At 34.8% G+C, this 1,153,433-nt stretch overlaps 3 protein-coding genes, 1 long non-coding RNA gene and 1 pseudogene across 16 annotated transcripts; 2 read left to right on the forward strand and 3 right to left on the reverse strand.

Annotated features, from left to right (window-relative positions):
• Positions 1-204,531: 204,531 nt before the first annotated feature.
• LOC306661883 lies at positions 204,532-397,424 on the forward strand. 3 transcript variants are annotated; one of them, XR_013764000.1, is made up of 4 exons: positions 204,532-204,670; positions 204,805-204,916; positions 306,107-306,224; positions 337,336-337,468. It is a non-coding gene; the product is annotated as an uncharacterized lncRNA (long non-coding RNA). The 3 variants fall into 3 exon arrangements; XR_013764001.1 differs by lacking the exon at positions 337,336-337,468 and adding an exon at positions 397,399-397,424 and having other exon boundaries at positions 204,541-204,916; XR_013764002.1 differs by having other exon boundaries at positions 204,541-204,916.
• A 1,436-nt stretch (positions 397,425-398,860) lies between these two features.
• SYT1 (synaptotagmin 1) lies at positions 398,861-743,208 on the forward strand. 2 transcript variants are annotated; one of them, XM_079141181.1, is made up of 9 exons: positions 398,861-398,942; positions 544,997-545,178; positions 595,807-595,991; positions 601,883-602,005; positions 605,186-605,353; positions 608,642-608,809; positions 650,609-650,726; positions 735,794-735,927; positions 740,100-743,208. In XM_079141181.1, the coding sequence occupies exons 2-9, from the start codon at positions 545,013-545,015 to the stop codon at positions 740,304-740,306; spliced, it is 1,269 nt and encodes a 422-aa protein (XP_078997307.1). In that variant the 5' UTR covers positions 398,861-398,942; positions 544,997-545,012; the 3' UTR covers positions 740,307-743,208. The 2 variants fall into 2 exon arrangements, with proteins under 2 accessions (XP_078997307.1, XP_078997308.1); XM_079141182.1 differs by having other exon boundaries at positions 601,892-602,005.
• Positions 743,209-767,608: 24,400 nt separating this feature from the next.
• Positions 767,609-774,014, reverse strand: LOC306661877 (heterogeneous nuclear ribonucleoprotein F-like; annotated as a pseudogene). The gene has a single exon. The product of its transcript is annotated as a heterogeneous nuclear ribonucleoprotein F-like (transcript).
• Positions 774,015-821,197: 47,183 nt separating this feature from the next.
• PAWR (pro-apoptotic WT1 regulator) lies at positions 821,198-945,190 on the reverse strand. The gene is made up of 7 exons (XM_079141183.1): positions 945,141-945,190; positions 944,328-944,996; positions 858,106-858,237; positions 844,200-844,234; positions 829,463-829,610; positions 828,131-828,235; positions 821,198-825,900 (listed from the first exon to the last, which is right to left on the reverse strand). The coding sequence occupies exons 2-7, from the start codon at positions 944,841-944,843 to the stop codon at positions 825,814-825,816; spliced, it is 1,023 nt and encodes a 340-aa protein (XP_078997309.1). The 5' UTR covers positions 944,844-944,996; positions 945,141-945,190; the 3' UTR covers positions 821,198-825,813.
• Positions 945,191-1,010,783: 65,593 nt separating this feature from the next.
• On the reverse strand, positions 1,010,784-1,149,926 carry PPP1R12A (protein phosphatase 1 regulatory subunit 12A). 9 transcript variants are annotated; one of them, XM_079141172.1, is made up of 27 exons: positions 1,149,424-1,149,806; positions 1,093,100-1,093,230; positions 1,078,172-1,078,290; positions 1,070,359-1,070,518; positions 1,066,323-1,066,467; positions 1,060,556-1,060,630; positions 1,059,800-1,059,888; positions 1,059,494-1,059,651; positions 1,055,184-1,055,308; positions 1,049,160-1,049,276; positions 1,048,581-1,048,796; positions 1,046,588-1,046,682; positions 1,045,737-1,045,841; positions 1,044,442-1,044,609; positions 1,043,884-1,044,060; positions 1,037,883-1,037,973; positions 1,036,674-1,036,874; positions 1,036,263-1,036,431; positions 1,033,232-1,033,353; positions 1,029,881-1,029,946; positions 1,026,209-1,026,225; positions 1,025,073-1,025,208; positions 1,023,206-1,023,310; positions 1,018,623-1,018,670; positions 1,016,547-1,016,577; positions 1,015,752-1,015,802; positions 1,010,784-1,012,963 (listed from the first exon to the last, which is right to left on the reverse strand). In XM_079141172.1, the coding sequence occupies exons 1-26, from the start codon at positions 1,149,658-1,149,660 to the stop codon at positions 1,015,771-1,015,773; spliced, it is 3,135 nt and encodes a 1,044-aa protein (XP_078997298.1). In that variant the 5' UTR covers positions 1,149,661-1,149,806; the 3' UTR covers positions 1,010,784-1,012,963; positions 1,015,752-1,015,770. The 9 variants fall into 9 exon arrangements, with proteins under 9 accessions (XP_078997298.1, XP_078997299.1, XP_078997303.1 ...); XM_079141173.1 differs by lacking the exon at positions 1,016,547-1,016,577 and having other exon boundaries at positions 1,149,424-1,149,926; XM_079141177.1 differs by lacking the exon at positions 1,049,160-1,049,276.
• Positions 1,149,927-1,153,433: the final 3,507 nt, after the last annotated feature.

Raw genomic sequence — 1,153,433 nt, forward strand, 5'->3', positions numbered from 1 at the left:
ATAACTTCATTCTTCACTGAACTGAACATAAAAACAGTTTTCCCTGGGTTTGGGGTCTTCATTCCTGAAGGGTTCCTGTGTCACATAAAATTTTGATGAATAAATTTGTTATGCTTTTCTGTTTTTAACCTGTCTTTTGCAAGTATTGGTTATAATCTTTATGATGAGGAGGAAAGATTTCAGTTTCACATCTTTCTGGTCCTCCAATATTAAATAGTATTCAATGTGAATGAACAACAGCTAAATTAGAGTTAAATATGTCAGCATGAATAGATCTCAGAAGCATAATAATGAACAAAAGAAATGAGTTACAAAATGATTAAGCATAGTGTAACATTTATATAAAAATTGAAAATGTGCCACACATATCTTGCATGCAAATCCTTTCATATGTAAAATAGTATCAAATGCTGAAAAAATTTTAAAAATTTAGATTGGGAGGAAAAGAAATACACCCCAAAGGCTTGAATCAAGGATATTTGCCAATATTATGGGTGGAGCTTCATCCTCTCCCAAATTCATCCCCTCTCAATTCAATCCTCACTCCCATGCTTCAGAATGTGACCTTGTTTAGAAATCAGATCGTGGTAAATGTAATGAGTTAAAATAAGATGAGGTCGTAATGGATAATGTGGCCTATTAATCCATCATAACTGATATCTTTATAAAAAGGAAAAATTTGGACAAGCTACATCCATATTCACAGGGAGAAGGCCATGTGAAGACTGGAGTCATGGCAATACATCAAGGAACTACTAGAAACTAGAAACTAGGAGACAGGTTGAGAGAGGTCACATCCCAGCATCTTCAGAGGGAGAATAGTGCCTCTGACTCTTTCTTTCATACTTGTGGCCTCCAGAACTGTGAGGCAGTGAGCTTCTCTTGGTCAAGTCATTTAGCCTGTGGTAACATTTGAGGAAACTCTAGCACAAAATGCAGCCATATTCTTTTTCACATCTTGAAAAATTATCTATGGCAAGAATTACACAAATTGATAAACTGTTGTTTTCAGACTTTGTCATGTTATTTTCTATGCTTTTCGCTTAACTTGAAAATCTTATAATTTTGAAAACTCAAATTCCCATTTTAAAAAGCATCAGTAAAATGAAAAAGTTGAATTAAAGCATTCAGATAAGGACACTAGAATATGAGTATTAAAAAGTCAGTTTTAAGGAAGGCAAGAGGAAATTTCTAAAAATTAGTAAATATTGAACTAGTAAAGTGAAAAGCAGTGCAATTAAAGAATTATATTTTAATTTTAAGAAGTAAAACACTGAAAATCTAAAAGATTTGTAAACAGAATGTATACAAGGAAAATACTGATTATGTCAAGAGATTTCTAAATTATAATGATTTATAAATTATAATTAACAATGATGCATACTATATATTATATTTAAGTGTCTTAATAAATAAAATGATGCTTTTTTAAAGCTATAAGAGATGTAGAGGATTTTAATATTTGGAAAGTGGTAACATCACTTAGAAAAAGTCTACAGTATATTGTTTTATAAATGTTTCTTTACCTATATCTCACAATAGATTGAGAGCACTTTGAAAACAAGGATTTGGGTTTTTTTCCTTTTATAATCCTGAGTATTTGATTGATAGACAGATAAATAGATGACTGAAATGAATAATGCTGGCCAAGTTGTGGTAAAATTAAGTCTATTACACAGTTGGGAAAATGAACTTTGGGAAACTCTTAGGAAAATAATTTTACAAAATTTAAAACATTATCTTTTTTTTCAATAAATACATTTCTTGGAATTCAGTTAAATCTAAACATACTTTTTTGTCAAATTTGATCATCATTTATAATAGTAGAAGCAAACTAAATATTCAATAACTTAAAAATTATGCAAATTATAGTATGCCATATTCTGCAGTCCTTTAAATAAACTCAACCAAGAACTTTTAATTGTGTACAAAATGGTTATGATACAGTATGACCCAGTTTTCCTTAATTATATATTGAGGATGATATCGATTCTGCGCACAATAGTAAGAGAAAGGGAACATATCAAATATGTAGAGTGCATATATCTTAGAAGTGGTAGATGAATGGTCCATTTCGTTTTCTTTTTATTGGCATGTATTTTCTAAGTGTCCTTGTTATTGTCATGAGACAGAGTTTTTAAAAAATAACCTTTAAATTATTTTCACCAATGTTAACCTTTTTCTTACTATGAAATGCTTTGATTCAGTAAGTCTTATTAAATACCTACATTGCACTAGGCGAAATGTCTTAGGAAAATCAAATAAGCACACTTCAGACAATTTGTTTGCAATCTAGTGAACATAAGGCACAAAGGCATAGAAAGTAATTTTGAGTAAGTCTAATCTCTTGTCTGGGTTTTTATAGCAAACCCTTACTGCATCCTACTTTCTACTATACCATCTTTTAGTTTACTTTTTGCACCACTGCCAGAGTGAGCTTTCTAAAGCACAAATTTGATCATGTCTTTTGCTTCCTAAATTTGTTGGCTCCCCTCTGCCCACAACACTAATTCACAGCCATGACTGCACATTACTATTGCCCTGTGAGCTTTTGAAAGGCTGCACTGCCCAGACGTTTCTTTCCACTACGCTCCCCAGAGCTCCCGATTTAATTAGTCTTAGGTGGCGCCAAGCCATCTATATTTGAAAGCTTCCAGAATTAGGTACCTTAGAAGGACACATAATAATTGTGGCTGCCTTTCCAGTCCTGTTTCTTACCACTTCCTCCAAGTGCATGCTGAATTTTAGGCTATTCTTTGAATGTGTCATACTCTTTCACAACTCTGTGTTTAATTATGATTTTCCTTCTCCCTGAAGTACACTTTCTTCCCTTGTTACCTAAAATTCTGCTAGTCATCCTTTAAAATTCTACACATTACCTAGGTGAGGAAGCCTTCTCTAAGAAGACCAAACACAGGCTTGGAGAGGAGAGATTAGGTTCTGCAGGTTTCTTTTCCAAAGAAAAAGGATGGGTAGAGGATTTTAACATTTCATTGGCAGAATCATCACCCTGATAGAGAACTCTGTTCATTCCTTGGTCAGTGTCCCCTTATCCTACCTTTCTCCTACACCAGTCCTTGAAGGTGATGACCTTATCATGTTGATCTTTACATGTTGTAGCACTTAGTTCAATGGCTATTTGTAGGTACTCTAGCAATATTTCAAATAAATGAAAAAAAAAAAATAACCGCTGTCCAGTGAATGATAAATGCTGAATATAGGGCAAAAACCAAAATAATGGTAGAATTTCAAAAGACAGGCAGATTGTTGGGCAGTTTCCATTTTTTTATAATATAATGAGAAGTTTTGGTTCCTACAGACCAGGATACCACTTGTTAGCTATGTGATCATTAACAAGGCCTTTAATCTTGCTAAGCATCCTCTTCCCAAGTGTTGGAAGCATAGCCATCTTGATTTCCCAGGGTTGTCAGGAAATTTTATGATGTGCCTGGAAGATATATATGTGGTCAATGAAAGTTAGGTCCTGTCCTCTTTCTTCACTGTTTATATCACTATAATTGGTACTTTGTCAACAAGGTAAATGCTCACTGGAGATGGAGACAATATGTTGCTCACCTATGTTATTTTGTAGCATAGACCAGTGCTTAGCATAAATCCCATGTTCAATAAAGAGTTTTTCAAATAAAGGAGAAGTTATATAAGTTTGAAGTTTGGATTATGTTTACACATATGAAAATCTAGCAAAATGATGTGAGAAAATAATACTGAGAATAAAAGGGGGATGAATAAAGTGTGCAGAGTGAAACGATCGAGGAAAAAGACCCAAAAGACAAGGGAACTCTGTGAAATAGATTACTCAAGTAAGAGTTTAACAGAAGAGTCATTAGAAAGGGAGGCTAAGTCCTGACAATGAAACAATGAAAGTATGAGAATTTGGGATTTTTATCCTCTGTGTGATGGAGAATCATAGACATATTTTAAGCAGAAGTGTAACATACTCTTCAGCTCAAGATTGTTCTAAGACTTATGTGGAGTGAAACCAAGGTAAAACAGATGTTAAGCATTTACTTAAGAGAACTATAAATATTATTAATCATTGATTAATGGAATAGAGTAGTGTCAAAAGAAATAAACATGAAGCATTGGATGCAACTAATTTGACATGACAGATCAGTAGAATGTGTAGGGAAGGACACAGCATGAAAATAAACAAAATGAAATGAGCTTGAGAACTAAGAGGAATTTGAAGGTAAGATAAATTCAGTACTGGACAAGTGATAGTAATTGCATGTCCAAATATTAACTCTCAGCAGGCCTTTCGGAAGATGGACTCTGGCCAGACAATGGTCACAGAGGTAATAAGTTACCAAGATTAGAGTAGATGAGGATACTGACTCAAAATCAGAAAAGATAGTGGTTGAGGGCCAAAGATTGTCTTTCAGAACAAACTAGTAGATGCTAGGAACCAAGGGAAAAGCATACATCTTTCGTATATTTTGTCCAATTCTGATGTTTTATTAGCAAGGTAGACTGCTATAGAGAAAATTTGAGTCCTATTTGAATCCACTTAAGCCAATCATTTTAGAAGAATTCAATAAATGGTTTCCCATTATGTGTGCTTGCTGTTAGAATAGAGGACTTTGCTGATTGTCCATGATTTATTTCCCTAAATATGTCATAGGAGAAGAGGTGTCTCTTAGGAAAGGTCTCAAGAGTTTCTAGAGAGAAGGGGCAACTCAACTCAGGACCAATGGGGTCCAGAAAAGAATTTCAGCTCACACCCCTTAAATGCATAGATGGAGGTTTATTTAGAAAAGAAGACATATATTCGAGGAAGAATAAGAGTAATCTCAAGAGATATGCTTTTGTGGTAAAGCAAAGGAGAATGTGGCCATCTTAAGAGTGAGAGATGCTCTTTGGGATCCCTGGTCTTTTTAAAGGAAATTTGGTGAAAGGTGGGTATAGAAAGATGTAGGAATGACATTGTCCTGGTGATCTGAAAATGAGTTCTGGTGGTCTGGTCAATCTCAGGATCCTTAGACTGACATCATCTTCATAATCTATGAAGGATAGTACTGGAAATTCACCTAATTTATAGGCTCTTCAAGATGGTGTGTCTCTCTTTGCTTAATTGGTTTAGTTAGGGAGTTAATTACCAGTGTACAAGTAGATTTACAGATTTCCCAGGAATTTGGGAATAACAGGCCTGGGAAGGAAAACTTAGGGGGTGACAGGCTTTGAAAAGCATGTAGAATTTCTAAATTAAAATCTATTTTTTTCATGTCCTTCCTTTATGTTTCCTTTCTACTTATTTCTTCTAGCCTACCTCAGAACCACTTATTTTATATTTAAGTTGGTAAAAGTTAATGATGATGTTCCTTACATTCATCTTTTATAAAACGGTTAGCATTTGATAGCATATAAATTTCACTAAATAATTCACTGGTAATTCTTGGTAAATTTTATTTGTATATAGATGTAATTGAAAGCCAACTGTTATTATTTTAATATAATTCTGAATTATTTAAAAAATACCATTTTCAGTATTTTCCATCTGTGTCTTTGATCTGAGTGAACTGGTGAGCATTCTATCTTTTATAAATTAATCTTCAATTAAAAGCTGCTCCTGGGAATGTGGGTGCTGATAATTTTAATCAGGAACCATGAAATGGATTATTTCATTTGGTACTTGAATGTAGTAGAATTTCATGGAAACTCAAACATAAAGCTTTAAAATTCAAAGTAACCTAAAACAAATGGATACATTACTTTTAAGTTAACTCAAATGAAAATATCTTTTCTGTGCACATTTTCATGTCAACCCTAAGAATTAAATGCTTAGCTCCTTCTTAGTAGAATACTCTAGTATCTTTCTTTTTTATTCTTTTCTCCAGATTGTATGCTTTTGAAAAATGAAATACGCTGAAAATTAAGTGCAATATCAATTTTATTTTAAAGAATAAAGGCAGTGGAAACTTTCAAGCTTACAAACATAGACTAAAGAAGTCAAATTGGTTCCAAAGTTTCTTATATTAAATAAAATAATGGGAGGAAGAGAGAAATCTTCCTTTGAATTATGCAGTGTGTATATCCCCAGTTGCATGGAAAATTGTCTTAAACTGGAAGCTGCTTTTGACAAACACAGACTCCTGCCAAAGACTCTGCCAATCTCCCCACTGTAGTGCTGTGAGTTGACAGACAGATGTTAAACAAAGCTCCTCACTCTGGATTTCCTGTTGATATGCTCCATAAACATCTTTCTTCCTAAAACAATAGGCAAAGAAAACCCTGAAAACCTTCTTTGCAATTCATATATGGTAATGCTGCAGGCTCTAACCCCAGCTCCTCAAAGGTGTTTGTCCTTCAACTCTTAAACTATAAGGTACAGTTTAAATCACTGTTGTTTTGACTTCCACACAAGTCACTGGTGAATCAGTAAACAAAATAATTTCAATAAATTGAAAGCAAGTAAAACGATGAATTAAAGGCGTCTGTACCAAGATTCCATTTGAAAAATGTTTGAGAACTAAGGTAAAACTAATTTTCCATGAATGGTGTCAATTAAGCCTCTGATCATCTATACATTTTCATTGTTGTTAAGTGAACAAATAGATGCCTAGATACAGAAGCAGTTCTCATAAGTAGCGTGGACACAAGCTTCTTAAGAGTCCAGTCAATGCTAAACTGTTCTTGTATCTCCCACTTCCACTCACAGATGGTCCCTTCCGGAATGTCCAATTCACTCATGTGTATTGAGCCTCTACTTTACAAGTGATGTAACAGGGGACTGAGGAATCATACCCCTCATACCTTACCTAAAGAGGGTACTGTTCTATAACAAATTCTATTTTTAGCCAAGCATAAAGGAAAAATGATTTCTCTCACTTCAAAAGGAAGCCATCTGGATGGAGGATGGAGAGGATGAAGAGGAGTGATGTATCTGTGGCCTTCTCATGGGATGGTGCCGGAGCCCACTGCACTGGGGCCTGCAAGAGAGGGCCTGGTGGGTTAGTTCCCTCTCACACACCCCAAAATGGTTTTCTTCAATTTTCAAGGCAGACATCTTTTATTCCCCCCCCCAAAAAAATATAATTTTAAACTATATTACAGAGAATACAAGGGTTCTTGGGTAGCTGTATTCTGATAGAATAAAATAGTCAATTGATGAATGGATAAAGAAACTGTGGTATATATATACAATGGAATATTACTCAGCCATAAAGAATGATAAAATTATGGCATTTGCAGGCAAATGGATGAAATTGGAGAATATCATGCTAAGTGAGATAAGCCAATCTCAAAAAACCAAAGGTCGAATGATATCGCTAATAAGTGGATGAGGACACATAATGGGGGGAGGGAGGGGTTAGGGTTAGGGTTAGAGTTAGGGTTAGGGAGGGGGGCAAGAATGGAGGAAGGAAGGACTGTATAGAGGGAAAAGAGAGGTGGGAGGGGTGGGAGGGGTGGGGGGAAGGGAAAAATAACAGAATGAATCAAACAACATTATTCTATGTAAATTTATGATTACACAAATGGTATGCCTTTACGCCATGTGCAAACAGAGAAACAACATGTATCCCATTTGTTTACAATAAAAAAAAAAAGAAACTAAAATAAAAAATAGTGAACAAAACTACTCATTTTTCTTAAACCTTTTACTTTTGCATCTGAGAAATGCTTGACTTCTGGACAAACCTAGCACTACTAGAAGCTGAACTAGTTAAACATTGCAATGTGTAGAAGCATTTCTATTTTCTCCATTGCATATTATTGATTTCTTAGTGAATGCCCTAAATTTATAGTAGGAAAAAATAACAATAGGAGAAAGAATCTATAGTAAATCTTCTGCAATTAATTTTATACCATTCTCTTAATGGAGAAGACTGGCTGGTACAATTCCATTCTTGGGGAGAATCAGATTTGTAGAAATAAAGACTTCAGCAGAATCAGAGGTAACCGTCCTATATTCCATAATATGAAGCAAAATTAAAAGGAGAGACTGAAGTTGAGTTTGAAATAATTGATTCATATCCTTCAGATATCACTGTTGAATATTTATCAAATACCTTATCATCTCAAAAAGCATATTGAGGTTGTCAGATAGTTTCATCACCAAAAGACTCAGACCTAAATGACAAGCTAGTAAAAAAATAAAATAAAATAAAATAATAACAATAATAAACAATTCTTTCTCCTTTCATTAACTACCCTCCTGTCATGGTGGTTGCTTTCTCCTTTGCCTCAAGTTGTCCCTAGATCTTTGTAACTTGAACTTCTGTGTCACTGTGAGGACTGCAAGGACACTCCTTTGCAGGAGTGACCAGTGCTTTCCTAACTGCCTATCCAGAAGTCCACCCTGAGAAACCACATCTCTAAGGAACAGAGCAAGTTTGAGATCCTACAAAATAGTTCAGGGAAGTGGATAATCAAGGCAGGTTGGGAGGAGCAGCACTTGAGTCCAATCCCTTTTAGACAGTCTCAAGAAAGAGTGTCAATACTATGAACCAAAGCCTTCGAAATTCAGTGGTCATTATGCCAATAGGTTAAATTTTTTGTGTGACATGGCAAAAATTTCAGTGTATGGGGACGATCTCATTTTTCTCTGATGCAATTGCTAAAAAAAAAAATGAAATAAAATAAATTAAAATAAAAAATAACAAAAGATGGTGGGAAGATGAATTGAGGATGGAAGGAATTGTTTTTCCTTTGAGAAATTTAGATATTTCCTTGTCTATCTTTCCTCTCCTCTCCCCCATGTCTGTCTGTCTGTCTCTTTCTGTCTCTGTGTGTCCTTCCCTCCCTCCTTTCCCTCCTCCTTCTCTTCTTCTCCTCTTTGACTTCTATACTACCTCCAGAATAGAATGGATCTTGGAGGTTGTCTCAAGGACTTGGGAAAGAATGTTCTGTCTAGTTTGAAAACCATCCCTATGCAGTTGTTTGTTTGCTTTTTCTGGAAAGACAAGTTCACTTGAGCAAGGCCATTTCACTAGGGAACTGCCTTAAAATTTGAAGACAGAGGCACAACACACGATATAAAGCATTCTGTGTACAGTTTTCTCCACAATTATTTTTCCTTTGGGAGGCTCATGTACAAGTGTGGTTGACCTAGAACAAGTCTGAAGAGTTTGACTTCTTCATTTTAATTTTAGCTTCCACATGATAATATTTGTACCTGATCCTTGTTTTATCTTTGATTTTTTATTGTTTGTAAACATTATTCTGAGCTAACAACATTTGATTCTTTCATATGAATAAAATAAGGAGCTAGACTCTGAGAGAATATAAAATCATACTAACTATAATGAAATTATAATCTAGGTGGGAAGATTAAACATATACACAAATAAATAAAATAGTATTAATAGTAAGTGGTGTGAGAGAAGAAAGTAAAATTTAAAAACTTCACAGTCTTCTGTGAAGGAAGATTTATTTCCATTTAGTTACTAGAAAATGTATCATAGAAAGGGTAAACTTTGAACAGAAACTTGATGAGTTAGTAGGACATCAGTGAAGTTCACATTAGTTACTCCTTGTGATATAGCAGAAGAGAGGCAAGAAGAATTGAAAAATGATGGGTGTACTAACATAAAAAGTGGGAAATGGTCAAGTTTGTTGGTGAATAAATAGTCAAACAGAAGGAAATATAAGTATAAACTTGAAATGGAATCAGATTTGAAGAACTAGAATACTAATCTGAGGCCTTTTTTTTCAATTCTGAAGGAAATGAGGGTCTACTTATGAGTGAGGAAGAGAGCTTCAGTTCAGTGGGGCAGAATGGTAGAATGTTTCAGCTGAAAGTAGAGTTCACTGCTTCTTTCTGGACCAAAGCTGCACTGTCTCTTTGTTAAGACTTTCTTGATTTGTCCTCAGATGTGTTTTCTTTTAAAAAATTTTTTTAAGTATTTTTTTAACTTTTTTGATAAATGTATTTTTACTACTACTTCTAGAGTGACCTCAATGTAACACAAAATGGACCCAACTCTATCCAAACCCTCCAACGGCACCTAAATACTAAGTGATCTCATGTGACTTCCCAGGAAGACTTTCCATGACTGGGAGCCTGCCTGTTTCAGTTCATTATTTTTCATCACTCTCTCTATTAGGAATAAATAATGTATTTAAAGGGGAGGATAAAGAGATCTTCAAAATGTGAAAACTGATCTAAGTAGATGCAACACAGTCGACTTTATTGCAGGCGACTCAGAAAATGGTGATGATCATTTAAAAAGCTAAACCAGAAGGAAGAAAGCTGGATCAGTCAGGAAAGAGAAATGATCATTTTGCATTTCTACTCATTGGGTATGTGAAACTTGGAAAGTTACCAGGTTAAAATCTTTTCAGATGCCCAGAACTCAGCTATAAGAAAAGAAGATCTAGAAATTTAACACTGATACTCTTCAGCATAATGATGAAAGTAGAAGCCACATAAATTATTAAGCTGGACAAGGAAACTATATAGAAATAAAGATGAGCCAAAGATGGACCACTTTATAATGTGGAAGTAAGAGGTTCCAGGAAGTGAAACTCCTGCTAGACAATATCTCTCTAATAAACCTCTTTCAACTCAAATACTACACAAGTGTGTTGTACACAGGCACACACAAGCCTCACCTCCAAGGACATACTCACTAGCATACACATACTACTCCATTTTCCACCTCCCTACCTGCTTCGTTGTCCATCAGAGTGCTTTCCACCATCACTCACTTATTCTTAATGGGGATAACATGTCTTCTCTGAGGAGAATACAAATGTTGGTTCATGCCCACTGTATACCTGCTTCTGGAGCCATGTGTGACACAGTCAGGGATTTTAATAGATCAATGTGGACATGGCTGAATTACAGAAGAAGAAGAAGAAGAAGAAGAAGAAGAAGAGGAGGAAGAGGAGGAGGAGGAGGAGGAGGAGGAGGAGGAGGAGGAGGAGGAGAAGAGGAGGAGGAAGAGGAGGAGGAGGAGGAGGAGGAGGAGGAGGAGGAGGAGGAGGAGGAGGAGGAGGAGAAGGAGAAGAAGAAGAAGAAGAAAGACCCAAATGCACATGGTACTAAGATATTTTCTAGCAATATCATGTATTTTAGCATTTGGAAATGGATAAAATGAGTGAGTCCCTCAAGATTGTGGATGGAGATATTCTTAGGAGTGAAGAATTTGTGAAAAGATGGGTCATGAAACCCAACTCAGTGAGAAAGCAAATAAGACTAGAAGAGAGTGACAGAATCAGGGAAATAAAAGACTCAGACCACAAGAAAAAGCAAGTAGAATTTTGAAGTATGAAGATGTGAGAGAGGAGACATTATGGAAATTGTAGAAAGAAATAAGAATGATAAATTCATGATACTGCTTTAGCTCATTTTTCTCTCTAGGGATTAATTTTTTAATCTGTTCCTATGTCTTCAACAGTCATCTAAATGAGTGGTTCTAAAATAGAATTCAATACAAAGTAGCCATTATATTTTTTGTACTATTATTTGTTTATAAACCAAAATCTCCTTCACACAATTTCTGACTTCCCTTTAGAGTTCTGAATTTATTCTTGTAAAACTGACCTCAAGAGTCTTTGATTTAACTTGATCAAAATAGAATTCATCAGTCTCCTTCAAGGAAAAGTCTTGTTCTCTTTCCATACCACATTAAACAACATTATACACCCAATCATACTTGTTAAAACATAGGAGCTCTCCATTATCCTTCCCTTTCTGCCACAGTCACCTCAAGCAACATACCCTGCCAGTTCCCAATCAGAAATCCCTCTGAAGTCTGATCTCCTAACATCCTCACTGCTGCCTCTGTAGTCTGGACACCCATCATTCCTCCACTATCAGAGCAAAGTCTTGCTTCTCTCTTCAACTTGTTAGGCATTCAAACTGTTGTTCACACTGTAGTTGTTGTCAGCTTTTTGAAATTGCAATCATGTCACTAATGCTCAATATATCTGATAGTACTGAATTGATTAGGATAAAAGCATGATGAATTGATTGGTCCATAATGCCTATCTTGTTGCCCCCTTCCTTCTTTCTGCTCATACGCCAGAACTTTCTTGCCGGGAACTTTCTTTCCTTCACATTTCTTTATTACCATCCAATTGTATTCTAGGCTTGTTCACAATTTATTGTCTTTGTATATGCTTATCCCACTATGTAAAGAATATTATCCACTAACATTCAAATTTGTGAAATTTTCTCCAATGCCATTCCTTCTGTGAAATGTGTGTATGTCTATAGCCTAGATATTTCTTCTTATCTGTCCTAGGACTCTGCTTTGATTTTATTATAGTATTTAACATGTTTATCTTTTTCTTTTCTCTTTAATCTTCTGCAAAAAGTTATGATCTCCAAAGCATAACGCAATGCCTGACCCATAACATACACTGAATGATTGTGAAGCAGTCCTACGAAGCATACGAGGACTCTGGAGATAGAATAAAGAGAAGGTCCTAAGTACAGATTTTGAAGAGAAACTCAACTAATTTGTATTCTTAGTTCAGTACCTCCTTTTATTTGTTATAATGGAAGAATTCAGGTGTCCACAAAATGAAATATCACTATACTCATCATTACACCCCAAGCATCTGACACAATGACCAGTGCATTGTGGGTTAATCCTTTTATGCTATTTTCGTCCTGTAGTCAATTCAGTGCCATCAGATATGTTGAGTATTATGAACCTTCCCCATGTATAGATCACCTATGGTCACTAATTATCAACATATATCTAATCCTGTTTCATCTATACCCCACATTATCTTTTTCCTCTAATTCTGTTGAAATTTTGTTGAAAATCTCAAACTTAATAAAATTATTTCACAAATACTTTAGTATGTTTCACTAAAATAAGTTCTATTTTTATAAGAATTATCACATCTCAAAATTTAATAATTTCTTTTTGTGGATGCATTATTTATTTGTTGACTATTTTCTTAAAACCATCAAATATCTAATTAGCTCAAACTGTCCAAATTATCTCTAAGTAAGCATTTTTAACAATTCCTGTGATTAAATCAGGATCTTAATAGTTTCCACATTTCATATGTTGATTTGCCTTTTAAATATCTTTTATTTTGTAACTTGTCTCTTATTTCTATTCCTCCTTGTTATTTAGTCATTGAAGGAATTGGACTTGTACATCAATGCATCTCAAATTTTAATGTTTCTATGAATCACTTGTGGTTAGTGTTAAAATTTACATTCTAATTAAAGAAGAGTAGGTTGAGTTCCAAGTCTGCATTTCTAACAACATCCCATGTAACACCAGAGGTGCAGGACGCCACTTTAAGAAACAAGATAGTAGGTGTCTCACGTTCCAAAACTTGCTTCCATCTTCTTGATATTATTTGATGCGTTCCTCTGTATTTCATGGTATCCTATAATAAACTGATAGTTAAATCAAGAGTCTTGGCCATGACTCCACAATAGAATCATCTGAAGAACATCATTATATTCAGGTGACACTCCAGACAGAATATTTAAGATAAAAGTCCTTGATTCTTTACTTAGTTTTTAAAGCAGTGAGTTATTTTCCTAACATCTTTAAAATATTTTACTTAATATAATTATTTAAATATTTTAAAATATTTGTATCTATTCATCTATCTACACACATATAAAATTGCCATGATTCTTGGTAGAAAGGGAATTATGTATTTTGAAATATGTGTATCGAACCATTTAAAATCAAGGTATATTGTCATTGCCATTTTTTTCTCTTTTTTACTCCCCCCAACATGTTTTTGTTTGTTTGTTTTTATTGTTGTATAACTATTTAGGATCCCTAACAGCACAAAAGTCAAGGTGAAGATGTACCACCGTCAGTCAAAAGAATGCCTTATTACTTGGCACTCATATCTCTGCCAACACCTGGCCTGGGCGTCTTCCTTCCAGTCACAAGTGTAGTGGTCTCAGCTCCCTCTTGGGTATCTCAGGGCAGTGCCAGAGAAGGTGTGGTTGGTTCTCTGCTGCCATTGGTAGGAAGAGGGAAGTTCTTTTCCCTGTGGCCAGAATTCCCTTCACTTTTCCTTTTTAGGTTGAATGTACACATTTATCACAAAGCAGATTTTTTTTTTTTACTTCAAACAACTCAATTTTATACTCTAAAGTTCCACTAAGCCAGGAAATGCTTAGTTTCTTGCTCACAATAGAAAGAAGAGGTGAACAAACAGAGAAAAAAATAAACTACAAAATTTTAAAAAGTTCATCCTGCCACAGAGTTGTTATTGATACAAATCTCTTGTCTACTTTCATACTTTCTTAATGTAGACTTAGAGAGTACATTTATAGTAAAATCCCATATTAAAACTTGGCCTTTTAGGAATACAGCTAGAAATTTTATGGATGTGTATGATTAAACATATATGTGGGCCACTGAGAATTTACAGTTAATTTGAAAATGTTCAGAAATATTTCTTTATATATGTTTGTCTTTAGTTGGGTTAAGATTTTGATTTGCAGTCTGTCTTATAATCAAAGAGGTGATATTTAAGCAGTGTTTCAAATGAAAATAATCTACTTGAATTTAATAATCAGTTTTGAGTGTACTTCTTGTTTTTGTAATTTACAGTGTGATTTTAGAAACAAAACATAAGATCAAGGTACTTTAGAACATTTGTGTAAAGTAGTACTGATTTTCAAAGAGGCTTAAAATATGATGGAAACTGAAAATATTATTAGAAAATAAACTATATGCTCTAGCTGATTAGAGAATAATTTTTATTAACTGCTACTTTTAACTTATATTCATTATTCTTTCACCATTATATCATGAAATTTATTGAGAAGTGGATGCTTTATTCAAAGTCTATAACTGGCATTATAATTATTATGATTAGTAGCATACTTCATATTACAAAACATATGTGCTTCACTTCATATTACACTTCATATTACAAAATATGTGTGCTTATGCACCCCCTTGGAAACTTAGTCTTTACATCCTCCCCTGAAAGACAGGTACTCGTTATTATGATAATTTTATTGAAATAGAAACTGATGCTAAGAATCTTAGATTTTTTAAGCACAGATCATGTTTAAGAAGCATATCTATTTAGGGCTAATCATATCTATGACTGTTCAAGGAAAATAATTTATTAAGAACGTGAATATACTAAATATATGTGCATTAGGTATGACATTAAAACTTTAAAGTGCATTTACTGCTTTCACATTGTTTTATCCTTTCAAGAAATCTGGTGGGTTGAGTTAATACTTCAACACCCAGTCAACAGATGACTAAATAGAGAATTGGTGACGCTTCAGAACACATCCAAGATCACTAATTCACATGGCAACAAAGCCAGAAACAGAATCTAGTCCTCTGACTCCCCAAAGTAACTCTTCAGTAAAACCACTTCATTTATAATTATTTATCTACCCTAAAATTGAGCCAAAAAGTTGTGTTTAGTCCCTTGTATCTATTTTAGGACTTTAAAATTATTTAAACCACAGTGGGAGAAATATGCATATGAGAAAGTAGATTTTCTTTTACAGAAAAAAAAAAAACTACATTTTCAGTTTATAATTGTACAAATCTACTAACTTTTTTATATGTACTGCTACTGGCCTTTACCCTACCTCTGGGTTTAATCCTTCAGCCCATTATTAAACCATAAAGTAAATTATAAAATAAACATTTGGTACAAATGAGAACAGACATATTTTGTTTCCAAAGGTAAGGATGTTGACCTGCTTACAAATTGCCCTCTCAGAAGCATCCTATATCATTAAGACTTTGACTATTATCATTATACTTTCAGAATTTTCTCTCAGATGGATCTTGTACAAAGAAACTGAGCATATTGTGTAGTTGTGTCCCCAGGGCTTGGAGAGCCACACAGCTGTGGAAAGTTCTTCTCTTGAAGTGAGTTAGGCAAAAGTAGAAAGGTTTCCTTTAGGCCCTTATATGAGATGATCCAGGAGAGAAGTCATTTTCAGCCCAATTACCACCAGCCGAGCTGGGCAATCTGTCTTGGTACTTCCATCCAAGAGAAAAGTATTTGGATATCTGATGCTCAATAGAAATTGAGGAAGAGGGCTCTGATATATAAATAGCAAAATATTCAACCAAATCTCACATTAAAATTTAAGGTACTTCTGATAGAAGAAGAAAGTAACTCCTTTGCTTATAGTGACACCAAAGACTCAGTGTGAATCAAATCGGTTTTGATGACTCTGAAAGCTTTCTGGAAGCTTCAGACAGCCCATCAGCAAGCTAACCATGTGACTAGCCAGAGGTAACTTCAGAACTGCCAGTTTCCCAACTAGGGAAGCCTTCCAAGAAGGCATATGCCGCTAGAAATATGTCTGTCACAATTTAGCATCTGAATTTAATGCTTGCTTTCCAGCTAAAAGAAATGGTAAAATGCTGGAGCTTCCTACTGAAAGTCTCTCTTGCATTCAATTAAATCATACCATTTAATGCCCAAGGGGTATGATGACTAGGTGAAGATATAAAATACTATAAGCCACTAGGAAACAGGGATCTTAAACTTCAGGAACAAATAACCTTATTGGAATATAGTGGACAATGTTATGATATATACTGCTACCCTAAGCCTTCTGAGTCCCTTTAAGGTTTTAATTCTTGAAACCAGGTGTGAGAAAAGTGCTTGAAAAAATCTTGCAAACCGGTACAGTATAAATATGTCTAGGCTGCCAGAGCTGTTTGCATGTTAACAGGGACCAAGAAACCTTAAGTCAAAATAATGACACTCTAGGGAATTACCTTCAGGCACCAGTGAACAGGAGGGAGATGAATATTTCAGGGCATTGGTCCCTGTTCAGCTTCTCAGAAACCAAACAACATGAATAGAAGACTACTCTAGCCATGTGCAAGTGTGATCCTCAAATTAGAACTGTATTGGTCCAGTTGCCTGCCAAGCAATGTTCTTTTCTTCTTCCCTCAGTAATAATAAATTAAAAACAGCAGTGAAAATATGATTAGCACTATATAGTACTTACACAGATATTATTTTACTTAATTTTCCCAAGAACCATGAGTTATTAAAACCACTGATTTTTATCCTTCTCTTATCCAGAAAGGAAAAGACAGACTCAAGGGATCTAGATTACCCCCTTGCTAATGCATAAGAATTCTTAGGAATTAGAATTTAACTGCTGGGATGCTGAAGCTGAGTGCTCATTGGTTATGGTAGTATATTCTAGAAATAAGCATGCTTGACACACATGCACATTTCTATTGAAGAGAATGTGAGAATTGTAGCTACTGCTACCCAGGAAATTGTTATAAGCATGAGATGCAGAGAAAGTTAAGTACAAAGAACAACACTGAGATTACAGTGAAATTAAGAAAATTAAAAGAAATTACAAAAAGAATTCAAAAATAAATAAAAGGAAATAACAAAAATATCTCAATATCCTAGTAGCATGTTTCTTTTGTTAAAAAGGGAGAGAAAATTGCTTATGATCATCATATTTAAAGATATTTTTTGATCTACTAAAAAGAGGAAATCCTCATCCTCAACCAAAATATCTTATAACCTTGTAAGCTGTTGCCAAATGACTGTAAAAAGACAGAGGCAGAAAGAGAGAACATTTCTGATTACAAAGCAATATTTCCATGCACATGAAGTTTCTGCCTAAGATTCAAGCTTATGGATTTGATTACATTAACTTCATTAATATTCTCTGATAATGACTGCCAATGAGATAATTTGTATATCCAAATAAGACTGGGAGAAAATGAGGAGAGGAATTCAGAACAGCTAGATAAAATAAATAAAACAAGGGTTAGGAGTAGAATACTTAGCAGGGTAAATTGAGACAACTCAAACATCTTTCTACACTTTCTGATATTCCACTTCCTATCTAAGTCTCTACCATATTCTTGAAATGCAAAATAGTATTAGAATTGTGCTATTTTAAATCTTGATAGTGGTATGGCATCATGGAAGAGGGGTTAAGATAATTGAGGTGCCCATGTCACTTTCCCAGTGTGCTTTTAGGAAGCTCAAGTAGGCAACATCATTAGGAATTATGGCAGTATGCTTTCTGATATTTAGACAAAAATTATCTAGACATGAGAAAAAAAGATATACAAAGAAACTGTACCACATTAGCTAAGATGAGATGCTCTAGTTTGCCTTTACACATATCCAAGATCTGGGATAAACTTTAGACCTCCATTAAATGATAGCCTAATTGGTTAATGCAATTATTGACATTGCTCATTTTCTGTTGCTCATTCCAGACTCTTAAGGGAATAATAAGATTCTATGGAGATAGAAGAAAAAAAGGATTTCTGAAGGTTAATGAAACTAGGGGTAGCATGGAAGGAAGATGTTAGTTCTGGCACACCAGCTGCATATTTCAAATACAGAAGCATCTGTCTCCTGTCTGTAGGCTTATTACTATTAAATTTGTCAAAGCAACCACACTGCATGGAACTTTTTTCCCCCCAATGGAAGGACATTTCTTTGACAAAGCTGAAAGAAGTTTCTTGAGTTAATGAATAACTCATACTTTGAAAGTACAGTTTCCTTTATACTTTCTAACTTTAGGCCTTTTTTTTTTTTTTTCTCACCTTCAAGTCAGGTTAGAATGTCCTGAACAAATCTGAGTGCATAGAAATGTCCAAGACAATCCCATTAAGAGTAAGAATCACCTATGAAAGACTGCCAAACAGAGAAGGGTAAAGAAACTAGCATGAAGAGTCTAAGATTACCTAGCACTGATAAAAGACAGCATGACCAAAGGAAGAATCTCAATCACAGTCCATAAGAAGCCAGAGGTGGCTATAGAGGTAGAACTAAGCATTAGACTCCACACTGGAGCATTGTATAATACAGCCCCATTAGCACTGGAGCAGATCATGTCCCTTTCAACCCTGGATCAGACTGCTGGTACAGATCTGCTGCCTTTGATATTATTCACCTCCACGTTGCTAATAAAACTTCCAACATAATCTATATACCATTTAAAGGAAGCAGTTTCTTGGTAACTGATAAATACTGATATTAATGACTTAATCTGATAGCTATGGTGGAATTGGTTCTCTGTCAATCGAAGATGTTAGCTTTACTGTCTTGGAGTAAAGCTGTTGCTGGAAAGAGTCATCCAAGCTTTGGGTTTATTGTATAGTCCCACAGAATGAAGGGCCAGGGGCATCTGACTTAATTCTGATTCATAGTGTAAGTTACCAATTGGTAGAAATGACTTACATCACTACTAGTTCTAATCTGTAAAAATAGACAAATAACCTCACATGTACAGTTCTCTCTATTCTCTCTGCAACAGCTTGTTGACTATGGTGAATGGAAACCATTCGTGGAAGATGGCAAACTTCTTTCAGTTGAGTCTCTGATAGGCAAGTGGAATAGAAATCCCACACCAGTCAACTGCAACATTTTAACTTTATGAAATTTACAAACTGCCAATTCTTGACTAAATAGCTATGTCTTTCACCTAATGATTGCTAAATCCATTCTATAACAACTATTAAGATTATTTAAAATCCTCTTTCCCCAAAATTATAGGCATAGGTTTGTCTGCTTTCCAAATTATTATGTGTGATAATTTAAGCATTTTTGTCACTGTACCTTGTGAAGCAATATCTTTCCAGAAACCAATACCAGATTCCTGTTATGTAGCACTGAACTGATAAGCCATTGCCACTGATTTTTAGGTGTTGTTTTGTTTTGTTTTATACCATACCACTTCTGGTCCCAATTTTTCTATCAGTACGAGGAAACACTAAAAGTCTAGCAGATAAACCCTGAAGAATTAGGCCCAACAGAAAACAATTTCTCACCCAAGTAAATACAAAGTGGCAGCAGAGAAAGAGAGAGAGAGAATTCCACTTTATTCAGTCATTCAGAGACCCAAGATGATCAAGTCTTTATTAACCAAATGGGGTTTCCAAGTCACCCTGGAAGTTAGTATTCTAACTCATTAGATAAGAGAAATAGGAAGAGAGTGCATGTGGAGAATTTATAGAATATTTTTAATGGGCCAGACCTCAAACCCTCACACAACCAGCTCCACTTGTATGCAAGAGACATTTGTGTGGAAAAGAAGACTGTCAAACAGTTCCTGGCTGGGTGACTACTATCCCAAAACAGGAGCATCATAGTCAACATCTAATCATCTCTACCATATTTTATAGCTATGAAAAGCATCTGTCACATGCCAGCCTCTTAAAAAAGATCTCTGATAATCCTCAGACTAATCATTCAATGTATCTTACGCCTCCTCTGTTTAATCAGCAAGGACATGGACCTCAGGCTGTCTGGCAATTTGGCCAGGCTTCTTGTGATATTTACCAGACCTACCTTTTTAACTCAGATTTTCTGAAGGAAAAGCCTATACCTGTCTATATCTAATCTGACAACAATTTGAAAGTTCTGATCAATAGGATGTCCAAAATTGATAATAGAAATAAGAAGCATAACTCTTAGAGATGAAGAAGCAAACATGTTTTATTTTTCATTCATTTTATAAACCTAAAATGTTCAGAAGAAAAATGGCATAAACAAAATTTAATAGCTTACCTATATGCTGGTAGAAAATTTGCTATCTCATTTTTCTAACTAGAATATAAATGAAAAATATTCTGGAATGTAATTCCTTTGACTTGATAATTTTTTTCTAGGAAGTTCTCCTAAGCAAAACAATAAACAGCAACAAAAATAACAACAAAAAACAATAAAACAAGTACATAAAAAAACTTAAGCATGTGATGTTTATCTAGCTTTATGTATACAAGTGAAAGATGAGAGGCAACATAAATATTTGGCAAAATCAAATGGGTAAATACCCTATTAATATAATTTCAAACAACTAAAAATTGATGTTCATATTCTTTCCAAATAAAAAAATGTAAAAACTGTTTATGACATGATGGCAGATTTTAGAAAAGCATACTAAATTCTTTATCTGATTTATCTTTACATAACAAATCAAAAGCAAAACACAATGCATAGAAAAATAGGAGGCCCACCAAGTATGAATTCTATCTCTTGTTATGTGATGAGAAAATAGTTTCTTTTGTCTTATTTCTTTAATTGTCTGTGCATTTTTTTCTTCTAATTTCTTGCATGGATGAATCTTATAATGGAAAATATCTGACCTTTTATTTCAATGAGAGGGGCAGTGAATTATATTTGTAAGAGTGATTAATGCAATTATTGTCTGCAATCAGCACTCTAAGTATAACATCTTCATGACCTGCTCAATAAATGCACACTTATAAAAGTGTGATATTCTAAGTAGCCCCTTAAACCCAATCAAAATATATACCTCATATATATTTCATTTTAAACGGTTCAGTTACTTTTTCCTGTATATACAATTTAAAAAAATCTGTTTTTAAATTTTTATAGTAGAATATCATCATTATCATCATTATCATCCTCACCATTGTCATCATTTCACTTTAGATAATTAACATACCCCAAACATCTTTGTAATATTGTTCCAGACTAGCCCTCTAACAAATACAAAGATTTCTGATGTGTTTTTTATTTGGTGACATAATGTAGGTTATTTTTGCTCTATAGTCTCCTCCAAATCCTCATTGGCTAATTCACTCCAGAGAGAGAGGATAGAATTTCATGTTTCAGAGTAAAATGTCTATCTAGTTGAAAGAATCCAACAACCTCTAGTCATCGGAAAAATCTTTGTCACAAAGGCCAAAATTTATTAACTATGATTGTACAATTTTATAATGAGCAATTACCTTGATATGAGAAGCTATTTTCAAAATATCTTCTGTGACCCACTTGATCCAATTTTGACCATTTTCATTTCCACTATCACTTTAAATAAATCATTATAGATCAAGTTCCTTATTCACATCTTCTTTTAGCGGAAGCTTTTTTTCAATCCTGACATTATCAACAGAAAAACAAGTCATTCTATTTAATAATAATGAAATTAGATTATTTGACATACCCAAAATTGAATTATGGTCCACCCTACTGTCAAATAACATACAATGGTATAATTCACTCTTTGGCTAAAAGTTCACATTTAGTTTTCTTTTATCCAAACCCAATTCCTTTCAAACTAAGTTCAAGTGGCAAATTGGCATAGGATGAAAATTAAGGTCAGCACATTTGGCTTCTACATAAACAATCATTGCCTCAGACATAAGTCACATATAAAGGAAAATGACCGTTACATTAAATTCAGGAAAATACCACCATCTAAGGTCATGTCTGTCTATATGGTTCTCTGAAAAATGTTCTGTGACTAAAACCACACAACCTATTTGTCATGACTGTTCTCATTGGCAAAACTATAAATCCTGAGACCTTTAAGTTTTAAATGGCTGGTGCTCAACAGTGTATTCCCACTATTTCCTCATCAACCTTGTCAAATAGAGCAAACCATCCGCACAGGCATACAGTGAATATCTTGGCTTTAGATCACATAAATTAAACACATAAGATATACACACTATATATTTGTTCAGCATGAGACAGAAACGGTATCTGATGGAATAGAAGAGGTTAAGACTCTAAGGTGAGCTTGATTGGTCCTTTGATTCTTTGTTGTATTTATGGATATTCAGATCTCTAGTGGAATCTTTACCCTATTCAAGGAAAGAGGCCTGCGAGAAGCATGAGTCATGATATGCTTATGATAGAAGCATAAGGACCTCAAATTAGACTCGATTCTGACTTCACACCTCTGAAAAGGCCTCCAGGGGATGCAATGGCCAATGAGAAGAAATGGATAAATACCATCCAACCAGTCTCTTGCAGTCTCTGAAAATGTTAACAATGCAGTGGTCACCATCAAGGGGTGCATTCTCTGGGCTTTTTTAGTTCAATTTTTAATGAAGTAACCCTAGAAAATATCTGTTCAAGAAGGGTAAGAATCCTTTAACAAACAGCGTACCAGAGAATAAAGGGCCGATAGAGTCATCCTGGTGCCCTGAGGAGACCTCCAGTGTGCCCTAATGCATCTCTCTTAGGGAGGAAGCCAGAGCTGCATTTTCTGCAGAATCCCTAACCCACTTAGTACTCTATCTCTGGGCCTGGCCTTTTATTTGTTTGCCTTGAGCCTGTACCTGATTTGGTTAGAAAAGCAGCCTCAGACAGATTCTTGTCATTCACAATCTCTTCCTGAGTCTTTTGAGTTTTTAGTTAATATTATTGCCTGCTCCTGACAACCTAGGAAGACTTTGTCAGTTATCATCTTCTTCACACGTAAACACGTAAATTCCAAGACAAATGCATGAATTTAAATAAGTGACTTTGGGTTGGATTTTATAATATTTAAATCTCACATGACAAGCTTGTAGTCTACAAGAAATGTTTGGGGAATCCTTTTATAAAGTAAAGAATCCTGAAATAAAGCAAGGAGGAATGTGTTCTGGAATGAGGTAGGGACTGTGAGCTGAAGAGTCAGATCTGGGCCCCACTCTCACAAAGGCTTGTTGTGTAATCTCAGGCAAGTAAATCATTTAACATTTCAACTCCAATTTTTTTCCTGGAGTGTTGAACCAAATAACCTCCATGATCCCGCCACTTTTGGATTTTACTAAATTATGTTTCTAGGTACCACATGAATCATGAACTCCAGCTTCTACAAAGCTTATTAACACAAATGACCCATTATATCCAGAAGTCTCCATTCTATCTGTGAACCACTTTCTGCCCTCATATGACACCCACACAAAAGTTGTAGGCTCTTACTCTGAATAGAGACAATTATATTTCATAGCAAATGAGACGTTGGTTGATCTTTCAATCTTCTGCTTTAGGTACATTAACCTTTAGAAGGGAGAATTGTTTTCTTTCCCATATAGTTATTGTAAAGATTAAATAAGATAATATGCGTTCTCGTTCTAGCATATCTGGGGGAGAAAAAGATGAGTTTGATTTTAAAAGTTTAGATAGAATTAGAGTTCGCTATAGATCATGGGCTCTTCTGGTCCTAAACCACATGAGACATTGAAGTGATATGAGATTGTTACTAATCAAATAATATACTGGTCTATCTTCTTGCTTATCCCCTCTATTGTCCCTCAATCACTGCAAGACTATGAATTAATCTGTAGCAGATTTCATGCTAATAATTAAATTCACTATAGCACATACAGTATTTGGCACAGTATTTACCATATTGTAGGATTTCATGTTTGATGCAAGTCAGGGGAGTTTTGGTGATGCTCAAGAAGGCATATGTTCAGAAAAAATCATGGAGACCAGTCAGAAGGCTATTAAAGTAATACATTAGAAATGTTTGCAATTTATAAAGCAGTATTAGCAGTGACCAGTGACATAGATGGTTTTGAGGAACAAAAAGTAGACACAGCAGTACTAGATGATAAGGGGAGAGAGGAGTCAAGATTTCTTCCTGGATTTGAGTAAAAGGAGTTATTTACAAAGAAGAGTAGAGGTTTTGTATATGTTAAGTACAAAACCTGTAAGCCATCCAAATGTCAAACTACTGGTTAGATGTGAGAATCTTGAAATTAAAAGCAAAGTGGGAACTCTAGAGATACAGCATTCAGATTGAAAACTATAAGTAGTCATGAAAGTGAACTTCCTTCCCTAGATGAAAAGATACAGAATGAGTTGTGAACCCAGAAAAGGATCCTGATACTTTCTAACTTTTGTGGTTCTAGTTGAGAAGAAGAAACCAATAATGAGACCAAGATAGAGACTCTAGAGATACAGGAGCAAAGTGTGGAGGCATAGTATTATGAAAGTCAAGGGAAGAAGGTATTTCCTAGTAAATGAAGCTATCAGCTATATCAAATGCAGCTGAATTCTGAGAATGATGAGAATGATGAGTACAGAGAAAAATGTTCAATATTTACACCACTTTTGTATTACACTATTATAAATAATTTGCAAACTACCAAGAACAAAATGGAAGAAAATAAGAAATTCATAATTCCATAATTCTGAGATAACCCTAAATAACTTGCTACTTAGCCTACTGGTGGTTTTTGGCAAACACATCTCTGATATTTTAAATAACACACACATCGCAATATGGTTCTTTTTACTTTTTCTTAAAAATAATGTTACTATAGCTGTATTTGGGGAAAATTTAAGGCACTTATTGAAAGCCTTTTATGGTATGCTTTAGGCACAGAAGAGACTGATAATGTAAAAATTAGTAATGTATGAGTGAAAAATAAGAAAAGAGATATAAATGAAATAATGAAAAGACAAGTGATAAACTAAGGGAAATCACCACAAAAGGAAAAGTAGCCCTTTAACTTTTACCCATATTTAATTTGGGTTGTCATTTTATTTGGTACTGAGTTATAAGTGAGACAGACATATACATTCATACAAATATATAGCACTTATAATACTAGAGTATTCATATAATATGCATTATTGTATATAACATATCTAATGTATATGGAAATTTTTATAAGAATGATTCTATTTGGCCTTTCAACAATTTCATAAAAGACACATAATTTTTTAATTGTATGGATAGAATTAATATGTCTGAATTCACATAGCAAACAAGTAATATTAAACCCAGATGACTGGATGAAGAGCCCATGTTCCTAGCGACCATGTGATGCTGCTTCCTACCATAAACAGGACTTTATTCAGTAGAAACTATGCACAAAGGTAGGTGTGGGGGGCCACCTATGACCTGCAATAAAATCAGGCTTGGTTGAGCTACTAGACAGAGAAATCTGGCTTAAGGATCTGACAATTATTGAAAATTGTTCCAGATTGCCTAGAGTATGTGGTTTCCCTGTGGTTGGTTCACCACTAGAGTTTGAATGCAGGCCCTAGAAGTGGATTGACCCTCTAGAGACAAATGGCTTGCTTAACTCCACCCCACAACCTGTTTTTCATGGAAGAAGCTCCTACCCACCCTTTTGATCTGTGCTGCTATAAATAAACTAAGAGCAGGCTCCTTTCTCTGTTAGAGCCAGTCCCCTGTGGATGGCTCAATGGTCATGCCCCTGCTTCAAAAGACAATTCTGTCTTCCGTCGTTCTTTATGATAAATAAATTTCTTACCTAATATTTCACAGCCTAATATTTCCCTTGCCCACACGGGACATGAGGCAAGAGGCAGGGAGATGGAGACCATGATCTAGGCAAGTTGTCTAGCTAGATATTTTTCTACACCACTCATAGTAGTTGGGTGTAAGATAATGGAAGAGATGAGACTGTGAGAATAGGTTGTCTGTACCGCGGAAATACTCCACCAGCAACTGAATTATCTGTGCCAAGGACTGTATGTCCCTCCAAGTAGACATGGCCTAGGATGACAAGATCATGGGCACATTAAATGCCCGGTATAAAACTCATGCTGTCTGCAGAACCAGTCCTGTGAGTAGATGACTCCGGCCTCTGACAGCACTGTCTCCAAGAACTTTTGATTGGAGAGAATTGGGGGTGTGGGGTATTTGCCATAAATCAATAGTGAGAAGTCAAGAATAAACAAGAAATAACTTGTTAACTTGCTCTTCACAGAATCTATTTTGATTTCTTGTTTTTAGAGGGATAGAGGTACCAACAAATTATTAACAATAATAGTTTAGATGGAAGAAGAAACACATGCCTCATTTCAAGAGGAAGTTAAGGGAATGTTAGGACAGGTACTAGGGCATTCACATGGATATGCATGGTTTCACGCTTTTGTGACTGGTTGTATACCTTGTTTCTTGTGGTCTTCAGGTAGCCTTGATCACACGGTAGAAACTGAAGAGGGTACAGATCAACGAGACCTTATATTAAATTTTAAGCGAATACAACTGAGTAAATGGAGGAATGCAAACTTACTACTGGAGAAAATAGTTTTGATTAATATATATACATATATATATACACACATGTATATACACACATACATATATATATATTTGGTAATTTGTTAGTCATTGCATTGCTTTATGCCTACAGCAAATATATCCTTTATTTTTACTTTTTATTTATTTATTTTGTGCTGGGATGGAATCCAGGACCTTGTACATACCTTCTATCACTGAGCCATATTCCCAGATCCCAACAGACAATATATTCTTTAAATTCATTTTCCTCCTTGAAGAATATCCAATTATTTTACTAGAAATTGTAGAATTTCAAAGATGTGATTTCAAATGTCAATTCCCAGACCCATAAAATATTGTTTATTGACTTGGAAAGTTTTCAGTTTTCCATGACACAAGATGTCTGATAGAGCAAATGTTTTGGAGACATGAATGCCTTCTAATTTCTAAAATCACCATTTTGTTGTTCTCCAACCCTCTTTAAGGAAACCTTTTCCTAGAGTGTAAAAAGACTGGGTAGAAGTGTCAGACCTTGATTTTTCTTTCCTCTTTCCATGAGGGAGTGTCTGAGAAAACCAATATGACCAAAAGATGTGAATTAAAAGAGACAGTAAATGTGGAGAAGACTTGTTTTCAGAGCACTGGTAACAGGATTTGTTCACACTGTATTTTAGCAGATGCATATTCAAGGAATGGACCATGTTTTCTTACTTGGCATATTAGACCATTTCCTTTCTTGGTTTACTATAAACAACCAGTCAGATTTTATGAGCTTCCTTTTGTTTTGCAACTGAAGTTTGTAGAGGTATGGACTCTATTTTGCTTCCTGGAGACCAAAGGTAATAAGTCTTAGTTTGTCGCAAACAGAATATTAAATTAAGGTTAAAAAAAAAAAATCATGCCCCACAGTTAGGAAACTTAAGCAGCATAATAAATAAAAAGGGAAGGAAGTTTTACTCTCCTGGGTAGATTAAAAGCTAGAACTGAGGCTTGAATTACAAGGCTGAAGTTTGCCACTCCCTTCTTGTTTGTTTATGAATAACTGTAAAAGATAGAAAAACCCTAGGCAAAAATTTGATCTTATGTCTTCATTTAGTTCTTCTCCTGCGTCTTTGTTCAACAGACACACTATCCCCAACCCAATACCAGTTGCCTCTTTCTTAATCCAATTCACAGGAGAAAAAGCAAGTTGATATTGGAGGAATAAGCCACGTTTATCACTAAGGAACAAGTCTCCATTAATGTATTGTCTCCATTGGTGCATTGCTGAGGCATGGGAGTCTGGGAAGTTCTTCTAGGTCTCCCTGAATGCCAATGTGACTTTGCCCCTCAGAGTAAAGACACCAGAGCTGGACTTCCTGGACTTGAGTCCTCAACTCACTATACAATACATTCTGATGTGACCATAAGACATCTGGGTGCAGTACTCATCTTTCTGGTTTTAACTTTCTATCTCCAAAACTGAAATAACTGTTCAAAATAACTACAGTTAAGGCTATTGGGAGGATTAAAAGAACTACTACATGTAAACAATTTACTACTGCCGTGGCCACAGCATTCATTTATTTCTGCATTATCTCAACTTTCTAAAGGTAAAAGAAATATTTTGGGTATCGATTTTGGTATGAATCTCAAGGATCATTATTATTAGTAAGAAAATATGACAAAGATTATAATTTGCAGGTTGAGATATTTGTACTTCTCTTTGCCAAATTTGTAGTTTATTGAATTCTCCTTACAAAGACAGTGGTATATGTAGGAGAGACACTGTACAAAGATGTAAATATAAATAAAATAAATAAATGGATACTTAAGACTTGACCTCAAGTCCTTTCTAAGCCACATAAAATCTAGGAGTTTACTAAATATCTCTGTGTCATCTTACCCTAGTCCTCTGTGATAAGAGGAAGCAGTTGCTCATTTTGTTGGTCATGGTGGAATATGGAAGACAGGACATATTCATATGAAGCATATTAAAGGATGCAGAAAGAGGTTTGTGATGGTATACAGGTCCAGATATGGTAAGAGTTAAGTATATCTCCATTTCTACTTCCTGCCAAATGGAGTTCCTACTAAGTGATTCATTAAGGGTTTATATTGGGAGGTAGAAGAAACTTTAGGAGGGGGGACCTAGTAGAAGGAAGTTAGGTCATTGGGGGTGTGTCCTTGCAGAGGATATTGGGACTCTGGTCCCTCCTCTTCCTCTCTCTCTGTTTCCTAGCTACCATGAATGTGAGCAACTTTCCTCCACCATTTGTTCCCCCCTATTATTCTGCCTTACCACAAGCAAAAAGTGACAGGGATAAGTGACTATGAATTGAAATCTCTGAAACTACGAACCAAAAGAAATTTTTCTTCCTTTTAAGTTGTTTTGCTCAAGTATTTTTTCACAGTGATGCAAAGCTGATGAACACAGTTTGAATTTTTAAGAAATTAGTGTTTTTCAAAATAGTCTTTGATTTTACATCTCTACTAGCATTGTAGGAAAGATCCAACTGCTCTACATTTTGACAGTTGGTATTGATGATGTTTATAATTATAATCATCCTAGTGAGTTTCAATTTGTGGTTTTAATTTTACTTTCCCAGTTTACTATTGATGATAAGCATCTTTTTTTTGCCTTATTTAATGCTCATGTCATCTACCCATTTTTTTATTGGGTTGTTACTTTATTATTGAGTTATGAATGAAATAAACAATTATATATACATATACACACATATGTAATATGTATAGCAAACATATTATATATATAAATACAAATGATTACACATACTATATATAAAGTTAGATAATAATTTTTTGCATGGCTTGTGCTTTTATTTAACAATATCTTTGTTATTATTTGTTATTATTTATAATAATTTGTTATTATTTTATTTTACAGATTGGTTATTGCCTTTTTTATTTTATGAAATATTTGTCTACCCTGAATCATAAATATACTCTCCTATTAATTTTAAATTAATATTTGTAGGTAGAGATAGAGATCTATAAGTTAGTGTTTCATGGGACTTAAGTTTCATTTGTTTAATATGGATATCTAGTTGTTCCAGATAATTTGTCAAAAAATGTCCTTTCCCCATTGAGTAGCTTTGTCATTTTGTCAAATATCCACTAACTATATAAGTATTTGTCTATTTCTGGACTAATTTGTCTGTTCTGCTGATCTATCTATTGATTGTTACATCAAACTATATAATTTTGATTGCTTTATGTAGCATAATTATATTAAATTTGTTCCTTTAAGACTATTTTGGATATTTGATGTTCTTTATATTTAATAATTCCATATATGTTTTAGAATCAACTTGTTTCTATAAGAAAAACAAAAGAAGAAGAGAAGAAGGAGGGGGAGAGGGTTGAAGGGACAAAAGGAAAGAGGAAGAAAATAGGCTGGCTGGGATTTTGATTGGGATTGATTAGTTTCAGTGACATTGACATCTTAATGTTGAATCATTCAATAAATTCATTCTTCCATTTCTTTAATTTCTCTCAGCAGTGCCTTTCAGGTTTTTACTGTAGAGATATAAACATTTTATTAAATATATTTCCTTTTTCTTGATATTATGAATGATAGTGCCCTCTAAATTGCATTATTCAACTGTTACTGGTTTCAAAATTTGATCAACTTTTATACATTGTCCCTGTGAATGATAATCTGGGTAGTTTACTAGGGAGTTCAATTCTTTCTCTCTCTCTCTCTCTCTCTCTCTCTCTCTCTCTCTCTCTCTCTCTCTCTGTCTCTCTTCCTCTCTCTCTCTCTCTCTCTCTCTCTCTCGCTCTCTGTCTCACACACACACACACACACACACACACACACACACACACACACACACTTTTTCTGTTTTAATCTTCTCTTTTGGTAGATTTTTTAAAAAAATCATTATGAATACAGCAATGTTGTGTATAGTAAATACATTTCACTTTTTCCTTTTCACTATTTACCTATTATTTTCTTATATTTTCCTTTTTTCCTTCCTTCCCCTCCTCCCTCTATTCCTCCCTCCCTTCCTCCATCCCTCCCACCTTCCTGCCTTCCTTCCCTCTTTTCTTTCTTTCTTTCTTTCTTTCTTTCTTTCTTTCTTTCTTTCTTTCTTTCTTTCTTTCTTTCTTTCTTTCTTTCTTTCTTTCTTTTTCTTTCTTCTTTTCTTCCTTTCTTTCACTTGCCTTATTCCATGTCTTGGTACCTCCAGTACAGTGTTGTTGGAAGTGGTAGTGATAGGGAACAGGTAAGACATGAGCAATGTTTAAACCTGACTGAAGATTAATTCTACAGATTGAACCTGCATGTTCACTCTCAACATGTTTTTAAAAAAACAACTTACACTTGGTTATCATGGTACTGCTCTTACTTAAAATAATAGCCTCTAACAGTATATTGAGTGATGTCTATCTAAGACTCATCCTTTGATAAAAGGACAGATTTTCCTGATCTAAAACTTCCATAAATCCTATAACAAACAAATTCCAGAATGAAGTTAGTCAGCACAAATCAAGATGACTAAAGTTGCCTTTAGGTCCTTGGCAAATTATTTAATCTTATTGTAATTATAAATTTTTACTCCTACAGGTTTCACTTAGGCACTCATAAGTGCAATAGGGATTTAGAAATCTACACAATTCACCTGTCAATCAAGAGCTAGGAGGTAGTGGTTGGGCAGGATCCTCAGGAAACTGCCTCTTAACCCCAATAAAAACTGAGTTTACAAAGTGAGTTGTTGTCAATCTCTTCAAGTCAATCCACTCTCTCCTTTGAGAGTGTCTTACCCCTCTTCTTCATGTTATTATAATAAACTTTGCTATACTTTTTACTATACCTTGTGTCTTGCTCAAAATCTTCTCTCACCAAGACACAGATCTGACAATACAGCACAACTTTTCAGTAACAGTGGGAACAGAACAGCTTACCTGGTTGCCGTAGAAAAGAAAGCATTTTAACATTTAAGTGTGATGCTAGTTGTATTTTTTTAATGGATGAGCCTTATCCAGATTGAAGAATTTCCCTTTTACTAGTGTTTCTTTGAAATTTTTAGCATGAATGGTATGAAATTTTATTAAATGCTATTTTGCACCTCATAAAATGACCGTAAAATTTCTTAAGTGTTTCATAGAATTCACCAGTGAAATTATTTGGGCATGAAATTATAGTAGAATGGTTTTAAATTATAAATTAAAGTTACTTAATTGGAATAGAATTTATATTTACTCTTAATTTTGGCAACTCATATCTCTCAAGGAGTTTGCCCATTTTTGTCTGAGTTTTCAAATTTATAGGCATAAAATGATTAATTACATCCCTTTAATAGTCTTTGTGTGTGTGTGGTACTGGGTTGAACTCAGGAGTGCTCTACCACTGAGCTACATCCCCAGCCCTTTTGATTTTTTATTTTGAGACAGAGTCTCACTAAGTTGTCAAGACTAACCTCTAGTTTGCAATCCTCCTGCCTCAGCCTTTGAAGTAAAGTAACTGTGATTACGGGTGTGTACCACTACAGTCCATTTTCCCTTTATTAGTCTTTGAGTGTTTATAGAAACTGCAGTAATTCTTTATATTTAATCCAGACACTGGCAATTTATATTTTATATTTGTTTTTGTCATTGTGCATTGTAAGTATAATTTTAATGATTTGGTTTCTCTTTCCCCAATTACCACTTTAAGTGTCATTGATTTTATCTCTTTTTTCTTTTCTATTTCATACTGTTCTTTTTTTTTTTTTATTCTGCTTATGTTGGATTTAATTTGATCTTTATCTAGCTTCATTAGGTGGAAATTGGATCAAAGATTTTAAAACTGTCTTCTAATTCCCAGCTTTTCAATATGAGCTTTGTAGAAGCTCTCACTGTACTCTTCTCTGTTCAAGTATGTAACCAATTTCACCCTGGAATTTACTTTATCAGGGTTTCTCCACAAATGCTGCTTTTATAAAATTCCACAAATAAATATGATTTTGAATTTTATACTTGGTTGCTTTTAGAATGGAAGAAAAAAATCTTTTGAAAATTTCTACATCTTATCTGGTAGTGGAAGTTTACTCAGTGGATCTTTAGAGTACATATCCTGAACCCTCCTGGGGTTATGCTAATGTCTATTTTATGAAAACAGTTATAGTTTCTTGGCATCTTTCCCCATTTCCCTAATTTACTCCTAAAGTAAATCTTGATGTATTGATTCTGAATGATTTCAGAAAAATTACTCTATCAAATAGGGTGGTAAGTATTAATCTTTAGTCCTTTCTATTTCTTTCTCTTTCTCTAGCTTCAATAGAAGGATAACGAATAGGATAGAGTGAATATAGTAGGGGAAAGGAAGTAGTGGCAAATGAAATCTACTAACTTATGTTTATGTCCATATATGAATATACCACAATGAATACAATAATTTTATTTTAATAACACATTAATTAAAAATAGTAATAATAAAAGAGATGAGTAGAGTAGAAAAAGAAGGTCAGGGAGCAGATGGAAGTGAAGAAAGGGAAAAGTACTGCAGAATGATGTTGATCAAATTATGTGCTATACAAATATGGCATAATGAACCCCACTATTATGTTAATTATAATTAACCAATAAAAATATTAATTGTTTATCCTTTCCAGGGAAGAAATCAACCAGCACTAGTTTAATTCTTTTCTCTAAATGAGTTACTAATTTTTTTAACTCTCAAGTTAAGGTTATGCAGAGTATCTCTTTCACATATTTATTTCTGCCTTTAGAATTTTGTTTTAAGTAATAAAGTGTGCTGTAATGTGCTTGTTATGCATAAAATATCTTTAAAAGCTGAATGAACATTTTACTTCATCATAAGACTTGTTTATCAGATATTAAACCTTTTTAGGTAATTTTTTTTTTTTTTTGGTCTTTTCAAAAAATGACAGCTATAACTTCTATTTTAGAACATGTACACTTCAATACTCAGAGAAATTGCCATGAGTTCCCAAAGGACCCCCTTTATCATTTGTGGATTAATCATGTCAGTTCACCATACTGTGAGAAGCTAAAACCATGCCCACTTGATGATTCTATTTCAATAGATTTCATTTTCTTCTTCTGACTGCCATTTACTCTCTGGTTGCATTAGAAAAAAGCATGGTTAAAGGAGTCCCATTGTGAAGAGAAAGCAGGAAAAAGCTCTGCTACAAGGCAAGAGCTAATTCACTATTCTGTAGTATTCTGTAGGGACTGATATTCATCTATCCTACAGTGAAAGCTAATGGCTCTACAGGCCCAATGCACTCAGCTAATCTAGAAAGAAGTTGATACCTGGGAACTGGGGTTCAACCAGGTGTATGCATACGTGCTACTACTACATATAAAATATACCTACTTGATGTAAAATGTAACTAATTTTCTGAAATAAATGACCAACTGGGTTCAGTATTCTCAACATCACGTATTTGTTCAAAACTGTGATATTTGTGGGTGGGGTGCTACGGAATATCAATTGTGGTATTATACCAAATGTTAATATCTACTAATAAGAAGGTAAATAATTTCTGACCTGGAAATCAGTCTTGCATTCCTGATGTCCTTTAAGGGTTAGAGTTATATAAGCTATGCCATCTGAAAATAACTCAGTGATTGCTATTTACTATTTAGTATTCAGACATTCTAATAAAAAGAAATAAGCTTTCTCATGAAAGGTATTCTTGTCAAACATTCCCAAGAGTAAGCACAATTTTCTATTTATGTGGGTAATGTAAGGGTTTAAGGTACAACCATGGTATGCATATTAAGTTGCACAAATAGGAATTCATGAGCAGGAAAAGAAGCAAGTAAGAGACATCAGGAGCATAAAATTCAGAAACAAAATCCTGGTATAGGTGAGGAGCAGTATTTTTTATAAGATTAATTGTGTCACTTGGGAATGGTAATGTCTTCAGAGTTGGTAATGGATGATCATTGCAAAATATAAAAAGTCCTCTAAAATACCCTCTCTTTACTTAAATATGTACTATTTCTTCTTATCATTAATTTTAGTTAAAACAAAAAAAATTGTGATGTTAAATTTTTGCAAGATCATGATCTAGAAATTTGAAAATATGAGATTTTCATTTACCAAAATGCCCATAATATGGAAATCATGCTATTGTTTCTAACATTTGAAACACAAAAGCATCAGCTTTCAGTTTTACTTGAGATTTTGTTCTGCATCCAAGAGCAAAAAAAATTGAGTACATAAGAGTTGCACATTGTCTTCATGATGTGTTAAATATAATGGTGTTTATTCACAGATATGTTGGGTTTTATGTAAAGCACATTTTATTTATTTATTGAGTCACTTGGCATGCCACATACAGGTGTTTGAGTTTTCTCTGGCACTTGAGTATTGTTATAATCATTGAATTTTTAGTGGTCTTATGATGAAACAACTTTATTGTTTGTTCAAGCTAGTATGAAGTGTATCATTTTGAGTTTTTTCCTCTTAATATAATAGAAATTATATTAAATCCTAAGAGTTATATTATGTATTGGGCACCTGCTATGAAAGTTCTTTATAAAAACATCCATTTGCCTATGAGAAAAAGGATGAGTGTGAGCTATATGAACTCCTACATCTCTTTAAGTCACAACGCACTGTGATCACATGATCGTAGGTGTGGTCTATTACAAAGGATAGAAGTAGGGGTAGTATCTTTACATAAGAAAGTCCTATGCAAAAATTCTCAGATGGTAGGTTCATCTCAAGATACCTGTGACCTTGACAGATCAAGGAGCATCAGGAAAAATTGATAGTCTTTTATACTGAAGTTCAAAATGCATTACTTATTCCCTGTAAAATTTAAAGAATAAACTCAAGATCAAAAGTTTCTACAAATTTTCTTCACCTGGAAAGGGAGTATAAAATTAGGGTAGTTTGCTAAACAGTAGCTACCTGACTTGTGGGTACATCTTTACTTACTTGAGTCCTAGAATGTAATAATAAAACTTCACAACTGACTAATGATATCTAATAGTTGTTGAATACTAAATATGTATCAATAATATTTCTAAATGCTATAATATATGAATTTATGTAATCTTCAAAACAATGATTTGAGGTATATATTATTATTGTAATGCATAGTTTGTTGATGAAACACAAGCCGTCCCTTAACTTGCACAGAGCACTAGAAAGTGGTCAAACTGAGAATTTAACCTAGAAATTCTGGTTCTATAACTCACACTTATAATTAATATACTATAAACAAATGTTAAATTGAACCCTGTTAACTACAATTATAGATAGCCAGTTTTATTTTATACTACTAAATCGAATAATATGGAGAAACTTGGTAACCCTGTGGAAACTGAGTCCTCCAAACTAGAGAGAAGATTCCCTATGCACAAGCTTTTCAGAGTTTCTCTTGTTTTCCAGACCCTAAATTATTTGTCTATGCATCAACTATTGGCTATCTGCCATGTGTCTCAGTTTACTCAAGCTACTATAACAAAATACCATAGACTGGGAGGCTTAACCAACAGACATGATATTCTTAACTTGCTGGAAGCTGGATGTCTGAGATCAGAGTGCCAGTATGGTCAGGTTCTGGTACAGGCTTTCTTCTTGGCTTGCAGACTCTGCAGCCTCACTGTGTCCTTAGGAGACAAAGAGAGAAAGCCCTGATGTCTATTTCCCTTTTTTAAGAGAACATTAATCATGCTATCTGCAGATAAATGGATGGAATTGGAGAACATCATGCTAAGTGAAATAAGCCAATCCAAAAAAACCAAAACCCAAATGTTTTCCCTGATAAGTGGATGATGATATACAATTGGGTTGGGGAGTGGGGAGTGAAAGAAGAATGGGAGGAACTTTAGATTACATAAAGGGAAATGAGAGGAAGGAGGAGGGTATGAAAAATGGCAGAATGAGACAGACATCATTACCTATGTACATGATGATTACACGAATGGTATGAATCTATGTCATGCACAACCATAGAAGAGAAATGATGTACTGTGTTTGTGCACAATGAATCAAAATGAAGTCTGTAAAAAAAAAAAAAAAAAAAAAGAAAGACCAAATAAATTTAAGTCTATTTCTAGAAAAAAAAAAAAAAAAAAAAGAGGGCCTTAATCTCATCATGGGGATTCCATGACCTCACCTTTTATTAATGAATTTTCAAAGGCTCCACCTTCTAACACTGTGACATTAGAATCTGGGGCTTCAACGTGTGAATTTTAGAGGAACACAAACATTTAATCCCATAACAGGCAGACACTACTCTGGATACTGGGGATGCAGTAGTGAACAAAGCAGACAAAAAGCCTTATTTGCCTGTATTTTACAGTCTCATGGGAAGGTAATAAGCAAGATGTGCAGAATACATAGTCTATCAGAAAGTGATAATTGCAGAGGGAGATAAAAGACCGGAAGTCATTTAGGAAATGTAGGTGGACATTGGAAATTGGGTGATCAGGAAGGGCTTCTGAGAAATTTAGTTGCCTGGTGGACTGAAAGGGCCATGCTGGGAGAAGAGCCAATGCCAAGGACTTGAGGGAAGCATTGCTTGACTGATCAAGACAAGACAGCAGGGTGGCTGGATGGCTGTGAATTAGGAAAAGTTCGAGAGATCAGGTTAGAGAAGTAAAAGAAAGGCCCAGACCATGAAGGCCCTTGCAACTTCCAACAGAAACACCAGAGCTTATTCTGAGCAAAATGGAAGTAATTGAAGGGCTTTGAGCAGAGCAGTGACATGATCTGACTTTAATTTTCACAGAATAATTCCAGCTGCTCTGCTGAAAATAAACTGAAGCGGGGAAGGAGAGCTGAAGCAGAGAGACCAGTTAGGAGGCTAACCTGTCAAATTATAAAAAGAGATTAGGCAAATGAGTGCTAATCACGCCTCCTATGAATTGATCAAATGTTTTATTTGTTACACAAAGAAAATTTGTGATTTTAATGCTAATTCCAGAAGAATTTCAAGGAAATTAGCATAGTACGTACTGTATCAATCTCTTTCAAACTCTTTGAAGGAACAAAACAACCTCAATTTGGATGTAAACTATATATAAATTGAAACTCAACCATGGCAACAAAGCCATACTTGAAATTTTAAAGGTTATCTACTCCACAATATACAATTGAGATCTAGATAAAGTATTCCACAATGCAGTAAACACGACCTGTACTCCTAAATATGATTTTTTAAAATGTAAAAAGTTAGATAGGAGGAGTGCTAACAAATTCTTAAGCCTGGATGTCAACACTGAGAAACATTTGTAGACATGTTATTTTTCCATATAACAGGAAGGAGAGTGAGGCCGAGGAAGAGAGCTGATCATACAAAATAACCAGGCGTTCAAATATAAAAGAAAAGAGGAAGATTGTAGCAATGACTGGATCAGGGAAGAAGCAAGGGAACAATATGTGAGAGTTTTGGGTAAAGAGACACATTCTATGTATAAGTTCAAGGGCAAAATCCTGTGAGCCACAGATAGTAACATTAAATGGAACTTTTTCCAAGGTTGATATTAATTATTTTTATTTATTAATTTTATTTTTTCTAATTAGTTATAATAACAGTAGATGCATTTTTACATATTTTGACAAATCATTCTTCTGGTTGTACATGATATAGAGTTACACTAATCATGCAATCATATATATACATATGATAATAATGTCAGATTCATTCTACATCCTTCCTACCTTCTCTTCAGTCTCCTCTGTCTAATCCAAAGTACCACAATTCTTCCGTGGACACATCTCTTGTTGTGAATTAGCATCTGCATGTCAGAGAAAACATTCAGCCCTTGGTTCTTTAGGATTGGTTTATTTCACTTAGCATGGTAGTCTCCAGTTCCATCCACTTCCCAGAAAATGCCATAATTTCATTCTTTAAGGCTTAGTAATATTCCATTTTGTGTGTGTGTGTGTGTGTGTGTGTGTGTGTGTGTGTGTATCACAACTTCTTTATCCATTCATCTATTGAAGGGCATCTAGGTTGCTTCCACAGTTTAGCTATTGCGAATTGAGCTGCTATAAACATTGATGTGGCTGTATCTCTATAGTATGCTGATTTTAAGTCCTTTGGGTATAAACCAAGGAGTGGGATAGCTGGGTCAAATGGTGGTTCCATTCCAAGTTTTCTGATTAATCACCATACTGCTTTCCAGATTGGTTGCACCAATCTGCAGTCCCACCACTAATGGATGAGTGTACCTTTTTTCCACATCCTTACCAGTATCTGTTGTTGCTTGTATTCTGGATAATTGCCATTCTGACTGAAATGAGATGGAATCTGAGTGTAGTTTTGATTTGAATTTATCTAATTGCTAGAGATATGAAACACTTTTTCATGTATGTGTTGATCTATTGTATTTCTTCTGTGAAATTTCTGTTCAGTTATTTTGCCCATTTATTGATAGGTTTATTTGCTTTTGGAGTTTTTCTTGGTTTTAAGTTTTTCGAGTTCTTTATATATCCTGGAGATTAATGCTCTATCTAAGGTACATGTGGTAAAGATTTTCTCCCATTCTGTAGGCTCTGTCTTCACATTATTGATTGTTTTCTTTGCTGAGAACAACAGTTTTTTAGTTTGAATCCATTCCATTTATTGATTCTCAATTTTACTTCTTGCACTTTAGGAGTCTTGTTAAGGAAGTTGAATCCTAGGCCAATACGGTGAATATTTGGGCCCTCTTTTTCTTCTATTAGGCACAGAGTTTCTGTTCTAATGCCTAAGTCCTTGATCAACTTTGAGTTGATTTTCATGCAGGGTGAGAGATAGGGGTTCAATTTTAGTTTGTGACATATGGATTACCAGTTTCCCCAGCACTATTTGTTGAATAGGATATCTTTCTTCGATGTATATTTTGGCACTTTTGTCTAGTATGAGATAATTGTATTCATGTGGGTTTGTCTGTTTGCCTTCTATTCTGTACCATTTGTCTATGTATCTAATGTATCTATTCGGTGCCAGTGCCATTCTGTTTTTGTTACTATAGCTCCATAGTGTAATTTAAGGTCTGGTATTGTGATGCTTCCTGCTTCACTCTTCTTGCTAATAATTGCTTTGGCTATTCTAAGTCTCTTATTTTTCCAAATGAATGTTATGATTGCTTTTTCTACTTCTATGAAGAATGTCATTGGGATTGTAATAGGAATTGCATTAAATCTGCATAATACTAATGATAGTTTGACTATTTTGACAATATTAATTCTGCCTATTCAAGAGAGTGAAAGATCTTTCCATCTTCTAGAGTCTTCTTCTATTTCTTTCTTTACCGTTCTGTAGTTTTCATTGTAGAGATTTTTTTTTTTTTACCTCTTTTGATAGATTGATTCCCCACCCCCTTTTCTTTGGAGCTATTGTGAATGGGGTAGTTTTTTAAATTTCTCTTGCAGTGGAGTAATCAACAATGTATAGGAATGCACTTGATTTATGGGAGTTAATTTTATATCCTGCTACATTACTGAATTCATTTATGAGTTCTAGAAATTTTCTGGTAGAATTTTTTGGATCTTCTAAATATAGAATCATGTTGTGGGCAAATAGTGATAGTTTGAGTTCTTCTTTTCCTATTCGTACCCCTTTAACTTTTTTTTTTTTTTTTTTTTTTTTTTTTTGTCTAGCTGGAGTTTCAAGGATGATGTTAAATAGAAGTGGTGAAAGAGGGCATCCTTGTCTTATTTCAGTTCTTAGAGGGAATGCTTTCAATTTTTCTCCATTGAGAATGATGTTGGCCTTGGATTTAGCTTATATAACTTTACAATGTTGAGGTATATTCCCACTATTCCTAGTTTTTCTAGTGTTTTGAACATGAAAGGTGCTGTATTTTGTCAAATGTTTTTTTTTTTTTCTGCATCTATTGAGAGGTTTATATGATTCTTGTCTTTATGTCTATTGATGTGATAAATTATGTTTATTGATTTCCATATGTTGAACCAATCTTGCATGCCTGGGATGGACTCCACTTGATTGTGGTGCAATATCTTTGTAATATGTTTTTGTATGTGATTTGCCAGAATTTTACTGAGAATATATGAATGTATGTTCACCAGGGAGATTGTGCTGAAGTTTTCTTTCTTTGATGTGTTTTTGTTTGGTTTTGGTATCAGGTTGGTACTAGCTTCATAGAAAGAGTTTGGAAGTCTTCCTTTTCTATTTCATGGAATAATTTGAGGAATACTGGTGTTAATTCTTCTTTGAAGGTCTTGTAGAACTCGGCTGAGAATCTGTCTGGTCCTGGACTTTTCTTGGTTGGTAGGATTTTGATGGCATTTTCTATTTCATTACTTTAAATTAATGTGGTTAAATTGTATATGTTCTCCTGATTCAGTTTGGGTGAGTCACATGTCTCTAGAAATTTGTTGATGTCTTTGAGATTTTTTATTTTATTTGAGTATAAAATTTCAAAATACTTTCTGATTATCTTCTGTATTTCAATAGTGTTTGTCATGATATTTCCTTTTTCACCACAAATTTTAGTGATTTGAGTTTTCTCTCTTTCTCTTCATTAGTGTAGCTAAGGGTTTATCAGTTTTATTTATTTGGTTTTCAAAGAAAAAAGTTTATGTTTTGTCAATTTTTTTAGTTGTTTCTTTTGTTTCAATTTCATTGATTTCAGCTCTGATTTTAATTATTTCTTGTCTTTTACTGTTTTTGGTGTTGATTTGTTCTTCTTCTGTGGGTTTTGAGATGTAATGTTAGGTCATTTATTTGTTGACTTTTTATTCTTTTAATAAATGAGCTTAATGCAATAAACTTTCCTCTTAGAATTGCCTTCCTAGTGTCCCAGATATTTTGATGTATCATTATTCTCATTTACCTCTAAGTATTTTTTTATGTCCTCTCTGATTTCTTCTGTTATCTATTAATCATTCAATAATACTATTTAGCCTCCAGGTGTTACAGTAGCTTCTATTTTTTATTCTATCACTGATTAATAGTTTCATTCTATTGTGATCTAATTGAATGCAGCATGCCTTTATTTTTTTGTATTTGCTTTGGGTTGTTTTGTGGCATAATAAATGGTCTACTTTAGAGAAGGAGCCGTGTGCTGCTGAGAAGAAGTGTATTTGCTCATGGATGCATAAAATATTCTATAATGTCTGCTAAGTCTAAATTATTGATTGTATTAGTTAGTTCTATCGGTACTTTGTTTAACTTTTGTTTGAATAATCTACCCAGTAGTGAGAGAGGTGTGTTAAAGTCACCCAGTATTATTGTGTTGTGGTCTCTTTCATTCTTGAAATTGACAAGGGTTTGTTTGATGTATGTATATGCTTCATTGTTTTGGGTGTATATATTTACAATTGTTATGTCTTACTGATGTTATGTCTTAATTTCCTTAAGCAATATGAAATGTTCTTCTTTGTCCCTTCTGATTAACTTTGACTTGAAGTCTACTTTGATATGAGGATAGAAACCCCAGCTTGTTTTCACGAATCATGTGAGTGACATGTTTTTTCCCATTCTTTTACCTTCAGTCTGTGAATGTGTTTGCCTATGAGATGAGTCTCTTGGAGACAGCATATTGTTGGGTCTTGTTTTTTAATCCAATTTTCCAGGCTATGTCTTTTGATTAATAAGTTTAGGCCATTAATGTTCAAGGTTACTATTGAGATATAATTTGTATTCTGTTCATTTTGGTTTATTTCTAGTTTTTAATTTGATTTAGTTTCCCCTTTGATTGATTATTCCTTTAGCATAGTTCCTCCTTTTGCTGGATTTCACTTTTTTTTTTTTTTTTCATTTGGTCTTCATGGAATATTTTGTTGAGAATGTTCTGTAGTGCAGGATATTTGACTTTTGTTTATCATAGAAGGTTTTTATTTCATCTTCAAGTCTGAAGCTTAATTTTGCTGGATATAGGATTCTTGGTTGGCATCTGTTTTCTTTCAGAGCTTGGTATATGTTATTCCAGGACCTCCTAGAGTTGAGGGTCTGTGTTGAGAAATCAGCTGAGATCCAAATCGGTTTATCCCTATACACAATCTGATGTTTTTCTCCATAGTGTTTAAAATTTATCCTTATTCTGTATGTTAGGTATTTTCATTATAATATGCCTTGGTGTGTGTCTGTTTTAATTTTGTACATTTGGGGTCCTGTTAGCCTCTTGTATTTGAGTTTCATTTCATTCTTCGGTTTGGGAAATTTTCTGATATTATTTCACTGAAGAGATTGTGCATTTCTTTGGTTTGTATATCGGCTCCTTCATCTATTCTGATCAATCTTAAATTTGGTCTTTTCAAGTTATCTCATAACTCTTGGAAGTTCTGTTCATGGTTTCTCATCACCTCCTCTCTGTAGTCAACTCTGTTTTCAAGATTATATATTTTGTCTTCATTGCCTGAGGTTCTGCCTTCCAAGTAGTCTAGTCTGTTAGTGATGATTTCTATTGAAATTTTAATTTGGCTTATTTTTTCCTTCATTTTAAGGATTTCTCCTCTTTTTTCAGTATCTCTGCTCTTTATTGAAGTGAACTTTCACTTCCTGTATTTTCTGTGTCTCTCTGATTTCATTCCTTATACCATCCTTTACTTTGAAGATCAGTTTAACTATGTGCATTCTGAATTCCTTCTCTGACATTTCTTGTAGTGTGATGTTGATGGATTATTGGACTGTCTTGGTTTGTTTAGGGGACTTGTTCCCTTGATTTTTTGTGTTATTTGTGTGTCTACCTATCTAATAATATGAATCTGAAGTAGTAGAGTTTCCACCCTGTGGACTTATTGTCCCTGAAGAAAGATTTCCAGTATGTTTTGGTTAGAATTTTTGCCACTGTGACTTAAGGATCTGACCAGTATAATTGTAGAGGAGGAAAAGTTGATTTGGGGACTCAGTTTCAGAGGTCTCAATTAACAGAAAGCAGGCTCCATTCTTCTGGACTTGAGGGAAGGTAAAAACATCATGGCAGAAGAGTGTGGCATAGAGGAGTGGTTCACATGTGGATCAGGAAGCAGAGAGAAATTGTTCTCACCAGATATAAATATATACCCCAAAGCCTTGCTCTCAATCCTCACCTCCTCCAGTCATACCCTACCACTTCAGTTACCACTCAGTTAATCCCTATCAGGGGATTAATTCACTGATTAAGACTCTCACAACCCAATCATTTCTCCTCTGAATCTTCTTGCATTGTATCACATGTGAGCTTTTGGGGGACACCTCACATCCAAACCATAATATAGTACTTCACTGTTCAGGGGGAGACAAATAATAACAATAATCAATGCAAACAATATACAGCATTAAACCAAATAGTTCCTACTATGATGTCTACAATGTTAATTATCATAAACAAATGATATGGTCAGTTATTGCCTACAATAAAAACAGCAAGCTTGAAAAAGGGGTGGACAGGGCGAGAACAGAAGTCATATAGGATGTGATGATTATGAGGGAAGAGGAGAGAAGACAGAAGTAAGAAATTAAGTAAAAGTGCATGAGAGAACAATAGAGATTGACTGTCAGCCAAAGAAAATAGAAAATCAAGGAATTGAGTTAGGTAGAAGAAAAATATATGTAGAGAGTAAGAATTTTTAAAAAATACTGAAAGTAAAAATGAAAGAATTCAAAACAAAACTAAAATATACTAATCAAACATCCTAGTTCACAAAAAACTAATCCATGAAAAATAACTGGTTCAAAAATGCTAGAAATATATATGTATAAAAACATATTATTTTCCATGTATCATTAAGGTCACAATTAAACAAAGATAAAGAAGAAAAAGAAGAAAAAAGACTTCGTGAAAAATCACATAATCCTTTCTGTTGAAATTCAGAATCTTCTCAGAAGTTTTAGGTGGGGTTGACTGGAGCCTGATGCTCCACACTTTGGGTTGCTGGAGTGAGAGAGTTGATCCTGTAGGTGGAACTTCTGAAGTCAGGGTTTAGGCTTAGGTGTGCTCCAGGATTTTCATTGAATGACAATTGGTCTGGAGATTTCAAATCAGTGCAACTCCAGTGCTCAATACTTGCTGGACCATGCTGGAAGACTGTACCCCAGGAATCTCCCCTGGGTTCCTCTCATGTGGTGGGGGAGCCTGTTCTTAGTACCCTATGTCACCTGCAGACCCCACGTTTTCCAGTCTTGGGTTCAGTCTACAAACAAACTCTCCCTCTCTCTCCCTTCTGAGTTCCGGGCTAGATGCATCTCTCTCAACAGAGCCTGCAAGCAGTCAGGTTGGAGGGGGAGGGTAGAGCCTGGTGGATTTCCAAGACCAGTTGTCCCCTGTGTAAACCCCTCTCCACATTTAATTTTCTCCTGGTCACTTAAGCACACTTTATGTCATGCAATGTGTGTTTACTGGGACTGTATTTCATGCCAAACTCCGGTTTGTCAGGAATGGGCTCCCTCAGCTGCAAAATCTTTCTTCCCTTTGTCTTCCACATGCCACCTGGAGTGATGGCAGCTTCTTTCCCCCCACACATGGATATTGGGCAGCACATTTTCAGGTTTGGGCAATGTCCTTGATCTCTAAATGCTCTTTACTCAGTCATGCCCCAGGTATCCCAAAAATGGGGAATTCCTTTAATTTCCTTATTCCTCTATTATGCTCATGGAGGGACTGCTCTGGCAGGTGCTTCCAGCCTGGCCACAGCAGTGACAGTGCCACTGGGTATTTTTTCCTTATTTTATTATATCCAACCTCCTGTGTCCCCAGTCTGCTTTGAATGTCCATTTTTTTTTTTTTTTTTTTTTTTTTTTTTTTATTGTTTTTTGGTTCACCCACATTGTGGAGAATTTGCCTGTCTGCTTTCTTGGTTTCACTCTATGGAAGAATCAGGAATGCAACTTCCTCTATTCTACCATCTTGAAAAAAAACCCTTATATTAATTCTTGGAAGCCTAGAAATGGACCTCCCACTCTGACCTCACACCTATTTGATCAGATGTGCCAAGAGGAGTGGAAATTCAATAAACTTATAGGAAAAGTTGGCAAGAAGTTGTCACCTACTCCCCTAATTCCCTTAGAACTCCTCCAAACTGCTAATGAGCTGAACAATTGTACAAAGGCTGCAATCATCTATAACATCAAACAGTCCAATTTAAGACACTGAAGCAGCACTAGAGAGATAGGAAGGAAGGTCAAAGGGAATCTCTGCAGTATTTGGGAACATTATTGACCTCAGCAGGACTGTCTACATTAAAATCAGATTAGATAGCTGCAGTATTAAATTGATGCAAAAGTTTTGGAAAAAAATGAATGAAGATTAAAGTGTGTGCAAAATACAGATAAGTATAGTTTTTTTTGTTTTTTTAATTTAAAAAAAAGTCACCTTACTCTCTCATGCAAATTAAAGGTATAAAAAATAAAATACAAAATATCAAGTGAATTTCCAAATGGAAACAGAGCTATCAGAGCAAATAAGTGAAATTAAAATTGATAATTTTGAAAACATTGAAAAGAACAAAAATGAATTCTTAGTGCCTCTTCAATGGCATGCTAGACAGATCTGAGGACTAACAGAAAACTGCAGAAAAGAGAAAAATAAAAAAAAACCAAATGCCATCAATACAGAAATCACCCCAGATAAAGATAAGGAAGGAAGGGCAGTAGGGAAGACTATGCAAGCCTATTGCAATAGAGAGGAAAGATGACAGTCAGTCTGAACTGAACTCTGAAAAAGGAGTAGGAGAGTTTTCAACATGGCTCTAGGGACCCACAGATTATCTCTCTCTGTGTTAATTTGCCTCACCTAAAGGAAAGATGAACGTTCTCAGGTCCTCAAGATAGGAGATAGTTACACAACTTGGAGAAAGGCGGACTAGGTTCCTACCCTCCTGCAGTGACTCAGATAGGGCAGCTATCTCCTTTGATGAATACATTTCAAAGGGATGACTCCCAGCTCCTTCAGAAAGGCACTCCTGGGTGGTAAAACAGGTAAGAACATTTTGTTAAAGATTTAAATCTCAAAGGAGCAGAGAAAGAATTTATAATGACAAGTATTTTAAAGTAAATGTTCTCAGAAAAGGAAAGGAGGGGCCTGTACAGCTAGGCCATCTGGATTCTGTAATGAATGAGTTGAAAGGGGCATCAGGGGCAGGAAGAAAGCTGCCTGAAGTTTAGTCAAGCTAAGGGAAGTATTAGCCCTCTTGGTCAATATAGATGAGAATATATTTGCTAAAGGAGGCCAATCAATGAAGATTCAATCACAGATATTTGAAGGATGTGATGAAAAAATATTTTCTGAAATAAAAAAAAAAAAAATGACTATGTTCTAGGAGACCTTACCACCAAGACTTACCTTGAAATAACTAAACTTGGAGGAAAAACAAATCCCACAAGTCAAGGGGGAAAACACATAATACATTTCAAATGGGGAGAAATATTTAGCCAGGTCATCTTTAGACCTTACAGAACAGAAGGTATGGTGCAATATCATTATGAATATTATCAGAAACTGATCAGATTGCAGAGAACAATTGATGCCAAATGAAGGAATTTTGTCTCTATTTCATGTCAGTTTTTCCTAAATGGAGATTCTAAAATCAATGCATGCTCCATCCTCTCTTCACTCCAACTTTTAAGATTCACTTCACACATTCACACATTAAAGCCTCTTCATAAGAAGTTCCACGCAAACTTTTGTTAACTTTTTTATGTTACAAAAACTTTCTGGAAATATGTTTGACTACAAAATCTTTCGTGGAGAATAATTTTGAATACTGTCCGAACTTAAGTAACATTTCCCAATAATGTTGCCTAAGGTCACCTGAGCAAAGATTTATTTAAAAGAGGAAACTTTGAGAGAAGTTAACACAATGTTTGTGACTAGAATGGATTAGAAACCAGGAGAGCTCAGAAACTGGAAAGTCATTGGGATGTTTTGGAAGAAGCCAGACGGAAAGCCAATCATAAAGAAAGATGTGATAAAGAATAGCGAACGAGTAGATAAGAGACCTCCCTGACTTCCTCTTTTTTTTTTTTTTTTTTTTTATAATGTGATAATGAAAAAGCTTTTATTTATATAGGATTTAACAAATTGCTGTGAAATTAAATAATAATTTTATTACTCAAAAGCACTCTTCCCTGACTTCCTCTTGATGGATTGTCTTGTTCTCTTCTTTCTAACAGGGATTTTAAAGAATTGCTATTATTTTAATACACACATACACACACACACATACACACACACACACACACACACACACACACAACCCTTACAATGATAGTATTTACTACACTTTTTTTTTTTTTTTTCCTTCTGCAACCTTCTCACATTCTTGGTTTGAATTGACATACAGTTTTTTGATAACAGGCAAGTTAACTCTTATCTCTGAGTTATTTTTGGTATTTATTTACTCTATTACTGTAAAAAATCTGGTCTTAATTTGTGTTTCTTTAAGTCTGTATTATTAAATATTCCATAAAAGGAATCTTTTCTTGCCTCCTCCAGCACCGTCAAGAACCTAAACTACTAGGTACAAAGTAAGCAATAATTGAATAGATTTGCATATTCTACTTTCTTTGACTTTCTATTACTGGATAAAAAGACTGTGAATTTTAATAAAATGTTCTCTGGACATTGGAGAGGAATGAAAGGGAAGAGATTTCTTTCTCACAGATAGAAAAATTCCTGACCTCCAACAATATAAACATTAAAGGGAACATGTATTCACAGTTAATTCAGTGAGAAATTATATTTTTGAACTTTCTATTAGATTCATTGTTTCTCAATGTCAAATAAGATAACCGAGAATATATAGGCAAAACTGTTTGGCTTTAGAGCTTTTTTAGAGAGGAAAGATTTATATTAGTTTTTTTTTTTTTTTTCAAGGCAGGCACTAGCAAATACAAACCAAGCATTGAAGTTATTTACCTTCCCTTTTTATAAAAAATCAATTTCTATAGAAAAACATTACAGACACCAATAGCACTGAGTGATGGACTATAAGTCCGAAGTCAAAGCAGTCAAAAAAACGTACTTTGAATCAAAACCTGACCTGATAAAACCAAGGAAGACGAAGACTTGCCTGCTGAAACCAATAAGGAAGCATCCTTCCACAGGGATTATATCCTGGTCCTATGCACTCTGGTTCATTCCTGCCCCAGTTGTTCTACAAATCAGCTTTGTCTGCTGTTTGTTTACCACACAATTGAACAGTGTTTCTCCCTGGTGTTAGTTAACCTTTGATTTGGTATGAAATAATTGTTTACATAAATGGTGGGTCTGAAGTATATGATGAAATAATTAGTAAATATGTACTGATGTAATCTCAGGGATTCAATTAGTACATAAAACAATGTTAGGGGAAAAAAACAAATAAGCTGTCTGTGATTGACCAGAACAATGAACATGAACAGTGTTCTCCTTTTTTTTTTATTTGCTTTTTTTTTTTTTGGTGGGGGTGATACCAGGGATTGAACCCACAGATGCTTTACCACTGAACTACATCCCCTGCCCATTTCTTATTTCGAGGCAGGGTCTCACTAAGTTGCTTAGGGCCTCACTTAATTGCTCAGACTGGCCTCAAACTTGTGATCCTCCTGCCTCAGTCTCCCAAGTTTGCTGGGATTACAGGCATGAACCACTGTGCCTAGCTAGGATTTCTTATATATTCACTATTTTCCTCCTGAATAATTTTTAGGTCCAAGGTATTACTTGTAAACTTGTCAGTATTTAAGTATTCCACTTACCTGTTAGGGGTATTAAAGGGTGAAGCCATTTTTTTATAAACAAAAGGTATCATTCACATAAAATAGAAAATATGTGAATGAAATATAAGATATTTTATTAATAAATACAACACATAACACGCTCTCCTCCTTTTCTTTTGTAGACACTACCTACTTTGCTTTTTAAATGTCATCCATATTTATCAGACTGCATGGTTCTTGACATTTAAGATTTTTCTTTATCAAATTGTAACTGAAGCTTTGACAACAGGAACTAATTATCAAGGGACTAAAGAATAACTTATTTTTTTCCCAAGCAGTAAACCTTATAAAAAGTGTAAATTATCATCAGTCATTTGTGAAACTCTGTAGGTGAGAATTAACATTCATTATCATAACATAGTTAAATCTTTTTTAAAGAACTTATTAGTTCTTGGAAGATACATAGAAAATTTCAAGAATTAAATTTAATTTATTAGTCAAGTTAGTCTTCCTGTCTTCCTAAAACATCCACATACATCATATTGGGAAATTATTTTGAAAATCTTCCATAAAACAAAAAGTCTTACTTGAAAACAAGTATTTAATGAAGATGATTACTTTCTACATAGAAAGTGCATTAAAACAAAAGTTACAATTTCTATCTTTGATCATTCAAATTAATCTTTTAAAATCTTATTTCAAAGTGTATTAGTGGCAAGTCAACAATTTATGAACTTTAATATTTCCACTAGATCTTAACTTATGTGAGCTTTGTAACTTATTTAGCAGCTGTAAAATTGTGCTTTCCTGCTCTCAAACCAGTTCATTATAATATGTATCATCCAAAATATGTTTAGAAACCTCAGTAACTAATGGGGGAAAATATTTACTTGGAAACTTTAAATTAAAATTATGGACTTATTAAAAAAATTGTGAAGGTTCTGAGATTTGACCCTATTTCAAGGTGTCAAATTAACAGACCACAGTTTTATAAGTACTTAGACAAAACATGAAATTCCTGGATCAGAGATTAATAACAGTTTATTTCTCATAGCCACAGCAGGAAACAGAGTATTGCCCCCTTGCCTTGTTTCTCTGAACTTCAGTTCTCATAGTAACACTAAAGAGAACCGTTGAAACCTGTATATGCAGCAGAGAGAGATGCCCTGAGCTTAGAGAACTTGGATATTTTATAATGTGCAGTAAGTGTGCCTGATCTTTTTTTTTGTTGTTGTTTTTCTGATCTTTGTTCTTAAAGAAAACATTATATTTTTCAAGTTTGCTTGGTTCTCCAGCAAATGAGACTGGGAAAATAGCAGTTAATACCTCTTATCTCAAAGGACATTCTATTTCTGAATAGAAACATGGGGAATCATGGAGTATTGTCCTTCTGTAATATTTTCTTGTTCATATTTCTTCATTTACTCTAGTAACACCCATAATGGGTCTTGATCATCTGAATGACAAGAAAAGTTTTTTCAGTGTCAGTATATCAATGCCTATTGTTTTACTCAGCGTTTTTACTGCTGTGACTAAAAGACCTGGCAAGAACAATTTTAGAGGAGGAAAAGTTTTCTGGAGGCTTGTGATTTCAGGGGTCTCAGTCCATAGACAGCTAGTGTCATTCCTTGGGGTTCAAGGTGAGGCAGAACACCATGGTAGAAGGGTGTGGTGGAAAAGTGGCTCACATGATGAATGGTCAGAAAGCAGAGAAAGACTCCACTTGCCAGACACAAAATATATACCCCAGAAGCACCCCTTCCAATGCTCAACTCCTCCAGCCACATGTAATCTGCCTTCAGTTATTACTGTTGATCCTTATTAAGGGATTAATTCACTGATTGGGTTAATGCTGTCATAATCCAATCATTTACCGCTAAACTTTCTTGGATTGTCTCATAGAGCCTTCTTGGGACACCTAATATCTGAACCATAACACCTATCTCATTATGCTAATTCATTCATTCATTTACCATAATTTAGGTAGAATGTCTAACAATTCTCATATTTCTACATCAGTGGAAAGTTTATGGTTCTGAATTACCCATAAATCAGTCATCTTTCTTTGCTTTAATACTTCTGGTTTCTACTACAAACCATCTTTCTTAAGAAAATCAATTTTTTATTGACAATACATTTTAAATTTATTTTATTGGTGCATTGTAATTATACATAATAATGGTATTAATTATGCCATATTTGTATTTGTACCTAGCATAATTTACTCAATTTCCTTCCTAAAGATGTTATTAATACAAACAATTTTGCCAGAAATATTGAGACCCTAAGATTGAAAGTGATCATCTACAGTTAAAATAATGGATAGAAAAGGAACAATCCAAAATCTACAAACATTTGTCCTTCTATCAATTGACTACACTTTGGAAAATATCTGTTAGAAACCCTGCATGCATACTGGTTAAGCTATCTTAATTGTAAATCTTTAGAAGAATATTTTATTAACTTTAAGATAATGCTTAATAGCAACTAGGTGCTAAGAAAATACATAGCCAAAAACAATTGTAGCAAACCCAAGCATGGTTTAATAAAAATACAAATAAGAAGGTGTGAATAAAAGCTAAAATAGAGAAAGGATAAAAATAATTAAGCCCAATATTTTATATTTGGGGGGCAACCACAGAAAGTAGGATTTAACATTGTACTGAGGATGGCTTTTTGGTTTAGAATGCTTCAGGGTTACCCATTTCTGGTATTATGAATAGATGTGATTCTTATCCTAGGTTTATCTCCAATATTCAGTATTTTCTGCCTTAGTCTTGGCCATGAAAATATGGGATCAACTGTCAATCAGTAGGAACCATCATGAATACAACACTGGACCATGAAGCCATCACCAGGGAGTGGTATTCAAGCCAAGCACACTAAGGCTGGATTCCAGAGAGGACATCTGGCCATGGGATGCTTGCTCAGAACTTCTGCCCAAGAAGTGCAGTGCTTATTGGATGGATTTAAAATGACTCAGATGCTTCCTTATGAAGATTTTCAAAATGAGACACATACAGATGTAAATAGATGGTTCTTCATTCCGAGCAGAATGAAACATGATGAAGTCATTTGAGTCGTTATTTAGTCTGAACAATGGTAAGAACTTTTTCCCTATTCTCCTTGCACCTAATATACATTTAAGTCATGGAACCACAAGTGGGATTCAGTGACGATACAGCTGCTGAGATAGATGTCCAGGATCACCCACTTCTCTCTGCATCATAAGAATAAATTCTTATTACCTAAAATGATCTGAATGCATTTCTTCCTTACAAGGGGGGAAAATTTCCCTGACACACAAACAGGATTAATTATGCAGAGGCATGCTGTCTATCATGGGGTAACTTAAGACAATTACCTAAAACATTGCTTGTGCTATATAATGTGAATCTATTATAATTTTCAATTCCTTCTTTGTAGGAATTAGTGGAATTATTACTTATACATGACTAAGGTAAATGATTTCTATGTTGGCCAAATATAGTCTAGATTTTGTCATCAGTTTCTCTTCTGAAGCTACATCAGCTTTTCTAGAAACACATTTAATATCAGTTATAGAGAATACTGTCCCTAGATCTGAAGCAGTTAGAAATCTTGTATTAAATAACCCTTATGGATTGAATTTATACATCTCTGGGTAACTCTGTTTTCAGTCTAATCTTAATTGCCCAGAAGGAAAAATACGCTTTTCCCTCTTCAATCTAGTTTTCATACTGTCCTGTGAGAGCTGCCTATTTGACCTTCTCCCACTGACAAAGAAGGTATTTTGGATACTCCATGGAACACTATAAATATCTCTTTTTCTCTCTAGGAACACTTTGCCTATACTTGCAATAATGCAAGAGCAACTTATCTTCCTTTATACCACCATATAAATATACCACCATATAATATACCACAATTCATTGTGGGGGATGAAGGGCAGAATTTATCCTTTTCTGAATATTTTTGAGAAGGGAGTTCAACTTGGAAATACTCCACATAGGCATAAAAGTCCAATTTTCTATACAATTTGTTACAATTATAGTTTGAATAATGTCTCTTCAGTTCCATAACTTTAGTTTTATTAATTATTTCAAAATCTCTGGTGTATAGACTTTATATGTATGTATATCTATTAATATATATAGTTATTTATTTATCTAAACACTTCCTATTAGACTTTTAAAATATAATTATACAATATAATATGTAATTATACAAAGTAATGGGATTCATTATGGTATATTCATTCATGTACATAACATAATTTGGCCGATTTCATTCCCCAGTACCTCTCTTCTTCTCCCTACCCCTGGCCCTCATCCTTATTTTACTGGCCTCTCACTTCTATTTTCATAAGATCATTTTTCCCCTTTTTCTCTCTGACTTCTATATATGAGAGAAAATATATGGCCTTTGACTCTCTGAGTTTCGTTTATCTCATTTCATAGGACGGTCTCCAGTTTCATTTATTTTCCTGCAAATGACATAATTTCATTCTTTTTTATAGCTGAGTATAACTCCATTGTGTATAAATACCATATTTGCCTTATTCATTCATCTGTTGAGAAACATCTAGCCTGGTTCCATAACTTGACTATGGTGAATTGTACTGCTATAAACATGGGTGTGCATGTATCACTATAGTACATGTATGTTTTAAAGTTAATACAATAAGGTAAAATTTTAGTTGTAAAACTGCAACGTAAATGTTGATGAAAATAAGGAAATAATTTTTTTTTATTGTAAACAAATGGGATACATGTTGTTTCTCTGTTTGTACATGGCGTAAAGGCATACCATTTGTGTAATCATAAATTTACATACAGTAATGTCGTTTGATTCATTGTTATTTTTTCCCTTCCCCCCACCCCTCCCACTTCTCTTTACCCTCTATACAGTACTTTCTTCCTCCATACTTGCCCCCCTCCCTAACCCTAACTCTAACCCTAACATTAACCCTTCCCTCCCCCCATTATGTGTCATCCTCCACTTATTAGCGATATCATTCGTCCTTTGGCTTTTTGAGATTGGCTTATCTCACTTAGCATAATATTCTCCAATTTCATCCATTTGCCTGCAAATGCCATAATTTTGTCATTCTTTATGGCTGAGTAATATTCCATTGTGATATATACCACAGTTTCTTTATCCACTCATCAATTGAAGGGCATCTAGGTTGGTTCCATAGTCTGGCTATTGTGAATTGAGCAGCTATGAACATTGATGTGGCTGTATCTCTGTAGTATGCTGATTTTAAGTCCTTTGGGTATAGGCCAAGGAGTGGGATAGCTGGGTCAAATGGAGGGTCCATTCCAAGTTTTCTAAGGAATCTCCACACTGCTTTCCAGAGTGGCTGCACTAATTTGCAGCCCCACCAGCAATGTATGAGTGTACCTTTCTCCCCACATCCTCGCCAACACCTGTTGCTTGTATTTTTGATAATCGCCATTCTAATTGGGGTGAGATGGAATCTTAGGGTGGTTTTGATTTGCATTTCTCTTATTACTAGAGATGTTGAACATTTTTTCATATGTTTATTGATTGCTTGTACATCTTCTTCTGTGAAGTGTCCATTCATTTCCTTAGCCCATTTGTCGATTGGATTATTTGTATTCTTGGTGTAGAGTTTTTTGAGTTCTTTATAGATTCTAGAGATTAGTGCTCTATCTGAAGTATGATTGGCAAAGATATTCTCCCACTCTGTAGGCTCTTTCTTCACATTACTGATAGTTTCCTTTGCTGAGAGAAAGCTTTTTAGTTTGAATCTATCCCAGTTATTGATTCTTGCTTTAATTTCTTGTGCTATGGGAGTCCTGTTGAGGAAGTCTGGTCCTAGGCCGACATGTTGAAGATCGGGACATACTTTTTCTTCTCTAATCTGCAGAGTCTCTGGTCTGATTCCAAGGTCCTTAATCCATTTTGAGTTGAGTTTTGTGCAGGGTGAGAGATATGGGTTTAGTTTCATTCTGTTGCATATGGATTTCCAATTCTCCCAGCACCATTTGTTGAAGAGGCTATCTTTTCTCCATTGCATATTTTTGGCGCCTTTGTCTAGTATTAGAAAGTTGTATTTATTTGGGTTTGTGTCCGTGTCCTCTACTCTGTACCATTGATCTACCTGTCTATTTTGGTACCAGTACCATGCCGTCTTTGTTACTATTGCTTTGTAATAAAGTTGAAGTTCGGGTATTGCGATACCCCCTGCTTCATTTTTCCTGCGAAGGATTGCTTTAGCTATTCTGGGTTTCTTATTCTTCCAGATGAATTTCATGATTGCTTGCTCTATTTCTGTAAGGTACGTCATTGGAATTTTAATTGGGATTGCATTGAATCTGTATAGCACTTTTGGTAGTATGACCATTTTGACAATATTAATTCGGCCTATCCAAGAACATGGGAGATCTTTCCATCTTCTAAGGTTTTCTTTAATATCTTTCTTTAGTGTTCTGTAGTTCTCATTGTAGAGGTCTTTCACCTCTTTTGTGAGATTGATTCCCAAGTATTTTATTTTTTTCGATGCTATGGTGAATGGGGTAGTTTTCATAATTTCTCTTTCTGAGGATTCATCACTTATGTATAAAAATGCATTGGATTTATGAGCATTGATCTTGTAACCTGCCACTTTACTGAATTCACTTATGAGTTCTAACAGTTTTCTGGTGGAATTTCCTGGTTCCTCTAAGTATATAATCATATCATCCGCAAATAGGGATAGTTTGAGTTCTTCTTTTCCTATTCATATTCCTTTAATTTCCTTGGTCTGTCTAATTGCTCTGGCTAGTGTCTCAAGAACGATATTGAATAGGAGTGGAGAAAGAGGGCATCCCTGTCTTGTTCCAGTTTTTAGGGGGAATGCTTTCAGTTTTTCACTGTTTAGAATGATATTAGCCATGGGCTTAGCATAGATGACCTTTACAATGTTAAGGAATGTTCCCACTATCCCTATTTTTTCTAGTGTTTTGAGCATGAAGTCGTGTTGTATTTTATCAAATGCTTTTTCCGCATCTATTGAAATAATCATGTGATTCTTGACTTTAAGTCTATTGATATGGTGAATTACATTTATTGATTTCCGGATGTTGAACCAACCTTGCATCCCTGGGATAAAACCCACTTGATCGTGGTGCACTATCTTTTTAATATATTTTTGTATGCGATTTGCTAAAATTTTATTGAGAATTTTTGCGTCAATGTTCATTAATGATATTGGTCTGAAATTTTCTTTCCTCGATTTGTCTCTGTCTGGCTTGGGTATCAGGGTAATATTGGTTTCATAGAATGAGTTTGGGAGGGTACCCTCCTCTTCTATTTCATGGAATATTTTGAGAAGTATTGGAATGAGCTCTTCTTTAAAGGTTTTGTAGAACTCGGCTGAGAACCCATCTGGTCCTGGACTTTTCTTTGTTGGTAGGCTTTTGATGACCTCTTCTACTTCATTACTTGAAATTTAAATTGTGTATGTCCTCCTCGTTCAATTTAGGCAATTCATATGTCTCTAGAAACCTGTTGATGTCTTCAAAATTTTCTATTTTGTTGGAATATAGATTTTCAAAATAGCTTCTAATTATGTTTTGTATTTCAATCGTGTCTGTTGTGATATTTCCTTGTTCATTTCGAATTTTAGTGATTTGGGTTTTCTCTCGTCTTCTCTTTGTTAGAGTGGCTAAGGGTTTATCAATTTTGTTTATTTTTTCAAAGAACCAACTATTTATTTTGTCAATTTTTTGTATTGTTTCTTTTGTTTCAATTTCGTTGATTTCAGCTCTGAGTTTAACTATTTCCTGTCTTCTACTACTTTTGGTGTTGGTCTGTTCTTCTTTTTCTAGGGCTTTGAGCTGTAGTGTTAGGTTGTTTATTTGTTGAGTTTTACTTCTTTTATTGAATGCGCTCCATGAAATAAATTTTCCTCTAAGTACTGCTTTCATAGTGTCCCAAAGATTTTGATATGATGTTTCTTTGTTCTCATTTACCTCTAAGAATTTTTTAATTTCCTTCCTAATATCTTCTGTTATCCATTCATCATGTAATAGCATATTGTTTAATCTCCAGGTGTTGGAGTAGCTTCTGTTTTTTACTCTTTCATTTATTTCTAACTTCAATCCATTATGATCTGATAGAATACAAGGTAGTGTCTCTATCTTCTTGTATTTGTTTACATTAGCTTTGTGGCATAATATATGGTCTATTTTAGAGAAGGATCCATGTGCTGCTGAGAAGAAAGTGTATTCACTCTTGGTTGGATGGTATATTGTATAAATGTCCGTTAAGTCTAAATTATTGATTGTGTTATTGAGATCTAAGGTTTCTTTGTTCAATTTTTGTTTGGAAGATCTGTTCAGTGGTGAGAGAGGCGTGTTAAAATCACCTAGTATTATTGTGTTATGGTCTATTTGGTTTCTGAAATTGAGAAGGATTTGTTTGACATACATGGATGAGCCACTGTTTGGGGCATAGATGTTTATGATTGTTATGTCTTGCTGATTTATGGTTCCCTTAAGCAGTATGTAATGTCCTTCTTTATCCCTTCTGACTAGTTTTGACTTGAAGTCCACATTATCTGAAATGAGGATGGATACCGCAGCTTTTTTGCTGAGTCCATGTGCATGGTATGTTTTCCCCCATCCTTTCACCTTTAGTCTATTGGTATCTCTTTCTACGAGGTGAGTCTCTTGCAGGCAACATATTGTTGGATCTTTCTTTTTGATCCATCTGCCAGTCTATGTCTTTTGATTGATGAGTTCAGGCCATTAATATTCAGGGTTATTATTGAGATATGATTAGTATTCCCGGTCATTTGGTTCATTTTATTTATTTATTTATTTATTTTGAGACGACTTGGTTCTTCCTTTATTTGACAATTCCTTTAGGATAGTTCCTCCCATTGCTGATTTGTTTCTTTGTTTTTCATCTCTTCCTCGTGGAATATTTTGCTGAGAATGTTCTGTAATGCTGGCTTTCTTTTTGTAAATTCTTTTAGCTTTTGTTTATCATGGAAGGATTTTATTTCATCATCAAATTTGAAGGTAAGTTTTGCTGGGTATAAGATTCTTGGTTGGCATCCATTTTCTTTCAGGGCTTGAAAAATGTTGTTCCAGGCCCTTCTAGCTTTTATGGTCTGGATTGAAAAATCTGCTGATATTCGTATTGGTTTCCCCCGAATGTAATTTGATTCCTCTCTCTTGTGGCCTTTAAAATTCTGTCTTTATTTTGTATGTTAGGTATTTTCATTATAATGTGCCTTGGTGTGGGTCTGTTGTAATTTTGTATATTTGGAGTCCTATAAGCCTCTTGTACTTGATCTTCCATTTCATTCTTCAGATTTGGGAAATTTTCTGATAGTATTTCATTGAATAGATTGTTCATTCCTTTGGTCTGTTTCTCTAAGCCTTCCTCAATCCCAATAATTCTTAAATTTGGCCTTTTCATGATATCCCATAGTTCTTGTAGATTCTGTTCATGATTTCTTACCATCTTCTCTGTTTGTTCAACTTTGTTTTCAAGGTTAAATATTTTATCTTCAATTCCTGATGTTCTGTCTTCCAGGTGTTCTATTCTATTGGTTATGCTTTCTATGGAGTTCTTAATTTGGTTTATTGTTTCCTTCATTTCAATGATTTCTGTTTGGTTTTTTTTCAATATCTCTAACTCTTTATTGAAATGATCTTTTGCTTCCTGTATTTGCTCTTTTAACTGTCGATTGGTGCGATCATTCAGTGCCTGCATTTGCTCTTACATCTCATCATTTGCTTCCCTGATCATTTTAATTATGTACATTCTGAACTCCCTTTCTGTCATTTCTTCTGCCATGCTGTTGTTGGGTTTCATTGATGCAACATCTAGATTTGTTTGCAGCATTTTCTTTCCTTGTTTTCTCATATTGTTCAGGTATCAGTTGACCCCTGTGATATTGCAGATTTCCTCTATTGTCTTATAATATCCCTGAAGCTTTCTAGTATATCCCCTCTTAGCCTTCAGTAGCCTGAAGTCTTGGAGGAAGTTGATAATGCGGTGCTCCACAAGGAAGCTGACTCCCTAGGGGAGGTATATTCCGGTGGGGTATATTCCCTGCTAGTGGGCAGAGGTACCTTCACTTGCTGATGAATGGTCATCCAAAGGGGAAGTAGGATGTGGGCTGATGCAAGGCCAGTTTGGGCCTGTGTCTCTGGTTTTACAGTCCTTTTGGGAGAACCTCACCCGACGGGGAGGACTCACCCGGTAGGGAGGACTCACCCAGTGGGGAGGTCTCGCTGGTCGGTTTCCCTCCCAGAGGTTCCGTTCAATTCACAACTACCGCCTGGGCTGGGTGGCCTTCTCTGCAATGTTCCCAGGGACCCGGACCTACCTCCTGGGCCTGGAAGCCTCGCCCTTCGCAGATGAATCTCCTTAGGCTGCCTCTCCTCAGAAAAGCTGCCTGCAGTCCTGGAGCCTTTGCTCCGCCCCTCAGTTTGTCTGTGGGGCTCTTCCACCAAGAAGCCGCCTAGGCCCTGGGACCCTGCTCTGCACTTTTCACCTGGCTATGCGGCCCCTCCTCTGAGCAGGCACCTGGAGCCCCTTACAATCGTTTCGAGTCCCAGTGACCCGCCACACGCCTTTTCCTCCGGCAGCCACCTATTGTTCCGTGCGGTCGCTCTAAGTCCAAGTGACCCACCACGCACCTCCTTCTCCACCAGGCAGTCACCCAGAGATCTGGTGCGTCACGAGTCCCAGGAGCTCACTGTGCACCTTCTCGTCCCGACTGCCACCCGTAGCCCTGGTGCAGTCACTTTGAGCCCAAGCACCCCGCCGCGCTCCTCCTCCTTCTCCAGACAACTCCCCTGTGTTCAGGAGTGGATGCTCTGGGACCAAACCACTCACCACGCTGTTCCACCGGATAGCTGCCCAGAGCCCTGGCGCAGCTGCTCCAATTCCAAGCAACGTGCCGAGCCCGTATTTCTCCTTCTCCTCTGGGCAGCCCCCTGTGTTCAGGGGTGGTCGCTTTCAGTCCAAACAGCTCACCAAGCACCTTCTCCTTTGGGCAGCCTCCCAGAGCCCGGGTGGGTTGCGCCGAGTCCAAGCGCTGTGCCGAGGGGCCTCCTTTATGATGCTCACAGTTGTCCGCGTTCACTGCTCCAGCGGGGGGAGGGGCATCTCGCCGGTAGCTCTACTTCACAAAGTTCCCTGTGTTCGGGGACTACTGCCCCATCTGGGACGTCTGCCCAATGGGGGACACTCACCCGGCTGCTTTGAGTTGGTCCCAGGTCTCTCTATATCTCCTCTTCTTGAGTCCTGATTCCTGGAGCAACACGAAACGCAGCCACCCTCTAGTCCGCCATCTTGAATCCTCAGGAAATAATTTTGAAAAAAATCCAATACTGCTAGAAATTACTTTGCTATTTAATATGAAATAATAATGTGGTTTTAAGGTTAGCTATGCCCTTTAAACTTCTATACCTAGGATCAGTTCATAAAATTTACTTTCATATTTTTACTCTTCACATAGTTTTTAATATTTTTCTACTTATCTCTGTCAAAACTAGAAGAGAAGTAAAGAACTTTGGTGGAAAATGTATGGATTCTGGAATCAAACAAATTTAAACTCACAATTTAGATCTGTCACTCATTAACTCTGCACATTTGAGGAAGTCTTCTTTTGTTTCCAGGCCTTCTTCATCTGCAAAGTAGGACTAACATACATCTCAATAAATGCTTAATGATGAAAAACAGAAACTACCTTCATACTAGAATGGAACTTTTGTCAATCCCATGCATAGTATGCATTGCTTTTCCTCTGACCTTTATTGGTCAGTCTCTTAATACCTCAAGTGAACTTGAATACAAGTGGTTACATGTACCAAGGCTGTTTTTCCTCTGACATGGTTTAATATTGTCCATGCTCTAAGTTTTCACAGTACTTTGTTGTTCTTCCTAAGTGAATGAACTCCTCTATTACTAATAGATTTGCAGGACACTCTTAGGTATTCCATTTAATTAACTAGTCCATAGGAAAGCATTCAGGAAAAAGAAAATCCCCCATTTTCTTCTGTATCACTAATTTTGAGAATGTAAAAAGTTCTGAGAATTTTAAAGTTTATGGATCTTTTAGATTTTCTTATCTCTTTCTCTCTCTCTCTCTCTCTCTCTCTCTCTCTCTCTCTCTCTCTCTCTCTCACACACACACACACACACACACACAATTAAGAATTGAACCCAGGGAATCTTTACAATTGAACTACATCCCCACTCCATTTTTTAATTTTTATTTTGACACAGGGTCTAAGTTGCTGAAACTGACCTCTAACTTGCAATCCTCCTACTTCAGTTTCCTGAGTTGCCAAAATCTAAGATAAGCCAGGCATGTGCCACCATATCTGGCTTATTTTAGATTTTCAAAGAGAATTATTACTTAGTTGGAATATTTTACATGATTGTGAGTAAAGTTGATTAACTCCCTTTAGTTTTCTATCTGTAAATTAAAGTGATAGCTACACAATCATTAAGGTTTCTACTAGTTCTAACATTTTAAATTCATATCCCACTTGTGAGTGTAAGAAAACTAGACCCTTCTATAAAGACCCCCCACATCCCCATTTTAGAATTAAAGGGGAACAAAATATATAATCATACAACTCTATGCATGGCCCTAGTCCATAGATACCTAATGATTATCTCTGAATAAAACATTTATACAAAAAGCTCTTCCTTGAATCCTTATTCCTGTGGCTGAAAAAACTCATCTTTTCAGACTCCATATGATTTGATGAAAGAAAGAGATTATAAGGAAGGGGAGGAAAATGAAAAGTCCAAGACGGATGGTGGATTACATTGTTATCTTAGAGATGCTATCTCCATGTTTTATGTTATTTTTTATCATGTATCCATTTCCTTGTAGAGGGCCAGACATACTAAGAAATGAGCTGAATATTTGTAATGCAAAGCACAATTAACAAAAGCCAACTAAACTTAGGTGCCCTTCAACAACTGAATGGATAAAGAACACACACACACACACACACACACACACACACACAGAGTGGAATATTACTCAGTCACGAAGAAGAATGACATTATGGCATTAGATGGTAAATGGATGGAAATGGAGACTATCTTGCTAAGTGAAATGAGCAAGTCCCCCCAAATCAAAGGTGGAATGTTTTCTCTGATATATGGAAGTTAATCCAAAATAAGGGGTGGGGGATAAATAAATAGAAGAAAGATCAGTGGAGTAGATGAAGGAGAATGAAGGAAGGCAGGAGGGATGGGATAAGGAAAGACAATGGTATAAATCTGACCTAACTTTCCTATTTACATATATGAATATGCCACAGTGAATTTCACTATCATATATATCCACATGACACTAATTTTAAAAAAAGAAACTATAAGTAAAAAGCATAAAGATCAGCAGAGTAGAGGGAAGGGAACAGGGGAATAGTAAGGGGTAGTACTGGGAACTGAATTAGAACAAATTATATTCCATGTTTTATAATTATGTCAAAATGAATCCTAATGTTATGTGTAATTAAGAACAAATAAAAAATCAGATGAAAAAAAGAAACCCCAAAGGTAAAAGTTTAGCCTTTTGTGTAGGTGTTGGATGTGGGGTGAGAAATTCAGGTGGTTGGAGAGGTAATAGGTGCTAGAACATGTTTCTTCACTTACTATAGAGAAGATGCACAAATATCCCTTTTCATTTCTCCATATATATGTTAATAAATGTCCATGACGTATTGCAAAGAAAAACAAAAATGAACAGTAGAGAATTGCACTATTGACTCCTGTGGATTTCAAGTCCAATACAGACATCATTTAGAACCTCTGAGTGGTGATGGTGATTAAATGAGTCTTGAGAAAGAGGATTCCAAGAGAAGAGGAATTGAGTTTGTGGCAAGTATGTCAGCCAGTCGTATGCCTGAAATGTGGTCCTTCCCTTGTCTCCAAAATTTTTAATAAAGCCACAGGCATTTTAAATGCTTAATTGTTATTAATAGTCTAATCATGGCCAATGATGTGAATCATTTTGCAACAATGACCATCACATGGTCTGCTTGAAATTGGGAACAAAGACTGAGGGAAGATTTGAGGAAATAAATTTGGATGTTCACAGGCGTGGCAAATATTCTTACCCAGATGGTGACATTCACTGGTTGAGGTACACGCAAATCTCAGCTCTCGAAAATTTAGGAAAGCTTTTGATCATAAAGGTTTTGTCATGGACTGTCTCCTTTTTTTGTAGGATAAAAGAAGCATGTATAAAATTAAAAGTTAACCAATTCAAAAACTCAAAAACCCACTAAAACGTAGGGGTTACCTTTTAACTCATCCAGTTTAACAATTTCCTTTTACAAATGAAGAAACTGAAGGTTTAAGAGACTCATTCATGGCAAGAAAATGATATAAATCCTAGAAACAAAGTAAACTGACTTCTGGTCCAGTCCTTGTTTCCATTGCCATGTACAAATTGCAGTGTTAAAAGGTGTCTGATGACAACATTAAATTCAGAAGGAAAACAGTGATTTCTGTGTGAGGTTTCAATTGCAAATGGAGGCTCTGAGATAACAAAATTTAGTAACAGCCTGTTTCTGCTACCCTGGACCCTCATGAAGCTTTATTTATTTATTTTTTGCAGCTTTCTCAAAAAAATATTAATGAAAAAACACATGTATGTATGTGTGTGTGTGTGTGTGTGTGTGTACAAATGAAATAACTTTCATAAAATGCACAGCAAATAATAACAGTTACTTTAAGAAATAGCATAATGTTTAAGGTAAGAAGCAGTCATCTTAACTATGTAAAACTTTGTGTTCTATGTATTTTTACAATGGAGAGTATGTCATACTTTACTATTAAGATAATATACTAACACAAAAATTCTAGTTCTACCTTTTATTCCTTGATTTTGAAAACATTACATTTCTTCACTATCTTAGCTATCTTTAAATTCATACAGAGAGATATACGTCTTCGGTCTGCCCCAAAGATCTCTATACCATCTATCTTTCCTTAAATCAGGACACAAAATCATGTTACTTTTTTATTTTATTATTTTATGCTGCTTTATGTTTCAATTGGAATATTTATTTTAAGTCCCTTGCCAGGAAGACTTATTAAAACAGAGAAAAGAACACTTGATACTTAGGCTATTGTGGATACTGAAGTTTATCATAGTAGTAACAAGGTCTGCACAGAAATGATTTTCTTTATTTGGATTGCATGTGGTCATAAACAAAGAATTGATCACACAGAAGCCTACTTATATTTCCTATGAGTCCAGGGAGACATTGTAAAGCAGCTACTACAGTAAAAAAGATTTCAGATGCAGTGTATCTTTCATAACATATTGCAGTTTTGTGTTCTCCAAGGAGCCTTTAAATAATAGATTTTCTTTATGGCAGGCTTACCTATGCAATTCTGTTTTGATTACAGTGTTATTTTCCTCCTCTTTGCCAAATGTTTCAAAAGCAGCAACAACTGAGTTCACAAAACAATGTCATTGTTACTCTATTATGTATAGTAATTTTATGAACAATAAGCTTTTTATCCTCATATTTTTTAACTAAGTGATATATATTCCAAATAGGACTGATATTCAGCCTGTGTGTGCAATTGGCAACCATGCCAGATCTTCCAGAGCTTAGCATATCTGAGCATTTCTGAGCTTGTAGGAAAATAGCTACAATCCCAATCCCCCTCTGAACCTCCCCTAGCATTCTGGTTATCCTGTCAAGACTGCAGCAAGAGATAGGACTAATGAGGCACATTTTAAAACTGGGGTTCCCAAGCACTCTGCTTTAGCTCCTGCTGATTTAACCTTTGTTAAGTATTTTGAATATCAAAGGATACTGGTTAGAATATAAATGTACATTACATAATATATTTTTTATAATTAGTGATAAAGTAGACACAAAAGTTCGTCTAAGAAAACCCTTGCGTTTAAGTCCAATAGCTTCAGCTATGACTTTATCACCCTGACTTACTTGGTTTGATCTGGTTCAGGAATGCTTTCTGGAATAGTTGTTGGAGGCCAGACTGTCCATTTGATGATTCCTTGGCACCATAAATCATTTTATAATCAAAAGTAGGATATGGAGTTGTACTGTCTAGATTCAGATTTGGGTTTTGTCACTCTGCTAGCTGTGAGATCTTAGGTGATTTTATCTCCTCTATGCTCTATGTAATGACAGTCATGTGGAATACTTAGTGCATGGTCCACTTGTTCAATATATATTAGTTGTCACTGTTATGTTGATAGTCAATGTTATTTTTACTGGGTCATATTGTCATCATTCTATAGACTGATTACTAGTGATGCATAAATTTAGACCTAATTTTCAGAAAAGAGCCATTTTTGTACAATCTAGCCTAGCAGAAGCACCCTCAATATAAAAACTATGTTTCAGAATACCAAAGACATATTTCTGTGAAAAGGCATTCATTATCGAATCACCATTAATAAAGTATACTGATATAGGATTATAATAATTTAGTTATAATTCAGTTTACATACTTGCCCCTCCTTCTGCTCCTTAAAAGAAAAGATTCCATGTGTGAAAATTTGCATTGTACATACAGAGGACATAGTAGCAACCAGAATTAATATTTATTATATGCCATATAATATTAAGTATATTTTCTTGATTCCTCACAGCATTCCTACATGTAGCTATTATTCCTCCCATTTTATAGATAGAAAAGGGATATTATAAAGATTAAATAATTTTCTAATTTTACAGACTAATAAGTTGTATAAGTGTATTCCAAAATCCATTCATATAATTATGGCATTTGTATAAGTGTTTGTTGAATAACTAGCAACAATGAGATTTGAATGGAAAGATCTATGATGACCCTACTTAAGTCTATCTTCAAATCTTCAGCTGCACTAAAACATTTAGAAATTGAAGTTGCCCTTTCTACCCCAAAGTGAATTCTAACATGAAAACTATATGCATAATAGCTGAAGAAAAGTTTGTCAATATAAGCATATTTTATATTTTCAAATTTATGTATACTGCTTATAGAATCAATCAATGAGGGGAAAATAGTTGTTTTGAATGAAACAAACTTTTCAACTGGGTTTATAGGCCTCAGTGTGTTTATCAGCCTTGACTTCCACTTCATTTTCCACCTCTTGTTTTGCAATCTATGATTGCATCCTTAATAAGTTTTACTTATGGAGAGTTTTTAAAGTAGATTTTGTAAGTGCAAGTTATTTTTAAATTAAACTGATCCAAGATCCTGAAAGAGAAACCGAATGATATTTTCATATCCAAGTGAAAATACATTTAGCATAGACAACATTACTGCTGTGATAGTTTTCCAAATAGATTATTCATAAATTGCAAAAAATATTTTAGTTAACACCACCTAATAGGTTTAATGTTTATTTGATGTGGAATAACTCATTGATTCATCTAATTCTTACCTGTCATACAATGTCTCTAACACCTATAGTTACCTGCTTTGTTTTATTTCCCACACTCACTCTTTCCTTACTCTGTTCCCTAATTCTCCTTTGCTTCTACCATTTCACAACCCAGGGATTTCTGATGATGCTGATAACAATTCATCTGTCTGTGATAAATATAAAATTTAATTAGAAGAAATTAAGTCCAAAGGGAAAAGATTGTACTCTCAAGGTGAAAATGGAGATTGTTTTCTTCTGATTCTGAGGCTATCTTGTGTTTTCCTTTACTTTCTTAAAAAAAGAGATCCCAAACACAGTACAATGAGAGATTCATTTCATAATGTAAAGGATTCTACCATTTAATTAATTTTTACTTTGCTTCTCAAAGAGTTGACATTGAATTCTAAATCAATCCAGAATGCAAAGTTTGAGCTGATCCACTGATGTTGCATATCTAAAATGAGCATGAGGTATGATTTCTTCTCTAGTGTGAATATTTATTACAGACTCTATGAATGATCATCATTCATGGAAAAGGTCCACCTTCTGAAACTGAGCAGTTTTCCAAATTGGTAACATTTATTGTTGTTTCAGAACAACTCATCTTAGAAAAAAATTATTAAGGAAGCTGCAACTATATAATTTCTCCAATAAAACTTGATGGTGTAACCTCTGAAATTTCTGGAATCTTTTGCTGTTTAAAGATAAACATTCTCTCAGCTGCCAAAGTTCAGCTTTATGCCAAGACAGTAGAGTACTAAAATTAAATGCCATTCTCATTTTAAACAATTGAAAAGAAAAGCCAGCTTTTACTGAGTGAATTAAACAAAAGACTCTGACATCAGAGCATCACTGAGAAAAATCCCCAAACAAAAGCATGTGCAGTGTTAGCCAGTAATCCTTGAACAGCCCTGACCATAGACAAAAACATATTGTAATATTTGAATATGCTATGAAAAATTTTTCAACCTACATAAAATGAATTAAAAAGGGTCTGAACTGTAGGTGTCTTCATTCAAAAGCTTGTCCGTGAAAACAAGATGCGAAAGACTTGTGCATCTAGGTAAAACTTAGCTTTCCATGGACCTTCAAAGCTGTACAAATCTAGGCTACTCAAACAGATTGTAATTGACAAGGACCTTTGATTTGGCTTGGCTCTGTAGTACAGAGGAGACACTGCGGTAGCATGTCTATTCATCAAACAGGTCCCTTTACCTCGACTAGACTAACAACAGTGTGTCCATGGTAATGCAATTAGCACAGAGCCCTTTGAGACTGAGGCATGAGGAAACAGGGTATGGTGTTTCTTCAACATTCTTTGCACTATGTAGTCTCTCTCTGTAATCTTATATCTGAGAATCAATAGGTAGAACTAAATTATCAAAATGATAGCCTCCAAAAATTTATAGTTAAACTAGAATCACTAATCAGTCCTGACAGGAGTTTCATCTCAAGCTGTGTGTTAGCTCAAAGAGAAAGAATAGAATTTCAGAGAAATTGACTAGGAGGCATGTTATCATCTTATTCCCTAAATTCTCAATTTGGCCTCATATAAGGTAAACTTGTTAGACGTTAATTTCTTTTATTTTGATCTTTGCAGGATGTAAGAATCACCCATTATATACATTTTTCATCTTTTTCATCCTTTTCAAATCATCTTTTGAGAACATTGTCCATTAATTTGTTCATTGTCCTTAGAGACAGCATTGAATAGAAGAATTTCAGTAAAATACATAATCAGAAAATTTAGATTCCTGTCCTTGCTCTGATACTTACAAGTGCTGTAACCTTTTACAAGGCGTTTAATCCCTTTGGACCTTAGTTTTCTCATTTGAAAAATAGCAGGTTGGGGCAGTAGTTTTCTAGTTCCAAATCCTCCCAAGTTTCTGCTTATATTCTCTCTGATGCAGTGTGCTTGGATGCATCTGCCATTTGTCTTTGTCAGCTCCAAACCCACCTGTTTATACCATTGCTCTGGGATTATTGGGCTGGTACTTTACAAGCTGCTTGTCCCCTTTGTCACCTGGTTTCCTTTTAGACTGTCAGTAGAAGGTGCTAGAGGGAGACTGCAAGGCTGAAGGATGAAATGGGACTTGTTCCTTCCTGTTCATTTTTTGTTCCACGAACAATGCCTAGCAATCATATGTTGCCCCAGAAGTTGATTTCTGTCTTCGGTTACTTTTAACATTCCTTTTTCTTTCAACCCTGTAACATTTGTTTAACCATTACCCTCTATTATATTCCTCACTGTATTTACTAATCTAGATCTGGATGGGTACTTAGAGCATGATTCAATAAATATAGCCAGGAGGACATGAATCATGTCTGCCTTCTTTACCTTGTTCCCTGCTGTACCTGTGGTCTGAAACAGACCAACTTCACAATACATACTAAGTCAAGAAAGGCTTTTAAAGACAGGTGAAATTGACTCAAGTCCTGTATATATCACTAAAAAGTCCTTTATTACTGGGAAAGTTTCCTAATGCTTCTGGTTTTCATTATATAACCCATCACACACACACACACACACACACACACACACACACACACACACACAAGATAGTGTTTTAATAGCTCCTGATTACTTACAAAAAGGTGACTTTAAGGATTAAGTTTTTTTTTCCTTGTATACCACAGTGTAATCAGTATCCAGCAGGTAATCTGGCTCACAGATGATTTTCAAAAAATCTGTTTTGATGGTTAATGATGAGTGAAGGAAGGATGCATGTAATTTCTTTTAAGAAAGCAATTTTTATAATAGATGTGGTAGAACTTTGACAAATTTGACTATGCCATTTTAATGACTGTTTTTCTGAGTCAGATTTCTCCAAAGACTGGAAAGTATATGGGTAAGGACCACATCTTACATATGTCTCTGATTCAATGATTGGCATAGCAACTGGGTGTTGTCAATCTTTGTCAAAAAATGAAAGACGCATATTGCTGATAGTGTCCACCTACAGTGAGTGCCTCATCTGCTTTTGGTTATAATCATCAACTTTTAAATTCCTTTGTGTATGGGCATGGTAAACTTTTGTAGTTAAGGACTTAGGATTCTTGGTTTCAAAACCCATTTCTATAAATTACTAGCAGTTAGCATGCCTGCTCCACAGTTCTTTCATATGTAAATAAGCAGCATAATAGTTCCTACCTCTTAGAGTAGTTTTGAAGCTTAAATAAATTATTGTATTAAAAGTTTTTAGAGCAATGCCAAATATGGGGTAATCGTTAATAATGCTGCCTATTATTACAGAAACATTCACTTGGAACAGCTAAAATCTTAATTTTGAAATAAAGTCTAGATCATGGACTTAACACTATTATGGAGTGAGAACAAGTAGTTATGGGAACATTCTATTGATCATATAAAAATAAAATTGGTCCTTGTTTTATAAGATTTTTATTTTATGAAGAAATGAAAAATAAAAAAACATTAACCTTAACAATTGCACAAATCTAAGTAAATATACATATATATTTGTGTATATACATATACACACACACATATATATACATATATGTAAATATACAATTATAATTCCCATTTTGCCTTGACTTAAATATGACACATAAAATTTATATTATAATTCTTTTAAAAAATTCTTTCAGCACTTCTCTTTAACTGCTTATCTGTGTAGGTATATTTTTGAGCACCTACTAAGTTCTGTGTATTTTGCCCAGGGATATACAAAGTTGTGTCAGGATGCAACAGAAATTCAAAACAGAAACCTGCCAGTTTTTCTTCCCTCTAACCCAAAACACCTGAGTGTACTATAAAAATAACCAGAGATGACCTCTTCACATTGGCCCCTAAGTTGTTTATTTCTTCACAGCAGGCTGAGACCCTTCAACTCAAAAGCTTATCAGAATCAAGCTCAAAACTTTTACAAATTCAAAATATGCTAAAGCGTATTTTTAGCCTATTAGGACCTGATTACTTCGCAAAGTTCATATAACCTCAACTCTCGTCTTCTGGCCACTGATAAGAAGTGCCTCATAATTAAAAGACTCCAAGACACTGAGACCTTTCAGAGTTCTCTGACCCAGAGACTCCCCACCATGCTGCTATACATATAAGCCCTGTCTCCAGCCCCCCTCTTTCCCAAGTGTTATTGTGCTCTCTTCCCCTTATGTATGGTGGGCCTCTGTGACCCACAATACTCTGGATGGTCTTATACAATAGAGGACCTCACTCTCACATAATGATGTGGAAGCACCTTTGAAAAAAAGTCATGTTACTGAGTCTGACAGGCATCTTTTCCTTTGATCAACCCCCAAATATCTGTTTTTCTTTTCTTTTTTATTTTAACAACTCTAAGATCCATCCTTTATTTTTTCACCCTGAGCACAGTTGCTTTGGTTCAGGACTCAACATCTCTAGCCTCAGCTCCTAGAATAGGCTCATATCTAATCTCCCACCTCCAGTTTTACTTTCCACACATTGTTAGAAACATAATCCTGATCATGTTAAACAGTATTTAATATCTTTCATTAGATTATTGTAACACTGTAGTTTTGTTGAATTAAAGAGGGCAATTGTCTATTACAGCTTTTTAAAGTAAAAAAAGCTATAATAAGTCATAAGTAAGTATGAATAAGAACTAAAAATTCAAATTAAAAACTATGTAAATTGTAAATAAATGTTAATAAAGGCTAAAAAGTCATTTCAAAGGGAAGGACTTCTAGAGAAAGACTTATAAAAAGACTTAAATAAAAAGACTTCTAGAGAAAACTCTCCAAAGATACTTTTGAAAAAATACATTAGATTTAAACTTACATAAAGAATATTAGTGTTATCCTTAAATAGGCCTGTATCATTTCTATGTTCATAGAAAGTATTGTTATTAATACAAAATAATTTAAAAGGTACAGAGTTTTAAAATGTAGGAGAAAAAATAAAATAGCAATATTTTTTCCAATAATGAAAATTCACATGCTCATTCCATCAAATTGTGTTGGAGTTAGATTGTGTTCATTTGTCATTTAAGAATTCATAAATCAGCCAGACTCAGTGGCACATGCTTATAATCCCAGCTACACAGAAGACTGAGGCAGGAGGATTCCAAGCTCCAGGCCAGCCCTAGAACCTTAATGAGATCCTGTCTCAAAGTTAAAAGGGGGCAGGGGAAGGGAATGTGACTCAGTGGTAGAGGATCCATGAGAGCAATCCCTAATACCACATATATTTAAAAAATCATAAATCAATCCTAGAAAAATTATCTTATAAAATTAGCACTCCTTTTTTTATTTTATTTATTTTTTTTATTTTTTAGCAATCCTTTTTATACCACAAAATATTCTAATATCTGAAATGCTTTATGTCTTGCAAAGATTTGGAAGATGTCTTCCAAAGTAGTCCTTGAGTACCTGTTCCTGTATGTAACATCCAATATTTTAGTCTCCATCACATACCAGGCTAAGTGCTTGATGCTAATATTTAGAGAGGTAAAATAGATCCCTGACTAAAGAAGTTTAGAATTTTTACAGGAAAAAGGCAAACAAACAATTCTGTGAGAATGGAAATGACTACACAGAATTTAGTTTATACAAGATTCAGGTATGTTTTCCATTAACTGAGGGAAGGCTGCAAAGAAGTCCTTGGCCTATGTGGAACACAGAAGTTCCATCTCTGTTAAAGGTCTTTTCTCTGAAACAAAGTTCTTTAAGGGGTAGAGAAGTTAGCTAGAAGACCTCAGAGCAAGACTATCCCAAACCAGGACCCAGATTCTTAACCTGGGAGATGACATTTTGAAGCAATAGCTTGTATGTAATAGCATGCCTCTGGCAAGAGCTACCACACTTCGTTAAGTGTATCATTGGAAGTTTGGGGATGTTCAGTAATAAGGAAAAATATCACTTGTTCTTTGTACTACAAATTTGTCTTTGGGAAAATATTCTATTTTTTTTAATTTAAAAAAACTTTGGGCTGGGAATATAACTCAGTTGGTAGAGTGCTTAACTTGCAAGCACAAGGCCCTGGGTTCAATTCCCAGCACCACAAAAATAAACAAACAAACAAACAAACAAACAAATTTTAATTTTGATTCATTGTACTCAAATGCGGCACAACTATCATTTCTCTGGATGTACACAAAGTAGAGTCATACCATTTGCATATTCATACATGTACATAGGGTAATGATGCTTGTCTCTTTCTATTATCTTTTCTCCCCTCCTCCCCACCACTCATTTTCATCTACACAATCCATCCTTCCTCCATTCTTCCCTTAACCACCACCCCCTCATTATGTACCATCAACCACTTATCAGAAAAATCATTTGGCCTTTGGGTTTTTGGAATTGACTTATTTCACTTAACATGTTATTCTCCAACTCCATTCATTTACCTGCAAATGCCAGAATTTTATTCTTCTTTATGGCTGAATAATATTATACCACAGTTTCTTTATCCATTCATCTATTGAAGGGCATCTAAGTTGGTTCCTCAATCTAGCTATTGTGAATTGAGCTGCTATAAACAATTCAATTGGCTGTGTCACTGTAATATGCTGATTTTAAGTCCTTCGGATATAGGCCAAGGAGTGGGATAGCTAGGTCAAATGTTGGTCCCATTCCAAGTTTTCTAAAGAATCTCCATACTGTTTTCCAGAGCGGCTGCACCAATTTGCAATCCCACCAGCAATGTATGAGTGTATCTTTTTCCTCACATCCTCGCCAACACCTATTGTTGCTTATATTCTTGATAATAAGTTACCATTCTAATTCACACAAAATGGCATGTTACATTCTCAGACTAACATTGTGTGGGAAACATATGTGAAGTATCAAGTGAAAAATTTTTATTTTGTTCCCTTGGTGTTAGCTTACAGTTAAAAAAAAATAAGGAAATAGAAACAGAAACACGAACACAGGAAAGATGAAATAAAAATGGTACTTTTTTTCTAGGTCTAAGTAAAGTTAAACATAATTATTCACACTTTGTAATACACAATAAAATAACAATAGTTCAGCCTAATGGAAGTTTCAAATTAAAGCTCATGACTTTTCAGGAAACCGTTTACAGTAAGATAAAAAAATAGACAAATAATAACACTAGCCCTAAATATTAGTTATATTTTCAGCACCACCAAACAAAGATAATGTGATGACATGAAGTAGTTTTATTTAAATTGTTTGATTATGTATTAAATTGTTCTATTTTTTCACCCAAATTAGTCAATAATATACCTATGTTAGCCAATGGCTGAACCATCTATCAGAAGGCTTTTTTATAATGTAGGAAATCATTTCTTCATTTATTTACTCATTCATGTAAAATTTTCAATGTCATGCGTGCTCCAAGCACTGTGATTTTTACCAAGCAAAGAGTGGTAATAAAATCAACTGCTTCAGTTAAGGAATTGATAAAGTAATGGAAGATGGACATTAATCAAATAATTACATGGATAATGATATGGATACACATTAAGATACATACTACGAAAAAAAGTCATTGAGAAAGCATTTCTGAGCATCTGCCTATTTATCTGAAGCAGAAGTGGCAAAGAGAAATTGAAGGACTCTATCACATTAAGGTCATTGTGCCTGAGCTTACTAAGAGAAGAAGTCATTTCAGGGTGGAGAAGGGATTGAAGAGGGGAAAAGTATGAATGAAGAAAGAGTAGTGAGAAGTGAAAATTTTAAGAAGGGTGGAAGATAGACTAGTATCTTGGGTTAGTGACAATGTGCAAATTTAAAAAATTAAAAATTCAAGAAATATTAAGAAGACTAAAATGTAAAAGATTTTATTGATAAAGTGAGTATGGAAGGGGCTCTGAAAGGGAAAGCAGTATCATGAATGATTCTGGAATAAATGAGTCCATTTACTTGGAATGGAAAATACCATGAAGGATGGAATGTGTGGGATGGAAGGATGATATGCAGAAGGAAGGTTATCTACTGAGATTACACTGGGTCATTCCAAGTACCTATTGTCAACACAGCATTTTTCCAAGACTCAAGGCTCTCTGCTGAGCTACAATTACCTCTAATGATAAATAGCCATATAGGCATAAATCACTTAGTAGTGAGCAGTATTTCATCATCTTCACAGATAATTCTATAATAGGACCAAGGGAAGTGTAACAGCACAGATTACATTTTGCTTTTTAATTAGATGACTTCTTCTGCCTCATGTAATTGTTAATTTGGTAGGAGAATGGAAACAGAATATGTAAAAATACATGCCAATACAAAGTTGGCCTTTGGAAAAAATCTATGCTAAATGTGTTCTTCTTTACATTATTCTGAAGAAGCCTTCCTGGAAAATGTAGCCAGTTTACTATAATCTGTTTATTGATTTCATCTCCTAAAATGATATAAATCAGAGTAAGAAATTTTCATTTTAAAACAAAATAAACATCTAGTTAGTTTTCATACTTGGCTGCAAACTGATTATTTCTAAAGAAAACCATGATAAGAAAAATATCCTTGTATATTTCAAACTGTATTTTTACATAATTCTCAATTTTTTCTCTTTGATAATTAACAATATAAATGAAGTAGATGAGAATTACTCACTTGTATTTAATATTTAATGGGGGGGGGTTCAAGATGGCAGACTAGAGGGTGGCTGCATTTCATGTTGCTCCAGGACTCAGGATTCAAAAGAGGAGAGATTGAGAGACTTGGGACCAACGCAAAGCAGCCAGGTGAGTCTCTCCCATTGGGGAGGCATCCAGGATGGGGCGGTAGTCCCGGAACACAGGGAACTTTGTGAAGTAGAGCTGCCCGGCAAGACACCCCTCCCCTTGTTGGAGCAGTGAACTTGGACAACTGGGAGCATCGTAGAGGAGGCCGCTCAGCACAGCGCTTGGACTCGGAGCAGCCACTGGGGCTCCGGTGGCTGCCCAGGGGAGGAGCGGCGAGGAGAGCTGTGTGGACTCAGAACACCGGGGCCTGCCCGGAGGAGGAGGAGGAGGAGGAGGAGGAGTGCGGCGGGTCGCATGGACTTGGAGTGACTGCATCAGAGCTCCAGGTGGCTGCTCAGAGGAGGAGGCGAGTGGTGAGTTGTTTGGACTCAAAGCAACCGCTCCTGAATTCCCGGGGGGGCTACCCGGAGGAGGAGGAGGAGGAACGGGGCGGATCACTTGGACTTGGAGTGACTGCCCAGGGCTACGGGCAGTTGGCAGGAGGAGGAGGCACGCAGTGAGTTGCGGGGAATCCTAGTGACCGCTCCAGAACACCGGGCGGCTGTCTGGAAGAAGAGGCATGCAGCGGGTCGCTGGGATTCGGAGAGATTGTACAGGGCTCCAGGTGGCTGCTCAGAGGAGGGGCCGCATAGCCAGGCGATTAAGTGCAGAGCAGGGTCCCAGGATCTAGGAGGCTTCTTGGTGGAAGAGCCGCAAAGACACACGCTTAGGGGCAGAGTGAAGGTTCCAGGACTGCGGGCAGATTCTCTGAGGAGAGGCAGCCTAAGGAGACTCATCTGCGAAGGGTGAGGCTCCCAGGCCCAGGAGGTAGGGCCAGGCCCCTGGGAACATTGCAGAGGAAGGCAGCCCAGCCCAGGCCATAGTTGTAGATTGAGTGGAACCTCTAGGAGGGGAACTGACCAGCAAGACCTCCCCATCAGGTGAGTCTTCCCTCCCGGATGAAGTTTTCCCACAAGGACGCTAAACCAGAGACACAGGCCCAAACAGGCCTTGCCTCAGCCTGCAGCCTAGTTCCCCTTTGGATGACCATTGGTCAACAAGTGGAGGCACTTCTGCCCACTAACAGGGAATATAGCCCACCTGAGAGCCACCAACCCTAGAGAGGCAGCTTCCTTGTGGAGCACTGCATTATCAACTTCCTCTAAGACTTCAGCCTACTGAAGGCTAAGAGGGGATATACTAGATATCTTCAGGGACATTATAAGTCAATAGAGGAAATCTGCAATATCTCAGCGGTCAACTGATACTTGAACAATATGAGAAAACAAGGGAAGAAAATGCTACAAACAAATCTAGATGTTACATCAATAAAACCCAATGACAGCATGGCAGAAGAAATGACAGAAAAGGAGTTCAGAATGTACATAATTAAAATGATCAGAAAAGCAAATGATGAGATGAAAGAGCAAATGCACGCACTGAATGATGAGATGAAAGAGCAAATGCAGACATTGAACGATTGCACCAATCAACAGTTAAAAGAGCAAATACAGGAAGCAAAAGATCCTTTCAATAAAGAGTTAGAAATATTGAAAAAAAAAAAACAGAAATTCTTGAAATGAAGGAAACAATAAACCAAATTAAGAACTCCATAGAAAGCATATCCAGTAGGATAGAACACCTGGAAGACAGAACCTCAGACATTGAAGACAAAATATTTAACCTTGAAATCAAAGTTGAACAAACAGAGAAGATGGTAAGAAATCATGAACAGAATCTACAAGAACTAGGGGATATCATGAAAAGGCCAAATTTAAGAATTATTGGGATTGAGGAAGGCTTAGAGAAACAAACCAAAGGAATGAACAATCTATTCAATGAAATAATATCAGAAAATTTCCCAAATCTGAAGAATGAAATGGAAAATCAAGTTCAAAAGGCTTATAGGACTCCAAATACACAAAATTACAACAGACCCACACCAAGGCACATTATAATGAAAATACCTAACATACAAAATAAAGACAGAATTTTAAAGGCTGTGAGAGAAAAGAACCAAATTACATTCAGGGGGAAACCAATACGGATATCAGCAGATTTTTCAGTCCAGACCCTAAAAGCTAGAAGGGACTGGAACAACATTTTAGAAGCCCTGAAAGAAAATGGATGCCAACCAAGAATCTTATACCCAGCAAAACTTACCTTCAAACTTGACAATGAAATAAAATCCTTCCATGATAAAAAAAAAAGCTAAAAGAATTTACAAAAAGAAAACCAGCATTACAGAATATTCTCAGCAAAATATTCCATGAGGAAGAGGTGAAAAACAAAGAAGCAAATCACCAAAGGGAGGAATTATCCTAAAGGAATTGTCAAATAAAGGAGGAACCAAGTCATGTCAAATAAATAAATAAATAAATAAATAAATAAAATTTTAAAAAATGAACCAAATGACCTGGAATCCAAGTCATATCTCAATAATAACCCTGAATGTTAATGGCCTGAATTCATCAATCAAAAGACATAGACTGGCAGATTGGATTAAAAAGAAAGATCCAACAATATGTTGCCTACAAGAGACTCACCTCATAGAAAAAGATACCCATAGACTAAAGGTGAAGGAATGGGGAAAAACATACCATGCACATGGACTCAGCAGAGTATCCATCCTCATTTCCGATAATGTGGACTTCAAGCCAAAGTTAGTAAGAAGGGATAAAGAAGGACATTTCATACTGCTTAAGGGAAGCATAAATCAGCAAGATATAACAATCATAAACATCTATGCCCCAAACAGTGGCTCATCCATGTATGTCAAACAAATCCTTCTCAATTTCAGAAACCAAATAGACCATAACACAATAATACTAGGTGATTTTAACACGCCTCTCTCACCACTGGACAGATCTTCCAGACAAAAATTGAACAAAGAAACCATAGCTCTCAATAACACAATCAATAATTTAGACTTAACGGACATTTATACAATATACCATCCAACCAAGAACGAATACACTTTCTTCTCAGCAGCACATGGATCCTTCTCTAAAATAGACCATATATTATGCCACAAAGCTAATGTTAGCAAATACAAGAAGATAGAGACACTACCATGTATTCTATCAGATCATAATGGATTGAAGTTAGAAATAAATGAAAGAGTAAAACACAGAAACTATTCCAACATCTGGAGATTAAACAATATGCAATTATATGATGAATGGATAACAGAAGATATTAGGAAGGAAAGTAAAAAATTCTTAGAGGTAAATGAGAACAAAGAAACATCATATCAAAATCTCTGGGACACTATGAAAGCAGTACTTAGATGGAAATTTATTTCATGGAGCGCATTTAATAAAAGAAGTAAAACTCAACAAATAAACGACCTAACACTACAGCTCAAAGCCCTAGAAAAAGAAGAACAGACCAGCACCAAAAGTAGTAGAAGACAGGAAATAGTTAAACTCAGAGCTGAAATCAATGAAATTGAAACAAAAGAAACAATACAAAAAATTGACAAAATAAATAGTTGGTTCTTTGAAAAAATAAAGAAAATTCATAAAACTTTAGCCACACTAACAAAGAGAAGATGAGAGAAAACCCAAATCACTAAAATTTAGAATGAACAAGGAAATATCACAACAGACACGATTGAAAAAAAGACATAATTAGAAGCTATTTTGAAAATCTATACTCCAACAAAATAGAAAATTTCGAAGACACCAACAGGTTTCTAGAGACATATGAATTGCCTAAACTGAACGAGGAGGACATACACAATTTAAATAGACCAATTTCAAGTACTGAAATAGAAGAAGTCATCAAAAGCCCACCAACAAAGAAAAGTCCGGGACCAGATGGGTTCTCAGCCAAGTTCTACAAAACCTTTAAAGAAGAGCTCATTCCAATACTTCTCAAAGTATTCCATAAAATAGAAGAGGCGGGAACCCTCCCAAACTCATTCTATGAAGCCAATATCACCCTGATACCTAAACCAGACAGAGACAAATTGAGGAAAGAAAATTTCAGACCAATATCCTTAATGAACATCGATGCAAAAATTCTCAACAAAATTTTAGCAAATCGCATACAAAAACATATTAAAAAGATAGTGCACCATGATCAAGTGGATTTCATCCCAGGGATACAAGGTTGGTTCAACATCAGGAAATCAATAAACGCAATTCACCATATTAATAGACTTAAAGTCAAGAATCACATGATTATTTCAATAGATGAAAAAAAAAGCATTTGATAAAATACAGCACCCCTTCATGCTCAAAACACTAGAAAAAATAGGGATAGTGGGAACATTCCTTAACATTGTAAAGGCCATTTATGCTAAGCCCATGGCTAATATCATTCTAAATGGTGAAAAACTGAAAGCATTCCCCCTAAAATCTGGAACAAGGCAGGGATGCCCTTTCACCACTTCTATTCAACATCGTTCTTGAGACTCTGGCCAGAGCAATTAGACAAACCAAAGAAATTAAAGGGATACAAACTGGAAAAGAAGAACTCAAACTATCCCTGTTCGCTGATGACATGATTATATATTCAGAGGAACCTGGAAATTCCACCAGAAAACTCGTAGAACTCATAAGTGAATTTAGTAAAGTAGCAGGTTACAAGATCAATGCCCATAAATCCAATGCATTTTTATACATAAGTGATGAATCTTCAGAAAGAGAAATTAGGAAAACTACCCCATTCACAATAGCCTTGAAAAAAATAAAATACTTGGGAATCAATCTCACAAAAGAGGTGAAAGACCTCTACAATGAGAACTATACAACACTAAAGAAAGAAATTAAAGAACACCTTAGAAGATGGAAAGATCTTCCATGTTCTTGGATAGGAAGAATTAATATTGTCAAAATGGCCATACTACCTAAAGTGCTATACAGATTCAATGCAATTCCAATTAAAATTCCAATGATGTACCTCACAGAAATAGAACAAGCAATTATGAAATTCATCTGGAAGAATAAGAAACCCAGAATAGCTAAAGCAATCCTTAGCAGAAAGAGTGATTGCAATACCAGATCTTCAACTCTACTACAAAGCAATAGTAACAAAAACGGCAAGGTATTGGTACCAAAATAGAAAGGTAGATCAATGGTACAGAATAGAGGACACGGACACAAACCCAAATAAATACAATTTTCTCATACTAGACAAAGGTGCCAAAAATATGCAATGGAGAAAAGATAGCCTCTTCAACAAATGGTGCTGGGAGAATTAGAAATCCATATGCAACAGAATGAAACTAAACCCATATCTCTCACCATGCACGAAACTAAACTCAAAATGGATTAAGGACCTCGGAATCAGACCAGAGACCCTGCAGATTATAGAAGAAAAAGTAGGTCCAAATCTTCACCTTGTTGGTCTAGGATCAGACTTCCTTAACAGGACTCCCATAGCAGAAGAAATAAAAGCTAGAATCAACCACTGGGATAGAGTCAAACTAAAAAGCTTTCTCACAGCAAAGGAAACTATCAGCAATGCGAATAAAGAGCCTACAGAGTGGGAAAATATCTTTGCCAATCATACTTCAGATAGAGCACTAATCTCCAGAATCTATAAAGAACTCAAAAAACTCTACTCCAAGAATACAAATAATGCAATTGACAAATGGGCTAAGGAAATGAACAGACACTTCCCAGAAGAAGATCTACAAGCAATCAACAAACATATGGAAAAATGTTCAACATCTCTAGTAATAAGAGAAATGCAAATAAAATCACCCTAAGATTCCATCTCACCCCAATTAGAATGGCGATTATCAAGAATATGAGCAACAACAGGTGTTGACGAGGATGTGGGGAGAAAGGTACACTCATACATTGCTGGTGGGACTGCAAATTAGTGCAGCCACTCTGTAAAGCAGTGTGGAGATTCCTTAGAAAACTTGGAATGGACCCTCCATTTGACCCAGCTATCCCACTCCTTGGCCTATACCCGAAGGTCTTAAAATCAGCATACTACAGAGATACAGCCACATCAATGTTCATAGCTGCTCAATTCACAATAGCCAGACTGTGGAACCAACCTAGATGCCCTTCAATTGATGAGTGGATAAAGAAACTGTGGTATATATATACAATGGAATATTACTCAGCCATAAAGAATGATAAAATTATGGCATTTGCAGGCAAATGGATGAATTTGGAGAATATTATGCTAAGTGAGATAAGCCAATCTCAAAAAGCGAAAGGACGAAATATATCGCTAATAAGTGGAGGATGACACATAATGGGGGGGAGGGAAGGGTTATTGTTAGGGTTAGATTTAGGGTTAGGGAGGGGGGCAAGTATGGAGTAAGGAAGTACTGTATAGAGGGTAAAGAGGAGTGGGAGGGGTGGGGGGAAGGGAAAAAAATAACAGAATGAATCAAACAACATTACTGTATGTAAATTTATGATTACACAAATGGTATGCCTTTACGCCATGTACAAACAGAGAAACAACATGTATCCCATTTGTTTACAATAAAAAATAAAAATAAAAAAAATCATGTGATTCTTGACTTTAAGTCTATTGGTATGGTGAATGACATTTATTGATTTCCTGATGTTGAACCAACCTTGCATCCCTGGGATGAAACCCAGTTGATCATGGTGCACTATCTTTTTAATATGTTTTTGTATGCGATTTGCTAAAATTTTGTTGAGAATTTTTGCGTCGATGTTCATTAAGGATATTGGTCTGAAATTTTCTTTCCTCAATTTGTCTCTGTCTGGTTTAGGTATCAGGGTGATATTGGCTTCATAGAATGAGTTTGGGAGGGTTCCCGCCTCTTCTATTTTATGGAATACTTTGAGAAGTATTGGAATGAGCTCTTCTTTAAAGGTTTTGTAGAACTTGGCTGAGAACCCATCTGGTCCCGGACTTTTCTTTGTTGGTGGGCTTTTGATGACTTCTTCTATTTCAGTACTTGAAATTGGTCTATTTAAATTGTGTATGTCCTCCTCGTTCAGTTTAGGCAATTCATATGTCTCTAGAAACCTGTTGGTGTCTTCGAAATTTTCTATTTTGTTGGAGTATAGATTTTCAAAATAGCTTCTAATTATGTCTTTTTTTCAATCGTGTCTGTTGTGATATTTCCTTGTTCATTCTAAATTTTAGTGATTTGGGTTTTCTCTCATCTTCTCTTTGTTAGTGTGGCTAAAGTTTTATGAATTTTCTTTATTTTTTCAAAGAACCAACTATTTATTTTGTCAATTTTTTGTATTGTTTCTTTTGTTTCAATTTCATTGATTTCAGCTCTGAGTTTAACTATTTCCTGTCTTCTACTACTTTTGGTGCTGGTCTGTTCTTCTTTTTCTAGGGCTTTGAGCTGTAGTGTTAGGTCGTTTATTTGTTGAGTTTTACTTCTTTTATTAAATTCGCTCCATGAAATAAATTTCCATCTAAGTACTGCTTTCATAGTGTCCCAGAGATTTTGATATGATGTTTCTTTGTTCTCATTTACCTCTAAGAATTTTTTACTTTCCTTCCTAATATCTTCTGTTATCCATTCATCATATAATTGCATATTGTTTAATCTCCAGATGTTGGAATAGTTTCTGTGTTTTACTCTTTCATTTATTTCTAACTTCAATCCATTATGATCTGATAGAATACATGGTAGTGTCTCTATCTTCTTGTATTTGCTAACATTAGCTTTGTGGCATAATATATGGTCTATTTTAGAGAAGGATCCATGTGCTGCTGAGAAGAAAGTGTATTCGTTCTTGGTTGGATGGTATATTGTATAAATGTCCGTTAAGTCTAAATTATTGATTGTGTTATTGAGAGCTATGGTTTCTTTGTTCAATTTTTGCCTGGAAGATCTGTCCAGTGGTGAGAGAGGCGTGTTAAAATCACCTAGTATTATTGTGTTATGGTCTATTTGGTTTCTGAAATTGAGAAGGATTTGTTTGACATACATGGATGAGCCACTGTTTGGGGCATAGATGTTTATGATTGTTATATCTTGCTGATTTATGCTTCCCTTAAGCAGTATGAAATGACCTTCTTTATCCCTTCTTACTAACTTTGGCTTGAAGTCCACATTATCGGAAATGAGGATGGATACTCCAGCTTTTTTGGTGAGTCCATGTGCGTGGTATGTTTTTCCCCATTCTTTCACCTTTGGTCTATGGGTATCTTTTTCTATGAGGTGAGTCTCTTGTAGGCAACATATTGTTGGATCTTTCTTTTTAATCCAATCTGCCAGTCTATGTCTTTTGATTGATGAATTCAGGCCATTAACATTCAGGGTTATTACAGAGATATGATTTGGTTTCCCGTTCATTTGGTTCATTTTTTAAATTTTATTTATTTATTTGTTTGACACGACTTGTTTCCTCCTTTATTTGACAATTCCTTTAGGATAATTCCTCCCTTTGCTGATTTGCTTCTTTGTTTTTCATCTCTTCCTCATGGAATATTTTGCTGAGAATGTTCTGTAATGTTGGCTTTCTTTTTGTAAATTCTTTTAGCTTTTGTTTATCATGGAAGGATTTTATTTCATCGTCAAATTTGAAGGTAAGTTTTGCTGGGTATAAGATTCTTGGTTGGCATCCATTTTCTTTCAGGGCTTGAAAAATGTTGTTCCAGGCCTTTCTAGCTTTTAGGGTCTGGACTGAAAAATCTGCTGATATGCGTATTGGTTTCCCCCTGAATGTAATTTGGTTCTTTTCTCTCACAGCCTTTAAAATTCTGTCTTTATTTTGTATGTTAGGTATTTTCATTATAATGTGCCTTGGTGTGGGTCTGTTGTAATTTTGTGTATTTGGAGTCCTATAAGCCTCTTGAACTTGATTTTCCATTTCATTCTTCAGATTTGGGAAATTTTCTGATATTATTTCATTGAATAAATTGTTCATTTCTTTGGCTTGTTTCCCTAGGCCTTCCTCAATTCCAATAATTCTTAAATTTGGCCTTTTCATGATATCCCATAGTTCTTGTAGATTCTGTTCATGATTTCTTACCATCTTCTCTGTTTGTTCAACTTTGTTTTCAAGGTTAAATATTTTGTCTTCAATGTCCGAGGTTCTGTCTTCCAGGTGTTCTATCCTATTGGATATGCTTTCTATGGAGTTCTTAATTTGGTTTATTGTTTCCTTCATTTCAAGGATTTCTGTTTGGTTTTTTTCAATATCTCTAACTCTTTATTGAAATGATCTTTTGCTTCCTGTATTTGCTCTTTTAACTGTCGATTGGTGCGATCAATCAATGCTTGCATTTGCTCTTTCATCTCATCATTCAGTGCGTGCATTTGCTCTTTCATCTCATCATTTGCTTCTCTGATCATTTTAATTATGTACATTCTGAACTCCTTTTCTGTCATTTCTTCTGCCATGCTGTCATTGGGTTTTATTGATGTAACATCTAGATTTTTTTGTAGCATTTTCTGTCCTTGTTTTCTTATATTGTTCAGGTATCAGTGGACTGCTGAGATATTGCAGATTTCCTCTATTGGCTTACAATGTCCCTGAAGATTTCTATATATATCCCCCCTTAGCTTTCAGTAGGCTGAAGTCTTGGAGGAAGTTGATAACGCGGTGCTCCACAAGAAGCTGCCTCTCTAGGAGTGGTGGCCTTCAGGTGGGGTATAATCCCTGCTAGTGGGCAGAGGTGCCTCCACTTGTTGACCAATGGTCATCCAAAGGGGACCTAGGCTGTGGCCTGAGGCAAGGCCTGTTTGGGCCTGAGTCTCTGGTTTTACCGTCCTTGTGGGGAAACCTCACCCGACAGGGAAGTCTCACCTGGTGGGGAGGTCGCGCTGGTCAGTTCCCTCCTAGAGGTTCCCCTCAATTTATAGCTACCGCCTGGGCGGGGCTGCCTTCCTCTGCAAAGTTCCCAGGGGCCCGGCCCTACCTCCTGGGCCTGGGAGCCTCACCCTTCGCAGATGAGTCTCCTTAGGCTGCCCCTACTCAGCGAATCTGCCCGCAGGCCTGGAACCTTCGCTTTGCCCTAAGCCTGTCTCTGTGCGGCTCTTCCACCAAGAAGCCTCCTAGATCCTGGGACCCTGCTCTGCACCTAATCGCCTGGCTATGCAGCCCCTCCTCTGAGCAGCCACCTGGGGCCCCGTACTATCGCTCTGAGTCCCAGAGACCCACCACACGCCTCTTCCTCCAGACAGCCACCCAGTATTCTGGTGCGGTCACTAGGAGTCCAAGAAACTCACTGCATGTCTCTTCCTCCCACCAACCACCCGTAGCCCTGGGCAATCAATCACTCCGAGTCGAAGTGACCCTCCCCGTTCCTCCTCCTTCTCCAGATAACCCCCGGGTGTTCAGGAGCAGTCGCTCTGAGTGGCTCTGAATCCACGTGACCCGCTGTACGGGTCCTCTGGGCAACCACCCGGAGCTGTGGTATGGCCACTCAAGACCAAGCAACCCACCAAGCTTCTCCTCCAGGCAGCCCCCCTGTGTTCAGGAGCTGTCACTTTAAGTCCAAACAACTCACCACTCGCCTTCTCCTCTGAGCAGCCGCCTGGAGCGCTAATGCAGTCACTGCGAGTCCAAGCGGCCACGCTCCTCTTCCTCCTCCTCGTCCTCATGGCAGTTCCCGGTGTTCAGAAGCAGTCGTTCTGAGTCCAAACAGCTCGCCGTGGAGCTTCTCCTCTGGCAACCGCCTATAGCTCTGGTGCAGTCACTCCGAATGCAAGCGGCCACGTTCCTCCTCCTCCTCCTCAGGGCAGGCCCCGGTGTCCTGAGTCCACACAGCTCTCCTCGCCACTCCTCCCCTGGGCAGCCGCCAGAGCCCCAGTTGTTGCTCCGAGTCCCAGTGCTGTGCTGAGCGGCATCCTTTACGGCACTCCCAGTTGTCCGCGTTCACTGCTCCAGCGGTGGAGGGGTGTCTCGCCGGCAGCTCTACTTCACAAAGTTTCCTGCGTTCCGGGACTACTGTCCCATCAGGGACGCCTCCCCAACGGGAGAGAGTCACCAGGCTGCTTTGAGTTGGTCCCAAGTATCTCAATATCTCCTCTTTTGAATCCTGAGTCCTGGAGCAACATGAAATGCAGCCACCCTCTAGGCCGCCTTCTTGAAACCCCTTCAAAAATCACATGATTATTTCAATAGATGAAAAAAAAGCATTTGATAAAATACAGCACCCCTTCATGCTCAAAACACTAGAAAAAATAGGGATAGTGGGAACATTCCTTAACATTGTAAAGGCCATCTGTGCTAAGCCCATGGCTAATATCATTCTAAATGGTGAAAAAACTGAAAGCATTCCCCCTAAAAACTGGAACAAGGCAGGGATGCCCTCTTTCACCACTTCTATTCAACATCGTTCTTGAGACTCTAGCCAGAGCAATTAGACAGACCAAGTAAATTAAAGGGATCTGAATAGGAAAAGAAGAACTCAAACTATCCCTGTTTGCTGATGATATGATTATATACTTAGAGGAACCAGGAAATTCCACCAGAAAACTTTTAGAAATCATAAGTGAATTCAGTAAAGTATGGGATATAATATCAATGCACATAAATCTAATGCACTTTTATACATAAGTGATGAATCTTTGGAAAGAATAATTAGGAAAACTAACCCATTCACAATAGCCTCGAAAAAAATAAAACACTTGGGAATCAATCTCTCAACAGAGGTGAAAGACCTCTACAATGAGAACTACAGAGCACTAAAGAAAGAAATTAAAGAACACCTTAGAAGATGGAAAGATCTTCCATGTTCTTGGATAGGAAGAATTAATATTGTCAAAATGGCCATACTACCTAAAGTGCTATACAGATTCAATGCAATTCCAATTAAAATCCCAATGATGTACCTCACAGAAATAGAACAAGCAATTATGAAATTCATCTGGAAGAATAAGAAACCCAGAATAGCTAAAGCAATCCTTAGCAGAAAGAGTGATTGCAATACCAGATCTTCAACTCTACTACAAAGCAATAGTAACAAAAACGGCAAGGTATTGGTACCAAAATAGAAAGGTAGATCAATGGTACAGAATAGAGGACACGGACACAAACCCAAATAAATACAATTTTCTCATACTAGACAAAGGTGCCAAAAATATGCAATGGGGAAAAGATAGCCTCTTCAACAAATGGTGCTGGGAGAATTAGAAATCCATATACAACAGAATGAAACTAAACCCATATCTCTCACCATGCACAAAACTAAACTCAAAATGGATCAAGGACCTGGGAATCAGACCAGAGACCCTGCACATTACAGGAGAAAAAGTAGGTCCAGATCTTCAACATGTCGGCTTGGGACCAGACTTCCTCAACAGGACTCCCATAGCACAAGAAATAAAAGCAAGAATCCATAACTGGGATAGATTCAAACTAAAAAGCTTTCTCTCAGCAAAGGAAACTATCAGCAATGCAAAGAAAGAGCCTACAGAGTGGGAGAATATCTTTGCCAATCATACTTCAGATAGAGCACTAATCTCCAGAATCTATAAAGAACTCAAAAAACTCTACTCCAAGAATACAATAATGCAATTGACAAATGGGCTAAGGAAATGAACAGACACTTCACAGAAGAAGATCTACAAGCATCAACAAACATATGGAAAAATGTTCAACATCTCTAGTAATAAGAGAAATGCAAATCAAAACCACCCTAAGATTCCATCTCACTCCAATTAGTATGGCGATTATCAAGAATACAAGGAACAACAGGTGTTGGGCGAGGATGTGGGGAGAAAGTAGTACCACATACAGTTGCTGGTGGGGCTGCAAATTAGTGCAGCCACTCTGGAAAGCGGTGTGGAGATTCCTTAGAAGCTTGGAATGGAACCACCATTTGACCAGCTATCCCACTCCTTGGCCTATACCCAAAGGACTTAAAATCAGCATACTACAAGAGACAACAGCCACATCAATGTTCATAGCTGCTCAAATTGACAATAGCCAGATTGTGGAACCAACCTAGATGTCCTTCAATTGATGTATGGATAAAGAAACTGTGATATATATATATATATAGCTATATATACTAATCTATATATATAGTATAAGGAATATTACTCTGCCATAAAGAATGATAAAATTATGGCATTTGCAGGCAAATGGATGAAATTGGAAAATATCATGCTAAGTGAGATAAGCCAATCTCAAAAAACCATAGGACGAATGATATCGCTAATAATGGATGATGACACATAATGGGGCAGGAAGGGGTTAGTTTTAGGGTTAGATTTGGGGTTAGGTAGGGGGGCAAGAATGGAGGAAGGAAGGACTGTATAGAGGGAAAAGAGGCGTGGGATGGGTGGGGGGAAGGGAAGAATTAACAGAATGAATCAAACAACATTACCCTATGTAAATTTATGATTACACAAATGGTATGTCTTACGCCATGTACAGAGAAACAACATGTATCCCATTTGTTTACAATAAAAAATATATTTAATGGGTTTTAGCTTCCATCAGAAGATAATACCTTCATTAATGTTACCTTGAATATGTTGTAGTTCTATAGCTTTCCAAGTTTTTTTCCAATCTTTAAATGTAGATTCTAAAATAGGTGTTGAACACACATCAGATTTTTATTCATCACCTATTCCCAGTGTTAAAAACCACAGTAACTCATGGAATTTTAAAAGTTAGGATTAATTTCAGGTGAGGTGATCCAGGCTCAGAGAGATGAATCAAGCCTTAGTCACATAGGAAACTCCTAACCAGATCAGAGTTTAAAGCTTCAGTCATGTGAGTCCAGCCAGTGTTGTTCCTGCCTCACTACACCCTGCTTCTCCACTAACACCACTCCCCAGTTATTCACTTAACACTTCTTAGGTGCTATGTCAACTACTTGATAAAATCCTCCAATAATTTGTGACTCTTCTCTTCCCATCTTTATGGATGAGAAATCTGAGACATAAGGAAATTTATTATTTACCCCAGTAAAGGGTAGAACTGCATTCCATGCCAAACTGTCTGTGTTATGCAAGGGTGCGGTATGCCAATACACAGTGCTGCCCTTTAGAAAGGTTCTCAAGAAAGCCAAATCTGAAAAGGTTGCTCCTTTCTAAAGTTTTATTTTATGTAAAGGTATAAAATGTACACTTTTTTTTTCCATTAATGCAAATAATTTCAACATTTTAAGGAAATTTTTCTTGATATAATAGAAGAATTCTCATGAAACTTTAATCAAATAATATCCCATGAATTTGATTTAACACATTTATCTACTCAGAGAACAACGTTCTTTATATTCTTCAGAGGAATTCTCATTAATATGGTTATTGAGTCAAGTGTAGGTGTCAGCACAGAATTCCCAAACAGCCTTCTGAATTAGAATAATTCAATTCAATAAAGTTTCCAGTTCAGTTAGTTTCCTTCTTTTTCATAGTGAGGAAGTGGTAAAATAGATCCAAAATGCCTTCACATTCTCATTTCAAGTTTATCCTTATTAAACGTATTTGAACAAAACCCCACTTTGCTTTTTTAAAGCCTTCTATTTAAACATCATTTTTTATTGCTGCTGGTGCAAACAGAAAAGAATATTGAGAGAAGTAAATTAAACACAGGTAATGGTTTATGAGATTTGCTACTATGTTATTCACATACATTGGAGCTCTCCTGGAGCTGTGGAGTGATGTGCAGAAAGAAGAGTAAGAACATTGTTGAACTAGGACCTAGGCGTTTTCACATACAGTATCGTCCCATTTATTACAGCTTTGAGATATGCATAAGCTTTCTTCATTTTACAAACAAGAACCAAGGTACAAAGATGGAAGATGCTATCTAACAATACAAAAATACCTGTACTACAGACAAAGCAATTCTCTCAACAATTTTTGCCAAATTATGTGCAAGGATATAGGTACCTTCTAAAGAGAAGTTGGAAATTTTCCTTTAAAGGATCAGAAGCATTTCATGATAAGGTATGCAGAAGGGAAAGGTGATTTAGAGAACAGTATGGATATAAGAGGACAGCTTGGGAAAGGGAAAATGAGAGAGAGAGAGAAAAGCTACACAGGGTGGGGAGGAGTCAGAAGAGGGAGGGAGAAGAAAAATATATTTTCCAGAAATTACTACGTGGCATGGGAAAAAGTTCAAGAAGATGTCAAATGTAGTCAATTTTTAAGGGGAAAAAAAAAAGACCTTCAAAACTCATCACCTTTTCAGTATCTTTTTAAAGTTGAAGTAAGGAGTCTATTTTTTTTTTTTTTTTCCTAATAGGACATTGTTACTTATTTACTCTTTTGCCTAAATCTGGCCTCATGAGCCTTAATTTAACTGTGTTACTTATGAATAACTTCTACAGATAATATAAGTAGAAGTTCCATTCATAGTAATTCTTCCATATTACTGTTTATCTTTTCCCCTCTTTCTTATACTGACTGTGTGATAAGGGCAGAGAAAAATATCTAAGACTACCCAGACTTAGCAATGTGATTAAGATACTTTTTGACATTGTAGGAATCGACACAATTGTATCATGTTAGCATTTCAGCTAAATGGAAGAGAGGCTGAGTTCTAGAACATTTTGAATGGTTTAATTTAAGCATTAGTAACTGAAAGTTACTAGCTGCTTCCATACACTCTGATGGAGATGGAAAACATTCTTTACTCATACCCAAACCCCCTTTCAGACATCCATCATAGCTGTGTCCTTTCTCTCAACATTCAGATGCTTATCACTTGTGTACCTTCCAAATGTCCAATATTCTCTGATTTTGTTCACCTGTTCCCTTGACAGAAAGTGATAAATACTTACGATGTACCAAGTTCACCATGAACAGCACCTCTTACTCCCACTGTATTCCCATGCTGCTCTGTGAGCTGGTTGTGTCCTGTATTTACCTGCAGAGTGAATGTAATTACAATGGATTCTGCATCTCTTCCCTCTTTTAATGCAGGACTACCTGCAACATCACCCCAGGGAAGTGGTCCAACAGCTTTAGGCGAAGAAGTTATTTTTAAGCAGAAAATATAAAATAGCTATGAAGAACGTATTCCTTTTCAAATCAGACTGCCTCCCTAAGGTTTGAAAGAAGTTTCAAAATTTGAAGACATATATGCAGTTTAAAAGAAAAATGTAAAAGGTTAAAAAGTCCTCCTCAAATTATGAATGATACAGGGGATTAGAAATATTTGGGTCATGAGTTCCCTGTATGCCCACGGCCTGCTCAGGGCTACTTCCCACTTGGTGAGCCAGGGAGCAGAGTACAAACCCTCCTCCTCACCTCTAGAAAGGACCTCAGGGTACTAGCAAGTCAGCTCCAACAGAGAAACAATTTGGAAACTGTCAATAAATGTGACAGTCATCTAGGAAAGTCTAAGTTATGGCAATCGACTTGAAAAGTTTTAAAGTATGTTTATATTCATTTATCATTGAGAAACACCTAAAATATCTATCAAACCAAATTTTAGGATAGATAATTATTTAGGTATTTGATATACTCGGGGACAGTAACAAAGATTAAATCCACCCAGAATTATTTCTAAAGCTAAAATGGTTAAATATGTAAACTTCGAATGTCACACAATGAACGATTTAAAAGTTTAATATAATTCATAGAAGGAAAATTCCTAAAGATATCTATGAGAATTGTCATATAGCTTAACGAATGCTACAAACAAGTTGTATTTATTCCAAAAAGACAAGGTTCCATAAACATTATAAAAAGAGTTTTATTAGCTCCATTATATGAAGAAATCTAAATAATTTTTAAGTTATAATCAATTCAATATATTTGATGAAATTCAATATATTGTCCCTGTTCTCAAAAGCACCTATACACTAGAGTTTCCTAAAGCATAATTCTTATAACATGAGTAAAATTATCAGTTTGGATCAACAGTAGACATCAGGTTGAGTGGTGAACTCTAACGCAGTACCCATAATAGAACTTACAGCAAGGGTAGCAATGTTTTTAGTACTGTCTGACATGTTGGCACTAGTCAACTGTAGCTATTGATCAGTTGAAACCTGACTAATAACACTAAAGACTGAATTTTTAATTATTTTATATAATTAAAATATAAATGTAAATACCACAAGTAGATAGTGGTTATTCTATTATAAAGTGCAGTCCCTGAAAAATATCAATTTTTTTTAACCATGGGATTTCTTCCATCCACTTTTAAAAAAGACTGTTCTAATTAGTAATACAAAACAATAGAATGTAATTTTGACACATTACACATAAATGGATATAAACTTCCCATTCTTCTGGTTGTACATGATGTAGAAACACACCAGTCATATAATCATATGTGTACATAGATAATAATGTCTGATTCATTCTACTATCCTTCCTACCTCCATTCCCTCTCCCCTTCCTTCACTTCCCTCTGCCTAATTCAAAGTACCTCCCCAGGCCCCTCCCTTATTGTGAATTAGCATCTGCATATCAGAGAAAACATTTGACCTTTGTTTCTTTGGTATTGGCTTATTTTGCTTAGCATGGTATTCTCCAAATCCATCCATTTATCTGCAAATGCCATAATTTTATTCCTCTTTAAGGCTAAGTAATATTCCACTATGTATATATACCACATTTTCTTTATTCATTCATCTGTTAAAGGGAACCTAGGTTGGTTCCATAGCTTGGCTCTTGTGAATTGAGCTGCTATAAACATTGATGTGACTGCATCACTGTAGTATGCTGATTTTAAGTCCTTTGGATAAAAACCAAGGAGTGGGATAACTTGGTCAAGTGGTGATTCTATTCCAAGTTTTCTGAGGAATCTTCATACTGCTTTCCATAATTTTCATACTGCTTTCCATAATGGTTGCACCAATCTACACTTCCACCAGCAATATAGGAGTGTACCTTTTGACCCCACATCCTCACCAATGTTATTGTTGCTTAGAATTCTTGATAATTGCCATTCTGACTGGGAGTGAGATGAAATCTTAAGAGTAGTTTTGATTTGCATTTCTCTGATTGCTAGAGATGTTGAACAAATATCTTAAGTTCATGAATAAAACAAAGATACCTACTATTGTTCCATTTTCTCATAATTTTTCTTATACATTTCAGATAACATAGTAAAACAAGAAAATGAGTTTTAAACATAGGAAGGAAAGAAGGCAGGTTAAAAAGTATGATTCTTGTACAAGACAAAACAGCAAGATGAAATAAATTTAGAAAAGTATAGAAAGATTATGTAATAATGTCATAATACAATAGAGTTTTCAATGTTGGAGAAGCACTAAATAACTCAATAATGGCACTAGCACAAATGATTATCTATTTGGAAAAAGACTATGAAATGTATACCCTACATGAAATTTTATAATGAAAATGTTCATCAGTTTGAGATTGAAAGCTTTCAGTTAAAGCTTAAAATTGATGGAAATAACCAATTTGAAGTATATTTATGGATATCAACCAAGTACCAGGAGCTATGCAATGTTCTGAGGATACAAGCACAGTTGAATAGACCTCACTTCCTCCCTCATGACACTAACATTTGTCTCAAAATCAGCAATATTATTATCATACTTCCCATAAATCTTATTTTGAATGCTTAGAATTTTAACAGGAGTGATCTAAATAAAACCAATTCTGTTTAATATGAATAAATCCAACTAGACTGAAAGCTCCTTGTGAACTAATTTGTTCATAACGTATGTCCTTGCTTTGAACAAGTTGTGGCACACAGTGGATATCCAACAAGTCTTTGAAAAGAAAAAAGAAAGGGGAGGGTGAAAGGATAATGATATGATTTTTCTATCAAACCCTGAAATGTTGGAATATAGCTTTGATATCAAATTATCATTACATTGATAAGACTGATAATGATGTAGGAACAGATTTAACAAGATTTCCTTATCCCTGAGCCATGTATAATGTAAATTATATCTTTTGGCCCACATAAGATTGCTCCAAACATTTAATAAGTATGTTGGAGGGGGCGAAGAAACTTTAACTAAGATTGCTCCAAACATTTACTAAGTACGTTGGAGGGGGCGAAGAAAATTTAAACACTATCACAAAAGCACATATATTCCAGAACTCCCCATCAATATTACCACTTTATGTTATTCTACCTGAAATGACTTGTAAATTGATGGAAATTATAATGCATTTAATATTATTTTCAATTTGAAAGAGTTTTGTTTCAGCAAAATTGTTAAATACTGAATGTGGGGAAAGTCGAGAGCAAAATTAACGTTGTTAAGGGATGGTTCTGAAAAGTGAATCAATCCATGGAGACACAATGATCTAGAAAAGATGGTAGGTCAGACAGGGCAGGATCCATGTTACCTGAGGCTTAGCACAGGGAAAGGGGGATGGTTTCAGTGTCAGATTGCTCTGGATTCCAATTCTTCCTGTTTCCAAGTATTGACTTGTGACTTCTCGGATTCCCTATGCATACTGTCTTGCTGGTAATACTTCACTAGAACAGTATAGCTCGTTAATATGGTATTCATATAAATCACTGGGCACTCTGCACCTGGTGCACAGTGATCACTTCAGAAGTACAGATTTAAATACGGGTACCATTTATCCCTGTCCACTCTCACTTATACTACTTGCAAATGATTTTCCTACACTCAGATCACAATTGTGCATTACGGCACCAGTAGAATTTCAATATACCCCCAAATTTTCTCTTATGCCACACTGAAACAACAGTATCTGTTACCATAGAAATATCGTATTTGTTATCATCTTAGGCTTTTCAGTGTCATAGATTCTTGTCTTATGGAAATGTCATCCTGTTTCTTGAAATTCATACCCAATGAAAGAAGGGATCTTGATCTTTAAAGTCCGGTCCATGGATAATTACAAACAAAGAAATCAGCCCCCGTTTGATAGAACTTTTTCATTCTAAACAGACATCTGTCCATGTATCCCAGGTCCTCTGACTTTCCACAAAATAAGTAAATTGCAACAATTCATAAATGCTATTTTCTCAGCAAATGTGTCTATGCTGAATCCTTTTAAAAGAACTTCCTCCGTATTGACTTTGACTGACTCTTGTACTATTCCTGTCCACGGTGGCTTGATTGATTACTGGGAAAAGTCTGTTGGATAGAAAAAATGAAGATGAAGTAGGAGTAGGAGACATTTGACCCAATTTTTACTTATAACTCATGTCCCAAAATGGAATTAAAGTTTTAAATGTCAAGTATTCATTTTCAAAAAATATATTCTATATAATACATGGAACCTGATATGGTAAATTCTCCCTGAGATGTACAGAAATCAAACTTAAATATTAAGAGTGGTACTGGGGGTGGTCCCATACGGGATCTTGGCTCTCCCCCTCTAAGGATGGTAAGGAGGACAGAGTAGGATATCTTCTATCTGTGATTTTTGAGGTGCTCTGTTTTCATTTTAGTCTAGATTCAGTTTTGTTTTAAGATTGACATATGGCTTAACTTCATAGTGCATTTCTTCCAACCAGTGTACTGAAACAACACTGCAGTATTGATTCATTCTACATGGTTTGATAGTGTGATTGTATAATTAGAAGAACTGCGAAGAAAGCTTTCATCACTTCTATCTCCTCGTTGAAGAAATAAACAGCTCCATGGGATGAATCTTTAAACATTAAAGATTAAAAAATAAGTGTTATGTTTGTGATTCATGAGGCCATAATAATTTGGGTTACATTATCATTTAGTTATGTGAAATGATACTTGAGTGAGCAATGTTTTCCTGAAGAACATCAGGCTTGGATATCTCTTGGCTTATACAGGTGATAGCAAAAACTAATGATGAAGATTTAAGACAGTTGATGCTGCAAGAATCTATGTGTGGGTGTGTGTGTTGTGTGTTGTGTGGTGTGTGTGTGGGTCCGCGCAGCGCGCACCTGTCTTGCTCATATCCCGTGTGGGCGAAGTAAGGGTTCCTGTTGGAAGGATGGGCTGGCTGCAAAATAATAGCTAAGAAATTTATTTATCAGAAATAATAACGGGAGACAGAATTATCTTTAGAATGGGATGTGAGCGTTCAGTCATCCAGAAGGGTCTGTCTCTAACAAAGGATGGAGGCTCTGCTTGGTTTATTTTTAGTGGTACAGATTAAAGGGGGCCAGTAGGAGATGCTTTCTGTGAAAAACAGGATAAAGGATGGAGTTAAACAAGTCATTTGGCTCTAATAGGTCACTCCCACATCCAGGGCCTGTGTTGTGAATTTCCGTTGTGAACTAAAAGGATAATCACTTGACTCAGGTGGTTTCAATCAGTTATGATAGCTGAGAGTTCCTAAGACCGATTTTCCTGGTTAGTAGTCCATCCATATTTGATTCTTATGCAGGCCATGGGGTGGCTTCCCACATGTGTAAATCACCTAAGTATCATGGGACTCATAATCCAAATTCTCACTCTCTGAAGTTCTCTTTTAATAGGCAGAATCTTGGCCTAGGAATCTGCATTCTGAAACAAACCACCAGGTTGTTTTGTTACTGGTGATATTAAAAGCACATTTTGAAAAATCCTGTGTAGAACAAAGCCCTTTGCATGAACCAGCTCAAGGGAAAGATGTGCATCTACAACTCATTTATTGTGTATAAATCTTTGTATTTACTTTATCAGTAAAGCTTTTAAATCTTCCTAGGAGGAATTTACAAAAAGAAATAGTAAACCACAGATTTTTTTTTTTTTTCTTTTGTATTGGAAAAATCTGATGACACAGAGTTTCACAGGGTACATAGAATTTTTTGTCACAGCAACCAGGAGACTTGAGACCTTAAACCAGAAATCTAGAAAAAACTGATCTGATGAAAATCAAAATATAATGCCCTGGAAGGTGTTCCAGCTTCAACAAGTGAGTATTTCAAAGTCATTAACTCTGGCCTTATAAGAATAGAAAGCTGGGCACACAGAAAAGTGGCAACTCCTCTTGGAACCATCAGAGAAAGGAGGTTGCAAGGGTAAACTGACACCCTGAAAGCTATAGGAGACAGAGGCATATGGAGAGTCACATTTGGTTTCTTTGGAGCAGAAAAACTGGAGCAGTAAACAGGAACACTTAAGTAGGCAATTTAGATGAATTGTTTGAGGCAAGTGTGGATAAACCTGAGAATGAGAAACCCCTGGGATTACAATCTCCCAGATTCTCTATTCCATTGTAGGTTTACAGCCAGGAGCCTCTAGGGTTCTCATGCTAGAGATCTGAGAAAAAATTCCCTCTATCTCTGGCAGGGAGAAGGAAGAGTAATGATTGTGTAGTAGAATTTGGAATACAAACTGCCTTCTCTGTAAAAAGACCTGTCCTTCGGGATACAATAATTTGGTGAGCTGTAGCTCAGCTGAAGAAGGACCTTCCTTTCACTCTAGGCCTCCTGTACCCATTTGGGTCTCACCTCAGGGACTAGAGAAAAACTGTCAGAAAGGGACATGGCTTCAAGGAAATAGGATGGGAATACTTCAGTAGGACTTGGGGTCGGGGGTGGGAGGTGGAAGCTACACAACTGTGTAAAACACTTGTGAAGGTCACAGACCACTAAAATGCTCATATAGAATAATAAGATTACAGAAACCTCCCTTCCCCCACAACTCACTGCTATGTTAATAGTGCTCCCGTATACTAGTGGTAATCATCTCTCTGAAGAGGACCTATTTCAGGAAGGCCAAAGTCAGAGGGGAGACAAAAACAGGATACTAGAGGAATTTGAAGACTCTGGCACCTGACTATAACAACATTAATGTACCCAACTCCTAACAGATTACCCAAAATCACTTTATAGGGTTCATTTGTCTCATTTAGTATTGCTAATAGAGCATATCCGACTCTTCTTTTAAATTTTTCTTTCTTTGTGTGTTGGGGTACTGGGGACTCTCGCATGTTCAACTTATAACAAAAAAATTACAAGACACATCAAAAGGCAAGGGGAAAAACAAAATATGAAACAAAGCAATCATCTGAATATTCCCATACATGACACAGATACTGAATCACCCCAAAGGGAATCGAGAATAACTTTAATAAAAATGCTAAGAGTTCCAATGGAATTATTAGGCACCATGCAAGAACAGATGGGTAATGAAAACAGAGATGAGAACACTAAGACAGAATCAAAAGAAAATGCCAGAAATAAAAAGAACAGCAACAGAAATGAAGAATGCCTTCAGTGAACACATTGGTAAACTGGATATGGTCAAAGAAAAAACTCAGTGAGTTTGAAGATAAACTATTAGAAACTCATCAAACTAATGTTTAATGAGAAAAAATAATAATGAAAATACAGAACAAGAACATTTAGGAACTGTGGGGCAGTTTTGAAAAATCAGAATACACATGCTATTAGAGTAAATGGAGAAGAAAGAGATCAAGGAGAAAAGGAAATATTTGATTTAATTTTGTTAAGACCTTTAACAAACTAGTGAGCAACAACGAACCACAGATTAAGGAAGCTCAAAGAATAATGAGCAGGATAAAATAAAAATCACCTATCCATATTATTTCAAACTTCATGAAATTGAGTACAAGAAAGTCTTCAGCAAACTCTGAAAGAAAAACACCTTACCTCTAGAAGAAAAAGATGAGTTACAGTGGATTTCTGGCCAAAAGCCATTTAAAAAGGAAGAAAGTATAGTGAAAGATTTAAAGAACTGAAAGAAGAAAGCTCACCAACCTAGAATCTTATATCCAGAAAACCATCCTTCAAAGGTGAAAGAAGTACTTTCTCACACAATCAGTGGGAATTTATAGACTTTCTCTGCAACACATATTAAAACCAGCTCTCCAGGCAAAAGGAAAATGATGTAGGTCAGAAACTTGGATCCATATAAAGAAGGAAGGAGCGCCAGAGACAAAATACCTAAAGAAAAAAGTAAATATTTTATTTTTATTCATAATGTAATGCACTTATTCTTAATGTGTTCTTAATGTTTCTGAAGTGTAGCTGTGTAATTAAACAACAGCAAAATTGCATTGAATTGGCATAGCATATGAATGTGACTGAAATCAGGAAACTGGGGGTTGGGAAAGAAGATCAGTATTCTGAGTGCCTGTACTATATATGAAATGACAATGAGATTTGAAGGTAGTATTAGACTAGTTGGAATATATTTAATAAATTCTAGGACAACCATTAGAAGAACTTTTAAAGAATCATATTTAATGTGTAAATATGAAGATGAAATGGATCCATATCAAATGCTTAATTAAAACCAAAGCAGAAAAAGAATGAGGGGAAAAAGAAAAATGAAATCATGGTAGAATATAATTCTACATAATAAGTAACCATTTAAAATGTGAATGATCTCTATGCAATAGGCAGAAATTTTACAAATGGATAAAAATACAAGGCCAGATTAAATACCATCTACTTGAAATTACATTAAATATAAATACTCAGGTTAAATAAAGGGAAAGAGGAAATATGCCATCTTAATATTAATCAAATCAAAGCTGAATAACTATTCAGATTTCACAAAGAACAAACAAAATTATCAGAGATAAATAGTGGCATCATATAATGATAAGTCAATTCTCTAAGAAGGTATAAAACTCCTAACCACCTATGCACCTAACCCAGGTGCATCAATGTAAATTTATGATTACACAAATGGTATGCCTTTACGCCATGTACAAACAGAGAAACAACATGTATCCCATTTGTTTACAATAAAAAAAAAAAAAATTTGGAGAAAAATTTACTGACAGAACTTAATGTTAGTAAAAACAGTTGAGTATATACGTCCAAAAATTCTCTTCTTCATAAAAGTAACAACAATCAAAGAAAAAAATTAAAAATATGACAAAATTTGTCAAAGTCCACATCTCCAGAACTCTGAAAAAGACAAAACACAAAGCAAAACAAAACAAAAGAGTCAAATCTTGGTAATAATGGTGAGCTTGATTTCATTTTAACTTTATGTGGTCTCATCTTTTCTCTCCAGATAGGCAATAGTCTTAAAAATGAGCTGTTAAATTTCCCAGTACAATTTGGAAGGCACCTGAAGGAGCAGAATTTATCAATAGATTTTTTTAAAGTCCCATTCCAAAAGAATTGTCATTTTTTTAATTCGTCCGGTGGCTTCTTAGAAGAACCAATTGCAAGGATATTTGTATTTGACCTTGACAAAAAAAAAAAAAAATACCCAGTGCAGAAAGCTGTTTCTCCAGAGGTGTGTGTTGAAAACATTTCAGCAAACATTTTAAACTCATAGCAGTCTGAATTGGTCAATAATATTTAGGGAAAAGAATAGACTAATAGAAAAACTTTAAGGAAAATCTGGAGAATGACATGCCAATGGAGTTTTTGAAAATCTCCCACATATTCCCCAGGAACCTTGAAATTCACATGCATGCTGTTTACATACTGAGGGTCTTACTGAAAAGGTACTAAGCCCTCACCTTCCACTGACCCTCAGCCCAGCAGCTGGAACAGGAAATGAAGGTCAAGATAGATGTGTCAACTGCCTGACTGAAGATTGAAAACATACTTCCTTAGCAAAGATTAGGATATTTATTGGTTCTAGGCATTTAATAAAATATCTTTCCAGTATTAGCTGACCACTAAGATAATCAACCAGAGATTTCCATGACTATTGACAATAAAGAATTGACATTTCACAGGATTAGTTCAGAATAGTCATTAAAACAAACAACAACTAAAATGAGCAGCAACAGTAAACCCTGGGGAGGGAGGAAAAACTGATTTCCAGAGTTATCATGTTATATTATTTTAGATATAGGTTTCAGTACAAAATTATGACATCCAAAGTAAAAAGAGAAAATGGCTCACATACATAAAAAATAAACAATAAATAGAAACTGCTTCTGAGAAGCCCAGATACTTGACAGACTAGACAAAAACTTTAAGTCAACTATTTGAATGTTAAAGAGCTAAAAGAAGCCAGGCCTAATGAACTTGAGGAAAGTATGTGCTTTGTTATGGTTTGGCTCGAGAATGTCTCCAAAGACCATATACTGAGACCCAATGTACAAATGTGTAGAGGTGAGACCTTGGGAAATGATTGGATCATGAGTACTGTGACCTCCTTGGCAGATTAATCCACAGAGGGGTTAATAATTTGGTGACCTTATTGGGAGGTGGTAAAAATAAGAGGCTAAGTTGCAGGAAGTAGGTCACTGGGGGCACGTCCTGGAAGGGTATGTTTTGTCCAGACCCCTTCTCTTTTATTCTCCCCCTTCCTCCCCCTCCTTTCTCCCTCCCCCTCTCCCTGTCCCTCTCCGTCTCTCTCCTTCATGGCTTCCATGAGATAAGCAAAAACTTTCTCCTGCCTTGCCTTTTGGCCATGATGTCCTAGCTCATCTCAGGCCCAAAGCAATGGAGCTAGCTGACATGGACTAAAACCTCTACAATTGTGAGCCAAAACAAATATTTTCTCCTTTAAGTAGTCCATGCAAGATATTTTGGTCACATCCACAGAAAGCTAGCTAACACAGTATAGGAATGATGTCTCATAAAACAGAACATGAATAAAGAGATAGAAATTGAAGAAAGAAATCAAGATAGAAATTCCGGAGCTCAAAATACAATAACTAAAATGAAAAAAAAAAAAATTTACTAAAGGAGCTTAATATCACATTTGAGCAGAGAGAAGTAAGAACCCACATTGAAGTTAAGTGAAAATGTCAATTTGAGAAATAAGAAGAAAAATGAATGAAGAAAAATTAGCAGACCCTAAAAGACCTGTGGGACATACCATCAAACATCCCAACATAGGTTTAATGGGAGTTCTGTGAGGATAAGAGAGAAAGAACTGGGCATGAAGAATACTTGGATAAATAAAGACCAAGGTGTGAGGAAGATGATGGAAGTGCACTAGGCACCGAGTCTCAATCTCCTCACAACGCAGAAAGGAGGTAGCGAAGGAAAAGCAGAATTAAGAGGTGGGAAACAAAATAAATGCTCTAAGACTCAATATTACAAAGTCTGAGACCTGGAGAGACTTGAAGATACGTTACTGGCGTAGAAAATAAACTCCCAGTCCCCTAACCTCAAACCCAAACCATGGCAAGGGAAGATAGAACAACAGAGAGAGAAATAAGGGGGTAGCAAGAAATTTCTAAAACTTACCTTCTTAAAAACATTTGTAAGGACAAACAAAATTTAAAATGTGACAGTAACAGCATGGTCCTTAAAACAGTGCAAACAGTTTAAAACCAAATCATGAAAAGAAAACTGAGCCAGGGCTCTGCAGCCATCTTGTGGAGCCTTCAACCAACTAGTCACCCTCTTAGATGAACTCAGCAACTTCCCACATCCAGACAATTGCAAATTAAACAAGAGGAAATTTCCCTGAAGTGGGGCCAGAAAGAACTTCCAGAAGGATCACTAGTAGCCAAACATCACTGAAAGCCCCTCTCCCCTTCCCTCACTGAGCAAAGTGAGTGGGCTGGCCAGTACTGGGGGCAGGAACTATAACTAACCCTGCTCTGGCAACCCAGACAAGGATGGAAGCTTTATGCAGTATCTTCTCTCTAGACTCAGACAGAGACAGTAATAAAACAGATTTGACCCTGAACAGAGAAAAATGGATTCACCAGGCCTTTACCACTGACATTGCGGGGAGGAATTGTGGGAAGCTGAGGGACTATCCCTGGCATCATTGGGCCAAACCAGAGGGAAGCTGCCTAAATATTCAGTGGCCAAGACCTGTTCCTGGATGGTGGCAGCTGAGTACAGAAGGTTGCTAGGCTAAGTTCCCTGAATACCCCAGGAAACTTAAACTAAAGGCATCTGCAAAGATAGCCAGAAGGAGATCATTTAAGGTGAAAAATTACCAGAGTCAATGCAGGAAGTGGCTGCTCCTAGCCTTAACAGGCACCCAGCCTGACCTGTAATCATAACTGGCAAGTGAAAGAGCATTGTGTGGATACTGGTGGGATCTTTCATCAAATAGAGTAAACAGAGGGAATCAACACCCACCATTTACAACTTGGGGCAGTGGAAACTAGAGCCCAGCTGAACCACCTGAGTCCCTTTACTACAGTACCCCAGAGAGCAGCATCGCCTGGGGAAATACTTCTGCATCATAGAGCACCCATGAAAAAACCCTCAACCAGCGTTCCTGCACCAACAGACAGCCACCAAGATCTTCATCACCACGAAGAGGATCCTACAGAGAGAAGCAGGTACACGGTGACCCACAGCAACCACATGGATACTCCAGAACCTGCATCCTGAACTCCTGCACACAATAGAAACAGTTGAGCCGCAACACTGTATCCTTCAAGCAATCAGCTGCAAGTCCCTGAACTGACAAACCAGAAGTTGCTGGTGGGAGATTCATAGCAGGTAGGGAATTGACTCCTGTGCCCCTGCAACTTGGGAGATATGCACAACCAAAGACTGATGGTCATCAGCTAAATGTTCAAACCCCAGTGAAATCCAAACCAAGATTCAACAAGAATTTTCTTCACCTTGACATGGTTTACTATAAATAATTCTAATGTCAACTTTGATCACATAAATAATTATTTAACTTGAATGATAATTGTTACCCCGAATAACCAACAATGTACCTTCAACCCATTTGAATGTACTTCATCTAAGGATTTAAGGCATTAATTGGAATCAATCTTCCTATTTTTTTCCTAGCTCTGGTTCATACTTGCTCCTCTTACTCCCGATTCATTCTCTTGCATTATCTACTCTTACCTCAAATACCCAGCATTCATTTATTTCTGCTTTCTACCTTGATGTGAGTTATTCTTTTGTATCTTTTCTTTCTTCTCTTTCTTTCTCTTTCTTTCTTTTTTCTTTCTCTCTTTTTTCTTTCTTTCTTTCTTCCCTCCTTCCTTTCTTTCTTCCTTTCTTTCTTTTTCCCTCCTTTGTGCCCAATCTTTCTTTCTTCCAGACGTTTAGCCCTCATTTAAGTTATAGTAAATATATTAAATTTAATAACTTATTTTTTACCTATTCCAGAACTTTATTATAAGTTTATACATGGATTCAAGGGTCCATGGAGAATAGAAGTAACAAGTTTTGTTTCTTACAAGGTTGAATAGAACTAGGTTTTTAGTATAATCTGAAGTGATAGGATTCAGTGGCATGTCGCAAAGTGGTGCTGACATTGGGATCAGCAGATGCTACACATGGATTTAAAATATCATTGTCTGGATATTCACCCAAACCAGAGCTTTTAAGAGGAAGAAGCTCACAAAGTAGTCCTTCATTTAAAAGAAGAAGTAAGAACTATAGCAATAGATGGGTAGACATAAAAACAGTATGAAAAAGCAAGGGAACAGACCATCCCAAACAGCCCATAAGGCTTCAATAATTCACTTCATTGACATTAGTGGAGGAAATATCAGCGAAGGAACTTAGAAAATTCACACCTGGAAATTAACAATACATTTTTGAATGAAGAATGGAGAGCAGAATAAATCAGAGGAGAAATAAAAAAAGTTCTTAGAAGCAAATAAAAATACTGATAAAACATATCAAAATCTCTGGGACAATAGGAAGGCAGTTCTAAGAGGAAAGAAAGTTCATAGCATTGAGCTCATACATTAAAAGAATAGAAAGATACCAAATAAATAATGCATCATTACATCTCACGGTCCTAGAAAAAGAACAAACCAACACCAAAATCATATAAGACAGGAAACAATTAAATTCAGAGCTGAAATTAATGAAATAGAGAATAAAAAAAATAAACATTACAAATGATCAATGAAACAGTTGGATCTTGAAAGGATAAAGAAAACTGATAAACCCTTAGCTAAACAAACCAAAAGAAAGAGGGAAAAATCCAAATTAATAAAATGCAAAATGAAAAGGAAATATTACCACAGAAACTATTGAAATCCAGAGGGTCATAAGAAACTATTTTGAAAATTTTTACTCTAGTAAACAAGAAAATCTCGAAGATATTGACTAATTCCTAGAGACATAAGACCTACCCAAATTGAACCATGAGGATTTAGAAACAGATGAATTTCAAGTAATGAATTTGAAGCAGCTATCAAAAGCCTTTCAATAAAGAAGAAAGTAGGAGTGCATGGATTCTCAGCTAAGTTCTACCAGACCTTTAAAGAAGAACTAATACCAATATTCCTCAAGTTATTCCACAAAATATAAGGAAAGAACATGGCCAAATTCATTCTATGAAGCCAGTATTACTCTGATACCAAAACCAGACAAACATATATCAAGGAAAGAAAACTTCAGACCAATATCCTTGATAAACACAGATGCAAAAATTCTTAATAAAATAGTAGCAAATTACACATAAAAATACATTAAGAAGAAGGTGCACCCTTATCAAGTGGGTTTCATACAGGACTGCAATGTTGGTTCAACATACAGAAATCTATAAATGTAATTCAGCACATAAATAGACTTAAGGTGAAGAACTGAATGATTATCTCATTAGATGCAGAAAAAGCATTTGACCATATACAGCTTTCATTCTGGTTTAAAACACTTGATAAACTAGATACAGAAGAAATGTACCAATGTACCTCAACATTGTAAAGATATATATGACAAACCCCAGGTCAATATTATATTGAATGGAGAAAAAACTGAGAGTATTTCCTCTGAAATCAGAAACAAGACAAGGATACCCACTTTCACCACTCCTAATCAACACAGTCCTAGAAACTCTAGCCAGAGCAATTAAGCAAGAGAAGAAAATTAAAGGAATATGAAGAAGAAAATAAGAGTTCAAATTATCTCTATTTGCTGATAACACAATCCTATATTTAAAAGACCCACTCCCGGGCGGGGCGGCGGGGGGGAACCTATACTAGGAGATGTCTAGATCTCATAAATAAATTCAGCAAAGTAGCAGGACACAGGATCAACAATTATAAATCAATCATGTTCATATACTCCAGTGATGAATCTGCTATAAAAGATATTAGGAAACTATCCCAATCACTATAGCATCAAAAACAAAAACAAAAACAAAAATTTAGGAATCAATCTAACAAAAGAGGTTGTTATGGTTTGGATGTTAATTGTCACCCAAAAGATCAGGTGTGAGACATGCAAGAAGGTTTGGAGGAGAAATGATAGGGCAATAGCCTTAACCTGATCAGTGAATTAATCCCTGATGTGATTACTGAGTGGTAACTGCAAGCAGATAGGGTGTGGTCAGAGGAAGTGGTTCACTGGGAGCATGGCTATGAAATATATAATTTGTATCTGGAGCATGAAGTCTCTCTCCTTCTTCTTCCTGATCATGTTATGAGATGCTTCCCTCTGCCACATTCTTCTGCCATGATGGCCTGTCTCACCTCCAGTCCTGAGAAATGGAGTTGGTCTGCTCTGGACTCTGAAACGAAGCCTCCAAATAAACTTTTCCCCCTCTACAATTGTTCAGGTTGGATCCTTTAGTCGCAGCAGTGATAAAAGCAGACTAAAACAGAGGTAAAGGATCTCTACAATGAAAACTATAAAACATTAAAAAAGAATTTGAAGAAGACTTTAGAAGATGGAAAGAACTTCCATGTTCTTAGACAGACTTAATATTGTCCAAATGATCATACTATCAAAAGCTCTATACAGATTCAATGCAGTTCCCATAAAGATTCCACTGATATTCTTCACAGAACTAGAAAAGGCAGTTATGAAATTCATGTGAAAAAATAAGAGACCTGAAACAGCCAGAGCAATCCTTAGTGAGAAAAACAAAACAGGAGGCATCACAATACCAGAACTCAAATTATACTACAGAGCTATAATAACAAAAACAACATTATATTGACACCAAAAAAGGCATGAAGACCAGTAGAATAGAATAGAAGACACAGAGACAAACCCATATAAATGCAATTATCTGATACTAGACAAAAGTGCCAAAAACATATGCTAGAGGAAGGATAGCCTTTAAACAAATGGTGATGGGAAACTGAAAATCCACATGTTGTAGAATGAAATTTAACCCCTATCTCTCATCCTACACAAAAGGCAACTCCAACTGGATCAAAGACCTAGGAAATAGACCAGAAACCCTGCAACTACTAGAAGAAGAAGATGTAGGCCCAGCACTCCATCATGTTGGTAAAGGAACTGACTTCCTTGACTAGACTCCTACAGCACAAGAAGTAAAATAAAAAATCACTAAATGAGATGTCATCAAATTTGAAAGCTTCTCTATAGCAAAGAAAACAATTAAGAGCATGAAGACATTACTAGCTTACGAGAAACCAAAAACTTTGAGAGAAGCAATTGCTAAACAGACTTGCATAGTGTTCGTGGCAACCTTATTCATAATAGCTGAAAGGTGGAAACAACTTAAATGTCCATCAATTGATGAATGGTGAAGGAAAATGTGTAGATCTCACAATGAAGTGCTGATACATGCCATAAAATGAATAAACCCAGAAAACATTATGCTCAGTGAAAAAGCCAGATCTGAAAGACCATACATTGTATGATTCCACTTATATAAAATGCCCAAATAGATAGATCCATAGAGAGACAATATAGATTAGTGGTTTGCAGGAGCCAGGGTAAGCATGAAGTAGAGAATGGCTGTTATTACATATAGGGCTTGTTATTAGGGTTATTTAAATTAATTAATTTCTGTAGTGTCTAATTCTACAAAAATTTCAGTATAAAGTTCTGCACAATTTTATACTGAAAGTTTCTGAATTGTTTATTTCAAATGGTGAATTTTATGGCAAAATCATATCTCAATTTTGTGGTTTTGACAAAAGTAAAAGGATAAATAGATAAATCCAATGTTATGATTGGAGATTTCCACACCCCTCTGAATATAATTGATAGATACAATAGGGAGACTGTCAGTAAGGTTATAGATGATATGAACAGTTCTATCAAGCAGTTTGATCCAATTAAGATTTACAGAATACTCCAGAAAACATAAGAATGCATATCTTAAATACTGAGATTGAGTACATTTGAGTCATAAAGTACTCCTTAATATATTTAAAACAGTAAAAATAATACAAATATCTTCTCAAATCACACTAGAATTAAACTACAAATCAGTAACAAAAAGGTAACTGGAAAATCCCCAAATATTTCAAACTTAAATAGCAAACTTCTTAAGAACCCATTTATCAAAAAGAAGTGTCAATAGAAAAAGTATTTCAAACTCAATTGAAAAAATACAGTGCATAAACTTATGGCAGTAAAAAGAGTTTACAGGAAAACTTATAGAAATAACTTTATATATTAGAAACTAAAAAAGATCTAAATTCATTATACTGCATTTCTAGTTTAGAATATAGAGAAAGAATAGTAATTTAAGCCTAAATAAGACAGAAGAAAAGAAATTTTTAAATTGGAGCTGGTATCCATGAACATATACAGAGAGAGATTGAATGAAACCAACAGCTAGTCTTTTAAAAGGGTGACTAAAGATAGACCTCTAGACAGACTAATAAAAGCAAAAGAAAGAGGACACAAAAAACTAATCTCAGAAATAAGTTATTACAACTGATCACATGAACATTAAAAGATGATAAAGAAATACTTCATGTGCACAATGAATTAGATGAAATATTTTAATTGCCTGAAACTCATAAACTGATATAAAATTGATATAAATCTACCAATTTATATCAGTTAAAGAAATTGAATCTACAGTTAATAGCCTTCCAAAAAGTGCCAGGTGCAAGTGATTTTATCAATTGATTCCACAAAACTTTTAAAAGAATAATGTTGATATACCATGAACTCTCTCAGAAATTAGAAGCAGATGAAGAACTTCATCAGGAAACCTTTGAGGGCAACTTTACCTAATACCAAAAGTAGATAAAGACAGAGTCAAAAGGAACATTACAACCAATATCACTTATGAACACAGATGTGGAAGTCCTTGACTTTGTATTAGCAAGTCTAATACAATAATGCTTTAAAAGATGTACTGTGATGAAATAGCATTAATTTCTGCAAGTCTGGTTCAACATTCAAAAATCAATCTAAGATGTCATATACTAAAGAAAACTTCACTGTATCATATTAATTAATATTGAAAGACATTTGACAACATCCAACTACTACTAATGATAAAAATTCTGAGGAATCTAGAAATGGAGAACTTTTGAAACTTAATTTTTAATAATGTATTTTAAAAGCCCTAAAACTAGTATAATATTTAGTGGAAAGAGAATGGCTTCTGGGGACTGAAATTGAGGCTCAGTGGTAGATCACTTGCCTGGCATGTGTGAGGCCCTGGATTCACAGTACCACATATAAATAAATAAAATAAAAGATCCATTGACAACTAAAACAATTTAAAAAATTAAAAAAAGAGAATGGCTTCTGAGAAACTTCTGGAATTGGGTACAAGACAACAATATTGCCTCTCAACATTTCTATTCATCATACTTGAATCCTACCTAGTGAAACAATGAATGAATAAATGAATGAATGAACATTAGATACAAAGGAATAAATGCTGTTTTTGTTCCTTGATTGCACAATGGTCAATATAAAAAATCTCAAATATCACACAAAAAAGGAAAGAACTACTTCAATATAAATAGTCTTCTTTGACTTTTTTTTATCAATGTTTTAAAGTTTTACACAGTAGAACATATACATACTCTCACACATAGACTTACACTCACACACACACACGCACTCACACAATCACAATAGAACATGTACATGCATGTTGCATAAAACTTTAAAACACTGATTTAAAAAATCAAAGAAGAGGTAAATAAATGGAAAAATGTTCATCGTTCATGGATTGGAAGACTTTTATTGTTAAATTACTGATTTTCCCCAACTTGATTTGTACATTTCATGCAATCTCAATGAAAATTCTAGAAAATTATTTTGCAGATGTTGACAAACTGATTCACAAGTTTAATGAAGAGACAATGCCTACACTATCCAAAACAACACTGGAGAACACCAAAGTTAAAATCTTGCTGTAAAAATAACACTAATCAAAACATTGTGGTAATGGAGAAAGAATAGGCCATAAATCAGCAGAACAAAATGGAAAACCCAATGTGTGGTCAGTTTTTTTTTTTTTTTTTTTTTTTTTTATTGCTGTGACTGAAAAGCCTGACAAGAACAATGTAGAGGAGGAAACTTGATTTTGACTCATGGTTTCAGAGATTCAGTCCATGGTTTATTGTCCCCATAGCTTCAGGCCCATGATGAAGCAGAACATCATGGCATAAGGGTGTGGCAGAGGAAAGCAGTTTAGGACATAGCAACCAGGAAGTGGAGAATGAGTTCTGCTCATCAGGGACAAAATATAAACCCCAAAGGTATACCTCTGCCCCAGTGATCTACTTCTTTCAGCCACATCCTACTGCTTACAGTTACCACCCAGTTAATCCATACCAGTGGATTAATTCACTGATTAGATTAAGGCTATCATAACTATCATGATCTAATCCTTTCACCTCTGAACATTGTTGCATTGTCTCACACATGAGCTTTGGGGCAGCACCTTATATGTAAACCATTAACAGCTGGAGACAAACTCAAATACAGCAAAATGATTTTGGAAAAATGTACAAAGTCATTTCAATAAAGAAAGTATAAAATTTTCAACAAATGATGCTATAGCACTTAGGCCTTCCTATAGGAACAACCTAGATACTGACCTAGATACTTTTCACAAGTATAACTAAAAATGTATCTCATATACATATATGTATACACACACACACACACACACACACACACATATAATGGATTTCTTTTGTATCATTTTGATCTACCTGCTCATTGGCTTTATTCACACCCAGATTTTAATAGTGGGAAAACTTAAACAAAAGCGTCTATTCAGTCACTTCACCATTCACTCATTTAATAAATATTTACTCTGTGCTCTTTATAAGTGAAGAATATTTCACCTTGGGAATACAAAATCAATAATGTTATTGACTTTGTGACAAATGAGGAAGACCTTCAATAATTCAAATATATAGTACTACTAAAACAAGTAAAAGTAAAATGTTCTTACTGTAAACTGAAATTTCGGAACAGAAAAAGTGTTCAGTTCTTTGATTTGATATTTGACAGCTGCCTACACATTTTTTGCAATGAAGTCTAATGATTGTAGTCTTCATTAATCCAATTTTGCATTTAATTAAATAAATACTTGTTGACATCTAATATGCTGCATATATCCTATGTAGGATTTGGAAATATCCATTCATTTTCTCATTCAACATTTATTGAGGGGCAACTGTAAGCCTAGCTCTAGAAATTTCCAAGATGAATTAAATACATTTCCTGTCCTTAAGTAGGTCAGTACAGAGGGAGAAAAATGCAATAAAAAGCAAGTCAAATGCACTGTAGCAAGATGTATACGCAGCATCATGGAACTCTCAGGCATATCACCTAACCTAGGCTGAAGGGAAAAGAAGATTTCAGTGTGCCTCTTCTGAAGTGTGAGAGTAGAAGTTTGAGCAGGTAGGTAGTTTCCAGACGCATGCAGAAAGAATACATAAGTGAGGACATATGCTACAGGAGAGTGTGAGCATCAAGAAAAGAAACAAAATGGAGGCCACAGGGAACCCCTGACCTGTTAGGGTACCTTTTCAAGGGGAAGGCAGGGATGGAAAAAGAGTTGCCTTAGAGAAACAGGAAGGAAAGATTATGCTATGGTAAGGAATGTGAATTTTATCCTGTGTGATGGGGATAACACCTGAGTTTTTAAGGTGAAGAATGGTATGGTCAGATATAGAAGTGAAACATGAGGTTCCCTGAGTGCTTCTCTTTATAGGAGATCAGTTGTGCTTATTCCTTAAAGAAACCTAGAATTCAGGGAAGAAGAAACAAATTTTTGACAGATAATTAGTGCCAAGGAGAAATACCAGAGACTGAAGGAACAGTAAATACAGTGAGAAGTCTTATTTTACTAAATTTCTTTTTTTTTTTTTTTTTCCCCAAAGAAAATTGGGACTGTGAATTCTGAATTAAGATTGATCTTTAGAAATGTCTATTTCAAGGACTGGAACATTTAAAGAGCAAGAACTCTCTGTGACAAGTTGGCATGTGTAGGAGGAGTGTGTTTTGTATACTCTGTTCTGAGCAGGATCACTCACTCAAGTGGTCATAGAGAAAGATGATCATAATTGAAATTAACCTTTTGGATTCTTGTTAAGCACATGCCTTTTGGTTGGCATTATAAAATGCTTAACACATGAAAACACCTTCTTTTGAAGTAGCTACGGTGATCAGAGAAAAATATAACTTTCCTCTTGGTGACTAAATGAAGCAAATTATAGTGAGGGCTAGAAAGAAGAAAATTACATGTTGTCATCAATTTGGCAATAGACTAATAATTTTAATAAAAACTTTCCCTATTAGTTTTGTCAGTCACTTTTCTACCAGGAATTACTGTTGCATGATTAACTATCCCAATGATCGAGACAGGGTTGTATTAAAAGTTTTCTTCTTTAGCAAAGGTTTTCTAAGAGCTCTCATAGCATTTAATATTCTCACTCATTTACCAAAAAGTATAATGAAAGCGATAGATCATAAACTCAGAGTTGTGGAGAAGAGATGTCATCTAAAAGTAGAATCTGATGGTGCACTGGATCTCTGATTTCAAGTGCCACAGAATCACCTGTGAAGGTTGTTTACCAGTTATGTCATGGTCTCCAAATCTGTTCTCAAAAAGGTAATGTGCACATTTTTAGTATAGCTTTCTGATACAACCCAAAGTGTGAGAGCTAGCAAATAACAACTCTCATATATCAATTTAGGAAACTTCTTTAAGAGTGCATTACAAGAACAAGAATAGTTCTTTGGAGCATGCTTGAAAACACATTTTCTAAATACTACTGAATTCTCTGTTAAAAGTAAGCATATTATGGACAGGATCTGAATTCACAAAGATTAACAGACAGTAACTAATATTTTTGAATGACTCAAAACATAAGAAATTAATGAAAAGTTAAAATTACTGAAGTCTCAAAAGACAATGCCATATGCAAATTAAGTTATACTTGTTAGGGAAATGAGATCATACCTGTAAAATTGCCTTTGAAAGAACAAGTTTATATGAAAAAAGTGAATATGTGCAGAAAAAATATCATTAAATATGCAGATCAAAAAGTTGTCAAATTATTTTAATGGGAAAAATAAAAAATATTCATCTCTAAAATTAGATTTTGTGGAGCTGGGGTTGGTTGTGGCTAAGTGGTACAGCACTTGCCTGACATGTGTAAGGCACTGGGTTTAATCCTCAGCACCACATTAAAAATAAATAAAATAAAATAAAGGTATTGTGTCCATCTACGACTAAAAAAGCAAAAAAAATTTTAAATTAGATTTTGCTTATTTAGAACCATTGACAGTTTTTAAATTTTTTAAAAAACTTATATAACAATGAAAGAAACAAATCTACCGCAAGCATATTCATACTTTGAGATTCCAGATGTTGGCACAGAGAAAACAGTATTAATATGCAGTACATGTTTAATATTAATTATACATGTAACAAAAGTGCTCATTCTCAAAAGGGCTCTTTCAGGGTCTGGGGGTATTCCTCAGGGGTCGAATGAGGCCCTAGGATCCATTCCTAGTACAAAAGGGTGAGGTTTTTCTAAATATTTAAATTTGTCTCAGTGATGCTATGAATTTCCACCTGTTTTCCAGAATTAGTCCATACAACTAAACTGAATTTATTTTAAGGCAAGTACGCTTAACCTGTGGCCCCTCAAAGACCATGGCCCTGTCATTTTAGACTCAAGAGGTTTTTGTAATCTTTGCCATTGGGGCATTGCCAAATAGAAGAGACAAGTAAATTCCACAGTTAACTCCTTCCTGGCTTAAAAAATCACTGGCTCCACAACCAGATCTGCTTAGATATGCCCTTCAAGGACTAGGGAAAACTTCTCGCTTGAGCTCTTTCAAGTCAGTGGTGCAACCCTGAAACAAATAGGTAGATGACTTATAAAAAATAACGTATGAAGTGTAAAACTCTGCAAAAATTTTTAAATGTCAGAAGGATTTCCACTGAGCTTGCAAATCTTATCACTCTGTGAAATACAGCCAGCTCTGTGTTTGTATTGTAGTGACCAGTAGGAAAATACCCTGAATGGTATACTTAATATTGCTTAGGTAAGAAGCCAGGAAGAGTGGAACATTTAGTGTTAGAAAATGGGTTTCCAAATCCTATTACTCTGTGTGTGACTTTATTGCCTCAGCCTTTTTCCTCATCTGAATAACAATATATATCTTGGTAGAGTCTTGTAATGAGAAAATAATGTAATTCATGTGAGGAACTGGAAAAGCTGTCTGGAATAGTGAATACTCAATAACAGCTATGAGAGTAAAAAACATACAGCCTGATCATTTATTCCAAACATCCCTAGTGATCATTTTATTTATATAACGGGGATAGCAGGTTATATCAACAATATTTATAAACACATAGAACACTTTAAAGACCACATTAGGGAGCCCTCTACAGATATTCTGTAGTTTTTATTTAGGCAAAATTAATCATGAAAGAATGGGAAGGGAACCAAACTGTGTCATGTGGAAAGATTTCCACGTAGCCTTGAGGGACTGTGAATTTACAGTGTCCAAAACTAACATTATCTAGTGAATTTCTCACTTGTACTGAGAACCACAGAAAGAGAAGAGAAGATACAAAGTTTTAATTATTCAGGATTTAGAGTACTGTTATTTGTGTGGGTTTTTTTTAGGCAGGTATAAATGATTTATTTTTTTAAAAAGCAAGGTCATTGGGTAGTAAGAGTGTAATTGAAGTCACAAAGATAATATAAAAAGAAGAATAGATGGCTCTTGAGAAAATTCAAAAAATTCCAAGAGAAATCAACAACACTATTTAATCACATGAGCATCAAAGTCACTCAGAATTATTTTGGGATGAAGGGTGGAAAGGTAACCTGGGTCAGCCACTGCAGGCTTCAGTGACTACAAATTTGACCATGTTGGCAGATAATAGTATCAAGGAGAGAGAATAATGCTCTATAATTGGATATCATGAATCTCAGTGGAGAAGCATACTTGACATCAAAATGCAAGTTGTCAATGGGGAACAGGAAATAATTGAATGTGAAATTAATCCTGTCATCATCACCACCAACACAAGACTGATCTGTGATGAGGACAGTAAGTGTATAGAGCCAAAAACAAGAAACTGGAGTAAGCACATTGCAAAAGAGTTTAAGATGTCAGAAAGTTCATTTACCATGAAAAGACCATTCTAAATGTCGGAGTGGGAAGAGGACAAGAAACACTGGGAAAAATGGACCCAGGAGAAGATGCTCAGGAATGTAGAGACAAGGAAAGCAAGAGAAGATGGATGTCAGGAAAGATGGATGTCAGGCATTTGTGATGATGTTGAAGGGTCAGCTAGGCAGTTATCAAAGAATGTCTCGGTCTACCAGTCCCAAAACAAACTCTGATTTATTTATTTATTTTCAGTGTTTTCTTGGATTCAGATGGTTCTGCTGGAAAGCTTTTTGGTACAGAGTACAGTGTATTGATTGGATACATACATGTATTCCGAAGGTACATCATCAAGTTGCCAAACCTTCCTGCTGTGTACTAGTGGTGTGACTTTAGCAAGTTAATTAATCTCCTTGAGACCTAGTTTTTCTTACCTATTAAGTGATCAACAATAGCCCTTATGTCATTGATAGAGTTTATAGTAAGAATTGCATTAGATAATGTGTAAGACTTTGGACATGGTAAAAGTAAGTGTTCACTAAATGGTATATTGCTTTTACTATTATATTTTTATTTGTATAAGAAGATGATAACTTTTTGAGTTTTAAAATAGGCCATTTAAGAGAAAGTTATAATTTATCATTTATAAATAGCAGCCATTTGTTTTAATTAGTTCCAAAATTCTCCCATCGGGATAGAATATGAAAAACAGATTTATATAAGGAGAAGATTCAAGCCCTTTTGGTAAAGAACCAATCTTAGTGTAGACTGGCTACATTTGCAAAGGAAGGTTAATTATCATGGGAGAAGAGTATGAAGGGAACTAGTTTCCAGGACCATTTATTTTATCGATTGTTGCCTAACAAACGACTCTAAATTTAATGGCACAAAAAATGACAATTTAAAAAAATATTATCTCCCATTGTCCTGGGGTCCACTAGATTCAGCTACCTTTTGACCTTCAGGGTTTTGACATGTGATGGAGGTCACAAAGCGACTAGAACTAGAATTGGAGTCACTACAAAAGCTTTTTAAATAAAAATTAAATATATATATATGTTATATATATATATATTTTATATTTACAGAATGATTCCAAAGACAGTAGAATGTCCTTATATATCCCATACTCAGTTTCCACTATTAATATATTACATGACTATGAAACACTTAGCATAGTGAAAGAACAAATATTGGTTATGTTAATAAGTCCATAATTAATTCAAATGCCTCAGTTTTATCTTATTGCCCCATATTCTGTTCCAGGATTTCTTTTCGGGATACTATATTATGTTATATTACATACATAATAACTCCTCAAAATTTTCAAGTTTCTCAGGCTACTTTGGTCTGGATGGCCTTAAAGTTTTTAAGGATTGGCTGGCGAAATCTTCTGTGTAATGTGGCCTTTACTGAGATTTTCCTTACGTTTTTCTGATGAGTACACTGGCCACTGTGGTTTTGGGGAAGACTGCAGAAAGAAGGTTCCTTTCCCATCACACAATGTCAGGGATACCTACAATCCATACAACTTCTCTCTGTGGGGTTTACTTGTATTCATTGTGTTTTGGCTGCTATAACAATTACCACAAATTTAGCAGCTTAAAACAACAAAACCATTATAGTTCTTTAGGTTACAAGTCCAACATGGATCCTTCCAAGCAAAAATCAAGATGTCGCAGAGCTGTGTTCTTTCTAGAGGCACTAAAAGCAGCATTCCCTGCCTTTCTGGTCCCTAGTGGCTGCCCACACACCTCTGACTCTGGCCCCTTCCTCTGTCATTGAAGTCAGCAGTATTGTATCCTCTCTTTGCCTTTCTTCACTAATTACTTCTCCCTCTCAACCTTTCTTCATCTGTCTTCTTTTTTCATTTTAAGTGTCCTAATGATTTCATTGATCCCATCTGAATAACACAAGAAAATCTCCCTATTTCCAGGTCAACTTATTAGCAACTTAAATTTTATCTGCATCCTTCATTCACCTTTCCTAAGAGTTATAACATACATATTCAGATGCTCCAGAAACCAGGACAAAGGTTGTATTTATCAGACTTCTTCACATGAATTTACCCTTTCTACCCTTCCCTTCCTCTACTGAACTCTCTGGAAGAAAGTCACTATGCATAGTTCATATTTTAAAAGTGTTCTGTGGTTTGAACGTGTTTCCTTCCTAAATTCGTGTCAGTGGTTAAACCACCAGGTGATTATTAAGACTGCAGAAAGAAACCCCATAACAGTGGGGTTTCATTGATTTTTTGAACACTTCACCTATTTCAACTCCTGCCCCTTGAATTCCTGGCAACCAATGATATGTTCACTCTCTTTTATAAATTGAGATGACTTTATTTTATCTATTGTTTCTTTATTTTTGATTAACACATATAAATCATGGGTATCAATGAGTTCAATGGGATATTTCCATATGTGTTAATGGAGTTGACTATGATGTTTCCATACATGCATAAGCATGCACTGTGCACATTCAGCCTCTTTTATCTATTCCCTTCCACACTTCAAAAAGCACTATTAGTCACAATTCTATGTTCAGATAGGTGTTTTTTAGCTTCCACATATGATAGAGAACCTCTGGTACTTGTCTTTATGTATCTCACTGATTTCATTTGAGTTAATTTCTTCCAGTTCCATCTATTTTGCTGAAAATGACAGAATTTCAGTCTTCTTTATGGATGAATAATGTTCCATTGTGTATATACAACATATTTTCTTTATCTATTCATCTTTTGACATGCACCTAGGCTGACTCTGTATCTTGACTATTGAGAATAATACTGTAATAAACAGACATGCAGGTATCTCTTTGGCATGCTAATTTCATTTCCTCTTTATACTCGGAAGTGAGAAAGTGGATCACATAGTTGATCTAGTTTCAGTTTTTTAAGGAATTGCCATACTGTTCTCCATGATGACTATACAAATTTACATTCCTGACTTTTTCTCCACATCCTCACCAGCATTTGTTTTGTTTTAATTTTGTTAATATCCATGCAAACTGGGGTGAGATATCTCATTGTAGATTTGATTTACATTGGTCTGATGGGTAATGACATTGAGCACTTTTTCATGTTTGCCGACCTTTTGTAGTTCTGTTGAGAAATGTCTACTCAGATCATTTGCCCATGTTTTAAATGGAATCTCTTCTTTATTTTTGTCATGAAGCATTTTGAGTTCTTTATATCTGCTGGATATTATTCTCTGTCAGATGATTAGTTGGTAAATATTTTCTCTCATTCTGTAGGCTTTCACCACACCCTGTTGATTGTTTCTTTTGCTGTGTAGAAGTTCTTGTTTGTTTCTTTGTTTTATTTTGATGTAATTCCATTGTCAAGTTTAGCTTTTGTTTCCTGTACTATGGGTATAATATCCAGAAAATCATTGCTTGCATCAATGTCTCAATGTTGCCCCTATGTTTCTTCTAGTAGTTTTGGCATTTCAGATCTTATGTTTAGCTCTTTGATCCGTTTTGAGCTGATTTTCATACAGAGTGAGAGAAAGGGGTCAAGTTTCAATCTTCTGCCATTGGATATAGTTTTCTGAGCACCATTTATTGAAGAGTCTGTCCTTTCTCCAATACATGTTTTGTTGAGAGTAAACTGAGTGTAGAATCATGGGCTTTATTTTTGAGATGTCTATTCTGTTTCATTTATGTGTGCATCTGCTTTTACACTAATACCATGCTGATTTGGTTACGATGGCTCTGTATTGTGTCTTAAAATCAGGAAATGTGATGCCTCCAGCTTTGTTCCTTTTGTTCAAGATTGCTTTGACTCTTAAATATCGTTTGTGCTTTCATACAATTTTTTTGTTTTATTCTAGTTCTGTGAGAAATGTCATTGCTATTTTAATGGGGATTGTCTTGAATCTATAAATCACTTCGTGTTAAAATATTTACTCTCCCTAGTTTTGCCATTCCAGAATGTTAAAGAACTGGAATTATACAACACATAGCTTTTCCAGACTGTTTTCCTAGCACTGTACATTTAAGATTCATCTATAGCTCTGTGACTTGATAGTACATTTTTTTTCATTGCTGAATGATATTTCATTCATTATATAGATGTACTATAGTTTATCCAGTCACCTCATTTAGAACATCTAGTTTGCTTCAAGTTTGGGGAAATTGTGAATAAATTTATGATAAATGTTCTTGTGCAGGTTTGTGTGTATACATAAGTTTTCAAAACAATCAAGTAAATAAGTAGGAGCACACTTGTGAGATTACACAGTAAGAGTATGTTCAGCTTCGCAGCCATCTTCTGAAGCCATACCACTTTGTATTTCCACCCACAAGAAATAAGAGTCCCTGTTGCTCTGTATCCCAACAAATATTTTTATTGTCAATGATTTCAGACTTCAGCCATTGTAATACGTACATGTGTAATCTCACTGTTCCTTCAATTTTCAGTTCCCTGATAATAATCCATGTTAAGTCTCTTGCATTATACTTACCAAAGATGTAAATTACCATCTTTCTATCTTCTTTGGAGAAATCTGTCCAGATCTTTTGTTCATTTTTTAAACTGTGTAGATTGCTTTCTTATTTCTGAGTGTCACTAGTTCTTCGTGTATTTTAGATATAAATCCTTTATAAGATATGTGTTTTGCCAATGTTCTTTCCCAGTTTGTGTTACCTTTCCATTCTCTTAATCAAGTCTTGCAAAGGACAGATTTAAATTTTGATTTGAACTAAGTGCGACTTTCCAGTTTTCTCTTTCGTAGACAGTACTATGATAATGTATTTAAAATCTCTTTGACAAGGTCCTATATATTGCATCTTATATTTTCTTCAAAAATTTCATAGTTTCGAACATTAGTTTTAAGTCTGTAATCCACTTTGAGTTAATGCCTATGTTTAGGGTGTTTTGCATATGGATTTCTAATTGCTCTAATGCTACTTGTTGATAAGACCATTATTTCTTCTTGAATTGCATGTGTACTTTTATCAAAGATTAGGTGCTGTGTTTATTTCTGGTCTCTATCTGTTCGATGTGCCTTCCACAACCAAAACTATGCTGTCCTGAATATCACAGTGTTACAGTGGATCTTGAAATAGGGTAGTATGAATCCTCTGACTTTTTTCTTTGGTACTATATCAACTACTTTAGATTCTTTTCCTTTCTGTATAAACTTTAAAATCAATTTGTCACTATCTAAGAAACAGCTTGCTGGGAATTTGACTATGCATTAAATCTACAGATCAAGTTGTTTTAAAAAAGTGATATGTTAACAATCTATGTTGTCTAGTAAAACTGATAATCCAAGGGTGGGAGCAATATTCTTAATTAAATCATCATTAATAAAGATATTCTCCTATAGAGATATATGGGATGGCAAAGATATAATAAGTTGTTCTTAATGGTTAGAACCGACTACAAAAGCAGAACATAAATTTTAAAAATAAAACTGAGGAAACATAGCCTAACTGTGTAATATGTGAAAACATAAAAAGTAGTGTGGGAATTTATAGGAGGAAATCATTTAGGAAGGCTTAGCATGCATGTCATATAGACCCTTGGGAATGATTGTGTTAACAAATAAATTACTTAACTTCTCTGTTCTGCCTATTTTCTAAATTATTGAATGGGCCAATGATAAAAATTACACTATAAAGTTGTGATGATAGTGTGAAGTACCACATGTACACAGCCTACTTTGGTACCTAGCACACAGTGGGTGCTCAATTAATGCAAGCTCCCCTCTTCGTCTTTATCTTTAAACTGGGGAAGTAAGAAGTGTAGTTTCTCTGTAATTTAGGAGAATATGATGGTCTTGGACAATAGTCCAGGACAAAGATTGGTGAACTTCTCTGTAAAGGGGCAAATAATAAATATTTTAAGTTTTGTGGGTCAGATGACCTCTCACAGGTAATGCCTTTATTACTCAAAAACCATAAATAATACTTACATGACTGAGTTCTGATTTGCTCACAAAAACATACAGTGGTCCTTATTTGTCCTGTGAACCTAGGTTGCTGACCGCTGGTTGAGAGCCATAACATCAATAAAGTTGCAGAGGAGGGAACACACAGTTATTTTTGAAACAACTCAACAGAAATATGACTTTGGATAGGGGAATATGTGGAGCAAGACTGAGGGAAAGCTGTGAACAGAGCCATCAGGGAGTTTAAAATTTATTGTGAAAGTGAAATCACAATACTCAAAAATATCTAATTGGTTATTTATTATTAAATAATATGATAACAAGGAAAATAATGATTTAAAAACTAACCATAATCTCATTCCTTCAGTGATGTGGCTCTGTGCATTCCTGCATCATGTTCCCTCTGTGTTCCCACAGCTGTCTGACTTCTTCAGGTTGTCTTACAGCAGTCTGTTCATAGGCCACTTGGTACCACTTGGTCCTAGAATGGAACATCTGGAAGGCAGGAGTTTGACTGTTTTTGTTATTTTTTTAATTTTGTTTTGTTTTGTTTTGTTTTAATCCATGTGGTGGCTGAGCACAGAATCTGCCACTTAGACAAAGAAACAATAACAATAATATATCTATACACATATACATACATACACACATATGTTTGTGTGAATATATATATGTGTATATATATTTATGTATAGGCATGTTGCTGGAGATGTGGTTTAGTAGTAACATGCTTATCTAGAATGCATGAGGCCCTGGGTTCAACTCCAGCTCCATAATACATAAATAACTAAACAAATAAAATATGCACACATTTGTATATATACATAAATATACTTATATATGTATATTTTACAGGACCAATGACTACCTATAAAAAATTAGTAATGAAACAATGTATAAAATTAAAAGTTCTGTATAATCTTACAGCACTAAGATAGTCTTATTAAGAATATGCTATCAGTCCTTTCAAATACTGTCTCTGCTCACACTGAGTGACTTCATGTTCATATATTTTTAAATATGCCAAAATTTTACATACAGTATATATCTTGTTTTAAATTCACTACCACATAGTAAGCACAATTCATATTATGAAATAGTAAGTATAATTATTTTTGTCATGTTTGCATCAAAATGCATTGAACTATAAGTCCTAATTAACTTAATGATTCTTCTATTGTAGGGCATTTAGATTCCTTCCAGTTTTTGCTAAGTATTAATAAAGCTTCAAGAGTCTTTAACAATATAAATTTAAATAAACTGAATTAGTATTTTAAAATATATTCCAAAGAGTTAACATTAGTCTATTATAATCAATGTCACAAATAGCATTATCGCCAATTAGGTGTGGCAGCTTTATGCTATTATCAACCAGTGTGTATATGCACCTATGTTTACACCTTAATTTGTGACTTTATTAATGTAAAATTATGCCTGATTATAATTTTATTCTGGATTATTTGATTAGTAAGGTATACTATTTTCTTCATACTGGATTGATTTCTCATTTGTGTTTTTCATACCATTATTCAATTTCTTTATCACTATTATGATGTTCATACACATGCAAATCCACTCCTTATATACTACGGGTATTAATCCTTTTTGTGTATTTGATTAAACTTTTTATCATTTGATATCCTGTTAAGTGGGTTTTTTTTTATGTCCCCCTAGGAATTTTACATCACATCCTCATTATCCACATTTTCTGAATTCTTATTTGGTATGTCTGAACTTTTCTACTTAATTTGGTGTTGAGAGGTTATAAATTTATTTTCAGTTGAATGAGGTTTTTTTTTTTTTTTCAGTTTAATTCATTTGTGTTACCATCCAAGTTAATTGCTCCTCCACATATTTTGATCTATATTACCATAGATAATATTGCCTGTGATTTCTTTGTGTGATTGTTTATTAGAACACATTAAAGCATTCAATGCCAGTCAGAGTAACTCATAATATTATAAACTGTAGATACATGAATGCCATTGTTCTACTAAATAATTCTAAATCAACATATTTTATTTACTAATTTCCATAATAGTAATACCAAATAAAAACAATAGTAATTACAATTTTGTTTTATTACCCTTATTTTACCTTCTAGTAAAAGAGAATATTCTATAATTTGAGAGCACGTCCTTTTACTTTGAGGCTCATCCATTATAATTCATATTTTTTCTTTAGAAACATTTTAATTGACACACAATGTGCATATTTATGGGATACAGTATACTCAATGCAAGTATACAGTGTGCAATGACCAAATCAGGGTAATGAGTATTTGCCTGTCTTTAAATATTTATCATTTCTTTGGGTTGGAAAGTTTCAAACTCCCATATTCTAGTTCTTTATAAAATATATTAAAAGTTCTGAAATACAGTCACCCTATTATGCAGAACTCTAAATGTATTTTAATACCCAAGATCCAGCCTCATCCTCCCTACTCTTCCTAGTCCCTCTACCGATGCCTATTTTAATCCCTACTTCTTTCAAATAAATGTTATTTTTAAATCTTTTTTACTCACGTGAAAGACATTGCCTGTTCTTGAATTTCATGAGTGATGTCATATAGTATGTATATATACATTCATATCTTGATTCTTTCACTCAGATATGATTTTTGAGATGCATCTATGTTGTTGCATATATCAGTAATTCATTTATTTCTTATTGTCAAGAACTATCATATTAAAATAAACGTGCTTATCCACTATCCCAAAAAAAGATATTTGAGTTGTTGCCAAGTTTTGGCTATTAATATTATTAGTAAAAGTTAGCTTCCAAGTTGTTTTTCACTGCGGTTGAACCAGGTTACCTTTCCATTTGCAGTATTTGGGTGTTCTTGTGTTCCACATCTCCATGGCAACTTTTGGTATTGGTAGTAATTTTAGTTGTAAAAAAATACATTTAGCATAAAATTTACCATTAGTGACATATATTGCATTCACAGTGTTATACAACCATCATCACCATCTAGTTACAGAATATTTTCATCAATACAGAAGGAAACCCCATGCCCATTACCCAATAATACATTAAGCAGCAATTGCCTCTTTTTTTGGTTTCTTTCTGGATCTAAGCAATCATTAACCTGTCTCTGGATTTTTAGCATTCTTTAATTTTATTTCTTTTAATAGTGATATGACATCTCAGTTTGCCTTAAATCTTTATGTTTCTTGGTGAATAATGATGTTGAGCTTCTTTCTTATGCAAATTGGTCATTTTGATATCTATTGATATAAAGTCTGTTGAAGACTTTTGCCCATTTTTTTAATTTGTGTTATAATATTGGTTTGTTAAAGGAATTCATTTAGTTTTGATAAAAGCTACATATCAGTAGCTTTTTTGACCTATTTTCTTGAAGTGTACTTGCATACATTTTTTTAATACTGTCTTCTGATGAACAAAAGTTTTTAATTTTCATAGTCCCATTTTTTATTTTTCAAGATCAGTGGGTTTTTTTTTTTCTTACTAGAACTATTTGCTACCCCATGATTAATGAAGATATTCTACATTTCCTTCTAAAATTACTAAAGTAACACTTTGAGTATAAATTTAAGAATCTTACAATAGAATAATTCCAGGAGCTCCTTTCCCTCCAATGTACCATTGTCATGTATTTTACTTCTATGTAGGTTATAAAAAACCACAAGAATATTATCAATATTCTTTAAAAAGTCAGTTGACTTTTAAAGAAATAAAGAGAAGGAAAAATATATTACTTCATAGTTAGCCAGATACTTACTATCCTGGTACTCTTTCTTCCTTAAGTAGATATGAATTTCCATCTGGTATTGGGTTTCTTTAAATCTAAAATACTTTCTTTAGTACTCCATGATGTATCAATCTACTGGGGATTTATTAACTCATCTTTTGCCTGTTGGAGCATGTTGCTATTTCACCTCATTTTTGACCAATACTTTCATTTAACCAATATAGAATTCAATTCCTTTCTTATTCATTTTTATTTGGATATTTTAAAGGCATCATTCCACAGTGACAGTATCTATTGTCTTCTAGCCTCCGTATTTTTCCCCAATCAAAAGTCTGCTGTCATATTCTTATTTTCTATATTTAATGTTTTCTTTTAATGAAGCGTCTTCAGAATTTGATTACGATATAATAGGTGTGATTTTCTCTGTATTTATTCTTCTCAGAGTTTACAAAGCTTCCTTTTAAGTTGATATGTTTCACTGAATTTAGGGAAATTATAATGTAATTTCTTCAAAAAGGTATATTTTTTTTTTCTTTCTCATCCTCTGTTTTTTTTTTTTTTTTTCTTTCTTGGATCCAAGTAGGCAATGATAAACCAACTGACATTGCCTAGTGGGTCACTGGGGCTGTTATTTATTTTTCAGTCAAATGTTATTAATTTTCTTGGATCTTTTCATAGAATTAATTTTACTAATTGAAGTTCCTTGACTCTTTAGTCTTCAATCTTCTGTTCTTCCCACTTAGTATTTTTTTTAAATTGTCAGATATTTTAACTTTCAGTACTAGACTTTTCATTTGCTTCTTGTTTATATTTCTCTTCTGACATGTTCTATATGTTTATTCATTTGCTCATTCTTTTATGTAAATCCTTAATAGCTAAAATATTTGCCTGCTGAATTCAACTTCTAGGTTATCTTGATGATCTGCAATCTTTGTTTCAGGCATATACTCCTACTTCTTTAAACTCATAATAATAATAATACCTTGAAAATGTATTCTAGACATTATGGTTAATGTGCTATAGGGAATTTTATTGTGTTCTTCCTTTAAGAGTATCACATTTTGTTTAGTTGAGCAGATCAACCACTGCCAGATAATTAAATTTAACTCACTGAGATGCTGTGTCCACAGCATCTAGCCAAGAACCCACGGTAACCTTTATGTAGAGTTCTGTGCTGACCACTTTTGCAGCCCCTTGGTGTCCTCCTTAGTGTATTTCAGCCACTTTAGAAATATCTCTGATATCTGTCTCCCCTGCTTAGCAAGCCTTCTATGCCTGCTCAGGTTCCATCTTCTTGTATGTCCTAGAAAGAGACCACAGGCAGAAAGCAAGCTTAAATGTGCATGTGTCTCAACTTTCCTGAGAGTCAGAGTTTTGTACTATCTACCACTAATGCCTATAAACAGATTTTTCAAATATTCTGTCCAGGTTTATAGTTGCTTGCAACTAAAAGGAAGGGCAAGTGTGTTAGCTCTTACATAATATGTGAGAGAAGTTTTCATTAGGGACCTTTTATCATTTTACAATCGCCCTGTATTGTAAAATGATAATAATTCATATTTATAACAATATTGCTTTATCTTTCCTTGCAATGTTTTCACTCCAGAGTGATCCATATTTTCCCCAATTTTTTAGCCTTGTTCTCTTTTTTTTTTTCTATAAAGAATATTGTTGGTTAAAAATCAATTTAGAAAAGCAATTTAGAAATCCCATAAAGGGCTATAATTATATACTGTAGTAATAAAATGTTAAAAGAAATATTAAATATTGGAGTGGTAACTTAAAAACAATTACAATGATAACAGGGGAAGTAGTGTTAAGGGGATTAATATAAAGAAAACCTATTGAAGGGACCATTAAGTGTGTAGGTTATTGCAAGGTCTAAATAAGATATTGACATGGGAATAGAGAAAATTAAAGGCTGAGAGATGGGAAGGATCTGCTGGCTCAATGTATTTTTTTATACTGCACTGCATTTCAAAGACCTCTTTTACATATAGGTTGCAGAAATGTGAACACTGGCATAGAATAAAAATAGATTACTGAATAAAGGATAAGGAAAAATAAAATTGAGGTAAAAGGTTAAAATCCTAGATCACAGGTGTGTCTATGAGATTACTGTAAAAAGAGGTAAAGAGAACACAGTATGCACAATGCCAAAGCAGAAAGTAGATGTTTAGGAGAACATTATTAATTAGGCAGATCATTAATATACATATCCCAAAATCTAAGAAAGACTTCTCTAGTGGATTCTCACAAAGATACTACATCTCAGTGTGTTTCAGATGGTACCTTTATTTTAAAGTCAAGAATGCAATTTGTTTGAGTAACAAAATTGCATCTTCTGATGTTTGGGGGTAATATTCTTTTCTTTACAGTGGTCATCCACTCCAACAGAAATGCGTTCACAGGAATTGTATTTATTATGGTATGATTGGATGGGCTGGTGTATTTGATCTGCAGTATTTTGTCCTTGATATCATTTGTCAGTGCTCTCAAGGTTTTTTCTCTTTGCATTTCCAACCACATTCATTCTTTTTGTATGTGAAAATCTGTAGACTATGCAGACATATGACCTAATGGTTGACTTATTGACTGACAGAAAAAAATCAATGAATGGACTAAGAACAAGATAAATATCCCAAAATACTAAACATTACCTTTTAACAATGGAAACAGAAATCCATTCCCTGCAATGACAAGCATTTAGTTACTCTTGTGTCACTTGACCAAACGGGAGATTTGGGAGCAGTAATCTCAAAGAAAAATACTGGATCTAAGCTTACAATTGACCTTTTAAATACGTGTTATAGCTCTAGTTTCTCACTTTCTAGCTTTCTTTAGACTCTGAAATGTTGGGACTATGCTAATCTCAACAGGAACTTTGTAGCTTTAACCTTCCCAGACATAAGAGATATTTGCATAGTGTGAACTTTATATTGATTCTTAAGATTCATCAGATAAATGTCATTGATGTATTTTAAAATGAATAGGATCCATCTCATAAAACTGACATGGAAAATTCAAGAATTTTTTATTTTTTATTCTAAACATAGAAGTCACCATTTTGTTAGAGCAAGAACAATTTCAAAACTTCTGGTTCTCATACCTCTTCAGTCATGATCCATGTATGAGTCATTTTTACATTGAGAAATAGTAATGAATGTTGATTTTGCTTATTTGTCCATGTACTTCATCTTTATTTGACTATCACACATGACTATGAGTTATTTTAGTTTATGGAAAACATTTAAATGGTGACCCAAGTTAAACATAATAAAAAAGATCAGGTGAGGAAGATGGAGGATTTTAGTAACTGAAGAAAAGTTTTTACAATCCTTTTCATCTGCACCTTTCTGTTTACAAATGCACTTTCAGATAATCTCCTGCTCATAATTCTAGGAAACAAATGAAACCTTTTTCAAAGTAGATTACAAAACAATTTATGTCATGTTGAAGTGACTTGACAAGAGTTATAATTCAGCATCACAGTTGATATTGTTCCTGGTTGGATTAGATAGATGCGATTGCTGAGCCATTTTTCCTCAATTTGATAGGATGAATTATATGAATGCAATTCATAAAATAAGTAATATGTGAATGTATGATAAATAACCCTACCTTGTCAAGGAATTTTTTTAACTCTGGATATTTTATTTAGAATTGTGTATCTCTAAATGAGATTAGTCTGTAAATTTTATTCTCATGCCCTTTTGATAGATTATTGTATCAGTGATAAGCAAAATTCATGATATTAGCTGAGAAACTATCCATATTTTCTACTTCCTGGACTATCATGTAGACTTTAAAATGATAGAAAAAGCTATTCATCAAAGGATCTAGGGATATTGCCAACCTCGATTGTATTTTGTAAACAACTCTTTATTAATCCAATTATTGGTTCATTTGTTTTGTTTCTTATGTTAATTTTGGTCAGGCATATTTTCCTAGCAAATTACCAATTTGGGTCTGAGGAGTAAATCTCAGTGGTAGAGTACATGCTTAGCATGTGCAAGGCCCTGGGTTCAATCCCAGCACCAAACAAACAACAACAACAAAAAGAAAAGAAAAGAACCAAATTAATACAAGTTTTTTATATGTTAGAATAAAATAATATCCTTGAAAAATGGACTTTCTGTGATATTATATTCAGGAATTTTTAACATATGTGCCCAGATGTTAAGTATTCCTTGGTAAGTAGATTTGCATGCTCTAACAGGCAAATTATAAATCAGCAATGTGCATTAATCTGTTTACTGAAAAATTCTAGCATCAAATACCTCCTCATTTTTGTTTAACAGAGTTACTTCCCTAACATACTTGAACCCTGACAAGTATGATCAAGTATACTACTCCCACAAAATATTCCTGTAAATATACTGTAAAGCAATGCTTTGTGGGTCAAATGTTTAGAAACATCAGTATACAGATAAAAAAGTGTTATCCTACATTCATCTCTTTGTCATATATAATTTCAAAATAGCAAATGAATATTGTAAAATGTATACAAACATAAATGTGAACACAGGTAGTGAAATTCTTTAATATCTTTATTCAGTTTGGGCTTCACTTCATTTACAGAATTTTGAATGGAATATTTTTCACTTTTCTATTCTTGATTATTAAGTAAGATATTGATTATATTAATCAGTTGGTAGTTACAAATTTTACTGTATCATATATATGTGTGTGTGTGTGTGTGTGTGTGTGTGTGTGTGTGTGTGTGTTTGGAGGCAGGTACCAGGGATTGAACTTAGGGGCACTAGACCACTGGGTCACATCTGCAGTCGCTTTTTGTATTTTATTTAGAGACAGGGTCTCACTGAGTTGCTTAGTGCCTCACTGTTGCTGAGGCTGGCATTAAACTTGCAATCCTCCTGCCTCAGCCTCCTGACCTGCTGGGATTACAGGTGTATATGACTGTGCCTGGCTGTATCATTTATATTTTTATTTACAGCTTTTCCAATCCCTTGTTTTGACCTCATTTGAAACAGTAATTATTTGAGACTGTTTCTTTTCTTAATTTAAAAGTGGATTGTTATGGTTTGGATGTGAGGTGTCCCCCAAAAAGGTTATGTGTGAGGCAATGCACAAAGGTTCAGAGGAGAAATGATTGGGTTGTAAGTCTCTTAACCCAATCTGTGAATTAATCCCCTGATAGGGATTAACTGAGTGGTAACTGAAGTGGTAGGATGTGTCTGGAGGAAATGGGAATTGGGGGCGTGGCTTTGGGGCATATGTTTTTAACTGACAAGTGGAGACCTCTCTCTCTCTGCTTCCTGATCACTACATGAGTTGCTTCCCTCTGCCACATTCTTCCACCATGTTGTTCTGCCTCACCTCAAGCCCAAGGGAATGGAGTCAGACTTCTGTGGACTAAGACCCTTGAAACTGTGAGCCCCTAAATAAACCTTTTCTCCACTAAAACTCTTCTGGTCAGGTCCTTTTAGTCACAACAGCAAAAAAGCTGACTAAAATATGGATGAAGATTTCTTCTTTAAACTTTTGCCACTAGAATCCAATTTGGTGCACTCTAATTGGAGATATGCCTGTACAAATGCGACATTAGGAGTTATTAAAGTATTCTGTGTGATATAATCAGGTTTTTAAATGGTTGCAAAAATGTGTAGTCTTTCCTTATAAAATAAAATAATATAAATCAACTTATTAATAATTTATTCACTAAATAATATTCATAAAACCTTCGTTTAAAAAAAACAAAAAAAATACCAAAACTGTAGATGTTCTAGGTGAATATATTTTTTTAAAAGGCATCAAACTACTTAAGGTTTGCAAGGAAATATTATAATTGGTAAAATTTTTAAAAATTTGTCATATTTATTTTTGCTTAATTGTTCTGTGTAAACTGCGAATGGCATTTTGAACAATTCAACTACAGCCACTTGTTCAATTTTTATTGACTTTAAAATGAGATTTTACTTTAGATTGATTTAGTCATTCATTCTTTCAGTAAGTACTCACTAAATATCTATCATATTTCATGTTCATTTCTTGCTACTCCAAAGATATTTGTTAATAAAAATAATCCCCAAAAGTTCCTGTTTTCATGGGGCTCCCTTTCTATAATCATAGTACTATCTTTGATATTGTAATACTGACACTAAAAGATGATGAAAGATATGTATTTTGGCATGTACTTTTTTAAAAAGATACCTATTCAGTGTTAATTTGCAACTTTTAATATTTAACTTGTTCTTCTTTAAGTTTGTATTTACCCAGAATAATTTTACCTCTACTTTGAAGTTTGTTTCCTTCTTTCTTCTTTCTCTTGATTGATTGATTCTTTTAAGAGAATATACCATTATGATATGCTGGATTTCATTTCTTGCTCTACTTTGATATTTAATTAGTCCATTCAGTCACTATGTATTGGCGTATAACCTGAGATTGGCAGTTTCCTAATTCCTAGATATAGAATTGTGTATGACACCACCAAGATTCCTGTTTCCCTAGACTCTACCTTTGGGGGGACAGACAGACTGTATTTTAGATAACTTTTTAGTGCTATGAAGACAATAAAGTTAAATAAGATAAAGGAGGTGTGTGATAGTCTAGATAAGTATGCAAGGAAGAATTCTTTAAGTAGGTGACATGTCGATTGCTAAAGATCCAGTCTTCCAGGATTTAAGAGAATAACGTTAGGGAGAGGAAATGCCTACAAAAATCCATTGTAGCTTGAATGCATGGAGTTAAATGGGAGTGAGAGCAGAAGTATGCAGGGCTTTGAAGTTGTAGAGTGATTTAAGTAGGTGATGAAATGCTAAAATAAGACAACTACCATAAAGTTTGACCTCACATCTGAGAACAATCAGGGAAAAGTCTCCTTTCAACCTGGGTAATAGAACTTCCATGTAGAACACACAAAGAAGGTGTCTGAAACTGAGTCTGTCAACTGTTAACCCATTTCTTGCCACACTATTACCAGAGCAAAAACTAAGAATTCCTTGGACAGCAAGTCCTATGAATAGAATAAGGAATTCTATAAAGAGAGCTCTGGTTTCCTTGTTCATCTCCATAGACACAAACCTGGCACTACCCCTCAGTCAAGAAAAAAAAATCTCCCAAGAGTACATTCAGAAAGACCGACAGATGTTCCAGAATTGGGAAGGTACTACAACTGGTGCCTCTGAAGGCCAGAGGTTGGCTGACTGGTCCTGGCAAGGCAGAGGTGAAAGGTGTGTTGAAAAAGACTGAAGTTTAGAGTCGGGCAGGTAAGGACTCCATGGTTTTCCTGTGGAACACATGTGAGGAGGAGAGGCAGGTGGGAGTCAGCCTGGTTGGAAAGACATCCTGTGATGGTTCAGTGTAGTGAGGACTGCCAGAATGCTGGGCAGAGGGGGTCAGAATTGGCTCCGGAGGAAGCACTGTCACCCTGGGGTGCTACAGGTAAGAAGTGACAAGGCCAGCCTGACTTGAAGGAGGAGGCACACTTAGAACTCATCCTCTTTCCTCCAGCACAGTGTGCCAGGCATCAGTAAGGGAAAGAGGAAGTCGACTTTTGTTTCAGGTCATACTGGACTTTTGTAAATTAGAAAAATTAAGCTTTTAATCAATATTTGATATGAAATTAGCATGGTATTCAGCAACAGGGATACAAAACTAAGCCTGTTTTTATCATTTCATTCCTGTAAGTTCATTTTGTTCAATAAGTTGACTACCAGGACTTCAATATATAGATTCATTTATTTTTGTAAATGACAGATTTGGTCTTAGATTCTGCATATTTAGACTCTGTTTTTGTGGTGTAATATGACAACTGTGTTCTTAATATGTTAAATTACTTACCTTTCTAGCAAGAATAATTTTATATCTTTATAGTATTTTAGTCATAGGAGTTTTTAGACAGAGTTCTTCTATTGCTCAACTTAAATCCTTTAAATTCAATCAATCTCCTTTTCTAAATTCTTTGTTATAGATCTTTCAGTAAATTGGTATATAACCTTGAGTAATTTTTTCAAGAAATAGTATTGGCCTCTAATGTCTGAGAATCACTTTCTATTGTATTTGCATAGGAATGAAAACCTGACTGGATAAATATGTCCTGAATGTATAATCTTTTACTCTTTAATTTTTTCCCCTTTCTACTCAGTATTTCACAGATGCCTACTGAAACTCTGCTTTGGGTTCAAAGGATATTTGCAGAGTGTTTTGTTTTGTTTTGTTTTGACATCATCCTTTTTATTACCAGACTTTGTCTAAGTTTAGGTCTCTTACCCTTATTTAAGTTCTTCAGAAAAATGTTCAAGATTTCTTCAAAAGTTCAAGGTCAAAAATGTTTTGTTTTTATATTTATTTGACCACTTCTTCTGGTCTATCTATTCTGTTTCTTAATCTGTACTATCAGAAATTTATACTACTTATTCTTTGTATAAGCTGGACCCCCATACAACCATCCACGGCTTCGACCCTGAAGTGGCCATGGGACCACTCCCAGACATTTTTTTCTCCAGCATTGGTGCTGTCAAATGAGAATCCCGTTCTGCCTTTACACCAGTGTAAAATTAGTAAATTCCAAACTATGGACAACTCCTTCTAGTCTTCAGAGCTGACTCTGGTTTTCCACCATTTTTTTCTTTTCTTTTAGCTACTTCTAGAGCAATCATGGGGTTGTATTTACCTGTATTCTTGTAAGAAGCTTATGCAGACATTCAAAAGCATTTATTTTAAGCAGGGTTATATCTTGCACTCTCAAGCAGTATGATATCTTGCAGTCTCATAGAAATGTCTACATAACTGAATGTGATGATGATTATTTAAGTAGAATTATTGACATTTATCAATGCACATTACCAAAATACATTCCAGAAATGTCAAATTTTAAATCTTCTGTCAGTACATAGCCTCTGTTATTTTTGGTTTGGGTTTTTTGGTTTGTTTTGTTTTGCTCTGCTTTGTTTTTTGCTTTTATTTTGATAGGCTAAAATCATGTCTCAATGTTTAAGTAAATTTGAATTTTGCTCCAGTGAGGTTACACACGATTTCATAAAATACTTTAGTGTTTTGTCAATCATCTATGCAGATCTTTGGTCTTTTTAAAGTAGTTCTTATTAGATCACTTATAAATTTGAAGGAGATCTTTGTTTATTAAGAATACTAATGCATATGTACTAGTTATAATAGGATTATGTATTAGTTATATGTATTAGTTATAGTAGGATTAATGCTGTAATGAATAGATCCTTAAAAATAGTCTTTTATCCCTGTGTAGATTTTTAATTCACAGTTGAGACAATTTACTGTAAGATTTTTACAATGGTCAAAACAAGACTATGTATAGGTTTTTAAAATAAGTTTGATGTCTACTATATGTCTTTAGAAATCAGATTTCATGGCTCATTATTGTTTTCTATCTTTAAAAAGAAATCTCTAAGTCTAATGATTCAGAATACAAGTGCCTAAATTCCTTCTCAAGGATTTCTTTTTGGAGAGAACAATTTTTTTTCTTAGTTTTTCTGTTCAGCACAATAATTTCAAGTGTTTTTAAAAATATAAGAAAAGGAATTTATATGAGTTATAAGAATGAGATGTGGCTCCAAAAATCATTTTCCTTTACAAAAATTAAGGGTCAAAATCATGCAACTCACATGAGAAGAACTGAGTGAATCAAATGAATTATCAAAAATCCAAAACCAAATTGTATTAATACTTGTAAGGTTCTTATATATGAGTCCTTTTTTTATTTTAGCTACATTTTTTCCTCTACAGTTCTTCCAACACTTGGCAGAATAATTGATGCAAATTATCATATTAAAATATTTATTCACTTATAACAAAAATCATGAAGTTTTGAATTTGACTGTGTGATGTGTGTGTTCGTAGTGTACTGAGTGACACCACACAGGGGATACATTTTCTGAACCTTGGGTATCTGGATTTGCAATGTCTTCTAACATGGAGAGACTTGGTTTTCTCTAGACTTCTTGGGCTCTAAACATGTTTGTTCAATGCCCTTTACTTACTACTCCATTGCCTTTGCCGTTCTATCTTAGGGGCATAAACTCAAGATGGTTTTCTTTTAGCCAGAAGCTGGTACGCTATGGACCTTAGCTCTCTTTGAGACTCAAGACTTTCACCAAGATAAGTCTTGTTATAGATCTTATTTGACTGTTTTTTGCAGGGACACTGTGATCCTTTTGATCTAAATATTGAGTTATTATGTTGATTAAAGCCATCTTGCCAATATCTGGGTGTTTCTGTTTCTTTGTTTTGTTTAATTTGGTTAAATTTTTAATTGTTTCTTTTTAGTTATACATGACAGTAGAATCCATTTTGACATAATTATAAAAGCATAGAATATACTTGTACTAATTCAGACCCCAAGTACCTCTTCATCCCCTTCCCTCTCCCCCTGCTCCCCTTTCCTCTATTGATCTTTTGCCATTTACCCATAGTTATTTTTTTTAAATTACTGTCTTTGGATGTACACAATGGTGGGATTCACTGTGGTATATTCATATATGTACACAGGAAGACTATGTCAAATTCATTCCATTGGTCTTTCCTTTTCCTATCCCCTTCCCTTCATTCCCCTTTGTCTAATCCACTGAATTTCTATTTCTCTTGCCACCCTTATTATGGCTAGTTTCCACATTTCAGATAAAACATCAACCTTTGATTTGGAGAATTTACTTATTTCACTTAGCATGATAGTCTCCAGAATCCAACCATTTACCAGCAAATGTCATAAAGTCATCTTCTTTATGGCTGAATGATATCCCGGTATGTATATATACCACATTTTCTTTACCTATTCATCTGTTGAATGGCACCTAACTTGGCTATTATGAATTGTGCCACTATAAAAATTGATGTGGCTGCGATGACTTTAATATGCTGATTTTAAATTCTTTGATATACACTGAGGAATGGGATATCTGGGTCAAATAGTGGGCTCATTCCTGTTTTGGTGAGGCCTTTACATGCTGCTTTTCCAGAGTGGGTGCACCAGTTTGCAGTCCCACCAACAACATAGTGAGTGTACCCTTTCCCCACATCCTCGCCAACACTTATTGTTACTTGAATTCTTTGACAATTACCATTCTCACTGGAGTGAGATTAAAGTCTCATATTGTTTAGTGTGCCATTTGGTTATATTTACTAATTGTTTTAAGATTGTTTTTTTTCCATCAATACATCAGTCTTCATACATAAGATGAGGGGCTTGTTTTGTTTTAAATTGTACCCTCAATAACCAGGTGGAATTCAATGATATTGCTTTTCCTGTTCTTTGCAACAAACAGGTAATATTTGGATAAACACGTTGTCTAAGATTTGGCAGGTGGATCTTGGAGAACTGTACAGCCCAGTCTTCCTTGTTATTGCTATTTTATGTTTGGTTGGTTGTGTAGAGTAACTTGCCCTGACATAGGTGATTTTCACATTTTTATTTTATTTTCCAGTACAACAGTCTTTTGTTGCCAGAACTACATCTTCTTCCTCTTCCTTCTAATTATCATTTTTATTATTGTTAAAAATAAAGACCCAGTAAAATGGAAATAACAAGGGAGCAGAGATAGTGAATATGAAAGAAGTAAAGAGATTGGTTGAAGAATAAAAGAGAATAAATAAGAAAATAAATGCATATAGAAAAATCGAGGAAATAAAGTAGAGGAACTATTTTTTTAAGTCAGACAGTGCAGTAACTACTCCAATATGTTGTTGTTGTTGTTGTTGTTGTTGTTGTTAGGACTCTTTTGCTGCTGGACTAAGCCAGATATCACTGGAGAAGATAGGGAAAGACATCTCTGCTTTCTTTAAGATGATATATTCTTGCCATTTATAGGTGTAAGTACAATTTTTCAAAATTGGTGAGATGCACTGTGGTATATTCACATATGTACATAGGAAATTTATGTCAGATTCATTCTACTGTCTTTCCTTTTCCTATTCCCCCTCCCTTTCCTTCATTCCCCTTTGTTTAATCCACAGAATTTCTATTCTTTCAATTTGATTTTAATTGAAATGTTATTGACTTTGTGGCTGTTGGAATTTCCTCACACATTAATAAGTTGAAACAAATTGAGAAAACTTTGTAGTATATTGCTCACAAAAAAATTATACACTACATTATAAAAGTGTAGTATTATATCTTTATATTTCTAAGATCTTTCAAGATAAATATTACTTAGCCTCTTTTGGCAAGTGACATGGCTAATCTTCTTTGTTTTATACAAATGATATTCCAAGTCACACCTGAGAATGAATCAAACATTTTTTTATTTGAGAAACTACTTAAAATTGCTTAAACTCATAATTAGTGGTGAAGACTTTGAAGTTTAAATTCTTACTAGACAAGATCATACTATGCCTCTTCAATTATGACTTCCCTTATATACTTTAATATGATTTAATAATTTTAATAATTCTATCATATTTTGTAAAAATACTTTATATTTTGTTATATAAGGTAGTTATTTACTTTGGTATATTTATTTTTAACCCAGACACTTTGATTTCCAATTAGTTCTAATAGATAGAAATGCACATAGTTGGCAAGCATTTATGAGTATGATGCCAAGTTTCCAAAAGTTATAGCTAATATATCTGATTTGTGGTTTATTGACTTAATAAAACACCAGGTTGATATTTCTCCTTTTCTTAATCCAAATTGTAATAAGAATGTTTTCAGAGTTACATTTAAATATGATGCTGACTGTTCTCCATAATACAAGAGAACCTCTCTATTCCTAATTTTTTATTGGGAATTTTCTATGATTTCTTATTCCTTAGGCCTGCTTTAAAAAGTGGGAGTTCTAACACATCTCTTTAGAAGCATAGTACAATAATTAATAACTCTAATTTTCAGGAAACATCTTTACTCCTCAGTTAAATCCATATTGCTTTAATTTAAATTACCTCTTATACTATCCCTCATGAATTAAGGTAGTTTGTTATCAACATTTTTCTCTATAATAACCCATCTGATACAATATTGGAAAGACTTAATTATATCTGACCATATTCTTCTATGTATGTAGATAAAAAATAAATAAAAATGTTTTCACATGGTACTTAAAGGTCTCTGAACCAACACCAGATTTTTCTTGGATCATGTTTCAAAGCAATATAATTTCTCATATTCGTTTCAAATGATTCAGTGAATCTATGTGTGATATGTTACAACTGGGAATTTTTTAAGTGATAAAAATAATAGAAAGCTTGAATAATCTGAAAAGACAATAAGAAAATCAATTCTATTTAAATATGTACATGTATGAGTTAAGTATTAATATAGGTAAAAGAAAACCTAGAGATGCTGAATATGAGTGGTCTTTGTAGTGTGAATAAAACATCTACTAAAAGAAGAGGTTGGATCATTTGTTAGAGTCTTTCAATGCAGATGCATCTAAGTAAAATAAAATGAAAATATACTATGAACAAATAATAATACATATAACTTTTAATGATTAAATAATTACATATCAATATTTTTATACTATATTTCATAGTCTACACTCTGTTTTGAACTTCAAATAACTAAGGACAGTTGAGCATTTACATATGTGGAGAAAAGTTTGTTTTGCTTCATTATGATAAAATCCTAGACAACACTGCTTTCTAAGCAGCTGTATTTCTGTGAAATATCTGCTTGGACTCTTGTAATTGTCATGCATCTGAGAGTAGGCAGTTAGTGGAAATATAAAGATGTCAAGAAAAACTGATTTTTATAACTGAGTTCCAGGTTAATCATATTATATATTTCCGTATTCATTATTTTTCATTTGATAATTATTACTCTTTTTAAAATTATTTTCCTATATACTTTAAAATATTCAATGATGAGTATGTTCATTTGAACAATTACTGTTATTAGATTCAATTCCCCTATACCATACTTCTCACACATGAAAATTTTTTTAACTAGATCCTGGACCTGATGGCATAAATTATTTAGTAGTAATTTTTTACCTTTCCATACAGAGAAAATGCTGATCAAAAGACAATATTCTATTTTTACTTTAAATAATCATTAGGTAAAAGGAAATTCTTAGGAAATTTGGGTTCCAAACTTGAAAGTAAATATGCTTAGAAAATTATAGTAGCAATATAAAATCATTTTTTAAAGCATGTTGCATTGGAGGTTATATGTGCCACCGTCGGTTTCCATGGAGTTTAAATTGCTAAAAATAATATTAGGTGATTAGTCAAAGGTAAGTATGAATACTGCAAAGTATATATGAGTTAGAGTGGATATTATTAAATACTGTCAGTAATTAAATGCACAGCAAGGCAGTAATAACTCTGGTAATATAAAAGAATTTTAAACTTACTTCTAAGACTTTATAGTTAGAGGTTCTTACCTTAGATAATAAAATGAAGCTTTTTGTTTTCAAAGAACATTTTTTTCTAGACAAATATTGGGAAGCTCACAAAACATTAAAAAATGAGATCAACATTGACATTATTTAAATATATATGCCTATATACTTAGGTATAGTAAATTGCTTTCAGAAACAATTCTTGAGATTTGAGACACACATGTACTTTGTTCATTTGCTTGTTTTATCACTAGTTTTACTAATTGTTACAGTAAATTCTATATAAAAGTTTTTTGAATTAGTGAATGAGCACATGTGTTTATTAAAATCAGCTAAAAAAATATGTATTTTTTTTTTTTTTTTTGGATTCTAACACTTTATTAGATAAGAGGTCACAAGCTACAGGACCTTAAAGTGCATGAAATTCCCTGGGGATAAAGCCACATGTACCCCAGCCTTCTCCCCAGTCTCATCACCTCACTCATTCCATTCTTAGGTGTGAGGGGGAGAGGCTGAGACCTGTCATTAAAGGTAGGGAACAGCAGGGACAAAGGATGGGAATGCTGGAGGAATATAAGTATTAGTAGTCTGCAGCTGGGGAAAAAGGGGATCGACCAGTGCTTCTGCTCACTGAGGGAAGGGTGGGGTCAGTCTAACTCAAATACTGGAAACAAATTTTTGTCACCTATTCCTCACGACCAACCCGAAATTTCAGACGGATCTGTCTCTGGATTTCCCCAATAATGAGTAATTCAGAGTCCATAGGACAGCTTGAGGGTATCCCTGATACAATGACTACAACAAACCACAGCAGGTGTAGATTCCGGAAACATGGTGAAGGCTGCCCCAACCAAGTGGGAGAGGCTACCATCAGGAGCTGGCTAGGTGTGTGCTAAGTGCAGTGTATGCCATTGTGGTGAGTGAGATTATATGAGTGAATGAGTGAGTATATGTGTATGTGTGTGTATGTGTGTGTGTGTGTGTGTGTGCATGCACATCCCACGCAAATCCCTAAGAGGCAACATGGCCAGGGAGAGCCCCACTTCTTCCGTGGGACAACTACAGGGTGGGAGTAATATTTTTGAAGACAGCATACTCTGAAACAAACTCTCACAATGAAAGATTTAGGATTATATACATATTTTATTTCCAAATTGGTTAATTGTTCCTTAAAGACCTAGAAATCATGAATTCCTGGATCAAATGATTTATAATTTTTAAATCAATTTAATGGAAAAAATGACTTTTTCTCTTGATAATCTTTCAAATACATGTATTTTTCTTCAGGGTTTAGATAAGCATTTTTTAATGATTCTAGCACAGTCTTCATCAGTCTAAAGAAATGCATTAAATATAAATTCTTATCCTGAGCTAACATGTTGCTCTCTGAGGCCAGTTCTGCAGAGGACAACTATTTGATCTTTACAGATTACTAGTGACCTAAGAAAAGAGGAGGAAGTTCCAGCAATCAAGTAGAAGATTTAAGTTTTGAACTCCTAAACACTGAGTCTACTGTGATCACCCATCATGATTAAAATCGGAAATCCTTCAAGTGTCACTAATTTAAATAGGACTTTTGTTGTTTTATAAAAGCCAATGAACCATTCAGAGTGAATGAATCAATTTTTTCCCTTCCCATTGCATCAGTGATCTAATTCAACCATTATAAAGTAATTCTTTCTGTTTTTCCATGGCCTAAGCAAAACTTAAAATATGGGGACAAAACAGTTACTATTGACAGAAATGAGAAAAGGAATTTTCCTCTTTTGCTTTTCTTCCTTCAGTTCAATGTCGACTTTTCAATGAAGATGAATTGGAGAGCAGTTGTTAGTATGCTTATTATTCAGTGGTATAGGGGAAATGCAGATAGAATTGATAAGGGACTCTAAAAATTTCTATGTAGACGGACCTTTAAATTTGACTAAGATGCATAACCTAAAATAGACAATGCTCTACTACAGAACAAAGAAGTCTGATAATATTTTTTTATACTATAATCATTGGAGAATTATTATAATAAGTACTTGGATAACATAATTCATGAAAAACAAACTGTTGGAAGTTAAGTCAACCAATAGTTTGTAGCAATTGTTTGTAGCAAGTGTTTCATACAGGATTCTAAGCAAATGGAGAAACACACAGGATTCTTAAAAAAGAGAGAGAGAGAGAGAAACCACAGGGACCCAGGCAAAAGCCCTACAAGTCAAGAAGGAGGAGCATAACTTTTAACAGCACTGGGTGACAGACACATATAAAAACTTAAAAGGGTCAGATCTCAGGTGCAGGGAATTAATATCAATACCATTTCTGTTTCACTCTACACATCTGTCAAATTTTGAAACTACAAGCGCACAAGCTTAAGAAGTGAACCACGACAATAATGTGGTGTTACTACAGCCCTGTCATATAATTTGAGGTTCAATATTGTGGTGCCTCTAGCATTGCTCTTCTTGCTCAGGATTGCTTTGGCTATTCAGTGTTTCAGTGTTTCTTATTCTTCCAAATGAACTTTAGAACTGTTCATTTTTTTTTTTTTTTTTTTTAGTTCTGTGAAGAATGTCATTGCTATTTTGATGGTGATTACTTTACTTTGAATCTGGATAACACTTTTGTTAGGATGACCATTTTGGTAACATTAATTGTGCCTATTCAGGAACATGGAGGTATTTTATCTTTTAAGTTGTCCTTCAATTTCCTTTTTCAGTGTTCTGTAGTTTTGATTATAGAAACCTTTTTATCTCCTTGGTTTGATTTATTTCTAAGGCTTTTTGTAGGTTATTATAAATGGGTTAGTTTTCCTAATTTCTTTTCAGCAGATTCACCATTGGAGTATAGGAAAGAGAGTGATTTATGTTATGTTGATCTTGTATCCTGCTACTTTGTTAAATTTGGTTTTGAGAATTAGAGTTCTTCTGCTACAGTTTTTTTGTTTTTGTTTTTAAACCAGGTCTTCTAAATATAGGATCATGTCATCAAAAAACAGATAAAACAGATGACTTTTCCTATTTATATCCATTTAATTTCCTTCTCTTGCCTGATTGCTCTGGTTAGATTTTCAAGGACTAGATTGAATAGAAGTACCAAGAGTGGACATCCTTGTCTTGTTTCTGTGTTTAGAAAATGCTTTCAGTTTTTTTCTCTGTTCAGAATAATGTAGTCTTTCAGATTGACATACACAGCCTTTCCAATGTTGAGGTAAGTTCCTTCTATCCTTAGTTTCTCTAGTGTTAAATATGAAGAAGTGCTGAACTTTGGCAAATGCTTTCTCTGCATCTATTGAGAAAATCACATGAGTCTGTTCTTAACTATATTTGTGGTAAATTACATGTATTGATTTGTGTATGTAGAACCAACCTTGCATTTCTGGGATGAAACACACTTGGTTATGATGCACTATCTTCTTGATGTTTTTGAAATGCAGTTTAACAATATTTTATTAAGCATTTTTGCATTTAAGTTCTTCAGGAATATTTTTCTTTCCTCGATGGGTCTTTTTCTGGTTTTGATATCAGGGTAATACTGGATTCATAAAATGACTTTGGCAGTGTTCCCCCTTTTTCTATTCAATGGAACAATTTGAGACAGTATGACATTAGTTCTACTTTAAAGGTCTGGTAGAACTCAACTGAGAATCCACATGGTTCTGGGCTTTTTATTGTTGGAAGACTTTTAATAGGTGCTTCAAATTCATTGCTTGGTAATTGGTTTAAGTTTTCTATATCTTCACATTTCAATTTGGGTAGATCATATGTCTCTAGGAATTTGTTAATATCTTCAAGATTTTATAGCTTACCAAAACAGACTTAAAGACTAATGTACTAGAATAGAAGCAGAGACAAATCTACATGGATACAGTCATCTGATACTGAACAAAAGGTACCAAAAGCATACATTGAAGAAAACATAACCCTTTTAACAAACGGTGCTGGGAAAACTGGATATCTATATGTAGAAGAGTGAAACTCACTTACCCTGCACAGAAGTCAACTCGAAGTGGATCAAAGACTTAGGAATTAGACCAGATACTACAAGAGCTAGAAGAAAATGGAGGCCCAACACTCCAACACCTTGGCACAGGTACTGACATCCTTAACAAGACTTCTGAAATACAAACAATGAAACCAAGAAACAATAAAAAAGACAAAACCTTCTTTACAGCAAAGGAAACAAGAACATAAAGAGAGAGCATACCGAACTCGAGAAAATCTTTACCAATTGCTCTACAGACAGGGGATTAATATCCACAATATATAAAAAATTTAACACTAAAATGAACTAATAATTGAATTAATAATTGGAAAAAAAATGAAACAGACACTTCTCAAAAGAAGAAATATGCCCAAAATATATTTTAAAAATGTTTAACATCTCTAGCTGTCAGGGAAATGCAAATCAAAACTGCATTGAGTTTTCATCTTATTCCAGTCAGAATGGCAATTATCAAGAATACATATAATAAACACCTTGAGTATGAGGGAAAAGGTACATGCACGTGTTGTTGGTGGGGCTGAGACCACTCTGGAAAGCAGTATGGAGACTCCACAAATACACACACACACAGGAATATGACAGGAATGGAACTGTCATATAACCCAGCTATACCATTCCTTGTTATATATCCAAAAGAACTAAAATCAGCATATATAGTGATACAACCATATCAGTGTTTACAGAAGCACAATTCTCTATAGCTGGTTATTGAACCAGCCAGATGCCCATCAACCAAAGAATGAATAAAGAAAATGTAGACTGTATACACAATGAAATTCTCCTCACCCATAGAGAAGAATGAAATTTTGGCATTTGCTGATCAATGGATGGTCCTGGAAAAGATCATCCTAAGTGAAATAAACCAGATCCCAGAAAGTCAAAGGTTGAATGTTTTCTCTCATATGGAGAAGGTAAGCCAAAATAAAAATAGTAATAATAATAATAAAAGTGTTGGGGAAATCCCATGAAAATAGAAGAATCAGTGGAGTAGAAGGGGATTGGGAGGGAGGGAGGAGGGATGGAAAAAGGGAGGAACAATGGAATGAAACTGACCAAACTATCCTAAGTACATATATGACTACAGCACAATGAATCTCACCTTTATGTATCTCTATAATGCACTAATAAAAAAGTATAAATTAAAAACAAAGGAACTGAAACCTGAGCTAAAGAATCCAAAACAAATTTCATGTGTTAAGGAAACCAAGATTAGGTTTCAAAATTTACAAGCGAGTGCTCCAGATTTAATTGGAGAGCTACGCCCAACATTGTAGATAAGTCAAAAGTAGACAAAACCTTAATAATACTTATTCTTGGGTCTGATTGGATTATATTAGCCAAGCCACATTACAAATCCTTAGCAAGAGAAAAACTAAAAACTTCAATCTTCAATATTTTTGCATATGAGATATCTGAAAAATTTGTAAAAAAGCTAATCCCCTGCCAAACATAAAAGAAAAATAGCTAATATATTAAGACCTACAGATGAAATTGATTTTGATTGGCAGACAGGACTTAAAAACAGTTATGATTAATATGCTCAAGAAAATAAAGGAAATGTTAGAAAAATAGATTTTCCTGAGATACTTGGAATATATAAAAATAAAGTACAATTCTAGAATTGAAAACAGCATGGATTGATACTACCAAGGGAGACATAGGTTCTCCCTTGTCCTTTCAAAAAAGGACCAGGGACTATTCAAGTTGTTTTTTCTGCTTCCACTACAGCACATAAGATTGCATGACTTTATAGATCAGTTTTGCACCATGCAGGAATGTCTGTACAAGTACCTAGACATGTATCCACAGGAGGAAAAGGAGAAAGAGGGCAAACCAGAAGAAGATTGGAAGAAATAAATCCCAAAGAAACTCCAGAAAGAACATAGGAAGGGGCCAAGTGAATGAATGAAGACCACAAGATCTGGGGTCCTCTCTGTATGGTTCAGAGAAAGACCTGTGGAAAAATCCTTTTGGTCACTCCTAAGAGAATTTCTTTTCTTTTGCTAGTTGTACACTGTAGTATATGAAATAGTTTATGATTTGCATACACTGAAAATGATGGTAGTTATGTGTTTATGTGTCTTTGAAGATAGAGCTCTCAGTTACCTAAGAAACATGAAAGAAAAATAAGTCTGTTTTCTTATGCTTCTGAGGTCATGTTACTGTGAGGTACTGACCACAAATGATCTGTCCAAATGTCCACTCTCCACCCTGTGTACTAGTTCAGGCACACTAGACTTGCTGTTCCAGAAAAAATCATATTCATCCTCACCTCAAGATTTTTGAACTGAAACATGCTTGTGTGTGATATCTGCATGGATTAATCCTTCCTATCTCCATGTCTTTTGTCAAAAGTCACATTCTAAGTGAGGCCTCCCACACTGTCCCAGTGACTCCCTCTATACAGTTCCTTTGCCTCTATCTTCCTTGATTATGTATAATTTATCACCATCTAATCTAACAAACAATATATTTGTTTTCTTTATTTTTTTTCTCCTACTACAGCACAACTTCCATCAGACAGGGCTCTCCTTTTTAAAAATTTTGTTGGGCTGGGGCTATAGCTCAGGTGATAGAGTACTTGCCTTGCAAACACAAGGCCCTGGGTTCAATCCCCAGCACCACCAAAAAAAAAAAAAAAAAAATCTCAGAACAAGTGTAGTTTAATAGCAAAATTAAGCAGAAGGTACAGAGATATCCCACATTCCCCTTGGCCCCACAAATGCATAGCCTTCATTATAAACATTCCCCACTGGATTGATATATTTGTTACAATGGATGAATCCAAGCTTATGCATCATAATCACTTAAGATCCATTGTTAAAATTTGGATTTTCTCTTGGTGTTACTGCCCTAAAAGTGTTCTTCCTTTTCATCCCTTCTTGATTGTCAACCTTGGAACTCAGTGCTCTTTTCACTATCTGCATAGTTTTGTCTTTCCAGAAAGTTACATAGTTGAAATCATACAGTATATAGCCTTTCAGACTGACTTCTTTCACTTATTAATATTTAAGTTTCTTTCGTGTCTTTACATAGCATACTGATTTCTTTTTTGTGCTGAATAATGTTCTATTGTAAGGATGTACCAGAGTTTATTTATCTATTCACCTACTGATAAACAGTTTGGCTGCTCACAAGTTTTGGCAGTTATTCATAAAGTTGTAGTAGACATCCATGTGCAGGTTTCTCTGTGGACATAAATTTCAGCTCCTGTGGGTGATCAATGCTGGATCGTATGGCTAAGCATATTTAGTTTTGTAAGAAACTCCTCCAAAGTGTCTGGTACCTCCTTGCATTCCTGTCAGTAATGAATGGATGTCATACCAGCAATGAGCATTTCCTGTTGCTCCACTTTCTCACCTGCATTTGGTAGTGTTAGTGTTGACTTTGGCCTAATAGGTACATAATGGTATCTGATTATCATGCTGATTTGCATTTTTCTGATGATGGGTGATGTGGAACATCTTTTTTATGCTTATTCACCATCTGTATATCTGCTTTGGTGAGATATCCACTAATGTTTTTGACCAGTTTTTAAATCAGATTAGTTGTTTTCTTATTGTTAAGGTTTAAGGGTTTTTGAATAATTTGAACAACAACCCTTTATCAAATGAGTCCTTTGTAAATATTTTCTCCCAGAATCTTTTGTGTTCTCATTTTCTTCACATTGTGTTTTACAGAAGTTTTTAATTTTAATGAGGCCCTGCTTATGAAGTCTATCATTTAGTACACTATTACTGTTGTAGCTAAAATGTCACCATTATATCCCGTCCCCTAGATGTACTTCTGTATTATTTTCTAGTTTTATATTTTTGAATTTTTTCATTTAGACCTATGATTCATTTTTAATGTATTTTAAACTGATACATAAAACCACAAAATTATACATGCTGAGATACCATACAATGTTTCAATAATATACACATTGTTTAATATTTACATCAGGTTAAACCAATTTATCTCTTCAAGCAATTAACATTTCTTTATAATGAAAACTCAAAATCATTTCTTTTAGCTTCCTGAAATGTAAAGTATGTAATTGTTATTTATAGTCACCCTACTGAATAATAACACATTCTGATTCCATCTAATTACAACTTAATGCCAATTGGTCAATCTTTCTTCATCCCTCCCCACCAGCTCCACTCTCCCCAGCCTCTGGTAAACAACATTCTATTTTCAACTTCTATGCAATATTTTTTTTTAAGATTCTACACAAATGTGGGATTAGTCATGTGATATTTGTCTTTTTGTGCCTGACTCATTTCATTGAACATAATGATTTCCAGTTTTATCCCTATTGTCTCAAATGACAAGATTTCATTCTTTTTATGACTGACTAGTATTCCATTGTATATGCATACCACTCTTTCTTTACCCATTCATCAGTCGTTAGACACTGAGGTTGTTTCCATTTCTTGGCTATGATGACTAGTGATACAAAGAACCTGGGGTGTCCTCTACATTCTGATTTATTTACTTAGGCTATAAATCCAGCAATGGGATTGTTAGATGATATGATAGTTCTATTTTTAATGTTTTGAGTACTGCCATCCTACTTTCCATAATGGCAGTACTAATTTACATTCCCACGAACAGAGCACGTCATTTCCTTCACATCCTTGCCAATGCTTGTCATCCTTATTCTTCTAGATAGTAGTCGTTCTTACTTGGGTGAGGTGATATCTCTTTGTGGTTTTAACTTTCATTTTCCTGATGATTAGTACGTTGAGCATTTTTTTTGTACCTGTTGTCCATTTATATGTCTTCTTTTGAGAAATGTTTATGTAGACCCTTTGCTCATTTCTTGATCAGGTTATTTGCTTTTATGCTATTGAGCTTTTGGAGTTTTTTTTAGATATTGTAGATACCAATCCCTGTCAGATGTATAATTTGCAAATATTTCCTCCATCCTGTGTATAGTCTCTGCACTCAGATGATTGGTTCCTTTGCTATGCAGAAGCTTTTTGGTATGATATGATCCCATATGTCTATGATTGCTTTTGTTTCCTATGTTTTGGGCAGGTAGGAATGGTCTTTTCCCAAAACTTCTTCCCCCATTCTAGTGCCCCCTGAAGCTTTTCCTCTGTCTTCTTCCAGTAGTTTCATAATTTCAGGTCTTAAATTTAAGTCTTTTAATTCATTTTGGGTAGATTTTTATAACTGGTGAGAAAAAGGTGTCTCATTTTATTCTTCTGCATGCAGATGTCCAATTGTCCCAGCACCATTAATTGGAAAGATTGTCCTTTCTCCACACATGTTCTTAATACCTGTGTTGAACTTCAGCTGACTGTAGATGCATGGGTTTATTTCTATCTACTCTTTACCATTGGTCTCTGTGTCTGCTTTTATATCAATACCATGCCATTTTGATTCCTGCAGCTTTGTAGTATGTTTAGAATTCAGACTGTGTAATACCTCCTGCTTTGCTCTTTTTGCTCAGAATGACTTTACTGCTCAAGGACTTTTGTGGTTCCATATAATTTTTAGGATTTTGTTTTCTAGTTTTATGAAGAATTTAATTGATATTCTGATGGCAATTGCATTGAATCTGTAAATATCACTGGATTGTACGGGCATTCTGATTATATTGATTCTACTGACCCACAAACATGAGATATCTAGCAACTTTTTTGTGTCCTCTTCAATTTCCTTTTTAAATGTTTTACAGTTTTCATTGTGGAGATATTTCACTTCTTTGATTGAATTTATTTTGAGGTACCTTTTTTTTTTTTTAGTAGCTATCGCATATAGGATTGTTTTCTTGATTTTGTTGAGATACATCTCAACAATGCTTTATTTTATTGTGATATATACCCAATCCCTACAATGTATATTCTTCATTTAAAAAATTTCTGAGGGTTTACATACACAAAAGTGTGGATAGTGCTAATGACTTTTGTATGCTGATTTTGTGTCTTGTAACTTTCTGAATTCATTTATTGGTTCTTATAGGGTTTTTGTGAAGTTTTTTCATTTTTCTATATATGAAATCATGTTATCTGTACACTAACAATTTGGAGGACCTTTATTTCTTCCTCTTGTCTCATTACTCTGGCACAACTTCAGAGCTGTGTTAAATAAAAGTGGTGACAGTAGACATCTTTGTCTTGCTCCTTAGAAGGAACATTTTCAGCTCTTCCCCTTCATTACAATGGGCTCTTGGTTTATTGTAAATGACCTTTAGTATGTTGAGATATGTTCCTCCTAAAATGTCTAATTTTTCAGTGCTATTAACATAAAGGGATGTTGAATTTTATCAAAGGCTATTTCTGCCTCTATTGAAGTGACTTTTTTTTTTCCTTTTTGAGTTAATATTTGTAAAGGCTTTAGGTCTGTATCTAGATTCCTGGTTTTACATGTAAATGTCCACCTGTTCCAACAGGGCAAAGCTTTTGACTTGTTTTTCAACTGTTTAGTCCCCATTGACTTGAAAAATGCCTGGTATGTAATAATATCTCAATTGTATGTCACAATAATATAAAGATAAACTAAAAGTTTGTCATGATTAAGACATGTAATTTTTCAATGCATGAATGCTTAGAAAATTTATTTCATGCCAGAAATTAATTTATTAGTATGAATTTATTTCTTAAGCCTGCTTTTATTCAAGAACTGAAGTCAGGAACTTTGGAGGGGCAGGTCATTCAGGTAATAGATAAGTTTGGAAAGGTTGGAAGAAGGAAAGGAGAAAGAAGTAAAATCTGGCTAGGTAACCAAAGAATCAATCATTTGAGTCTTGAAAGTGTTTATACCAAAATGTATTTAAGGCTCAGCTTTATCTGCTTTCTAGTAAACAAATACTCCTCCAAAAATCTAATAAAACTCTGGTCAGTGAGTTGGATCTCAGAATTATATAGTTCATTGATTTTAGACAAACGAAACATTCATTTCACTCAACTGGTTTTAGAGCAAATTCATATTCATTAGATAAACTTTGTTGAATTCCTTTTTTAAAATTTTATTTGGTACTGGGGATTGAACTCAGGGATTCAATCACTCAACCACTGAGCCACATCCCCAGCCCTATTTTGTATTTTATTTAGAGACAGGGCCTAATTGAATTGCTTAGTGCCTTGCCATTGCTGAGGTTGTCTTTGAACTGGCAATCCTCCTGCCTCAGCCTCCTGAGCCACTGGGATAAAAGGCACATGCCACTGCACCTGGATTGTCAAATTCTTATGTTCCAGAAAAACTACTAGACACTTTTTAACTTTAATTATGTCATTTAATCTTTATAAATTTCTTGAAAGAGACAGAGGCAAGTTGAAATTGATCCCTGCTTCCCCTTAGAGCTGAGTTTTACCAGACTGTATTTTGAGGAGTAATATAAGTGGATACCCCAATAGAACATTAAGGGCTTTTTGGTTACTTAGGAAAATGATGGAGGAAATGCTAGAAAATGTCAAAATATAAGCACAAAACAGCTATAAACATATTATTTTTCCTACTTTTTGTATGAGGAGGATAATATTCCATTGTCCAAGGTCATAGAGTTTTTAAGAAGTGGAACCAGAATTATTATTACTTCTTAAATATTAAAGTGCTTGAAATTCACTGAGCTATATTCTTAAAATTCAGATTTTTATTCCTATAGGTCTAAAGCATTTCCAAGAGTCCTCATTTTTAACAAGCTCCCAGGTGATATCAATACTGCTGGTGATGTATCACACTTTTTGAGTAGCAAGGTCCTAAAAGGAGATGAATGTAGGGATACTGTAAGGGTGACAAACGCATGCCTATTTGCACATTTGGAAACACTATTAATGGAGTAATTATGCTCTCATTTTCCATTTTCTACTATAGAATGGCAAATATTCATAGGCAGCAAGCACCTTTATTACACCGTCACTAATACAGAAAAGCAGTCACTAGGTTCAAAAATAAGACAAAAGGGAAACAATCCAGCAGATGCTATAGATCATATCCATCAGGGCAACAGAATTTGTGGTGGAAAAGACCATGGGCTCACCAGGCTTTCTCTGTCAGTTAGGTTTGGGTTTGGCCACATCTTTATTACCATAGGTCGAGATGTTACACTGATACCTGGGGAGGAAAGTAAAATATTTTCTGCAAAAATGGAGCATGTTAGGTGGGACTGCCTAAATCATCATGCTGAATTATGTTTAAAAGATTTTGAATCCTGGTTAGGTATCATTCCTTACTCCACCTCCAACCCCTGCAACCCCAACATATGTATATCAACCTAGAAGCTGCCTAAGTAAATAAGCAGTATGTAGCCACTCATATGAGAAAGATAAGGGAAAATAAATTATTTGCTTTCTCATACATATCTGAGATGGGTCATGTGTTACATTTTGTGATATTAGTGTATATATTTGCAATATAATATATTCATAACCTATTACCTATGTTTTAGAAGTATTATTAAATTTTATTGAATTATTTTGCTTATGTGGTAGGATATCCATTTGATAATAGCTGATGACACATAATGTGTTAGAGAAAAATTTAAAATAACTTGAAACTGATTTTATGAGCATTTACATTATATTGGCTTTTCATTGATATTTGATTTTCAAAATTGTGCCTTTAATGATTGCTTAACAATAGACATAATCAAGGTTTAAGGAAGCATATATAAAATTAAAAAGCAAAAGTAATTTTTAAATGAAAAAGAAATGAAACAATGTTTGAATTATTTGTAAACTAAGGACTATATTTATAGTCTGAGTTTTTGGCATGCAACTGAAAAATTAAATTTTATTTTCCTGTACTGGTTTTCATATGGTCTAAATCATAAAGTCACTGTTTTATTTTTAATTATGATCTTTTACATTTCGTACATTACCTTTCCTTCAAAGCTTATATTGTTCACTCTGTCAGTTTTTGCCCCAGAGTGACAGTCTCATTTTCTGAAACTTCTGGAAACTCATGAACCATACTTCTTCATGAGTTTTTAAAATACTATTTTCTTTTGACCTGCCATGTGAAAAATATTGGAAGTTGGTAGTAATAATAAGCCCATTTCTATGGAAATGGTGTGGATATTATTTAATCAATCTTGCTGGATACTGAACAATTCATGAACGACTTGTTGAAATTCAATAAGCTATTCATGAATACTTGAATTGAGAGATTCTGCTTTTTAAGAAAAAAACACAAACTGGTAAATATCATTGGTGACAAATTCTACGCCATCAAATTCAAACTGACTATGAAACATCTCGGTTTTTAAACTCATCGTGTATGTGCCTGTAGCAGGGAGAAAGATGAGGTATGACCACAAGGTAAAGAAATTCATTTTCTTAGGTGGTTTACAAAGCCAGCTCTCTGAGTACAATGCAAGACTAGAACTTGCAAAAATGTTTGAGTCCTTAGCAGCATTATTGTCACCAACATACAGTCTCCCGGGCACTTTCTAAGAAGGTCAACACTCATTGTGATATTTGTTCATAATCATTCTTGTTATTTATTGTCACATTTTGTAAGTTGGTGTCAGGCACTTTGAAACTGAAGGAATGCCTCTCAAAGGCCCTTGGAGAACATGGTGCAGGGAGCTTTGTTCATATCTGAAGAGGGCTGGAAAAATAAAATAAACTCATATCCCTTCTACTATCAGTGTACATCCTCATTCTGCCACAGATACATTTTTAATTGCTCTCCTTAAAAGCTTGATCCAAAAGCCTTTGAAGTAAACAGCTCTCTACCATTATCCTATTACCAGTGAACAGCCTCTCAATCCTGCCCTGATTTTCAGAGGAAAAAAAAAAAAAAAGAAAAACATTTTGAAATTGTTCTGAAACACGGTTTCTGCTAACATTTTCCTGTGGGTGATCTTACTGGCCTATTAGACATTTGTAATCACACAGAGCTTGAAATATGGGACTGCAAGCGTGTTCGCACAGTGTGTAGCCTCTGTGCTCAGAAGGTAGCCAGCGTTCACAGTGAGCTTATTTCAGAGCTGGAGCTGCACCAGATCTCCAGGGAGCCAGAGCTGCCAGTCCACCCTCCTATCTCCCTTGGAGGAGAATAGGTGGTAGCAACAATCCACGTGGGCGGAAACTGAAGAAATGGAAGACTCAAGTAAAGGAGGAGGAGGAGGGGAAGGTGGCACACGCTCTGCAGTGGTGGAATGAATGACACAGCTTGAATGCAAGGCTGCTTCTGTTCCGTTTTTAGACTGATGATGTGTATAGCATTTTCCCCTCCTTTTTAAATTAGCAAACCTAATCCTTACCAAGCACCTGGCTGCCTTGCCCCTGGACCGCATCTGTGTCCGTTTCCTTTCATATGTCATTTTTATACAAAATATGAATGCAGTTCCACTGCTTTCAGAGATTCACTGGGAGCCCATGGCTTCCCCCACCCCCTGACCCACCCCAGGACAAGAACCCTTAAAAATGTGTCTTTGATCAGAATTTCAAGCATTGGAATAATGAAGCAGTGATGGTGACAATAAGTAAGTGACTTAGGGGAAAATCACAGTCTACTTTCCAAATGTAACACTTTTGAGAATTCTATTGCTGGCACAATCATGAGTAAAATGAAATACAAGACTATATTAACTAAATGTTCTGTTTTCAGCTATTCTTTCTCTTCCTTCAAAGGGAGGAACAATTCAGGAGGTAGGTGATTTCTTGGGATGTTGTAATTGGTCCAATTATAAAAAATTTATATATATTTTAGTTGGTTTGCTAAATTTTGAAAGTTGTGTTAAATCAATATATCAATGCCCTTTTTTTCCCCAACAACCACAAATGTTTAAAATCCCTCTGACTACTTATGTGAATTTAGTTCCACTACTAGTTCTATGCCTTATTGTAATTAGCTGTAAAAACATTAAATCCCAAGGTAGAATGTTTAAGCCTGTGTGGATAAAGTGTCCTTCATATTTCTTAGACAACCAGGTAGGCCTGTGAACTTTCCCACACAGGACTCTGAATAGCAGTGACTGCTTTTGACAGTAGCTACCTTCTTCCTAGAGATAGTCTGCTATCTGTGCTATCAGCCATTATTTCAGTTCAGTCTCTACACAAAGGAAGTTGTAAAAGCTTTAAGTGCTCCAATTCCTTTAGGATCCTGGAGACATTTAGAGAAGTGGCAGCACAGCCAAGTCTGTGTCACTGATCTATAGATCAGAACCATAGACCTCTTCTCCTATGGTATATTTGAATGCTTGCATACAAAAAAGGGGACAGCAAGTTGTGTGTGGTGACTCACACCTATGATCCCAGCTCCTCAGGAAGATGAGGCAGGAGAATTGCAATTTCAAGGCCAGCCTGGGCGACTTACCAAGATCTTATCTCAATAAAAAATAAAAGGATTGGGGATGTAACTTCATGGTAGAGCACCCCTGGATTCAATCCCCAGCACCAAAAACAGGTGAGGAGGGAAGAACCACATAGGAAAGATGACAGGTAAATATAAACTTAGAAAGGTAGTCAAGTTAAACATTTATCTTAAGCTTCCAGGATACTTTATAATGGAAAAATAATCAGAATGTGAAATTATGCATGAGAGAAAAATATCCAATTATGTGGACATTTTAGAATGCTTTTGGAAATTCTCCAGCACAAGTGTGGGTGTAGACACCACCTTATTGCACTTTCGATAGCATTTTTTTTCAAATTCCACATTTCAAATGCATTCTAAAGCTGTGTTACAGAGCTGATGTGAAAATAGCTTACTTCTAAACGTGCACTCCTGTTGCTGTTATATATCCACTTTTGAAAATAATTAGATTGCTTAGTATCTTGAAAATTTATGTTAAGAAATCTCATGAATAAAATATTCATCAGGATTGCCATTTGACAATGTGTGAAATAATGGATCCTAGTACCACTTTTATGTTATAAAAATGCAATCTCACATTTGATGAGGAATATTCCAAGTACAAACAAAAGATCCTTGATTTATCTCGTTATTTTAGCTGTATTGAGCACTATCGAGCCATCACAGATTCTGGTAAACCTGACTCGGTTAAAGGTCTAGCTCTTTATATAAAAGATTCAAGTTCACTCACTTAAGCTCTTTAAAAAACCAAATGGTTTGCCTTCAGTTCACAGAAAATATAGTTTGGGTTTCAGTGAAGTTATCTATTTCAAGGATGATCTACACACTATTGTAGCTTTAGCCAATGATATGTGTGTGTGTGTGTGTGTGTGTGTGTGTGTGTGTGGTGTGTGTGTGAAAAACATATACTATTAACTAAGATCATGGAATATGGATTCAGACTAACCAGAATTTCACTCTGTGTTCTACCCTTACTTGCTTTGGGGATCTGACAAATCATATAAAATCACAGTCTTGGGTTTTTATACTTTCAAATGAAGATGACAAAATATTATCTCAGGAATTTTTGTGAGGATTTGAATAACATAAATAAATTACTTAGGAAAATACCTGATACATATGAGATGCTATTATTATAAATTAAAAGTAAAGTTTAAATTATAATAGATTAATTGAAATCTCAATAGAGAACATTCGATCGATTACAAACTCAACATAGACTATCATTGTACTATATTGAGAAACCATAATACCTCCTACTAACCAGTGTCCAGATTTTAGGATATCCAGGAATAAACAATACCAATTAAAAATTGAGGGATAGATTACCTGCCAAATTTTTGACTTGAACTAGCTGGACTCTTGTATTAACAGAGAAATTGACCTAAAATCAGGAAGTTGAAATAGTTTATGCTCAAAAGAGATTAAGTCATCCAAAATGTAAGAAAAAATCTAGTTAGTATGAAAAATGATCTTATTTTTTATGAAATGAAAATAAAAATTTCAGAGGTATTTGAGATGAGGTCTTATCCTCCACCATTAGAGAAGGTAAAGGTACTCCTTGATTCAGCAGTTCTTATTGGAAGTTTTCAGTCTTTGGATTAGTAGATCAAATATGATCTCAGAAAGTACAGAAGGCAAATATACCCATTGTTTCTGCTGTGAAAAAGACAGTGTGATTAAACTCTCATCCCCCCAGGTCGACATCAGACTCAGCTCACCCAGCAATGATGACTCACGGCTCTGATGCTGTGATTGCCCTGGGCTGAGCCAAAGCAGTGATTAAATAGCTCAGAGTTTTGGAGCAGGAGGGAACCTCTGCGCTAATTCTCCTTCATGCTTAAATTGAAGCTGATTCTGGAGGATAGCCAGTGATTGCTAGGGATTTAGGAGGATGGTCTTCTGCAAACCATCCATAGGAATCATGCCAACAGACTCTCCACTGAACAGATGAAGTATGGGCTGGGGAGCTCTTGGGCTAATTTGTTTTTCATATATGGCAAATTTGTTTTCAAATATAAGTTATTAATTGTGCTTTAGAAGTTGACCATATATAATATAAAGCAGATTGGTTGGTGGGTTTATGTGCTAATTCATTTGAGAAAGTTATTAAAAATTAAAAATTGTAAAGTTCAGGACACTGCTGTAGTTACTGTTACAGATAAAATGCTGAATAATCAATGTTTGATAGAAAAAAATAGTTGACCATATAAAATGAATTTTTTCACCTACACTCCAAATGCCTTGTGACAAATGAACAATTATAATACAAAACATTTCTCTATTTGACATATGACTACGCTATACTTTTAAATAAAACATTACTTTCCCCCCCCTGGACTCTGCATTGTAATACTTGCCACTAATTTTGTCACATATGAAGATAGTATCGTAATGATCCAAATAGATGCTTTCTGAAGTACTTAATATGTTTTCTAAATTAATTGGCCCAATATGTTAAGGTGGGCTCTGGTCAGTTTCATTGATTGAGGTTTTGATGATGCCATCAGGGTCACTGTCTTAAGTACACTCTGTATTGAATTTTTCCACAGACTTCCATATATTTAAGTTCAAGTTATCCTTGGATATCCGTGCACTGCATACTCAGTTCTACACATAGAAAACTCAGTTTCATAGCCACAATGGTGCAGTTTCATAACTAATATGAATTTTAAAGTATTCAGCACTATATGGTAAACATATGAGAAGACTTTTATTCAACCCATCACCAATGTGAAACATCTCTCAAAATGCATGTATTTTGGGGATTTATGAGCACAAAATGCCTTTGTGCACAAAGGAGCTCAGATACATATGTTGGATCCAGGACTTCTATAGGCTTATAGTCAAGAATAGATTGAACAAGACAACTTTCTATGGCCAGTATATGTAATTGTCCTGATAAATAAAGTCATTAAATGCATTGAACAAGTAGAATTTCATTTTCAGTTATAAGGTTGACAGAAAATGTTCTCCTTCTGGTAGAAAGCGCACTACAGTAAAAGAAATAGATCATCATACTTAAAATCTCCCAGTCTGCTACTGTGTGCCTCTCAGATGTTCATGGTTTCTATTTCTCCAATTTGCTTCATGGGGTTTGTGCGGTGATCTCAAGTGATAGCCATAGAGTTGAATTCAGATCCCAGTTCATTCCTCTGGAATCCACTTCCAGTTATCACTGGAACCAACCATGCAACTCCCCTGAACCTTAGTTTTCTCTTTGGGAAAGCAGTTTGTAAACTGCAAGGTATTTTTTAAAAGAAAGTAGTAGTAGTCCCCAAATCCCTCATGCCTAGCACAATCCCCAGCACCCACTGGGTGAGGGCTGATTGCAATCCAAGTTATTTATCCTTTTAATTTGGATACTTAAATTTTTCTTTTGTATTCTTTTACCTTAAAAGAAATCAAAACTAGATATTATATAACTGTCTAAAATAAATAATACAAGATAGAGTAATATCAGGGAGAAAGCTTAAAGGAAAATTTATTTCAATGATTAATGAAAATTAAAGTTTTAATTTCTTCATCTGCTTATTCATATAAAACCCTCGTAACCACTATTTTACTTTTTGCCATCCAATGTTTTGACAACTACAAAAAAATTAAGAAAAAAATTCAATAAACTTTCCAACAAAATTCATGAACAGATTTTCTTCTTTTCCTGATATCATTCATCACCAGATAATTTCATTTCTATCACATACAGCTGTACCGCAAATCATTTTTATGAGTGAATTTGCATGCTTTAGATCAATTACTGCTTCTGTCCCCTTATGCTGTTCAACAGAAAGGGCAATCTTAATTGGCAGAAATTGATTTATTAAAAGAATTTATAATGATTCTTTCCTAAAATTTTCACTTTTCTATGAGAGCTCCAAAATTGGAAAGAACAGAGACTTTTTTTTTCCTACTCATCTCAAATCACATGGTTTGTAAAAAGCACTATTATCTTACCCATCACATCTGGAATATGATCCAAATTGCATAAGAATATGGAAGATTTATCATTCAAATTAAAATATACTAATAAATGAAAATACAGAAACTATGAACATATGACTTAAACTAAATATATTTATTTTGGGATACATAAAGAATGCAAAAATAAACTAACAACTTAGTAAAACAATATAATTGGAGTGTATTAATGTCTTGGGAACTTTTACATTTGTTTTTTTATAGCTACCTTTGGTTTCTATTCTTTTGTGTGTTTCATGTTTCTTCTTTATTCTCTTATATTTGTTCAGATGTCTGGATCTCCAGGAGAAACCCTGTCTTCCTCCCTGGTTATTCCCAGGTGGCTCACAAGATACTGGAAAAAAAAAAAAAAAAGCTTTTTGTTTTGTTTCATTTTTTACAGAATTGATAGGGAACAAGATAAGATAATATTTTTATTTTATCTCTTACACTTTAATTTGGGCCTTCAATAAGTTCACAGAACTTTTCCAGTTTTTATATGTTCTTCCTTTGTGAAAGTAATAAATGTTGAAAGGTTCTGTAAAGTACAAGTACCGCTTGATACATTGATAAAACAAAGCTACAAAAGAGCATATCACACAGCCAAGACCCAATTGAGCATGAGTTTTTAACTGTAATCTCAGCTGACATTTATCTAAAATTGTCTCCTACTTTGTCATTACACTATTACAGGTACAAGTTTGAGTGGCTCATAAATCAGAGGTTCTCTAATTCTGTCTGAAAAATCAAGGCTGATTTATTTAAATTTATCTGAAATCCCAAGGCCCTTAGAGAATGGATTATTAAATGGAGATGTATGGCTCTCTCAGAGTGGCAGACATTGCCCTGTGTTCTATAAAAGCTCTACACTTGCTCCAGACTTTCAACTTACCAAGGTTCTCTATTTCAGAACAAAAGGCATTTAAAAAAAAAAAAAAAAAAAAAAAAAAAAAACCTCACTTTATTGAAAAACTTCAACCCATCCTGTTTCACTCATACAGAATTTCTTTTAAAATGACCTTGAGAAGCTAAGAGAATACTTTTTTTCTTTTTTTCAAATGTGAAATCTTCCATTCAGAAGTCCACTCTAGAGGTTTAGAGAGGGTTTTATCTTTCTTATGTACATGGAAATTCTGAATGGTTAGGTAAATTTTCCAGTCTTTGTATGGATCTGTGCCAAATCCCTATCTCTCAATTTGCCACTCTAATAGTATTTTCTCATTCAGTATGCATGGTTGTAAGAGGAAAATGACATATATTCACATACATTAAATTACTGCCAACCTTTATTATATTTATATTTCTAAGTGTTTTCATTTTTAAAACAAAGGATGGAGTCCTTTTACATAGCATCTAAAAATAAACCAAAGATTAAAATACTCTAATTTTAACTTGTCAAGAAAAACTACGAAGTAGTATAATTATTTGTTTTCATATCTTCATGGCTTCTCTTTTGCCTGATATATTCCTATCTGAATTTTTAATCCAAATTTAATATTTCTTGTTACACAAGATTTATATACATAGTAATTTCACTTGAGTTACTCTGCAATTCATTTACTATCCCAGTGATAACAAAATTTACTAACTTCAGAGCCTCCAGAAAGCATTGTATTTTCCCCTGCCCCAATGGTATCTTTAAAACATCATAATTATTTTGTTCATATGAAGGAAAATATAATTTAAAACTTATTTTTTAAAATAAGCTGATAAGGGTAATATGTTGATAAACACATTTTTCTAAATGCAAAGGGAAATTCATAAAGCATACAAATTAACATACAAAGAACAAAAACAATTTTTTTTCTTTTTTTATTTATCTTTTAATTTTACAGGCTGCATTTTGATTCATTGTACACAAATGGGGTACATTATTTCATTTCTATGGTTGTACAAGATGTAGATTCATACCATTTGTGTAATCATACATGTACATAGGGTAATGATGTCTGTCTCACTCCAACATTTTTCATACCCCCTCCCTCTCATTTCCCTCTACATAATCCAAAGTTCCCCCATTCTTCTCTCACTTCCCACCCCCCAACCCCATTATATATCGTTTTCCACTTATCAGGGAAAACATTCGGCCTTTGGATTTTTGGGCTTGGCTTATTTCACTTAGCAGTATATTCTCCAATTCCATCCATTTATTTGCAAATGCCATAATATTATTCTTCTTTATGGCTAAATAATATTCCATTGTGTATATATACCACAGTTTCTTTATCCATTCATCTGTTGTAGGGCATCTAGGTTGGTTCCACAATCTAGCTATTGTGAACTGAGCTGCTATAAACATTGATGTGGCTGTGTATGCTGATTTTAAGTCCTTTGGGTATAAACTGAGAAGTGGGATAACTGGGTCAAAAGGTGGGTTCATCAAGTGTTCTGAGGATTCTCCACACTTCTTTCCAGAGCAGCTGCAGCAATTTGCAACTCCACCAGCAATACAAAAGTGTGCCTTTTTCCTCACATCCACATGCCAACATCTATTATTGTTTGTGTTCTAGATAATAGCCATGCTAATTGGAGTAACATGAAATCTTAGAGTTGTTTTAATTTGCACTTCTCTAATTACTAGAGATGTTGAACACTTTTTCATATATTTATTAATTGCCGTATGTCTTCTGTAAGTGTCCTGTCCAGTTCCTTGGCCCATTATATTGATTGTATTGTATTTTTGTATTGATTGTATTGATTGTATTTTGTATAAAGTTTTGTAAGTTCTTCCTAAATTTTGGAGTAAGATGCTCTATCTGTAGTGCACGCTGGAAAAGATTTTCTCCCACTCTGTAGGCTCTCTCTTCACATTCTAGATTGTATCCTTTGCTGAGAAAAAGCTTTTTAGTTTGAGTCCATCCCGTTTATCGATTCTTGCTTTGATTTCTTGTCCTTTGGCAGTCTTGTTGAGGAAGTCTGATCCTAAGTCAACATGATGAAGATTCGGGCCCTACTTTGTCTTCTATTAGGTGCAGGGTCTCTGATCTAATTCCTATGTCCTTGATCCATTTTGAGTTGAGTTTTGTGCGGGTGAGAGATTAGATGTTTAATTTCATTTTACTGCATATGGATTCCAGTTTGTCTGTACCATTGTTGAACAGCTATCTTTGTCTCCATTGTATGTTTTGGCTACTTTATCTAGTATGAGGTGACTGTATTATGTGGTTTTGTCTCTGTCTCTTCTATTCTGTACCATTGGTCTGCCTGTCCTATTTTGGTGCCAATACCATGCTATTTTTGTTTTACTATTGCTCTGTATATAGTTTAATGTCTGGTGTTGTGATAACTCCTGTGTCACTTTGTTCTACTCAGGATTGTTTTGGCTATTTGGGGTCTCTTGTTCTTCCAGATGAAGTAATGATTGCTTTCTCTTATTCTATGAGGAATGTAATTGGAATTTTAATTGAATTGCATTGAATCTGTTATAGCACCTTTGGTAGGATGGCCATTTTGACGTGTTAGTTCTGCCTATCCAAGAACATGGAGATCTTTCATCTTCAAAGGTTTTCATCAATTTCTTTCTTTAATGTTCTGTAGTCTTCATTGTAGAGGTCTTTCACCACTTTTTGTTAGATTAATACCCAAGTATTTTTTTTTTTTTTGACGCTATTGTCAATGGAGTGGTTTTCCTAATTTCTTTTTCAGAGGATTCATCACTTATGAATAGAAATGCGTTAGATTTACACATATTGATTTTATATCCTGCTACTTTGCTGAATTAATTTACTAGTTCTAGAAGTTTTCTAGTGGAGTTTTTTGGATCTTCTAAATATAGGATCATATCATCAGCAAATAGTGACAGCTTTAGTTCTTCTTTTCCTATTTGTATCCCTTTAATTTCTTTCATCTGTCTAATTGCTCTGGCAAGTGTTTCAAGGATTATGTTGAATAGAAGTGTTGAAAGAGAGCATCCCTGCCTTGTTCCAGTTTTTAGAGGGAATGCTTTCAGTTTTTCTCCATTAAGAATGATGTTGGCCATGGGCTTAGCATAGATTGCCTTTACAATGTTGAGGTATGTTCCTACTATTCCTATTTTTCTAGTGTTTTAAGCATGAAGGGGGTGCCTTGTATTTTATCAAATGCTTCTCAGCATCTATTGAAATAATAATGTGATTCTTAACTTAAGTCTATTGATGGTGATGAATTACATTTATGATTTCTGGATTGTTGAACCAACCTTGCATCCCTGGGACTAAACCCCATTTGATCATGGTGCACTAATCTTTTTATATATTTTTGTATGTGATTTGCAGTATTTGTTAAGGATTTTGCATTCTATGTTCATCAGGGATATTGGACTAAAGTTCTCTTTCTTTGATGTGTCTTTGTCTGGTTTTGGTATTAGAGTGATACCAGCCTCATAGAATGAATTTGGAAGGGTTCCCTCCTTTTTCTATTTCCTGGAATACTTTGAGGAGGTTGTGATCAGTCTTCTTTAAAGGTCTTGTAGAATTCAGCTGGAAATCCATCATGGTCTGGGCTTTTTCTTGGTTGATAGGCTTTTGATGACTTCCTACAAAAACAATTTTAATATCTGGATGTTTAGACTTCATTGTAAGTTTAGCAATGGAGCTGCATTTTTAATATAACTCTAATGTTTCTCAATGAGTCATATTGTCATATTTTCATTGAGAAAATTATTGGAGTTAAAATTTAATATATATCTAGTCATTCTGTCATTCATCTCTGGCCATCATGGTAAACTGAAAATATTTTTGTATGAAATAAGGAAAAGGACAAATATGGGAAATATTGCTAGACCAAAAGTAAAGACAAGTGATCAAATATTGCAAATATTGTTGCCTTAAACATATTATAATACTAAATACCTAAAACTCAATCTAAGAGCAGAGTTGGAGTGAATGAGGAAACCAATAAATCAGTGTGTGCTAAAATTCTTATAGGAGTAAAAGTAATAGTGTTGTTTTTAAATATGATAGAATTAAGGCATAACAGAAAGGTAGCACTAACTGAATTACAAAAAATGAAAAGAACAATCTTATATCAATTAAAACTCAATGGAATAATTCAAAAAGAAAATAACTGACACATATTAAGAAAATGAACAAAATCTAGATGCTAGGGTGAATACAAGAGAGAAATCTAATTCAAAAAGAATCACAAGTGAAATAAATGGATGAAAAAAGATATACCAGACAATGCCAATCTAAGAGGAAAAGGATTTGTAGGGATGGACAGTTATAATATATAATATAAAAATTCACCAAATTATTATACCAATTTTAAATATGTAAAGAAAATTAATAAAATAGCGCAAAGTAAATACTATTGACATACCAAAAGAAATAATTTGAAAACCCTTGTCAGCATACCTCAAGATTTTAATAACTCTCTCAATTATTTGACAGGCCACCATAGAAGTGAGGAAGGTGAAATATAGAAGAGCTAGCAACTAATAACACAATTCATAATCTTCGCCTAATGGAATAATGAATTAATAGGTAGAGAACGAGAGATATCCTATAGGTAAGTTATAGGGTTCAAACTTTATTTGAATATTCATCAAACTTTAAATAGAAATAGTTATCAAATACTGAACTATAAAAATGAACAATAGTTTTTAAAATACGGAATATAAAGATCATGATTCCTCAAATATGTGTTGAAGATAAAGTTTCACAATTAAATAAATTTAAATTCCCACATTTTGGAGATAATGAGGAAAGTACATTGATAAGTAACTCTTCAAAGAGTAATAGAAACTATAACACTGAAGCTGAAGAATAATCAAAACATTTCTTATCAACTTGCGATTAGATAAAATGTCATTGTTCAGTACTTTCTAAACATTAGTCATCATTCATGAGTCTATATTGAATTTAAATTAACTAAACTGAAATAGCAGTGTAAAACAATTTTCCTGGTCTCACTAACCATGATTTAGTGCTCATAGCCACATATGAAAGTAAGCTATGACACTGAGAGAAAATTTGAAAATATATATGTAATAATAAAATATATAAAACATATAAAGCACTCTTAACAGCTTGCTAAAAAGAAATCCCATTTGGTTTATACAATAGGAAAAGTTCTAAATATATATTCCACAAAAGAAATATGCAAATGCCCAATAAATACATAAAGAGATGAACTACAATGATATATCACTATAAATAAACTAGAATGGCTAATTAAGAGAGGATGACTATATCAAGTGCTGGCTAGGAGTGAAGACTGAACTTTCATATACTGCTGATATGAATTCCACATTAGAAATATACTTTGACAGTTTCTCATAAAGGTAACACACACCACTCACCATATGACCCAGCCATCCCACTATCCCACTCCTAGATATTTACTGGTTCTCAACAAAAGTGAATATATGCCCACTCAAAGGATCATACATGAACATTCATAAGGTATTATTCATGATGATTCCCAAGCCAAATATCCCTCAGTAGGTGACAGGGTAAGTACATGGTGACATGGTTGCCCAAAAGAAAAAATTGCTTACTCACAACAATAAGGATGACTACTAAAACCATTGTATGCTAATCAGACTGAAACAACAAAGAAAAATCACGTCTTATAATTTCACTTACATGAAATTTTAGAATAAGCAAATTTAACGGTAATTGTCAGTGTTGTAATGCAACAGGATATTAATTGATCTTTTGGGGGTGATATTTTATTTCTTTACTGTAACGGTAATTATATGGCTACACTGTATACATTTGTCTAAAATTAGTCATGAAACTCACTTAAAATGATTTTTACTGCTTCTCAAGTCTACCTCAATTTAGCTGATAATAAAATTCTTAGAAAATAATAATTGTAGAAACAACTTATAAAAAACCTTTAAAATGCAATAAACCAGTACTTTTGGAAGATGTGTAGTCATAAAATCTATATGAAGAAAATAGGAAGCATCATAATTAATGATTTCAATATGTCTAAAATAATTTTTAAAAATACAGAAGAGACCCCAAAAAAGTGGAATGAAAGACATATAAAATATCATAACATTGTGAATGAGTATAATTAAGATAACTATAAAACAATTGAAAACAAAATATAGTCATACCTGGTAAGATGAATTGGGTTTTCAGAGGTGAGTTTACGGTGCTTATTACTTTATTACATTATTAAGACAAATAAAAACAAAAGTGTTATTTGAGTGTTAGCAACCAAATATTAATTTCATTATATGTATTTAAGATAACATAAATATTTGAATTTTTCTATTTAAACTCCCCAACTTTTTCAAATTTTTCAGGAGAAAATTTATTTAAGAAAATATTGAAATTAATATCATATTGCATTTTAACACTATGTCATTAGAATTTTTTAAATATAAGGGAAAAGCCGAAAGTATGTGTGATGTTATTACAAGTGAGCGCTATGAAATCTTCTGTCTTTGGAAGTTCCTCCTACTATGCAAATATGTGAGTACATGTAAGTATTTTATAGGGTGTATTCCAGATGTCAACATAATATTTAGATATTATATGTATTTAATATACCTTCATTGCTCATTTCGCATTATAATAGTAAATAGAAAACCAATTTGTTTACTTACCAATATAAACACTTATCTCGATGACTGTAGAAAAAGCAGCATTTATTCATAGCTTATGAAGAAAAATAGGCTAAAGTATTAATGAAATAAAATTCTTAGAGACATTGATGCTAGCCTATTAACTTTTTCAATATATGTTCTTTCAAAACCAACAATATACACTTACTGCAACCCTCATTCCTTAAGAAAGTAATTGATTCTTCATTTATCAGCAGATTCATAGACAGTTTAATTAAAAGAGTTTACGGAGGTCAAAAATGAAAAAAAAATTAAAATCAAAGTTTTTTAGATCTACACTTGTACTTTTTGTATAAAAATAAGACTTTAAAATGTCTTGGTTATTAGTAATGACACAGTAAATATGTCTACATTCATATCCTCACTTCTGAGATGAAATTTTTGAGACAAGTTTCCTCTTTTCCCTAGTCTTTTTCTCCAAAGCATCTGCATGGTTTTTACTGGAATAATCATTTTGGGTACTTATGCATTCTGATTCTGAGGAGTCTGAGAGAATTCCAAATGAGATATAATGAAAAGCAACAAATCCACCAGAAAATTTTAAAAATCAAGTTCAACAGTAGTTTATTTCTTGCTCACTTATCAGTTCAAGAGATTAATTCTGATCCTCAGTCATCTGTTCCTTAAATAGTAATTAGGAGACCCAGGATGAGCCCAGCCAGGGTCCCACTATACCTTAGAGTCTCATTATAATTTGCATCCAACCACTGGAGAAAGGGCATAGCTGCCCCAAACATCTTTTAATCTGTGTCCTAAATATGGCAGGTATTTAGCACTTCACTTGATTTCATAGGCTAGATTGCAAAGACTTATGCATACCTAACTGCAAAGAAACTGCTATAAACTCTTATTAAACTGTCTATGAATCTGCTGATAAATGAAGAATCAATTACATTTCTCACATTGTGTGTCCCAGAAGAAAAGCAAATAGATTTTAGTAAACAGCAGTTTCTGATAGAGAAGTTAATTATTCTGTATTGTATTTCAACATATGAATACTGTTAAATTTAAAAGCTGAGTTCCCCTTGGTGGAAATTATATAACTGTTTTGCTTGTTTGATTGTTGGTTCTGGGAATTGAATCCAGGGGTGCTTAACTACTGAGTCACATCCCCAGACCCTTTTTTAATTTTTAGGGACTTGCTAAATTGCTGAGTCTGTCTCAAACTTGCAAGCCTCCTGCCTAGCCTCCTGAGTTACTGGGATTACAAGCTTGTGCCATAGCACCCAACTATAACTAATTTTATAAGAGGATGAACTAAGAATCATTATTCCTGAGCCCCAGATTTCTATCTCCACCTTTAACAACAAAGTAACCAGCAAACCATTAAGCCTCCGTGAAATTCCATTTATGAGGAGTTTTGTAACTGGATTATTTTAAGATTAGCAATAGTTTTAAAAGGCTATAATTATACTTCTAATAGGGTTCTGAGGGGTTAGTTGAGTCTTAAATGTACAAAAACTCCAGAAAACTGAACAAGGGTAAAGAATACTTTCCAAAATGAATATTAAGGTTCATATGGATGATTTTTTTATATACAAGCGATCATGTATTCCTTCTACAAAATGAAAGTGAAAGTAACTATATTATATACCAATTATGTTAGTCACAACTTTTTAAATTGCAATTTTTAAAGTTAACATACAATTATACATATTATGGAGCACACTATGATAATTTGATATGTGTATATAGTTTATAAATATCAAATCAGGGTAATTAGCATTTCCAACTCCTTAAACATTTATCACTTCTTTTGTTAGGAAAATTCAAAGTCTTCTAGTTCTTTTTAAAATATGTAATAAATTGTTGTAAACTGTAGTCACCCCACTGTGTTCAGGACACTGGAACTCATTCCTCCTCTCTCACTGTATTTTGGTAGCCGATGTCCCTCTTCCTCTGTCCCCCTTCTGGTCACCCTTTCTTGTCAGTAGTTCTCATTGTCCCTACTTCTTTCTTCATGAAATAAGCATGTTTTAGCTTACACACGTGGCACTTGTCTTTCTGTGTTTGTCTTATTTCACTTAATACAATTCCCTCCAGTTCCATCTAAAAAATTATACATTTTAAAATCACTCTGTGCTGACACCATTCTTTCTGGTTTATATAGGTGCTCAATAAATATATGCTGAATGAATAAATGCATGAAAAATGGATTAAATGAATTAAAATTAATGTAGCTATTATCTGACTTTGTATCAAAGGTATCTATCTTACTTTAGACTTCATGGTTAAATGAAAATACAAATATATATACACACACACATATATATCTTTTATAAAATTTAATACTTAAAAACCAATTCTGAGTTATTTTCTTTTTTTTTTCAGAGAATATTTTAAATGAAATTCAGAATGGGCTAATTGCTACACTAAATCTAACAAAAATATAAAAAGTGTAATTCCACTAGTGGGACTGGTAACGCATGGACATTATGTAGTTCAAATGAAAAAGATTGCATTTTCCACAATGTATTCCATACCAGAATTGATGTTTTGGTGGAATTTCTTAAGGGAAATAAGTAGAGAAGAAAATGTAATATGTATATGTCAGACCTATTTTCATTCATTATTTCATTTAAACCAAAATGTGTAATAGCATTGGAGTGATAAGTGAAGGACCTAGATTCTGAAGCTGGAAGAAAACGTCTAAATAGTATGGGAATGATTGACACATTTCCTACTCTTAAATATATCTATTATCCTGCTCCCCAACCATCATAGAAACTATTTTTTTCTTTCTTCCATGTTTATGAGAGAAAAAAAATTGACTTATATAAGTGCAGGCAAATATTCACTATAAATTTATATAATTTTTACATTTGCTCATTTCTTTACCAAATATTCATCAGTATTCACTGTGGGGCATGCACAACTTGAGATTCAAGTATGTATTGAGATAAAGACAGTTTTGTTTTCATGCAATTTATAATTCTCCAATGCTAAATACCTTATAGAAGTATTAGACTGATAAAAGGAAGAAATGTCTTGGTGTGCACCAATTACAGAAAAGTAAAACATTCAAAAATTAAAATTAATATAAGAGATTATTTTGGGAGCAGTAAATGAAACAAGTAGTGGAGGAATTAAATCCTAATTCCTCTGCTTTTTAGTATTCAGAAATGTGTGAAAATGCTAGAAAAATACTATAGATCTAAAAATAGAAACAAGCTACTTTGGAAGATAGATATTGTGCATTAACTTATTTATTCATTTTGCAAATTCTCAGTTCTTACTCTGGGGCAAATATACAAACATACAAAAATTTTAAATAAAGGCCAAGGGGCCAGTGCATACTAGTTGTTGTGTGATGGTAGTGTTAGGTTCACTTACAGATTTTTAATTTAAAGTAAGAATACTTTTGGTTGTTACAGATAAAGAAAAACACAAATGGCAAAGCCAAAACAACAAAATAACTTTTTATCATATTCATAGGTAACATTTGAGAATCTAGTAGGGGTGAACCAAATGGAGAAAACATTACTAAAGAATGACAACAGGGAGGTAGAATGGTAGAAATTTCATAAATGAGGACATGTATGATACATGGTAAGGGATGATCCCATAATTAGATTTATGTTATAGAAAATTATTCTGAGTGGCAAATAAAGGGTGAACTGGAGATGAAGGAATATTTCAGTTAGACCAAATAGAAAGCATTCAAAAACACACACCCACTCAGGTATGATGATAGGTGTTGTTGAGACACAAATGAAGAGATACTGTGCTTTCAAATCCAGGAGAGAAGTGATGAGGCTTGAAATAAAGTGGAATGAGAGGAAAGGAAGAGTGAGCAATAGATTTGGGAGAAGTCGAGGCAGCATAACCTGCAAGAAAATGTGGCCAAGTGGATATGGGGTATGAGGGTCGGCATGATTGAGATTCTGAGAGTTATTTAAAAACTTAGAAATTAATTTTCCTAGCACCAGTAAATCAAATCATTATGAGGGCTGGATGTTGCCCTGTACCTACCAGAGGTGCAGAGTGGTCTCTATGTATGGCATCTCTCCCACATAGCCAGAACCCCCGTGCCAGGTTTCCAAGCATGGGCTTTAACATGCTTTCCCATGGGAAACCTAATGATCCACTTGATTTTTTAAAATGTAACTGAAACAATATCCACAAATTGAAAGCTAATACTATTGCATGCCTTGGGGCTACCTCCCTAACTGAGGGTAGGAGGGTTATCTTGGATGATGAATTCATTCCAAGAAAACTGAGTTACAGTCCCCTGGCTCTAAGAATTTTTGCCTCTATTCCTTTACCTAGCCCTTCATATTTGTTACCTTTCAACATCATATTGAATTTATTTATTAGTGTCTCACGTCTATTATGCGACACTGCATGCTTAAATGTAAGCAATTCAAGGACAAAGATATCTGTGCTTTTTCCACTAATGTATTCCACTGTATAGATTAGTTCCTGGATGATACTTTTTTAAAAATTTTTTTTCGATCCTGGGGTTTGAACTCAGGGCACTCAACTCCTGAGCCACATCCCCCAGCCCTATTTTGTATTTTATTTAGAGACAGGGTCTCACTGAGTTGCTTTCCTGAGGCTGACTTTGAACTCTTGATCTTCCTCCTGCCTCTGCCTTCCAAGCCGCTGAGATTCAGGCGTGTACCACCACACCCAGCTCTGGATGATACTTTTAAAAACAATTATTCATTGAGTTGAAGTGAAGATTGTATGGTACCAGAGACTCCCTTGATGGTCCCTATTTAATATGAAGGATTATTGCTATCCAACACAAGTTGAATCACCAGAGCTTAGCTCCCACAAAAATACTGCCGGTCATCCTTCCAAGTTGAAAGAAACAAAACAAGACAAAAATGATACCAGTCGATTCCTGGTTAAAGAAGTGAACTAGTTTAAATTAATTAGTGAATTAAATGAATTAGCAAATTAATTAAAATAGCAAATTGGTAATAGAATTAAGAAGTCATAAATACCAACTGTGGCCCCATGACAAAAGGAATTTTGACTACAAAAACAGAACCATTACCTCAATCTTTGTTTTCTCCTTCTTTTACTTTTCTTCTGCTAGTACTTATAGAGCATTTTTATTGTGATGAAATAATAATACATTGAAGGAAGTAAGATACGCCACTTAGAAGTCTTGAGCTTATGTCTGGTTGAAATAGCTGAAGAGATTTTGGAGTGACAACAATGTAGCGTTTTCACCCCGCCAACTCATAATGAACACATACCAAAAAGTGTCTTTATTTTAATGTTGATGAGATTTGGGCAGTTGTAACCAGAGCACGGTCTTTCCTAACCTATGCAGCCTGACACAAACCTCTGAGGTAGGTACTGTTATTATTCCTATTTTACAGATAAGGAAAAGGACCACAGAGGGTTAAGTATATTAAGCAAGGTCTCATAGTAGTAAGTTGCATACCTAGGATTCAGACTCAGATGCTGGTTGCAGAGTCCATTCTCCTAACTGCTATGCTAGGCTGCCTTTCTAGACTACTATCTATAAAGGATGGTGTTTTGTGCTTCCAGAATTCCCCTGCTCCTATACATCTTTTCCATGAGCTCCCCATTTTCAGTGTTATCACTCCCATAAGTTCAACTTTCCTTTCTTAAAATAGATAGACTTGTTTTGGTACTTACATCCAAAAGCTCTGAAAGAAACATGTATATGAACATATGACTTTCTCTCTAAAGAGCAACTGGGATCCACTGAGCAAATTTAAGGTGAATGGCATAATCTAATTGTATTAAAATAAGTAAGCCAAATATACTTTGTAGTGATAGTGTATTTCTAATTTTTTAAATTTTTTATGTGTTCTAATTAGTTATACATGACAATAGAATGCACTTTGATACATCATATACAGATGAAATATAATTTCCCATTCTTCTGATTGTATATGATGTTGAATCCCACTGATCATATAGTTATATATGTAGATAGGTAGATATGTAGATATGTAGAATGAATAATGTCTGATTCATTCTACTATCCTTCGTACTCCCATACCCCCTCCCCTCCTTCACTCTCCTCTACCTAAAGTAACTCTACTCTTCCCTAGTCGCCCCTACACTTATTGTGAATTGGCATCCACATTATCAGAGAAAACATTCCACATTTGGGTTTTTGGGATTGGCTTATTTCACTTAGCTTGATATTCTCCAACTCCATCCATGTACCAGCAAACACCATGATTTAATTCTTCTTATGGCTGAGTAATATTCCATTGTGTATATATACCTCATTTTTTAAATTCATCCATCTTTTGAAGGGCATCTAGGTTGGTTCCATAGTTTAGCTATTGTGCGTTGAGCTGCTATAAACATTGATGTGGCTGTTCACTGTAGCATGATGATTTTTAAGTCCTTTGGTATAAACTGAGGAATGGAATAGCTGGGTCAAATTCTAAGTTTTCTGAGGAATCTCCATAATACTTTCCACACTGGTTGCATCAGTTTGCAGTCCCACCAGCAATGCATGAGTGTACCTTTTTCCCTGCATCCTCACCAACATTTATTGTTACTTGTATTCTTGATAATTGCCATTCGGACTGGAGTGAGATGAAACCTCAGTATAGTTTTAATTTGCATTTCTCTAATTACTAGAGATGTTGAACTTTTTTCATATATTTGTTAATCAATTATATTTCTTCTATAAGTATCTGTTCAGTTCCTTAGCCCATTTATTAATTGAGTTGTTACTATGTTTTTTGTTTGTTTGTTTTGTGTGTGTTCAGTTTTTTGAGTTCTATGTATATCCTGGAGATTAATGCTCTATCTGAGGGGCATGTGGTAAAGATTTTCTCCCGTTCTGTAGGCTTTCTTTTCACCTTATCAATTGTTTCTTTTGCTGAGAAGACACTTTTTAGTTAGAATCCATCCCATTTATTGATTCTTGATTTTACTTCTTCTGCTTTAGGAGTCTTGTTAAGGAAGTCAAATCCTAGGCCAACAAGGTGAAGATTTGGGCCTACATTTTTTTTCTATTAGGTGCAGGGTCTCTAATTTTATAAATGAGAAATGTAATAAAGCACGTATATTAAAATTAGGATAATCATAAAATATCTTCAGGTTCCTAATGAATTGAGTCATAATCTCAGAATTCCACATATTAAAGACTCATATACTCATTATGATGCTGATCTCCAAATAAACCCCAACTCATATACAATCCTCCATCCAATTCTTAGTAACTAGTTTCTATAATGGTTGATGAAGGAAATATACTCTGAAAGTTCCACAGAAAGGCTTTTCTTTTCATTATTGACTTTAAAGTGTTTTCAAAAATTCTGGTGAGACATGTAGAACTCAATTTCAAAGGTAACAAAAGAAGCTTTGAAAAACTAAGACTGGGTTATTTTACATTTGATAAAACTCCAATACTATTCATCTTGTTAGTTGAAAAATACTTGGACAGTAAATTGAGAATTTTATACCTAGCATTAAAAAGTTGCATTTGCCTCCAGAATTTCTGAGAGAAATATGTAATCATGCAGAGACCTAAGAAAATTTTCACTTATTCTGGCTAACTCCTAGAACTGAAGCAGTACACATTGTCAACTTTACCTTTCACTGTTTCCATAATTATCTCCCTCTTTATGTCAGATTTTGAAATCTGAAAATAATGAAAACAAAATAACAGTTTCACTCATTATACTTGATTATTGCCGAGAGATTTCCTTATATTTGTACATATTACACCCTTCCTAGTGACTATAGTGCTAGATATTATTACACAAAACCAACTATAATTTCCAGTTTTTAGGGTTCCCAAGATAATAAAATAATAATAATAATAGAACACAACAAAGGTAATTTTATTTTAGGTCATAGAAAAGACAAGGTACACCTATATAGCTTTTCTTCTATTTATTTTTCTATTTCAATGGAAGAGTTGGTATATCTGTTATGACATGTGTCTGTTGACTGTGATTTGGTATTATGGTTAGGATTTTTTTCCCCTCTTCTCCCAATTTTTATGACTTCTTACTGTATGCAAAGAAAATATTACATTTAAGGTCTTTCTTTCTAGGTAAGATTTGCCAAAAGGTCAATGCATTCTTTTTCAGTAAAAATATATTTGCATACTTACTTTCTGGAAAAATGAATTAACATATGCAAATCATATGGCATTTTTATCACAGATCTTGCTGTATGATCCTATTGTCTTAATCTATGTAAGTGAGGTCTTCCCCTTTGTTTAAGGTCTAATTAGATTGCTAAGCAAGACCTTTGCCTAGTAAGTTCTATTGGGAATAAATCTCAGGGATATTGTGAATGATTTTTTGTCATTAGCTTTGCCAAACTGTGCTGTAAATTTTCTTCACAACCTCTTCCAGCCCTGGAGTAGAATGATATGGAATTCCTTGCCAAGCTAAAACTATTAGCTAGGTATTATCTAAATTCCTCTTGGTAAATTCCAGCTGTGGGCAGGCCTGAGAGTTTAGAAACCCAGATGTTGAAAATGTTAACTATTAGCAGAGGGTGAAAAACTAATCATGATCTGGATATTACTTTTTGCAAAATATATACTGGGCATGCATGACTCAGCAGTATCCCCGTATTTAGAGAACCTCCTACCAAAATGGGTTAATGGTATTTATTTAGAATTCAGGAATATCTGCAATGTAAAGATTAAGATGATTTTTATATTTGTGTACTATATTTCTCCAATAGAAAATATAAAATAGTAAGACTTTTATTGCTTGTTTTGGCAGTTTTTCTGTTCTCTTATTATCTCATCCTTCATCTAAATGCTTGCTATGAGACCATTATATGGACATGTATGTAAAAATGAAAAGCGTAGGCATTAATTCCAAACTAAAGTTATCTTTAAAGTCTCTCAATGGTATGGTTTCTTTGTCCCCTAATGAAAAAAGAATGTGACATAATAATAATTGTCATTTATTGAAAGAACAGGAATCTATGTTAGCTAAACCTAAGGTTCAAAGTCACAATTAGGGGGTGCCGCTAGGGCCAGAAAGATGGCGGTCCTGGCACCTTTAATTGCTCTGTTGTATTCGGTGCCGAGGCTTTCACGATGGCTGGCTCGACCTTACTGCCTTCTGTCTGCTCTGCTCTCTGCCGCTTTCCTACTTGTGAGAAAACTACCACCGCTTTGCCACGGTTTGCCCACCCAACGCGAAGACGGTAATCCGTGTGATTTTGACTGGGTGAGCGCCCCCTGTGTCAGTAGCCCACGACCTTGACTGTCCATGCTCCTGCGAGGTGCTCCTGGGAGCCCCGGTGTTCACCTTTCTGAGAACGCTTGAGTGAGCCGGTAGCGGGCTTATCGACAGAAGAGTGTAGAGTCGTCGTTGAGTCTTAACCTGTGTGTCTAAGATAGGAAAATGGAGCTGTCTAGTTGTAGCCCCGGCACAACAGCAGCCCCGTGTTTGTTATACCATTCATACTAGTCAACAGCTTACCAAAACTGTGCACATGTATAGCATTTTACAGTGCTGGTTGTTCTGTAAAGCCCTCCGAGGAGCCAGTAGTACAAGACGAGCAGTAGGAGTTCCGTTTTTTTTAAATTTTATTTTTGCGGTGCTGGAGATGGAACCCAGGGCCTCCTGCATGCTAGACAAGTGCTCTACCACTGAGCTACATCCCATCCCTCCATTGATCTCGACATGGTTAGGCCAAGGTCACACAACTACTCAGTGCCTGAGAAACTACCCTGATGGCCACAGTACTGCACACACGATCAGTCATTTCTAAATTCGGTAAACATTTGCGGAGTGAACACTCTGAAACACTATGCAGGATGCTGAGGATGCAAAATTGAATAAGAATGTGACGTTTATTGAAAAGAAATTGTAAAAGTTGCATTGTAAAGAAATCTATCCGAGCCCCTTGCTGTGCTTCCTAGGTAGGAGTGGAAGGACCTCTTAAAAAAGAAGTTGAAGCTGTATGCTCACTGCTAAAGAGCAGCACTGGTTGAGGAGGACGATCTACAATTTTTGTCTTTTTTTTTTTTTTTTTTTCCAGCTTCCAGAGTGAATCTTGACTTTCACCAGAACCCACTCCCTTACTTTCTCCCTCCCTTGTTTATTCTTTCCTTTTTCCAGACAGCATTATTGTTTTGAATGTAGCCATGTGATTTCAAAAGATCTTTTAAAAAATCTGATATTCTCTACCACTTTAAAGATAATGGGTCTCAAAAGTGTATGTGGATAGTAAAAGGATTTTAATAAATGTAGGCTTTTTATAAAAAAAAAAAAAAAAAAAAAAGTCACAATTAGATGATTCTTGCAGTGAGTTCAGTAATCCATAACAGTTTGATGCAAACTGGCATTTGGATAATCCTATGACAAGGTGGGAAAAAACACATTTTCACTGGAAAATAAGTAATTTCCAAGGATCTTGAAATACAGGCTAAAATGTGAGGGTTTCTGGATGATAATAAGCTCATCTTACGAACTTTCCTTTGAATTTTCAGCAAGCCCACAATCTAAAATGGTCCCCAGTAGCTGTTTCTTTCCGTCCTATGAACTTGCTTATTTTTCTAGAAAACTCCCCAGTGACTGCAGACATTTTTCTTAACAGGTGATTTTTCAATGAAATGTCATTTTGGCTTTGTGAGTATCCTTAGTGGCATGTACCAAATGACTCATTTCATTTGTGACCAGAGCCAAATTCAAATTTAATTTTCCAGAGGGGACAAGTTAATGTATAACCTATTGTGCCACCTGGCATCCTAAATTAAATTTCCTGCACTGTTTTCACTGAGAACAGAATCAGGTATATTGTTTTGTAAAGGCATTTCCCAGTGTCAGCTGTGACTTCAGTCACTTTTAGAGTTACATAATTAAGCCATCGATTTTAACTAACAAAAGATAAATACCAGAATTCTTAGTTTTGAAAATGACAATTGTCTTACTTGGTCCTATGAAATAATGACCCTCTACTCTGAACATTACAGAAATAATAAAACCTCTCATCTGAACTTTCATCATAAATCATACACCTAGATGATATGCCTCATTCATACTATTAACAGCAAAATATTACTTTGAGATAAATGAAAACCAAATTTAATTCCAATGATTCCAAAACTCATGTTCTCTCTACCACATAACGGTAGGTATTATGTTAATTTTTTAGTGTGAACATCATTAAGTTAATTATACAGAAGAGTTTTAAAACAAATCAAAATGGCAACTAGACACAAAACCCTAGTTTTATTGTATACATATGTAAAAACATGAAAAGAGACTCATTAAGGCTTCTATATGGAATTCTGATCTATTAAGGCTGCTGACTTATTGTCCAGAGGAGCCTGACATGTCACCAGAACACAGTAATTATTTCCAGCATAATGTGTAACCTATAACTAACCAATTTATATCCCAATACAACTTGCTTATTTTTGTCCAAATATTTCATTTTTCTCTATACATTTGATTAAAACCAAAATGAGCCATTTCGAATAGCTAACAATCCATTTAATTCTGTTTTGTTTTTAAAACTTAACTAAATAAGATATGAATTTATAAACAAACGACATCTCCATTCTTATTTTGGAAGCCACTCCTTTCTTTTTTCTTAAATGCAACTGAAGACTATGACCCTAAGTCAGACAAGAATTCGAACTCCGGGTCTTCCACTGAGTTGGGTCACCTTGGAAAATAGTGACCTATCTGGGTTATGTCTATAATACGGAGATCACTATCATTGTGATCATCACCATCATCATCCCCATTTCCATAAGCAATTATGAAAATTAGGTGAATTCATTGTTTGTACTACAAACAATACCTTCATAGAGTGAGTACTTAATATAAAGCACTATTATTAGTTGTTAAAGATTTCATATTTACAGTGCTTTAGCATAGCAGCTGGTCTATGTATAATACTGAGTCACTTCTATACTTTTTTCCTTTCGTCTTTTGCTTCATTTCATCTGATGACAAATGCAGAATAACAATAGGTCAAAAAAATTAGGAAAGAGAAAACAAGGACACCCCATGATGTCTCTATCAAAGTATAGGTACTATACATATTTTGAGGTGTTTCTTCTAAATCTTCCCCCACCTTGGGTATACAGATACACATTGTTATGATATGTTGCAATATAATTCTAGGTCTTGTTTTATTCACCTAATGTCATAACAATAACAATCTCTACTTACTAAAAATATGTAGACATCATTCTAAACATCTACATAACTACTCAAGACATAAGTATGTACTAAGCTATTCAACTGCCTCATAATTGAGGATCCTTTTCTTCCATCTTTTTTTTTTTATCATTATAGTCAATGTAGTGATTCATTCATTTACCAAATTAGTCTCCTCTGGCCAGGAAATACAGTAGGGAAGAAAAAAGGTGGAACTCCTGCCCTTGAGAAACTAATGCTTTAGTTGGTGAAAGCGTAACAAATACACAGATAAAATCCTCTATGTAAGTATAAAGGAATAGCAGTTGCTACTAAGAACATGAGGGCAAGATATAGGTTCAGAAGGCAATGAACAAGATGCCTTTTAAACAGGGTGAATTTGGAAAACCTTCAGTGGAAGATAACTAAACAGACACTTGAATGAGATTATGAATGAATCATAAACATTTTAATGTATAATACTTTTATTATAAACTGATATGAAATATTTATGTACCTATACATAGAAGAAAAATCAATAAATGCAAAAATTCCAAATAATTTCATGATATACGTTCAAGTGATTTCCAGCAAGCATTTAAAATAAAAAAAAAATGATAACATGATACTTTCTAATCAATTACAAAATAAGTATGTTCAATCACTGGTTGATCAATAAAATGTTCAAACTATGACTCAGAATATTACACAATTGCTCAGACCAATTTTCTTGTCTGGTAGGTTACAAGTCTTGTTTCTGAAAAGAAACTTTGGTTTTATATTTACCAGCAATATCTTCATCATCAGTTCATAAAAGAAAATGTAATCAACATCCTGGTTATGATTCTAACAGGCCAATCTCTTTGGATCCAAATATTGGCAGTGGAATACCTACCTATTTTTATTCTTATAAAACAATTCAAAATTCCCCTGTGAAATCCCAGTAGACAGAAAGCTGTTACATCCTGCAATATGCAACCTACTGAAGATCTCTGGTAGTCTGGGTGCATAATGGAGGTTGCCTTTGCTCAGAAGTTTACATAATCACAGTCAGCCTTCCTGCAAACGTTCCCACATTCAGCATTACAGCTCTTTGATCATAATGCAATAGGACAAATGTCAGGAAAAATATTCTCATAAAGTGAAATAAATCTTGTTCTTTAACCCAGAAATGACTATAAACATTACTTTCATGAAAATTTCACTCATATGCATATTTTTAGCTTCTGCAAGGAGAACACTGAATGACAATTATGAAGTGGTGCTTTTAATTAAGGACAAGATTAAACCGTACTTATCATATTCTCATGTAGTACAAGCTGATAATTTTCATCGGTACACTACAGTAAAAACATGATGATTTGACCTCAAAGCATTTGAGCTTTTTCAAATTTTCTTTGACTGGAAAAAATAAGAAAGAAAGAAAAAAAGAAACCAAAGACACTGTGTAAATTCTCTTGATCAGAAAAATTCATACACATCCATATATGTCCTTCAGTAGTATATTTATATATTTAGAGATAAAACCCAGCATTTCTCCTAAGTTTTCCTAATTTTTATAATGCAGCATCATAGGTTGCCATATCACATAGATGAGAATTTGCAGAGCTCCCAAAACCCAAACAGAGCTGTAAGGACACATAGTCTCAAACTTGACACACATTGGATTCAAGAGTGAAAAATGGTAGTCCATGGAGGACAAGAATGAAACAAGACCAGGCATGAAAACACGGGAAGAGAGTGTGGTAAGAATAGGCAGATAAGGGCCAGAAATGCCCTGAGAAGGAGGAAGTAGAACAAAACAGACATGAAGGGGGCACAGAAGCAAGAGGAAGAGTAAAGAGGACACAGGATGAACAGAGACGATGATATCAGGCTCCAAACACCATCAACATAAAGATGTCAGAAAGGACAAAGGGGAAATAGAAGACAACTAGAGAAAGAGGCAAAGGAAAGAGAAATTTCAAGCTGAGATGCTTTTAAACGGAAAGAAACAGAATCTCACCACAACTAGGTTAAAAGAAATGAAGAGGGTAGAAAGTAGATAAATATACAAAAACCTGTCTCACAAGGGTGCACAAATATAATACAAAATGAGGGTATTTGGGCAGGTTTTCCCAAGCACTAGCACCTGGCACTGGAAGGTTAACAACGCCAGCATCTCTCTTTCTAGACTTACATTTTCGTATTTGCTCCATTCTTCTTTAGTTGCATGTTGGCTTCTGGTTGAAGTTTGGTTTTTCTCACAGTTGTCAGTCTTTTCATTCATTCACTATCATAAACATTATTGACTTTCTGCTTTTCAGCCTCTTAAAGGCAATGTATTTGATTCAGTTGGTACCTAGGATCTACCCCTGGTATAATCTTTTTAACCACTCTAAACCAGGGAATGAGAATTAAGTAGATATTAGTTAGTCTCCCACCTATAATTGAGGGACAGTTCTCCTGGAAGGGAGTCATAGAATAGGTCAAAAAGTTTAAATAGACATAAACTTTATATAGAGGTAAAGATAAGTAAGGAAAACATGGGAGAATGCCTATAAATTCATAAAATGTTGGGGGTGTGGGGGATGAAGAATAAAATGAAAGAGTAATTTTCCCAATTTCAACCACATGACTTCATATTGACATCTGTATTGTAAAGACTCCAAACACCACAAAAATTAGTTTCTAGCTCTACAAATTTAGGGAGAACAGAATGACTGCTCATGAATTCAGATATTTTATTGTTCTATGAAAAACACCTCCTGCCAGCACTTTGCAGAGTGCCAGGCATTTAATCAATACGTATGGAACAGATATCTCTCATAGTCAAGGTTCAGGTAAAAGGAAACCTGGAGGTGTGGTTATGTTGTACTTATGCATAAATAAATTAAGAAAGCAGTATAAGATATTTCTAGAAAACAGGAAGATAGATTATAGAAAATCATTTTCAAGAACTTTGTACTTTTCCTTGATTCACTGAATGATGTCATTAAAAATCGCATGTCTTCTGTTTACTAAGTATCACTTTCCACACATGAAAGACTTTGGGAAAGATGATGATAGAATTGCCCACTTAACACACCCAAAGCACAGAAACCTGTAGGTTAGGGCTTTGGGGGAGCCCAATGTAGAGTTTCCTTTTTTCTTTTTTTTTTTTTTTTGCAGTGCTGGGGTGTGAACCCAGGGCCTTGTGCTCTTGTGCTTACAAGGCAAGCACTCTACCAACTGAGCTATATCCCCAGCCCTAGAGTTTCCTTTTTTATGTGGATCCTGAACAAAGTGAATAGCAAGATACAAGTCCAGAATAAGAAGAAAGAACTTTATTGTTCTTTATGAACTTTATTGTTCATAAAGGTTAAGAGGATAATATGATGTGAAAATTAAAACTACATTGATAACTGGACCCACAGAAATAGACCTGAAATGTCCTAAATGGGCATCTGGGCATTGGGTCAGCCACCCTTGTGGAAGAACCTGCCATCAGAGGAAGAAGGGAAAAGATGGTGTCCATGAGAACTCTCAGAAGTGGAGTAACAGGAATGACTTCCCCTCAACACTCTGAATTAGTTCATGCAATTATACGTGAGTTTCATTGATTAATACTGAGACTAGATATCAATACATTATAAGAAAAATGAATGAAATTAAAAGTTTTACTAAATTTTCTGTTTTAGTTAAGTTCCTTCATAAATTATGTCATTGATGTCTGCTTGTAATTAATGTATCTTCACAGTTTCTGTTTATTTCTTAATGACAGCAAGTAAGGCTTTGATTATAATTGTCCTACATTAATTTAATGGAAGCTATCCAATAGCAATCTATTAGGTTTTTCCTGTTAAATTAGCATGATGGACTTTTAATGAATCTTTTAATAAACACTATGATGATCAAGAATATTGTGAAATCAAAATCACTCTCAGTGACATTTCTGACATTGTGTATTAACAGTCCTCAAAGTCATTGATTCTAGTCTTCTGAGAAATAACTCAAATGCAATATTAATTTATTTCTGTACTGTTAGCAATAAAAATGATACAGACTAGTTCACATGTAACAAGATTTTCAAAAACAGCCTCTTTAATTAGCTAATATAAAGTTTGATTTTCCAATTCTATTATCTTTCCCAATAAAATACATATGGAAGAGGTGATATTTGACTTTCAATTAAAAGTGCATAGAGATAGACCATTTATTTCTAATTATAAGCTTCACTTGCTGCCATCAATGATTTGGATCAGACACAAAGATAAATCTTGAGGAGTTTAACTTGATTTCAAAATGGCGTTTCCTCTGAGATAAGGATTCTTAAGACCTTCATGGACAGGTAGGGGCTGCTTCCCTTTGCTTCTATGGAACTACATAAGTAGATTCCGTGAAGTGGTAAAAGCAGAAGAGTTTCAATAATTTAACCTAGTTTGTGTTGTGAGGGAAAACTGCTAAGCCGCATGCTTGGAGTCTCCTAGGACATATTTTAAAGAAATTTCTGCAGGTGGTTGAGAGCTGTCCTTTATGCAGCTGCAGTAATGGAATGAAATTTGCTTACTCTGGGAACAATGACTATATCATCCTCAAATTATCTATGCACTACTTCAGTAGTTTATATGGCTGTAGGCGTAGGAAGGCTCATTGTTGTTTTCCTCCTGCCACCATCATTGCCTGCGAGCACCGAGTATTCAATGCAGGAAAAGCAAAATGTATCAGGTTTTTCATGTAAAACTTTCATTGCAATTTTATTACTCATGAAACATATTGTTGTTAAATTAAAAATGTAATATACATATAAAGACAAGAAGGGTTTTAGGAAAATTTTTTCTTAATTTGATATTTAAATATAAACATTGATAATATTTTAGTGTGTGACCATTCAGACATTTATACGAGCATCTGATTTTTGCATTGTTTTAGTTTTCCCCACAAAGTCACTCAGTGTGCAAATGTATGACAATGTTTTTTTGCATTAATTTTATACTTCCTAGTTAAATACAAAAATTATAGAAAAATTAGAACAAAAGGAAGAAAAATGTAATAATTTAGAATTACTGTAAATGTCACTCTCAATGATGACTACTGAAAACATTTTAAGATGTAGCGATGTATTTTATTTTCCTGATTTAGATCCTGGAAAATTAGGATAACTAAATAATATATTACTCCATGACAATAAATGTGAAGAGACATCAAGAGCATGGTGGCTGAGAACATTGTCTCTAGAGCCAGATTTTCTGGCTTTTTCAACCAGGACTGCCATTTAGTTGTACAACACAGATCAAATTGCTTAAATCTACAGAAACTCATCAGTTCATTGGAGAACAGCACTCTCTCACATGGCTGTTATAGTCACAGGACATAGTATTTCACATAACTAATATATAATGTTTTATATAATGCTATGTAATTTCATGTAATATTATATAGCTAGTATATATTATTTTATGTAATATAAAATCTTATAAATTTATTTTTGTTGCTACTGCTATATAGTTTATCAAATTAGTATATACACCATAAATTATATAACCAGTTCTATCTTGGTGGACTTTCATAGAGTTTCCAATTCATTAAAATGAATTCAGTGCAGGAATTTTCATTAAAATGAATTCCTGCAATGAAAATCATCCTTGTTCCTTTATCAAACTATTTTCTTAGAACACATTCTTGAAATGGGAAGCCAAAGAATATGGATTTGAAAGAATTTTAGGAAACAGGCATTTTTCTACTTAACTTTTTAACTGCATATGAATATAATGAAAACTATGACAAGCACAAAATGTATCAGAACCCTTCTTAATAGCAACAGAAGCCATTGCTTATCATTTGCACAGAGGAACAAAAGGAATTACAATCCTTTAGAACTTGCCTACTCATAAGATGTGGGGGAAAAGGAACACTCATATATTGCTGGTGGGAATGCAAATGGTGCAACCTTTATGGAAAGCAGTGTGGAGATTCCTCAGAAAACTTGAAATGAAACTACCATTTGACCCAGTTATCCCACTCCTTGGTTTATACCCAAAGGACTTAAATCAATATACTACAGTAATGTAGCCACATCAATGTTTATAGCAACTCAATTCACCATAGCTAAAATATGGAACCAACTTAGGTGCCCTTCAACAAATGAATAGATAAAGAAAATGTGGTGTGTATATCTATATATATATATATATATATATATATTTATATATATTACATATATATATACACATATATATATACCATATATATAAATAGGAAAAATACTCAGTTTTAAAGAAGAATGAAATTATGGCATTTGTTGGTAAATGGATGGAATTAGAGAATATTACGCTAAGCAAAGTAAGCCAAACCTCCCAAACCAAAGGCTGAATGTTTTCTCTGATATGCAGATGCTAATTCACAATAAGGGGGGATAGGGAAGGATAGAGTTACTTTATATTATGTAGAGTGGAGGGAAGGGAGGGGAAGGGGTATGGGGGTAGGAATGATAGTAGAGTGGAACAGACATAAATTTTCATGCATTTAATAATATATTATTATACATGGTTTATATTTTTACCTAGCCTGAAAATGTAAACGTGCAAAATCAAACTGAATTGCAGTTAAATATGAGTAAACAAATGTTCAAAGCTATGGAAGAAGGTTTTGATGCGCCACACTCAGAAATGGATATATCAAGAAATGGGGCATGGGGTAGTGGGGATGGAGGCGGGTCTCAGTGGAGAAAATTTGAACAGCAAAATTAGAATGTTTGATCTAATGCAGTTAAGTTAGAAATAAGTAACAAATAATTTTGCAAACAACATACATTTAGGAATTAGAACAGTGCTTCTAAATTACTCTGTGTAATTCAATAAACCATAATTGGATTTGAAAATGTATATGGCTGAATGTTAAGGGAAACACCAGCAAAAATTGAAGGATTGATCTAATGTGGTTACTCACAGGAAAATATACAATCTCAAATGTTTATATAAGGAAAAAGTAAAGACTATAAATTGAAAACCTGAACCTTTTATTTAAAAAGTTTGAAAACAAAAACTTCAGTGCAAAATGAAAAAATAAAATAATGAGGATAAAACCAGAGATTATTGAAGTACAAAAAGAGGATATGAATAAAGGACATTTTTCTAAGAAGTGAAGATAAAAGACAAAATTTGTGGGGAGACTGCTGAAGAAAAATAAGAAAACTCAGTAACCAATGTTAAAAGATAAAGGGGACTGTCTATAACAAGAATTTTATCTGAAATTAAATGTACATTCATAATAAAGCTATCTCTATCCTGAAATTTTCCATGAACTGATATCCTTTAAGGTGCCCTTCAGGCAACATTGTGTTTATGGTAAAATGTTGAAAGCACTGCCAGTAAGAAGAAGAATAAGAAGAGTGTCATCACTTTTAACAGTATTCTGAAGTCCCAGGTCATGCAAAAAAGATTGGGGGTGTGAAGAGATGAACTAGAGGATACAAGGATTGAAAAGGTAAAGAAGAAGTCATCATAATTTATATAGGAGATGACTGCATGCATAGAAATCAAAGAAAATATGAAGATCAATCACTGGAATTGATGAGAGTTTACAAGATGGCATGATTCAAAATGAATTGCCCTTCTCTGGCAACAAACAGATAAAACAATTTTAAGAAGAAATTATTTACAAAAGCATAACATATATAACATTTGTAACAAATTCAACAGGCAGTCAGTATTGCTGGGGAAAATAATGTTTATATTAACTTATTGAAATACTAATAAATCTTTATTAATCATTTGTTCAGTACTATCTCACTTGACCCAGAACATAGTAAAAGCTCAATAAATAGTTTTAGTGAATAACAAAAGACATGAAAAGCTTAAATAAATGGATATGTATTCATATATATGTAAATATGTACACACACATATACATCCATACACATACAAACAATATACATAGATCATGTTCATGGATTCTAGGATGGACTCCACATCAAAAGTATTTTAATTTTTTTCCTGATCTATGAAATCACTGCACTTATGTTTTAACATGCTTTGTGGAACTTGGCAAGCTCTTCTAAAATGTACTAGCAAGAGAAAAGGGTAAAATACAAGATAGAAAGGGCTACTTGCTATTAATATATGATGAAGTATTATAAAGCCTCAGCAACAAAGATAAAATAGTCATTGTCAGTGATAGATATATTTAACAATGATTGAACAAAGATCTCAAGCCCAGATATATAACTTGTGATGAGTACTGATTTATGATAGAAATGCACTGGGGAAAATATTCATGGAAAATGTATTAGTATTTTACAGATGAAATTGGATTTCTACCACATATCTCACAAAGAATACAATAAATGGATTACCTACCTAAATAAGAATAGAAACATTGTTACACTTTCAAAATACAGTATAGGAAAATATTTTGTTTACCTCGGGGCAGGGAAGCATGTCAACCGTTTGTCTGTTGGTGCTCAGATCTACCCCCCACACTTCCTGTGCTCTGACACTCTCCACTGAGAGCCATCTTCCATCTGGAACTGACCAATGGTAAACAAAAATGAAGGTTAAAATGGAAGTGAGAAAAGAAAAGCACATCAGCAAAGAGCTTGCCTCCTTTCTCTCCACTCTTCCTTGCCCACCCCCGACATTGGGGTGGCATCTTTGACCACAGATGTATCTTTCATTGTTCTTCAGAGGTCTCAGCTCTCACACCACGAGGGTCAGAGAGCTTATTTCTTTCTGGATAACAGCTGTTTTCTGATGCTGTTGAACTTTAGGCTTCCTCTCTTTTCTGTTTAGCCTTCCAAGACCATCAAAATCTGTGCAACTACCTGACTCTTTGATATATGTATTATTGAATTACTTGGCATAATCTTTAGTTTGTTGATAAGAACCTTGCTGATGCTGGAAGGAATTTTCACAACTATACCCCCCCAAAAAAGAAAATCAATCACAAATTATTTTAAAATTCACAATATTAAAATCTAGATATTCTGTTTCTCAAAAATTGAAAGTAGCCAGGTGTGGTGGTGCATGCCTGTAATGCCAGCGACGGGAGGCTGAGGCAGAGGCAAGTTTGAGGCCTGCCTTAGCAATTTAGGGATACTCTGTCTCAAAATAAAAAATATGAAGGTCAGGGGATGTAGCTCAGTAGTTAAGCACCCCTTGGTTTCGATCCCTGGTACAAAAAGAAAAGAAAAGATAAAAAGAAAAACAAATGAGAAGATATTTGCAAAAATATAAATGATTCATACCCAACATATGTATAAACATTTTATAGTAAGCCAAATCAATAACAACATAAGCAAATGCCATAGACAGAACAATCCTAACAGAAAATTTTAATGACCCACATACATAAAAACACATGCTTAACTTTATTTGTCATCAGGAAAATGCAAATTAAAATAATGAGTTATTTCATACTCATCAGATAGGAAAAAAAAAGTAAATATAACAATATTAACTCTTGGCAAGAATAAGGGACAACCTGAAATAATTATATGATCCTGAAGGGAGAACAAATTAGTTAAACCAATTTGGAAAACAATTTAACATTACTTTGTAAACCTGAGATGGCATATACCTTATGCCTAGTATTTCCTCATTTTTAGAGGTACACATTAAAAAATCCTCTAAGTATGCAATAGAAAATATGTACAAGATTATATTAATAATAGTACAACAACAGAAGAAAGAATCATTTGAGAATGGCTTAGTAAATCAGGGCATATTGTGTGATGGAATAATACACAGCAGGAAAAATAACTGATTTCCTGATACAACAGCGTGAATGAATCTCAGGGAGGTAATGTTGAGAAAAAAAGTAAATAATAAAGTAATGTAAGAGAAACATATAAGGTTGCATAAAATCTTTAAATGTGAATTAAATAATATATTGTTTTAGAATTCAAAGATGAAGTAAAAGTATAAAGAAAAGGAGGGGAATATTGAGTAGCTACTTGTAGCAGAGGTCATCTCTAAGAGGGGAAGGATCTGTCTTGGGCCAAGGAGGGCTAATATCCTGTTTTCTGAGTTACCACTTTTAAAGAACTATCAAACTCAATTTTAAAAGGCACATTAAAAGATTCCAGCGCTCCACCCCTGAATTTATTCACTTGTTTTTATTGATACGATACAGCCTAAAAGCTTTGTTGATATTCAAGAGTCTAAGTTTATTTCCTTGAAGAAATGTTCTCATGACCACGTTTTCATCATGGGCAAGTAAATTGTTCTTCTTAACACATAAAGAAAAAAAGAAAAAAGTCATGTTTTCAGGAGTAACATTTTACCATATTGTTTAATGATTTTACCATATTGTTTAATAATTTCTGAATTTTTTTTAAAAAATACAGTGTTTTACTGAAATATCTAAAGTTCTATATGGCTGAAAAAACCTTCAAATTGTATTTTTGTAGTTGACTCAAATGTTTCCTCTCTTGCTTTTCTTTCTGAAAAGTTTTTCTCCTTTCCTCCCTTTTCCCCTTCTGTGGTCCTTCCCCAATCTTGCATGAAACTTATCCAGTATTTCTTCTCAAATTCTAAATAGAATATAGTATTTATTACAGGGTTTTTATTTTCATATTTCAGATTATGACAATTTATATCCATTCCCTAGCTTTATATTATTCAATTGTAAGCGAATACTTTTCTAAGTCTGAGTGAAACACCCATTCTAAACTTGTGCTTCTTTATTCTTTTCATATCATTCTTCAATGATTTATGAGTATTGGTATCTTCCACTTTAGGTTACTAACTGAAATAGAGAAAAAATTATATATATATACGTTTATATACATACATATATACACACACACAATTATTGCTGGATGCTGTCAGATATATTTATCCTTTTATTAATGCTTCCAGATATTAACATTTGTTTATTTGAAAAATATATGCAAAAATATAAAGTATATAGCAACAACTATCATTGTCATGCAGAATTTCATATATTATGGGATGAGAAATCTAAGTTAATTATATCATTTGCATCACTCTTAAAACTCTGAAACACTTAGGAGAGACAGTTATAGAATGAATATGTACAGTGAGGAAATGAAAATTTGGTACTTTTTAACAAGATTAATTTCTTATTTATATATATATATATACATATATATCCTTGTTTTGTATATGTCTACTGTTCTGTGTGTGTGTGTGTGTGTGCATGTGCACACATATCCTTGTTAAAGAATACAGCTGAAGATCTTGCACTTGAAAAATTCTTTCATAATCATTTCAAATTATGAAACTTCTCATAGTGCAATGGAATGAAAGTGAAAGAAGTAAACTCAGCAATGAAATCTCTTTGTAGTAGCATTAATATGCATTTTAAAAAACTTTATGATTGTACAGTATTGGCATGCTTTCAGAATGAGTTTCTGGATACACTGGAAAATGGGATGCATATATTTTTCCATCTTTCCCTGAATTACATCAAATACAAAATATCCATCTGTAAAATCTCCTACAGCTAAAAGTTGTAAATTCAGGGAGTTTACAATTGTTTGAGTCAAAAATGACTTTAAAATGGCTTGAAAGTGAATGATTTTGACCCTCAGATTTAAGAGCTGCTTAACCAGGAGTCAGCTTGCACAGGGGCTGGACAGCAGTTTTGAAAGCTCATAGAAAACTCAGAGGACTCAGAAATGATTAAGGGCTTGAAAAATACTTCTTGTAAAAGCAAGCTAAAGAAACACCTTGTAATGTAAAAAAACAAAAGAAAAGATCTCGTCATTTTCGTCAACTTTAATTTGTCTAATTTTCTAGAGACTGAAGGGATATACGATTCTTTATTGAACAGGAGCACCTGTGCTGTGATATCCAAAGAATGTATCACACATAAGCAGAAGGTAAGAGGAAAGACTTTTCTATTTCCTACATAGACGCCAGACTGCAAAGAGCTCCCTCAAAGAAGAAATTCAGTCTACCACCTTACTAATATTTGGTGGGAATATGTATTTGAAGCGCTCACTACCGTTCCTTCAAACTCTTTTCAATCACACTACCCACAAATATCAGTAGTAATATTCTTAACACATAAAAATGTATAAAGTCATTTTGTTGTTCCACTCTCTATTGGGTATAGAATGAGGAGTGGGAGAGCTAGGTCAAATGATGGTTCCATTCCAAGTTTTCTGAAGTATTTCCGTACTGTTTTCTACAGTGGTTGCACCATTTTGCCCTTCCACCAGCAAGGTATGAGTGTACCTTTTCCCCCATATCCTCACCAACACTCATTATTGCTTGTATTCTTGATAATTGCCATTCTGGAGTGAGATGAAATCTTAGAGCAGTCTTGATTTGCATTTCTCTAATTGCAAGAGATGTTAAACATTTTTTCAGGTATTTGTTGAACAATTGCATTTCTTCTTCTGTGAAGTGTCTGTTCAGTTCTTTTGCCCATTTATTGATTGGGTCATTTGTACTTTTTGTGTGTGTAGGATTTTTTTGAGTTCTTTATATATCCTGGAGATTAATGCTGTATCTGTGGTAAAGATTTTTTCCCATTCTGTAGATTCTCTCTTCATGTTATTGATTGTCTCTTTTGCTGAGATGAAGCTTTTTAGTTTGAATCCATCCCATTTATTGATTCTTGATTTTACTTCTTGTACTTTAGGAGTCTTGTTAAGGAAATCAGGTCCTAAGTTGACATGGTAGAGATTTGAGCCTATTTTTTCTTCTGTTAAGCACAGAGTCTCTGTTCTAGGGCCTAAGTCTTGATTCACTTTGAGTTGATTTTTGTGCAGGGCAAGAAATAAAAGCTTAGTTTCATTTTGCTACACACGGATTTCCAGTTTTCCCTGCATCATTTGTTGAATAGGCTATCTTTTCTCCAATATATGTGTTTGGAACCCTTGTCTAGCATCAGATAACTGTATTTATGTGGGTTTGTCTCTGTGTTTTCTATTCTGCACCTTTAGTCTATGTGTATATTTTGGTGCCAATACCATGCCATTTTTGTTACTATTGCCCTGTAGTATCATTTAAGTTTTGGTATTGTGATGCTCCTGTTTCACTTTTCTTGCTAAGGATGGCTTTGGCTATTCTGGGTCTCTTAGTTTTTCAAATGAATTTCATGATTGCTTTTTCTAGTTCTATGAAGAATGTCATTGGGATTTTAATAGGAATGGCATTAAATCTGTATAACACTTTTGGTAGTATGACCATTTTGACAATATTAATTCTGCCTATCCAAGAGTATAGGAGATCTTTCCACTTTCTAAGGTCTCCTTCAATTCCTTTCTTTAGTGTTCTGTAGTTCTCATTGTAGACGTCTTTAACCTCTTGTTAGACTGATTCCAAAGGTTTTTGGTTTTTTTTTTTTTTTGAGCTATTGTGAATGGGGTAGTTTTTTAAATTTCTCTTGTAGTGGATTCATCACTGATGTATAGAAATGCATTTGATTTATGGGTGTTGATTGTATATCCTGCTACTTTACTGAATTCATTTGTTAATTCTAGAAGTTTTCTGGTGGAATATTTTGGATCTTCTAAATATAGAATCATGTCATCAGCAAATAGTGATAGTTTAAGTTCTTCTTTTTCTATTCATTTCCCTTTAATTTCTTTCGTCTGTCTGATTCCGCTAGAGTTTCAAAGACTATGTTGAATAGAAGTGATGAAAGAGGGCATCCCCATCTTGTTTCAGTTTTTAGAGGGAATGTTTTCAATTTTCTTCATTTAGAATGATGTTGACTTTGAGTTTAGCATGCATAGCTTTTATAATGTTGAGGTATAGTACTACTATCCTGAGTTTTTCTAACATTTTGAACATGAAGGGGTGCTATAGTTTGTCAAATAATTTTTTGGCATCTATTGAGATGATTTTATGATTCTTGTATTTAAGTCTATTGATGTGATGAAGTACATTCATGATTTCCATATGCTGAACCAACCTTTCATCCCTGGGATGAACCACAGATGATCATGGTGCACTATCCTTTTAATATGTTTTCGTATGTGATTTGCCAGAATTTTATTGAGAATTTTTGCATCTATGTTCATCAGGGATATTGGTCTGAAGTGTTCTTTCCTTGATATGTCTTCCTCAGGTTTTGGTATTAGGGTGGTACTAGGTTCATAGGATGAGCTTGTATTTCATGGAATAATTTGAGGAGTTTTGTATTAATTCTTCTTTGAAAGTCTTGTAGAACTCGGCTGAGAATCTGTCTGGTTCTGGGCTTTTCTTGGTTGGTGGGCTTTTGATGGTGTCCTCTATTTCATTGCATGAAATTGATGTGCTTAAGTTGTATATGTCCTCCTGATTCAGTTTGGGTAGATCATATAGCTCTAGAAATTTGTCAATGTCTTCAAGATTTTCTATTTTATTGGAGTATAAATTTTCAAAGTAGTTTCTAATTATCTTCTGTGTTTTAGTAGTGTACATCATGATATTTCCTTTTTCATCATGAATTTTAGTAATTTGAGTTTTCTCTCTCTTTTCTCTTCATTAGCATGGCCAAAGGTTTATCAATTTCATGTATTTTTTCCAAGAACCAATTTTTGTTTTTCAAGACTTTCAATTATTTCTTTTGTTTCAATTTCATTGATTTCAGCTCTGATTTTAATTATTTCCTGGCTTCTAATCCTTTTAGTATTGATTTCTTCTTCTTTATTCATGGCTTTGAGACATAATGTTAGGTCATTTTTTATTGACTTTTTATTCTTTTAATGAATGAGCTCAATGCAATGAACTTTCCTCTTACTACTGTCTTCACAGTGTCCCAGAGATTTTGATATGTTGTATCCATATTCTCATTTACCTCTAAGTAATTTTTATTTTCTCCCTGATTTCTTCTTTTATTCATTTATCATTCAATAGCATGCTACTTAGTCTCCAGGTGTCGGAGTAACTTCTATTTTTTATTTTATTGTTGATTTCTAGTTTCATTCTGTTATGATCTGATAGAATACAGGGTAGTTTTTCTGATTTGTATTTGCTGAGAGTTGCTTTGGGCATGACAAACAGTCTATTTTAAAGAAGGATCCATGTGCTGCTGAGAAGAAAGTATATTCATTCATCAATGGTGAAATACTCTATATATGTCAATTAAGTCTAAATTATTGATTGTATTATTTAGTTCTGTAGTTTCTTTGTTTAGTTTTTGTTTGGCAGATCTATCCTGTGGTGAGAGAGGTATGTTAAAGTTACCTGGTATTATTGTGTTGTGGTCTATTTGATTCTTAAAATCGAGAAAGGTTTGTTTGATGTACATATGCTTCATTGTTTGGGTTGTATATATTTACGATTATTATTTCTTGTTGGTGTATGATTCCCTTAAGCAGTATGAAAAGACTTCTTTGTTCCTTCTGATTAACTTTGGCTTGAAGTCCACTTTATCTGATCAGAGGATGGAAAACCCTGCTTGTTTATGCAGTCCATGTAAGTGATGTTTCTTCCCAACCTTTCAACTTCATCTGTGGATGTCTTTTCCCAGGAGGTAAGTCTCTTGAAGACAGCATTCCTTTGGATGTTTTTGTAAAATACTATCTGCCAGTTTATGTCTTTTGATTAATGAGTTTAAGCCATTAACATTCAGGGTTATTATTGAAATATGATTTGTATTCCTGGTCATTTTGGTTTATTTTTGGTTTTTAAGTTGACTTAGTTTCTCCTTTGATTAACTATTCCTTTAGCGTAGTTCCTCCCTTTGCTAGTTTTCTTTTTTTTTTTCATTTCCTTCTCATGGAATATTTTGCTGAGAATGTTTTATTGTCCAGGCTTTGTCATTGTAAATTATTTTATCTTTTGTTTTTCACAGAGGCTTTTATTTCATTTTCAAACCTGACTTAATTTCACTGGTTATAAAATTCTTGTTTGAAATTCGTTTTCTTTCAAAGCTTGATATATATTATTCCAGGACCTCCTGGCATTGAGGGTTGTATTGAGGAATCAGCTGAAATCTGAATTGGTTTCTCCCTGTATGTAATTTGATTTTATTCTCTAGCAGCCTTTAAAATTCTATTCTAATTCTTTATGTTAGTAATTCTCATTATAATGTGCCTTGATTTGGGTCTGCTGTAATTTTGTATATTTGGGGTCCTGTAAGCCTCAAATTTTCTGATAATATGTCATTGAAAAGATTATGTATTCCCTTGTTTTTTATCTCTACACCATCATCTATCCTGATAAATCTTAAATTTGGTCTTTTCATGTTATCCCATATTTCTTGGAAGTTCTGTTCATGGCTTCTTGTAATCTTCTCTGTACAGTTGACTTTATTTTCAAGAGTATATAATTTGTCTCCATTGTCTGAGATTCTGTCTTCCAAGGAGTCTAGTTTATTGGTGATACTTTTCTTTGAGTTTTTAATTTGATTTATTGTTTCCTTCATTTCAAGGATTTCTGCTTGATTTCTTTTTAAAATCTCTGCCTCCTTATTAAAGTGATCTTTCATATCCTGTATTTTCTCTCTAATATCATCTTTCATTCTTAAAATAAATCTCACTATGTACTTTCTAAACCCCTTCTCTGACAGTTCTTCTACTGTGTTGTCTATGCATTATGTTGTTGAAACATCTTGGTTTGTTAGAGACACTTCGTTCCTTGTTTTTTTCATGTTGTTTATGCGTCTTCCCATCTAGCAGTGTAGATCTGAGGTAGTACAGTCTCTGCTCTGTAGTCATAATGTACCTAAAGCCATCCAGTACTCACCTTTAAGGGGGAGACCAATATTAACAGCACCCAATGAAAACAAAACACAACCTTAAACCAAATAGCTCTTATTAAGGCATCTCCCATTTTGTTGCAATAAATAGAAATGATGTGTTCAGTTATTGTCTACAATATAAATAGTAAGTTTGCTAAAAGGGTTTACCATTTCAAATGATGGACTAAGAGGGAACAGAAATAGTGTAGGATGTGATGTGTATGAGGGAGGTGAGATAGAGGTGAAAATTTATAGTAAGAGTGAAGAGGAATTAATAGAGGTTGGCTGTTAGCATGAGAGAAGTGCGAAAGAGAATCCAGGGAGACAGAAAAGTAAGAGAAAAAATATATACAATTTTTTAACAAGTAAAAATAAAGAATATACAACAAAACTGTAATATACTAGTCAGACATCCTATTCCTCAATAAATTAATGCATGAAAATATTTGGATTCAAAAATGGGAGAGGTGTGGGAGAGAGGGCAAAAAACAGAAAGGAAAGTCTTAATGGAAAATTGAAGGATTGACTTTCAAAAAAATTTTCAGCTTCCCTTCTCCCCCCATAGGTGGAGTTATATGAATTTTGATGGTAGCTCCAGTACAGTGGATGCCAGATCAGTTGGCTGGGCGAGCCAATAGCAAGATGTCCTTACTCCCTCTTCCAGTCTTCCCACTTGTTGTAGCTAGCCCCTTCTGTCCCCATGGCACTTCAGGACTCACTGAGTTGGAGAGACAGTACCCTCCAGTTTCTCCAACCTGTGTTCCCCCTGGGGAACTGCCCCCAGTCTCCAGCCTTCCACAAGCTTGCCAGGCCCAGACTGGCCCATGCAGACCCAGCTGCAATCTGACAGATCTGGGTTTCAGATTCCCCAGGCTCAGCCTTGCTGTAGTCCCCAGATCTCCATGCTGTTTCAACTTGCAGAGGGACCACTAGGGATGCACTCACACAAAGGAGCAGGCAGCCAGATGGCGGCAACTAGCACACCTAGCAGGAAGACCTCAGGTACAACCAGACCTGCAGGTACCCCGACAATGCAATATATCTCCAGGCTCTGACTGGTGTCCCTAGACTGAGGCAGCTATGCCCCAATTTGGTGGTAGTGGTGCTAGCAAACCTGCAGGCCCCTTGGTCCCGGACTCCCAGGCCCTGGCCAGTGTGCCAAGATGGCATTGACCATGTGTAACTAAACCTGCGGTATCCTGACAATGCATTTCCAAGTAGCAGTGGGTCATCCATGGGTGATCTGCGGGTGAACATCGGGTGAATTTCAGACAATGGACAATGGGAGGGCAAATGTGGGTAAACGGACAAACTTCAGGTGATTAGACATGGTCAGCAAGGGAGCGATCTGTGCTCTTTTAATTTTTATTGTGATAAAATTCGACACCAAAGTCCCCACCTTAATTTAGTGTACATTTCAGTGGCCTTTAGCATCTTCTCAATATGGTTCAACAATCCTCACTATCTAGTTTCAGGTTTTTATCACCCCAAATGGAAAAGCATACATAAACTATTATTCTCTGTTTGTCCCTCCTCACCCAACTCCTGGCAACCATTAATATGCATATGTCTCTATGAATTTAACTTCTGAAATTTCATATAAGCAGTTATATAACCATTTTGTCTTGCTTCTTTCACATAGCATAACATTTTTAAGGTTCATTCATGTTATAATATGTACCAGTGCTTCGCTACTTTCTATAAATAGCAATCTCTATTTTATATTTGTACCACGTTGTGTTTATCCATTCATAAGTCAATGGATATTTTAGTGGTATTCACATTTTGGCCATTGTGATAGTGCTGCTATGAGTATCTGTGCACAGGTTTCTGCTTGAAAGTTTGTGTTCAGTTCTTTTGCATGGGAATCTGGAAGTGGAATTTCTTGATCATATACTAATTCTACAATTCACTTATGGATGAACTATTTTTCATGTAGCTGCACCATTTATATTCCCACAGGCATTGCATTAAGGTTACCATTTCTTCACATCCTTACCATCGCTTATTTTTAAAAACTATTATATCCATTCTAGTAGGTAAGAAGTGGCATATGTCATTGTGGTTTTTATTTTCATTTCCCTAATGACCAGTGATATTAAACCTTTTTCATGTGTCTATTGTTCATTTGCATATTTTCTTTGGAAGAATATTCACTGAGTTCCTTTGTCCATTTATTAATTCAGTGTTTTTTTCCTGTTTTGTTCCTTTTTACATTCTGAATATATGACTCAGATTAGATATATGATCCACAAATATTTTCTATCAATATGTGGGTTTAACTCTTTGAATAGTGTCCTTTGATGCACAAAAGTTTTTAATTTTGATGAAGTTTATCTTCCTTTGTTGTTTGTATTTTTAGTTTCATGTCAAAGAAACCATTACAAGATACAGTCAGGAAAATTTATTTCATTTCCTTTTAAGAGTTTTACAGTTTTAGTTTTCATCTTTAGGATAAAATAGATACATTTTTAGTTATTTTTTTTATATATGGTATGAGATCAGAATTCATCAGATTCTTTTGCCTACGGAAACCCAGTTATCCTAGCACCATTTATTTAGAAACCTGTCTTTTACCCATTGAATGGTCTTGTCACCTGTACCAAATGTAAATTGGTCATAGATGCTTGCTTGGTTTATTTCTGTACTTTTAAGTCTATTTCATTGCTGCATATATCTATTTTTATTCTTGGGCCACACTGAATTCTACAACACCTTCAAAGAAGAATTAACACCAAAACTCCTCAAATTATTCCATGAAACAGAGCAGGAGGGAACCCTTTCAAACTCATTCTGTGAAGCTAGTACCACCCTGATAGCAAAACCCGACAAAGACATATCAAGGAATGAAAACTTCAGACCAATATCCCTGATGAACATAGATGCAAAAGTTCTCTTAGAACATGTAGAAACAAATCCAACAAAAATGGAATTTGATTTCTGAACCTTAGAAATGTAACATCAAATTAAGTACTGGAAAATGAATTTAACCACATATTAGGTGGAGAAGATGATTTATTATTATACAGAAATAAATTGCAAGACAAAGCATAGAGAAAAAAAGAAATTACAGAAAACATAACACGCAGGTGGAACACAGCAAAAATGGTCTGTGGGGTTTAACTCAGTGATAGAACATGCACTTAGCATAAGAGAGGCCCTTGGAACCACAGAAAATGAATAAGCAACATTACCATTTAATACAGGAGTTGAGGTGCACCTCAATGGTAGAGCATGTGTTTATCAGATACAAGGTCCTGGGTTCTACACTCCGCACTAAAAACATAAAAAAGATCTAAATTACATGTAACTGGAAACCCTAAAGAAGAAAAAGTAAGAGGAAAAAAGCAATATATGAAGAGATAGTAAGCACAGTGCCTACACTGTATTTAATAGGATGTGGGCAAAAGATTTGTCAAAAAACATTTTACAGCAAAGGAAACATGAATGGCCAATGAACATTATTCTCAAATTTCTCAGCATTCAGAACAATACAAATAAATAGTTCAAAAATGTATCACTGACATTCATCAAATAAATAACAATTATTAATGTTTGTTGTGATTTCTTTTCTTCAAATACACAAATACCTGATTTACAACACCTAATTTAGTGCTATTTTGTTTATTAAAAGGTCTCTCAACTATGAAAACTTCAGGTCTACAAAACGAACTCTTACCCTGAGGTAGACCCCAGAGAGGCTTGAGCACAGGAAGCAGGTATGAGGATGTTCACAGTAGCACTGCATACAGTTGAAGACTGAATGATAGGTAAAAATAATGTTAGATTCATACAATTTGTGAGAAATAACAGATAAACTTCAGCTACAGTAACAAAGCTTAAGCCCTATTCTTCAACTAAGAAAGTTGCAGAAAGATGTATTACATGATTCTATTTACACAGACTTCCAAACCAAATACAACTAAAACCAGTATTCTTAGATAATTATGTGTGTATGTGTGTGTCTGTGTGCATGCATGCACATGTGTGTATGATCGAACTTTAAAGAATAGCAAAAACACGGTAAACAAAAATTACAGGACAATGGTTCACTTGTGGTACAAGGAAAAAGGATATCAGATGGGGAGAGAAGTGGGTGATAGCAAAGGCAATTTTTGAAGCTGGAAGGTAGATATGCTGGTGGCTTTATCATTAACCTTTAAACCATTCACATTATTCCATAGTGAAAATTTCTAAGACTTCTCAGGACCACAGTTTGAACTCAGTAACCTCATTGATTAAGCAGGGTGGTTGGCAAAATATCCCTGTTCCAGCTTCATGGAATGGTAATAATTGTACTAATGGTAATAGTAACGGTAGATAATTGTACTAATAAATGTTGTTCAAACTGCTCCTGCATAATTCTTTCAAGTTTCTTTGTGTTTCTGGAATCCACTAGACTAAGGTTTGCAGCCTTCAAAGTAATCAGTTATTTTTGGTACACCATAAATTTCAATTAACATTGTCAAGTCTTTGCTGTTTGGATGTGAAAGGTGAACCAGTTACCAGTTGTGTGATCTGTATCTTAGTTTTTGTAGAAATGTTTGTTATTGTTTATAATATTGATCTCCTGATACCTTAATCTTTTGCTCTGGTTTTACTTAGAATAGTCCTGGGAACACACATACAGGAGATAATGCCTCAAGAGATGCCATTATCACTGCATCCACAGTAGGCACAAGAACCTGGAGTGAAAGCATGTGTACAGATGGTGAGACCATTTACTTAGTGTCCCATCACTTCTGTCATGTCTTGGATATCCAAAAGGAAACTTGCCCAGAGGGATGAGAGTCTTTTAAGTTGGGGTTGGTATCCCTTTTTCCTTTCCTTGTGTTCATTATCCAGTAAATGAATGCCATTTCTTTAAGAGTCTACCAATCTATGGTTCTTCATTGAGTATTAAGTGAACTTCATTGAGTATTAAGTAGACAAAGTTATATATAAATATTAAAGCAAACCTGTATGATCCATTCTGCAAAAGGCCTTCCAAAACCGTCCCAGAATTAATCAGACCTATCTATGTCTTCCCTGGTCTTTATCAGAAAATGAATCATTTCAGAATCAAGTCTTGAAGCAGAGTCCTTGATTGTCTGCTGTCCTTCTCTCCCAAATGCTATGATTTAGACAATTTAGTTTGTTGAAGACACAGAATCTGCTCTCACCCTGTGTGGCCCTCTGTAGCTTTGAATAGGTTAGTTGCTCTCTGGACATACTTTTCCCCTAAGTTGAATGAAGCAGTTGAACTATGCTTATTGACATAGAAATATAGAGATCCTTCCTCTGTTTTTGTTGGGATTATTATAAACTTTAATGTTGCTCTTGCTTTATTAGCTAACTAGTGTTCACCATAATATACTCTTTACATGATGGAGTATTTGAAAAATATATCACTTGTTTTCTTTCTAAGCCCTTTGGCTAACATTAGCTCAAACTACTTTTATTTTGCCCTTGAGATAGATTCCCCTAAATAATATTTTCCTTGCTAACCTCAACAGCCTGACACAGTATATTACTTTTTGAGTCACTGTCCTCCTTTTCATTTCCAATATTTTCCTAGCCATATCTTTAAGAAAAAGGCTTTTATAAAGCCACATTGAATACTGCTAGCTCTTTATTTTCTTTTCTTTGGAAATTGTAAAGTACTGTAGTTGAATTATGAGGTTCTAACTCTCTGCTGCAAAGACTCAACTTCCATCTGTATTTGTTTTCTTTTTTTCTTTTTCCTGATTCTAGATTTTTTTAAATTAAACACCATGGGTTATCAGTCTAAAAAGCCATGTGGTTAATTTCTTTTTATCTAATTCTGATACAGAAAGCACTGATGTTTTTTCCTTACCAATTCACTATAAAATCATTAGCAGTAATGCCAGGCCAAATGATCTTGAGAGAGATAAGTAGAAAAGAAATCAAAATGGATAGCTACCATTACCTTTAAGGACATTTTCTAGAAAGGAAGGAAAAAAACATCTGTGTTCACCAACTTTTTACCATTGTAATTGGATGTTTTTTAATTTTAAAAAATAACAAAAACTAATTTTTAATGAAAAAATCCTTAAACGTATGTTTCCTAACAATTAAATCATTTATTATATTGAACATTGCAGTCTAAGAACAGCACGTGGAAAACAGATAACACTGGTATCTCATGTATTAATAATTTCTTATGAAAAGAATTAAATAAATCCCTTTTGAATTTAATGCTCATAAGTAAAGAGTCTATTCTCACTATTGTGTTAAATGGATGAAATGGGGAAATACAATTTCCCAGAATTCTGGGGGAAAAAAAAAGAAAATGAAAAATAGCAGCAGTAGTAGTAGGAACAGTGATGATAATGCTAAAATTTTTAAAATGGTGAGTAGTCCTTAAATCTTTACTGTGTGCTTGAAACTATCATGTTATCTTCACCGATTTTCTTAATCCTCACAAAACCCTAAAGATACATGATGTGCATCTTATGAAATCTTATGTACATCTTAGAAATAAGAAAATGGAGGCCTGGAGGGTTTTTTTGTTTTGTTTTGTTTTGTTTTTCTTAACATTTTTCAAGGACACATAGCCAGTTAGTGGGGAAGTTAGTATTTTACTTAAGATTCTCATACCACAAAATATTTAGTTAATCTTCTGTATAAGAAATAGAAAAGAAAGAAAAAAGACAGTATCTTGAAAGGCAATGGCCAAAAAATACATAGATCTGAAATGAAAAGAATATGCATCTGTACAAACAATGGACAAAAATAGAAAATAGTTAGAGAAGTGGGTTATTTTTCATTTTTTACAACCATGGGTAATGATACTTATGGATAGGTTTAATCAGATAACTAGTGTGGCTATCAAGGATATAAAGTTTAATTACATATGAAAATCTTGATTAAATGGAACTCTTTAATACCATTGATCACTTCGAATATGTTAGCCTTTCCACGAACAGATTTTTCTTGATTTCTACCTCCCCCTCTCCCTGACCCCCATTCCTCATCTAAGTATTCTTTCTGTGCTCCATAGAAAACCTTGACTAAGTTTATACTTAATGAATTTCTAGTTTCTAAAATCCCTAATTCCCACTCTTGCCATAAGACACAATTTTTCCTCAATGCCCCAATTCAATTTAGTTTCTATTCTAATCCTGTAGCCTGAAATAGATGGCAAAGGAAGCACTAAAGTAGTAAATAAATGAATTCAGTGGAAAAAGGAATAAAGAAAATGATGATAATGGAATCTTGACCAAAGCAAAAATAACATGGAAAATAATAATAACAGTTTTTTAGCCAATAGGAAGTAAAATATTTTAAAAAGTAGAAATAGTTCTGAAAACAATGAATAATTTTAAAAAATAAGTACAACCAAGTATGATGAGTTAAGGCTTAGTAGCAAAAGATACACGGCTTCTTTGTATAAAAACACCTGAGAATTGGGTTAATAAGAGTGAACGAAGAAAGAAAGGATGTGATCTTTGTTTAATGAAGAGGAATTTACTTTACAGGGTAAAGAGGTGATGTACACTGTGTGAAATAGAAAAGTAAAGTATGATGTCATGTCAACCTGGTAACACTAGGCAGAATACTTAGCTCATTTCCAGAAGTTGGAGAGAACATGAGAATAGAAGGAAGAATAAAAATTTTATTCCTGAAAAAAAAAAAAATACTAGTTTATATCCACAGCCAGTAGATGAAAACAGTCCATGTAAGGTACATTTCTTTTTTTTAATCAGTGTTCTCCTTCTAGAAACTCAGGGATACCAACATCTAACACTCTTCATGTTGTCTGGGATTCTGGTCAGAGAGAGAGAGAGAGAGAGAGAGAGAGAGAGAGAGAGAGAGAGAGAGAGAGAGAGAGAGAGAGAGATTGTGGGGTAGTAGGTGAGATAGACAGAAAGAGAAATTGGTTAAAATGTTGATCAAGTTCTAGAACAGAGATTCAAACATATGTACTCACTAATTTGTTCTAAAATAAGTGTACTTGCTTCTACATGTAGTTAATGGTAAACAGGACAAACATGCAGAATCTAGAAAGTGTGCAAGGTATATTTTTAGAATAAAGATCTTTATTAGGTGGATATTATAATCCTCTCATTGAAAGAGGTTTATTGGACAACAAAATTAAAGAGGTAATTAGGTAATTGATTCTTTTTCTTCCTTTTTCTTCTCCTCCACCCTTTTCCAGCAAATACTTAAGATCAGTTTTAAAGTAGCTTCTATTATTTTCTTACTCCAAGTATTAAATTATTTTCAAACAAGGTTTGGGTAATATTTTTCAAAATGAGATGTGGATAGTTACATAAAGTTATAATTTGGGGTGCATTCTTTTCAAACTTCTACCTCTAATACAAAACTCCATACAATGCAAACAGCCTACAAGGGTTTGTCACTCAGAAGCATAAGTTTATATCAAGGTTGTCTTCTTTTCCCTTATTTAAAATAAGGATCTTAAACATTACATAAATAGGAGATATTTAATTAAAAACTTGAAGAAATGTGTTACTGTTAATTGAATTCTTGCTACAGTTACCTTTGCACACCAATGTTAATAAAACTCCAGTTCAAAGTGGATGAGTTTGGGGAATTGAGAGAGCTATTTATTTCCTTACCTGAGATGCCAAGATAATCTCAGGAAAATAAAGAGTCCAATTAGGAGAGCTCTCATTTGTAGCTATTGATCAAGTTTATGCAAACTGCTAGAATTTCTAAGCAAAACAAATAAGAGGTTCAAAGGCCATTAAACAAGGTCAAGTGAGTGAGAACGGGAAATACTTCTATGCATTTTGAAAGCCTTTCACCTGTGGAGTAGATAATGGACTTGCTCCTTTCTGGAGCTGGGTCGGCTCCCGCCCCTTGACTGCCTCGCCCTCCCTTCCCCCACCCTGAACCTCAGTGTTCGGCATCTCACGGCATTACCAAGCTATAAATTGCCTGAGAGCTTAGAGACAATCAGGTCACCACCGCTCTCACAAGGGAAAAGCTTCTTACTTCCGAGCAGAACGGCAGGGCTGGGAAGAGAGGAAGGAGGGAGGAAACCTACGCTTTAGTCGTCACTGCACTGCTGCTGGCAGGGGTGGAGAGAGATGGGGGAGGGGGCTGGCGCGCGCGCGCGCACACACACACACACACACACACACACATACACACACGCACGCACACAAAAAAGGGGTGGGGGAAAAGCGTGTCCAACACTGTCGCACTTGACCCAAGTCTCCAAACTTATTGGTCGCCGCAGTGGAAACTCCCAGTGCACTCTCCGCTGCTTGGCAGGCGCTGCTGCTGGGTGGAGTCGCGCTCCTCCGCCCCACCTATGGGACCGAGCTTCCCCTGCATCTCTGGTCCACCGCACCCTTCACAGGAAGTCTCCGAGCCTCTACCAGCGCTTAGATTATTCTAATTCCGCTCCTAGCCCCGAACCCTAGCAGAATAGTATTATTAACTTCCGACAGCCCAGAGGGCTACCTTCCTGTGGCTCAGTTTAGGACACTTGTGCGGAATCCTTCCATTGCTTCACCCAGTCCTGCTTTCACAACTCCTCCGGGTCAAGCCGCCAAAGACAAACTTCTGCCTCTCCCTTCCCGCTCCCACCTTTTCAAAAACCCACAACCTGGAAACCCACACACATCTAAACTCCTAGGGTGCTGTGGCAGTCTGGGCATGCTCAGTATCAGGGCAGATTTTGATTGAAAGTAAAAAAAAAAAAAAAAAAAAAAAAAAAAAAAAGCTTTGTATTATGCTGTCTCCTTATCCTGTGCATATGGCTTGCTGAACAGGTTGTGGGCATCCCTGAGCCTGCCCACAAGGTTTAGAAAATGCCCTTGTGTGTGTCTCCTTGGGATCTGTTCCCCTCTTAGTTCACCCCCCTCCCCCAACCCTCCTCAACCCCCCTCCTCGGTCCCAGTCCGCTGTGGGGATGGAGAGACACTAACAGAACTGGGATGGGCGATGCTGGCTGAGCGGATCCACCTATTATTAGTGCTCCCGGATTGGCTCCTTGGCGCAGCGTACCCGTGGTGGAACCAATCAGGATGTCGGGGCTGGGAGATGATGGGCGGCCGCCTCCTCACTGGAGGGATTCCTGGAGAAGCTGCAGTGTGGGGATGCTCTAGCTCGAGTACTGCCCCCAGTGTCTTTCCACCTCCTCCTTCTGCAGCGGCGGCGGCAGCAGCAGTTAGCAGCGGCAACTTGAGGCTGCACCCTGTGCAAGCCCCCAGGGTAGTGCTTAGCTGAGAAGGGGGCTCAGCGCCCCGAAGGGGTGTGTGTAGGGTGGGGGCGGCCAGCTGGGACCAGCTGGTGGCCCTGGAAATCCTCCCACACACCCACACCCACACACCCCTTTTGTGTTGCAGGCTGCCCCTCTGAGAGCCGAGGCAGCGAGAGTACGCTTGTGGCTGGCATCAGTCAGCGCAGAGAGAGCAGCGGGAACCGAGACCCGGCACCACCTCCTGGTCCTGCCCCCAGGTAAGGCAGTGCGACTGGCAGCGCAGCCACCTCGTTGCTGCCTATACGCTTGAATCACTCTGAAAGATTTTCTTCTTGGAGCAGTTGGGCTTTGGTGGTAGGAGACCTAGGGAGGGATCCCCGGGTGGCCTATTGTGAGAAATGTGAGACCACATGTGCATACCCTGGAACAGCACTTTGCATAGCGCTGGTGTGTTAGAGCCTGGAGTTGATGTGGGGCATCCCCCATCTTCTTGCTTCCTCTTTCCTTCTCTCATTCTCCCTCCTCCGTTCTCCATCCCCAATCTCAATCTTCTCTCCTTTTCTCTCCCTCACCCTTACCCTCCTCCCATCCCTAAGTACGCACTGGGTTTCTTTCTCCTCCTAGAGAGGATTGCCTTTCATAGAGCAAAGAGTCACAGTAAGGGAAAGAGAAATATTTCTTTTTGTTCAGGGGTAAAGGCTTAGAATGAAATCCGTGTGAAAATTGGAGTACAGAAAGCAATTAAACTGAATAAGGAATTAAACTGAATGAGAGTGTATACAAACCATCCAGCTCCTGCTGTCAGAGAGGAAGCATCAAGTTTGACTTGATCTCTTCCTTGCAAGAGGCTATGTCTCTCACTTCATCCCTTCAAATGGAACAAAAATAAACCGACAATTCAACCCACTTTCAACTGCTTAATTGCTGTTGCTTTTAAGTGCCAGCCTTCTGACTTTTTCCTGTTTCCATCTGTCCTGCGGGGCTGACAATTTGATATTGCATATCAGTGTTAATGTATGAACTTTAAGGGGTTCTTGAGTCTAAAAAACAATGAGAAAAAGATTACTTTCCTGAGGTTCTTTGATATGGCCATTCTGTCGGGAGGTGAAAAAAAATGTAAACTTTCAAAACATTTGTAAGTGACACTGGTATTATCAGGAGGTTTCAAATTCTACTTTGAGGAAACTAATCTTCCTGTTAGCTTTGTGTACATGTTGATATTCACTTATCGAATATTAACCCCTTTGTGAAATAAAGCAACTTTAACTTTTGCGTCAAAACTACATTTGTGTATGAATTTTCATTGTTTTTACCTTTATATTTACTTGCATTTTGTTGCTTAAATATCAAATCATGGCTTGCCTTATTTTCTTTAAATATGATAATATTTAATGGATGTAAAATGATGTTTATGCAATTTCAACACTCTCTGGAAGGCACATGGAGGCTCAGTTGATCAAGAATCCTCTTCTACTGGAACAAAGTTTGGAGAGTAATGGTAGGAAGATAGTCTCAAATTTTAAAAATCTTTAAGGGGAAAACATTTTGGGTCTTATATCTTGTTAAAAGAAAGAGAAAGACAACGGAACAGCAACATGTCCCTGGATGCCTGCATAACAGGTCAAGTAAATGGTACTTGTTGGACAGAGCTTTGACAACAGCTGAGCATCTCCAATTCCATCATCTCTGATATAAGCTTCCTTTTTCCAATTATTCATCAGAGACAGCTAAGTGATTACTGTCGGATGGGAGGAGGGGAAGGAGAAGTGTCTAGTTAGATGAAACAGGAAAGCATTCCAAGTGGGTCCTGTGTGAGCACACAGAAACTGGAGGATGTTAGGATCCAGATAAATCCTTTCCTTTGATTTATCAGGGAAAATACCCAGTCTTCCCCCTGCCCACCCTCCAGATGTCCACTTGGAATAAGAAAAGGGATTCTTCTTTTACTTTGCTTTTTTCCCCACGTTTATCTGTGTGCACCAGAAAGTGTTTTTCACCACGTTATCTTTAATGTGTAAGTTTATATGCAAACTTAGAGGACAGCTAGCTTAATGTGCCATCAATATATTTATGTTATATTTAAAACCATGTTACATTTGAGACAACTATGTCTTCTACTTAAATAGAATTACACACACACACGCACACTTTCTAGGACTCTGTAATTTAAAAGACTTCTTAAAAAATATAGTGTCTCTTTCATGAACTAATTTTTGGAGGTGCCACCTTTTGGTTACAAGGACAAAAGGACGATTAATTACCTCATGTGTATATACCACTGAATTAACAAGTTTAGACATGGAAAGATGTGTAAAAAGGAAACCAGCTGCTTTCCATGTGAGCAAATGAGATTGTTTACTTGTTTCTCCACTGTCTTAAGAAAATGTGTAAGTTTGGACTTGCTTTGTGACATTTATTTCCATGACTCTTTAGCAGTGTGATTTATAACAGTAACATGTAAAAAAGGTGTATATGAATATTTAGTTTTTCACATTCACATTTAGTTTTTCACTTCAAAAAAATTAAGTCTTTCTATGCTGGAAGGTTAAGCTATTTCCAATATATACTTGAGTGGACTGAGGAGAGAGATTAAATGATATAGGAAAATTTTACCCTGTCGCCCACAAAATATTTTTAGTGTCATGATTTCAAACAGTCCTCAAGATTTTCTCTTTTAAAGTAATGTTTTAGTAAGCTTTACTAATGTTTCAGAATAAATATGTTAATTATATTTTAAAGCATTTTTATCAGAAAGAATATTGCAGCTATCCAGGTGAAATCCTTAAATACTACTTTCAATAAACTTCTACATGATAAAGAGCTATTAAGGAATACTTCTGAATCTCACTTCATAATGAAGGATATTAGTTATTCTATCTGGTCAAATTATCAGATTGTTCTCATCAATAAATATGAAAATGGAAAACATGATACTGACATTATAATATTTGCATATTAAACTTGATGCTGAAAATAAAACTAGAAACTGGTAACTTATCTTAATTATATTTGCAAAATGAGCTATAAGATTAATAAATAAAATACAAAATGTGTTACAAATCTGAAAGTTAATTTCAGCTTCCCATTAGCCTAGTAAAAAATGGAAATAATATAAATTTATCTCTTTTGATGTCAATATATTAAACCAATTTAAAGTGAATTCTCAAAACAGGTTTTCAGACCTGTTTTAGAGTCATATAATCTTAAAGAATTCACATTTAACAGAGACATTTATATGAGCCCGAGGTACTTATAGGTCCTGTGATTTCCAGTTTATGCAACAGTCACAAAGATTTCTCATTAATTCCAAAATTGAAACATGATATTTATTTTCCTAGTAGTAATGATTAAATGATTTGAGAGGGTGGAATAGCAAGAGTAAAACAATTAGATTATATAATGGAGAATTTTGGTCCAATATTATAGAAAACCCAGAGCAAAGTTAGACTTTCTTCCATTAATGTAGTTGTGGGTCTTGTAAACATTTCACTAAAAGATAATGGTTTTTAATTAAATATCTGATCCAGTTGTGATTTTTGAAAATTTTTAATGATTTACTGGACAAAAATGTGTCTGTACTGAAAATTTAGTATGTAGGAGATGCTTTCTAGCTGAATTTATTTTCATTAAATTTGACCAAAGTCATTTAAACAGGGACAAAGTTTATGACATTTTAAATAAATAATTTCAATTTGGATTTAAGGATATGTACACATATGTATGTATATATTTAATGTGTTTAATGTATATATTCTAAAATTATGTAACTTTAAAAAAGGGATTAAGTGTTAATATACAGTAGGACATGATTGACTGAGACTAGTGGATACTGGTATAAAAACTACTAGTTAAAGAAAAGATGTCAATGTTTTGGAAATGCCTTTAATAGCTCTTTGGTAGAAAAGCTAATAATACCCAGAGACATGATCCATGAGTACCTAGATCATTGTTTTTAGAGAAACCTCTTGTTTTACAAAGAACCAATTTTTTAATGTGTTATGTTTGAAAAAACTCAAGATGTCCCTCCTATATACAACTAGCAAATATGTTGAAGTTATATTTTTACATAATTTGGATATGACATGGGATGAAATCTCTTTCTAAGACTTTGGCTTGTCTTTCTTTCAACATAGACGTTACTTAAGGTAAACTTGTTCATCTTTTGTGTAATTGATATTATCATCATTACCTTTTTGGATGAATTGATATCTTTAATTCTTCAAGAAATGATCAGGAACTTTTATAGAATTTTTGTAAATTTGATTCAAACCTCTTCAGTAAGTATGTCCATTTTCTTAAGAAGGAATTGAATTTTTCCAAACTGAAGAAAACAGCAGTTTTTCCTTCAGGTTCTCCTAGAATTCTTGAGGATCTACTTTTATATTGACTATAAGATAAACTATTATAGCAGCCCATATGAATGTCACTGTACTTTTATGTATTAGCAATAGGAAAATAAACTTATTTTAAATTATATTGCAAATTTATAAGTACCTGCTACAAGTAAGAAAGTTCTTTCTTTCCTATTTATACGAATAAAACTGTAATCTTTGCTATTTTATTAAAAAATAAAAACTTTCCCTTTAAAGTGTACAATCAAATATATTTCTCTGTTGTAGAAATAGTAGGTGCTAGAAAAGCTATTTCCATAGTTTTATTCTTTTTCACATTTATTTATTTGGTTATTTTTGTGGTGCTGGGCATTGAACCCAGGGCCTTATATGTTAGGCAAGCTCTCTACCAACTGAGCTATATTCCCAAGCCCTTCCATAGTTTTAAATTCATCTTTTAAAGTGTGCAATAAAATATATTGCTATGTTGTAAAAACTATAGGCACAAGAAAAGCCATTTCTAAAGTTTTAAATATAATCTTAAGGTCCTATTGCAAAGAATCTCTTTTTAAAATGACATCCAGTTTTTTAAAAACAATAGTAAAGAGATTCTGAAAGAAATTAAAGCCTAATTTAACATAAAAGCATAATGTTTGTAATAGGGTTAGAAATGAATTTTTCTGCCATGTCTTTGAAAATAAAAAGAAATTCTATAGAATTATTTCTCTAATTTCTATAATTTTTATATTTATTCTAACATCAAGTTCTAATTGTTAAGAACTAGTTCTAATTCTCTATGAGTTTATTTTGTCTCTCCAAATACACTCAATGCTAAGAAGAGATGTTGGTGAAATAGTTTCTGCTATTTAATAGTAATATAAATGATAGAAGTCTAAGTTCATCTTTTGGGGTTATTGCTATTGTGGAAAAACAAAACATTCTGGTCAGTTCTATAAATGTCTCACATATAACATAGCTAGTACATTAATTATATATGTTGGGAGGCATTTTCTTAAAGAGGACCTCTGAAAAAGCATAAAGCTGATGAAGATATATAAATGCCTTCTATTTCTTAGCTGTTTATACAGAATGAGAGCTGGAGAATTCCCACATAGAATGAGAATGGTCTTTAAGCTAGTATATAAACCTGGTGTAATTATTTAGTCTTGTTGGGCAACATTTCTTCCCATGTACTGGATTACAAACATGTAATAGCACCCACAAATACTATGCAGTGGACATTGCAATGTCTCAGTCAGAAATCAAATTTGGGTATGGTGCTGAAACTTGGTCTTACCTTGTCACAGCCAACTGTTGCTCTGTTTGTGAAATGTGGATTAGTTAATGATAGTGAAATGGCTAGAATTTGTGTAATTATATTTTTTGCCTAAAGATATCATATCAGGAAAAATAGTTAAGTATTCTCTGTGAGAGATAAACATTTTTTCCTTTCTAAATAATTCAACTACTTAAGGATAAAATGCACATATGCACTCAAACACAAATATGATTAAAGAATTTTAAATGTAAAACATTCTTACCCTGCAATTGCTTAGATGACTGTCTCTTGTCCTCCTTTCTTGCTCTCCCTGATCAAAGTCATCAAGGGAAGAGCAGGCTAACCAACCTCAAAGCTCTGGTGAAAGTCCTGTAGTGTGGACTCCAGTGTACAGCCTCTAGTTTTGCCTGAGATTCAGTTCCTTTCTGGGCCAACCTCCTTGCCTGTCATTCCTGGATAGGAAGCAGGTAATTGGATTTACTAATTGCTACTTTGAGATTCCTTGGCATATTTTATATCAACATGAAGGCAAAAGCATATGAAAATACTCATTCACGACATAAACAGCTGTACCAAACTTATATTAGCACTTTTCACATGCAGTGTCACATACGTACATTTTAGGGTCATTGATAAAATAGCTTTTCTTTCATGGAATGTCCTGTGATTACTCACAAGTGATAAAAGATGAAACTGTTAACCATGAGTCAGTGTGGTATTTTTTATTAAAATCAGAGGACAAAATGGGAATAATAGTAAGAAGGAGTTTCAAAATCATGCTTCCAGAATCCATAATCCATCTGTGTCTTGTGATAAAGATCCTTACACACACACACACACACACACACACACACACACACACACACACACACTTCATCCTCATGGTCACGGATAATAATTAGTTTGTTTCTCTACAGAATCTCTGTTATGTTATGGTGAAACATCACACACAGGGTTGCTTTTAGGATAGATTATTAATAAAGTATTTTCAGACATAATTGTATGTGAGATTTACTGCACCTCTAACAACTATCTCGCATACACTAGCAGGTTTCAATCACTAAGATGTCAATTTAGAGTTATTTTCTCTCTCCTTGAGAAGGAGAAAGATCCAACTGAGTGTCATTTCCCCTGATAATGTACTTGTCTCCAATGGTCTACGCAACACAAATAGTAAATAAATCTTTGTTTACCACCTGTGAAATATGGGGAGTGTTTATTTGCTTATTTTTGAGGAAAAAAAAGTCTAGAAATGCTCATTAGATGAAAGACTTCATGGCCTTTAAGGCAAGGACCCGTGAGATAATGACATGACTGGACTCCTCTAGCATTCAGGTTTTAAGTTAGCAAGGTTGTTGGAAAGAAAAGTTGACACAATTTCTCAGGCAAAAGACAAGGTAGCAGAGCACTGAAATTTGTTTTTGACTTGGAATACCTGCCAGATCCTAGCTTACATGGCTGGCCTTCTGCCTAATCCCTAGCATTTCATCAGATCTGAAGAATTAATGAAGTGAAGCTTTGGCCCATTAGACCATATTTCTAGAGCATCAGGACCTCTTCTATAAATAGAATAACATTCTATTTTAACCAATGTCCAGAATTCAAGGCTTTATACAGATTTTTAAATATACATATATAAACAGGACCCATGTGGGGCCAAAAATGCTTGGGATTCAACTGTCTGTATACAGGAAATTCTTATGTTAAAAGCTAAGTTAATAACATGACATTACAAGAAATGTATCTAATTTTGGTGGTTTTGTTAAATTTAAAAAGCTGAGCAGTCACACCTTGAGCTACATCTCAGCCTAATAATTCAAGAAGGTGAGATTTTAAAAGGAAGCCAACATACCCTTAAACCAAGAGTGCCTGCTTTTAATTCCTTTTTCTTTTAAAAAGCACTTGCTATGCCAGTTTCCAGTGACTTTTTTCCAGGGGAATAGGTACTTTCTGAACGACTTCTAGACAACATAAAGATGAATATTGATGATCCAAGAGTGCAGGCTCCTTCAGGAAAAGTGGAGGAGACAAGTTGTTAGGCTTTTGAGAATCTGTTTCATCATTTATATATTGAACACATAGCAACAGTTTTATTTCTCTTGATTTCTGAACTGTTAGACATGTACTTAGGCATTGAAGCATTTTACTACTTGCTGTCTGAGTAGAAGAGATTTGTTCAGCTCTCCAGCTATGAAAATAAGATAGTAATTTCCTTTCTTCCCATTTATTGTCTTCCTTTCCCATCACATCCCTTCCTAGTTCTCCTGTTATTTCCTTTTTGCATTTCATTCTTCTTCTTTTTCTTTTATCCTAGTGAATTTTCTTCCTGTACTTCCTCACTAAATGGAGGCTTGGTAGTCTTGGCTCCATAAAGGTCTACCAGTTGGATTCAGTTTTTTTTTTCTTTCTTTTTTTTTTTTTTTTTTTTTTTGTTAATAACCATGAAATTTAATTCTTAATTTGTATACAATTTAGGTTAGCTTCAGAAAACATATGTACAGATAAATAAAAGAGCAGCTTCTTAATTGGTTCATGTAATTGACACACTTGAATGGAATGTTCCCTGACTCGAATGTTTTCAAGATCTTGCACATAAAGGCCTCTTGCTGATAGTTTCTAGACCCAATCAGTGCACAGAAACAGAATAATCATGTTTTAAATTCAAGAAATTAGTATGCACTATTTGTCGCTCTTTTTTTTCTATCTTGTTTTTGCAATGGTATGAGTAATAGTTTTCATAGTAGGTGTATAGCACTGTATTTTTGTACAAATTTATGTAGCCTTATTTGATCTTGAGAATAGATTCTCCCCTTTACAAATGCAATAAGGAAGACTCAGACGTTAAGTTAGCTGCCTAAACTTACACCCCTTAGAAAGCCTTTTTTTTGGCTTGTTGAAATATACTGTCTTAGCACTTCATAAATAAAAAAGTATGTATTGTAATTATTTTAAAAATGAGAACTAGTTAACTCTTGCTTATCCAAAACAAAAACTATCATCATTGAATATTGGATACACAATCCTTACTTACCTTATTAAAATATAAGAAAATTTTAATATGCTGTTATTTCTTATGTAACTCTTTTGAAATAGATTGTTTGTATTTAAAAATTATTCAAAGGACCCTCTCCTTAGCTATATGAAATTTCACTAAGCCTAAGTCACTAACTCAGTTGGCTTTTAGTCATTGCTATATCACTGTGATGTTAGGTAAGTCATTGTTTTCATATTTCTAAACTACATAGGTCTAAGCTATCTGCTAGGGTGCCAAAGAAATGTGACTTAAATAAATGTTGTAGTTTTCCCACTATCCAATCCCATCTGTCATTATTCTTCTCATTGGTACTCACAAATACAACTTCTCACTGGTCCTTCACCTAACATTAATGGAAGTTATCTAGTCTGTTGATTCTTTTTTCCTTTTCTATTCCATGGGAGAGACAGTTAAACATTCTACTCTAAGGAAACATATACAGACCCTAACTATAATTCAACCTAAATATGAAGTCCATCAGTTGGCAATCTGTCTTAAGAATCAAATGCATTAGGGGGGAATGGATAATAACCATATGGAGTGCCATGGACAATGGTTAATATCATTGACTTTGTAGTTGATCTTGTATAAGGAAACAAGTATTTAATTAGGAAAGGGCTATAGAAAGAATGAAAGATTATTTGGAGCGTAGGCTAGGAATTTACAAGGACCTTTGGATGAAGACAAGGTAATCATATTCTTCTTTTTTCCTACATATGAAGCACTCTTCTCTGTGCTTTTGATTCTCCATCCCATTCAAAATTATTGCTAATACTAACATCTTAATGAATGTTAACAAACTTATCCAGAGTCTCAGTAGTAAGAGGTGTAAACACACCCAAGTCATCTATTTACAGAGGCAATACTCAATGATAAGCAAGCATATTGTCATTCAACACATAAATGACAGAAGAGGAAGGATAGATGGTGGCCCTTAGAGGTGAAAAAAAAAAGAGAGAGAGAGATTGAAGAGTAATAGGTTAATTAATCCATTTCATAGTTGGGGCCAATGTCATCACCATGGCAATATGATAAAAGCATAAAACATGGAGTCTTGCTGACCTGTAGTGATAAATTTCAATAAGATATTTCACAACTAAAAGTTTTGTTTATTCAGGAATAGATATATAAGAATACCCATTGTCTGGTACTCAGTTAATACACAGCAGATCTGACCATCCTTGCCTACCTACCTATATAAACAGAATTAATTTTTACAAATATACATTGCCTTTTTGTTAAAATCCAAATTGAAAAGAAAATATTTTAGAATAATGTATTTCAATAAGTACAACCATGTACCTATTATATGCCAGACACTGTTTGGATGCTGAGGATACAGAAGTAAACATAACAAAATTCTCTACTTTTATAGAGCTCCATTCTAGGGGAAAGGACAGACGTAGAAGTTTCAAATAGTAATAACTAAAATAAAATCATAAAATACCCTAATAAATAAAACAAAGCAATATTAGGTAATTTAGTTAACCAAAAATACAACTATCGAGACTTAACAGGGACAGGGGGCCTGCCCCATAATCATCAGAGAAGGCACTGTTCTCAAAGGGAAGAGTACAGAAGGTCTGCAGTGGGAACTGCTTGATCTACTTAAGTATTAAGACTGGTTTCATAAGTTCTACTCTGCCTTAGTATTTTAATTTAAAACAGTACAGATATTATGAAAGAAAATTTCAAAGTATAGTCACATGTAACCTCACCATCCTCTAAAAATATGTTTATTTCTGCATAATATTTTTTCAGTCCGTTTTTATATACACACACATATACACACACACACATACACACACACGTTTTTATAGTTCTAAACATGCATCATGTATTATTTCTATCATGTATCCTATTTCTATCTTGACTTTTAAATGCATTCTCAGGTGTGTTATAGGTATGTATTTTCATTCTCTATTTTTATCTTTAGAAGAGGAACAGCTTTTCTTTTATGGTAGATACTCTCTAGATACTTTCTACATATCTTTTGTTAAATCTTAATAACATTTCTCCTTTTTTCCTTATTTCTAAGGGAATTAAATTCATGGTTTAACCCCAATTTTATTATTTCTATGAATTTAAGGTGAACATCTTGGTTTTTTATCACAGTAATGACTTTTTTTCAATGTAATTTCCTTTCATGTATAGTTTTCATTATATCCTACAGAACTCTAATTTAGATTTTCAAACAAAAGTAAATAAACATGAAGAACATAATAAAACAAATCATTTTGTGTCGATTATCATTTAGACAACACAGGTCTTGAAGCATTAACCGGAAATTATTTTTCTTCTATCTAGTTTCATATCCTGGTTTCAAGAACTTAATAACCTAAGCCTACCTGGGTCACTCTGATAGTAAACCAGGTGCTTACAAAGGCATATAACCTTGTGTGAGACCTCAGTACTACTCAATCTGCTACAGCAATAATGAAGTAATAATTAAAGTGTCAATCTTAAGTGGACTCTTTTCCTCTTAAGGGTCTCAATAAACATGATAATGACATGTTTTTAAAATGGGGTCTTCTTTGCTAAACTACTCTGATTCATGATAGCTCTCTCTCTCTCTCTCTCTCTCTCTTTCTATATATATATATATATATACACATACTATATGTATGTAGCTATATATAAATATATATATTGATAGCTATATATATTCATATTCCTTATCCATAGAACCAAGATTGTTTGTATCCTAAATATTTTATGTTATAGTAATCTATGCATATAAATATATGAATATATACTATATTTTGATTTTTTAGTGTATCTGGTCCCTCCAGTAAATGTAAGTTTTTTAGAATTTTGCAATGATATTTTTATCATCTCTGACTCTCTGGTCTCTAGCAGACAATAAGAAGAAAACCTTTTATGGAAAATGTATTTAATGAATGAATACACTAGCTTGATATTTATTAAGATTTTTGACATCCAAACTCAGTACATAGTTAAACACACATACAAAAAATATGAACAACAAACAGTTTTTGAAATAACACAGGTTATACAGTGTACTACAGTGTACATTCTGATACTTCCCTCTTTTTTTTTCTATTTCATTTAAAAAATCCTGGTCATAACCAACTAAGATGATGTTAAAACTTATCAGTGGATAACAACCTATAGTTTTAAAAATACTTCCTTAAGTGAATTATCAGTTTTCAAAGAATTGTAATGAATTTCAGATATAATTAACATATAAAAGTATAATTTAATAGATATATAGCAACTTGCAGTGACTTATTTTTAAATATGCTACTATCATACCATAAATGCATGAAGTGTATTAGATTTCCCTCACCAAATTATAATATTCTTGCTATATTCACATATCATCAATTTTATGTGAATAATACTGCTGTTTGTTTCTAAAGTCCTCAATATATCTGGCACCAAGGGTATTATTGGCCACCAGCAGAGGAATGTGGGTCTTCTACCTTCTGAGGAATTAAGCTAATATCTTTTAAGCTTTCTTCATATTGAAACAGGGCCAATACATTGTACTCCTTATTTCAATTATAGATATACTTTCTTGTACAGTAGAGAAAGATACACAAACATAGTAGATTATTTTCATCTATGAAATAGTGAAGAGTGAGCATAAATATTTAGAAATTTGCATTAAATAAAAGTTAAAATACAAATGGAAATGACTAACATGATCTACAAGGCCCATTAGGATTTACTGTACTTGACAAGTCACATTATTTATCATCCCCAAATTCTTCCCTCCTGTCCCTTCTCCATGACCAATTTCTACCCCAACCATGTCCATTTTATATAGTTTCTGTCATTCATAATTCAGTTTATATTTCTGCTACTCAAGGAAATTTCCCTAACCTACCTCCTTAGTCCAATGATTACATAGTATTCTTGAATATTTCTGGTATTACATTTGTCATTTTATAGGGTTATCAATTTGTGTGGTCACCAACCTGTTGGCTATGAGCTCATTAGGTTCAAAAGTCTGTTGTATTCTTCTTTGTATTCCCATCAGTCAAAGAGAGCTTGGCACCTAATACACACTATAAAACTTTGTTAGAAAGAGAATGAGTATGCTTAATCTTGGGGGGCAGGGTGCATGGGGAGCTTCCAAACTAAGCACAAAAATCAAGCAATTTCTAACTTTGTTTGCAAAGTAATGTGATCCTATCATCAATCAGTCTTTGATGCTACATGAAGTCTGGAACCCCAGAAAATGCCAAGTAGCTTTAACTTGGCGATTTCCTGCAAAAGAAGAGAAGAGCAGAGCAGTGGAGGGAAGAGCAGGGAAGAGGAGGGCAGGGAAAGGAAGTCCATAAAAAGAGAGGAGACTTACTAAGGAAGTAGATCCCTGTTAAGAGAGTTGACCTTGTTTTCTCTAGTAGTTGCAAAGTTTCTGGTCTAATTCCTAAGTCTTTGATCCACTACGAGTTGACTTTTGTGTAGGGTGAGAATTTCACTTTTCTAGATATTGATATCCAGTTTTGTCAGCACCAGTTGCTAAAAGACTGTCTTTTCTCTAATATATGTTTTGGCACTTTTGTCAAGCATCAGGTAACTGTACCTGTGTGGACTTTTCTTTCTGTCTTCTATTCTCTTGGCCTTCATATCTGTGTTTATGCTAAAACCATGCTGGTTTTGTTACTATGGCTCTGTAGTATAATTTGAGATCAGGTATTGTGATACCCAGCATTACTCTTATTGCTCTAAGAAGGAAGAAAGAAATAGAAAAAAATAAAGAGAGAGAGAGAGAGAGAGAGAGAGAGAGAGAGAGAGAGAGAGAGAGAGAAGAGGAGAGGAGAGGAAAGGAAGGAAGGAAGGAAGGAAGGAAGGAAGGAAGGAAGGAAGGAAGGAAGGAAGGAAGGAAGGAAGGAAGGAAGGAAGGAAGGAGAAATGGGAAGGAGAGGAGAGTAAAGACAATGAGCTACCTTGAAAAAGCTTATTCTGGAGCTCATCTTTACCAAAAGACAATTTTAAGATGATTTTTTTTGGGGGGGGGGGAACTGAACTTGACTCATCTCTCAGGCATCAATTTAACTGAGAAAAGTCTGTTTCTAATCTCAGTGAAAATCTTTTCTTCTATCATTTTTTTCATAGCATATTCCACTTTATAATGCTTGCACAATGTATTTATTTGGGATTATTAAATGCCATGAGAAGCCATTAAGACCATAAACTGCCAGAGGCCAGAGGCCATGTCTACCCTGTAGTGGCATCTGCAGTACAAGTGGCAACACCTGACACATAGTAGATGTTTAAAAATGGTTTATTGAGTGAATGGGGTAATGCACAGAAGTGTGGGGATTGTATGTACTTTGAGTGGAGGTTTTCTATATTCCTCAATATTAGGAAGATATTAATTTGTCTATTTTGGAGATGAAACAAAAGTAATATTGTAGTTTGATATATTTGGTGGAGAAAGGCAGATGTGGTTAATACAGAGAGCTTCACTTCCCATAGGGACTGAACTGATCAGAATACAAGTTTAATAGCTCTATGAATGTCTCTACTATTGGCAAACACTACTATTGGCAAAATGGTAACTTCAGAAATATAATGTGGCTCTTTAAATTGTTTTATTATTTATATCTGAGAGTAATTGTATAGTTTTTCCATATTACAAAACATGAATATTTTACTTTTCAAAATTCCTCTAGAACTGTCAAGAGTTGGCAAACCTCAGGTGGTAGTGAGGATTTTGAACAGTCATTGAAACTTTTCTGTATATTTTGATAAATCCTAAGTAGAACTTAAGTTTAGAGATGTAGGATACTTAACTGATTTAAAAGAAGTGCATTTATAGATTCATATCCATAGATGATGATACTTACAAGATTAAATTTAGCTGAGGGAAATTTGAAGTAGGATGTACAGAAGCACTTTCAATATATGTTGTTAAAATTTTTAACTTAAGATATTTTCCAATTATTTTGATAAAAAAAAGTTTTCTCAAATCATAGCATCACAGATTTCTTTTTCTTGTTTGTTTCTTTTCTTTGTGATGGGAAGTCTGTGATCTTATATCCTCTGGGTGTGAAAACACATTTTTGGAGAATATCTGAAAAAAATGCAGTGAAAAATAAATCTCCTAGCTAAAGATAAAATAATGAGATTATTACAGAAATACAGACAGGTGTTGTTTTAGGTATCTCTGATTACTTGATTTCTCACTTAAGAATAACTATGTCAGAGCTCCCTGGTATTATGTGTATATATTTCTATATTTTCTTCAAATAATAATGCATTAAATTATAAAATCATAAATTATAGCAACAAAGAATATTGATCACCACAACACAAAAACTTACATTGCATTCAAGTGCAGGAACCTTTTTATATCATTTCCAATTTCATTCCTGGTACCATCCTAGCAGTATATAGCACTTACTAAGTAAGCACTTAAAAGTCTTTGGTGGCTGATGCTTACTGAAACATTCTTGGTGGTGTTTTCTTCTTTTGTCTCTCACCCATTTCTATTTTCCTTTAAACCCATATATTAACTTCACGTGTAGTTTTGGCATTAACAACATTTCATGAACTGGTATTAGTTATAGTCAGATCTCATTTTCATCCACAGTAAAATATGACTTTTTTTCCTTTGTTAGTCTTGGCTTGGTGCCAGCTAGGGGAATGAAAGCAGGATCCATTTTTAAATAGAGTGGTCCATGGAATGACATTTGAGCACAGATCTGAAGGAACCACAGAATTGAGAAGGGACCTTGCCTGACAGTTGGAAGAAAAGAAAAGAGGTCTTTCGGATCAAGAAAGGTGGGCTGAGGAAGCACTAGCAGCTTTTCAAGAGGTATCATGAGGCCGATAGTGGAAAATACATTGGCTATTATCCTGAATGAGTTGGAAAAACCACTGGAGAATTTTTGAGCAGACAGTGCTTTCCAATTTGGGAGTTTCTCAGGATCATTTTAAATAAACTTTTCTTGCTAGAATAGACTGTGGCAAGAATGGAAACTAGGAGAGAATATGTTCTTTGTATGATTGTGTTTGAAGCAAAATTGCTTCATATTTTTTCTTTCTGTGTATCCTAGATTTTGTGTCCAAGTACATTAACAGAATATGTTACCACAGAATTTTTACTAAAAGTGGAGTTAAAATCCCCTCACACAAGGTAGAATTTTTCATAATACTGATTTTATTCTATTACTTTAGCCTATCATATATGCTTTTCCCACTTATCTTGCCAGCAAAATTTATAGGCTCCAGATAACTAAATAAAAGTTGGGCTAACTTCAAGGCATCTGAAAAACTTTTTTTTTTTTTTTTTCTGTGATTGAAAGACTTACTAATGCCCTTACAAACATGTAAAGAAAAAGAAACATTAGGGTTCATGAATGTAGAGTGGGCCCAATTAGCTCTAAAAGTTAACTTCTCTAAAATGCTTAGATTGTTATTGCTTTTCAATACAATTATATTAACAAAAATGGTACATTTAACTTAATTTTAAACCAAATTTCGTCAATTTTAACATTTCAAGTGATACCCATTCTACTGAATAAAGACTGATTTTGAAAGTTGTAAGACAAGTAATGTCATATCTTAAAATTAACTATCATCTACATGTTATTTACTATAGTCAAAATCATGGATTAGAATTAAAATATATTTATAATTGGTATGCCTATGAAGATGTTTTAATCCATACACACGCCCAATGTCTCTGCTACAAAATCAGCAGGAATTTATCTGTTGCCTACTATGCATTGAACATTTAGGTCAATATTCTAGAAATTTCCTTCAAAAGTCTTCATTTTGGGACTCAGAGAGAATATAATATAGTTCAAGAGTTAAGAAAGACTCACAAAACACTTTCAGAAAAAAGGTATAGGATGGTGTATTATTTGTTGCCACAGTAAAGAAAATGGATGCTGAAGAGACATGGTGGGAAAGTAGACACATACTATTTGAGGTAAAGTCATTCAACAGTCTTCATGATTCATATATACTCTTATGTTACCTGATCTGGGAGCCTATATTTAGTGTAAGCTAGAATGCCGATTGTTACATGAGGTTTAGGAGAAATGATTTTGTTTGGAACTGAAGCAATAATGGTCTCCTGTGACACTTGCCCTTTCTACCTCACATCATAGTTGTGTATATTGTTTATCTTCCCTATCAGAACATGGACTTCTCCCCTAGAAGGAGGAAGTCATAATTATCTTCATATCCCAAACAATATATTATCAATTTGATATTCAATAAATATTTATTGATTGGAAAAAGTATAGGTTTTCTCCTGAAATGCTAACACATAGCTTCAATATCCAGCCCTTTCTTGAAGAAAACTGTATGACTAATGCTTGCATAAGAAAGTTAATTGTGTTTCTCAAATGTAATCTTTACTTTTTGAAGCAAGGCTGAACATTTTTAAGATGAAAATATTTGAAACAAACTAACTGAATTTTATTTCTAAAGAGGATTGCTCAAGTTTTGTACCCAAAATCTATTAGTGGAGCACGGAAACAAAATTATGTTTAGAATCCAGTTCATAATCAAATTATATTAGAAAATTAAAATGTTAATTTCTGTTATTAGAAATTAGAAAATGTATAGATTTTTAGAATCTTAGACATAAGGGTATTTAAAAATATTTTTTAGAAATAATTTTTAAAAATTTCTTATTTGGGAGGACTGAATATTGGTCTTGTTTGCAGAAGACTGCACATGTGTCTCTGTGATGTTGATGTATTTAGGTTGTTCATGTGTTAACTCATAATCCCTGTCCTGGTTCACTCTCCTCCGGATATCTTGTGTATAGACAAATGTTCTTGGTGGATTGGTAGACCCATCTCCATTTTTAAAACTTTAATGTAACTATTCAAGTTTCTGAGATACTCAATCTACTGAGAAATAACACATAAATAGTAGTCAGTATGTGCTGGACACAGAGAAGTTTTCCCGAAATGATAATTATCTTCACAATAGTTACTTTATTTACCAGTCTTACTGAAGTTGTTTTCCTTTTTGGTGTGCTTCAAGGATCACTACTTCCAGTCATCTATTTGTCACCTCCTTAGGTCTCACAATTCAGCCAGTGCTGGGGATTGAACCCAGGGCTTGTGCTTGCAAGGCAAGCACTCTACTGACTGAGCTATCTCCCTAGCCCAATTCAGAATATCTCTAACTGGCTGGTTCAGATCTTTGATGACTGCTGAGTCCAGGCTCCTCAGGAAATTAAGGATGGAATTTGTATTTTAGCATATCCTCTTCCTTCCTCCTGCTCACTATCAATTCCATTTTCACTTTGTAGCACAAAGTTCTTAAAGACATCTTGTATCTGAATTTTTCCACAATCAGATTTTACTACCTGCTTGTCCTTAAGCAATGTGTTCTTGGTAACAAATCTGTACTACAAAAAGATAGTTGTTATTAGTTTTATACCTAAGGCCAAAGATTTTCTTTTCTCCTAAATCCCCTACTCTTTCCTCTCCTTGGACTTTTATTAATTTTCTGTCCCAGTTCTCCCAGAGTGTCTGGTCAAGTTAATTTTGTTAAAACAATAAAAAAATTATTTCAATATCTATAGTTAATCCATTGACAAGTATGTGCTGAAGTCCTGCTTTGTCCGGGGATGTTTGTTAAGCACAAATTCAGGATTTCTTTATCTAGATGTGTTCATGTTTCCTAAAGAGTTTCACAATATTTTCTTAGAAGTTATATGCTAAATCTCCTGTGTATGTTTGCATAAGCATTTTTTTTTCAGGGAATAAACTCATAGCTTTCATCATATTATCAAAGGATTAAGACTCCAAAGTGGTTAATGTTTCCCTATTAACTGGGGAAAATGCACATGACACATTTCTGTAGCTGAGCTTACAAGATAAGTGCAGCTGACACTGTAAATGACAGTATGAAAATAAGGGTAAGTGGTGTACAAAATGTGAAGAGCAAAGGCATTTAGTAATAATCAAGGAAAGGAAGAATCAAGACCTGGTCTGAAATTAGAAAAGTTACTGATGAATGTTCCATGGCACTCCTATCCTGTGGGAAAAAGATACAAGCAAAACTGGAAATTAGTACTGATTAGAGTGGAAAAAGAATGAAGAAACTGTGTCTCAGGGAATCTTTTTTTTTTTTTTTTAATTATTTATTTATTTTTAAATTTTTTTACAGATTGCATTTTGATTCATTGTACACAAATGGGGTACATCATTTGGTTCCTATGGTTGTACACAATGTATCTTGTTCACAAAGCAATGTTGAGTTTTTGATAATAAGAGATACTAACAATTTCTGTGCTTTAAAATACGGAGTAATAAAATGATACATTATATATCACCTTTAAGCTAATCTTCCTTAGACTTAGAAGCATTCTGAATTTGAAATCTTTTATTTTTCAGAATTTTTTGTGAAGTAATTCCTACATAGCAATGGTCATCATGATGTATAACTAAGAAAGTCACTGTTGTCTGGTTACCAGGGACAAGCACCATTCTCTAAGAGCAAATTATATTAATGATAGCAATTTACACTGATCACTAATGTTTTATTTAGATTTCAATTTTCTCAAGTATATCCAATGCATTTTCTCTCTGAGTTTCAGTTTCTCTGATTAGGAGGGAGAGATGATGAAATTTTATGAATTAAGAGCAATATATTCACTGATTATCTCTGTGTCACCTCAAAATATATCTTAAATTAGACATCTCATGACCCTCTTCCTTCTACTCACATCATTTCCTTTTCTGTCCCTTCCTTTCCGGACTTCATTGCTTCTATCAAGTGTGAGGTCTTTCATTCTTCAGCTCATTCGTCCTTCCCCAAATTGACCCCCTCCTTCCCAGAAAACCTTCTTGACCTTCCTTTGCAATCTTTCTTTCTCACTTGCTGCTTACCAGCATTTCCATGACTTCTGATCTCCTATCCAGAGTCAACCTCTCTTTCATTTTAAATATTGCCTTATCTTTGAGGTTTGGATGAAAAGTATCCATTAGACTGTTTCTGTGGAACTCCATTATAGTAATCATGCCTTCAAATTAAAATATATATAGATAATTAATGGTTTTCTTTACATTTAACCTTACAGATTTTTTTAGACATATCTTACTTATCTTCCCACCTGAATGATAATATTGGAAGCAGGATCAGTTTGTTCTTATTTTAAGTTCTTTGTTTGTTTTGCTTTGCTTTGTTTTCATCAACCAGATCATTAGGCAAAAAAATGGGCTCTTGATATGTAGTTATTTGTGAAGACATTTGTAAGATTTTAGGAGGAAAATAACCACTAACATACATTGTAATTTACAGTGTAGAAAACACTTCCACATATTCTTTCTCATTTACTAATTCAAACAACACTATTACGTATCATCTCCATTTTATAGATAACAAATCAGGCTAGAGAAACTCACTGATTTGAATTAGTAAATGATGGATCCATGCAATAAAAATACTTCACTCTATACCCAGCTTTCCAGGTTACCATAGATGTCCTCTGATATCACATTTTATATAAGAAAACTTAAAAACTGAAGAGATTCTAATGCCTGTTTATCAAAGGGAAATAGATCTGGAACAAATTTGTCAAGATAGCTAACAGAAGTTCTAGATGTTACTGAATTTTGAAGTACCCATAGTGAAATGACAGTTCATTGGTATTTACTTATATATAGAAGAAGGTAATTAGGCAGCTTTCTGAGGTGTTGGATGAAAGGAAACTGTCAGAAGTGTCTCTAAAAGTCTGTTTGGGGGAAAGTTCTCAAGTCATGACTTCAGTGATATCTGGTAAGCAGTCTTTCCTCTAGATCCCCTCTTTAAAGACCAATCAATGGCTACAAAATAAACCAAAACCAGACCGAAATGCATGCCATCTCAGGCGTGTCTTCTTAAATCTGCAAAGCCAGTCATGTGAAACTTTAGTACTGATAAATATTCAAATAAATCCTTCCATTTGCAAAATTATTCAGGAGATACTATAACATATAAGAAAACTATGAATGAGTTAGTAGTTGTATCATAATTTTACCTTCTGGTAGTTTTTAAATTCTGTTCTTGATGTATATCATTTTGGTCTTAATGCTTATAGATCAAGGGTCAAGGTCTGCCTGATTTTCCTTCTGTACCCTTTTATGATCTAATTGAACTCCAGGTTTGGTGAATCTTTGCTGACCTTGAACCACGCTAAGTGATTTCAATGGGATGACATTTTACTTGGTTTGAAATACCTTGGTTTGGTGGATCAACAGTTCACTTCTTGGATTCATTAATATGGACAATACCATACTGTAATGTTTTTAACTTGGAAACAATTTACCTCCTGCCCACAAATAATTTAAAAAATAACTGTATCATTACTCATATAATAATGGGTTTTGAATTTTTCAAAAATTAGCTTTGTCACACATACCCAAATAATCAGCCACCACAAGTTAAAAGATAAAAAAAAAAAAAAAAAAAAAATCTTACCATTCTTCAATAATATAACCACATGGGAAATATTTTAGCAATATGAAAAAAATCACCAGCATAGGCTCCAAATAATTGGTTTACATCCCCTCTCCCATTCCCTGCACACATGCTTTAAAATAGGACCCCCAAAATAGGTACCAAGCCAAGCGTGGTACCAAATGCCTGTAATCCCAGTGGCTTGGAGGCTGAGGCAGGAGGAAAGCCAGCCTCAGCAATTTAGCAAGGCCCTAAGCAACTTAGCTAGAACCTGTCTCTAAATAAAATATAAAAAAGGCTGGAAATGTGGCCCAGTGGTTGAGACCCTCTGGGTTCAATCCCCGGTAAAAAACAATAAACAAGAAGCAACCCAGGAGCCCCCAAACTTCAGATTTTGAGAATTAAATTGAAGACATAGTTTTGTCACAGAAAATAAAACTTCTCTTTCTCATCTGATTTAACATTAAATGAAAGAAGAAATGTGTACTAGGAAATTGGGACCAAAGAAAGTCAAAATTTTGACTTTTTATAGAATAGAAATATATATATATATGTATATATATATATATATATATATATGATTCAGCAACACACTTGATCACTAAAAACTATCTCAAGGAAAAATGTTCTGTGACAAACAACAATGAAGGGAAATTATTTTTGAGAATTTCATAAAATATTTTAGATAACTGGATCTGAATTATAATTTGAAATGAGTCACTTTAACAGAAAACTTAAGTCAAAGCTTTGAAGGAAAAATAGAATGTATAAATATTATACATATTATATGATGTTCTCATGATGGTTTGTGTTCTTTAGTACCTAAATTCCTCTAAGTTGAGAACTTTGCCACCAAGAGTACTTACCGACCCTCATTAGGATAGTTCTAGTAAACAGATGACTGACTAGCTTCATGGCAATCAGTGTGCACACACCCAGATGATCACACAAATGAAAACAATTCCAGAACATTTGTAAGTAATGTACAAAAAAAAGTGACTAGTAGTAAATGATAGGTTACTTCTTCAAATCTGCAGGTCATGTTTCTTGCCTTGTTCTTGTTTATTTATTTGCTTTTCATTGACCAATTATGAGACTACATAGACAACACAAAAAATAAGGTTATTGAGCATCTAACCAATCGTATTTTTGGATATAGTAGCATACTTTTTAAAAATGTTTGGTGTTTTTTGTTTTGTTTTGTTTTGTTTTGCTGTGGTGTGCTAGAGATCAAAACCAGGGCTTTGCATATGCTAGGCAAGTGCTCTACACTGAATTTCACCTCCAGCCCTAACATACATGTTTTTAAGTTGAACTCTTTAGAAATTCTGTGTGGTTTGCAAAATTTCACTCAAATTTAACATAACTTGAAAGTCAGATCATTTGTCCACTGTCTGTATTGAAGCAAAAAGTCTAAGTTAACAACTTTCAATGAATACTCAAAAAATAAAAAGTCTGCAAACTTACATCTCATGAAGTCCAAACGATAAGGATCTATTTTGGAGACAAAGACATTAAGCCTTCTATCTGAATAATGTTTAATGTACTATGAGTTCTGCTAAAACTTGACCAAATAATGTTAATGTGAAAATGAACTTCTCTTAAGTGAAGCTACAATGCAACCCTATAGGTAGATATATTTAAGACTAAAATTTATCTCAAGTTATATAAATAACCAAGACAAATAACACAGGGGGCATGAAGCTAATAAATTAGCAATGAATTTGATGCATACTTTTATAGATTCTCCTGTCATAACCAAGGCAATGATATAAAACATAGTAAAGTTGCCCTCTGGTTTCTACTCAAGACCTTGGTATTCAGGGTTTCTCTTGCATACAAACTCTTCAAGGGACCTGAGGGTACCAATGGGTACCATTTTGTAAAATTTTCAAAAATAAGGTATTTTAACCACAGGTGATGAGAAAAATATACTTTTTCCATCTAACTTTGTATTCATATTGTTTTACTATTATTTTTCTTCAGAAAAATTTCACATTTACACAGATATCAGGAAACTCAAAACCTGGTCCAACCTCAACACAATTTCCCTCTGCCTAGATTTCTTTCCCTTCATTTGACTTGTCAAAATTCTTCCTAACATTCAAGGTTTACCACAAATACCTCCTCTTCTATGCAGGTGCCTGGTTTGTTTATAGTACTTTGATTTTATTTATTTTCAGCATTAATCTTAGTCTTAATTTAAGACTGAAAAATTGCTTTGCTGCTTCTTTTTTATAATCAGTAAAATCTAGTAGTAAATGTACCCTGCCTAGATTTAAGCTGACAGGAAGACTTGTTCCCAAGTCTCAAGACTCTCCAGGTGTGAGACACAAAGCAACTCATTTACTCTCTTACTTTCTCCCATCTTCAGTTTCTTTATTATCAGATGAGCATCAAAATAATACTATTTTTTTCACAACTTGTTGTTTTATCAGTAAGATAATGCATGTTAAGTGCTTATCAGAAAGCAGACAATAGTAAACACTTTATGAGTTAGTTATTGAAAGTATAGTATTTAATGCCAAGCACAGAAAGATAAATACACCATCATCTCATTTAAATGTAGAAATTTTAAAAAGTTGAACTCAGAAACAGTAAAATGGTGGTTACCAGAGGCTGTGGGTTAAGGACAATCAATGGGAAGGTGTTGGTCAAAGGACACTAAGTTTCAGTTAGATGAGATGAAGTTCAAGAGAACTATTATATATCATGGTGACTACTTTTAAAAACAGTATGTTGTTTATTTTAAAATTGCCAGGAGAGTATATTTTAAGAATTTCATCACAAAAAAGTACGTGAAGTAATGATTAACTAATTTATCCACTCCACAGTATATCCATATATAAAAACATCATCTTGTATTCCATAAATGTGTACAATTTTTGTCAGGCAGTGTGTATGTTAACCAGCTTGATGCAGCCATAAATATTCTTCTATATATATATACACACCACACACACACACACACACACACATCATGTTGTATGCTATTCAATTTTCGACAATTTAAAATAAGTAAAATTAAAAATTAAAAATACAACTAAGCCAGGAATTTTGATATATTTTTCTTTGAGTTTTTCCTCAGCATCCCACAGAATATCTTAAAAATAAATCTTCATTGAAAGTGAGTTATTTTATAATAAAATTGATTATTTCAAGACATGAAATCACTTTGAATACATAATGAGAAAAGAATTTTAAAAATTTCCTCCTAAAACTAATTTAAGACATTTGGGATTATAGGATTAAGTAATCCACATATTAAATAAAACAACCAAAACTTCTTCAAGTATGATGTTTATTCTGTCAATTGCTTAATGTAAAATAATATTTGTTTTATTCATTACTGAAGAGTTAGCATTTGTGTGCTTCCCACATAATAAACAGTCTAAAAACAGTGTTTGATGATTTGAAATACGGCATTTTCATTAAAAAAATGTTATCATGGAAATGTTTTCATTTTTGAATAAGACATTCTTTAAAATACTTTTGAATTTTGTACAAGTATTCAATGTGGTGTTGATAATCTATATTTTTTGCTCTTTTGCAAAATATTTTGAATAAGACCATTCATTTGAGGTCATAGGACCCCAAAATAAATGATTGTTATGTATGAAGGATTCGAAAATGAGAGCTAAATCTAGTCTACTAAGAACAATAAAAATTTCAAAAGTAACAATAACAACCAAAATGTTTTCTCAAGTTTTAGTGCATATGGGATCTATGGACTAAATTGCAATTTATAGCCTTTCTAATATATGGACTTCCAGTCTAGAGAGAGCAGTGTTCCCCCCATACTAGGAAATTAATAAAAATGGTAATGCAGTGGTGTAGGAGAAATTAAGCAGGTAAAAGAAGAACAAGGACAGGAGGCAAGAAGGGGTATTTATATGCCAAACCGTGGGTGGTTATTGTATCTTTGTACCTTTCCCTCATATGTAAGTGGGAATAATTATGTATATTTCAAAGGTGAGTGGTGCATAAAAGCACCCAGATCAATTTCTGACTGCTTGTCATCGCAGACTGTGCTGTAGAAATAAATGAATGAGTTTGTTTCTGGGAGTCCAACTCAACTTATGTCAAAATCCCTTCATCATTCTCTTTTTTCCCCAGACATTTGTGTAAACTTAGGACTATATTATTCTTTTCTACCAACTTAAATTGTTAGTTTTCCTATTTGGATAAAGAACTATTTCCATGGTTGTACTTTATAGTGAATGAGTAGTTTCTTAGTGGGAATCCCTTAGGAAAATGTACTTGCAAGGGAGTAGATATGAAAATATAAGATAAAGAAACAATCAGGAAAATGCCTTAGGGTAACTTATGAAGGAAAACATTTCATTTACCTTTTTCTTTTGAACAAACAACAAAATGAGATCAGCGAATAAGTATTTATTTGTGAACATCCAAATTTTTCTCTAAAACTTGTTCCTAATAAAGAGAACAAATCTATTCTCTAACATAAAGGAGGTAAACTTAATTTCAAATTAACTGCAACCATCCTCTTCAAGGGGAGGATATCTCTAAACCATATATCCTCATGTAAATGGAGATTTTGCAAAATTTAGGAGTTAATGATATTTCCATTCATTGTTTATTATGTACATATCATAAATAATATAATCAAAACCTTTGAATTTGATTATATAATTAAAACCATTGAATTCTTTTTTATTTAAAACACTATAAAATGATATAACAGGTTATTAAAAATTATGTTCAAAGAAGGTAACTTTAATTATTTTCATTCCTCCTTGATGAATATAAAAAGAAAAAACAGACAATAGTTTTAATTCATCATTTCTGTATTTTTAAAAGGATGATAAGGAAGCTTAAAATTCAATAACAAAATATCACTTTCTACAGCAAATTTAGTTTCAATTAATAGAAACTGACTAGAAAAGTTATCTTTCTTAAATCTCAGTATTTCACAATAATGATATTAAGTCCTTTTGACAAATGCACAATAAATTCATGATAATATCAGTCAAAAAAAGGCAGCAAGTTTGGGGTAACATATATCTTAAGCTTTTCTTATTTCTTATACATGAACTATACAAATAGCAGACAATGAATTTAAATATGTAATGCCTTTACCTTAATTAACCTAAAATGTCCATAAAGTAGTTTTTGTACTTTTTCAGTAGTTTTTGTACTTTTTCTTCTTTAAAATAGCATTTGAAAAATATTCAGGTTCATTTATTTTTAACAAATGCCAAATATCAGCATACTATTGATCATTTTTAGCTAAAAAGAAAAGTGACTTTCCTTTCTCTATAATTCAAAATGCCCACATAAACATATTATTTAATAAACTGTCATTAGAGTACTTTGGGTAAGATCAAATGTTCAGTGGCCAGAACTAAACTGTTTTGTTTCATTGTTTTTTATAGTCCAGGCTTGGTTACTGTCCAAATCTAGAAGTAGATTTCGTCATTGTATAATACTCTTCAAGCCTGAAATATGGCAGTCCAAGACAAACACAGTTTATCCTGATCCTTTAAGAGGTGTGTCAGATGATGTCTTAACACTGTTTCAAGTTAAATCCCATGATGTCTTAACACTGTTTCAAGTTAAATCCCATGCATTGGTTGGCTCAGTGATACTCCTGGTGAACTCCATAATTTATTAAGTGCCATGGGCAGCCCCTGTGCTAGTTCTTCATGTTTATGATCACAGACGCAAAAAAACATCATCGACCTATTAATGTGTGTACTTCATATTTAAAACTTGGAGGTATTCCCTTCCACTGGTTTTAAAGTATTATGTTGTTTAGGGAAAACAGTGCTGAGTATAGTGACTTATTTTATGGGGTCACTGTACACAAGACTTCTTCCTGGGTAGAGCTAAAATTCCAAAAGTAGGAAATGAACGAAATATAAAGGACACTTGGAGCTTGTGCAGATGCAACCTTTTTCATGTTTAGATCCTAAAGAGGTGGATTATTTCAAACTGAAAATTCATACTAACTAAAACTCCCAATGTTACTAACCAATTTTGTTAAGGTTTCTGAATGTTTGAATGCCAATGATTATTGCTTATAGATCTTTTCCCCCTGTCTAAATGGTTGGCAAAGCATTCTCTGGAGTCAGAGGTTTACTTAACCTCACTGTCTCACTTTTCTTATCTGTAAAATAGGAATAAGGATAATATTGCTCAAAGACTTATTCTGAGAATTTTATAATTCAAGTAATGCTATTATCCTTGGAACAATGCCTAGCAAAATCATTATTGCTATTGCCCTTATTCTCTTCTCAGATATAGGTCATCCCCATACTATGCTAAAACGAGCCAATTTAAGGGGGAAACAGCAGTTAAAATGCAGGTCAGAGTCTGAATGTTTACTTTCTGGTGTTTTTCTTTTTCTTTTTTTTTTTTTGTAATTCTGTAAAAGAATGACAAACAATATAATCCCTATTCTCAAAACTTCCTTAGCCCTCTGATCTTCCCAGAGTCTCAGAAAGTAGGATTTGAATAGCTTTAATCTAGTTTGTCTTGGTAATAGACCCACAGTCCATCAAGAAACAAATGCCATTCTATGGCTCTAGTTAAACAGAATTCATGATTGTTTTTTCCCTTAGGACTGCATTGCAACCTCAGACGAGAATGGCAGCCAGCCAGCGGGTCCTGCCAGCTGGCTTTCTGCTGTACTCTGGGTTTTGGAGAACAGGAGCACAGATATTTTTGATCCTGCAGGCCAATTTAAGCACAATTTACAATGCAGAGAAAAACCTCTGACAGTGTGATTTCACATGGAGGGAAGCTATGTCTTTAACATAGAAGAACACAACAATTTCTTAGCATCCATCTTTCAAAATGGATATTGGGAAATTATCAACTAAAACCAGACATTTATAATGCTGCATATATTCTAAGAGTTGATTCCAAATCTAGTAAAAGTATAAAATGATAAAATTGTTTATATTGAAATATTTTATTTTTTCCTTATTTTACTTATCTCTAATACTTCTTTAGTGGGTGCCCGTGTGCCTGGCATTAACATGACACTTCATTCTTTGTTGATGTGTTTGGCTTGGCAAAGTCTGCTATAATATTGTTGCTTATACTACACTAAACCTAGAAAACTTGCTCACTAAGTATTACTACTTCTAAATAAAATGATTCAAATTTTTCATTTAATTCTCTTAATAATTGAAATTATTAATAAATTCCTCTTGAGTTGTCTCTAGTAAAGGGGACTTTACCTTGTCCTCATTGTACTCCTGGAGCTAGAACAGTGACGGCAACAAGTTAAAAGTATAAAGCAGCAAATAATTCAGTGACTATGAAAATTTAAGAATACACTATATTGTTCAGAGAAATTAAGCAAAAAATGAAAGACTAGAAGCCCTGGATAAAAATGTTTTCATTCCAAAAAGCTATACGATATTGTCCAGATATAATTTTTCATTATGTTTATAAAGACATAAAATATATGCTAAATGTACATTAATGTATGATGTTAAAATGTCCAGTCTATATTTAAATGTGAGTGTGGAATCTGCTCCATCTAAAAGTTTGAAAAATGTATGTGAAATGGTAATATTTTTCACCTAAAAGAGATTTTTCTTTTTTTCTTATTCAAGAAGATTATTTTATTTGAAATTCAGTATACCTCTTTAAAAAATTCAGTTCTGTGTTTAATATGCAAACTTAAGTATAATTTGATTTTCTGAACCTGTCTCTTAAAACACTGTGTGGAAACTTTCCTTCTAATATACTTAGTTCAATATGCTTTATATTTTTATCTATCAAGGTTTTTTAATGAAACTCCAAAATAATTTTATAGATTATTTTATAGGTAAAATAGAATATTTTCCAACACAAAGGCCCTTTGAAGAGAAGTCATTAATTTTTTTTTGTAGAACTGAATTTAGCTCAGTTTTTTTAATGTAAGATACTTCAGAAGCACAAATTAAGAAAATTGTATGAATAGTCAGACTCGTTATCTAAATTAAAAATAGCATTGACTTGCAATCATAATGTAAGACCAAACACAAATGTGACAAAAATAAGTGGTCATTGAAAGTTGCTAACACATGCATACAGTGGTGACTAAGAGAGGCTGTGGTTTTGAAGAACAGGAGCGCAGATATTTTTTATCCTGAAGGCCAATTTAAGCACAATTTACAATGCAGACAAAAACCTTTGACAGTGATTTCACACGGAAGAAAGCTATTTGACCGAAGTTCCATTGTGTCCTGGAAAGAAATGTCTTGATGGGAAAAAATACTGAAAAGATATTTAGTTTATTGTTTTTCCTTTTTTGTTCAGCAAAAATTAATTTAACGTGGACACATTGCCTGGCACTCCTCTATTTCTAAGATAAGATTTGGAAGCAAACTACATATCTTACCTACTCTCATAAACCTACACTAGGCAGAGAAGACAGGGGTTAATGCCCAGGTAAACATGGTGAAATCAGGTCAATTTAAGTGTGAGAAGGAAATCACGTTAGAGAATGAGGGGATAAGGTCGATTGAAATTGAAGGGTCTGGGGAGTGTCCTTTGAACTGAGAACAGTATGACAGGAAGCACCAGCTACTGGAAGATCTTGTGTCCAGTTCTCTAGGCAAAGAAAGAGCTAAGGTCAGAAGAGAGAGAAAGATCTTGGTGTGTTTGTGGGATGGAAAGAAGGCATATTTGACTGGATCTCGTGTTAATAGGGGATAGGAGTGGAGAGGAGGCTAAACTGTGCCAACTCACACCCCTTAGGTTTCATAGGCTGTAGAACAAGGTGGACTGAACTCCAGGTGCAATGGAGAATTGCAAACAGCATGGCGGAGGACCTTTTTTATAATTTTAGAAAACGCTTTTGTGTGAAAAAAAACTGTTCTGTAGTCCTTATAGTTACCTGAATTTGAATCTCTGTTGGCAATACATTCTTGTTTCTGCATTTAAATATTCAATGCTGTCAAATATGCATGTAATTTTTAATGTGCTTTGTGAGAACACTAGAAGGTAATTAAAGCATTTGACATAATATTTTCTTTTTCATTCTTTTTCATGAATGCACTTTAAGTTCTTTTATGAGATATTTCACTTAAACAATACCCAATCCATTTATTTCACTATAGGCTTCCTACTTAAAACTTCACACACTGTTTTTAAAGGTGTTTGTATATTTTTCTCTATCTGGTTGACTTGATATGAATCTATTGCTCATAGAAAGAATAGTCATGAACAATGTTTTGCCGGATCAACCATTTAATGTATAATGAATTCTTTTTCATGATGATAAAATTACCTGTTTCTAGAAATATTAAGTTTTAATTAAATGTTGACCTTTTAAAAGCATTTTTTTTTCCCAAAAGAGAGATTTTTTTTCCATGATTGATGAAGATTAGTGTTGGTACTGAGTTTGAGATTTTACTTTGGTGTAGTAATTTTCCTTTTCTTTATTTTCCAGACATGAATATCTGCCAAACAAACACTATATTTAAACCCCTGAGAAGTTCAAAAGCAATTGGAGATTAGCAAAGGGAGTTCTTTTATATTTCAGTATCCTCTGTAATTAACATTTCTGTCTCAGTATTAATAAAACTAAGCCTTTGCCTGATTCTGAATTTCATTTTAGTGGTTGAGGCCATTATTATTTTTGTGAAAAGACAATCTAGCTGTTAAAACTAACACAAGTATAAATTGGTGGGTAATTGGAAGAGATAATTTGCTGTTATGAAAACATGTCCAAATATTTGTTCATGTAGTTGTCGACAAAATGGTGATTGTAAGACCAATCCAGTTCTCCTCCTCAGACACCAACTGGTTGTTGTGAGGGCTTGGCCTCCACGGTAGTCATGTGATCAGATTCTATCACACATGCTTGAAACAGCATCTTTTAAAAGTGAAGAGTATTCTTAATGGAACAAATGTGGATGCACCTCTTAATGTCCTTAGAGCCACCATATGCTTTAACTCATCTCTGAAAGATACCTCATCTTAACATTGTGTAATCAATGCCCGTTGATTCTTGAAAAATGAAAGTACATTTGTTTATGTAGATTGTTAAGGATTCCATTGAAAGCAGAACTCAACATGTAATAGTACTAAAAACGTGATTCAGGGATGTACTCTCCACATCAGGCACACATTATGGATTTATATATAGCCAAATCCTGGAGTATGAATTCTTTATAAACAATAAAGTGAAATAGTATAGGTAATATAAACTTTCAAGTAAGTGGAAATTATGGAATAAGAAAAATAAATTTACTAATAATGATAGCTTTCACTTATTGAAATATAGTAATATTATTAATGAATACCAATATTATTTTTCCTCCATGAACTTTTTATTTTTCTAGAAAGTGGAAGACCATGAGTTGGTTCAGGACAAACACTGAATGGATATACACAAAAACAAGAAACTTAAGCTTAGCTTTCTATTTATATAGGAACAGACACATTAATTATAAAACAAAAAAGAAGTGAAGAGTTGGTTATTTCACTGGAAATTGTTTTGTATGGTCTTGATCTTCTAGAGAGACAATGTTCTATCAGATAGTCATGGAATGTGTAGCCTGGTCTGAAAGGCTTATCATCTTGAACTATTAACAATTTGAAGTCTCAAATAAACATATTGAATGCACCATTTTCAAAAGGTCATTTGTGGGATTATATCATACAGCAGGGACTATACATTGAAATCTCACTATTCAAACTCTGTTAACATAATTTCTGGAGGCTTTTACTGAGGTGAAAACATTAAGTCAGTTGGATTTGGAAGCAGTTGTACGGGATGAATTATAAACTCATGTCATTTATGTCATGCCTGGTAGGAAAGTAGTATGATAGCTCAAAACTGAAGTTAAAATTTTAAAATATCAAATGTGAACTCCAACTTCAATGCAAATTCGGATTTTTTTTAAATTTGGTATTAAAAAAGTAGATAAAAAATCTCAAAATACTTCATCTTTCATATGTAACATTATTTGAAGAATGCAGTAGACTTACTCTTTCTGCATTTGTTAAAAATGTTTTGTTTCTTGCTTAAAGGGATATGCATAATATCATGACAATTTCAAAAATTACTGAATGCAATGATGTTTTACAATATTCTGAATGCTTGCATGATATATGTGTATATATATTTAATTCTCATAATTTTGAATGATAAATAGATCCTCATTTTATATAAACAGAAAAAGTTATACATATAATATTTTTATATTTGTAATATTTATAATTAATATATAAAGTTAAGAATATTTTGAGTTCTCACCCATATTCTATAACAAGAATTCTTTGTACCCTTTAAGATAGGAAGCAATAATGTTACCCCAATTCATAGTTTTTACTTCTGAAGAATCATAATAAGGGCAGGGGTAAATGACTGAGTGCTTACCTAGTATGTGTAAGACACTGAGTTTGATCCCAAGCACCACAAAAACAATTGCATAATGTTATATCTCTTGAACCTAATATTAGTGAAACATGATCAGATTAATGGAACCAAATAACTAGTATATTCCACTAAAAACTAATAATAATTTAGATAGCTACATATCATAAGTGTATCAGAATCACAACTAACATTCAGCTATAAACCATATTTGTTAATCTCTATTTTTATATCAAAGTGTTACAATTTGAAAATCAAACTGGAAGTACTAGTGTGTATTAAATTTTAAATAATTCCTTCATAGACAACGTTGACCTGAAAATATTTGTGAGATGTTGAGTCAGTCATGAGCCCCTATAATACTTTGAAGTTGCATGTGATTTATCTATTAGAAAGCTAATGCAAAATTAAGATACACTGAAGAGAACCATTATTACCTTAATAAATATAAAATGTCAATGGTTTAGTAAGTATTTAGTGGGTACCTTTTCTAGTAAAATCACTGTATTGAATCTGTGGAAAAGGATGTACAAAACAATGTAGCCTCAACATTTTGCAATATGTCCACCTAAATAACTGCCCAGGATGAGATTCATAATTCTAACTAGATGATTATAAGGAATCAACATTGAACACAGAGAAGCTGTGTCACTGTAGAAAACTCAATAGGAAAAAGCTGCAAGATAATATTTTTGTTTGACATTTGAGGGGGAAATACCAATATTCCCTTTTATTAAAAACAAATTGTATACATTCTATCTTATTACAGGAGTTATATGAACCACAGTCTATGGAACATAAAAGTACACAGATGGACAAATTTTGTGTTCTTTCTAATAATGTATGCGTTGTTATAACCTAACACATCAAATTTACATGTAATTATCAGTGTATTACTTAGCAACTAGGCATAATTGAGCTAAGTGTTTTAGAAGTAATCTTTTTTTAGAAGATTTTGAAAGTTTGGACTTGACTTTTTTATTTCATGAACTCATTGAATGGGTTTTAACATCTTATAGTTCTTGAGTCTCAATGGAATTCTAGAATCCTAGAATTAGAAGACCAAAGAAGATTAATTAAGCAATTTCCCAATTAAGATGTCTCCTTCAGCCCTAGCAGATGTTTTCTCAGTTCTTTTCCGGGACATATCCAATAGTGGACTGTGTCTACTTTAAAGACAGTATGTTATTTTAGGATGCTCTAATTTTGAGAAATTATCCTCCTTATTTTCTGTGGGCTGGGAAAGTTAACCCCTCTTTCCTCAATAGCACTCCACCATGATCATAAAGAGATCCTATTGGGCCAAGCCATAGTTCCTCTTCAGGAGAAGTAAAAATTCTAAGAAAATAACCGTGACCTATCTATACATTTCCAGTCAATACAAAATGATTCACTGGGTTTTACTATTATTCCCAGCTTTAAGAGTAGGCTCTAACTGATTTCATGGAGAATTGGAAATGCTCCCCATAAAAATTACATACGGTGTCTTATTCAAGTCATGCCATTTTTATGCATTAAGAATTCTTAAAGCACAAATGGTTTGGGAAAAGATAAACTGTACATTCTTATACCTCTGACATTTTGTTATATACCATCTCCAATATGCTAGATTTTCTTTGCACACTATTATTTTTTAATTTTGATTTCAATTTCAATAAACTGTAGATATCTGAACATTGAAATATTATTCTTTTCAAGAGTTATATCCTTGGAAAAGGAAAGGCAGATTTATTGACCTATTTAAACAATTTAAAAAATGATAGCACATTATTGTGCCATTAAAAATGCTGTAAATGATGTAAACCTGCTTAAAATTCTAATATGGAGAAAATATTTCAAATATGTGATGCAGCATGAAGGAAGGTTTTTTTTTTTTGTTTCATTTCTTTTCCAGGGGGGCTGCTCATATTTCACAAACATGAATGAATTTTTTTCTTTCCTGAAGCAAGATAAAAAAGATATTTGTGATTTAGGAGTACTCCTCCTTTCATGTATTTCAAGGAATCTAAAATCAAAGCACTATTTTCAGCACACTCTTAATTACACCAGTGATTAAAGATATAGGTAAATAATTTGTGCATTTAAATACTATGATTACATATGATGTCTCTTCTAATAAGAGATTTATTCATTTTCAAATAATAAGATAGTCTTAAAATTTACAAAACAAAAGAGAATACTAGTTATATAAAGTTCTGGTGACTTTTTATTATGAGTATTTGTATATTCAAAAGAATAGGAAGATTTAATGTAAAAATGTGGGAGTTCACTCAGGCATTAAACAAATGGCTTGGAGTACCTGCTGGGTGCTTGAAAATTTATCAGTGAACACAACAGAGAAGAAAGTCCACCTGCATGGAGTTTATATGCTAATGGGGGTGGGGCAGACCGATGTACCAACGAGTAAAATACTGAGAATTTCAGTCAAAAAAGGCCTATGGAGAAAGGAAAGGGAGAAAAGACAGTACTAGTGGCAGAAGCATGAGTTGTGTGAGGATACCCACCTTAAAAGGTTTAACTTGGGAGGTAAGGGACAACTTGAGAGACCTGGGCTCTTGTGGAAATCAGAGAAATAGAAGATTAGTCCTGCTTGTCTTGATCCAAATCTCGATCAACCTGGGTGTATCATGGCATAGGAGGGCAAGAATCCTGCCCAAAGAAAGTGGCGTTTTGTGCTTTGTCTTTCTTCTGCCAAGAGCACCACTTTCCTAGGTCATATTGATCATTCTGTCATCTCAATTTAACATCTCATCACTAAAACATTGATTCAGAGCCAATTGTGCCATGATTAAGACATCAGAACCACATATGAAAACCTTGAATTCTGGTACCCTGATAATACCTACTGGCATGATGTGTTGTTGGAAGTTATTTAAAGATGAGATTTTTCTCATTTTGATGAATTAAACCATATATTTGTGACAAAGTGTAGTTACAAAGAGAAATTAACGTTTATTGAGGACCTTCTCTTGCTTAGAGGCAGGTGCTTCATGTACATTAAATCAGTAAAATATTCCCATGAGTTGGGTGTTATGAAATCCCATTTTAAGATAAGAAGACACAAGCTATCCAAGTTTGTGGAATAAGTGGTAAGCAGACAACTGAATCCAAAGTCCTCATTTATTCTTTCTGTCAAAATATGATGTGTTTCAAAACTGCCCCATAAAACAGATTTGTTTTGTAGTTGATGATATTATCACAACTTCATGTACAATGTGGGAAAATTAATGAGAGTTTATGGAAATACACCAAACCATAAGATGTTACAAAATATATTTGAGTTCTCTGGAACATCACTTCTCTATGAGTGGTCAAGAGATTGAATTCCTCCAGCAAAGCAAAGTGATCACGGTTTGCTGTGGATGCTAAGAGATTTATGTTCTCAAAGTCATCCTTCTTTCCAAAAGTTGCATATTTACTAGAGCACTAAATACTAAATTTTCCTCTTAGTACTGATGGAGTCTCAAAAGATGAGCTGTCTGAAGCCAAAATACAAAATGCCATGTGCAGTTAGGTCAAACACTCTAATCGGCCTCCTAGTTATTACTGTCACAAAGCTACTTTTTATTTTGTCAAATGAAATAAAAAGTGAGCTTCCCTATCCTTACAACTAGAAAACATCATCAAAACCACAGTCCTTGGGACTTAGTAGAAGCAAAATGATCAAGACAGCTGCTTATACAAATCCAATACTCTGCTTTATGCTTTCAAAGAAGTGAGTTATTTTAAATACTTCTCAGGTATAGAGAAGAGAAATGTTTTTCTCCTACCATGTCCTAGAGTCAGAAATGTGTAGAGTTGCTCAATCAGCACCTGTGTTGTTGCATTAAAATATGCAAATTTTGTTTTCTGTCCTAAAAATGAAAATAATTGCTTTGGTTATTAAGAGAAACTCTCACACCACACAATAGTCCTATTCTATATTTTGTTAATTCTGTTTTTCTTATCCCCCTGTTTACACACACAAAGGCATACCTCCTTTTTGTATAAACAACTCTCTTATATAGACACATAAGCGAATTCTTTGTTTCCTTGGCAAATGACATTAAGAATTTTCAGAAACTTGAGGGAAAGAATCTGTCAAGGATTCTCTGGGTTTAAAATCTGTCCTTCACTAGTTGGCAATTTAGCCTGGGAAAAATAGCTTCATCTTCATTAATTTCTGTTTATACCCACAATCTATAAAATTCTGTGATAATTCTGTTTATTCAAATAATATTTATGGAATTTCTGATTTAAAGGTCTAAGGATCTTTTCTTCATTTTTCTTGTTTAAATAACTATTCTCAAACTTGCAAAAATCTGAGAATTTGTGAACTTTCTTTGAGTACTGGTTGTGTTATTTCTAAATATAATGTAACCCTAAAGGCACATGGTGCAGCTTCAGAGAAACCATATCAGGCCGTGGTCTGTGGCAGTTCTGATAATTGCATATTGCAACAATATAAAACTGAACAGAACTCGACACTTTTCTCTTAGACCAGAATCTGTGTCAATCATTGTGTTTCACTGATCAGAACAGAAAGCCAAGATTTTTTTTTCCTCTAATCATGGAAACACAGTTGTGCCTGCCATGTTCTAATGGTTCTTTGATAATATTTCCAGTTTACTCTGTGCTTCTTCTCTTATTGTTCTTATAAATAAAATAGACTAAAGAAAATATTGCAATTTCAATGTGTAGAAAGCACTCATGAAAATGTAGCAGAAAATCTACTATTTTGGCTCTTACAAAAATCACTAAGGTAGAAGATTGAACTTCTTATCTGTCATTTGCAGGAAATCAGTTTTGTTACTTTACTTGGGATTGGTCAGGTCTATCCACTGGTACAGCACTGAATAAATCTCTTTCTCTTTTTTCTACCCTCCATGAACATCCCATGCTCCCATTCACATTATCAATAACTTACTGTAAATATTTCTAAAGTGTGTAGCCATCTTATATAAATATATGATTGGTTCAGTGACTCTGAGATCAGAGTATGCCATGGTTTCTCATCAGCCATTTATTTACAAAACAGCTCTCAGGGTAAGTTATTTCTAAGTTGCTTTGCCTCATCTATTTGTTTCCTTATGTTCCAAGTGTAATAGATGATTTATATTTTTTCTGATTATATAGATATAGATACATTTAGATACATATAATGACTATAATCAATGTTATATATATTTGTTTTCTTGAACATTGCCATCACCAAGCTGGTACTTCAAAAACTAATACCTACTTCAATATAATTCATTTTACTTTTATAACCCATTTTACTACAATCTGATAATATGTTATTTTAGTTAATTGTGCAGTCAAATGCCACCCACAACAGGTTTAATTTTTAATAAATATGTTCTTTCTTCAAATAATAATTATTAATAAAATTATATAATATTGCTGCTGATGCCCCAGGACCCTCTCCACTGTTTTTTGGTTCCCTGCTCTGTTCACATATAATCCACCTGGCAATATCAGCCTTCAACCCTTATATTTTCTGTTTTAGTCATGTATATCCCAGAGTCATTATAATCCAGACCAGAAATAAATTAGAAGCTCTTTCCTCCCCGTTGGATGGGCCTTGAAACCATTTATGTACTCCTTCATACGCTTCCTAAGGGCAATTGTTGCCTTTTATTTGTAGCCAAATGGCTAGCATAGACCAAGGCACATAGCTGGTACTAAATTTTTTGTAAAGTAAATGGATAAATGGCTGGATGGACCCAAACCCTGACCTCCCTGCTACTGCTTCCCAGTTTCTTTATCACATATTCAGTGTCCCAATTCCAAAATATTCAAGCTCTGCCTGAAGACTTACATTAAGGCTGGGTTAACTTTCTTAGCATCTAGGTGTCAAATAAGAAAAAGACATAAGGAATTTTCCTGCCTTTCATATTGATTCTTCATCTTGGCATAAATCCCTGGATATTAGTACCCATCCAGTTCAGACTACAAACAATCATTTGTTCATTTATTCAACTGGTGTTTATTGATTTCCTATATATGCTGCTCATTTTGGTTACAAAGGGGAATAAAAACAAGCAAAATCCTTGCCTTCATGAAAATTACAGTCTACAAGAAGAAAACGTAATTGGACAATGCTCACAAGAAATGCAAATTTATAGCTCTGAATAATGTTATAAAAGAGGGTAGAATATCAGTGTCCTTAGAGCTCAGAGTAAAGAAATGTGACCTAATGGGGAAGTCAGGCCTTCCTCCATCAGGTGCACATACCCTGATCCCTGAAGAACAAACTGAAATTTAATTAGGTAATGAGCACAAGAGAGAGAATCCAGGGAAATCATGAGAGAGAGAGCAAGCAGAGGACTGAAAAGGCCACTGTGCGCCAAAGTTCAAGGAGTGTGGAAAGGCCGTAAGAAAAGATCAAAAGAGGAGAAATAGTCAGGGCTTGTTGGACTTTTCAGGTTGTGTTGAGGATTTGTTAAGAGTGATGGGAGGCCACTGAAAGGTGTTAAACAAGGGAGGAAATGACCCGATTCCATTTTTAAATTATCACCCCAACTGCAGTGTTGTGAGCAGACTGAAGGGGCATGAAGGTGGATGTGGAGAGATTAGTTTGTTGTCAAGATGAGTTTTCAGGCTTGTACAACTAGATGGATGTGGGTGTTATTCATTGAGATAGAAAACACACTGAGTGTGTGGGAAGACCGTGAATTTGATTTTGGACATGAATGTGTGTTTGGAAATAAATCCTAGCAGAGATGTCTTATAAGAAATTGAATATATTGGCTCAGAGCTTGGAAGAAATAATTTGTGTTTAGATCATAATTCATGCTGTAGGAGGGGAAGAGAGTATAGAATAAGACAGAGAGCCTGAGAAGGAAGCTGGAGCATTCTACCATGTAGTAATCTACACCAGAATAAGACTCCAAGTGACAAGAAAGGAGTAAAATAAGGCAAATGTGTAACAAAAGAGCTGGGGAGACCATGGTGGAAGAGGGAGAGAAGATACTGCCTGTATCGAAAATTGCTGTGAGATCACGTAAAAAATGTCCATTAGATTCAATGACATCTGATCATTGGGAATGTCAGTAAGAGCTGCTTCCAGTGAGCAAAGTGGAAATGAGTACAGACAACTCTAGCCACTCCCAGATTTTGTGAATATGATGTTGGTGACTCTTAGAGGAAGTGAGGTGAGTTAATTCCTGGTAAAGCCCTTTTCAGTGGTCTTATTTTCTTGTTCTCTGTTTATTCCAAACTAGCTAATGATGAAGTCTAAGAGTCCCCCTACCACAGGATTGACTACTTGGTTAAGTTACTAAACAAGGTACTGGCTGTAAATAGGAAAATGACATTAAGAGTAATGTCAAATACACAAAACTTGCTGAAATTGACTATGTCAGAATAAATATGATTGAGAACAGGTGTAATAGATACTTTTAAATGGAAGTTGAAATGTGGATTTGAATAGAGGACAAATGAGAATATTAAATCTAATAGATTATAATTGAATCTCTGTGAATCCAAAAATGAATGAAGGGACATTGTTCATTATAATAATATTGATATCTCTCTCTCTCTCTCTCTTTTTTTTTTTTTTTTTTTTGGTACAAGGGATTGAGCCCAGGGGTTCCTAACCCCTGAGCCACATCCCCAATCCTTTTTATTTTTTATTTTGAGATAGGGCCTCACTGAGTTGCCTAGGGCCTCACTAAGTTGCTGTGGCTAGCTTTGAACTATCCTCCTGCCTCAGGAGGATATCCTCCTGCCTCAGCCTCCCAAGTCACTGGGATTACAGATATGTGACACCACACCCAGCTGGATATCAATTTTTGAGAATGAACATAAAAGAGTCATCATGTAATGGAAGTATTCTCAAGACTCAGTAACCAGTGGGAACACTTCAAAGATGAAGGCAGTGAATTTGGAGTCAACAGAGACTTTAAGTGCAAGACACTTTAAAGAGGAGATATTTTTAATGTGTAAAATTATAATTATTGGCTTATTAGGTATCATGAATTGGTAAGACATTCAGATATCCACATCTTAAGGCAAAAGAAAATACTAATATACTTAGGGCCTCCCTGCAGCTATCTGACCTCATATTCTCGCTGGAAAAAAAAATAACAATCAGTTATCAGCATTTTCTAACATATGCCCAGATTGATAAAGACAAGTGAGAATGTACATTGATTGAAAGCCTGTAACAAATCTACTTACTTCAGACTGGAAGGTTAAATTTTGCTTTCAATTACAGAGTAAAATAATTTTAAGTTTATTGGCTTCTAGTAGGCATTGTTGAATAAAACCTATTCTTATATGATGTGAGTAGAAAATATACACAAAACATTAATTTTCCATGTATAATTCTTATAACAAGCTTATTTTTAAGGAATCAAATTCTAAATTTTATTTCTTTGTCTTTTATGTACACATTTGATTTACTTATTGGCTTTCATTTTGGAATTTTTTAAAAAATAATTTTTGAACATTTCCATTTTGTTAGCAATTTACATTCATGTAAAAATCTAACATTGAAAATTGTTAGGTAATTTTACACTAAGCAAAATACATCCTTTTTTGCTGTATTAATTGAGTAAATAGTTGAAAATAACCTTTAAGTTTGAAAAAATGATATTTCTTCAAAAAACAAGTACTAAATTTCTATTTTATGCAATTTTAGTTTACAGCTAAAGAGCTATATATTTTCTCTCTAGATCTCATGATTTAAAGTTCATATGTACCTAAAATGCTTTATTTGCTCATTTTCCAATTTGTTTCATTTAAAAATCTCCTCTGATGATGACAGGTAATGATTTTTATAAAACACATAATTCTTCATTTTCTTCTCTGAATAAGTCTCTAAGATTTTTTCAGTGTGAATGGTTTGGTTTTCATTGTGTTTGTTTTGTTTTTGCTTTGCTTTATTGATACTCAAATCTTCTGCAATATTTATTTGATCTAGTAAAATATATTATTTACTTAACTCACAATGATGGATACATGAAATGGTTAAGCACAAAGTAATTTAAGTCCATTAATTAGAAACGCAGATGCTGAACAAATTAACCTTATACATCACTAGTCACATACATGGGGAAATTGTATAGGTATAATGATTTCCTTCTATCCAAAATATTGATTGTATCCCTGGGAGTCCCATAAAAAGTTAAGTATCATTGAGGAAATCAGGTATGTTGGAAAGGACACTGAATTGGATATGCTTTGGGAAAATCAATTTTATTTAGAATTTCTTTGTGTGAAAAATACAAAATTTTCACATTGATTTCCAACAAATTTCAAGTCATTTTTGGATAATAATATTTAACTGTCATACGAGGTTATTCCATGAAGTGGATCAAATTGTATTCCATTCTTGTACAATCATATCAAAATGAAACCCAGTATTATGTATAACTATAATGCATTAATAAAAACATATAAAGGAAATGTGATTTAAAAAGATAATGTATGTGACTTTTTTGAACTACAAAAATGGAATTTATTTTCAACTAATTATTATTTTGATCACCTATCAAATCTATGATTTAACAAATCTCAGAGGAAATATAAAATATCTAATTAAGCTTTCAAAGGGATATTTGAAAACTATTTTTGTGGGTGAGAAAATGGAGGTTGCATTAATATTGAAGGATGTGGTACATAACTGGGGATTAAAATCACAAAGAAAAGAAACTTCTGCTTCCTGATTTGTCCCTGGAATTGATAATGGCAATAATCTATGACCTCTGCACCTGCTATTTTCCTATGCCTTAGCCACCAAGCAGTCTGGTGAGTTAAGCCTACTTGAACAGCAACAAATTAGACAGTAATTTGTTTTCTTTTATTGATGCACATGTTATATATATGTTTCTACTTTAATGTCCTCATTTACATAAATGCAAATAGGCATATGAATTACAGCTCTGAGGCTGGTTTGACATAGTTATGGGTCCTTACCCCTTTTGAAGTCTGTTTAAAAATACAGCTCAACTGCAGTATTAGAAACATTCTTGGGACTGTGATGTAGCTCAGTGATAGATGGCATGCTTAGCATTTGCAAGGCCCTGGGTTCAATACCCAGCTCCCTAAACAAAAATCAAAAAAATGTTTCTTAGTTTTCTACTCAAAAATTTTGAATTTGATTCTGAGTTATTTGTCTTTTCATGTGTAAATCTATACAATTGAATATCTGCTTTTGTGAGATAGTACATAGTATACGGAATCCGTGCATGTAAGATAATTATAATGGGATAATGAATATTGTAAATGCCATGTGAGTAATACAGAATGTAAGGGGTTGAATTATATCAAAAAAAGTAAAGTGGACATTGTCTTGAGGGAAGTAGATTTCGAGCTATACTTTTAAAAATGACTTAAAATTCATTGGAAATCCATTATGAGTTCCTGAAGGTTTTAATATGGTAATGTGATGTCAGAGATATGTTTTTGGAAAGATTGAAGAAGTGACTGGAGCAAGGTAGATGAAGGCAGGAGTTGATTCTGCAGGTAAAACATATAGTTCTGGCATTGTTTTACTAACAGGTCAATGGTTCCCAAACACTGAGCCCCCAGCTACAGAAGCATCTGAAGGGACTTTTTTAAGTGCAGTTTTCCAGAACCCTCTTCCAAGACTGATTCAGTGGGTCTAAGATATGACCCCAGAAGCAATATTAAAAATCTACAGAGTGATTTTGATGCATAGCTGAGGTTAGGAATCACACAGACAAAGCTGTCCTCACAGATAAAGGGTGGAAGCAGTATGAGATGTAAAATATGATCAAAAAGAAAGGAAAGTAGCAATGACACAGAAGTTATTTTAGTTGCTGTTGTTTCCCAAAAATTCAAAATGACAATTTTTGCTATCATTTGATTTTAGTGAAATGAGCTCATCAGAAATTTTGTCATCTTTCATTACTATACTTACAGTTGTATTAACTGTCTTTTTCCTGACAATTTTCTCATATTGATACCATAACAAATTTTGTCAAAATAAGTTTAAAATATTTCTTATTCCTATTTACTATGTCTAAAATTTATTTTAAGAGTTTATATTCATTTACAAGTACACTGGTATTTAAAATGACTCTGCTTGCTAGCATAGATATTTTTAAGAAGAAAAATATCAGATGACAAGAAAGATATCAATTGTTTGTGATAGTTTTAAGGGTGTTATTCTCTCCTCTGCATCTCAAATTCCATATATCTTTATTAAGATTCCCAAATGCGTAGGGATAGAAGCTGTTTTATTTTTTAAATGTTCTTTTAAAAAATTGATATTTAATTTTACTATGTTAATAGGGATATTTAATTAATCTTTAATCAGATATTTCTGTACCTCAATGAAATGTAGTTTTATTTTAATTAAATGATAGAACATGCTAAAGATGATGGGGAGAGCTACAAGAAAAGAACCCCAACGGAAGAGTCAGGTTTCAGTTGTTGATTTTGTACATGTAAAGTAGCTCAGCTCTCTAGTTGAGCCTGCCAGCCAAATTTTGATATCATGGTATAGGGCTGATCTGTTGAGCTAGGATTTTCCCTAATTTAATTTTATTGAAATGTCTGAATAAATTACTCAGCTAAATATATGGTTTTCTGTTAAAAATACTAGTATGTCAAAAAACAAAGTTCTAATATGAAGTAAATAATGATGGTAAATGCAAATAGGTCATTCAAAACATTTTTGATTAAAAAATATCAATAGAGGGCTCAGATTTGGTTATTGAAACCAACATTCTTTGGAGGACTTATTTTCTACTTTGATCCCATAGATCAGTTTAACTAAATCCATTTATGTCTATTCTATTCTACCCCTTTGTTTACTGGCAACCAACTATATTTAGTTTATTACTTATTTTATTTATTTCTTCAACTATCCCTTTTGTATTTTGTGCTTTTACATAAAATAACTGATGTACTCTTTATAAGGACCTTATTGAAAAACTATCAAAATTCAGTTTCATTACTTTTAAAACTCCATTCTCTAAGGTCCCATGTTTAATATTTAATGTCAAAACAATAGTGTATTATATCTAATTTCTTTCCTTTTAAAAGATTTTATTGTCTTAGAGAAGTTTTAGATTTGCTGTAAAATTGACAGGAAGTTAGAGATTTCCCGGCTCCCACACATGCATTTCTGTTTAGAAATATTAACTTGAAAACCTTTTCTTTCAATCAGTCTCAGTATAACTTTTCAAAGCATTTACAACTGACAGTGTTTTATTAGAAAGTTCTTTCCTATGTTGAATTGAAATAGTTTCTTATATTTCCACCTATAGTTCAGTCCCCTGAGGCTGTAGAACAAATTTTATTCTACACAAGCGCCTTCAAGAATTTAAAGACGGTTATATTCATCCTCATACTTTGTCCCTGCTTGAGGTAGTTCTTCATGAGTTATGGTTTTGATTCCTTGCCACCTTGTCTTCCCAGTGTTTGCCAATTAGTCTATGCACCTAAAGTTGACTCCAGGACCCCAGGTTTAGCCCGAATATCACAACAGAAAATAGGACCCTCTCTAATTTTGCTCTTAAGATTGTATTTCCATGAACACCCATTCTGCCCTCCCACACATACCCACATACCTGCTGGATCAGATTAACCTTTTAAAAGATGGTTTCATAATCTTGGCTCATCTGAAATTTAAGGTTGATTAGAATTTGGACCTGGGAAAGGACTCAAGCACAATATGTTGCATAAACAAAAAATAAAATGATCAATTCTTAAGAATTTATCTTTTACATGAAAATATCTTTTAGGTATTTTAAAAGCCATACACTGATTAAGAGGTTTGTTAATTTTTTGATAAGTTTTGAGTACTCTTACATCAAAAATAATTTAGTTCAGAAATGTACAAGTAACAGTAACATAAATCTTCTTATTATATTAGTCTCTAATATAGAGCATCTACACAATGATGTCAGGGTTCCTATTACAGGTATTTTAAAGTTTGTCAATTGAAGAAGAGATTAAATTCTTTCAGACTCTGTGTTTTAATGGAAACAACTAATGACATGTTTTATTACAAATAAGTGGATATCTTTGGTGTTGAGGTTTGGAGCAAGTTCATGAACTATATACATGCTCTAAGAGCCTTGATTCCTCCAGGGAAGAGACCAGGAAAGCACTGATGTGAGAATAGCCTTTCCCTTGCTGTTCTCTCCATTCCAGGAAGGTTATCTGCCAAAAAGCTCATCCCTATCTGTAAAACTGCCAGCATCAGTCCAGGCAGTATGCATGTGTAATTTGCTTTTTCTGGAGAGTCATATGAGGGCAGAGTTGGCTGATTGAGGGAATTAAAAGCTACAAGCTCTGGGACAGGAGAGATGCCCAGTGGGCATATGAGCTGGTTACATTTTGGTCCCTTTTCAAGTCAGGAAGATAAAAACTCGGTATATATGGAAAAGGCTGAATTGCCTTGAGAACACTCCTGAACAGTGCAAATGAGGCTCATTATAAGTGCATTATTCAAGCAGTGCCCACAAAGAACCACCTAGACAAAAAACAAAGCAATATCTATAGAGACCAGCTGGGGCCAAATTTTATATAAAAACTAATCCATGTAGACATAGTTATCATGGACATAAAAAAGGATCAGGTCTGAATGACAAAAAAAAACTAGTATTAATTATAGATCATCCATACAAGAAAATATTATGCACCCATACATGATGATGCTAAAGAAAATTCTTTAATATCTTCATGAGAAATGTTTGTATAAATCAGGTTTTGATGCAATATGCATATCTCATTACCTAAATAATGTATTTGGAGAAAGTAGAGAGTAATTGAGATGGAGATGCAGAGACAGTAGGAGAAATGAAAGATTATAAAACACCATTTTAAAAGATTTATTGTTATATAGTGGAGTTGTTGATGATGTATTGGTTTTTAATTTTTGTCATTGTGACAAAATTGTGATATATTTCCTATTTTGTTAATAAATACCCATGTTTAATTTTTTTAAAGTGGCAGATATGAAAGTAAAGTAAAGTTTCTAAGTTACAAACAGTAGAAACCAGCTGTGGAGAATATAAGCTAAAAAAGGAAGTATTAGAAGACTATCAAAGGTCTTAGAATCTGCAGGTGGCTTGATCCAAACTTGGGAAAGATGTCAAAGGAAGGCTGATACCAAGGGAGACCGAGAAGCCATGTGCAGAGCTAGACCAGGCTAAGCAAGGGACTAGTCTGCTTAGATCTCTTCCAGTGGTGCCTTTGACACCTGACAGTCGAACTGTGCCACAGACACTTGACTCCTCTGATCCCATGCCCCGAATAGCTTCCCTTACATCTTTGTTTCTCTTTGCCAAGATTCAGAAGTTTATGGTGAGGTCATATATATTATTAACCCATAGCTCATAGTATCTGCCCATGCTCCCCACCCCCAAATGAATTGGATAGTGTTGGAGATCAGTGGCAAATGTTCTCCACATCAAAGGTTGGAATGGTATTGTAAAATTAGTACTCCTCTGGAGATCCTTAAAATTCTTAAAAATAGATTTTTATCACTACAAGGAAATCTAATTTTTTGTGTTTCACAATTCCTAAGATGCTGGGACATTTCAATGATTTCTATTATGTGGTTCAGGCAAAGTAGAAATGCATTTCCTGGAGACCCTTGCACGTCTGATTTATGCATGCATGGCCAACTCAGACACCATATTTTAGTGTCAATATATTGAAGAGTATCATCAGGGTAATTATTTTTGTTCTAGAAAGCTATGACATTTAGTCTTTTGAAATACCAAGGGAGAGTGAATTATTACACTGACTGCCAAAATCCAAATAGAAAAAAATAAATATTTTCACTTTTGAGTGATATGTAGGGATGTGTCTTCTTTTGCTAATAGATTTGAAAGAAAGATGTAAACTAAATTTGAATTATGTGCTCCATAATTAGGTTAATAATGTAGTGACAGCTTCTTCTTAGAGAAACAGTAACATTTAATAAGGGGATTCTCTTCACTTTTATGAAATGCTTTACAGGATCACAAAGAAAGTCATAGATCTAGTGCTTGCTACTGAGTTGTTTTATGAGCTAGTAGATGATATGCAACAAACGAAAATAAAAAGACAAAAGACAAATGCATGTCATCGACAAATACATGGCTACATCATCTATGGATATGGGCTAAGAGATACTGCATGACTTTTACACATGGAGGTTATTCTACTAATTCAAGAAGCAATTAAAATTTCAATTCATATATTCAAATTTCTTAATCCTACCCCTTCGAATGCATTTTTGTAAACTTTTATAACCAAAAGGTTTCTAAATAGGCACATTTATTTTAAAAATGAACATAATAAAATTGAGAAAAATTTCAATTAAGGAAGAAATCTTTAAATATTGTTATTAATTTAGTATATGTAAATTAATTCTCTATAGGCAATTCAAAGCTGCCTTCTATAATCTGTTCTTTTGAAATTAATTCCTTTCCTTTCCCTTCATGTTTCCACTGAGGCTTTCTTTTACCTATGTTATCTGATTCAAGTGTGCATTATATGATACTGATAATAATGAATTTTTAGTGATTAGGAGATCAAAGCATACACAGATTAGCCAATTTGTTCAAGGTCTTGCAGTTTATAAATAAGGGGCCAAGAGTCAGTTCTGAGCAATCTGACCATGTTTTTGGTACCTAAACCATTGGGAGATTATGTATTTTCTTCCCTGGATCGTTTGTTTGTTGGTTGGGTTTTTTGTTTTGTTTTTTTGAGGTTGGGGCATCTATCTTACTTTGTTGTACAACTTCCAAAATATTTAGGACTATAAGGAATACCAAATAAGTAAAATTGAAAGAATATATGCTAAATTTTTCAATCTAATATATAGTATGATTATACATAATTTGTCTCATCCTTTTACTTCTTTAATATATTTTCTTATTGTTCTATAATGAATTGAAGACAACAGGGGACTAATAAAGAGTAGAATTCTAGTGAAACATTGTTTTCAACTTACTTCTCCCTCACTTTATGACTATTACAGCTCATCATTGCTTCAGTTATCCAATCCATGAAATAGGACTGTTTTATGGAAGCTATATCCAAGATTGTTGTTAAAGGTGCATTTATTGAAGTGCCTAGTAAAAGGAAATCTACAAATACTAGCTATTATTTTAAAACCAAACAAAATATTAAAGGAGAGAATATTAATCATGTTATTGATAAAAGAATACTGAAATCTGGATCATTATGTAGGATCCTACACATGCTTAACGGATTTTTATCTATACAGGAAAGTCTGGTTGCATGTGCCATATAATTCCTAAAAGCTCTGAAACATTTTAATAATATTCCTTTGCAGCCCAGGTTAAGATTCTAATGCTCAGAGTGTATAGCGTAAGAAAAAATTCTATACAAAGATGTTTCTGACCAGACTTTTCATTGATACACTGCCTCAATGCAGTCATTTGATAGTGAGCTTTGTTTGCAGTCAACTTATATGCATGCATGGAGATTCTTTCAGTATTATTACTAATTTAATTTGGTGTTTCTGCTATGGTTTTAGTCACAAAATGTTGCTGGGACATGGGTTGGGGAAAGATAAAATATAGGAATATAATAATTTTTTAAATAATGAAAATAGCAACTTTTGACATGCTTTTTTAATTCATGGAAAGAGCATAAAACAAATTTAGATGTAAAAAGAAGGCAATAGAATATATTGTAAAATCAAATACCTTTTACCATCACTATAGGAATTTTTATATATTTTATCTTGTATCAAAAGGTTGTATCTAAATATTTCATTTAAAAGGTTTTCCTGGTGTTTCACAAACCCAGAGGGATACAAAAATACTTAATTTTTCCATTCTGCAATTCCAAATCAAGTAAGGTTTATGAACCCAGAGATTCTACAATTTGAATAACTGGGACTGCCCTATCCCTTATATTGAACATGGGAGACAGTTCTCCATATTCAGTGTTATTTTTCCAGTGTATACCAACATATTCAGTACATAGTATATATGCTCAACAAATATGTAATGAATATAGTCATGTGGTATAAAGGACTTATAGTTGTAAGACTTCAATCCTAGGCTTTACCACTTGCTGATTAATTTTCTTTGTTAAATATTTTTATTTGTTAAATAAAATGTCACACCTTATATTAGATTATACATAATTATTAATTATTAATAAAGAAAATTAAAAGATCTTTAAGCTTCTAACAAATTTTATTTGTGAAATTAAAAAAATAATTTCTCAGATTGTATTAAGGAGATATATGTAAATGATATTGCCAATTGTACATGATGATTGTTATAAAACCATTTTGAATGTAGAAATGACAAGGGATTCACAGAGACCTTAAAAGTCATCAAGTTCAACCACATCTCTGGTGCTTAATTATCTATCTAAATAGTGACATGATGGACATGAGATATATATTTAATATTAAACTCAAGGGATTATTAACTCTGTTCCCAGCTTGTCTCTGAACATTCCCTTTGAATTATAATGGTGTATTCTTTTCAACATATTTTTTACCCATTTAATCCTCACACGACCTCTTGAGGAAGACACTGTTACTATTCCTATTAAACGAATGAGAAAATCTAAACAAAGAATTTTGAAGTTACTTATCTAAGGACTCACAGTTGGTAAGCTGTGGAACCAGGACTTGAATCCAGGTGATCTCTAGAATCCATTCTCATTACCAGCACAGAGTACTGTCCCCACAAGAAGCACAATGTGATAATTCCCTCTGCTTCCTCCTTTCAGTTGTGAGTGAATGAAAGGAGCATATATTATCACTTTTATAACAGTCTGGTTTCTAGACCAGCATAGGCCAATAGAACTTTCTGAGGTGAAGGAAATATTCCATATTTACACTGTCCAATATGATAGCTGGTCACCATATTTGCCTTTTGAGCACTTGATATGTGGCTAGTATGATTGAGGAACAACGTTTTTATTTTTAATAATTTAAATTTAAATAAGCACATGTGGCCACTTCAGAGCACTTACTGAACCACATAGTTTTAGGCTCTCCATCAAAGCACCTCATTTTTTCCTTGTTAGTATGTCTGACAGCTGGTATTTTTCTGTAAGATGTTCTCCCACAGATCTAGCCTGGCAAGATCAAGCGAAGTAATGGAGTTTACACATTGAGCAGAATTAAGCTCAAATTTGGCTGAAGTGCTTATAATGTGTCTCTGAGTATGGAGTCGACTTACACTTAAATGGGGATAATAATTGAGCTATATCATAAAGCTGTCTTATTAAATTTTTATTTTGACATGATTTCAGAGTTATAGAAAAGAGACAGGAATTGAACTAAGAATTTCTGTATATACATCACTCAACATTTCAAAGGTTAATCTGTGAATCCGTGTGCGTATGTGTGTGTGTGTGTGTGTGTTATCCTTATTTTCTGAACCATTTATAGGTAGGTAGCTCATATGATTCCCCCTTTCTCTACTAAATACTTAGGTGTAAATTTCCTAAAAGTGAAGACATGATCTTACATAAATCAGGCAATTAACATTTGCTAGTCACAATACTATTATCTAATCTACTGATCTTATTCAGGTTTCATCAGTTGTCCCAATAATGTCTTTTATATCCAAAGAAAATACCATGTTATGCTTTGCATTCAATTCCCATGTCTTTTTAAACTTTTTTTATTTCAAAACAGTTCTTCAATCTTGATTTGTGTTTCATGACAGACATTTTAAGAATAAAGTCAGCCAGTTATTTTTTAGACCGTCTCGATTTAGGTTTGTCCAATTATTGCTCATGATTAGATTTATTTTAAGCATACCACAGTAGTGATGGTGTATTCTATGCAGTGAATCCTGTGAGGAGACAAGTGATACCCATTTGCTCCATTAGAGTGAGGTTTACTTTGATTACTTGATCACTTTGTTAACATGTTGTCTGCAGATGGTGTTTTCTAGTTAATGTGATGCTAGTAACCCCAATGTAGCTCTTGTTTTCCCCTTCCCATAGTATTCTTTGAGAAGGTAGTTTGAGAATAACTATGCTTTCGAAGTTCAAATTCCCACCTATTTGTTTTAGCATTTATTGATGATTCTTGTGTGAATTATTCTTGCAATATTTGCTAAATAGATTCTTTTTAATTTTCATATTTTCTTTGCACTATTTGGGTTCTACCTAAAATATATATATTGTTCCTTTCTCCCTTATTATTTATTTATATCAATATAGAGCATACATTATATACACATACACACATATGTATATGTATTTACTTATATATTTATACATATGTCTATATACATATATGTGTATATACATACACATGTGATTGTATATATCATACTACATAATTATTTCTTCTGTTATACCTATCCATCTTAAAAGCCATAAATTCAAACCAGCACCTGCAAAACCAACACCATGGAGTTCATTCTGTCTTCCTCTTTCTTCATATTTATAAATATCTTCTCCAAAAGAGCAAAATCTGACTCCCATTAGCCACAATTTATTTGCTCAACCTAGAATGTGACAATTGTTAATTCATGAATCTGAAGGGGAAAAAATCTACTCATTATAATTAAAAATTTGTTTAGAGGTATTAGCATCATCAGACTGAGGATATATAGTGCAAATATTCAAAGTACAAATAATTCAAAAGTTAAAGGAATTTCCCCCACCTGGTGCTGTTATTTATTTGGAATATGTCTCTATTTATGTTTTTGTTTTGGATATTTAGAATGAGGGCTTTCCCCCCAATGCTTGTTGATTTTATTTTCTTATTTAAGTATGTGAAACTAAAATTGTTTTAGCTAGAATTGTACAAAAGTTATATTTAAGGAAGTTTTATTTTATCCTTCCTTTCTTTACAGAACCATTTTAAAGAGCAAATAAGGTATGAATATTTCAATTTGACACATTGAGCACATATTTAGGTCTCAAAGAGTCTAATCTATTCCTCCAATAATATTACTTTATCTATGTTCAATTACACAGGTATTTTGTACTTCATACCTATTCCTGTCTGTGAAACAAATTCTAATGCAAATTGTGTTTAACTCTCTTCTCAAGCTTTGGTATTTGAACTCTTCTTAGTAACAAATTATTTGGAACCCTTCTCAAAATTGTTCACAAAATGTTCCTGTGTTTGGTTTTCCAGTTAAGAGTCAATGGCCTATTTTATTCTTAAAAATTAGAATGTGATTACTGAATGTGGCATAAGGATAGTTATTGTAGGAATAATGTAGAAAACATATCAGGGTCAGAATTCATTTCAGTGGAGCTTTAAATGAGAATAAAACAGCTGTAATTCTGTCTGAAGGTTATAATTGTTCGACTGGAGTGAAACAAATAAAGAGTCCTGAGGCATGTCTAAAGAAATGAGCGGATTACATGCTTAACTAATTCTGGAAGATAAGGTTTCCAGATTAAGTCATGCTCTGCAAGGGGAACAAAAAAAGAAAGCATTACATCATTAGAATCAATTTTATTTTAATGCATTTCTTTGAAGAAAAAGCTTTGTTTCTAGAACCATCTAATATTGCATTTTCCTCATGAAGTAATTTGGGCATACTAACTAGTGAGTCCAATTTGTATATTTTCCTAGTGGTAGTCAATAAATAAGTCAGGGAGCAGATTTCTTCTCATGGTTAAATGCTTGCATTAAAACTACAGATCAAACAAAGTATTTCTTCCATTAGATGAAGTATATATTGTTAATAAAGTACTCTTTTACTTCCTTTTATGATACATAAAAGTTCCTGAATTTTATAAAAAATTTAAAGCATTTAATTTTACTATGATCTAATAAACTAAGCAATAAAGAAATAGGAAGGAAATGTGTATTTATAGAGAACTCTTAAAATGACAAAAATAGCTTTGAATTTTAATCATGGGAAGCAAATATATCAAGATCAAAAATATAATAAGCAAAATACTATCAATAGGAAAATATCTGTAAGAGATGGTTACTTTCAATACACTTTTTAATTTCTCAGTAGTATTTAGAAAAATATATTATTTTCCATATCTTAATAGTAATGTGAATTTAGAATAGAATTACCAGTTGCACACATTTAAAGTGTTATTTTAACTAATTTTTTGTAAATTTTGCATTTCAGTGTGAAGAGAACATTTAATTCTCTAGCATAGCTAATATTAGAAAATGTTTATTCACATATACAAAGACTTTAATAGGTATCCAGTTTTAGAGAGAATATTCTTTTTTTTTTTTTTTCTTGGTACCAGAAATTGAAGCCAGGGGTGCTTAACACTGAACCACATCCCCAGACTTTTTTTAATTTTAATTTTGATATAGGGTCTCACTAAGCTATTTAGGACCTCACTAAGTTGCCAAAGTTGGCCTTGAACTTGTGATCCTCCAGCCTCAACCTCTCTAGTTGCTGGATTACAGGTGTTGGCCACCATGCCAGACACAAAAGAATATTCTTAAAGCAATACATGGATGCTTACTCATAGGTTAGTACCCAGTTTTCACATTTACTAAGAGTCTTATTTTCCTAATGAGGCAAATAAAACAGCCCTCTTTCAATTGATCCTCTTAAGAAGTAGTAAGTCCTCGTGCCCTGTTGGCCTACATCACCACCCCTCCTTAAGATTTCTTTCTTTTCTGATTTCTCACACAAACTTTTCATTCCACACTCTGTCCTTGCTGATGGAGAGGTAAGTGGACTTTCCAGCCATGGCAATCAGAATGCGTGTGGAGTCCAACTGCACACTGACCCCCAAGATTTCCCTGGACTGCTTTGGACACCCACCCTTTATGTATGATTTTCTCTATGAGAAGATGAGTTCAATGTTCTAAACAATTCAACTATAAGTTTTACTGTGAGATTACTGGGGGTCATGGTTTTGTTTTTAATTTTGTATCTTTCATGAGTTATGAGATACATCCCATTTGTAATCTTTGACCATGGGTCCCTGCCAAAACTCTCCTTGCCCTCTTGAAATTAGTTATAATTTATGAAAGTCCAGAGTTAGTTTTTTTGTTTGTTTGTTTGTTTTACTAGCAAATACTTTCCCTATGAATTAAATCCAGAAACCTCTTCAGATGCAATTGTTAGCATTGAAAGAAGCCACATTTACTGTCCTGTCCACTTTTATTTCAGTAAGGTTTTTAACAAATATCAAGATAACTGGGGCTGAGGTGTAACTCAGTAGTAAAGTGCTTGCCTAGCACATGTGAGGCACTGGGTTCAATTCTCAGCACCAAATAAATAAATAAATAAGTAAATAAATAAATAAATAAATAAAATACAGGTATTGTGTCCATCTACAACTAAAAATATTACTTTAAAAAAAGGATAACTGGAGGCCCCATTATTTATAAGATCTGGCCTTTCTCTCTTCTGGCTTTGAAATTATCATTAGAAATAAAACATGTATATCCTCCATTTAGCCATGCATCTTTAGCACAGTAAACCCTTTAGTAGACACTTCTTTGTCTGTTTCACTCAGAAAAATCTATGTATAACTACACACCTTACTTTTCAGAATTTGTTCTCATTTCATCAGCAGGAATTTGAAAGTATGAACTTGAACATAAAATAAGTAATACTAGTTGACAGAAAGTCAGAAATATTCTACTATTATAAGACTGCAGAGTGATAACTTCAATGTAATTTGCAACAACAATAAAGTAATTTTGGACTTTTTTGTTTCTTGGCTGATCTCATTAGTAAATATTATGAAAACATATGATACTCTGTTATAAAGCATAAATATTTGACTCATTCAGTTGGGAATAGTTTATATAAGATCTCATATAATATATGGATATAAATCATCATCCCACATTTAGTTGTCTATAAAAGATGGTATAATTTAAGTGTAGAGAAAACTTTATGTGTATTTCTGGGCTTACTTCACCTATGGATAATTAGTTTAATAAACCCACCACACAAAATTCCATACATGTTCAGAAGTAGAGAAACACTATGACCTCAGAAAACTTTTTGACTTAAGTAATTCCAAAAAACAGAAGTTGGAAATATAATTTTAAAAAAAATTTGGAGATAGAAATTACTTAAAAATTGGGTAATCTCAGGAAATCTAAGAAGGTCTTAAGATAGTCTCATACTTCTACTGATAGTTGTACTAAAGGAATTCTTTTTTTTCATTTTTTAAAAAATTTGAATTTATTTTAATTAGTTATACATGACAGTAGAATGCACTTTGATGCATCATATATAATGGAGTATAATTTCTCATTCTTCTGGTTGTACATGATGTAGAATCTCACCAGTGGTATACTTATATATGTATACAGGGTAATAATGTCTGATTCATTCTACTATCGGAGATGGTGAATTCTAACACATTTTGAATCATGAATCCAATTTTGCATTGGGTTAACCAATAGGAATTATCCTAACCTAGCACATGTCCATTTTGAGGACAAAGGTTTTGAAAGTTAGTGGTAGTTACTTCTATTATCATCTAGAAATATGATGGATAGATTTAATCCAAAATTTTCTTATAAAAAAGTTAATAGAAATAATGATGATTAAACTGAAGATTGACTAGTATTAGCATAAATCAGGAACTCAACCAAAATTCTCCTCTAGAAACCTTGATCTTAAAAGATGTTATTAAGTTCTGTGATTCAGGAAAAATAAACATACAATGCTAATATTTGGATCCTGTCAAAAAAGTGGTATTATTTTACAAGAACAGTTCCAGTTGATCTTTCTATAATCTGAATCTTTGAATGTGATACTATCCTCCATGCCCATAGAAAGGGCCAGTAAAGAGGGACTACCAGGTACTACATTCAGAAACAACCTCTCTCTAATTCAGTTCTAGTTTAAATATTGTTCAGGGGAGTGTCTGCTAGATTCAGGGTAGTTTAAAGATTAGACTTAGATTATTAACTACAATAAAGCAAGGTTGCATAAAATTACATGTTGTTTTATTGTAGTTCTGAAATAATAATAATGATAATGAAGTCAGAAAATTCAGATAAACATACAAAAATTTATTAGCAGCAATTATTTGGGGAAAATTGGAAAAACACATTATTTGGTAAATTTTACTTTCTAACTTAACAATTTACATAATGGTTGAATAATTTACAATTGGAAGTTATTATATGTATGATTAGGAAAAGAAGGAGTTTTTTAAAAGGCAAATTTTATAGCAAAGTCAAATAATATACTGCAAAGTTGTGGAGCTACAGAACATGACAACTGCCTGACTAGGTGACTTTGTAGATATCATTTCTTCTTTCAGTTTTCTCACCTGTAAAATATGATTAATAATTATCATAACTGCCAGGTTGGTGAGAATGGAACATATGAGAAATATAAACAAAATAGAAAAATATATTTGGTAATTATATATGTACTATTTTATACTGATTTATAGATATTTATATAAAATTCAGAGAGAGCAAGTGGGGGGGGAGAGAGATAGAGAGAGAGAGAGAAGAGAGAAAGAGAGAGAGAGAGAGAGAGAGAGAGAGAGAGAGAGAGAGAGAGAGAGATTGGGTGGACCCATTTGTAAGATCCATGAGAGCAAAATCCAATAAAGAAACCTCTTGTTTCTATGAGATTGACATTTTTAGATTGCATATCTAAGTGATATGCAGAATCTGTGGGAAGGGAAGAGATAGAGGAGAAACTGATCAAAGGGTACAAAGTTTCAGTTGGACTGAAGAAATATATTTTAATGATCTAAGTGTACTCCACAATTAATAATAATATATTGTCTATTTCAAAATTCCTAAAAATATGTATTTTTAATGTTCTCACCACAAAATTAAATTACACTAGTGAGGGGATGGATATGTTAATTATTATGACCAACTCTACAATGTATACATAGATCAAAGCATCATATTTTATAAATATACTGTTATTATTTTTCAATTAAATAGAAATTACTAAAAAACTCAGTTTTGGAAAACTCAAGGCAGAGGTTGAAGGAAAAATGCAATGGAAATATATTGGAATACATTTGCAAAAAAGGTAAAATATTTATTGCTGGAAATAGGGAGAATTGAAGAAAATTTGACATAGAAAATAATAAAATCAAATTTAGGAAAAAAAATACAGAAAATTAATTAGAGACTCTCAAAAACAGCACCAAGCTTGAAGCCTAAGGATGGTCTTTAGATTTAATAAGAATGGTTGAGGCATTTGTCACTCTTGCATACTGATAATGACTAATGGGTTAAAAACATTTTCTAATACTGTCAGTTTAATTATACTGTATAAATGGAGGTTAAAAAGTAGTCAAAACTTAAACATAATTCAATGATGTAAGCAAACTTTGACCTACTGAATGAAATTCATGACCTGTGGCTTCAGATTATTAACAGCAACAGTCAAAGCTAGAACATAAGCATTAGAACAAGACAAATGGACACTCATATCTACTTTTATAGTTATGCCATCTTGTACAAACTACTTTTCTACTTTGAGCCTCATTTTGTTTATTAAGTGAGAATAAAAAATAATATCTCTCCCATAAGGCTTTTGGAAGCAAAAAGCAATACTTGAGACAGAATAGATGCTCATTAAGTGGTGATATTGTAGTTGGAGAATGCCCCAGGCATTGTGCTTCACTGATGCATGGAGTTAAGTATTCAGAGAGCTTCTTTCTACCCAAAGAATTCAGAACTTTTAATCTACATTGTAAGAACTCATATCCATTACTTAGAAATGAGTGAACAAGTGCTTGGGCATGATATAGATTTATTTATTTTTATTTTAGGAATTATTCAAACACTTTGTTTTGAGAAATCAGCAGACTTTCGTAGCTGTCCTTGTTCCCTTGCTGGCAAGTACTGTCTTTGAATAGAGAAGGACCAATTTATCTGATGCTGCCTCCAGAGAAGAGACAGGCCCTTGGATGTAGTGTGCCTGTCATGCAGATGACTTCCCTAATCAAATGAGGTGGAGAGACAATCAGTCAGGAAAGACCTAGCACTAGTAATAGCAGAGTCAGTTTTCTGTACTCACTTATGCCATCCACATATGAATAATTAGTTCAAAAGCCACTTTCTACGAGCATTCCTAGAATGTGAAGCAGTTTGACAGGGATGACACTCCTAGGGATTACCATGTGTGAGTCTGTGCATGGCTGCTCTATGCGTACGGTATGCCTGCACCATCACTTTCCTCTACAGAAGGTGTCTTTCCTTTTTCTTCCATAACAGTTTGGTTTATAAAGTCTTTCTTGTTAGTGAAATCATACAAGACTGAATTTTCTTCTTCCTCCAAATCTGGATCTTTAGAATTTAATCTGAATATCCAAATTTAGATTCATCTGTTTTTATGATTTATGTATATATAAAGCTAAGAAGCTAGCTGTACCCATGCACTCACCTGATAGAGAAGGGAAATGTGCTACTACCTATATCCATTCTGTGCCTCATTTTCCTCAATAATATCTGTGAGAGATATGTCAGTAGTAATCTCTTGTCTCATAGGATTATATTAAATACTAATTATGCTGGTTTTAAAACATCTTTAAAGTTATTTATGCCTTCAGAATTATTTGATGTTAGGTAAAATAAATAAATTTAAAAGACTCATAATACATTGGCAATTTTATTTTATTCTTATATTTTTATTACAAACAGCATAAATGATGTGAAACTGTAAAGCATAATAGTATAAAGAACACTTATGGCTTTTACATTGTATAACAGTTTTATAACATACACATGTGGTTCTATTCTTTTTTAAAATTCTTTTTTAGTTGTAGATGTACACACACCTTTATTTTATTTATTTATTTTTATATGGTGCTGAGGATCAAACCTAGTACCTCACAAGTGCTATGCAAGTACTCTACCACTGAGCTACAACCCCAGCCCTCATATATGGTTCTAAATACTATATTGTTCGGATTTTGTTTGCATTTATTTCCCTTTAGAACATTTGTTTTGAACAATAACATTACCTTTAATAAAGTATATATGTGTTATATCTTAAGTAATACACTGCTTTAATAGACATTAAGTTCTCATAGTTAACCTAGTTAATCTTATTAACTTAGACTCTGAGTATGGCAAGATGAGATATCACAGGGATCCCAAGAGCTTGATTTCTTCTTAAAAAATCTTCTTCAAGAAATTTAAATCAGCATTTAGATTGGGCTTCATTTCTGTTAAAAAGTGAACATATCCTGAATTTCAAAATAATTTCTCTTTGACTCTCTGTTTAGTTTTGCCTGGTTTTGAGCTCTATAAAGAATACCATACATTATGTGGTCTTCTTGGTCTTGCTTTCTTTCGCTCATTCACTCCTAGCACATGCCACTTCATCCATGTCATTGCTCGCAGGCAAATCAGACGGATTAATGGCAGCTGATGATATTCTACAATTCAGTTACCTATTTCCCTGAGCATTTGGGTTGTTTTGGTTTGACATGCCCATCTTTAATTTTGATAGGAAGTTGCCAATTTTAAATGTTTTGATTTGAATTTTATCAGGAAAGCAAAATCATTTCAAAATAAGTATTCTGTATGAAATTTTGGAAATTTGTGTAAATAGTAACATCACATAGAATTCACATTTTGTGCCCTTTTATAGTCATCACTTACTTTTTGCCTGACTCTCCTGGTAATCTTCCATTGTTTCTAGGGACAGCATGCAAACTCTTCAAGAACTTATTTAATTCATATCAACTCTTACATTAAAAAAATCAAAGATTATACAATAGTATATGAACATTTTATTCATTTGGATGAAAAATAATCCATTCTATTTTGCTAAATAATAATTTTTGCTTTAAAATAATTAACATTTTATAACATCACTTCAATTACAGGCCAAGAAACCCTCATAATCTTTCTCAAACACATACTCATATAAAACATTTTAAAGTTCCACAGAATAGCACATCTCTGTGACATTAACATTTCCAAAATTATGAAGGTTATCAGACATCACACCTGATATCCTTGGAAATTCATTTGATTTTGAAGTAAGCCTCGAACAGTCAAGGTGAGTCACCTTTTTAACTTACATCTCTCAATGTAATTTAATAATTTTTATTATATAATAATAATGCCTCAAATATTTAACACATTTTATACTAAGAACATAAGAAATTTACTCTCAACATTTAAATGTACAATACTCAATTGTTAGCTATATTCAGTATGACATTTAATTAACCTAAAAACATTTATACCTTCTATGCAAGTGAGACTTTGTCCCTTTGACTATCATTGCCCTATCCTCCCCAAAACTCTAGTCTCTGGAACCCAACATTCTGCTCTGCTTTTATAAACTCATTTATTTTAGATTCTACATGTAAGTGAGAGTATGTGAAATTTGTATTTATCTTTCTGTGTTTGACTTGTTTCACTTACCATGTTTTCCAATTCCATTCATGTTGTTACAAATGACAGAATTCCCTTTTTAAAGGCTGACTAGTATTTGAGTGTGTGTGTGTGGGGGGTGTGTTTTGCATTTTTCCATATCCATTCATCCTTTGATGGACACCTAGGCTGATTCCATAACTTGACTAGAATTTTATTCATATAGTACTGGAGGTCCTAGCTAGAACCATTAGACAGGATAAAGAAATGAAAGTCATCCAAATTGTAAAGGAAGAAGTGAAATTATCCTTAGATGCAGATGGCATCATTTTATATATAGATAATCCTAAAAATTCCACCAAAAACCTGAGTAACCACGGAGAGCAAGTGGTCTTCTCGTGGTGGCACTGAAGCGTCCCATCCCTTGGGTGGAAATGGTTGCATTGCTCATGAAGTTTGCTTGAAAGTCCAAAGCTGACACACTGCTAAGAAGGTTCTGAGAGAGTAGTTCTGGCTCTTATTCATTCACTAAATTATTCATTTAAGTGATAAATTTTTGAGCCCCTGCTTTCAGTTAGGTGGTATGCTAAGCCCTGGAGTATGAGCATGATTCATATTCTGTGCAACCTAAATTTTATTGCTTTGGTAAAAGTGTTACCATGAGGGGGGAGGTTAAATTATAAATTATAGAACAGAAGTAGGACCCCTATGAAAAGGTAAAGGAACACACAAGAGTGGAAATCAAATGTAGGTTCAGGGTGTGCAAAAAAAAAAAGAAAAGAAAAGAAAGAAAGAAAGAAAAACAAAAAATGGAATTAATTGCTTTGGTCTTTTGTGTTGAGAATTAAGGAAAAAATGTGAAATATGTCATGTTAATCCTTTCTCAGACTCAATCTCTTTTATGTACTGATTTTAATTTGTTGTTTGCCAACAGAAGACTCTTAGATAGCAGTTAAGAGAAATCTATATAAAGCAAAACAAAAAAGAGGTAATCCCTCCTAGGATTCCAAATCATTAGTGCTAAGAATATATATAAACAAATAAATTGGTTATAAAGTCATTTGATAGGGGTGCACTTATCTGTAGCCATCTTAATCTTAAGGCAGAGTGAGCCATCCTTATTACATAACGTAGAGACCAGAATTTTGGTAGCCTCACAAAATATTTCAAAGTATTAAGAGTCAATTTCCTTGGAAGCAATGAAGGAGATATAATAATTAGCCTCCTAATATAAACTAGGTAAATTTGGAAAAAATTCTTTTCATTATTATCAGAATCAGCTTTCAAGAGCTACTGTATTTGTTAACTTCTTTTAGAAATACATAGCTTTGTCTTCAAGAATGTTCAATTCAAAAGAAAAATTCTAGTATCAGAGAACTGAACTGATAAACAAGTCCTATTGTATCTGGGGATGTTGACATAGGTGAGAACATAGACTTGTGCCTCCTCATCTGTAGCATGCAGTGGTAGGACCAATCTTATCCTTAAACTTCCCAGTAATTTGAACACCGTGTTTTCGTGAGCCCTAAGGAGTCATAAGTTCAAATGGTGACATTTATGCTTGGTACTATATAAATTAGAAAATTAGAGTTCGATGATTTAGATTTATTAAACCTTTGGAAACATATTACATCTTTTGAACTGCTTTCACTATGATTCTTGTAGATTGGCTTTGGAGGCATACTTTATACTTTTGCTTTGCTTTTTTTAAAGGGTTATTTATAGGTAATATTAGTAGATATATTTAACTATGGTTTTCCTTAATAAAGAAGCCATTGTTCATGGTTACTAAATGATCAAAAATGCATTTTGGGGGTTGGAGTATAGTTTGGTGGTAGAGCACTTGCCTAGCATATGTGAGGCACTGGATTCAATCCTCAGCACCACATAAAAATAAATAAAATAAAGGTATTGTGTCCATCTACAACTATGTATATAAAAGTTTGTTTAAAAATGCATTCTTTGCTTAGTAGATTATTCCTTTATTTGAGGATAGTTCAATAGGAAAGAAAGACCAACACTCGGTCTGACTACATTACCTGTTAATATAAGCAAGGGGTGTTAAGAGCTAGGGTGGGGCATGTTGAGCCATACATGTTTATTAATTACTCTTACCAAAAGAAAAAAAAGAATCCTCATTATCTTTCTTTAAATTTTTTCTAGTTGTTAATGGATCTTTATTTTTATTTATATGCAGTGCTGAGAATCAAACCCAGTGCATCACACTTGCTAGGCTAGCATTCTACCGCTAAGCTACAACCCCGATCCCAGAATTCTAGTATCTTGAGGACAGGAGATAGCTTCACAACTTGAAGCAAGGTCCTTCCCCTTGATTAGGCTCCTATATTCCATTGGAAATAACAGTGGCATCTTTCTTGATAATTACATTTCAAAGGAATGGCTCAAAGGTCCTTGAAAAAGGCATTTCTGGGTTATAAAACTGGTAAGAAGCTTTCTTAAAGATTTACATTTCAAAGGAGAAAAGACTTTTGCAATTGCACATTTTCTATAGTAAATTCTCTAAGAGAAGAGAGATCAAGGGCCTGAAGTTAGAAGAAGTCTGTCTGAAGTTTAGTCAAGTTGAGGGGAAATTTTAGGCCACCTTTGTCAATACATTCTGTTGTAACTATATTGTATATTGTATATATTGTATATGGTATATTTTATATATTGTATATTATATATATTTTTTCAGAGTCCTTTCATTGTGGACCTTCTGGATGTGTCTCTGGCACACTAAAAAATGAAAAGAAAAATAGAGATAATGTATTTTGTACTCTCTTTTCCTCATTATTTATTTCTTCAGGAACTGCCCTTGTGGCCTTTAAATTCTATTATGTTGAGTAGAAATTAGATATTTATCCTAGTTACAAACATCAGTGAAAACATATCTTAAATTGTTGGAATTGTACAGAAGATTATCATTGAAACACAATTAATGGTAGTATTTTTAGTACTTTCATAGAACATAACAATTATGATGAATAGAAAAGGGATATGGTCATATTACAAAGATAAGTACGTTCAAAGGTGAGTCACAGTGAACCACTTAAACAGAAAAGTGGGGTTTTTTTGTTTGTTTGTTTGTTTTTTTTTTTTTTTTTTTTTTTTTTTTTGCTATCAGCATCTTACCTTCAATCTGAAATTTAAAAACAAAGGAACTTCCTATTTTAGTTTGTTAAGGAGATAGTTAAAATTAAAACTTCTTTTTTTCCTTCAGAATCTTCTAAACCAAAAGCCATGATTTCTGGAAAATTCTGTAGCACTACAATGCTGAAAATGATTCAAAATAAAACTGTTCACAAAAAAAATATCATTGAGAAGAACTAACTAGATAACACTTAGCTCTCTGAAAGCTACAGATTCTAATATCTGTTGTTTGGATGCTGTTTAGGCTAATTAGGTTCCAGTCTTCCTTGGAGGAGAGTAAATGTGACTGGGATTTCTAAGGTCATCATTTTGTGCTGCTAATGTGATGCTGACCATACCATCCAAAGGGACATGAAGGGAAGATAGTTAACAATGCACATAAAGATTTGGAACTGGGAGTCTTTAAATTATATTTAAAGGAATTACAGTGGAGTGGGGCTGCTTTCCTCCTTTTTCCTTTTCCTTTCACCATTGTTGGGATTCCCCACACCTCCCCTCCATCCTTTCCCTTCTATTTCTCCTTTAGCACTGCTTTTCTCTAAAACGTATAGGATTACAGAAAGAATATATAACTTCAGTCAGCCATCAGGGAGCAAGTCCTGATCGGGCAGTACTCAGTAAGCCATGTCTGAAGACTCACCTTTCCCTCTGGGTTTAATAGGATAAAGCTAGTAGTGGAATAGAAATTGAGAAATGTGTCTCTACTGATAAGGAAACCTTGCCATAAAGTCTGAATTAGCAGCAGTTGACCAGATTTACTTCTGGAGTGTTTCATTGCTATTGTAGTACCTGTTTTGTCCTTTGGCTTCTATGGACACATGATCTGAGATAATGACCCTCCATCTATTTGCACAGGTGCAAGGGAAACAAAAGGTCCTGAAACATATACACAGACTCACGCACACATACAAGCATGCCAAGCATACTAAATTCTAGAAAAGAATAATTCATCAGTAAGGCAAATGCTATGAAGTCCTATGACTCATCATTCATGATTTACTCATAACAGAAATTAAAGAATAATTTTGAAATAAATTGACAGATTGGACCAGGGGCATAAATCTACGCTGTCTCGGAAGTGAAACTCTGCACAGCAGCACTATGGGAACAGCTGCTGTCTTTGTATAGCTCACATGTCGGCTGCTTTTGTAGACTCTAATGAGGACAAAACCGATTAGCAGATTAGAAATTGCCAGAAATCAGAGATACTCTGTTTAAGAATTGTTTAAAAAGATAGTATTTTTGGTTAATGATATTTTTTGTTCCTCTAAGGATTTATAAAATAAATGTCTTATGTATTCACACCTGCTTCTCAAGAGAGCATCCACCATACAGTTAGCAAACAACACAGACAGAGGGGAAGTTTGCACATCTGGAAAACCATAAAGTCAGTGCCTTTTTTAATTTCCTACCACAGTTTAAACCTTTTTATCAGGTGTTTTTTCTAAACTAAAGCTAGTTCATAAAATGAACTTTTGAATAGTTTAAAGTGAAAGAGAGTATTTCAAAGGATATTTCATTTAAATGCAAATGTGGACGAAGAGTTATTAAAAGGAAGGCAGCTTTTCATATTCTTGGTTTTCTAGACACCTGGGATCAAAGTCACCTCTTGAACTTGCAAAGTAAGGTTCTAAACTTAAATCTTACTGTTAGGATTTAAGTTCCTTGTTGCCACTGTTAAAAGACAAATGCTACCTAAACCTTTATCTGAAGCATTAATTCTCCCTTAAAGACAAGGGAACTGAATTAACAGGGGAAAGGGTAGGACTCAGGAACATTTGGGTCATGGCTTTGGAATCAGAGCTCTCAGCAGTTGCATGCATTGTGGATAATTAAAATCGATACAAAATAATTACACAGTTACAAGGACCAGATACTTAATCCAGTCTGGGCTCCAGAAAAAACTAACTCTAGTCTAAACTCATCTCTCCACAAGCATTTGGGTTATATGAGAGTAATAAGAGCCCTGAATTTGCTTTCTGCCCTTATCAAGAATTTTAGAAATGTGACTAAATAACAAATGTTCTGAAGGAGGTTATCATAAGCACAACATCAGCATCATACAGTTCTACATGTATCATGATCTACAGTTGCATGACCAGCCGTGGAAGGTACTGATGGCCAAATGACATTCATTTTTTGTCTTACATTTACAGAGATTTTTAGATTTCCCTCATGCTAAATGGTTTTGTCAGTTTTGCTTCCCCATGAATCTTACCAATCTTAATTGTCATCAGGTTATTTTATTTTGGTTTCTTTATTTAGTAAGGCTTTGGGACATATAATAACTCTACAATATAGATGTAGATAACCACATAAAGTAGTATTTGCTATTTCTCCACCTAAATGAGAAGTCCTTCAATGCTATTCTCCAAATCCTGGCCCAGTACTCTGTTCTTAGTCATTATGCAGCAAATGCTAGTTGATCATATTTATTTCTAAATCTAACTGAAACTGATTCTGTTCTTAGGGGTGAGGAGAACATCCATGAGAAATGCAGGTTTCCTAGCTGATTGCAATTTTCTACCAACATTACATTCTCTTTCTTCCATTTTTTAAAGCTCCCTTTTTATTTTATGAGATCAAATATTGTAAGAGCAAATTCCAACAAATATTTCCCAATTCCATTAATTTGTTCCACTTTACTTAAGTAAAATTTAGTGTGACAAAACTACTCTCCAACAATAGATTCTGGATGGTCCCTTGAAGCTCAGTTTTATATTTTAGATACATTTTTTTCCCAAAGAAAAGTGGAATGGTTATTGAAGCTTTTTTATAAATCTGTAGAATTCAAAATCCCTAAAGTAATGTGTCAACTTAAATGAGTGGACTGGTCCAACAATACTTTTACTTTCACAAAAGTCAACATTGAAAACTTATATGCATCTGCATTACTAAATTGAACTGGCAATGTTGAATATTTAATTGTGTGCTCTGTGAGAATAATTGCAGCCAGAACCATACCAAGTAGAACATTCCTTAATAGAATCAAGAGGATCGGGGGAGGGGACACTACTTTAGAAGAAAGAGAGAGATTATTTTCATTGTTAGTTAGTTTTGCAGATTTTCTATATTCCATCCACTACCTACTTTGAAAAGATAGCAAATTTTCTATCAGTATTCAGCCTCCAACCACCACATGGAACTGCACCTGTATTTCCCTTAACATTGCCATCCTTGACTACTGTTCAAAATGAAAGATGCCTATTAGAGGAAATATTTCCCATTGATTGTTGTGTCTACAACCAACTGCCTTCACAAGTACTTTTTTGTATTCTTTGACCTACATTTCTTTACAAAATGCTACTTCTTCCTCCTGGAGTTAATAGAAACTTGATTAGTTCACCTGTCAAGAGACAGAGACAACCAAGGTAAAAGCACTTTATTTCATTCACCAAGAGAAAGGGGGACAGGGAGTTGACAGGGCATGGCATTGTTCTTAATTCCCATTGTCACTCAGGGATCATCACTTTTCTCTCATGCACAGTCCTTCCTCTGCACACACGTCTCAGCAATGGCTTTCAATTGTTGAGAACACTGGAATCTGGCTTACCATCTTCCTTTAGTCCTCAACTCCAAATATCCTTTTGTACAACTCCATTGTCTTTGTGGAGAACCCAACAATTTACCTCAACACTCTTCGCCAACAGTCTACTCAGCAAACATTATCAAAAGTAAAGGATTAAACTTCATTTGGGTCCTTATTGAAATATGCCTCTCTTTTCTCTCCTCCTCCTCCTCCTCCTCCTCTTCTCTCCCTCATCTCCATTCAGCCTCTATGTCCTTTAGCCCTATAATTACCAATTTAATATTCCAAAAGCACCCCATTAATCCAGGTAATCACTGCTTCCCATTACCACATTTTCTTATCCTGTCACTCAACAACCTTCAAACTTGGCCCTCAACCTTTATCTCTGTGAGTTTTATAACTTTCACAAGACTGTAACCAATACAGTGAAATCTCCAAATATACCTAACTTTCGAGACTCCAAGTACTTCTTGTGACCTCTTGTCATCTTTTTTAGCCTCCCAAACAGAAAAAAAAAAAAAAAAAAAATCTCTCCTTCAAAATGCAGAGTACCCGATGTTCCATAACTTCTCTATATGAATGTTCCCACGTCCTTTAGCTGAACTTACATGAAACTGTGTCCCAACTCTCTCAAAGCATTTATTTCTTTGTTCTGTGGTTAACTGCGCTTACCTAAGTCTGCTTAACTACATGAAAGGTGTTATCAGATTACAGTGTTAGTAAAATTGAATATTAGTTCAGTGATTGCCTCTAACTACCTTTTTCTGATTTTTCTCTTCACTTCTCCAAACTATAGTTGTTTAATATGTAATGCAAGAATGTTGATTAAAATGGAATTTTACGTTTTGTATGTGTTCTATGAAATCATTAGTAAAACTAAACAGTTCTTTTCTGTTTATTTTTCCCATGTCAGTCACTTTATAGCGATCCAATAACAGTCTAATAGTCAATAAATATTCATTGAATAAGAAGAATGTATTTACAGAATATTGTGTTGTACAGAGCACAATAACTTTTACCAAGTTTCTAATCAATTGGGGGATATAGCTTTTTAAGTATCTGCCACCTCTTTTATTACATCTCTTAATGGACTTCTCTAAAGTCCCATCTTAACAGGTCACTTCTTTAGCCTGTAGTAAATACTCAAACTAGGAGAAAAAATAAAACCTGGCATGAAATCTCTGGAAAAATAGTCTTTTAAGTCCTAGTGACAAGTTATGAAATATTACAAAACCACCATGACTTTGAAAAGACTGCAAAATTTCTCATCTACAGCTCATCATTATGGTTTTCATACTTGTAAAATTGACATTAACAAGGTCTCATCACACAGTGCATCATGCCTGAACCTCATACTAAGTGAGAAGTTACAACTTCTTCCTGCGGAATTGACTGCCTATTGTCACAATTGTTGCAAAACTACATAGGAGCTTCCTTAAGTGATAATACCATGCACACGTTACAGTTATCTTTCAAAAGCCTGCATTATTTTACCTGTACACACTGACAAATGATATTGAAAATGTTAGTTTATTTTTATAAAGACTTCTGAATTTCAAGAAACTCTATAAAGGATATATGCCCACAGATGCTAATTTTTAGTGTAACCCAAATATACCCTATGCCTAGAGGAAGTTTTTTTTTTTTTTTTCTTTTTTAAACATTTAAATAATGGTAATCTAGGCAAATGTTTTCACTAACCCACTAACCCTTCCATATGTAGTACAGGATTTTTTTTTTTTTTTTTTTTTTTTTTTTTTTTTTAGCTAAGAGATTAAACTCACTTGTATTTATCCTGGAGATGAAGGCTAAATAAAAGATGAAAATATTTTTGATAAATAATTCAGTACAAAAAATTCCTATGTAAAACATGACTGTGAGCTACTAATTCAGCCTCAGGACTTTAATTTTATTTGAGTAACCTCTAATATTTCCAAGTAGACTTCATGTTATTCTTGTTTATCTTGAGAATTCAGAATGCAAATGTAATGACCAAATTCCTGAAGAAAAATGTACCTGATGAAAACTCTCTTAGAATATTATTTTAAAGATAGATTATAATTATTTACAGATATAAATATAAGAAAAGAATATTATAATAAAATCATGAGGGAAAATACCATTAATCTGAATTAAAGTAAAACAAAATTAAGATGTAGTAAATTCAAAACATAAATGTACCTTGTTACCACCTTACCTTACTTATCATAGCATTTGATTTCTTTATCAATATAATTTTTTGAGAAACAATTGTTTAGGTCTAAAATTTAATTTTAATAAACACATAAACAGACACTGATAGATAGCCCTCCATTGTAATAACCAAGATAACACCCACTATGCAAAACTACTTCAGATTCATAGAGAATAATTTTGAAGTGAAAATGTTCATGTCCCTTAGTTTAGGGACATGATTTAGCATTTGAAACTCATAATTTCCTAAAAGATGTTATGGAGACAAATTGTACTCTGATTCAAGGTAAAATTTTCAGGGTTTAGGACAAAATCCGGACAATCTGGTGAGGACGACAACCTTGATCATTTCTTCACCACATTAGTCCTCCCTCCTGTCAGCTTCTTTGTGAAGTAAGCTTAAAAGAATATTCAGTCACATATGATTTGTTACAGGAAAAAATAAGTAAACATTTTATTTTTGTAATTTATTTCCTCTTGGAAATGTAAAAACACTTGGAGTTTTTTCTTTTCTTGCACGAGTATCTGTGAATGGTTAATTAGAAGTTTATAGCCTTATATATTCTTTTACATAAATATTTTCCTTGTAGGCTATACACATACATACACACATATAAATTGCATGCGTATTGCATATATGTATAGATGTACATACTTATACACATATGTATTTGTATTTTTCTATGTAAGATAGCAAATTTCAGGCTCATTATATCAGGCAAATGTTACCAGGTCAAACCTCTCTTTTGTTCAGAAAATGAGATTAGTGGTGCTTATGTGACACATTGAATCATTCATCTTTGGTGCTAATCTTGTGAAATTAGTATAGTTCTTCACTTATAATGTGGGTTTTGACAGTGTTATCAAAGACACCAATCTAATGATATTAGGGAAATTATTTCATTTCCTATAGAGTGAGTAAAAGACTGATCATTGTTCTCACTTTACCTTGGTTCTCTGTCTGCTCCCTATAACCAACATGACTCCCATGTTCTACCTTAAACCTGAGGCCAGCCTCTCTTGGTTTTATTCCTTTGGAAAAGAATAGAACAAGTCTAGTTCAAAATATGTGGTTTGTGCTTTAATGTCACCACTCTATCTGATATTGTTCTAAGAAAAATGTATGTCCCCTTTTTATTTTTAATCAATAATGCCCATAAGAAAAAGTTTAGTCTGTAATGGGTGAATAATATTGCAGCAGATGAAAAACACATACAAGTAAGTTTATAGCAGAGAATTCTAACATAAGCCTTTTTCGGTTTCTCTTTCAATAAAATGTTCTAAAAATGTTTGAAATCTGAAATAAAAGTTTCTAAAAGATTGTCTCTTACAAGAAAAAACAATTTCTTAATTCCATAAGAATGAATTTTGTCTAATGCATGTGAAAGATGTAACTAGAGATACATCAGGAAACAAGGAAGACGAATTTCTTGTCCTTGAGAAGTTAATATTCTAGTAATGCTTAGTGAATAAAAAGCATGTATTTATGAAAACTGAATCTGTTCTTAAGGCCACTAGAGCCGGTGATTCTGTAGTATGCATGACATTATACTAAATAAGTAGTAAATACATTTAAAAAAAATACTTTTTCAATGATATATTTGTTCATGATACTGATGGCCAATGAAGACCCACTTTTAGCTAAAATATCCTAACATTGAAGTGAACAACAAAGACACTGGATTTGATCAGAATGCAGTGTAGAAATATTTATTTTTTATGAGCTTTCCCCTAGTACAAAGAGTATTTTGTATTTCTCTATTTGAAAGAGCAAGTTTTATTTTTTAGTAATGTTTAAAGACATTTATTAACTACTAGTGATATTTTTACTATACTGTGATGGAGTTTCAAATAAGGTTTTGTTGTTTCTATTCATGAAAGGTTTGCAGCCTTCACCCACTAATTTTTTTTTCCTTTATAGAGCTAGTTAGGTTATTTTCATTTGTTTAGAAAAGTGTAAGCCAATTGCAAGAGGGACTGTTTAATAAAATTTAAACAAGTTAAGTCTCCATGTGGATGAGAAATTAATGTCAGTTCTTTAAGTAAACATATCTCTCTAAAATCTTAATAAACATTTTAGCAAATTAAAATGTGTCCATACTGTAGTAGTGTTTTAAAACACCAGCTATAAACTTCCAAGTTTTTTAAAAGACTTTAAAGGATAATAGAAATACTGCATGTAAAAATGGATAAACTTAACAATAGTTAGAGAAAAAGATGCAAATATAATACATAAAGGTCCTGCAAATTATTTTAACCATTTAATTAGGAAAGAAGAGAGGACCATTTCTCAAATAATTTTCTCAGTCAATATTACTATAGCTCACTGTATTAAAGGCTTTCAAAATGAAAGAATTAGTCAGGGAATAACATTTTCTTCAATTAATGACATATTTAATTTTCTTATTCAGTCATATTGCTATCTTTACTTCTAATCAAAATATAATTTAGAGACTGTATTATTTCATCTCGAAATTAACAGCTAGCTTGTAAGAAACACTTAAGTTAGGTTAATTACTGCCTTTTAAACTTTTATAATAAACTGCGACAGAAAATTAATGATGCTTGCAGTATTTAGCATAGTTCATAGCCCATATTTTAATGAAAATATACTATTATTAATGACATACATTCTGCAGATATAATATATGCCAATTGCTTGTCATTTTGTGCCTATTCTATACAATTCTATAAAACTACAACGGATTCATTCTGTTTATTAATTTACACTTCACAGAGTGAAATTTGCACTTATTCTATTCATGTGTATATAGGATTATATGAATTTAATCAACCTACAGTATGGCAAGTGGTGTTTGACTGACAGTTTCTCAAGATTCTAATCTGGTGAAGAGTTCATTTTCCTTTCATCTTATCACAGACATATGAGAATCTTAAATTAGACCAAACAAGTCAGCATTTTAAGTAGTATTCCCTTCCTGTGCACTATGCCAGAAATGAGGTGAGTGCCTGTGTGGTGTCCATGGAGTGAGCCTCCATGGACACTGTAATTTAAGGTACATGACATCTCCAATCATGGCGACTCAAATGAAAGCCCTTAGAGAACCCAAGTTAAAAATCCCTTTTTTCTACAGCAAGGTAAGAAGGATCCCTTACATTACATTATACCAACTGTCAAATTTAAGTTCCTCATGTGTAGTAACCTCTTTCTTTCTTTAGTCCCCTGAAATAAGTGTTTGTCTTCATACCAGTGGCTAGTGATTGGCTTTAGGAAGACATGGCATATCCCTGGATGAATACGGAAAGTTGATTTTGGAACTAGAGATATCAAAGTACTATATGGTGTCTTAGTAGTTTTACTGTAGAAGAAGATTCTGAAACTATAGAATTGCTATGGAATACTTGCAGCAAAGTTGATAAGCACTCTATAATAATAGTCAAATTGTCTATATTAATAATGAATATGAAATAATGTTTTATTGTTTTTTTACTAAATAATACCAGTCAATTTCTGTGCAAGGCTATGATAATAGGTAAAATATGTCCACTGATTTCAAGAGTTGTAAGTGAGTGTAGATGTGAGTTCTCACAAAATAGTAAACCTCGGCTTTTAAAACCCTAAGAAATATCCAGTTGGACAAACTTTAATCACAACATCATTTCATTTATAGATCAACTTCGAGTATCTGTATTATAGAGGTTAGTGGACTATGGCAAGTGTTTCTATATTACCACTTGAGAAAATATCTAAGTGTGTGTGCGTGTGTATGTATGTGTGTGTGTATGTGTGTGTGTGTGTATGTGTGTATATATATATATATATAATTTATATACATACATATATATATATGTATACACACTTAGCATATAATATATATTTATAATGCCTACCATGGCACACATGTTAAATATACATATTTATTTACTATATATATTTATTTACACAATTCTCCAAAAGTTTTTTAAAAACAGTAAGTAAAAGCCTCCCTAAACAAGACTCGGTGGTGCACACCTATAATCCCAGTTGCTCGAGAGGCTAAGGCAAGAGGATAGCAAGTTCAAAGGCAGCCTCAGCAACTTAGTAAAACCTTAACCACTTGGTGAGACCCCATCTCAAAAAATAAAGAAAGAAAAAAGGTCAGGATGTGGCTCAGTGGTTAAGTGCCCCTGAGTTTACTCCCCAATAAAAAGAAAGAAAGAAAGAAAGAAAGAAAGAAAGAAAGAAAGAAAGAAAGAAAGAAAGAAAGAAAGAAAGAAAGTCAGCCTCCCCAAAATTATACCTCCTGAAAGCACTTACACACCTACACTTGCATATAATGTAAGGCACTCTAGTTTTTTTTTCCCTGCTACAGACCAAAGGGTTTTGGGGCTTTTGTTTGTGTTGTTTTAGTAATGTTAGTAATTGAACCCAGAACTTCGTTCATGCTAGGCGAATGCTTTATCATTGAGCTACATCCCCAGTGCAAACCAAAGGGGTTTTATCTTAGACTCCTGAAAGGAACATTTGCTTGAGACAAAATAACTGGAGATATTAGAGTTGGTAAAAATTTGGGAAATTAATTTCTGAATGAGAAAATATAATTGAGGTTCAAAGCTCTTTTTGGCTCATGCCACACATTGAGAAAGAAGTATATAAGACAGACAGATGATCCACAGATATTATCAAGGTAGTTCCTGATCATGAACCTAAAAGGACAGATAGAAAATATGTGAAACACAGAAAATTAAATTATAGTTAATTACCTGTATTATAAAAACTTTTTAGGATATATTTTACCCCTAATTTAATAGGAAAAATAGGGGTAAAGGTGTAGTTCAGTGGTAGAGTGCTTGCCCAGCACATGCAAGGTTTGATGCATCTTAAAAGAGGGAGAAATAGAGGAGATACAAGTGGATATGATTATCAATATTTGTACATAGCACCAGACATTTTATCCAAAAAGTTACAAATGATTTGGCATTTTTATGCTAATTCACAACTTTCCAATTTTTTTCAAAAACACAAAGTAAAAGCCCCCCTGGAATTGCACCCCCTAAAAGTAACTACAGTCATCTGTGGGGTGTGAATCTTTTCAGATTTTTGTTAATAGAAAATAGGTAATTTTATATTAGTGAAATTTTTCTATAATATTGTGCTGCAGACTATCTTTTCATTCAATCATGTAAGCCATAAACATACTGTATCAATACATACAAACCTATTTAATAGTTTTTGACACTTCAGTATTTCATTAAGTGAATGCACCATAATTCATTTAAATACAATAACAACTTTCTAGAATATATTTTAATAAATTATAAGCAAGGGTGTGATATGAATAAAATAAGAAGATAAACAATCATGCATTACACATACTTCCAGTGGAATTTACATTTTGACAGAGTTTCTGATAAGCCCTATTGATGGAAAGGGATTAATTTCAGTAGAGTATATATAAAGTACCAGGCACTTTTTCATTTTTTTATTTCATGTAATGACAGCAACATTTGTTTGTAGAAATGACAAACAACCTTTTACATCAGAGGATAGTATATTTTGGAAAGGTTTAAAAAGTTCATTGTAAGACACTTGGCTAATAGATTCAAAACTGATAGTGTTTAAATGATTCCTTGCTCTTGCCATTAGAAAACCACGAGAAAGGTAATTCAGATGCATATGTATTTATTTGATTAGATTGTGACATTTTATTCAGATGGTTTGAGTCAAATTGTTTTTCTTAATCATAACACCCAAATTTTATTTTTGAAAGGACTTAAAAAAAAAAAAAAAAAACATGCTCTCCTGCTTTCACTTAAGATCCATTTGGGCTGTTGAAACCAAAGTGAATTAGCCATTGCACTGATCATCAAAGGGATCAAGTTACAAATACTTACAGGATGAATGATGGATTTCTCTATTTTAAATTTGTAAGTACAAAGTGATACCACACATAGACATCAAAAGATGTAAGTTTCACATCCAAAGCATGTTTGTACTGTATTGGAGGTAGATGGTTTAAGTGAGGTAATCCACTATGGAAATGGACAGATAGAGTCCCCCCAGAATTAGTTAAATCCAGACTCTGAAGTGGATTACCTCTTTCCCAAATTCTGTAATCCCATTGTCTTCTCAATAAAACTTCACATCTAACGTTTTACAAAACAAACGTTTTTCTTTTGGGTAAAAGTTTTCATCACCCACTGTTTATCTAAATGTCAGTCTTATGAGACCAGAAGCTTCATTCTCTTGTATATTAAACAAAACTTATAAAGCAATTATTATTTACTAGATTTATGTTGAACTCTAGGCTATGAAAGCAAATTAGACATAAAGCTGATATTTTTATGAGGTAGCTACTGATGTAGTAGGTTGAAAGATACATAAGGCAAGAATTGGTACAAAATCAGATATGAATGAAAATGAGAGTTCAGAGATTATTTGGGGTTCTAATATAAAAGACATGAGAACTGGTCTTGCTTAGGTTTTCAGGACAACAATAATATGGGATTTAATAATATGAACATTTTTAAGTAATTGGGACATTCTGAGTCAAGAACCACGAGTTTAAAGTGTATCATGGGATATATGATATTGGTTTGTAGTTGTACAAAGAAATGAAATGTCTAGTTAACATTAAAATAAGACTCCCAGTCCCTATCATGAGTCAGTGCAATGAACAAGATGTGTAACCCACATTTTGGCATCATGTTAAAAGACAGATGAATGACCAGATTTTTTTGTTCACCTGAGTGGTTATTTTACTGTTGTCTAGTTGCAACCGCCAGCAACTCCTAGTGATTTGGCTAGGAGAGGGCTTACTGGAGCTTAGGTGTCATTCAGAATGTCTCTAGCGTCTGCACTTCTGCCTGTCCTAATGACCACACTCAGCAAGCACCAGCTTTTGAAGGAGACTCCACTAATTAGCTTAGTCGATACAGCATCTGGTAACTGGTTGGTGGGATAAACAGAAAAGACTCCTGAAGTGAAGGATGGAAAAACGAATTCTCCAGGCCACAGATACCAAAATGAAATTACAAGCATACAGCCCAAAGCCATAAGAAGCTCAATCATTTACATTAGGTGCATCTTTAACATCGCCTGGCACTAAATGCTGGGCCCCAAATATGCAGATAATTAGAATTGTGCAATACTAAGGACTTCAGTTTGGCATCAGTTTAATAATATAATAAAACTTGTTTGTGAATCTGTCTGCTTTTTCAAAAAAATAAAAAATAAAAAATAAAATAAACCGAGAACAATTTGATCTATCCTGCTCCAGCAGACACTGATGCAGGTGGTTTAAAAACAAAACATTTAATCAGGCAGGATTTTACTTAAACTACATAATGGTTCATCATCCAGTCTCTGTTCCTTGTCAATTGTGCCTCTCTGGGTTATTATTTATAGAATATTTAAAGAGCCTGGACTGCATGTGCCTCTGTCTTGGGTTCTATTGTACTATAAATTATAGCTCCAATTTGTCTCAAATTCAGCATAGACTGTCAGGATGCTGTGACTCATCCTCTATTCAGATGAATACTGTATAGTAGCTATAGTGAAAAGCAGTGTTGTCACTTTTAATTTATTGGTAGTCTGGAATATTCCTAGACTACAGTTTGTCAGGTTTTAAAATCGCTTTTTCCTACATCCCATTATGATTTTGTTTTGTTTTTCCTCCACACAGGGGAAAAAAATAAATCAATGGCTTAATGAACACTGTGGATTTTGGCCTTCTAAAATGGCCATTGCTATACAAAGTTGTTCAGCATGACAACCCTTTCTCCCTCATGTAAAGAGACCTGTGTTTGTTGTGTTTCTGAACCAGGGACTACAGAGTTTGCTTGAATCACATTCTATATCCTGAGGGCTCTTTGTTGTTTCTGAAGTTATTAAGTTATTTTGTTTTTCTTAAGTTATTAAAAAAAAAGCAAATCAGAATTGGATTAAGGAAAGAAAGAATTAATTTTCAAATGACAAGGCCCATGGAGACAGAATTTTAACTTCCATCTTTTAGCACTTGATATTTACAATTAAATATTTAGTTTACTTCATGTCTTTACCCCTGGAAGCAAAACATTCTGTTTTCTTCCTTACTCTCCCCTCAACCTGTGATCACATAGTAGGGACAAAATAAATATTGGACCTTAGATTTAGTTGGTTCATCATTTAATTTCCAGCATAGAGTGTGGCACATTGTAAGTACAGGAAGCACTTTTATGGAGATACTGACCCACACTGCATAATGTCATCATTAATCTTAAAGCCTGGCTCAGGTTACACAGAGTTGAGGTATTGTCTTGAAGTCATGTCATTGGAATAATCCACCAGAAGCAATGACTGAAAGAATTTGAGCATCCAACAAACAGGAATTAAAATGAATTTAAAAAATCCAAACATGGTATGAAGTTAAGAAAGCACAAATATTACTCTGCCAGGGAAAAAGTTCAATTATTTTTCACAAAATAAGTTGGGAAGGAAAGAAGGTGGGGCATGGAGAAGGAGAAGGAGAAGTAAGTAATATGTGGGAGGGAAGGGAAGGGGAGAAGATAGTAACTCCGATTCTTCATTAATGCTAACCTGGTTTGCTTTGGCCTTCTTCCTAGTCAGTGCTGATTTTTAAACCTCCTCAAATGTGAAAAACGATCCTCAATAGTATTTCTATGTCCACTCATTTTAATTAATTATATTTTAGGGTCAGTGATATGTAAGCAGAGTATTCAGATTTACACGGTGAACAGGCATTTAATAGAATTCTTGGACTACTTAGAGAATCAGAGAGGTATTTCTTCTAGCTACTTCATTTGTGGCCTTAGAGAAATAATGCATTAATCTGCAATTAGATCATGTCATCTTTCAGGATGTTTAGCTGAGGTGAAACGTGTAATTAGACATTTTAAATTGCATGTCACCTCCACCCACAGGGTTGACACATGTTGTTTTCTCTGTGGTACAGTTCTGGATATGGATTCACTCAGTATATTCAGAAGTCACCTTGACCATGAAAATAAGGTTGCTGCAAATTACATCTACAGAATTAATTCAAACTACCTTCCATTATTGGTGATCTCAAACTTAAATGAGCATGCATTTGATAAATGAGCTTTTATTTTTATTTTTACTAAGATTAGCATAAATTACATAATTTTTAAATTTGAAGATGTAGTAATTAGTTAAATTATCAAAACGATTAGAAGGTTTAAATTACAGAATTAAAAGTGATCTTACATGGTACCCAGTCCACCTTTCATTATGGTAAGAATACACATGGAACATCAGAGAAAGAGAGAGAGAGAAAACATAAATGTAAAATTTCTTCTTATTATTGAACCCATTTAAGTTTTATCAGTTTGTTTTACCAGTGATTTCTCTGGAGGGTTTTCTTCAATAATGGCATTGTTGTTATTGTGAACAGCTTTAAATATGCATTTTTACTTGGTACTTTCTTAAATATTAGCATATGAGGAAAAATAAATTAACTCATCAATATGTGTAAAATAATCAATACTAAATATTAAAGACCCACTTGCTAAAACATACTTCAGCAGATGCAGTATTGCACGCATTGTATTTCTCTACCCTTTTGTTGCAATGCTAATCAGGAATTTGAGTTCTATTTTTGGGCATGGGATCATCTTGAGTACTATGTGTAAAGGAAGTGATGATGGAATTTTTATTTTAGTGTTAGCAACAGTATTCAAGGGAGCTAATTAAAATCTTTATCTGAACCTTGAAGATGGGAAAACTGTGAATGCAGGCACTCAGTTCATATGCCTTTTGAGATTTTCTTTTCAATTTTATATTTTCACATTTCAAGGGTTTTTTCTTTCTTTCTCACATTAATGCTCTTCATTCTGATGTGACAGTTAAGCAGCATCTCTGAGATAGTTGGAAATACTTAAAAGAAGAAAACAATTCTTTAAATTTTTAACAACAACTCTAGAGTTTTGTGTCATTTTGCCTGGCTGCTAAACAGCTTGTCATATTGAGATGGTATCTAGAAGATCAGCAGGGTCAGAATTCAGAAGTTGAGAGAAGTCTATTCCTTTTTTTAACCTATTTTTATTATTGTTTGTTCTGTTTAGTCATACAGAATGCATTTTCATTCATCGTACACAAATGGAGTACAACTTTTAATTTCTCTGGTTGTACATGATGTAGAGTCACACGATTTCTGTAATCATACATGTACATAAGGAAATGATGTTTGTCTCATTCCATCATCTTTTCTTCTCCCTGCCCCCTCCCCTCCCCTCATTTCCATCTATACAATCCAAAGTGCCTCCATTTTTCCCTTACCCACTCCCTGCCCCCTGTTATGTATCAGTATCCACTTATCAGAGAAAACATTTGGCCTTTGTTTTTTTGGGATTGGCTTATCTTACTTACCATGACTTTCTACAACTCCATCCATTTACCTGCAAATGCCATAACTGATTCTTCTTTATGGCTGAGTAATATCCCATTGTGTATACATACCACAGTTTATTTATCCATTTATCTACTTAAGGGCATCTAGATTAGTTCCACAATGGAGCTATTGTGAATTGAGCAGTTATAAACATTGATGTGGCTGTATCACTATAGTATGCTGATTTTAAGTCCTTTGGGTATAGGCCAAGAAGTGGGATAGCTGGGTCAAATGGTGGTCCCATTCCAAGTTTTCTAAGGCATCTCCATATTGCTTTCCAGAGTGGCTGCACCAATTGTAATCACACCAGCAATGTATAAGTGTACCTTAATCCCCACATCCTTGCCAACACTTATTGTTGCTTGTATTCTTGATAATAGCCATTCCAATTGGAATGAGATGAAATCTTAGGATAGTTTTGATTCGTATTTCTCTAATTAGAGAAGTCTGCTTTTGATGGATCTTCAAATACACCATTGGGTTTTGTTTTTTTTTTTTTTTTTTTTTTTTTTTTTTTGGTAGATCCTGAACAGTAACCAGTAGAACCTCAAAAGAAGTAATTGCTTATTTATCATATATGGTTTTAGTTGGTATCTTACTCCAGTAAAGCTGCTGTAACAACATGCTTTAGACTGAGTAATCTTACAGTTCTGGAGACTGAGGAGTTCAAAATCAGGGCATCAACAAATTTGGTGTCTGGTGAGGACCTGTTCCTCATAGATGCAGAATTCTATGTGTCTTCCCATCACAGAAGGTCCAAAGAAGCCCCCTTGGGCCCCTTATAAGGATATAAATCCCATGCATGAGGGCAGAAACCTTTATAAACCAAAAACCACCTAGAGGCCATACCTCCTTATACCATCACCTTGAGGGTTAGGTTTTAACATATGAATTTCAAGGAGCGTACACAATGAAACCATACTAGTTGAGTAATTGGTGGCCTTACTGTCATTGATCTGCATCTTTGTAATGACCAAGAAGAAAACAATATTTTCTTACCCTCCAACAGTTTTCTGGGGCCATGCATTTTATATCTGCTAAGATATCATGTGTGTGTATAGATAAAGATAGACAATTGAACAGAGAGAGACAGAGAGAGGGGGAGAGGGAAGGAGAGAGAGAGAGAGAGAGAGAGAGAGAGAGAGAGAGAGAGAGACAAACATAATGACTGAATTATAGTCTCTATTTTCACTATAATAATCTAACAAATCAACTGTATTTTCTTGTGTCTTTTGAAATTTCAGGGTCAAACTCATAGTTTAAGATTAATATTTTTATTGAGCTGAAAATAAATGAGTTGATCTTTGTGGAATAAAGTGTTTTAAGAGGTCAGGGTGAGTGGATAACAACATAAATTTCTGTAATAAGAGAAACTATATAAAATAAAGGTACTTTACTCTGTGTTGAGTAAAGTAGAAAATTTTTTTCTGAATGTAATATGTAGTGACTTAGAAGGGAGTGTATTAATAATAATGGAGTGCCAGCATCAATAGGGCTGGTATTGTTTGTGTATATTTAATAAACAGTTCATAAAAATGAAATAACATTCTGAGAGATAGCTGGAACCTTTTAACCTAATATATTAATATAAAGCACACAAAGCGTTTGGAGGCACACTGCTTCCATTTGAACCCTCGCTTCTCCTCCTGTTATTTCTATGTTAAGCAATTTATTTATTCTTCTTAAGCCTCAATTTCCTTATTTATGAATTTGGGAAGATAGTAGCAACTACATAAGTAAATTGAATTGAGAATTACGTGAGCTAATAATCCTCTCCTTTCCCCTGATATAAAGGAGATTTCAGGGGTTTTCAGGTCTTTCAGGGATCTATAACCCAAACACCTAAAACATTAAGATAAACATTTTAATCCTCAAAAATGATAAAGGATTCATTATCAAAATTAATGATTGGCAAGGAAAACATTTATGCATAGGCTCTGTGTTTTAGTAGCAGATTACTATACGCTATTTATTGGTGTTTGATCCCATATGTAAGTGGTTGATCCATAATGAGTAATTATAGAACTCTGAAAAGTATAGATTACCATGCTACCATGTTTTTCCATTATGAAGAGTCCCTTTTTGATTTTCATGCAGAAAATAACAATTTGGAAAATGGAGATGGAACATTATCTTAGCCTCACAATTTATTTATTTTTTGTTCTTCTCTGAGGTACCGGGGATTCGAACCCGGGTACCTAAGCATCCTTCGCAAGTGCTCTACAAGATAAGCTACTTGCTCAATTAGCCTCACGATTTATTAAGAAAGTTAGTTTTTTATTTGTTTTGTTGGTTAATGACAGGCACCTTTAAATATATCAATGGTATTTAGAATCATGAAGTAAAAACCTAATTATTTTTGAGTAATTTTTCAAAATACTTAACATCACTTTAAGTAAACTTGAAAGACAACCTTGAGGTCATAACTTTTGAAGTCACAGCTCCGATGTTAAACCTATATTTATTTGTTACTTTGTAATATCTTGTATGTATTTCTTTAGTTGTACAGTCACACTATCTTTTTTATGTGTCAACTGCCTATAGACTAGGAAGAAATCTCAATGGCTGTATCTTCATAATTAGCACAGGGTCTGACACATAGTTATGCTCAATCAATGGTTGTTGAATAGATCAATAGTATTGATTGAAAATGTGTCAGTTCACTTTAACTTACTTCTTCTTTACTGATATTAGCTAATTTCAGTCAGCAATAAAATTGGCATTAAGACCATGTAATAGAGATACAGAGGTGGGAAACCTGGTAAGTTGAGGTGCAGTTGAAGAGTTACATGGTCAGACCAACATCACTGAGACATGGCTCAGATCTATGAAAACTGGCAGCTACTGTAGATAATTATTCATTTATTGATACTTGCTGTCACACATTTAACACCACTTCAAATTTGTCATCACTCAGGTGTTGATCTTGCTACAACCCCTGCTGATTGACAACTTCATTCATAATTAAAATAAAAAACCAAAACTATAAATGGACTAAAACTTGGTTTAAATCATTCTATTAGCAATAATTAAATAGTTTTAAAAATTAAGTTAAATTGGATGGTCAAAGATACAAGTAAAACAGAACAAATAAAAAATAAATAAAATAAAACCTCACAATTTACAGGGGACTCCTTATGAAATAATTGCTTGCATATATGTGAAAGTTCTGCTAATCATGATACCATCTTTCCTTGATAAGGAAGAGTCTTTTATTGATAACTTTTGGTATTAAGTCATAAGAACCTTGGAATTTTGGAGTTACTAGGGAATTGTTTCTGCCTATTAGATGTTACCCTTCATAATTGTCTTCTTTTCCTACCTGCATAGCCTGCCTGTGTCTTCAATGTATTTGATGATTTTCTGCTGAAATAATTTAAAATCCACATTTTATTATTTTGAAGTATATTTAGCCCATTTTTCAAAATCTGTCTGGGCTACCAAGCATTTTCTGACTTGAAAAAGAAAACCCAAAGAGGAGACCCAGATCGGTATTTTTATGAAAAATAAATGAAACAACAGAATGGCTGTTTAATCAAGGACCAAGGACAATATGTTATAAAAGATGCTGTGGAAAGTTGTATATACTGGATTCCACCAGGTATCTCCTATTTGGCAGAAACTGATGGACAAATACCTGCTTACTTTTTCTATCCATGTATTAGAGAATATGTATGTGCATGCCTTGATTGAGAAGAACGCCTAAAAAGTATTTATGGACCTTTTTGCCTTTCCTGTTTAGATGAAAATTTTTCTAAATATCTTAGAGAAAACTCTCCTACTTTCTCATTCTACTGCTTGCTGAGGCACTTAATCAAGCATTAAGCTTAATACTTAGGCTATTTCAACTAATATAAAAACCCTTTGGAGTTGATTTTATTAATTTTATTGTGCAGTTTATAAACGGGCTCTGAAAGATTTAGTAATTAGCCCATAGTCACACAACCAGTATTTGGTCGAGCTAGAATCAGATCCTGTTTCTATCAAAAGGAAAAGCCTATGTTCTCTGCATTTCTTTGGGAATCAAAATTCTCAACCAGCCCAAAGGACCACATGTTTTCTTTGAGCTCCAAGGTCATATATATATTAGAAAACAATAATAACCTGGAGATCTTAATCTTGTAAGGTATTTTCAAAGAGTACTCACTTAATAAATAAACATTGAAACCCTACAGAATGTAGAAAATCAGTCACATCATACCAAACTGTTTGGTTAAAAGTCATTTAAGATTAATAAATTCAATTTATTCAACCTACATTTTTTTTTGCATTCTAACATTCAGGTGATTTTCAAATGGCATTAGAAACAACTAGAAATTTATGTTCCTTCAATTTCCTCTCTTATTTCCTAAATCATTACATAGCTTCATTTGAGATCATAACCTCTTAGATTCAGGCTTGAACTGCAATTTTCTCTCTCTTTTTTTTGGCGGTATTGAACTGCAATTTTAAAGGAAGAGAAAGGCCAGTTTTGAGCGTACCTGTGAGGGAAGTGTTCCCTGTAAGGGAAGTTATAGTTTGAGATAAAGGTCTATCTCCCTTCCCCAAATAACCGTGAATAAATACATTATGCTTCTGAGGCCTGGGCAGTTCCAAACAACAACCAAAGCACTGCCCACAAGAGCTGTCACTTAGAAACCAAGGAATCAATAAACACTACAGATTTCTCTTTTTAATTTCTTTCTTAAATCAAAACAGACCAGAGGTTTGTCTATCGTTTGCCATTTTTTTTTTCTGTTTATGTAATGCACACCTAGTCCCAACCAGTTATGTTCATGTATATATGAAATTCAGTGAAAATAGTAGGCATTAATGTTTATGGTGATTAAATTCTATTACTTGCAGCTATGATTGCAAATAAGGAAAAGTGCATCATACTTAATTTCATTTTGTATCATCTCTACAGGTGTGAAAAACTTTCAAGATCATTGTAATATCAATTCAAAAGAATATTTATAGGGCCTGAGTTTATAGCGTTTTTATAACATGTGAAATTATTTTATGTGCATTAATTCTGAAAACATGCTAACTTTAAACTTCATTTTGTTATTTTTGAGCAAATTATTCAGTCGATTCACTTACTTTTGTGCAAACTGATATAAAGTCATCTCAGGCAGTGTTCCTAAGTATTGAATGAGCTGGAAAAGAAAGATTTTTTTTCATTAAATATATGTGCTTATATATCTATTGAGTGTAAAATTATATGCAGCATCAAATGCAATAATTTAAGATGTTTGCTTAGAATTGTTGAAATTATACTATTATTTAAAATATTTATAAACAAAAAAGTTACCTTTTATTAAAACACTGGTTTCATTGTGCTTCACATGGTCTTTAATCCTTCCATATGCAATTGATATCCCAAAGGCATTTATGAATTGGAACTACTACTTCAAAATGTAAATGAGCATGTATTTCCCTACAGAGACTTTTTCACATGCAAACAAAAGACAGAAGTTCATGGACACGATATTCTGATGGAGGATACTAGCAAGAGACTGTTAAAAAGAAACAATCAGACATACAGGTTCTAGTTCACATTACACAACAATACAAGGGCTTCTTAAGGACATATGCACCCATCACAGAACCATGAGGTCTACCCTACTACACAATTGCAGTGCCAGCCATGTGAGGAGCTGTGTGGGGAGCAACTCGGTGAAAAACTGAGATAAGGGCTGGAAATGCCTTCATGTCCTTTGGAAGCATAAGTGCATTTGAATGTTGTGTCATGATCAGAGAGGTCCACAGAAGCTATTTTGTTTCTGAGAAATGTTGTATAAAAAGCTTGAACTACAGGATTCAAGAAACAATGATATAATACAAATGATATAACACAAATATTGTTGGGAAGAAAAATATTCCAGAACTGTTTTAAAATTTTGCATGAATGAAAAATAATTGGATTTACATATTTCTAAAAATATTTTGTATTTTGTGAAAGTCTGATAGTTTATTAGTAAAGATATTTAATAAACATAGCAACTTTACCCGTCATATGCTGTGCTTTTTTTGAAAGTTTTGCTTGTTATGAAAGAAAATAAAAGGAGAAAATAAAAGAGGAAGGTACTGCTTTATATTTCAATCCTGTTTGAGTTCATTCTTTTAGATATCTTTTAGATATCCTTAGTTTCTCTAAGAAAAATCTACACAACATTTTAAGTAATGGCATGAATTTTAGGATTTTTTTTTTTTTTTTTTGGTCAGATTTTTTTGGTCACAATTAAATAAAAAAAATATATACCACAATCTGGTACAACATGCAAAATTAATGCTCATTTTTTGATTGAATAGATATGTTTAACATTTGAAAAATAGAAACACTTTCCTGATTCAGGCATTCCCACCTAGTTTATTTCATCTTAAGAAAAAAAAGATAAGAAGAGGAGTAAAATCCTTTTGCAACTAATGAAACTATTTGGTGAGCTATATGTACTGACAAGCTCCCTGCCTCCAGGACATCAGCGCATACTAGAGATGTATGGCAGGTGAAGAAGCTACTATAGAGTAGCACTGTTAATGTCATGTTAAAGAGGAGTCTGGGGATACTCTGGGGTTCAGGAGAGGAAGTCTCACATCAGTTGGGTTAAATATGGCTTCTAAGAGGAGTGAACTGCCATGATAGACTTTTTTTTTTTTCTTTTTTTTCTTTTTTTTGGTACTGGGGATTGAACCCAGGGGTGCTTAACCACAGAGTCACATCCTCAGCCCCCATGATAGATTCTTTTGAAATTTTCAAATGAGAAAAATAGACAAACTAGAAATTGTAAATAAAGAACTATCATGTTTTTCTTGGGAGAACTAAAAATATTAGCTTTTACTTGAACTACGAAAATTTATTTTAGCCTATGGGTCTGTGTCCTCATATTGACAGTAAGGAATATATGAGCGAGGCAGAAAGCAATATGAAACTATTAGAATTCTAATTGTTATAACCCAGAATGTTACCTATTTATTATCTAAAATTTCCTTCAAAAATACTTGGTCTTCATTTTGCTTCTCTAAAGTAGTGTATATCTGTACTCAAATGTTCATGGGTTGGACTGTTTAGTGTTTCATTTGTTGTTGTCTTAAGTTTGCTACTTCAAGCTTGAAGCAGTTCTTATCCTTTTTAAATTCTAGTGATCCAAGATTTCCATGAGGAAATTTTTGATGACTGAATCAGATGGATTTGTTGAAATTGATCGTGTCCCTTTGTCTTTCTAGACAGAGAAAATGTTTTTGTAATCATGTCTTCTATAGTAGGATGGATCGCAAGCTGGGAGCATATACACAGGAGAAGATGGTTGCTTAATAATAGACTTCTTAGGCCATGAGTACACTTAGTACTCATCCTTCCAGAAGATATAAGCAGCTTATTGAACTGAAATAATTGAATACTACATTCTTTACTTTTCTGCTTGATATGCCACTTTTTGGTAACTGAACACAATCATTTACTAAGTACCTGGTATTATACTTTACCAAATTTATAGTAAAATCTATTTGACTTATGTCTCCCAGAACCAAAGACCAAAGGTGATATTGTACCATTCATATAGTTTTTTTTTTTTTTATTGTAAACAAATCGGATGCATCTTGGTTCTCTGTTTGTACATGAAGTAGAAGCACACCATTTGTGTAATCATACATTTACATAGGGTAATGGTGTTTGATTCGTTCTGTTTTTTTCCCTCCCCCAACCCCTCCCACCACTCTTGTCCCTCTATACAGTCCCTCCTTCCTCCATTCTTGCCCCCCTCCCACCCCCCATTATGTGTCATCATCCACTTATCAGTGAGATCATTCGTCCTTTGTTTTTTTTGAGATTGGCTTATCATCACTTAGCATGATATTCTCCAATTTCATCCATTTGCCTGCAAATGCCATAATTTTATTATTTTTTATGGCTGAGTAATATTCCAGTGTGTGTGTGTGTGTGTGTATACATATATATCATAGTTTCTTTATCCATTCATAAATTGAAGGGCATCTAGGTTGGTTCCACAATCTGGCTCTTGCGAATTGAGCAGCTATGAACATTGATGTGGCTGTATCTCTGCGGTATGCTGATTTTGAGTACTTTAAGTATACGCCAAGGATTGGGATAGCTGGGTCAAATAGTGGTTCCATTCCAAGTTTTCTAAGGAATCTCCACACTGCTTTCCAGAGTGGCTACACTAATTTGCAATCCCACCAGCAATGTATGAGTGTACCTTTTCCCCCACATCCTTGCCAACACCTAATGTTGCATGTATTCTTGATAATCACCATTCTAATTGGGGTGAGATGGAATCTTAGGGTAGTTTTGATTTGCATTTCTCTTATTACTAGAGATGTGGAACAATTTTTTCATATATCTGTTGATTGCTTGTACATCTTCTTCTGTGAAGTGTCTGTTTATTTCCTTAGCCCATTTGTTGATTGGATTATTTGTATTCTTGGTGTAGAGTTTTTTGAGTTCTTTATATATTCTGAAATTAGTGCTCTATCTGAAGTATGAGTGGCAAGGATTTTCTCCCACTCTGTAGGCTCTCTCTTCACATTACTGATAGTTTCCTTTGCTGAGAGAAAGCTTTTTAGTTTGAATCTATTCCAGTTGTTGATTCTAGATTTTATTTCTTGTGCTATGGGAGTCCTGTTAAGGAAGTCTGTTCCTAAGCCAACAAGTTGAAGGTTTGGACCTACTTTTTCTTCTTTATGATGCAGGGTCTCTGGTCTGATTTCAAGGTCCTTGATCCATTTGAGTTGAGTTTTGTGCAGAGTGAGATAGGGGTTTAGTTTCATTCTGTTGCATATGGATTTCCAGTTTTCCCAGCACCATTTGTTGAAGAGGCTATCTTTTCTCCATTGCATATTTTTGGCACTTTTGTCTAATATGAAAAAATTGTATTTATTTGAGTTTGTGTCATATAGTTTTTTAATGTCACTAACAACAAAGTGTTTTATAGGTTTCTTTGCTGTGGTTGTTGGTTTTAAGGGTTCTTTTGGTTTTGGTTTGCTATGCAGACGTTTAGATTAGTTTCTAATTTAGGAAATAATCTCAAATAAGGTTGGGTATGTAATGGATCATACATATACAGGAATTATTGTGTATGACTGTTACAAAGATTGAATTACTCAATACAAGTTGAAGTATTTGCAACACTGTCTGGAATGTAGTAATCACTCGACAGCATTCATTGTGTGATATTTTAATTTATATTATAATGACTCCACAGATCAGCTTCTTTTGCTCTTCTCTGTGCAAACTCATTCCATGTAGTTTGCACAATGTAATTTGTAAAATGATAAACACTGAACATACCTATTAGAAAAGTATCTCAAATTTATAACTTTACATCAACCAAGTAACCAAGTGGATCAATTTTGTAAAGGGAATAGGAAAATGTCATGAACACATACACACCCCATCTTAAATGGACTAGAGTAGCAGAGTTTGGCCTGTGTTCTCATTCTTATTCTCTATAAAATAGTCTAAAAGCATGCAATTATGAAAACTTTTTAGTAATATGGCTTATAGAAACAAGTAATTTAACTATTCAGGATTTGAACTAAATAATTGTATAACTTAACTCCAGCATTATTGTACCCCTGAAATTTACTCACCATGCTATAACCAAAACAATGTTTCTAAAATTCAACTCTGACCAAGCCAAATACCCTCACCCCACTTAAAAATCTTTGATGACTTTCTTTTTTATTTTGTTGTGGTAAGACTACTTGACACAGATCTATCCTCTTCACATTTGAACCCAGGGCCTTCCACATGTGAAAGATGCCTTGACCACTGAGCTATACCCATAGTCCCCTCCTAACAGATTTGTAAGTGTACCATATAGTATTGCTATCTATAGGCACAATGCTATACAGCAAATCACTAGAAATAATACAACTTGCATAAACTAAAGCTTCACATCAATTGAATAACTCCCCTTTCACTTCCTCCCAACCTCTGGTAACCACTCTAGTTTTTGATTCTACAAGTTTGAGTATCTTACATATCTCATGTAAGTGAGATCATGTGAATCACACAGTGTTTTTCCTTCTGTGGATGACTTATTTCACATAGCATATTCTCAGTGTCATTCATATTGTTGCTTATTACAGGATTTTTTCCTCTTTTAAGACTGAATAATATTCCATTTCATGTATACACCACATTTTAAAATCTTTTTATCTTTACTTCTAGAAAACACAGAGGGAAACCATTATGACATTGGTCTCTGCAACAATTTAGTGGATATAAAACCAAATGCAGAAGCAACAGGAACAAAAATATGGCATTGCATTGAACTGGATTGCTCTACACAGCAAAGAAAGAAATACAAAGAGAAAACAATGTTTAGCCTAAGAGAAAATATTTGCGAACTATATATAACAAGGTATTAATTTATGAAATACACAAGGAACAACTCTAAGTCAATAGCAAAACAACTAATGACCAGATTTTTAAATGCGCTAAAAGACTTGAACAGAAATTTCTCCAGAGAAGACATAAAAATGGCCAAGAAGTATGTGAAAAAAATACTGACCATGACTAATCACCAGGGAAATGCAAATCAAAACCACAATGATATATGACGTCACTGCAATAAGAATGGCTATTATCAAAAAGACAAAAGATAAAAAGTGCTGTAGAGGATGTGGAGAAATTAGAAGCCTTGAATGCTCTTGGTGAGAATGGTGCAGCTGCCACATAAAACAATATGGAGGCTCCACAAAATTGAAAAATAGAACTATCATAGGATCCAGCAGCACCACCTTTGAGTATTTATCCAAAATAATTGAAATCAGAATCTGAAAAAAATGTTAGTTCTTCCATGTTCCTCACAGCCCTGTTTACCATAAACATGATGTGAAAGCAACCTAAATGCTCATTGACAGATGAGTGGATGAAAATGTAGCCTACACATATGCTAGAACACTATTCAGCTTTCAATACCTTCCTAAAGTGGAAGAAAATGAGTGAAACACTCCTCTGATGTGCCGGGCTCTGGGCGGTGTCCTCTGACCTTCCCAGCCTTATGACTGACACTCCCACTTGGCTTTCTGAGTGTCCATGACCCTAGTCATCCACTCACTCCCTTGAAAACCTTTGCATGTGCTGAACTACCTCCCTGGAGGAACACTCTTCCTCACCCAAATAATATTATAATTTAGATCTCAACACAGTGGCTGGCACATAGTAAACGCCTCTAAATATGAATGAATAAATGAATGAATCGTTAATTGAATGTGTACTTATGAAGAATAATTTAAAATTTTTCATTAGTAGTTTTCCCTCTATTTCGATTATTTTTATGTTAAAATAAAATCCAAATTCAATGCAAAGCTTCCCTCCGTTATATTAATATTCATGTTACCTCAATTTTTAAAATTTCTTAATTAACAGAGAAAAGAAGTCCTTTATCAGCTATTATTGTTATGGGCTGTGTGTGCAGGTGGGTAATACTTTCTTTAAGATTTTGAAAGACTTTAATATGAGGTCAAAAGTGAGCTGATGGACATCAGACTAACTACCTCTGGAAAATCTATACTGAACAGTCACAACTGTAGTAGTGAGTGTGCTGTATATGGAATAAAAATAGTTTTACTGTGTTTGCTCTATGAAACTACAGACAAATGGAGATAATAAAGTAAAAAATCCTTCAAAAGAAAATGTGCAAAATATGTGTCACCACATTCATCTCCTGTGGCTATCCCTGTCCCCTCACAGAAGCCTTGGTTGTTTACACTGTGAGACAAAAAGAATTCCTTTAAGGAAAACACATGTGCATCCCTAATGCTGACCATTTTTCCATTCTTAACATAGCCAAAGAAAGAGAGACATAGTTTGTGTGTTTCATATACACATCAGGGTATTGTAACCAAATGAAGGTGAAGAATCTAGAATTATGTAAATCTCTAAAATACTGATGAGTACTAGCAAAAATTTATTATTTGATAATGAAAGTAAATCCTGATAAGCTACTGGGGAAAATTATATAATTTATACATACTAAATAAAAATGAGACCCAATCTAACAGTTAGAAATTATTTTTAATCTTATTTTAAACTCTAAAACATTACCTATCATTTTAATCAAAATTTTACTTTTACTTTTATCTTCCTCTGTTTGCTAGCTCCACACCATCTTAAAAAACAATATTTGTTTTCTGATTTAATTCATAGAAAATAAGGATTAAATTTTGTGTGATTGTTTTTAAACCTTTAAGAGATGCCTTTTTTTGAAGTGCTAGTTGTTATTTGGTATACACTGCCTAAGCAGATACTATGAGCACAGGATAACACCGAGCAAATGATATGCAACCCCTGCTCTCCTGGAGCATACGGTCTAATCCTCTATTTTAGCTTCCTACAAGATATTTATGCTTGGTTGACCTGATATTTCAAACTTAAATTATTTAAGTCCACATCCAATGCATGTTTCCCTTTTATATATTCTTTTAGTACTTACATTACTTAACATCTTTAAAATGATTGAATGGTAAATAATATTATTGCTCTGTTCTTTACAGGAAGCAACTTCTTTGAGGGTTTTCACAGGTGAGAAATGGGAGGTTTAGTAGGGCTCAGCCACTTAACAGTGATCGCACAGTTAGTAAGTCCTAGAGCTTATACTTGAGGGTCCCATAACCAACATCATGTCATACTCTGTCATCAACGATACAGTTGCCTGGAACTCAACAAATAGTTTTTGAATAGATGACTATAATGGACTCCTATGGGATCAGAGTTCAATTTTGAACAAGTCTATTTTATGTTCTGACGATAAGTTGACAACTTAGTGGGAAAGGACCAACATTGGCTGAGCACTCTATTTATGTACTTGAATCATTCATTCATCATTTTACCTGGTAGCTCTACAACTGGTACCTTTATCACCATTTTAAAGTTGAGAAACAAGAGTTTAGCAATGTTTTCAAGATGTCTCAGCTAGACATCTGGTAAGAGCCGCAAGTCAATTCCAAGTCTGTCTGATTCTAAAGACCTGCAACCTTTCTACTTCACCATCTTGACATTTATTTTGCCTAGCAATCTTTAAAGAGTAGTTTCCTCCTACTCCACATTTTTAGCTTTTCACAAGATGTATGTCAAATATTTCTGTCATATCACCTATGTCAGAAAAGTCAGAATAAAAACCTACTGACAAGGTAAGTCACCTGTGTATTTATTTGCAGGGACATATCCAGAACCCAGAAGTATGATTTAAAAACTCAGGTATGTGAATTAATTCCCCATTATGTCTTTTTAAATATAATGCTGGAGAAAGTTGTTTATTTCTCAAACATATTAAACACATGAAAATTTAATAGTCAAAAGATCATTGATAGTCGAATTACATATAAAGTCAATATATGCTTATAAACACTAAGTTTTCTAGTATGCTACTGAATAATTCCTTATTGAAAAACTAATTACCAAGGATAATGAATAAAATATAGCTATTATATGAGTATAAACTCTTAAGGACAACCATGGAGCTTTATTTTCTTGTGTCAGAGTACAGAATGACATCTCAGCCAGCCTGGCACAATGATGACATATTTTCTGAGATGTTTTTTCTCACCCATCTTATGCTCAATTTAACAAATATTTATTGAGAGTGTATGTGGGCAAGGTGACACTAGGGAGGATATGAGGAAAACTAAGGCATCATTTGTGCCCTTGAGGGATTAATAATCTCATGGCAAAAGTGGACATGTCTGCATTCAGCTGCAGCAGTTGGAAGGATAAAGCGAGTCCTTTAATAGGGGTATAAAGTGTCTGGTAGTACAGAAAGAGCAAGGCTAGAGGGCAGAGCAGTGTGGAGCTTGGATTGAAGTGGCAGGATATTAAAGGCAAGACATCAGTTACAAAGCTGAAGCGCATATAGGCAATAACATGATAAGGTCCTGAATTAGGGAGCTGATGGAACAGAAGGGAAAGCATATCAGGGACATTTCAGGGAAAGAATCAATAATATGTGACACTTAATCAGATGTGGGAGTGGAAATTAGGGGGAGTCGAAGATGAATTCAAGTTTTCTTATCAGATACTGAGCTAAGGAACACAAAATAAGAAAAGTTATGGGGGCTCTTGACAACTTTTCATTTGAGAATTGTGGGTTCAATATACTAGTAGGACATCTGAGTAGATAGCCATCACTTGTAAAGTTGGGTCAATAGTGCAAGTAAGGAGTTCATCCTTAAAGATAGAGTGTTGGGCTAATTGGCATAGCAGTAATATTTGACAGTGTTAGGGTTCACAGGAGGACACAGAAACAGGAACACTGAGGATCAAATGATAGGGGAATCAAACAGAAAGGATAAAGGGGTAGGCAGAACAAGAAACAAATAAAACACAAAAGTAGAAAAACCAAAAAGAGCACACATTGGCACATAACCAAAGATTTGAAACAAAGAATGAAAGGTACTCAACAATGTCAATGATGTAGACAAAAAAGCATTGAGAATTAAGTGTTGGGTTTATAATCAGGATCTTAATAGACACTAAATAGATTGGAATAGGGAAGCCAGATCACTGAAGGTCAATTGACACAAAAAAAAAAATTCATTGTAAGTAGAAAAAATGATGTATGGTTGAAAGAATAGAAAATGTGAAGCTAATATTTTGACTTTTTATGGGAAAAAAATGAGCATGTTTGTAAACTGGTAGGGAACAAAAATAGAGAAGAAACAGAATATGAATTACTTAACCAGTGCTCATAGACCATATTTTTAATGTCCTGAGAGCATAAACGACATATTCAGCATGTGATTTTGTGTGGGACTGGATACCAGGATTGAACCCAGAGGTGCTATACCACTGAGCCACAATCCCAGTCCTTTTTATTTTGAGACAAAAATCTTTCAAAATTGTCACAAATGGCCTTGAACTTCTAATTCTCCTGTTAGGTCTCCTGAGTTGCTGGGATTACAGACATGAGCTACCACACCCAGCTATTAAGCACATGAATGTTTACTGGAAAAGTCATCATATTATTATAAGAAGCCAAACACCACAAGCATACCAGTCTCCTCAAAAATAAGAAAGAAAGAAAAAGAAACTTAGAAATTTCTTAAATACGTAGATAAAATGAATATTTTATGAGCAATGGCTAAGGAAACATGTGGACATTAATTCAAAAGGATGTGTATTCTTCACCATTTCATTGCAAGTTCATGTATAAATCTTGAGGTGTTCCGTATACGTTTATAAAACATTTGAAGCGGTGACTGATGTATCTTAATTTACTCTGAATTTTGAGAAGAAAATAGGCCTACAAGGAACTGTATTCATTACTTCAATAAATGATTGTTAAGCACTTACCTACTCTGTGCCAGGCAGTGCAGGGTGCCCTTGAACTGTTAGGCAGGATACCTAACCCAGACTTGAGGGAGACCTTGCCAATGTAGTAATATCTTACTACAGAAAGTAATATTTTTAGAATGCATAATGTCTAAGCTCAGACATGAAAATCCATTCATTTATTAAATATTTACAGAGTGCTTATATAGGCCAGGCATTGTTCAAGGTGTAGTATAATGGTAATACATATTTTCATAACAATATATTGTTTAAAGCCATTAAAAAGCTTAGATGTATTAAACAGAATAAACTTTAACAAATCATGCTGTATTGAAACACATATCAACGGGGCGTCTTTTGAAACAAGAAACCAAAGAAACTCTAAGGACATGTCTGTGTGCTTTTGGTTCTAGCATTTCATTTCTCTAGATTCTGATCTCAACTGCAAATTATTGGTCTTTCCCTTTCCCCTCTCCACTCACATGAGTGATAAAGTCTGCTGCAATTTGAGCAATCGATTGCTGTGTAAACTTAATTTCTTGGTTTTTTCAATTATGAGAATCGTTGTGCTGCTATAAATATTGATGACTGTATCACTATTGTATGCACTATTTCCACCCCATTGGATAAATGCAAAAGAGTGGGATACCTGGATTAAATGGTGGTTCCATTCTTAGTCTTTTGGAGAATTAACAATATTGCTTTTCAAAGTGGTTACACTAATTTGCAGTCCCATCAACAATGTATGAGTATACCTTTCTTCCCCACATCCTCACCAGAAGTTATTTATTTGCATTCTTGATGATTGCCATTCTAACTGGAGTGTGATAACAATCTAAATGTAGTTTTGATTTGCATTTCCTCCAGGGATGTTGCACATTTATATTAGTCATTTGTATTTCTTCTTTTAAGAAATGTCTGTTCTTTTGCCCAATTATTGATTGGGTTATTTGGGCTTTTTGGTGTTTTTTTTTTTTTTTAATTTCTTTATGTATTCTGAATCTTAATACCCTGAGGAGCAGGTGGCAAAGATTTTCTCCCACTCTGTGGGCTCTCTCTTCACACTAAATTGTTTCCTTTGCTGGGCAAAAGCTTTTAAAGTTGTTATTTTCCACTTATTGATTCTTGGTTTTATTTCTTGAACTTTAGAAGTCTTGTTAAGGAAGTCAGTGCCTGTGTTGGAGTGTTGACCCTATGCTTTCTTTTAGCAGTTGAAGAGTTTCTATCTAATTCTAAGATCTTTGGTGAACTTTGAGTTGACTTTTGTGCAAGGTGAAAGATAAGGATATGGTTTCATTCTTCTACATGTGGCTATCCAGTTTTCTCAGCACCATTTGTTTGGTAGGCTATCTTTTCTCCAACATATATTTTTAACACCTTCATTGAATATTAGATGAATGTATCTATGTAGGTTTGTCTCTGTGTCTTCTATTCTATCACATTTGTTTTCATGTCTGTTTTGATGGCAGTACCATACTGTTTTTGTTATTATAGCTCTGTAGTATAATTTGAGATCAGGTATTGTGATGCTTCCAGCATCACTTTTACTAGGTATTTCTTTGTTGTGTGGGGAGTCTTTCATTCTTCCATATGGATTTTAGGACTGATTTTTCTAGTTCTGTTAAGAATTGTCATTGGGTTATACCAGCACGATTTGTTATAGTCAAGTTATAGGACCAGCCTAGGTCCTATAGATGAATTGATAAAGAAAATGTAGTATATGTGCACAATGGAGAATTACTCAGCCATAAAAAAAATGAAAGTATAACATTTACTGGTAAATGGATGGAACTGAAGGACAACATGATAAATGAAATGAGCCAGACACAGAAAGTAGGTCAAATCTTTTCTCTCATATGCAGAAGTTACAGAGAAATAAGGAAACAAAAAAGGGGATCCCACAAAAATAAAAGGGAGATCAGTGGAGTAGGGAAAAGGGATTAAGGGGGAAGGGCAAGAGATGGAAAAAGGGAGAAACTGTGGAATGAAATTGACCCAATTATGCTATGTACATATTTGAATATACCACAGCAAATTCTACCTTTTTGTACATGTATAAAGCACCAATTAGAAAACAATAAATATCTAAAAGGAAGACCAATAGAGTAGAGGAAGGGAGCAGGGGAAGGGAGAAGGAGAGGAAAAGTGGAAGCCCTGGGCATTGTAATGGAGAAAATTACATTCCATGAATGATGAATTTATCAGAATGAACCCCACTATTTTATAAAAATGTAATGCATACTTTGAAAACAAAAAAATATTGCTAAAATGAGGATTGTGACTGACTCCTATAGTTAATGGCATGAAATTAATTACTTGGACTTCAGTCTCCTAAGATGTGCACACACATGTTTGCAGAGAGAGAACTCCCATGCACTTTGAATCAGAGTTTACCTAAATTCCCACAGTGATCAGCTGTGGCTGGTGCTGCCATTATCAGGTATCTAGTAACAATATACTACTCTCCATTGTTCAATAGATCATGTGCATACAATGTGCCTCTCTCATGATGGCTAGCAAATCTCTAGACAATATTCCTTTTCTCACTAAGTATATCTTATAAAGAAGTCTGAAACCTCTTTGAATAATTTAAAATCAAATTTGAAACTAAATTTACAAAAGAAAAAAGAAATATATTAATTTGTCCTTGCCAAAGAATAGAGAAAGTAAAGGTAATCAGATGAAAAAAAAAAAAATACAGATTGTTAAAATTCACAGCACAGTCTGTGTTAAAAGATTTTGGAAATAAAAAAAAAAAAAAAATTAAAGTACATGCATTGTTTCATGGATTAAATCAGACAAGAGAACCAAGCTTTTCAAAGTCTCTTTTCAGATAATTTCACAAAGAAAAATTATATAAAATTTCTTATGTCTTTTATCTCATATTGAAAAATATATTTTTTCTGAAAATTTTTGTTACACATTCTAACATTCTAATTTTAATAATGAAGAAAAACCATTTTACTGAGTATTGTAGGTTATTTTAACTGTATTTCTGGAGAAAAGGTGTGTGCTATGTTGGTTTGACTTGAACTATATGTAATAGGAGAGTCAATATATAGTCTAGAATGAAAGAGTGATTTTTTACATACTAGATTAAGAATCAAATGATACAAGTGATACTGTAGTTTACTACCAACAAGATGTGAGAGTTTGGCAGGTAAATTTCCACTTTGAAACATTATTTTCAAGGAGGAGACTCATTGAGCCTGCTGAGGATCTGGTGAAAATGAACAAATACCATAAACAGAAATTCTATGTAATATTTAGGGCACTGCAGACTTGAAGTTATAGTTCCCATAAAAAAGGCAATGAAATCAAGAAATAGGTAATTTCTAAAGTATTTTTTGTATTCTATACTTCTATTACAAATTGAAAATATCCAATCTTAAGTTATTTCCTTAAGTAGGAAGAACAGCAATTGAATGGAGCAGGTAGGAAAGCCCCGCTCTGCTACTTTCTCCTTGACTTTTTGCAGGTAAGAGTCTTCTTAGGTAAATATCTTACAGGATATTTTGACAAAAAGAATACTCAAGTGTAATTATTCTTCAAATGTGCACCTTGTGTAATTCGCTGGTATATTGTTTGTCCTTTCCTTATACACAAGATAGAAAACCTGAGATAATGCATCGTAGACTAATCATGTGTGTTTTCTTTGTCAAGTTTCACTGAATCTTTTAACCTCCATTGATTATATAAAGTTAATTTTCCATATTCAAGTAACACACTGATTAACCTTTAAAAAAATAAACTATTGAAAAAAATGAACATATACTTCAAAATCAGGAGCATCGTCAGCAAATAATTTTGGCAGTTTTTTTTTTTTTTTTTTTTCAAAAATTTCCAATCTTAACATTCCTCTAGATTGTGTGTATGGAATACTAAAACAATTTATATAGAATCCAATAAAACGTTTGGTGCATATGTTAATCTGATGGAAATAATTGTTAAATTATGAAATTTCACTCAGGACGTTCTATTAATCTTCCTGATGGGAGTCGGGTGGAGGCAGCAGTTTCTCTCCTCTACCAATGTTCTTCAGTACCTCGTACCCTGCCTGGCATAGCCAAGGCTGTTAGAATGTGATTTCTGAGATAAGTCAAAAATGCATTTCCATCAAGTGTCTTCGATGTCAACATGTGATTTCATGCAACATGTGGCAAAGCAGGTTCTGGTGGAAGTTGGTACTATTCTTTAAACCACCTGACCGTGCAGATGATTCAGGCTTCATCCACGGTTTTAAATCTCTCTTATACCCTGTTCCTGCCACAGACTCTGCTGAAGTCTACTGCTTGCTCATAGGCTCCTCCCAATGACATTGGTTTTCAATCTTTCCTATTTGGCATCCAGAATGGCTGTGTGTTGCTTACTTGTATATTTTTCTCTACCATGTAGAATCTGATTCTGGTAGCTATCCTTTCTGAGAAATCAGATATTTTTTGAGACCTGTAGTGATGAGAGAAAGGTTTTAAAGCTTTTCCGATGGGAAAAGTCACTTTATACTTGGGATCATTGTGGGAAAAGGGCACATCTGCAAATGAGGACAATTGTGTAAGTTATGTAAATTATAAATCTTAGGTACAATATTTCAGGAATTGATTGATTACATCATCATGTCCACTATTTTCAAGGGGACACACATGTGCCCACACACAGTTCTTTTTGAGGGTAGAAAGAATCTTTCTTTGGTGCCTAGTTCATCCTAAATCTCTGCTGTGACACTTACCAATTTATAATAGTTTGCTTTATTGCTATATTAGCCTCCCAATGTTTTCAGAGGAAAGAATCTATTTTTTCTCTTTTTTATTCCTGTGACCTGGCCCAAAACATGACAAAAATTCAGTTCCAAAAAAAATCGACATGCAATTAATGCTCTCTGAATAAATCACAGATTTTAATCAACTACTTAGAAACAGTCTGAGCTTGAGTCAACAAACTCTTGTCTATTTCAGACAGGCAAAATGGAGCTCAGAAGCCACTCAGAGAATAAAACTCTCTCATGTAGCATTAATTCCTTAAATCAAGGACTAAGGTTTTCCCAAGCCCAGTAAACCCTTGAGTTTTTCTATGTGCTATTATGCCAGAATGATCCTGGTTCTTTCGTTGGCAAATAGGACTGCTTAATAACTGCAGAGGCATTATGAAATTCTATGCAGAATATAATGAAAGCTGCAGGAGATTGTGTGTTCATTCTCTTGTAGTAGGAAAACTTGAATCCTCAAATAACAGAGTGTTGCCATGTTAGCTTCCTCCAGAGAATTGAAACACAAACTATAAAGAGAATAGAATTGTGTGATTAGTATCAGAGGCATCGGAATCTGCAAAGTCTTGATTCAATTTTTAAAATTTGTTAACTTATGTTGATTGATAAATGTTACGTTGTGTATATTTATGGTGGGCATACAACATAATGTTCACCATGCAAAGCCTAAATGTTTAACTGGTACAAGAGTCAGGTGAATTCAGTGGAATTCTCCTTACCTGTGTTTTTACATTTCTGAAAAAATGATATACATTGTGGAGTCAACTTTTGAAAATTTATATTAAAAAAATCATTACTTTAAATTCTCAGATATAAGGTAGTAAGTCGATATATAGAAGTCTGAGGTATAATTATTTTTTAGCTTTTAATCAAAAAATTAATGAAATAGGGATTGTATTAAAGAGAAGAGAATGAAAGAATGAAGGAAAGAAAGGTGAAAAGATGAGTAAAAGAAAGGAGAGAGGAGAAGAAGAAGAAGGCATGGAGAAAGCCAGGAAGGAAGGGTCTTATTAAAATATTTGATAGGGCACCTCTGTACAACTCAGATGCTTCTGTATGTGCAGAATTTCAATATCTTTCCTAGGTAAATAGCAATGTCTTTCCTTTTTATTAGCACTGCTGCAGCTGCTGTTGCTTACAAAGAGATTCACAAATCAAAATAGACTTGGTTAGCTTTTCAATAATTCTGAAAAGGTGGGGGAACATTGCCAGGGAAAGATAGCACTCCAGTATCCTAACATGGAGTCTTGTTACCAAAACAAAGTGTGAATTGCTTAGAGATAATTCCCTGCTGTTGGTAATTCCACTGGGTGCCTCTGTGGTGGCACATGCTATTTCTCCTCTCTAGGCCAATGCCATTACACGGGAGATGTCAGAAGGAATATGAAAAACTTGCCTTTTTGAAACGTTTATTCTTCTAGATTTTTTTTTAATGTCAGCATGATTCATACCTATTGGTTCTTAGCCTGGAGCACCCAGCACAAGTAGGAATTGAGGAAGCTGGTGCAGGGTATGAATAATGAATGGTCTGCATAAGCAGAAGTCTATATCCAGTCAATAGTAAAGGCATGTGCAGAATCACAAGCCAGCCTTTTCATGGAATCTTTCTATCATTCTTTCTTCCTCAAGGGGAAACAGGAAAACAAGAACCAGTAAGAGCTTGAATGACCAACACCCCAACTCAGACTGGAAGACTGTTCATCTGCCTGTTCATTCCTGTAAACATCACTGGAACTGTCTAATTAAGGTATTTGGAAATCCCAGACATTTTCAATAGGTTTCATTGATTATTTACCCTCTTTCCCACCCATATCATGTGATAGGAGACAGGGGAGCATTATGCAGAAGTTGAAGAACTGTATCTCTTTACAATTGTTTATATGAAAGAAAAATTAGTATTTGTCCTATATTCTGAAATTGTAACTCATCTTAGTGTTTTTGAAGGGATGGTTTAGTTGGTGGGACACTAGCCCCTGGTATAATATTTTTGTTTTCTCCCACTCTCATTTTGTACTTTATCAAATCCAAAGTTGTCATGGTTCATTATCTGTAGATGATCTTGAGCAGCCTTGCATTCTAAAAGAATATGCCATGGCATCTGCCTCTGTGCTTCTGTGGCCTGCTGTACAGATGATATTTCAGCAAGAGTATTGAGTAGGGGGTGGGAGGGGAGAGCAGAATTTATCTCAGATCGATGTTCCTTTGTGCCATACCATATCTCATTCTTTCATATATGTCTGATTCAACAGTGGATTGAATATATCACATTATGACTATTACATGTGTTTGAGCACAAAATCAGGGTTGTAAAGTATCTGCTTGGATGTCTTAACTAATGAATTCCATCCGATTCAATTATCATTCTTAGACTCTTCATTAACCAATCAAATTACTCCTTTGATCTAAGTCATTTCTAACATACTTTTACTAGGCATAAACACAATCCCATGAAGTAAACTGGAGGTGATTATCTCACTGACATTTATTCAGAGTCCTGGGTTCCTGAAGTTTTAGACGTTTAAAAATTACCTGTCCCGTTAATCAGATCATGTATAGGAGAAATGATGCTACCTCAGGAAACTATGTCTTGAAGACTTATCATGACTTACATCTTATTTTGTTTTCTCCCTGAAGAAGTTCATTACAGTGTGTCATCAATAGTAAAAATGGATAGCAATAAATCTATTATGCATTCCTATAAATTCACCTACTTATTAAATACATATGTGCATAGCTCAAGTTATATCACAAGTTGTTCACTTTGGGGGATGAATTATTTCAATGCTAGATGTTTCTCCAATCTTTTACAATAAGATGCTACAGTGTAAGGTCACAGTTGCTATTGTTTAAACATGTTTCCAAATTTTCATGATTTCTATATGGGGATTATTAAAACAAACAATGTGAGTCTGAAAATGCTTATACCTTATCAATGGTACTTTATTTTTCTAGGAATCAGGACTAAAGTACAATGGGTATTTCAAACATTCCAAAATAAAAGACAAAGGCCTGATGTTCTGGCAGTGTGATTCTTACCATATAGACTTGAAAATATTTCAATATTTCTGTTTTGTTCTCTTCTACTCTGATGTCTTTTTTCATATTCTGTTCTATAAATATTTGGAGAAATCTCTCAAAATGTGGGCTGAAGCTAGTCCATGAACGTATATATTTCTAGGTTCCATGCCAGACTTGAAATCAGAATCCTTGGGAGTGGTCCCTATAACCAGCCTTTAAAAATTTGCTATCAGGTGATCCAAGTACACTGTAAAGTTTAAGACTCACTCCTTTAAAAGAGTAAGAAAAGCAGCTTATATCAAAATATGGACGTGTAATTGATAGCAAAGTAAAACATTGAAATGAAATGAAATTTAGATTTCAATTTTTCTGTGCATTTTCATTTCCCAAGACTGTACAAAACATTTTAGACTGTTTATTTCCCTCTTGATGTTTGATTGCATTTTAAATATTTTGAAATTAAAAATTCAATACAGTTTTAATTAAGGAACTCAAGGATTCAGGTATTTATTAATCTAAAAGCTTCCCAGTGTTGCCAAATAATCAGTGAACTCTATAAGAACAAACAGCATTAAATTCATCATTTGTATAAATATTATTTTTTTACATTTAAATATTTAGTTTTATTAAAGATTGCTAAAATAAGAAGCCTATCCTTTAACATTATATATATCTAATAAACACCATTCTCTAGGAATTCCAACCTGTCCTTTTGTTACAATTTTCATTGAGGCAACTTCTATAGATGTCTTGCTTTCAAAAGATACCTCACTGGTACAATGAAGATGAAACTTTGGAGCTCGGATTCCCTCTTTTTCATAAGTGAACATTTCTGCATTATCTAATCTTAGAGAATTTTCTCACAGTTTTATTTTTAGCACAAACAAGTTAGACTTTACCAACTTCATATGCCAAACTCTAAAGTAAGTATACACTTAAATGAGAGTTAGGGGACAAAGAGCTGTCTTCTGAACCATGAAAAGACAGGATGTTGTGATTACCTCAGGCACTGGAAGAGAGCAAAAAGCATCATTAGTTCTAGTAGGAAAACTACAGAGAATATTTGACCCATAAAATTAATTCTTGCTTCTTCCCATAGCACAGTCCATAGAGACCAGGGTCTAGAAAGGGAAAGTGGTCAGTCTTAGGTTTGCACATTAATTCACTTTGTAAAATAGAATTTCCCTGAAAAGATTGGAATAATTTAAATTGTCTCCCATATTTATAGGAATCTTTTTATAAATGAAGAGTCCCTGGTTTTCAGTTAGTTTTAATGATTTCACTTACAGTAATGGTAGGTACTGTCTTCAATTGGTTTTGTTTCAAAAGTTTCACTTATAAATTAAGTATTTGGGGCTCAAAACACATTCCACACAAGAAATAATGTTATAAATGATGTTTTGTACCTAGACTCAATTTTATAAATCCACAAAATCATATGATTTGTACTACTAGAGATTTGAAGTGAAAAGAGTAGAAAACAATACTATATAATTCTTAAAATTAAACCAATTAGACAAATTGTTTTTGAATAACTTATTTACTTGGACTATCAATGTGAAGGGAAAGCAAATTTGATTGTAAGTAAATGAGCAATTAAAGGAGATGGTGGAATGCTTTTCTAAAACACAGAGAATGTAGGGTTATAACGGAGAGTGCTGTTCTGAGCAGAGGAAGAGAAGATGGGAGAAGAAGAGATGCAGGGTGGAGCTGTAGGAGTGGCAAAAGTCGCTCAAAACAGGTATCTAGGCAGAATTGTTAGTATTATGATCTAGTTATTAGATACAAAGGATGTTCATTAATGATCACGTTTGGAACTCAGAACAAGTATATTCAGTTCTTTTAAAATGAGTCAATGCCTACAACAATAGCACATCCATTTAGAAGGCAGACATGTAGAGGAAACAGGTAGCTAGGCAAGGAGTTGTAGCACGATTCCAATAAGAGGAGTGAATTCAGGGAAGAGAGAACTTAGAGAGCTCCCTCCTTCCATCAGTGTCTTTTCTGTGAATTGCTCAATGCAACAATCAAGGCTTCATGGAACTCCACTAAGGAATTTTACCCTTTTTTGTCTTTCAAAAAATGCAACATAAGGTGATCAAGGGAACCAAATCTATCCATTGTCCCCCTTTCCTCACATAGCTGTTCATTTAATTTTCCAAACATCTACTGAAGACAATGTGTATTATTAGGTACTACGTGAATTTTGTTTCTTTTAACCAACTTGTTAAAACACAAAGAATATTTTGTTCTCTTCTTATTTTAGTACTTTTTATTTAATTATTTCTCTTTATTAAATTTGAATAGTTGGAGAGAGCAGGTGGCATTGTGCCTAGAGATGAAGGGAAAGGAGTGTGAATGTCTCAAGGAATAAGGCAGCAAATAAGGGACTATCTTATTAATCTATTATTTGGACTTCAAGGAGATTTGGAAGTCATAAATACAGTCCCATCCCTTCCATGGAACCTAAAAAAGCAATTTTGAGAAATGGAAAACGAACAGAACTATTTTCTCATGACTAAAATTATCTGGTGAAAAATTAGTAAATTCAAAATAAGGACCTGTAATATATAGCACCTCTTGATTTGATATCAGTCTCACTACTGTGCCAACCTGGTATGAGATGCAAGAACTTAGAAAGCAAGCTAGATGCTGTGGCACACATCTGTAATCCCGGCCTGTAATCCCAGGCTGAGACGGGAGAATCACAAGTTCTGGATCAGCCTCAGCAACTTCGTGAGGTCCTAAGCAACTTAGTAAGACTCTGTCTCAAAAGAAAAAAGAAAAAGAACTGGGTTGCAGCTCAGTGATAAAGTACCCTTGGGTTCAACCACCAATTGCAAAAACAAAACAAAACAAGAACTTATAAATCCATCTTAGAAAAACATCCCATAATTCTTCATCAACCCTAATAGTCAGTCAAATAAAAGTCTAAAATAATCTCTATTACTGTTTAGGTTGTGGCACAACAGAGGTCATCATGTAAGTTTCTAAAATCCCTCTTAACTCTAGAAATTGCACTGCAGAAAAAATGATTCATCTTCTAGTGAAGAAAGTGGCTAAGAGGTACTTATAAATACAAAGCACCTCTCCTTTCTATTCTATTCACAAGAAACATGAGCAAAAGATAAGATGGAGCCTAGACAACATTCCAAACAGTCTTCAGACAGGAATCGTTAAGTCCTGTGTTAGCTCAGCCTCTAGTAGGCAGCTTCAGAAACTACTGTGAAAAGCTGCCTTAATGAAAGGACACTGGTTCCACTTCTCATCCTTGTATGGATTTCCTAAATGACTTTGTCACCCCATTCCTTTGAAGCAATACCTAAAATTGCTTGACTGTGCGATGCCATGAGGTATCGTAACATACAGAATTTTTTTTTTTAAATAGCATTTTTATTTATTTTATTTTATTTTTTTGTGGTGCTGGGGCAGAATTTTTAATAATGTGCCTTTTATTGAGGTATTTGACTTCGTCTTCTATTCTTCTCTGGTCCAACAAATCTTGTTCATGATGGAGCTGGGGTTCACATTTGTTCATTCAATGATGATTCTTTCAAGCACTTACAATGCTGGTCAATCTTCTAATCCTCTTGTCCAGGTCCTACTTCCCATGTAAATTTCAAATCTAATGGAGAAGTAGATTTTTTTAAAAAAAATATTGTTTTAGTTGTCAATGGATCTTTTATTTTATTTGTTTATTTATTTATTTATTTGTATGCCGTGCTGAGGATCGAACCCAGGGCCTCACACATGCCTGGCAAACACTCTACCACTGAGTCACATCTCCAGCCCCAGAAGTAAATTATCAACAAGGAAAAATTACAAGAATAATCAGGCCCATCAAAGATTGTTAATTGAATAAATCTAACCATATTTTTTCAAATTCTTCTCTAATATTTTTTCTGTCCATCAATGATCCTACTCTTCATTTAAGCCTGATTGAGTCTTACTGTTTTCAACTGCACAATAAAGTCATTCTGATTCACTTATTTTAACTCCTCAAGGCTTTCAATCTTCCTAAATGGAAAGGAGAAGGAAATTCATAAATTTACATAATAGGCAAGCTGAACTGTCTGAGGATTTAATCCATATAGCTAGACCTGAGTAATTCCAGGGTGACTGCAGTGTGACTATTTTGGAATCAAATGCCCCATAGCCCAGGCATAAATGGCATCTTTTCTAATCCTTAGCTTTTTCCTAATTACTTTTTGCAGTGATTAAGTGTCCTATTCTGACACATCGGAATAAATCTGCTCTGTACTACCTGTCTGACCAAGTATCTTTGGTATGGATTAAATTGGACTAGTCACTTATAAATTCAGTGAGGGTTGTATGTATCTACTCAACATAAAAAGAAAGACTTCTGAGAATTCATTGCAGTAATAGGAAGTAAAGTTATTAAATTGAGGATACTGAATATAAAGCAGAGACCAGATAATAAGCAAAAAACTCAGAGCAACCTTTAAGGTTTACATTCATGAAGAAGAGATTAACTAGTAACTGGAAAGAACTAAGAAACTGGCATAAATTCTTGATAATGTCCCTTTCACTCATTATCACTGAATTATCAGTTGAAAATAAACTAATTACACTAAAAAGCAACATTTAATCAGAGTAGAACCTCTAATTTAATAATACAAATTATATTTTCATTTCTTTATGCTGATATTTATTTTAGTCATGAAACATTTTATGAACAAGTTAGGTGCTTTCTATTGTAATTTTTAAAAAGTAAAATTTTGTTGTTTTTAATAATTGGTTCATTTAGTGTGGATTTTTTTTTACTTAAATGTATTTATGCCAACTGTTAGCAAGCATTTAAAAGGGCCTTCATTTGTCTTACATTTAATCATCCTTAAGAAGTCTGCAGCTAAACATATCTTGAACATATGCTCAGAAGAATAATAAGGTTCACATGAATATAGAAGAGAACTTGATATAGTTCTATAAAAGAGCAGAAACAAAGAAAGAGAAATATAAGGAAGAATATTTTCAAAAACTCAGTAAGAAGGTGAGACAACAAAGGAATATGTCAAAAGGTATAAGTTTGTTTGAATTGCTATAGCATGAACCCTGAAAAGCTATGTGTTAGCCTCTACTGGCTGCTATAACAGAATACCATAGACTGGGCAACTTATAACAGCAGAAATTCACTTCTCACAGTTCTAGAGCCTGGGATGTCTAAGATCCAGGTACTGGTTGATTCAGTATCTACTGAGGGCCTGTTTCCTAGAGGACTGTCTTTTCACTGAAACTTCACATGAGAGAAGGGGCAAAAGATCTCTCTTGGGCCCTTTTTATAAGGGTATTATTACACAAACATGACCATTACTTACCTAACCACCTTCCAGAAGCTTTACATCCTAATACCATCACTATGGCTAGATTAGGATTTTAATAGTGGAATTTGGAAGCAGGGGGACAAACATTCAGATTATAGCACTGTCCTTTTCCTAACATTGTCCTACTGATTGACAGTCTGTTTCATATCAACAGTCCTTGTGTACTGAAAAGTGATTTTCTGAAAAAAGGAAAAGGCACTAATTAATGGAGTAGTAGTATTACTCCATGTAGTTGGACAGACCTGCCAATTATTGAGTGACTTTTCAAGAGGGTGCCTTTACCTAGAACAAAACCTAAGAACTCCTAGACATAAGCAACTAAGAAGACAAGTTCTATAACATTTACTAAGAAAAATTTAAATAGCTTTATTACTTTTTAAATTAGATAGAAAATTCACAAAACAGTTGCAACAGTCACAACCTATGATGGTCTCTTACATACTGGACTGAATTTATCAAGATAATTAGAAATTCATAACACCTTAGCGGTACCATGGCATATGAACATTATACTATTTTCATTTTATATACTTCTTCAGGCTAATGTGTGTATTAAGATGGTCATAAGTTAGGAAAAATGAAAGATGGAATTTAAAAGAAAATATGAAAATTTATATTCAAGGAATAAGCATATTATATGATGATGTTAAATTAAAATTTGCTATCAAGAACATTGAATATGAGGTGGAGTTTTTTGCTAAAATAAGAAGAAAATAAAAAGAAACATCAAAACATCAATTGTGGGCTAAAAGTAAATATACATCATTATAAGAAGTGATGTACACTGAGGACCAAAAAGAGAGAAAACTGCTTAAATTGTAGAAAAGAATACATGATATAATGAATACATGATATAATGTTCTGCAGAAGAGAAAGTTGAAATCTGTTCTTGAAATTTTTAAAAAAGTTATTCATCTCTTGTGAAACATTTTAATACAATTCTGCCTGACAATGGAGAAGTACATTTTTAATGCTTCCTAACTCTCATATATTTATAGATAAGAAATGAAACTATATTTAGTATGGTAACTGAAGGTTTTATGAAATAAGAGTACAATATCACAGTTTTCTAAATGACAAGTTATTTTATGATTTTTTTATTACATTCTGAATGAGCAAGGGAGAGTCCAAAAAATATCTTTCAGAAAAACAAAATATTCTCTGTCTAAAACTGGTCCCCATCAAAATGGAAACTGAGCACAGAGAATGACCAGATTAATCCTTTGGGGATGGTAATTGTTTTGATCTTATAAAGGAAGAAAAATGATCCCTCTATAATAGATCCAAAAGAACTCTCCTCAGAAATCATCCTGTTGACTATTTCTTACAAACCTCCTTCATCTTACTGAGCACCTTTCAGATAGAAGAAAAGAGAATGGAGTCTTAATGTTGTCCAAGGACTTTTAATTCTAAAAATATTGGAGGTGGTTCAGCTGCTGGTTAACTTCTCAGTATAAATAAAAGAAAATTCTGTTTTAAAATCTAGTTTAATAATTTAGACTATTGAATAAGACATTAAAAACTGATTTATCATTAGTATGTTTCAAATCTATTTGAGATACAGAATGTTCTTCTTATAGGATCTACTGAAATCAACAAAATCATTTCAAAAATTGCTCAACCAATGAAAATATTTGTAGTTAGGAAAATCTATTTTATTTACCAACATTATTGCTCTTTGTTTTAATAAAAACACCTTAGAGGATAAAAAAAGAAAAGAAAACAAAAGGAAGGAAAACATATGTGCAAGTTTTAAAATTATAAGCTATTTGCCTGCTTTCATGTAAGCCTAGTATCCACTACTTACCTGGTCTCTCTGATTTAGTTATGTGTGAACACACAGGATAATATTTTCTCACCAGCTTCTTCTAACTAAGCAAGAACATTTAAATCAAAATTTTAACAGTTTACATTTTTCTGCTGAAAGAAATATCCTTGAGGATAGGAAAGATGACTTATGTGTATAAACCTGACCTTAGTGAAAATAATCTTTTTGTTCCTCATAAAGTTGAATTTATATTGCCATCAAACATTTATTCCAGGTTCTCTTTTTGTCTATTATTCCATTCTTTCTTATAGATCGTTGATGTTTCAGAACATACTGAAGTTTAAAGAAATCCACTGTTTTCCCTAAAATTCTTTCCTTAGAGGTCTTTAAATGAAAAAGTTGTTATTTCTTTCATATTTACCACGATTTCTACAACGTTTTCGCTAACACATTTTGGTAACTGAAAATTATCATTGTGTTAATTTAATGTTCCAAAATTTAAGATTAATTTATTAATGAACAATTATACATATAAAGTAAAGTTTTTGGTTTTCTATACTAGTAAATCTTGTTTACATATAATGAAATTCAGAAGTCTGCCTATGGGGTAAAAATGACTCTTTGACATTAAGAAAGGTTTTCCATTCATGTCCTGAAACTACATTTTTCAGTTTATGGAATGATAACTGGATGATTTCATCCAGTTATTTTCTCTGGATGCTGAAATTTGTTCGTGGAACAGAATATATATCTGTTTTTATATGTCTCTCTGTAATAGGATGCTGGACTGTGGTGAGTGATTTTCCATATATGCATGAAAGATTAGATATATATCTTTCTTCATTCCAAAAAATGCCATCAGTATTGTCAGTCTCAGAAAATAGGTGGAAAACTGCCTCAATGTTTCTGATATTTCTTATTAAAAATAGTCACAATGCAGAATCAAGAAATACTAAGATTTTTATGAAACATGAGCATAAAATAATAAAACATTTTTAAGCTGGCATACTGAAATTTATATTTAAGTGAGTGTGGTTGTCCTTTACTATGGTCACCTTAGATTTTAGAAATGCTGCTATTGTCCAAAACATTTCGATATCAGATTTTATGTTATTTTATTTTTCTGTCTTTCTTCGAGCCAGTTTATGCACCAGGAAGTGTTCTTAAACACATACCAGGAAGGCACTGCATTACTACAGTCAACTCAACATGGATCAGTCCTGAGGGCTATGAACATTTCTATTAACCAGTTTGTGTCCTCTTAAAATGAAATAGGCTGTCACCAACTATATTTTTATTTAAATGATGCTTTTTTTCAAGATAAAAAGAAGCATCCATGAGATAGAAGAAAGGCTCTGAGTTGGATGAGTTCATGAGATCCCATCTGGGGTAAAGAACCTCATAGACTATGTCTTGATCATTTGTTAGACATGTTTTTTAATTGTTGATGGACCTTTCATTCATTTGTTTATATGCGGTGCTGAGAGGCAAGTGCTCTATCACTGAGCTACAACCTCTGTCCCTTGTTAGACATTTTTAAGCTGTGGGGCAGGGTGCGGGGGAAAGGAAGAAAGAAGGGAGGGAAAGATTCAGGCTGAATCTCTGTTTTATTTGCTTCTTCTATCTTTTAGTTATTTCCTTATCCTGGATAGGATATAAGATCATTACTAGAACCCATAGGACTATATGTGACCTGCACCTGCTATGTCTCTTTATTGGGCTGTAGAAGTTACCATTTAATATTCACTTTGTATTAGGAATGTATAAAATCGAGTCATAAAAGACAGCATACATCAGACTCAGATGGGTTTCACTGGTAAATTTTACCAAACATTTATGGAAGAGATTATACCTTAAATAAGTAAACTATAATTCAATTTCTCTTGGGAATAGATGCAAAAATCCTCAACAAAGGTATCATGTCAGGTAAAAATGGTAATGACACTGTGGAAGCATGTTCTACCTTCTATTGGAAACTCTTCCTTTAGTCAACCAACGTTTAATCTTCTGAGAGCTTTTGTTGTTGAACATATATATCATCTTGGCTTTTGACTCTACCTAGGCAGGTGTCAAAAGGTAGTTACCTTGATTAAGGTAGTTATTTGAGAGGCATTTGCTAACTAATAGGCACTGAATTAGATATTACAGTTTTTCAGATTAATAAAATGTGATCAATACATTTGAATGTCTCACAGCCTTGTGAACTACAGATAATGTGTGAGCTGAAATGAACAGAAGCAGGAACCTGAAGCATCCAGGAAAAGTAAAACACAGAGACAGAAAAGACTCCTGAAGAAAAAATAAGAGACTTTAGATAAACATATCTGACCCAAGGACTGTGCCAGAAAATGAATGAAATCAGTAAGAAATAGATATTTTTATTAGCCAAGAAGGGAACAGAAATAATAGAAGAATTTTAAAATTTCACATGAGAGTAAGAAAAGCCTGAATTCCAGAGAATAAGTTTCTGGGTTTGAGATCAGTTTGTAGAGGAATCATTGGACATCATTTGGTTGGGAGTTTGTGCATGGGAAAGTGTTTGGCGTCCTGTGAATGCCGCCATTCACCTGCAACCTCTGAGTGGGGTTAACAGGTATTAACTGCTCATTTGTTTACTGAGAATCTCAGAACACCAGGCACCATGCAAGAAGCAAACAAAAGACAGAGGCCTCTGTCCTTAAAAAGGGCAGGACCTCTGATAAGGGGAGAAGGAAATAAGGAATGTGATAAGGTTTTTGTCACAACTCTCCTATTGCATTTTTTTCCTGATTTTAAAACCTGTAGTCCAATCAATCCATTTACATTTAAATCATGACTACCTGGTTGACACTGTCCTCCCATACAGTCACTAGTTCTATTATAGAAAAGACAATGTGCTTCCATATCTGCATGTATTTTTAAGTACATATTCTTATCTGCGTCTGCCATAGCTCACTATATTGTAAGAAGTCTGAAATTTAGATTCTTTCTTAAATTTAATTATCTGGTACTTTCCTATAACAGTCTGTCTCCTATTGACGTCTTAAATTTCATTTTGTTCACATATCTTTTATGTGTGTCTCCTTGATATTGATAACAATGGCTGGTGTAAGAGCTTATCTCCTTTCCATTCTGAAAATGTAATAATGAAGGGAAATACAAAGCAACAGCCACATCTGTTAGTTATCCAAGCATTCATCCAGCTGCATCAAGCTAACATTGGGGGAATGTGGTATGTGTGTTGCAGCTCAGCCTCACTCACATCAAAGAGAAGCAGCAATGGCAAGGGACAGTGATTTCTTGACAATTCATGAAGGAATGAAGTGCTGGAATAAAGCAAGATAAAGTGGTCTTATGGGAATCTTTGTTTAACTTTCAAGGCACTTTAATTTCTTAAATGTGGCTATGTCTATTTTATTACTCTTTCTAAACTTCAGAAAAAAGAACACCTAACCATTTGTGAATGGAAATGACAGAAAAAATGGGATATATTTTACTTTTATTCCATTTTTATATTATTCTGCTTCCTACTCTTTCGTGTATCTTAAGTAATCATCAAAATTAAGGGAACATTTAAGGGAAAACATCCCTTCTGGAAGGTACTCTTACATCTTATAGAAACTCTTCCTTATACCTAATTCATATTCTTAATTCTGCAAATTCAACTTGTTTTTTTTTTTTTTTTCTTTTTCTTTTTTATATATTTTTTAGAAAATTTGTAATGAGGCATAATATCACTTTGGCCTACAGCCAATGCCCAAAACATTACAGCTAATTAATATAGATGTTTAAAACTTATGGACTCCTAGATAGCTAAGTTTGTTTCTTTTGGATTTTACATATGAAAATAAAATTTAATTCCTGACTAAAAGGAGGAAAGAACTACTCATTTGGAATCATTTTATGTAAATGAGGAATAGATTTGGAGATGTAGCACTATTGGCTTAAAATTAGGGATAAGACATTTTTATTTATGAAAACTCTAGGGAAATAATTCTGAATTTCAGTTATGATTAAGAAAACTTGGACATTCAGCTTTCCCCTTTCTCTGAAATCTTTCATAGGCTAATAATTTTTTGGATGTCCTACTTTTTGATGCAGTTTATTAAATTGATAATTTGATATTGATATATTTTACAAAATATGCTTACTATGTGTGTGTGTATATAATATATTTAGGCCAAGTGATTGGGCTATTTATGGATTACTGTTTAACAAAAAGATATCAGTTCGTAGTGAGAATTATTAGAGGAAGGGACATTCTTTCCTAGAAACTTTATTTGGGGTCCTCTGGGGATAGACCTGGGGCCTATGGCAAGTTGAAGTCCAAGTTTCACACCAAGGCCCTTTGCCTGTTCTTAACCATTGTCCTTTCCCTAACTCAAAGTCACCTACTAGTTAAGAAGATCCACTCATAAAGAAAGAAAAAAAAAAAAAATAGGTCTTTCTCTACTCGCACAAACAACAAATATCACCTGTGAGTCATCTGGAGGATTAGAGTGTTTCAGAGTTTTGTTTTGTTTTTGTTTTTTTCAGACATGGTTATACCCATACTTCAATCTTTTTACCAGATATCTGTGTGACCGTGGGCAAGGTGGATAAGTGGTTCTACATATTATTCTCATATACAATAATTTTAAATGATCCTCATCTCTAAGGCAAGCCATGGTATTACCAAACCTTTATGATTTCTAGTTTATCAGTGGTCTGAGGTTCTATTGAGGTACAATGTACATTGGGCATGGTGGCACATGCCTGTAATCTCAGCAACTCCAGAGACTAAGGTAGGAAGATCAAAAGTTCAAGGCCAGTCCCAGCAACTTAGTAAGACCCTAAGCAACTTAGTGAGACTCTGTCTCAGAATAAAAATTTTTAAATGGACTGGGGATGTGACTCAGTGGTTACGCACCCCTGGGTTTAGTCCCTAGTACCAAAAAAAAAAAAAAAAAAAAGTGTAAAATAAAACTTGTTAAACAATAGATGGTTAGTGAGTCATGGAGTCAAATTTGTTGTTTGTGACTAGCATTCTGAATGAAATAGAATAGGAAATAAACAAAATATAATTTACATTAAGTATAGTGTTAACATTGTTTTGTGAACTTTTGTTTCAGTTATTTTTTTGCACTGTGTTCACTGAACTGTACTGCTAAAATGTACTTCTTACCAAAGCTTTATAAAAATGTTAAAAAGTCATTGGTCCAAGAAAGTGGGCCATCCAGTACAAGTTAAAAAGAAAACCCAAAAAACATGCCACAGAGACCAGCACTCTGAAGCACCAGGAGGAAGCAGAATAGTGATTATCTTCAATGTCTGTGACTTCCTGGGAAAGTTTTAGCTGTCAGGTTGCTACATTAAGTAGCTGAGCTATATGTGTCACATGTATGCAACACATGGAAGCTCGTGTACTCCCACCCAGTTGTATGCTTGTGGGAGAAAGCAAATGGATGTGTGCATCCTTATTTAGTTTATGCAAGAATTGCTTTTAGGGAAATATGCCTAAAACTCACAGTACTATAATGACTGCAGAGAGAATTTGTTTCTTCCACACACTTTCATGTTTCTTCTCTGTCGTTGTGTGTGTGTGTGTGTGTGTGTGTGTGTGTGTGTGTCTGTGTGCGTGTACAACAAAAAATGGCTAGCAAAATCCCCATGCCTCAACCCACAATTCATCCATTCTGATAGTTCTATATCTAATGATATTTCTGTATTTTCTAAAACAGAATATGAAACTGTCAGGCCTAAGTTGTCCTGGACCCCAATTTGTGAAAGGATACATAATGAGAAAAATATATTCCTTATCAGAACAAGCAGGTGTGCTCTAATATTGACTGAGCTGCATAATAATCTGGGCATAGTATATCTTACAAGGAAGGACAGTGATATTCAAATACATATATTTTTATTTTCTATGAGTTTGGTATTTTTCCCTTTAGAATAAGAATTTTTCATGTTATTGAAATCAGTTGGTGCATCAAATAAGCCATCCTTGAACATTTGAAGCTTTTGACATGAGGTCACATAATACCAATTTACATGTTGCTTACTGATGTGGATCCCCAGTCAGAAATTCAGCTCTCCCTGCTTTTGCATTTTTAGGAGGAGTGCACATCCATAACATCCATCTCTGGAAAGAAAAGCAGACACTCTGCTTATTTATATTAATCAGAAAGTGGTATGAGCACCAGGTGTTTGGGAAAGACAAAGATAAAACCAACACAAAGTCTTAAGACTTATATTGCATTTTTTTTTCTGATTGATAACAGACTGGTGACAAAATGAAGAAAGTTATTTTCTTATAAAGTCATAAAACGTAACTCATTCAAATCCATGATTTTCTTAAACAATATTATCCCTTTATTAATTTCTTTCTGAGTGGATAAACCTCACACTCAGCCTGCCCATGTAATTTAGGTTTTTTCTAGGTCTTGTTCCCCAATCATTAATATTAATGATCCACTCTAAGAATTGAGCCACCTGAAGTCTCTCTGTACCTCGAAGCATTAACAAAGCACTAATGCAAGTCTAACATTTAGTTGTACCAGATATAATCAACAAAATATTAGATGTTCATATTTTGTTCCTTCATTTTTGAAGAAAGAATAACAAGTGAGTATTTGTATACTTTGTCCCTTTATAAGACATTCACAGAGTGGCCTGTTGCTCTGTCTGGCTCTTTTACATTTACTTTGGAAGTTCATCATGTTTTGTTTTGTTTTTCTTTCTTTGCTCTGTGGTTGTATTTTTAAAACTATTGTTCCTGACCATTACTACGCAATGCTGCAACGTTTTTGATTTCTTCAGGGAGAAAACCATCTAGCCTGTGCCTGCTGGGCTGCAGCTCACCAGCAGAGTCTGAGTACAGCAGGGCTGTGTGGGTACGCAAGCCGGCAATTCTCAGCCTTCACCGCACATGGGAATCACTGGGCAGTTCATAAAATACTGACACCTGGGCTTCACTCCCAAGATTCTGATTAAATTGGTCTGAACTAAGGCCTGGGCATCAGAATTTTTACTCCTCCCAAAGGGAGCTTAATACTCAGTGAAGTCTGAGAACTCCTGATTGAAGTTTTAACAAAAATCCCCTGGTCTTTGAAGTCAGATCTCAACTCTGGAATAGACTGAAAACAAATGTCTGCATACACTTTTAGTAACCCATTTCGTCAATTTGATGCCTACCATTTATAAAGTTTTTGCCACCTGTCCCAAATTCATCAGAATGGAGTTTAGATGGCAACAGAAGTGAGTAACAATATCCACAATAGACTTTAAGGCACTCTTTGGTACCCACTGCAAGATATCAAATGATTTGGGCAGCTTTCTCCTGAGAGTAATTAACATCTGTGTAAAGATGTAATCACCTGAAGCAGCTATGTAAGCAAGAGAAATCTCAAGAGCTTTCCTTTCTAGCAGCAAAGAAATTGTATTACAGCAGCATTTTGCCAGCATATCTTAGAACATCAGTGTAATCAGTATTAGAATGAAGCATTGTAAGACCAAATAACAGAAAGAGAGTAATTTCTATTAAATATCTACAGCTGTTGGCTCTCCAAAGTAGATTAGGCTGGGAAAAACTACTGGAAGACTTTATCCAGTCTCCTTTTCAGTCTCCTTTGACTCTGTGCCCAGTTCCTGCAGTTGCTGCGGAGGTTCATCAGAAGAGGAGAAAAAGGAGTAAGAAGTAGCTCCAAAGATGTAAGCAATCCCCAAGTTTGCTTGAATGAACTGCAGTGTTATTTGGAATCTGTCTTAATTTACATTGATAACAAAATACTTTAACTTACAAAGATGGTTTTCTTTCTCTATGTAACATTATTCACTGTAAAATAAAAACTTGCCTTAAGTTTCTGAACTGAACTTATTGTTCTCCATAATCTCAGTTTCACTAATAATCCAGGTATATCTCCATCCATGATTGTTAAGAAAGGCCTGGAGAAATTACCTCTCCAGACCCATAATTACCTGGATATAATTTTACCTCTTTCTACCTTCATATAATTGACTTGAAAAGAATTGAAAGATTCTGCAAACTTTTGCTCTAACTTTTATGTTTCAATTCCTCAGTGCACTAGGTAAACTTAAAAAATAACTTAAATGATATTTTTCAATGAGCATAATCTTTTTGTTCCATATAGAACTCCAGTGGTTTCCAAGGGAATCCCTTGATCCCCTATGCAACCATGATTTTGGCTTAGGAAAATGTTATTAAGAATGGGCTTTTAACTAAGGGAAATTTTGTTTGAGGTTTTATAGGGGAATCTTGCAAAGGTAACTTTTCCTTTTGACACAAGCTAGACTATATTGATATCAATTTAATGGAAAGCATGAATTGGGAACTCTGCTCATTTTCTCACTTGTTTTGTTGGAATTTTGTTAAATCCCTGGGGAAAAACTTTAAATTTCCCAAGATGTGTTCTTTTTAATAGCTAGTGGTAAAGGGTATTCTTGAAGGACCCCAAAGTTCAGAAAAGCCACATTGATTCCCTTTGTTGATCAAGAATTAGGTTTATAAATACCACATCAAACAGCCTGTGTGCAATGAAACTTTGGTATGCAGGAGTCCCATGTTACTCCCTAGAACTCCATCCATATGCTTTATTACTTAACTCCAACTTCACAAAATAAGAAAATGGGTCAAATACATCGGAAAGATGAAAAGCAAAGATAAATGAAGAAAAGTAGCCTTGGAAATGCAATGCTTTAAAAGAAATTCAGACGAACAGAGTTTGGATTTTTCACAGGATAAATATAGGCATGGCCACAGTATTAAGAAAACTTGAATGGCAAGCCACAGAAACCATTTAAACTTGAGTCAATCTAAGTGATTTTATCAAAAAGACACTAGGAAGTCTACATAATCCAAAGAAGCATTAAGCTTTAGTATTTTGGAGAGAGTGGAATCCAAAGCATCTGCAAGGATCTCAGCAGCAGGAGCGTTCTCCAGGTTGCTGGAATTCTCCTAGAGGTCCAAGAACTTACGTCTCTCCAACTCTCAGCTCAAATTCCAAATTGAGAAGAAAATAATTTGATTTTTCTCACTTGGGTAGATGGGTCCATCCCATATAAATCGGCAATAATCAGGAAAACTCTTCTTGGAACAAAATCATGCCCCTTGAGAATCCTCTGTGTGGGCAGTTCTCATTTAGGAGGACCCAGATAGTAACCCAGTAGGATGCTATTAGGTAAGCTTATCTTCACAGAACCCTTAAAATACAAAAGAGATAATCAAAATGTAGGGAAACATGTATCATGTTATTCCCAATGCCTCAGGCCTTTCCATTTTGCCTAAATCGTCTCATATTATTTACTATTAAATTATTCTGCATTAAGGGAAGGGAGTAATGTCTTGCTTTTAAAAAAAATGTCTAAACCAGTTCATGAATAATTTTGAGAATGGGCAACTGTGTCTTTTCTCTTGAGTTTTTCAGTGAATGCTAGAGGAACAGAGCACGCAGACAGGATAGCCTTCCCCCCTGGAAGCTGGCTCTTCCCCATTATGTCTCCTTCCACTTGCTTTTTGTCCTTCTCTTTCCCTCTTATGGAAAGAGTTAGAGAAGAACAGAGTGAGGGGTGAATGGGAAAGAGGATAAAGAGAAAGGCAGTGGGGAAGAAGAGACCCATGGAGAAGACTAGAGAGTCTTTCAAAGGACTCTGTTCAAACAAGGTAGTCCCTCACCCAGGAGCCTTTGGAAAAGTCAGAGGCAGCCATCACTTCCAGGAACAATTCTAGGGAATTGAAAGTGATCTTTACAGTCACTTCTGTCCCCTCCTGGTGCCCCTAATGCCTTTCTTACTATAAAAGCTCCAAGCCTTCTGTCCATATTTAGCAAGGAAGGCCCCAGGTGGTTTAAATTCAAAATGAGTTACAAATTGACTCACATGGTATCTTTGCCCCAGAACGGGTTTTCATAGGTCTGAGAAGGAGTAAATCCTCCCAAAGTAGAGGCAGATAGCAGAAATGACCCTTGCTGTCTGCATAGTTGTCCTGGTGCTATCCTTAATTAGAAGAAATTTTATTTTGTTTAGTAATAAAAACAAAAAATATTGAAATTAAGACCAGGCATGGAGACATTTTACAGATATTGATGTTTCAATTAGCTGCATAAAGACTTGGGGGGAAGAGCACAGGAGTCAGGATTTCACCAAGAAATAAATTCATACGTCTTCCTTAGAAGATAACTCTGGATGTGTGAACTCAGTGCAACCCTTATCCAAGATGTCAAAGCAAATGCCACTTGCTCTGCCCAGGCCACCAGGCTGTAAGCTCCCTGAGGGCAGTCACCACATGCTGTTCCAAGTTCCTAGAATAGCACCTACACATGGAGCCACTGAGTGGCACTTACAGAAAGGATACTAAGTCATGAAAGGTATCTAAACAACAATGTGACATGTGGAAAATCTTGGGAAACAGCATAGAGTTAGCAGAGTGTTTAAGAGTGGGGGCCTTTGCGTTAGATGAAATTAATTCAAATCATGACTTGAGTTTTGTGATCTCTGATTTGTTTAACCTTCTGAATCTGGTTTCCTTCTCTGAAAAATTGGGATAATCACATGAGTTTCCTTCCTCAGGGGATTTTTCTTAACAATAAATCAGCTATTGGAACAAAACATTTAGCCCATGTCACAATCAGTCCTTGAAATTACTAAGTACAACAAATTGTCATGCAGCACTATTCACAAAGTCCAATGGAAATTTGGTCAATTCTTTGCATTTTATTGTTAGTAGAAATTTTTAGTCCATCACACTGTACTTAAGGACTGGATGGAATAACAAGAAGTACTGGATAGGTCTCCAGCTTAGCTGGTAACCATTGAAGCTCCAGGCAGCCAACTCAGTGATTGTGACATAGGATGACTTTTAAAGTAGCTCTCTTTTCTATCAACTAACCAATAAATAAATCACAAAATATTCAAATAGGAAGCTCTATTCAAGTATTTTTAGAAATTCTTATGCGCTGTTTTTCTTCTATATGGGCATGTGTCAAGAACATTGAGTGCTCTTGGCTATGATCCCCAGGGTTTCTGAATCTTCATTTGTAACACCCTCGATAGAAGGTGCCACATGATTCAGAGGCAGAGTGATGAGTGATTTATAAATGAGGAGGGTTTTTTGTTGTTGTTGTTGTTGTTTGTTTGTTTTGTTTTTTTGTTTTGTTTCGCCACAATAATGGAGATTGAACCAAGAGCCTCACACAAGTTAGGCAAGTATTCTACCATTGAGCAACATCCTCAGTTCAAAAGTGAAATTCTTTTGTGTACCACTATTTTTACTTTCCAGGGTTATTTTTAAGTACATCTTTCTCATATTTTATTATTTATTTATTTATGTCTAAAAGTAGGAAACTAATGGCGCTGATTAAAACCAGGATAACTGTAGTGTACACTGCTTCCGACAGCCCTTCTAATGACAAGTTCCATTCTGATTCAGATCATCCTTCCTAATCTAATCCCTCCAGTCTGGCAGAAATAGTCTATTTTGGATTAAATTTTATGTCTGCCAGAACACGTGATTAGTAGCAACTAGAATTAAATTAATCCCACACTCAATATTTGACATGTGTCACAGAAAAGGAAGATACTATATATGTAATGCAGGGTTCTGTGTAGCACTGTGTTAGAGATTATTCGGGAATCAGTCACTGCCAGGAGGTAATGTATTCAGCATTGGTGAGGATGGGGGAAGGAATCTTCAGTAAAGCATAGAAGCTGGCTAATATTCCTACAAAGAATTCATTAATTTCAACAAGATGTGATTTGAGAGAAAATGTTCTAATCACCACACATTTTAAACAGCACTTGCACTTAATAGGTGCCAGGGTTATGATTATACAACTGGGTATTTCATACTGAGAGATGCCGATAATTTTAAATATATCAGTGAGCTTTGTGGAAATATGCAAAATGTTTGAAATGTAAAATAAATACAAGCATTACTGATAATACATCAGATTATATTAAATTGTATTGGGGTGTGTTACAATATAAGACTGGATTTCTAAAGTAATTCGAAACTAATTCACCATTACTAAGCTGATTCAGCTGTAAGCAAAATGGAAAGTAGAGTGCTGTATTTCTTTTTCAGGTAAGCAGTGGAAAGATTAAAAATTATAAACTTAACTTTTTGGAAACAAAATATCCCTCTTGTTTCTGAACATAAATGGTGATTTTTTTTTTTAAATCACTTTTTAGAACTCCATGAACCTCTTCATTTTGAATGTATAAAGCCCTCTGTCCTGAAAGGAAGTCACATTTTGTCTCTATAGGCCAAGCTATCATTGCCAATGTTGAATATATTATATATTATCCTCTAGACAAAAACAGTATTGTTTCAGACAGGAATAGGTTTGTCGTATTTTAATGAATTTAATAGTGTTGGACCAAGTGATTTACCCTTCATATTATGTGTATTGGTCAAATATCTATATACTCAGATACTCCAAGAAATGCCACCTAAAATTTCCAAGGATATCTTTATTTAAAAATAATAAGCAGACAGTAAACAAATATCATCTGTGCTGTATTTTCAGTAGAAATCATTTCAAATTCATTAGATAACTGAAAAATACCTTTCCAAGAGTTTTGAATGTTGTGACTGCCAATGTGTTTGCCCATGGGATCTTTTTTTATAAGCAGAGAACCACCGTTATTCATATATTAATATATATTCTTTCCTAGAGTAAGAATTAACAAATGTTTGGGGCTCTAGAACTTCAGTTTAACCTTTCAGTAGCTAAAAACTGCCATTCGATAACCAGCTCAGCTATTTCTAATGTTATTTTTAATAGACTAAAATATTTTGTATATCCTTTATTATAAAGTTCATTTCAACTAAAATAACAAAATAAATAAATAAAAAACGGTCCCCCAATCCCATTTCCTCTAATGAAGCCAATGCCGAAGTACAGTAGAACATACTGGAGTATCATCCTTTCACAGATGATATAGAAGATAACTCTAGATCCTATGATTAATTGAATTCAAAAATCAATGCTTGCCAGCCATTTAGCCCATCTCGTAGGGTGCCTGCCTCTCATGCTGGAGGCCTGGGTTCGAGTCCCCAGCACTCTGGGATTGTGGAAATAACAAACAAACGAAAAATCAATGCTTAGTTATTGTTGTTACTACTTTCCTGTTAGAATACAAATTTTGACTCTAAGGTATTTTATGAAAAAGTATGGTTCAAATGTGTGATTTTTAGGGAGAGAATGTGACAGGGCTGACAAGACTAAAGAGGTTACATTGCCCTCCCCACAATCCAGTCTAGTGGTTGGCAAGATGGTGTGCTATTAGTGACTATATAAAGGCTACACGGAGTCAGCACATCCCCATTATGTGACTAATTGCTTGGTGAAGTGCTTTTAGAAAAATTGGAACTGAAAGGCACTCTATACTACCAATTTATGGTCTATTCTTAGTGTCAATGATGCCTGAGAGAGAGAGAGAAAGAGAGAAAGAGAGGGAACAGCACATTGTAGAGTCTGCTTTTTGGATGATAATAGTTTTGTCAAAGTAATGCAGATTTTGAAGTACTCTCTTACTAAAAGGTACAGAGTTATCATCTGGCTTTTCTGATGTGAAGTTCATCATCTGCCTGTTGATTTCCACTTTGACTTTCTTCAACCAAATAAACCATCTTTTTCTTTCTTTTTTCCTTTTTTTTTTTTTTTTATAATCCTTTGATTTAAACATTAAAATAAAAGAAACTGCATGGATAAAGTAAGTTTCAGGAATAATGACCCACATCAGTGTATCACACTTCCTCCCAAGTCAGAACAACTATAAAATCAAAGTCATCAAGGCATTTGCTTAATGCTAATTGATTACAGTCTTCATTTATAAACTCTGTGTTTGCTCTCAGTTGAAGTTTCTTGGGCAGGAGGAGTGACTGTGTACCTGTGAACTCAAGATGAATTATCCCTTCTTTGACTTTTTCTCCCGTTGTCATTTTGGTTTGGGGATTTTTTTCTTTTGCGGAGGGGGGAATGGGTAGATTTTCGTTTAGAATGATGTTATCTCATCACTTCACATTTTAAGTCTTTTTTCTAATGAATGAAATGTGACTTTAGGATGACAATTTGGGTGTCTAAACAGTGAGCTATACAGAAATATATGTCCTCAAGCTGTGTCTGATGAGATGCTCTGAGCTCTTCTTCTGGAGTTTATTTCATTTCTATTCCAGGTCTACTCTAACTGTGAATCTAGTTTAGCATCACTAAACACATACATTTGCTTAACGACTGTGTATTCCTTGAATCTCAGATTCATAGAGTCACTCCTTTGGGAACCTTCTATTGTTAAACCTAATATGGAGATAAAGTGACAAAGACAAAAAAAAAAAAAAATGAAGAAAGAAAGCTTCAACCCTTATTCATTTTGTTTGGAAAATGATTCCACAAAACCTACAGTATTGAACTTTAAAAATATATCTGTTATATTAAGATTAGTATGTAGCTTCCTTTTAAAACGAACACCAGCATCTCACCTTCGGGCAGCACCTTTCACCCCCTAAGGAGCGTGTTATAAACTACAGAGCACAGAAATCACTTTACCTACGACTGGAGTGGAACACAGCAGTTGTTTAACAGACCACAACAATAGGGCAAAATCATTTAAGAAAGGAATTGAATGAGAGGACAGCATCCAAAAGAAACTACTGGGAGGATTTACGGAAAACAGACGGCAATCTCTCAACTTAGAATTTGGCCAGGATATTCAGGTCAAACACTCCACTCCATTTTTTTTTCCACTTAAAACTCATAGTGCCTTTGACCCGATGATTGGTATCTTGAAATTTTTGTGTTATTATCACATGACCTCTCTTGGACCTAGTCCCTTGACAATTGCAGTCTAAACTGACCCAAAGAGAAAAATTCTACCTAAAGACTTTACAACATTTGCTTTTCTAAAGTATCTCAGTGCCCACTTTTATGTATCTTTACCAAATGCTGCCAGTTCTACTCAATACTGGTTTAAAACATACATACAAACACACATACATACACACCTGGGGATTGAGCCCGGGAATGCTCTACCATAGGGCTACATCCCCCAAATTTTTCATTTTATTTTGAGACAGGGTCTCACTCATTGCTAAGGCTGGCCTCAGACTTGACAGCCTCCTGCTTCAGCATCCTATTACTGGGATTACAGGTGCCCGCCACCATATCCAGCTCAATGTTACTAATACTGCAGTGTGCATGTCATTTAAAACATATGGTGCCAAGTTGAAACTTTAAGATAGATTTTTCAGGGGCTGGGGTTGTAGCTCAGTGGTAGAGCACTTTCCTTGCATGCGTGAAGCACTGAGTTCGATCCTCAGCACCATCTAAAAATAAATAAATAAAAGATATTATGTCCCTCTACAACTAAAAAATATTTTTAAAAAGGTAGATTTTCAATTTCCTGTAAATACAAAAAGGTATGTGTTTAACACACCACTGCAAAATTAGAAAACTTTAGAGAAATTTAATGAAGTAGTGTACCAGTAAAATAGATCTATGTCATTGATAGATTGTTACTTATCTGATCCTGAGTATAGAAGTATATGTAATGTACATTACACTGCAGATTTTTCCAAACTTCAGTGTGATAGAAATCATTCACTAGGTGAATTTACATTAAATAACACCTGTTTTATGCCCCCTTATAAAGAAACATGCATTTTCATAACTGTTTGTGACTTGACCTTTAGTAATATATCCTATTTTCCCAAAGTTTGGGGGGCAATTCCATTGCATTTTATATAATTCTATAGAAACTACTATTTCTGCAAAGAGGAATGTAGGCTTTGAAGTCAGATTAGAGTTATTATTTTTTTTCATCTGGCAGGTTTGAATCATCACTCCCTCTAAAAGGATTAATTTCTTTTGTTCCAATTTTAAAGTAACAATTGCTAGCATCCTGAAAAGCATCAATTATGTGGGAAAACTGCCATGAGCAGAAACCACAGTAAAATAGTTAAACTTCATCTTTAGAATAACTGCAATGCAACCAGAGTCCATTTTCTATCCTTCCGAGTGTCTAATGACCCTGCTTTTTTGAATTTAATAATTCAGGAAAGGCAATCACAAGTAGTTTATATAAGAAATGATCATGAAAAAATATATGTATAGATCATTTGATTTATAACTATTAGTGATAAAATTTGCCAATTGTTTAAAATTCTTAAAGTAACATATTTGTCCATTTAAAAATGCATTAAATATTTTCTGAAAATAAATTAGATCATAAATATAAAGATGACAATACTCATAATTTCTGTGAAAGCAATTATAACACATAATTCAGTTAATTCTCACTGACTACTTTTGCGTGCCTGATAAATTCCATTATTTGACTAGAAAACAGAACTGTGGTGGAAAATATTGAGCTCTTTACAAGTTTTGCCATTATGATATTACTATTTTCTTGAATTAGCATAAGTAATTGTAGTTTAATAAAATTTCTATAGCATCTTATGCTTAAGCTATATTTTGTTGAGTTGGCTTGGGGCTAACAATAATAGAGATCTGATGTTGCTATTGGTTTTGGATAGTTCATTAGTGTAGTAGCAATTATTAGTAAATACAGAGTGAATAATGCAATTTGGATATAGATCTGAGAAAAATCAAGGCCAATATTTTTGAGTGTTTAATATATCTCAGCGTCCTTTAAGTGTGGTATCTTATTTCATTTCACAGCACCATTATCAGCTAAACACTATTTGCATATGTAGATAACACAGATGGGACAGATAGAGATTCATTAAATGCCCTAAGTTACACAGTTATAAATGATAGATCAGTACTGCTGACTCAAAATTTTTTTCTGGTAAACACTGGCACTGGTTTGATGGATAATATTTCATATAACTTTAAACTCTCAAAGCAGAACTTACTCAAAAACATGAAAGTTAATTCTAGTTACATAATATCTCCATTGAACACTAAAACGTAACTTGAAAACTCTGAAAGAGGGCATCTCGTGAGGAACTTGTTACTGTGTGGACACAACAGAAATTTCTGAAAGTGCTCTAAGTCCTAGAAAATAACCAGTCTTCTCTGGCTATGCTAATTTCACTTGTCTATGAAGGAATCAGCAGAATACCTTTTATCAAGAGTCACAGCCAACATCTTGTGCTAGAGGTGAGCAGTGGACCTTAGAAAGGGAGTATGAGTAAATCCATCATATACCTGAACCCATTTAAAATTAATTGACATGACAAAAATTTACTTATGTCATGAAATCTAATTAAACATGTGTTTATTAGTCAAAACAATACCCCCTTGGAGATTAAGAACATGGACTTTGGGAAATATTCATGTGCACATTGCACAGTTTAATCATTTAAATTCTGTTCCTCCCCTTTCCCACTCCTCCTCCCTCCCCTTTGATCCCCTTCCTCTACTCCACTGTTCTATTTTCATGAGATCCTTGCCTTTTTATCCACATTTCTGTAGCTTCCATATATGAAAGAAAACATTTGACCCTTGACTTCCTGAGTCTGGTTTATTTCACTTAGCACAATGTTCTCCAGTTCTATCCATCTAACAGCAAATGACACAATTTTATTCTCATTTATGGCTGAGTAAAACTCCATTTTATGTATATACCACAATTCTTTTATTCATTCACAATGAATCCTACTTTTATGTATAATCATATTGAACCAATTAAAAATAAAAGTAAATAAATAGAAGGAAAACCAGTAGAGTAGATCCAGGGGGTGGAGGAGAGGATAAGAGAAATACTGGGGAATGAAATAGAGCAAATTATGTGCAGCTATGAATTTGTCACAATGAGGCCCACTACTCTGTATAAGTATCATGCACTAATTAAAAACATTAAAAAACAAACATGGACTTTAAGGTCACACAAACTTGGATCACAATCAAACTTTTCCCTTTATGAACCCTAGACCTAGTGTAAATCATTTCAACTCATGAGTTTACAGTTTCCTAATAGGAAATATTGGGCTAATAATTGTGTCTTAGAACTTCTGCACATAATCACGTAACAAATTAGTACATACAAAACACTTAATAGGGCATCTGACCCATAGGAAACACCCAGAAATAATCATTATTATTTTTGTTCATATGGGAGCTTTATGATCAATATATATCAAATACTATACAAAACCCTTAACAAAACAGACATGAGACCTCTCTGGACATGGTTGGGACTCTGACAACACACAGGCAGTTGGCAGTTAAACTAGCATGGGCCATGCAGTTTACTAATGATTATCCCAGTACTACAATCAGCAGAATTTTAGAAGCTTTCAATCAGTTGAAAAGCTATTCAGGCTGAGAACTTATCACATTGAAGGTATATTCTTCATGAAGACCCCAACCCAAACCCACATTTTCAAATTTTCTACCACTGTGGAAACACCATAACACTCAGAGATTAGGATAAGATCCCCAGGGTAGTACAGCACTACGGATGAGTGCTTGGTTTATCTGTTTCTTGTCTCTAACTGATTTACATTAAAATTATAGAAAGCCTTTTAAGATGCTAAGAAACTATAAGTTGTACCTCCTAATAACTGGATGTGAGTGTGGGTATAAAGCCTAGAAAGCTTTCTTATTCAAGGTCCTCTTCCAGGGAGGACCAAAATCTTGAAATTGATTAGAAATTCCAATTTCCATGTTAGCTTGGAGAGGATGTAATGGCATTCATTAATTTCAGGATTTTCTATCTCAGGCAGGTCAACTGTGACCATGTATGAAGACTACTTATTGAAAGCATGGGAATTAAAGTATTAGGTTCTGTGTCATCACGGAAAAACTTGGTTGTTAGGACTAGCCAATGTGGTAGTTTGCCAATGGTTGGCATCTAGATGACTGAAGTTGCCAAGGCCAAGAGGTGGCTATTATGGCAGGAGTGGTTTTCATAAGTTGTAATTGGAGTGTACAACCAGGGTAAAGGGGAGGGCAGAAGTGGAAGTGTCCATGAGTGAATTCCAGGCAACAGATGCTTTGTGTGAGAAACCAGTCAAGTTGCTAAGAATGATGGCATGCCAAACCTGGACGGTTGGCTTTTCCTGGCTCTTGGCAGGTAATAGGTGTGGATATTTGGTGCCATCTTCTGAGAGGTTCTGGAATGACATCTGCCCTATCTTCTTTATTTGTGTGTCTGTGTATTATTTCTGTTTTAATTATCTGAAGTGAATATGAAGATTATTAGATAGTCGCAGAACGATAGTCTCAGGAAACTTCAGAACTTTACTTAATAAGTTTGACATCGTGGAGGACAAGAGGGAAAACCATGCCCCGTAGAACTCACCTTCTTCTAAATAAGCAATGTCAAAGTCTTCAGTGAAATATTATTGTGATTAATTTCTTTGAAGCACAGTCTACTTGCAAGTCATGAAGATGTTTAACATTGATTATTGACTTCCGTTAATATATAGCCACTGATATTTTGTAGCTCTGTCAATGTTTAAAGCCACCAGGAGGGTCTAAAAGATAAAAAGAAATTTGCATACATACACACAAATGTACTCCTAAGCGGCTGTATTCATTAATATTTCACTTTGTGGAAGTTTTTAATGTTTTCAACCTGAAATTATTCACAGTTACCTTGTTGGCCATTTTTCAGCAGAAGGGCTGTTGCTGCTGACAGGGTGGCAGCCTGCCAGGAGAAACTGGGCATCGAAGAGATGCAAAGCTCCCCTCAAAGTTCTGTGAGGAGAACTTGTGTGACTAAATACAGCAACAATTTAAATCTAACTGTGATTCAAGGACCATCTAGGTCTCCCCTGCTCCGTGATGCTTTCTTAATTACTCCAGGCAATGCTGACCTCCTTGTCCTCTGGATTTCATGGCTCATAGATTACTCAGGTAGTCTTCAAATTAAAATTAAGATGTGTTCAGTAAGTTCACTCATAAGTTAGTTGTTTAGATCATTGGAACTATTTTCCCAGGAGGGAGAAAATGTTTTATGTAGTCATATTTTTTGTTGCCAGTTTTATTACTATTATTAGATTATTGCTGGGATCAGTCCACAAAACCTTTTTCCCATTATGCAGTAGTAACAGTACTGCAGGAACTTTAAGCACCTTTGTGTCTGGACTCAGCAGATAGTGGAATCGAAATATTAGGTAACCCTTATGCCTCTTCTAGTTAACATATATCAACCTTAGTCTCCTTCATCAGGAAAGGCTTTGTGATCAGAAGATGCACAGAAGACTTGGGGGCTCAATTGCTATTGGGCAATAAAATAACTTAAGGTTAAAAGATAGAAAAGGAACTACAGGTATAGTTCAGTAGCAGAGTGCTCACCTAGCATGTGTAAAGTCCTGGGTTCAATCCACAGCACTGCCCATTCCCACCCCACCCACCCTCCCCCAAACAAAAGAATTTTAAGAACACATGATTTGGAGACAGGAGATACATCTGTATGAGAGCTGTGGGTAATGGTCCCTTCATCATTCAACTAACAAACATGACTAGGTGTCAGGCACTGGTTTTAGGTGATGCTTGAGGAGTGCAATAATACATAGGTTAACCAAGATTCTTGCCCTCAAATAATTTATATTTAATGGAGTAGAAGGAGAATATACCCATATGCATATAAGTAGTAGTTACTATCATGGGGAATAATGAGTGGTGAAGTGAGGGTCTACAGTCTTTTTTGTGGAATGTGGTCATAGAAGGGCTCTCTGAGACGGTAACCTCTGAGTTCAACCTAAAGAGTAACACCATCCTGAAATATCTAGTAGAGGACTGAGTATACATCATACACTAAGGTCCTGAGGAAGGACCTGGAACTGGAGTTTACTAAAAGTAAGAGAAGCCTATTAGGCGAAATAGGCAGGGCATAGCCTACAGGATCCGATGAGCCATGATAAATGGTTGGATTTAATCCTAATGGTAATAGAATGACACCAAAATATTTCAACCAGAGAAATACTATGAGTCTAGTTTGTATTTGAGAAGTTTGCTTTAGCTATTGGGCAGAATATGGTGGTGAGGAGAAGAGTGGAGCTAAGAGAGGGAAGCATTCACCTAAGGGAGTGAAGACACTGTGGAACAGAATAGCGACTGTGGGAATTGGGAGAGGTGGCAGACTTAGACCACTTGGTGGAGGTAGAATAGGTAGAGAGCAAGGGAAAGAAAGGACTCAGATGATTCCCAGTGTCCTGGCCCAGACAACAGGCTGGATGCTTCAGGTGCCCACACACTTCCCTTGCCATTTCTATTTGTTCACTCCTGGCTTTCACTACCTTGTTGTCCCACCAAATGTCCTTGTGGACGTGCATCCCAGTGTCTCCCGTGCCCCACTGCCTAACACCAGGGAGTGCAACAGGAGTTCAGTAAAACCTCCATCCATTTATTATCTCTACCACCTAAAAAGAAGAAAATATTATTTGAGACCAATTTTCTCTCATAGGAAAAACCGTGGTGAAATTTTTAGAAACTTCAGTTCTGTTCTCAACATATTTATGCTTCCAAGAATACTTGGAACATTATTAGTCCATTTAGAAACTTTGCATCCAATTTAAAATCCAAGTTGTTCACTTTCATTAAATGTTTGTTATCATGTGACAAGTTCTGTTGTGCTGGTTGTGAAATAGAAGCTAGTATTTTAAAAGTCTTCTAAGTTTTTAGTATGTTCCATGAGAAAACAAATCTCTCTGAACACTTGTGGGTTGTATATTCCTATATTAGTTCTTTAAATCTTAGTGACCTTACCTTTAGCATTTAGAACTTCCATTTTCTTTCACTTGCTTGGTTTTGGGCTTCTAAATATTTTTGCCAGGCTGTAAACTCAGTAGATTAACTAAAGCAACCATCCTTTCAGTTTCTGACATCCAGAATCATCTACAAGTTGTCTCCATTCTTCCTTACTAATGAATATTAGGAAAAGGCATCAAAGACTGTCATAGCTTTTAATACTAAATTACATGTATTAAGTTCTCAGTTGCTCCCTGGTACTGTGATAAACACTTTTATATTTTATTTCACTTAATCAAAGTAAATACCCTATAAAGTAAGTAGCATAATTATCCCCACTTTACTGATAAAGACTGAAACTTCAAAGAATCAAGACTGTTCTTAAGACCACCCAGCTGCCCATCAGAAGAACTGAAATAAATTTCAAATCTTTACTTCTATTGTTTATTGGCTTAAGGTCAATCCATTTGATACCTTACTAATTTTAATTATTTACCTTTTCAGAATTTTGAAACTCCATGTGTTTTGAACTTTATCTCTCCTTTGTTTTCCCATCAATAATTTTTTCACTATCCTTAATCAAAAATTTTCTCCCTAATCCAGAGTTGGTGCTTTTCTCCATAGGTACATAGAGCTTAGAGAGAGGCATTCTCTGTTTCCTTACACTTTTCCCTTGTCCCTCTCACCCTCCTTTCTCCTGGATTCACAATGCTGAGCTCTGGTAATATTTCCAAGATTTCTTACTTGCTTTTCAGCATCCATGAATGGAATGCTGCTGGGTAGAGCCTGAGGTTTTATGGGTTTCTTTTTATTGCTAGATGGATACTGTGGCATTCCTATTACTGTAGGTTAATGTTTCCTTATCGTGTTCTTTCAATATTTTCCCAGTATGATGGAGAGAGACGTTAAAAAATCAATAGAATTAGAATTGAAAAGAGACCACGACCACGACGAGATGAAAATTGGTCAGAAATAAATTGAATGCTTTTTTCCCAGTCTAATTTTCAAGATTAAAATAGGTGTTTCTTTCTTCTTTCAAAAAATAAAAGACAGGGAGTGTCTCACACATAGCCCTCTCGTACCCTTCCTCAGTCTGTTGCCTTCTGTGGAACTGCCATTCATTCTGAGCAAACTCTCCTCCAAGCAATGTCCCACGTGTTGATCCCAGGACCTGGTTGCTGTAATGGTGAGCTTCCTAATGCCTGCTCTCATGAAGACCTTTTGCTCCTTCCCTTGAGGCAAGGAGACGCCATCATGACCCTCCCATTCCTCGTGGTCCTATAAACTACTTCATACTCCATGGATTCAACCAACCGCAGCTCGAAACTATTTGGGAAAATATTGTCTGTATGTACTGATATGTACAGACTCTATTTTTTCCTTCTTAATCCCCAAACAATATAGTATAACAACTCTACACAGCATTTACTTTCTGTTAGGTCTTATAAGTATTCTATAGACCATTTCATATAAAGAACATGGACGTCCTCAGATTTTGATATCCTCTTGGGGTCCTAGAACCAATCACCTACAGGACCCAAGGGAGGACATGTCTTTCACATGTCAGCTCAAGAATCACTAGAGAATCACCTTACTTCTTTTAGCAAACCTGTATTCTTGATTAACAACTAGAAAGCCTCCTATGACACCTCCAAAACATCAGATCCCCATGACCATTTTCTTCTCTCTCATTCATTCTTTACCCCCACATAATAGAGTCATAGACTTCTGCTATCAGTTTTTAGACTATACCTGTGGTTTCTCAATTTTTCTCTCAACCACACCCTATGTATTTTATCTTTTTATCAGTATTCATTTTTCATTTCAATCATGAAAACATTTTTTCCCCTGAAATGAAATCCTCCAAATGTCCCTTCGTTTAATACCCACCTAATTCCTGAGCAGTCTTGTTCCCAGGAGGCTCCTTTCATTTTCCAAATATGTTTGACTTTTCCTTCAAGGAAGGGATGGGGATGTTTGGGATTGGGGTCATGGCTGCAGAAAAGATGAGAGGGGACCAGAATTGGGTCATCACACTAATCATTATTGAGAAGTTCCACCAAAATTGAATTTCATTTCTTATTTTTTATTAACACAAATAATTGTCATACTGCTAGGGTAGAGCATGATATTTCAACACATACATACAACATGTACTGATCAAATCAGTAATAATTAGCATTTCCATCTGCATATTTTATTATTTTTAAAGCACAGTGGGTAACTATAGATTAAAATAACCTATTTCATATGAAGATCTATTTCTTAGAAGAAATACTGCCACAACATTTCATTCGATTCTAATATAAAACATTAAATGAAACAATATGCTTTCATTGGTGAAGAGGAGATTAAGGAAGAGATCGGTGTTCTAGTAATGGAAACATTTATTTCACATTTTCTATGTATTTTTTTCATTCCATAAATATTAAGTACCAGATAATCTGATAGATACTAAATATTCCACTGAGCATACAAGCAGGCAAGTTGTCTCTGAGTTACATTCTAGTTTAAAAGAAATATTCAGTTTTCTAGAAACAACTGACAGTTTTCTGTAGACATGTGTTCAGGCCACTGGCAAGCCTGGGGCACCTTGCTCCCTGTGCCTGTTTACAAATCGCCACTGCTCTGCATCAGGGATCATTCTCCTTTTGTGGTTTCTTATATCAATCTCTATGGTGGAGTCATCTCACCAGCGCAGCCTACCCTGCTCTACAGGGCCTGACTCCACCCCACCTCCCCCAGCACCTCCTTTTTCTCTCCTTTCTTTGATGTGCCACACCCATTCCTACTATCGGGCCCTCCTGCATCCCAGGTAGTCCCTTCTACCGGGAGATCTCTGACACCTCAGCTGGCTTCCACAATGACTTACCTAACATTCATCTTTCACATGTCAGCTCAAGAATCACTAAAGAAGCCTGCCATGATTCCCTGTCAAGGTCAGATTTTATTCAACACTATGTCCATCATATAGAGGGCTTTTCCCCCCATTTGTTTCTGTGTACGTGTTTATAAGTTTATTTTCCCAGTATCTCTTTAACTAGACTGAGCAAAGACTCTGCATATGTGTGTGTGTGCACCCATGTGTCTTAAAAATGATAGGTGCTCAATAAATGTTGAAGTAAATGAAGAGTTTAACAAAGTTATATTTATGCTTTCAATCCATTTGGTGGGTTCATCAGATAATTATTCAATACTTGCACTGGGTTCAGTAATAGGCATAAAGAACACAGAAAGGGATTAACTGTGGTTTAGCTGTGAATGCATGCACCCCTCAGTTGTAGCCAACTCTCTTGCAAGTAGATGTGATTGGATCACCTATTTGTGTAAGTGGTACCTTTTCTCACCCTCTCCCCTTCTTATCCACGACAATTTCAGCGTACTTCTGCTCTCCCTCACCATGCCCAGAAGATCTAGACATGTCCTGTCCAGCCCAATTCTAGAAAACAGTGCATCAGATACATTCTTCACTTGGTCTCTTTAAAAAGCCACATGGAATTTAAGGGCTAGGCAAACCTCTTAGGAGGTTAAGGTCATAAAATTTTTCTTCATATGAAACTAAGATTTCATCATTGTCAGTGTTGTTTTAAAAATCTAAGGTATTTTGACAACTATTAGTGAAAAAAAGCATATGTAAATACTTTGGCAACAACCCTCATAACTAGTAAAATTTACCTTTCTTAAATCTGCCCTAAATGATGCAGAAAATTTGATTACAACTTCTTTTCAAATGCTAGACACTATAAAGGATGGTGTAGACTGATTCTTTCCTTCAATCATTCCATTATCATGCCTTATTTAGTGCAAATGTTTTTTTTCTTTTGAAAACGTCCCAAAACTTCTCATGTTAAATGTAAGTTAAAAGGTTCAAAATTAAAGGTGTATTCTAAATAATCTATGTAGCACAGGCCCATCTCCATTTTAACTGTTTGTAATATCATATTTTTGCTTTAAATAACCAACCTCTTCTCATTTTTTTGTCTTTTTAAACTGTGCACATCAGTTTATACCATACATTGTCTCAATTAATTGTGATTAATTAATATTTCTCCTACATCTATCACTCATTACTTTGCTAATGGTTTGGACTGGAAAAGTCACAGCCTAAATAGCCAGAAAAATAAAAGTGTATACAGTAAATATATTTATTTAAATAAGATTGTATCTATGTGATACCAGATTTGTGAAGCCAGAATATGTGTCTAATGAACCAAACAGTATAAAATATATTTGAACAGATATATAAAATATATGTTTGTTTAAATGACTTTTAGGTGGAACAGATATATATACAGATATATATTTGAACAGATATATATAAAATATATCTGTTTGTTTAAATGACTTTTAGGTGCCTACTTGTCAGAAATAGTTCTACAGGAAGGCGATTTGTCCAGAGGCTTATATGACTAACACAGTAATATTCTTATGCCTCATCTTTATCCTTTATATTAATAAATGTCCATTTTCATACCTATTTCCTATATTGTGCTATCACTTATTCTGCCAAGTTAGGTCTGGATTATCTACACCTTACAAATGAAAAATCTGGGGTAAGGAGAGGTTAAATGACTTTGCCAAGGTCATGCAATGAGCCCACAGTAGATCTAAGATGAAAACAAAGAGCAATGAGCCATGGTACCTCCTTTCCTGGGAAGTAATTTATCAAGCCCTTATCCCAAATCAAGATTAATTGGGTCAGATGATAGCTCTTCTACTTCACTGAAGCATGTTGAACTAATATGCCTGAGATGTATTATTTGTATGTTAGCATTTTTATTACGGTGTAATACAACAAAAACATAGTTAAAACAGAAGTTCCTTCTCTGAAATACATCAAATATTTCATGTCGTTTCACGATCACATCTGGGTGAGGTAGAACAAGTGTAGTCAATTTGTTCACATATTTTGTTCAGATAAAAGCTACAAAGAAGAGCAGGTCCATGACTCTTCAGTGCTCTGATCTCATGCTTGTTGTTTCTGGAATTAAGGCTGCATCCAGTGTGTTTCCTTAAGCATTATGTTTTCCTTTGGAGCCACATTGTTCCTATTTAGACAGCTGTCCTCACTATGACTGCTGTCAGACTGCTGTAATTATATTTCAACTGAAAACCATTGTTGCGTTTTTATTTATAACTTGGTGGAGGAGGGCAACTTAAACTACATAGAGGTCAGTTTTTCAGAACTGGAATCAATTAAATTATTTACTAAGGGCACTGATGTCAGAAATATTATCCTTTGGTATATTTATACTCTTAAAGGGAAAAAAAACTCAATTATAAAATCCATGAGTGTTAAATGGATAGCAGTGCTTTCTGCAACCTTAATTTGAAATGGATTTTCAAAATGACTGAAAGTTGTTTATAATGATGTCACAGGGAAAGCAGTGCTTTTATTAAGCTCCTGTATATGCTCTGGATTTAAATATCAGCATTGACTATCCTATTTGATTTGTAACAATTTAACAAATAACTCTTAACTAGGCATACATTTTTTTAAATGGTTTTTATTGGAGAGATAGTGTGGTATGATGAATAAAGGGCACTAGAAATCAATATCACCTGATAGTCATTAAAATAACTACAATGTCTTTGGACATTTGAAAAGGGTGTGGGCATGGCGCTTATCATGTTTACATAAATTATCTTTACATTCATCACCCACTTTTCAAGTTACCAACTGTGAAGATTTGTTGACCTTTTGCAGTCCCTAATGGGGGAAAATACAGTGGCTCTTATGTTTCATAAGAGTTCCAAAAGAAGACAACTAGCAGGAAGCCAGGAAGTTCTCTGCTTTATCATAGGAAGATTTTCAGGAATTATTTAAGGAACATAAAACCTCAGATCAGGGGAAAAGAATATTAGAAATAGCAATAGTATGTGCATTTTATACTGACTTGTCTTAGGCTCTTGCTTTGTGCCAAGCATCATGCTAAATGTTAAGAGCCTAAAATAATCAGGCATGGCCTTGATCTTCAGTGAGTTCACAGTCTACTTAAATATGTAAGCAAATAGCCACATGTACTACTGGAGTCTCTAAGTGAAGTATGTGAACAAAGAAATATTAACTAGGAAATATTAACTGGAAATACAGTTAAATTTCATCAAAAGATAATGGCTTAAGAATTTTTCAAAGTATTTTCGTTATTGCAGAATTGATAGATGAAGGGTCTTGTGAACAATGGGTGTGATACTAAGTTAGGAAATCTAAAACAGCATAACAGAGTGGGTGGGGGACTTCAGCATACTCTGAATATATAAGTCAGAAGCCAATGATGGAAGAAGAGATTGGAAATATAAATAGAGATTAGGTTAATGAGGGCCCTGCTAAGAAGTTTCAGGAAGCAGCTGTTGAAGATCTGTTTTACCAGAAAATTGACATGGTTAGATTGTGCTTTAATAAATATTCTGCCATAAACAGGAAGAATAACATGAGTTATTTGAATCTAATGGCAGAGTCCAGTTAGGAAGCCTGGTGGTGACCCAGGCAGAAGGTGAGGAGGTCCGTGGGGATGATTTAAAAGGAACTGATTTGAAAGAATTTTGTTATTTTTTCTTGTTATTGACATGTAATATGTGTATATTATTATGGAATACAATAATAATTCAGTATGTATATACAATGTATCATGATCAAATCAGGGTAACTAGTACTTTCATCTCTTTAAACATTTATCCTTTCTGTGAGTTGGGAAACTTTGAACTCTTTTAGTCATTTTAAATATATGATAAAATATTGTAGGCTATTAGTTACCTTACTGTGAGAAGCAAGTCTCCTTTATACCATTTTGCTATAAGGAATAGAATATCTGGGTGTTTATGGATAATAAGGGGAAGGGAAACCAAGGTTTCTACTATTAAGAGGGGGGAAGTCAAGGTTTAGGGGGAAAAAAAGACAATAGGTTTTCAGAGTATTTTTTTAAACATTCATTACAGGTAAGTCCTCTCAGATGGCACAAATTCTGGTGAAAACCGAGTGCTGAAAAAATAAAGAGGTACTAAAATGGATTTCAGGTGGTTGGATTGACCAAACTTAAGTCATAAAAGAACTTGGAGAAAAATGTTGGCCCTTTTGTTGGGGGAGTCGAGAACTAGGCATTCCTAGAAGTAAGTTGCTCCTTATGGGAAAAGACCCATGAGTGGGTTCTTTGATAGTGAAATAATGTCTGTAGTTGAATTTGGGAAAGACTTCTGTCATTCCAAATTCTGTGAATTAGTAGGTATAAAACTTTTTGTGTGGGTCACTTAGACTCTCTCTGAGACTCAATTATATTTTGCCTCACAGAATTATTTCTAAGAATAAATGAAATAATACAGGTGTTTTATGTTCTGCTCTGTACTTAATAAGTACTTTGTAAATGGCAGCTGTTCCTCAAATTCCTAGTGAAAGTAAGATACGTGGCTCTTTAATACTCCTTTATAGCTCAATTTTGTATCCTTTATTTTTTTCTTCATTATCCATTCAACAAGTAGTTTTGAGCCCTTTTCCTGTATCAAACTAGAGCTGGGGATTCAGGATTGTTGGTTATGGACTGACAGTCTAATAGGGAGAGAGAGAAATGCAGTCAAATTAAGACAGTACAACATGGTCTCATAGTTTTCCATATATATGCATACTATTTAATTTTTTAATATTCTTTTAATGTCCTTAAAATAACTTAATTTGAGGATTCTTCTCTAAAACAACTGCAGAAATTTGAAGAAAAATTAAGGTACACAAGAGGGTACCTAGTTTTAATTACCATTGAAAGATCCAGAGTTATATTATAAAACCTACAGAGGATTTAACTAATAAACCAGTTTATACAGTGATGATTTTTGTAATAATTTTAACAAATATGACAAAGTTTGAAATGAATGCAGATATTGTCATTCATACAGTCTCCCTTACTCAGTTGCTATCCTTGCAGATGCAGTCAAGAGTAACCAACAAGACTGACATTTTTTCTACGATTTTTCTGTCTGGTTGGTGCTACAAGTTAGTTGTTTTTAACCTCATTAGGCAAAACAAGATCAGAAGAAGGAAGAACATAGAGGTGGAAAAACAACCTATAACATTTTTTCCCCAAAGTCATTTCATGTCAGAAAAACAGAAAATTGCTGGCTAGAGAGACTAGGAGTAGAATTTGTAAGTGAAGTCAAACAAAATGCTGATCAATTCTCATTATATGTATTAAAATGCTTTCATTTCGTAACCCACTTATACAGGTAGATGCTTCTGGTGATACAAAAACACATTAAGTTTTTTTCTTTCCACACCTCCACAAATTGCTTTTGTGTGATGTACTGCACCATAGGACACTTACCCAGAGAGCTGATGCAAAACCTCATTTTGAGAAACAAAAGCAGTGTCAATTTATATGGCAGGAGAATGAATACTACATTCCAAGTTGATATAGGATCTGACACTTCAAATTTAAAATAAATTATTTGGAAGACCCACTATCTTTTCCCTTGACCTCTACATTAACAGTCTATGTGACCTTGAATGCAAATGAAGTACAATACTACGGGTGTTCTTCATCAGTATGAATTAGCAGTTTTTAATGTATGTTTCTGTAATCATGGGTTTATTTTCCAACGTGTAATTTCTATCTCCCTAAATCAATTTAACCAGCAGCATGTTGTGAATGTGACTCATTTCATCTGTGCCTGTGGTTAGCATTATGTTGCTGCAACAAGACCACCTGACAGATTTCTGAGCCTAGGAAATTGTCCATTTCAATTAGCAGGACATCCAGGATATTTCCCTGTCAGGATAATAAAAGCATACACTGATTTGCCTCCTCACTGAAAAGCAAGAAAATATGATGCACTGTTAGTACGAAGTCAACTTCTCTTTTTTTCTTTTAAAACACAAAGTCATAGCAGGAAACCAACATAAATAATGGAAAATAATATATATGTGCTTGAACTTAGAGAAGTTTCATTTCTTTATTTTCTGCCTGATAATATATGTGCAAGGTAGTCTTTTCCTAATTCTTTCTTTTCTATAGAAAAATGTGGACATATCCATGAATTTATATTCCTACTATTGCCTACTGTTCCCTGTCCATAGCAATAGATCTAGGTTTTCTGTACTCTAATGAAAACACTTTGAAGAAAATGTATCTTCCTAATTTTCAAATATTGTTTAATTTATAACCTTTGAAGAAAACCTGTGGTGTTTAATTCCTGGATCAGAGCTAAGAAAGTCAACTTAATGGGTGATAAAGAAAAAACAGTGTAATGATGACTCCAAATGGTTTCATGAATAACTGGTGCAGCTTTTCAAAATATTTTAATGAGATTAGAAACTCTGACATTGCCTCGTACTTAGTCAACTTGTCATGCTAGAATGCTAATATAATTGCATATGTAACCACAGCTCTTTCAGACCAGTTCAATTTCTCTATGTTGTATTCTTGATATATCAATGTTTGTGTTAATGGTTTTTACAAGTCCACCTCAGAAAAGAACAAAAAATGAAACAAACTGAAGCAAAGTTCCTTTTAAGTATAAAATATCCCTGTAAATGTATGCAGGCACTCTTCAGATATAGCATTTTGTATGGTTAAGCTTCACAAACTCATCTCTGCAGCAGGCTGCACATTTATCTGGAAGACAACTGAGTTATAAAATTGGTTTTGGACTATTGAGAAAAGAAATGGAGCTGAAGGGTAGAGATTCAGTCATGAACCCTGTAAAATAGGAGCTATTTCTTTTTCTGGTGAATTCCTCTCTTATACTGGTTTGTTTTCCTTTCCATGGAGAATGTTCATTATTAAGTTACCTCAGCCTGTTCCTCCATGCACAGTGGTCCCCAGTTAAAAGTATGTATATACGTGTCGTGAGCAAATAAGCCTAAAAATACTGCTAATACTTTCTTTCTTTTAAAAAATCCAATTATTGCTTTACAGAAAAAGAATCATAGCATTATACAATTTGTGAGCTTGAAAAATGACCATCTAACCTTCAAAAAAGTCATTTGAAAGATAAAATTGCTGTATAAGGGGTCTTATGTCTCCCAACAAGAAAGTTAGCTACTGATAGACAAACAAATAGAGAACTATCTTATGCACCCTATAAAAGTATTTTATCTTTCTGTGCACTGCATCATTCAACAGTAGAATCAGCATGCCCAAAGCTGTGCTTTTTAATTTTTTATTTATAGTATCCAAACCAATCCTTTTTTAATTTATATTTTTATTGTCTTCCCAAAGAGTTGAATTTTGTCTAAATAGCCAACGACTCATTCATTAACATTTTTATTCTGTTGACAAAGTAAGTGCATTTCTTATATTTTATGTCTCTAAATTTTTCAAATAGTATCTTCAAATCTGTGACTTCATTTTGTCATCATAGCTGTCCTGTAGTGTTGCAATTCATACCTGTGTTTTTCTTTTCTCCAAATAAGAAAAAAAAAGCAAACTATAATATCACCAAGCATGCAAATCAATCCACACAGATGCTGTCCGTATCATTATGAGTACCAGGGGACTTATAGAGGGAAAGAAAGGAAAGCAAACTTTTATTTTCAGAGTATGGACTGATGTGTACTAAACTATAAAGAGAAGTCTTATATATGTTATAAGTCTCTGTGCAAAAGCATTATCTTACTTTTCTAAATGATAGACTGTGTCTCATGGTAAATAATTCCACTGTGTAGAGACAAAGCTTGGATTCAAATTGAAGACTGTCACTCCAAAAGAAGTACTTGGTCTCTGCACCAATGTTTCTCAAAGTGATCTAGGGACCCCTGCAGGCCCTGAGAGCCTTTTCAAAAACACTGTGAGATAAAAGCTGGTTTCATAATAATACCTTTTTAAAATCCTCATTGCCTAGCAATTACACTTGTGTTTTCCAGAGTTTGCATGCAACAAATTGACTGAAAAAGCAGGGTCCTCCTGTCTTCATTAAATTAAACATTTCAAAAAATTTGTGAATGTGCAAACATTGTCACTCTTCTCACTATATTTTTTAGAAAATAATTCATTAATAACATTAATTATGTTAAACTGGCATAGGTTTATTGTATATTATTATTAAAATAATAGTACTTCACATTTCTTTTAAATTCTAGTAGGCTATATGTCTATAGCTGTAGCTCACATACAAAAGCACTTATGGATACTTAATTTTAAGAATAAAAAGGAGTTCTGAGATCAAAAATATTTTGAGAACCACTATGTTAGATCAAGCTTCCTTACTGAGGAAATGAGGAACTACAATATACAGCAAAATAGCCCAAGACTTAGCTTTCAGAAAAAAAGAAAATCTATATGTTCAACAGTCCAGTGCTAGAAATGACCTTTAGATATAATTTTGCTGCCACACTGGTTTTTAATTTAACTTATCCTGGAAAGAAATTGGTAATTATTGTTCTTTGCTTGGAGGTCATGAGTTACATATTGTCACTGTAACCAGATATTTAAAATCTAACACTTTTAACTTAGTTTCAGCAAAGGTTTAAAAGGCCACGAAGGAAACAATCAATGATAAAAACTCAAATTCCAAAGTGAGGGACTAAAATCACCAAAAGGATTTCAAATGCAATTTCTAAAAGTTGGTCTCACAATACCTCTTCTACCTGAACAATGCAGAAGGATAAGAAGTGAGAGAAGCCAGGTGTCGGAAATTAAATTTCTTTGAATATGGCTATTCATGCTGTGAAATCAGTGGAGGAGAGAGATAGAAAGCTTCCTTGACACCTAGAGAAGAGGGCTTTAGAGAAACTATCTGAAGGTCCTCTTCTGTGGACCATGGAGTCTTGAGGGCCCTGCAGGGTGATGCCTGACCCACAACAGGAAAAACCCAAAGTGGAATACTGTGATTCGCCCATCCCTTCTGGGAAGGAGCATGGACTGGAAGCTTCCTTGAGAGCAATGTGTAGCATACAGGTTGTCAGAGTCAAGAATGGAATGGTAAGTGTCTCCTCTGGGGCCAGATACTGAAGAACTAGTCAGGAGTTCTTTTTAATCTTTTATTATTATATATCCTTTAATTAATAATATATTGATTATTACCAAACTGTATTGTGTTATTTCATGCCTACAGAAAAGTTAATAGAATATCACAAAAAATCCCCATATACTCTTTACCAAGATCTATCAATGTTTTTATAATGTCCCTTTTGTTTTATTAATTCCTATCATCAGTCTCTATACACACACACACACACACACACACACACACACACACACACACACACTCCTTTTTTTCTTAGCTGCCTGTAGGTTGGAGACATCATGCTTCCTAAATCTTCAGTGTATATTTTCTAAAACTATAAATGTGGGTGTGTATGCTGAGGACAGAACCCAGGGTCTTATGCATGCTAGGCAAGTGTTCTCCCCACTGAACATACTTTCTTTTGTAATGATAGTCCATACGAGGAAATTTCACGTTGATGTAATATCCAACCTATAGCACAAAATGTTTTACATTCTTTCCAAGAGAACTGCCTGGAAGCCATCCTGACTCCACAGGTGGAGAGAACTGCTGTTTTCTTAAAGGCTCAGGAGGAAATATAAAAGACAAACAGATGACAATGGGTAGGATTCTAACCCACCTTGAGTGTGTAGGGAGGATTGCTGGAAATCAGGGCTGAGAATGGAAAGGACACTAACTGAGGGATACTACAAGGACACATTTGCTGAAAAATGCAGTGGAGAGAGGACCTGGCAAAGAAGCAGCAAGGCAAATTCAAGGTTGGTTTGAGAGCACCTAGCCTGAACTCTTTCTGGGCACAATGCCTCCTGCCAGAATTGATTGTAGCACTGAGCTGCTCAGTGCAATGAGAACATTTATGCCCAGCAGCCAAGATCAATTGTCATATTATAATACACAGTCAAATTTTCTTGACAGTATATTAATGTAATGTGTAAAATGTCTTTACCATTCTAGAGTTGTGGAGGCATTTATTCACTTGAGAATCAAATATTAATTAAATATCCAGATCATAAGTCCTGGACTAGAAACTGATGCCTGAACGTCTGTTTAACATTCATTCACTCATTCAAGAAATACCTACTGATAATGTATCAGACTTTCACATTGCTAAGAAAATCACTTTTGACTAAAATGACAAGATCCCTGCTCTCCCACTAGAAGTTACTCTCAAGGGTACATCCTGCTGTCCTTGCTGAGCCTGGCAACATCAGCTGTATGTGATGTTTCATTGTCTGTGTGGTGCTATGCTTCTTTGCTGTAGTGATTAAGGAAGAATTTGAATCAGAGAATGAAGCTACTGAAAAATTTAGTCCAGCCTTATTCTCCTGAAATGATCTACTGTCATCTTGAAATTTTGTTTGTTGGTTATGTGTTTTGGTTTTTGACAGTTTGGGATTAATAGGTACCTTATTCTGCACTTATTGTGACAATCTGATAGTTAATTGCAAAGCAGAACACCTCTGTTTAAAATATGCTTAGTAAATGGTTCTTTAGATGGATAGAATTCATCCAGTCAGGAGCCACAAGTTTAAGTTAATTATTGTGAATGCAAACTGTGAGTGTTGACAAAAATCAATTGGTTTTTTGTTTGGTTGTTTGTTTATTCAGTTTCCGCTATTAGAATATCTGAAGGCTCATGTATTGTTTGCTCATTTAAAAAGTTATGATTTGTCTAGAAGTATTTTAACATAGTATGTATATTTCAAATTTGGGGACTGGAGATATAACTCAATTGATAGAGTGCTTGCCTGACAAGCACAAGGCCCTGGGTTCAATCCCCAGCATTGCGAATAAATAAATAACTAAAAATAAAAATTTGGACCTGAATTTAGAGTAATTTTTCCCCAGATGTCAAAAAAAATTATTTGAGCCATCATTACTTTTACTTCGGTGGAAATCATGAACCTCATCAGCTTGAATCCTTTTCCTTTCAGTTGACTTAAAGCTCTTAAATTCAAAGTCAAAACTGTAATGATATTTGCTTGTTAAGTTCTTTGGAGGCTTTGGGGGTCCTGGAAATGTTTAAATCATACTGAACCTTCATGTTTCTAATAGCCATTTTTTAGATCATGAGAAATTAAGTTTAATAGCTTGATTTGGGGTTAACACTCTAGACTCAAACATCTAATGAGAAGAACCACTGTCAGATTTCTGGCTATAATACACTGAGAATAAAAATATAATTAATTTCTCAGGCTCACATGTACATAGAACACATATACGCATATGCAGTCTATGTATATGTGTTTTATGTATACCTACATATGTATGTATTATATGCATATAGGCTTTGTATTTTATTCTGCAATGCATGGAATGTATGTACAAATGTATGCTTAGCTATTCGGTGGTAGCAAGTGGTTTAAACCTGTTTGATTTTAAAACTTATTTTTTCTTTTAATTCCTCACATTGTTGCCTGTATAAGGTATTTTTAGAGAATGTTAAGGATAATAACACATACATACATTTTGGGGAAGTTTATTTTGGTTTTCCTTAAAAGAAGTTGCTTATGTCAATATGTGAGCTCATGACTTCTTCAAAAAGGATCTTTCTCTCAGTGCTAGATATGATACTGAAAATCACCATTAAAAAGGGACCTTGAAATGCCTTTGGCATAATGCTATAGAAAGAATAAATTTTTAAAGCTTGGTTTGTTGATTGTATGCATCAAGCATTTATAATCATGTTGTTTTGTAATTTCAAGATTGGCTACTGCTATTTATGCTTCTATTTGAATAGTCTCAAGGAAGAAGAAAATTAGTAACCTATTGAGAATAGGAATTATGTCTGTTCCATAAATATATGCAAAAATATTAATGCTTCTTGATCAAGGAAACTTTAGTGTACTTGTTATAGAAACACAAAATTTAAGACCCACAGAGGTGGCTGCATACTCTGGAGGTGTGATGGTTTTGTATAATGATCACTGGGAAAATAGTCCATTCTTATCTATTTAACATGTTATTTTCTGGTAAGAAATTACCATTCTGCAGTTAGGATAAGCAAAAAGATATATTAAATAAAACACTTATTTTATAGAAATCACTTGGTTTCTTTATTGATTTTTTTTACCTTTAGGATATATTTAAAATTATTTAAAAATCTATGCAATATTGTATATGATACTTTATTGATGTTTTAGTTTTGTAATTGATAGATAACATTACATGCATTCACCATGTACAGCATGATACTTTGAAGTGTACTCATTATGGAATGTTTAGGTCTAGCTAATTAAATATATTACCTCACAGGGTTGTCATTTTTGTGGTGAGAGTATTAAACAATCACCCTCTTTACATTTTCAAGACTAAAATATAACATCGATAACTATAGTCACCTTGTTGTACAGTATTTCTCATATGTTCTTTTTATACTATTACAGACCCTTTGAACTTATTCACACAATAATCTCATCTTGGTATTTGGAATATGCTTTCTACATTCTTTGCATGTTTGATAAATGAAGATTGCATATATTCAATATATAAAATATAATGATTCAATGCATATCATGTAATGATTGCCTTGATCAAATTAGTTAGCCCATTCATTACCACCCATGCTATTCCTTAGATCCACAGAACTTGTTCATCTTATAACTGAATGTCTGTGCCCTTTAATCAACATTTCCCCTTTCCCATACCTCCAGACTCAGGTAACCATTTTTCTATTCTCTGCTTCTATTAGTACATTTTTTTTTTTTGGTTTCACATATAAGTGAGATAACATATTTGTCTTTCTATGCCTGCCTTATTTTACACAGAATAATGTTTACCAGCTGCAAGTGGAAGAATTTCCATCTTTTCAGGTCTGAGTAATATTCCCATTGTGTGTGTTCAAATATATGTGCATATATATAATATGTGTAATATATATAAGCAAATACATATGTGACATTTTCTTTGTTCATTAATTCATCCATGGACACTTAGGTTATTTCCATATCTTGGCTCTTAAGAATAATATTGCAATGAACATGGGAGTATGCATATCTCTTTGAAATGCAGATTTCATTTCCTTTGAATATATCAAAACCACAATGAGATATCACTTTCTACCTATTATCAACAAGCCTTGAAATAACAGGTGTTGGTGAAGGTGTAAAGGGAATCCTGTGCATTCTTGGTAGAAATGCAAATGCGAATACAGGGATTATTCAAAAAATTGAAGATAGAACTACCATATGATCCTGCAATCCCACTTCTGGGTATACTCTATTACAGTAGTGGAAATTATGTTCTTGCTCTTTTTCTGTTTTTTTGAGCACAGCCAATTTCCCCTACCTCAGGCTGTTTTTCTCAACATTCTGACTACCTGGAAGTTTCTAACCTGAATTTTCACATGTATGTCTTTATTTTGTTCTCTGCTCAAATGTCTTCCTTGATAGGACTTTGCTGAACATCATACCTTAAATAGCTTCCCTATTTGCCTCCTGCTTAATTCCTTTAAAACTTGCCTGCCTATATTTTTCTTCATAGCCATTATTATTACTTGGGGGTATACTGATTCGCTTCTCATTGATTCTATGAGAGTAACAACCTGGCTGTTGTATTTGTATTTACCTCTATAAACACTTTCTATCATATGGGAGTTACTCAAAATTTAAAAGATATATACACATGTAAACTTTATTTAATTATAATAGGTAATATGTATTCTCATGTAATAAATATATGAATTATATGAAATAGATTAACTAATATACTGAATATTTCTATAAGTATATATAAATGTTTTAAATTATATACAAATATATAATATTTTAATGTGTTTTTAAAACCTTCTGTGGAATTAATGAATGTCAGGTTGAAAACCAAGAACTTTAAGGCAGGTGACACTATATATATGAAACTAATTTGTAATTAAATAATATCATACCTGAGGTGTCTGAAAACATAAAACATATTTTTCTCAGAAGAAGACAAACTGGAACATAATATTCTACTGATATTTTTAACTTGAAACAATAAGTTAAACTATTAAAAACACAAAGAGGAGACTTTATTGGAAAAAGGTCTAATTGCAACCATTGTCTTTAAGGTATAGCATCACATCAATCATCTTGAATTTTGTTTAAACACATGAACAGCAGGGTCACATGGAGTTCACATCAACCATTGGTCTAGTATTAATGATCAGACAGCCCATCTGTGAATGCTGCGTTTCTTTATATATTCCTAAGTTGCACACACTTGAACTTAATCCATTTCTTTCTTCATATAGCTGTAGCATGGATTGATGAAGATCTCCAAATCTGATTAGAGTAAAAAAGAAAAACAGGCATATTGAAAATGACTAAATCCATAAAAGGAGATTTTCATTTGCTTATTATATAAGTAATTTTGTAGAAATACATGCCAAAGATGTCTCTATGATGAATGTGTTAGAAAACTTCAGAAAATGCAGCTTGTTGAAAGCCACTTAAATTTCCTTTGTCTAGAGTTATTATTTGTATTCTACTAATGCTCTCAAATACTTCTTTATGCCAATGAAAAAACATACTTTTAAATATGATCTTTTCATATTATTGTTCCTCTGAAATTTTGAGTGTTAGACGTTGCATGTTCCTGATCAAACTACTGTAAGAGTTTCAAATTCCAAAAAGAGTAATAAAGTAATATGAATACATTTCATTTCTATTCAGTGTTTTTATTTACATAGTGAAAATTAGAGCACAGAAACTTTAGATATCTTCAAAGTAAAATCCATTCATGCACTGAGAGCCCTTGTAAACAGGGAACCTGGTACTGTATCTGGAACATAGTAGACACTCAGTTCATCTTTCTGAAATAAACACATTTGAGGCTATATTAAAGACCACTCTGTCCCAAAATGAAAAGAATTATATCACAGTATTCAACAGTTAGGTATAACTGGTAAATGACTAAGTAACCTGATCTTATATTTGGTCTAAAAAGCGTGCCTGTTTTTCTAAACAAGGTATTAGGAAATAAGAAAAGCATAAAATATTCAATAAACAATGAAATAAATAATTATGATTATTGTATAATTAGACAAATATTTTATGCTTTTCCTTAAGTAAAAACATTTTACTGATGACCTTATCTCAAGAGCAATAGGGAAGTTGAAATGGGAAAAAAAACTTAATGTTGTGTAGGGATTCCTGGCATTCCAGATGGAATAATAACAGTAATAGATTTTCTAAGAGGATTATTTCAAAGGAGTCCTTTATGTGAGCAATAGTCACACAAATATTTCATTCTTCTGTATTCAGTGGTTTGAACATTACTCTCTTATGCAGGAAGCAGTATAAGATGTATTTGCTGCTGAAGTCCTCTATGGTAGGAGGATACTTTCTCATTTCTGGGTAATTTCTACTAATGCAGATATCAATTATGCTTTCAAACTTTTCGATATTTGCCTTTGTGTGTTATGGGCAGTGCAGATTGTTTTCATTTTATAGCCCTGGTTAATGCATTTGCAGATTGCATTGTAAGAGGCTGAGAAAATTACTCCATACATCAGCATCGACAGTGCAAATTGTTTTCTTCTTTAATCTACACACTGTGCTAGTATGCCACATTGTACAAATCAGTAAGAAAAAAATTCAATGATTGAAGTTGTTCTGGAAAGTTGTAATTCTGGAACAAATATAGTTTTGAATACTCATAAAAACTGAGTAACAAAAAGGTAAATAAAATTGAATATTAAACCAAACATATACTCTGCCTGCTTTAAACCACAGACATCCATGTATTTGCATTTTTTGACTTAGTGATTCATTTAGCGTCACTTGTGAAATTAGTGAAATGAAACTATTTTTTATGCATGGCAAGCTATTCTCTAACTAATGAGCCTTGAATGAAATTTGATTTATATGAATGTGCTAAGTGTGAAAATAGGAGGTTATCAGGTAATTTAATGGTACTCAGTTATAGCTATAATAAAGGTTCCTTTAAGAAAGCCTGCAATAACATTTTGCAAGTAAAGATAATTTTATAGCCAACTGTGTTATCAATATAATGATTTTCTTATTTCTCAATTGTGAAAAGGATAGTAACCTTGAGTATTGTTCCTAGCCACATACATAGCATAAATTCTAATATATTTAAGTATTTAATTTTTACATCAGACATGCTTCACTGTCCTTGCTTGCTTTCCTTTTTCTCTCTTGGGTACATATTGTCAGTACCACATACAGTAAACTTTAGGAAAGTTTGTGATGTTAAGCCAGACTTTGTCCATCTCTTCAATGTGTTAAGAGTTTTAGTGTTTATTCCAGTGTTTGTTGACCAAATATGCTATACATTTCATAATTCACATTTTAAGTTCTGTTTTATAGTATTTTATTTAACTCAAATCTTATACCACAAATTTAAATAAAATTTTGCCTATTCAAATAAATTCTAGTAAATTCTTTTGCTACATATATCTTCTCTTGAAAAACCTGCATTTGCTTCTGTGGGACAGTCTTTTTTTTTTCCAACCTGTTTCTCTTATTTCTCTCCTCTTCCCATACTGACCTCATTCTCCTCCCACACCAATGAATTGTCTAGAATCCACACATACCCAGTGCTTTTTCTTTCTGCATAATTTTGGTCTGACACCTCTAACTGAAACACATATCTGTTAAAATTCAGGGGAAAAAATAATCATCCTCCAAGAACTGTATGCCCTAATGAGCTTTTGCTCTACTGTTGAGTTTTAGTTGGTATGAGTAGAGAACTCATAGTCAAGTAGGGTTGTCAATAGATTTAACTTCTAGTTTCATCTTCTGGATTAAATTTCTTGAAAGCAGAAAAAAATTCCTTGAGACTTCTCATTTTTGTATTTCAAACAGTGCTTGGAGGAAGTACTTTATGCAAAGTGTTTTATCAGTAAAGTATTTTAAATGAATAAATATTATGAATAGATTGAATCAATTATTTTGGTAAGTCTATCACAGAATAAAAGGAACAAAAAGTTATTTTTAAGATTTTTATGATCCTTGCCTTAGTCTTAATTTTTTTTTATTATATGCATGTAGAAACATGTCACAGTGAATCCAACTATTATGTACAGTTATTATGAACCAACAGAATACTCTTTAAAGTGGTTTTGTGTTTAAATTAAGTGGTAAGTAGAGTAATATTATCAGCTCTAATTTTCCTAGTAGTATACCTATATTTTCTTTAAATAATGACTAAATTTAGATAAAACATTTCGAGTTTTTCTTAGTTATACATAATATCATAATAGAGTTTAATATGCTTCAATTCTTATCTCCATAACCACCATCTAAATTCTGGAATTATTTCTCATTTACATAAATTCCAGAAAGAATAAAGCATGTATGCATTAAGTACAGAATAAGCACTTCACCTAAATTTTAAAGATTGATTTATATAATAAAATCTATTAAAAATAGCTTCATAAAATCTGAATAAACCTAAAAAATTAACAAACTAGTGCTGCTTATAATTATATCAACTATTAATGCCAGTTATCACCTGTGTTAAAAGTTTGTTTAAAACATCAATGATAGGAACATTTTCCTGATTTAATAAAAGTAGCATATAAATTTTATACCTCCTGCAAATGCTTGACTTTTGATTTTAAAATAAAAATTTGAAAATTTTAATTTTGTTTGATGTTGAATTTTTATTTGTTTACTTTGAAATTTTCATTGTAAAATTTGAGGCTGCAATAGAATATACCTACTATGTTCACCAGGTCTTCCATGTTAACATAATTTTTGACGTTGTTTCTTTTTAACAAATAAGCATGAATACTGCAACACAGGAACAACTTCTTCGGACTGTGAGTAATCTGTAATATTTTGCCAGAAATAAACAATTTTGTTTTGTGGTTTGTACCTTAAACCACGAATATTTCAGCTTTGACTTCCCAGTCAGGTGATTTTCCTTGTTATTTTAATCATATTATATAACTTTCATGTTAGATATATCACAGAATTAACACAAATCTTTTCATAAAACTTAAGAGAAGTGAATAATTAAAGGCAAAGGTCTAAGATTTGAAGGATAGCAATCAGACTGGGAGAGAGAAAAGGGGGGAAGAGTATAGAAAAAGATATAATACTGTTTATGGATTGCTACTCATGGAAAACCCAAATATATACATACATATGGAAAACTATGTCTCACACTCCTTTTCTTTTCAATTGATGGTCACAAAGCATATTTAATTTTGAAGTTCTGTGTAAGCCTTTATGAAATCATACAGATTGTAAAGATAATAAATATCATAGAAGGTAACTAAAGTGATTTCATGTCCTGCACAATAGCTAAATATCCTTAAAAATCAAATCAAAAGCATGTGTACATAAAAAGAGCATCACTAGTACTCAGTCTAATTGTATCTCCATGATTCCATAATACTACTGAAGGAGAAAAAGAAGTTCATAGTTAGAAGATGCTGTGTAGAGAAAGAGACTGACTGAATCCTTCATAGGTTTAATTCAACACACATTTATTTAAAGTTTCATATATAACCAGCAATGTACTAGGTACTGTGAATTGAAGATTAATTAGATAGGTTCTTTTGGAGAGCTTCCTTTACCATGTATTAAACAACAAAAACAAGTATCAGTATAATGCACCAAGTGATGTTATAGAGATTTGAATTTTATTCACAGGGAATTTGTCTTTTAATTTTTTAAAAAATTTTACAGACTGCATTTTGATTCATTGTACACAAATGGGATACATCATTTCATTTCTATGACTGTACCACACAACTCCTAGAATAGTACCCTAGAAAACTTGTTGGGATTTGCCTGTGTAGACATGGAACTGTGGCTTCACACAAGGCTGCCTCCAGTGTTAAAAATAAGACTGTGATTTGTATTCAACCTGGAAGATAGTTGGAGCATCCCATCAATCTCTGCTGACCAAGTTTACTCTTCTTAACATAGTTAGCATTTAAATGATTTTATTTTAGTGGCATTTTAGTTCATGTGAAAATTATTAGTAAAATTAAAAATCCACATGTGGTTGATGGTATTTCATAGACTTCATTTAAGTTTGTTAAAATGAATCATTATATGATTATTTTCTGATTATCCCTTATTTCAAGGATATGTAATTGATTATAAAAAAATCACTTTCCTATTTTAAAAAAAATGACTCAGCCTTAATGTATGTCTAAAAACAAAATTACCTAGGGTATTCTATGGCAAATACAACACTGAAATATGCAGCAAAGATTCTCTGCTATAGTATGTAATTCTAAAAGAAATTTTAATTTCAAATTGAAGGTTGGTCTACCATCGAATTTTATATCAAAGGAACAAGAACTCAAACCCTTATAATCCTGCCTAGTCTTATCTCTCCAAAAATTTGCCTACTCTGAGGAATTAGTCTAATATTTCTCTGAACATATTCTTTTGTCAGTGAAAATTTAGTTGCCATTCACATTAGATATCAAGAGGATCAAAGAGTGGAAGCTGAGAGAACAGCTCATCCATGTTATTGCCTCACCTGATCTGCTGTTATTCTATTCATTATACCATTTCATGGGTGAAATGAGAATCTTTTCTACACTAACTAAAATAGTGTTGATTTTAAAGTGAAATTGTATTGAACTCTCCCACAAATCTCAAATGCTAGAGCACCCAATTGCTTTTTCTAGTGAAAAATTTAGTATGACTTAACTATACTTCCCTTGTGTGATTTATTAGATGTTCTCCATTTCTCTACAACACATTTAGAGCTTTTTAAAGAATATCTTTGAATTCTTTTCTGAATAAGTCATTGACTTAGAACTTCATATGGTTGTATTAATGGCCTTTGCAAGAAAAAGAAAAACTTTATCATAAATAATTGGTTTGTTCTTATTTGTGGCAACCATTTTTCTTAGCATCCCTCCTACCTTGGGTCCTTTCTTTCTATCAATTGGTTTTCATTGATTGTTTGCTGGACAATCCATTGGATAGTCTACAGTCCAGTGTTCTGAAACTGTAACTTCATATTTACTCAGTTTCAGGGTGAAAAAGTCCATTCCATTCTTTGATTATTTCCAACTCCTCAGATCAAAATCTCAGAACTATTTTTTAAAGTTTGTTTGATCCAAAGTAAATGCTTAAAAGTTTTATTTCTAGGACTTTTGGAATTAAAGAAATGTATTCATTATGTAAGCAACTTCAAACTTTCCACCAAAAGTTTAATATTTGAGTCTGCTGAAATAAACTAGTAATAAATTAACAGGGAAAAAATAAAAATTGATTTGTTCATAGCTTTGTGTGACACTTCAAATGGAAGACACAAAGACTCTGGAGTATAAACTCTCCATTTTCATTCCTATGTCAGATGAAGAATGGATAGCTATGTAAAAATATGGTTGGTCTAATGGTAATTAATCCGGGGGGACCCATCAGGTATGAATCTGAATCTGTCTTCAGATTCTATGTGGCCTCTATTCACAGGGTTTCTTTCAGGTATGGGGCAGGACTCTTTCTGGAATGGGTGTCTCATGACCTGCAATCAAAATACATCAGAGAATGTCTTTGTGGCCAAACTTCACACAGAAAAGCCAGGGAAATTTAGGGAAATATTTTTAGATTTTATGGCTGACTTTGGGAAAAGGTGATGTGCTTTTGATGACCCACCTCAGGGAAGAGGAATTCTAGTTTCTATGATTTGCCTTGGGGGAGAAAAAGGCAGGTATGATATGATTAGAGAACAACTTTGCTTCTGAGGACTTCACTTTAGGATATCATTTTCCAATTTCCAATAATTTAAAGGATTGAATGTGTGGCTCTCTCAGTTAACGTGGACATTTATGATTCCAAGTTGTCACAGAATGTCTTTTACCCATCTAGTACTTTGCAGCATCCCAAATTTTCACTCATATTTTGTAGATTTTAATTAAGAGAAAATTTATCTCTAGATCTCCATGACCATGCAGTTTTATTTCTTCCCTAATATATATGAACTACATAAAAATAGACATCCTGGAGTTAAAAGTACTATAACAAATGTTTTATGTATATTATAATAAACATATACTAAGGGAAATCCTACAATATGAAATAATCACGTATATAGAAGCCTGTTTTATTGATTTTGGAATTGTTTAATATAGAAATCATAATGTTCAGGCAAAGCCTCTGAAGGTCTGATCAATTCAAAGAAGTTTATATATTTGTACATTGTTTGGAAAGTCTTCTTTTTTAAGATTTTTGTTGCTCAGAGATTAGATATTTTCAACTACTTTTAGAAATCTCAGTAAATGAGTTAATAAATGAGATACCTCAATAAATGTGTTACCTTAGCCACTTGCCTGCCAGTAAATGTTGTTATTTTATCCCCATTTTGCAGAAGAAGCAAATAAGTTGAAGAAAATTTATGAAATGCTTCAATGTGATACAATAAGTAGTAGAGGAAGATCTAGAAGATAATTTTCCTACCTTCTCAAAGTTCATTCTAGCTCAACTGAGACCAAGTTGTGAGGGGGAAAATAGGATTCAGATACAGACAGAATTGAATTTAGTACCTGACTCCACCACATACCAACTCCAAGGAAGTTATGAACTGTGTTTGCTAATAAGTAAACAGAGATATTTAACACCTATATTACGATTTTCTTTCAAATATGAATGTGATAAATGTGCAAGCTGCTGAATGTGGCTTATTAAATGCAGTTACAATTTTTAAAAACTGCTTCTATATATAAATGTGTATATATAATATATATATATATAATCTCCAGCAATGCACCCTTGAAGAGGGCAGATTTTTCTGAATATAAAGATCCTGGATATCTGTGAAATAATCTATTGTCTTTTATAGTCATACACCCTTTTGAGTTACCTGAAAGCCAGTGTCTTAAAGAAAACAAATATAATGAAGATGTATGGTGTCCTAAGGGCAAGTTTAACATAAGATACTGCTCATTTCTTACAGTTATTCCCCAATGTACATACAACAGAGGGGACCAAAGACCATTTCCTCAAGGCTACAGGTCTGACCTGCTGGCCTTATGCTTCCAAACTTAGAACCTTCCTACAACTGCCATCAGAGTGTATGGGATTGAGCTAAACTCAGAATTCAGCAAATCACCAAAGACAAGCCCATCAGCACAAAACTATAAAGATCTCATGCCATGTCAGAAAACCCTACTTACCCTTCACTGTCACATTGCTGGGTTTGAATTTGGGACAAACCAAGTTTAGATAAATCATTTTCTCTCCTTTAGCCTCATTGTGTATGGACAATTGCTGTCCAACCCTCAATACCTATCCTCCAATAAGTTAGGAGAAATGAATCAACTTTAATTTTTTATCATGTCACCCATATCTTCTGCCTGTCCTGTCAGAAAATGTGCATAGTTGAAATAACTACCTTGGGGTACTTTGTGAAGATATTTGTTTGGTTCCTTCTTTTATAAAGTCAGCAGCACTGTACTATTTCTTCTCAATATTCTCCACAGTCTCTTGTTTTTAGAGAACTAGAATCCATAGAAAATCAAAACTTTCTGAAAATGGACCAATTCTTTTGAGTTCCCAGTCCCTTGTTTCTTCCTCTTCATTTGTAGCTTCTCTGTTCACCCATCACTCCCTGCCCACAGAGACACCAATTCTGCTGTCACTGTCCCTCCAGTTTCCTTATGGGGGTATTACTACAGAGATCTTTTTTGAACATAAAATCATGACATACTCTTCTTATAAAGCTGAGAAAATATTCTCTATTCATGTCTGCAGTGGATCAAACTCAAATAGCATGCAGATTTCAATTCATATTTTCTGATGCTTCTAATACCATTTAGACTATTTTCATTAAACATCTGAGCACCATTGATGAGTACATGGCCCACTCCATCCTCCCTAAAACATCTAGAAGAATATGACATGGAGAAGAAAGGAAAGACAGATACATCCCAGAAGACCCAGGATCACCAGTCAGACTTGATGGCTGTGAAGTCATTTTTGGCAGCTGTCCATCAGCATTTCTGTCCCTTTTCTGAGATCAGAGTATTTCCTGCCCCTCTCCATCTATTGCTGAGTGCATATTGAGCATCTATTCTTTTTAAATATCACCTTTCTGTTGGAAAACACAAATGTGTGGTATGGGACCATGTCAAATTGAAAAGACAAAACCAAAACCAGCAGAGGTGAAACAGGAAACTGAACTCTCCAGTACATAGTTGGTGAATCATGTGCTACAGAATGTCAGTTCCTGAAAAGTTGTAGGAAAAATAATGTAAGAGGAAGCCAGTGCTGACAAAGACACAGGCAGCAATCATGCCACATGATGCTGAATCTGACATTTCTTTCTGGAATTACATATAGATCCTGAACTCCTTCAGCTCTCTCTCCTCTAACATGGGCATTCCCAATTCCATGACCTTGTAGTCAAAGAACATTGACATAAACTCCTGCCATTTTTATGGCATCTTTTAAATGCTCTCCATTTCTGTTCACTTGAGGACTGTAAATGTGGAGCTGGGAATGTGTCCAGTCACTCTGATTATCATAAAAAGAACAGATAAAAATGGTCTACATCTGCATATCTATACCATTCATACACACAAAAACCACAGGTCGCCTTTTACATCCTCTCTTCTGTATTAAAATATCTTTCAATAGAACTTATTTTCCATTACTTGAAACAGAGCATTGCTCCTTTGTTCATCTTTCCTATTTCCCCCCGGTTCTTTATAGAACTGATACCAGGATATTCTCTTCTACAGAAATGTTCACAATTGCCCCTTTTAATAAACAGAATGTATACAGAAATGTTTAGAGCTGGAGGCACCCAGGACAATCAGCTTTTTCCACTCTCATTTCACAGCAGATAAAATAGAGGTCAGGAAAGATGAAGTGATTCGCCTAGGGTCAAACACTGGATAGAGGCAGAGTCAGAACTACATTATAGGATTCTGAATTTTACTTTGTCAACATACAATATTATTCATTCCATGAATATTTGCTTACATGGCATGCATCATTCTAGGTCCTGGGGGCCCACAGGGGACCCCATTGGCACAATTCTGCTCAAGTCATTCACATTTCTGCCGTTATTCTCTCCTAGGTCTGTGCACAGTGACTTTGCTATATATTTCTTTAAAAAATAGTTTCATTTCTTAATGCTTTAGTGCCCTTATCTTCATTCAGTCCCAATTAACTTCCCCAAGCTTCTCATTTAATTAATTCCCATCCTCCTTTTCAAGGTACATATTGGCTCTCCTGACTTACTGCCATGCCGCCTCATTATCATCCCCCCCATTCTAAAATAATTATTTTAAGTATAATGAAAATGTTAAACATGGCTGAACCCAGTATGTGATTATTGTAACTCCAACTGCCAACAAATGTTTTAGTATTTGTTGACTTGTATAATAAAGTGTCACAACAGAAAAATAAGTAGCTCATTCATCGTAACCCTCCTTCCTTTTTTTTAGTCCTTGTTGGTAAGCATTTTCTTCTATCAGAACAGAACAAGCTTGTAGACATAGCTTCCTAAATGGCTGTCAATGGTTTAGACACAAAGAGAAAAAAGAAAAAAAAAAAAAAACAGAAAATTCCTTTATCTGAAACATCCTCTGGCCTTATACCTTTATCTCAAAGAAAGGCTGTCTTTTGTATCCTTGCTTTTTACATCTACTGGTAACACCATAGGTACCTGTAGTGATTGCACTTATTTATAGAATATTATTTAATAGAACATTTTCTTTCCACTAATACTTTCCAATAGTTACCTAGATAAAGATCATTATTTTTATAATTATAGATGGAATAAAACAATCTTGTGTTTAATGAACAAAACTAAAATGGTCACAGTCCAGTGTAATGTGGTATAGACATTTTGTTTTAATATAATAGTTTTAAACATAGTTTTGTAGACTCTCTTTTTTTAGAATTTTTGTTTCTCTATAATTTCAAACTAACCAAATTTATACTAGCAAAGATAGTACAAATTTCAACATTCCCATTACCTGGATTCACCATTTACATTTTTATTTTCTCTCCCTCTCTCTTGTGTCTTTTCATACATTCATAAACACATTCATATATATGCACACACTGTATGTATATGGTCTATTGCTTTAACAGTGGCTAAAAAAATCATTAACGGTTTGTAATCCTAATCTCAATTTTATTTATAGAATTCTATTTTTAGAATTAAGCAAAATACTGCATGTTTTAGGTATTATAAATAATATAAAAACTTGGGTTTTTTTGATGGGGAGGGTTATACACACACATACTGCACATATATAATGCAATATAATACATATATTGATAATACATTTTTCTCTGCACCATTTTCAACTGAATTGGAGACATGGTGTGCCATATCCTGAATACTTTAGTGTATAAAATGTATCAGTGTATTTCCCAAGGACAGGACATACTCTTACCCTACACAGAATATTTTCTGACATAGGCAATTTAGCCCTGATATAATACCATTCTCTAATTTACAGCCTATATTCAACTTTCCTCCAATGTCCCAATGATGTTCTTAAAAGCTAATTGTGTCCCAATCCCGCTAATTCTGAGTCAGCGATTGCCTTTAGTTGTTGTGCAATACTTTATTTTTGTGTTTGAAAGCTTACCCTCAGTCAGTAATGACCTGGATAATGTCCCTTTTTAAAGTTATCTCTGCTTGCCAACTGTTGTTCCAAGAATAAGAATTTAAGCCAAAAGATATCTAATAAAGTCCCAAGGATTAGTGATAACTGTTCTGAGGATATTGCAAGTCAGCTTCATAACTATGTCTGTACCACAATTTTTGTCATTTTAGTATGAGGGTGTCCAAGAGAGGACACACTGAGTTGATCTGTATTTTACTGTTTGACAATTTAAAACTTTGGTATTGGGATTCTGTTAGCATCCCAGTCTTTAGACTAAAATGGGAATTACAAGTGACCATGGTACAAAGTTTTACAGAGCACTCTTTAAAACCAACTCTAAATAAATATTTACCTTAGTGGTATTAGGGAAGGATCAATTAAAATCAATATTTTCATCAAAATATAATGTTTCAGGTATGTAAAAGCAAAGCTTGCAGGTAAATGTTAGTAATTTGTAGAAAATTGTTATCTTTTTAATTAAACTTCTGTGAAGTTTTGAACATTCAACATTAAAATAAATAGTTCCCTCAAAAAATGACAAGAAAACAAGTGTAATAATATTTATAATGTCTAAATCATGCTGTGTTTTTGTTTAATTCTATAAAAAGCATTATGATTAGGGTCATCAGGTACAAGTGATTTGCTTTCTAGTCACTGTTGAAGTAATTTTCTTTTTTCTCCATATCAAGTATACTTCTGATATTGGATAAAAATAGCACTAAAATCATTAGCTTCATTGATTATGAATACAAATAACGTTTAGGGAAAAATAGACAAACTTAACTAAACAGATTCATGTTATCTCTTTGTTAACACAAAATCATAAAAATACCAAATCTCAACACCAGGAAATTGGGTGAGTAAGACCATTTATTTCATTGAAAGGCCAGATAGATGCTGGAAGGTGCAAAATTATCCTGTGCTATTTTTACTTTGTCCTCGAAAATAAAAAGAAGGAATTTATATACAAAGGAGACAGAAATTAGCTACCAGAAAAACACTGTACACATCCATATTTGAAGCATAAATAAGAAAATAGTTGTTTGTTCCCTACAGTAGAACAGGCTTGTTGTCCATTCATCCTTGTGATAGATATGTATGCAAAACCAAAATGAAATCAAATCCCTGCAGATAGCATAAGTCACAAAAACTGTTTAATCCTTTCACAGCATCCCTTGGGAAGTCAGCTCCATGGTAAGTAGTAATATGCAATATATATATAGTGTCAAGTAGTCTCTTTTATTTTTTAATAGAAAGACTTTGTTTCTCTGACAGGTTTTTTTCATATTTCTTTAAAGAGCTATATGCCACTCTATTTATTTTAATGTGCATACCCGTAGAATCTTGTAGTTTTAGCATACTGACACTTTTTTTATTAAAACAAAAACTATGGAAATCTTATCTAAAATTGATTGTAGCTCAAAATTGTATGTTAAGAGGCACTCAGGCAAACCTAAATGCATTTTAACATTGTTCTTCCTAATGGATTTTACTAGAAAACAGTTGAGTTTCAAGCAAGAAAAAAATGAAAGCAGACCTTGGAGGCTTAATCATTGAACAGATGTAGTAAGTGCAGCTTTGGAAATATAGTTGTCACTTCAGATCTTTCCACACAGTGCCTGTGTAAGCCAGTAATGAGAGCTGCTGGCATTGTAATATTTGTGTAGTTCTGTTGACAACAGATGCTACTAGAACTCTTAAAATCAAAGAAGCAGGTCTATCATGAACCTATCTTTCAAATTTTCATTCTTTCTTGGCTTTTATTCTACTTAAATTTTTTGAAGACTGAAAATGATGAGAACTTTTATCAAGAGGTACTCATCTCTAGAATTGTTAAATTTCTGTTTATGAGTTGCTAATGTCAAACCAAGTTAGAAATTCTTGACATCTTTATTACATTAAAGCAATTCTTGATATTGATTCCTGGAAACGATTTCATTTTCTTATTTTCTAAGCTGAAAGTTGTACTTTTGTGCAATGGTTTGTATTTGTTTTTTCTCCTAACTCCTGATGGGTTTATAGTGTGTTTATATATATATACACACACACACACACCCATGTGTGTGTGTCTGTGTCCATATCAATATATCCTATTAGATTAATGCTAGTTTATATCTACACATTGATTAGGCCCTGAAAATAGGCAAATATATATAATATATTGATGTTTTCCTAATTCCAGTGAAAAATATAAAATTTAAAAGTAACCCAAGATGTATAAAATTGATTTATAGTAAGTATATTAATGCTTGATACAGCACAAAACATTTAATTGACTAAGAGTTTTGTGATTCCTTTTTAATGAATACAATAATGTAATACTCTCTAATATCTGCATATCTGCCTGTTTCACTTTTCAAACAGAAACAGTCTAGTATAGGAAACAGTTTCATGATCTACATTTTATAAAATCAATATATAAATTATCCACAGAATTTTAATCTATAGCTCTCCAAACCAACTTTAATATTCTATTATACTATATATACTAAATATACATGAACATGGTTTTTATTTGGACTATATGTGGCAAGATTTTAGGGAGAAATCTTAAATAATAAAGTGATTGCTAAATTTATGAGAATCTGAATAATTCTGCATTCTGTATAGTCAAGTAATCACAATACATGCTGCTTTTCTTTTAGACAAAAAGAGAACACTGAAGGAAAGAAAACGAAGAACCAAATACACCAAAATTCCTACCAGAACAGTAAGTACTTTAATGACACAATAATTATAACAGAAATTCCTTAAAATTAGAAGTGTGTATGTATTTTATAAAAATACTTGCCTTTCTGTTTTGAAAGATAAATTAGCATAGTAAGCAAGTGGAGCCTTCTGAAACTCAATTTCAATTTACTAGAGTGGACTGGAAATCATTTATCCTATAATCCTCTTAGGTAAGAGGGCAAGGTAATCTTTGTCATACATCTCTGGTCCTGAAAATGTTTATGTTGACTGTCATCTCTTTTGACTAGAATCATATCATTCTTAATTCTAAAGAGGAAAAAATGTGATAAGACAAATTTAATCAAACACCTCACTTTCTTTCACTTTAGAGTATTGACATGAGTCCTTTGTTTGTGGTCATTAAATTGGAATTATTTAAAATAGCAACCATCTGCAGACTTAAAATCTATAGTTTACGCTCATTATTATATTCCTTTCTAATCTGTGCCTTAACTATGAAATGTATTTCCTTACTTAACTATTACTTAATAGTGATAATAGTTTCTGTATATGTTTTTATTAAGCAAAACTGAGTATATCTTGATGTTATCCTTTGCAGAATTGGTATCATTGTAAAGTTTCCCTAGATGCAAACAACTAAGTTTTGAATATGTGACTATCAAAAACAATAAAATGAAGGTAAATAAGCAATATCCAGGCAGATGACCCAAAACTGCATCACTTTTACTACCATGGTGGTTTTGAAAGAAGTTTGATTGAAAATGCAGTTCCCTAAAATTTCAAACAGAAATGTTAAGTGATAGTGATTTAAGAAAATCAAAATCAAAATCTCGCTTTATATCAAAATACAATGAAGTTCAAAGGAAAGAATGTAATTTTGATATTAAAGATGTATAAGTTTTCTAGGCTGTATACAAATTACACTTAAAATTTTCTAATCTCAAATCCTTTATTGTATATGTCATATCTTAATTTGAATAATTACACATAATTGATCATGGTCATGATTATATAAAGGAAATGTCTCTGAAATCTGTTCCATTGTTTTTTGAAGTATGAAAGGAGCAGGGATAACAGGATGTTTGTTTCTTTTACTTACCTATCCACCTATCACTGGTGGTCAGCTTCACTTTTAACAAAGCATGCTACTTCTTAATGTTTGTTGTAGTTAGGAATGAATATACTTTTAAAATTTTTATATCAGAGTTTTTAAAATTCAAAATAGTCACTTTTGGTAAAACTGTTCTTTGATTTAAAATATATGAAAGACAGTTTGGGTTGCAGAATAGGTTATAAACTTGTCTGTATAGATCTGGATATAAGAATAATTTAACAATCAGATTTTTGGTATCATACATATTATTTAAACTGCCAATGTGAAGATGTTACAAGATATGAAATAAATGAGAAATTTGTTTTGGCATTTTTTTTCATCATCTTCTACAGAGAAAGTCAACTAAGTCATTCATTCAAAACAAGCATTTTTCTACACTTTTAAGATTAGACTCTCTTTAGGTGTTTTGTTTACATCTATAATTCCATTTTAATCATAATTTCAATTCTGTGCATTACTAATTAGAAATGAGTTGGATTTTTAAATGATAGAACCAGAGATATTTAAGTTATTTATACAAGAATCAAATTCTATTTAACCCCTCATCATTTCTTAGGCTTCGTATATTTTCACTGGGAAAACCTGTCAATAACAACTGCTTTCTGATGATATTATGTATAAGTGATTTGATCTGTTGTTCAGGTGTGACTTATCTAAGTTCTTTGAACTTTCATGATTGTGTTGAAATAGGATCTAGTGTGGTGTACTTTGGGGGAATCCCACTCAAGAATTTAGGTCTGTTCATTTGGAATAATCCTGAAGAAAAAGTAACCTGTTTCCAAGGAAGAAGTTCTACATCTTCCTGGTGCATGTTGTAGTTGGTTAATTTTATTCTCAGTTTAAGTGTCTACCATTTAACAATGATATGCCAACTCCCCCATAAATAATAGCTTACAAAGAAAAAATGACTTTAATTCAAACCCATAAAATTAAAAATGTGGTTTATTCCTTTAAATTTTCATCAAATACTTATGAAAAATGCTTTGAATTGGAAAAAAAATTGTTTAACATAAATGTCAATACATGTTCAACCTCTGAAGCATTCATGAGTTAACAATGGTCAGAACATGGAAAAAAACATGATATAAGATAAATACAATAGATAACATGCTACTTTTATTGTCTTTATGTTTAGAACGTGTGCCTGTGTGCTAGTCCTTGAATAATGTATGAGTTCTTACAATTTGTATTTGAATCAAACTTTGTAAATGACTTTAACATAAGAAAACCATAAAAAAAAAAAAAACTCCTATAATTTTGCCTTAAAACTCATAGCTTAAGAACCAGTTAGGAATTGATTAAAATATTACTCAAACATTTTATTAGAGTACACTGCATTTATACTTCACAAAACTTTACATGTTTAAGATAAGGAATAAAAGGAAAAGGGACTATTGAAAACCGTGTTTTTACAATAATGATTTTCCTCTCAATTGCTGAACACTCTGGTACTTTCCGGAACTTCATGGGTCTGCTCTCCATAGACTATGATTGCACTGGATAATAATAATAACAAAGAGGAGGCATTTTTAAAAATCATTCAGATGCTCAGGCATCCATCTTGGGAATTATTCATATTATCCTAGATTTGCAAAATCTCTTTAAATACTACTGGGAGTCCATGTTCTCACTCAAAGCATGACTATTATTAACAGTCTAGCTTTCCTGGGACACTAAATAAGTTTCAGTTTCAGTTAGAAAGATTCTAATGCCTAGCAGATTTTAACCAGTAAAACCCTTTGTGATTCATTGGAGAATAAATATGATTTGCAAATGCCGCTCACGAGTTTTATTTAGTCAAATCTTTCTCTATTAGAAGTAACAAGTCCCTATAATAATAAAATATAAGCCTGTGTGTGTGTGTGTGTGTGTGTGTGTGTGTGTGTGTGTGACAGTAGTATAGAGCTAGGAGAAAATTTAGAAGTCATCCAGTCAAATATTCTCATTTTATAGAGATTACCTCCTCTAATATTCTCATTTACAGAGGGTCAAATAGGTCAAGTCATTTACCCAAGTGCCTATATCTAGTGGCAGAATTGAAAAAATATTCTGGCCTAATTAACCATCATTTTTTTTTTTCTATCTGCCAATATGACTAAAAGTATTTATATAAAAAATGAGGATCTCAGAATGAACCTTTTCTCCAAATTTAAACTTTTCTCCAGCCACCACTGTTTGTATAATTATTTACCCAGTCTCTACATATCTAAAATTGTATTTTGATAGACAGACAACCAGACAGGAAGGAATCTTTGTTTGGCTTGATTCAATGATTCCTCTCATAGCAATGCATCCAAAGCGTAAAGAAAGGTGAAGTTATTCAAGAGCACACAGTCAAGACACTACTGGATAAAAATAATACACAACAATAATATTCAATTCATATATGCAGTGGCCTGTTGGCAACAGTTAAGCAAATTATCTTCTTTCATTTTCTATTTTGTCACCTGAATAACTAAATAAATAATAAAAAACATCTGCCCAGGCTGCTTCCAGGTCTCTCTGTATCAAATTAAATGTATGGGGATCTCTGCAGTGGCATTTAATTATAAATTTTGAGTATTCCATTGCTATATAAACCTTATACTGTGTTATTATGAAAAAGAACTTTCTTTTGTGAAAATTTAGCTTAATGTCTCATGTGGTATTGCATGTCATTCTATAGTAGTACTTCTTAGATTTTTACATTACATTACGTAGGCAAAGTAGTAGGCATTTTTTTATAGTTGTTTATTAATGTCTGCTACTTTAGCTGGACTTGTCTTTAAAAACTCCTGTATAATTTTGGAAATTCATTTCTTTGTTGTTGATTATTTAACAATTCTATTGAGTACCTACTGTATATATTGTTCCCTATAACTGGAGATATAGGAGTAAACAAAGCATAATATCTATTATCAGTAGTTTATATTTTGAGTAATTACAAATACTGGATGTTTACTTCATGAAGAAAGCAACAACACTATTGATTTATACTAATAAATTATCTTTTCAAGATTCTTACGGGTTAAGCATGGTAAGATTACTTTATGTTTATATTTACCACCGATTATTAGTCACTTTTCTTGGAATATTGGGTAAAATGAATTTCCCAAATTATTATTATTTGTAATAAAACTAAAGTATATACCAGTAAAGTATATTGGGGTATTTTTTGAAATATTAAAGACATTTTCTTCTATTGTAGTATTGCAGCATGATACTGGCTTTGGAAATTCTCTCTGATTTCACATTCCCAGTTCTATCACTTACCGACTGGGATGCAGGGCAGTTTAGTAGACATCTATATGTATTTTAAACTCTCCCTTAAAATTTATAAATAAAATGAGTTATAGATCTGCTGCCCTTGATATGTCTTTGCTTATGTGTGGAGTTGGTATTAGATTATAGTTACCCATTAAAATTTTTTGAAAGGATTTAATCCATTATTTCAAGAACTCACTTCCAGAAAGCACAAAGTTAATGACAGTAATCCAAATGATTTGGCTATCTGAATGGCTAGTTTTGATCTGCTAAAGGGCATTATTTTGGATTGCATTATTATCTTTTATAACTGAGAATGTTTGCTCTGGACCAAAAAGCCATATTTGACTCCTATTTATTCCATTTACTGGCTGTGTGTCTGCAGGAAGGGAATGTAAACTCTGCTTCCATCTCCTTATCTATAAAAATGAAAGTAAATCCTATTTTATGGTTTTTTATATTAAAATGAGAAGACATGTCTATTAACCACTTATTACAGAAGTTACTACAATAATATAATAGTGATTTTGTTGTTGTAGGTACTATTACAAAAAATCTCCTTTGCTATATCAAAGGGGGATTAAATTTATATAAGCCTGCATAGACTACAGAGGAAGAGAAAGTATGAAGAAAAAGAGAAGCAGAGGCTGATTGGAAATCTTAGACACAATATGAAAATATGGTTTTGATCCCATAGGACAGGCTTACTTCAAGAGGAGACTACCCAGGGCCTCACCTAGGCTTCTTCCTCCTTCAAGCAATCTAAGTATTAGACAGGGATTATAGCATAACGCTCTTTCAGAGAGTTCAAATGTAAAGCTCCAAGCCCTTTGGCAGCCTTTATAGCTGTAACTGAGTTGAATTAACAGGCATTGTACTGTGAAGGGTGCCAAAACGGCTTTCTCCCTTACCAGGAAATTATTTCCTTTGGAGTCATATATGAGGTCATTTTCTCCAGAGAAAATAGATTTAACCCAACTGTAGGCTGAGCCAGTTTCCAAAAATTAGTTATATCCTACACATTAGTACACACATCATTTCAAAGTGAAGGGCAGCTCCATGCCATTGCACAACAGTTCTGCTTTCCAAATAAGTAAAAAAAATTTATATGTGATATCTAAAATTAAAATCATAAATTTTTTCTTTTCATTTCCACCAACAAAATCTCTTAAGTTAGTACATTTTCCCCTTAAAGTATAGAATATTTTACAAGTTTCTCTCCATTTTAGTACCTCAATTAATTATCTCTTATTGAAGATTTTCAGTCTAAGGGCACTGATGTCAGAAATATTATCCTTTGGTATATTCTCTTAAAGGGAAAAAAACTCAATTATAAAATCCATGAGTGTTAAATGGATAGCAGTGCTTTCTGCAACCTTAATTTGAAATGGATTTTCAAAATGACTGAAAGTTGTTTATAATGATGTCACAGGGAAAGCAGTGCTTTTATTAAGCTCCTGTATATGCTCTGGATTTAAATATCAGCATTGACTATCCTATTTGATTTGTAACAATTTAACAAATAACTCTTAACTAGGCATACATTTTTTTAAATGGTTTTTATTGGAGAGATAGTGTGGTATGATGAATAAAGGGCACTAGAAATCAATATCACCTGATAGTCATTAAAATAACTACAATGTCTTTGGACATTTGAAAAGGGTGTGGGCATGGCGCTTATCATGTTTACATAAATTATCTTTACATTCATCACCCACTTTTCAAGTTACCAACTGTGAAGATTTGTTGACCTTTTGCAGTCCCTAATGGGGGAAAATACAGTGGCTCTTATGTTTCATAAGAGTTCCAAAAGAAGACAACTAGCAGGAAGCCAGGAAGTTCTCTGCTTTATCATAGGAAGATTTTCAGGAATTATTTAAGGAACATAAAACCTCAGATCAGGGGAAAAGAATATTAGAAATAGCAATAGTATGTGCATTTTATACTGACTTGTCTTAGGCTCTTGCTTTGTGCCAAGCATCATGCTAAATGTTAAGAGCCTAAAATCAGGCATGGCCTTGATCTTCAGTGAGTTCACAGTCTACTTAAATATGTAAGCAAATAGCCACATGTACTACTGGAGTCTCTAAGTGAAGTATGTGAACAAAGAAATATTAACTAGGAAATATTAACTGGAAATACAGTTAAATTTCATCAAAAGATAATGGCTTAAGAATTTTTCAAAGTATTTTCGTTATTGCAGAATTGATAGATGAAGGGTCTTGTGAACAATGGGTGTGATACTAAGTTAGGAAATCTAAAACAGCATAACAGAGTGGGTGGGGGACTTCAGCATACTCTGAATATATAAGTCAGAAGCCAATGATGGAAGAAGAGATTGGAAATATAAATAGAGATTAGGTTAATGAGGGCCCTGCTAAGAAGTTTCAGGAAGCAGCTGTTGAAGATCTGTTTTACCAGAAAATTGACATGGTTAGATTGTGCTTTAATAAATATTCTGCCATAAACAGGAAGAATAACATGAGTTATTTGAATCTAATGGCAGAGTCCAGTTAGGAAGCCTGGTGGTGACCCAGGCAGAAGGTGAGGAGGTCCGTGGGGATTTTAAAAGGAACTGATTTGAAAGAATTTTGTTATTTTTTTGTTATTGACATGTAATATGTGTATATTATTATGGAATACAATAATAATTCAGTATGTATATACAATGTATCATGATCAAATCAGGGTAACTAGTACTTTCATCTCTTTAAACATTTATCCTTTCTGTGAGTTGGGAAACTTTGAACTCTTTTAGTCATTTTAAATATGATTAAAATATTGTAGGCTATTAGTTACCTTACTGTGAGAAGCAAGTCTCCTTTATACCATTTTGCTATAAGGAATAGAATATCTGGGTGTTTATGGATAATAAGGGGAAGGGAAACCAAGGTTTCTACTATTAAGAGGGGGGAAGTCAAGGTTTAGGGGGAAAAAAAGACAATAGGTTTTCAGAGTATTTTTTTAAACATTCATTACAGGTAAGTCCTCTCAGATGGCACAAATTCTGGTGAAAACCGAGTGCTGAAAAATAAAGAGGTACTAAAATGGATTTCAGGTGGTTGGATTGACCAAACTTAAGTCATAAAAGAACTTGGAGAAAAATGTTGGCCCTTTTGTTGGGGGAGTCGAGAACTAGGCATTCCTAGAAGTAAGTTGCTCCTTATGGGAAAAGACCCATGAGTGGGTTCTTTGATAGTGAAATAATGTCTGTAGTTGAATTTGGGAAAGACTTCTGTCATTCCAAATTCTGTGAATTAGTAGGTATAAAACTTTTTGTGTGGGTCACTTAGACTCTCTCTGAGACTCAATTATATTTTGCCTCACAGAATTATTTCTAAGAATAAATGAAATAATACAGGTGTTTTATGTTCTGCTCTGTACTTAATAAGTACTTTGTAAATGGCAGCTGTTCCTCAAATTCCTAGTGAAAGTAAGATACGTGGCTCTTTAATACTCCTTTATAGCTCAATTTTGTATCCTTTATTTTTTCTTCATTATCCATTCAACAAGTAGTTTTTGAGCCCTTTTCCTGTATCAAACTAGAGCTGGGGATTCAGGATTGTTGGTTATGGACTGACAGTCTAATAGGGAGAGAGAGAAATGCAGTCAAATTAAGACAGTACAACATGGTCTCATAGTTTTCCATATATATGCATACTATTTAATTTTTTAATATTCTTTTAATGTCCTTAAAATAACTTAATTTGAGGATTCTTCTCTAAAACAACTGCAGAAATTTGAAGAAAAATTAAGGTACACAAGAGGGTACCTAGTTTTAATTACCATTGAAAGATCCAGAGTTATATTATAAAACCTACAGAGGATTTAACTAATAAACCAGTTTATACAGTGATGATTTTTGTAATAATTTTAACAAATATGACAAAGTTTGAAATGAATGCAGATATTGTCATTCATACAGTCTCCCTTACTCAGTTGCTATCCTTGCAGATGCAGTCAAGAGTAACCAACAAGACTGACATTTTTTCTACGATTTTTCTGTCTGGTTGGTGCTACAAGTTAGTTGTTTTTAACCTCATTAGGCAAAACAAGATCAGAAGAAGGAAGAACATAGAGGTGGAAAAACAACCTATAACATTTTTTCCCCAAAGTCATTTCATGTCAGAAAAACAGAAAATTGCTGGCTAGAGAGACTAGGAGTAGAATTTGTAAGTGAAGTCAAACAAAATGCTGATCAATTCTCATTATATGTATTAAAATGCTTTCATTTCGTAACCCACTTATACAGGTAGATGCTTCTGGTGATACAAAAACATTAAGTTTTTTTCTTTCCACACCTCCACAAATTGCTTTTGTGATGTACTGCACCATAGGACACTTACCCAGAGAGCTGATGCAAAACCTCATTTTGAGAAACAAAAGCAGTGTCAATTTATATGGCAGGAGAATGAATACTACATTCCAAGTTGATATAGGATCTGACACTTCAAATTTAAAATAAATTATTTGGAAGACCCACTATCTTTTCCCTTGACCTCTACATTAACAGTCTATGTGACCTTGAATGCAAATGAAGTACAATACTACGGGTGTTCTTCATCAGTATGAATTAGCAGTTTTTAATGTATGTTTCTGTAATCATGGGTTTATTTTCCAACGTGTAATTTCTATCTCCCTAAATCAATTTAACCAGCAGCATGTTGTGAATGTGACTCATTTCATCTGTGCCTGTGGTTAGCATTATGTTGCTGCAACAAGACCACCTGACAGATTTCTGAGCCTAGGAAATTGTCCATTTCAATTAGCAGGACATCCAGGATATTTCCCTGTCAGGATAATAAAAGCATACACTGATTTGCCTCCTCACTGAAAAGCAAGAAAATATGATGCACTGTTAGTACGAAGTCAACTTCTCTTTTTTTCTTTTAAAACACAAAGTCATAGCAGGAAACCAACATAAATAATGGAAAATAATATATGTGCTTGAACTTAGAGAAGTTTCATTTCTTTATTTTCTGCCTGATAATATATGCAAGGTAGTCTTTTCCTAATTCTTTCTTTTCTATAGAAAAATGTGGACATATCCATGAATTTATATTCCTACTATTGCCTACTGTTCCCTGTCCATAGCAATAGATCTAGGTTTTCTGTACTCTAATGAAAACACTTTGAAGAAAATGTATCTTCCTAATTTTCAAATATTGTTTAATTTTATAACCTTTGAAGAAAACCTGTGGTGTTTAATTCCTGGATCAGAGCTAAGAAAGTCAACTTAATGGGTGATAAAGAAAAAACAGTGTAATGATGACTCCAAATGGTTTCATGAATAACTGGTGCAGCTTTTCAAAAATATTTTAATGAGATTAGAAACTCTGACATTGCCTCGTACTTAGTCAACTTGTCATGCTAGAATGCTAATATAATTGCATATGTAACCACAGCTCTTTCAGACCAGTTCAATTTCTCTATGTTGTATTCTTGATATATCAATGTTTTGTGTTAATGGTTTTTACAAGTCCACCTCAGAAAAGAACAAAAAATGAAACAAACTGAAGCAAAGTTCCTTTTAAGTATAAAAATATCCCTGTAAATGTATGCAGGCACTCTTCAGATATAGCATTTTGTATGGTTAAGCTTCACAAACTCATCTCTGCAGCAGGCTGCACATTTATCTGGAAGACAACTGAGTTATAAAATTGGTTTTGGACTATTGAGAAAAGAAATGGAGCTGAAGGGTAGAGATTCAGTCATGAACCCTGTAAAATAGGAGCTATTTCTTTTTGGTGAATTCCTCTCTTATACTGGTTTGTTTTCCTTTCCATGGAGAATGTTCATTATTAAGTTACCTCAGCCTGTTCCTCCATGCACAGTGGTCCCCAGTTAAAAGTATGTATATACGTGTCGTGAGCAAATAAGCCTAAAAATACTGCTAATACTTTCTTTCTTTTAAAAAATCCAATTATTGCTTTACAGAAAAAGAATCATAGCATTATACAATTTGTGAGCTTGAAAAATGACCATCTAACCTTCAAAAAAGTCATTTGAAAGATAAAAATTGCTGTATAAGGGGTCTTATGTCTCCCAAACAAGAAAGTTAGCTACTGATAGACAAACAAATAGAGAACTATCTTATGCACCCTATAAAAGTATTTTATCTTTCTGTGCACTGCATCATTCAACAGTAGAATCAGCATGCCCAAAGCTGTGCTTTTTAATTTTTTATTTATAGTATCCAAACCAATCCTTTTTTAATTTATATTTTTATTGTCTTCCCAAAGAGTTGAATTTTGTCTAAATAGCCAACGACTCATTCATTAACATTTTTATTCTGTTGACAAAGTAAGTGCATTTCTTATATTTTATGTCTCTAAATTTTTCAAATAGTATCTTCAAATCTGTGACTTCATTTTGTCATCATAGCTGTCCTGTAGTGTTGCAATTCATACCTGTGTTTTTCTTTTCTCCAAATAAGAAAAAAAAAAGCAAACTATAATATCACCAAGCATGCAAATCAATCCACACAGATGCTGTCCGTATCATTATGAGTACCAGGGGACTTATAGAGGGAAAGAAAGGAAAGCAAACTTTTATTTTCAGAGTATGGACTGATGTGTACTAAACTATAAAGAGAAGTCTTATATATGTTATAAGTCTCTGTGCAAAAGCATTATCTTACTTTTCTAAATGATAGACTGTGTCTTATGGTAAATAATTCCACTGTGTAGAGACAAAGCTTGGATTCAAATTGAAGACTGTCACTCCAAAAGAAGTACTTGGTCTCTGCACCAATGTTTCTCAAAGTGATCTAGGGACCCCTGCAGGCCCTGAGAGCCTTTTCAAAAACACTGTGAGATAAAAGCTGGTTTCATAATAATACCTTTTTAAAATCCTCATTGCCTAGCAATTACACTTGTGTTTTCCAGAGTTTGCATGCAACAAATTGACTGAAAAAGCAGGGTCCTCCTGTCTTCATTAAATTAAACATTTCAAAAAATTTGTGAATGTGCAAACATTGTCACTCTTCTCACTATATTTTTTAGAAAATAATTCATTAATAACATTAATTATGTTAAACTGGCATAGGTTTATTGTATATTATTATTAAAATAATAGTACTTCACATTTCTTTTAAATTCTAGTAGGCTATATGTCTATAGCTGTAGCTCACATACAAAAGCACTTATGGATACTTAATTTTAAGAATAAAAAGGAGTTCTGAGATCAAAAATATTTTGAGAACCACTATGTTAGATCAAGCTTCCTTACTGAGGAAATGAGGAACTACAATATACAGCAAAATAGCCCAAGACTTAGCTTTCAGAAAAAAAGAAAATCTATATGTTCAACAGTCCAGTGCTAGAAATGACCTTTAGATATAATTTTGCTGCCACACTGGTTTTTAATTTAACTTATCCTGGAAAGAAATTGGTAATTATTGTTCTTTGCTTGGAGGTCATGAGTTACATATTGTCACTGTAACCAGATATTTAAAATCTAACACTTTTAACTTAGTTTCAGCAAAGGTTTAAAAGGCCACGAAGGAAACAATCAATGATAAAAACTCAAATTCCAAAGTGAGGGACTAAAATCACCAAAAGGATTTCAAATGCAATTTCTAAAAGTTGGTCTCACAATACCTCTTCTACCTGAACAATGCAGAAGGATAAGAAGTGAGAGAAGCCAGGTGTCGGAAATTAAATTTCTTTGAATATGGCTATTCATGCTGTGAAATCAGTGGAGGAGAGAGATAGAAAGCTTCCTTGACACCTAGAGAAGAGGGCTTTAGAGAAACTATCTGAAGGTCCTCTTCTGTGGACCATGGAGTCTTGAGGGCCCTGCAGGGTGATGCCTGACCCACAACAGGAAAAACCCAAAGTGGAATACTGTGATTCGCCCATCCCTTCTGGGAAGGAGCATGGACTGGAAGCTTCCTTGAGAGCAATGTGTAGCATACAGGTTGTCAGAGTCAAGAATGGAATGGTAAGTGTCTCCTCTGGGGCCAGATACTGAAGAACTAGTCAGGAGTTCTTTTTAATCTTTTATTATTATATATCCTTTAATTAATAATATATTGATTATTACCAAACTGTATTGTGTTATTTCATGCCTACAGAAAAGTTAATAGAATATCACAAAAAATCCCCATATACTCTTTACCAAGATCTATCAATGTTTTTATAATGTCCCTTTTGTTTTATTAATTCCTATCATCAGTCTCTATACACACACACACACACACACACACACACACACACACACACTCCTTTTTTTCTTAGCTGCCTGTAGGTTGGAGACATCATGCTTCCTAAATCTTCAGTGTATATTTTCTAAAACTATAAATGTGGGTGTGTATGCTGAGGACAGAACCCAGGGTCTTATGCATGCTAGGCAAGTGTTCTCCCCACTGAACATACTTTCTTTTGTAATGATAGTCCATACGAGGAAATTTCACGTTGATGTAATATCCAACCTATAGCACAAAATGTTTTACATTCTTTCCAAGAGAACTGCCTGGAAGCCATCCTGACTCCACAGGTGGAGAGAACTGCTGTTTTCTTAAAGGCTCAGGAGGAAATATAAAAGACAAACAGATGACAATGGGTAGGATTCTAACCCACCTTGAGTGTGTAGGGAGGATTGCTGGAAATCAGGGCTGAGAATGGAAAGGACACTAACTGAGGGATACTACAAGGACACATTTGCTGAAAAATGCAGTGGAGAGAGGACCTGGCAAAGAAGCAGCAAGGCAAATTCAAGGTTGGTTTGAGAGCACCTAGCCTGAACTCTTTCTGGGCACAATGCCTCCTGCCAGAATTGATTGTAGCACTGAGCTGCTCAGTGCAATGAGAACATTTATGCCCAGCAGCCAAGATCAATTGTCATATTATAATACACAGTCAAATTTTCTTGACAGTATATTAATGTAATGTGTAAAATGTCTTTACCATTCTAGAGTTGTGGAGGCATTTATTCACTTGAGAATCAAATATTAATTAAATATCCAGATCATAAGTCCTGGACTAGAAACTGATGCCTGAACGTCTGTTTAACATTCATTCACTCATTCAAGAAATACCTACTGATAATGTATCAGACTTTCACATTGCTAAGAAAATCACTTTTGACTAAAATGGACAAGATCCCTGCTCTCCCACTAGAAGTTACTCTCAAGGGTACATCCTGCTGTCCTTGCTGAGCCTGGCAACATCAGCTGTATGTGATGTTTCATTGTCTGTGTGGTGCTATGCTTCTTTGCTGTAGTGATTAAGGAAGAATTTGAATCAGAGAATGAAGCTACTGAAAAATTTAGTCCAGCCTTATTCTCCTGAAATGATCTACTGTCATCTTGAAATTTTGTTTGTTGGTTATGTGTTTTGGTTTTTGACAGTTTGGGATTAATAGGTACCTTATTCTGCACTTATTGTGACAATCTGATAGTTAATTGCAAAGCAGAACACCTCTGTTTAAAATATGCTTAGTAAATGGTTCTTTAGATGGATAGAATTCATCCAGTCAGGAGCCACAAGTTTAAGTTAATTATTGTGAATGCAAACTGTGAGTGTTGACAAAAATCAATTGGTTTTTTTGTTTGGTTGTTTGTTTATTCAGTTTCCGCTATTAGAATATCTGAAGGCTCATGTATTGTTTGCTCATTTAAAAAGTTATGATTTGTCTAGAAGTATTTTAACATAGTATGTATATTTCAAATTTGGGGACTGGAGATATAACTCAATTGATAGAGTGCTTGCCTGACAAGCACAAGGCCCTGGGTTCAATCCCCAGCATTGCGAATAAATAAATAACTAAAAATAAAAATTTGGACCTGAATTTAGAGTAATTTTTCCCCAGATGTCAAAAAAAATTATTTGAGCCATCATTACTTTTACTTCGGTGGAAATCATGAACCTCATCAGCTTGAATCCTTTTCCTTTCAGTTGACTAAAGCTCTAAATCAAAGTCAAAACTGTATGATATTTGCTTGTTAAGTTCTTTGGAGGCTTTGGGGGTCCTGGAAATGTTTAAATCATACTGAACCTTCATGTTTCTAATAGCCAATTTTTTTAGATCATGAGAAATTAAGTTTAATAGCTTGATTTGGGGTTAACACTCTAGACTCAAACATCTAATGAGAAGAACCACTGTCAGATTTCTGGCTATAATACACTGAGAATAAAAATATAATTAATTTCTCAGGCTCACATGTACATAGAACACATATACGCATATGCAGTCTATGTATGTGTTTTATGTATACCTACATATGTATGTATTATATGCATATAGGCTTTGTATTTTATTCTGCAATGCATGGAATGTATGTACAAATGTATGCTTAGCTATTCGGTGTAGCAAGTGGTTTAAACCTGTTTGATTTTAAAACTTATTTTTTCTTTTAATTCCTCACATTGTTGCCTGTATAAGGTATTTTTAGAGAATGTAAGGATAATAACACATACATACATTTTGGGGAAGTTTATTTTGGTTTTCCTTAAAAGAAGTTGCTTATGTCAATATGTGAGCTCATGACTTCTTCAAAAAGGATCTTTCTCTCAGTGCTAGATATGATACTGAAAATCACCATTAAAAGGGACCTTTGAAATGCCTTTGGCATAATGCTATAGAAAGAATAAATTTTTAAAGCTTGGTTTGTTGATTGTATGCATCAAGCATTTATAATCATGTTGTTTGTAATTTCAGATTGGCTACTGCTATTTATGCTTCTATTTGAATAGTCTCAAGGAAGAAGAAAATTAGTAACCTATTGAGAATAGGAATATGTCTGTTCCATAAATATATGCAAAAATATTAATGCTTCTGATCAGGAAACTTTAGTGTACTTGTTATAGAAACACAAAATTAAGACCCACAGAGGTGGCTGCATACTCTGGAGGTGTGATGGTTTTGTATAATGATCACTGGGAAAATAGTCCATTCTTATCTATTTAACATGTTATTTTCTGGTAAGAAATTACCATTCTGCAGTTAGGATAAGCAAAAGATATATTAAATAAAACACTTATTTTATAGAAATCACTTGGTTTCTTTATTGATTTTTTTTACCTTTAGGATATATTTAAAATTATTTAAAAATCTATGCAATATTGTATATGATACTTTATTGATGTTTTAGTTTTGTAATGATAGATAACATTACATGCATTCACCATGTACAGCATGATACTTTGAAGTGTACTCATTATGGAATGTTTAGGTCTAGCTAATTAAATATATTACCTCACAGGGTTGTCATTTTTGTGGTGAGAGTATTAAACAATCACCCTCTTTACATTTTCAAGACTAAAATATAACATCGATAACTATAGTCACCTTGTTGTACAGTATTTCTCATATGTTCTTTTTATACTATTACAGACCCTTTGAACTTATTCACACAATAATCTCATCTGGTATTTGGAATATGCTTCTTACATTCTTTGCATGTTTGATAAATGAAGATTGCATATATTCAATATATAAATATAATGATTCAATGCATATCATGTAATGATTGCCTTGATCAAATTAGTTAGCCCATTCATTACCACCCATGCTATTCCTTAGATCCACAGAACTTGTTCATCTTATAACTGAATGTCTGTGCCCTTTAATCAACATTTCCCCTTTCCCATACCTCCAGACTCAGGTAACCATTTTTCTATTCTCTGCTTCTATTAGTACATTTTTTTTTTTTTGGTTTCACATATAAGTGAGATAACATATTTGTCTTTCTATGCCTGCCTTATTTTACACAGAATAATGTTTACCAGCTGCAAGTGGAAGAATTTCCATCTTTTCAGGTCTGAGTAATATTCCCATTGTGTGTGTTCAAATATATGTGCAGATATATAATATGTGTAATATATTATAAGCAAATACATATGTGACATTTTCTTTGTTCATTAATTCATCCATGGACACTTAGGTTATTTCCATATCTTGGCTCTTAAGAATAATATTGCAATGAACATGGGAGTATGCATATCTCTTTGAAATGCAGATTTCATTTCCTTTGAATATATCAAAACCACAATGAGATATCACTTTCTACCTATTATCAACAAGCCTTGAAATAACAGGTGTTGGTGAAGGTGTAAAGGGAATCCTGTGCATTCTTGGTAGAAATGCAAATGCGAATACAGGGATTATTCAAAAAATTGAAGATAGAACTACCATATGATCTGCAATCCCACTTCTGGGTATACTCTATTACAGTAGTGGAAATTATGTTCTTGCTCTTTTTCTGTTTTTTTGAGCACAGCCAATTTCCCCTACCTCAGGCTGTTTTTCTCAACATTCTGACTACCTGGAAGTTTCTAACCTGAATTTTCACATGTATGTCTTTATTTTGTTCTCTGCTCAAATGTCTTCCTTGATAGGACTTTGCTGAACATCATACCTTAAATAGCTTCCCTATTTGCCTCCTGCTTAATTCCTTTAAAACTTGCCTGCCTATATTTTTCTTCATAGCCATTATTATTACTTGGGGGTATACTGATTCGCTTCTCATTGATTCTATGAGAGTAACAACCTGGCTGTTGTATTTGTATTTACCTCTATAAACACTTTCTATCATATGGGAGTTACTCAAAATTTAAAAGATATATACACATGTAAACTTTATTTAATTATAATAGGTAATATGTATTCTCATGTAATAAATATATGAATTATATGAAATAGATTAACTAATATACTGAATATTTCTATAAGTATATATAAATGTTTTAAATTATATACAAATATATAATATTTTAATGTGTTTTTAAAACCTTCTGTGGAATTAATGAATGTCAGGTTGAAAACCAAGAACTTTAAGGCAGGTGACACTATATATATGAAACTAATTTGTAATTAAATAATATCATACCTGAGGTGTCTGAAAACATAAAACATATTTTTCTCAGAAGAAGACAAACTGGAACATAATATTCTACTGATATTTTTAACTTGAAACAATAAGTTAAACTATTAAAAACACAAAGAGGAGACTTTATTGGAAAAAGGTCTAATTGCAACCATTGTCTTTAAGGTATAGCATTCACATCAATCATCTTGAATTTTGTTTTAAACACATGAACAGCAGGGTCACATGGAGTTCACATCACCATTGGTCTAGTATAATGATCAGACAGCCCATCTGTGAATGCTGCGTTTCTTTATATATTCCTAAGTTGCACACACTTGAACTTAATCCATTTCTTTCTTCATATAGCTGTAGCATGGATTGATGAAGATCTCCAAATCTGATTAGAGTAAAAAGAAAAACAGGCATATTGAAAATGACTAAATCCATAAAAGGAGATTTTCATTTGCTTATTATATAAGTAATTTTGTAGAAATACATGCCAAAGATGTCTCTATGATGAATGTGTTAGAAACTTCAGAAATGCAGCTTGTTGAAAGCCACTTAAATTTCCTTTGTCTAGAGTTATTATTTGTATTCTACTAAGCTCTCAATACTTCTTTATGCCAATGAAAAAACATACTTTTAAATATGATCTTTTCATATTATTGTTCCTCTGAATTTGAGTGTTTAGACGTTGCATGTTCCTGATCAAACTACTGTAAGAGTTCAAATTCCAAAAGAGTAATAAAGTAATATGAATACATTCATTTCTATTCAGTGTTTTTATTTACATAGTGAAAATTAGAGCACAGAAACTTTAGATATCTTCAAAGTAAAATCCATTCATGCACTGAGAGCCCTGTAAACAGGGAACCTGGTACTGTATCTGGAACATAGTAGACACTCAGTTCATCTTTCTGAAATAAACACATTTGAGGCTATATTAAAGACCACTCTGTCCAAAATGAAAAGAATTATATCACAGTATCAACAGTAGGTATAACTGGTAAATGACTAAGTAACCTGATCTTATATTTGGTCTAAAAAGCGTGCCTGTTTTTTCTAAAACAAGGTATTAGGAAATAAGAAAGCATAAAATATTCAATAAACAATGAATAAATAATTATGATTATTGTATAATTAGACAAATATTTTATGCTTTTCCTTAAGTAAAAACATTTTACTGATGACCTTATCTCAAGAGCAATAGGGAAGTTGAAATGGGAAAAAAAACTTAATGTTGTGTAGGGATTCCTGGCATTCCAGATGGAATAATAACAGTAATAGATTTTCTAAGAGGATTATTTCAAGGAGTCCTTTATGTGAGCAATAGTCACACAAATATTTCATTCTTCTGTATTCAGTGGTTTGAACATTACTCTCTTATGCAGGAAGCAGTATAAGATGTATTTGCTGCTGAAGTCCTCTATGGTAGGAGGATACTTTCTCATTTCTGGGTAATTTCTACTAATGCAGATATCAATTATGCTTTCAAACTTTTCGATATTTGCCTTTGTGTGTTATGGGCAGTGCAGATTGTTTTCATTTTATAGCCCTGGTTAATGCATTTGCAGATTGCATTGTAAGAGGCTGAGAAAATTACTCCATACATCAGCATCGACAGTGCAAATTGTTTTCTTCTTTAATCTACACACTGTGCTAGTATGCACATTGTACAAATCAGTAAGAAAAAAATTCAATGATTGAAGTTGTTCTGGAAAGTTGTAATTCTGGAACAAATATAGTTTGAATACTCATAAAACTGAGTAACAAAAAGGTAAATAAAATTGAATATTAAACCAAACATATACTCTGCCTGCTTTAAACCACAGACATCCATGTATTTGCATTTTTTGACTTAGTGATTCATTAGCGTCACTTGTGAAATTAGTGAAATGAAACTATTTTTTATGCATGGCAAGCTATTCTCTAACTAATGAGCCTTGAATGAAATTTGATTTATATGAATGTGCTAAGTGTGAAAATAGGAGGTTATCAGGTAATTTAATGGTACTCAGTTATAGCTATAATAAAGGTTCCTTTAAGAAAGCCTGCAATAACATTTTGCAAGTAAAGATAATTTTATAGCCAACTGTGTTATCAATATAATGATTTTCTTTATTTCTCAATTGTGAAAAGGATAGTAACCTTGAGTATTGTTCCTAGCCACATACATAGCATAAATTCTAATATATTTAAGTATTTAATTTTTACATCAGACATGCTTCACTGTCCTTGCTTGCTTTCCTTTTTCTCTCTTGGGTACATATTGTCAGTACCACATACAGTAAACTTTAGGAAAGTTTGTGATGTTAAGCCAGACTTTGTCCATCTCTTCAATGTGTTAAGAGTTTTAGTGTTTATTCCAGTGTTTGTTGACCAAATATGCTATACATTTCATAATTCACATTTTAAGTTCTGTTTTATAGTATTTTATTTAACTCAAATCTTATACCACAAATTTAAATAAAATTTTGCCTATTCAAATAAATTCTAGTAAATTCTTTTGCTACATATATCTTCTCTTGAAAAACCTGCATTTGCTTCTGTGGGACAGTCTTTTTTTTTTCCAACCTGTTTCTCTTATTTCTCTCCTCTTCCCATACTGACCTCATTCTCCTCCCACACCAATGAATTGTCTAGAATCCACACATACCCAGTGCTTTTTCTTTCTGCATAATTTTGGTCTGACACCTCTAACTGAAACACATATCTGTTAAAATTCAGGGGAAAAAATAATCATCCTCCAAGAACTGTATGCCCTAATGAGCTTTTGCTCTACTGTTGAGTTTTAGTTGGTATGAGTAGAGAACTCATAGTCAAGTAGGGTTGTCAATAGATTTAACTTCTATGTTTCATCTTCTGGATTAAAATTTCTTGAAAGCAGAAAAAAATTCCTTGAGACTTCTCATTTTTGTATTTCAAACAGTGCTTGGAGGAAGTACTTTATGCAAAGTGTTTTATCAGTAAAGTATTTTAAATGAATAAATATTATGAATAGATTGAATCAATTATTTTGGTAAGTCTATCACAGAATAAAAGGAACAAAAAGTTATTTTAAGATTTTATGATCCTTGCCTTAGTCTTAATTTTTTTTTATTATATGCATGTAGAAACATGTCACAGTGAATCCAACTATTATGTACAGTTATTATGAACCAACAGAATACTCTTTAAAGTGGTTTTGTGTTTAAATTAAGTGGTAAGTAGAGTAATATTATCAGCTCTAATTTTCCTAGTAGTATACCTATATTTTCTTTAAATAATGACTAAATTTAGATAAAACATTTCGAGTTTTTCTTAGTTATACATAATATCATAATAGAGTTTAATATGCTTCAATTCTTATCTCCAATAACCACCATCTAAATTCTGGAATTATTTCTCATTTACATAAATTCCAGAAAGAATAAAGCATGTATGCATTAAGTACAGAATAAGCACTCACCTAAATTTTAAAGATTGATTTATATAATAAAATCTATTAAAAATAGCTTCAATAAAATCTGAATAAACTAAAAAATTAACAAACTAGTGCTGCTTATAATTATATCAACTATTAATGCCAGTTATCACCTGTGTTAAAAGTTTGTTTAAAACATCAATGATAGGAACATTTTCCTGATTTAATAAAAGTAGCATATAAATTTTATACCTCCTGCAAATGCTTGACTTTTGATTTTAAATAAAAATTTGAAAATTTTTAATTTTGTTTGATGTGAATTTTTATTTTGTTTACTTTGAAATTTTCAATTGTAAAATTTGAGGCTGCAATAGAATATACCTACTATGTTCACCAGGTCTTCCATGTTAACATAATTTTTTGACGTTTGTTTCTTTTTAACAAATAAGCATGAATACTGCAACACAGGAACAACTTCTTCGGACTGTGAGTAATCTGTAATATTTTGCCAGAAATAAACAATTTTGTTTTTGTGGTTTGTACCTTAAACCACGAATATTTCAGCTTTGACTTCCCATTCAGGTGATTTTCCTTGTTATTTTTAATCATATTATATAACTTTCATGTTAGATATATCACAGAATTAACCACAAATCTTTTTCATAAAACTTAAGAGAAGTGAATAATTAAAGGCAAAGGTCTAAGATTTGAAGGATAGCAATCAGACTGGGAGAGAGAAAAGGGGGAAGAGTATAGAAAAAGATATAATACTGTGTTTATGAGATTGCTACTCATGGAAAACATCAAATATATACATACATATGGAAAACTATTTCTCACACTCCTTTTCTTTTCAATTGATGGTCACAAAGCATATTTTAATTTTGAAGTTCTGTGTAAGCCTTTATGAAATCATACAGATTGTAAATATAAATAAATATCATAGAAGGTAACTAAAAGTGATTTCCATGTCCTGCACAATAGCTAAATATCCTGTAAAAATCAAATCAAAATCATGTGTACATAAAAAAGAGCATCACTAGTACTCAGTCTAATTGTATCTCCATGATTCCATAATACTACTGAAGAGAAAAATAAGTTCATAGTTAGAAGATGCTGTGTAGAGAAGAGAACTGACTGAATCCTTCACTAGTTTAATCAACACACATTTATTTAAAGTTACATATATAACCAGCAATGTACTAGGTACTGTGAATTGAGATATTAGATAGGTTCTTTTGGAGAGCTTCCTTTACCATGTATAACAACAAAAACAAGTATCAGTATAATGCACCAAGTGATGTGTATGAGATTTGAATTTTATTCACAGGGAATTTTGTCTTTTAATTTTTAAAAAATTTTACAGACTGCATTTTGATTCATTGTACACAAATGGGATACATCATTTCATTTCTATGACTGTACCACACAACTCCTAGAATAGTACCCTAGAAAACTTGTTGGGATTTGCCTGTGTAGACATGGAACTGTGGCTTCACACAAGGCTGCCTCCAGTGTTAAAAATAAGACTGTGATTTGTATTCAACCTGGAAGATAGTTGGAGCATCCCATCAATCTCTGCTGACCAAGTTTACTCTTCTTAACATAGTTAGCATTTAAATGATTTTATTTTAGTGGCATTTTAGTTCATGTGAAAATTATTAGTAAAATTAAAAATCCACATGTGGTTGATGGTATTTCATAGACTTCATTTAAGTTTGTTAAAATGAATCATTATATGATTATTTTCTGATTATCCCTTATTTCAAGGATATGTAATTGATTATAAAAAATCACTTTCCTATTTAAAAAAATGACTCAGCCTTAATGTATGTCTAAAAACAAAATTACCTAGGGTATTCTATGGCAAATACAACACTGAAATATGCAGCAAAGATTCTCTGCTATGTATGTAATGCTAAAAGAAATTTTAATTTCAAATTGAAGGTTGGTCTACCATCGAATTTTATATCAAAGGAACAAGAACTCAAACCCTTATAATCCTGCCTAGTCTTATCTCTCCAAAATTTGCCTACTCTGAGGAATTAGTCTAATATTTCTCTGAACATATTCTTTTGTCAGTGAAAATTTAGTTGCCATTCACATTAGATATCAAGAGGATCAAAGAGTGGAAGCTGAGAGAACAGCTCATCCATGTTATTGCCTCACCTGATCTGCTGTTATTCTATTCATTATACCATTTCATGGGGAAATGAGAATCTTTTCTACACTAACTAAAATAGTGTTGATTTTAAAGTGAAATTGTATTGAACTCTCCCACAAATCTCAAATGCTAGAGCACCCAATTGCTTTTTCTAGTGAAAATTTAGTATGACTTAACTATACTTCCCTTGTGTGATTTATTAGATGTTCTCCATTTCTCTACAACACATTTAGAGCTTTTTAAAGAATATCTTTGAATTCTTTTCTGAATAAGTCATTGACTTAGAACTTCATATGGTTGTATTAATGGCCTTTGCAAGAAAAAGAAAAACTTTATCATAAATAATTGGTTTGTTCTTATTTGTGGCAACCATTTTTCTTAGCATCCCTCCTACCTTGGGTCCTTTCTTTCTATCATTGGTTTTCATTGATTGTTTGCCTGGACAATCCATTGGATAGTCTACAGTCCCAGTGTTCTGAAACTGTAACTTCATATTTACTCAGTTTCAGGGTGAAAAGTCCATTCCATTCTTTGATTATTTCCAACTCCTCAGATCAAAATCTCAGAACTATTTTTTAAAGTTGGTTTGATCCAAAGTAAATGCTTAAAAGTTTATTCTAGGACTTTTGGAATTAAGAAATGTATTCATTATGTAAGCAACTTCAAACTTTCCACCAAAAGTTTAATATTTGAGTCTGCTGAAATAAACTAGTAATAAATTAACAGGGAAAAAAATAAAAATTGATTTGTTCATAGCTTTGTGTGACACTTCAAATGGAAGACACAAAGACTCTGGAGTATAAACTTCTCCATTTTCATTCCTATGTCAGATGAAGAATGGATAGCTATGTAAAAATATGGTTGGTCTAATGGTAATTAATCCGGGGGGACCCATCAGGTATGAATCTGAATCTGTCTTCAGATTCTATGTGGCCTCTATTCACAGGGTTTCTTTCAGGTATGGGGCCAGGACTCTTTCTGGAATGGGTGTCTCATGACCTGCAAATCAAAATACATCAGAGAATGTCTTTGTGGCCAAACTTCACACAGAAAAGCCAGGGAAATTTTAGGGGAAATATTTTTAGATTTTATGGCTGACTTTGGGAAAGGTGATGTGCTTTTGATGACCCACCTCAGGGAAGAGGAATTCTAGTTTCTATATTTGCCTTGGGGGAGAAAAAGGCAGGTATGATATGATTAGAGAACAACTTTGCTTCTGAGGACTTCACTTAGGATATCATTTTCCAATTTCCAATAATTTAAAGGATTGAATGTGTGGCTCTCTCAGTTAACGTGGACATTTATGATTCCAAGTTGTCACAGAATGTCTTTTACCCATCTAGTACTTTGCAGCATCCCAAATTTTCACTCATATTTTGTAGATTTTAATTAAGAGAAAATTTATCTCTAGATCTCCATGACCATGCAGTTTTATTTCTTCCCTAATATATATGAACTACATAAAAATAGACATCCTGGAGTTAAAAGTACTATAACAAATGTTTTCTGTATATTATAATAAACATATACTAAGGGAAATCCTACAATATGAAATAATCACGTATATAGAAGCCTGTTTATTGATTTTGGAATTGTTTAATATAGAAATCATAATGTTCAGGCAAAGCCTCTGAAGGTCTGATCAATTCAAAGAAGTTTATATATTTGTACATTGTTTGGAAAGTCTTCTTTTTTAAGATTTTTGTTGCTCAGAGATTAGATATTTTCAACTACTTTTAGAAATCTCAGTAAATGAGTTAATAAATGAGATACCTCAATAAATGTGTTACCTTAGCCACTTGCCTGCCAGTAAATGTTGTTATTTTATCCCCATTTGCAGAAGAAGCAAATAAGTTGAAGAAAATTTATGAAATGCTTCAATGTGATACAATAAGTAGTAGAGGAAGATCTAGAAGATAATTTTCCTACCTTCTCAAAGTTCATTCTAGCTCAACTGAGACCAAGTTGTGAGGGGGAAAATAGGATTCAGATACAGACAGAATTGAATTTAGTACCTGACTCCACACATACCAACTCCAAGGAAGTTATGAACTGTGTTTGCTAATAAGTAAACAGAGATATTTAACACCTATATTACGATTTTCTTTCAAATATGAATGTGATAAATGTGCAAGCTGCTGAATGTGGCTTATTAAATGCAGTTACAATTTTTAAAAACTGCTTCTATATATAAATGTGTATATATAATATATATATATAATCTCCAGCAATGCACCCTTGAAGAGGGCAGATTTTTCTGAATATAAAGATCCTGGATATCTGTGAAATAATCTATTGTCTTTTATAGTCATACACCCTTTTGAGTTACCTGAAAGCCAGTGTCTTAAAGAAAAACAAATATAATGAAGATGTATGGTGTCCTAAGGGCAAGTTTAACATAAGATACTGCTCATTTCTTACAGTTATTCCCCAATGTACATACAACAGAGGGGACCAAAGACCATTTCCTCAAGGCTACAGGTCTGACCTGCTGGCCTTATGCTTCCAAACTTAGAACCTTCCTACAACTGCCATCAGAGTGTATGGGATTGAGCTAAACTCAGAATTCAGCAAATCACCAAAGACAAGCCCATCAGCACAAAACTATAAAGATCTCATGCCATGTCAGAAAACCCTACTTACCCTTCACTGTCACATTGCTGGGTTTGAATTTGGGACAAACCAAGTTTAGATAAATCATTTTCTCTCCTTTAGCCTCATTGTGTATGGACAATTGCTGTCCAACCCTCAATACCTATCCTCCAATAAGTTAGGAGAAATGAATCAACTTTTAATTTTTTATCATGTCACCCATATCTTCTGCCTGTCCTGTCAGAAAATGTGCATAGTTGAAATAACTACCTTGGGGTACTTTGTGAAGATATTTGTTTGGTTCCTTCTTTTATAAAGTCAGCAGCACTGTACTATTTCTTCTCAATATTCTCCACAGTCTCTTGTTTTTAGAGAACTAGAATCCATAGAAAATCAAAACTTTCTGAAAATGGACCAATTCTTTGAGTTCCCAGTCCCTTGTTTCTTCCTCTTCATTGTAGCTTCTCTGTTCACCATCACTCCCTGCCCACAGAGACACCAATTCTGCTGTCACTGTCCCTCCAGTTTCCTTATGGGGGTATACTACAGAGATCTTTTTTGAACATAAAATCATGACATACTCTTCTTATAAAGCTGAGAAAATATTCTCTATTCATGTCTGCAGTGGATCAAACTCAAATAGCATGCAGATTTCAATTCATATTTTCTGATGCTTCTAATACCATTTAGACTATTTTCATTAAACATCTGAGCACCATTGATGAGTACATGGCCCACTCCATCCTCCCTAAAACATCTAGAAGAATATGACATGGAGAAGAAAGGAAAGACAGATACATCCCAGAAGACCCAGGATCACCAGTCAGACTTGATGGCTGTGAAGTCATTTTTGGCAGCTGTCCATCAGCATTTCTGTCCCTTTTCTGAGATCAGAGTATTTCCTGCCCCTCTCCATCTATTGCTGAGTGCATATTGAGCATCTATTCTTTTTAAATATCACCTTTCTGTTGGAAAACACAAATGTGTGGTATGGGACCATGTCAAATTGAAAAGACAAAACCAAAACCAGCAGAGGTGAAACAGGAAAACTGAACTCTCCAGTACATAGTTGGTGAATCATGTGCTACAGAATGTCAGTTCCTGAAAAGTTGTAGGAAAAATAATGTAAGAGGAAGCCAGTGCTGACAAAGACACAGGCAGCAATCATGCCACATGATGCTGAATCTGACATTTCTTTCTGGAATTACATATAGATCCTGAACTCCTTCAGCTCTCTCTCCTCTAACATGGGCATTCCCAATTCCATGACCTTGTAGTCAAAGAACATTGACATAAACTCCTGCCATTTTTATGGCATCTTTTAAATGCTCTCCATTTCTGTTCACTTGAGGACTGTAAATGTGGAGCTGGGAATGTGTCCAGTCACTCTGATTATCATAAAAAGAACAGATAAAAATGGTCTACATCTGCATATCTATACCATTCATACACACAAAAACCACAGGTCGCCTTTTACATCCTCTCTTCTGTATTAAAATATCTTTCAATAGAACTTATTTTCCATTACTTGAAACAGAGCATTGCTCCTTTGTTCATCTTTCCTATTTCCCCCGGTTCTTTATAGAACTGATACCAGGATATTCTCTTCTACAGAAATGTTCACAATTGCCCCTTTTAATAAACAGAATGTATACAGAAATGTTTAGAGCTGGAGGCACCCAGGACAATCAGCTTTTTCCACTCTCATTTCACAGCAGATAAAATAGAGGTCAGGAAAGATGAAGTGATTCGCCTAGGGTCAAACACTGGATAGAGGCAGAGTCAGAACTACATTATAGGATTCTGAATTTTACTTTGTCAACATACAATATTATTCATTCCATGAATATTTGCTTACATGGCATGCATCATTCTAGGTCCTGGGGGCCCACAGGGGACCCCATTGGCACAATTCTGCTCAAGTCATTCACATTTCTGCCGTTATTCTCTCCTAGGTCTGTGCACAGTGACTTTGCTATATATTTCTTTAAAAAAATAGTTTCATTTCTTAATGCTTTAGTGCCCTTATCTTCATTCAGTCCCAATTAACTTCCCCAAGCTTCTCATTTAATTAATTCCCATCCTCCTTTTCAAGGTACATATTGGCTCTCCTGACTTACTGCCATGCCGCCTCATTATCATCCCCCCATTCTAAAATAATTATTTTAAGTATAATGAAAATGTTAAACATGGCTGAACCCAGTATGTGATTATTGTAACTCCAACTGCCAACAAATGTTTTAGTATTTGTTGACTTGTATAATAAAGTGTCACAACAGAAAAATAAGTAGCTCATTCATCGTAACCCTCCTTCCTTTTTTTTAGTCCTTGTTGGTAAGCATTTTCTTCTATCAGAACAGAACAAGCTTGTAGACATAGCTTCCTAAATGGCTGTCAATGGTTTAGACACAAAGAGAAAAAAGAAAAAAAAAAAAAAACAGAAAATTCCTTTATCTGAAACATCCTCTGGCCTTATACCTTTATCTCAAAGAAAGGCTGTCTTTTGTATCCTTGCTTTTTACATCTACTGGTAACACCATAGGTACCTGTAGTGATTGCACTTATTTATAGAATATTATTTAATAGAACATTTTCTTTCCACTAATACTTTCCAATAGTTACCTAGATAAAGATCATTATTTTTATAATTATAGATGGAATAAAACAATCTTGTGTTTAATGAACAAAACTAAAATGGTCACAGTCCAGTGTAATGTGGTATAGACATTTTGTTTTAATATAATAGTTTTAAACATAGTTTTGTAGACTCTCTTTTTTTAGAATTTTTGTTTCTCTATAATTTCAAACTAACCAAATTTATACTAGCAAAGATAGTACAAATTTCAACATTCCCATTACCTGGATTCACCATTTACATTTTTATTTTCTCTCCCTCTCTCTTGTGTCTTTTCATACATTCATAAACACATTCATATATATGCACACACTGTATGTATATGGTCTATTGCTTTAACAGTGGCTAAAAAAATCATTAACGGTTGTAATCCTAATCTCAATTTTATTTATAGAATTCTATTTTTAGAATTAAGCAAAATACTGCATGTTTTAGGTATTATAAATAATATAAAACTTGGGTTTTTTTGATGGGGAGGGTTATACACACACATACTGCACATATATAATGCAATATAATACATATATTGATAATACATTTTTCTCTGCACCATTTTCAACTGAATTGGAGACATGGTGTGCCATATCCTGAATACTTTAGTGTATAAAATGTATCAGTGTATTTCCCAAGGACAGGACATACTCTTACCCTACACAGAATATTTTCTGACATAGGCAATTTAGCCCTGATATAATACCATTCTCTAATTTACAGCCTATATTCAACTTTCCTCCAATGTCCCAATGATGTTCTTAAAAGCTAATTGTGTCCCAATCCCGCTAATTCTGAGTCAGCGATTGCCTTTAGTTGTTGTGCAATACTTTATTTTTGTGTTTGAAAGCTTACCCTCAGTCAGTAATGACCTGGATAATGTCCCTTTTTAAAGTTATCTCTGCTTGCCAACTGTTGTTCCAAGAATAAGAATTTAAGCCAAAAGATATCTAATAAAGTCCCAAGGATTAGTGATAACTGTTCTGAGGATATTGCAAGTCAGCTTCATAACTATGTCTGTACCACAATTTTTGTCATTTTAGTATGAGGGTGTCCAAGAGAGGACACACTGAGTTGATCTGTATTTTACTGTTTGACAATTTAAAACTTTGGTATTGGGATTCTGTTAGCATCCCAGTCTTTAGACTAAAATGGGAATTACAAGTGACCATGGTACAAAGTTTACAGAGCACTCTTTAAAACCAACTCTAAATAATATTTACCTTAGTGGTATTAGGGAAGGATCAATTAAAATCAATATTTTCATCAAAATATAATGTTTCAGGTATGTAAAAGCAAAGCTTGCAGGTAAATGTTAGTAATTTGTAGAAAATTGTTATCTTTTTAATTAAACTTCTGTGAAGTTTTGAACATTCAACATTAAAATAAATAGTTCCCTCAAAAAATGACAAGAAAACAAGTGTAATAATATTTATAATGTCTAAATCATGCTGTGTTTTTGTTTAATTCTATAAAAAGCATTATGATTAGGGTCATCAGGTACAAGTGATTTGCTTTCTAGTCACTGTTGAAGTAATTTTCTTTTTTCTCCATATCAAGTATACTTCTGATATTGGATAAAAATAGCACTAAAATCATTAGCTTCATTGATTATGAATACAAATAACGTTTAGGGAAAAATAGACAAACTTAACTAAACAGATTCATGTTATCTCTTTGTTAACACAAAATCATAAAAATACCAAATCTCAACACCAGGAAATTGGGTGAGTAAGACCATTTATTTCATTGAAAGGCCAGATAGATGCTGGAAGGTGCAAAATTATCCTGTGCTATTTTTACTTTGTCCTCGAAAATAAAAAGAAGGAATTTATATACAAAGGAGACAGAAATTAGCTACCAGAAAAACACTGTACACATCCATATTTGAAGCATAAATAAGAAAATAGTTGTTTGTTCCCTACAGTAGAACAGGCTTGTTGTCCATTCATCCTTGTGATAGATATGTATGCAAAACCAAAATGAAATCAAATCCCTGCAGATAGCATAAGTCACAAAAACTGTTTAATCCTTTCACAGCATCCCTTTGGGAAGTCAGCTCCATGGTAAGTAGTAATATGCAATATATATATAGTGTCAAGTAGTCTCTTTTATTTTTTAATAGAAAGACTTTGTTTTCTCTGACAGGTTTTTTTCATATTTCTTTAAAGAGCTATATGCCACTCTATTTATTTTAATGTGCATACCCGTAGAATCTTGTAGTTTTAGCATACTGACACTTTTTTTATTAAAACAAAAACTATGGAAATCTTATCTAAAATTGATTGTAGCTCAAAATTGTATGTTAAGAGGCACTCAGGCAAACCTAAATGCATTTTAACATTGTTCTTCCTAATGGATTTTACTAGAAAACAGTTGAGTTTCAAGCAAGAAAAAAATGAAAGCAGACCTTGGAGGCTTAATCATTGAACAGATGTAGTAAGTGCAGCTTTGGAAATATAGTTGTCACTTCAGATCTTTTCCACACAGTGCCTGTGTAAGCCAGTAATGAGAGCTGCTGGCATTGTAATATTTGTGTAGTTCTGTTGACAACAGATGCTACTAGAACTCTTAAAATCAAAGAAGCAGGTCTATCATGAACCTATCTTTCAAATTTTCATTCTTTCTTGGCTTTTATTCTACTTAAATTTTTTGAAGACTGAAAATGATGAGAACTTTTATCAAGAGGTACTCATCTCTAGAATTGTTAAATTTCTGTTTATGAGTTGCTAATGTCAAACCAAGTTAGAAATTCTTGACATCTTTATTACATTAAAGCAATTCTTGATATTGATTCCTGGAAACGATTTCATTTTCTTATTTTCTAAGCTGAAAGTTGTACTTTTTGTGCAATGGTTTGTATTTGTTTTTCTCCTAACTCCTGATGGGTTTATAGTGTGTTTATATATATATACACACACACACACACCCATGTGTGTGTGTCTGTGTCCATATCAATATATCCTATTAGATTAATGCTAGTTTATATCTACACATTGATTAGGCCCTGAAAATAGGCAAATATATATAATATATTGATGTTTTCCTAATTCCAGTGAAAAATATAAAATTTAAAAGTAACCCAAGATGTATAAAATTGATTTATAGTAAGTATATTAATGCTTGATACAGCACAAAACATTTAATTGACTAAGAGTTTTGTGATTCCTTTTTAATGAATACAATAATGTAATACTCTCTAATATCTGCATATCTGCCTGTTTCACTTTTCAAACAGAAACAGTCTAGTATAGGAAACAGTTTCATGATCTACATTTTATAAAATCAATATATAAATTATCCACAGAATTTTAATCTATAGCTCTCCAAACCAACTTTAATATTCTATTATACTATATATACTAAATATACATGAACATGGTTTTTATTTGGACTATATGTGGCAAGATTTTAGGGAGAAATCTTAAATAATAAAGTGATTGCTAAATTTATGAGAATCTGAATAATTCTGCATTCTGTATAGTCAAGTAATCACAATACATGCTGCTTTTCTTTTAGACAAAAAGAGAACACTGAAGGAAAGAAAACGAAGAACCAAATACACCAAAATTCCTACCAGAACAGTAAGTACTTTAATGACACAATAATTATAACAGAAATTCCTTAAAATTAGAAGTGTGTATGTATTTTATAAAATACTTGCCTTTCTGTTTTGAAAGATAAATTAGCATAGTAAGCAAGTGGAGCCTTCTGAAACTCAATTTCAATTTACTAGAGTGGACTGGAAATCATTTATCCTATAATCCTCTTAGGTAAGAGGGCAAGGTAATCTTTGTCATACATCTCTGGTCCTGAAAATGTTTATGTTGACTGTCATCTCTTTTGACTAGAATCATATCATTCTTAATTCTAAAGAGGAAAAAATGTGATAAGACAAATTTAATCAAAACACCTCACTTTCTTTCACTTTAGAGTATTGACATGAGTCCTTTGTTTGTGGTCATTAAATTGGAATTATTTAAAATAGCAACCATCTGCAGACTTAAAATCTATAGTTTACGCTCATTATTATATTCCTTTCTAATCTGTGCCTTAACTATGAAATGTATTTCCTTACTTAACTATTACTTAATAGTGATAATAGTTTTCTGTATATGTTTTTATTAAGCAAAACTGAGTATATCTTGATGTTATCCTTTGCAGAATTGGTATCATTGTAAAGTTTCCCTAGATGCAAACAACTAAGTTTTGAATATGTGACTATCAAAAACAATAAATGAAGGTAAATAAGCAATATCCAGGCAGATGACCCAAAACTGCATCACTTTTACTACCATGGTGGTTTTGAAAGAAGTTTGATTGAAAATGCAGTTCCCTAAAATTTCAAACAGAAATGTTAAGTGATAGTGATTTAAGAAAATCAAAATCAAAATCTCGCTTTATATCAAAATACAATGAAGTTCAAAGGAAAGAATGTAATTTTGATATTAAAAGATGTATAAGTTTTCTAGGCTGTATACAAATTACACTTAAAATTTTCTAATCTCAAATCCTTTATTGTATATGTCATATCTTAATTTTGAATAATTACACATAATTGATCATGGTCATGATTATATAAAGGAAATGTCTCTGAAATCTGTTCCATTTGTTTTTGAAGTATGAAAGGAGCAGGGATAACAGGATGTTTGTTTCTTTTACTTACCTATCCACCTATCACTGGTGGTCAGCTTCACTTTTAACAAAGCATGCTACTTCTTAATGTTTGTTGTAGTTAGGAATGAATATACTTTTAAAATTTTTATATCAGAGTTTTTAAAATTCAAAATAGTCACTTTTGGTAAAACTGTTCTTTGATTTAAAATATATGAAAGACAGTTTGGGGTTGCAGAATAGGTTATAAACTTGTCTGTATAGATCTGGATATAAGAATAATTTAACAATCAGATTTTTGGTATCATACATATTATTTAAACTGCCAATGTGAAGATGTTACAAGATATGAAATAAATGAGAAATTTGTTTTGGCATTTTTTTTCATCATCTTCTAACAGAGAAAGTCAACTAAGTCATTCATTCAAAACAAGCATTTTTCTACACTTTTTAAAGATTAGACTCTCTTTAGGTGTTTTGTTTACATCTATAATTCCATTTTAATCATAATTTCAATTCTGTGCATTACTAATTAGAAATGAGTTGGATTTTTAAATGATAGAACCAGAGATATTTAAGTTATTTATACAAGAATCAAATTTCTATTTAACCCCCTCATCATTTCTTAGGCTTCGTATATTTTCACTGGGAAAACCTGTCAATAACAACTGCTTTTCTGATGATATTTATGTATAAGTGATTTGATCTGTTGTTCAGGTGTGACTTATCTAAGTTCTTTGAACTTTCATGATTGTGTTGAAATAGGATCTAGTGTGGTGTACTTTGGGGGAATCCCACTCAAGAATTTAGGTCTGTTCATTTGGAATAATCCTGAAGAAAAAGTAACCTGTTTCCAAGGAAGAAGTTCTACATCTTCCTGGTGCATGTTGTAGTTGGGTTAATTTTATTCTCAGTTTAAGTGTCTACCATTTAACAATGATATGCCAACTCCCCCATAAATAATAGCTTACAAAGAAAAAATGACTTTAATTCAAACCCATAAAATTAAAAATGTGGTTTATTCCTTTAAATTTTCATCAAATACTTATGAAAAATGCTTTGAATTGGAAAAAAAAATTGTTTAACATAAATGTCAATACATGTTCAACCTCTGAAGCATTCATGAGTTAACAATGGTCAGAACATGGAAAAAAACATGATATAAGATAAATACAATAGATAACATGCTACTTTTGTTGTCTTTATGTTTAGAACGTGTGCCTGTGTGCTAGTCCTTGAATAATGTATGAGTTCTTACAATTTGTATTTGAATCAAACTTTGTAAATGACTTTTAACATAAGAAAACCATAAAAAAAAAAAAACTCCTATAATTTTGCCTTAAAACTCATAGCTTAAGAACCAGTTAGGAATTGATTAAAATATTACTCAAAACATTTTATTAGAGTACACTGCATTTATACTTCACAAAACTTTACATGTTTAAGATAAGGAATAAAAGGAAAAGGGACTATTGAAAACCGTGTTTTTACAATAATGATTTTCCTCTCAATTGCTGAACACTCTGGTACTTTCCGGAACTTCATGGGTCTGCTCTCCATAGACTATGATTGCACTGGATAATAATAATAACAAGAGGAGGCATTTTTAAAAATCATTCAGATGCTCAGGCATCCATCTTGGGAATTATTCATATTATCCTAGATTTGCAAAATCTCTTTAAATACTACTGGGAGTCCATGTTCTCACTCAAAGCATGACTATTATTAACAGTCTAGCTTTCCTGGGACACTAAATAAGTTTCAGTTTCAGTTAGAAAGATTCTAATGCCTAGCAGATTTTAACCAGTAAAACCCTTTGTGATTCATTGGAGAATAATATGATTTGCAAATGCCGCTCACGAGTTTTATTTAGTCAAATCTTTCTCTATTAGAAGTAACAAGTCCCTATAATAATAAAATATAAGCCTGTGTGTGTGTGTGTGTGTGTGTGTGTGTGTGTGTGTGTGTGTGACAGTAGTATAGAGCTAGGAGAAAATTTAGAAGTCATCCAGTCAAATATTCTCATTTTATAGAGATTACCTCCTCTAATATTCTCATTTACAGAGGGTCAAATAGGTCAAGTCATTTACCCAAGTTCCTTATATCTAGTGGCAGAATTGAAAAAATATTCTGGCCTAATTAACCATCATTTTTTTTTTCTATCTGCCATATTGACTAAAAGTATTTATATAAAAAAATGAGGATCTCAGAATGAACCTTTTCTCCAAATTTAAACTTTTCTCCAGCCACACTGTTTGTATAATTATTTACCCAGTCTCTACATATCTAAAATTGTATTTTGATAGACAGACAACCAGACAGGAAGGAATCTTTGTTTTGGCTTGATTCAATGATTCCTCTCATAGCAATGCATCCAAAGCGTAAAGAAAGGTGAAGTTATTCAAGAGCACACAGTCAAGACACTACTGGATAAAAATAATACACAACAATAATATTCATTCATATATGCAGTTGGCCTGTGGCAACAGTTAAGCAAATTATCTTCTTTCATTTTCTATTTTGTCACCTGAATAACTAAATAAATAAATAAAAAACATCTGCCCAGGCTGCTTCCAGGTCTCTCTGTATCAAATTAAATGTATGGGGATCTCTGCAGTGGCATTTAATTATAAATTTTGAGTATTCCATTGCTATATTAAACCTTATACTGTGTTATTATGAAAAAGAACTTTCTTTTGTGAAAATTTAGCTTAATGTCTCATGTGGTATTGCATGTCATTCTTATAGTATGTACTTCTTAGATTTTTACATTACATTACGTAGGCAAAGTAGTAGGCATTTTTTATAGTTGTTTATAATGTCTGCTACTTTAGCTGGACTTGTCTTTAAAAACTCCTGTATAATTTTGGAAATTCATTTCTTTGTTGTTGATTATTTAACAATTCTATTGAGTACCTACTGTATATATTGTTCCCTATAACTGGAGATATAGGAGTAAACAAAGCATAATATCTATTATCAGTAGTTTATATTTTGAGTAATTACAAATACTGGAATGTTTACTTCATGAAGAAAGCAACAACACTATTGATTTATACTAATAAATTATCTTTTCAAGATTCTTACGGGTTAAGCATGGTAAGATTACTTTATGTTTATATTTACCACCGATTATTTAGTCACTTTTCTTGGAATATTGGGTAAAATGAATTTCCCAAAATTATTATTATTTGTAATAAAACTAAAGTATATACCAGTAAAGTATATTGGGGTATTTTTTGAAATATTAAAGACATTTTCTTCTATTGTAGTATTGCAGCATGATACTGGCTTTGGAAATTCTCTCTGATTTCACATTCCAGTTCTATCACTTACCGACTGGGATGCAGGGCAGTTTAGTAGACATCTATATGTATTTTAAACTCTCCCTTAAAATTTTATAAATAAAATGAGTTATAGATCTGCTGCCCTTGATATGTCTTTGCTTATGTGTGGAGTTGGTATTAGATTATAGTTACCCATTAAAATTTTTTGAAAGGATTTAATCCATTATTTCCAAGAACTCACTTCCAGAAAGCACAAAGTTAATGACAGTAATCCAAATGATTTGGCTATCTGAATGGCTAGTTTTGATCTGCTAAAGGGCATTATTTTGGATTGCATTATTATCTTTTATAACTGAGAATGTTTGCTCTGGACAAAAAAGCCATATTTGACTCCTATTTATTCCATTTACTGGCTGTGTGTCTGCAGGAAGGGAATGTAAACTCTGCTTCCATCTCCTTATCTATAAAAATGAAAGTAAATCCTATTTTATGGTTTTTTATATTAAAATGAGAAGACATGTCTATTAACCACTTATTACAGAAGTTACTACAATAATATAATAGTGATTTTGTTGTTGTAGGTACTATTACAAAAAATCTCCTTTGCTATATCAAAGGGGGATTAAATTTATATAAGCCTGCATAGACTACAGAGGAAGAGAAAGTATGAAGAAAAAGAGAAGCAGAGGCTGATTGGAAATCTTAGACACAATATGAAAATATGGTTTTGATCCCATAGGACAGGCTTACTTCAAGAGGAGACTACCCAGGGCCTCACCTAGGCTTCTTCCTCCTTCAAGCAATCTAAGTATTAGACAGGGATTATAGCATAACGCTCTTTCAGAGAGTTCAAATGTAAAGCTCCAAGCCCTTTGGCAGCCTTTATAGCTGTAACTGAGTTGAATTAACAGGCATTGTACTGTGAAGGGTGCCAAAACGGCTTTCTCCCTTACCAGGAAATTATTTCCTTTGGAGTCATATATGAGGTCATTTTCTCCAGAGAAAATAGATTTAACCCAACTGTAGGCTGAGCCGGTTTCCAAAAATTAGTTATATCCTACACATTAGTACACACATCATTTCAAAGTGAAGGGCAGCTCCATGCCATTGCACAACAGTTCTGCTTTCCAAATAAGTAAAAAAAAATTTTATATGTGATATCTAAAATTAAAATCATAAATTTTTTCTTTTCATTTCCACCAACAAAATCTCTTAAGTTAGTACATTTTCCCCTTAAAGTATAGAATATTTTACAAGTTTCTCTCCATTTTAGTACCTCAATTAATTATCTCTTATTGAAGATTTTCAGTCACCATTTTAAGTGACTTTATTCTTAGGATTGCTCTTTTGCAAATAGCATAAAAACCTCTTAGTAATACTGTCATGAAATATCAATACTAATGCCACTCCCCACTTTAAACATCGATTTTTTTTAATGCCTCTAAAAATGTGTATACCAACTTTTAAAAATAACAATTCCTACTTCACAAAGACAATTCATGGTAAATATCTTATTTCCCCTTTCACTTTTGCTTTTATTTCTTTCTTATGCTAAAATACAAAAAAAAAAAAAATCTGGTTCAGCATATGCTCCCATTGTATATTTGAACAATTTATGTCCTGTTCTTATGGTTAATGTGAATTTCTTAACCCTGCTATTGTTTTTGTTTTCCATTTTCAAAAGAATCCTGGCAAAGTCTATGTTTATGAATTTGTACAAAATGTTTCAGGCTAAGGAAAAGATGTCTCTGAACAAACATTCAAAATAGCATTGGTTTCTAACTCACATGATCCCCCAAAGTAATAATGTGTGAATTTTCAGTAGCCTGAAATATATTTTAAGAAGTTTAAGTCTTGGCAGCAGACTTGTAAGTTACTAAGGATTTTCACTTAACTATTGTACATGTGCATGTAATATTGACAACAATTAGTTACAACATCTCCTAGGAAATTTTTTATTAGATTTGTCATATTTGAACTATGAATGATTTATTCTTCAACTTTCCTTCTTTTGAACTTTAAATTTTTTTTCTTCTGATGTACTCTTTTTTTTTTGGGGTGGGGGCGGGTGGTGCTGGGGATGGAACCCAGGACCTTGTGGTTGCAAAGCAAGCACTCTACCAACTGAGGTATCTCCCCAGCCCCTTTTTTTTCCTAATTTGAGACAAGGTATTAATTCCTCCAAATTATATCTCTGATCATTAAATATTTCATATTATTTGTGACACCCCTGTATTCTAGAAAACAGATATTTTTATATATCTGAATTATGCCTATTAATAAAACTCTAGGACAAATTTTTATAATTGCATAATTATGAATATATCCATTGTTTCTACTTATGTTAAGAATTGGATGATTATCAGTGTGTTTTATAAAAGGCAAAACCAAATTTGTCATTCAGTGAGATGGCCGAAAAGCAGAGGGGAGAACAGGCAATTAGGAGTTATGTAACAAAATCCATTTTAAGGTGTTGCCTTAAATATCCATAAGATGGATATTTACTCAGGCCGGTTACCCAAACAAACCTGTGAAAACTGAGTTTGTACTGAATCACTATATTTATAGCTTTGGGATGGAGATGGCAGGAGTGAGAGGGAGACAAAGAGCACAGTGTTTCTCCATTTTTCCTGACCCAGCCCCAAATTTGCAAATATTTAAAGCCAGCTTCTCACAAGGCCTTCTCGCTACCTCTAACCTATGCTTTTTTCCCTGAAGTCATTCTGCCTCCCATCTAATATTCTCAACCAGCCTTTTCTTTAAAGTGGCTTTGCCTTCAGATTTTCTGACCACAGTTCAGTACAGCCATTATGGAGGAACTGCTAAGAAAAAAGTAACTGGGTCAAAGTATTCACACCGTCCTTCAGTCTGCATCCTGCCCTTTCGTCCCTTCCCCACATTGTTAATTCAGCGAAACAAGTAACTTGAGGGATTTTAGGCAGTTTTAATGCTAAACTTAAGTAGATTGGTTAAAGATATTTGGGGAAAGGAACTAAGATAAGAGAAGCTCTTGCCTCAGAAGCAGCATCTCTGCACTGCCTTTGAGATGGTGTTACATTTTCTTCTAGCCTTCTACTTAGAAGTCCTTGTTTTAGGACAAATAAGTTATTGGTGGGTCTTGCTAAACTTATGATGGGAGCTGTCAGTGAGGTGCAGAAGTAATCTGTAATGTGAAAAGACACAGTAAAGTACATAATTAAGTCATCTTGTATATCTACATTTTAAAATTCCTTTAAATATCCCAAATATGAAACCATCCATTTATAAAATAAAATATTTCAGTGTCCCCTCTATTTACAGGAAAACATTTTATTTGTATTCTATCTATACCACTCTTTGGATCTAAAACTCAGGTTAAAAAAAAAAAAACTTTTATTTTCATTCGAACTTTACATGTAAATATAATTAATTAATATGGTTTCAGTATCAACCCCACTGTCAATGATCAGAGGAAAATACGCTGTGCTCTTTTTGTGTTGGCTTCAACTGTTATGGAAGTGGCATGGTAAACCCATCTATGCCAGGTGAACATCGACTGGCCTGGTCAGTGTGTGCTTCTACCCTGGGACTTATGACCATAGCACTGGATGCCATTAACTGAGCACTGGCCCCCAGCTGAGCACTTTGGCTGTCATTTCTTTCCTGTGAAGTGCATATTCATGTCCATAATTTACGAATGAGGAAACAGATTTTGAAAAATAAATTAACTTTCTCAAAGTAACATAACTTGTAAATTTAGAGCCAGATGCAGAACCAGCTCTATTTAATGATAAAATCTGTGCTCTTAGACATCATGCACACTGATACAAGGGCTTACCCTGAAATGATAATCTCACAAATTTCTCTTTACATAGAAGTGGGCAGATCATCTTTGCATCTCAGACCCTGCACAGCATAAGTCCTCAGCACTACTTGAACCAGCTACAGTTTTTAACCCAGAACAATCATGGCAATAAATTCATTAAAAGATTTTTGTTCTTGGGTTAGGGGTGTAACTTACTGGTAGAGCACTTGCCTAGCATGTGTAAGTCACCATTTTGATTCCCAACACTGCAAAAAAACCAAAAACCAAAAACAAAGTTATTTGTTCTCTTATTGGTTCTATCTCATTAAAACTTAATTAATCTATGTCCCCAAATACTCCATTTTACAAACATGTAATATATTTTTACTTATTTTGATAAAATATATGTAACATAAAATTTATTATTTTACCCATTTTTAGTATACATCTCAGCGATATTAAATATATTCTCACTGTTGTATAATCATCACTACCATCCATCTCAAGAACATTTTCATTTTGCTAAACCCAAACCCCATGCTTACTTCCCATTCTCTGCCTCTCCCTGTGCCTGGCAACCACTGTCCTACTTTTATGCCTCTATGAATTTAACTACTCTAGGCACCTTCTATCTTTACTATCATGTAGCATCTGTCCTTTTGTGACTAACTTACTTTGTTTAGCATAATTTCAGGGTTCATCCATGGGGTAGCATTTTTGAGAATGTCCTTCCTTTATAAGGCTGAATAATATTCTAATTTGGGGGGTATACATGCATACTTACACACTACACTTTGTTTATCCATTCATCCTATAATGTTGTTGTCTGAAGTAGAATCTTTTTGTCAGTTCCCTAAAGAAAAGACAAGATGCAAATGTCAAAATGCACTGAGTTTATAATTTGTAGGCTATCTATCTATCTTCTTATATCATAAACCCTAGGATTAATCATGGAAAATAGTTTAGGTAATCAACAAAAGAAATACATGAGGTTAATATAATTTAGGGTTTCTAAGTCATATATATGCCACATTTAGACTGGAATTATCTACTATTCATTAGATTGACTTTTTTTTATAGCTTGACTGTACTTTAGATTTATAAATTCAAATACTTTTTAATTGTCATTTTTCTACAAATAAATAGTATGTATAGTAAGGGGACAGTTAATTCAAAATATGTATACTTCAAGTTTTCTAATAATAACATTCAACTTCTAATATGTATTATGGAATATTGTCAGAGAATGACTAGCCAATATTAAATCTACGAGAGAAATAATCTATACTTTCCTTCCCTTCATATTTTTTTTAACATTTAGAACTACTTCTGTTTTATTAAAATAAGTCTGTGTTGACAAAATATGCTCAGCAATGATTCTACTAGGACATAAAATATCAGAACACATGCTCTCAGTTTCTGGCATTTTGGTCTTTCCTTTGTTTTGATAGTCTCACCTAAAATATTCTAATCTTATTTTTGAAAAGTAGGTCCCTAACATGAATCTATATGCTACATTGCTCTTGACAATTATGAGTTCGTGATTGATGATAATCCCTTCATATTTTTAACAAGCATTCCTTATGTGCTTATAAAAATTTCATTGCTAGCATTTATTGGATGTAAGCTACATGCACACAGACATACTTTCTAATGCACAAAGGTTATCCTCTAGCTTCTATACATCAGGGTAGACATTGTCTCAACTTATGAATGAGGAAGCTGAGGAACGGAACGTTGAAGTGACATTCATAGTCAATAACTGGCAAAGTCAGGATGTGAGCACAGGACTTTCTAGATACAAGGCTATTATTGCTTTGTCAGTTTCCCCCTTCATGCCAAGCATGATGCTGGGAGGGGGAAGCATAGGACACAATTCCCACCCTTCCTAATTCATGTTATAGTGGAACAGACATTTTAATTATTTATAACAATGCAATAGTATGAAGATAAGAAGAGCAGGTGGAGATAGCTTTATACTGCCTGGAAAGCTTTCCAAAGGAAAGAGCATTTCATCCTGACCTTACATGACTTACGTATGGTTTTCTATTTTGATCAGTAAAGCATTTAGTTAAGCACATAGTAGGAGTGGATAGAGTTGCATCTGTGATGAGGTCATGCAGGTTAATTTGAAGGGTTCGAAGTTTATGTCTATTTTTTCTGCTTAATCTTCCATTCTGTGGAAACCTTAATAATGAAATACTGGTAAGAAGAAAAAAGATAAATAATAGAAAAATAACCATGTTGTCAGGTTTTTTAATATTCTTGCATTGCAAAGATGATCAAAGATTTAATATACAAATTGTCTTATTTGGGACCCTTATGCCTCTCAGATGACCCTCAGTAACATCATCCATAAAAGCATTTCTTTGTTATTTTGTGACCTGTTAGATGAGGCACTAGAGCTGGCTTCCCAAGATCTATGTTGCTTTAAGTTACTGCAGTGAGGAAATTTCACAGTACTGTCATGCTTTTGGTTAAAACACTTCTGTGTTTTGCTTGGGAAAGAATTCTGATAGTACCCTATTGATTCAGATGTTTTCTGACAGTAGCTGCCTACCAGGTTTGCCTTCATTGACTTTTCAATGTTCTGTTACAAATAACTTGCATGTACAATTTGATATTGAGGAGCAGAGAAGGTTCCCCACTGTGCATGAAGTTGGAGCGGCCCTGAGCCATGGAGTGGTGAGTGCTTATTATCATTCTGAAAATCACCCACTTGTCCTGGGCTGTTGTCAAAAAAGAGTTGTGTTTTCTGTTACTCTTTTTTCTTTTCCTTCTTGTTTTATTCTCACAGACATTCCAATGCACTCGGCTTTTTTAAAGGTTTAAACATCATTGTTAGAATTCACCCATGCTGAGTGAAATTTGAAATATGAAAAGATAGATGTTTCTTATTTTTTGAACACCTGGAATGTAAGATAGCATGAATTGCAAGCATTAGTACAATTCAAAAGAAATCTTTTTTGTGAGACTTTTCTAAAAGTGTAGATGGTTAGAAATGTCTGGTATAATCACAACAAAATAACTACCATTTATTGAATGTCAACCATGGTCAAGATCTGTCCTTTGCAATTTTCATGTGTTATGTATAATTTAGACAACTCTACACCGTAGATATCATTACCCTATTTTACAGATGAGGAAACTAAGGCTCCACGAGAGGCTAAGAGCCTTGCTCAAAATAAGGGTTATCACTTTCTACTCATGGTTGCCTTTTTAATTATCTACAATGATGGTAATATTGTTTGGATTTGCAAACAAATCCTCACAAAACTGACATTTGGTTTCCTTGTATCTTATCTCTGCGAGGACATCTTAAGGCTTTTCATTCCATGGGGATGATGAATTTCCTTGTACTGAAATATGACCTTTTGTTAAGTTAGCATCATTTGTGATCATGGCTTCATTTCTACCCCTTCTAGTTTGTCTGTATTTATCAGGGCAAAAGGCAGCTGGAGGACTTGCCGGTTGGTGCCCTTGAAGAGTTTGTGGGACTATGCTTACTCAGATAATAGTTGCCTGAAGCAAAAGAATAATAACGTTTTTGAGAGCAAACTGCTTTGCCCCTAAAAACTATGTAGGAAATACTTACATAGCTGCTATTTTCTGCTGTCTCCTACCAGGATCCCAGCCTGAAGCATCTCTGCCCTTTAAAGACATTCCAGCCTGTGCATTCTGTCCTCATATGGCCTTAGAAGCCCAAACATACCATTTGTTCACACATACATAAATAAAAGTACAGAAGAGACAAAAGGGGATGGAAGGAGGGAGAAAGAAAGACAGAGAATCTTACAACATTACATAAAGACAAGTTGCAGGGAAGATGGGGAGAAGACACACTTGTGTCATCACCAGTATTTCCAAAACCCAGTGACATCAGATTCTCTGCAATAATTTAGGGGGCTGGAAGTTGCAATTGGGTTAAAAAATGAGCAAAATGTTTGCAAGGTCAAATAAAGGAAAACAATAAAACAGACAAAACAACTCATACTCAACTTTCCACCCTCTCTACAGGAACATAAAATCAACCTGCTCATTCCAGAAAGTACCATGTTCTTTCAAATTTCAGAACTTTGACTTTCAAGTCTGGCCCCACTTGCCCCAGCCTAACCTTCTCAGTGTAACCTTCTCAGCAGAGTGAGTTTCTCCTGCTCTTCTGTCTTCCCAGGGCACCCAGCACGTGCCTCTGCTACAGTGCCCATCTCACCCCCTGGGTATGAGTGAAATGAGCCATTCCTCACCCCATGCTCCAGAGCGCCCCCAAACCTTGAGCACAAAGCTCAGCACAAGGCAGAAGGTTGCTTCGTCATTCAACAGTCCCAAACCCCATGCCAATGCTGAATGCTAAGCTCAAAACCTGACTGAAAAAAGGGAAAAAGAAGAAAAGTAGTGACAAAGACAGACAATGGAGGAATTAGAGAGAGAAGGAAGAAAGACTGGGGTGAGGAAAGGAAGGAAGGCCAAAGATATAGATTAAAAGGTACTGATTAAATCTAACACCAAGTATTCATGTAAAACCTATCTTCTTTCTGAAAAATATTTTTTGAGAGAATATGTCGGTGGACATAAATGAACTAGTTTTAATAAAAGTCTAGAAGTCAAGCATTAAATGTTTTACTTTTCATTCATTTTCACTAATTTTTCTGATTTCTACAATAATTCCACTTTCAAATTTGAGTGGAGACCTTTGCTCACCCCTTAGATAACAAATTTTCAAAAAGACTCATATGTCTTCATAATGTAATAGATGAAGCGCGCAGAAAATATAATTGTATTCCCCAGTCTACAAATTACTACATTAAAACATTCCTAAATAAACCAAACTTGCTGTAACTGTGTACTGAGGGCATTTTTGTTTTTGTTTTTTTTTTTTTTTTTTTTTTTTGTCTTATGAGGCTGATTAGGCTAATTTATTCTCCCAATAATAGTGTTCCTAATAAGAACTAACTACCCCCCCACACACACACACACGCACACCATCTATTGTTCATTTTCCTGCTCAGGTACACTGTAGCTTAATTTCTCCCTCATTTTTTCCCCCTCTCAGCCTCACCTTCTTTACCTGTATGAACTCCCCTGATTTTTCCAGCCCTTTTAGAGCATCAGGGGTTAGCAGGTTACCATTCTCTTGCCCTGCATACAAACCAATTAGAATCCAGACAGTATCAGGCAGATCAGAGGAAGCTGTCTTGTTAGTCATGATCCCAATTCTGGTCATACCTTGTAGGCAAAGGATGTATCAAATAACGCTGATATTCTCTCTTTTTCCCATGTCTCTGCTACCTGAAAATAAATATTACAGTAACACCAGTCAGCAGTCACTGCAGGCAACAAGATAAACAGAAAATTTTTAAAATCTTAAGCAAAAAGAAGTCAAAGATGATTTTGAATATTTATTATAGTAGCTTGAAACCATTATAATCACTTCCAAATTTCTGCATCTAATCTGGTCAACATATCTCCAACTATGTGTTGAGATTTATAGGACAGTCATAATGATACAGTGAGTAAAGAACATTTATTAGTCTTTGTACATTTATGGGTATAAAAGATGCTGTGTGAATTCATTTGAATTTTCCTTTCTTTTCATTATCTTTTGGTTTAATTGATAATGAGCAGAAAATTGAAAAAGATAAAAAAATGAAAGTGGAGAAAGAAGTTAGTGCCCTACATAAAGAATGGCAAAAATTACAAAAGAATAAAATGTTTATTAACAAGATAGAAAAAGAGATATTACACCTAAAAGAATTAGGGGAAAACCATACACACAAAGCCAGGACACTGCACCAGCCACAAGTACACATTCACTCACAAACACCTTCAAACACACCAGAATTGTGCACCCAATTCAATTATATAAGGATACATTTTATCCAAAACAAGGTGATCACACAAAATACTAGTATATCTCAGTGTAGCTTTTCCTTATACCCAGAGGCCTTGAGGGGCTCACAGCTTCTGTGAACTAGATGTGCAGTCAGACCTGCAAGTTTCAATTATTTCTGCCAAACTGCATTTTTATACACCATATGTACAGAAAACCTTGCATTTACAATCTGTCTGCCTCTGATTAACATTAAGCATCATATCTTTTGATTCTCAAGTCAAATTCAGTGACATTAAGGCCATATTATTGTCTGGAGAGAAAGATAGAGAGAGCAGAGTTAGTGCCCAAGAGCTACACAATACTGTATTTCCTTGCAGTAAAAATTATCAATTATATTTAGTTTAATATGAATCTATAAAATGGTAATATGGCTTGGATATGAACTATCTCCCCAAAACTGATAGTTGAATACTTGATCTGGGGTGCAGCAATGCCAGACGTAGAGGACACTTTGGGGAAGTGAACGTTTTATAAGGATTGTAACCTTATTAGTTTATTAATCCATCCAATGGATGGATTAACTACCAGGAGAAGGTATAAAATATAGGCAGGTAAGGAATGATTGGAGGAAGAACTCACTGAGGAGTGACCTTGGGGACTATATGTTGTCCCTGTCCCATTCCTCTCTCCCTCTCTCTGCTTCCTGGCTGCCACACGTCGAGCAATCTTTCTCTGTCATACACTTCCACCATGATATTCTGCCTCACCTCAGGCCCAGAGCAATGGAACTGGCTGGCCATGGAGTGAAACCTCTGAAACCAAGAGCCAAAATAAATCTTTCCTCCTTTAAATTGTATTTGTTAGGTATTTTGGTTACAGCATTGAAAACTACCAAATGGGACTGAATCATTGCCTAATGAGAAATAACTCGAATATGTCTATAACATATCTAATATAATGCCTGTGATGTAAAAGATGCTTTACAAAAAGGAATAAAAGAAAAGTGAAGTAGATTTTCACCTTTTTGTTATAAATGATTTCCAGTTGCTTTTGGTCTGCTTGGTTTCCCTTACATAATCCAAATTGCATTTTCCAATTTGATCACCTTTTAGCATCCTAAGAATTATTAAAATGGGCAACTGGGTCTGCACTAATACAAATTCTGAAGCCTGAATAAAACCTTAAAACTTTTGGAGATAGAAAATATGTGTTACTTCAGTGTTACATACATATTGCTTGATGCACTAAGTAGAATGTCTTTTGGAATCATTTATCCAAACACTGGGGACACCTTGCCATGTTATTTCTTATAAAACTGGATATAGCTTTTCAAAAAACAGATATTTAAAAATTTAAGTGTTAAATAGAGTTTAGTGTTTTAGATATTTTTTAAAGGTAACTTTCTATTATCAGAATTATGGATAGTTAGTGACTATCCATTCTTTCAAATGCCCCTCACAAAAAATATAGTCCTTACATGTATTGAACTCTATCAGGTGACTTTATGGTCTGCTTCTTGTGTCAAGCAGTAATAGTCATGGGGCTGTGGAGTTTGAAGCTATCACCTCAATTCCATTTAAATATAACAAGTGTTAGGAAGTTATATTTTGACACAAGCATTTTTGAGAGTCAGTTCTAGGTCTTCTTTTTTAATAATCTTTGAGATGCTTTACTTGGAATCCCTTGGAGAAAAATTTTGTTATAAAGCTAAGATTATATAAAAGCCACAGCTCTCCAAACAGATTTATATAAACTTTGAAACAAATAACTAGTAAGACATGAATGCCAGAAGTGAGGCTGAGGATGATTCTCACTTGTGGCTGGTTTGTAAGAAGACTTTGTTGTGCAAAATGGTAGGGGTTTCCGGGTAAAACATCAAGTCCCCTGTATTTTCATGTTTAGTAATGTAGAAAGTCAAATGGAGGAAGCCAGGATGTAGCACCACTACCTGGGTTTTGAGGATTCACTTAAAATTCCCCAATTCTTTATCCTATGTCCTCCCCTAGAATCAAATTGCCCTAGGCTACAAGTAGAGATTTAAAATACATAGGGCAAGTAGGAACTTGGTCTCAGGAACCTCATGTTTCAGGGTCAGGCATATTTTCTTGGCAAGTTTGCCTCCACACTTTTATTTCCACAAATACCTGCCCAAGCCTGAATGAAGGAGGCAGAAGACATCCCCAGAGCTGCCACCATGCTTTGCACAACCATCTTACTAATGTGGGTCGGAGTTGCAAAAATTCAGACCAGAAATGACCTTTGATTATTTTATGAAACCCAAACACACTTGTCAAACCCAACTATGCAAAACAGCATAATGAATTCAACTTTCACTATGTTTTTGTGCCAAATGGAATGAAGTCTCTGGTGGGCTGGAAAGCTCTATTTCCTGCTTTCAATTTTGGAGAGTCCAATTAGTAAATCAAACTTTAAAAAGCTGTCAAAAATAATTAATTAGGTCATAATTACTCAGAAGCATATTTTATAGTGTACTCTAATCTAGTATCTGGTCTAAATGCATGAAAAGGATATCAATTGCATTATTAAAGAATTAATCATAATTGGACCTAATCCTTTGGTGACGAAGGTTGAAAAAAGTACTCTGGGGATACACTGTTCACATATGCCAAGTGTATAAATTCTTCCAGAGTTCAAGAGTACTAGTTGTATTCTGGATTTGTTTTCTGTTTATAATGTTATTCTTTTTAAAAACTCTATAGACATCAACCCACAATTGAATGTCTCATAGGACATAAGAGCCTTCTGATTGGATCTGTTTATCACCAATAGGGACAACTGATTTTCTTCCCACTTTATCCCAAACATCTTTGATAATTAGTACATTGCTTTGATAAAAAATGGTGAGTACATATGCTATATCAGGTTCTCTACTAGGGAGTTTTACCCACATCATCCAATTTAGTCTAAATATAATAATTATATAATCTTTTGAGAGATATATTTCATTTATACAGACTGAGGAGTGGGAGTTCAGGGAGATTAAAGATTCTCACAACATAAGTAGGTGTAAGATTTAGAGACCACATTTATGTCTCTGTAATTCCAAATCTCACCCTATTTTTACTATTTCAGTGTTTGTCTCCTTGGGAGTCCTAGAAGTATGTTTTCCTAAGTATTCATGACTTCCATGATATCATTTTTTAAATTTCTCTCTTGTCTTTTCAAAAACAATCTACAAGTATATATACTTTACCATTTAGGAATACAAAACAGCAACATAGTGCCATGCAAGACTGAAAATACTTTTATAGAACTTATCTTCAGTTGTTAAGTCATGGATTCTCCAAGTAGGGTCCTCAAGTCCTGCTGTGGGGAGAGGATGGAGTTGGCTCAAAGAAGGGTTTCTGTGGAAGCCATGCAGGGGACTCAAGACCATCTAATTCCATTCTACACTACCATCGAAAATTCTTTATGGCCTCCTGAGCATTTTTAATTGACTTTTTCAAATTCCAGGTTGTATTTTTCTTGTGTTCACAAGAAACAGTCACCTTCAAGACCCTACATGTAAGATATCAATGGGCCTGAAGAGTAACCTACTCATGGATTCTTGAATTTGAGTCATATCATTGTTCATTATGGACAATTTTATTTGACCAACCATCAGCAGCCAACATGACATCAGAAACAAGAGCAGTTATTTGATAAAATGATTCTTAAAGAAGATAATTCTTCCCGTTTTAAACATTTAATATTATTATTATCTCATTTTAAATGGACGCCACTGGGTTATCTTTTCCGTATTGTTCATTTTCTTGTGGTTTACATACTTTAATGAGTTCTGTGAATCCTCCTATGATAATATCTTGGTCTCTTTCATGTGCTAGTACAGTAAGCTTTTATTTGACAAGGAGCTCTTTTTCAACTGACATTTTAATGCCATATTCACAAGAAATCAAGCAGAAGTGCTAAACACAATTTGTTTTGTCAGTGATGTAGGGTTTTAAAGAGTTTTCTATCACAAAAGCTATATGAAAGAGATAATATATGAAAATGGGAAAATATAATTACTTCACATCCCAATATTTATACAAGACAATGAAACTTCTTACCAGTTGCAAATGGAAAAAAAAAAATCTCTTTTTTAAAGATTCTTACTTTATCCTCTAAAAACTAATTTTCAATTTCATTAAGACTCAATAACAGAAATCCTTTCTACAAATTAACCTGAAGGTTCTGGTTTAAAGCAACAGCTGTGTGTGTGTGTGTGTGTGTGTGTGTGTGTGTGTGTGTGAGAGAGAGAGAGAGAGAGAGAGACAGAGAGAGACAGAGAGACAGAGAGAGAGAGAGAGATTGATTTTATAAAGCTCTTAAGTTACATGAAGATTAATTTTTCACAGGCTTCTCTTTCCAGAGCTATGAGGAAGAAAGCCAAGGGGTTGGGAGGAATCAGGCTATTCTTTTGGCCTCCTTCTCATTTATTCCTAAAGGTCCTTTATGATAGAGTAAACCAAATTTAAAATCTCAATTTACAAACAGTAACGACATCTGTGATCTATAAAACTTACCTTAGCCCATCTTGTCCAAGAAAAGAAATAAATATGAGCCATTTCAATACTCTTCCTGCATGTTTAGTCCTAAGAAAACTGTAAAACCAAAGCTGTAGATTTCAGTGAATGAAAAGCAGTTCATGTAGTTTTAGAGGTAAACTATCGAAATGAATTAATGAACAGAGGTGGCAGACGTTCATCCATAAATGGCAATGAGTGATGTGAAACCAAGAAACCAGGTAGTCTTACTGGTAAAACATGCCAGTATAAAACATTCCAGCTAAAAATTCTTAGGTGTGTAGGTAAACAAGCTAATTATATAAATATTTATGCACAGTTTCTTCTGCTTTTTAGGCTTCACACAGTATATCACATATATAACAAAGACTGGAATGCTGACTTAAGTTCTTATTAAAACATTATTTGTTGAAAATAATTCAAAAACTTTCATTTTTCCACATTTTATTTTTATATTTTTCTATACACATTCTTATTTTTCTACAGTTGTGTTTGGGTACTGATACTCTTCAGTGGTTTTTTTCTTTCTTTCTTATTAACTTTATGGATATTATAATATTAATTTTAATAGTAATTTAAAATTAACTAAATATGAAAAGGAATCTAAAAATGATTTATATAAAATGATGGCTACTAAATACCACTACTATGACACTTGACATTGACCCAGAAATATATATTTGGTGATGAGAGCAAGATAAACATGAGCTATGGGTATTGTCAACTGTTTAAATTTTTTCTGGAATTCAATCTTCTTGGCAAACATTGTTAATCTTTATCTTTTAATGGAAATAAACTACTTAGGTGAAAGAATAATTGTTACTTTTATCTCTCTAAAAAAATCATGCTCTGCTTTTGTGAGATGCAAAATGAAAAAACTGAATAGAATTGAATTAAACGTCTCATTGTCCCACAGATTGAATAAATAATAAATAAGGAAAGTAAATATAAAATTGTTAAAATATAACCTTGAGCATAATGCTGTGTAGGGTTCCAAGAATTTTCATCCTCTTAAATTTTTCAAAAGCTATTTAAGGTGTCATAGATAAATAATAATGCTTCCCTTATAACCAAGATCTATCTTTTGAAGGCTGTTTATCACAGATTCCTGCTCATTTATATAACTGTAATGAACCTACCAATGTACACAATGAGTGACATACTGACCTAGTGAGACCTAGGTATATAGATATGCATCAATGCAAGAATAAAATGTCAGGTATTTTAAGGTTTTTGCCTTTAAAATTCCTTATAATATCAAAAAATTCTAAAAATATTTCCAAGCAGTTGTTTGTTCATATTGACAATGCATGGTCAGAAACTGATGGTTAATTTGCCCAAGGTCAAAGGAAGTCAGGTTAGGGCTTTCATGCTCATTTTTTTTTTGGTCCAACTGATTATTGGCATGGCATTTACTCATTTTTTAACCTCTAAGGTTTTTTTTTTCTTTCAAGTATGTGACATCATTTGTTACTGTGAATCTTTACTGTGGCTATATTTATACTTGAGATTACACTTCTATTTTAAATTCCTATTTCCCTCACTAACAGTTTTTAAAAGCTTGTTCTCCCTCTCTTTCTCTCTGTTTTTCTCTCTCCTTTTTTTTTTTTTTTTTCTCTCTCTCTCTCTTTTTCAAGCTTTCTTTTATTCCAGAAAATTGGACTAGAAAGTTGTACTAAAAAAGCCTGGTCATGTGTAAACTAGCCAATATTTGACATTATTAATAGTCACTAGTGCTTTTTCAAGAATAAATATTTTTTAAGCAGTGTGCACATAAGAATATATCACTCATACCTTGTTTCTTCCCCACAAAGTCTGAATATAGGAAGATGACTTTGCCTTTCAAAAATTAAGATGTATAGTCAATTGAAACAAGTGAATTAAAATCCTGAGCCTCCTCCATTTTGAAGAAGCTATATCTAAATTCAAAACACAACAGAAAAATAGAAAAAATTCAGTCTGTGTTCACCTTATGTTGATGTTCAAGAGCAATGGACCCTTCTTCTTCAGTGCATTTTTGGGTTGCAAATATAGAGAAATCATCATGAATTTCATTAAAGAATAATTTATTACTAGTCCAACAACATTTTATTTGTTCCCATCTGTGCCAGACACTATGTGATCACTGAAGTTATAGTAATAAAAAATATGGATATTTCCCTTAAAATCCTCACAATGTGGGAGAAAAGAGAAGGGAAGTAGAGGATCCCAAATATAATAAATCTGTGCTAAGAAAATTCAAGGGAAGAGGTAATTACTTTTGGAGACAGTAAATATTTTGGTTGGGAAAATTGGAAATCAAAGATGGGAAATTTGCTAAGGACTTACTATATTAGATGGCTAGGATGTGCATAACAAATTGGTTTTAAACCAAAAGAATGTATTCTGTCATGATTCTGGAGACTGAAAGTCTAATATCAAGGTATCTATCAGGAAGTATTCCCTAGGAACTCTCTAGAAAAGATCTTGCCTCAGCCCTATCGACTTTTGGTGGCTCCAGATGTTCTTTGCCTTGTGACAGCCTAAAGGCACCCTCTGTCTTCACCTTCGCATGCAGGGATAGCTTCTCTGTGTCTTCTCAGGACACCAGTCGTACTGGATTTAGGGCCCTCCCTATCTACTATCAGCACAAAGCTCATTAAAACACTGGGTTCCTGGGCCAGGGATGTGGCTCACTGGTAGAGTGCTTGCTTACCGTGCAGGAGACCCTGGGTTCCACCCCCATTCCTGGGTGACGGTGATATCAGGCACTTACCTACCTAGGTTTAAAAGATAATGACTTAATTAAAACAACAGACAATAAAATCATCAATTTTGTTTACAGTTCACAATTCTATATATGGTATTTTGTATATATAATTGTCATTTCTGTATTATATATAACATTTATTTTTCTGTCTTTCAAACCAGAAAGGATTATATTATTTGAATAAGAATGAAGATAAACTAGATTTAATCACCAATTGAAATTGGAGATAAAAAAGAGCAACAACCCTCTAAAACAGACTAACATGGATATTTTAGAGTGACTCTCAGTACTTTGTTTAAATAAGTAAATGATCAAAATGAAATCATAAAATCATGCTCAGAGATAAGAAGGTGTATATGACCTCCTCACATAACTTGAACAATACAAGTATAATAAAATTCAATTTTTTTGAAAATAGCAAGACAGTAGAAATGTTTATATAAGATTGACCAATTTAAAATGTAACAAGTACTTACATTTATATGTACTTTCTACCTAAAAATAGGCTAATTTTAATATCTAAATTTCCTATAGTCTCTGGTAATATATAAATGGCATGCAAAAATACTTTCAAGTCTTCACCTACTATAGTTAAATGTTAGAAACTTATTATATTTAGCAAATTCAAAACATATGCTAGACCCAACAGAGACCAAAAAATTATTTCCCATTACCTCCAAAGAGTTTATTATTATTATAAGTTTTATAATTGTATAAATAGGTGTGAAGAGATTTCACCAAGATAAGAATTGAAGGATGGTGTTGATATTTCAAGAATATAAATGATGAAACAATTCATCCAACTAATTTATATTAAGAGACTAGTACTATACACCAATCCCTGGTCAACACACTGGAAATTCAGCAAAAAACATGATATTCCAAGTTCCTACCCTTAAGTAGATAAAATTCTGGGTGGAAGAAAGGGGATCTAGAAGGAAGGATTGCTAGATAAAATACAGGAAGCACCATTAAATTTGAATTATAAACAATCAAATCTTTAGTATAAGTGTGTTCTGTGCAATGTTTGGACACTTGAATAATTAAACAATGAATAAATATTCTGTAAAAGTAAAACACATAATAATATTTTTAGTGTGTGTCTGATGCAATATTTGGGACATACTTATATAAAAGTTTTCCATTGTTCATCTTAAATTCAAATTTAGCTGAGTGCCCTGTATTTTTATTTACTACATATGACAATTTTAGTAAGGGAAGACAGAACATAAAGGCAAGAAAAGTAGTATGCCATATGGAATAAATGTCATGAAGAAAAAAAAATAAAGCAGAATTAGAAAAACTGGAAGTGTTGGGCTGGGGCCACCATTACATATTTCATAATGAAGACCCACCAATAAAGAGGCATTTGAACAGGAACCTGAAAGAAGTTAGGGTGACCCAAGCCACCATAACTTTCCTGGCTAAGTGTACAACACATGAAAATCTCTAAGATAGGAACATGGTGGGTTTCTCAGGCAGAGGGTCCCAGGAGCTGGAACAGAAGGCACATGAGGAATGGCAAATTTTGTTTGTCCTTTCAGAATGTGGTGTCCCAAATTAATTTTTGTGGCATTAATCTAAACCTGACCGTTAGCTATGTCTGTGTCTCTGTCTGCGTTTCCCCATCTTTCTGTCATTCAGTTTCTGCCACTCTGCACATGCATCTATACATATTCATATATAGCTTCCTTACAAACTGAACACAAAATAATGTCTGCTGCAAGAAAAAATAATGAGCAACTTAATTAATCTGGGCCTTATTTACACTCATGTTGTCAATTTTGATCATTTGCGTCTTTAACTCAAATGTTCTGCTTTCATTCCAGTCATTAGCTTCCATCTATAGATAAAATAGTGTATCCACATTCCATAAGTATGTTAGGATTCCATGCATTTTGCATTTTGCGGCAGAGACCAAGACACAGGGATAATTTTTATTTAATGAAACCTCTAATCAAATCCTATGGATTTACTAGCAATTGGTTAACCTTCAAAATACATCACAGATTAGTAGTCTAATGCCCAAATTTGTTAATCTCGTGCTTTGTTCTGAAAATCACCCTCCATTTAACATTCTGTCACACTGGGTGCTGAAGATCCTGCAGCCCTCATTTGCACACAGCTGCAGTCTACATGACCCCAACATGTGGATTCAGCACTGCCCTGGATTTTATATCAGGGATTTAAACAGTTCCAGATTCAATGCCTGTGCAGCATTGGTATTCAGCTTCTACCTCTGTTCTGTGGCCTCTGTCTCTGACTTAGGAGCCGCCCATTATTGCTGGGTCTCTAGGAGCCTGGAACTCTACCTTTCTCTTGTTGTTAACTCTTCTAAAGCCCCACTTGTTCTATGATCTCTAGTCTGGTTGCTGAGATAATTTTGCCTACTGATAAAATATGCTGAATAAAATGTCAGAATATTAACCATTCTTCATTCCTGAGTTTTGGTTTCTCATGAGCTGGGATGTCCCATATGTGACTCTCAGACTCCTGTTAACTTCTCCCTAAACTTGTGTTCATCTAGTGGATTGCTTCTTGACTTAGATCAAGGCTTGCCTGATAGACTGAACTTTTTCTGAGCATCAGTAGATGGATCTGTTCTAGGGTTCACTCAAGATCAATCAGAATGTGGTTCTAGATCCTGCTGTCCTTGTCCAACCTCATTAGGCTTGACAGGACCAAGATACTTAGGGAGAAGGTGAGCTCTGTCCCACTTCTGAATAATGAGAATGGTTGGGTATTGCTCTTTACGTCATGTTTTCCAAGCGGTGGGAATAAAACCAAAAATATTACATATTTCCCTCTGTAGTTCCCAAACAAAAATACCATCAGTAATATCTTGCCTATCAAAGATCTCTAATTAAATATATCATACATCTGTTGTTTTATACTTCTAGACCCAAGCATTAGATGAACAAGCTCAGTATTTACAAAAACTAAAAACTTCCATAACACATTGCTACTTTCTTTATTTTTACAAACTCTCATAAGAGTGTTAACATGAATTCCTCCCTCTTGATTCATTTGACTTCTTCCTGGCCATAATCACTGAGGCTTTTGAACTTCACAGTGAATTTCTCTTTTTGGTCTATGGATGCATTTTTCACTTTCATTACATCTTCTTTTGAGTATTCCCCTAAAACATCTCTTTTTTGTGTGTGTTAATCCAAACAGGCTTTTCGGTCTGGCTCTGGCAGACATTAAGCTTAGTTTTCCCAGCAAGCGTCAGTCTCCAAAGCCTGACACATAGGTTGCCAAAGAACCCTTTCCTGATGAGAGTAAATAGAACCATGTTTGATGGGTCTCAAGCTAAAATAGGAAATCGTCCCTTTTGCTGTGGGGAAGCATTTCTGATGCTTTGACATTTGTGTTCTACATCTAGCATTTCTACTCTTGGTGTGTGACCTTAAGCCCCATGTCTTGACTTCCTCATTTGCAGAATAAGGACACTGGCTATTTGATCTCCAAGGTCACTTACTCCTCTCCAGTCTGTGATGCGACTATTCTCACATTTGGAAAATGTTTTCTGCTTTCCGATAAGGTCGTCTGTGGAATCAGATAGAGAGGACGAAGAGGATCAGAGTCATGATTTTGCCCTATAAGAATCTCTATCTTCATAGGTGTATACATATTTTCTTAGAAAAAAAAATAAGAAAAGGAAACTATGCATATCAGATGCCATATATTAATATTAATTCTGTAGGGAAGAAAATAATCTCTATTCACCCATAAGTAAGTGGGTTCATGGCTGAAACCCCCAATGACAAAAGTCAGGCAGTACAAGAGAAGGGCATATAGATTTATTTAATATACATTTAACATGCAGAGACCCTTAGGAAATGAAGAACCAAAGAAAGAGGAAGACTGTTTACTTTTATGCCATTTGATGCAGAAATAAATAGTTGTATAGAAGTACAATAGATGGGGGATTAATCCAAAAATAACAAACTGAGGAGAACTGAGAAAGACCTGTTTGTTCAGATTCTTCTCTCCCTGAGGCTTCATTGATGAGCTAAGTTTCCTTTCCTCGGATGAAGGGAGGGCCCCACTGGAATGAAGAGAGATAAAGCAAGAGTGAGAGACTGCCCTCCTACCATTTTTTCAAATACTAAGGTGCTATTTGGGATACTGTGTCTTGAACTCCATCAAAATTAAGAACAGAGAAAATTACAAGGATTTCCTAAATAGAAATAATGTGACATTTCAGATATTATTACTTTTATACTTTATATTCTTTTTTATTGTTTTGTTTAGAGAAGTACATAGTTTCAGAGATTTCAAAATTAAGCCAATTAGATGAAATGTAATTGTTATTCCTGTTCCTCTGTTTTTGCTTTTTGTAATGATGTTATATTTTTTTAAAAATGTAGCATGACCTTAGAGTTCTATAAACTGCAACAGAGCTATAAAGTTAAGGTTGCCCATTTTTATTCACCAGCCACTGTCCAATTCTAATTTAACTTCCTGACCATGATTTGAGTGGCAGGTTAATCTAAGGGAAAAGTCTGTCAACTGCAAAGTCAGACACTGGAAGTTAATTGTGGTTTCTCCACTCACTTCTCACTCTGTTCTTCAATCCTACTCTAGCCCTCAAATTCACTCATCTTTAAGTAGTGAGAATATGGGTATCTTCCTCACTAGAGAGTCATTATAAGAAACTTTCAAGATAGACAATGTACGTACAATACTTAGTTTATGATCTGACATGTAACAGGAGCTTAATAAAAATTATTAAAAATGTCATGTTAATTACATAACTCTGGAGGACTTGAGGCAAATGTGATAATTAAATGCCTGAATCTATTCTAATTATACTCATGTTTTTAAAAAAGCTTTTTGTATTTTCCATTATTTTTTTCTAATACTAATAAATTTTCATTTAAAGGTAGAACCCTGGCTGACTATTTTTGGTTTTTGGTTTTTTCCTTGTACTGGGATTGAACCCAGGGGCATTTAACCACTAAGACACATCCCCTGTCCTTTTTTATATATTTTATTTAGAGACAGTCTTGCTAAGTTTCTTAGGACCTATCTAAATTGCTGAGGCTGGCTTTGAACTTACAATACTCCTGCCTCAGCCTCCTAAACTGCTGGGATTAAAGGCATGCCCCACTCTTTCCAGCTCCCTTACTGTTTTTGTAGGTGTAAATAATCTTCTAAGAGTCTTTGTTGTTGTTTTGTTGTTGTTATTTTAGAACTTACATACACATATGTACATATGCGGGGGGAGGCATGCATTATTTCATAGTTGAGATTTTCATACAGGTCTTGTACAATATTTGCCCCTTCCTGATAATGGGTGTATAAGTCACTTGTGCAACTCCATGGAGAATTAGTTTTTAATCAATGATAAGTGATAAGTATACTTGGTTATATTAAGGGGTAAAATTTAAAGGTCACATGTATTAAAATAAAAGAATACACCAAATCTACTTTAAAATTCTCTTCTGATAGGGTACTGTTAAGGCTACAACCCAGAACAGTAGCACCTTCTAACATAAGGAAAATCTACAAAAGTTTGAAAATAAAGAAGTAATTGAAATGATTTAATTTGAAACCACAGTAAAATAAAAATAAAACGTATATAGAAACTATTTTCACAAGCAATCAAGAGCATGAGAAAGATATTCCAACTGATTTGACTTCTCCTTACAGTAGGAATTAATAATGTCATAATTTTTTCTTTGATGGATAATCCATATTAAAAAACAGAGTGGCTTAAATGGCTTCTCTGCTAGAGCATTAGATATATCAAAGGCCCTAAGATCCAAGCTATAAAAGCCTCAGAAGTTTATGAATTGACTGACGTATATGTTTTTGTGGGATTTTTTTTTTTTTAGAATATTATATAGGAAATTTTACCTAGCTAAATTTAAGTTCTTGCTAATACAGATTATCATCTCATTTCAATTAATAACTGTGTATTTTAACTACCTAAATATTTTATGCATAGATATAGCAAATTAAATTAGTGTATTAGAGTTGATAACAGAAATGACATTTTCTGATATTTGAATTGCTTTTTTCTTAATTATACCAGTGTTCTCTAGCAGCCACAGAAACTATAAAATATGCATATTATATCTTATTCTCTTAAAAGGTCACAATAATTTCAAAGAACTATTTTCATTTGACACACACTAGAATGAAATACACTGAAGTGATAAAATGGACTTTAGGTCTTAAGTTTGCAGTGGCTGCTTTTAACATTGCACAGATCCATAAATGTGAAAAATGGGCCATCTGTTCTTTTTGTCAACTCAAAGAGAATAACTTAAAAACAAATTCAGTATTTTCAGATGACTCCTGATTGTTATGGATAAAGAAAACCTTAACTTGGAAGTACAATATTTTCTATTCCTTATGTGCAAATCACTGTTTTTAAAAAAGAAAAACCTTCATGTCTTCAAAAATCTACTCTTTCAATGAGATCCAGAACTTAACACCCATTTAGTATTAAATTGTCAGGTCCTTTAGGAACACACCTGAAGAATTAGTATATAGACATTTATCCATTTATATAATATTGATATGTTTGGACAAAAAAGAAAGAATTATGCAAATGATGGTTTTTCACATTATAGCAAACATCTGCTTTATCCTGGGACATCTGGATATTTGTCAACCACCAACCTCAATATGATTAACCTAGCATTTCATTTTTTATCTAAATGATTTGGCATCAAGGCAAAACAGACTTAATGATTATTAATTAGCTTTCGGGTCCAAGGAGATCTAGGGAAATTTCTGTTGTGAAACACAAGAAAAGTCATTCACTACATTAAAACTACATTGCCAACATCCAAATCTGAAGAAATCACAATCGATTCTGGGAAATGTCCATTTAAATACATATCTTCAATCTGTAAGACAAATACACTCACACAAGATGATGGGATTGAATATTTAAGTTTTATTGCATAATTGTCACAAAGGAAATTTTGATGAGAAAGATTGATTGGCACCCATATAAATTAACAGCAAACACACCGTGCAATGTTTAGACTCTCTTATTTTCAAGGTATTAGAATCTTAACAAGTCCATTCAGTCTATCCGCTCTAGAGAGGCCTAGCAGCCACAGGATGCTGGTAGGTTGATCAAGTGGGTTACTTCAATACCTTGTCAAAATAATTTAGAATGGGTAGAGACTATAGGAATCTGGACAGTGGAACTGGGTTTGGATGTGTCTACAGAAATGTTGTAGCTTTATAATAAAAGTTGATTATAAGGGAAACCACTGTGACTAGATGGAGGATTTAAATCATGCTATACAGCTATTTAGATGATATGGAGAGCAAGTCATTTGGGCAGTGAGGAGGCTGAAGGTGGGAGGAATGGATGTGTAAAACTACTGATAAGTTTAGGACTGAAAAGATAAACAAAAAAAAAAGCAGATTGGAAGAATTGTATATATGTCAAAAACAATCATGTGCATGCATATGCATCTGTGCAAATTTACACACATAATCTATTGCTTTCTCTTCAACCCCCTTGTTTCTTCTCTTCTAGGGAAGATATATACTTACAAATGTTTTTAAACTTATATATAAAATCTACAAAGAAAGCAAAGTGTATTACTACATTTTTACCTCCACAAAGAAATAAGGGCATCATTGTATCTCACAAATTCAGTTCTTGTTCAAGTTAGAATTGAGGCCTCTTCTCCTGTATCTAGTAATTTGTTCTCATTTCTTTCTCTCTTTCACAGTTTTCTTTCTCTTTAATATTATAAATTGCCTTCTCTACTTTCTTTCTCTGATGTAGCATATTCTCTATCAATCCAAGTACCTCTGCTCAGCTTTTTTTCAGAGCTTCTAAAACCACAAGTGACTGTTTTGCCATCGAATTCATCCCTTTATAAAAAGGAGTGTTTGCATTAAAAGCTTTTTGTTTTTTTTACAAGATGCCGACTGATCATGTGACCTTAAAATCTTATTTATTTGTATCTCAAATTTCTGTACAAAAAGGAAGTAGTATCCACATTGACATTAAAATGTCTCCCACTGAAACTGTTGTGACCAAGATTAATAATGTAGTAATCTGTGCCTCATATGCTTGACCATTGGACAGCTAGCACAGATTCAACACAGATTTTTGGTGGAAATTATAACCCTTTTATAGACACTACCTCAGAGAGGAAGTCAAATAGTCTTTTATTCAGACTTTGTGTCATTTTGAGTTCATCACTTTTCACAAAGACTTATAAAGTTATCTATCACTCAACGGTCTGCAAGCAATTGCTTCAATTAGAGTCACCTAATAGTGACCCTTCAGGTATTGCAAGGAGCTCTAATCATTCAAGTGTCATTTCATTAAACATAAATTGTTTGGGTACCTACTCTAGTCCAGAAAACACCCAAGCAGAGGAGTGTTAACTTGAAGCATATATCGTCTCCATCCTCAAGAAACTGGCAGAATGAAACAGAAGCCAGAAAATAAGTAATATTTAAAAGCAAAAGTTTGATACATACACATACACTTATAAGTGCTATGAAGAGAATGAATTAAACAGTGATACAGACTTCCAGGGAGCTGTGGGGAGAGGAAGGCTTGAATACATCTCTGTGGCCCTTGCTGCTGCTGCATCTGAGCTACAGGGCTGCTGAGGCTTTGGGACCCGCCGGAGTCTTGTAAGAAAGCAAGTGCCAGAATGCATGCTTCAGGAGTCAAGGAAGAGGCTGACAGCCCATAGGCAGAGGCCTGACGGAAAGCACCAAAAGTGATAAAAGCCAGCAAGAGCCTGGCCTGGGGGATAAAGGAGTAGAACTTGCCCACAGGAGGGTCCTTGCCAGGTGGACCAGGCCCTGGGTAGCTTCCAGGTGAAGGGAGGAGTTTTTAATCAAGAAACAAAGGCATAGAAAAAATTTTTAAACATTGTTAAATATCACTAGAATTAAAAAAAAAAAAGCAACCCATATAAGAAATTTTCTAAATGTGAGAGGACAAACCAAGACAAAAGTTATTAAAAAATCAATAATCCACTAGAAAAGTAAGCAAAAGAAAGGAGCAGGTATTTAGTTGAGAAAGAAATTAGAATGCAGGGCTGGGGAGATAGCTCAGTCGGTTGAGTGCTTACCTTGCAAGCACCCCCCCAAATATATATATATATATATTTTAAAATGTTGAAGCTCACTAACAACCTGAAATAGTAAAAATTAAGTAAGGCAGATTGACCAGAATTAATCAATCTCATAATATCAAGGTGGTAAGGAAGAAGTAGAAAAGTAAGTCTTACACTCCTGATTGAAGTATAAATTAGTACCTCCACCAAAGAGAGCTGCTTTGAAATCCCTGGTAAATTTGAACATGTCATGCACTATGACTCAGCGGTTTTACTACTAAAAGAATTCCCTGGTGACTCTTTAGCACATTTCCATAGGGAGTTATATAGAAGGATGCTCAGGTCAGCTCCCTCTGTACTGATGAAGCATAGCAACAACCTAATTATTCTTCAGTAGGGAAGGAGATGAACTATGTTCACACAGAAGGATAATGAACTGAAATGAAAACAAATTAACTGCATTTACATATACTGGCCTGAATAAATTACAAAAACCATGATGATTTTTTAAAAATAAGTTGACAAAAAAAAGGTTTAAATGACTTAAAGCTGTTGGAAAAAAAGCACTAAATGTTAAGAAATGCATTTATAGAAAAACTTTAAACCTAGAAAATATATCATACACATAAATATATTCATATTTTATAAAATATAATATTTTGCCTAGGTGACATGTATGCAAACTTCAGGAAAGTGATTACATTTGAGAAGGAAGAAAGGAAGGGGCAGAGGATCGGAGAAGCTTTGTCTCAGGAGCAACATTGATTCTTAGTATGTCAACAGGTCAGATTCTGTTCATTCTTGGAATTGGACATCCTTTGTACCACCATTTTTGTATTAGATGGAATCAAACTTACAATGGGAGATTTTACACCCAGGCATATCCCATGACAAGAGAGTGTTGAAGAGTGTCACAGAGCTACAGAAGGGGCTGATGGGCTGCTTTCAGACTAGGTGTGGAAGAATCCAGCCACTGACCAGTCCTGAATCTTTGAGTCATTTCACCTCTTAAAGATTCAAATGTTTTCTCTACAAGATGGAGATAATAACAAAATCTACTTCATAGAATTGTTGTGAAGCAAAATGTACGAATATAGCTCACATAAAACAGTTGGCTCTGTGCTCAGAATAAATGTTCCATAAATGTTGAAGAACACAGAGTCCATTCAGTCATCCTGATATTAAAATTTCTAGGCTGAATATATAATTATCATAAAGATATTGTGAGGGCAAATGGAATGATACTGTAATTTAATAGTGAGCATTAGTTGAACACTCACCTGGCTCCAGGCACTTCACATAATTTACCTGTCATCTTCCAAATCACCACGCAGTGGTGACTCTATCCTCCCACATAAGGACATGCAGGCTCTAAGAGACCCAGTGTTTTTCTGGTGAAAGTTCCAAGGTCCAAAAAATCTATATCTGACTGCTGATCTCTTTCACTTATAGTGACATTCAAGCTGGGTTCACACAGGCTGTGTATAGTAGCTTAAAGATGTTCGAGAACCATACCTCGATACCACATTGCCTTTCCAAAGACTAGGAGATGTTTCCTAATGTTCCAAGGAAGGCCCACATAGTTGACTAACACACATCTTTTGTACCAGTATGTTTGAATTATAACATAAGATATAATGCAAGTAAAATTTTAAGAAGAACAAAATTCTTATTTTTAAACTGTTTTCCAATGTGGATTATAAAATTTACAATAAGTAAATTAGCAGACAGGATATTGTTATTGGCTTAATGACAAGAGTATAAGAACAGGACATCGCTATTGGTTTAATAGCAACAGTATAAGTACTGCGTAGGAGAAAATAATACAATAATTAACCATTTGCCTGCAAATCTTAGGCCAGTTTCTTCTGGGTTTTAAGTCATCTGGGGAATTCACATGTAGCAAAAAATGCTGCTTACTATGACCCAGGAGAGAAGCTTTCTCTGGTGCTCATAGTGAAGATTACTGAAGTTTTAAAACCTTGCCCTGTCAGTGATGGGGTCCTTCGTTAGGTGTCAGAAACAGAAAGACCTGACCTAAGCCAGGGAGTCGTGTTCTAGAGTTACAGGTAGCCAGGAGTAGACCCATGGCAGTTGAGACTACAGGGGTCCTGTCCCTAGGCTTCAGTTTTCCCATCTACATAAATAAAAGTTGAATAAGAATAGGAGAATAATTTTCAAATCTGTTTTCAGTCCTGCAGCTCTTTGTTCAGTTGAAATTTTAAGCAAAAGTCAAATATGTAAATCTGAGCCTGAGAAGGGGACTTGAAACACTTTCCCCAAGTCCTTGGAGACATTTTGACGAGCACTTTGGAACTGTTCAGAGAAGTCTGTGGGAAAAAAGTCAGTGGACAAGATGAACTCTAAGATTGAATTAATTAAGGAGAAAATTGTAGGCCCCTGAATATGATCACTGACTTTGAATCCCATGATTTCCACTTACTAATAAGACATTGACTAAATTATTTAACTATTCTAAAACCATTTCCCTATAACACTAAGCTCTACATAATCTATATAGGGTATACCCTATAACTCTATATACATTCTAGGTTTCTTGTGAATATTGAATAATATAATGCATGTGAAATACCTAGAAAAATGACTAAAACATAAAAAAAAGCATTCAGTTAGTCTATGACTAATTTTTACCACCATCAATTATTGTTATGAAATTAACCAAATTTATGCAAAACCCTAGCAGTTGCCTGGCATCAGGGTATATGTATTTTTAACCACCATCATTTTTTACTTTCTTACCCACTCTTCATCCTGCACTGGAAATGTAAAATGCTATTAGGTTAGATTAAAAGCTAATGAAGAATGAAGAGGCAAACTTCAGAACACAGTGATGGGAAATAGTTATTTTCTGCATATTAGAATGAATATTGAGCTAATGGTATTTTTGTCAGACCCAGCAATTTGGTATCCACTTTTCAGGATATTTTAGTGGTTGAATCATTCCAGGTTACACAGGCATGTGAAATGTTCATTAAAAGAAGCTTCATAGCCTCTGCCTCATAAAGATGATTCTGACAGCCTCGTTCTTTATGAACTACTTGTGTGTTGGCTCACCCTGACTTTGCACAAGTTGGCCACTGAAGCAGAAACATCACCGCCAGGGTTGTCAAATATCATTGATGCAATGTGCCTTCTGTGTGCCTGGCTGAGCAGCTTCCAGTGACATCTGACGTGGGTTTTCTCCCAAGGCTGGGCATGCTGTGTGCAGCAAATTCAAGCTGAAAGGCAAGCGCATGGCTAGATATTCTTGGTAGGCCTCTAGGCATTTCACGTTCATTTATAAAGTGCCTTCTCTCTCCTTCAAATTAATCTTATGTTCTTTCCAATCACCATTGTAATATTCTTTTGACTTTATATTCTGACAAGCTTGAAATAGCCTGATGGGATTGAACTGAAGTATAAAAAGTAGAGCCATAACAGAAACAAATGAGAAAGCAAAACCAAGTCTACAGAGTTACCTTTCGCAGCTGTGTTAGTACGCAATTCAGGTCTTGCCGGCTTTATGCTTCTAAATTATGTCTTTGTTTTGAATTAAGTTGTGGGCATTATGTTTGCAGAGCAGTTCATCTATCTCCAAAATTTGTAACACTCCTGCTAGTTCTCTGACTTGCATTGCAAATGGAACTTGAGCGTCTGGTTTATGGGAAAGCTCCTGAAACAACAGGAAGAGAGTTATCACAAATCCCTTATGGATATTGTTAGCATGTGGTAATTAATCAGAGGAGGACATTTGTCTTAATTCCATCCAAACAAATCAAATGAACTTTTCTCTTCCTAGTTATATGATCTAATGCCTACTTAGGTTCAAATATTATATTTTTTAAAGTTGTCAGTCAGTTGTGTTCTTGGATTTTCCATTCATCTAATAGGCATGGATTTGGCATCTCCTATGTACCTGGCTCTTGGAATTCAGAGGTCAATGTCACAATACCCCTGTCCTCAGAGGGTTCCTCAGCTGCTGGAAAAGGAAGCAATCAATGTAAACAAGCAATGAATGAGGGGCTTCAAGCCCTGTGGTAGTCATGTGTGCTGGGCACAGGGGTGACAGAAGAGAATATCCTTAACTCAGCCTGGAGGTTCAAGGAAAGCTTCCTACAGAAAGTAATGTCTGAGATGGATAAAAAAGCGTAAAATAATAACCATCACTGGTGGTTAAGTCAGAGTTTAGTCTTTTGATCCCAGTTCAAAGAGTTGAAATAGGGCATTTGAACAATTTGTGTGGGGTTTTAGCTTTATATAACACTTTCCTGTCACATGATTCCTTCCTTTCATTTATAAAAACCCCTTGAGGTAGGTAAACTGATATTCCATTTATTTTTCAAGTTAGGGCACTGGTTCTCAACGTTTACTCTCAGGAGCTGTTAGTTGAATAAGATAACAACAAATACTTACTGAGGGACTCTGACTCTCTGTACCTTCATTCTATATCTATAAAATTAATATAATAATCATACCTCTTTCTCTGAATTGTTGTGAGGAATAAATGAGATAATAGATGTTATTAACTTGTGATGATATTGGGTTCACAATCAGTGTTATATAAGTGCTCTACAGCTGTCATCCAGACACTGTTTTAAGCTCTGACAGTGAGCAGTGCAGAACAGAGGCTGCTTTTATGGAGTTCATAGCAGAGCTGGAGTGGAGTAACCCAGGGGGGAAATAAAAAGAAATGAAGTTGAAAGATTTGCTGGAAGGAGGGAAAGGCACAGATTGTGTGGGGATTTAGAAGCCATAGCAAGAACTTAGAATTTTTAGCAAAACAGGAAATGATCTAATTTAGGTTTTTTAAAAGAATTACCTGCTCTGAATAGGTTGAAAGAGAACAGGAGTAAAGAGAGAAAAACATAAGATTATTCAGATGCTAGTGGCTTTGGATCAGAGTCGGGGTTGGGGGTGTAATGGGTCAGAGTGAAGTGGACAAAATCTGGATATATCTTGGACACTTACCAAGCAGAATTCACTAATGGATTAGACCTGGTGTATTTTAAGAAAGAGTAGTTCTAGAAGTTTGACCTAATCACACAGAATGAAGCTGCCATTTCTTGAGATGGGAAAAGATTTATGAGGAGGAAAATTGGCCATAGTAGACATGGTAATAATAAATAAATTGGTGAATGTGATATGGTTTTTCCAATGACCAAGGGAGAGACTAAGATTGAGAAAGATTAATCAAAATAAAATTGAAAAGAAAGATTGGGAGGCTGAGGCAGGAGGATCCCGAGTTGAAAGCCAGCCTCAGCAACTTAGCGAGGCCCTAAGCAACTCAGCGAGACTCTGTCTCTAAATAAAATATTTAAAAAGACCTGGAGTGTGGCTTAGTGGTTAAGTGCCCCTGGATTCAATCCCCAGTACCAAAATGTATAATAAGAAGGAATGAAGGAAGATGTTATGAATTTAAAAATCCAAGGTGAGAGCTGAGGGTAAGTAGGGTTCATAAAGAGAAACATTTGCTTGTGTCTGAAGCACAAGGATTATGTGGAACAGTAAAGAGTAATAAAAAAATGAAAATAATGATCAGGCTGTAGAGGATTGAGATGAACAGTTTCAGTTCATTTACTAGTTGATGGGCAACAGTAAAAATTTTAAAACAAAATGATTTGAACTAATGTCTTAGCATTGGTCACATCACACAGTATTGAATCATCATTTTCTATGTTTTTCTCTCTTGATAGACTGTAAGTTCTTTATATTTATTCATCTCTGTACTACCACCAGCTAACATGGTTCCTGGCACATAGTCAGCACTTTAACTGTTTGTGGAAGCAAATTGAAGGAAAAAATGACTTGTGCCCAAACAGGGACCCTAATTGAAATGTAGGCTCCTGAGTCCAACAGCTCACATGCATTCACAGCATTGACTATCACAAGCAATCCCTGCTTACACCCTGAAAATCATTCTAGTACCCAGCTACTGCCTCTTCTTGCTTTGTACCAGAGTTGATAGCAACATTTCAGTTTTTCTCTTTCTCTTACATTTAATTTGCTAAAGTACAAGTCACATTGAATCCTCTGCTCTATTTGAAAAAAATAAAATAAAATAAAGAGACGTAGTTTCTCCTTCCCTATGCAGGTTTGTTTATCAATACCCTAAATCACACAAAACTTAGAGGAAAAATGCATCTGTATTGAAACATTTATATGGCTTTGATGGCTCCCTGTGTGGTTATTCCAAGAATGACTGTGTAACAACATTAGGGTGAAAATAATCTCTGTGGCTTTGTCTTGTGTGAACTAACACCCTAGTGAGATGGACAAATAAACTAAAATGCATCTCTATTTTTCTCTGAGACTTGTCTTTTCAATAAGTTTTTATTTACTATATCTCCTGCTTACTTTTAGTGAGTGGTATGTCTTGAAGGTAGAATAAATTCTGTCTTTTCCAATTGAAAACACAATTTCTTCTTATTGTAGTAAAACTATACCATTAAAAAGCTTTTAAAGATGTGAAAATAGAACTCATTGTAAGTTGGTACAATTGGTTCAAATTCTGATAGCATTAAATCCCACTGAAAGTGAAGGATACAATTTTTTTCTATAGTTCTCCTTACAGTCAAGTGCACATTATTCCAAAATATCTGCCTCCATCTTGCTTTTTGCAAGAGATCTATCAGAGATCCCTTAGTAGCAGGGGCTCATGAACATCATAATTTGCTATGATGAAGAAATTGTCCAGGTGGATAAGGCATTCCTGCTTGCAAAAATCTTTCGGGGTCTTGACAGACAGGCCATATAAACAAACTTTATGAAGAATATTTCAAACTTAAATAGCTGTAGTCCACAGGAGAGGACTCCCAACACTTCCTGGGGCAGCCAAAGAATATTTCACTAAAAGGTGTTGGTTAATTGATCCTAAAAAGTGAAAAGGAGTTTGTCATTGACAGGAGGCATTCTAGGTTTAAAAAAAAAAAAGGATGTTACAAGGGACAGAGAGTAAAAGGATATCTCTCATTTGGAAGAAAGGCATTAGGTGTAACTGGAAGGAAGAGTAGTGAAAGATCAGGGGCTAGATGCTAGCTGGGCAACCACTGAAGGATTTTGAGCAGAAGCATGCCATCATCACATTGGGAGTATGAAAGATGATTTAACTTAGGTACCAAGTGCATATGAAAGTCTGCTGCATATTCACAATGTGGTAGGACAAGATGGAGTCAAGGGAATTAAGAAACTGGAAAGATTCAAGAGATTTTTTTGGAATCTGAGTTCATATCAATCAATGGGAGGGCAGAATGAGAGAGAAGAGGAAGTAAAGAAGGATCCTTCTTAGATGCCATTAACTGAAATATAGAATGAATGAGATATTGTCTAGGTTGAATCAGGATGGGCGGACCTACTTCTAGAGGTATCATATTTAAGGAAACCATGATTTGAGCTGACTTACTTACTTGGAACTCTTTACAAGTGGGAAAGTAGAAGCCATAGTCAAGGATACAGTTACTTAAGGTACGAGAGCTAGAATAAGAAGTGACTTGTGATGAAGCAAAACCAACATTTGAGGTTGTCCTAGGAACATAAGTTTATTCCTTTTACTGCTAAGAGACCATGATCAGCCTAGTCCCTTTAAATTAGTTTAAGGGATACTAGCTGCACTTCTGGGAGATATCAAGCATATGTTCCTTGATTTGAAAATTAAATGTTGAATTCCCATCCTTTCATGATGCAAGAGACCATAAGAACAACCCATTAGCTAGAGATCATTGATATCATTTACCCAAAAAAGTGTTAACCTCTGAGGACTTAGAAAGTAGTTTTTATATGAACTATAGAAGCAAATTTCTCCCTCTTGTTATGACTACCAATAGGAACTGCTATCGCTATAAAATACTGTGTAATCTTTGAAAGTCCCTCTGGTAAACCAACAAGCTCACAACATAAAGCTAAGATCTTGTCAAACAACGCCTTCCCAAGCTGTATTCAAGGAGAAAAGCAGTCCTTTTCACCTCTGAAAATGATCTATTTGTGTTTTCCTCCAAGGAATACCAACTATATATTTAATGATAGAAAAATTTAACTTTTAAGCATCTTGCTTAGAGATAGAAAAGCAGGACTCCCCAAGTGACATTGCTGGCTTCAGGCCAGAGAAGACCTTTCTTCAACACCTTCAGGATGAATTCCCTGTATTCCCATGTGAATATGCATATGACTCACACATACACACACTTACCTGAAATCCAGTACACATTCCTTGTCCTTTTAAAATTTGTTTTTGTTTTCCAAAAATTCTTTTTTTTTTTTTTTCATTTTGTTTTCATTTAACTTCTCTGGGCCTATATTTCCTCTCAGCTACCATTTAATGACTTTCTATGCTGTGCCAAACCATAGTTCAAGTTTCACATTATTTCACTTCAGCTTCCAGTACATATGTGACTGAGATGCTTCGTCACATTGCTTTTATACATGACCTTCCATCTGTGCAAGTCTCAACAATTTGCACAAAGTCAAACATCTACAAAGAGGCAGAGTTATTGTCTGAAACAGTCTTTTTGACAGAAAAGCTCCACTTCTCTCGTTATACCATCATCTCCAAATTAGTGAGACAGAAGATAGTCCCTAATAATTCTAAGTTATCTGAGTCTGTTAATTCCAGAATTCAGCACTTACTAGAAAACATATTTTATCTTTTGGTACTAGGAATTGAACCCAGGGACACTTTACCACTGAGCCACATCCCCAGCCTTTTTTTTTTTTTTTTTTTTTTTTAATTTGATTTCGAGACAGGGTCTCACCAAGTTGCCTAGGTTCTTTCTAAGTTACTGAGGCTGACTGAATTGGAAAGCCTCCTGTCTCAGCCTCCTTAGCCACTGGGATTACAAGCAAGCACCACCACACCAGGTACCAAGAAACATTTTGTGGACCAGTGATAAAACTATAAATATAAAATACTATTTGCAATAAGGGCATAATAAACATAAACACCTAACAATAGGGACTCCATCAGTGTCAGCTGGATCTAAACTTGTCTGTGTCAAACAATAGTATTCATGTTACTATATCCCCAAGGATATACTAGAATTTCAGGTTGTGAGATGTGATTTCAAATAAATATTTTCCATAAACCTCAAAAAGATAGTGTTTTTAAAGTATCCAATGAATCACTAAGTGAAAAATTTTAAGATGCTGCCTAGTGGCAACTCGTGGTTGGCATCTCTGTCCTTGAGCTCTTGGCACCACTGCGGTCTTAACACGCTGTACTCTGCAAACATGCATCAGGAGAGCCACACATTGGCAGGGATACCTAAAAAAACCTGTGGAGGGGCTCTTTGTGAACCGTTCATCAACTCCTAACACAGGTCTGATTTAAGCAGAACTGATCCCCACATGTTATTTCAGGACCTGTGAACAGCACGCTAAACAGCTGGCTGGAGAGCAGCATCAACTGATCCAATGTATGAGTATCGATTTTTTTGTCTTTCTGAGCCTAAGCATAGTCACTCAAGGACAATCAAGGAAATAATTTCAAAAAAATGAAGTCAATGGTAATTTTCTACATCATGAGCACAAGAAAGAGGGAAATGAAAGAATAGATGCCTGGGCTGAGTGGTATCCTCAGTAGCATTATCCAGTCTTGGCAATGACAAACCTATAGGGCATTTACCAAATAGAGTCAACTCAGCCCAGTGGTGAATTTTAGTAGTTGGCTCACAGTTCATTATTATTGATCCTGAGAAAATTAATCCCTCTGTGATTTCATTTCATTCTTCCCACCAATTGAGAAATGAATTAATTCAAAAAATCCATTTTTCCCATAAAAGAAAAGCTTTTGCAAAATAATTTTCCTTTTGCCTAACCGTTATTTATTTATTGTAACTGGGAATCCTAAAATAATGCTATTCAAAATAAACATATGCCTGGTTAATGCTATCCTTTAGAGAGGAATAACAAATTAATAATTTAAAACCATGTGGCTGTAAGGCATCTGGTATGATAGAAATGTACTCTGGAGATAGAACAGTAAAGAATCATTCAAAAATTAGAAATATTGGCAGAATCACAACTTCTTGAATGATTAATAAAATGCTATTAAAAATACAAATTAGGAATTTTAACCTTTATGTGGGTTGTTATTCCTAATAAGGCAAATGTGTTGATAAATTATCTTTTTTGATTATTTAATATATTTAATCAAGGTTTACATTGCTATAATTATTTCATAAATATTTTTAATAGTTGTTTTGTTTAAATCCGCACATTTGTTTGAGAAGTCTCAAGTCCTTTAACCCTAAAGTTTTACATGCCTCTTTTTATTTTTCCTTGCAATACAGTTGTGGGTAGAACTGGGTTATTTGTTCTCCAGTTTTCCCAATGGTGTCCCAGGCTATCAGTTGACTTAGACTTATGTTTCCATTTGTGCTATAAACTGGAGCTCCACCTGGACACTTGATAAGGTCATGTTTGTTTTTTTGGGCACGAATACTTCACGTAAGGTTTTATGTACATCCATACAAAGATTATTTGGTTTCTGTCATGTGGTGCTAACATTTGTAAATTGGTTCTGATGTTGTTGACTTGCTCCATCCCTTTAGCTTTTAGTTGTCATTGTTGTTCTCTTTCTTTATACATGACAGTAGAATGCGTTTTGACACATGATACACGAATGGAGCACAACTTCTCATTCCTCTGGCTGGACGTGCTGCAGAGTCACACCTGTGTGTTGTCATACATGTATATGGGGTAATGATGTCCGTCTCATTCCACCGTCTTTCCCATCCACACACCCCCTTCCCTTCCCTCCCCTCATTCCCCTCTGCACAATCCAAAGTTCTTTCATTCATAAATGATCTCTTAAAAAATGAGATTTTTTTTTGGCAATTCTGCATTTCTCTTAGTAACAAATACCAGTACACTATGAAATAAACTATCAGCTATGTCCTGTGTGATTTCATGTAAATGTTACAGGCACTAATCCCTGATCGTGACAGTGCCTTGCTTACTGGATTCATTTGGAGATGTATTTAGTTCACATTTTTCAAAGAAAACTCTGGAGTCTTCCTTCAGAGTCACCATATCAGACTCTTAAGGGATGAGAGTTATCCATATATATGCTGAAGTTCTACAGAGTAATTCATATGTTGCCATAGAAATATCCCAAGTTTTGTCAAATGATTGCATAATTGAATAATTTTATATAATTACCCAAAATTAAAGTAATAAAATAATATATTATCTGCAGTAGATAATAAAATTTAAAAATAGATTTTGTGTGAAAAATAATGACACTTGGAATGTTTATTTACTATCAAGTACTATTTTAATTAGTAGTCCATTAATGTGAATTTCTTGAGTACTCACAGCAACTACATGAGGTATTATGTTTAACCCCACTTTAAGATGAGGGGAAAAGGCACAAAGAGATTGAATAAATTACCCAAAGTCCCACAGCTAGCCAGTAGCAGAAACAACCTTGACTTGATGCAATCTGATTCCCATACGCTCATCTTAATGATCAGGTGAGACTATGTCTTAAATATTTCCTCATTGAAAACCTGTCTGCATAGAAAGTCATAATGATAGTGATGGGAAAATGTTCCCGACACAATGATAGATAGAAAAAAAGAGAAAAAGAGAGAAAAGATTTTACAAAGCAATACAGACACAAAGCTTTTACAAATATTCGTGAAAATGTTTATAGAGAAAAAGACTGAAAAGGAATAAACCAATACACTTTTCATCTGGTAATGAGTTGGCATTGATTTGCCATGTTTGCCCTATTTTCCAAATTTCCTGTAATAAGGTAATGAATGATCATAAATCACTCTTGTAATCAGAAAACAAAGAAATTATCCAGTTCACAGAATTATTATAATAGTCATAACTAATTCCATAAAAATATGAAGTAATTTAGATTTTTAATTGTATTATTTTAGGACATAGACTCTTTTAGAGCTATACAAATATATCTCTATAAAATAGTTATAGGACTTTTTATTTGAAGATTGAGTTATTCCCTTATATATAAATCCTATGTTTTTATATGAGTAGCTCTGTGAAGAAACAAATGCCAACCACTCTTGGCACTGAAAATAAATATGCAGAACTTGTAGTGTAACTCAGTGGTAGAGCACTTGCCTGGTATGTCTGAAGTCCTGGGTTCAATCCCCATCACCACACACAATTTTTTTTTAAGAAAATGAAATAGAAAAAGAAGAAATGCATTTTCTATACTACTACAATGGTACATTTAAAACAAACGACTGGAGAAGATAAAATTGGATTATGTATACAAAGGAATAATTAAGGCTCTTTGTCAGGAGGTATATACTTTTATGAGAACCAGAATTTATTTTAATGTTAGAATCCAGAAAAATAAACTATATCTCCAAATTAAAGGAAAGAATAAATATTTGTTTACTCATGTTTGTAGCAGCAGTATTCACAAAAACCAAAAGACGAGAATAACCTCAATATTCATTGATGGATCAATAGATAAACAAAGTATGGTTATCCATATTGTGGAGTATCTTTCAGTTTCCAAAAGAAAGAAAGTTCAGACACATGCAACTAAGTAGAAGAATTGTAGAGACAACATGCTAAGTGAAATAAGCCAATCACCAAAGAACTAATATACAATCCCACTTCAGTGAGGTACCTAGCATAATCAAATTCTTAGAGCTAGAACAGTGAGTGATAGTTGCCTGAGGCTGAGGGACAGCGTGGAATCAGGAGAACATGGAGTCAGTGTGAAGGGAACAGAGTTTCTGTGGAGGAAGATAAAAAAGTTCTGGAGACAGACAGTGGTGATGGTTCACAATCATGTGAATGTACTTAATGCCATATAACTATCCATGTAAATATAGCTAAATAGAGAAAAGTGTGTTATGTATGATTTAGCAAACAAATATATAGATACATAAATAAGAAGACATTAATATTTTTCCATTTGTCATTGCCTTCAAGAAAGAACACATTCTGAAAATCTTAAAATGACCCATTGGTAGGGATTATACACATAAAGAGACTTGGATAGACATCTTTTAAGAAATAGTTTTCTTGCAATTTTCTTCTAATTGGTCTTTGTTCCTAATGTTCCTTTTCCTGAACTGTTCCTCCAACTTTCATTCACGTTATGAATAAAATCCAAATTCTATCAAAGACCTTGGTAACCTTGTTCCCTGTACATATAAGGGCAGGTGACCACATCTCCCCATCTCTCTTTGTCTTAGTCTCCTTCAACTGCACAGGTCTCCTGCTATTTTTGGTACATGTGGACTTTCTAACATCCTCAGTTCATGACTCTGGCCACTTTCCCACCTAGACAGCCTTCTGGAGACTTCCATGTTCCTGCTCAGAAGGTCATTCTTACAGGTCCTGACCAGAACTGTGCTGCCTCTAAGATGCAGCAACCTTCCAGCCCATTACCCATCTCTATTTCCCCTCAACACTTACAATCACAAAAATGCTATATGGTTTTCTCCTGTGTTCTTTCCCACTTACTGGAATATCCACCCAGGAGAGAGGGCACCTTGACTATCTCATCACTATTGCATTTTCCGGGTCTCAGCACTTAGCCTGTGTCTGGTTCAAAGTAAATAATCAGTAAATCCTCACTGCCCTAATAACTTTTATATAAATATAGTCATAAGATCTTATCAGTTGTTATTTATATTAGTGGCATTAATAAAATGGGATTGGGGCTTAAAATAGTAAGGATGACCCATTTCTGAGTCAACACACTGTTGAGTAGCAGTCATGTGTTCTCTGGGGTAATATCCTGATCATGGGTAATGGAATTTCATGAAATGAACCTAGACTGTCTCCATTGAGAAAAAAATTGAATGTGGACATTTGTATTTTCTTAAATATTTGATACTCATTGTAGCATTACATCCTCATGATACTATGGGGTAAGTTTTATTATTTTTATCATTCCCCTTTTGCAGATGTAGAAGCTCAGGTACAGAGAGCAATTTACTCAAGATGAAATGAATATCCAAATTATTTTACAGTATTAGTAACCATTCCTAAGCTAATGCTTTTAAGTTTCACTGAACATGGCTTTCACTAAATATAGATAAGAATTTTATTAATTGTGGCATTTATTTTCTTGTTACTCGTTACATTAAAAATGTGTGCTTGTTTAAAAAGAGACATAAAATTTTGAAAATGAAAATAACATAAAATTATCCCTGATCCTTTAAACAGATATCACTCCTAAAAATTGTTCTTGTTTATGTTTTACATAGACAATTTAAAAGTGAAAGAAAGGAATGGAAACAATGAATTTGTAAAATTTCAGAGTAAGAAAAGTTCGGGGTGAAAAGATACTTGATTTTTCTTTTGCAAGTTAATTACTTTCTCTGGTTTTACTCATCTATTCTTTTCCTTACATTGATAATCCATAATTAGGAATGGAAAGTTACTTACTGAAAACCTTCATCTAAAAACAGATTTGGCAGGGTGTGGTGGTGCATGTCTGTAATTACAGCAGCTCAGGAGGCTGAGGCAGGAGGATCTCAAACTCAAAGCCAGCCTCAGCAACTTAGCAAGACCCTAAGCAATATAGCAAGACCCTGTCTCAAATAAAAAATAAAAAGGGATATGAATGTGCTCAGTATTTAGGCGCCCCTGGGTTCAATCTCTGGTACCAAAGTAAATAAATAAATAAAAATTAAATAAGTAAATAAATAACTGATTTGGCAGGCAGTAAGCCTATTGTTGAATATAAGCAAATATTATATAAGAATTATTTGAAGTTGTATTATTTTGTTATAATTACTAACATATTAGTTGTACAAATTAATGGGACTCACTGTGATATTTCCGTATGTGTATGCATCATGCATTGATCAACAATATCCATCCTTCTTTACCTTGCCCTGTCCCCCAGCACCCTTACCAGTTCACAGTAATCACTCTTTATTTGAAGTTTTAATCAAGCAGTATTGTATAACATTGATTTCATAAAATGAAAATTGTTTTCAATAGTTATTAATGATGGGTTCATAGTGGCTTCTAATACCTTTAGCAAAATGAAAATGGTATGATCTATTAGTGTCCACTCGGCTCCTTTGATTTAAATGTATCTGTGATCACTGATGATATTTAGGTTTGTTTTTTTTTTTCTCCAGGCATTTTTCTCATGTGTGAAAATGAGCTATTAAGAGCTTTAACAAGTAATACCAAATGGTGGGAGTCTCTTAAAACAATGTATTTATCCACATTAGTAATATATTTTTCCCTGGACCTATAAATATATCTTAATAGTTATTCTAAATGCATATTTTAAGAACCTAAGGCAGAAAACAGAGAAAATCTAATGCAAGAATGTTCCCACAGTAACAAATAATTAAGTCATATTAAATATAGCTACTTAGAGACTGTTTTAGGATACTCTTAGGGGCTACTGTCACTGGAAAATGGGCTTCATCATAATGTGTTGCAATGTCATATCATAAGCTATTATCAAAATCATTCAATGGGTCAAATTTTTTTGTAATCTACTCCAGTATATAATATGCATACCCAAATGTACTTGAAACTATACATAATTCTTTTTTAAGTTTAATAGATATTTAGTAGAAAACTATGGAAAATATACAAATAAGGAGCTTATAATACTTATAAAACTGAATCGGAGACCACATCTCTCTTCAAAGAATGCACAATGTAGCAGAGAGTTGGATTTACAAAAATATGATACATAGTATATATAATGCAAAAATGGCATATATTCCCCAGTAGTTGTAAAATGCTAAGACAATTCAGGGAAAAGAATGATCATAACCAATAAGATTGAGAGATAATGGTAAAGAAACAGAAATTATGCCCTTTCTTCAACATGTTATCTTTTATTTAGACCTTGAGTTATTAGTGGGTCATTATCAGGTAAAAAAGTCACAATTTATTACATGAGTATTAATTTAGCATGTACTATGCACTTGTCCAAGGGTTAGGCAAAGTGCTGAACAAGACCAACTGGACCCCAACTCTCATGCCTTTTAGTAAAAAAAATGGATGGATTAGGCAAATTCAGCTATTGACAAGTTCTATTGCTATAATAAAATAAAGTAGTATAGTGAATAAGTTGGTTGATAAAGGGAATAAAAGGACCTTTTATAAAATAGGGATTTTCTGGAAACATGGTATTTAATAAATATTAAAATCTAGTATCCAGGTATAATGGCACACACCTGTAATCTCAGCAGCTCAGGAAGCTGAGGCAGGAGGATCACAAGTTCAAAGCCAGCCTCAGCAACTTAGTAAGGCTCTAAGCAACTCAGCAAGACCCTGTGTATAAACTAAATGAAGTATTTTAAAAGGGCTGGGGATGTGACTCAGTGGCTAAGCGCCCCTGGGTTCAGTCCCCAGTACCCAAAACAAAACAAAAATCTAGTCTCAAGTATCCAGGAAATACAGCAGTCAAGAAGGAGAAAATAGCAAGTTCAAACATCCTGATTGAAGCAACATTGGTCCCAAGTTCAAGAAACCAAAAGACCACTGTGGCTAGAGCCAGACAGGAGTAGAGCAGTATGAGGTTGGAGAGAAGCAGACAGAGAGTAGACAGTGAAGGATCAGTAAGAAGAAATATTTAGGTGGAAAGAATAGCAAGAGCCAAGAAAGAATTCATAACACAGAGATCACAATGGATGAACATTGTGTGCATTGAGATCAGCTTGGTTTCAAGATCTAGTTCTGCTTTCTAGTTGTTTAGCACTGATCAAGTTACCTATTTCTTTAAGTCTCAACTTCCTCATCTTTAGCAAAAATAATGATGATGCCTACCTTAACATCTATGATGATTACTCAGTGGTATAATGCATGTGAGGACTTAGTGTAAGTGTCTAACACATAGGAATAGAGCATTTTAGAGCATTTTGGGGAATAGCATTCAGTCCAGTTTGACTGTTACATATGGAGAATAATACAAGATGAGTATATAAATAAAACTAAGACCAGAGTGGCAGAATGTGGACTATTCTGTAAGAAGGAAAGAATCATTGATATTTTGGAGTAGGAAAGTAATGTATCAGCATAGGCTTTGGGGAGATTAGTATAGTAATTATTTACATAATATTTTTATATTAGAGATAGGAAAATAAGCTAGTTAATTTGTTCTACAACAGAAACCAAATAGAGGATATAGACTGGAGGCGTCATACAGATCAGATTGGCAGGACTTTGTGACAAAGTAAATGAGTACAAGCTTCAAAGCTATAGCTTGAAAGAATAACTGAAATACAGATGGTAGAGAAGGAACCAGATTGAGTCAGAAGATGACTCAGCTGTGAACATGCTCATCTGAATTTCCAACAGATACCCAGCAAGCAGTGGAAAATGCAAAACTAGAATAAGGGGGGAAATATCGGTTGGAAATGTAGGTTGACTTATCATCAACATTCAGGTTCCAACGGAAGCCCTGACTGTCAGTGAGATTCCCAGAAAGAATGGAGATAAAAGAGGACAAGCCCTGGGGTCCGTGCATATTCCACTAACACAACCACAAGAGTACGTCTGTGAATGCCCTAGGGAACGGTGTGAGCCATGTGGTCACAGGAAAGTCACACCACAAAACAGATTACACGTGTCAATTGCTGGAGATAAATGATAACTAAACAATGAATTCAAACACTTTAACCCATAAATGTGGCTGACAGGATGCCAAATTATTTAAAAATTGTTGATAGCTTTTCTCTCATAATGGAATGATACAAAAATTCTTGAGCTCTTTTTCCAGTATCTTTTTAATTAATTTAGACATTCATTTTTAAAATGTTCCATTTCTTAAGCTTAGAATAACTTCCTAAGGAAGTTGTGAAATATTCAAACCCAGAATAGCCACCTAGAAAATAGGTCCTGCCAAACAGTATGAAAAAATACTTTGACATAATGGCTAGAGGTGATAAAATTATTTTCTTTATAAATGACTCTGGTCCTGTGGCAGTATTAGGAATACATATTAAATGAGGGTCTATTATAAAATCTTGTTTCTTCTACTGCTATACTTGATCAAAATTAACTCACTGATCAAAGATTATCAAATTTAACTCAAAAAGAATAAACATAAATAGTATAATAAACCAATTTTTTTATTGAAGAATTCTAGGGCCAGAGAGTGCATGAGTTAATCATATCAAAATTCAAGTAATAACATGTTATTTTATTTTGAGTATAATAGAGAAAACATGAAATGGTTATCCATTATTCCTGATAATTACAAAATGTGATCAACAGCATGAATATATACCGTCCAAGAACATAGAAAATCTCAGCTATTAATGAAAAAGAGTATTAAAGTATTTTAAAAGTACTAGCAAAATAATTCCAGTGATACATTAAAAGTGTGAGAATGTAAATTTGTTTCAGAAATGTTGATTAAATCAATGACTTTGGTTTAAAAAATTTAATATTTACATTAAAAGTATTACTATTACAATCAAAACATGGCATACTTATTTTTCTACTTTTCTGAAATAAGAAAAAAAATCATTCTTTCCAGAGCATGTTTATTTATATAGTTATCTGAAGGCATATTAGATATTCTTAAAGACTTTAGCTATATGAACTTTTTTAAAAGATTTCTCATACAGACTTTTTATATTGGCACAGCACAATGATACAGAACGGTGTAGTTCACTGTGTCATAGTCACGCTGTATGAGACACAAATTGATCTCTTTCACTCCCCAAGGTCCCGCCTTATCCCTCTTCCTCCCCCACTTCTCCCTTCCTCTATGTTGATGGTCACCTTTCTACTTTCATGGCATCCCTTTTTTTCCATATTTTTCACTCTATCTTCCACTTATGAGGCAAACCATAGAATACATTTCTCTCTGAGTTCAATTTATTTCACTCAAAAGCATGGTCTCTGGTTCCATCCATTTTCTTGCAAATAACATAATTTTTTATGGCTCCATAAAACTTCAATGTAGATATACCACATTTTATCCATTCACCTGTTGATGGACAGACACCTAGACTGGTTCCATAACTTGGCTATTAATGAATTCTGGAGTAATAAACATGGGTATGCATGTATTTCTAAAGTATGCAGACTTTAATACTTTTGTATAAATACCAAGGAGTGGTATAGCTGGATAGTATGGTTGTTCTATTTTTTTAGCTTTAAGAACTTACATAGAACATAAATGCCTGGAAAACAGTAACTTGATTATATATCACTGATGACTACTTATAAAATAGAAAAAAAATGTATTTAGTTATTAAGAAAAATACTAAAACATACCCAGAAACAATCTTAACCGATTTGTGGAAACTATATCTAGAAAACTGTAAACCTTTATTTTTTAAAAAAATAAATAAATTGAAATACTTAGGTGGATAATGGATAGATACAAATATTGAAAACATGAATTATAAATTTGAAGATTTAATGTGATCTTAAGCAATATGTAATTAGAATACTTTTGAGAACTTAGCATGATTCTAAAGTTCATCTAGGATAATAAAAGTAGACAAAGAGTCAGGCACTGTGTCACACACCTATAATCCCAGTGACTTAGGAGTCTGAGGCAGGAAGATCTCAAGTTCAAAGCCAGTCGGCAATTTAGCAAGACCCTGAGCAACTAGGCAAGACCCCAGCACTAAATAAAAAATAAAACAGCCTGGGGATGTGACTCAGTGGTTAAGCACCCCTGGTTTCAATCCCTAGTATCAAAAATTTTTTTAAAAATAAAAATAAAAAAGAAGGAGAGCTGCAATTAAAGGCCCTTACTTTTTTAACATAAGAAAAAAATAATGATCTCTTACAAGAGCAAAAATAAAGATATGCACCAAGCCTAGAACAATACTTACCTCTTGAGGGGAATTTAAAAGTGTTGATGGAAAAGAGATACTTTTATTTCTTTCTACTTTTTTTTCTTTTTTTTTAGTGACAATAATTTTTAAGTGTATTTTTTGAATTTAAAAAAGTTATCCAGGCAATTAAAAATTAAAATCTGGTGAAAAAAAATTTACAGCTAATATAACAAATGTTTAACACTGCTAATATATAAAGATATATTTTATACCAAGAATAGTGCTAAATTTATTCCAGTGGACAATTTCATAAATATTATCAGGTAGTTGACAAAAGAAATAAGAAATTAAGTGTCCAATGTCAGTAATAACAATATAAATGTAAAAGGACAGTACCATTTTCATCTTTGCAATTTTGTTGTTTAAAATATTAATAACAGTACTAACGACTGATGATGCTTCAGTGATAGAGGCCCAGGCGTGTCCTTCTGACAGGAATGTCAATGAATAAATGGAAATCTATGAATGTGAGATCAGAATGCATGTTCATTTTCCATTTCATAATTTGTGGATTTTTTTAAAATGCAGTATTACGTATTACATTGATAATCAGAAAAACAAAAGATCTTTAAATCAAGAAAGATGTTTTATGTAAATTTAGCAATCTGATTCTTTAAATACAGTATTCCTTAAAAACATCACTTTTCTTAATTTACTTTAGTATCAAACATTGTTACAGCTTCAATTCCTCTCCCCAGTAAGTAAATTCATAACATTTAATAGTTGAAATACAATCTCTTGTCATATAGATGCTAGGTGGCAGGTATAACAATGTTAGAAATAGTTCCAATAGTTCAATACTGAAAATTACCATATGTTAGATACTGTGTTAAACTCTTCAGAGGCATTACCGTATTTAATCATCAAACACGATGGGATCGATATTACTGTTTTTACCATTTTACAAATAAAAACCTAGGGCCAGTGAAATTGAGTAAATGTCCAGGATGGTGCTGGGACTCAGAGGCAGGATAGCAAGTCTTTATGCCTGGCTGCATATTTGCTTGCCATCTTCCCCCAGAGGTTATGTACCTTGCCTGAACTAAAGTTTTCTCAAACTCAGCTAAAGATTTAAAGTAATAACACTTGGAAATGTTGTAAAATCCAAATACTGTCATAGGGGTATAAGTGCTCTGAACAGAAAATTCTGTAAATTTAAGATATCATAGAAACCTGGAGATTAAGTATTGAGATAAAGATTCCTCTCTAGAAAGCATCTTTTCTCATTTAAGCTCTTGTCTTTGCCCTACTTCTTTAAAACCTCTATGAAATTTTGTAAGATTCTTTCTTGATCTTTACTGGGTCCAGTATTGAAGCTTTGTACACCTATTGTTTCTAGTTAGTGACCAATTAATGACCTCATTGGAGGTGAGTTACAACCACAAAGTCTGTCTTCCTGTAAAAGGCTTCACATGCCACAAATAATAACGAATCTATAGAAAATTTTACAGTATACATTAATATTCCCAAAGAATCCCAGGTGAGATGTGAGAGAAATGAAATTGACCATCTATGATTAAACATGTAGTGAACAAAACACAAACAAGCATTTTCTTGCACCTTAAATAAATTTTGACTGATTTATGTTCCATTGGTAATACTTCACCCTAATTTCAGATGGATGTTTTTCCTGTTAACTTCCACTCCATTTCACAAGAGAAGTAACCAAAATTTTTAAACTCTTTCTTTGTTTTCTCATGTATGAACAGAGATGGAAAGAAGAGCCTGCCATGAATCCTATACAAAAAGTAACTAAAGATGTAGGTCAATTTTTCCCAATAGGAAAAAAAGAAAAGAAAAATGAGTTCACCTCTACTGTTTTCTCTTGAGTTTTCACTGTGATGAGCCACAGGAAGGAATAAAAAATAAACTTAAGTCGGGGGGGAAAAAAGGGGTTTTCTTTTTCCAGTTCCTTAGCAACCAATGAATAGGAACTTGGGAAATCTTTTTTCCCCTAAAATAATGATTATATGGAGTAAATTTTATATTTTGAAGAAGAATTGGAGAATCTAATCTGTTTAAGTCAAGGGAAACACAAGAAATCTAGTAAATGTATTATTGTAGGTTCATGAATGGCATAGTTACATTTTCATGCTCAAATTGATTTTTGATATCACAAATTTATATCTCAGCTACATTCTTGGTTAATAAAAAGGTTTTTTACTTTTATAAACCTCAGTACTTCATCTAATAGTTTCAGTTTGATGAACACATTTTGTAAAATTTATCAGCTAATCAAGGCAACACTTTACTGAAACACATATAGACCTAAAAATAAAGCATAAATAGAATTGCCCAGAAAAAAATGTACATATTATTGGTTCTTAGAAAGTTAATAAAAAAGATTAACATGTGTTGAACTCATATCAAGTGCTATATGGCATTTCTTGGTTATGTATTAATTCTTTGAATGTTCACCAAATTTGTAATTTAAGCACCATTATTTCATAATCAAATACTTAAATGGGTTACCCAAGAACAGGCAACAATGAATTGATGAAGCTGGACTATGCACATATTAATCTAACTCTATAAGCAATGTTCCTCCTCTCTCATTTCTTCTGTGAATAACTTTATTTATTTTTCAAAATATTCACTGTATAAAAAGTGGCAATGAAAAATAAAGAACTTTCTGAATCCAAATCCTCCTCACTTAAAATATAAAAAATACAAGCTGCACTGCAGAGAAAAATCCTTATGTATCACATGATCTAGGATATTATTTCTAACAAAGTTTGGGGGCTGGAGATGGTGGAAGGAAGAAGAGAATCCCCATAGCAGAACATATGAGGATCAAAGAGGGTTGAATTACACCATGCTCAGCCCTCCTCCCAACTCCAGAACATCTCCCCCCTCTCTCTTGTTCCTCAGAAGCCTTTTCAAATACTCTTTCTGAAACACCCTTCCTACGTTCACTCCAGTTAGGTGGTAAATTAATCCTGTAAGTCTTTGCCCACATGTGACTTCCCCCAGGAAGGCTCCCTGGCCCATGCTTCCTGGTTAGGTGCCCTTCCTCTTCTTGCTCATAAGCACTGTGCTCATAAGAACTGTGTTGTGTCCTTCCCAACACAGTTCTTAATACACATGCACAGTGTATTATAATTCTCAATTCATATGATAGTATTATAATTCTCAATTCATATGATAGGTTATCAGAATCTTCCGAGCAAGGATAATGAGTTTTTCATTCATCTTAATGTAATAATAAATTGTAATAAACATAATAAATGGTAAGTTGTAAAAATAGAAGACTATTCTTGCCACAGAAGCAGGACTCAAAAAATCTTGAAAGGCAAATATATTTCAAAGTATCTCACAGTTTACAATGCATCGACTCTTATGTTATTTCATTTAATTTTCATGGTAAGCCTCTATAATAAGTATAATGTTCTCATTTTCAAATAATAAGAAACTCAAGACACAGAAGTGTTAAGAAACTTGACCAAGGTCACAAATGCTGCAACAAAAATAACTGAGATTCAGAGTCATGTCTTTGAACTCTGTGTCCAGTACTGTCTCCCTCACAAACTCCCATGAGGAATTTGTTTCCTGGCAAAGTACAAATTTACCAAATTTCATGCTCTAAAAAATTTTACTACACTGAAGTGGTTGCATTCCACTCAAATGTTTTAGCTCTGCATTTCAAGTTAACTATTTATTGCAGAGCAGAGTGGTAGTAAATAATAGATAGAGTCTTTGCCCTTCAGAGAATTTAAAGTTCAGTAGCAAGGACCAAAAAAAACAAAAATAAAAGAATAAAAGTAACTTTAACTCAAGGCAGAAAAGGCATGCTATAAAATCATCAATAATTGAACAAATATTTATTAAATAACTATATGTTCCAAATGTTGCAGCGTGCTAAATAGATGAGGATTCAAAAAATGGGGATTTTGCCAGGTGCAGTGATGCATGCCTGTAATTTCAGTGATTCAAGAGGCAGAAGGCAGGAGGATCCCAAGTCTGAGGCCAATCTCAGCAACTTAGTGAGACCCTGTCTCAAATTAGAAAGGGCTGGTGATGTGTGGCTCAGTGATGGAGCATCCCTGGGTTCCATCCACAAAACATAAAAATAAAGAATAAAAAGTAGGGATTGTGAGCTCCCCTGCTCCATTAAAAAAGAGAGAGAGAAGTCATCCAGGGATTGATGGACAGTAAACTCATAAAAGTGATAGGATCTGAGAGAAGACTTGAAGAGTTGGCTAGTTTTTAAAAGATAGTGGTCATTCTAGGGAAATAATGAGACGTTTAACAAAAGTGACAATGCAGTGTTTTGGAGAGAGCCAGTTTAATTAGAGTGGTAAGTAGGGTGGTGAATAAGAGTAAAATGTTTAAACCCTAAATGCCAGTCTAGGGAATTCATTTATCATTTGATAAGCAGTGGGGAGTCATTTAGAGTTTTGAGCAGGAAAATGACATCATTACAACGATATTTGTAAAGATTGACCTACCAGGTGAATGAATGCAGGATTCCCTGAGAAACTGAAAGCAGGGATACTAGTCAGGTTTTCAAAGGTAAGTATGATAAAGTAGCATCATTTAACCACACCATTATATTACAGAAAATATTTAGGTGATCTCAAATAAACACATTTGTTTCATTTACTCCCTAAAATAGATGAAACCATTTTAAGAGAGTCCTCACTGATGAGTTTTTGTACTAAACAAAATGCCTATTAGGATGAGAGATTGCAACTCAGTACAGCTAAATTAGATTTGTTATTCCTTGGAACTAAAGTCCCTTTGGTAGCTGTAGAGAACTTCTATTGCAGATTAAAAAAGAAGAAGAAGAAGAACATGAAACACACAGCAATTTTTCATAGTTATTACAGGTGACATCTAAACTGGCAGAGTGCAGACAAAGGAAAGGCATATAAATTAGACAAATAAAAGCGTTTCTTTAGACTCCTCCACAAACACAACAGAAGTATATAAAGAGACAATGAACTTATCCAGGGTCACTGCTGCTGAATGAGCAAGCTCAAGTCAATTCCAAACTGTGTACTTAGAAAAAAGTCACTTTTGAGTGCTGTTTCCAAAGAAGCCATTTTTAGAACATTTGTGCATTCAACTACTCAGTCACATCCCCAGCCCTATTTTGTATTTTATTTAGAGACAGGGTCTCACTGAGTTGCTTAGCACCTCACTTTTGCTAAGGCTAGCTTTGAACTCACAATCCTCCTGCCTCAGCCTCCTAAACCGCTGCAATTACAGTCATGTGTCACTGTGCCCAGCTTACTGTGTATATTTTATTGGTGTCAGTATGAAATATATTATAACAATTGACATCCCTAAATACCTTAGAAGATCAACTTCAATAATATGACTTGATATTTTCATCAAGTAGGGAGATTCTTGCCTTTGAGCTGAACCTTGAATGTGCCACTTATAGACAGTGAATAAATTACTTTTCAATGATACATATTTCCTACTGAAGAGATATGGTTTTAGAACTATATTGTATTAGTTAACCAGAAACACTCTCTGGGTTATAAATTCCATGAGATGATATCTGAAAGAAAAATTTCATTATCAATCTTTTGGGAGGTACATACTGAACTTTAGCATATTAAAGTCTGATATGTCCTGCCTAAAAATAAAACCTATTTAACTTTATTTAACCCAGTGTTTTTCAAACTTGTTTGGTCATGGAATCTATTTTCTTTCAATATGTATTCATATTCCATTCTGACTTTAGGAAATACTGAGAGCAAGGAGGGAAACTTACCTACCAAGGAAATGTGAAATTTTAACAAAAGTTATACACATCTCTAACTCCAGATCTCAAAACTCTGCCATACATCCCTAATCCCAGTCCACCTAATGAATACTCAAAATAAATATGGATATTTATGAGATTTCTATATTCCTATCTAGTTTAACTTCAAAAATATAGAAAATCATCTTTAGTCTTTCCATTTCTGCTTCCTCCATCCATCCTTCAATCAATGCTTTCTGTCTTCTGAGTCCATGGCAAGAAGCATGACATGTGCTGGAGACAAATGGTGAGCAGACCCCATGGTCCTTGCTTTCCCTAAACAGGCAGTGTAAGAAGAAGAAAAAAGACAAGTAAGAAGCCTGAAGTGTCTTCACTAAGGAAAATACCATGCACTCTGGGAATTGCCTTAGTGGATTAAAGGTAGTTCTGGGAATAAACTAAAATCTGAAGTATGAGGAGGTGAGAGGTAAGGAAGGGTTTTCAACAAGACCTTTGTATGAGAGAGCACAACTTTGAGGGAAAAGTATAGTGATTTCCTCCAAAAAACATCCTTTCCTTACTGTTGGATTTCCCTTCTCTGGAAGCTTAGAAGAAACACCATGCAAACCTTGGTGCCTATAGGCTAATCTGGAAGTGGGTGAAGGTGATGCCATGCCTCTTAAGAAGTTGACAGATGCTTCTTGATACACTGATGCTCAACCCTCCTCCCACCCCTAGTCCCTCTCATGTAAGTCTAATTGGGTCACAACTCCTCCTTCAGTGTTTCTCCTCTAAGTTTTATCCAACTCTGGAGATGTCCCTTCCTGCAGCATTTGACACTGTGTCATCACTGCTGCCAAACCTAAGACCCAAAACACCTCTTGACTGAAACAGACTATAGCTCTTTGAAGTACGTTCACAAAATACGGACTGTGTTAGGATATTGTGGGCCAGACCTATGTGGAGCTGATTTCCTCTCCTCAAAATATTAATTTGAGGAGAAGATCCAATAGATGGTAAAATCAATAGGTATGCCATGTACAGGCAAAATTAAAGCGTTTCTACTAACGAAAATATCTGCATTATTTTCAAACTCAAAAACCTCAAATTGGCAACATTATAGTGAAATGGAAATTAAAATGTTAAAAACAGCAAAACTGGAATGTTTTCTTATGTGCAACAGTTCTACATTTTTAAAAGGAATAGCTGCTGAATGGTGTGGATCATTTATCACCCTGACCAGACTTCTCTCACTCTTTTTAAAGTTGAAAACGGTGCAATTATTCTGTTATGCCTCATAAAATAGTAAATTATCTCCAATTACTATAAATTCATAGAAGCACTAAAATGCATATGTAGAACAACATGCTCCCCATGGTCATCTTGAAATTTATTACAATATCATAATACTGTAACTCTGAAAGGAATTTCAAAAACACATCTAACTCATTTTCCTTGCCTTTGAGCAGGACTGAATTGCAAATGATTCCAGAAAAATAACCAAAGAGAAGTTTCAGTAATTATTCTTGTTAGCGACATGGTTCAGTTACACTTATATAGTGATAAATATTCTTTCCATATAGTAAGTACATTTTTAATATGGTTTTGTATGTTCATATTCAGCTAAATTCACAAAAATTCAGTCTATCACCTCAACACAAGTCAATGATCTCTGAACAATAAATGAATAAATAAATCTATCATCAACTTCACCTGATGAACTTTTGAAAATCCTTCCATTTTTTGTCTTGGTATTTCTATTTTCATCTAAGAGACAGTACTGCCTAGACAAATTTTTAATGACCTTAGCTAAAATATCAAAAAGGTGTTCTAAGAGCCATAGGGGAATCTAACCTCTGCCCCAAAACATTGTTAGTCCCATAGAAACCATAAAAAATAACAGCTTCCTCTACTACTGATATTGAATATTAGTAATTTTTAAAATAGCAATTATAGTTTTTTGTCAGAAATCTAAGAGCTGCCCTCTGTGAAGTTTTAACACTTTTTTTTATTATTTTATTGTGCAGTTCACCAGCTAAGCTTCCTTCCAGAGCATGGCCTTCCATAATTTAATGTTACCTTAAATGTTTCTAGAACAATTCTAAGTTATCACTCCATTAATCAAATATTTATAAAATTACTATAAAAATTTCTCTCTCCCCTATATTCGGAAAACTACAAGGGTAAAGCGACTAATATCTAAAGAAATGAACAACAGAGCATACAGCCTTTGAAATTAGATCCCTGTTAGCTACATCTGCCACTGATGAGCTTATGTCATTGAAAACATCATTTATCTTCTCTAAATTTCAGGCTCCTTGTCATTAAAATGAGAACAATCATACCTCTTCATAGGTCAGAGTAAGGATCAAGTGAGACAAAGAGTGAAAAACAATGGACAACCAAACAAATTAGCCCTCAGTCCATGTTTATAGTCACCACTGCTAACATTCTTGATGTTCATAGTATTACCGGTCTATTGGGAGTGCCCACGGGTGGTGATTCAAAGAGCCCAGTCAAGGAGGTTAGGATTGTTATTAGTGTTCACGTGAAGAGATGACCAGGTTTTACACTGGCAGGAATGTGCAATTTTCAAAAAGACAAAGTATTTCTTGCATGGTGTGAGGTACTCATGTAGGATTCACACAAAACTCTAGTACAGCAAAACCCTCTTACTCATATCCCACTATATAGATGGGAAGTTCACAACTTACAGCATTAATATCAGGTGCCCAACATGATTAAACTAGGATTCCAACCAGCTTTCAAATCCAAAATCAATGCTTTACCAGTACTTCTTCCCATATTTTTTCCCAACCAGTCAATTACTTAGTCACTGCCTGTTGGAATCCCCATTGTGTAGAATTATTGGCTATATTCTATCTCTTTCAAATAAAACCTGAACACAGGAGGTTAAGGAGAATTTCTTACTCATCGTTGTTATTATTGTAAGGCCTGCCCTGAATCTGAGTTGCACCTCTGAAGTACTGATGGAGATGCTGTTGTTTTCCCACTCCAGAGAGCGAGGCAGCCTGGGGTCTACCTAGGCTCCTGTGCAATCCACAAGCAACTCTGCATATGGAGAAGGGCCCCACGTGGGGAGTGGTGGATGATGAAGACTAAAGAGGAAACTGGGGTACGAAATGTTGAAACATCTTTGTCCTGGACTCAGGATAAACTCTTGACTTAGGAATTTCTTCTTAAAAGTCCTGTTATGGGAGAGATTAGTCTACCAGTAATGTAAAGGATAAATTAGAAATGGAGGGCCCAGTAAAATCATTCATGGGCTAATTAAATTCCCTCTTTACTCAATTTTACTACAATTACAATATAAAAGATCTGTTTACATTGTTGATGCCCTGATATGTGTTGAGAAATGCAATATTCTTGAGTGGGTTTTCCCTTTGCATTTCTCTGCTTTAATATAATGCAGTCATTATCTGTGTGGGCCCACAGTGCTCCGTGCTAAATTCACCAACTGCTGTTCTGCACATTCCCTCAGCCAATTTATTTCAATTTCAGAAGGAGCAACCAACTCCACAGTGGATGACTACTGACTGCAGTTCCACACCATCACTCTTGGAGAGTAAACTCGAATCAAGCAAAAAGCTTCCACATGTGAGCCTGGATGTGATCAGTCCCCTGTTGGTAGCATTGCCTTTGGGGCTGGTAGACCCCAGCTTCTGCACTTGGGCTACAAATCTACCAGCTCTTCTGCCTCTGTCATAGGCCTGGTTTTACACATGTACCATAGAAGGTTTAAGGGGAAAAATAGGTTTCACAGAGATTTTCAAACCAGGCATTACACTTGTCAGAGCTAGGTCTTATTTATGGCATAGTTGGTATTGGCTAGTAATCATAAGTGCTAATATTTACTTTTGGATGAAATTGTTTAAGTCTTAGGGTAACAGTATAAAACTCATAATTTTCAGAGTTAGGGGGTTAGAGTCTAAATGTTCAGAAATTTTCTACAAATGGCTATCATCAACTTAAAAATAACTGTATTTACCAAATAAATTTTGACTGATGTGGACACATGGGTTATAAAATCTATAGCACAGAGCTAGTAGAGGCCCCCTTCATTCCGCCTGACCTCCCTGTTCATGTCTCTCATTTTCTCTATGCACTGATTCCATCAAATCATTTGATCTCTGTAGGTGTGATCCAGCCTGCTATTTGACAGAACCCTTTTATTCTTGGCCTACATTATCACTTACCCCATTACCTTGTTACTTATGAATAGCGTATTTGAACAAGTCATTTGTGCTTCAACATATGTGTTTATGATTATTGTTTATGCATTGCCATACTCCAGCTAAGACTAGGACTTGAAGATAGAAGCTAAGATTTCTAGAAATGTATGTACAATAGTCTACCAAGGAGTTTTTTCAAAATTTGGATTATACATGAGCATAAGTTTAAGCATTTTTCAAGTGTAATATTAGAAAAGGTTTTTCATGTAATTTGAATAGACAAGTCATTCACACAAGTTTTTGTGCAATTTTAATGTGTTAGTATTGGTGTAAAAACTAATGGTACACTGTCTTTCTGCTCCTGTTTAAAATGAAGGTGGTCAATTTTACATTTCTACCATATAACCAAGGAAACACCCCGAGTAGTGTTTAGTGAACCACAATGCTGAGACAACATCACGCATGTATTATCTTATCTAAGTTCTAGAACACAGAAAATGAAGAAGTTATTATCCATGTTTCAGAGGTATTAAGTCGTTTATCAAATGTTCCTTGCTGGCTCTTTAAATGCTGTGCTCCATAGGTCTCTGAGCACTTTGTTTTTTTATGGTACGGAATTTACTTGGGTGATCTCATTTACTTACTTCTACATCTGTTCAACTTCCTAGATACTTACTTGTCTTGTACCTACTTTTGAATTCCCTACTTGTTTTCCCATATTCTTCAAAGGTCACTTGTTCCATCCAGCTAAGATAGAAGGCTGGTCATTGTCTTTTCTCCATTCCCCTAATATCTTCCTCTAATTTTACTTCCTCAACATTGTCCAACTAGGAAATCAATAGTGTCCCTACAGCCTCTCTATCCTTTCCTTCATGTGTCTATTATCACCTCCTGCCTAGACTTCTAATGGTTTCTCCAACTTTCAGTCTTACCCTCCTGAATTCAGACCTCCACACTTCTACAAGAGAAGTCTATATAAATCATGTGAATATGCCATTCCCCATTTTAAAAACTTTTCCATTTTCTGTAGAAACAGAAAACAGGCCCTCTTTGATCTGGTTCATGTTTTGTTCTATAAAACTTCATTCCTCTTCAATCCTTGACTGCTACTTCATTCTCCAGAAACACCAATTCCTTCCATTTTTCTTATGTAACAGGATTTTCTTTTGTTAGTCGTCATATTATTTCTAAGTAGAAAGGCCTTTTTACTTACACTCTCCCTTTTTCTAGCTGATTCTTCACCCTTTAAGAGTCAGTAAATATCCTTACCAGAAATCCTTCTCTGACTCAATCTTACAAAAATTTATGAAGGGTCATGTTTGGGTAGTTGTTAGTTAAGTCTCTGAAGAGTTGACTTGACATCATTGGTGTTACAGCTTAGTGAGCAAAAATGTACATGTACAAATGAATTTGAGAAACCAAGGACTCAAACAAAGAGAAACACTTCAAATCCATTTTGGAAGATTCCTTTACTTCCTAAATTAATTCATAAGTTGTTTTTTTTTTTTCCTTTCCCCTAAGCTAACATACTTAAATAGCTTTATTCTTCCGTCGAGTAAAGACGAAAGCTAATTAGGCATCTTCCAAGGCACAGATGGGAAAAATATCATCTCCCTTCTTTTTTTAATCCCAAATATAGCCAGATGTAGTGAAGGCCCCAGCTGCCTCTTAAAGACTTGCCGTGGAGCAACAGGATCCAAGAGACTAGGCCAGCCAATGGAGCTTAACGTTTGCATCCGAAGGCCTCCCCAGAAGCAATGAATTTAGATCCCCAACTCCCTACCCATCCTACTGCTTATGGGAAATAGCTCCACTCAAAGAAATGGGCCTGTGCTTAGGGAAGAAACCATTTACCCAAGTCAGAACATCCTTCTGTGGTGATGGGAACCCAGTCAATTCAAGAGAATTGTAATTGTAAAAATATTAATTGCAAAATTTAAGTGGAAGAGTATCTTAAAGCAGCTTCACAGATCCCATGTTGCTTGAATTTCTATTTAGCAGTCTGTATTTCAGGCAATTTATAAGTTATTAAAAATAGCACTTGATCAGTAAAATTGCACTTGCATCACCCATGCTTATACACATTGTCTTCCAAGACATTCTTGTTTGTTTTCCCACACATATCTGCTGAGTAAAATATAAGTTTCAAAAAAGGCATCTATGTGAAAAAAAAAAAATGTATGCTTATCAAAAAGTTATGTGATGTTTTTGTGGTTAAATTCTAAGAGAATTTTCTTAAATTTTTTAGTCTTATGGCTGGGAGGTAGGACGGACATCTGATCCAAATTCTTCACTTGTGCAGCTTAAATACAATACATATAACAGCTCAGTTGCTCTCAAGATGGCAGGGCCAAGGTTAACTTCAAACTCCAAGTTCTCTGACCTTAGTGGAAGTTCCTCTGAACTCTGAAAACTCCTCCTTTCTTCAAATAGTAATGATTCAGGAAAGAAGTGACTCAGTGTCAGTGAATGTTTCAAATCATCATAAATCATCTGTGTGTTACCTCTGTCCTTAATAGAATTGTGTGGCCTTGGTCCAGAATATCACATTGTTTCATATATATCTCCAGTGTTGGGATCTTTTCCTTGAAATTACTCTTAGCCGATCTTCTACATTCCTTCTTCTCTGGCGTACTCATTCCCAGTCATGGACATCCATTGACCACATCCACACCTCGGATTGCCCTTCCCATCTCCCAGAATGTGGATATTGAGCTCAGTTACCAAGAAACGCACCTCGAGCCACCTCTTTCCCAGGCATTCCTGGACTTGGCACTTGAATGTTTCTGTCTGCGATTGCAGACAGCCTTCTAGGCTAATTAAGAGTGATGGTTTTCATTGTCTTTTGGGTTTCTCCAACAAGCAATTTTGAATAAAATATACAGAAAACTCTCAGTGGCATCAAATGCAATCAAGAAGAAAGGAAGACTGCTAATCTACACTGCTTGCCTCTTGCCTCCAGCAGGCCTCTGTAATGAAGTATGTGACTTGCATGTTTATCCTGTTTCCACTCAGGGCCTGTTATCTACAGTCATCCTCTAACCCCACTATAACAACAACACATGGCCTCTGAGCCGGTCCCTGGCTTCTGAATGCCCTATCGTCTGTCGGCCTTTAACAAGCAATGAGTCTGACAAACTGGTGTGTTCAGTCACCTGAGGTGTTACTGAAAAGGGAATAAGAGATCTTTAAAAAGCAAACTGAAGTCATCTTAGTGTTGTTAATGCCCCAAGGACAAACTTCTATGCAGAAGTCACACTCTAACAGTGAATAGCATATAACGTAACAGATATAATTTAAGTCAACTAATCTTTATTAAGTTTCTAATATGTTATAGCCAGATATATATTAAAAAGGAAAAGACCTTCTCCCCTAGTAAAGGGGAACTAAAAAAATGTACGCTTAACCATATGTTCATGGAAATGTTCGCCCCTTATTTTTGCTTTTAGCACTTTCTGAAGTAGATGTCTTCCATCTGTCATATTTTCTGGAAAGATTTATGCAATCCTTCGAATTATAGATCTATTATACTCTCCCAAGCATATTCTCATTTCCGCAAACTCATCATCACTCATAAATTTAGATATAAAAGACTGTAAAAAGACATGAAATTCATTTGAAAGAAGGTCAGTACATTCATAACCCAAATAAACGTATGAACTTTTAATTAGTTGTTGAAAGTTTCCTGTCATTTGAGCTCTTAGTGAACTTGAATATATCTAATTCAGATTCTAAATGTGATTAGCAAAACAAATCTTTCTGGTCATATATAAGGTCCATTCATTTTGTTGCCCATAAATTGAGTCTGATAAGTTTGAGGGAGAAACATTTAAAGCATAATGATATTTCAGGTGATGCTTTGTGTCCATCAAGTTCTCAGTAAATGATAAAATCTCAGCTTTCTTAAGAAAGATGTTTTTTTATCTTCCCTGTATTGCCTAAGCCTTCAAGTTATAATTCTATTAATCTGACTTGCTCTATTGTTTCTAATAAATGATGTCACCTCCTAAGATGATTATTAACATCCATCATTTTAACAGATAGTTGCACTGAAAATGAAGAATTATGATGAGAGAAGATTCCAGTTTTATAAGGGAATGTTTTACCCTCCCTTATAGAGACAAGTTCTGTTGCCACCCACAGAGATAGGCATGCTGAATTTAGTTATGATAAAAAAATGGAATATCTTTTAAATTTTTGCTGCTACTTTGCCTCTCAAAAGCTAGTGAATTCCTAGGCAAAACCTCCTTAAGGTCACAGCTATCTAATGTGTCATGTGTTGGTGACCTCAGCAGTGCAGGTCTCATTCATGGGTCCAGTCCTTCAGGCCACCCCACTGCTTCTAGGGTACTCTATCTACAAGTAGCGTTTGTGCACTTGTGTATGTGCAGACACTAGTAATAGAATACAGAAAAGGATAAAGGACTCCTCCGAAAATTAGAAGAACTTCCAAGCATGGTGGCACTTGCTGTCATCTCAGTAGCACAGGAAGCTGAAGCAGAAGGATCACAAGTTCAAAACCAGCCTCAGCAACTTAGCAAGATCCTGTCTGAAAACAAAAAGTAAAATGGGCTAGGGATGTGGCTCATTTGTTAAGCGCCCCTGGTTCAATCCTGGGGACCCCAAAGCAAAACAACACTAGAAAGAACTGATTCTGAGATTCCTTAGCTATCACTGCAGAAATCAGGGAAAGGAATTCTAGAGGAAACAAAATAGGCAACTATTTTAAAAATAATAACATCTAATATTCCTTTCATTGGGACTATAGGCACTGACATCACCTTCTTTCTATAAATAAGGAAACTGAGATTCATAGGAATTGAGTAACTTTCATTAAAGTTCATGCTCTTAACCATAGTGCTACATTATTATGTTAAAAATATTTTGTCACTTGTATTTTAGAAATATGTTTTCAGCATAAAACCAGTTATTTGTGCATATAACCTTACCATATTTTCCCCTCTGGCTAAAATAAAATTGAAGCATTTTACATTTCCTTAATTGCCCACAGGTGTCTAAAGGTTTAGTTTTTCATTTTTGGTGTTAGAACACAATGAGTTCATATTAGTGATTCCTGAATAACCTGGAACAAGTAAAAAGGAATTTTTTAAAGTCATTTCCTATTTGATGGCCATATTCTCTCTCTCTCCCTCTCTTCTCTCTTTCCCTCTCTCTCTGTCTCTCTCCCCTCTTATCAATCAAATGTCCACTCCATAAAGCATTGAGAAATAAGTGTAGCATATTCAAGTGTAAGTAAAGGACTCACTTCATTTCAAATGAGGTAAAAGACAGGAAGGAGAGCTAGTAAGACTGGAGGTTAAGCCAGGAATGAAAGAAAAGAGAGCAGAAATAATTGAGAGATGTGGGGAGAAATGAAAATACATCAACCAGTACTGTGTTTTTTCCTCCATTCTCTGACTTTCTGTGTTAAAAAAAAAAAAAAAAAAAAAAAAAAAAAAGACTAGCACTTTAGCATATAAATCCCTAGACCTTTTTACTTCTGGTGAAGAGTAGCCAATCCATCCATTCTTTGCTTTGAGTCTTGGCTTAGTCAATTGCTCTATCACCAAAGGTTAAATCACTGAGTCCTCAAGAAAGATGGGAGGAAACCATTAAAAACTGTGCACGTGGAAAACAACAAACCAATGTTTATTTCTTCTTCCTAGTTCTGCACTTCATTCTTCAGTAAACATTGTACTGCAACAAAAATGTTCAGAGTTCTCAGCTTATTTATACAAAACCAAAAGTATAAAAAAATTCTTTCAGCTGCTCTGATATCAATAAGTCCTTCATTAATAGGTATTCAGGTAATATCCCTGAGTCTCCAGCAGTCACTCTTTGTAGGACAGGCAGCCCTGGGTTCCTTCTTGTCTCCCCACAAAGCTTTATCAGAGACCTTCTTGACTCCTTCTTTCCCTCCTTAGGCAGATAGTTCCTTGTTCTTTTTAAAGCACTTGCCACCATTGCAGTGTCTGTTTGTTTAATGCCATTCTCACCACATTAGGATGTAAGCTCATTAAACCAAGGACCTCTTTTTGTTTACCACTATATGGCATGGAGGAGGATTTCAATGATTATTTTTTCAATTAATTCAGTGATATTAAATGGGTGAATATTAAAGGCTGTTAACTAGAAGAGCAAAGCCCTGATTAGATATTAAAGACTGGTAAAGATAATATAAGCACATAGCTTATATCTTTATTATATAATATATTTTATAAAAATATATGTGTAAAATATACACACTTAGAATTGTTTTAATAATATACTAGAATTGTCACTTAGGTAACTCCAGTGAAATAGTCACTTTAGAGGTTTTTCATGTGCAGCATCAAATGATCTAATTTAAGGTGTCTCTCTAGACGCCTTACAATGGTGTTGGTAAGAATTATTGCAGACCTGCAATAAGATAGAGCCCCAGATGTCCTGGACTACTGGTAAGCAAGTAGAAAGGGTACTAAAGATTGTCATTAGGGTCAGGTGTACCAATTACATGAATTCTGTGTTTGTCAACCCTCTGATATCTGCACTGAATTGAGTAAAATCTGGTTTTCACCTTGAGGATTAGCATGTATACTACCTAAATACAATTTTGTGTCATTCCCATTCATGGGAGACCCCTGTCTAGGACCACAGCCCACCAAAAGCCAGTAACCATTCTGCTTACTATATTGCCCATTAAAAAGTCTCCCCCAAATTTCATATTATACTCAACAAAATGAAAGTATAGAAATTATCTGGATCTAATTTCCCTTAAAAGAAAAAAAAAAAAAAAAACTAGCATTCATTATTTAAGTTTTAATTCGTTAGAGCTTCCCTTACGTCACCCAAACTGTGCACCATAGTATTCCTTTCAGAGCCATAAATAAATTCTGGTAAACTATAGTTGTCACCATTTTCTTACATTCCAAAGATAGATTGTAATACACCTGCACATTGGCTTTCTGGCAAATTTTTGACTAACTACCCTTAATCTGACTTTTCACTTAACAGCAGGGGTTGTAAGAGATATGAAATAGTGTTTATAACATCTAATAATATTTAAGTGCAAGAGCTTTGAAGTCAGTGTGGTTATATTATGCCTGAGTTTGCCATGTGAATGTGGGCAAGCTCCTTGATGTTTCTAAAGCTCAATTTCCTCAACTGTAAAATGAGAATAGCTCAGTGGGCTGATGTGAGGATCTTAGAAAGCACCAAGAAAAGTTGCCAGGAGGACTGAGTAAATAGTAGACATGCAAATAGTTACCCTACAGCACCTCAACATCTCTGTTTCCTTTTCTTCTCCCTTTACTTCAGGAGAACCCAGTGCCTAGGGTTTTCATTTGCTGCCCAAATCCTGCTTTGTATAGCTGTTTCTGTTTCCAGATATCTTTAAACAGTTACATAGAAGAGAAGTCGATAAGAAACCAAGAAAATAGTGATTACCCCATCTTTATTAAGAGAGCAATAGAAGGAGCCTTCCTTTGGAAATAATGATGAATCATGTTGAAGGGATGGTTAATATTGCTTAAATTCAGCTATTTAAAAAATGAGAGTTCTAGTGAGATCAGAGACAAATTTAGTGATATGTAAATAAAGTATAAAGATGCAAATTGGATGATAGGTAGTCAGAAAGACACATTCTTGGATGAATGAATGATGGATGGATGAATGGACATATATAGATGGATGGTCAGATGAAAGGTAAATGAATAAATGGGTTGGCTGAATGGAGGACACACAGATATAATGACAGATGCATCCGATTTGATGGATGGATGGATAGACAAGTGGACAAAAGAGAGATGCTATAGGATGACAAAGATGAAAAATATTGAAGATAAGTAGTGAGGAATATTTTCCAATTCATCTCCCTTTTGAATTGCAGCTGAACCCACTTACCTTTTGAGCCTATACTCTTCAGAGTACAGCATGGTGCTTTCAAGTTGCAAGAAAAACTTTGTATTATTGATATTCTCTAGAGGGGTTTATATTTTGTAAAATTTGCTACCTCACTCACCATTTTAACTCTACTAAGGACGAATATCAAAGAAGATTTAGTATCAGAGTGTGTGTCAAGAGTACAAAATGGTTGACATCTGCTGGGTTAAATTTTGCAGTTTAGATCAGGAGACTTACTGACATCTTTTTAGCAGCATATCAGAACCAGAAAATGGGGGTGGGAATATAATGACTTTTTATACAATGAACTTACATATAAATGTGCTAAATTCCATTTAAGTCATAATCTTTGGTTGGAATGTGAAGTTATATGAAACATAATTCTATGGATATATTATAAATATTTATAAAGACGTATTATCCTGTAAATGGGTGAAGACCTCTACAAATAACCAAATAGAAAGAATTACACTTTTACAAGAAAAACTCAAATAATATTTTTAGATTAAGAATTTATAGCTCTTTATCAGAAACCCTTATGAAGGCAAATAAACACAGTTTTTTCTTTATACATAAAAACATGAAAAAATTTCTAAGATTCAGTAGGTTTCTCACAGTGTACAGTTATTACTACAAAAAGCAATTTTTATGCTCATCTGGAAAAACTTGTATTTCAGAAACTAAATCTTTTTAACAATGAGCTATAACTAAATGTCTACATGTGTACTTATATGACACATATTTGATAGTTTGAGAAGATGCTAAAACAAATTTAAAGATATTAATTGGTCTACACCAGGCTTTGTCTAGGTTTTGCTCTGGACAAACTGGAACATACAGTTACTCTAGGAATTACAGCTATTACCTGGGTATCATTTGCTTCTATGCATTATATTTTACTCACTGAAACTCAACAATATATTGTTTACAAGAGACAATTTTCCATTGAGATGTGAGAGAGAGAGTGTGTGTGTGTGTGTGTGTGTGTGTGTGTAAATGCTCACTGTGAGTACACAGGAACTGGACGCCTTGGCTCCAGATTCCCTTTTTTTTTTTTTTTTTTTTTTTTGTGGTGCTGGGGATTGAACCCAGTGCCTTGTGCTTACAAGGCAAGCACGCTACCAACTGAGCTATATCCCCAGCCCCAGATTCCCTTTAAGAATATAATCAAGCACCTTTGGAAGCTCGTACTCCAGAGCAAAGGTCAGACTCATTTCCACTGTAAAAGATTCAGGTTTTTAGCTTAGGATTTCTCAGTTGTGACCCAAACCCACAAGGTGCACACCATCTGCCCAGTCCATGTCATATTATTCCCACAGAACTTGAAGAGTCAAGGGAAATTTGCACAAATATAAAGATCATTTTTGTGGTATGTCATGCATAATAAAGTCTTTTGTCTTTGACCTGAGTCTCGTGTTCTTCTTCTATTATTCATGAATTATGAACAAAATAAAGAACTTACTTAAAAACTAGTAGCTTTTGCTTAGGGAAAAATCTCAGGTTCCTCATAGTTCTTAATGCACATTTGTAGGGTGAAGGAAAAATAAATAATCATTGTAATAGTATTTAATTCAGTCAAGTCCTAGAAAGGGCATTGGATAGGGGCACAGAGGTGCTCTCTAGTAAAGGGGTACAATCCCACTGCACTATAGCCTTCTCGAGTGGCTCTGAAAAAAATTATTTTACTTCTCTCCAGTTCTCAATTTCCTCATCTATAAAATGGTCAGAGGAGGGAGGTGGTCTGGTGGGGTCTTTCTAATTCTAAATGATTTACAGTTATGATTCTTTCACTGTGTCTCATAACTTTGTCCCTTGTTTCTTCCATAAGAGTTCACTGTAACACACTGATGATTGGTACGTAGCAAGATTTGATTGTGGCTTCAGAAAAGTAGGAAATCAAACTTTCAAAGATATTATCTATACTAGAGTGCTACCTTATTTTGCATTCAAAAATCTTTAATATGTATCTTTCATATGTATAGCTGTATCTGACAACCTAAAAATCAGAGAATATTTGAGTTGAGAAGCTTTTCAGAGGTACTGTGCTCTAGCAATTTCCATAAGTAAGCTCTAACAATCCTAGAGTTCTTCAGAGAAAATGTGGAGACTCCCAAATTCTTGAACTTTTCCCATAAAAATGTTAACTAGTTTTTAAATTATAATAAAACAGCAGTACATTCAAATGTGTTATAAACCAAATGTGAACATATAGGCAACAATGAGTTGACTTACATATTCATTGACCTTACAAGATGCAAATATTATACAGTTTAATTTCTAAAATTAAGCTATACTTAGAAAACATTTCTTTGGACTGTTTATAAAATGGAATGTTATAAACAACAGATCACTTTTAAATACCAGTTATAGCAGTCAGAAATATGAAACACAGATTATTAGTAACACTAATATCAGAAACACTAATGGGAGTACCTGTGTGTATGAGTATGTGTTTGTGTGTGTTGTGTGTGTGTGTGGGGGGGGGGGGTGTATACAGAGAGAAAGGGTGCTATAATAATTAAGGTGAAGTTTGTATTCCTTTTTGTGTTGTGGATTCAATGTTGCTTCTTTTGAGTTCCTATAAATGCTGCCATAATTTGAAGTGTGGTTAATCAGAGTGGCTTTTGTTTATATTAGAAATTGTTATTAAAGGATTCATTATAATATTCTTCGTTTGGCATTGCTACCCCTAATAATGAGGTGATGGACCCGAACTTAGGATGAACTAATTAGAATGGAAAAGACATAAGTAAAAGGGAATTTGAAAGAAGAATTATAGAGCCAATGACTAATTCAAGTGCAAAAAAAAAAAAAAATTGAATTTCTCTTGCAACTTCAGTGACTGGGAAAAGGACAGCCATTTTTACAGAAATAAAAAAAGTCAGAGTCAGTAGCCTGGAAGGAAAAATTATGACCACAATTTTTGAAAGCTAGAGTTTGAAAAAACAGCAGGACATTCTGTATAAATCCCCAATGTACAGACCAGAATTCAAGAGTTAGAATTATAGATTTGGTAGTCATCTGTGTCCACACGTTGCAACCTTCATATATCAGAAATTATCTCTCTGTCACTCTTTCCAATAAAAAGTCCACCTTCTGATTTTACTATGACTCGGCAAATTGCTTCAAAATCTTATGCTCTGTATTCCTTGTTTCAGGGTGTCAAACCCAAATCTAGCTCTACTTTAAGTGTGAAAGTTTTGAAACAGCATTGTGTATACGCAAACTGAATAATTATATCTTTCTTTACCTGAGAAGCACAAATATGATAAACCATTTTCTTCAGTCAATGTAAGTAAATAAGGTCTACAAAGGCATATTTGAATTACTATCAAAGAAAAGGAGACCTGACAATTTCTGTTTGATTGTGGGATGTACAGCATCATCAGAATGACATGGTAAATGCTGGGGAACATTTTTCTAAATGTTGGAAGAATTGACTGAGTATTCAGCAGAAGCTAAATGAAAATGTCAGGGTAACGATAAGATTTTGTACTTTAGTGCACTCTGATGATTGGTACATAGCAAGATTTGATTGTGACTTCAGGAAAGTAGGAAATTGAACTTTCAAAGACATTACCTGTACTACAGTGCTCCCTTATTTTGCTTTTAAAAAATTAGCATATACATTTTAATAGCATGTTATGTGCTTTATGTATATGTCCTATTCACCACAGTTCATTCCTTCAATTTACATTTTATCTATTCATTTTCCTAAGTATGAAATTATTCCAAGCTTTTCTCAAATACTAATCAGTAAGTAACAAGAATTCAATGAATATGTATCAAATTTTCAACATAGGATTGGGCATTTAGAGAAACTTCCAATATTCTACAAACAGTAGCGTGGTGATTGACAGGGGTTGCATGGGGGAGAAAATGAAGAAACACTGATGAATAATGAAATTTTTCAGTTATAAGATGAACAGGTTCCAAGGATCTAATGTACAACATGGTGACTATAGTTATTAATTCTGTATTATATACTTTAAATTTGATGGTAATAGATCTTAAATGGTAATTTTGGCCTGATGAGTGTGTGAACTAACTTGATTATGATAATCATTTCACAAAATATATGTACATCAAAACATGTACACCTTATATAGATATACTTTCATTTGCGCAACATTCCTCAATAAGGGACAAAATAAACCAGGACATCATGATAACCAGGGCATTTACAAATATTATTTACTTTGTTCCCATTATTAGTTTCATAAATTAATTTATCCATTATTAATATACCCATTAAGATAAGTATACCCTTGTACTTAAGGACAAAAAACTATGAATAAATTACAAGCTACTTGGGAAGAAAGTTTGGACACTCAAAGTATTTAATTATTCAACATTCATTCTGTGATCAGGAGGAGTGAAATTTTGGGGTGGAAATATCCCAGTGACTGATTGATATGAGATCTTCCTTTTGATGGCAAAAGGTACTAACAAGAACAACTGCTTGTTCAATCTGTGACTTTACTTCTAAGACCGCAGGAGACAGTAGTCAGGGTAGTGAGTGAATGCTTATTCTCTTGACATAAGTATGACTGCAAAATTCCAAAGCCCTTCAAGTGGTTGACTTTCTGAACAAATGGTATCTAGCAAGAGAAATTAAAATAAGCGGCTAATTAAAAGCTTTTGCTATTTGAACTTTGGGAAGCAAATCAAAGAGGCAAGATTTCACTCCTAGTCACATCATTATTCTGAAGCCCAAAGGACAACTTGGGACAACATTGTCTGAAAATTACCTGAATATCTAAAAGGAAGGTGTTGGACTAAGTTCAGCTTACACTGAAAAAAAAATATATATATGTTGATGCTTAGCATAAACAGTGAGTCTAGTTTTGCATTTAGAGAGAAAACTCTTTAATTTTCCATTGTTCTAAAAATGCACATGCCATTTCAGTTAGTAGAGTAGACATCCTTTCAGGTGCTTTTATGGAGAGCTCTTAATAGCAGCCAGATGTATGTTAACTGTGTTGTCTTGGTTAAACTTCATAGCAGTACTATAAGGTAGGCATTTTAATTATCCTACTTTTACAAAGGAGGGGGAAAAAGACACAAGGAGGATAATTAACTTGTTCAAGATCCTTCAGATCACCAGAGGTGAGGCTGCCTTTGGAACCCAAACATGATGACTCCAAAGCCATCTTTTTGTCCACCACACTATGTTCCCAATCTTGACTAGCAATAATTTCAGGTGTGCTGAGTGATGTTAAAAGTCATACCAGGACTGGGGTTGTAGTTCAATGGTAAAGTGTTTGCCTCACACCTGTGAGGCACTGGGTTTGATCCTCAGCACCACATAAAAATAAATAAATAAAATATTGTATCCATCTACAACTAAAAAAATAAAAAATAAATTTTAAAAAGTCAATCAGTCACAAAAAGACCTCTCTTCTCCAATTTTTTGTTGCTACCTATTATTATGATACAATTTTCTATAGTTTCCAACAATACTGATACTCTAATAGTAATATTTTAATTACTAATAATAGCAGTAAGTTTATCTCTATAATTGGCACTTTTAACACATTCTCCAAGGCAGTTTTACTTAAATTACTCCTTTTTGGTCAATAATATATTGCTTTCATTAAACTAAAGGAAAGTCTATTAAATATAATTATTTCATGTAAATGACAAATCACTTATACTTAAAGAAAAATCATATTTCTTATATTTTTCATTAATTATAATGGCAACTGATCAATTTTAAAATATTTCTTCTCTCTACATATTAAAATTGATTTTCCCATCCAATTTTAATTCTGTGTATTACTTATCTGGGAAATGAGAAAAATTATAAACTATTTTCATTATTCTGTGTTTGCAAAGTGTTGGTAATCATTTGTATAGTTCATGTCAGATATTGTTCCAAAATATTATTCCTCCACCTCCACAACCATCAGTAATAATAATAATAATTAGGTGTAACATTTATCATTCAGTAAACTGATATGTTCCAGGCACTGTACTTGGAACTAATTTAGACTTGGAACTTTATATTCATTATCTCATTAATACAACTATCCTGCAAAATAGCTATCATTATGCACAATTATGTAAAAACAGTGTGGCTCAGGGAAGTTAAATAACTCTCCAAAGTCATAAATTAGCAATGACAAAAGCTATTTCCAAAACCAGGACTGCCTGCCTCCTAATGCTTTTTTTTTTTTTTTAACCCTACACCCATTGTTTCCAAAATACTTGTGAGAATATCAAAAGTTAAAGTATAAGTGTAAAAATAAGGTGTCAGGTCCAAAAACATTTTAATGCATAGTCTTTAATTTAGATGAATAAAAACTCACTTAGCTATAATTCTACAATTGTTTCTTTCCATATTCTCCGTCATAATAATCCTTCACTAGTACTGTTGACCTTTCCCAGCTCTGGTATTTATGTATATGATACTGCTTTTGTATTGCCTATAGATATTTCTTTCTTTCCTGTTCCCCTGAACAAATCTCTTTGGTGTCATGTTGTTAGCAGATATTTATTCCACTTCTGCAAGTAGTCATGCATAAAAATATGATCATAGATATTCATGTCCTTTCTCTAGCCCCGACACATATTTACCCATACGTCATTCATAGATATTTATTTCACCATGACAAGAAGAGCAACATTAATTATTAATATTGATTTCCCTGATCTTGCCTCTCACCTACGCAGTTTGCCTGTACTGACTGATAAACACTTTACCTCTGAAGCTCTCTGACATTTAAATATTTAATTTCTATCACATAGCTCACAAAATATTAGTAGGGTGTACCAAAAAAGAACTGCTAAATATGCAGTAATTCAAACTAAGAACTTGAGAAACCAATAAAATTTCATGTCAGATTTGCAAAAAATATCAGTAGAAACTTGTATTCTGGGCATCAAATTTATATATCACTTGTAATAAAAGAAGCATGAACCTTATTATTATTTAATCCAAATTTGATTTATATTTCACTGCATTTCCCAAATGCAATAACTATAGTCATCTATTGATGTTTATTACTCACCTTTTAATTTGTAAACAAATCACTCTCTCACTTCCGCTCACCTCCTCTCTTTCTTTGACCCCCAGCTTTTGGCAAATTACCTTGCCTTCTGGAGTTTTCCTTTCTTAATCTACAAAATGTAAAATTCATTATTCACAGGATTAAATAAGAATACACACACATGCTGCACGCATGTGTGTTCTTTCTATATGTGTGTGTATACACACACTCATGCACACATAAACAAACACTGTAGAGCATATTCATATTATGTTCTCAACAAGTTTGAGGAGTCTCATCCCTCTTGTTCTTTTGTACATTTAAATCACAAACATACATACATACCTAATTAAATACTTTGCACTTTGCAAAGCTTTCATCTAGGGTGGGTCCAGAGTAAGGCAAGTGAGGCACAAAGTTTAAGATGGTGTGTCAAATCCCTTAACCAAGACAAAATAATATTTTAAACAATATTTTTCAATATCAAAATGCCCCCCTGTTCCATGTAATTAAATACACAGAATCTCAAAATTTGATAACAACAGAATCGGTATGATTAGTTGTCCCTTCATCCCGAGCTCCAGATGGCTCGGCCCAGCACTACTTTCTCCAACATCACCTAAGCAGGTTTTGTAACTTTTAACTCCTGCTCAGAAATAGCATTCAAGTTGCCTACATCCTTTGTCCCGGCCTCCTGAACAAGGTAGCACACAACCTCATTTTCTCCCAGTTTGAGCCTAAAAACATTTGAAGCTTGAACTAGAAGATAGGAAGGAAAGTTGAGCTGAAAGTTGAGAACTTGAGAAAGTAGGAATGAGAATCTAGAGAGTTACTAAGATCCAGTGATGAGGGAACTCAGTCCTGGGAACCTGCCCAAGTTAAAAAGGCCACAGCTGAACACTCTTTCCCCACTCTGCTTTAATTTCCCTGTCCAAAAATGAGATGACCACAGCACCTCACAGATACCCATGTTTCTTTAAGGACTTTGGTGACACAAAATGAACTCCTACTTCCTCTTAGGCCTACAAATGTCATGGAATATTCCACAGTTACTTTGCTTTCTATCAGGCTTGAAAAAATACCTTGATAATGAAGAGTATTCTAAGCATTCATCATGGTACACAGTCCATTTTCATAGTACTTTTTGATAAATGAAAATAGTTACATTCACTTTCTGTAATTTGGTTCTATTACTTCATGTTGCACCTATTCCAAAATATTTAAACAGGTCTCTACCAACACCAAATTCTGATGCTATTTGGTTTTGATTCCTGAAAGGACACATTGTCCTCTTTGGTTTACCCCAGGGGAAGATTTGTGCCACCACTAGACAGCCAGTGAACATAATATCCAGGTCATGGGGCAGAATGTGTATGTGATAATGTTTCTAGTCCTCCATTACCAAATTCTGTGTACACACACACAAAAAAAATCTGTGATAAAATATACTATGCAGCTTTTCAAGTGGGCCATGGATTGACAGGAAAAGAACATACACATCTACATAAAATCCCTGATTTATTTAACAAGTGGGCTGAAGTTAATGGAAATGTGGTGGCTCCCCCAGCAGGAACAGATAGGCAGCATATGGCTTTCTGCTTGGCCCTAGGTTCCCTGAGGGGCACACAGCTGCCAGAGATACTTCCTCCTGGGAAGGCCCTGCTAGTACTGAAAATAAAGCCAAGTTCTTCTATGCCACAGTCTTTCAAAACATGGGTCATATATTTTAGCAGAACTTGAGCTAATAAATTAAGTACTTCCATTAAGGGAAAGTTTATAAAATTCAGATTCTACAAAATCTGCAAAACCAAGTCCACATCCTCTTCTGATCGAGAAAGCAGAGTCAAATTTCCTTTTAAAGTACATCTGCCTCTGTAATTCTGGTATCTATGAAAGGTATTTTCTAACAGAACACTCCTTGATGCAGATTTAGTACATCTTTACCTGGGTGCTTTCTATATATAGTTGTGTCTGAAGATAAAAATGGATCCACTTCTCTGAAATATGTTTAGTCCTTGCTGTATTCATAGTTAAGTGTTTATTTAGATCTTAGAATAAAAGAATGAGTTTGAACTTCAGTCTTTGACTTATAAAAGACTGTATGCTTTATTACCATGATGGGGACACTTGTAAGCTATCAAATGCAGAATTTCAGGTCAATTTCCTAGATTTAGTGCTGAATCATTATCTCTGGGGTGGAGGTCCAGGACTTGCTATGCTTCCATGCTCCTAGTTGCCCCTTGAGCATGCTGAAGTATGGGCATCCTTTCTGTAATGTTTCACACTATCCTGGTAGCATTGACTCCCTCACAATTTGTCTTAGGGGAAAAGGCCTATAGGTTAACTTGTTGCCAGTACCGCTATGACAGTTTCTCTTTGCTTCCCTCAAAACTAAAAATCAATCGGCATCATTACACTGTGGCCACTACCCAGCCTGAGCTCAGTGGCCTGCATAAGAATGAACTGGCATTCATGGCCATACAGTGTCCAGGGAGGAAACTTTCGTATTCACCCTGAAAAATGTAGGCCAGCTTCTTTCCCTTTTCTTCCTTTCTATCTTGAGTTTGGTTAAAACAAAAACTATTTTTATCTGTGGAAATAAGTATGTATGCCATCTGTTTCCTTGTAGATATCAAAGTTCTATGTTATTTTTCAATCAGCAACAAATATTTATTTCACCCTTCCATATGATATTTATTCACCTTCCTCTACCCCCTCCATGGCAGCTTTATCTAATCAGATTCAATCTATACATTAGTACATTACTCTGTATTTTATTTTATTCCTAATTTAAGCTTAAGAAGTTTGATATTTTAATATCTTTAGACACTCTATGGATTCCTTATTTCTTCAAAAATTTACTCCCTTGGAAATATGCAAATAATGCATAGCTCTATCTTTACTATTTCTTAAGTTTATTGTTATTTAAGCAAATGAGATATTACATGTAATATTAGACATTCTGGGATAGATTGTTTAAAATAAGCTGTTTAGTTTGCTTCTTCTGTTTATGCTATCATAGTTATATGGGTTAACACATTTGAGAAACATGAAAAATATATTCTAGTTACATTGTTTTGTATTTCATAGCCCAAAACAAGTATAAGTAATGCTGTTCTAACATTATCAATAAGAAAAAAAGAGATCATTGAATAGTTGGCAAAAAGAATGAAGTTAGCTAGTAAAGATTACTTGGATATGGAAAACCAGATATTACCTATTGAAAAACAAATACAAACTGCAATTTAGAAATATTCTACTTGACATAATTAAGTTGGGCCCAGGGTAGAATGATAATCATTGCTTCTAATGCCCTATTTATTTATTTATTTATTTTACTGAACCCATATTTTGTAAGGAACATTGTGGGGCCATAAGTCCACATTGCATTAGTATGCATAATTCATTAGGCTAAACTATCTATGTCATTGCCTTGGGTCTCTTTCTTTAGGGTACTCCTGAAGCACAACAGACCCAGCTTAGCTAGCAGCAGTTCAAGATGCATAATTAGCATATTGTTTCTGAGGGAATGCCCTTGAATGTGCTTGAGTAGCTGTTTTGTGTGGGGCGTGAGCAGAATTGCTGAGAGCCAGAGAAGAAATGTGTTCCAGCACTATGCAGTAATCCAGCATGGTTGTATTTTTGGGGATCTCAGGAAAGCTCCTCAGGAAATGTCAGGATCACTGTTGAATGATTAAGGTGCAGATAGTGCAGGCCCCTGTCACACCTGGGGACTCAGAACTCAATTGCCTCACTAAGCAAACCTGTACAGAATCCTGAAGCTGGGGGTGGGGACCTGAGGTGCCAGGTAAGCATCTCACCTTGACCAGCAATGCTCTGAAGTTACTGTTGAAAAATTATTGAGAAGTTAAGCGAGCACTTGTTTGCTCCAACTAGAAAATTTACATATTTACCTTTGGGAGAGTCTTAATATATGCATTTTCTGGAAGACACTAAAGAGAAATAAGTAGAGGGCTGGCTAAAGTAAATAAAGTGAAAATGTAGCCAGAAAAAAAAAGAAAAACAAACCTCCATGTGGACCAACCATGAGGGACTTAACAATATGACTTTTTATTAATCTCGCATGCCAGGAAACAGTCCCTTCGTAAGATAGATGGAATAGAATATTTCCATTTGGCAAAATGCTTACCAGTAGAGAAAGATTTAATCAATCAAATGCAAACATTGTTAAAGTAAAAAATAAGAAACACTAAGAATACTACAATTTGATACAAACTTTCATTTGTCTTTTGAGCGGCAGAATAAAATGGTTGTCACTGCTTTTAATCACTTGAGAACCAGAATTCTTCTCAGACTTCTGTCACTTATTGTTGAATATACTTGTATCTAAGTCCAAGATCCAACTTTTTGAATTAGAGAGTCATTTATTTATGGGTAGTGCCAGCTGCAGGATGCTTGAAGGACTACCACTTTTGCTTAACAAAAAAGTGAAATAGGCCTGGTAGGGATACACTCCTACATTTCAAGTGCATTTTAAGGTGGGAGATCAAGTGCAAGTTGTCCTTGGATAAGTTAGAAGCAACCATAATAATAAAGTTTCAAACTCTAGATTGTCTTCATATGACCTTGAAGGACTATGATTTGGGGGAATTGTGCATTTAAAAAGAAAGATGGATGATTAGGTATAGAGAGTAATACAGTTTCCTCTGATGATACTCCAAAAATGGATTCTTAAGAGCAGATCCTGTTAAGATCTTTTCATGTTGCTAGGAGCGATTGTTACCATAGGAACAATGGTACTAGTAAGCATCACTTACACGCCCATAACACATAACCTGTGAAGTACTCAAATTAAAATGCCTTTAAAAATATAGATTGCCATCTTTTGCAGCATTTGAATGTGTGCATTACAACTTATTAAGTCTCTTTTAGGTAAGCATATGTATATATTCCCACTGATACTTTTCATAGTTTATATCCTCATCCACTTTGTTACACTGAAGTTTGGTCTTCCTTAGCATACAAGAAAAAAACTAACTGTCATTACTTTTAAAGGGAACACTGAGTCACAGCAGTGGTGGGTGCTCAGCTCTGATGGGGCTGCCACAATCAGTTAAGAAAATCAAAGAAAACATTTGCACTGCTGCAAATTTAAATTATGCTTCTCCCACAACCCAATCATTTTATCTTGAGTATCATTTTGACAATAAAATCAGAACAAGTAGCCGTCCTCAAATTTCTTAAAATATGCCTTTTCTAACTTTTCACTAAAAATCACATACTCTGACCAAACTGAAAAGAGTTCAGTTCAAGACATTTTGGGAAACACTCCTCCACTTTTCCTCTTAAAAGAATAGTTAATAAGACTGCATTACACAGACACCGGGTACAGTCCCACTGGGTTCAAAGAATATACTAGGTTAGGTTATAGATCTCTCTAAAATCAAAAGATAGAAGCTTAAATTCTGGATTTAAAGTGTGAACATATTCAAAAAACAAATCCAGAGAAGCATTTCCATGCTGTGATTGCAGATTTGCATAATGTTTATGGATTTCCCAAAGTACTGGAAGTGGAGAGTTTACAGAGGTGCTGGGGAAGATAAAGCACACCACACTTGACCGCAATAGGCTTCTGCTAATGGCATATCCATCACCGCCCCCTTGACTTACCGTTTCCTCCAATATTAGCTCATTTATTTTACTACAGATCAAATTACTTTTCAATTTCTATCAGTAAAGTGTGCCATCTATTACTGCAGCTATGTAATATATTGGCAGAACACCAAACTTGTTTCTTCTGAATCCCAAAGCAGACAGGAAAAGCAGCATCAATGACATCTGTTAACAAGGATTTTACATCCAGCAGTGCATATATAAAATATTTTCCATTTTGATATGGGGAACACAGACTTCAATCCCAGGTGACATTCTTCAGTGAGACATTTGCTCCTTTTCCTGTCAGTCCGGAGAGCATAACTTAGCAGTCTCCTTGGTCTATGCTGGAATGAGGGAAAGAGGCTTCCAATTTTGATGTAAGGATCCTTTCCAAGAGTACCTATTCCACAGGCATCCAAACCTAGGTAACATCATTGCTACTTCCTGACTACTCAACTAGATGGCACCAGGAGGTAGTCCTTGTAATAAAATCCTTCATGTAGGGTCCTAATTACTCAGCACTGGGGAGACCAGAATACCATACTGTTCAACCACCTTCACAGCTGGTTCATTTTGTTTAAGAGAATTTTGTTTCCCAAGGAGTTAGCTAGAAGATAAGTTTCCAGGAAGTGAGCTTTCATTTTAAACCAGCAATAATTCCTTTTTACCATTTTTAGGAGAGAAATAACTTCATATCCATCCATACCACCAAAATTAAAACACTGTCTCATCCCACTGAGTTGTAGCCTAAAGGCACTTTCTAAATTTTGTATCATGCCAAGGTTCTTCAACATATTCAGGGCATGGTATCCTCAATAATCAAGAACATCAGAGTCTGACTTTGCCCTGGACAATTTCCTTTCCCTGCAGGCATCATAGAAAGAACAAGAACTTTGGCATCAACAATTCTCTAAGCCTCCATTTCCATATATAAAAAATGAAAAGCATAACTTTACTCCATAGTATTGAACTAGTGATGAGGATTAGCTGGGACGTGCATATACAGGTGCACAGCACGATACGTGGCATATAGTAACTCTTAAGTAGATGATAGCTTCTACTATTACATCAGTCACAAAAATGACTAAGGGGGTAGTTGGGCTAATATCCCTGATTGTGATCAGTTTTATTTGGGTTTGTATTTAAATATACTTCTCTTTGTGACTGTTACTATGAAACTTTTGCTTTAAATTCTAAAATTGATTCAAGTTTCAGACTGGTGTTTTCCAGACTCAATAAAAGGGATGCACTAACAAATATACAGATACAAGAATATGGCTATGAGAGAAATCGAGAAGATTTGTTCATGATAATTCAAGTTGTGCAATACAAACAAACTGTAGACATCAAAATAAGAAGTGAAGAACCTAAAAGTCATCAAATTTGTTTGCCTATCCTCTACCCTCTGGGATTTTGTCCAGTCTTATTTTCTAATGTTCCAAGTAATGAAGCTGTTCCTGTTTGCTTTAAAAACTATCTTAAAATCAACAAACCTGACTGTCAAAGTCCTTTCCTGATACTCAAGCCACATTTTTAACTTTCACTCATTTCATTCTCTTTTGTTATGAACCATAGCAAAATTGTGATTTCAGCCTTTTGTATATTGGATAACCAGTCTCATGACTTCTTTTTTTATTTTTCTCCTTTGATCAAAATGCCAGTGCCTATTTACATCGTATTCTAATATAATTTTAATCCCTGCTGTTAATAAGTCAGGCTTTATGATTTCTAGTCTTCATTAGATTACTTCAAAAGACAATTTAACCTTATCCTTCTTGTTGAGTTGACACCACCTTATTTTTTATAATTTTCAATACTATTTAAACCTTTTGGTATGCTCATATATGTATATAAAAGAAAGACTCATAGTACATAATTGTACATACTCATTGCACACAATATCAAAACCCTTTGGAGTAGAAATCATTTCTTGTAAGTCTATATAAGGTCACATCACAAGGTGTTTGCCCATAATAGTTGCTCAATACATGTTTTACAAATTGAATTCTCCTCTAACATGGAAATAAAAATAACTTTTATGGGACTTGAAAATTAACTAGAAAGAAGAAAATGATGATAAAGGCTTATAGGGAAACTTTCAAAGTTGAAAATTATGAGACAACTAACAAGAGAGATTCAATTATACTCAACTTTTAGGTTTTGCTGTATGAAAATGTGCCACAAGATTACAAGCAGCAAAACTACCTAAGTTTCCATAGAGTAGCTGGAAGCTATATCTAATTATATCTTAAGGAAATATTTCTACAGAACATGCTATAGAAGTTATCTTTTATGAGTATTTTTCCTCTCAATTACTCTATTTTTCTTCTTCTGTTTCTTATCTTAGAATCATTTGTCACAATCTTCCTTTCATGTGCCCTAACACTGAACTTCTGTTTCAATTTCATATTTCCTTAGTAAAACTTCCCATGTCAATTTCTAGGTGAATATTGTGAACTTTTAATTAAGCCTATTTAATGAACATTGTGAGTTATTTTGCATGGATATTGTCCCTTTTTATGCTCTGAAAAGATCTTATTCTTTTCCTTCATATAATCCATTATGAAAGAAGCAAATATGCAATCATTTGTTTGTTTAATATCTGAGTCTTCAGCTAAATTGTAAGCTCTATGAATGGAGTAGATATGTTTTATTTACTAATATCTCTCTATTCACTGTGATAAATCTAGCATTTTGTAATTGTATAATAAATTATTTATTGAACAAATGAATTGATACAATTCTATTCTCATCATACATTGACTGGCTCAAGCACGTGATGACTTTGTCCATGTACACCTTCATTTTTTAGCAAATTATTGCAATATTCCTTGCATGGTTATAAATTAACTAAGAATATGATGATAAACTTACTTTTGATTCATTTCACATACAGAATCACTAGTTACATTTTCCATACTGCCCTTAGCAAAGGTATTGGCTGGACAGAATTTGTTTGATTTCCTGCTGAGTCATTTCTCACCATTGGAATTTTGAACTTCATTCTCCTAACAGTAGGGAAATTGAAACCACTAGAGTGAGCTAAATTGTATCTCAAGATGGGAAAATGTGGTCTTGGGATTAAGAGAAAGTGAATGCCAGGCTCTTTATATAATAATAACAAAAAAAGAGTCAGTTAACTCCTGTATCTATCAGTTTGGTTAAACCTCATTCCAGTTGTTGCTATCTACTGGATGAAAAAAAAAAAAAAAAAAATGACTGATGTAATTAATTCCTTATATTTTAATTTGGGTAGGAGATCATTTATTATAACTAAAAATTCCAAGAAATAAACATATTGTGTTTGTTACATGACTTGTCACAAGACTGAGTTGGTTGTTTGATATCTGGCTTGTATTTAATAAATTCAACACTAAAAAGACCTATGATGTTTTTCCTACATATTTTCCAATGCAATGCCTGAATCACTTTTGGCTAATCCACACTGTGGATATTTAGAAATTCTTTTCTCAATTTTTTTAATCAGTCTACCAATCATTCAGACTTTACAGAACAATTGCTGCTCTGAAAATGTAGCCACTCTAAAATTTAAGAGCTTATCTTCTAATTTCTAGTCCTTGCTCATATGCTTTAGAGGACAACAGATCAGGCCAGTATTCTAGAATATATGCTGTACTTGCCCAATAATACATTTTTCCAGTTTGGAAAATCTGTGTAGCTTGAACTCATCTTCCTTAAGATTTTTTATTATAATCTTATTTAGAGTATGAATATTTTTTTCAAGAAATAAGAGTTTAGTGAGTTTTATTATATATCTATGCTTAAAATCATAACCTTCCTAACTCATCAAAAACATTTAAGATATTTATTTTTATCTGATTTTTTTAAATGCATTTAACCTCACTTTTCGTACAGCAAGAACAATTTAGCACAAAACTTGAGCTGGGCAGTAGTTAGCAGTATCTAACAAGTATGTGCTCACAATGCATAGGATGCCGTCACTGTTCTTAATTTTTATATATTAAAATTCACTCCTCATTGCAACAACCCAGTGAAATTGGCTTCATCAACAGCTATGTTTTGCATATTAGAAAATAGGGACACAAAGCCTCTAAATAACTTCCCCAGTATCAGGTCAGGGATTCAGGCCAAGAGCTCGATTTTACATTTTGCACTGTCTACCCTGTCTCTCTTTGTACACATAGTGTTTTAAGTTATCAAAAAACAAGCCCTCAGAGTTTGCAATCCTGAGAGAAAGCCCAGCTTTTGACCCCAAGCACCCACTCAGCTCTAAGCATATTCCCACACCTCTCTGCCAACACCCTTTGAAACAAAGTGGAAAGTGAGTCAAAAGAGAATGTAAATTCACCTTCTTGTAGAGGACAGTCCATGCAGAGGACTACAACTTACATATAGAGATCGTCAACTACATGTCAAGCCCTTTTTCTATACTACCTCATATAACCGTCATCGCTTTATTTAAGAGAAAACTGAGGAAATTCCATACCTTTTAGAAAATCATATAGAGATGATGAAAATGTTAGAATTCAAACCAAGTTCTGCGTTCAAAGCTCATAACACCACCACACCACAGTACAGAGGCAGTACCTCAAGCTCCTGGCTTGAAAAGACTGATCCCCAGAGAAGGTTGAAATGCTAGTATGTTCTAGAAACTTACCTCAGAAACCAGTAATAAACCAAGAGATACCAGTAATAAAAAATGGTATGCCTTTACTTCATGTACAAACAGAGAAACAGTATGTATCCCATTTGTGTACAATAAAAATAAATTTAAAAAAAAGAAAGAAATTAAAAAAAATATTCAGCAGTTCTGGAAATAAATAAACATTAAATATGACCTTATGGAGCCTGGTGAAAAACATCACAGAATGTTTTCTGGAAGATTTTAAATCTGACTTGGGTTTTGGAAGAAAAAAACAGTGATATATGTTTACAAGGTAAAGGAGATAGAAAGTCTAAACAACATCTATCTACTTAAGAAAAATATTCCATAAGGTAAACTTTGTTTATAAAATACATCCTAGTAATAATAATCAAAAAATTACTATTTAAGCTACCTCTTCTTTATATTTGCTCCCTTCATCTATCTCTTAACTAATACTTATCCCCAGCTATTATTTTTTTTCATTCACAAATATGGGAAAAGAAGACACAGGCCTTGAGCAAATATAATTTTCATGTTTTCTCAATTATGGATTTCCATGAAAATTTTTAAAAAACAAAGAAAGGATCTGAAGTAAATATACAGTGTTTTACACATACACACACACACTTATATTTTTATATGTTTTTAAGGTATATTGTATTTTTTTTCCTACATCTACGCTGATTTTTTAAATATGTCTGTGAATTTTGAAAGTGAGGAAAAGGATTTATTATAATGTTCATTGTGATGTTTATAACAGGTTTATACAATTTTAAGTAGGCTTTGTGATGTTAAGCCATATTAACAAATATTAAACTCAAAAATTGGTCAATTGACAACTATGTTTCTTAAAATATGATTCAAGACCATACACTACTAGCCAATAACTAACTTAAATAGTCCCCTCACAGTGATTCAAAACATGTCAACTAATGTAAAGGAACAATTAGACCTATTTAATTTGTGAAAGTCTTTGAAATGGTCCACAGGAAGAAATATGAAATATCCTTTAAGGAATTTTAAAGGTTTAATATTTGTAAGCCAGGAGGAGGGTCAAACTTAAAAATTTTAAGGGAATCCTTATTTGGTAACGTAGCAGTGAGTTTCAGCACTAACATATAATTGGTTTGAAATAGCAACTTTTAATACCACATCTGGAGAACAGAATAATATAAGCCCCAACAGGTAGTAATTACTGAAGGTAATTGTAATGCAGCTTGAGTGGTAAACATTAATGAAAAAAAAAGATTTCTAAGCAAATAAAATCTCAAACATCAAAAAGACAAAAAGTTTGTGATAAATGGTTCATTTAGGCATGCAGTGCTGTGTGGGCAAAATTGGATTGCAATCATAGCCATTTCAAAAAACGAAAACATTAGGAGAAAAGAAAATTGGACAGAAATGGCATGGAAATTACAGCCTTTGATCCATTCTGAAGAACCTTTTTTTGAAGCATCATCATGAGTGGGCAGCAAACTCCTTCCAATCTTCTGTTAAAACCTTTATGAAAGCCTGGAGACCATGAGATAGAAATAATCAATTTGGGACAGACAACGAAAGCATTTCTCGGCGATGATCTTTTTTTTCCATAAAATTGTACGGAATTAACTCCACTGTGAAATTGCTGATTTTGAAATTGATACTTTTAATTTCAGGAGAAAGTCCTTCCTGAATCATCCTTGACCTTTCCAACTAAAGATAAGTCATTAGACACATGCTTCATGGTAACTAACAGCACGATTTAAGAAAAATGAAGAATATTCAGTGCTTCTGGTTGCATATCATTGACAATACCATGGGTTTACGAATCATTCTATGAATAATAATGTATACCTTGTAACATAAGTGGGCACCACAGTGTGGAAATAGATCTTTGGCTAATATGAATGATGCACTATAGTTTCCAAAGACATGCAGAGCTAGATCTGTATTTGCAAAAACTTAAATTAATTCCCACAGCTTTGAAACAATAATGAGCCTAGACTTCTTCAATCACCACTAAAAATGTCTGTAATTTGATTCTAAAGCATTAATATTTGGAATTACCCCATTGATTTTCTTCATTAAATACTAGTAATTAGTTATTTCATAATGTTTTCTAACCTATTTTGTTAAATCTGTGTCTTAAAACTAATTTAAATAATCATTTAAATAAGAATAATCTTGTACATAAAGTTTACCTTAGGATTTTATCTATGACAGAATGATACATCTGAGGTTAAAGGAGAGTTATTGGCAAATAAATATAAGAATATTATTTTACTTTCTAGTAAACAGCAGCTTTATTCTTCTGAGAGGGCTGTTTAAATCTGATCTGCTATGCTTGCAGCAAAATTTATATTTATTTTCTTATTTTATTTGACTTGACTACATTCTGTTTTCATTAACATTTTCTATTTGACCTTTTGAATTATAGACCCCTCCTAACCTCAAAATATGTTATTGTGAAAGAAAAGTGTGTCCGTTTATTTTATACCTTTGAAAGTTAATATTGGTTTTATTGCTATTTTAAAATACTTCTCAAAATACAGTGATGTGAAATTTCAAATGAAATGGCTTATATACGATTTTTTTCCTGCTGTCAAAGATTTTTAATTTAACTAGGGTAAAGTAGCTCCTTTCTAACATTTGTTAACATGGATACAATATATTTAAGTGAAATGAACTACTTTCATGGTACTCTTAAAGTTGTAATGATTTTTTTTCTAAATTATCTCTAACGACATGAAGTAATATGAAATTGTTTTCTAAGTAGGCTTTCTCTTAGATCCTTGTAATGTACAACACATTTTTTTTTTATCTGAAAAGGATGAATGTCCTTGCTCTGACCCTTGGAAAATTCAGAACTTAATGGAAAAGATTGACAAGTGGTCAATTTAAAAGTAATGCTGTAAGGGAGCTGTGGATGTATTGCTCTCTGCCTCAGGGGCTGCTGAGCAAGAAGATACCTCCCTGCAGTACACAGCTTAGCAAACTGAGCTTTCTCTTCAGAATACCCCATACCCTGTATGGCAGTTGCCTTTTTCTTACTTGTCTTCATGATACACTGTAAACTGCATGAGGCTCCGTGTCATTCCTCATGCTTACCGTAGTATCTTCAGTGCCTACTCTCATTTCTCACACATAGTAGCTACTTTACACTTAGTTGTTGAATATATAAATAGATCAGATGAAGGACTGAATGAATTATGTGAAAAAAAAATGTTCTGTTATGTAACCAAGATCAGACCATTTATTTTTTTAATTTTTATTTTTAATCAATGAGTATTAATTACCTAAATCTATGGGGTATAGTGGGATGGATGATGCATTTTACTTTGCAAAATAATTAAGTCAAGCTATTTAACCTATCTATCATGTCACAGACTTATGTTTTCTGATCAGAGCATTTAAAATAGACATTTAGAAATATAGAACATATTATTATTAACTATAGTCATAAATGGGTTTATGATAAAAGAAAATGTGGTATATCTACTCAATGGAATATTATTCAGCCTTTTAAAAAGAAGGAAATTCTACCATTTGTGAAAACAGATGAACCTGGAAGGCATTTTTCTATGTGAAATAAACCAGGCGCAGAAAAATAAATAACACATGGCACCACTTATATGTGAAATTTTAAAAAGTCAGATGCTTATCAAATGCTGGCAGGGAGCAGGAGGGATTGGGTTAAGAAGATGTGGATAAAAGGACACAAAGTTTCTTTAGAGACAGATGGAATAATTTTTGAGATCTGCACCTATAATTAACTGTAACATATTGGATATTTTATTTATATCAGACCATTTTCAAATGAGAACTAAACTAAGTTATAAAGGAAAGTCCAGACAACAAGGTGAGGGAGAGCACCAAAATGGAGATTCAACACATGCACCATTACAGAGGTGACAAAGAGCCCAACACAAGTAAAATCCACTGCAAATTATTTGGAATGCCTAGAGATGCCGAAAAGCTGTCAAACAGTAGTGATGCAGAAAGTGTGTTGAATATTATTTTGCATTTTGATCTTAACCTGTCCTCTATTTTAAGCAAGTAACCCATTCTTTGCTTTAGGGAAGTATCCCGCCCCCCCCCCCCCCCAGGAAAGAAAGGAGAAATAGTCAGAAGGAAGGGGAAGTTGTTTTTTACGAGTACTATGTAGTATTTTTGGTCATTTGAATTTGGAGCTTCAGATTCCTAATGTACTACCTAACCCAGAGAATTGGGTTGGAGCCACTTCATCAAAAAGCGGTATATAGCAAGCTAATAAATGTTAAGTGGATTCTGAAGAGAGCCACTAATGATTTCTAATCAGGTGAATTAAAGGTTTTGGTAGACATTTTACAAGCATCATCCTAATGGCAACAGAAGGTTGGATGGGACAGCTACAAGACAAAAAGAAGATCACCATGTGTGGGCATTAACACGGTCAAGAGGTGATGAGCTGAACCTAAAATTATGAGAATAGGAAGGAGCTAAGGGTTTGTGAGACACTGAAGATATAGAATCTTCCAGATAGGATGTATGTGGTAAAGGAAAACAGAAATCTCAAATGATTCCCAGCTTTCTGGTTAGCAGGGGATAAGAGGAAGGGAGATATTATATTATCATTTATACAATATAGAAGGGCATGCTGCTGAGAGAAGGGGGGAAATGATATGGAGAGAGAAATTTGGGACTTATTAGAAAAGTTAAGTTGAACATTGAGGCATCTAAAATGAGAGACAGGCAGAGATAGCCCAGAAATGAATACACAGTAAAAGGGCTGAAAAAGGAACTCTGAGCTTGATGGAAGAGAAGCTTTGTGGAAGCTTTGTGGAAGACTATGAGTGAGCACAAATGAAAGCGATTCAGAATGTCATCACAGGAGAAATGAGAGAAGAAATTTTCTGGAAGGAGAGAGAGGTCAACTGTGTCATAAACTAGTAAAATAAATCCTGCAAAATTGAACAATAAGACCTTGTAGACCTAGAGGAAGAGTTTTGTAATACAGGAGGAGGAAGAGAAAGGTGGACATCAGCAAGTCAGGGAAGGAGCCCTGTGTTTGGATGTAAAAACATTATAGAATTTGACCAGGAGAGAGAGGTATGTAGGACTCTGAATGGGTTTGAGCTTAGGAAATTCAATACCACAGTGCTATAAAACAGATGCATCTGTTCTATTGGCATAGAAGGGAAGGAAGTTAGAATTCTTATGGAATCAAAACTATTTTGTACATTATAGAGCAGTTACAAATAAATTTAAAGTACAAAATTCCAAGGAAATTATTGCCTGTTTACCTCTATTTTCTGAGAAAAAATATTAAAGAATTGTCTTTTATATGAGATTATATGAGGAATAGATAATTCCTCACATAATGTTCCACATACAACCTAAATATTTATCTATTCTATGAGAAATCATATGGAGGAATCTTTTACATGAGAGAAATTACCTGCAGAGAGGACACAGTTTGGAAAACTGGGACTTAGAAGTGAGCATAGTAAATAGTTCCTGTCTGGGAACTGAGAATTAACAAAATTACTTGCACAGATTTCTCAGTTTTTGTTATCTGAAAAATGAAAACTTTACATGGTACTTACATTCCCTATAATCAGCAGGATTCCAATCATCCCAAATTCACCTGATTTTACATTCGATTTATCCAGTTGGCTTGTTTGGGTTAATTATTTATGTACGTGCCTAATGCTTTGAGGTGGCTTACTTTAAGAGGCTGTGATTGCCTCTAGCTATCTTTTATTAAAATTATGGGTTAGAGGCAGATCCACGGAACATACTAGAAAAATCTGTTCTGTTTCACTGTACAAAAGAAAAAAATAGAGCTACAATTTTAATGGTTTATGGGCTACCATAATGCAATCTATGTAATAGAATGACTATGATTAAAAACTCAATTGATGAGTAATGTGGACACATTAATTATGACTAGAAAAAATAAACATAAGCAAAGAAGAGATAATGCATTTTATATGCAAATGATCCTGCCATAGGAGAAGGTTGAATCAAACTCTGTAACAGTGGCAATCCTTCTTTTACTGTAGTGCTATTATTTTCAAATACTTTTACTTCCTTGAATGAATTTTACAAATGACAATCTCTCTGGCATGAAAAATCTTGCAATTGTCACCATAATTTCTTGGTAAACTTGAAAGTTCAGAGGCCAAGTCTTTATGATAGTACTATTTTTCTTTCTATGGTCTGTTTGCCCACATATGCAATTAGACTTTGAGGTTTAGAAGTAAAGTCTGATTGAATCTTCATCAATTGGATGTAAAAGATGTACCACCTGTAAATCACTGTTAGTAATAAATTGTCTCCATTTTAGGATCAGGTAAACAGATGCTCAGGAAATTTAAAGGACTTAGGAAAACCAAGAAGATTTTAATTGGTGAATCTCAGAATTAATTCATGGTTAAATTAATTCACAGTATGAGTCAGAGTTGAAATATTCAGAGGTATATTAAGGAAACACTAAAGAGCCCTAAAGACTTGAGAAATTATAAAAAAAACTTATTGTATTAGTTATATATTACATTGAAATATTGAGTACTTAATCACATTATTCTGAGAACTGAGGTAGGTATTTATTTGATCTTCAAAACAACTTTGTGGCATCAGTGTTTTTTCCCCTTTGAGGGATGGAGAGATTAAATACATAGACAAGGTCATGAAACTTGGAAGTTCTGCAGCTAGGTTTCAAATCAGCCTGGCTCTAGACTCCAGATTCATACCACTCTCAGGTAAAAATAAGGGGGGAAAGGAACAAAACATTTTATCCAATGACTGCTTCTGTAGAAAACTTTGATAGGAACAGGAAAATCTCTGTGGAGTGAGGCAATTAGAAAACATTGCTGTTGGGACTCATCATACTGAAACGGGTACCCCAGGTGAAACACCTTGAGGGAGGGACACTGAAGGCACATTGGCTTCATAGTGTCACCTGGATGTGTGAAGGTAATTCAGAAGAAAAAGCATATGGACTTAGCTTCTAGAATGCACATGACAAGCATGGTTGGGCAGAAAATTGCCGCTTCTGTGCCACTGAGTGCATTTTGTACTGCTTACTGAATACATTCACCAAGAAACTTCCAAAAGAGCCAGGAAATTCTCTCTATCCTCACATAAAACAGCCATGTGGGCAAGTCACCACCTCTCTACTTCTCTGAGTTTTAAAGCTCAGGATCCGATGAGCAAGAAAAAGTAAAGATAAATTTTGGCTAAATCAAAAAGCCAGGTTTAGAAACTGAAAGCATAATAGAAAAATGAGACTACTGTAGTTAAAATATGTGATATTGCTGAAGGACATGCTAAAGAACTATGTCCATTGCCACAAAGGACCAAACAAATGTAAGAGAGAATCCAAAAATAAAGCAAGAGATTGGAAAGTGTGGGACATAACAGAAATCATTTATCAATAATAGAATGGGCTGCCAAGAGAGATTAGATAGCCACTGTCTCTGAATTTCAAACATGTTGCTGTTCACCCTTATTAATTAAAAATTCAGAAAAGGTAGGGACTCCATAGAATCCGATTGTTAAATACAGAAATCCATGCTCAGTTATAATCATCGTCTCTCATACATCAATTAAAAAAATAATCCAAATATGCATGAATATCTTTGTTGACATTACATTCTTTAAAATAGAGTAAAACTTTCTTTTCTTCTAGGCATTAAATTAACTGTGCATATTTTGTTTAAAATCTGTGAATAATTTAGTAGTGTCCTAGATTCACAGGGTGATGTCTCTAAATAACACAAAATATTTTTTAAATGTACTTTATTTATCAGGAAAGACAGCCTATTAGAGTAATGACTCCATTAATGCACTCTTTTTCACAACTAGAAATATCTAGTTTAGTTTTTAAAATGTGTATTAAAATGGAATGAAGTTTCCTCTGACAAACTTTTAATGGCGATTCCATTTCAGAAGGAAAAGAGCCAAATGGAATTCTCCTGTTGGCTTCAAATCTCTCTTGAGTGGTCTCTTCACAGAGCAGGACTTAAGTATTTTTAAAATAACTTACTAACATTAGAGGGGAATTTGTTAACAGTTGCAGAACTTCAGTGGATGATTTGGTTGCCTGTTAGGCCTTTGTGTGTGAAACAGATTACTAAATCATGCACTCAGTCTCTAGCCAGTCTTTCTGGAGAAACCACATATTAAAATCTAAGTCTAGCATTTGGTCATTATACACTTACATTAAGTACTATGTACCAAGTGTGTTACATGTATCACCTCATGCTAACAGCAACCATGTGCAAACGGGTACTTTATGTATACCTTTTACAAATCACAAACCAAAATAAAATAGCAGAATTGTGAAGTTCACCTAGGTAGATTTATCTTAATATAAAACCCGTGATCAATGCATGAGGTTGTAAGCCTCATTTTCATCAAAGAAGCTCACTGGGTGCTGATTTATCCAGTTGGCTTAATTGGGTTAATTATTTATGTACATGCTTAATGCTTTGAGGTGGCTTGCCTTAAGAGGCTGTGATTACCCTAAACTGCATGAAAAATGCAATCATTTATTCAAAAACAGTCCAAATTTAACCCAAGTTATAGTTCTAATTAGATGCACTCAGTGACTTCACTTAGTAAAGTGTCCATTTTGGCAAACATGGCTGCCCATTACCATAGGAAAATACTTTCAGGTCACCTTCCCCCTGTATCACCAATACAGTCAGGAGGTGTCCAAAACTTCACCTCCATATGAGTGCTGTACATGGGAGAGAGGGAGATTGATGGGGAGGAAGGAAAAAGAGCAAGAGGGAATGGTGGCATGAGGGTAAGGTGCAGAGAAGAGAAAGATGAGTTCAGGTATGATCCCTAACCTGATGATGGGTTGGGGCATCCATTCCTTCTCCTGTACCTCTGCACCCTGCTCCACTTAGGATTCTGTCCTCTCCAATGTCAGCAAGCTTGTTCCATAAGTTAAAGTGAGCTGCTTGCAATTTATTGCAAGGGTACATTTCAGCAGTGACCTTTGAAAGCACAGAATTCTACAGGCATGATTATCACTCACCCTTTGCATGGAAGCGGCTGGTTGAAGTTAAGACTACAGGATATGCACCTTAGCAAATAACAACTACAAAAGACCCACTGACATAAAGCGAAAAAAATCTAAATAGCTACCCAGTCCCATCACTGTTTTAAGACTTCCTTTTTACATCATAAGGTGACAAGAATCCCTTTCAATGAAACCTAAACAGGATTAACTCTTTCTAAGGATAGAACCTGACCAAAACAATTTACCCCTTTGAGCACATGTGATAAATACATGCTTCTTTTCAGTGTTGGTTAAATTGCAGCACTCATACAGTAAATAGTTATAGCGTGTTAGATGTGTATCAAGGGCTAGACTGAGGGTTGGAGATGCAAAGTAAAACAGGATTTTCCTGGCCAGGGAGAGAATTTCTTTTTTAATTAGAGAGACAAACAATTATATGACATTACATTAAGGGTTATAAAACCTTATTTTGCACCTGAAACTCTTCTGCATGATTTAAATCTATTTCCTGACAATTGTACTAACAACCTTTTGTGTGTCATTGCTGTTATTATCTGCATTTTATTGGTGGAAAAGCAAAGAGGTTAAGTGATTTATTAAAGTACTAGAGTTGGGACTCAAACTTAGGCAGACTGGCTCCAGAGTCTGTTTTTATCCACAAGGCTATAAAACACATAAAAGAAATAGAAACTCTCTCAGGGGAACCAGGAAATACTTTTGAGAGATGATGTTTGAACTGAACTCTAAAAGACAGGTTAAATGTAGTCAAAGAAAAAATTTTCAAGGCAAAACAGAGCATGAGGAATGAATTTGTTCAGGCAATGCAGATCACATTTGTAAAAATGTAATTAAAAGTAAGTGGAAGAGCCAGGAGTGATAGTACATACCTGTAATCCCAGTAATTTGGGAGGTTGATGCAGAAGGGCCACAAGTTCAAGGCCAGCCTTGGCAACTTAGAGAGCCCCTATCTCAAAATAAAAAACAAAATGACTAGAAATGTAGCTCAGTGGCAGTATACTTACCTAGCCTATGTAAGACCCTGGGTTCCATCCCCAGAACTGCGGGGGGCGGGGGTGGGGAGAACAAGGTATATGGGAGAAATGAAGAGAGGCAGGGAAATTATATTCGGGCCAGTTTGGGAAGGGCTTTTTATGGTCTGCTAAAGAGTTTGGACTTTGATCTTACAAATGATAGAGACAGCAAGTCAGGTAAACATCAGTGAGGTGGAGTAAAAGCTGGTAGATTCTGTCCAAATCATGGGGAAAGTAAAAAGTAGAAGTTAGGTAGACTTGAGACTATGCAAATACATCACACTCAGCATTCTGATATTTGTCCTGGGTAGTGACATAGAAAGAACTGAGAAGTAAAGAGACAGAGTAAACAGAAGATATGAAGATGGAAAAGTATTCAGAAAAGCATTAGCACATTTCATCAAATCTAAAGCACCTTTGATTGTAAGGTGCATGATTGAAGAAACACTTAGAAAAATGCTACCAATTAAGCACCATCTATCATAAGATGCATTCCAGTTTCACAGATGTTGAAAAGCAGTAAATGCACCTTAGAACATATGAATTATGGTTCATAATAATTCAGGTAAAGTAGATTTAATCACTGGTCCCAGTTACTGAGTAAATTACAAAATAAATTAATTGAAAAAAAAAAAGACAGTGAATGCTATGTAGAAATACAATGGAGATACTGAGAACAGAATGCAATAGTGATTGAGAAGAATATAGATAATGGTTGTATGATATTTAGAAAATAGAATCACTGGACTTAGATGTCACACTGTGTGCAGGTGGTAAGGGAAAGAGCTTTCAGGATAACCAGTAATGTCTAAAACGGTTTTCCAGGTAAAATTTCTAAGACTGAAAACACAAAAAGAACGGCAAACATCATGAGTTTGACTTTTTAAACATGATGAGGTTAAAATAAAGGTAGGAATTATACATGGAGATGCTCAACAGGCAGTGGGAATATAGGGTCCAGCTTGAGAAAGAGGAGAAGGCTAAAGATAATGATTTAATAAGCATCCAAGTGATGTAGTCAATATACATATATCCAGCTAACTACAAAAAAAAAAAGTCTAGCCAAGAAGTCTTATTGACTTGAATTAACTTGAATTAAAGGAAACATATTGTAAAGACATAATTTCTAGGTCTTGATAACATAATCTTTAGGGATTGGGAGAAAAATTTTCCAATGAAAACTACAGAGAGGTTAAGAAGTATGGTAGTCCCCACCTTACCTGTGGTTTTGTTTTCCACAATTTCAGTTACCTCTAGTCAACCATGGTTCAAAAATATTAACTGGAAAATTCCAGAAATAAACAATCTATGAGTTTTAAATTGTGTGCCATTCTGAATAACAGGATGAAATTTCATGCCATCTCATTTTGTCTTCTCTTTGTCCAGCGTATCCACACTTTATGCATTACCCTCCCGTTAGTCATTTAGCCATTTTAGTTATCAGATCAGCTGTTAGGGTATTGCAGTGCTTGCATTCAAGTAACCTGTGTAGAGTGGCTTCATGCCACACTGCAACGCCTACCTCATTCACATCACTTCACCAATAACATGTATCACGTTATCTTTCACATCATGACAAGAAGCATGAATCTAATACAATATTTTGAGAGAGCACATTCACATAAGTTTTGCTGATTTGTGTTGTTATATTTGTTCTATTTTATTATTGTTAATCTCTTACTATGCCTAATTTATAAATTAAACTTTATCATAGAAATGTATGTGTAGAAAAAAACTTGTATATATTGGATTCAATCCTGTCTATCGTTTCAGATACCCATTGAGGGTCTTGTAAGATATCCCCCATAGATAATGGAGAAATACCATGTAGAAGTTTGGTTGGAAAAGAGTAAAACTTTCAATTATAGATGTACTCTGTTGAAAATACTGCCAGAACATCAAGTGAAAATGACCTAAGTGTAGTTGAAAATGTGGTCTGTATTTCTGGAGACAGGTCAAAACTGGAGATATAAATTTGAAAGCCACCTATTCAAAGTGAGAGTTGAAACTGTGACATGAAAGATTGCCAAGAGAACAATATAAAAGCATAGTAAAAAAATGATTCAAGGGTCAAACCTTAAAGTAAGTTATATTTAGCCAAAAGTGGTAGTTCTATCTTGTATTAATAGAACTATTTAATAAGAAATGAAAACAACTATGACATATTGAAGGCCAATATGCACGAGACATTTCATATCTGATATTTATAATACTTTAGCTACATGTAGATAATCAAAAGTCCCTTTTACAAACGAGGAAAATCTAAGACTTAGTGGCTTTCCCAGGTGACACAACTGAGGCTGACTTGGGGTTTGTACTTATGGCTCTTCCCTGACAGTCCTTATGGTCATAATGCACTCCTAGCCCACACAAAGGCTGTCTTCCTGTAGTTTTTATGCATTGCTCTCACTTCCTCATAGAGAACATATAGCAAACCCACATGTTTATAAAGAAAACAATGAAGTTGTGCATCTGGGAGATTTGTGCAGTGTCTGTCCCAGATGGCATCTGGAATTGTGTGTTTAACACTGACACCTTTTATTTAACCATAAAGATGTCTTCTTCACTTTACAAGAAATAAAAAAATTTTCTTAGAACATGTGACCTTGTTAATCTATTCCCATTTCTCCCATTTCTTATTGAAACATGGAAATATTTCCCTGTCAAAAGTGGACAATGATGTAAAGCGATCATAAGATTAGAAGATAATTTAAATTCAGTGACTTATTCAATAGAAAATAATGGGGACTGTGGCAAAATGGAGAATAAAGCCCCACCTAAGGAGGAAACAACCCTTCAAATTTCTATGTTGCCAAATCACCAGCTTTTGTCAGGGAAGATGGAAACTTAAAACATTAAGTGAAACCTCCCATTTTTGAAGTTTAATTCCCACTTTAAACACTATACTAGCTGTGGAAAGACTGCCAGTGAGTCAAATGTGCACTAAATGGTGCCATTTTCCCCCTCAATGTGCTTCCACATGACAATCTTTAGTATTGAAGATATCATTCTGCCTTTGTTGTTGTTGTTATCTAGTAGGGTTTTATTTTTCTCACGCGACAAGAAGGTCACAGATATTGCTTTAACCATTCAAAAATGTTATCACAGACTCAGTTTCATCCTGTAATTCTGCTCCACTAATCTCAGCATGTTAACTTTTCATCTTCATTCTGCCTTTTATCCTCCAAATATGTATTTCCAACTTTTTACAGTATATATACACATATATGTGTGTGTACATATATATATATGTATATATATATATATATATATAATATATGCTCGATTCACCAATTGTTCTTTTAAATAGTTCCATTCCATCAGTGTTTGTATGACAACTGGTGCTCACCCTGTTCATGTGGCTTCTCTCTGACCCATTCAGAATTCAATGAGATTGCTACCGACCTTATACTCAATGGTCTGGTTTTATACTAGCTGGATTTTTTTGTTTGTTTGTCTATTTATTTAGCATTTAAATCACTTTATTGGTGCTTAATAAGTTTCTGTTAATAAAAGTTCTTATTTCTTCACATTAACTGCCGTGATGAATCTTACATAGCCAATATTTGTAGAGTTGAAACCATTTTGTCTTAAAATTAAATACGAAATTTTACTTCCTGTTTAATTTTCTCTGATTTATTTGGGTCCATTATCCCAGACATTAAGCCTTGTTTCCAGTCTTCTATAGCTTTTTACAGCTGCAAGGATAATTGTGTAATTGTCATATTCCATGTAATACATCCAGTCTGTGCAATGTTTACAGGCATAGTGAATGTTTATGAGAAATTTTGTCCACTGAGTTATGTACAATTTTAAAAGATCCCAAACTGTGTCACTTCTATGCATTTGGAGGCATGACACACCTGCTTACATGTAGGGTATGACTTAAGTAACTTTAGCTACTTGGCTGCTTCTGCCACTATTCAGAACTCTAACCTTCCAGTCCTCTTCAATAATCTTGATTACAAAATTCCTTGCTGGAAACTATAAATATACCTTTGATCATAAAGAACATTCTCTTCCTGTTCCTATGCTTAAAAGAACTAATCCAGGAACATCAATTTATCTGACTCATTGAGGCCTTTCACTCCACATGATTTTCTTTCCCAGAACTAGATACACTGTGGTGTCAATAATGATGGCAGCTCATGCTTCCTGAGGATTCACTGTGTGCCAGGCACTATACCATGACTTTACATAAGTCATTCTCCTTAACAACAATGCTGAGAGAAGGACTCTTACACACTGAGCCTCAAATAGCATAGTAGCCTGACAGTCAGTAATTGTCAGGGTCAATTTTCCAACAAGTCTGTCCGCACCTAGAACTCTTCTCTTAGCTTTTATTCTCTTTCCTAGCTAGGTCATCTGACCCTACCTTTGATGCAGTCAAATAAATTACCAGTTGGACAGCAGAACCCACAATAACTGAAGAAAAAGCTTTGTGTTCTTTGTAACTGTTTATTTGGCAGGCACATATCAAACCAAAAGTAGAATTTAGATAACCTACTACTGTGTCTATAATATTTAACCCTTTTTAACTCCAGGGGAAAAGTTTTATGTCTTCAGTTTGTTAGGTGTGTGCTTTAGTGCCTAACACACACCTTCATTTCTTCAATCAGGTTGTTAGAGTAATATTTACTAAGGAAGAAACCTGGGCTGTGCCATTGTGGTATGAGTTTCTACCTCTTGTCCACCATGACACAGGTGACTGACAGCATACATTTCTGTACCACTTTTATAATCCCACTAACACTCCTAATTCTATAGCTTCTTTTCCATTAAAAAGGTCACTAGCATAAAATAGAGTAAGCATGATGTTATCACAAGGACAATATCAAATAAGTTGTATTTTTTAAAGGAAATAATTTTAAAATGTGGGTTCTTTCCTATCAGTGAAGAATTTAATCTGTCTTCTTTTAAATTCTCTATTCTACCAACTATTGATTCATCTAACCTATATTAATTTATCTAAATTTTGCTCTTAGTCTTAATTCTTCCATTTGTTTTACAAAAAAAAAAAAATACCCACAAGAAGCTATATAGATTCCTCACTAAATTAAAGAGTATATATGTATAAATACCAATAAATCATTCAAATCAGGTTCAGCTGTCTTAACTAGAAGGGAATAAAAGAGCCACATCTCTTTACCTGCTTTGGAATATGTGCAGATAAACACACAGAGAAAAATCCTTAGTAATTACTTTTCTCTGAGGCTGCAATCTCTGTGGAGTCCTCTGTTTTGTTTTTTGGATTTTAATGTTTAACCAATTTTTAATTAATATTAAAATATCAAAATATTAGTTTCTCACAAAAGAGGACATGCCAGAGCAGGCATTTGGAGATTGTTGTTTGTTTTGCAAAGTGGATGGATTCAACTTAAATTTATTTTTTAATTGGGTCAAAAAATATTCATATTTTACATTTAATAAATAAGAAATGGCAGATGCACAAAGGGAAATGGTGATGTATACAGAGTCCTGGTGGACACCTAGATTTCTGTTGAGGAATATTTGTCCCTTTAGTTGAGACTTTGATGTTAAATAAATGGCATCTATCTAGAGAAGTGACCTTTCAGCCATCATTATTCTTTTGTAAAGGAGTTAGGCACAAACTCTGATAAGTACAGAGGGAGGAGTCTTGTACCTGAGTTCTTGTGGAAGTGGGAGAAGAGTAATAATAGGATGGCATTTTTGCTACATTTATCTTTAGAAACAATTTTTAACTCTTGTTTTTCTGTGTCATATGTGGCCAAAAGTTGTAACTAAAGAGTTAGAAAAAAATCTCTGTTGATTAATTATATAAATTAGATGGTATTTAAATAGCCACATTTATTTGTAGCTTGAGAGGATTCTACACAAATAAAAGTTTTTATGTGGGCTGGGCATCATCCCAATTCTGATTTAGTAGTTTCAGGAATATTTTATTCCATAAAATTAATCCAAAATTCTGATGTTATTTAAGGAGGTTATAGTTGTTGATTTTATTTGATGGTATGCTATGAAGACTCTATTAAAATGTGTTTGGCTGAAATTTTATCCTTCCAGCAGACGCCTAGGAAATTTATCTTGATTGCAATGGAAGATGGCAATTTGGAACAATTATTTATCCTTATAATAACTCAAGAGCTTTTATCATCAAGCACTTGCTATTTGAAGACCTGACTTCCATCCCTAAATAAGTGAATATTAATCTGTTCTTTTTAATCCTTGTAATACACTTTACCTTTTGCTGTTCTGTGAGCTAACAATTAGAAATATTAAATGGAATCTGAATTGTCAACTTTTTCATTGTTTATTTATATTCATGATAGAATGAACACTAATGACATTCTCTTTAAAATAATAATATTATAGGGAACTGTCTTTGCTGCTTCAAGCTAAAATCTAATCATTTATCCATGGAATTCTTCAAGTTTTCTTTCCCTTTTCTCAGTTTGACCATCTGCCCTTTCCACAAAAACATTGCTGCATACAAAAACATCACTATCCTTTGTTTGCAAATGGAAAAGGCAAACCAAAGACTAACCAAAATTGAATGTTGTGTCAGATTCAAAAACTCAAGATTCCAAGATTTAATAATACAAAATTTGAAATAGTGACTATATAAAATAAATTTAACCTTTCTATATCATCTGGAACTTAAGAGTCACTAGGTCTGCTTTTACAAATCACCATTTTGATAAAAAATAATTTTTGAGAAGGCAGCTTAGAATTTTGAAATACATATCAGTTGGCAGAGTATGTAATAAGTTCTGTTGGTCGATAATTCTTAAAAGATCAATGCTGGTTGATCCCACCATAATAACACCATAATAACAGAATATATCAACAATGAACATAAAAGTTAAATGCAATGCATAGAATAGAAGTCAATAGCGAATTTTAATGGTGGTCACTTATTATTCTATGCAGGACAGACCAAACCATACTGACACATACACAACGGAGACTCTCTGTGAACATAACATTCTGATAAAGATTATTTTAGGAAGAAGAAATTGGAATACTGAATAGCCATCTAGGTCATTTCTTTAAACCAAAATATTATTATTTTATTTTTATGATATGATGTCCTCATAATGATTCAACAGCATCACGAATAGCCCTAACCCCTACACAATCATATGTTCTTTTATTTTTGGAAATGCTTTGACATTAAAATAGGTATAAAAATACCTACCTCCCTGAGTTTAGTGAGGATCAAATGAGATAATGCTGTACAAATTATAGTTGGATTCTCAGGGAAGGCTCCCACATGGTGAAAGGCCCTTGGAGTTGGTGGTTGGTAGCCATTGGTAGCCATGTTCTCAGAGAAAGTCTTTTAAATTTAATTGCCTTGGGGTCCCACTTTTTATATGTAAAATGTGGATACTAATATATACCACAGTTCTGTTTTGTAAATCACTTCAACAAAATAAGACTTAACAATAATATTGCTTTATAAACAGTAAAACAGAGTATAGTATATTGTTCTTGGAGTATTTTCTTAAACTCCTGATCCATTGCTCATGAGTAACTGCTACCTACCATTAGTTCCTATTGATGAATCACTAACAGAATTAGCATATCTCTTTTACATTTTTACTTTGAATTTACATTTAAAATTTTTCTCATATAATCACTGGGAAGATAAGAGACAGTATTTGTTATGGTTCAGAAATAATACAATTGCACTGAAAGAAATGTTTTGAACTAAAGCTTTGTCCTCTGAAATATTTGCTCTTGGATATAGTTACGTTGTTTGAGGATAACAAGAATGACTTTAAGGTTGCAACTAGCTATTGTGTATTAAATGTGTATAAGATAAATTAGATAAGAGGCTAATTATTTATAGGTTTGCCTTAATTAGCAGATAACATTTTCTAATTTAATGAGACCTTGGTGATAATAATCAACAGTCAAGTTTCTAAATAGCTTTTCCATATTCTTTTGGGCCATTAGTAGTTCCCTTATCTTTATAAAGTTTTCAATATTCTTTTCAAGGCATCTGGAATACTTGAGCAGCAATTTTCCCTGTTTGCAGCAATCACTAGTTGAATACTTTTGTGAATGGGAAATTAAATGGGTTTTCAACAATGTAGATACTTTTAAATGAGAGTCCCAATGAAATTATGGATGAATCAAGGGACAGCAGGAAGTCTGTGATTTTTCTCTATTTGCAAGTGTCTTTCTAAAAAATGCCCTTAGAACTATGGATATTAACCCACTGATGCCAATGCTTCATTTTTTTAAGATAATTCCTATTCTCTTTCTCTCTCTCTCTCTTTTTTTATGGCTCCAAAAATTCACACCAGAACAGTAATAAAGCTTCAGTCAACTGCACTTATCAAATTTTATAAAGTACAACTAAATATACTTCTGAGCAGTGAAGGATTCGTACAAAACATATATGTCACTGACTTCCAGAACTACAAAGTATAAATTGTATAAAGAATACTTTGAAATCTAAAGAGAATATAAGAACTCATGCAGAAAAATATAGAACCATCGACAATCCTCTTTGGTATTTGCTAATTATCATATGAATCTGTGAGCAGAATGATTTAGAGAAGGGTTAGTGAATGTCATAAGGCAAACAATTTTAAAGGTTTCTCAGGAAGAAGATGGAATCAATGAAGGTTTCAGATTCACTTGCAAAAGCTGCAAGCAGCTTTGACCTTTGTGACCAATTCTAGATTTGAAAGGGCACCAATGGGATTTGCCACATATACTACTGAGAAGGAAAATAGTACAAGCAGAACAATTTTTAAGAAAGATGATTCTTTCTGCTACTGAATGACCATACGAGATGAAGAATCATTGATTTTCATATTAACATTACTGGGTTTTAAATGGGTCATTCAAATTAATTCCCATTCACTATTTTTCACCTATTCCCCCCAGAATTGAAATATTCATTTAGTAAGAGATTTTTGTTTTGTTTTGTTTTGTTTGTTTGTTTCTCTGTTTTCTTTTATTTGGTTTAATCAACCAAAATCATTGCATGATGTTCCAGAGAAGGGGTCGGGTAAGAAAGTTATTAAAACCATGGGTTTTGAAGATGGACCTCCTGGGTTTAGATCTGGGCTATATTCCTTGTAGCTGTATATTAAAAGAAATATTTAGTCTCTCAAACCCCAGTCTCTCTATCCATACGATGGGCATAAAAATAATGTATCCCTCCCTGTTTTAATGGGAGGATTAAATGATAACATTCAGAAAGTTCTTCGAGTATCCAGTTATATTATAAATTGTAGTTGAGTTTCTAGATCTAAAGAAATCACTTATCTTAAGGTATCTTGATTTTTACTAGTATAATCATGCAAATCTATACCTCTTTTATTACTGATTTCTATAATAACAGAAAAAAATTGAAACTGAAAAATTTTAAATGAATTATTCAAGTGCCTAGGAATTTCTAAATAGAGATTAAAAACATTTAAATATACAATAGTGTTTTGATTCATTAGAGTTTTACAACTACTACTCATAGAGATTCTAAATGTTTTGAACAAGATACTTAAAATTTTGAATTTTCTTTAGAACAAGAACATTGGATAACTTAACTTTAGGTATACTGGGACTTCATCTTATAAACATCAATTTTTTTAAAGAGTTAAAAATTTTATTGAGATAAAGAATAAAATTATTGTGAAAAATATGAAGATCCAGGCACAGTGGCAGGGACCTGTAATCCCAACTGCTCAAGAGGCTGAGTCAGGAGTTCAAAGTCAGCCTCAGCAATGATGAGGTACTAAGCAACTCAGTGAGACCCTGTCTCTAAATAAAACACAAAATAGGGCTGGGGATGTGACTCAGTGATCGAGTGCCCCTGAGTTCAATCCCTGGACCCCCCCCACAAAAAAAAAAAAGAAAAGAAAAGAAAAATATGAAGATAATATCTGGGTGATGATGTTAAGATAATTTTAATGTCTACTTAAAAACTGACTTGAGAGATATTTTTGAAAGCTTTGGGTTGTTATTGCTGGTTTTGTTATATTATGATTTTCTTCTCTGTTCTTAGAACTTTTTTCTAGAGAATAGTTGTGCAGGGACAAGCTAATATGATGGTATTTATAATGTTCCGAATTAAATTTATGAGCTAAAAATATTTATATCATTTAAATTCATCAGTTTTCTAGTGAATTATAGTTCTCCATTTATAATTTTTTGTTATGAAACTTCCATAAACTATCCTATTATTCTGCAACTCTCTGTCCTTATTATTTTCACAGAATAATAAATTTTCTTTTGAAAATAATGTGATTATTTTACAACAGTGCAAGTTTTCAAATCCTATATGACTTTCTCACATTTGAATTATGCTTCAATTCAGTGAATTTGGTTCATGATGCTACTACATGGATTCAGATCAATCAGAGCCCTACCCCCAGGGAGGAAAAAATGGGTAGGGGTGGGTATGATTTCACATCTAGTAACGAAATCTCCAAGGAACAAAAGGCTATGCCAGGAAAGTTGTATAAACCCTTTAGATTTTAGGGGATTGCTTAATAGCATCTCTATCTATTTACTCCAGAGTCCAAAAACAATTGAAATCTAAACTAAGAAATCAAGCTGCTGTAGATCAAATAGTACATTAATTGCATACTAGCTGGAGCAATTTAATTGCATTATTTACTTAAATGGATAACCCCACTGTGGTTCTTGGAATGCAGCTGACCATTCAAATCTGAAGTATTCCCCTACAAGGGCAGAGGGTTCCCCTGTGAGCTCACTGCATATCCAGTAGAGCATCATACAACCTCTCTGCAGGCAAATGGATAGTAAGAGCCCCAATGCCGTGGACCCAACTCCTTGGGTCAGGCATTGCTCTGCTGCAGTGGATGGATAGAAGAAAGCAACCATAAAGATGGAAACATCACTCCCTTCTTTTTTCCTTTAGGGAATGCAGTGGAAATTTCCCCTTTACTTGGTTGGAACATGATAAGGAAAAATAAGTATTCTCATCCTACATTACACAAGAAGCATGCTGTTCAAAGAAAGAAGATCCCAGATGATTGGAAAGATCAGGAGATAACTTCAGAGAGGAGACAGTATCTAAGATAGGTTTAAAGGAGGAATACAAATTAAGACAGGCAAGATGAAAGAACAGGACTACCGTAAGAACCCTGGTAAAAAGTCCTGGAGAAATAACTAGAAGATTTCAAAGCATCAAAGAAGGCTCAGTTGACACTGGAGTACATTTTTAATGAACTTAGAATAATTTAGGAATTTGGTAATATTTAGGAGGCAAGAATAAGGTAGATATAAGGTGTTTATGATTAGAAAGCATGTGTCATGTATAGTTAAGTGGTTTTGACATTCTATAAAAATAATGTATTATTACTGTAGATGTTGCAGTGTTGTGGCTTGATTGCTGGACAAGTGAATCTGCTATCTGAATCAAACTAGGAAGAACAGAGAAAGAGGGAAACAGTAAACAGATTTCTAGGGAAAAAGAGAAAATAGAAGACTACAGTGAGGAAATTCTAGAATACCTATTATGGAAAGCAAAACCCAGAGATGAAACTTGAATTATATTATGAAGGTATTTAGAAACAAATAAATGAATATTAAGGGTCACATGGAGATGGGCCTTCAGTGGATGCTGAAGGCAGAGAGGATGTTGGCAGAGTGCAGTATAAGCCAGTGAAGGAAGATGGACAACCATCCTAGAAGATGTTGGTGACCATGTTCAAGAATTTAATAGCACAAGGACAGAAAAAGCAGATGGTTTAAGTAGGTATCGGTGGTTAATGATCTAGAAATATTATTGGGTGACAAAATGCAGACCTATTCTCCTGGACTTTCGGGAAATAAGCTATGAGGCATCAGGGGGAGATCAGGTTCCAGTTAATAAAAAATGGAAAGAGTTTTGAAGAAAGATGAACAATAAAATGCAAGCAGTCAATAATATATGATGTACAAGATACCAATAAGATAATGGTATCTTGTACAGATACAGAATATAGGTGGCCTGGAAAACAAGAACAATCTCAGTAGGATAAAGGAGCTGGGCAGGATCAAGAACAACAATCTGAAGAAAACAATGGCTTAAGATAGAAGCTCCAGGGAACTGTTGACTGTACAAAAGGTAGCATACTTTAATCATTTTCATTCCTTCAGAAAGGTATTGCCAAGTCATTTTTGGATGTTGAAAAATTATATTCCTTCAACACTTTATAATTAGGAATGGGAATTGGCATCATCCTTATCAGAGCTTGCTGCTAACAATGTGGGAGTTTTTAGAGACAGATACAAAGTCTTGCCAACACACTGTAACGTAGTCACGATGCCATCCAGTGGTCAGTTTGGTTACTTGACAAGTGCTCTCCCTTTCTCTTTAAGAATATATTTTACAGTGAACGGTCATCACAGTCTGAACAAGCTTCTATGAAAAGTGTTTTATTGTATCTTCAAAAATTACATAGAAGGGATTTGATTTGCTATTCACTTCTAAGCTAATGGAGTTACATCCAGCTTGTTTTCTATATGTGTTATGCTCTGAGAAAACATGATTTAGCCTGTCCTCTATCGAAATTAATGCAATAAGGAACCATGAAATAATGGGACTTACACTGTATTCAATTTCAGCTCTAATAGAAACACAATGGAAAATAATATCTGCGACACAGGCCCAGTTGATCAGAGGAAAGTAATGGATATTTGTTGCTTGGATTTTATCCGTACTCTGGGTTTTATCCTTCACGGTATGCTCATCAGTATAGGAATAAAGTAATAAATACTTTTAACTTGACTTATATTCAGTCTCAGTTTGTCTATAAGGTCATATGGTCAAACTTAGCTTGGAGACTTTAATTTGACTTCTGACAAAATAGGATGAATAAGTTACCATTAGTAGGGATTCTTCTTAAAAATTTTTATACAAGCATAGCTTGCAGGTTTGTTGCACATCCCTTTAAAAATATATTCACAAATAATTTTAGAGATGTTCTATTTGGAACACTGCAACCTTTAGCAATGAAATATTCTATCTTTCCCCCAAATCATTATTTGAATCTCCCTGGTAAATTAGCCTATGTGTCAGCTACTTAAGTTATTTTTCTGTTAAGCAAAGGCAAGAGTAGAGATAGTTTTATTGTCTTTAGCATCATTCATATGGGAAATCACTAAACATTTTGCATTTTTGCCTATGCAGAACCCATGAGGAACATCAGTTTACCCTGTATTAGAAGGTGTAAATATGTTGGAAATCACTACAGAAAACTATACTGTAGTTTTGCTTCTAAAGACCTAGAGGGGTAGCATCACCACAGTTCACAATGTTAAAGTGATGCAATATTTAAAATAATCTTCATTCAAAAACGACTAGAGCCATGTGTCATTCAATTATTTTCACACTACTTGTTCTTAAGATACTTAAATTCACTTCAGGAAATGCAGAGTTGATTTCAAAAAGATGGCATTGTCTGCAGATTTTCAGGGATACTGGAGCAAGAGATCTGGTGCTACACAGGAAAAGTAACAAATCTAAAGATGACAATCATGAAGAAACACTTTATCGTTCATGTGACTTGCATTTCATCTGAACCCATGTGGTCCAACACTCCAATTGATATTAGTTTATCAAAATTGAATCAATGCTGAATTTACTCTATAATCTGTTTCATGCAATGCATTTTCACTGTTTTTATTGTTGCATTTTAATTTTTTTAAATTCACATTTTGAAAATTTGAGACTTACAACAATAATTGAAAGTACAAAGAACACAAATATACTTCAGCTTATGCCAAGTGGTAAATATGTCACATTTGCTTTGTCTATCTATACACATTTTTGGCTGAGCTACATACTTCAATATGTATCTACGGACACCTCTATGTACTTCAATATGTATCTCCTTAGAACAAGAACTCTTCCTATATAACCACAATCCCAGTATCATACCCAGAAATTGAACATTATAACACTGTCAAATAAAATGCTTAAATTTAAATTTCCTCATTGTCAAAAAGTTCTTCAACTATTCCAAGTAGTCTTATAATCAATACCCTGCTCCCCAGACACCTTTTATCCAGTGTGTAGCATCAACTGACCCTTTTCTGAATCACTTATATAATGGCTATTGTGAAATGGTGATTTCACAATTCTCTCCTCTTTAACATTTTCAGATTGACTTCTACAGTAAAGAAGAATGATTTCTTACTTTTATTTAATAATACCACCATAAGCTCATAGATTCTTTTTTAAATTTTTTATGATGATTACCATTATTTTTCTTTTTCATGCTCCATTGTCCCAAATTTGGTGAGTGGGAGACCCTGAAAACCAACCCCTTTATCTTTCTGATACGTCCCCAATATATTTTGGGTATATCCTTTCTTATACAATAAGGTGCTAGGCCCACCTTACACATTCCCTGTCCCAGACTTAAAAAAAAAAAAAAAAAAAAAAAAAAAAAAACAAGAAGTTGTTTTTTTCCTCTGGGGAAAGTTATTTGGAAATAAAAATAAGTTTATTTTTTCTGAAATATTATTCTTCTATGCTTTTTGGGTGGACAGAGCTAGATATTTTTAAATAACAGTTTTTTAGTTAAGCCTCCAAGTCAAATGCATACCACAGAATTTCCCCCTCAACATTCCCCCATTCCATCTGTGTGTCTCCCATCTCCTACTTTGGGAGCAATGGTGTCTAACAACATCAGTATATTTTACCACTTATTCTATCCTACAACGCACAAAGTATATTTTCAGAATTAGTGCACTAATAGCAATACTAACAACAAACTTGCTATGTTAAGCTTAAGATTTTTAACTATTCTCTTTTGTCCTTAGACTAATGTACCACCAAGGGTGTTTCGCTTAACAATGCATCTTGAAACCCTCTCCAGGGCTGGGGTTGTGGCTCAGTGGTGGAGCGCTTGCCTTGCATGCATGAGGTGCTGGATTCGATCCTCGGCACCACATAAAAAATAAATAAATGAAATAAAGGTATCCATAACTAAAAAAAAGAGAAAAAAAGAAACCCACTCCACATGAGTTCATAGAGAGACCCTTTATTCTTCTTCATGTCTGTATAGTGCTCAACCGATCTCTGTACTTTTTCATCTAGAGTTTTTGTTCACCCCTTTTCAATATTATGTCACAACAATTTCTTTGTGCGTGTTATTTTATATTGTTAAAAGTGTATCCTCAGGGTAAATTTCTAGAATTGAGATTGCAGATATGAGGATTATCAAAGATAATGTGATTTCAAATAGTGACACAATTCTCCTCCATTGACATCATGCTATTATGTTCCCATCATTGGGCTTCTTAAAATAATGGCATCAGTACTGATCTGCAAAAATATTAGCAGTATTAATTAATTGCTAGTAAGCAATAACAGACTTTAATAGAATAAATGTAGAGATAGAAATTCCATACACTTTCCCTTCCTCATTCCAAACTAAGATTTAAATTTGGCAGCATATGCCATTGTTGAAACACAGCAGGACTGTAGGCTAGACCCGCAGAATATGTTGAAGTCTCAATATGTATGATTGCATTTCTCTTAGACCAATAAAAAATATAAAATATGAAATAATTACTACAATGGAAATTAGAGTAACAAGAAATCTCAGAGACTTATCTTTATGAATCGTATTAGCAGAAAGTGAAGTGTTAACAATATAAAAACAATCGGATCCATTATAACCCATTTTTTTCCCCTTTTCCAAGGCTGGGGGGTGAACCCAGGGTTTTGTATACTATAGGCAAGAAACCTACCACTGAGTTACATTCCCAGTCCCTTTTTCTTAATTTTGAGACAGGGTCTTATGCTAAGTTGCCCAAACTGTCCTCAACTTGTGATCCGATCCTCCTGCCTCAGCTTCCCAAGTAGCTGAGATCACAAGCATGTACCGTGCACCCAGCTCCCCATTTTTACCTCCTAGGTTTCTTAGATCTGACTGTATATAGTTCATATGCTAGTCTCAAGATACAATCTCCTTTCCCTTTATTTTTCTTCTGGGGCTCTCATTGCTCTTCATATAACCCCTATATCTTTCTAAATTTCAAATATTTCTGCTTAAACAGTTCCTAAGATCCCACAATCTAACTTCCCTACTTCCCATTGTCAAGTCACTAATGATAATAGAGCTTCATTTGTTACATGTCACTTTCTGATATAATGGGGTCTTTGTAGTAATCATGCAGAATGAGAACAAAATGTATTATGTGCTTTTAGTCAGGAATTTAGGAAATATTTAATCACATTCATTGCTTAAGTCAAGGAGTATTTATTGTGCACCGATTATATGCAAGTCACTCTTCTGGACCTAAGAATTTGTCCCTTGGAACATGCCCATTTCATCTGAATGAATTAAACTTGGTAGGATGTTAGAATACATGTAGCTTACATCTCTCTTTTCCTGAAGTGGTGTAGTACTGAATAGGATGTGTACTGGCTTTTAGTAAACACATAAATTGGACAGAAAGGAAGATATTTCTCTTCTATAAAGTGGAACTGACTCATAGTGGGTAATATGTCTCAACAAGGGGTAATATTGTCCTGGGGGATGTTTGGTAATACATGAAGATATTTTTAGCTTCTATAACTCAAGATGAGAGGTGCTACTGGCATTTAGCAATACTGCTAAACATTCTACAATGTACAAGAGCTACCTCCCAAAACAAACAAACAAACAAATAAACCAAAAACAAAAACAGAAAAAAAAAAAAAAACCTGCTCCAGAATGTCAGCAGTACTATGGCAGAGAAACCCTGCTCTAACTAAAGGGTGGGTATGGCTTAATTCTTGGATACTGTCTTAGCAGAGAAGCATAGACCAGACTTCTCCCACAGCCTCTCTCCTACCTCTGACCATCTTTTTTCAAGACTTAGATCTTTTTGTTCCATAGGTTAACTGTTTAGTTGAGATCCGTACCTTCTATTTTTTTTTTTTTTTTTTTCTAGACTGTTCTCAAGGGTCAACCGATGCTTACTAAAGTTTCTGAGCAAGCACTAAGGTAGTAAGTTCTATGCCTGCTGGGCATAATTATAGGGAACAACTTTGTTTTTAAAATCTCATAACAAGAAGTACAAGCACAATCCACAAATTACAATTCTTTTCCAGTGTGTTTGTGCCCTCGGTAGCTCACAGCAGGGTCACAGCTCAGTCTCTGCCAACTACCATATTTTAGCCACCTTCCTGAAATTTCAGAAGCAACAAACTTCCTAAGATGAGGAAATAGTCTGCATTTCCTACATGGATCAGTATTTTTTTTTTCATACTAAGTTGTCTTGCTATGAAACAGACAATGAATTATTTAAAAATCATCAATATGAGTAAATAGTCATATTAATCATTACTCATATATTTCATATAATAGAAAACTCACAGGGATATCAGTCCAGAATTCACTCAAGTATTTCTTTTTGTTTAAATGATGGGGAAAAGTAGGTTGTAATATCACTGCCATACTTGTAGCACTGCATGCCCATATATGAACTAAGTGACTTAACAGTGGTTAATAGTAGGATTTTTACTCTTACTACTATTAGATAAATAATTTGATATTTCAAAGGCTTAATTCAATAATACATTGAAGAAATGAGTTTACTTAGTATCTGCTGTGACTATTTTGGGGTTGAATTTAGTATCCCCAGTTTTGGCTGTATGGATATATCAGGAAGTCATCCCACTACTTAGATTATAATGAGGCAAGATTAATATGGACATTATTTTTGCCATCGATGTTGTCACCATAAGATGGTCATCTTGAATGTATCTTCCAATGACAAAGCTGAAAATAACCCTAAATTTATTAACACATAATATCCAGTGTTCAGGATTTCTCAATTGGTCAAAATTAGGAGCATTTTAAAACTCTGTTTCAGTTCTTTTTCCAAGTAAAATAATTACATCTAGGCATAAAAGTATAGCAGTTGAAATGTAATTTGTGCCCCAATGATTCTTATCTTTTTTAACATGCACTTTCTAAGTATTTTAGATTCACTGGGAAAACTACTAATAATTTAAAAAGGAATATTTCTCTTAACTGGTTAAACATTTTCTCTGAGAATTCTCCTGTCTTCAAATTCCTCTTCTTTTCTGACATAAAACTACATGAGCTATTCACTAGGAAACAGAAACGTCACCTACCCTAGAGGAGGTATCAAGAACTATCCTCTCAGGCTGGGGAGATCGCTCAGTCGGTAGCAAGCACAAGGCCCTGGGTTCGATCCCCAGCACTGAAAAAAAAAAAAAAAAAGAACTATCCTCTCCACTATGAACTACCATCTTGGTATGCAGCTACTAATCACACTCAGGAGTGAACTTGGACATTAGTTTCTGAGTCTGTGAATTTCTAATGTCCTGGCCTTTCAAGAGTCAATCTCCAATACTTATGAAGAGTCAGTCACCCATTTAAATGACAACTAATAGGTGTTGAGGGAATATTAAAATGAAATTAAATGCCTCTTCATTTACCTTTCACCTATCCATTTGCATTTCAATTTATCCAGACCATTTTTCTAGAAAATCCTTTTGCTTATGGTAAGATCTCCACCTTCATCAGGTACCTATAAGGTTGAATATACATGGGGGTAATTCTAATGTGATATTTTATAGAAAAAAAAATCCAACCTTTCCAGCATCCCTTCTGTATTAGATTTCTTCAGAGCACCTCATAATAAGTCTTTAACTATAACTTGTTATATAGGTTTGCACTGACATCTTTATGGGAGATAAAAGACAAATGTGAAAAAAAAACAATAAATCATAGCAAATTGTCATAGTATCAGCTATCTATGAGTAGTGTGGACTAATGATGTCAAAGAGTAGTATATAGAGAAACTTTCTTAAAATTTCCACAAATATATGCCATTTTCATCTAAAAAAGTAATTTGTTACTTAATGATTAAATATTTAAATGTAAAATGCCCATTAGAAAATCTGAGGCTTGTTCTTATTTTTTTAAATCTTCAACATTTGACCAACAAAAATTTAAATGAAATCCTGTGGCAGATCAGGAACTGATGTTTTTTATCTTCTTGTTTTTTATCTTATTGTTCCAGCATTTTTTCTTTCATCTTTCTTTGTTCAATAAGTTCCTATTTCACTTGCTCTGCCACCACAGTATTTTCTTTATGCTCTAGGGTTTTCTCATAGTCACATCTTCTGAAATTTTCCTCTTGTCTCTCTTCATATGCCATTTTCCAGCATCCCTTGGATTCTACTTATCTCATAAGGATATGATATAATATTTCTTTGCTTACTTTGTCAACTCTAGACATTCAAACTCTTACTGATTCCATCTCCCATGCATGAGACTTACAGTTTGCATTCTGTTCATATTTGTTGCACATGAACCATTCCTCTGTAGAAACATTCTTACAGCCTAGGGGCAGGAATGTAGGAAATCTTAGTTCCAGTCCTGCATTGCTTGGAACTTTCTTCCCTCAGGTGTAGAATGGGAAGATTGGAAGTGATTGTGTTCCTTTGCCCATAATGTTATTATGAAGTGTATGTGTATGTGTGTGTGTGTGTGTGTGTTTGTGTGTGTGTGTGTGTTTTAATTTTTATACCCCCTAATTTATTGTCCACTCTCAGGTCTAGAAAAAAAAAAAAATGGAACTTCTGGAACTGGTCTTTGAGAGAAAGGAAGTAATTTTATTCATGATGTTTATTTCAGTAAAAAATATTTCTAAGAAGCTAAATGATTAGATTAAATGTCCAATAAGAGTACTGCTGGAAGCAGACTCCCAGACCCCTGATGTCCCACATCATGTATTAGCTGCAGGATCTCCTTCCTCATACTAGATTTCTCCTGAAATCATAATTTGTCATCTTCTAAAGTAGCAGACAATTAAGGCCTGAGATTCATTTTCCTTGCAAATGAATAATTAGCGAATGTCAATTTCATGTATTTTCATTTCGTGCAAAAGACAAAAATAGTGATGTTAAAATACTGAACAGGCACTTCGGCTGTTATGATACACCAATTCCTGGAGACAATGAATGTAAATACTATTACTGTTCGCTTCCTTAAAAGATCATCTAATCTGGTCTCATTTAAAAGTTTACTTAACATTTATCTTCTCTGTAGATAACTTCAGGAATGTTTGGCTAATTAGATACAAGAAAGATTGTCTCCTTATCTAAACATTATTTACACATGCTTTGAGGTTTTTAGTTTTTATTGTTTCATTTTTTTTTTCCAAGACCCCCTTGTAACACAAGGTATCTCAAACCCCAAACTGCTGCCATCTGGCTTGTTTTACATAACTCTCTAAGCCCATACGAGTGGCAATATACCAGTGAAGAATAAAAAAATACGTATTGGCTGGAACCCAGGAACTGTGCCCAAAATAGCTTTTTAAAAGTCATTGAGCATAACAGTGGGAATAACAGGGAGGTCGTAGCAGCAGCTGCTTGGGGACACTGGCATAGTTCCCCCCCTCAGCATGCCCTAGGTACAGTCCAGAAAGCCCTGCTCTTAGTGCCTCCAGCTTCTCCTGGAGTTTTTAAGGCCTGTCTATCACTGGCATCTCAACAGCTGACAAGCACCTGGGATGCGATTCCTGCTGGATTTCTTTAATTTGGGTAATTTCCCAATTGTCACAGTGAGAACTCGCCCCAATATGGGCGAGTGTCTTTAATATTTCATTGCATATTCTTGTTTCACCTCACATTATTTTTAGTTTCTAATGGAGACAGCAGATGAGGCTTCATAAAACATTACTTGGAGCCCTAGAAATAGCTTTCTCACTGTTCTCGATTGTGTTTTTTGTTTTTCGTTTTTTGTTTTTTTTTCTTTTCCTGAGAGGGCAGAAAAGAATTTCTTTCAAGGAAGGCGTATTCAATAGTGAGAGAAAGGGAGCCTTCGAGAGACCACAAGAATCTCCCTGATATGTGAGAATGTCTTTTTATTTTTAACTGACATGAAATGATTATACATGTTTATGGGGTACAGTGTGACATTCTGATACATTTATACAATGTACACTGATCACATCAGGGTAATTGGCATATCCACAACCCCACACATTTATCATTTCTTTGTGTTGGGAGCATTCACAATTCTCTCCACTAGCTGTTTTGAAATATACAATTGAATGTTGTCAACCATATTTATCATACTGTGCTATCAAACAGGAGAACTATTCCTCCTATCTAACTGATTTTGATACCCATTAACCATTCTGTCTCCTTCCCTTCTCTCCTCCACCCTTCCTAGCCTCTGGTAACCACTATTCTACTCTGTTCTTTTGTAAAATCTACATTTTTTTGGCCACATGCAAGTCAGAACATGCAGTATTTGTCTTTCTGTGCCTGATTTATTTTGCCTAACATAATGTCACCCAGTTCCACCCATTTTTCTACAATTAATGGAATTATGTTCTTTTGAATGACTAATACTCCATTTTGTACATAAGGCACATTTCTTTATGCATTCATCTCTTGATAGACACATAGGCTGAGTCCATGCCTTTGCTACTGTGAATGGTATTACAATAGGCAAAGGAGTCCAGATATCTCTTTGGCATACTGATTTCCTTTTCTTTGGATGTATACTCAGGAGTGGGATTGCTGGATCATGTGGTAGTTCTATTTCTAGTCTTCTCAGGACCCTCCATACTGTTTTCCAAAATGACTGTGCGCACATACATTTCAATTAAGTTTATAGGAGTTCCCCTTTCTCCACATCCTCCCCAGCATTTTTTTTTTTTTTTGTCTGTTTGATAGACAATAGAAATTCTAACTCGAGTGAGTCTAATCTCATTGTGGTTTTAATTTGCATTTCCTTGGTAATTAGTGATGCTGGACATTTTTTTCATATACTTATTGACCATTTATGTATCTTCTGAGAAGATCCTTTACTCATTTTTTAAATTGAATTATTTGGGTTTTTTTTGTTTTGTTTTGTTTTGTTTTCTGTGTGAGCCCCTTATGTTTTTCTGGGCATTAATTCTCATTGATAAAAAGTTTGAAAATGTTTTCTCCCAGAGAATATCAACCCCTTATGAGGTACCAGCTGATCTTTATATTTGTTTCTCCTTCTCCCATTTCCTCTCATTTGTATTTTTAAAGAGTGTCCTGTTTTATTGAGATATCAAGACACCTCAGAAAAGACACAGACATACACACACACAGTTTATTCTTTTTCAGTTCCAAGTAATTTATTTACTATTAGTGTCTTGTAATTTTTATACTTTGCTGTCTTTAAAAGAATTTCCTCTTTCATTTTCCTTTTTAATCCAGAGACTTTTATAAAATTGTACAGCAGGTAATATAGCGAAAAGCCCAACATACCAGCATACATTTTTAGAATAGAGACATTCTACAAATGACAGATTTTTTTTTCCATTTTAGGCCTTATGAAAAATGGATTTGGAACTTATAAAAAATGTATCTGGAACATCTGAGTGCAAGATTTTTGATTGGATTTTAGAATTCAGATCTATGATTTAGAAGCAATTTCTTCCTGTCTGAAAGTGGTCATGCAAAATTGATTCAAAGGTGAAAGCAAGGGTGTAATTTGGATTTTGAACCCTTCACTCTGGAATTTGATTGTTTTCACTTCTGTTGACTTTCTTTATTCCTGTTTGTCCTGATGCAGAGGAAGGTACATGTTTTCACGGCTCCTTTACAAAGGTTGACCATAGGCAAAGCTGTGAATAAGGCTTCATTTTTCTTTGTGTCATTTATCCTTTCAGTTCCACATCTTCTAATGTGCACCCAGTGTGACTTTCTAGCTAACACTCTTTTTTTTTTTTTTTTTTTTTTTTTTTTTTAGCTTTCACTCTTGATGGAAGAATCTTAATTCTTATGTTTGTTGTATGGCTCCAAAAGAGAATTTGCTTTTTTTGCGCCCCACCAAAAAAAAAAAAAAAAAAAAAAAAAAAAAGTCAGAAAAATAATCAACAATCAAAAGTCCAGCAAGTATGGAGTGGATATCTAGGAGAAGTGAATAAAACATTTTCAAGCCTATGAAAATGCACTGAGGATTATGAGTCCCATATTACTATCCTTATAAAAACCAGAAATTTGAGTATCAAATCACTGACTTGATAGAATATCTTGATCCCAGCCTCTAAAAGTAGTTCTCTCTCAGTGGGCCTTCTTATATTGTATATCAACTTCCACCTTGTAATTTTTAGCACTGCTAATGGAATAAAAGCTAATTGAGTAACAAGACACTAGAACACTATCTAGCTTTCTGATCTGGGAAAGCAACTGTGCCTTTCTGAGTGTGATTTTCCTACTCTAAAATTAGGAAACTCAAGTTTATTTTTAAAAAATGACTCTGCAATAAACTTGGATTTGAATTTGGATTGTACCACCCTACTAGCCCTGAGGTGTTATATAAGCTATTGAATGTGTACTTCCGTTTTCTCTTCTATAAGCAGGAGGTCATTGCAGTACTTGCTGCAATGGGGAAATGGGGAAAGCACATAGTTTGGTTTTGATCATTATTAACTGTTATTTGGTTCTGAGACCCATATTTACATTATCACAGATACATTAAGCAGTTGGCATCACTGAAAACTGTAATAACTGGCATTTATCACTATAGATCAAATATTGATTAAATCCTTCATTTGTGAGTATTGTTTAATCCTTACCATAAGGCAGCTTATAGAAGACACAATCATCCTTGGTTTACCCATGAAAAATCACAGTTACACTATTAAAAACAGTGCTAAAAACAGCCTCCAGAGGCAAGTAAGCAGTTGGAGGTGTGGCTCAGTGGTATAGTCCTTGCCTAGGATGCACAAGGTCCTAGGTTCCATCCTAACACCCAGGGGGTGGGGGAAGCTGTTATAAAGGTAAGCAGACTTTTTCCCCAAAGTCCACTCTTTGAATCTCTGTGCTCTGTGACCCTCCACTCTACAATATTTTGCTTCAATTTAGATGACGAATACATGATTAAATATAGCACGAGATTAGAATAAAAATCAACCTAGCCATCTTTCTTGAATCAGCTTTATTATTCATATCTGATTTATATAAGATTCTTTCCAAACTTGCCAGTGAACTTTGGAGCATAAGTGTATGCATGTTTTGCTGCTGCTGTTGTTGTTGTTCTTTTATGTATGCAAGCTCATAAAGTCAAAGATAGAGTTTTCAAACTACATCTTGTTATTCCCCTACCCCTCTTTCCTAACAAAATCAAATATGAAGGATCAAGTTTCTCCAGATGCTTAAAAACTTGTTTAGACTCATCCTGCAATTCACTTTCTACTGGATAAAATTGGTGGAAAGGCCTGTAAGACCACCATGGAAGATACTACATCAAAACACACATTCACACACATCTTCCTTTTAAATGTAAGAAGCCAGCGCTTTGACCTCCTTGCTTTCCATAGCTGGTGAAAATTAATGACATTTGAAATCGACACATTTCAATCCCTATGTTATCACCAGAGTGCAGCACTTCACAACACAAGGGGAAAAATCAGAGTTTCATTCTTCCAGATTAATGCTCTTCTTTCATAGAAATGACTTTCAGCTATTTTAGACTATATGTCCTTCATTTGGAAAGCAATTTATATTCATTCACTTATAGTCATTATTCATTAATATCATGAGCTGATGGACTTTAAAAGCCTGGCTTTTCATTAGGTCTGTTTGCAAGGTTAATTTTTATAGCATTTGATCATTTTACTTCCACTTGCCCCTTTTTTTTCTAGAACTTTGTGTCTCACAGTCTTTCTTTTCATAGAGTAATCTATTACATGTTTCTATGTACTCCTTCTACAAGGATGTGTCTATAACCCCTAATAATGAGGGCAGTTGCTTACAGAAGCAAAAAGGTTCATGTTCCTTATGCTAATTATGCACAGAATACTCTACCTTTCACTTACCAATGAGATAATTGAAATGTGAGTCTTGTGGCAGAAATATCAGGAGTTTAAATACTTATATAACATATATTATTGGCTAGTAATTTGTACTGAATATATACATGTAAACTCTTGACTCCATTTCTCAAATATTCTATTATTTGTTCTTACAACCATTGTTATTGCTAAATTTGAATTAGTCTCTTGTCTGTCAACATACATTACTATTCTGTTTTCAAAAACCAATGCTGAAAATAAGGAACATTTTGATGATAAGTAGATATTGATATAGATGTATGTAAATATAGATATTCCTAATCTAAGTACACAAAGTTTTCTCATGAAGTAGCAGATTCCAGTACAGTATATGAGAGCTTTGGGAATAAAGAAGAGACAATGTCTTATGATGATGATTCTTACTAATAGAAATATTTATAACTATAATATGATATCCTGTATTTTAGCTGCTATGTTATTAGCATTTTATTTTTCTTCTATTCCCTAATATACCTCATATGATAACATAGACAATAATGGGTTTCAGCATACCACATTAAGTAGAGACATTGATTGATACTTTAAGAAGTTTAGGATATTTTCTAGACTTCAAAAATGAGTGAAAACTGAAGAAAGAAGTTGAAGAGGGCCTCAGAAGATGGAAAGACCTGCCATGTTCTTGGATAGGCAGAATTAATATTGTCAAAATGACCATACTACTAAAAGCAATATACATTCAGTGCAACCCCATCGAAACACCAAAGACATTTTTCACAGAACTAGAAAAAACACTCCTAAAATTCATTTGTAAAAATAAGAGACCCAGAATAGCCAAAGCAATTCTGAACAAGAAAATGATTCAGGACAAATCACAATACCCAATCTCAAATTCTACTACAAAGCTATATTAGCAAAAACAGCATGGTATTGGCATCAAAAGAGACAAGAATACCAATGGAATAGAATAGAAGACACAGAAACAAACCCAAATATATACAACCATCTGATACTTGACAAAGGCACCAAAAATATATTTTGAAGAAAAGACAGCCTTTTTAATACATAGTGCTGGGAAAACTGGATATCCATATGTAGAAGGATGAATTTAGATACCTATCTTTCACCTGACACAAAAGTCAAGTCAAAATAGATCAAAGACTTAGAAATTAGACCAGAAACCTTGCAACAACTAGAAGAAAACATGGGATCAATGCTCCATCATATACGAACAGGCACTGACTTTCTCAACAAGACCCCTAACACTCAAGAAATAAAACCTAGGATCAAAAGTGGGATGCCATCAAATTAAAAAACTTCTACACATCTAAGAAAATTTTTAGGAGAGTGAAAATAAAGCTTACTGAATAGGAAAAAAATCTTTGCCAGCTACTCCTCTGACAGAAAATTAACCTCCATAATATTTGAAGAACTTAACTCAATGCCAAAAAAATAAAAATAGACCAATCAATAAATTAGCAAAAGAATTAAACATAAGAAGCATAAATAGCCAAGAAATAGATGAAAAAAATGTTTAGCATCTCTAGTAATTAGGGAAATGCAAATGAAAACCATACCAAAATTTCATTTCATTCCAGTCAGAATGACTATTATCAACAACACAAATAATAAACAATAATAAATGCTGGTGAAGGTGTGGGGAAAAGGGTACACTCTTACATTGTTGGTGGGACTGCAAATTAGTACAGCCACTCTGAAAAGCAGTGTGAAGATTCAAAAAAAAAAAGAAAGAAAAGAAAACTAGGAATAGAACTACCACCACATTACTGAGCTATCCCACCCCTTGTTATTTTCCCAAAAGATCTAAAATTGACATATAATGATAAGATCACTTTAACATTTTTAGCAGCACAGTTCACAATAACCAAATTGTGGAATCAACCCAGATGTCCATCAATAGATGAACAAATTAAGAAAATGTAGCACACAGACACAATGGCGTTTTACTCAGCCATAAAGAATGTCATCCGAGGGTAAATGGATGGAAATGGAGAAAAGCATGTTAAGTGGAATCAGCCAGACTCAGGAAATCAAAGGTCAGATGCTTCCTCTCATATGTGGAAGCTAGAGCAAACTAAGGGAAAGATGGCAATGGGGGAGGAGATTGGATATCATAAAGACATAGGGAAGATCAGTGGAATAGATGTATGTGAGTGAGAGGGAGAGAGAAAGGGAAAGGGGAAGATAAATGGAATGAATTTTAAGAAAATTATGTTATATTCATATATAAAGATATAGGGAATTTCATTTTATGTATATACAGAGGAAAGGAAGTTTAATAGAGTAGGAGAGAGAAGAGGGGAGGAAAAGTGTGGGAGTGGGGCTGTGTGATTTTGTCAAAAAAAATTACTATGTATAATTATGATGCACTATTTTTAAAAATGAGTGATAAGGATTTTTTTTCTTACTGTGAACAGAGTTGTTCTGGACATCACTGTGTCCCAGGGACTCACACATTCCTCACATCTCCTCCTTACTCCTCATAGCAGTCAGCGAGGCACCTGCCAGTACAGTGTGGAAGATGGGTTGGATACCTGAGCAGGCACATCTTGTGACAGAAAATTTGACTGCCGTAGCAAGGTACAGAGATACACAGCAGTAGCTGTACAGAAGAAAAACTTTGCTTCTACCTGAAGAAATAAGAAAGGCTTTAAGAGGTAAAATTAGGGTCAGCCCTAGGGGAACATAGTACTAATTTCATTCCAAACCAAACAATTCCCCCTTTTCTTTAGATGTGTAGCCTTTTCTTGTGATAAACCAACAAGGTTAGGGTGAGGAAACACAAAATGAAGACAGGATGTAAAGAGAAAGGAAAGACTGTAGACCAGGGACTACCAGCAAGGACTATGGGTGAAAAAGAACAGTAGTGTGTGTCTCAGGGAAATAGAGAAGGTGAAAAATGGAAGTTCTCCTGATGCATCAAACTGAAAGGGTGAGGAGTAGGAGGATCGTTATTTTCATGCACCTCGATACAATTCCCAATCTACCGTATGAAGACAGTCTGGTTATTACCTGTGTTAAGTGATACTGCATTGTGATACTCTGATGTCACAATTAAATGTTGGAGGAGATCTTCAAATGGGTAAGAGAAAAAGGCAGAAGAGTTTGATTTCTGATCACATGTGCAGGCCATTAATGCAGGACTTTAAAGCCTCTAATGGTTCAGTGGCTCATTTCTCAGGGAATGCCTAGAAGATGAAATAAGAAGCATCATCACCTGAGGGTGTGGAATTTTGCTATGTTAATACCTCCTATCTAAAGTAAAAGAATGCAAAAGAGGAAAAGATACCATTACGAAGGTGGCAAAGGTGAGCTTTGTCCATATCTTACCTGCATGATCTCACTCATCCTAACTTGCTTAGGAGCCAGCCGTATGGACTATCTCTATTCCACAATGACAAGGACACACTGAGTGCCCTTAACAACAGCCTGGGGTATGAGAGTTGATTAATGTGAATATCATTTATTCAAATTTTAGAACCTCTGACCCCTAATAGAAACATAGTAATAAAAATTTTCCTCCTTTCTTTTCCAGTAAGTTGAAATCACTGTCAATATTTCTCACAAATTAATTCTCTACAAATAAGTGATTCCTTTCAAAACTGTGAACTCCTGAAGTGACAAGTCATATCTGAATTAAATTCAGTTCTATGCAGGTAATCCTACATTTCAGTCTACACCATGCTTTAGTCAATAGACTATGCTAGTGATCAGAACAATTTCTTAATGACCTGGAAAAGTTCCTGCAACTCTCAACAGCTTTAAAAAAATAATAGAATAATGAAGCAAGTCAAAGAAGCAATTTTTAAAATACCCTCTTCATTAGCAGGAGTTGTGCTAGGCCTAAGAGGATGTGAAGATGCCACTACTTGGTTCTCTTTCAAGAGGTTTCCCCTACAAGTAATCCTTGTAAGACTTGTATTTCACAAATAATATATATAAATATAGATAGATAGATAGATAGATAGATAGATAGATAGATAGATAGATAGATAGATAGATATAATAAATACTAGATTAGGCAGAAGGGCTTAAGAGATATAGCAGGAAAATAAATTAATTTTGACAGAGAAAGAAACTCAGTTGACTTAGAACTTGAAACAGTAGAAAGATTAGGATAGTAGAGAATTAGTTGAGGTTTCAGTTTGGGTAGAAAGTTTGCCAAGACTGGAGGAAATTGGGTTCCTGCCAATATGGCGAATTAACAGGCAAGAAATACAGGGGCATTTCACATCAAGAATTTACTTCCAATTTTCTACTTATTGTTTTTGTATTTTCATTTTTTACTATTATTATGATCTATAAAGAGATCATGATCAAAATATATCTTTGGGGTACTATGTGGAAAATTAATGACTAAGTTTAAATATGTTTCCCCATTAAATCTCTCTTTTTTTTTTTTTTTTTTTTTTTTGCTTTTTTAAAAATTCTTTCATTGTTGTTATTTTATTTTCCTACATTTTAGGTATTTTTAAATCCAAAAAATGCCCTGGTAAATAATTACTTTAGATTTTATTGGAATTATCCAATCTCTAGATTAGTTTAAAAACCTGTGATTTTAAAAAAAATGCAATTAATTGGCTATAAAATTCATAGACTCATCATTGTCAGAATCTAATGTTACTGATTCCAAATTTTAAGCTCTCTTGAGGTAGGATAGAAGAAATAGAAAATGGTGGAAAGAAGACATGATGGAAGAGCAAGGAAAAATATTTTAATTCAAAAGCTCTACATACTATCCAAGGCCTGTCATGGCCTAATCTTCTCTCTTCCAGGACTATTGCTTTCATATTCCTGGGAAATCTGTAAATCTTCCTGTGTAGTGTTAATTAACCCCCAATAAATCGATGAAGCAAAGAAAGATGATATCTTGAGGAACCTAAAATTCAGAGAATTTTCTAGCACTATCGATTGATCAAATAATGAAGCCCAGGTCAGCCTGACAGTCAGAGATTGACCAGACCACCAGAAACCATCTTGAGATCACCAGACTGATATTCCTGTGTACCAATACCCACCTCTCAAGAAGTTTCCTTTAAAAGAAGAACTGGGACACATATCTCTCACTCCCAAGATGTCTCTCATTCTCCCTTGAATGTAGTTCTTGCTTTACCCCAAAAGATGTCTCTCTCTTGAGATTGTTCTCATTATCCTACTTTCTTGAGTAAACCTTGTTCATGCCTTTGACTGGTGCATGCTGAAGTCCTCTGCCATCATGCACACCAAGAACCCTGAGTTCCCTTTTCTTTCTGAAAACTCCCCATGCCCTTCTTAGGAGTCACCTCTTCTACCATGCCACCTACCAAGTAAGCAATGACACTTGTTAAAATTTATTCGGAAAAATGGTATTTTATACAGGGCAAAGAATTATAAAGTTTTAAAAATAATGGTCCCATTAAATTCAGCAGGCTGACCTTTCCTCTCTACCAGTAAATCTAGCACAACGTGGGAAAAAAGCACACAATTCTGTTTGAAATCTAAATAAAATAATGCCCTGAATTAGAAGCAATATTGTATGAAAAAAATGTAATTGTTATTGCTTTTGAGATGTTTTCTGTGTGAATATGGGTCGCATCATCTATATTGAATTGTGTTACTATTTAAGTAGTTCCCAGAGATAAGCAGTATCTGATTTGCCTAGAGGTCTTGTTAAACTTGTACACACAAGTTTTTTTCTTTTATAATATTAATTCTTATATAAAGGGTGTGCTGTTTTTAAATGTCTCTGTGCTTGTGCATCATTTAACCAACTCCAATGTTTAATCCGTCAAGCTTTTTTTTTTTTTTTTTTTTTTTACTTATGCAGTAGTGAATAAAGGCACTTCTACCCTATAAAGTTGTTTTGATGTACAAGGCTGCCAAAACCAATTTTCAACTGCTGGGAATACCTTAAATGCTGAGGTCAATTTGTCAATAGAATCCTGCCTGGGTGGATTTAATGCCAGTCAGATAGATATAAAATTGGCATTTTAATAAACTACTTTGATAAACTTTAATAACAGAAATTCTTTTAACCTTGGAGCCCTGATTAAAACACAAATGAGCAAGAAAATCCCTATTGTTAACAAAGCCCATTTTGCATATTTATTGCTAGCCCTTTTAATTTGTTAGGGCATGTCAGACTGTGTAATGAAATCTATTTTCTACTTGCAAAGTCTCTCATTTTGTCTATTCAGGTTATGTTAGATGCTGCTGCCTGGTTTAGTGGTATCTTACCTACGTTTGCAAAAAGGAGAAAAACATTTGAAAAGTGTTCTCTATCACTGTCATTGCTTTCTTAACTATCTATTCCTATATTTAATAATCTGTTTTCAGAATCCAAAAATTTGACTTTTCTCCCCTCCACCAAAATTAAAATCATAGCTATATGTATTTAGCTAAGTATTTTTTCATTGTATTTTGTTGGATTGAGTAGTTATTTCTTTGGTCAAAATTATCCCTTTTAAGTTATCACCTACCTAAAAAAAAAGAGAGATAATCTTTAAAAATAAAAGAATATAATACAAATTAACTGGAGTTGCTGAGTGTGAAAATGCAGTTTAGAAATACAGTGACTATTTTAGCACTTAGGAAAATAACTACAAATCATCCTCTAGCTTTGAGACTGTTTGTGGAGAAAGAGGATGACCAAAGCAGGATAGGAAAACCTTAAGCAATAACATATTAAAATGCACCAAATTCACCATTCTGTCACTCCGCCTACCTTCTTTTGCATCTATCTTGGGAGAAACTAAAGTAGAAAATATGAAAATCAAATTATTACTTACTTTTTTTTTTTTTTTTTTTTTTTTTTTTTTTTGTACTGGGTACTGGGGATTGAACCCAGGGGCATATTACCATTGAGCTACCACCCCCAGTCCTTTTTTTTAAATTTTTTTGAGATGGGGTCTCACTAAATTGCTGAGGATGATTGCAAACTTGCCATCTTTCTTCATTAGGCTCCTGAGTCCCTGGGATTACAGGTGTGCACTGCTGTGCCCATTTTGTTTCTTACTTCAACTGCTACATCTGTAGATTTCTTATACAGAACAACCTCCAGTGGCAGGAATAATTTAAAATTGTTTCCATTGTTTGTATCCAAAGACATAAATTGTATTTATTCACTCATTCATTAAAATAACACTTATTATGCAACTTCTACATGTTAACTGAAGAAAATGAGTTGTGAACAGACATCTTTTGCTCTGTCTAGTGATTAAGGCATTCTAAGAAACAGGTGAGCACATGCAGCTAGGATACAGAGTAACAGGGGTCCCTAGTCCTATAATATCTAGGTGTTTCTCTCAAGTTTAAGGAACCCTAATTTAGAATTTAATATAAATTATATGTGTGTGGAGGGGGGCCTTTTCCCATATAACTTCTTCAGTAACAGCTACAAAGAAAAAATGTGTCCCTTTAATCTCTGGGGAGGCCATTTTCCCGTCAAAATCAGAGGTGGAACCTCAGAATAGAACTAATTGTTCTATGATTGATTGATAGTTTCCCTCCTGTTGTTTCCTACAACCGAATGCCATGCATTATGCACACAACAGGAGGTAACAGAGTTAATCAATTAGTGGAACAATTAGTTCCAGTTTTTATAATTTATTTAAGGTTGTAGATAAAATTGCCTGAAAATAATAAAAATGCTGAAGATCAGTGCTGAAACCTTAAGAAATAAATTTACATTCAAATATCAGAGATGCATGAGGACTTGATGCTGCTCTTTTGCAGACAGGTGATGTTAATGCAGTAACAATTACAGTTTGGCAGCAATTAATAAATAGACTGTCAAAACTAGTCAAGATGTTCATAGTTGGAGAAGGCTGCAAATTTTTATCTTTGATGTGATGTGGCTGAAGTATTCCTGGAAAACTCAATGTGATAAATTAATTTCAAGGATACAACTCTGTGATTCCCCATCTGTAGATGTTAGATTGGACATTTGAGACCTAAACAGTCTACATGGTGCCTTCTTTGGGGTCTATATTTAACTGGTATGTGTATTTAGCAAATGTAATATATATGAATATTCTAAGATTTGTGAGATTGATAACCAAGAAAACATGAGTCATCTTGGAGTAACACAATTTGATGGGATCCTGTCATCACAAAAATTCCAGATATAGTGTTCTGTTGCCACATCAGGATCTAAGATTCATGTTAGAGAAATTCACTGCAGACCAAGGGTGGTGGTCTGGCTCGAAGTAAATTCAAAGTTATGTCTCATGTAGAATAATTTGAACCTGAGTGTGGCAAGAGACGGAGTGCCCTCTGCTCCATAGAGTGCCCAAGCAGAAAGAAAGTAATAGAAATGGTCACCAAAGTTTCATTTAAGGCAGCAAAGGAAGGAAAATATTCAAGAATTCTATTACAAATTCTATTTCTTTGAAAGTAAGATATACGAAGGCATTGAAAGCCATATTGCTTACTTAATAATGACCAGAGCTGCCTCAGCTCAGAATATAAATCCCTGATCAGTTTCACATTAGCTATTAGTTTGTCCAGGTTTCAGTAAAAAATGAGTGAGATACTGAGGCTAACATATATATGTGTGTAGCATTTAAACCCCGAGCACATTCTGAGAAAAATACTCTTGAGTGACTCAAATGCAATCCGTCAAAGAAAGTTAACATTTTTAAAACATAATAATAACACTGTTACTTTGATGAATAAATAATTTCTTGTTAAAAAAACTCTCTGATCAATACAAATATGACTGCTAAGAAATTTAAAAGGCAAATAAAATATCACTATCACCCAGAAAAACTAGGTTATACTGACAGAGGAAACTAATTCTAAATGTGAATTCTATTTCTAAATCAAAATAGGAAAGAATTTACTCCATTTCATAGAAACTTTCCTACCCTTAGAATATAAGTCTTATAAAAATTTGTTATAAAACTTCATCTTGTAATTTAATCCTAGGAATTAGCTAGGAAGAAAAGCAAATTGATATTCTCAGCTCCTTATCTTTGATGTTGTAGTACTTTTATCAACTTTAATTAATTTTACTAATCCCTTTAGTTAATGAATAAGTAAATCAGAACCAGGGGAGAAAAATCCATCAATGGTAAGGATAATGGTAGAAAATTCTTAATTCAGAAGTAACCCACAGCTACCAAAGTGAATTGGTCAACAAACTTTGCTATTTTGTTAATATTCTAATTTCTGTGTTATTGTTCTACTTAGAGCAAAATGTTTCACAGTTAATCTCTATGGTACTTTTGTTTCTTAGCTCCCTAGAAGACTTTGATTTGGCAGTAACTAAATATTTGAATATAAATTGATTTTATGCAATACACGGAAAACAAGTATTTTATTGATATAAATGGTTTCTTTATTTGTAGAATTACACAAAGATTATTTTGAAGCAGCATGAACCCTCTCTGGATGGTATTAAAATTTCATGCCTAAATCAAGTTGAACATTAATTTTATGAGTTTTTTGTCTTAGGCAGTAGCATAAATGTCTACGTCTGAAAGTGTCAGGGGATTAGAGATGTAGATAAAAATTTCAAAAAAAAAAAAAAGATGTAAATGTGAAAGATGACAGAACAATCATGTGGAAAGGAAGTAGTATAGCTTTTCTTTCCTTCTTTCCTATTGATGAAGAAAATGCTTGAATTTAAGGACTTTAATCATTTTCTTTGAATTTGATTGATAATCATAGAAGACTGAGGCCTGCATTATGTATGTAGCACAGTCAATGCCCAGGGACCATGGGAAGAGCTGCTGGGAGAAGGGGGGAATCCTGCAGGAATTTCTGGAACTGGAAGCCTTGCACCCTGACATTCTGATATCAGTTGACTTCCTGGTATTGACTTCCAGGCTTCCTTCATTGAGAAAATAGTTATAATCTTTAACCAACAAGGCCAAGAGAGAAGCCTCAAGGGCCGTAAAGACTGTGCTGTTGTCTGAATTCTTTTGATCCACTTTAATGCCAACCTTGCTCACTTCTGCCAGCAAGCTGCTTTTCTCACTCACGACTATATTCAGTGTCTGATGATGGACATCTACACAGTGCCATCTTAATCAGTTGATTTCCAGAGACTTTTCTTCTCTCTAACACCCTCTGCAAAATGCTGTCTGGATTCTTTGCTTGTAATGAATAACAGCATGATTTTGCAGCTACATGTTCCCTCTTTCAACATTGAATGCTCTATATCTGTTCTCTCTACCAGCTGGCTTCTGTCTCCACTGTCAGCATTTTGTGATGAAAAAGATGCAGCAATGATGTGTGCCCAATGTGGTGCAGGCTCTGTATTCACTCAGGTTTTGAAGCAGGCCTCCATTCTCTTTGTTGAGATGCCCTCTCACCTCTCTAACTACCAGTTCCCTCCAGAATTGGACTTAATCTGATCTAACTTGCACAACCCTGAAATGTATCCAGAGCCCACTCATCAGGCGGGAAAGAAATGAACAATCATGGGCAAATTCGCCTAAGTTTAGCTAAGCTTATGTGGTTCACTCCTCTATTTAAAAAAAAAAAAATGTACTATTGGTTTTTACAAATATAAATGTATATTATAAGCACTTTCAAATTCCTATCATGTCATGTTAGGGATTTAGACATTGTGCTGAGGATTGAAGATCCAAATATGTGTAAGACCCTATCACATATCACAACTCAGGTTGCCCAAAAGCTGGTGAATATAATAGATGTATAAGAAGAAAATCATAATATATAGTAATCTCAGAAATGCAATAAAGATGCACTTAAGTACTGATGTTTTTCCTTTCCCCCAATATGAAGCAGAGGGTGCTTTTTACATATTTAAGAGAGCATAAAATTTTTTATTAAGATTACAAATAGGAATTTTGTTCCCAGTAATGTATTAATTACAAGTGATAATTTATACTTCCTTCAAGAGTTATCAAAATGGTAGAAAAGTTATGAAAAGGGTAAAGGATGTAAAACTCTGGGCACCATGAAATGAGTTTAACAGATCAGAAATTCTGAGATGTTTCTAAACATAGAAAGCATATTATAGTTGGTAAAGATACCAGATCTAGGGAAATTACAACACAGAACTGCTTGGGAGAAATGTACTTCCAAGAGAGGAGCCATTTTTTCCAGCTGGCCCTTGATAGTCAAGCAAATTGCCCAAGGATTCTGCCTGGAGAGTAATTACAATGGAGTAATTTATTAATAGAGAATTTTCTATTCACAGCTGGACAACTGGCTCCAGTTCACACAGAGCTCCTAAGAGGCACTATGAGAGCTCTGAGTGTGGGAGGGATGGTTTAGGACCAAAAGAGAAGCAAATTAGGCAGCTCTTCATCTCAAAAGGGTATGAAGAGGAGTAGGAATAGCACCCCTGCCATAAAGAACATAGGATCTACTCTCAGAGAAAAGTCTTCTTACCTTGCAAACCAAGGAACCCCTGGCTATCTACTACTTCCTGCCCAGGATAGCCTGCTCATCCATGCACCAAACTCTCAATCAACCCTTCTATTCACAGAAGATGCAACTGGGGAGAAAAGACTTCCATGATTTAGAAGAAATCCATGCCAGTTCCTAACATTAGTCATTCAAAGGCTCAAACTTAGGCTTTCTAGCTTCAGAGTCCATGTTCTTATCTAATACATAACTGGGCTTTCTTGCATAATCTAGTAGTATAACCTCTCTCCCAATATTTGTTTATATTTGCCTTTATTAAGGAGTATTTCTTTTGCAAACAGAAAAAAAATATCCAGTTGGTGAGCAAGCATCCTGCACAAATAGTGAAAAGATAAAAACTCAAGGAAACGTATTTGGGAATCAAAGGGTTGTCACATGGGTTAGCTAGTCATCCCATGTTGTCAGCCTTAGATCTGTTCCTGGCTCTTTCTGACTCTCAGAACCTATTCACTCCCAACTCCCATCTCTTTGAAGCCAAGAACCTCTAAGAGCATCATGGTTTTTCTAGTAAATATTCCTGGAAGCTATAATAGAATTGCTTGTGCTAGACAAGGGAGAGTTCCATGTATGCATCATATGGAAATTGGGGTTTGTAAATGGTTGACTGCCTCTGAGTTGCAAAGCCTTGCCAGAGCCAATGGGTGTTAGACCTTCTAACCAGTTTCACACAGAATCCTGAAAGATTCCTCTGGCAGCAGCTGCCATTTTATTTAAAATCAATAAATCTGAAAATATACTGAGATCCTATTCCACAAAGAAAGATAAACAGCCTCCATCAAGAAATTGACCAAAATATTTTTATCTCATTTGAAGATCAATTGGCATTGCTATGGGACCAAAGGATAGTGAAATAGAAAGGTAGAAGGAAAAATCTGGCCATATTCCAGGATCTGGTCTTCAAAGTGAGAAGTTCAGAAAATTATTTTGAAAGCCTCTTGGTATGACTCACACTAACCAGCTCACAGTGGGCTAGTGTATAAAACAGAAAGCCAAGAATTATTTAGGGATTGGACAGGGCATCTTCACACCTGCACATTCTCTCTGGTAGAGAAATCTGCCTGACAGATAACACTGTGTTAACCTTCATGGAATCAGAGCAGGAGGGGTTTATTGCTCTGTAATAGGGATATGTTTACTATAGAAAAAAGACATTACTGTTGATGTTACATAACCACAATTTTTATTAACCTTGAGTACCTATTATATGTTTACTTATTATCTTATTTAGTTCCACAAAAAATTTATAAATTATGTGCCTTTTAGCAAAATGAGGACACACTGATTCAGAATACAAGTGACACACACTTATTTTTTTGGCCAGAAAAATATAAGTGTGAGAACTGAGGTCCCTGTCCAGCTGGCCATGCTAGCACAAGTGTGTGCCAGGTCAGGGGCTCCCTTCACAGTACCACTTACCTTGTGAAAGGCCCCTCTCCCTTTGATAAGTTCTATCACATTTTTGAAATATCCTAATTCCTATATTTTGTTATTAATTATTCTTTTTTTAGGTCATTGTTATCCTCACCTTTGTAGCTTTAAAGTTTCTAATAGAGCTATATTTTGCATATTCTTTCTATTTCTAGCATGGAAAATGATTTGATTTTTAAGTTGACTTTTAAAATCTTTCTCATATATTTTAGTTTGATTTTATAATTCTACTTCAGTTATTTAGGGGCATTTTGTTAGCATTCTGCTGCTGGCTTGCTTTCATTCTTTCCTCCTTTCTTTTTTAAGGCACAAAATTTTGATAAAATCTTTAGGGAATTTTCCCCCTTCTTGATTTTGTCTGTAATTGCAAAAGCACCTGAGTGGTTTCAATGAACAAAACCTCTGATAAACAAGTAGACTTTTATTAAGTCATATATTCTATTTTATTCTGTGTTTCACCTTCCATAATACAGGGTGACTTTTGGTTGATTAAAGTCAATACTCATATTTTATTCATGCTATCAGCATACAGTGTCACAGAATGTTAGTTTATCTAATATACTATTTGGTTGTGAATTTGTAATAGTGTGCCCTTACTCAGAAATGTCCCCTTAATCAGTTGGATATTAATTGTGATTCAGCTACTTACAGTACCTATTATATGGAAAAGCAGATGCATATTAAAGACATAGAAGAAAAAAGTCTGGCTAAATTTGTTGTTTCTGCCAACAAATACATCATGGCTTATGATGATGAAATAAGCTTCAGTTTCTAGTCATCAGCAATATTGAATTACCCAATAGGAAAATGTACAGATTTTCCCTATAGTTTTTACTTTATGGTAAGGTAGAGATTTCTCTTTAAGAATATTTAAAATTAAAGTAATATGGCATTTTGAAAATAAGATTTATCTAACTTAATTTTCAAAGAGCTTGTTTGTCATGCTCAGTACAAGGGCTACAGATCACTTTTTAGTTTTAATGTCATAACATCAAATTGTTGATGAATAAGTGTGGGAAAATTGCCCAAAGGGAGAAACAAATTACCTGTAGAATAACTTCATATTGATGAAATTATAGCATCTATAATTACTAAATATGAAATGAAAAGGTAATTTAACTCCATATATTGCTCTTGTTAGTAAGCCAGGATGCAAATGAGAGGGTATTTACAGAGCTTTCTTCAAACCGAAAACTATATTCTTTCTAAAGTCTTTCTCTGAAGATCTAAGACAGATCTAAGACAGATAAAAATTCATCTGTCTGATTATTGAGCAACTTCTATGAAAATTAAGTCCAACCATTGACCAAATGAAAGTAAAATTTAAAAACCATAGATTATCTTTTACCAGAGTAACAGTTTTCACAATGATGCTTCAATGTGAGATGGTGACTAGATCATATTTTATGGGAAATTCGTTCTTAAACTTACTTTCTTAAAGGAATATAGTTTCAGTTTGTCAAGAGGAAAGAAGAGACATGAAAATTCTTTATATGTGTCCTTAACTTTATTCAAACTTGACTTGCTTCTTATTAAGAAATAAAAGCAAAGAAAGAGAAAGAGAAAGGGAAGAAGCCAAAGAAAAGGAACCCACTAAGAAACAAAGACTATGCCACATAACAGTCACCATTGGGTTTCTGCCTTTCAAATCTCCTCGCTTCCCCAATTCACTTCTGAAGTATTCCATATGGATCAAAGTGTGGTTATGCACTGTTCCCTTACTCCACACTTGGATTGATGGTGGACGCATTGAAAGGTGGAACATTCATTTGGAATACCATGTGCAGGAGTGGGATGTCACCTAAACCTCTCTAATCTTTTAAATTAGAAGAGATCAATAAGAAAACTAGTTTCCTAATATTTCAAATCAACTCACTTCCTATTTATCTACGAAGCTAAGCTTCTCCATAATTTACAGGATATAGGGAAGATACAGCTCTATTCTGAGTGGAAGAAGATATAGTGAATAGCTCTTAGATCTATTGAGAATCAAAAGCTGGGATCAGAGCATACAGGTAAAGGGCATTAGAAAGAAGCCACATTGGCAAAGCATAGTAGAAACCAAGTCTTTATACAAAAATCAATTTTGTTTTTATAATTGTGAAAATCATAGTGTAGAGTATTTACGGATGCTCTCTTTATGCAACAAACAATAGCAAGTACCACACAAAATGGGTTAAACCGTAAGGAAAATCCCATTACAATTCTGACAGTAAGGTGGTTATAGGGTTCATTAGGCCAGTCTCTCAATACCATCCTGGTGGTCATGGTTACTTCCAGCTGTCAATTCTGCCATCCATAAAGCAGCAGTCTTCTTTTTTCATTAGATTCTTTCATGATCATAACATGGCTACAAACTGTTCCTGGTACTACATGCAAACAAAACCATCTAGCAGAGGAAGTATTGATACCTCTGTATAACTGTTTTAAAGTTAGAAAAACGTTCCCACAAATTACCCAACAGACTCCCTCTTATATTACAACCAGCCCAAATTGGATCATATGTCCTTGCCTAAACCAGTCATTGGCGAGAAGAATCAGGTTACCGTGATTGATACATAGACTAATAAGATTTGCCCATGAGATAGGGATGAGGTGATAACACTACAGCAGTAGTTGTCTGAAAAACACAGGGTTTTCTTAAATTGTAAAGAAAAAATAGCTGTTAGGTAAGCTCCTGGTACCCAATTTTGTTCATTTTTATTTTATAAATTATGGGTACCATTTATTCATGTTTCATGTTTACAAGTTAACTTACTGGCATGCAACAAAAGGTAAAATTTGGGGTGGAGTAAAAAAAAAATAACATCACTTTTTATACTTCCTATCTGATTTTTTTAGCATATAAATCTGCAGGTCTGCCATGCCCAGGTTTTCTGTGTTCTGCATTCAGCGATGTTCTATGAGGCATGCTATCTGTTCAGTCTCTCATGATCATTTCTACAGCAGCATGTATCACATTGGATTTTAACCATTCCGTGTTCAGAGTTGTATCTCTATGCATTCAAATGCTGAGTGCACTACTTCAATGATTCAGAGAACCCAGTGTCATGTTGGGCAAGCTGTAGGCACACAATTTATTCATTCGATCAACATTTATCTACTCAGTTATTTGTGAGACAGAATTGCATGAACTCTGGAACTACCCTGTTTCAATTCAAATCATAACTCTGCTACTTACTAGCTGTAACCTTTACAAGGTTTTTCATCTTTAATAGAGAAATAATAATATTGCCTGACTTGTGGGTTTATTTTGTGAGCATTAAATGAGCATATATATATATATATATATATATATATATATATTTAAAATACTTATAACAACATCTGGCTGTTAGTGTTAGATATCTTTATTTATATACTATTTTTTTTCAGAAAGACTGCAGCATTTCCCATCATCATATTTGCCACAATCTGAACTGTATATAGATCAATTTTAAAGCTTTGCTTCACTGTGTGACAAAACAATGACAGTATGAACACAGTTTGATAAAAGAGGGCTTGAATTGCAAGCTTAGATTTTTGCTCAAGTGCCTGCAGCTCAGAAACAGCAAGAGCTCAGAGCTGAGTTTCAGCAAAGCATTGGAGAATGGAAATTCCAAATTATTTATCTGTAACTTCTATTGAACACATTTTGAGAGCCAATTATCTTGGTCTGACTCAACTGTATTTCTTCAGTAACTGCCAAAAGTGTCTATTCATCTTAGTATACAAGTCAAAGAGGAATACCTTCAATTACTATTGTAGACAAATGAGCATAGTTTCTGAAAATTATGTCCAATTGATTCAGGAAAGTTTTATTCCATCTCTTGATTTCATGTCTATGTTTCCTACCAGAAAAAGTAAAAGTGAAAGAAGAAGTACTTGACCTCTTTCTGTACCATTTTAAGACACAACAGAATATACTCGAAATCTTTCAAATGCTTTCAAAAAGGCTGTCATGATATCCTTGCTTGATCATGACCCTGCCATTCTTGATAAAATTTTGAGAGGCCCTTTAAAGATTTCAAGCATTCTCCATTATTGACTGGCATTTTAAAAATAAATATGATTTTTTAAATATCAATATTTCATTAAAAGAGAAATGGATAGTTAAGAAATGTGTTATTAAAAAATGTTAAATTTGTGAATTCATTATCAGATACTTTCAGAAACAGCTCTAGTATCTCATATTTTTAAGAATGGTGTTCTTAGGGGTGGAAAATTTTTAGATTTATGTAAGACCTCTTATATTCTATATCATTATTGTGATATTCAGAGCATGAGTTTTGCCTAGGATATATTTTGTTTCTTTCCATCTTTTACCCTCTTTAATACTGGTCTGAGAGGGAAAAATAATGTAGCAAGGAACAGTTTTCACTTGGTTCATGAATTCATCCTTGCTTTAGTCAGTTCTGAAATGTATATTGACTACAACTGCTGAACATAATTGTTCTTGATCTTCAGGAAATAAGAAACTAAGTTTGTTTAAAATAATACATCATTTGTAAACAAGCTCATATCTTCATTCTTTGGGAAATATGTATTTCATATTTCATGGTTGCACTCTAAGAAATAATTATAAAACTCAGTATTATTTTATATACCATAACAAAAAATGTTGCAAATTAAAATATCAAAATTGTCTCATGTCACTTGCATTTTTATTTTGTACTTATTGAAAGATCATTCAGATTTATTCACACCAATTTTATTTTGTGCCACCATTGTGCACACAAGAGGAAAATAAAAGCAAAATAGATTGTTTAATGAGTTCCTAAAATTTCTAAATCCGTCCTGAACTCAAAGTTGACGGTGCCCATCTTTTTTCACACACCATCATCTCTTGTGTCATTAAGGGTGCTGGGGTAAAGCATTTCTGTAAATATTGCTCTGTTGTTGCCTCTAAAAATCTTCCAAACAGCTTCCTCTCTTTATGCTGGTTTTGATGGTGCATGTTGTCAGAAGAAAGCTTCAGAAAACAAGCAGGATTCAGGTCCCTTCCCTGGGTTACCCTTCAATGATCTGTTGTCTAGAACATCAATGGGAATAACAACCACAATAAGCATGCACAGCAAATGGCAACTTGGTCTGGAAGGCAGTGATAGTAAGATGCAGCAGATTATGAGAAAAAAATAGATATATCCCATTTCAGAGATGTGGAAAATGTGAAAAAAAAATATGTTTTGAAAAAATAAATTCTGTCGAATGTTTAACACATCATTCAGCTATCAGTCACCATAATATTTTTCCAAGTCGACAGTGATAGGAACTCCACATCACTCAATATTGTCAGTGCCATTACTCGTCCATGTACATAAGTTAGAAAAGCAAAGCAAAGACTTAGTAACAGAATTTACCACTACTGGATATAAACTCAAGCTCACCAGAAACTGGCCCCATGAACTCATGCAGTAGGTTTTATTTCTCATCATCCTCCCTCAATTACTACAAGATGCAGATACACTGATTATCACAAAGTATTAGTATTTGCAGGGTACTATGTACTGAAACTCAAAGCTGAAAACCAAGCTAGTGGAAGCAGAGTAGCTGCAGCTATGGCATTGCGTGGCAGTAATGGTGTGAGCCCTGGGATCAGGCATTTATATTTGGAATCCTGGCTCTGTGACCACACACATTTCCTCTCTGCTTTATGGCTCAGTTTCTTCAGAGAATTTCATAACTTAAATTCCTGAGGTGAGATTTTACTGGCCTAGCTACCCTTTCCTACCATACAGTGTCTTTGGCCCCAGTCCAGTGCCCAGGACTACTGAAATCTGAATTCGCTGTGACTATAGCCACCTGTCATCCACCTAAACTCATTCCCATCTTTACAGACTGGAAAACACAAGTTTACTGAAAAATACATACGCATGAGCAAATACTGGAATTTATACCTTATATACATCTCCCCTCAGAGAATGCAAAGTTAAAAATAAATATAGAGACTGTAAACAAGATGGGGCAGCTCAGAAATAAACCAGGAGGTAATGAGGTATTTTGATATAGGTAGAACTTCATTATGTTTTTTAAACGATGAAAATTAGGATGAATAAAAATAACTAAATACTTAATATAACCAGTCTTCTTCCTCCTTCCATGAATCTTGAGAAAGTGCTTGTGCCTGACTTAACGGGCACGGGTATGGGAGGGAATGAACACTGGAGAATCTAGAAAACTAAATAGTTCTACATAAGAAAAAAAGGAAACAATTTACATTAAAAATAGGAATAGGGAAATTGTTAAGTCAGAGTTCTCCATCCTCTAAGAGAATCTAGTCACCAAAAAAGAAGAAGTCTGGCCCCTGGTTTTTAAATACAAACAAAATGCCTCTTAAAGTATTGACCATTTTGGCATCTCACATCTGTACCTCTCTCTGCTCATACCATTTGAACCTAAATGTCCTAATTCTAGGTCTTATTACAGTTTTTCACATGCTTCCTGGAAATCAAGCATGTCAAACTGTGTCAAGAAGGTAACTGTGAGCTTTCCACTGTGGGTGTCAGGGGATGCCACTGTGGAACATGTCTGAGTTCTCATAATGGGAGGAAGAGGCAGCAAGGAAGCTCATGGGCTGTCCTCAGGTGTGAACTGGAGCCTTACTCTCTTTTGTCCGACTCCACACAAAGCATATGAGTAAACACATTAAGGATATGCGTCCAATTCCTGGTACAGGATGCATGAGACCTAACCAAATGTGACCATTGTTCTTCCCTGAAAGAAGGAAGGAAAGAAGGAAGGGAGGGAAGGAAAGGAAGGACATTGGAAGACTATGAGGGTTCCTAAGAGAAAACAGAAACTGAAGGATTTTAATGAGAGAGGGGAGAGAGAGATGGAAAAGCTACGTGACTGTAGGAGGCTACAGAGAGACAGGTGGGAAGAACGGAGAAAGAAGAAATCTAGAACCTTCCATAGCTGGAACTGGAGAGGAGTCATGATGTTTAAAGGGGATTCTTAGGAAATGCTGCTGCTGAGCACACAGTATTTCCTTCTTTCCCACATTCTTCCAAAGACACCTTCTTCAGCATCACAATCTATACAGCTCTCCAATGTCTATAGTATGAAATTTGTGGGGCTGGGAAAGAGCATTGATTCTGTTCTCAAAGTAATGCTAAGAAGGTTCACTTACATTGCATTTGCAAAAGCACTTTACCTCTTAGAAAATGTACTCTTAAGCAAAATTCTTCCTCTGAGAAGACTCCCATGACTTGATAAATGGGTAAAATAAAAAAAATTTTAAAAAAAAGAAAAAAAAAAAGAAAAGAATCCAGGTTCCTGTGCATTTTTAAACTAGGCTACCTGCCATGATTTCAGTTGCTCCCGGGTCTGAAAAACAACCTTTTATCTCTAGCCTTTGCATTGGATCTGCCTCCAGAAGTCAGTGCTACTCCACCATAACAGAGCTGTTATTATCTCTTGCTTCCCTCAAGAGATTTTATCTTTTTGAACTAAAAAGAAGATACACCTCAAGTCTGACATTCAAACATCTGCAAACTTGTGGAAGATTTTGATGCACTGCTAGACTTCACTTATGGAAGGATCCTCCACTAAGGATCCTTGGGCATAAATGGAATTTAAACGAAGTGTTGACAGTGGTTCATTTATTTTTTTCCTTCAAAATTCTTTCAGAGTGGGGGCTATTGGTCAGATTCCCTGGGAACCCATTTGGAGTCTAAGGTAGTTCACCGGGGAATGTTTTCCACATGAGAGACTGAAGGAGGCAGCTTTAGTTAAAACAAGATACTTCTTGAACTGAAATGCAGTTAAGGAGTTTCTGCTGATCCTACAGTGTTTAGTTCAGAGATGAACTAGACTGAGGTAAGGAGCTAGGCCTTCATCCCAGTACCCACCCATCATTGCATGCGTGATGTCTCCGTGGAAGGGAGTTGAACCTGAGTCAGGGAAGCTCCTTTTGGTCAAGGGCAGTTCTTTTGAAGGAACTCCTTGACCCGGAACTGTCAGCAGGCAGCTCTCCCTGAAACTGAGGGCAAAAAATGCTGAGGGTCTCATTCCTGATAGTGAGGGGATTGGGATAGGGGAATGGCAGGTATGCATGTGATATCCACTTAAATTTCCATCTATGCTATGACAAGTCAATGAAAGAAATCATTATTTTCTGCCCCACCTCAAAACACAATTTTACACATTCCATAAAATTTCAGACTGGTTTTAATAATTACTCCAAGAATTACTTTCAGTTTGGAGCTTTTGTGCATTAGCATTCTTTTGTTTGAGTAATAATATTTTTTTCAATATTTCTTTGACCTTCTCCTGATTGCTCTTTAATTTTGCATGCTATTATTTCAAAGTACAATACTTAAATAGAGGTAGAAATAGTGCTTTCTCTAGAAATCATTATGTTTATGCAATAGAGTAGTCTATCTCACTATACAATCTGAGAAATCTATATCAATTTGTAGATCTAGAGATAGACATAATTAAAGTCCTACTAGGAAGAATAAATATAAGGGGAAAGTTGGGGAGTTGTCATGGCAACAAAAATCTTGATTCTCCTCACTTTATACCACAAAAGTATTAACCTTTATGATACCTAAATATTTTTTGTACATTGTATTCTAGTCAGTGACCATTTTGTGTACTCCGTTTGTTAAATATGTAGCTGCATTATTCATTCTTGAGATTTATCTTCTTGATTACATTTTAAAGTATTTTTTTAATCTAGCACTGGTAAATTAAACTGCAAGATCCAGTTTTCTTGTGAGTAGAACAATGAATGCTAAAGATAGAGTTTTATTTGTTTGTTGTTGTTTTTTAGCTTTTCGTAATTTAAAATTATTTAGGTTTATAATATATGGAAAATGTAACAAAGGAGGAACAGATAGTCTACCACAAGCTTAACATTTTAAAATATTTCTTTCCATCATCTTTTCTACAAAAGATTTTTTTATTTAGAAAAATGTAATACTCTATAATGTCTCATAATTTGCATTTTTAATTTAACTTCCACGTGTTTTCAGATATAGATATTAATCTTTAGGATAATTTTAATAGCATCATTTCCTAGATTACCATGATTAAGAAATATCTCAGGTAATTTCTGGTACTTCTAATATTATAATGTTACTATAAATTATCTTCATACTGAATAATTTGTACATCTAAGTTTAACTCTTTATCAAGAATTCCTACAATAAGAATGAGCACTGTTAAAGATTTTGATCTGTTACTTTGCTGTCTTTAAAATTTTTACTAATCTCTCCTCCCTTAATTATCCAGTTCCTTGTACTCTCACCTTCATTTATGATCTATCTTTAGCCAAAATTTTAAATAAAGATTTTATTTTAATCTTCAGATTTTTGATAATTTGTGAAATTAAACACTTTTTCTTGTTTTTTGCTTTTTGTTTCTATAAAGAGGGAGAAGAATTTGCATTTCTTTAGAAACTGCTTAGTCACATCCTTTCTAGAACTTTCTTTTAGAGGAGAATGTGTGTTTCCATCCAATAGTTTTTTGGTGTATTCAAGAACGCTAAATTGCATTTTAACAAACCAAACAACTATACCTCTAAAATTAAGTAATCTGTTTCCTGTTAGTAAGATGACCTGTATTTTCTATTTGCTGGTAAATTGATTAAAATGAAAGTCATAAATACTTCTTTAGTACTAATTTAATTATTTAATAATACTTACGTGGTGTTATTAGAGTAGACCAACAGAAAGAACCTTGGACCAGTCAAAAATCTATATAGAACAAATCATATTCCTGGAAGAGCCACATATCAGTCTTTTTCATAAATTAAGAATAAGTCACTTTTCTGGGTAGTATGGTAATTGAAGTTACTATACTTAAATATTAATTATAGTATTTTGACATCTGGTAGTTACCTAATGGCATTTAGTTATTAGCCCCATTAGTGCTATTCTAGCTTAAAAATGTCCTTAATATAGTGATTTTTCAAATTTCATGTTTAAAACTGTTAGTGGATTGTGAAACAAATGGACACTATTTGGAGGTACAACTAGAATTTTTAGTGAAAAATAGCAGTAAAATTGGGTATTTCATACATAGGAAAGTGTTTACATTCAATTTTTGTTCAGTATATAACTTACAGGCAAATAGTGTATACTGGATCACATTGTTAAATGTACTTCTTATTATGAGTTGTAGTCAAAAGCTTGTTCAAAAAAACATGATATTATTTATCTTACTGTGTGCAAATTCCCTTAATGCTAGAGTGGGTGAGACGCCTAGGTGCAAATTCCAATTCCAGTAATTACTATTGTACAACTCCCAGCCAATTGCATAACCTCCCTATGCCTCTGTTTCCTCACCTGTGAAATGGGTGATAATTACTTCTCTTATGGGGGTAGGATAAGTACTATGCTTTAATATATCTAAATCACTCAGCAACTACTCAATGACTATTAGTTGTTATTTTATCAAGACTTGAATAAAATACATTTTTTTCTGAATAATCAGGCAATCCTACATGCACTAACATATATAAAAGAAAATAAAATTGTTACCTTAGAACTGAATAAGCTGCTAGTTTTTCTATTCACAAAATGATGCTTCTTGATCAACACTTTATTTCCACAAATATGAATTTTCAAGAACCATATAACTATTCTTAGCTTTATTATTTACAAGCAGTTTTATATCTCATATCTCAAGATATAAAAGAATAAAAAAATATTAAATAATTAGTCTTCCTTTGTCAATATATTTGATCCTTAACTTCTCACCGTATTTTTATATTTTATGAATACATTTTAGATTTCACAGTGGTTTGCACTAAGTGATAAGAGTCTTGTCTATATTTGTTATGATCTTTTCTTGATTTAAAACAAATTAGAAATGTTAGGGATAATATCATTGGATGGCAAGAGTCAAAAATTCACAGCTTTTATATCTATGTTGTATACCTTTCAAGGATACCTTCTGTCTACATAGGATTATATTTGATAATCATGGAAACAATTCTTTTTGTTTTCTTTTTAAAAATGAGTTTATTTCAAGCATATTCTCTAAATGTTAACTCTACTGAACAAAAGTCATATTGTTTCTATAGTTTTAAAATATTCCAAATATGTACAGAAATGTCTTATATTCCATAAGTTGGAGCAATATGAAAAATACTTAATCCCAGTGACAAGGAACTCATCTGTGTCTGCATAGAAAAGTTACAAACAACCATATAGCTACTTGGAGGTAAAACTGAATGTCACTCTGTGTGACCAGCAACAATATCCTACTTCTAAAACTAGACAAAAATTAAGCAGAAGAATTACACAATATGCCTTTAACAACAGCAATGTTGTATTTAGCTATATTTTCTTTACATCTATCATTTCCTCTAAATCCTATAGCAAACTATAATTCCCCAAATATCCTTAATGATCCTGTACAGATAAGAAGTAAAATGAATCACAATTGGTGATGCTCAAGGCAGAGAAACAAATTCATTTTTAATATATACATACTAATAGTTTATACATGTATATATAATTTTAGTCTAACTTATGAAATATAAAAGGCATGCCATCATCAGTTTCAATAGTTTCATTCAAGTTGTACCAACAGTGCCAATGGGACCTCTTAAGTTTTTCAGGGACACAGGTTCCTAAGCTAAACAGGATCAGGAAAAGCTTTGGGAAAATGAAAAGTTTCCACACTTTGGGAAATTCTGGGCTGCTAAATACTATTAAAGATGATTCATGGAGGCATGGATGGGTGGATGCATGGATGAATGGATCAATGGAACAAACTCTGTGACAGACACATGCTGAGCTCTTTGCATAGATTTTCTCATTTTATACTCATAAAATCCTTAAGTAGTTGCCCTGATTATATTCATTTTATCAAATGAAAAAAATGAAAGAGAAGATCTGAATTTGTATCTTTCTGATTCTATCCATAGGAATATATTAGTAGCTAACAGTAAAAAAAAAAAAACTAAAGACTTAGGAGAACTAATCAATTATGCAATAAAAATTTATTATCTTTGTGTATACATTAACCTCAGTCATGATCTCCTTCTAGGAAATTTAAAATCTCTGGATTTTGATTAAGATTTTAATAATGTCATCCATCTAAGATTATTCTATTTCAGTTATGCTTTCAGTAAATATGTAAGTATGCATAATTAATTCATAAAAGGTTTGCATTCTATAAAAATCCTTTATGTGTTTGCCTGTTACCTGCACTTCTTTGCAAATCAAAAGGTCTTTATCTGCCCATCAGATTTCCTGTTGTGACTATGAAGCTATTTCTGCCCTGGCCTGTTTACATTTATCTATCTCTGCCCAAAGTCATGTCTACTTTCTCATCAGCATGGCCCAAAATCTTAAATCACACAGTTAAACTTTAAAGCCCAAAATATTTTTGGTTTACAGAATATGAGTTTATTTCTACTCCTTTAGAATACCTTTCATACATTTATATAACACCTCACATTTGCTATACCAAAAGAAAAAAAAAAATATGGAAAGGGTAGGGTTCAGTTCTTCACATCTCAGAAAAGGGATAAATTAAGAAGTAAGGTGTTAATTTAGAATTAATTTAGCTAGTGAAGAGGACTAGAACTGATATCTTCAGAATTCAGGACTAAGATTTTTCACTGACTATCTTAGGATTAATTGTTTTTTAGTAGTTTGAAGATAAATGAGCACTTAACATAATTGAATAAATTAATTTAATAAAATAATTCAATAACATAATCAACCTAAATAAATTAATTACGCAGACAAGTCATGTTTCATCATCAGTGTCTTGATATATGTAGTCAATCATGCCACATTTTCAGTGACCTAAAGAAATCACCTAGCAAGACAAGTGAATTATTGATCAGAGCCTTGTCTACAGTAAATGTCGAAAAATAAGGGAAGAAAATTTGCCATCAATAAGTGAAATCAAGAACTAACTTCTGTATAATGTACATGATATCTTGGACTGTCAATGTTATAATAGTATTATTTATAACCATTCAAAAAGTCACTACCATTTTGACAGTATGCTATTACTCATCACCATTTCTAATACAAATATCTCTTTTTTCCTTTTAGAAGATACAGCATGTTTACAATATACAGTGTGTATATTGTCAACAATTGTTTCATACACATTTCCGAAAGATACAGGTTAGAAGTTAATCTACACCGCAAAACATGGACTGTATAAATTACTAATAGATTTGACAGTTTGCATAGTATTGTTGGGAGAGAATGCCATTTACTAGCTGCATCTGGTCTTACCCTCTGGGAAAGAACTCTCCACTCACTGTGGTCCCATAAATATTTCATGCGCCAACATAAAGTAATATGCTAATGACAGACTATTTACCCAGTGAGCAGGTGCGATCTATGATGTTTTCATCTCTGGTATACCTTTGATGTGGGATCAGGTGGGCCATTTTGAATTGCTTTTTCTTTGCTTCCCTCCCCTCACAGTTTCTCTGAAACTAAAATGGTGAGCGAGAGTCATCATGAGGCCCTGGCAGCCCCGCCAGTCACCACTGTTGCGACTGTTCTACCCAATAATGCCACCGAGCCTGCCAGTCCTGGGGAGGGAAAAGAAGATGCCTTTTCTAAGCTGAAGGAGAAGTTCATGAATGAGCTGCATAAAATTCCACGTGAGTATCCCACACTGTTACAAGAGTAAAAATAAAGTGTTGAAAAATGACCTAACTCACTGGTTAAGAAAGCAGGACTCTTAATATTTTAATTTTAGTATTCCAATAATATAACAGAATAATCTTGGAAATGGAATATTCCTTTTATTGTTTTTAAATATATTTTATAAATGCAAGTCAGTGTATTTTTTAAATCTGTATATTGTGTTTAATGTAGGTAGGTCTTCTTTTATGTCTGTTTCTCTCAAGAATATGAATGCCTATAGGTTGTGCTATATATATTTTGGATTTGCCTTTATGAAATTATTCCATTATAAAGATTATTCCTAAACTGTAGCTAATATTTACTTTCCCAATATTGCAAGTTTGGTTTTCTTTCATTCATTTTTTAACATTTTAAACATCTTTGGTCCAATTTTGAAGTTTTGGTCATCATCAGGAAAAGCAAAAATTTGAAGGTTAAATTTATCTGCTTAAGTGTTATTACTAAGTCAAGTCAGCGGCATTTAATTTTCTTAATTTTATTTTTGCATTGACAGAGAAAATTTTTGTGTACATGTTTTGACATATATATATATTATGGATTGACCAAATCTGACTAATTAACAAATGCATCAATTCATGTGCTCATCATCTTTGTGCTGAGAACACTTTACATTCACTCAGTAGTTTTCAAGGAACACTATGTTATTAATGACACTCACCACGTTGTACATCTTGTGAACTCACTCTTCCTATCCAACTGAAATTTTGTATCATTTGAACATATATCCAACCTACCTTTCAACATTCTCAGTCACAAGTAACCATGAGCTCAACTTTTTTTCCTAGTCAAATTTATTTTTAACCGACACGTAAAACTGTACATATTAATAGAGTAATATGGAATGGTTTGATACATGTATACATTGTGTAATATCTAAATCAGGTTAAGCTGTCTTCTCAAACACAAGTGTTCTCTATGTTCTTCATAGAGAACACTCAAAATCCTTTCTTCTAGCTTTTTGAAATATGAAGTATATTATCATTATCAAAGTCACCCTACTATGCGACAGCCAGCCAGAATTTCCTGCTTCTATCTAGTCATCACTCTGTACCCATCAATCAATCTTTCACCATCCCTCTGTACCCCTTCTCCACAACCCCTCGTAACCCCCTTCTATGAGAAACTTTTTAGATTCCACACATAAGAGAGACCATTTGATATTTGTTCTTTCTGTGCCTGCCTTATTTCTCTTAACATAATATCCTCCAAGTTCATTCATGTTATTTCAAATGGAGCATTCTTCTTTTTATGGCTAAATAGTACTCCATTGTGTAAACATACCACATTTTCTCTGTCCACTCATCCAGTGATACAAAGTAAGGTTGATTCCATATCTTGGCTATGGGGAATAGTGTTGCAGTAAACATGGAAGCCACGATATCTCTTCAGCATACTAATATCATTTCCTTTAATACAAACCTCACCGGTATCTCTTATCTTTTGTCTTTTTGATAATAGGTGATATCTCATTGTGGTTTTATTTTGCATTTCCTTGATAATTAGTGATGTTGAACAATTTTTCATATACCTATTGGTCATTTCTATGTCTTCTTCTTAAATATCTCCATTCAGGTCTTTTGTCTATTTTTAACTGAGTGGTTTTCTTTCTATTCAGTTTTTTTGTGTTTCTTGTATATTTTAGATATTAACCACTTATCAGAGATATAGTTTGCATATAGTTTTACCATTCTGTATGTTGCTTCTTCACTCTTGATTTTTTTTTTCTGTGCAAAAGCTTTTTAGTTTGTTAAAATCTCATTTGTTCATTTTGGGTTTGTCTGTTTTTGGGGGGATGCATATTTTTCAAAGAGTTTGAGAAGAATTGTTATTAGTTCATGTTCATGTGTTTGACAAATCCAGCAGTGATGATGTCATGTTTCCGCAGTAGTTCTTGATCCTTGTGGTTGTGCCTCTATATCTACATGTCTGAAGTAGGAGGTACTGATTTCTGTCTTCACAGATTGATTTTTGTCTGGCAAAGTTCTGTAGCAGGTACAGTTTCAGGGTATAACAGAAATTCAGGGCAGTCATGGCAGGCCTAGTTCTGTTGAAGTCCAGGGCCCATTATATCAGTCCTGGTGCTGGGCACACTAGAACTATATAGCAGATACATCCAGCAAGGCACTGAGGTACCCCAGAAGCCCAAGATTCCTATGGATGGTGTCACATTGCCACAAGTGAGCACAGGACTTTGACTTGCTACAGTAAGACCCACATCTGTGCAGACTGTATCCATTACTCTAGGCCAGTCCCTATGGACTGAATCTTTAGACCTACCCTAGCACCAGGATGTATCGCACAATCCCAGGCTTCAGGCTTGTGTAGCAGACTCAGTCTCTGGCATGTACTATTGTCTGAATGATGTTGGTGACTCTGCTGTGTACAACCCTCGGCAGTTGCTCAGTCTGGGTGCCCCAGAGCTATGCAGGTCACAGTGGTCTCTAGGCTTCTGGCAGTATTGCCTTTTGGAGCATTTTTGAGCAGAGGTGTCCCCTTATCTGATTTAGGCTTTTTAAAGATCATTGTTGTTACAGTATTGAAAATGGCTTATGGAGGGACAGAAGATAAAGCATGGTGTTGCAAAAATCCAGATGAGAGACTTTTTTAATTTTATAGGAGCATTTTATAAGACCACTGAAAGACTAAATGAAAAATAAGAGGAATCAACTTCTTACTCCTTAGTCATTAGAAACATTCATTTCTCCATCCATTTTTAGCAAGTTCAGGTTCATCTGAGACACACTCTTAGCAGAGTTGTCAGTAACCACCATTCTCTGCAGGAAGATCCATAACAGAGAAAAGATGGAGATGGTCCATGAAATGAGCCCTAGGATGAGAAATGCAAGATCTCAGTTCCCTTCTTTGCTCTGTTGCTGAGTTAATGGACTGATATATAAACTCCAGATATTTTGAAGTTACAACTATCAGGTAGAAGCCAAATGCGTGTGTTAGGGGTACAAACTCCCACTTACAGAATATTTTATTAAAATATGAGCTATAAGAGAAATGTGTTATAGGGAAACAAAGAAAGCAATGTATAATACCAGATCAAATGCATATCTTGCCTTTCTTCAAGGCGCTGTTCTTCTGTGGAAGAGTAAACAATGAGATACATGCCTAGTCTGATAACCATGGGATGGAAATGTTCCCCATTTATCAGTACAACTCATCCACTCATCTCCTGTACGTCTTGCCCAATGGTGGCTTCTCACTTGGGACTTCCCCAACCACACATTTTAAAATTGCATCCCCTTTCTACCTCATCTTTGCCAACATTTCTCATCTCCAGTCCTGGTTTTATTCCTTATTACATTACTTAGACCCATCTTCAATTCTATGTATTTTATTATTTGATTTTAAATTTTCCCAGATTCCTCCAAAAATAATGTAAATTCTCTGAGGGCAAGAGGTTGGGTCTGTTTCACACATAGTCGCATTGCTGGGTGCTGGAGCCAAGCACATGTATTTGATGAATGGATGAATTAGTGAATGTCACTTTAACATATCCCAAACCATCCCTCTTAGACTTTGAGGCTTTAAGATGCTGAAAAATTAAAGCCTGTTATTAAAATATAAATATTACTTTTCAAGCACTAAGAAAAAGCATCATTTCAGCACTTAACTATGTCATCACATTGAAAAAGCAAAATGTTTCCATTTTTGTAATGGCAGCCCCTACATCTCTTAGCCTTTTTTTTTAACTTAGATCCAGCTATTACTTTAGTTTTTCTTCCAGTTCATCAGTAGGAAAACAATCAACTGGGAAAAAATTGTATATGAAATTCTCTTTTCTTTTGTTACCTTCTCTAATCTTACCTCATTCCTTGCCAAGTCCTTACCTCATTCCTGTGTCCCTTTCTTAGGTACTGGAAATCAGACCAGATAGTAAGTCTCCCCCTTCATAGAGATTTGCTTTTGACCAGACACCTAACATAATAGAATACTAGAGGATCTGAGAAACACCTATGAAAAATATTATGTTGCTAACACTCTACTTAATATGATAGAAAGGAACAAGCAAAATACCTAAAATCTTACAGTGGTAAATAGGTGTTAGAAAAAAAAAGTATCAAAAATACAGCCATGCAGTTTTAATAAAAGACTGTATGTAACAGTGCATATTTTATACTTTCATTTTAATCCATCACAATTTTTACTGCCTGTGTAATTGAAATTTCTAATTGGATTTATATACAAGGAACAACACCAAGCAAAAATAAAACATATCCCTAAAATCAAATTCCTTTAGGAGCATATGTTATATAAAGGTTATCACTTTTGGCTTGGCATAATATAGTGTGACACTAATGACAGGTAACAAATTAGAATATTAATCGATTTTGGTCTCTGAACTAAATTGTGGCTATCTGGCAGATGTGTTTTTTGCAAAATTGATAGCAAACAGCTTTAGTCTGTCACTTGAAATTCCCACTTGTATGAAGAGAGGTGTCACAATGGCAAGGAGTGTGCATGTCATTAGTTAGGTAATCTGCACAGTCCAGCATGGAACATATTCAAACCAAATTGCCTGATGATATCATCCATAACACCATAGGGCTTAAAATAAAAAATAAAAAAATGGAAAGGAAGGAAATGGTAATGCAGAGCATTTTTATCTTTGAATTCATTCTGCACACTGTTATCTAAATGAAGCAGACAAGGTTTTTGAGAATGTTTCTTTATTTTGCAACTTTGATTTTAATATGACTAGGGCCATGGTTGGTTTGTAAAGCATGAACTCATGTCATCCAAATAGCTGTGATTAAGGTTTTGATATTCATGAGCTTCTTGAAGTATAGTGCACTTTTTCTTAAGCAAAGCAGAAAGCCAAATAGCCAAATCCTGACTCTCAGTCCAGAATAAGAGCAAGTGGGCAAAGGATCATTGTGTAATTTATGTAGAAATGTTTGGGGATAGACAGATTGATACAGAAATTAAAAGCACAAGCTCTGAGTAGGGTCTGCATAAGTTCAAATCCTAGCTCCACTTCATAGTAGCTATCTGGCCATAAGCATGTTAATCCTTCTGTGTATCCCTTTCCTTCTGTATAAAATGGGGGTGAAACTCTTCCTCCATCATAAGATCATTGTATAAAAGTGTCAGTGTATATGGAGTGCTTAGCAGATGTCTAACAGAGTAAGCATTCTTTAGATGTTAGCCATTATTAACCTCAAGCTATCATATATCACAGTCTACTTCTATTTTAGAAAAGCCCTCTCTTCAGGTCAGTCACCCAAACTCCCAAACTGAGAAAATTCCAGAAACTTTGCCATCAAATATGTGTGCCTTGCCTTCTTTAAGTCCATTGCAACGATGCCTGTGCTAGGGAAGGTGAATTCCCTCTTGGTGTTTCTCCATCCCATCATCTCCCATTGTCCTTTTCTTTCCTTCTGTAATTTCTCTTTCTCACTCCCTCATTCCCATTAGCCTAAACTTGTGCTCATGGTTCATGGTTCACAAATCAGAAAGCGCCCCTAAATTACCTACACAGCAGGTACTGAAAAAATAAAATTTTCTTACTTCATGCTCTAAAACTTTCTTCCCTTGACCTCCCTTCACCAAGCAAGCTACCATTCTATCCTCCTCTTTGACATCTCCACCAAAATTGGTAAAAATATAACCTGGTCCCTGACATCTATTTCTTCATCTCCCATTAGTGATACAATGCCCTCTGCTCTCATTTCTGTCCTTCAGGCTCTACTAAAATTGTTTTCACTAATGTCACAGGGAATTTATTGATACCTAATTTTGAGGGTTATTATCTTTTGATCAGCTATTTCTGCATCATTATCACTACTGGCCACCATCCTCTGAAAACTCAAGACTTCTAGGATTCCACTCTCCTTTCCTGCTCTTCCTTCCTCCCTTCCTGTTCTCTTCCCTGCCTTGTCCTTTACTGGTGTCATTTCTATCCTCAAGTGGTAGAGAATCTTGTTTTCTAACGTTTTGGTTTCTTTAATCCTCATTCATTCTTATTCTACTTGTTTTCCCTGGCTAATCCCATTCACTCAGCCATTCAAATAAGAAATCTCACTATTATCCTTCTCTCCCTGCCAGTTCTCCCCCTGCATTCAGGACCTCTGGATGTTAATCCTGAAACAACTCAAACCCAGGCAGCACTTTCCTACTCCAGCACTTCTTCTCATGGCTCTTTCCACTAACCCTGACACATTTTATTTGCGGTTCAAAAGCTAGTGACCATGTCACCTCCATCATTTCTCAAGGCCAGATTATATGAGTCTTCCTCTAACCTTTCAAAGCTCTTCAGTCAAATCTCTCACTGTCTCAGTGATCTGGGTCTTTCTCACTGACAGGTAAATTTTTCAGGGCCAAGGACCATTTCTTCTACAACTTTGTATCCCCCATACCTTGAAAGTTTCTAACACCAAAGGCAGTGATAAAATTGGGATCTGCTGGGCACCATGTTGCACTTATATCATAAAACAAAACTCTTATTCTAGTGTGGGAGTCAGACAAAGGGAGGGGGCTATTTTATTTGAGAATAAAACAATTTGTGCTAGAAATGATTTATAGAAGATCATATTACAAAAATTAACATTATACCAAGCAATGTATTCCTTGTACTGTACTTAGAGAAACTGGCATCTAGAAAGCAATAATTTCTGAAACTTTTCAGCCAAGGATCCCTTCGTTCAAAGGAAATATAACATAAACACTGAACTTCATAAGATAGATAAAGCACACCAGAACCACTATTATAAGCTTGAAGTGCCACCCTTACTCATCCTCCCAGGACACTTGGGTCAGCAGCAAAGACATCCAGCTGTAGGGAACCCAATTTGAAAGCAGTGGCCTTTAGAAATAACAGGTAGATCAGTATTAACTCTCAAAGCAACAGCCACTGAGAGTGAACAACAGGTAGTGGCATAGTTGGTTAAATAAAGAACAAGCAAATATTCCTCAACACAGAGAAATTCTGTCCCATAACTTAGTTTTCCCTCATGTGGCTGCAGAATAAGAATGATTTCATTGTCATCTTTCAGTGTTATGAACCTGAAAATTCGTGTCCAGAAATTAATTGCAAGACACAGATGAAAAGAACCTTTAGGAACATAATACCATGATACACAGCACATGTATAACAGTGATGACTGTAAAGCCCACCCATGTTTATTGAACATTGAGCATGTATGTATGTATAGTGCATTCCATGAAATAAGCCTCCATTAAGCCATGTAAAAAGTCTATTAGACAAAATAATCATTATTCCATTTCATAGATAAGAATACTGAAGCTTAGGAAGTCCAAATAAATTGCATATGGTGTAGGTCACAGGTGCCAGTGTAGTCAGGAAATTTTTCTAGTTTTAGGACTAAACCATAAAAGAATATCACACAGGTTACACACCATCACAACCATCACTTACTACAACCAGGGCTGGAAGCCGTTGGTGTTCTCTGTGCCCATTTGGAGGTATAGGTTGAAATTTGCTATTCATCTTTTTTTTTTTATCGTAAACAAATGGGATACATGTTGTTTCTCTGTTTGTACATGGAGTAAAGGCATACCATTTGTGTAATCATAAATTTACATAGGTTAATGTTGTTTGATTCATTCTGCTATTTTTTCCCTTCCCCCCACCCCTCCCACCCCTCTTTTCCCTCTATACAGTCCTTCCTTCCTCCATTCTTGCCCCCCTCCCTAACCCTAACTCTAACCCTAACACTAACCCCTCCCTCCCCCCATTACATGTCATCATCCACTTGTTAGCGATATCATTCGTCCTTTGGTTTTTTGAGATTGGCTTATCTCACTTAGCATGATATTCTCCAATTTCATCTATTTGCCTGCAAATGCCATAATTTTATCATTCTTTATGGCTGAGTAATATTCCATTGTATATATATACCACAGTTTCTTTATCCATTCATCAATTGAAGGACATCTAGGTTGGTTCCACAATCTGGCTATGGTGAATTGAGCAGTTATGAACATTGATGTGGCTGTATCTCTGTAGTATGCTGATTTTAAGTCCTTTGGGTATAGGCCAAGGAATGGGATAGCTGGGTCAAATGGTGGTTCCATTCCAAGTTTTCTAAGGAATCGCCACACTGCTTTCCAGAGTGGCTGCACTAATTTGCAGCCCCACCAGCAATGTATGAGTGTACCTTTCTCCCCACATCCTCGCCAACACCTGTTGTTGCTTGTATTCTTGATAATCACCATTCTAATTGGGGTGAGATGGAATCTTAGGGTGGTTTTGATTTGCATTTCTCTTATTACTGGAGATGTTGAACATTTTTCCGTATGTTTGTTGATTGCTTGTAGATCTTCTTCTGTGAAGTGTCTATTCATTTCCTTAGCCTATTTGTCCATTGGATTATTTGTATTCTTCGTGTAGAGTTTTTTGAGTTCTTTATAGATTCTGGAGATTAGTGCTCTATCTGAAGTATGATTGGCAAAGATTTTCTCCCACTCTGTAGGCTCTTTCTTCACATTGCTGATAGTTTCCTTTGCTGAGAGAAAGCTTTTTAGTTTGAATCTATCCCAGTTATTGATTCTTGCTTTTATTTCTTGTGCTATGGGAGTCCTGTTGAAGAAGTCTGGTCCTAAGCTGACATGTTGAAGATCTGGACCTACTTTTTCTTCTATAATCTGCAGGGTCTCTGGTCTGATTCCGAGGTCCTTAATCCATTTTGAGTTTAGTTCCATGCATGGTGAGAGATATGGGTTTAGTTTCATTCTGTTGCATATGGATTTCCAATTCTCCCAGCACCATTTGTTGAAGAGGCTATCTTTTCTCCATTGCATATTTTTGGCACCTTTGTCTAGTATGAGAAAATTGTATTTATTTGGGTTTGTGTCCATGTCCTCTATTCTGTACCATTGATCTACCTTTCTATTTTGGTACCAATACCATGCCGTTTTTGTTACTACTGCTTTGTAATAGAGTTGAAGATCTGGTATTGCACTCCCCCCTGTTTCACTCTTTCTACTGAGGATTGCTTTAGCTATTCTGGGTTTCTTATTCTTCCAGATGAATTTCATCATTGCTTGCTCTATTTCTGTAAGGTACGTCATTGGGATTTTAATTGGAATTGCATTGAATCTGTATAGCACTTTTGGTAGTATGGCCATTTTGACAATATTAATTCTTCCTATCCAAGAACACGGGAGATCTTTCCATCTTCTAAGGTTTTCTTTAATTTCTTTCTTTAGTGTTTTGTAGTTCTCATTGTAGAGGTCTTTCACCTCTTTTGTGGCTATTCATCTTTTGATAATTGTTTTAAATGACTGAATATATAGAACACAAGTTTAATACAGTTCAGAGTTTCTCATGGCATTATCTGGCTTTAAAAGCCAGAAGTTATTTACTTTGTTTCATATGGTTCTCTTGTCCTCCTCACTCAGATAGATTGTCATGTTAATAACTGATTACTCCCTAAGCACTAATAGTTGGATTTTGTTTCATTGTACAAATAAATTCTTTATCTGCAACTCAGAATCTCCTGTAATCTGTAAACTCAATTCTCACACTTCAGAATAACTCTCCTTAAAATGTGTGAAATTATTCATTGTTAACCTCTACTACATAGAAATATCTATAAGAAAAACGTAGAATCCTGACAAAGCATTATTCCTAGAGCAAGTGCTTTGCAATATTAAGTGACTTCATCAGCACAACACTGAAGGCATCTTGTTGGGATGAGACACTTAAAGATAAGAGTTGTAATTTATCACACCTCAGTGTAGTGATTCACGCTTCCATTCAATAAACATGTATTTCATTTCAACTTAGCTTATTTCATCATCTTATTTAATTCATCATTTTAGTTTCTCATTTAAAATATAGGAAATATGCTTGTGGATGTGACTATTCTCTGTGTGTGTGTGTGTGTGTGTGTGTGTGTTAAGAATTACCATTAAAAGTGTAATCCTGGCAGAAAAGTCCATCTCTCTTAAAGCAGTGCTTCTTAGCAAAGTTGGCACTGCCCCCTACAGGAAATAGTGGGTATTTGTTGAGTCATTTTTAGTATGCTAAAAAATTAATATAGGGGCAGCTCATGGCATTTACAGGGCATGGGCCCAGGAGCCTATTCATCTGTAACTTTGGGGACAACCTCATACCATAAATAATTGTTCTGAATCTCACACAAATTTCAAAATCCCCATAGGACATACATAGAAAAGGAAATTATAAGTATCTGAACCTGGAACAATTTTACACATAACCATGAAGTATTTTTTCACATCTTTCATATGCACTGAATACTCTGAATACTTTTATTACAATATCCACCTAGGCACTAATCTTTGATTATTTTCTAATGTGTAAAAAATCTGATTGTCTCATTTCTCCAAATGCAAACATCCCTTTTGAAGTTGCAAGCATTTCATTACTTCATTGGGTCTGCCAATGAAGTGCCTGGAGGATTTTTGTGCTGAAATACAAATTACCTTATTATAAGTTACTGTTTTCTTATTCTCCTTCATATTATAGGGAGCACATATTATTATTAATTATATATGTAGTTATGTGGTATTATCTATTATTTATCTTCTGAGACGGTAGAAAGAATATTATGAAATATGTTATAAAATGGAGTATTGTGTATATCACTGATTTTACACAAGTGTGCAAAATAACTATCGACATTGAGGTAGAAACCTAACAAAAATACATACTACTGATGGTGCACTTCAGGAAGATTGTTTATATATATCCTTGTGGTTTCCCTCTAGGAATCCTATTATGCAAAAATATTCCCCCAATAAATCCATGCCTTTAACAAGAACTAGTGTTGAGGGATTTTGTAAATTTCCAAAGCATAGGTAGTATGGACTAATGGCAAGCAGATAAAGCCACCAAGTGAATCAGATCTCAGCTAAGTTGCAAAATCTTATTTAGCTACATTCTATTAGCATTTCAAAGATATTAAGTAAACATGCCCAAGGAAAATAAGGGATGTTAATAATATTTTGGACCTCTATTTAAAATAGCTCAGGAAATACCTTGCTGAAATGCTTTAAAATATACATGTATTTTTAAATAGCTCCAAAAGTCTGTTCCTTAACACATAACAGTTACATTGAAAGAAAGGAAAAAAAAAAAAAAAAAAAGATTGCATTGCCACGCAACAAAGCCTGACTATAAAAGCAAATCTATCAAGAAAACAGCAGAACGAGAAAAACTGGACAACTGCTATTTTCTTCTCCCTGTTGACAATGTAGATCTTTTATATTACATTGCTGACCTGTCAGGTTTGTGCCAGTTTCCTCTTAAATTGAATAAAGAATTTAGGAGCAGAAACCAGAGGAAAATTATGTGATGTACCATTATATTTTTAGCACTCACCTTTATTTTTTTTTTTCGTTTTGATTTTCATTCATGAGAATCCTATAATAAAAGGATTTAAACTTCATATCTTCTGAGTCCATATGCCTCTCTGCCTGTCTTTTGAGTGAACTTAGATAACTTTGAAGTAAAGATTAAGAAAATATTGGTCCATTTAAAGATTTCCTCACCAAGCAATACTTATATTGAAATTGCTGCCCTGGAGAAATTTGAAAAACACTTGCAGTCTCTCTTTCTCTCTTCATTTTCAAGCTGATTTTCACACATTGCAAGTTAAAGAAAGGAAGGAAGGAAGGAAGGACAGACGGGAGGGAGGAGAGCTGATAATAGGTTACAAATAATAGAAATATGTTTAATGTCTGATAAATCTGCCATGATTTGAACATAGAACTACAGAAAAGAGCCAGGACCTCGGGGTAATAAACTATAGAGTTGACAGAGCTATACTGGCCAGTGCCCTGAAAGTAAAATTTTATTAAAATAATTTTATTTCATAAAGTTTTGTGTCAACCATAAGTAAACTATGGAAGTGGATTAAAAACACTGCTGTCATAACCATACTCTCTAAATTTTTGGTATGCTTCAGTAGTCCAAGTTCATTAGCACTTGGTCTATAATGCTGTGCTAATTCCTCAGAAACTCTGGCCCAACAAGGCTGAGTAGCCCATATTAGGCGAGCACTGTCGTTTCCCGTGAGAGCTGTGCAGTGAGAGCTGGTCTATAGCTACAGACATGAGCTACAGACATGCTCTGTCTGGGTTCAAAATCCTGGGTTCACCATTACTAGTATGTGACCTTGAGCAAATTATTTAATCTCTTTGTAACAAAAGAATAATAAGAGTACTACTTTCTGCTGGGAAGTTGTGAGTAATGAAGTATAAATATACATAAAGTGCTGAAACCAATTTCTGGAATATAATGTTGGCCATATTAAAAGTGCATAAACCTCTACTGCCAGTTTCCATAGCATGGTTATGCGAGCCAGGCTGTGAATGCCAGGCTGCAGAACCAAGTCAGAGCACACCATTTTACATGCTCTGGGCCTCGGTGGCATTACAGACTCGATTTTTCAGTTGGAAGGACTTGTAAATTAAAACACCTTAGCAAGTCATCGACAGCTTTATATGATGTGAATTGAGACAGCTCTTGCATGTGCTTCAGCCTTTCCTCTAGCTATTCGTCCTCGCTCCAGCAGGACAGAACCTCTTGGAGTTACTAACAGCATATCCATAGTATGTCATGCTTCCAGGCCTTCATGTAGACTGTCTTCTCTGCTGAAAGTCCCAGCTTGCTGCTGCTAGTCTTCCTGTACTGCTCCTCAGTACCCTTCTGAACTCTACTCCTGTTTAAAGTTCTCCTTGTCTGCTACCAACCTTCCCCTCTAATAGTAATCAGCACCAGCAATTCTCCCTCTGCACCAAGTTTGTTATTTTCATATTTTTATAATTTTTACTTTATATTGTACTTACCTGTTTGTGTTTTTGTCTCTGAACCTATGTAATCTACTTGAGGCTGGGGACTTTTGTCTTTTTATCTCTATGTGTCCAGTTTCAGCATAAAATCTGGCTCAAAGTAGGCAGAATTATTCTCCTTTACCTCAAAGGAGCCTGATAATCATATTGAGTTATTAAGAAAAGGACTTCCAACAGGGTGAAAGAAGACATGATAATCATGTTCTGGACCCATTTTTCTTTGTCCTTTATCATACCACACTCTACAGCTCAGCTTTTTCTTTTTCTCCCTTTCCTTTTATTTTTATCTTCCTTTCCTGAATCTTTTTATTTTACTTTAATATTGTAATCTTCTGTCCTCTGTTTTCTATTCTCTTTGCCTGTACTGATTAAAAATTTTCCTTGTTTGTTTTATTCTCTTGGGGTTGGTGACATCCCTGTTGGATTCACAAGCAAGATGCAAGCAGTCATCAAATTGTTCCTCTGGGTAAATTGTTCCCCTCCCAAGCATTTATGTTCAAGTGGAAATCTAGGATACAGTTCTAGTTTCACCTTTTAGTTTTAAAAATAATGTATTGGAATGCCCAGAAAACAAGATAAGCTCCTTCCATATGACAGCCACTATGTAACAGCTAGTTTCCTGTGCTCTTAAGAGAATTTGGAAGACAGCTGAAAATGTTCCAGTGGGGTTTCTTGCAATGGGCCCCTTTGTGATGTTTGCCTTGGTGAGTAGCTGTTTTTAGGAACCTTGTGAGTTTCCCTGACTCACCCTATAAGTCATACAAAGACCAGCCTTTGAGTCTTTCAGCTACTGTTGTTGACGATAACTCCATAACCGTATAATGTTTGAAGTGGTGCTTCAATGTGGCCTTGCCAGCCATCTTCTGCCCACGCTGATTAGAACTGTTCCACATCACCTAACCTTTCCACAACTGCTGTCATCCATCCACCTTTCCTTTCCAGATCTGCTAATGTGGCTCTAATGCGATTTAACTGGCTGCCTTCCAGGTCCTCATCACTAGCAAATCTGTTTTGCTATTTTGCATTAAGTAGTCTTAAGCTATAATACCAAAGCTACTGATTGAAAGCCAGGTACTTCCATAAGGGTTCGAGTTTAATAATCTTTCCCAAATTTGAGCATCGCATGATTTTCCTCTTTCCAGTTATAGGAAAACATATAGGCAGTTACTCACCGTCTATTCTGCACCTCTTCTCTCCCTTTGGAGACTGATGCAGCTTTGCATCTGTCTGGATTACTTGATCTGGCCATTCACTCAGCCAGGGAGAGTTGAACTTATATGTATAGGCATCCTATGCCATGTACCTTTCCCTTCTGATATGTTATTCTATAATTCTTTTCCTTTCTTTCTAAGAACACTCTCTCTTTCTCCCTGCCACCTCCAAATGCCTCCAAGTAAGTACTCTCCAAAGATATTCCTCTGGCATTTTTCTACCTCTGTAACTTCTTCATTATTTCAGGACTTTCAATCGCATCTTTATGGCTTTTATGTCTCTGTTGAATTCCCCACTTCTCTTAACTTTACAGAAGCATTGTTTATATATAATAAGTTGTACCATTGCACATGCAGAGTTCTGTGCACCTGACATATGTATGCCTTGAAATTGTCACACCACAAAAATTACCTAAGATCCTTTCCAGCAAATCCTGTTCCACCATCTCCAGCTTTAGTAGTTGATCTGTTTTCTGTCACTATCAACTTGTTATAATTTTTTCAATGTCTCATTAAAATGGAACCATGTTGTCTTTTGTGTCTGCTTTCTTTTACTTAGTGTAATGTTTTTGAGATTCACCCATGTTCTTGCATAGCTGCATAGTCCATTTCTTTTATTTTTTTATTTCTAAGTAATACTCCTTTGCACGGACATTCACTATTGTCTTGGCCATGTATCTGTTGACAGACATTTTGGGTGTTTCCCATTTGGAGCTCTAAAGAAAAAGGTGCAAACCATATTATTTGGCAAATCTTTGAGTGGGGCATATGTCTATGTTTTCAGAAGCATAGGAAATATGTAGGTATGGAATTACTTGGTAGTACACCACTGATTTTTCTTTATAAAAGTTGATAATCTGTTTTCTAAGTGTATTGTATTATTTATAACCCCATCATATAAACTCCTTCATTCGGCACACAAGCATCACTGTAGTCTAACCCCAATCTACATTTCCAAACTCTTTGTCTTGTTTCAGGTACCTAATACTATCAGTGAGCTGAAGTAGGCACTATTTCACACATATGTGCTTCTATTTCCTGTCTGTTTACCTTAGTCTGGGACAGGCTTATCTATGAAATGCCATCACTCAATATGCATATTCAGGTCTCCCTCTCCTGGAAGAGAAAGACGCACCTCAAATCCTAGCTCTTCTATATATATAAGCTACTTCTGAATGTATTACTCAGGTAGTATACTTATAATCTCTCATAGCTTCCTTATTAGACTTTAAGTTCTGAGAAGATAACTTTGGAGTTTGCCCTATTCTTTCATACTCTAGACTATATGCTATATGCCTTACAGAGAGTTAGCAGTAAGTAAGTGTGCTTGGCTTAGATGAACACTTGGCAGTGGGATACAAAATAGACTAAGTTCTCATTCTTGTAATCTAATAGGAGAAGTAGGACGTGCAGGGAAACAATAATATAACAACACGATGATGCTGAAACTTAAGGGATGTGTAGAAGGGTCATCAAAGAGTAATTTGAAATTAGGTTAGAGAGGACCATCAATATCAGGTAAAGAAGTTTAGACTTTATTTAATAGTTAAAGAGAAGCCAGGAACCCTTCAAGATAGTTAAGCATGGAAGTAACATAATTATAGTCTTGTTTAGGGAACATCAGTCTGGCAACGGTGCGTGGGGTGGATAGATTGCAAGGGAAGAACCTGGAGAGAGGGCCAGACAGGAACAAGGGAACCAAAGGAACACTAGAGTGAGATAATAAAAGCCTAAATTGCCAGGGAAAGGAAAGGACAGATGTGACAGACTCTGTGAATGTGCTGTTGACAGGCACTGAGACTGAGTCTGAGGGTGGTGAGAAGGAGACAGAAAATGAAAAGTAATTCCAGAGAAGCTGAATAATCATTCCACATCATGCCCTGTGAAAAGTGGGTGATAGAGGGAGAGTACAGCCCTAGAAACAGATCTGGGGGTGGGTCACGTACAAGTTCAAGTTGTAAATGTGGATGCTTGTCATTAGAGGGACTGGGTCGAGGAGCAAAAGAGAGCAAGCCAATAATAAATTCTTAAAATACAAAACTCACGGGTATGCAGAGAGGTTGATGAAGAGATCAATGAGCTGTGAGAAAGTCGTGAGTAAAGAACGATGAAGTGTCATGGAAGTTATGTACAGAGAGAATTTTTGAAAAGTGATAGTCAATTCAATTCAAAGAAAATTTTTGAATTGTACAGCTTGATAGTTTGGAATAAACAGAAAGGGAATGAAGCATGCAATCTGCCTTTGCAGCGCATTTGATCTAATGGGGCAGGGAAGCAGCAGCCAGCAGCAACAGCGTCACCTACACTTTCTGGGTGCTTAGTCCAGTCCCTCACGTATATATTTAATTATAATTTGACCAAGTATTATTCATACCAACCCTGTTAAGTATACATTTATAATCCCAATTTTATAAGGGAGGAAAAATTTCAAAGATGTTAAGTAAAATAAATCTTAATACTAGGGCAAAGAAAGTAGATATTAAAGAGAGGTACACAAGTAAGCTGGCACCAATGAAGGAGAACTGCTATGGGAATGAGAAAAAGAGATAATGCTCAAGGTCCTGAGCTCAATCTCCAGCATGGAAAAAAAGAAAGAAGAAAAGAAAAGGAAAAAAGAAAAAGAAAGAAAGAGAGAGAGAGAGAGAGAGAGAGGGGAGAGAAAAAAAAAGAAAGAGAAAGAGCGAGAGAGAGAAAGAAAGAAAGAAAAGGAAGGAAGAAGGGAGGACGGAAGGAAGGGAGGGAAGGAGAAAGGAAGAAAAGGAACGAAGGAAGAATGGAAGGAAGGGAAAGGAAAGAAAGAAAATCTTCAGAGAAATGAAGATGAGAAAAAGTTAGCCTTTGAATTTTCCCTTGCACCAGAGAAGGCTTTGCATAATCAGAGAACTGATGAAGGCATTCCATTCTGAATAAAGTGGGTAGCATGACAGAATTTTGTGGTTAATGGTGAGGTTGGTGTGATTGGATTGTAAGATGCATGGAGTGATGTGGGTGGAGGAGAAAGAATGGGACCCCAATTTTTTGAGAATGTTTATCACTTTGCTAAGCCAGGACGGCTCTATGCTGCAAACCATAAGCATCTGTGGGCTTTCGAGAATAGAGTGTGAACCAATTTAATTTTTCTTTTTCTTTTTTTTTAACTTTTTGATCATGAGAAGAAAAAATAATTAGCAATATTAGCATCCAGGCATGACAAATGCTGCAAATAGATCATGGGAAAGCTGCAAACAGAAGTCAGTTAGTGGGGTTTGGATAAGGAGTTAAGAAATGGGGGAAAAAAAAAAAAAAACTAAAAGCAGCGAGCATGGACCCTTCTCGCCCAAAAGAGTATCAACAGCATTATAGCCCACATACTTAACAAATAAGGGGAAACTGGGTGTTAAGTAAGTGAATACCATCAGATAAAAGAAAATGGATCACCATTACCATAGGCAGAGCTGACATCTCCTGGCTGCTTTCCAAATGCCACCGCCACATATCCACATACCCAGTCCTAATCCCTCATATATTTTGCGACAGAAATTGCTTGTGAACCTAGGATAGAAAAGTCGATGATGGTCCACTGATAGCTCAAGTGTGAGAAGTCCCTTCTAATTCATTCACCTGCCAAATTTGCCTGGACCGTCAAAGAATTGCTGTGACCACATACCAACACACTTGCACTATTTTTCCTGCTTCCTTTGAGCAGTTTCTCTGTCTCAAATTCTCCTTAGGCCTTAAGCTCATGACACTTGCAGTTGTATTCTTGTATTCTGTCTTATTCTTCCAATTATTCTAAATTATTTGGAGGCAAAGATGGACATTCTTGTATATGTCGCTCCTTATAGAGTAGACCTAAATAATTACTCATTGAATTGAACTGAAGAGATTATGTTTTCCTATTATGGTTTGTGGAGAAGTGCATTTATTTTCTACTGCTACATGGAAGTTTACTACAAACTTACTGATTTAAAACAACACATGTTTCTTGATGTCACAGTTGTTATGAATCAAGAATCCAGGCACAGTTTAACTGGGTCCACTGGAGAGGGTCTCACAAGGTACAGAGTGTCAACTGGAGTACAAAAGAGGAACCCTGGGTTCTTTTCCAAACTCTTTCAGATTTGTGGTAGAAATTCATGTCCTGGTAGTTGTGGGACTGAGATCCTCAGTTCCCAAAGCTGCCCTTTCCATAGGTGGTTTATAGCATTTGCTTTTTCTGGGCCATAGGAGAACATCTTTGTCATCTGAAGCAGTGCCCAGTCCTACCTTAAGTACTTGAACTCAGGACCTCCCAGGATAATCTTGCTTTTGATGAAATCGAGTACAACAAATTTGGGACCTTAATTACACCTGCAAGCCCCCCTGCCCCTTTGCCATGGAGCATACCCTTATAGTGAGGCTTAGGTATGGCATGTTCACAGGGGAGGCTGGGGTCTTGGAAACCACCATGGAGTTCTATTTACCACAGCAGCAGGGCAAGAGAGCAGCAAGTGAGAGCCAAAGAATTTTATTTCATGAAAAGACAATAGAGACTTTTCTTTTCTCTAACTAATGTCAATTTGTACCGTATACTTTTAATTTCTTACAAAATTAAAAGGATTCGAATTGGAAAGCAGTATTCTCATTGTCATTTTGTTCTTCTCTTTTTGGAAGCATTCTGCAAAAGCCTCTAAGGTAGTATATTTTCAGAGTTAGCAGCAGCTTAGTTATGGAGGTTAAATGTTCCAGTGCATATTCCTTGGAGTCTGAGCTTCCTTTATAGGACTGTGAAAGCTGTGTCAGTTTACTATCAATTACTCCCAGTCTAGCAAATTCTATATGGGTTATATTTTGGTGATGGTAATTAGTTCACGTCCATAGCTTCCAGAATGTCCATTGAAAATGCCATAGGTCCCAGGTTGGAGACAGTTTTCCAATTCCAAACTTTTACTTTAAAAAGAAAAGGGCTAAGAAGTGGGGTTTCTGTTCTTCGTTTGCTCTGATGCAGGACTTGGGACCATGAGGTGCAGGGTCAATTTGATTATTAGAAATTTTAAGTTTAGCACTTTAATATTTTTAAATAATTACATGTTACAAGGTCCTGACACTCTCCTTTATAAGGAATTTGCACATGAAGAAACAAATGCGTAGAGGAATGCTTTTTTTTTAAAAAGAATGTAAAAACTTACCAAAGATGTGAATTTTGGACTCCACAAACCTCATATTCTAAAACCATTCCAAACATGTTGAGCCTCTGTCTTTCCATTCCTAAAATTAACATCCCTCTGGCTCCAGTGAGTTTTAAAAAAATATTCAGAATTTTAGCATAATAAAATTTTGAAAATTCAATAATAAAAACCTTAGCTATAAGCCTAGAGAGGGAAAATAATTGTTTTCTTGTTTAAAAAAAAAAAAGTATTATCCTAAACCATAACAACATCTACCAAATCTCTAAGACTTATATATTGATCTCCAGCAGTTATATCTGTTATATGTTTCACATTCCTTGTAGGGACTTCCTACTATTGATAATAACAGAATGGTAAGAAAAATCCTATGAGGAAAGATTCTAGAAAAAAATGATTTGTTTAATGAGGAATTTTTTTACATTGACAACTTTTAAATAAATTTCCAGAAACATAAAAATTCATATTTTTGGTAAACAGAGAAAAAAGACTAAGTAGAATACAAGTGATGTTGATGAAATGGGGAAAAAACAATATTCACATTGAGAAGATAGGTATGTATTCCTTAAATTCAAAAGTACATAGTGGGTGTTATAGTTTGAATTGCCTTCCCCAAAAGATATGTTCAAATTCTAACCCCTGGAACCTGTCTGTGAATGTGACTTTATTTAGAAGTAGGATTTTTGAAGCTCTAATTAGGTTGAGTTCATATTGGAGTAGGACAGTCTTAACCCAATATGACTACTATCCTAATAACAGAGACACAGAGACAAACACACAGGGAAAACACATGTGGCAATGGTGGTAGAGATTAGAATGAAACATGTACAAGCTGAAGAACTCCAGGATCACTGGCAACCCCAGAAGCTAAGAGAAAGGCATAGAGCAGAAGATTCTCCCTTAGAAACTTCAGAGGGCAGGGCCCAGCCATCTCCTTGATTTCAGACTTCTGGCCTCCAAAACTATGAAAGAATAAGTGTCTATGGTTTGAAATCACTGAATTTGTGTTAATTTGTTACAGCAGGCTCAAGAAACTCATGCAATGAACTGTTGCCTGAAGCACCTGGGTCCTTGTGAACTAATCCTAAGATCACTCTGTCCTGGTCATTCCCAGTTCCCTCTCCTAGAGGAGAAATATGCCCCTTGCAATGAACGGGAAAGCCAGAGACTTCATCTGCTCCATCATCTTCTCTCTAGCCACTTAGGTCTATGTCCAAATGTGTGGAGACAAATAAAACAGTGGTCCAGAGGCACTTTTGCCCCAAGGGATCCCTCCCTTGTGCACTTATTGAAGAACCAATTTGGGCATTACAGTTTGTTTGTCACGGAAGACACCATTTTCTGAGAATGCACCTGATAATGCACAGTTTTATCCTTTATTCCCCACAACAACCCTTTGAGGGAGATACAATCATTATCCCCAACTTATAAACAAGGAGTTGAAGACAAAGGACATTTATTAACCAACATCATTCAATTAATAAGTAACAGAACAGGATTCAAAATTATGGCTGGTAGTCCCAGATCCAAACAAACTCCCATCTACCATGAGATGTTGCCTCTTCCTTCTAAGAGCCCATAGTGAGACTGTGTGCTGCACTTCATATGTAATTTATATTGTACTTGTATGTAATTTGCATGCAACTTACATTGAACAAGTAACATATAATTTCCTCCTAAAATGATCTCTAGACTTGAAGAGAATCATTTCCCATGTCCTCAATTTTTCCATGATATTTTTTTCCTCTACGACTTGTTAGATAGAATGTTTTAAATTACTCAAGTACAACCACATGCTTTCTCACATTTCAGTGCCAAGCAAAACATCAGACAGAGGGGCAGTTTTTTCCCCACACTGATGCAAGTTTGATGGTAAATTAAGAATACTTGTTAGATCCCTTTTGTGCTTTTTTTTTTTTTTAAACAAAGAAATAAAATCAGTGCAGCAAGAATAAATTTGAGGGTCTTGTTTTCTTCCAAGGATGGCTAAAGCTGTAGAGGCACTGCAGGAAATATGCCTTTTCTGTTTTCAAGCTCAGTAATCCTGAAGCCTTGTTACTGACCAGCAGGAGGGCTCTGAAGTCAAGCCTCTCACGCCCCAATGGCAGACTGGTGGCTTTTAATGATGGACTGTTTAATTAAGAGTGTTAATTTTAAACTTCTCCATAAATGTGCCAAGTATCCTTATCTCAGACATGGAAAAAAAAGTTAACAGGGCCATCAAAGGAGACAAAAAGCAACATTAAAAATGTAAGTAGCGTGAAAAGAAAGGGGCAGGAAGGAAATGCATGGCAGAGAAGTGGTAAAATTACACTTTGTAGTGCTTAGCATTTGCTATAAAATTTATGACAGAAAAGCATAATCCTATATGCACCATCAAAAAGAAAAAGGTTTTTTATATATTTTACTGAGTTTTGTAATATACTCAGGTACCATGTTTTCAAATGTATTAAAACAATTGATCAATTAATCTCGATTCCATTCTGAGCACTTTTAAGTATTTTATCAGTCCTACCTCCTGATAATTACCATGTTCTCTGCTCTTTTCCTGGCCTAAAATTAAGGTGGCTTTATTAATACCATCAGCACGATTGGATTCACATATTGCTGGAAATGCAATACCTTTACAATTTGCTAAAGCTTTTTTTCTGTTTTGTTATCTTGTTCCTCAAGAACTTTCCACATAATTTCCTTTATAATATTTTGTGTGTCCCCCCACCCACTTCTCTCTGTAGAAACTCTTCTCTCTCTATAATATTGGATCCTAAAGCTAAAAGGATTCATACTATATTAACCTTTCCTCCTAAATTTCCACATTTCGATTTGTTACTTACTGAGCTAGTTTTACTTTTGAGCAGTTTTTTTTTTTTTTTTTTCCTAAAGTGATTTCTTTCTTTAGTTTCTATTCTTACGTGGCAAGAATGGAAAGGGCACTTTAAAAGTTATTCTAAAACAGTCTGATGAAGTAGATGGCAGTTACAGCAAGTAAATGCAATTCCTGGAAATCGTTTCCTCTGGAACAACAACTATTATGGCTGCAAGGTCTAGCGTGAGTGATGAGTTTTCTTACCAAAGGAGTGACTCTGAAATTGTCTTGACTCTGTGCAGAGGCTGTGCTTTTAAAAATATTACCTTACTTTGTTACTTGAAAACTCAAACATAAGTAAATAACATCTAACCTTGCTTTGACTTCATAAAGAAAACATATTTTCTTACAGAATTTTATAAGTGGCAACATTTATAAAAAGAAAAATACAATGAATTATGAAAAAAGAAGAAAATTAACACAGGAAATAATCTTTTGCAATTTTGCCAATTCTTACTGAACCTATAGCAAGCTCAGCCGAGGAGCAATTCAGGAGAAATCCCTCAGATGATCTCCTATCACTGTCTAATTAAATTCAACATAATTTCCTACTGACCACATAGTAGGGTAAATGCAGGTGAGAAATGAAATAAACAGAAAGTGTGGTTCCTTCAGTTCTGGAAGCATTTGACAGGGAAGTCTAGGGAGATTTCATGAAAGTAAGGCTATAGACCAGCTGACTAACAAAGACCTTTTGTCCTTCAGGAAAAGAAACCATATCAGAACATGCACAGCTATGACCTGAACTAGCATGTTCACAGCTATGACCCATAACTGAGAAATGTAGAGATTTACTGCAGTTATAGAAAATCACTTCCTGCACCATAGTATAGAACGCATGTTGAACCTCCAATCATAAGGTATTTTTATTGTCTGTTACAAGCATGTTGTTTCTTCTATTTTAAAAGAAATAGAGAGTTGTTGAGGATTGTTAAGGATTTTAACCAAAGTATAAAAATGATATTTTATGGATGTTACACAAAAGACAAGGAAAGGTTCTAAAAACTAAAAGATATATTAGTGATCAATTCCAAAAAATAAGGGAACCTATGTAAAAGACTTCTTTTGTGTGGTGGTGCTGGGAATTAAACCCAGGACCTTACTCACACTAGACAGGTACCCAACCACTGAGCTACATCCCCAGCTGGTAATTAATTTTTTAAATACTTATATTGGTGCATTACAACCATACATAATAATGGGATTGATCATGCCATATATGTACATGCACATACTATAATTTGCTCCACATCATTCCTCAGTATCTGTCCCTTCCCTCTCATCCTCCATTCATGAACCTGCTTGTTCTACTCTAATTATCTGCCTTCTATTATTATTGTTGTGGTTGTTAACATGTATTTCTGTTAATGCTAATAATCACCTCTATAAGCAGTATTCAAGATGGTCCACTTGCACATGGACATAACGTAATTTGGTAGATATTGCTCCCCACTACTTCCCCATGCCCTCCCCTCTACCACCTCCCTCTCTCTCCCTGTATTTGTCTACCTTTCATTTTTGTGAGATCCTCTTTTTAAAAATCCTCCCTCTCCTCCACCCCCAACCCCTTGCCCCCCACACATAAAAGAAATTTGACCCTTGATCTTCTGAGTCCAGCTTATTTCACTTAGTGTGATGTTCTTTAGTTCCTTCCATTTGTAAGCAAAAGACAATTCATTCTTCTTTACAGCTGCATAAAACTCCCTTGTGCTGGTATGCCACATTTTCCTTATCCATTTGACCATTAATTGGTATAGGTTGGTTCAGTAACTTACTTATTGTGAGGCAAATAAGAATCGATGCTGGCAAGGATGTGGGGAGAAACAAACGCTTACACACTGCTGGTGGGACTTCAAATTAGTATATTGGCTTTGGAAAGCATTATGGAGATTCCTCAAAAGAAAAGGAAGGGAAACACCATATGACCCAGCTATCCCACCCCTTGGTATTTATCCAAAAGAACTAAAATCAGCATACTATAGTGATATGCATACCAATGTTTATAGTAGCACAATTCATAATAGCTGGTACTTACTTTTGTCTCCAATTATTTCACATCATTCCCCTTCCCCTCATTAGTTCTGCATGTATGAATTCTGCACTTCCTTCATACCACCTCATGAGGTCATTCTGATTCTTCTCTTCTTTCTCTAAATTTCTACTTTTTTTTTTTTTTTAATCTTTGCCTCTGTCTTTGTCTGTTTATGCTGCTATAACAAAATATCTGAGGTGGGAAAATTTAAAAAGAACAAGTTATGTATTGCTCACAGTTATGTAGACTAGAAAGTCCAAGGTTCAGACACTGGTAGGTTTTGGTGTCTGATAACCACACCATCTTTGCTTCCAAGGTATCACCTTAAACACTGAATCCTCACATAATGGAAAGCCAATGGGCAAAATGGTGAACAATGTATGAGACATCTTTTACAAGGCCTTAATCCCATTCAGAAGGACAGAGTACCCATGATCAAATCATCTCTCAAAGACCTCACCTCCAATTACACTATCACCCTGGTGATTAAGTTTCAACATATAAATTTGGGGAGACACATTCACAGCATACACATCTCTGAGGCAGTTATCATTAATTCTATTTGGCATTGTAATCATTTATCTCTTTTGTCAACCACTAGAAGATTTTGAGATAATAACTTAATGTCTTTTTATCGCCCTTATCAGGCCCAGTGTCTAGAACATCAGTGTTCTATATATGGATGACAGAGAAGGTATTTGTTGAGAGCATTGCAAGGATAAAGTTAGAGAACTAAACACATACTGGAAGTCAAAGAATAAAAGAAAGAGTTTCAAAAAAGAGGGATTATTTTTGTTTAAAATTGTTAAATCTGCTTCTAATTTCAAGTGTCATAAGATGCCAGGGAAAGTGAAAATAATGGAGTTTATGGGTAATTTACTGCCTGTGACCTTCCAGTATATAGTTTTTATAGAATAGATATTGAGACTTCACAAAAGATATTCAAAAGTCAGGGGCGATAAGGTATCTTTGTACACCTACATGCAAATGCATTCTCATTTTTGCCACCTACCAGCACTTCTGATTCACTGATATCAAAAATTGCAAACCATCTAATAGTTACAACAGATAAGATAAAGATGGTTCTTCTCGTAATTAGAACTTGTAATACTGTTCTTAAACATGGGTTTAGAATTAATATAGTACTTCTGGGATAGATGGAGTATAGTGCAAAGTAGCACAAGCAAAATCAAAGATTCATAGCTCTTTGCTGTGACATAATTTATAAAGAATTATTAAAGACGCTAGGCTTATCAACATCCCACCAGCAATTAACAATAATAAAAACATATTCCTTTCACACACAATAGATCATTTTGCATACACCTATTCACTGGTAGTAGATTATTTAGCATTTAATGAGTGCCTGCTGCATACTAAACAACCTCCTAGAATAGACAGCAATAACAGTACAGTTATAGCACATAGATACTCTAAAGCCTCATGCTTACACAAGAAAAGAAGAAACCACATTCAAAGAGTTCAAGAACACTTTCAAAGCAGGAGATCAAAAAGCACAGGAAACAATAATAAAAATCTAAGGAAATACACAGGGAAGGAGCATAAGTAATAAGAGTCATCTTGGAGCATTAAAGTATTTCTCTCAAGAAAGCACAACTTGAATTGAGTTTTCCGAAAATGAAGGTCAATAAAAATCAGACTTAAAAAAATATATATAGCAAAGAATCGTCAAGGTGGTCCACTGAGGGAATTAGGTTCACTGAGATAGAACTAAGACCATTTGACCCTGTTAACATCATAGTCGGATTTAATCCAAACTTGGATGCGCCACACTGAAGCTGGTGAACTAGTCACATAAAGACTGATGCATACCAGTGACATTTCTGAGAAAATACTTAAAGTGAATCCTCCATTAGTGGAGAACTGAGAACAGTATTTTTACATCAAAAAGGCGGGATTTAATAGTAAATAGAATGAGTTAAGTGGATAGATAACACAACAGGATTATATTGCTCAAAAAGATGTTTTGTTTTAAAAATCAGGAATCAATAGAGGGAAAGATTAGGTTGGGCAGTTAATTGAGAACCTCTGTTATTCCTGACATTCTTCAGAGGGGAAAATAAACATATTTGAAAAAAGAAAAAAATATTTAACCTGATGTGAAAGCCAGAGCTTCTCTTGCATTCTTGCTGAGAATTCATCACAGCAATTCAGACACAGAAACAATCCAAAGCATGGAGAAATATGGTGTTTCTAAAAGCGAAGAAGATGAGTCTTGAAATGTCATGGAGAAGAATTTGCAGTGGATTGGATGTAATGAGGTGAAAAGAATACAAAGAAGCATAAATTAATCCACAACTAAATCTGGAAGGATGATGAGATGGTGACAAGTTTAGCAAGGCAGCTTAGTTAAGAAATGGGTAGAAAGACTAGACTGAGTCTGGAGTACATTGTTTCAGATATTGCTGACGTAAACATTTGGCCAAAAGTTGAAGTCAACTGGAGACCTTTGGAGAAAGGAAATCACAGATCACAGTTCCACTGAAAGAGGTAATTGATGGGATCAATTCAAACACACAAATGATTGTATAGAAAACCTCAGACCATTGACCCATCAAAAAAATTCATGATATTCATTAATGCCCTCTTTTCAGAAGTAGGAGACCCCTCACAGATAAACTGATTTTATTTATCTGTGTTTTAGCTATTCTCCTTTCAAGAATGTTCCTTCTCTCAAGCGTATGGCTGTTTGGCAGAGAGGTGTTGAAGGGCAATCACTGCATAATTACTCCCCCTTTTCCATACCTCTGTCCAGTATTCATCCAAAGAGTTAGAAGTATAAATGGTGAGAAAACAAATTCATCCAGAAGAGATGAATCCTGGGGGTCATATGGAACTGTGAAAACGAACTTTGTCCAATCAGGGAGATGGAGAAAGGTCAATGTAGTTTGGGGTGTGGTTTTTGTTTTTTTTTTGTTTTGTTTTGTTTTGTTTTGTTTTCCTGGTTATTGATTGTTTGCTTGTTTTTTAGGCAAGTGACAGCAAAACATTTTGAGTGAAGGGTATATGGTGAGTATCTCCAGGGAAGAAATAGAAACTAAAGTGTGATAATTTAGAGCTAATCAGTCAAGTCATAGGGATGCCAGTAGCAGGAGCCCAACCATGAGGTTGACTTAGCTCCTTTAGATAGATCAACAAGGGCAGGTTAGTATCCAGTCCTGGGGAAAGTAGTGTAAGAGTGTTTATTCTAACAGCAGTTTAGTAGAATAATGCCCCATTCTAAAACTTAGACTGTAATGTAAAAGATCAAAGTATTGAACCCAAATCCTAGAAGTGAATTTGCAAGTCTAAATAAAGCAAATATAGAAAGCTAGAACTTTCTTAAAGTTCTCATATTAAAAAAAAAAAAAAAACAGGTTGAGATCCGAAGCCTGATCATTAATTTAGTAACCAACTACTTTACCTAAATTACCTTAATCTTCTTATAAAATGAATATTACCATTATTTCCACTTTACAGAAATATCTGGAGATGTTTTTATTGCAGCAGTATAGATTGTAGACTGCAGCAATAATAAAATATTGGTGAGTGAAATGTTTAAGCCTATAATTTTAGGATGATAAAATTTTGGTTGTTCTATTTAATAGTCCAGAGTTAGAAGAGTCTTCATACAACAAAATGGCTGATCCTTGAGTTGATATTCTTTGGGTGAAACCTAACTTCAACTTGAATAAGTGACAATGGAAAGTTTTCCATCCTTAGAACTAAGAAGAACCCCCATACTAGGGTGTATTAGTTAGCTTTCTGACACTGTGACAAAATACCTGAGAAAATCCACTTAAAGGAGAAAATATTTATTTTGGCATTTCAGAGGTTTCAGTCTGTTGTTGGCTAGTTCCATTGCTATGGGCATGTGGCAAGGCAGCACTTCGTGGCAGAGAAGGCATGGTGGAGCAAAGCTGCTTACCTCATGGCAGCCAGATAGCAGAAAGAGAGATCAGTGAGGGACTAGAGATGGGATATAACATTTCAGGGCATGCTTCCAGTGACCTAACTCCTCCAACTAGGCCCCACTTCCTACAAATACTACTACCTTCCAATAGTCCATTCAGCTACAAGTCTGTCAATAAATAATCTACTGATGAGATCAAAGCCATCATGATCCAAGCACTTCCAAAAGCCCCACCTCTCAACATTACTGCATTAGGGATCAAGTCTTCAACACATGAGCTGTGGAGGGACATTGTAGATCCAAATGATAACACCTAGCTTCCACGTAGTTGGATCCTAAAGTTCAGTGAATTCATTAGAATTCAGTTTTTTCTCTGATCACCTTTGGGCTCCTATTTCTTCAGTTCTGATTTCTGTTACAGGCAGGTGTTCTCCACATCATGGTTGGCAGCTCAAGGTTTGCATGCAGTCAGCACAACAGCTCGGCATAAAGTGACTTCTTTGCATTCACTGAACAAATATATATCGAGTGTTTACCATGCGCCAGCAGTGTTCTCAGTGTGGAGACAGATCAGTAGAGACAACAGGAACATCTCTGCTCTTCTGCTGACGTTTCTGTACTCAGCACGTGTCACAGTAGTCCCAACACTGAGTACTATTACACCGAATTGTGTAAGCGCGTGGCACACAAATGATGGAGGTAGGGAGCTGATCTCAGATCAGCAAGATTTTTTAATTCATCAGCAGGGTCAATTGGATGAACACCTGATGAGGCTAATTGTCAGGGATAAAATGGCTGCTGGTCATGAGGTTCTGGGTTTTACACACAGCCTTAGCAGAGCTAGGGCATGGGAGGAGTTAGTTACTTGTGGTGGGCCCTTTTGGCAGACAGTGGGCAGGGCCAGGTCATGGGAGCAGTTTTGGTGGCAGGCTCATTTGGACAGAGGAACCAGGAGGGGGGTGGTGTGTAGACAGGTAGGTAACCATATCCTTCAACTTGGGTCATGAGTCCTGTTCATGAACCAATCATTATGCTCTGAATGTCCTGATTCACCAGACCTGAGATTCGCCCCCATCCTTAAGGAAGGGAATACAGAATCAATACCACCCAAGAACAGAAAGCATGTTTCCAAAGAAGGAATCAGGGTTCTTTTAGAAAACAACGATATGAACCTGGAGAGAAGAAAATTTCTATTAAAAGAAAAAATTCCAAAATACAAATTCAGAAGAGACAAAAGCAGAAATTGCTCCAGAAAACAAATGGAATTTGAGCAGATAAGAAAACATGAAAATTCGAGGCCAGTAACCTAGGATCACCAAGTCTGGACGTACTCTCCTTTAGTCAACAAGTACTGATAGGAAAATAGTTTTCCAATAAATAGTAAGTTGGATGTTTGTCACAGGTGCCTCTGTGGATAACAGCTGTCTGCAGTCATTGTCTGAATGCATTGCCTGGGGTTTATCTTTGTGTAGAATTTGGGAACCCACCAAGTAAATAGCTCTGGGCTACAGATGCTTGCTTCTTTCCATGCATGGTGAAAACTATATTCAATCTGTATCACCCTCAAGTGAGTAGAGCTCAAACTATTTGTGGTTGAAGCCTCAGGTTTGGTAATTTATAAAAACTACTTTGTTTCTCTGTATGATAGAAGGAAAATTGCTTCAGAAATGCTTTGGGAAAACTGATTCAAAATTTGCCAAAAATGCTGACTTCAACTAAAGCATATAGTAACTGATAAGTATCCCTTAATGAAGTTTTATCTTATTTTCCCAATAATGGTGTTATGGTATTTGCAAATGTTTTTTTTTTAAACATGTATGCATTCTGTGTATCTTTATAGATATGAAAAACAAAATTATTGGAGATTTACAACTTGGTAGCTAAGAATGTAAATTTTGCAGTCAAACTGCCTAAGTTAAAATTATGACTTTGACATTAAGCTTCTAAATTATCCTGAGGAGAAAACTTCTCTGAGGACAGTTTTTTCATCAGAGAAATAAGAATAATAACAGTACTCACATTGCAAGATTAGTGTACATATTAAATGCATTAACATACACTAAAACAAAACAATGATATATGGGTAACAATAATTTAAGCACTATCATCATCATCAAATTATCATCACCATATTCAGAAAGACTTCACTGCAAGTAACAAGACTCCCACCTAAAGCTGATGTAGTGGTGGTCATTAGTATTATTCAACAAGGATATCTGCTTACCCCTGCCTGGAGGCACATGGCATAATTGCACTTCTTCACCCTTTGGGGGGTACAGCTGCATCATCAGTCATGGGACGTAAGTTGTGAGTGGACATGATATGTGTCACTTCTGGGTTAGAACATTTAATTACAGATATGAGAATATCCAGAACTCACTCTTCCTTCAGGAATAAAAACAAGCAATTTTGAAGATGTTCCTGCTCCATCAGCCCAGATCCTAAAGTGACTACAGTAAGCAGAAGCCCTGTGGACCCATGGTAGACATGGAGCATGAGTGAGAAATAAGTCTTTGTCATCTTAAGCCCCTGAGACTTTGGATTGCTTGTTACTGATGCTTCATCTAACTTTTCCTGACTAAAGCAGGCAACTTACACAATAAAGCATTTAATGATTTCAGATAAAGACTTGAGGAATGCAGTTCCAGAGCTTGTTAGGTTAATCCAGCAATTCTGAGCCTTCTCTGCATAGTTAAAAGATAGCAACAATAGCTGCAAACATCATATTCTCACATGGCAATTCAAGGAGAAAGCAGAATGGTGGGGAGCAAGGGCAAAAGACATCTTTTCCCCTCAATGATCTGTCTTTTATCATGGAAGAAGATAATTTCCAGATATTCCCTGCAGATTTTTTACATTTTATTGACAGTACTGGATCTTATGCCCAGTCCTAGAGCAATCAGTGCCAAAAATAAAGGAATTCCAAAACTGATTTAATCCAATCATAATTCACCCCATATATCTGGGGAAGAGGCCTACTGTTCTTGCACACAGTAATCCCTGCAAGATGCCTGAATAAAATCAGCATTTCCTTAAACAAAGAGTAAGGAAGAAGAATGGCTGAGCAACCAGGAACATCTTTCACAAGATCTGTGACCTTCTACAAGAAGAATCAAAAGAGGCTTTCTTAAAACAAGGTTTCCCTATGCTTGTTGTATTTGCATTTGGTCTCAGCAGAGGATTTTTAGAACTACTTAGAAGACACTGAGGTGTGCTTGTAAATCTCTCTGCATATTACAGTGGATAATGTGGATTTCTAAATAGATTCGCTCAGCTACATGATTAGGCAGACACCTAATAATTTAATGTACACTAAATTATGTTAATAGGGAGAATGTGTGAACATTAATTACTAAGATTATTATTATCCCAACGTTAAGCAGTTCTTGAGTTAAAATACATTATTAGAATACAAAATGAATAGTGGCTTACCTTGTTCAAAGGCAAGAGCTATGGGAAAAAAAGATCTTACCAGAGAGTGAAGATGATCTGCTCTTCCACCCTCTTATGGCATTGAAATTGGACACAATTTGCATTAAAGCATGGATTCCAGTTTAAAGCTAAAAGCATGCAACTTCCATGTATTTCTGTAATGTGATCATGCAGATAACAAGAGAAACAGCAAAACAAATTCCACCTTGTAGCACATTTTCCTTATTAATATTTGCGATTCCAATTTTAATTGCACTGTCGTATTTAATTGCCTCTAAATGTTGCAATTCAAGCCCATAAAGTGTTAAAAATAGGAGTCCTAAAAAGACTCTCAGGCTTTGCCGTCCTGCAAAATCTTGTAGCTACAGACTGATATTCACACATCCACAGAAGTATTTTTTTTAAACTCTTTGTTGTTGTGCTTGCTTTAGAATGGCATTTAAATTAGCAAACCGTTACCCTCTCAAGCACAAATGTTTTGCCAACCCTTGTGATTTCCAAGTTACTTGTGCCAAAATAATTAGTTCATCAAAATATTTCAATTAATTCAAGTAATGAAAACATATTTTTCTAATGCTATAGTTCTAAGATTTTTAACAGGGGATGGTTAATAACTCTAAACTATATTTTTTTATCAAGAAAGAATTATTATTAATGGCAGGTATCCTTCTAAAAGTTCACTAACAATACAAAACTTAAAAATTTAATGCCAATTACTCTGCCTGAAACAGGGTCTTGGGGGTTGGGGGGATGTAGTTTACCTACATCAATTAATCCACATTTCTCATTTGTTTGTCCTACACTTGAATTTTATCTGAGTAAAAAACAATAATACACAATTTATTTATACAATATGATGATACTTAATTTTTCCCTGTGTATGTCATAATTCATCTTAAATAAACTTTAGGAAATCTCAAATCAAAGCACATTAATATAAACTTTAGCCCCATTTACAGTAGAGTTCATGTTACTAACAAAATTGCTTCTAGCAATTTGCTAGGAGAACCTATGTGGTCGTATCATGATAAACGACCTTGAAGATTTAGAGTACCAAAGACAATTTTGTGGAATTTAGCCTTACCAGATTTCTGGCAGCATTTATCAAAACACAATTTTATGTGAAACTGAAGAAAACATTAGATGTTATAATAAGACTATAACTCACTTCCAGACTTGTAGATAAAGGTGATTACTAATCGACATGTAGAAAATTGTCAACTCCTATCTTTCTAATATTATAGATCAGCATGTCTGATCACTAGAAGCTTGATTTTGATGATTAGCAGTCATGAACTGAGAGTAAGTGATGTGTTTGTATCATGGCTAATACTAACTAAATCTATTTATCTTGTTGCCCGTGTTACTTCAATGAGGTCATACTTTTGGTACAGAACAAGCAGAAACCAGGAATCTGTCATCATTATTCTACTCTGACATTACTCTTATGCAAACCACGGGAAAGAAAGCATTTGACTATTTAACCTCACATACTTTTAGAAATGGGTGTTATTGTCCATACCCCTCTAATACACTGAGTTATGGCCTTAGAGGTAAAAATTCTCTGCTGGATGTAATGGGTCAAAAAAGGAGGATGAAAACTAACTCAAATGTTTTAAGCTATAACACAGTGATAGCTGAGACTGTCCTTCTGATGGTGGACATTTTATTTCCCAAAGGACAAAGGAGAAAAGGAGAAAAAAATCAACTCCTTAGATAAGATACAAAATTATGCAGTTACTGTAAAGAGAGATTCTTTGGTTTGCTATGAAAATAAACAAGACAGTCATTCATCAAAAAAAATCAACTTAAAATATACCTTTACTTTACATATCTCTATGGATTATACTAAAAAATAATAACTTGTTTTGTTTCAAAATGGCTAGTTTGAAGGCAGGGTTTCATGTCTCCTTTCTTTGCTTTTCTGACTTAGCATCCTCTCTAACTTTCAAATGGCCACAGGAAATGAAAGTACCAATTAGACGAGGGAAGATGAAAAACCGTCTTGGCAGCAGTGCTGTGGTAGACTATGCTAGGCCTTCCCAGGTGAAGAGTGTGAACACTGAACTTCACAGAGCACAGCAAGAATGGATGCCTTTTGGTAATTCGAGAGGCAAATTTCGTGTGGTGCATTTACCACTCTGCTATGGTTTTGAAGTTAAGTGATTTTTAACTCCAACACATGAAAGTTCAAAGAGCTAAGATTTCACTGTAACGTGTGTTAAGGTTTACTTAGGTCTAAAAAGTTCCTAAGATGACTCCTATATGCAATAAAAGCCTAGAAAAAGTGCACAGGGATAATAACACTAGAATTTTTGTTGTTGTTTATTGAGACAGACTATTTGTACATATTTCTGCAGTACATCATGGTAGTTCAGTACATTTATACAATGTGTAATGATCAAAGGGTAATAAGCATTTCCATCTCTTCAAATATTAATCATTTTTATATACTGGGAATTTCATATTCTTTGAGACATTTTGAAAAATGTCATAGGTTATTTTAATCAAAGTTACCCTATCATGTTATTAAAAAAAATGATTCCCCCTCTCTGTTTTGGTGCCCCTCATTGATCTTTTCTCTTCCTCCTACCCTCTGCCCTTTCCAGTCTCCAGTGACCTCTGTTCTATTGCATTCTTCTACAAAGCCACTTACTGGTTTCCACAAATGAGTGAGAACATGGTATTTTTCTGAGTCTAGCTTATTTCCCTTAAAGTAATAACCTCTAGTTCCATCCTTGTTGCTGCAAGTGATAGGATTTCATGCTTTTTATGACTGAATGATATTCCATTGTGTATATACCACATTTTCTTTATCCATTTTTCCATAGATGGAAATCTAGGTTGAGTCCATATTTTAGCTACTGTGAATAATGCTACAATAAACATGGGAAAGAAAGTGTTTTTTCAGTATAATTATTTCACCTCCTTTGGAGATGGATTATTATGGATGGATTGTTTGGGTTTGGGGGTTTGGATATATATATACCCAGTAGTGGAATTATAGGATCACATGGTATTTCTACTTACTTTTTTGTGGGACCTCTTTTTATTGTTTGTATATGAGGTGTCTCCCAGAATCTCTTGTCTTAATGCAGGAATGTTTGGAGGTGAAATTATTGGAATGTGAGAGTTGTAACCTAACAAGTTCAACCTAGTTTGAAAGGATTGAGTAGTAACTTTTGGCAGGTGGGGCATGGCTGAAAGAGGTGGGTCACTGGAGAGGTATCCTGGTAGCCCCTTATCCTTTCTCTCTCTGCTTCCTAACCTCCCTGAGCTGAGTAGTGTTCTTCCATCATACCCTTCTGCCATGATGTTCTGCTTCACCTTGGGCCTAGAGCAATGGAGTCAGCCCACCAGAGACTAAGCCTCTGAAACCATGAACCAAAATAAACTTTTCTTCCTCTAAGTTTTTCTTGTAGGATATTTTGGTTACAGCAACAAAAAGCTGACTAACCATCTTCTACTAGCTTCCAATGGCTATACTAATTTAGATTCCTACCAACAGTGTTTGGGAGTTCCCCTTTCCCTGTCTCCTGGACAGCTTTTGCTGTTTTTCATCTTTTTTATGACAGCTATTTTAACCAGGAAGATATGATATCTGGTTTTTTGATTTGCATTTCCCCAGTGATTAGTGAGACTGAACATTTTTTCATATACTTGTTGACTGTTTTATATGCCTTCTTTTGAAAAGCATTTAGGATTTTTTAGCCCATTTTAATTGGATTATTTGGGTTTGGGTTTTTTTTGTTGTTGTTTGTTTGTTTGAGTCTTTTTACTTTTTGTTTTATTTTTGTGTTCAGCTTTTTTAATTCTTTTTATATTTTATATATTACTCTCTTGTCAGATGGATAATTTGCAAATATTTTCTCCCATTCTATGGATTTCTCTTAATTCTGCTGATTATTTCTTTGGCTGTACAGAAGCTTCTGTATTTCATATAATCCCATTTTTCTATTTTTACTTTGATCATTTGTGCCTTTGGGTCCTTCCTAGAAAATCATTGCCTATACCAATATCTTTAAGTGAAAAACACTAGTTTCATGTAGAGATTACCTCTTGGGAACAGGGAAAGGGATGCGACCAGCCCCCTTAGTCTTTCAGTTCTTCATTTGTGTGTGTGGATCGATAGATATCATACTTTTCTCCATTTTGCTTGACTTGAATTTTAATAATGTTTAAGAGAATTAAATAAGTTCGTGAAGTAATTTAAAAATTCCTAATAAAAAAACTGAATACAAAATTGCATGTGCTGTGAAGGCAACTGTCAATGTTTGTGTATAAATGAAGACAAAAAGAGAAAATAAAAAGAAGTGACTTACTGAGGTAGAATTATATAAATTTTGAACAGTAATAGACAAGAGAAATGATTTGAAGTTTTGGTGATCAAGAAAGGGAATATATAATCTAAGTTAAAACTGAAACTTCTTTCATATAAAACTAAGGAAAAGTTCAGCATAAATCAGTGTTACCAGTTGAGACCTGGACTTTCTCTCCATCCTTTCCCTGTAAACACCAAATCATTTTTCAGTTTTCTGATGATAGAAAACACTTTCTTTTGCATGCATGTTGGAGCTGATATTCATAATTCTACGAGAAAATGGCATAGAGATCTAAACTTAGAATATGGAGAAAATAAATTCATAGATTTTAAATGCTACAAACACGATACCTGACATTAAACTGAATTTCCTATTTATTGCATATTCTGAAGTTGACCTAGTCTAACACCTTTCAGTGTAAAGCTTAATTAAGTTAGGCATGTAAAATGAGACAAGAGCAACATAAAAGAAGAATTTCTGGCCCTTGACAATGCAGACAGTCATAATATTAGAGAACTCTTCTTTCAGAGAAGAAATTTTCATGGGTGGCTAACTTCACATACACACCCTTCCCAGAATGCCCTCAGAAACAGAAGATGCTGCCTCAGGAATAAGAGTTTCATGATGACATAATGCTACTTTAACAATAAGTACGATTTATGGACTCAAAATGACTGTAATAACAAGCATTTTCAAATGCGCCCTAATGCCCAGAACATGACAGCCACTCCCCATGCTTCAGTAACTCTGGGCCAGTTGACATCTGCTGTAAGACAAAATCGTTATGCTCTGGTAATACCATCTTTCTGACCCAAGACTGTGTCTTGTGCCTTGGGTGGTGTGAAGCACTGAGGATCTCACCTTTGCCAGGTTTGAACTTTCTCAGGTGGCTAAGAACCCTTCTTACAGCTCCTGAATCTGATTGTTTTTCTCCACTCCATATTCCTCATCCAATGATCACAATCAACTCAAAAGCCCAAAATCAGAATCTTTTCTATTTATAGGTGTGCTGTTACTTTGTTTCTGAAAGAAAAAAAAAATTGTTTTGATAGAAAAGTCTCATTTTTTAGTAGACTTGGTCTCTAGTCATTTTATTAAAGAGGAAAAGAAGTAATGTTATTACATTAAAATATCTGATCACACCAGAAGATCAAAGGGGGAAAGATTTATTTTGAGGTTCATCTCATAAATCCCCCACTTCTTGGAGAAACTGTGCATTATTACTTAGTCACTGTGAATTGCTGAGTATGGCCCAGGGTGTCCTCACTGCTGGAATTTCAGTGGCCTCACATAGTCCCTAAGTCCACACTGCTTCCCACCAACCTGTTCTTTAGAGGTGTAAAGTTCATTTAGTGCTCAGAAGTCACACTCTAGCATGGAGATTTCTCAAGCAGAAGTAGCAGCCTAAGTTCAGATACTTCAGAACCATAGGCTTAAAATCCAGTAAGAATCTGTAAGAGATGGCTAGGAAGAAAACCAGAATAGCCCACTAACTAACCTTATTGCCTTCATAATGATCTTTGCCATATCCATTCTTTTCTCAAGTTCTGTCAGAAAGAATCAATTCTACCTCCCTATCCCAATATCTTCAATCTCTTTTGTTATACTATGTTTATTTCCTCTCACTCTCCCTTCTTGGAAAATAGAGAATACATCCTTAATTCTCTTAGAAAATCTAGTAGTTTCCACTGCCTAAAATTTAAGTGTCTCCATTTTATGCTGGATTAATACCAACTTGTTCATATTTCTTTCTAGAAATTACACTAGGCCAATTTTCTTTTTCTTTAACTTTTAAAAGTGGCAAGCAGAACCAAGTCTTTAGAGAATACTTTAAAGATCTCATATAATTTTATTGTTTGGATCTAACCATTTTAAATGTAACCAAGGAATACTTTTTAAGATCAAAATATTAAATTTTAGAACAGAATTTGATATATACTTCTTATTATTTAAAATGGGAAAAAAGAACTAGCATTTATTAAATTCAATCTTTGTGCCAGGTGTTCACATGTATCATATCATGTAATTCTCACAATCATTCTTATGGTATCATTATTCCTACTTTCCATATAAAGAAATAAAGGCTCAGAGAAAAAAAAGGACTCCCTGATTTTCAAACTCAGGATTCTCTAACTGCAAAATTTGAGCAACTTCTAGTTTATCATAAAGAATTAAAGTAATATTTAACATTATAATTGATTTCCCTATTTTCCTTATTAAATTTCACATTTATTAAATTTATCAATAAACATTCATTCAGCTTAAAATCAAATTATACTAACACCATTCCAAAATAACTGCTGTATAAGGTCAATTAATCCAAGTCCATTCTGATCTAGAAAGATAAATCCTTGTTGCATTGCTTCATCATACAGCAGTAACAAAACTCTTAATCATTATGTTTTAAATTGTTTCAGGAGCTTGTTTTCCTGGGCTGTATATTCATCAAGATTCTGATAGTTGTGGTTAGCAAGTCTTTATCTCCTTGTACTTTGTTGTTGTTGTTGTTGTTGTTGTTTTCCAAAAGAGTCTCTTTTGTTTCATAGCATAATTGGACTTTTGCCTAGAAAATTACAAAATATCTCAGAATAAAGAGTCATCTTAACTTTTTGAAAAAGTGGAAACTTCTCCTATCTCTCTCCAACCTCATGACTCCTCTCTGATATTTTTCCAGCCGTAGGTGTTAGCATCTGCTGTTATAAAATCTTCAGTGCTGCTTGTTGGGGACTGAGGTGAGGAATGGAGCCAAGATCGCTTTTTCCAATAAATATTACACAATCATGCCACATGTCCAACTCTACAGATTACTGGGAATTTCTAAAGAGTGTATATCTTGAAGCTCATCTTAATCATTTTTGCATTTGCATTCTTGATACTGTACCTGAGATTCTCATCCTTGCAGCCTTTAAATAAAGCAGCTGGCCTCCTTTTCACAATGTGGGAAAATAGGGATGCCCACACTCTCTGCCACCTCCTGAGCACTGTGGAAGCTCAAATAGCTCTTCAACTCTTCTCCTGGAAATGTACTGCAGCTCTGGATCTACTTACCACCTCTCCTCCCTATTTCACAAGTTGGGCTGCTCAGAGACAATCAGAAAAACTGCCAAAGAACAAAATAGTTCAAAATATCTTCCCCCAGCTCCACACTGTGTTCTTCTCTCTCTTGTCTACCTTACATATCAAATAGGCATAAAGCAGCTCAAGGAAGTGGTAGAATACATGGGAAGAGAAAACCAAGGCACCACAGGCTTCAAGAGGAACCAGAAGCAAAGTCTAGAACACAAGGTTCAGGACGGAGATGACTGGTTGACAATAAGCATACGGTCACTATCTGCCCTGTTTCACAAACTCTGTTGAATACATTTTTCAGTTCACTCCATTGGTCTCAAATGCATGTGAACACTTCACAGAGTAATGATTAAAGAAGCTATTTAGTGCAATCAATTATCATTTGCAAGTCACCAAGTTACCCTTCTGGAGTGAGTGACTAGATTTTTCAGTAAGAACTAAAACATACCATTCATTTCTTTGTTGTTTTTTTCTGAAGATCCTACTTGTGGTGATTTTATATCCAGTACTCTGCTAGTTTCTTCTTTTCTGCATGACAGTATTTAATTTGAAATAAATACATCTTTTTCAGAGATGATAATTTGACGCTTAGCCAAAAGATTTAACCATATCTGCTCACTGGACTCCCCATGTTGCATGATCTCGTTGAAAAGCATTAAGATGAACATCAGTTACAAAACTTTACATTTCTTGAAAGGCATTTGCCTCCATATATTAAGTAACATATCTACTATAGCTTTTCAAAGAATTTTAGGTGGCCACAGTATAGTAAGATAATTGGGAAATAGTGATCCTATAAGGATATAAACATTATAATATTTGTTCAGTGATGACCTTCTTGAATTTGACAATTCCATTTAAATAAAATATTGAAAAAAAATGTTAAATACAGTTATGCTTTCCATTAAGTCTTATAGCTTTCAATCTCTTAAGAAAATATGGCTATTTCACTATTTTAGTAAATTATATGAGAATGTAAATTTCAGCTCATGTTACAATTCTAGTCAAAAACCACCAAAGAAAATTACAGGCTTCTAACCTTGTTTTCTGAAAAATTACAAATAGAGATAGAAGGAAATAAGGTTTTCTGTAAATAAATATGGCATTTACATTGAAACAATGTAGATAATAAAGGACTAAAAATTAGTCCTAAATTAAATTTAAATCTTATCATTGTTGATTGATTTGAAACAGGAATTATCAGATATTGGATTAATTTAAAAAGCATAAGAGTTCAAAAAACTGAGCTTGAGACTGGCCATAATGTTTTCCAAGGACCTTCAAAAAGTCATTTTTTTTTGATACCTTACTTAAATATACCATCTATGAATGAAGATAATGCTGACTAAATGAAATAAAAATCCTATTTTATAACTTAATCAGTGGAAACATGGTTGACATCTAAAGTTGATCTTTATAAAAATGATCATTATAATTTAAGTGTCTGTAAATAATTATTGAATAATAAATGCTTAATTCACAGTAGCTTTCTCAGTCACTTCAAATATTTGGCCAATTTTGAAGGGGAAAACAAAAAAGTAGTACCCAAGAGTATGTTATTGTTAATGCATATCCACTATAGAATTGAGAGTATGTTCAAGCAAACCTATCATTTTGCCAACAGAAAGTGAAAAATCTTACCACTAATACCTTTACTGCTGTGTTAAAACATTTACCTAGGGAATTGTTTGCTGAGTTGACTAATTATTGGAACTACTAAATATTGCATATTGTTTATTTCCATTAGTACAAAATTATTATTATTCTAATGCCGCTTTCATTATTTGAATAACATAAACAGTTTTTGGCCACGGTGCTTCAAAGGACTATTCTTTAGTCTCCCCAAAGTTTGATTTATTATTTCTATTATTTACCAGTGAATAGCTTGTATATTACTAAAATATCTTACCTTTCAGTTTTCTGACAGCAATCTTTATTTCAGAGTTTACCCTGACATGCTGATATATCATTAAGTCAGAACATGTTGAATACATTGGGACTTGTATTATATGTGTAAAATTTCTTGTATTTCATCTTTTATCTAGGTAAATTTTAGAGTTTGCTTTTTTTTGGTCAAGTTTTCAGCACTTTCAAGTTATAAAGTTTAACAGGAATTGCTGGCAAAAGATACTAAGAATTTTTAAAATTCTGCTTCATATTATCCACTGTAGTAAGTAATTTACATATTATATTTGGCAAACCACAATCACAGGACTTATCTCATTAACCCCTCTCTCCACATACCTCTCATTTTACAGATGATGAAACTGGGGTTCAAGAAATTTAAAGAAAGTGATCAAATTTATTCAGGAATTTAAGCACAGACTTTGGAGTTAAAAATCCATGATCTTTTTTTATATCTGATATCGTCCTACTGTTATGATCTTTATCAATTATATTTTAAGACAAATTATTTTCATTGACCTGGAGTAAATAATTTTAAATTATTTCAGTTAAATAAACCTGATTCAAATACACCATCTAATATGTTTGCAAAACTAAAGTCTTCTTATCAGTAATATAATTACTATTTGGTCAATTTTTAGCACAGACACAGAAGAATACTAGAATATATGGAAAGAGCATGAAAGCTGAACCACAAAGACCTAATATGATCCCAACTCTCAGAGTCCTATTATGGAGGCCACATTTCAGATCCTCATAAGATGGAGATGATACACTCCACCTTAGCAACACTACAGTTTATATTCTAAGGTCAAACAGGTTGAGATAATGTAAAAGAATCTTATAAAGTGAAAGAACTATGTAAACAAAAGATAAAATAATAAACACTGCAAGTCCTTCATGCAAGAAGGGGGAAGCCATATTAGCATTACTAATATAATATAAGAGAATCTTTTCAATGGGTCAGACCACAGAAAAATTATTTAGGAAAAATAATTAACAGAAAAAAGGAGCCTATTACTATTGCCGTGTCCATCTAAACCAAAGAGCAAGGAATACTTGCTCAAATTTTCTAAATGATCTGGAAAAGTCGGTGCATCTCTGAAATTTCATCAGGATTTGTTCCAAGTATACATATTTTTTTCTTTTTTGGTAGGGTACCAGGGATTGAACTCAGGGGCACTCACCACTGAGCCACGTCCCCAGCCTTATCTTTTGTATTTTATTTAGAGACAGGGTCTCACTGAGTTGCTTAGCACCTCACTTTTGCTGAGGCTGGTTTCGATCTCACGATCCTCCTGCCTCAGTCTCCCAAGCCTCTGATATTACAGGCATGTGCCACTGCACCTGATTTCTTTTATGTTTTAAGTGTACCATTCAGCTTTAACAAGGTGTTCAATGGAGCCAGGCCTTAACTATGTGTAAACAATATTTAAAGAAAGCTTTCTCTGCCTCTAATTATACTTTCATGTATTCAATTAGCATTTGCTGAAGTTTTGCCATGTACCCAGCTTAAGCCCTGCTTCATATAAGCAGAGGAAAGAGATAACAGTATCACTCTGGGGGTGGCCTTCCTGTGCTAAGATGAGTCACGAATCCGCTAGAAAATAAGCGTTGATATATGATGGTGGCTGGCAGAGGCATGAATAAATGTGGATGAGAAAAGAAATCAAGGACTCATGTGTGTCACTACTCAGGCTGACATTTGGGAGGATCTGTCAGAAGTATTCTGATTCTGGCCAAGAAAAGAAAGCAAAGTGAAATCAACATTCTTATGTGTGACTCGGAAAACCAGCATGAGTCATGCAGGGCTTCGAGGTCATGTCCTCACAGTGACAGTGCTTATAAATACAAACTCTAAACAAAAGGATACTTTTTTTTTTTTAATCATAAAGAAAAAATTACTATATATGAAATTGACTGGTATAGAGAAGCTCCTTCAAACAAGATCAGAAAGGAAACCCAGAATCATGGGCATTAGAGAGTGAAGATAAAAGTTCAAATCCAAGAACCAAGAAACCAAAAGAAAAAATGGTGCTGTAAATTGGGAAATGGACAGATGAAATTGCCATAGAGAAAAATAAATTGAGATAAACACAGAAAACAACAGTTGGAGAGGAAAATTGATGTTTGGTCTATAGCAGTAGGGATCCATTGGATAATCAAGGAAAAATGTCCTGTGGATAGCTAGACAGGCAAGGAGCTTTGTTTTCACTGTTGTCTACCTGTCACTTTGTATAGTAATGAAATTAATGAGCCTGACTCTTCCTTCTCATGACTAGAAAGATTCAAACATCCTGTTCTCCACTCATGCACAGCAACCACACAATTCTCTTGTCAGTGCAATCAAATCTCTCCAACTTATGAGGAATTCTATAAATGCACCCACTCGTTTCTAGAATAATAAACAGAATGTACTGAGGGGAAAATCCTTCCAAAAAACAGATAATAAGCCTAAGTGGTACTTTTGTTTGTTTCTTGCTTATAACCAGGGCCTTAAATTGTAAAATTGCAGGGACTATATCCACCCTTTTAGCAAATGTGCTTTTATCATAACTGAATTTTATCTTAATAAGATTAAATTGCTTAGAAAAGAAACAAGTAGATACTCAAATATTGAATTACCCAAAAGTTAACAACAAGAGGGCATGTTCAATTCTCTGAATACATTATTTTTTCCTTGGGCATCTTTGCCAAAGATGAAAACAAATTAAAGAATCTTTTAACCAGTTCACGGCATCAAAATAAAACCAAATATGAATGGGATCAAAATCGGAGAGCTGCTTATTTTGAAGATTTCTCATATAAAAGTTGAGAAGAAAGTTAGCTTCCAGGAAGGGGGAAAAAAAAAACTGAATCATAACTTGTGTTTAGTCTTGAACTTAGGAATCAGAACTCAAGAGAGACATGCTGCAAATTTCATAGGATAAATGGATTTCCCTTTAACCACGAAATTGTGCTGTCCACAGCGTGATTGAAAAACTGTTACAAACCTCCAAAGGCTTGCCTTCACCTCTGCCAACCTACCTGGCACCCTCTATGTTTACCAATGCATTGCTCCCTGGGGCCGGCAGCTAGCAAGCTCCTGGGCTCACTGTGGAGCCTTATCTAAATCCTCTGGAAGTTGTGCTGGGGTTTATCTCTGCCCAAAGACCGACATCATTTTCCATATCAAATTCAGACATTCCAATACTGTGAAGATATGGGTGACTTAGCTTTATCATTAAAAGCAGTCCATTATTATTATTACAGGCATTCTATAAAATTAATTACTTGATTAATACCTGGGCAGACAAAATGGCCTTCAGTCAACTAACCTCTTGTTATCAAGACTAAACATTGCATTCAGTGAGAAATGTCAGTAACTTTAATGTTATTCAATAGGGGATACGAATTTGTTCAACATCACAGTAAATCAGATTAAGGAAAATAGATTCTGGTAAAAATTTATCAGAATTTGAGTTATAACTTTGTACATATAAAAGATATTATATATTTTGCTGAAATTTTTGTTAATGAACAGATTTTTAAGAGTTTGGGGGGCAAAGAAGGGTCAATTCCCCATTTTATTTAATTTTAAGATTTTTCTTAAAAGTCTAAAAAAGCCCTCATTTGACATGTGGAATAAGGTTGCCGTGATGACCCAGAATCAGACTCTAGCAAGAAACCCCATTTACTTTGATACACAAATGCTGCATAGTATTGTTCATAATTTGGTTCCTGTATGCTAGTCAAATCTGCCCAAGTGGAATATACTAAGCATTAATGTGTTAAACAGACACCACAGGGATGAATGACTAAGTCTCTCCCTCAATCCAATTAACCAGTCATCCACCCTGGAAAGCCACAGGTCTATTGCTGACCTGTTAATGACTTGAATCACCTTTACAGCAACTTGCCAAGGCATATCTTCCAGTTTGCTCTTTATCAGAAGCAGTGTGGAGAATCCTCAGAAAATTTGGAATGGACCTACCTTTTGACCCAGCTATCCCACTCCTCGGTTTATACCCAAAGGACTTAAAACTAGCATACTACAGTAATGCAGCCACATCAATGTTTATAACAGCTCAATTCACAATAGCTAGATTGTGGAACCAACCTAGATGCCCTTCAACAGATGAGTGGATAAAGAAACACAATGGAATATTAGTCAGTCATAAAGAAGAAAAATATTATGGCATGTGCAAATAAATGGATGGAATTGGAGAATATCATGCTAAGTGAAATAAGCCAATCCCAAAAAACCAAAAGCCAAATGTTTTCCCTGATAAGTGGATGATGATATATAATGGGGGTGGGGGATGGGGAGTAAGAGAAGAATGAAAGAACTTTAGATTATATAGAAGGAAATGAAAAGTGGTGGAATGAGACAGACATCATTCCCTATGTACATATACGATTACACGAATGGTATGAATCTACATCATGTACAACCATAGAAACAAAATGATGTACCCCATCTGTGTACAATGAATCAAAATGCAGTCTGTAAAAAATTTAAAATTTTTATAAAAATTAAAAAAAATAAAGAAACACAAATTGGAAAGTGAAACAACTCTATGTGAGGGGAGAATATGAGATGCCGCCTTAAAAAAGGATTCCTGAAGGCTATTTGGAGAAGGTTACATGAGTTTACTACAAGAAAAGTTCTTTACTACAATTAAAAAAAAAAATCTGAACTGGAGTCATGGCTCAGAGGTAGAGAGCTTGCCTGGTACGTGTGAGGCACTGGGTTTAATCCTCAGCACCACATACAAATAAATAAATACAAGTATTGTGTCCACTTACAACTAAAAACTGTTTTTAAATTTTTTTTAAAATCTAATGTGAATTTTGACAAGTCTGTGTCCTATTGAGAACTTTGTTTAACAAGGTAGTCAGTGGGTTATAAATTAGATTAAAAGGAATCTAAAATACCCAAGGGGAAAAAAAAAATGGACATAAGAGAGGCCAGGAGGAAGAGAACTTGGAATCCCAAAAATGCAGTTTTCACTGCAGCAAGCAGGGCTTCAGAGCACACGAAAACCTCATCTTGCCCTCCTTTGTAATCCAGATACCCTCCTGCTCCACCGAACATGAAGTTGGCATTGCCTCCTGTCTCTTTCTAGTTTTTTCTCAGAGTTGCTGTTTCTAAGCTCCCAGGAGAAGATCTTTGTTCTCTCAGCTCTCTCCTCTCCCACCTACACCCCCACACCGTTGAAGCACACAGCACACTGTCAATGAGAAATAAAGGAAAGGTTAAACAACCAGCTGAAGGAGAGCCCACCTCATTCCCTGGGCGGACGGACACCACCAGAGAGGAGTTTTTATTTTGGAGTCAAGTGGCATCCTAGACCTGAGCACTTTGATTATGACTGGGGGACCCCAAGCTACCAACTGTGTGAAAACTTGTACCCCCAAACACATGTATTTTTCCCAAGAAGATTTCACCATTTTTATCATATTTTTCAAAGGACATATGATCAAGATTTAGAACTCCCATTCTGAAGAATGAAGAAATAGAAGTTTGTCTCATACTCAAGAACCAAAAACTGGTAGTGTTTGAAGTCATTTTAGCCTATAATGAGAATTCTTCTTTCTGACTTCTGACTGGTTGGTTTAACCTTAAGCTATACTCTACATGACTTTGTATATTTTTTCAAATTTGTATTTAATGTCCTGTCTCCAGAGGTGACTAATGAGTATATTAATCCACATATTTCCAGAGTTGTTTTTTTTTTTTTCCATTTGCATTCTATAATTTAGAAAAGCCTTTAAAATGCAAGGCTTATTGTTTTTTGCCATCTTTTAGGAAATTATTATCCTTGCATGTTTTAGAAAATTATTTATAAACAGCCTCAAAAGCAAAGCTTTGAAACACAGATTAGTTTTCCTACTACTTAATAGCACAATAATTATTTTCATATTGTATTCTGCATCTTGCAGAATCACTGTTATATAAAAAGATGATGGATTTTTTGGGTAGAAACTGGAAATTGGCAGAAAGCTTCAATAAATAAAAGAATGAAAATTTATAGAGATTATTCATAAAGTTAATTCCATGGACGTTTGTGCATTGCTGAGGCATTCATTTGACAAAATAGAGATATGTCAAAGGTAGAAAGTGCTTGAAGTCTGATTTTTGTAGGGACCATAGCAACAGTATAACCTATGTTGTCTTAAAGTTCTGGGTTAAAATATTTAAGACTAATGTAAAAGTATAAGCTTATATTTCTCAGAGAGGAAAATATAGCAGCCCATCCTGTGAACGAGATGTGAGTTTGAAGTTGTTTTTGAATATGATGAATGAGGATGAAACTAACATATAATGTAAAGCTGCCCTTAAAAGCCAAATCGAGGCCAAAACACTGGTGAGTTATACCCTGGATTAAACCACATCCCCAAGCAGTAACCTACCAAATGTTTGCTAGCCTAGGAGACAGCAGCAACTAACTGAATGGGGAAGAGGAGGAGGGAATCAGAGCTAAGGAGCTAAGACTAACAGACTTAAGGAAACGCCCCTGGAGATAGCATTCCTAAGGACTGTCTGCAAGCTCAAAACATGGCTTCATGGGTTTCCCTCAAACTACCTAATACTCACTGGGCACTGAGTAGGGCATTTTAGGAAATGAAAAAGACAATCATTCTGCCTACCCTCAGTTCTAAATTGAAACCCAGAAGCAGTTTTGGGTTAACTTTCCTTTACTTCTTAGGCATCGACTTACTGTTGGGTTCAATAATATATGTGAGATTGATTTATTAACTCAAAAATAAAAACATTTTTAATAAAGAGTTTTTATACTAGTCTGTTATTTTCTGCCGAAAGCCTTTAAGTTAAATGTTAAAATTCTTATAAAATTCCATCTAATGATCGTTGGATAGCAATAACAATAAGATGAAAACTTTCTGCCACTAGCAGTATTTTGATGAAACTATATTTTATATTAACTAAATCACTCTTGCCACCATTGTATACTGTCATTTATTTGCTTCACTGGATTTAATATAAAATGTTCTGTTCAGAACTTCAAAACTAGATAAGAACTTTTTCCTTCATGTACATTTTTAATACATAAATTTCAACCTAACAACCTAAAGACATATTTGAATTTCTCGAACTATTCAATGTATAGAGGTTTTCTTCTGTAAAATTAAGGTGATAATGGACAATGCTGCTATAAAGATTAAATAATGTATGTAAAACCATAGCACAGTTATTGGTATATAATAAGTAGGACTTCAATAAATTTTAGTATAATCCAAAACATATTTCAAGAGATTTGCTCATGAATGTTGAAATACATTTCTGCATATATTGTAAATGACTAACTCTGTAATGTTTTTTCTTAGTATATACCAAATTTTAAATTTTTGGATATTCTATAAAGTGAATTTTTTAACATGAACATTCAATGCACATAATTCTACTTATTTAAAATAGCTGTGTCTTTACATTATTGTCAGCTAATCAGGTTCTCCTATGAGTATACAAAATAATCACATTAAGGGATTCTTTGTTTTTGAGATGGTCTCACCAAGTGGCCCAGACTAACCTTGAACTTGGGATCCTCCTGCCTCAGCCTCTGAAGTAGTTAGGATCAAAGGTGTGCATACCACACCTGGCAAGGGGTTATTTTATTCTATCTAGAAGTGTCAGTAAATTGTGAGGAAACTTCTGTTAATTATATTGTATTCAACATAGCATATTCTAAATTAAAATTAAGCTATTTCAGAAGACCCACTGAAAGCAAATCTGGAAAGCAACAGCACTTAAAAAAAAAGTAACAAAATAAAAATTTTCCAGTGATTTTAAATTACCTTCCAAGTTGCACCATTTCAAATTGCTTCCTGTAATTCCATATCCCTATCTCTTTAACTTCTTTTGATTAAACAATGTTCCTTTGCGTTGACTATTTTCTTTTTGTGAATCTGTCAGATCTCTCCATCTTGTCTTGTGTAATTTAAGAGACTTTTATGTAGCTCTCTGAGAGACTATCACAAAAATCCAACTGGAAGAATAATTTACAAGGTTCAAAATGAAGGGTCATTATTAAAGCGTCTTGCCTGCAATGAATACTGGGCCCTCTCGTTCATGCATGGCAGGATTTTTAACTACAGGAGCAGAGGTAGAAGCTTTTAAATGAACTATTATGAATAATATCATTGGGTTACATGAGCTACTTTAATTTGCATTTTTTTAAAAAAACATGCATTGTTTAATGAGATTGGAGAACTATAAGGAAGCATGTCTTTGGGTATGGACTTATCTCTAAGTCCATTCACACAAGTGTTTCTGTGCCTGAAAGCACATTGTCAAAAGTCGTAATTTCATATGTCCTTAGGTTAATGTCATATATCCAGTCATCAGTTAGGATAGTATGCGGAGTGAATATTCAATGCTGTAAAGCTACATGCAGAAGGAGAGCAAACAAAAGAGTGGGTTTTCTCAGTTTTGAAGAGAGGTTAATTTTAAGTGCTTTTACTTTATCAAAGTACTCCTGACTTGTATTCAACAATCATTGGCACTAATGATGTTTATGTGGCTTGGAGAAAATTATACTTTTTCTTATCATTTCAGTGCCCAATATCTTTTTTTTTATTACAACAGACAAATCTAATTACTTCTGATTAATCTCAATAGCACTGATTTGAATCATGAATAATTCCTTTCTAGTCAAAGCAAAACCCTAAAGGTTTCAAAGAAACTTTATTTTTTATAAGCATATTGTGTAGAGATGCCAAATAAAAATGTATTAACTTTTAGCAGATGGACAACTGTAATAGGGAACTAAAGGTTTATTTGAGTATATTTATTATATATGCTTTATTATTTTAAACAGAGCCTATAAATCTGATGTGTCTCCTCTTGCCTAATGTCTTCCTTCTTTCAATCCCTCCATATGTTCACTGAACACCTCTGTGTATCCATGTGCATATTTTACATGTCCCCATCATATACCCTTGGCACTACCCACAATAGTGAGTCCTGTGCCTTGAAGATAAAGAAATAATAACTAACATTAATTGTGCTCTTGCTATGTGCTCTTTGCCATTCTAAGATTTTTGGGATTATTAGTTCCTTAATAAAGGTGATAAACAGATAAAATGGACACCACTATAATCTTCACTTTATAATGGAGGAAAAAGAAACTCAGAATTAAACAATTCTACTAGAATCACACAGTGGCTAAGGGGCTATGCATGAACCTGGTTTAGGAGCTCCTGAACATACTACTACTTCCCTACCTCTGGAGACCCCTGATGTACATCACCCATGATTGATATTCAGAGACTAAGAACTTACACCTCGACTTCGCTACCATTATAATATTACCCTTGTTTTTCTGTTTATATGATTAATATCTGCTCCTCCTTCATGCCAGAACATATTAAGATAATACCTAGTATTCCATAGATGAATAACAGCAGCTAACATTTATCAAGCTTTTGCTTTGCCAGGTACTACATCTTATTATTCCACCTCCTAAGGACTCTCTGAGGTTTCTTCTGATTTACCTCCACTTTACGTAAGAGGAAACTGAGGTTGGATGACTCGACTATGATCACACAACTAGTAAATTATGAGGGCAGGATTTAAACTCAGTGATCAAACCACAGAGCGATGCTCTGATAAATGAAGGGATTAATTATTGGAAATCTATCTTGGAGCAACAGGGAAAACAATCAGAAGGAAATGACAGTAGAAAATATATAGAAGGGCAGAGTGGAAAAGATGGAAGCACTCCAGACAAAGGAAAAAATGTGAATAAAATACCATAGAACGGTGTACCCGGAGCATAATAAGTGCTCACTAAATGCAAAGGAAGGAATGGACATCCTTATAGTCCACAGGTTGGAAGGTTCTGCACTTCTAGTGCTATGACTAATGCTCTGTGTGCATGTTGTTCTTTTTCTTTCAGTGCCACCGTGGGCCTTAATCGCCATAGCCATAGTTGCGGTCCTTTTAGTTCTGACCTGCTGCTTTTGTATCTGTAAGAAATGTTTGTTCAAAAAGAAAAACAAGAAGAAGGGAAAGGAAAAGGGAGGAAAGAATGCCATTAACATGAAAGATGTGAAAGACTTAGGGAAGACCATGAAAGATCAGGTAATGTACATATCTGCTATTTATCCATGGACTCTGTCAGAAATTACTAAATGGTTTACTATTTTGTGCCAGGTGATTATAGAAATAACTTGTGACCACATGTCATTGTTGTAGCAATGCTTCACAATTCTTTCAGTCTGCTCAACATCCTAACATGTCAAGGAAACATTTGGCAGATTTTTCTCTTGTCCTTGAGCATATTCAGGAGAAGAGGGCATCCACCACCATGGGACACCACACCATGGGTGCAACATATGAAATGATGCCTTGATATTTTATTTCATCTGTTTAGCAATATTAACAGCTTTGCAAAAACAGGAAAAAAGAGTATCTGCATGATTTCCCTCTTGGGAAAGGGATTTTTTCAGCTTTCTCACTGTTCATAGTGACTGTTAAATAACTGGGTTTCAGAGCTCTCCAGCATGCTCAGTGAAAGTTGCCATTTCTTACATATCCATTCAACCCAGAAATTAGTGCTCAAGAGTAATGACTTATTTAGGGGAAGGGAAATACGAACCAGTACTGAAGAACAGAACAGAATTCGAAAAAATTCTTGTCTCCTCCCTTATGAACAGTTAAAGTCACAATGCTGATTATAAAATCCACTGGGCTGGATTGTCTTCCTAAGTCTAAAGAAGTTGTTTGGATTTCCTTTATGTTGCTGTCTGTTTTCAACTAAATTAACTGGACAATTTAGTTCAAGATAAAGTCTTCTACTAATAATGATAATATATGCCTCTTCCTTTTTCAAATAATATTCACAGTGAATATTTCCAAAGAATATTTAACTCGTATAAAAATGGAAATGTAGAGATTTTGTAATAGAAAAGACATTTGCAGTTATCAGTGTTTCCCATCAGATAATTCAAAGCGATCGATTCCCATAGCAAACTTTGTGGGCAGTTTTATCAATTCATCTTATGGTATTAATTACTATCAACTGAACTTGCAAATCTGTGAATCTCCTTAAGAACAGTTGGATCCAGTGTTAGGACAAGCATTTTAAGAACATTTGCAGAGTTTTCTACGTAGCCACATACTCAGTTTAAGTTTTAAACAATTTTTCTTGAAGACACTGTAATATCTGTTAACACGGATTTCCTGCAGGCTTGTTTTTCACTCCCTGCACTTTTGCTGGGTTTCAGAGTCAGGGGAAGGCGCAGTGCCTGTCCTCATGCTCAGAGAGCTTGGCCTGAGCTCAGGGAAGCAAGGGGTCAATTTTTCTGACAGTTTCTAATCATAGGTACAGAAGCTCATACACATGTGTTCAAGGACAGATGTCTAAGAAGGGTTTTTCTTGGTTAATTTGTTAAATAGAAACTGAAATTTTTCATGTCTTGCTTTATTTTAACAGTTACCATAGCAAGCAGAATTTGATAGATTTCTTTAAACATTTTAAGGACATTAAGTATGGAAATAATCTCCTAGATGGAAATGGACTGAACTAATATGTATGTTATTTTAGCACTATCTGGGAAAACAATAATTTACGTATACAATGCTATCATTTTCATAATTACCATAAAATTTAAATGTGATTTCCTTGTGTCCTGGGATTTTTTTTAAAAAAGCACTAAATAATATTAAGTTATAACTACAGCATTTCTTCATAGAATAAGAATCTCTATTTTTATTTGTGGAATTTGTTCTGTATGACATAAGATTATAATTTATAGCATAGTGGTGGTGTTTATTACCCGTTATAACCTGGATAAATGACCAAGACCTCCAATAAAGATTTCATGGTGGTAAATCTTTCGTAAATCACCCATTGCTTTAGAAGGGAGGGATAGAAAAAAAAATTGTCAAATGAGGAAGTTTTAAATAATATGTTACTGAAAAGTATTTAGAATTTTGACCACTCAAAAAGGTATTTTTATTCATTTTAAGTCCACTTAGGACTTTAGATCTTATTTTTAAGTTAAGAACAATTAAGTATACAAATAAAATGTACTTTGGACAAGTAAGAACAGGTCTCATTGATAAGCAATTATATAACAGTAGCTTATGCTACTATTTGAGTCTGATCAAAGTCATTAATAATAGGTTCTAACACTCTATAAAGAAGAAGGCTAAAGAAGAAAAATAGAATATGCAGATTTTAGGAGGATCATATGTAACCTGTTGATCATTGAATAATCTGAATTCAAATTAGCATAAACACAAATTAAAATTATTTTTAAAAAATTACATTTCCAAAATATTTTAAGCAGGATATTGAATTGACCATGGGGGAGACAAATGAAGATAGTTTATGCCTTTCTCACTTAAAAGCAAGATAGCTCTGAGTGGTTTTTAGATATTTCTTACACTCTTCAGGCTTTAAGGAAATTAGTGGTTCCTATTTCAATCCATATCAGACTCACAGAAATTCAAATTGCAGTGTTCATAGCTACATGTCTCTATTAGTATAGTTTTACAAACATGCAAGAATTTTAAAACATTCAGCGATAACTGCAAAAGTAACTGTAGATAACACATGTACGTTGTATAAGACACATGTGTGCCTTGAATCTTGAGAACACTAAACATGTGGAGGGGAGGATCTCGGTGTAGTTATAGGTCTGGGAAGGTCATTTCTCCATGGTACTCACTAATGTGTGTGGATATTTTAATTTTTATTTCTTCCTTCTATGTCCTCCTTATCTGTGTTGTGTCTCATGACTGTTCTGGACTGTCCCTTGCGGTAGGTTTCCTCTACTACTTAGACATCCCTAGTCAATGCTGAGGTATATCTGTGGCCTAGCAGTTGGGGCTCCCCAGCTGAGGGCATACCATTCTGACACACATCAAAAGGCTGAACTAAACTGATTTTTCAGAGATAACATGTTTTCGTTTGAAACATCTCTGACATAGATTAAATACAACAATATTAGAAAGCTCAACTTCTAAATGGTGGACTTAGAATGAAAATTCAGTCGCTTATGCTACCTTCTTAGTGAGCCTTATCAAATCCCAAACAGAACAATGTTGACTTAGAATGAACAAATGCTCCTTCTGATGATTGTGAACTAAGCACCTTGTAAATGTCAATGCAAACCATAAACATGTGCAATAAACCTTTGAAATTTAAAAGTCCTCATGTCCCCAGCACAGCTTTTGCTGTTACAATTTATCAAAGCTAAGAATTGCTGGGTTTACAATCTTTTTCTTCCAAATTTTGTCCCGGCTGGGTGGGGAATATTGCTCTGGAGATATTATAATAGCTGCTGATTTAATAGGTCAGAATTTAATGCAATGGTACAGAAAATGTCTTCCTTAAGTTCAGCCTTTGGGACAGGAATAGACTTAATCTCCTCAGTGATGAACAGTAGCACTGAGAAATTATCAAAAATTTAGCCCTATTTCATGGAAAATAATTGCAGAGATGGTCCTGCACCTTCTATTTCAGCAAAAAACCACTTAGGGAGAAGGAGATATAATATCTTGGCTGTTTCAAATTGTACTGAGCTGAAACATGATATATAAATTGTCAGTTCTGAAAGAGACTGTTAAAAAAGTATTTTAATTCATGAATTTTTTATTGTGATGATAGAGTAACAGATTTTTCAAACAGATATATGCATTTATTATTTTATTATTTTAAAAATAAAAATCTTACAAGAAAGCAAATTACATTAATTTAATTTTCTAAGCACATTTTCTTTGACATCGCTAAAGACTTATAAATAGCAAATTTTCAAAGGGCTTTAGGAACCCACTTCCTAAAGTTCCCTAATTAATTCAATAGTCTTTTCGTGTCACTTCTCTAGAGTCCATTAATGTCCACCACCCATCATCACCTCTCAAGTTAAAAGATCAGTGTAAATTCTTAAATTTTAAATTGTTTTCTGCTTTTGGCTATCAGTAAATCAGCATCTTAATATTCAAGGGAATATCCAAGTATAAATGAAACTTACTAAATTAAATGGTGTGTGGCTAACAAAATTTGAAAAGATTTCTAAACAAATGTATATTTTAGTGGTAATTTTCAATTTCCACACACATTGTAGGCTACTGAGAAATTTCAACAAGCACAAAGGGGCAGCACCTCTGACCACAGCTCAGTTCTCTGGTTATATGATCTTCTCACCTAAGAGTGGAATTCATTAATTCCATTAATTTCATTAATTTCAATAATTTCATTATTCTATGAATCTAGGAAGCATCTAATTCTCCACTTTTTAGTGAGGTGGAGGGAAAGAAATGGGGAAATCCGGTAAATTCAGGGACTATGTTGCCATTTTAAAGCACCACTGAGTGTCTCTGTGCAAGTGAGTGAGTGCTTAGAGAATCTATCTCCTGAAAATGATGAGCACAACTGAGAAAAAGACCATGTAGTTTTGCCAATGGGTATAGCAAGGTGGTAAAGCTATGGTCTGACAACTCTGAGAGCTATATAAAGCCTGGTTATGCGTTTTGCATTTGAGTTCTGTAAGAATTCTCAGATTCAGTTTAAGAGCTGACAATAGTTAAGAGTCCTTTGCATTGTCAGACATATATCACTCATCTGTCTTACCTTGATTTCTTTGAGATTCTACTGTAATATATATACATCCACATACATACCCATGTGTGCATGCACACAAGCCATGAAAACACCATAAGCAAAAAACGAGGAAACAATACTTGCTACATTTAGCAACAACAGTATCAAGACCACTAAACTGCAAAGAACTTCTACACAGCAATAAGAAAAAAGCAAACATCCCAATGGAAAAAAAAATTGCAAAGAATATATATAGGCAGTCCCCATAAGAAAAGATGCAAATGGCCAATATTAGGATTTACATCAGGGAGATATAACTTCTCATAATTTTAACTTTAAATAATCATATGTTTCTAATTGGTCTAATTCATTTAAAGCAATAAGAGTATATACATCCTCAGAAAACTTTGAATATTAATAACCAAATATTAACATTTGAATTTTGGCAAAAGTTTTGCATATTAGGAAAATACATTCTACATTTTGATTTTTAAAAGAAAGGAGCATTTGGATGCATTATGTGATATTGGGCTTTCTAGTATTTCAATTTACATTGCATTTATATTGCATTTATATTGCATATATTGCATTTATATTGGAGTAATAAAGATATTTCATTGGTCAGAATGAATTTTGAGGGTTTGATACCATGATTCTTATTCTCATGCAAAATAAATTTTATACTAATTTGAGTTTTTGACAAAATTGCAAGCATAACTTTTTATCTTTTGATAATCAAATTGACTCTTAAATCAATTTAATTCAGCCTAGCTTTCTGTGGAGCTGTTATGAAAATAAAATGGTGAACTTCAACTAGAAGTAAACTTTTCTCTAAACATGCATTTGCTGATGGCATGTTTTTTTTCCTCTTTCTCCTTAACAATTACAAATGTATATACACAACAAAGGGAATGAAAATTATCTAAAGATCGCCTACTTATCTTTTCCGTAGGAAGTAAGGCAAGAAAAGACCATGCATTTCATATCAATTACTCCACTGCATGAAACAATGATGTTTTACATGATGCTGAGCATCTTTTTAAACCACAAGAATGTGAAACCTGGCCTGGTTATTAGCATGTTTATCACATTAGAAAGAAAGAAACAGTTTTATCAAAGCTAAATACAATTTAAAGTTGATATTTTCTTTGCAACAATTTTACATTTTTGCTTGCAATATTCTGAGGGGCTTCTTTCATTGCTTCCATGTTGCTTGCTGATTGGGAAAAAAAAAAATTCCGTGCACTAATGGAATTTAAAAAATATGTAAGCAGCAAATGTGAATGTGTGTCAGACAAACAGGTTTCTAGCATCTTAGTGCTTGCTTTCTAACAGCTTGGAAGTATGACTATAGGACAAGCTTAATTTGGATTTTGATGAAAATTCATTCTAATTCACATATGACCCCTTTTCCAACTCATAGGCCCTTAAGGATGATGATGCTGAAACTGGATTGACTGATGGGGAAGAAAAAGAAGAACCCAAAGAAGAGGAGAAACTGGGGAAACTTCAATATTCACTGGATTATGATTTCCAGAATAACCAGGTCTGAGGGGAAAAATGTCTTCTAATTCCATTACATTTTCTGAAATTACCAAGTAGAAATTGAAGCAAGATACTTCTTAAAACATTTCATTTGCTGGGAGGGAAAATGCAATTATCAAAGCTATTGATGAAATAATTTCTAAGTACAGGCAGTCCCCTACTTGCTAATTTAACTTCTGGTAATTAGAATTCACAGTATTCAACCGATTACATCTACTTATGGCACTTCCAGCAAGCAGGCAGAATACAAATTAACTTGAAGCAGTCAGTCTGCTACCCAGAGCTCCCAGTCACTCTTGCCCTGACAGGTCCCTCAGCCTGAGCTAGAAAAACCTTCCTTGGACTATGTGGGTCTAATCCAAATTAGGGGCCTTTGGGTTGGGCTACTATTTAAAATAGTAAAACAGTTTGATAAGGAATCACAGATGGAAAATTAAAAATGGTCCATGAATTTTATAAGTACAAATACATTATATATGTCATGATATGAAGTGAAACTTACAGTACTAATTGGATTGTAATTCTGGAAAAGTAGAAAGACCCGCTTTATTTCTAGTGCCCTTCAATGTGGCCCGAAAGTGAAAAAAAAAAAAAAAAAAACCTACAAAACAGGCATTCCTACTTTAATTTCTCAAAATGTGGGAATGTGTCATTTAGATGAATGATAATAGAGCTACCCTTTATCCACTGCCTGTTATCAAGGTAGCTCAGAAATATGTCTCTGAAGGATTTCTAGGACCCATGATCTTGATGGAGATGATCCTGAATGTTCTGAATTGTTAAAGAAATTAACAATCACAGTTGGGGGTGTTGATCTCCAGCCAAGCCAAAAAGAAAAGGAAGGAAGGAAGGGCAGAAAGTAAAGAAAGAAAGGAGGGAAGAAAGAAAGAGAAAGGGGGGGGGGGGAGAAGGAAGGAAGGAAATTAATAAGCTAGATAAGAATTAGTGGAAGAAACTAAATTCAAAATTAGGTTGGTACGAATCTTTTTAACATAACCATTCTCTAGCTAGGTGAATTCAAATCTCTCCAGCACAGATTGCTTCTTCACTCATTATTTCAGGGAATGAAGAACTAATATCTATAAATACAACTGCTACTAATACAGCATGTGCTAATGATACCCAGTTTGACGAGCAATGAATGATAAATGAGTCAAACATGAACGCTCAGCTTCGATGAACAAGGGCAAAGTCAAATTTCTTAGTAGTTGCAGAAATTCTTTGTTTTATTTAGGAATGGACAGGTCAAATAATGCTTTCAACTTCTGAGGGCTCTCCATGAAGGATGTGTGAATAATGTCATATGAAAAATATTTTTATTTGATCAGCTCCATTACAGCCCTGGTTAGTTATTTCATAATACTTTCTAGAAATCTGCATATTGGATTATAGGTATGGACTTATAATGATGGATTTATACAAGTTTATAGTTACCATTTACAGTCAGTTAAATATGGCATTCAAGGTCATTTCTATGTCTTCTACCAAAATTTTAGCACCAGGACTTGATTAGGAGCAAAATCTCCTATTATCTATGTACTCCAGGAAAGGTAAAGGTCAACTTACACTGCGAAAACTAAAAGACAACCCTAAAATATCCTAAATAATAAGCTTTGGAGGTGGAAAGAAATGTGATATTTATCTGTTAGGCAGAAGTCAAAGGGAGGTTGGAGGAAGTAACTTCATCCCTTATTAACAAATATCTTAAAATCTCTAAAATAAAAAATATTCTACTTTTAAAGAATTTCATTATATTTCTAGTGCTTTCACTGCCCAAAAGAAAATTGGTTATAAAAAGCAACAAGAAATAAAACCTTACTTCACATTGTCACAAAAAGGCAAATACCAAATACAAATTTAGCAAGAGTCATATTACTTGCTTCACCAATCATGTCTTTATTATCTAAAGCCACTTTAGCTATTCTTGGACCATCTTTCTCTGTTTTGTGTACCTACAATCCAGCAATCATTGCCACTGTTGTAAGACGGTGGCACAAAACGGATAGTGAAACTTAAAATGGAAACAGCATACTCATTCAGGGTATGATCCAGGTTAAAAACTGAGACAGCTAGCCAAAATGCACTTAAGACTATGACAGGGAAGTTTTTCAGAAAATGGGTGTAATTTTTTAAAGGGAGTAAATTAGCCTTTTCATTCTACTAAGTAAAAAGTCACAGAATCAGATGTTCAGGCTCTTCAGTGGAAGCCTGTGGTGTGACTGCGTTTGCAGGACAGTATGTCCCTTGAATCACAAAAGTTCTACTTTTGTTTCCCATGTGGATTTATACCAGTCTGCTGACATAAAATCTCTGGTGGCAGAACAGCTGGAATAGTCCACTCACACCTTTTTTCTTTGCAAAAAAAATTAACAATACCATAATTTCTAATATTCATAATGATATTTAGTCTTAGTAAGAAAACAGATTTCAACAAATGCAAATATGTCTGTTGTATTTGGACAAAACAGTACCATTGTTATTTAACATGAAAACCATACCTGTCATCTCCCCTTCCTTTCTATGAAGCTTAAATTATAATTCTTTGTTTCAATGTCCAATGTTTAAGCACAAGAATTATTGGATAATAATCATTCTACTGTAAGTTAAAGTAAAAATTAACTAACACACAGTGAAGATCAACAATGACAGAAACTTGAATATCTTACTTTTTAATCTCAAAATACTACCCAATTTCTAAGAGATTTCTGTTGCTAAACCAAAATAAAAAATTCTATTTAGCTAGTCTGAGACTTTGATAAAGAACAAAATTTTTCTACTTGTAATTACAGACCTGTGATTGTTTAACAATTTATTTCCACTTACAAATCATGCCCGGGAAAGAAAAAACAATGCACAAGAGCTTTTAGCAATTGAAAAGTTATTTGATTGCAACCCTTTTGAAAATATGAATTTCATATTTAACTATAATCAGCAACCTTTTAAAAGCCTCTTTTGTGCTTAAAACTTGGCTTCCTAGAGCCTGCATCTGTCATAATTGGGTTTCTGAAGTCTAGAGAGCTCATTTCATTTGCCTTCTGTGTTCAGATTCACAAGAGAATAAAAGTTTATTGAAAGCAAAGAGGAATGAGGAGAAATCACAATATGCAGCACTGTGAACAAATCAGTCTTTTCCTAAGTGTCACCAACTTTTGTGCCTGTTGTTTTCTGTCATTCATTTCAGCTGTTGGTAGGGATCATCCAGGCTGCTGAACTGCCCGCCTTAGACATGGGGGGCACATCTGACCCTTATGTGAAAGTGTTTCTGCTGCCTGATAAAAAGAAGAAATTCGAGACCAAAGTCCACCGAAAAACCCTGAATCCCGTCTTCAATGAGCAATTTACTTTCAAGGTATTTTTTCATATGTACTTATAAATTTTCCTTTGTTGTTTTAGATAAAAGACTGGTTTTATCCTGACACAGACACACACATGAACATGTATTCAAGAACAATGGTTGTATTCAGAATATTTTCAATTTTTCTCTTCAGTCTAGTGAAGATTCTATACTGTGCTTCAATGTGGTCAAGGTAGGAGTTGGCCATCACGTTTCAGAATGGAAGATAGACTGATAACATGACTATAGTGTCATGGTCACATCTCAAAAGTTAGGTCAATTTCAAATGTGCTCATAGGCTTGAACATACACACCCAGAATAAAGCCAAAGAAAAGAAGTCATTATTTCCCTGAATTTCCAAGTTCCTGAAAATAGATAAACCCTGTTATAATCAGAACAAAGTAAACTCTTTCATGCTTAAATGTACAAATAGATATGACTCTTACTGAAAACTCTATATGTACAGGGGAACTTGAATACCCTAGATCATTTTTCTTATCCATGAGAAGAATATGAACACATGTTTTTCAGCATTTCTAGTATTTTTCCTTTACTCTAGGCTCTTCCCTGATATTCTTCATCTTCTTAAGATATCTCAATTGACAAACAATAACCAAGAGAGATTCTGGCCAAATAATTTATCAGGAAAACAAGCCCTGCATGCCATAGGGATCTTTGTAGCTTTTGGCTCAAAGTCATTCATAAAAACAATTCTTTTGGTGGATGTGTGATTTTTGTAATGCATTACCTAGAATCATACATCTCTGAAAAATGAAATACTTGTGAATATGCCAACAGGTTGATTCAAAATCACCCTGTCTATCAGCCAGGCTTAGCAGTGGCATGAGCCTCTGTTGGCAAACATTCTGGTCTGACGTAACCTGATGGAGCTGAGGGTATGAGCCATTTTCTCAAAATGTGTTTACAATCTTGAGTAGGAACAGTGTCTTTCCATTCGCTCTAACATTTTTCAGGTTTTAAGATAAAAGTTCCTTATTTTATTATGAGCAATATTATTTAAAATCCATCATTCTTTCTATATCCAGAGAGTTAAAGTAGCAGGAAAAAAATCTGAAAATTCTCAACTTAGGAAGAACTAATCATGTGGCCAAAATACCACAAAATATAAAATACTGCAAATAGTAATGAAAAGTATTTTATTTGCCTATACATTCATTTTATTTAGGTCAGCAGTTTCTAGCTAGAATTTAGTAAGCAGAATCATAAATTATTTGAAATAATACTGTAAGACTTTTCTTTGAGTTATCTACATATTTTCTTAAAAATAATTTTGAAATTGTTCATAAGAATAATACAATTTTATTAGTGATGTCTATGACTCCAAGAAGTGTAATTAACATTTCAATTGTCTGTAAACTTTTATAAGTTCCATTTTATTTCATTTTAGCAAGGTTAAGCAAGTCATAAAGAAATTCAAAGTATATTTGGATACATTTAGGAAATATACCAATTTAAAGGAGAACCAGTTAATTTTTCCAGTAGTCATTCGTAGACTACATATCTTGAAATGCCAAGGGCAATATGACATTGGAAGGAAAGTATAAGAGTTTAAATAATTGGCTGTAAAATTGAGTCAACATCTACTGAATACGAACTCAGCATGCCCCAAACTAATGTTATCTTTTTTCCTCCAAAACAAACTCCCTCCTGAATGGAGGTATTAATCAGTAATAAATCCTTAAGTGTCTACTATATGCTAGGTATTGCACATATATTTATATACCCTCAAAGTGGTCCCATGAAATAGATACTATTATTTTCTCATTTTGATAGATGAAGAAGCTGAGGTCTATTCATTTGCCCCAAGTCCTTTGGCCAGAAAGTTGGGAAGCCCAGGTCTCTCTGACTCCAAACCCAGGTTTCTGTTCATTGCTATCTCAGTATAATCATCAAAGAACATAAAGAGGTTTTAGATATATAATGACAATTTTAAAGGTTTATCTATATTATTCTAAAATTTCTTGTTTCTTCCTTAAAAATCTGACTCTTTGAGTTTATTTTAGATTCCTTCTAAAATGGAAAAAGCATTATGCCTAATTTTTAACCACAGTGTTTTAATAATATAATCAGATTTCAAACATGATAAATTATAGAAAATGCTCCTTGGAAAACTAAGATTGCTTGTACATATATGGTCAAATATTCTTCTCTCTCCTTCCCTTCTTAATATAGAGTTAATTGAGAAATGTTTGCTGGAGCATAAGACAGCCATTTATATTGATAAAATACAAAGTGTATGAAAATTGATCAAACCTTTAATATAAGTCTACACAATTTCTTAATTAGACATTTCTACCCAGTTACTGAAGTGTAGCTTATTTGGATTGCACTGCTTTTCCCTGAATATTAAAAATGTCACTAATAAACTTCCCAACCCATAGCATCTGTCCCAGATATATTCTAACAGCTGGAGAATTCATCAGTTCTTGGCCTTTTGCCACTATTCATCCTAAAGAGTGTCATACCTATGAGTGAATTTCAAGATTCATATTATATTGAGTCTCTAATATTCAAAACATCAATTTTCTAGTCAGTGCATGTCAATCAGTAAATTATTTTAGAGAGTAGGTGAGGCACCTTATAAAGTTCATTTAAATCTTTTCAAGTTCCTAGGATGCCTTTGAGTAAGTTGCTGCTCCATTAAGCTTTGGTATTCCAATGGCTTGGAAGAGTTAATGGAACTTTTGAAACACGTTTTCTGCTTCTGAGTAAGCTATAGCCTGATGATATAACTTACAACAATGACAATAAAGTATTCTGAAGGAGAAACGTATACAGTAGTCAAATGCAATTGGCTTATTTATTATGTTGTTGTCATTATTGTTTTTGTACTGAGAATTGAACCCAGGCCACTTTACCACTAAGCTCATCCCCAACCCCTTTTTTATTTTGAGATAGGGTCTCCCTAAGTTGCTGAGGCTGGCTTTGAACTCGTGATTTCCTACCTCAGTCTCCCAAGCCAGTAGGCATGTGCCAGTGTGCCCAGAGCTTATATGTTGTTTTATTAATCTTTGAGTATTTTTATCATAATAGTAGGACCATTATTAATAACACTAATAACTTTCAGACCTTTAAAAGAAGGTGAAAAATCTATGGCAAGTTCCAATTTTTTCCCCAAGTAGATTCAACTTCAGTTAGTTAAAAAGCTCAATTTAAGAAAACACAAAATTATCTCCCTGTTCTGTTTATCTACTCTAACTATTAAATCAAATGCTATAAAGAAGTAACAGATTTTAAGCATTTTTGTGAGCAGATATTTTATTCTATTTCTTTCTGTGTAGGTCCCATACTCGGAATTAGGTGGCAAAACTCTAGTGATGGCTGTGTATGATTTTGATCGCTTCTCCAAGCATGACATCATTGGAGAATTCAAAGTCCCCATGAACACAGTGGATTTCGGTCACGTAACTGAGGAATGGCGTGATCTGCAAAGTGCTGAGAAGGAAGAGGTAAGAAAATCATTAGCACTTCTGATGCAACAAGCTATATCTCCAGTTGCTGCTTATATATGAACCTATTGAGAGATGCTTTTTACCAAGTATGTTGTGGGCTTCTAGCTGCTGATAGCTGGCAAAATAGGGTCAGGGTGTTGTATAACCTGGTTAGAAAGTATATACAGGTCTTCTGAGTGTTGTTCAAAAGAGAGAGATTCATGCACTGGCTCTATAGCCAACTTCCCTGGAGACAGACACACACACACCACACACACACACACACACACTTCTTTAAAGGGACAGTGAAAAATCATCTTATTATTCTTTGTATTTTTCCACAATGATTTTTTTGTTTTCTATGTAGGTTATATAGCTATAAAGTAGAAATAAAATGGCAGTTTTTCCTTGATTATTTCTGTATGTTGCAGACAGTTCATTGTTTCTCCCAAAGATATCAGAGCGTGATGGGTGAAACATCAAATAAAATTCACAAAGGCCAATATTAAATCCATTTTTTAAATGACTCACATTTTTATAGTACTCTTCACATTGTTTTTCCCCAGCTTTAATAGTTTAGCCCAGTATTTTTCTGTGATTTAAAAAGGGAAGTTCAATATCCTTAGTGCACTGAAGCGCCATAATAATCAATTCTATTTGATTATGCTCCTCCTGCCTGGCACTGGTATTTTCTCTGTGTGGATGTCTCAGCAGACCAATACCAGAACAGCAAACAACTCTTAGTTTCTCCAAAGTCCTAAAGCAACTCCTTTACCAGCCACTTCCCAGAGTCCTGACAATTGGCTATATTGCAAAAAGCCTGTCATTTAGGACTCCCTAAAATTTGGTAAGGTGTGGTCACATTGGGGGTCACCAGAGAGATCAGAGTGGCCCAAGCCTTCAGAGAAACTAATCAAGCAATTTACCTGGGAACCCTCTCAGCCTGAGGTTTTCTCTGAGCCATCTCAAGATGCTAACTTGACACCACTTTCTTGAGGTAAGGTCTCAGAACAGGCTTGTTGATTGCTATGCTGAAATTGAATTTTGTTGGTGCTCTAAAATTATTATTTGGTTATTTAAAAAAGCAGGGGGAGCAAAATTGCTTTGCTTTCTCTTAGAAAGAAGAAACACACATCTTATCCCAGTAGGTTAGTCAAAATAGACATTCTTAAATATTGAAATAGACTTGGCCCTACTTTTCATCCTCAAAAATAAGATAGGAAAAATACTGCCTTCTAAATTTCATGATTTTCATAAGTAGTTCTTCCCTATGAGTTAGGTAATATTGACATTAAGTTCAACATTTGTATAAAAAGAAACAGTCAATCCTTTGAACATGATGTTTCTAAATATTTAACAAAACAGTAATATGTCTCATTAAACTTTTATATTTTATTGAAAGGTTTGACTGTGAATTCCTTTAGTTGGAGATAAAGTGGGACCATAATAAGTATTTATTAGCTGATTGGTTTTTAATTAACTGGTTTTGGTTGATTCATTAGTTAATTATCAGAATACGACCAATGTGGACTTCACAAGATGACCTGTCCAGGGTATATAGTTACTCTTACCTGAGTAACCATCAGTGCTATGGGATTCCAATATCACACCCAGTGGGCTTCTAGAAAGGTGAAAAATATTTTTGCTTAAGGGTATTTAGATCATCAAGTGATTTTCCTTTTTCAAGAATCCTTTGAGTATGGGCAGAATTTGAGACTTAAAACTAAGCTGACAAATTTGATTCTAGAATCTGAAAGGTTAGGTAGACACCCCCAAACAATCTTATTTTTGTTCTCCCCACCTTATATACCCCCATCTTTCTTTCTTTTATGTCTTCTTTCCCTAAGACTTTTGTCATCCAAATCATTCTAGCTGAGAGCCTGAGGCATGAACCTATAATCCCAGCTATTTAGGAGGCTGAGGCAGAAGGATCACAAGTTCAATACCACCCCTCAGTAGCATAGCAAGACCCTATCTCAAATTTATTAAAAAAATTTAAAAGGACTGAGGATCTAGGTCAGTGGTAAAGCACCCCTGAGTTCAATACCCAGTACCAAATACATGTGTATAGAAGTAGATACAGATTTGGATATAGATATGATGTCGATACATGTTCTTCATGAAAATACTTATTATGCATTACTATCCTCCTGGAACTGTGCTAAGTGGTTTTATTTTTAAGGGACAAATAATAGGCACTATGTTTTCATGAAGTTTGAGGTTGATTCATCTTCTTAACTCCAACGTCTGCCTTGCTTATTTTCAACTACTCTGGTTTCTAGGGCACGATCTGTCCTTAAGCTCAAACACTTCTGGGGTTCCGTCTGACTGATCCATTTACTATCTCTAAGACCTGGGACAAGCCACTTAAGCACTCTGAAATTCAGGATTTTTAATCTAGAAAGTGTTCTAACATCATCTATCCCTGATCTTACTTATAAATTAAATGAGGTAGAATCTGAAATACCCAACACCAAGTCTGGTACTCAGTCTATTCAATAAATGAGAGATTTCCTATTCTCGGTCTGTGGTCTACCTTCTTTTTTGTGTTCTCTTTCTCCTTTCTGTTTTCATTTCCCTGTTTGTTCTTTTCTATCTGTGTCTACTTCTTTATTCTTTCTTCACTGCTGATGTGCTTATTGAATGGTCCTCCAAGTTTTTAATAGAAAATAGCAAATATAATATTACATTTTTACCCTCTAAAAACTTTCTTCTTTGATATCTTCTCCAGAATAGTCATTTTTGGTTTTCACTTGAGGGACTGTTTGCCTTTGTTATGATACAGGAGACCTCATAAAGCAGATGCCTAGCTTGCAATTATTCCTGGTTGACCAGACCCAGATAGACACTTTCTTTTCTATAAAGGAAATAAGATTCCAAATACATTTCATATCTGAAGAATTACTTATTCTCACTGATATGTGCTCCATCTTTTTATGCTACTGTCCATTAACTGCAGAAAATTATAATTGTATGAATAAGTTGAAATCTTAGCTCTCATGATTTTAAAGAAATTGTTTTTCCATTTTACATGAGCAATTTTGTTCACAATTTTAGTTTTTCTTTCATCTAACAGTGTTAACTGTTATTTTTAATGTCATCATGAGTTGAAAAGATACTAAAGAAAGTGAGATAAAAGAATTCAAGGAGCAATTTTGGAATCTGGAAATGGAACTGTTAACCACAGTAGGCTGCTCAGTTAGAGTCTTGGATTTAAACAGGGTAAAGTTTGGTTGCCAGGAAGATGAGAACCATAAAGACCTTGAGTTGATGAAGCAATTGTCTAAGTTAAAGAATTAAGCGTTATTTCAGTGATCGGTTAATGTGCAAATCGCTTAGTAAAGAATAGGAAAGAGCATAGATAGTGTAAGAGCTACATTTGAACTTTACTAAGCATGTTTTTATAAGGAGGAGGTGTAGCAGAAACTGTGCTGAGAAGAACCTCAACAGGACCTGCTGTTAGATTCTCCATGCAGGTGACACTTCCATTTGGCTTGTTAATGTATCTTAAATTAACACAATGAAAGTCATCTTACTGGCTTTATTCACTTGCTTCTCTCTCTCTTTTTTTTTTCCTTTTTTTTTTTTTAGTTACATGATTGACTACTCCCTCCTGTCACTTCCCCACCTTCTAATATGATGGTGGAATTGGACGTGAGAGACAGCTCAACTATTCTCTTTTGGTTTTTTTGTTTGTTTGTTTGTTTGTTTCTGTTTTTAAACAGAAATGTAAATCTTGAGTTTTTGAGAGGTGATTACCAGTTAGAAAACTATTAGTTGTATCAATTTTTCCTTTCTCAGTATAAGATCTCAAAATCATCCTATATTATCAACATGTACCTTTACTTACAAAAGATTTTCAATATGTATATCCTCAACCAATGTTGACTTTTCAAGATATTTTAAATCATTCAAAAAATAATTATTCATACACTCACAAGTTAAATCTGAAACCAACTGTCATACCTTTAGAATAATCCATTCATTTTATTTTTTACTTATTTCAAATATTGCATTCAATAGCCATGATTCAGTTTTTCTCTTTTTATAAGTTTTTGAGTACCTTAGAAATTGTCTCAGTTCTGGACCCAGCATCAGGTGCATCCTCAAAGAATTTAGATCCTTTTTATTTTAGCATTTTGTTCCTTTTTTTTTCCCCCACATTTCCATGCCTTGCACTACTATTTATTATTTCTAAAAACAGCACAAGACATAGACATCACCAGGGTCTGAGTCTTTTTGGTTTGGGGTTTGGTTTTTTTTTTTTTTTTTTTTTTTCTTTTTTTTTTTTCTTTTTTTCAGTATTCTGTCCTGATAGGTTGCAAACTCTCAACTCTTAACCAGTACTCTTTTGTTGCCATTAGAGAATAAGTCTATCACCTCTGCTTTGTGTGGAATTCATTAAACAGTGATTTTTAAATGAGATTCTGTAATCCAGTGCAAATGGAAAAAAAAAAATTGATTGCTGAATTAAAACAAGTTGGGACATAATTTAATTAGTACCCAAGCAGAAGAGAAACTACTTTAGTCCCTTAATGGAAAATCAATTTTGCAAGAAAATTTCACATTTTTAAGCCTAATTAGAAAAACATTTACTTCACAGAGAAGCATTTGGAGAATACATGTTCAATCACAAGGCAGAAGTTTTTTTCAGTTTCCAGTGGTCATTTACTCGATACTTCTTCGGAATGGGTTAAAGCTATTATTTCTTACAGCATCTTTACAGCCAAGGATCATGAAAGAATTAATGCTGTTCCTAAGTACATTTAGTAGTTAGAGGCAACTCATGCTCTCAGGGAATCTCCACCCAACAAATCAATGCTCTGTTTGGAAATAGTTATAAAACATTAATTGCTCTAACTTCAAGCATGATACCAATAAGAACCTTCCTTCCAAGTCACTCACAGTCTATCATACTTGAGAAATGCAACAAAGACATCCATAGCATGTCAGGAAGGCACACTTAATTGCTTTTCTTTACTTTTTCATGGTCTGTCTTCCCCCCCACCCCCAGACTGTATGCTCCTTACAGACAGCAGCCACATATGTTGTTCTCCACTGCAAACCAAGTTTGATCACAGAAGCAAGCACACAGTAGAGGTGCAAAATATTTTTGAATAAATGAATGGAGAGAGGTATTTGTTGTTCTGTGAGAAATATTTCCAAACTCCCTTTTTAAAGTCCATGTTAACAATAATAATTGCAAGAGCTTGAACTGACATCTTAAGAAATAAGACTGAATGAAGTAATCTAATGACAACTTTTTCCTTAAATAGCAGACAGATAAATCTAGACTTGGGACAAAGTAAATATTGTAAATCTTGGTTCTTCCCAAGGACTAGAGTTGGAAGATGAAAGCTAGGCCCACCATTCTAAATACTTTTCACATGTCATCTTGTATAGTTACGGAAGCAACCATATGGAGTCACTCTTCATATCCCCATTTTATGTGTTAGATAACACAATTGCCTAGTGCCACCCACAAAATAAACAACATGACAAGGATTTAGACCCAGGTCTGTCTGACCCCCAAACCCTTTTCTCTCTCTACATGGCATATTGCCATAGAGTTGATCAATACTCAGTAAATGCAAGGAGATTATACTTTGTCTTCCTTTTTATCCTCAGTAGCCCTATGCCCAGAACACAAAGTGCTCAAATATTTTCAAGTGAATCAACTGAACAAACTAAAATGAAATGAGAATTGTCTCTTACAAACACACATCATCAGTCATATCACATTCAGGGAAATCATCTTTGAAGGATGCCCAACTATTTCAGTCCTACTGCTTATACAAAAGCCCAAAATACTTTCAAATTCCAGCCCCAACTCTAAATGACTCTCCCAGTTTTCAAATTCGGTAGTGAATTATCTTCATCTTTAAATGGTAAATTCCATTGAAATGGTCAGAAATTATTTAGGGTCAAGCAGAGATGATGAGTTGATGATTAAGTTGGGTAAAACAGTTTCAATTAATATGGAAAAGTGATTAGGTGATGTCCTTTTGAGGGTTATATTCTGACTCTGAAATGTTCTGAGCATTAGCATCATTTCCATGGTGTCTCAAATGGGTTACCATGCAGGAAATTCTCATTGGGAGATTTAAGTTCTAATACATGTAGTGCCAAGGAAATCTAATTTTTAAAATAGAAACAAGTGTAGGTGTTAGTTTTTCTTTTTAATCCAAAGAATAAAAGGAGAGAGAGTCATCAGCTGAATTTTAAATAAAGCAGAGCAAAGGGGTTTGGAAGCCTGGGTTTCATGTATGTAGACTTGGAGAGAAGAAAATGAGGAGTGGGAGTTGAAATGGGAACAAATAGAAAATGAAAGAATAAGAAAAATCATACAAACAAGAGCAATCTCGTCTACATCTGACTTTCCATATTATTGAGACAGTGAGGAGGATTCTGAGTGGGAAGCAAAGCAGGAGACGGTCTTATACCATCTTCCACACATCGAACCTTTTAAAATGTAATTTTGTCTGATAAACTCATCATGTGTTTTAGAACAATTTTTTTATTATCTTGTTTGTGAGTCTTCAAATTACATGTTTTTAACTTCTGCTTTACTCCCACCTATTTTTGAGTAGGCCAAATGTTTGTATTGTGAAATCTTTAATCCTTTACAATCTGTTACTCCACAATTAGAGGAAATGTCAGCTATTGAGTGGTGCTGGTTGTAATACAGAATAAGGGAGGAGGAGGAGGACTTAATGACAAACAAGAGCTTAAATAATTAGAGAGAGGGCGTGCACAAACACACACATACACAAACACACAAACTTAGCTCTGAAATAGTGCAAATTAATTTTATGCATTTATCCTTGTGTTTATTCAACATATATTTATTAAGCCCCTTTTATAGCCAGGGATTATGCTGATTTCTGAGCTATCATGGTGATTGAGACAGATGCCTTAAATTTAGTCAATTATAAATTAATGGTGAGACAGAATTGAAGAATAGACTAAACCTCCAGGCCTGTACTCAACTTATGTAAGTCCAACCATGATTCCACTTGCTAGTGGGATATCACTGGGTTTGTTACTTAATCCTTCCATAAAATGGGTTAATATTACTCATCTCAAAGGATCAAGAAAATGTGTCATGTACACACAATGAAGTTGTACTCAGTCATAAAGAAGAATGAAATCATAGCAGTAAATGTTAAACTGGAGGACATCATGCTAAGTAAAATAAACCAGATTCAAAAATCAGGGGTCAAAAAAAGTTTTCTGTCATATGTGGAAGCTAGAGAAAAATAATGGGGAATAAAGGGAGTCAAATATCAAAAGGATAGAAGGAAAATCAAAAAAGTAGGAGATTGAGTGGGAGGGAGGAGGTACGGGAGAAAGGGAGAATAATGCAGAATGAATTTGACAAAATTTCCCTATGTGCATGTATAAGTATACCACAGTGAATTCCACCTGCTTGTCTATCTATAAAGCACCAATTAAAGATAAATAAATAAGGAAGTAAGTAAATGGAAGACCAGTAGAATAGAGGATAGGGAATAGGGGGAGGGAGGAGGAGAGGGAAAGAAGAGGCCCAAGAAACTGAAATGGAGCAAATTTAATTCCATGCATGTATGATTATGTCCGAATGAACCCAGCTATTATGTATAACTATAGTACACTAATGAAAGCATTTAAAAAATATTAATATTACTTCTGTCCTTGAGATGTGGTGTTACATTCTAAATAAGAGAATTCACATAAAGCACTTAAAACAATTCTTGCCACCAGATAAACTCTCAGTAAATATTGGTTGTTTTTGTTATTGCAAATACAAATCAGAGGTGCCATTTTCTGGCCAACTAAAAATGCAGTGCTGTGACCATTAACATCCTTCCTTTTATGAGGAGACAAGCCCAGGGTTCAGAAAATTGTCGGACACTGTCATAAAATGGAGAATGTCCATGACTGGTCTGGTGTGCAAGTCTTTGGGGTGTGAAAAGTATTCACAAAGGCCAACCCAGAACCAGGCTCAGAAGATGTAAGTGGAAGATGGCACTAATATAGTGTTGCCCAGTGAGCTCCTCTAAGCTCTGACACCACACACAGGAACTCAAGATTTCAGGTGCTGCTAAAATCCAACAGATGGATAATCACAGGTGTTGGTGAGGATGTGGAGAAACTGAAAACTCATCCACTGTCAGTGGAAATGTAAAGGGTGTAGCCACTCTGGGAAACAGTCTTATCTTTCCTCAAAATGTTAAATAGAGTCACCATGTAACCCAGCAATTCCACTTCTATGTATATGCCCAAGATAAATGGATGTACATACTTATGCAAAAATGACACATGAGTGTTCATAGCAACATTTTTCATAATAGACAAAAGTAGAAACAAACCAAATTTCCATCAACAAATAAATAGGTAAAGAAAATAGGGTACCACCTCACAACACAAGATTATTCAGCCATGAAAAGGAAGGATGTGTCCATACATGCTGCCATACCTATTAACCAGAATAGGCAAACCCACAGACAGAAGGTTGATCAATGGTTTTGTAAGGCTGCAGGAGGGAGCATGGCAGGGAGATGGAGAACAACAAATAATTGATAAGGGGTTTCTTTGTGCAATGATGAAAATATTCTAAAATTAGTGGTGGTTGTTATGCAACCCTGTGGATATACTAAAATCTACTGAATTGTATACTTTAAGTAGGTGAATTTTATTTGTGTAAATTATATTTCATAAAGCTATTTTAAAAAAAGGGGGGGTTTCAGACACTAAAATGCCAAAATGGAAGCATCATGGCAAGGGCTCCATTTGAAAAAGTCATCAGGTAGGTTGGGAATGTCCTTCCTGATATTGTTTCAAAGTTCAAGAATATTCCCTGAAATATTCTAGTCTCTAGGGCACTTGTCTCCAAAACCACATTCTTTACTCCCAGGCTCCTGATACAAAGTCATACTAAGACTCTCCTTTTGTAGATGATGACCCAGGGTTAGAGCATATGATTAGTCAAAGAGAACTCAGGACTCAAAACACCAGTTTTTGGTGATCCAAAAGCCTTTTTCTACTAGCCCACTCTCGTTTAGGGTAAGAAGTTCTAGGTTTAATTCTCTTGATGTAAAAGAATTGTTCTAAATATTAAAAGTCATCCTTTTTTCAGTCTGTCTTCAACTTATGGCTTCTCAAATATTTCCCAAGTCATTTAATTGCTATTTTATGGACTTTTTTCTAAGATCAAAATGTTGTAAATTGAAAACAAAATTGGTAAATAACAAAGTGCCCTGACATTAAGCACATTGAGTCTTGACAATTGTGTACACCAATGTAGCCACTATTCCAATTAAGTTATAGAACATTATTTATCCCAAAAAAAGTTCCTCATGCCTCTCTCCAGTTTATCCCTAGCCCGAGCCCCAAGAGAAAACCTGTTTCAATTTTATCACCACAAATTAGGTTTCTTGTTCTCTAATGACATTTAAATGGAATCACACTATTCTGTCTAGCTTCTTTTACGCAATATGATTACTTTGAGATCCTTCATATATAGCTGCATACAACAGTTTTTCACTCCTTTTTCTTGAGTCATTTTCTATCATATGCATGTATCAAAATTTGTTTAGCCATTTTCCTGTTGATGGACATCTGGATTGTTTCCAGTTTGGGATTATTATTGGAGGAAAAGTTGTAGTAAATATACTTGGACAGTTTCTTGCAGACACATTTTCACTGCTTCTAGAATTGTTGGATCATGGGTAGGTGTATGTATCATGCTTCTGTAAACCTGAAAATGACCAGGACACCAGGCAATCATCTATGTAGGGCTGTATTGTGATATTTACTCAGTGGAATTCAATCATGTCTTTTCTCTCTCACCAGCCTCCCTGATAATTCTGAGCATCATCTTGACCATACACTTGGCACCTTACTACATATATTCTTAGTCTCCATATAAGGTACCTAGCTACATGATGCTGTAACACAAAAAAAAGATACCTTACTTACCAGTTTTATTGTCTCCACAGGTTTCAAAAAAAAAATCATCTTACACATAACTAACTATACCTGACTGTGGGACATAAATCAAATAAGTATGGGACTATGAATCCAAATTCCATAAATTCTCTGAGCTTGTTTTCCTGATATGTAAAATGCTGTTGAGAAATGTAGATTACATAAAACACACTTGTGAAATGAATTCCTAAAATGAACAATTAGATACATGGAGGAGTTCTTCACTTTCTCTGTTACATGGGAGGGAACAGTTCATCATTTCTAAGACCATTTACAAGTGTCTGGAGTATATTTTGCTCTCCCTGTAGAGTCAGTGATGGTCTCAGTATCTTTATTATTACTCCCATCCACCCTCCCCAGATTTTAGATGCCTGAAGGCAAAGTTGAGTGGCACCTAAGCTTTCCTGGTAGAGCTGACAGAGGAATTCTCCAACAACCCAATTCATACAAAACAACTTCTGACACTTCCCTATCTATCTCCCTGCCAGCCTTCTCTCCTCTCTTCTCACTTTCTGCTCCACCTTAAATGTCCCCCATATCACTAATTCTGTGCAGTTCTTTTCCCCCTGAGGCAGGCCACAGAAAGACTGAGAACCAGAAATGTAAAGCAGGGTACTCTCTGTGGTGTCTTGCCCCCAGACTTCAGAACCTAGTGAACTTCTGGCTTAGAAAACACAGCTGAGCATGGGTGGTGGAGATGTCAGAGTCCAGGAAAACCAGCCAAGGCCAAGCCTCCTACTTGCCATTTGCCATGTGTACAGAGCAATGTTGATAGATGGGATTCCTTTAAGCCTAGCATGAGACCCTTCCTGAAAGCACTTTCCCCATCAGTACTCTTCATATGGAACATGGTACATATGCAAGAACAAATTTCAGGACCCAGATAAATCAGGGATATTAGTAAGTGAAGGAAAGACCCTAGGCATAATTCCAGAAAGGAAAATTTAAAAATACCTCTAATCACAGTCCTCTCCTTCATTAAGTTGCAAACACTGTGATGTGGTCGGAGACCGCTGTTTACCAATAATTAACAAGCTGCTCTTTAGTTTAAGCTGTTATTTCTACGTGAGTAAATCAATATTCTGACAAGGTACTTCTTGGTATTTTCACTTTCTGCTAGTATTTAAAGTCAGGAAAGAAAAAATGTCTTTCAGAAAGCAGCACAGTGTCAGAAATCGTCTGTTCTTAATTGTATCTCAGTGTCAAAAAACAAAAATAGAGTGAGATTAGAATATTAAAATAGGTAAAAAGTCTGGAGTTTCATATTTTGATTTTAGAACATATCTGTGGATAGCTTAAGTCACAGGGAGCGCATAAAGCAGCCTTTGAAGTTCCTGCCTGGCATAAAATCAACTTCAATGTTAAACCTAGAATCCAAGAAGAGGAGTGGAGAGATACATGCTTCTCTTTAACATCATTCACTTTCAAACAATGTCGTGCTGATGCTCTATTTACGTTGAGGCATAAAAAAAATGCCATAAAGTGGAACCTAAGTGTCCTAGTAGGATTACCTAATTGTTCTTAAAAAAAAAAAAAAAGATAATTTTTTTTCTTTTGTTTCTTTTTGATAAATAATGCTTTCAAAGGTCTGTTACCTGGAAAATCAGATACAGTGAAAAATTTACATTTAACTATATCTTAAACTAAAATCTACTGAGTAGCTGTATAAAAAAAATCACAGTTTGTTCATTTAATCCTCATAGCAACACTACGGGTTAGGCATCCTTATTATCCCCAACTTACAGATACTGAAACTCAGAGAAGTTGGAATTGCATTAGTCACGAAACTTGCAGAGGGTGGACTGAGATTCCGATTTTGGTCGGACTCCAAAGGCACCTGTCCATCAAGCTTGATTGCCACTGAGAAAAGGGTTACAGGGCCTGTGCTGGGCCTGAGATCTTAGTCTGCACACACACTCTGCTCACGCTCAATGGCTTGTTTTCCTCATTCTTAGTCTCCTTACCACAACCACACTGTGTGGCCACTACCACACTGTGTGAAGGGAGAGCAGCGGCCCACCTCTACCCCACTCCTGTCCCCAAGTCCCTTTGCTGCTCCCCAGCCTTCTGGGTTACCTTGCATGACAGATCAGTGTGAATCCCATGTAGGTAGGATTCAGATGTTTCCTTTTTCAAGTCCCTCTATTTCCCATCTTCTGGTTTATTCCACCCTCTGGTTTATTACTAGACTACAAATTTCAGGAAGGAGAAAAAAATTGGACCTATCTCATTCATCACATTCCTTTATACCAGGTATGATGATGAATACAGTGTAGAAAACATCCTACCTTATAATTATACCCAAAACATCAAAGATCAACAAGCTATTCTAACACTCTCCAAATAGTGTTTAATCAGATATATTTGAATATAATATTTTACAAAGCAAACTATTTTTGTAATCTTAAATTTTACTAAGCCCATCTTTTATAATGCAATAGAAGCACCTTATTAATATTGTCTAGCAAAGATAAGATATCAAACTCAGAAGCATTGTCCAATTTTTTGTCGTTATGAAAATAATTTTGAAAGAGCAATAAAGTTGCCAAAAAAATGAGTGATTCCCCTTGAAATTACCATAATTTGAAACATGGGACTGACCATTCTCTTAGATTCCTTTTTCAAAACCCTTCCTCTAATGAGACAGAGAGGAAAAGTATGCACTATCTCTCACAAGATGATTGCTAAATTCATGTCATTCAGTCCCCAATCTACCCTTTCTTCAAAGCCAAATATTTAATATTTTGAAAAATAAATTGTACCATCCCTGCCTGGAGGTTTTCATGTCACCTTTGTAGGAATTATTTTGGCCAATTTCACATATAACTTAGCAGCATAACTTTTACTAAATGAAGAGTGGTTATTTAATTTCCAATTACAACTTCCAAGGTTTTGCATTTGTTAGAGCTAGACCTAGTTTTCTGCATCTTATCAGGTTTTTTGCAGCTCTTATCAGGTGACAGACTGAGGCCTTGGTTGTCAGCCCTACCACATCCCCCAAACTCAGCCTCCTCTACCTGCTGGCTGTTCCCTCTTCAAAGCTTTCCAAATTTTGTGATTCCAATTAATAAATTTAACTACAATCTGAAATACATACTTTAGCTCTATGAAATCTCACAAACTCCATTAGAGATATTATTTAGCCAACGTTGCAAAAGAGGAAATACGCACACAAGCTAAGAAAAACATCTGAAATCATGCAACTAGCAAATCATGGCCATATTTAAATCTAAACTTTACCTAATTCCAGAGTTCACATTTATTACTGTTTACTCTATTTCCAAATTCCTCCAGAGCAGGAATTTCATTGAACTCCTAGATTTGGTAGTTCAGGAAATGTTCAAGTAAAGCCTAAGGTACCCTGATGATTAGCTTATCAAAGAAATGCAATGTGTAAATGTGGTGGCTTTTTCTCCTTTAATAAATGGATTGAGTGTTTTCCTGAAGAATTAATCAGGATCAAAAAGCTGCCTGTTTAAATAACATGCATGCAGTTTGAATTCTACTTCCTCTTTTGGTGTGATGCAGGAAAGGAAATTGTTTACTCAGTAACTGCTGCTCTACATACAGCAGAACTGAACCAAGGATAGAACGGGAATGGGACATAGCTGAATTTTAACAAGGCTAATTTAGGCCAGAGCTGATGCTTGGGGCCTTTGGTTTGAGTCTGAAATAAGTATTTACCAGGATGTGTTGTACATGTCACCAGGGGATATATTTGTAGAAAAAGCTAATACGCAATCACAAGGATCAAACCTTCTTTCAGATCCTCATGTTCAGCCCATAAGAAATTCAGTGCCCTAGGCTAGAACTTAAGTAAGAGGGAGCAGAAACTGGTTCATCATGTGTCATTTCTACAGGAAGATGATGCCTGAGACATTGTGTGATCTCCTCTAAGTGAGCACAGTCACTCGCCCAGCCTTTGGTGAGTGCCTAGAGCAGCAGAGGGTAGCAGTAGGTGGGGCCTGACAGGAAGGGTACTGTCCACTGCTTCTCTCAGGCCCTGCTGTGGTGATCCCCATCTGCCCTCATCCCTCACTCTCAGTGCACTAACCTGCCTAGTGCTCCCTAAGAAAATACTTCAGCATGCCTCCTTTTCAAAAGAAATCACATGATTTGACCTCAGAAATGAGAAGAAAGATGGTCTTTCCTAAATGCAACTTCTGGCATCCCTAAACAAAGGCTTTGTCAATGGTAAGCTAAGATCTCCCAAAGATTCAATTTCAGACATAAGTTATTCAAATATATTCTGTCATATACATAACATTTCATATTATTATGAAAATTGAGGACTCTTCTGTGCCCAAATGAGAAATGCTACATATTGTTTCATCCTTTCTATTAAAAAACTGAGAATTCTTAAAGGTTGTATCTCTTTAGATCATTCCTCAAGTTCCATATATTTCAACATTTCTTAGTTTATATTTGTCCCCCAATTTGCTGCTCATTTTTAAACTGATAAATTTAAGATTTGCATTCTCTTTGTTGGTGCATCAGTCAATATTAATACTATTGACTCACACCTGCATGACACTTTCAGGGGCTCCTAAAGCCATGGGGACCCAACCCTGTGTTTCTGAACCAAATTGTCTTCTTCCTCCAGTCTCAGGGCTATGTCATCTATGGTAGTTTCCAATTTGATTTGGACTCATAAAATAGATGAACCAGAATCTTGTTCTTAAAGTGAGAGAGCTCAGTGATAATCATCCATTAAGTAGGGGTTAAACACCCATTTAAGGCAGTGTGGAATGACTTTCTGAAGACACTTTAGTCCAAAAGAAAGGCATTCAAATGTGGTAAGAAAAACTGAACGGCAGAAGACCCTCCTGAAAGTGTCAAATGCTAAAGCAGGTATCTAAAAGTACTTGACTCTCTAGAGGGCTTTTAAAAGTCAGAATTAGGGCATGCATTTTTAGTCCCACTTCAAGGTAAGTGAATAGACAAGGTGATCTCTTGTGGAATCTAGCAGCCCTGTGATTCATCAAAGAAGGTATTTAGAAAGCAAAGCCCTAGGAGAAAGTGCTGTAGCATCAATCTAAATCAAGATTTACGTGCGGGTTCTCTTTGTTTTTCATTTCTAATCTCTGCCTGCATTTTCATAAGACCTATCACAGTAAGACATACCCTCTCCAATTACTTTGACAAACAATGATAACAGTGCTTGGGGTTTTAGTCTCTTCCAAAGTAATCCATTTTTGACAGTGAAAAATAGAGGAAACTGATTTCTGAAACTATGGTGTACAATGATAGATTTGGGGAGCTAATCTAGCAGAGTGGGTTTCCATATATCAACCTCTGGCTAACTTCCTTGGGCAAGTGCCCAGAGGCAGTACGCTGTCAGTGGAAGGTTAGATGAATGTAATAAAAGCAAAAGTCATATCACGGTGACTTTCCTACCATGGAGTACATTGTAAAAATGGTAGCAAGTTTAAGAAATATAGACTTTTTATTTTAATGAGGGTTACTTGAATTTAATGCAGTATATGCTGGTTCAGAGAAGATCTATTTTAAGTACTTTACCATGAGTTATTTTTTAAAAAGAGGTGAAAACCCACATGATCCTTCCTCCCTTTCCTTCTCTCCTTCCAAGACCCTTGCCAGTAGCAATACACACAGGCTGAGCAGGATTCCACTTAACTGAGATCCAGCTGGTGAATTTCCTTCCAAATTACTTTGCAGCAGAAACTATCCAGATTATTCCAGAAAAGCATTTAGTATTTACCCTTTGGAAATTCATAAATAAGGTTAAAATGAGGTTAAAAGGAACTTTAAAATAAGGCCTAGGACACCCCTGTGCTGCTTTCAATGGCTTTGAGATATGCAACATCAAATGACTCTTATCACTGGGAAATGAGGAATTTAGAAAGAGCTAAGAATTTTGTGTGGTTGGAATAAAATTATGTCTTGGGGTAAAAGAAAAAGAATGGGCAGAATAGATAAAGATTCATAGCCTTGGTTAATGCAGCAGGAAATGTATTGTTGAAAGGCTTTCAACAACTTTGAGAAACATCACATAGTCATATTGATCCAGAATACTTTCTTGAAGCATAGACTTCAAAACCTTGTGTTTTTAATGCCAGCTGAGCTCTATTATAAGTAGCTATCAAATGTTTATTCCCTTTTCCTGGCCACGGCAGGAAACTCTTTAGTGGCTGCCAAGTTTATTCTATTGCAATAAAATCTAGTAACCTTTGGATGTTCTGCTGTAATATCTGAGTCCCACTTAAGAGAGTATCTTCCCAGGGAGAGCCTGGGGGTTGGGGAGAGGCCAAATCATCCATTCATTTCCACAAAACCTTTGGCCTGCTTCTGGCAACTAAGGAGATTTGACTCCCTGGCTGGCCTTCCAGAAGCTCAGAGTGAGACTTCCCAGTATTTACTATGTCACTTTTTAAATCACCGTTTCACAGTGTGACAAGTATACTTTCCTAGGTTGGAAAAAGCTGCTTTATGGCTGAAAAGAAGCATATAATCTCATCCCTGGTGGATGTGGAAAAATAAACAACCAGATACTGAACTAGGAAAATAAATACTACTACATACTTAATTTCATACAAAAAATTCATGTCAATCTCAGGTCTCTTTATAAATGCCAGGTTTGAGTTAATTTTAAAAAATTATACAAGATCATTCCCATGAAACCTACAGTTTACAGAGGACAGAGAAAAGGTTGTCCATTTCATGTAGGGGGTATGATTTCTTCTTTCTTTTTCTTACATGTGGATCTAGTGTTCCTGGAGAAAGGGTTCATGGGATAAGAAGGGTCTTTGTAATCAAACAGACCTGTATTCCACTGCCTCTGCCTTTCATGAACTGTGAAAATATGAAAATATCAGCTAACCTCTCTGTGCTTTAATTCCTTTGCACATCAGATGGCAAATAAGAAACCTCTTCACTGGCTCTTGTAAGAATTAAATGAGACACTGCATGTAAAAACTCCCCAAACCAGCAAGCTTGCATGGATAATAGCTTCCTTTTATGTTCGTCCTTCTTCAAGGTTTCTGGGATCTCGTAATTTGCTTAATAACAAATAGATTGTGCTACTTAATTTTCCTATTACCTCTTTAAAATACAAAAACTATTTAATTTTTGATAGAGGAAAAAATACATAATGCCAAAATCATGTGCCATAAAATATTTGTAAAGGGTAGTCCCACAAAATGGAACAGATTTTCCTTCCACTCATAGAAAGTTAATTTTCACACAATTATAGGAAAACTCAGCTACTTTGACTTTTTATAATAGCTGGCAATCCCAAATATCTTTCCCTCACATTCCTTTCCCTCTCAACGTAATAGTTGGGCTCTGCACTCTGAGAGGTCTGTGACAAGCTATAGTTAATAAGTTTTCCATGGTGTCAAAAGTAATAATATTAACATGCTGTTGTGAGTTAAATTAATTTTGTTTTGTGCATTGGCCTGCATAAATGTGAATGACATTTCGAAATATGATCAGGCAGGAGCTGGAAAGAGCCAAGTGGCAAGGCATAAAGATGCAGCCATCAGAGCAGAGAAGGCGGCTTGTAAGCACAGGCAAAGAAATGCAGGATATTGTCACAGCAAACTTAAGGGGGGTTGTTATAAACCATTTTACCTTTAAAAGAAACACCCTGACTTTGTCTTTAGAAAAACAAGAAATACTGCCTCCATGTTTGGAAATGAAAGACCATCTTCTTGCTAATCTCTTGATTTCAAGTGTCTTTCAACCCACATGGGATTTTTTTTGTTTGTTTGTTTGGTTTGTTGTTGTTTTCCTCAGCCCAAAAGAGGCAGCTGCAGCTGATTTTTAATAGCTTTTAAGACGATGTCCCAAAAGTGGCATTTGAAAGTCCCAGTGACTGTGTTTTCTTCAAAGACTTTGGATTTCCCGCCTACTGCCTGCCCAGGGCACAGATAAATGTGTTGTCCATAAACAGTTAAAAGATACATGTTGAGCCTAGAATGAAAATATCTTAGGATGACTCAGGGATCAGATGACCAAAATGGCTGGTGTCTTATCTTGGCTTTTTCCTGTGAGTGCTAATATTTCAATTGTAGCCAGAGATCAAATTATGTGGAAAATGGAGACTTCCCCATTAAGGTCACTATAGATAAGCACTAGAGGTTTTGTGCCTCGATATACTATAAGGTTGACAATTTAGTTTAAGCAATATCCCATAAGAAAAAAACTTCACATTTCCCTCATAAATCTGTTAGCACAACATTTTTTTTGTCTATCCAGAAGTATTACTACTACATCACCCAAATTTTTAAATGTGTCTGCTATTTAAATGTTCTGCTATTTGAATAAAATTGAGTACTATATTCCAGGTTATACACATTGTTTAATATCTACAGTCTTACTACATGATATGGAAGAATTATTATCCTCATTTTTCCAAAGAAAAAGTGAAATAATTCCCTCAAAGGGACCGTTAGGTCACAGAGTACATTTTGACTCTTGTCACTGACTCCAGAGCCTGGGCTCTAGGTGACACGTGACCACAAATACGTTTGCCCTTTCTTCTCCGGCAGCCAATCAACTATGCCTCCTTTGGTAAGCTATTATGCTCTGTACCTTCTACAGTGACACCAGCAAAGGAAATGACCCCTCTGTGCAAGATTTTTCATTCGTCATCTGATTCAGTTCAGCCAACATCCAAGGGGAGATCATAGGATCCCGGGCCCTGGTGATACAAAGATGAATCAGACCGTGTTTCTCTACTCATGGAAATTGTAACCCATGAGGAAAGAGTGATGCTGTCGAGAAGAGGGGAATTCCGATGAGATGATCAGAATGTGACTCTACAACAAGTTATAAAGGAAGATCAGGAATTCAACAGGTTGAGAATAAGGACTTCCAAAGACAGGAAGCCCAGTAAGCATTTGGAATGTTTAGGAAATGACACGAGGTCCAGAACTGACCAGGATGAGGGAGGGCAAAGCCAGGAATATCAACATAGGTAACATTTTAGGACCTTGCAAATGGGAGTTTGGATTTCAATCTCAGTGTTAGGAGCTAGGGAGGATATTAAAGTGCCAGTGGTCCTATCAGTTCTGTGGTTTAGAAAGTGAATCCTTTGCCAGTGTGTTGATGGATGGATTTGAGGCTCTGCCCACAGTAGGAAGTTATTGCAGAGCCTATATATGGCTATAAAGATAGAAATACGAACTCAAAGTTGAAAAAGTGCTTAAGAACTAGAATTTATGAAATTTTATAATTGATCGAGGGGTGAGGGCTAGAGAACTATTGAAAATGATTCCAATCCTAGTTTGATTGACAGGGAAATGAGCAAACAGAGCAATAAGTGAAATTACAGAAATATACACTAATTTTAAGGGAAAAAATACGTTCTATCTTGGACATGTTGAGAGTTTATTTCCACTAAGGATCATGTTAATGCCCCTTCTTTCCCCCACAACTTATTTGGCTGAAATACAGTATTTAATATTCTTTCTAAACAGTATCACAATCCTTTAGTAGAATCTGAGAAATGAAGAAATGTTATCTCCTTACCAGTCTAATATTTTTGTAAAATTGCCCGTAAGTAAAGCCAGAAGCGATGGTCTTCCTTTTTTAAAAAGTCTCCAAAAGAAATATTGTCCTGAGGAATGATAGACCTGGCTTTCGTCCTTGCATCTTAAGCTGGTAGACTTTCAAGTTTTCTCATGGACTTCGTGGTTGCCATTTCAGTTCATCCCAGTCAGCAGTCAAGTGTCATAAACCACTACAGCCACGAGCTCCTTCTGTGCTGATCCAAGCTCAAGACTGCTGAGGGTCTAGTAAGGGTTGGGATCCAAACTTTGCCTTATCCAAGGGCAGAACTCAGTGGACTTCAACTCTGGAAGACCCAATATGTGAGGTGACCCTGAGCATACTGCACAAGAAGGAAAACCCTGAGCAAAGCCCACACATGGCAAAAGACAGGTCTCCTTGTAGATATCCTATCAGGCTCCACTCCTGGACATCCATGTGCTCTTTTTTGCCAAGAACCAACCCAGTAAGACGGCCAACTTAGGGTGAAATAATCCTTCCATTCATACAACAAAAATATGTCTTCTGTATGTCAAGCTTTCTGATAGCACTAGTTGAGTAGGGAATGTACAAGGCCAGATAGAACATTGTTTATTTTTAATTTAGTCTTAATTGTATATGGATGGAAATGCTACTGTACTTAGAGTGATAATGAAATAACTACCATGTGGGGGTAGTCTACCATAGTCTAGGAATTGTTCTAAACACTCTACGTATCCTCTCTCAGTTAATCCTCCCAACAACCGGTTGACATCAAGCTGATTATTATCCCCATTTTATATCACAGAATACTGTGGGGGTAGGCAATCTTCTCAAGGTCACGTAGCATGTAATTGGCAAACCAGGTTTCTAATTTTCTAATTCACAGCTTAAAATAATCTTTTTCTTGCATTTATTTTTTTCATTCTTTTGTGGAAAGCTTATCCTTCCACCTATTTTATCTCATTTAACCTCATTAAATCCCTATGAGGGGAGAGGAATGAATTGTATTATCCCTTCTGATTCAAGGCAATGTAATACATCTCCTTTTAGTCAATCAGTTTAATTCAGGCAACCTCAGGAACATAAAGGAAAATCGGGAACCTGTGTTTGGACATGCTTCTGGTCCTCTGAGAAACCCTTTCACCTCAACGGTCTGCAGATTTCCGTGGAAGACCTTGAGACAGTCATTTAGGAATTGTAGCCTGCTGAATCCTGTGCATTCAGGAAGACATGAAAGCAATTACAAATTGCTTAACAGATGATGCATAATATTAGAGATGAAGTCGCTGGCTGTGAGCAGTTCCACCAGGGGAAATCCTGCCATGTGATTTTTTTTTCCAGTTCAGCACTTTGTATTAACAGTATCTTTCTGGTGTAGTGTTGAATGCTACTGAATAATGATCCTGTATAAAAAGAAAATTGAAATTTCAGAAACGTTTACTATATAGAAAAAAAAGAGCATGAATTTGGTGCTTAACAGAGTTCTAATAATCATGTTTCCTTAGGAAAGTGACTTCATAGGACAGTCTCAATTTCTCCATTCATGGAGATAAGAAGGATGACAGTGTAACTATAGAGCTATTCTATAAGTTACAACCTATTTATACTAATGACTGACATTTATAGAGCACTCTCTCTGTGCCACATTCTGTTAGATGTGCTTCACGTATATTAACTTATTTAATCCTCGCAGCGACTGGATTTGGGTACTGTCGTTCTCATTTTACTGATGAGGATACAAAGGCTCACAAAGGTTGAGAATATTCTCAGATCACACAGCTAGCAAGTGAAAACACAACATTTGAACTCAGTAATCCAATGGCAGTCTTACATATGGCACTGACTTTTAAGAACCTAATCTTAAGAATTTAGACTTAGCCTCCAATCTATTTTTCTTTCTTAGTGTACCTCACTTATTGGGAAACTTTTTTTTCAAGGGACCCAGAGAAAGTTGTCCCAGCTCACCCCTCTAGGCTGCTTGATTATATTCTCACACACCACTGAAGGGTGTTCTTACTTTAAAATGGATGCAGTTTCTAGAGAGCTTTCCCACCTAACTACCACTCTCACCTATGAGCATACTTATGTCATTTCTCTACCTTTAATTCACTCTGGATACATTTAGAAATCACCTTTTACAATATTACAAATTTCATTTGCCTTTCTTTGGGTGATTTTTTTTTCCCCATAAACTTCAATCTAGAAGTCTTATTTGTCTTAGCATCTCCAAAAGTAGTCATATGCATTTATGATTCATCTCCTTCAACCATGTATTCTCAAATATTCAAGGGTTCCAACTTCCTGAAGGTTTTTTTTTCAGATAACACAACTGTGTATGTACTCTTTTCAGCTTTAAATTCTAAATGTTCTGCCTTAGACTTCTCACATTTTTTCTTCTAGTTAAAAGACTTGGGGTGCCTTGTGAAATGTGATTTTTCAAATGTATGTCATTTTCAGTTCTTTTTACTTCATTTATTTACCAAGAATTTATATGCATATTAAAACAATGGAAATAAGGGTTACTTCAAGCTTTTATCTCTTTACAGAATTTTTTTAGTCCTTTTGCAGAATTTGTGAACAATAGTTAGTGCTTTTATGAGGTATCTTTCAATGGAAATCTGCAGATGACCTTAAGGGGCAGCATTGATAAACATGCTTTTACTGGAATTCATGTGTGGAAAATATATATTTATATCTTTTTTTAAAATTTATTATTATTCTTCATTTAGTAGGATAAAATCATAATAAAATGATAATATTCATCTGATGAAGTTACCAGAAAATTATGGGTCAGTTTTCTCACTTGCAGATTCTAGAAACTTACTAATTTTCCTTCATGAAAACATGATATTCAAAAGTTTAAAATCAGAATACATTTACAAAAAGAGGAAAATTATCATAGTTTAAAACAAGTCACAATTACATAACAAATTCTATTTAAAAAATATATCTTCTGTCTCATAAAAATCTGTGATGTACTTTTACATAACCAAAAAAATCCCTGACATCTCATCAGGGTCACTCCAGCTGTCAGTCTGAATACATGCAAAGTAAGGCAAAAAAGATATGCTTACATACTTTCTTTGTCTAAAGAGAATGTTTTCATTCAAATTCACTTCATAGTCATTTACAGATCAACTATATTTTTGTACCATGTGGTTTAGTGACATCACATTTTCATGCAAGAACCCACTGAATTCCCTAATGATGTTCTGATTTTCTTAACAATGAACACCGGTGAACTTTCCCCTGGGCAAACCAGATGGAAACTAAATTGTTTCTGCAAGATGAACAATTTGTGAAATCTTGGCAAAATGAATTCCAAATATACTTAGAGATGAACTTGACTTTCTCTGTAATTCTTCCACAACATGCAGTGCATTTAAGGACTACATGGGAATGACACTAATTAGCTGCATAACCTTTAAGCAGAAATGAATGAGAACAGAAGATCACCTCTGAATAGACAAAAGTCAGAAACTGTGAAAGAGAAGTAATTTGTGGATGAGATTTCACCAAGAAGCATGTGATTAAGGTAGATGTCAGATAAGGTGCTCACTTGTGGCCTTTGAACTGGTTCTCTTTAACCTATTTTATGAAGGAAGTATCGAAAATTAAGCAAATGTCTTCACATTGCTTCAAGTCAGTAACCCAAAATGAAAAATCTGAATTCAAATTCGTAATCTACATGCCTAAATTGCTGCTCCACATACCCTTACCTAGACCTGCAAACTGAATTAGACAGACTGTGTTAGAAAGATTTGAGTTACTCATGATCTGACTACACCATTTTCATAGTGACACTAGAGAAATAATTGAGTTTTATGCAGCAAGTCTGTGGCACCCAAAGATGGACTGTGCTTTCTTCTTTTCTGGCAAGAAAAGATGCTTGTAATTCTTGGTGTTTTATCAGAAGGTTCTAATTCCCTTAGATGTGGCTAAAATGGCCAAGTCATAATTAGGTTTTATACCTTGTCTTAGTCTGGTCAGGCTACCATAACAAAGTAGCATAACCTGGGTGGCCTACAAACAGCAGAAATCTATTTACTGGTAAATTCAGTCTCTGGTGAGGGTCTGCTTCCTGGCCCCTGGTCTTTTTGCTGATCCTAACATGTGAAAGAGGAAAAGGAGCTCCCTAAGACTTATTATATAGGGATACCTAATCCACCCATGAAGGCTTAGCCTTATGACCAGTCACCTCCCAAAGTCCCCAATACCTAATACCACTACTCAGGAGTTAGGATTTCAACATAGGCATATGTAGGGACACATTCAGACCATAGCACACTACTTGGGTTTCAAATATTCTACCTTAGCTCTGAGTCATCAAGTAATGACTGATCTCTACACGATCCAGCTGTTCAATGTCTAAAAAACAATAATGAAGCAAAATCACTAGGACATTTTTTTCTTAAAAATGGTTATTCTACTGACATTGAACTAGAAAGAAAAGACCTGAATCTTTCATTTATAGAATAGGTCTAATACTTTCAAGTTTTTTTTTTTTATATTTTGGTTTCATTTTATTTACATTTATATTTCATTTATTTATACAGCTAGTTATAATTTCTCCACACCAAAGCAGCCAAATTTCCACTGTTACTCTTGTACCATTGTTCAAAACTAGTCAGTCTTCCTAAATTGTCATGGTTTTCTCCTTGACTCTTTTACATTTTTACCCAGCCTAATTATTCCCTTAATGAGCATTATTCATTATGCTTGGCATTTCTACTCTCCCAGGAAGGTTGAGCCCCCAAATCCTGCTGGTCCATGTTCTTTGTTGTTGGTTTGGTTTGGTTTTGGTTTGATTTTGTTTGTTGTGCTTTAATAAGGAATATAAATGATATTTTAACTCTTAAAAAAATAAATTATCATTTAGGCACTAAACAGCTCATTTTACTAGACAACTACTACAAATAACTTAGCTTTTCATTTTTTACCTTTTAGTCTTAACCAACTGACTCCATTTTCTTACTATAGCACAGAAACTAAGAGTTACCATTTTCTCTACCTTGCCAACAGCAAGACACAGTCTCTGAACCTGTAACTATATTGACCTTTAGCCATCAGATTGACACTGAACTGAAGTTTGAACTGTAGGACTTGTTTGAGGAAAGTGGCAGACAGGTGAACAGACAACTGCAGTACAGTATTACAAGTGCTATGCTGAGAGTTTGAAAAGGTGTTCTAGAAAAGCAGGAAAAGGCCAGACTCTCTGGAACAGGATCAGGGAAAGACTCAAAAAAGAGATGACAGTTGAGAAGTAAGTGGGAGTCCAGGGGAAAAACAGGAGGGAAGTTCTACCAGGCAGAGGAAGCAGCACACTCAGAGGCCTGAAGGCACAAGAGAACAGAGTGCAATGGAGAACATGCAAGTCCTGGTTCTCCTTGTCCTATTTCTGCAACCCCCCGTGTGAATTCGCTTTCATGTAGTAACATCTCTGTTGTGTAAGTATACATCTTCTTTGATACTGCTTTGATAGTTTCATGGCTTCCCTTTTAATGTCTGTAGCCTTTATCCTGTACTCTGACATTATCTTCATGGATTTCTCCTTGTGTTTTCAAAAATCCTTTTGAGACCACCCTTTCCCAAAGTCTATCCAAAGGGCAACTGAGTTTAACCTGGACCCTTCCATGTCTGCTGTTGTGATTCTTCTTGCTCATGAAGATGAGGAGAGCCAGGAGCTTTCACAAAGCTGGTCTTTTTTCTCTCCTTACACATTCACTCTTACACCTCTAGCCCACATTTTTGCTTTCCCACAATCCATCCCCTGACTGTAACTGGCATCCTTCTCTTACTGAGTATCAAGAAACTCCAAACCACTTCCTTTCAGTGGGTAATCTCCCCCTTTATTGTAAAGTGCTTTGTTGTAAAGTGGATTCTGCTACTAAGCTTCAGCACTCTTTGTCTATTATATCACACAGTTTTACTGCAAGTAGTGCTTTCTCTTTACCTATGTGATGCTATTTAGACCTCTAAGTCCTTTTGCCTATTATTTGTCTTTTTTTCCCTTTCCTTATATTTGTTTTTTATATTCTTGTATGACTTTCCTTGGATTATCTGAGGTCATTTCTTTATTCTCAATTCCTTGGTTATTGCTTTGTGGACTCCAAATACAGCCTCCTTTGGGGTAGTGATTTTTCCTCTGTAAGTGTACCATCTTCTCCAGGCATTTTTACCTTAGTTCTCTTTCTGATGCATTTATCTAAATTCCCTCTGTACCTTAAAATCTATTTTGAAAGAAACATAAATAACATGCAACACTGTTTATATTTACTTCCATTCCATCAGGAATGGTTTCCTCCCCATACCTCCCACCTCAAAGTACCCAATTGGAACCTTTTTAGGGGCTACCTACCCACAAACACTCCCCTTCCTTTCTTACTTACCTCTATGCTACCTTGTCCTTACCTAAGACTTCTCTCCAAGTACTTTCTGCTCATGTCATTTGTTACCACACATGCAGAGGACATGTATGGCCATCCCAGTTATACCACGACTTGTTTCTGCTCTGGATTAGGAGCAACTGAAAACAGAGTTCACGTTTGCCTCAGTAGCTTTCAAATTCATACTTATATTTCCCCATCTAGGATGAAATAAATCTGCTGCTGGTAATGGAACTTCAGCGTGTCACAGCTTGTGTTTTTTTTCAATGTAATTGCCACATGGCCTACACCCCACCTGGTTGCATTCTAAGGAGAACTAACAGCACCTCAAACCTTTCCTCCCAATACAGTCTATAAGATATGTCCATCTTCTCTGTCATCTGAGGTTCACATCAAACTCATTTCTATGGATGTGAATGACTGCAAATACGTCTCCTGAATTCTTCCCTATTGAATAGTTATAGTCCCACCACAAAACAAATAGTTATAGTTCCTAGCCAGGTTCCCATCCCTTATGAAGTGAATCCACACAGATACCTTTGAAAATCTTCACACTGCTTTCCTGTAATTCCCAAGTTGTTGATTTTCCATATCTCCCCTCTTTTGTCTTTTTTCTTTTTTCTTTCTTTCTTTTCTTTTTTTTTTTTTTTTCAGTGGGGTGGGGGCAGTACTGGGGATTGAACTCAGGAGCACTAAGCCACTGAGCCACATCCCCAACCCTATTTTGTGTTTTATTTAGAGACAGCATCTCTAAATAAAGTTGCTTAGCACCTCAACAAGAACAACAGGCTTTAAATTCATGATCCTCCTGCTCAGTCTCCTGAGCCATTGGGATTACTGTGCCCCAACTGTGTCTTTTTTTTTTTTTTTTTTTTTTAGTACCAGGTATTTAACCCAGGGACACCTAACCAATGAGACATATCCCCAGTCCTTTTTTATATTTTATTGAGAGACAGGGTCTTGTTGAGTTGCTTAGGGCCTCACTAAGTTGCTAAGGCTGGTTTTGAACTCACAATTTTCCTGCCTCAGCCTCCTGAGCCACTGGGATTACAAGCATGCTTTTCTCTCCATGCCAACTTCTGTGTGACTTGCTTTTATCTACACCAGGTTCTTTTTGTCCCCTTCTTCTTGGTTCTCTTCTCTGTGATTTTAGGATCCCTTTGAATGCAGATGAACCCCACATCATCCTCACAGATAAAATAAGCATTGCTTGTCCATTGTGTCTAGTGGGGGGAAGCACTTGTTTATTGGGTGCCCATGGTTGGTGGCAGAACTCTGGTCTGCTGAGCACTCGCTGCTCGTTTTCGCTGCTGCCCCTGACATGGAGAAGGAACACCTTTGTGAAGCAATGGCATCTCTAAACTCTGAGGTTATTTCCATTCCTCCCAGGGTTTCCTCTTGGTCACCAAAGTCCAGAGACTAAAACAGGAAAGTTGTCCTTTGGATAGAACATCACTCTGGCTTCTGAGTCTTCTCTGTGAAGACATTATTCCCCCATAACATCTCCCAAGTTCCTGCAGATGCACCAGTAAAAATAGCTACAGAGCAACAGAACTTTAGGATACAAAGTTTACAGTTGTTGAGTATGGCTAGCAAAAATTCATTGTCACCCTGGCAGTAAGCCTAATATATAAATCATTCAAATTCATGCCTCTGCCACTAGAAATGACACTTCAGGTCAAAGTGCCAAATGATGCCTTTCAAGATTATTTAGTATTTGATTTTCATGAATGTTCCAGGATTAATGCCCTACATTCAGGTGTATCTCTTTAAAGTACTTCCTTTATAGTTGCATAGGTCAAATCTTCATTGTTATTTACAAATATATGTTCCTATGTTTTAAAACTACTTGTTATCCACATTTGTATTTGAATGATAGATCACCCTGGTTCCCATAATCTAGATCACTATTTGGAAGAGGGTACATTCTCCCCAAGCTTTAAAGTCAGTTGAGAACAAGAAAATAAAACATTTAAAGTTGTGTTTGACTCAGGAAATGAAGGATGTGTAGTTGACAGCAGGAAAATGTAAAAGGGACAAAGCAACTTGATAATGGTTTGTCTTTGGATGCCTTCCACAGGTTGTTCATTATTTTCCCTCCTTTTTACATGTTCTCAGATAATTAGTCATTTTCTTGGATTCCACTCAAACTTTTCCCAACTAAAGCAGCACCCTAAACTACAGGGCACACCTGCCATCATCCCCATTTCTTCTCCTTTTCACATTTACCTTGGAGGTAAAGCATCAGTAACCCAAGGAACTATCAACTACATTTAAATACCATCATGAATGCTGTGTCATCCACTGGGGAACATAACAGTCTTTCATATCATTTTGAAATCAAATGAGCCAGGTTTGGTACTATCTGGTGAATTGATATCAACCAAATATAAACTCAGATTTTGGCATATGAGTGAGATGTGTATGAAATATTCATTGACAAGTAGGTTGTTGGATCTATGACTCTTGAGCTTAGAAAAAGATCTACACTACAGATACCAACCTGAGAGTCACTTCTGCATTGCAACTACAGTCAAAAGCTGCAGTAAGATTAGCTTATAAAGAAAAGAAAGCTAGAACCAAGCCTTGAGAAAGGAGACCAGGAATAAGTGAACAGAGAGGCAGAAAAACCCATCAGAAGAGCTTTATTACAGAAATCCAAGAAAAAGAGGGAAGTCAATGAATTCTGCTGAGAGTTTATGGTAAAGAGACCTGAAAAAAATGTTTGTGGCTCAGTAATATGAATATTATTTGAAACTTACAAAAAAAAAAACATTTCAATTGCCATTCTGATTGGAGTGAAATGAAATCTTAGAGTAGTTTTGATTTGCATTTCTCTAATTGCTAGAGAGGTTGAACATTTTTTCATATACTTGTTGATCAATTGTATTTCTTCTATGAAGTATCTGTTCAGTTCCTTAGCCCATTTATTGGTTGGGATCTTTGTATTTTTGGTGTAAAGTTTTTTAAGTTCTTTATAAATTTTGAAGATTAGTGCTCTATCTGAAGTGTGTGTGGGAAAGACTTTCTCCCACTCTGTAGGTTCCCATTTCACCTTGTTGATTATATCCTTTGCTGAGAAAAAGTTTTAAGTTTGAATCCATCCCATTTATTGATTCTTGATTTTATAAATTCTTGTGCTTTAGGATTCTTGTTAAGGAAGTCAGATCCTAAGTCAACATGGTGAAAATTTGAGCCTACTTTGTCTTCTATTAGGCACAGGGTCTCTGTTCCAGTGCCCAAGTCTTTGATCCACTTTGAGTTTCATGCAGGATGAGAGAGAGGGGTTTAATTTCATTTTGCTACATTTGGATTTTCAGTTTTCCCAGCACCATTTGTTAAACAGGCTATCTTTTCCCCAGTGAATGTTTTTGGTGCCTTTGTCTAGTATGAGTCAACTGTATTTACGCAGGTTTCTCTGTGTCTTCTATTCTGTACCATTGACCCATGTGTCTGTTTTGATGCCAAAACCATGTCATTTTTGTTACTATGGCTCTGTACTATAGTTTAAGGTCTGGTATTATGATTCCTCCTGCTTCACTCCTCTTGTTAAGGATTGCTTTGGCTATTCTGGGTTTCTTATTTTTCCAAATGAATTTCATAATTGCTTTTTCTAATCTATTAAGAATGTCTTTGGAATTTTAATAGGAATTGCATTAAATCTGTATAATGCTTTTGGTAGTATGGCCATTTTTTAAATATTTTTTAACTGCTGATGGACCTTTATTTTATTCATTTACTTATATGTGGTGCTGAGGATCAAACCCAGTGCCTCACACATGTGAGGCAAGCACTCTCCAGTTGAGGCAAGCCACAACTCCAGTCCCAGTATGGCCATTTTGACAATATTAATTCTGCCTGTCCAGGAGCATTGGAGGTATTTCCATCTTCTAAGGTCTTCTTCAATATCTTTCTAGATTGATTCTTGAGGATTTTTTTTTTTTTTTAGGTTATTATGAATGGGGTATTGCCTAATTTCTCTTTCAGTAGATGTGATTTTTGGATCTTCTAAATATAGAATCTTGCCATCAGCAAATAGTCATAGTTTGAGTACTTTTCCTATTTGTACCCCTTTCATTTCTTTTGTCTGATTGCTCTGGCTAGAGTTTCAAGGAGGATGTTGAATAGAAGTGATGAAAGAGGGTATCCTTGTCTTCTTCCAGTTTTTAGATGAAATGTTTTCTATTTTTCTCCACTTAGAATGATGCTAGCATAGATAGCCTTTACAATGTTGAGGTATGTTCCTACTATCCCTAGTTTTTCTAGAATTGTGAACATGAAGGGGTTTTGTATTTTGTTAAATGCCTTTTCTGCATCTATAGAGATGATCATATGAATCTTGTCTTTAAGTCTATTGATGTGATGAATTACATTTATTGATTTTCATATATTGAACCAACCTTGCATTCCTGGGATGAACCCCACTTGATCATAGTACACCCATCTTTTAAATATGTTTTTGTACACAATTTGCAAGAATTTTGAGAATTTTTGCATCTGTATTCATCACTGATATTGTCTGCAGTTTTCTTTCTTTGATGTGTCTTTGTCTGGTTTTGGAATCAGGGCGATATTAGCCTCAAAATGAGTTTAGAAGGGTTCCCTCCTTTTCTATTTCATGGAATAATTTGAGGAATATTGCTGTTAATTCTTCTTTGAAGGTCTTGTAGAACTCTGCTGAGTTGGGCTTTTCTTGATTGGTAGGCTTTTGATGGCATCTTCGATTTCATTGTTTGAAATTGATTTGTTTAAATCATGTATGTCCTCCTCATTCAGTCTGGGTAGTTCATATGTCTGTAGAAATTTGTTGATGTCTTCAAGATTTTCCATTTTATCAGAGTAAAAATTTTCAAAATAGTTTCTAAATATCTTCTGTATTTCAGTAGTATACCTCATGATATTTCCTTTTTCATCACATATTTTAGTAATTTGAATTTTCTCTCTTTGCTAGAGTGGCTAGGGGTGTATCAATTTTGTTTATCAACTTTTTGTTGTGTCAATTTTTTGAATTGTTTCTTTTGTTTCAATTTCTTTGATTTCAGCTCTGGTTTTAATTATTTTCCATCTTCTACTGTTTTTGGTGTTGATTTGTGCCTTTTTTTCTAGGGCTTTGAGATGTGATGTTAGGTCATTTATTCATTGACTTTATCCTTTTAATGAATGACCTCAGTGCAATGAACTTTCCCCTTAATACTGCTTTCATAGTATCTCAGAGATTTTGATATGTTGTATTGCTATTCTCATTTACCTCTAAGTATTTTTTAATTTCATCCTTGATTTCTTCTTCTATCCATTAGTCATTCAATAGTGTGTTATTTAGTCTCCAGGTGTTAGAGTAACTTCTATTTTTTATTTTCATCATTGATTTATATTTTCATTCCATTATAATCTGATAGATGAAGAGTATTATCTCCATTTTTTAGTATTTACTAAGAGTTCCTTGGTGGCCTAAGATATGGTCTGTTGTAGAGAAGGATCCATGTGCTGCCAAGAAGAAAGTGTATTCACTCATTGATGGATGAAATAATCTATATATGTCTATTAAGTCTAAATTATTGATTGCATTATTTAATCCTATAGCTTCTTTATTTAGTTTTTGTTTGGAAGATCTGTCCAGTAGTAAGAGAGGTGTGTTAAAGCCACCCAGTATTATTGTGTTGTCGTCTATTTGATTCTTGAAATTGAGAAGAATTAGTTTGATGTATGTAGATGCTCCATTGTTTGGGATATAAACATTTATGATTGTTATGTCTTACTGATGTATAATTGCCTTAAGCAGTATGAAATGTCCTTCTTTCTCCCTTGTGATTAACTTTGACTTGAAGTCCACTTTATCTGATATGAGGATGGAAACCCCTGTTAGTTTACACAATTCATATGAGTGATATGTTTTTTCCCATTCTTTCACCTTCAGTCTGTGGCTGTCTTTGTCTGTGAGGTGAGTCTCTTGGAGACAATATATTGTTGGATGTTGTTTTTTAATCCAATCAGTCAGTCTGTGTCTTTTGATTGATGAGTTTGGGCCATTAACATTCAAGGTTATTATTGGAATGTGATTTGTATTCTTGGTCATTTTGGTTTATTTCTGGTTTTTAATTTGACTTAGTTTCTCCTTTGGTTAACTATTCCTTTAGTGTGGTTCCTTCCTTTGCTGGTTTTCACATTTTTTCCCCCATTTCATCCTCATGAAATATTTCGCTGAGAATGTTCTGTAGTACAGGCTTTCTAGTTGTGAATTCTTTTAACTTGTTTATCATGGAAGGTTTTTATTTCATCTTCAAATCTGAAGCTTACTTTTGCTGGATATGGGATTGTTGGTTGGCATCCATTTTCTTTAAGACCTTAAAATATATTATTCCAGGACCCCCTAGCTTTAAGGGTCTGGGCTGAGAAATCGGTTGAGATTGAATAGGTTTCCCCCATAAAGTAATTTGATTTCAAATGATGCTCCCTCTCTCCCTGCTGGTTTGCACTTCTCTGTGGCATATACCATCAGCAAACATATTTTACTATATTTGTTTTGTTCACTGATTTTGCTTATTGTATTGACTGCTGGGCCGCAGTACCCAGAATAGTGCCTGGCACGTAGAAGATACCCAATAAATACCTGTTGAATAAGTGAATGCCAAACTGATGCCCACAGTAGTCAAGAGCTCTTTCCACCACTCTATTCTAAACCTTACTGCTATTACTCTCCCTAGGTATTTTGATTTTTCTATTTTCATGATCCTTATTTGGATTACATCACAATATCTTCTTTACTATATTGTTCATATTATTTCTAGTGGGACAAGTCCCTCTCTTAATTAAAGTCTAAAGAGATCATGAGAAAATTTGGGAGATCTAAACCATCCAGTGGAAATTCATTTATAATTAAATTTCATGAATTTTGCACTTCTAGAAGAGTAGCATATTTTAAACTGCCAAAGGAATCAAAGCCTTTGTGCATTTCTGTGCCTAGAATTTTCTTGCTGTCCTTTGAAGGAGGTTTGTCTTGACCTTTTTCTGCTGAAACCTCACATCTCAGTCTAAGTAATCTCTTTTTTCAGAACACGTGACATGCCACCTGCCGCCACCACCACCACCACACACACACACGCACACACTAGCTCTACTTAAAAGGGAAGAGATGTCGTAAAGCTCCTTTTTGCATGGGGAGTGCATTTGAGATAACTTTGAGAAATTGTTACTTATTGAGGAATAAATCACCAGAGAAAGTCCCCTTCTCTTTTGTTTGTTTCTACATTCTGGAGTGTTTCCATCTTCTCCTCCCAAGGCATCTCTGCTACCCCTGAGGTACAGTCAACATATATTATTACTCATCAGAGTATTCACAGAATCAAGACATGAGCTGAAAGTCTATGGTGGCACTCAATAATTACTCTATAATAAAAAAATAGAATGAATAAAACATTAATGGATTACATAATATTACAAAAAAAATGTACAAAGACAAAGCGTACTGTCTCATTCACCTGAAAATTTCACTGTACATTTGCATTCTAGGCCAGATTCAGTCTTTTTAGCCTGGGTACATTTCATAGCAACATTTCACACTGTGACCATCTGGTCCATTAGATGTAAATACCGATTTGGCAGACACTTTGGGGGTATAAGCATAGTTGTGGGAATAAAATGAAGTTCAAAAATATTACCACCCAAAGGATGTATTTAAAGCCACCCATCTCTTATTAAAATTAAAAACATGACATTGTCCTTCTTAAAAGGACATTTTAGCATTCTTACAAATGGAGAATATGCAAATAGTTTGAATTTCCATTAGACCTCCATTTATTTGTCACCTCTAAATAGACTCCCAACCTCAGGAAAAAAACATCCACTCATCAGAAAATCTATTGCCAATTTAACATAGGAAAATCTTCTTACAATTAACATAAATAGAATATGTCCTTTTAAAATGTCATGGCACTAAGTCAATTCAGGTACCTTTTTAAAACTCATTTGAAGGTACAGTGTTCCCAACAAATCTGTGAACTGGCCCCATTTGCAAAGGCCACTAAAGTAAAACCTTCTTTTTAATCATAAAATGATAGATGGTGCCATAGAAGCCATCAAATAAATATTCATTTTAAAACAAGTTTTTTTTATCCATTGGAGATGACCTTTATTCTAAAATCTCTAATACTTTTCAAAAATGAAAGGTATTGCTATAGTTGCAAATTAATGATTTTATAGACATCTACTCTATTCAGTGAATGCTTTTTAAAAGAAAATAATGGAGTTATCAAGCTGCTCAGAACAAAAGTACCTTCTGATTGTCAGCTCCATATTCTAAAAGAGCAGGTTAATTTCTCTGAATCTCACAGTTGGAATTCTCTAACACTAACTGGCAGTTTCCACCTAGTGATCAGGCAATTGACTAAAATAAATTATACATAAAGCTGAAATTCCTAATAGTAATAAGACCCCTTCATGAGATAATCACACCAGCAAAAGCACTCATCTGTTGGCTACAACTCTACAGGGTCTTGAAATTATCTTATAAAAGCACACCTCCAGAAATGTTTTTGTTTCTAGTCTCATGTCAGAGCTAATGTGGCAGTGTTCATAGTACTAGGCACAAAGCAGGAGCTTCTAATAAATCCACTTAGTTGACTTGTTGATTAAACTGGAGACACTGTTGATAGAACACTAGCATCAATGCTGTTTGCAAAGTGAAAGCTTGGTGAGGTTCTCATTTTAATACAAACAGCCCACAACTATTTAGAAGCCCTACTTATGTACCTGGAGCTTGGCATAGAAAGGTGGTATAAAGTGAAATTCTTGTTCCTCTGGACTTTAAGGTGAGTTTGTTACAGAGTTAGGACCTTCTGAAAAACGGAGGCAGTGTGAAGACCCCCTTCAAACCCTGATTCTTGTGATCAAGTCAGAAAGATTTCAGACATGTTGCTCAGAGTAATAGGAATGAGTTTATTGAAGGGATACAAAAGGGAAAGGGGACCCTCTCAAGCGAGAGTGAGTCCTCTCAGAGAGGAGAGGGACACCGTTCCTTTCCTGCACTCCAATTTTATTTGGGATCCCAGAGAAGTTTCCAGAGAGCCCTGCCCAGGTCCACCTCTTCACTTTTGATTGACAGCAGGATGACATCAGATTTTCAAGTACCCACTCTCATGGCACCTCCAGGTCACTTTGGCCCATGTGGACTGGTTCTAATTGGATTCTTAACCACACATTCTTACAAATTTTATGGGTAGGAGGACCTATCCTTATCTCCCAGTTTTAGGATCCGGTCACAAAAGCCTCCTGGTTTTCTTCCATCAACATTTATTTCAGGCCTGCATTTCTCCTGCAGATAACAGGCAGTTTGCTGAGGAATGTGACATATCCTGTCCACTTAGCCCAGGCAGGGCTGCAAGTGAATTGCATCTTGGAAAAGAAAGCATGTGGGGTCCAGAGGATGGGCCCATTTTTTAAAATTATTTTCTTAATCTTGTCCAACAATTCACATCAGTCTGTCCCATAAAAATTGAACTCACATAAACTTTGTTAGTTAGCTTTTCTTCACTGTGACCAAAATACCCAATCAGAACAACTTAGAGAAGGGAAAAGTTTATTTTGGTCTCATGGCTTCAGAGGTTTCAGTTTGTGATCAGCTGATTCCATTGCTCTAGGCCTGAGATGAGGTGGAGCAGCATGGTGGGAGGGTGTGGTGGAGAAAAGCTGTCAGATCAGGGTAGCTGGGGAACAGGAGCAGCCAGGGGAAAAATACTGAATCCCCAAGGGCACACCCCCAGTGACCTATTTCATACTGGTAAATACTGCCTGGTTAATACTCAGTAATCCATCGACCCATTAAAAAGATTAATCAACTGATGAGGTTACAGCTCTCCTAATGATCATTTCACCTCTGAACATTCTTGCATTATCACATGAGCTTCTCATGAGACACCTCATATCTAAACCATAATATATGCAAAGTAAATAGGGAAAAATCATTTCTGGGCACCATAATACTGGCTACAAATAAATTTCTACCAGAAAGCCATGTATAAGGGGGTGCTTTATTAATAATATGAAAATAGACTAGAGCTTCATGTGTAGGAATAATTGCATTAGGTAGAAGAGAATGGAGATATTTCAAGTGAATTTATTAACTAAGTAAAAAAATGGTGATGGGAAAGCATATAGTTCATGAAGAAGTAGTGATTGCTATGGTGAACTCCCAATGTTTGCACCATTATGACCAAGGTATTTATTGTCCTGGCTGTCTAGAGTGTTGATGACTGACAGCTCATAACTAAGTTCTCAGCATTATCCTAAGCTGAAGAGACCCTAACTCTAGATATGGGGTCAGCCCATAGCCAGTGCTTAGCTGATTCAGGATTGTAGGGTCTTACCTCTGATGCCCCAATTCAGAACATCTCTGAAGAGCTATCCAAGCTCCAGAGTATCCCAGAGCATTGGTTGAGGCCTTCGATGTGATTATGTCACAGACCAAGTTCTTCCCTTATACAATCCTGTCTCTCCCCTGCTTCAATAAGTGTTGATCAAATGGACACATCCCAATAAACCTTGCCTTTAAGAATTCTGAGTTTGCTTTTCTATAGAGAACCCAACATGTGATTAAAAGAAGATACTGAGAAGACCATTCTGACTGCATTCAATTGTAGAGAACCTACATTTGACAGGCATATGTGGAGCTATACTCTGTACCAGGCATTGTTCTAATGCTGGGAACATGGCAGTGAGCAAAACAAGTCTCTTCTCATATAGTCTGATGTTTTGGTGGGGTAAACCTAAAAAAACAGCATATCAAGTGATGGCAAATGCTAGGACATAGGTGGAATATGTGCCTAAGAGTGAATTAGAGGGGCTGGAGTTATGGCTCACTGGTAGATTGCTTGCCTGGCATATGTGAGGTCCTGGGTTCAATACCAGCACCACATATAAATAAAGAAAATAAAAGATCCATTGACAACTAAAAATGTATTAAAAAAAAAAAAAAAGAGTGTATGAGACTACTTTGATAACTTTCCATAAAAAAGGTTCTCTAAAGAGGTGATATGAGTAGAAAGCTAAATAACAGAATAATTCATAATGGCATCTAGGGGAGAATATTGCAGACAGAGTAAACAGCAAATGCAGAAGACCCTGTTACAGAAGTGGACTTGGCATGTTTGGGGAAGAGGAAATGAGATCAGAATAGTGTTGAGAGATGGAAGGATCAGATCATATTTTAGTGTAAGCAATAACATGTTATTCTAAGTGAAATGAGAAGATATTGAAGGGCTTTGAGTAGGATTGTCCCATGACCATATTCCTATTTTGAAAGGACTCCTCTCCTTTTTATGTAAGGAAGAGATTGGAAAGGAGCAAGAGTGGATATGGAGAGGCTATCAGGAGACTGTTACAGAAGTGTGAGCCAAGAATATTGATGACATAGATTGAAGGTTATCACTTGTCATGGTTTTTCTGGGACTTTCCCTGTAGAGTTTTGAGCAAATCAGAATAGTTGGTCACCAGACTTCAACTACAATGGTATTTCTATAAGTGGGGAGAGGTAATCAGATTCAAGATGCTGAGGAGGCAGTAAGAAAAAAGTTTGGGTAGTTAGGGTAGAGGCAAAATACAGAGCTTCTTAAAAGTCAGGAAGAGGGGTTTGAACCTTTGGAATATTCACATGGCATTGGTTTGCAGCCTGCATTGAACTTTGGAAACACTAAATACTTTTTCATAAGAGTATTTTTTAAAAGTATGACAGACGAGGTTATGGCTTGATCTCAAACACTGTGGAGCTGCGGGTGGGAATGGAGTTGATGACGATAGTACTGAGCTCATAGTGTCTGGTAGGGACAGTGGTGGTAGCGGTGGTGATAGTGGCAAACACCATATGGAGGTGGTGGTCATGCTGGAGGTGGAGATAGTTGAGGTGGTTAAGGTAGAGATCATATTGATGATGACAGAAAAAGGAAATGAAAGAAAATATCCAGACTGTGCCACATTTATGGGAAAAAAAAAGTCAAGACTTGTGGGTTAAATGAATACAGGAAAACAGAGAGAAGGGGACTTGGTCACTGAAAACAGATTAATTAGTGACCCTGACTGGAAGGGGTGTTGGAAAGGAGAACACTCAAGGGGAGGACTTTAACAATTAATTTAAAGTAAAAGTGGAATATCCAAATGGATGATCAGTTGCGCTCTTAATTTCTGTCCTTCAACATAGCCATTTAGTAGTAAAGAAAACAATTTTGTGTCAAAAGATCTTGCTTCAGTTTCTCACTGGAATACTATGAAACCTATAACCTCTGACTTGCAAAGTCTTCACTTATAAGTGGACATATCAGCACCCTCCAGGGTGTTATGCAGAACGCTAGACAGAATTGTCAGGCAGCAGTAAGGATCTGTGATTTAGATTTGTTTATCTTTTTTCCAAGAAACTTTTCCCCCCATCATCACAACCTCAAAGGAAACTTTTTCTCTAACAATTTAGCAAATCTTGGTTTCTAGAATTTTGCAGTAATAAAATGTTGTAAATTAATATTTGTATATTGCTTCCAAACTGACTTGTGAAGTTACAAAATTAATTTGTTGTAAAACTGTTCACATCAATCAGGTCATTCCAGTTCTTCCGTGTAGATGCTAATAGATAGGGTGAAACCTCTGCAGCTAGAACAGACTGTGGAACAAAGTACTGTTCCCGATCACAGAAGCAATGAAAGACTTCACCGGAGAAAGGACATACTTCTTTCCAACAATTCATATTCTATGAGCCCTTAAGATTCAACAACACTGGCTTACCGTGTATGCCAAGAACTCCTTGTTCCCATGTTATCCACAGCATGTGAAAAAAGTTTTGATCATATTTGCAATTGTCCTAAATCAAGGAGTCTAGTGTCCAACCATCATGTAATAGGACAAAAGTTTACCTGATTCTCAAAATTTTAGAAAATTTTTAAAGATGAGTTTTAAAGCATTAGGAAAAGCACACACTCATACCAGATAATTACAGCTCAGAAAATTTACTGGGGCTGGGGAGATAGCTTAGTCAGTAAAGTGCTTGCCTTGTAAGCACAAGGCCATGGGTTCCATCCTCAGCACCCAAAAAACACACACAAAAAAAAAATTTACTAAGGCAAAGGCTCATATGTACTGGATACTTTCCTTGCCTGTTTCTGGAAATGAGTTTCTCTCTATCTTGATGCCATGAAAGACAAAATTCCAGAAAGAAAAGGAAAAAAGCTGTAAACAGCTTGAAAATAGCTTGTAGATCCAAAAGTAATAAAATTTAAACTTTGAAAAGTAAATTCAGTTAATATAAAAATACATAACTAATCTGGCACACCAATTATGATAACTTTGTAAGCAAATGAAAAATTTTCCCTATTAAAGTCCTTTAATTAATGATTAAATGTAGATCTATAAAAAATGCCATAATACACCCTTCTTTATATTTCTCTTTCTCACAAAATACCCCTCATTTTTACTTTTAAACACTCATTTTTCCTCCATCTCATAGTTTTAAAATTACAGATAATTACACATATTTCTCCTTGCATCAGGGTTTTTCATACTCTATAAATGCTTTCTTCTGAAGCTAAATATTATCTAAAATCTTCTAAAATTCACTATGTATCATAAGATTAAAGAACAGAATGCCTGAAAGAAAGTTGTGGCATTTTTTTATTTTAAAATAATGGACATGCCCTGAAGTCAATCTTGGAGTTCAACTATGAGCCAGAGGAGGAGTATGACATCAGAGAAGGGTCATGTCTGACACTACTGCAAAGGTTAGAGTAATCCCACCCTGCAGTTCAGCCAGCTCCTCCAGGAGGCTGTCCTGGAGAACAGGCATATTCCACCAAAAAGAACTGTCCTGCTAATGAGCATTTTGAATAGCAATTTTGTCCATTTCTATTTCTCTTATCTCATAAAGTTCAGATGAATTTGCCATACTTTGCGTTAATTTCCATGATATTACCTCCCACTTATTTTCAGAGATTATGAAGAGAAATGTATTCCACTAGACTCCCCTGGTGTGTAAATTAATTCCTAGGGGCGAGTGGGCACATAAGGTGAACTTGGTACAAGTAACTCCCTATTGTCTTATACTAATGGAAGGGAGTTATGACCTCAGTAATTTCAAATAGGTATATTATCTAAAGTTTCCACCTATTTACATTTGAAAATGTATGAGAAGTGTTATCCAGGCAAGGAATCAGCCTTCAAGGTGGGTACAGCCATGAGAGAGAATTAAGACATGCAAATAGCAATACAAAAACAAAGCTCTTCTGCCAGATGTGGTTGTGCACACCTGTAATCTTAGCGGCTAGTGAAGCTGAGGCAGGAGGATCCTGAGTTCAGAGCCAGCCTCAGCAACTTATCAAGGTCCTAAGCAACTTAGTGAGACCCTGTCTCAAAATGAAAAAGTAAAAAATAAAATACAAAAAGGACTGGAGATATGGTTCAATGGTTAAGTGCCCCTGGTACCAAAAATTAATAAATAAAAAGCTCTTATTAACATAGAGGTATATGGTAAGATGTAAGATGTTATGGGAACTTGAGAAATGAAAGAATAGAGACCATAAACACATGTGGTACTGTTTCCGTAGGGGCATTACTTCAGCAGAAAGTGGTACCTTTTCTCCTTCTCTTCCTCTCCTCCCCCCCATAACATCTTACCTGCAGATAAATTATACCCTTTCTCTTTTGAAAGATGGATATGTTGAGTACCCCAAAATAAGTAGTTAAACTTCTTCACATTGTTAAATTACCTCTAGATAGTTATTTCTACATTGAAGACTAGCTGATGTCGCACATGTGTCAGGTTATAGAAAAGACCAAATATAGTCCTCATCTGAGTATATATAGCATGAGAAGTCCTTAGTATGGGCGCTTCCGTACCCCCACTCCTATGTTAAAAAGTTTATCTGCAGAAATCTGACACAACTCTTACCTCCTTCTGAATCAGAATTCACATTTCATAAGAGAAAACACTAAGAAATAAACTCTGATTTGACATACAGCTAATTCCTTATGTTACAAAGCAGCATGGAGCCTCCTGGATCTGAGAAGGGCACAGCACACCCCTCTCTCTCTTTCACACACACACACACACACACACACACACACACACACAAAGGTGAATGCAAATTCTACTCTTGAACAACAGCATGGTTCTTTCCTGGTAATCCTAGAGAATAATACATAATCCTACAGAACCCAGAGTCTCACTTAAGATGGGGGAATTAATAGGAGTCCTTTCAGGGAAAGGGGGGAAAGTTTAATCATTTTAAATATAACATCATTTGTTCCAAAACACCTTAGTACAGCACTGGTGAATTTTTTTTTTTTTGTGCCTAAAATATGATATAATGAAATAAGAGTTATGATAAGAGTTATGAGAGTCTTCACATTGCTTAACGATGCGTTTCAATTTTTACAAATTTTAGATAAGGCAAAAGAAAGTGAGACTTCTTCATTTGAAATGAATAAAACAAAGTGCAAAACATATTTAATTTCATTTCAGTTATTAGGAATTCAGAATTTTCATCAATAAATAGAATTAATAAAACACAAATGTAAACCTTTTTTCCCAAAACCATAAATATAGAATGTTAGGCATAATCCTATTTGATATGTAAAAAGACAAAAATTTAGGTCAGTTGACTCTACTAAACAAGTGTTAAGCACTTTTCAAAGCTCTTTTGTAAAGTAATAAAATTTTGTTGAGCATTTTACAGTGCTAATCTCTCTGAAAAAGTCATTTGGGACTCATTTCCAGTACCATTGAATTATAAATATATTTTGATGGATGTTAAAATATAAATGGTCTTTTTTAAAAACTGGTATCAATTTTGATGATTCCTTAATGAATAAAAGAACCACTGAATAAATGCCAATGATCCTAAAAATTTTCTAATTGTCATAACCCTCCTCTCTCGAGGAGATTATATTCAATCACCCTTATCTGAAAAATTGTTAATACCTTTTTTATTGGCTTTCATAGCAAGAGAAATTGGGTGACATCTGCTTCTCCCTCCGCTATGTACCTACTGCTGGTAAACTGACTGTCGTCATTCTGGAGGCAAAGAACCTGAAGAAGATGGATGTGGGTGGCTTATCTGGTAAGTCCTGGTGATTGCTGATTTTTTTAAATGCAGTTTCATCATGGATACCAAATGCATAGCACACATGCTGTGACTCCCCACTCCTTAATTGATCATGGTCCTCTTTCCTACTGAGCCTGGAAGCAGTCTCAGAATCCATCCCAACGCTGTGCCCCAGGAAGCCACTCTCAATTTATTGGAATTGGCATCAAAGATAAAATCTGTTTTCCTTCTTCATAGCCAAAGTATCAATTGTCATTTCTATGGCATTGAAAACTGAAAATCTTCATTTCCCTTCTGAAAGACTCTGCTGTGACAGATTATAGTTAGAGGGATTTTTTTTTGTCAAAACGCACCCAAGATATAAAAAAATGTATCCTTCAGAGACTTGTTCATTAGGTATTTGATAGCGTAACATAATTTTTTGGGGGGGGCATAGTAATGCTTTGCTATTTTATTTTTTTATTAAAATCTTTTTTATTTTTACAGACTGCATTTTGATTCATTGTACCCCAATTTTTATAATGCCATTTCATTAAAGGCTCAACCTTTCTTTTATATATGAATAATTTCTGTTTGAAAGTGGATTCCCATGATAATGCTTTCAGTACTACAACTTAGAATAAGGAGGGAGGCTTTGGAGTTCAGACTACTATACAACTGAATCATAATAAATACAGTGAGTGAAAGTACATTCTTGTTCCAAAGCAAAGTCAAGTCAAGGACTTGTCATTTCCATGGTTGAACATATTTTTTTTCTCTTCTCTGTATGATTAAATCAATTATATTTTTAATGTTCCAGTAAATCATTAAAGTGTGAGGAATTTTTCTGGTATGCCACAAGGTCATCATAAGTAGACTACAGTTGACATTGTTTCTGGCCATGGATTTACAACGGTTACTACTCATTATTTAATGCTTTCTCTAATATAAGTATTGCAAACTTCAAAAGGTCACACTAATACAGCATGGTGATATTATATTCCAAAACACAACAGCTAAAAAATGATAAACTTGAGTTTCCACTTACTGACCCACTAATTTGTCAACCAATTTCCCCTTGTACCTAAGTTTACTTCTCTTTATAAATAAGCCACCTGGGAAAGATACACTAATTCTTTCCTGTCACCAAGACCCTATTTAATAATGTCCTGTTTTCATTACCTAACAGCATAACAAAGCAAATTTGGAGCAATGAGCATAGTTTCTGCTGAAAATATAAAGAATATTTAATATACCTAGGTGAAAAAGATGCAGAGGAATTTTTAACTACAATTATAGTATACTCTCAGATTACTGCTTAATATCATAAGGTCTTCACATACCTTTGACCTTTCCATCCTTTTGTTCAACAGTCACATGTCAGTAATTGTTCCTTTGTATCTTCTCATAGGCTCCATTCCTAACTTCCATGCCAACCACATTCTCATCACCATGTCAAGTACTCCCTAGTCTTTCTAGTTTATCTTGTGTTCTTCAACAGAGTTCCAGAGCAGTATTACCATAAAGTCAATAATGATTCAGAGTCCCTCACTTGTGCTGGCTTCTCTCAAGTTCTTAAAATTCTCATGGTCACAGATATTTCAACTGCCATTTTTAATCACAGTTTGCTGTCTCTTTCCACGTGACTTCTCCTTCACTGCCCATCCCTTCTTCTTCTATAACATCAGAGAAGCTGCAGGGATTTTCAGGATTCAGCTGAGGAAACCTGGGTCTAGCAGGCTGTATTTACGTGCCTTACATTCATAACCATATATAACATGTATTGCTTACTGCTAGCAACCCAGCAAAGGAAGGGAATCTGGGATGGCTCCCACCACACACTGTACTAACTCAGCAGTGTGACAGAAAAGAGGTAAGGTCAGAGGTCAGATCTAATTTAGGATTTGTAATTTTGTATCCTTTTCTCTAAAGAAAATCATCAAAACTATATTAATTTCAGAACCTGCACAACCTACTTTCATCCCCTCACTTGAATTACCTGGAATGATTTTGTTTAATTATTAAATATTAAATAAAGATACTCACAGGGTAAATACCCATAGAGAGATCTAGGTTTTATTTTGTTTTTGTTTTTGTTTTCTTATTTTTTACAGACTGCATTTTGATTCATTGTACACAAATGGGATACATCATGTCGTTTCTATGGTTGTGCACGATGTAGATTCATACCATTCATGTAATCATTCATGTACATAGGGTAATGATGTCTGTCTCACTCCACCATTTCTCATACCCCAACTCCGTCTCATTTAAGACATCTAATTTTAAGGATTTCCTGCTGCCTACTGAATTAAATTATAACCACTGTAACTACATAATGTGGACAATTTCACACTGTCATTCCATATCTCGTTGCATCCAAATGGACCAGCACACTCTTCTCCAAATTGGCAGTGCAACTCACTGCCTCCATTCTTTGCTTAAGTGGTTTCCTTTACCTGGAATTCCCTTTCTTCAACCAATGTCTAGCTCAATCCTACCCATTCTTCAGGCCCAGCTGAAGTCTCATTTCCTTCTGTGCAAGCACTAGGTTCACATTAGTGGACAACCATCAAAAGGCCCCACCTTCCTGCACCTTGCATTTTAATGTAGAGCGATAGATGAGAAGTCAATAAATGAAAAAGCTTATAGTAAGGTGACCAATGCTATGGAGAAGTAAAGCTGGTAAGAGGATAATGAATGTTGGAAGTATTTACAAATGGGGTGGTCAGGAAAGGGCTGATGAGTAGATGATACTTTGGCAACAACCTGGAAGAGGAGCAGAAGTGAGGCCTGGGATCACGTGGGGAGAGAGAAAGTTTTAGGTGGTGGAACTCTGTGGAGCCATTTCTGATCCATCCCCTAAAATAAATCTTTGTCATTTTTAAATGCCACTAGCAGTTTGTTTATACCTCTGTAACATCGCACTTTTCTCTCACTAGGCCGTGTTCTGTATTTATGTCTCTCACAGTTCTCTGGCTGCCTGGTAGCACTAAGCATAGCTGCTGAATGAATAATGAATTATTTACAAAGGAGCTATGGCCTGAAAAAACAGGTCCTGCATTTCAAATTTGTTTAACCTACTTACCATTAAAACAACTTTAAGCATTTGGATGGTCTGTCTCCAAAGTAAGTTGACCTATGTACAAGGAGACCAAAATTATATAATAAGATCATTCCAGGTAATCCAAATGCCAAGCTACATTTACTGGAAATGGCTAGTTAATTGGAACCAAAGTAGGATGTTTGCCAAGGTTTAAACCCCACTCTGCCACTACTAGCAATTTAACATTGAACAAGTTATGTAGCTCTTCTAAAGCTCATATGCATTATCCATGAGGTAGTAGTGATAAGGGGACATTGTAGATAAGTTTGAGAACTAAGTGACAGCACAGAACCTGAAACAGCTAGGGCTCTTTAAATATTTTTGTAATTATTTCTATTAGTAACTTTATCAAATCTTGGGATAAATATGCAAAATGTGAAAACAACAGATGGTTTAACAACTTACTGGATTCAATGGGGAAAAAACAATCCACCCATTTGATAGAATTGTCCAATTAATTCTATCAGTAGGCCCATGTTTTGAATAGACCCAGTAGTGAATTAAGACAAGGTAAGGAATTAATCATCAAAACAGTGAAGAAAATAAGAAATCTTTTTTAAAAGTAATTTTTCTTACTACTCTTTGACAGGATCAGTTTATTTCCCTCCTACTTAGTTAATTCAAAATACACTGCACAAAGATTTTCACCTCTATCTTGTATCCACGTAGTAAATGATGCAGATCTCAGGCCTTCCTACCTCACAAAGACAAGCCCAATTAGTTGCTTCCTTTGAATCATTTGTATTCCAATGCCCAAGAACTTGTAAGAAAAAAAAAAAAGTGGGGGAGGAATATCTAAATCTAACTACTTGGATTGAGATCTTACAGACTACCAGTCTCTTTTTCAGGGGCAGTTAGTACAGAAGGATATGAGTAGTTTTTGTTTTGTTATTTTGGTTTTGGTTTTGTTTTTGCCTGGTACTTAGAGGAAAATCAAGTCTTCTGCCTAATAAACATCAAGTCTCTCATTATCTTCACTGCCTTTCATATACCTGTTAGGAATAAATCTCTCTGCAAATAATTTTAAAAAATCTATAACTCTCTTTTGTTAGTGCAAATTGTGAAAGAGAATTAAGAGGTCTAAGAAAGTGAAGGCTTTAGAAAGGTTGAGAATTCCCAAAGGCATAAGATTGTATGTCTCATGGTTTTGAGCTATATTGGTTTTTAAGATTCCAATTTGTATTGTGTAGACCCCACATCAGAAAGTAATCAAACACTTGGCTCCTAATTGAATTTCTTGCTCTTATTTATGTCACAGCAATTATGTTCCTCAAGTTTTGGGGATTTTTTTGTTTTGATTTGGGGGGTTTTTTTTGGTTTTTTGTTTTGTTTTGTTTTGTTTTATTATCTCAGAAATGTGAGACTTCTGAATATAGTTTTAATGAGGAATGTGAGGACTAACTTCAGTTCTGACTATTACAAATTGAATAAAATTGTCAAAGTTTTCTACTTAATAAAGAAAAAGCTAAACTTCTGAATCAGTAAAATGGACACAATTAAGTAGAAGTTCTATTTCACAACTAAAGTCAGATCATATTTTTAACTATTAAAAATTGAATTATTAATCATAGAATGCTTTCTAATATAGAAATCCTTTTCTTATTTCTTGTTTCTTCCTGTGGTTCTCATGATAGAGCTGTTAGGTCGTTGATGAAAGTTATTCTTATCAATTTTACCACTGAGAAAATTAAACCTTGAAGATTTTAGATGATGTTATACCATCTTGCTCCATGTGGCACATAGACCAAAAAGAAATATTTTTAATTAACTAACATTCGAAGTTAAAAGTTTAATAGGTACAACTAAAGTTCAGGTCCCCTGACACCCAATGAGAACATTTTCTACCACACCATTCAGTTTTCTCCACAACCCCCACTCCACATTAAGTTAGGGGAAGACTTTTTCAGGGGCAAGTTAGTACAGAAAGATATGAGTAGGTTTTGTTTTGTTTTTGCCTGGTACTTAGAGGAAAATCCAATCTTCTGCCTAATAAACATCAAGTCTCTAGCTTACTAAAGGTGCCTCCCCTGTCTATAGCTGCAATATCAAGATGAGGTCCTCGGGTAGATAAGGCTAGAAATGAAGACTGTGAGAAGAGTTGGAAATTGAGGCATTCTTGGAAACTGGGAAATGTTCCTGTATATAAACCCCTGTGAATAATCCTAACAACTTCAGGGCACCCCCTTCCTAGTCTTCTCAGAATCACAAATTGATTTTCTCACCTCCCTAAAGTTTCTGGCCGACTTCCCTTCTTGTCTGGGTCAGTATGAAACAGAATGCTATCTCATTGACCTGTTCTGCTTCCCCTGTTCTCTGAAGCCAGCAGAGTCCTTTGCAGATTTTTCTATTTACACTGCTAAGAGCCAAAGCAAATCAACAAGGGCAAAAAGCTTGCACTCCTGCCCACTTGATAAGGCTTATAGTCACCTAAATTGTAAGAAAAATAAAATAAAATAAAAGTATGTCAAGCATGGGGTCAAGAGGGTGCTGAGAAAGCATATGTAATGGACTGAAATCATCATATGCATTTATTGCATCAACCTCCTGCACATCAAGGAGCTGGAGAGGTGGCTATGAGGAGGGATCAGGTCAGGGACACACAAAGACTGGGGAGCAATACGGATTGAGAGAGAGCAGCTGGAAGTAGTCCCCATTTTTTTATCTTTCTCTCTTTCACTTTGTCCTGTGCTTAACCCCAAACTTCTTCCTGGTCATGCCTAGTCCTGCCCTACCACTATGAAATACGTACTGTAAAAAGCAAAGGGAGAGTGTATAGGAGAGGTTTCCCAAAGCATCTCCAGAAGAAAAGGATAGAGAAACTCAAAAGTGACAACAACTACTTGAAGGAAAGAATGTGGAAGACCAAGGAGTCAGCATGTCAGACTGTCAGTTTGCAGAGACAGAGTACCCTATCTCCCTCCCCATTCCCCACAGGTACTCTCTCCTTTCTCCAAAATGAAAATTTTTAATAAGTTGCTCATGGATGAATCTTTCTTTTATCTACCTTTCTACTGTCACAGGAAATCTAATTTGGGAAATACAGTCAGATTTAAACATTTGAAGTCATTTAGGAAAGAACTTGCCCAAACCCAGGTAACCACTAGATTCCACGTAGAAACCATCAATCAGCAGAGGCAGATCATTCCCTCAAGCAATATTTACAAAGATGTGATATTTTGCCTGCCTCCATCAAAATCACCCAGGGGATGTTAAAATTTAAGATCTCAAAGACTGTCTCAAACCAAGCTATAACTAACTGTTCCAGGGTGGGAACTTGAAAATTGCATTTTAAACAACGCCCTCCCCCGCCCCCCCGCCAGGTCCATGTTATTCTCATGCACCTTAAATTTAAAACTACACTTTAGAGGCTTGAATGCTGTATCATAATTTTAGCAGAGCCAGATCAGCCAAGTTTCAAGTCAGAATTTTTTTTGTCAGTGATGTAGACTACATCCTCTGCCTTATACGCTGGGATTTTCTCAAATAAAAAGCTGTTTTCTTTATCAGTTCAGCATTCTCCTCCCTGAAAAATGCTTTGCCTACCTGTCTAAATCACTTTTTTTTTGCTTCAATCTCTTCCTCTGAAAGAGAAGATAAAAGCAGATGTTTCCTCTAGACATTCTAAAGTCATTCCCTAATGCCCTTGACCGCCACCCTTATCTGTCCTTCCATTGGTGCAGAAAGCATAACAAAGAAAACCACTCTGAATTCAATTGATTTGAACTAAAAGCCACTAGTCTGGGAGCTAGGCCAATAAATAAAATGGCAAAATCTTATTTGAGCCAATTAGATAGGGATATGCAAATTAATTGGCCATGATATCAGGGTCAAGCAATAATATGCAAATAAACTGGCATCTTATTGAGCTAATGGGGCAGGAATATGCATAATAAGTTGGCCATGATGTCAGAAGCTTCATCATAATTTTAGGCTTGAATGTTACAATATAAAATTAATTCTGGGACACTTCAAAATGCTTAATTACGATATTGATAAAATAATCCGAATACCTAAAATGTGAACCGATTGATCTAAAAAAGAAATGACAGCTCTTGACACTGTATTTCCTAGACAGCGAGATATTTAAAAGGGTTATAGTCAAGCCAGAGACATTTACTGGTGCTACCGTAGGGACAGAAATGCTATCTATGTCTAAAGGAAGTTTAGGCATTGTAGTTTTAAGGAAATGAGAAAAGTAGATGTTAAATATCAGACTGGATTTGAAATAAGAGAAACAAGTGACAGGCTGAAATGCATTAGTTGAGAACAGTTTGCACAAAGCCTCCTAAGTCCTTTGGCCAGCAGATTCCCATCTAATCTTTTGCCACACCTCCTGTGAATGATACCCATCTGTGCCAGGTACCATGCCTGTCCTTAGCTGTAGGAATGAAAATCACTGCAGACTCTTACATTGCACAATGTAAGACTGGCTGTTCTAAATTATCTACATATGCTAACTGATTTAATCCACATTACAAACCTATAAGGTACAAACTATTTTTAAGGCTATTCTACTGATGGAACTGAAGCACAGAGAAATAAATAACTTGCCCAAGGTCACAGAATTAGTATTTGGCAGAGCTGAGATGTCAACCCAAATAGTCTGTCTTCAGGCTACATCAATAAAACATGACTTCTAAGTCCTTATTCTTTCTCACAGGGGTCGACCTAAAGAGCAGGTGGTTAACTATATGCTACCATTTGGAAGATGTCCAAAAGGCCTGATTCCTAATATCCTTTATATCCAAACTGAAATTCCATTGTGAAAGTCACAAACAGTTGATCACTTAAAAATTATTTGCTTAGACAGTAAAATAGGATCAATGGGTCCTTAAGACCAGAATAATAATAATAATAATAATATATTAATATTAATAATATTAATATATTATTATTTCCATGCTGAAAAGGATCATCTCTCTTTACTCCTTATGAGGAGATTGTTTTGTTATTTTAGATACTGGTTCTTTGTACACTAAAGAGGATGAGATACAAGTCAGTGATGTTCTAGTGGTACAAGTTAGTGGTAAAGCAGAAGATATATTCTGAACATGAGGGAAAAGGGATCAAGTCTAAGGAATCTGGATGCCTTTCATGAGGAAGAGAGAAACAGACGAAAAATTTTACCTACCACTGTGTGTTATCATGGGCTGATTCCAGCAGGTTGTGCGCAATGTCCTAGGAACAAGAAACAATATGATATGAAAGTCCAAATCCTTACTACCCCTGTAAATTGCTATGGGATTTTGTGAGTCAAAGCTACAATTTAAATGTAAAAATTAAATAAATTGGACTGAAAACAAACAAGAATAAATCAGACTTGCAATAGGCAACTTCCCAAGAAAATAGAGCTCAGCTGGAATATATTAACAAAAGAAATCCACAGTGGAGAAGTGGAAATACCAAATTCCAAAGAGATCTGTACCAGGACATTTTTACTAGTCACCTTGAAACTCCTGATTCTGGAAGTGGCATAAATGTTTCAAGGCATTTAAATGCCAAGCTTGGCGGGTAAGTGAAAATATCTCACTAGGCTGAGCAAGCTAAAATATAGTAGATGAACTTTGCTACAATTTGGATCTTAAATGTACCCAAAGGCCCACATGTTAAATGTAACCAGTGTGTGGTACTATTGGGAGGTGGGGGAACCTCAGAAGGTAGGGCTGGTGGAAGAAAGTTAGCTCATTGGGGCTGTGTGAAGGAGATACTGGGATCCAGCTCCTTCCAGTTTCTCTCTTTGCTTCCCGCCTGCCATGATGTTCTGCTCACTCCAAGTAAAAAAGCAACAGAGCTAACTGACCATCAACTGAAACCTCTGAAACTGTGAGCTGAGACAAACCTTTCCTCCTTCTAAGTTGTTTGTCCTGGGTATTTTGTCAGTGACAGAAAGCTGGCACCAGCTTCATTGTGGGCAAGTTTACAATTAATTCATTGAAAGGAAACAACAATTCAAATTCAAGTGTAGAATAATAGAGTCAGTTTTAAATGGAGGATAAAAGGCACATAGAACATCCATGGGAGACATTCACCAAGTGTACTTCTACTCCCAAAAAAGGGAGATGTTGTCCCAGGATATTTTATAAATAAGGGCAGGTAGCTGGGGAATACCCTGCCCTTGTTGAAGCCTAGAGTTTGTCCAGGTGTACAGTATACCTGGTTATGGTTGCCCACCTCAGAAAAAACAGTGATGTTAGAGAACCTGCTGCCAGAGGAGAGCAGCTAAAGTAGAGGAATGAAGGAGCTATATGTGAAGACAGGCTAAGAAGTTTGGGACTTTGTAGTCTGGAAAAGGAAGGCTGAGCAGAGATATGATTAAAGTCAAAAAATCATGAAAGGTAAAGCTAGCGTAATACCTACCTGTTCATCATCACCCACAATACGAGGCTTAGGAAGTGACCTTGATGTTTGAAAGGGACTAGATAAAAGGGAGGGCCATTCAGGATGATCTCAAAGGTACTTTTCTACTTGAAAATTCTTTGTCAAATTTTCTTTGCTACTTTACAGTTGGGTAGTAAAGAGGTGTTGCTCTAGGAGCTGAAAGAGATTGAAATATAAGGCAGAAATAAATGTATGAGTGTATTCTGTGTTATAAGCTTTAAAAAGAGACAACCCTGCACCTTTACTTTGTGCTGTACTGTAGGAACCTGTGCCTTCGCATGAGACCACTGGAAACAACCCCACAGCTGCTCATCTCACTAATCCAACCTAGAATGAATGCATCTGCATCCTGAGCCAAACCTTTCCTGACCCCTTCTCTCCATTCAGTACACAGAAAAGGGACAGAGAGGGTCAGATTCTAATAAGTAACCAGCTAAAGAGAAATAGAACCCCAAATACTCTCATTTTTAAAATTTTTTTCAGCAGGCTCTTACAAGAGTCATTGTCTATGTTTGACAAAGGCAAAGAGTTTAAAAAAAAAAACTATTTAAAACACGCAAGTCTATGCCATTTTTTTCTTCCTTTTATGAATTTATAGGATTTCTGCTAATAAAAGCCTACAATAGTTACATGACCAAAACATGCAAAGTTCTGAGTTGCAAACACTGCTATAATTCTCAGAGAAATAGAAACATCAAAAACAATCTTTTTTAAAATTGCACTTTATAATAGTCATTTCTACTTCTGAAAGGTTATACTCTTATATTTGGCTCCTTAATCCCTTATACCTAATCTCAGTTACAAATACATCCTCTGTTCCCCTCTTCTCCATAGTCTGCCACCTACTATACTAATAACTACTTTGAGAACAAGGATTGTGTCCATTTACTTCCATTCTCAGAGCCCCAAGCACATACATGAAGAAACGAACGTCAACATACCCTGTCTGAGCAGCCAGTTATGAATTTTAAAGCTCTACCAATCTAACTGCTTATTTTATCTTCATCTTCCAACTGATCTGACTTGTTTCCTCTTAATGAAATTCTTTTGGCATGATATAGTAGTAATCTTATTATAATAGAAATATCAGTTGGGAAATAAATAAAACCAGAAAACATAATTCTTGAAATTTATTGGTCATTTTAGCTAGCATTATCAGGAGATTTTACTCATTCTTCCCTTTAGGCACCCCTCCCGCCACCTCCTCTAGTGGTTTAAAAAAAAATGTAGCAGACTGTCTTCAAAAGATAAAAGGAGAGAGTGACACAGAAATGCACACATTACTGTAGTTATACCTCAATAGCTGTCATAAGGACATTTTCCAGGGAAAAAGTAAAGACAGTGAATGATCCCCTGGTCACATCTTTGGCCCAGTTTGAATAGATAAGGCAATGACTCAGAATCTTCCTTGTCCGTTGCTTTATAGACTAGCTTCTTATAAAAGGAAGTCAAAAGCCCATAGCAGCTGGTTACCTTTTTGAATTCCTAATGGCCTAACTTTTGATGCACATTATTCTCAGTGATAGATAGAAAACTGGGAAGCTTCTATCATATTTTTTCTTCCACAAATTATTTCAAGTGTTTACTTAGGAAATTGGCTTTTCAACTTAAAAATATGAAATAAGCACATTTAAACCTTCTGGAACACTTTGAAACTGTCTTTACCCAAAAAGAAAAGTAGCACAATTGACTGACTTAAGAGATTTATGGATTTCAAACTATCGATGTCAGCCAACAATATGACAGTGTAATTAATTAACAAATTCTTCCCAGGTAACAATAAAAGAGCTGAATGCACATTTAGTGATAGTGCACTTTCTGAATTAAGATCACATGGTTATCTACTAACAAAGAAGCAATTTGAAATTTCATCTACTTTCAGATTTTCTTTCCTATCCACATCAATTAAACACACATATATACATATAAATACATGTATATTTTAAAAATGGGATGATAAAAACATTCTGAAATATTTTTCATCTATAGCAATATATAATAGAGATCCTTCAGGTCAGCGTATATTGATCTTGCAATGTATCTACTGGTTGCATAACATCTCTTTGCATATATCATCATATGCTTAGTAATTCCTTATAAATATAACTAAATGAAGAAAAGTATTTAATTTCAACAAAGGACTCAAGACCAGAAGAGAAGAATATGTGCTCTTGTACAGGGAAACAATATAATGAAGATGTCAGTTTCTCCCAAATGTTAAAGCCATAAATTAAAAGACAAATAACAACTGAAACAAAGCTTCCCCTTACATAATCATATGCAATACTAATATCCCTATAGTACAAAGAGTTCCTACATAATTCCTACATATCAATAAGAGAAAAAAAGGTAATGGGGGAAGTTTTCATTGTTTTAATAATCCTAAAATTTGCTAGCTGTTGCTTCTTCTACTGCCTTCTGTTGCTGAGAAGTAAATGTTACATTTATCCAGTCTCCATCATGCATCTAAATAAGAAAGGATTTTAAAGTAAGATGCAATTACCCTAAGTTCAAAACCTAAAAGTGTTTGCTTAAAAAGACAACCTGGATTGATTGCAAAGAGTACCAAAAAAAAAAAAAAAAAAAATCGGGTCATTAGTTTGTAGATTTTCAGACTGTCATCAGCTATATTTGTAGAAGTTTGAATCCATTCAAACACTCAATCCAGGAGCATTGTTATGATAGCAACTTGAAGATACCTACAGCAGTCACTTAAACTCATAAAACTATATACCTTAACAAAATTCAAAGTCAGCATTTTTTAAAGAATTTCCCAATTTCTAGACTTTACCAAACCATTTAATCTTTTCCTAAAGGTTGCCAATTCGAGGTGTTTACATAGAAAACATCTTGAATTTTACAACACCATCTTTATTGCAGGGAAAACACTAAATAAAACTAGCTGAAAGAGTTATATGACAGAAAGCTCCAGTTTGCTATAGGCTAGACATTTATTTTACTCTTCACTGAAATGCATGTTCATGTTTTACATTAGAATTTCACTGAAATTTTCAAAAAAAAAAAAGTTTACTGGCAGAGATTTTAAAAGAGGCAGTGAATGCTTATGAATTATGCAAGTCTGAACTTTCATTTTAATAACTTCATTAAAATATAAAAACCTTAAAAGCCTCCCAACAGGAATTTAACTTTATAGAATGCTTTATATGTGCCCTGACCTTGCCAAGAGGCACACCTAAGGTGTGATTTAGCAGGGATTACAGGGCAAGGCCTAATAATAAATACCTATCAGAAAATGCCAGCATTTGTCCTTGCCTCCTTGGTCTCCAGTGGAGTTGTAACTCAGCCATAAACACATCCTCTCCTGAGAGACAGCAGGGCGCATGGAAGGGGAACAGCAACAGGAATTGCAAAACCTGGGTCTGAAGCCTTAATCTTTCTGATCCTCTGTCTGTTCATCTATAAAACTGGGGTATTAAAGATAGCCCACGTGGTTGATAAACAAATGAAATAACTAAGTGGAAGCTGTAAGGGAAACCATCATATAAATGTTGGTTATTTCTAAGCAAAGGACAATTCTTGGTTAACTCCTAATTTTTCTCACTATATCCTGGTTCTTAGATAACTTCTGTTTCTATATGGCTGATATAAATACAGTGCGTGCACCTGTCTTTAACAAATTCCTCCTCGTGATTTGAATGGAAGTTATCTGCTTAGGCTAATCTATGAGGACATCTGAATGCTAACCAGCAAATTCTCCTCCCTTTTCCCATTACGATTTGGTCACAGGTCCCAGCATATATGAAATAAGATCAGTAGTATATTTCTCAAGTGCAGTTGTCCTTTGGTATCTGTGGGGAATTTGGTTCCAAGCTCCTCCATCCTCCCCCACAGGTACCAACATCCAAAGATGCTTGAGTCCCTTATATGAAATGACATAGTATTTGCATATGTAACCTATGCATAGCCTTCTTTATATTTTGCATCATCTCTGGATTATTTGTGATTCCTAACAGTGTAAATGCCATGCAAGTAGTTGTTATTCCATATTGTTTAGGAAATAATAACAAGAAAAGTCTGTACGTGTTCTGTACAGATAAAATTTTTTTAAATAGTTTCAATCCACAACTGGTTACCTCAATGGATATAAAGGCTGACTGGTTTATTTGCACTTTCAGTTATTAAAAAGCTAATAATTTGAATTATTTAAGAAAGAGTTTTCTTCCAAGTGCTTCTTTTTTTGTGATAATGGGTCCTAGACAAACACAGATAATTAGGACAACAAGTAGGAATAAAGAGGAAGAATAGAACCTCTGTCATTCTAATTATCAAGTTTGTGCCTGGTTGCTGGACAAACTCCTTCTCTCTAAAATGAAATACCACAAGATGGAACCTGCAGTTGCAATGTTAATTTCACAAGAAGTGGCAGAGCCTGGTCCCAGAGCAATTCCCTGTTGTTTGCCTAATAATTGTACCCTAACTAATAAGCACCTAATTGGATACAGTATGAATCAGCCATCATTGCTTATTGTTGGTGCATAATTGAGTGGTCAAGACTTCAACTCTTACTTAATCTCTACAATTCTCAAATCTCCACAAATAAAATCAACACCAAAGACAAGAAAAGTACCCATGTAAACTTCCACATCCTTGCAAGACCCTGTGACCCTCTTCAGCTTGTTTTTCTCTAGTTGAAATTTCATTTTCTATATCAAGCACATTCTCAAGCTGGGCCCATCCTGGCATTTCAAACAATGGAGAAAACTCTGGTTGAAGTGTGTACCTGCTCTCTAGCCTTCACCTTAAATGAATTGCTCAACTTACCAATAGGAAAAGCAACTCATCAAAATGTTTACTAAGAATCTAGGTAAGAACCACGAAAATTTTGTTGTGTATTAGTCTCACAGTGGAATTGATTCCCCTGGACCACTCTGATTTGTATTTTTGAGTGGTGGGTGGTTGTTGTTGGATTTTTGTCTCAGGAGGTTGGCCAAGTGCTAAATTTGCTCACAACAGTAATGTTAAACTGTGCCTCTCTTAAACAACTAGCCATCTGGCCCCAAGGTTAAGCCGATTGCAAAGCAAATATTTTTTGTGAAGCCATGCACCTGAAGACTTTATTATAGATTCCAGGGATGAATGTCAGAGCTTCACAAGATACTAAGATATAAAAATGAAATTGAGGCATGAATCAGCCCAAGTGAAAAACTCTTTACAAAACACATTGCAATCAGGAATGCTTTCTTTTAATGAAGATATCTATAGCGTTCATACACTAGAATTCAGTACAATGTGATTAAAAATTGTGATTTTCACCCAGGCAAAAGAAAAACATACTAACCTCAAGGCAAATGAAATAGAGAGAGATCCTTAAAAACCTGCCCACCTACTATTACAGCATATATAGATTTTGGTTCTTGCAATTTTGTGGGGTTTTTTGTTTATTTATCTGAATTAGTCCGCCAACTTTAATGCTGCAGAAGGAACTAGTTACTCAAGTTGCAAGGATTCAATATTTGTTTGCAAGTTAGATATCAGGAATGGAATTTTTATCTTGGGTGAGTCAGTAGCAAAAAGATACTTTTTTAACTCTTGATATGGGTGGTTCTTGACATTGCCTAACTTTCCATTTAAACTCCAAAATGATTTCATCTGAAATGTAAAACAAGCATGATATCTTATTACCAACTGAGATTATTCATTTCAAAGATGAGACTCCAGCAACAGAGCTCCTACACTCTATACTGAAGGCCTGGAACATTACATTCATTTCTGGGAACACACAGAAGAGGAGGAGGAACATTAATTTTCTGAAGCAAATCTAGCAGGAAACCAGGGTCATGCAGAGGACAGATATGGTCTTAGTTAAGAAATGATTCAAGGAATTGGAGATGTGCAAACTCCAAAAGAAAAGACTTAGAAAAAACATGATAACTTTTGCAAATATGTCTGGAAAGAACTGAATTTACTCATGTTAGCTGTAAAGATCTATACTGGGATCAATGCATGCAAGCATTGGCGATCCGTTCTTGAATCTTTCAATTTTAGTTAGGTGAAGGCTAGCAGTGAGTGTCAGAAATACTAGTTAGGAGGACTGGGGGCAAAACTCAGTGGTGGAGAACTTGCCTAGCATGTACAAGGCACTGGGTTCCATTTCCAGTACCACCAAAAAAAGAAAGAAAAGAAATACTGGGTTAGGGATGGGGTGACATACCCACCTGCCACAGGTGAGGAGATTAACTTGTTAAATTTCCTAAAACAGTTACATTCTACATGAGAAAGCTCTAAAAGACCACACCTGGCCTAAAGAGTGTGGAAGAATGTATCCTTTAAAAAACAAATTTATCCCTACCAAGAGTGATCCCTTTTTCCCTTAAAATTTGAATGAAAGACTAGTACTGTTAACAAAATAATAACTACAATCCAGACAATGCTAAGAATTTACTAATTTGGTTTTACTTAATCCTAACCATAATGCCATGAGAGAGGTTTCATCAGCCCATATATAAATGAAAAAATGAAGGTTTGGAAAAGTTAAGTGACTTGCTCAAGGTCACAGAGTGAAAAAATGGCAGGTCCCAGCTCCTGGTTCCAGTAGCCTGCCTGTTTACCCACAACATCCCACTGTCTAGACTGTGCACATGATAATTTCAATTGGCCCTAATCCCTAAACCTAGAAACCTCAGTTCTGGAAGAAAATAAACGCTTTTGAGCTGCAAAATGATCATCAGTTGACTCACAATTAATACCCTCTATAGATTATTTTGACAAAGTAACACTATCCAACTGTGCCTGCAAATGCCAACACATGCAAATCCTGCGACTTCATAGATAAACAGCAAATGCCCTAATGAGAGAAAAAAAAAAAAAAAAACTCGTCTTTATTCATTTTTTTAGGATATTTCTTCTTTTTTCTGGAAGATAATGTCCAGATGGAATTTACGTTCTTTTCAGTGACAAAAATAATAAAAGAAAGAAAGGAAGAGCTAGTGTTTACAAGTTTACATAATACAAGAGGAACAGCCATGAAACCCTGAGTTGCAGCTTCCTGGTGGGAAGGTAATCACATATAGCCAGCAAGTCCTGGGCAGTTTTAATTTACTTTTAATCATTTCAGCTCAGAGGTATAAGCTGAAAGACACATAGCATCTTGTCTTTTTCTTATTTTGCCCCTCCTTTTTAAATTTGGCATAAAGTAAGACAAAAAGAAAAAAAGTCAAGTTCAAGTAGCTGCTTCTCCAGGAAACTTCCCCAGATATCCTAGCCCCATGCCTATTATCCTTTGTCTTAGTACTATCCACATTTTTTCACTTGCGCACTGACTGTTGTTCTCTGGTTTTGTTCTGTGAAGGCCTTTTCTCACTCATGAGACTAGAGTTCTTTCACCCTCAGGGTTGCCAGGCACCCTCATACTCCTTTCCTGTGCCCCCATGGCATGCTGGAGTTACTCTTTCCCATGACTTTTCGCATACTGCAGATCTCAGTGGCTCTTGCTCTATTAACTCCTTTAGCCAGAGACTACTGAATTCACTTTCACAAAGCCATTGTGGAGCAGTGCCAAGCACAGACAAGCCCCCAAGGAAATGCAATTAAGATGTGAACAGTTCCTTTTATCCCAGCGTTGAGTATATAGTATGAACTGAAGTGAATTGAACTACAATCAGATCAAAATGAACTGAATTGAACACACCAAGACATTTTATGATGTTAAAGTAACATTATCCAGATTGTATTAATTTAGAGACAAATCAATTAACAATCTGGTTACAATGTTGTACAGTTCAGGTGCCGCTCTTGCCATTAGGAAAGGAGAACAACATTTAGGCCTAACACTGTGGTGGGGTCTTTAAACCGACACAGTCCAAATCACTGGTATTTAAAGAGTGACTGGGAAATGTAGAAGAAACCCTGGGAAGTTTATAATATTTCCAAAAAAAAGTAAACAATGTGTAAAGTAATATAAACTGACACTGTTGGTTATACAGGAGGATCCCCCAAACAACAGATCTGAAGTTTCATTTCCAAGCTAAATCAACTTCTTGGTCCAAGGCCTGCCATGATTCCAGAGGGAGCAGCCAGTTCAGCAGGGCCCCCAGGCCTCTCCTCTGATCATCTCTGGTTTCTTATTAAAACCACGCCATCAGTGCGTGCTGTGCATCCCATCCGGGCAAAGTCCCCTGTTAGGCATTAGAGCATCAGTCAATAAGATGGGCATTGTCTTCTCTTTTTGGAGCCTCCAGTCTCATAAAAGGAAACCAATCATAAACAAGTGCCAAAGAAAGTAAATGGCCACAAATCCTCTTGAAAAAAATTAACAGGATGTGAAAAGGAAAGATGAAGGCCTGGCCCCAAGGATGCAGACTCTGACTTAGGAGTTACAGACAATCCTTTCCTCAGTAATGTATCCCTCTCATCAAAAAAAAACGTTATTTATAACCATGTCAAAATAAACATTTTATAAAAATAAAAATGATCAGGAGAAGAATATCCCTTCCCCAAATCTGTGCTTGTATTACTAACATAGGTTCATTTCACGAGATCAGGTCTCTTCAAATATTGATGATGTTTACCCATCAGTAAAGACTTGGAGCACTTCCCTTTATCTGTCTAATTTCAGGTTTATAAATGTAGTATATCTACTACTATAGTATAGTATAGTAGCAGAAAGTGAACATTAGTAATTCATTTAAAATTAGAAAATGTAAAGGATAAAAAAACAGAAGTGAAATAAACATTATATAATTATTTTATTTGGCTTATTAATGACCAATGTTTTTTTTTTTTTTTTTTTCTCTCTCTCTTTTGGTACTAGTAATTGAACACAGGGACACTTTACCACCAACTACATACCCAGTCCAGGTCTTTTTTTTAATTTTGAGACAGGGTCTTGCTGAGTTACCAAGGCTGACCTCAGACCCATGATCCTCCCATCTCAGCCTCCCAAGTAGGTGGGATACAGGCATGCACCACCACACCTGACCTAAAACATTACTAATAATTACTATTATTTTAGTAAATATGCATCACCATTTTTAACATATTTAACTTTGTGACATGGCAAATATAACATTAGATTTCATTTATTTCTCTCCGTTTTAAAGGTCACATATGATAAAAGGTCACACATTGACCTCACAAATGAACAATATTTATAATATGGACTTGGTTTGAGATGTAGAGTAAATATAAACGAGTATACCCATTGACTGAAGCTTGTTTTTTCTTAATCTTAGTCCACTTTTCCAGTCTGAAATAGATCCTCATTTTCACATCCAAGTGCAATTGGTGCCGTTCAGCTGAGGAAGAAGAGTTCCAACTGTGCTCTATCTTTTCAATTGTGTATATTTTCAAGTTTTCTTCAAACACAGTTGTTTTTCAGGAATCATTTTAAGTAACATACTCATTTTTTGAGGATTAGTTTTGTTATAATTAAATAATATAATTCATAAATCAGTTTAATTTAACTCCCATAAAGTGCAGTTCATAGCCAATGCCAAAGGCAAATGAATTGAGAGTCCCCCTATCACCCCAGCACCAAGATGGCGCTCCTGTGCCATCCTCAGGAGCCCATGAGTACTGCATGTAAGTCAGACTATCAAATCTTAGTCACTATGTCCAATCCTTATTTTCAGAATAAAGCAGAAATTCTAATATTTTCCCTCTGCGTCTCAATGGAAAGCATGTAACTCAACGAGATCACAAAAGTCTGAAAGTTTCTAGCTTATAAACCAAAAATCTACCAGCAATACCAAATTTTTGTTTCTTACTACAGATAGAAAAATATATCATATTGCTTCAATATTTTTTCCTTTAAAAGTCAATTACTTATTCAACCATAAAAAAAGATGCCTGACTTTCTCATTAAAATGGTAAATAGTCTAACAAATGAGAAGTCCTTCATAAATCTTGGAAATAATGTCATGTTTTAAAAGGAAAATCACAGGTAAGAAGTACTAAACCAGTTTACTCTCAGAACTGCCAGTGTCATGCAAGGACTAGGAATAGCTGGATACCTCCCTGCTACATGCCAACCTGGGCTGGAGCAGGTGATGCAAAGATGCCTACTTACAAAAGCTTGGAGCCAACTTTAACAAAAATTGTGCATGGCCTAGGTTAGAAGTTGACAGCCAGGCGCAGTGGTGCCCACCTGTAATCCCAGTGGCTTGGGAGGCTAAGACAGAAGATTGAGAGTTCAAAGCCAGCCTCAGCAAAAATGAACTGCTAAGCAACTTAGTGAGACCCTGTCTCTATATATATATATATATATATATATATATATATATATATATAATCAGGCTGGGGGTGTGGCTCAGTGGTCGAGTACCCCTGAGTTCAATCCCCAGACCAAAAAAAAAAAAAAAAAGTTATTCTGCAGAAAACCAAATAGAAAATATTATAGGCTTTGCAGGCCATATGAACTCTTGTAACTATCCAACTCTATTATTGAAACATGGAAACAGTCATAGATAGTATGTAATAAATAAGCATGGCTGTGTTTTAATAAAACTTTATTTATGGACACCAATATGAATTTCATTTTATGAAATATCAATCTTCTTTAGATATTTTTCAACCTTTCCAAGATATAAAAACCTTCTGAGCTTATGACCTGCATGCAGCAGATAGTACAGGTTCCCTGGCCATAATGTGCTGACTAGTAATATTTTACAGATCAAAGGAAGGATACTTAACCCCATCAGAGAATGTCATGGTCCCTTCCTGGAGAAACAACTGAGGGGAGGGATTATGCAGAACAAGGGAAAAGGCATCAAGGACATTATGAGAGAGGCATGGTTATATGAAACAGAAAAACTGAGAAATTAAGGTAGAGAGATACTAGGGCCCCATAAAGAAATTGAACCTTATGCTTCGGAGGCAGGTGGGGTGTAAGTGGGAAGTATGTCTCAAGGATTCTATGACAGCATACCAGCTGTAGAATCAACCTTACTTGAGTTCCCAGTTCTGACACTCAGCTAACATATAACCTCAAACCAGTTTCTTACCCTTTCCCATTTGAAAACCAAAGATAAGCCCTACTTCATTGTCAGCTATCCTCTGTTGTTGCACCAGATTGATAGATTGCAGGACTATATTATCATCGATATTCACCAAGTGCCTAGCCTGATGCTTGACTCAAAAGTAGTTAATGAATAAATGAAAAATAAAAATCAGTCATGAAGCCAACATTCTCCCACCTTATTCTATCACTTTCTGTACTTGCTTCGTGCTTTATGAGGATAAATATGTTGCATCATGTTACTTAAAATTTGAAACAAAGGTATTCAGGAAAAAAATGATGAATCATTCTCTATGCAACTGCCTTATCCATAAGTTTATTTTCTTGAGCAAGTTCTAATTACATTTTTCTTGGGTACTTGGCTTTTCCCCTTCACACTGAGATGCTCTTCCTTCAAGAACTTTTCTTAATCTAAATGAGTTTTCTAGTTTATATTGCATTGAACTTGAAGTGAAGCACAGTCGTTCCAATACAAAATACATCAGGCTAACTTTTTAAGAAACTCAGAGATAAGTAGCTCATTTCATGAATGATCTACTATTATATATGTCTCCTTGTGTAAGTTGCCAAAAGACTTCATATTTCACCGTCCAACATCATATCACATCATAAATTATAAATATATGTCTATTTCAGGATTCTCATTGCAATATAGACCAGAAAGCAATAAAATTCACGTTGAATTTTAACTTAAATTGCTTCTTATTGTTGAAGTACATTCATTTATTCAATAAATATCTTTTGAATACCTACTATGTGCCAGACTCTGTTAAATCTTTCCCTTTGGGTATATTTATGTTTTATAACATGTTTACTTTCTGGATAGCTTAAATCTCCATCATCAACTAATTTTTCCTACTATATGTATTGGTATCTATGACCTAGATAGAAAAAAAACCTAACTATTCTTGTGATAAGGTAAAATATAAAATTTGCAGGAACATTTAAATTGCACACAAGTTTTAAGAAGCATCCTATTTCTTCCATCTTTCTATTTTCCAAAGGAACTGCATCCTGAAATTAACCTCATTTACATATGAGAGCTGCTTTTGAGAATTCAGACTTTGTCCATAGTGTCTTTTGTGTCAACAACTCAGTTTCCCTTTCTCCCTTTTAGTTCCGGAATCCTTTAACACTAATTTTAAATTGAAAACACCAAGGATACTAAAATGATGTACAATTTAATCAAAATATGAAATCTATTATTAAGGAAAAATCCGATTTTTTCTTGAACTTACGTTTTAACACATATTTTGTCATGATGCCAATTTTGGTTAAAATTAAACATAAGAGTGTATAGTTTATACAAGGAAACAGTTTAAATATATATATGAAAATTTTATTTCCATTAAAATTTTGTCCAAATGCAATGAGAGCTCCTGGAAGTTTTTGATTTTTAATTCTCATTTACTTATTTGTTAAATCAAAAATTGGAGAGATATGAATTTATTCAATGCCCTAATTTGTCTATATTTATGTACATATTTTATATATATATGTGCTATACTATGTATTCTAGAAATATTTTATCCAAAATACTAAGGCTAACTTAATCTTTCTGTGAAAAGTATGCAATACATAAAATATTTAAAGAATTAATTTTCAAGTAGGTACTTAGTACACTGTTAGCTGTTGAGTTAATCAATGAAGAGTAAATCCAATTTAGTATTTGTTGTCCCTAATGATTTTATTCACTCAACTCAAAGTGTTTTTTGAACACTTACTATAAATGCTAGGCAGTTTCAGAGGTTAAGGATACAGCAGTACATAAAACAGCAGAATTCCTCTCTCATAAGGATGACCTTCTAGATGGAGAGAGAAATACAAAGTCAGTTAAATAGTAAGTGTTTAGGAGAAGAACAAAGCTGAGATTGGTGAGGAAAAATGGTCAGATTCTGGGTATATTTTGAAGGAAGAACCAATAGAATTTGCTTCTGTGGAAGACTGAGGAGCCAAGGACACGTGTATTTGTTCTGGCCTAAGCAACTGGAAGGATGGAATTGCCAAACGATGTAATACAGAAGTCTGCAATAGTCCAAGTTCAGAGAAAGCTAGACACATGGTCTTAGTTAGGGCAATTCTGTGACACCAATTCAAATAACCAATGGACATGTCTGGTGTGCAGCTAAACACCAGATAACTTCTTAGTTCATTTAAGTTTTTAAACTTCCCTTGGAATTTTTCCTTATCTCAGCCATGACAAATTTTCTTGTTTATGGCTTCCATTCTACCACATTTGGAAAGTTGTCACCAAGGGTATCTTTCTTGCTTACTCTTCATATTATCTACTTCTTAAGCCTTTTAGTCTTGTAAAACACAGTCCATGAAACATGGAATTCTCCCTCTCTCATGTTTAATCCTCACCCTTGATTTGCATTCCTTCTTTATGCCACATTCCATACTTAAAATGCTTGCTTGTCAGATTCTCAAACTCAAATCCTCTTCCCTTAGAAATTTTGATTCCTTCATGAACTCCTTCCACCCCAACCCAGGTTACTGACACCTTTACCAGGACAATCTAGAAACTTCAGAAACATCACAAGTATGACCTAGTTAGAAGAATCTTTTGGTAGTTGTTACATAATCTGTGATAGATAAATGCAAACTCTTAAAACCTGAAAGAACCATTTTGAACTTCTTACTACCAAATAGATTAGATTACATAGCCTACTGAGCCAGTTCACAGAAATTAACTGGTAAAGAAAAAATTCTCTTGGAGAATCAACCAAACTGGAGTTAGCTTAGTGGCCTCATGTGCTCTTTCACTAAGAGCAAGTTAAGTCTGGATCCTGATTTGGCTGTGATCTTCCTACTCTTCTGAACTAAGAACCACTTGTAAAGGTCAAAAGCACAATTTATCTATCTTGTTGGTTATAAAAACAAATAAAATGTGACCCACAGTTAGGCAAATGTTTTTAACGAGACACAGTGTTAAATCACTAACTCGTGCCAAGAACAAAAGTACCAAGATTGGAATCTGGATCAGTAGGGATTAACTCAAGGAACATGCTGGAATGCCCAGACACAGACTCAACATAAAGACTGTACTGGAGGAAGCACTGAACATCATAACTAAAAATGGTCATTAGATGAATTTACAGCCCAAATTGGTAAAGTTCTTTTATCAGTCACTTGCAAACAGAGCCTGGGAAATTTATAGAAGCCATAATAGTTACTTCCAAAATCAATACCAAAATAAATGCATATTCAAAAACTGGGTTTGGGTCCAAGGATTTCTTTTCAAAATAGGGGTGGGAGTTGGGGATCTGCTACCCTCTAAATCCTTCCATAGTAATTTTCTCTTGAGAGAAGAAATGCATTTAATTCTAGTGTTCCTGTCATGTTTCTGACAATTTACATCCTAATTTTCAGTTCTGAGACTATGGTTTTGTAAATGGTCCTCAGAACCAATAAGCATATCAGCAGAGAATATTTTAGTGCATTAATCAAAATGCAAGAAAGACAATAGGATACGCTTGAAATAACAAATCACTTGATTACTTAATTAGGTTAGCAAGACTGCCACAAAATGAAACTGTCATTTTTTTTTTTTTAAACTTCAGTTGAAAATATTTCTGGATAATGTTTCAGAGAATGCAGAAAATTGACCTTTTTGAAGGTTACCAAAAGGTACCAGCTGTGTACCATTCCAAGGAGTCCTCTGAGAACCCTGAAAATACATACGGGTTTTGTTAATCATCTTAACATTTCAAAGAGCAGTCTACACAATAATACACTAAATCCACATAAGGCTTCCTGATGTTTTATGGAAAGTCCTAGTTAGTACAAGCTTTTGGGTTGGTTCAGATCTTTATATACAAGTTCAGTAGCAAACCCCTGCAAAGCTGTGATTTCAAATAACCTTCTCTTATGTCTTTTGCCTTTCAATATAGTAATCATATATATGTTTTTCTACAAAAACATCATCTAATAGACTCTGATGAATATGTTTACAAAGAGGATATTAGAATCATCCAAAGGGGAATATGACAATAAAAATAACAAACAACAACTCTGAAGTAGTCATTATTTATTCTGTTGAGAAAGTGAGGAAACAGAACTAAGAAAGTTCAATAATTTGCCTAAGACCATGCGAAAGAGTAAATATTCAACTCATGCAGATGTATCTCACTTGAGTTCTGTTTTCTGATTGGTGAATCTAAAACCTACTTTCCCGAAACAATCTGATGTTTTTTGATAACTTCTTTTAGAATTGACCTATCTTACTTAAAAATATTCAATTTGCTATGAAGATAATCAAAAATTTTAATATAATCTTGGTCATTCTTTCAACATTCCTCCCCCCAAAAAAGAGGAAACAACAGCTCCTGTCATTTAGATGTTTTGAGGAAATATGAAGAGCACGAACTCAATAGCATATGCTGAAAGACAAATAAAGTGTAGAGTTGAGACTCTTTGACAAAGATGCCATATGAAATGTGTTCCCTGAGTACATTTGTTCATATTTATGTCTTATTCAATAGTCAGTCAGCAAATTTGTATTAACCTCTGCCTGTGCCTAGGGTCAAGCAAATTCTCTCCAAAAAGGAAGGTTTGCTAGGCACAGTGGCACATAGCTGTAATCCCAGCAACTTGAGAGGCTGAAGCAGGAGGATTACAAGTTTGAGGCCAGCCTCAATAACTTAGCAAGACCCTATTTCAAAATAAAACATAAAAAGAACTGAAAATGTAGCTCAGTGGTAAAGTGCCCCTGGGTTCAATCCCCAGTACCCACCAACCCCCCCAAAACAGAAAGTGAAGGTGTGGTTAGCAGGACGGGAAGATGCTTCTCCTGTGATTCCCCAAGTATGGTCTTCCTTTAAATCCCACTCTGTCCTAGAAATACCCATGAAATGATGTCTTACTTCCTGCAACCCTTGGGGGTTTCCTGAGGGGCTGCTTGAGCTATGGAAGTCCCATATGTAAAATTAGTTAGGAGTGCAGCCTGTATAGAATGCCAAACCCACCAAAGAATAACATTAGCACCACATGTGACACTTCGTGGTTTTTTAGAGTAGAGGTAACATCTACCTGAATTCAGAGCTCATTGTACACTAGGCACTGTGTTAAACTTTTGAACATCCTTGCCTCATTTAATTTCTATGACAGTTCTTGGTAATACTTTCATTATCAATAATTGTAGCTGAGATAACTATGGCTTAAAGACCTAAGGAATCTCAAGTCCATTTTCTTTAACTATTTTTGCTATTACTTTCTCCTATCATTTAATCATTTTTATTTCTGGAAACATTGATGATCATTGGCCTTTATTAAGCTTTACTACAGTTATTGCAAATTTCCTGATTCCTAGTTTAAAACAACAGTTTCAATTCTTTTAAAGATTATATATCCTTTCTTTTGCTCACCCCAAAAGAACCTATTCTTTGTTTGAAAGTAAAACTGTATACCTAAACTTTGTGAAACTGTGGCTGACACTGGTCTCAGTTCCTATGGGATCAGATAATTCTTATCAGATCTCCTGGAAGATGATAAATGGACCACCATGGTTACAACGTACGGAACAACAAAAGCCAGAGTCCAGTTAACAGCATGCCATGGAAATGCAGGAAGCACCTCTGTGTATGTGCTCCCCATCTTAGCACACAGCATAGCAGGGGGTTGAAGGATTTGAATTCTGAATTCTGTTAAAATAACATCTGCGAAGAACAAGCCCTGAATGTACTACTCATCCTTGTAGAGAAAAATGAGGAACTTATCATGCAGGTCTTTGTCAGGATTATACCTACACCTGTTGTCAGGCTAAAGATTTAGATACTGCTGGATGAAATGCCAGGTCTGCTGTGCGAGGGGTAGGGAGTATGGTTGAGCTACAAATTGCTTGGAAGCAAGCTGATTTTAAGTTGCCATGGCAAAGAAAATGCAGACAATGAAAAGCTTTTACATTAATACTTTCTACATCTTGTTATGATAGGATTGTCCAGCTGAGGAGCACATTTTTTTGTACTTCTACTGACATGAACAGATAAAATAATAAACACTAATTACAGAGTATTGTGATGATTTCTGGGCTTCGCCTCAGAGGGGCGTATATCTGGGTAGGTAATTACTTCTCTGACAGATAGGTTTTTTATGTGAGAATGGAGGGTGATGAGCCTAGTCTATTGCCTGCTGATGAGACCACAGGGGAGGAGGGTCATGGGGCATGCTTATTAAGACCATTTTAGTCAACATGCTTTTCAATCAGTTGTCAAGGTACCCATCCCTGGATAAAAAAAAATACTGCATGTGAAAATGACACAGTGATTCTCTGCTATGGAATCTGTTACTTCAGGGAAGTAACTAAATGGCTTCTCAGGTTGAAGTGGAAGGCATTTTTAAGTATGATGCCTTTGTCTATAATGCTATAATGACTATTCCTGGAAGGAGAAAGACGGTAGGTTTCTTTACTGCACACCAGTTCCCTGAGAGAGCATGTTCCCCTACTGATTCAGAGTCAAGTTCCTATGTGATTCTGGGAAATGTTTAAGAGATATACTGATCTTCCTCAGGGAAGTTATTTACAAAAGGACAAAAACACATGTATGTACTTTGCTCCCTTCCCTTATACCCTAATTGAATTTGCCAGGAAGAAAAGGGACAGTGATTCTTTCTCATTGCTATTTGCAGAAAATATGTGTGGGGGGGGATAAAAACCAGGAGGACTCAGAGAGGAAAGGAAGTGAAAGAAACCTAAACAGAGGAAGAGACCATAGCAAGAAGGCAGAATAGGACTCTCTAGTGATAGTCCCCTCATAGAAATCAATTTGATCAACTATCCATATATGAAAATGCCTTAACAAATACTAATGAGACTGTTATGGTTTGGATATAGAATGTCCCCCAGAGACTCCTGTGTTGAGGCTCTTGTGCTGAGCCTCTGGGGACTCAATCTCCAATGCAATGATATTCAAAGGTGAGGCTTTGGAGAAGTGATTTGATCATGAGGGCTCTGAGCTCATCAGCAGATTAATCCATTGATAACTGAATGGACTATGGGAAGTTGTGGAAACTGTAAGCAGTGGGGCATGGTTGGAGAAAGTAGGTCACTGGGGACATGCCCTGGAAGGATATTTCTTATCCCACCATGTTTCCCCACACCCTACTTTCTGGATATCGTGAGCTGAGCAGCATTCCTCCACCACTCCCTTCCACCATGATGTTCTGCCTCACTTCAGGCCCAAAGCAATGGAGCTGGCCACCCATGAACTGAATCTCTGAAAATATAACCATAATAAACTCTTCCTAATTTAAGTTGTTTATATCATGTATTTTGATCACAACAATCAGAAAACTAACATTAGGTGAAAGATGACAGTACTTGTTTGTAACTTAATAATAATAAAAAAGATGACTTGAAAAGGGTAGGAAAGGCAGTTTTGCATTACCCACATCACACTTTTCCCAACTTCAGGCAGCACAGTTAGAGAATCTGTCCACTTGGGGAAAGGAAAAAGAAGTAAGCATAGGACTTTGCATTGGTCCCAAATATCAGCACCACCAGAGTAAAACCCAATATGTGGCACACTCACATGGCCCTGACTCCAGGCTGATATCAGCAGACTGCCTCTAGACATGCCCCAGTGACAGACATAAATCCATGGCCTTTGTAGAGTAGACTTGAATTTGAGCCTATTACCACTAGCCAATTTCAGTGGCCTTAGTTTGCAGACAAACATCTACAACCATGATTCAGGTGTCAACCTTGGAAGATGCAGGATTCTAGTTCAGTATTAAGCCAGCCTTAGAGATCAGAGGATTCCAGCCTAAGCTGCACCAGCCATTATGGTCCTTGGCTCAATCCAACTCTTAGCACTGCAATGGCTATAGGTTTCAGGACCATGGACAGTCTTCCCATAATCACTGGATAGGTTTACTGTTGAAGTGCAGTCTCTGAAGGTTAGATTGCAAAGAATGGGGTAATTACTTACTTATTCAGTGCACAAATATTGATTAATGACCACGAGGATCAAGAATAATCAGGAAAACAGTACATCACCAAACAGAAACTATGATGACAGTGACTGACCCTGAAGAAAGGGGGATGTAGGCACTGCCCCACAAAGGATTCAAAATAGTTGCCTTAAGGAAGCTCCATAAACTATAAGAAAATACAGAGAAACAATTCAGACACTTATCAGAGAAATTTAACAGAGATTGAAATGGTAATTTTAAGAAGTAGAAATAATTATTTTAAGAAATCAAAGAGAAGTCTTAGAGCTGAAAAATATAATGAATGAATGAAAAATGTAGTTGAGAACATCAACAAAATTTGCTAACAAAAGAATCTATGAACTCAAAAACAGGTTATTTAAAAATATATAGTCAGAGAAGGAAAAGAATAAAAAGAAGAAAGCTACAGGATTTATGGGAGAATATAAAGAGCAAATGTACAAGTCATTGGCATTCAAGAGGGAGTAGAGAAAGACAATGGGGTAGAGGACTTATTTTAAGTAGTAGTAGCAAAAAACTTTCCAAATCTGGAGAAAAATATACATATCTAGGTACAGAAAGATCAAAGATCTCCAATCAGATTCAATCCAAATAAGATTACCATATGACATGTTATAATCACACTGTGGTAGATTAAAGACAAAAATAGGATCCTGAAAGCAGCAACAAAAAAGAAGCAAATAACATTTAAGGGAGTTCCAATATGCCTAACAAGAAGTCAAAATATACCTCTTAGCCACAAACAAAGTAAGACAGAGGATAAAAGGAAGAAAGTGTCTACAAAACAACTACAAAAAAATTAACAAAATGGTAATGTAAGTCCTGATCTATCAAGAATCACCTTGAATGCAAATGGCTTAAATTCTCCATTAAAAGATAGAGTGATTTACTAGATAAAAAAGCAAGACTCAACTATACACTGCTTACAAGAGACTCACTTGACTTGTAAAGACAAGCAGACTGAAAGTGAAGAGATGGAAAAAACATACCCCATAAAAATGCAAAACAAGCATGAACAGGAGTAGCTTTACTTACAGGAGATAAAATAGAATTCAAGTCAAAACCTGCAAAAGGAGACAAAGAAAGTTATTATGCAATGAGAAAGGGGTCAATATAGCAAGATATCACAATTATAAATACATGCATCTAATCTTGAAGCAGTTATATAAAGTAAACATAGTACTCTGAACAGAGATAGACTGCTATACAATGAGAATAGGGGATTTCAACACCTCACTTTCAGCAATGGGCAGATCATCAGGACAGAAATTTAACAATAACAAATAAAAATCAGATTTAAATTGCACCCTTGATTAAGTAGACATAAGACATTTACAGAATATTCTATTCAACAGCCATAGAATACACATTCTTCTCAACCTCACATGGAACATTCTCCAGGATACAGCATATGTCAGGTCAAAAACATGTCTGAACAAATTCAAGAGGATTTAAATCCTCTCTAGTATCTTTTCTGACCACAGTGATATAAAACAACCCATCGATAACAAGAACTTCAGAAATTTTACAAAGTCATGGGAATTAAACAATATGCTTCTAAAGAATCAATATATTGATGAAGATAAAGAGAAATATTTTAAAATTTCCTGAGACAAATGAAAATGGAAACTGTTTTAGTCAGCTATTTTGCTGCTTTGACTAAAAGGACTTGACCAGAACGATTGTAGAGGATGAAAGGTTTATTTAGGGGTTCACCATTTCAGAGGTTGTAATCCCTGAGACAGCAGTCTCCATTCCTCAGGGTTCAAGCTGAGACTGAAGAGCATGGCAAGTGTGCAAAAGAGGGAAAGCAGCTCACATGATGATCAGGAAGCAGAGAGAGAGAGAGAGAGAGACTCTCCACAGGCCAGATACAAATATATACCCCTTTGCAAGCACAAGGCCCTGGGTTCAATCCTCAGCACCAAAAAAAAAAAAAAAAGAAAGAAAGAAAGAAAAAAAAATATATATATATACCCCAAAGCCACACCCCCAATTCCCACCTCCTTCAGCTACATCCTACCACTTTAGTTACCACTCAATTAATCCCTATGGGGATTAATTCACTGATTGGGTTACTACACTCTCAACCCAACCATTTTTCTTCTGAACCTTCTTGCATTAACTTATGAGATTTTGGGGGACAGCTAACATCCAAACCATAACAGAAACATACCAAAATTTATGGAATATAGCAAAAATAGTTATAATAACTCTAAACACCTACTCAAAAAAAGATATCAAATAAATAACCTAACTTTGTACCTCAAGGAACAAGAAAAATTAGAACAAACTCAATCAAAACTTAAAAGAAAGAAAATAAAAAATATCAGAGCAGAAATAAATGAAATATAAACTAGAAAAATGTGAATGATCAAAGAAATGAAAAAGTTCTTCTGAGAACAAAATTGACAAACCTTTTGCTGGACTAAGGAAAAAAGAGAAGACTCAAAAACAAGAGATGAAAAAGGAGACATTAAAACTGATGCAAAAGAAATACAAAGGATCATGAGAGACTATTATGAATAATTATATTGCAAGAAATTGGATAAACTGGGAGAATAACCTGGAAGAATAAGATAAATTTCTGAATGCATACAATCTGACAAGATTGAATTATGAAGATATAAGAAATCTAAATGAACTGATAGTGAATAAGGAAACTAAATTAGTAATAAAAGGTTTCCATCAAAGAAAAGCCTGGGAACTGATGGCTCCAATGCTGAAATCTAGCAAACATGTAAAGAAGAATTAATATTATTCTCAAAAGATTACTCCAGAAAATTTGAAGAGAACAGAACTGATGCTATGAGCAAATGTTACCTTGACAAAACCAGAAAAGAACACAACTCAAAAGAAAAACTACAGACCAAGAACACAACTCAAAAGGAAAGCTACAGACCAATATGCCTACATAAATGCAAAAATCTTCAACAAAGTAATAGTTAACCAAATTCAATAGCACATTTAAAAGATCATTCTTCATGATCAAATGGGATTCATCCCAGGGATGCAAAGATGGTTTCACATAGGCAAATTAATAAATGTGATACATCATACCAAGAGAATTAAGGAAAAGAATATGATTATTTCAAAAGATGCAGAAAATGCATTTAACAAAATTCAACACTGTTTAATGATACAAACTCTTAATGAATTAAGTTTAGATGAAATATACTTCAAAATAATAAAGGCTATATGTAACATACCCACAGCTAACATCATAATTAACAGGGGAAAAGTTTTAACTTTTTCTCTAAGATCCAGAACAAGATAAGGACACCCACTTTCACCAATTCCATTCAGCATAGGGCTGGAAGTCCTAGCCAGAGCACCTAGGAAAGAGAAGGAAATAAAGGGCATTTAAATTGGAAGAAATTAGATTGTCCCTTTTGCAGAAAATGTGATCATATACAAAACCCTAAAGACTCCACCAAAAAACTGTTAAGATTTGATAAGCAAATTTAGCAGTTTTGATATTTTAAAAATCAACACCTAAAACTCAGTAGCATTTCCAAGTAAAATAAGCCAGACTCAAAAAGCCAAAAGTTGACTGTTTTCTCTGATATGTAGAAGCTACTTCAAAATAAGGAGTAAGAAACAAGAGAGAGAAAGGGAAGCCAGGGTATTCCATCAAAATAAAGAAAGATTGTTGGACTAGGTGAAGGGGACTGAGAAGGAGGGAGAAGGGGTGGGATAAGGGAAGAACAGAGGAATGAATGTAACCTAACTTTCCTATGTACACATATGAATATACCACAGCGAATCTCACCTCATGTATATCCACAAGACACTAGAAAAAAAAAAAAGAAACGAAAATCTAAAAGTAAATAGATCAGTAGAGTAGAGGAAAGGAAACAGGGAAAGGAAGGAAAAGAGGGAAAGGGGAAATTTTGGGGACCGAATTTGAGCAAGTTATATTCCATGCTTTTTTAATTATAGCAAACTGAATTCTAATGTTATGTATAATTAAAAAGAAGCAAAAAGTTAGTAGCATTTCCATATATTAATAGCAAACTATCTGTAGGCAAAATGAAGAGAACAATCCCATTTCCAGCATTCAGAAAAAAATGACCATAGGAATAAATTTAACCAAAGAGGTTAAATATCTGTGCACTGAAAACTATAAAATATTAATGAAAGAAATTGAAGAATATGCAATTAAATGGAAAGATATCCTATGTTCATGAATTGGAAAAATAATATTATTAGATTTCCATATTACCCAAAACAAGAATGGATTCAATACAATCTTTCTCAAAATCCCAAAGATATTCTTCATAGATGGAAAAAATAATCCTAAAATTCTTAACAGTCAAAGCAATCTTGAGAAAAAATACAAAACTGAAGACTTCGTATTACCTGACTTCAGAAAATACTACAAATCTATTATAGTAGTCAAAACAGCAAGGCACTGTCACACACACATACACCAACTGAACTCAATAAAGAGCCCAGAAGTAAATCCACACATTTAGAGACAATTATTTTCAACAAAGGTGCTCAAAACAGACAATGGTGAAAGAACAATCTCTTCAGTAAATGGTATTGAGAAAACTGAATATCCACATGTAGAAGAATGAAAGACCTGTATCTCTCACCATCTAAAAAATCAAATTTAAATTTGAGACCCTAAACTATGAAACTACTAGAAGAAAACATAGGGGCAAATCTCCATGACTTTAGTCCAATAGTGCCATTTTGGATATAGCCCCATAAAGCACAGTCATCAAAAGCAAAAATAGACAAATGGAATTAATTACAACCAAGAGGGTTCTGCATAGGAAAGAATCAACAGAGTGAAAACACACCTATAGAACATAAGAAAATATTTGCAAATTATACATCTGATAAGGGATTAATATGCAAAATATGTAAGGAATTCAAATCAGTGTTAAGAAAGCAAACAACCCAATTTAAAAATGGACAAAAAACATTTCTGAAATAAGTGATGTTAAGTATTTTTCATATACCTTTGCTATTTGTACATTTTTTTTAGAAATGTAAATATAAACAATTTTATCTTTTGGTTGAAATAAAAGTAATTGTTAAAGAAGCTTAAAGTTTTAACAAAAAATCTGACAACATACAACTCTGCTCTTCTGAAATGATTCATCTTATTAAAATGATACCATTTCAATGCTTACCTTTTAGTTCCACTATATGTATGGAGATTCAGGGGGACAATAGTGTTACCACTTTAAAATAATGGCAAGTGAAATGTGCTCCAAACACTGAGGAAAGATTCTTGGTATTTGACGAAATATAAGCATACTGCTGTCCCCATTCTGCCTTGCTAAAGAAACTCAGATGTAGGCATTACTCAACTGTCCATAAAATGTAAAATTTTCTCCTTAGTAGGTGGTATGGTATTTGGGATCCTAGATAATAAGTCTAAATTCACTTGCCACACCTTTTACAAATGCTCTAGGGAAGTTTACCCACCTGAACACAGCTGTTGAAACATTTATTCCTGTTATACTACAAACCCTTCCAATGCTTTGTAAAACAGACATATTTCCATTTCCTCCCCAATAACTATGAAGTTTCAAGCCTATCAACAAACAAGAAGTTAATTCCATAGTGTTGGCAGATGAGAGAAAGCAGAGATGTGATCACCCTGTTCAATATGTTGCAAGAGCAAAATAAACTTAGACAGACGCTATTCGAGATCTATGGGGTTTTTTAATAAGAAGTATTTTTCCTAAAAACAAAACAAAACAAATTCCTTTCGCTTCTCTAACTTCCTTTCACATATAGTTTGATGTTGTCCCTTGCAGAATTTAAAATATTAAACAAAGCGCATGGTGGGATGATCAGAACTTAATTAGGTTTATTTGTTGTTGCAATAGCTTTCAAATTTTTTCATCTTATGAAGAAGTGAATCCCTAGATTGCTCACAGACATATGACAATAAAAAGCACAGAGAGAAGTCTTTACATTGCACTTCTCAATTATTAATCATGTGAAGCACCTGCGTCTAAGAGATGCAAATTCCTCTTTATCTTTATTATGTTGATGTAATAAGGAGATGAATTTATCTCAAAAGACACTATAAACAATGAAATGTGAAAAATGGCCTGCAAGCATATCACCTGTCCTTGATCATATCCATTATCTGGAAATTCTCTGCAGAAGGTAGGATCTTAAAGAAATATTTGTGCCCTACTTATTCAAACAGAGTGTTCCCCCTCTTCTAGAAAATTTAATATTGAGGGCAGACTATGAACTGATCCTTTTAATCTGAAGAATTTTTCATAAATAAAGGAAATTGAGTTTTAGTAGTTAGAGCAAATTCTCCATATGGATAATTTTTTTGTTGTTGTTTTTGTATTTTACTAACTGCTAACCTATACAATAAACAGCAGCTGAAGGAAAGTTCCAGCTTTGAAAATATCCAGCAGATTTAAGTATTATCTGCCCTTACCTCCTCTTAAACATATGCTATTGGCAATTGCTAATAGAAAGGCTTCTGTGTAAAAGTTTACATAACATTTATACCCAAAACATAAACCAAATATTATATGACTAGATTTTAATGCCAAAAGAATCTTTAGACAACCTCTTCCATGTATATAATTCTCTAATTCTAGAATATCAAAAAAAGACTAAACAATTTAGTATTAGAACAAGTATAAACTTGTAAGGACATGTAACCAGACTGACTAAGTATAAGAATACTTAAAATTCAGCTTAGCTCCTGCATGTAAAATGTACGTGAATTTCACACAAAATAATTTTTACACAGTTTTGCATTTCCAGAATATGTGGGTTGTAGACATGATGCTATGGCACTGAGATGAATGAGAACAGGTGACAAACATTTTGACACTATCCTGGGAGATCCAGAGCACCAAACACTAAGAGCTACAATGATTTTAATTTATAGCACCATCATTTTAAGTTTTGAGTAGAAATATATTAACAAACAAGAATGAAAGTTGATACTACAGTGCTATTGGAAGAGAAAAAATATCACCCCTTATTATATGGCTTTATTGGCTTCCTCTGGAATTATATAGACATTATGTCCCTAATCTACTTATATACAGGTATGTAATACCCAAATCTCTGAATTATTGTTTTGTTGTTTACTCTTGTCTGGTAGTGGTTATTCCCACCAAGCAATTTATAATAAACAGCTAATTAGGGGTGGGGGGTGGCAATTGGTTTTCAATGTAGAACAAGCTGCTGTTGAAAACAAAGTATTTTTCCCAAACTCAACAAAGACAAGGACTACATAATCAGTTATTAGGAATGAATTCTCATGATTGTTTATACATACAATTTGTTTTCTATTTGTGGAGGTTCAATCAAGGTTTATGTATATTCATTGATTTTTCAAGTCTGATTGGCCTTAAAAACATAACAAATATTTATGCACATCCCCCCTCAAATATCACCCACAAGTAAAATTATAGTCATGATACTGAAATTACTGGTGACGGTGTTAAATCTTCCAATTCAAAATGGTGTCTGGGCAAAATTATAAACTAAATTCATTTTGTATAACCAGGCTATTATAGATTTTAGAATAGATTGGTGTACTGAATTGAAGTTACTAAATGGGGGAACATCAGTCAAATCAGTAAACTGTTTTTTTTGTTGTTGTTGTTGTTGTTGTTTTCTTCATTTATCAAAGTTGTTGCCTATGAGCTTACTAAACAAAGAATAAGTCGAGAACAGAATGTGCCACTGGTGTCTTAGGTGAAAACATACCAACATTCATAACTCCCCAATATTACTTTTATCAGACCAGGATAAAGTGGCTTATCATTATATAAATAAGCTAGAAAATCCTATAGTCAAAAGGAAATCAAACTTTTCCAGGGATACTTGGTCTGGCCCAAAATGGTAGGTGATTCATGGCAGTGATGGTGAATGTCATTGCCTTGACTCTGACACTGCTGGTGCTGCAGAACTATTTGGAATCAGTTTTGGCTAATCCTGGGTCTTGGATTATCTCTTAAAGGTTGGATGAACCACTATCCTGCTATGATTGCTTTAAACCATTCAAAGAGAAAAGTACCACATTTCCCTTCAGAGAAGAAGTAATTCAATCCTTGATTAAATTTATATGAGCAATAAATTTCTACAGAATTCTCCATAGATGTTTGCTGAGGTTCTCCTACCTTGGAATCACTTGCTTTTTATTGCATGGACTGTTTTCCATGCCTATTATGCTTTTATTTAAAAAAAAAAAAAAAAAAAAAAAAAAAGAGTAATGCAGCTTCCTAGGCTGGTCTTTGGGTCCTTAAACTCTATGTTGACTGTAATTTCTGTAACCTAACAATACTTTGTAAGGTCCTCAGTACCCTTTCCTGAAGTTAGTTTCTAAGCATCCTCCACTCAGAATCTGGTGCCACCCTGGTCTGTGGGTGCCCCTGCAACTTCTCCATCTCCCCATCACCTCCTACCTCCCTTCTCCAGCCATGTTGTACCCAACCATAGTTTCTACAGTCCTGCAATCTGCTCATCTTTCTTTTATCCCAACATTAACCTCACCAATGTGAAAGACATTCTGCTAGAATAATAATCTGTCCTAGTACTTAATAGTCTTTCTGAGCATATCTGACATAAAGATGTCTGCCCAGTCACCTGCCTGTAGGGGATAAAGGAATGAGCTTGAGATCACAGACACACATATCATTGCAAACCACAACCATGACTAATATCTTAACCTGTCTTTATTCTAATTTATCTCAATTTACCTCCATTTCAACACTTCTGCTGCCTACCTTAAAATATAAGCATATTGTATCTAATTGGTATCTGTCATAAGGGGAAATTTTTGCACATATTACACATTTTTGCATGAAGTGATAGTAACTCTTTGAGACAGCAGTGGCCCAGAAAAGAGACAGGAAGCCTAGTGATAATTCACAAGTCAAGATATGTCTCTTTTTTCTACATTAGTTAAATTTAATGGAGAGGAAACCAAACAGTTCTAATCTCAGTTCTATCATATTTAGAATCATAACCTTGGTCAAGTCACTAAACTTGTCTGGGCATCAGTCTTTCAATGGAAAAATTAAAATATTTGATGCTCAATGTCCCTTTCATGTTTCAATCAATTATTTTACTTTTTTTAAAATACTAAATGAGGTTCAAAATATAATTTTGGCCTATCAACTTTATATTAAGGAATAAAAATTATACTTAAAAACCTTTCCAAATATGTCAGCTGTACAGATTTTTTAAAATATTTCTGGCCAATTCATAACATTGTCTTTCTTTCTATAAGCATTTGAGTAAAGATAGTATATAAAATTACTTCTTTAATGTATTCTGTTGGGGATAATAAGAATTCATTACTTACTTTAGAGGTTGTTATAATGTGAATATATTCTTAAGAAATACCCAAACAATAGTTAAAAGGTTAAAATGCCCAGTAAATGTTCTTGAAAATTTCTATGGTATCTAATTACTTATAGATTCAGACTATTCATCTTTGGCAAGAAATAATAAGCTGGGAATTAGAATCACTTGATCAATATATACAATTACGTGGATGTATTTTAACTAGAGATGTTGTTTCATGAGCATTTTTAGAAAATACATTTAATCCAAAAATTTTGCTATCTCAAAGACTGTCATAAATACATAAATGTCATTTTACTAAAATAAAAAAGGGCCTATACATCCTATGCACACTTACATTTTCTTTTACTGGACTAAACAAATAGTTAAACCTGTGTATGTAGCTGCAGGTGGCTAGAGGTGATGCTGGGCTGGAAAACATTACCCTTGTAATGTTTTTCTAGTTCTCTGGTCACCAGCTGCAACACTAGTGCCTTTACCTCTGTCCCTTCTCTCTTCAATAGATATACATACATGTTGTCCTATTTCTTTTTTTCAAGAAAAAGTCCACTACTAATTCAGAGAAAGGATTATATCTTCAAAAGTACATAAATTTTGTAGTGATGGAAATCTCTAAGAAGGTGCTTCCATGTTTGACCCATAGGAAGACTTCTGAAAGAAGCAAGTACTTTAAATCCCAATTCCTAAGCCTAAGCATGCCTTCAAAATTGCAGAAGGATGTGATCCACATTGTGCACATCATACACGATTCCAGCCCTCTTTTTCTAAGCATATAGCATGTGCCCAAATCCTGCTGCTTAACAAACTCGAAAGGAATCCATCTTTGACTGTCATTAAGAATATGTAGGCAGGAGGATCTCTAGTTCAAAGCCAGTCTTGGCAACTTAGCGAGGCCCTAAGCAACTCAGCAAAACCCCGCCTCCAAATAAAATATTTAAAAGGACTGGGGATGTGGCTCAGTGGTTAAGTGCCCCTGGGTTCAATTTCTGGCATTAAAAAAAAAAAAAAAAAATATATATATATATATATATATCTACATGCTACAAATTTTTGTCACCCCATAATGTTTAGGAAAGTTTGCTAAGTAAGCTTACTTATCTGTTACTCTCCATGGGTATTTTCGCTTTCTCTGTACAACAGAATTGTATATAATCAAGTTGTTCTCATATTTACAAATCCTTACAAGAAATTAAAATATAGAATATCAATTATGATTCAAGAGACATTTTCAATAGACTATATCTTACTATTGAATCTTTTAGCAACACGTGTCAACTATCTGTATAGACACTGAACCCATATTACATTGCAAAAATTTTAGCATGAACTTCTTCTATACTTTTCCCAGAATTGTATCCTATTCAATAAGGCCTAAGTTAAATAGTACAACCAATGAAACTGAGAACATTCTGTTAAGAAAGCAATTTAAGATACTGCCATAAGCTAAGTACTTCATATGAATTGAGCACTGTACTAAGTATTTTACCTAGAATAGTTCATCCGATCCCCACAGTTACCCTTCACTGGCAACCAAGCCAAGGCATCTGGCTGAATTCACTGCCCACCTTCATTAGAAATAGGTAAGTGATAGAAAAAGGGAAAATGAATTTTATGCAATGATCCAACTGGGGAAAAGCAGCTAGCTTGCTTCTCTATGGGTCCCACAAGAGCTATTACAATTTCAAGAAACAAAAGTCAGGTGATAAACATAAGTAGACTCAGTCAGAGAACATGCCACTTTTAGCCTCCTTGGGGTCCTGTGCAAGCCAATATAAGGAAATCTAGGAACTCTCTCTTTTAACCCTATGAGGTAGGTACCCTACACAATACAAATGAGAATATCAAACCTAGAGAGCTTAAATAATGTGCCCATTATTTTAAGTAGAGCCAGAATTCAAATCCAGTTCTCCTGACTCCAGATCATTGTTCCACCATACCCTAGCTGCATATTTATGTTCAGGTTTCTTTTCCTATCTTTCCATAAAATGGTACCACCTCACCTTAATGGTTGAAGAGATTCAACTGTCAGTTCAAACACAAGTAATGGCATGCATTTTTAAATGAAACTGTAGTGGTATTCAAGAACATTTAGTTTAATTTCCAAGTTCCTTAAGGTAAATTCTAAGTCTTTAATGTGTTTCACTCCAACTACCCAATGCAAACTATGTCATCAAGAGCAAAGTAATAAATTCCTACTTTTAAGATCAGTCACAGTTACTAAACCCAGTAGTTAAAGCTATTGTTTTTATTCAGTACAATGCATTATAAGTTTCTGAGGTATTTGTTTAAAATGCAGATGCCCAAGCCCACCAGAGGGATTCTGACCCAGCAGCTCTAAGACAGGGTTTCAAGTATCTGCATATTAATAATTCCTGGTAATTCTGATGAAAAGTTTGAGATAACTTAAAAACCTTTGCCAAAAAAAAAAGAAAGAAAGAAAGACAACAGTGGTTTTCAAAGTTAACAGTAAAAGAAGCTTCAATCTTCCTTCCCAGTTCCAAAATGTATACATTTGAGTCATCAAAATCATATTACTTAACATTTTTGAAAAGCTGCCTAGAAATGGAGAAACTTAATTTAATAAAGAATGACACTAATGTCATTCATACGTCATTAACTCTAAAGGAGGTATTAGGGAGATGGCCGAGAGCTAAAGTGGCCCATTTTCATTATTCTCTGAATTTGGAAAAGATTTTGCCAAGAGCAAAGGGAAAAAAAAGACATCTTTTGTATTCATTGAAATCTTTAGTTGATCCTCCAACAGTTTGAGTAGACAGTAAGAATTACACATGATTATACCACTTGGGAAAGCCATAGAAAGAAATAAATGGATCTATTTTTATTCAGACTGGCTGATTTGTTGTGATGGGAAACCAAGAAATTTTAAAATACCAAGGAATGCAAACCTGCACGTGAGGTTTGGGAGACAATGGGTAGAACACTAGATGTCACAACTAAAAATGAGGCTATCACGACAGCAATTTTGCAAGTTGCATAGCAAATATTGGTCCATTACTGAGAGCTCTCCATGTATATTTTAAACCCTTACCAAAAAATGTGCTACATTATACCACATGAACAGTACATATCCCCACAAAATTAATGCTCTTTGAAGAATGGATGGGTACCAATAGGCACCTGCCTGCTATTAATCACTGTTTCTGCAAAGAATACTTTGGATATTCTTTTGTGTGAGCATCTCAATGACTGCCACATTTTAAAATGTATGTTTGATATGTTCCAAATAGGCATGTTTATGTGGGACTATACTTTGGACAACAATTTGAAAATAAAGCAATAATTGAGAACCATTTTTTAGAAAATAGTTTTCGTTTCCTAGCATCATCCACAAAAACCACATCAACATTTTGCCATCATAAAAATCACATGTAATAAGAAAAATAATAATATGAATGTTATAAGTTGTATAACTGAATAAAGATTATATAAGAAGATATTCAATTCTACAGATCGTTGATACTTAAGTAAAAATATACACCGTTGTATAATAAATGAGACCAGGAAGATACTTTTTTCTGCCCATTTGACCTTATGTGTGGTATCCAATGTATGTGAAGTACAAAAGACAAAGAAAAGGGGTACAGAAAAAAATATCAAAATAGGCCAATGCAAAAATTTTTAAAGAGAAATATTTATGTCTGATACACCGAAAATCAAAAAGAAATTAATAATTCAGTCAGTTAAGATTACTGTGACCCAGTTAATACAGAAAGCAATTTATCTATTCCAACCATGTATAGACAGTTCTGAAAGCAATGCTTTAGACTCCTCTGTCTGCCTCACTGTACCATCTGCCACCCCATCTCCCTCTCTAATTTCTTCTGCTCTTTGGGAAAAAAAATGGATTCTGAGCAACTCCACTGACATGTTCCCTTGCTAACCACTTATATCCCCATACTGTTCCATTTCTGGAGAGGAAGGGCCAGAAATACTGCCATGTCAACGTCTACCTTGTTTCTGGAAGCTATGGTAAAGACTGCATTGAAGAGGTAACATATTCCTGTGTATTTGACTACAATCTGCTCTAATGCTTTAGTATCTGGTCAAGTGCATTATTTTTAAATCAGACAAATGCATACACTGTTCATGCAGTCCAGAGAGTTTGGTGATAAGCGCCTGATAAGTGCTACAGGTATGTAACTGGGTATTAACTTGAATTGCAGTAGACCAGTAGATATGAACATGAGGTGGGATATACTTAGGTGGTTGTAAAAACGGACATATGATTTTACTGGAAAGGAAAAATTGACAGCAGTGACAATGCAGCTAGAAAAAAATACAAGCAGAATCTCAAACAGCATGACAGGCTTAACCTGTGTAGGCAATTGATAAACACTGATAAAGACAGATTGCTATGACAGTACAAAAAACAGACACTGCAAGATGATTTAGTATCCAAATACGAACCCGTTTAAACTCATAGAATCAATACCCATGAGAAGTTGATGACACACAGCCCACACTTATTCTCACGTCTCATCTTAAAGGTTGGCACATCAGAAGTCATTCATTTGCAGATGCTTGACTGTTGGAATAGGAATTGATCATCTTGGATTTTTTTATATTAAAGAAAACTTATTTCAACTCACATCAGTAAAATCTAATGCCTAATTATGACCCATCACAACAGGTTTCCACCACAATATTTCAAAAACCTAGATCATGTGTTCGTTCTTATTAATCTTTCAAGTGCTCAAACATCTGGTTCCTAAATTTAATCTTACTAGTGACATATCTGAACAAAAAAGTTATTTTGCTTCTAAGTATATTTATTTGGTCATTAGATGGATTAGCTTGTCCACCTAAAATTATCTTCCTAATTGCCATTATAAATGGAATTAAGTTAAGCAGATGACTCTCATGAGATTCCCAGAGTTTGAAATATTTTCACACACCACACTGTTTCATTATATTATTTTTTCAATGTCAAGATAATTTTAAAGGACCCAACACATATCAGACACTAAACACATTTGTGAAATAAATGAGAGGGAGAAAAGAAGAAAGTGGAAGAAAGAAGACTTTACGGAAGAGATATGAACCAACCATGTTTGCAATTCAAACATTTCTCTGATTTATTTATAGATGAATGAAATAAACAGCTCTGCATTTATTACAGACTTTGATGTGAGTCTGCTTGATCCATAAAGACATTTTCCCTCCTATTCTGTATGTAGTATATACTTTACTCAAAGAGTATAATTAAAAGAGGAATAAGAATTCAGAGTATATCAAAGAGAAAGATCAATTTAAACTGATACATTTTATCAAAAGCAACATTAAATAAAATATTGATAGCATATTCAGTAAAGTATCCCAAACTTTCCCAATTTTCTAAATTAATCCTTAATAAATTTAAAGACATTTGTTCTTAAAATTCACAGGGCAGCATTAGGAAAGTGCTCAGCTGTACCCCAACCCAACTATTTTCATTATCATATTGTGGCTGCAAAATATTCAGTAATATTCTATATTTTAAATAAGTTACTATATGTAAAAATAGCATTTTAATTGTTAAAACTTAGACATGAAGTTATCTGCAACCATTTATATACACCGAATACTGTAATTTTAGAAACTGAGTGAGATATGTAGTATATTGACCATTTTATAGGTCAACGCAAGAAGATTTCTGCCCTAAATTGAAACATTCTATTTCACTTGCATACAAATTTAGGAGAATATATTTGATAATCCTACAGCATATTGAAAGTAAATATTAATTTAGATATTAAATATTTGCATATTAATTTAAATGCTAGTCTAGTCTTTTTCAACATTCTCAGTACATCAAATCACCTTGGGTGGTTTTTAATACAGATGCCAGAGCTCCATCCAAGTTGCTTAAAGTCCACAGAAAGCAACAATTTTTTTTTTTTTTTTTTTTTGCCGTTCCCCCAAGTGATGCTAATCCAGTACAAAATTAAATCATCTTATTCTTTTCTGATTGAAGGTAAATGAATAGAGCTTTTTTAGTCAAAGAATGGAGGTTTTACAAGATAGATATTCAGACTAAGGGGACATAATCATAAGTGGAGAAAATTGTGACTCAGATATTTTATGTGGTTAGTTGACAGATATTTTTCAGATAGTGTGTAACAAATATTTATTAAGCATTTATTTAGTGCCTAAGCATGTATTTAGTGCCATGCACTATCATGTCAACTCTGGGACTAGGGAAGATTGTGTGATATCATGCCTTTAAGGAACTTACACACTCATAGAGGGAGACAATCAGCATGAAAATTTTGGATGCTGGGGGTGCTAATGAAGAAGACAGGCAGAGTTAACAGGGTGATTGAAGGGATAGATTTAGCTCTGGTGAACAGAGAGGTTTCTTTAAAGGGATGACATTTGAAAATCTGGAGGAAGAATTTTTCAAGCAACAAAAGTATGTGCCAATGTCTAAAGACGGGAAGAACTGTTGTATGTTTGACATTACCCAGAAGGCTGTATGGCCAGAGTGAAGATATCACTGGGAGAGCAGAGGGGATGAAATACCAAAGGCAGGCCGGAGCCACGGTAAGGCAGCTGTTCATATTCCTGTTATACTGGGGAGCTGGCCGTCAGAGGTTTTTAAATGAAAGGATGACAAGATGTGCCTGCACTGCAAAATGTTACTCAGGTTGTCGTGAGACAAATGGTCCAGGGAAAGGAGGTCAAAATTAGAGTCAGGATCCCCACTGCAGCAAGATAATGGTGGCATGGTACTGGGAAGATCCTCACTGGTTCTCTAAATAGTTACAAGTCATGCTATATCTTTATCATTCTTTTGGGTCAAAAACCACTATGCCTCAAGTCTTAAAGATGAGGTAGGAGAGACATGATTCACATAAAAAGGAGTCATCCCTATATTTGGGAGAGGTTAATAGGAATTAAACCCAGAGGCACTTTACCATTGAGCTACATCCCAGCCCTTTTTATTTTTTATTTTGACACAGGTTCTTCTAAATTGCTTAGGGTCTCACTAAGTTGCCAAGGCTGGGCTCCAACTTGCAATCCCCCTGCCTCAGCCTCCTACTCACTGGGATTAAAGGCGTGTACAACTATTCCCTGCCCCAATATATTTTTCTAAGTATATGTGGTATTCTAATCCAAGCAGCTTCCAATCTAGGAAAAGTTTAAATAAAGTTGTCCACCGTCAACTGTAAACTCTATATTACGAGGTAGAATTGAAATCCTTGAAGATTTCATTTTTCCACAGAAAATTCTGGTGAATATTTTTAGTCTTATGAAAGAAGTTAAGTTCATGCTATAAATACAAGATTCTGAATTAGTGCTTAAAGCTGAAAGTTAACCTTCTCATTGAATTAATTCTAAATACAAAATATTTTTTATATTTCTACCAATTTTATAATTTGTCACTACTACATTTCAGAAAGGATAGTCAGTATGCAAGGTTGAATTGATCCACAAAATGTGAAGGAAGTAGGGTAGGAAGGGCCTTGTTATGACAGTCTAAGGTCCTCTGAACTTGTAGGAACACTTGTTCAAATATCATTGAGTGAATTTCATATTTTAGGTAGACTACTAAGAACTGTGTTCCCGGTTTATACCAGATGCTATATTGTGTTTAATAATTAACTTGACTTTTAAACAAATCTGTCTTAAAATAACTTTTGAATTATTATGTTCAATTCTTATCTTGACTTTGTAATATTAGCCAACTTGACATTAATTTTCCCAATGACAGGAACCAGATATTCTTGTGACATAGGAATCTTCATGCCTATTGTGATATAAAATATGTAATAGGAAAACAGTAATTAGCTGTTGGATAAAACATACATTTAATAGAAGAGGGTCCCTCTACTCCAGAAGTCAAGAATATGAGAGATTTTCAATGATTAAATTAATATTATCTTATACAAATTAACACAGAAATTTTTTAGTAATAAACGTGTTAAAAATTTATAAATATAATTTATTGATAGTGATATTTCAGGGATAACTTATCTAAATTTGTATTTTAAAAAGAAAAGTTCTCATATATGTTATGAGCATGTTTTACAAACAGTTCAGTTTGAGTAGGAGAGAGGAGAGAATTGATATTGGGGGACAAAAAACAACTTCTCCACTCAACAGCAAATCCTTTAACAATATTTTTATCACAGCCCTGGCAGCCAGTTCACTCCAGACCTCTACTCCAAATCACTGTCCAGCTCAACATGATCATACAAATAACAAGTACTGTAGGTTCATGTCATCTCGACTGCCTTCTCTGTGTTTCTGCCTATTTAATTAGTCAACGTTGACATTAGTACATGTTCCAGTATCACACTTGGTCTCCTTTGAAGTCTTGCCATTTTAGAATCTTATTATTTCAATGATATTTCTGTTCTTGGAGGATTGGAGTAGGGAAGGGAAGGGGAGAGAAGGAATATTTATCTTTTTTTTTTTCTTGATCTTTTCAAGTTTTAAAAGGGTTTTTGATATTGTTATTCTTAAATGCAGATGATTATGTGACATCATAACAAATTGTGGCAATTTGAACTTCTTTTAAAATTTCAGTCATTGTCTTCAGAAGATAGTCTCAAAGAAAATAATAATATAAAAGAGAAAGTAAAAATTCAGATGTGATATTATTTAGATGTAATATTTTCTTTATAGTCAAAGTGTCCAGCTATACTGCCAAAAGGGAAAAATAAAGCCTCATTGGTTTATTTGTACTAGGAACAGTCTACATTGTTACATTTATCTCACAATCCATAACAAATCAAGAAGGAAAGCAGACTATGTCTTTTCAAGTATATTTGATAACTGCTAAGGAATTTGTTTTTAAAGTTGCCTTTCCATATATAAATGAGGAAAGCAATTGAAATTCTCATGTAGAAGATATTAGAGTAAAGAAGAGGCTCTCAAACTTTGTGGAGCTTCAGGATCTTCTGGTGGTCTTACTAAAATGCATATTTATGTCCCAATTCCAGAGGTCTAGGGTGGTACCCAAGAACGTGCAAGTCTAAACAAGTGCTGTGGGAGGTCAAGGTGGCTGATATAGTGCAACATTTTGAGAACCACTTGAATAAAGGATACTTTGCACTTATTAGTTGAGAACTAATTTTTTTTAACTAATCAGTAACAGTCACAAGAATAATGTCATTTAAAAGAAGGCTTTATAGTTTTTTTTTGTTTGTAGGTTTTTTTGTTTTTGTTTTTGTTTTGTTTTGAGGGCAGGGGTATACTGGGGATTGAACCCACAGGCCACATCCCCAGCCCTTCTTATTTTTTTATTTTGAGACAAGGTCTCACTAAGTTGCTGAGGCTGGCCTTGAACTGGAGATCCTCTTGCCTCAGCCTCTGGAGTCACTGGGACTACAGGCTTTATAAATCTTTTATCAAGTTCATGAGTAGCACTGTTGGACACACCAAACTGACTAGAGCAAATCTGTAGAGCTTATCTGACCTTTGTCTCTAAAGCCAAGATGACTAGAACATAGCTAGACCCACCCTTTCTCCTGCTCCTCTTGGACCTGTATTTTTTCTCCAAGAATATATGAATGATACTCTCTCCATCAAATGCAAATGTCCCTCTGTATCCTCTCCCTCCTCTATACCTGGTTATCCTTTATACTTACAGGCATAGTATGACCAACAATACTTATGTCTCATGTGGAGATTGGGTGGTTAGATGAGATGTGGATAGAATCAAGCACAATGCACATTAGAGGTCCCTTCTCCTACCACCTGCCAAAGGGGAGCTTCCTTTCTCTTCTCCTAGAACTTCTGGCCTCTACATAGTGCTACATGCGTTGGTCTATGTGAAGTCCATGCATGAACTTAAAAACTCAAAGCAAAAAATGAATAAGTATCATATTATCATTCGCCCCTTTAAACAATCTATAAATTCAAATAATTAGCCATCACGTTTGAAAGACCCTATATAGTTAGCCTTCTGTATCCACATGTTCCACATCTCCAGATTCAACCAATTGTGGGTCAAAAATGTGCATCTCTACTGAGGATATTCACACTTTTTCCTTCACATTATTTCCTAAACAACAGAGTAATAACTATTTACATAATATTTACATTGTATTTGGCATTATGAGTAGTCTAGAAATGACTTGAAGTATACAGAAAGAAGTGTATAGGTTACATGAAAATACTACATCATTTTATATAAGGGATTTGACCATCTGAAGATTTTCTTATCTCCCACAGGTACCAAAAGATAATTCTCCTAGAAGTTAGGGACAGGTAATCTGGGTGCTGGCTCTATCAAACAATGTGACCTTGAAGAAGCCTCAAATTTCTCATGTCTGCAACCCCATATGTAAGATGGATACAATGCTACCTGGCTAATCTACCTTTCATTTTTATGATATATATGACAAGATACTTTGAAAAGTAAAAAATACTAAACAAGGGCCAATGTAATATTGGTAACTAAGTTGAATAATGATATTAACCAGAAACAAGTCAACCACTTTCACATAAACCAAGGAAAAGAATGTGCCATAATACCCTCCTTAATACTTTCCACCTAACATTCATGAAGTTGGGAATGTGAGTCCCTCAATGATATAGCTTATAACAAAATCCAGGTTTGCCTCTTTCCACTATTGGAATAAATGTCTTTTCTGAGTACTTTTCTTGGTCGTTAGATTTCTGTAAAAGGAATTTTGCTTTTCAATCTCTTTAATTTACCCACAAGAGATTACCACAGGGCAGGGTGCCACATACCTATAATCCCAGCAGCATGGGAGACTGAAGCAGGAGGATTAAGAGTCCAAAGCCAGCCTGGGCAAAAGCAAACTGCTAAGCAACTCAGTGAGACCCTGTCTCTAATTAAAATACAAAATAGGGCTGGGGATATGGCTCAGTGGTCGAGTGTCCTGAGTTCAATCCCCGGTACCCCAAAAATAAGAAGAGATTATCACATGTAAGAAAGCTATTAAAAGTAATCATAATAAACTCAAGCTTCTTAGGGAGAGATTTACAAGGCAGCCTGTCCCTGGGGCTTACTGGTCACAAGTGCCTGAGTACTGGTAGCCAAATGCTTATTGCAGCACTTTCTCAACAGCAGAGCCCTTCAGGAACCTTCTGACACTGGAGTTGATGCTCCAGCTTGATATTCACCCCTTACTCAGACAATAGCAATTTCTCCTAAGAAAAGTTTCCGTTGACCTACATGCAAACCCCATGCAAACCTCTTGCTGGAATGCAGCCACTTTCTGGATCTGCCATATCCCACTTGGCCAGTAGGTGCTGCCCTGTAAACATGCTCCATGTTCAGATCTGAGCACGTATTCCAGGTTTCAAGCTTTAGGAGAAAACAATCTGGGTTTCAAGTTTGATGAAATCTTTTTCACAGTAGTTATCTAGGATTGATCAAATCTAAAGGCTCTGATTTCTGTTAACTTCAAGTTAACTTAACACAGATAGCTTGAGAAACACTCTCTTGGAGGGGCAGCCCAAGAAATAGGTTCTCACCAGTGTTGCCTCAGTGCTGCAAATCTCAAGAGCCCCCTAAGATCAATCGCATCAATGCCAGAGGCATGGGGTGGGGGACCTGCAACAAAAGATGAAGAGAGAAAGCTCAGTAAAGCTCATGACTCCCCAAGAGCTGTTTTGATGTCAAGATGTCTGTGAGAGCTCATTAAATCCTCTCTCTGTGTGTGAGGTAGGGTTAGGGAAAATCAGAATGAAGATAAAAGTTGTACCCCATTTGTGTACGATGAATCAAAACGCAGTCTGTAAATTTTTTTTAAAAAGGCATCATCTTCATCCATCTGACTATTTGTAAAGCATTCAGTAATCAAAATACCCCAAGGAAATTCCACGTCAATCCCCAGCATAATAAGGGTCTATATAAGTTCTGGTTAAATCTCAATCTAGATTAACACTTATATATATGCTTGAGAGACACCGTTTCAGCATCCTGTTGTTGACCACAAACAAACCATTAAAAGAAACAATTCAAAGCATAGTCCTCATGATGAAGAGGCAGCAGGGACCTGTTCATGAGGAAACAGTAGTTGCAGTAGCCATGAATAGCCAATGAATCTGAATAAATGATAATCACTAAATGACAGATGTGTGAGAGAAAATCAACCTTATTAGGATGATTCTCCCAATGCTTTTATTTTCTCAAAAATATTCATAAAAAACCCATGTTTCAGCCAAAACCTAACTGAGAATAAAAACTTGTATTAAGGCTCTCCAGAAAATCATAATGAATTGAGAGAGAGTGGGGACAGGGACCGGGGGGCAGTTGGAGGGAAATTTATCTTAACAAATATGTGCACTCAGTTATAGAGACTGGAAAGTTCAAAACTTGCAGAGTCAACTGATAGAATGGAGACTCAGAGAAGAGTAGATGTTCATCCCAGGTCTGTCTGGCATGCAGAATTCTCTCCTCCTGTGAGTTGGGAGTGGGGGTTCTTATTTTCTCAAGGCCTTAAACTGAGGCCCACTCGATGATATCATTTTAATTTAATTACCTCTTTAAAGACCCTATCTCCAAATAGTCCCATTCTAAAATACTGGACATTAGAATTTCATGAGGAGACATAATTCATTCCCTAAGATATCTGAATGGATTTTATTATGATCTAGAAATTAGAAAGAAAAGGAGAAAGATGAGGAAGTTTGGTAAAGATGTTATTTTTCTTGGAGCAATAATTCTCAAAGTGTCGTGCCAGGCCCACCAGCATGAACATCACCTGGGAAATGTTAGAAATGCAAATTCTAGACCTCACCTGAGATTCGCTGAGTCTGTGAGTGGGGTCCGGCTATGTGATTTTAATAGGCCCTCCAGGTGATTCCAAAGAAGGCTAAAGTTTGAGTATAACCATCTTAGAAGTTGCTTGATTACAAGAATTTTTTATTTCTTTGCTTGATTACCTGTGAGAAAATTTCTAACACACATAGGTATGACGGTTGTTTAAATTGTGTGTTTTGGATTAACATGCTATACTGAGTCATAGTTTCTAAATGGGCCTTGGATTCACTTTACTCTTGTAAATTGTAAATTAAGCCAGAGCTCTAAGGATAAGCAACATAACAACACTGCAAAGGAACTTGGCCTCTGAATACAGATTTTACAGGGTAAAAGCAAAACTGTGGGTACCCAGTAAAGCTAATTTAACAAATACCAGAGCAGTCTAATTGCTGTCTGTCTGGTTGGAAGCCTCAATTACCTTATGCAACTCCCATGAATGGCAGGCTAAATTATACCCTTTGAACTTTAGAAAAGGCTTTCTACTCTCCTTCTTTAAAATGGAACACTAGACATAGAACTATTGAGTGCCTACTTTTGAGCAAAGATCAAATTTATCTTTTGCCCCCCAATGCCCTCACAACTTTAGTCTCTATCAATTCAGTGGCCAATAAACAAGCCTCTCCCTCAAGTCCTTTGAGAATCCAGCACTGGAGAAAATGTTCTAATTCATCTGTGAATCATTCTCAGTCAATGTTCAGATCTGCAAACAAGGGTACACATGACCAACTAAGCTGGAGAAGTCAGCTTCATTTGAGGCATATGTGCTTCCTAGTGACCAAGTATATACCACTAAGGTAGACCTTATGTCCAGGAAACTCAAGTGACTTGCCCACAAAGTTCTTAGCAGATAAGATGCTAAAACCTATTGCATAATGCAACTGGAGTCAGTGCTCATGATTATTTATGTAAATTACATGTCAAGAATTTCCAAGGTCTTCAGGATGAAAGATTATTATTTGTGGAACCTAATTTTTTTATATCAGTTATCAAGAAAAAGACTGTCAGGGAGTCTTTTCATTTGGTCTTGAATCTAAATGTACCTTATTTGTGACTTTCTGTCACAGAATGACAACTGTGAGATTAATACATTTGGGCAGGCCCTATGTGAGTGAAGCTTCAGAACTACTTGCCAGTTGCATTATTTAACTGTGTCCAGATGGAACTGAGAGCATTCTCACACTGAGCAATTATACCAGCAGGCCATCGATTGGAAGGCTGATGTCTATTGCCACAAGAACAAGAGCAGTCCCACTTCTGGAAGCCATGCTCCATCATTTTTAAATAAAAGGAGTGTTTGTAACAAGATTTCTAAGGAAATGGAGATATTCAATCTGAATTTTCCTTTACTTCTTTCTGATCAAATGCCATCTGCAAGAGGCTCCACACATTCTTGTACAATGTTTGCACTTTTTTAAAATCATTGAATTTCACAGAAAAAGTATTCTTTAACATGAGAATTCTTAATTCGTAAAATTCCAAATACGCAGGAGGACATATTCCCGAGGGTTCTTGGACTTTTTAGTGAGCACCTTCTTAAACAGAGGCTCATAATTTAAGTGTCAATGAATTTAACTAGAATTATATAAACTCCTAATATGGGTTCATCTATGGGAAATACAAAAATGGATCCATTAAACAAACATTTATGATCCCTTGCTGTGATCTCAGGTGTTATGCAGGAATTTGACTAATGAATTTGTAATCACAAGCACTCACTAACTCTCCTGCCTTCAAGGCAGAGTTGAAGGTAAAGTGTATGTATTTTAGTTAAGAATGCACTAAGCAGCAAGTAGCAGAAAACCCAAATATAAGCAGTAATGTTGATAACATGGGGATTATTTTCTCACGTAACAAGTCAAAGGTGGGCATTGGTCCACATTCTCCCTGATGCCATCAGGGGCTTGTGCTTTTTCTTTCTTTTCAGCATCTCCATCCTCAGTACACTGTCTTCTGCTCCCATGTGTGTCCACTCGTGAAGCAACTGAAGACAATGGCTGTTGCAGCCATGTCTTCCCCCTTTATAGAAAGTAAATTATTTCCCAGAAATCCTACTCAAATCTCCCTTGACTCTAAGCTAGAGAGGCACAGATTCACTTTTATTGGAAAGGTTAAATAAGAAACCAAAACGGAATGATCATGGCTGGCTCTTAAGTATGAGATGGTATAGGAAAGCAAGGGTTTGGAACAATTAATGGGGCCCTGAAAGAGGGGAGAATGGGAATCTACAGGACCAAGTGGGGCATCATTAATATAATTCTGGCATAGGATCGTGAAGGTCTAGGTGAAGGGTTCTCTTTGGATGGCTTAGTTTTTTAAAGTCCTCACGAAAGGAAAAACATGGACAGATGGTCAGACACTATCTGAGCAAGAGTGTACATTGCACTCACTCTGATGAGTAGGGTGTCTGCAGCTACCTGTTAAGCACTATCCCCAGCACAGAGAAGTCTTTGGGGTAAGTCTTTGCCTCTGAGTTCTCAGACTCTCAACTCACCCCCAAAAAAAGTCTGGTAAAAACTAAGACTGGGATATAAAAAAAAAAAAAAAAAAAAACTATAAATCTGACATAGGCACATCTCTGTCTAGAGAACACAGCATCAGTTTACATCTGCTTTTCCAGTGTTTGCTCACATGCCCTGATTTCCACCTTATTCTGTACACTTTCCAAAATTTCCAATAATTATGTTACCTAAGTCAATGTCATGGCTAAGTTGGTGGCTGCAGAAATGAACTTAGGCCAAAAGAGTTAAAGAAACTAGGAGATAAGGCTAGTTCCTGGGCTGTCATTACTCTCATATTACTTCTTTATGACCTGTCCACATTAAAGAAGAAACAGAAAACTAATGTTGCAAACACTAACTGAGCAGCTCAGTGTCACTGACTCTGGTCTCTGATGGTGTTCATGAATTGGTTCAGGCTTCAGAGTAAGAATCAGGATTTGAATCCCAGTTCTGGCATTTACTGGAGAGTAACGTGGGGCAATGTTTACACTCTGTACTCTTCTGTAAAATGCTTATTCAAACAGTACCTTCCCCTTAGAATTGTGGTGAGGAAGAAAGTGAGTTAATACTTGAAAGTGCTTGAAAAGTGCCTGGCATATGTCCGCACTCATGGAATGTCTGCTATTTTTAGGACAGCTACCATTTTGATCCTATGCAGAGGCCAACTACACTGCTTTAGAAGTCATAAAGACCTTGATTCAAATCTCAACATTATCTCTCACCATCACAAGGACTGCACAAATTAATTACTTATCCCCAGCTTTAGTCTTCATTCATTAAAGGGGGATGATAATGCCTCCTTCATAGGGCTCCAGCAAATATTAAATAAGATGACATATGACAGTGCTTAGCACAGGTTCTGAAAAGTAGTCAGGTAATTTGTCTTTTTTTTTTTTTTTTTCCTCCTCTTCTATGACTCACTCTTTTTTTTTTTTTTTTTTTTTTCTGGATTTATCACTGGAATTCCCCTTGGGGTGATTTGTTACTTGTGACTAATCATACTCTGTCTACTTCTCTCATTAGTATTATTTGAGTAAAACAAACTTAACTTTAGCAATATGAGCTATCTTGGAAGGAAAATCGATTCATAAGAGTAGTCTCTTATGGTTTTGAGAAGAAATCATCCAGCAAATATGGAAGGACCTTGATGATGGGAGAGGTAGGAATCTGTTACCTACCATGACTCCTTAGCACCAGAAATGTACTACCATTTCTCAGACCCACTTTCCCCCGTCACATCCCAGTGCCCTGAGAAACTGTGACAGCAAAGCATAGCTCAAGTCCTAGAATAGTTACCCTTGTACCATACCGCTGGGGTGGCTTCAATTGTCACATTCTCAGAAATGCAAATATTAAGCTCTGAGAAGTTCCACTTTTTTGTGTATTAGTGTCACCCAATTCTTGACCTCACTTTAGGTGGGATGTGTCTATCTACAGTCTAAAGTCTGTGGTTCTGAGGCACTTAAAATTCTCTCAATGGCTCCTCTCGAAATCAGAAGAGGGTCTAATGTTCTGTGATCCTTACAACTCCCAAGCAAGAAAGGATTTTAGTTGCAGAGTGGAAGTGTTTATCCTTCATTCAGTATATTCAGAGGAGGAACACACCAGTGTCTTCTTTTCTCCATCATTGGCCACAGCTATTCCTTATCATGACCTTTTCTTTTCGGGCCCCTCCTCCTACAAACAGGAGTTTCGCACCCTCCATCCTGTTCAAACTGATCACCACCAAAAGGTGTTTCTTCCAGAAGAGGTTGAATAAGGAACCTCTAATGTATGGGGAATATTCTTCTCACCTGGAATCATTTGGGCTCTGCCCATTACACTGAGTTTAAAGCAAATTTATGTAGACAGTTCTTGGTGAACCACTCGGAACAGGAGATGGCAGTAGCAGCCAAGGATTTGGACGCCTCTTTCCCAGTCCTGACAGAAAGCATTTCCCACTCGTTGGTTGCCAATTCTGGGCTGCAGCTTTGCCTCACCCAAGCCAAGGTGGCTAAATAACATGCCTGAAGTCCCAGTCCTTGCTGATTCTTGCAACTCTTGAAGAACCTGAAATTGTACAAATTGAAGGGCAAACAACCAAGTAAACTAGGTGAGAAACTGTAACTAGGTCTCATTGCAAAGGAAAGGAAAAGCCCTCCAGAAAGTAATCAGATGATATTACTTAGGTTGACATTGTGAATTTATTGGAAAGAGCAAGGATTTCAGATCCAGTGCACATTCTTACCTACTGAGACCTTGAGCAAGTTATTTAGCAAGGTGATTCAGCCCATGCCCTCACATGGATTAGGGGCATAAGGAAGTCTCTTCTTAGACTTAACAAAGCAACAAAAATAATAGTAACAATAACTAGGAAAACTTACTTGGTAATTGTGACATGCTATAAAAATACAAGTGAAGGCATTTTTATTGGTTTGAAAGTATTCTCCTAAATTGTCCCTGCATTTCCAAATTTGCTAGGCTGATTTTCTTTTCCTTTTTTTTTTTTTTTTTTTTTTGGTCCAGGTTATGTGACCAGAAACTGTTTGACTATGGATCTATTATTACTCTGATAATTACAATTTCCCAGAGAGTTATGGCACACAAATTACTTTGTAATAGCTTTAAATTCTTTGCTTCATCCTGAGTCTACAATTATGCACTCACCCATGCTCCTGTCATCTGTTGTCTTGATTTATGAAGCCTTCTGTTCTCTGATCTCATTTCTTACCTCTGCCTCCTTTAAAACTTACAAAATGTGGCTGCAAGGTCAAATTTCTCATCATTACAGCATCACATTCTCAGGTGTAATCATTACTGTCTTAATAAAGCAGGCAGTTAGTTCTACAATAGTCTATTTAAGCCACTAGATAATTGCTCAGCCTCCACTATAAAACCCCCATTTTGTCGCTTGGTCTGATTCTAAAACCACGAGATTGTGATTTGAAACATCTATTAATTTGGCTCATGTATTAATTAAAAATTTATTTCTAGCCAAGTATGTGATAGATCAAATGCTATGTATAAAAAAGGAAAATATAATTAATCATAACCAATTTCACTTAAATCAAAAATCACGTAACCAGAAAGTCTTCTGGTATCTGCCATCTACTCAGACCCTTTTAAAAAGTTAGGGAAAATATCTGAAATTTAAAGTTATTGCAGACTCAGTCTGGTATTAAACTGGAAGATTTATGAGGTATGCAACCACACAAAATTGTCGATGTGGTTAATAAGGTAAAGATAGATTATTTTCCTTTGCTCCACTTGCAACCCAGAGTGGATTTTATCCACAGTAAAATTAAACCTAACCAGGTTCTTATACCTGAATGGCCAGGAGGCATAGAAATTTCCAGCACATACTTAATAGAGAGTGGGATAAATAACAAGACCATAATCTAAAGGCAGTCCTCAGTTTTATTATTTATTTTGCTGCCTTGATCATTTTCCTGCATTCATTTGGCTTGAAGGCATAGACATTCCCTGTTGGTTATCTCCACTTGGCAATGTGTTTCTGCTACACATTTTGATTCCTAATATGGTAGCAGGAGAGGGTTTTGTATGAGTTCCAGCAAGTTTCTCTGGGCTTGTGGAATGCGGTGAGGAAAGAATCCTACAGAGATGAAAACATGAGCATTTGCATTGATACAGGAAAAAAAAAATGAAAGACAGGAAGAAGCAAATGTCTCTCTTAATTTTTTTTTCCCCTTTTCTGGCCACTTTCACATATAATATTTCTCATTTTGGGGGGCATGGTGAGGGAATTAATGCTGTATTCTTTTATTGCTTATATTTTCATAACCATTGCAAAAAACATTTTGAAATGTCGGAGTGTTTTTACAGAGGCAATTCTACCAAAACAAAATCTTCATCACGATCAAAGTTCAATCCTTGAAGCACCCAGCACCCTGGCCCCACAAGTTAGTCATGTAATTATGAATCTGGGAGAAAAGTTTCACATCCCCAAAAGAGAGTGACAGATCATGTTGTCTATTCACTAGGTACAGATTTCACTGTTTGTCTACGTTTGGTACCAATAGGAACTAATGCTAAAGAAATTACTTAATATCCTATCCACGTATTGATTGGAGTTCAACACAGTATTTCTCTCAAGATCATAAATTATTCTCCAGAAATAGGTATTTGGTAAAAATTCTTTAAACAATGTATCCCAGATGAAGAACTATTATTTTAGTAATCGGCTCTTTTTCCCTGGGTACATATACTGTGGGCCTCTGTACTTCAGTAAGATCCATTTGCACTACTTTCAAAAGGTCATTATTTTCATCATTATTCACTTCCCACTTAATGTACTATTTTTATGTAATTAAGATTTACAGGGCGAGGATGTAGCCCAGTGGCAGAGCACTAGTCTAGCACATGTGACGCCCTGGGTTTGATCCCCAGCAACACAGAAATCAAATAAACAAAAGAAATACATTTGTCATTTATAGATTCCAAATTGATTATATCAACATTTGAGGTCATTGCCTATATAGCTTATTTGATGCTGCATCAAAAGAAAATCATTAATTAGAAATCTAGAAATCCTAGAAATTCAACACAGATACTTGTAAAAATATTGTTTTTTAAAAAACATTTTTTAGTTGTCAGTGGGTCTTTTAAAATTTTTTTTATTTATATGTGATGCTGAGTATCGAACCCAGGGCCTCCCCCACACTAGGCAAGTGCTCTACCACTGAGCCACAACTCCAGCCCCCAAAATATAGTTTTTAATAACAATCCAAATATTTTATTTTTCTAGACAACTGCTTTTAAGAAGCTCAATAAAGTATTCTGATTAGTTAGCAATAACCACAAACATAATTAGTATATTAGTTAAGGTCAGGATTGCTCAAAACTAATTGAAAATCCAAACATAACAGTGAGGATATTGAAAAATTTATTTCTCTATAATATGAACTAGTGTGAAGATAAGCAGTCCCAAGCTGACAAGGGTCTCCATCCATCAGAAGGATCCTAGGGTGCTGTCTTGCTTCTCTGCCATTCTCAGCATGACTTTCATGTCATAGACCATGAGGTAGCTGCCACTCCAGCCAATATAGTCAAATGAGAAAGGAAAAGGGGAAAATAAGGGTCAATCCATGCCCCTATTTGAAAATTCTTAGAGCCCCACATAGTATTTTCACTTACAATTCTGTGGTAAGAATCAAATCTTGACCACTACTAAGAAAGCTGGGAGATGTGGTCTTTAATTCTGGGTGGACAAAGTACTCAGCTAAAAACTGGGGTCCTAAAACTAAGGGCAAGGGATGAGATGGGTACTGGAGTAGGGGACACATTGTCTTCTTCATAGTTGGGTTCTCTGACTCTTTAATTCATTCTCATGGCCAGGGTCATAGAATGATTTGGCTTCTCCACACATAGTCATGTTTATTCAAATTTGAAATGGCTTTCTGCTCCACTAACATAAATCTATATGAACTGTAGAAAATCAGAATATGCAGATAATTAGGAAAAAATTAAACCACCATAAAATTTATCACCTAGAGATAAGAAGGGTTAACTCTTGTGGCACATATTTCCAGGACTGTTTTTATGCACACATGTGTATCTGTTTACTTTCCTGAATAAAGTTGAAGCATACAAAGCATATTATTTTTAGTTCACGTAGAGAACATCTTTCTGCGTCAATAGTCTTTACAACATTATTTTAAATTGCTATTGATGAAATCTTGATATGATCATTCCATAACGCAATTAATCAATGCCCTACTGTTGAACATTTCAGTCAAGATTTTCTATATTATAATTAACATCTTTGTCACTAAAACTTTGCTCATATTCTCAATTACCTTCCTTAATAGGTAGTTCTCTGTTCAAAGAATATGTATGTCTTAAGGCTTCTGATGTGTCAATTCTTCCCCAGAAAAATTTGTATTTTATGTAATCACCCTCCCATCTGAGGGCTATACCCTTTGACCAACAATGAACATGATGTATTTTTTTTTCGAGTCCTTGCCAATTTGATAGACTAACATGTCAGTCTTGTTTTTAGCATGTCTTTGATTACTAAACATGTCCACCACCACCCCCTTACATTTAGTCTTCATTGTTGTGAAAAGATGTGACAGAATAGAAAAGGGCTTATGGGCTCAGATTTGGAAATACTAACTGCAGGTGTGGAAACCAGTCTTTGGCCCTTAAGTCATTCTTCTGCAAACTCCTGAACGGAAACTCAAACAGAAAGGTTGTCCTTTCCTTTCTAAAGGCAGTCAACACATCTGCCACTTGACCTCTTCAACGTAAAGTAGCCCAGCTTTTCTCTCAATGGTCTAAGAAAGAAGCCACCCTGGTCTTGTCTCAGGTTGTGTTGAACTTGAAGGACATCGCTTCATATTTGATTCATGAGTTTTCTCCCAGCACAGTTATTCCCTTGAGTTAACTGTCAAGCTCTCACTTCAGCAGAGTGGCAAGTGAAAATATTCCAAGAGGCTCCAACTTAATCCAAGTAGTCAGTAAACCACAAGATATGTCTGCTCAACTACTTTTATTCCAAATGGGTTATTTCCCAACTAAATTCGTAACAGCTGAAAACAACATTGTGCCTTAAACTAGCTGATGATGTGTCATGTTTCACTACATTTGAAGGCAAGGGGATGTACATTAAGTATCCGGATCACAACATGCCAGTCAAACAGCTGTTTGTATCATTTCCTGATGTTTGCTAAGTAGAATTTCAAATACCTAGGCACATGCTATGTGTAAATGGGATGGATATATTTTCTTGCGTTTATGTTATATAAATTACTTTGGAGTAATTAATTCTTTGCCCAAGAGCTAAGCAGTAAATCAAGAGGCAATCTAAGAGACAGTGTGAGTACGACAAGATAATTCCCAATTAGAGTATAAAGACAAAACTTCAAATAATTGCAGGCATAAATAGTAAGGTACAAATGCAAACAGGAGGAATACAATAAATATCAACCTCTTCCTGCAAGATTAAAAATTAAATATTGAACTACAACTTTTTTCTCTGTAAGTCAAACAACTCTTTTCCACATATTCAAGGAAGACTGATATACATTTTTTGTTGTTGTTTACACGTTGGGCTGGGCCTTTTACAATGACTCACTTGGAGCACACCCCAGTGAAAATTTAGTGGGCAAGCACACAGTACACTGTAATCCCAGAAGACAGTAAAACATTGTAGGATGTGCCCCTCCTCCATCCTGAAGTCTATTTTTCTCCCTGTATGGGAAAAACTATTTATAAAGTCAAGAATCATTAAATCAAAATGCAAAGGATAGAGAAAATGAATAACTGCATTTTGAGCCACAGTTGGTACAAATTATTGTTTTTTAAGAATACATTGTGCATACCAGGAAGACAAGTAATTCAGTAAAGCTGGAATATGGGTGTGCACCAGGAAGTGGCAGCAGATGGGGATTCTGAGTGTGCTGGTGGAGTTGGGGCACATAAAGTCCTTATATGTCCTGCTATTGCAAGATGGAAGCTTGTCTTGAAGCATGGATCTCTCAGGAGCATTGCAGGTACTGTCAAGGAATGCCCCACTCCAACTATTCAGCCCGATTTGTATGATCTTCTCCCCTTCGCTTCACGTAAAAGTCCTCTACCTGCAATCTTAGTAGAGAAGTAAAACCTGTTATTTCTTATCAGCAGATCTTCAGGGTAACAAAGGGAACACAAAGAGCAGCTGTAATTGGAGCTGGAGATGAAAGGAACCTGATAAATACAAATAAAGGGAAGAAGGCACCCAATCTAAAGTAATGAATCTTTCTTCTAATAAGAGTGGAAGAAGTCAGAAACTTTGAGGACTTCAAGGATTACAGCAGGTTTCTGAGAGGAAGTGGTATTTGTTGTCCCTGCCATACTTGAAGCAACACCTTCAGGACCCTCAAGAATTAAGTGGCAGCAGGACTCAGAAAGCCATTTCTAGTTGGGATACAAGGATGGGCAAAACAGACTAGGCTGTGTTTGCAGGGACCAGGTGGTGACCGGGCCATATGGTTTTGCAGGGCCTTATTAGGAAACATGTACCTGAAGGACTTAGAAAACTCCAATTTTTGGATTTTCCATTTTATTTACTTGTTTATGTAGAATCGTTCATTTGTTTGTTTAAAATTCATTTTTAAATTATAAAAGTAATATGTGTTCATGACAAAAAAGTAAAAATAAAATGAAAGTATGAAATCTGTCCTTCTACCCCCCAATACTTGACCCTTCCACTTCGAGATAACCACTGTTGAACTGTTTTATGTGCATTCTTTCAAAAATTCTTATCACATATATGCATAACATATATTATATATAAATACTATCATACTATTTTACTTTTCCCATGAACTTACTTGCTAGAGTAATAAAACTATGATGCTGATACAGGAGGGACTCAGTGAGGGGAAACCTGGCTAAAAAGAGGATCTTGAAGCTCTGTTGCAAGACACTTATATAAAATAGTATCACTTGTCTGTATCAAAGAAAAGAGGTTGCTGGAAATTTGGGAACCCAAAATGTCCCACCAAGCAACTATTGGCTCTATCACTTCAACATTTTTGTATCACAACTCATATATAGTTTCCTACGGTGCTATTGTGTGAATGGACATTTTTGTTCATTCCCAATAGTATACATACAGATTGAATGCAGGGTTTTTGTCTTCATAAACCCTACCATTGTAATCTCCTTGTACTTGTGATACTTACCTATTATATAAATTCCTATGAGTAGAACTGCTGAGTAGAAGGGAATGTGCATTTCCCATGTTGATAGATGTTGCCAAATTGCTCTCCCAAAACATTGTTCCAATTATAGTTGATGCAAAAGACAACCTTTAAGATTTCCTTGTAGAAAGTGCTGAGCTATGCTGCCACTGAACTAGTTCTGCTGGCTTAAGTCTCATGCTCTGCCTACCATTTGCAACCAGGATCCCAGTCATGCATGTAAGTTCAGCCTTCTCTGAGTTTTTAAAAGCTCAAAACAAATTGCATTGGTAATGTGACTGAACTGTGGGGTGGCTTGGTTCCATCTGCATTGGTCTCCATATTTGTTTTTGCTTTCAGGAGTGTTAATTATTCTCAAAGTGTTACCATTCCAAAGTCAAGGAAAATTCTAATGAGAAAGCAAATTATGAATAGAGGATGGAGCCGTGAAGGCCAACTTTGAGCTACTGCTGTCTGGAAGGCAGAAAGAAACAGAGAGATGAGATCAGGAAGTTAAGCAAGGCTCTTATGTGACACATGACCATTTAGGTCTCATGAAGCAAAAGGTGTGGTAGATATTTGCCTGAAAGGCCCTTGGGGGGGTTCCTTTGCTCTTTCCATCTCATGTTTAAACGCTTCTTGGACACAAACAGTTTCACCTTCATTAACATTCACTTTTTTAATGTATAAAAATGCTCTTCTAAATAGGATTTGGGTTCATATTCATACTTTTATATTAGAATAACAAATGATCACTATATTTTAAAGGATGTAAAAATATGATGGATAAACAAATGATGGCATTGGTAATTCAATTTCATATTTTGTCAAATAGCTTTTTAAAAACTCAGATAATAATGCACTATGCCTTCTCATACATAATTTATGTTATTGATTAAAATCCAAAAATAAAGACTCAATCCATTTTTTTTTTTTTTTTTTTTTTTTTTGCTAAAAGAGTAAAAAAATAATCAGCCGTGTTAATATTTTAAACAGAAATCCACTAGCTGTTCACTTTTGCTTTAAAGAAAAGTTTGGGACTAATAAAGTCTAATAAGTGTGTGCTATTGATGAAGAAAGGAAATATAAAAGGAAAATATGCTCTTGAAAACAGTTACACCTTCAAAGAAATACAAAGAGAATAGCTTCTTCGTTGGTCAGTAAGAAACCCATGTTTGAAACCATGAGTTATAAAAAACAAAAACGCAACAAAAGTTCTAACAGGGATGTGTGTGCATGTATTCTTCTATTCTTCAAGTTTCCTACGATACCAACAGTGATGTATTTTTAACTTAATCTAAATTGTAAAGCATGCATCAATCATCAGTCATCAAAAGTGTCTCTGACAATTTGAAGCTGCACAGAAACAGTAGAATAATGAACATTTTCCTTTACTCTTCCCTGCTTCTATAATTTGTCATTGAAACCTGTGTCTTTCTCCTAATCTAAGTTTTACTTTTATATAAGACTAGGTATGTGAGAGTTTGGGGGCTTTCTTTGTTGATTGGTTGGTTTTTCTTCTTCCAATGACATACAACTTATTTGTCAAAGGATTTTAAGGTCATGTAAATGGTGAGGTAATACTATGCCCCCTTGCTCAGGCCTCCTAAATATCCTCCCCCTCCTGGGTCTCTTTCCAGGGGCCTGCCTCAGTGAAAGCCCTTCCCACCTCCCCAGTGATGCCTGCAGCCCCGCCAAGAGCCCAGGCCCCTTGGCCCCTGCCATCTCTGTCTGCCTGGCATCCTCCACACTATTGCCAGTGACATTTTCTTAAATCAAAAATCACATTATGCCCTTTTCCGTATTTAATTGACTTTAATGAGCTTCTCACTGCCCTTTTGATGAAATCCAAATTCCACAGAATGCTCTCCAAGCCCCTTCATGACAAGGCCCAGGCCACCCCTCCAGTGGCCTGTTTGTTCCCCATGTACCTATTCTCAAGCTGTAATAACTTCACATTTCAAAGTTTTTGTGATTGTTGGTGCTCTTTTCAGTCTCTCCTCCAAGCCCCCCACCTACCCCCAGTGCGACATGGAGAATCCTCGTTCATCCTGCAAGGCAGTGCTTCTCCGACCTTCTGGTGCCTCTCAGTCTCCCAGGGCTCTTGTTACAATGACAACTGCTTCTGCAAGCTTGGGAAGGCACCTGAGGCTCTGCAATTCTAACAAGTTCCCAGGTAATGCCGGGAACACCCATGGACAACAGGCTCAAAACTGTGACTCTGTGAAAAAATTCTCCACTACAAAGCTGAACTACACACAGCCTGAGTTGCCATCTCTTGGTGTTATTAAAGCTGTCTGCTGATTTGAAAGTTAAATTCTTAGCTCTCAAATTCATGACTTATTACCACTATCTTCCATAGGTTTGTGGGCAATAGAATAGAATCACTCAATTTGTGATTCTTTTTACCAGGGTGTAAGTGTAGAGCCTGGTTAAAAGAGCCCAGGCCTGTTAGACAGTACACCCAATTATCTCAGTGGTTGTGTGTGTCCCTTCACCACCTCCCCCTGCACAGCACAGCCCTGATTGTGATTGTTTTCAGAACCCCAGAGCCCAGGCCTGTTAGACAGTACACCCAATTATCTCAGTGGTTGTGTGTGTCCCTTCACCACCTCCCCCTGCACAGCACAGCCCTGATTGTTTTCAGAACCCCTGGCCTCACCACAAAAGACAAGGAATAGACAGGTTGTGCAATACTTGGTACCTCCAAGATGTTAGCAGGTCTGAGTAGAAAGAGAATTAGCAGAAACAAGCATCTGATCAAAGTTTCTACCACCACGTCGTGAACATGACAAGAATGGTCAGCAGTAATTGTACTAACCATGGTACCAGCAGCCCTGAAATTCGGTCAGTGGTACACCACGCCAGAGGTACTACTTCTGACATCGTGGTTCTAAATGGTGAAGATGCCTACAAATCACCTGGGAAGTGATATTTAGAAAATCTGGACATCTGGGGACCCACCCAAGGCCAGCTAATTCAGAATCTCTGGAGATAAGACTGAGGGGTCAGTAGTTTGGGACATTCTTTGAGTGATTATAATGTGGAGGCAGAGCTGACAGCCATGGAGAGAGGTACTGTCTTCACTAGATGCTCCAAGTCCCCTACGGGTGCCTCAAAACAAACCCCCCAAGCCTTAGTGCAACCACTCACAGCCAGCCTGAGTCTCATCACTGTAGGCCAAATAAAAGCAACAGCAAGTTTTGCCTTATCTTCATGCAGTACACACTAATGGCTTTTTCTGTTTTGTTTTTGCAATGCTGGGCATTGAACCCAGGGCCTAAGAATTTGTTTATTTCCACCCACATCTTCCATCACATGGTTTATGTTGAGAAACTGATAAGTTGAGGGAGAATGTGAGGTGCAGAAAGAAGTTGAATTAATTTAGAAAACAGAATTCCAAATCAGCTTCATTTCATTTCCTCTAAGTCTTAATAATCTAGCTTGCTTTCCTTCTTCCTCCACCTGCTCCTTTCTCCACCAACCCATCAATCAGAATGGTGAGCTCACAGCAGCCGGCAGCAGGTCAGGTGGGATCATACTGGACAAAGGAACTGAAAGTTCGATGTGGAAGTTTCCAGATAATGGGATTCAATTACATTTATAAGCACAGACTCCTCCAGTATGGCTGCTGCACTGCTGAATGCAGAAGGGCACTGTGCCAACCACATGGCAGGCACTCATAAATTTTAGTTGACTCTGACTTAGAGATCCTCAATTTTTTTTAATGAAATAGTGCATGCATACCATAAATATAAATAATAAAGTGAATTAAATGAATAGTTACCAGGCTAAAGAAATCAAATGTGCCAGGCACAGTGGCGCATGCCTGTAATCTCAGCAGCTCAGGAGACTGAGGCAGGAGGATCACGAGTTCAAAGCCAGCCTCAGCAAAAGTGAGGTGCTAAGCAACTCAGTGAGACCCTGTCTCTAAATAAAATGCAAACTAGGGCTGGGGATGTGGCTCAGTGGTCAAGTGCCCCTGAGTTCAATTCCTGGTACCCCGCCTCAAAAGAAATCAAACATAACATGTATCCTCAAATATCCTGCATACCTCTCCCTCTCTCCTCTCTTCCATTTTCTCCTCCGAGGTAACTGTTAACTTGAATTGGGCATTTGCAGTTCTCAGGCCTGTTTTCACATTTTATATTTGTCACTCTCATTTATACTACATACACATTCAGTTTGTTTTCACATGTTTTTTGACCGTATAAATAGTATTATATTCTATGGGGGTTTTTTGTGTGTTTTTAAGCTTTATCTAAATGGCGTCATTATATTATGCTGCACATTATATTTTGTAAATTATATTCCCCAAATTATATTCTGGAGCTGTACCCAGGTGAATTGATATAACCTTGTTACTTCTTATTGCTATGTTGTGTTCTATGATAGGTAAATAGTCCCATCTGATCTATGGACATTTGAGCTAGTTCCAGTTCCTTACTGTCACAGAAAATGCAACGAAGAACATTTCTACCCCTGCCTCCCTGTGTAAATGTGAGCAAGCATCTCTAGGACATTCACATGCCAGTGGGATTGCTGGGCCAAGGGTATGCACATCATCAGCTTTTCTAGACCCGAGCAAATAACACCCCAACCAGAAGTGTGGAGCCTGCCCACTGTTCACAACCTTGCCACATGGGTGGACAGACTGCTAAATGTTTTTTCTTAAAAATCCTGAAGAGGGCAGCATATCTTGGCAATTGCTGCCCTTTCCATGGCATTCCAGTTCCTGGGTCCCTCTCCTCTTTGCTCCTGGAAATCCTGTGACCTTTTCTAAGTCAGTTACTCTTCAAGCCACTTGCTCACCTTGATCAGCTCCTGGCAGTCTCTTAGAAGGACAGATAAATAACACTATCTGAAAGTTCCTTCCCACGTTTCTATTCCGCATTCCTCACACATTTCTGTCTCTTAACAGGAAGGGAAGGAAATATAGACAAGTCAGTCTTGAATTTTGAAATTCTTTTTCCAGTTCAAAGTAGCATAAAAGAGACATGATGTGTGTAGACAGCCAAGCATTCTGGGGCAGCGGCCTGTAATCTGATTAGAAGGCGTCTCACACCCTCCCAAACTGCTTATGTAAATCAGAGAAATACTGAGGAGGAGGGAAAGGTATGGCCAAGTCCTGGTGGCTTTGTTTTTCTTCTGGAATAAGAAGTATTTACTCCTTTGCTGTCTCAGTTACATTGTTCCTGGTTCCCTGAGGAAGAGAAAACAGTGTTCGGTTTCAGTACACCTTCTAGAATTTCTCTCATTTTGCACTAAGCTGAAGTTCTGCCACGTCCAGAGTTCCAGGGTGGTAAAGCAGCTCAAAGGTGCATTTCTTTAAACAAAGTAGGTGTGAAGTGGAGCCTGGGCTTAAAGATTGGAAACAGCTGCTTCAGGAGGCAATCGTGCTGCTAATACTTTCAAAGTGGTCCTGCTGCAGCTGCTCTCGGGAGTCCTTTTCCCTTCCTGAAATCAGATTTAAGATTTCATTCTTTTACAACAAATGGATGAATGAATAATAAAATCTCATTATGTCCTGCAGTGTGGGACCACTCATAAGTATGAATTACTTTTAGATTGGTTACTGTTCTGATAGTTATTAAATCTTTCCCCCTCTGTTATGGTAGATAAAACTTTCTTCAGATGGAATCTGTGACTTTTTCAACAAGATATGAACAGGTGTTCTAGGAAGCAAGACTCGTTTCCAGGAAAAATACTGAGTTTAAGAATGTGTTTTCAGGGGTTGGGAATGTAGCTTAGTTGATAGAGTGCTTGCCTCATATGCACCAGGCCCTGGGTTCAATCCCCAGCATGCCCCTCTCAAAAAAAATATGTTTCAGACCTGTAATCCTAGCTACTCTGAAGTCTGAGGCAGAAGGATGACAAGTTTCAGACCAGCCTGGGAAATTTTGCAAGATCCTGTCTCAAAATAAAAATAAGTAAATAAAATAACAGAGCTGGGGATGTGGGGCAGGGGCTTTGGGTTCAATCCTTAGTACTGAAAAGAAAAAAAAAAAAAAAAGTCTAAAAGAAAGGTTTCTCTAACATCTCACATTCTTTCATATACTGATGTGGGTTTTAAATCTCTAAGGCAGGACTTGTGAAGAATCTGTGTTTCTAAGCTGTTTGACCACAGTTCCCTGTTTCAAAGAATACCTCATAGGATTAGAGTTCATAGGACGCACTTCGGAAAATGCTAGGATAGGTATTCAGCGGTTGGCTACATCGTTATTCCTAACCATTGTGACCAGAAATTCCCAAGACCCAATTATATGGTCTTCCTTGGCTGAAATTTTTTTTCACAATGGAAAGTCTGGGTTGACATGTGGCTTAGCATACATATGGACTTCATGCTGGATGTTGTGGAGACATTTGAAGCCAGCCCAATTTTTGCTTCTTTATATGTGACTTGTTTTATCTGCCTAAATGCTAGAGGAGTATCTTCAATCAGAGATGTTTGTTATATTAATTATCATGTTATTGATATTTCCTAAAACGTGGTCAGTTTCTTTCAGTCTGCAGATGTGGTTGTTCTTCCTCTTTAATGAAGTGTCCTTGCATGACATTTGTAAATGCTTCCTGTTTCATCTGTTTGTTGTTATTATTATTTTGTTTTTGTTTGTTTTTCAGTACTGGGGATTAAACCCAGGGCCCTCTATCACTGAGCCACATCCCCACACTTTTTTAAATTTTATTTTGAGACAGGGTCTCACTAAATTACTGAGGGCCTCGCCAAGTTGCTGAGGTTGGCCTCAAACCTGCAATCCTCCTGACTCAGCCTCTGGAGCCACTGGGATCACAGGCATGCAGCACGCGCCCATCCTGTTGCAGTTATCAGATCCCCTTCAGGAACAACAATTTCCCTCCTGTTCAGAGCTTTGAACTCCAATCCATTGCCTTCTAATTTCTCTGATCCCTTGTATTTACAAACCATTCTTCTAGGTCAGTGATTTTATTTGCAGCCCTGTTTGTTTTGTTCCTTGCTATATCAACTTTATTAATTCATTCTGCAATGTTGTCTTTGTCCCCAACCTCTTAGCTCTGCACCCTTCCTGTTGATCCATTGTCTCACCTTTGAGGTCATATTTTCCTGTGTTTGTGTTCTCATTAACTTGAATCATGGTACAAAGCACTTCTGAGGAATTTTGTTTTGTTCTTGGGATTATGTTTTCTTTAAAAGTGGGGGTTTTGTCATTCTTTTGAATACCACGTTCCCTCCTTTTAAGGATCCATTGGCTGTGTAGCTTTTGTTTGGAAGCGTTGCCTTAGCGTGTTGGGTATTTGTCAGTGTTTTCCCCTCTCTGGTTCATACCTGAACAGTTCTCTCCGGGCCCCCAGCTCTGATGACTTGAGCTGATTCCATTTCCCTTGCTTTCCCTCAAGCTATGGATTTAGAACATGATTGTGTATACCGTCCACTGTGCCCAAGTTGAAGGGAATGGAGAAGGTGGTAGAGAGGGAAGGGACAAGCTGCTGCCGCTGTGTGATGTCATATGGATTAGGACTCCTGTGATCCCCTGCCTACTCTGGGCTGTGTTAGATGTTCTGAGCCTTTTTTAACTCCTTCCTTCAATCAGGACACCTACCTACCATGAAGGAGAACGCTCTAGGTTTTGTTCAGGTTTTTCCAATCATTCAACAAGTTTTTATTGAGTCTCCCTTACAAGGCACTATTCTTATTCTAAGCAACAGGAATAAGGCATGTGAACAATACGAGATAAAAACCTCCTTTCTATTCAACATGGGATGTTTTCTGATATACATGATGTCAGAAAGAAGCAGCCATTTCTGCCCAGTAGCCGATCCACCTCCCTTTAGATAAGAGGGTCAAAATAAGGAGAGTCATTCAGTTAGCTTCTCTCCAGATTTGGGAGTAATTAGTGAGATCTTAAGATTTTGTCAATGCACCAGTGAGGCTCAGAAGGGCAGGGAAGGAGGTCAGAGAGGGAGATCAGGGTTAAGAGACACACTGTATCACTCAGAAACTTAGTTGATTGCTTTTGGCTAAAAACAGTTCAAGGACTTAAAACTTTGGAGTACTTCTAAGAATTTGGTAGCCATATCCTATCCCTAGACTTCTGCCAAGATACAGGCCCTGGATTCACACTGGAAACTCCAAGTGCCTATAAATGTCCCACCAAGTAAATCATGCTCACCTCAGATAATGAAGAGAATATCTGACAAATACTGTGCTTATAAAGGAATTGCATGGCAGTAGCTTGCAGTTTCTTTTGCCACTAGCATGTCTCTAATTTAATTCTCCCCTTCAAGAAATGCAATCCTCAGCCAGTTGCCTTGAAAGCTGGTTACTGCAGAGATGACTATCAGTATTATGATGACCTATTTAGAGGAATTTCTGCACTGCCAGAAAACAACTAGCCACAGAGAGAGCCTTACACATGAATCACTCTCTTTCCCCGAAAATGCTTTTACAAACAAATGCCATAGCTGTACTGTAGTCTGTGTATGTGTATGTGTGGTGTGTGTACATAGATTTGCTCATAATTAGGATTTGCAAAGGTTTTTGTGAAATTCTAGCTGTCTCTAAGCATTCCAAGAGCAAAAAAGGCAGTACAAACACCAGGCAGAGATACATTGACGTCTTTCCTCTCCTGTAAGTTTAAATGCATGACCATGATTGCGCTGATTTTTTTCAGCAGTGCTAACATTTTTTCCCATTTGCACAGTTGTTTTTGTTTTTTGGTGGTTTTTTCCTCCCTTGCTCAGCGTCTATATTTTGAGCATTTTCTAGGGGTGCTGGAGTGTGACTGACAAGTGGTTGGTGAGGACCAAGTTGTATAAACTGGCCATTAATATTTCATAAAGAAACTATGACTACTCAATACCTATTCGATTCCCTCAAAATTATTCCACAAAGTCTGCACTCTAACCTCTATTTTGTCTCCCAGTTTTTTGGGAAATGTGTTTTTTGTGATTACATGTAGATCTGGCTTTTTGAATTTTTAAGTGTTTTCCATTAATCGTTGTCCTGTTCTTCATAGAGATTAATGCTTCTACTGCTTCCTTTTCTTTTCTTTTTTCTTTTTTTTTTTTACAGAAATTTTTGGTGCTGCTTTAATGTGCACTTGTGAAAATTCCATTCTTTGATTATGCTCAAAGAAGCAGCAAATAACAATATTAGCCAAGTGTTATCCAAAATAGGTCAAGTTGATTGTATCACATGTTGAGTTCTCTCCATTAATCAGAGTAGAATTAGAAACAGTTTTACCTAAAAGGCATTAATAATGCTTATCGCATATGGCCTTTGATTCGTTTGTATTATTTCCCAAAAGTGGCATGAAAAACAGAGAGCTTATAACTCAGAACCCTTGTAATTCAGAGCCCATAAATGGTAGCTTCTCTTAGAACATTTTGTCAACCCTCTTATTCATTTACTCAATAAAGGCTTTTAACCATCCTTCTAAAGTGGCCCTCAGATTAAGTAACAAGTTGTGAGTTGTTTGAAGTATGTCCACATCCAGCACTGCCTAATGAGAATTAGCCTTTTGAAACCAGACTTGGAATCCCAATCACCCAGAGTAGCTCCAGACAAGATTCAAAATCAGACCTCTGCCTCTGCCCAGCTCCACCAAGTTAATTCACTCTGTGCTCTCTTAGATGAACTTTCCAGGCAAATCATGAGCTTGCCTCAGATATTTCCTCCTTGTCTAATCTTCACTCCTAGATATGGCTCTGCTCAGCATTTAGCCCTAGCAACCCTTCCCACCCTGAAGCTAAACTGGGAAGAATGTGAACAGAGTGTTCTAACCTCATCCATACCACAGGCAGTTATTCAAGGGGAAAAAACACATTTCACAGGCTTTCATTAGATAAATTTGCTTTGCAAATAGGGCATGATCTTCTTAAAATGAGGTGGAACAGTTTTTCTTCTGGAAGATTCCAGTGCTTTATTCCCTGTTTAAAAAAAACAAATGTCCTTAACTGCTAGCCATCTGATTCACGTCATTGACGCCCTCTATGATTTATGATGTTGCATGATGGAGGCAATCTAATATTGATAACCTGCAGAACTGCTCACTCCAGGAAACCATCAAAAAGTGATAAGGCAGGTGAAAAAAAAGATACAACCACAGAACATTAATATTTGTGTTTCCAACAAAAATTTGTTGAAGATTTCTGGTTAAAACTATTAACTCCCTACTATTACTCCAGCTGGCCTATCCAGTTGGTAGAATACCTGTTAGAGATTCCTGATGAGAAACTCAGAGAGGGGGCTATTGGGTAAATTAGTTATTTTGGCCAAGTTCCATCAGTCACCTTTTCAGTGTCCAGTAAACAAACTATCCCTGTGAGATTTCAGGTTTCCAGGGACAGCATTCAAGAAGTCCCCACACCACTGAGAGCCTTCACTCAAACATGCTAAGAGAATAAACTAGAAAACACTTCCTCAATTAGAAGTGCTTATTGTGAACCTACACATGCACCATCAGGTTCCCAGCTGGTGCCAAGATATGGCGGGGGGACTGTTAACAGTAGAAGTGATCTCTATCCTTAGGAGGCCTAGAGCTTATTGAGGAAAAGCACATTATAAATCACACAAATGTAAGAATGAAGTAAGGTTTTATGAGGACTATCAAAGAGGATGCTGAACTAGCAGTCAAGAGAATTTCCTTGAAGGTCAGGTTGTGGTGGTGCACGTCTATAATCTCAGGAGCTGAGGCAGGAGGCTCACAAATACAAAACCAGCCTCAGCCACTAGTGAGACTCTAAGCAACTGAGTGTGACCTGGTCTCAAAAATAAAAATAAAAAGGGCTCGGGATGTGGCTCAGTGGTTAAGCACCCCTGCGTTCAATCCCCAGTACCAAAAAACCAAAAGAATTTTCATGAAAAAGTGATATTAGAACTGAGCTTAATTAAAGAGGGGTTGAATAGAAGCTTAAGGAGAGGCATGGGGGTCTAAAGACAGGCGTACTCCATGTCTAAGGCGATATCTAAGGGGTGGCTAAGGAAGAGCAGAGAATACGTACAGGCTGGGGTGTCCACATGTGTATGTGAAACTTCTTACAGGGTACACAGTGGGGTGAGGGTGGGGGGGCGGGGCTCACTTTGAGAGAAGAGGAACAGGGAATGGGCCAGGATCAAATTCTGCCCATGTGCCAAGTGCCCTTGCCGCCCAGGCCCCTGAGCATTACCTGTGCCGAGCTGCAATCCCTGGTCATTATAAATGTTTATTTGTCAAAACATGCAAATATAAAATATATATTTTAACAGTTTGCATTTTTAATTTATAACTTTTAACTAGTCATGTGGCACATGGGCTTACCTTTGTACTCTTAATCTGAGTGAATATTACAAGCAGGTTTAGTCCTGTGGCTTATAAAATTCCACATTATCACACAAAATCCCATTTCACTGAAACTATCTTAAGATGTACGGATTTCCTATTCATGAAAATCACATTAGGGTAATCGTGAATTTCTATTATGAACAGGAAGACCGGGAAAAGCCAAGGAGAAAAATAAATTCAAAGGAAGACATTCCTTCTAGTGACCTCTTTTCCTCCCTACATACATATAAACACTGTCCGTTTGTCACTGCATTTATGTTTCATAAAATTGTACATCTATATGTGGAGTCGGAGGGAGAGGTAGACATTTCTACTGAGTGAAAGGCATCTGCAGCAAGAACCACACTGTCCTCAAGTATGGTTCCTACTACAAAAATAGGCAGGTCAGTGTAAGCTTAGGTTTTTGGAAATTTATGTCTTTTCTTCCCAACTACATTCCAAGTTTTTTGAAGGACTAACTGAACTCTACAGTTTTCTTTACATCCTGATTCTCTTGTGGTCCCTAGAGTGCCTCCAGAGACACTTAGGTTTCACTGATTCATGCAGTCATTTAGAAAATATTTTCTTGTTCTCTCTCTGGCCTCTCTGCATCGAGCATGGGAAGACAGTGTTGAACAATTCACTGGCTGAAAAATAAGTACCTGGTACATAATGGATCTTGAATGAGTGAATGAATGAGTGAGTGAGTGAACTCTGAACTACAGAGGTAGGGGAATAACAAGAAAAATGGAATAACCATTTAAACTATCAGCCTGGCAGAATGTCTGTTTTTTAAGGAAATGGAAAATGTGGGAAAGACATGACCTGTTCTCACATTCATTCCTCTGGGCCATCTCTGTGGCCAGTTAGTATGTGAGTCTTTCAAAGAATTAAAGCATTCGTAGAAACCAAATTTTCTACATAAGGAATTTGACTAACACATATCAGGGACAAAGTATCTTATGTAATGTCAGTTCCAGAGAAATAAGTGTATACAATAACATTACTGTAGTTTTTACTGAGGTCTGAAATACTAATGTGAGATGATTGACTTTCATTACAAATTTGCTTCATGAAAAACAGTAAAATCACCACAGAATTGTATTACTCCATGTAATTTTTCTATATGCAGTATAATAGTGAAGCCATAGTTTATTTTTATTTTTTAGAAGTTGATCTCTCCTGCAAAGCTACTTATCTTCTTGATGTACAGAAGCCAGCTTATTTCAGAGTTTTGCAGTTTTATGAAGAGAACCACATTTGGCCATCAATGAACCAAATGAAATATCTCTGGAAGGATAAGGGAAATCAGCATTCAAATAAAAAAACTTAATAATAAGCCAACCAAGGTGTTCAAAGTTTGATTTTTAGTATAGGACATGCATTATTCATGCTGCAAAATCTCAAACCAAAGATAGGATGTGTGCATTATCAACACTCTTATGGATCTTAAAAAAAAAAAAAAATCATCTCTTTTTCTAATGGGGAAATCAAAGGTGCAAGTGTTCATCCTCTTTCAGGTCCACAGGCTCAGCAGCGTCAGTCACTTTAGGATAGGAAGCAGGGGAGCAAAGGGAAAACAAGACCCCCGAAAGATAAATATGTTTTCTTTTTCAAGCTGAGAAAGCAGCACTGGGAGATTTCCAACTAAGAAAACTTGGAAGCCATTACCTCCCACCCTAGATTTACACAGAACCTGGAATCGTTCTAGAAATGACTCAAAATGAGGAAATGAAGAAAAATTCCTGTACTCCTTCTAAAAGTATTCCCAACATTATCCTAAGATCATTTCTGTCCATAAACTTCCTCATGCTTAGCTGGCACAATTTCTAGAAGATGTGTAGATGTTTTGAAGCAAGTACATGCAAGGAATGGGAAGCTAATGAGAGTCAACTGATTCTGGGTAAAGCAACTCAAGAACTGGGGAGGCTGAAGTAACTTCCTTGGAGACCTTGAGCCACAGTTAGGCATGTGACATGTGAGAGCACCTCCATTCCCAATTGTTCTCATTTCATTTTGAATTCATGTTGAATTTCCTGGAAACTGTCTTGATGTGGATCAGGAGTGGTAGCCATTTGTCCTATTACATGTACTTAAAAATCCCAGCCAGGTTACCCATGCTCTTTCATCAAGTTGGAAATGTTTAATGTTAAGAACTATCTTGATAAAAATATAGTATAGTGAATATATACTCCAATAACAGTCACCTCTTATTGAGTATTCCTTATTATACATAATTGCATGCGCTGTACTTTAACACGACTGACAGTGTGCTGGGCTGACACCAGAATCACCACAAACACAAGCAATGCAGTGCACTACAACATTATGGCATATACAACATCACTGAATCACAGGAACCTTTCAGCTCCATTATAATCTATGGGACCATCACGATACATGCAGAGCATTGTTGAACAAAGCATCATTTTGTGGTGTGATCATATATTAAAACCTCACAATGCTATAGGGTTCATGCTAGGGCATTCTAAAAAAAAATTTCATAGGACATGACTAATAAGTAGCATCTCTTAGAAGTATCCAAGACAGCTAACATTACCCTGAGTTTTACTCAAATAAATTCAGTTATAATAAAAAAAAAAAAAATTAAAAAAAAAAAAGAACTATCTCACTGGTGACTTGGCACAGATAAGAGGCTAAACCCAACTCTCCAGAGGGGGAATAAAAATCATGTCAAATTTGCTCTTTGAAATTTTGCTTGCTTTACTGAATCATTTGACTTTTTTGTTTTGTTTTTGTTTTTGTTAATCAGCTCGTACAGTTTATCCTTGGTCATTCCACCAAACTCTTTGTTATCATCCAAAAAGTCTCAAACATAATTACTACTGTTCCTACTCTCATCTGTTTGCCCTTCTTGAGAGATTTTCCAAGTACAGGAGAAATAAGCTTGAATTACAGATGAGGAATTTCTCCTTAAAACAGAGACAGAAGAAATTCAAATTATGTAAACAAAATGCACTGCTTCCTCTACCAAGTGTGGAGCTCAAACCACACACTGCTCTCTCGCTTGTCCATCAGCCCACCCTGTCTGTGAAACCTTTCTTTATGTCTCCTCCTTCTTCACTTTTTGTACATCCATTCCCACATTTTTTGCCAAGAGGCTTGCAGTCACATGAAGACCATTTGACAATGTTAGAAATGACGGTTGGAATTTAGTGATTTCCCCCACCACCATGAGAAACGCTTTCCATTTAGTTCATAATAACAGTATTTTGCATTTATGTCTTTTGTCTCTTCAAAGCACTCTGCCACCATTAATGAACTAAATCAGCCTTTGCTATTTTATGATCTGTCTCATTAAAATGGGGTTGATTTTCTCTGTGGTAGTCACTTATGTAATGGTATTTTCTTCTAGGGAGCACTGCACTTAACTAACATAAATTTATTTTTAAATTGTTTGCTCATGTAGAAAATTTTCACAGAATATATTTTTAATGCTGCAACCTTACTATAGCATTACAGGGAGCATTTTAATCTATACAGACATTCTAGACTATAAAGACACATAAACTCTTTAATGTAGTCTTCTCTAAGTACTTGTAAATTATTTATAAAGATCCCCTCAAGTAAATATGTTGAAACTGCCAGAGAAGGAAATGGAAATTGTTTGCTCTGTGAATCTTATTGCTATTTAATTATTTGTGTACTGTTCAGTGATTGGCTTCCTGATGGAATAAGGGTTAGTTGATAAGTGCATAAGAAAAAAACTACAGTTGGCAAAAGAAACTGAATCCTAAATCTACCATGTTTTAACTCAGCTGTCTCTGCTACTGCTTGGCCACTTTATACAAATGTTTGATTGTTCATTTCTAGGAATCTGATTTAAAATGGAAAAAAAATGTCTCTTGGCAAATAAGTATATGCAGATTTCCAAGTTTAGGCAGAGATAGAATCCTGGCAACCGTAGGTTGAGAAACTATGTAAACAATAATTGGTTGACTCCTATCTTCCATTCCCGATTCATTTGGTAAAAATCTTCTGATTCCTGTTCCTTTTCTTCTACTCTTCGCCTTCACCTTCAAATAGAGTTGAGCATACCCCAAACTCAAATTAGGTCTTCCTGGCTCCCTTAATCTATTGGAGGATAGATACACAACTCAGGTTTAGGCACACCTGGCTCATCACATTCTCTATAACACACAGGGATTAATACAGAACAAGCACTTCATTTATGTTAGTTCAGTTAGAGTAAACGTATGACTGTCCCTGGGAACTCTGGGTGTAGACTCTCCTTTCCCTTACATGGTATTATGTGATGGTATGAATCTTACAATTGGTGCTGTTATTTGCTTTCTGAAGAGGAAAAACTAGAAAGGTGGAAGGCAACCATGTGGAATTTTAGGAGGATTCCAGAGAAAACAGAGCAGAGACACAGGCAAACCTGGAACTTGTTGATCTTATTGAATTTGTATTAGGTAGGGAACAGTTTGAACTGCTGTAACAAAGAGACCCCAAAATACAGGAGCTCAAAAAGACCATTTTTTAAAAAATTATGTAGCTTTCTCATGCCCAGATGCAGGTGAGTGGCCAAGATTAGTAGGCAGTTTGGGCAGGAGGTCATTTAGGGACACAGGATCTTCCTATCTTGTTCTGCTGTCCCCTAGAGTATTGTCTTGATATTGCTAGGCAAAAACTCATTCACCACCCTACCATCACCTCCTTGTTTCAGTTATAAGAAAAAAGAAGAGTGGAGAACAAGAGTTTATTTTAAGGTGGAGTTTGTGGATCTCAGCTCTATTAAATTCTGGTCCTCATCATTCTTTTCTGTTGGGGTCTCTCATATATGTTGTAGGATACTTAGCAGAACCCCTGGCCTCTACCCCTAGATTTCTACAACATTCGCCCTCCAAGTTATAACAATCAAAAATGTCCCCAGACATTTCCCACATTGAGAACCACTGTTTTAAAGATATGCTACAGAGTTACACAAATCACTTCTGCTTACATCTAAGAGCCAGAAGGAGATCAATTGGCCATCCTGAGCCACAGAATCTGGGAGAAATATTGTGACATGGATAAAATGGCTCAAAGATAAAACATCGGGGGTTCTATGGCTGAAAAAATAAGGGGGAATAGATTTAAGGGAATATTCATTTTCTCTGCCACACAGCTCCACTTCTAAACTTTTCCATCTTCTAAGCCAAAAATTTATACCATTTGAAAATGTGCTTTCAGTTCGTTGAAGTTTAGAGCCCTAATTGATATAATTAGTACTCTCTTTATCCAACACTGTAAGTTGAAATTCAGTGAACATTATCCAAAGAAGAAAGGATGAAAAGAATAATACCTGAAGTTACTTAGATGCTGCGTCCTGGCCCAGAAGGCATTGAAAGACACTGCTGAAATGAGTCTATTTCTTATCTTTGGCTGGAATGGAAAGACCATGGTCACCAGGGCCCAAGGTCACTGTGGTAGTTATGAAAGAGGACACTATCATTATGCAAAATTGTCAAGATAAAAACTGTAGGCATCTTGCGTTATTCGGCTTTGAACTGCTGCTTTCTAGTTCCCATTGTAAATACAAAAAGCCGTTAATGGCTCCTTTATATCTCACACAAAAGGATCCTTACTTACAGCCAGCTGTTTGGCAATTATATTTCTATGGAGTTAGTATAATTTGACATTAGAACTGCCTAAGGAAAGAAGGGGGCGACACTGTTCTAGGATATAAGAGCATGGAATTGTAATGAAGGACGTTCCCATTTTGCAAGTTAATGGGCTTCCCAAAGTTCATCTTCAAGCCCATACTTCTGAATTCAAAACACATTTTCTCACAGGAATATTGCTTTTCAGTTTTTAGAGTACCACAGAAGTTCTCCAACACCAGAAAAGAAATATAGTACAAAAGAAAATGCTGCAAGGCCAAGGAAGATTTGTCTGAAGGTTCTAATTAAGGAAAATCATCAGTAAAATCTTCAGGGAAGAGGCGACTTATAGCCAGGCTTAAAGTGAGGAAGGGAAAAAATGTGGGGAAGGGGCAGACATTTCAGATAGCTATTCAAAGACACAGCATATTAAATTTCCTGTAAGGAATAGTGAGTATCTACCATGAGCTAGGGAGACACATGACTCAGGACAGGACTGTGAATAACATTGTGGGTTTGGAGATGCAAGCCACTCAAGATTTTTAATGAAGAGGACGGTTGATAAAACAGCTTGAACAGTTATAGGAAGAATGCTTTAAAATTGAGGACGTCATTGCAACAGAGATCAGATAGCTATGTGAGGAAGATAGAGAAGGAATGAAAGGTAGCCCCAGATTTTATAACTCTATGGTCCAAGAAGCTAAAATTATAGCACAAGATAAGCTTAAAAGGAAGAGAATGGGTTCAGTGGTTACAATGAAGTATAGAAGGGCCGACGCTGTTGTGGCCTTCTAATACAGCACATGGGCTACACTTAGGTTTCAGCAAAACTTGCCCATTGGGTCTCTGTAACTGGAGAAAACTAATTACTGAATTGATCTGAGCTGATATGTTTTTGGAAGATACAGTTCTACATGTTGGAAACTGGCACCAGCAACACTAGAGTTGATAAAGACAATGCATTCCAGTACCAGAGTCTGTGGTCAGAAACTTTGCTTAACAGAGGGAACGATAATAATGGAAGCATAAGGTTGCATTGTAGAATGGCTGAGAAATAGAGCACAGAGAAAAATTCTATTAAAGGTGTTGAAATAATATCAAATTTGACAAACTCATTAAATATGTCTGTGAGAGTACTGGGGAAGAGGAAAAGAGAAATGAAAGAGTATCAGCTCATGCTCAAAGGGAAAACAGGGAACAAGGGAGAGTTCAGCAGGAAGAATAGTATGCCGGCTACCATGGGATCAAGAATTTTCAGAAGAGAACTTCTTGTGAGGAGCGGGGGTCCTTTGATTTGAGATTGGGGGTCCCCAATCCCAAGTTCCCTATTTCCACCCCTTCCAAAGACTAATTCATCAAACCAACTAAGCCTTTGTACAACCTGGTTGCGTGCTTGAGAAATACAGTACTTAGGAGAGATTAGAAATAGAAGAATATATGTGTCATGTCCCTTCCTTACTCCCTAAGATAGGCTAGCAGATGTAGTATATCCAGGACATAGCAGGTGTAGGTGGGTGGAATGGACTGCAATGCCTCAAGAATTATGTGGAGGTGATATTTCATTCCACCTAGAGCTAGACTTAGAGCATCAGGGCCAGATCAGCCTTCTAGAAATTGGTTATTAGAAACCTATACATTGAAAATTCCTACATTAATATGAGGGATGTGAAAAGTCCTTCACTCAAAAGTAATGCTTGAATGTAGACACAATAAACAAAAATAATGGCACCAGACCACAGACTGTCCACCCCTTGATACATTCAGCATGGGCTGCCCAACAGGCAGAGCCATGAAATTGCCTTTCATCTTCAGAGGTCCTTATATTGACTGGAGCTGACAAAGCAATCATAAAACCTGTCAGATAAGGTCCAAATTCAATCCTTGAAAATAGCTAGCAAGACCCCAACATTCATCTGGTCACCATCTGGGATTCTCTGCAGCCCTCTGACCTGGGTTCAGAGACAATGTTGTAAGTTTCCATTGTCTTGGTGCTGAAGTACTGTAAATGATCTGGCCACTGCTATCACTGTAGCTTTAACCCAGCAATTTTCTGTCCTTCACTCTGAATAGGAAACAGTGGGCAAAAAAGAAAGGGAAAGTAGAAAGGGAGAAGGAAGGAAGGATGGAAGGATCAACTCTATGACTAAGCAGAAACCAGAAAGAAGAAATAATAAAAGTTTTTCACAATAGAAAAGAATGAACAGGAAAAATAAGAGAGGGAGTATATATATTACGTCTTCCTAGCAATGGGTATTACCTCATCCCTGACAGCACAACAAATCTCAAAGCTGAAGAATTTCGTTTCTACGTGTCCTCATGTTTAGCAGCATAAGGAAAGTACACAGTTCACACATAGTATGCCCAAATGTGTCAACACAAGCTGGCTTTGGAATCTTGAAAGAGAACTCAATAAATCATTTTGATTCACACTGTCCAAGAGTCCCAGAAATAAGATTCCCATTTATAACTCTAAGCTTAACTTTTCAGCTATGCCTAGTTTGATCTATTGACGCTGAGGGTAGGAGGAAACTGAACAGGATGTTGAGTTTGTCTCAGATCTCACCCCTTAAAACTATCCCATATGACAGTAGTGAAAGACATTCTATCTTTGTCTTTTATTGCCTACATGATTAAATTCTTCATTAGTAAGCTGGTTGCTTAGAATGGATACACTACTTTCCAGAAAAAAAATTGGCACTTATCAGAGCTTGTCTTACTTGTGAAGCAAATGAGAAGAGGCTTTTTCCCTGTTCACTAAGGGTGGCCACCAGGTCAGTAAAGTGAGTTGGAGGGAGTCAGATTCACATATCTGTCTTACAAGTTTTCACTTCCACAATGACCAATAGGAATATGTGCCAGACTCACTCTCAAGCACCTTGGCCGAAATAACGCCATTTCATCTTCATGACTGTGAGCTTGGTATTTTCACATTTACCCCTTTGGAATTGAAGAAACTATGGAAAAGAAGTCTGACACAAGTCTCACTGGGCTGAAATCAAACTATGCAGTGTTGTGTTCCTTTCTGGAATTCTCTAGGGGAGAATCTATTTCCTTGTCTTTTTCAGCTTCAAGAAGCCACCTACATTCCTTGGTTAATGGCCCCTTCCTTCATCTTCACAGCTAGCAATGTGGCATGCCTCTGACACTTCTTTCTTTTTTTCTCTTTTGTATTGATATTTTATCAGAAGCAGTTTTAAAATTTTTTTGTAGTTGTAGATGGACAGAATGCCTTTATTTTATCTGTTAATTTTTATGTAGTGTTAAGAATCAAACCCAGGGGCTGGGGATATAGCTCAGTTGGTAGAGTGCTTGCCTCGCAAGCGCAAGGCCCTGAGTTCAATCCCCAGCACCACAAAAAAAAAAAAAAAAAAAAAAAAAGAATCAAACCCAGTGCCTCACACATGCTAGGCAAGTGCTCTGCCACTGAGCTACAGCCCCTGCCCTATCAGAAACATTTTTTTATTGGTGCATTACAGTTGTACATAATGGTGGGACTTGTTACATATTAATACATGCACACAATATAACAATATAATTTGACCAATACCACTCCCCTACCACTTTCCCCCTCTGCTCTTCCCACACCCACATCTAACCCTTCTTCTATTATCATATCTCTTTCTGAACATAGCCAGGAAAGGTTCTTTTTCTTAAGGACTCTGTGATTAGATCAGGCCCTCCTAGATACTCTAGGATGATCTCATCTCGAAATCCTTGACCTTCATCATATTTGCAAAGATTTGGGGTTTTTGTTTTGCTTTGTCTTTCTGGTTTTGGGGGTTTTGTTTTCTGTCGTTTTTGTTTGGTTTGGTTTTGTTTGTGGGTTCTTTTTGTTTTGTTTTGTTTGCCATAGAACACATTCCCCAGCTCTGAGGTTTAGAATGTAGCATCTTGGGGAGAACTACCTTCCATAATGGTGAACATTAGGAACAAAAGCACCCAATGGGGAATATTAAAAAGGCTTACCAACATAGAAAAGTTTGAGAGTAATGTCCTTACAGTGTCCTGAAAACCTCCAAGTCAGAGGAGCTGTTATGACAGAAAGGAGATAAAGTCCAGCCAACGGGTGATCAAATAAACAAACAAAGCCTGACAATGGTGGGTGAGGAATGGTAGTGACACACCCATAACAAAAGCAAGCAACAGACTGAAAACAGCCTGGCAGCAGGCCAGGAAATGCATTCATCACTCTTTTGGGAGCCTCCTCTGTGATCACAGTTTATCATGTTTTTGGAAAATTTAGTCATGTGTCATTAAAATTAGACATAAAAAAAAGATCTTTCTACCCACGTTAAAAAAAAAAAAAAACTACTATTTTTTAAAGATAAATGAAAACAAATGAAAGAAAGTCTCCCAAGCGTCGTACCCTTTTGGTGGCAACATGGATTATCTAAAAGTGTTGAAAAAGAGTTGTCAGCATACAGATGGTGAAGGTTTCCGAGTGCTCGTGATCAGGAGCAGAAGGCATCCACAAGCCACGAAGACAGAGTGCCTGAGATCAGGAACGCAGTTTTGTAGCCTGCATACTTCTCCACGCTATTTCCACGTTTCCAAAAGCCTACGGGTGTTGAGGTGCCACGCGTGTTGTCCAGCAGCTGCACTAGCTGTACTCAGGAAGAGTAACCACAGCATTAGTGAGTCTCATTCCAGCCTATTTTATTATTTCCAAAAAATTGCGCTGTCTTATATGATCATCAAAACTTCTAAGCCACCAAGAAACCGTGAACGGGCAAGAATTTGCTGTGCAGAATAGCCCCCAAAACAGAACAAATTTAATTATACAGAGACCTGCTTTATAGGAGAGATTAACTTTGCTTTTAATAATCTGTGTCCTCTGTGTCCTCAGAGCTAGGTGGGTATATTTCCATTTAGAGGACTTAGTCAGTGGTTAGGGAGACAGGAACAAGGTCTAGACATCAGGATGAAAAAGTTACTAATGAGCTAAGCAAGGAATCAAGGCAACCTGCATGTGTGAGGCCCTGGGTTCAATCACCAGCACCATCCCCGCCCCAACCCTCAAAAAACAAAACAAAAAAAAAACTGCATTTGTGCGAGTCACTATTTTTATAAATTTGAAGAGCAAATATGGCAAAGTTTCTGTCCTTCAGGAGTTATGTTCTACTGAGCAAATATGACTAGGGAGAGGGAGATAAAAACAGTCCTTTTTTATCTGCAGTTTTCTCTTCTAAAAATATGTGGGCATTAGACTAGATTGTAATGTTTCTTCCAACTCCTCATGTTCCAAAAGAGAGGAGAGAGAATTTGGAAGGCTTAGCAGTGGTTATTTTAGTTGATTTAAAAAAGATTTTTTGATTGTTTATCATTGCCTTCTGATAGTTTCCTATAATGAACATGCATTACACATGAAATGGAAAAACGTTTAAGAAAAACAGTGGGCACATTTTCCTTTCCATCCTGGGTGTTGGTTCCTGAAGGTGTCATTCATCCGTCAGTAATGAGAGCTGTCAGTGGAAACTCCCTCATCCCTCCAGTGACTTGTTTATGACTACCTTTGCCTAATGAGGCTTCAGGGAAAATGCTCAGAAAATTCTTCAGCCCTTTTCTCATTACCTCTGTATGGCCTCTTCCCTTTCCTTGCGCACTTGAATGAAGCCCTTTCCTACCTAGGGATATTCAGCTCTCCCTGTGTTCTCTGTCTCTCTCTGTCTCTGTATTTCTCTCTCAAACATAAGCACATGTATGACTCATAGTTAGGTGGGTATATTTCCATTTAAAGGACTTAGTAGTTAGGGAGACAGGAACAAGGTCTAGATCTCAGCGCACTGACTTCTAGAGACCCTTCACAACATCTGGACTGAAATGTTACCTCCACAGAGGCCTTACCTGAGCAGCTTAACAACATCATTCCTACTTATCACTCATTATATCATCCCCCGTATTTGCTGTCAGATCTCTACTGCTCCTTTCTTCCACGGCACTCTTGTCAACTTCTAATTCACATGTGTCTCATTCTTCACAAGCTTCTTATTCCCCCCACAAGTCTGAAGTCCATCCTGAAGACAGAGAGGGGTTCTTGTGTTCACTGCGACACCCCTGAGGCTCAACGGTACCTGATTCTTCTTAGGCACTCAACCAATATTGGTTGAGTAAATGAAAAAAGAACAAACGGCATGGCTCCTTTGTCCTCTCGGTCAAGTTCTATTCCCATGCAGTCATGTGCTGCAGCCAAGCCCTCTGCCAACTCACAGAAGGCAATTGTTAAATTTTCGGGGACTTTACAAGCTGGTTGTTAAACCATTTGTGGCTTGAAATCGGCTCTGGTGAGCATACTTATGCCACAGAAATCTGCAAATTGCTAAGTCAAGACTTTGTTTTTTCCAAAGAGCTGGCTTACCATCACACCACTGCTCTCATCTTCAAAATTCAACTGTAAATATTCAAATAGCATGGCAAAAAGCATACCCCCAGGTTACTTAAAATCTTCCAATAAAAATATGCTTACATTTTAAAAAATGCTAAATACATGCTACACAATCATCTGTTGGAAATACATGATCCTTTTATGAGTTAAATTATGATCTAAAATCTGTGTCTTCTAAACTTTTTGTGTCTGTTTTTCAGATCCTTACGTGAAGATTCATCTGATGCAGAATGGCAAGAGACTGAAGAAGAAAAAGACAACAATTAAAAAGAACACACTTAACCCCTACTACAATGAGTCTTTCAGCTTTGAAGTACCTTTTGAGCAAATCCAGGTAACATCAGACGTAATTTTGTCCTTCCATTCAATTTCATTCCTTCAGACCACACAAGTGATCCGCACAAACCTTTATCAGTGTCCATGCCATGGTTAGAACTGCCATTCCTGTTGCCATGCCCATCTGATGCTTGAGCTGCATCAAGAGACGTATGACAAAACACACAGCACGGAATGTGCTGCTTCCTCAGCCAAAAGCAGCTGGCCTCCTGCTCAGCAGAAGTAAGGTAAAAAATAGAAAATCAGCAGAACGACTCGGCTAACTCGAAAAGTTCATCTTTGAGGTTTAAGTTCAGGAGAAAGTGAGCTTGCACTCTTTATTCCCCAGCCATAAAAAGAAATTCTTCTTATGACATCTTTAGAGAAAAAAAAAAAAAAAAGAGATAAGAAGAAATTTTGAATGATACTAATATGCATCATCTTGAATTCTTATTGAAAGATAATTAACAATACAAAAATTTGGCTAAGTTGTATCTTAGCTATTTAAATATGTCTTCCTGTGCCTGATTTGGAATAGATAAGTATTTTTGTAAAGAAGGAGACTTAATTGCTTAAACAACAATTATGGTAGAAAGTAGCCCAAAATATCTTAATGTATCCAGATAAGATGTTTTGTGTAGCCCTTGTTAATTATCATAAATGATAATTTATGATACTTTTATTTAGGGATTTAAAAAATACTTAAATTTTCTCACCCCATTTTCACATCCGTCAAGGGTCAAAGGTCACATCCAATAATTCTGGACTATTTCTTGCTAGTCTTTAATGGGTATCAAGGAATCAAATTGCATAAAACAATACTATTTTTTTCATATTATTAAATAGTTGATGTCTTTCTATGTTTGCAGTGGTATTAACACCATAACACCATATGGTATGTTTGCCCATGCCTTAAAGGAGAAGAACAGACACAAATAAATAGAACATGGAACTTTCTAAATATCCAAAATAACAAAAGTCAGCAAATCTTTATTTACTTTTAATCTTTTCCTAAAATATACTATCTTATGAATGAAATACACTTTCGTTCAATGAAGAAAGCTACTATAATAGCTCAATTTATTGTATGTTATGTGCCTAGGTCCAAGTTAAGCACTTTACATGGATAATCTCATCTTTACAATAACTTTACACACACAATTACAATAACTTCGCGCATACAATTATTGTCCTAATTTTATCTACAGGCAAACCGAAGCCGAGAATTCCCTCTCATATATAAAACAGGAATAATAACAGAATTTATATCAAAGCAAGATTATGCATATAAAAGCACTTGGAACAATCTAGCCCCATAGGAATACTCTCAAGGGTTTCCATCATTGTTACTATTCTGTGTTGTCATCTCTTTTTAAAATTAATACTGTCTTACAAAATGAATTTAACAATAATATTAAATATATGTCAGCACTGTCCCACTCTCTGTGATTATAGAAATGATTTGTCACCCATGCTGCCCAATATGGTAGTCAACAATGGTCACTTTAGTCACTAATTTGACTGAGGAATGTTATTTAATTTCAAGTTATTGAGAAGAAAATTTAAACAGCTACCTGTGCTTAGTAGAGAAGTTATATTTTATTTATTTTTTAAGGAAGGCAAACAATCATCAAAAGTTTATTGACAGTTGACCACAAGCTAATGATCACCCCTGATTTTGTGGGTGTATGAGAGCATCATTGGCACCAAACCTGCATTTGGACTTAGTACAACATATCAAAAGAAGGCTCCAAAAATTTATTTTTAACTAATATTATTTAAAGTATCCAAAGAGAAAGTAGGATAGTTTTAAATGACCAAAAATAAGAATTAACCCCAGCATTCTCACATTGGTTCATGTATTTAGATAAGCTTTCTCATACACATTTTCACATGGTGGCAAATTATGCATAATTATTTACTTTCAACAGTTTTTATATAAATAAATGACATCACAAGGGACACTCAGTAGCCTGGACCTGTGACTCCACACTGCTTTGAACCCACTGACAAGCCGCTAAGACATCAATTTTCTTGAAGAATTTATTTTGCAATATTTGTTCAGTGAACCCTTGTGTTCTAAGACCTTATTCCTATGGAAACTAACACCTCCTGGCATTTTATTTTTTAATTCCACAAAACAATACAAAGCAGGTCACTGAGATGAAAAATCCTGTTGTAAACTTTTCTCCTTTATCATTCTGTACTTTGAAAATAAATTTCAACTGCAAATCGCAGCAAGTACAAATGTATTGAAAGTGAAGCACATTAAAAACAAGACACATTTTGGGTTTTTGAGGAAACATTTTAAAAGGAAGAGGGGGACCCTGAGCCCAATGGAGTGTGCATCAGACATGCAAAGAAGGAGCTCTCTTCTGAGGGCATCCCTCCTTTTCTGCTCCTTGGGCCAATTGTTCTTTCCTAATCTTTGCATTTCCCTAGAGAAAATAATTGAGTGTTTCATATGATAAAAAAGCATTTTAGGTTTCCCTGATCCTGGAGGTATAAAATTATCTGTCTTCTATCTTTCTCAATCCTTCTGAAATATATTATGAAAAAAGCATAATTTGCTGATTTCTAAAATCATGTGAAGTTACCCGTCCCCACCAAAAAAAGAAAGAAAAATAAACTACATTATTTTATAATTATAATAAGTTATAATTATAATCCAAGGTCATTAATCCAAGGCCATTGGAAGGATATTTTGTCTTAAGTGCCACTAACTAATTTATTACTCAGTGGAATAATCAGGGCTTATTTCAAACTCTGAAAAGCCTTTGTGCATAACGTCCCCCGCCCCACTCCTTGAAATGTGATTATATCCTGATGAACTTGCTTGGGACAAGTTCAGAGAATTGATAGTCAACAAATACCACCTTGTCCTTGGCTTCAGTATGAGCACTATGGTAATTTTCTCAACAGTGAAATCACTGCAAGGCAGCACAAAGAACACTGTCTCCTTTATTGCCAGTGGGTTGCATTTTACATTCTGAATTCCACTTTCAGAAGTGATTGTTTTCTCAGTTCAGAAGATATACAACAGTGTCATCTCTCAGTACATTGGGACAATAATTCAGTCCTCACTGTACAAAGTCCACTAAAGGGCTATTACTCAGCTGGATCCTCATCTGGGCCTGGCGTTTTATAATTACATTTTCTGCTCAATTATTCTGACCACAAAATGTTATAAGTTCTATTTTATTTTAAACTCTTTCTTTTTTTCTTTACACTCAGTTTTTAGATAGGAGCCATCACATATTCTGACTAAGCAAATTCATTATGTAGAAAGAAGAACTGAAATGTGCCTTAAGTAGTGTATCTTCCATACCATAATAATATGGGCTTGTTTTCATCAGTTCAGGTAGTCCAAAAAAGTAAGTTACTAAATAGACCTTCACAATCTGATTAAATCATTGAGGTAAATCCTGTGTGCCCTAAAAGGTTATATCCATTTGATGTCAGATACATAGTAGTTACTTCATAAATGCTAATTAGAGAATATATGATGAAAAAAAATCTTATTTAGTTACTATTTTTTAAAGACATTCACTATATTGCCACATTTTATGTTCATAATCATCATATTATTAACTGATATTCTATATTAGTTTTACATAAAATACCAGCTATTTCTTCCTGAAATGAGAGGAGAGCACATGGCTACTTGGAGATTTTTAATCCAAACAATACCAATGGCAAATAATGGCCTATTGCTAATGCTGGAATTCTCACTGATGGGACAGTGGATTGAAAGGGTAATGTGACATGGCTCAGGTGGTTTATAGCCCAGGCTCTGGAAACTAACTCACTCATTCCTTATGCAATCTCAGACATGTTATATAGCTTCTCTGAGCTTCAGGCATCCTTATCTGTATAATTGTAAGTCAACAGAATCTATCATGAGAAACAATTGAGTTCATGTATATGAGACTCAAAATAGTGCAATACCTATAATAAAAATGAACATTGGAATATTGAGATTATAGCCATAGTGATGGTGGGGGTGATGATGAGGTAGTAATGGAAAAATAAAGATTGGATTCAGGTTTTCATATGCAGGTCATTTTCAGTCTCATCCTAGTGGTTGCAGATTGATACTTATTTCCGTTTCCTCATCTCCCAAGGAGGCATTGTAATAGGGCTGTCTCTCTAGAGCAAGGTGACGTCTATTCATTTTGTGCCCTCTTTCAGAAAGTGCAAGTGGTGGTAACTGTTTTGGACTATGACAAGATTGGCAAGAACGATGCCATCGGCAAAGTCTTTGTGGGCTACAACAGCACTGGCGCGGAGCTGCGACACTGGTCGGACATGCTGGCCAACCCCAGGCGACCCATTGCCCAGTGGCACACCCTACAGGTGGAGGAGGAAGTCGATGCCATGCTGGCGGTCAAGAAGTAAAGGGAAGAAGAAGCCTTTCTGCGTTTGCCCACATAGTGCTCTTTAGCCAGTATCTGTAAATACCTCAGTAATATGGGTCCTTTCATCTTTCCAGCCATGCATTCCTAACACAATTCAGTGGTACTTCAAATCCTGTTTTAATTTGCACAAACTTAAGTGTAGAGAGCCCTTATGCCCTTCATCATACCACTGCCCTCCAAATCTACTCTTCTTTTAAGCAATATGATGTGTAGATAGAGCATGACTGAAATTATTTATTGTATCACTGTTGTATATACCAGTATGCTAAAGATTTATTTCTAGTTTGTGTATTTGTATGTTGTGTTTCCTAATATGTGTATATCTAGATGTTTTTAATAAGATGTTCTATTTTAAACTATGTAAATTGACTGAGATATAGGAGAGCTGATAATATATTATATGGTAAATATAGGATCGTCTGCATTCCAGCAAAAATATCAACTTGCAAGGCACTAGTACAGTTAAACTGACATCTTAAAGGACAACTTAAACCTGAGCTTTCTATTGAATCATTTGAGTACCAAGATACGCTTCCACCACAAATTCAGTGGGTGAATCCAATTTTGTAGAATTCTTTCACAGGCAAAATAGCACGATCTGAGGATCTCAGGCTGACCTCAAGGAAGCATAGCCACGAACCAGAATAGCATCTGTCTGTACATATCTACAAAGCTAAAATCATGGCTTCACTCTTGTATTTGAGGAAGCAACAGAACAGGAGTCAATGAATTCACATTACTGCATGTAGAGTAATGAAAAGATAAGGTGTTCCGTGTGTATGCGTGTGCGTGTGAGCATGAGTGTGTATGTGTGCGTGTGGTGCACACATTTGTTTGGGGACGGGTGGGGGAGGAGAAACTGAGGGGAGAAGTCAGCATTTCTGAAATATTGCCTATTTAAAAAGAAAAAATAGCTCTCCATTATCACCTTTATATAAAATGTGCATCCTGTGAATTCTCTTCCAGATTTCACACCTATAATGATTCCAAAAGGTTTGCACATTAGACTTTGTAACAAAATATTTTATTATACAAAACCAGATTAGAAGGAATGCAGAATATTTTTAACACAGCAATCTGTGCTTATTACACAAAATTACTTTGTGGTAAACAGACAGTATTGTAATCCCATCAAAAGATGAAAAAAAAAAAAAAAAAAAAAAAAAAACCAATTAGCCATAGTTCTGAATGCACTTCAATTAAGCCAAAACAGACAGCTAGTGATCTTTTTATATGCTCTTTTTACTTAAATAAGTTTTAATTTGTCCTTTAAACAAAGGTGAAACAAAACCAAGAACAAGTTCTAGAAAACTGAAGCAACCTCTTATGTACACTAGATGCTTGATTTAGGAGGAGTTTTTAAATGTTTTCAATGTTATTATGTAGTAATTGGCACTATTATGAAGCTATTAGTCATTCCATATGAGTCTTAAAGGACTGCTCTGTGTAACACTGTGACTGCCGTGTGTGCTTAGACACGTAGTTTCCTCAGTGGATAGCACTCAACTTACTCCGTAGTGATATTGTAACAATACTGCCATTCCCTTCTACTGCACTGCCCAAGGTGTGTGTAGCACAAACAGTTCTCATTACAAAGGACCAATTCAGAACTGAAAAGCTATGCATAGGACAAGAAGGACGCGTCGACTGCGGTGGAACACACAGCATTTTGTCAAGCACTGTGCAATATTCCATACTTTCCCCCACTATAGCAGACAGCCACTTGTGGAAGGGCAGCCTGTTATCTATGCTGTGCTGCTTCTAGTCTTTTCTCTCACTTGCTTCTGTGACCGGTTTTAACTTCGAGGTCACAGAAAACAGTGATGCTCTGAAGTGAGAGTTTATCTTCACATTTACCAAAATCCAATGGAGGAGAGCCAAGCATTGGCCTCATGTTCAGTCTTCAAGGATATCACTCCATGTTTTGAAAAAAAAACTCAAGAGAATTCAAAAAAGGGCTGAAGGTAGACTTTAAACATGGGGTTGGCTGTTCTCAATAAAACTAGAACCCCTGTCATTTTTCTTTCCTCATCAAAGAAGAGACAAGCCCTTTCACATTTTACCCCATCACAGCAAACTCTTTACTAATGAAACAAACACAAAGGACAAAAGGAGAATGGTATCTCCTTCTGCTGATGGTTCGTACTTCTTTAAAACTCATACACACACAGATAATAGAAAATGCACAAGTCATAATGTAAGATCAAAACATCAGTTTAAAACACAATTCAAATGAGACTCATTCCAATTTAAAGGACCAAACCCTACCAAAGAGAGGGAGTTGACTTTTAAAAATTCCTTAAATACCAGAAACTGACATTTAACTTCACCGTCTTCAGCTTTGAGTTGTGCACAATGAAACAACATTTTAAAACAAGCAGGTTCAAGCTGCCGAGCAGGCATTACTTCCTGCAAGAAAGTACTGGTAATGCATTCTCTTGCAACACTGCCAACATGAGATTGTCACCGTAGAATTAGTTGGTACTATGTCATCTCTCACAAGTTGGTGACCGAACCTGCTTTATGACCAAGATTCATCTACAGATAAGCCACATGTACCTTTCTGACAAAGCTGTGTAAAGTATTAGAATCTGATGCCCTAGAAAGATCCTAGTTGCCTTTGTGTATATTTACTGCCTGCTTGAGTGTTTCTATGTGTGGGTTTTCTGTGTCTTGTAGAAATGTTGGGGTGTTTTCTTCTGCCATAAGGCTCGTGGCCCGCGAGCCCACTACTTTAGCTGTATTTTACCTTCATTTTTTGATGAGGTGGTTTAAATTTTGTTTCACTTTGTGTAGTGAATTCCACAGTAGTTTTCTGATCGTTGTTAAAAATGACTTACCATATGACCTGGATATTCAATAAAAATGTTTTATTTCCTGTTGATGTTGCCGCCTTTCAACTTTTTTTCTTACCTGACTGGTGGTGAGTCAAGGGCTGGTTGATTTTGGGGACAGTTGGGAGCAGCAGCACCTATGGAAGCTTGTGCTAAGTGCCAGCCAGAGTCACATCTCTGAGCAACTGCAGGGAAACAATGCCCAGGGAGCATCTGTCCAGTGCTGTGGGCACTGTCCCTCTCAGCCTGTGCTTCTCTGTGCCTGTTTATAATCAGGGCACCTGGTAGGTATATTTTGAGGTTTTCCACTCTTTCCAAAATGTGTCCTCAATGGATTTTTCTCCAGAGCCTAAGTCACGTAGCCTCTCCAGAACAAAACTGAAAACAATTGTTTGACCCCATTTTTGGAGGACAGTAGTACACATTAAATTCCATGCTCACTACAATAGCTAGGAGAAGCAAACCCCTTTCCTACACTAACTTCAACATTTATCCAGGGCCTACTGAATACCATGTTTCTTCTGGATGCCAGAGCCTGGTCTTAGACTGACATGTGAACATACAATCACAATGTACTCCCATATGTACTTAAAAGGAAGGGCCTCGGGTCCCCAAGAACTTTCCCTAGACCACTTGTACAGGACACTGTAGTCCACTATGGATCCACTTCTGCATGAGGTGCTCATCCTGCAGATGCTAGAAGCATTACCGTTGACAGTACATCCCTCAACTGCTGGACCCTGCCTCAACTGAGTTCACACCTCATCCAGAGAGTAGCCCACATTCCATGACTGATTTGAAATCTCTTGGCAACACTATCTCAGGTCTATAGTCCCAAAGGGTAGCATTGATTGCTTTTGCAACTGTGCAGCAGTTCAGCTTCTCCCTCTGCCCAGTGTTCCTCACCATTTTGCAGATGTGGGTCACAAGAGCCCTCCCCAGCAAAACCCCTTCATGTACAGCTCCATGCCAGAGTCTGTATCCTAAGGAATCCATGCTGCAGCACAGTCTTTGGGGGAGGCAATTTCAAAAGGAAATTTTTTACAGAAGATAACACAACAGAAAACAGTACCAAAGGAACAGCTAGGAGTCAATTCCGGGAGTGTGCAAAACTTCTGTAAAATTTTTCATTTGACAAGTTTGTTTACAATGAAGTTTTTGATGACTGGCTACATCATATTTCCTTCAATCAGCTCTACTAATCACTGCCAAGTAAGAATAGGGACCAAGCCAAAACTGCTTAGATGCCCAAGGGAAACATCATTTAATTACGGAATACTGTGAGGATGCAGTAGGCAAACAGTTCTAAACATAAGGTTCGAAAGAAAATTTCAGGCATATCAGGGTTAGGAACAGAAAATCATCAGCATTATAAATACAACTGTTTGGATGTCAACGGTGAGAATCTGGTTTCTTAAAAATTCCTTAAAATTAGGTCCAAAATCATTTCAAGAATATTTCTTAGTGAATTATACAAAAACAAAAACAAAAAATGATCCTTTTTCCAATGTCCAAAAAGCTGACAGGTCTAAGGCACATACACTTAGAATATTTTTTAGGTATACCAGTTAGGAAAAGAAAACCATTTCTGTTACTTCAAAGAGGGTATATTGAAAATTGACTACTCAGGGAGGACTGAGAAAGCAGTCAGTGGAACAACACAGAGGTCAGTATATACCAGCCTGACAGCCACAAGAAGAAAATGGAGATTACAGTGTGAAGGGAGCCCAGGACTATATAGAAGGAACTAGAACCTTGGTAAAGATGGCAAGGGGGCCCCATGGGACTAGCACCAGGGTATCAGGTGCTGGTGAAGGGGCCAAGAAGGACTCTACTTTGAAGACCCTGGGAAGGCTAGAAGAAAGCCCCTATCTAAACCTCAACCAGTGCCTCTCATTGGCAGAACCTAATCGGCAACTGGTAAGGGATTCTAAGAAAAACAATCTTCAAAGACCAAGACTCCACCCCAAGCATATCACAAAGCACAGACAGTAGGCTGAGAACAGCAACAGATGACCAACGCATTAGGAAACCTTTGATCAGCTGCATACACTTTTGAAATGCAGCAGTTTCTTCCTCAAAGGATTCATGTGTTCCTGAGCCACACATGTCAACCCCCACCTGATGAAACAGGTGCACAGAAATCATTCTATTTATGCAGAGACTTAATGCTTATGGATTTGAAAACTCCAACCACGATCGCAGTTTCCCCCTTTCTGCAAACCATCTTTATTACATATGCACAGGACTCTTTGATGTTTAGCAACTGATTTACGCCACACACAAACCCCTACTGTTAAACAATCAGATGGTGACTTTGGAATACAAAAGGTAAGAAAACAAGAAAATAATATGAGAAATATTCTGGTACTAAATGTACAAAGAAAATTTCCAGAGCATAAAGAGAGTAATAATTATGCAGGAGGAGCCATCAAAAGAGTAGCAAAAACACCATGCAGGCTGATGATTTGTGCAACTGAAGTTCTGAGGCTGGCCTTGTGAGTCCCTTGCATTTTATAACCCACATTTCAGTCATCCTGACTTCTTCATCCTCCACAGTCAATGCATGTCTCCAAAGTTCCCACATTCATCCTTCTTCTTTTGACAGTAACTATGTTGCCATTGAAGCCTATCCTCTGTGCAGGGCACATGCAAGGTTAAAAAACATTGTCTGTGGAAAAACTTAGGACTCATTCCTTTTCCACTGTTCACTTTATCTCCATCACCTTCCCACTTCTCTGTTTTGGGAGCACAGCAAACAGTTGGTACCGTTCAGGGAGAAGATTGTTTGAGTTGCAAAAGTTCAGTGAAAGCTGCATTAAGGAAAAGAGAGAGGGCAGGGCGGGGAGATCACCTAATCAGGAAGTATGCAGTATGATCACATTCAGGAACAGTTGGACCAAGGGCTCAATGTCATCACTCCCCCCACACACCCTCACACCCTGCAATCCTCAGTGTTGACTTCATTGTGAAGCTTCTGTGTCTCCATGTGGCAACACCTCATGGTCCTTAGCATCTCCAAATTTATATTCTTCCAGTTTAGCATGCTTGCTGAAAGTGCTTCTTTCACAATTAAGACATCAAAATTCCCATCCCTAGCTTGCATGCTTGGGTCAGATGTCCTTAAAATAATCACAGTGGCCATATGATACAGCATTTGCTTTGGCAAAATACCATATCCCTAGACCCAGAGCCACATGGATGGGGTTGGTGCTAGAGACTGGAAACTTTGAACGACAATAGAAATGAAATCGAGTCACATGATTACAAATAGACAGGCCAAGTTTCCACTGGGAACTCTGCTTGGGATGGCAGACACAGTTCCAACAAGCTTTTTTCGTTTCCCCAAATGAAAGAAGGGGGCTCGTTTTACTGGTTATTTGCAGGGGTGGGAATGTTGTTGTATTCAACTACGGCATTTCACTCTGTGCTAAATATGAGCTATGCAGTTGTTCAACAAAATACAAGCAGGCAGCCTGACTTCAGTGATACAAAACTGACACTGGTTGAGGATGGTACACACAAAGCCTCCTGGGGTCTGCTGTCAGGACACAAGTCACAGCCCCACAGCACATTTGTCCTTTGTCCCTGTCTCAGGGAAAGCATAGTTCCTCAAAGGAAAACCAGACTGCTACTAATAAGAAAAGTAGAGGCTGGGAGGCAAAAGCCATCTACCCTTGGCTCTTTGGACACCTCATCCCTAAAAGGCACCAAGTCAGCTGCAGGGGCAGCCTGGGCATTCTGCCTTATGAATGAAAGCACTGTTAGAAAGAAAATTTTAATCTGGGCATGGTGGCACACACTTGTAATCCCAGAAGCTCAGGAGGCTAAGGCAGGAAGATCGTAGGTTTGAAGTCACCTTCAGCAACTTAGAGAGACTGTAAGCAACCTAGTGAGACCCTGTCTGTAAATAAAACAAAAAGGGATGGGGCTGTGTCTCAGTGGCTAAGTGCTCCCTGGATTCAATAGCTGGTACAAAAGAAAAAAGAAAAAGAAAAAGAAAAATTTAAAAGGATGCACCGCCTTTTCATTACCTGAAAACATTCGTTAATATTCTTATTTATTGCCAGGAGAAATCAATCATCTGCTATATATTTTAAATAGATGCATTTTTTTAAAAAAATCACTGAGACACAAGTACAATTTTAGATTCTTGAATTCATAAGAAAATTTTTTTAGTATAAAAACAGGAAGAAAGGGAAATGAAGAAGGAAAAAAAATCACTCTACATAATAATTAACAAAAATTTTACTTTTATACATGTGTTCATATTCTTGGTCCACACATATCCACCTTTTAAATAGTTTCAATCATAGTTTTTATAGAATTAATGTCAATTTCTTGCATTTGATGTGGAAATACAAGTCTTTTTCTTTGTTGCTACAGAATCTTTATAACTTTAATTTTTATGGGTTACCTGACTTTTCTTCAGGTAGAAAACGTGATCATTTTTCTAATATTAGTTGTTGGTAATTTATTTCTTACATAAATAACATTGCAATGGACACTTCAGTAGATGGATGAATAGGTAGGTAGCTAAATGATAGAGATAGATAAATGTATTTTCGATTCATTGTTAGGTAAGTTTCCAGAATTAAGATTGTTGGGGAAAAAAACATTTCACAGTTGCAAATTTGGTTCTTTAGAAGGTTCCTCCAGAACACACTGCTGTTGTACCATGTTCTGGTTTCCTCCAGGCTCTCCAGCTGTGGCATGGTGATCTTAACGAGGCAGGGCCATGTGCCTAGGTAATGGCAGGCCCAGAGCTGGTATATGAGCTTCTGGACTCTGGACCCACTGTCCTCCTCACTACTCCAGGTAGCTTTGTTCAAAACCCAAAGATCGATAACACAAGAAAGGCATTGATCCCTGAGGACTTTTCCCCCTGCCTCACTACCGCATGGAGTCCCGCAGACTTAGCACTGAGAAGGTCCACCGGTTCTTCCTTCCCTGCTCTCTACATCTACCATCACACCTGCATTCAGGCTGGTAGGACACCTGCCCTGTGTTAGTGAGGCCTCCCAGCTGCCTCCCTTTCCCAGCCTCAGATGGCTCCAGCTTGCTCAGTGGGGCAGAAGGCACACAGCTCTAGAGCCAGCAGCCCTGGGCCCAAATCCTGGTTCATTCACTTAACTGTTTAGCCCTGAACAAGTCACTAAATTTTGAGAATTAAAGATAATCAACATTAAAACTTGGCATAAAATGAACATTCAATAAATGAAACTTACTGCCTCTCTAAATCTAGCCTAGGATTTGACAAACATTGGTAGAACCAGATAGTGAATACTTAAAGGCTTTTTGGCAATACAGTGTCACATCCTCCCTTCTCTTCATCTGTCTGTGCTTCCATCTTTCCATTCCTCTGTTCTTCCTTTCTTTATGACCATTTAAGAAATGTAAAAACCATTTGTACTCACAGGCCATACAAATACAGGCCATTATAGTTTGTAACTAGATTCAAGTCATTTCGTTGTGTTTTTTAAAAAAAATACTTCCATGTTTCTCATTCCTTATAGATTAACATTTAAATCCTTAGCACGAGTGATATAGAGTGGTCAGGAATGGTGGCACACACCTATTATCCCAGATGCTTGGGAGGCTGAGGCAGGAGGATCACAAGTTCAAGGTCAGCCTCAGGAATTTAGTGAGGCTATAAGCAACTTAATGAGAACCTGTCTCAAAATAAAAAATTTCTGGGGATGTGGCTCAGTGGTAAAGTGCTCCTGGATTAAACCCCCAGCACACACACACACACACACACACACACACACACACACACACACAAATGGAATGCTAAAGTCTGGCCAAGTATTAACTATTTCCTACACTCTCTCAAGCCCTGTCCTGTATTCTGGCTATACAATTCTCTGAACAAGCTGCATATTCTCACATATCCACACCTACACTAATGCCATCCCTTCCACCTGACCTTTCCTGACAAAATCCTGCAGGTGAGTGAGTGAGGTGGGAAGGGAGGCAAGATGCCGAGGCACAGGGACAGTTTGGGGAAGGCGAGGGATGTGCTGTTTGTTTCCAAGTGCACCGGGTTGTCACTTTCTCTGTGAAGTACAGCCTGAGGTCTTAAGGCTTAGTTCATTATTGCTATGTTCTAGTCCACAAACGGCTCATTCTATCCCAAATGCCACTGTCCCTTAGGCAAACAGCAATGTCCTTTAGAACAACATTGCTGTAAACCTCACCACTTCCCTTGAACATATTAAAGAATATTTTGAATTCAGGAGAAAATGAACACATTTCGGAATATGTTAGCCAGGCTTCCTCCAGCAAATGTGCAGCAGCAGGATGATTTATAAACAGAATCGGGAAATAGGTCCCTGGTTTCCTGTTGCTGTCACAGTTGCCTCATTTTCTCACATTTCCCTAATACCACGAGCTACTGGGCTTTCCACAGCCAGGCTCAGACCCAGGTGACCCAAAATAGGCAGGTCTGGAACAGTGATTTATGGGCTCTCTACTGGTGAATCTTTACTTCGTCCCTAACCAGAATGATCCTTGCTTGTGCCCTGTAGCCAGGCAGGGGGGTCTTTTTGCTTCCCCATGCCCCAGAAAGCCTATGACTCCAGACTCAGCCAGGCCTCATTTGTATCACCATCTCCACCTATTTTCTTTTCTTTTCTTTTCTTTTCTTTTTTTGCGGTGCTGGGGATTTGAACCCAGGGACTTGTGCTCGCAAGGCAAGCACGCTACAACTGAGCTATAGCCCCAACCCTCCACCTATTTTCTTAACTCTCTGAACCAAGTGCCAGTTCCTTGGTTGGGAGTCTTTGTGGCACATAAATGGGGTCATTTGGGACCTGTTACAGATTGAATTGTGTCCCTCTGAAATTCATATATTGAAGCCCCAATACTACAAAGCGTGACTGTGTTTGAAATGAGGCCATGAGGGTGGGCTCTAATCGTTCTGACTGGTGTCCATATAAGAAGAGAAAATTTCAAAGCACCAAGACACCAAGAACCTGGGTGCACAGAGGGATGACACTATCCACAGAGAGCCAAAGGGCAGCCATCTGCTCACCAAGGACACAGGTTGCAGGGCAAACAGCTATCCATCACATTGATGTTGAACTTCCAGCCTCCAGAACTGTAGGGAAATACATTTCTGTTGTTTAAGCCACTCAGGCTACAGTATTTTGTTAGGGCAAAACAATACAGGGCCTATCCCTTCACCCTGACAGAACTCAAAACACTTCTCTCCAAGAGAATGCAGCTTTCCTGGGACTGAGGTCTCTAGCTCTCTTGAAACAGATGTGCTTTTTCCAAAGTCAGTCAGCAGCATCTGCTACATCCCATGCTCCACTCCTCTGGTTCCATGGATCCTACAGTGCCTCCCCTCCTGCCCCATTTATACTTCCCAATCCACTGCTTTCTCTCCTCTATTGTACAAACTCTAGACTCTGGATATGGTGTTGTGGATGTCAGAAATGGTGTTTATTTTTCCTTTTCTCAGATGCAAGCTGCATTAGTCAGGTTTCTTCAGTGAAACAGAACCAACATGGGGGAGTTGTATATATATAGAGAAAGAGACACAGAGACAGAAACAGAGAGAGAGAAAGAGAGAGAGAGAAAGAAAGAGAGAGAGAGAGAGAGATTTTGAGGAATTGATGCTCATGATTGTGGAGGCTTGCAGAAGCCACAATTGATGGGGTAGACTAGCAAGATGGAGACTTGAGGAAGAATTACACTTCAAGTCCAAAGGCAGTCTACTCGTAGAATTCCTCTTTGTTTTAGGAAGGTCAGTCTTCCCAGTTAAACAATGGAAGATAATCTGCTTTATTCAGAGTTCACTAACTTAAATTTTAATCTCATCCCAAAACACATTCACAAACAAGGTTTCAGGTATAATCTATCTCAATATATACTTAACAAATTTCAAATGTCTCACCATGAAAAACAAGTAAGCAAGGTAATGGTTGTGCTTATTAGCTTAATTAATTCATTCTACATTCTTTACATATATTATAACATCATCTTGTATCCCATAAATGTATACAATTATGACTTGTCAATTAAAAATACTAATTTAAAAATTAGTTTTAAAAAAATCTCACAAAATCATCCAGAATAATATTTGACCAAATATCTGGGCACTGTACCCTAGCCATGTTAGCAAATAAACTATCATGTTTCTTCCTTGTAGTAAACTACTTTACCCTTTCCTCAATGAACTAAGTAGTACTTCAACATCCGCTAACCACATGGGACTATTGAACATTTAAAATGGAGCTAGTCCATATTAGGGAAATGCAAAGCAAAACCACAATGAGATTTCATTCCATTCCAGTTAGAATGGCAATCATCAAAAATACAAATATCAAGCCAGGCACAGTGGTACACACTTGTAATTCCAGCTATTCAGGAGGCTGAGGCAGGAGGATCAGAAGTTCATGGCCAGCTTCACCAACTTAGTGTGTGTGGGCGGGGGGGGCGGGGGGGAGTGAGAGAAAGAGAGAGACTGAGATGTAGCTCCATGGTAAAAACCTCTGGTTTGACCTCCATTACTGTCCCTTCCCCTCACATAAAAAAATAAATAAATAAAAAAAGAATAGAAATAGTGAAAATGCCAGAGAGAAGGTCGGGCAAAAGGAACTTTTAATACAATGTTGGTAGGAACATAAATTAGTACAGTCACTGTGGCAAACAGCATGGAGGTTCCTCAAAAGACGATGAATGGAACCACATATATACAGCTATAGAACTTCTTGGTATTTACCTAAAAGAACAAAAGTCAGCATGCTATAGAGATACATACATTCCCATGTTATAATAGCACAATTCACAATAGCCAAGTCATGGAACCAGCCTAGGTGTCTATCAACAGATAAATGGATGAAGAAAATGTGGTGTATATACACAATGGAGTTTATTCAATCAGTCATAAAGAGGAATGAAATTATGTCATTTGCAGGACAATGAATAAAACTAGAGAGTATCCTATTAGGTGAAATAAACTAAACTCAGGAAGTCAAGGGTTATGTGTTTTCTCTTATATGTGGAAGCTAGAGAAAATGGGGGGAAAGGGGACCTCATGAAAATAAGAAGGGAGACCAGCAGGATAGAGAAAGGGAATCAGGGAGAAGGAGAAGGGGCAGGCAAAGGGAGGAACTAGGAAATGAAATGATCAAATTATGTTATAGGCATTTACAAATATGTTGCAGTGAAACCCACTTCTGTATAATTATGATGCACCAATACAAAACTTTTGTAAATAAATAAAACAGGGCTAGTCCAAGTTGAGAGGTTCCATACATGTAAATTACATACCAGGTTTCAAAGACTATGCTTAAAAATGTAAAATCTCATATATTTTGTATATTGATTTCTCCTGGAAATGATAATGCTAGCAGTACACTGAATGTCATATTTTCCTATTGCTGCTATGCAAATTATCACAAACTTAAGTGGCTTGAGACAACACAAATTTATTAGTGCACATTTCTGTAATTCAAAAGGCTAATATGGGACTCACTGGTTGGTGTTGGTCTGGTTCCTTCAGGAGGCTCTAGATAGAAATCTGTTTCCTTGTCTTTTCCAGCTTCTAGTGGTTGCCCAAATTCCTGGGTTCATGGTCCTTTGTTCCATATTCGAAGCTACCAGTATCTCTTCTCTTAACCTTCCTCTATTCACACATCTCTCTGACCACAACCAAGGCCAGGTCCTCCATTTTTAAAGACTCATGCAACTAGATTGAGTCTAGATTGATAATTCAAGATACTCTCATCATCTCAAGGTCTTTAGCCTTAATCACATCTGCAAAGTCCCTTTACCAAGTAAGAAAAACTCATGTTTCAAAAATTTTGGATATCTTTAAGGTCATTAGTCTTCCTACCACATTAAGTTAAATAAAATAAATTATTAAGCCACATGTGGTGGCACATGCCTATAATCTTAGTGATTTGGAAGGCCAAGGCAGGAGAACAGCTAGTTTGAGGCCAGACTCAGCAATTTAGTGAGACCCTATCTCAAAATAAAGAATAAAAAGACTGGGAATCTGTAGCCCAGTGGTAGAGCACTCCTGAGTTCATTTAGTCTCTAGTACCACAAGTATATATACTTTTAAATATATATATATTTAAAATTAATTTTACTTTTTAAAAAAATATTTTTATGGAAGAAAGAGCCCACAGAGATTTCTCTTTCTCTCTCTTTTTTTTTTTTTTTTAGATTCTTATATATTTAATCACTCTTTTAGGTCTTTGGTACTGATCAGTAAGCAATATTCCCAAATTTTTTAAAATTCATTTTTATTGTAAACAAATGGGATACATCTTGTTAATTTTACTTTTTTAAACATTTTTAATGCGGCCACTAAAAAGTTTTAAATTGTGTATATGAATGACATTTGTGGCTCATATTATATTTCTATTGGACGTTGGATTAGCACTTGAGAAACAGAGATTAAATCTACATCGTGCACAATTATAGAAATGAAATTATGTACCCCATTTGTGTACAATGAATCAAAATGCAGTCTGTAAAAAATTTAAAATTTTTTAAAAATAAAATGAAAATAAAAAATGAAACTGACTTAAAATTTAAAAAAAGAAGTTTGTCAAGAATTATAGATTAAATCAATAATGTTGTTAGAACTTCAAAGAGCCTTAGACCTCAGACCTCTATCCACAGGCATCCTGGATAATCTCACTCTAATGATTGTAATGCTAGTGTAGTGCTAATGGCTCCAAAATGTGTCTCTCTACCCTAGACCTCACTCTTGAACTGTAGTCTCATACATCCAACTGTCTAATAGGCATCCGAATGGAATTTGTCTCAAACGGAACACTTGCCCTTCACCTGCATCCTACCACTCTCCTTTGTAACCTGCTGCTCATGTGGTTCCCCTTCTCAGCCAAAGTTATCACATTAAAACAAACAGATCACATCTCATCTTCAAGTTTTCCAATGGTTTTCCCTCTGAGAAAGAAAAGCCAGATTCCTACCATGCTCTCCATGGCCTTAAATGGTGGGAATCCAGCCACCACTCTGCCCTCAATACCCACCATCTTGGCTTCCTCCACTCCAGTTGCGCTGGCTCCCTGTGTTCCTCAGGCAGCCACATATGCTCCATCTCAGGGCTTCTGCACCTGACACACCTGCTGTTCCTTCTATTCCAACAGGCCTCCTCCAAGGGCCCCAGATCTTCTTCCTTCACTTTATCCATGTCCTTGATTAAATATCAGTTTATCAGCATCCCTATTCCATAATCCTCTGTCCCCACCCTGCTTGAATTTTCTCCATAAAACATCACCACCTGACATACTAAATATTTCTCTGCTTATCTGTTTATCGCCTGTTTATATTCTTAAAGACATGTATCCATGGAGACAGAGCCTTTCATCTGCTTGTCCACTGCTGTATTCCCCAGCATCTAGAACACTGCCTTGCACATAGTAGGAACTCAATAAATTCTGAGGAATAAAAATATAAACTCTTTGGCTCAGAAAGGATTAGTAAAGTTATACTGAATAGTTAAGAATAAGCCAGATAAACATATGTTCAATATTTTTTTTTTTCCCAGAATTGCATTACTTAGTTTTGGCAGGTTTTCAAAAGCATCTTTCAAGACTTATCCACCATGTTAGCCAATTTCCTGATAAGGATCTTATCCTTCAAAGAGCTAGTGGTTTCAAATCCTAGTTGCCCTTCTGCCATTCAAAATCCAGTTTTCTCACATGGATAATTATTTAAATCTAGTCTTTAGAACTGGCAGAAGAAAAATGTAGATAATTGCTGTTATAATAAATGTGAAAGCAGAAAAAATTACCAATTTTTTTCAGTTCATTTAACCCCTAATCAACTGTCAAGCAAAACATCCTTCCCAACTGACATCCTTAGCAAAGTAAAGGGTCTGCTTTGCTCAGGCTGCTGTTACATCTCAAGGCTGTCTCAGAAAGCAAACTAATTGCTTATCACTTATGCAAAATGGGAACGGGGCATCGTATTTTCTTATTACTGTACAATTCTATTACCTTGTTCACTAATTCTTTTGGTTTCACCTTTTAAAATGTGGGTTTTTGTTTTTTTTTTTTTCTCAGCCTACACAAATACCAGATGTTTAAAACATTGAAGGGCAATATTCCATTACTTTATTTTTCTTAAAATTGCATCACACTTGACATTATTTGTTGACATGCAGAATTATCATATTTTTTAAAAATCTTATAATCAGTAGCCTTCTTCTGTCTATAAACACTTAATCTAAAGTCTACATTTTTACCCAGAAGTTGTTTTATGATTTTTAAAGATAAAAAAGGAGAAGAAACTGTCCTATTGAATTATGGGGGGAAATTAGACCTAAGAAGACTATTACAAAGTTGAAAATGAATCTCACAACACATAAGTTAAGGCAGTATTAACTCCTACTCTAACAGATATTTAAAAAAATAGATGGTCACCATACTGTGCAGATACTCCAGTGGAACAGAAGGGAAGTCCAGAAACAGACCAAAATACACGTGAGAATTTAGTATATTCCATGGAATTTTAGAGTGCTTTAAAGCTGTCCAATAACTTAGAAAACAAAAGATCCAAATTCTATATCACTATGAATGCTCTGGCTGCAAATAACAAAATAACCACTTAAACTAACAGAGGCCTAAAACATAAGGATATTCATTTTTACATAACATGAAGTTCAAAGGTATGAAGTCCCAGATTGGCTCAGTTTCTAAGGAAGTTTTCAAGTACCAGGCTTCTTTAGCCTCTGCCAGGAATGGTGGACAGAGAGAAGTGGGCAGGAAACATATTGGATAGACAATCAGATACTCAGTGATGGGCATCAAATGCATGTTTCTGGTCATGATGAGAGTAAAAACCCACCTTCTCTATTATCACTTTCTCTAGTTAGTAAAAATCTTTAGCTGCCAGACATTTTAGTTTCTCTTATTTGGTTTCTAAATTCCTCCCCTAAATTTTTGTCTTTTTTCTCTGTAGAACACTCAGTTGTTTTAATCAATAATAACAGGTTTCTACACTTGACTTTGGGGGAAATGTACACTCATAAGTATTTTTTTCTTCATTTTTATTAAGTTTTTAATGTATTACTGTCTTGAAATTTTAAAATAACAAGATAATAAGAAGATATCTCTATTGGAAGGCAAAAAATGGAATTCACTCAGATGAAGTCCTGGCCAACACTAGTATTTAAATGCTCTTTTATTTTTTCTCCCTATGTTAAAGTTATTCTTGATATACTACTCATCTCCAACTGACTACATTCCAAATATACATCCAGAAAAAAAGACACTTTCTCTGAACCGTCTTGAGAGAAGGACTTTTTCTTTTTCACTCCCTGTTGAATTTCACGAAAGCAATTACTAAATACTTAAAAGTGTCAGGCTCTAGGTAATGGACTGAGTTTATAACCTGAACAAAAGACATATAATTTCTTTCAAAAACTAGTTTAGGTGAAGGGATTGTGTTTTGTTTCTTTGTATAGGGAAGTAAAGGAGCCACAGGAAAAAACGTTGGCATAACTAATTGCTAAGTGCCCCTTGCACCAGGACCTAACTAATTGCTAAGTGCTTTGGGCACCAGGACCTTCATTCAGGTCTCCCCAAATCCCCTGAGGCATTACCTATTCATCCATCCCTCCTCTTCCTTTCAATGTTTCAATTGCACTACACTTTCCCATACCCTCCTCTTCAAGACAGGAAACACAAGCCACAAGCAAAATGGGGCAGGGGCAGTTGAGGGATCCTAGGCGCCTATCTAGCTCTGTAAGTCACTGTCTTCAGTATGAGTTACTGCTCTCTTATGACCCCTGTAGCTGAAAACATGATCTTTGATGAAAGTGTTAATGAAGAGTCATGTGCTATTAAAAAAATAACATGGGCTAAGATAGAAGGGCTGGTTCTTTAAAGAAAAAGAAAAGCCTATAGTGGGAGGGCAAGGAAGGAGAGAAAGGAGTCCACTGGTTTTGCTATTGCTTGAAACATTTTTGGAATTCTTTTGGTAATAGTATTCACACACACACACACACACACACACACACACACACACACACAATCCTAAGGATAGTTTTAAATTCTACTCAATGGTTCTCAACAGATCTTTTTATACTAATCTTAAAAACACCCCCCACTCTCCAAAAACCAGTTCTGTGGCCAAATAAGTTAAGGAATTATATTATCCTATTTTTCCTCTTTGGAGATTTAAAAAGCATAATCTTTTCATATTAATAGCTCTTGCTGTTTAATTATGCTTAACCTACATTCCCAAACTAATTTGACTCAGAAATCTTTTTTTTTTTTTTAATATCTACTTTTTCTTCACAGAATGAACATTGGAAAATATTGTTTAAAAATAATTGCAGGATTTTCTCATAAAATCTAGAATTTCTTCTAAAAAGTGTAGATAAAGGTCTTAGATCAATTTGTTTTTAAAGTCAATTATTAAATAGCAGATATTGTATGTTTTTTTAAAAAATGTTCATCTTTCCTTTCTGCCTTAACAAAAAAAAAAAAAAAAATCACTTTTTACTCAAGGTGAAAATATGCTTAGCCTGCTGAGAACATGCTTCACTTAGATTCCATTGTGGATATGTGACCAAGTTTTAACAAATGTTATAGTATCCTGAAAAGGTACTTCCAATGCATTAATTCCACCAGTGTGCCCACTCAGCCTTTTGCCTCTCTCCCTTTATCTTTTCTGGAACACAATCCTTACTCCTGAGATGCTCAGTCTTGCATCCTGAGATGAAAAGTCACACTCCAAGGAAAGGGAAGCAGGAAGATGGAAACAGCCTGAGTCTCTGGAGGCATCACTGGGCTGCCATGGGCTCTAAAACTTCTTGTGTTTGCAAAAAGTAAGATTCTTTCTTATTTAAGCCATTGCCCATAAAGTTTTCTTTAAACACACTCCTAACCAAGAGTCACATTTAAGATTAGATTTCATATAATTTTTATCTGTCAACGAGAGGTTCATTTTAGATTTATTATTCTTGTGCTTTTATTATAAAATCACCTCTAGTTCTTCTTGAAAGTAGATACAGTGTACATGATTCAATAGAAACCTATGTATTTTCAATTACTATAAGCTCGACACCATAAACTTTCTTGAACACTAATTAGAAATAGAATAGCCTGCAATGATTTGTCTACCTAAATATTAACTAAAGAATCTTGCTTAATTTTCCTTAATTTTGTAGTAGTAATTTCCTATAAATTGTATGTGTAATATATTTCTATACATTAATTGAAACAAATGAAAACTTGTGGTAAGAATTTCACCTTTTGTAAAAACTATAACCACACTTAAATATCATAGTCTTGGGACAGGATCCCATGATCCAGACAAATGTCTTCAACTTCTACTTTTTTCTCTTTATGTGCAAAAAATCTGGCTTTATCCCAGTTCCCGGCATGACTGGACCTGAGAATGCTGGGAAAGATAGCTCTAAAATACGTGGTAAAATGAAGGAGATATCAATTGCTGAGTATTATCATCATCATGATGACATTGTCATCTTTTTTTCTTCTTTAAGCACGAATTCACCAACTGAGAAGATAGATGCAGCTGAACTCTTTAAGTCTACACAGGAATGGAAGGGCAATAACCCAAACTACTCTTGAGGTTTCTGTCAAAGATGGGCTGCATTTGCCATTACTGCAAATTACCCTGCAATTTTCAGAGGTAACTATAGAGACTTGAAATTTTTAAGGCGTGGAAAAGCGATGAGATGGAATCCAGGTTTATTTAGGAAGTTTCACCTGATTGAAAAAGGGCCAAAGAAATCAAGCCCAATTCTGGAAATTTTCATGCATATTAGTTCTTCATAATAACAAATGGAATCCTACAGAACACTGAGGCTGTCACTTAGAAGCCTTCTAAATAACCTGCTATCAAGAGAAAGACATCAAAGAGATGTACAATCTGTGGCAAGTCACTTGAGACAAATTACAAAGAATGGGCCTCTCAGTTTTGCATGCAAAAAGAATCTCCTTCAGGGAACTAATTAATTGGCCTATAAGATTCTGAACAATTGATGAATTTACCAAATTTTATTGAGGTCCTATTACTTGTTAGCACTAATACATGGTGAGGATAGAAAAAAAACATTTATAAGGTAAAAGTATGTAACTTTAAAGACTTTATAGCAGAATAGGAAATACAGGAGAAGTATAGGGGGAAAAGAAACAATGATATATAGACTTTAAATATGTATAGCCAAGTAACAGTCAAAAGGACTCCAGAAATCCAAAGGAATAAATGGAGTACGTGATTAAGAACCTTGCAAACAGGTAGAAGGGGCTTGAATCCTGGTTCCATCCCACTCCATCTTTGTGACTTAGGTTATTTTTGTTACCTAACCTGTTTATGCCTCAGTTTCAACACCTGTAAAATGGACTTAGTAATTGTATCTCCAACACAAGGTTTAAATATGAAAGGCTTAAATATGATAAGATATGTGAAAAACTTATTGTGGAGTTCGGCAAGAGTTAAGTATGCACCAAATACTACCCAAGATAAATAAGTATTAGAGCAATCATAACTGACAGCATGATATGCAACTACACTGGAAGTCTTTCCAGAGATGTTGTGAGTGATCTGATTTAAATAATAGAGAGGGAATAGCTGAAAGCATGAACCACCATGAGCAAATACAGAGAAACAGGAATGCACAGGTCATGTTCTGGAATTAATAATAAGTTTGAGTGCAGCCAAGAAGTAATTTTTACCTTAAAAAAATGAATGTTACAATGAATAAAGAAGCAAAGGATACGAGCAACAAACTCACAAAGTAGGAAATAATTAGTAAGCAAACATATGGGAAATTATTCAGTCTTACTAGGAATCCAAAAATTGAAATTTAAATACAGTGACAGGAAGATTGGTTCAAGATGGTAGATTAAGCACACAAATATAATTATTCTCTTAACCCCAAATTCCAAAAAATGACTTGGAAAATAGAACAAAGTACCGTCAGCAGACAGAAATATTGCAAACTTCATGAAGTAGCAAAATCATGCTGCATCGGACTAAAGGAGGAAAATCAAAGGAGTGTGCAGTGAAAAGCCACTGCAGTGACGTTCACCACTCCGGAGGTTATTCAAGTTCATAAGGAACTAAAATATGGAGGAAGGGGAATGATTAGTCGGGGGTGTTATTAGGTAGCTGATGTAACAGACACATCCCAAACTTGCTGGCTCAACAGAATACAAGTTTACTTCCTCCACCTGCATCCCATGCAGTCAGCAGCAGGACGACGGTGGGAGCTGGAGAAGGGCTGCTGCCGGCTGTCCCTCAGGCTGATGGAAGCTCTGCCATCTTCACACTGAGACTCTGGCTATTTCCCTGCAACAGGAAAGAAGTGAGCAGCAGACACAGCCTCAGACCAGGGCAAGGGGAGCATTGTCCTGAGTCATACCCCTCAGGTATCCCTTGCTTTGGAGCACCTTCCTTGAAATGTTCTGTATTGGGCATCTGGAACCCCTGGAGACAGCAGACATCCACACACGCCAAGCCTGGCCCTGGGCCAACACAGTTCATGGGTACTAGAATCCCCACACTGAAATTTCCTAAGCTCCCTCCAATGACTGTACACAGCCTGGGCTCCCAGTGTCATCTAGGTGTGGCACCTCAGGCCAGCTCCTGTCCAGTTTTGGTCGAGTGTCCCCCTTTCCCAGTACTCTGTGATTCCCCTCCTTCTTTGCTCCTTCTCTATGTCCTCCCCCACTTTTTTTCTGACTGCTTTCAAGGTTTTTTTTTTCTCATTGCCACTAGTTTTCAGCAATTTTATTTTTTTTTGTAGATTTTTTTTATTTATTTTAATTAAAAATCATAAATTTACATAGGGAAATATTGTTTGATTCATTGTTATTTTTTCCCTTCCCCCCGACCCCTCCCACCCCTCTTTTCCCTCTATATATTCCTTCCTTCCTCCATTCTTACCACCCTCCTTATCCCTAACCCTAAACCTTACCCTAACCCTAACACTAACCCCTCATATCCCCCCTTATATGTCCTCATCCGCTTATCAGCGAGATCATTCGTCCTTTAGATTTTTGAGATTGGCTTATCTCACTTAGCATGATATCCTCCAATTTCATCCATTTGCCTGCAAATGCCATAATTTTATCATTCTTCATGGCAGAGTAATATACCATTGTATATATATGCCACAGTTTCTTTATCCATTCATCAACTGAAGGGCATCTAGGTTGGTTCCACAATCTGGCTATAGTGAATTGAGCAGCTATGAACATTGATGTGGCTGTATCTCTGTAGTATGCTGATTTTAAGTCCTTTGGGTATAGGCCAAGGAGTGCGATAGCTTGGTCAAATGGTGGTTCCATTCCAAGCTTTCTGAGGAATCTCCATACTGCTTTCCAGAGTGGCTACACTAATTTGCAACCCCACCAGCAATGTATGAGTGTACCTTTTTCCCCACATCCTCTCCAACACCTATTGTTGCTTGTGTTCTTGATAATCGCCATTCTAATTGGGGTGAGATGAAATCTTAGGGTAGTTTTGATTTGCATTTCTCTTATTACTAGAGATGTTGAACATTTTTTCATATATCTGTTGATTGCTTGTACATCTTCTTCTGTGAAGTGTCTGTTCATTTCCTTAGCCCATTTGTTGATTGGGTTATTTGTATTCTTGGTGTAGAGTTTTTTGAGTTCTTTATAGATTCTGGAAATTAGCGCTCTATCTGAAGTATGAGTGGCAACGATATTCTCCCACTCTGTAGGCTCTCTCTTCACATTACTGATAGTTTCCTTTGCTTGAGAGAAAGCTTTTTAGTTTGAATCCATTCCAGTGGTTCATTCTAGCTTTTATTTCTTGTGCTATGGGAGTCCTGTTAAGGAAGTCTGCTCCTAAGCCAACAAGTTGAAGGTTTGGACCTACTTTTTCTTCTATAAGATGCAGGGTCTCTGGTCTGATTCCGAGGTCCTTGATCCATTGTGAGTTGAGTTTTGTGCAGGGTGAGAGATAGGGGTTTAGTTTCATTCTGTTGCATATGGATTTCCAGTTTTCCCAGCACCATTTGTTGAAGAGGCTATCTTTTCTCCATTGCATATTTTTGGCACCTTTGTCTAGTATGAGAAAATTGTATTTATTTGGGTTTGTGTCCATGTCCTCTATTCTGTACCATTGATCTACCTGTCTATTTTGGTACCAATACCATGCCGTTTTTGTTACTACTGCTTTGTAATCGAGTTGAAGATCTGATATTGCGATACCCCCTGCTTCACTCTTTCTACTGAGGATTGCTTTAGCTATTCTGGGTTTCTTATTCTTCCAGATGAATTTCATAATTGCTTGCTCTATTTCTGTAAGGTATGTCATTGGGATTTTAATTGGAATTGCATTGAATTTGTATAGCACTTTAGGTAGTATGGCCATTTTGACAATATTAATTCTTCCTATCCAAGAACATGGAAGATCTTTCCATCTTCTAAGGTGTTCTTTAATTTCTTTCTTTAGTGTTGTATAGTTCTCATTGTAGAGGTCTTTCACCTCTTTTGTGAGATTGATTCCCAAGTATTTTATTTTTTTCGAGGCTATTGTGAATGGGATAGTTTTCCTAATTTCTCTTTCTGAAGATTCATCACTTATGTATAAAAATGCATTGGATTTATGAGCATTGATCTTGTAACCTGCTACTTTACTGAATTCACTTATGAGTTCTAAGAGTTTTCTGGTGGAATTTCCAGGTTCCTCTAAATATATAATCATGTCATCAGCGAACAGGGAGAGTTTGAGTTCTTCTTTTCCAATTTGTATCCCTTTAATTTCTTTGGTTTGTCTAATTGCTCTGGCTAGAGTCTCAAGAAAGATATTGAATAGAAGTGGTGAAAGAGGGCATCCCTGCCTTGTTCCAGTTTTTAGGGGGAATACTTTGAGTTTTTCACCATTTAGAATGATACTGACCATGGGCTTAGTGTAGATGGCCTTTACAATGTTAAGGAATGTTCCCACTACCCCAATTTTTTCTAGTGTTTTGAGCATGAGGGGATGCTGTATTTTATCGAATGCTTTTTCTGCATCTATTGAAATAATCATGTGATTCTTAACTTTAAGTCTGTTGATATGGTGAATGACATTTATTGATTTCTGGATGTTGAGCCAACCTTGCATCCCTGGGATAAAACCCACTTGATCGTGGTGCACTATCCTTTTAATATATCTTTGTATGCGATATGCTAAAATTTTGTTGAGAATTTTTGCGTCGATGTTCATTAAGGATATTGGTCTGAAATTTTCTTTCCTCGATGTGTCTCTGTCTGGTTTAGGTATCAGGGTGATATTGGCTCCATAGAATGAGTTTGGGAGGGTTCCCTCCTCTTCTATTTTGTGGAATACTTTGAGAAGTATTGGAATGAGCTCTTCTTTAAAGGTTTTGTAGAACTCGGCTGAGAACCCATCCGGTCCCGGACTTTTCTTTGTTGGTAGGCTTTTGATGACCTCTTCTATTTCATTGCTTGAAATTGATTTATTTAAGTTGTGTATGTCCTCCTCGTTCCGTTTAGGTTATTCATATGTCTCTAGAAACTTGTTGATATCTTCGAGGTTTTCTGTTTTGTTGGAGTATAGATTTTCAAAATAGCTTCTAATTATGTTTTGTATTTCACTCATGTCTGTTGTGATATTTCCTTGTTCATTCCGAATTTTAGTAATTTGAGTTTTCTCCCTCTTTCTCTTTGTTAGTGTGGCTAAGGGTTTATCAATTTTGTTTATTTTTTCAAAGAACCAACTATTTATTTTGTTAATTTTTCCGATTGTTTCTTTTGTTTCAAATTCGTTGATTTCGGCTCTGATTTTAACTATTTCCTGTCTTCTACTACTTTTGGTGTTGGTCTGCTCTTCTTTTTCTAGGGCTTTGAGCTGTAGTGTTAAGTCATTTATTTGTTGATTTCTACTTCTTTTGTTGAATGCGCCCCATGAAATAAATCTTCCTCTAAGTACTGCTTTCATAGTGTCCCAGAGATTTTGATATGATGTGTCTTTCTTCTCGTTTACTTCTAAAAATTGTTTTATTTCCCTCCTGATGTCTTCTGTTATTCATTTATCATATAATAGTGTATTATTTAATCTCCAGGTATTGGAGAAGTTTCTGTTTTTTATTCTGTCATTTATTTCTAATTTCAATCCATTATGATCTGATAGAGTACAAGGTAGTATCTCTATCTTCTTCTATATGCTAACAGTAGCTTTGTGGCATAAGACATGGTCTATTTTAGAGAAGGATCCATGTGCTGCTGAGAAGAAAGTGTATTCGTTCTTTGTTGGATGGTATATTCTATATAAGTCGGTTAAGTCTAAATTGTTGATTGTGTTATTGAGATCTATGGTTTCTTTATTCAATTTTTGTTTGGACGATCTATTCAGTGGTGAGAGAGGTGTGTTAAAATCGCCTACTATTATTGTGTTGTGGTCTGTTTGATTTCTGGAATTGAGAAGGATTTGTTTGACATACATGGATGAGCCAATGTTCGGGGCATAAATATTTATGATTGTTATGTCTTGCTGATTTATGCTTCCCTTAAGCAGTATGTAATGTCCTTCTTTATCCCTTTTGATTAGTTTTGGCTTGAAGTCCACATTATCTGAAATGAGGATGGATACTCCAGCCTTTTTGCTGTGTCCGTGTGCATGGTATGTTTTTTCCCATCCTTTCACCTTTAGTCTATGGGTATCTCTTTCTATGAGATGAGTCTCTTGCAGGCAGCATATTGTTGGATTTTTCTTTTTAATCCATTCTGCCAGTCTATGTCTTTTGATTGATGAGTTCAGGCCATTAACATTCACAGTTATTATTGTGATATGATTTGTATTCCCAGTCATTTGACTCATTTTTGTTTTTTGACATGATTTGGTTTCCCCTTTATTTGGCTATTCCTTTAGGCTAGTTCCTCCTGTTGCTGATTTGCATTGTTGTTTTTCATCTCTTCCTCATGGAATATTTTGCTGAGAATGTTCTGTAATGCCGGCTTTCTTTTTGTAAATTCCTTTAGCTTTTGTTTATCATGGAAGGATCTTATTTCGTCGTCAAATCTGAAAGTAAGTTTTGCTGGGTATAAGATTCTTGGTTGGCATCCATTTTCTTTCAGGGCTTGGTAAATGTTGTTCCAGGCCATTCTACCTTTTAGGGTCTGGATTGAAAAATCTGCTGATATTCTTATTGGTTTCCCCCTGAATGTAATTTGATTTTTTTCTCTCATGGCCTTTAAAATTCTGTCTTTATTTTGTATGTTAGGTATTTTCATAATAATGTGCCTTGGTGTGGGTCTGTTGTAATTTTGTATATTTGGAGTCCTATAAGCCTCTTGTACTTGGTTTTCCATTTCATTCTTCAGATTTGGGAAATTTTCTGATATTATTTCATTGAATAGATTGTTCATTCCTTTGGTTTGTTTCTCTACGCCTTCCTCAATCCCAATAATTCTTAAATTTGGCCTTTTCTTGATATCCCATAATTCTTGTAGATTCTGTTCATGATTTCTTACCATCTTTTCTGTTTGGTCAACTTTGTTTTCAAGATTAAATATTTTGTCTTCAAGGTCTGAGGTTCTGTCTTCCAGGTGTTCTATCCTATTGGTTATGCTTTCTATGGAGTTTTTAACTTGGTTTATTGTTTCCTTCATTTCAAGGATTTCTGTTTGTTTTTTTTTCAATATCTCTAACTCTTTATTGAAATGATCTCTTGCTTCCCTTTAACTGTTGGTTGGTGTGATCATTTAATGCCTGCATTTGCTCTTTCATCTCCTCCTTCAATCCTGCATTTGCTCTTTCATTTCCTCATTTGCTTCCCTGATTGTTTTAATTATGTACATTCTGAACTCCCTTTCTGACATTTCTTCTGCTGTGCTGTCATTGGGTTTTATTGATATAGTATCTAGGTTTGTTTGGGACATTTTCTTCCCTTGTTTTCTCATATTGGTCAGATGTCAGTGGGACTTTGTGATATTGCAGAATTCTTCTATTGGCTTATAGTGTCCCTGGAGATTTCCAGTGTATCATCTTCCTGCCTTCAGTAGCCTGAAGTCTTGGAGTAACTTGATAGTGCAGTGCTTCCAAGGAAAGCTGCCCCTAGCCCACTACTGGTTCCAGGACTTGGAGCTGGCTCTGTGTGGAAAGGCTCTCACTGGGGAGCCTGCTCTGAGAAGCTAGCCTGGAAAGGTGCTTCCCGCCGGAGTGGGCCGGGCTGCGGGCTGTTTAGGGAAATCCGTGGCTGCCCTGTCCTGGTCCCTAAGCAACCTGCATGCAGGAACTCGCTGCCCTGTTTCAGGGACTTGAAGCTTGGTTCTGTGCAGAAAGGCTCTCACCGGGGGGCCTGCTCTGAGATGCTGGAGAATCTGGCCCTGTGGGAGGAGCCCACCATCGGAGTGCACAGAGCTGCCTGGGGTAGACTCTAGCTGCCCTACCCTAATAAGCCACCTGAATCCAGGCCTGCCACCCGGGCAGCGCTTCACTGGGTGGGGGAGACTCAACCCGTGGCTCTATTTTAGTCCAAGTCTCTCAATGCCTCCCCTTCTTGAATCCTGGGTTCTGGAGCGACTGGAGATGTAGTCACCCTATAGTCCACCATCTTGGATCGCCCTGTGGAAAAAGCCTGAGGCCGGGGGGACTGGGGGGCCGGTCCGCCTGGAGAGGTCTCTGGCTGCCTTGCCCTGGTCCCAGAGGCTGCTTGCGGGCTGGAGTTCTCCCCTGGCTTGGGACTTGTGGCTGGCTCTGTGTAGAAAGGCTCTCACTGGGGGGGTCTGCTCCGAGAAGCTAGCCTGGAAAGGTGCTTCCCGCCAGAGCGGGACGGTCTGCGGGCTGTTTGGGGAAGTCGCTGGCTGCCCTGTCCTGGTCCCTGAAGCAACCTGTGGGCAGGAACTCCAGCAATTGTATGAGTTGGTATGAGTTTATTCATGTTTCCTATGTTTGGAATTTGTCATGCTTCTTAGATCAGTAGGTTTATAGTTTCATCCAATTTGGAAAATTTAGGACCTTCATTTTTTTTTTCAAATATTTTTCTCTCCCTTCTCTTTTTCTGGAAGTCCAGTTACATATAGTTTAGACTGATAAATATTGTCCCCCCAGTGTATGAAGCTTGTTTGGTGTCACTTAGGCTTCTTGCTGCCTGTGGTTTCTTTTGGATAGTTTCTATTACTGTCTGGAAATACACTGATCTTTTCGTCTGTAGCACCTCATCCACTCTTAGTTCTTCCCAGTCTCTTTTCATTTCAGATATAGCATTCTCATCTTTAGAAGTTCCTTTTGGGTCTTAAGTATGAATATATATCTTCCATTTCTCAACACACTTATTTTCTTCTACCTTCTTGAACATACGGAGTACATTTATAATAGATGCTTTTCTCCTACTTCCTTATCTTTGGAGATTGTTGTATTCCTTTAAACAAACTTGAAAACTTTCCTGGCATGCAGATAGTCCGATGCTTTCAAGTTTTACTCTTAAGCTTTTTTTCCGGTGTATTCAAGGACTAAGGCAACACTCTCTGAAGGCTTCCACTCAATGTGTTCTGTATAGAGGGACTTACCAGTATATCTGGTGGGAACTTGACCTATCCCCAGTCTTGCTAGAGCTCTAGTCATTGATCCTATTCTGCTCTGATGGTTGTTTTCATGATTTCAGAGAAACACGTGCACTAATCAATACTCAGTCAGCCTCAAGAGGACCCCTCTGCAATATGTGCTTGTGTGCTGAAGTTCTCCTGCACCCTACCCTCTCTCTCTCCCCTACATCTCCATCTTCTCTTTCTCCCTCTCTGCAACTCATTCTTTTATGGTACTCTGACCTACAAATACTTGCCATCTTAGCCTCTCAAACCCCAGACTCTACCTTCCCACTTGACTGAGTGTCAGGTTCTACTTGGGTTATGCTCCCTGTACTGTGGCTCAGAAACTGCCTCCATACTGGTATAGCCAGAGAGTTAATCTTGTTCATTTTCCTTCTCTCAGGAAGATGTCTCTGTACTGCCTATTATCCAATGTCTGAGAACTATTATTTCATGTATATTTTATCCAGTTTTTAGTTAAAGTGAGAAGGTAAATCTTGTCCATTTATTCCTTCTTATCAGAAAACTGTCTATGAAGCTTTTTGTGTGTGTGTGTGCTAAAAAGTCTTTAAGAAAAAAAATTTAGTTAACAAAAAATTTAATAAGTTTCACTTAGCAAAGTACACCCAAAAGGAAATCACAATACAAAAAAGCTTTAAGTCAAGGCCTCACCAATTCCTACAGCATTAATATTGTGTCTCAGTTCTCTTTTTAAAAAGCTTAATCTTACCTAAAAATTTTAAATGAAGAAGGAAAAAAATAGAACAAACATGAGAAATGTTTCTCTTGGAATTAGGGATCTAGCACCTTTGAGTTCTCCAAAACAGTGCATCTCCCCAGTGTGTTCACTGGTGTTGTGTAAAAAATCCACATTTAACATACTTAAAACTACTTTAACTCAGATAACATCACTCTGAAGTATACTACCAAAATGTTAAGTAAGAAAAGTAGAAGAAAATAGTTTGTAGTTTACTTATCACATGCTAGAAGAAAAGTTTGCATGAGAAAACACTGAAGAGGTAATTTTTTAATCCAGATTTCACAAACTCATGGTGCAAAATGGGTCCCACTGCTTCCTCTAGTTTTAAATTGCTTTCACTGCTTGTTGGCTGCCTGTGAAAACTTGATTGAAATAACTCAAATGTTACTACAAAACTAGTCATATCCACCCATGCTATTCTGACCGCTATAGCCAGCCCCATAACAGCCACTTACCGACACCCCCATGCCTTGCATCACCCGGCTGCTATAAGCCCCATTGCTGGCCCCTGTTGTTGGATTCAGGAAGAGTTCTATATATCTGTGCTGCATGTTGGCCCTGTCTTTTGACGTAGCTGTCACAGCTTCTTCATGGGTGGCAAACACAACATCTGCTTCGCCCATCATTCTACCGTCAAGTTCAATCTCAATATGGACTCTCACAGGGTTAAGTGGAGAGAAGCTGTAAATGTTCTCGGTTGCTTTGTAGGACAGACCCCTCATGTGGACACAGTGGCTAGTGGTGCTCTCCACTGTGAATTCCCCATCTCCATATCTATGGTCATACCTTCCTGAGAGACAGTAACTGGTCGGTGGTAAAGCCGCAGCCATCACTCAGGCTGCTGTACTCCTCAGAGCCCCCATAGCCTGCACTGAAGGCACCAGACCTCATTCTCTCCAGGCCCACCTGCTTCACGGTGCCAATGTAGCTCTGGGCTGTGCCTGGCCGGTCATAGGGCCTTGGCGCTGCACAGACATGAACTTCAGAGGCGGATCAGAGTATGACCTAACGTCCTCCTGACTGCTCTTAAACACTTCCGTATACCTATGCCCTACTCTCTCCTTGTGCTTCCCTAGTGCCTTTTCAGCTAATTCCTGTGAGGCAAACTGCACGAGGGCCTCCCCTGTAATCTTACCTTTGGGGTCCACAGGCAATGTGATCCCATTTGGCACAATTTCCAACCCTGAGAAGAACTGAACAATTTCTTCCTTTGTGCATCCAAACGGGAGTCCCCAAAGCAACACGAAGATGTCATTGGCAGTATCGGCGCTGTTTGGACCACTGTGCTTCAATACCCAATCCATCTCGCGTCTGTGTGACTTGAACACCTCGATGTACTGGTGTCCCATGCTTTCCCTGTCTTTTTTCAGGGCCATTTTTACAACATCTTCTGACTCAAGTTCAGCAAAAGCCTCACCACTCTGCCTGCCTTCTCTAGGGTAAATGAAACGGACACCTGCAACCCCATCGTGAGTCGTGCAGTCAGAGAGAAAGTTCTGCACATCCTCAATTGAGCAGGACCAGGGCAGGCCACAAAACCTTCACCTCCCTCAGGGCCCAGCATCATGGACACCTGTCAAGGTAAATGTCAGACAAGCTTGGGCACAGGTTTCTGTGACTCAAGGAACAATGGATGCCTTCAGTGGAAGACACTCAAAGTGCGTAACAAATTGTCCACTGAGGAAGATAGGGCTGATTTCTTCTTTCATCAAGCAAGCACAGCTCCAGGCCAGAGAACCCCAAATTCCATCCGATGCTTAAAAACTCAGAAGGTTCTGGGGAAAGTCCAGGTGCATCTTTGGTTCTTAACCTGAAAAGGAAGTTCAAGTTGCTGGAGCAAATGCCTTCTATGAGAGTCGGAACCCCAGGGGCGAGGCCCTGTTTTGGCAGGAAGCAAGGCCAAGATCCAGTGACAAAGGTCTCTATGAAGCTTTAATTTGCATTTCTCTAGTGCTGAGATCTTGATCAAAGGGTATGTACCTTTCAAATTTCGAGAGATTCTGTGTATTGACTCTGCAATAAATATTGTTATAAATCCAAGAGTTTTGGGGAGTGATTATTTCCTGTAATCATGCCAATACTGATTGCCATCTAGAATCTAGATGATAATGGAAACACTAGACAGTGATCAGAATAGGAAATATAAATTCCCTTAAACCCATGAAAACATGCTCAATCGAATGTAGAATATAGAGACCCAGAGCAGAAAGTAGAAAAACAACTTAGTAAAAAGAAAGACTAAGCAAAAAGGATCAAAAATTATGTATCAAACAATAGGTTATTAATCAAAGAAAATATTGCATTCATAAAACAAAAATAGGTTACTATTTTTAAAGGGGACTTTCAGAGAATAAATAGAATGCTTTCAAATTAAAACTGTGATTCCAAAAGCAAAAAAAAAAGGACAGTAGGTGTTGAAGAAATTTCCTGTAAGTTGCCACACACCCATACACAGCAACAGACAGGAAAAATAGGGGAAAGAAGATGAGAGCCAATCCAGAAAGCCCACAGCTTAAGTAGTAGGAATTCCAAAAACAGAGAAAACAAAGAGGAAGTAATTATAAATGAAATAATTTAGAAAAATTCAAACTGATATTGAAAGGATCCACTAACTGCTGGTACAAAGGACGAGAATAAACCCAGAGAGATGCATATTATAGTGAATTTTCAAAATATTAGGGAAAAAGAGAAGATTCTCTAATTTCCAGAGAGAAAAGGAAGAGGAGGAAAAAGTGATGGTTGTAAGAACATGAAATTAAAAGAACTTTGAACATCTTCAGAGCTACACTAGAATCTAGATGATAGTGGAAAAGTGGCTTCATTGATGCCCAGCCCAGAATTCTATATTCAATGAATCAAACAAGCAAGAAGAAGGAATATAGGCATTTTCAGACATTCACAGTCTCAAAAAAAAAAAAAAAAAAATCTATCTCTACTAACCTGTCATTAAGGCACACCAATGAATATGTTCCACCAAAATAAGGAAGTAAGTCAAGAAAGAGGAGAATGGAATCCCCTGAAAGAAGTGAAGGAAGATTTGAAGACCACAGCTATACAAGTATAGAAGAGCCCTACTTGAAAGACTGTCATTGAGGATATCACTAGTGAGATCCTTCCACCTTTTTTGCCATCATCTTGCCTAAGGACTGGAGGATCAAGTAGAGTCCAGTCCAGATTTTCATAGGCACCTAGTTTATTTAATGTGCAGACATTTCTCCTCACAGCCTGACTTGGTTCAGCTGAGAAAAACCCTTTCTCTCTGGTGAAACATTTTGCTTTGACCTATGCCTGAAAGTTCGCTATACCTAGTGAGCTCATATGCAGAAAATACAGGGCAGCCTTTCCCCCATTCCTACTGAGCAACCAGCACCTGGCTTCTCTGCACACCTGCTAGACTCCCCCACTATGACAAACCCCGTTTCTTGGTATTCATGACCATGTCCCTGACTCCCCCAAAATGGATCTTGAAAACTTTGAGAAAAGCTGGGGAAAGGCTCTGACCTGTGACTCAGTACCAGCTAGGTTTTCTTGGAAGTTTCCATCTAATAGTGGTTTAGATTGCCTCTTCCTTACCTGCTAGGTTTCTGCTTACTACTCAGCTTTTTAAAATTAAACAATATGTTGTTAAAGGATACATGTGTAGGTGATACAGCTGCACAGAATATCACAGTAAGCAGAACTGGTAAAGCATTTGCTCTTGAAGGAAGAATAAAAGGGGGATGCAATCAGGAAGGGATGCAGAGATGTTTCTGAAGTGTGGCAATATTTTGGCCTGATTAGCATATACATAACTTTTCATTTTCTGACTATTCTTTAAGATGTACATTTGTACATTTCATATACTCTTCTATGTGTGATATACTTAACAATAAAAAAGAAGAAACAGCAACATAATATTTTCATAACTGGAAGAGTAGGCCATAAAATTGAAAGCATGCTATGATTTCAACCGTGTGCATCATATGACTAAAGGAGAGGAAAAAAATGGAAGGCAGTAATACCTAAGTGAGAACCGTGAATCATAGTGGAAAGGTTATGCATGATTTCCCACAAACCCCACAGTTTCTAAGTGTTACAAATGCATTATCCCATTTAGATCTTTTGGATTCTTTTCAATCCTCATGTGACAAATAGGGAAGTGGAGGCCCAGGTAGTTCAACAAGGTTTGTTCCTAATCTTACAGTCAAGAGCAGCAGGCCAGGAACTCAAACCTCGGTCATCTAATTTTAGCTCTGCCCTGCATTCTGTCCTCTCTGCCATACAATCTCTCTACAGTGTGCCACTGCTTACCTTATTCAAGAGATGACTTCATTAAGCCTCAGCTTCTTCATCTGTACAGCAAAAATGACAAAAGGGCTTCACTTACAGTTATCAGGATTAAGGGAAACAAAGCACTGTAGAGCACTTAGCATAGTACCTAGCACATAGTAAGCACTCAATAACTCTTCAGTATTGGTAATAGTGATGTTAAAAATTAAGTGGTTCAAATATTCAACTAGGCATTAGGGTACAAGTATGAATGTGAGCTTACTGTCCAATGGGAAATATTTCAAGAACCTCTAAACAATAATGGAAACCAAAGAAGAGAAACATTTGGATTGGGACTGGCTAGGTGAAGACAGATGAGAAAGGTTTCCTTGAGATGTTACATCCTTTGGAAAAGATATCTGAGATGACCATGCTTGTACCTTTACCCACACCTAAGAAAAGGAAAAGCAACCACAATGAGAGAAAAGGCAAAGATGTTCCTATATCTAGAATTTAATGTGACTAATGCTAAAATGGTCTACAGAGACTGTTAAAACAAATCAAAGGAATAGAGACAAAAGATCATTTTGGACAATTAAAAGATAACTAGGGGGCTGGGAGTATAGCTTAGTGATATAGCACATACTTAGCGTGCATAAAGCCCTGGGCTCAATCACCAGCACCAAACAAAAAACAAGATAACCAGTATCAGAAAAACTTGAGTATGATTGAGAATTACATGATATCAAGGAATTGTGTGTACTATGGTGATAGATACAGATATAGATATATTTAATGTCTTTCTCCGGTAACATACAGTTCAATCTTTATAGTTACTAGGCATTAGGGTAACTAGTAACTATGAGTGATGATTTTTTTAAAGTATTATAAAGCAATCACCAGAAATTCAGTTTGAAGGATACTTTTATTTCTACTTTTAGATATTTTTGACATTTCCCATAATAAAAAAATTTAATTAAAAGAGTCAGCACACCCGTAATCCCAGTGACTTGGGAAGCTGAGGCAGGATGATCACAAATTCAAGACCAGCTTCAGCAACTTAGCAAAGCCCTAAGCAACTTAGCAAGACCTTGTCTCAAAGTAAAAATTAAAAGGTCTGGTGATGCTCAGTGGTACAGCACCTCTGGATTCAAACCACAGTACCAAAGAGGGGGTGAAAAAGAGTCACTAGCTACCTTGAAGGAAACCATTTCAGAACAACATGAATGGTAGAAGACAGATTGCAAAGGTCAAGAAGACATGGGTGATGAAATATGGTGATGAGTATAGCTGGACTCCCGAGTTCTGGCCACAGTTCAGTGAGAACTGTGAAAAAAGTTGAGAAAAAGGAGAAAAGGTTGAGAAAAGGGAGAGAGAGATAAAAACATAGACACATAAAGAAATGAATGTTTGGGTTAATTCTAAAGGAAATCTAAACACATTTGTAGGTCTAAAGGAAGAAGCCAGAAGAAGTAAAGAGAAGGATGATAGATTAAAAGCTCTGACAACAGGCATGGATCCTAAGAGAAGAGATGACTCAGCCATCGGTGAAAGTAAAGGAAATTGCTTTCAAACCCTCATTAGCTGGAGCAAAATCTGCAGCTCTCCTGCAAACCTAGGGCCCTACTGGTTTCAGAAGGGCATCACCATTATGATTGGGATGGAAGGCTTGATGTTGAAAGGCATAGGAAACCAACAAAAAGGAGGGAAACATCATGGGCAAAGGAACTAGTACAAACAGCAAGCAGTGTTAGCTACTCAATGAAGACCATGGCATAGTGTGGATTGCATCCTTTACCCACAGCCCTACTTCTCCAATATTAAGTCCTATCAGAGTGAGTTCCAGCATGTGGCCTACTCACAGAATCAGGCCTCAAGTTTAGGAAAGGCCTAAAGGTCTGATAATCAGGTTGGAGGTAGTAATCTAAAGGGTTAACATGGGCTCAGCCTAAGGTAAACCCTCAGCTTACCGGAGGCTGCATGGGGGACTGGAAGTGTCAGTGTCTGGCTCAGACAAGCCCTAAGACCCAGATCCCATAAGCCCTGCATCTCTAGGGTCAGTCTAAACTTGGGCCAACATTTTTGGTGTGAAATGACAGCAAGTTTTTTAAATGGCTACTTTCTGAGAGTATCCATGTGTTCTTATACTAAATTTGCTAATGTAGGAATTTTGGCTCACCACTTCTCTGAATATACGTTTTCACAGTTACTCCTAATTTGGGATATGGTGGGAGAAAATTAGTTCAAAATAATTATCCTAAGGGAAAAAAATATCAAAGAGAGGAATAAAATGATCTCTTTTGTATGCAAGCCAAAAAAGAAAAACCAAAACCTCTTACTTTTTCCCCTACATTCATCCAAAGAGGTATCTGAATCAGTGGTCCTTTGAGAATCAACAATAATCCCCAATTGTTAAAGAACTAGAATTCACTAGAACAAATCATTTTCTTTTTAACAATGCCAGCCAAGTAACCGAGAACTATCTGTCGCACTATTTAGTTGCCTTAATGGGACATCATTAAAATTCCCTTTTCCATTCACTACTTGAGATGCAAAGCTCAGAAATGGTCCACTAGGTGTGAGTACCGACATTCTAATTAGCGTCATCCTAACCAGGGTTTCTGCCTGCTGATAAGCTAAATCATGTGAAATGCATGAATAACGAAACAGAGTGGCAAGTGTTTCAGAACTGCTTTCTGAGCTGAATCCATATTCTGCCTCTAATTAGAGCGACAGAGATTTTCTCTATAAAATCTCACATTTCTAACCGTCCCTCCATCTGCTATCGACTCTTCCTCACCCACAGTACCCTCAGCGATACGCATTCCTCTGTGTGTTTTTTAATTCCCTTGAATACCATCCATTTCCCCTCACCAGGAATTCTCACTGACAATACCTGGAGAGCAGTTATTCTCAGAGAACAGCTTGCCCAGTGCCAGGCTTCATTTGTCTTTCCCCACTATCATTTATCACAGGAAGGTGGCCTACAGAGGAAATCCCCACTGAAAATCTGTATGGTCTCCTGTATGCAATCTGATGTCAGCCCTGAGCATAAGAATGATTTTGCACCCTGCATCAGGATGCACCAGTATAGAAATTAAAAAACAAAACCAAACGAAAAAACCACCAGCTTGCCAAAGGTTCTCTTTTTGTAAAGTAACTTTTAATTGCCTTAATATGAGAATACAACATGAGAATGTCAGGTTCCTAAACTGAGGTGTATTCTTACACCCATTTCCTCACCCTTTCCCACAATCTCTCCACCCTGTTGAACATGACATTATAGTAGGATCCATTTATAAATAACTCAGGTACATCCATTCATTCATTCATTCAGCAAACACATGTAAGACCTGCTACATATTGGGCACAATGATTTTTTTTTTTTTTTAATGTTTGGTTTTTGTTGTAGGTGGACACAATATCCTTTATTTTATTTATATGTGGTGCTAAGGATTGAACCTAGGGTCTCACACATGCTAGGCTAGCACTCTACCACTGAGACACAACCCTAGCCCAACAGACACGATGATTTTAAGTAAATCCTAATCACTGGAGAAAAAAATTCTCTTCTCCCTCCTCCTCCTCCTCCTCCCCTCCCCCTCCTCCTGTTCCTCTTCCTTCCTTCCTTCTCTTTCTCTCTCTCTCTCTCTCTCTCTCTCTCTCTCTCTCTCTCTCTCTCTCTCTCTCTCTCTCTCTCTCTCTCTAGTGCTGGAGATTAAACTCAGGGTTTTACTCATGCAAAACAGGCACTCTACCACTGAGTTACCTGTCTAGCCCTGAAGAAAAAGAATTTTGATGCTGAAAAAGAGCAACTTAGTGAAACCCTGTCCCAAAACAAAAAATAAAAAAAGGACTGGACATGTGGCTTGGTAGTTGAGTACCTCATTACCAAAAAAAAAAAAAACAGAAAAAGAGTTATACACCATACTAACACAAACATTGATTACCAATTCTCAATCTTTAGGATCAATCTATGCATACAGTTTGAATTACACTAAAAGCACAGAGTGGGTCCAGTGCAGTGGCACGACCTTATAATCCCAGCAACTCTGGAGGCTGAGACAAGAGGATGGCAAGTTCAAGGCCAGCCTCAGCAATTTAGTGAGGCCCTAAGCAATTTAGTAAGACGCTGTCTTGATAAACAAACAAACAAATAAAAACAGGGCTAGGGATGTAGCTCGGTGGTGAGGTGCCCTTGGGTTAAATCCCCAGTGCCAAAGGAAAAAAAAAAAAAAAAGCACAGAGCTGCCTTTTAGTAAAAGTGACAGTGAGATGAGAAAGCACAGGTGAGAATGCTGGGAACGGAAGGGATGGAGGGACTGCTTAGGGAAAGGGCTGGGGACTCAAGGTACTTAGAGTTAAGAGAAAAGAATAAATAGAGGCGTGAGTGTACTAAAGCCGCAGAGTTAATGACGGTGGATGTTATTGACGCCTGACCTATTGCTACCTCTTCTCCACCCTTCCCACTGCTTGACAGTAAAGCCCAGATTTTATTCATGTGTTCACATTATTCTTTGGGATTGTGAGCTCAGAATGATTAGGAATAAATCACCATGAATCAAATTGTGACAGTTCCACACCCTTGTTATAAGTAGTTGGGTATTCAGCTGGTTTTTCAGAGACAGGAGAAAGAATCGGCATTGGCTTTGTAGAGGAGATTGAAACAACCTCCTTGAGACATTATGTGAGTTAATTGATTTTACAGCTAACTTATCTTGGAACATCATTTTTTCCTCAGTACTAAGGACTGAATTAAGAGCCTCATGCATGCTAGGCAAATGCTCTTCCAAGGAACTACATCCCAAGTCCTCCCCTCTCCCGCTTTTTAAATATTTTATTTTTGAGACAAGGTCTACACTAAGTTGTCCAGGCTGGCCTCAAACTTGCCATCCTCCTGCCTCAGCTTCTCAAGTAGCTGGGATGACACGTGTGTACCAGTGTGCCTGGCATCTTAGGACATCTATTGTAAGAAAATACATTTTAATTTTACTATTTAAATAATGAAATTATTTCTACAACTAGCAATAAATACAGCCTAACATACGATGAACAGTTAAAAATGGTGAGCCAACTATACGAAAGGAAGGAGATAAAAGTGGAGAGGAAAGATAAATGAAGCACATTCTCATGCAGAGTAGTGGAAGGTCAGTAAACGATATACACGTAATTGATTTTAAAAGGAAAAAAGTGGTAGTCTAAGAAGACTGTTTAGAGAGATTGAGGTAGTGATTGGACACATGAGTTAAAAATGGGACCAGGGCTGGGGTTGTGGCTCAGTGGTAGAGTGCTTGCCTGGCATGTGTGAGACACTGGGTTCAATTCTCAGGATCACATATAAATAAATAAATAGATAAATAAACAAACAAATTAATTAATTAATTAATTAAAGGTCCACTGACAACTGAAAAAATACATATATTAAAAAAATGGCACCAAAGTTGAGGAAGGAGAGGTGGGTAAATATTGCTTTTTATTAGAAGTGTTTGTACTATTTTGTTTATAAATAATGTGCATGTATTATTTTGAAAAAAGTTTTTAAAATCTGTATTAAAAATAAATTTAAAACTAGACATTAATCTCCTCTTTTGGAGGCAACTGGAGAGAAAATAGGAATTTATCCCTGAGACAAATCAGCAAGTTAATACAAGTGCTTTTCACCCAAGAAGATTCCAAGGGCTTCCATGTTTTTCCTTGTAAAATTACTATAGTAGTTTTCTGTTTGCACAGAAGTGAATTAGGCTTTTGGCAGTGAAAGTGTTTAAAACAGGGGGAGATAAGGGAACTTGGAGTATAAAGAAGGAGAAAACCCCCAGCTACAGTTCTCTTTCTCCAAACAATGTAGATAACAGACTCTCGGGTTTCCTGTTGTTAAAACAACCAGTTACACAAGATGTGTAACTAACTAATCATGCTAAATTTCTCCCACATCAATTTTCTCCAAAATAATCTCATTCTTAAAAATACAAGAGAAAATTGCCTGGGTTATCCTGACATTCTCCTCAGGGATAGGAACCAAGGCCACACTTCAGACTGGATCTCCAACACCTCTTTGACATGGAGGACTAAAAGGTACTAATGGTCTAACTACAGTACATTTGAGTTCTCCATGTCAAAGAGGACTCTCTCTCTCTCTCTCACACACACACACACACACACATACACATGTGTATTTTACATATATATAATATATATGCTTATATGTGTAACATATATATGTATGTTTTTAAGGAAGTTAAAACAAATCCTAACCTGAATTAAGTAATGTCTTCTTATATATCATAATATTAAAAATGTATTGACCTAGCCATGTGTCTTTCTTAGATTATATCCTACAGAAAAACTGTATATACAGTGTTGTCAATCACAGTATCTTTTATCATGGGAAAAAAAAAAAATCTAGAGACAACCTAAAAGTCAAACAGCAGGAGCCTGAAATAAACCATTATGTAATCATACTATGGAATATCATACAGCTACCAAAATAAAAATTAAAAACTAGATAGGACTCCACAAACTGACATAGAAAGATATCTATGATATAATATTATATTTTAAAAAGCAAGTTACAGAAATATGTGCATAATATTCAATTTTTCAAAAAAAAAGCACATGTATTTCATTTAAATGGGAAAAGATATGAAAGGGTTTATATCAGACTGTTAATGGAGATCATATCAGTGAACAGAACTGTACACTAGTGAATGTTTTGAATTGTTATTTCAACCATGCATTATTTTATATTGAGAAAAAAACAAAATTTGAGGGTGTGGGTGAAGGTTATTAAATCCCTTTCTAGGACCACACCTAATATCCAGTTTAATTAACATATGCTCAGTTTTTCATTATGTTCAGCAGATAAGAACCTTCTCCTATAACTTCATCATAACAATTTCCATTTATCCAAATGATAAGGTGAACTTCCTCCAGTACCAGCACAGGCTTTTTAGGTCTGTTTTACAGATGCAAAAACAAAATAACTCAACCATTATCACATAATTCTGGTAAGCAGCTTGGCCAGGATTTCAAAATAGAGCTAATGGAAAAGTTTGTGTTCTTCCTAGCACTATACTGTATCTGTTAGGCATGGGCATCTATTTTAATCATTCACTTCATTATAAATTCAGTTACTTTTTTGTGTTTGTGTATGGTGCTCTGCAAGTGCTCTACCATTGATACCATTGAGCTACAATTCAAGCCCTTTTACTTTTTTTTTTTTTTTTTTTAGTTTCAGTTAAGGTTATACTATCTTTCCCAGGCTGGCCTCAAACTTGTGATCCTCCTGCCTCAGCCTCCTGAGTAGCTGGGATTACAGATGTATACCACCACATCTGGTCCTCAATTACTCTTCTAAATGGAAATAGTACATACAATGAGGATCTTAAACAACCTATCTTGTAGAATTGTTAAAAGAGACAACCCTCTTCTTCCATTCATATGCTCATCCCTAAAAAAAACTGCCATTCATGAGTCCCATGTCCACTGGTACTCAAAGTCATCATCTTTCAGCCTCATCGTCTACCTTCAATCTATTTTTCAAGAATTCTTGCAGTGAAGTCTGTGCACATTTTCCAGATCTTTCTAGACTTGACATCTTCTGTGTTGAAGAGTACCTCACAGCTTCTAAGAACTAGGGTCCCATTCACAATCCTGAAGGTGTGGCACTATTTTGTACATTATGGACTCACAGTATTATGACCAAAAGTATTATGGACAAACAGTCCTTTGACTCTAACACCTTTTTCACCTCTACCTGCACATGGTTTGTCATTCCTGGCCTTAAATTTGTGATATTTGTCAACAACTCTGTGGGAGGGACAGTGATCAAAAAATTTTAGAGAAAAATGCTCATTATAGCCAGGGAAGAACACTCAGTCAGGTTTAGAAAATCCAAAGCACAGTGTATGAGAAACAGAAAGTACCATAGACATTAGAGAGGAGGTAGCTCTGTCTCCTAACAGATACCCTGAGACGTGACTGGATTTATTACAGCTGCTAGATTCTCACATGGCTTCAGTGACCAGAAATGCTTTTCATCCCATCTCTGGCAGGTCCAAAGATCAGACTCCCCAGGGACTTAGCACTTCATAATAATGATTCATTATTTATTCCAGCCCCAGGACATTTCAAATGAGTGTTTCAAACTACTGCTGGTTATTATATTGGATTTAACTCTACTGATGCATTTATTGACACCACAGGAACCATCAAAATGCAGTGGTCTCCATAGTGCTTTGAAAGCTGCATCTTTATTTGATTTTCTTTCATGAAGCATGAAACTTAGGCTAGAAAATCTTTTCTACAATAATTAATCAAAATAAATATATTTGTGAAATGAATAAATATTTTAACAAATTAGTAGAATAAAACCTGCTGATGAAGTTTAAAGAATTCATTCTTTATTTAAGGAGCTTTCCAAAACATTTCCAAGACTGTGCCAAATTAACTATGAGGGTAGGAGCTGCATCTGGCATTGCCTGGCATACTGAGGCACTCCCTATATAGCTGCTGAGGAAGTGAATGAATGACAGGAAAACATATTGCTATCATTCTTTCACCTGTTGATAGCATACAAGTACTGTGGAATAGAAATTGGAAACATATCTATTCATATTTTTTTTAATCTTCCTTTAATCTTTCTCTCTGGCTCACTGCTGAGTCGGTGTCCATATACCCCACCAAAAAAAATAAATAAATAAATAAAAAAGATATGCAATCCATCAGAGAGAAAATTCAGTAGCTATTTCCAAGACATTTCCAGAAAACTAAACTCTTCATGATCAAAAGAAGAAAAGAAAAAGCAAAAAAAAGAAAAGAAAGAAGAAAGACTCTCAATATAGATGCAGTTAATTGGACAGGGTTCTTTAAACTCTGGGAGTAAATCTCACTTGAACTCAACTGCAAGTCTTTGCAGTTGCATTTGCTTGACCCCATAAAAAAGGCTTAGAAAAATGAAGGGGCTGGTGATATATGTGATCAATCATATACCTCAGGTTATATTATATAATTACTAAGGTTATATCACAAAATACAGCAATTAAATTATATCCTATATTACAGCAATTAAGTTATGAGATATGAAAATCTACTAGTACTAATTGGCTTGGCAATTTTCTTACTCTGATGTAGAGCATTTGTTTATGGAATTTCAGGAATATTCCAAATCTATCTTTCCTAAAAGGCACTGAAGACACAAATGGTGGCTGAGCCGTAAGCTTCTGTACATGGGGGAGGCCTGGGAGGAAGGGATCAGGTCTGGGAGGGTGAAGGGTACTCCTCTTTACTTAATTTTCACTTCCATACTTTTACCATAGTGCTCTTTCTAAGATACAAGTCTAGATTGGGTCACTCCCAAGTGGCTCCCAATGGTTCCCACTGCCCTCAAGATTATTCTTAACATGATGTCTAACTCTTTTCAGGATTGGGCACAAAACTTCTCCATCTTGATTCTAATCAAGTTATAGTACAGTAATAGTAATAATAGTTACTATTACTCATTTTAAGTGGCAGAAGAGTTAATAATAATTGCTGGAAAATAATACATTATATTAAGTCTTGTTCTCCATGGAGGCTAAGAGATGCTTAAAAACAGTTGATGCTAAAAAACAAAACAAAACAAAAAAAGGTTGATGCTTACTGACTGAATCAAAGCACAAAGAAATGAATAAATAAGACATTATCCTTATAAGATTCTGCCCAATTATGATAAAAAATTTTGCTAGTTCATATTCATAGGAGAAAAAGTTAATATATATGCATCAGTATTGACACTAATAAAATATCTATCTATCTATCTATCTATCTAGCCATGTGAAAGTCCAACAAAATCAAGCATTGTATATATATGGTTGCTCTCTTCAGTGGGAGCTGTTGAATCCAAAAAAGTGACAGATTTACTTGTGTTTGCTTTTTATCCTCAAGGCTAATTTTTATCACTCTAAAAGCCCCTGGTGCCAACTAAGCAAACCATTTGATTGAAAATAAAATAGTAATCTGGTCATCTACTAACCAGGGAATTAATTAGAATCTCAATTCACTTCCTAAGTACCATTTTAGTCTAAAAAAATTGACTAAAGAAAGCATATATTATTAATATTAATGCATCATGCAGGCCACAAATTACAGGCCACTGAAAACTGGGAAACAAACTATCACTTAAAAGTGTCCTGGATAGCTATCACTAGTGAAAAAATTAATTCACCTTTATAGTTACATCAATGGAGTAGTTCTGCACAGAATGACTGATTCCTTTACACAAATGTGAAATCTGTAAAGAACCATTTCCTTGTAAAATCTCCCTTTCTCCCCAATATAACCAGAAGCCTTAGTCAATAATACCACCATCTATGCATTGATCAGATAAAAACTTAGCAGTCATCCCTGATTCTCTCTTTCATATTCTATATCCAGTCCATTTATAAGTCCTGACAGCTCTGACTACAATAAAATATCTCTGAACTATGTCTCGCCCTCACTGTTATCACCCTAATTTAAGTCAACCAACAAGTCCCCTGTCATCACACTTGCCCCAATTTGTCCATCTTCTTCACAGCAGACAAATTAACTTTCCTAATTACATCAGATCTCATCCAATCCCTGCATAAAACACTCAATGACATTTAACTGCAACGTGAAGAAATTCAGACTCCTCCCCATGGCTTATAAAGTCTTCAGTGTCCCAGCCTCTGCCTTCCTCTATAGTCCTTCTCCCTCATCTCCCTTGTGCACAAGCACATCCCAATTGTTTGGTCTTGTTTCTATCAAAAATGCTAAGCTCATACCCTACCCCCCTAGAATTGTCAAAGGGCTGCTCCCCCGCCACAGCATTTAGACCTGAACTCAGAGGTCACTCCTTAAGTCATCTCTTAACATGTCACCCCATTTATCATATTCATGGTTGCAATTTTATTATCTGCCACCTTCCACTAAAGCGGAAGCTCCTTAAGGGCAAGGATTCAGCTGATGGATCTTCGGCTCTATTCTCAGGACCAGAACAGTTCCTGGCACAACTCACACATCAGCAAACATCTGCCAAGTAGCTGAATTCTATCCCTCCAAAGGGTCTTCTTTAACAAATACTAGATGTGGATGTTCTGAGAATTAGTACACCTGGCACTGTTTTGAAAAACAAACAACTTATCTCTTTGAAAGTAATATTTCAAGCCACTATGTGATAAGATTTGTATCCCAAAGTAAAGAAATGACTTGTCATGGGCGGACACTATAGGTCATTCATCTTTCATTCCTACTGGATTAAGATCTAAAAGTCTGATTTCAACTTCCTGAGCTCTTCAAACTAAACAGGATGAGTTATTTCCTTTCTCCAGACAATTGATAAACAGAAATTTCTGGTCAATTCTCACTATCATTTGCTCTATCTTTCATCTTTGGAAACCTTTCTGCTTCACCATTGTGCAGCTACAGCTCCACTCTGTGGAAAAACAAGGAAGAGAGACAATACAAGGCAGGTAATGCTTCCTGTGAGACCACTGAGACGATTTGGGAAACTAAGTACAAGAAATTATCGTCTATAAAAAACACATGCACAACATATTCAAATGACAGAGTATTTTGTTCTCATTTAGATTGGATACAGTAATCTCTAACAATTAAATACCAATCAAAACCAGTAAGTATTTGATGGCTGACTTGCTCTCTTTCCCATCTTTCTACCTCTTACTTCCATAGCAGGCTTGAAACTGTTCAGCAATGTTCTCTCTTAGGTATTTTATCTCTGCCAGCAGACACTGTGACATGTACAAAAAAATCACAAACACAAAACACAAAGTCCATTCTAGTCAGACCCAGAAATGAGACAATTAAAAGCAAATGATTTCCTATAGCTAGATGCATAGAGATTCAGCCACTAGCAGAAGCAGTAATGTCTTTTCTGAAAAGAAAAATAATGTTTCACAAACTCGCATCCCTTAATCCTTGTCTAGGGACGAAAGTTCGTTCATAAGGCTGCCAATAGTTACAAGCAACACCAAGTCAAGACCTAATCAATGTCCAACTGGCTCAGTTTTCAGGAGATGGGATGCAGAAATGAGTAAATGATCTCTCCCAGAAAAGCCCAGAAATATCTGAGCATTTTTTAGGACTTAATACATTGCATAGTCTGATTCAACTCCCACCACCTCACCATCTAACATTTTTAAATCATGTTGGACCCAGTTTCAACACATAATGGATGGAAATATATTATTCCTTTCTTCCCTAGCTTCCATGAGTTGAATTTGAGCTTCTTTACATACTGGGTTTTTCAGTGCACTAACTCATTAGGAGACTTCAAGTCTTAGTGAAATTAGAAACTAAGCAAAGTTTATCTTTGGTGACCCAAGATAAACCCTTTATCTTCACTCTCCTCCATGTTTCTGTCTCTCTTTAGCCCTCAAGTTCTTTCCCTATCAAAACAGCCTCAAAGCAAGAGATTTGAATTCCTTAGCACTAAAATAAATGTCTGCTAGAAACTTCAAGGATGACCTTTGTCAAGGAGCTAGGAGAACAAACAGGAATCAGAGCTTTGAAACAGTATGTTTTCAAGAATAAGAGAAAGAATGGGGAGTCTACAGGGGCGTCTTTCTGAGCCTGTGACATTGGGCCACATAGCAGCTGCCTGCTTCGCCTACACTGTGGTGATCGGTTCTGTTACAAACTTCAAAAACAGATTTCTCCTTCAAGTAGCTCATAGTTTACAGATATGTAAACAATTTTTCATTCATGAAATAATTATAAAGATATTTAAAGGACAAATTAGAACAAAAAGGAAAAAAAAAAATCTTACAAAGAAGGCAATGCCTGCATGTGGTTTTTGAGAATGAATAAGAATTTGTGAGCAGACATAGTTAAAGGCCATTTTAAGCAAATGGGATAAAAATGAACAGGATAACGTGGAGTAAAAACCTCATGTTAGTAATATGGATTCTAATTCACCTCTCTTCCTCCTCCAGAAGATTCTGACCTTGGGTATTATGAACTCTGCTTACAACTACCAGCACTGTTTTAGAATATAGATATGTTCTTGGAAGTTGTGGCACATGCCTGTAATCCCAGCAACTCAGGAGGCTGAGCCATGAGGATCGCTAGCTCAACGCCAGCCTCTAAAACTTAGCAAGACCCTCAGCAATTAAGTAAGCCTCTATCTCAAAATAAAAAATAAAATGGGCTGGGGATGTAGCTCAGTGGTTAAGTGGTATCAGGGATTGAACCCTGGTACAAAAAAAAAAAAGAGTACAGATATATACTGAGAATATCATTGATGTGTACTCACAGTGTGGAAGTCAAGGGTGAGTAAGACAAAGCCCAATCTCAAAGCAATTTACAATATAATGGGTTTAGAAGGAAATGTATGCAAATGATGTAAGATCACTCAAAATGAAATTCAGGAAATCTCTGAGTCTGGACAGAGTCCTCATTGTGGCTGCCAGCAACTGTCCCTGAGTGGACCAGCCTTCATTCAGCCAATAATAGGTGGGTTGGAGCGAGGAGGCTCTGCAGCAAATGTTCATGGCTTCCCTCCAGCTGTAGCTGGACTGGCCTGCCTGGGCCTTGGGGTTGAGAGCGAGCCCACCAGGGAGCCTGGACCCTTGGGTCAGCCATCTAGCTTATCATTTTGGACAATTATGAATTAAGTAAATTTTTCTTAAGTCTGAAATTTTCTAACAGTTTGGGTAAATGCTCTCCAAATTCTCTGGTGCTGGGTCAACTACACTTTTCATGGAGAGATAATGTCTCATCCCTTTTCTTTTTACCTTTTAAGTAGTATGGGAAAGATCTGACCCAGTTGCTACATTTTCCCCCTTGAGTATGGAAGTGTAGAAGACCCATGTTAAGCGGGTTTTCTTTCCTCTTGAGAAAGTATCTTGAGTCCAGTCACATACCTTCAGATTCCCACCTAGATGATAGGAGCCCCTTCTGTGATATGAATGCATTAACACAGATGAAGCCGGTGTCAGTAAACACTGAATGTTTTACTATAGGGGAAACAAATATGAATAGGATATTTGGTCACTTAGAATCACAGAAACAAACTCAGAAAAGCCCGGTGCAAGGGTATACAACTGTAATTCCAGTGGTTAGGGAGGCTGAGGCCTCAGCAAAATGGAGGCACTAAGCAACACACTGAGACCCTGTTTCTAAAAGAATATACAAAAAAGGGCTGGGGATGTGGCTCAGTGTTTGAGTGCCCTTGAGTTCAATCCCTGGTACCTCTCAACAAACAAACAACAAACAAAAACAAAACAAAACAAGAAACAGACTCAGAAAGACTACAGAGACTATTTAATCTAATCTCTTATTATATGATTTAGGGAATTCGTTCTCATTTCATTTATTTGTCCCAAACTAGACAGGATTCATCACAGGCCCACATTAATCCCAGTGACTCTCAAAGTGTGATCCCAAAGACCAGCAGTATCAGCATCATCTGAGACCATCTATAAATGAAAATTCTTGGGTCCCATCCTAAATGCTCTGCAGCCAACTCTGTGGAGGTGAGACACAGCAATCTTCAGTTTAACTAGGTCTTCAGTTAATTCTAATGCACCAAAAGTTTTTTTTTTTAATATATATTTTTTAGTTGTAGATGGACATAGTATCTTTATTTTATTTATTTTTATGGGGTGCTGAGGGTTGAACTCAGTGCATCACACTGGGCAAGTGCTAAGCAAGTGCTCTACCACTGAGCTACAACTCCAGCCCCATGCACCAAAAGTTTAAGGATCAGTTTCTTATAGACTCTCAGTGGAACATGTTAGGGCAATTTAGTTTAACTGGATGACACAGAAAGGGAATCTATTGACCCAAGCAAGTGAAAATTCAGGGAGTAATGCCTTCTCCAGAATAATCTGTGAAAAATACCATGTTTTTGCAATAGTTCCAAATTTCCTTCTCCATCAACTATATACTCCTTTGTTGGGGTTGTCCACACCTTGCTCCCAAGTTACCCATCTCACCTGACTTCCTGCCACTGTCCAAAATGAACCTCAGCTTGGGTCTCTGTGGTCTTCTCCCAGGCCTTGACTATATCAAATCCATCTCCCCCATTCTCACTGCATCCACAAAGTTCCCCTTGACTGCACCACTTTCAATTCCCTCAGCCTACCCAAAACTCTCCCAAACTTTAAGAGCAAGTCCAAGTTCTACTGCCTCCATGAAAAATCCTTTCACTTCTCTAATCCTCTCTTAAAAACATTCTCATGAACTCTAGAACATCTCTTGACTGAATCATTTAATGTAGCCCTTAACCGAATTTCTTAGGGACTGTTTTGTTATCTTAAAAAAATCTGTTAGGCCAGGCACAGTGGTGAATGCCTGTAATCTCAATGGCTCAGGAGGCTGAGGCAGGAGGATTTCAAGTTTGAGACCAGCCTTAGCAACTTAGTGAGGCCCTAAGCAACTTAGTGAGAACCTATCTCAAAATTAAAATAAAAAGGGCTGGGAAGTGACTCAGGGTTGAGTGCCCCTGGGTTAAATCCTTAGTTACCCCCCCCCCCCAAAAAAAATCTGTGTTAGTTTAAATACACAGAGATGTGAAGAAGATTTAGACGGGTTTCATGTAAACCACTGGCAGAATGATTAGCTAAGCTTGCAGTTTTAAAAGATCTTAAGTATTCAGTTAGAGTACTTATTTCTCATGCTCCAATATGGATAAGTGTACCTTAACTTCTCCCCTTAACTTTCCATGATTCTCCACCAACACTCTGATTGGTGAGTTTGAAAGAAACTACACATCCTAAGTGCAGCCCCATTTATCGTCTTTGTGCCTTCTGTGGGGCACATTCAAGGGGAGGTGCCCAAAGCAGGAAAGATCAGGTGGAGGTGGGCAGCCCTGCTGTTTTTCAGCTCTACCATTGAGTGGGAAAGTTATTTCTGGGTTGAAGTTACTAAGTCCCTTGTTAGTGCAAGACTAAAGTTGTGGGCTGGGGTTGTGGCTCAGTGGTCGAGTGCTCACCTAGCATGCGTGAGGCCCTGGGTTAGATCCTCAGCACCACAGAAAAATAAAATAAAGTATTATGTCCACCTACAACAACAACAACAAAAAAAAAAAAAAAAAAAAGGACTAAAGTTGTTCTCCAAAGAGCTTAATCAGGAATAAGGCAACAATTTTATTTCAATAAGTGTGACTTAATTTTCTGTCTTTCAATTGGTTATTGGATCTTAGGAAAGGAAGAAAAGGGTATTAATAGTCACAATAAAATTTAGATAACATGCTATTATTTTATCTTTCTCTATTTGGTGCTAAATATTTATGATCCCTTCTATAAATCCACTTAATTCCACTCTGAAAACAAATTATTTTTTAACTTGAGCTTCTAGCTCCTCATTAATTTGGACATTTATATGGAATGGTGTTACCATTAATAACAAAAACTGCTAATTTCCCCAAAATTTATTTTCCTCTTCTTCTTAATTAACAGAACATCCAAATTTTAAGTGGATAAATGGCATCCCCAAATAAAGAATACATTTCCCTCCTAGGTATGTTTATATGTTTAAATTCCGGCCAATGAGATTTAAATGGAAGAGCTGTGCATAACTTCTGGAAGATATTCTAAAAGAGGAGGAGTTTGCTCTTCTTTTCTACTAGTTTCAAGGAAGTCTAATGTCTGAGCTAGGGCATCCATTCTGGATTATGAGGGAGAAGTGAAAGGGTGCTAAAATTGGCTTGTATGGAATTGAGGGAACAGATTATTAAACATTCAGGAAATTTTAAGTTGGTTATAAAATCGGAGTAGTTTGAAAATGGTCATGGTAGGAGTTATTTCTACCACAAAAATCAGTCAAATGCTGCAAATCAAATCAAGACTTTTCCCCCCTTTTCTTCAGAGCACCAGTTTATCAGAACACTACTGGATAGAAGTCAGATGTTAAGGATAGCAGGGCAATATGACAGAAGGGACCTGAGTCCTCAGTGATCATGAAATGGCTCACCATATCATCTTTGGACTGTCTATATTTAAATGAGAGGAAAATGACATTGAATCTTGCTCAGGCACTGTAATTTTTTTCTATCCCTCAGAACTAAACCTCATCCTAATTACTATTCAATTTGAATACTGGGTCTAACTCAACTCCACCTGACAATAGTATGGGGGTCATTAGGAAACCAAGAAAGAAAATTTGACTAGTTTAGCTTGGGGGTCATTAGGATACTGAGAAAGACAATTTGACTAGTTTAGACACCTCTAGCTTGGCATAATCTGTGGTGGCAAGAAATCTGGTTCCATGGTACCAACCTGTCCACATAAAACCATTTCTCTTAATAAGGACTAGTAGTTTACATCTGAAAAAGTGCTTTGAGCAGGCACCCCAGGCTCGTTCCCTATTCTACATGTCTTTCCATGTAGAATCTATTCCTTTTAAGCCTATTTGTATGAATTATTTTCTGAAAACATTTTATAAATCATAGTTTATATGTATCTTTCCTATACTTGCCAGACACAGATTTTCTCTTCTGCATGAGCACAGAAGACTACACTATACTCTCTCAGCCACTGAGCACTCTACTATGCCACCCTGAGTTAAGTGTCTTGTTTATTCCAATACGGTCTCTGCATTTATTCTTTTTTGTGCTAGCAAACAGTTCTGACCAAGAATGTCTGACAAAGATTCTCCAAATGATGGTGCTGTGATTGTTAAAAAGGACCACAAAGAGTATATCACAGGAACCCTACAAATTCCTGTATTGTTGCAACTCTAGGCACCTTGAAGGAAACAGAATAATGTTCCTTAGGTCATAAGAAACTTGTAGAAGCCCTGTGACTTCACAAAAGGCCTTCTAAACACCACTGCATCCAGGGAGGATTGACCAACATGATATAGTTAGAGGCAGATCATGATTTCAGAGGATTTGAAGAGACTAGAAGGCTGTTGCCAGTATAATAAATGGAAACACATTCCCAGTCCACTTTGAAAAAATAACCATTTATATTGCTGAGTCTGTTAGGGCACTCCAATACAAGGGCATGACCTTAGCCCTGAAATGTACTTACTTAAAATTCATCTACTGAAAACATGTGTGTGTACATTTCATGGGCTGATTTATATTCCAGCCAGATTATGCACTCCTGGAGGATCTAGAGAAAAAAAGATAAATGGGGCAAGATTCTTGAATTATTAGACAAACCACAAAAGTAAAGGGAGTACTAAACAATGGTATGAAAATGCTATGGGAGCAGCAGAGTGTAGTTCTCAGGTGGTTGACTCTCCAGTATCTGTTCTACCCCACATGAATAGCCATCCATGAGAATCCCATTCCTCTCATTGGCCACTGGTTTTAAAATGGACACAGATTCAATCTTGGTCTGTGAGACACAAAAGGGAGAGGAAAGTTTTCTTAGAAAGTTTCCTCACTTCTGGGCTGGGGCTGTGGCTCAGTGGTAGAGTGCTTGCCTTGCATGTGTGAGGCACTGGGTTCCATCCTTAGCATCACATAAAAAAATAAAGTTTTGTTTTGTTTTGCTTTTTAAAAAAAGGTTCCTCACTCCTGAAAAGGAGATACAAGAAAGAAATGCTCCCTTACTTCCTCTGGGGTTGGGGGTCAATCGCCTCCTCCTTAGTGAGCTAACTGTAAGACAGTGGGCAACATTTTAGCAGATGAAAAGAAAGCCAAGGAAAAAGAAAAAGAGGACTGGGGGTGTAGGTCAGTGGTGGAGCACTTGCCTAGCAGGCGAGAGTCCCTGGTTTCCATTCCCATGACCTGAGAGAGAGAGAGAGAGAGAGAGAGAGAGATTGAGATCTGAGTAGAGAGACTTCAAGTGCCATGGGAGAAAGCAGCTTTGTTCTCATAGTCGGGAGTAAAGCCTCTTAAAGAGACCAGTTGCTCTGTAGGATTACTAATTGCAAAAATCTTATCTCTACTTCCTACTGTTATGAGGCAAGGACACTGAGCACCTTGGGCAGCCCAACTAACAGTATTAAGAAAAAGTTCAAGAGTGAGAATTTCAGTTTTGTTTCTTTCTTTGTTTGCAAAGAATGAGATTGGGTATTTGATCATGAGAACAACAAAATGATTCTCAGGAAAAGCTGGGAGGGGCATGAAATCTCAAGGATCTTCCTCAAATTTGGTATCCCTCAAATCACCCGTACAGGAGCCTGCTTTCTTCACTTGTATCTTAAGGTCCTGTATTACTCTATCACCTGCTTTAGAATTAATTCTGAATTCTGTCCCTTGAGGGATCTGTTCTGTTTGCCACTAGTCATGGAAGGTCCATAACCCTCACTGTGATCATTAGGTGATTAAAACAAGAAAAACAGAAAGAAGTAAAATTTTCAATACCCAGATCCCTGTTCCAGACCAACTGAATCTAATACAAAGTCAAAGCTGAGAACTACCACCTCACTATATTGGATCCTAAACATCAGGAATTACTGAGGAAAGCCTATAGCTAAGAATAAAACTCTAAAACCTCACATTCCATGTTAAAAGAATTTACAGATGTAGGGGGCAGACCCCTTCACACAGGGGACAGTCAACCTTTCAGTAGACCTATTCTTATGAAAAAGGAAATGTTGGTGAAAAATGGCTAGTGCTTGCAGGAATGCATTTTACAGAATGGCAACTATTCTCACTGTCCCTCCCTGTTTGGAGGGATCTGACCTAGGTCCTCCACACCATAAGGCTGAAACTTTGCCTTCCACCACCACCAAATTGAGGACTTGAGATTGGTTCTGGTCTGAAAGTTGCCAAATTACCAAACTGACACAGCAGTTGATTCCTGGGAGGACAGGAAAGAGGTGCTAATGTTGAGAGGAACTGTTATGAGGTGGATTACATTGCTACTCTTTGGAGTAGCAAGAATACCAAGTGTTTCTCACAGTTTTGATAGACTCCAAAGGTGGTTGGACTTCAGCCACCTTGCTTTCTTGTTAAGCTCCCTCCAAGAGCCTGGGTGGAGTGGCCTGTAGAGCCCACTGAAAAACCAGCAGATGTATCCCAGGAGAGACCACAGTCAGTCTCTTTTCACACAGACTCAACCATAGGACAGTTGGCATTGGTCAGATAAGCAGCCACACCTACCGAAAGAAGAGTCAACGTGGGTCTCAGTTCCTCCACCAGAGAGAACCACCAGAAAGGGAGCTGGCCTGTCAGAACAGGCCTCGAAGGGTGGAGGAATTCCAGAATTTAGGATAACTAGACTAGTCTTTGGGATAGCAAGAATACAAGTGTTTCTCATAGTTCTGGTAGACTCCAAAGGTGTTTGGACTTCAGCCATCTTGCTTTCATTTGAATAGAAGATGATTTTTAAACTTTAAAAAATGAACACTGCCAAGGCTGGGATTTAAGCCAGTGGTAGAGCACGTGCCAAGCATGCATGAGGCCCTGGGTTTGATCCCCAGCACCACAAAAAAAAAAAAAAGTAAGTAAATAAATAAATACATAAAATGAACACTACTTAGTCTTACGATTTCAATGACAATGTTTTAACAAACTGAAAGTAACTCAAATTATGGAATTGGACTGAGATGCTATTAAGGGAGCTTACAATCCAGCAGGCAAAGACAGTCTTGATAGAAAACAGTTTGCAGCAATTATGGGAAAAATAAAATGCTTTCATGTTTATACCCGATTATAAGCAAAGATTGTCACTAAACTGGTTATACATGTTAATGTTTGCACTTTTTGAATGTGAATTGAAACCTTACCTCTCCTAACACATTTGTTTCCAAAGAGGTTTTCATGGAGACAAAGGTGGAGCAGAAAGACAGTAAGAAGTGGCTACAGTGTTTGAAGACAAAATACTTATTCTTCATCAAGAGCCAGACACACCCTAGGATAACAGGTAAATAAATTATTCAAAACAAGGGCCTCATGTTACCAGACCAAGTCTCAACCAACTAAATCGGATCATCAGAAATCATGTTCTTCACATGAGATTATTCTAGATGTCACAAAAGTTGTTGGATTTATGATGTAGGTTTGGACCTGATGACTGTCCTCATAATTGTGTGAGTTAAATGCAAGTTCAAATATAACCAAATAAGTCAGGCATGGTGGTGTATGCCTGTGATCCCAACAACTTGGGAGGCTGAGGTAAGAGGATTACAAGTTTGAGATCAGCTTCAGCAACTTATCAAGGCACTAAGCAACTTACTGAGACCTTGTCTCAAAACAAAAAATAAAAAGGTTTGGGGATGTAGCTTAGTAGTAAAGTACCCCTGGGTTCAATTCCCAGTACCAATATGTATGTATATATTGGTTATACATGCAAATAAAAAAATTTCATGTGGACAGAGAACCAGAGAGACTGTGGTGATAGTGGAGACTCAAGCCCTAGATACTTCCCTCTTTTTCTGTAATAGAAAATGACTCCAGAAGTTCCAGGATTTATTGAACCTTAGGTATGATAATCCAACAATTCAACACTGAAAGATGGATCAAAAATAGATATTCAGTCATCCCACTTTCTTTACCAATGTTGATTACAACTAAAACAGTACGCAAACTAACTCCTGTCCAAGACTCAAAACCAAAGTAATTTTGCATGTCTCTAGCTTGCTACACAACCAACTACCTGTCCCAGAGGTGTCTGTTCCCAACCTGGGAGGATTCCAAGAGCAGACTGGCTTCAGGCCAGTTCTCCAGGTTTCTGTACTTGAGATCTGAGGTGTTTCTGAAGACTCCCTCTTTCCCATCTTTGGGCTGAACATTCTTTCCAGTGGGTCTGAAAAGAAGTGCCTGAAATTCTCAGCATTCCTGTAGTTCCCTAGGGCCTGAGGCAGTGCTTTAAACATTTTTGCCCACAGGCACCTGAAAAATTGGGTTCTTCTGTGGGAAACCAGCTGGAAGTTAAGTGCAGAGAGCAGCAAGACAGGCTAAAGGAAATACAAAGAAGGGTGGAGGGTGCAGACAGGAGATGGAGCTTGGTCTAGTAAGTGGTTTGCCAATCTGCACAGAAGGTTCCACCACCCAGCACAGTGGTGACTCACCCAGGAATGGAATGAGGATGGGGAAGGGAGTGGGACCAAGTTATGGCGGGTGGAAAGGAACACAGGACCCTAGCGCAAATCCTAAACAGAGTTTTAGCCAGAATAATTTGCCAGAGCCTACATGACAATGTTTTCACTGAATCTCAAAAGCCCTTCCTAGAAAGACAACCAACTAGAGCTTTGGAGTTGCTGAGATGAGCTATGCTGGCAAGAATCTTGTCCCTTCTCCCGTTCTCTTCCCTGGGAATTTGAGCAAACCGGAAAACTGGGCGCACCTGCAGTGTTCATTCTAAGCCACAAACCACTAGAGGGCAATGTTACCACTGCTCTTCTAAACTGTCCTGATTTCCTCTGGCTTCAGAACTCAGGCCGCCAATCCACACATCCTGTGACAGGAAGTTTCGGAACTCTTCCTCAATTCCCATTGTAAACAAACAGCCACAGGGTGGATATCCAGATGTGCGTAACAGAAACACATGCATAGACTTCACAGGTCAAAGTTACAGGTAATCTGAAAGACTTTGCCTAATTTTGCAGCACAATTTAGAATCCAGAACTGAACTTTGTATTTCTGCCTGAATTTTGGAATTTCTCATAAATGTTCTCCTTAAAAGTAAAAGGAACCTCTCAAAGATATGAAGAGTGAAATAATCCAATGCAGCCTATTTGTATAAGACTCTGTTTTGTTTCCATATTCAAGTTACAAGTATTTGATTTTGTCCAAAGCAGGACTGCCCAGAGGGGCAAAAGCTGTCAATACATTGTTCTTGTTCACAAATATGGGCACCAAGAGTCACAGATTTCTCTGAACTTTAGGCTTGGCAAGTATAAACCGAGGCCCAGCAAATCTGGTCCTAATTGTTGTAAAAGCCTTGGGCTTTGGGGGCAGAATTTCCCTTCCTGTGAATTCAAACTAGGGCTCCAAGGCACAGACCTTCCATCTTGCACAGGGGCAAACTATCACTGACTTCTCTGAGGTTAGTATTTCAAGAAGTTATGCAAACTAGCCTACTGACTGAAGATCCAGCTAAAACTGTAAATCAGGTAAAATATCAGGTAAAAGATGGAACAAGCTTTTCAGGGACAGGGAATTCTCTCAGAGCACTGGTGCTGTACTTCTTAAACAACTGATATTTGCTGATGTCAAGCATATCCTCAGTTTATCAGCAGAGGCAGATAAGGTGAGGGAAATATTTGTAGGCAGAGGGAGTTCTGGAATTTTTCTATAATGCTGAAATTCCATCCAGAGTTCAAGTGGGCCACATTCAGACAATAGCTATGTTATTTTGTCTAGCTTTTGTATTTGCATTGCTACATAGTAACAGTGACAGTCTTTACACAAGGCCAATACTATTTACCCAAGACTTTTTTCTTTTTTCCTGTCTTCTCCCATCAGAGTCACAGCATGTACTGTTTCCAAAGGGAAAAATATAATAGAGAAAATGTTTACTGAAACTACTCAGGTGAAGAATGTAACTCAACAAATTCACATTTTTAGGGGAAAGGTGAAGCAAAAAAATCAGTCCTAAGTTTTAAGGTTTACAATTTAACAGCAGACTCCAGGGTGGAGTCAACACTGTCTAACAGCAGGCAAAGTGATCCAAAGTACAGAACAAAGGGTGGAAGTGTGGCATAGCAGGGCCTACAGAGAATAGAAGAAAATAATAGGCAAGATGACTCCTAGCAAAACCTGCCAGGGTGGCATGTTGACTAAGGGCGGAGCTGGACATAGGTGTTTGCAGCAGGCACTTCTGGCCCTCACCTGCTCAGCCTCTGGGATGGTACCAGGAAGGCATCATGGCCTTTTCTCTTAGAGGCACTTTGTTTACAGGCCTGTGCTCCAGGAAATCTGGGAGCCAAGAACCTCTTCTTCTCCAGTTCACCTTTACAAAGCCAAGATCTGGCACACTGGGACAAATAAAAACAGAGAGCTAGGAAAGAAAGGGTAAACAGTAGATGAGATCCCAGTTGTAACTTGGCTAAATAGAGTAGTTTCAGTACATGACAACTTGGCTCCAATCTGTATTATTCTGAATGTATAATTGATGTGGCCCATCTGTTTCCAGTAAAGGAACTTTTGTTTTGCTTTTTTTCTTCTCCACTTTCACCCAGAATGAATGGTTTTCTCATTAGGCAATGTTCACATGCCCTCAGAAAATGTGTTGGAGTAGGAAGACTCCCCGGAATCACAGTTAAAATGCCAGCAGAGTTGAGTATGTTCTTCCCCATTTCGAGCTGGTTAAATGAGAACCCATGCTGATCTCCATGCAGGGAACTTCTCAGGTACGACTATTAAAGTCATGGAATCATCAGCTAGTGTGGTATTAAGATCCTATGGCACTCTGGTGACAGTGTTGTAGACTGGCAGCCAAAGCATCTTTTCTCATTCCAGTCACTATATTTCCTGGATTTATAAAAGCAAGGCAACTAGGAATGTTCTGGATCTTCTCAGCCACTCTAGAGATATTAATAAGCACCTTCTCAATGTCTTGGGCACTGAAGTACAATAATGATTAAGATCTAGCATTGTCCTAGCTGGGTGTGGTGGCACAAGCGTATAATCCCAGCAGCTCAGGAGGCTGAGGCAAAAGCATACTGAGTTCAAAGCCAGCCTCAGCAAATTAGCAACATAGTGAGACCCTGTCTCCCCAGGTCCTAAGCAATTTAGTGAGATCCTGTCTCTAAATTTAAAAAATTTTAAAAAGGCCTGGGGATGTGGCTCAGTGGTTAAGAGCCCCTGGGTTCAATCCCTAGTACCAAACAACAACAAAAAGACCTAGCGTAGTCCTTGTCTTTAAAAGCTGAGTCATGGAAGAAACTGACCAGCAAAAAGACAACTGTAACTTCAGACCTACTAGAGTGGTTATCATCTAAAAGAAGGGAAGGAGGGAGAGAGATGAAAGTAGAGAGGGAAAGGAATGAAAGAGAGAAAAGAAAGAGAGGGAGAGAAGGAAGGGAGGGAAGTGTTGGTGAGGATCGGCAACAATGAGGACCCTCACAGATTGCTGGTGGGAATGCTGCTGTGGCATAATCTGGCAGTTCCTCAAAAATAGTTACCAGGCAACCCAGCAATTCCACTTTTAGCTGTATTACTTAAGAGAATTGAAGATGTGATCACAGAAAAACTTGTACACAAATGTTCACAGAGCCATTATATTCATAATAGCACAAAAGTGGAAGCAAACCAAATGTCCATCAACTGATGAAAGGATAAGCAAAATGGGTTATATACATATGATGCCATACTAGTCAGCCTAAAATAGAGTGAAGTACTGATGTATGTTACAACATGGATACGCTTGAAAACATGCTTAGTGAAAGGAGCCAGACAGAAAGACAAATACTAGATGATTCTATTCATGTGAAATATCTAGACTAGGAACATCCATAGAGATAGAAAACAGACTGGTAGTTTTCAGGGAACTTAGGGTAGGTAATGGAAAGTGGCTATCTATATATGTGTGTTTCCTTTTTGGGGTGATGAAAATGTTCTGAAATGTGACTGGTGGCACTACAAATATACTAAAACCAACTAAATTGTGCGCTTTAAAAGGGTGACTTTTATGGTATGTGAACTATATCTCAATAAAACAAGGTAATTACAATATAATGTGATGAGTGCCAGGTTACACATTTGGGGTGGTATAGAGAAGGGGTTCAGAAAGCATTCTTCAAAGAACTAACTCTTCAGCAGAGACCATAAAAAATAATGGGAGTAAGAGCAACCAAAGAAGGCTGGATCGATGCCAAAGGAACAGCAGGACATGCCCTATGCTGAGGGGAGAACCATGGAACACCTGGGGTAAGTAATTCCGGTGAATAGCTCCACTGGGCAAAAACAGTGTTTGCAGTGAGCAGGAGACAAAGGGAGGCCCAGGAGAGGAGGCACCAACAAGTCACAACAGAGTTGGGACTACCCTGATAATATCAGGAAACCTTGAGTTAATGTCAGAAATGACAAGACCTGATTCTGCTTCAGAAAGAAAAGTCCTAAATGCAGTGTGGAGAATGGATTGGAGGTGGAGCAAGAACAGAGGCTGGGAGATTAGTGAGGACATTATTGCACCAATACAAGTCAGAACTGACCAAATAGGGAAAACTGAAAGGTTGGGCAAGTGCTTCCAAGCTCCCTGAATCGCTCTGCCAACCATAACAGCACCAAGCTCCACCAGGAAGCAAGATGTTTCAACAGGAGCTGGTGCTGCTGACGTTGCAAGCTCACCTCCCCAGCAGGCCCCATTTCTGCCTTTAATCCAAACTTTATATATGGTCCCCTCTAGACTCTAGATACAAGTTCCCTTTTCAGACCATTGTGATCATAAAGACCCTTACCATTTGCTACAGGAAAATGGTCTGCTATAGAGTAGGATGGACTTGAGAATCAGGTGCTTGAATTCAAATTTCTACCCTGCCACTTCCAAGCTTGAATGGTTAACCACTTAATCTCTGATCTCTGTGTCCTCAAACATGAAATGAAGACAATATGTATATCTGTTTTGTGCTGAGGATTATATGTGATTACCTGTGTAAAAAGACTTGTACTAGGCCTGCCATGTGGTAGGTGCTTAATAAATAGTTTCCTTTTAATTCAAGTCTTCTGGGGCTTTAATTCTATAGTTCAATCGAAGTATGACACTAAAGGATGAGTAAACATGCCTTGCACCAGTGATCTCAATATCTTAGTGAGGAGGAAAGACCATTTCACTTTCATCCTAAAATACAGTGTTTGCCACTGACAACATCTAGGGTTTCTTAAATACCATTTTGAATTCAAATGTATTTAAATTAATGCACTTAAAGAAAAAAAGATCTAAGAGCTTCTCAGACAAGTCATCAAACCCAGCTTGTTTACTGTCAAGCAGGGAGGCCAAAGTTCCAGGTAAAGGCCCTCTTTCTAGAACCCAGCATAACTCTAAGGCAGCAGACCATATCAACAGCTGGAGGCACTGAGCAAATGGAATGTTGTCTGGAATGATAATGTAGAAAAGAGAAAAACAGTTCACCTAAACACAGCAGGCCCTTTAATTTAAAGGAACACATTTTTAAAACTACCTAGAGCTTTCTAGGCACAACTGTTTTGTTGAGTTTTCTTATGCAGAAAGGAATATATATAAGAGGCAGGCCAGGATAGAAAGTATCAAAATGTGTTTTAAATCTTTGCTATCAGCACTAAAACTCATGTCTTCAGTCTCCTTTACAAGGTTGCAGTTCTTAGTGATAGAATATAATTCTTAATACTGATCTAACATAGTAAATAATTCCCAGACCTTTGAAGAGATCTCACACAGTCTCTGAACATACACACACACACACACACACACACACATATATATCTTCCATGTATTTGAATGTTTCCTTTCCCCCATACTATGAAGTAAAATTTGTTCAAAGAAATAACACCATTATTGTTTCTTAGCTAATCATTGCAGTGGATTTCAGGAAGCACAAGGTGGCAGAAGCACACTAGAAATGCAACTGGAAATAAACTTAGGGCAACATGAGCATCATGGAAACTTCAACAAGATCTATTTTTTGTAACAATAAAAGAGGTCTTTTTCATTGTAATAATAAACACACTCAACAAGTTTGGAAAAATGACAGGAAGATGAAGGAAAGAGAACTTTCAGAACAGAAAAATGGACAAATGTTTAATTCCTCTTCCTATTATGATTAGTTGTGATTATAACAAATATGCAACTCATCCTCCCTTTTAAACTTTTAACAGTGGAAGTACTTTTCAACCTTATTTGTTCAAACATATATTTTTCCCCACAAAAGATTTCAGGCATCTGCATTGTGTCTATATATTTATAAACCCTTTAAAAAAGGTTACTGGTTAGAAAGCAGTTTATTGTATCTAGCCACTTTCCTATGAGTATGTGTGTATAATCATTTTATATACAGAAAATATTACATAAAATAATATAAAAGTCACACTTTTGGAAGACTGCTACTAACTAAATTTACTCATGAAAAAGTAACCAAAGCCCTACTTCACTTGTTCCTTTAGAATCATTAATCTGAATGCTATAAGGAACTGTATGAAATTGTTTGGTCTGTAGACAGATTAAAAAGCCATTATTATTCCCCTCTATTAAGGCTCAGGCAAGTGAACACTTCACTAATATTAGACAAGTGGGAAACTCAGACCCCTGTATCAAGTACTGGGAAAATTCCATATTATATCTTCATACTTTGTGACCTTAATTCACACCTTTAATCCACTAAAAGTAGTGTGGGGACTCTTCCTCCTTTTAAATGAAAATAGAATTTTCTCTATTAAATGGACAAAAACCCTGTCTTCTGGGAAAGGAAATTCAATTGTCAGGAACAAATGTTACTACATTCCAGAGACTTCTGAATGGTTAATCTTGAGTCTCTCCTTTGTAAGAACTTAACAGGCAATCACAGGGAATTCCCTCCAGGAACAATGCCACTCACGATTCCCTAATCAGAACTCTGAAATAAAGGGTTCTCACTCTTAGGACTTCACTTGCTTCTTCCTGGCTTCCTCCTCCTCTAGTGGCTTTGAAAAAGTTTCCTATCTTACTCAAAGGCTCTCAGCCAGTTCAGAAAGGGGATTTCCTGAACTCTGCGCACCCAGGTTAAATCTTAGTGGTCCAAAACACAGCAAGTTACGAGTAACTGAAGAAAAGAGAGAGTCAGTTTAATGAAATTATTAAGTGTATTACATCACTGTACTTTCTTAACATTTCTTCTCCTTAGCAATACATAAGAAATTCAAGACTAAGTCTTGAAAATTCAGCTAAAAACTCAGCATCAGAACCTTCTTTTGCTTCCCTAGCTGATAGGGATTCCCAGATATTGGGCTTATCCATTTTCACAGCCCTGGAAAAGATTTTAAAACATGAACTATATTAAGTAACATGCCTCGTCTGTGGAACATCCATGTTTTAAAAGTCTGGAGATCCTGGCTTGGGAAAACTGGAAAAATAAACACCAACTATGATGACTGGAGAAATTAATTTAAATGCCTTTGCTAAATCTTGTCCTCCAAACTTCTAATAAAAATAATTTAAGTTTTGACCCTCAGAACTATTCCTTAGAAAAACGACTTATAATTATACAAGAATAGTTTTCCCTATTTTTTTGTTTGTTTTTCCTCTAGTTCTATTCTTTCCCACATAGATTAAACCAAAGAAAGATTAGCCAAACCTAATTTGATTCTAATCCAAGCCACACACCCTATGTATTCCATTCCAAATCAAGTTTAATTTACTGACTTCCTTGGGTCCCAACTGAATGACCTACTGGAATTCATGAAAGAGGTCACAGAATAAGATTGCAGGCCAAAAAAAGAATGTGAAAAATACAAGCAAGCATGGAAATAAATGGCCTAAGAGACACAACTTGGTAAGATGTTTGTTGTGGAATTTGAATGTAAAACACCATGTTTTCCAACAGGAAAAGCCACCAACAGAGAAGCAGATGCATTGTATTCATTCATTCAACAATTATACAGAGACTTCAAATCTTAACAACAATAGAAATTTCAGGAGAGTATTTCCTTTTTAGCGCCCAGTTCAGCAACGAAGTCACTTACCCTCACCTCCAGCATTCTATCTGTATGTCATGAATTCTGTGAACATAAACTTTACTTTTCATCTGCTTTTACTTTTTGATTATTTTAAAGGTGGGTTAAAAACCTCCCTTTTTGATTTTGGTATCCAAAAGCTTTGATTATTTTAATTCAAAGAATTATAAACCTTCTTCTATTAACATTGACTGTCATTTGCTATCAACATAAGAGCTAATAATAGCTGTAATATGGTTTTATACTAGTGATAAATCACTAATATTATTATAGCTCATTATAAACTTCCACAATATTTTGATCTGCAAAATCACCTACATGAAATAGGAGAGCTATTAATATGGCCATTTTGTACATTAAGAAGTACAGGCACAAAAGGGGGAGATGTCATGCCCTAGGTCACTTTGGAAACTATGAATCCAAATCTTAAGACCCTGTGGATCAGTGTTCCATATTTCCCCAATTTAAATTTAGCTTAAATTTAAGCTTTTGTGTGCTTTGCTAGGCATTAGAACTATCAGGTTACAAACACACATATAGTATTCCTCCTTATGATTCAGAAGATTCCTGCTTAGTCTTCAATCTTTCATTTTGCTTTAAAAACAGATTACCTGGCTGGGCCTATACCTGTAATCCCAGATACTCAGTTTGAGTCAGGAGGATCATAAATTCAAGGCAAGCCTGAGCAGCTTGACAAGACTCTCCAGATAAAATAGGGCTGGAGATGTAGCTCAGAGGTAGAATGAGTACTCCTGGGTTCCTAGTACTGCAAAAAAATAAGAATTAAAAAAAAAAAAAAAAAGTATATATATATAATCATCTGTCCCCTTTTGTTTAAAAACAAAGATTAAACATATAATAACACCACACTACAAATACATCAGATTTCCATAAACAGAACAAAAATGTACATTGCTTAGAGCATGTCAGTAGGTAAATAGGAAATTTAAAAAACTATTTTAGTTCCCATTTTAGCATTATTCAGCAAGAACATTGGGAGTCCCTCAAATTCTGTGCCTCCATTTTACACACTATTAAATGGGCATAAAAACTGTCTTTTAAACTTTATAAGCAGTACAAAATTAATAATCATAAAATATTTTATATAGTAACTAGTACAATTCGCATAAACATTTTGAAAAGGGAGCGTTTCATGTTGCCTTAATAGTATTTTGTTTTGTTTTTAGTTTTCTTGTTTAGTATCTAGAATATTGAGTTCACATTCAGTAAATTCCTTAAATTCCTTTTACTGACATCACTCTGGACCATGAATCCAAAATTATGTAGGCATTTTACCTGTTACACAATAGACTGATTGATTTGTACAAGTTACACAGTAACTTAGTAGCAGGATCAAAGGTCAAAATCTCTGATTAAGATCCTAACCATGCCAGGCTCATTAGATCACACCTCTGCTAAAGAAAAAACAGAACTGTGACAGCCTCTTTTAACAGAATTCTCTGAAATGAGCCTTGTTTTAGTCATGTTTCCTTTGGTTCCCATACTAAATCTTATTACAAGATTTAGCTACTTCTTTTTCTTCCTCTCTTCATGCTTAATAAGCAACAGAACAGATAAAAATAAAGCTGTATATAAAAATGCAAAAGCAAAGCACCTGGACAATCCTCAAGTCAGAAAAACCTAACTCTGCCTAAATGAGAAGTTAACTAAATGGATATCTTCTCTGTAGTTTAGAAAATGAATTTTCTTCAGTCATATAATAAGTCTTAGGATATAACTGCAAGGTACAGAATAAGTTCACGATAAAATTCTATTTTCATGAATTTTCTATAGCCAAAATGGAAGTGAAAATACATAAGTTAATCAACAAAAAGGGAAAGAAAAAACCTGCTTGTGGGAACTCCACCACTGGGACAGAACAGTAAAAAAACCATGAAAACCTTTCATGAAAGGTAGTGTAGTAACCACAAGAAATTTATAAATTGACTGGAGATCTATTGAAACTATCTTTTCTTACAGACCAAGAGGAAATGTATGGAGTGGGTACACAAAGCACATATGGAAATAATACCAGTAATTTTGTATTTACCCTGTGACATGTATTAGTCTAGGCATTTTTAAACATTTATTATCTAATCTTTACAAATGCTAGTGTTGTAAGGCCCCCCAAAAAGGAAACCCCAACTCTGTCCCATGGATGGATGGCAACCCCAATCAACCGCAGGAGGCGTCACTTGATGCAAACCGCAAGAGGTGTTTATTCCAGCGCGCTGGGACCCAACTCCAGGAGTCGAGTCCCTAGCAGAAAATCTTGTAGGTTTATAAAGGCAGAAACCACACATCGGGAGGGGTCACACATGAAAGGGGGAAAAGGGGGAACAAAGCTGCCAGGAAATTTCAAAGGGGGTCTGGGTTTGCTGACAACATGTTTCACAATGTTTTACAACAGGCTGTAGATTCTGGTCAATAGTTTCTGGTAATCCTACTGTTTGAGCACTATCTGGCTATCAGGCTCAATTTACTCTTTTACTCTCTGTTTGGGAACAGAGAACAGCTTTAAGGGCTTTGTTCCCATTACTGGGAGGGAAACCTTAGGGAGTTGAGATAAAACAGACAGCTTAAAAAAATGTCCATTCTTTCATTTCCCCATTTTCTTTTCTGGTAAGTTCTAATCATGGAACTTCTGTCTCTATATACTCTTCTCCAAAGCTATTTCCTTGGCGGAGGGACTGGTATTGTTGCCTAAGCATTAGTACCTATACAGCACTTACTCTTTCCCTGATGAAGGTGACTAGGTGATTTCAGGCAGGCAAGAGCCCAGGGGGCGGGCCACCAATTAGCAGCCCCTTGTTTGCAGTCCTTGGTAAACAGTCCTTGATAAAGGCAGGTAAATTTGGTAATCAATGGGCTCCGGAGATCCTTGACATTCCAGTCTTCCAGGGGCAGTTTCCAACTTCCAGAGGCAGATGATTTTATGGCCATTTCCTCAATTTGACCTGATCCCCTATTTCTACACTAACTACCTGTTCCCAATTCTGGCTTCATTCCCCCCTCTAATCTCAGGAACTCCATGCTGCTGGGGAAGGAGGTCGATGACCGCTCTAGCTTCTTCGAGCTGGAAGTGGGTGGCGTGGGGCAAGCAGCTTGGAGTTCCTTTTCTAAAAATCAGGTCAATCAAGGAGTCCCAGGAAGAAGCCTAGTTGGGGAAGAGCAGTTTGTAAAGTCATCTGGGGGCGGCTGCTTCTATGATAGAAGAACAAAAAGACATGAGTACTGAAATGAGATTAGCACAAAGTAAATGTTGCAGCATCTGAAACATGCCAGTGAGTATCATGAAAATGACAGAAGTTAATCTCTCACCAGGAGGTGGAAGAACTGAGAAATTGTTCCCATAACTAGGCCTAGCAAAGGCTGGAGAGAACAAGGCCTTTATTTGGGGACTTTAACATTGTCATAGATGTCCCCAGAAAATATAGTTAAGCTACTTAATGTCATCTGATTTTGTAAAATATCCCTTTATTGGTATAACCTGTGTTTAGTAGAGATCTCTATATTTCTGTTACTTAGGAATAGATAATCATACTAGCAAACATAGATTAAGTCTACCTGTGTAGCTTAGGAAGGTCTTAAACTGACTAAAAACTTCTGACTCTGGCAGTTTCTCTTGATAGTTATCAGGCACATTTGCTGAAGAATCTTTCTTTCATTTGTAGCTTCCAGCCTTTATTCTAGTGGGCTAATATAAGTGTACATCTTAAGTTACATTTAATTATTATTTCCTTTAAATGCCCAAGAATGGCTATATTTTGGTTTTAACTGTTTTGCTGGGTATCTAAGATCAAGCTGGTCAAATTGACCTGGTTTCTGTCTTGTTAAAGAGTCAGCTGAGTTCCCACAGGGGTCACTCATACAGAACTTAAGAGCGGCTCCTTAGCTCCACCAGTGACTTTGGTTAGGCAGGGTCTCTTGATGAGGTGACTTCCTTTAGAAACATCAAGGGATGTTTCCCCTTTTCCATGACCCTCCTCTGCAGCAGATGCACTGGATAATTTTTCATCCTCTAGTCTCAACAATCTCCTTGATCAGGAGGTTGTGTGACCCAGAGTTGCAACGCTCCTTAGAGAAGTTCTCTTATTCCCTGGGTTCAGGCTAACGTTGAGGGCAAGACCCAAATATGGACTTTTCTTGACCTCTGTATTTAACTCCAATTTCTAAGTTGGATCTTAATTATCCAGCAAGCCAGTCTCACCAGTCATAAATTAAGAGTAATGGGCTTTAACTTTAATGTCCATAACTTTACAGTTATTTACCCTTTTATCTAACTGGAGTCTGCATTAGTACTGGAAGTTACCACTATCTATTCTATAGGTGATGGCTTATTATCACAAGTTACCTAGGTTGTTTGTTCTTGGAGCAGCTACTTCTGCAAAACATTAACAGGTAACAGTTTTACAAAATGAAATTAGCAAGAGTAAAAATATATTCAGCTTGTATAATAGCTATCTTGAATTTTGATTGAGAACTACATTCTATCCCCTATTTGAGATCACAGTACTTTTACAACAAGAACCAATCTTTTGACTATAACTTTAAATAAGCTGAAGTCTGGCTTATTTTGGAGTCACTCTAACATGCAGTGAGATGGGAGGCAGAGCCTTATCTCAGGTAAGGCAGGGCTCTTTACAGATCTTAAGTGTTCTAATTCTGATGTTGATCTTTGCTTCTTTTCCTTAAATACCATTAAGTAGTTTACATATACTGTTTCCTGAGTCTATATAAACTTTATAATTAACACAATTTAACATAGTATCTAAAACATGAATCAAAGAAAGGCTGAGAGAGCTTTTGTTATTTCCACAATCTGAGAGTGCTGGGACTCAAACCCAGGCCTCCCGCTTGAGAGTCAGGAACTCTACGACATGAGCTAAATGGCCTGCACTGAGAGAGCTTTTAACTTTCCTTTTGTGATTAAATGGCAAAATGTTTTCATGTTTCTTTCATGTTTCACAATATTAACCTTTAAACAAATCAGACTCTAATGTTTAGAAATACATTTACATTTGAAATTCTTTATCTCAGTGTAAAAAGTAACAAATTTTACACATACCCTATTGATATCAGGTCCTATAATAGAACATTAAATGATAGAAATAAATCCCCAATAAAATTTACTCTTTATAAGTTTAAGATTACCATTACAGACAAGTTTAATCTGGAGGATAGCAGAGTTTAATAAATTCCTTGCTTTAAAAACTTGTGGTCCTGAAAAATATGAACACATTTAATATACAACTAGTGACCATTTCACAAATACCTTGACACTTTTATCTTACCAAATTGAGTTTTTAAAGAGAAATGTATACTCTGTAACAAAGTACAATACTCTATAATAGTTATTTAACCATAATTGTATACACCCCAATTTTTAAGACTAATTGTTCTAAAGAATAAACTTAATAGACACAAAATTAAGAGTAAATTAGTGTTTCAAATCCTTGTCATTTTACCATGTTATTCTACCATATAGATTAAACTTTGGTTTATATCAGAATGTTAGTATTTCACCTTAGGAAAAACCTTCAATAGTTTTAGCTGTCTCACATACATATAACCAACTTAGTTACACACAAACTTGTTGAAACTTGCCCTTTACTTACACAGACTTTCTTAGCACTTACTTAGACCCTCATGTATTTCATCACACAAGCACTTTCTTACCCAGAAACATTTCCTTTTTCCTTTTACTAAATATATTTCCATACCCAGAACCTTTTATTTTCTCTTTCCTACTCGTTGTCCCCTTTTTGTTCACATTCTGAAACAACTCTTATGAAATTTCTGAATTTAGATAAATTACTCTATTTTAATAAGATTAAATATTCTGTTGTTTATAGTACTCTAATTGAAACACAGTTGAAACTTTTGGGACCCTTTGTATATAGAATTGCACTTGTTAGGACATAACTCTTAGTAACCTTGTTTTTAGTTTAGTGATGACACAAAGCAAGTTTAAACCCTTTTATTTACCAACCTATGAAAACACCAATAATGTTTAAGTATGATACCCCATGGAATTTAATGAGTTAAAAGTACTCGATGTTATTTAACAATTAGCATTTTAACTTTGTAAATTAATCAGATGTCTCTACAAACACATTAGAGTAATCCCATACATGTTAACTCTAATTCACTTATTCTGTAAAAAACCAAGATATCAGACAAGTGTCCTGAACAGTATTTGCTGTCTCTTCCCTGTTGAAGAAAAGTCCTAGAAACAATTGATATTAGACATTTTATTAACATCAATATTTTATTAGCTTGACCACCTAGAGACTTGCAAGTTATTTTCAAAGGCATTTTACTCTTATTAGTTTACCCAATTTGAACCTCTTTTAAATCACGTGAATTAAAAGTATCTGGATCCATTTTTAAATTTTAATTTTAGGAGCGCTCAGTTTTGATACAGACAAAACATGACATCAGACAGCACAACATACAAATAACACAAAATCAAGCCCTTGTAACTTTATAGGTGAATCTCCATTGCAGTGTAACAGATGTTCAAAAACTCTAGTTGAATAAAAAATAGAACTGATCAAAAAATCATGAGCTCAAAAAAACATATAATTAAAAATATAGCATTTACTTTGCTGGAGTTTTAAAGACTCTTTTTACCTTTTCTTTCCCTGGGTTTGAGACCGGTCTCCTACTGAGCCTTTAGGCTTCTTTTATTTATATTTCAATGTAAGCCTTGACTGAGATCTGGAAGGATCTAACAGGTTTTAACAGAAACTCTGTGTCTAAGGCATTTTAGCCACCTCATCAGGACAGGTTGGATGTTAAAATTATGAGACCTTATTTCTCATTACTTTTGAGACTGAAGCTACTTTGCTAAGTTACCCTTCAGGGCTGTCAGGAGGGGGAGTCCAGAGAAGGAACCTTTGGGGTCCACCCGAGAGTAGCCCGGGCCGAGAACCCCGCAGTTGTTCCAACCCTTCCTCCACCTCCGCCACAAACACACAACAGAACCAGATACAGACGGGCGCCAATCTCTGATCCACCAATTGAACCCCATCAGCGCCCTTACCGACGGAGACTACCAGGCGTCCCTGGCTCTCCTTCCACCCTTAGGGCGTCCCCCAGGGCTGCAACCTGTGGCCCCCCAGGCACGTCTGCCGGCCACTGTTCGGCCACTCTCACGAGTCACCGAACGGCTGCCTCCGAAACCGAAAGCGCGCTCACAGAACCAGACCAACTAACAAAACACAAGACAAAGACAGACAACTTCGGGGTACCCCTTCTTACCTCCAAGGTCGACTCCGCGGATGAGGGGGGGCCATCTTATCCCGGACGAGCCCCCAAATGTAAGGCCCCCCAAAAAGGAAACCCCAACTCTGTCCCATGGATGGATGGCAACCCCAATCAACCGCAGGAGGCGTCACTTGATGCAAACCGCAAGAGGTGTTTATTCCAGCGCGCTGGGACCCAACTCCAGGAGTCGAGTCCCTAGCAGAAAATCTTGTAGGTTTATAAAGGCAGAAACCACACATCGGGAGGGGTCACACATGAAAGGGGGAAAAGGGGGAACAAAGCTGCCAGGAAATTTCAAAGGGGGTCTGGGTTTGCTGACAACATGTTTCACAATGTTTTACAACAGGCTGTAGATTCTGGTCAATAGTTTCTGGTAATCCTACTGTTTGAGCACTATCTGGCTATCAGGCTCAATTTACTCTTTTACTCTCTGTTTGGGAACAGAGAACAGCTTTAAGGGCTTTGTTCCCATTACTGGGAGGGAAACCTTAGGGAGTTGAGATAAAACAGACAGCTTAAAAAAATGTCCATTCTTTCAGTGTAAGGCCCCCAAAAAGGAAATTTCCCGGCAGCTTTGTTCCCCTTTTCCCTTTCATGTGCGACCCCTCCCAATGTGTGGTCTCTGCCTTTATAAACCTGCAAGATTTTCTGCTAGGGACTCGACTCCTGGACTCCTGCGTGAGTCACGAGTCAGGTCCCAGCACGCTGGAATAAACACCTCTTGCGGTTTGCATCAAGTGACGCCTCCTGCGGTTGATTGGGGTTGCCGTGGATCCATGGGACAGAGTTGGGGTTTCCTTTTTGGGGGCCTTACACTAGATCCTTAAGAAGTTTCACGGGCCTTCTTGAAATTAACCACTCCTTCTTCTATTTATTTATTTTACTCACATTATGTAGGGGTTTTTGTTTGTTTGTTTTGTTTTGTTTTGTTTGCAGTGCTGGGGATTGAACCCAGGCCTCAAACATGCTAGGAAAATGCTCTACCATCCCCAACCTCACATTATGTCAATTATTTAACAATATTTAAACTTACTGAAGATAGAGACAAAATTTGTATTAGTACAACCTTGGACTTCTAACCTAGTGCCCTGCCTCCAAACAATAGAGTTTAAATGAGTGATTTTCTAACTTTAGGCACATAAAGACACCAGATCTTGTCAGAAGGTAAAATTCTCAGGTCTCACACACCCCAGAAAATTTGACTAGGGTCAAATCAGTATATCTGATTTGGAACTCATGGTTAATTTAGATATGTAACAAAAATTTATTAAGTAGCTTATGTGGTATTATCAAACTCCTTTTTTATAGCTAAAGAAGTAGCGCCATAGGTATATAAAATAACTTGCTAAAAAAAGTACAAAACTTAGATAAGTCAGGGTTGTCAAGAATAGTATCCAAGTTTTCTCATCCATTCGTTATTGAATTCACTTATTCAAAACAGATATCTGAATACTAAGGGCGTTCAGAAGGCAAATGCATTCAGTCAGGTACAGTGGTACACACCTGTAATCTCAGTTACTTGGAAGGTTTAGGGCAGCTTTAATAACTCCATGAGACCCCCTGGGTTCCACTCCCAGTACCATTAAGGGGTGGGGGTGGGAGGGAGGAAAAGAAAATGAAAAAGACAAAGAAAGAAGAAAAAAGGAAATCAAATGAATTCAGAGAACAAGTGTCAAATTATTTCTATACTCTTAGCTGACAGTCCTACAATGTTTGTCCCTACAAATGCAGTTCTGCAGTAGACATAGAAAAAGTACAAATCAAGAAGCAAGAGCAAAAGGATGTTCTAGTTTTATTTCTAGTGATAGTAGCACTTCACTAAGGAATAATTTTTTTTCCTTTGGCCAACTTTTTCTTTTCAGTGAGAAATATTTTAAAAGGTACCCTTTTAAAGTCTTTTTTCCTGTGTAGTACCTGAGTCAGCCATATTTTAGTTGTTCAGAAAACCTATCTACCTCTTTAAAGCTTATTAACTTTGGTGATCCCTATCAATTTAATTTGAAGTCCCAAATATTTTCAGTTGAAAAGATTCTATTGACCCTTGAATTCTTCTGTTCAATTTCACTCACTCACTGAAGTCATGGGTGGGAGGATTCCTACTATTTCTGAACCTAATTTGAATTTATTTCTTATTTTCCACAAATTTCACAAACGTCACAATTAATATTTTAGATGAACAGAGAAAGTATTATCATCCTCTAGTACATTCATTAGACATATGATGATTAAGAATGGACAACATTAAACATATTTGAAAATAGAACATAAAGAAATTAGCCTGGTGTGCATAATTTCACATTAGTACATATAATTGGACAAATTAACTATTCACACTTCAGTTGGAATAGTTTTCTAGTGCACAAAGCATTACTTTCAAACTTGCACAATGCAGCAGGAAAAACATTTTCTTCTATTTCACATGCCCCAACGTCACACATCTTTCCTAATGCCAATGCCTATCACTGTCATGCTGTTTTAATGCCTTATAGTATGTATACACAAATCAATAAAAACTGCTTCTTGTAAACAGGATGTCAGTAGATAATCTATATCACCTTGATATGCTTCCTTGTCTTTGCCCTCAGGACATACTACTAATCAAATTTACTGAAAAAAAGCAAGTTGTCAGTTGGTCTGTTGCCAACCCCATGTGAATCCAAGCTGATTAGCCCTATTTGTTTAGTTTCCATGTCATTTTGTTTAATAATACTGCCCTGGAATATAGTTTTTCAGTAGTTCAGGTGAAGACATTTCTTAGTAGGAAAATAGACGCAAGTTGAGCCTGGGGATCTGAGAAAAAGAGAAATCTAACTGGGAAATACTTCTGAGTTTCTCAAGTAAACTAACTCAAGAAGTTTTTTCTTCCTGAAGGATGTTTTCCTTTACCCAGAACTTTGTTCGGTGTTTCTCGAGTAGCTGCAATTTAGCAGGGGCTGCAGAGATTACATTACATCCATGTCAACACATACTGCATTCTCTTAGGATCAAGTTATGATTTACTTCTATGGGGTTTCTAAGGACAGGGTCTTCCTAGAAAAGCAGAAATATAAGACCAGATGGTAGTTTTATTACTAATTCAGAAACTTCTTCATAACTTAATTTTTTTTTAAATTCAGTAAAGACTACCATTATAATCTTTTCAACTTTTTTTTGGCAGTACTGGGGATGAACCCAGGGGCAGGGGCTATGCAACTGAGCTACACGCAGTACTTCCAGCCCTTTTTATTTTGATAGTTTGAGACAAGGTCTCACTAAATTGCCAAGGCTGCCTTTCAAATTGTGATCCTCCTGCCTTAGCCTACCAAGTAGCTAGAATTACAGGCATGTACCACCATGCTCAGCTCTTTTCAACTTTATTGTTGCAAACCACATTATGAGCACACACGGTGTCACTTAATTTACACCTATCATCTCCTTTTTTCTTCATGATACAACAAAATTAGCCATTATTTTGTCCCTGTTGTAGATGAGAAAAATTATAAAGCCACTTGTCCAAGGTCACACAGCTACTTGTGCTGGAATGGGTATTTGAATTCTAGGTCTAATTTGGAAGCTGGTGTTCAAGAGACTCTAACTTAGCCACCACTTCATTGAGTGGTATGTGTATTGAAGTGTAATATCATTTTTCTAAATATTCCCATGATTAATAACAACCTTTCTCCTCGCCATTTGCTTGCCTCGAATGCTAGATCCTAAAGAAGTATCCCCAATCCTTTAAGGAACTAATCTCTCCCTTCTCTTTGCTTGTGTATATTCTGTTCTTCAGATATGTAAGTTTTTATAAGGACAGTCTGATTCATTTAAGTATTCTTATTCACTTCAGATAATTTTGATGCAGGGGTAGATACCATCACATTTAATGAAACCTTACTCCCAATTATTATCTGTAAGAGTACACTGAAATCATGTTCTAAAGAAGAAAGAATAAAATTAATTTTTACTCTTCTCAAAAAATAATTTTTATAACTTCCTACATCTTATTTTTAAATCTCTAATTTTCCTTGTAAACAGATTGTGTTGCAGACTAATCTTAATTTTCAGGTACTGGCAGATACCTGCTCCAGTTTATATCATGTGACCTCAAGGTAAATAAAGCACCTCCCTCAAACTTAATTCCCCATTTGCAAAGAGAATTCTCTCCTCAAAAGTTAGCCAAGAAGATGCTATAAACAAATCCATCTGAGATCAAGCAAAGCTTTCTCAAGAATACTGAGGAAGTGAAATACTTCTTAATAATCTGAGTTGTTTTGAGAGTTTTAAAAATCAAGGTATAAATTCTTCTAAGTTTCTAAGTGAATCAGGGGCAAATCCTGCAAACTGGATCTAATTCCCCTAAGTATGTCCTTCCCAAATGAAATAAACCTTTTAAACAAGAATCACAACAAAAGAATAAAGCATCCTGTTCAATTACCAAGAGAAAAAAAAAAAAAAAAAAAAAAGAAAAGAAAAAAGTAAAAAGATGATTTCAACTAAAGTGGGAGTGTTTCTCATGGAACTAGATACCAAGAACCTGTAAAAGTACACTGTATTTAATTCCACCTCATTACAAAACTCAGAAGAAAAACAAGAAAAACTATTCTGCTTAACCATGGGAATTTTATAAGTTATATGAATTATTACTTAGAGACCTAAGTACAAACCTAAGAACTGAAACTGAATAAGTACTAATGCTGCACATGATCAAAATGTAATGAAAAGCATGGGGCTCTGACCCTTAGTGAGGATTTAAAAGGATTTGACCATTACAGACATGACTTCTGGGCAAAAATAAAATTCGTGGGCTGGGGTTGTGGCTCAGTGGCAGAGCACTTGCCTAATATGTGTGGAGCACTGGGTTAGATCCTCAGTACCACATAAAAATAAATAAGCTAAATAAAGGTATCATGTTCATCTACAACTAAATACATAAATAAATAAAATTCATGTCACAAATTAATGGAAACATGAATGTGCACTCCCAATTCCTAATCACTCATAATTTCTTAATATTAGGGGCATATATCTGTTGTTATAATTATAAACATTAATCTATCAGCATGATTCTTACAACACAAACTATGGCCCATGACACGTACTAATGCCATCTCAATAAATGAGTTCAATTCTTATCCTGGGACCAAAGGATATTTTTTATTAAGCAACCACAACTTCTCAACCCCATGTCAACAGTCTTTCATTGGATTACTAAGGAAAAACATGGTATGACTTTTGTTGTTGCTGTTATTGTTCACTGTTATGTTCCTAATACCCATAACAAAGCCTAACAAACAGTAGGCACCATAGTAAATATCTATGAACAAGGATGCAAAATCCAGGAATTCCAGGCTACAGTTTGTTCCCACATTCTAGAGGAAAACAGTAAATCCTTCTTTTGGATGGAGGTATTGGAGATAGCAGAGATAGGGTTTTGCCAATATTAATTATCAGGGAGACTCTTGGTGATGGCTGCCAGGAACTAGGCTTCATTTCAAGCACTGCAGAGACTCTTGGTGACTGATCAGTCACAGGACAATTAACAGTCTGGTTTTGGCCATCATCCAACACTCCTTCCTCACCAGGACTATCTTTCAACCAGATGCGAAAACCCCAATGACTGGTACTCACCTGTATATTGACTGATGTGAATGTGTCTAGTCTCTCTCTACTTATACTATGAAACTGGGTCAAATTTTAAAGTGGAGGATAATTTGGGTACCACTTTTTAAAAACTGTGGATTTAACTTCTATAGCATTGATGTCTTTTCACACCTAACTGAATGAATATCTATGCATTTTTACAGTTATGTGACTACATCCTAATTTGAATACAACTTTAAAGTGGCTTTAACTACTCAGAAAATCAAAATCTTGACTTTTATAATTAATCTCCTAAGGTTATCAACAGGTATGAATAGGTTTAAAATTTCAAAGAAAAATCAAGATATATCTAAGATCTGCCTACTATTCACATAGAAAATGTGAAAATAAAAACTAAAAGGAAAAAAAAAAGCCAACAAAACTAGAGTTTTGTCTCTTCTTCAAAAATTGTTCATGAAAAATGGCAAACGTTTCAGTGTCCTTATAGACTTCACCATTAATGCCCTCTGGTTTTATAGCATCTGATAATTTAGATGGTTAAGGCTTTAATTCTGTACAAAAGAAGGTAGCTCTTGATTACACACTCTGAAAAGGAAATGTACAAGAAAGAGTAGAACATCTTATGCCAGAAAATAAGTAAGCTATCAATAACTTGAAGGGGTTCCCACGCAAAGGATCAGATAATTTGAACTTAAAAAATTAATGACTGCAATGGATTAAAGCACATTAAATATATAAAACAAACTCATGACTTACCTTTGGAGGCTGCCAAGGAGCTGGATCATAACTGCAAAACTGGCAAATAAATCAACATGATCTTATCTTTCTTGTATTTTAAGGAAACCAAGTAGTTGAAGAAGAAAAGTTCCTCTTTTAAGAATTCCAACTACTAAAGTAAATGGAATGATAGAACTAGAAAACTATCACTCTGCAACACCTAATGATATAATGGACAATTATCAGTTTGCTAAAACCATTACATAAACGATTAATGAGAAACTTTAACAAACAGCAATCAAGTTAATAGCATCTGAACCTATTAATCAATCTTAACATCATTAAAAGTGAAACAACTGGACATAATGTGCCTTCTGATGTGATTTCAATAAGAAGTACACATCATTATTGAATTTAATAGGGTGTCTACATCTAACAACTTGATAAATAAAACCATAAAGATGTAGTCAGTTGAGCTGGGGACATTGCTCAGTGGTACATCATTTGCCTAGCCTGTAGAAGGTCCTGAGATCAATCTCTACTATCACAAAATGTAGTCAAATCCATAATGCAGGAAATGCTACAAATTACTTAATTTCTTCGACATAAAAAATGGCATAAAACTGGAGGGACCAATTTAATTTATAGGCTAATAAAAGATAAACATAATAAACACATGCAATGGATGAATTTCGGTAGGATCCTTTTTAGAATAAACCAACAGAAAATGGCCTTTTTAAGTATCCAGGGGAAATCTACACAAAGTATTAGATGATGTGGCAGTCACAAAAACAGACCTCTCAGATGTTCAATTTCAGGATGAGTAATTGTACCAGTTGTTGTGTTCTGAATTTACTATGGTCTTCACCTGAGGCTGCACTTCCTACTAGCTGCTCCCTGCCAAATGAAAACAACAGAAATACAATGGCAGGTCCGTTCCTTCAAGATCTGAGACTACTCAGGGGAACAAGCACCTTTAGTTTGAGGTTTAATCATCAACCCTGCTAAAATTGTTTTAACACCTCTGTGTTAAGGTGAAGGATAATTTGGGCACCACTTTAAAAAATTATCCCAAGCATCTTTGATCTCTCTGCTTTACCACTCGGCCCTGTAATGATTTGATAGCTCCTTCAACATCCTCTTGCTTCCTCCCAAATTTTCATCAAGTGTGTTTGCCCAATAAATCTTTTGGATGCCTGTTTCTCAGATAACCCCAGCTAAACAAATGATATTCAGGAATTAGTATTAATTTTGTTAGGTATGATTATATTGTGGTTTTCAAGTCCTCACTACTAGAGGTTCATACTAAAGTATTTATAGGTGAAATAATAGGATTGGAATTTACATCTCAGTAAAAAAAAAAAGGGGGAGAGAGTTAAAATAAAATTGGTGAGATACTGATGATTTTCCCTACTTTTGTGTCTAGTTGACATATCTATAGAAAGATGTGAAAAATACCTGAGCAGTACTGAAAACTGTAATAACCAAGAGAGACATTAGAAGACATGACAATTAAATTTAATACAGAAACTTGGACTAGATCCTGTAGCATAAAAAGGACAGTAAGGTAAAACTGAGGAAATCTGAATTAAGCATGAACTTTATATCAATGCTGGTTCATTAATTGTGAAAAATGCATAACACTAGTGTAAGATGTTAATATGGGTAACTATACAGCAGCATATGAATAAACTATATTATCTTCACTAACAATAACTATAAATCTATAACTTCTAAAGTTTTATTAAAATAAAAAACTTATTAAAATGTCACATATAAAGACCCTGAATCAATAAATAGTCTTTTATTTTATCTTTACTCACAAGGATGCAATTTGTGAATTTCTCCCCACTGATTAGCTAGAAAGTGCCACTGATTTTAAGCTCATAAGGGAATCATTTTGAAGATTCACACTCAAGAACCATTCCAGTGTCTATACATGTTTAAAAAAAAACAAAACCTGAAACTTATGAGACATGTTTATTTGTCAAGGTTTAAAAGTTTGAAAAAAAAGAATTTCAGTTACCAAAAACCTTCAGGCAATAACATATAAACCTTAATACAGAACAACAAAGATATCATTCCACAGTGTCTTGGACTTGAGAATTGATTTGAGTTCCAGAGATAATACTAAACTAATGGGGTTATGTCAAGCTGCCAATGTCCACAAAGAAGTTTTTACTGATAACAATCTTTTGCAATGAAAACAGCAAAAGACAAGGTCTTTCTTTAAAAAAAAAAAAAAAAAAATTCACATTATTTATATAATGATACAATGTCCAAAAAGGCAGATGAAGATCTTTGCTTAAAACATAAAAATGCACAGTGTAATTGTTTGAAAGCTTTGGCTGCCTCAGAAGTACCTGGACTTTGTTAAAAGATTGCTAATTCAAGTGTTAGGTGGGGGCCAAAGAATTTAGGGTTTTTTTTTTTTTTTTCTTTTAGCTGGGGGACCGGGGATTGAACTCAGGGGTGCTCAACCACTGAGTCACATCCCCAGTCATTTTTTGTATTTTATTTAGAGACAGGGTCTCACTGAGTTGCTCAGTGCCTCACTTTTTGCTGAGGCTGGCTTTGAACTTGTGATCCTCCTGTCTCAGCATCCCGAGTTGCTGGGATTACAGGGGTGTGCCACCATGCTCAGCAGGAACTTTAAAAATCTCTTATTTTTAAGAGATGTTAAAGTGAAGCTGAACACTCATACTGCAGTAAAAACACTTTGAGAATGGCAGAATATTTAATAGATAATGACTATGTCACAAAAGTGTTATAGCATAAAGCACCAAGTTCTGCAGTCAAACAGCTAACTTTGTGGAGTTGGGGCAAATTACCCTTCCAATCTGTACATCATACAGGTTTTAAAGAACCAACTTAGCAAGACATGTCTCAAAATGAAAAATAAAAAGGGCTGGGGGATGTAGCTCAGTAGTACAGTACAGTGCCCCTTGTGTTCAATCTCTAGTACTACAAAACACATTTAAAAAAATACATATATAGATAGATGGATAGATAAAATGAATCTAACACACTAACGATATATGGTCCCTTAGTAACTATTAAATACTATTATGCTACAATAATTGGGGTTAAAGCTATGTTTGTTACCTGAGTCATCTAGCTGAATGTAAACCACACTGATCTTTTTAAAAAAGGATTACAAGATACAGGAGGCATTTTTAGGCCTCCTATGCTCATCAATTACCACTAAAATAGTCACTAATTCACTGATTTAAATACTAGTTAACATGAACACGACTGTCATCATTTTCCATTATTGATTCGCCTGAGTGAATTTCCTATACCTTTTTTTTTTTTTTCTTGCTGGGGGCTGGAACAGAGTCTTGCTAAGTTATTTAGGGCCTAGCTAAACTGCTGGAGACTAGCCTCTACCTAGTGATCCTTCTGTTTCAGCAAACCCAGCTGCTGGGATTACAGGCATGCTCCACCACACCTGGCATCCTGTATCTTTGACATCCTTGTTTGCACTTATTATTCCTGAACTCAAGAACAATAAAATAAATCAGACACCTATTTATTTCTCTGAATAATTTGCACCTATAAATCTAAAATGTCCACTGATGACATTATATATATTTGGTTAACCACAATAAACAGTTCACATTTTAAAGAAATGCAAATATTTCTTTGGAAGCAAGTTTATAACGTAATTTAAAGATGGTGAATTTCATGTCCCAAAATATGTCTAAACAAGGATAGCAACCAATTATGTATGGAATAAGACTATATGATGAACAAGTGAGCATATTTTAACTTGAAAAACATATATTATAGCTAAAACTTGCTATTCATACGTATAAGGAGGTTTAATTTACCTTTTTAAACTGGCCTCATATTAAGTATTTTCCATGTTGCTCAACTACATGAAACAAACAAAACTTTTTCCTTTATTTAAAAGCATTATGATAGCTAGGGATGTAGTTCAGTGGTAGGCTGCTTACGTAGCTAGCATGCATGAGGTCCTATAAATTCAATCCACAGTACCACCAAAAAAAAAAGGGGGGCACAATTTAGTCACTGATATTTTTAAAAGCGAGAATAAAATTATGCATTTGTGCCAGGATTAAGAGGCAAGTTTTGTTTTCTAACTTCTTTTTTAACTTTGCCTAGTTCAACATCAAAATTCTTTTTTTTTGGGGGGGGGGGGGGAGAGGGGCAGTACCGGAGGTTGAACTCAGGGGCACTGAGTTGCTTAGTGCCTCACTTTTGCTGTGGCTATCTTTGAACTCAAGATCCTCCTGCCTCAGAAGCTGCTGGGATTACAGGTGTACACCACTGTGTCCAGTTTCAAAATCAAAATAAATGAAGATCATAAAAGATATTATAACCAGTCCTACTCCTCCCTTTAGCACAAAGATCTGACATTATATAATTTTTTTTCCAAGAGTTGACCAAAAAAGAAAATGTAATCTCTTGTTAAAATGAAGAAACTGGAGGAATGAGATTAAAAAAATGTGAATAATTTACAGCTGTTGATAAAATGTGTGCACACCTGCATGCACGAAGTCAATCTAGAAGGGAAAAAATAGGGATTGGATGAAGTGTAAGATAAAGGGTTCCAGTTACAATTAAGAATATTAAATCTTGTAATTTTTGTCAATAGACTTGTTAGTGGAAAACATCCTTATATAAGGACTTGAGACATCATCTAACAAGACTGACAAGGATACTTGTTCACTTGTTAAGATATGTATAACATCACTGAGAAGATGTAGAGTTCTAGAAACAGACGGATAAGCTTCAGGTGTATGAAGAATGACACAAGACAAAAGGTTATGTAAACCATTTACTAAAGAAACAAAGACTAGATTTGCACATTCCTAGACCCCTACTTATCTTTTTCAAACTATGAGAGATCTGAAATTCTTTGAACACCATCAGATTTCATTTATATTTCAATTTTGAATTTAAAAACTGGGTATTTTTACAACACAAAGACAGTTAAAACTTCCAGTCAGATTGAACACATATATGTGCATTTCTTAATTCAAGAAGCCCAACATTAATATATTTAAATCTTAACACTGTATTTGTTTCTTAAAATAATATTCTTCTAAATAATACATCAAATATTTTTAAAGTACTACACACTGTTTCAGTATGATTTACAAAGCCAATTAGATTATTACCATTATCCATTAACTTCAAAAACAAAACTCATGGAGAGGAGTTTGCTAATAGAACAGGAAGGGAAAAAACAAAAACAAGCAAAAAACAACCAGCGTTGAAAAATAAATGAAAACTTTCTTTTTCATTGAATATTTATTATTTTTCACATGCAAAGCATATTAAAAGTGAATCTATATTAACTTGACTATGCCACGATGAAAATGTATGTAATGGGAATGATCAAAGAGGTATACAATACTAGTATGTTCAATAAGTTATCTGGATTTTTTTTCCACCAACATTTGGGTTATCTGAATTACCTGGTTTTTGAACAAAATATTAAGTTTTTGTTTTCACATGGTCTTTGCTGGTACCAACAGTTACTTCTTAAATTTAAGAAAAATAACATGAAGGAAGATATACCCTCAATAGCATAGCCAAAATCTTTTAAGAAACAAGCTCACCAAAAGAGTCACACAGTCAATTAAAAATGTCCAAAGGAGAAAACAAAAGACAGATACTTAATGTCCATCGAGTGATCATCACTAACATTTTATTATTATCAGAGTGACTGCCAGTATGTGAACTGTAGATTAAAGACACTTTCGATACTTAAAAATGTATCATTAATCAGTAATACATATGGAAATACTAACTTGAAATCACATTTCATTATTATCATCAACAGTTGGGTGCATCTGATATACATTGAATTCTTTTCACTTCATTACTGCTTTAAATTCCTTAATAATGTTCTTTTCCTAATGTACAATTATCTAAAAAATATGCTAAGATACTTTTTATTATGCATCAGTTCTTTCCCTCCACTGTTCAATGTTGTAACAAATTAAATAGTACCTAAAAGACAATTTCTGGATAATTAATTCAAAATACTTTTGAATGAACTATTCAGATTAGACAGGTTAATGCTGGCTAAGACTATGTATGCTATGTGTTACTGAAACACACTATATAGATCGTACACTGCTAAATAGAAGACTTGGTTCATGTCCATTTATTTAAAAATTCTGTAACACCTATAACAGTATACCCAAGTGACTAAATACGTGCTGAAATAGGTATGAAAATTTAATACAATCCCCACATACATACTTTTACAAACTCACACATAATTATTGTGTGGGAAAAAGGAGAGTACATGATTTCAACTTACATACATCAAGGAAAATCAGAAAAGCATGGGGGAAGATGCCTCTGTCAATGTGCTTATTTAGCAAACTTGCTATTAATATTATGCTTTCAGTTTAATGAAACAAAAGGAAAGTGTCAGGCTAGTTCTTCAAAAAGTATAAGTTAAAATTCTCATTAAGAGAATGGCCTTTAGTTATGAGAGTATACATCCAATGAAAAGGAGTCAAGCTTTGCTATTACATATTAGGATTGGTATAGATATGATGAGAATGTTTGCCACAGATCTGAACTTCTTATTTTAAAGTTCTGAATCTCAAATGCTTATTCCTTCTCATTTAACGTATTTTCTCTAATGAAAAACGTTCTTGGTTTCATCTACCGCAAGAATGAAAATATACACCTAAATCTTGGAACAAGTTAACAAAATCATGATTAGTTATTAAATAAGTGCCAACACTACTTGGAACTTTACTAGTTACTGAATATCATAAAACTACAAAACAAAATGTGAAGGTTGTTTAGGACATCAGACCAATATCAAATCCAAGGTCTCCACTGTTTTGTCTTATGATATCGAGCATATAGATGCTTGCATTACTCTGACTTGTACTGTTTTCAACAAAGTAAAAGTAGACTCAAAATTTTACATTTAATTTCTAATTATAAAAATCCATACTACTCCAGAAAACAGAAACCAAATATAACTGAGGTAGGTTTTTCACCTTAAGAATACATTGTGTTTCTATCACAATTTAACATTTTTTAATTTATTAAGGAAAAAATGAGTATAATGCTTCATGTACTTGCCCCAATACTTAATTTTCTACATTTTAAACTACTTGAACAAGTGTAACAGTGCTATAATCTGTAATTTAGTAAATTCCTTAGATTACTTAAAAATATCACAAATCCTTTCCCTTCCTTCCTTTCTAAAGATAACTGCATTACAATAATCAATAATTCTAGAAAAATGAAATAAAGATTGGTAGTTATTTTCAAATTAATTTACATCAGAATTAGGGAGGCAAGTCGTGTTCATTTTAAAGATAATAAACTTTGGGAAAATGATGTCATAAATACATTAGAACTCTGGATGTGCTTTATTATGCCACAAATTCCCAGGAGATATGAGAAATAACATTTCCTATTAGGGCTAAATTTCACAAATTACTTATACTTTATTGAAAATATCAAATTTTCTAGGGCAGTACATATCACTTATCTTTTTTTTAATTCATTTTTATTGTAAACAAATGGGATACATCTTGTTTCTCTGTCTGTACATAAGTAAAGGCATACCATTTGTGTAATCATACATTTACCTAGGGTGATAGTTTTTTATTCATTCTGTTATTTTTTTTCTTACCCCCACACTCCTCTCACCCTTAAGTTTTCTTTTTAAAATATTAACATTTTAAATAAATTTCAAAGGGTTGTCAGATCCCACTTCATTTTTCAATAGGGTAAAACTCTGAATGTGAAATACATACACACTCTAAGAAGATGACAGAAGGACTACATGTGAAATGCTTTGTCTAAACTGTCAGGCTCCTATATATGCCTTTAGTATATTAAGATAAAAAAGCAAAAATCATTGCTGAAAATGTTACCAAAAAAGAAGAAAGGGAAAATTTCAAAATAGCCCAGTCTTTAAAAGCATTTGTAACTGATATAACTTTAAAAAGTAAAATGAAATGTTCCTTTATCTACATATGAATTAAGTAGAAAATTCAAAGTAATTTTTTTAATTGAAAAACCAATATACTAATACATTTTAAAGTTGGATACTAACAGCATCTTCACAACATCTAAAGGGTAAAGAAGAATTAGGAAATGGGAATATTTCTGCCATATACCTAAGGGTGACTAAAGAGAGATGAGTACCTCACAATCAAGGTGGTAAATGAGTCTAGCACACAACCTTGACATATGGGCAGCAGATCACTGCTCCTATACTGGATAAAAATCTCCAAGAAGGAAGTGATTAATAGTAATTCTGTAACTATACCAAATTTGGAATCTAACATTGAACTTTTTGTGAGCAGTAAACATTTATATGGACATAAAAAACTGTTCCCTGAACCAGGTTAATCATTAAATAAACTAAAAGGAGGAAAATCTAGGTAAATGAAATTGTCAATTTCAGGGTCTTCACTGGAAATTACTGGAATAAAGACACAAACACAACAGTAGCTGATTCCAAAACTAAGTTATAATCAGAATCATCAGATGATAAGCTTCAAAAATTCTTGAATCCAGGTTATCAACTTAAACCTATTCAGGAACTAAAGTTAGGGATTATTTTTAGTTCCTCAAGTGATTCTGATGATCAGTCAATCTTGAAACTTCTGAAGTGGGGAGCGGAAAATAACTTAGGCGAATGCAGAGATTTTCAGAATTTAACATTTGATATTTATAATTAATTACTCCACATTTTCTCCCAACTGTCTTACCTTCCCTATTTTTCTAACAGTGAATAAATGCATGAGCTTGCAAGTAAAGGAAGAAAACAGTAGTGTAACCAAAATGGGTTTTACTATATTCAAGCCACTTTCATACACTGATGGGATAAAAGGATATCAGTACTACTGCTTGAGATTTACTATCAAGGCAGACATTCTTAACATATGTTAAGGAAGGGTGTGGGCTCTTAACATAAAAATATAATATAAAACAACCCTAAGAATTAAGGCTATTTAATAGAAGAGACCATTTTTATAATTTTTAAAAAGTAACTTTTTAAAAATTTCAGTGTCGCAAAGAAAAAGCCCTTAAATTGGGATACAAAGATAGTCACATGAGAAAAACTGTGTCACAGTGTTTTCCAACTTAGAAATTAGGCAATGTGTTTTAGTACTGCTCCTGCTTACATGTTGTTTTGTTAATATATGTATAAATGTCTTAAGTGTGGATAAATATTTTGTTTCTGATTTTCATGCATATGGATAATAAAATGCTGGATTTTCTTTTAAACGCTGAAATTACACACACTTTGAGACCTGCAGAATAAACAGCTTTTTAAATATCCCATATTCACTAATAAGCCTTGGAACAATAAAAAAAAGTAGTACCTACATAGGAAATTACAGATTAAAATTATAACTATGTTTTTAAAAGCTGAAGTAATTAAAAAAAATTTCAATATTCAAAGACAAAATAGTAAACTCATTTACTATAACATAATTCAAGTATTCTCTTAATTTTAGCCAACTAGAACATGATATTAATTGACATTGTATAATAGCTTTCCTTTAAAAGATTACTGTTACACAGAATAGTGCAACTTTTACTTGTTACTCTAAATCATTTAGAATAAGTGGAAAGAAAAAATTTCAGTAGACAAAGACCTTAATGACCAAGACTTCAACACATAAAACGCTGCACATCAATACTAAGGCATTTGTAGGTAATTCCCCCAAATACTTGAATTCATGTAAACAAAGACTATGTATATACCTTTATGGAGACAATGTACTAACAGATAAAATATATCCAAACGGCTGTGACTTTAAACCATATATTATTTGAATACCACACAAAACCAAAAGAGACATTACCTATCATTTCAATAACTGAAAGATGTTACTTATTTATGAAATAAAAGATTGATGCTTTTTTGAAACTAATAATGAAAAAGAAATATTTTGAAAATAAACATCCATTTTCTAGAAATAAATATACATAGTTATTTTAATGTATTGCAGCATAGGAATATCTTCCTAGCATTAACTATAACATTCAACCAGTAGTTATTAAAATATTTTTTTCAATATTGGGCCTCGAATCTTCTACCTTGTCAATTGCCCAACAACTTTCAAAAGAGTTTTATTTTCCTGCTTTAGTTGTTCATTTTCATCTTCTATGTCATCTAGGTCCTTAAAAGGGGAGGAAAAAAAAGGAAAATAATACTTTTAAAATACTTAAAAATATGCTAAAGATTTAAAAACATTTTAAAGTACATAAAAATAATTCATTAATTGGTTAATTTTAAAATGAGGAAAATTTTTATAAATAACTTTAGTTGACTCTGTCCCCAGCTAAAATGAGTATTTATTACTTGACTCTTCATTGTTATCAGAAGTATATGAGCCAATTCTTTCCAGATTACTCAGTTTTTCAAAGGAGGCCAAAAGACAGTGTTTTAAAATAGTAAATCTTCCAATTTTTAATTACTATAAATAATTTTGGGGGTTAAAAACAAATTCCATTCACCTTTTCAAAACTGAGGGCTACACAAAATATATATGCAGGACATATGTGGTATAGGGTCCAAGGTTACAACCTTGTGTCAAATTGGGCATTAAAGGGTACACATTCAAGCTCTGGACATACCCTACCCACAAGTTTTTTTTTTTTTTTTTTTTTTTTTTTAAATACTGAAGAAGAATGGAACTCAGGGGTGCTTAACCACTGAGCCATGTCCCCAGCACTTTTTATTTTTAGACAGGGTCTTGCTAAATTGCTGGGAATACAGGTATGCACCACCATGCCTGGCACTGTGTGTGACCTTTAAAGGAGAATATATGGGATGACAGTCTGAGAAGTTGACAAAAATGAGGTAATCAGAAGAGGGAATCTGGGACATATAGAACTAATCTGGTTCAATTTATATGTTGAGCTTCTTGATGATCATTTTATTTCAGGCAGAAGTTTTATTAAAGCTGAAAGAAACTGGAAGTCACTAAAGTAGGCATTCACTCTCCAACTTTCAAGTATATGATCCAGCTCCATGTTCCCTATATTAAGTCTAGCTCCAAATATGTAGCCATCTAGTTAATACTAATACAATCCCCTGTGAGGTTTAATTTAGAAACATTATTTCAAGGCAGACTATATATATCAATTGTTAGAAAAGCAGACATTTATAGATTTATCCTTGCTATTTATAATACTAAAACTTGACACAATTTGAATAACAAGTGTGCTTGCTATAGGATAGCAGTTTTCTCATAAATTTAGTACACTGTCTTAAAGACAATTGGGCAAATTATTTAAAAACTTTAAAAAATCAGAATGAAATTAGGAAATAAATCTGTTAAGACGACAACTAAAAATATGGGATTCCTAAGATTATCACAACTGAGATCTAAGTAAAATTAAGAATTAAATGATGAAATATGTCAATACATCATTACTAGGTATAAACTTGGTAAGGGAAGAGATTTTATCTTTTTTAATGTTCACAATGCCTAAGAGTACAAATATCACAAACATCAAAAATATTTACAGAATTTTAAAAACTGACTTCCAGCACAAATAGAGGAATGTCTGCATTGGAACCAAGATGAAAAGGCTATCTAATAACTGAAGTCAAATATTGGCTCAATCAATGATTATATGTGACCTTAAGCAAGTTCGAATGTATCACTGTCCTATTCTATAACCTGTACTTATTGTCTTCAAACTTTTGAGAACACTTCTGCACATAAGGGAGCTATCTTTTCCTCCTTCATGGTTATAGTTAAGATTGGACTGCTCCTTTTTTCCTTGAAGCAAATATTTTTTTCCTCCATCTTTATGTAAAGTCCTGTAAAAAGCAAAATCATGGAATCTTTTCTCATCACCTTTATGAAGGTATGACCTGCCTGCTTCTTAAGCAGCAATAAATTCTGGGGTTGGGGCATGGGAAAAAAATAAAAAGTGCTACAGAAAGGAATAACACGGAGCTTGGAAACTAAGTCTAAAGTTGAAAATATATTAAGTACAACTGGACACAAAGACTGGTGAAATTACCTACAAAGACATCTGGAGTTCCACTTAATGATAAAATACCAATTCTTTATTGATGCAATTCTGTGCCAATATTCATTTTTATATAAGCTGCCTCTCACCTCCAGACTTTTAGTGAAACACAAAACGAATACATTTCATCAGTTCATCTCTAAAACAATAAAATTGAATTAAACTGATCATTGCCCAGAGGAAATCAGTTTATAAAATGAAATAATGTTTCTCACCACAAATTACTGCCTCATTAACAAGAGAACAAACATTGAGCAATGCAATTATTTTCTTCATATTTATATATTTTCATCCAACTGACCCAAACCAAAAAAAAAAAAAAAAAAAAAGCAACCTGGGAATTTAAATATGTGACATACTTACTCTATTTAACAAATCAATTTCTTCTTTGAGTTTTCCAATCATTTCCTCTTTATCTTGCATCAGTCTCACAAGTCTTAGGTTTTCTTGCCTTTCTCTTACTACTTCCTGGTAGATATAATTAAATAGCATTAATTGGGAAGTAACGGGTTATTTACAATCTTAAATGACACGTATCTACAGGTAACAGTGACAGATTCTAAACATAGCTAAAGTGCCCAATACCACTGGTGAAGATCCTTAGATCCTTTTAACCAGTTTGACATTGAGCGCAAGATTTTGAGAATGCCATTTATTTCTTCAAGAGTAGATTGTTTATAATTATATGACTTTTAAAAATTTAAAACATCTGTAAATTTAAAAGGAAAAGGTGAATTTTAATTTTTCCATTCTCCTCTAAAAAGAGAACTTGTACTAGGTACATGCCATGTGCCTGTAGTCCTAGCTACCTGGAACACTGAGGTAGGAGAACCACTTGAGTCTGAGTTTGGGGCCATACTGAGCAACATTATGAGATCCTATCTCAAAAAAGAGGCAAAAGGCACACATTTGTAAGTCTGGTAAAGTATCTTAGATATATGAAGATTTCCAATGAATTCCTTAAGACGCTCAGTAAGGGAAGGAAGAACCCACACCAGTAAAGAATCAGAGAACTGGTCCTTAATTTCACTTCTGGTTCTGCCAGTTACTGACAATTGATTCTGTCTGAACCATATAATAAACACACAGTAGAACATATTACCAGCTCAGACAGAAACTGCCCAATATATTAGAGACTTACACACTTAGACTAGGAATAACCATTAAATATTAAGGATACAAGAATTTGCTCTATTTCTAAAGTGTTTTTTGTTGTTTTTTTACACTGGGGATTGAACCACCGAGCCCTTTATTTTTTAGTTTGAGACAAGGTGTTGCTAAGTTCTTAGGGCCCAGGTAAACTGCTTAGATGGGCCTCCAACTTATGATCCTTGTCCCTCAGCCTCCCAAATCACTGGGACTACAGGAGTGTACCACTATGCCTGGCCTAGTTTTACACATCATCAAAATTGGAATGAAAAATATTAAGGAAGTTCAGAAAATATCCTGTCACCGTATATCTAGAAACTAAAACATAAAACAGTGACTAAAAGCTCTCTGACCATGCATGGAAATATGGATCAACATTAGTGTCTCCCATTAGTGCCCTCTTCTTTTTCCCCTTTTTTGGGCACTATCTCTCCCCAACAAATTTCAATTTATTTTCTCTCTCAGCTGCTATGACACTGAAAAAAAAAGAAAAAAATCCCAATAATGTATTAATTTAATCAATCTCAAATAATTTATATCGCATACCTTTTCAAGATCTTCAATTTTCTTTTCCAATGTGCTATTTGAGACCAAATTACCCGCAACACTGGCATCTCTGTTGTATCTACTAAACCCACTTCTTTCTGTTCGGGTGTATCTACTTGAGACATCATCTTCAGAGGCAGCAGTTGTGCTATGGAAATAAAAACATATATTTGATAAAAGTCCCTAGTATTCTACAAGAAAAATGCTAAGAATATTTCCTATTCAGTTGACATAATGAACATTCCCCAAGGACAAATAGTTATAACAGATGACATATTTACAACTAAAAAAATTATATCAATATTCCAACACAATAAGAAAAATGTAAAAGGAACATTAACTCTTTCAACCAATACCTACTGTGTACCAGACATTATTCTGGGTACTGAAGACGTTAAAAGCAAAAACAAACATGGATTCTACCCTTCAGAGAGTTTTCAGTTAATAGGGAATACAACCAATTATAATATAGTAGCAGTAAGATCATTTTAAAATAACATCAGCATACAGTACCATAAGAACTATGACAAAAAAGATTTTAGATCTCCTAGACAATCTGTGGTGAATAACCACTATCCTTTCCTTTTTTCTTTTAAAAAATCCCAATCCCTCATGGACCAACATTTTCATAAAATAAAATAAAATAAAAATGCTTTTGGAAAATAAAAGTAAAAGGAGATCATACAAGAATTTTCATCAAGAGTATGCATATAGACAATTCATACAGAAACCTACTCTCTTGTGCAAGCACAAGGCCCTGGGTTTGATCCCCAGTACCGCCAAAAAAAAAAAAAAAAGAAACCTACTCTCACACTAGTAACTTTTACCATTCCACACCTCTAATTTAACCAAGTTATGAGTGAAAAACAACTCTTTAAAGTGAACACCAATTTGCATACTGAATTAATAGCATATATCAATATTTAAAGTTTTTAATTTACTAAATGAGTTTGTTTCTTGCTTGCTGTATAAATCATCTATTAATAAATAAAAATTATACCCAAAGTCAATGACTTAAAACAATATAAATTTATTATCTCAAAGTTTCAAATAGAAAATTTAGAATGACCTTAGCTGGGTGCTTATGATTCAGTATCTATCTCATGAGTTTTTAAGTCAAGATGTTGGTCAGTGCTACAGACATCTGAAGGCCTGACTGGGCTGCGGAATTCTGTTTCTAAGCTCACTCATGGCTGAGGGTGACTATACTCGGTTCCTTACTGGCTGTTGGCCAGAGACCTCAATTCCTCCTATGTGGGTCCTTCCACTGGCCTGTTCACCACATGGCAACTGGATTCCAGAGAGAAAATGACAAAGGAACCAAAACAGAAGCTTCAGTGTTATTATCAATCTCAGAAGTAACACACTATCACATCTGCCACACATATCAATCCTGGTATGAGAGGGGATTAAAGAGGTTGGGCTCATTGCGAGCAATACTGAAAGCTGGCTACAACTTTTACTAATTTATCTAATCTAAGTTCACTAGTGACAGTGCAACTCACAAGAGATAAACATGCATGTAAACTCTATGTTTTGTTATAATAGCATTCAAAGAAACTAATTCAATGGGAATATGTTGACAGAAATAGGAGAGATTTTAAAGCAATTTCAGCAAATTCAGGATATTCATTTTTAAGAACTTTTATCCAAAATGCAGGAAATGTGCTCTTTGATCTGTCATTGGCAGTCAGGCGTAATACTTTATCCAGAAATCTACAATAATTTCTGATGAAAAGATTCCTGATTTATAAATTTCCTCTCCATGTATTTTCTTTGTATGGAAAATAAAATTTGTAAATTTTATTTATAACATTTTATGGAAATTAATTTCCTATCAAATTTGTAAGGTATGATTATAACATTTTCAAATATGCAACACCAAGATCACTACCTATTTTACTGATTATTACTATATTATAGAACCCATCGCATGCAGCAAGGCTCAGAAACATTCCCCTAAATTTCTAACATTTTCTGTCCTTTGATGTTAGCTGCCATTGAAAAGCATGTGACATTCCTGCCTTGCATAGAAGGCTGAGTTTTTTTTAAAAGCAAAACCATCAGTTAAAAAAGTCTAATTCACATATATGAAAAGCTGGGGATCAAGCTGGTTTCTTATCTTGCAAAAACACTAAGAGTTCATCCCAAAGTTCAAATACTCAACTGAAATTTTCCCTTTGAAAACCAATGTATATTTCAACATACAACAGTTAATGTTTAGTTTTGTTATTAACATATAACAGTTAACATTTATTTGTGTTAAAAAGTTAGTATTTAATTTTTTAAAAATTTCAAATTTAATGCAGTGAACTATTTATTGTTAATTCAGCTGATAGGAAAAAGCATACATTAAACTCACACAGCAAGACTTTCTCAAGGAAAGAAGCAGGACATTGATTATATTCTGGCACAATCTCCAACATATGTTTTCTCACTAATTCTGTATAATCAGAATTTATTACTACCAAAGCAAAGCAAAACTTCAAACCACATTTATTAATATTGTAGCCCTTCAAGTTTGCACTTTAGTGCAAACTGTTATTTACCAGTAATGAAGCTGAAAAATAAATTCTTACTTCACACCATTGTCATGTTAACAATTTTAACAAAACTCCTTATCTGTCAAAGGTAAGACAAATGAATTTTGTTCAAACCATCCTCCTCCCAAATGCATGCATATGGTGTTGCTGGAAATTGGTACACAAGCTACCTTCTCTGCTACAGATACAACTAACATTTATCTCATTATTTATAAGAAGTTTTTTTTTTTTTTTTTAAGGTTGGCAGTCTAAAGTGAGACTTTATTGAAGCTCACAAAATACTGTTTTACATGTGAAATCCTGAACATCTGCTTTCATCAATTTTTTAATGTAATAATAATCTTTCAAATAATGAACTTGGTTTTAGATATATTTAAAGACATATATACATGCCACTTAAATTCTGGTGGTTTTACTACCTCAGTAGTTAGTATAGCTGCAATTAATCCACTATGGTTTTAGCACTTCTCCACCAATTATGACTAAAACTTGATCTCAATCATAATAAGAGATAACGCTTCTCAAAACTAAACAAAACAAAAATAAAAACACTAGAAAAAAACTCCTTTAGTCTGTATCTCTAAAATTACTTCCACTGTCATACTGTCATCATTTAGTTTATTACTACGGTCATGTTCATAAAACATGTTATCTTTTTTTCTCCAAAAAGATCATTAAAGCTTGCTTTGTTACCAGGAAATTAGAATTTTAAAAAATGTTTTATTTCTAAGATTTAGATAATACTTATAAAAGCAGAAACTTAAAAGAATGAAAACAATTTTTACTTGTTTTATTTTTATTATAGATTTATTTTTTATTATCTACACACCAAAATATAAATCTGATTAACAGCATGATTTTAAAAATAATAAATGCTTACATTTTCTTCAATTTCTATACATTTCTGAGTTACAAACAACTAACATAAAAATATCAGACTGTTAAGATAGTGTTGCTGAGCATAACTAGCACACAACTCACCACAGCACTTGAATCAGTCTGTTCCTGCTCACAGCAAAGTCCACCGATCATGCACTCGGAAGTGATGATGACAGGGGCAAAATTTAACTTTGGTTACTTTCTTTCTTTCCTTTTTTATACTGGGGATTGAACTCAGGGGCACTTTGCCACTGAGTGACATTCCCAGCCCTTTTTATTTCAAGACAGCATCTCACTAAGTTACTTAGGCTAGCTCAAACTTGCAATCCTTTTGCCTCAGACTCCTCATTACTGGGACTGCACGTGTGCTCCATTGTGCCTGACTGCAATTCATGTTCATTCTAGTGTTCTTATTGTCAAAGGTAGGTAAGAGATAGTTCAAGAGACACACTTTGAGAGCACTATTCTAAAAAATGTTTAAACTTAGTCTTAAAAGGAGGTCTAAGAATGTGTTTAAGTATCTGAAGCAAAAAGTATGTAGCCCATTTGAAAAACAAAAATGTCCAATATGGCTAAAGCATGAAATATAAACATAAGAGAGGTCAGGAAAGAGGCTACAAAAATAAGCAGGAAACCTGAAAGTTATTTTATATAATAATTTAAACTAATGGTCTCCAATTTTTGTTAATTATATGCCCATGTTGATTTGTATATTTACTTGTTATTTTATAGGATTTATAATATGATCATACAAAACTTACAAATATCTGTATCACAAAAGAATATAAAGGGATGAAAACACTAAAATTGAATTTTAATTATGTATGGGACAAACATTTGTTGAAAAACTGACTATACATTGTCATCATTTCTGTTTTCCCTGAGGTTTTGTGATGCTAGACATCAAACCCAGGGTCTCTTGCATGCTAGGCAATAACTGAGCTACTACTGAGTCACATCTCCAATCTTATCTTCATCATTTCTGAAGATCTTATTTTAATATTTTGTGATAGGGATTCAAAGAGCTATCAGTTTGCATATCTGACTTTTAATGGCTATCAATCAGAAAGACATGGATCACAATATGACTGAATAAAAAAAGTTTCACTTAAAATCTCAAAATTAGCATAAAGATTTTAATTTATGAGATTTGATTTTGTGTATCTTGCCAGTTGAATGACCAACATCTCTGCAGTTACATACTTGGTTTGACTTAACCAGTCTGTGAGTAATAACTTGATAAATCATAAGTCCATTAAACGAACATTCAAATTATAGTATCGTGTAACATGCAGAAAGTGAGCAAAGCATACTTTTTAGGATACCTTCAGTATCAAGTAACCAACTGACATGAAGGAAGGGATGACTAACTAGTAAACAGTACAAATTATTAAATATAAAGGTCTTAATATTTTACAGAAAAAAAGGTAAATACAAATAGACATTCTAATTACTCCCTGCACCCTAAGCAGATTATCTTGTGCACAGCTCCAGTTTGGAGACTATTGGTTTAGGCTTCATATAAAAGTTATGGGAAGTTATTAAAGCAGAGAAAGTTACAGAATTGTTTTTACAAAATGAACTGGAGATAAGCAAAACTAGAGGCAGAGAGGCCAGTCTGGAGGCTAAATGTAAGAGATGATAATGTCCTAGAGTTGAATGGTGACAATGAGCAATTCAGGAAAGAAACTCAACAAACCTTGGTGAATGACTGAATACAGGTAAGGTAGTTTAAAAAGGTGCCAAAAACAATGACAAAGCTTCTGGCTTTAGCAAGAGTGAATGCAGATACACTACTAAAATTCATTAGGTCCACTTTTTTTTTTTTAAACATGCTGAGTTTAGTATACTTGTCAGATATCTACAAGTAGATTGTTCTGTTTCGTTTTGCAGTACTGGGGATTGGATCCAGGGGCACTTTACTACTAAGCTACATCCCTAGTCCTTTTATATTTTTATTTTGAAATAGGCTCTCACTAAGTTGCTGAGGCTGACCTCAAACTTGTGACACACTTGCCTCAGTCTCCCAAGTAGCAGGAATACAGATGGGCACCACCATGCCCAGCTTTCTACAAGTAGATGCTTAATAGTTGTTGGTTATACAGGAATGGAGCTAATGATAGGGAGTAATCAGCACATGTATAGGTAGTAACTGAAGTCACTGGAATAAATGAAATTTCTAGTTCAGATATAGTGAACAAAAATAAAATAGAGAGCTAAACAATGCTAACACAAAGAATAGATACAGGAAGAACTACAAAGATTGAGAAATACTAGCAAAATGAAAGGAAGAAAATCAAGAGTAAGACAACAGTGAAGTCATGCTGTGTTATAGAAGAGGATGGTAAACATTTTAAAGGATTCTTTTTTCATTTTAAGAAAAAGTCTGATTTTCTGCATAAACCACAAAATATTGAGGTAGAAACCACAATACTGACAACTACCAATAAACAAACACTCAGAAATACAGATATCCCTTAATGGTTTTATATTTACCTAGTAAACAAGTTAAAATAGTATTCTATAGTATTTAACTACAGGAGGAACCAACATAGCTAAATAGAGATGCCCAGTACTCACCTCCTCCACAGAGAACTAGGACAACAAATGAATGATCATACTTCAAGAACAGTGACTGAGGGAAAACAAAACTCAGCAAGGGAGTGGCAAAAACTCTATAGGGCATGGAGACCTGGGATGACAGCATAGAGACAGGAACAAAGCACAAAGAGAGGAACAAAGCTTACTGCAATTATGACCCCTGCCCCCACCCCAGTCAGGTGTAACTCCACATTGCCAGGTAAACAAGACAGTCCCACAGGGCCCTCTATCATCACCATGGGCAGCAGCAGTTCTAACTACAGGTGTTCCACAGTCCTCACTAGCTCTGAATTCGGTTTGAAGAACTAATTCAGCTGTGACTGCATAGCTTTAGAGAAGAAACTCATTTGAGTCCCATCTCCAATTTCCAGAGTCCAGAGTGTGACGACAGCATGAAGTCATCTGAAAATGGAGTTACCAAAACAGTTCACTCTGCCCTAGGGATCAATGGCCACTACACCTTGCCATCCCTGAAGCCCCATAAGTGTTCTACCACACTTCATTAAAGACTGAAACTTCATGAAGCCAGCTAGAACCAGCTATGCTATTGTGACTCTAGTCCATATGGAACCATACCCTTCAGGACATGGGTGACCTAGCCCAAACCAGGGGAACTGACAATCTCCTGGGGGCCTGAGGCTCCATCTCCCCTACACCCTCCTTATCCGTAGTGCCTCAGCTACAGATGTAGCCACCAACACTCCTCTATGGGGCCTAAGGACACGCCTCTCAGTCACTTGTGGCTCCAGCATGACAGTAGGGAAAACAGGTTTCCTTGATGCTTTGACTATATCCCCTGTGGCTTTGAAACTTACATGGTGTTTTTCTTTTTCCCAACCTTTTTCCCTGACCTTCTCTCTGATCTTCTTTTTCCTAATCATCTCCTCTTTGATCTCCATCCCGATCTCTCCCCCCTAATCTCATTTTCCCTGTATCAACTCTTTTAAAAGTCCCCTGTTTCTGCTGATGGGCAGAATCATAGCCTTTGGGACAGGAGTCCCTGTGTTTCTCTTTTGGTAGCAAAGCAATAAACCTTCTTTTTCCTTTTTCTCAAAGAGAGAAAAAGGGTGTGGGGCGGGGGGGAGAAGAATGAAAATGCAAAGAAACATGACTTCTCCAGAGAAACTCTCTGGAGAAATTACTCTCCAGAATAATTCTCTAAAAACAGATTCCACAGTCTATTAATAAAGATCCCAAGTAAACAGTAAGATGTAAGAGAATATAGAGAGAAAGTTCAACAAAATGAAGAAAACAATTCATGATCTAGATAAGAAATTCAACAAAGAAATCATAAAAAAAGAATGAAACTGAAATCCTGGTGTTGGAGGAATTTGATCAGTGAAATCAAAAATACAAGTGAGCACTTCAACAACAGATTAGATCAAGGAGAAGAAATAACTTTGGAACCTGAAGACAGGCCATCCCAACAATGGACGGCATGGAAGGAGGGAAGAAGAAAGGAAAGCTGGAAAGGAGGAAGTCAAAGAAATCTATGGGACACCATTAAGGTAAACAAATATTCTCAACATTAGAGTTCTAAAAGGTTTGAAGGGAAAAGGCATTGAAAATCGATTTAACAGGGGCTGGGATTGTGGCTCAGTGATAGAGTACTTGTCTAGCAGGTGTGAGGCACTAGGTTAAATCCTCAGAGCCACATAAAAAATAATTAATTAATTAAAGGTATAAAAATCTATCAGCAAAATAATAGCTGAAAACTTCCCAAGTCTTGAAAAAAATGGACATCCAGATCCAGAAAGCTAAAAGAATGCTAAGTAGACTTAACCAAAAAAGATACCCTGTAAAAGACACTCTTGAGTAAAACTGTCAAGTCAAATACAAAGAGAATTCTAAAAGCAGCAAGAAAAAAGCATCAAGACACAAATAAGGGAATACCCATTAGGCTAGCAGATTTCTTGCAGGACAGAGGGAATGGGCTTATATATTCAAAGTTCTGAAAAAGAAAGAAAAGAAACAAAACAAAAACCTGCCAACCAAAACACTATACCCAGCGCAAATGAGGAAGACTTACCTAGAGAACCAAAGACAATAGAATAGTGGCCACTAGAGACAAAGGGGGGAGGCAAGAGAGAGCTCTTAGGTAATGAACACCAAAACAGGAGGAATCAATTATAGTGTTCTATACCATAGTAGGATAATTATAGTCTATAACAAATTATGATACATTTAAAGATAACTAGTCAAAAGATTCCCAAAATATAGAAATGATAAATGTTGGTGATGGAAATGTTAATTACCTGACTTGATCATTATACTAAATTGTATACTGAATTTACTAGACTCTGTAAGTATGAATAAATGTCCATTAAAAAGTGAAACAGTATTTTAAAAAGAATTTAACAATTTAAAAAAATCTCTTCACAATATGCTTGTTAACACATAAATAGTACCACTATACAAGTTTAAAAGCAAGAAATAATTATCACTGAAAAATAAAATCAGTGTTTTATATACCCAGTACATATTAGGAATACTGAAAGGAATACTGTCATAATTATGAAGAACTGTGTTACTTGATTTTACTGCCAAATTTAGCTGCTTATCCTAAAAACAGAGCATTTTTAACCTATTTTGTAGGCCGGATATACACAATGGAAAATACTTACAATAAAAGATTGTTTCATTAACTCCAAAAAGTTTGCAATGTTCTACTTAGGAATGTTAACACAAATCTCTAACTAATAAGATCCAAAAAGAATCCTCCATTTGCTTTTAGCTACAAAGATATTAACCATAATGTTCAGAAAGGGAAATGAATAAACAGTATCATCAAAGATAAATACCACCCTTTACTGGAAGTTTTTCCCCTTCTGGGAATTTTCACATCTTCTGTGGTAAGATGAGAGGGTGTTGTAGAAATAACACTGTTATTCTAAAACTATCATGAGAATGAGATTGGCAGCATTAAGAGATTATAGCTAGAGGAATTTTCCACTAATATAGACATTTTAAAACTTAGTGATTATAAGACCCATGGGTTAAAATCTACTTTTAGAATGGATATTAAGTATTCAGAAGTATTCAGATATATCATGAAATATCCATATAACTAATAAGTACACAACTGGCTTCTGTATTTTTACTACCTTTCACTAACCTGTGCCCTCCTACCACTACTACCATGCCTCAAAACAGCCTTTTGCTCTTTGTAAAGGGAGGTTTCTCTCCTTTCTTCTTTTAAATACAAACACTCCAATAACTAGCAATCAAAATCAACTCTTAGGTTATTAAAATGATGATATATATTCACTTAAGAAAATATAAATTAATACTTCAGTAAACCCATAGGTAACAACCATTAACATTTACAACATTAATAGTTTTCCTTCTGGATCCACTGATCCCTTTAAAAATCAAATAGAAAATGAGGATTTTCTCAGAAAAATAAGCATTTTTTTTTAACATACAATTTTAGCAGCTCATGACATTAACAGATCTCAGATTAAGAATACTTGACAGACTATATTGTTGTAGTGTTCGTAATATGCTCTCCTCCTCCTTCCCCATTTAACATAAATTGGTAATAATTGTCCTATGTTTTATTATCTTTCTATAGCATCTTACTGGCTGCACTGTAACTGTTTATATGAATATAATAGTCTCATTGTTAAAAATTTCAGTTGTTCCAGCTGGGCATGGCGGTATATGCCTATAATCCCAGTGACTTGGGAGGTTAAGGCAGGAGGATCTCAATTTTGAGGCCAATCCAGGCAACTTACCAAGATCCTGTCTCAAAATAAAAATTAAAAAGGGCTGGGGATGTAGCTCAGTGGTGAAGCACCCCTGAGTTCAATCCTCAGTACACTCCCTCACACCCCGCCCCAAAAAAAAGATTTAAGTTGTTCCATTATGAGATCTCATTATACATACTTATTTCTGGTTTCTAAAAATAAATACAATAAATATATATTATAGTGAATATAAGAACTACAGTGGAATATAGTGACTATGTAATTATTAAATACAGCATATATTCACTATATTTAATATTTATTTTCATAAAATATACCTAAGTATTCAAATATTACCACTTGAGAACTAGACATTTTTTCAAATAAAGTTCATATTATTTAGTAAGAACAGCTAAAGCTGTATACTCATTATCTTTTTTTTTTTTTTTCCCGCAGTGCTGGGATTGAACCCAGGGCCTTGTGCACAGCGAACACTCTACCAACTGAGCTATCTCCCCAGCCCACTCCTCATTATCTTAACATGAGTATCCCAAACAAACAGTAACTGATTCTGAATGAATTAAAATTGACATAAAATGTGTATTATGTTTTTTCTTTTATTGGAGGGGACCTTCAACAAAACAATATGAAAAATTTCTGTGTTGTAAGAATAAATAAGGATTACACAAAAAATTATACATGAACTTTTATAGGATATTATAGAATGTATATAATATTTCATGTTTTACAGAAAGTGTAAACAACCATCAAATAACGAATGGGCTAAATTAAATGTGGTATATTCACACACGCTGATATGGATATATTCTAAAAACATTATACTAACTGAAAGAAGACAGACACAAAAGGTCACATATTATGTGATTAGATTTACATGAAATCTAGTAGAGACAAATAAATACAGAAAACAAATTACTGACTGCCAGGAGCTAGGGGAAGGGAAGAATGGAGATTGAGTACTTAAAGGGTAGGAGCTTTCCTTTCAGGGGAGGGAAACAAATCCTAGAACCAGGTAATGGTGATCCCTCTACAACACCGGGAAATACTAAAAACTGATGAATTAGATTCCTTAAAAGGGTGGTTTTCTTACGGTATTCGAATTACACTTTTAAAAATTAATAAAGACAACAGTATGCTCAGTTTTAGTGGTGAATTTACCAAGAAATAAAATATATAAAATGCACTTAACAGTAAAATTATGAGGCAGGGAATGTAGCTCTGTGGTACTAGCTCTCGCTAAGCATATGCAAGAGCTGGGTTACATGCCCAACATAGAAAAAAGAAAGTAAAATTATGCCACACATTATTGCATGGTTTCTCTTTCACAATTATACTGATACTTTGGAAGTTCTAAAACCTCAAGATTATAATTAGGAACAAAAAAGTTATCTTCCAATATTGCACTATATCTAGAACAAAGTAAAGAGAGCTGGGTAGACTGAGAAATCCAGGGTTATATATGTAGAAGTCACTGGAGAAAAAAAAATATTTTTCAAACCTATATTAAATAAAAAATTCTAGCTACTGGTACCTTCCAAATACTTAAGAGACTAAATAAGCTATATTAAACTTCCACATTGCCCCATTCTTATTCATACTAGGCAAATTCATGTTACCATGACATAAAGAAACATGCTGACAAAATCTGCCAATTACTATCTGTTTAGTCTCATACAGATCATTACACTTCACTGAGTCTCAGTTTCCTCAATTGTAAAATGGTGATAATACAAGCACTTTCCTCAAAAGATTTTTAGGGAACTGATGTATATGAAAAGGAACAGTACCTGGTACATAGTAAGTATTATAAAAATCTTAGCTAATAATATTTACAACACACAGGGAAAAATTCAGTCCACAAAATGTACCAATATGCCAATTAATTTTTAAATTATCACTTTGTGGTTTTCATGTCCTTTTGTAAAATTCATTAAGCAAAAGACCTACAGCTCTTGTAGGTCTGGCAACATTTGGCAAAATATACAATGTATGCTAATACAGAAATAAAAGATCTTGAAGAGATTTCTTTTAAAAGGATTACATAAGAGCTCAAAAAGACTGTCCCTCTTCAATTACTGGAAGACACATTTGATACTTAGTCTGGATTTCTCACTCTTTTAAGAATTTAACATTTTTCTAGTTTGATCATTGGCCAACAAATCAAGGATATTTCTTGCTACTGCATGGTTCTCAAAATATATGTGCAATCAAATAAGAATTACTGGTTTTAAAACAATGGTTATAAGAAAGTTCCATTTAGAAAAAAGTTAACAGAGTTGGGTTGTAACATTTTAAATCTCGCATTAAAATTATTTCTAAATAAATTGTTCATTTTCCAAAATTAAAAAGGTTCTATTTGATTTCCTATGAAAGAACTTTAGAATCAAATGAAAACTGAAAAGCTCTAACAAGAGTTGATTCCATTTTAAAATACAACAGAACTAGTTTGAGTGTTTAACAGACTCAGTGCTAAAAAAAGTACATTCTTGACATTTTTGAGATAAGAATTAAATATTTAATTAGTAATTTGTAAGAATATATATAAAGTTGGGTTCAGTGGTGCATGCCTGTAATCCCAGAAGCTCAGGAGGCTGAGGAAGAAGAATTGTGTTTGAAAGAGCAGCTTCAGCAACTTAATAAGACTGTTTTAAAAATACAAAACAACAAAGGGATGGGGATGTGGCTCAGTGGTTAAACACCCCTGGGTTCAATCTCCAATCCCTAGTGCCCCCCCAAAATACACACACACACACACACACACACACACACACACACACACAGTATTTAAATTCTGTAATGGCTTGTGCGTTATTTCCATCTGTTAGTGTGTGTACTTACATATATTTATATAATGTGTGAGTTTGCTAAAATATTTATGTAATGTTTGAGTTTGCTAAAATATTTCCTAACATGATATCAAAGACTTATCTTTCAACCTAATCTTTAGTTTTACCATCTCCGTTTGCCAGCAGATACCCTTATTAAGAACCATGCATGCTCTAGTCATTGCTACAACTTGCTGACAGGTTAATGAAAGTAATGAATTACTGATATAAGGTATAACACGTTTCTATTAGATAAAGAAGATAACTTCAGATACAGATTCTAGCTTTTGATTGTTTTTTTTTTCTTGTAATACTGAGATTGAACCCAGTTGGCGGTGCTGGAAATTGAACCCAGGGCCTATGCTTGTGAGGTAAACACTACCAACTGAGCTATATCCCCAGCCCTGTTTTAATTTTTAATGTTTGACTTTTAGACTATATTAAAACAGAGTTGCTACAACTCAGTGAAAATGACAAAAACTTAAAAATATTTTAACAGTACTAAACAGAGCTACAACGTGAAACACTAAGAAGTAACAAACCACATGCTCTATGCTTCAGAAATCCTGCAAGTATATGAACATATCACAACTAAAATAATGACTGCAAAAGCTTAAAAATAAAAATTCATTACAGGATAAACAATTTTCTTTCTGATTTAACAAAATGACATAAATACAGCTTCTGATAAAGATTTTAAAAAGTATTCCTGTATTGATCCTAATTAGATAATATGAAAAGTATCATTCATAATTTAAATCTCTATTACAAAAAAATATGTATAACTGGTACAACAAATTCAGTATGTTACCAAAATTTACCTTTATTCCCCAAACCACAAACTGATGATAAAAAATTTTTTGGCTTGAGAACATGGCCTGGGAACAGGCCAAATCAAAGCTATTTGGCAATGACTTCTGGCAAAAAGATTCTTTTCAGAATCTTTCATGGTAAGTAAAAACTACAAAGCAATGTATAAGTGTTAGAAGCTTAAAAGTACTAATTTAATTATACCTATATCAAAATAACTCAAATGAAAATAAAAGCAGTAGCATACATATTGAGTGTTTTTCTGTGTGCCAGAATGGTTTCAGACCTACTTATTCAACTACTGAATATCATAGCCTTATATCTTTCTACTGATAAATAGATATTATGGCCCATGGTAAAAATAAAATTTTATTTTGAAAAACCCAGTATTTGAATGAGAGCTCCTTTAATGCTTTTAGATAGAAAAAAACAATCAAAATATTTTAAACTTTAACACATGATTAGATAAAAACAAAGGTTTTATATGTATAAATCTAGGCAGATGATCCTGTGCAATAGGTACGTGGGTTTTGAAGACAGGGTGCCCAAGCGCAAATTCAGATTCTGTAACCGACTACATTTTTAACCCCAGGGGAAACAAACTACCTTTTTAATTCCACTTCCCTGATTTATAAAATGCAAGTAAATATTGTATCTGCCTTATAAAATAACTATGAGAACTAAATGAGATTTCTATTGCAAAGCACTTTGAACATTAGAAAAACTCATTAAGATTTACCATTAATCCATGATTATTAGCACAAATATTAGCATAAGTTTCTGCAACCTTTTTGGACTCAAAGGAAAGAGGGAAGCTAATCTCTCTGGTACTTTACTGAATAATTTCTTATATTTAATTCTTATTTTCTTCCTATACATGTATACATAGAAATATACAATGGTGTCTCTAACTGTACAGAGAGACAATGACTGAACTGACATCAAAGGCCTAATCGGAGTGTGATGGTATTTGGAGGTGAAGCATTTGGGAGATAGCTCTCATCAGAAACTAACCAGGGTAGTAACCATGAGAAAATAAATTTTTGTTGTTTAAGTCTCTTAGTTTATGGAATTTTGTTAATACACATGGTCTACCTGTAAGCCATTCTAAGTTTTTATATTGTGAAGTTCACTGGACCCATGCAAATTCAGGGTGTAGGCAGTTTTTAAAACTACAAGATACATCAGAATACATCATGGTAAGACATCATCACACTCCTACCCTTGATGTAATTTCTTTCTAAGAGCACAATGTAAAAGTTTCTTCACTTTTCAAAGAGCTGCCTTAAACAGTTCTACTTGGATAGGTCACTGTCAGACAGACATCATGCTCATTCTACAATATAAGTTAAAACATAAGAATTCTTACCTTTTATATCTGCCTGAAACAGTTCTAGATGGTTCCTGTAAAGTAAAAGTAATGATAAATCAGTTTGGATGTATATGTGTGTGTGTGTTTGTGTGTGTGTGTGTGTGTGTGTGTGTGTGATTATAAAAACAGCTGAAAAACTAGAATCTGAGAATATCAAATTTTGAAAGAAGCAATTTACAATAATTACTTTCATTTTTTAAAATTTACACCACTGGTTAAACAAAACTATATCTGATTTTTTTAGTCACAAACCAACAACCTTTTAAAATTATTTTTAAATATGGAAGTACTTAAAAAGCTCAGAAAATGGTTGGGGGTAGGACATCATTAGTCAGCTTAAATCCTTTTAGAAGTCAATGGACACTTAAAAACCACAACCATTATAATCTTAGTATTTCCCTTTGACTTTTTTATGCCTTCTTTTTTTTAATAAAAACTTAAGTTACCACATACATAGAATGATTATTTTTAAAGACCATACACAGATAAAAAATGAAAAGTAAGAAAGTATACTTTATTGTCAGGAAAGAAAGGAAGGAAGGAAGGAAGGAAGGAAGGAAGGAAGGAAGGAAGGAAGGAAGGAAGGAAGGAAGGGAGGGAGGGAGGGAGGGAGGGAGGGAGGGAGGGAGGGAGGGAGGGAAGGAGGGAAAGGAAGGAAGGAAGAAGAGAAAGAAAAAGAGGGGAAGGCAGGCAGGCAGACAGAGGGAAGGGAAAAGGGAAGAAGAGACTGATGCATGTTAAGATTATCCACTAGGGTGGAAAAATTACCTTGCAACTAACCAGGCAGGCAGTCATTTTTATAGCCAGGGCTCTCCAAATATTTTTACAGTTTCATTTTAATAAAACAAGTTAAAATTAAATGAGTCTTTTAAAAAACTGATTAATAACCTTTAAAAAAGTTTATCATTAAGTCTCCAGGAAAGACCCTATAATTAATTTCTGACCTGCTTGAAATCAAAGAATAAGCTCCCTTTATGAGATGACAAGTTCCAGAGTAAGACAGTAAATACTGACTGCATGACACAATAAAAGACACAGCCATTTGGGCTAAGATAGTTAAGAGGAAGAATTAAGCAGAATCCAACCAGACAGGTAAGCTGGTAGATATAAAACTGTGTATTTAAACTTCTATCAGTCTTGGTCTTCTCATTATAAAGGAAGTAACAATGATGTCAAATGGGTTTTTTGTGGGGATTAAGTGAAATAAATGAATAAAACAACACAACACCTTTTCAACAGGCTTGTAATTTAAATCTGATTACAATTATTCAAAAGCTCACTGGGATATGGAAAAATATTGATTTTTCTATATACAATTTTAATAAATCTGTTTTAACTATTCCAAGACAATAAATTCCCATTAGAACAACCTAAATCACTTAAATATAACTTTATCTCAATTTTTCATTTACACATCTTCTTTTCTAAGTGAAACAAAAGCTTCTGGAAGATAGGAATACTCTGATTCATCTTTCTCTCCCCATACCCAATAAATATATATTGACAACTTAGGGAAATAACTTCTTTTGTAAAATACAGTTACAGAAGAACCACCACTTGGGAAATTATCATATGTAGGAAGTAATGAGGTGATAGCATCCTAGACTGTGTTTGGGGGGGTCTCACACTATGAACAGAATTACTTCTAGAGAAGTCATGCTCTGACAGTTGGTACAAAGACATTTAACACGTCCCTGGGCAACAGGTGGTTTTATTACAAAAGCAGCCACAAAAAATCTAGCAAGTAAACTTTGAAGTAAACTTTAAAGGGCTTCTTACCTCCCTATCATTAAAATGACATCCCTAAACCATGCCTCCTAACAGTGAGGAAATAGAAGGCTCTACAGAAGACTCTCCTTACTTTATGTAACAAACAAATCCCCTACTTATAAAAATATGGTACCTCCAGTGAATAATATATATTATAAATATAATTATAATATATTATAAAAAATATAAAATATATATTATAAATATAAATATTTATATACACACACACACATATATTATCTAGCTTTAAAATTATTTTTGAAAGCTTAATAGCTAAAGTGTATCACTGGTTGCTTAGATAAAGCAGAAAGAAGAATTAGGTTCATATGTATCCACTCAAAGTACATTTTACTAAATGTGGAAGATGATTTTATATGGAACTTTTCCTCATAAAATTTCAAACAGTATTTCAACTAATACTTTATAAACATTTTTTAAAAAATATAATTCCCTAATATCATCCTATACGAACTAAAACAAAATATACCTTGGTGTCCATAAAAATACGTATGAGAAAAAATGCTGATAATGCCAACCTCTCCAAAATGAAGTTCTGAAATATCACGTTTCTCTCATTCTGATTAATCTGAAATATTTTAGAAGATGCCACATTAAGCTTAATTGTGCAGACTACCTCTTACTGAAATGGAGTAAGCAGAATTACTAAATAAAGCAGCCCCTGCTGGATTTGTAGGTTACTTTTTTATCAACTGAAATGTTAAGAACAAATACTATTTCTGAAGCTTGAAATAGGTATTTTCCACAAATATTAATACTGATATAAACCAGAATTTTAATTCAGAAAAGTGAAATGCAGGGCATTTTCAGCAATACTAAACTAGAATGGCATAATAATTTTACATCTGACACAATTATAAAATAAAGTCAGTAACAAAATTCCAGCTAAGTATACTAATAAGTAGTCACGAAATAATATCAGACTTCTACATTTACAGGCTTTTATGTTTTAAAAGCCACTTAAAATACATCTCCTAAGTTTAACATAGTATTTTCTCTGAGATGCCAGGGATTCGAACCTCGGCCCTTGCATATGCTAGGCAAGCCCTCTCCAAGAGGAGCTATTTCTTCAGCTCCTTAACACAGTATTTTCTACATGTCTAACTTGTAGCTGATAAAATTAGAAATCCTGATGCAGACAGGTAACACTTAAGCTTATTCTTTATTGGTGAAGTTGAATTATTATTAGACTACACATCTTGTAGCTAAATTCTACAGTGATTCTAAAAGAGAAATTATAAATCTTAGCAACGGATGTCCACCAAATTGGACAGACTATATTAGCATTATTAGAAGTGGTGGCAGCTTGTTTCTTACATGTATTAGAAATTGACAACTATAAATGGATTTTTAAAGTGACCGCTATATCCTTGTCAAAGAAGAGAAAACTGGACATACAATGAATTAGAAGTGTGAGACAGAAAAAACAAAATCATAGAGCATAGCAACCATAGAGCATAGCAAGAGTACCTTATAATTAACAAAATTCTACACAAATATAAATTCCACCTTAGATTTGTTAATTAGAAATCTCTATGGCCACAAAAAAATTCTAAGCAAAGGAACTTAAGTATATAATTACTAGGAACCTCTCTTAATAATTACATAACTGTATAAGTTGACAATTTCATTCTAAATGTGGAAAAATGGGAAAATACAACTCTCTCTAAAACTGCTTATAGAGAGTACAACTGGCAAAACTGATACTGGTTTTAAAAGTTTTAACAACTATGTAATTAGATATTCTGAAAAACCCCGAAGTCTGTTATACAACTGATTTTCAAATATTCTTTTCCTTGAATAATCTTCCTTACAATGGGACAGTTGATATTACTAAACATTCTGCTTCGTTTAAGCTTAGAATGGTTAATAAGGAAATCCCATGAACATAGTCTTTACATATTAGAACTTTTAAGTATAAACAAATAGGAAGGCACATGTGAAATACGATCAGACAAATACAAGCCCAGTGGAATGTAGCAAAATAACACTGAGGTTATTCAAGTAAACAAATTAACAACAAAACCACAGCACTCAGTTAAACTTCAGCATACCATACTAACTGGCTCTCAGTACTAACTTAAAATATCTATATTGGTTATATAATTTTGTAAGAAACGTTGTTAAGATGACTGCAGAACCAAATTCCTATAATGTATAAACAATAAAATAACTAAAAAAATGAAAAAAGAACTTTATTAAATTAACAAAGATTTTAAAGGAAAAAAAAGTCATCATACTTCCCCATCCTTTCCTGAATAAATCAATCCTAAAGCCATTAGATGGGGTAGAACAAGGTGGGGAAGAAACTTCATGATTCAGACCAGGGTACCAAGAGACTGGAATTCTACAAAAAGAAGAACTGCTTGGCATAGAAAATCAAGAGTTCAAGCAAAATGAGGAGATCACTATATAACAGAAAGACTCAGTCTGACCTAAGAAACCAGAACCTAAGCAAAATGAGAACAATGTCTACAAAGCAGAGACAGACGGTCTCAGTCCTAAGGTAAGGTTAGAAAGGGAGTCCCACAAAAGGTCAGCCAGAGCCCCAACCAGGATATGAAGTTCAATAGTTCAGGAGAGTGCCTCAGAATAAAGTGTTAAAATTTTAGTTTTAGAAGGGTAAAGAACATGACTCCTCAGAGAGCCCTGGGTATTCTGCAGCAGAGCTCAGGCAGGATGAAGAATGTTCATGTGGAGAAGTTGAAACCTAATCAGGTTGAGGAGGGTTCCCCATGGAAGATCAATCCAGCCTAAAGTTGCAAAGTCTGAGCACAACTGAAGAGAAATCCTAGCAAAGAGCAGTTGGTCAAAAGAGCAGGGTTAGGAGGCATCCTATAGCCTGGCATGGGACACCTAAGCCTGAAAAGAGTGAGAAGAGTGTTCACTAAGAGCCAGCATGTGACGTCAGGACTACTTGCAGTATGGAAGGCATAAGTATGGAGGAGAGGTGATAGTGGAAGATAGATTACAAAAGGTAGGATTTAAAAAAATAAAACACATTAAGGATAGTGGGAAACAGGTTTCTCAGTATCACAAAAGGGAATTACAAATGCTAGAACAAACTCTGTAGTGTTAGAACTGGAGATATCAGTATAAATAAATTTCAGTATCTAGATAGATATAGTAGGCAGGCAGAGAACAAACGGATATGTATATATGTGGGTCTGTATACAAATACACATTTTGTAGATCCGTGCATAGAGGACTGGGAATGGTGATACCCCAAAACAATGAACTTAAAATATTTGAAATCTATAAGCACAGATTTTAAGCTTCAAAATATCATTTGAGAAAAAATAACCAGGGCTCATTAGGGACACAGCTGTTCTAAAGCTATAATAGGAAAGTTAAATATGAGTCTGTAATATCTTATTATGACAGAAAACAAGAAGGTGTTCCAGGAATGATGGAGACATGCAAATGATACAAAAGCACAAAGGATTTCCCACTGTCTAAACCTAGTACAATTTTAATATGAAAACAAATAATGATGGTATGCTAGGCAGAATAATACCCCTCAAAGAATCTGTGAGGTTACATGACCATTAAAGTTGCTAATCAAGTGACCCTAAATAAAGTTATTCTGGATTATTTAACTGGCCCAATGTAATCATGAAGTCTCATTAGAAGTGAAAAGGATTGGCTTTTTTCACTTAGCATGATATTCTCAATTTCATCCATTTATTTGCAAATGACATAATATTCTTCTTCTTTATGGTTGAATAATATTCCATTGTGTATATATACCAGAGTTTCTTTACCCATTAATCTGTTGAAGGGTGTCTAGGTTGGTGCCACAATCTAGCTATTGTGAATTAAGCTGCTATAAACATTGATGTGGCTGTGTTACAGTAATATGCTAACTTTAAGTCCTTTGGGTATAAACTGAGGAGTGGGATAACTGGGTCAAAAGGTGGGTCCTTTCCAAGTTTTCTGAGGATTCTCCACACTGCTTTCCAGAGTGGCTGCACCAATTTGCAACTCCACCAGCAAGGTAAATGTGTGCCTTTTTCCCCACATCCATGCCAACATCTATTATTGTTTGCGTTTTTTTTTTTTTTTTGGGGGGGGTGCTGGGGATGGAACCCAGGGCCTTGTGCTTACAAGGCAAGCACTCTACCGACTGAGCTATCTCCCCAGCACCTTGTTTGTGTTCTTGATAATAGCCATTCTAACTGAAGTAAGATGAAATCTTAGAGTTGCTTTAATTTGCATTTCTCTAATTACTAGAGATGTTGAACTTTTTTCATATATTTATTAATTGCCTGTATTTCTTCTTCTGTAAAGTGTCTGTCCAGTTCCTTGGCCATTTATTGACTGGGTTCTTTGTATTTTTCGTATAAAGTTTCATAAGTTCTTTATAAATTTTGGAGATTAGTGCTCTATCTGAAATGCATGTGGAAAAGATTTTCTCCCACTCTGTAGGCTCTCCTTTCACATTATTGATTGTATCCTTTGCTGAGAAAAAGCTTTTTAGTTTAAATCCATCCCATTTATTGATTCTTGTTTTGATTTCTTATGCTTTAGTTTTCCCTGATAAGTGGATGATGATATATATAATGGGGGTGGGAGTGTGGGGGGGGGTGAGAGAGGAATGGAGGAACTTTAGATTACATAGAGGGAAATGAGAGGGAGGCGGGTATAAAAAATGGTGGAATGAGACAGCCATCATTACCCTATGTACATGTATGATTACACAAATGGTATGAATCTACATTGTGCACAACCATAGAAACAAAATGATGTAACCCCATTTGTGTACAATGAATCAAAATACGGCCTGTAAAAAAGAAAAAAAGAAAAAGAAAAAAAAAAGTACAAGAGATGGGCAGAAAACCATCAGTGAAAGATGTTACTAATGAGCAAAGGCCACAATGATAACAATGTGAGAAGGACTCAACCCAAAGTCCTTGGCTTTGAAGAAGGAAAGGAGCCATGGACCAAAGAATACAGGTAGCCTCTAAGAGCTAGATTTCAAAAAAAAAAAGAAAAATGAAAATTATCAAGGAAACAGATCCATCCCTTGAGCTTCCAGAAAGGAACAAAAACCTGATTTTAGCCTTTGATTTCAGCCCAAAAGACATATGTCAGATTTCTAATTTACAGAACAGGAAGAAAATAAATTTGTATTATTTTAAGAAAAAGGGTTTTAAGACAATAAATTTGAGTTGTTTTAAGACAAAAGAAAACTAACAGTAAAAGGGTATAATCAATAAGATAAATTAAGTAACAGTCAATACAAATACAGACGGATGGATAGATATAAGATTTAAAAAATTAAGGAAAGACTGAAACTCTTACAGATTGAAGGAAATTTAAGAGTTACAGGCAAGTAAATGCAACACGTTCTGAATTAGATCCTTCTGTTAGGACATATTGGGACAACTGGCAAAACTTGAATGAGGCCTGAATACTTGATAATATATCAATTTTAATTTCCTTATTTATTTAGTGGTACAGGGGACTGAACTCAAGGGTGCTCTATATCAAGCTATATCCCCATCTCTTTTTTATTTTGAGTCAGGCCCTTGCTAAATTGCTGAGACCTTGAACTTGAGATCTTCCTGGTTCAGCCTTCAAGTCAGTACATCTGTAAAATGGAACATTCACATTTGTTAAAAAATATTAATAGGGAAGCTCTTCATGCCCAATTGCAGAAGTACACAGTATTAAGCAAAAAAGACAAGGTGCAAAATAACATGCTTAAAATAGTATGTGAGTAAAAGGTGAAAAAGGAACACATATGGGTAAGGGGAGACAAGATGGCAGAGATGAGAGAGGCTGCAGATCTCAACTCCTCCACAGAAGAGAATCAAAGCAATAAGAAAATAGCTGACCAGAGATGCATAATAGAAGGAATGCACTGATTCACAATACTGGAAGGCAGAGACTCAGAGGGACCTGAAAATTTTGGTTACTGGAAGAGAAAACAGGAAAGAATTTGTTAAACAAGAATAAGCATCTGCACCCCAGGTCTGGGGTGAGGGATAACAAAGGGATAAAGAAGAGTCAGCAAAGATGCCAAGCTTACTCTGGAAACAGCAGTAGAGGAGAAAGACTGAGTTATGTTCAGGACAGGAGGTCAAAGCTACCTTGTGAACAAGAAATACTTCATTTTTCTCAATTCACTGGCAGAGAATTGTAGAAGGCAGCCATTTTGCAGAGACCACATCTAAGCTTACAGTTCAGGAAGCAATTAAATCTCTCCACCTTCATCTCACCTATAGATACTAGTTAATAATATCATACGAAATGCCTTTGAGGTAGGTAGCCCAGTAACTTGTGTAGCAGAATTGCTGTGAGTGGAGGACTGCCAAGCCCTGCCACCCTCTGGCATCTGCAATGGGTGTGAGGTAAAGTGGAGAAGGGTGTGTCACACTTCCAGAGGAGGAGAAAGCTATGGAATGGCACACACCTCTAACGCAAGTCTCTGCCAACCATTCTGCCAGTAAGGACAGTGCCTAGGGAGCAATGTGAGTCTCTGATGCCAGCCATCCCTGTGCCACCATAGTTGGTGGCCACTGCACCATGACAACAGTTCCACACTCCAGTCACAGGCCACCACTCTGCATGCTAAAGCTCCACAGCCACTCTCCCGTCTCCATGCCCCAGCCACTACCTGACACATCAATGAGCTGCTACCCCACATCCCAGCTGCTATGGCGCCTCTTGCCTCCTCTCTGTGCTGCCTCACCCAGAGCATGAAAACTACAAAAGGCTGAGCCCACATGAGTTTTGTAACTAAGACAGTGCATGAATAAGTTTCTCCATTTTAAATATCTCAGCAAGGAAAAAAATTTAATCTTTTTATGACTGTTACTGCACTTCTGTGAAGTGTTTTGCTGTCTTCCTTCACTTTTTTTTTATCGTTACAATTAATTTTATGTATTCTTTCAAGTGGAATTTTTCTTGATGCCACTCTTCTCATCTCTATTCTCCTCTCTTCTCTCTTCTTTATTTTCTTATTTTTTATGTCTCCTCCCCTCCCCATACCTTTTTCTTTCTTTTTTTTTTCTCTTCTTCCAATATAAGTTAGTACAGGTACACTATCACTAATGCTTAGCCTTTCATCCTATTCCGTATTACTTCACACCCACTTTTCTCATTGGTTAGTAGAGTTAAAGAGATCATTAGCAATAAGTTTTTAAAAATATGCTGATACATGGCTCTTCCATCACCACTGTTGCTGGCCCCAGTGGCAGACATCTGTAATCCCAGCAGCTCAGGAGGCTGAGGCTGGATGGTTGTGAGTTCAATGCTGGCCTCAGCACCTTAGTGAGACCCTGACTCTGGGGATGTGGTTAAGCACCCCTGGGTTTCTACCCCCACTACAAAAAAAAAAAATTTACCAGTGTATTACTGGCAGTTACTCCCTACTCTCAAAGCAGTGCTGGTGATGGAACTTAACACTTTCATTAAACAGGGAAGGAGGGAGGGAGGGAGGGAGGGAGGGAGGAAGAGAGACAAGAATGACAAAGGAAGAAAGAAACTATAATCAGAGTATCTAAGAATTCTTGTACAACAAAAGAGACCTAACTCAAGGCTCATAGGTACCTAGGAAGGAGCAGATATATGGGCCAGTGGTTTGGTAACATATTCAGTGAAATAATAGCAAAAAAAAAGGCACAGTTTGAGAATGAGATGGACATCCAGATACTGGAGGCCTTCAGAACCCCAAATAAACAACACCAAAAAAGAACCTCTATACAACACATTGTAATTAAAATGCCTAAAGTACCAAACAAGGATAGAATTTTAAAAGTGCCTTAAGAGACAAACATCAGACCACAATTAGAGGTACACCAATCAGAATAACTTCTGACTTCTCAGCAGAAGCTACAATCAAGGAGGGCTTAGAAGCAGGTAAGATAAACAAATTCAGCAAAGTACTGGAACACAAAACCAACATAAAAACATCAATCGCTTTTCTATACACCAATAATGAAGCTGCTGAAAAAGAAATCAGGAAAGCACAGGAAAGCAATTATATTTGCGAAAGCCTCATAAAAACAAACAAAATCCAAAAAAAAAAAAAAAAAAAAAACAAGAAAAAAAGCCCACCTAGTAATAAATCTAACCAAAGAGGTGAAAGGTCTCTCTAACGAAAATTAAAGAACACTGGAGAAACTGAAGAAGACATTAGAAGATGGAAATATCGCCCATATTTTGGTCATGTGATTTACAGATTGATTCAATGTAATTACTATCAAAATACCAATGACATTCTTCAGAGAACTAGGAAAAGAAATCCCAAAATTCATATGAAAGAATGAAAGACCCAGAATAGCCAAAGCAATTCTGAGCAAAAAAGAGCAATGCTGAATGCATTACAATACCTCACTTCAAATTATCCCACAGAGCTATGGTAACAAAACAGCATGGTACCAGCATAAAAAGAGACACACAGACTAATGGAAGAGAAAAGAAGACACAGACAAACCCACACAGCAGATACCTGACAAAGGCACCAACAACATATGCTGGGAAAAAGACAGCATTTTAAACTAATGGTGCTGGGAAAAATGTGTATCTATATGTATATCCCTCTGACTGCATAAATGTGAATCAAAAACCTAGAAATTAGACCAGAAAATTTACAATTGCAGAAAGAAAACATAGGAGAAACTCTAACAATACAGATGGACACAAAGATTTCCTCAATAGACTCCTAAAGCTCAGGAAATAATACTAAGAATGAAGAAATGGGATAGAGTCAAATTTAAAAGTTTCTGTATAGCAAGCAAAGGAAACAAGTGTGAACAGAGGGCCTGCAAAATAGAAGCAATTCTTTATCAGTTACTCTTCTAGCATTCAGAATATATGAAGAACTCAAAAAACAAAAACAAAAACAAAAACCTGACCAATAAGTGAGCAAGTGAATGAAACAGACGTTTCTCAAGGATAGTAGTACAAATGGCCAACAAATGTATGAAAAAATGTTTAACACCTTTAGCAATCAGGGAAATGCAAATCAAAATTACACTGAGATTCCATCTCAGTATTTATCCAAAAGTCACCATCTATAGTGACACATACACACCCATGTTTACAGCAGCACAATTCACAATAATCAAGTCATGAAACCAGCCTGGGTATCTATCAGTAGATGAATGGATAAAGAAAATGTCATAAATATACACAATGAAGTTTTATTCAGCCATAAACAAGAAAGAAATTATGTCATTTGCAAGAAAACAGATGGAACTTTAGAGCATCCTGTTCGGTGAAATAAGCAAAGCTCAGCAAATCAGGGGTCACATTTTCTCTCAAATGTGGAGGTTACAGAGAAGGGAAAAAAAGAGATCTCATGAAAGTAGAAAGAAGACCAATAGGGCAGAAGATCAAAGTCAGGAGGAGGGAGAAGTAGAGAGCTAGAAGAGGTACTGGGGAGTGAAACTGATAAAATTCCATTACGTACATGAACAACTATATCACAACGAATCCAACTAGTATGTATGATTATTAGGCATTGATAAAAATTTTAAAAATACATATATAGACATATAGGTATGGATATAGAAAAAAATTTGTTTATAGACTAGTTCTGAAAGTATATACAAATAAGAAAGCATTAGTTATCCCCAGAGAACAAATCACGTAACTGAAGAAACATTTTTTATCATATATCCTTTTATGCTCTTAAGTTTTCTAGCACATGACTACACACCATTTTTTTTTTTTTTTTAATTAAGTTTAAATGAAAAGGGTTTTTTGTTGCTGTTTGTTTTGAGAGAGGGTCTTGTGCTATATGCCCTGGCTGGTCTCATATTTATAATCCCTTTGCCTCAGCCTCCTGAGCAGCTGGGATTACAGAAATGTGCCACAATGTTTGGCAGTAAATTAAGTTTAAAGTTTCAACTTTAATAAAGTTCTTTAAAAAACAGAGCATGAAGAAACTGATCAACCCAAGAAATTTCACTTGTCTTTACAAGCTTTATTATTTTCCAAATTTCATTGATCATTCAACATTTGATCAGAAATTCTCACTTGAAAAACCAGTATCATCCTAAAAATTTTAAACATGAATAAACACACAGAATATAAAACTTGTGAATTCTCAGTATCTGTTAGTTAATACTATTTTGTATTTGAAAAATTTTAATTAGAAACTTAAAATATTCTAAACTTTTACAAAGCATACTGTAATGCCACACTCATATTACCATCCTATTCATTTTTAAAGGTCTATTCCACTGAAGGGCTCAGATTCAGTCACAATGCTGGAAACACAATCTGTCTTATTTTTAAAAGCTTTAAAGCAACCAATGATGTCAATGGTTTTGTTTGCTCTCTCTGTTGTTGTTTGGAGTTGTTAATAAATGTGTATCCTTTATGAGTAATAGAATATGTGAGTACAGACAGTAATTTAGAGGTCAACTATGTGGACAGAGCATTCCTTTTTCCCACTCCAACTTTGATGAGCAACTAGGGAGGCCCACTGGAGTCTTAGTTTTACTCTAAGCAAATAACTGGCAAAACAGACACTTGAAATTAAGGTCACCAATGAATGACCAATAATTAATCACAAATACTAATTTAAAGGGGGGAGGGGTGAAAAGTGGGCCTGGAAAGAGATTACAAAAGCTATAGCAAAGAAGGCAAACTGAATGAGATGAGTTCTTCAGAGCCTGGGTCAGCTAAGTTCAGACAGTTCCAAATCTGTCATATACTTGGGAATAATATTAGACTGTGAGTGGACAGAGCTCTCATGCTACAGAAGAAAGTCAGCTCGCTTCCTTAAACTACTGCCAGAGTAATTTAGTATGGAAAAGAACTGAAACCAATGCTAGACTCTTATCTAAAATACTATATTGTATATCCCAGTAAATTAAGCCTTCATCTTGAAGGAAGTCTTCACTAAAAATTAATTTCAACTCTGACAAAAATGAAACAGTCATTTTAGATAATGAACAGTCACAAAAATGCTGAGAAAAATATTGGTTGTTAGCTTATACCATGTTAAATTACAGTACTACTTTTCCTAGAATTCTGATGATTACATCTACGGTAGCAGTAACTTGCGGGGATAAGGACCAGAGAAACCTCCATCACTCCATGAATCTTCAAATCAATTCATTCTGTCTCTAAAAGTAGAGGAGAAAGAAGTTTTGCATCTGTGTTTCCCAGTCACTTCAAAATACTATATTTTTATCTGCCTTCACAATCTTCTAAGTTGGCAGGTTTAAATTCCATCATTTTTATCAATAAAATGGGGAGATGTTTACATTCCTCTGAAATTCTTTTTAAGGTGTTATAATAAGCACATTTTAGAAAGTCAAGACTAGAATTCTGAAAAGACACATACTAAGCTCAAGATCTCAAAATGCATCAAAAATAATTTAAGACCAGATTATATCAAAAGTATTTCCAAATTACAGTTTACATAAAATGATTCTAGGGCTAGGAATATAGCTCAGTGGTAAAGAACATGCTTATTAGCATGTTTAAGGCCCTGGGTTTGATTTCTGGCTTCATACACACAGACACACAGACACACAGACACACACACACACACACACACACACACACACGATTCTAAAGTGATCTTTCTTTATACTGAGACATCACTATAACCTCTATTACCAAATTTTCTGTCCCACAAAAGCCTAAAATAATAGCTAATTAGAAACTGAGTTAAAATTTAGTTTAAAAATATAATTACACAAAATACAGACATTTCTGGCAGTTTATGATACTGTACATTGTGCTTATTATATTTAAACATTTGACTTTGGAGAAACATTATATTTAACTTTTTATTTGCTATCTGGTTCTAATTAAAAAATCAACCTAGTATAGAACTGTTCACTTAATCCAATTTACTAATTCATACTTTTTTAACAGCAAGAAGGTAATTGTTTTCTTTGTTATTTTTATGGACGATGCTACTTAAACCTGCTATTCAGTTAGCAAAAACTCACTGACAAGGAATTAAAGTAAACATTGCTAAAGTCAAAACGTATTTGGAAATAAGGATAAATCAATGGATAAATCTACTAGAAATACTTAAAGGAAGCTGCTGCTACCAAATGAGACTAGAAAAATTATTAACAGCAACTTAGAAATTGTTGTTAAAATACCTAGTGACTTCCCAGTAATTTTAAATACTCACCGTTGGCAGATAGGAAGTGCCTGGATCTAATAAGCTTACAGCTTCATTCTGCATTGTATTCTGTTGTGTAATTGCATCTTCTCGCTTCCGCTCTTTCTGCCCTGCTTCATCATCTTCATATTCATCTAAGCACTGAAAAAAAGAATAGTTTCTGTTTTATTTCCACATATAATAGAATTGTTAAGTTTTGATGATATATGAAAATGTAATTGATAGCACTATGAACCTGTGCATTCAGATCTATTTTACACTATAAAGATGCTCTTTTCAGCTAAAATATACACACTTAATTCTTATAAATTAAATCCTTTGCTTAAAACTGGTGTCTCCACATTCATATTCCTGGCAACATATCTCTTCGCTAAGCTCTCATCACCAGATACAAGGTTTCTTATAGGGATGAGGTTCACTTGCTCTTTATTAGTCATTCAACAAGTACTCTGTGTCTGTCCTAAATAAAGCATTTTACTGAGGATGACAGAAACACAGACATTGAATGTATAATCTAGTAAAGAAGATATGACACATAAATACAGCTTAGTGAGTAAAGCCATTTTCTAGTTTAGTACTACTGCCTATGAGAACATAAAAGAATATTTTCACTGGGGGAGTTAGGAAAGACTATTTAAAAAACCTGTAATTTAAGGCTGGATATAATTTGGAACTACAGATATAAAGAATTTCCCATGATAAGAACAGCATACTGAAAAGGTATATAAAGGGGTGGGGTTGTGGCCTCGTACATTTGAAGCACTAGGTTTGATCCTCAGCACCACATAAAAAATAAATAAGTAAATAAAATAAAGATACTGTATTAACCAAAGTGTATAAAAAAGGGTTGCTAAAAATCTGAATCAATATCAGCAATTACTTACCTCCATGAAAACAACAGAAACAAGCCTACCCATTAAATTCATTATGGGATGGCTTATCTGTCCCTTGCAACACATTTCTAACCAATACACTAACCTAAATGGCTCTGAGAGACCAAAAAAGAAAAAAGGTCTCTGCCAGCATTGTTTACAAAGACACTAAGTCATTGACCAAAGCACTGTGTGTATGTATGTGTGTGTGTAGGGTGGGGGGCAGGGAACACGACAATAGGACTAAGAAATTGTCATATGAGGAAAAACAGAAGCCACTAATGCAAACTAAGCTGGGTCACTGAAGTATCTAGAAAAACAGGAAGAACATAGTAGAGGTAGCAGCAATTCAGACAAGTTCTACAATAAGGAACATGGAAGAAAGGATCTGTCGTAGGATAGAATGGAAGGAAAAACAAAAGGAACAAGCAGGTTAAGATTTCAGAGAATGCTCAGGGTCTTCTTCTGAAATGCTTATATACGTATAACCTAGTCCTCCCTTATCACATAAGCCTCTGAGAACTAAGGCTTAAGGAAACTGTACAGAAAAATTATGATACTGTGGCTAATATCAGTGCTATAAAAATTTTTCTTGACTCTAATCCAGGAGATTAGTGTCTTCTGCCATGATTCACCAGATAACATACAAGTCTGTAGATAGGGTGATATCGCAGCAACTCAATTGTTAAGGTAAGGACTAGAAAGGCCTATACTCCAACCACCAAGAAACATAAATAATAAATAACCTGAGAAGTCTAGATTTTTCCCCACATAGCACAGAAAGAAATTAGAGTACTAGAGTTCCTTGGAATAAAAGTACAACATATTCAAAGCTGTTTTTAGAAAAAGAGCTTGAGTATAGCAATTCAGAGTACAGAATAACAGGAACAGGGATCAAGTGGAAAGACCAGCCCAGTTCCGTGGTACATGCCTGTAATCCCAGTGGCTTGGGAGGCTGAGGCAGGAGAACCGTGAGATCAAAGCCAGCCTCAACAAGACAATAAGCAACTCAGTGAGACCCTGTGTCTAAATAAAATACAAAAAGGTCTAGGGATGTGGCTCAGTGGTTGACTGGCCCTGAGTTCAATCCCTGGCACCCCACCCTGAAGAAAGTGAAAGACTAGTTAAACAACACAGTAGGCAATTTAATACTACAAGAAATATATATTCTAGAAATGGTGGCTCTGGAGAGAGAGACCAAGATGGCAGACTAGAGGGTGACTGCCTCTCATTTCATTCCAGAACTCAGGATTCAAGAAGAGGAGGTATCAAGAGACTCAGGATCAACTCAGAGACACTGAGTGAGTCTCTCCCACTGGGTGAGGCTTCCCAGCCAGGGCAGTAGTCCTGGAATGCAGGGAACTTCCTGGAAAAGAGTTGCCCAGCGAGACTCCCTGCTGGAGCGGTGAACCCAGACAGCCCAGAGAATCACAGAGGAGGGCTGCCCAGCAAGAGGCTTCTGCACAGAGCTAGGCTCCCCGTCCCAGGAGGTAGTTCTGGACGCCAGGGAATGATGCAGAGGAGGGTTGCCCAGCAAGAGACTCACTTGCAGCGAGAGGCTCCCTGGCCCAGGTGGTAGTTCCAGACCGAAGGGAACTTCTTGGAGGAGAGCTGCCCAGCGAAAGACTCACTTGCAGGGCGAGGCTCCCTAGCCCAGGAGACCCCTGGGAAAGTCGCAGAGGAGGGCTGCCCAACCCAGGCAGTAGTTCTGGACTAAAGGGAACTTCTCGGAAGAAAGCTGCCCAGCGAGACTTCCCCACGGGGAGAGTCTTCCCCACCGTGCAAGGTTTTCCCATCAGGGCAGTAGAACCAGAGACACAGGCCCAGACCAGAGAAATTAAAGGGGTACGAATAGGAAAAGAAGAACTCAAACTATCCCTATTTGCTGATGACACGATTATATATTTAGAGGAACCAGGAAATTCCACCAGAAAACTTTCAGAACTCATAAGTGAATTCTGTAAAGTAGCAGGATATAAGATCAATGCTCATAAATCCAATGCATTTTTATACATAAGTGATAAATCCTCAGAAAGAGAAGTTAGGAAAACTACCCCATTCACAATAGCCTCGAAAAAAAATAATAAAATACTTGGGAATCAATCTAACAAGAGGTGAAAGACCTCAACAATGAGAACTACAGAACACTAAAGAAAGAAATTAAAGAAAACCTTAGAAGATGGAAAGATCTCCCATGTTCTTGGATAGGAAGAATTAATATTATCAAAATGACCATACTACCAACAGTGCTATACAGATTCAATGCAATTCCAATTAAAATCCCAATGATGTACCTTACAGAAACAGAGCAAGCAATCATGAAATTCATCTGGAAGAACAAGAAACCCAGAAAGCTAACGGAATCCTTAGCAGGAAGAGTGAAGCAGGAGGTATCGGAATACCAGAACTTCAACTCTTACTACAAAGAAATAGTAACAAAAACAGCATGGTATCGCTACCAAAATAGTACAGAATGGAGGACATGGACACAAACCCAAATAAATACAATTTTCTCATACTAGACAAAGGGGCCAGAAACATGCAATGGAGAAAAGACAGCCTGTTCAACAAATGGTGCTGGGAAAACTGGAAAACCATATGCAGCAGAATGAAACTAAACCCCTATCTCTCACCCTGCACAAAAATCAACTTAAAATGGATCAAGGACCTTGAAATCAGACCAGAGACCCTGCATCTAGAAGAAAAAGCATGCCCAAATCTTCAACATGTCGGCTTAGGATCAGACTTCCTTAACAGGACTCCCATAGCACAAGAAATAAAAGCAAGAATCAATAACTGGGATAGATTCAAACTAAAAAGCTTTCTCTTAGCAAAGGAAACTATCAGCAATGTGAAGAGAGAGCCTACAGAGTGGGAGAATATCTTTGCCACTCATACTTCAGATAGAGCACTAATTTCCAGAATATATAAAGAGCTCAAAAAACTCTACACCAAGAATACAAATGACCCAATCAACAAATGGGCTAAGGATAGAACAGACACTTCACAAAACAAGATCTACAAGCAATCAACAGACATATGAAAAAATGTTCAACATCTCTAGTAATAAGAGAAATGCAAATCAAAACTACCGTAAGATTCCATCTCACCCCAATTAGAATGGCGGTTATCAAGAATAGAAACAAATAGGTGTTGGCAAGGATGTGGGGTAAAAGGTACACTCATACATTGCTGGTGGGGTTGCAAATTAGTGCAGCTGCTCTGGAAAGCAGTGTGAAGATTCCTTAGAAAACTTGGAATGGAACCACCATTTGACCCAGTTATCCCACTCTTTGGCCTATACCCAAAGGACTTAAAATCAGCATACTATAGTGATGCAGCCATATCAATGTTCATAGCTGCTCAATTCACAATATCCAGATTGTGGATCCAACCTAGATGCCCTTCAACTGATGAATGGATAAAGAAACTGTGGTATACACACACACACACACACACACACACACACACACACACACACACACACAATGGAATATTACTCAGCCATAAAGAAGAATAAAATTATGGCATTTGCAGGCAAATGGATGAAATTGGAGAATATCATGCTAAGTGAGATAAGCCAATCTCAAAAAAACCAAAGGGTGAATGATCTCGCTGATAAGCAGATGGTGATACATAATGGAGTGTGGGAGGGAGACAAGAATGGAGGAATTCGGAACTGTATAGAGGGAAAAGAGGGGTGGGAGGAAGGAAAAAACAGAATGAATCAAACACCATTACCCAATGTAAATGTATGATTACACAAATGGTTTGCCTCTACTTCATGTACAACCAGAGAAACAAGTTGTACCCAATTTGTTTACAATAAAATATATTTTTTTTTTCTAGGAAAAAAATCTAATAAATGATAAAAAGTGTTAATCACTCCTGATTAGAAAAAGAATCTCTCCTATCCCACTCCGACCTGTCAACATACGCACACAAACACACACACACACACACACACACACACACACATTCAGGATTGAGCCCAGGGCCTTGCACATGCTAGGCAGATGCTCTACCTCTAAGCTACATTTCCAGCCACTTTTTATATCTTTATTTTAAAACAGGGTCTTACTAAGTTGCCCAGACTCGCGCACCACTGTGCCTGGCTCTCTTAAGACTTTAAGAAATTCTCAAATCAATAGGTTTACTGACAAAATATCAACAACATTTAAGACAATGATATCCACCATCAATCCTGTTATGGAAGTGCTAGGTGATAAAATTAGGTAAGAGGAATAACAGGTTTCAGCATTAGAACGGAAGCAAAATTTCCATCACTATAGATGCTATGATTTTATTATTAACAAATACTTTACAGTATTTTAAAAGATGGCTATTTCAGTAAGTTTTCAAAAATAAATAGCTTTCCAAAGTAGCATCAATATGTAATACTAAGACAAGGGATCAACCATGTCATGCACGGTGGGAGTTAAAAAGAGTAAAAGATGGGGGTTGGGGGACACATACAAGATCCCATCTCTACTTTTATAATCTTTTCTATTCTGTAAAAGCAACAGTTCCTCATTCTCCAAGATCTGCAAAATTCCCTGACCATAGGATCTAATGTTAGCTTGAAGTTAGAATTCTAAAATTACAAGAGTTGTTTCATAACCACCCCCACCAAAAAAATAAAATATTAAAAAATTTTAAAAAGGCAGGCAGGGAGCCACTAACGCCCTGATACTGAGATGTGCTTTTCTTTATCTTTTTTTTTTTTTTGCATTCTGTGAGACCCAATCCGAACACTAACCCTTCCTCTACCCATTTCTTCAAAAAAAAAAGTAGATTTCCTTATCAGCACATTAAAAAAAAAAAATACAATAAAAATAAATAACTTGGGCTGGGGTTGTGGCTCAGTGGAAAAGCACTTGCCTAGCATGTGTGAGGCACTGGGTTCGATCTTCAGCATCACATATAAATAAAAAAAAATAAAATAAAGGTCCTTTGAAAACTTAAAAAAAACTTTAAAAATGAGTAACTGTAAATGTTTGATAAATGAATGAATTATCAAGATGAGACAAATCAGGAAAATGGTCTGTATACTCTAACTTAAAATCCGGAATGTTCTTTTCCCATGGCAACATTGTTACTTGCTGACCTGGAAACCTATTCATCTCACATAACATCTCTGCAGTGAGAATGTGTATCTTACATTCCAGGCTGCTTTCAGAATAGGAATTACTTGATAAATCACTTCCCTCCAAAGGTCAGCTAGCATCCAGTGCAGTTCTTTTAGCCACAAGTATCCTAAAAATCCTTAAGCTGTTTTATGTAGTTGGGATAAATAAATACATCTGGAGAAACAAATTGGTGGAAATAGCAAAAAACAGGAGAATCCCAGAAGCTGTTATACTTAAGGGCAGAAGTGAATATCTCCTCATTCCTTTTTTCAACTATGTTGTACATTAAAGGAGATGTACCATCTCTTAACTACAGATATACTGATGAACACTGGGTTGTTCATTTTTGCTTTAAGAAAAAAAAAATTAGAAAGTCTTTACATATAACTATTATAAACCCTTTATATATAGCTTTTTATATATGTGCATTTTTTTCTGAATAGTTTGTTAAAAGCAGAATTGCTGGCTCAAAGGGTAAATGACTACATCACTGGTAGATACTGTCAAATTCCATTCCACAAAGGTTGTACCGTTTTGAATTTACTCCAGCATGACATTACCTGTTCTCCCAACATACCTTTTTTAAAATTTTTTAGATTTTTTTCTACTTAGGTATACTAGAGTTACACAGATAATGTGATCATATACACACATTGGGTACTAATGTCCAATCCATTCTACTATCATTCCTACCCCCACGACCCTTCCCCTCCTTTCCCTCCCCTCTGTCTAGTCCAAAATACCTCTATTCTTTCCCTGCCCATTACTATTAATTAGCATTTACATATCGGAGAAAATATTTCACATTTGGTTCTCTGAGGTTGGCTTATTTTGCTTAGCATGATATCTCCAGTTCCATCCATTTATCAGCAAATGCCATAATTTCATTCTTATGGCCGAGTAATATTCCATTGTGTATATATTACAGTTTTTTAATCCAGTCATCTGTTGAAGGGCACCTAAATTGGTTCCATAGTTAAGCTATTGTGAATTGAGTGGCTATAAACATTGATATGTCTGCGTCACTGTAGTATGTTGATTTTAAGTCCTGCGGGTACGTTATGGTTTGGATGTGAGAGGTACCCCAAAAGCTCATGTGTTAGACAATGCAAGAAGGTTCGGAGGAGGAAATGATTGGACTGTAAGAGACTTAATCCAAATCAGTCAATTAATCCCCTGATAGGGATTAACTGAGTGGTAACTGAAGTGGTAGGGTGTGGATGGAGGAGACGGGAATTGGGGAGTGTGCCTTTGGGGTATACATTTATATCTGGCCAGTGAAGTCTCCCTCCTGTGCTTCCTGATCACCATGTAAGCTGCTTCCCTCTGCCACACTCTTCCACCATGATGTTCTGCCTCACCTTGAGCCCCAAGGAATGAAGCTGGTCGTCTATGGACTAAAACCTCTGAAACTTGAATCCTCAAATAAACCATTCTTCCTTTACAGTTGTTCTGGTTGGGTCAGTTAGTCAAGCAGCGAAAAAGCTAAAACAGGTATAAACCTAGGAATGGGATGACTGGATTAAATGGTGGTTCCATTCCAAGTTTTCTGAGGAATCTCCACACTGTTTTCCATTGTGGTTGTACCAATTTGCAGTCCCACCAGCAAAATATAAGTGTACCTTTTACCCCACATCTTTGTCAACATTTATTGTTGTTTGTATTCTTGATGATTGCCACTCTGACTGGAGTGAGATGGAATCTTAGTGTAAATTTCATTTGCATTTTTCTAATTGCTAGAGATGTTGAAGATTTTTTCATATATTTGTTGATTAATTTTATTTCTTCTTTTGTGAAGTGTCTGTTCTGTTCCTTTTCCCGTTTAGTGATTGGGTTATTTGGGTTGTTTTTGGAGTTAAGTTTTTTGAGTTCCTTACATACCCTGGAGATTAATGCTGTATCTGAGGTGCATGTGGCAAAATTTTTTTTTCCTATTCTGTAGGCTCTCTCTTCATGTTATTGTTTCCTTTGCCGCGAAGAAGTTTTTTAGTTTGATTTCATCCCATTTATTTACTGATTCCTTTTTTCTTTTCCCCCTCCTTGATACCAGGGACTGAACCCAGGGGCACTTAATCACTGAGCCACATATATATTTAGAGACAGGGTCTCACCGAGTTACTTAGAGCTGAATTCACTAAGTTGCTGAGGCTGGCTTTGAACTCAAGATTCTCTTGCCTCAGCCTCCCAAAATGCTGGGATTACAGCTTGTGTCACACCGTCTGGCCTATTTATTGATTCCTGATTTTATTTCTTGCACTTTAAGACTCTTGTTAAGGAAGTCATTTCCTAAGCTGACATGGTGGAGATTTGGGCCTACTTTTTCATCTAGTAGGCACAGGGTCTCTGCTCTAGGGCCTAAGTCTTGAATCCACTTTGAGTTGATTTTTTGCAAGGTGAGAGGGTTTAATTTCATTTTGCTACATATAGATTTCCAGTTTTCCCAGAACCATTTGTTGAACAGGCTATCTTTTCTTCAAAGTATTTACAGCACCTTTGTCTAGTATGAGATAACTGTATTTATGTGGGTTTGTCTCTGTGTCTTCTATTCTGTACTATTGGTCTACATATCAGTGTTGGTGCCAATACCATGACATTTTTGTTACTATGGCTCTGTAGTATAATTTAAGGTCTGGTATTGTGATGCCCCCTGCTTCATATTTCTTGCTAAGGATTATTATGGCTATTCAGGGACTCTTTATTTTTCCAAATGAATTTCATCATTGCTTTTTTCTAGTTCTATGAAGAATGTTATTGGGATTTTAATAGCAATTGCATTAAATCTGAATAACACTTTTGGTAGTATGCATTTTGACAATGTTAACTCTTGGCCTATCCAAGAGCACGGGAGATCTTGTCATCTTCTAAGGTCTTCTTCAATTTCTTTCATAAGTGTTCTGTAATTTTCATTGTAGAGGTCTGTCACTTCTTTTGTTAGATTGATTCCCAAATATTTTATTTCTTTTGAGGCTATTGTGAATGGGGTAGTTTTCCTAATTTCTCTTTCAGTGGATTACTCACTGATGTATAGAAATGCATCTGATTTATGGGTATTAATTTTATATCCTGCTACTTTGCTGGAACATTTCTCATGGAATTTTTTTGAATCTTCTAAATATAGAATCATGTCACCAGCAAATAGGGATAGTTTGAGTTCTTCCTTTTCTGTTTGTATCCCTTTCATTTCTTTCTTCTAACTGATCTAGTTAGATTTTCAAGGACTATATTAAATACAAGTAGTGAAAGAGGGTATCCCTGTCTTGTTCCAGTTTTTAGAAGGAATGCTTTCAATTTTTCTCCCCATTTAGAATGATGTTGGCCTTGGGTTTAGCATAGATAGCTTTTACAATGTTGAGGTATGTTCTTACTATCCTTAGTTTTTCTAGTGTTTTGAACACGAAAGGGTGCTTTATTTTGTCAAATGCTTTCTCTACATCTATTGAAATGATCATATGATTCTTATTTTTAAGTCTAGATGTAATGAATTACATTTATTGATTTCCAGATGTTGAACCAGGCTTGCATTCCTGGGATGAACCCCACTTGATCATGGTGCAATATCTTTTTAATATGTTTTTGATTGTGATTTGCAAGAAGTTTATTGAGAATTTTTGCATCTATGTTCATCTGATATATTGGTACTTTTTTTTTTAACTTTTAGGCAATATAACATGAGGAAAAACTATCTCAATATAATTTTAGCATCTTTTCCTTTAATTGAAACTCATTCACATTTCTTCTGAGAGCTATTGTTACTTTCCTTGTCCATTTTTCTATAGGTTTCTGAGTTGTTTACATATCAGGGATGTATAAATTAAAGTGACCTGTGACAACATGAAGTGGTCTAACATATGTGTAATTGAAGTCTCAGAGGGGAAGGAGAGGAGACAGAAAAAACTGAAGAAATAATAGGCAAATTTTATCCAAATTTGATGAAAATCATAAACACAGATCTAAGCTCAATAAGCCCCAAAAGGATAAACATGAAAGAAATCATACACAAATTATTTTCTTAAATTAATATAGAAAAAGCCTTGAAAGAGGAATGGAAGCAAACTATATACTAAGGTAGATAAGAATTAAAGCAGATTTATCAAAAGAAATTATGCAAGTCCGAAGACAATGGAAGGGCTTTGATGTATTAAGTTGAAAAGAAATTTCTATCAAACAAGAATTCTATGCACAGCAAAGTTTCAAAAATAAATGCAAAATACTTTTGCAAATAACAATGAAGTATTTTTAAAAAGTTAAATGAAGTTCCTTACTAGAAGAAAATGATACTACATGGAAATTTAAAACCTTTGAAGAACTGAAGAGCATATAAAATGGTAAGTACATGAATAAATACAAGAATTTTTTTTTTTCTTCTTTTTGGCAATCCCCTTAACATACAATTAATTGTTTAAAGCAAAAACAATGATATTTTGTAAGATTTATAACACACAGAAAAGTAAAAAAGTATGGTAAAAATACAAAGGCAAGAGGCAAGATATAGATGGAGCAAGGTTCTTCCTCTACATATGACAAGGTATAATAGTACATAAAAACAGACTGTGATGAGTTAGTTATATGTAGTAAACTCTAGAACGACCACCTAAAAAGCCAGGTATGATTGATTATCCAATACTGAAGAAAAATGGAACGATTTAAAACATACCTGACCCAAACGCAGACAAGAAAAGAAGGGGAAGACAGGGTAAGTAGAAAACAAATACCAAAATGAAAGATTTAAACCTAACCTCAATAATTATATTAAATACACATGATCTAATCATTTCAATTGAAAGGTGAATGTTATAAGATTAAATAATAAAATAAAGCCCAAATATATGCAGTCTATAAGAAATACACTTAAAAAGACACAAACAGGTTAAAAAGAAGAAGGCTGAAAAGAAGATATAACTTTAAGACATTAACAAAAGTGGGAATAGCTACATCAAATTGAATTACAGGACAATTAATATTATCAGAAATAAAGTTATCATTTCATAATGATAAAGGTGGTCAATATCAACTCTAAAAGATGTAAGTACCAAACAAAGGGGCTTCAGATCAAGTGAAGCAAAAAGAATTAAAAAGAGCAACAGACTGATCCACAAATATTGATGAAAATTTAGACACTTCTTTATCCATACCTGACACAAGTTGATGAAAGAAGAGTAGAGATACAAAAATTTTGAACCATGTCAATTAACTTGACTGATATTTATATAATATTCTGTAAGAGTAAGGGCTCAGAGTATAGTACGGTGGTGGAGCACATGCCAAGTATGTATACAGCCCTAGGTTCCATCTCCAGCACCAGACACACACACACACACACACAAACATAAAACCCACAAAAATATGATCATACCTAGTATGTTTGCCAAGGCAGAAAATTTTCTGAAACATAAACAACATCTGTACAACAAATGTTAAAATGAGTAAAATCATACAAAGAATGTTCTCTGACCAATAATGAATTTAAATAAGAAATCAATACCAGAAAGATATCTGAAATATCCTCTAAATATTTCTAAATAACTCTTGAGTGAAAGAAATTACAAGTAGAAAATGAATTATTAAAAATTAGATTCAGCTAAAGCAGTGTTTAAACATTTAACATTGAACATTTGTTAGAAAAAGTCTCAAATGAATGATTAGAGTTTTTATCATAAAAAGCTATAAATGGAAAAATTAAACCAAAATACTGTAATTGGAAGGAAAAAGTATAAGTGAAAAAAAAAATCAGGGAAACTGAAAACAATAGATAAAGTAAATAAAACCAAAAGTAGTTCTCTGCGAATAATAAAATTAGTAAAAAAAAACTCTAGCCAGACTGATTAGGAAGAAAAAGGAAAGACAATAAATTATTACAACAAGTAAAAGTGGAATCATAACTAGAACTGATATCTGACAATGATAAAAGATTAGAAGAATATTATGAAACACTTTGTGCCTGTAAATATGGTAACTTTCATAAAATTGATAAAAGTAAAACCTTGAATGATCCTCTATCTAATAAAGAAATTAAAATTCGTTTAAAAGCCTTCCTACAACGAAACCTTCAAACTATATAGTTGGTAAGTTCTATCAAACATTTAAAGAAATACCAATGGAAAAAAAAATTCTTCCAGAAAGAGAAAATACTTCTGAACTTAGAAGTCAGCATTAATCTGAATACCCCCCTCCCAGGGGGGGAAAAAAAACCTGAATAAACAAGAACAGATCAATATATCTGGTAAATATAGACACAAAAATCTTCATAAAATTTCAGCAAAGGAAATAAAAAATAGAAAAGGATAATCATGACCAAAATAGGGTCTATTCTAGGAAAACATGTTTGGTTTATTGTTCAAGTATCAGCACAACTTGCCATCTTTACAGAATAAAGGGAAAAAAGCACACATGTAAAATCATTAATATATTAAAAAGCATGACACAAACATACATCATCTTGATTAGCAATATTAATCAGGAAAACCCATATGTAACATCACACTACAAAATGAAAGAAATCGATCTTATGTCAAAGGTAATCAGATTGGCTACTTATACTACTACTCTTCATTTTTACCATTTCTATTCAGCATCATTATTGTCAGTTCAAGTCAGTAGGAAAAGATAAACATAAGAAATAAAAGATGCACATACTGAAAAGGAAAAAGTAAAACTTTTTTTGTTTGTAGTTGGCACTATCTTCTACATAGAATATGAATAAAGCAAGATGACAAAATATAAAATAAATACAAAAATCAATTATATTTTTATATACTGCCAAACAAAAAATTAAAAATGTAAATAAATATCATTTAAAATACTTATGGCAAAAATTAACAATAGATGCCACACCTTGACATTAAAAACTGTAAAACATTGCTGAGAAAAATTAAAAAGACCTAAATAAGTAGAAAAATGTATGACACTGGTAACACATAAAAAGAAAATAACCCAATTTAATATGACCCAAAATTTGAAGACACTTCACCAAAGAAAATCAAAGAATGACAAATTGACACATGAAAAGAGGCTCAACCTAACAAATCACTAGGGAAGTAAGAATTTTAAATATAATGAGTTACCATTATCCACCTACCAAAAAGACTAAAAGTGAAGTCTGACAATATCAAGGATTGGTAAAAATTTGGATAAACTGAAAATCTCACACATAGCTCATGGGAACTGAAAATGGTACAGTCATGTAGGAAAACAGTTTGGCAGTTTCTTATATACTTAAATATATGGTAGCATATAATCCAGGAATTAAGCCCCTAGTCATTTAACAGAAAAAAGAAAAAAGAACAAAGAAAGAAAATTACACAAAAATTCAGCTTTTATCACAATGGCTAAAAACTGGAAAAAAAATCACAAAAGTCCCTCAAATAGTGAAGATAAACAAATAGTAGTACATCCAAGTACTAGAATATTACTCAGCAACAAAATGAATGAGTCTCAAACATTTGTTTGAAATTACAGAAAATACATCAATACGTGCTAGGAGTGAAGCACTGATGTTGGACACCATGGATAAATTATGGGTTTGTTTGAGCCAATATAAGGCAGAGAGGCTATTTTTCTGGGAAGTACTGGGTGAAATTCCCTGGTTCAAGAAAGCCTAGATCATGCTGGCACCCTGCCTTAGGTTCACAGCCCTAGGTTCAAATGCAGCTGCCAGGAGACAGGTGTAACCTGCCAAGCACCAAACAACCTGTTTTTCCCACTCTCGCCCTGTTTTCCTAAACAAGCTCTTTCTGATTCCCTTTGGGGTGTACCACGATAAATAAAGCATTCGCAGGATTTTCTCTGTTAGGTCTGTTCTACCCACCACACCCCACTTTGAAAATATATATAATCCGTGACTACTGCCTTTATTTATTAATATTAATTTTCTAGCTTTAATTTCCAGTCGGCCTACACCTCTGCCAGTTACCCACTCCCTCCCCACGCAGGGCATGGGCAGAAGTATGGGGTTTCATGGAGGAATGACTGAAAAGGGACAGAAGAAATAATGAAAATGTTTCATATCCTGACTTTTCCAGTGCTTTACCAATCTCCGAACACCTAAATTCATCAAATTGCACTTTTAAAGCAGAATATTGCATGTAAATGGCTCAAGTGATATTTTAAAAAAGAAGCCAGGTGATGAATAGAGTAGGAAATTACACACACATACTCACACACCCTGAATCTGATCATGTCTCTATATCCACCTATTAATTATAGGAAACAGAACACAAGAAGTATCTACTAAACAACACCATGCAGACACAATCATGAAAATCCAGATTGTGGGATGTTCTAAACATGGATCAGAAAATAAACAACAAAAGAACAACTATTCTAAGGTTTTGGGGTCACATATGGTCTGTGTTCCCCCACTCCCAAAAAATAACCCTTTGAAAACATGAAAACCATTCTTCCCTTTCTTGTTATACAAAAATAAACCTCTGGCTCACCCAGTGCAGATCCAGCACTGCATTGTGGCTCCCCATCTACCAACACATGGCAGCCTCCATCCTGGGACACCTCCACTGCCATCCTGGATTAGCTCCAACACTGCCATGGCTGCCATCTTCAGTTGGCACAACTTCCATCTTGGGACACCTGCCGGAGACTAGACGCTCATCAAGGTACCTACAGGTTAGCAGATATTGCGGCCATCAACTAGGGACATGGTCACTTCCAACTAGGGATAATAGCAAGGACCTGAAAGATATCACCAAGGGCCTTGCAGGCTTGGTTACATCTGAGGTATCCCTGCTAGGTGTGCTAATAGTTACCACCTTGCTGCAGAGGCAGGAGAGAGTCTTGCAAGGGGTTGGTAGGTGGGAAAAGGGCATGAGGGCATCTTCATCCCGGCTCATCCAGACAACCAGACTGGCACCCACCCTGATCCCAAAGACAACTCAGGCAGCACTTGCTGGAACCAGACATCAGCCTAGTCCATGACTCCCAACCCAATACAGCATCCACCAATCACCGGGTCCCACCAGTTTTGCAACCATCAGGGCCCACTTGCTTCTCAATCCCCAGTTTCCCAACACCCCCTAGTCACCAACCCAGCCCAGTGCCTGCAGCTACGTGGCTGGACCACAGCTCTCAACACCTGGTCCTGATTCACCCAATACAGAACAGCTTTCCAAGAGAGGCACACAGGTCCGGGCTCTCAGCCCTTAGGACCTCCGGGGAGAGAGGTTCCTCACTGGGAAGTCAAAAGAGTGGGGGGAGGAGAGACACAATTTAGAGACTAAATTATAGACTAGGAATTGTGGGGTTCACAAGAGAGGGAAGGAGCTAAAACCAGGCTCCTGCATCACACAAGTGAACCCCAAAGGAGAGTCCTGGGGTACAGTCTTCCAGAGGCACTGGCAACTGGTATACCCTGCCTCCAGGAGTCTTGCCTCCAAATCTAATCCTCCCACTGTAGTAGCTTTCATCATCCTGAGGGTGGAGTTACCAGCAAATTCCAAACAACTCCACCTATCAGAGAAGGGAAGCAGAAAAGATATTGAACAGAAATGAGTTTTCCTTCAAGACTCTTTTTCCCCCACTTTTTTTTTTTTCTTTGTTCATTTCCTGTTCTCACATCCCCATACCCCAAATTACTTTGAAATCAAGTACTTTTCATGCATCAGCCTACTGAGGCCTGGGAGGTTTGAATAGCATAATACAGTTTTACTGTAGATTCTTTTTTGTATTACTCGTTCAATTTTCCTTTTATTTATGTTTCCTCCGAGTCTCTTTCTCCCTTTTCTCCTGCTAAAAACCAACTTCTTCTGATTCCTCTTTCACTCTTCCTATGATCTAGTAGCTCTACATTCTCATTTCTTACCTCATTAACATCACGTCCTACACCCCTCCCCCATTCTCCCTGTTCACCATTACAAATTGTAGATCTTATTCCAAACATATTGTTAATGTTGTAGATAATAAGTGAACATATCTGTTTATTATGACAATAGTGTTAACATCTTAATAGGAGCAACTTGGTTTAAGGCTGCATATGGTTTGCATTATGGTGCTATTAATATTGATCTCACCCTTAAAGGCAAGGTCGTGGAAACCTGCAGGAACACTATAAATCCATAAGATGGAAACTGTAATACCACAGATCCACACTGTTAGAGGGGAGACACATGAACAACACGAAAAAGCATGGGAAGAAAGCTCCCCAAACAAACCAATATGCTATATTAATAGAATTCACTGACACCACAGTAGAAGGAGTGTCAGAAAGAGAGTTCTGAATATACATAATTAAAATGATCAGTGAAGTAAAGGATGATATAAGAGAGCAAATGCAGGTAGCAAAAGATCACTTCAATAAAAAGTTAAAAGAGCAAATGCAGGAAGAAAAAGATTACTTCAATAAAGTAATAAAAGTTCTGATTAAAAAAAATTTTGAAATGAAGGAAATGATAAACCAAATTAAAAACTCAATAAAAAAATCACCAACAGATAAGATCACTTGGAAAACAGAACCTCAGACAATGAAGACAAAATATTTAATCTTGAAAATAAAGTTGACCAGAGAAGATGGTAAAAAATCATGAATGGAACCTCTTGAGAATTATGGGATAACATGAAAATACCAAATTTAAAAATTATTGGGGTTGAGGAACACACAGAGATACAAACCAAAGGAATGAACAATCTATTCAATGAACTAATATAGAAAATTTACAAAACCTGAAAAATGAAATGGAAAATCAAATACAAGAGGCTTACAGGACACCAAATATACAAAATTACAACAGAGCCACCCAAGGAACATTATAATGAAAACGCTCAGCGTACAAAGTAAAGATAGAATTTAAGATAGAAGGCGGCAAGAGAAAAGTATCAGATTATATATAGGGAGAAACCTATTCAGATATCAGCAGATTTCTCAGCCCAGACCCTAAAAGCTACCAAGAATCTTATATCGAGCAAAACTAACCTTCAGATTTGATGATGAAAAACCTTCCATGATAATCAAAAGTTAAAAGAATTTACAAATAGAAAGCCTGCACTACAGAACATTCTCATTAAAATATTCCATTAGGATGAAATGAAAAACAATGAAAGTCAGCAAAGGGAGGAACTACACTAAAGGAAAAACCAATCAAAGAAGAAACCAAGTCAAGTTAAAAAATAAAAAATAAGCCAAAATGACCAGGAATACAAATCGTATCTCAATAATAACCCTGACTGTTAATGGCCTAAACACATTAATAAAAAGTCATAGACTGGCAGATTGGAATTTTAAAAAAGATTGAACAATATGCTGCCTTCAAGAGACTCATCTCATAGGAAAAGACATCCACAGATTGAAGGTGAAAGGATGGGTAAAAACATTTCACACACTGGAACTCAGTTAAAAAGCAGGGATTTCCATCCTCATATCAAGCCAAAGTTAGAAGGGAAAAGAAGATCATTTCATACTGCTTAAGGAAATCATAAATCAACAAGACGTAACAATCATAAATATTTATGCCCCAAACAATGGAGTATCTATGTACGTCAAACGAATCCTTCTCAATTTCAGGATCAAATAGACCACAACACAATACCGGGTGACTTTAACTAGATATATCTTCCAAACAAAAACTGAACAAAAAAACCACAGAACTCAATAATTTAGACTTAACCAGACAAATATAGAATATTCCATTCATCAACAAGCAAATAAACTTTTTTCTCAGCAACACCTGGATCCTTCTCCAAAACAGACCATATGTTATGCCATAAAGCAACTCTTGGTAAATATAACAAAATAGAGATACTCCCTTGTATTCTATCAGATCATATAGGAATTAAATTAGAAATTAATGATAAAATAAAAAATAGAAAGTATTCCAACATGTGGAGACTAAATAATATGCTAGTGAATGATTTATGAATAGCAGAAAAATTCAGGGAGGAGATAAAAAAATGAGTGAGGTAGAATGACATATGAATAGCAGAAAACATCAGGGAGATTAAAAAAAAAAAAAACGAAATGAGGTAAGGGTAAATGAGAACACTAACACAACCTATCAAAATCTCTGGGACACTATGAAAGCAGTACTAAGAAGAAAGTTCATTGAATTGAGCTCATTCAATAAAAGAATAAAAAAATCAACAAATAAATGACCTAATACTACATCTCAAAGTCCTAAAAAAAGAACAGAACAACACCAAAAGTAGTAGAAGATAGGAAATAATTAAAATCAGAGCTGAAATCAATGAAATTGAAACAAAAGAAACAACTGAAAGAACTGACAAAACAAAAAGGTGGTCCTTTGAAAAAATTTAAAAAAAAAAATTGATAAATTCTTAGCCACACTAAGGAAGAAGGGAAAGAAAACTCAAATTAGTAAAATTTGTGATGAAAAAAAGAAACATCACAATGGACACTAATGAAATGCAAAACATAATTAGAAGCTATTTGAAAATCTGTACTCCAACAAAATAGAAAATCTCAAAGACATCGACAAATTTCTAGAGCCATATGATCCACCCAAACTAAACCAGGAGGACATACACAATTTAAACAGATCAATTTCAAGCAATGAAATAGAAGATGCCATTAAAGTCTACCAATCAAGAAAAGTAGAAGACCAGGCAGATTTTCAGAAAAGTTCTACAAGACCTGCAAAGAAGAACTAATACCAATATGCCTCAAAGTATTCCATGAAATAGAAAAGGAGTTGTAATGGTTAATTTGAACTGTCAACTTGACTGGATTAAAAGATGGAGATGATTAAGAGGCTTCTGGGTATGTCTATGAGGGGGTGTCTAGTAATAATTGGAATGTGGGATAGTGAACTGAATGAAGTGGAGAACCTCCCTAACCATGTATGGAATAAAATTTGGAAGAACAAGGAAGTAGATGTAGATGCAAGCTCAACTCTTCTTGAATGGGTTCTTGATTGCTGCTTCAATCATCTTAGAATATCAGACTCTCTCTTCTTCACTCTTACAAAGCGGACTCTGCCAGTGATTCTCCAGGGAGTTTCCAGGAGCACTGGTCTTGGACTGGGTAGTACTGTCAATTCATCTTATTCTGGGGTTTCCACCTCTTGGACTGTGCAGCTACTGGTTCTTCTAGCTCTCCAGTCTGCAGACGACTATTGTGGACTATCCAGCTTCTGGTCATGTAAGCCAATCTAATAAATCCCCTTTTATAATCATGCTTCCTGTTGATTCTGTTCCTCTAGAGTACCCTGATATAGGAGGGAACCCTGCAAACTCATTTTATGAAGTTAGTATCACCCTGATACCAAAACCAGACAAAGACACATCAATGAAAGAAAACGTCAGACCAATATCCCTAATGAACATAGATGCAAAATTCTTAACAAAACTCTGGAAAATCGCATATAATAACATATTAAAAAGATAGTGCACCATGATCAAGTGGAGTTCATCCCAGGGAGCCAAGTCTGGTTCAAAATCTAGAAATCTATGAATGTAATTCATCACATTAATAGGCTTAAACTTAAGAATCACATGATCATTTCAATAGATGCCTTCAAAAAGCATTTGATAAAACACGGTACCCCTTCATTTTCAAAACACTAGAAAAAATAGGGATAGTAGGAACATACCTCAACATTGTAAAGACTATCTATGCTAAACTCAAAACCAACATCATTTTAACTGGAGAAAAATTGAAGGTATTCCCTCTAAAAACTGGAACAAAACAGGGATCCCCTCTTTACCAATTCTATTCAACATCCTCCTTGAAACTCTAGTCAGAGCAATTAGATCAAAGAAATTAAAGGGATACAAATAGGAAAAGAAGAACTATCGCTATTTGCTGACATGATTTTATATTTAGAGAATCCACAAAATTCTATCAGAAATGTTCCAGAACTCATAAATGAATTCAGAAAAGTAGCAGGATATAAAATCAATACTCTTATACCTAATACATTTCTATTCAGAAGTGATGAATTCTCTGAAAGAGAAATTAGGAAAACTATTCCACTCATAATAGCCTCAAAAAAATAAAATACTTGGGAATCAATCTAACAAAAGAAAGACCTCTACAATGAAAACTACAGAAGACTAAAGAAAGAAATTAAAGTAAACCTTAGAAGATGAAAAGATCTCCCAAGTTCTTGGATACGCAGAATTAATATTGTCAAAATGGCCATACTACCAAAAGTACTATACAGATTCAATGCAATTCCAATTAAAATGCCAATGATGTATCTCATAAAAATAGAGAAAGCAATCATGTAATTCACTTGGAAGAATAAGAGACCCAGAATAGCCAAAGTCAAAGTTAGTAGGAAGAGTGAAGCAGGAGGTATCACAATGACCAGACCTTTCAACAATATTACAGAGCAATAGTAACAAAAACGGCATAATACTGGCACCAAAATAGACAGGTTGACCAATGGTACAGAATAGAAGAGACAGAGACAAATCCATATAAATACAGTTATCTTATATTAGACAAAGGAGCCAAAAACTTACACTGGAGAAAAGATAGCCTCTTCAACAAATGGTGCTGGGAAAATTGGAAATCCATATGCAGTAAAATGAAATTAAACCCCTATCTCTTACCCTGCAAAAAACTCAATTCAAAATGGATCAAGGACCTACGATTTAGATCAGAGACCCTGCATCAAATAGAAGAAAAAGTAGGCCCAAATCTTCATCATGTCGGCTTAGGACCAGACTTCCTTAACAAGACTCCCAAAGTACAAGAAATTAAAGCGAGAATCAATAAATGGCATAGATTCAAACTAAAACACTTCTCAGCAAAAGAAATAATCTAGAACATGAAGATAACCTACAGTGGGAGAAAATCTTTAAAAACACACAATTCACACAGAGCACTAATCTCCAGAATTTATAAAGAACTCAAAACACAAAAACTATAAATAACCCAATCAATAAATGGGCTAAGGAACTAAGCAGACACTTCACAGATGATATACAATCCAATCCACAAATATATAAAAAAGTGTTAAAAATCTCTAGTAATTAGAGAAATGCAAATCAAAACTACCTTAAGATTTCATCTCACTTCAATTAGAATGGTTATTATCAAGAATACAAGCAACAATAGGTATTGGTGAGGATGTGTGAAAAAGGGTACATTCCTACACTGCTGGTGGGATTTCAAACAGGTATAGCCATTCTGGAAAGCAGCATGGAGATTCCTTAGAAAACCTGGAATGGAACCACCACTTGACCCAGCTATCCTACCCCTTGGCCTATAATATACCCAAAGGACATAAAATCAGCACACTACAGTGACACAGCCACATCAATGTTTATAGCAGCTCAATTCACAATAAGTAGATTGTGGAACCAAACTAGATGCCCTTCAATAGATGAACAGATAAAGAAACTATGGTATATTTAGGCAATGGAATATTACTCAACCATAAAGAAGAATAAAATTATGGCATTTGCAAGTAAATGGATGGAGTTAGAGAATCTCATGCTGAGTGAGATAAGCCAATCCCAAAAAACCAAAGACCAAATGTTTTCTCTGATAAGTGGATGCTGATACCTAATGGGGAAGAGGGGGTAAGGGAAGAAAGGAGGAATGTTGGATTGTTTAGAGGGCAATGAGGGGAGGGGAGATGGTAGGGGGTGGGAAAATGGTAAAATGAGACTGACATCATTACTGTATATACGTGAATGACTGCACAAATGGTGTGACTCTACATTCTGTACAACTAGAGGAATTAAAGTTGTACTCCATTTGTGTACAATGAATCAAAATGCATTCTGCTGTCATGTGTAACTAAATAGAACAAACAATAAAAAAATAAACCTCTGCTATAAAAAATATACGGTGCAGCTTCTCCTATTAATAAATGGCAAAGGAGGCGACAAAGGGATCAAAGAAAGGACAAGAGACCTATAAGTTAAAAACTCGAGGGACATATGAACCAATAACAGTATATTAACCTGACGATGTGGAAACTATTCAAGGAAACTATTTTAGAAATTATGGTTTTAGAGTCTGAACAATAAATAGATAAATATTAGTAAGATTAAAGAACTATTTTTTAAGTTTTTCAAGTGTGATTAATATTGTTCATTTGTTTAATAAAAAAGTTCCTGTCTTTTAGAGACATACACTGAAATATTTAATAATGAATATGCTATTTGAAATTTGCTTCAAAATATTCCAAGACGTAGGGTGGGTAGTGTGTTTTAGTATAGATAAAACTGATAAGTAATCACTGTTGTAGCTGAATGAAGCTATGGGTGACTTCATTACACTATTGTCATTTCTGTGCATGTCTGAAATTCCCATTAACATTTTTAACTTCAATTTTTTGAATTTTGTTTCCTTTATAATCATCTGAAAATATGTGTTAACAAGAACTCAGAGACCTATATTCAAATCCCAGATCTAACACTTTAAGGAGGCCCTAACCAACTTAGTGAGACTCTGCCTTGAAATAAAAAATAAAATGAATTGGGGATGTAGGTCAGTGGTGAAGTACCTCTGGGTTCAATCTCTCATACAAAAAAAAGAAAAAAAGTCTAAGGATTCAAATTAATTTAGCAACAGGCTTAAGAACACATAGTTGATGAGTGGTGAAGCTAGAACTCCAATCTAAGCAGTTTAACTCCAAACCCTGAACTCAATTTTCAGTTGCCCCAGAGTAACCACAGTTTATCAAACTGATGTAGTACACTGCAACAGAGAATATTTATAAAGAAAAAGAAGCAACTGGATAGAAAATATCAGTGAACACTTTTCAAAACATTTTGTGCAGATTATCTTGGGTACATATTAGGTCACTTTGTAGAGTACAGAATTACTAGGAGTTGCAGCCAGAATATCCAGAGGAATTTTAACAGGCTTCATTTCCACGTTTACCTCAGTCACTGACAGACCAAGTTTTCCCAAGTCTCATTCATCACAGAGTCTCCTTTCCATACTGCTCTTCTCTGACTACCTCTCTGGAATAAATCACTCCTTTAGTCACAATGCTCTGGCTCAGTGATTCTTAGCACATCAGGACTATACCACAAAGTATTAATGGAATTTTGTGGAGGCATTTTAGTCATCTTGATGTCTGAGGGATGCTACTGGTTAATGGAACAGAAGCCTGGAATGCTACATATCTTGCAATTTGGAAAAAAAAAAAAAAAAAAGTAGTTAAGAAAGAACTAATGGCTAGGGGTGTAACTCAGTGGTAAGAGTGCTTGCCTAGCATGCGTAAGACCCTGGTTCAAGCCCCAACACAGAAAGAATGAAGAAGAAAAGAAAAAGAACAAAAGAAAGAAAACTAACCCACATCCAATCCTATTGTAGAATGTAATAGCAAATAGGCATACAAAGGAAAAGCAGGTTCATAATCATCTGAGCTCAACCTACAAAAACAAAGAAGAGGAGGGAAATGCAGTATTTTAAAATATACAAGATTTTTGCAGGAAGACAACTATCCTGTAAATCCAAAGAATATTACATTTTGGTTTGTTTATGATGTTACTTAAAAAGTTACTTGACATTTAGAAAATGTCACTAACAGCAAAACTATTCATGGTATATGCATCATTAATGAAGCACATTTTTATCTGTCTAAAAAAAGTTTGAAAGTCATTGTACAATGTTTTTATACTTCTATGAACTTTCTTGAAGCAACAGACCACAATCATCATTTTAGCACCACCAAGTACTTCATGCTTCTCTTATAAAAAAATGGAATACATATATGCAAATTTTTTTCAATAAATGTTTGCTAACATGACTAAGGGACTGTGTGGTAGAATGACTGGATCAAAAGGCACTGAAGATAAGGAGAAAGTGGGACTTGAAGTCCAAAATACAAAGAAACTAGTCAATCATGGTAACTTCTTGAATACATAAAACATATGTATAGCTTTTGGAAAAAATAGCATTACGCTAGTGTGCCTGTGTGTTTGTGCATGCATTCACGTTAAGCATTAAAATACACTTGACCTGGTAATCTTTTAAAGGTAACGTTTTCCTACGACTAAAATTTCTATTACTATAGCTTCAAGGTTCTTAATGTATCAAGAAATTTAACAAGTTCATAGACTAAAGCAACTTAAAAGGACTCTTTCATGGTAATTTTTTCTTAGAAATTTTATAAAACAATTGCACAAATTCAGGAGTTCAGAAAAAGTAATCAACATATCACCTATTTTAAACATAATTTGTCTTAACACATTTTAAAATGCGTCTAATATATGCTAAAAGTATATTCCATATGACCTTTAACTTTATTTTTTGACAGTTTAAATTCTTTGATATACTGTCTAGTTCTTCAAAGAATTCAGCTAGATATGGCTTCACATTCATTTTTCTTTTCACATTTGTTTCCTTTGTAAGTGATAAATCTTAAAAAAGAATGCAATGATTCATTCATCTCCAAACAGACAATATGAACAACAGTTCATAAAAAAATTCTTTAAATGAAGTTGATCTTCTTTATAATGCTTAATCTTCAGAATGTGAAAAAGAATTTTTAAAAAATTAATATCATTCTTTTCTAAACAAGTATCTCAATCTAAGTAACATATGCAAATCTGACCTTAAGATAAAGAATCCACATAAAAGTTCCTTAGGTGTTTCAGTTTTTCAATAAATGTCAAGTATAAATGCTTTCTTACAAAGCCCTAGAACTACTGAAAATTAACATTTTTTTTGTATGAATCAGAATGAGGAACAGAACTATAACAAAACTAAGATGAAATGAAAATTTTAAATAATGAAGTAAATTCAATTGCATTTACGTACAGTAAGGCATACAACTGTGGTTGTAAATGCATGAGGACTACCAAAGGCATGGAAAAGAATCAAGTAAACAATCTTAGCAAACCTTTTAGGAATTAAAAAAAAAAAAATTATAGTTCCATGGAATGGGGGAATCTATATTTGGGATCACACAATTACAAAGCATGAAAGTGGATTAAATGGCTATGCTTTCCAAAATGAAAGTTACCATAGCCATGAAAGGTACTAGGGAGTTAGAATGGATTCCACTCCTTTCTTCATCAATACCATGTCAATCCTATCAGTACTGCTGCTGATTTATCTGCCTTGTCCTCTGGTAATACCCTTTCCACCCTCTACTAGTTTTTTAACTAGTATATAGCACTCTGTCATTACTCGACTTTTACCTAGGTTTTTCTTACCTTCTATCCCTGTTCCGAAGACAAAATTTTGAAATGATGAAAAAAAAATTCTCAAGGAAAAGAAAACTGAAATAATATCAAATAAATAATTTCTCTGTGAAAAGAACTAGGAAATATAAACAAAAGATCACTCCTAATTACGTAGCTGACAACGAACTACTACGTCTGTATTGCAGTTATTACAAAATAGCTAAGCAGACACACACTCCTAAATAAGAAAATTTGACAAGTAAGCAGAAAAAATTAAATACATGAATTTTCAAGAGTAATGACTAAATACCCAGATTTACTTTGTAAATTTGCAATTGATCTGATTCATCACACCAAATTAGCTATGCTCTATAACAACTTGCTAACATATTTTGGAACATTTGATTCTATGGATTTAAATAACAGTATTTTAGAAAAAAAGAAATCTCGTTTCCAAACTTCCAAAATCAAGAAATGAAAACAGAATTCATCATTCTCCAATTTTTAAAGCACCCATGGTTAAAATGCCATAAAATTCTATCAGATATAAATCAGCAATGGTTGGTATCCATCCTTATACTTCCTGTATCTCATCACATCTCAGGGGTAAATAGTATCAAGTTCTCTAAACAGCAATATTCATGATTACGAAGGCAGCCCTCTGTCATTTGCTTCAACAAATTTTAATAAACTGTAATAGTTTTAGAGAAAAATGGCATTTTCTTAATTACAAAATTAATTCATGTACCTTATAAAAAACTTGTAAGATATAAGAAAATAAGAAAAAATAAAAATCATTCTTAATCATTAACCATTATCATTGTGGTACAAATCTTTCTCCTAGAAGCATTTCTTACCTCAGATAATTGTGGACATCCCATTTTGAGATGCACTCAAATCACATCATTTGCAACAAAAACGTTAGTGGCAGTGTAGTACAAATGGTAAATTCTGCATGATTTGTTTAATTACATCTGTATTGTGGGAGACGATCTAAATAGCCTTTCACATAAAACTGTGTACATATTTGATTTTATGACTTTTTAAATATGCTGCCAATTTTCCTCCAGAACATTTGAACAAGGTTGTCTTATCCTTATTTCCTTTTTTAAAAATTATGGTTTTACGTGATGCTCTTTTGGCAGATTTTTACTGGCTTTATGTATCTTCATTTTCTTCGCTGATGACCTTTCTCTGACAATTTTTATTAGTTTTTTATTTTCTCAGTATTTCTAGAAACTCTTTCATATATATAATAAGCATAACTTCTATCATGAATTGTAAATATCCTTTTCTAGTTTACCTTTTAATTCTATTTAAGTTTTCCTTGAGATTTTTCTGTCATCTGGCTAAGAAAGTTATTCCCTGCTTCAAAACCGAATAAACACGTGTATTTTTAAGTTCTATTTTTAATGTAATTCACATCACATTTAATATTTGTATAGTGAGGTTGGAATATACTGTAAGCTATTGTTCTAGCCATGTAGAGAGAATAATTCAGAGCTGCAAAACTGGCAGTGAGTTGTGGGTATAATGGCTCCTACAGGAGTATGGACACCTCACCCCTCGCTCCTGTGTCTGTACCCAAGAGATCTAAATCCATCTCTTCACTTTTATGCTTTGAGAAACAAAATCAAATGACTTCTGTTTCCTTTAGCCAGAATTTTCAAGAGAACAGCACCAGTGATGAATACTGCTAAATAAGAGAAGGGTATAGGAAAAGGGATCCCAGAGAAGAACAGATTCAGTCATCATTAGATTCCCATATGCAGAGCACAAAGCTCTGTGCCCAGATTCTACCTTTTCAGTTGAAAGTCTGTATGGCTCATCTTTGGTCTTTCCCTCTACCCCCACCCTTAGGAATATTCATTCATCATAGGGGAATATGACCCTATCAAGAAGCTTCACATTCTTGCTTAAATCCCCTTGTACCCTGCATACCATCTCTCTTCACCCATATATTCATATGAAAAAATTGTAAACTTTTCACATAAATTATTCATACTAATATATACTTTTTTTTTTTTTTGATGGGGGGGATACTAGGAATTGAACCCAGCACTTAACCACTGAACAACATCTTCAGCCCTTTCATTTTTTATTTTGAGATAGGGTCTTGCTAAGTTGCTAAGGCTGGCTTTGAACTTGTGATCCTGTCTCAACTTCCTGAGTCATACTGTTCCTCTCACAAGAAATTTAAAGTGTTTTGTTTTTTTTTAACTAAAACTGGTCTTGAATGTAAACCAGCACTTAGCACAGGCTGGCACACTACAGGTACTTGTGAACTATTAGACAAATGAAAGAACAACCTTACCAGTACCCTAGCTTGTCCCTGACTCATAAAGGGAAGGACTGCTTGTTTTATTTTTAGTCCTAAATCCTCCACTTTTATCTCTCCAACCCAAGACTCAGGGGTTCATTCCTATTTGCTATATCTCCCTCCTTTCCTCCCCTGCCTGCAATCACACTATGACTCAAGTAGACAACCCAGCTTTTAAGACCAACAGAGATTCTGTCTCCTCAAGTTCTGTAATACTCTAGACACAAACATCTCTGACATACAGAAGACCTAGCAGAAGACTGATTAGGTGGGAGGACAGAGATGCAAAACCAAAGAAATCAGTCCTGGAAGTTGGATAAGCAGGGATCTTGGATGAGAGCACGTATACGTATGTGTACATCTGAAAGTCTGAGATGAGAGGGAATAACTAAATCATGTACTCTATTATATTGGCAATGATTAGATATTAAAGGAAAAGAGAACTGAACATTTTATCCTAATTTATCTAATTATCAACACATACATCATTTAAACATTGAGTTAATCTTACTTTTAAATTTTAATAGATCTATTTGTAACCTTATTAGGTTTTATTGAATATATACAAAAGCAATTAGATGATTTTTTTAAAATTTTAGATAAAATATTTTACACATTAAATACAGGAATAATAATAACAGCAGCAGCTAACAATTATTTCTCAGTTCTATGCCAGGCACTGCTATAAGAGCTCTTGAGAGCATAACTTTTAACTTTCATGACAACCCTAAAAGATAGATATGATCATTATCTCTACTTTACAGGTTTGGAAGTAGCTCCACAACTTTCCTAAAGTTACAAAGCTAAGAAGTGGTGAAACCATGATTTGAACAAGACAATCTGGCTGAAAAACCAATATTCTAACTACTAGGTCATGTTTACTATTTAATGATAGTGTTCTCTACCTATCATGATATAAAACAAGGTCTCAAATACAACAGATATATTTTATAGAATCTGTTATATTAAAAATGAACAAAAGTATAACTAAGTCAATAAAATATAGTCACTTATCAAGGACCCCTCAATATACAGCTATTTAATAAATGAGACCATGAACAAGAAAAAAAAGCTTTTCTTGAAATCTTCTATATCATTCCAGAAATCTATATATTTGGAAGAAATCAAATTAAAAACAGTTCAGGACTGGGATTTAAATTATGGTTGAAGAGAATTTAAGACAATAAACACACACCTACATTGGGATATATGTAACAGTCTGCCATTGCTGTCATAAAGAAATAATAACAGATTATGAGACTCTAACCACAGAAATTTCTCATCGTTCTAGTGGCTATTAGGTGTGGTTTCTCCTGGGGATTCTCTCCTTGGTTTACAGGTGGTCACCTTCTTGTAGCAGTCTCAAGTGGCCTTTTTTCTGCATGCATGCATCTGGGGTGTGTGTGTGTGTGTATCACCCATTCTCTGTCTGCTTCTTTCTATAAGGACACCAATCATACGGGACTGGGGTTCCACTCTTATAACCTCATCTAACCTTGGTTACCTCTCTAATGACCCTATTTCCAAATCTAGTCAAAATAGTCCATAACATTTAACAACTAATTTTATTTGAACCCAGTCCTGGAACATAAAATTTCACATTTACTATAACAAATCACTGTTGAGGTAACAATAATACCTGCAGGATCAACAATTCAGAAGGAAAAAAAAAAAAAAAAAAGATGAGGTCTGCAATTGAGACTAAAATAAGTAACTGCATGAATTTTTTAAAATTGTTTAAGGCTAAAGAAAGTAAACTTACTATTGGTTCTTGCTATATTTGAACACTGGAATCAATTCACATTTTGCATTGCAAACAAAGGCTGAATAAAATGATCCAGCTCCCCCTGAATGAACATGTAAATGTTATTAAAAAGGCAAAACAGACAGAACTAAAAAGACCTTTCGAAGCTTAAGAGGCCTATAATTCCCCAGGAATGGATTGGTACTGAGGATTGAACCCAGGGCCTCATCCATGCTAAATCAAGTACTTGCTCTACTCCAGCCCTAAGTGTTGTGAAGTCAGCACTCTGTTTCAAAAAAAAAAAAAAAAACTAATCTCCTACTCAAAAAGCCTTCATAAAACCTACATATTCAGAAAACCTTTACTGAGAAGCCAGCCCAGAGGCTGTGGTTCCACTCTACAACAGAATAGTGGAAACAGAATAAACTAAAGAGATATTCTTAAATGGTGACCTGCAATTTTTCATCTATCAAGGAATATCAGAATTTTACATAGCAAAAATAAAACATTACCTAAATGTTTTGTTGGTGTCAACCACATGAAAAAATACTTTAATGTCAATGGACTGAATTATAGCTACATGAACACATAGTTTGGCACATTAAGTCTATGCTTCTTTAAAAACTCAGACAGCTTATCATGGAGCAAATGGTAAGGCAACAACACTGCTTTATTAGTTCAGACGTGTCAAATCAAACATTAACACACAACAGTTATTTAGAAGGTAAAACATTCCACCAGTACAAATGTGATCATTACGTGGTTTTTCTTCATTGGAACTAAAATTTAAGATTTGTTTAAATTGCCCAAATCCTGTAAACACTGGGTTTTAGTTTGTTTTAAAAGATCCAAAGTTCTTGATCTCATCAGAAGGGAACTGGACTTTTACAATGAGAAAAAGAGAAACAAAATGTCTAAAGAAAAATGGCCAATTTTGATATTTACTGAAAAAATGTTCTTGTACAGTATTCTTTTCAAAGTCTTTTAAAGAAGGACAATAATATGCCTTTCCCATTACATAGCTGAGATCAAATTATATGCCTAACAATTATAATCATGAAGCATTCATTTACATACCTTCCTTCAGTGTTCAGAATACATTTATTGTTGACCAAATCACTAAATCACTTAAATACAAGGTTTAAATAGGATACTAGATAACAAAAAATTCCATTTCTTCATACCTCAGTTGTTTTCCTATTTCCTTTATCGAATAACTGTTATTTATATGCTTTTTCCAGAAAGTTGTTTAAAAATCTGTTTCTTCTGTTAATGATTACCTTTAAAAACAATCTGCAAGCAAAATAGGAAGCTTTGTGTATTAACTTTGTTTGCAGTATGATTTCCAATTTAAAGACTAAAAACCCAAGGTAAAGAAAAGACTACCTGAGGTCTTAACTGAAACTAGGATTTTAAATACCCTTAGATTTCAAATAAAATCCAAATAATAGCTCTAACAGTATCTAAATAAGGGTGACAGTTTCCAAACAGTATACAAAGGTGCAATAAACTCACAGGTGCTTCAAAAGACAGTTTAAATTTCTGAGGGAAACAGTAACTTCAGATATTTGTGGAACACTGAACCACTTTAGTGCAAGGAGATTCACAGTTCCAAAATTAGATACTGTTATATTTCTTTCCATTCCATCATATCTTTCCAAACCGAGTTTCTATAATTAAAAAAAAAAAAAAAAAAAACAATATGGAATAGGACATGAGGGTATAGTTTCCAACCTGATTCCAAGGTTTAAGAAATTGTACATTGCCCAAGAGACACACATATCCCATTACAAAGAAATTTTGGCTACTCAAAAATGTTAAAAAAAATTGCTTCAAACAAATTCAAAGAATTAATATATATTATTTATGTAATGACTACTAAATTATTAGGACATAAGTACTTGTTTTGACCTAACTAAGTAAATAAAACTATATCCATGTCTTAATAAACAACCTTTCAGTCAACTGTATTAACTACAGTAGTTAAAATTACAATAGGACTCAAAATTTCTTATCACCTTGTGACATCATAGCTCTCATAGTAATGTCACAGCTATCATAACATCACAGAGCAATGCATTACTCAGGTGTTTGGGGTAATGTTCTATTGCACTACCAGTAGTATATAACAGTATAGTATGTGCAATTATGTACAGCACATAATACTTGCTAATGATAAAAAAACTGTTACTGGTTTATATATTTACTGTACTATAATTTTTATCATTATTTTAGAATATATTCCTTCTACTTATAGTTCACTGTAAAACAGCAGCATGCCATGTTACACCAGCAGCAATCTCATACATCTCGTTTCCTGAGTCATCTGACTTTATCCCAAGACCATGTGAAGTTACTGACCTATACCATCTAGTTTTGTGTAAGACATTCTATCACATTCACAAAAGGATAAAGTCACATAGTGATGAATTTTTAAGAATGTACTCCCATTGTTTCAGCAATGCATGATTGTATTTGGTGTTTAGAACTAAGGGCACGAGGGAAAATTACTGGTCAATTGAGAGTATAATAAACTGAGAAAGTCTGGGAACCTCTGGATATGGTATAAACTGAAATTCTACTAGAGTTATAACTAAACTCAGTGAACCAATAATTGGCTAAGACTTTAGCATATATTATGACCAAAAGGCCATTAGACTTGTGTTAGGGCTATTACATCTTAAGTCTCACCTCTTCAAATAACATTTTCCACCCACTCCCATCTTGTCTTAACTGTGCCAGCCCTGGCCTAAAAAAAGTCCAGTTTGTCTGCAGTTCTCTCCAGGGAAAAAATATTCTGTTTGCACTGTATCATCTTTCTCTTTTAGTACTTGGTTAAAACATCTAGTGTTTTTATGAAACAGTCCAAAACTCCTCAACAAATTAACACAGGTCTTGGTAACAACAAATATTTTATCAATATTAATATTATTAATAATATACAGAACTTTTCCAAAATACTTTCAGAGCTATTAGTTTCCAATTATAGTGATTCTTTATATAATGTGAAGAGAGGCAGCAGCTCTCAGTAGATAAAGCCCAGGATCTCAATTAAGAACAAGTGGTCTCTCAGTCAAGTATTAACCAGGTCCAAAACAGTAGAATGAATCTGACATAGTTTCCCCAGATACATATATGAAAATAAAAGTGAATCCCACCACCATGTATATCCAAAGAATGAGACTCTACTAGAATATGATGTATTCCATGCTTATATAATTACATCAAAATGGATTCTGCTCCCATATATAAAACAGAACCAATAAAAAATAAATAAAATTTTTAAAATCCTTAAAAAGAGAACAAGTGGATTAGAATCAGATTCTGCCACCTCGTAACCTTAGGCAACTCCCTTAACCTCTGGAGTCTCAGTCTCAAATAGTCATTTTTTCATAGCTACAGGTTTAATGATATTCAATTGAAATTACGCTGATTAAAGTGACTCATAAAATGTTACTTGTTATAAAAACAACCTAATGGATACATCATTCTTTCAAATATATACACATGAGGCAAGGTATTAGCCAACACAGAGCATGAGACAGAAATATTCCCTTCTCAGAGTTTAAGATTGTGTAGGGAAAATAATATATTTAATCTCAGCTCCCCTCCACTAAAATGACAATGAAGATATTTTCAAAAGATATTAACACTTAACAACAAAAAATCTGTAGGCAATAGAAAGAAAAGACTACAACTGAATTTTAGAATATAAAACGCAGCCACGGCAGTGATACATGCCTGTAATTGCAGCTACTGGGGAAGCTAAGGCTGAAGGATCACAAAAGTCAAGACCAGCCTGGGCTATTTAGCAAGACCGTTTTATACATACACAAATACATAAAATTTTAAGAAGAAAAAATATAAAAAGCAGTTAGACAATTGCTGATTTAGTAAAAGCAAAGAACACTACATTTACCTGTCAACCAAAAAAGGATAAACACACACACACACACACACACACACACACACCAGGGCTTTAGAGAAAAAGAATTAGGAACTGAAGGTATCAGAAGCCCCGAAAGACAAAGGGGAGGAAGGGTGGGCAAAAGCTATAGGATGGTGAAAAGTCTATTTAAGATGTTAAAATACCCCCATTCCTATGAAGATCATTTATTCTCTGCAGACACTGAACTACAGAGCTGCCTGACTCTGAGACACCTGCAGTAATTAAGGGTAGGGGAGGAAAACCACATAAAAAACAAGAAGTTGAAGTCTACACACAGAATAATGGCATTTGTAGCCCCCTTTCCCTATGTGGATAACAAAACATTAAATAGTGTATAACAATAGTCTGTATTTTCATATGTTAGATTTACTGTATACAGTAAGTATATTATTTATAATGGTTTCTGTCTATTCAAAAGTCATATTTGAAGAAAAAGATTTGTTATTTTCAATTCTTAACAAAAAGAAAAAAGAGAAAGGGAATTGTTTTCAGAGACTATGTGATCATCCTTCACATACCAAACAGGCATGCTTTATGTAGCTATTTTAGTCAGCTTTTTCGCTGCTGTGACTAAAAGGATCTGACCAGCACAATTATAAAGGAGGAAAAGTTTATTTGAGGGCTTATGGTTTCAGAGGTCCTAGTCCATAGAAAGCTGGCTCCATTCCTCTGGGCTCAAGGTAAGGCAGAATATCATGGCAGAAGAGCATGGCAGAGGGAAGCGGTTCACATCAGGAAGCAGAGAGAGAATCTCCATTCTTCAGATACAAAATATGTACCCCAAAGCTATGCCCCAGTTCCCACCTCCTTCAGCCACACCCTACCACTTCAGTTACCACTCAAGTTAATCCTATCAGGGGATTAAACCACTGATCCAGTTAAGACTCTCACAACCCGATCATTTTTCCTCTGAACCGTCTTGCATTGTCTTACACGTGAGCTTTTCAGGGACACCTCACATCCAAACCATAACAGTAGCAAATAGAGAATTCAATCTAATTTTAGATAGTATACACGAAATGGTAATTATTATATATGTATATCAGAAAAAATATAGCTCATATACTAAATCTATAATTTCTTAGGTATTACTTAGATAAGGAAACATTAGTACCTATCTAAAATAGGTACTTAGAATAAATGTCTAAACTACAAGGCACACTACTGCAGAGACAATTACTAAATTGCATAATAAAGCTAAAGCTAGGTAAACTAGAATTCCTACAAACTTCAAAGACCCCTTCAAAAGTGATTCTAGAAACTTTTAAAAATAGATACATTTTAGGAAGCAAATGTTCTTTGGATACATGTTGACCTAAGGAAGGTTGACATTCTTTTGGGGGGACATTTTCCTAAAATAAGTGTTAACATTGTTTCAGGTAAAATTAATTCTTTGGGCAACTGTAATTTGAAGTTCTAAAAACAGTATAACTAGATGAAGAAATTAGAAAGCAATTAGAAAAGACAGAAAAGAGAACAGGCAGTCAAATTGATAGAAATCACCATTTATTTAACTTCTATGTGCAAGGCACTGCATTAGACAAGAAAAACAGAGTCTTTATGCAATCTCCCTTTTATGGATTAAAAATCTAAGTCTTAGAAGTTAAATAATTTACTTGTGGTCCAAGTTGTAGGGAAGGGAAAGCTGAAGGGGAAAAAAAAAGTAGGATAAAAGAGGAAAAAAATCTTTGATAACCATCACAATTAAATTTCCTATATGATTTTTTTCACATTCCTAACCTAAAAATTCCTATAAAATTCATAAAGTAAATAAAATGACTAAAAAACAGGTACCAATGGTCAATAAACTAGATATGCTGCATTTGACATTCCAAAGAGATACTGCACCCATTAAAAAAAATCCTGAATTTAATAAGAGTCATCACATCATTCTTATCCAGAGAACTTAATTACATTGTTAGTTCAGTTGATAAAGAATCATCAAAGTGAATGCCTCAAACATCTTAAATGGTCAGTTCCACTTTTCAATTAAGCAAATTCAGAAATTATTGTGCAACCCAACAATAACAAAAAAAACAGACACATCCACACCCACACCCATACCCAAGGCTACATGCTTTACACTTCTACAATTTGTGTCCTTAAAAAAAAAAAAAATCAAAGGACATTTAGTCATTAAATTCTCTAAGTTTTCAGAAATCGTCCCACATTTGCATTATCATAAAAAGTAATAATTTTGTGAAAATGAAGGAAGACTCTGCCATCCATACTTTTAAAATGTGCTTTTAATTTCTCTAACTAAAAGCATATAATAATGTCACTTGGAAAACAGAAGGCTGAGTGAGCATCTGAGGGTAAAAAGGAATGTTTTCACAGGCGCAGTTGGTAAATACCACTGGCTCTAGCTGAACATTCTTCTTTGACTAGAAGTCAATCACAATTCAACCTTAAATACCTCCTTGATACATACAGCAATGTGAGGTTACATTATCTCCATCATTCTTTCATCCAAAACTCAAGGGTTGAACTAATACTGTAAACATTATCAACATCCATTCCTTCTTACTGTGTTTCCAACTGAGTCTATACCAAAAGGTCATATTTAGTTGAATTAGTTAACAGGCTCAGAGATAAGTCCTTTAGTTTGAATATTACAGAAGGCAGACTTTTGGACTGCATGTTTTCATTTTTATTATGCAAACATTCAATTTGCAAGTTACAATACACATGCTTTAAGTGATGTTTTGAAGTGAGAGCAAATTCAAAACTTTAATATCAAAGCAACCCTTCCTTGTATTATAGCACAGCAGTGTGAACAAGGACACTATGATGGGAAGAAATAGTTTTACATAAATATATCCTATTATAATAAATCTGCAATTAGCAAACCTACTTCAGTGCTGGAATACTAGTGCTTGATAGAAATAACTAGGTATTTGGGAAATAACTCGTGTATAAACACGAGAACCAAAAGCAAAATGTTACATTTCTAAAATTTAAAAGATTTGTCTTTCTTGACACAAATGTTTACTGAATACAAAAGTGACTAAATACAAAATATACTGTAAACATTGAGGCAAATCAGAAACAGAAACACACACACACAAAAACCAAACAAAAAGAAACAGAAACAGAAACACCACCCAATAAATAATTCTTAATGTATACAATATCAAAGAAAAGCAAATTACCAACAAAAAAGAGAAAAACTGGTTAAAGAAATTATGGCAAGGAATTTGCATTTGAAGTTTTCCTTTGTAAGTCTGAATCCTGGGTCCCAGATCTGGTCTTCTATATCTCAGTTCAGTCCCTCCAAATATAGCTGCCTCATCAAGCATTTTAGTTTAGGTCAGGTCAGATGATCAGACTATTCTCATATTCAGGCTGGTCCAACAAAAACAAAAACTCAATTAACAATGATAAAATCAAAAAAGAAAGGAATAATTCCAGGAATTAAATTCCTTGGTCCCCTCCATGGTGTATTTCCCAATCATCTGTAAAGCACCAGAAGACAGTGACACAATCAGTATTTTAAACCTGTGCTATAAAAGGAGAGAAGAGAAAGCAACCCAGTGTCTATCAACCTACTGATGAACAGATACCTTCATAAACATACACTGGAATTCTATTCAGCCTTGTTAAAGAGGAAAATTCCCACATATGCTCAAATATGGACAAACCTTTGAGGACACTATGGTAAATTAAGTAAGTAAAAGACACATGTTGTATGACTTCACATCTATGAAGTACCTAGAGTTATCAAATCCATAGAGAAATAAAGTAGAATAGGGTTGCTGGGGCTAGGGAGAGTTAGGAAATTATTGTTCAATGGATGTAGAGTTTCAGTTTGAGAAGATGAAAAAGTTCTAGAGACATGGTAGTGATGGCTGCACAATGCAAAAATACTTAATGCCACTAAACTGCACAGTGTAAAACAGCAAATTTCATATTAGGTATATTTTACCCTAATAAAGGGAGGAAAGGCGGAAACAATTTGGCTTACAAATGCAAATACCCTAAAAACCTTTCAACAGCATTAGTGGAATTTAAATATTTAATGTACTAAGTAATAGAGAGATACTCATTGGCTAAATATACCTTGCAATACAAACTACAACCTTGTGGATGTGAGGATTTGAACTGATTAAAGAGAGGCTTTCCATACAAGTCACTTTAAAGCTTTTATATGAAAACTCTTCTTATTTGTGATGGTGAACGGAATGTGTCCTTGCAAAAGATCTTTGGAAAGGGTTCAAGCATAAAATTAAAATATGGCATATCTCCCATTTACATCACTTTCCAACCTTTATATTAACCTGTTACTGAAATGTATTTACAAAGAATGCATATTCTGAAGTAAATCTTTTCATCAATCACCATGTGAAAACCTGAGGCAGAGACACTGTGCATTCCTGGGAGGATTTAAATTAGTTTTCGAGGGACTGAAACCTGGCGTATGAGCAAAGAACTGGATTTAGGATTTGACAGAATTCCTGTTCTGAACAACAGTTCTATCATGTGTTTTCACAGTTATGTATACCAACATCAGTAACAAAACAAAATAGAACCTGAATTTAAATTATCTATTGGTTGTTTTCCACATTTATTGTATGAGCTTTATTCTTCTACCACAATACAGTAGTGAAATCATCTTTCTCTTTCCATAAGACAAGGAGAAGAAATAAGAGGACAACCATGATAAAGACTATTCCAACTGCACATCTTGTTTCAAATCATTAAAAAACTTAACTGATCTACTTTTCAGGAATAGGAGTTTTCTATTAGAAAGCCACACAGTTGTGTGTGTGTTTACTGATGCAATTTCAATTTCCTTAAATATTTTTCACTTGAACATTTTCAGAACATATTTTTTAAAAATTCATCCCTTCATTCTGTTCATACTTCAAATTCTTGGTTTAAAAAAAAATTGGTTTGAAAATTATTTTAATTGTACACAACAGGAACTTAGTTAATCCTGCAGCTTTTAGTTTAGGCCTAAAAACAAACTGATTTAAAGTAACCTTATGTGTAGTGTGGTAAATCACAGAAAAAAAAAATCAAATAATACTGCAAGTACTACCTAAATGATATGAAATCTTCCTGATAACCAGCAAACTGTCAAGCAACTTAATTTACATAGTGAAGCATGTTAGAACAGCTGCTTCAAACCTGAGAGAGCAAGACGAAAAGATTAAAAATAATGAACCGATAGTCCTTAAAAGGGCAGGAAAAAAACCAAGATTGTTGTGAAGATTATTCCAGTCCTATGACTCAGGGAAACAGCATCTCTACTGGCACAATAACGGTAATTAGAATAATGGATGAAAGAAAGTCTACCCACAATGTTGGCACCCACCAATCAATTTACATAAGCGTGTTTAAATATGTTTGGTTAAACATAATTGCATTTAAAATTTATCTTAAGTACAAACACTGTTTCACCAAAAAGCAAGCAAAAGGGGAAAGAGGCATGGGCCAGTCAATTCAGTGGTTAAAATGTGACCACAAATAACAACAAGGCAGAACATGTGATGAATATATATTTTTAAAGGGATATGCTTCCATATTGCAAACCTCTACATCAATTCCAAAACAACAGCTCAAAAGATAGATCTTTTGCCCCCTGTGAAAAAGCAATGTGTTACCTGTTCCCATGAATCAACTAAATAAAACAATGGGAGAGGTAGCTTTTCTTCTAAGCATGGAAAGCTGCTCAATAAGCCTAGTTCTGGTGAGTTCTTTACCACCCCACAGGAGGAGTTACCAATTGAGTACTGGGGATGGCCAGCACTTAACAATGTCCTTTATTCTGTTTAGTAACAATCAAGAAATTCTTTCAGCTCACTAAGGAGGTCTCCTTCTGCTGATGTATTCTGATGAAAAAGTTAAGGAAGCAGAAGTGCAAATTTGTTTTTATTGAAGTAATGTAGCATATGTAATAGTTTTCCAATGCCTTGCTTGGAAGATTGTTAAAAATGCACAATCTTAGACCTTTAAACAAGTTCTAATTTCTTTAAGCAAATTCTGCACTTCAACAAGAGCCTCAGATACTGTTCTAAACTGGTCGTATCTGCCAACCTGACAACCCCAATTTTCCTTAAGCAAAAGTACATACCACCAGTCTCCAAACATTTAATCTTTAGAATAGATATGTGAAAGCAGCTCAAATTTGAATATGAACTGACACTTTCTCAATTCCAGACTACAATGAGAGAGGACTTGAACTTAATGCATAGGTTCTTAATCTTAACTTTCCTGAGAACCTTAAGGGAACTTTATAAAAAGTATCAGTGTCCAGGACCTATAGCAAAGGATTAAATTAAATAACTGGACATAGGTTTTCTACATGATTTGCAACACATAGCTAAAAAGGATAATCAGTAAACTAGAGCATGGCTTCTCAAACTTAAAGGCAACCATTAAGTTGACGGATCTGTTGAAAAGTACAGATTCTGATTAAGTCTGTACTGAGGCCTGAGATCCTGCATTCTAACAATATTCTGAAAATAAACTGCTTGACCTCTGCCCTTGTGGTTCAAGAACTCAGGGGAACAACTCAGCAAAAACACAAGCTTTTGCTCGCAACTCCTCTTTCTCCACATCAAGTATGAATATGGCTTCCAATTCAGAACATTCACATACATGTCAGACACTCTCTGAAGCAAAGTCAATACATAAATTAACAAGACACAAAATTCTTACCTTCATAGAACACATACTCTAACATGTGAAAGAGAAAAATGAGCAATTAAGAGAGTGCTGATAGGAAGTACCTAACCTAAATCAGCAAAGGAAGATTTCTAAAGTGACATCTAAAAGAAGCACATGTGAGACAGCATTCTTCTAGGAAAAAGGTAATACATCTTAAGATCTGAAGGTAAGAAAAAGTAAGGCACAATTGAGTTACCCAGTATTCACTATTTCTAAAGTCATGAAGGTGAAAGAAAATATCTAAGAGATGAGATTGAAAGGGAAGAAGGAGCAAAGGCCAAACATGAAGAATCTTATAAATTACCTTAAATGTTTTGGACTTCACCTAAAGGCAACAGGAAAATTATATGAATAAATCTGTGCCTTAAAGGCAAGTTTTAACTGCAAAATGGAGAAGACTGACATATTAGGGGCCACTATAGTGATCCAAGTGAGTAATATTGGTGGATTGAACTACTGTAGTATTAATGATGGGAAAGAAGTGGATTAATTTTACCAACAATTAGAAAGTTAAATATTTATAATATAAACTCAATGAATAGATGTGATATGAGGCAGGGCAAGGAAATGAGGAAAAAACTCATCAATTCAGAATATTCCTGTCAATGACTCAGAAAACTAGGTAATGGTGGTACTACTGACAAGTCAGGAAACAGGAACAATAAAGTTTAGTAGGAAAACATTATTAATTTTTAGAGAAAAAAGCAGAAATGTGCAATAAGCTGACTAACACACAGGTTTCAAATTCAGGAGGACAATATGTGCTGGAAAAGCAGATTAATAAATTCAGTAATGATTTCTACTTATGGTCAAGTTGGAATAATGGGAGCCAGATTTAATGTTCTGCCTGAAACAACAACAAACGACAGATCAAACATATGAAATGATGTTTTGCAGATATGCAACATAAGGCGGGCCGTAAGGACCCCTGAGGGACAGAACAGAGTGAATTTCTCAGTTGACAGACTGTGGCACAAGTAAGATCCTAGAGAAAGCCCAGCAATTGCCCTGAACTGAAACAATGTAAGTGGGAATCCAGGAAGGTCAAGGCTAGCTGAGTCTGCAGTTCAGAGTTCTGAAGAGGAGGGATTAGGCCAAGGTCTCTTTAGATTTAATCTACGTACTGATCAGTACAGCAGACATACTTCAAGGTTTCAAAGAGAACTACCTGAAAGGATTCAAGGGTGCAAACAAAAATAAGGTTGATAGGGGTAACATGGATGAATCTCAAATTAATTATAAAGAGAGTAATAAGTAAAGCAAGTTTTGAGGGAAATAAAGTACAATTATGAAATACATAATTACAGTAATACAAAATTCTAGAAAATGTTAAGTGATCTATTGTAATAGCACAATAAAAGTGGATGATGTGGACTGGAAGAAAAGGATTACAAAAGAACACAGGTGAACTTTGGGGGGTGATGGATTTTTCCTTCAATATCTTGACTGTGGTGATAATTTCACAGTTTTATACGTGTGAAATTATCAAATTTGTCAAATTGTAAACTTCAAATAAATGCAAATTAGTGTACATCAGTTATGCCCCAATTAAAAAAAATTAAAAACCTATCATCACAGCACACAGTAACTAAAGTTACAGAGGTGCTGATATTTCTGAGAAATCCCGTATAGATTCAAAAAAGGGATTACAATAGGACCATAAACAATGCCAACATTTAAGGAAGTAGTAAAGCAAAGAGAGTGTCCAAAAAATTAGAAGAGAAATTTGAAGAATATGGTTTCCCTGAAGCAAAGGAAAGTTTTCTCTCAGAAAGAGAAAAGGAAAGAACAGTTTACAATGTCAAACACAGATAAGGACTAAATTCAAAGTACAAAAAGGAGAAAGATTTTAAGGTAGGAATCAGGTGGAGAAGAACGAACACCAAGACACACAGTACTCATCCTTTTCCAATAATTTGCATCCTTTACCTGGAAAGACTAAGAAATCTAAAGGATTTGAGGGAGAGGAGTTGGGTCTTTTTGTTTCTGTTTTCAGTGCTAAGATTGAACCTAGGGTTCAGAGTGTACGTTATCTTACCAAAGAGCTACACCCCCTGTTTTTCTAAAGGGATTTTTATTTCAGATTTGACAGTTAAGAAAAAACATGAATCCTAGATGCTAACAGATTCTTGCATCTGGCATTAGCAACCACTTAAGATGCTATATTCAATATAAACAATTTTTAATTGTCCTTAATTGAGTCTTTTAAAAAAAGAAATTAAACCAGAATTAAGAGTTATTTTATTAATGTATATACTAAGAAGGAAGAAAAGTTCAACTTGGAGGTCTACTTCCCCATCTAACTTTATGAGGAAACAAAATACTTGAAATTCTTCCAATTTTTCTTTTTAATAAGTAATAGGGTTATTTATGTTCCTCCCATCAGACAACCAAGCAGAAAAATAAGACTGTTTTTGTCTCACATTAGAATAAAAACATGTTTCCATGCAGATGCACATCATCACTACATATAAGCATTCAACAAATTAACTTTAGCAATCTTTAAAACAAATATATTATATAACCCTAAAATTGCAAGCGCATAAACCAGTCATACCTCACAGTAAATAGGAATGTTTAATTGCTTATTCTAAATGCATAGATTCAATTTACTAAATATGTCCAAAAAAAGTTTAAAAATACTTTTATCAAGTCTCCTGACTTCGCATGCTTTTAAAAAAAAATTAAAACTCAAGTTAAAAAAAAATCACTGCAATAGATTTTAATAGTATTTTAGAAATTATTAAAAGAAGTAAATGTAAAAAGTCAAATATGACCATATACATTAACAAACACAGATTGGCTTTGTTTTTTCATGTCATTAAAAACACTACCTCTGCTCTCTACCTCATATTAGAAGCCTAATCTCCATTTGTACAGAGTAATAAATGACTAGAAAAAGCTTACTAATTCATTATATTGTCAAAACCAACCAATCCCTAAATAAATCTAAATTGCTGATAAAATTTTTCACAGTAAATCCCATTTTACAGCTATGCACATTTTTATCTGCAATCACTCAGAGTATTTATCGCATTCTTATGCAACTCAAGAGAAAAATAAACTATGGTAACTTAAAAGAGTTAATAAAAAATTCTATCAATGATAAAATAATATTAATCAGGTTTTAAGAACTTATTCTGTGATATTTAGAAAAGATTCTGTGGCCCATCCTGTTTACATTTTTTTTTCCTTTTACATTTAACCAAAGAAAATATTTAGGTTTAAAAGACTACATACTCCCCAAAAGTAGTTTTACAAATATGTCCAAAAGAAGAAACATTAGCATAGAAAGTAAAGACATGGAAAAAGAGTCATTCTTTGTAATCCACTATTTTATAAGACAAAGCTACAAGAAATGATAGTAAAAAGAAAATGCTGAACACAACATTTCTCAAGGTATTCAGTGCTAGGCCCATGTAAACAATTTGGGAGACATAACTAGCCATCAAATGAACATAACACTGATACAGGTATTATAAATGTTAGTACCTTGGAACTCTGTAATCAGCTAGTGAACTGTCCTAAAGTTAAGAACAGGAGGCTGGGGTTGTGGCTCAGTGGAGTGTAGCATGTGTGAGGCACTGGGTTCGATTCTCAGTACCACATAAAAAAATAAATTAAAAAAAAGATATCGTGTCTAACTACAACTAAAATTTTTTTTTTAAAAAAAAGCTTTTTAAAAAAAAAAGTCAAGAATAGCAAGAGAAAATGAAATGAAGGAAACAGGAAACAGTACAAGATACAAATGCTTTTTCTTAGGAGTAAAATTCCTAGTGGTATAAACAAGAATCTGGTTCTTTCCTAATTAACTGAAAATGTTATGAGGCAGAAAAAGAGATCATTAAGTACCACACAACGATTCAATATGACAGAAACAGAAACAAGCAGCAGACATGCAGGCAGGTTGTATCTGGAGAAGGAGAATAGAGGGAGACAGGAAAATGAAAGACAATAAAGCTTGAATCACTGCCTGGTGATAACCACACAGAAACCACAACCCACAATAGCAGCTTCTCCTTCTCACAGACAAAATAACTCCTATTATATACTTTCATAATAGCTAATACCAGAAGGTTTTAAACTCTAGCATGCGTTAACACTACCTGGAGAGTTTGTTAAAACAGTAGGTTTGGGGGGAAGACAGGAAATTAGCATTTCTAGCAAGTTCCCAGGGAATGGTATGGCTAGACCCAGAAGCACACTTTACCAACACTACTCTATATTTACCCTTTTGTAATACTCTTCCAACTCAGTACCACTTAATATCTGTCTTCTCAGAGGAAAGGGACTCTATTAAATGTATCATTTTATGGGTTATAGCACACTGCCTAATTTACCATAGTTCCCAAAAATTATTTACTACTAAAGATGGTTATGAAACACATGGAAGGTAGGACAAAACAGAAATGAATGACAGCACGGATTGCGGGGATAACTAAAAAGAGAAATAGACATATAAAGATACAAAAAAAATACACATTTATAAGTGTTGGGGGTTGGGAGCATAGATCACTGGTAGAGCACTTGCCTAGTATGCATTTTATGCCTTAGGTTCTGTCCTCAGTACCACCCCCATCCCCCCAAAATTAAGTAGTTTACGGCAAGAACTACTCAAGTCTAAATGCAAATTGTAGTAACCAGACAATAATTTCACAGTGAGGTCACGACAGAGAAATCTGAATGACAATGAGGCAGAAAAAAACCAAAAAATGTACAAGTTTATTTCATAATTACCAAAACTGAAATCCACATAATCAAATAATATCATGAATGTGCAATTTATTTAAGCAGCCAAGTCCTATCTACATGAGTATTAATGACTGCTATTTTTTTTTTTTTTAAATCTATGACTCACCTTGCTTCCTTGAGGAAAAGGACTCAGGAAACAAATGATTTTCTCTCTAATAAAAGAGGCTATTACAATAGAAGATTGTAGAAGATTCTCTACCACTATATCTTTAAACTACCTATGCAAATTGCTTCCACCAAGTAATTTAAAGATAACAGATTTGTGTTAATCTTTTTATTAACACTAATTCATTATCCAGTTCACCTTTTTTCTTTCTTTACTAACAAAGGCCTGGGTATTGGAATCTGAAGGCTTCTATTGTGACTCGTGTCCCCCCCCTAAATCCATGTTGTACTACAGAAATAAATTATAAAGTACTGGGGATCTAGCACACTGGTAGAGTACATGATTAGTATGCATAAGGCCTTGGCTCAATTCCCTACAAAAGAAAAGAGATAAAAGAAATAAACTATAAAACATACATATAATTTTAAACATTCTAGTAGCCACATTAAAAAAGTAAAAAGAAACAAATTCCTTTTAAAAACATTTTATTTAACCCAATATATGAAAAATGTCATTTAAACATAATTCATAAAAACATTAATGAGGTGTACAATACTTTGTTCTTTTAAGAATTTAATATTAATATTTTTTCCAAAACTACTTTTCAAAAGTCCAATGTGTATTTGATTCACACAATACAACTCAATTCAAGACCTTCACATTTCAGGTGTTTGAAAGTTACATATGGCTAGTAGTTAAGGAACCAGGCAAGGAAATACAAAGGTTTCAGTGAACTGAAGACTACAAATTCCTGACATTCGTGCCTACCTAATCTGCTAAAGTGATTAAAAGAGAAGGCCTTTATTCATCTCCCCTTGTATTGTGTATCAGAGTAAAACCGTGAAACTGAATGCAGAAAGATGTAACTGAAAATAAATGCAAAAGACATAAACCTCTGCACTTGCAAAATTAAAATGATTCAATGGTACATCATCAATCCAATACCAAAGATCACCTGGTGAAAGTGAAAATTAATTAGCAGAGTACTGTGTATGATACTCACCTAGAAAAACTACTAATAACTATATCAGTCATATTCCCAAAAATGGCCAAACTCTAAACAGAAAAACTGGTTTCAGAACTGGAAAACCATGCTAAAACTTTTTTGCTGTGAACATGTTCTTTTGGTCATAAATCCAGAAACTGCTTTTGCCCAATAACACCCCCATTCACACCATCTCCACCTTCTCTGCCCAGTCCTAGAAAGGAACAGTATACTCCCCTTCCTTCTGTTCTCAAAGCAGTAACACATAACTTTGCTTCAAAACTTTTGCTTTTCCTTCCTCAGGACCTTCTAAAATTCTTTAGTTATACTAGTGTATATTCTGAATTTAAGAAAGTAATATATTATGTAGGACTTTCCAAATTTATCTAAATAGCTCAACTCTTCCACATCAGGACATCGCCCCAACCCACCTATATCCATCCACTGCCTCCATGTGTTAAGCATGCTTTAGCCCTTAGACCCTGGCTCTTTTATATCCAAGCTACTTCCCTAAATAACTTGTCTATTCTTACATAGTTTAAATAATATAATTAGTTATCAAAGACTGATCCCCAGAGAAGCATCAGTATCACTTGGGAACATGTTAGAAATGCAAATCCCTAAACACCAATCCAGATTTAATGAATCAGAAACTGTTTTGAGTAATGTTATGGTTTTGATCTGGAATGTCCCCCAAAGATTCATGTGTTGAAGGCTTGGTCTCTAATACAGCAATGTTCAGATATGGGGCCTCTAGGTAAACACTGGATTGTGAAGGAATCTAACCTCAACGGTGAATTAATCCACTGGTGGATTCTTTTGAACGAACACTTTGGGAGGTGGTGGAAACCATAGGCAGTGGAACCTAGTTGAAGGGTGTGGGTCCTTGGGGGCATACCCTTGGGAAATGTATCTGGTCCCCAGACCCTCTTCTCTCTCTGCTTCTAGCTGCCATGAGGTGAGCAGCTTTCCAAAGCCACATGCTCTCCACCATTATGTTCCACCTCATTCAGGCCCAGAGTAATGGACCTATTCAACCATGGACTGAAACCTCTGAAACAGTAAGACAAAAATAAGTCATTCCTTCTTGAAGTTGATTTTATCAGGCATTCTGTCACAGTGACAAAAAGCTAACTAACACAGGTAGACCCCAGCAATGTAAGTTATAACTACATTTCAAGTGAGGTTGATGTGCAATGTTTGTGAACCACTGCCAGAGACTAGTTACAAATCATTATCTCTAAGTCTGACCTTTTCCCTATAAAATAGACTTGAGATCCAGAAGGGCAGCCAAAAAACATTTTACTAATTTTTTTTTTTTTAATGGAATAAACCAGATTTGATGGCCCAGGTCTGTAATCTCAGCAACTCAGGAGAATCACAAGCTCAAGCCCAGCCTCAGCAACTCAGTGAGGCCCCAAGCAACTTAGCAAGAGCCTGTCTCTAAATAAAAATTTAAAAGGGCTAGGAAAGTAGCTCAGTGGTAAAGTGCCCCTGCATTCAAATCCCAGTACCAAAATAAAATAGAATAAAAGAAGGAATCATACAACTACAGAATTAATACCAATAGAAAATATATACTTATAGCTAAGAAACAAACCTACCCTTAAGATCTTACATTTTAGTCATCTGCCAAGAGGATGAGGCAGGAGGATGTTTGAGGTCAGCCTTGGCAATTTAGCAAAACCCTGTCTCAAAAAATTTAAAAAGGCTGAATATGGGAAGCCACCCATGGCCCGTATGAGAACCAAGTATAGCTGGGCCATTAACCAGGAAAATCTGGTCGTACAAATTCTGTTATTAATAACTGATGGAGACTACCTCAGTCAACTGGTTACCGTGCTTAGCTCACCGCTGAAGTTCAACTGCAGGCCTAGATATGGGAGTGACCCACTAGAGCCAAATGGCTTGCTTAACTCCACCCCCTATCCTGTTTTTCATGGAAGAAGCTCCTACCAGCCCTCTTTTCATCTGTACCACTACAAATAAACCAACCCCGGGCTCCTTCCTTTGTTACTGCCAGACCCTTATGGGTGGCTCAATCAGTCATGCCCCTGCTTCAAAGATAATTCTGTCTTCCGTCATTATTCCTGATAAATAAATTTCATAGGCTTTTATTTTGCAGCCAGCCCATCCCTTCTACAGGAACCCTTTCCCTTGCCCACTCGAGACATGCAGCAATAGTTGAGGATGTAGTAAAAGCACCTCTGGGTTAAATCCCCAGTACCAGTGAAGGGCGGAAATTTGAGGGGAGGTCTTACACTTCAAACTCTCAGCCATAATGTTTCTAATGAAAGATTTCATTATATAAAATCTTTATATGATTTATATATTATATTATATAATATTTATATATTATCATATTTAATATTTATATATTAAATTTTAATATTTAATATATTAAATATTAAATATTTATTAATTTATTAAATATTTATTATATATTATATATTTATTATTTAATTTATTAAATATTTATTTATATATTAAATATTATTTGTGATAATATTTATATATTATATTATAAATCATATATGATTTATATATTTCATTATATGAAATATGTGGGAATATTCACACATTTGTTAGTAAAAGTAGAAAATACCACCGAAAGGATACTGAAAAATGTTGCCTACACTATTTGAAATTTATCATATGCATATAACTCTTTTAAGAAAAGAAGCATTATATTTATGATATTTTAAACTACAGGAAGTTTTTTAATTTGTTTTTTTAAATTATTTTTAGTTATCAATGGACCTTTATTTTATTTATTTTTTACTTATATGTGGTGCTAAGGATCAAACCCAGGGTCAGCACATACCAGGCAAGTGCTCTACCACTAAGCCATAACCCCAGCCCTCTTATTTATTTCAAAAGTTTATAATATTTTACATTTAAAGCCCTATTAAAACTAGGGAATCTGTTAATGGCAAAACTTACATTGAAAACAACATCATTCTGCTTTGACATCATTATATGCATTAGAACAAGGGCCCTCCCCTCTACCATGTTCTCTTCATACTCATAAATACTTTTTGAGTAAGCATCTATGAAAGGCTTATATGTCATCAGTAAATTTAATATGAATTCAGAGATTACAGGGTTCAGAGAAAAGTGGTTATAGGGTGGTTAATCATATTTAGAAAGTACAACAGAAAAACAGCAAAAAAGCAAAAGTAAAAACACCTTAAATAATCTTAAATATTGGCACTTAAAAAATGTTAGAAAAGATTCTCAAACTAAAAAATGATCTTTTCCAAGAGTCCTATTCTATGCTGGAATTCAGGGTATACTATCTGAGTTACAGGAAAAAAATCTCAGTCAAGAAGCACAGTAGTGCTTAAAAGATCCAAAATATTCAGGAGAGAAACCATATTGCAACTCATTTACAGGGATACAACTTATACATTAAACAAAGCAGTTCTTATAGGGAATATCTTGTGTCAATCTCCCAAAAACCCTGTGAAAAGGCTGTCATGCAATTTTGCTCAGAGTTATACAGCTAGAAACAAGTCTGAGATCTTTTAGTTCTTGGCCTGTGGCTTTTTACTGTATCTAGTATATGAGAAAATCTAGATACCCAGCAATTATTAATCTCTTGCTTCTACTAACATTCTAGTTCTGAACCCTTAACTAATGAGGGCAGTTCCAAGCTGAACTCAATGAACGGTTCTGCCTGCCTCCCTCTCTCCCTTCTATGAAACAAAAGTATCATTCACACAGAGATCAAGAATCCTAGCTCTTCATGGATTCCAGAGTGGGAAATTCATAAAGCTTAAACCAAATCACATAAAGTCTACTTACACATCTGAAAACTTCAAGTCATAAAATGGAACTCATTTCCCACTATGTCTATTCCTAGAGGGCAGAGAAGATAAATGTAGAAATAGTTCTCAAATATGTGAACAAAAATTTAAAACTCTACAAGAGACAGGAGAAAGGAACAGGACAGCAAGAAGTATCTCATAAAATTTCCATACCTCATGTGAAAAAACCTAGTAAATCCAGAGCAAGTGATTGAGATTCCATGGCCAAACCAAAGAAGAAAGCTTCACACTTTATGTTTTATCTTCCACTCATTATTTTCTCATTATACAAAAATTTAAGTTGATGGATTTGGGAGTAAAATAAATGTAAATTTTAATCACAGCATCATCAGTTACTTGCTGTGTAAAGTTAGGTAAGGTGGACAGGTTTATCAGTGAAATGAAGATTCATCCACCTATTTTAGATTTAGGACTAAATAAAAGCACTTACCCAAAGTATCTGCCACATAAGAGTTCTCCAACAAGGGGCAGCTACTCTTATTTACAATGACAGTATGAAAACATAGTATTTTCTTTATTGCCTTGTAATTAATGATTAGCATTTTTAAATAGAATTTTCTGGATGCTTTCTTTTTTCATCTTTACACTCCAAGTGCCAACAGTTCAGTAACCTTAAGAAATGTAAGAAAAAGATTTTTAAAATGAAAGTCAAGAAAAATAACCCAAATAGGCATTACACTTCATGACACTAAAATGGGGAAGTATATTTTGGACAAGACTCAAAAGCACAGGAAACAAAAACAAAAATGAACAAATGGGATTATATCAAACTAAAAAACTTTTGCACAGCAAAAGAAACAACTGAGTGAATAGACAATACACAGAATGAGAGAAATATTTTCAAACTATACCTGTGATCCAGAGAAACTCAAACAACAATAGCAAAAATAATCTTGATTTTAAAGATGCACCACAGACCTAAATAGACACTTCTCAAAAGAAGACATATAAATGGTCAAAAAGCATATGAAAAAATGTTCAACATCCAGCTCAACATTACTAATCTGAAGGAAATGCAAATCAAAACCACAATGAAATACCACCTACTCCTCATAGAATGATTATTATCAAAAAAACAAAAATAAATGCTGGAGAGGGTGTAGAGAAAAAGGAATCCTTACATACACTGTTCATAAGAATGTAAAGTAGTGTAGCTATTATGGAAAAGAGTATGGAGGTTCTTCAAAAAATTAAAAATAGAATTCCATATGATGCACCAAACCCACTTCTGGGTATAGCCAAAGGAAATGAAACCAATGTGTCAAAGAGACAGCTTGCACTCCTATGTTTGTTCCAACACTATTCACAATAACCAAGAAATAATCAAGTGTCTATAAATGGACAAAGAAAATGTCATATATATACAGAATGGAATACTATTCAGTCATAAGAAAAAATAATAAAGTTCTTTTATTCGCAACAATATGGATAGAATTGGAGATCATTATGTTAAGTGAGTAAGACAGGCACAGAAGACAAGTACTGTATGAACCACTTATATGTAGAATCTAAAAAAATTTATCTCACATAAATTGAGATTTTAATAATACCCGGAGGCTAGGGAGAGTAGGTAGGGAGAAGGGAGGGTTAGGGAAAAGGTCAGTAAGTACTAAGTGATAGCTAGAAAGAAGAAATAAGTCTGGGTGTCCTATTGGACAGGAAGGTGACAATAAAGTTCTGTATTTTTCATAAAAGCTAGAAGAAATGTGTTTTCAATGTGTTTACCACAAAAAAAATAGTATTTTAAGTAGATATGCTCACCCCAAATTGAACATTATACAATGTATATATGTATCAAAATATTACATGAAACTCCACAAATATACAATAAAATAAAACTGCACATGTTAAAATTGCTTAAATAAAAAGAAAAAGAAAGCAAATAAGACTTGAATTGGGTAATTTTTTCCACTAACATGAAACTATTAAACTCTGTAAATCAGTGTTTCTCAAAAGCATTGTTCATGATTTACCTTCATCAGAATTAACCGGGAAGATTTTTTAAAAGAAGATTCATCAGGCCTATTACATACAGACTTACTAAAATTTCGCTTTGTGATTTTTAGGAAAATAAAGTTTAATAACATTTGTTTTAAATAGCTCAGTATGAACTTCTGACATGACAATTTATAAGAGAAATAAGAAGTTATATTGCATACGGTGATTTAATAACAATTCGGTTATTAAGAATGATACATGAGGGTTGGGGATATAGCTCAGTGACAGCACACTTGCCTCACATACACCAGGCCTTGGGTTCTATACCCAGCACCACACACAAAAGACTGATAGATGATTGACTAGGCTAAGTGTTTATAATTTGACAAAACAAATTCAAGTATAAAACATATATACAAATACACATTCAGGGAAAAGTATTAGGTACTGGCAAATATAAAACTGTCAAAGAAAATAGCTTAAAAGTAGTCTTATATACCCAATAGAAATTTGCCATTAAAAATAACTAGACTTAGAAATTTGACTATTTGCTTTCTTTTCATAAAGGATTATTTCCTTAAGAGCTGTACAAATTGAATCTCCTTAAAATAGTCATACGAGGCCAGACTTCAAGGGCTGGGGGCTACAACTACAATCCAACATTTTTTAAAAGTTAGTTTCCTTTACTTTTTTTTTGTACCAGGGATTGAACTTAGGGACACTCGACCACTGCACCACATCCCCAGCCCTATTCATATTTACTTAGAGACAGGGTCTCGTTGAGTTGCTTAGTGCCTTGCTTTTGCTGAGGCTGGCTTTGAACTCACGATCCTCCTGCCTCAGCCTCCCAAATCCCTGCGACTACAGGCATGCACCATGCTCCTCTGCTTTGCTTTACTTTTAAATGGAGCAGGATCAGAGTGATCCTCTTCTTTCACTCTGCCTTTTTAAAACTCTTTCAATTAAAAATGTGTGTGTGTACATATGCACATATGGATCAAATTAAAACACTCAAAAAGAAGGTTTCTTTATTATTTAGAACCTTCTCTAAATTTTGGCCATTAAGGATCATGCTGTGCTTTTAGGCCACTAATTACTAAAAATTTTATCAAAGTGTTACACCAAACCTGTATTTACTACAAAGTTATTGAAAGGGCATTTTTGCCTGTCTGTAAACCCATGCATTATCTTGTTTGAGGTCATAAATTATTTTTTAGAAAGTCAACACTTTTAAATGCAACATTTAAAATAATGTCCCAAATGTGACAGCAAATTACTTGAAGGTCAGAGTAGACTTCTTTAAAGCTTGAAAATGTATGCTTTAAAAAAAAAAAAAAAAATGTGAAGGGCTGGGGCTGTGCCTCAGCGGTAGAGCACTTGCCTTGCATATGGTAAGGCACTGGGTTAGATCCTCGGCACCACATAAAAATAAACATATATAATAAAAGTACTGTGTTCATCTACAACTACAAAATAATTAAAAGTGAAGAGAAAACCTACTGATGATTGTGTATGCACAGTTAATATGCACTTACTATTTACATAAAGCAAATTAAAAATAATGTTTTTAAATTGACCCCAGACAACAACTCTTCAATTTTCAATTTGGAAGGAAGGGAAGTTCACTAAATCTTTCACTAAAAGTCAACAATAGTTATATTTAGGGTTCCACTGTGAGTTTTACTATGCACCCAATGAATTAAAAAAAAAAAAAAAAAAAAAAAAAGACTAAAACAATGAAAGATTTAATTTTCTTCTCCAGTCCGGAATGATGATATTTCTCCTAAGATTCTCAAAAACTACAAGAATTTTTTCAAAGAAATTTTATAAATTCAAAAATCATTTACATTTACTTTTTATTTTTCTTATAGTCTACATAAATATAACTAAAACAGATCTTCAAACCATAACCATGCTATTAAGTTCTTATCTCCAAAACAATTTTCATCAGGTCCAAAAATAACAAGAGATTAAGTCTAACTGGAAAAGATTTATTTTGCTGACAGATTATTCTATTTGGTTCAAGCTTCCTTCCATCCTTCAACTTACATCCTTCCCACTGCTAACCCACATTAATTAACTACTTAAACTGCCAAATAATTTAAGATCTGTAGATAGTTGTCTCAATAAACTCATCTCAACATATTTCTATTGTATCATAAAAACCCCAGCAGTCAATTAAAATAAAAATTGTTTTAAGTACAGGAAAACTGACTTCACATTACAAGTATATACATGGAAGGAATTATGATGACCTTCCCTTTTTATTTCTGTTGAAGAATAAGAATTGAAATTTTATTATGCCTAATTAATCCACAGCTTACACTACTCTGACATACATCTCCTTTCTCTAGACTTCATTCCATTCCAAGTTTTAGTCTCTGGGTCTTATCAATTATGACAGCTTACAACTCCCTGTCTTGCTTCAAGAGGGCTCAAATTTTAAAAGTAATTCTGGAAGCAGATTAAACAGTTCCGTTTTCTAAAATCAAACTACAGCAAAACTTGACATCCCATAACACAGACTATATACTTCCTCTGATGGAGTGAATAGTAACATCTCACAATAAACAAGCATTTTAAACTATTCACTGACATTATCTTGCTAATCTTTACAACATTTCCATAAGGAAGCAAAGAGGTGACATCATTTACAACTTGGATTCCAATTCATTCTAAACTCCTCCAGCAAGTTTCTCAAAGAGATTATAATGTTATTTGATACACAGCAAAATAAGCAACCTGTAAGATACAAACTTCATCTTAATAATTAAAGAAGGCAACTCAAATGTATCAGAGGAGACCTTCCTTTCATTTGTAGAACTCTAAGTGGAAGTGGTTTCGAATAGTGTAACCTGGGTTTAGTTCTCTCTCATCTCTTTCTTACATGGTTAAATAAATGTAATACAGCTTCCATCTCTTTAAAGTAAAGAACCAAGCATTTAGTCTACCTTTTTTGTGCAAAGTATACTTCAGCGTAACTATGTAGATAAAAGGAAACTTATAAAATACAAAAGTATAATTAAACATTCCTATCTTGCAACCACTAATAAAAATGAACTTAAACCAGCAGTTCCCAAAGCATAGTCCAAGTAACTGTCAGTTCCTAAGACTATTTCAGAGAGTCTATAACATGAAAACTATTTTCATAACAATACTGTTACCTGACTTTTTTACCCCTTCATTTTCTCATGATTATACATTAAGACTGTGATCTATGATATCACAACAAATTAAACAATTACAAGATATTAAAATCCAGCTGTTTTCAGCTGGGCAATAAAGAGATTTGCAAAATATGTACAACAATGTCAATCTCCTAAGTTTTTGTTTCAGAGAACAGTTTTCACAAAAATATATTTATGCAAATACGTAATAAAGATCTATGTAAAATATGTAATACGTATATACATTTATATAAAATATGTAAGAAATTTATTGTTATTTTAAAATGAATAACAGTTCTAAAATTAAAAATTTAAATCACTTTTAAATTTCTAGTAAGGCAAATACTATTAGCTATGATATTTAAACATAAAACCTTTTGATTACTCAATAATGTTCAAGAATATAAAGGGATCCTGAGACTAAAAAGTATGGTGACAGCTGATCTAGGCAATTAACCAATGACTGCAAACATCACAGAAACAGAATTGACCAGACTTATTCCTCCTAGTAGAAGGACAAAACAAAGTATTCTTGCTAAAACAAATTAAATGAATCTGATCAAACCTCTAGTTTAAATTCAAATCTGCTGATTTATAGGAAATAAAGTGATTCAAAGAATTACATTAACTGTCACCAGAGATTCAATCAGCAAAATCAAGACTGTGGGAAAACTAAGGACAACTGGTCAGCTTTATTCAGCAAATGAATTGTGAAAAGATAAAACAAAATGCGAAGATTAAAAGAAAGTTAAGACACAGCAAACAGCTGCAGCATACAGTCTTATTTGTTTAAAATATAAAACAGATATGAATCAAAATCATGAAAATGTAAACAATGACTAGCTATTTGTTACATACAATAGCAGTATTTATGGTTATCTTTAAAATGAATTCATAAATTCATGTTATTTACAAATGAAATATATATGATGTCTAGGCTTGCCTAGAAATAATGCAGGCTGGGGGAAATGGATGAAATAAAATTGGCCATGAACTGATACTACTGAAACCAGGTGATACATTTATACCAGACTACACTTATCGTGTTTTTTCCTGCTTGATTTTTCTATAGTAAATGTTGGGGTTTTTGTTTTTTTTTTGTTTTTTTTACTGTTTGAAGATAGAAAAGACTTTATTTACTTAAGTAAGTTGGATAATTTACTCTTAAAGCCTAAGGGTATTAAAACCAGCATTTCTTCTCACTAGGTGTTTCTGCTTCAAAGGACAGCCCTGAGTAGTTTATTTTTGCCCTTCAGCATGCTACTTCTCAAACAAACAGTAAGAAAGGAAGATTACAGAAGAGGACAAATACAGGACAGCAAGTTGGTAACTTCACACAGAAAGGAAATACTCATTCCAAACACACAAATACAAGCATACTTACATACATTCATTTCTGATTGTGTTGTTATTGTCTTGACCTGAAATAAACAAACAATTCAAACAAAGCCAATAGGAAGAATACATTTTTAAAAAGTATCACCCATCTCTTTCTGTTTCAGATACATCAAATACCTTAATTACACTCAACATTTTGGTTTGAATGTCTTCAGTTTTTGAGATATTAGAGATAATCCCTAAAAGTTGTTTACCTGAAACATGAACAGAAATCCCCATACAATAGAGACAAGATGTAAATTCAATATTCAAAACTCCCTACATTGGGAGTTTCTTGCACAATAATCTTAATAAATTTGAAACAACAAAAATTAATCTACATAACAAATTTATGAGTCACCGAGGCCTCAAAACTTTCTTTACTTGGCAGGAAAGTTTCATATCATACAGAAGAAAATGTCTATTCTTTCCAGATCATTCAAATTTCAAATAGCCTATATTGCCTTCAGATCTTATATCCTGATGATTGGTTTGGGAAATAGGGTCATAGTACCCATGCAACTTAACTAAGAAACATATTTACATAACATCTCTCCTAATAATCATCTCTAACAAATATTTTGATAATCTATTCTTATACTGAGTAACTCTCAAGAGTTGTTTTTTTAAAAAAATCAGATGATACATGGAAAAAAAAAGGAAGAATACTGAAACTGCTAAATAAGTTATATATATATATATATATATATATGGATAAATATTATTTTCTTTATCCTTGGTGGGTTACTTTCCTAAGGAAAAAAAGATCAACATTTGTAACCTACCAGTGTACCAGTGTACAAAATGCTACAGGTGTTGGTTTGAAATAAGGAAACTGTTAGACACACTGTTTCATTTCTTGAATCATAGCAAATTTGTGGGTTTACCCTCATTTTCAAAATTGTAAACAGTTCAAACAACAAGGACAAAAACATTTAAAGGACTATTTGACAGAGTTTATGAGAAGACCAAGGGAAAAATGCAGAGAAAGTTGCTAAATTACAAAAAAGTTTGCTTGTTTTTATAACTGTGTTCTCAAAGATTATCATGGAATCAGGCAGAACAACTAAAAAACCCAAGCTATCAAATCTGCTCTGGAACGAAGGAAAAAACCAAACGGATAAATATGTTTTACCATGAAAATGTCCATCTTACATATGACTAATTTTTTTCACGGACAAAAAATTTCCATTAGTAAGAATGAAAATCCTTAAACAAAAATCTATAGGTTTGAGCCCTGCATTGTGGCACACATCTGTAATCCCAAGTTACTTAGAAGGCTGAAACAGGAGGATCTCAAGTTTGACACCAGCCTCAGCAACCCAGCAAGATCCTGTCTCAAAAAATAAAAAAGTAAAAAGAGCTGGTAATGAAGTTCAGAAGTGGAGCACTTGCCCAGCAAGCACATGACCCGGGAACCAATTCCCAATAAAAGAAAGAAGGAAATACAGACAGGAAACAAAGGGAAAGAGGGCAAAAGAATGGGAAGAAAGGAAGATGGAGAAAACAATAGGTTTCAAAATGCTAAAAATATCTTCTATTCAATTTCATTCTGAAAAATTCCATTTAACAAAAATAATGATGATGATGATGAGGTTTCCTGAGACAGCAAACAGTGCAAAGGGAGTTATTAGCAAACTATCAAGGTAAGAGCAATTACTGTAACTGATTTTTTTTTATGCCTTCAGACAAATTTTAGCAGGTAGTTTTTTTTTATACCTCCCTATTTTAAAGGGGGTTAGCATCAGTTTAACTCCAATATTTAAGGGTAGTCCTCAATATTTTGTGATTTTAGAGCAGAACTCTACGAGAAAACACAAATTATTAAAAAAATCATCACTCCAACAGGACATATTTGCCCCATTCTTAAAAATTGTAATCCTACATGCCAAATAAGTATTGAAAATATAAATTAGTTTCTCCAGAAAAACCTAGTTGAAAAAGGAAAAAAAAATACATTTAAACAGTCATCTAGACTAAGCTATAATTTGTTTTGTGTTCAATGTTTTAAACCTGAATTCAACAAAATGAAAAGTGTTGAACAATGTGATGAAAATACCTTTGCCCTAACCAATTTATCATCTAAAATAGTCCACTAATGTCAAGACTTAATCCCTTCTCTAAGAAAAATTATATGGCTAGATTTCATAGATACCACAAAGAACTTAATCAATATGCTAGAAACATGAGCCTTAATGTGCTGTTTCTTTAAGGTGGAAACAACTTCAATGAATTTAAATACAGTGCCAATTAGAAATAAAGCCAGGTGCGACTCTGTGGTGTGAAACCAAGAAGGCAGAGAGTCTCAGCAAGGTGGGTGAATGAAAAAAGAGGAGGAGGGGGGCTTTACTAGAATTTAAAGCTGGACAATTCAAAGCAGACCAGGGACTCAGGAGGCTGGATATAATAAAATAAGAAAGAAATTTCCAGCACCATAGCCACTGCCAGAGGCAGAGGTACCAGTCAGAGAGGTCCCTCTGAGCAAAATGGAGGGATAAGAGAATTGAAGGAACTAGAATTTTTAGGAGGCCTGAGACTATCTGGGTACAGACAGAGATCAAAGACACTGTCCAACTAAACTGAAAGGCACACTGCACAATATCCTTGGTTCTGGAAAGAAGTCGAATCTCTCAGAGCTACGTGTGGATGACAGAGGAAGAAACGGTTTTGTAGCCACCGCATAAGGGACTACAGAGCAGATTCCTGGCAAACCCATACTGCACAACATGGCGTGTGCCTAAGAGATTAGGAGGAAATCAAACATGGAGAGAGGTTTACACAGGGGAATATTGGTCATGGACACCCATCTCGCTCCCCCTCTCCCCCTCCAATACAGCTGCTTTCAGGACCGGTTGGGAGAGAAGTGCCTGACTGGGAATTCAAAAGGACAGGGGTAGGAGAGATTTGAGTGTGGAGAGTAGAACCTGCGACCAGGAAAAGTGGGGTCCGCAGGTGATGTAGTGGACAAAGAATTGGCTCCTCCACCACACAAGTGGAACCCAGGAGAGATCCCTGGAACAGTCTTCCAGCATGGGTCATCAATTGCTGGGCCCTGGAAGTGCACCAATTTAAAATCTCTAGACCAACTGGCATTCTTCGAAGAGCCTAGAGCCCACTGAACCTTAAAGCCGGCCTCCTGGAGTTCTGGCTATAGGATTACTTCTCTCACTTTGGCAATCCACCCAAAGGGTGGAACATCATGCTCCATCCTAACATTGCTGAGAATTTTTTGAACTCCAACAGAAACGATTCTTTTAACTTTTTAATCAAAACTTTCTAAATTTTTTTTTCTTTTCTGTTTAATTGTGACCTTAATGGTATATGGAAATTTATACTACCATTCTCATTTCTAGCATTTCTGAAGCCAGTTATTTTTCATGGATCAGTTTTCAAGAATTAGAATGTTTGATTAGTATTTTTTGGTTTTGTTTTGTATTCATATTTTCTTTTTATTTTTCACTTTTAAAATTTTTACTTTATATTTTTTCTCACCTATGTCCCTTGATTTGCTTTCTCTTTTCTTCTGCTAACAGCTAAGCTCTATTGTTCTCTCTTTCATTCTAAGTTTTTACTTGTATTTTCTCTGTTGTATCATAACCACTATCTAATATCACTTCTGTTCTTTACCTTTTTTTTTATTAAAAATCATAAATTAACATAGGGCAATGTTGTTTGATTCATTGTTATTATTTTCTAACCTCGCCCCCACCCTTGCACCCCTCTTTTCCCTCTATATATTCCTTCCTTCCTCCATTCTTACCACCCTCCTTATCCCTAACCCTAAACCTAACCCTAACACTAACACTAACCCCTCATATCCCCCATTATATATCCTCATCCGCTTATCAGCAAGATCATCCGTTTTTTGAGATTGGCTTATCTCACTTAGCATGATATTCTCCAATTTCATCCATTTGCCTGCAAATGTCATAATTTTATCATTCTTCATGACGGAGTAATATACTATTGTGTATATATATATATATATATGCCACAGTTTCTTTATCCATTCATCAACTGAAGGGCATCTAGGTTGGTTCCACAATCTGGCTATGGTGAATTGAGCAGCTATGAACATTGATGTGATGTGGCTGTATCTCTGTAGTATGCTGATTTTAAGTCCTTTGGGTAGAGGCCAAGGAGTGGGATAGCTGGGTCAAATGGTGGTTCCATTCCAAGTTTTTTGAGGAATCTCCATACTGCTTTCCAGAGTGGCTGCACTAATTTGCAACCCCACCAGCAATGTATGAGTGTACCTTTTTCCCCACATATTCTCCAACACCTATTGTTGCCTGTGTTCTTGATAATCGCCATTCTAATTGGGGTGAGATGAAATCTTAGGGTAGTTTTGATTTCCATTTCTCTTATTACTAGAGATGTTGAACATTTTTTCATATATCTGTTGCTTGCTTGTACATCTTCTTCTGTGAAGTGTCTGTTCATTTCCTTAGCCCATTTGTTGATTGGGTTATTTGTATTCTTCGTGTAGAGTTTTTTGAGTTCTTTATAAATTCTGGAAATTAGCGCTCTATCTGAAGTATGAGTGGCAACGATATTCTCCCACTCTGTAGGCTCTCTCTTCACATTACTGATAGTTTCCTTTGCTGAGAGAAAGCTTTTTAGTTTGAATCTATCCCAGTGGTTCATTCTAGCTTTTATTTCTTCTGCTATGGGAGTCCTGTTAAGGAAGTCTGATCCTAAGCCAACAAGTTGAAGGTTTGGACCTACTTTTTCTTCTATAAGATGCAGGGTCTCTGGTCTGATTCCAAGGTCCTTGATCCATTTTGAGTTGAGTTTTGTGCAGGGTGAGAGATAGGGGTTTAGTTTCATTCTGTTGCATATGGATTTCCAGTTTTCCCAGCATCATTTGTTGAAGAGGCTATCTTTTCTCCATTGCATATTTTTGGCACCTTTGTCTAGTATGAGAAAATTGTATTTATTTGGGTTTGTGTCCATGTCCTCTATTCTGCACCATTGATCTACCTGTCTATTTTGGTACCAATACCATGCCGTTTTTGTTACAATTGCTTTGTAATAGAGTTGAAGATCTGGTATTGCAATACCCCCTGCTTCACTCTTTCTACTGAGGATTGCTTTAGCTATTCTGGGTTTCTTATTCTTCCAGATGAATTTCATAATTGCTTGCTCTATTTCTGTAAGGTACATCATTGGGATTTTTTTTTTCTTTTCCTTTTTTTTATTGTAAACAAATGGGATACATATTGTTTCTCTGTTTGTACATGGCATAAAGGTATACCATTTATGTAATCATAAATTTATATAGGGCAATGTTGTTTGACTCATTCTGTTATTTTTTCCCTTCCCCCCACCCCTCCATCATTGGGATTTTAATTGGAATTGCATTGAATCTGTATAGCACTTTTGGTAGTATGGCCATTTTGACAATATTAATTCTGCCTATCCAAGAACATGGGAGATCTTTCCATCTTCTAAGGTTTTCTTTAATTTCTTTCTTTAGTGTTCTGTAGTTCTCATTGTAGAGGTCTTTCACCTCTTTTGTGAGACTGATTCCCAAGTATTTTATTTTTTTTCGATGCTATTGTGAATGGGGTAGTTTTCCTAACTTCTCTTTCTGAAGATTCATCACTTATGTATAAAAATGCATTGGATTTATGAGCATTGATCTTGTAACCTGCTACTTTACTGAATTCACTTATGAGTTCTAAGAGTTTTCTGGTGGAATTTCCAGGTTCCTCTAAATATATAATCATGTCATCAGCGAACAGGGATAGTTTGAGTTCCTCTTTTCCAATTCGTATCCCTTTAATTTCTTTGGTTTGTCTAATTGCTCTGGCTAGAGTCTCAAGAACAATGTTGAATAGAAGTGGAGAAAGAGGGCATTCTTGCCTTGTTCCAGTTTTTAGGGGGAATGCTTTCAGGTTTTCACCATTTAGAATGATATTGGCCATGGGCTTAGCGTAGATGGCCTTTACAATGATAAGGAATGTTACTACTACCCCAATTTTTTCTAGTGTTTTGAGCATGAAGGGATGCTGTATTTTATCGAATGATTTTTCTGCATCTATTGAAAAAATCATGTGATTCTTAACTTTTAGTCTGTTGATATGGTGAATGACATTTATTGATTTCCAGGTGTTGAACCAACCTTGCATCCCTGGGATAAAACCCACTTGATCGTGGTGCACTATCCTTTTAATATATTTTTGTATGCGATTTGCTAAAATTTTGTTGAGAATTTTTGCGTCAATGTTCATTAAGGATATTGGTCTGAAATTTTCTTTCCTTGATGTGTCTCTGTCTGGTTTAGGTATCAGGGTGATATTGGCTTCATAGAATGAGTTTGGGAGGGTTCCCTCCTTTTCTATTTTATGGAATACACGTTGAGAAGTATTGGAATGAGCTCTTCTTTAAAGGTTTTGTAGAACTCGGCTGAGAACCCATCTGGTCCCGAACTTTTCTTTGTTGGAAGGCTTTTGATGACCTCTTCTATTTCATTGCTTGAAATTGATTTATTTAAGTTGTGTATGTCCTCCTCACTCAGTTTAGGTAATCCATATGTCTCTAGAAACTTGTTGATATCTTCGAGGTTTTCTGTTTTGTTGGAGTATAGATTTTCAAAATTGCTTCTAATTATGTTTTGTATTTCACTCGTGTCTGTTGTGATATTTCCTTGTTCATTCCGAATTTTAGTAATTTGAGTTTTCTCCCTCTTTCTCTTTGTTAGTGTGGCTAAGGGTTTATCAATTTTGTTTATTTTTTGAAAGAACCAACTATTTATTTTCTTAATTTTTCCGATTGTTTCTTTTGTTTAAATTTTGTTAATTTCGGCTCAGATTTTAACTATTCCGTGTCTTCTACTACTTTTGGTGTTGGTCTGCTCTTCTTTTTCTAGGGCTTTGAGCTGTAGTGTTAAGTCATTTATTTGTTGATTTCTACTTCTTTTGTTGAAATGCGCCCCACGAAATAAATCTTCCTCTAAGTACTGCTTTCATAGTGTCCCAGAGATTTTGATATGATGTGTCTTTCTTCTCGTTTACTTCTAAAAATTGTTTTATTTCCCTCCTGATGTCTTCTGTTATCCATTCATCATATAATAGTGTATTATTTAATCTCCAGGTACTGGAGAAGTTTCTGTTTTTTATTCTGTCATTTATTTCTAAATTCAATCCATTATGATCTGATAGAGTACAAGGTAGTATCTCTATCTTCTTGTATTTGCTAACGGTAGCTTTGTGGCATAAGACATGGTCTATTTTAGAGAAGGATCCATGTGCTGCTCAGAAGAAAGTGTATTCGTTCTCTGTTGGATGGTATATTCTATATAAGTCGGTTAAGTCTAAATTGTTGATTGTGTTATTGAGATCTATGGTTTCTTTATTCAATTTTGTTTGGACGATCTATCCAGCGGTGAGAGAGGTGTGTTAAAATCGCCTAGTGTTATTGTGTTGTGGTCTATTTGATTTCTGGAATTGAGAAGGATTTGTTTGATGTACATGGATGAGCCAATGTTCAGGGCATAGATATTTATGATTGTTATGTCTTGCTGATTTATGCTTTCCTTAAGCAGTATGTAATGTCCTTCTTTATCCCTTCTGATTAGTTTTGGCTTGAAGTCCACATTATCTGAAATGAGGATGGATACTCCAGCCTTTTTGCTGTGTCCGTGTGCATGTTATGTTTTTTCCCATCCTTTCACCTTTAGTCTATGGGTATCTCTTTCTATGAGATGAGTCTCTTGCAGGCAGCATATTGTTGGATTTTTCTTTTTAATCCAATCTGCCAGTCTATGTCTTTTGATTGATGAGTTCAGGCCATTAACATTCAGGGTTATGATTGTGATATGATTTGTATTCCCAGTCATTTGACTCATTTTTGTTTTTTGACATGATTTGGTTTCTCCTTTATTTAGCTATTCCTTTAGGCTAGTTCCTCCCGTTACTGATTTGCATCGCTGTTTTTCATCTCTTCCTCATGGAATATTTTGCTGAGAATGTTCTGTAATGCCGGCTTTCTTTTTGTAAATTCTTTTAGCTTTTGTTTATCATGGAAGGATCTTATTTCGTCGTCAAATCTGAAAGTAAGTTTTGCTGGGTATAAGATTCTTGGTTGGCATCCATTTTCTTTCAGGGCTTGGTAAATGTTGTTCCAGGCCGTTCTACCTTTTAGGGTCTGGATTGAAAAATCTGCTGATATTCCTATTGGTTTCCCCCTGAATGTAATTTGATTCTTTTCTCTCACAGCCTTTAAAATTCTGTCTTTATTTTGTATGTTAGGTATTTTCATAATAATGTGCCTTGGTGTGGGTCTGTTGTAATTTTGTATATTTGGAGTCCTATAAGCCTCTTGTACTTGGTTTTCCATTTCATTCTTCAGATTTGGGAAATTTTCTGATATTATTTCATTGAATAGATTGTTCATTCCTTTGGTTTGTTTCTCTAAGCCTTCCTCAATCCCAATAATTCTTAAATTTGGCCTTTTCATGATATCTCATAATTCTTGTAGATTTCTGTTCATGATTTCTTACCATCTTCTCTGTTTGTTCAACTTTGTTTTCAAGATTAAATATTTTGTCTTCAAGGTCTGAGGTTCTGTCTTCCAGGTGTTCTATCCTATTGGTTATGCTTTCTATGGAGTTTTTAACTTGGTTTATTGTTTCCTTCATTTCAAGGATTTCTGTTTTTTTTTTTTTTTTTTCAGTATCTCTAACTCTTTATTGAAATGATCTCTTGCTTCCCGCATTTGCTCTTTTAACTGTTGATTGGTGCGATCATTCAATGCCTGCATTTGCTCTTTCATCTCCTCCTTCAATGCCTGCATTTGCTCTTTCATCTCCTCGTTTGCTTCCCTGATTGTTTTAATTATGTACATTCTGAACTTCCTTTCTGACATTTCTTTTGCTGTGGTGTCATTGGGTTTTATTGATACAGTATCTAGGTTTGTTTGTGATATTTTCTTCCCTTGTTTTCTCATATTGGTCAGATGTTAGTGGGACTCTGGGATATTGTAAATTTCCTCTATTGGCTTATAGTGTCCCTGTGATTTCCAGTGTATCACCTCTCAGCCTTCAGTAGCCTGAAGTCTTGGAATAACTTGATAATGCAGTGCTTCCGAAGAAAGCTGTCCCTAGCCCGCTACTTGTTCCAGGGAGAGAGATGGAGAGGTCTCTGGCTGCCCTGCCCTTTGTTCTTTACCTTTCCACCATTCAAATTTGTAAACCCTTTTGCAAACTTGCTGTTTTTACTGTAGGAATAAATAAATGAACACAATATTTCCATTTACTGTGACAATTAACAATGTAGCTATCATAGCAGGAACCATCTAGTTTAATGCTGTATTGTTTGCATTGGTTTTGTTATTGTTTCTTTCCCTAAATTCATGAGGTATGGAAACCTTCAGGGATACCATATGTCCACAGGATAGAAACTCTACTGCCTCAGATCCCTACGGTTAGGTAGGTAGACGCACACACACAAAAAAAAAAAAAAAAAAAAGAAAGAAAGAAAGAAAGAAAAGTCAAGGGAACGAATCACCCAGACAAACCAAAATATTTCAATAAGAGAATTCATCAACACCACAGTGGAAGTAATGTCAGAGGAGTTTAGAATGTATATAGTTAAACTGGTCTGCAAGATAAAGGATGATATAAGGAGGGAAATCAGAGAGAAAATACAGGACGTGAAAGATCACTTCAGTAACGAGAGATTAAAAAAGAAAATCAAGCAGAAATCCTCAAAATTGAGGAATCAATAAACCAAATTAAAAATTCAACTGAAAGCCTCCCCAACAGACTAGATCACTTCCTTCCACGCAAGGAAGATGAAATATATAATCTCGAAATCAAAGTTGACCATGGAGAAAAGATGTTAAGGGACCATGAACAGAACTTTCAAAAAATATGGGATAATCTTGAAAGATCAAATTTAAGATTTATTGGGATAGATGAAGGGTTGGAGATACAAACCAAAGGAATGCACAATCTTTTCAATGAAATAATATCAGAAAATTTCCCAAACCAAACAAAATTACAAGATACCCACACCAAAGCACATTATTATGAAAATGCCTAACATACAGAGTAAGGATAGAATTTAAAGGCTACCAGAGAAAAATGACAGGTCACATTTAGAGGTAAAACAATCTGCATCGCAGCTGATTCTCAATCCAGACCTTCAAAGTTAGGAAGTTTTGGAATAATGTATAACAAGTTCTGAAAGAAAACATATGCCAGCCAAGAATACCACATACACAGTAAAATTAAGCTTCAGAATTGAGGATGAAACAAAGACCTTCCATGACAAACGAAAGTTAAAAGAATTCACAAACAGCCTGAACTACAAGACATACTCAATAAGGTATTTCATGAAGAAAATGAAAAATAAAAGTGAAAAACAACAAAAGGAGGAACTATACTAGAAGAATAATCAATCAAAGGAGAAACTAATTCAAATTAAAAACCAGAAATAAATCAAAATGACAGGGAATAGAAATCATTTCTCAATAACCTAAAATGTAAATAGACTAAACTCATCAATGAAAAGATAGACTGGCATACGGGGTTAAAAAACAAGACCCAGCAAACAATATGCTGCCTTCAAGAGACTCTCATCTCATAGCAAAAGACATTCACAGTTTGAAGCAAAAGGATGAAAAAAACATCATTCACATGGAGCTCTTAAACAAGCCGGGGTTTCTATCCTCATTATCAGATTAAGTGGTTCAAGTCAAAGTTAATCAGAAGGGACAAAGAAGGACATTTCATATTACTTAAGGGAATTACATATCAACGAGACATAACAATAATAAAAAACTATGCCCCAAACATTGTAGCGTCTACATACATGAAACAAACCCTTCTCAATTTCAAGAATTAAACAGACCACAACACAATAATTCTGGGTAACTCTAACATGCCTCTTTCATCACTGGATAGAGTCTCCAAACAAAAAAAAACTAAATAAGCTATATAACTAAAATATACAATTAATAATTTAGACTTAACAGACATAGATAGAATAATTCATCCATCTGTGACTGAATGCACTTTGTTCTCAGTAGCACATGGATCCTTCTCTAAAACAGACCATATCTTGGGCCACAAAGCAACTCTTAGCAAATACAAAAATATAAATAAATAATAGAGATAATGTCTTATATTCTATCAGATCATAATGGAATGAAATTAGAAATCAACAATAAACTAAAAACTTGAAGCAACTCTTAACACCTGGAGACTAAATAATATGCTTCTGAAAGACCAATGGATAGTAGAGGAAATCAGGGACAAAATAAAAAATACTTAGAGGTAAATGAGAATAGCAAAACAACATATTAAAATCTCTTAGTAGGAAAGCAGTTCTGAAAGTTCATTGCATTGAGCTCATTCATTAAAAGAACAGAAAGTCACCAAATTAAAAAAACCTAACATTACATCTCAAGGCCTTATTAAAAAGAACAAATTAACACCAAAAGCAGTAGAAAACAGGAAATAATTAAAATCAAAGCTGAAATCAATGAAATTGAAACAAAAGAAACAACTGAAAAAATGGACAAAACAAAAAGTTGGTTCTTTGGGGAAAAAAACAATAAAACTGATAAACTCTTAGCCAAGCTAATGAAGAGAGAGAAAACTCAAATTACTGAAATTTGCGACAAAAAAGGAAATACCACAAGGGACACTACTGAAATACAGACAAAAGTCAGAAATTATTTTAAAAATCTATACTCTAAAATAAAAAATCTTAAAGACATCAACAAATTTCCAGAGACATATGACCTACCCAAATTGAATCAGAAGGACACAGAAAATGTAAACAGATCGACTTCAAACAATGAAATTTAAAATGCCATCAAAAGTCTACAAAGAAAAGTCCAGGATCAGATGGATTTTCAGCTGAGTTCTCCCAGACAAAGAACACCAAACCTCCTCAAATTATTCCATGAAATAGAAAAGGAGGGAACCCGTCCAATCTCATTCTAAGAAGCTAATATCACCCTGATACCAAAACCAGACAAAGATACATCAATGAAAGAAATTTCAGATCAATATCCCTGATGAACACAGATGCAAAAACTCTTAAAATACTGGTAAATCACATCCAAAACCTTAAAAAGATAGTGCACCACAATCAAGTGGGGTTCATTCCAGTGAAGATTGATTCAACATATGTAAATTAATAAACATAATTCATTAATCAATAGAGTTAAAGAGAAGAATCATATGATTATCAATAGATGCAGAAAAAGCATTTGACAGAATACAGCACCCCTTCACGTTCAAAACACTAGGAATAGGGGGAACACATTTCAACATTGTACAAACTATATATGCTAAACCCAAGGCTAACATCATTCCAAATGGAGAAAAACTCTAAAAACTGGAACAATCCAGGGATATCCTCTTTTACCACTTCTATTGAAACTCTAGCCAGAGCAATCAGACAGAAGAAAGAAATTAAAGGGATATGAATAGAAAAAGAACTCAAACTATCCCTATTTGCCAATGACATGATTTTATATTTAGAAGACCCAAAAAAACTCCACCAGAAAAGCTCTAGAACTCATAAACGGAATTCAGCAAAGTAGCGAGATGTAGAATTAACACCCATTTGGCTGGCGATATAGCTCAGTTGGTAGATTGCTTGCCTTGCATGCACAAGGCCCTGGGTTCAATCCCCAGCACCACACACACACACACACACACACACACACACACACACAAATTAACACCCATAAATCAATTGCATTCCTATATATCAGTGGAATAAATTGAAAGAGAAATTAGAAAAACTATCCCATTCACAATAGTCTCAAAAAAATAAATATTTGGGACTCATCTAACAAGAGATGAAATATCTTTACAATGAAAAACTACAGAACGCTGAAGAAAGAAACTGAAGAAGACCTTAGAAGATGGAAAGATCTCCCATGTTCTTGGATGAATAGGCAAAGTTAATATTGTAAAAATGACCAAACTATCAAAAGTGCTATAGAGATTTAATACAATTCCTATTAAGGTTCTGATGATATTCTTCATAGACAGAAAAGCAGTCATGAAATTCATTTGGAAAAATAAGAGGCCCAGAATAGCCAAAGCAATCCTTAACAAGGAAAAGGAAGCAGGAGGCATCACAATACCAGACCTTAAATTATACTACAGAGCAATAGTAACAAAAACAGCATGGTATTGGCACAAAACAAGACATGAAGACCAATGGTAAAGAATAGAAGACACTGAGCAAACCCACATAAATACAGTTATGTCATACTAGACAAAGGCACCATAAACATACATTGGAGAAAAGATAGCCTATTCAATAAATGCTGCTGGGAAAACTGGAAATCCATATGTAACAAAATGAAACTAGATCCCAATTTCTCACCCTGCACAAAACTCAACTCAAGGTGGATCAAGGACACAGGGATTAGAACAGAGACTCTGTGCCTACTAGAAGAAAAAGCAGGCCCAAATCTCCATCATGTTGGTTTAGGAATCAAATTCCTCAACAAGACTCCTAAAACACAAGAAGTAAAATCAAGAATCAATAAATGGAGGCTGTAATTGTAGCTCAGTGGTAGAGCACTTGCCTAGCATGTCTGAGGCACTGAGTTCCATCCTCAGCACCACATAAAATGAATAAATAAAATGAAGGTATAAAAAAATACAAGACTGGGGATATAGCTCAGTTGGTAGAGTGCTTGCCTTGCAAGCACAAGGCCCTGGGTTCGATCCCCAGCACTGAAAAAAAAAAAAAAAAAAAATACAATAACATTTTTTAAAAATCAATAAATGAGATGGCATCAAACTAAAAAGTTTCTTCATAGCCAAGGAAAGAATCAAGGTTATGAAGAGAGAACTTACAGAATGGGAAAAAATCTTTGCCAACGGCACCTCAGATACAGCACTAATCTCTAGGATAAACAGGGAACTCAAAAAACTTAACACCAAAAAAACAAATAACTAAATTAATAATGGGCAAAGGAACTGAAGAGGCACTTCCCAGAAGAAATATGATGAGTCAGTCAACAAATATATGAAAAACTCTTCAACATTACTAGCAATTAGAGAAATGCAAATTAAAATCACATTGAGATTTCATTTCATTCTAGTCAGAATGGCAATTATCAAAAAAACAAGTAACAATAAATGTTGGTGAGGATGTGAAGGAAAAAGTACACTCATACATTGCTGGTGGGACTGCAAATTGGTGCAACCACAATGGAAAGCAGTATGGAGACTCCTCAGCATATACACAAAGGACTTAAAATCAGTATACTATAGAGCTATAGAGACACAGCCACATCAATATTTACAGTAGCTCAATTCACAATAGCTAAGCTATGGAACCAATCTAGGTGCCCTGCAACTGATGAAAGGATAAAGAAAATGTGGTGTATGTATATATACAATGGAATATTATTCAGCCATAAAGAATGAAATTATGGCATTTGCTGGTAAATAGATGGAACTGGAGACTATCATGATAAGTGAAATAAGTCAATCCTTCCAAACCAAAAGCCGAATGTTCTCTCTGATATGCAGGTGATGACCCACAATCAGTGGGAAGAGGGGACAGGAAGAAAGGGGGTTCAGAATTGGAAAGACAGAATGAATTGGAATAACTTTCCTATGTTCATATATGAATACGAGTCCAGTGTAACTCCACATCATGTACAACCACAAAAATGGGAAGTTATACTCCAGGCATTAGATATGTCAAAATACATTCTACTGTCGTATATAACTAAAAAGAATAAAAAAAAAAAAAAAAAGAAGAAAAGAAAGAAAGCCAGGCAGAAAGAAAGCAATTACTCTTTAGAGGGCTTGCCTTTCTGACATTTCACCAAATAAATGAAAACTAAACATTTCTTTCTAAGGATCTTCAGGAAAGTCAAAGAGATTTGTTTTTTTTTTTTTTTGAACACCTGATCAGATATTTAGCAGAAAACTACACAAAAGTTATAGATCTGGAACAAAAAGTGATATGATTAATATTTGAACATAAATATATCCTATTTGACATGATCAGATAAATATCTTCTCAAAGTTTTATGTACTTTTTATAAAGTTTCTTATAAAAATACTATCATTAGACAAAATATTTTTATGTCCCTCTTTCGGAAACTGCCTTAATAATTTAACTGCCATAATAATTGAACAAATGATATTAGGTAACAGTTTTTATAGATATTCTTGATCAATCTGAGGAAGTTTCCATCTATTCCCAGTACTAAGAAATCTTGTCATGAATGGGTACTGTTTTGTCACATGCTTTTTCTGCATCTATTGATATCATCATGAGGTTTTTCTTCCTCAGCCTGTTGATACGATGACATTCACTGACACATTAATTGACTTTCAAATGTTGAACCTGCTTTGCATGTTTGGGATAAACTGTACATGTCATGATATGTATTTCTTCTCATACTAGGCAAGATTCTTACTATGCTATTGTTCAGTTTCCTAATATGAATAATATGAGGATAATAATAGTACTTGGTTCATATAATTGTGGAAAACTACAAAATGAGTAAATATATATAAAATGGGCTTAGAACAATGTCTAGCATTTAAATACTCAAAATGTTAGATCCAAATAGAGAAGAGGCTCAATAATGATCTGCATTCAAAGGTTGATTTCTATAATATATTCTCATACCGCACAAATAGCATTGTAAAATATTATTAGTTCATAGCATCAACGTTAACTGAACTGTTCTAAACAAAGACAGTAATCACCTTTGTTGTTTTTCTCACAAAAAGTATTGTCAGTTCTACTTCCAAAATATAACCCATGTGTAATCCTTTCTCACCATTATCCATAACACCACCTGTTTGTTCTCTCTCTTCTGTAACTGCTGCAAATGGTCCTTCTCTTCCCTCCCACACAAAACCCAGTCTTTACCAAGAATTTAGAGTGGATCTTTCTGAGGCCTAAGTTAAACCAAGTCTGTCCCCTGCTTCAACAAGGGAGCGGCTCCCCAATGCACTTAGAATACTGAGTCCAGACTCTAACATGACCTGGTACCTGCCTGTTCTCTTCTCATCTATATCACTGTAGCTATACACCTTTTTAATATAAGTTGAATACTCCAAGAAGCTACCTACCTCACAGTCTTTGCATTTCTGTACCCTCTACCTAGAAAACTTTCTCCTTAGCTCAGATAGGCTCTTTTCCAAAATTCAGATCTCAATTCAAAAGGCTGTTCACATTTTACTCTTGAAAATTTCAAATACATACAGCAGTAGAGAAAATAATGAGTATTCATTTGTCCATTGCCACAATTTCAACAACTGTCAGTTTTACCTACACTTCTATTTATTGTCCCTCCCATACCATAAGCAAATCCCAAACATATTTTACCTTTAAATATACCAGCGTACAATCTCTAAGGGGATTCCTTTAAACTATATAATTACAACTAATTCCTCAATATTATCAAGTAACCTTCCAGATGTCAACTTTCTCAATTACTATGATCATTATTAAGTGAGCCAATTTAATCATATATCTGTCAGGCTATGTCATACAAAGAGCTAGAGGGAAACTCCAAAGTTAGAGAAGAAGGGATTTGTCCCTTCAAGTTTGCCTCTTAGAACTTTCTGCTTTCTCCCTAAGTTTTACCTTAGCCTCATTTCTTCACTGTGCCAGTTCTAATTCAAGTGGCAGCAGCTGAAAACAGCCCCCTTCTCTCAGTTTCATCTCCTCAGGCCTGCAACATGCTTTTAAAAAAATGTTAACACTTATTCCTAGTTCTAAAAGTGATAGTTGTTTCCTGCAGCTGCTACATCCATGATGTCTCAGTATTCTCTGCTTGCATATTGTTACCTAATCATTCTTTATATTAACTTCTCAGTTAATAATGGCTGTGGTTTCTGTCTCCTAACTGGAGATTCCATGCTGATGAAAGTATAGTTTCTTAGCTCATTAATAAAGATAAATAATAATATGAAGCTAATCAGAATGTAATTACTCTAATATAGGTATGATTTGTGCAAACTACAGATAAGAGCTAAGATTAAACAGAACACTTTATATTAGCATTTTGATTCCTCACAAAAGCACCTTACAAATGGTCAAATTTATCCACTTAAAATTTTCAAAAATTGAAAAATTTTTAAAAAATCAAGAAAATATGATACCACTTTTGACTTTCAATTCTCTTGCATCAGACATAAAAAATAAATTCAGGTCTTTAATATTCACAGTTAATTTTAATATTCACAGTTAATCTGCATATGGATTAACCATGATTGATTATACTCTCAGCTCTCCCAGATATTATAAACCACTTACTTCTTTTTAAGATAATAAGGTCTTTGATTCATCCTTCTCTAACAAACAACTTCTACATCAGAACAAGCAGGAAAGAAATTTAAAAATGAAATAATAAATTAAAAACATGAAAGCAGGCTTAAGAATGTGACAGTGACCTCAGTGTAAAGTGGAAGCACAGGGGGAAAAAAAAGCAAGGAAGCAAGGGCAAAGTTGGCAACTAATTTCTCAAATCAAAAATTCAGTATGATGGCTGGGTTTGTGGCTCAGTGGTACAGCACCTGCCTAACACATGTGAGGCCCTGAGTTCGATCCTCAGCACCACATAAAAATAAAATAAAGGTATTGTGTTCATCTACAACTAAAAAATATATTTTGGAAAAGTTCAGGATGGCTTATCCTCCCTGTACTTTGCTTTCCTCATCAGTAAATAGGACAAACACTGACCTCCCTAGAGCTCTTCTAAAGATTAAACAAGTTAATATGTATAAAGGACTTATAATAGTACTGGGCCTGTAAGCAAACAGATGTTATCTAATATTAATATGTCTTCCTCATTCTAAAATACATTTCTTCACTCATAATCAAAACAGTAAAATATTCTAAACTTCAATGAGTAGTATAAACAATTTCTGGCTTAACTGTTGTCTTTGAAATAACTCAATAATCATAAACCCCCCTAAGTACTCCAACTGAAGACACTAGCATAGTTAAATAGATATTAAACTGAGAACATGTTAATCAACTTTTTCTATTAACAAAGAAATATACCGGGCATGATGGCACACACCTGTAATCCCAGCAGCTCAGAAGGCTGAGGCAGGAGGATGGTGAGTTCAAAGCCAGCCTCAGCAAAAGCGAGATGCTAAGCAACTCAGTGAGATCCTGTCTCTAAATAAAATACAAATAGGACTGGGGATATGGCTCAGTGGTCAAGTGCCCCTGAGTTCTAACCCTGGTACCTGCCTCCCTAAAAAAAAAAAACCACAATTTTAAAAAAAGTGATTATTAACATCTCTGCTTTGAAAAAGTTTAAAATAATATTTATATCAAAAGGTAAGGTAGGTTATAAAAATGTACACATATTAACTACAACATATAAAAATAAAAAGAGGGGTTGGGGATATAGCTCAGTTGGTAGAATGCTTGCCTAGCATGTACAAGATTCTCAGTTTAATCCCTAGCACCACCAAAAAAAGGAAAAATGGAAGAAAATGTGTCAAACTACAGTTGATCTTGCACAATCTTGGCTTTGCGGTTTTATTTCAAATGTCTTACAATAAGAAGCCATTCTTTGTGTCATAAAAATAAATAAATAAACATTATTCCTAAAACGTAGTTCGGAGAAGCACTTAAGTTCCTCAAAGATGTAAGAGGGGAAAGAGAGGGAGGGAACGTTTGTAGAAGGTGAATAAATACTACATAGGAAATTATTCAAAGGCAATGCCCATCCTTAAGCATTTGTATTTCAAGAACAGGAAGAACCTGAGAATGGAGCAAACATCTGCTTCTATATTTAGTGCAGGGCGAAGTCTAAACTCAGAGACAACATAAAGCTATAAACGTCTCCATGGTTAGTTACACTCAGATCAGACCGTGGCAATTTAATATCACCAGAGTCCTTCATCTCCATTCCATTTGGCTCGCCTCTAAAGTCATTCACAAATTTATTCATTAGAATTATTTTTGCAATCAAAAGAATCATTTGATAAAACTTTGGATCCTAGCCTTTAGTTTCCTTCTAACCCATGGAGAAATTTATTTATTCTATTACATGCCCTACTATTTTGTGTTATTTACAACTTTATTTTTCTCTTTTGGCAGTACTGGGGATTGAGCTCACAGGTATTCTACCAATGACAGCAGCATCCCCAGCCCTTTTGATTTTAAGATAGGGCTCACTAAGTTGCTGAGGCTGGTCTCCAAATTCCAATACTCCTGCCTTAGCTTTCAGAGTAGCTGGGATTACAGGTGTGCACCACCACACCCACCTTACCACTCTTGAATAAGCCATGTGTCCCTGAACAAGAAACTCCTCTTAATGATTTCATATTAAAAACAGGCAAATGTTTCCCTTTCCAGAAACTGTGAGAGTTACTGTATAAATAGGTATGGACAGAGGAGGGAAGTGCCCAGCCAAAAATACTAACAAAGAATAGCAGAATAATTCTGAATTTTGGGCATGTCATTCAGAAGATTCCATCACAACTGGTCCTTATCATTCCTCTTTTTAAGTGTTCTCCATTCACTCCCCACCATCAATTCTCTGCACATCAAAGTTTTCTGTGTTAGAATACATCCTACTTATTTCCAATGATGATAATCAATGTGTGGGCAGAGGCATCCAGGCAAATATGGAATCGAAGTCAAGTTCTACCAGTATAGCATCTGGGCAAGTCACAACTTCTTTAAGGCTCAACTTCCTCATCAGGAAAAAAAATCCAACTTGTGAATTAATGTGAAAATCGGAAATAACATGAAAAGTGCCCTGTTCAGTGCTGGGCAGTAGACATGCTCTGTGATTCTGTACATACTATGTGCTCTACCTAGAATGTTACCGTCCCCCCTCTCCACTTGGAAAATCCTTCTTACCAGTTAAGACCCAGAGAATAATATACCTCCCACTTAGAAAATCCTTCTTACCAATTAAGACCCAGGGAATGATACCACATCATCCTATGTAAAGCATTCCCTGGCTCCCTTATATAATTAGTGGCTCCTTTTCCTGTGCTAGTTCAGGAATGTGTTCTTTTCTCCATCATAGTTCTTATTATATTAAATTATAATTATTTATTATCTTTTTTCCTGAAAGAAGACCAGTAGCTCCTTAAGGTCTAGTGAATACCTATAGTTATCACTGAGCCTGGAGCCTAGAGCCAGGCACTCAAATGTTTCTGAAAAAAATCAACTAAAAAGATCTAAGAAAAATGATATAGCATTCAAGAAAAGGAAATAACGAGGGCAAATGTTACACATTAGTCAAATAGGATGAAAATTAAAAAGCTGTCACATTTGCAATTAGGTAACAAGCAACTTTAAAATGATCAATTTCGACAAAATAGAAGAACAGAGCAATAAAATGGAAGTCAACTGGTAAAAGAATGCATTTTAAAAGTGAAAAAGTAAGGGAAAAATGTTAAATTGGGGCTCAGTGGTAGAGTGCTTGCCCTGCATGTATGAGGCCCTAGGTTCGATCCTCAGCACCACATAAAAAAATTAATACTATAAAGGTATTGTGTCCATCTACAATAAAAAAATTTAAGAAAAAAGAAAATGAGTCAGAATTAATGGAACATTTGTGCATGGCAAGATAAACCAAGAGGCAGAGGCTACCTATTTGAGAGAGAAGGAATAAAAATAATCCAATGAGAGGAAGTGCTAGAAGTAGGAAATAATGCTGAACTCTGCTAGAGGTAAGAAAAATGAAACTTAAATGCAACTTAAGTTTTTAAGTAAAAGCGGTATGGAGTTAGGCACAGTGGCACAAGCCTAAAATCCCAGAAACTCAGGAGGCTAAGGCAGAAGGATAGCAAGTTCAAGGCCAGCCTGGGAAATGTAGTGAGATAAGGGTTGGGAATACAGCTGGAGCAGTAAAGCACCCCTGGTTCAACCCCAGTATGGGGAGTGGGTAGGAACAAGGGCAGTCTGGGAAGATCATTTAATGTTTTTTATAATGTACTATTTTATCTCTAAAGACTTTTCCAGCTCAAAACATCCAGTGATAGAACTTTTAATACCAATGAAATATCTCTCCTATCAATCCTTTCCTTCCCTACTCCACTGCCCTAGCAATAAGTATTGATATACTCTTGAGGAATCCCACTCCTAATCATTCTATTCCTACCCTTTTCTCTGTAGCATTACTTAGATTGGTCTTCCCATATCACTTTTATATATTTTAGATTAATATGATATGGATATTTATGGACACATAAATATGAACATTATACATATACTATAGTTTGTTTTTTAAATGTGGATTTGTTCCAATTCAATTAATGTTAGGGAACAAGTTAACCCTAATACTAATTTTGCATTTGCTTTTGTATAAATACAAGAAACACTAGGTAAGCCCCAAAACTGCAAACAAACCACATAGAAATACACACCTCAAACATCTACTAGGTCCCTCAGTTTACTCCATGTTTTGTCACATTCATCTTCAACTGATATAACATTTTGAATCCAATTTCAAGAAACTCTCCTATCACTTCACAATAATTCCCAAGCTACCACCCTTTGACACCCACTTTTATTTTTTAAAAAAGTCATTGTTTTTCAAGGTAAAGTATCTTATTATTGTAGTATTAATGTATTTCTTAACCATTTAACACTTGCCAAACTGCTAGTCTTAAATTTTCTCGCTTTTTACATACCACTCACCAAGTTGAGTGGTGTACCCCAATCCAATTTCACATGCCCTACAATTTTTAAATGACAATTTTGCAAATCTTTATGAGTCTGGGAAACTTAAATGTTGAATTATACCTTGCATGTGTTTATAATTACTGCAGCTCTGACCACTAATTTCCCAATAAAATCAAAGGTTATAAAGGAGAAAACTAACAACAAAAACTTATGGATACCCTTTACAATTACCTGAAGGGTCTAATATAAGACACTTTGACCCACACACTTTTATTGAAGAATGTTTCAGCAAATGTAAAATATGAAAAAATGAAATTAAGAGCTCTTTATCTAAGACAACTTATTTATCTGCTAATATGGAAGTCATATAATATGGCAGAGTAGTAGTCTTTTCCTAGTAAAGTAATACTTAAAGCATTTTAATATCAAACAGTGCAAAACACAACCATCCCTATTTTTGAAAAATAACACCATAAAAAATGCTCGTATTGTGAGCTGGGGTTGTAGCTCAATGGTAGAGTGCTTGTCGCGCACACATAGGGCACTGGGTTCAATCCTCAGCACTACATATAAATAAATAAAATCAAGGTACAGTGTCCATCTATAACTAAAAATATTTTTAAATGCTCATATTTATGTGTACACAGAAATACAAATATACACATGAAAATCTACATTTATAGTGTAGTTTCATTTTTTATTATACAGACAGAAATAAGATTAGAAACACTAATATAAATATGTGTAAGGCAATAGGTTTTTCTCTTTTCTTGAACTAACTTCCACAAGGAACTATATTGACCATATTACCTTTTTTTAAACGTTATTTGTACCTGAAGAAAAATATTAAGATTATGTATATTTGGTTCAGATCAACTTTGCATGCATTATAGAATATCAAGAAGTCAAATTGTAAAACTTAAAACTAACTACTGGGACTATTTCAGTTAAAATCTTAATTTTTATTCATGCTTCTTGAGCACCATCTTCTGAATGTCAATTCTGTACTTCCTGAGATTTACATTCTTTTTAAATACTAAAAAAACTTTGAAAGAAACTCCAAAGTAGAAAATCAATTCATATTTTATATAATCTGCAAATTCTCAAAGAAATAACAGTAAGTAGTTTGCCTACACACCCTTAGAAGCTTAGTCAAATTATATCTTAATTTTATTACGAAACTTGTTTTAATTTTGTATTTCAAATATTTTGTTTATCCTATTCATTTATTTCCCCTAGAGTTTATTATAGAGCCTAAAAATAAATTTTCAACTGTCATAAAATTGTAATCTACAACATGAATTTTCTCCTATCTGTTAATTTCAATAACACCCTAACAAAATTCTCATTTCCAAATACTCTGCTCTATTTCCTTAACTACAACCCAAAAGGTACCTATTGAAAACTACACTGTGACACAAAAAGCAGTTGAAATCTCTAAATACAAGCAGAGAATAAACATTACACATCAACAATTATCAATGTTACCTATACAATAATTATAATTTACAATTTGAGCATTTTTATTGTTACTAAACAATCTACATGCAAAGATGTGAATTTGTTGGAGCTGTTTCTACCTTCCCTCCCCTCTCCACCCCTCCAATACTGGGAACTGAACCCAAACACTCCTACATAAAAGGCAAGTGTTTTACCACCAAGCTACATCCCTAGACTTTTATTTTTTTATTATTATTATTTTGAGACAGGGTCTCACTAAATTGCACAGACTGACCTTTAATTGGTAATCCCTCTGCCTAAACTCCTCTGCCTAATCTGGTAGGATTACCAGATGTGCATCACTCCACCCAGCTGTTTCTATCTTTGAAATGCATAATTTTGCTACTTTTAGAAATTAAGTATTCCAGTTTCATTCACACATGATATCCAGTGTATTATTAAGTAACCTAAGGAAATAATAATAGCTAAAGCTAAAGTTGATTATATACAGTAGATACTATGGCTATACCACAAATGCCTAAAATTTAAACTGAATGTTGCCTCAGCCATTAAACAAATATGTTAACAATTAATTGTTAGTCAAGGCCAATAGTCTAATATGTAAGAGTAGAAAACAATACTTGCACTCGATACTACTTTGACAAAACGGCCAAAAAAGTATTTTAAGAGTCTGAATTGCTAATTATTAAACACATTTGTAAGAGTAATTAATATACTTTTCCTTAAAATATGTAAAAAGGAAAAATGAGTGACAGTTAAGTTCTAATTGCCCTCTAAGAATTACAGGGTTTTGTTTTGTTTCTATAGTACAGGCTTCTGACAAATTCTGGACATAAGTAAAAGAGGCACAACATTTTGCACTAAACAAATGACATTACAGAAATGTTTAAAGTGCTTTGAATTGCAAAGTAACTCAAGTTGTCTTTGTCAAAATATATATAAACATATTAACATACACAAGTTTTTCAGCAGATGTGGTAGCACACACAAATAATCTTGGTGACTCAGGAGGCTGAAGCACGATGATTCCAAGTTCAAGACCAGCCTAAAAACTTGGTGAGAAGGGTCTCAAACAATAAAAAGGGCTGAAGAAGTAGCTCAGCAGTAAAAGCATCCCTGGGTTCAATACCCAGCACCACAAATAATTTAGCATTCTTATAAGAGGTTTCCATTACACATCAACAGACAATTATCAATGTGACCTACACAATAATTCTAATTTACATTTTGAGCATTTTTTAAAGATTTTTACAAACATTTTGTTTGATCCATACAATAAGCCTGTTTGATGTTCAGGATCAATTTCATTTGGGGATATCAATAAACCAGTTTCAAGGAATTTTAAGTCAGTTCTTCCCAAACTTTTAGTATATACAAGAATCACTCAACAACATGTTAAAATGCAGTCTCAGGTAACTCCCCACACCAACACTGATCCCAGAAGTCTGCATGTAAAACAAACACAGGTAATATTGGCACTCCAGCCACATATTTTCTGACATTATTTTCAGTAAAACAACTAAATCTATAAGTGGTCTAAAAGTTCATTTTTTTCCCTCTGAATCGATGTTCCCAAATGTTTAGACAGAGCTTTACAGATCTCTGTGAAAGATATCTAAAAATTTAGATATATCTAAAATATTATATTTGGTTAAATTAAATATCTCTTCTACCAAATTTCAGTGCAAACCAATGGCAGTTGTAAGAATCCAGGTTTTAAGGAACTTAAAATTGAGATGATTCTACCACAATTTCTCTTCCCAGTGAAGTAGAGGAAAAGCTGATAATGAATTGTTTTAAGTGATTATAAGCTTCTCATAGTTTGAATACCATTGTGTTTTACTTTGACTTAAAACTTAGCTACTAAAGGTTCTTGGAACATAATAAAAAATTAAGATGAAAATATAAAAGCACCTACAATACAACTTTGTGAATGTTCTAAAATTCATTAAACTGAGCTAGATTTTTGTTTGTTTGTACTGTACTTCAGGATCAAACCCAGAGCTTTGTGCATGTTAGGCAATCATTCTACCCTGAGATATATGCCCAACCCCTAACTGTTCACATTAAAAGAGAAAATTTTATGGAATGTGAATGATCTCAATTTTAAAAAAGAAAAAACAAGAAGCACTGAGAAATTTCCAACCTTAATATTTACCAATAAATTTAGTTTCTAACACACTGTATCAGCATTACTATTAAATAACAATTACTTTCTGGCCAGCATCATAGGTGCTAAAAACCAAAAGAGATATAATAAAGAGCACAAAATAGGCCACTAGCTTGATAATGACTAAGAATTTTAATGCCATTATCTACACATTTACTTTCTCTCAATTTTTTCCAAAGTTCATTTTTTTTTAAATAAAAAATAAAGGGCATTTATTGGTTCATGTAATTTAATCCACTTCACCTTTTACAAACAAGTTCAATTTCAAAATCTGTAGTAATATTAGTATCATGTTTTACAAAAAAAACTTTGTATTTTTAAAACTAGATATACAATATGTAATAAGTATAGTAAGATGACTATTAACAGAATGTGAAAGCAAACTATTTCTACCTCTTTCTATACATATGACCTCAGGCAGGCAAAAAACTTATTTAGAGCTCTCTGCCCAGTTTTCCCTAAGTGTCCCTTTGTATAATGATAATTAAATACAACAATATATACAAAGTGCTTAGAACAGAGTCTGGTACTTAATAAGCATACTATCAATGTCACCTACTTTCATTATGCAATTATAATTGCTATAAGAAATTATTATTGCAACTCATTACAAATCCTGATAACATTAAAATTTCAATTTACCAATGAGCTTGAAGATTAAGAAAGTTGGGCTTAATAAGTTATTAAGCAGTTTCAGTGTTTATACTATATTGATTCCAGTCACAGTCCAATTTTCTCCAACTCTGAGTCATTATTATTTTTCTTCCAACTCATCACACAAAAAGGTAGATAGTCTGGAACATAATGGTAATACCAAAAAACATTTCTTAGTCTACCTGGATTATAAAGTATACTAAGTAGAACAAGCTCTATGCAATTACTCAGTAAATATATTGAATAATTTTGACTTAAATTGTGTTCATGCAAAAGTGTGTTATATACATTAAATGCTCCTTTTTCCTCTCTTTTACATCCTGAGTTCAAATTATGGATTAGTAACCCATCCTGACAGAAAATATATCATTAATTAATATTCAAGTCCATATTTTTGGACCACTAACCAAAAATAAAATTACATTTTGCTGATAGTATGATGTCCAAAATTTTGCCAAGCAAACTGTAGATTAAACAGTCAGAAAGCAATCTCTAAACCTATAAATTTTATCTTAATTTCTATTCAATTCCATGCTTTCACTGTTTTTTTTTTTCAGATATTTAAATTATTTTACATTTAAGTAAAAAGTTAAGAAAAACCTAAGGAAATACAATAAATAATGCAAAGTAGTTTAAATCTTTAAAATTTCCTTTTCTGCAGCAAGCGCACGTGCGCACGCACACACACCCACACATACACATACGCAAAACCACATAGAAACATTTAAAATTGTGCTCTATCACAGTCTATGTGATCTTTTTAACTGACACATAATAATTGTATATATTTCTGTCTGTGATCTTGAGTCATTTAAGCTCTAAAAGGCACCATTTTTTCCTCTGGAAATGGGGGGGCGGGGGGAAGAGTACCATCATGTGAGACTGTTCTGAGCATTAAGAGAGCACATAAAGCACTTTAGCCAACAACTGTGCAAAAATAAGTTTTACTATGCTAACTTTTATACTTTAACTTTTTATACTTCAATGCTACTCCTACCTATGGAAAGATTATATTTTCTATGGCAATCATCTCCATTAATTCATTCATGCAAACCTACTAGCAATGGTAGAAACTTCACAAGCACTCTGAGAACCAATGTACAATTACTGAGAAAGACCTCTTCAACTATCCCTCCTCTATGAGTTAGGTTCCCTGCTTAAGGGGTTATACTACTCCTAATGGTATTTATCATATTTCCTTATTTTGCTTGAGAGCACAGCTTGTTAAGAATGCCTTTGTTCATTTTGGTATCCCTAATTATAGTCCAATAGTTCTTAACCCTTACATTAGAGTTACATTGGGATCTTAAAAGTATCAATGCCTATGATCCATTCAAGATGCATTAAATCATAAATCATAAAGGAGAGGGAGTGGGTAGCAGAGAGGGTATAAAATCAGCATGGAAGAGAGTCACACATGATCTGCACTCTGATGCTTACAATATTATATTTATGTATGTGAGCACATATGTAGAAACAGAGATATAGAAATATTCATGACTCAAGTCAAGACTCTCAACCTCAAGAGTCTCTCCCAGTCCTATCATCTCTTGCCTTTAAATATAATATTTCTAATGAATAATCAATTACATGCTGCATTTCAATGATTTTTAAACTGTTATGTCTTAATCGTCTTTCTAGATTAGTCTTGCTTCTTCAGAATATACACTCCCTTATTTGTCTTGTTTCCTCCAGTGCTTAGGATATAGTGCCTTGAACACAAGACGTGTAATAAACATTTGCCTAATCTGATAAACATAAACAAAAATTAATGACAGGAGATATGTCACATCCAAATTATTCAATTTAGGCATGCTGTTACCAAAAAAAAATCTTTTTGTGAATAAAAACCACAGTTTATCTTATTAAAGAGCATCAGGATATTTGAACTTCTATAATCATCATACTTAGTATCCACCCTATATCCTATCCCCATCAGCCTGGGTGTTTTTGATGATTCTGGCAGTTTCAGTTTTTAACCTGCTTCCTTGCTAAAACTATCTCCTAGGTGATTTTGTTATCTTTAGGCGCTGTCACATATCTTTACAACAATATTATATGATACTCTAATGAGTTGATAAAAACCACAATTGTTTCACACAGATGTTTAATATGTAATTCCTGGTGGAACGTAAGTTTATCACTCACTAAAATAGGCTCTCTACATACAAACTACACACTAACATAAAATTGATTTGGAAAACTGAAAGTGGATCTTACTACGCATTAGATAAAATATAAGTGTACTTCTGACTATTGACAAATTGGTGATATTCATTCATCTATAGTATTTTTAGTACCTGAAAAGTTTATAAAATGTAATATATATAAAATGCAAAATGCCATTTAAAACAGGAGTGCTAAATTATATTAAGAACCTCCTACAGCAAGTGGCATTCTCACTGTTGAAAACTACTAGAAGAAATGGCATGTAATTCTAAAAAATATAAAGTCATGAAAATGATTTACCTTCAAAGTTTCTTGGCACATATTTCACTACCACTAAAACAATATTAAAGACTTTTTTAAAAATTGAAAATACGAGGAGGAGGCACTCAAGCAGTATGTCTGATAATTAGATACTGTGGTAAAATATTACTGTTTTGTTGGGTCCTACAGCTTGAAACAGATAGAGCCATAGTTACCACTAAAAGAAAGCAGTCCTCAATTCCCTATTCAATAAAAAAATTCCACACACAAAAAAGGGTATCCAGGGTTGTTTTGTTTTAAAGTAAGATTAAATTTAGGAGTTGCCAACACCCAAACGAAAAACATTCCAGAGTATTAGACTCAATTGTAGTGGGGAGTCATCTACATTCTCAGCACTATGTTCCCTCACTCAAAGCAAGAGTACTAACAAAGGATGTTTCTTAGGATCTCACAAGATACACCCTACTTATTTCCCCTAGTAAACATTGCTCTTGTTTTAAAGAAGTACTTGAAAAATAATCTTAGCACAAGCAGCCAGACAAAAAGTGAAGTTTAACATCTGCCAAGATATTTCCCAAAATAAGACCCCTGTCAGATGAACAGTGAGTGAAAGACTGAAAATGACAAATTCTCTTATTTGTACCACAGCTACTTTTAAAAATAAAGTTGAGGAATGCAAGGTTTTCCAAAGCCTTGTCTTCATTTTCCCCTTAATCTTCATATTTTTAAGTTAAAAAAACCTGGAAATTTGATTACCACTCTTACGAATTCCTTTTAAAGCAATTTAATGAATAACATATTTTATGCAAATAGCAAACCACAAAGGACAATTTTGCTGGCTGATAAAAATCTCTCTGAAACATTCAAACAAAAATACACCCTACAAAGACATATTCTGATTTTCTGGGTATGAAATCATATTAATACCTAAAAATTGAGGTATACTTGATAATACACCCTAACTTATTGCAAATGCTTTTACTTAAACCACAATTAAAGTTAGCAAATTCTTAATAAGTTATTTAGTGCGTAGCAAAATTGAGTAAATTAGAAGGCAAGGAGTAAAATGGGGAAAAAAAAATGCAAAACCTAAAGAGCCAATGAGATGTGCCTACTTTGGGGAAATAAGGGAGCTGAATCACTTCCCAAACATGGTGAGCTACTATTAAAGTAACTCAAACTTGTTGAGGATTGTTTTGTTTCAGGTAGAGGTGTGATTATGCACTCAGTAAAAGTGTTTATCAGTCATCTAATGAGATGCTACTGCTGCCTGCAGAAATGTTTGGAGACTGGTCAAAAATAACAAAAAAAAAAAAAAAAAACCCTACCACAATTGCTTTCCAGATATTTAAGTACAAGAAGGGACCTCTAAGCAAACAGAATTGTGAATTGTTACAGCATTCCTATTGTCCTAATAGGACTGGGGTGAGGGGGGAGCTGTTGGGGATCACAGTTTAAAAAGGATTTATATATGATACCATGCATACATTCACTGGATATACTCATCATGGGCTTATTAAGATAAAGCTATCTTGGATACTGCTAAGGCCAGATTTTCCTCACCGGTGCTTGTAAACACTAAGAGAAAGAGAAGATAAACTGATACCTTGAGACCGACACGTGGGAAACTAGAGTACGTCATCATCACCACTAATCAATTTTCCTAACTGATCAAGCATAAACAGATACGTCTAGGTAGACAAGTCTCGTTTCAGAAGTTGTCTTTCTACCACTCAAAACAAGTATGTATTCAGGATCTAAGACTTCATCCAGGAAGCTTGGAAAAGCACGTGTCCTACACTGTGGGTTTGGGGAACTTCCCAGGAAGTATTTGCTCAAAGCAAAACTCCATCACCCCCTGCCTGCCCAGCTCGGTCAAAGGATCAGCAGGACGAGTTCGGGAAAAACCTGGGCCCCGGGATCCGGGAGCCCTCGAGTGGGAGACGCCAGGCGGTGGCTGCCCAGGGAGCAGCCGTGGCCCCAGCCCGCTCACCTCTGCCGCGGGGATATTGACCACGCCGGTGGAGCGCCGCTTCTCCCGCAGCTTTCTCTTCTCGATCTGTCCCTTGCCTTTCCTGGCGCTGGGGCCCGAGCTCCTGCCCTTCTCCGGGGCGCTGTCCGGCTCCTCCTCGTCGCCCCGGGGTGGCGGTACCCCGGAGGCAGCAGCGGCTGAGGGCTCGTCCTCCGGCCGCCGCGGACCGGGGGTCGCCCGGGCCAGCGCGGCGGGGCCCACAGCGCAGTTCACGCCCCCAGGGCCGGGGGCAGCAGGTGCGGCCGTGCCGCCGGGGAGGTTGTTGTTGAGCTCGTTGGCCGCAGCGGCCGCCGCCGAAGTGCCCACCGCCCCAGCCAGGGGCTTCCCAGCCGCGTCGCTGCTGCCCCCGCCCGGAGCTGCCGGGCCCGGGGGGTTCTGCTTGGCGCGCATCTTCTCGCGCTTCGCCTTCCACTCCTCCAGGAAGTCTGTGGTGCTGCCGCTGAGGCCGCTGCTGGTCCGGTAGCCACCGGTCGCCATATTCCCAGCGGGGCCGGCCGGTGCTCACCTCAGCCGCCCACCCGGGCTCCCTGCTCCGGGTCCCCGCCGCAGCCTCCTTCTCGCAGCCCGGAGGATGCAAGGAACAGGACCCCCGGGCGCGGGCGAGCGCGAGTCCCCCAGCAGCCGGAGGGTCTAAAGAGAAACACAAAAGGGGGCGGGGAGGGGAGGCGTGAGGTCTTGGCCGGACTCGAGGGTCTGCCACCCGGCCGCTCCCCTCCGAGTTCCCCTAAAGCGCGTCCACTTGTCCCCGCCGGCTAGTAGACGACGCGTCCCCACCCGGCAAAGTTCTCCGAAGCACCTACACCTCGGGCCCGGAGGATCGCCGCCCCATGAGGGGTGGAGAGAGGGCGTGACCCCACCCCCCGGCCCGACCGCCCCATCCCATCGGGGTCCGCGCCGGCGGGGGACGAGGGACCATGGCCAGACCCCGCCACCTGTCGGCCCAAGTTAGCTCCGGCTCTTCGCTCTGGCCACCGCCGGTCGGAGTCCTCGCCACAGTCAACCCGGCTCCCGGGCAAGGCGCAGAGCCTCTAGCCCGCTCACGGAGGAGGCGGGGACGCGAGCATGAGTAGAGCGCTGGCGGCCCGAGAGCAGCCCCTTACCTCCAAGGAGCTGAGGCGCGGGACGGGTTCGGGACGGGCGCGGGACGAGGAGTGCGAGTCCCGGGTGAGCCCACGCTGCGGCGCGCCCTCTGGACGCGCGGAAGGAACGCAGCAAACTCGATATCCTGCTCTCCCAAGTCCCAGACTAGAAGGGAGGGAAGAAGAAAGGGAGGGAGCGAGGGGCGGGAGGGGAACCGAGCGGTGCCGAAGCGCGAGCGGAAAGGGCCGAGGGGCGCACGAGGGGCGCGGCTCCCGTTGAGGAGGAGGCGGTGCCCGGCGACGCCCCGCCCCCTGCGCTCAGGTGCGCGGCGCCGCGTTCGGCCTTCGGCTGCCGCCTGCCCTACGCCATCCGCTGGCCCGCCGCGCTCCGCCCGCGGCCGGCGGTCGCACTACACATTCCTGGGCCGCCAGTCCGGCCTCTTGGCGCCTGCGACTCTGGGGCAGGAATGGCACTCCACCGCCCTTCTCCCCGCTCCTTTCCTCCGACTCGCTGTTCTCCCACCACTCTTCCTTTTAAGTACATAATCTTATTTAAAGGAAAGTTTCAAATATTGCCAGGGAGGAAAGTGCGATCGACAAGTGATGATTCCGGACCTGACTGGCCCAGATGGGAAAATACCCACACGTTTCTCTTCTTGGTCGCTGACCCCTTTTCAGATGTATTAGGATGGTGGACATGAGAATAGAGTTGAAGCGAACCCAGTACCCTCCCAAGAAAACGCGTGTCCTGGTGAGAAGGGGTCTGCCCAATGCTAAACCTGTCCCTTAATTCTCAAGAGTTTACTATTACCTTAGACTTGCAGAAGTGTCAAACCTCCTTTCCACACTTTATTATATTGGCGATCCTGACCCTATTTGGAATTTTCCTCTGAACCTCCTCTTTATGGAACAGTGAATTCAGCAGCAAAAGTACTAAAGTTGCATTGAGTTTGATTTGAGATGAGCTGGGGCAGTGATAGTCTCTATTTTCCCGTCGTTACAAGATTTACAGTTATGGAAGATTTCTGGATCAGAGCTGAATGGGCTACCACTGGCAGACACAGGAGTAGACAGACTTCACTATGTCCATATAATGTTAAATGTCAGGGCACATCATTGTTGTAAGCTACAAATGCTAGGTCTCCATTTTGTAAAAAGTGGGAAAGCCTGAGTCACACTCTTCCCTAACATAAACCTTTTGTCCTACTTAACAGTCCTGTTTGGGCCAGGTAGCACATGATAGGTGGGCAATCAATGTGTGCCTGCTGTGGGAATGAGAAAATGTTTCACATGCTCTGTATTTCTCAAAGAGAAAGTCACAGTTCTGGTCTTTGGTCTGACTGTTGGGGCTCTGGAAAATACAGTGGAAAATTAAAGGTCTTCCTTGGGAATAGGTTTAAATGGCCTCCCTTGTATCTATCTAGGTGCAACACCTGAAAGTCCTCAATTACAGATTTGCTATTTTGTTTTATGAGTTTTAAGATGGGGAGAAAGAGATTTGGGTATTAAATATATGCATATTAATGGGCTTTCATAACTAAGCTGAGGATTTTCTCTTGTAGAGACTTCAGGATATAGTACAAAGATGATATAGGCAGTCTGGATACAAACATGTTAAATGCCTGAGATATCTTGAGCATATGTTTAAATTCTCTGAAACCCAGCAGTTTTCTTAACTATAAAATCAGCAATAATGACATTTTAAGAAGTGATACTGCAAGTAGAATGTGCTTGGTTCAGAAAGGCACTCAACATAGTCTCTCCTATTAAGATATCAAGCAGATAGAATCCTGGGTTTCTAAGAAGTGTCTGGGAATAATTTTTTAAAAAATGAGGGACTGAATATATAATATTAATCTGAAAGCAACAGACTGGATGAACTAGGTTAACACTTATGCCACATAAATTTGTCACTGCATCTCTTCAATCAGTTCTCTTAGTATTATAGACTCTGAGTCAGGAATGTTGACGACTAGTGACTTGTGTGGTTTTGAGCAAGTTGGTTAACTTTTGTGCCTCTGTTTACTTACATATAAAATGGGATAATAATACTTCCTACATTGTTATAGTGTTGTGAAAGTGCCTAAGGTCTTTAGATAAAAGGTAGTATGTGAGTACCAGAGTGGCTATTATTGGTCCATAAACTGCCCTAGGAACTATGGATGAAAGAAATTATTGAGGTACAAAGCACTGTTTTATTATTGTTATCACTTATTATACCTTTTGTCTTTGCCATTCTCAGTATTCCCAAAGATATTTCATAGCCAGAGTGCTCCCAACATTGCATCAAGATATTTTTAGCTGAGTCGATCCTAAATGTTTTGCATATTATCAATCTTTATGTATAGTGTTCTGATGAAATAATCCTCAAAGATTCAGAGCTTGGTTTCTCAAATTCTGCATTATTTGGGACTGGGTAAATCTTTGTTCTGGGGTTTGTCCTTTCCATTGTAGGATATTTAACAGCATCATTGATTTCTACCTACTAGATACCAAGAGCCTCCTCCCCCAGCCCCTGCTGTGCTATTGCCAAATGTTCAGGGTTAGGGGGTGGCCAATGAGCTGAGTTGGCCTAAAATAATTTTAATGACCCCTTGTCCTTAATAGTAAAGGAAAATACGATGATGCTAACAAAAGAATTTTTTTTTTAAATGTCAGGGTGAAACTTACTATAAATGTTAAGTCTTACTTAATGTTTTCCAGACATTGGATTAGCTATGCTATGATGTGAAATAACCTGTTTCTATGTGTTGAAATAACTAATGATACATTGGGAAATAGCCACTTTGACTTCAATGCAAATATTTCTGGAGCATATCCTTAAACTAAAATAACACATTTACATAGTATAAAAAGTGAAATAATTTAGTTCTAAAGGATTATAACAAAAGACAGGGATCCCTTCTTAGCTTCCCAACTAATAACAAACCCTTCTGCAGAACTTTCAACTCTGTTTACTGTTTTGACCTTTGTGAGGTATTTTAATGTACTTTACTAGTGTATTTAGTTTTTACATTTTTAGATGTCCTACTAAAGGGGATTTAGCTTTCTTACACTAACTATACATATATTTTTCTTACTTCTATATTCCCACTATACTTATATTATAATTCTTATTGAATACATATTCAATGTGTATAGTATGGTGACAATACAAATACAGCAGAGCTGTGTGGTATTCATAATTTCATTTCTGTCATGTCTTTTAATTTTTTTTTTTTAGTTGTAGATGGACACAATATCTTCATTTCTATGTGGTGTAAGCAAGCATTCTACCACTGAGCTACAGCCCCAGCCCTGTCATGTCGTTTTTTTACAGTTGTTGTCCTTAATGAACAACCATTTCCTTTCCCTGCAGTTACAACACCCCATTGTTTGTTTTAATCATTGTCATGTTTTTCTATATGCTCTTCACAAATTTACACCCACATTGGGTAATCTATCAGCTCTGTTTCTCTCTTCTCAGGAATATCTCTCCTGGAGCCCTCTATCCCCTGCTTTAGTTTGGATTCATTTTAAGGCCTCTTGCTCTGTGGTCACCCAGGCGTTATGCTTTTATAACACTTGGAATCATTTTCTGTGCAGATCACTTATTCCCCAAATTCCGTATTTTCCTTCTTCTAGTTTCTCACTTAATTTTAGTGAAGTACATCTTCAGTATATTCTGGAGATGATATAAACTACACATTTGTGGAGACTGTGCATGATGGAAAATATTTTAAAGTTGTCTTCCCACTTGAATAATAGTTTGTTGGGAACAGAACTCTAGGTTGGAAATCATTTTCCTCCATAATTCTGAAGTCATCAATATATTGTCTTCTATTTTCCAGAGTTGCTATTGCAAAGACTAATAGCATCCTAATTCTTTTCTGTTTTCTCCCTGAGAGCTTTTGAGTTTTCTTAATGAGAGCTCCTAAAATATCTTGAAGATATGCTTTTTTCATTGATATTAGCTTTACAGTGGACCCTTTTAATCCACTACCTGCCCTCCTGTTGGAAAATTGCCTTAATCTACTTCTTTGATAATTCTTTCCTTTTATTTTCTCTGTTTTCTTTCTAAAACTGCTGTTAATTAGGTATTAGACTTAGGATTTCTCTAATACATTTTTAATCTTTTCTGTTCTATTTTCAATCTTTTTTGAGATGTTACTCTACTTTTGGTGACATCCCCTCCACTTTACATGCCAGCCTATTAAATTTTTGTTTCTGCCACTTTTTTTTTCTAAGGTCTCTTTCTTGTTCTGTAAATATTCTTTTTCTATAGCATCCTGTTTTTTAGGTCCCATTTTTTGCATTTTTTCCCTTCCTAAGGAAATGTCTTTAACTTTTCTTTGCTGATCCTGCACTGTTCCTTGCCTGTAGTTCCCTTCTTTCCTTCTTGCTTAATCTTCATCATTCACGTCAGACCTTTACTCATCAATCATCTGTTCTTTCAAATTTAAGACTGATTGAAGCACTAGAAAGTTGATTGGAAGCCCTTCTGTGAAAGGGTAAAGGCTGCTGACTGATGGGCATAGGTTTAAAAAGACCCAGGCATTTTGTGGAGGCATGTGTCATGTTATACATCAGCATCTGTGCAGCTTCTCTTTTGGCTGGATCAGTTTCCATGAGAAAAATGTGTCTCTGCCTGTGTTGCCTGTTGCCAACTGTTTCAGGTGCCAAGCAGGAAAGGAGAACAGGGGAGTCTCATTACTCAATCTGCAGGTTCCCACTGAATACCTATGATCAGTGTGCTTGGCATTCTCAAGTGTAATGCATTTTATGCATAAGGTGAACTTTTAGTCCACCAGGATCAGGAGAGACAGCTTTCCTTGCTAATGAGCCCTGCAGAGGGCACTTGAAAATCCAGCCACTCTTGTGTCAATTTTCAACTAATCTGTTTTCTCTCCATACTTTGCTCCATTTCAGTATTATATGTGGCTGCTTACAATTTCCAAACCTTTCTTCAGGGGTCTGCAGGACAAAAAGGATGACTCCTTATTGACTCTGTCTCCTGTAGGTCATTAGAACTCATCTTTATCTGCCATCTGTTATCCATCTTGCATCTTCCAATATTATGTTCTCATAGCCCATCTTCTTCATTGTTCCTAGTTTATCATTTTACTTTTGTTTTAGTGAAATGACTTAAGGGAATAAAGGATAAATGTGTGTTTAATCTGTTATGTATAGGAGATTCATCTACTTTGCAAATTTTCAGATACTGTGAAATGTGCTCTGTAGGTTCATATTAGTAGAGACCTCTACATCTTATTTTTTTCCTCATTGAATTACATCTTAAGCTACTACTGATTATCACTGTAAGAAGAATTTTTAAAAATGTTATATTTTCTATAGACTGTTTTTAATACGTGGTCACGTTACTTTATATAATGCTTTTATTTTTAAAAAAAGGGGGAAATTTCTGACATCTGTGTTACTTATTTCTTCTTTCCAACTGTTTTTGTTTTTATGTACCATGTAGTTTTGTAAGCTACATGTTATATAGCTAGTGACTTTTCTTCTTGCAATTGATCACAGGTAATCTAATGCCATAATTTTGACCTAACCAGGGGAGATCTGGGTTCTGTGGTACCTGAAGATTATACAATATGTGGACCTTCTTTAAGGAAGAATAGGTATGAAAATATTTAGAATGAAAAATATTGTTAATTATAAGTTCATACAAATTGACAAATACCATGAATATTATAAAATCATGACCTATTCATTGATTTACTCTGACATATTTCTATAATACAATTGTATATGTACTTTATTATTGATTTTGTTATTATATATTGGTACATAAAGTGTATGACCTCACATCCAGATGTATTATTTGTAGTACAAGTAAATATATGTTTATTCATATTTTAGTCAGTTTTTTCATTGTGGTGACCAAAAGACCCGACAAGCAATTTTAGAAAAGAATGAGTTTATTTGGCACTTACGGTTTCAGAGGTCTCCGTCCATAGATGGCCAGCTCCATTACTATGGACCCAAAGTGAGGCAGAACATTACCACAGAAGAGTGTGGCAGAGGAAAGCATCTCAAGACATGACAATCAGGAAGCAGAGAGAGCTCTCCTTTCACCAGGGACAAAATATAAACCCCAAAGGCAGCTCCCAATGACCCACCTCCATCACCCACACCCCACCTGCCTACAGTGACCACCCAGTTAATCCGTATCAGTGGATTAATGCACTGATTAGATTAAGGTTCTCAAAACCCAGTCATCTCACCTCTAATCTTTCTTATAGTCTCACACATGAGCTTTTGGGGGACTCCTCATATCTAAGGCATAATAATGCATCCTAAACACAAGAACTTTGATAAATTGTTTCATACTATTCCCATAGAAAAAAAAGAAAATAATGCATTGAGCATTCATAATTGTATACCTTATATGATCTACTGTATTTCTGATAAGAGAAAACTTCAGTTTTGACTAGATGTCAGAGAAAATAGAATTCTCTGATTATTTTACACATCTGATGAATTGGAAGAATTTCCTTATTCTTATCACAACCCACTTCCCAGTCACTCTATCTTACCAAGGAACTGCTGACTGGCTATCTTTCTTTCCACTCCTATTTATGTTCTTAATGATAACATCTAAAAATATCATGATTTCTTGGAATTTCAGATATTTGACCTCCTCACTCCCAGAAACCTTTTCCTCTCCACCCATCTTCACCCATGGTTAGTCTTTTGACTTCATCATTACCTGTAATTGTACCTCCAAAATCTCAGCTCTGGCCATTCTATTTTTCAACCACTATCTCCCACCTCTTCCACATACCCTCCAGCCATTTTTTGTTCTACAGGTCCTACCAACTTTTCATTGTCTATTCTTTCATGTCCTAACTTCCTTATTCAGTTTCAATTCATTATCAGCCTCTTCTCTACGTGTATCTGCTCAGTGACATAAGATGAAGTTTAGAACAGTGTGATGTGTTTCCTAACCCCATTTTAAATGTGAGACAGTTGACTGGGTAGTCCACACTATCTGGCAATTCCATAATCCTAGTAGGCCTCCTCACCTGTGCTCCGAAATGACTAGTCTCAGTTGATGAACTTGACTTCATACTCTACTGACTAATGTAGGACCACTCAGAATACCAGCTCATCTTTCCAGGACAACTCTGCCCATCTTTCTACACCTGGATCTGCCTTCTTACTTTTAAGATGAACTTCCCTGCCTGTGTGTCTCCTTTCTAGGGCTTTGATTCTACAATTATAAACATCTCTCATGTACAATCAATTTCTTCTCTATTAAATCATTTCCTTTAGCACAAAAACAAGCTATAGTAATTCCCTCTGTATTGGTTTTCTATTTACTCTTTTTTTTAAAGCATTTTTCAACTGTCAATGGACCTTTATTTATTTATTTATATGTGGTGCCAAGAATCGAACTCAGTGCCTCACACGTGCCAGGCAAGCGCTCAACAACTGAGCCACAACCCCCAGCCTTGGTTTCTATTTACTTTTATAAGACATTTCCACAAATCATCTTTAAACAAGATGACTTTTCTATCTCAAAGTTTAATAGGAGAGAAGTTCTATACCAGACTCAATGGGTTAATGCAGTAGGGCTGCATTTCCTTCTAGAAGTTAGAAGTTCTTATGGAAAATGCTTTAGTTTTGTTTTGTTTTGTTTTTTTCTCACCTTTAGAGACCACACACATTCCTTGGTTGGTGGTCTTCTTCACTCATCTTCAAAACGAGCAATGGTGCATCTTTTGTGTACCATATTCGCATCACCCAGTGAGTCTCTCTTTTGTCTCCCTCTTCCACTTTCAAGGATCCTTGGAACCACCTGAATATTCCCAGATTATCTCACTATTTTAAGGTCAGTTGATTATCAATCTCAATTCCCTTTACCATGTAACTAATATAGTCACAAATTCCATGGATTAGTGCCTGGAAACCTTTGGGGAATCATTATCTGTCTACCACACCATTCTTAAATAAACTTCCTTTGACTCCAGAATCCAATCTGGTAAATGTTCTATTTCTCAGTTCATGTTCACTGTCAAAATTCTTGGAAGAATTATCTTTAGTCACTATTACTGCTTCTACTTTTACCATTCTTTCTCTAATCATTTCCAAAATGGTCTTTGGTCCTCTTCACCACTCCATTTATTACTCACTATACTTGTCAAAATTATCAGTAAACTTTATGCTGACAAACCCAATGCTTATATCTTTATTTTTAAATCCTACTTAGCTTTTTTGCATTATTTGGCACAAATAGTGTCTTCCTTATCCTTTAAATCTTCCTTCTTATAATTTTATTTTAATTCACCAGAAAAGTTTTCTTTCCCCTCCAACCTCACTGGATACTCCTTGTCAGTCTCCTTTACCCATTCCTCTGCTGCTTAACCTATAAAAACTAAGGTCTTCCCAGGACACAGTCATTAGCCCTCTTCCTCCCGCCCCCAGGCAACATTTTCTCCCTAGATGATTCCATGGAATCCCATAGTTTTAGAAATCATTGCCAAAACTTATGTCTCAAAGTAACCTTTCTTCTCTGAATTCCAGAGTCTCATATCCCATTTGGTCATTTGGCATCTCCATGTGAATGTCTAAAAATCTTTTTAAAATGAATAAAGTCAAACAAAACCCTCTATCCACATCTCCATCTGGTCCAACCCCTTCCTCTCTAATTTCTTGATAAAAGGTCTCACCATCCATCCAGTTTTTCTAACAAAATCCTAAAAGCCTTCCATTATTCATTTCTTTCCTTTACTCCGTAATCCAGTCCATCATCCTATTAGCAACAATTTCAAAATATATTAATTCTTCACAACAACCAGAATAAACTTCTCAAAATGTACTCAGACCCAGGACTATTTTGGGATTTGTTGCCCTGCATTCATCCCTACAGTACTCCACAGCTTTGCAGCTGTGGTTTGAACAGTCCTGGGTGTAGCTCATACCAGCAGCACCATTTTGTTGCCCATGTGGTGCTTGTTCTACAGGTGTACAGAATGCAAGAGTCCTGGAAGCGTCCACTGAGATTTCAGAGGAAAGCAAAGAGGTCAGGAGAAGTTTGCTTCTGAGTTGGAGCTCCCACAGAAAGTACCTAATGAAGCAATGCCTTGGGGAGCTGTGGGAATAGAGCTATCAGGAGGGCCCCAGAAGGTAGAATGACATATGTGTGCTGTGCCAGTTTTATAAAATTTCCAATATCAGTTGAGAGAGCAACCAAGTGGGTGGCAACTAGCAAAGCCAAATGGGCAGGAGGCTGCCCAAAGCATTGGGGTCCTACCCCCCACATCATTGCACTTTTGGTGCTGGACCTGGACCTCTAGGATTTTATGTCTGTCCTGCAGGGTTTTGATCTTCTTTTGGGCTGAGTCTCCTTTCTATTACCTATTTCTCCCTTTTGGAATAGGAATGTTTATCTTCTCCCTAATCCACCATTGTCTTGGAAGTATATAACTTGGTTTTTTGTTTGTTTACTTTTGTTTTATTTTTGTTTTACAAGGGTTAACAGTTGTAAGAGTTTGCCTTGAATTTCAGATGACACTTTGGATTTGGATTTTTGAGTGATTTGGAACAGTCAAACTTGGACTGTTAAGGCTAAAATTTTAATGCATTTCATTTTGTGAGATGAATATGAACTTAAGGAGCAAGGCAGAGAATGCTAAGGTTTGGTTTGTTCCCCGGAGAGTCATACATTGACTCTCACTAGTATGAATGTGTAAGTTGATGAAACCTTTAAGAAGAGGGGTTTAGAGGGAGGTCCTTAAGACATTGGGAGATGACCTTGGATGTGACTGTGGGATTGATTCTAGCCTTTCTGGCTTCCTGTTTGGTGATGTGAGTGTTCTCTCTTGCTCATGCTCCTGCCATCTGCCATGAGGTCATCACCAGAGCCAAACTGATGTCAATGCTATGCCCTTGAATTTCCAGAACTGTGAGCTAACTAAACTTCTTTTCTTTATAAAGTTATTTTACCTCAGGTATTTCATTGCAGTAATGAAAAATTAACTACTACAAACCCTAGATGATCTAATTTTCACCTTTACAATTGATTTTGATTCATATGACTCATTTTCTTTCTCATTAAGTTCAGCCTTTTAACTGTTCTTAAACTATTCCAAATTCATTCTTGTCTTAGTACTTCTATACATCATAGAACCTTCTGCCCCTAGATTTAGCCATATCTTCCTAAATCTTTGAGGTCACTGCTTAACTGTCACCTCCTCCCAAGTGCCTTCTCTGATCAATATAAAAATGTCAAATTCTACATTCCAAACCTCAGTCACTATTATAGCCCCTGTTTTAGAGTGTTTATAACATTTATCATTATTGGAAATTCACCATAGGTGGTCTTTTATGTTTTTGTTTTTGCTCTTGCTCTGCAGTGCAGGGGATCAAGCCCAGGGCCTTGTTCATGCTAGGCAAACAGTCTATCACTGAGCTATATACATCCCCAGGCCTTCCATATGTGCCTACTGACAATCTCTCCCACCCTAGAATGTAACTATACTGAAACAAATATCTTGCCTATTGTCTTCACAGTTGTATCCCCAAAACCAGTAATTTCCCATAATGTTAGGTATTCAACCAGACAGCCAATAAATGTTAGGTATTCAACTAATCTGAGTTCTCTGGATAGATTTGGGAAGACCTACAAATCAAGTGAGAAAAAAAGATTTATTTTTTCATGTTGATTTTTTCTTATTTAAAATTTATTAGTTTCCCTATGTACCTATATGAAAACAACACAATGAATTCCACTATTATGTACATCCATAAGAATGGGACTCTAACTAGAGTAAGATATATTCCATGCTTATATAATTATGTCAAAATGGATTCTGATGTCATATGTATAAAAAGAACCAATTAAAAGAGAAAAATAAATAAAATATAATTTTTCTGAATACAAAGAAAATTACATGAAATTATGACTTAAACTACCAATAGGGTTAAGTAGCATACTGCTTTCATATTGTGTTATCTGTCTATTGGGAGTTTAATATATGCTGCGATTATAATAATTGGTTTCTGCCTCTACTTACATCAAACCTAGTTTAAGTTGGTAAATATTAAAGAGAAGAAAATATCACAAAGGCAGGCAGGGTATGGTCAAGAACAGGAATTTAAATCATACTTCCCCATGTTCAGTATAATGATGTGACATTAGACAAATTACTTAAATTTTCTGTCATATATTTACCTCACAGTATTATTGGGGATACTGAATGAGATTTATCCTATGACTGTACTTTTGACATAACCACTGAACATACTGAGACACAAAATCTACAGCATTCTTTTATATAGAAGGACTGTTGCCAATGAAAATCTTATTTCAACACAGTTGAAAGAGTATCTTTCATCTTATAATTAGATGACCAAAAGAAGAAAATAAGAATTCCTTAAGAAAGCAGAATGAGAGGAAATGTCTTAAGGCACCAAAACACAAAAGACTGAATAATTTGACTAACACTGAAAAAATCACCCACGATAAATAGTGAAAAGATAAGCCACAAGGACACATGGATGTAAATGTGTGTTACAACTAATGGTAATACTAAAAAAGTGGAAAGACTAACCAGTAGTCAAGTGGATCTGTAAGTTTTCTAATATAATGGATCATTTTATAGCATCTGAGAAGCATCTTTAAAAAATAGTTTCAAATGGGCATTGAAAGTATGATACCATTCATATAAATTTCTAAAATGTACAAATAATACATTAACTGTTAATAGATACAAATACAAGTACATCAAATTCAGTTTATTAGCTACTTCTCAGGACAAATAAAGAGAAAAAGTATAGAAGCTGAAACACTGTGGTTTTATAATGTTTTATTTAAAAAGAAAGTGATCTAATATAAATGTTAAATCTGAGTAAGAGTACTTGAGCTATTTTTATATTATCTTTTGTACTTTTATATGTTAGAAATATACCAGAATTTAAGTAATTTTTAAAGTAAAGTACCTAGATTTATATAAATATTTTATATAAATTTTATATATTTTATATAAATATTTATGTAAATATTTTATATTTTTATATAAAATATTTTATATAATTTTTTTTTTTTGCAGTGCTGGGGATTGAATCCAGGGCCTTGTGCTTGCAAGGCAGGCACTCTACCAACTGAGCTATCTCCCCAGCCGGAGAACATATTGATTTTAAAGGTGCAACTTTAACAAAATTGGACTTGGCCCAACTCGTCATGGAACAACCTTAAAACCTCCCTATTTTTTTTTTGACAAGCAAAAACCCCACATAATTGGAATGAACTTATTGAAGCCATGTATCCTGGAAATATTTGAAATGTTTTGTGGCTTGGAGCAAAAGAAAACTGAAGCCAGGCCAATTTCAAAAAGCACTGTCCCCTTTAGAAACACTGATCTTTCTTCTAATCTCACTGATCTTTCTTCTAATATCTAGAAACAGATCTCATCTGGCTCCTAAATCTCTTTACTTTCACAGGCAAACAGCTGGGCAAAACTGCTGATGCCTCTTATTTTCACTAGCTCTTCATTATTGCTCTATGTTTGTACATCAATGCCATTGCCACTGAGGAACTATTTCAATTTTTCTGAGACACTTTGGGAAGCTTGACAAACCCCTGTCATTTTCAAAATGGTGAAAAAGCATCTTTGTCAAAGAAAACTTCATATAGACAGTGTGTCTACACAACAGAGCACCAAAGAAACTCAGAAACACACCTGGTCTGGCTGCTTTGCTGAAGACACTACACACACTGCTATGACTCACTGTTCTTTCCATCAACAGGGATCGGGCTGCGCCAGCAAGTCTGAAAGGAGTCTGTCTGCTGTTGTGAAAGTCATCAGCTTTATCAGAGCTGAATCCTGACCTTAGTGTTCTCAAGAAATTTTGTCTAAAAAGAAGATCGGAACAGAAAGCTTTTCTCTAGTCCTCTGACTTTCCCAAGGAACAAATCTTAAAATTTATAGTTGAACTTCAGGGGTCCGTTGGTGTGGGGAAGACCTGCTCAGAACAACTTAGACATCATTAATGATTTTGTTACACTGTAGGTTTCTTTTTATCATGAGACTGAGATAAATCTTTTGATTCAAGATTCTACAAAGAGCATTATGGATGCTACTAAAGAAACTACACCAACTCTTATAATCACAATTTTAAGAAGTGGAGATGAAATGTGGAGGAGGAAGGACTTTGTGTGATCTGAAGCACACTGAAAATCTTGCTGGTTTCTCTGCAAGCAGAAATCTTCAATACCTAAAAAACACCATTGAATTCTTTTGAATGTTACTTCTGCTTAGATGAATGTAAAATTAAACATGAATTCATTACCCTTTTAGGCCTACAAAAATGCTTCAAAGATATATACCTCACTAAAGATGATTCTGTTGATATAGAATAATGATGATGTAACATGAATTCAATTTCATTTTCAGTATTGGTCTATATCAGTCAATGTTTCTTGGTGTTTCCTACCATTAGAAAAAAAGAAGAAATCAATTGTATGACACAGATAACATAACCCAACTTCCTATTCATTTCAAAAATAATAAAGTCCTTCACTGCCATTTTACCACTGAGCAAAATTAAAAGTTCATTTTATCAATACATTTGGATTTAATTCAAACTGCTAAATATAATATTTTCTATAATAATTATAGCAGAAATTTGTTGCTTACTACAAGTTGAGTGCTGTGCTAATCATTTCATACAGTGTCTAATTTAATCCTGTAAACAGTCCCATGAAAGGAGCATTAATATTACTTTCCATCTACCTATCAGAAAAAGAAGACACAGATTAAGTAACTTGTCCAGTGTTACCTGTCTAACTAGTACATAATGCCAAGTATTTCAGCACTGTCTTTCAGATTCTGGAGTCCATTCATAGTGTATATACTAAAGCAGTTAATTTTCAATGCAATAAAATATGCTAGGTGAAAACAGTTTATAATTTTGGGGCATTTTCTGTGAAGACTTGTTCAGATTTTATCAAAATTTTAGGGCTTCATAATTATTAAAAGACTAAGAATCACTGGACTAAACCAACCACATAATTTGGGCTACTTAAGGAATCATTTTTGGTCTCTCTTTGCATCCGTATGTGGCATCCAGCAGGCATTCTATGAATAAATATTTTAGAAAGTGCCATGCAATCAGGAATGACTCCTGAGCTTGCCTCAGAAGTTCACTGTCTTCGAGGCCTTTGCTAGGGACATGGGGATGGTTTGGGTTGAGGAACTATTTCTTGATATATGTACATACAGAGTATCTGATCCTCAGTCTTGTAAAATTGATTAGTATGCTGATTTTTACCACATCTGAAGAGCATATTAATGTCTCAGGGGCACAATCACATTAATAAAGCCCATTCACCTGATGTATAAGACCCAGATAATTCATTGATTTATAATGAAAAAATATGAGGTCAAAATACAAGGTTGTTAAAGTCATCATTATCAGCATTGTAATATCCAAGAAGGCAGACCTACACGAGAATAAAAGCATAACTGGCAGTTTACTTGGTAAGTATGGAAAATGAATAAGGGAGGGTTAATTAGAGGAATCCAGTGTTTACTGGTCTCAGCTAAGAGAGCCCAACACATGTCTCCACAAATAAGGAAAGTCCTGCCAAAGTGAACAGAACAGAATGGTTCTTCCCAGGACCTTTGCAGTGGGACCCTGTCTGCTAAAGAGGCTGACTAACCCTACTTCTAATGAACACATTCTTTATTTGTATATGCTCATGATTTTAGTCTGGTTATGGTTATGTTTTATTGGTCAGATCTTTTTGAAGTGAATTTGCATATCTGTAGAATCAATTTTTTTAACTTAAAAATTTTAATTTTCCCAGGGCAATTTTATTAGTGGCCATTCTACTATAATTTCAGAGTGCCAGTGACTAATATTTTCAAAGGTCACTAAAAAGAGTTGTCTTCTAATAGAAATTGCTCCTAATTTTAACGTTAATAAACTATGTGAAAAAAATTAATAATTATTAATTATTAATAAAGTAGAAACAAGGAAATAGAACAAGATGAAGGAAAAACCTGACTAGTTAACATCTGGTTACTTTTTTGGCAAGGGTTAAAACAGAGGGGACTTTCTTATTGCACTGACTTAGACTAGAATCTCCTGTCTTCTGGAAAAATAGATCAGTTTTGAGATCTATCTGCTTCCTTAAAGTTTTGGGTTGATTATGTGGCCTTTAGCTTGGTTTTGTATGATCTGTTGGTATCTAGTGCAGGAGCTCAGTCCAAAATAATGACTTCACATAATTTTTGTTTAACCCAAATTACTGTTTTAGACAAAAGAGTACAAACAGGAATAATAGCTCTATCTTCAAGGAGCTTGCAATCACATAAACAAATATGTAAACAAAACAGATATAAAATAAATAGACTAAATCAATAGCCAAGAAAGGTGGCACATGCATGTAATCTTACAAGTCTGGAGAATAAGGCAGGAAGACCACAAGTTCAAGGCCAAGTCTGGGCAATTTAGTGAGACCCTGTCTCAAAATAAAAAAGGGCTGATGTTGTAGAGTGATAGAGAGGGACCCTTGGTTCACCCCCAGTACTGAAAAAATAAAGACTTATTTAAAAAAAAAAAAAAGAAGATATTCAGTTCTAAATAGGAATGTGAACAAATTGCTGTAAGAAGCACAGAATGAAAAAGTTGGCTTCACCAAGTATGAAGAGGAGATTTTTCAGGTAGACATGATAGAAAAGTGCATTCAAACAGATGGAACCACTGAGGCCAAGTCACAGAGTAGAGTGCACACAAAGAATGGGAACAGCAATAGCAGTAGAAGACTGGAAGTGGTGGCAGAGGTGGGCTGGAAGGGAGAGGGGCACAGGGTGAGGCAACTTGAGCTTTTAGGGCCAAGGCACAGGAGACCAACTTCCCTGAAATGTCCAGTTCTTTGTTTTCCTCCTGTGTTTCTGACTATTAATTCTGTGCTTCTTTCAGAAACTTCTGTTTATCCTTAGTTTATTCTTTAAATTAGCAATTTAAAAGTAGTTTTGGGGGGATGTGGCTCAGTGATACAGTGTATGCCTAGCCAAGTCCCTGGGCTGGATCCCCCAGCACTACCAAAATAAATAAATAAATATGTAGGCAGATATCATTACCAGGCATGGTGGCATGTGCCTGGAATCCCAGCTACTTGGGAGGTGGGGCAGAAGGATCCTTTTAGCCCAGGAACCAGCAAGACCTGTCTCAAAAAAAAAAAAAAAACTAAATTAAAAATGAAAATTTAAAAATGTTTTTGAATAATGCATGTATATTCAAAAACTATAAGGGCAAAGTGGAGAAAATTCCATTCCTGATGGCTCGCTGATGGGTGTTGTTCTGTTTTCTTGTTTCCTGAGATGAATCCTGGACCAGATTTCTGCATACCCTCCCAGAAAGTCTCTGGATAGGTTGCCTATGTATGTTACCTGAACAGGTAAGTATGTATGTATATTAATTTTTTTTGTACAAAATTTTTTATACAAAGAATAGAATACTACTGTATTTTGCTTTCTTTGTTCTAAAATAACAGACTTTGGACCTCTTTCCATATTGATTCATTCACTTGACAAGTTTTTATTCAGTGCTTACCTGTTGCAGGCACTCATAAGTGGTAAGGATATAGCAGTGGACAAAACACACAAACATCTACCTTCATGGAGTTTATACTCTAGGAATGGAGGTGCAGGAAAGACAGACAAAAACCAAAAAAGAAGTGAAATTGATATATAGTGCACCCCAGATGGTGATAAGTGCTATGGAAAAAAATAAAGTTGGGAGAGTAGAAGTTAAAAAGCACAGCTGTAGGGATCTGTGGGAATGATAGAAACAGGAGGGAGGGAGAGTGCCCTTTGTTCTTTTTTTTCCCCCAATGTTTATTCATATTCATTTCTGTTAACTAATTGTGCTGGCTGAATAGTAGTAGTGACAAGGAAGGTCTTTTACAAACTCCTGACATTGCTGGAAATGGAACTCCCATACAAGCTGCTTTGTCATAGCTAGAAGCTGAAGTCTAAATTGACAGAATTTTAATCACCACAATCTGACTGCTTACCAGGAACACATTCCTTGAACATAAGGAAGGTTATACTAGGTTCTTTCTGGTAATGGGTATTTATCATAAGGGTGTTTGGAAACTGAGGGAGATGAGAAACCTTGACAGTATGGCTGCTAATTACTCTTCTCATTCTATTTTTGCTAACCTAACATCTTCTTAACATTTTTACAGAATAAGGGCTTGTCTGAAATTATCTCCTCAAGAATTATAGGCTATATTCAACAGCAACATTTTCCAAAAGGAAACCTAATGGATAAAAAGTTTACTTTATTGCTCTGAAATTGTGCATTTTTTAATGGATATACTGGAAAATAATGAAATTGCCAAATAAGAATAGGAAGAAGTTAAAAGAGCCAAGTTCCCTAATAGTATACAGACTCATCAATCCTTAATTAGTCAAAATTTGACTTTAGCTTAGAGATTCTTTTTTCTCAAACATAAAAATCTGGCCCCTACTTGTCTAATCTATCAATATTCAAGATTTCCTGTCTATAAATATTGCTTTGAGAAGTACAAAGGCTTTTATTTTCATCCTCCATAATGCCTTAAGTAAAACAGATGTTTAAAAAGATCTGTTGAATGATTAATTAATGCACCCTGTGTGGTTTTATATTTGTGATGTGTTGCAATGTCTGTTGAAGAAATGAAACATTTTAGTTAGTCTAACATATGCATCAGCTTTTAAAAGATGATAAATGCCAATAGTTTCAAAATGTCATATTGCTACAGAAATATTGTGTTTATGGATTGTTAACAATTGGCTTTATACTGAAACACTATCAATTACTATGGATAAAATTTATTTTATTCCTGTTTAATTTTTCTTTTCCTTTGAAACACCCCAAGGCACTGCAACTCTTTAAAAATCTGTAACCGTCTAAATCTCTTATTTATTAAGAGTACATATGTTGAGGTAAGGATATTTCTAATGCCCTAAATTGCTGATTTTCAGGTATTTTAGTCTCTGATTTTTTTCTTTCAAATTTCAGTGTTGGGAACAAAGAAATGAATACATATGGTATAACACGTTCCATGTGCAAAATGACAAAATGAAAAAAAATTTAATAGTTTGGAAAAACAATTTTTTCAAAATAACCCCATTGGTTTAATTCTCTAAACTCTTAACTAGTCATTCGATATGAGCCACTGGTTTAAAAAAAAAGGCCTAATCCTAGAAATGGGAATAATACATAATTAATCTTAAAATCAATTGGAAGATACTTAATAAATCATGTTAAATGAATAAGTAAACTGAATAAAGATTTCCTTTTGGAATACTAGTTATCCATCTAAGGGATGGAGCTCAGAATTAGTAGTTTCAACTACTGAAATATAATTAGGAAGAAATGTTTCACAATACTTCTCCAACATTTTTATTTGAAATAAGAAAATGTTCACACTTAACTTCTGAGTAACTGTCAGTGTTTCATAATTTCAACAAAATCAATGAATAAGACGATTGAAGGAAGTAAAGTTTTCTGTACTGTAGGTACTTTGATGATGGCTGGTCATAACATTCACTTAAGTGGATATTGAACTTATCCAATAGGGGAATCTCAGGATTAGAGAAAACTGGAAGCAACACTAGATAGGCCCTAACACAGGACTCACAAATTGGTGGCTACCAGGTTCTCAGATTTTTCTTCACTAGCACATTAGCTTTCTTATCTGATTTTTTAAAAATATAATTTTGAATCATTTACAAAAGCACTTGTCAGTTCTATAGGTTCCTAAGCGCTATGTTATCTCCTATGTTTTTTACCCAGCTGCCTCATATACTTTTTCCTGCCTGTTTGAACCCCACAGTTATTTGAGAAATGAACTCTAGTCCAATAATTAGGTCTTCCATGGTAAAGAAGATACCATGTTAATGTAAACAAACTTAGGATGGTGGTAATAGTAAAGTGTATATTCCCAGACTCTGAGATTCCCCTAGTGGATAAATTCAGTGACTCATTTAAGGGAATGTTAAGGACTTCTAGATGCATCAGAGGTTGGTTTCTCACATCCTTATACTGGCAATGGCCAGTGTTCTGGGCTCTTTCTGGTTGCTAGGGGAGCTTTATATTCAGGATCTGTCTGTTGATGAAGATTTATTGAAAGGATAAGGAAAGTGAGGAAGGAAGGAAGCCATGGCAGCAACTGAAAGGCCAGACTTAAACTATAACTATAGTGAATTATAATGGCAGATTCAATAATCTTGCCTTCTCACGGGTTATTGGCTCCTGTAACTCACTCTACTTTTCCTTACTAGTTCATACTCCCTAGCATATATTGTATTAGGAGGATCACAAATTGAAGGCCAGCCTCAGCAAATTAGCGAGACCTAATCTCAAAGTAAATTAAATACAAGTGGGAAGTGTGGGGCTGGGAATGTAGCTCAGAGGCAGAACACCTTGGGCCCAATCACGAGTACTGAAAACAAAACAAAAAACAGAATGGGCTTGTGTGTAGCTCAGTGGTAGAACATGTGCTTAGCATGCACAAGGTTCTGGGTTTGATCCCCGAAACACACACACACACACACACACAGATTCTGATTCAATAGTTTTGATTCTAACAGATTTGCAGGAGATGCCAATGCTCATGACTACACTTTGAGATGTAAACCTATACATATTAGTCTATGGTTCTTATGGTTCATTCCCTGGTTTAATCAGCCAAGGCAAAGTATAAAGCACTGAGATCTATGCACAAGGATCTTTAACCACTTTGAGAAAAGTCTGTGACCATGTTGGGCATTTAAACAGCATGGGTTTTAACTTGGTACATTTTTTTTTTTTTTTTTTGTGGGGGCAGTACCAGGGTGAACTCAGGGGTACTTGACCACTGAGCCACATCCCCAGCCCTATTTTGTATTTTATTTAGAGACAGGGTCTCACTGAGTTGCTTAGTGCTTCGTTTGAGCTGAGGCTGGCTTTGAACTCATGATCCTCCTGTCTCAGCCTCCGGAGATGCTGGATTATGTCCGGTTTACTTAGTACATTTTGTTCAGATCTTGAACACTATAGTATTCATTCAGCAAACACTTATTTATTAAAAATTTACTGTGCCAAGCCCAGTTCCAGGATGAGATAAAGTCCTTCTCTGTATTTTACATTTTTATGGGGTGAGCAATTAAATCTATAATTTCAGATTATGGTAAGTACAATGAAGAGAAATGAAGCAGAGTGAAGACAGAGGTGACAGTGTGGGGCGTTGGATGGTTTTAGATTAGGCAAAACCTTACTGGATCACTGACATTTGACAGATACCAAAATGAAAGGAGATAGACATTGGGAGGATCTGGAGGCAGGACAATTCAGGCAGAGAGAATAACATAGGCACTGATCCTGAGGTGACAAAGAAATGGTGATGTTGGCAGGTTTGACTAGAGAGGAGCGTGAAAGATCAGGTCAGTTAAGTAAATAGCCCTGATTATACAGGATCTTACAAACTGAGATAAATTTGGAGTTTATTCTAAAGGTAATAGGAAATGCTGGGGGGATTTGAGCACAGTTACAACATGAAATTTTAGTTTTAAATGATGACTCTAGTGGGTATATGATGACTACAAAAGAAGCATAGAAGTGTAGAGACTGGTTAGGACACTACAGGATTGGAACATATTGACTAATGGTATCTGCTGATAGAATTATGATTTTTTTTTTTTAGAATGGGATACATTTTAGTATTTTGCACTGCTGAAGTACTACAAGATTGAAGATTTAGAGATATTCATTTATATTAAGAGTTTTCATTAATAATTAACATCTAACAATGTTGGTTTCCAAATTCAGCAGAAGTTGAGTAAGTGAAAGATTGCCTCATCCTTCTGTAAATCAAGATTTCTACGTGAGCTCTCAGCCTAAAGTGTCAGCCTGAGCTCTGTCCCTAATGTTCAAAAACATGAGTAGAAAATTTCATCTAGAATAATCAAGTGCTCCATGTCCTGTGGTCAACTCAAGCAGAGGATTGGAACGTGGGTTTTGTTTTAATGAAGTAATGTAAAATGGTTAAAAACACCAACCGTAGGCTGTGGGTATACCTCAGTGGTAGAGTACTGTTCACTCCTCAGTACCAAACAAACACCATCCTTCTCCTCTCTCACAGGTGATGATCTGCTCCCTCCCATCCTAATCTGATCTTCCTCTTTATATACTGATGTTTTTATTTTCCACATTTTACTAAATCTAAGGTGTCATCATGTTGAGGTTGTACCATTATATATTTATCACAGCAAAAGAATAAAACACTGCCAATTACAGAGACAGATCATCAAATATAAGATGGATCTCAATTTCAGAGATGTTTTATAAGATGGATCTCAATTTCAGAGATGTTAAAATGTGAAAAAGGTCCTTCTTAAAATCACTGAAATATGTATTATTACTATTATCCAGTCAGAAACCTAAAGGTCATCATAGGCTACCCTCTCTCAATTCTCATATCCTATCAATAACCAGTCACTGGAATTTCTACTTCCCAAATCTCATAGATTCCTGCCTTATCTTCATACTAAAGATATCTTACTCTCCATATTAAAAGCAGAATGATGTTCCAAAATATAAATTGAATGATACACTACTGGAGTATTTTTCTCTCATTTGCTTCAGTATAAAGTCCAAATCTCTTCATAACCTAAATATATTGCAAAATCTTGTCTTTACCTGTTGTTTAGGTAAGTCTGGGTACATACAAACAGACTAGCATGTAAAAATTTATTTTCTCCTTCCATAGTGGATTCCCCTTCTCCCTCTTCTGCCTTGAAAATACCTACTTATCCTTTAAGAAACAGCTCAGATATTTCCCTGAGTAAACTTTCTTTGATGCTGTTTATGCCCACTCTCAAAAGATTTAAGTGCTTCTTCCTCTGTAGTTTACATTTATCCTATTTTATAATTGTTACATTTTTTCAAGACCTTGACCCTCAAGGTCAATGAACATATTGTATACCTTGTCATTTTCTCAAAATGTAACATTGAACCTGGCACACAAGCAGGCCCTGAGCAAATGTTTGCCAAATGAATAAGTAAATGATGTGAATGTGAAAAAGAACCACCCTTACTAAATAACATGAGACTTTAAAGTCATAAAATATACATCACTTCATCTTGGAAGAGCAAGTCAGGGTCAAACAAAAGATTTGATCCCTCCCGCTGTCTCTGTCCCCAGTATAAAGTCCACTGGTGTGGACTCAGGGATTCTTAGTGCCTTCAGTGTTCCCTGAATCCAGGTTTGTGAGACTAAGCAACTCGAGTGACCCCAGAACTTGAGTTGACTTTTTGCCAGCCAACTTTGTAGATTTGATTATCAGGTGATTTATATGGCTATTACTTTAGAAATTATTTTGTGAACAATCAACCAGTATTTTCAAAAATTCATAGTTGGTAATTTAAAAAGTTAGTCAACAATACAGTGAAAGATAAATAGCCCCTGTCATATTTTTCCACGTCACTTTCTTATGGGAAGATGGTCAGAAACCAGAAAATTCCAAATAAAGCTTAATTGTTCAGTATGTAAATTATTCTTTGAGTTCTCCTAAGGCCAAGGTGATGGTTTTTTTTTTTTTTTTCCATTTTACAATTCTCTATACTCTAGAAGCTCATAGAGTGTCAGTATCTTTTTTGGGTATTTAATACATGCTGATTAAAAAATGTGGAAAGGAGAAACTTTTTTTGAAAAGTTTCCCAACTGTATTTTTGCCTTGGGCATATTTCTTTCAAACCTTGTAAATAACAGGGAAAAACAAGCCATTCTCAAACTCCCTAAAATCATGACTGACTTCCCTGTGGCTCTATGCTATTATAGTATAAATACCACAGTAAATGCACCAAGTGATGTTCAAAAGGTGACAGATCAGAAAGCAATGGCCCATATTAGAATGAAGATGGGGGAGCTGGGGTTGTAATTCAATGGTAGAGCACTTGCCTAGAATGAAGATGGGGCCCAAATTTCTTTTTCTTGTGTGATAATACTTTTGTGTATCTATAAAGTTGTGAGAGATTTGAACAATGAGATGAAATAGCAGGACCATTTAAGAAGTTAAGGGAGAGGTAAGACAAACATGTTCCATCAAACTATCAAAAAAATTGCCATTTTGTCATTAAGAAATGGTTTACTATCAGCAAATTCATAAGGTCAACCTAACAGCAAAAAGGAAGGTGAAACGGATTAAAAGTATTTCAAAAGTAAAAGATATGTTAATGCCATATTAGTCTTCTGAAGGACTCCACAAAAATTAAAGTAGCCATTCATTATCAGTATTGACCAGAGGCTATCACAACGTACTGGTTAAGATATGAATTGTTTTCCATTGCTGTTATTTTAAAAGAGTCTTAAAACTTTATTTATTTATTTTTTGGTACTGGTAATTGAACCCAGGGGCACTTAACCACTGACCTACATCCCCAGTCCTTTTTGGTTTTATTTAGAGACAGGGTCTCCCTGAGTTGATTAGGGCCTTGCTAAGTTGCTAAGGCTGACTTTGAATTCACAATCTTCCAGCCTCAGCCTCCTGAGCTGCTGGAATTACAAGTGTGTACCACCACACCTGGCTTAAAACTTTTTTAATTCACAAAAATTACATACATATGTATTTATCCTGTACAGTAAGTTGTTTTGAAATATGAATACATTGTGGAATGGCTAAACCAAGCCAATGAATATATAAATATTATCTCACATACTTACCTTTTTGTGATGAAAGCATTTAAAATCTATTTTCTTAGCAACTTTCAAGAATATATTATTATTATTGCTGGGTTCAGTAGCACATGCTTATAATCCCAGCAACTCAATAGGCTGAGGCAGGAGGATCACAAGTTTAAGGCGTCTCAACAATTTTGCGAGGCCCTAAGCAACTTGGTGAGATTCTATCTCAAAATAATAAAATAATTAAATGAAAAGGGTCAGGGATGTAACTCAGTGTTAAAGTGCCCCTGAGTTCAATCCCCAATACCAAAACCAAAACTGAAAATATTATTATTGTCTTACAACAGATCTCTTGAAGTTATTTCTTCTATAAAACTGAAATTTTATATTCTTTGACCAATATATTCCCAACTCCTCCTCCCCTAACCCCTGGATATCACCATTCTACTCTCTTCTTCTATGATTTCAATTTTTTTAGATTTTACATGTAAGTGAGATCAGACTTTCTTAGCTTGGTTTATTATACTTCATGAAATGTACTTCATGTTTGATCATATTTTCACAGAAGACAGGATTTCTTTCTTTTTTTTTTTAAGGTTTTATTGTGTTTTATTGTGTATCTATTACATTTTATTTACCCATTCATTTGTTAATGGACATTTAGGTTGGTTCCATATCTTGGCTATTGTAAAAAATATTGCATAATTAATATGGAAATATATTTTTATACATATTGATGTCATTCCTTTGAATATATATACCCAGTAATGGGACTGCTACATCATATAGTGGTTCTTTAAGATATGAATTTTAAAGTCTGACTTTCTTTCACTGAATTCTGTCTATTCTACTTACTCTGTGATCTTGGTCAAGTTACTTTCTTTTGACTTAGTTTCTTCACCTGCAAAAGGGGAAAATGATTAATACCTCATTTGGTTTGTGTAGGATAAATGGGATGAAACTACACAAAGCTTAGAACTGTGCTTGGCATATACCAAGTTTCTACTAGATGGATGATGTTATCCCCACTAGACCTTTTCAGTCAAAAAAGAAAACTATGACCTTAGCAGTCATGATGTGGGGGAAAATAAGAATCTGGAGTTCCTAATTATTTTTATAGTTTGCCAGGGAAGATCAGACTTAGGAGTTAAACACATCTGGGTTTGTCTTTGGAAGGATTTCTTTACCTTTCGAAGCATCATCTTTTTCATCTGTAAAATGGGCAGAAGGAAAAAATGTACCTAATTCATATGTTTGTTGTGAAAAACAAAGGAAATTATTTTTTTAAATCCTCAACCAAAAATCTCACAAAGTCCTTGATGAGTGATAGCTTATTATTAACTATTAATAATAATTAACTACATTGACCTGTATGCTACAGATATTTCTTCTTACAGTTTCCTAAAATTATCCAGTTGTTTCAAAAAAGTTTAAAATGTTTATTTCACAAACCTGCCCTTAAATATTCAGTAGTAGTCTAGTGCCTATTGAAATTTTTAAAAAGTTAATTAGAATTTTTAAAAAATATATAAACTGTGGTGAGACTCTGTTTTATATAATTCAAATAAATGAAGAATTTAGTAATTTGCAAATGAGGACCACATAGAAGCATTAAAAATATTACTTAACATACTATAAAGCCACAGTTTCTAGTTGTAAAGTTCTGTGTGACAAAAATATAAAAAATTGATAAAAAAAAATACTTTTTGGTCTTCTGGGAAACAAAGGCACATTTTGATGACTGCTTCAATGAAGGGAGGCAACACAGAATTGATAGACGCCTAGTAAAAGGGGTGTCATGTGTCTGAGGAATGGCTCATGATCCATTTCCCTATATTGTTATTTCTATTTAGCTTTGACACAGGTGTGCTGATTCATATCTTCAACTCTAAGGAGACAATCTTTGAACTAGAATGGTCTTACATATGATGAGATTTAAATAGAAGAAAAGACAAACGATATTTGTTAAAAATCTACTTGGAAATTTGGTGAGAGAAGTAGAATGCAAACAAGAAAAGACTAACTCAGATTGAATTTTAAAATAATTGTGAGAGGTGTTCATCTAGAAAGATACTCCCAGGGACCTATATGTTCAGAAAGAAAAACAATGAATTCAAAGATGATATCATTGCTATGCATTTGAATAATGAAAAAGACAACCTTAATGGTTAAAGGAAAAGTGCTTTATATAACTTAAAAAGGTAGAAATTGAAATTGATATACCACCCCCTAACACTTCATTGACCAGGAATGTTTTTTCCCCTGAGGCCCAAGAGCTCTAAAGCCACATGAAATATTTCATTGTCTTGTGATTCATAATGCTGGCACATCTTACATCACACTCAGTTAAAGAACAGTGCCTGTTTCTACACATCATCCTCCCACAGAGAAACTGAGGAACATGAAGGCAGGTGACATTGTCAGAAGTAAAATCTTTGCTTCTTTATCAAATACTTTGTTCAGTTATTGTTTATCTGTATCTTACTTTGAAGTTTCTTCCTCCAATATCACTGGATACTCATGTGTTTTTTCATTTCTATTAGTCTACAACAGTTTAGCTTTGGTTTGCATTAGGCAGATGGTGCCCAGAGTTCCTTCTGAAAGCATTTGTTTTGATTGTAAAAGGATTAAATTAGTACAGTAGAGTGATTAAAGTTCATTATTTGGTTTTAGACAGAACGTTTTCAAATCCAAGACCTGGCTTATTTAAGTCTTTAAGCCTCAGTTTCCTGATTTGCAAAATAGGCATAATAATAATAATGCTTACTTCATTTGGTTGTTGAGAATATAAGTTGCCCGTAAGCCACTCGTATAGTGTGTAGCATACGGCAAAAGCTAAAAAGCCATTCTTTCTGAGCTTTTTATTAGATACTACTTGGAGAACTGTAGGAATTATAAGATGAATATTGCTTATTAAGATGAGCTCTTAAGTCTTTCTTGATTCATAAAGGGTCCTTAAGAACAATCTCTTCTGTATTTGATCTTAATTACACAGTGTGATATACCTTCATTATTATTTTCTACAATAAGGTAGATATTATGATCTCAAAGAATGGGATAAAAAGACCAGAAATGAGATTTCCAATTCTAGGAAGATAGAGTAAACATACTTTTTCCTACTCATACTATTAAGTAAACTTTAAACTCTGGCTATTATCTATAAGACAATCTCTGAAAAGTGGAGGGAAGGCAGACCAACTAGGGATCTTGGGACTCAAGTGATGACACAGTAGTATTTTTTGTTTGTTTTCTTTTGTTTTATATATCTTAAATTGTTTGCAAGAGAAGTGCATGACCCCAAAATTCCAATAGGCACAGACCAAGAAGTAATAGCACTTAAGAAGACTGCATTCTTTAACTAACGGACCAGGAAAGGGAAAACCCAGAAAGACAGAAACTTTGAGATACTAATAACCAGAAAACAAGAATAATATTGTAAATGGAAAAGAAGGTTATTTCACTAAGAAGACTTGACAATACTAAATATTCATGTACCAATAAACATATTTGCAATCTATGTGAAGAAAAGAATTGAATAGAGATATAGGCAAATCCACAGTCATATCTGTAGAGAATTCAACACCTTTCTCTCAACTAGATAGGAAACTCAACTAGATAAAACAACTAGATAGGAAATCATCAAAGATACAGAACTCAACAGCACCATCGACCAACAACATTCTATACCTGACAACACTCATTCAGGTGCCCATGGAATCTTATATACCAAGATAGATTTTACTAAGATATATGATACCCTAGGTCTTAAAACAAACCTCAACAAATTGAAAAGAATTAAAATTATATGGAATATGTTCTTATATGGATTCAATAATAGAAAGATAACAGGAAAATTTCAAAATACTTGGAAATTAAACAGTATTTTTCTAAGTAAACAAGGGTCAATCTCAAGGGAAACAAAAAATATATTGAACCAAATGACAATGAAGACAAAACATATCAAAATCTGTAGGACACAGCTGAAGAAGTGTTGAGAAGAAATTTAAACACTAAATGCATACATTATAAAGGACAAAAATGCCTAAAATCTTCTACCTGAAGAATTCAGAAAAAAAGCCAAAAAAGACTAAAGCAAACAGAAGTAAGGAAATAATAAAGAGGAAAAGCAGAAATCAACAAAATTGGAAGCAGAAAAACAATAGTCAGTGAAATCAAAAGCAAAAAAATCAGTGAAACAGCATTGTTTTCTTAAAAAGATAAATCAATCCTCTAGTTGGAATAAAAAAAAAGAAGGCATAAATGATAAATTTGTTAAAATGTTAGTTACTATCATAAATGAAACAGGGATATCGAAACAGGGATATCATATAGACCTTGCAGACATCAAAACCCCCAAGGAATTAAGAACTATACATACATTCATCAACTTAGATGAAACAAAAGAATTCCTTGAACAACTTACCTAATATGAGAGATGATTTGAATAGACTCCAACAGTTAAGAAAATTGAATTTATAATTTTAAAACTCCCCCAAAAGAATTATCTAGGCCTAGATGATTTCACTGCAGAATATTTTGTTGACAGCCTTTTTGAGGAAGCTCAGAAGGTTGGAGCCAAATGCTTGTCCCCCTCTGAATAGAAAAAAGAGGTATACATAGTATAAGATTATGGAAAAATGGACTCACAATCAATGATGATTTTAGAAGTTATTCTAATGGTAAGTCAGCATTTTCTGAATTCTACCAGAAAGGGGGAATTACCTTCATAATTACAGGGAATTTTTGATAAAGAAGAGGTAGGTGTTAAAGCACCACAAAAAGAAAAAAAAAATGCATATACAGCTTTATTTTTTTCTTTCAAGAATGGGGATTGAACCCAGAGCCTCATATGTGCTGGGCAAGTGCTCTACCACTATGCTACATTGCCAGCCCAGTTTTCCTTTTTTTAAAAAACAAAACAAAACAAAACATTTTTTTAATTATGAGGAAATTTCATACAGGTGAACAGCAACAAATATATAGAAAAAGTTAAAGCACAATAATACTAAAAGATTCTGGATAGCTGACCATATGGAGGTTCCTAGAGAGTAGCATGCTCAGAGAGGGCATGGAAGTTCTGCACCTTTTTTCCCCCATATGTTAACCTGTGCATCTCTCCCTTCATCTGTATCCTCTGTAGTTGATTGGTAAATGAGTAGTGGGTTCCAGTAAGTATGGGGATGTGTGAGCAGACAGGAGAATGAAAGGAGTAGTGTGTAGCTCAAACTGTAGAGCTTTTGGTAGACATGACAGATATTAAAGATAACTAACTGATGTACTTTAAATAAATTCAAGAAAAAGTAAATAAGGAGTGATCAGATAAAGAGGAGGAGGCCTGGGGTAGTGAGATCCTGGGTTCTATACCCAGCATTCCAAAACAGAGGAGAAAAAGGCAAAAAGTTTACCAACTCATCTATTTCCTATACATTCCAATAACCAACAAAGAAATTGCAAGAAGAATTAAAATTCTGTAAAATGCAATAGAGCAGATTATCAATTTACTGAAGCACTAGATGCTTTGGGTACTTCTACCAGTAGTGTTAAGTATTAAATAAAGAAAAGTAAACATTGATACTGATTTTTTTTTTTTTTAATCCTTCAGGTAAAACATTTGACTTCTCTTTTTTTAGGGATTGGCACTTTTGGAAATCAGGTTGGGTCTGTGAAATCAGCAGAAGGAGATCACATAAACCCACTTTTGGAAATAGTAGAGACAGAAAAAGAGCATTTCAAGAAAAATGCAACTTGGCCTGAGAAAGAAGTTTCTCACTTGACCTTTATGAAATTGTCCAAAGCACCATTGCTCCATAAAAATGAAATGGAAAAAGATAGACACTAGAATTGTATGAAAAGTATAACAGTCACAGATTTGGAAAATAAAATTCTGCTCCATGTTGAAGAAAAAAAGTGATTATTATCATGGTTAATCTTCAATTCTGACTGCCAAGAAACCTATTAGAGCTCTCTCTCTGCTTCCTGGTGCTGTGTCCTGAGCTGCCTTCCTCCACCACACGCTCCTTCTTGATGTTCTGTTTTACCTTGGGCCCAGAGCAATGGAGATGACCATCTATGGACTGAGACCTCTGAAACTGTGAGCCCCATATAAATTTATAATCCTCCAAGAAATTAACAAAGAAAGAAAGAAACATATTGGAATCTAAGACTCAATTAATGGAGACTTGAATCAAGAAAAGGATAGAGACCAAAGAAATACATATAAAGATACAAATAAGGGAACTTTTATTAAGCCTAAGATTTAGGCCAGGAGAGTCCACAGTGTTTGTTGCACATTCCTCCTTCCATTTTCTTTTTTCTTGATACATTTCACACACTTTGGAATTTAGTCCTTGTTTACCAATGAAGTGTAAGGGATATTATCATCATCATCATCATCATCATCATCATCATCATTTTGGGTACCAGGGATTGAACTCAGGGACAGTTGACCTCTGAGTCACTTCCCCAGGCCTATTTTGTATTTTATTTAGAGACAGGGTCTCACTGAGTTGCTTAACGCCTCACCATTGCTGAGACTGGCTTTGATGTTGTGATCCTCCTGCCTCAGCCTCTCGAGCCTCTGGGATTACAAGTGTGCACCACCATGCCCAGTTGTAAAGGTTATTATGAAGGATACAGATGAAGAGATGCAACATCAAGCAAGTCATGTTGATTTCAGCACAACTGACATAAGCTCTACTTTGCTATTATGCTATATTATGATATATAGTGTATTTAATAAACATTAAATCTTTAATAAACATAGTTTATTAAATCTTTTTAACTCTTTGTTATATGCCGAAGAAATGTTCTGATAGCATCTCCACTGCAGCAAACCCAACAGTTTGTTAGAAATTAATACTTTCTTGGCAAATAAAACTGATTTTGTTCCATTATTTTTTGAGCTAAATTTGTGTTTCAGAATGTTTGTTTCTATAATATTTTTATTTCATAGAAAGGACTTTTTGTGAGATGGTCCTCGGTCCTTCTAGATCAAAAAATACACACTGAAAAATCGTTTGTGGACGTAATAAACCCAAAACAACAGCAGTATTTTAAGTGTCTCTTGCCTCTTCTTGATATGATTGTTGTTGACTCAAAAGCAGCATTGTCCAGATGTGTCTACATCGGGTGTTACTTTTAGTGAGAATTTGAATGTTTACTGAACAATAGTGCCTGAATAAATATTTATAAAGGTAGTAATAAATCACTGGTTAAGAATGTATTATAGTATCCATAGGTATTATTTTTCACTGGTTAAAATGTAGTTTATGCCTGAAATATTAGGCATAAATATCATAAAATATGTACTAGAGTTCTCTGCTGAAAAACTATAAAATGCTGGAGAAGGAAGCCAAAGATCTGAATAAAAGGCGAGTCAAACCAGGTTTATGGATTAGAAGACAACATGGTAAAACTGTTGATTTTCCGTGATTGGATATAGAAAGTGAATATAACTGCCACCCAAACCCCAGGAAGATTTCTGTAGACACAGACAAGATTATTCTAAAATTTATATGAGAGGGCAAAGGAAGTAGACTAGTTAAAACTAATTCGAAAAAGAATGTAGTAGGAGGGAATGTGGAAGAAAGCCTTTTATAAAACTATTGCTGGAGCAATTGGACATTCATTTGAAAAGGTAAATCTCAACCTAAATTTCAGAGTTTATCCAAAAATTAACTCAAAATGGAACATGGACATAAATGTAAATTATAAAACTTATAGAAAAAATTCAAAGGTGTGATCTGGAAGTAGACAAAGAGATCTTAGACTTGACAACAAAAACATGATACATAAAGGAAAACTAATAAAGGGGTGGGGGTGTATATCAGTGATAGAGCATTTGTCTAGCATACATGAAGCTCTGGGTTCAATCCTTAGCATTGCAAAAATAAAAAATCTCTAGGAAAAAAAAGAAACTGAAAATGAAAATTCATCAATGGACTTTGTCAAAATAAAAAAATGTATGTTATATAAAAATCCTGTTAAAAAGATGAAAAGACAAGGACTAAAGTTTAGAATATATAAAGAACTTTCACTGGGCAAAATAACACACACCTATAATCCCAGCAACTTGGGAGGCTGAGGCAGGAGGATCACAAGTTTGAGGCCAACATCTGCAACTCAGCAGGATTCTGTCTCAAGAAATAAAATAACCTGGGGATGTAGTTTAGTAGAAGAGTGCCCCCGGGTTCAATCCCCAGTACTGTAAAAAACAAACATCAAACAACCCAAAAATCTCTCAAAACTAGAACAACTATATATATAGATAGAGAGAGAGAAAGTCATCTCACTGAAGACAATGTTTAGATATCAAATAAGCATGTGAAAAATAGAGTGAAAACACAAAATTATGGTGAGGATGGGGAAAAACTAGATCAATCCTACATGGCAAATGGAAATACAAAATGATATGCCTGCTCTGAAAAATAATTTTGCAGTTTCTTTAAAAACTAAACATGCAAATACAAAACAACACAATTGTACTCCTGGATATTTATCCCAGAGAAATGAAAACTTACATTCACATAAAAACCTGTGCATAAATGCTTATAATAAGCAGCCTTATTTGTAAAAGCCCCAAACTGGAAACAATCCAGATGTCCTTCAATGGGTAAATGGTTAAAAATATTTCCCATCAATAGTATGGAACTCTTAATATATGGAATAGCCTGGGTGACTCTCCTAAGAATTATGTCGAGCAAAAAAAAAAAAAAAGATCCTGAAAGATTACATATAATTCCATTTATATAACAGTATTGAAATGACAAAAGATAGAAATGTAAGACATTAATGGTTCCCACGTAGGGAGGAGTGGGAATAGAAGTGAAGTATGTATAGCCATTAAAGGGAAAGAGGGATTTTTGTGGTATTGCAGTTGTTCTGTATCTTTTTTGTTGTTGTTCTGTATCTTGACTCTAAGTTTCAGTATCCTGGTTGTGATATTGTACTATAATTTTGCAAAATTTTTACCACTGGGGGAACTGGGTAAATGGTATATAGGATTTCTCTGTGTTAAAGTGCATATGAAACTACAAATTTTCCCAAAATAAAAAATTTAATTAAAAAAAAAAAAAAGGCCAGAAGATGTGGGTTCTGATCTTATATCTAGGAGATTTATAGAAAGACATTAGTCAGGGTCATTTACTACTAATCTGTAAAGTGGAGGAAGTAATATCCTGGAATTGGTACCTTAAGTTGGAAAACACTTGAGAACTTAGACGTGATGCCACATATTTGGAATCAAGACTTCTGGAACAGAGGGTTATTAGTAATTTTCTATTTCATTGGGCTCCATATTATTTTTTTCTGAACTAAAGGGACCACAAATTAAGACACTGGAAGAATGGTAGAAAGAAAACAGGGCAGAAGTGACCTCCCATACCTTTTCCTCCCAACATCCAACTCCATTTCCCTTCTCCCTCCGTCATGCTTTCCATCTGTTTTCCATAGTCAGTTCTGAGGGGTTTTGTAGGAGAAAAATGGCTTTTACTTAAGGGATTTTCAAACCAACTCTTCCCGTCCCAATCTTCCATTTGTTGACCAAGGACTAAGAAACAAAGAGGTTTAGTGATCTACTTAAAGACACTGATGTAGTTGGTGAGAAAAGAACAAAAGCTACTGATTCTCAGTCCAGTGGGCTGTTTTTCCCCCCAACTAAATCATGGTGTCTTAAATTTTGATTGATTTTTCAACACTATTGTCAAAGATCAAATAGCTTCTTAAGCAGCTAATGTTTTGCCAAAGGAATACTATTTATTGTTGTCTAAAGGCATAATTTTAAATAGCCTTCCTTAAGCATATGGGCGGGATTTGTAGACATGTTGATAGGGTTGGTATGGGATACTGTTCATAGGTGATTGGAATTTGCAGTGTTCAACATACTTAAGGGCTTAGTGTGTACTGGAAAAAGCTTGTTGGTGCCACCTAGTGGTATGAATGATAGTTACTAATAGTAGGAATTCAGAAGACAAAATCCCTCTGCTAATGCTGTTTCAATTTATATACTAAATGTCATTGCCAACTCCTTCAGCCACCTTATTTCTACAGTGTTTTAGGGGAAAAATGCTTTTCATAATGTAAAGTACGAGACTGATTTTTGGCTTAGCTATGAGTTTACCCCTGTGAACTAAAGGTTTTCTTCTTGATAGAACAAATAACTTAGAAAAATTATATGCAAATCAAAATTGTTTGTTAATTACAACTAATTCTTAAATCATAATAGTAAACTCTTAATAGTGATCCATAGAATTCCTTTAAAATTAATAGTAAAGTTTAGTAGGTGCTTAAAAGTACGAACACATTCTTTTAAAAAAATTGCGTGACCTACATTTTTTACTAAATCAGGTATTACTATGTTTAAAAAAACTTATAGCCACCTTTTAAAGACTAATAGAATACGGACTGCAATTGGAATTAAGTGCACAATTTAATCATTAGAAGGTTTAACTTAAGTTTCTATGAGCATACATTTCTTTCAATGAAAAGTTATATTGAACAGATATAATCCTTATCCTAACATCAAAACAATTATTTGAGCAAACCAAACCCATCACCACAACCTCTGAATACTTAAAACACTTAATTACATCTGTAGTCTCACCATGTAACAATTTTCTTTCTCTTATGAGGGGTCATAAAAGGAGTGAATCATAAAATAATTTGTTTGCTCAAGGTGTTATTAACTGTAGAAATTGCTAGTCTTCTAAGCTGGTCCACTTATCAAAGTTATTTTCAGAACAATTATGACAATGATGACTAAATATTCAAGTACACAGAAGATATTTGATAGACAAGGAAAAGGTATATCGTTAATAAGTCTGTAGGGAAACTGAATAAATCCAAGAATAACAGGGTACAAGGGTGGCCATGGAGAGGAATGAAAACAGTGAAAGCAAGAGAAAAAGGTTTTAGAGGGTTTAGAAGAAGTGAGATATCACCATTGCAAAAAGGGAAAAGATCTGAGACAATGAGTGATAGGGCTGAAAAAGTTTAACAAGAGAAATTTGGAATATCAGTTTAAGTGCCCATTAAAATTTAACTTACTACAAATTGTGTTTTTAGTTGTTCCAAATTTATTTTAATAACTGAATTTTTTAAACAGTTGACTAGAGGTATATTTTCAAATTGCCATTTCAAAAAAGATTTATTAAGAAAACATCATGCAAATGTAGCTGATTTCCCAGGGCTAGGATCAGAGATGAAGTTTATGGATAGCACTTGTCAATCATGCCAGGAAATATTAAGTTCTTCATGTAGGTCACTAAAAAATTTAAGACTATTTTGTCTTAAAAAGATCTGTACATTGAAATTTCCTCACAATTCTTTAGGTTAACACTTCAAATTGAAGACATGGGAGATCCTGAAGGAAAAGTATATGGGGACTTCAATGTAGATTTCTTGAAGTAACATGAAGTAGAATGGACATTGAGTAAGGTGTTATTCAGATCCTGGCTTTGTTGTTCATGTCCTGTGATCATGAATTCAGTTTCTTCCTCTGTAAATCAATTATAATATACTGTCTCACATGGTTGTGAAAAGTAAAATCATAAATCTGGATACAGTGTAATCATGCATGTTATCTCAGTGACTCAGAAGGCTGAGGCATGAGGATCACAATTTGAGGTCAGCCTTCGTAACTTTGCGAGGCCCTCAACAACTTAGTGAGACTCTGTCTCAAAGGGCTGGGGATGTGGGGATGTGATTCAGTGTCAAAGTACTTCTGGGTTTAATCCCCAGTACGAGAGAGAGAGAGAGAGAGAGAGAGAGAATATTAAATCATATTCTGTGCATAGGTGCCACACAATAGGTGATCAAGAAATGTTTTTGTTTTTTTCTTGGTGACTCAACATACCAGACAATACTTAGTGAAACAACCAGAAAACCTCCAGAATTCTTTCAGTCTTTTGGTTTCATAGATGTTCATTGGCAAAATGTCATAGGTTTATTTTTTTTTTTAACAAGTTTCACATAAAAGTTTTAATGTCCAAAGAATCTATTATTATATATAATTATAACAAGTAGCCTTTGTGCCTCCAGATATGTATTTTTAAATTTTCTAATAATTACAAGGTAATGAAACTCACTTGTTCCATTTTAACTTGAAGTTGCAAATTTCTTAATTTGGGACTTTTTAAACAAGGGAATAATATGCAAGCTATAAAAACACCACCTCTATTTTTGGGATCCGTATCAATTAAATGTGAAATGTTGGTAGTTTTTAAAGATATTTTTGTACCAAGATTGAGAATATATTCTTGCTGCTATTGATATTTGCAAAGATGTATAAATGATTACAGATGATAATTTTAAAGAATTTTCCTCAGGATTCAGTATCCCTTCTAGTGTTGTTACTATCCAAACTCCAGAAGCATAAACATGCTATAACTAGCAAAATATTGGGATGTTATATATTATGTACATTATGGACCCTCAACAATTATCCAAAAAATACTCTTACATTAGTAAAGTGTGCATATAGATATTCATTTAACGGTTTACTAACTTAGAAGGAAAAAAGAGGCATATTGGTAAAAGGCAAAATCAGCCCTTTTCTTAAAATCTGGCAATATTTAAAGTAAAAATATAACAATTTAAAAATCATTAAAATGTTGAGTACTGGTTATATGTAAGAAATAAAACAATTATACCTAAATGTGTAGCTTTGCCATTTGAAATCTTGCATATTTCCCTTATTAAGCCTCTAAATGGATTTTTGTCCTTATTTTTTCCAAGTAAAGCCTTTACAAAAATTGAGTCCATCAACATTGTTTTTTTAATATATATATATATATTTTTTTTTCAGTTGTAGATGGACACAATACCTTTATTTATTCTTATGTGGTACTGAGGATTGAACCCAGTGCCTCACACGTGCTAGGCAAGTGCTCTACCACCAAGCTACAACCCCAGCCCTCAACATTGTTTTTTTATTTTTGTGAGTTTATATTACTGTCCCTTGATATACATCTAACACTCTTCAACTTAATTATTCAATTAAATACCATTCAAGTTAATTATTCAATCACTCACTCAATTTTGAGCATTTCTCACAATGTGGGAGAGTTTGGACTTGCTTGTATCCCTGAGGAGTATATTCTAGCCAAGACTGCAGGAAAAATACTTCAGAAGTGCATTTCTTTTGGGGCAGTTCTCTAAACTCTCTTTCAACACAGTTACTTTCTTTCTTTTGTATTCCTTTCTTCCTTGCTCAGGGGAAGAAATATGGCATGGGCACAGGAGCTTCTAAATGTTACTCTAATACTCCAAATCCAGATGTAAAGCATAGAAGACATGTCTAGGGATAAACTGACATGTGCAAGAAGTCCCTAAGGTTGTGAAAATGGAAGTTTTTTTATTTTTTTTTTTCACATTTGTGATTTTAAGTTATTGGCGCTCATTTTCCTCCACTTTTGCTCTTTGTTTCCTCATTTCTGCCTCTGACATCCTAGCCTACTGGCACCAGAATTCAGCTGCAGTCATTGTTCCACATGCTGGCTCATTAGCCACCTACCTCGCTGGCCTGATCTGGAGGCAGGCTACAAGATTAACTCATCTCTGTGATTCACTGGTGTCCACTGAAACTTTGTATTAAATTTTATGAATGATGAAATGCTTCATTAAATGTAGGTAGTACTGTAATTTGTTTTATATTTGATCAGAATCTTTTTTCTATGTCATTGAATTAGTTTTGCTTCCTATCATATTATATTGTTCTTTTGTGCTTAAAATGGCTCCTAAGATGGATTCAATTTGTACAAGTATTAAAGGAAGAAATGACTCATGTCAGGGCCTTAGACAAAATAAGATATGCCACTGACCTATGGTCCTAGTGGAAGGCAATGATGTACTTATAACCAATTTTAACCACTGTGGCAGAAGCACAAAGTAGTGCCATGGGAACCTAAAGAAAATCAGTCATCACAAAACTGGTGCTCTTTAGGCTGAGTCCTGAGAGCTGCAGAAGAAACAAGGTGGATCGTGGGTAAAGAAATGGAAAGTCAGAGGCCTATTCTAAGAGTGCAGATATGCTAATGTGCATACACAGATGAAGGAAAACCAAGTATGGTTGAAAAAGGAGGCCTGGCATAGTGCCTGGCACGTAACAGATGCTGAATGGATTATGTCACTCTTCAGCTCAAAATCTTTCCCTCTCACTTCGAATAAAATCCTAATAATTCCAAATAAAAATCTTCCCCTCTATCATAAGGCCCTACATTTCTGTCCTTTTACCTCTCTTCCCTTATTTCTTACCACTATTCACCCTGTTTAGTTCTGTTCTAGCCTGCTGTCTCCTCTCCATCTCTCACTTCTCTTAGATCTCTGATCGAAGTTTTCTTCTTAGACATGTCTGTTTTCTGTCCACACTATCGGAAATACTCACACTCCACTGTACACTGAATATTTATGTCCCTCCAAAATTTATTTGTGAAATCCACAATGTGATGGTATTAGGGGAGAGCCCTCATGAATGGGTGAGTGCCCTTAGAAAATATGGAGAGCACCTCACAAACAAAAGCATCCCCATGCCTACTTACTGTCTGTCCAAATCTTTGTTCTCTTTTTTATAGCACTTAACACTGCCAATATTATATCCTCTATTTACTTGTTAATATTTGATCTCTTCCATTAGGCAGGAATTAAGCCACCCATAGTAGGGTGTTCAATTTGCTTACCACTGTTATCAACGGAGACCCATGGTCTAAATGAAGTATTTGCGGAAGGAAAGGAAATAGCAAAGGGCCAGTTGGTGGAAGGCTTTGTATACAATGCCCAATTCTGCAGAACATTGTCTCACCAGGCATACCTATACTGGACTCTAAGCTTACAAATAGACTTTAAAAATCCCTTTTCCTCTTTTCCCTCATCAAATAGAGATATACTAAACAACTAGCCTATAGTTGATGTATTACTATATATGAGGGAGCAGCAAACAAAACAGGCATTCTTTAAGTCAATAAATATTTATTGAGTATTTTTTATGGCCAGGTGCTGGTCTAGGTTCTGGGGATATAGCAATGAACAAGACAGATTTGTGTTCTTTATTTTTTATTGTTTGTTCTATTTAGTTACACATGATAGAATGCATTTTGATTCATTGTACACAAATGGGGTACAACTTTTCATTTCTCTGGATGTACAAGATGTAGTGTCACACTGTTTCTATAATCATACATGTGCATAGGGTAATGATGTTTGTCTCATTCCACCATCTTTCCTTCTTCTGGCCCCCTCCACACCCCTCATGTCCCTCTATACAATCCAACATTCCTCCATCCTTCATTTACACCCTCCCCTGCCCCCCCCCCCCCCCCCATTATGTATCAGGATCCGTTTATCAGAGAAAACATTCAGTTTTTGGTTTCTTGGGATTGGCTTATTTCACTTAGCATAATATTCTCCAGCTCCATTTACCTGCAAGTGCCATAATTTTATTCTTCTTTATGGCTGAGTAATATCCCATCATGTATATATACCACAGTTTATTCATTCATTCATCTATTGAAGGGCATCTAGGTTGGTTCCACAATCTAGCTTTTGTGAACTGAAATGCTATAAACATTGACGTGGCTGCATCACTGTAGTATGCTGATTTTAAGTCCTTTGGGTACAGACCAAGGAGTGGGGATAGCTGGGTCAAATAGTAGGTCCATTTCAAATTTTCTGAGGAATCTCCATACTGCTCTCTTTTTTCCCCACATCCTCACCAACACCTATTATTGCTTGTATTATTAACAATAGCCATTCTAATTGGAATGAGATGAAATCTTAGGGTAGTTTTGATTTGCATTTCTCTTATTACTAGAGATGTTGAACATTTTTTCATATATCTATTGACTGCTTGTATATCTTCCTTTGTGAAGTATCTGCTCTGTTTCTTAGCCCATGTGTTGATTGGCTTATTTCTATTTTTGGTGTAAAGTTTTTTGAGTTCTTTATAAATTCTGAAGATTAGTGCTCTCTCTGAAGTGCTTGTGGTAAAGATTTTCTCCCACTCTCTAGACTTTCTCTTTACATTATTGTTTCCTTTGCTGAGAAAAAGCTTTTTAGTTTGAATCCATCCCATTTATTGATTCTTGCTTTTATTTCTTGTGTTGGAGTCTTGTTAAGAAGTCTGATCCTAAGCCAACATGATGAAGATTTGGGCCTACTTTTTCTTCTATTTGGTGCAGGGTCTCTGGTCTAATTCCTAGGTCCTTGATCCATATTGAGTTGTGTTTTGTGTAGGGTGAGAGATAGGGGTTCAATTTCATTGTGCTGCATATGGATTTCCAGTTTTCCAAGCACCATTTGTTGAACAGGTTATCTTTTCTCCATTGCATTTTTTTTGGCACCTTTGTCTTGTATGAGAAAACTGTATTTAAGTGGGTTTGTCTGTGTCTTCTATTCTGTACTATTGGTGTACCTACCTACTTTGGTGCCAATACCATGCCGTTTTTGTTACTATTGCTCTGTAGTATTGTTGAAAGATCTGGTATTGGATACCTCCTGCTTCACTCTTCCTACTAATGGCTGCTTTGGCTATTCTGGGTCTCTTATTCTTCCAAGTGAATTTCATGATTGCTCTATTTCTATGAGGTATGTCATTGGGATTTTAAATGGAACTGCATTGAATCTGTATAGCATGTTTGGTAATATGGCCATTCTGACAATATTAATTTTGCCTATCCAAGAACAGATCTTTTCATCTTCTAAGGTTTTCTTTAATTTCTTTCTTTAGTGTTCTGTAGTAGAGGTCTTTCACCTCTTTTGTAGATTAATTCCCAAGCACTTTATTTTTTTGAGGCTATTGTGAATGGGGTAGTTTTCCTAATTTCCCTTTCAGTAGATTCATCACTGATGTATAGGAATGTGCTTGATGTATGGTGTGGATTTTATATCCTGCTACTTTACTGAATTAATTTATTCTAGAATTTTTCTGTTGGAATTTTTTGGATATTCTAAATATAGAATCAAGTCATGGTAAATAGTGATAGTTTGAGTTCTTTTCCTATTCGTATCCCTCTAATTTCTTTCATCTGTCTGATTGCTCTGGGTAGAATTTCAAGGACGATGTTCAATAGAAGTGGTAAAAAGGGGCATCCCTGTCTTGTTCCAGTTTTTAGAGGGAATGCTTTCAATTTTTCTCCATTTAGAATGATGGTGGCCTTGGGCTTAGCAGAGATAGTCTTTACAATGTTGAGTATGTTCCTACTATCCCTATTTTTTCTAGCATTTTGAGTATGAAAGGGTGCTATATTTTATCAAATGCTTTTTCTGCATCTATTGAAATGATCATATGATTCTTAACCTTAAGTCTATTGATGTGATGAATTATATTTATTGATTTCCAGATGCTGAACCAGCTTTGTATCCCTCGGGTGAACCCCACTTGATCATGGAGCACTATGCGATTTTCCAGAATTTTGTTAAGTTTTGCATCTATGTTCATCAGGGATATTGGTCTGAAGTTTTCTTTCTTTGATGTGTCTTTGTCTGGTTTTGGTATCTGAGTAATACTGGCTTCATAGAATGAGTTTTGAAGGGTTCCCTCCTTTTCTATTTCACGGACTACTTTGAGGAGTATTGGTTCTTCTTTGAAGGTCTTGTAGAACTCAGCTGAGAGTCCCTCTGGTCCTGGGCTTTTGATGGCTTCTTCTATTTCATTACTTGAAATTGATCTGTTTAAGTTGTGTATGTCCTCCTGATTCAATTTGGGTGGATCATATGTCTCTAGAAATTTGTCCATATCTTCGAAATTTTCTATTTTGTTTGAGTATAGATTTTCAAAATAGCTTCTAATTATCTGTTGTATTTCAATAGTGTCTGTCATGATGTTTCCTTTTTCATCATGAATTTTAATGAGTTTTCTCTCTCCTTTTCATTAGCGAAGCTAAGGGTTTATCAATTTTGTTTTTTTTAAAGAACCAACTTTTTGTTTTGTCGATTTTTTTCAATTATTTCTTTTGTTTCATTTTCATTGATTTCAGCTCTGATTTTAATTACATCCTGTCTTCTACTACCTTTGGTGTTGATCTGTTCTTTTTTCTAGGGCTTTGAGATGTAATTTTAGGTCATTTATTTGTTGACTTCTTATTCTTTTATTGAATACACTCCATAAAATGAATTTTCCTCTTAGTACTACTTTCATGGTGTCCCACAGATTTTTTTTTTGTATCATTTTTCTCATTTACCTCTAAGAATTTTTTATCTCCTCCCTGATGTCTTCTGCTATCAATGCATCATTCAATAGCATATTATTTAGTCTCCAGGTTTTGGTGTAGTTTCTAATTTTTATTTTAACACTGATTTCTAATTTCATTGCATTATGATCTGATATAATACAAAGTAGTATCTCTATTTGTTTTTGTATTTGCTAAGAGTTGCTTTGTGGCATAACATATGGTCTATTTTAGAGAAGGATCCAGGTGCTGCTGAGAAAAAAGTGTACTCACTTGTTGATGGATAGAACATTCTATATATGTCCGTTAAGTCTAATTATTGATTGTATTCTTGAGTTCTATGGTTTCTTTGTTCAGTTTTTCTTGGAAGTTCTATCCAGTGGTGAGAGAGGTGTGTTAAATTCACCCAGTATTATTGTGTTATGGTGTATAATTCCCGAAATTGAGAAGGACTTGTTTGACGTACATAGATGCTCTATTGTTTGGGGCATAAGTATTTAAAATTGTTATGTCTTGTTGATTTATGGTTTCCTTAGGCATTACAAAATGTCTTTCCTCATCCCTTCTAACTTTGGCTTGAAGTTCACTTTATCAGATATGATGATGGAAACACCCTTTTTTTTACTGAGTCCTTGTGCATGGTGTGTTTTTTCTCATCCTTTCACCTTCAATCTGTGGATGTCTTTGCCTATGAGATGAGTCTCTTGAAGGCTGCATATTGTTGGGTCATTTTAAAAATCCAATCTGCCAGTCTATGTCTTTTGATTAATGAGTTTAGGCCATTGATATTCAGGGTTATTATTGAGATATGATTTGTATTACCAGTTATTGTGGCTTATTTTGGTTTTTAACTTGACTTGGTTTATCCTTGGCCTTTCCTTTAGTGTAGGTCCTCCCTTTGCTGACTTTCATTTCCTCCTCATGGAATATTTTGCTGAGAATGTTCTATAGTGCAGGCTTTCTACTTATAAATTCTTTTAACTTTTGTTTATCATGGAAGAATTTTATTTCATCATCAAATCTGAAGGTTAGTTTTACTGGATGTAAGATTCTTGGTTGGTACCCATGTTCTCTCAGAACTTGAATTATGTTGCTCCAGGCCCTTCTAAGCTTTTAGGGTCTGGGCTGAGAAATCTGCTGATATCTGAATAAGTTTCCCCTTATATGTAATCTGATACTTTTCTCTTGCAGCCTTTAAAATTCTATCTTTACTTTGTATGCTAGGCATTTCCATTATAATGTGCCTTGGTGTGGATCTCTTGCAATTTTGTATATTTGTTGTCCTGTAAGCCTCTTGTATTTGATTTTCCATGTCATTCTTCAGGTTTGCAAAATTTTCTGATATTATTTCATCGAATAGATTGTTCATTTCTTTGGTTTGTATCTCTGTGCATTCCTCAATCCCAATAATTCTTAAATTTGGTCTTTTCATGTTCTTTCATAATTCTTGGAGGTTCTGTTCATGATTTCTTACCATTTTCTCAACTTTATTTTCAAGATTAAATATTTGGTCTTCATTGTCCGAGGTTCTGTCTTCCAAGTGATCTTGCCTGTTGGTGATGCTTTCTATTGAGTTTTTAATTTGTTGTTTCCGTCATTTCAAGGATTTCTACTGTTTTTTTTTTTTCTTTTCAGAATCTCTTTGTTGAAATGATCTTTTGCTTTCTGCATTTGCTCTTTTAACTGCTTGAAGTGATCATTCATTGGCTACATTTGCTCTGTACATCATCCTTTACTTTGCAGATCATTTTAATTATATACATTCTGAACTCCTATTCTGACATTCCTATTACCATGCTGTCAATGGATTCTACTAATAGAGCATCTTGGTTTGTTTGGGGCACTTTCTTCCCTTGCTTTTTCAAATTGTGTATTTTCCCCTCTAGCAGGGTAGATCTGAGGTATTGCAGCTTACCCCCTGTAGGGTTATTGTAACCCTGCAGGTTTCCAATATCACTCCTTTAAGGGGGAGATCAAAATTAGCAGCACCCAGTACAAACAATATGCAGCCTTAAACCAAATAGCCCCTATTAAGATGTTAACAGTATTATAATAGACAGAGATGATGAGTTCAGTTATTATCTACAGCATAAACAATATGTTTGCAAAACGGTCTAAAATTTCTAATGGTGGACAAAGGGGATGGGGAAGGGTGTAGGATGTAATGTTAATGACATAAGGAGTATATAGAGGTACTAGATTATAGTAAGAGTGAAAGTGGAGTAAAAAAAATAGTTGGTAGTTAGCATGAGAAAAGGGAGAAAGAAACTCCAAGGAAACAGATATATAAGAGGAAAACAGCGAGAAAAAAATATAAAAAAAGTATCACAAAACTGTAATATACTATCCAAACTTCCCAGTCTTTAGTAGCCTAATGCACGAAAGGTGCTTGATAATGAGGTTCTAGTTTCTAGCAGGTGTCCCAGGATGGGAGATGCCCACACTGAAGATGGTGGTATCCACATCAGGAATAACCCAAGACATGGCAGAGGCACCCCATTGCATTTGTAGATGCGGGGGTGGGGCAGGGTACTTAGTCCACATGGGACACCAGCACTGAGTTGTGGGGGTGCTGGGACTCCCTGGTCTGGGGTCAGGGCTGGGCCTCCAGATTTATGTTCTCAGAGCTTATAGTCAAGTAGGGAGTTATAGTGAAGCATGATGAGCATATTATTTAAGAGAAAGACTAGGTAATCTTTTCAGTACATGAAAATGTATTAGAGGATGGGGATGTTCATGCTGATACCTAAGATGTGAGTCAGTCAAGTAAAAAGGGAAAGATGAAGAGTAACAAGGAAACATAATGTGCAAAAGGGGATATGAAGAAATCCAAGAAGTTTTATATGGATTGAGCCTCAAGTATTAAGTCTTCTAGATGCTTATAAACCAGGGAGGAGATGAGATATGAACATTTGATGCAACTAAAAAAAAAAAAAAAAAGTACCTATAGGGAAAAAGACCAGCAGTTATAGTAATGAGTGAAACCAACAGACTATCAGTCCCATACAAGAGGAAATAAAAGAGAGGAAGAATATGGGCTAAAAGGGCCTGCAAGGGGTAGGGAGTAGACAGCATTCAAGTAGAACATGGAAAAAGGTAGTTGGAACTAGTAGACAGGAAACCAAAGGATAAGACTGCTTAGAATGTTAAGGAGGGACGATAAGGAAGTAATGAAATTTTCTAGCCAGGTTACAAAAGAAGGCGTTTGAAAACAAAACTAAAGAATTTGGACTTTGTCATAAGGGTGATTAGAAGGCAGTGAAAATAAAGTGTCAGGAAATAAATGATTCAATAACAAATGTTTACTGAGTACCTATCAGGTATAAAGTACTACAGTGTCCAATACAACAATGAGTAAAAGTCCTTGTGCTCATGGAGACTGTATAACAGGAAGAAAACACATGAAGTGATAAAGATATGTAGGACAGGTAGTACTCAGAGAAAGGGGTACACATGAAATACATTTTGAAAGTAGAGAAAAAAGGACTTGGGCAGTGATTGAACATGGTGAGCAAAGGCAAGAGAAGCATTTTAGATTTTTGAGCTTTGCTTTGCACTCCTACCTTCTAGTTGTTTATCCTCACTATTAAGACGATATACTCTGGAGTTAAGACTTTAAGGAATCAAATATTGACCAAAGCCTGATATTTCCTACATTATTAAATTTTAAAATTTATTTTACAACAACTGAAATGATTTAAAACAGATTGGATGTTCTCAAATTCTCCGTAGCCTTAATATGGTTTACTTTAAACAAGTTATGAATTCTGTAATAAACCAATTGTAATAACAGTAAAATAGAACCAGTTCATTGCACATAGCAGATATTCAGTAAATATCTGTTAAATGAATGAAGTTTTCTAATTATTTACTTCAATAAGAGCAAAGTCAAGGTTTTCTATTAATAATGTTCTTCTTACATACTTGAATTCTATTGTACTTTCCTGTGCAGGTAGAGAAAAGGGAGTGGAAAAGTATCTTATTGCAGGTAGAAAGGAAGTTTCTCATAATCTCATCTTACCTATACCAAAGACCACTATCTAGAAAATATTAGAATATGAAAATTAACCATTTTGTGTGTTCCAGAGGAAAACATAATTCATACTGCCTTAAAAATTGTCCTCTTATGAATTGTTTTCCTATTATATTTTGCTGATTTGCATCTAAATGTATACATATTAGTTTTTAATCATCTATCTATCTATCTATCTATCTATCTATCTATCTATTAGTACTAGGGATTGAATTCAGGGGTACTCTGACACTGAGCTACATCTCCAGCCCTTTTTTTTTTTTTTTTTTTTTTTTTTTTTTTTGAGACAGGGTCTCATTAAGTTTCTGAGCTGGACTTTAAGATCCTTCTACCTCAGCTTGTGTAACTGGGGCTACTGGTATGTGCTACTGCATTCAGTTATTATATTCATTTAAATTTTGAAGCTGGAACATTAAAATAAAATATGCAGTTATCTGAGGAAGATTATTTTACTACACAAGATAATCCAGATTGCTTATAACCCAGGAATTACCAATGAGTTGAGGCCAACTACCTTTGTATATGGTGGAATTTCCTTCTTTCAATATAATTCTCTAGTATTTCTCCACCCTTTCCTCTCACCTAATGACTGACCCAAAGGTGGTCATGTTTCTTTACACAAAGACAACTTTTACTTAGTACTTTCATCTTATCTGGAATGAATTTAGTCTACACAAATTCTATCCATCAAAAATGTTTAAAAAAACAACACTATACAAAACATTTAGAATATACAGTGTTTCCCATTTGTTCTAGCTTTTTCTTTTTAATTAACATGTAAAAATCACACATTTTAATGGTATATCATGTGATGTTTTGTTACATAATTGTATAATATTCAAATCAGGATGAATATACTTATTTCCTCAAATATTTACCTTTTTTGTGTGTGAGGTGAAAACATTCTCAAATACCTTCTTTAGTTTTTTTTCCCCTTTTAATATATAGTACATTATTGTTATTGACAGTCACTCTACTATGCACTAGCACACTGGAACTTTTTTCTTCTAATTATAACAGTAACCAATGACCAACATTTCCCCATCCTTTTCTTCCCTCTGTTATAACTCCCCAACCTCCCTCTGGTAACCACCATTTTTTAAGACATCATTTTTAAAGATGGTTTTTAAATTATAAAAGTAAAACAAAGGTTTCATTTCCAGTAATGACAGAGAATAATATATTGAATTAAACCTCCCACAGATAATACTTATGGACTCTAGATAAAATATGAAAAAAATTAGTTGATAGTGACCAAAAGTAGGCACAAACTGGAAGGGATTCAACCCTAAAAAGAAGGAAAACACACTTGGTGAGATCTGTTATTTAAACAGATTTATCCCTGAGAGTATGTCCTAATCAGTGTTAGTAGAGAGTAGCTAGAACTGAAGCTGAAGTCATAATGGCTTGAGAAATGGGAGAACAGACTTTGGGATTGTCAGAAGAGTTGGAAGTTGTGGGAGGGAGTTGTGAAAATGAGAGCCATAGAGATGGGAGTCCTAAACCTGTATATCAACTTCCTTCAAATCCTTAGATGATCTCTGAATTGTACATGTGTGGTCTCAAAAAAGTCCAGTGGAAATGCTGTGCAGAGATTCAGTTGTTGCCCACCACAGAGGAAACAGGGTTTGGAGTTTGAAGTCTGTCAAGTCAGAGGAGGTTGGTAAACACTTCAAGCTTTCAACTAAAACTGAAGAGGTGTCACACCTTTGTAGTAAAGACTCTTTCCTAGTATTTGCTCTAAAACTAAGGGAAAAATTGAAATACACTCATCCTAAACATACAAAAATCAACCTTACAAAGCCATCAGTTGGTAAAGTTAGTTGCCTATAAGAATAAAATCAGGGCCTGGGGGTGTGGCTCAGTGGTAGAGCGCTTGCCTAGCATGTCTGGGGCACTGGGTTCGATTCTCAGTACCACATAAAATAAATAAATAAATTAAAGGTATTGTGCCCATCTGCAACTAAAAATATTTTTAAAAAGAATAAAAGTCAGTACTCTTCAGATTAACATATTATATATAACGCCTAGGATAAAAATATGAAACATAATGAAACAGGAAAATGTGACCTAAAATGGGAAAAACAGCTAGCAAAAACAAACTCCAAGACAACCAACAAGGACTTCAAAGCAGTTGTATTTTCAGATTTAAGATACAGTCAGTGACATATGGAAGACTCTCAGGAGAAAAATGAAAACTATTTAAAAAAAGGAAACTAAAATGAATTCTAGAACTGAAGCATCCAATATCTGAAATGAACAGTTTTCTGGATGGGCCTAATGCCAGGAGATGGCAGAAGGGTCAGTGAACATGAAGATCAACAGAAAATATCCAATCTAAAAAACAGAGGAAAAGGATGAAGAAAAATGAACAGAGCTTTAATAAGATATTGGACAATATCAAACTGCCTAACGTGCATGTAATTGGAATTTTAGGAGAGAAGAAAAATAACGTAGAAGAAACATTTTTAAAAATGGTTTTAATTCTCTCAAATTTGATAAAAATATCAATTTACAATCCACAACGTATCAGTGAACTGCAAATTACAAAAAACAAACAGCGTCTAGGTACTACCAATAGTTGAAAACACCAAAAATAACAAGTAAGTCTTAAAACGCAAAAGGAAGAAAGATTACATATAGGGGTAATTGAATAAATGATGGATAAATTCTCATCAGAAAAAGACCAGAAGACAATGGATGACAAATTTAAAGAGCAGGAAGGAAACAAAATACCAAAAAGTAAACAAAGCAACAAAATCAAAGGAAAAAGAAAAAAGTTAGCCAAAACTTCTATCCAGAGAAAATATCCTCAAAAAAAAAAAAAAGTTAAATGAAGACATGAAGATAAACAAAAGCTGAAATAATTAATGCATCATAATGAGGCTTTCACTCAGAAACACAAATCCATGTTGAAGGTAAATGGCATAATATGACAATTTCATCTACAGGAAGAAATAAAGAGCAGACCAAATGGTAAATATAAAAAGATCATCTATATCACTCTTCGGTTGTTTCTATGACAAATTATGACAAAGTTAGTGGCTTAAAATAAAACAGAGCATCTTTTAACACTGGAGGTCAGAAGTGCGAAATGGGTCTCATTGAGCTATGTTACTGATAGTGATAGTGAGCTGTTATTTCTGAAAGCTGAGGGCAGGATCCACTTCCTTGCTTTTTCCAACTTCTAGAGGCTACCTGTGTCTTGACCTGCATGGCCATTAATTGAGGTTACTGAACTGAGTGGTGAGGGGATGGAGAAAAGACAAATAGACACAAAAATAGAGAAAGAGCCGGGTCTGGTGGTTCACTGACAACTCTGACAGGGAAGCAGTAATGTTGAACAAGCTCAGCAGTTTATTATACAGGTTTTAATATCAAAAGGATTTATTGTGAGAAAGTTTCTTTAAGATAAATGGAATGGAAGTTGAGGTTATCAACAGCCCAATTAGAATTATTAGCTTGTGCCCATAATTCCCTGCCCTGGGCAGCTGGGAACTTTTAAATTCGTGGTGGCATGGAATTTCCCTTTGAACAGGGTAACACCATAGCATCTGGGCAATCTGCAATCAGTACCTTTGTACCAAAAAGTTCCTAGGAGAGGTATTGCCTGTCTCTGAATAGTTCGAGGATCATAATTCATTCACAGCTCCTGACATACTTGCATTCCTTGGTGCATGGCCCCAATTCTCTATCTTCAAAGCCAGCAATGTTGAATCAAGTCCTTCTCAAACTGCCTCTAATCATTTTAAAGATTCTTGTGATTACTCTAGATCTATCTGTATAATCCAGCCCTCTTATCTTAAAGTCAGTGGATTAGCAAACAATCTCATCTACCTTAATTACCCTTTACCACATAATATAACACATTCACAAATTCTATGGATTAGAAAATGAACATATGTGGGGGCTACTATTAGGGTAGACATTTTGGGTCTACTACACCAACTTTTTCCCTCTTAATTTTGTTAAAGTGTAACTATTATTGCAAAAATAGTATTTTTGGCATTCATAAATATATAGATATAAAATGTATGATAGCACTAGCACAAGAGGTGGATGGTGGTAAATAAACAAATGTAAATTTATTCCACTTCACATGAAGTAATATAATAATTTGTAGATGATTTTATATATATATATATATATATATTTTTTTTTTTTTTTTTTTTTTTTTTGTACTGGGGATTCAACCCAGGGGTGCTTTACCACCAAGTCACATCCCTGGCCCTTTTTACTATTCATTGTGGGACAGGGTCTCACTAAGTTGCTGAGGCTGACCTTGAACTTGTGATCCTCCTGTCTCCTCTCAAGCCACTGAGATTACAGATATGTGCCACCATGCAAAGCTTGATTTATTTATTTTTTCAGTGCCTAGTAATCAAATCCAGGGCTTTGTGCATACTGAGAAATTACCAATGTTACCACTGAGCTACTTCCCCATTGCTTGTCATTTATTTGGAAATACAGTGGTAATAGGGATTTAACCCAGGAGTGCTCTACTTCTGAGTTTTATCTCCAGGCCTGTTTTTTGTTTTTTAAAGATATCACTCAAATTTTCTTTTTTTCTTTTTTGCCTTACATAGTTTCTGAAGGAGAGTCTTCTATTATTGTTCTGTATATAATTTTTCTCTCCTGATTGTCCATAGAATTATCTCTTTTTCTGCTTTTTAGCAGTTTGAATATAGTCTATCTAGTTTTCTTGTTTTTAAATCCTTCTTTGGCATTCTTCAAGCTTTTACCAATTGCAGTTTGATGTGTTTCCTCATTTTTGGAAAAAAATTAACAATTATCTCTTCAAATATTTCCATCTGTTCCATTTTAGTGCTCCTCTTGGGATTCAAATTACATGTGGTACATCAGATGATATAACACAGTTCTTGAATGCTATTTGTTTTGTTTTCTTCATTTTTTCCCCTTTATTTTCTGTTTGAGCTTCAGTTTGGATCAGTTCTGTTGACCTTCATTCAGCTTCAGTTTTTCTTTCCTCAGTTTTGTTAAACTGACAGATCTGCTACATTTTTTATTCTATCATTTCTATTGGACTTCCTTCTAACTTCTATCTGCTGATTTTCCTCATCCATTCATGCATGCTTCCCACCTTCTTTATAGGCTGACACAGCAATCATAGTTATTTTAAATTTCCTATCTGATGGTTTCAACATCTGTATCATCTGTAAATAAGACTCTATTGATTTCTTTGTTTCTTGAAAATGGATTGAAAATCTTTTTTTATGTATCTTATACCCTTTAATTGCATAATAAACATAGTGCACAGAACACTAAGGAGTGAGATAAGTGGTAACAAGTACTATTATGGGAAATAACATCTTTTCTTCTGCTAGGCCTGTAGAGGATTGAGAAAGTATAGTCAAGATTTAAACTGGAAACTCCATTGCTTGCTAGGTAGGGGGATGGAAGAAAGACAGCAGAAGAGCTTTCTTTGGTCTTGCTCTACTCTCAGATTTAACCAGACCCTGTACCGCTGGGTCTCACAGGCAGTTTCCTCAATGGTCATGTCCTTCACCCAGAAGTAACTTCTAAGAGTGGCCCAGGATAGTTTCTTATCCCTCCAACCAGAGTTAGAGGTTTTGTTCTTTTGCATTTTCCCTAATGGAATGCATGCCACCTGTACCATGGGAGAGGCAGGATTTATTGTCCTTACCCTAGTGACATACTTATTGTTATTTAGGGGAGAAGTGTCTGGGTGAAGCTTTACGTAACTGACAGCAATCTACAAATCTAGCTCTTAGCTCTAAGATTCCCCGATTAAATGTTTTTCTCTTAAAAATCCATACTTACTATCACAAAATTAGAAAACATAAATTTAAACGTAACTGAAGTTACACTGTCCAACTATACAATTGTTAACCCAACCCATGTATTACATGCTCGGTTCGTTAGCCGATTTATTTTCTGGGTTATTTGTATTTTTGGTGTAAAGTTTTTTGAGTTCTTTATATATTCTGGAGATTAGTGCTCTATCTGAAGTGTGTGTGGTAAAGATTTTTTCCCACTCTGTATGCTCTCTCTTCACATTATTGTTTCCTTTGCTGAGAAAAAGCTTTTTAGTTTGAATCCATCCCATTTATTGATTCTTGTTTTTATTTCTTGTGCTTTGGTAGTCTTGTTCAGGAAGTCTGGTCCTAAGCTGACATGGTGAAGATTTGGGCCTACTTTTTCTTCTATTTGGTGCAGGGACTCTGGTCTCAGTCATAAAGAATAAAATCAAGGCATTTGCAGGTTAAATGAATGGAGGTGGAGAATATCACGCTAAGTGAAATGAGCCAATCTCAAAAAACCAAAGGATGAATGTTTTCTCTGATAAGTGCATGATGATACATAATGGGGGGGTTGGGGCTAAGGGAAGAATGGAGGAACATTGGATTGTGTATAGGGAAATGAGGGGTGGGGGGAAGAGGAAAAGAATGGAATGAGATAAACATCATCACCCTATATACATGCATGATTACACAAATGGTGTGACTCTACGTCATGTACAACCAGAGAAATGAAAAGTTGTACCCCATTTGTGTACAATGAACCAAAAATTAAAAAGACGAAAAAATTTTTAAAATGACCCAAAAAAAAAAAAAAAAAAAAAAAAAAAAAACAAACCCAGCTATAAATGAAACTTCATGCATCTATTTTTTGTTTTGTTTGTTTGAGGTGTTGGGGATCCAACCTAGAGCTTCACACATGCCAGGCAAGGGTTCCACCAAGCCAAATCCCCAGACCTTTTATTATATTTTATTTAGAGACAGGGTCTCACTAAATTGCTAGGGCCTTGCTAAAATGCTGAGGCTGGCTTTGAACTCATGACCCTCCTGCCTCAGCCTCCTAAGTCGCTGGGATTACAGGCGTGTGCCACTGCACCCAGCTTGTTTTACATTGTTTTTTGTTGTTATTACTACAAAAATACTGCAGTTAATATTTTGGTTGAGGTATCTCTATAAATTTTTTTAAAAGATTTTAGTTGTTGATGGACATAATACATTATTTTGTTTTACTTTTTATGTATTGCTGAGGATTGAACCCAGTTCCTCACATGTGCTAGGCAGGTGCTTTACCACTGAGCTACAACCCCAGTCTCGAATTTTAAGGATGGGTTTTCTCCAACTTGTCCAGGATGGCCCCAAACTCCTAGGTTCAAGTGATAGTCCTGCTTCAGCCACTGAAGTACCTAGGATTCCAGGCACTTGCCACTGCTTTCAGCTATGTGACTGTTTAATGCCTCTTAAATAGGGTACATGTGCAGGGTCTAGAACAGCTGAAGCCTTAGGACTGGTCATTTGTTGCTGAGTAGAATCATCCATTTACCCAAGTATGCCCTCTTGTATAAGGTCATTATCATTATAATTTTTTAGGTATGCCAAGATGTAAAATGACCCCCTGCCCCCAAAAAGGATTGCTACATTGTGGGTTATAGTTTTTGATTCTACCAGAAAAATTTCAGATTCCTTTCCAAAGAAGTTGGAGCAAGTAATATAAACGTTGAGAGTACGCAAAAGTTCCAGTTGCCAGTTTTCCATCATTTTAAAATTTTTTTGCAAGTCTGAAATGCCTCAATGTGGTCTTTATTTATATTTCATAAACAAGGAGGTTGTATACACATTTGTAATACTTGTTAGTCATTTGGGTTTCCTCTTTTGTTAATATCTTTCAGCATATTCTTAGTTCATACTTGAGGACTGATCTTGGAATAAATCAGTTAAAATGTCCTCTTGCCTGCAACTTGTTTTATTTTGTATATATTCATTAAAGTTAAATTTGAATGTGATGAAAGCATATCAGTATTTTTATGATTTTATCTTTGTGTTTTATGCCTTATACGTAGATCAGAAAGATATTCTCCTACATTTTATTTAAAATGTTAAAGTTTTGCTCTTCATATGTCAACTGTAATTTCCCTGGAATTTCTGAGGCAGGGATCTAATTTTATTATTTTGTTTAAATAATCAACTGTCCCAACCATTCTTTCTCTAGTGATTTATGATGCTCCATCTGTGACTTATCAAGTTCCCATAAAAGTTTGGGTGTATTTTGGAGTTCTGTATCACATTTATTTTGCTACCATAAAAATGTGAACTCAACATTGTTTTATATCTTCATAGTTCTGAGAGTAAACTTCACTTTATTCTTCAAAATTGTCTTGGTTACTCTGGGCACTTTGCTTGCTTTATATGAAGCTGATATCCCAGAATGCATCCTTATTTTTGAGCACTAATGTAATCCCTAAATCATCTGTTTTTTTCTTTTTTCTTGCTGTTAGAATACAGAAATGCAACTGACTTTTTAAATTGAACATATATCCTAAGAACTTGTTAAATTATGATTTCCAGCAGTTGCTTTATTGATTACTTAGGATTTTTATGCAAGCAATATGTCATCTGTAAACACTTTTTTCTTTCAAGTACGTATGCATTTTGTTTTTCTTTAATAAACCAGCAAGGATTAGATGGAACCACCATCTAACCCAGTTATCCCACTCCTTGGCCTATACCTAAAGGACTTAAAATCAGCATACTACAGTGATGCAGCCACATCAACGTTCATAGCTGCTCAATTCACAATAGCCAGATTGTGAAACCAACCTAGATGCCCCTCAGTTGATGAATGGATAAAGAAACTGTGGTATATATATATACAATGGAATATTACTCAGCCATAAAGAATAAAATTATGGCATTTGCAGGCAAATGGATGAAACTGGAGAATATCATGCTAAGTGAGATAAGCCAATCTCAAAAAACCAAAGGATGAATGATCTTGCTGATAAGCGGATGATGACACACAATGGGGGGTGGGAGGGAGGCGAGAATGGAGGAAGGAGACTGTATACAGGAAAAAGAGGGTTGCGGGGGGTAAAAATAACAGAATGAATCAAACACCATTACCCTATGTAGATGTGTGATTACACAAATGGTATGCCTCTACTTCATGTACAACCAGAGAAATGTTGTATCCCATTTGTTTACAATTTTAAAAAAATGAAAAAAAAATCCCTAAAAAAAAAAGTATTTGTATTTCACTTATTATTTTGGCTAAATAGGCTTTTATTGGATGACCTTTATCATATTTTCTTATATTTCTAGTTTGCTCAAAGTTTTAAATTGTGAAGTTATATTTTGTTAAATGTTTTTCATTATCTATTGAAATAACCATGTTTTTCTTCCTTTACTGTTAAAATGATAAATTATGTATTTTATTAATTTTTTGGGAAATCTTTAGTCCTTTTTATTTTTTTGAGACAGGGTCTAGCTAAGTTGCTGAGGCTGGTCTCTAACTTGCCATCTTCCTGTTTTAGCCTCCTGAGTTGCTGGGATTACAAATGTGTGCCACTGTGCCCAGCAAGGTGTTGACTTTTTTACTATTGAACCAATCTTTCAATGCTGGTACAAACCACACTTGACTAATGATTTATCATTTTTATATATTGATTGACTAGATAATAGAGCTAAAGATTTTTGCATTCATAAGGGATGTTGATTTGGGATTTTCTTGTATTTGTTTAGATTTGGGGTTAGAGTTATGCTGATCTCACAACATAAATTGGACAGTGTACCCTCCTCCTTTGTTTTCTGAAGAGTTTATGTAAAATTTGTTACATTCTTCCTTAATTTTTGTTAGGCGTCATTATGGAAACCATTTAAGTGCTTAGTTTGTTGTGAATTGCAGCTATTTTGAAGTTCCTTCTGATATAGTTGCGCACTGTGTCAAACTGGTCAGGTACAACTACATTTCAAAGAATCCTTTCCTCTGTTTGGTTCTGGATTAGATTTGACCAAAGGAACAACATGTATGAGATTTGGAAGGCAGAAATGAACTAGCACCTAATATTCTGATGGTCTTGGTAGTTAGAAGCAAATACAATGGTGTTGGTAGTTTCCAATCTATTCTCATTCTTCCAGGCTCCATGTCCAGCTTTTTTTCTTAACCAAAGAACTCAGTGATCAACAATAACCCTAGGCTCACCACCAGAAGAGGAGGCAATACATTCTATACAACTCAACTAGCATTCTTTTGAAGGTCCACTTCAGAAGCTGGATGTGCCTGGCTTCTGCTTCCCTGATGAATTTGTTTGGTCGACCATATCAGTGCTTTAAAAGGGTTCGTTTATGACTTTAATCTACCAACTTGCCTTTTCAGATTCTACTTGTTTAGTTTCTCACAATTGTATAAAGTATTGCTACAATAAATTCCTTATTCCATAATCCTTGTACTGGTACTGCTTCCTGATTGAATTCTGATGAAAACAACTTAAAAAATTGAAGTTCCTATGGGTCTGTTTCTATCTTTTTCTCCTGTTTTTTGTGGTCATTTGATTTTTCTTCTTATATGTCTTGTAATTTTTTGACTGAATACTGGGCACTGTGACCAACAATGATGATGTTATTTTCTTCAGAAAGAATATACTTCACTTCTGGCATGGAGGTAAGGTAAGAACAGATCATTTTAATCTTGTTTAGTAGAGAGCTAATTTCAGAAATAAGATGGCTTACTTATTTCTTCTACAGTGTCAGCCCCCTTCAAGAGCCGAACTGAAAGCCTGGGGTGTTTAATGCACTGACTCCCCTTAGACAGGCTGTGAACTCCTATGTTTTGATTTCCCTAACCTGTGAATGATAACACATCTGACTCAGTTTATCAGTCTATTGACCACTAGTTATAAACTGTCAAATGCCTTGGGAAAAATGGTGATGACTTTGGGTTCACTTCTTTGGACTTCTGGATCTCAGTCCTCAAGGTCTTTCAGTCCAACCCTGAAAGAAACTATTCATGCTAAATTCAATTCTTTTCTCTCATCCTCACCTAAACAAGATTTTATCCTCACAACTGTACTGCAACTGCTCTTGTCCTTGTTAGAGAAGCAATTATTGCTTCCTGGAAATATTTTCTTCACTCTCCAGCATATCAGTCTTTTTTTTTTTTTCCATCTTATTAGCTAGTCTCCAATATTCTTTGTTGATCCCTCACCTTTCTGGCATCTTAACATTGCAAGACCCAGGCCCCAGTTGTTAGGCCTTTACTCTTTGTTGAAACTATTCCCTCAGGGATCTCACTCAGCCTCATGAACTTATATATCACGCATACATACATACAGGTTCACAAATTTCTTTTTTTTTTTTTGGGGGGGGGGGGACTTGAACACGGAGACACATCCCCAGCCCTATTTTGTAATTTATTTAGAGATAGGGTCTCACTGAGCTGCTTAGTCCTCATGCTGTTGCTGAGGCTGGCTTTGAACTTGTGATCCTCCTCCCTCAGCCTCTGGAGCCACTAAGATTACAAGTATGTACCATCGTGCCCAGCTCAGGTTCCCAAATTTCTATCTCCAGTTTGGACTATCTGTTCTGAACTCAACATCATGATTTGGATATTTAACAAATAAGCAAACTAGTAAGCATCTGAAATTCAACATATTCAAAACTTCACTTATTTCCTATCAAAAACTTGTTCTGCTATTTCCCTCTCTAAGCTAAATGCAATTCCATCCTTCTAGTTGCTAGGGCCAAAATCCTTTAACTCTTCTCAAACTCCCAATCCAATTCTGTAGTTTCTAGTTTCATAATTTAGAATACTGCCCCTGATCACACCTTCACCATTATCTCTGTGGATTTTTGTTAGTAGTCTCCTAAGTGGTCTAAGGGAGAATCTTTAAAACTTAAGGCTATATTATTCTTTCAAACGGCTTCAAGTTTCAGATGCAAAGTTTCAGTATGAATGACAGTTTATATGGGCATTTATGATCCAAAATTCTTCTGACCTAATCTCCTATTACTCTTGTCCTTGTTCCCTTGGCTTCGATCACACTGACCTTTTTGCTATTCCAAATAGATGTACTTGGAATGCTCTTTCCTGGTAATCTTGATGGATCACACTCTCATTTCCTTCAATCAGCACAGTAATGCCTTCCTTCAACATCCAATTTAAAATCGAAACCCTTCTCTCTAACTTGTTCTTTGCCAACATTCCTTATCTTGCTTTTTCTCCAAGGACTTTATTTTGCCTTTATTATTTTTTTTCCTCCATTCAATACCACATAAACTCCTTTCTGGTGTTGTCAGTTTTGTTGACTACTTTATCCTTAATGCCTAGAAGAGTACCTGGCATAAAGAAGCATTCAGTATATAGATGGATAACTCCCATCAGTTTTTATTGGGTTCTGATTAAATTTTCAAGTCTATTCTTAAAAAGTGATGACCACACTTCAAGGTTTGAATTTCAGTGTTTAGGTTCCTCTCATTCCTGTCATTTTTACTTGCCTTCTGTTCCTCTTCTGGTCATAGTTGCCTCCTTTTTTTCTGAGGGGACTGTTCTTTTAGTCTGTTATCTACTGGTAATGCTACTAATCAAGGAACTTTAACTCACCCTTGCCAAGAGTGAGTGGTAAATAAAGGATTGGGACTGACCAATGAGTATTCCATCTCCATGGAAAAGGAAATAAGTCCAAAGGACAAAAAAGGCTCAATTCTTGGGATTTTACATATTGAATATTGGGGTAAGAGACAGTATTTCTTTCTTCTGGGATTGTTAGCTATTCATGGCCAAAAGTTTCCTCCACTAGCTGCAAGAAGGAAGCTGACTGACAGTGAGAATGAAGCCAATGAACTGAGAAGAGAGATGGGAGAGAAATGACACCTAGTAGATTTAGTCTTGCCAAAGGGTAGCTATGTTCCTGACCTTTCTGGCAACTTAGGTTAATACATTTCATCTACCCTTGCATCCCACCCTCCTTTCTATCTTGAGTTTCTTCACTTATAAATTGATAAATCCTGAATAATGTACTCATTTTATAGTATAAGTTTATCTGCCCCCAAACAAAAATCTTTGTTAAGTACCTTTTACAGAAATCCACCAAGAGAGGTGGTGGTCGTTTTTTCCTTTGAGGTAAATTTGTTCTACTTTAAATTAATTCATCTGATTATGAACTTCTCCAATGCAATTTCAGACATTAGGATCTTCCCTAATATTTTTCAGATGAGAGAATGGAATCAATATTGTACTTCCAACACAGCTAGAGATTTCTCACTCCCCACTAATAATTCTTTTTATTTCTCACTAATATCCTTGAAAAATAATTATTTTTTCAATCCCTAGTTCCAACTTCAGCCTAGGTGATTTAGATTTGAAACCTATAGGTAAGTAGTTCTCAACCTTTAATTTGCATCATAATTCCTTGGGAGGGTTTGCTGAAAAACAATGCTAGGCTCCCTCTCGTTTCTAATTCAATAGATCTGTGGCCTGGCTTGACAATCTGCATTTTTAACAAATTCCCAGATGATGCTGATAAGGTGGTCTCAGGTTAGTGTTTTGAGAATTACTGATGTAGATTCATATACTAATAAAAACTGGATAAGTAATTCTTCCCTTAATCTGAGGAAGCTTACCTACACTACTAATTGATGCATATTTTAGATAAAATAGAGCATTTAGAGTATGCTGTGCTCTAGTAATGATGTACTTAATAAGATGCAGGAAGTCTTAAGCTCAAGGTCAGACTTTAATCTTGCAAAAAACCAAGATTTCAATACATTTTGCGTACCCACACCTGCTTTTCTCTGTGTAGCAAGCAGAGGAAAGATACAAGACGCGAGCATGATGGTGCGTGCCTGCAATCCCAGCAATTTAGGAGGCTAAGGCAAAAATCAAAAGTTTGAGGCCAGCCTCGGAAACTTAGCAAAACCATCTCTCTTTCAAGAAAGAAAAAAAAAGGGGGGGGGGGACACAAAAAGAAAAAATTAACAATAAATAAAAACTACAATGAAAAAAAAAAAAAAAAAAAGATAAGGGATATGGTTCAGTGGTAAAGCACCCCTGAATTCAATCTCCAGTACTAAAGTAGGATGGGAGAAGAGAAAAATAAGGGGAATGGCTAATCTTTTCCTAACCAAATGTATGAGACTGCTATCTAGTTGTTTGTTACATATTAAAATAATCTTTTCCTGTTTTGATTTGACTTCTGATAAACTTCAAAGTTGACTCAACTTATCTGTAAGCGTACTTTTTCCTCCCAGGGAATGTGGGAATACACATTCTTTTATTTTTAAACTATCCCTGGTGCTATCCAATCTTTGATATCCATAGGTTCTCCTTTTAACACATTAACATAAGATGCTTATATTTTTGTTTCTCACAGGTGATTTTACTTTTGAACTCTTTATTTCCATTCAGAAAAGAGACAATATAGTAAAGCATTACTGTTATTATCTAAGAACTTAAAGGAAATGCAAAATAGTGTGCCACCTCAAATCAGAAAAACTGAATTAGAAACTTAAGCAGGCTCAAATTGTGTCCCCAGGTGGCTCAGGTTTAAGAACCACTGCTGTAGAGGTAAAATTAAGGTAACCACTCCTAGGACAAGAAAGATAATGAATACTAAACATGAGCATTATAGGACTATGATCTCTGTTGGAAGTATATCATACTTATGGAGTCACATTTTAATATTCTAGTTTTGCTCTTCATGAAAGAAATAAGAAATTACCTGAACATGAATGCTACAAAAATGCATGATAAAAAGGACAATGTACATTTCTGTACAGACCAATGAGAAAAATTATTTTCTAAGAACTAAAGTATTCATTTTGTTCAAAGAATCATGAATTTCTTTTATATTTTAAAGATAGTTATAAAAATCTAGTTTTCTATTTCTGACTTGATTCATAGCAGATTTGGAAAATGTTTTACATTTAATTGAGTAAGTTTCTACCAGGAGACTCAAACCAAGTTTTCTAATTATTCTCCCCGCTTCACAATTTATAATTCAATTATTATCTCACGTATTAAAAAACAATTTCACTCATGTGTTTCTGGCTTTTACTCAAGAGAGCTACAAATTATTCTTGGGAAAAGGGGATAAGTAGGTTTTTTTGAGGAAGCAAGTCTAGCATACACTGCATGGTCAATAAATACCTAAGTGAAGTTACTAATCTAGCATTCTTGTTGCCCCTCTCTCACACTACTCTACTTCTTGTTCATTTCATATATTTTTTGCCAAAGCTTTCTTACAATTATGGTTCAAGTTACTGTCTCAGTGAAGCTTTCTATGTTTGTTTAATTCTTGAAATCTCTTACCCTATTATTTTTTGCCATAATGCCTGTCCTCTAAATTAATGTTTATTCTCAATCCTTTTGCTGTTGGAATGTGACTTCCATAAATAAGGATTTTATTTTTACCTGTGTTGCTTTTGGATGTTTGGCATGTAAATGCTAATGAGAAGTTGTTGATTGATTGAGACAAAATCTGAAAGAATCATAATATTTCTATTTGTCTATTTATTGTAGTCCTGGGAACTGAACCTAGAACTCATGCATACTAGGCAAGTGCTCTACCACTGAGCTATATCTCTAGCCCAGACTGTTTATATTTAAAAACTTTTAAAATTTCCTTAAAAATCTAGATGCCAGTCCTGGGGGAAATGGGGACTCCAGATGCCAGTCAAGAAATTCAAATTTACTTTTTCCCCTTTCAAACATCCAGTGAACACCAACTATGTGCCAGGCACTGTGCTTTGCTGGGAACAAAGATGAATAAGACCCTGCCCTCTCCGGGAGCTCATGGCAAAAGAAACATTTTTAAAAAGGCAGAAATAAAAGATATGTGTAGGATTTACTACAAAGAATATGCTAAAATTGTGGTTTTCCAGCTACTGGTCTCAGTAAAGCAAGTACTACATATTGGAAACACAGGATAGCATGGAGAAAGAATGAGATAGGCAGGATTAAAGTTTTAGACAAAGAACAAATCAGCTTAAAAAACTCCTATGTAAAAGATCATTATGTAGAAAGGTTAGTCTGATTTGAAGACTGACAAATAGCCCAGATGATTTCAGAATATGGAGAACCAATATGTAAACTCCAAAGGCACCCAAAATTAGAGATAATCCTGGATATATTAGATATCTATATCCAATAGACATATCTATATCTATGTATCTATTGGATATAGATATTCCAATAACTATAATTTTTTTATGAGCAGCAACTACTAATGATTTTTAAGTGTCATTTCTAAACTACTAGCCCACACCACCTGTCTCTGCCATGGCAAATACATTTTGTATATGATGCCTACTAAATGCCCAGTCACTTTTCCCTCTTTGTTAACAGCAACTGGGGTTCATAAACAGTTTAAACTCACATGAGTAGCAGGTCAGTGTCCCTGGAATCCTTTAGAACAGATGTGGCTGGAAGGTTATAGAGGTATACTTTCTCCTTCTTTCCAATGGTTCAAAGAAGTCCTCTGAAATCCACCTCTTGTACCTTTCTCTCTTACTGGTTTCAGGGCAAAAAATTAGATGTTTACAGTAACTGAGTAAATTATCTGAAAAATTTGTTTTAACATATTCAAAGCAGAAACAATACTATTAAATCTTTCATTATTACAAGATGCTTAACATTATTAACATTTATCAAATGGGATTTTTATTTCTAGATCTGACTAAATCCAAGTGTCTACTAGCAAAGGTTTACAAACTGGGTTTTTTAAAATTTTATTTACCTTTTAGTGGTAATGGTGGGTACAGCCAGGGGTGCTCTACCACTGAGTCATATTTTCAGTCCTTTTAATTTTTATTCTAAGATGCCCAGGCTGGCCTTGAACCTGTAATTCTCTTGCTTCAGTCTCCCAAGTCACTGGGATTACAGTTCTGCAAAGGCATTTTACAGATCTCAACATTTTGATTTGGTTCAAATGCTTTAATGTTTAGAAATTATAAAAATACTTAGATACAGGCAAAACTGTAAATTATTGAATACTAAGGCACTTTTACTGTGAGGTTATTTCACTTTTATGTGGAATCCTGTGTATGTATTTGATTTTTTCATTGACAAGGAAACATTAAGCACATTTAAAATTCAGACTTGCACATATTCACTCATGTAAACCAGTATGCCAGAGCATGAATAAAGTACTTTTATTTTAAGAGTGCAGGTCAGGTACCTGTTCAAAAATACTTATTGCAACCTAAGAACTGTGAAGTAAGCTGTCATGACACTGTCTTAGGCCTATTTTAAGTATGTTGGGGTTTTTTGGTGGGCGGAGGACTTATGTTAATGAATTTACAGAAATGCAATTGTTTCATATATAATATTCCACATATTTTCATTGGGAGAAAAAAAATCTGCTAAAACCATAGCAGTAACAATATTGCATATCTTACTAGAGAATTAAAAAAGTTCTTGGGATTAAAATTACCAGTTTACAAAAATGATTTCTGAAGAATGCAAAAGTAATTTCTTTTTCATGCATATATATGAAATCTTTTACAAACTTATGGTAGAGTACTGGCCAGTCAGAATTTGCACTAGGAAATCAATTAGTGAGCATTAGAGCATTCATCAAATAATAAACAACAACAAAATACCACTATAAACCACAGTGGTATTCAGTAATAAGTTCTAAGGAGAGAAGAAAAAGTTTAGCATGGGTGGGATTCAAGACATGGAATTAGGAAATACGGAGGGGGAAAGAAATCAATAAATGTCATTCTCAAAGATCATCAAAGTATCTTCAGCCTAAACCTATAAAATAGACTCAAAAGTATCTAATGTAATTTCATGCAAATAAACTATGAAACTAACTCGTATACATAAAATGCCTCAGATTAGAGTTGGGAAAACAATAATAACCACATTTAAGTTTCAGTAAGACCTCTGTATCATACCAGGATTTGGGAGCTGACCTAATTTATAACCTGTAAACCTCAATTTTTCTCATTGTAAAGTGGAGATATGCTCTTATTACTTTGTCTGCTTTAAGAATCAAAAACAAATCCATAAAAAAATTGTGAGAAAGGGAAGGTAAATCGCATTTTTCCCACTACTATTCTCCCAGATCTATAAGCACCAAGTATATGCCCTACCTTTTCCTTGATTTTCAGTTTTTTAAAAATAAAAATCCATTTAAAATTCTGTGACCCAGATATTTATTGAAATTTAAGGAGTGACATATTGAGCTAGCCTGACTCAAGGTCTTATTTCTAGTAAACTATAGTAAACTTTTAATAAAAATTCAAATTACAGGTAAATTACACATTAGACAGAATACAGTGTTACATTATACAAATAGAACCTTACATTTCTTACTCCTATATTTTTAATTTAGTACTTGCAACCTGGCTATTTTGTAGATATGAAACATTAATATATCTCTGTCACTTACCTAAGACAAAAGCATTCTGTTGTTTTTATAGTAATTATTTGCAGAGAAGTTTTCCAAAATGCAATTCAAATAGATTTAATATTAAGACAAAATAAGAAAATAAGTAATACTTTATTCTAAACCCAATACTTTTTGGACAGCAGTATTTATATGCATATTACTCCTGCTGAACATGCATACTCAAGACACACAGAGACCACACACATATAGGAGTACAAAACAGAACAGCAAAGACTACCAGCCAGGTTCATCTTGGCAACAAAGGTTTTCATCAGCAATATAGACTAATGGATAGTTAATAATTGTTAGTGGAATTTGCTCTGTATTCTGCTTATAATGATAGAAATAAAGTCTACAAAGCTATTTATGTTCTATGGGAAATATGGTCCTAGTTTAGAGAAGAATTTGGCCACTGGATATTTTCTTCTTGTGACTGAGTCAGTGATTGCTGGCACTGGGAGTCATGACTATATCAGATAAGCCAGGAAAGACTAAGAGATAATAAACTTTTAGGTAATGAATAAATTAGCCTAATATCTACTTTACTTTTTCAGATGAATTCTTGGTGATAGTTCTACCGATACTTTTCATTTAGTTTCCAAGCTTTTTACACATGATATGTTTCTTTGAATGGAAAACAGGGAGCAGGAACATCAACAATTCTGTAAGCGTAAATAGGCAAAAGTACTAGAAGTAGAAAGAAAAAGAATTCAATAACTGGTTAAATACAAGCTTATTACAAGTCTTGTATCAGAATGCCAAAATAAAAAATCAAAAGTACCTCTTAACTACTATGGAGTGTTAGCAGATTGAACCTTGGACAAATCTAAGTTGAAGAATGACCTAATATTAAAAAAGTGAAACTTTTATTTCAATGGAATACTATCTTCATATGTTAGTACTATAAATCTGTTTGCAGCTAAGAAAACAAAAAGCACAGGTTTAATTTTTAAAAACCACAAAATGTTTATGGAAATGAAATTTTGTGCTACAAAGCAACTATCTTGAAACTCACTGTTACCATTACTTTTTACCCATTTATCATAAAAAACTAGTTCTCAGATTCTGCATACAGACAGCTTTATGTAAAATATATAAACATTTGTCCAAACTGGTACACAGATTGCATAAATATGGCAATTAAGATTGCATTTACAGATGTGCATGTACAATGCTGTGCAAATTATCACAATATTACAATTTCAAAAATTATTCAAATTGGTTTCCAAGTAAAGCAATTAGTGAAAAAATACCCATGCAGGAGTTTAAATATCTCAGAACAAAATTTAAAATGCCCTCATTAAAAGTTCACACATTTAAAATAGTTTTATTCATTTTATTTGTATATGTCAAAATACATTTTTATTTCCAAAATAGTGGGTTTTGCAACTAGTTTCATGCAGAAACAAGGTCTGCTCGATACTACCAATAAAATCAATATAGCACAGTAGCTGTTCAATTTTAGATACAAAGAATAAATAACCTAAATACAAAACACTAAAATATTAGAAACATGTATTTAATCATTCTTCACAGGCATCCAAACTTCACAAATATAAACCATAGCATGCCTAACTGTTGTGCAACCAGAACATGTTGCAATCACTCAAACTGATCAATTATCCTACCTCCACATTAGACCATGGAAATTCTCTATATTCAGACCCACCATTCATACAGTTCAAATATAACCAAAAATAAAATTCCACAACTATCCTTGTACCTTTAAAATCAAGAATCCTGAGCTTGGTAGTAAGAGCATAACCTTATATCTTCATAAAACCATCGAGAGAGAGGACTTAAAATCCTGCTTACCAAAACACCCTTCCCCAACCCCAAAGTAATCTAAAATAGGCAGTAGAACACAATGACCTTTTAAAATGAAGAGGTACAAATTCACATTTAATATAGTATACAATACACTCAATAATACAATCAGATACTATAAGCTTTACAATGTACAATTTATTCAAATGGCTGAACTGTTCAGTGGTTAAGGAGACAGTTATGTGCCAGAAAGATGTAATATTTTTGCATGATTTAATGAAAATATAAAAGCTATTTGTCCAAATAAAAGCCATCTTCACTATGTAATTGGTTTTGCTTTTTTTTTTTTTTCCCCTAAAAAAAGGCCACTGAAATGTATAAAATGGTCTGAACATGATGGTGGTATCAAAGTCAATGCCTCTTCACATGGCAATAACAGTGCATTTAACATTAACTCACGGGTTATGTCTACAAATGATTTCATAGCATTACTTTGGCTAGCACAACAGTTTTAGACAGCACTCAGATAAATATAGGTTTGTGAAATGTGAAGCAATTATCTTATGCAATTTTAATTAGGGTTGAATACTATCAAATGAAAACTGAAAATAAAAGTAAAAGCACTTTACAGTAGAAAACTTTAGTAAAGATAGGGCTCCACATAATGTATAACTTTTAAAGTCTTTATATCACATTGTTAGCACATTTTGTTTTTAACACTATCATGGAGTAGCCTACTTTGCATTAACAGACATTTGAAATGAGAAAATAGTCAAGCATGCCATGTGGTGTTCTAAAAATCAAAACGATACACTTAGTTGTATTTACAGCATCACTCAGTACCTGCTAAAATGAATGTGAAGATTACAGAATCTAACATACTACGATAAAAAACAAAAAAGTGACCAATGAAGGCAGAAAATAGGACTTAAAAGATCTAATCTCAACTGACTTTAAAGCATTCATATAAGAAATAAATGCATATTGCACAAACAGTGAAAGCAAATGTTCCACCAAGCAATTCAGTTCCAGGTGGGAGACAACACGTTAGCCGAATACATGACAATAATTTCAGAAGGGCAAGTATTCTCTTCCATGAATGAGAAAGCTGTGAACACAAAGAAGACTCTGCCACATGAAGAGTTAGAAGGAAAAAAATACAAACCCAAACTTAGATGTAAAGCAAAAAAATTAAATATTGAAAAACTGGAAACGTGGCACATCGAAAAATGTTGAATAACTGTCTTCTGTGAGAGCAGAAAGTTTTTGTTGACACGAAAGTATTTATGTACAACTAAGGCTTACTGGTTAAATATCTGAGGCATATCTGGCCTTGAACACTTTCCTTATATGCTGGAGCTGTAAACAAGTTTTCTCAGTCATTAAAAAAAAAAAAAAAAAATTCCAAAAAACCCCCCAAAACTTCTCAGCAGCTGCATTAACATGAAACAATGGTCTTGATTAAAAAAAAAAAAAAAAAAAAAAAAACCCAAAAACTTGAACAAAACAAAATTCTAGATAAGAGGGCATTTGGCAGGATATCCAAAAATGACAGTCTCCAAAGGATTCTTCCCAGGCTTCCAGTGACTGCCAATTATGGTCCACTGGGTTATTAATATGTGCAATTCCTGCTGTGTTGTTTGTTTCTTTATTTGGAAAGTTTGCTTATAACTCTGATCAAGGCCCCATTTTCATCCTTTAGTCTCTGGTTGTCTGCTTTTAGGTCTGGTAACATCTACAAGAGGAAAAACAGAAGGAAAAGTTTTACTTCAACCAAAAGATAAAACATTCTTAACAAATGTTATGCTTACACCACAAAACACATGATCAAGCTTTTGGCAGTTACATATATTTCTATATCTAAAACATATATTGAAAGAAGAAAAAAATCTTGACTTATGAAGCTAATTAGTTTAATAAATGATGAAATAAAGATTTATTCTCTTAAAGTTATCCACAGAAATTTACTAAATTACTTGATTTTATGACTCACAAGCACACCATATTAGTGCAGCCAAGAAAATGAAGCCTGTTTTTGTTAGGATAGGCTCTTAAAGGAGTTCCTTTAGTAGTTCCTGTCAACACCTAAACCAAAACTTTTGCTTTAAGCCAGACTTGAAATCATAATACTATTGTTCCACAAGAAAATCAGCCTATCTAGAAAAGTGCTGAGGGAGTTTGACGACTTTTTTTTTTTTTGGTACTGGGGGTTGAATCCAGGGGCACTTAACCACTGAGCCACAACCCCAGTCCTTTTTATATTTTATTTAGAGATAGGGTCTCACTGAGTTGTTTAAGGCCTTGCTAATTGCTGAGGTTGGCTTTGAAGTCACAATCCTGCCTCAACTTCCTGAGCCCCTAGGCTTATAAGTGTGCCCCATTGCGACCTGTAAGACTTGTTCTTAATTATTAAATTTCTTAAAGGATTTACCTTTTGTAGTGTTTGATTCAAGACAGGTGCTCACTGAATGGCAACTATTACTATTATTAGAATAGTATTAAAATAAAGTTTTTTTTTTTTGGTACCAGAGACTGAACCCAGGGGTGCTCAACCACTGAGTCATATCTCCAGTCCTTTTTATTTTGAGGCAGGGTCTCACTAAGTTGCTTAGGGCCTTGCTAAATTACGGAAGCTAGCTTTGAACTTGCCATCCTCCTGCCTTACCCTCCCGAGCCACTGGAATTATAGGCATGTGCCACGAAGCCTGGTTATTAAAATAATTTTTAACTTAAAGTAGAAAATATATATCTTTGAAAACATTCACTCATAGAGGAGTAACAAAGTGTTTGAAGCAAATAAAAAACACCGTCACATCTTTGAAACACAGCAATTTGATTTTCTGTAATTTTACAAATTAAAGCAGGGGGTTGAAATGTTATAAATTAAATAAAATTTCTACTAAGAATTATTAAATGTATATGTCTATAACATCAACTAGGAAATGGAATTGCTGTATTTTGGACATTATACTTTCCAAGATACTTTGTTCTCTTTCCTCAGTTTTTAATGTGTACCAGATAGTCTAATTAGATAAAAATAAAGTTTCTATTTCTATCTCAAGCCAAGATTTTAGGAAGACTAATTTGATAGTAACCAATTAATTCTTATTGGTATTCAGAATGTTTAGATATAAATATAGTAATATGAAGTTTACATATTAAGAAATAAATATAAACTAAGAGGGTTCTGACTGAAAGTGACATTATTTTAAAAAACAGATAATGTAGGTGTAATCTGCTTTTCAAAATATATTAATCATATAAAATGTTTTATTTTTTATGTTCCATTTTCTTTCTAGTAGAGGACTATTAATATTAGTATTTTAAGACTAAAATATTTTTAGTCTAAAAAAGTGCATAAATTTTACAAAGTACAGATAAGTCTTGAATCATTCCCTAGCTTATGTAGTTTATCAGTTGTAATATACAATTAGTGATATTTTCTGACATTCTGAGAAGCCATGCATAATTAAACAGTTACATGATAAGCTCCAGACACAATGGCATTAATTTGTAAAAGTGAGCTCTTATAAAAACACGCTTACAAAAACACCTGCCTGGCTCTACCAAGAAGAAATGATGAAACTATAAGTTATAGGTTCACAGACTGAAGTTGCCTACAGAACCCTGAGCGCTTGGCTACCACTCTTGTCAAGGCCCTATTCTCAGTCAGCAGTCGCTCATTTAACTCTCTCAGAGTTTGAATTTGCTTTATTTGGTGCAGGTTCTGCAGGAATCAGAACATAAAGAAATAAGAATAAAAAATAAGAAAATGGAAAAGAGTACAAGAACATAAAAGAATCATAGATAACAAATTAAAAAAAACAAGTCTAAAACTAATATTCCAACAGATTTAAAAAGGTAACAATGTATTCTGAAATTCCATGTCAAACTAAACATAAGCAAATAAAATTCAAAAAATTTTCTCCAGTGTTCAAAGTCATTTAATAATAATGGCCTAACAAACTAAATAATCCAATAAAACATTTAAATCTTAAAATTCTAATTCTATGGATACAATTTCCTGTGCATTAGTTCATTAATTCATCATGTAATAGTAGGTCATTAGCTAAGCTGTTTTATTTTTTCTTCCTGCAGAGTTCAATATTCAAAATAAATAATTACTTCCACAGGTAATGTAGTTTGATTAAAAAAAAAGTTCTACCTGCCCCCCCAATGTCATTTATTTTTGAAGAACATTTTATATTACCTCCCTCTACCATTTACTCTCCAAGAAAATATACAGAAAAGCAAAGAACTAATAAACCCCATCTTATAGTTAATATTATTCAGTTTTTAAAAACCTGAATATCAAAAGTGCTATATAAATTGATTTTCAAAATGATTTGGATTTTAAATCCTCATCTAGCTCATCAATACCATAATTTAGGAAAACAGAAGCACACAATATAGATAATTCATGAATTGGGTAATCAATTTTGAGAACAATTACAGTATCTGTAGTAGTATAACCCTGAAATTCAAAAGAGCACCATCTCTAATAAGTAGCATGGTTTACTTACTTTGAGCTCTTCTTCCATTTCAGATATTCTTCTTTCTAGAGCTCTTCGTTCCTAGATCAATTTAAGGTACCAATATTAATTATATAATTATTATATCCTTGAATTTTTTTTTCTATAGTGTGAAACAGTGATACTTTAGAATTAAAGATAAAAATCAGGAGCAGTGTAGAAAAAGACGTGATGCCAGTGATGTGTAAAGAGCATCCCAAAATTTGAGAGAGACAAATTTGAAGATATTTATTTTTTTCAATACTTTTTATAAATTCTGTTTTTAAAGCTTTGACTTTCTGGTAAGATGCTACATAAGGTGTCCAAACTGTTTTTTTAGTTAACATAAAACTTAGGGATAGAAATAAACCACACTCAAAAACTGTATAGGAAAAAAAAAAAATCCCAAACACAGAAAACAAGATAAAACAAAAAAACACACAAAGATGCAATTTTACTAGTGACAGAAGCAGAAAAGCAAGAAGCGAACATGCCTAAAATATGTGTACTTCACAATTTCAAAAGAATCTAAGAGAAGCTCATTTCCTCCAACCATGTTCACTACTCATTATCCAACTGACTTTATATAGGTTGATACTGTGGGTAGCATTAATGCGGTGAATCTAATGGAGAAGCAACTGCAGCAATTTATTTTAAATTCGTTTCAAAGAGTGACAGGCAAAGCCAACATACAACATATTATTGCAGTGTACTGTTTTATTCTCCCTTAAATGATAAGCATTCTAGGGTGTTATGCAAAAAGCAAGCAGCAGTAATTGATGAGCTGTAAAACTGGTTAGGTCATACCGCCCAGAAGATACTGACTCTTGCCGGTCACCTTTCAGATACAAACCATTTACATTTAGTTTAATCACAATGAAATTCTTTCCAAGACACTTTTCCCCAGATTAATAATTTTGATATTTAGTAATGCAGTATATTTACTGTAAATGTCAATGTTTTTAGGATATGTGATTTTTAAAAAAACAATGGAGTCTTATAGTCTTAAAGGTACTGTTACTCTAATACACGCATGCTTAAACATCACATAGACGAAAATGTCATTTTCTATATATTTCTTTCTCCTACGTAACACAGCCATGACAAATTCACATACGCCACTGTACTTCTCAAAGTACTATTTATATGGTATCTTTTTTGATCCTCATAATTTTGTGAGATATTAGATTATCTTCTGACAGGTAATCTCCCCGTGAGCCTCAATTTTATTAGATGTCTTTAAGATTTTAACTTAGTGGTAGAGCAAGAAAAGAACATTATATCCAACTGACTGATCCTGTTGACTCAACGAAATTGACAATCATAAAACTGCAGGCAATTTTTTTGTTAGACAAATATATTAACATTTAAAAATATTGTTAAAACACAAGCAAATTGCTTAGTTCAGCCTTGTATGATATACAATGTCAGCAGTTACTAATACTATGATTATCAATCTCTTGAATTGAGAAAGGATTAGCTACTTTATCTGCATTTGACAAGCAGAAAAAGGAGGTCAGGTGAGAATGTCAATTACAAGCACAATCACAAGGGTAGGTGGACCAAAATATCAGCTCTCTCTGATAAGATTATGGATGATTTTTTTATATTCTTCTTTTGTTATAATTTTGTAATAAGCACATTACTTTCATAAAAAATTCAATATTTTAAAAAATGTGATTGTGTCTCAAATGTAAGTATATATTTTGATTAATTATATTTTATACATGTCTTTCATTTTAACCATTAGTATGAGTAATAGAGAACTGACTTTATTTCTGCATATATCTTTGAAACAAAATTCAGTAAGATATATTATAAAAACAATGCATTATATGTAAACAATATGCAATAATCAACATTAAATTTAATAAGTGATTCTGTTTTAAACAACTGTTATATCAATTTTTTAAAGCTTGTTCCAGTCATAATAAAATGGTAGTTACTGCAAGATACAATTTAGTAAAGACCACATTAACAGACTATATTTGTTTATTGCATATCTATTTTACTTTTTTTGGGTGAGAAAGGCAAATTGGGTATTTTTTAAAAGGGGAAGAAAATGTTTCCACATCACTTCTGATTATTCTTTGGCCTAGAGATTAAATCTACCAACATGCAATTTCTTCTGTAAAACCCCACAAGTATAGGCATGCTCACTTGCACTACAGATACTCTTTAAGAACTTTTCCTTTAACTTTTAGATCATGTATATATTCTCAACTGCTCAGATTAAACTTGTAGATTTACCTCTATGGCTATTCCGAGACTACTGAGCAATATTAAGTGGATGTAATAAAATGAATATGTCACAGTTGATTAAAAAAAAATTGTAGAAAGGAATAAAATAGTGAGAATTTTCTTGAAATAAACATTTTCTTGTTTAAAATATTCTACTTAAGATATTTAAACTCAAAATTAAAACAGCATTGTTTCAAAATAATTTGAAAATTTGATTTCCCCTGACTTAAAAACATTTTATTTCAAGAATGAAGTATTTTAATTTTGAAAAGAATGTGTGTGTGTGTGTGTGTACTGATACACCCATATACATATAAAGTGCACATATGCACATAAAGATAAATAGCATTTTAAAAATACCAGACTCACCACAATGTATACATTTTGGCACTGGGGAAACATTGTTTTAAAAATAATTCATTAGAAGAATAATGTGGTATATTAAATCTTACTTAAGGCCATTTCACACTTAGAGAGACCCTACAGAACTTTATACAGAAGCTAAGCTATACATTTATCCAATGAATTGGTGAGTATTAATTTAAGCTAATTAAAACTATCTATAAAACAAAATCCTACCACTGTTTATACAAAACAGTGAAGAGGGAAAATAATTTCATAGTCAATGAGATGGACACTTACCCTTTTTTCCATTTCCAGTAGTGACCTATCAGCAAATCTTTCTTGTCTCTGCAACAAAGTAAGCAGTTATATATTAAAGGGGATGTAAGTGCAATTAAGATGGGGAGGCACAGTAACTCTCCTTCAAGTGTTTAAAGAAATTACAATATTCAGGTGATGTAATACACAGATGTGAGTAAAGAGGAGAAAACAAGATTTGTATTGAAAACCATAAAGAATAAAAGCAATGTTTATGAATGGAATGATCTCCTTGGCTCTAATTTTATGGTCTATATAATTTTCCATAGTTTTCATAGTTTAGTTGCGGCTAAAGATTGGTGAGTACTGAAGAATAAAAATGAAACCATCCTAGTTTTCCCTTAGATGCTCAAGTTCTCATCTTTTGCACCACTAGCATTGGCTAATCTGAATGGTCAGATTCTAGAACCCTGAATGAAGTATATTTATTACCCAGCTGAATAGACTATATACATGCAGCCAGGCCAAGAAACTGGTCTTTCTGCCCTCTCTCACATGTATCTTAGTCTTGTGCACTCTTTCTAGATTTTTCTTTTCCAATCATAAGTGCTCCAAAATTGGTAAAATGGTTCATACGTTTTCACTTGTAAAAAATTCTAGCTATTTAGACTTTTTTTCTGAGGGTGTCAGGTCTCTCTTGTTTTTTCACTTGATGTACTATGCAACCAGCTCAAAGTTGATAAAATCCTGAGATCTGAGCTTGGTTGTAGGGGTATACAAAGGACCCTCAGACTTCTGTACAAATGTCTCCACTGGGATTTCTAGTCAATTTGCTGAAATGAATTCAACAAATGTCTCATTCCTCAAGTCAATTTGCTGAAAATCCATTTTACTAATTGACCAAAAATGTTTTTTGACAACTTTAACAAGAATAGTCTCTTATGGCTACTAACCACAAGTGTACTTTAAAAATATCTCATCATCAATTAAGCACAATTTTTCACTGTTTACTATGGTAATTTTATATTTTTCTGTTTCTGTTTTCTGTTTTATTGCCATACTGGGGATTGAACACAGAGCTTCCCACTGAGTCACATTCTTAGCCCTAATAAGGTAATTAAAAAAATATTTATTTACATAATTTTTTTCTTTTGCTATAACTTTTTGTCTTCATGTTTAAATATCTTTAGGACCTGTAACTGAGTTACTTTTTGAATCTTTTTTCAGAATATCTTTTATCATTATAGTACATAAAATTTAAAGAACTAATCATGGATAGCCCATGTATCTTTACATTTTTCTGTTATTTTTAAATGGTTTTATATTTTCACACTCTTTCTGGAAAAATAAAAGTTGATATATTTCAATTATTTGTTTTAGAAATCCAATCCAGAATCTCAAATATAAATAGGACTGTTTCAGCTAATTCTGATTTCTGGCAGTTTTTAATTTAAATGTTTACTTGTAGAAATATATAACAAAAGGTTGATATGCCACTTGAGAGCTACAAGTAAATCATAAAATGCCTTAAAGCTTGAAAAAATTTTAAATTACATTGAAAAAAGATCAGAAATAGAATAACACCATTATATGTAAACTTACAAATTTTAGATGAAAAATGGCATTGTAGTGGGAATCTTTTTTTCCCCAAATGGGAACACTGTAGCAATTTTGTGATTTGTTTGCCAATTTCATAATTTTTTTTAAAAAGTTGATTAGGTAATATTTTTATTTAGTTACTACTTTTTGTTATACATGCTAGCTAAAGCTCTTAAAATACCAATAAGTAAATCTGGTGAACTTGTGATTTGGCATGTATACAGCCAACTGGTTTCTGGCCAATTTATTTCCCTTGGAGACTGTACAGGGTGGACAATGCTCATTTAAGGCAGGATTTAAGAATTCTTGGTTTCTTCCTAAATGTTATCAAACAGACCTAAATTTCAAGATTATTACTATTATTATTTTATTGTGGTGCTAGGGATTGAACCCAGGATCTCATGCATACTAAGGATTATTTTTTTAAAAAAATATTCGTGCATATTAATTATACAGAATAGCTGGGTTTTATTGTGGCATATTCATGGATGCACATAACATATTTGAACAATTTCATTCCTCTCTCCTGCTCCCCTGAGTAACCTAACAGTCTTCCTTCTATTTTCATGAGATCCGCTTTTCCCCTTTGGTTTTCACATATGCAAGAAATGACAGTTGTCTTTCTGAGTTTGGCTTATTTTGCTTAATATGATGTTATCCAGCTCCATTCTATTTTCTGCAAATGACAATTTCGTTCTTCTTTATGGCTGAAAAAAACTCAATTGTTTTATTAACTTTATTTAACATTTATATACTTTCTTTATTCATTTAACTGTTAAGAGATATCCAGGCTGGTTCTATAACTTGGTAATTATGATGTGGGCTGCCATTAATACGGGAATGCATGTATCTCTAAAATATGCTGACTTCAATTTAATCCTTTCAGATAAATAGCAAGGAATGGTATAGCTGGATCATATGGTAGTTCCACTGTCAGTTTTTTTTTTTTTTTTTTGAGGAACATCCATACTGATTTCCATAATGGCTGCACTAATTTACATTTCCACTGCTAATATATAAAGGTCCTTAAGGATTAATTCTAAACAGGATGAGAGTTCCCTGGGGAACATTCCATATGCCTACCAAAATTGTTACTGCTATGTATATTTATAAATAGTCATGAAAAGAATGATAAAACATATCAGGTGGAAGAATTCCCAGTACATTTAAATATCAGGATAAATGCTTTAAAGCTAGACAAAAATATTTACTTCAATGCTTCACATTTTAACTTTGACAAAGTTCTGTTTATCCTTCTCATTATTAACTTAGTATACTAGGCATGATACTCAAGAGCATCAACCAATGCAGAAGTTGTTTTACTTTAAACCAGTGACTCGTTTCTCAGGCTATAAGAGCAATCAGAATTTGTACCTAAATCTCATGCTGCTTGCTTTCTTTCCTATTTTTTGGTGCTAGTGATTGAACCCAGGGCCTCACAAATGCTAATAAGCACACTGTCTACCAATGAGTGGTACCTCCACTCTCCCCATCGGCTGCTTTCTAGAGCTTGTTCAGTGACCTATGAACAGGACCACGTTTGGCTAGTAGGATCAGGAACATTGAAAGGCTGCTCCATAATGAATAGTAACTGCCTAATTCTATCAATTTCCTCTCTCTTGAAGAGTCTGAATAAGAGACATATAGGTAGAAGTGGAGGCAGAAAAGAGAGAAACACAGAAGGAAGGAAGTAGTAGGGAACACAGATTAGTTGAGCCACCAATAACAGAACAAACACTATGATAGGGAGAAGTGGCATCTTTACTTGAAAATGTCATGATCAAGTCCCTAGAGCTGAAGCCACATTTAAAGAACCTATTATGATATCTTCTGTATGGAGGTTCACTAAACTAACACAAACTTAAGGATGACGTTCCATTTTACCACGAAGACTAAGTATAATAAATCAAAAGTTTTAAATTGTATGACATTTCAGGTTTTATGACATAACATTATGACATATTAATAACATTTCATAGCTATTATTTACTGTGAAATGTGTTCTTGTTCTGTCTTCCTTTTTTTTTGTATATCCTCATATTAAACCACAATTAACTGAAGGAATCTGAAGAAACTTTTCACCAACCTCATAAGATGCACTTGACCCCTGGAATTTTAGCATAGCAAGGACTGTGCATAAACAATTGCTTTCTAACACAACAGTGGTTAAAAAAGAAAAAGGATCCTGGTAACAAGAACAAGTCCAACAGAGAATAAATCTTTAGATATCGAGAAGAAAATCAATATAAAAGATGGACCAAAAAGAAGTATTCAGTCCACTCATAGAAGAGTGCCATTTAGATTAGTGCTTTCAAGATGAATTCTAAGTGGTATTGCAGAAATATGTGTATGCTAGAAAGCACCATGATAAAATTAAGCAAGTCTGTTTTCTTCAAAATTATAGAACTCTTAGTCTTTAATATATAAATACACCCTGTGTAATCACCATGATATAAAATATGTAGCATTTCCCAGGGTTATCTGAGTACAATTATTTTTTGGAAATGAAGAGGCTAAGAAGGAGATAGGTCTATTACTATATAGCAGAACTATTAATATATACCAGAGAAAAGAGCTTGGGAAACAATTCCTAGATCATATGTAAAGGTTTTGAGTTTTGCTTGGCTAGCTCAACTGTATTGTCCAAAACTGACTGTCTTCTCTGAGCTGCTGCATAGAGAGAAGTTACAAAAGAAGTTAAAATGATCTTCTAGCACTATTACTTCAAATCACTTTTACTTGAACAAACAGGAAATATTCATAACATAAAAATTACTGTAAAGAAAATTTGAGGAATGGGGGTATAGCAGGTGTAGAGCACTTGCTTAGTATGTACAAGGTCCAGGGTTGGTTCCCAGCATGACACACAACAACAACAAAAACAAAAAGGCTGTAGGATGATTCTGTAGAGATGCTAGAGATACTTTTAATACTTTGCTGTTATCAACAACCAAACTCCTATTTAGAACTTATACCAGAGAAAATTTCAATATAATTTGAGAATAACAAAGAGAAAAGGGACAAACCTGGGTAGCCTTTTCCAACTGCAATTTAAGATCTGTTAGTTCCATATTTGTATCATGTAGCTGTGCCTTCAGCTTTTCATTTTCAGCTAAAATCTGTTCATAAAGCTATAAAAATTAGGGAAGAACAAATTATTTTTCTGTTCCAATATTTTTTAAAAGTTATGATTACAACATTAAAACAATTATGTAGTATCATATGTACTATCAAGGATATATTAAAAACACATTTTAATGCATTGTAGTTGCAAGGTAGAGACTGTTGGTTATACGTAAGTATTTTCTGACGATTTTGTCCTCTTTTTCTTTTTCCATTTTTTTGGGGGGCTGGGGTGGTGTACCAAGGATTGAACTCAGGGGCAGGGACCATTGAGCCACATTCCTAGCTCTATTTTGTATCTTATTTAGAGACAGGGTCTCATGAGTTGCTTGCTGCCTTGCTTTTTGCTGAAGCTGGTTTTGAACTTGAGATCCTCCAGCCTCAACCTCCTTGAGATCCTCCAGCCTCAAATCGTGCGCCACCAAGCCCAGCTGATTTTTGTCCTCAACACTGGAATCTACTTTTTTTCCCCTCTAACTCTACTTCTTCCATGGTAATTCTGGCTAATAACATCTCTTATATAGATTATACCCACAACAGAATTATCTTCCATTCTCCCTATAATCTGTTGTATACCTAAAAAACAAACCTTAACTTTTCAAATGAAAATCTCTAATTTTCTTAAGCCTACAAGTTTTGTCACACCCCCCGCCCACAAAACACACACAAATTAAGAACCCTTGAATGGCTTTCCAATGTTTTTAGCATATAGATATTTTTATAAAATGGTCTATAAAACACTGAACAGCCCGGTTTCATCCTATACATCAACATTTAATCATTTCAATGTATCATGTATCCTTGTACCACCCACCAGGTCTATGTGCTTACAGTTCACTTCATTGGAACATTTTTCTTTCCCATTTTTGTCTGTTAACAACGAATCGATCTTCTGTTCTTACCCAAAGCCTCATTTTCCTAGGAAATTCATTCATAAATCCCATCACTTTCTTTTGTTATACACTTTTCTAAAATTGTTTCTGTTGTTCAGGGTGACAATTTCAATTTTTAAATTATAATTCATTTGAAAGATGTTTGTCTTTCCTACATGGAAGATGCCCACAAGAGCAGAACATTATCTCCAACTTCACTTATAGATCTAACCAGTTGACACAATTTGAGTATTCAGTTCTTTACTAAATAAATGTCTGATTCAAACTCCTAATGTAAAACAGTTCCCTCCCTTGCTGTACTTATAAATTTACCTTATAAATGAGGTACATAATTCAGAGTTGCCCAAAAACAGGCAAATGTACAAATACCACAGAGACCTCCCTTTCTCCAAACTTAAGTTTTACTCCAAGCTCATAATGTGAATAATAATAATACTTGAAACCCTAGGTTGTTGAGGTTCTAGAATTTATTTCTTAATTAATCCTTAGTAGCACCTGATCTGTCACAAGTTTTCAGTTACCTAAGAAAAACTACATTGTCTTTAAAAAAGCCATATTTTCTACTTGTCTGCTTTCTACTAACAAATTGTGTAAGCATATACCATACATATACCATACCTCCTGAATGTCCCTTTCTAGCGCAACCATAGTAATGGTTTGAGACATTTAAACATGAAATAAAGTCCTGGGTATTTTTCTCTTTCCTTTAAAAAACAAATATCTATTTATGTTCTATGTACAGTTACTTGCCAAAAACAGAAAATGAGAGTAAAGTTATTTCAAGTTGTAAGTTTTTTTAGAATAATACTGCAATCTAAACATCTCAACACAAAAGACAATTTATTTTTAATTAAAAATCACTAAATAATTCAAGTACCTTTTTGAAGTCAGTTGAGTCGTCCTTTTCTAGCCTGCTACTATAGGGCTTTCTTTCTTCTAAGTAACTATACGATCCAGAGCGACCCAGCAAGGAATCATACCGATCACTAGCTGAAGAGGAACTGGTTTCATATCTTAAAAAGATAGGTTGTAGTCAAAAACTTTATTATAGGCTTTCACAAGTCACTTATATTCTAGCATATATTAATTCAATATTCCAAAATAGTCTTCCTAATTTATCTATCAATTTTTGATAAATGGGATTTTTAATACTATTAATTTTCATTATTTGAAGATTCAAAGTTTCTATATCCAAAAGTCAAACAGATGGTTTTACATCTGACAAACTATTTCAAGTTTTAAATTATACATTTTCCCACATTTTAACACCTCTGACATCAAAATGTGGCTTCTAATTTATAGTATAGATTAATTGGCAGCACCTTTCTTTTTTTCAGTGGTATACACTGGTGTTTAAAATTAATAGTATCTTACATTTGATGAAATACATCCTTCATCAGGAAAAATATATCTTTATTTTAAACTTTGAGTCCTTTTATTATCTAATTCTGAATTCAGGTTACCTCTTCTGATAAATTCTGTCTCTGTATTTTAATTTTAGGGAATCTTCAATCTGTAAAACACTCTTGTTCTTATAGATTTTTGGTTATCAATTATGGGTAAGAGAAATGGACTGAGAATAGACTGAAGGCTAGTAATTTTGAGCTAGATGAAACTTAAAAAAAAATCTTCATTTTCTTTTACTAAAGCAGAGCTAAGGGAAAAGATACTAAATATCTAACCAAATAAATTTTTGGATAAGTGTGTATTTCATCAGTCCCTGATATTAATAATGAAATAGTCAATGTTGAAATAACTTAGAAAACTCTGGAAAAAGCATCACTGTTGAAAAATGTGGGAAAAATCTGTCTGCCTTCATGGTGACTTACTATGACCAATAAACTAGAAGTAAAATCTTTAACAAAGAAAGCTTATTAACAGTGACTTGTTCATTTAAATTTCTATAAGTTTTTTTATTACCCAACTTATTTTATAAACTTACAAAATACATAAATATTAGCGACATATTTCTAGCAAAGATAAAAATGAGAAGTAAAAAAAAGCAAAGCATACCTAGAAATGGAATCCGTCTAAAAAGAAAAAACAGGCAAACTAAATTTTATGCTTTCATTTCATTAAACTATTAAGTGATGACTAATCAAGTAAACAATGTAACATTAACAATGTTTCACACTATTAAATTTACTAAATATGTTTTAATGTGGTTATTTTTAGAATGAAATTATAGAATACAGCATCACTGTATATTTTTTATATGCACAATACCACACGGTTACATTTGTAAATTTCTTTTGTAACTCCCTATAACTATCACATGCTATTTTTTAACTAGAAGAACATAAGGAGAGACTAAAAAAAGTATCCATTATTTATACTCACTCAGCAGAAGAAAGTGACATATTTACATTTAAGAAATGTCAAGTTTACTATGTGACAAAGTAAACAAAAGAACGACTTTACTCATTTTTGATTTTGAGCCCTGGGAACCATAATTCTATTTTTTCTATGAGTTTGACTTCTCTAGATATATGCATACGTGAAATCATACAGTATGTCTTTTTTGTGTCTTGCTTATTATTTCACCTAATATGTCCTTGCTCCCTATATCATAAAATCTTTCTTCCAGAATAAAAATATTCTTCTAATTTTTGTTTGCTAAGTTCATAAAAGTACCTAATATACAGAGTTCCTCTGTAATTCCTCATTGTCCACCCCTTAGACAACCACTGGTAACATTTTCATACATACAATACTTATGTGAATACACAAAATACTGATTTATGCACATGCATTTTATTTAATATACTCCCTAACAAGAGACATTTAGGGTGTTTTCAATTGTTTGCTTTACGCGCAATGCTGCTAGTTTTATCTTACATACTTGATTTATAGCCTTTGAAAAAGTATCACAAAGAAGAAGTGTTAAGTTAAAAGGAGTGAATATTTTCTTAATGCTTCTGATGTGTATTGTAAAGCTGATCTCCAAAACAGCTGAACTTTAATTAGAGTTCTAAGACTTTATATATGTATGAATATGCATGTCATATTAGTCATACCAATATGAGCATTAACTTTTTGCCAATTTCCATTTTGTACAGTCATGTCTGGTTATTAATGAGTTAGAATACATTTTCAATCTTCTTGGCCTTTTGTATTTCTGTTTTTGTAAAATTTTAAATTTCTTCATATTCTGTCCCCCATTTATATATGTATGTATGTATGTATTCTGGTGAATACATTTATAAAGTCATATAAGTAACATGCAGTTTTAAAAAGACACAGAGGCATACAATAATAAAGATGATATCAGACTTTGTCCCAATATGCTTATTTATTTAGTTTTTACTGATTCTCAAAATTAAACTTTGTTAGAAAAGGCTACAATTGTTTACTTTTAAACTGAACAAATATGTGCCAATTAACTTTAATAAAGGTGTCCTTTCTGCTATATTCCAGCTCTACAGAGTGTTTAAATAATCAAAACTGTTTTTTTCTTTTTTTAAATTGGTGTGATACTTGTTTTAAATTTGATTTATCACCAATGTTCTTTGTGTGCTAAAAATTTTACCATCTGATAGTTTAAGGAAAACAAATCATGAGTAAACCAAAGCAACAGAAACCCAATTTTTGGAAATAATGAACAATGATATGATGAAGTAATTCAAATCATCTGTAATAAAATTTTATCTTAATTTTCTTTTGATTTATATCCTGAATATAAACTGCTTTAGTTTTACATGTAATTCAGAACTTTTCAGTAACTTTACAGCATCTAAAAATTTACTTTTATTTAATCAAACAAATACAAGCCAGAAAGTCATTTATCAGTGTGTTTAAATTGGATTAAATAAACTGTATAGAAGTTTTGTCATTAAACAGATTTTTTTGAGGTACTAAGGCTATTTCAGGAAGTGGCATAAGAATTTTGCTCCTAAATTCTTTTTTCAAGAAGTTAGAGCTAATGCTATTAGTTTTCAAAAGAGAGCAGGAGCAGCACTGTTGTAACACATTGCCTAAGACATTGTGGGTCAGCATCTTCACTCCATCCTTCCTTTTCCTCAAGGTATAGCAGTCATAAGGTTTAGGTGAGATGAAATACAGCCCACACTAGAATCAAGACGGCCCTAATACCTCAGTGATAGACAGGTCTGACCTAAGCCAACTATAATTCCATACCTATAAGAGAAATTAGCCTGAAGATGAAGCTGACATACAAAACTATATAACATTACCAGAGTACAATAATATATTGAAATCCAGTTTGGGTTGGGTTTTCTGTTACTTGTGACTAAAAGAATGCTAGCACAAAGTAAGATCTATAGACTCTTCTATTTAAGACAAAAACTATTTTAAATTGTTTGGAACTAAGAAAACTTTTTCTTAATGTTTTAAGAATCTTAATGTATCTCATGCATAATTTTTACAGTAAAATTTAAACATAGCATATGCTTCGAAGTTACACCTTTGGAAGTCAGAAACTTCTCCTTTCCACCCCAGCTTGAGGAAGGTGGGTCTGTGTGATAAGTCAGAAGTGTCAGCTGGGGATGTTTTACTAATTTCCTTTCTCTTGTTTACCTGTCCACTTTTTTACCCCTTGAGAGATGGGAATTCATAGAGTACCACTGGGAAAGGAAATGATGGGAGAATTTGTTACAATAGAATACAATAAAGAAGGGACAGAGGTTAACTGGAGGAATTTTAACAACTGATATGCAAAAGGTTTAAGTAACAAAAATGACAGCTTTACCTCTGCAATAATTTACTCTCAGTACTAATTCACTCCTCAATCTATTTGGCTACCTAAATAGAATATAAAAGCATCTTTTGAGTTAAATAGGAACACTTGGTTCTAATAAGGATGTCTATAGTCACATATCATGGGTAACCAGCCTTTGGTCACTTCACATTCTCTAGCTCCTTCCTTGCTGACTAAAAGAACTGTACTAGCTCTATTAAGGAATCCCAAGTCAAAATGAAGAAGATGACATCAACATGACTGAAATGCTATTTCAGGCCAGATAGTGCCAACTCATGTTGGCAGTCCCTTTGTGAATAAAACTCTTTAAAGTATCTGATCTTTCTGCACAGCCAAACAATAGTATATGGGGAGGGTATAAAAGGCAAGGGGAAGAAACTTACACTGCATGTTAACTATGCAACCTTATGTCATTCAAAATTGCCTAAATCCTTTGTCACTACTGAAGGGATAAAAAAGTCTTTTTAAAGACTTAGGAATATCAGTTCTGATGATCAGTATAAAAGTTCTTTGGAGAAAGAAAGTTAAAGGTTCATTATCTCCAGATCATTACTTTGCCATCTACAGAAATAAAATCTGAGTCTACTAGCTCTAGATTTCTACTACTTCTGAGAAGTATCTTTTAAGTACTTTCTTTCCTCTTTTTCTTTTCAACTCTGAAGGTTAAATTACAATAAACTATGACCTCTTAGAGGTACAATTTGATGTATTTTGGTAGATGCTATACATCCATGAAACTACCCCTACAACAGAGATCCAGAACACTTCCATCACCTCTTAAGATACCCTATTTGTCCCTATTCAGTCCTTCTACCTCTGTCCCTCAGGCAACCACTGATAATGTATCTCTGGAAGGTAGGTTACAGTGTGTAATAACTGTTTTCTACGAATTACTATAAATTTAACACAATTCAAAAGTAATCCTTTAAATATGAATATTGCTCAATACAAAAAGTAATACTATTTACCTGAGTTTCCTTTTTATTGGATCCTTCTTCTGTATCTGATTGTTGTTCTTGTTCATTTTCATCACTCTAAAACAGATTTATGAAATCAAAAGAAAAACTGATTTTTAAGTGGGAGTTTTTCTATCCTATTTAAAGAAAGTCGATTTTGTTGGCAGGGCACAAGCTAAGTAGGCTAGTGTATATGGTGAAGAAAATCTATCTAATGTGTGGTTTAAGAAACACACTTATATTGAAGGTGAGGAAGTGGAAGTTAAATATGAGAAAGAAAGGAAACAATATTCCACTTTATATTATTTATGCTTCAATTAAGTACTATTAAGTCACTCAACTATAAATGAAGCAGTCAAAAAAATTCACTGATTTCTGTAAATAAAAGGTAGATTTTATTTTATTGAGTTCAGAAATACTACATATTAATATAGTTTTTGTCAGCTGTGACAATGCAAATAAAAAATTTTTGAGCCATAATTACCTCATATAAAGGGCTGAGGATGTGGCTCAGTGATTAAGCACCCCTCAGTACCATTAAAAAAAAAAAAAGTATGTGAAGTTAGTTAATAAGTGAACTAGATAAAATGATGATGGTGTTGCCACTAGTATTATTATAAATTTTATGTCATGAAGTGATTGTCTTTATGCATTGCAGTTTCATGGGAGAACACAAGAACTGGAAAAAAAAAAGTGGGGAGGCTCAGAATTCCTGAAAAGTTGTAACTAAGAAAAGGAATCTAATATTATAATAGAGAACGAGTTGCCTGACTATACACCACCCTTAGATCTCTTGTTTTTTTTTTTTTTTTAATGTTATCTGCTAAGATTCAAACATGGGCTAATAAAAAGGACAAGGGCCCTGAGCATTGATGGCTGATTAGAACTCAATCAACACTGGCTCAAACTAAAAACATGGCCAACATGAACCTGAGGAAGGATTCTTATAATGATGGTCAAGTGCATGATTCCAGAAAGAGTACTTTCACAGAAAGAATTGCTTTCAATAAAATTGGGGAAAAATAAATACTAAATAATAATACAGCTTTGCCTATGTTGTAATTCCCATACATATGAATCATTAAGAAGAATATTTTAAGTAATAAAATGTACTAAATGTTAGGATGCTAAGACTACAAAGATTTTATTTTATTGTTTATGGAAAATGTTACTGCGCAATCAATTAAAACAACCAGACATGTGCTTTCTGATGGAGGGATAAAATACTTTGTTCAAAGAATACTAAATCTGATCAATCTGATCAATCCCTTAACTCCAACTACCAACTTACAGAAATATTAAAAAAAAAAGAATTATGTTAAATTACACTTCAGAAATGTGATAACCCAGCTCCTTCAAAAATAATTGTTTTAAAAAAAAAGAAATGGAGGGAGAATATTACAGATGAAAAGAGACTTTAAAGAAACAATCAATTATAATGTATGGCCTCTATTTAGTTCCTAATCAAACCATCGAATTATAAAGCTACAACAACAAACCACTTCTGGCATATACGAGTGAGCAGAAACTAAAACTGAGGACAGTGGGGATTTAGCAGAAACAATTTCAACTTGGGGTGGGATCACTCTACTATTATGAAATTTTTGTATACAAAGGAAGTTAGAGGGCTGGGGTTGTAGCTCAGTGGTAGACCACTTGCCTTGCATGTGTGAGGTACTGGGTTCAATCCTCAGCACTGTATAAAAATAAATCAATAAAATAAAGGTTTATGTTCATCTACAACTAAGAATATTTTTTTTTAAAAGAGGAAGATGAAAAATGATTTTTCTATTTTTGCAATCTTCTCCATTTCTTTCTTGTCTTTTATACATGATTTTATTTTCCTTTTCTTTTTAAACTACTTTATTATAGTCATATACTCTTGATTCATCAACTCTAAATGTGAATACTTTTATTCACATCATGGACAATGCAAAAATATTAAATCTCTTCTAGTCCATTTAATACTTTCCCATATTTTGTGCAATTAAATGTACAACAAATAACATGCAGTTTAAAATATATCTTAGCTCTTCATGTATTTTAAATTGCATGTTATTTATTGTACATGTAATAATATATTAATAAATATGAACTAAAATTAAAAGATAAAAATGTTCAGAAAACATTGTCCTTAATACGCTGTTTATAAATTGAACATAAAAGTATAGGAAAGATATATATGCAAAAGCTAATCAGAAGAAAGCTTTCCAAACAAGCAAACTTTAAGACAAAACACTATTAGAAATAAAGAGGAACATGTGGTGATATAAGGGTCAGTTCAATGGGAGAACAGAAAATCTTACCTTTTCTTTTTTAGAATGGGTAAAAGAGTAAAAAAAAAAAAAACTTTTAAAGTAAGAAAAGTAAACGTACTGCTACACATAATAGCACAGATATATCTCATAAACATAATACTGAATTACAAAATTCATAGTTCTATTCAAATGTTCTTTAAGAGCAGACATATCTAATTCTGATGTTAGAAATCAGGATACTTATTGACTTTGAAAATGAGGATTGATAAAGACTGAGAGAAAATATAGGGGTATATGCATTGTTATTTTTAATGGTAATTCCTTAAGCTATACATTAATAAATTATGTTTTTGCATATACATATATATATGTACTTCAATAAGAGCTTTCTTTTCTAAACAAATGAAAAAAAAATTGTTTGTTCTTCCATAGGTATATGTTGTAATAAAACACTACAAATTTCACATTAACAATGCTACCCTGCAGTTCATTTTGCATATGCACAGTATTGGCAGGCATGCCACTGGGGATCTGGATAAAAAATTAATGTTTACATGACTGTAATAATTTGATAAGAAAGCAGAGCCTCAACCCAGCATTTCATGAGATGGAAATCACTGTTATATAGATTTTAAAATATTTGTGAAAATGAGATTAAATGTAAAACATCTTTTCAAGAATCTCTAAAATAAAAAAAGCAGTTTATATGGTAATCAGTATAAGTACTCTGAGCAGCAGCTAGTATTATTTTTATTCCAAAGTGGGGACAGAACTGGTTTTTTATTTTTTATTTTTTTTTGGTTGTAGATGGATATAATATCTTTGTTTTATTTATGTGGTGATGAGGATCAAACCCAGTGCATCATAAGTGCTAGGCAAGTGCTCTGCCCCTGAGCTACAACTCCACCCCTCAGAACTGCTTTTAAATGATACCAGATATGAGTTGTTGCTAACTATTTTTATCAAGAACTTTTCTTAGTTAACAAACGAAACTGAGAAAACACAGTGATGAGTTTAAGAATATATAATTTGAAGCATATAGGAAACTGTATGTACTTTTGAAAACATTAAGTATACTTATCAAGTAGTTTTAAAAGGTTCTCACATCTTGTGTCCAAAAAGACACTCCCGTAGATCTTCTTTTCTCTCTTGGTCGCCGTCGTTCTCTGATGGATTTAGGTTGCGATTTATCTTCACCTTCTTTCTCTTCTTCTTTTTTTTCTCCCTCTGTTAAGGATTAAAATAAAACAAATGATAAAAATGTAAATTGATAGTATTTTAAAAGGTATATGTCAAAACAATTCTAGGTCAGCCTCCTTTGTGAAGCCTCCTATAGTTCATCAGTCAGAATTAATTTTTTCCCCTCTTGGTGCTCTTTATATACTTCATACAAACATCCATTTCTATCTCCTGTTAAGATATATTCTTTTTTTAAAAAAATATTTTTTAGTTGTAGATGGACACAAATACCTTTATTTTATTTATTTGTTTTTATGTGGTACGGCAGACCAAACCTCATGTGTCAGGCAAGTGTTCTGCTACTGAACCACAACCCCAGCCCCAAGATAACATTCTTACGTATCAGGATAAGAACTAAGTATCTACATTTTCCTAATTAAATAAAAAATTTGCTCAAAAGACAATAATATTTACTAAATAGAAAATAATGGGACTCTCAAGTTGTTATTCTGTGGTAGGGAGATATTATTATGCTTAAATAATATTCTGAGAAAAAAAGCAAAACAAAACAAAACCCCAAACCTATTTTAATTATGGGACAGGCAACAGGAATCATACAAATTTATCAGTATTCTTTTTTTTTTTTTTGGTGCTGGAGATCGAACCCAGGGCCTTATGCTTAAAAGGCAAGCACTCCACCGACTGAGCTATCTCCCCAGCTCCCCAGTATTCATTTTGTTTCTGTTAGATAATATCTAAGAGCAAACCCTTTTCTTCTGTAAAATATATTTACTTTTATTAAATCAACAAAACATTAGCCTTAAGATTTCTAATTCCTCCCTTCAACAGTTAAAATGGCCTTAGGCTTACATATTGCATGAATATTAGGGTATCTGAATATGCTTAAAAAAGTAGACACAGAGGAAAACAAAATGATTTTAAAAAGACTACTGTGTGATTAGTAGAGAGTCACAGCAAAAGACAACTCAAAATCAGTATTAGAGCCAGGCACAGAGGCTTCGGAAGCTGAGGTAGGAGGACTAAAAGTTCAAAGCCAGCCTCAGCTTTTGCACTAGGCAACTCAGTGAGACCCCGTCTCTAAAAAAAAAAAATACAAAATAGGGCTGGGGATGTGTCTCAGTGGTTAAGTGCCCCTGAGTTCAATCCCTTGTACCACCCCCCCCCCCAAAAAAAAATAAATCAGTATGAGAGGAGTTCTTAAAACTATTTTAGTATTAGTTTAGAACAAAGATCTGAAACTCCAATGCTTATAGTGTACATCCAGATATTTGGAATTTAGGTAAAATGGGCTGGGAGGATGAGGAATGTTACTGCTTAGCCCTAGTCAATTGCTAATATGTGTTGCCAAATTTTTCAACTTTTTTAAAAAAGCCAAAAAATGTAAAATTCTATGTAAAGTGTCCCTAAATTTAAATGTTAGCTCAAAATGTTTACTAATACTATATGGGCCTCACACATAGTAGTTTAAAGAACTGAAGCATCTCAATAATTCGATGTTCATCCTACATAATTACTGATATTACCATAACACTATGAGATTTAGTTTTTAAAATATAAAATACCTATAATTAGGAATCATTTTATTTAATATTCATCTCTAATATAAAGTAGTAATAATTAGAATTTTAATAGGGAGTCTACATCAAATAGAAAATGGTAATGAGCATTAATGGACCAAAATATATTGCTGAGAAAGAAATCCATTTTTTGAGAACGCATATGAAATTTTTGTTTTAGTGAGTGAAGCCATCCTGGAGTTGTGGCCCACGTAGCCTGGAGTGTGAGCCATGTGCATAGTCTGCCACACTATGAGGGCCTGAGGTGTGGCAAACTAGAGCAGAGGTGAGCCTGGTTCACTGATCTAGGTCCCTACAGTGGGGTGTAACAGCCTAGGGCACACATCTACTCTGTACAGCACTACTGCCCTAAGCCCCCGAGCATCTACAATCCACCAACCTCAACATCCCACTTCCCTATGAGCAGCAAACAAACAAACAAATAAAACCAGAAGTGGGGCAGACCTGAATGGAAGTTTAGGCTCAAGTGTTGATCAGCATAAATTTGGATCAAAAGCATTGATCAAGTGCTAAATAAACCTCTAGTAGCACACTCAGGGGGCAACCCCTATACATTACCCTCTTGCCCCTGCAAGAGTTCTGTTTTTGTTCTTCACACCTGAAAAATTCTACTCCTTTCAAACTGGCCTTCCATTATCCCATGAATTCCATTCTTTGAATTTGTAAGAAAAGAACCTAGAAAGAAGTCGGTGGCAAGCTGCAATACTGAGAGCTACAACACACCACTCAATGGTAGTGGAAAAGAATCAGGTTTGGCTGGCAATGATCCCCGGAGCTGATGGCAGGAGGCATCCCTTGCCGTAATTAGCTATAACACTAAAATGGGTTTTCTTGGCTGCAGAGGTCTCCAACTTACACAGACTCCACCCACCAAGAGAATAAATGAATGAAGTTTCATTTCAAACTCTCCAGTTTCACAAGGACATTAAGCATATTAAGTGATTTTAGCTTAAAACAATTTCGTGCACACAAAAAAAATTTCACAAAAAACATTTAAAAAATATGATCTACATAAGTAGGCAAATAATAGCTTAAAGCATGTGAAAAGTGCTAAACCAAAAAAGTGCTCTTAGAAATAGTAACCCACCAGGTTTTCTGTACTTACTTTACTTTGTAGGCAAACAACAAGATTTTTGTAAAGTATTAGATTATAAAGATTTGTATTAACTACAGACCATATAATTTTCACCAATATTTATTTTCTACTTTTCTCTTTCTTAACTTCACATTCTTTCCATTTAGGCTGTTAACTAACAGTTTAGGATGTTGTTCCTTTTTAGTTCCATTATCAATTAGGAAAAATCAGTTCAAGGGATTATTTCAGAGAAACAAAGTATTTTCGAAATTTGGTCTTCTTACCTCTTTCGTTTTCTTTAGTTAATCCTCTGGAGTAAGCAGAAGTTATACCTACAAGGCTATTTGGCCTGTTCAGTTGACTTGAAGCATAGAGTGAACTGGTCACTGTAGAAAGTGAAGAGGATGCAGGAGTTGAACTTGAAGTTGATACTGGTCTATAACGTGGAAAAGTCTGTGAAACATTAAAATTAAAATCCACTTGACATATTAAATACAATAGACATATAGAATACTTAAAGATTCATTTCAAAGGAAAAGTAATGTTCTAATCATGCCCAAGTAATTCAGAAAGCCAGCTAAAAGCCTTTCACATTTTTTATGTAAGGTTTCTTGGTACATAAATCTCTGGTATATTTAGAATGATAAGAACTATTCATACTATTCAACCCAGCTGTACTGTTGATATACTATTACCTCATCATATGTTCTAGAGTACTTTTGTTTATATTCATCTTCTCTAGATGTTTCTGATTCCTTCTTTTCTTCCTGTTTCTCCTTATCCTGTTTTTCTTTTTCCTCCTTTTCTTTTTCTTCATTTTCTTGTTCTCTGGTTCTGGTAGAACGACTTCTTCCTATTGTTTTTTCAGCTTCCTGAAGATCAGTCAATGTCACACCCTACACACAAAAAGGGATCAATTAATTGTGAGATGCATTAAAGCTCATTTCAAAAGAATATTTTAGAAATAGATATATTACATATAAATGTATTCAAAGTCAAATAATCATGTTTAGAATTGGTTTTTGAACTGAAACAGTTTCTATGCAGTAAAGTGATTTATTTTATGAAGAATCACCATGAGTAAGCATGAGGATAAATTCTGGGAAAATTATAAATGTAAGAAAATGTCTCAGTATTGAGAAATTTAACAAAACAGAAAAATACCATATATAAATGTTGCCAAGATCAGAGGAAGACAAAATATACATTGTTTACATAATACATTACATACATTTATGTTTATATATGAGTGTGTGAAGTATATGTAAATATACATGCACACACACAATAGGCTAAGGTTAAGACTTCAATATAAATAGTTCAGCTTGAAGGGTAAGTAATGGTAAAAATCAAACAACCTAATCTGTGCTGTGGAGAGCTCCTCAACTCTAAGGAAGGAAAGACACAAAGGGATATATCATAATTAGCATGACAAGAAGTACGAAGATAAATAACCTGTGAGATATTTTTCTCATAAGTGCATATTAGCTGTTGGACACATATAAGAGGCATTTTCTCTACCTCCTCCCACCTCAAAATAGCCACAGAACTCTTTAATAATTAAATATCTTACATGATTAATTCATTCTAAAACTCATCAAATACTCTGTCCTGGACCTCAAATTAGAAATGGGAAATTAAAAAAAAAAAAAACAAAACAAAAAAAACTAGAAGAGATAGAAACGTATAAAGCTAATCTAAAAAAGTAAAATATTAATAGTATAATCATATACAAAAAACTATGAGAGTATTACTAGAGTGACCTTTACCTTTCAGAATATACTCACATTAGTATATAGACATCAATATTTTCACAGCAAAGTGAAAGAAAAGTTATTATTACTTATTAAGTACATGTTTATATATATTTCATAAGTTCTATAAATTATACATATTAAATATACCTGTGTTGATCTTCTAGACTGTCTTGCTTGTCTAGATCTTGCTTTTCTTTGGGATTCAGACTCTTCATCTCTAACAGGAGTGAGGTATGATCTATTATAGCAGTAAAGAAAAACTGTCAGCTGGAGATATATTTGTGAATATAAATTTATATCAATGTATGTGAATGAAACATGTAAGTTTAGCATTTCATATTTTAAGAAAAAGAACTTTCAGAAAACAGTTGAATATACTCTGATCATTTCTTTTTAGCTTAAAATTAATTTTGACATTACATTTTAATTTCTTCCTCACTGTATTTTTAACCATATAATTTAATTTTAAGATAAGAAGGAATTAGGGTACTTAAGATTAAAAATTTTACCTCTACTGAAAGAGGCAAAAACATTTCATTTAGCAAAAGATGAATTCACCAGAATGGATAAAGAGTGATTTTTTTTTGTTTGGTTTTAACTGAGGAATCTCCTCCTCTTGCCCAAACAACATCAAAAAAAGTGCTAATCTAACCTCTAATGAGGAACAATTCATTCAATGTTAATTTTCCAGTTCCTCCTAAAAATTTTCCTATGTGTTATAACCCTTTACTGGGTTAATTTACAAGTATGTATGTACGTAGCCAAAAGTGGGGCCTTAAATTTTTCTCTAATTATAGTGTTTTCAAATACTAGAAGGCAGGTTATCAAATTCCTTTCTAAATTGTTTATTCTCTCAGGTATAGAGTCCTAATTTCTTATGGTATTCCTCTTACCCCACTTTTTTCAGTTTCTTGTAACATAATCTTAGATGACATGTGAAATTATCTGGCTAACTTCTAGATTGCCAATGTTTTCTTTCAACACAGTGGCTAGGACTAACTGCAAAATTTATACTAGGAGATGGTGAGTAAGCAGCATCCCTGTACTCCTGTCAATATGCTTTTTTATTAATGATTCTGGCACACTCATACCCTTGACAAGAGTATAAACAAGAATTGAGCAATTCTGAAGTGGTATAATGTATGTCCTAAGTTAAATAAAGTGTTGAACAAACAGAGATAAGGTAGATCCCTAAAACACATCACAAACACATCTCTCTGATAATCAGTATTATTTGGGAAATTCAATCTAATTATAGTACTAGCTTACATTTTGCTGAGAACATTTATGGAAGCACAGTATTTTTAAGTTAATTAAGTTTAATTTATGCCACCTGTCCCCTCTTCAAACCCCAAAGGTCTAGTGAGTTTTTCAATTCAAATGCTACTTTTTAAGGGGGTTATTTTGTTTGCTTTAATATTCATCTCACTTTGTAATTCATTTTGCTCTTTAAGCTGAAGCTATTTGTATGAGCACAATAAAATTCTGGATTTATTGCCTGTTTTATGTCTTCTATTTTAGATACCCTCTAAAATCTAGTATATGATGATATCAGGAGTTTGAAGATGTATTACTGGATTCTCTGAATTCAGAGTAGTATTAAAGGATAAAACTAGAAGACATGACTCATTATCTGGTCTTACATCCTTAGGTAATTACACTAAGATTTCTCACTTAAGATGTTTTCATCTTGATGCTGTTACATACTGAAAAATCATTGTCTTTTTGCTATTGTAGGACTACATTTACCTACTGAAGAAGGCATTCCTCTTCTAAGTGAAGCACTTTGTAAAATTTTCTCTTAACAAACTTCCACTAAAACACTAGTACTTATGAAAATAATCTAAAGTTTCATACTGTTTTTAAATATTACGCATCTAATTGTTTTCTGTCAATTTAAACTTGTTCTACTAAAAGTGGAGGCAGGAATTAAAATTTAAAAATAAAATAAAATTTGTCCATTTTTCCTTAATTTGACTTTCTCTCAAAATCTTATTTAAAATTCTGCTACACATGGTTTTGTTTGTATCAATACACAGATGCAGATGAGTACATCTGTGAGGACCCTGTCTCCTCTTCCTTCCGTGCCACACTAAGTTTGACACTTCTCATTCTTCCACTGTTTTATAAAGCTCATTTGATCAACTGTCTTAAGTTTTCAGATTTTTACTTAGATATATTTTTACTGAGTTTTCTGGGAACAAGTAATTTGAAAAGAAAAAGAGAATAATCAATAATCTTGTTATTAAGGTATAAGAAACATGATTCTTCAATATGATTTTTAAAAAGACTTGTTTTTCTGCAGAAACAGGCATATCAATTTGGGAAATGATGCATACTGCATTCCAATCTTTTTTAGGAAAATCATAAAACTACTAAAGGGTCTGAGATGTACTGAGAGAAGTAACCTGTTTAAATAATTCCCCAAATCACTTAAAGTATATAATTTTTCTTCTTTTGGTGGCACATTTATTTAATATGAAAAAGTGCTCCTAGGAACTTCAGCCTGGAAAAATGTGGTCCAAAGTCTAATTTTTCACTTACTAACTCTTATTTATGTACCCACTGCTCCTGCCCTTTTTTGGACTTCTACCAGATAAAAAGGAGAAAAGAAATAAAAGGTGAAATCTAAAGTGGCAACTAATTTGGTTTAAAATGTTTATAAATAGGTCAGATAGATGCATGTATCACTTCAGCACTACCTGAACTGTTCTGAAAGAATGAATGAACGTCGAATGTGAATTCTGGCTCCAACTCTACATGGTTCAACTTTTGCATTTAGTTTAGAACAAAGAAACTACATTGCCACTTGACTTTTTTTTACCCCCAGGGCAAATCATACCAATCAACTATCATACTCTCTTCCAATGGCCCTGAATTCCTTCTTAATACAGTTACAAGATGCCATGAAAGTTAACAAATCATTACATCTCACTGAAATAGATGGGTTGGGGAGATAAGTAAAAGTTTTCTGAAAAACTTATAAGAACTGCTCATTTAAATTTTCCACACATACTTGTCTGAAATTAGCATTAAATCTAGCCTATTAATTTGCAACTGAAAACACATTTTCCAATATCTGTTAGTCACCATCTGATATTTAGTACTGAGAGATTATGTAAAGTATATAAAGCAGACCTCTAAGAATAGGATAAAGAGGAAAAAAATTATTTTATGTCTTCAATCCCGAAGAACTGATTCATCAAAAAGATGGTAGAATGTATCAGTCAAACTCCATTGTTGCCTTAAATACAGCTGTATCATAGTGTCTTATTACATTTCTTTCTTCTTGTTACACAGGGTGTGGAATTTGTCTTAGATTATTCTGTGAGCAACCCAAAGGTCATTTTTTTTCAGTACAGTATTTTTTTTTTAAACAAACCCAATTAGTCTACATTTTAAAAATTTCACTTCTATACTTATTTATAATAGTTAGATTGTGGTTAGTCAACTAAATTTCATCTTTAAAAAACTGACACCAGCCCTTTCAATTTTGTTCCGCTTTTTTTCCTTCCAGAGGAAATACAAATGGGCAAATGGGAGATGGCTGACCCAAGGGAAAATGGCAGAATAGAGTACTTATACAAAAGCAACAGTTCCATGTAAGTATGAAGTTATTTGTAAGGTAATTTTTGCAGTTTGGAAAGACTGGAGAATTACAAATACTTAAAATGGTCAAAGAATTTGCTACTTATGCTCCACCTATTTAAATCTTACTTTTTCCTACTACCAAACAAAAATTAATACACTGGAATTCTTAACTAAGAAAAACAAGAACTCTCAACACAGTCCTAATAAAAAGCAACAGGAAAATTCAAGAACACTGTAAATTTAAAAGTGTGTGTAGTAACGTTATGTAAAACCCTAAAGGCATACTAAGGTACCTAATGGTATGAATGTGTTGATTTATCTTTTTCAGCCACAGTATATTTTGAAATTATTGTATATACATTTTAAGGCAAATTATGAATCATAAACACTTAGAACCAATGATGAAATTTGATTGAAAGATAGAAGTCAACAATGTATTAAAAACTATAAATGACTTTCACACTGGAGAACACACAAACATTAATAATACTGCAAACATCATTGAAACAAGGTAAGACAAACAAAATCTCTACAATAAGACCAAAAACAATGTCAGCAGACTCATTTTATTATGTTATTAGAACCTGCATTGTCCTAACAAAAAATTTAATTTCCATCTTTAATGTCTCCCATTAAAATTAATTTAGGACGGATTCTAAAAGTCAAAACTCAACTCTTTCCAAAAGGAACAAACAAACAAACAAAAAAACACCCTGACATCAGGAATCATAATTTGGAAGCTAAAAGTGTAGTTCAGTGGTAAAGGCTTTCCAAGCATGCAAAAGTCCCTGGATTTTATCCCTACCACAGCACCCCCTCAAAATCCTCATAATTTGTTCTGAAACAACTGATGATTCTGGAAAGTTATTCATGAGGTTTTACTTGTTACTGGAGAAATTTTTAAAAGCATGGGATGCTGGAGACAGAAAGTATTCCAGAAGTTAAAAATTACATAAATCAAATACCCCTTTTACAGAAGAAGAAATTCTGACCGGAAGATAATTAGATAATTCTACTCTTAGGGATTAAGACATAGCAAGGGGCTGGTATGTAGCTCAGTACAGAGGCCCTGGGTTCAAGCCCTAGCACTGCCTTAAAAAAAAAAAAAAAAAAAAAAAGGCACAGTAAAGATTTAAAAATGTAAAAAATGAAGGACTTTTCACTCTTCTTCAATACATCCATCAAAAACAGGCTAAGTCCACAAATTTATTTTGATAAGTTTGATCAAATGATGGATTATTTTGGTAAGAGTGATGTGTGAGATCCTTTAATTTCTGTTGGTATATGGTCCCATTAAAAGCACCATAAAAACCTAAAACAGACCTAAATTTATAGAAAATAGTAATTAAAATTAACATGACATGGTGGTATTCCACTCAAAAAGTACTAAGCATTTACAGTGGTGTTACATAAGTATCATTAAAATTCACCATTAAATATAGTCATAAAAACTAAAGATGCAATGGTAAGAAAAAATATTTAACAATAACTTGTTACTTTTCACATATTCAAAAACAAACACTATGATTAGGCCACTAATACTATAGGCAAAGCACTTTACTAGGCACTAGAGAAAAAAGCACTCTGTATATAACACTGTGACAGAAATAAAACAATGTTCATCTGCTCAGTATTTTAGTAAGAAAATAAGAATATACTATAAAAACAAAGCTGATATTCAGTTACTAAGATTTCATTTATTTCAAGAGGGAAAAACAAAATTCAAAGCTAGGGACTGTGCTTGACAGAGCTGAAAAGGACCAGACAGATTCTTCTACAACCTTGGGGCGAACCTCAGCTATCACACCAATTAACTAACTATACAAAATTGGATAGTCACATATCTCTGGGTCTCAGTTTCCTTCTGTAAGCAAGAATATCGCAAAAGATAAGTAGGCTCTTTTCTACAACTATGATTTCATATCATCAGGTGGCAGTGGGAAGATGTGAACAATGTTTCTAAATACATCTAAGCACACAAAATAAATTCAGGTTTTTTAAAAAATGTAACTAATGAATGCTTTCCATGTACCAGATCTACTAGAATTAACTGAATGTCTTCAACACAATTATCTGGCTTATACACATGAACAGAACCCTTCCATCACCAAAATTATATATATATATAATTTTTTTTTTTTTGGGCAGTGCTAGAGATGGAACCCAGGGCCTTGTACATGTTAAGCAAGCACTCTACCACTGAACTACCAACCCAGAAAAGAATTTTAAGATGAAGATTTCAAAAAGAGTTTAACATTCATCAAATTTCTAATCAGGAGGAAATAATGTGAAAAATGATAAAAAAAAGAAATTGACTAAGGAGACAACTGTGAGGCTTACTGACTTTAAACAAAAACTGTACTATGGGTTATATATCTAAATACTAATAACTGCTAGTTATTTCAACTTAAATAGTTTCAAGTTGACACAGAGTATTTAATTTATAAGTCTACTGGAGAGATGGTCATCAACTTCCCAAGATTTAAAAAACAAAAACCGAATCCAACTTTCATTACTGGGCAAACGTATCAGCAGTAGTGTTAGGACCTTTACACACCTGCGTCTCTCCCTGACCTCTGATGTGGAGGAGACAGTGCCAGCAGTAGTTGTAGTCAGGGTTGTGGTAGAAGCTGCAGCATTTACAACAGTTGGAGCAACAGGAATGGTCACTGCCGTAGGAACACTGTCCTTTTCTTTTTCAGTACTATCATCAGCCCACAAACGATTTGAGGTACTACAGCACCATAAGCAGCAACACAAAAAGAGAAAAGGAAAATAGCTAAACAATGAAAGCACTTTCTAGCAGCTGAAAACATGTGACTACAGGGATGGATTTTTTAAAACACAAGGTGAGACAGCTTTCAACTATAAACCAAAAAAAGCTCACCCAGAGATGTCAAAGAGAGAAATTTACATTTTAAGCAATCTAATTCAGGAACTCATTTTTTCCCCCAGACATGCACAATTGCTTCTTTTTGGAACCAATTTTTGTTTGGAAATAATTTTAATAAGGTAAATGAAAAAAATCCAGAGCCCCACAATCTTCTAAACAAATATGCATGCACATACATAAGCACACAGTAGACCTGAACATAAAATGTTATCTGTAACTTACCTGCTTTGTGTGCCTGCTGAGGAAGAACCCGTTGTAATCTTTGTAGTAGTGCTTGTGCTGGAAAGCAGGCTTTTCTGAAGCCCAGCTGCAGAGGTAACTGTTGGTGTTGATGTGGTGCTTGGAACACTAGAACTAATCAAATCATCTTGTCTTCTACCAAAGGAGCAACTAAAGGAAAGAGTCATATCTATATAGAATGTGTCTGTATGTGTGTTCTATATTTAATGTCTAATACATTATACAAATTCACAAGACCAGGAAAAATCTAAGAAACTGTGTTCCTAAACATACCACCAGCTCCAGCACCAAGAGTTGCATCTACAACTTGCTAGAGTTTAGATGATTTCACTAATTGTAGTGTATCATTTTACTGCCTGCTTCCAACTCCTTTGAAAAAACCCAGATGATTTGATTTAATTAGTTCACATTTCTGGAATATTCTAGACCATATGGTCACATCAGATAGGTCCCACGAAAATGAAATGATATGGTTTTATCCAAGGAAAAACAAGTCATTTGACTTTTTAAGGAAAAAAAAAAAAAAAAGAAAAAGTATTTTTGTTTTTGTGGTATTAGGGATTGAACCCAGGGTACTGCACATGCTAGGCAAGCACTTTACTACTGAATTGCATCCCCAGTCCTTCTAAAACATTTTTTGAGACAGGATCTTGCTAAGTTACCCATGCTAGCCTCAAATTCATGATGGTCCTGCTTCAACCTCCTGAGTGGCTGGGATTACAGGTGTATAATATCATGCTCCACAGGAAATTTTTCTGACCATGAGTCAGATTCCTAGCAGAGACCCATGCCTACATTATACCTGCTCATTTCTTACTCGTTTCAGTTGCTTTTAGCAGAGAATTAATTTATAAGGTTTAATTTTCTTCTTCAAGATGATAATACCAATATTCCACTGAAGGCATTTTCATAACTCTTGAGTTCCATGATAAGCAGAAACTTTATGAATTACAAATGATGAACAGATCTTATATGGAGATACTGATCTATTTCAGTTGCTGTACCTATATAATAAATTCCTATGAACAATATGAAAGATGCTTCATATATATCAAATTTAATTAAATGTATCACAGAAAGGCATAATTAAAAATAAATTGTTACCCATCTTTAAATATATATTGTTTTCAAATCAAGTTTTTACTTAAATGACAAAAGATAATATTTAATCAAAGTACCTATTGCTTAACTGACTTATTAAACTGGGGGCTCGAAACAAACTGCCTAGTATTTTTATGAAAGAATGCATAAAAGCCATCTAAGAATTATATTATTACCTTTTATGATAAGTAGATCCTTCATTAATTGAGCTGTTTTTTTTAAGATCATCTTCCCATTTTCTTCTTGTATAAGAGCTACTTGTTCGCAAACTCAAAGAGTCTCTGTAAAAAGACTACCCTTCAGTTTCTGGTAATTTTAAAACAAGATTAAGAAAGTTGCACACTAATAAATACTAGCAGAAGCAGAAACTAGTAGAATCCCCTGGGAAAATACTTTGGTATATTTATCAATAAATTAAAGTAATTATAACTCTAAGACTCTATTCTCAGGATATAATCCTAAATATGGGAGAAAAATTAAGATATTTATAGAAATATTATTTATGATCATAAAATATTAGACAATATGTCCATAGCAGGAGATCTATTCTGTGGTATAATTCACTAATGAAAGATAGTGTTTTTTGAGAATATATATTAATGTGTTAAGACTGTTTATGAGATCTTAGGTGAAAAAAAATCCAGGCACACAAATGGATATTATAATGTGATAACGACTATATTAAAAAGTTTCTCAAACTCTAAGATGTGCTGAAAATAGGAAGGAACCAAGGAAAATACCGAAACTGACCTTTTCCTCTCTTTTTTCCTCGTTTCCAAACGTTTGAAATGCTTAGAGAATTTGTGCTACTACTTTCTCTGTACTCTGATTTAGCCATAATGTTTTCTTTGCTACTATATGAACATACTAAGCCTGTACTAAGCTCCTCAAGATCATGCACCTGCTATTCTATCAGGAACACCCTCCATCCCTTCCAGATTTCATACTCCACCATAAATACAATGCTTATGATGCTAGATAACAAAGATTTAAAGTAAAGGCATAAAGCAAATCATAATGAACTTACCTGTTCTCTTTCTCTTCAATGTCAGATGTGCTAGCTAGTCGTCTTGGTATAGTAGGTGCAACATATGCAAGTCTTGCTCCTTTACTATCTTTCTCCTGCACAAAAGGAAAAAAATGAATGAAAATAACATTGTGTGCTGATAACAGGCACTGCTAAAACTATTAAGAAATGGTTATTCAACAATGCATAATTATAAGGCCATCACCATTTCCATATTTCCTAGTTGCACTATAAAATTAACACATTTCAACTATCGGGTACTGTTGGATATGGTGGCATGTGACTATAATACAGGTTACTCCAGAGGTTGAGGCAGGAAGATCTCAAGTTTAAGGCCCACCTCAGCAACTTAGGGAGACCCTCAGCCACTTAGCGATACTCTTGTCTCAAAATAAAAAGTAAAAAGGACTGGAGATGTAGTGTGGTGGTAAAGTGCCCCTAAGTTCAATCCCCAGTAACAAAAAAAAAAAAAAAAAAAAAAAAAAAAAAAAAAAAAAAACCAAATACTACATAAGCACTGAAGAAAATAGCCTGTTCAACTAGTTTTCTTCATTCTCCTTAAATCTAGAATTAGAAAAAGAACATAAAGGAAGAAAATTTCTTTTACTTCTTAAGGAGTTTTGATAAAACTTCTGTAACATTAAAATAACGTAGTACTGTAAACTAAAACACTCTTCTTCTCTCAGACTGTCTCAAATAATGCCTGAAATATGGTTCACTGATAATTCCTAATCTTTTATGTTATATAAGCTATTCATAACCTTGTTAGTCTATACTTTAAAAATACATTAAAATATTCAAAACAATCGCTCTAAAGCATATTTATCCAAATATCACTGTGAGTGTGTAGTGACAGTGATGGGTACAGCCATAAAATTCTGAAAAACAATTAGGCAATAAATTAATGAAAAAGTAAAAATATTAAATTAATTAATGACAAATTCCATCTCTACATTTCTGATAACAAAGCAGTACTTTGAGAAAGAAAACTAAATATATGAAGCCTAAGCACAGAATATAAACAATCTAATTATATATTACAGCATTGTATAAAAAGATAAATCTATTTGATTCCATACTAATACTGTCTTTTAAATAAAAGTGAAAGTACTTATTAAGACCAAGTTGCTTGTAATGTATCAGATAAAAAAGCTGATAAAGAAACTGTAGATACTGGATGAATGTAACTTATAAGTATAATCACATTTTAAACTTTGGAAAACTTATGAAATCATAATAAATAAGATAAACTTATTCTTTAATATATTCTATTGTAAAAAATAGGGTAAAGAATTTTCTCCAAGTGTTTTAATATATGCCATATGGTTTTCTTTCTTTTTTTATTAGTTCATTTCAGTTATATATAATATTAGGGTTCACTTTGAAATAATTATACAAGCCAGGAATATAATTTGCTCTAATTCAGTCCCCGATATTTCCCATTTTCCTTTCTTCCTCCGTCCTGTTCCCTTTCTTCTACTCTGATGATCTTTCTTTTATTTATTTAGAGTGTTTTTTTTTAATTATTGCCTTGTGGATATACATAAAGGGGAGATTCACTGTGATATATTCATATACATACATAGGAAAGTTTGGTCAGATTCATTCCACAGTTCTTCCCTTTTCCTATCCTTTCTCCTTCTGCTTCAACCCTTTTTCTCTATTCCACTAGTCTCTTCTATTTTCATGGGATCCCCCCTTTTTCTTTCTTTCCTTTTTTTTCCCCTTCAGAATAAAAGGTATTTTTCACTTAGGTTAGTACATTCCTAAAATTTATACTTTGAGCAAATACATGTGATCTTCTCAGTATTTATAAGCCCATACATATATTTATTCAAGGTGGTATATTTTGTAGTATAAAATTCATTAAGTCAGGTGAATTAAGTTGATACTTAGGATTTAAAGATACCTACTAGAAAATCTATCAGATTTGATGTTTCTGGAAAATAAATCATTAGGAGTTTTTATAGAAACCAGAATGTTACACAATTACCTTTTCTTTATTATCCAAAGAGGAAGAAAGTCTGGGACTTGAAGCTGAACGTATAACACCTGCAGTGTCTTTTTCTTTCTGAGCCTCTTTAGATGCTGTGATTTCAGCAAGTGCACCATAACTGCCAGTCTTTCTAAGTCCTGACCTCCAAGATGCAGGAGATTCATCTTTTCTCTCTTCTTCTTTGGGAGAAATTTTTGTAGTTGAGGTTGGAAACTGTTTTTATTAAGAAAAAAAAAAAATATATCCAAACTGATCAGTCCTGAATTTGGAAATCATGAGTTTTCAGATAATGTCTAAAATTATAGTTAATAGAGAAAACACTTTTACTAGATAGGTTAATGTCTTAGTTAAAAAAGTAAAAATCTAAAACTGAAAGAGAAACAGACTACCTTTACAGAGGTTAGATTTAAGAAAACACTACACACTTTATATCACACAGAAAAATTATGATGCAGATACAGAAAAAAAATGAGCACACCATAAAGACTTAAAACCATGCATCTTTGGAACCATTATTTATATTAAACTTGTTATGTTGTAACCTAATATAAATTCTTGCACATAGAAATGCCTCACCATAGATTTTTCACCCTTATTGGGCACAAGAACAATGCCAGTTTTGCGCAAGCCCTGCCTCCATGATGCAGGATCTACTGATTCCACCACAGGCATGATAGGCGCAATGAAATCATACTAAAGCCAATTAAAATGAGACAGGTAAAGAGATAAAGATTGAAAGCATGAAAACAAAAAAGGAAGTTATGAGCAAAAAATACTTTTTTTTTCCTTTTTAAAAGAAAAATAATAGATAAAAACTCAGTAATTTGATAAAGACCCAATTTTTGAAAATCACTGGGAACAAAATCTGGTTTTAGCACAAAGGTAATTTGAAAGAAATCAGTAAAAAACTTCTAAAGCAGTTAAAAGCACATACAGTAGATAAGAATAGTATATGAGTATATAAACTACTGCATATGAATTGTTTTATCCATTTATATATTCTAGTTAAAATTTAAATCCAACATAATAAAAATCTAATAAATGATATTTTCTAAGCAAATTTAATTCAATAAAATATTTAAATTTACTGTTAGATTTTCTCACCAAACATTAAACATTTCAACTATTTTTACGTGCAAACAATTATTCCACTTTTAGGGTTTTCCAACAATTGCAATTTTTCCTAAAAATGCAGTATCTGTTCACATTAAATAGTTCACTTCATCAATTTCACTTCCAGAATTTAAGTGTTCGGCCACAGTTAAATGTAGAAAAGTGAATATAGCAAGTATCTACTTGCGACAGGCAGAAAATATTGATTTTCTTTTTAAGTCCTTTCTTTTATATTTATTTTTAAAGAAGGCTATAATTAGCACATTAATAGAGCAGTTAAAGTTCCCACATCATAGAAAATTCTCATAAAATACCTCTAGTACTTCCATTAATTAATTTGTATCAGTATGTGCACTGAAGTTATTTCAGAGGGTCATTCAAAAACAAAAACACTGGGGGTCCACAGTGAGGGATATTTTAAAGTTTTGAGAAGTACAGTGACATCTCTTAGGACACTACACAAACTGCCATTATTAATTTATTTGCACTAGACTATTTAATGAATGAAACAAGTAGTTTTTGGTCAAGCAGCACCCTGGTGAAGGGGGGTGGACAAAATACTAGGGACTCAGTTAACCAAATAATATACTATGCAGTAAGACAGGTAATGAGACAAGAGTATACATTTTAGGCTTTGCAGACCACAGATAATATGTAAGTAATTAAATCAGTGTGGCTGTGTTCTAAAAAAAATTAACTTAGGACAATAAAATCTGACTTGGTGTCACAACATAGTCTTTTTTTTTTTTTTTTTTTTTTTTTTTCAATCATTTCAACATGATAAAACCATTCTTAGTTGTGGATTATACAAAAATATAGTAGTGAGCCCACTACCATAGTTTATCAACCCTTGCTCAAGACCTCATTTTCACTGCCAAAACACAAAACAAATGTTTTTCCTCCATAATGCAGGCAGATAGGAGATAACATTTGCTTTGTTATAACAGAAGCTAACATTTAACAAAATGTTTACTGGTGTTTGGCCCAAAGCTATTTCAAAGTTGAGACAAATGAGGAGGTAATACCAATTTTTGAAACAGGCACTTGTTGCACTGTAACGACTGACATACCTTCACTCTGCCTAACATGAATTTGGATTTAAGTACTGATTTATATACTTAAAATCATTTTTCACAATTTTACTTGGTACATACATAAATCTTTCTGAAATAATTAACAATCAATATTTCTTTCCTGAAACTTTCTTCTTTTGGTCTTATAACAAGACACATCATATCTTCATTTTCCTACTTTGGTGACCACTTTTCCTTTTTTAGCAACCCCCTCAACCCCATTACTTTTTGATTAACAACTTTCCTTTTCCTAGACCTACAACATAAGTACCTTAAAAGTCTGCTCTCAGATCTCCCATCTTGCTTTCTATTTTCTTCTGCTGAGAGATGGAAAAAGAATCTTCTCTACTTCCTCAAGTTAAATATTAATTTTATTTAGGTTTTTCTCAAATTTGTTGTTCTCTAGTTCACTCTAACTCCTAAATTCCCAGTCACGAATTTTTATTTACCTGCAGAACTCTCTAGAACTATATTTGAAACTTGAAACTCAACATATCTAAAATCAAATACTTTTACTTCCAAAACAACTCATTTTCTATTTCTAGTAAAGGCACTTATGTTATTTCTTCAACTCCCCATATTTGTTCAATTCCCCACAATCATGTTAGACTTGTTTCTCATATCCTTTCATTCATAAATTAGGTGCCAAGTTTCCAGATCCCCTTTCCTTTATAAGGAAAGTTTACAGTCTTATCATTATGGGCAACTTCAGTGATCTTTTAATAAATCTTTCCTTAATCAGTCTCTCATCTTCAAATATACCCATTTACTGCTGCCAGAATATTACGTAAGGATAACTTTCTGCCCAGCACAGTGGAACATACTTGTAATCCCAGTGGCTCAGGAGGCTGAGGCAGGAGTATTGGGATATTAAAGCCAGGCTCAGCAACTTAGCAAGGCCCTAAGCAACTCAGTGAGACCCTGTCTCTAAATAAAATATAAAAAAAGGGTTGGGGATGTGGCTCAGTAGTTAAGTAACCCTGGGTTCAATCCCTGGTATAGTCATAATAATAATATTAATATTAATAATTTTCTCATGGCACTGTTCAAACATTTTCTGTAATACTCTATTATCAAATAAAGTCTAAAAATGCAACCTTAGAAATGAAGACATTCCATAATTTGGCTCTACTTTTTTTGTTTTACTTTGCATATATGCACTCTATTAATTAATCAGACTGAACAATTCATTTTTCCTACCAAATAATATCCCCTACTTGCTCACATTGTTTCTCATATCTCCTTTTATACAAAATCTTCTCTCTCAGTTGAAGTACTACCTACTCATCCTTTAAGATGTATCACAAATATTCCAATTCCATTACCTCAAATTAAATAAAATTTTTCTACTATCATACCATTATGCTGCATCTGTACTCTTATTGACTTATTTCATATACTCACAGCACAAAGCAGTCTTTATCAAATTATTACTATGCTTTTAATATTGGATTCAATTAACCAGAACACTTAATTCCAAGAATTTTTGCCATCCACTGAAGAAAATATAATTTACATTTCCTTGGAATATACACCCATACAACACAATAGGTAAGCTGTTTCCAAGATACCTATAATGCTTATTTTGACTATTGAGAGTAATACTGTCTTATTGTTAGTTAACAACTTAAAGCATAAAATCAAACTGATGGTTTTATATATAATATCTCCACAAATTATCAGCCTGGCACAGAAGTTAATTCTTTAATTTTAGCTCAAAATTTAAGTACTTAAAGATGATTTAAAGTGAATAGATCTACTATTTTTTTTGCTATAGTTACCCTGTCTTATTAGAAAATAAGCAGCATTTAAAATGTTTTGTATGCTTCTCTTTTTTGTGATCTATTCCTTTCCATGAGCACACACATATGTAGTTTACAAAGTAGGCACTGGTGAAGAAGCTGAAAAAATTAAGGTAACTCTTTGTCAATGTTAAAAGCAAAGCAGTAACTAGAAATGTACAAATTAGAATGCTTGAAAGCAAAATCTTTTAAGATGCATTAACAAATTAACAATTCATTATAAAATTTGGTTAAAGTCTCTTAAGTTATAGGTAAAATCTTGGGGAAAAAACCTTAAGACTAGAAGTCATAAAATACTAAGACTCCTCCACCCATTAAAAATAATTCAAATTTTTAGTACAAATTTTTATTGCTTTGAAAAAAATATGGTTACAAAACCTCAAGAACAAAGACTAAAAGGATATGATCTTCAAAGTAAATTATGATGCTTAAAATTCAGAATTAAATAGAGTTTCTAAATGGGAAAATAGAAGCAGGTGTTTGTTATTAAATCAATTAAATTACAGAATCAAAAGTTATTTTGAGTAAGAACTTTTATAGTAAAAATACTGGTACACTAAGTTAACACAGTTAGGGTGATAGGTATAAACTGAAAAATAAACATAAGTCTAGGGTTCTTTTGAGAAAAAGAAAACTGAACACAAGAAGACCATTTTAACTACTGGACTATAGAAGAGGGACTGTTTAGCCAAACACCCAAAAGAAAGAAAGCTAGATACACCCAAAGGATTGGAGCTTCTGGGAACTTGCGAAGATCCCATGGTCCTAATAGACAATAAATCAAAAGAACTAAAGAGTGCAGGCACAAATTTAGTATTCAATAAGAAAAATGTGGGGGTTCCAGAAATGAACTTCAGTTCAATTAAACTTTGGTGATACTACTTATTGCATAACAGTTTTCAAAATTCTATAAACTGATTTTAGAGAATTTTGTATTAAAGCTCATGTAATTATGGTCATATGACATAGGTTCAAGAAGCCCTCAGTTCTGGAATATAGAAGGAAAGATAATTCAATCATATATGACATTCAAACTATACCAGTGAAATCCATACATTTCTACCACTATGAATTTAATTATTGTTTTACTTTGGAAAAGTTTTACAGAATTACTACTAACAGTATATATAGGCTTTTAGAAAAAATTTTCTAGTTTATGATTTTTAAAAAGATCTACATTTTGAACACCCTAAACAAGACTGACAACATAATAGAAACACAATGGGTATTTGAAATCAGTTCTCAAATCCATGCAGCCCAAATATTCAGACAAGCATCAAAATAAGAATTCCAAAGACAGAGACATTAACAACTAAACACAATGTGCAATCCTTGAGTGAATGCTTGATTAAAAAAATATATAGCAAAAGATATTACTAGAAACACAAATGGAAAAAATCTGAGTATGTAGATTAGTCAACATATTATATCAAAATTAAAATTTCCTTAGTAGTAGCAGTTAATTGTGGGAATGAAGGAAATGCCTTTATACTTAGGAGATACATATTGACATTCAGGGATGAAGTTTTATTATGACTACACTCAACTGTTAAATGTTTTGTAGGGGAAAACTTTGTGTGTACAGAGACACACAAAGCAAAAGAGTTGTGTGAGTTCATGAGGAGGAACCTTTATAAAGACACCAATAGGTTGAAATAAAACAGCAATGAAAAGAGCCCTTACTCTTAAATTTGGGTTAAAAGGACAGGTTCTAGAGTAGAAGCGAAAAGGCAAGTCTTCAAAAAGAGCAACACCCTCGTTGGAAAATACTGCTTTGGTGGAGAATAGAGGCAGAAAAAAAAAAGAAAAAAATAAAAAACAAAACTAACATTTTGGGAGCACTCTTAATCACTAAGTTCATTCTCTCAACCAATCCTTATAATATTTTTACTTCTCTTTATTTTGTTTTGTGACAGATAAGGAAGATAACTCATAAAAGGTCATAACTAACAAGAGTTAAAGCTGATCTCTGGTTTGTCTGGCCACAGATATTATGCTCTTACTGACAAACCACAGTGGCATGCCTAGTGCTTTCAATACTATGAGTTAGAAAAATCTAGATTATAGCTCTCATTGACTTCTGGCTTAGTACTTTTTGTGGCTTATTGACCCACATGTGAAATTATCAATACCGACCCTCTACTTAACATATAATGTATATAAAACCTGAGATTATTTTTAAAAAAAGAGAGAAATATAAACTACAACGAACATTTAATTAATATTTTAAAAATTTTTACTTGCAGATGGACACAATATCTTTATCTTACTTATTCATTTTTATGTGGTGCTGAGGATTGAACCCAGTGCCTCATGCATGCTAGGCACTACCACTGAGCCACAACCCCAGCCCTTGTTTTAATATTATAAAATTTTAATCTTCCTGCCACTTACTTTAACTATTAATTGTATATGTTAATTCGCATGTATAATATCTATTGCAAAAAGGATTTTTAAAAGAGTACAACGGTTCAGAGGAAATCTCAAACTAAACAAAAATTTATAATATATTTTCTGGGAAAAAAAACTGTATGAATTCAAACTTTTAACGAGTTAGTCCAAGTGGTACTTAAATAGAATACATATATTTTTGAAAAACAATTTTGGCTTACCTTTTTAATAGGTGATGTGGGTGTTGCCTGACTTGATGACAGAGTAGGTGTTGTAACAGCTACAGGAGCTGCTTGTGTAGTAGAAGTATTGGCAGTAGTTACAGAAGTCACAGGTTTTGTTTTATCTATTAAAGAAAAAAAATTAAGAATGAAGATTCTATAGAAATTTGATTTCAATGACTGACTTTTCCTACTACTGATCCTTTTCACAAGTGAATTTTTTTTTTTTGATTTGTGGTGCTGGGAATGGAACCCAGGGCCTTATGCTTGCAAGGCAGGCACTCTACCGACTGAGCTATCTCCCCAGCCCTCACAAGTGGATTTTTAAAGATGTTTTTACAGAAATGTCTCTGTAGGCTGAAGTAAACAGTTAAGATAACACAAAAGAAACAAAATAAAGCTTCTGAGAATAAAAAGCACAATCAGAACCTGAGGTCTATAGTTCTAAAACTAGGAAAATTTAAAAAATGTAATTGATTTAAAATTTTAATGCATAAAAGTAATATAATTAAAAATTTACAATAGCTGTGTAATTTTCTAATGGATTTCGACTGCTGATCTAAAACTTATTACTCTTCTTTATTTTAGAAAATCTAAAAGTGCTTTGTCAATAATCAGCTTATATTTCTGTAAAACAGTATGGTTAAATGTCCCAAAGAGCATGTTTTCTTATTTCTAAAATAGTTAAATGGGCACCATACTAACTTCCTACAAAATTATCCTTCTAAGCATGGAGAGTATTATTCAACAAATATTTATTGTCTCCATACTTAAAATACTGTGTCCTAAGCACTGGAGACCCATTGGTGAACAAAAAGACAAAATATTTTAACTGTATGGAACTTAGTATAGTAGGAGAAATAGTAAATAAGATAAACTCATACACTACTATTCAGTTTATTAGGTAAACATTAAGTTCTTCTATTTGGTTTCAGTGAAGAATGAAAATTTTAACTCCTAGAGGGAAAAAATTCTAAAAGCAAAAATATAATTCCCATTTCTTATTGTCTCAATCGCCCCTCAAGTTTATAAATCATTTGGAAGAAAATTAAAACTTTTGACTGAGTTCCTATTTTTACCTGGTTTATGACAAAAGAACAATAAAGAAAAACTGGCCTGATTAATAATTTATGAAAGAAGTAGTCAGCAAAAGTAACTTTATGCCAAGAAAATAACCTCACATAAAGTAGAAAAAAGAAATAGTTTAGAAATTGTCAAATCAAATTGTAGATCTATATGGAAATGTCTGCTTTCTCAAGTTTGTTAAATTAAGTATGATAAAGCCTGGTTGATACTAAGAGAGTGAAAGACAAAAAATCACCGAGCATTTACATGAATTAATTCTTGAGACACAGTCAAATTTTCCTGGCATGACCTAGCACTAGCAAACAGGAAGGACAAAATTATCACAGTACAATGTTTTAGAGGAACATTTAAAGTTAGCTCAGTGAGAAACTGAGTAGAGGGTGATTACAATATTTAAATTTCAAATGGGAAATAATACAAAGTAATCTGATATATTTATAGAATTATTTGTATTTAGAGAATAGAGTTTGAAGAACTATCCAGATCATACAGTTCAATTTTTCTTATTTTACAATTAAGGAAATATCAAGCAAAAGATATCAGGAGATTTACCAGTTAGTGACAAAACGGGTCCAAGATTAAAGTGTTTTGTTTGTTTTAAACAGCCTCTCAGTGTGTAACAATGAAAAGTGAATTGTATTAAAAGGTCCTATATTAAGAGAAAGATAAAAAAAAAAAAAAAAAAGAAATCTCTGGAAGAAATGCCTGGATTTCCAATTCTTGAATTCTACCTCATAAATAGTAAAAAACTTGATGCATGAGTTACTCAGAGATGTGGATGCTACTCCTGACTTCCTTGGGCACATGCGCATGTAGTTTCATTTATAAGATACACCTTACTATATAGACTAGAAGCCATAACATGTCCCTCAGAGAGGGAACTAAGTACATAAAAATAACATTAAATAGTTGCAAAAAATATCTGGGTCAATTTAAATGTCAATGACATCATTTCATCTTTCAGTTTTTGTAAAATGAATCACAGAACAAATTTAAATGAAGTGATATTAGGTAAGTTTGTATATTGATCAAATTCAACGAGCAGAGTTTAGTTTTATACAATTATTTTATGAAAGCTAACACACTACAATGTAATTAATTATATCCATTGTATCCATGGAAAGCAGTTATTATTCTGATAAGAAATCAGATTAAATAATTACTGACACATACTTGCATGAACCAGTCCATGTACTTAAACACTATGCATGCTGCCTCTCATATAATTTGCTTTTATACTTAGGAATATTTAATTAGTATGTTATACAAACACATAATAACATTCAGTGATTAACAATTGTTCTAGCTTCAAATTTTCCCTACATGATTATCTCACTAGGGTAAAGGATAGGTTGAGTTATGTGACCAAACAATATGACAGCAATGAGGAAAAATTTAAATCTCTAAGTGACTAGAATCTAGCTACCTATCATCTTTTAAAAACAATTTCTGGTACTTTTTGATGTGTTTTATATTTAGTCAATCTTACAGGAAATAATTTTGCTGAGTGATGAAAAATAAAATGATTGAAAATGTTGCTGTTGTGTCCAGAGGGAATATAGGAATTTCAAGAAATTGTAGGGCTTCATTTGTGTTTATCAACGACTACCAAACTGGTCATGAAGTGAAGTTAATTTCTTCAATGATCAAAAATATCAGGCTGGGCACGGTGGCGCACACCTGTAATCCCAGGGGCTCAGGAGGCTGAGGGAGAAGGATTGTGAGTTCCAGCCAGACTCAGCAACTGGGTATATGGCTCAGGGTTTAAGCAACCCTGGGTTCAATTCCTGGCACCAAAAAGAAAAATTCTATCTATTTATCTTGGAAGGGGAATGTTTTCTTATGATAAATTTATACTTCAAAATGCCACATTACCTAATTCAAAGACGGCAACATTGATTTCAGACCATTTAGAAGTTTTGAGCAATTAACTAATACAGATTAAGAAAAAAAAATGTAAATAAAGGAATCTGGCAAACAAAACTGTAAAAAAAAGTAGGTCAAGGGAAAAGAAATCATATATTTAATAGTAAAAAGGAAAGAAATGTAAATTACTTTAGAAGCTTTGTAAAAAATTTGGCAGCATCTACAAAAACTGAAAATGTATGTATCCTATGACTAAACAGTTCAATTTCTAAGTCCATCAGAAAATCGTATGCAAATATACATTGGAAGCATGATCACTATAGCATTATTTGAAACAAAAAAACAAAATAAAGTTATCAGAAAGAAAATGGAATATTACACAACATCTAAAGGGATACATATATATACAAAGTTATAGATAAAATTTATGGACACATCTAAAAAAATAACCTTTGAGTGAAAAAAAAAAAACACACAAGAGGCATCACAATTCCTACAGTATGAAAATAAGCACAAACAATAGTTCCTATGTATAGTACTTATGAGTGTACATATAAGGGCTTAAACATGGACTAGAGTTTTATAGAAGAAAGTCATGATAATGGATGTCTTTGGGAAGGAAGAAAAGGGAAGCAGATTAAGGTAGATGGTTCAAGAAGACAACTATAAAGTTTTATTAAAACACATTTAAATATGACATGTCTATAGTTATCTTTAAAAATTTCCCAAAACAAAGCAAATTCCCCCATGAACTCACAGGAAAGTATCTTAATTCAGTCCCTTTCTACAATGAGAATTTGGAATGCTGCCAGGATTAGCCTTCCTGAGTTTTTAGGCTTCAGAAAGCAGGAGGAAATTCTTTTTTAGGGGGTTATCAGGGATTAAATTCAGGAGCACTCAACCACTGAGCCACATCCCCAGCCCTATTTTGTATTTTATTTAGAGACAGGGTCTCACTAGTTGCTTAGTGCCTCACTTTTGCTGAGGCTGGCTTTGAACGCTCAATCCTCCTGCCTCAGCCTCTGGAGTCACTGGGATTACAAGTGTGTGCCACCACACCCAGCAGGAACATTCTTAAACTGCTGAGAACCCCTTCATACTCTTTTTATGACATTCTAGGGGAATCTGAAAAGCATCTGCTCTTTCTTCAAATCTAAAATACAGGTAAGTAAATTGAAGAGGCCTCCAAATAATTAGAGAACAAACAATAAATTCACTAGTATGCATAATTTTCTAATATTGAAAGGTAATTTACTGGCTTGGTAGGCAAATTCATCTGATTTACTTGCAAATCCATCTTGTCTTACTTTATACTGCAACAAAAATTCTTAAAAATTCACTTATCCCTCAAAATTTACCTGTTTCAGCTTCTGATTCTGAGTCATCTTCTTCATCTTCTTCACTGGAGCAACTAGATTCATCTTTCTTTCCTTCTTCTTCTTCATCAACCTTCTCTTGTTCCAGAGATTCAATACGGGATGCATTTTTCTCTGGCTCAATAATCAATGTCTCTTTGCTATGAAAGGAAAATAGTCCTCAAATGATTATAAACACAAAAGGTTAAAATACTTTCGTTTTCCTCATATCCACAATAATTATGCTTATGGCCATTATGCCAACTCATTTCTAACAATAAAAAATTCTGCTTTTAATACTTTTCTTACTTTTTAAAGGTCTTCTGTGACTGATTATTGTCCATATTTGCTGTTGATTCTATTAGTGGAGATTTCTTATCCCGTTTTTCACTATGGAGCTTTATACAAGGTTATGCAAAGGAAAAATGAATATTATTAAAATCATTTTAATTAGTAAAATACAGAGGTTTAAATATTAACATGGTAATTTGAAAAACACTAAACAAACAAACCCAAACAAATAAATAAAAGATTTAAGTTTAACTTACAGTGGAGAGAGCTTGAATAAAGAAAGAATGAAAAAGACTAGAGAAGCTAGTCTTAAAAAGCTCTAAGCAGGATGAGGTTAAATTTTTTACATCCCTCCAGCTTCAGTTTACTGAAAAAGTCAAGGTCTACTAACCACTTGGGATAACAAATGGCATTTTACTTCAAAATCTGTTCTTTGGTTATGTAACTGGTCATCTGAGGTCCACTAGAAATCTGAAATGTTATGGTCCAACCAAATTTTCTTATGAAATTACAAAAACACATTATTCTTGATTATTCACATACAGATCATTTAAATATTCATTTTGTGAAGAGAAGGAAATAGAAATAAGAATAACACAAAAGGCTAAATATCACCACTATCCCTTTATTCTTTCAGTCTTTTAGTTTGACTGCTAGGAACAACTTAAAATCAAAACACAGAAAACATCACAAGAACAATTTTTAACTGTTTGAAATCTGGAGCTATTAAGAGATTATTAACACAGGCAATTTTTAGGCAGTCATGATACATACCAGATTTTGTTTCTTTTGTAACTCTTCTAAATATCCTAAAATGTCTTCATCTGCTACATCAAAGGCTGTTTGGCCCTAGGCAGAAAATACGGAGGAGGGTTAGTGATGGTTAAAGGTCATTAAAATCACAAACCATCTTCAGAAATTAATTATCACCATATAGAAAGAAGTTAGGGAACATTTTTCAGCAGTTATAAATGACATGATACATATAACTCAAAGGAGATACATAAGAAATCCAGTGAGAAGCTGTTGACGATATCCCCTCTTTCTTTTCTTTTAAAAAAAATTTTTAGTAAGAGTTTTATTGAGATACAACATACATATCATTCATTTAAAGTGTATGATTCGGTGTTGTTTAAGTATATTCATAGAGTTGCATAACCACTACCATACTAAATTCTGGAACATTTTTAAGACCACCCTTCCCCCTGCAAAAAGAAAATACCCTTTAGCAGTCATTCCCTTCCCAGTTCAAGGCAGCCACTAATCTATTGTGTATCTACATATAAGCATCAACTTATGTTGATACTTCACATAAATGGAATCATGCAACATATGGTCCTTTGTAACAGGCTTCTTTCACTTCACACGTTTTCAAAGTTTATCCATCTTATGGCATGTTATTACTACATCAACTCCTTTTCTTATTACTATTTTGAGACAGGGTCTTGTTAAGTGACCAAGCAAACTTGCGATCCTTCTGCTCAGCCTCCTGAGTCACTGGGATTATAGGTGTGTGCCACAACACATAGTTACTTCCCTGCTTTTTATAGACAAACTAAAAATCACTGCATGATGTACACATTTTGCTAATCTAATCACTGGCTAGACATTTGCTTTTACTTATAATAAATAATGCTGCTACAAGCACCAAAGTACAAGTTTCAACATGGATGTTTTCATATTCTTGGCTGTATTGTTAGGGGTAGTTACTGCAACAAATGGGAACTCAAGTTTAACCATTGAGGCCTTCTTTCTGATACCTTCCTAAAACTTAAATTCTTGATAGAGAAATAAATTATATATTTCTAAACTACTTAAACTACTTATATTCAGCCAGTCATAGGCATTGCTTAGTTGGAAGAATTTTTAAATCTATTTTTATTCATTGTAGGAAAAAATTTTTCCAAAGGACTGCTGACTTTTCCTGCTAAAAAAAGTCTCCAATAGGAATTTAATAAGGTAATCTATCCATCTCCATCAGTCCATGAGAAAAAAGCTTTAGCTCTAATAAACTTTCTTCCCATTTCAACCTTCAGTACTAAAGCCAAGAATTAAATTGCTGAAGAAAAATTTTGCTATGAAATAAAATAACTGGCTCAGTATTATAAGGTGCCCTTTAGAATGGTAATATATGTTGGTTAAACATATTTTTTTTGTACATGATATTCTTTGTATAATGAGTTCTAAAATGTTACAAGTGCTACACTTTTAATGCAAGTTGTGTTCAAGATCATGTTGGTTATGTGGAAGTAACTCACTGCCTTTTTTAAAAAAATACTTTTTTGTAGGTGGACACACACCTTTATTTCATTTATTTATATGTGACGCTGAGGATTGAACCCAGTGCCCCACACATGTCAGGTGAGCACTTAGCACTGAGCAACAACCCTAGCCCCAACTCACTGATTTTAAAGTACTATTTTAAACATTTATCAATTATCCTGAATGAAATATCCCATTTTAAAAAATACTTTAATGGAGTTAAATTTTGTAGCAATTAAATGCAATGCAGTTATTTTAATTACCACAGAATTTTCCTTATTAAGAATAAGAAAAGGTTCCCTTATTAACCTTTCTTTTCATTTTCTCCCTTGATAAATGAGTCTACTATGCAAACAGCAACTGATAGAGAATAAAAACTAGAGTAAAATGTGGGTTATAGTCAAAATTTTCTAATTTTAAAAGAGCACACCCATCAGCTTAATTCAGTAACTTAACCATGTTCTTTAAACAATCTATAAGATGGTTACAGAACTAACATATTATGAATAGTACTTGATTCTTAACTACTGTATGTCTACCATGCTTCACTAAAGAAGTACAAATACGGTACAGTATGTAAGCAGAGTCACTCAAAACAACCAGAAATAACTGAGGACATAATGCTGAGGTATGAGAAAACAATAAATCTATCAAGTCAATGGATCTTTAAGATGGGGGGGAAAAAACCAGGCAGCTAAAAAAATACACTATAAATTACTAGAGTCACAGACACACCAGAGGCATTAAGTCTAATTTCATAATCTATTTTCTTTATTCATTTATTCTAAATGATTTGCCTTTTCAGATATGACCTCTCTTCATATTCACAATCACAGGTGAACTAATTGAGGCAAGGATTATTATGATTCTTATTAAAAAGATGAGGAAACTCAATCTCCAAGCCAATGGTATTTGCCAAAGGTCATAAAGGTTATAAAGGGAAAATGGGAACAGAATCTAGATCTTCACTGCTCTAGTATGTCATTTGATGACTACAGAAAATAAGAAGCTCAATATAATTAGGGTTAAAAAAAAAAAAAAAAAAAAACAACTTGTGCTCAGTAGCAGAAACAGCTTTGTTATTCATTTAAATCTTTATAATTACAGGTATCAAGCTAAAAATGTGTGCTAATCACTATTAAGAGCACTCCTGACTAGCAAAACATCCTGGTTAATATTTGAGAAGGGATAATATTTAGGTACATACTAGTAAAACAATTATTTTAACAAGTTAAAAAAGCAAAATAGAAATCTTTATATTTAAAATCAGCATCACATAATTTATAATAATGTTAAAATGACAGCAAGTGTGTTTTATAGTTTGTAATTACAGTAAAAGTGAGAAGCAAATCTCTAAATATTTCTAGAACATTCTTCCTGCTTGCATGTAGACTTTCAGATTTTCTACAGAATCTGTTGCATTTTTTATATACTATTTCTCCAAATTATATTTCTTATTAATGAATTAATCTAAATTCTTAAGTACATTTCTTTGATAGTTAAGAAACAATGCAAAAATCTTAAATCTACAAGTACCAATAAAGGTATGAAATAACAAGATAAATTCACAGACAGACTTTATACAATTAAAACAAAGTGATTTGTCCATACTTTAAAGTATGGCATATTATTCAAAATGAAGATAATGAAAACAGAGAAGACAGCCTAATTCACATAGGCAAAGTTACATAATTAGTAAACAATTAAGAAACATGGGAAAAAAAAAAAAAAAAACTACCATTGCTATAGAAAGTCTCAGAAAAGGAAAAAAATATACAGGGTTTTATTTGAGCATATTTGTGGCATAAAGGTTTTTAGAATGCTATATATATTATGTAGTCCCTTCCTCACTGTTAAAATATTTTTAACATCTTAATTTTCAAGAGAAGGATTTTGATAAAATTTTAAAGTTAGATTTTAATAACAATAAGTAGTATCTAGAAAAATAAAATATGAGAAAACTAAAATTATGGAAACAAGGAACTTAGATTTAAAAAAATAACCACTACTCAATTAGTAGGAATTTAGGAAGATTACTCAATTTCTCTAATCATATTCCTGAATCTGCAAAACTCAACAATTTTATAGGGTTGTTAAAAGGATAACATTAGATAACATATGTGAAAAGAGTTTAAGTATCATAAAATTCTAAGAAAATATGAGTCATGATTTTCTTGAGATCATATAAAGATCCACTGAAATGATGAATAAAGAAATAAGATTAAAATTTAGGGTGACATGAGGAGCTGCTATCATAGTAATATAGAAACAAAAGGATAAAAAAATTTTTAAATGATTTTTTTCTCCCAGTGAATAGTTATGAATTGTACCTAGGAAAAAAACAATTATAGACTGGATGAAAAATATTTTTTTTCTCATATATACTATATATTTTGTATGTTTCACTAGAATACTAATTCATCCAGGAAAAAAACATGTTTAAACCAGGAAGTAATATAGTTTTTTTGGAAAATTGCTTCAATTGCTATCTATCTCTTTTCTGGTCTTATTCAAAGCCACAATTAATATTAAATGAACCAATCACCTAGGCAATCACTGCCTACTGAGTGAACAAATGGTCTTTATGGTCACTGAGAAAAAAGAATGCAGACCAGCGTTCAGAGAGCAATAGGTGTCCAATAATTTCTTCAGAAAAATCTTAACCCTAGAGAAATTTTCTAAACCCTAGAGAAAAAACATGAATTATAAAGCTAAAATTAGTTGGCTTTTTAGTTAAAATTCAACAGTATCAATATTTCTTTGTCTTCTAATACTGATCACAAAACAGAAAACCATTATAACAGAAACAAGAGAGAAAGCAAATTATTTAAAAATTCAGATCAAATATATGTAAGTGTAAAGAAATACTTTCAGATGAATCATTCCCAAACATTTTTACCTTGACTTTCCTGAAGATTTTCACTTATTTCCTATGTTTTCTTACCTGCACATTTCTTACATAAAACACTTATTAAAACCCAATTACTGGAGTACATATATAGAAGAGGAATTCAGAGGGCTTCTTTATCAGAAACTAGGACATGAATCTGCATTATTAGCTTCAATCTCCAAAGATATACCCATGAACAAATCTTAGGCATATGATATATCACATTCTCTTTCTTTTGCAGCTTCCCCAATTAGACACTGCAGTTACCAGAGCAACCAGCATCGAACCCTTATAAAACCATTTGTCCCACCATCCCAGATGTGAAACACCCGAAAACATATATGATTATATAACAAAGTAAAATACAATTATGTAATTAAGGTAAAATTAATCGATAATAGTATGGATAAGATCTAGATTGTCAACCTATTTTAAACATTACTCTGTGTTAATTTCATTCAAATATTTATAGGATTATAAACTTGGGACCTAACAGGTGAATGGACACAACAGAATTAGATGACCCTGTTCTAAATAAAGATAAGAACATTTTATGAACCTCTGCTAAGTACTTTACTACATTACTCTATGAGAGGCAATATATAAAATATTCTATGAAGTTATGGCTATAAGCTCACTACAGGACACACATTTTGAGTTCTTCACTGTTGCTAAGCAATTATTACCTACCGACAAGGAGTAGGTGGAGACTAGCAAGAATACTGGTTATTACACTGGTAAACTGACTGATAGGGAGCAGAGTGTAAAAATCTAATCCAACAAGAAATTCGGTAACTTGAATCTTTTCATGATTTTGTGAAAAATAATTTGTATGACATTTGCTCCCTCCTTTCCTTTTATCTAATTGTATGATATTAAGCATATCATTTACCTCACCAAACCATTTTCTCACTTGTAATATTTCATCTCAATAATCTTAACTGAAATAAAATTTTAGGGTTACTATTCTCACTTCACTATTCATGTCATTTAACCACTATAAGCACAATATCAAGACTATCAGCTAAAGAGAATTAGAAACACCTTTTATATATGTTCCAACTCAGATGGCAGAAAACATTTTTAAGGAAATGCAAAATATTTTTTAAATTTATGAATTCTTAAGGATTCTTAAAAAAAATGAATGTTAAGTTTACTCAAATGTTCTCTAGATTATGATAATATGCTTTCCTTCTTTCTTTACAGAACATGGCCGGAACCACCTCATTTCGGAATTAAAAAGACTCAAGCCACTAATTAATAAATCAATTAATGATGAACAAAATATTCTGTTATACAGTTGATAAAAATGATTATATAATTTACATTCTTATAACATTCTGAGAATAAAATTTTATTTTAAAGGTGAAATACATTTAAAAGGCCTACCACTTTGTTGACCATCTCCATATCACACAGATTGTCCACTAAAATTCGACATGCTTCTTCTTTACCCCAGTGAGCTGCAGCATGAAGAGGTGTCCAGCCATCATAATCTTTAATATTAACATCATAGCCTGCCTGTATTAAAAGTCTAAAGAGATTATAGTGAATTAGATAGTCATTAAAATCTAGAAATTAACAAATATGATCAAAGCTTTATATCATGAAATTTAACAAAAAATTTCAATATGTTTCTTTTCAGAGTTCAAATTTCCTTTGTCCTCAAAAAATGGACTAGGGCAAACAGAAAGTTAATTTTCAGAAAACACTCAGAAAAAGAGGCCCCTGTATTGCTGTCAAAATAATGCAGCTTTCATTAATTCCTACCAACTCTAAGTCTTATGGTTTAATAAGACATTGATTCCTTCTTGTTAATATCACTTATAAGTGAAAATTTCAAAGGAAAGTCCATAATTGTTTTCAAGGTAAGATAAAAAACTAACAGATTAATTTGTATGTAAAACTATTACTACCGGAATTATCTTCAGGTATCGAACGATGTTTACTCAGGTTAAATGTTTTTTTTTTTTTAAATATACTAGAATCAAACAAGCTTGTTTTGTAATGTTTTGTTGCCCTGTAGTTAAGGAACTGGTTTAAGAAAGTGTTCTTGAATCTTTATGAAAAACCATGAGAAATTTTGAAAGACAATCTGACTCTTAGGATCAAAACGAGTCTTTTTCTGCAGCAGTAGAAAGTACACATTCCAATCATCAACACGATTAGAAAACAAGTTTTCCTATATATAAAGAGTTGCAGATATTATGTCAGTATTTCTCTCTGGCTGCACATTGACATAGACATTTACTTCATTTAGAAATATAACTCACAAAGAATGGGTCTATAAATTGCACACAGCACAATCTTCCACACACACATAAAACACTCAATACTTTATAGTTCATGAAATTTAGTGTACCCTTGCCTTACTTTCTCATATTGAGCATGAGAAGGGTTTCTTTTTAATCTAAAGGAGATTATAGTGATAGTTAATATTATTAGCTTCTTTAATTGCTTATTTTAGAACTGATACTCTACTTCCTAACAATATGTAAAGTAGCTGTGTCCAATTCCCTATTCCATTCCAGTACTACTTCACTGATGAGTAAATCAGGGCCCTGTCAATCCATGTTTTTTACTAAGTCCCCCATAAGATTCTTATATTACTACCTGAATATAAGAGTCTGCAGACCAACATATAAGAGTCATGCCCATTAATTTACACTAAATAAGTATCTCCAGTATCAAACATATTATCAGACATTTTATTAGTAGAGGCAGAAATAATACTGGAACATAAGATAATAAAAAATATCCCTATTAGGAAACATGATTAAATACCCAAACAATATAAAATTGTAAATACTTGGGAATCTGTATGGAAAGGGAAGAGAGTTAAGAAAGTAGATGCATTTTTTTTTCAACAAATATGATTCTCTTGCATATGCCAAGACTCACCAGGACACTTAAAAACAAAACAACAACAACAAAAAATCACCCATATTCAAGGAACTTCTAATGGAGGATAAAAACCATGAAAAACAACCAGCCTTCACAGACAGATTCTGTAATGGAGATGCAATGGGAGTACAGAACTGAAATAATCAAAATCAAATTGAAAGAAATTATATGTTTGGGGAGAAGGGGTGGTTTTTTCTTCTTTTATTTACATATACTTATTCATAAAATTTTTAAATTAAAAATATAAAGGGAAGTCACTCTCCCACAGCTAAACACTAACCAGTTTCCCCCAACCCATAACAATATTATTAATTTTGACTGTATCCTTACTGAAAGATTTCATACACAAATATAATTCTCAAATTTTTAAAAATAAATGATACATATTTTATCCTTGAATTTGACATTTCATAATACTCCCTAGTGTTCTTTCTATAACAATATAAAAGGAGATTTCTTATTCACGTTTTAATTGCTAGAGAATATTCCAGGGAAAAGATGTACCATAATTTATAAAACCACTCTCCTGTTCCTATTATAAATAATGCTAGTAGCACATACATTTCCTACATGGGTATCTGTAAAAAAAAATATTCTATCAAGAGGTAGAATTGCTGAAGTAAAGAACTTTAAGTTGACAGAATTTGCTCAATTGTTACTTATGCTTCCACCAGTAATGTTAAGAGTATTCTTTCCTCACACCTTGCTAACAGTAGGGCAAATGTTTCAGTCTTTGCAATACGATAAAAATGGCAACTTATTGTGGCTTTTTTGCATGTTAATTATAAATGAAGTGTTCAGTGTTTTATTCTTTTAATAGTCTGGAACTTGGAGAACTTTCAGTAAAGTCACTTTAAAATGGAATGTGCCTTCAAGTTGAAGAGATGGTAAAAAAGGAATCTAGACAGAAACAACAGGCATTAAGATATCACAACAGAACTTCTAGTAGATGTAAGTGGCTGGCAAAATGCTTGCAATGGTGGTGTTTTTTTTTTTTTTTTTTTTTTTAAAGAACAGAACAGTGGCCAGATGATGAAAGTCTTATACGCTAAGTCGAGTAGTTTAATATTTATCCTGATAAGCACACCGAGAACCTTAATAAAGGACTCTAAGAACTTAGATAAATTACAAAGCAGTCTATGAACACATCTGTCAGTACTCTCATATGTGTTTAAAGAGACGAGAGTTTTAAGAAAAAAATTCTTATTTTTACTATATGCAATACTTGATATTTTTCTTTTTTTTTTAAATGCTGTCAGCAACTATGTTCATTTCATAACTTGCTAATGGGGTTTAAAAGTTCTGAAAAGTTTTAGATTAGAAAGAAACGGAGACAAGAAAACTAATTAAAAGACAATATTACTATTCTAGGAGAAAGATTACATTCTAGAAGTTGACTAGAGAGTGAAGAAGAAGAAACTTGGGAATAGGTGACCCACTTCCATATTTTTACTGATAAGAAGTAGGGAAGACATTGATATTAGAAGCTTAAGTGGATTAGAAGCAATATAAAGGGTAAAGTAAATTTTGCCGAGGGATGGTCTTATTTCTTTCACATACACAGAACAAAAGTAACAACTGGATAATTTTTTTATATAGTTGGAGCATAAGTAAGAAATATATATACACACAGAGCTAGGCATGCTGGCGCAAAACTGTAATCCCAGTAACTTGGGAGACTGAGACAGGAGAATTGCAAGTTCTAGGCCAGCCTCAGCAACTTAGGGAGACCCTGTCTCAAAATGAAAAATAAAAAGGACTAGGGGATGTGGCTCTGTGGTGAAGTATCCCTGCGTTAAATCTCCAATATCAAATAACATCCCCCAACACACCCACACACATAAAAGGGGATGGAGGAGAGAGAGGAGGGAGAGGGAAGGAAGAAGGGAGAGAGCGGGAAGAAGAGGGGAATGGGGAGATGAGTGGGGATGGGGAGCCAGAGATATAAAAGAACTTTGTTCCTAGGAAATTGGCAATCAATATATGGCCCTAAAATAGTCAAAGCTGTTCATGGCTTGATATTTAGTATGATGCTATCAACATTCTGAGTTCTAGTGAACCTATAGTAAAAAGAAACTGTATGTTAGATAAATTACATGTAAAAAGTCAGCAGAAACAAAGCTCTCAATGTGATGATACATGCATAGAACATTGTTCTTAGTCTCAGGAATTAGTGGAAATGGAAGCTCCAAAATGACTGTGTAATAATTTATTAGCCCAGAAGGTAATACATAATGGTTGGCTGACACACAAATTCATTTTATGGGAAAACTGAAACTGAGAAAAAAAAAAAAAACAAAAAAACGAGTAGTATAGTCAAAATTTAAGAGTGAAAGAAAAAAACTTCAGAAACACAAGCAATCATATTCAAGGTAGTTTTCTCTTTCTTACTGAATAAAGACATTAAATAACTTCTTTATAAGCTGCCCCAAAATAATATTTGCAGATATTTTAAGACAAGGAATAATGAAATAAAACAAATCAAAGGAGAAAAAAAATTCTGTAAAAAACTAATACTTACTTTAAAACTTCTGTATAGCCCTTAGCGGCAGCAACATGAAGCGCTGTACCTCCAGATTTTGCATGCCGTACATCATTTATATGACCACTATTTAACCATTGCCTTGCATCTCTAAGCATTATTCTTTCTTCCTCTTTTCGAGCTGCTTCTATATCAACCCCTGATAAAATAAAAATTATTCTTAATAAAAATGTTCTATTTCTATGCTTAAAAGCAGAATCCAAAATATTTAAAGTTTAAATGAAAACCAAAAGTGAAATCATATTTCTGAAAAATGAGCTGCTTAAAATATGTTAAATAAAGGAATATGGAAATACTATAGATAACTTACTAGCCTTCTCTACTGATTAGTGCTTGCCCCACAATATTATTTTGGTTTTCTCTTTGCTTTTTCTGATTACTCCTTTTGGTTTTAAAAGTTTGAACATTTTCTAAGATAATCTTTGGGTTTAAAAAAAAAAAAAAGACAAGTTTTTTATAAACAATTAAATTCTCAAATTTATGCCTCCTGTTTTGACCAGTTCTCTAAACTCTAGTATACCTACTAGGTAAAAACGTTTACTAAAGACTTTAAATTGGCTTGAGCTTGGAGGTCTTGTCTTCACCTAAGAACTTATAAGATGTTAAACTTGTTTTCTTTTACATAGTACATTCTTCATACCATTAGAATTATTTTTATAATTTTAGTAAGTTACATAGATGTTCATTCATTTAAGAACAGTTATAAGCACTGTGTTAAATTGAGGTGATAGAAGTGTGAAGAATACAAAACTGAACAGGACTCTCTCTGACCTTAAAAACTTTCACATCTTGGAAAAAAAATTAAATTAGTCAAGATAACTCTGAAATTCCTGAACGATCTTCTGTTGTTGATCTCATGTTTAATGGTTCAAGTGCTGGCTATCTAATAAGTAACACACTGCAATGTATTTATAATCTGTCTTATAAAACTATGAGCTTACAGAAGTAAGGATACTGCCTCTTTACCTTATAAACCCACTATCTGGGCAGAATAGTTGAAAAAAAGTAAAAGGTCAGTAAATATTTACTAAGTGAATGATGAATGAAAAAAGAAATGAATAAAAAGTGGGTAACATACACTTTTTAATCTTCTCAACTAACATCTCTCCCATAATCCATATGCATATGTATCCAACTATCTGGTAAGGATTTTTCTATCCATCTACCCATTCCTCCAATACATACTGAGCGCCTACTATATGTCAGGTACTTTATTAGAAGTGAACTTGTCATATGGCAAAAGATACGCCTATGAAGAAAAATAAGGGTAAAAAAGGTAATTAGAAGGGGCTATTATTTTATGTAAACTAGGCAAGAATGGTATCTTTGCTAAGATGATATTACAACAGAGAGAAAGTGAGTGACGACCACTCTATTATCTGGAAGAACATTTCAGGCAGAGAAAAGGAAGTACTAGTAGTCTCTGAGGTGGCAGCCTGCTTAGAATGTTCCTCATATACAGACGGTTATCTATGGAGTACTAAGGACAATGAATAGAGTGATACAATCTGAGTTAATTTAAGAGGATCACTTGTGCTGAATAGTTAAGATATGAAATTGAGATATCAATTTGGAGGCCATTGCAACAATCTAAGCAAGTGGTGAAGGTAACATGAACTAGGGTGGGAGCAGTGAAGACAAGTGAATTGGTTAGATTCTGAATTCTTCAAGGCATAGCAAAAGAATTTGCTGTTGGATGTAGATATTAATTTGGATATAGGAGAAAAAAAGAAGGAGAAGCTCAGTCAGGTATTTGGTCTGAGTAACTGGAAAAATTAAACTTTCAAATTTCATAAGTGTGAAGGTTGAGAAGTATAACAAAAATCTAGTCAAAGAAATTAAGTATTCAGTTGGATATCTGAGCCCGCAGAACAGAACAATATAGTAAAAGAATAATATATTAGGATAATATGCCACTGGCCTCTTAAACTCAAAACTAAAATCTTAACTTGATTTTCCTAACTACTCTGCTTTCTGCTTATCTTATATTTCTTATACTAGGCGCCACCATGTACTCAGCAACCTGGGGGCCATTTGAATGCCTCCCTTTATCTTATTCTCAATCTCTAGTTAATTAGTTAAAAGATTTTGAACTGCCATCTCCTAGACTGTGCTCTAGATGGCTCTTGTCATTATCTCACTTCACTTCTTACATCTCACATTTTACTCCCACAAACCTTTACTTAGCTTCAGTTGTTCCCAATTCATTCCCCTCACTGCTGCCAGACCAAAAAAAAAAAAAAACACTTCCCTACATAAAGTTTCACAATGGCTGCTCACTTCTTATGAGACATAGCTCAAGTATAGCAGATAAAGCCTTTTATGACTTGGTCTTAATGCATTTTTAACTTCATTTTCAGTCTTCTTTCAACATCACTCCATTTTCTACCAATCCATATCTCCACATAGGTTACTAAGCACATCCTCTGTGCTATTAGGTAGGCTATTATCCTTTACCTGAATCACAGCCTTATTTTCCTTGCTTAGGATATTACCAAGCTTTTTCAAGACAACTGAACTCGTTCAATACTTAACAAAGTATTGAAAAGCATATGATAATTCAAAAATATTTTTAAAACTCCAAAGTTATGCCTGTTTAAATTAGAGACCATAATATCTCACTACCACATTTGAAAGAAACTTACAATAAGACTTTCCAAATAGACTTATAAACACAACTATATATACTAGTCATACATAATGAACACCTATTTTAACTTTTGTAAAAATGTCACTGCTATTAGAATATAGCTACTTTACCCATCAAAAATTTCCTACCAGAAGATAATCAGTAGACTTTAAGATGCCTGCTAATGTTAACCATATTGTAAAGTTATAACGATACAATAACAATATTTTTAGTAAATGGTTTCTTAGATTCTTACTCTTTATTCTTTTGCTATGTCTGTTACAACATTACCTCTTTATTATCTCTATTATTTTTACTAACTTAAACACTGTGACTTACTGCTTTTGCAGTTTCCTCTACTTATATTCATCTAACTTTACGCTATCTTTATCTAATTACAAAGAAATCACTTCCTTTGGCCTCCAAATCGTGTGTGTGTGTGTGTGTGTGTGCGCGTGTGCACGTGTGTATATCTCTGTGTGTTCATAAACATATATATAAAACAATTCAAGTTTAAAACTAAATTATGGGCTTGGGGTTGTGGCTCAGTGGTAAAGCACTTGCTTATCATGTGTGGGTTCAATTCTCAGCACCACATATAAATAAATGAATAAAATAAAGGTCTATCAACATCTAAAAATATTTTTTAAAAAGCTAAATTATATATAAAGGGATACTCTACATGTTGAGGAAAATTAGAAAAGTCTTTCCCTTGTTCTTCAAAAAAATATTTTAAAAATATGAGGGTTAGGGCTGTAGCTCAGTGGAAGAGTGCTTGCCTAGCACATGCAAGGCACTGGGTTTGATCCTTAGCACCACATAAAAATAAATAAATAAAATAAACGCATGCTGTTCATCTACAATAAAAAAAGTTTAAAAAAAAATATGATTGGGGGTGATGGTACATACTTATAATTTAAAGCTCAGGAGGATGAGGCAAGAGGATCACAATTTCAAAGCCAGACTCGGCAACTTTGCAAACTTAGGGAAACCCTGTCTCAAAATTTAAAAAGGGCTGGGGATGTGGCTCAGTGGTTAAGTGTCCCTGAGTTCAATTCCTGGGATTAAAAAAAAAACCAAAAAACAAAAAACAACAACAAAAAAACAAAAACAAACAACAACAAAAAAACAGGAAAAGATGATTGAAAAAGAGACCTGCTCATTTCATCAAAAAACTTAAAAAGAAAACAAAAATACACTGTACTACATATTAACACTTGTTTTCTAATTTCAGTAGAAAGTCATTAGTTCTCTGGATATTAATATGATGCACTTGAATCTCTTGAACTACCATTTATAAGTTATATTATCTTGAGCAAGACACAACCTGGGCTATGCTTTGGGTTTCTCATTTGGGGGTGATATCTGTATCTTCCCCACTAGGTTGTTCTAAAATATTACATATGTAAAGTGTTTAGATCAGGAGTAAACACTAGGTATTGATTATTATTACCAGTTTTAAAACTCTTATGATTCTTCTCTTGTCTTGCCGTATGGTTTAATAGAGAAAACATTTATGCATTTAACTGGTCCTTGACTCACCAACTATAATTGTGGCAAGGGTTTAAAAATAAAAAAATTGAAGGGAAAACTACATATGATATGCTATAATAAAGTGATTAGACTAACAACTGTTGGTATTATTTAAAAGTAGTGAGTATTACACTAAAATGAAGCCAAATCTCTCAGGTAATAAAAATTAAATTGGAATTTGTTTACTTAAGAATCAAAAATGGATTTTTTAAAAAAAAATTTTAGTTGTAGATGAACACAATATCTTTATTTATTCATCATTGTTTTCATGTGGTGCTGAGGATCAAACCCAGGGCCTCACATGTGAAAGGCAAATGCTCTATCACTGAGCTATAGTCACAGCCCAAAAAATGGATTTTTTACCCTAGCTAAATAAGGAAAATCACATTAAAATATAAATCAAAACAATTTTCAGTTTCTGTTCAGTCTTTACTACTTTCAAAGGCAATGTACTTAATCATAACTAGTTACTGATCAAATATACAATAACAGCCAAAAGAATGATTAAAAAACTAAAAAATATTCTATCACTCTGATAACAAGATAATTTGAGAAATTTTACTATTACTAGAGATATATTTACTGTGCTTTCCATAATTATTAAAATCTATTAAAGATCCCTTTATACTTTTGTTTCTTTAAAACTATTATGTTATATAAATTCATGCATTCCTATTATATGTATAAAATGAACATCATCAAATGTTTTTTACAGTGGGACAAGAGTTTTGGCTCAATATATCTGTCACACTGCTTGGAACAGAACAATAGAACTGTCACTCAGGCAAATCACTAGCCCTCAAATTTCTCACCTGTAAAATGGGGATAACAGCATAAATCTAACAGAATCTGCTGTGAGGATAATATCTGACAATGCATACAAAGCCTTTCGATCAATGCCTGCACATAAGCATTTACTCTCGTTTTTTATTTCCAGCATCACCTCACCTACTAGTTCTCAGAATTTCTCCTCATCTACTGTTCTAGATTTACACTTCCCATCTTGACATCTCCCATGTTCCAATAATGCACCAAACACCGTCATTTAGATGTCCTTTAGCTACTGAAAACTAAATATGTCTCCAAACTCGTATTCCCTAATTCTGTTTCTGCCTTCCATTTTCCCACATTAGCACATGTAATCATTAGTTCTCAGGAAACACCAGTGAGCTGGTCTTAATTCCTCCTTCAACTCCACATTCATTTCTTCATAACACTGTTAGAATTTTCCAAAGAGTTCCTAAAGAGAGTCCTGCTCTTTTCCATCTCAAATGCACTAGGTTTGGGCTCTTATCTTTCACTGACTAATTCAAGAGCCTTCTTCAAGGAATATGCACCACAATATACCTTTCATTCTATTTCATCCTTCAAATTGCCATCAGCTTTTATTACTGAAAACCAAATCCAATCAGATTAATTTCCTCCGGAAATATCTTTGTTGAATCTATCCAATGTCTACAAATGTCCTTAACCATCTGTTCCAGTCTATCTTTTTAGGCCTCACCTCCTATTAATCCCATCCAAACTTTCTATCTCCATTCCAGTTGTAATGAATTCTCTACATTATGCTATGTATCCAAGTCCATCTGATATATCTTTTCCGTCCAACAGCTTTCTTCTTTGCCAAACAAACTGTCTCCAAATGTCATCACTCTGAAACTGTCCTTGACTATTGCAGTTAGTCATAGCTTTTTCTGGTCTCCTACATTATGTTTCTATATATTTTAGCACATAGCACACCATATTCTGAAGCTCTCTAAATATCTGCCACTTCCACTAGACTGTGAAATCCTTAAGAACAGAGACTATCTTATTCTTTGTTAATACTCAGCTCTTAGAACATTTACTAGCACGATTGATCAACACTGAATGAATCATTATAATTAAAATTGACCCTACTTAGTTATGTAACAGCTTCCTTTATATACAAGGAAGCCAGGCAAAAAGTTTTTAGTACAACTTTATGGCATTTGTAATTCATAATAACTGTTAACTGTATCAGACAAACAGCAACATAAAAAAGATTGACCACTTTTGAATTATAATTGTTTGACAGGAATTATTGGCTTTCTGAGTATTCATTGGGGCAATATGGGCAGATACTTTCTAGATACTTTCTAGTGATACTTTCTAGATTGTGATGATTTAATACCTCTCTCTTCTTTTAGTTTCAATTCTAGAAAATCCCTTGACTCTGAAATGTTCATCAACAATATGGCTCTTAAAAGCTCTTCTGTGTGCTTATCTAGGCTCCGGTTTATAACACTTTTCTGAAGCATACTATTTGTCCTGGGTTCTAGAAACCTTCCATCAGTTTTTATAATGCCCCAATTCTACTTCAGTTATTTAAATATTTTCTCGCTTTAGTACCTAATTTTTTTTTTCAGCAAATCAGAAGATAATATAAATTTTCCCAATCCAAGGAATTAAAATATCTTTTCAAGGGACTTGCCTAATTTCTATTCTTTTCTAATCTTTAGCATCTATTTCCTGATGAACCATACTTTGATAGAAGTTAACCCTCTCAATGAATATCCCATATTTTTTCTTTATTGTTTAGCAGTAGTAAAGCTCAGTTTTGATAATACTTGTTTGATCACAGTCTAAATATACTGAAATATAGTGGAAATCACCACATACAGTAATTTTATATGTACACATATATTTAAAAAAATTTTAAAGGTAGCTCAGCATAGTGGCACATGCCTGTAATCCCACTAGCTCTGGAGGCTGAGGTAGGAGGATCCGAACTTCAAAGCCAGCCTCAGCAAAAGCAAGGCACTAAGACAACTCAGTGAGACCCTGTCTCAAAATAAAATATGAAATAGGGCTGGGGATGTAGCTCAGTGGTCAAGTGCCCCTAAGGTTCAATCCCTGGTTCCCCTCAACAAAAGATAAATTGTTTTAAGGTCTCAGTCAGTGGAATTGCAGTTATTAATAATTTCCTAACTATTTAACTTCTCACCTTGCCTTCCTATAATCTATTTCCAAGACAACAGAGATCCTTTTAAAAAGTAAATGAGATCACATTAGTACTTTGCCCCAGAGTCCTCCAAATGACTCACAAGACCTTATGTCATATTACTACTTCTGTAACCTCATCTCCTAGCCATCTCTTGCTTGGCTCTGCCTGCTCCATACATGCTAGTTAGCGTACTTGGTGTTTCTCTGAATGTATCAGGTATCATCTCATTTTAAAATTCTTGCTTTATCTATCTGGAATATTCTGCCCAGGTCCACAGGATGCATACAGACCTCAGTTTAAATGACGCTTCTTGACCTACAGAGGCCTTCTGGACCATTGCATTTAAATTTGCAACGTGTCACACACATTCTATATACTTTTTATTCCCTCTGTCTGCTTTAATTCACTCTTGAACACCTATTTCCATATAATTTCATGCCCTCTTTTTGCTTTTGATACTTCTTTCAATTTCAAAAAATATTAAAAAAAAAAGAAAACTAAGAATCATTCGTTTAAATAGAATCATACTGTAAATACTGTTTGGTAAACTGATGATATGCTCGTCCTTAATGTCAACAAACACTTTTATAGGAAAAGTAAAGTATCCTATTCTTTCTAAAACAGTTTAAGCATTTTTTTCTCATCAAGATTCTTTTTAATATTACCTTGACGATTAACTTCATTTTGAAGTAGCTCTTCCATTGCTTCCTCCTCTGCAATATCTAAAGGTGTATCTCCTTCACTGTTGACAGCACCAACATGTGCTCCCTGACCAATCAAAAACCTGTAAAATAAAGGCAAAAACAGTTAAGCAAAGATGATACTGAAATAAAATTAAATGTATCAAATGAAGAAAGTTCATGTTAGTGCATTAGCAGAGAGCAAGGATAAAAAGTATACTGATTACTTAGATTAAGATAATTACCATAGAATTTTTTTAAAAAACTCATTTTCTTTAATTTCCTATAACGTACACCCTGCTATAGTAGTACAAAAATGTTAATTTTTAATAATAATTAGAAAATCTTCCACAGGATCATCTTATACTGCCTCCGCTCAGACTTTTCACTATCTCTATATGTACTGATTTTCATATGGGGTCCATAAGTAGAATTCAGAAGGTTCATAAAAAAATCCAATAAATCCAATAAATATTGTTCATTATTCTGAAGTTCAGAGTAGTTATTATCACTAGATCACTTTAGTGTTTTATTGAGGCAGCAGATACATAACTATACCACAAATGTCATTTTTCTAGCGTTTTGATAAATTAATTCCAATATAATTGGCTTTCACTGTACTTTGTATTTTATTTTATGCAACTAACACACAATTCTAAGAAGAGTCCTCAAACTTTCTGAAGGTTATTAATTCCTTTTAATAACACCTATGTCAAGTGCACATCTCCCAGAATCATTAAGCTTTATTTATATCAATTCCAAACTTAGAACTACTTAAGGATCCAAATTAAACCATGTTTTGGGTATTCCTGATTTTTTTTCCATATATAAAGAATGGGTCTTTTCTTTATATCCCTAACCAATTCGATTCTTTATTTTATATTATTTTATTTTTACAAACTATATATTTTCAATAGTTAAACAACAATCACAAGTCCACTGAGAGAGAGTTGGGGAGGGCTCTGTTTTACCTCTTTCTACTATCATGTTTACTTCCCAGAGATAAACACTATCAACAGTATAATAAAAGTCCTTCCAGTACCTTTGCTATGGAAATATATGTGTGCAAAACACACATGGTCATTTCCATGGAACAAAAATTAATGAGATTATCTAAATGAACCATAATGCAAGTCTTCCCTCTCTATAGGTGAAAACTATTCCACAGTATGGCTTGATCATACTTTCATTTAATACCACCCACACTTAAAGAACAGGATCTTAAATAGACACTTGACAGTATAAGTTCATAAAAATGTTCTCAAGACAGTAGAGATGACATACCTTGTTATTACCTTAATTTCTATTTCCCAATTACACACAAGGCTGAAAATATCTGGGTAATATTTACTGGCATGTATATTTCTCATTTTATAAACTGCTTATTTACATCTTTTGCCAGTATTTCTAATGTGTTCATTAATTTGACAAATATTTATACTGTCCAGTATGCTACATGCCAGGAATATAATAGTAAGCAAAAAACAAATATGGACTTTCCCCTCAAAATGATTAATATTTAGTAAGAGAGTTAATGTAAAGTTGTGGCAAATACTATGACAGAGAATTATGTGGCATCTGGGAGTATGCATACGTATCTGCAATGCTTATGAGTAGAAGTGTTTCTCGGGTTTCATATTTTAGAATATTTGCATATAGATAATGAGATATTCACAGGATGGGACACAAGTCTAAACAAAATATTCATTCATGTTTCATATACACCTTACCTTATACCCATAGCCTGAAGGTAATTTTATATGATATTTTTATTGTGTCTGCATTTTGACTGTGATCTGTCATAATAAGTCAGGTATGGAATTTTCCACCTGTGGCATCGTGTCAGAGCTCAAAAAGTTTCAGATTTGGAGTATTTTGGATTTTGGATTTTCAGATTAAAAATGCTCAACCTGTATGTAACAGGAAAAATTGATTTAGTGAAATCAGGAAAAGCTTATCTGACAAAAGTGTAGGTACTAATAAAAACAGAATAGAGGAACAAAATGATCTAGGTAAGAAGAATAGAAACTACCAAAGCTCTGTGACATGAAGTGTGTGCACTTGGGGACCCATGTTATTTTCCTGAGAGTAACTGAAGGTATGGATCAACCTCTCTGTTTATTGTACACAACTAATACACAGAGAGGAATGAAAGAATACACATACACCATATGGTTAACAGTGGTTGTCTTTAAGAGGCAGATTAGGAAAGATTTGTATCAGTTGCTAAGATTATATTTTGTTATTCAGGTTTTCTGTAATAAATTTATTCTATAAATGTGAATCAGTCTACAAAAAGTTACCATATCATTTTGTAACATGGCATTTTTACACTTAATATACTGTAAACATTTTTATGATCTACACGGGACTTCTACTAACCCAGGTTATACTTAAATTGGGGCAAAATTTTGTTTTCAGTTTTAAAAAATGTTAAACTAAAACAGAACATTTCCTTAAATAATACAAATAAATAAATGAGGAAGCAGTAAAATAAGATCTGAGTGGAATAAGAAACTGTGCTATGTTCACGATAATATGTAATTATTACGCTAGGCAAAATTCCAATTAAACAATTAGGGATAGTTATATAAAAATACTTCTCTAGGTAGTAAAAATCAGTCAAAGGTCATAAAAACTGAGAATAAAAGGAGTATCTCAGAGTAGGTGCAGTGTTTGAAGCAGAGGAAGCTACATAAACCACAGCTTCAAGGGAATATCAGGTCAAAGTCAACAGCAAAATCAAAATTTATGCAAACAGGAAGATGTTAAGTGAAACTAAAAAGTGAATTTCTAAAACTGCTGGCAAGAAGCAAGGCTGGGAACACATCCTGAGTCAAAAGCACAGGTAAGTATGCATTCCTGCATGCATGCATTCAATTCAAAACCTCTTCTAGAACTATCATTTACAAATTTAAGTATTAGAAAAGACTTACTTTTAAAAAAATAAATGAAATACCATTGCGTTCATTCTCATCTACCATGATAATCTTCAAAAGCCATTCAAAAGTTGGTCAGGTAAAGAAAAGCAGAAACCTTTATATTCGGCAGATTTTGAATTTAGTTCCCAGCTCTGAGTCCTGATACTTGTGTGACAACCATGAACTTAAACATTTGAAGCTGAATTTATAAAAAAACAAAACAAACGAACAAAACTTATAGGACTATGTAAATTTAAATGAATTAAGGGTATAACTAAAATACTGTTACACTATGCAAAATAACCACATTAAGAAAGCAATGTTTAAAATAATGGGAAATAATTAGTTTATACAAAATATAGACTACCTGGAATACCAGAGATTCACTTTGAGGGACCCTTAAAATAGATGGCTGGAGTTCTTTCAGAACAACAAAAACTGGGTAACAGAAGCAGTCTGTGCAACTGCTAGTTAGGAAAAATGTGAGATACTTCTTTTAAGGAAACTAAAAAAATCGCACTCAGAGTTTGCAAAGGAGCCTCAATCTGAAACGTCAGAAGACTGAGCTGTTCTCAGATGGACAAATCTACTGAGTGCTTCAGGATAAAGAAAATCAGACTTGTATTTTCCCAACAACGATGACCATCTCCTTATACAATACAAAAGAGGCCAACGCAGGAGATGCCAACAAGTGCAGGATAAAATTCTTAACAAACTGCAGAACTGAAAAGCTGGTAAACTGCAAGAGCAAGACTTTTATACTAGTCGAACAATTCTGATTTGATAAATGATTTTAGATAATTATGACACGAACCAAATGAAATTGTTTTACAAAACTATTTGAATATTTGAAAAATCTAACAAAGGGTGTAAATTGTTAGCAAAGACACCAGATGCAACTTGGATATGGTACACTGAATTTAGAAGACAACTTTCGATGGTCTCTATTATCCTCTGAATTTTGTCAAAAACTAAACCAGAGATGAAATTATTTAAGAAAGAGAAGTATTTCATTTTTTAAAATTTGATATTTTAATAAAAACTCTGATTTGTAGCTGGGTGGTAGAATGCCTGCCTAGCATGTATGAGGTCCTGGGTTTGATCCCTAGCACTAAGAAAAGGAAAAAAGAAAAGGCCGGGGAGGGGGAGGATCTAATGAAAACAGTGAAAAAAGAGAAAATAACTTCATTATTAAAAGCTAAGATTTATTTTCTTTATACTGTAGGAAAACTAGTATTAAGTTATTTTAACTTAAGAATCAGAACATCAGCAAAATAGGACTATATTTGTTTCTTGAAAATCCAAATGAATTATTCAAAGTCACTCTGGGAGGAAGAAATTTTGAAACCTAAGCACCATAAACTTTTCAAAGATGCGTGAAGAGAACACAGTTACACTATTATCTTCAGAAATAAATGCTATTTTCTTTGCAAATCTCCAGGCAACAAACATCACAAAACATACGTAAATAATCTTGTGTCTTTAATGTGAATGTTCTTTCACATTTCATTCTGGATTTTCTTTTTTTTGGTACTGGGGATTGAACTTGGGCACTTGACCACTGAGCCACATCCCCAGCCCTATTCTGTATGATATTAAGAGACATGGTCTCACTGAGTTGCTTAGTGCCTGGCTTTTGCTGAGGCTTGGCTTTGGGAATTCATGATCCTCCTGCCTCAGCCTCCTGAGCCGCTGGGATTACAGATGAGCACCACCTTTTGGATTTTTTACACCACAATGAAAAACAGGAACAATTAAACAATTTGTCCTTGAAAACAAAATTCCTGCAGATCAAATTAAAATTTTATTTTTGAGAAAAGCCAGAAGTCTGAGCTTCCCAAATGGTCTTCCTCCACTGCCACTGCAGGTAGAGGAAGGGCTTGTTAACTATCTTAACAGGATGAAAGCCCTGACTGTGTACCTGACCTAATGTGACACCATTGCAATAGGAGCTTTGTGGCACTTCATTATATCCTGGTGAGTGTTTTTCTTGCACCTAGTGGGAAAAGTAGGGGAAAGAGCATATCTATTCTATCTTATTGGAAGCTCTTTGTCACAGTTTTAGTTGTTAAGAAACAGAACAATTTTATAACATTCCAATTTTAACCTGTTTTTAGATATTCCAATTTATTTAAAAAAATCCTATGATAAAAATGATATATTTTTGAATACAAATAATGTTATTAGTCCAATCTACTGATAACCTGCCAAATACTCTGCTCAATTTCTGATACCTTAAAATCATGGTTCCATAATTATGTCATAATTAGTTATGTCAATACTAAAGACAAGCTAATACTTCTGAAAAAAATTAGTCAACTTTTTAAACTGGGTACCTAGACTCATTCAGAAAAACTTTATGAAGTGAGCAAGTATTTAAATTATTCTTTTCATAAAGCAGTATTCAAGACTCTGTCTTTAGCATTACCTATTTCTCTTGATTCCTCCCCAGAGCAGATCTAATTTCTCTGTTCACCTACCAACTTTTAAAAATGAGTATCTGTTAAAGATCACTTATATGTAATACTATCTTACCTTATTACTGAAGTTTTCAATTCTCAGAGGCAAAAATCCTATTTATCTTTTAATAATTCTAGTATAAACATTTCCTCCACATCTTAGTATTACTGAAATATTCTAAAATAAATGGATCTTAAAAGTCAATGATGTCTTACAATCAGGTGGGAGACATGATATGTCTATCACTACCACGCACATATGACACCATTCGCAGTTAATTCATATTGTTTTCATCTCAGGTACCCAAGTTCAAGGCCAGCTGGGCAACTTATCAAGACCTTGTCTCAGAAGAAAAAATAAAAAAGGTTAAAGTGGTAGAACGCCTGTAGGTCAATTTCCAGTACCAAAAAATAAATTTAAAAAGCACTACCTGCTATTTAAGATGTCTTCCTAGGTTTTGTCTGAATACTTCTTGTTGACATTTTCTGTTATGATCAAGAAAACACCAAAATCAAACCTTACAGAATATATCAATGCCTTAGAAGAAAACCCCAAAACAGTAATAGAATACTGTATCAACAATACTCTAAAATACAGAATAATACTTTATGAAAAAAAAAACTTATGGGATAAAAATTAAAACTGCATAGAAATTTAATGTTTAACATTTTAACCTGGTAATTGACATACTATGTTACAATAATGGCATCTTAGATTTGATGAAATCCATTATGTACATTTTTTGGGGGGGTACTGGGGCCACTGAACCCATGGGCACTTAAACACTGAGTCACATCCCCAGTCCTTTTTATATTTTATTTAGAGAAAGGGTCTTGCTGAGTTGAGGCTGGCTTTGAACTTGGGATCCTTCTGCCTCAGTCTCCCAAGCCACTGGGATTACAGGCATGTACCCACCAAAACTGGCCAGTGTGTACATTTAAATGCATCCAAAAATGCTCCTGGCTTTTTATTACGTTTTTCCCACTGGTATCACAAATTCAACCAATCTAAATCTACTTTTAACTGTATTGCTTCCTCTTCTGCTTTCCCTAATCCTGCTCTTTAGATTCCTTAATAAGTTAGTTTAACAGCATCATTTTCCTAATTACAAAGGACAAAAAGGGAGGTAAGCATATGATAGTGGCTAAAAGTACAGATTTGAAAAGTTAGACTACTCTGGTTCAAATCCTAACATTGCCACTTACTGAATATAATTTGTCTGTATGACTCAGTTTTCTAATCCATAAAGTAACACTTAACCCCTCATCTAAACTCAAATTTAAAAACTGTTCATATTTCCAAAAAATAATATTATAGATTAAGTTGCACCATCACCAGATCTTGAGGTAGCATTCCATAATCAAACAAACCAATATTTCTGTAAAAAAAAAAAATTTACAATTTTATAGGGTAACTCAAGAACACAAATAGCCTCACATCAGTTCAGGTCATAATTTGTTGGTCATTGAGCCTACCCCAAACTTGTGATTTATTTTTTCAATCTTCTGAGTTTTAGGAGTTTGGAACTGTGCATAGTTACTATGGCGTAGTATCAAGTACATGCCCATGTGAACATTAGGATGACTAGAAGTATATTAAAGGACTTAGAGAAGTGAAAAAGCACATAGTAAGCACTTGGTATCATTACCACCACCGACTTCGATTTTTCTGTTTGACTTATACCTGAATTCAGTGAAACATGAAAAGCTTCTTAATTTTATTCTTCAAATTTCTTTATGATTTCTACTTCTGATCTCATTGACACTGTTTTGGTTCTCATGTTCCACTTTTCTAAGCTATCAAGGAGAGTCTTCCAAAAAATAGACCCAAAGTCATCACTTCCTTAAAAATGTATTACCACTGAAGGACAAATTCAGCATGGCATGAAAATCCCTGCATGCCCTATTTGCTATTCTATGTTCCATTAAAGTCTCCTCCCTGAAAAAATTAAGGCCCCCAAACAAGCCCCTTTTATTCACTGAAATCTGGATCAGTATTTGCTTGGTTAACCAAAAATCTGATTAAAATAGGGAATCATACAACATAATACATGTGTGTAAATAATATTTACTTCGTCACAAAAGACATAGTGTGTAAGTTTATCCACACTTTAGTGAAGGGCAGACCTTTTCTTTGGATGTCTCTACTGACTATAAATTCATGTTGCCTTTCTTATATAAACCGTATCCATGAAGCTTTATCTAAGACTTCAAAGCATCTCTAAAGTGAACCATAAACTTGAAGTTAACAAGCAATGCAATCTTAATTTTTTTTCTTTCAATCTCTTAAGTTGTCTCAACCACATCTAATTAAACAGCAATTATACTTTCAGTCTTTCCAAAGTATGCAACTTGGTTATCATAGCAAAAGTTTGTTTTCTGTATGTTTCATTAGTTTGGGGTTATCCAATTAAATTATATAATGTTATCAGGCAAGATGAAAACTTTTGGTAGGTTTGCAACCCTACTAATGGAAAAAGAAGTGAGTGCTCTTATTAGAAGTAACCTATTTGCTGCAGAGTTATCAGTTAATTGGTTTACACACACACACACACACACAGGCAAATATAAGTTCATATAGTGAAGGCCAGTTAAAGGGCTTTATCACTTATTTTCATTCATCTATACCATGACTTTCCTCAGGCAATTAGCTCCCAACTCCCAGAGGCAAAAACTCTGCTTATCACAGATAATGTCACTCCCTCTAAACTTTCTCTTTAATTGCCCTAAACAAAATTAATCACTTCTTCTTTGTGTTTGTGATATATCTGCCAGTCTAGTTATTGTATCAAGTATCAATTTAAATATGGCAAATGACTACTTCGTTCTCCCCTGCTCCTCTTATCTAGACAAGTTTGCTTTAAAATTTAAAAAAAAGTTGATTGTTTTCTTTGCTACATAATTCAGGGAAACCGAAAGTACACATTTTCACTAAAAAAGTGGTGACCAAAAATTATTAAAAAATTACAATTAATTCAGCTAACATTCACTCTATATAGCTATGTGCCATGTATTTTAACAAGTATCTTATCACAATATCTCATTTAATAAGTCATAAGAACAAGTATTAATATATTAATGAGGAAAGAGGCTCGAGAAGCTAGTAATCTGCCCAAAATTAATAGCAATCCCTTTACAGAATTAACAGTTAAACATAGTTGTCTCATTCCTGAGCCTCAGTTCTTAACAATTACAATGTTTCATGTAGGATGATACTTTCCTTCAAATTTCAATTTTGAAAAGCATCAAAAACATTACTGAATTTCAGATGGAGGAATCAGCAGGTGCAAAAACCATGAAGCCAGATACCTAGTTTGTTTAAAGGCTCAGGAAGGGGACCAGCGTGGAGGCAGGTGTGAATTTAGAGAAGAGGAGAATGTGGAGCAAAAATCAAATAGGTGACTGAGAGAAAACCATAACCTTGTAGGCCATAAGAACTCTGGTTTCTACCCTGAACATAGTATAAATCCATTGGAAGGCTTTGAATAAAACTGTGTGCATCTAATTTTATTTTAAAAGAACTGTTCTAACTGCTGTGGAAAAAAAAAAAAAAAAAAAAGATGAAGGGAAGATGACAGTTATGCTTAGGATCAGTTATAAAAATTCCAGTGACAACAGTGCCCAGATTCAGGAAGAAACAAAAGAGAGGCGAAGAAAAATAAGACACTGAACATATTTTGAAGGTTAAGCCAATCTTGAGGATCCTGCTGGATATTTATGTGATGAAGGTTATAATGAAGAAAGCCAATTCATAAAGAATCCACCACAAATATTTTAAAGTTACCATATCCTTAAATAACTTAGTTTTAATGATCAAGTGACAAATCTAATCAAGTTTTTTCTATGCTATCAAAAAAACCATGAAAATGTCACTGAATGTAATCCTGTAAACTAAGAAATTTTCAACAGCAGTATTAAAATTAATCCAAATATGAATAAAAATGTATTACATGTACTAATTAATATTTTATTTAATACTTATGAAACCATATAATGCTAGTTTAATACAGAGCTAATTTTGTTCCTATATTAGAAAATTTTATGCCAATACTAAAGTCACTAAAGATAAAAGCATTCCTTAAATATTCATAGTGGAAGGTTAAAAGAAGAAATGTGGTAAACTAAAACAAAGATTATCAATAACTAAAATGTAACTAAATAATTTGTTTTCTTATTAAAATATAAAGTGTTTACAATTTGCAAGAGTACAAAACAAAAACAGGGGTGTGTGGGGGGAACTCCAAGACTAAAAACTGTAGTCATTCAATTAAACAACATTTATTGGTTAACTGAGATGGACAGGCTAAATTATAACAAGATAAAAGACAACAAAGTGTAACACATGAAAACAATAATGAGTATCTCTATTGTCCAGTATATGGTGATCTCCTGAAAAGACCAAGTTAAAAGAGCAAAGTAGAGAAATAAGTGTGATATTCTATCACTTATCTACAAAGGGGAGTACTATTTATTTTAAATAATACTACTTTAAAAAGCAAAATGTAATAAAATATTTAATTCTTTAAAATGGGTGACTATAAGGTATGGGAAGAAACAGGGTGGTAGATCTGCTATTGATACTGGAACCTGGTATTTTACATAAATCATAAAACAAAATTAATTTTAAAAACTAAAAGAATTAAAACTAAACAATGAACCCACTGGAATATCTATGTAATAAAAGATAACTATTTCAAATGAAATCAACACATAAACAAAACCTCATAATGCTTTTAATAATCATATTATTGTTAGTGATGGTGATGGTATACTGTTTAATATATGTATAACATACAATAAAGCAAATTAGAAATTATGTATTATTTTAACCCTATAGTTTCTGGCAATGAAGGGAGGGAGAAAGGAAATAACTAGAAACAATGACCAATCCTTAGCACTCTTAGCACCCATTACAAAGAACAGAGCTCCTAGGAGAACTGCATAATCCAGACCTTGGAGAGGAATGTAAAAGATGAATCTGGAACATCTTATAATAACAGACAGTAAGGAAGCTTTTAAAGACCACTTTATCTGGTCATGTCCCAATGACATACAAGCCAACCTGAAGAGACTCTTAATGACCTAAGATTGTACAATTTGCTCTCACTAAGCATAAACAGAAAGGATCGAAACACATCAAATACGTCCCGATGCAGGACTCATAATGTTACTTAAATTGAAGAAAAAAAAAATTAGTCCCTGCTGAAGGGATGGTAGGTAGTAAGCCAACTCATTATTTAAAAAATTAGCACATATAGGGAACATATAGTCCATTTTTCCCATTAAAAACTGTACAGGGGTAACACCAAATAGTAGACATAAAAAGTTTCTTTTGTGAAAAATTATAGATAACAAACTAAAAAAGAATGAAAAGTAAAATGTTGCCACTGTATAACTCCTACAAATTCATGTAATTTTTTTCCTTAATCAGACGACTTGGTTCTTAATGCTTTGAACATAGTAATTTAAGTTTATAATTCAGTTTACTTATGGCTAGACAGCTGTAAGTAACTGACAGAGACTGGAGCAATAAATTGTATACACAGCTGGGCATGATGGTGCATGTCTACAATCCCAGTGACTGGGAAGGCCGAAGCAGGATCAAATTTGACTGCTTGTAGATCTTCTTCTGTGAAGTGTCTGTTCATTTCCTTAGCCCATTTGTTGATTGGGTTACTTGTATTCTTTAACCACATGATTTTAAAAACACGTTAAATGAAGTAATAATTAATAATCCTAAGCATGAAAAACTCAAGACGGCATTAAAACAACACATGCTGAGCACAACATCAGACTCCCTAAAATAATCTTATTTATTTGTCCTCCATTCAACAACCTCTACTTTTAGTTTTCTCTAATACTTCAACCATTTTTTTTTAAGGAGTAGGGAGGGCTTGACATGAGAAGCTCCAAGTCTTTTATTTACTTGCATTCTCTTTGGCTACAGATATAAATTGTTTACTGTGTAGAACTAAAACTGCAACCTCAAGTTTTCTGTTCTACTATCTCCAGTAGAAGTAAAAAATATTCTAACCATCTCCAAATTCTCAGAGTGAACTGATCTGGGCTTGTTCAGGTCAACAGGAATTAATTAAAACTATAGAAAACATGTTACAGATGCAGAATCAGATAAGATGGAGAATAAAATTGACTAAATTATATTATTATATTGTATGCTTGTACAAATATGCAACAATGAATCCCAACATTACATATAATTATAATGCACCAATAAAAAACTATACAAAAGCAAAAACAAAAATTAGACAAAAATATCGCAAAGGTTCAAAGGTTTCCTGGAAGAAGTGGTTCTTATTGCCTTTTGAGAGCTTGGTAGCTACTCAAGTAATGCAAAAAGGCAAATAAACCATTATGAGGAAAGATGCTGATATTTAAACCAACAGTGAATGTTACAGAACTTAGAAGTAGTCTAGTACTGACAGAATTTTAAAAAACATGAAGTGGAATGTAATAAGAGAAATAAGAACCGGGAAGAAGCTGGGTCATTGCCATTTTATAAAGAATCTTAAATCAGAGAGAGCCCAAAGTTAGTGAATGACACAACCAGGATCTGCATCCAATTTAACCATAAACCATTTCACTTAACAAAGTGACCACATTCCCTCCTTTTTGTAGGTCATACCTGGTTTATAACTAATGTCTTTATGTCATTATTAATACAGCTTTCTATCATTCCTATAAATGCTCATCTGGGAAATATCTTCTTCCTCTCTCTTCAGTCACTTTCTATGCCTAAGAAAAATAGTTCCCTTAACTCCTTTCATTCATTAGTGGAATTAATTGCTGACAGAGACTATACTGATATAAATAAGTGGACATCTGAAAGAACTACCATCATCTTAACAAATAATCCAATATATACTAGAATTAAATTGTCTTTTAATTTTTAAAAAGTCATTTTTTTAAAAAAGATGGCAGAGAGAACAAAAAGGAAAATTCATTATTCTTCTAACTTTAAAGATTCAAAGAAACTATGGACTCAGAACACTTCCATTACACCACAATCATAAACTAAAATTGCCTATGGAAAGTTAGTTGAATTCTAGCCACCCTGTCCAAAACAGGTCATTTTTGTTTGCACAAATTGTGAAGTACATACTCTAGTATTCTGTCCTTCAAAAAATTAATAGTTACCCTGATAATATTAAGAAGCTGCAACAAATTGCTTACCCTTCCTCATTCTCATAAATTCATTGGCATGTAATATGCCAGGCATTTGCTTTTTCTGACTAGGACATGGGCAAATGATTAGGCCCAGAGATGTTCCTTAAGGGGAAGGTTTCCTTCCTTGATAAACATAGAATGTGGAGGAAGATATTTTCTATTCTGTCCTGATTCATTTTTAATTTTGTTCTGGATGTGGAAGTTCAAAAACATAATTCTGGAGTTGTGGCAATCATCCTGAGACCAACAGGAAACAAGGCCAAGTTTCTATCTGGGAAATTAAGAAAATAAAAAAATTAAAAATCACCCAGAAAAACCTTAATAAGCCCTTAGTGATATCAGTGAAGAGTTTAATAAACTTAAAAGTCCATCCTCTAAATGTATCATCCTTTAAATGTACTATCCTATACCACAAATGTCCTTATTCTTCAGGTCACTTAAAATTGGGTATTCTTTTACTTGAAAGTAAAAGCATCCCAAATGACCTAATGGGTTTAGTACACAATTAAGTCCATGAGTCTATGCAAGGATATTACTCAAGGTAACTATTATGACCTTCTCAAACTCTAAAAAGGAAAAAAGACTTTAAAAAGGAAACAAGGATTAAACATCTGAAGAAAGAAGTTGAATTTTCATTTTCCTAGAGGAAATAAAAAAGTTAATGGTCAAAAGTTAATACATAGTATTTCCTATGTGACAGATACTACATTTCATGGATTACTTCAGGCAAGCCTCACAACAATCCCAGGAAATATTATTCCCATTTTATAATAGAGAAAAAACTGAAGTTCAAAAAAGTTAAACAATATGCCAAGATCACATTCCTCCACAGTGGTTGAAGAAGCATATATAATCTGTATCAACTTACTTAAGCCTGCCTAAGTTTTGAGTATAATAGAAGAAAAATGGCTCAATTATTTTATCATTTTTTCTATGAAGAAGAGATTTAAATTGTCTGGTAAGCATGAAAAATACAGCCAGGAGGTAAAGAACTTGGGAATCATGATTGTAATTTTGAACAAATAGTGTTTTGCAATGGTAAAAAGACTTTCTTAGTGTTTAAAAAAGAAATCAATGCTCACAGGGAAGAAACAAATTACCAAAAGCAGTGTAGAGAGTGGCAAAGTCAGTAATGAACTTAGAACTAGTAGCGCACTTTCCATTTCACTGTATACTGTTTTCCCTTAAAATGAATGTATCCTATCTCCAATATACATAAAGGAAAAAAAAAAAAAAAGCAAAATCTGTAAGACATAAAACTGTAAAGTCTTACTAAAAAAGATGTATAATAGTCCCCAGCTATCTGTGATTTTACTTCCCACAGTTTCAGTTACCTTCATTCAACCATGGTCTGAAAATGTTAATATTTGTCTTGACTCTTTGAAGAAAGAGAGAACTTATTCACACAATTTTTATTATAGTACACTGTTCTATTTTACCAGTATATTTTTATGACGTATTTTATTATTAGTTATTGTTGTTGTGCCTGTAGCATAAATTAAACTTCATCACAGATATGTATACGAAAAAAAAAAAAAAAAAAAAAACAGTATATATAGGGTTTGGTGTTATCTGTGGTTTCAAGAACCCACTGGAGTCTTGGAATAGTATCCCTTAGCGATAAGCTGTGACGACTTACTATACAGAGCAGAACTTCCATTCATTTATTTATTGTAAGCTTTGACATATGAACAAAGAGACAATAAAACTATTTATGGTATAGGTACATAGTAAAAAGAGAAAATAATATAATGAAAAGAATTTTCAAGATACCTATTCTACCATGCATGCTCAATGTTTAGAAGAATTAAGATTTTCTTGGTATCAACATGTTAAAGGCAGCTGAGAATACAATGATTATTTCTCATTAAATGTTCTAAAAAAACATACTTTTAGAGAATCATCTTAAGAAAAACTAAGCAAGCTGACTAACTGGAGGACCATTACCACGTTATTCCTATAGCAGAATAAGTGAGAATTTTTGTTGATTTTTCTTAACAATTCATGATTATATACACATGGACTAAGACTGCTAAAATATTAAACTTCAATCATTTGACAGTATTATACCTATACTCAAAAGAAAAGATGTGGATAGAGAATGCGTATAATTATTGATATTAATACAAAATACCAAAGGGAAAGACAACAAGAAGACAAGAAGATCTAACACTGAGAAACTCAATATTTAGATTCCCAAAAACTACTTATTCTTTGTCCTGGGAATAATAATTTTCATGAGTTAAGTTAATATAAGTGTTTACTCATTAATCATTAACCATGATTTCTAAAAATTTCACATTTTAAAAATACTATTAGGATAAAATTAAAACATAGAACTGGCTTACTCTGCAATATCAAGATATCCACAGGAAGCAGCTGCATGTAGTGGTATCCAGCCTTCGTTATCAGGTTGATTGATATTTGCTCCATTTTCTACCAGAAACTTCACCATATCAACATTGTCATCAATGCAAGCCTAAAAACAAAATTGAAAACATGACTAGAAAAAAATGTGAATCAACACTCCAAACAAAACATCAATAAAATTCCCTTTATAGATTTTATGATATAAATACTCTATATATTAATCTGTAGCTATCTTCTTATATAGCCAGCAAACCAAACAATGATACTAACTAAACTATAAGAGTCCTTTCTTAGACACACATAACACTATGGTATGTAACCACTCTTTATGGTAACCCATTTAGGAAAACAAAAACATACTAAAATTAAAACAATCAAAATTTTACAATTATAAAAAAATTTCCTTTATAGCAATGGTTCCAAAAATACAATTCACTGTGGGTTGGAAGGTCCAAGAACCTTTCAGGAAGTGAACAAGATCAAAACTATTTTCAAAATAACTTTTCACTTTGTAGATGTGCACTTGAGGGTGCAAAAGCAGTAGTGGTAAAACTGCGTGTGTCTTAGCAAAAAGCAACAAAACCACCTCTATTAAGAGTTATTGTATTGACCACTACACACTCACTTTTTTTCTAAGTTCTTTTTACTTATGAATGTCCTTGACAAAGTTATGAAAACTATAAATTTTATTAACTCTATACCTTTGAACACATCTATTTAATATTCTATGGAAAAAGATGGGAAGTGTTCATTAAAGTACTTTTCTTAGGGAAAAGCACTTGTACAAATGAGTTGCAAGCCGAACAGTCATATTTGCAGAGAATATTGTTTTCACTTAAATGAGAAACTGAGTCTACCTTTGATCTCACAGATATTTTATTGAATATGAACAAAATGAGCCTATAACTTCAAGAAAAGCAACTGACACCATATACAACATGCAATAATATGTTACCAATAAGAAATTCAAGTACAAGAGAAAATGAATGAGCCACTTTAATTTTAAAATGCTATTAATGTAACATAAGAAATTACTGTTATTTTTAAATGAATTAATATTTTAAATCCTTAGCTTTAATTAGTAATACTGTAAATAATAATACATATAAACTACAGAAAACAAAAACTCATTGGGATCCTCAGTAATCCTTAAGATTCACCCAGGGCCTCACGCATGATAATAAAGAGGTCCTGAGATGAAAAAAAATCACTAGGCTCCAGCCATAGTGCACCTTTCTATTCCTTTGACCAGGTATATCAGGGCTTTTGTACTTGCTGTTCTTTCTGTCAGGAATTCTCTGCTCCAAACACAGACATGCTGATTCTTTTCATTGCACAAGTCTTGATGTAGGTATTTCTTCCTCAAAAAGGACCTTATGAACACTCTTTCAAAAAGTAATTTCTTTTATTCTATCACATTATCAGTAATAACAATACCCACACACTGTCAGGCACCTATCATCCGCCATTCGCCTGCCTCTCGCCTGGCGATCGCCTGCTTTACACCTATCCATCACCCAACAAACGAGGTCCACCTACCGATCGTCCAACAACAATCAGCAAACAGATCACCGACCGCCAGTGGAGCACCAGCTGCCTGTTGTTGCCTGGAAGTTCACTGTTACAGTACCTGCAGGTTTGATTACACGTGGCTGCCACCATTTTGAGACAACAGCAGGCCCCATAGGATCCCTGGCCAGACTGACCGAGCCCCGTCTCCAGGAGCCCTCAGCCCCACCAATCACTCCTGCCTCTAGGACCCTCACATTGACTGACTGACTGCTCACTGCCACCAGGACCCCCAGATCAACCAACTGCGCCCTATGACCAGGACCCTGAACTGACTGCACCCGGCCTCCAGGATCCCACAACCACACCAAACACACCCAAACTCCAGGACCCCTGCCTGACCAACCGCACCCCGCCTCCAGGACTTTCAAGTGACCACATCCACACCCTGAACTGCAGCTCCCCATTTACCAACACATTTGGAAGCCAGAGCGGACATTTTGGATAATCCTGGAAGCTGGAGCTATGATCTTTAGGTGGGGCAAATCCCATCCGGAGACGCCTGCTGGAGACTTGAAGCTCAATGTCAGGTACTCTCATGCATCAGGCTACTGAACACTGGAAGGTTTCATTACTATATGACTGTTACACTGTCGATTTTCTTTTTCTCCTTATTGAAAAATTTTAAGTTTTTATTTCTTTACTTTACTTGCTCTTTTCCTTTTGTTTATCTGTTCCCTCAAAGTCTCTTTCTCCCTTTTTTGCATGCTAACATCCAATTTCTTTTGATTACACTCTCACCCTTTCTATTATCTAGAACTTCTATATATTCTTTTCTTATCCCATTAACAGCCACATTCTACATCCCTCTGCATCCTCTTTGGCCTCCATTAGAAACTGCAGACCTTATTGCAAATGTTTGTTTTACTGAAGATAATATTTGAACTCATTCTGTTTATTATGACAATTTTGTTATTATCCTCATAGGGGCCATTTGGTCTAGGATTGCATAGTGTCTGAATTAGGCACTGCTAATATTGATCTCCCCTTAAAGAAAGGGTTTTGGAAGCCTATAGGGCCACTCTAAGCCTATAGGGGAAATCTGCAATACCCCAGATCTAAACTGCTAGAGGGGAAGATACATGAACAACATGAAAAAACAAGGGAAGAAAATGATCCAAACAAAACTAGATTCTATATTAATAGTATCCAATGACAGCACGGTAGAAGAAATGTCAGAAAAGGACTTCAGATTATACATGATTTAAGATGATTCGCAAAGCAAAGGATGAGGTAAGAGAGCAAATGCAGACAATGAATGATAATACCAGTAAGCTGAAAGAGCACCTGCAGGAAGCAAAAGATCATTTCAACAAAGAGATAGAGATTCTCAAAAAAACCCAAATGGAAATCCTTGAAATGAAGGAAACAATAAACCAAATAAAAAACTCAATGGAAAGCATCACCAAAAAACTAGACCACTTGGAAGACGGAACCTCAGACAATGAAGACAAAATATTTAAACTTGAAAATAAAGTTGCCCAAACAGAGAAGATGGGAAGAAACCATGAACAGAATCTCCAAGAACTATGGGACATCTTGAAAAGACCAAATTTAAGAATTATTGGGATTGAGGAAGGCACAGAGATACAAACCAAAGGAATGAACAACCTATTCAATGAAATAATATCAGAAAATTTCCCAAACCTGAAGAATGAAATGGAAAATGAAATACAAGAGGCTTACAGAACACCAAATGCACAGAATCACAACAGATCCACACCAAGGCACATTATAATGAAAATGACTAACATTCAAAATAAAGATAGGATTTTGAAGGCTGTGAGAGAAAAGCATCAGATTACGTATACGGGGAGACCAATATGGATAGCAGCCGACTTCTCAACCCAGACTCTAAAAGCTAGAAGGGCCTGGAACAACATATTTCAAGCTCTGAAAGAACATGGTTGCCAACCAAGAATCCTATACCCAGCAAAACTAACCTTCAGACTTGAAGATGAAATAAAATCCTTCCATGATAAACAAAAGTTAATTTACAAATAGAAAGCCTGCACTACAGAATGTTCTCAACAAAATATTCCATGAGGAGGAAATGAAAAACAACAATGGAGGTCAGCAAAGGGAGGAACTACCTTAGAGAAAAACCACTCAAAGGAGAAACCAAGCCAAGTTAAAAACCAAAAATAAGCCCAAATGACTGGGAATACAAATCATATCTCAATAATAACCCTGAACGTTAACGGCCTAAACTCCTCAATCAAAAGACACAGACTGGCAGAATGGATTAAAAAGAAAGAGCCGACAATATGCTGCCTGCAAGAGATTCATCTCATAGAAAAAGACATCCACAGACTAAAGGTGAAAGGATGGGAAGAAACCTACCATGCACATAGACTCAGTAAAAGAATGGGGGATTCCATCCTTATATCAGATAAAGTGGACTTCAAGCCAAAGTTAGTCAGAAGGGATAAAGAAGGACGTTTCATACTGCTTAAGGAAACCATAAATCAGGAAGACATAACGACAGTAAATATTTATGCCCCAAACAATGGTGCACCCCTGTCCATCTAACATATCCTTCTCAATTTCAAGAATCACATAGACCACAACACAATAATTCTGGGTGACTTTAACGCACCGCTGTCACCACTAGATAGATCTTCCAAACAAAATCCAACCAAAGAAACCATAGAACTCAATAACACAATCAATAACCTAGACTTAATAGACATATATAGAATATTCCATCCATCAAAGAGCAGATACACTTTCTTCTCAGCAGCACATGGAACCTTCTTGAAAACAGACCATATGTTATGCCACAAAGCAGCCCTTAGGAAATGCAAAAAAATAGAGACACTTCCTTGTGTTCTATCAGATCATAAAGGACTGAGAGTAGAAATCAATGACAAAATAAAAAACAAATTACTCCAACACCTGGAGACTAAATAACATGCTATTGAATGAAACATGGATAACAGAAAACATCAGGGAGGAGATAAAAAAAATTCTTAGAGGTCAATGAGAATGACGATACAACATATCAAAACCTCTGGGACACGATGAAAACGGTACTAAGAGGAAAATTCATTGCATGGAGCACGTTCCAGAAAAGAATGAAAAGTCAACAACTAAATGACCTAACATTACAGCTCAAAGCCCTAGAAAAAGAAGAACAGAATAACAGCAAAAGTAGTAGAAGACAGGAAATAATTAAAATCAGAGCTGAAATCAATGAAATTGAAACAAAAGAAACTATTCAAAAAATTGACAAAAAAGTTGGTTCTTTGAGAAAGTAAACAAAATAGAAAAACCCTTATCCACACTAACAAAGAGAAGGAGAGAGAAAACTCAAAATTACTAAAATTTGTGAGGAAAAAGGAAATATCACGACAGACACCACTGAGATATATGAAGCTACTTTGAAAATCTGTATTCCAACAAAATGGAAACTACTGAAGACATTGACAAATTTCTAGAGACATGTGCTCCTCCCAAACTGAACCAGGAGGACATACACAATTTAAACAGATCAATATCAAGCAATGAAATAGAAGAAGCCATTAAAAACCTACCATCCAAGAAAAGTCCAGGACCAGACGGATTCTCAGTCAAGTTCTACAAGACCTTCAAAGAAGAACTCATTCCAATACTTCTCAAAGTATTCCAAGAAATAGAAAAGGAGGGTACCCTACCAAACTCATTCTGTGAAGCTAGTATCACCCTCATACCCAAACCAGGAAAAGACACATCAAGGAAAGAAAATTTTACACCAATATGCTTGATGAATATAGATGCAAAGATCTTTAACAAAATATTGGCAAACCATATTCAAAAACATATTAAGAAAATCGTGCACCAGGATCACGATTCTGAAGTGAGGTTCATCCCTGAAATGCAAGGATGGTTTAACATCCGTATATCAATCAACATAATCCATCATGTCAACAGACTTAAGGATAAGAATCATATGGTTATATCAATTGACGCAGAAAAAGCATTCGACAAAATACAACACCCCTTCACGCTCAAAACACTAGAAAAAATAGGGATAGTAGGAACATACCTGAACATTGTAAAGGCTATTTATGCTAAGCCCATGGCCAACATCATTCTTAATGGAGAAAAACTGAAACCATTCCCTTTAAAAACGGGAACAAGACAGGGATGTCCTCTTTCACCACTTCTATTCAACACTGTCCTCGAAACTCTAGCCAGAGCAATTAGGCAGACTAAAGAAATTAAAGGGATACGAATAGGAAAAGAGGGACTTAAGCTGTCACTATTTGCTGATGACATGATTATATATTTAGAGGATCCAAAAACCTCCTCCAGAAAACTTCTAGACCTCATCAATGAATTCAGCAACATAGCGGGCTATAAAATCAACACGCATAAATCTAAAGCATTTTTATACGCAAGTGACAAAACATCTGAAAGGGAAATGAGGAAAACAACTCCATTTGCAATAGCCTCAAAAAAAATATATATATATATACTTGGGAATCAATCTAACCAAAGAGGTAAAAGATCCCTACAATGAAAACTACAAAACATTGAAGAAAGAAATTGAGGAAGACCTTAGAAGATGGAAAGATCTCCAATGTTGGACAGGCAGAATTCATATTGTCAAAATGGCCATACTACCAAAAGTGCTATACAGAGTCAATGCAATTCCAATTAAAATCCCAATGATGTACCTTGCAGAAACAGAGCAAGCAATTGTGAAATTCATCTGGAAGAATAAGAAACCCAGAGTAGCTAAAGCAATCCTTAGCAGGAAGAATGAAACAGGGTATTGTAATACCAGAACTTCAACTATACTACAAAGCAATAGTAACAAAAATGGCATGGTATTGGCACCAAAATAGACAGGTAAATCAATGGTACAGAATAGAGGACACGGACACAAACCCAAATAAATACAATTTTCTCATACTAGATAAAGGTACCAAAAATATGCAATGGAGAAAAGATAGCCTCTTCAACAAATGGTGCTGGGAAAACTGGAAATCCATATGCAACAGAATGAAACTAAACCCCTATCTCTCACCCTGCACAAAAATCAACTCACAATGGATGGAGGACCTTGAAATCAGACCAGAGACCCTGCATCTTATAGAAGAAAAAGTAGGTCCAAATCTTCACCTTAGGATCAGACTTCCTTAACAGGACTCCCACAGCCCAAGAACGAAAAGCAAGAATCAATACGTGGGATGGATTCAAACTAAATAGCTTTCTCTCAGCAAAGGAAACTATCAGCAATGTGAAGAGAGAGCCTACAGAGTGGGAGAATATCTTTGCCACTCATACTTCAGAGAGAGCACTAATTTCCAGAATATATAAAGAACTCAAAAAACTCTACACCAAGAATACAAATAACCCAATCAACAAATGGGCTAAGGATATGAACAGACACTTCACAGAAGAAGATCTACAAGCAATCAACAGACATATGAAAAAATGTTCAACATCTCTAGTAATAAGAGAAATGCAAATCAAAACTACCCTAAGATTCCATCTCACCCCAATTAGAATGGCGATTATCAAAAATACAAGCAACAAAAGGTGTTGGAAAGGGTGTGGGGGAAAAGGTACACTCATACATTGCTGGTAGGGCTGCAAATTAGTGCAGCCACTCTAGAAAGCAGTGTGGAGATTCCTTAGAAAACGTGGAATGGACCTACCATTTGACCCAGATATCCCACTCCTTGGCCTATACCCAAAGGACTTAAAATCAGCATACTACAGAGATACAGCCACATCAATGTTCACAGCTGCTCAATCACAATAGCCAGACTGTGGAACCAGCCTAGATGCCCTTCAATTGATGAATGGATAAAGAAACTGTGATATATATATATACACACACAATGGAATATTACTCAGCTATAAAGAATAATAAAATTATGGCATTTGCAGGCAAATGGATGAAATTGGAGAATAGCGTGCTAAGTGAGATAAGCCAATCTCAAAAAACCAAAGGATGAATGATCTCGCTGATAAAGCGGATGATGACACATAATGGGGGGTGGGGAGGGAAGAATGGAGGAGGGAAGGAATGTATAGAGGGAAAAAAGGGGTGGGAGGGGTGTGGGGAGGAAAAAAATAACAGAATGAATCAAACATCATTACCCTATGTAAATGTATGATTACGCAAATGGTACGCTGTTTCTCCATGTACAAACAGAAACAACATGTATCCCATTTGTTTACACGAAAAATAAATTTAAAAAACCAAAACCGACAATCACCTAATTTATATTTATTTTCTATCTTAATTACTATGTAAGCTCCACAGAAAAGGAAACTGTTCATCTTGCTCATCCTCAGGGTATTAAAAGCTAAAACAGGGCTTAACATGCAGAAAATTTTTCCTTTTTTTTTTTTTTTCCAACTATTTTTTTTAGTTGTAGGTAGACACAATACCTTTATTTTATTTTTATGTGGTGCTAAGGATCAAACCCAGGGCCTCACACATGCCAGGTAAACACTCTACCACTGAGCCATAACCCCATCCCCAGAAAATTATTTCTAAATATGAATTTCACAAATGTGTCCTGATTTTTCTTGTTTATGTATACTCCATCCAATCAGCTTGACTTCCCTGCTCTTCTGTAGTTATATTCCATGCTTTTCAGCTTTGGAATCACTCATTTTCACTCATGAAATGTCTGCTTCACAAGACAAAACATACACAAATTCTTCCCATTCTTCAAGGCCTAGCACAAATGTCACCTTATCTGTCCAACCAACTAGAAGTAATATCTCTTAATACCAATGTCTGACCCAATGTCTGATGTTTGAACCTTTCAAGATAGTATCATTCATTATATTATAGCTATTTACATACAAACACATTATGTATATATTATGGTTACTGATAATATTTTTTAGCCCTAGGGATTGTACCTAGGGACTCATAGGCCTGGCTAGGCAAGCACTCTACTGAGCCCCAGTAAAAAATGTATTTTATTTTTAATAAGTTTTGTAAGTGGAATCATTTATTGAAATGTATTACATATACATTTATAGTATATGTAATACATATACTGTAATACATATACAGTAATGCATTGTGTGTGTATTATAAGCACTTTATACACGTCCTATGAGATAGGTTGTTTTTAAAGACAGACCCTATTTACTTTCTTGGAAGGCTTTCTAGAATTGGCACTATTTATAGTCATTATAATATAGTCCATGTGCAGATAAATTCTCCACATATTATTACTAAGACCCCTTCCTAAGAATCTAGGTCTATGCCATGCAAAAAGGTATTTTTGATGGGGTTGGGCAAGTGAGATGAAGTTCACTCAAAAAGTCTTCTTCTTCTCCTAATTTATGCAAAGACTCTAACCAGAGTGTAATAAGTGGGTTTTTTTCCTAAGTTAAATAAAATGGGGCAAATAAACTAATCAGTTCCTATTTTGTATCTATCATAAGAATATAACTGACATAACCAGTAATACGTCAGCTGATGACTATCCTCTTGAAATTCTTTTAAATGATTCTAATACAATTTATTAGTAGACACATTGATTACATTGTCTTCAATACATTTATTGCCAAGAGATCTCTGTGGGAAAATGAGTGTGCTACTCATTTAAATGTATTTCAAATACCAAGTTTATAAAGAACCCAGGAAATTTTTAAGTAGCCACTGAAAGTAATAAAGATGGGTGTGCCATCACAAAATGATTCAAACAGATTTTGCTCTACATAGAACTTTACCTTCATTTACTTATTCCTTTGAAAAAAGCTTCAAACTTGACCTTCAATATCTAGCCAATTTTTAACCACCAAAGTTTCTTCTTATATTCAGGAAAAGAACCTATTTTCTGGGGACAAAAACATATTAAACAGTAACAAAAAGGCATTACTGGCATAAGCAGTATAACTATTGAATAAAACATAGAAGAGCTTCTTTGGGGTTATTTCAATCTAGATAAAGCAGTTTGAGACTGGCTCATCAGAAATAATGAACCAATGCTACAGCAAATAAATGGGTTCTATCTGTATCCTCATTTTGCAAATGAAATCTTGGCTTAAATGTCAGTTTTTTGGTAAGGCCTTTCTTGGCCACCATATTAAAATTACAATCCCTTGTCTCATCATTTGGCAACCTGAGTACATGCTTTATTTTTCTCCATACCATTTATTACCACAATGAACTATATATTTTTGCTTATTTGTCTATCATCTATTTACTCTATTCCTATTAGGAATGCTCAATGAGAACAGGAATTCTGCTGCATCCCCAGTATTTATACAGTGCTTGGCATGTGGTAGGAACACAATGAATGAATGCAAAACAAAGTTAAGATTCAAAGGGATTAAGCAGCTTGAAGAAGTCACACAGGCAAGAAGACAGAGTCAAAATAGCTCAATTTTCACACATTTTAGCCACTTATTAAGTATCTATTGTATAAATAAAATCAATTTTTCTTTACCACTGAAGCAGAAGAAATGCTTTTAATAACATTTCCCTAAACAAGAAAATGACAAAGTTTATGCCAAGAAAAGTATTATCTACCTAAAATGAAAAAACATTAAGAATGAGTCACAGCTTTTGTCTTTAGATTCCAGTTCTGGTTCTGCAACAAATTTTGTGGCTGTGGACAAATAATCATCTTAGGCTTTGGTGTCTTTCATCATTTAAGTAAAGGGAAAACATTGTTGTGTTATATATCAGTAAAATTCCCTATCATATAGAAATGCTTATGTATCCATGATTCTTCCCTCTGTAACAAGTTATAAACAATCTGATGGCAGGGTCCCAAAGTGCCCAGAACATATTTCACACATAGAAGATAATAAATGAACATATAAATAACATTTAGATAAACTTTTAAAACGTACTGCTTGAAAAGTAACTCTTGTTTTTCATGGAGCAGTGGTAAAGGAAGAAAAGTACCAGAGCAATATAATAACAAAAAAAGAACTTAAAAATACTATTGTATTAGGAAGTAGCTTATAATATGGCATTGATATGAGCTAGTGAATCACAGTGATAAAGATTTAGAGCTATTTATAAGCATAATCATTAATTTTTCTTTTTGCTTAACTTTGAATTCTCATTTGTCAAAACAGTACCCTGATTTTTATCAATAAAAATATAAAACTACACAATAAATGTGATACAAATATAATTATCGTTTAAAAAAAGAATAAATCAAACAAACAAGAAATGATTATTTATGAAAAAATATGCTGTGCTCCATCAGTAAGTGTGGCTCAATTCAGCAGCAGGGTGAAACAGAAGAAAACATTTTAGAATTTCAAGAAAATGTTTGAAAATACAGAGTTTTTAAGTAGAAAGGTGACACAATAACATTGGTATCACAGATACCACACATTCCAGGCACAGGCTAGTGAAAGATAATGTTATTAGTTGTTGAAATGCTAAATATATTTATCTGTACAACTATAGCCATGCAAACTTGGAGCTTTGAAAATAAATGGGGGATAAAAATGTCAAGCTGGGAATTTTTGCACTGAGGTAATAATTAAAATAATATGACTTAAAATCACTAAAGGAGACAATGTAGAGAAGTGATTATAAAAACTAAAAAAAAAGGTTAAATTGTGATCAGTATATTCTACTTAGAAAACGATTTAATATTTTATTCTCCTAAAAAAAGAGATAAAAGTTTAAAACGCTAGTATAAGAAGACAAATACAAAGATGATTATACTGAAAAGAATATATGTGGAAGTATGAAGACATACACTGATGAACTCAGGAAAAGAGAACTAAGGAGTGACTAAGGTGACTCTATACCTGAGTTTAAAGATGCAAAGTAGAACATGGTGAGGATAAAGGTACAAGATCCAGAGAAAATGTTTATTTTCCATCTTATGAATAATCCTGTGGCATGAATATGAAAGACTTTAAGAAAAAATGATTAAAGTTTCACCAGTTGAAGAAGATAACTGCCCTGGCTGCTTGAAACAAAATTATCATAAAGGAAAAGTTACATTCCAATAAATGAAATACTAATTTTGATTTAGAGTATTTATACCTTTAACTCAAAAAAAGTTTAATTCAATATACTGTTAGGGAAAAAACAAACAAACAAACAAACCCCCTAAACATTCTGTGCCAGCAATCTGTGCTATTTATCTCCATGAATAGCTTCTTCCTGTACCTCACCCTTCATAATCTTGCTTGCTTAGTTTGGGCTCTTCCCTCTTCATATTGCTTCTGGTGATCATTCAGAAATACCAACGTTATCATGTTACCACTCTGCTTAAAGCAGTTAATTAAATCTGCTATTTTGAAATTTTATCAATGTATCATTTTTTGAAATGAGTTAATATAAATTAAATGCTAAAAGCAATGTTATGAATATACATTACATATAAATCTCAAATTCGTTGTGTAAATTGTTCAAACTGTACTCTTGATCATTTCTAAAGTATACACAAGAAATTGGCAAGGCATGCCCATAAAAATGCTGTTGCTAAGAGAATCAAAAACTAACACATGAAGCACATTAAGAGATACATGACTTGCTGACTTAAAATATTTGACTAAATTTGGTCAGTTTATTGAGCTACATAAGGGAAAAAAAACAGAATCAATCAAATAGACTTCTAAAATCTTATTGGACATAGTTTATCTTAAGTTTTACTGAATACATACCAAGAGCAATTACTAGTGATAAATGACTACACGAAGACATTTTTATCCTTTAATTCTAGGTATAGAGCATTATAAACCTGAGCTGTAAACTAACTAAACAAACTGGTTCAAGTACAAAAAAACTTCTGTTTTTATTGTTCCATATGTCTATAAGAAATAAGTTGGAAAGACAGATGATAGAGAGTTGAAATGAGGGAGTTACATAATGCTGAAAGCAGAGTCCATGACCTAATGACAGATTTTGGGTAGAAGCTGTGTAACTTTAAAAATTATTAAATTTCACTCCTAAAACAGATCAAAACAAATGTGTTTGGCAACTATATGATTTAATTGAGTTAAATTCAGAATCAAAACTAAGAACATTTTGAAATAAGTTATAACACTATTATATTCCTTTTCATGAAAGTGTTTTTGTTAAAATTACAGAATCTAGATTTTCTGGGATTAATTCAGTTCTGCCACTTTATGGCTGGGTGTCCTTGGTACATTGCTTATCCTATGTGCCATAACTTCCTCTGAAAAATAAGGATAATAATAGTACCCACCACCTAAAAGTTTTTGTCGTGAGAAGTGTATGAATTAACATACACAGCATATGGGGTAGTACCTGTCAGTAGTAATGAAGTACTAGTATGTTTACATAAATACATAGTCAATGTGCTCAACATTCCCCAATAAGTTATTTTTTCCTCTTTTATATTCTTCTCCAAGAATATATTTCCATCCCTCTGTATGTCACAAAACAAAGCTACCTGGTAGAGAACTATCCAATATTCCTTTTAAAGTTCACCCACCAGTGAGTTCTAAGATGATGATTAAGTTGTAAAAGAAGCACTAAGAGGGGTTGGGGGTGTGGATCAGTGGTAGAGCATTTGTCTAGCACATGTGAGGCAATGAGTTCGATTCCCAGCACCACATAAAAAACTAAATAAACGAAATAAAGGCTACAAAAAAAAAAAAAAAAAAAAGATGCAGTAAGAAAATCTTAGGAATTCCAAACCTCCTTCAAACAACTTTTATAAGCTCACTCTTTTTGCATCATATACAAATTATATATGATGCAAAAAGAGTAATGGAATACAAAAGATTTACTTGTATATAAATGTAATTATAACCATTTAGAGTGAACATACAATTATAGTCAATAACTGAAATCCCTGTGCCTAATCATTTGTAATTCAATTAGTGATAAGTAAAAAACAAATAATTTAAATACATACGTGCTTTGGGTCAATTTTCGCTCCACAGAAACACGGCTTTCTTTTTTTGGGGCGGTGTGGTATCAGAATCTGAACTCAGGGGCACTCAACCCCTAAGCCACATCCCCAGCCCTATTTTGCATTTTATTTAGAAACAGGGTCTCACTGAGTTCTTAGCACCTCCTTTTGCTGAGGCTAGCTTTGAACTTACAATCCTCCTGTCCTGGCCTCCTGAGCTGCTGGTATTATAGGTATGCACCATGGCACCCAGCTCTTTATTACTCTTAAGCATGGAAAAGTTCAATTGGTAAGAGTTGAAATTTAAGGATATATTAGGAAATAGTTCATGCCCCTAACATTCTATGTGATATAAATATCAGTATGTTTTATGAGGAACTGAACTGGGCACTGTCCAAGCAATGGTTTTGTTTTATTTTAAAGAAAACTGAACTCAGACATTTCAAAGTAGGAATTATGAGGGTAGTGTATATAAGAAAGACAATGAAGAACTACAAGCAGTACTATAATACTAAATAATAAAAAATATATACCTTGGTCTTGAATTGAAAGACTGAAAGTGCCCAACAAAGACACTACATATATAAACGACATATATGCAAATTGAATGAACTAGAGATGGTAAATATAGGACACAAAATAAATATCTGACAAAAAACATTTCTGGAGACTGAAACTTTTAAAAAGAATGAAATTTCCTATGGGAAAAATAATTTAAGTATTGTTCAAACAGTCACTCAATACTTAAATATTTGAGAACACCAAAAACTGAAAACCATAAATGTTCAAAGATTAAAATATGCCCTTTATCTATTCTTGTTACACAATTGTTACACTGATAAAGATACATGGAGTAGTAAGTTGGATCTACATTTTTTTGGACTCTAGAACTTTCTTTTAGGTTAGAGAACAGCATTTCTACTACAGTTTAGGTTAAAAAAAAGAACATCATAATTTCAACATGAATAATTCTTATTAACTAACTGTTTACTACATATAATACATAAAACCATCCATTTTGTTAGATACAAAGATCAGCACTAGAGGGCATATTCTCCTTGTTTCCTTTATTACACAGTGCCTGGCATATAGAAAGTACATAATAAATACACGTGGAGTCAATCAAAATGAAATATTAACTTCTCCTTAATGAGTAGGCACTTATGACCCAGTGTGTATATGTACACATAAAACTGTTAAATACTTACTCATGCAGCTTTTATTACTGTTTCATGTGTTTCCGGTCCTTACTCCCAACTAGACTACAGTTCCTTAAAAACAGAAACTGCCTTATACATTCATAATACCTAGCAGTGCTATTTCAATAAATGTTTTTTAGCGACTTTGCTCATGTAGTCCTGTTTGCAGAATACCCAAAACTTAATTAGGTAAAAAAGATGAGCAGATAAAAGTAGAAAATTATTAAGCAATTTATGCAAAATAACAGACATGGTGAGTAAAGATAAGCTAAAGAAAACTATTTGGAGAGAAAAAAAAAATCTCAATACTGTCTGAGCTCTTGAGACAAAGGTAGAAAGGCAGCTTTCCTTCACAAACTCAGCTAGAGGGATTTCATCAATGAATATATAAATGAGGAAATGATTTTGATTTAGAGGAAGAAATAAAAGTTACTATTTTATTCAAATTAATGAAAAAAATCAGGTTACAAAAATATGAAAAATGCTATAATTCTTGCCATTGATATGCCTTATCAAAAAAGTCTGGAAGAATACATGCCAATAGACATCTTTTAAGTCATTTTCCAAAAACTTCTGTATAATGATGACAAAAAAATTCTTATGTTTTTCAGAATAAAACAAAAGATTCACATAGTTATTAACTAATTATTTCTAAATGAATTTCTTCAGTGCTCAGCAAAACAGGAGGCTGTTAAAGAGCAAATTCTCTTTTAATTCAACAAATACTGAATGCCTACTATAGCCAAATACTGTTGGCTGCTGAAAATATGGTGAAGGACATAAATCAAATTTCTGCATTCATAGAGCTTACAGTCCAGCAAGCAAGACACATAACTAAATACACAATAACAAAAAGAACTATGGTAAATGCTATGGTCTTAGCTAAAGTAATTAACCTATATTTGAGGGAAAGAACCACATATACCCATGATAACTGATTTAGATTGATAAGTGATAAGGTACAAGTAGCTTATTTTAAATGAGACCAGAAAAGCCTACATTAGAATATACAGAGCAATGACTATTTAAGAAAGGGGGAAACAAAGTAGATTGAGAAGCAGCACCTTAAGGGGTAAGGTAGGAAAGAAAAAGAACAAGCGTAATCCTATAGAAGTTAAGGGAGAAATGGAAAATAGAATTTTAAGGAGTTAAGTACTTCCTAGTAAAATGATAGACTCTATGTTGCCAGACTTCATAGAACTCTTCTCCCAAACAACACTAACCCTTCTATAGCATTTACATGTGTGCTAGGGAATTGTTCTAGGTGCTTTATATTCAGCTAATAACTGACAAGACTAGGATTTAAACCAACAGTCTTGTTTCTGTATCTGTCCCTAACCAAAAGGCTATACAACTAGACAGCAGGTGCAGCACAAGGTAAAAATAATATCCCAAAACAATTTGAGCCTATCTATCAAAACTTCAAATGTATGCACCCTTTGATATTACCATTTCATTCTAGAAATTTATTCTGTAGATGAACTCAAAATGTGTGTAAAATGACATGTACAAAATTATTCACTAAAGCCTGATATATGTAAGACTGGAAACAATTTAAATATCCTTAAATTAAAAAAAATTATGGACTAGTTGACACATGCCTGTAATCTAGTGGCTGGGGAGATTGAGGTAGCAGGATCACAAGTTCAAAGCCAGTCTCAGTAAAAGTGAGGCACTAAATAAGCAACTCAGTGAGACCCTGTCCCTAAATAAAATACAAAATAGGGCTGGGGATGTGGCTCAATGATCAAATGCCCCTGGGTTCAATCCCTAGCATCCGCCACTCACCAAAAAGGACTAATTTAAATGTACACATATAAGGGGCTTACTTATGAACTAAATAGAATAAATTTCTGGATATTTTAAACAAGTGTGAAACATGAGTAAAGTCTCTAACCAATGTGCTGAAAATAAAACCAAAACAATTTATACATGTTTATATACATATTTTTTTCATGTATCACACAATATGTAAAAAAGGATACATAATATGGCAATCGTGATAGGACACATCCAGGCCAACTGTAGGCTCAAATAACGTAGGAAGGAATGTCCTAGGATGGTGATGCCTATATGGTAATATGTAAAAGAGGCTCTTTCTTCTTTTACCTAAAGATACAAACGACCACAAAATCCAGTTTCGGAGCTTCTCCTTCCTAGTGGGCTCCTCATTCCAATTGAGACACAATGATCATCAATAAACATAAAAGAACTATGGAGACATCAGGAAAGTATATATACCCACACCTCTGTGTTTTCATTTAGTTTATATCCTTTGTTTCCATCCTATTTGCTTGCCATTTTGGTACAATTCTGGGATGAGTCTAAACCTCTCTTGCTAATCTTGAATATGAATCAGTCCTTTTTAGGTTAGGGTAACTCAACAAGTATGAACCCATGTTACAGAAAAGAAAGAGAAAGAAATGAAATGGAAAAAAAAAAAAAAGCACGTGTCTTAGTCTGCTTAGACTTGTATAATAAAAAACTTTTCATGGCTTATAAGTTTAAGTGTTTACATGTAATCACTTCTAGAATCTAAGAAGTCCAAGATCAAGGCACAGGTACATCCAGTATCTGGGGAAGGACTGCTTCTTGGCTAACAGAAAGGACCTTCTAATTATAATCTTTCACGTTGGGAGGGCAAATTCCTTTTGGGCCTCTTTTATAAGGGCACTAATCCCACTCATGGATTTTAGGATGACATAAACATTCAGACCACAACTGCAAAAATCCAGTCAGAAAAAGCAGTGTGGAAAAAAATATGATTTGACCAACTTAAGGAAATACCCTACATCTTGATAACTAACAATAACATATTTTGAATAAGAGACCAAAGACACTATCTATCCAAATAAAAGAATAAAATAAATTCAAAATTCAAACAGATCAAAATATTCTCAATAAAAAATAATAATGCATATAGTATCAACCCTAATAAGGGAGAAATGCTAACACGGTTAACAAAAATCGGATCAGTGCTAACTTTGTAATCTCTAGTAAGCAGCCAACGGAATGCATCAAAAATTGAAACACAATGAAAAATTACCCTATTGCAATGTTTTCATAGTTTATTTTCTTAATCTTAAAAGAATTTTTAAAGAAATACTCAAGCTGTGGAAAATTATCTAAAATTTAATCATTATTTCAGACTTTAGTTTCTTTTGTCAAATTAAAGCAAACTAAATTTAACACTTTATATGTAATCTGCATCCTTTGTAACAAAAGTGTATCAAAGAATTTCTGTGGAGATTCTGAAATGATTTTCCCTAACCAAATGATAGTTACAGATAATTTTCACTGAGAACTACTGTTACTTTTGTGAAATCAAGCAGTGTCCAGCTCAAAGGTGAAAGTCAAACCTTGCCTGTAATAAAACTGTTTAACAGACATAAGCATATATATAAATACATTTCAAAACATCACTGTGTGTGTATATATATGTGTTTATATTTTTATCATATAGTAAATGAACATAACATTGTCAGTTCTAAGTCTCTCAGATGTAAACATTCAACAATAAATCAGTGATTTCATAATTTTATGCTATTTTTCAACCTCTGAGAGAAAAACTTTGTATGCAGATTTTACACACCACTAACTTCATTAGAACCAAGAAACTTCTACAAAGTCTTCTTGTTTATCCAATCTAGACAATCAGTGATTGACTTAGTATATTACATGTAAGATTTTCATATTTTGGGAGCATCCCCTAGCACTATCTAGAAAAATCTGACAGGCACAAGTTTCTCCGACATAAATAGAGGTCACAAAAACTCATCTGAGACAAAAGTAGATGAAACTAAAACCTGTAATGATTCCCCTACCCCAAAAGCATATCCTTAGGAAACTTAGTTTTCAGAGTGGCAATGTGAGAGATCATCTAAGGCAATACTCCCTGAAGAGATAAAGGTAGTCTTCATGAAACCATGGTTAGTTCTCATGAGTTGTTTTAAAAGAGCAAGACTGGGGCTGGGGAGATAGCTCAACTGGTAGAGTGCTTGCCTTGCAAGCGCAAGGCCCTGAGTTCCATCCCCAGTACCGCCAAAAAAAAAAAAAAAAAAAAAAAAGCAAGACTGGTCTCTTCCCTAGTTGTCTCTGGCCTCTTGTCTTGCCATATTGCTCCCTCTTACATGCACACCCTCCATGGTGTCACTTGCCAAAAGGCCCTTCCTAGAGGTCAAAATGATGATAATGCCTGATCTTGGACTTTCAGCCTTCAAAACTGTAAGGTAAAAAAACTGCCTCTTCTTTATAAAATATGCACCTTCAGGTATTTTTTTTTATAGTGATGGAAATGAACAATACAGGCTCCATCATTAAAAAGCAGGTTAAAGAGGGGAAGTAGCTGAGTCCAACTGCCAAGAAAAAAAATAACATGATAGAGTCTTTCAAATCTTTCTGATCTTAAGAATTAGCTGAAGTAGTTCAGGACTTGATAACTTCTGTGTAGGAAGACAAAGGATGCACATTCTTAGGCTGTGCTAAGCAATGGTGGAGGCACTGCTAGACTACAGATTCCTCCTCAATTTAGCTTTCTTTTATACCCTGGCTCATCCTTCTAACCTGTTTGCCAGTCTGTGCTAATGTAATTAGGATTCAGTAACTCATGCCCTTCATTTGCTATACATTATGAACACACCTGTCCGAACACAATTAAAACATTGTTTTAATTATCTACTCATAGATAAACTGTCACTGTAGTCTATACATCAAATAGTAATAAAATGTTGAATGGAAGGAACCTACCTACAAGTTTGATTTAGCCTCATTGGTAGGAAAAAGAAATAGGCTGGCAATTTTTTGCCACCTGTAGATCACCATGATTAGAGAAATTATTTTTGTGTCACATCTGATATTCAACAGAATGATGGATAAGTCATAGTCTTTTGCAATTTTCTTATGTTAAATGGAAGAATGACACATCCCTGCTTCTTAAATGAAAACTGAAAATGGTACTAAAACTTTTCTTCAAAATATTAATCTTGGAGCTAAATATGTAATTAAATGATTCTCATGATCACAGAGAAAAATCATATTCATCAAAGGAAAAAGATTAGAGCTGAATAAGAACATATCAGAGTACAAAGAAATTATTATCCTAGCATTTCTATGTTGCCTATCACTGTTACTTTTTAATATTCAAACCTTCTGCACCTGTGTCCTCTGTATAGGGAGTAGCAATTTCATAGCAGACAAACTCCAAGGAATAATTTCATTTTCACTTTCCTGAGTCTACCGTCAATAAATTTTACATTTCCCAGTTGTACTACATGCAGATATAACCCAATACTGAATAACAAACAACTTTTGAGTTTCACTGGAAAAAAAAATCAAATTATATAATCAAAATAGCATGTACTTTTTTTTTTTTTTTTTAAAACAACATGAGCATTCTAGCATAAAAACACTGCCACAAAAGGAATGCCTTCCATTAGTAAAAGAGACTACCAACGCACCTAGGTTCTTCATAATTTAGCTACTGTGGTAATAAAGGCAGTGAAGAAGAGAGCCTTGAAGACAAAATAAAAGCTTGCTAGTTGGTTTTGGTCACCATCTACCCACCCCTTTTTTTTTTTTTTTTTTTTATTAAAGTAATGCCTTACATTTTACTGAAAGTCTAAAAACTAAATCTTGACCATATAAGGCTTTGAGATTCCCATGGATGGAAAGGAAGGTGAGGAGGGTGGGTTTTAACCTAAAAACCTTAAAATAATATAAACATAGGTACTAAAATACCATGAGAATTCCTATTTTTTTATTCTAGTTTCATCAAAAAAGTTTTCATCAACAATCCCAGAAATGTTCCTGAACATTATCATCAAATCTACAGTTTAAAACAGATAATGCAGAAAACATAAATCACTGAAATTTCATTTGAAAAGCTTTGTCTAGTTTGCATTCCTTTGTTATTTTACACAAGTACAAAAAATGTTATTTAACTTTTCTCCATTAAATCTTTATGGCATCAATGATTAACTCTGAGGTTATACAATAATGTTCTTGTAGCCAGTAGTTCACACTTGGATTACAAGGTTAAAATTATACCCAAAATACTTCTTGGGAATTATGTTTGCTTTTAATATGTTTTCTGCATTCTATCCTGCTTTCTGTTATCACTCTTAAAACTACCTGACATTCTCCTATCTTCCATGTTAATTTATAACCCTTACTTTACCTTTTTTTTTTTTTTTTTTTTTTTTTACATGCAGCCTAAGGGCTAGGCAAATAGCTCAGTGGTAAAGCATTTGCCTAGCATGCACAAGACCCTGGGTCTGATCCCTCATCCTCTCCCCCTCGATAAAAATGGATACAGCAGCAGCAGACTTAAAATAATAATATTCAGAAATTAGGTGAGGTCTTCTGAGTAAAGTAATAGAACTTGTGCTTAAGTGTATGGATTCTGCAACTTTTATTTCAGTACTATGAATTATGTTTTACTTCTGTTATTTTAGGTCATAAGATTTCCAATATGGGGGGATTATTAGAGAAATTATACCCTGTAAAATGTAGAGGGCTGACTTATAACCAAGTAGTATCAAAATTTTAACCAAGTAATACAAAAATTCACCACTATTGAATAAAAGGAAACTAACATGTTACTGGTTTTGTTTTATTTACATGGACGTGATTAAGAAGAGCAATCACATGAAGCAACTCCTGGAGATAATTTCAGAACTCTGAGAAAAAACACTGAAAACTCTTAAGAAAATGAGGAAAGACCCTGATGAACAATTATTTACAACTTTACATGTGCATGATTTCAGAATAATACACTAGGGCTAAATCACCTTGTGATTTAATTTTTAAGTATTCTAGGACAAAAAAGGGGTAAAGAATATAGAAGCTCTTTTACACAACTTAGTAATGCATAAAGCTCAATGGAATAGTTATGTCTGATACAAATGAAACAATTTTTTCTAATACAGCTATTTCATGTTAATAAAACATAATGTATAAATAAGACATACAGGTAAACTTCAAAGTTCTACTTTATGGTAATAAACTTTTTCTTCCAGAAAACATCTTTCAGAAGACCAAAAAGATTTTTGACTTTAATGTTCTTCACAAGCACTGTGATACTGTTTGGATCTTTTCAACAGTTATTGAACATCCATCATTTGGTAGGTACTATATGCTGGGCATACATACAAATCATAACTGATACAGACCCTCAGGAAAAATGATTTTAACAGAAACCAAGCATAAAACAGTATAATATTTTTTTAATATGGCAAGTGCCAGACTTTTTTGTAGGAGCTCAGAAAAAAGGCACTAGCCTAAATAGAAACAAGACTTCTAGAAAAAAAATAAAAATGGATCTAGTTCTTTAGGGATAAAAAGCAAAGGTTAAAATAATTAAAAAGGGGAGGAGAAGAGCAGCGTATCAGATAGAGGATATTTAATCATGCTGAGAGATCATAAAGTGCAAGAAAGGATAGTACATAGTTAGAATTAAGAGGCTAAAAGAAAGGAGACTTGTAACTGGTCTTATAAACTATGTTAAGGAACCTAGATTTATAGACAACAAAAATTTTTCAAATATGAATAAAATAAGGGAATCCCTGCAAACAGAAAATAATCTCAATGTTCTCTAGTACTGACTGAAATTATTTGTATTATAATGCTTTTGGCACTGATTTCAACATACATGCAAATGCATGCAATGGAAATTAAGAAGCGTTTTCAGTTGTAAGACAGCCATTCATCTGTCCATCTAGCTAGCCATGTTCATACATTCTGTTCACAATGAAAACTCAAGAATTAAAACATTCTTGTTAACATGGAGAGCTAAAGAAAAAGAGGTTTCAAGAATGCCTCCTAAGTTTCACATTTATATGATCAGGATGATGCCACTACTTTCAAATGTTTCACCTGGAAGACCATAGAAGTGTAAAATTGAGGAGGTAAGAACATATATCGAATCCTCTTTCACCTTCATTTAAATGAATCTTCTTCCTTCTCTCTCTTGTCCTTATTAGAAATTCCCGATTCCTGACCCCATTCCAATTCACCATTTACTATAATGTTATGTTGCACCAATGCATAAGCCTGTGCAACCTAAACCCCTGTAAGATTCAGAACATACCACCATTGTAGAATTTTTTCCATGTCCCACTCTAGTTAATCTTCCACCACCAAAGACAATCACTGTTCTGATTTTTCCCTCCACCATAAATAAGACTTGGTCATTCCATTCATGTAAATTGAATTTTAGAATTTAGCCTTATTTTGTGAAAGATTCATTCAATCAAAATGTGTATGAAATTCATTCTTGCTGCTGTTGGGATCCGCACTGCATTCCTTTTTATTGCAAAATAAAAATTTACCCTTATGTAAAAATACCACAGTTTGCCCATTACCCTACTGATGAATATCCAAGGGTGTTTCATTTTCAAATAGTATGGATAAAGTTGATATAAACAATCTGGTACCAGTCCTTTTAGAACCTGTTTTCTTTTCTCTTAGGTAAGCAAAAGGAATGGAATTTCTATAGAGGCAGGTGTATGTTGACTTTTAAAAGACACTACCAATTTACATCTCCATCAACAAAGAGCGTTCCAAAAGCTCCATAACCTCATCAACATTTGATAATGTGAGGCTTTTTTGTTCTAGTCTTTCTTATTGGGTTCACATCATTCCACTTCTTTTGAATAAAACTAACATTGCGTTATACCTTTCACCTTATTCTGTATGGGGTTATTTATTTGCTGTACTTCTATTAAACTATATACTTCTTATAGGTATAAATTGTTGACCAATACAGATACCTCATACTAGACAAAGGAGCCAAAAACATACAATGGAGAAAAGATAGGCTGTTCAACAACGGTGTCGGGGAAACTGGAAATTCATATGCAGTAAAATGAAATTAAAACTTCTATGTCTTGTGCAGGCACAAAACAACTCAAAATGGATCAAGGACTTAGGAATTAGACACCAGAGACCCTGCACCAAAGAGAAGACAAAGTAGGCCTGAAATATTCATCATGCTGGCTTAGCATCAGACCTTCCTTAATAAGACTCCCAAAACACAAGAAATCAAAGCAAGAATCAATAAATGGGATGGATTCAAACTAAAAAGCTTTTTCTCAGCAAAGGATACAATCAAGAATGTGAAGAGAGAGCCTACAGAGTGGGAGAAAATCTTGACCACACACACTTCAGATAGAGCACTAATCTCCAAAATTTATAAAGAACTTAAAAAACTTTACACTAAGAATACAAATAACCCAATCAATAAATGGGCCAAGGAACTGGACAGACACTTTACAGAAGATATACAGGCGATTAATAAATATATGAAAAAGTGTTCAACATCTCTAGTAATTAGAGAAATGTAAGTTAAAACAACTCTAAGATTTCATCTTACTCCAATTAGAATGGCTGTTATCAAGAACACAAACAATAATAGATGTTGGCGTGGATGTGGGGAAAATGGCACACTTTTACATCGCTGGTGGAGTTGCAAATTAGTGCAGCCACTCTGGAAAGCAGTGTGGAGAACACTCAGAAAACTAGGAATGGACCCACCTTTTGATCCAGTTATCCCACTCCTCGGTTTATACCCAAAGGATTCAAAATCAGCAAACTACAGTAGCTGGATTGTGGCACCAACCTAGATGCCCTTCAACAGATGAATGGATAAAGAAACTGTGGTATATATACACAATGGAATATTATTCAGCCATAAAGAATAATAATAATATGGCATTTGCAGAAAAATGAATGGAACTGGAGAATAACATGCTAAGTGAAATAAGCCAATCCCCAAAAACCAAAGGTCGAATGTTTTCCCTGGTAAGTGAATGATGATATATAATGGTGGTTGGGGCGGGGGGGTGGGGGTGGTGAGAGAAGAATGGAGGAACTCTAGATTACGCAGAGGGAAATGAGATGAGAGGGAGTGGGGGTATGAAAAAATGGTGGGATGAGACAGAGATCATTATCCTATTTACACATATGATTACACGAATGGTATGAATCTACATTGTGCACAACCATAGAAATGAAAAGATGTACCCCATTAATGTACAATGAATCAAAATGCAGTCTGTAAAAAAAAAATTTAAAAATTGTTAACCATTGTAATACTTATAGCTGAGTACTTTCTTTGCACATGCTAGAACAATAACAGTTTAATTGAATGTTTTAACAAAATTTGTTTGCTGTTCCTATTCTGAATAAAGCCAGAGGGGGGAAAAAAATCCAAAAGACAAATATATGAAATAAGGCTATAGGTAATCAAGGGTTGGCAACAACCCTCCAAATTTTCTTAGTCTGCTGTTCAAATACAAAATATCCTTAAAATCATTTAATATACAGTCTATCCTACAACTGTCATAGCCACACACACACACACACACACACACACACACACACACACACACACACACAGAGCATACAGAAATAGAATATTAACTACATGGAATTGTATGTAACAATTTTTGTCTGCTTTGTTTACTGATGGATGCTAGGGCCTAAATCAAAAATACACAAGTATTTGTTGAATACACACACAAATGTACACATTTCCACAAACATGTGTTTTAAATAAACGGCAGTGAACTTGAATCATCAACAAAAAAAGCTTCTTAAAACCATACTTTTCATAGTCTTAAGCTTGAAGCCTTAAGCTTCAATACCCACTAACTTGTACTTCTAGATACACAGTAAGGTTTCTGTTAAAAATTTAAAAATATTTTTCAAGTAGTATTTTCACACAATTTGGAATGATAATTCTCTTTAATTTAAGTACATGGTTTCAGGATGCATATTCACTGAATTTTAAGGAAAGGAGACTGTTTCTGAATATATACCCCAGATCTATTAAATCAACACAGCAATCTTGTTATGTACTGTAAGATAATCCACCTATTAAAAATCTTAACTACTCATCTATCTCTGTGCCAAATTGAGAAGAGCCATTTCTAAATGTTCAATTCTTTTCAAAGTCTTAAGATAAAGTCTTTCAAAGAGGTCATTAAGAAGAAAATTCTTCCCACCATTAAACAGTTCCAGAATGTCTAATAATAAATAGTCTTGGTACTGTGCAAGGTACTAATGCTGCAAAGACAAAATCAAGAAACTTGTATTTTACTGAAAAAGAGTCAAGTAAATAAAAATATACAGTAGATGGCTCTAGACTAGCAAAAGTAACTGCTTGAGATATTTGACCACATGAGCTAGAAAAATAGGGGCCATCCTGGAAGGAAAATTTTAGAAGCAATTGTGCAAGAGCCATCTTCTAACTAATCCTTTTTAGAAGGGATCCTATGATTACTAAAGGACAGCTGAAGCTGAACAAAAATGATGGACTTGTCCTGTTGACAGGACAGCTGAACAGCATTTGAGGTGTTCTCAGTTCTAGGATAAATAAAACTACCATAAAAATTCATAGGCAGGTTTTCATGTGAACATATGCTTTCATTCCTCTTGAAAAGGCAAAAAAATGAAGTTTAATTCAACTGGGTTTTCTCCTTGCTTTTGGAATGATGTTGTTACTATCCCCCCCCCCCCAAAAAAAAAACCCCAAACCCAACAAGTATAGACGATGGCATAGCTTCCTTAAAGATGACTATTACCATGCAGTTAATATGCTACTCACTATCTGAATCTGTAGGAGAAAAAAAGGAAGGTAGGACAGATGGAAGAAAGCAAGAAAGAATGGGAGGGAGTTAAGGGGAGGAGAATTAAAAAAAAAAAAAAGTAAAAGCAAAGCAAAAATTAGATTATGATCCAAAAAGAAGTTATTGATTTCTTTTTTTCCCCACTCATTTACTTATTTATTCATTCAGAAAATCATTACTATTGCTAGGCCTTATCACATTAGTAATAAAGCAGTTATAAAAAATTACTTAGTAATTGTCATAACTCTCAAGGAACTCTGATTTGTGTTACTTTCAAAATATAGTCTCCTATCAGTATTTGAGGTAGATTCCCAGTTCTCATTCCAAGCTTACTAAATCAGAGTCACTGAGGACCATCCTTGAACCTGGGTTTTCAACTTGTCAGCCAGACAACACTTACCAACATTTGAGAAGCTGATCTAGCAGAACTAATTGACTGTTTCTCAGGAATTATGTGGTCTCTGTTACCATTCAGGTAATATTTGCATTGTCACACCCACATATCCCTTAGTGAATGGGTAGAACGCAATAGCATTAAATAACGTGATCAGCTGGGCCTAGTGGCACACACCTGTAATCCCAGTGACTCAGAAGGCTGAGGCAGAAGGATCCCAAATTCAAAGCCAGCCTCAGCAATTTAGCAAGGCCCTAAACAACTTAGTGAGACTCTGTTTCAAAATAAAAAAGATAAAGGGCTAAGAATATAACTCAGTGGTTAAAAACTTCTGGGTTCAGTCCTCAGTACCAAATAAACAAACAACATGATCATTTTCAATTAGCTGTTCAGTATTCGATTCATTAGAGCCTTCTTTTAAACTAATCCTTACTGGGACTAGTGATCTGACCTGAAGAATTAAAAAGACACATATAGCACATACTTGTAGACTTTGAGGAACAGGCCTAGACCAAATTTCCTGTATGTTCTCTTAAGTTTCTAAACTTCTGCAAATAGTATTTGAAACCTGCCTCAGGCCTCATCAGTTTCAAATATTCCAGTTTCTCCATTAACCTGTCCTGCTCAGCACAAACTCCAAAACTGACTGACACCTGCACACCTTCTTGCAAAGACGTCCTCCGTGCCTAATATGTAGTCAGAATCAACTACCATCTGACTCAGAATGGTGCTGCCTAACATTCTGAATGTTCAGCTTTTTTTAAAATTTATTTTTATTGTAAACAAATGGGATACATGTTTTCTGTTTGTACATGGAGTTAACAGCATATCATTTACATATTCATACATTTACATAGATTAATGATGTTTGATTCATTCCGTTATTTTTTTCCTCCCCCCCACCCTTCCAACCTCTCTTTGCTCTCTATACAGTCCCTCCTTCCTCCATTCTTGCCCCCCCTCACTCCCCCCCATTATGTGTCATCATCCGCTTATCAGTGAGATCATTCGTTTTTTTGAGATTGGCTTATCTCACTTAACATGATATTCTCCAGTTTCATGCATTTGCCTGCAAATGCCATAATTTTATTATTCTTTATAGCTGAGTAATATTCCATTGTGTGTATATATATATATATATATACATACACACACACACACACACACACACACACACACCACAGTTTCTTTATCCATTCATCAATTGAAGGGCATCTAGGTTGGTTCCACAGTCTGGCTATTGTGAATTGAGCAGCTATGAACATTGATGTGGCTGTAACTCTGCAGTATGCTGATTTTAAGTCCTTTGGGTATAGGCCAAGGAGTGCGATAGCTGGGTCAAATGGTAGGTCCATTCCACATTTTCTAAGGAATCTCCACACTGCTTTCCAGAGTGGCTGCACTAATTTGCAGCCCCACCAGCAATGTATGAGTGTACCTTTTTCCCCACATCCTCTCCAACACCTATTTCTTTAAATTTAATCATTCAGCAATTGCTAACCTATAATTCACTATGAGCTAGGAAATGTTTAATCTTCACTGTTGGATAAATAAACAGCATAATCACAGAGCATGAGAGAACAGTATGCTAACAGGGAGAGATAGGTTGGGGGACTGAGAGTCAGCAAAGGCTTCTCTACGAAAGTTACAAAAGTCAGGAGAATGAAGAGGAGTTAATCAAATGAAAGGGAGAGTAAGGGGTGGAGAGATCATTTCATGCAAAGGGGAAACATATAAGGACTGGAAGTATGGCAGAGCTTATGGTAGGTAGTTTTAATGTAGTCAAAAATCCAAAGGATACTGAGGTAGAATACAAATGAACAAGAGGAAAAGACAACAAAAGGCAATAGATCCTTATTAATGATTTATAATCTTACACTCTAAAACCTTGGTTCAACCACTTTATACACTTTACAGTTCTTCTAAGACAGAGCTAAAAATTCAGAGAATTTCAATATCAAGTTTATATAAGTGTTCTCTGACAAAGAACACTATTTCCTCTGAGCTTCAAGTGTTCATCAGTACCTACACTTAAAATGAAAGTCTGGCATTTCCTTTTGTCATTTATTAATATTGCATTTTATAGAACATCACTTTTATATTCATTATTTCACCTAATCTTCACATCTGATTTTTTTTTCTAGCAAACTTATGCTAGATTCCTGAAATTTTTTGATTCCCAAAGTTGAAAAAAAAAATCAGGATTTTTATTTTAAAATTAAATAAAATTCAGTTCAACAAGTATTCACTTATAGGAAACACTAAAGTTATCAGTTTTCAGAGAAATTTAAAAATGGCTATTAAACTTACAATTTAAAAAAATAAATCCTGGTTCTAAACTGTTTAGCTTAGAAAATCATTTTAAACTGATTCTACCTAAAATATCAATGAAGCAGAACCTAAATTTTTATATTACTTTCAACATCATAATTTGGAACTTGATATTGTAAATCAATACTTCTATGCCATATTTTATTATTACAATGACTTCTTTGAGAAAATAGTTCTTTGAGAAAATGATGAATACAATAATGATTTCACAGTTCTTAAAAAATAAAAATTAATGTAAAACCACACTACACAAGTATTACTGTCCAAGTACATTCATCCCCCAATAACAATGCCTCTTCTCCATACCACATTATTTTCCCCTGAATATTGACTCACATCATCCACAAACAAGTAATTAACTTTATATGTAAAAATTTCCCCTTCACAATTCTATGGGACTAGAATTTAAAAAATGATATTACATGTAGTGCTTTACTGAAGAAAATAATTTAGATCACTGCCATTTCAGGACAATTCATTTTTTTTCCCAAATAGAATGGAAACTCAAAAGAAGATACTTTCTAATATAGGCCCCAACACCTAATAAAAGGTCTAGAATGGAGTAATTACTCAAATATTAGTTCACTTCACTCTTTACCATCTCATTTCATCCTCCTGAGACCTCTGCTGTGGAATATTACTATCTTTACTTGGCAAACTCTGATAAGGAAAAGACTCAAATGAAGTAGCTCATAATTTGTGGTGGAAAATTTTTCCCTCTACATCTTACTAGTTCTTTTTTTCTTAAGATACCCATACCAATCTATAACATGTATGTATTTTTAATTTTTATTAAATAATTAAAAAACATGAACGCATCTGTAGATTTCATTTGCTCTACATCTAACTTTTTGAAAGGCAAGAGCCCCAGATTAACTGGTACAAGGACCAAAAGATGATCTACTCTTATCAAGTGTGAGGAACAGAAGCAAAGCAAAAAGCCAGGTGAGAAAAGAACTACTGTTTAATTCTTCAAAACACACAGAAGCATCTTTACTTTGCTTGAAGCAAATACCAAAATCATACGAAAGTTTAAATATAAGTACAAAAACATTTTCAAAACCAAAAACACTGAAATTCATGTTTGAAAATTCACTCTAACATCTTATTGTGTAAATCAATTCACACATAGCTTGGATAATCTATCTTCCAGATGCCACATGACCAAAATAATTTTTCTTCACTAATTCTATTCATGTTTTACTATAGCTATTACTTTCTTCCTTGGTATGCTTTAGAAAAGCCTCCAAAAACTTATTTAAAGACTATTCTGCAAAATTCTGTGTAAACATGTGAACAAAATAAAACTGAAAAGTCACTAAAATCTGTAACTTAATAACACACTAATAATTGAGAATTTAAGCTACATAAAAAAAGTTGTACAAATATCCTACTCTGGATTTCCTTCCTTCCTTCCTTCCTTTCTTCCTTCCTTCCTTCTTTCCTTCCTTCCTCCCTCCCTCTCTCCCTCTTTCTTTCTTTTTTGAAACAGAATCATACTGTGTATCTGTGTACCCAATCTTCCACCATTCCTAACAATCATTTTCCACACTTATACCATCCATATTTCAAGCCTGACAAAAAACCAGTGTTCTTTCCAGCTGTCTTCTCTTGCAGTCTTAAACTGACTCTTTGCTGAGTCACTATCTTACCTGAGACATATTTTTATTTTTGTTCATTCTAAGTTATGTATGTATTTTTAATTATAATTATGAATCAAACATTTTCTGTAGAAGAAACCACTAAAATAATTTGTGGAACAAACTGACACATATATTTTTTATTTACATAATCTACCTATAGTATGTTCAGTGCCAAAAATCATCTACACCTTTGCAATCAACCAAGAAAGGAAAATGATATGTATACGGAGCCAGTGAGGATAAAGTAAAATACTTCCATTTCTAGTGGGCAATTAGACCACTGCAACCTTTTGAGAGCAATTGGGTAATGCCTATAGTTAAGTGGTTTTAAATATTCCTTCACTTTAGCCCAGAAAATTCAGTTCTATGAATTTAAAATAATAAAACCATGCTAATTAAACTGAAAAACTCCTTATGTATTGAAATACTTACCAAATTATTAGTACAATAGCAAGCATGCAATAATTGCTAGCTGAATGAATGAAAAAAATAAATTAAGAATAATGAAAACTCAGTAACAGACAGGAATGGTTAAGAAAATAAATAATAAATTAATAATTATGATTAAGTTAATATTATTTCATGACAAAAAGAAAATAAGCTATATGTGAGATTAAAAATCTATATACTATAATCACAAGTATGTATAAAATCACACATACATGAAAAGTTATATAAGAAATATGCACAAACATCCAAAACCAAGGCAGAGGGAACTGCAAGAAAATACACTGATATATTAACATAGGGCAAAAGGCTGAAGGTCATTTTCTTTTTCTTTTCCAGGTTTTTTAAGGCAGATACATGTATAACCTTTAAAGTTAAAAAGAAAAAACCTAAAAACTTGAATGTTTAGTAAAAAAGCAATAGAAAAAAAACACCCAGCTTGCTTTTCATTATTTTTTATATATGATTATTTATACTTCACAAATAATCTCAGTAAGTTTGTTTGCATGCAGGCATGATTAAATTTTCAAAGTATTTCATTAATATGTTGTTGTAAGTTATGATACCACTTCTCTGGCTCTATTCACTCAAAGGTCTCAGGCATATTAGTATGAAAGGCAGGATGGGAGAAGTATAGCTGCCACCTACAAGAAAAGTTCTTGTGAAAAAGCATAAAAGGAAAATTAAAATGTCTTTTGAAAGATTTCCCAATTACCCAGTACTATCAGGCCACATCCTTTTCTTAGTTCTAGCAACAATGATATGCTTGTTATTTTCAATTTATAATAAACATATTTTGGCTTTCAAGACAACCAAAAGGATAAAATTGAGCTCTAGAACTAACTCTAAATTAAGGGGGAAAATTTTGAGTGTCCAAAGATATTTTGCTGATCCTAACAAAAAGATCATCAAGTTAAAAAAAAAAAAAGATTTAAAAATCATGTGGTATATTTCCTTGAGAGGGGATAAAAATAAGAAATTGATAAGCAGAGCAAGTGCCTACAAAAGAAGATGAAAGTTAATTCTACCATGTGGGCTTAGTCTAATGTTATTACTATATACAAAAATAATCTTTCTTTAAAAAATTTAAGACTGATATAATCTAGGGTATATGAGTTAATAGTTGTTCATAGTATTTTTAATGAAGTGAGATCCAATGGTAGCCTGAAGAGAAATCAGACTGTTTGCTAAAATAAATTTCTGAAAGAAAATTCCTTCATAAAAATGGATGTCTGTGTGGAACTGGAAGTGTTAGGATACAAACTCATAACTGATTTTTCCTATGTAAAGTTTTCTTTAAACTGTTAATTTTTAGCATCTTGCAGAGTAATTAAAGGGTATAATCTTTCATGAAATTCATTTACATTTTAAAACAGGGTGATAACCCAAAGCAATGTATTTAATTATTTCAAATCTTCAAAGAATATAGTTTGCATAATTACCATGCCTAAACTAAGTTCCAGCTTTACTTTATTCCAAAATAGGAAGTGAGCAGTTAAAAAAAAAAAAAAAGCCAAATGCCTTTGAAATTTTTGCTAAAACTAAGAACTGCTTTTTTTGTAGTCTTCTCGTTTTTTATCTCGTCATCCACAGTCTTATAAAATGCAGAAGTTCTAAACTTGGAATCAGATTATCCAATAAAAACAAACAAGCTTTTAGTAATGGAAAAAGTGACTTAACATAAGAGCAGAAGCTAGCAGGAAAGCAGGTATACAATCTCATATACTTGAACTGAAAATGAAACAGAAGTATTTAGTAAGGCTATGTGTACATTGTGTACAATGTCTTTGGATAAAATAACTATTTTAAGCAACTTAATAGAAACATAAAATACTAACATAAAACTTGTGACCTGCTATTTCTGTTATACTTTAATCATTATATGTTGGGTTAGAATTTTTTCAGGTAAAGGTATTCAGAATCAAGGGCTAATAACATAAAAACCAACAGTACACCAATAAGGTCCTCAATTTCTTGTACCAAATGCCACTTACCATCATAAACAGTAAGTGCTGGCAAAGAAGAGCATGTTAGCAAGCTAAAGCTATACCTTGGAGTTCCCTGGCTGCATTCAGCAAGTTTCTCATAACATCCCATTGGTGCAGCTTTAAGAAATAATTCACCTACCAGATCTGTTCTGGCCTATCAGTTGCCCTATATTAAACCCCATGGATACCTGGGAATATTACAGGGACAGAATGTGGTGATTCAAGTATTCCATGGGCACTAAAGCAGAATATTTAAGAGAACAATGTCCACGTAAACGGCCCAGGTTCAATGTCAAGTTCATTTTCTTCACTGGTATAATGAAATAATGCCTGCCTCATATGATTGAAGTAAGAGAGTATAACTGACTAAAACAGTGTCTATTAAATATTTAAACACTATCATGTGTTAGTATTTATTACTCCAAACAAATAGTTCCCTCTGAAGATGGAGATATTACACTTGCTATAAGAAACTATTATAAATTAAAAAATTTACACTCCAACCTCAGCTTATTTTTAATATCATATTGATTTCACAGTAAAAGGGGGAGGAATCATTTACCATTCAGGGAGGTAAGAAGTTTACCGGGTGAGAAAAAAGTCAGTACAAGTTAATCTAGAAGACCCTACTCAAACAGGATGTGATGACATAACTATGATAACTAAAATATATTTTTTTAAAAGTGTATTTCAAATCCATTATCTTGTGAATTATTTTTTTAAACTACTTGATCTTGTAAGAACCATGAGATTAAAATGTCTTAAATTCAGTTTACTCTTCTTTGAATTCACTCCTAAAAAAAGTTAATGCATAAGAACAAATAAATATATATGTATATACACACTCTCCAATTTCAAAGACTAGTGACACTATAAAAATTAATAGCTCAAATTATTTAAAAATGTATTATTTTAGTTTAAGTAGATGCAACTATTAAGCCAGATAAAAGCTCGCAGCTAAAAAAACAAAAAAGGTCATTATTACTGATTTGAAAAGGGAACACAGAAAATCAATACCTAACTTCTTATAGTTTCAATTCAAATCACTTCGTAACCTAATCTCAGAATTCCAAAGACTATAAAATACGGATCCAAAACCAAACATTTTTATTAACTTGTTTTATTGATGCATTATAATGACACATAATAGTAGGACTCGTGATATATACATACATGCATATAACATAATTTGGTCAATTTCATTACTCAGTACCACCTTTATCCCTCCCCTCCTCCTTTTCAGTTAATTCCCTTCTACTCTGCTGGTTTTCCTTCTCTTTCATGAGGACCCCACCCCTTTTCCCTCTAACTTCCACATATGAGAGAAAACATGCTATCTTTGACTTTCTGAATCAGGTTTATTTCACTTAATGTTCTCAAGTTCTGTGGTTCTTCATGGCTGAATAAAGTTCCATTGCACACCTAAGCTGGTCCATAACTCGGTTATTGTGAACTGCAAAGTTACAAGCATGGGTATGCATATACTGCTACAGTACACAAACTTTTAATTCTTTGGTATAAATACCAGGTATAGATGGGTCATATGGTAGTTTCATTCCTAGTCTTTTGAGGAATCTCCACACTAATTTTCAAAGTGATAACTTTTAATTTTAGATTCCCAGGAAAAGGATAATTTGATTATTTTATGATTATTCATGCATCATCTCAGATTATCAGTGGTGGCTGATGGGGCTGAATCCCTCTTAATAAACTTTACTAAAATCATGTATTCTGAGGAGATGACGGGGACATAAGCTAAAAATAATAAGTTCAGATGTATAGATACATAATCTATAAACACTGAAATGCATAAATGTTAAATGTGAAATCAGCAGTACTTAGACTTTGTGGCTTCAGACCGCATATATACTCTTAAAAACTGAGGACAACAGTAAACAAAAAAAAAAATTAATACAAGTAACACTGGGGAAATCTGAACAAGCATCCTCACCGGCATTTTTTATTATGTGTATTACTGATGACTGCCATTCTAACTAGAGTGAGATGAAATCTCAGGATAGCTTTGGTTTGCATTTTCCTGCCAAAACTCAACTATACAGTGAAAGGAACCAACCTTACAGCATCAAAATCAAAGACTCAAAGGACATTTTCATGGCAGAGGTGAAATGAAACAATGGATTTACAGTGGCTGTGCCCTTCCTATTTTCCAAATTAATTCTCCTGAATTAACTTTATTTCATTCAATCAACTTTTATAAATTCATCAATAAAGTCTATACCACCAGGCTTGCTATGATTTATGCTTCCAATCTTTTTTTAATTCCTAAAACTAAATTCCTACTATTTTCCCAACTCCTAAAACTAAATCTCCTCCAGGCCCAATATGGATTCCATTTCTATCATTTGAGGTCAGCTCCTTTCTCAGGCTCACTTCCCCGTCAGTGTATTTTAAAGACTGTACAAAATTCTAGCAAAACTTTGCTTAACCTTGCTTAATACAGTAACTCTCCAATTCACTGGCCAAATATTTTTTATCTTTAGTGTGCCTTTTAACATCTCATAAAATGACAGTGTTTGAAAAGCCATCTAAGAAACAGATCTCTTGTCTGGATTCCTGCAATATCCTCTGGAACTCCCCTGCTAGCGGATGCCCTCATCCCTACACCCTCCTCTGTGTAGAACAGATGTTTCTTAATGATGCAAATCTGATTGCGCTAAGGCAATTACACTTCAATACTTTTCCAGAGCTCTTGGTATGAAAACCAAGTATGAAAACCAAGGCTTAGTGAGGTGAAAGATCTCTACTATGAAAACTATAAAACACCGAAGAAAGAAACTTGAAGAGGACTTCAGAAGATGGAAAGACTTCCCATGTTCTTGGGACAGGCAGAATTAATGTAGTCAAAATGGTCATACTATCAAAAGCAATATACCCATTCAATGCAATCCCCATCAAAATACCAATGACATTATTCTTCACAGAACTAGGAAAACAGTACTAAAATTTATTTGGAATGATAAAAGATATTCAAAGTAATTCTGAACAAGAAAAGTGATGCAGGAGGCATCACAATATCTGATCTTAAATTACACCACAGAGCTATAATAGCAAAAACAGTATGGTATTGGCAGCAAAAGAGACATGAAGACCAACGAAAAAGAAAACACAGAAACAAACCCAAATATATACATCCATCTGATACTTGACAAAGGTGCCAAAAATATATGTTGGAGAAAAGACAACCTTTGTAATAAACAGTGCTGAGAAAACTGGATATTCACATGTAGAAGAATGAATTTAGATCCGTATCTTTCCCCCTGCACACAAGTCAAATCGAAATAGACCTAAGACTTAGAAATTAGACCAGAAACTTGCAACAAGCAGAAGAAACATAGGGTCAACACTCCATCATATATGTGCAGACACTGACTTCCTCAACAAGATCCAAGCTCCTGACCCAAAGCTTAAGAAATAAAACCAAGAATCAAAAGTAAGATGCCATCAAATTAAAAGCTTCTGCACAGCAAAGAAAACAAGAGCATGAAGAGAGAGCCTATAGAATGGGAGAAAATATTTGCTAGCTACTCCTCTGGATTAATATCCAGAATACATAAAGGACTCAAAAAACTCAATGCCAAAAAACCAAATAGCCCAATCAATAAATGGACAAAAGAACTAAACAGAAACTTCTCAAAAGAAGACATACAAATGCTCAAGAAATATATGAAAAAAAGTCAACATCTCTAACAATTAAGAAAATGCAAATCAAAACTAAGATTTCAGAACTCCAGTCATAATGGCAATTATCAAGAATACAGATAACAATAAATGCTGGGGGGAAAGGTACACTCTTCACATTGTTGGTGGGACTGCAAATTAGAACCATCACTCTGGAAAGCAATGTGGAGATTCCTCAAAAAACTAGGAATGGATCCACCATATGACCCAGCTATCCCATTCCTCACAGTTTATTCAAAAGACCTAAAATCAGCATACTTTAGTGATACAACCACTTCAGTGTTCATAGCAACAAAATTTACAATAGCTAAATTATGTAATCAACCCAGATGACCCTCAATAGATGAATGGATTAAGAAAATGTGGTATATGCACACAATGGAGTTTAATTAGCCATAAAGAATGAAATCGTGGCATTTGCCAGTAAATGAAAGGAAATGGAGAAAATCATGCTAAACAAAATAAGCCAAACTCAGAAAATCAAAGGTCAAAAGCATCCTCTCATATGTGGAAGTTAGAGTAAAATAAGGAAAAGAAGGTAATGGGGGAGGGGATCAGATATCATAAAGATATAGCGAAGATCAGTGGAACAGATGTAGGTGAGTGAGAGAGGAAGGGAAAGGGGAAGACAAATGGAATGAATTTAACAAAATCACATTATATTCATTCATAAAACTACCAAAGGGAATTTCACTCCTAGAGGAAAGAAAGTTTAACAGAGTAGAGGAGAAGAATAGGGGGAGGGAGAGGGGAGGAAAACAGGGGGGCTTGAAATCAAATCCCTTGCATGTGTGATTTTGTCAAAATGAACCCAATTACTATGTAGAATTATGATGCTCTTTAAAAAAAAAAAAAAAGTTTAGCAAGGCCTCCAAGGTCCTACTAGATCTGACTTCAACCTACCTCCACACATATCTTGGGGCATCATTCTTCCCTCATCCACTGTGCTCCAATCACACTGGTCTTTCTAATTTCTCCAATGAGCCTTGCTCCTTCCTCTGAAGGGATTTTTATGTATCCTTTCCTCTTGTACCCTATTATGTCACTTTCTGCCAATAATCTACCTCTCTTCCCACTTCCACCAACTTTTTACCAAGTTCATCCTTTTTATTTTTATGTTCCTCCCTGAACCATCACTTCCACAGAAACCCTATCCAAACTCTCAAAACTTTTTGCTCCCTTACAGCATTTTACACTGTCCTTCAAAATATTGAATACAACCTGCACTGCTATTTTAGTTAATGAGAATGGGTATTACCTTGATTTGCCAATTTCTGTATTCCCTAGCTTCTAGCTCCATGTCTAGCATATACAAATCATTCAACAAACATCTGTTAATCAAACACTGATCATAAAATCAACAACTAGTCAATATAAGGATACATACAAAAATTTTTTTTAACATTTTAAATGAATCTGTTTAACAAGGAAACTTAGTTTCCTGTAAAATTTTTGCTTTAAAATATGAATCCATAATGTAAACATTTCCATTGTTGTTACATGTCCAACACTCAGCAAAGACCATTTTTAAATATATTTGAATAATATGAAATCTTACTTCTTAAGTGAGCAATGTGTAAGAATTCTAGTTTCTCTACATCCTCTCCATTATTTATTATGTCTATAACTTAAGCTATTATAGTACAGGTTTACTAGCACCTGTTGTAAGTTAATTGGCACTCTGAATAAGATTTAATAACTTTTTGTACATTATCATCTGAATATTTTCTTTTGTGATATGCCTTGGGTTTTTTATTATCTGTAGTTTAATACACACATGTGCACACACACACACACACACATTTTTTCCTTTATGGTTAATTATGTTTGTATCCAAAAAAAAAAAAAAAAAAAAAAAAACAGAACAAAACTTACCCTACCCAAAGATTTTAAAGATATTCTCATCCGTTACCTTCTACAATAGCTATTGTGTTTCACATTTCGATCAATAATCCGTTTAAAATTTCTTTTTGTGCATGGTGTATGTATAAGGGGGGTCAAGATTAACCTTTATTTCCATATGGATAGATTGGCTGATGTCCACTTACCGATAACATTGTCTTTTCCTCACTTCGCTAATGTGTCACCTTTACCACAAATTAGGTATCCATACCTGACTAGATCTTCTTCTGAACTCTGCTCTGACCTACTAGTTTCTTGACTAGTCTTGGAAGACTGACTTAATTACTGTGGTTTTATGGTTAAGTCTTAATATCCATCAGAGAAAGTACTCCTACCTTTTTGTTCTTGAGTCTGAGCTAGCTATGCCTGACCTTTTCATTTATCTATCAGTGACATTTTTTCATAAACACCCAATAAAAACATACTGGGATTTTAGTTGAACTTGTTAAATCTGTAATTAGTCTGAGGAGAACTCACATCTTTTCAGTAGTCCCAAGCTATGAACATATTATATCTCTTCATTTATTTTAGTTCAATTGTTCCCTTAGATCCTTCAGGAAGTTTAATACTCTCATTCTCTCCCAACTGTATAGTGGGGTTTTCCAGGGAATGTATGTTTTCCAGTTGTCTTAAGCAAGACTTTAAATCAATTTTTAAAAAATGTAAATAATATTACTCTTTTCCTGAAATTTTCTTTTGCAAAGTATACTTATTTTTTCATAAACATGTTATACTGAAATATAATGAACTACTATCATTTGAAATAAATAAATGTTTAAAGTCTCTTTAGCTTTATTTTCTAATTTGATAAATACCCACAGCCAACATAAACAAAAATATTGGGGCGCCTCAATATTTTCTTTATATTAAAAAATAGACACAAACTTAAAATATCATGCTATTGAGGCAATGATAGGTTCACATGCAGTTCTAAGAAATAATACAGAGCTATCCCTTTACCCAGTTTTTCCTAATGGTAAAATTTTGCAAAATTACACTATAATGACAACCAGGATATTGACACTAATGCAATTCACTTATTCAGATTTCCACAGTTACTTGTATTAATTTGTATAGTGCTTTCCTTAATTTTTAAGAGTATCTGGAAGTCTTGAAACCACAAAGTCTAGTGTTACTAATTTAAGACAACATTCATGCATTTCATTGTTTATAGATTATCTATTTATACAACTGAACTTGTTATTTCTAGATTTATGTCCCTCTCCTCTTGTCAGAATACATGATTTTCGTAAAGTTTATTAAAAGGGATTCAGCTCCATCAGCCACCACTGATAATCTAAGATAATGCATAATAACCCTAAGATGATCAAATGATCTCTTTCCTGGGAATCCGGAATTAAAACTAACAAGGAGATCAATTTCTCTAGATATCTAGACCACAATATAAACTCTGGAATTGTTGGTTACCTTATTTTTTGCCTTCTTGAACTGGAAAATGGAAAATCTAGTTTGTTATAAAAAAGAATAATAAAAGTAGATCATTAGAACAATGATGAGGGGCTGGGGTTGTAGCTCAGTGGAAGAGCGCTTGCTTAGCACATGTGAGGCACTGGATTCGACCTCAGTATCACATAAAAACAAATAAATAAAATAAATGTAATGTGTCCATCTACAACTGGAAAAAAAAATCAAAGAAACAAAGATAAGAAACTTGAAAAATTTTCTGGGTTACATATATCTTCTGGTTCTTGTTCATTCCAGAAGCCCAGGTTCTATGAGATATCTCTATGGTGTAATCATAAATTACTTTATCAAGGTTCATTCACATGAACTTTTCTTACTTAAAGAGTCCTAACTAATATGTGCACAAAATCCTTCTACCTCACTTTCCTGCTGGTGATTAGACTAACATTCTGGGTAAGAATTATGTGGCTTTGAAAATTCTTTCACTTTTCAAGAGGCACAAAGGGAGAAAAATGCCATTTGGCTGATTGTTCTGGAGAATCTTAGGGCATCTGAAGAGATGTAAGAATGCATATATGCACACAAATGGGTTTAACATTCTAGAAAAAGAATTTGGAATACACACACACACACACACACACACACACACGTTTCTTTTCTCTGTAGAACTGATTTTAGTTATACAAACGAAGTCATTTCCTTGATGGGTAAATGATAAGATCTGCTGAACAAGAGACAAAATCTAAAGTATGAGAATTATACACATTAATCAGATATGATCTCACCATGCAGAAAAATAGATTTTATTTAAATCTAGAATCAACACTGATTCTACATTGAATTAGCATGTTTTAAAATTATTTTTAGACTGCTGTCATGCACTGGGCTTGTTATTGAGAACTTTTAGTGACTTGTTCTCATAAGTCTGTCAAAGATGATCACTACTGACCTAAACTTAATCAATGTTTAAATATAGAATTTTACATTATTACCATTATCTTTTCATCTTATTACTTAAGACCCGCTATTTTATGCTCTTTGAAGTTCTTCCTCAGCTTCTATAGCTCTATCTACTAAAATGTTAAAAAGAATAACATGCAAGATTAAGATTAAGAACCAAGGACCATTACTTTCAATTACTTTGAGTCTTCCCTCTGGATAGACAATGAATAATCAATCAGCAGGATGACTGGTGTGTGTGTGTGTGTGTGTGTGTGTGTGTGTGTGTGTGTGTGTGTTGATTCATTCAGTTGTAAGTCTGCCTAATCCTGGTTAATACACACGCCAGAATTTCGTCAAGTTAACCACAAAGGCAATAAGAGCCTTTCCAAAGGCTTAACTAAATCAAGCCTTCCTCAGTTTGCCAACATTTTCTTCATTGAAATTTACAAACCTTGTCAAAAAAGTAAATAAAGTAGTCAACATAACTTGTATTCAAAAAACTCAAACTGGCCTCTGGTGACCAACATACTCTCTTCCAAAATTATCTATTACCTAATGGTAATTAGAATTTTGCAAGTCTAGAGTAGAGTAGATCATTTTAAATACACATATAAACATATACATGTAAAGTAAACAACATTCCTTCTTTCAAGTCTTGCTCTAATTTACGTCTTTCAAAAGTCCTTTCAGTTTTTAAAAGTATTTTCACAAAATTCATATAATTACAGGCTTTAATATTTCTAATTTGTATAGATTTGTTGCCATTTTTCAATTTATTCTTAAAATATTCATCAAATATTTATATGAATATAAAACAAAGCAAAAGAGCTAACTGTACAAAAATTGCTTCTGTAGACCTTCCCTCTACATCTTTACCACTAGAATTATGTAAAATTCTTAAATCTAAATTTTATCTTTTAAAATCATTTTATCTTCCAAAAATTATTTGCCTTTTTGGCAATCATACTTACCTCTTTTCTGAACCTTTTGTAGTCCACTTGCCAAAAACTATAAAATACATCTAACTATACCAAGAATTAGAAATTCTCAAGGTATCCATTACATGGCCAATGGAATATTTCTCATTAAAGAAAAGATTAGGAGCTGGGGTTGTGGCTCTGGAAGAGTACTTGCCTAGCATGTGAGGCACTGGGTTGGATTCTCAGCACCACATACAAAATAAATGAATAAAAAAAGATCTATCAACATCTAAAAAACATTTTTTAAAAGTTGAAAGGGAAAGAAAGGATAATATATAAATATTTAACCATCCAACACCAGACTCCTTAAGGGGCCAAAAACTAGCAAACTAAAATTAATTAATTATGTTAATTTGCCTATATTTAATCCTTAAAACATTACTGGAAGTAGCCATTTAGGTGTTTTTCTCCTATGCAGATTTATCATTTTTTTTTCTTGTTGTGAAAGATTCAAAGATGACATAATTCAAAATCTGTACTTCCCTCGCAAAGAAAATCACCGTTAACAGTTAGGAGTCATTTTCCAGATTTTTGTTCTAAGCAACCCCCCCATGGGATCATACCAGATATACTTATTTTTGCAATTAATTTTGTTAACTATAAAGTGGTTTTGGAAAGAAAACAAGTTACATACTAGTAGTTCATTTCACACAAAATGCACAAACACATAAACATAAGACTGGCTTTAAATGTCAAAGGTTGGATGAAAAAGATGTCATGTGATTTAACTAGAGTTTAATATATAATAACAATTTGCTGCTTCATTTAAGCTGAAACAAGTCTAATGATGCTTGCTCCAGGTCAAAATAACTCATAACCTTACAGAGCTAACTGCGGAACTTTAAAAAACATTCAAATAGTCAAAGCAAGTCCAATAATATCCTGAAAAGCACAGAAAAAGAAAAGATATATTAGGCATGACAAAACTGTATCAAGGTGCGAGTTTCTTTCCTATGGCTAATATTTTACACTTATTTTCTCTGAAAACAGAACTGAGTAAATTTAGAAACTGAGGGAAGTTGTACAATTCTTACAAAATCCAACATGCTCTGAGAAAATCTACTCTCACCTTCCATATTTTCATAGTGCATTGTTTCAGGCAATAAACAACTTATAGATTGTCACTAACATTCTTTTATTCTTCTCCAACAATTCTGTGCTCCACTCTTCTTTATGCCCCTAAAAAGCATATACCCTATACCCCTAACACAACTCGCCACACACACACACACAATAATATAAAAATGTGGTTTTACTTTTTAATTAATTCTTCTGAACTGAAAGGTAGAGAAAAACTAAAAAATTCTGCATGTATTTTTAGGTAGTATACTGAAATTCACAAAAGACAACCATGGATCTTGATCTCCTATGAGGTTTTTATATACACTTCTCCATATTTACTGTATGCTGTGAAAAGCACCTCCACTCACCTAGATGTCTTATCCATACCAGAAGGCAGGTGCACAATCTGATTCTTACTCCTTTATGTCAATCCACTTCTAATTCCTATCAATTCTATTTCTTAAATATATCCTGAGTCAACCTATTTTCCAATATGACTGCCACCAAGCTAGTTCATGTCATAGTCATCTATCTCAAGACTACTCCAATTCCTGAACTATTTCCCTACCTCCAGCCTTGTCCTCTGCAGTGCACTGTCCACACTGCAGCAAAGCTCATTTTTCTAAAAGAAAATTCGACTATCTCTGTTAGCCTGAGGAAAAATCTCCCAACGTGTCTATCCACCTCCAGATCTTTGCATACTATTTCCTCTCTCTGAAAGTCTCCGCTTTGGCTCACAGCCTTGCTTAACTTCTACTCATCACTCAGCAACTCAAACAACTTTATCCAGAAAGCCTTCCCCGTCCCTAAATCTAGGTGAGATAATGCCTTCATGAGTTTCCAAGCACTCTGTATTACTCCTACCACATAACTGATATAAATTCATAACTACCTGTATATTTATCTATATTCCAGTAGACCCCAAGCTGTGTTAAGGCAGTTTGCCATCATAACTACAGTAACTAAAAAACAAGGTTAGGCTGCAGTTGGGGGACTGCCAGTGCCTCACTTTTCAGTGAGGAACACTGATAAATAAGTATTCAAGCACTTTCATTTTTTTTTTTAAACAGCATTTATTGAGTTATTCATTTATAATAACCACTAAGTTTACAAGTGGTTTGTACAACCATTGCCACAATTTTAGAACATTTTCATCACCCTAAAAAGAAACATTCCAGCTACTAGGTATAACTTCCTGATTCCCCTCAACACCTCCAAACTTTGGCTACCAATTTATCTGCTTTTTGTCTCCACAGATTTGCCTATTCTGGACATTCCCTATAAATGAACCATACAATATGTGGCCTTTTGTAACTGGCTTCTTTCACTTGGCAAAATGTATTTAAGATTCATCTTTGTAGCAATACTCAGTACTCTATTCCCTCTTATGGCAGAATAATAGGACTCTGATTCCAGTGACAAAGTATACCACTTTATCTCTTCATCAGTTGATAGATGTTTGCACTGTTTCCACTTTTAGGCTACTATGAATAATGGTGTTATAAAGATGGATGTACAAGTTTTTATGGGGTAAAGTTTTCAATTCTATTGGATATATAACTAGGAGTAAACTGCTGGGTCATATGGTAACTCTACATATATCCTTTGGAAGAAATGAGATTGTTTTTGAAAGTGGCTGCACATATTATATTTCCACCACCAATAGTATATGAGGGTTCCAATATCTCATATGCTAGTCAATATTTGTTATTATCTATTTTATCAATTATAGTCATCCTAGAGGATGGAAAAGGTATCTCATTTTGGTTCTGATTTATATTTCCCTGACAGCTAAGTAATTTCATTTTACTGTAGACTCTGAAACAGTACTACTGGGATCTGTTTTATTAAAAAATGTACCCCCACCCAGCACTTAACAGTGTCTGACATAGATGTGGTCTTTAATATTTGTTAAATGAAGATACAGATACTATTATGGATTTGAAAGTATTTCTTTTTTAGGTCTAAGTGTGGTGGGGGAGTTTGATCGTATGGAAGACATGAAGGAGAAAATAAGAGGATCCTGCAATTTTAGCTTAGTAAATGGAGTACTGATTATATAAAAAATAAAGATATGGATCACATAAAAAGGAGAACAGATTACATAAAAAGAAGACTGTTAAAACTATAGGAATGAATGCTACATAATAAAAAATAGACATAAGATCCTTTAAGAAAAATAGATCAGAAAGGGAAACTGAACAGAAGCATTCATATGAAAACAAACTAGGAGAAAACAGGCTTATAAAAGACGCAAGACACCCATGGATAAGTTACCTATAACTTGCATAACTTTCTCAGGGTTGCCTTTCCTGACATTCTGGGTTAAGTCCTCCTAATAAAAACTTTCATCTCACCCTGTATCTATACTCTAGCTCTTACTAAAACGATCATCATTTGTTCATACTGCTACCCCAACCAAGTTGTACACCACTTTCAGGGAAGGATCACTGGTTTTAAAGATAAGTATGGTCCTAAATATACAGTATACGATGAACTGTTTAACTGTTGCACTAATAAGTTGGTCATTAGTTTAAATGAATAATAACATAATACAAATGTTAACACTTTAATAACTTACACAATTCAAAACCAATCTTATGTAAAGAAAAACACTTTTTATTCTTTCTCTTCATCAACCACTTCTCTAAATAAAATACAACAAATTTTATTCTCTCTCACAGAAAGAAAGAGAAATAAAGCAATAAAATAGTTTTCCTATGGGTGACTTATAGGGATGACATCATCACATGAATTTAACAGCTGTATACGTTCAAGGTTAGTCTTCCATTATGTGACATACTAGAAATTTTACTGTAAGTGCCTTTGTATAAACAAGCATTAAAATAGCATTTTATTTTTGACCAAAACACATAAAACAGCAAATGAGATTTTAAAGAAACTATCCAAAGAATACAATGTAATAAGTGAGTAAAGATGTATATAGTGATAAAATTCACATTAACACGAGAAAGTAGAAAATATATTAAATGCTGAGAAGCAGAGGACTAGAAAAATAAATTTGGGGATACTTATTTCCATATACAGAAGAATACTATGTAGCCATTAAAAGATAAAACATATATTAATACTGATTTAAAGATACTAACACATTAGTATTTGTAAAGATGTATAATTTAAAAAAGATCATACATCAGAAAATTAGGTACAATCGCATTTATAGAAAATCACATACTTCTGTGGAGATGTATAAAAAGAAGTTTACCACAATTTTAAATGGGGCTACTTCCAATCCTGGAAATTTGAACAGCATTAAATTTCTTTTATATTTTTCTGATACATTAATTATTTAAATAATTATTTTTCTTCAAATGATAAAACTATTTTTATTTGGGTTAAAATGCATACATAACTTGAAAGTAAGCTATGAAAGTAAACTTGAAAGTAATTTAAAATTTAAAAATTTAAAACAATCATATAAATGCAAGAATAGAAGGTGCTAAAGACAATGATTATTGCATTTTCATATAAATGATTAAAAAACATCAGAAATTTAAAGACATTTTAGTGCAAAAAATGGTTAAAAGAGTTAAATAGCAATAGACATATTCAAAGGAAAAATCTTGATGCAAAGTCTTTATGCAGACTGCTCCATGTACTTGGAGAGGATATATAAATTACTGAACAAATCATCTGTTCAAAATTTTTGAGAAAAACTGCAAATTAACATGTATTGGGAAAAAAAAAACCAATAACTTGGTGAAATGTAGAACCAAGATCTGGGTAGAGCAGCAACAAAACCTTTTGTGAGAAACATAAATACAGATACACACAAAAAAAATTCAAATCACAAGCTATAACACTTGAGTCGACTCATGCAATCTAGAACCCAAACGAAGAATATAGGAGGTTCGTCATAAAGAAATTCTAAACAATATCTAATCTAACTGATGTTTTAAGAATAAACTTTTTAGAAAAATCACTTAATTACTGATATTAACTATGATTACTATCATGATCTATATTATTACCAGACAAAACTCCAAACAATTATCATTTTCAAAATTAAAAAACTCCCCTGACAGGAAAAAATTATAAATACTAAGGATATTCTAAAGAATTGCTCTTGACTTGAAGCTCTGAATGAGCTCCAGAAATATTCTAAGCAAGAGGACAAATATTAGAATAAGTTATAACCATCTAAAATAATTTTGAAGGTTAATAAAATATATACAGTAGTACTACAAAGGAAAGGTAACTGATGCACTTGTATATTTTAACAGTCTGAAAACATACTTTCCCACATGGTTACTAGTCTCCAAGAAGGTATCAATTCACACCTCACAAAATTTAGTCTCTTTTGTACTATGCAGCACTCAAGAAAATGAGAAAAACTTTCTACAATCTTATGATTTTGTTAGAGATCATGTTGAACTAAAAAAAAAAGGTAACTTGATTCAATATAAATGAATACTCAAAGATTTTTACTAAGTGAGGATCTCTGGGCAGAATATCTGCATACTTAATGCATGTACTTAAATAGATAACTAAAAAGGTGACAGCTGAGGAATGCTTTCACTTCTTTTCATGGTTTCTAATGAATGTCATTTCAGAAATGCCTATATAACACATGACAACATGGAATGTCTCCACCCATGAAAGTGTATTTGAGTCAAGCAAGCACTTAGGGCAGTAACACAGAACTGGTTTATCTTTATATGGTTAGCCAGCACAACAAGGAAAACAATAAACAACCAAAATACTAATGAGGTCAGAAAACACTGGCATATAAGAATCCATAGTGAAAATGTTCAGAAAAGAACCTGTGATTAAAATTTCTGGAATACATGTACTGCTTCTAATATTTTTATGCTAGGGATTCCTCTACTAAATATACACCCAAGAATTTATTTAACAAATTCCTTTTTAAAGTATATGACATAAATTAAGCAAAATTCTACTTGCACTGGTAATCAGTAATTTGTTCCATTTCAAAAATATATCTAAAATCCTGATAATTGTTTTTTTTTTTTTTTTTTTTTTAAACCAGAGATTGAACCCAGAGGTGCTTAACCACTGAGCCAAATTCTCGGTCATTTTTTGTATCTGATTTAGAGTCAGGGTCTCACTGAGTTGTTTAGGACCTTGATGAATTGCTGAGGCTGGCTTTGAACATTTGAACATGAGATCCTCCTGCTTCAGCCTCTGGAGCAGCTGGGATTACAGGCACACACCCCCTCACCCAGAAAATCCTGATAAATTTGACTGTAATAATGGCTACTTAAAAGTAAATTGTTGGTATATACTTTTTTGTTAGGACATTTTTAATCCTTTTAAGTGCTGTTATATTTACCCAAATTGCCCTCATTTTGTTTTTATGTTTTATCTGCTATTCAAAAGATTGTATTATGTTCATTTTTTAAAAATCAATAAACAGGTGCACCTGCTAAAATAAAATGTAGATATTAAAAGGGTATTTAAAGAAAAATGAATCGAAATCCCTATCTTAAGGAATTCACTATTTTGTCTTGTGATAAAATACACTAATAATAACAGGTAGTGTATAAGTGCCAAATCTATGATTAAACACTAAGAGAATCACTGTGTGCTCTAGTGGTCAAGCAAGTTCACACTCAGGACTTTGAGATCTACCTTAATAAAAATAAGTTGGTAAATAAATTCCAGAGGATAATAACCTGTGCAAAGTCTTATGGAAGTAGAAATATGGAATCAATGGTTCCCAAAGAAAACTTTTACCAATCTCCTGAATCCCTTCAGATAAATTCTTTTTTACTCCGTATTAGGGGACCAGGGACCCCAATGCTTGCACCCTGATGATCTAGCCTGCCACCACCTGTACTGTACCTTGTCGTTCCCCAAAACAGGACACAAGGAATAGTTATCATATAGTTCACCCTGTTACTCCCTACTTTATGAAAACACATACAGAACATCTGCTGTCAATCTAGCGATAATTTCATAGACATGTAAGTCCTAACTGTCCTCTATTTGGATATGTCCTTTTGTTGTTGTCAGAATATCCCCTTTTCTTTATGAAATGATGATCAAACAGGTGATCAATCTATTTTTAATGCCCTCAAAGTCCAAAATAAAAAAGGCTATGCTCTTTCAGTGACTGAAAAAAATGTTTTAAATGTACTGTTCATGAAATGTAAACTTCAGAGAATCAATAATTTTATGGGCAGTAAGTCACATTTCACATATTTACCAGTAATAAAATTCTATTACCTTTTCCAAATTAAGACTTGAAATATAACTTGGCTAAATTTTACAAGGAATGGACAATTCTTAAAACTTTTGATATCCTTAATAATAAAAGTCTCCCAACTAAAATCAAACATAACATCAAAATGTTCATTTTACTAACTTACAAGTCATTTTAAATATTAGCGTTTCACACAGTCTCAAATACTAATTACAGATACCAGTAATCACTGTACAGAAAGTAAATTGTCAGGATTAAGCTGAATAGTGGTAACAAGACGGAAAAAATTTTTTAATATCCCTGATATAAACATGTCTATAATTTACCTCTAAAACAAGCTAAATATGTATATAACAAATGTCAAATATGTATAAAACAATTTACTGACAGAATACTGTGCTGCTTGGGACACTAGGAGAAGTGGGCTCTGCTTTCCCAGACTCACTCTCCCAGTAAACAAATCCAGGGGCCCTAAACTTTTTTGCTTGTTTATTCTTACAAGTAGAAATGTTTTAAATGTTCATCCTCAGCGTGTTAAAATCTATAACCTTACAAAATATGAGCATGCATTATTGAACTCCCAAATTATCTATAAGGTAAAACCAACACAAACACACACACATATACACAATTTACTGTAAATTAGTATATAAACACACCTAAAGCAGTAATACAAATTGTTATTAGGATAAAGAAAAATGAAGGTGTTTAAAAACTAAACTCTACATCCTGAAATAATACACACACCCACACACACATACACACACACATATATATATATATATATATATAAATTTTTTTTTTTTTTTTTTGGTGCTATAACTAACTTCCTTTGCAACTTCCCAAAGCAGCTGATAAATATTCTTTACATAATGGTCAATCAAAACAATCTTGGAAGTTCCTAAAATTTAGGCAATTTTGAATTCTAAGATTAATTTAGATATATAGTACTACTGCATTTCAACTACTATCAAAAAGTCTTGGGTGTTATAACCAGTTAAAACAAAAGTAGGTGGGAAAAATTAACTTTTTTTCATTTCAGTCTCTGCTGAGGTATAGGGAGACCTCTGACCACTAATCACCTTCATAATGACTGAAAGATTTAAGAATGCTTTCTTTTCCAGACTTAAAGAGACCCCTAGAGTAAGTTTGGGCTCTGGATTAAGTCTCCAGTAGAATACTAGCTCTGCTTGTTACCTTGAGCAAGGAAAAAAGAAGGCTGTGAAAATTAAAGGATGTTTGTAAAAGCACCTCTCCTGAGTAAAACCCTATGATAAGTTATCGCTATCAAAACTTAGTATGAACTCAAAAACAACTGATGAAGGTCTTCAACCCTTCAAACAGGTATACCAAAATGTTCATGCTCTGTCTTTTCAATAGGATTGTGGAACCACACAAACTTTCAAAATAAATGTGTGATAAAAGGTGGCAACATTTTGTAGGCATAGAGGCCATGAAAATAGCAACTTTGGGAAGTGGCTAGAAGTAATAAGTTACAGTAACATAATAATGTTCTACCCTTTCCACTAATATAAGGTTTCTAAGTAGTTAAAAAAAAAACAATCATCCCTGCAACTTAGGAGGCTGAGGCAGGAGGACCGGGTATTCAAAGTCAGCCTCAGTAAAAGCGAGTTGCCACTAAGCAACTTAGTGCGACCCTGTCTCTAAACAAAATACAAAACAGGGCTGGGGACATGGCTCAGTGGTCAAGTGCCTCTGAGTTCAATCCCTCGTACCAAAAAAAAAAAATCATATAATTAGATTTTTAAGTGCAGGTACTTTTCTTATGTGAATAGTATGTGTGAAATGTAAAAAATAAATGATGAAAAAAAAAAAAAAACTTCCTCTATTTCATCCAGTGCTTCTACTAGAATATGCTATACTAGAAAATGCTCAGTCACAGCTTGAAATCATACTGTAGCTGAAGCACATGAAAGATGGGCTTGGTTATGACACTTCAAAGTCAGACCACAAAACTGTTGCCAGGAAGCGCTAAGGCAGCAACTGCAGAGAAAGCACTCTAACAGCAGCAGTGTAGGCACTGGTGGCTCTACCCGCACACCCCATATATGGCTAAGGTTAGTCAGATGTAAGGGGCCAATTTGAGGCTGAGAATTTGTGTTTTTAAAAAAATGCATTCAGGATGTTTTTCAACTAAAATTTTTTAAGAGTAATCAGCATAAAGTGTCATAGCTTTTCTAAGAAAATTATGTAAAGAAAATAATTTACACATACTTTTATATCATTTAAAAGGGATTCAATAGGTTCTTTTAAGGCCTTAATATTTCTCACCCAAAAAGGTAAGTTATAAACTAAAAATTCTACAGTTTTAAACTGATTTCTTTACATAGAGCAATTAAACTATATTCTAACAAGCAACTCAAAATTAACTGTATTCAAAATCTTCAACACTTTATATCTTAAGACTACACACAGTATTCCTTTTACTGACAAGAGTAGAGTCACTTATTCTATAAAGAAGCTTCAAATGGGTCCTTTAGAAGTTAATAAAACTTGTATTTTAAGAGCAAATGGATTTAATACTAACCTTATTGGCAAGTCTGTATTGAAAACTAAAAGGATTATAATAGGCTGGGTATGGTAGCAGAATGCCTGTAATTCTAGTGACTTGGGAGGATGAGGAAGGAAGATCAGAGGACAAGGTCAGTCTTGTCAACTTGGTAAGATGGTGTCCCAAAATAAAAATTTTAATAGCTCAGTGACAGAGCACCCCTGGGTTCAATCCTCAGTACCACTAGTAATAGTAGTAATTATTATTATTATTACAATTAAATAGAAAATGATCTAATTCAATTTTGAATTCCTCTTTAGAACCTAGTTCAGACATATGAAATAAGCAGTTGACTAATTAATGACTCAATTGGTTATACTATTTTTCTAAACTTAACCAAAATTTAAATTGCTTTAGGATTTTTTAATAGGAAGAGACTGTATTTAAATTTTTAAAAATCTCGAAGATATTAAAAATATGTGCCAAAAATAAAGTCTGTCATTTATTTTGTAAACATAATATCTGTTACATGCAAAACAATATTTTAAGCCTCTGGATGTGAAGGACTTCAACATAGATCTCACAATAGACAACTATAGAACTTATATCTATGCTATGAAATAATTCAATGAACCTTTCAGTGAGTCGGACTCTCAAAATGCAAAGAAGTGGAAGACTAGATACTTATTCTTGTAAGTTTGACAAGATAAACTTTCAAATACTATTCAGTAAGAAGAGTTTAAGATCTAATGGAAGTTAACCAACCTCTATTAAAAAAAAAGAATACAACATAATAAGGATGTATCAAGCATAAGCCCATAAAGGAATGCTTTAAATTCAAATTTAAGGACAGAAATGAACAATCAAAGTGGTAGTTTTAAGATTATCTGACACGTATGTTAGATTGGACCAGAGAGAGAACTGAGACAGAGAAAACAAAACTATTACCATTCTCTAGGGATAAAATTAATAAAGGTTAAAAAAATAAACAAAGTAGGTTAATAATGGTGGCAAGGAAAAGAACCAATTAAAAGTAATTGTGAAGAAAAGACTGAGTCAGAAGACTGATATATGCAGACAAGAGGAATAAGTAAACAACAACTAAAATGTTTAACTTGACCTAGAGATTAATGACATCATTAACAGAAACAGGAGAATCAATGAGAAGAGCACTGTTGGTGAGGAAAGATGCTTCTTTTTAGGCTGAACTTAACAAAATTCCTGAAAAGAAGGTAAAACTGTTTAACAACCAATTAACAGACTGGAAAAAGGGAAGCCTAAGATATGAAAAATATATGTATCTAATGTTGTGATAAACATAGATTATAAAACTAAATTACAACTTTGAAAATCTATGCTTGATCAAGAAGAATTCTTCAAAAAAATCTCAAAGGTTAATGTAAATATAGTAGTCATTCTGTGGCAAAGGGCATGCATTTTACTGTATTACAACCTAACAATATATTTTTAAGGATAAAATCACAACATATTAAATACTATTTCATTTTAAAAATCAACACTTCAGAAGAAAAATGAAAGACTGGTGATTTACAGAAACATGGGAACTGGAAATTGACTTGGAAGCCAAGGGCAGAGAGAAAGATTTAAGGTTAAAATAAAAAAGCTAAATTCAAAATTGTGGAAGAAATCTCAGTCCTGCATTTTATGTACACCAGCAAGGATTAGCAAAAGGCACTCTAAATATTCCCTATTAATCTAAATCTTTATAAAGTATGCTAAAATATAGATATAATCACATACTATAAAACTCTATCAGGCAGCTTTAAAATCAGAAACCAATTTTTTGCTTACTGATAAAACTGAAATTGTACTCCAGATCTCAGTTTTAGAAAAATCAGAAATTTATATCATAAGCTTGATGTGTATTCTTTTCCAGCCAAGGGCAGAAGGAAGGAAGGCTACTTTGGAGACTAAGACAGAAATTTGATAAAAAACAGTGCTCTTTCTACTCTATGAATGACATTTCTATATAAGAAGAGATAGCTATGAGTATCTTTTACAACTTCTTCTGTTCACCTAACCAATTAATCAACTTTTAAATATAAATTCTTTAATGCAAGGAAAACACTAGAATAAGTATATTTGTGGGTTATGAAGTTCCCAAAACTTTCTCCTGACAATGAAATTTAGGATATTCTATAAACTAAAAAGTAAGTGAATTTTCAAAAAGACTAACCAATAATTAATCTGGCAAAAACATTTCAGGTATTCTATGATCTTATGAGAGGTTAAATTTAAAAAAAAAAAAAACTATTCAAAAAAAAAAATCAGGCATTTTGGTATTAAGTATTTAAAACAAGCAGCATTCAAGAGATTTCTTAAAAGCTTAAAATTGTCTTATGGCCCTTTTTAAAAAAGTTTTTATCGCCTTTCTCACTATCTGGTGTCCTGAATTTGCCTAGAATGGACTCCATGCCCTCACAGTTACAAAGAGGAAAAGTACAAAATAAATGAGGAATCAAAATTGAGAAAACATAATAAAAATTGCAATGCTTGATCTTTTCAAGGCTTTGGTCTCACTGTTCATGGAATGAGCAGATAAATTACAATAAAAGGTTTTATGCAAATGGTATAAACTTAGGAACTTCTACTTAAGCCCTGTCAACTATAAAACTCCTAATAAAAACTATCTGCATCATGACAAACTAACCATAGAATTCAATTAATCAAGAAGACATTGGTAAGTCAGAAAATTCTTGCAACATGTGCAAACTGAATTTTTAAAGAGTCCTAAGAAGGCCATTACATGTATTCCCTCTATCTAAACCAGTATTACATTAATCTTAAAGTAGTAGAAAATTTCCTCTTCCTCCAAGGCAATAAAATTGGGTTATTCCATAACAGTAGTTAACTTTAAATTTCTCTTTCACAATTTTAATATATTGACATGAACTATTATCCAATTATCCTGACCTCGGACATACAACAATTCTTTCAGAATCGATTTTATATTAAACAAGTGAATGTTTTACTTGGAAACAAATTTGTAAAGATTATTTTCACATTTTTAGAATGTAGAGTTATACTGCCTAAAATCAAGTTTGGCCTAATAAAAAGTTTGCTATACATTAGAAAACCTTAATGGAATACAGCAAGAGCTAAAGATCATGTTATATTTTCTCTGGGTGCCACATTCTGAATTTCAGATTTGTTCTGCAATTTGTCAATCATTTCAATCCATCCAGTCAACTTTGTAAACAAAGGCTACATGCCAAGTTCGATATGAGAATTTGATTAAACAAAGCTTAAAATGGTCATCATTCACTTCCACAGGAAACAGTAAATGGGAAAATACCACCACACACCTCTTTTTAAAAAGCATCATGTTAATGTTCACGAAATAATGCCTTAAGCTTCAACCTCCCAAACAAGTTTTTACTAAAGCATTACTCAAAATAAAGCTTCGATCTTCCACATAATCAATGCAAGTTTGACATAGCCCCAAAGTCAAGTGTAAGGGATTTTCCAGTAATTCCAAAATGCCCAATAAGAAAGTGGAAAAAGTCTATGTCATATCACCTATTACCATCACTTAAAAATTGCTTTTTATGCAGAACTCTACGGGTTGTGTTGCTTTTGGCCTGTTAAAGGCAAAGCAACATTATCTCTGGATTGCCAATAGTTTCTCCTTATTTGGCTAACATTGAGAGATCCCAATCAGACTACTATAAAACTTTAACATGCACAAAGCATCCATTTTGAGAAAACTTTGTGGCCAGCTTTCTTTCTTTTTTTTTCTCCCCCTTCACCCCCAAAAGAAAAACCAGAGCTTGATAAGTGGCTTTGAAGAATGCTCGGTGTTTATTCTTCTTTTTCTAGCCCCAGTGCACACCCCAGAACCTAGGGCTCAAGGATCTCTGCCACTGCGGCAAACTCTTCGAGTACTGGACTCAATATGTTCCGGTCCAGCGGTGGGCAAGCCCTTTGGGAACGCTTCTTTACCCTAAACAATCCAATTCCCCCTCTTTCAGCCAGTGCAGATCAGCTAATTACAACCCGTTTTCCCCTCCCCAGTGACCAAGAGTAATAAAGGAGAAAACAGGAAATCATTCGCTCAGGGCACTCGGCTTAGGACTCTAGATGACTATTATCATCATCATTTGTAATCAAGCCCTAAAAAGTACAACAAATCCAATGCCCACCTACAAGCCAAAGACATCCATCTGCCCAAACGTCCCTAATGTCCCTTGTTGTCGCTTTCTTCAGTACCCCCCAAATATGCCTGACACTGGGGCCCGGCACACCCCACTACACTCCTCCTCTCTCGACCCCAAATACCAGACACACGTTCACAAACGGCCCTGGACCCCTGTCCCCTACGGCCCGGTTCCCAACTCCAACATCAACTGGTCTGAAGGGGGCCTCAAACCCAGCGCCCTCGCTACACTAATACTCTCGCTCCCTCCCTCTCGAGAAGCCGCCCCCTCACCCGCAGCAGGGAGTCTCCCGCCGCCCCCAGCCTCAGGAGGACCGTGGCCGAGAGAAGGCCTAGGCGTGAGGCCGACCCGGACCCTCAGGGTCGCGAGACCCGGCGGCGGGGCGCACAGACCTGATGTAGGGCAGTGAGTCCGTCCACATTGGCGTAATTGATGTCGGCGCCGCGGTGCAGCAGCTTGAGGACCTCGTCTGTGTCGCCGCTGGAGCAAGCAGCCAGGAAGACGGCGCCATCGTCGAACTTCACCTTGGTCTTCTGGCGCTTCACCACGGGAGGCTCGAGGTCCGTCTCCGAGCCGATCCAGCGCTTCAGCTGCTCGTTCCGCTTCTGCTTCGCGTCCGCCATCTTCATCCCCTCTCCTGCCGCCGGGTCTTCTTATCGCGAGGGGGGGGGAGGCGGAGAGGGAAGAGCCGGGAGGCAGGGGGTGTGTGACTGTTTCTATGAGTGCAGGCCAGAGGAGGGCTGAAAACCGGGAGGAGACGCTCGAGACTTCCAGTATCCCACAGAGCACTGGGGCGGCGTGCCCGGCCGAGCGGACCTCCCTTCCTACCACAGAAGCCCTCCCGCCCCCGGCACGGCCACCCGTCACCGGCGGCCAATCTAACGTAACTTCGCGAGATCCAGGCAGGGAGGCGCCCTTCGGCCAGTGCGCATGCGTTGTGGGCCGAGACCCGCCCCAGGAAGAACGCTCCCGCGAACTGCGGCGGGGGCGGTCCTGCCACCGGAGGGAAACGGGTGTGGCCTGGGCAGCCCGGGCCGCGGGGGCCAGGACCAACCTGGAAGGGTGGAGGCAGGGAAGGAAGGTTGTCCTGCCCAGCTGAGGGTTCCGGAAGCCAGCAGTGAGGCTGCAAGGCTCTGAAGGGCAGACCTTCCTCGGGGCTGTCTCAGCTACGCCGGTCGTTGCTCAGGGCGGAGGATTTTCCTATTGGCTGCGTTATTTGAATGGAATAGAAGATAGGTCGTGAATTAGGTGCTTGTGGTTGCACCTTCTGAGGAACTCGGAAGAACTTAGGCACCTCATTATTGACAGGCATGTTTAAAAAAGTGGGGGCTTCGTAGCCGACGGCTTTGGTGGTAGTTTACGAAGTGATCACCTATTGACAAAGGTTGACCTGCGATAGTTGCGGTGGCTTCCTGCCAACACCCACTGTAGAAACGTCTTTCCTCTTATGCTTGTTTGTTATTGTTTTGTTTTTCCTCCCTTACGCTTTAGTCCTCTTCCCCTTCCTTCACTGCTTTAAGCCTGTGTGGCACTACCCATGAGCTCAGCCCAGCCTTGTTAACTGGTCCTGACCTTTTAAGGGATTTGTGGTTCCAGCTCCACTGCTTTCTAAGGAGGAGTAAAGACCCAGCTGCGTTTAGATTCAAAAGGCAGTTAATAAAGGCAATTAGTTCAACTGATATTTATTGAATACCTACCTGGCAAGCCGTGACTTACTAGGCACTGAAAATACAATGGAAAAAATGACATATATTTGAACCACCTCTTGAATTCACGTGCTCAAAGAGACTAATTTATCATCATCATAAAAAAAAAGAATTTTTAACTTTGCCTTGTATGACCACACACGCACGCACCTACACACAATTCGTATTACTGATGTCTCATGAATCATCTATCAGCAATCACCACCGAAAAGTGTTTTTCTAATACCCCCTTGCTATCCACTATTTTTAGTGCATTCAAAGCCAAAATGAGTTATAAATCGTCACCGTTGGATGGAAGCTTAGGGATCATCTAGATTGAGTCCTCAAAGTACTAGTTGATTTGTTTAATTTTACTGAGAAGCAGGTTAGGATCCATTCAACGACAGATATACACCTGTTTTGGGTCAGGCTTTTTTTGGTGTGTGTGTGTGTGTGTGCGCGCGCGCGCGCTCGCATATGTGCTGGGGATACAGCAGTGAACAATTAAGCCTTTCTTATTCTCAGTGCAATGGTTTTTCCAGCACATATTAAGAAATAAAATAATTGAGTAAAATATGAGTAGGAAACCAACTGCCTGTTAGACTGAATATTCTGAACCGCAATTACTGGGACAGTAATAGAATCCAAGTTAGGATAAAAATATTTCCTTTGAAAATACTGTAGAAACAGAAAATGAGTGTAGCATAGTAAAATGCACCATTGTGTCTTCATAAAATGCGCGAATGATAATATCAGACCTTTGTATAATGATGGCATTTGGTGCTGAAGAACTCCATTAACACTAAAATATAAAATGTCTAATCACAGAATACAGATCTCAGAATTAAAAAGAATTTGAGGAATGCCTTGTCAGCCCCTCTACCTAGAAAAACTGATAGTTTATTCCTATTTTCCAAGAATATTATAGTGTATTTGGTATCTCTGAAAAGTGCTCTTGGAATATAGATCAATATCTCAAGTTTTCATGCAAACAAGAGGAGTTTGGTAGGAAATATGCCATTTCAGATTGAAGCATTTATTTCAGGATGTGAAATTAATAAATAAAACAATGGCTTATTTATAAAACATAGGTCCAATTGCCAAAAGCTGCCAGTTAAAACAAAATCCAAAAACCCTGAGCTGTTAACTTGTGCAAACTTCACTGCATATAGTTTTCCTTCTACAAATTTATGGATCAGGAAGTTCTATGTTAATGTGATTGAAAATGCTCTTTATTGCCATCTGCTTTGTCTTTTTAGGATTATGAGCTAATTCCAGAATAGGCAAAACTTTTTATTAGAATACACACACAATGAAATCACTTCTTATTACCTTAATAGCAGGTGAATATTCATCAAAGCAGATGAAAAAATTGAAGAAATAATAAATATTTTCATTTCCTACTGACCTGTAAGTAAATTGAAATGTGAGAGTATATTTTAGCAACTTTAAGGCAATTTAAATGTTAAAATAGAAGTCCAAATGAAACTATGTTCATTAATTTGCTAATTTTTTTTCTGACAAATCATTAATCCTGATGGGGTTTTTATTATAATCACAAGGTTGTCAGAATAGCATCTGTACACAACTTTCTCAAAAAGTTTCATTACACTAAAAATATCCCCTACTAACCATTAATTTATTTGTTATGACCAATTTAAACTATTTTAACAAATCATAAATTTATATTAAATGCTTATGCAACTTGAACTTTTTTCCTGTACATGCTTTTTCTCTATTACCTAAGAGCTGGAATAAATTACACTTATTGTTATACTTATTATTAGCAAAATAACAAGAGTATATAATTACAGGCAAAAAAATAGTGTGTTTGTATCTCTGTGTGTTTATAGCCTTAGCTTAGTAACAACCTGTACAATGTGGACATTTATTACTAACATATTAGAATGCTGAACCTAAATCTGAAATTTTATTTGATTACAATGCCATCTGTGAATACAGAAACAAGAAAAGGAAAAGTAAATCATATTTGAATTTTAAAGTCAATCTAAAGTAAAAAAAATTAAAATCTCAGAATTATTGTTTAGTAAAAGATTGATTAATTGCCTCCACATCACAAGCCTTTTTTACATTTTACTTAGAGGCAGAATCTCACTGAGTTGCTTAGGGCCTGCTAAGTTGCTGAGTCTGGCTTTGAACTTGAGATCCTAGGGCCTCAGCCTCCTAGCTGCTAGAATTGCAGGCATGTGTGAGGCACCTGCAGATAAAAATATTTTTTACATATAGAAGGAAGTTAGTCTGAGTTTTAAAGAACCTAGTTAAGAACTCTTGGGCTCTGAATTGTTTCTTTTCTTGTTTATTAAGTAAATCAGTCCTTTGCCAGTCTTTGCATTCTCTATAAAATAATAGTAAAGGTATATGTCACTAATATACTATAGTTTACTAAAATTTTCCATAAATCATCTTTATTTTAGTCAATATTTTTCTCCATTTTGTTTTTGTACTGTGGATTGAACCCAGGGGCACTATGCCACTGAGATACATCCTTATCCCTTTTATATTTTTTTATTTTGAGAAAGGGTCTTGCTAAGTTTCTGAGATTGACTTCAATCTTGAGATCCTTCTGCCTCAGCCTCCTGAGTCACTGGGATTGCAGGCCTGGTTTATGAAATTTTTTTCTCCCCACACCCTGTAATCCCTGCAGCACCCTGTACTGGGGATTGAACCCAGGGCCTCACATGTACTAGGCAAGTGCT

Source organism: Sciurus vulgaris (genome assembly GCF_902686455.1).
Source record: "Sciurus vulgaris genome assembly, chromosome: 5".
Taxonomy (NCBI): Eukaryota; Metazoa; Chordata; class Mammalia; order Rodentia; family Sciuridae; genus Sciurus; species Sciurus vulgaris.

Excerpts from the sequence above, each read along its gene's own strand:
- PPP1R12A (XM_079141173.1), bottom strand. The coding sequence starts at position 1,149,660 with ATGAAGATGGCGGACGCGAAGCAGAAGCGGAACGAGCAGCTGAAGCGC. Across the intron at positions 1,045,842-1,046,587 it reads ATTGAAGAGAAAGAGAACAG|AGACTCTTTGAGTTTGCGAA; the intron begins GTAAGTTCATTA and ends GTCTTTTTACAG. Across the intron at positions 1,012,964-1,015,751 it reads AAATGGAAGAAGAGCTCAAA|ATGTTACCAGACCTAAAAGC; the intron begins GTAAGTAAACCA and ends TTCCTCTTGTAG.
- PAWR (XM_079141183.1), bottom strand. The coding sequence starts at position 944,843 with ATGGCGACCGGTGGCTACCGGACCAGCAGCGGCCTCAGCGGCAGCACC. Across the intron at positions 844,235-858,105 it reads GCACTTCCTATCTGCCAACG|GAACCATCTAGAACTGTTTC; the intron begins GTGAGTATTTAA and ends TTTACTTTACAG. Across the intron at positions 825,901-828,130 it reads AAATTGATTTGTTAAATAGA|GACCTAGATGACATAGAAGA; the intron begins GTAAGTATGTCA and ends TCCCCTTTTAAG.
- SYT1 (XM_079141181.1), top strand. The coding sequence starts at position 545,013 with ATGGTGAGCGAGAGTCATCATGAGGCCCTGGCAGCCCCGCCAGTCACC. Across the intron at positions 602,006-605,185 it reads ATGATTTCCAGAATAACCAG|CTGTTGGTAGGGATCATCCA; the intron begins GTCTGAGGGGAA and ends CATTCATTTCAG. Across the intron at positions 605,354-608,641 it reads ATGAGCAATTTACTTTCAAG|GTCCCATACTCGGAATTAGG; the intron begins GTATTTTTTCAT and ends CTTTCTGTGTAG.